Genomic DNA, 1,153,433 nt, shown 5'->3' with positions numbered 1-1,153,433 from the left:
TTACAAAATCGCTCATATCTCCGTGACCGTTTGTGCTAGAGACTTGCAGTAACTTTCATCTGAAAGCTGAGAATCTTAGCTTTTAATCGCACCAAGAACCACATTCCTACCCCTTATAGTTTTACCGCAATCGCGGAACACGCATTCGCGAATTTTGCCGCGATTTGCAAATTTCTCCACGTGTGAAAACAGAAGCTGCTTGCCTTCCATTTGCCAGAAATTCGTTTAACCTGCTAATCATCCCTGAATCATTGCTAGTGTGAGCCTGGACTAATATTAACTAGATACCACTCACCCTGAACCTCTACAGGGAATTAAAAGCATTTTAGCATATTTTTCACTCCATTGCCAGCACATATAGAAGCATTTTGGGTTGTGTTTTCAACGTCTGTAGTCTAAGTTGCTGGGGGGGATTGAACTGAATTACATTGATTGCATTTCTGAGAACTGTGTGCTTTCCTCCCATTTCCTTGCATTGCATAAAGAGGGGGGGAGTGAATAGCCAGAGAAAAGTGATTACATTGTTTGGTTGAAATCATATTGAGTATTTTCTGTACTGCATTCATTGAATATTGCATCCACCTGAGCTTACATAAAGCCTTCTGTACCACCTTCTTCTTTTGTTCCTATTCACCTGTGTGCTACCTTATCCATTTCATGTCAACTCCTTATTGATTATAGAGAAGCGTGTTGGTGCCAGATTCTCCGTTGTTAATCTTTATCATATCAGATCAAGTGTGCTATTCAATTATTAATTTATTATAAAGTGTGATATATATATCTATTGTTTAAATTATCAAATAAACCTTTTAACTTGCAAAACAGAACTACTTCTTGGCTCAGTGGGGTCAGGAGGATTCCAAGAGAGGGGTGTTATATAGGGGTAGTCATCCAGAACGCATGAACTGGACATAAAGATATATCAATAAGGGTTTTCATTCAGTATTCTAGACTAGGCGTTGACTTGGCTGTAGTGCTGAATTGAATCCTCTTACAGTCTTCAAAATACCTGATTCCAAAGTTAAGCAGTGTGATGGTGTTGAACAAGGCTTCGAGATGCTGACGATGCAGGTCGAAACAGATTTGGATGCTGCAGGTCTAACTGGTCCAAGCAGTGCACTGACTCGGAGTCGGTTCGAAGCAGGTTCTCAGTGTGGTTAGAGTGCAGTGTTTGAGTGATGCAGTTTGGATGGCTCACCAGGGTGAGTTCAAAGGTCAAGTCTGTTCGAGACTTTTAGTAACTGCAGGTTCAGGTAAACAAGTGACAGTCCGAGTAGAGGCACTATGGTCTGCAGCTGTGATCCTGTTGGTCTCATGCAATGTTCAAAGAGTTGGTGGTTCAAAGTCATCTGCAGCAGCAAGCTGGCTGTTTGAGCCAAACAGGTGACATGCTTTGTGAGATGCAGCAGCAAGCCGGTTGGACGGATGCAAAACAGCAGTGGTTCCAAATTCAAGAACGTGCCATAAGCAGCCGCGGCAGGTTCCTTTGGTCTGAGTTCAGTGAAAACGGCTTAAATGCAGTTCAACCAGTTTGATGTCATGAAAACAGAGATCCTGGTTGTTATGGCTCCCAGGATGCTGTGAGACCCACTGCATGGGGCTCCGGGACAAGAGAAGACCTTTCAGGCTCTGTTCTTCCAGCCTAGGGAGGTTTGTAAGCAGAGTGGTAGGCCTTGTTCCTCAGCAAGTGTCACCCCAATGTGCCACTTTCTCATTGGTGCCCAAGACAATTTTATGCCACAGCCAGGCAAGAGGGATGCAGCTCTCTCACTGCAACAACATTACTTCTGCTCTGGGGGAGTTAAAGGGCCATTTTATGAAGAAGGAACAAAGCTCAATGTCATTGTGGCCCCAAAATCATCAGAACTCCGGCACTTAGGAAAAAATAATAAAATCTGCCACCGGTTTAGCTGCACTTCGAGGAGCAGAAAGTGCAAACCGTTAAGAAGATAGAGCTGCAATTTTCTTTTCCGGAATTCACCGGGGTGCTGTAAGAAAAAAAATCCAATAGCCTACAGTCACACAAGTGGCACACGTGCTCTGGTTCTCAATGGATGCCTCATTGAGCCTGGACACCAGCAAGGGAACAGTGGCCTCACCCCCAATGTGACAGATAGCGAATGAGAGAGAAAGCGCATACTTTGCATTTTCCTATGTCAGCAGGGAGTTAAATATAAAGACACAATACAGAAAACCTAGGACCCTATATTTTCCCTTAGAGGGTCGGACTTCACTGACACTCTGCCCGACCCAGGAGGTGAAAGAAAGAAGCAAGGAGACTCCATTTCAGTCCTCTCCAAACCAGTAATCGACCATTTTATTGTTGAAGTTGAAGAGGCAACAATTCAGTTATGTTTTCCTCCGCTGTGGCATGTTGCAATTGCTTGTGGGTTTTATTTGTTATTAATGTTTTGTATGCATTATGTGACTGGTAAAGCGCGGAAAGGTAATGAGAACACTGGCAAGTAGTCGTCAGTTGACTAAAGAGATTGCGCTCAGAGGCACTGGAGAGACGTGCAGACTGTAGATTTCCAGCAGTGCTGCAAGAAAGTAAATGAGTGACATTGTGCTCTGTGGCTCTAAAGAGGAAACCACAGCGCTTGACAATAAATTGGAGAGTGTATCTAGGACAGGACATGTGACAAAGGCAGTGTTTAATTTCAAATAGAGTGTTAAGGGTTATATTTGATAAGAGATCATTTCAACTATTTATTTTAATTTTAATCTGCCATATGTATTGGCTTGGAAGTTACCCCTATGTATATATGTATTGATCAATATATTTTTAATGTGATGTTGAAAGGAGACACATCACTCCTTGGGTAATTCCAACTAAGCAACCTAAAATATGTCATTCCCCAGCTGATATCTTCTCCAGTCTCTGCCACCTCCTTTTCTAATGTGGTATCACGCCACTCTACATCTTAATGGCTAGAAGTTCATATCTGTCATGTAGTGATAAGGTTGTACCAGAATGCTTATTAATAGCTCCAGTTGCCAAAATTGGCTACATTCTAGCTTTAATATGATCCCTTTAGCCACTCCTTCATGGATTATAAAAGATCCAGAAGGAAGGGATAGAATCAAATCACAGAGCCTGAATAAAAGCTTTTACCTGTAAACCGCAATACATATCCTGCAATTTTATGATGCCTACATGTGATGACTGCTCAATTGCCAGCCAGGGACGTGCAATCGAGGTTAACGCTCTCTACTCTCCTCACCGAGATAATATGTCTTAGGGGTTACAAGTTAATTTTACAACTGGTATTGATATAGTGAGCAGATGTAAATATTATTGCGAGCAACCTGTGGATGCATTATTAAACTTCTTGTCTCTTGACAGCACATATCTAACTGTGGGACCTCTGTTAAGAGCACTACAAGCGGTGTCGCTTGAATGTCAAGTGCAGAACGGATGTATTTCCCAACTGGTCGTTTGGTTCTATTTTATTTTTTTTAATACGATTGATAGAAGCATCTTTAAAACCGCATTTTGGGTTGGAGTACCTTCAGCGGTACTTTCAGTTCTCCATTTAAGCAGGACATAAGGTTTAGTTAGTCCCTCACACACATTAGTGGCAGTTTTCACAATCTTCTTTGTGTTTTGAATATTCGTATTGTTTTGCCCCTGGGTGCCAGAGTTTGCAATACCTGATCCACCTGCAATTGCATTTTCTGGAGTTTTTCATTAATGTATAGGAATTGGGTTTCTAATAGTGTCAGAATATGCCCCACCATGTACTCCAGGTAGGAGTTTTGGGAATAGTGTGCATACTGCTTTGTTCCATAATCTAACAGAGGTCAGCTGTTTGCCGATAACATGTCATCTCTGAAATGGAAGTCTAAACTTCGAAGCCAGGTCAAGAGGAGTAGGGGAGTGGTGTCAGGAATGTGCTGGGTCGGTGAGATGACCTCCATTGCAAGAAGGGGAAAGGACGGTGCAAGAGTGAGCATAGTAAGAAACAGTGTAAGGAAAGGATGGGAGCAGAAGGATGGAGACGGCATGAGAGGCAAAGGAGGATGTGGATGTAGAAGAATGGGAGAATGGTGTGGTGGAGAAAAAAAAGTCTTCAGCAAAGAGAAAGTGAACAAAGGGTTTAGGAGTCGATGGGTACAGCATGAGGAGAGAAAAAGCAGATGAGTGGATAATCGAAAGAGAGGAAGATGTCAGAAGAAGGTATAAGGCAAAGAGGAGAGGAACACTTTGCAGAAGAATGCCCCAGAAAGAAAGGGATCAAGGAAGAAGGATGACACTAACTTTGTAATGGTCCCATATCATTTGTGATAGAGCCCACCAGGCATATCTTTTAGCCAACCACAAGAACTTTGCATCCTGGGGCATGTAAACCTATAGTTTTTGAAGGCCCATATTTTAGAATGAAACATTAAACTACAATGCCCATAATAAAACTGACATTGGCTGAAAAGCTATCACAGACTGAAGGTGTCACATACAATATGAGGGCACTTAGCAGCTATATGAGGGGGAAAGGACAGACTGGATGGAGGAAAATGTGAAGATGAAGTGCCAGTGGGAGGAGGATGAAGTGGACAGTAGAGTCTTGTGAGAGGAGATGAACAAAAGGGGTGGTGTCGTGAAAAAGAGAATGTTTTTGAAGGAAGAGAGGAAGGTATAAGAAAGACTGAAGGTGAATGAGACAGAGAGGCAGTGCTATCTACTGCTGGATGGGGAAAGGAGTATAAAAAGGGCTTTTTGGCATAAAGTCCAGCTAAATTAGAAAAAGAAGCAAATGTAGACTGACAGCTCTAAACTACTTTTAGGCAGTTAATTTCGTTATGAGAATTGCACACCACAACAGGAAAAAATCCATGAATGTATTGCCTAAAATTTGAAATTTGGAAATGTTTTATAAAAATAATGTAATCTACCATACTGGAGCGGGACTGGCCTCTAGGTACCTGATGATGAAGAAGTGATGTGTGCATTGCAAACAGATCTCGCAAGAACTGTGTTATAGAAGTGATATATTTTCCACAACAAATCTGGACACTCTATATAGTTTGCACAATACTATGTTACTTCCTGTATATTATTACCATCTTAAATTGCTAAAACCTTTGCTACTGCTGATTTCACACAAAGACCGTCCATTGGTTGTCGGTGCACTGGTTAATTCTAGGTTAGACTATTGCAGTGCCCTTTTAATGGGAATTCCAAAAAGTCAAATCTAGTGTCTGCAGGTTTCTCAAAATGCAGCCCTTAGGCTTGTCTTTTATTGCCCTGACGTCACACATTTCCCAGTTCTGGAGAAAACTTAACTGGTTACCAATACAGCAAAAGGTATTGTTTAAGACTCTTTGACTGGCTTTTAAATGTCTCCATGGGACTGCCCAGAGATATCTTGTTTCAAAAATCTCCTTGTATCACCCGGATCCCTCTATTCGATCTTCAGGACAGCACCTATTGGTGGTGCCTCCATCAAGATCTGTGACTTGAGGTAATGGATGTTTTTCCTGTGCAGGTCCCCGAGCATGGAATGCCCTGCCTCTCGATCTTCTGAAAATTGATTCCCTTCCTAAATTTAGGAAATCTGACAACGTACCTCTTTGATTAAATGTGTTTGACAATGCTGGCGTTCTGTTTCTCTTTGATATTTCATGTCCACCCAGATGCAATTCTTTGCTTGGTTCCATGTTGGATGTGCGCTTTACAAATACAAAAATGCATTCATTCATTCCTTCATTCAGTTGTTCTTTCATTCATCTTATAATAATGAAATACTCTATACATTTATTTGTGAGGCAGCACTTCGGCCCTCCTACCCGAACAAAATTTTATGTTTGATGTTCTTTATATTAGCCCCTTTCTCCCATTGCTCAAGGGTGGTCGTATATAGCTCTGTTTTACAATTTCACAACAAGCATTGTGCTGCATTGCAGCCTAGACAGTTCAAGACACCTGTGTGTGCTGCAATTCTGATCTGTATGCTGCACTCATTCTATGTCAGAGGTAATATTGCTCTGCTGACCTTGCGGTGCGTTTTTCAAAGTGCGAGGGGAGCTTGCTCTACTGATGACATGATGACATGCTACACATTACCATGTTTTCTTTACGAGTGGCTGTACTGCTACTGAGGCGATATGCCCCGACGTGGTGGGCGGACCCTGTAGGTAACGGTCCGCCGCCCAATAAGGCTCCCAGCACAGCGAGGGTGCCTTAATGAGGGTTGCGGTATCATTACTGAAAGGGTCGGCACACCACTGAGGGGAATATCACCACTAGTACCCTTGTAGTTCCCTACACGGGTGCTAATGGTTTTTAAATAAAATAAACGTACCTTTCTTGCACTACTGTCAACAAGTCCCTTTTCCATGTTGATGACAGTGATGCCATCAACATGAAAACAGACTTCCCGAGAGCTGCACTGCACGACGCTGGGCCGTTGAAGAAAGGCAAGTTTATTTTGATTTTTTTTACAAAACAAGGTCATCATTGGCACCGTGTAGGAAATCACAAGGGTGCTAATTGGTTAGGGGGGAGCAGGGAAGGGGGGCTGGCTGCGCAGGCAGCTCAGAACCAGGGGTGGACTGGGGAACAAAAGAGGCCGTTTTCAGCAACCCAATCCGTTTCCTATGAGAGCATTTGGAAATACCACACAAAAGAGGCCCAGGTGGCAGAAGCCTACCAGGAAATCTCCAGAGTTCCTTATAGGCCAGTCCACCCCTGCTCAGAATGCGGGTTTGTACCATACTGTACAGCCCAGGTTCCGAGCCTCCTGATTGACTGGCGTCCCCTGCAGGGTGCTAATGTTCGTTCTGTACCTGGAGCATGTTCTACTGTATGTGAAAGGGGAGATTACATGGCTGCTGCCTGTACTCCACCGATCTGCACTGCTGTTGACTGTGCTCTACCTAGTCTATGTATATAACAGAAGCCTGTGCTATACCTCTTCTGCATGTGAAGGAAGCTTTCACTATGCCTGCCTTCCTGTGTGTATTCTGTGCATGAGGGAAAATGCACTTCTACTATTTGTGTTGGACCTTTTCTGTGTATGAGAGAAGTCTGGGCTGAAACTCGATATGCTACATTTTGATTGAGTGAATCTTGCACTGTTAGTGTTGTATCTCTTTGTTGTGTTAAGGAAGGGAACATTTAAGGCCCGGTTTAAGTCTGGTGGATTTTGTGTGTAGCACTCTCCCGGTTACAGCACATACATGCACACGAGGAAGGGCCCCTTGGAATGTGGTGGTGGAGTCAATGGCTGTCTGCTAGATAGAAGTAAGAGTTCATACACAAATACATTGAAGTGCGGCAGGAGATATTGGCCGATATGCAGTACCCCTTGTACTTATTTGTACCCATAGGTGGAGTGAAATCCTACCTTACAAACAGCATGGAATCTCGCAACTCTTGTATTATCATTTGTTTGATGCAACTAGATATTAAAGATTCCTAAAATAAGAGACCTCTGTACAATAATGTCAGGGAATTGCCCAACACCTAGTGTTTTATTGCAACTGGTGCAACTAGAACTGTACGTAAGGGGTTTTAGTATGCAAAGTCCAGGAAATCTTTACCAAAAATGTATTGCTTTCCATGACAGGTGTATTACTGGCTCTATATGCCAACACCGACAAAATGTCCCCTTGCTACCAAAAAGGAGGTAGCGTAGCCCTTCAAGGGAGTTACTGATGCAACCAAGCCAATGACTTAAAGTGAGGCGTGGCAAGGGTAAACACAATTGTGACAGTTGCTAGAAAGCTCTGGGCATAGTTATGATACCCAAGAGCATCAGAGGGGACAATCAAAAGACCACACTGTTGCTAGCGGAAAAACGTGAATACCTCCAAGTACTCTGCAGCTGCTTGCCCCACTTTGCCACTCACCCGCTGTGAGACAACGTACTCCGCCAAACTCAAAACGGAACATATGGCATCTGTGTGTGGCCTTGCAGTGTTAGCTTGCCTGAAGCACATTGCTTCTTGACCTGCCTTACGTGATGATTGTTACTAATTCTGATGAGTTATTGCAGAGCCGGCCTGAATGTGAGCGACATTGCATGTAACAGCATGAATGAATGTGATAGTGTTTTAATAAGGTAATTAAAAACATGAGGTATGTGGATGTCTTTGACATGGTGCGTGCAGCCGGCCCAATCATGTGGGATGATGGGTTGCACTTGGAGCCGGATGGTCAAGGTAAAGGGGGGCGGGGCAGAAGACTTCCTTTTATCAAGGGCTGGAAAAATGCTTGCTCTGGCCCTGTGTGCCTGGCAGCATCCTCAATATGCCACAGTGTACAATGGACATCAGAAAGCAAGCAGCTGCCACTATCTTGGCATAATGAAAGCACATCTAAAACTCAGCTGCGGCTTTTGTATAATATTCAATATTTAATAACAGCATTGTATTGTTTATTTAATCAGTCCAATACGGACAAAGTAAAAAACCAGCGGGTGGCTACTGCAGTCAAGTCGTGCTGTGGCAATGTATGGTACACCTGCAACTGTTGCACCATATTTCGTTCACTGTAGGTCGAGCTAAAGTGTTCTGGTCGAGGACAATCAAGTCCTTCATGCACTGGCAATTGCTGATGAAACATGTGACAGACATGAACAGAGCAAGGACAATGCATAGTGCTTCCAATGTATTGGGTAGAACGGATATTCAGCCCACTTTCAGCAGCAACAAAGACCAGCTGTGGGTATCATGGTGTTAACCACTGCACCCCCACCTCCTTAAGCTTCTGGCAGATGTCAACTTCCCTCTGACCTATCCTTCAAATCCTTGCAAGATGGACTGATGCCAAATTGCCTGTGCTTGGTTAGGGATTGAGACCCCTCCTGGCTGGCAGGGGAAAGGAAGGGCACCTACTGTGTGGTCAACTCATACAGTCAATGCTCTGTCCGCTGGCTAACATGTCTGCATGAAGAGGACTCTCAGGCCGTCACGCCGATCTAATGCCTGCTCCACTGCATAAAGTACCTCATTGTACAGCTCTGGTAAATTCTTATATGAAAAGTAACATCTACCAGGAACTTGCCAGCTCTGATCAACTTTACTCATGAACCAATAGAATCAGGGGGTTTTGAAAAATAATATGGCAAGAGATAAATAACCAACTTTTCTGCCAGTCAAATGATGCGTAAGCACACTCTCTCGTGCCTGCTGTGGTGTATATTTCCATTGTCTCATACTGAGTTGGCACTTGCAGAGAGTAGCATTGCGGTGAGAGGGGCAAGGACTCTGCATCTGAAACAATGGGCATAAACAGTGTTGTGTTGGGGGACATTATGGCTAGGAGTGGAATGGTGATTGGCTGCTGGAGGGTAGAGCTACAGTTGCGGTCTTGTGTGTGCTCATCCTACTCCTGTGCATGGTCTCAAATCATGAGGGACTGCAAAGACGTGGGTCCCTAGCTTCTCGGCAAACACTTCGGGACTCCCTGGTGCAGACAGCAGCTGCATGGGATATGATATGATATTTGATATGATATTTTATTTGTATCGCGCTCATACACAAGTGTTTCAGAGAGTGACTAAGAGAGTGACTAGGCAAGGGAGAGGAACAGGGGAGAACACAACAACAACAGCGATCTTACTAGGGCCATTGACATTGAGAACGCGCAAGTGCTTGGGAAAGGGAAAAGGGAAAAGTGCTTCGAAGCGGGAGAGCGGAAAGTGCGGAGCAGAGGAGAGCAGATAAATAATAATAAATACAAATAAATAGAAAAATAGAGGCAATAAACAGTGGTAGTGCAGCTATCAAGTGGGAAGTGCTGTGTTTAAGGCAGCAAACTGGGTAAGTGCAGAAAAAGAAGAAAAGTGGGGGGGGCTGTATGGGTACAGATACAGTCCCCAGTGCAAGGAGTGGCCAGGAGGCAGTGCAGGAGGGTTGCAGGGTGAGCAGGTACCTGGGCCCAGGGGACAGAGGGTGGCCAGGTGCACATTGCCAAGAGAGAGCAGATCAGCAGGGGATAGGGGGAGCGAAGGCAGAAGCAAAGAGGAAAGTCTTGAGGTTCTTCCAGAACCGGACTTGGTTCTCCTCAAGTTTTAGATTGGAACGGAGGCTGGTCCAGAGGGAGGCCCCAGCTGAAGACAGAGATCTACCCCGAGCTCGTTTCTTTGAAAAACGATTGACCCAGAGGGAGTTAGAGGTAGAGGAGCGAAGAGCTCGAGAAGGGAGGTATTTGCGGAAGGATAGCTGAAGGTATTTTGGACCCAGGCCCCAGAAAGCCTTGTGAACAATGCAGAGGGTTTTGAATTTAATCCTTGCATCCACTGGAAGCCAATGGAGAGATTTCAGGGCTGGGGAGATACAATGTCAAGGCTTGAGGCCAAGGACAAGTCTCGCAGTCCTGTTCTGGATAAGTTGCAGAGGGCGTAGAGACAGGTAGATTTAGAAAGAGGCTGTTACAATAGTCCAACCTAGAGAGAACCAGAGCTTGGGAGACAGTGAGCTTCTGAGGGGAGGAGAGGAAAGGCAGAGTACCTCTGAGGAGGTGCAGTAGGAAGTTTGACTTTTTAGAGACCTCAGAGATATGGGCGAAGAAGGAAAGTGTGGGGTCAAAGATGACCCAGAGGGTCTTAGCCTCGCAGGTAGGGGTAGGAGGAGGGCCAAGGGAGGCCAGCCAGAGGGTGAGAGAGAAGGATGGAGATGGTGTGCCTATGAGGAGGATCTCTGTCTTGCTGGATTTCAGACAAAGATCATTGGCCGCACACCAATCCTGAATGGCAGTTAGGCAGTGAGAGATGAGAGAGGGAGAGGAGGTGGCCGAGGGCAGCCGGAAAATGAGTTGACTGTCATCAGCTTAGCACTGGAAATTTGAGCAGAAAATGGCAATGCAGTGGGCAAGAGTTGCCAGGTATTGGTTGAAGAGCCAGGGTGAGAGGTTAGACCCCTGGGAAACCCCACAGGTAGAGAGGAAGATAGATTATAGGAAGGACACCAGTTGGACCTGGGAGGGTCGATCAGAGAGGAAAGAGGTCAGCCAGACCAGAGCCTGATCAGTGATGCCCAGGTTATCATGGAGACGGTTGAGCAGGATGGTGTGGTTTACCGTGTCGAAGGCAGAAGAGAGCAGATCTTCACGGATATTCAGGAGAGCGGTTTCCGTACTCTGGCTGCTCTGAAGCCAGACTGATGGTCATGGAGACAGCCAACAGAATCTGAATGAAGGTTAAGCTGAGAGATGGCCAGCTTTTCCAGGAGTTTACCAAGAAAGAGGGTAATGGAAATTGGGTGATAGTTAGCCGGTAAGGAAGGATCAGATGTGGGTTTCTTGAGAAGAGGATGCACAAGGGAGTACTTCAGAGAGGAGGGGAAAGATCCTGAGGCACAGGAGTGGTTGCAAAAATCGGTAAAGGACTGGAGCGAGGGTGTCAATGTGGTCCTTGATGGTTTTAGAGGAACAGGGATGAACCTGTTTGACAAGGCTTTCATAGATCGGACTTGTCTAGCGACCTTGTCAGGGGAGAAATAGGAAAGGAAGAGAAGGAAGGTGGGGGTGGCTAAAGGGGGATCTGCAAGCACAGACTGAGAGGGAATTGGAGGGGCAGGGGAGGAGAGGGTGGACACAATGTCCTGGGTTTTTGAGATAAAGTGTGAGGCAAGGGCATTGCAAAGAGCCTGGGAGGCAAGAGGAGGGGTGTAGACTGCTGCAGGGTTGGCAAGCTCCTTGCAGATTTTCAAGAGTTCGGCCAAGTTGTTGGATGCCACAGAGACACAGGCTTGAATGTGGGCTCTCTTCTTAGTACAGACAGAGAGTCGGTATTGCCTTTGGAGCAGGCGACAGGCCAGTTTGTTAGAGGATGAACAAGCAGCCCTCCATTTCCTCTCAGCCGCCCTACACCTACGTTTAAGTGTAGCTAGGTCATAGTCATACCAGGAATTGCACTTGGCTTTGGACTTCAAGCGGATCCTCATGACGGTGGCAAGAGCATCAAGAGTATCAGAGATAGAAGAGTAGAGAAGGGACAGGGTTGTGTCAGGATGTGAGTCAGCCAGAGGAGGAGGGGGAGAGAAGGTGGCAGCGAAAGCCTCAGCTGACAAACGCTTCATAGGTCGGATGTCCAAGAAAGTAAGTGGCAGTGTTGGGTGGGGTTGGCTTGTGGGGAAGAGAGTGAGATATGGGAGGAGATAAGGCAGAGGTCACTCCAGGAGAGAGGAGTGGTCAGAGGGATAGAGAGGGGGAGGCCAGGGGAGATCAAGACATCAAGTGTGTGTCCTGCAGAGTGCATCGGGCTAGAGGGGAGGACAGAGAGGGAGAAGCAATCGCAGAGGTTGCGAAAGAGCAGAGATGAGGCACAGGGAGAATCGACGTGGATGTTGAGGTCACCAAGGAGGAGGAGTTGAGTGGTTGAGGCCAGGAGGGAGGAGGAGAGGTCAGTCCACTCAGAGAGAAAAGAGGATGATGCAAAACATCCTCTAACCCTAGCCGTCTATCGCCTGGCATGTTGAGGTGCTCCAATTATGTTGTCACTCAAGATCATTCTAATATAATCTCCCCCTGCCTACGACGAATGCTGAGACCTTTGCGCATACACATTTATGTGGACTGCCTACAAATGGACGATGCACACTTTAGAGCCACTGAATACACTCTCCTGCTCATACCTTTTCTGCAAAACAAATAATTGTAAGTCTTTTCTTTCAAAAAAAGAATTCTAAGAAGTATTGGTCCCAACATTGCAAGCAACAAGTCGGTAGAATGCATCATAAAGATAACACACTCAGTCACCAAATGTGATCTCCTCTTGTTTTCAAAGAACCAAGACTTCTGTTTCGAGGAATTCTGTGCAATCAACAAGCATATTGACTCGACACAAAAGGAAGCCGTTCTCAGCTACAGTAACTGAATGCACTCTCTGGCAGTGATCCGAAGAGGGTCACTGTTTTCACAGTTGCTGAAACTCGACAAACGTGGTCAAAACAAGAATAAACTGTACCCTGCATAGGCGTATCGGGGTGGGGAGGTGGCACTGCCTTGTCTAAGCACATGTCTAACCTTTTCTATTTGCAGAAAGATGCCTAGGACTTTTCTTGTTAAAAAAGTAATATAAGACTTTTCTACACAAGCAACTAATATGTAAATGTCAGAGGCCTTACTCTTAAAAACTCAGAAATAGAGGTTTCTGGAGCTTTGCTTGCGTATAATGGGCAGAGCTCCTGGCCCTGACAGAATGCCTATGGAATTCTTTTAGAGTGACCCTACCATTTGGGTACCTTTTTTAATATCCCTTTTTAATAGTATCAATAAGTTATACATATTACTAATCTCGTTTTCCTATCTTGAAAGAGGGAGATCATTTCTGCCTAGGGAACTATCGACCGATATCCCTCATTGATAATCTGGCTATAGGTTTATATAAAGATCGTTGTGACCAAGCTCAAAGAATGGGAAAAACAAAGGAATCACATTGAACTCGTACGTAGGTCTGTAGGGAGCGCAGCGTAGAAAGGCGCGGAAGAGCGTGCCGGAGAGCAGCAAATAAATGGGGTGGTAGGGCGGGCGCCATGCAGTAGAGAGAAATGCGGGGGAGAACCCTCCCAAATCAGAACGGGGAGAGGACCAGTAACAAAATGTCCGGCCTACCATATGCAGCCTGTTCGGCTTGCAATGTGCTATTTCCGAATTTGGGTAGAGCCCTTCACACTCCGAACCGTTTATTCGGTGCACAGGATCTGCGTTTGATGGCATGGGTCACTTACCCTTCATCCTTCCCATGTCAATAAAATGAGCACTATTGAGATGGGGAACAATAGACATGTCTTATTCAGTGCCAGTAAACCTGCAGGTGGCCGTGCTCTTTACAAATGCCTGTTATATTAGGGGGCATGGCTTTACCTGCAGAGAATAAATAATACGTTATATTTTCCATGGAGACTACACAGGTTTGGGACTGTTTCTGTGCCATTATCCATGTTTCCACTAAAGAAAAAAAACACTTTTTTAAAACTCATATCAATGGAAATGTGCTAAATACATATCAGAGCGCCAACATTCAGACGGTATAAGGTAATAATGTCCCCACACATAATGTCCATTCAGACAGATGTGAATGATAAGTTCAATTAAAACCCTTTCCAAGTTAGCATGAACCATTGTTTGTCATGGAGTGGCTCACTCTGTAAAACACATGTCGCACGTTTAAGAAACAGACGACAATTAATGTGTTCAAAGAAATGGCATCGTTTATTGTGTAATTCATATCTCTCACAAAATCTAAAAGGAGAAATCAGAAGAGGACATTAGAATCATGAAGCGAGAAATCGTTTTTCAGATGACATCACAATATGTCAGAATCACATTGCCCCAGCTACACGATGGCATTGATGCCAGTTATGTTATTCTAATCCCTGAGCTGGAGACACGTGATTTCACTTCCTGTACTCTTCAGAAAGTTGCTTGAGAAGGGCTGTTTTTTCTCCTTCGGGAAGAAAGCAAGATCTGGCGGCATTGATGTTCTGAAAAAGATTCAAATGTTGCATAAAAATGATTACACCTAAAATCGTGGGAAGAACAAATGTTAAGATATTAAATCAAATGCACCACTTTCACTAGTAGGAGAATAGTGCCAGGTTGGCACCCTTTGCAAACCTACATGGAGGTGAGAAGCACGCAAAGGGCGAACATGATGACTTTTGCAGGCTTAGACCAGTACATTGTGTCTTCATCTTCTTGTTTGCGCATGGCATGCTACAGAATACCATATAAAATAAATAAATAACTCGCAGAATATGTGCCAATTTTGCTGATTTCAATATTTTTACTTGCCAATGTTTGCTCGTGATTCGCTCAATCGAGCATTTATGAATAATACCAAGAGACTCTGTTGTCATTTTCGAGTCTCAACTGTTAGATTTCTTGGACAATATTAATACAAAAATCTGGGGCAGAATTGGTACTTTATCTGGAAGAAGATCTCTGCGGGCCAACGTAGAGGCTCTATTCATCTCCACAGTCCAGCGATTTCCATGTGTTCACGCACTACATGAACCCATTGAGAAGAAATAGGGAGATTATGGAGGACAGTGAACAGAACATGCCTTACCTCAGTGTTGAGCTGCAGTGAAATGAAAGGGCAAAATCTTAACTGCATGTGAAGTGGTACAGGTGTCTCCTGCCCTGAGTGTGGGGTGAGGCTGCTTGCTAGTTCTTTTGTTTTGCAAGATATCTACGGACACATAATTGAAAGCACAGTGGCATGAGACCAATATAGAGTATGTGCCTCATTGAGGGCATGAGCCATTAAAATAGCTCCCTCCCAACGTGTGCAAACCGAGCGGACAGAAGTTGTTGCAAGAGTAAAACCAGACCAGCATAATACCCCCCACCAGTGGTGCAAAGGCAAGAGAACCTGAATGGCCAGGTGGAAACTCTAGGGAAAGATTCTTGATTGAACAGAAATGAATAGAGTGTTCATTGTTGACTTTATATTTGTTGTGTGCCCTGCGGAACGTCTGAAAAAGTGTGTTACTCAGATCACGTTGCATAAAACTAAAGAGTAGAGATGTTACAATTGTTAATTATCATCAAAAGAATATGTCTGAAAACCAATTATGGGACATGTAGGAGGACCAATACAATAATTAGGATGAAAAGAATAAGTTCTATTAAAAAGATGTTTACAGAATATTATGAACAAATGCGAATGAGCACACAATCATTGTAAAGGTGCAATGAAAATATACAGTGATAATCACATTTCCAGTGAGGCAGTATGGGTCCATGAACGGTCGTAGAAACTTCTAAAGAGCTTTTCACGCTCTTTTCACTTGTAGTGAGAGACCCCTGCACTTTTACAAAATACCCTGACAGGACTAAAACACCCCAATTTGTACTGCAGAATCATGAGGCAGGGAGCACGCCAGCGTTTCAAGCACCAAACCTGACACACTAGTATAGTAATGCTTCACAGCGGGCTACAGCCCTGACGAATGCAGTTGAGGCCGTTCCGCCCACTTGAGTGGAAAGCAGAGAGTTCCCAGCCAAATGCAGTAGAACGTTTCCCAGAAATGGAGTGACTGTCTAGTGGGGATCTTCAGCACTTGGAGCAGAGCAGAATATTATGCAAGGGCCTTTTTGTGAGAGGCGCCAAGTACTGTAATTATAGTTGCTAATCATCCCCTCTAGGACAATGGGCAGGACCTCGGGTGCCACCTCTTAAGCACTGGGGAACAAGCATGATCTTACAAGATTCATCAGGGGAATGGAGGGTGGGGGTAGAATTAACACTGACATTAAAAGCATTGTGTGCAACTTTTGAAATATATAAATTACATACATACCTTGCACCAAATGGCCTGGTTCCTTTGACCATGTATGTATATTTAACAACAGCACTGTGAGGAGTGGTGCATGTCCCCCATAATAATCTTCAAATACCCCATGGAAGCTGAAGGGGGTGATTAACAAGACGGATCATCCCTTTTAGTTTGGACACATGTTACGTTGTCTAATCTTAAAACTAAAAGATTAATTTTCAACACGAATCCCCAAGGGTGGTGAAGAAACTGACTGCCGTTTAGGGCCATTGTCATCTTCACTGTTCATTGTCACATTCACAGTTCTCTGCATCAGACCCAAGGGCTTACACATTCCGATCCCCCCATGCCTGCAAAGCTTGGCCAACAGAAACCAGCCTGCCAACCTACCAGGCAGCTGGCATCTTCGAATACCAAGTTTATCAGTGTCGCCAAATAGGGAGACGAGGAGGAAAACTAACTGCACACAATCAAATCCATTGTGCTGTACGTCCCGTGTCAACGAGGGAAGAAGCGAACATGCTGCGATCCTGCAAACAAGTCGAGCCTTCAGCGGGCTTGCTGACCTGCTCACCTGCAGGCCTTCTCACTCTGATTCGTCCCTCCCTCCTGCTGAAATACTCACTTTCACTAGCAACTATGAGCTCTGGAGCAGCTGCCTCCAATTGCCTTTAAGTGCTAGAAGAACTGAAGAGAACATACTACAGCTTTGGCATTTAACAATATTCGAATTGTGTATTGCTTTTTGTATGGTTGTAAATGAAATACATTGTTGAAAATTAAATCTATGCACGATTCCTGGATATTCCTCTTCTTAGCCAATCACTCCAGTTTTCTTAATAATCCTGGGCGATTCTCTTGCAAAGGCATCTGCTCACACACACACAGGTCTGGCTCGAAAAATGTGAGCAACTTGCGCATATTTGCAAATGTCTGAGGCTCCCAATGTATTTGGCTTCCCATGCCCCATTTGCAGTTTTCTTTCGTTAATAAGTTCTGCGTGGGAAGGCGAGATCCCCTCCCTACAAAGCACTGCCTATTTCTCATTACAGATAAACACACTTTCTTGATGATTCAGCAGCATTCAGGCTTCAGTCGCAGGCAAGACAGAGGGTGCAAACATAAAAGAAGGACTGCCTCCTCTATGTCCATGATACATGGAAGGATGTAGTCCTCCCTCATGGTTTACCAGGGAATTCTTCTGGAGAGCCGATACTAACTGCTGCTGAAAGCTGGAAGTGGAGGTAAAGTAAAAAAGTTGTGCTGCAGTTGGGGGCCTTACCTCACCACACAGCGTAACACCTGAACTTGGTAGACGCTCACAAAAACCAACAAACCACAAATGAGCTCGAAATGTGTGCTCTTCAGGATCTGGCCAAATGCATTCTTCCAGGCTTAGTTCTTAATCAAGTGGCTGGTATTTTGTTTTGCATGTCTGCTACTGCATTTTTAAATAATAGTATTTTACTGTATTGACAACTATACCCCCGGAACATCTGAATGCCTTACACATTTTTTAAGTCTAAGTTAGCTCATCAGGATTCCAAATTATGAAGTGATGTTTGCACATAGTCCTCTTTTGCAGATTAATTAAAAGGAGTTGCCATGCTGGCTTTTCTAACCCGTTCTTCCGCATGTCTGTTCACACAAAGGCTTCATAGTTTTAGGCAATAGACCAGTACCTAGCGTAGCCCCCCAGCCACCAAGGACCCACTAGAGTCTGGAAAACAAATATTCAAACTGGCCTGGAAATAAGATAAGTACACATACATATTAATTAAGGTGTCCACGTTTGTTTGGCCTACTGACATTACACTATTCCAAGAGAAGCCCACATACTTCTATGCCACCGGGGCACATACAGAATGCATGACTCATACTCACCACTTGCTTAAAGTCGTCCTCTGTAAAGCCCATGTACTGTTTGGCTATTGAATAGTCCAGCTCTAAGTTAGAGTCAAACAGCAGGGGTCCGTCTGTGCTTAGGGAGAAGTTTGCTCGATCTCTCTTAAATCTGGAAGAACAAGATGTCAAAGTAATGATTATTATGGTCTCATTCAAATCAACACTACTTGCATTTGATTTATTTTAAGCCCCAACCAACATTGGGAAATAAACCAGTAAAAGCAAACCGTTCCTCCTTCTTCCTCGTCCCAGTCCCGAATCTTACTTATGTGTCTGGGGAGTCTGGATCTCTACAAGGCCTGGTGTCTGTCCACTGCCCCTCATTTGCATTGAGAAGTAGCCAGGCGCTAGAGCATATGGGGAGTTGCAAAACCAAGCCCTTTCTATACTTTTGATAATAAAAAAGGTTTCCGCCTCTATGCTTATCTAACAACCTAGCTGCCTTTGCTTGCTCAATCCGCCCCTACCCATCCCTTTCCCACTGATTGGGGGGCCCCTTCTGAGGGGTGGGGTGGCTATATTTCTCAAACCCCATGACTTGTGTATAAATAGGGAACTTTCTTTGCAAGCGTGTATGCTTCACCTCCCTGTTCCAAAATCTTTGTTTGGCTTGTTGAATTTGGAACTGCTCCTTCTGGGAGTTCCATTTTGCTTTTGGGGGTGCTGCTGTCAAGGGCAGTGCTGGAGTCCAGACTATGGTGTACAGGTTTACTTATTACCACCACCTCCTTTCTTGGAGAGGTTTCAGCATTCCCTAACTTAGGAATTGGCAGGCCATGTGAGGGATGTTTTGCTGACAATGGCCGGTCTTTGGCTTGGTTTCCTGGATTCCTGAGATAAGTAATATCCTTTGAATTCGATTTTGGGAAAAGTGTACGGTTTCTGTGACCTGTGATGTGTCCCATTTCAGGTTTTCAGGAGGATATTGTGTAAAGTGTTGCTCTGCAGGAGTGGCATGCTGTTTGGGTTGCTGACTTTGGCTGCTTGTCCTTGGGTGAATAATGTATTCTTGTCTTCTTCCATGCTTCGTTTCAATGGGACTCATTGATTTAGTTTTTTTAGTATCCTAGTTGCTAAATCTTCCCTTACATAGTTCAGGACTTGTGATGTTCAAGTCTTGCGTAAGCTCCTTGGATTTGTATCTGGGGGTGGTGTCTTGCTGGGCTTGCATATCCCCTGTATGGGTGATATCCTAATGCATTATCCTACCTTCATTCTGAAATGTTAAGCTTGATTTTCGCAGTCTTTTCTTCAGCCTTGAATCACTATGTTATTCTCCTTGTTAAGGTTCACACACCTTTCTACATCCTTCCTTGACCACGGATGTCGCAGTTTCTTTCCTTAATGTTGCGTGTGCTGGTCTGGTGGTTAAGATGTATTCTCCCAGTAAGGTTTGTCGAGCCATGGTCACCTTCTTAAACCTAGGTAAACAGATCTCCATGTGCCTTCATTGGCTCACATATTAGTAGCTTTAGTCAAGCCATCAAGGTCCACTCTCAGGAGAGGAGCGTTGTAGACAAGAATGCGGGATAACATAGTATCACATTTTCTTTTGTAATTTATTTAAGTGCTTTGGTTCAGACAAAAGTATAAACCTTTCACTTAATACAAAAACATAGCAAAATCAAATTAGCATTCTCGTACGAAACAAGTATTAAGGTGTTGCACCAATTACATAAAACAAATTACTTAAAAGAGTTTGCTCCAAACGACACTTCAGGAAAAGACAGAGAGGTCGATCAGTATGCTTCATAACATAGTATCACTATTGGTGGTGCCTCCATCAAGATCTGTGACTTGAGGTAATGGATGTTTTTCCTGTGCAGGTCCCCTAGCATGGAATGCCCTGCCTGTCGATCTTCTGAAAATTGATTCCCTTCCTAAATTTAGGAAATCTGACAACGTACCTCTTTGATTAAATGTGTTTGACAATGCTGGCGTTCTGTTTCTCTTTGATATTTCATGTCCACCCAGATGCAATTCGTTGCTTGGTTCCATGTTGGATGTGCACTTTACAAATACAAAAATGCATTAATTCATTCCTTCATTCAGTTGTTCTTTCATTCATCTTATAATAATGAAATACTCTATACATTTATTTGTGAGGCAGCACTTCGGCCTTCCTACCCGAACAAAATTTTATGTCTGATGTTCTTTATATTAGCCCCTTTCTCCCATTGCTCAAGGGTGGTCGTATATAGCTCTGTTTTACAATTTCACAACAAGCATTGTGCTGCATTGCAGCCTAGACAGTTCAAGACACCTGTGTGTGCTGCAATTCTGATCTGTATGCTGCACTCATTCTATGTCAGAGGTAATATTGCTCTGCTGACCTTGCTGTGCGTTTTTCAAAGTGCGAGGGGAGCTTGCTCTACTGATGACATGATGACATGCTACACATTACCATGTTTTCTTTACCAGTGGCTGTACTGCTACTGAGGCGATATGCCCCGACGTGGTGGGCGGACCCTGTAGGTAACGCTCCGCCGCCCAATAAGGCTCCCAGCACAGCGAGGGTGCCTTAATGAGGGTTGCGGTATCATTACTGAAAGGGTCGGCACACCACTGAGGGGAATATCACCACTAGTACCCTTGTAGTTCCCTACACGGGTGCTAATGGTTTTTAAATAAAATAAACGTACCTTTCTTGCACTACTGTCAACAAGTCCCTTTTCCATGTTGATGACAGTGATGCCATCACCATGAAAACAGACTTCCCGAGAGCTGCACTGCACGACGCTGGGCCGTTGAAGAAAGGCAAGTTTATTTTGATTTTTTTTACAAAACAAAGTCATCATTGGCACCGGGTAGGAAATCACAAGGGTGCTAATTGGTGAGGGGGGAGGAGGGAAGGGGCGCTGGCTGCGCAGGCAGCTCAGAACCAGGGGTGGACTGGGGAACAAAAGAGGCCGTTTTCAACAACCCAATCCGTTTCCTATGAGAGCATTTGGAAATACCACACAAAAGAGGCCCAGGTGGCAGAAGCCTACCAGGAAATCTCCAGAGTTCCTTATAGGCCAGTCCACCCCTGCTCAGAATGCGGGTTTGTACCATACTGTACAGCCCAGGTTCCGAGCCTCCTGATTGACTGGCGTCCCCTGCAGGGTGCTAATGTTCGTTCTGTACCTGGAGCATGTTCTAGTGTATGTGAAAGGGGAGATTACATGGCTGCTGCCTGTACTCCACCGATCTGCACTGCTGTTGACTGTGCTCTACCTAGTCTATGCATATAACAGAAGCCTGTGCTATACCTCTTCTGCATGTGAAGGAAGCTTTCACTATGCCTGCCTTCCTGTGTGTATTCTGTGCATGAGGGAAAATGCACTTCTACTATTTGTGTTGGACCTTTTCTGTGTATGAGAGAAGTCTGGGCTGCAACTCGATAAGCTACATTTTGATTGAGTGAATCTTGCACTGCTAGTGTTGTATCTCTTTGTTGTGTTAAGGAAGGGAACATTTAAAGCCCGGTTTAAGTCTGGTGGATTTTGTGTGTAGCACTCTCCCGGTTACAGCACATTCATGCACACGAGGAAGGGCCCCTTGGAATGTGGTGGTGGAGTCAATGGCTGTCTGCTAGATAGAAGTAAGAGTTCATACACAAATACATTGAAGTGCGGCAGGAGATATTGGCCGATATGCAGTACCCCTTGTACTTATTTGTACCCATAGGTGGAGTGAAATCCTACCTTACAAACAGAATGGAATCTCGCAACTCTTGTATTGTCATTTGTTTGATGCAACTAGATATTAAAGATTCCTAAAATAAGAGACCTCTGTACAATAATGTCAGGGAATTGCCCAACACCTAGTGTTTTATTGCAACTGGTGCAACTAGAACTGTACGTAAGGGGTTTTAGTATGCAAAGTCCAGGAAATCTTTACCAAAAATGTATTGCTTTCCATGACAGGTGTATTACTGGCTCTACATGCCAACACTGACAAAAGGTCCCCTTGCTACCAAAAAGGAGGTAGCGTAGCCCTTCAAGGGAGTTACTGATGCAACCAAGCCAATGTCTTAAAAGTGAGGCGTGGCAAGGGTAAACACAATTGTGACAGTTGCTAGAATGCTCTGGGCATAGTTATGATGCCGGAGAGCATCAGAGGGGACAATCAAAAGACCACACTGTTGCTGGCGGAAAAACGTGAATACCTCCAAGTACTCTGCAGCTGCTTGCCCCACTTTTCCACTCAACCGCTGTGAGCCGACGTACTTCGCCAAACTCAAAACGGAACATATGGCATCTGTGTGTGGCCTTGCAGTGTTAGCTTGCCTGAAGCACATTGCTTCTTGACCTGCCTTACGTGATGATTGTTACTAATTCTGATGAGTTATTGCAGAGCCGGCCTGAATGTGAGCGACATTGCATGTAACAGCATGAATGAATGTGATAGTGTTTTAATAAGGTAATTAAAAACATGAGGTATGTGGATGTCTTTGAGATGGTGCGTGCAGCCGGCCCAATCATGTGGGATGATGGGTTGCACTTGGAGCCGGATGGTCAAGGTAAAGGGGGGCGGGGCAGAAGACTTCCTTTTATCAAGGGCTGGAAAAATGCTTGCTCTGGCCCTGTGTGCCTGGCAGCATCCTCAATATGCCACAGTGTACAATGGACATCAGAAAGCAAGCAGCTACCACTATCTTGGCATAATGAAAGCACCTCTAAAACTCAGCTGCGGCTTTTGTATAATATTCAATATTTAATAACAGCATTGTATTGTTTATTTAATCAGTCCAATACGGACAAAGTAAAATTCCAGCGGGTGGCTACTGCAGTCAAGTCGTGCTGTGGCAATGTATGGTACACCTGCAACTGTTGCACCATATTTCGTTCACTGTAGGTCGAGCTAAAGTGTTCTGGTCGAGGACAATCAAGTCCTTCATGCACTGGCAATTGCTGATGAAACATGTGACAGACATGAACAGAGCAAGGAAAATGCATAGTGCTTACAATTTATTGGGTAGAACGGATATTCAGCCCACTTTCAGCAGCAACAAAGACCAGCTGTGGGTATCATGGTGTTAACCACTGTACCCCCACCTCCTTAAGCTTCTGGCAGATGTCAACTCCCCTCTGACCTATCCTTCAAATCCTTGCAAGATGGACTGATGCCAAATTGCCTGTGCTTGGTTAGGGATCGAGACCCCTCCTGGCTGGCAGAGGAAAGGAAGGGCACCTACTGTGTGGTCAACTCATAAAGTCAATGCTCTGTCCGCTGGCTAACATGTCTCCATGAAGAGGACTCTCAGGCCGTCACGCCGATCTAATGCCTGCTCCACTGCATAAAGTTCCTCATTGTACAGCTCTGGTAAATTCTTATATGAAAAGTAACATCTACCAGGAACTTGCCAGCTCTGATCAACTTTACTCATGAACCAATAGAATCAGGGGGTTTTGAAAAATAATATGGCAAGAGATAAATAACCAACTTTTCTGCCAGTCAAATGGTGCGTAAGCACACTCTCTCGTGCCTGCTGTGGTGTATATTTCCATTGTCTCATACTGAGTTGGCACTTACAGAGAGTAGCATTGCGGTGAGAGGGGCAAGGACTCTGCATCTGAAACAATGGGCATAAACAGTGTCGTGTTGGGGGACATTACAGCTAGGAGTGGAATGGTGATTGGCTGCTGGAGGGTAGAGCTACAGTTGCGGTTTTGTGTGCGCTCATCCTACTCCTGTGCATGGTCTCAAATCATGAGGGACTGCAAAGACGTGGGTCCCCAGCTTCTCGGCAAACACTTCGGGACTCCCTGGTGCAGACAGCAGCTGCATGGGATATGATATAATATTTGATATGATATTTTATTTGTATCGCGCTCATACAAGTGTTTCAGAGAGTGACTAGGCAAGGGAGAGGAACAGGGGAGAACACAACAACAACAGCGATCTTACTAGGGCCATTGACATTGAGAACGCGCAAGTGCTTGGGAAAGGGAAAAGGGAAAAGTGCCTCGAAGCGGGAGAGCGGAAAGTGCAGAGCAGAGGAGAGCAGATAAATAATAATAAATACAAATAAATAGAAAAATAGAGGCAATAAACAGTGGTAGTGCAGATATCAAGTGGGAAGTGCTGTGTTTAAGGCAGCAAACTGGGTAAGTGCAGAAAAAGAAGAAAAGTGGGGGGGGCTGTATGGGTACAGATACAGTCCCCAGTGCAAGGAGTGGCCAGGAGGCAGTGCAGGAGGGTTGCAGGGTGAGCAGGTACCTGGGCCCAGGGGACAGAGGGTGGCCAGGTGCACATTGCCAAGAGAGAGCAGATCAGCAGGGGATAGAGGGAGCGAAGGCAGAAGCAAAGAGGAAAGTCTTGAGGTTCTTCCAGAACCGGACTTGGTTCTCCTCAAGTTTTAGATTGGAACGGAGGCTGGTCCAGAGGGAGGCCCCAGCTGAAGATAGAGATCTACCCCGAGCTCGTTTCTTTGAAAAACGATTGACCCAGAGGGAGTTAGAGGAAGAGGAGCGAAGAGCTCGAGAAGGGAGGTATTTGCGGAAGGATAGATGAAGGTATTTTGGACCCAGGCCCCAGAAAGCCTTGTGAACAATGCAGAGGGTTTTGAATTTAATCCTTGCATCCACTGGAAGCCAATGGAGAGATTTCAGGGCTGGGGAGATACGATGTCAAGGCTTGAGGCCAAGGACAAGTCTCGCAGTCCTGTTCTGGATAAGTTGCAGAGGGCGTAGAGACAGGTAGATTTAGAAAGAGGCTGTTACAATAGTCCAACCTAGAGAGAACCAGAGCTTGGGAGACAGTGAGCCTCTGAGGGGAGGAGAGGAAAGGCAGAGTACCTCTGAGGAGGTGCAGTAGGAAGTTTGACTTTTTAGAGACCTCAGAGATATGGGCGAAGAAGGAAAGTGTGAGGTCAAAGATGACCCAGAGGGTCTTAGCCTCGCAGGTAGGGGTAGGAGGAGGGCCAAGGGAGGCCAGCCAGAGGGTGAGAGAGAAGGATGGAGATGGTGTGCCTATGAGGAGGATCTCAGTCTTGCTGGCATTCAGACAAAGATCATTGGCGGCACACCAATCCTGAATGGCAGTTAGGCAGTGAGAGATGAGAGAGGGAGAGGAGGTGGCCGAGGGCAGCCGGAAAATGAGTTGAGTGTCATCAGCTTAGCACTGGAAATTTGAGCAGAAAATGGCAATGCAGTGGGCAAGAGTTGCCAGGTATTGGTTGAAGAGCCAGGGTGAGAGGTTAGACCCCTGGGAAACCCCACAGGTAGAGAGGAAGATAGATTATAGGAAGGACACCAGTTGGACCTGGGAGGGTCGATCAGAGAGGAAAGAGGTCAGCCAGACCAGAGCCTGATCAGTGATGCCCAGGTTATCATGGAGACGGTTGAGCAGGATGGTGTGGTTTACCGTGTCGAAGGCAGAAGAGAGCAGATCTTCACGGATATTCAGGAGAGCGGTTTCCGTACTCTGGCCGCTCTGAAGCCAGACTGGTGGTCATGGAGACAGCCAACAGAATCTGAATGAAGGTTAAGCTGAGAGATGGCCAGCTTTTCCAGGAGTTTACCAAGAAAGAGGGTAATGGAAATTGGGTGATAGTTAGCCGGTAAGGAAGGATCAGATGTGGGTTTCTTGAGAAGAGGATGCACAAGGGAGTACTTCAGAGAGGAGGGGAAGGATCCTGAGGCACAGGAGTGGTTGCAAAAATCGGCAAAGGACTGGAGCGAGGGTGTCAATGTGGTCCTTGATGGTTTTAGAGGAACAGGGATGAACCTGTTTGACAAGGCTTTCATAGATCGGACTTGTCTAGCGACCTTGTCAGGGGAGAAATAGGAAAGGAAGAGAAGGAAGGTGGGGGTGGTTAAAGGGGGATCTGCAAGCACAGACTGAGAGGGAATCGGAGGGGCAGGGGAGGAGAGGGTGGACACAATGTCCTGGGTTTTTGAGATAAAGTGTGAGGCAAGGGCATTGCAAAGAGCCTGGGAGGCAAGAGGAGGGGTGTAGACTGCTGCAGGGTTGGCAAGCTCCTTGCAGATTTTCAAGAGTTCGGCCAAGTTGTTGGATGCCACAGAGACACAGGCTTGAATGTGGGCTCTCTTCTTAGTCGGTATTGCCTTTGGAGAGGCGACAGGCCAGTTTGTTAGAGGATGAACAAGCAGCCCTCCATTTCCTCTCAGCCGCCCTACACCTACGTTTAAGTGTAGCTAGGTCATAGTCATACCAGGAATTGCACTTGGCTTTGGACTTCAAGCGGATCCTCATGACGGTGGCAAGAGCATCAAGAGTATCAGAGATAGAAGAGTAGAGAAGGGACAGGGTTGTGTCAGGATGTGAGTCAGCCAGAGGAGGAGGGGGAGAGAAGGTGGCAGCGAAAGCCTCAGCTGACAAACGCTTCATAGGTCGGATGTCCAAGAAAGTAAGTGGCAGTGTTGGGTGGGGTTGGCTTGGGGGGAAGAGAGTGAGAGATGGGAGGAGATAAGGCAGAGGTCACTCCAGGAGAGAGGAGTGGTCAGAGGGATAGAGAGGGGGAGGCCAGGGGAGATCAAGACATCAAGTGTGTGTCCTGCAGAGTGCATCGGGCTAGAGGGGAGGACAGAGAGGGAGAAGCAATCGCAGAGGTTGCGAAAGAGCAGAGATGAGGCACAGGGAGAATTGAGGTGGATGTTGAGGTCACCAAGGAGGAGGAGTTGAGTGGTTGAGGCCAGGAGGGAGGAGGAGAGGTCAGTCCACTCAGAAAAGAGGATGATGCAAAACATCCTCTAACCCTAGCCGTCTATCGCCTGCCATGTTGAGGTGCTCCAATTATGTTGTCACTCAAGATCATTCTAATATAATCTACCCCTGCCTACGACGAATGCTGAGACCTTTGCGCATACACATTTATGTGGACTGCCTACAAATGGACGATGCACACTTTAGAGCCACTGAATACACTCTCCTGCTCATACCTTTTCTGCAAAACAAATAATTGTAAGTCTTTTCTTTCAAAAAAAGAATTCTAAGAAGTATTGGTCCCAACATTGCAAGCAACAAGTCGGTGGAATGCATCATAAAGATAACACACTCAGTCACCAAATGTGATCTCCTCTTGTTTTCAAAGAACCAAGACTTCTGTTTCGAGGAATTCTGTGCAATCAACAAGCATATTGACTCGACACAAAAGGAAGCCGTTTTCAGCTACAGTAACTGAATGCACTCTCCGGCAGTGATCCGAAGAGGGTCACTGTTTTCACAGTTGCTGAAACTCGACAAACGTGGTCAAAACAAGAATAAACTGTACCCTGCGTAGGAGTATCGGGGTGGGGAGGTGGCACTGCCTTGTCTAAGCACATGTCTAACCTTTTCTATTTGCAGAAAGATGCCTAGAACTTTTCTTGTTAAAAAAAGTAATGTAAGACTTTTCTACACAAGCAACTAGTATGTAAATGTCAGAGGCCTTACTCATAAAAACTCAGAAATAGAGGTTTCTGGAGCTTTGCTTGCGTATAATGGGCAGAGCTCCTGGCCCTGACAGAATGCCTATAGAATTCTTTTAGAGTGACCCTACCATTTGGGTACCTTTTTTAATATCCCTTTTTAATAGTATCAATAAGTTATACATCTTACTAATCTCGTTTTCCTATCTTGAAAGAGGGAGATCATTTCTGCCTAGGAAACTATCGACCGATATCACTCATTGATAATCTGGCTATAGGTTTATATAAAGATCGTTGTGACCAAGCTCAAAGAATGGGAAAAACAAAGGAATCACATTGAACTCGTACGTAGGTCTGTAGGGAGCGCAGCCTAGAAAGGCGCGGAAGAGCGTGCCGGAGAGCAGCAAATAAATGGGGTGGTAGGGCGGGCGCCATGCAGTAGAGAGAAATGCGGGGGAGAACCCTCCCAAATCAGAATGGGGAGAGGACCAGTAACAAAATGTCCGGCCTGTTCGGCTTGCAATGTGCTATGTCTGCATTTGGGTAGAGCCCTTCACACTCCGAACCGTTTATTCGGTGCACAGGATCTGCGTTTGATGGCATGGGTCAAATTCTGGCAGGTTCACTTACCCTTCATCCTTCCCATGTCAATAAAATGAGCACTATTGAGATGGGGAACAATAGACATGTCTTATTCAGTGCCAGTAAACCTGCAGGTGGCCGTGCTCTTTACAAATGCCTGTTATATTAGGGGGCATGGCTTTACCTGCAGAGAATAAATAATACGTTATATTTTCCATGGAGACTACACAGGTTTGGGACTGTTTCTGTGCCATTATCCATGTTTCCACTAAAGAAAAAAAACACTTTTTTAAAACTCATATCAATGGAAATGTGCTAAATACATATCAGAGCGCCAACATTCAGACGGTATAAGGTAATAATGTCCCCACACATAATGTCCATTCAGACAGATGTGAATGATAAGTTCAATTAAAACCCTTTCCAAGTTAGCATGAACCATTGTTTGTCATGGAGTGGCTCACTCTGTAAAACACATGTCGCACGTTTAAGAAACAGACGACAATTAATGTGTTCAAAGAAATGGCATCGTTTATTGTGTAATTCATATCTCTCACAAAATCTAAAAGGAGAAATCAGAAGAGGACATTAGAATCATGAAGCGAGAAATCGTTTTTCAGATGACATCACAATATGTCAGAATCACATTGCCCCAGCTACACGATGGCATTGATGCCAGTTATGTTATTCTAATCCCTGAGCTGGAGACACGTGATTTCACTTCCTGTACTCTTCAGAAAGTTGCTTGAGAAGGGCTGTTTTTTCTCCTTCGGGAAGAAAGCAAGATCTGGCGGCATTGATGTTCTGAAAAAGATTCAAATGTTGCATAAAAATGATTACACCTAAAATCGTGGGAAGAACAAATGTTAAGATATTAAATCAAATGCACCACTTTCACTAGTAGGAGAATAGTGCCAGGTTGGCACCCTTTGCAAACCTACATGGAGGTGAGAAGCACGCAAAGGGCGAACATGATGACTTTTGCAGGCTTAGACCAGTACATTGTGTCTTCATCTTCTTGTTTGCGCATGGCATGCTACAGAATACCATATAAAATAAATAAATAACTCGCAGAATATGTGCCAATTTTGCTGATTTCAATATTTTTACTTGCCAATGTTTGCTCGTGATTCGCTCAATCGAGCAGTTATGAATAATACCAAGAGACTCTGTTGTCATTTTCGAGACTCAACTGTTAGATTTCTTGGACAATATTAATACAAAAATCTGGGGCAGAATTGGTACTTTATCTGGAAGAAGATCTCTGCGGGCCAACGTAGAGGCTCTATTCATCTCCACAGTGCAGCGATTTCCATGTGTTCACGCACTACATGAACCCATTGAGAAGAAATAGGGAGATTATGGAGGACAGTGAACAGAACATGCCTTACCTCAGTGTTGAGCTGCAGTGAAATGAAAGGGCAAAATCTTAACTGCATGTGAAGTGGTACAGGTGTCTCCTGCCCTGAGTGTGGGGTGAGGCTGCTTGCTAGTTCTTTTGTTTTGCAAGATATCTACGGACATATAATTGAAAGCACAGTGGCATGAGACCAATATAGAGTATGTGCCTCATTGAGGGCATGAGCCATTAAAATAGCTCCCTCCCAACGTGTGCAAACCGAGCGGACAGAAGTTGTTGCAAGAGTAAAACCAGACCAGCATAAGACCCCCCCACCAGTGGTGCAAAGGCAAGAGAACCTGAATGGCCAGGTGGAAACTCTAGGGAAAGATTCTTGATTGAACAGAAATGAATAGAGTGTTCATTGTTGACTTTATATTTGTTGTGTGCCCTGCGGAACGTCTGAAAAAGTGTGTTACCCAGATCACGTTGCATAAAACTAAAGAGGAGAGATGTTACAATTGTTAATTATCATCAAAAGAATATGTCTGAAAACCAATTATGGGACATGTAGGAGGACCAATACAATAATTAGGATGAAAAGAATAAGTTCTATTAAAAAGATGTTTACAGAATATTATGAACAAATGCGAATGAGCACACAATCATTGTAAACGTGCAATGAAAATATACAGTGATAATCACATTTCCAGTGAGGCAGTATGGGTCCATGAACGGTCGTAGAAACTTCTAAAGAGCTTTTCACGCTCTTTTCACTTGTAGTGTGAGACCCCTGCACTTTTACAAAATACCCTGACAGGACTAAAACACCCCAATTTGTACTGCAGAATCATGAGGCAGGGAGCACGCCAGCGTTTCAAGCACCAAACCTGACACACTAGTATAGTATAGTAATGCTTCACAGCGGGCTACAGCCCTGACGAATGCAGTTGAGGCCGTTCCGCCCACTTGAGTGGAAAGCAGAGAGTTCCCAGCCAAATGCAGTAGAACGTTTCCCAGAAATGGAGTGACTGTCTAGTGGTGATCTTCAGCACTTGGAGCAGAGCAGAATATTATGCAAGGGTCTTTTGTGAGAGGCGCCAAGTACTGTAATTATTGTTGCTAATCATCCCCTCTAGGACAATGGGCAGGACCTCAGGTGCTACCTCTTAAGCACTGGGGAACAAGCATGATCTTACAAGATTCATCAGGGGAATGGAGGGTGGGGGTAGAATTAACACTGACATTAAAAGCATTGTGTGCAACTTTTGAAATATATAAATTACATACATACCTTGCACCAAATGGCCTGGTTCCTTTGACCATGTATGTATATTTAACAACAGCACTGTGAGGAGTGGTGCATGTCCCCCATAATAATCTTCAAATACCCCATGGAAGCTGAAGGGGGTGATTAACAAGACGGATCATCCCTTTTAGTTTGGACACATGTTACGTTGTCTAATCTTAAAACTAAAAGATTAATTTTCAACACGAATCCCCAAGGGTGGTGAAGAAACTGACTGCCGCTTAGGGCCATTGTCATCTTCACTGTTCATTGTCATATTCACAGTTCTCTGCATCAGACCCAAGGGCTTACACATTCCGATCCCCCCATGCCTGCAAAGCTTGGCCAACAGAAACCAGCCTGCCAACCTACCAGGCAGCTGGCATCTTCGAATACCAAGTTTATCAGTGTCGCCAAATAGGGAGACGAGGAGGAAAACTAACTGCACACAATCAAATCCATTGTGCTGTACGTCCCGTGTCAACGAGGGAAGAAGCGAACATGCTGCGATCCTGCAAACAAGTCGAGCCTTCAGCGGGCTTGCTGACCTGCTCACCTGCAGGCCTTCTCACTCTGATTCGTCCCTCCCTCCTGCTGAAATACTCACTTTCACTACCAACTATGAGCTCTGGAGCAGCTGCCTCCAATTGCCTTTAAGTGCTAGAAGAACTGAAGAGAACTTACTACAGCTTTGGCATTTAACAATATTCGAATTGTGTATTGCTTTTTGTATGGTTGTAAATGAAATAAATTGTTGAAAATTAAATCTATGCACGATTCCTGGATATTCCTCTTCTTAGCCAATCACTCCAGTTTTCTTAATAATCCTGGGCGATTCTCTTGCAAAGGCATCTGCTCACACACACACAGGTCTGGCTCGAAAAATGTGAGCAACTTACGCATATTTGCAAATGTCTGAGGCTCCTAATGTATTTGGCTTCCCATGCCCCATTTGCAGTTTTCTTTCGTTAATAAGCTCTGCGTGGGAAGGCGAGATCCCCTCCCTACAAAGCACTGCCTATTTCTCATTACAGATAAACACACTTTCTTGATGATTCAGCAGCTTTCAGGCTTCAGTCGCAGGCAAGACAGAGGGTGCAAACATAAAAGAAGGACTGCCTCCTCTATGTCCATGATACATGGGAGGATGTAGTCCTCCCTCATGGTTTACCAGGGAATTCTTCTGGAGAGCCGATACTAACTGCTGCTGAAAGCTGGAAGTGGAGGTAAAGTAAAAAAGTTGTGCTGCAGTTGGGGGCCTTACCTCACCACACAGCGTAACACCTGAACCTGGTAGACGCTCACAAAAATCAACAAACCACAAATGAGCTCGAAATGTGTGCTCTTCAGGATCTGGCCAAATGCATTCTTCCAGGCTTAGTTCTTAATCAAGTGGCTGGTATTTTGTTTTGCATATCTGCTACTGCATTTTTAAATAATAGTATTTTTACTATATTGACAACTATACCCCCGGAACATCTGAATGCCTTACACATTTTGTAAGTCTAAGTTAGCTCATCAGGATTCCAAATTATGAAGTGATGTTTGCACATAGTCCTCTTTTGCAGATTAATTAAAAGGAGGAGTTGCCATGCTGGCTTTTCTAACCCGTTCTTCCGCATGTCTGTTCACACAAAGGCTTCATAGTTTTAGGCAATAGACCAGTACCTAGCGTAGCCCCCCAGCCACCAAGGACCCACTAGAGTCTGGAAAACAAAGATTCAAACTGGCCTGGAAATAAGATCAGTACACATACATATTAATTAAGGTGTCAACGTTTGTTTGGCCTACTGATATTACACTATTCCAAGAGAAGCCCACATGCTTCTATGCCACCGGGGCACATACAGAATGCATGACTCATACTCACCACTTGCTTAAAGTCGTCCTCTGTAAAGCCCATGTACTGTTTGGCTATTGAATAGTCCAGCTCTAAGTTAGAGTCAAACAGTAGGGGTCCGTCTGTGCTTAGGGAGAAGTTTGCTTGATCTCTCTTAAATCTGGAAGAACAAGATGTCAAAGTAATGATTATTATGGTCTCATTCAAATCAACACTACTTGCATTTGATTTATTTTAAGCCCCAACCAACATTGGGAAATAAACCAGTAAAAGCAAACCGTTCCTCCTTCTTCCTCGTCCCAGTCCCGAATCTTACTTATGTGTCTGGGGAGTCTGGATCTCTACAAGGCCTGGTGTCTGTCCACTGCCCCTCATTTGCATTGAGAAGTAGCCAGGCGCTAGAGCATATGGGGAGTTGCAAAACCAAGCCCTTTCTATACTTTTGTTAATAAAAAAGGTTTCCGCCTCTATGCTTATCTAACAACCTAGCTGCCTTTGCTTGCTCAATCCGCCCCTACCCATCCCTTTCCCACTGATTGGGGGGGCCCCGTCTGAGGGGTGGGGTGGCTATATTTCTCAAACCCCATGACTTGTGTATAAATAGGGAACTTTCTTTGCAAGCGTGTATGCTTCACCTCCCTGTTCCAAAATCTTTGTTTGGCTTGTTGGATTTGGAACGGCTCCTTCTGGGAGCTCCATGTTGCATTTGGGGGTGCTGCTGTCAAGGGCAGTGCCGGAGTCCAGACTATGGTGTACAGGTTTACTTATTACCGCCACCTCCTTTCTCGGAGAGGTGTCAGCAATCCCTAACTTAGGAATTGGCAGGCCATGTGAGGGATGTTTTGCTGACAATGGCCGGTCTTTGGCTTGGTTTCCTGGATTCCTGAGATAAGTAATATCCTTTGAATTCGATTTTGGGAAAAGTGTACGGTTTCTGTGACCTGTGATGTGTCCCATTTCAGGTTTTCAGGCGGATATTGTGTAAAGTGTTGCTCTGCAGGAGTGGCATGCTGTTTGGGTTGCTGACTTTGGCTGCTTGTCCTTGGGTGAATAATGTATTCTTGTCTTCTTCCATGCTTCGTTTCAATGGGACTCATTGATTTAGTTTTTTTAGTATCCTAGTTGCTAAATCTTCCCTTACATAGTTCAGGACTTGTGATGTTCAAGTCTTGCGTAAGCTCCTTGGGTTTGTATCTGGGGGTGGTGTCTTGCTGGGCTTGCATATCCCCTGTATGGGTGATATCCTAATGCATTATCCTACCTTCATTCTGAAATGTTAAGCTTATTTTTCGCAGTCTTTTCTTCAGCCTTGAATCAATATGTTATTCTCCTTGTTAAGGTTCACACACCTTTCTACATCCTTCCTTGACAACGGATGTCGCAGTTTCTTTCCTTAATGTTGCGTGTGCTGGTCTGGTGGTTAAGATGTATTCTCCCAGTAAGGTTTGTCGAGCCATGGTCACCTTCTTAAACCTAGGTAAACAGATCTCCATGTGCCTTCATTGGCTCACATATTAGTAGCTTTAGTCAAGCCATCAAGGTCCACTCTCAGGAGAGGAGCGTTGTAGACAAGAATGCGGGATAACATAGTATCACATTTTCTTTTGTAATTTATTTAAGTGCTGTGGTTCAGACAAAAGTCACTTAATACAAAAACATAGCAAAATCAAATTAGCATTCTCGTACGAAACAAGTATTAAGGTGTTGCACCAATTACATAAAACAAATTACTTAAAAGAGTTTGCTCAAAACGACACTTCAGGAAAAGACAGAGAGGTCGATCAGTATGCTTCATAACATAGTATCACATGTAATAAAGTAATTTCCAGATAGAGCTATTATGGAAATCGTATCCTGCCCTATATATATATGATTTTCTAAGGGTGTCTCTGCATTGGAGTCTACGTGTCCCAGCACCCCACAGTGCCTATCGGTATCCCCTTTAAGTCCCCGTATGGAAATAGGACCTCTATGTGATGACGTATTTCCTGTAGAGCAGACACGATGACAATGTATGTCTTCAGATACCAGGCCGTTCCATATCTTCGGAGGATGCATCTGTTGCTGCTGCTCTCATTTTACTTTACTAAACAACAGCACCCCCATCCCACTGCTATGGTCGTGGAGCTGTCAGCAACCACTCGGGTGGTTCTAGCAAAAATGCATCTCACCCAGAGAGAGGCAAAGAAATATTGGGAGACAAAGAGAGAAAATATATAGAGTGAGCACTAGATTGGCGTATAATGTGCCGGGTACTGGTAGAATACTTTAAGTATGCTGTTGGAGGTTACAAGTTCTTTATCGGGGCCAGAAGGTCTCAAGCAGGGTTTATGGTCATTCCATCGAATTTTTACCACAGAGGGACCATTCCATCTAAAAAAATGCATTGAAAAATTACCATTGAATGCATGTTTTTTCCTTTTTTTTAAATGGGGGGTCCCCCCAGCCCCGTTTTTTACCCTTTACAACCCATTATAAATAAAACTAAACCCTTTACCTTGAAAAAACATGCATTCCATGCATATTTTTTCGATGCTGTTTTGTCGATGGAATGGCATTCGATGGTAATGCATTAGATGAAATGACCAGATACCCTCAAGTAATGTTCTTAACTCACAATCCTTGAGGCTAGTGTGACCGAAAAGCTGTCCATGCAGGGTTTACAAAATCGTTCATGACAGTCTGCAAAGCCTGTAAACTTCTATTTTTACATTCAACAGGAGTTTGTGAAGTCGAAGTGGTGATGGAGTCAGAGACTCATCGGTACTGAGTTGCGATGCAGACCTTTGTGGTACAGCAAATACTCAGCTCTGGTGACGGGTACAGCTCAGGCTGTCCCTTTGAGATGTGGGTGATTTTAGCAGAGTGTAGGAAACACTCTACCTGTGTAACTACATGCCAAATCATTTTGTGATTCAGAGATGAAGGCACTGGGCACTGAATTAAGTAAGTGTAACTGAAGGCCACAGACTGCATAAGTTGCATGGTGAATTGGTGCTTTCGCTCTCAGAATTCCATTATCAGAGTCATCACAGACCAGGGAAGGCAGGCCTCCAGAGGGCAAATGATTGGATACTTAGGACTTAGCTGAAGCTTAGTTCACCCTATTGGGTAATAACCCCAGGTTCCAGGTTCTGTCAGCTGTCGTTGCTCTCACTGTCTAATGCTTCTGATTCCTGGTGTCAGGTCTGCTTTGGGACAGGGCTTTTATGGCAGGAGTGAATTCTTAAGAGCTTGTGACTCGCTGCCCCCACCCCCCAGGGTCACAGGAATAGAGAGACTCCTCCTGATCCTTTTCTGGTCTCTAGAAGCACAGGGCCTGCAAACAGCGAGCAAAGCCTTGCTGTCAGGACAGCACCAACAGAACTTCCTCGTGCGTGATTATTTCTCCTTTGGTTATGCATGCGTTTCTTTTTTTGGGAATCATTCCTACTTCCAAAGTAGGGATGCAGACCCTTCAGTTAAACATGAGATTGTGGGCCAAGGGGGAACTATAATTTCAGCCCCAGTCAAACATTTGGAGGTCAGCCAACCCATTGGGATGCTATTTTCAACTTTTGGCGGGTTTCTTCTCATACTTTTTTTTTTACCCAATTCAGATTTTAGAGCGTAATCATGTCTGTGTTCTGATTTAGTTGGGCCTTGAGTCTGCTTTCCTATTCTAGGTTTGGCCATCCAGGCCCCCTCTTATATTTCCAAGATGCCCACATGTGTTGGTATTTGAATGTTCACCTTCTGCAAGTTTTAGTTGGAGAAGCCCAGATTGGAAGGTCATCTCTTTGTCATCTTGCCATGATTCAGACTTTGCCCCATTAAGAGGATGGCGGTAACCCGCCGGTGCTACCGGTAGGTTGCTGCCGTCCTCATAAAACGCCAAATCCGATGTCTGATATCCCGGTGCCAACTGGATATTACAAGTCCCGGCGGCCCGGGATATCAGGTGATGGATTCGAGTAGTCTCCATTCCCATGGAGTTCCATTGGGCTCCATGGGAATGGGCTCACGGAAGCACTGGCACTGTTTTTAACTGTGCCAGTACTTCTGTGAAAACTCTGCCGTCCGGGGCCGTTGCACCCAGCAGGTCAGACCTGCCGGGCTTAACACCCCCCGGCCACAGAGTCAGAGTGTGGCGGTCCGGAAAGGGTGCAGGTACGTTGCTACCAGCACCCATATTTCTGGAATGCTACACTCATAATGAGGTCCTTTGTCATTTCTGAGTGCCTCCTTTTCCTGCACATACTTGCATGTTTCTTTAACACATTAAGTCATGTCATTAGTTTTACAGACAATTAAGGGGGTAAACAAGTTGGGTGGTATCCCGGAGGTAAATCTGCCGGAATGCCGCCCAACGCAAATAGCATCACTGCAACTCAGCCCGGCACTACTAGCGCTGGATCCTGAGTATATCCCCATTTTATTCAGAGTCCATAGGATTCTATGGGGCCTTTTCGCCGTGGTAAATGCGCCAAAAATTGACAGAAAGTCGGCAGAATTACCTCCAGCTCAATGCAGGGGGTGAATCTCCTAACTTTCCGCCCAAACTTGGGATTGAGCGTAGTGGTAATACGGCGGTAATAGTGTTACCACTGCATTTCTGCCGCTCTGCCCAACCCATGATGACCCCTAAGTATTTTACTATCAGCACCTTCTCTGTTTGTATTGTGTGTTGAAAGCTGCAGTTATTATAGGGCAGGGTTGTTGCATTACTAATTCTTGGATGCCTCAAGGGTTTTGGACAAATACAGTGCTTGATCTATCTCGTTGATAAAGGACTGCAATGAGCAAGAGGGGATTGCCTGGTTACTTACGAGTAGTCTTCATATTCCTGATTTTTCCTTTTCCTCTTCACGATTCTGGATTCAAACCTCCCACCTATCCAGGTGGCATGTGCCTTCAAATATTAGGAGTGTGTTATAGGGGAGAGAAAAGGGCCCAGATGGACCTGGAAAGGTTTGTTGTAGAGGAACGAGGTCAACCAGTCGATAGCCAGACCTGTGATGCTAAGGATGTACTAGACTCGATTTATCAGGGTGTCATGAATGACCGTGTCAAAGGTGGAGGATAGCTCCAGGAGGATAAGAACGGAAGGAGAGTTAGAGTCAAGATTAGAGAGAAAATTGCCACGGGTGTTCAGTAGAGCAGTTTCGTGCCTCTGGCAGTTCTGAAGCCAGGCTGGTGGTCTTGGAGACAGCCGGCAGAATCTGAGAGTTGGATCAGTTGGGAGATGGAAAGCTTCTCAAGGATTTTGCCCAGTAAAGAGGTAATAGAGACAGACCAATGGTTAGCAGAGCAGGAGGGATTAGAAGAGGGATTTTTAAGGAGGGGGTCCACAAGGGAGTGCTTGAGGCGTTGAGTGAAGGAGCTGGTGGCAAAGGGGTGCTTACAGAAATCAGCCATGAAAGGCTGAAGGGAGGCAATGTTGTCCTTGAAAGTTCTGGAGGAGCAGGGGAGCGCCTGTTTGAAGGAAACCTTTAAAGAGAGGACTAGTCTAGAGACGTCATCCAATGCTATGGGAGGAACGGAGAAGGAAAGAAGGGAAGCGAAGAAGGGGGTCAAGGGAGGCAAGATCACTGGGGAGGGAGGAGGGAGGGCGGTAGAGAGAATACATATTGTCCTGGGTTTTGGAAAGGAAGTAGGCGGTCAGAGAGGTACAGAGAGTCTGGGATGGAAGGGGAGATGTGGAGACTGCAGAAGGATTGGTGAGTTCACTGCAGATTTTCAACAGTTCACTCGAGTTGTTAGTTGCCCTGCAGATGCGGGCAGGGATGTGAGACCTCTTCTTAGAGCGAATGGACAGTCTGCATTGCCTTTGGAGCAGGCAGCAAGCCAGTTTGTCAGAGGATGGGACTGAAGCCTGCCATTTCCACTCAGCCACTCTGCACTTGCATTTCAGAGAGGGTAGGACAGAATCATACTGTGAAAACAATATGAAAATATCGAGGCTGAGTACCCCAAAAGGAAATACACCCAACACGGGTTACAAAGGAACATATAAAGATCTTTCATTTATACTCTACAGTTACAAAGGACAAAGTAACAGATAGCTATCGGCCCTCAGTACAACACAGTGAACTCCAGCGTGGTTCGGTGTGTTCAGCGAGTTGGGCTGTACATTAGAATAGTCCCACTTTTATACCATTTGCGAACATGATGTCCAACCCTACTGCGGGTTAATATTCCTCTAATACATTACTGATCTAGGGTTCACGCCGAGTTCACACATCTATATGCATAGGGCTTTGCCTTTAATAAATTTGCCAACAAGTCTACACGGTAACAGTGTATTTTAGGATTTCTCATAGAGTCTTCTCAAACATTAATACAATGTAGTTAAACAAGTGTTCTCAGTTCAATATTTGTATACATTATTCTTAACATATGCTTGCGGATTAGTTTCATTGGCACGAGTAATCCTTTACACACAGGTCAGCGAAGGACAAGGTCTCAGTTCACGACCCCAACAAGTAGCCTGCAGGCAAGTTACATATTAGTTGTATGCAGAGGTCAAGATGGCCATGTTACATTCGCAATGACACTGTCCACCATTTTAGCTCACAGGGTGACTTTGCAGTGAGAACCTAAAATGTCGGATTGACCTAAAATGGTGGCTTATATTGATTCTAAGGTCAGGACCTTGCAACACGGATTTCTTCGCAAGTGGTTTACAAGCAGCTTGGCGTAGGCCAATATACATATATTCATTGCAATAGGAGGCACGATATAATTTCCCGTTTGACAATACCAGGTGTTACGCTTGGAGGCAAGCTTCATTCGGATCCTCATGACAGGGGCAAGGATATCCAGGGTGTTGGTGATAGAAAGGTGAAGATTAGCAAGGGACACCATGGCAGGAGTGGGATGGGAAATGAAGGTGGAAGCAAAGGCAAAGCCAAAAGTACTTATCCTAACTAGAGGTGGGGGAGCCAGACCAAGCCGGATCTTGGTTATAGCCAAATGCATGGTTCTGACTTGCCTATAGAGCTTTTGTGAAACAAGAGCTCAAGTGGAGCTGAACCAAGCATCAGCTCACCCTCCTTTACTTTCATAGAGTAAATTAAAGTGACAATGCCACCCTATGACAGTTAAAGGACCTGCATTCAATCATCTACCTGCAGAGTACTTTGTTTATCTCTTGTCAGGAATTGCACGTTGACCCAAAACTGAAGATGCAATGGTGAGTATATGTGGTCTGAAACCTGCAAAATTGCAAGCTGTCCAACCAGAGGTTCTGGCTTTCACAATTGATCCATCTATGAATCCAGGGCAAATCACTCTACTTAAACGGGTCCTATTTCCATGAGCTGCTACAAATGGGATCACTTAGTGATGCAGTTAAATGTGCACTACACTTGTACTTCCTCTGCAAAACTACAGTGTTTGCTCTAAAGTTGATACAAATATGGATCATTTATAATGTGCACATCACAGGCTGACGTGTCCCTCAACCTGCGTTTGGTGGGTAAGAGGGTTTGGCTGGTGTATTTTCCTTTACTGTATAAGAAACCTGCTAGAACATTTTCTTTTCCTCTCATGTAGGGCTTTGAGTAGTGAGCATGGGACTCCACATACTTCCAAATTCGTGAATAAGGCAGTGAGAGGTCACACTGGTCTTGGGCATGAGGGATGCGTGCCTACGTATGAGGCCTTACACACAGTCCTTTAGTTTTGTCCTCAATCTCCCATCAAAATGTGGGTGATACCTGTTGCTCCCACTTGTGCCTGCTGAAAGACTGCTCTCCTATGGTTAAAGTCTGCTGGGAGTTGGGCACTACAACCAGCTCAAAGTCTGTGTGAAACAATGACTAAATGTAGATGAAATTTTCTCATTGCTGTGTGTCTTAGTCTTGAAAGTACAGTTGCAAAACACAGGGGATTGTTTAGACCAGCATTACTTTGCATTCTGGTACGTGTAGACGTCCATTCAGGATAGATGGTGAAAATGAAGCTATGCTCTTTTTGCATAACATATGCTTGTCAGGTTGGTTTGCAATGTGATTTGTGTACTTTAAGGTAATCTTTATGACTCAGAGCATTATTTTAACTCCTTAAAACTGTACATTAACACATGTCTATCAGCTAGAGAAGATGTGTGGTCAAGTGTGTAAAGTGCAGAATGGAATGACATTACATCTTAAAGAAAGTGTGCGATCATTTACAAATCATGTAATTTCTCTGTGCAATATCTTCCAAAATTGGAATGCCAGGTATATGTTTCATGTTATGGGGGCAGGGAGGCAGGGCATCAGGTATGGGTTTGCACTGTGGGGAGTAGGCAAGAGGATAACCGGTATATTTTTTTGTGTGGTGGGGTTGGAGGAGAAGATATAGGGTTTGCGTTTGACGGTGAGGAGACAAATGTTGGTCGGCTCTGCTCTCATTTGTCTTTTACAGCCAAACCATATCCCTGGATTGGCGCTGGCTCGGCTCTACTCAGGAATTCTTTGGCTCTCCAAGCCCTTAACCAAAATGCAAAAGGAGGTTCACTATTTATGAACATGCAACAGTGGCTATACTTCCTACTGCTTAGCTGTAGAGCAGGGGTTTTCATTACGACTCCCATCAGCCCAAGCCTGAATAATTAATGGTGAGGGATCATGGGAATCATATTCCAGAAAACCTGGCAAGTAAAAGTTGCAAAGCCTTCCCTAGAGGACGAGCGGGATGGAGGCTACACGTCATCGAAAAACACTACACCAGCTTAATTGAGTTTCAGAGGGCTGCTTAGGAGAAATAGTGATTCTATGGTAAAAGCATACAAGGAACTTCAGTTAAAAAGCACATGGAGTGGAACAAGACAGAATTATTAAGAAATACAATTCAATAACTGAAAACTAAAACATACCCTGACTGGCCTTATATAAAACGAACTATTCTTGAAACAAAATAAGCATTCCAAAGTATGTATAGTAAAATAATAAGAACATGTGAAGCGAGATGCAATTAAAAAAATCATTGTCAAAGCCAATGTGTTTTGAATGTCATGTAGAGAGAGCCTCGATATCCCCCATAACAAACTGCATCAAGTGACTAATGGACATCAATAAAGTTGACATCATTAAAGTCACAACAATCCTTAAATGTCCACATATATTAAAGAGAAACATGCAGAGCAAAGCAACGCAGCCCTACCAAGACGGGGGCGCCGGGGACTCTTGCCATTAAACAGCGGAGACAACCAATAGCAACTAAGGCAGACACAGAATGTTCACCTTGGGTAAATCTCAAAGCAAGAAAGATGCAAAAGGAAGGAAGATGGCACATCTCCAAGGCAGAGGTGTAAGCCTACACATTTGCCATCTAGCACTGCCCATAGAAGAGGGTTCTGTCTACTCTGGGTGTCACTAAAATCACACAGATGAGCCAAAACTCGAAAGATGATGGTAAGTGCAGTGAGGTTTTGTCTTGCTGGTGTGTTCCACATTTGTATAATAAAAATAACATAGCAGTCCCACTTCTGTTAGAGTCGTGGCTCCAATGCGCCATAGCCTGTTGTGGTATGGAGGATTCCAGCCAAAGAAGAAATAATTGGGCCCTAGGGTTCTAATTCCAGCCAAATACACTGAATTAAGTCACGTAGGGAAAGATGTCTCTGCTGATGAAATCTTTGTTCTGACACAGCCTGCGGAGCTCATCAATTCCAGGATGAGTGGGACGCATGTTGGGGATACAGAGACGTTTTTATGGGAGGGCAAAAGAGGCACTTGCCACGGGCCCCCAACTTTGAGGGGGCCCCACAAGGCTGCCTGGTCTAAATAAGTAAGATTCCATTTGTCACCAGACTTAAACAGCATGTCAGGACATTTGATGGCGTGGTGCTGAGGCTCTAAACCTATTGCCTGTTGGTTGTTCTGCCTTGATCAATTCTACATGTAATGCTGCTTGTGTTCACTACGGTATACCTAGTCAGAGTGCTCGCTACTGCACAACTCTTTTAGCATTCCTTCTTTCCTCTGGGAATTATGTCGATCATGTGCCATAGCCAAAGGTCTAATGCATATTGATAGTGCAGAATTTAGCTCAGTGTGTTAAGCACTCATTGCAGAGGCATGTGTTTATATACAAGATTAGAATAGCACATTCCAGCAGGACTGGCTGAGCCTATCCTATGACTGAAGTTTATAAACGTGCCCGCATATGAATTTGGTTTTGCAGCACAAAAGGTGCTATTATCAGCAGTGTACCTGCGCCAGATAGGTGTTGCTATACAAACTAACATGTCATCGTATGATGAAGGTCAAGAAATGGGCTTGTTCAGATGGGGTGTTGTAAAACATAGCCAATCGCCTCCAATGATGAGCATAAACTGTGAGGTGAATAAGTATCCAAATTCAACACTGTGGAACCAAAAGCGTATATACTTATATCCTGGATTTGCCAGCAGACGGTACAATGATCCTGGTCAAATCATCTAATCACTATGCTGTCTTCTGTGAGGTTTGCCTTCTCGCATGCTGCTTGCATCGATTAGCCCATTACTTGGTATTTCTTCTTATAGGGGATATTTGAGTGGAAGGTGTGGTAGACAGAACAGAGCGGACCAGATGTTGTAGGCCTCGGGCAAGCATAGTTTAAGGTCTGCTCATTTTACACAAAAACGGTTTGCTTTTTTGTAAAGGTCAAAGGTTAGTCTGCACGTTAATAAATGACAAATTCACAAGCCAGTTTTTGGAAGTATTTAAAGCTTTACAATACAAAAGACAAACCCAGATTAAATCTGTTAAATCACATCGATTAGTATGCTGGTACTTACTTGATGATGGAGAGAATGAAACTAGAATCATTCCCATTTTGCATAACGCCCTTCTATAACATTTCGTTTTAAAACATTATCATGTTTCGTAATGTGATTTGTGCAGTCCAAGCCAGTTGTATAAAATGAGATTATTTTAGCTCATAGTAAGAACTGGAAAAGAAAGTTCCTAAATGCAGAAATTGCAGAGTTGGCACAAATCCCAGCTTCACCCCTTAACCAATGTGTGATCCTGGGCATCTCATTTAATCTTGTATTGCCTAACCTCTGAAAATTGCCAGTCCCTAAACCTTTCAATATTCTCTTCCCTTCAGAGTGATATCCTTCTCAGGGTATGATCTTCAAAAAAGCCTCACTCATGGTTTCACTGGCTATAGTGTTGCTTCCACTATAATAGTGAGCTTGATATATTTCACACCACAGGCATCTGCTCCTTTGATCTCTAATGGCAGCACTATTTGTAAACCATGTCCAAATTCTAGTCTCAGTCTGTCTGAATACAGGCACCTTCCTGGTGGCTTCTAAGCTGCATCCACTATCCATGCTATGTGTAGCTTTCTCCTTCCTTCCAATTGGTCTCTTGTATCCTTGCTTGAGCATTTTTGCATTCTGTGAGGCAGCTAATATGAGTCTCTTGTCTATTTTGCGTTACATGTACCTTTTACAGACAGTCCTGCATTAATACTACAGGGTGTACTACTTCCTGGATGCTATTGATAAAAAGTCTCTCGTATCTATACTAGAACAGAAGTAACCTTTTTGTAAACTGCTAATGTTGGCCTTCAAATGCTACTTGTTTATCATTCTGATTAGAGAAAGAATGAAGTGGGTAAGGCGACTTAAAGGGAGTAAACATGCTTCCTATCAACTTATAGGTTGTGATCACGATGAGGGGTGAAGGGAGGAAGGATGTGACCAGATATTCTTGATCACTTAATTCCTTTGGTTTGGTGGAGGGGATATTCTTGCCCAGGGCCCCAAAAGTGCTTAAGATGGACCTGCGGGGACAGCATGCTCCCATTCTCCCAAATTAGCTGCACGGCTCCTCGCCATTAGCATTAGGAAAGTCTGGTGTGAAAATGGGAAACTGGCTATGATACATCTTTGTAAGCGTAAACTATCACTAAAGCAGCACATGGGAGTAGGAATAAGATCACAGTATGCTAGGGATCTGTAAACATTGGTTCTTCAGATGTTTCCGACTACAACCCGCTTCAGCCCCATACAGCATAGTCAATATAGAGAGGTCATGGGAGTCATAGCCCAAAACATATGGAGAACTGCAGGTTGCATAGCCCTGCACTATACCAATCATTTCATTGGATTCCTCAGAGGATCCTCTCTTACAGCATGCAGCCATGTGGATGAATTCTCCTGGCAACCATTACCCCAAGCAAACTAGCAAAGTATGGAACCATGTCTGTGGATCATCTAGAGCTTAAAGAGCTACAGACACTAATACGGAAAGGTGACTCAACTGGTCCCTCTATTCCAGATCTCATGATTCCTTTGCACCACATGAGGAATCTAGAAGTTTTGCAGAGGATCCTTTGTGATGGAGTACTGCAGTTCTCCAGATGTGAAGCATTTTCAAGGCATTCAAAGAGCTAGTGCTCCACAGTGGATGTTGCCCGTGGGCGTTCCATTCATATACATTGTGGTGGAAGGCATAGGGCCTCATTACGACCCTGGCGCTAATGGGTTAACGGCGCCGTAAAAGGCTGCGGCGCCGTTAACCCATTAGCGCCTAATTACGAGGTCCCTTTGCGGGACCCGACCTTAATGGCTGGTCTAGACCAGCCGTTAAAGTAGGGACCCGCAAAGGGACCTTTGCGGTAATTATGGTACCGCAATTTGCGGTACCATACTTTTGCGGTACCATACTTAGCGCCTTCGCCATTCCCATTATGCCCTATGGGGCAAAAATGGGAATGGGGAAGGGCCATGGGGAAATGGGGAAATACCACCCCGCCAACCTTGGAATGGGACGGTATTTCCCCATTTCACCATGGCGGACACGTTACGATACCGGCACCAACCATGGTGCTAACAGCGCCATGGTTTAGCGCCAGTAAAGTAATGAGGGCCATAGTCTTTCCTGCAAAGATTCGTGTCTGGAGGTGCTGTATTCCGCACGATCACCTTTGACTCAGAGTTTTAATGTTCAGAGATAGCGAAAGAGGCCTTTCTTCAATATGGCTAAATTGAAGACATTGGACTGATGGGCATTTATGGCACAAACTAGCATCAAGGAGGCCCTGTTAGGGAGGGCTCTACCATTTGACGAGGGACACCTGGATAGGAGTAAAGTGTAACCCTGTTTCAAAACACAATGTTTTGCAATTTGGGAAAAGGGAAACCTTGACCAGTATGATTCAAGGTAAGTAAAGCGATAAATGATGATTTAACTTACCAACTTACCAAGGATGGAGTTGCTTCGGTTCTTGCTTCAAAGGGGAAGGAGGGCCTAAATGGCCAACTGAACTATTTTAAGGATATATATTCCTTGACAAACTCATGCCACCAGCTATTCCCTGCCCCATGTGGACTTTATCAAAGTAGCATTCCCAGTCTCCTCACTCTCTCCTCCCTTACCTGTTCCTTAATAGATTTGCCATCTTGTGGGTCACATCAGGAACATGTTTAGAGAGCAAATTAAAAGCCATTTCTGTGTAATCTTTATTTGCTATTTTCTGTACTCCTTGCAGCAGCTTCCTACTTCTCAAGCCATCATATCATTGGCAGAAGAACAGTACATGTTGCAATATTTCACTTATGTACATGACAAGTAGACTTTTCAGGTACTGTCGAAGCTTTTCTCCTTTCGTTATAGGAAACATATTCTTGCTAGGGCAGAATTCCTTCATGTTCATGATTGTGCGGTGCAGGCAGGTAGGAAAATTGATTTCAAAATTATATTTTTCTATTAAAGATACTTGACTACCTTCACGTTCCCAATGTGATTTCTTACGCAGTCGTGTGTCATTTCTAATTCTGTCATGTAAGCAATGTGTGTTAATGTCTTTCTGCAGGACAAGGACATTCCCACATGATTTTTGCTTTCGCTGGATACAAACTTTCCCCTACACACATCGATGAGACGAGGTCACGTGGAGCAAGAATTTCAATGCCAGAACTCATTGGAGCCAATTTTAATCCCTCCTCAAAATGTTGTGCTCTGTGGGCCATATCATAAGTAATGGGGTAATGGTGAAGTAAGCAGTATCTTTAAACATAGCTTGTTTTACCACTCAAAAATGGTGTATCTTAGAAAATGTTCCCCCTTTGGCCTGTAGCCATAAAGTGGGGACAGTCAGGCCTAATATGTTCAGTGAACATCTCTTACTCCAGAGTCTGAAGAAGCAAGTGGGCCAACATGCAACCAGTTTAGTTTAGAGATTCCGTGGCACCAAATCATGTAGTCATTTAAATGATAGTTGAATAGAATTACATGTCATTCTGAGCATTGCCAAGAGCCTTCATAGAGAACTGCACCCTTAAATACATTTATAATTTCTTTAAACTGACAGCTGGCCCATGTTGGAAGGTGACATTACTGGGACACAAAGACATACTGATAGATCACATGGGAAGTCTATAATTTAGTTAAGGAGTTACTGGAGGCCATATTTGAGCTTATGTCAGCATCTACAATCAAAACATTGTCAAACAGTTGCATCCCCTTTGCAGCCAGATGATTTCCGGAGGAAATTATGGCGTCCATGATGCAAACCATGACTCCTGAGACATCAAGGGATTTGTTCCAGAAGGGAGAGGGGTTGGCTTTTTGGTAGTTTCGCTCATACTGAGAAAGTTGATTTCTATTTTTCTTGTGTGATGATTGCCCCAACTGACCTTTATTGGTTTCTGAATGTATTGAAGACATCGATTACACTCATCTAATGGGTCACCACACACTGAGTCATTTGTGACACGAAGTTACACTTGTGGTGTTCGGTTGAGGCATGATACTAAGCAAGAATATTCTATAGGTGGGCAAACAGAGCGTAGCATGATTACTGGAAATGATCAGAGAAAACGGGTCGGTACAAAGCATTTGGTTTGGACGTTGGAAACAAGGGGATATTGAAGGCTTCTAAAGCGCACACATGGTTTACCCTTACACACTGCACTCATGCACTAAGATTGCATAAACATATTTCTTGTATGAAGTGCGAATCAAAATCAATATGGACCCTCAAAATTAATCATCTACCTGCGAGGGTACTCTTTGCACACGTGAACCCATGGACCCAAGGCTGGATACAATTTTTGTAACAATATTGAGGGTGTTTTCGTGATTTTAAAAGAAGGGATGCACTATGTTGGAAGCAAATGGGTCAATTAACTTTCAGAGTAAGGGTGAGATTTTTTAGGCGGAGCATCAGCCTTACAATTCCCTGAGCTTATTTATTTATTAATTTTGGGAATAATTAATTTGAGTGCTCTGGTTTTGCAATCTAATTGGCCAATCAGTTAGCATCGCCCCAGCCTGCTTGTTTGTCCTAAATAATTGATATTTGTACTTTAATGTATGCTTGTGCATCCCCAATGTATCCTTCCGTTTTCACTTTTAACTGTTTTCATATATTTGAATACCAGAGTAAATTTAGGAGTGTGGTAGGATTACATCTTGGAATAAAATAAATGGAGTGGGGCTAAAGAAGCCTCACGACAGTCATTGTTAGATTTAATCATTGCAAGAAGAGTACCAGGTATTGGGGACAAAATTATTAACAAGCACCTTTAAAAAGATGGCCATTTTACTGTTTTACATAGCAGTTCCAGTGCAGCATGGAGCGGTTCATTTTGTGCCATTCACACACTTTTAAAATGGCGTCCCAAGCCTCTTAGCCACTTGTATGAAATTCATAGCCTATTGATTGTCGAATCTTAGCTGCAGCCATATAAAGAGTTGCAGACCTTAATACCCAGACTAGTCTACTCTCAAAGGCGGAAGTAAGAATGAATATCATATCCAAAAATGACATTTCTCTCTGGATATTCCCCTGTCCAGCCATTGCTGGAGGACATTCTTCAGGGTGATGTTAGCAAACTCCCACGTTGAGTTCTCATCATATGTGCTAACATGTTTTTGCCTTGTAGAAATGTGAATATTCTCCAATGCTTTATTGATTAAATGTAACCTCTGCACTTCCAATATCCCCTTTTGACCTTCACTGATACTTTAACATAGTGAGGAGACTCAAAACACATAACGGGCTACCCTACGGTTTTATGGGAAAACACTTGCGTCCACAAAGTAGTAAAATGCTGTATGCACATGCAAAGTTACACAGTATAATTTGTATTTAACTTTTTTAACTCGTACATATTCTGGTTTGTTGGTGTGCCCCTCATATTATCTGAATATTCATTGTTTATTTTTAGCATTTTTCATCAAATAATTAAATGAATATCTATCCATTCCCAAATATCAAGAATCCATCTAATTGCGGCTCGATGTGTTTTTGTCTGTGGGATTGAACATGCATTTTTTTTTCTAAGAATATGCTCGGCTTCACCCTTCAAAGTATCGAATTCCATTATTTAGCACTCTTCCATATTATCTATGTCGGGCGGAACCTTTGTAGACAACATTGGCTGATGAATTTAGAGCCTGATGGTATCTTGAAGAGTTTCTCCTCATTTAATGAGGATACGATCTTCAAAAATGATGAAGGTAGCCAAGACCAGGATCTCATTTGCCAGCACTTTTCTGTGATGGTCATTCTTAAATTTGAATATAGTATTAATAATTATGAAATTCTAATTGTATCGTCTATGTAGTATATGAAACTGTTACGTAATTATTTATTATTTATTATTTATTATATTATTATAATGAATTGGTAAATATTAGTATTGTATATTGTCATTCAATTTTGAATTGCTTTCCTGAATTATATTTGGAATACATCCTTTAACTGCATCCATTCCCAAAGGTATGAAGTATACGCCTCATGGCGTCATTATCCATCTTAAATATTCTGCAAGTGCATCACATTTTCTTTGGCACCTGCGCTAGTTTATAAAGATACAGATTTTTCCACCAAGTAGTTTTAGACGCTGTTTTTACACTTACTGTATCATTGGATGCTTTCTTAAATCCCTGTCACATGCTCCAGTGATGTAACTGGACCAGGGGCAGAACTAGAGAACAGAGAAAATATATTTTAGGAAAAATTGGTCAATAACATACAATCAATGATTTATTGATGAAAAGAATACTGCAAGAGAAGTTTTAAACCATTTAAATAAGGAAATACCTGCGGATGAATCTAATTCTGAATAAAGACCTGAGAATTGCAAATGATTTCATATAGACAGGAGGACAGAGCAAAGCCCAGTCCACTTTTATTAAAAGGATACCTTCAGAAAAATATCCGGGTTTTCACACCTAACCTGTAACGATTCAAAAACAGATGCAATTTCTCCCTAACTCGGTTAATGATTTAGCTGTATTTCTTCATTTAGCAGTTTGCAGGTGTACCATGCAGGCAGTTCTCTGTCTAATAGATGGAACCAGAATTGAAGTGTTTCTCTTGAACGAGGTTCCACATTTTCTTAATGCTGTATCAACGTCTCTATGGCGGGTCGGGCACTACAATGTCTACAGAAAATGCTGGTATTTAGAGCTCCCAGGCCCGTGCCTTGTTAGAGAGGGAGTGAGGATAAATCGGTAATACATTTGGATGTATACTTTATTGAGTTTGGCAATAAAGGATATTTCAATTTCCCAACTTCAGAAGGTGCTTTGAGTAGGTGTTAATATTCCTGAGCTGAGTAATGCTGTTATTAGTGTCCTTATGATGAATAAAGTCTAAAGACGTGATTTACAAAAGAGCCTTTCAATTGGAAATTCCTATGGAACTAAGTTTTGTAAATCAGGCACTAAGAATATAAGAATCCCAACCAGATTCGAACCTTCAGAATGATCCTTGACCTTTGTTAATGAGAAAGTAGGAAAGTCACAAAAAAAAATATAGGGAAAATTAATACCTACCTGTGAGTGCACTCTCCTGCAGACAATATTTCTTTTTTGGCACATTCAATTTATTTATTGTAATTAGTCAAATGACTTTTTACAAAACTTGAATACATATGTACACATTTCACAAATTTCCAAACAAGTTCACATAGCCTAAAAGATCCTCATAACAAATTTAAAAATCTTAGAAATTGGAAATAGGAAAAGACTACAATACGATTAATAAAGATACCAGTTGATGCTACTCATATTATAATTATTAAAAGCTCCTATACCGTGTGCAAAGAGAAGCAAGTAAATGGGATACAAATAGGTAAAACATGAAGGAAGGCGAGGCGCACACTCCAGGTCCTGGTAGACCTGTTGCAAAAAATATATATTTCTGGGTTAAATCCCAAAATGAACAAATTGCTCAGTATTACCAGGGTTAGATCCCTTCAGCTGCAGTTCTGTTGTCTGTAGTTGTACTCCTTCAAGCGCTTTCTTATCTCAAATAATCATCAGGAAGGCTGAGTTTCATTAGCAGGTGTTACTGATTAGTCTCAAAGAATTCTGGTAGTTGTAGTGAGAAAGTTTTCCAGTACAGGTGACCAGCAACCGACACCCCTCCAATAGCACAAGTCCTTCCCAAGTTTGGGGGAGGGGAGAGAAGCATCTTTATGACTCTCCAAAGTGGGGCACAGTCACCCCGGTGCCGCTGCCTCTGGAGCCCGGAACTCCCATAACAGTAGGTAAAAAAAAGCACTCAAAGTCGCACACCCGGTGAATAGATGTTTTACAGTTTCTAGAAGGCCATAACATGTACAAATGCGACAGTTTCTTTTGTCTAAAGATAATTTCATTTGGGAGCCCAGTACTGACATTAATGGAAGTTGGTTTGTTCGTAGGCACAACATAAGACTACGAACTGGAGGATTAGGGCACTGGATAATGTACGGTTGTGGTCTTATAAACTCATGCACCACTCTAGACACATGGCTAAGACTTTTCAGTGTGGAAATATAATCATAATTTTTATTCCATTCTTCTATGTTGTATTTTGTTTTAAATTAAGCTTTTAACGCTTCATAGCCACCCCTTGTTTTCCAATTTGGCTACCAATTTATCATTTTAAAAGTTTTTGGGTGCATTCATTGGATGTTGATAGAATTAGTATCCTGGTCGAGCAAATATGCGACGTCTATTGGCTAACCTCTAGACTATATGAACCAGTATATCACAGAATGAACTTGTATAGCCAGGAGATTTGCCTCAGAGTCTCAATGCCACCATTGCTTGCCACATACCTCCAAAGCCCTGATGCAGTTCTTACCTATCAGCACCTCCGGTGCCTGCTGTCTCTGTCTTCCGTCACAGTCCTTTGGTTGCCGCCACCGCTTCCCACTCGATTTTTCTTTATTCATGGCTTCCTCTTCATCACATATCGGGCTCCCTAGGAGACGCTGGCGATGCTCTTGATGCCCAGCCTTCTTCACTGAATCCTGTGGCACACCCAACCAGCCCAAGGGTACTAAAAGCTATATATTCTTTACCCCTTTAGCTATTCTGATTTGCAATGTCCCTGCGCCCCATTATGATCCAGGATAGCCCTCGGTCAGAGGGCTATAAAGCTTAAGTAAAGCAAATCAGGTTCCGTGATGTTTATGGTAAAAACTCATAAAACATGGCTGCTGTCTAGCAAGGTTAATTCAAAAAATAAGTGCACACCTACATTGTTTTCCTCAAAACGTTTACTCTGAGGATAAGTAAAATCCTAAAACACAACAAAACCTACCTGATTGAGGCCAAATTTATGGATGATAAAATGTTCTGGTTAATAAAAATGACAAGCCCTCTGTTTACAATTCTCTAATCATGCAACAAACCCACAATCCCATCTATTTAAGACATTCAAATTAGCAGAAACATGGTTTCTAAAGTTCAATAAAAAAAAGGTCAGTATGTGCTATCGTTGGTAAAATGCTGTACTTTTGATAAAATCACAGTTTTCCTTTTAACTCTTAGACAAGACATACGTTCACTATGCCATTATTTGAAACCCTAGTTTTTATCTTCAATATTATCCTTTCTTTCTTAACTTTAGATTCATTTTAAATGCAAATGTCCATATATTACTAAAGCTACACCATTAAACAGTATTGACTGGTATGAAATACAAATTAATAGTTTTAAAAATGACTGCAATAGATGACTCGGGCTCCCAGTCCACCAATATGTGTGGCAGTTCCTAATTACCAGGCATAAATCCACCGCAGGCAAGCAAGTAGGCGTACAAACAGCAGTTTTTAAGGAAATGTGGATGTGCAGAGCACACACCAACTTCTCTTTAAAAGAAACTACAAACAAAGATGGCCAACCTGGACATAAAAACAGAGTCCCTTTGCTAAATTCATGACAGCAGCAGTGAGCGAGGGACGACGAGCGAAGAGATGTCCGGTAAAAAGGTGCTCTGGGGTGATGCCTGCGAGGGAGATGGGTGCCGGGGTGTGGGAATGAGGGAGATCATGTGGAGGGGTCAAGGAGCAGAAGGGCAAGTGCAGGCACCTGGTTCTGAGAAACAAAAAAGGCGGCCTGAGGGAGAGGAGCCAGTGTATTGCTTGAAATGCAGGCTTTACCAAATAGTAAAGTATGTGTTACCAGCAAGCTAGGCTGGTCCCTCCTTCTTGGGTTCTAACAAACGATAATGCCCAGTTTCACATACAAACACATGCATTTCAAAATAGACTGGACACAACACGTATTGCATCGTGGGATTAGTTTTTCATAAAGTTGTCTTCAGTAAACAATGATTGTGTTAGAAACGCTTGAAGAATCCAACCATTCTTGTGGTCTTTGGCTAGTAATAGAAATAAAAACGTGAGGTGACATTTACCGAAGGAATAATTAAATATTTCTTAATAGACATTTGAATGACAAAATGTGTCATGTTGACAGTTAAGTTCTGGGTTATGGGGGCAGGACGGGAGGCGGTGAGGGAAGTGACGGGACGTGGGGGCAGGTGAGGGGTTTAGTACATTCCAGAATCAAGAGGAATAAAGACGTGTTACAGAGCAGTGAGGCTTTGTCTCTTTAGTCAACACGCAGTGTGGTGCGCACTCCTACCGGGTGGTCCCTCAGGCCAGGAACGGTAATTTAACACTGGCGACGAGGCACGCATGAAGCGCGTGAGGTCCCAGCCGGCAAAGGCGCATGGCGACAGTGCGCAGGACAGCGGGCAGTGAAGTCGCCCGGGCCGCGGTGGTGAAAGCGGTGCCCCACCCTCATCTGGAAAGCAGCATGAGGTTGGAAAACCGACCGGGCAGCAGCAGTGTCACGCCATTGGAGGCAGTGAGTGGGGAAAGAGGAGGAGCAGGAAGGGAAGGTGCTTGGGCCTCACGGTGGCCTCCCCTCCACAGTATCTTCTCGCGGCAACCCTCAGACAGCAGAAAGGGATTTCCACGGTGCTCATTCCTCCTCAGGCGGCCGTGTGGAGGATTTGGGTACACACCAGTAATTTGAAAGGCCAGTGCATGAGAAAACACGAAGAGGAACACGTCATATCAAGAGGGGAGCCAGACAGCCAACCAGGACATACAGGCACAGGTCCAGAATCCTCAACAGTCTGCTACTCCTTACAGGCTTCCTGATTTATTGGCAGTTCAGCTAACAGGAGCTTTCGATGTGTCTGACACAAGTAATACAGGCCCAAGATCGGCCAAATGGATCAGGGACTTTGATTTATACATGGGGGCCATGGGGCCAGTGCATGAAGAGAGACAGAAATGTTTACTCAGTGGGGCCTGCAACGAGAGATATAATTGATGAGAGGCCAGACACCTCTTTTGACTCCATTCAGGACCTGAAAGGTGCACTGTCAGATTACTTCACCATGCATACTAATGTAGAGTATGAACGCCATCTCTTTCATAGTACGAAGCAGGCCAAGGGCGAAACCATTGACATATACTTCATGCGCCTGCATATCAAAATGAAGCACTGTGATTTCACCAACTATTCGAAATCGAGCCCCTGCCCTCCCAATTCATTGCGGGATGCGAATCTCAGACTTTCAGGTGAAAACTACTCCAGAAGGACCGGACTCTTGATGAGATCCTAACGCTAGCGAGAGCTGAACTGGCAGTTGACACACATGTTGAAAGGTTCAACACAAACGCACAGGCAGAATCCATTCACAGGCTGCAGAACGACAGGAGGCAGGAGGAACCCTTTTGATAGCAAAGGCCAGTGGTCAAAGTGGGCGGGAGCGGTTGGGAGCGGTGCTCCTATACTGCTTTTAATTAAGTTTTACTGTTCCTATACTTTTATTTTAAAAAGAAACCGTTCCAGAACGGTTTTGTTTTAAAATAAAAGTGTAGGAAGAAGTTGAAACTTGCACTTTTAGTGCACTGCACTGGACGTGCCCTTAAACAGCAGGTGCATGTGTTTTGGGGTTTGTATTGTGCATGGGATGGGGCGTGGCAATGAGGTTTGAGGGGAACGTTACAGGCGCGTAGGGAACATAGTTCCACTACTTCTTTTCGTACACTTCGACCACTGGCAAAGGCTGGACCTCAGTGGCTGAAAACAGAAAAAAACACAGAGAAGATGTAGAACAAGGACTAAGAGACCTTGTCCCTCCAAATAGCATTTCCAGCATCACACTTTCCTTCACTAAACTTATGTTAAAAACAAGCATTGGCAATTCCAACTGTTGTGCATACGTATTAGGCATTTGCCAGGCACTGCTATTAGATGTGCAGGTACCATTTTGCACCTGCTACAATCAATGATTAGTTATTCCCAAGCCTACACAAAAGCCCAAACTAATGGCATTTGCCAATGTGTGCTTAATGTTCCTCACAGAAGAGCACATACTGTACTTTTTTGTTTGCTTTTGTAAATGGAGGAAGAACTCTGACTTTTATTCCCATGATAGTTGTCCATGAGCCAGTATGCTGCTCAGGACTTGAGAAGATACCTAGGTCCAAAGTACAAGGTTTTGTGTGATCTGGCATTGCACATCTCGCATGCAAGGACATTAATGCAAATTATCAAAAATACATATTCCGGTGCACATTCTCATTAGCAAATTGTAACAAATACACTACGCTACTAAACTAAAATGTCCGTGCAAACTAGGTCATTGAGTGATTACTGTGCTACTTAATATTTTATTTTAAAATTGTATAGCGCTTGACCCACAGAAAACTGTGACATGCAGTGCTTTGCACTCTGTATAAAGCATGCATCAAATGATTTAATAACAAGAATAATCCAGGAATTTTAATACAGCATTTGCTTCATTATGCTATTCACGACTAGTCACTTATTTTAATGCCATGCAGTCATATCTTTTGCCTTGCTATATATGTATTCCTAATTATTTGCGCCCCCCCTTGTCGAATGGGAAATCATATCGTGCCTCCTATACTGTATGAATATATGTATATTGGCCTACGCCAAGCTGCTTACAAGCCACAAGCGAAGAAATCCGCGTTGCAAGGTCTTGACCTTAGATCAGTGTAAACCACCATTTTAGGTTTATCCGCCATTTGAGATTCTCTCTCTAAAGTCACCCTGTGTTTTAAGATGGTGGACAGAGTCATTCCGAATGTAACATGGCCGTCTTGACCTCTGTGTATAAGCTAATATGTAACCTGCCTGCAGGCCACTTGTTAGGGTCATGAACTGAGACCTTGTCCTTCGCTGACCTGTGTGTAGAGGATTACCTGCGCCAACAAAGCTAATCCGCGAACACATCTTAAACACAATGTATTCAAATACTGAAATGTGAACACTTGTTTGACTGCATTATAGAAAAATGTTTGTGAAGGCACTACAAGTAATCCAAAGACATACTGTTGCCACTGTGACTTGTTAGTGAATGTATTAATGGTAAACCCCAAATGCATAGATGTATGAACTCGGCATGAACCCTAGATCCGTGGTGTATTAACTTGTATGTAACTTGTAGGTGGGCTGAACATCATGTTTTTGATAGTATAAAAGGTGCGACTATTCTAATCTACAGTTCCACTCACTGAGCACACCGAATAGCGCTGGAGTTCATTGTGTTGTACTGAGGACCGATAGCTATCTGTTTGCTTTGTCCTTTGAAACTGTTCAGTATAGAATAAAGATCTTTGTATCTTTCTTTGTAACCCGCGTTTTGGTGTATTTCCTTTTGGGGTACTCAGCCTCGATATCTTCTTTTTGATTTCACAGATGGCGCCCGAATAGGGACCCTCAAGATTGATGCCAGCTCGTTGAAGGTTGACGCAAGCTATCGGACCGGGATCGGACGGTGTGACAAAAAAAAGGGGGGCCCTTTCTGAAAGAGAGGTGACAGCTCAACAGCGCTGCACGGCCCGATCCCTGGACGATGAGCTTGCGGTCCGAGTCGGCATCTTGATGAGGGTCCACTTATCGAGGCGGGTAGATTTGCCGAAATCACCAAACACAAGGTAAAATTAGTTAGAAAGGAATTTTGTAATCCGATCGGACCTCCTTAGGATTGATCAGGTGAGTCGTGACCCGATTCTTAAGTATCCTGATAATTTGTTTTGGCGCATTGTATCTGCAAATACAATTATTGACCAGGTAACACCAGTGTTCTGATATGCCTGGGAAATTGTCTGCTGCTTCAGGGCGTTATTCCGCGGTGACAGACAATCTTTGGAATTTAGCCGTCTGGCACCAAAGGAGGGATCGCCGGCTTGTAATATGTACTGTAAGCATGGCATTGGTAGTATAGTATCTAATGATATTTGGGATAGACAAACTAGACATGCTTGCGAACTTCAGTGGCCAATCAGTGGTAGTTTTGAAATCCCTCGTATTGAGTATTTAGAATCAATTTTATTAAAGAAAAAGGCTAGACCTGCAGCATTCGATGTTTTACAGAATTGGAAGAAAGAAGCTTTGTTACAGCTTAAGAGTAGGGAAAAACATGTGCGCCGTCATAAGACAAACGCCGAAAAAGCGTTGCTATATGATCAAGATAAACAGTCTGAGTCGGCTAGGAATATGGATAGGGCTTTCTCACTTGGCCTTCAGAAAATCTATCCTTCTAAAGACTTTCATGTTTCCGACAAATTTATTGATAAATTGCTAAATGAACGAAGGCCTGGTGCCACTGCGCCACCTCTGTATGTTCCTCTTCCTGTTGTTCTTCCTGCTGTTTCTGCTCCTCCTTCTGTTCCTCTTCCTCCAGTCGTTGTTCCTCCCTTTGTTGCTGTTCCTCCACCTGCTCCTCCACCTCTTCCTATTATCCCTCGATAGTACCTCTGTTGAACTTGCCTGCTCATCCTCTTCCAAGTGGTCCTGCACCGCTCGAAGTTGATCAGGGAGCGGGATCGAGGGTCGTCGCTCGCAATACTGTACCTCCAGAGAAGAAACGTGACTTGGTTGCGTGGGCTAAGCATTGCATAGAGAGGGATGATCGAGCTAATGTTTTTGCCACACTTTCTAATATGGATATTTTTCCGGAGAAAAATGTTTTTATCGAAGGATTAGGGATTCACTTATGTGTAATGTGGGACAGATTAAACAATATAGATCTCCCACAAGGGTTTAGGGATCTGAACACCTTAGCGCTTTCTAGAGACACTGTGGAGCAAGTACAAGAGCATGTTGAGAGGGTATTTGAGTATAGAAAGGAACTAGAAAGGTTACAGAATGAGGATGAAGATGAGGATAGTATGTATGTACAGAAGCAGTTCCTCCCTTGTCGTAAATCAATATCTGAGGAAACACGAATTTGCACGAAAGACGCCATTAGATGGATCTCAGACACGTTGATAACTCCAGTTGAAGTATATGACACCTATAGTCAATATACGCCAGAAATGCAGAGGAAAGTGATACAGGTAATGGTAGAGTACCTACAGGATGAGTGTGTAAAAAGAAAGATTTGTTGTCCCACAGAGTTATTGAGTATTTATAAGAGAGCTTTTTCACTTGACACTTCTTCAACTGCTTTAGCGCTCGATTTGGCTCTGTTGATTAGTAAGCATTCAGAGTTGCCTACTTCTCAGTTTCCTATGAGAGAGGTTCCTCCGACACTTGTCCCAAAGGTTGAGATCCCTGCCGATGATGTAGCAGGTACAGCTGCTGTGGAAATACCTGCACATTATGTGTCGCAGTTCGTTCACGTCCCGTTCTCAAGACAGGAAGTGAACACTATTAGACAATCTATTCACAGCATTAGGAAAAATCCAACAGAGTTCTATAAAGAAATGCAGTCTGTCTTGCAATCCTCAGTATTCACTTTAAGTGATATTGATCTGTTATTTCCTGTACTCCTGTTCCGTAGATTTGTGGAAACAGGTTAGGACTATAGATGACGTACCAGGGTTAGGAGATACATGGGCTAACATAATCCGACTTGATGGGGAAAGGCCAGCTGGCGAGAGACCGCCTCAGGTGATACTTACTTTACCTGACAGAATTGTTGCGAAATTATAAACCATAATTCCAGAGAAGAGAATTATTTGGGACAAGTTTACGGCCTGTGTCCAAGGGAAGTCTGAGGGTGCTACTGAGTTCTTTAATCGGTTCGAACAGGTATTCTCGGATTTCAGTGGACAAGACTTATGCACAGAGTCTGGGAAAAGATTATTTGTAGACAAATTTGTGTGTGGATTGTTGCCTGACATCCAGTTGCAAATTATGTCTTCTGAGAGTGCTTGGCAAGCGAAGTCACAGTCAGAAGTACTGCACATGGCTCAGTACTACGAGAACCGTGTCAATAACGAAAAGGAAAGAGTCGAAAAGAGAAAAGGTGAGTTGAAGACAAAAGTATTATTACAGCAAATTGTTAGAGGCCCTAGAGGGGGTAATTTGCAGTTTAGAGGTCAGTATGTTCCACAAGGAAATGTGCCATTGGGTCCTGTAAACATTAACCAGTGTGCCTATTGTTGGCAAGAGGGTCATTGGCGTGCACAATGCCCGATCCTTCGACAAAGGTCAAATAACGCATTTGGAAATATGGGTAGATGATCCAGAGGTCACCCAGGTGTAGGGGGCCCTGGTAGAGGTCAGTTTGCACAGGATGCGCAGCAACCTTTTTCACAGGATAATCGGACACCGAGTGCGGATACTAGAAACATTTTTGATCATCTCTCTGCCGCTTACCTCTCTGAAGAACTTCCTTTCGATGACATTCTGTTTCATTAGGATTGCCCGAAGCAGGGTTTGGAACCTACACCTATTCCCGTTAATCAGAAAGGTCCCTACGTTGAGATGATAGTGGGAAATAGGAAACATCTATTCTTGATAGATACAGGGGCACATAAGTGTTCCATTGATCATTCACAGGTTCCAAACATTCCACTGTCAGGGCAAACCAATGTTTCCGTAGTGTTAGAACTGATATAATATTGTTTCGTCCTCATTGTATATGTTGGCCTATGCCCAGTTGCTTTGCGAGGAAATTCGTATTGCAAGGTCGTTACCTTAAAGGATAGTTCCGGGACTTTTTTTTTATTGTCCCTACGGTTCGGCCATGTGTTTTTAAGCATAACTCGGTAGATCGTAGAAAACTTTCCTATGGACCTTACCCGACTTTTCGTCCATTAACGCACTCGAAATCAGCCGCCATTTTCTGATAATCCTATCATTTCCCCCCATCGCCCTGGCTCACCTGCTTTTGCGGCACTAAATCAAATCCCCCGCCCCTGAGCCTGACATCAGCAGACGCGTACCGCCCATTTCCCAACGCCAAAGCACGTTTCGTGTCAACAATCGCTGCGCCTCAGCTAATGAAGTGTCGCCATGGAAATGGCAGGACGCCTCTTTCCTCAATAAGTATAAACACACCGTTTCACAACACACAGCAGCAGATTTTCGATTCCATTACTCTTTGTGTGTTACTTTGAGTATTCTGTGACTCGTTTCTGTGCTCTGGTCAGCTACCTTCGCCGCTTCTAGGCCTTGTGAACACCTGTACCATCTCTGTAAATTATTTTACTTTCTTTACCACACAATGGCTACAATAATGCCGTATATGTACGAGCCCGAGTACACCGAGGAAGAACTACTGGAAAGGCAAGCACGCGAAAACGATGGGGATTCGGACGGCAGTTGGGAGGACCAGTCAACGGATGAAGAGCCTGGACCATGTCGCATGGACGGCGTCTCCACCTGGTGCACGTGCAATCGGTGCGAGCTAATGCCAACTGAGGAGGAGAACTGCTGCTGCCGTGAAAATTCCGGGTGCTTGGCCTACATTTCGGAAGGTGAGCCAAGTCCGCAATGCATCACCGAGCTGCCAGAGTTCAGGGAAGCCTGCCTCTCACGGACCGTGTTGAGGATGATGATGGTGCTTATGCACGAACTTCGCGGCACTGTTCGTCCGCGTAATCCGAGTAACGAGTAAGTATACTCTGGTTTTGATGTCAGTGATGCCACTACTATGTCATGGTCGTCTCCCACATATAAAATTACATCTACATATCATTCGAATGCATGTAAATTGGTTCCATATTGTGCATTTTCTAGATAGAATTTTTTTCAAAGCAGAATGACATTTTTTACCTGAATCGACAGTGATAAGAAAGTTTTGTCATTTTAATACAGTTTGCATCTTTCATTTTCACAGGTGGTACAGGCTGGTGGCCTATCGTTGCTTCACTTGGTGGCTTCACGGGAGGCTCGGACACCGCGTTCGGAGAGTAATACCTGCCTTTGCGGTACTTGCCATTAGACAACATTTCCCCAGCGACAGTGGACAATACCGCAGATTTTCCCTGGATGTGCTGCAACCGGAACTTTACAATGTGTAATGTTTATTATTTATGTTCAATTGAAATTAAAATCTAAAATAAAACCCAACATATATTTTAACAATGGTTGTTTTGATTTTTTAAATGAATCTAGTGTGTCTCCATTGAATAGTCTTCCTGTGCCTTGTCTTGTCACACCACATGTCTCCGGCCAGCATCCTCCCTCACGCTGGCCGCCCACCTTCAATCCACATAACCGTTGAACCCATATGCAGCAGACATACATATGTTATTTTGCGGGTTGGCATCAAGCCTCCCGGCCTTGCCTCCTCCCCCAAAAATACTTACCACACCACTTTGTTCAAGCGTTGGCAATAAAAGGAAGGCCGTTGGATTTTATTGATACAAAACATGGTTATAGGTAAATAATCAATATGGTTGATCATAATAAATCATCCTTTTGGGCACCGGGTACAGAGATGACCCCCTCTGGCCCGTGCCGCCTTGCCACCACAGGCCAGCCTGCTGCTGACTAACTGCCTAGGCATCCAGGGTCTCCAGGGTGAACTGCACCCATATATTCTCCTGGGAGGCTGAGGTATTTATAAACTCACCCCCCTGCCTTCCATGTACTAGATCCTTCAGCCTGCCTCTTACATGCAGTGAGATGGCCTCTCCTTGGTGAGGCCCTGCGGCAAACGAGTCTTGTCTGCACGACCAGCGCCCTAATCCACACCCCCCCGCCCTATCAAAGGCAGTTCGCACCGGGGTACTTGCGCTGCCAAGTGGAGCTGTCAGGGAGCGATAAAGGCCAAGAGGTGCCAAAGACCATGTACACTTCAAAGTGGTCTATAGAGCATGGGTTGTTGTTCCCATGTCTACCTCCAGACCCCGTGTCTCCTGCCAAGCATCCCCCCTCACGCTGGACGGCTCCCTGCAATCCACATAAGTGTGTCTCCATTCACGAGTCTTCCTGTGTCTTGTCTGCACGACCACCGCCCCAATCCACCCCCCGCCCTATCAAAGGCAGTTCGCACCGGGGTACTTGTGCTGGCAAGTGGAGCTGTCAGGGAGCGATAAAGGCCAAGAGGTGCCAAAGACCATGTACACTTCAAAGTGGCCTATAGAGCATGGGTTGTTGTTCCCATGTCTACCTCCAGACCCCGTGTCTCCTGCCAAGCATCCCCCCTCACGCTGGACGGCCCCCTGCAAACCACATAATGCCACGACATATACACGTCATTCATTCACAAACACACCCCTGTTTCGAATTCTTTATAACCCACTTCATATTTCTAATGAGCACTTCTTTGCGCTTTGCTAGTCAACCCGTGAAGGTGCTGGTTATCTGCTCTTCGTCTCTGTGAACTTCCGTGAACACTTCGAGGAAACTCCTCAGTTTGCAACCTGTGAACTGCTCCCTGTTCTACGACAAGAAACTACTCTGATCCCTGCATCTAACTGTTTGTTCGTCAAGGTAAGGCCATGTACCATAATCATTTTGCGTCCAATTTCTTTTCGTTCAAGACAGTACATGCAAGGAACTAGTCACATGTTCTGAGTTTACATTGGTATTCATAGAGAATTGTTGATCTTTACTTTTCAGAACTTTCCACAATGCCTGCCTGTTCCATTGGCGGTTGCCCTTCGAAGACCCATAATAAATCTGAAGGTACTATAATGCATGTTTTCCCTAAGACAATAGATCAGATAAGAGAATGGGTCCGATATTGCGGATATCCACCGTCTGAGCTTGAAAGTAGAGTCCTAGAAGTCTTTGCGGACAAGAGGGGTGATCGATACCGCATCTGCAGCAGGCACTTTACCTCTGACATGTACTCCACATCATTGCTAATAAAGAAGAACACACCGCGAGCGAGGCGAAAATTGCTCTCAACCGCTATTCCCACTCTATTCGTCCACATCCCTCCACTGGTGAGTCAAGTTTACGTATTTATCTCTCGGCCTTGCGGTAGTGTGTAGCATTAGCTAACAATAATTTCCCCATTTATGTATCCACTCAATATGAAGGCGGAAGATTCTCCATCCGTGTCGTTATTGCAGTCATCAGCCACTTCAAGCGCCTATCGGGTAATCTTACTTGGCTATTCTGCCACTGACTTGTTTTAGGCATGTAAATCAATAGTTTTAATTTATCGTGTAATTATTTTACCTAATGGTACACCCTTGTACTCGTCCTCTAGTCTTTGTTTTCAGTTATAATTATTGTTATCCAAAATAATGCAAGTACTGTCTTTCAGGGAGATGCTGAGGAGTCCAACGTATTGACGACTACCGTTGATGTCACTCAGATGCTCGAGGTACGTTTCCGGACAGTTCCATTGATGGAGATCATCAGATCTTGCATTCTTGTAGCGTGATTGTTACACACAATGTTTCTTTCGTTTTTAGCCATTGATATGTCCTTCTGTCGTCGCCCTCCTATGTCTCTTCTTTTTTCAATATTGTATTCATTACTAATGAAAGTCCTATGTTTCAGGGAGTCGATGGAGCATTAGTCCAAGAAGAAGGGGGAGCATGCAGTTACGGGTCGGCGCAACAGCTTGCAGAAGTGTGCACCGCAGTTACATCGTCCCTTGATGTTCTTATGCATTTCGAGGTATGGATACTGACAGTTCGATCAAGCGAAATCATATGACGTGATTACATCCGCTATACTTCCTTCTTTATTAACGCAAGTACTATGTTTCAGGGAGATGACGGAGCTTCTTCTACAAGAACATCACCCCTAGTAGTTGATGCAGATCTCTGGGTGGTGACACTTCCAACGATCGAGCAAATCGAATCATATTTACATATCCATTATTTATTTTAGACAACTGATCATTTGTGCAGGTCTATTTAGATGAGCCGTTGACGCCTGCACAAAGTTTATGTTCTTTTTAACAAAATAGAAAACCATACTAATGCAATTACTGTGTTTCAGGGAGTTACTGAAGCATCATCTTCAATAATATCATCAATGGAAGTCTATGAGGAGCCCGAGGTATGGATCTTGACAGTTCCATCTAACTAGATCAACAATGCGTGAATAATTGTCGTTTGAATGTTCTACACAAAGCGTTCATTCGTGTTTTGCTATTGAGATGTACGTGGGTATTGGTCCCCAAGTACATTTTGTGTTTTCGATATTATTATACATACTAATGAAAGTTCTATGTTTCAGGGAGTCGATGGAGCGTCAGTGCGTGTTGGATGTGCTTATCATGAAAATATAGTCGTTGCAGCGCAAGAGGAAGTGGAGACATGCACACACGAGTCGGAGCAACAGCGTCCTGATGTTGAAGTTCGAGGCAAGAAAGTTTCAAAGAAAAGAAAGCAAAAGAAGGTTAGTGTCCTGGTCACTATATTATGTTGTTTTTCACTGTTAATAGTTCAATACTGTAAGTTGTGTTTAAACTGAACATCCCTTTTCCAATCTGTCCTCTAGTTGCGAGTGGGTGTACGAACTATATCTACACAGACAGTGAAGCGAACGAGAGATGTTGCTTGTCAAACCTTTTGGCAGGGACTTGAGACTGGAGATGCATCGTGCCAATGGGAAGAATATGAAGTGATTGACAACGGAGCTATACCACCACCAGCCATTGATAGTGAATGTCCTCCTGGTAGTTCGGATGCAGTCGGAGATCAATTCACAGAATCCACACCCGAAAAAACTAAGACCGCGAGAAAGTTGAAGAAATTGTTTTATTCACCGATCGCCGGAGAAGGAACATATGTTGCAATGGAAGAGAATGAAGTGGACGACAATGAAACCATCAATATCACTGAACATAGCGGAAGACGATATCAGAGATTCCACCTTTCATGTGAGTGACATGTCCTCAACGTTACAGGCCGAACCAGCTGGGATGCAGAGTGACAGTATAAGGAAAGAGGCCAAATTCATTGTATTCGATAGTTGTTTGATTGATATTATTATTCGGATGAAATGTGGGCATTCGGTTGGTGGGGAAGTATGTGGGGAGACATTGATTAATGTGACTCGTGCAATTCGAGGCACTAACCTTAAAATACATGCCACCTGTACAAAATATCATCCTTTCTCATGGTCTGCACAACCCATGCTGGGGCAACTGCCAGCAGGCAATCTACTTTGTGCAGCGGCTGCACTTTTTAGTGGTTCAAGTTTTAAAAAGTTAGAGTCTTTCTTTCAGTTTGTGGGAATCCATTTCATTGCGAAAACTCAGTTCTACAAATACCAAACCGATTATCTATTTCCAGCCATTAGCGAAGCTTGGAGAATGGAAAAAATGTCTATTGATAGTACATTCGCGGGCAAACGGTTCAGGCTAGCCGGTGATGGACAGTGCGACAGCCCAGGATTTTCAGCCAAGTACTGCACCTACCACTTTCAGGACATGGAAAGTAAGAAAATTGTGAGTTCGGTGGTCGTGCAGGTGTCACAAAGTACATCCTCAGTGGCCATGGAGAAAGTTGGCTTTGTAGCATCATTGCAAGAACTACAATCGCGGGGAATGGTGATCGACCTGATAGCCACGGACAGACACGTTTCAATTGCCAAGACAATGAGAGAAGAGTACAAAAATATAAATCACCAATTTGACGTTTGGCATCTTGCAAAAACAATCAATAAAAAAATGTCGGCTGCAGGTAAAAAAAAAGATATGCAAGGTATTTCACAGTGGTCCAAGTCAATCAGCAACCAACTTTGGTGGAGCTCAAAAACATGTGGAGGGTCGTTGGAAATTCTACTGGAAAAATGGCGGTCAGTAATGCTACACTGTACCAACGTTCACCGTTGGAACACAAACCAACATTTCCACAATTGTGAACATGGCCATTTGTCCACAGAGGAGGCACGGAAGAAGAAGTGGTTGATTCCTTCATCACCCACTCACAAAGCCATTGAAAAGATTGTATTTGATAAAACTATAACAAGAGATTTGAGGGGACTCACGGAATTCTGCCACACAGGAGATTTGGAGGTGTTCCACAATATGTGCCTAAAGTACAGGCCAAAACGATTGCATTTTGGCATGGAGGGCATGATAAATCGGACTCTTCTAGCGGTCTTGGCACATAACCATAATGTTGGCCGTCAACAAAGTAGGACGACCGGAACTTTAGGGACGCTTCGCTACAATAAGGCCTTCACTAAAAGAAGGGTGATCAAACCAGTGTTTGAGGATATGCAATATGAGTTTATTGAGAGACTTATTGTTGATGTCCTAGATAGGCACATACATGGAGTTGTGAACGAACCTGTGCAGGGGACAACTGCATTGCCACCCAACATTGCCTCTGTTCCATGTCCACCTAAAGAAGAGCTCATTGAGAAATACACATCACGGTTTAAATGATTGTAATTTGATTGTCTGTTCTCTCGAGTCTCCTCATGTCGCAGGCCCATTGAATATGTGTATCTATGTAATGTGTAAATAAAAGTGATTGCTCAGTGTACATGCAATGTGTCTCTCCACCCTTGCCCCTCCCTTCACCGTGCAGTAGTGCGAACCACCCGGGTGTCACCTGTGACTTTGCTCTCGAGTCTCCTCATGTCGCAGGCCCATTGAATATGTGTAGCTATGTATTGTGTAAATAAAAGTGATTGCTCAGTGTACATGCAATGTGTCTATCCAACCTTGTTCATTTGCGCATTAAATTAAACCAAACAGTAATATAAATCATTTTTCAAAAAATATAGAATGTCTCCGTATTTATGGTTCTCTGGGGTTGCAAAGCACGCAGACAAAATGCAAAGATGGAGTGTAAATTTCAAGTCCTGTGAGATGGCCTTACACTGAATGTAGCTAACTAGGAATGTGTGCTCGTTCAAAGTGAAGGTCAGCTGCTTTGATTTTTTGCTCGGGTGCCGGAATGGCCCACGACTCAGTATAAGGTTCTATTGTTATTTGACCTTGACAGGCCGGGACCATCCCGAAAGACTTCTTTTTGGGGGTGTGGTGCAATAACGTAAGAAACGATAATGAATAAAATTTCAGAAACGATAGCCATTTAATGTTCGTTCATTAGAAGAAATAACGTCGGCATAGAAGGAGTGGTATTTCGGGGCTGCCCTACGCACAGACACAATGGAAAATGCAAATATAATGTAAGTAACTCTTTAGATGAGTTTATACCGCAATTTAAACTTGTTCGTTCTATGTGGCATATTGTTTTGTACCACGCACTATCTTGAGGAGAGCCATCTCCTTTTACGGAAGCATCTCAAAACCTTCCTCTTTGCTTCTGCTTTCTCTCTCCCTCTCCCCTGCTACAACTGGTCCACTGTCTGCGACCTCGGTCCTGGGCCCTTCCACTCTCCACCTGCACTGCCTCCCTGTCAACCCCTGCACTGGGGGACTGTCTCAGTATCCTACAGCCCCCCCTTGACGTATAATACCCAGTTGCACTGTCCTAGCTATGAAATAATTTCCCGACCTAATATATAAAATGAATAATTTTAATAAAGATCTGATGGTGAGACTAATTTCATTTTTTATGTTTTTCAAACAGGTACATCATTCATTATTGTATGTGTCACGAGTACCAGACACCGGCGGATGGCTTTTTTAACCGCCAGTTGCTTCTCCGCGTGAACAACGTTACCACCCTGACCATTTTATGGGACGATCGCCAAGTACAAGTATTCCCTTACGCGGTACTAACGGCTAGATGCAACATACAGACCATTGTGGTGGCCTAGTGCCTCGTTGTTGGAACAGCCATGCGATTATCAGTGCGACCGAAGAGCTTATTTTATCGTAAACCAACACCCTGTGTACTGCACACGAACATCGCTTGCCTCAAGACGAACTATTTTGGATCGAGAGCAAATAAAAATGCAAATCGCTGAATATTCTCAAAACATTTGATGTCAAATTAAATCTACTATGCCAAATGTACAATCTTGCTGTTTGCTTTTAAACCACAGTTTCATATTCCGAATTGTGGCGCTGTATTGTGAGATGATCTAAGACCCTGTGTACAGCAAAGGAACATCGCGTGCCTCAAAACGAACTTTTTGGAACGTGAGCAAATAAAAATGCAAATCGCTGAATATTCTCAAAACATTTGATGTCAAATAAATGTACTTTACCAAATTTACAATCTTGAGGTTTAATTTAAAAGTACAGTTTCATATTCCCAATTGTGGCGCGCTGTGTTGTGTGAGCTCATCTGTGTTGATTTCCGGGTTCTGTGTGGAGTCGCGTAGAAGACGCCTGGGCGCGTTTGCCTACGCAGCTCAGTCACGTCACGGATAGAGGCGGGGAATATGAATGTTTTGATAAAGTCTGTTTCAGGGGCGGGGGATTTGATTTAGTGCCGCAAAAGCAGGTGAGCCAGGGCGATGGGGGGAAATGATAGGATTATCAGAAAATGGCGGCTGATTTCGAGTGCGTTAATGGACGAAAAGTCGGGTAAGGTCCATAGGAAAGTTTTCTACGATCTACCGAGTTATGCTTAAAAACACATGGCCGAACCGTAGGGACAATAAAAAAAAAGTCCCGGAACTATCCTTTAAGTGAATCAAGCCTCCATTTTAGGTTAAAGCTGCCATTTTAGTTTATCGTACAAAGTCACCCTGTGGCCTAAAATGGCTGTCTTGTGTTCTCTTGTTCTTGCTTTAACCTCTTCAACCTCTGTAGGAGAGTTAATGTCCAACCTGCCTTCAGGCTACATGTTAGGGTCATGTAGACCTTGTCCTTTGTTGACCTCAGGATCAGGGGATTACTTGAATCGGCGATGTTAACCTACAAGTATACAAGAACAATAACGCTATCTAAACACGACATGTGAAATATCTGTTTGACCTGCATTAAAGCAATGTGTAAAGAGTGTAAAGTTAAACCTAGAGAATAATAGTGTTGTTAACAAATGTATTAAAAAGTAAACCGCATGCACGAGATATGTAAATTAGGAACGAACCTGGCGCGACCCTAGCCCAGTACATGATAAACTTATAAGAGGCTGGACATCGTTATAACGAAACTGCATAAATACGCTGATGTCCAGCTAGCAAATCCTGTTCACTGCTCACATTGAACCCTGCTAGTGGTCTCTGTGATGTACTGATGGCCAAATAGCTATTTGTGTACTTTGTTTTGTAAACTGTACAGAATTGCAATAAAGATTCTGGGAATCTTTACAAGCCCGTGTCGGTGTATTTCTCTTTGCATGGTGTACAAGCCTTAATTTTGTATTTTCTGATTCCACAGTAGGGTTTTGTGGTCCACCAGTAGTCTGTCCGGTTTCTTCACTGGTACCTATTTCTTTGGGTCAATTTGCAGACCACTGTCCATTCCTTTTGACTTTGAATTGTGGAGAGAATTTGCTGGGGTTGAATCTGTTGAAGGAATTAAATGCGGTAATTAATTGTTCTTGGGATGGAGTGCGTTTAACGATTTCACCACAGCAACTTTCTGTCTCCCAATTCTTGGTTAGACCTTTGCCGCCAGAATTCAGTGATGTACCAGAGTGTTTATGGGTAATTGACGACAATGATGTCAGTATTTTACAGATTGAGCCTGTTAAAATAGTTTTGAAACATGGAATAAAGCTGCCACTTATTCCACAATATAAGATTTCAGTTGAGGGAGAGCAAACAGCTTTGAAAAGCCTTGATGCAAAATCTTCGATTTTGTGCATCAAGGGGTGATTGAGGAAATTGCAGGCAGTTTGTGCAATAGTCCAATTTTGCCCGTGTACAAAAAAGGTGATAATGCAATTCCATTTCGTTTCATAATTGATCTACGTGCCATCAATAAGATCTCGCTCCACAATTTCCAATAGTACCTGATGTGATGACGATATTGACTATGATCCCGGCTTCAGCTACTTACTTTAGTGTTGTGGATCTGAAGAATGCTTTCTTTAGTATTCCTATACACAAGGACAGTAGATACTTGTTTGCGTTCACCTTAGGGGGACGCTCGTTTACTTTTACCCGTGCCCCGCAAGGTTACACGGAAAGTCCTAGTATCTATAGTAGGGCTTTGAAAGAACAGCTTGATACCCTTGAATTGCCCTCTACTTGTAAGCTGCTTCAATATGTTGATGACTTGCTTTTAGCTGCTGACTCAGAGAACGCTTGTAATGAGGGCACTGTGTTATTACTTATGCACTTGGCTAAACATGGACACAAAGCTTTGCTTAAGAAATTTCAATATTGTTGTCAGGAGGTCGCCTATTTAGGCTATCTCCTGTCAAAGGAGGGAAGAAGATTGACGCCTGAACGGATAAAACTCATTTCTAGCATGTCTGTCCCAAATACATAGAAGGAAGGCAGAGCCTTGATAGGTATGGCTTCTTACTGTAGGCAATGGATCCCCAGTTTTTCACTAGTGATTAAGCCGATGTTGGCTTTGATGAAGAAGGGCATTTCTTTGCCATTGCCATGGAACATGGAGCACCAGCGTGCATTTGATTTGCTCAAAACTGCATTGTGCTCGGCACCGGTTTTGGGCACACCAAACTATGAAAAGGCCTTTATGTTATTTGTGCATGAATGTGATGGATGTGCTTTGGCTATATTAACGCAGGAACATGGAGGGAAGAATAGGCCATGAGGTTACTTTTCCTCTGCCCTTGATCCTGTAGCATGCGCTTTGCAAAGATGTTTGCGAGCTGTCGCTGCTGCTGCTGCATCTGTAAAACAGAGCGAGGGAATGGTCCTAGGCCATCCTCTAACACTGATGGAGCCTCACTCTGTAGATGTTCTATTGAACAGAACTCAAACGAAAACCTCACTTCCGCGCGGTTGACGAGATATGAATTGATCTTGTTTGCTCCTCACATACAAATTAAGAGGTGTTGTGTCCTTAATCCGGCTGAACTCTTACCTCTCCCGCAAGGTACTGCTTGCAGTGACAATGAGTTTGCGATGGCTCCTGCTTCAAACTTCCGGATGGTACATCCACAGCTGCTTATGCAAACACCACATTAAGCACGGTCGTGGAAACCAAGAGAATCACGCATAACTCCGTGCAGGCCGAAGAGATTATAGCATTGACCCGAGCCTGTGAACTGTCTGAAGGGCTTACAGTGAACATATACACTGACAGTCAGTATGCCTTTGGGGTGGTTCACAACTTTGGTAGACTTTGGTCAGAAAGAGGGTTCTTAACTTCACATGGTACAAAGATCCAGCATGGCTCCCTAATAGTACAACTGCTCTCAGCTCTTGCACTTCCCACTCAGTTAGCTGTTGTAAAATGTGCAGCACATCAAAAGATTGTAGATGATATAGGAAAAGGGAACTCTTTCGCTAATCAGATAGCTAAACAGACTGCCACCGATTTTTCTGCAAACGGATACATTTCAAGGGAGACTGTAAATGCCTATGCAATGGATGAGGGTGTTGAGTCTGTAAGAGACATCCAAGCCGATGCCACACTAGAGGAGTCCAAGAAATGGGCTGAAGGCTTGGGGAAACTCGATGATGATGGGTGTTGGGTGGATGTAGTTGAAGGGAAATGGCTACTTCCTGACGCATACATAATGATGATGGTCATCATGGCTCATGGCCCTACAAATATATGTGCCCGGAAACTTACAAAAATGTTGGAGAAAGTTTGGGCAAATGACATAATCTCAAAAATAGCTGAGGGATATGTTCAAAACTGCATGATCTGTTTACAGCACAATGTGGGAAAGGGAACATCAACTCCTAGGGGAAGTTTTGGTCCACCTTCTGTCCCCTTTGAGGTCATACACTTTAATTTTATTGAAATGGAACGGTGCAATAATTTGAAATATGTGTTAGTTGTCATTTGTGCTTTCAGCAAATGGGTTGCGCTACAGCCATGACTATTGCAAAAACTATGTTAAAAGAGTACTTTCCTAGGTTCGGGCTACCAAGAGTCATCTGGTCGGATTATGGTCCACATTTTGTCGCTGCTATAATTCTGCAGATATGTGCAGCACTACAGAGAAACAAACGGTTCTATTCGGCCAGACACCCCCAGAGTGCCGGACTAGTGGAAAGACACAACGGCATCATCAAGGACAAGCTTGCTAAGACGTGTGCCGGCACCAAACTAAAATGGCCGGACGACTTACCGATCATGTTGCTACCCATGCGTACAACCCCTCAAACTAAGACTGGGCTCTCTCCATTTGAGGTGGTAATGGGGAGACCTGCAAATATCTGGATCCTTCTGAAATGTCATTCTTTGAGAAATATCGAAAAATGTACTTCTTTCAGATTACTGTAGCCAGCTGACTAAAAACCTGCATTTGATTTATCACCAGGTGCCAGAGGATTTACCTGTATGATACGAGGGCCCAGGTCATAGCATTCAGCCCGGTGACTGGTTGTTGACAAAGGCATTTGAACGATCCTCTTGCCTTGCACCTCGGTGGCGGGCCCATTCCAGGTCCTACTGGTCACACAGACGGCGTTGCGGGTCGCAGGCAGAAAAACTGGATTCACGCGACGCACGTCAAGAGGATTCCACAACCAGTGCCATACGATACAGAAGAAACAGAACCCCTCACTAATACTGCAACCAACGATCCTGAAGCTGTAAACAGCATTGAGAGTGCATCGGAGAGTCTCTCTGAGCCTGTGAGGCCTGGGGAAACAGCCATCTTGTCTCCACACTCCCCAAAGGTTTTGCTTCCGGAAGCTGTTGTTCCAGATCTTGTATCTTCACTTGCTCATGATACGTCGCTTCCAATGGGAAGTGACCACACGTTGTTCTTGGATCAATCAGTACCAGGGACAACAAGGTACAATTTGCTTTCAAGGAAATAGTCTTACGGCAGGGTTCGGCTGTGCACTCAAAGAAGAAGGAAAAATCATCAAGGGCTTGCTTTTGGCCCAAGTAATTGTTTGAAACAAAGGGATTCTGTTGGCTAGTGTTGTGGAAGGACTAAGAAGTCGCTCGGCCGGGAGGTCGCCAGCAAAAAAAACACTGGGGTTTTCCGTTTGAAGACTGCAATGCCTGCAACCGCTACCGCTCGTACAGGACTGATAAATGATCGTGTGACCAGCTGTGATAATGGACAAACTGTTTGGGCCCCAAAAACGTACTGCTGTCTTTTTATAATGTCAATTGGTTTTATAGTAGTAATTGTTCTAAGCTTTTGGTATCTAGAAGAAGTACATCCATTTGAAACCTTGTTACCAACTGAGAATGTAATATATACATTATTACTCATCATGAATGCTACACATGCCATTTTTAATAGGTCCAACTGTTGGGTCTGTTCGCATTTACCGCAACATGGGGATATGGGGCTGGGTTGGTATATTCATCCTTTACCTTTGACAACTGCTTGTTATGCTTCTCTTAGAACACCGTTCTTTGGCCTATGGAACGATAGCATCTCGGGGAACTTTTACGGTACTAATTTGAATAGTTTTGAGAAACGTGTTCTTACACCCCTGGGAAGCTCACTCTTCGCAAATAGGAGCAAGCTCAACGTTTCTTCTATTAGGCCTTCTGATAGACTGTCTCGTCCTTTTCAATCTTTGATTTCCTTCAAAATGGCTCCTATAGGCAATAAAGATGCCATGCCTCCTTCTTACACTGTTAACCATAGCCCCAATTCAGTTTCTTTCTGCATACAGAGGAATGGAACTCAGTCAATGGGAAATTTTAGAGGATGCGCCAACGTTGCGAATTTGACTGGGGAAGACAGACCTTTGTATGTAGGCGAACCTGTCTACTTTGTTTGCGGTAATGTAGCATTTCCATGGCTACCCAGGGATTGGCAGGGAACTTGTTATTTAGGGATCCTGTTACCCGGGGTTTTCATAGCCAGTACTGTTGAGGTTTCAAAAGCTCGTCCACGGCAAGACGAGAATGGTGATACTCCAGCACAGGTTCTGGGAGACGTAGCGAAATCCTTTGTGCCATTTTGGGGACAAATAGCAAACTCTGAAGACATCAGGAGACTAGCGAGAGTACTGAGGAGAACCATTAACCGGACCACGGACATACTCCATAATATGACATTAGAACAAAAAGCAATAAGGTTAGTAGCACTTCACAACCGGATGGCATTAGATGTCATTCTGGCTGAACGTGGTGGAGTGTGTAAATTAGTGGGGTCCGCTTGCTATGTTTTCGTGCCAGATTCCTCCCCAACTATCTTCAAGGCAATACAAAATCTGCATGTCCTTAGTTCAGAAGTGCATGTTCCCGAGGGAAACTCGGATCTTAGCTCTTGGTTCTGGGACTTCTTGTGATCTTGGGGTTGGAAGATGCTTTCGGTCTTACTGATCATTTTGGGAATTCTGTTGTTTCTTTGTTGCTCTATACAGTTTCTACCTAGTATATGTTCGATGCTAGGGGGATGTTGCGCACAGGCGATAGGTACATCAGGACACAAGGTATACGCCCCAGATAAGAACTCCAAAGAATATGTGTTGAAAGAAATCCTGATAGCCGATCTAATGGCAATAGATATTTCCGACAGTGATTCAGGGTGTATGGACGTTGAGATGTGGAGTTGTTCGCAAAGTGATCAGAAGTATTTTTAGTGCTTAGCATAGGCCAAAAGGAGGGTTTGTCGAACGGGAAATCATATCGTGCCTCCTATACTGTATGAATATATGTATATTGGCCTACGCCAAGCTGCTTACAAGCCACAAGCGAAGAAATCCACGTTGCAAGGTCTTGACCTTAGATCAGTGTAAACCACCATTTTAGGTTTGTCCGCCATTTTATATTCTCTCTCTAAAGTCACCCTGTGTTTTAAGATGGTGGACAGAGTCATTCCGAATGTAACATGGCCGTCTTGACCTCTGTGTATAAGCTAATATGTAACCTGCCTGCAGGCCACTTTTTACGGTCATGAACTGAAACTTTGTCTTTCGTTGACCTGTGTGTAGAGGATTACCTGCGCCAACAAGTCAAACAAGTTTTCACATTTCAGTATTTGAATACATTGTGTTTAGCTTTGTTGGCGCAGGTAAACAAAGCTAAACACAATGGGCCTGATCACGACTTCGGCGGTAACCCTTAAATCCAGCGGTAGCGCTAATACCGCCGGATTTAAGGGTCCGCCGAATCAGGGCTTCGGCGGATTTCACCCCAGCTCTGAGCTGGGGGAAATCCACGTAAATTTGCGCTATTACCGCCGGCGGGAAATCCGCCGGCGGTAAGAGCGCGAAAATTCCCCATTGAGCCCAATGGGAAATGGGGCATTCCCGAATGGGCTCAATGGGGAATTCCTTTACCGCCAAACTCGTGATCCGGGCTATTAGCGCCGGGGAGTTCGGCGGTAGGGCTATTACCGTCGGCGGTAATACCGCCGGAGGTAATGGCCAAGTCGTGATCAGGCCCAATGTATTCAAATACTGAAATGTGAACACTTGTTTGACTGCATTATATAAAAATGTTTGTGATGGCTCTACGAGTAATCCAAAGACATACTGTTGCCATTGTGACTTGTTAGTGAATGTATTAATGGTAAACCCTAAATGCATAGATGTATGAACTCGCCATGAACCCTAGATCCATGATGTATTAACTTGTATCAACTTGTAGGTTGGCTGAACGTCATGTTTTTGATAGTATAAAAGGTGCGACTATTCTAATGTACAGTCCCACTCACTGAGCACACCGAACAGCGCTGGAGTTCGTTGTGTTGTACTGAGGGCCGATAGCTATCTGTTTGCTTTGTCCTTTGAAACTGTTCCGTATAGAATAAAGATCTTTGTATCTTTCTTTGTAACCTGCGTTTGGTGTATTTCCTTTTGGGGTACACAGCCTCGATATCTTCTTTTTGTTTTCGCTTGTCACACAGCCCTCCAGCAACTTTCAACACATTCTCAATCACAGAGCAGACCTCGTTAGCAATCGAAGTAGCATACCGACACCTAGGGCTCCATTCTGGGTACCCCATGCCCCAAGTGCGCCCTACCACCACACAGAATCCGGGCCCTTCCAATCTGCATGCATCAACACAACAGCAAAGCAACCTTGAATTGTTGTTTCTGCTACAGCAAACCAATCCCAAACTATTGTTATGCAACTCCCAAACTGGCAAGAGACCACGAAAATCTGTGTAGGTTTGTTTATAGAGCAAAGTTTGAAATGTGAGCAGAGCCCAATGGTGCCGTCAACATTTTAACACTGGGAAGGTGTTTTAATTGTCATATTTCTATAAAGTAAATGTCTTCTTGGAGTTATAAAAGGCAGCTATGCAAGGATGCACTAATATGGTGTTAGTAGGCTACGAGCGCCATTACAAATTGATTGCTAACGCCACTAGCACTCCGGGTTGCCAATCCAGTAACCCAGGGTGCTGATAGCGGGGTCTTTTCTATGATTGAATGGGATAGAAAATACTGTTCCAAGATGGCCCCAACAGTGATGGAGGAGCGGGGGGCTCCTTAGGGAGTCCCTCTTCCATTTCCGTGGCGGCTGGCAAAGGGAGACAGAGAGAAGCTGCGGCAGTGGCTGCTGATGCCGCCGCAATGATCAGGTAAGTAGGGCTAGGGAAGGGGGTTGGGAATATTCAAAAAATGAAAGCAGGGAAGGGAGGGTGGGGAGAAGATGGAGGTATGGGTGGGGGAAGCATCCTCCAGGGTTCCATTGGAACATGGCCTGAAATTAGCGGATTCAGCCCGTTATCCATGGAACCTGATTGGCTGCGCCCCTTGCCCCGGGTGCTAAGGAAAATTCCGAACACAATTGTAGTTCTTGAATGAGCAGAGCAAACCATCAATGGCGAAGCAGAAAGTACACATGCATGGAATGTAAACTGCTACCAATACTGCAAAACATTTGGAGATAAGTAAACAAGATGCTGCAACACATAAAAGAGGCTCTCTGAAATTTCGATCAGGGCAAAGACCCAAAAGTCAAAAAGCAGAATGTATACGAGCAGAGTTTATGGATATGGCAATGAGACAGAACTAGAGTGGGACTCTTTTCCTTCCTCTTACTACCCTGTGTATTTTCCCAGTGACATTGCTTCCATGCCAGAAAGACTATAGAGTGTGCTGTATTAGCTCACTTAATTCACCCGAGAGGTAGTCCTTCCAGAGATCTTTGACAAGGGCTAATTTATGGAATGGGCAGCCAAAGTCAGCACAGTAGATAGTTGCCACTCTGTGGTGTAGCAAAGATGGAAGAGAGGTAGTGTCAGTGGTCGAAGTGTACGAAAAGAAGTAGTGGAGCTATGTTCCCTGCCAGTCTGCCCCACACTCCACAAACCCCATTGCTTCCCCCCTCCCAAACACAGTCCAAACCCCCAAACAAAAACACCTGTTATTTAAGGGAATGTTCAGTGAAATGCACTGAAGTGCAAGCTTCAACTTCTTCCTACAATTTTATTTTAAAACAAAACCATTCCGGAACGGTTTGTTTTTAAAATAAATGTATATGAACAGTGAAACTTAAAAATAAAAAGTATAGGAGCACAGCTCCCAACCGCCCCCGCGCACTTCGACCTCTGGGTAGTGTGCATTTAAGGCAGAGGTGGTTCAGAGAAGTTGCTGTGGAAATCAGAGTTAACATCAGCCCCACTTCTAAATCGTACACATGTGGCAGGGTTGCCAAAGAAAGGCAAAAGCCTCCGTCCGCCCACCTCTAAATCGATTTCTGTGTGTGGTGGTAGACGTAGGATTTTTGAGGTGTGTCCAAATGTACTGTAGCACAGAAGTGTCTAGTAGACTCGGGGGCAGGCGCCACTTGCTATTTCTACATTTACAATCCACAAATGAGATGAACCTAACAATTTTGCCTCTCAGTGCTGTGACGGTTGATCGACGAGCATGGACAGATGACAATGAGGCAGGAGAAGGAAGCAAGCAGCGACCTTGATGGCGGCCAGTCTTGATTCCAGACGTAGCCCACGAAAGAAAGGCAGAAGCTCTTGATTATCAGTGAATCCTGAATCTCACTGCAGAGAGCGGTGTGCAGAGTGCAGTCTGAATGAATCTCCAGATTTTGTTATTGGGGTTGTTTGGAGCAGTGCGGCTGTGAAAGCAGCTACTGATCGTTATATTTAGACAAGAATGCTGGGAGCAAAGGTTGCTCAATAAAGACACGCAGACGGGGCAGCGTAGGTCGCCCCTCGTTTAATAACTATTCCCTAAATTAACTTTTAGGCAGCAACTCCGCCCACTCAATATGAGCGTTGGTCTTTCCTGAGTGTTCACAAACATAGAGATGGGACACTACATCTCCTCCTTACTTAACAAGGAACTTCTTTGTTTACCCCATTTCTTCTATCCATCTTTTGGGTTTTCGTATTGTTTTTTTGGACGGGCTACGGGTCACTGGGGTGTGAACGCCCCTCTCACTGTTGCTATTGTCTTTGTCCACATCAGCATCTATGAAGTCTGAGCAGCTATCCGAGCAGTCCCCGGAGGAGGCGCTCTCATCACTGTGCTGTGTCATGTCTTTTCCGACCCGTTTGAAGAAAGAGGAGATTCGGGTGATGGTTCCATTGGAACTTGCTGCTGTTACCATGAATCCTTTAACATGGGTGACTGTCAGAGGCTGAGGACTGAAAGCAGGTGTCTCTTTTGATCTTTGCGTCTGGCGAACCCACACATGGTCCCCTATGTGCACCTCTGGCTCTTTGGCCTTCCACCTTGCATCAGGGTAAGCTTTCATTTTTCCTTACTTTCTTTGTCCTTTTCTCTCACCTTTAGTTCTGCATCGACAGACACTTTGTTAGTGGATAAGTGTGGAATGTTGGTTCTTACAATTCTGCCAAGCATGAGTTCTGAGGGGCACATTCCTGTGAGCTATGAGGGGTGTTTCCGATGAGCAAGGTGCAGATTGTTTGCATGAACTATCCTCTTGTAATGGAATATACTTGTAGAGTGTGTTTTAGGTTTGCATGAAACGCTCTATTGTTCCATTTGCCTGTGCCCATAGTGGGGTAATTTTCCAATGTTGGAAACCTAGGTGCTCAGCGAACATTCTGAACTCCTGTCCACTGAACGGTGGGCCATTATCGTACTTCACAATGGTTGGAATGCTGTGGTCTGCATACGTTTTGTCCGGCGCTGGAATGACATCATGCGCTGCCATGGAGTGTATTAAGTGTATCTCTGGGAAACTTGAAATTTTGTTCATGATTACAAGGGCATGCTTGCCGTTGGACAGGGGGACAAACATGTCCACTGCTACCTTATTCCATGCTTCAGACAGCATGGCTGTCATTTTGAGGGGTTCTGGAAACATGAGTGTAGCAACGTCCTTGCATATCGTACAATTTCCTAGGATCTTTTCAACTTTCATGTCCATCTGGGGAAATCATACTTTCGTTTGCAGTTGTCCTTTGGTGGACACAATTCCAGTGTGTACCATGTTGATCACTCTGTCCGGTAGTGATTCTGGAATTACTACGCTGTCTTCTTTTAGCAGTAAACCTTCTGGAGATAATGATAGAGTATGTTTCAGAAGATTAAATTACTGAAGTTGTTTCTGTTCAACCTCGGATGGGACTCTCTCATCCCGTTTCGAATCATGCCAACTGACAGAGGATATTTGCTCTTTGACGTTTGTGAGGACTGGGTCTTGGTCTAGGCTGTAGAGGAGCTTGGGCATGGTGAGCGACTTGGGTAGTGCATTGCTGATGATGCAGTTGACATATTGATCTGCTTTCCGGAATTGTGATTCCTCTACCGCAGGGAGGGGATACATCAATATAAATCAGCCGGGTTTCTCTCTTTCCTGGGGCGATGCAGTATTTTGAAGGAATGTTCTTGGAGGAAAAGTCCCCATTTAGCAATGCAGGGAGGCATTTTTGGCATTAACTTTCCATATATGGCTGTGAGGGCCTATCGGTCTGTGATGATGGTGAAGTTTTGTCCATATAGGAATAGATGGTAGTGTTCACAGGCCCACACTACTGCTAGGCTTTCTTTTTCCGGCTGCGAGTACGCACATTTTGCAGAAGACAGGCTACGACTTGCATAGGCTACAATGAGGCATGATGCTGATGGGGGGGAACCGGGCTTGAATTGAGCAAGAATCGCTCCTAGTCCAACTGGACTCGCATTTACAGTCAGTTCTGTTTCAAGGTTCGGGTCGTAATATGCCATGCATGAGGCTGATGCAATCAGTCATTTGATTTCTTGGAAAGTGTCCTTGCAGTCATTGGACCACACAAAATCTTGTCCCTTTTCCGTGAGGTGTCGAAGTGGTGTGCTGACGGATGCAAAATCCTGTATATATCGTGTACAGTAGCTGGCCATGCCTAGGAATGAACGGACAGCTGATGATAATTGGGATGTGGCGCACCTGCGAGCGCTTGATCATTTTAAGGATCAGGTTGGAGACCTTCTGGTGAGATGATGTGCCCAAAGAATGTAAGCGTTGTTTTGTTAAGTTCGCATTTATCAACATTTAAAGTCAAATTGGCTTCTTCAAGTGCCATACATGCACGACGCAGTGCATCATCATGGATTTCTTGGGTTGCACCAAACACTAGGATGTTGTCACTATAATTGAGACATTGCCGATGTGCTTAATTATTTTGTGTATCTCGTTCTGGAAGATTTCCACAGTGGAAGACAACCGAAAGCTAAGTAGCAAAATAGTCCTACATGAGTGGAGAATGTGGTAATATATCGAGAGTCAGGGTGTTATTCAAGCTCGTGGTAGCCTTTGTTGAGATAACATTTTGAGAAACACTTTGCTCCATGCAGCAGGTGCATCATGTCTGTCATTCTCGGTGATGCATGTCTCTCTCTCTCAATGGCTGTGTTGGGTGCCCTCATGTCCACACAGATGCAGATGCTTTTCCCGTTTTCTTTCTACGGGAATGGGATGATGGGGGATACCCATGGGGTGGGCCCAGTTGCATGCTCTATGATGTCTTGATTGATGAGTACGTGTATCTCGTCCTCCACTTGCCTCTGGATGTTCAGCAGTATTCCTGTGTAATGTTGTGCGACGGGTTTGATGTCTCGATTAATGTGCAGTTTGACTTGTTTTCCTTTAAGTCAGCCAAATCCTTTGAACAGTGCTGGAAACATTGTGATCATCATGTCTTTTGGGCTCATCATGTACGCCGTCATAATTTGTTACATTATGTGCACTAGATCCATGTGTATAGCAGACTTGAAACTGAGGATTCTGCCATCTGGCACCTGTCCTTTCACTACGTATATCATTATATTTGCTGTTTTGGCCTTGTATGTGCAAATGACCATGAACATGCCTTTGCACTTCAGAGGTGTGTTTGCTCCATATGGATAAATGCCAATGTCTGCCGGTTGCAGAGTTCTTTGGCATTTGAGTCCTTAATATGTTGCCTCATTGAATGCATTCACGGTTGCACCTGCGTCGATCAGAAATTCCGGGAGGCTGTCATTGAGCTCTAACAATAATGCTGGGCTGTACTCTGTCACTGTATTGTTACCTATTGCATGTACATATCCTTGTTTGCGGTCAGCACTTGATGATGATGAATCTGAGGCATTGTGGTGTCTTGGTGAAACTTCTATGTATCGCACCTTGTGTCTTGTAGATCTACTCTTCGTGTCCTCGGGAGAGCATCTTCGTCGAGAGTCCTCCTTTCTGTCTCTCTGTTGTCGGCACCTATGCAGACATTCTCTCCTTCTACTTGGTGACCGTTGGCTTCTGCTGTTAGGGGATCTTGGCTGCCTGAAACGGGAGCTGTCTCATCTCCTGCTTTGTTCACTGTTATTCGTACACCTTTGAAAATATCTGACGTTCTTGCAAACAGACTGAAAGAGATTTTCACCCCCGCATTTGTCCCGGGCATGACCGACTGCTTGGCATGGGCCAATGTGAGAGAAGTTGTAGACGCACCTGTAGCACTTTTTTTAAATCTTTGCTACTCTCCCAGTCTGACGTTTGGGTCTGGCATATGGGCGCAGTGGAAGATATCTGTGGAATTTTTATGTTTCCCAAAGATTCATTCAGCATTCAGAATCCCATGTCTGCCCTGGCTAATTGCAATATTTCCTATGGGGATCTAGTCCTCTGCAATAATTTCTTGAGGGACTCAGCTGACTCACAGCTGGCAACTGTTTGCAATTTAAGTGCCTTTTCAGTTGAGTAGTGTTCGAAATCCCAATATTTCATTCTTTTTTTAAGTCTCATGACAAAATTGTCTAGGGATTCTCTCTTCTCTTGCATGGACACATTTTGTAATGGCACAAAATAGTTGTTCAGGTAGTTGATGATGCCTTGAAAAGTGGTGGTGGCATTTTCTGGCATTTCATAGACGATGTTGCGCACGACTGGACCTAGCGAGTGCATTAGTCTGCCTCTGAGGCGGCGCTCTTCCCTCACTCCAGTTGCATCTATGTATATCTGAAGTTCTTGGAGCCATCGGCTCCACCTTGCCGCTAACCTGCTAGCGTCTGTGAAGTCAAAAGGCGGGACCGCATGTAGTTGCAGGGATTCATTACTCCGTTTTGCCCTGTCATGTGGAGCAGGGACGGGGTTGAAGGAGTTTGCATGGATGACCTGCCGATAGCCTCATCCTCTGACATGGTGATGGCACCCTGGATGTCAATCTGCTCTTGCAATGAGACACTTGGCCTCGTGCTGTACTGTCTCTGCAATGACGCAGTGTAGACAGTTAATGTGATGTGCATGGGACGTAGCACGTGTGGTAGAGCACGTGTTATTTTACATGTGGCAGGTAAGCAATGATGTTCCTGGCTGAGGCAGGCCACTGCTGGGAATGCACGTGTAAAACAGTCTTGTAAAGTAGTCCTTACTTGCCAGTGCGAATGTCATAAATTCGAAAGTATGGGCCCTCCACAGGACTTTGCAAGCTGTCCGCCTGCTTCTCTCTCTGCAGGTGTGCTGATTTTTCTCTCTGGGGCGCCGGCAATGCTTGCGCTGCGGTGCATCAGGAAAAGCTTTGCCGGAGGCAGTGTGTGCTGTAATCTGATTATTCGTCGCATGCGCGGCTTTTAAGTCCTTGTCACATAATATTTAGAGAAGAATGCGCTCAGTAAAGACAGGCAGACGGGGCAGCATAGGTCGGCAACCGTTTAATCACTATTCTCTAACTGAACTTTTAGGCAGTAACTCCACCCACTTAATGCGAGCGTCAGCGCTCACCATAAACCGAGGACGGGATACTTCCTGAGTGTTCACAAACATAGAGATGGGACACTACACTGATCACGTGCCAAGAACTTTTACTCAACCCAGAGTCTGTCAGAGAGTCCACATGAGAGAATGCACACTCAGTGGACAGAGACAGAGAGAATGTTGGTAGAAAGTCACTCAGTAAAAGTGTTCATTGTCGTGGGGTAACACTAGTGCCAAGTGAGTGATAACTGGCATGCTACTTGTGGGAGTGTGGAGATGGTGCAGTTTGTGAGTCCTTACGCTCTTCAAGTCATGCTTTTTCAAGACTATAAGGTCACCTCAAAACACCCATCACCACTAAATACTTAATATCAACTAAATACAGAGTGGCTTCATTCTCAGGGAGGTTCTTGCGTACAGAAGTAGTAATTGGCCACAGGCATAAGGCTTCTGCAGTCTGCCCCTGAATGCATGTGTGTCCGCACAAGCCTCAAGTTCTCATATGAATCCGATACCTGCATCCAGGTGACTGGTGACCCAGGTCTGCCTCCAGCCAGGTAGGTGGTCACTAAGCAAATGGCATACTTCAAGGGTGAAAGTGTAAACAAAGAAAGATAGCAGCACTCATGCGTCGCATGACAGTTTTAATCTGGGGCAGATAAATGCAGAAAGAAGTTTGTGCAGACCTTGGTCCTCATTGTTCTTTCTGCTACACCCAACCTCCTATAGGGGCTACTCATCACAGGGAGAACAGCTCCATCAATGGCCACATGCCACTTTGTATGTCCATGCACGGGATGTGCAAGCCACTCCCACAAAATGTTCTGATGGCACAAATTCTGCAGGTGGGTAAAATCTGCGTGCACAAAAGCATTTGCAGAAGGTTTCTCTCTTTTAGGAGTCTATGTCCACCTCTGTAGAATGCAACATTTTCTGTCACTTCCAGGTGTGTAATTGACACACATAAGTGACATACAGCCTTAGTGGATAGGCTTCATGAAGAGCACACATTTATTTTGTTTTCCCACAAGTCTGCCAAGAATGATCTTTAGCGACTAAAATCTCTTCCCCTAACACATAACTAATTTAGAGCCTGATTCATGGAATAATTTGCACAGTAATTAGGGACTTTGCTGGCCATTCTGCGTGCAAACCCCACTCGGTCGATTCATGGAATGGCCTTTGCAGGACTTTTCCGGAACTTCTGAGGACGTTGCACAGGTCCGGCGAGCATTCGAGCGCCTTGTGCGGGATTCCTCACAGAGAGTGGCTCGGGCCTGCGCAGGGAAATAAACAGAGGTGGAACAGGCATATTCTCCACTCAGAATGCGGAGGAAAAGGCAATACGTGGGCTTGATGTGGGATGGCCTGCGCAAGGAAATCGCATGCACAGCACCACGCAAAACCAAGAATATTTCTGGATCTCACCATGCAACATCACATCCGGAAATCAACACACACAGCTCCTGTTCACACTGCCACGTATAAGCAGGCGCAAAGCCCCAATCGTATGGGAATCACTGTGCAAAGGTAAGGTCTGATCAGGAATTTAGGGGTGTATTACGCAGTTGGGGTGCCATTCGCAGTTAGGGGTGCACTTATGCAGAGTAGTGGAGTTCAGCTGCCGTTTACAGGGGTTCGCACAAAGATTGACCAAAGAAATACCTGAGTTATGGAAAAAGGTATGTATGCTGTCGGGGTGCTGGTGACAGTTACGGGGGACGCTCCCGCGGTGTCATCAGGGTGCTGGCTTGGTTGTGGTGGACCCCACGCAGTATTACTGGGGTGCATTAGTTTGGGGCTGAGGAGGCCACAAAGGAAGATGTACGTGGCTGGATTTGCTTTGCGTGCAGGCGTTTCAGCGGCGTTCCGGCCGCTACTTGCACAAAGAGTTACTTAGCGAGAATCATTCAATGAATACGCGGACCGCGCATAAAATATTATGCATGCAGGGACACACAAAGCCATTCAATGTGCACTTTTCCATGAATCAGGCCTTCATTTCTTGAAATGCTCTTGCTAGGAACCCAAAATTGGCTTTGGATTGCATAATGAATGATACTCCACTGGAAAATAACCAAAAGTGTCTGGATTGTAATAATAGTTCTACCTGGCTTCCACTTAAGACCGATTTAAAATTGATAATATATCATACTTAACGGATAGCAAGGAAAGGTTTTGTAAATACAACAGATGGTTTATTAAGGAAGCAGAGCCCTGCCCTGAATTGTCGCCCAAATGGGACTTTGAGCAGCTTTAAATTAAAACGATTAGTTTCTGTTAATGCTATTAAAACGAAGATGTACTGTAACAAGACCATATGTTTGCCAATTTGATCAAAACCACTGAGAAACAACTCGTTATGTGCTGACAAAAATAAATGAATTGACTAAGTCAAACAGTTGTAAAGTATGATGAAAAATAAATGAAGGTAATGTTGGGCAAAATGTCTTGGTGAAAAGTACAATGACATTTCCTTTTGCCCTTTATAGAAGATGTTGAAGCCGTTTGTGATGTTTGACAAATTGAAGGCCCATGGTAAAGTCGCGAGTGTTATAGACCTTTGCTGCACATTAGTTTGATCATCAAAGTTCTCACCAGAGGCGTTGCTGGGGGGGGCAGAGGGAGTTATAGCCCCAGCCCCGGGTCTTTTGGTTGTAGCCCCAGATAGAAGCTCAGGGGCTACAACCAAAAAGCTAGCTAGCCCCCAGTCCCGACAGTCCCAACATCAGCATAGACATCAGCATAGCCCCGGATCTTTTCCAAACCTAGCAACACCTCTGGTTCTCGCCAAGAGAAGATGCATGTTTTTTAGAAAACAGCATTAATTATTTTTGTGACATCGAGGTAGGTGCTGCAGCCGCCTCCTTTCATGTAGCTATCATGTGTTGGTACCATCGGAATAAGGGTTCCCTGTTCTTGTGCGTGCAACTGTCTCTTCACTAGAAAAGGAGTTTCTCTGATCTGCTACTCCCCAGGTCCACTCCCGGAGACAGAGTCCTGCTCCACTGTTAGTTTGGTGCGGGGAAAAAACCTAGTACCCACTGCCCCCATGTGTCAACCATCGACTTCAAACAAAATAACTGGACTAAAGCCCTGTTAAAATGGCTTTGTCCCTATCTGAGGAGGTCTGGTAGCTGGTTATCTAGTGCTTTCCCATCCCATGAAAAAACTCTTACATTGCTTGATACTTGCTTGGCACGTTGTAGTGTACATGATCCCACTTATCAGCTATGGCTTGACTCTGCACAACATATGACACAAGGCGATCAGGTGGCGTATACATCTATACCCTATACACCCGTGGTCTTCAAACTTTTTAGGCCTCCCCCTCCACACCCCCCGAGCAAAATGTGGGCAAGCCAGGCCGCCCAAAAATGACAAATGGACAGCAAGTCCAATTGACTATGAACTACTGCGTGGCGCCACCGAGCCCTACTCCCGGTATTGTCCCTGGGCTCCCCCACCTGCTCCCATCACAGTCTCTGGGCTCCTCTGGGCTCCTTCATCCCATTTCCTACCCAATCCATGAGCTCTCCCCATCCCCAACACAGCTCTTCCCACCCTGCTCCCATCACTATCGCATGGCTCCCTCCCATCCTGCTCCCACCACAGTCCTTGGGCTCCCCCACCCTGCTCCCAGCACAGACCCAGGGCCAGTGGCGGCTGGTGAATTGTTTAAGTGGAGGGGAATATATATTTCCCCCAGATATAACCAAGTGTAGCGATGGAGCCCAAACCAATCAAAGGGGGATCAGGGGGGTTTTCCCCCCAGGGATTTTTGGTTTTTAAATAACGGGTTAAAAGGTTGCATTTTAGAGCATACTTAAAAATAAATTGGATAAAAAGCCAAACAGTTTGCAAAAGGCGCTGGGGGGCAAGGGGAGCAGGCATGATATTTTTTACTGGACATCTATCATAGATGTCCAGTAAAAATATACCATCCCTGTCCCCTGGGCCTCACAGTGCCTAACACAATCAACATGATTATGTGTGTATGCAGGGCGCTGGGGGGGCCAGGGGGAAAGCATGGTATTTTTGACAGGACATCTATGATAGATGTCTAGTAAAACAATACCATCCATGTCCCCTGGGCTCCACAGCCCCTCAGAAGGAGAGCTGATTTGGTAGGTGGGTGGGGGGATTGTGCAACAAAGACATTTTTAAAATGGCTTTTTTGTGCAACCCTCCTTCACGCCAAAATCAGCTCAACAGACCAAAACAAACACACACACATTCACCGAGCAATCACTCTGTCATTCTCACTAGCACCCATCACCATACACTCACTCATAGCACAAGCATACACACATCCATACACATATTTAAATATAAATTAAATGAACAGAAACATACCTTCTGCCCCAGTCCTGAAGTTTCCTCCCCAGCGCTCCAGCTCCTGCATCATGAACAGTAATCGGGAAGCAAGAGCTTCCTGTGCATGCTTGCAGAGGCCTGCGCGTGGGTACTGAAATGCCCCTCTCCAGGCTGCTCTGTCCGTATGTGCGAGGAGGCGCAGGAGCTCCCCCTCTGACAAACAGACATGCAGTTCCCCAGCCAGCATTTCCAATGAGCTATACAATGCTTGCAAAGCAAACGCCCCAGCCTTGCATGGCTCAGTCCCTTTGACAGTTCCACCAGCCCAGGAGCACTCCCTCAGCTGGAAAATGCCATTTCATTCAGCAAGAGACTGCATACTTTTACTTGAAGCAGACATCACTCCCAGCAGAGCTTCAAATAATGTGTTCCTTGAGGTGGTATTTAGCAGAAGGGAGATCACTTCCAGGTCAGCTTTAAATAATAGCTAGCCAAAAATAGATTAACAGAAGAGATACCCTTCATACCTCAGTTGCTAATGCCAGTTAAAGACAGCCTGTTTAATAGATGAAATATCACATAAAGACGCCAAGTACAAGGGTAAAGGAGGCAACTGCTCCCTTGGTTCTTTAGCAATGATTGTAGGAATCCTCACATTGCCGCCATACGATTGTTCAACGTTTTCAGTTTCTGGCTGTACACTGAAGTGCTGGCTGTTGATTTCTTTAATTGGAGGGGCTTAAAAATGTCCCCAATTATGCCAGTGTGACAAAGCGTAGCGAGGGAGCCCGAACTAATTAAGAGGTGTTGGGGGGCTTCCCACCTAGAGATTTTTGGGTAAAATGGCAAACAGTTAGCAATTGATTTTGTACTGTAACACATGAAAAAATCCAATAGATTCAAGTCACCAAGAGTGCAGAGGAGCATTTCACCAACACATTTTCAGGTTGCCTTTGCCCACAATATATGTCAGCAAAAAACATTTTCTCACTGGCTGCAGCCATACATTTCCATGCTGGCTGCACCAATATACGCTAGTATTCCCATTTCAGTATATATTCATGTTTGCTTTACCCATAATGTCAGTATTGATACTATAAGAGCTCATGTCCACGCTTGTTCTGCCAAAATATGGCAGTATCCCCACGTAAGAACATACTCCAGTTGGCATTACCATTAAAAATGCCCTACCACAGTATGAAAATATGTCCAAACTGGCTGTATTAAAATCCCATTCTAGCTATAATAACACTTATCATGCTTGCTTAATCAAAGATGCTCAATACAAAATATCATGCCACAGTAGGAAATGGCTAGACTAGCTGCACCAAAATGCCAGTCTAGCCATGTGATAACACCTATGCTTGCTTTATCAAAGATGTCCAATACAAAATATCATGCCACAGTAAGAAATGGCTAGACTAGCTGCAACAAAATGCCAGTCCAGCTACACAATTGCACTTATAATGCTTGCTTTATCAAAGATTCCCAATACAAATGGCATACCACAATAAGAAATGGCTAGACTGGCTGCATCAAAATGCCAGTCTAGACACGCAATAACACTTATCATGCTTACTTTATCAAAGATGCCCAATACAAAATATCATGCCACACAAAGAAATGGCTAGACTGGGTGCATTAAAATGCCAGTTTAGCTACATAATAACACTTATCATGCTTGCTTTATCATAGATGCCCAGTAAAACAAAATGCCATGACCTCCCTCTGGGTCCCCCAGTGCCTTGTACACACACAATGTGATTATGTGTGCATGTGAGGTGCTGTGGGGCCCAAGGAGTAGGCATGGTATTTTTTTACTAGGCATCCATCACAGACGGGCAGTAACAAAAAAAAAGAATACCATGCCTGCCTCCCTGGGCCTCCCCAGCTCCTCGCACAGCAAGCTTTTTTGGCTGATGCACAACCCCTCTCCTACCACAATCAGTTCCACATCCTAGTACAAACACACATGCATACACATTCACACAACCTTCACACACAGCATGCAGTCGCTCATTCACACGCACGCCCATCACCATACACTCACTCATTACACACAACACAAGCATACACACATACATACACATATTTAAATTAACATAACTTCTGCCCCAGTCCTTATTTTTCCTCCCAGTGCTCCAGCTTTCGTGGAGCATGAATAGGAAGCAGGAAGCAAAGAGTGCTTCCGGGTTTGTTCGCATGTGCGCAAGAGCCAGAGCGCTGAGAATTAAGTTGGCCGCTACGTTTGTGCAAGGAGTACAATAGCACTTGCCAAAGCACATGCAGTTCCTCAGCTAGCATCCCCAATGGGTCATGCAAGGTTGGGGAAGCAAACCGCACGCGGTTTTGCATAGCTCATTGGATATGCAAGACTGGGGTACAAAACAGTCAAATGGGAAACTGCGTTTTCTTTTAACAGTTCACGACAGCCGAGGAGCGCTCCCTCAGCTGCAAAAAGTAGCTGAGGGAGTGCACAGTGTTTTCACTGAGCTGGCTCCTTGGCTCCTCCATAGTGGGCGAGGGTGCTCATGGGCCATCGCCCCTCGCCCATTATGGAAAATCCACCACTGTTACACCATCAATGAATCTATGCACATGGTCAGTGTGGCTGGAGATTAAATACTACTGACTTTGAAGTCATGCACATGAACTGCACTGTTAATGCAGCGATTTTGAACACAGTAAGGGATCCATAGACATACTCCACAGTAGAAGGTTACCAGGGTAGCTCAGCAGGTTGAGGGACTGTTGTTAAGATGTTATATATTTAAATTGGCTGTAAATCATATCACTTTTTGCAATTCCTTTTAAAAACCAAGTTCTATAAAATGTGTTCAGCCAGGGGATGTGTTGAGTTGGGTTGGTAGTTTGCCAATATTTAGGGGGAGGTGGGGGAATTTCTGCCCCATAATGAAAATCAAATGTTAGCACCCATGAACCCACAGTTTAATTTCCTAATAACTGCTGTCAGCAAAATAGAAGCATTTATCTGTGACTAAGCAGGTTGGCAAGCATATAACAACTTTAGAAAGATATCCTGTGATAAAACACAAAGGAAGGGGCACATAAATCACATGGTATTTGTGTGGTAGTCAGACAAAAAAATAAACACATTTTAAAGAAAACTAGTCAATGTAAGTTTAAGAGCATGTTTCAGTTTGGAACATATTTTTTGTTTTTTTCACGACAAGTGCAAGATGCACATTTGGAAAACAATAGTGTGCCCAATATGTAGGTAGCCTGCTTTTAACAGTGATGGCCCCGACCCCAGTGAAAATCATGGGCCATTGATTGCAGTGGTGTCCCTTTCAGACCAGAAGAAAAGACTCAGGCTAAACAAATAAGGCCTGCAAACGCGCAATGACTGCTGAGCAAAGGAGCACCTTTAAAGCTCCTGGAAAGGGTTATTTGCCAGGGGGGAGGAGGGGTTCGGGCCACCAATTAGGGGGTGGCAAAGCAGACAATAGTGGCAATTGCCCCCTACAGCCGCCTTTAGGGACCCCTATGACTGCTGAGTCATCTCTCCATTGTGCCGCTGTTAGTACTTGTTGGCAGCTGGACACAATGATATTACTTATCCTGCCCCTTATTTTAAGTTTAATAGCTTCATATGAGCATCTTGCCTAATTAATTTCTGTTCAAATAATGCTGAACATGGGGTTATCAATGTTTCATAGTTTTAAGCATGGGGTTTGTCTGAATCAAAGCATCTTTGGCTGGAAAGGAAAATTACTACTTATACTTCTCTTGTATTATACTCCTGTGGGTTTGCTATACATTAAAACATTACAATGACACTATTTATTTATGTATTTATTTATTTATTTGCATTTGTAATGCAGCCATGCAAAACAGGTTTGCCTCAGAGTACATGGAGACAGGACAGGTGAGTGGGAGCTATGTTAGTACAAGTTCAGTAGGCAGAGGAGAAGAGGTATGTCTTCAGGTGTTCGTGAAGCCAAGACAGATTCTCTTTGCATTAGAGGTGTAGGAAGGCCATTCCACATCGTCAGGACTAGGACTCCAAGTATTATGCCTCTCCTTCTTTTCATGAAAGAGGGGACTTGGTGGAATAAAGCATCCATTGACTGCAAGCGTCTAGCTGGGCAATATGTCTTAAAGTGGTCCTGTAGGTAGGAAGGCCTTATGCGTGAATGCGTGAATGGCTTTGTGGCTGATATAGAGAGCCTTGAACATAATGCAAGAGTTGATAGGAAGCCAGTGTAATTGATTGCATGTCTGCTGTAGTGTACTCGTGGGGACGCCAAAAGAAGAAGCTGCATTCTTTGTACTCTGTCCATCTGAATTGGGAGAGGCCAATGTCACTGATGTTCTTGTAATCTAGCCTGGGTAGAATGCTGTCTATGATTAGTTAGGCTTTGTAGTGGGTTGGCAGGATGTTGGCACTGTTTTGCATGAGCCTAGGATGGTAGTTTCAGTTCTTATTAACAGAATTGGCGTGGCTCACCAATGAGTGAGTGTCATAGAATAATGCTCCTAGGTTCTTGACAGTTGCTTGATGGGTGGATGTAAAACCTAGGCGCACTGCCTAAGTGAAGGGGTGCATCAAGGGGTTTTGGCAACATCTGATGAGGAGTTCTGATTTAATGGCAATCAAGCCCAGCATGATTTATTTCACTCACCTGCGGCCTCGAGACTATTTGGGATGTTATCAGAGAGTATCGAGATGGGAAGCCAAATGACTATCTGTATAGATTTGGAAGTTTAGAACAACACATCTGATTTGGGAATCCAGAGGGTACATATAGACATTGAAAAGAAGGCAGGAGGATGCCCAGCCTGGAGGAACCCCACAATGTAGCGTGTTGGAGGGGTAAGAAAAAGCCTCATTCTGACATGGTTTGATCTTTGATCTAGAATGGAGGTGATCCAATTTAACACACGCTCATAGACGTGCACCAAGACTTGACGTGTGGGATATTGCCATGTTTAAATGATAAGTGTTCAAGAAATAATAAGACAGAATGACTGAGTAAATGTGTTCCCCTTCCCTACGTTTTCGGGCATGGGACAAGACGTCTCATTGGTGCTCGGAACACACTTTTGAGCTTCTGGATACAGTTCAAATCAATGGTGCTATTTCTCAATGTTAGCACAAGTCTCGTTGTTTCACAATGGGTCTCTCTTTGTTGGCCACTGACTTTCTTCAATTATTCACTTGTGTCAAAGACTTTTGATTGTGCGAGGGAGAATTGATTCCGGCCCTCACATGCTCACTTTGACTTTATTCCTGACTTTGTAATAGTTTCTGGTATCCGTAGGTCTCATACAAAGTTCACTTTCCCTTTGGTTCCTCACACTCGGGGTTTCAGTATTCAACTTTCACAATTTATCTGGCTTCCCTCAGTGGGACGCATGCTTTTTAACATTTCTTCTTTCTCTCTTCAATCACATCAGAGTTGGAAACACATCTTACCGAGACTTGCGACTGGGCAGTTTCCCTTCACCTGACCACTCGGTTGTTTTGTACCCTTCTTCTTTCAGCAGTACACAGTTAAAAAATTATTCATCGGTTTTCCTGCAATCTTCTCATTGTTGCTTGGCTTTGCTCACTCTTTAAGGGTCTCCATCCACTGGGTGTGAACCCTCTCCCAAAGTTCACAAGGGTCTCCATCTGCTGGGCTCAGACCCCTCTCAGGATTCCCCAAGGGCTTCCCTCTGCCGCACTCGGACTCTTCTTCAAATGTTCACAAGGGTCTCCCTCTGCCAGACTCGGACCCCTCTCAAGGTTCACAAAGGGCCTCCGTCTGCTGGGCTCGGGCCCTTCTTCCAAAGTTCACAAGGGGTCTGCCTCTGCCCGGGTTGGACCCTCTAAAGATTCACAAAGGGCCTCCTTCTGCCGAGCTCAGACCCCTCTCAAGATTCACAAAGGGCTTCCACTGCTGGGCTCGGGCCCTTCATCCAAGTATCTAAACAAAACGAAAAAGAATGTCTTTGGACTTCCAGTCCCATAATGCAGTTCTTGCTATTTTTCTCACACTTCCTCAGCTCCACAAAACGGCATCTCCACAGTTTTAGGAGCCACCAGAGCACTAGGGGAAATGTACCTGGGGATAGGGTTTCACCACCTGCCCCCAGTGGCCTGGGCTATCCTGTTTAGCCTAGGGGAGGAGCCTTGTTGTGGGTGCCACCAGGTAACCCCAGCTGCCCCTGGTTTCGGTTCCCTGGAGGTACAGCTTCCGCTCCACACTGCAGCCTCCCCTGCACAGTCAGGGTCAGTGTCTGGGTTGTTCTTTCTCATCCAGGCTTTCCGGGTTCCTCTCAGCTCAACATGCCTCTCTCTGGCATCTTGGCACCATTGAGCATCCCCGGCTCGCTCAAAGTGTGCTCTCCTGCTCCGCCTTTTATACTTCCTGGGACTGCGAAGTGGAGTCATGTGTGAGTAGTTAGAAAGGGAGGCCTGATCTTGCCTGGCCTCATTAGCGGGACAGTCCAGTCTTAATATAGCATTCTCTTTCGTGTGTCTCTCAGTGGTGTTTTAAGAGATCTTCATTGTCTCAGCTCCCCTCTTCCTCGTCTCAGTTTTTGTAGAAAACAACAATTTGGAGGGTTTGTGGGAGTTTGAGTTTTTCTGATTAATTAGGGAAAACCTGTGTGGGGTGTTGTCCAAATAAACAGGGTGAGTGTGTGATGATACATAAATGTATTTCTGTGGTTTCACAGAAATGTATTGGGTCGTAATGGAACTAGTTTGACAGTATTCTATTTCAACTGTAGGGGCATATCTGAGACAAGGGGATAGTCCTGCGATCGTAATACACGGGATGGTAATTGTAATTTCTTTCTCCCGATTCTCCCACGTCTCCTTTCTGAGTTGGGACTCGTTGGAATTAGGGAGGGGGAAATGCGACAAGATTTAGAATAACCTATAAAGTGGGAGTAAGTGTCGAAAGGGGGGACTACCACGTCTCGCCATCAGATGTCTCACCCCGATTCCCAGAGGATCCGTCACCCAGGTGATCCTCCTGCACTTGTCCACCCCCAGGGTCTGGATCCAAGGGCAATTGCCGTGCCCTGGCCACCTGAGAAAGAGATCCATAGGCTTCAGACAGCGAGACACCTGCAGGTTTCTCACAGAAGGAGGAGGAGGATTGGTGGAAGGGCACAGTATCAGGTTATGAAGAGAGGAAGACATTCTGTTTTTAACAATCTCAATACTTTAGTTGAGAATGATGTGTATGAAGTTGTTGAGGTCCTGAGTGTGTGATATTTGAGTGGAGATGTAGAGCTGTTTGGTGATGCAGTTGTAGATTTGTTACTTCTCTTTAGTGTTGCTCTGGGTATCATCTATCTTTTCAGTGCTGACTGTTTGTTCAGTTTCCATGCCAATAAAGGCATGGCTAGGGTGAATGAAACATGTGACAACTTAGTATGTTGCTGGTTGAGGGCTTACCTCTCCCTGATGTACTAGCAACCACCCAGATCTACAGGTCCAGTGTGGTTTTTTTTGTAAAATAGTATTGTGTCCCATCAAAAGTGCTCTTTCAGATGTACCATTTTTTATATATTTCATATTTCATGAATTGATTGGGGATGCTAAGAAGTGGATTAGGATCTGAATCCATGTTTTAGGGCTTGGCAGTCTGTGAAGAATGCGGGTTAGTTTAGCTCTTCAGATGCTAATCCCCCCTCCTCTTCTTATCTTGCTTATCACCTTAGGAAAAACTTGAGGGGAGAAATGAAAACAAAATACTGAATCACCAACATGCTGTACTAGTGGAACGATTGGCATAGCAGGGGCCCTTGTAGCACCCGTGGTGCCGGGTCCCCCCGCCACAACGTGTCCTAGGGGAGCTCTCTCGGACTTTTAATTAAAAAAAACGTTATTTTTGAAGTCATTCTGACTTTAGAAATACATTATTTCCATTACGGTTTGCTTCCACAACGGAAATAATTGATTTCTGAAGTCAGGGTGACTTCAAAAAGAAATCATTTATTTTTGAATTTAGGGCCCTCCCTCCCACATGACATGGAGTCCTCTACACATGACAGGAACAAGCGTTCCTGCCACGTGGAGCAGAGAGCTGGATGGAGTCCTACTTGCAGAGGAGTTCCTCAGAGCAATGCTGGATTTGGAAAATGTAAGAAAATGTATTTTGTGTAAATGTGTGTGTGTGTATACGTATATTATGTAATGTGTGTGAATAAGTGCATGATGTATGGGTGGCTGGATGTGAGTGTATTGCGAAAGTGTACACATGTACATGTATTGGTGTGAGTTTATGGTAATTGTGTGCACATGAAAATGAGTGAGTGAATGGTGTGTGAATGTATGTGTGCTTGTGTTTAATGCCTGGATGACTTACCAGTAATCTTCATTACTCCTACTCTGCTCTTCCTCGTCCTGGAACTTATGTATGAGGTAGGATGTTGTGAGGAGCCAGAAATGAGAGGTGAACACAAAGTTATATTATTCTCTAAGTCAGACATTTTATTAAACATAATTGGGTTGGAAAAACGACTCTCTAGCCCTATTCTAAAGAGGATTCTTCCATCCTGAAAACTAAAACTAAGGACCTGTCTGTGTCAAGTAGTCATTAACTTAAATGCCATCCTTGTGTCCAAATATATAAGCTGAGCCTCACTCTCGAAACAAAACAACAAAGAATGCATGGAAATGGCTCTGACTTGACATTGGCCAAACACATTTTTACAGCCAACATTACAAGGATAGGTCCAACTAAAAAGGTTTTCCAAGGAGAGACCCTTGGATCCCGAGGGTAGTTCCCTTCACCTGTATTTTTAGGTAGGGTGGCAAAAGTGTCTGTTTATCCAACAATTCCTTTGTGTCAAAAGGTGTTTCTTTATCTGACAGTGGGCGTCATTACGGGTTTGGCGGTAGCCGTGCCTGTTTTACAGGCACGGCTACCGCCATACTCGCTACCGACACTGCCATCCGCGATTGGGCAATAACCAGCCAATTACGATTTGAATGGGCTGGTAATTGCCCATTTGCGGGTGGCGGTAATGTCGGGCTCCTGGTCCCCATTCTGCCTCATGGGGCAGAATGGGGGTGGGGAGCATGATTGCACCGGCACCGTTTATAACAGTGCCAGTGTAATAACGAGTTCTGCTTGTGGGTGCCGCACAGCCCGGCAGGTCAGACCTGGTGGGCTGTCATGCACTCGGGAGCAGAACTCGTAATATGGTGGCACGGTATGAACAGTCCACCCTTATAATGAGGCCCAGTGTCTTTATCTCTTTGGAATTAAATTCACAAAGTGCTGGTTCAAACCATAAATCCCATGGCATAGGGTGCTGGCATGTGTCAAGTATGTGGATTGTCCATGCCACTCACAGGCTAATCATGAGTGGCATGGACAATCCACATACATGACACATGCCACAACACAGATGGCACGTAGCATAGCCTTGGCAGATTTGACAAGAACACCCAGATGGTAGCAAATCAGTACTGTCATGTGTCATGTGTTAATGTGTGATGCCAGTGCTATCCAGCATGCCACACATGTGTTGCTTTTCCATCTTGGAGTCCTCAGTGTCTGCTTTTTACCTCCCCTTCCAACTCATTGCCAGTGCATGCATGCCAGAGTTATTGTCATGTGTGACATGTGTCATTTATGTACGGGATGTCTGCCTTGTCATGCCTATGTGTGTGGGCTATGGTTCTCATGCCTGTTTTCATTACTTTTCTTTTATGTTTTTGCAGGTGATGAGGCACTAGATGCTGTTGAGGAGGAGGAGATGGCGCAGAGGCAGGCGTACTCACAGCCACAACCAGGCACCAGTGAAGGAACTGGGGTGGTGGTGGGTGAAAACCCATTACTCCTACAGACTATACTGTCCACGGGTGTCTCTCCGTACACCTCCGGAGACCTCTGTGAATCAGGTGCTGAATCGGATTTAGAGACATAGGTCCTGTCGCAGGTGAGTGTTTCTGACAGGGATGCTGTTCTGTCCAACCCATCTGCACTGGGGTAGACCCCTCTATGGGGCATTCAGTGTCGGAAAGTCCACCTGTGGCGGTTATGGATGCAGGGTCACACTCCACAATAGTTGCTCCTGTTCCTAGGCCAGCAGAACAAAGGAGGAATGCAGTCCTGCAGCCTCAGGCAGTGCCAGCACAGCAAGGTGCACATCACCTTGCCCCAAACAGGTGTGGTGCCCGCCAACGCGGTGGCCATGCGCCCCCAGGCAATATTGTGTGGGAGAACTCCATGTACACTATAGCAGAACAACAGGGGGCATCGTGTGAGATGATGGCTCAGGCCGTAGATAGGGTGGCCACTTCCATTCTCCCCCCTGAAAGGCAGGTGGAGCTCCAGCAGCAGGCAACAGAGTCCATTTGCCACTCACACAGGGAGGACATGTTGGCGTCCAACAGGGACAGACGGGCTGGACTGGATACTCTGCGCACAGCCCTAGCTGCAGAGTCACATGCCCACAGGGATGCCCTGAGCTTAGAACACAGGTCCCTCCGAGATACTCTGGGTGAACTTGAGGTGTCCCGGAGTACAAGATCAGAACAGCAGTTGGAGCAGCTGACACGCACACTCTCAGCTGACCTCCAGGCAACCCATGAGGAGATCCGGGCATCACACGAGGCCTTGCAGGCAGAAATGCTTGCTACCCGTGAGGTGCTGCATGGGGATCTCCGTACCATCATCCTGCAGAACCAAACCTTTCAGACCCGCATGCTTCCTGCAATGAAGGAGCATGCCAGGGCTTTGCGTGGTCTACCTCCCATATCACACCCACCTTCTGATGTACCACCAGGCCTTGGTGCTCTCCCAACTGGATGGTAGCAGTATATTTATTTATTTCTACAGTATTTTTATAACACCTCTATCCAAAGCACTGCCAAAACTCTTCAATAGAACAAAATCAAAGACACGATGGTAACAAACATAGAAAACATGCTCATTTAGAAAAGTAGTCTGCAAAAAATTAAATGTAAAGCCTTTCTTGTACTCAGTAAACTGTGTGCAAGAATGGATGTTAAAAGGGAGATCATTCCATAAATTAGAGGCTAGAATTTGTAACAAGAGAAAGCCAGAGGATGCACAGGAGGATGGCGAAATGAAAATGAGAAGCAGGACAAAGAGCCCTCAGTGGGTGATATAAGGTAAGCAAATTGCAGAGATAGTTGGGGCAGGGCACGAACTAAATAAAGAATGCAAAAAAGGGAACATTGAACATAGAAGGAATAGGGAGCCAATGCAATTGGGGCAAATGAATGGAAAATACTGGTCAAAGAAATGTAAATCCTAACAACTGCATGCAAACCAGAATGGAGGGGAGGGGGGAGTGCTGAACTAGGAAGACCGATATAGAGTGAACAGCAGTAAATAAGCTTTGGCAGAACAATAGTTTGAAGCAAAACCTTAGAAGAAGAAACATTTAACAAATTGTTTTCTTTATGTTTGAAAGATAGAAATGGCACAACCAAAACAGTGAAGTAATCTAGCAATACAAAGAAAAAAAGACAGAGAAAAAATAAAACCCAAATTACAAGATTGGCTGCAAGGATTTCGAAAGGAGGGAAAAAGAATGAAAGTGGAGGAAGACAAAGAAAACACAAAGACATCCACAAACTGCAATGAGAAGAGCTGATGAATGTTGATGTTTAGAGAATCAGAATATGAGGAGAAAGAGAGACAAATCTGGGTATCATAAGCATAGAAATGAAAATGGAGGACATGGTTCAAAACTAGAGATGCAAGGGGATAGGTACAATGGGTAAAAAGACGGGTCGCAGGACAGTGCCTTCAGGGACACCACAGGCAAGGGTAACAGGACGTGAAGTAGAAGCTTTTCAGGAGACAACAAAAGATCGCCTTTGAAAATAGGAAGCAAATCAATGAAGAATTTTGTCAGAAATCGCCAAACAAGAGAGACAAAGAAGCAAAGTAGAATGACAAAAGCAGTCGATCAATATAGGAATGTTGGAGACACAAGTGATCCCAGTTCAAGGGTGTTTATTGAACTTCCTGAAAGACTCCTATCTAATCAGAAATCTAAAGATGGGAGCAAGCTACGACCATCAAATAATAATAATGCAGTCCTAGAGGTGTCTTGTCAAAATAAAAGGGCCTATACTAATAAACCTATTGCCAATCCTTACTTCTAAATACAAATAGTGTGGGAAACGATGTTATGCAAAAGAAAAGTGTTTAAGAAATGACATATCAGGATATTCAAGCCATTAGCTTACCTTCCCCACATTTTCAGCATGGGACAAGGCGGCACACACAAGCTTAGCACAGTCTCTGGCTTCTCTAGCGCAAGGATACAGTTCAAGAATTCAACATCAGAGCCTTCTGTGCCAAAGTCTCTTTGCCATTCCAGAGGGCCTGATGCAACATGATGAAAATCAAAAGTTCCTTTCTCCTCAGGATTCTCATGTACAACTCCTTGGGTGTTTCTCGATTCACCACGGGCCCCCCTACGCTGGGCTCAGACCCACTTTAACATAAAACTTCTTGGGGGATTCACTGTTCACCCCAGGTTTCTCTCTGCTGGGCTCAGACCCACATTTACACACAGCTTTCAATTGATCTCCCTCTGCCGGGCTCAGAACAACTTTCTTTACTTTTCCAAGCTTTCTCTAGTTCATCAAAATCGAAGACTTTTGATAGTGCACAGGATTTTGGTTGACCATCACAGGATCATTTCGATTCACATTTATTCATTTTCTTTCAATTGGTCTTCCTCGGCCGGGCTCGGACCAAATTTATCTACTGTTATAACTTCTGAGCTAGATACCTTACAGAGTCCTTTGATTGAGCACCCGGGCAGTGCCGGACCACTCCGTCAGAGGTATTTTAGCTTGCTTTAAAGTTCAATCACTAATCAGCAGTTTTAACTTCACTTGCATCTCTTATCTTGCATTTTAAGAATGTTCGTTCCAGCACTCGCCATGCAATGTTGCTGGTTTGCAACCTTGGCTTCAACACAGAACAGTCTTGTATGGGTCTCCCCAACTCACCGGTTGTGTTGCTTGTACTGAAGTGGCTTTGTTCTTGGAGCCAAAGATGGTACCACGGTGGCTGTTGATTCTTCCCGCCTTGATTATTGACGTGGGAGGGCCCCGGGTATCTTTGACACACAATGCAGGTTTTTTCATCCTGGCTTCCAGGTTTTACACTTTCTCTCGAGGTTTCAGGAAAGTAACGGTTCCTTGTCGAAAAGGTCAAGGGAATTTCCCTCCTTGCGATCCCCTTCGGTATTGCTACCTTTCCTCTCCTGCTCAGCTGCCGTCTCGAAACTGCTGTTTCCTCCTGTGCTTTGCCTCGCTCAGAGTGTGCTCTTGTGCTCTGCTTTTTATCATTTTGGGGAAGTGTAATGAAAGTGAGGTGTGAGTGATTGTCGATAATTGCCTGACTTCGCCTGACCATAGTGTTGGGACATGTCAGGTACATGTCTCAGCTTTTCCTTGGAGCAGACTTTCAGTGAGAAAGTGTTTGGGTTTTAAAGGGGGGGGAGTCGAGTTCCTAATTATCCTGCCGGGTAGGGTGGGATAAAGGTGTTAGAGGGAAGGGGAGACCACATCTCACCATCCTATGTCCCACTCCCACTCATCGAAGACCCCTCACCCAGGTGATCCTCCCGCACTGGTCCACCCCCAGGAACTGGATCCAAAAAATCTGATGACCGTGTCCTGGCCACCTGGATGACAGATCCTGGGGACTAGTGGGTGAGACACCTTCTGGTTTCTCACAGCATGTACAAATGTTAATGGCACTGTGGTGGGCCCAACTGCATTAGATTCAAGTCCCACTTGTTAGCCTCAGCCATTAGTGGTGCAGAGTGTCACCCGACACAGATATGACAACGGGACAGACACTGCTCAAAAGCCCCGCCTTAGAGACAGGGCCAGTGAAAGGCCACTGCCAAGGAGGAGTACCTGACTTGAGTGTCCACCTATAGAACAAGATGTTGCTGAGGTGTGCCACTCCTGATCAGCCTGTGGGAGTTACAACTCAAATATGTTGACACAGCGGGGAGTCGAAGTGGCTGGGAGCAGGAGTGGGCAGCAAGCTGCCACTATGGCGTGGCACAGGAACACTAGAAAATATAACATATTTGAGCCATATATTTGATGATTAATTTTGAACTAAGTGAAGCATTTTCCTCTGTGCTCTGTTTTAAATTATGTAAATTACCTTTCTGTTTAGTGCACAAAACTGGATTGAGAGGGTTAAGTGAGTTAACTCCTCGCTGATTGTAACTGTGTTCCTCCTTCAGCCTGTCACAAGTTTGAATCCCGGTTGTGCCAACTCAGCATTTCATCTATTCTATGTTGATATATTGATACTATTAAGCTGAATAAAAATAAACTCTGTTATTTACAAAATGGCAATTATGTTAGCAAACAATGTCTGGGGAAAACAAGATTCTGAATTATGCTTGCTCTCAGGTTAATATAGCCTGTGATGTCATACTTTGCAAATACACTTAATTAAATGCTGACAGCCTTTAGTACAATTGTAAAAATTGGACGGGAGGAAACAGGGCAAACTGGGTAAGCTGGAGTTTGTGCATCTTGTTCAAATCCCAGCTTCAACTCTTGACCAGACAGTGTGATCCTGGGCAATTACTTTAACTGAAATTACATCCCCTAGACATTATTCAGCTAGATTTGCACCTAAAACAATACCCTAAGAATGTAACATTGTCACACCCTAAAGCACTCAAAATCTACCTACTTTATAACTCGCACCATCATTTGCCCCAAGTCCACACCCTGAGCCCTTTTTGCCCTTTTTGCTATGGCTCGATTTTGTCTTAAAACTGTCACTGCTAGTGGGAGGACATAGATTCACCAAAACATCAGGGGTAGCGGAAGTGACATCACAGGCCTGATGACATCATAGGACATGAGGCCACTTGAGCTTTGACCCAGAGGGCATCAGTTCCACTTTAACCCTGGTGACATTACCAAAAGTGCCCTGTGGGAGTAAAAAAAAGTACATAAACCTAAACATTTTAAAATATCAAATACGTACTTTATCAAATAAGAATATTTTAGATGCCAACCACATTTTAACAAGGGTGCTGCCTTTATATGCCATGGATGGGGTCATGATGTAATAGGGTGATACCCTATAATACAACATAAGGGGAGGCAATATTGGTTCCACCATCGGGTTCACTATTTGAATATATCTTTAAGCAATAATTATGACAAAGCATTGAGCAATTTTGGGGAGTCCTGTGGCCTGATTCTTGCTGAAATGGACTCAGACTAGCTTATGTTGATGGAAATTCTAGTGAAGATGTATAACAAAATCAAAATTGTAAAAAGGGGGAAAAATATACAGAGAATGTCATTGTATGAACTACAAAGGGAGCTAACCACACACACCCGAGGACATAAAAAGAGGTGCATTTCTCTGTGATGAGATTCCCAGGACTGAAATAACATAATATTTATATGCGCTTTCGTCTGAACCTACTAGGCTCCCCACAAAGGTGGGGCCCCATACGAGGGATCCTTTGGCAAGAAAGAAGTTGTCAGCTCTGTAAAAAGCCCAGGGAGTCAGGAACGCTAAAACATTGGCTGATTGGCTGTAGAGCAATAGTAGGGCAGAGGAAAATGTGGTCGGGAAAGTTCATAGCGAGATTAGAGGATTAGAGGATTTAAACAGTGAAGGCAAGTGGCCTGGGCTCTTGTATGGATACACTCAGTTACCATTGCTTTAGCCAATATTTTTATAGTGATATACAAAAAGTTGGGGGAAACTTTTTTCTCTCTACTAGAACACCATAATGAAGTAGGGAAGGGGGTAATTTGTCAGATAAATGTAATCTTCGGGTTTAGAAAGGGAGGCCCTTATAGTTATATATGATATGATGTTATAGTGTATTGTGTTGAATTAATTAATGTCTGTAATGTTTGTTTTAGAATGTTGTGCTAGAAGTACATTAATGCCATTTGTAACAAGCTTAGAATTGTGAAGTATATCATTGTAAATGTGTTCACGTATTTAATAAGCTATAAACACACAAAATAAATAGGGCGAGGTACTGTCATGGACATGCCCCTTCAGCATTCTATGGCCAGTTACTTCCATATTATGCCAATTATAGCTGCATGTCGGGTACTGTCATTACATGAAACGTAGATCCCCTACATTGCCAGTTGCTGCAATAATACAGTATCCAAAAATCTAAGTCACTTTCAGTGCACAGGAGCATTACTGCTTTAATGATAGTTATTAGTTATTTATATAGCGCTTTCATCAAAGCAATATACTTAGCTAATATTTACATAAAATTAGCCCAACTGAAGTTGGAACTCATTTATCAGCCTCAGAACAATGAAAGGCTGAGTTGACCTTGCCAGGACTTGAACCTGCGACCTGCAGATCAAACGCAGATCTCAGTAGCCAGCGCTCAACCCACTGCGCTAACTTACCACTTTGCAATTAAAAATGCAATGCCACCATAAGAAAGCATGTCAAAATTGGCTGAACGAAGTAGGCCATAAACATAATAATACTTATCATGTTTGCTGTAGTTTGCTGTAGCCTTGATGATGTGCATTAACAAATGCTATGCAACTGTAAGACATACCTAGACTGCCAGCACCAAAATGCCAATCTAACCTCGTAATAACACTTATGCTGATTTAACATCAAGAAGTGCCCCAGGAGCTGTGATATTGCTTCTGCAACTTGCAGGTCGCAGCGTGAGGGAGCGCTGCCTAAATGCTGTCATATGTTGCCTGTACCCATGACCCTGTCTGGGACATTTGAACTGTCTTTCTCCATGGCCATTACATCGCAGCTACTGCCGGCTCTCCAGCTTTGCCCCACCTCCCGTTTTTGGTGACTGGTGTGGTCACTCGATTCTATGTGACTGCTATATTAGGAAGTGCCCTTTGGACGTCCTTGGCCCTGAGCGCTGCACTCAAAGGGCGACTTTTTACAAGTATTTGACTATTACTGTTTACCACTGCCTGTATCGGATCATGCGCCAGCTAGCCATTTATTCACTCCCCCAATTTCAATTTGGTCTTCTGAACGCTCGCTCAGTTTGCAACAAATCTCATTCTAACTGAAACCTGGATTACCCCCGTCTACACCTTTACTCCAGCCTCCCTTCATACTGCCTCCATTTCGTTCTCTCACACTCATCGCCAACGCAGGTGTGGTGGGGGCACGTAAATCATCTATACTTCCTCCTGGACTTTTTTACCTCCTCCTTCCAGTCTCCCAAGCTTCCCTACTTTTGAATATAATTTTTCATCTTTTCATAATTCTTTCCCTGCCTCTCTTCTCATCGTCTATTATCCTCCTGGTCCTGAGTTTTTTGAACATCTTGATCTTCTCCTATCCCACCTTCTCCCATCTTTTCCACCGCTCTTTCTTCTTGAGGATTTCAACCTCCCCTCCTCTAACTCATCATACCCTTTGCTGCTTTCATTTGCCAACTCTTACTACGTGCATTTCCTTTCTTGCCACCTTCTCATCAGCTGGTTCCTGTCTAGATTACATTTTTTCCTCACTTCCTCCTCCCTCTCCTGTGTCCTCCTACCCCTTTTATGCCTCTGATCACTTACTACTTTCTTTCTCTGTTTCCCCTCCTGATCTACCTCCTTCTTCCTCGACTATCTTCACTCGCTGTAATCTATCTTCATCTAACTGTCCATGTTTTCTTTCCTCTTTGCATTCCTCTCTTCCACCAATGCTGCTTTTGTCTTCCTTCTCCACGGATACAGTTGCTAGTACTCTATATTCTTCAGTGCTGTCTGTGGTTGACTCAAAGTTTCCTTTGTGCCCTTTTCGTCCTGGTTCTAAAATTCCACAGCCCTGGGTCTCTCCTGATCTTGTCTTTCTTCGCCGCAGGTTGCGCAAAGCTGAACGGCAATGGAACAATTCTCGTTCCCCCCTTCACCTTGTCATGCTCTCAACTTTGCACTCCTCCTTTGACTCTGCTCTACTTACTGCAAATAGATTGTATTTTTCGGAACTCACACTTTCTCTATCTCACCATCCTCATCCTGTCTCCTAAAGTGTGTGATCCATCTGCTTTTTTGTCCCTCTCTTCCTCTGACTTTGCTAACTACTTCACACCTAAACAAGCAAATCTCCTCTCAGCTTTCATTTCATATGTCACTCCTTCCTCCTCTCCCTATCCTCTCCTACCTCTACATTCTTTTCATCATTCTCTCCTCTTGTTGACTCTGATACTTCTGCCCTCTTAGCTTGTTCTCACTCTACTGCTTCCCTTTCTGATTCTCTTCCCTCTTCTCTTATCCCTCAAGTGGTGTGCAGTCATAATGTCGAAAATAAAAAGTCGAATGACAAAAATGTAGAAAAAAAATGTTGGAAAAAAAAAGTCAAATCTATTATTTTTTTGTTTATATGTATTTTTTGGGTTTGGTAAGTATAAAAAATGGGTAAAATAAAAATAAAAAAAAGAGGGGTTGAGGGGGAACCCCCCCATTTTGAAAAAAAAACGTATTGAAAAAAATGCTACATTATGACTTTCGACATTTTTGTTTTCGACCAAATGACTATAAACCCCCTCAAGTATATCCTCATCTTCTTCTTTATCTCACCTCTTTTATTAACTCCTCCTTTGCAAGCTCCTGCTTTCCCACTACTTTTAAGCGTGCGCTTATTCTTCCAATTGTGATACAACCTTCTCTTGACTCATCTATTCCAGCTAACGTCTGGCCTACTTCTCTTCTGCCCTTTCTTGCCAAAATTCTTGAGTGGGCTGCCGATGCTCATGTAACCCGCTATCTGAATATTCATTCTCTCCTCCGTCCTCATCAGTCTGGTTCAACCCTTCCCACTCTATAGAGACTGCTCTTCTATATGTCTCAAATGCTCATCACTCTAAACTCCCCTCTATCCTTATTCCTCATGACCTGTCCGTGGTGTTTAACACTGTTGATCCCTCTCCTTTTATTTTCGCTCTTTCTACCTCTGGTATCTCAGCGCCTGTTCTTGAATGGTTCTGTTCCTAACTCTCGCTATGGCCTTACTCCATAACCTGGACTGGTCACTCTTCTTCACTTCCTCTCTCATATGGTGTCCCTCAAGGCTCGGTACTTGGTCCTCTTCTCTTCTCTCTTTATACTGTTCCTCTTTCTACTCTTATTTCCTCCTTCCATCTTTCTTTTCATATGTACACCGACGACACCCAGATCTTTTTCTGTTTTTCATCCTTGGATTCTGCTCTACACTCTACTGTTTCAAACTGTCTTTGCGCTGTTCAAATCTGGATGTCCTCTCATTTGCTACATCTCAATCCTTCTAAATTTGAGGTTCTGTTCTTTCCTGCCTCTAATATTTCTCTGAGTCTTTCCCCTCCCCTCTTTCTTTTCCTCATCTCCTCTTTCTTTCTCACTATCTGTGCATAACCTGGGCATCATCTTTGATCATTCCCTGTCATTTTCTCTTCACATTTCCTCTATTGCTCACTTTTGTCATAACTTACTTTTCAACATCTGTCGGTCTCGGCTCGGCTGTATCGCTTTTTTTCATGCCACAAACTTTCTTCTTTTTTCTCTTGTCTTTTCCCGAATTGACTACTGCTTGTTAATCTTGCTTCCCATCTTCTTCTTCTTTGCTCAATCTATGACTCTTCTATTCGTCTCCTCTTTTCTTTACCCCCTCGGTCTTCCATTACACCTCCCTATTTTCAATTTCATTACTCCCTTTTGAATCTCATCCTGTTTACCACTTTCTCTCAATTGTTTTCAAATGTACCCATGGTCTGACCACCCTTATCTCTCTGCCTTACTGTTGTTTTACGTTCCATCTCGCCCCCTAAGACCACACAACGTATTTCTTCTAACTGTTCCCAAACCTCCCTGTGCTTCTTCTTGTTTCTTCTGATTTCCGCTCATTTGCTCTCTTGGCTCACGAACACTGGAACTCCCTTCCCCTAACACTTTGCTCTGCCACATCCCTCTGTATCTTTCAATCAAACTTGAAAACTCATCTTTTATCTTCTCTCGTTTCTTAATCCTCTGGCTTCCCTGTCTTCTGTTTTTGGCTATGTTTACATTTTATCATGATTGTACTGCTTTTTGATATATTTTGTTCAGAGCATTTGACGAAAGGTGCTCTATAAATTCAATAAAATGAAAAGTAAAATAAAAAGAAATGCCTACTTCATCATAGCTGCCCAGAAAAATATACAATGCCACAGTAAGAACTGGCTGCACCCAAATGCCAGTTTAGCCAGGTAAGAAAACTTATCATGATTGCTTTATCAGAGATACCCAGTACAAAATGTCAAGCCACAGTAATAAATGGCTAATCTAGTTGCACCAAATGATAGTCTACACACGTAATAACACTTATGATACTTATGGATACCCAGAAACGTATGCTATGACGCAGTAAGAAATGGATAGACAGGCTGCACCCAAATGCCAGTCTAGACAGGTTATAACACTTATCATGCTTACTTTATTAGAGATGCCCTGTAAAAATCTCATGCCACTATAAGAAATGACTATACTGGCTGAACCCAAATGCTAGTCTACACAGGTAATAATTCTTATAATGCTTACTTTATCATGGATGCCCTGTAAAACTGTCATGCCACATTAAGAAATGACTAGACTTGCTGTACCAAAATGTGAGTCTAGACACTAATAGTACATATCATGCCTGATTTATCACAGTTGCCCATTGCGTGATAGCTCACTCCCACTTACCACTCCTAAACATAATAGGTGTATTTGTAAAGCTCATGTTCACGCCGGAAGGGGCATCGTGGCACTAATAACAGATGTTCGTTGTTACCCAATTTAATGGTACTCATTTTTATCAATGTCGGAAGGATGAAGGGCTGAGTGGACCTGCTGGGATTTGAACCTGTGACCATGAGGACAAACACAGGCCCCTCTAGTGGATGCATTAGTCCACTGAGCCACAGAGCCGGACACATCCACTGTCTCTCCAACTCTCCTCCTCCAGACCCAAACTCCACCCCTTGGCACAGCATTAACTCCATGTCTCGGTACTTATTTAGTGGGACAAGGAAGAGTAGAACTAGGATTAATGAAGATTACAAGTAATTTAGGTGTTGAACACACGCACATCATTGACATGCTCATTTACACTGCACCCATCCACCATTCAATCACACACCCAGCCACATATACATCATGCACTCTCTCACACACATTACATAATATACATATACATACACACACACACACACACACTGGTTCGCGCATGAACGCACACACATGCACAAAAACCCCGCTTTCTTACCTTTTTCCAAATCCATTGTTACTCCGAGGAACTCCTATGCAGGCAAGCCTCTCTCTCATGCTCCATGCACACAAGGAACCAGCTCTTGTTCCAGTAATGAGCAGAAAACGGGAAACAGAGCCTTCCATGTCCTGTGGGAGGTGGGGGAGAGGGCTCTTTTCGAAGTCAGTCGTACTTCAAAAAGACATTTGGGCTCATTAGGAGTCTGGCAGGAGCCGTGCCGGTAAAACCGACAGGCTGCCGCCGGACCCGTAGTGATTTACTGGCGCCAAACTTGCCAGATTTACTGGGGCATTACAGCTCCAGTCGTCTGGTAGATCTGGTGACAGCAGTTCTATTAATCCCCATTCCCGTGGAGCCCAATAGGACTCCACGGGAATGGGCACCACAGAAAGCAACGGTGCCGGTGCTTCCGTGAAACTCTGTGGGTGGGTGCAGTTCCACCCGCCAGGTCTAACATCGCAGGCGGGACGGCACCCACCCGCAGAACTCGTAGTTTGCAAACTTTTAATGAAGTCCATTATTTCCGTGGTGGTTTTCTGTAGCAGAAATCATTTCTTTTTGAAGTCACAGAGACTTTAAAAAGAAATTAATGTAAAGAGTGCTCTTGTCTGAGCGCCCTCTTTACTTTTGGTTTCTCTCTGGAATTTCCTCTACTGCTGGCATTTTGGTGAATTTTCATTCCTGTATCTCTTTCCAAATCTTTTTCATTTGTATGTTGTTGCTGAGGTTATACTTAGAGAGCTAGATCGTACATTTCATTGCAAAATGTATTTCTTGAAGCGAGTGGTTATGTATTTAGATCATATATTTCAAGGCGCTGATCTGGGTATGTAGGGTACCTTACGCTCAATGTGGGATACGATGAGCACCAATACAAGTTTCATAGTGTGCAGGCTGCATGGTTGTATGTCTTTAGGCCGCATATCATCCAGGGAGCCCTGTCTTGGGCTACATTAACTCCTTTTTGGGGAGTCAAAGCAGAAACATTATTGCAAGGATAAAGTTCAAGACCCTTTGCATTGTCCACAAGGCGCTCTGAGGCTAGGGCCCGCACTACATCCAACGCTCTCTTCCAAAATACTTTCCTTCTCGAGTCCTTTGCTCAGCTACCTCCAACTCCCTAAGGGTTGGACGCTTCTCCAGGCAGAGAGTGGGGAGTAGATCTCTCTCCTCTGCAGGTGCCTCCCTATGGAATGTCCTCCCTGACCTTTCTCAAACATAAGCTGGACCACCTGAAGTTCGGGAAGCAACCCAAAACCTTTCCCTTCTCCTCTACTTTCTCTCTCTTCCTCCCTGCTGACCCAACTGACCTACCTGTTTGGTGTACCAACTGGTTGCTTGGTTACCCTCAGAGCCTCACTGGGTACCAGGCTCTTTCTTGATCAGTCACCCTTGCACAGCCTCTGGGCCTACCACGCACTTAGGGACTGTAACTTTAACCCTACAGTCCCTTGTTCTCCTTGCACTACCCAGAGCCAGTGGTCGAAGTGAGCGGGAGCAGTTGGGAGCGGTGCTCCTCTACCTTTTTAAATTAAGTGTTAGTGTTCCTATACTTTTATTTTAAAAAGAAATCATTTCGGAATGGTTTCGTTTTAAAATAAAAGTGTAGGAAGAAGTTGAAACGTGCACTTTCACTGCAATGCACTTCACGTTTCCTTAAGCAGCAGGTGCATGTGTTTGGGGGGTTGTATTGTATGTGGGAGTGGGCGTGGTGATGGGGTTTGTGGGGTGTGGGTGCAGGTCAGCAGGGAACATAGTTCCACTACTTCTTTTTGTACACTTCGACCACTGCCCAGAGGCGCTCTGCCCTGGCTGAACTTACTCAGCGCATTGGTGCCCTGTTTCCCCCTACCCTCTCCCTTGCACTCCCCCCCTCCCTTTCCCCTTGCACTTCTCGTTCTCACACTTGCACAATCTGAATGACACAAGGCCTAGTAAGATTATTTGCCTTGTCCTCCGTCTGTCTTCCCTCCCATGTCTTGTCGCCCCTAGAAACACTTGTGCACAGGCGTGTTATAAATAACTTATATCATACATATCAATTCAGAAGCCTAATTTCATCATCAACAACAATGCTTCTACTAATTGGACCTTATGTTCATGTTCTGAGAAGGTAGAAGTGTTCTTATCTGGTTGAGCGAGAGATTGCAGCTGCTAACAACCATTGAAATGTGCTGGTTAAAGGTAGACACTGATTGAAAGTTACTCCAAGATTTGAAGCTTTTCTCACAGAAATGGAGGGCAGGCTTGAGTTACTGGTCATAGCTTGCAGATGCCACAAGCTAGGACATGGCTGCAGAGCAGAAACACTGCCTTTCCAGGATTGAGGAACAGCTGATTTTCTGATGTCCAAGATGGATGAATGGCAGATAGGCATGCAGCATGCTTCAAGGTGATGGGGTCTTTCATCAAGATTAATCCTTTGCTGCATGTCGACTGCATATGTGGTAAAGGTGATTTTAAAGTAATCTCCTACCACTGTTAGAACACAGGTGTACACATTGAACAGCCGGGGGGGGGGGAGGGGAGGTGGGAGGGATGATCGGTGAGACATGTGGCATATCATGGGGAATGGAGTGAGAATTCCCCTATTTAATCTTCACTGAGCGATTATTGAGGAATGCTGTAATCCATTTTAGAGCTGCACCTTCGACTCCCATATTAGATTCCAGTCTTACCTAGAAGGAAATGAAACATGGCCTAGGGGGAGTCAAAGTTCATGTATAGATTGTATGTTTGTATCTGAGAGGTTAAATAAACAGTGTACGTTTTGAAACATAATTGGACATTTATTTAGTTATTTATTTAAATTGCTTTTTTTTAAAAAATGCGCCTAATACCATACATGAGTGCGGTATCGGAGCGCGGATCCGGACCTGTGTTGCTATGCATGGTCTTGCTTCCAAGATCAGCGTGTAGCCCCTATGCTATCCTCCATAGTGACCATAAGATGCTTTGTGCCAGCTTTGAGGGCTGATGCCGGGTTGTGTGGATAGATCTCTGGGTTTCAAAACAGAAAAATAAGATCTCCTGGTACCCAGGGAGAATTAAGAAATATAAAACTATGTGATGGATTTGATCGAATCAATGCCAGCGTATAATACCGATGGAATCCTTTCTCCCAGCGTTTTTCTGGTACTTCTGCATGATTGTATCATTGACAAATTCCACCCTACCAAGAGAGTGGAGTGGCCAGGTGGCTATAATCATATGATACAGAAATATAACAGAGAAATGAGAATTGCGATTAGTCCGTTGATAAGGACCACTGATATTGGTATCAGAGGCCAAGGACGTGAAGCAAGCATAAAGAGGTAAAGTAAAACAGCTGAAAGCAGTAGAGTAACAACGGAACGGAGAGGAGATGCTTGCATATATAATTAAAAAATTCAATATAAATATTGGAAACTTATAAATGGTCATAATAATGTTCAATTAGCAGCCCAAGAAAATCCAATATCAGAATAAACTTGGGTAAAACACTTTGCCTCCTGTTTTGCACCTTATGTTGATAAAGTGGTGGGGGATACTCCCAGCACAACCTGGTTACTAAATGTGGATAGAGATGACACTGTCTGTATAATAAGGAAGAGAAGTGACTCAAGGGCGCCAGGACCGGGCGGGTTATGTAATAGGGCCCTTAAAAGAATTTTGAAATATGGGCGACATACTTATATGGGTTATTTGTAAAAAATATTGTAGGAAGGTGCTTTCCAGAAACGTGGTCTATGACGCATATAGTGCCGATATTTAAGAAGGTTAATACGCTGGACCAAAGGTTTTGTTGGACGCTGCAGAAAAGATCTTCGCCTCGTTGCTATTAAGAAATCAAATCAGACAGGATTCAGAAAAGGTGCTGGGACTATCCTCCCAGGAATTGTAATAGATTTTTTTCAAAATATGGCATGTTATGAGCATTGAACATCTATGCGGCAAGTGTAGACTTTGTCGTTAGCTTTCGACAACATTAACCAGGAAACTTTATGGGAAAAAAAATGATTATCTTGGACCATCCCAATGCTTCTCTTAAATATCGTGAATGCACTGCATTCCAATACTAGATTGTGTGTTAGGCTCAGTCTAAATGGTGCCCTGTCAAGTCCAGAAGAAACCTTTCGAGGCCTTAGGCAGGGCTGTATATTAGCCTCTTAAATTAGAAATAATAAATGAGCTTACATATTTAGGGCTGACAGTTACTTCTCAGCCAAATAAAACTTTTTTTATATCGCTTCTTAAGAAAAAGGCGATGAGGGTAGACCACCAAATGAGAATTGTTTTTTGTATAACTTTGGGAAATTCACAATAGTCTCCACTATAAGATTTTGTGAAGAGACGGCATATAACGAGTGAAAAAAAGAATCATAACAATGGGATGTAACCAGTCGGTGAAGTCACTGCTGCATGAAAGGAACCTAATATGAAAAATAAGGTACTCCCACCGTGTAAACGATTTACGGGGGCAAAACCGACTAGGACTTACCTCGAAAACAATATAAACATTAATATGGATAAAAAAGAAGCCCAGTCTGAAAATGCCGTCCAGAAAAATAAAAATAAAAATTCTGCGCTAGACATTAGCACACACGCAGTTATATTGCCATCCCTTCAATACAGTCCCACAGTGTGAGTTTCAGACGTGTAATTGATTGTGTGACATATAGGCGTGCCCCAAAAAATTCAATAGTCTCAAAATGCCTGAACATATAATTTACATCATGCATGCACAAGGGTAAAAATGGGACATTTCAGGCAAATGTAGCAGTATGTGGGCAGTATAAAGTGCATAGTGCATAAGCAGCCAACAAGGTGCAACAGTGCATAGCAGCCAAGATAAGGGAAACAAGAGGGAAAGTAATAAAAGGGATAAGAGTTGCAAATTCAACAGCAATAATAATGTGCTCAGTGCTCTACGTCCATGGATGCACTAATCTATACCTTAATATACTGATATTACAAAGCATGAAACCATACACAAGGTTAGCATAGATCAATTAAACGGTCATTAAATATGTAAGATGACATAAAGTATTGAATATTTAAAAATAACCCTGCTCTCTATGAAAGAATATATGGCACAAAAACCGTGCATCTGTGGACAGCTGAAGAATAGTCAACAAATTAATCCACAATAAAGTGCAAAGTGCTTTAACCCTAAAATGCCCCAATTTTAAAGGCAAACCTCCTTCCTCATAAGCCTTCTACTGCTAAAAGTTGGTACACATGTGCTAGATAGTACCAATAAAAAACGTAGGTTATAATAGACCTAAAAAAGAGGTATCATACCTAAGTAACCCTTGCTAAATAAGTATCTGCATCTCTAAAGATGTAACATAACCCTCTTCAAAGGAAAAAGGAAGGTTAAGGGCGAGACAGAGTTAAAAACAGAGTGAAAACGTATAAGGAATCCAACAAACATACTGTGTAAGAATATTTTCATCATAGTGATCAGTATAAAAAGTTCACTCTACTACTGTACATGTTAAAACCAAAATTGTACAAGTTAGGCTAAACAATGTCATGAAATATCAACCTGAAAAATACGTCAAAACATAAGGGAATATACTTTATGATTGAAATCAGAAGAAAACCCTGAAGGACAATGTTCACGGGGTCATATCAAAATCATACAGGGTACCTAAAATCCAGAGGTAATTCATCAGAGATAAAAACAAATGTAAAATATTAGGTTCCTAAGAAGGTATATAATTCTTCATCAAGATTATGACCCCTAGGTTTCTTAGTCTCGAGGTCCAAAATGGATTTAGTCTCCAATTGCCTCAGCTGTAACTCCTGATTACCGCCCCTGGGTGATTTAGGCACAGTTTGTAATTCCAAAAAAGGAGAAACCCTCCAATTTACTGTCATGTATATGTCATATATATGCCACCAGGGATGAATTGCAAAAGGACACGAGTGCGGTCCCAAAGATGCCCCATGGGATATGGTTAGGTTTGTGCATTAACGGTTTCGTGTTTTGCATGTTGTCAGAAAGTCATTGAGAGAAACTCCTATAAAGTAATAATTACCCAATTTTGGGGGCAACTTCTATTCCATGGTTCCGGTTAGATGAAGTTGGGATGACTTTTTGCATGGCTTCCACTCTAGCGTTAAAGGATGCTGCTTGGTCATCCGCCTTGTCTTTGTAGACTTCTTCCTGGATGGAGGTTTGACTGAGGATGGTCATCTCTCTTTAGATTACAAAAAAGTCTTTAGGTTTTTTCTGCTTCACTGATTCGTTGGTGCATGAATTTGTCTTTTTTTGGGAGGGTCTGGAGGTGGTTTCCCTGGACTAAGTAATGGTCTTTCTAGAAAACGGGTAATGTCTTGATCTTTGATATTGAGCAGTTAGAGGGAAACAGGACGTATGGTGCCAGATTAGCAAAGCTTTGCTCGGTGCAAAAAAGTGGAGCAAATGTATTTAGCACCAATTGTTCTGTTTTGATAATAGGAATGGAACAAACTGATTTAGGCCCAATTTGTAGTATGTAAAAATGGTTTCAAAAGGGAAAAAAGGAAACAGGCTATTGTGTTTACTATGGTTGATGAGTATTTGTGTTATACAGCAAACACAGTATTTATTTATTTTATTTTTATTTGTTTGTTTGTAATGCGTCGGTAGCCCGCAGGCATCAGGGCGCAGAGAGACAAATTCATGTTAGGTAAACAGTAGGTGGAAAGCTAGGGAGTGGCACATTATTTGAAGAGATGCGTCTTCATATTTATCCTATAGATTAACAGATTCGGCTTTGCTCTAAGGGTAACTGGAAGGTTGTTCCACTGCTGAGCTGCTCGGAGCGGGAAAACAGTACAAAAAAACAAATGCAAATGTTTCTAGATAATACGGATTGTGACAGAACCTGTTTGCCCCATTCTATAATAGCATTTGCACACTTTTTAGAAATCGGGCAAATGTATGATAATCTGGCCCCTGGTGTATGCACAGGCGATGAGTTGATCTTTAATTTGTAATGTGAATCCTCGATCTTCCATGGTAGTTGTGCTGCTTTGTTTTCCGTGTATTCCATCCATATATCAAGATTTCCCATCATCAGGATGTTATATGCAATGTTAATTGCTGATTTCAACAGTTTGCTCCCCTCTTGTAGGAATGAAGGGTCTGATCCAACTGGCCAGTGGGAAATGATAATGAATATGCAAGTGTTCAGGCTCAAGTATTTGAATGTTGGGGCATTTCAAAGGTCAATATTATGGCAATCGCCCCTGTGTTGGTGGCGGATATGGCCGGTAATGGTCCGCGAGCCTGACCCTAGGCAGGCCCGAGCAAACCGAGGGCCCCAGCAAGGGTTGTGGGCCGCTACCAGCCATGCCACCCCCTGAAAAAAGGGGGTGATAGCCATTTTCACCCTGGGGTTTAATTGTATTATGCATGCCCATTCTTAGGAACAAAAGAAAAAAAGATGGCCACCGTCATAGGAAAAGGGACTTGGTCCCTTTACCATTTCTACAGTGGCGGGCAGGAGGAGCGCCGGGAGCGTAGCACAAAGCTCGGGTCCAGCCGGTAAGTGGGGAGGAAGGCAGGAGTCTGAGAAAAGGGTCAGGTTTGTTTTGGGGACTGGGGTAAGGGTGGGGACGTAGGGAGGCAACAGAGAGAAGCACCCTGTTGTCTCCCACAATCAAGATGGCGTTGCCCGGGGAAAGGCCTCGGGTGGCTTGAAGAAGCGGGTGGTACATAGTGTATTCTTGCCCGCTGTTCCAGCCACCTGATTGGCTGAGCGCGCTTCCCTGGGTGTGAATGTGCATTTGAGGTTGTGTCGATGGTATGAGATTATCAGAAGGTCTGTATTGTCATTGATTAACCCGATTGCCATAAGGCCAAAGCATGACAGACTATATAGATATTTCATCCTTTAAAAATATAGGCGTTACACCTTTAACACAATAAACTAATGGTATAGAAGTAAATATGACAATCATTATTATAATTATGGTACATTATTTAAATTAATAATCCCCTTTTTAGAACAATCACAAAAAGGAGTAAGCAGTGTTACTAAAATTTAGCTTAGTAAGCTTTTGGCTAACATTAGGAATTTGAATGAATGAACATTTAATTTTTATAACTATTACTGTATCTAAATAACTACATAATTGACTATGTGTTTTGTTTTAAGGCCTTCAATCATAGTACAATGCAGATACATGTGTGTATAATATTATTTATTCCTTTATATTTTATTAGAATATTTGTTCAGCCCTGCGCATCCCTGAGCACCTTACAAAGTTCAAAGGTTAAAAAGGAGGTTGGTGAAACAGAAGTTACAAAATGTTTTCAGGATAGGATAGAAATATTAGGATAGGCAAGTAGTAGTAGGGGAGATGGAGGGATGGGATGTCTGTGGGGGGAATCAGGTATGTTTGAAGTCTCTTAATGAAAGTGGTGATGGGGTGCAGTGTGGATGTGTAGTGGTAGGGTGTTCCATACCCTTGGTGACTACTGGGTAAATGCGTACTTTTATGCATGTTAGTTTACAGAGTGGAATGTGTAGGAGATGCTGGCTTGTTGGTCTGGTGTTTGTGTGGGTGATGGGATTGATTTTGTCTTAAAGGTAAGATGGGGTTTAGTGCTGGATGCCTTTGAAAACAATAGAGTCCTCTGAAATTCTTTGGGGTACCGGGAGCCAGTGGACTTTGGCGAGACCTCGGTTGATGTGTGAATGTTTTGGTACTTGGAGGTTGAGTCTGGTTGCTGAGTTTTGTATGGCTTATAGTGGGGCAAGGGTGCTGCTGGGGAGTTCAGTGAGAAGAGCTTTGCCATAGTTCAGCTCGGAGAGGACCAGTGCTTGGACTGTGCGGCAGAAGTCATCAGGAGGAAGAATGTGTTTGATCTTTCCTGGGAGGTGTACTTGTACATTGCATGTTTTGGTGACAGACGCCATAAGGTGTGTGAAGGCAATTTGTGGGTCGATGGTGAAGACAAGGGATTTGTCAGGTGTTGAGAAGGATATGTGTGGGTTGTCCGTGGTGAGTTCTTTGATTCATGGGTGAATTTTGGGTTTGTGTCCTGGGAGGCAGATGAGTAGGTATTCTGTTTTGGAACTGTTGAGCTTGAGGAAGTGGGTGGCCATCCAGGTGGTGTTGTTGGAGAGACAACGTTTGTGGATATGAGATTTAGAAGTATATTTGTGTGTCATCTGCATCTTGGTGGAAACAGAAGTTGAGTTGGCTAAGGGTCTGTGCAAGGGATTCAACATATAGGTTAAAGAGGAGTGGAGATAGGAAGGAGCCATGATGGACAATTACTTGACAGGGGTTGTATTGGATTGAAAAGGGGGCATGGAGACAAAGTGTGTCCTGTCAGTAAGGAAGGAGGTGAACTAGTTGAGGAAAGTGCCAAAGAGTTGCATCCTGTGGGATAGTATGTTGACTAGAGTGGTATGGTCGATGGTGTTGAAGGCTGCAGAGAGTTCAAGGAGTAAGAGTAGTGCTGTGTATCATTTGTCAGTGAGATTGTGGAGGGCATCAAGGATGTGAGTCTAGTGGTCTCAGTGGTGTCCATGTAAAAAGCCAAATTGGAAGGGCTTGAGTAGGTTGTTTGTGGTTATGTGTTGTTACAGTTGGCAATGATAAAGCACTCCATGATTCTGGCGAGATATTTCAGGATAAAGATGGGGCTGTCATTTCAGGGTCGTGAGAGGTTTATTTGAGGAGGGGTGAGATTTGTCCAGTTTTGAGAGCAAAGGGGATAGTACCATGTGAGAGGCAGGAGTTTATGATATTGAGTCAGTGTGGAGTGAGGGCGGTGATGCAAATGGATGCGGCTTCAGGTGGGCATGCATCATCCCGTTAGTGTGCAGATTTTGCTTTTGTAATAAGGGTGATAAAGATGTCTGTGTCTATGTGGCCGTAGGTATGTCATGTGTTAAACGATTGGGAGTGGGGGAGGGAATGGTGGGTAAGCAGATGGGAGAATGCTTTCCTGATGTTGTATATTTTGGAGCTGAATTAGTCCGTGAGTGTATTACATACAGCAGTGGAATGGGGGTGTGGAAGGTGCAGATGGTGGTTTGAAGAGGGATTTGACAATAGTTTATGTGTGCAAATGCTGGTGGATTGGAATTCTTGGAGGTAATCGATGGCTTAGGCATTGTGTATGCCTGTTTTGTGTTTGTTGTGGGAAGGTTTGAGTGGTGTTCTGGTAACAGGGGCTGGGTTTGTGTGCCAGCCTCTTTCTAGACATCTGGCTTCCTGCTTGATTGAGAGGGGGGAGTTTTTGATTGTAATTGCTGAGTAGAGTGGAGGGATGGGCATATGAGGTTAGGGGAGTTGTACGATTAGTGCTAAGACTGGTTCTGTAATCTGTTTGGTTTGTCTGGTTTTGGAAGTGTGGCAGCTGGGGGGATTTTGTGTGGTAGAGTGAGCGTAAAGGGGATAGTAAAGTGATCTGACCATGACACCTAGATTCGATTTTCAACAGAGATATGATTTTTTCGAAAAAGGTCCAGGCTACTGCCAGCTATGTGTGTGTGGGGTAAGTGATGAATTGCCTGAGGTCAGACAGGACAAGTGAAGTGAGGATACTCTTAAGTATGAGGTTGTTTTCTTGATGGGAACTACCACGGTTGAAGTCGCCAAGATGGATATTGACGTGGGGTGAAAGTTGTGATTTTTTGTTTTGAGGCGGTAAATGAGGTGTAGAAGGTGGGAGCAAGTGAGAGTGGGTGCTTGAAAGCACGTGTATGAGGAGGTGTGAGGTTGTTAAGTGTGAGTTACTTTTTATGAGTGATGTCAATGCCACCACCCTGTTTGTGCGGGTGGTCTCTGTGGTGGATGAGATAGTGTGGGGGAAGCATATCAGGGATAATAGGTCTTTTGTAGGGTTTGAGACATGTTTCCGTAAGGAAGAGTATATCTCGGGAGTGTGTGCTAATGAGTTCATTGATTTCATGTGTGTGATCAGGGACAGAGAGGCAGTTGAGAAAAATACAGGTGTATGCAAGTAGTTGTTTTACTAGAGTGTTGTGTTGGAGTTTAATTTGAATGTTGTTTGTGGGCTTTGTGTGAGGCATGCAGGCATTTAAAAAGCATGCCGCTTCAAATGACTGCGTCCCTCTTAATTATCAGATTTCACTTGGTGGGTGTTTGCATCTTGTTCAGAAACTGAGCAGGCATTAATGCTTGGGTTTCCGAAGATGAAGTTTAAGGTAGTGGTAAGATAGCTCAATGGGTTGAATGCTCGCTGCTGCGATCTGTGTGTGATCTGCAGGTTGCAGGTTTGAATCCCAGCAAGGCTGACTCAGCCTTTCATCCTTCTGAGATCGATAAATAAGTACTAACGTTGATTGGGTGATATCGTATGTAAATCGGTTCTCTGCAAAGCGCATTGGCGAAAGCGCGATATAAATAACACATCATTATCATTTAAGGGACAGTGAAAGTAGTCTTCATGCAGGCCACGAGATAACTTTCTAAGTGGCACCTTTGCACAGCTCAGCTAGATATTCTCCAGGTGCTTTTGTAGGTAATGAATTTAGTACCAATGACAGATGGCAGGGTAGGATCATCGGACTCGCCGTGCAGTGGTGTTAGCATCCTCACACTGCTAGCCAGTGTGCACTAAGCGTGAGCAGGTAGATTAGAGGAAAGTTCAAACTTCATGCTCAATGAATTAGTCAGCATTGTGTTTAGAGAGTTAATATAATGTGCTTACAGAGAATTGATTGTATCACTAATATCAATATTCTTCATAATAACTGAAAATATGGAACCTCACCTGGGTTTTGCTACTGATGATGAAGAGTAACGTTCGCAACGAAAAATTGAGACATTTCAAATACGGGCAAGAAACAAAACTATGGAGATACCTAGTTCTTTAAGGTGTGGTAATGTACTAAAAATGTTTTTGAATTATTAGATTGAAAATTACTGAAATATAATAAGAATGAAGACTTAAGTGCAAATTAAACATTATATTTGTCATGGGATTTGCATTCAGGGTAATTGGTTTTTAACAGAAAGCAAGCGATTCAAAATGGAATGGTGTTTCTGGTGAGTAGTGGATACGTGTCTGAAAGAGGGCCAAAACGACCAACTATTTTCAAGGCGATAGTAGTAGGAGTCAGCCTATGTCAACACGTTTCTGTCACGGTTGCCCTGGGGCAGTTAAGACCTAATAACCATGTAAAGGCGCGGTAATCCACTGAAAAATCCAAAAGTAGTCAAAAAAGGAGTGTACAAGCAGCAAGGAAAGAAACACGTTTTATTAACAGCTGGTAGAAAAAACTGACAGCTCTGTGGAACTGAACTGAAAACCCATTTCTCAAATTGCCACTTCCGGGCTACACCTTTTAAAGTGAAATTAACCATTTTTACAATTGCAACAAAGAGTATAATTCAAACATTTTGATTGGCTGCTCGTCTTCAACCACCTAAAGAACCCTATACATGAAAAGATCTAATTGGAGGTTTCCCTTTACTCACCCCTAAAAGATCCCACCCCTTGATGACAACATACTCTGCTGGGCAGCACGGAACTTAGCATTTTGATTGGCTGTCACCCTTCATAGCGCAAGTTGATAAAATGTTCAGTGCTAATTGGACCACTATGTTGGAGACAGCGGGGGCAGTAGCATCCCACCGAAACCGACCATTCATTTTACGTGTGGAAATCAGCCAGAGCAAAACTATGTTGCAGCCCTGGGAACACACCACCCCCTTCTCCTGATTGGATCCCCTCATCCTTCGCCCCCTGCCCTGCTTGCTCAGTACCTCTCTAGTTGATTGATATATGTGGCCAACTTTGGGCCAAGCCTTCAAGTTATCTTCTCACGATGAACAGCTGCATGAGAAAATGTGTGCGCGGCCATGCTGCTAGAAATGAATTACTTCTATATATTCATTCTACCACACATTTTTATTCCTAATCAGAATGCCCTGCTGGTCAATGGGGGCACTGTTGCTCTTCTCTCAATGCTATGTTTTGGCATTGCCATGGTTTTGAGCCCCCTCGTGCATCATACTGCGTCCTTCACGATCACTGTGTATTCATTATTTTATCGTCTACGAAGGCACCTGCTGTCTGGAGAGCAACTTCATTCTCTTGGGAAAATATTCCCTTGCAACTATTAATTGAATATCATTTGGCATCGCTTTTCATTCTGGCCTTCATTCCATGAGCTCCTCTGCCCCCATATAAAATTAAATTAAATGGATATTGCGGCCATTAGCTAATTCCTGGTACTTTGCAGTTGTCAACACTACCAGGCCCCAATATGGCCGTCGGCCTCCTGCTCCCTGCAGCAACTAACAAGGCTACTTAATGTAGTTCAAACTGTATAATAAAACCAAGCCCCACCTACCTGCCTTTTTACCTATCAATATAGGTGTACTGACCCAAGTTACTTCTACCACTACCCCTCTGCATGTGTGTTTCCTGCATCGCTCCCACCCTGCTAGTTTCCTAATGTGTGGCACAGCTATATGTGTATTCTAGTTACTTTGTGTTGTCACCTAACCATGTGACCACCACATCACTAAAATACTATTCATAGCTTGTACTTGCAACCCCTCCACCCCCCGTGGAAGAGTGGATTTGCACTTTCACACTCCCCTCTTCAGTTAATGTATTAACTAGAGGTTAAAGTACCTCTAATTGTCTATGTGGAACCATGACGGGATGCGGCCTCCAGGAAACGTGCTTGCTAAGAAGGGGTGGACCTTAAACTGTTGTTCATATTGAAAGTAGAGATATCTGTGTGGCAGAGCGATGTGGCAACTTTTTCTATAACATTACTCATGCACAAAACCTTCAAATCATAGTTCCAGGAACATGACACATACCTCAAAGTGCATGTCTTTCTCCAACAGCTCGTTGTAGAGAACCTGGTCATCGATGGTGTGATAGCCATGTCCAATTCTTTCAGCTTTCAGTATTTCAACTGCCTTAACAAATACAATTCCAGTTTGATTTAATGTTATGTTATTTACTGTACAGGTTTCACAACTATCAGTTTATTGGCATGTGATGAATAATTATGTTCTGTCAATATACCCTCTGACACAAGCTTCCATCATATGTCGAGTCTGAGGTTATATGTGTTTTTACTGATAACATTTTCACCACAAATTTTCTTTCAGCCAAATATTAATGGAATTGTATGCTGCAAGATTGAGGGGAGTCCACTCATGCCCCCCGTGCCCACCCCACAACTCACTCCCCAACCAACTCTCACTGACTCTCCACCCCATACTGGCTTACAAAAACAAGCGCCCTGTATTTTGGAGCAAATAATTTGATTAAAAAACACAGTGCAAAATATGTAGTAAAAAGGCTGGATAACAAATTCGGAAACAGTTAAAAGGACTTAGGGTAACATCTTGATCTGAACATACATTTCAGGGATTACTGTGACATGTTTAGGCTCTCCAGATGTTTTGAACTATGAATCCCATGATCCCTCAGCTTACACTATGCTGGCTAAGGCCGATGGGAATTGTAGTAGAAAACATCAGGAGAGCCAAACTGTGCAGGCCCCTGGTAGAAAATATGGTTCAAGAACAATGCTATGATAATTAGAAAGATATACTTTGATAAAGGCATCATTAAACAATGGTATCACTAGAGTTAAGCTCAGTCAAGTGTTTGCATTCAGGTGTCCCCTATTTTAAAAACAGCAAGCAAGCAGACATAACACCCCACATGAAGTGCTCAGCTGAACTTGATTAATGTCTTCCTTAAGAATGTGTAATCTAAACCATTGGTGCCAGGTGCACCCATTGATGGTAATCACAATGCAAAGCAACTTTATGATGCACTTTAATTCCCAAACAGTCTGTCCTACAGCAGACATATGTATAAAGCTTAGGGGAGAGGCATCCCTCTGCACCATGGCTTTGGGAGCCACAGTCAATCTCTTTTATGAGCGTTCATAAACTGGGTGCACCCTGGTGTGTGGTATTTCCTCCATGTTGGAAGCTTGTCAAGCAAGACAGGCCTTGCTTTCTCTATGTATCACAGTATTAGTTATTCCAGCATTGTGACATTTGCGCCTTAAAGTGACCTGGGACGCAAAAGCAATGGGGGTTGGTGTGTCCCTCACAGGAGGCATGGTGACCAAGAGCAAGTACACAAATGACTTCAGAACAACCAGAAACAGGCAGCGAGAGATCCTACAAGGACGAGTTATTATTTGCATCTGTGTGTACTAGGAGGTCGCTAGTGGTTGGCCTACAAGCTAATGGAGTGTAAAAGCATGGGGATATGGCCACTACCGTTTACAGAGCCCAATTGTTTGCAATTCAACGCTATAGTCTATGAAACATAATCAAAGTGCTTCCAGAAATCCCTACGCTTGTTGCACTGGCACAAACTATTTTCACATCAGGCATAATGATTGGAAGCTAGGTAAATACGACTTAAATTCCTTAATCTATGTATGTCCACTTATGTTTTGTCCCCAGTGACTCTTCCATTTACTCCCCTCCACAACCTTTTTTGGAACCCCAAACTGTATGCGTGTGTGTTGGGAACGATCACTCTTCCCCCATTACATAAACCTGTGGTGTTCCTTAGGGTTCCTGCTTGTCACCGCTTCTTTTTAACATCTACATCCGGCCCCTACTCGACCTGTTGAACAGCCTGGGAGTCCAATATACCAACTACGCTGATGATACCCAGGTTGTTCTTCAGATTAGCGGGCACTACAAGCAGGACCTTGCTGCCCTTAATACCATTTACAATGCCATACAGTATTGGATGGCCTGCAACTCCTTAGCCCTAAACAACACAAAGCTTACTCCTGACTATTCCGATTTCCACATTGCGGATCACACTATTCCAGTCTCTAAGAAGGTGAAAACCTTAGGAGTAATCCCAGATGACGAATTGTCTATGAAACGGCACGTATCCTATATCAGATCTGCATGCAGCTTCATCAACAAGCGCATACAATAGCTTCGACCTTTCATTACCGCTGAAAATTGCGCTTTGCTTTCCACAGCATTAATTCATTCCAGGCTTGACTACTGTAATAGCCTGCTAGCCCGTACCACAGCTGTGAATATGGGTGCCCTTCAAGTTACACAGAATAATGCAGTACGTACCATATTTGAGTTCTCTCGTCGTACACACATTTCCACATTCAGAAAAACCCTACACTGGCTCCCCGCTAGGCAAAGAATTTCCCACAAAGTTCTTACCTTAGCTCACAAGTGCCTATCTTCTTCATACCTATCGGAACGTACTAAGAGCAAAAAATGCCCATTAGAAATCTTCGTTCATTTGTTGCACCCACAATGGTCCAGCCAAGATTCAAATTGGTTTGTTTTGGTGGCACCAGCTTTGATGTCCAAGCCCCACTTCTATAGAAGTCCCTTTGTGTCTCCATACGCCTCCCTGATAACTATTCTTCCTTTAAAAAAGCCATTAAGACTCATCTTTTCAATCTCAGCCCTGACTATGTGCTTCTGTTTCTGCTGCTTCCCTGGTCAGATTTCTCTGCTTGTCTGTGTGTCTGGCAAGTTTTATGTGCCCCCTGAAGCCTACGGGCATGCAGCGCAGTACAAAAATTAAAATAAATAAATAAATATAAACCTGGTCAGAATGTCTCCCAGGATCACCCCATTGTAAGATGCTCACTGCTTCCTGTGAAATCTGATTTCTTATCTATTGTACACTATTTTGTGATCAAAAGAACATTGTTCCTGCTGCATATAAATAAATAAAATACATTTTAAAATGTATACCTTCATTGATAATGTCGAGTCCCGAAAGCAAAGGAATACCGGACCCCTTCAATTGGAGTGGGGTTGTAAATAATTCTTGCTTGAGGATGCCTCTTCATCAGATGAAGAGATTAGCGAAGAACCATCTCCTCCCCCCACACATTTGCCCTTGGTTCTTACCTCCTTGACCACTGACGGTGGCCCTGCTTCACCAGCATGAACTGTTCTATGAATGCCGCATCGTACAGCTTCCTGGAAACAACATTAAACAGATTTCAAAAAATTGTAGTGAGAGTTTCTTAAAATGCTCCCTCCTTCCTCTAACTTTGAGCACCCCATGGCATGGCTGCCAGTACAGTGTGGCAGCAGTCAAAGGAGCGTGAAAAGACCAATCAGCGCTTCTTTCGTTCTGTCTCTGGAATACATTTTTGTGGTGACCCACAGAAAAGCTGCACCCAACTGTGGTCACAATCGTCCATCATCTTCAGTGAATGTTAACAATAGCAGTTAGGTGACCACCTTTCACCCTGCCCCTAACCACCCTGTACCAGCGCTACGGATAGTGCATCTTCCTGGATCTGCATTTGTAAAGGTGACATCAAAACTACAAGTTCCAGAATACACATTACACTATCCTCATCAAGCAAGGTAAAATAAAAGACCCTATTATTTAATTTCCCTGTCTCTTTCCGCGTTGCATTCTGGAGCTTGCAGTCTTACTTAAAAAATGCTGCATCTAGAACTGCAAGTCAAGTTGTACAACAAGAAGCCAAATTCGAAAGAAAAATGCCTCATTTATGTGTAATAAACGTTCATGCCCTCTGTTTATTTCGGCAAGGATTACCAGACTACAAAATGTACTTGTATGTTATAAAGAACATTACCACGGCTTGAGCATCAGCAGGACTGTGGCTCACCATGGTAGTTTTCCCCTTCAAGTTGCATGGTTAAAGTCTAGACATAACAGCGGAATGTCATTTCAACAATAACATTGATTAGTTTATTTCAAAGCATCATGCGCAAAGCAGCCCATTTGTCTTCAGTGCCAGCATGTTCCCCCGTATTACCGCAAGCGCACTCTGTTGGTGTTCATTGGAGCATAGGCTCCTTGTGCCTCAGGCTATATGCCCATTTGCACTTCACTTGTCTCTAATAAGAAGTCACACCAATTGTGATGGTACAGATACCGCGTGTGTCTGCGCTGCACTAAATGCTTTGGGAATCCGAACCCAGGTGTCAATAGGGTGAACTTTGTTCACTGAACAATGTAACTGTTTATTGGGAGGCCACCCTCAACACAGGGGGCCTCATTATGAGTCAGGCTTTAAGGGGTTAACGGCGCCGTAAACGGCGCCGACCCTTAACGCCTGATTACAAGGTCCCTTAGCGCCATGGTGATTTTAACGGCTGCTTTTTGCAGGCGTTAAAATCCATGGCGCTAAGGGACCATGGTGCTAATTACGCCACCGTAATTTACAGTGGCGTAATTAGCGCCTTCCCCACTCCCATTATGCCCTATGGGGCAAAAATGGGAATGGGGAAGGGTAAAATGGGAAATGGGGATTTACCGCCCCACTCACCTTGGAATGGGGCGGTAAATCCGCCATCCACCATGGTGTAAACGTAGTTTACACCATGGTGGTAAGGGTACGACCCAGGCGGTAACTTACCGCCTGGGTCGTAATGAGGCCCAGGGTGTTCCTTCCCTCCCCGATCTAGGTGACACACAATAAATGGTTTAATGTCAGTTCTTTATTCAGCCTTATTTCTGATGCATATCATGGTCCTTGAGTACCTCCCCCTGAGCTACCTATGCGCCAAGAACCAGGCCAGTGTACAGGAAATATTTTTTTATTTATTTGGATGATAGGTAATAAAAAAATCACACTAAAATGTCACACACCACTTTATCTGTGGCACAACACAATACACTTCTCTCTACATAAATAACTCAAACAATTTGGTTGGGAAAACTTTAATCACAATTTTTTACTTAAAACAAATTTCAAAATAAATGATCACCAGCACTGGTCCCTGAACAACTTTACATTTGCAATGCTGTACAATTCCGATTTTCCTGCATGCTTAAAAGGCTAGCAATTAATAAGCAGAAACTGATTTAGCAGTGGAGTTTTCAGAACCCCCCATACTTTGGTCTGCATTGGGGCAGTCAGACAGAAATAAATTGGGATGATTTAAGAATTTGAGATTTCAGAACCCCCTCCACTTAAAGGCATGTGTTGGGGAATCTGGATGTTTAGGGACTTTTTTAGTTTAGGGACAAAGACACCCCTCTTCCTAAAAGAAGTTGTGGTCAACAGGCAAAATAGGATTATCCAATTACATTACAGTCTATAGTTTTCAGCACACACTGAAAAGGAGCTTTGTTAATTTCGTATTTTAACAAAAACCATCCTGTGGTGTTCTGTGAAGGGGAGTAAATTAAATAAATATTCTTAGTTAAAATAGGCTAAGGATCTACACCATATTGCCACACTCTGCTCATTATAAAGGCAAAGAATTTAAGGCAAGCAGATTCCCCCACCTTTGGGTTGCAAAGGGTTTAAATCTACTTACATCGAAAACCTCTGTTTATAGTTCAGAAAGGCCAGCTGCATTTCAGGACCCTCTTGAAGGACAGGGCAGGGGTCTGGTCACTCCACTCTCAAGGATGGTCCCCAGCTCCCCACCATAGGACCCAATCTGCTCTTAGGCCTTTGCAGCAATGGACAGCTCTACCCAGATGCACTCTAAGTACAAAACTCCCTTTGGTGTTTCCTTGGTACATTTCAGCAGCTCTGTCCCTTCCTCATAGTGCATCCACTTTATATACTAGTGATGACACCATCAAGTTTACAGTCTTGGCCAGTACCCTGCAAGAGTTCTTACAAATAGAATAGGATAGTTACCCTTCTCTCTCCTCTCAAATCCAGCCCCTCTCTAAGGATTGGTTTAGGACCCTGGAGCAGACATATGACCATTCCATTTTGTTTTCATGTCAATTTTTTGAAAAAATCTTGTTTTGTAGCAAAGCTTCATAATTTACTAGTAACTGCCATAATATACATATATTCTGCTTCAGCTACTCACGGGGAATTTAATAAAATGACCACCAGGTCAGCGCTAAGTTGCACATCCGTGTGGCAATTTTCCACCATTAAAAAGCATAATAATTGTGAACATGTCATTTGCTCTCCATATTCCAAATTTTACCCTCCACCAGTTCACCATCTCTTAAATCTGGGACATGTTCAGAGCAGCCAGGAACACCTTTTCGCTCACCATTACAATTCCCTAAATCACAGGTGGATGAATTTTATTTAAAAAAAAACGCCTGAGAAATTACGAAACAAATGGCACATCAACCAAGGAAGTACAACTTAAGGTTGATGAGAAATGCCTAAATGATAATAGTCTGTTTAAATTAATAACACATCTTTAGGTTATGCAAATTGCATCCCTCCAATCTATAGCACCATTTGCCTCTCTGGGCCAGTGTTTTTATTAGTCTCTTTGTTGCTTGAAATATAGGCTGTAGATCGTAAATGGGGGATGCATTTGCTACACAGACATCCCCCACTGCAGACTTCTGGCATCCTGTTCTCTTATCTGAAGGGACCAACTTTTGATCTGCAAAGCTTCTATTTTCCTGTTTTTGTTTTCAGAGTTCAACCTTGATCTCAACCCCTGTTTTCACACCTCCCCCTACATTCCAGTCATGCACCCGCTAGGCCATCTGCCCTGCGCACTAAGGAGCTTTCCGAGATTCCAAGTCTGGGGAACAATTGGTTTTCAACACCTTTCAAGGAGGACACATTTTATTGCTGTTGTAAACATTTGGGATGCACAAACCAGGTTTTTAGTGGGAGAAGTCCTTTGTGAAGTTTGCCCAGAGACCCACCATTTTACCATGGCTAAAGGGAACTCACGGATTGCCATTTATTCTTTGACACACTGTGGGCCTCATTACGACCCTGGCGGAACGGGTTAAACGGCGCCATAAAAGGCTGCGGCGCCGTTCAACCCGTTCCGCCACATTACGAGGTCCCCTCGCGGGACACGTTAAGCACGCCTGGGAAAACCAGGCGTGCATACCGGGTCCCGCGAGGGGAAGAGGGAGCAAACAACGGGCCATCTCGTAATGGCCCGTTGTTTACTCCCTCTCCCATTCCCATTCATCCCTACGGGGGCTGAAATGGGAATGGGGATGAACCGTGTCCGTGTCCTCGAGTGAGAAATTACCGGGCCATCCGAACTCGTCCGAGGACACGGATGCGGTTTTGCCAGCAGCCATGCCGCCAATAGCGGCATGGCTACCGGCATACCTCGTAATGAGGCCCTGTGTGTTTTACTGATCAGGGTTTACTTTGCTTTTACATCAATTGATTTCTTCTTTCTTTTCACAAAGCATTGTTTTTCTTTTGAAAGATGACATCTGAAAATACACTTTTAATTATCTGCATTTCATTTTTATGCTGAAAAGTGGTCCTGAATGGTCACAGCGAACCACCCTTTGATGTGTGACAGTTTCAGTGGGAAATGCTGCATTCATGTATCAGTCAGCAAGGTGATGTGCTTTTCCAATCTGCACCTGGATTACATTTTTCTTTTGGCTTTCTCTGGATTTCAACTTCAGAAAGACACCCGCAAATTTTGCCTAAACAAGCCTCTTTTCAGCTTTCAGGTTTCTGAATACTGGCATGTCCTTTTCCCAGTGGGCCCTTCAGCTCCATTGATTTGGGGCCTTTGATTACACCCCACAACCACAGCCCTCAAATTATTGTAGCATTATAATGTTGGGAATAAAATGTGTTGTTGGGTTGATGTAAAGGAGAATATCATCATTGGAAATTGCAGCTGAGGGAGGGTTGGACGAAAGAAGGGTTAGCGAAGAGATGGGTGATGAAGGATTCCCTGCAGAAATGATCAGCTGTTAAGTTTGGTGGAATCAAAGAAAAGAAAATGGGCCACATTATGACCCTGCCAGTCTGGAAAGAACGTGGTAAAATGGGGATTTACAGAATTCCACCTCCGGAATTACCGGGTCACTTGGGTTGTAATGCCCCAGTGATTCCGGCAATCACAGAGGCTGAATGGTATTACGGATCCGGCGGCAGCCTGCCGGTTTTTCCGGCATGGCTACCGCTGGACTCGTAATGAGGCCCAATGTGTACTAAATCAGAGCACTATGTAATAGAGCACTTCAGCGGGTCAGGGTGGTTAGTGGGATGCTTCCTGAAAAGTAACCATTTGATGTAATAATATCACATACAGCAGTCAGTACACTGCATGCATTTTAGGATTACTGCATGCCTTAATGTATGGTTAATATGCCAATGGATATTTATCAATTTAAATGGTCCGATTCACTTTCCTTGTCATGCTCGCTTCTAGTAATGGCTTTCAATGTTTATTCAAATGAGGTGTAGGGCAAAGTTGGGTCACACATGATTTCAGCAATTCAGCCAGTCTGTCTGTGGTCATTTTGCAGTGGATTTCTTGCATGATCTACCCTACTGTAATGTTGATGCAGGTGTCAAGAGCACTGCTGCCCATGATGTGCAACTGCTTTCAATGATCGAGTGTCAGTGATAATGGGGCTTTGCTGCTTAAGTTATGTGGCTTAGTTTTTAATCTGACAATGCTGTGATGTAACAGCACCCCTATAAACCCTCAATGTGAATTGAATTCAGATACCAAGAGTAAGCCTGACCTTTCAGAATTTAGTTAGGGTGTGGGGGGCAACAAAAAAAGAGTTAGTCTAACAAAGGTGATAGAGTCAAAGTAGCATTGGAATAACTAAAATATCTTGCAACATATAATTTACTTTGAAGCTGTCTGTAATTGACTGGTGATAGTCATTAAGACATAGAAGGTACTGAAAAGAAAATGTACTCATATTTTCAGTCAGTGGCTGCATCGACAAGAGACACCCCATCTCTTTTCTACTTACCTTTGCATGCTCAAACAGGTGCCACACATCCCTGACTCAGAGATTATAATAATGAATGCAATTTAACACATGTGGGTCTACAAAACCTTTGTGGCCCTGAAATGTGTCCATGGGTTCAAACAGCAGCTAAATTAGTCTTCTGGCGAGTTGACTGAAGAGTTCTTCCATTAATGGAGAGCTAGCCCTAATACGACTTGAGGAATCATTGAGATAAATATGTCAGAGCAGTAGGGCATGAACTGTCTTTTTATGGACTATGGACCTCATTACTATTATGGTGGTGGGGAAAAAATTGTGGCAATGCAGTGGTAACACTGTTACCACTGCATTACTGCACAGTTGAAGTACGACTTTAGTGGTCATTGTGGGGAAAAACCTCCAGCAAAATTCTGAAATACCTCTGGAGTCCTATAGACTCCATAAATGTGGACAGGGACTACCATACCACCACTTGTAATACAGCAGTAATTCCGCTGGACCAAGTGCAAAAAAACTATTTTCAATTCACAGATCGGACTTTGCGCTGGCCTTTCCCACTTTCTGCTTCTCAGGAGTGCTTTGCGCAACAGAGAGTGCAACGGTCGTGAAGGGTCAGCGCAAAGAACTAAATAGGGGCGGAACATACAAAATCAACATACAAGGAGGAAAATGGGGAAGAGCATGGGTGTGGGGAGGGAGATACCGTGCAAACAACAAACAAGACCCAAAAAGCAATAAGGAAATCCTATTTACAGGAGCTATCGTGCAATTGTCTGGAGTCCAAAGGAGAACGCACATCTCGCAATCTTACCACGAACAGTTACACGTCGCAAGGCACAAAGGGCAATGAAAGCTCACGCATAAATGCGCAATGCAACCCCAATGAACTTACGATCACCAAAATGCTGGATCCTGCATTACTAGCACTGATTAAATTACATGGATGGATGAGGAGGCGGAGGCCCAGAATATCCCATCCACGAACAACATTATTCGGGATGTCAGACGTGGAAGTGCACTCCCCATGTCATCCAAGACCTGGTCAGGGACTGGGAGAATGACCTGGTATAATCCATTATGAGCTCACAGATTGTGCCACCTCTGTTAGAAGTGCTTTCAGCCCTACACTTCCTGGCCATGGGATTATTCCAGCATACCACAACATTTGTAGTTGTAAAATCACAGCCCACACTATCAAGGTGCCTCCACCAGGTCTTGCGTTGCATCCCATACACATGCCAAGCACACTGCTGAAAAGGCAGAGAGTATGCCAGGAATTCTATACATTTGCACACTTTTCCTCCAGTCCTGAGATCCATCGACTGCACCCATGTAGCGCTACAACCCCCAACTGCCCTTGGCGAGGCAGAGCACATTTATCGCAACAAGAAACATTGCCATGCCATCAATGTGCAGGTGATATGTGATGCCAGGGGACACTTCATGCATGTCTATGTGAATTATGTGGGATGCATGCATGACAGCTACATCTTCTGGAATGCCCCTCTATACCAAGCCCTTGCATTGGGAACCTTAGGAAACACCTGGCTGGTGGGTGAGTATCAACTATAACGCACACACAAGCAGTCACCTGACACACAGAAACACAATAAATGACAATAGATGCAATTAACAACAATTCACCCCTCTTCAGGGGACAGTGCCTACCCGCTGTCAACATTCCTGTTGACACCCATCAGGAATGCAGTCCCCCCAGGTGAGATGCACTACAACGCAGCAGACATAACCACTGGGGGCATAGTGAAGCACACATTCAGAGTGCTCAAGTCACACTTCCGCTCCATTGACCACTCAGGTGATGTATTGCTATACTACAGGTAGTCTGCAAAATCATTGTGGCATGTTGTGTCCTGCATAATATTGCCACACATCGTAGTATAGCAGTACAGGTGCAGGAGGGCTTCTGCCCTCATCCACAGGCACAACCAACTCCCTTAGCAGGCCAATGGGCACAGAGAGAGGACACATGCAACCAGGTAGTACAAACCTGCTGCACATGAATACCAGCCCTCCTGGAACACACAGAGTAAAGCTACATCCCTAATGGCCTTCATTGATGCAATCTGGCTCATCCAGCTGGCCCATAAAAACACCCTGACAACGTGCTTTTTGGACTGACAAACTGTGTGTGCCCCATTACACGGAAAACACCATCAACATACATCACATGGAGTGCACAAACCACCACCACAGTCATTACAAGTGCAATATAACATGACCATGTCACAGGCCCAAAATGCAAGACATAGAAAAGCCAGACCCAGGCACAATATCCCCATACCATGTGCTCCCCTGAGTGGCATTCATCAAGTGCAAAAAAGTTATCATATGACTGCCATCTTGATGATGTTCCCCTCTGCAACATTGCTGCTGGACCTGCCCACCTCCACACACCACTGCCACGTACATTCACCTGCAATGGGGAAAATCAACATCTGCCCACCCACACCCTCTATGTGCATGTCTCTGAAACTCTCAACATGTCCCTTGTCCAATCATGAAGATGCCCTCCAGACATTCCAGAAACAAAGTAGTCAACAGGCAAGATAGCACACCCTTCTCCATCAACAGCCCTTGACCACATCAATGGGAACACATCATCATTACACATGACACATGATAAAAACATGTCCATCTTCGACACACGCAGCTTAACGGCAATGCGCTGCATACTACACACATCACTCACATGGATACATGCCAACTGGATCTTCCACCTACAAGAATAGTGAAAGTCGGGTGTTTGGCATGCCCATGCAACATAGACAGGGGAGGACTGGGAACCAAAAGAGGCTCTGGAAATAATACTAAAACTGGGCCCATATCACACTTCTGCAAGACCAGCCCTATTCCCATGAGAAAATGTGGAAACACCACACAAATGAGGCACAGGGTGCACAGTTCTATCGTGAAAGAAACAGTGATCCCAAAAGACCAGTCCAACCCTGATCCAGGAGTGGCTACTTGACATGGCATGCAAGGCTGACATGACAGGAGTGCATGTAATGCCACACAAAAAATGAAGCTACTGCATCAGCCCTCACCAGAGATATGTGCACAGGGACATTCTGAGGAGACTGACTCAAAGCAGCAGATGTGCAACCAGTAACACAAAGCACATGTATAGCTGATCAATGAGACATGCACACCCACAATTATGTAGGAAAACTCACATCTTCAGTGACAGTGACTATCCCCCACTCATCGCCAAATAATATCATACATGAAAACCCTATGTGTGCCACATCATGTCAAAATTGGGGTGCATTTGTCATGAGCCAAGAAAATAAATGAAAGACAGTACACAACTGTGTTGCTGTGAATCCCTCACCACCTCCATCTAACACTGGGCCTTCATATTAATGCTAGGAGGGCCAGTGTCCAGCTGAGGGAATGGGGACTTAGGTGCAAATAGGATGCTGGGGGATCCTCTCAGTGAGTGTGGGCACTGATGAGGCAAGATACCTGAAATAACATTGGACATTTGTTTATGTCTGACAGACTGCACAATACACATCAAAGTCTCTTGGAATGTTCGCCTATATGTGGGAGGCTGAAGCAGTCTACAACAGCATGTCAGTTGACTCCACTGAGCATTGCTCCATATCTCCTTTCCAAAGTCCAAAATTGTGCCCACTAGCATGAGCAATTAACCCACTCGTGAGCACAATGGCCCTGCCATGAGGACACCAAAAATAATACAGTCCACCCTTGACAAAGACAAAAAATAAATACAGTCCACCCTGGACAAAGACAAAAATCAAATACAGTCCACCTCGGACGGGGGTAAAAAACAAACACAGTCCACCTTGGATGGGGTTAAAAAAAATCAAAAGTACAAAAACATGTCCACCCTGGAGTGAGGGTGGTAAAAAAATAAATAGAAAAAAGATATGCTCCCTCCATGGGCTGATGGACACCAGGATGCATGAAGAAGGCGTGGTGGTGGAAAGAGCAGTGGTTTGTGTGGGGACATTTATTTATTTATTTATTTGGCCTTTTTATGGCGCCTATACACAAGTGTTTCCAGGCAGGCCCAAGACAAAAGTAGGGGGGGGCATAGGAGAAAAACAGTAGTAACAGTTGTACTAGGTCTTGTGACATTCTTATCGTGCAAGTGTAGAGACAAAAAGTGCAGGAGTATAAGAAGTAAGAAGGGTAAGGAAGAGTGGAAGGGCTAGGAAGGGGGCAGGGGAGAGGGGTAGAAGTGGAGGAGTGGGGAGAAGGGGCAGGCTGAACAAGTGCTAAGGGGAGCCAATGAGGGTAAAGTGCCAGTGGAAAGGGGGAGAGGGAAAACAAATGCGATGGACAGGGGGAGACCTGATCCTGACTGGTCATGGGAGGGTGCCCAAGGGCAAGTGCTGAGGAGGATACTGGGGGAGACCGGTAAAAGTGGGGCCCGTCCCCAGCAAGACTCAGATGGGACCAGGTACCAGTCGTAGCAGCAGAGGGTGTTAGGGAGAATTCTCTGTTTAGGCTGAATTTCCTAACCTAGTGAGTCCCCCAGCAGCTTTGCTGGAATTCTGGACTTTGTTTTTTCCAGCCTGCCAATAGTGAGACTCTTTTTCTCCCACTCTTGGACATGAATGTGTGTAATTCCTTTGAATGTCAATGTGTTCTATGGGCTATGCGGTCTTTTACTCTATAGGGTCTCATATGTTTTACTATATGTGTTACACCGCACCCTCCGTGCCGTAACACTGGGGAGTCCTAGAGGATCCCCACCATAGACTCCATACCCTGGGACTGACTACTGTCTCCCAGGGCATGTAAAGTCACCATTGGCTTTACTAGACCTAAATTTACTAACAGAACTAGTACAAACCATCCTATTGTGGACGTACTAGTAGGGGTAATTCGATTACTCCTGGGTCTGTTATTCGAGGGGGCACTGTCCCGCCCCCCCTCGTCGAGTTTTGGCTGGTGGCAGTAGAAACTACTCGTTATATTCAACCCTGAATATAACTCTATGGGATTCTTCCCATTGTTGGAGGTTAATACTCTTTCTGGTTAATCTCTAACATACCACCGGTTTATTTATCTTAAATAAATCTAGCGGTTGGTATTTTCTGCCAGAACTCAGTTTTTAAAATGGCGTCTGTGTTCGTCTCTGTGACTCCTAAACCAAAGGTTGAGCCCTTTGTTCCACTTTTGGCGGGCTTCTGCACAGAGGCTCTCCAAAGTGGTGCCATTCTGTCTGGGTACCACAGGGGGTGTGGGAGGGGGTTTAGGCACCCTGGACTGAGTTGCCTTGCCAACTCAAGTCACACTCTGGTGTGATTGGCCCAAGTGGTGAGCCACCCGGCTCACCACTTAGCGTGTTTTGATTGACAGCTAGGCTGAATGAATGGGGGTTTTCTGCATAAAAGCAGGGCTTTTGGGACTGGATCTTCAGAAGTCGCCACAGGACCTAAGAATCCGACGAGGGTAAAGCTGAGCCGACCTGCAACGACGACACCTCCGGTGGAGCCCTGCTGAACCGACTCACCACTTCCCGACGACAGAGGAGATCTCCCCGCCGGAGAGTCTCTTCCCCTGACTGGTGGGAACAACCAGTCCCCTTTGCTTTTTCTTCGCTTCCAGGGCGTAGTGGTCGAATTGCCCGTGCTGAGCACCCAGGCAACCGGATAGCCACTAACCCGTACCGCGACCAAAAGGTGGTGCCTTGTGACGGAGCACTCCGCGGCTGTTCTCTTCCCTGGTGGTGCAACAATCTTCAACTTTCCTTCGACGACGAGATCATCTCTTCTCTTGGCAAAGCCCCGACTTGCATCCACCACCAGGAACAACTGCCCCCGCCGGAGCTGTCTCTCCACATACAAGGTACCGTGTCCGCCTGGCTTCCCTTGTGTCGGTTAGCGTGAGGTGTCTTAATCCTCGCCTCTCCATTGGGTCGCCTCCAAGCCTTCTTAACTTTCTGTTCTGAACTGGTCCAATCTTTCTATAACAATTTGCGACAAAGACTCGAAGTGCATTTCCACTGTGATACTTTTTGGGACATATCGCCTTGCCTCTCTCCGAGTGGGCCTGGCCTCTGAACTTTGCGATCTACAGTAGACCCTGCCTTACTTGCCTTGCATTTGTTCGTAAAAGTGTTGGTACCGAGTTGATTTCATACCCTGCCTTTTCTCTCCCGTTCTAACGTATATTAGAGTGCCATCTAGGTTAAAGCATTCACCTCTGTCTGCAAATAAGTGGTGCCGTTGAACCTAGACTTGTCGAACTATTGTTAGGGGGGTTGATTTTCTGATAGTAATTGTGATTGAAGTTGCTTGCTGTATTAGTGCCAGTGTGTTTTCGATAGATGTGTTTTTATAAATAAATAACTATATATATTTACACCAAAGCTCTGTTCCGTGTTTGCTTGTTTTACTGTGTAAATTGCCCTATTTTGTATACTCCACATACTGCCTAACTCTTCTTGAGGGAAGTCTGACTGCTCAGCCACAGCTACCAAGTGAATCTGTGTGGTACAGACTGCTACCAAGTGGGTTTACTGCCAAACACCTGTAGTCCTAAATCTTTTGCAGTGGTCCCAGAGGGAACTGCACAGGTTTCCGCCTAACATTGGTGTACAGCGGTGGGATTTGTATCGAGTATACAGTTTGGAGTGCTTTTCAACACTTTAGGATAACTAACCACAAAGCTTAGCACTAAAAGCAACTTTCAAAAACATGTCTACTATGGAAGTTTGCAGTCAAGAATCCTTGTCAGGTGAAAATACTGAGAGTTTACGAGCCCTCTGTTGACAAGAGAATCTTTCTGTAAGAGGCAAGAAAGTAGAACTGATAGCGAGATTGCTGGAAAACCAAAGTCTGGGTACTGGTTCAGAGGAACCAACTTCTCCAGCAAATGTAGATAACAGTAATGGTGTTGATCTAAATCAAAGTTCTGATGATAGTGATGAAGAGGCTCAAGAGGAAGGAGAGGCTAACGAAACTGTCTCCCCGGCTCCTCTGTCTGCCTTACCAGCTGTACCTACGGGGCCCATAACAGGTCCCACACTAAGTCCTCAAATCCTTGAACTAGAAAAAATGAAAATAGACTTGGAATTCAGAAGGATTACTGCTCAAACTGAACAGAAACACCAAGAAATGCAACAAATTCTTAGGCTCCGAGAAATGGAGCTCAAGCATGAGTTAGAAATGAAAAAGTTGTCTGTCGAAACTGCTTCTGTCTCTGGCTCTTCTAGAAGCTCCAGTCCCAAAAGACCCCGGATGCCAAAGGAATTAATTGGTATGTATGAACCAAAGTTGGATGTGTTGGATTGGCTGAGTTTGTTTGAGTACAATCATGGGCTCCAGAAAATCACAGGTAATGAGCTGCTTACCTGGCTGTTCTCTAGGCTCCCCCCTGTTGCAACTGATGTGGTAATGGAGTTGGGGGAGGAGGATAGGAAAGAGTACGAAAGTGTGAAACTAGCTTTGATAGCTAGATTTGGGAAGACCCCTTCCCAGTATCTTAAGAGGTTTAGAACCCTCAAAAAGCATGATGGTACCCCTTGGACTACCTGGGTGATTGAAGGGTTGAAAAACTTAGAGGGATGGATTAAGGGTTACAAAGTGAACACTTATGAGGGTATGAAGAATCTTTTTATGTTGGAGTCTATTTATGATGCCTGTTCTCCTGAGCTCAGACAGCACTTGGCTGATTCGAAGGAATTGGATTCCAGGAAACTAGCTAAGGCTGCTGACTTGTGGGTTGCCAACAGGGCTACTCATAAGGATTCTGGGGCAACTCAGAAAAAGGATGAGGGAAAACAGCCTAAGAAAGACTCAAAAGAAAATTCGAATAACTCAAATTCCAAAGAGGGCCCCAAACAAAACCAGAAGGGTAAGCCACAAGGAAAACCGCAGCAGAATAGTGTGTCTTCTGATGCCAAACCGGAAGGAGGCCAGAACAAGCCACCATTCCAGAAAGCATTCTGAAAATGCTTTGTTTGTGGCTCGACTGACCACGTGAAAGGAGATCCCAGATGTAAGGGTAAACCTTCAGGGGTCCAGCTTGTCTCCTTAGCCTTCGCTCCAGAGGAGGAAGTCCAAATGGCAAGTGGAAACTTTCTACTACTAGCTGATGAACCCATTGGAGTCTCAGCCAGTGTTTCTTTAGTATCTCTGGGGTTGTGGGAACAACAGAATTTAGATGTCTATAATTCTATCCCCGATAATACTAAAGAGTATTATAAGGACAGTGTCCAGGTGAATGGGCAGGAGACTCCTGCCATTAGGGACACTGGGGCCAGCATAACTGTGGTGGATAAATCTTTTTTTCAGGCTGAGGATGTTGCTAAGGCACCCAAACGCCTCACCAAGTTAGCTGGAGGGCCTGTGCAGATGCTTCCCCAATTACCAGTTCTCGTCCAGTGCAACGACATGACTGTGAAAATACCTGTCAGCATACAGAGTGAGGTACCAGGACGCGTTCTGTTGGGTAAAGATTTGAAAACTCTCGGAGTTGTGTCGCATACCCCCAGACCTCCTAGTAAACGGTTACAGGAGCTAACCAGACCTGCAAGGGAGAGAACCATGCGAGGAACTCTCCAGGAGATGATGAAGAAAGAAATCACTCCTACTCCACTGGAATTGTCAGCTGCTGTCTCCAAGAAATCAGAAGCGAAAGGGAAACCTAAGGCTTCTATACCGAAACCAGCAGCCAGCATTTCAGTGCAGCCAACAAGGACTTCCCCGCGGTTGTCCAAAGTTACACCCATAAATCCACCTCCAACTGAGGCTGAGAGGGAGGTACAACCCTGTGTGGTAGAATTAGACTCTGAAGAGGAGCTAATGGAAGGCCAGGAACTCATTGGAGATCTGGATCCTGTTGACCATCCTGAGCTGCAGTCTTTACTGGCAGAAGGTGGACCCAGCAGGGCAGACTTCAGTAAGGGACAGAGAGAATGTCCAACTCTGGAAGGTCTTCGCCACCAGGCAGATGCTCAGGCTGAAGGGCAAGAGCCTGGGAAATGCAGGTTGCACTGGGAAGATGGCCTCTTCTACAGTGAACCGACCGAGTCTGCACCTGGAGACTACAAACGACTTGTAGTACCCCAAGAGAACAGACCACAGTTCTTGCAGTTAGCCCACGAGATTCCTTTGGCTGGTCACTTGAGTTTCAAAAAGACTAAGGAAAGGCTCTCTCTCTACTTTTATTGGCCAAAGATGGGGGCCGAAGTAGAAAAACACTGCAGGAGCTGCCACACCTGCCAGACCTCTGGTAAGGTTGGCTCCAAGAATGTGGCACCTTTAGAGCCTCTCCCAGTTGTGGGAGCCCCATTTGAGAGAGTAGGGATTGACATTGTTGGTCCCCTTGATCCTCCAACCTCCTCAGGCAACAGGTTTATACTTGTTGTAGTAGACCATGCTACTAGGTATCCTGAGGCAATTCCTATGAGGACTGTTACAGCTCCGGCTGTGGCTAAGGCCCTTCTTGGTATTTTTACCAAGGTTGGGTTTCCTAAGGAAGTAATCTCTGACAGGGGGTCAAGCTTTATGTCCCACTACATGAAAGCCATGTGGAAAACCTGTGGAGTTACTTACAAGTTCTCAACAGCCTTTCACCCCCAAACCAATGGGCTGGTAGAACGGTTCAACCGAACCATGAAGAGCATGATAGGTGCTTTAGAAGAACCCCTTAAGCATAAGTGGGACTTTCTACTGCCATGCCTTCTATTTGCTTATAGAGAAGTCCCTCAGGAGGGAGTAGGTTATTCTTCCTTTGAGCTTCTCTATGGTCATCCCGTCAGAGGTCCATTGGCCCTGATTAAGGAGGGGTTGGAGAGTGCTCCTTCCCCCAAGCCAGTCAGAGTGACTGACTACGTGATAGGTCTCCGAAGGAGAATGTCGCACATGATGACAGAAGCAAGCGATAACTTGAAAGCTGGACAAGCATTGGTCAAGCACTGGCATGATCAAAAGGCTAACATGGTTGAGTTCGCTCAAGACCAGCTCGTTCTCATTATGATCCCAACCAAGCAAAGGGCCTTTCAAGACAAATGGATGGGACCCTTCAGAGTTGTGGGTAAACTCGGAGAGGTCAACTATCTGGTGGACTTGGGCAATCCCAAGGAGGCTCCGACAGTCTTCCACACCAACCGACTCAAAGCGTATGTCTCAAGACCCGATGTAGGAGCGTTGCTTCTAGCATCATCAGAGGAAGAAGAAGAGAGTGAAGCTCTTCCTGATCTCCTCAGGGGCTTACCTTTAGACGAAAAAATTGAAGGGGTGAATCTCTCTTCAAATCTGACACCCGAGCAACAAGAAGAGTGCAAATCTATGTTGAATCAGTTTGCCTCCCTGTTCTCGCTTTCACCAGGCTTGACCCCTTGGGGCCAGCATGACATACTCACTGGTGACTGTCTGCCAGTCAAAAGCAGAGGATACCGAATGTCAGAAAACGTACGAACCCACATCAAAGGTGAGGTCAGCAAGATGCTTGATCTCGGGGTAATAGAGCCCTCTACTAGTCCATGGTCTAGCCCAGTTGTGTTAGTACCAAAGGCCGGATCTAAAGAACTTCTATTATGCGTGGATTATAGAGCTCTTAATGCAGTCACCAAGACTGATGCCCACCCTTTGCCAAGAACAGATGAGTTGGTGGATAAACTTGGCACAGCCAAGTTCCTCAGCACATTTGACTTGACGTCAGGCTATTGGCAAATAGCCCTGACCGACCATGCCAAGGAGAAAACTGCATTTTCTACCCCCATTGGCTTATACCAGTTTAAGGTAATGCCTTTCGGAATTGAAGAATGCACCTGCTACATTTCAATGGATGGTAAACCAGGTTCTGAATGGGATGGAGGACTTCTGCATGGCATACTTGGATGACATAGCAGTGTTCAGCAATTCCTGGGAAGAACAGGTAACCCACCTGAGAGATGTTTTGCAGGCTCTTGGACGAGCCAATCTGACCATAAAGGCGAGTAAATGCCAAATTGGACAGAGTAAGGTAGTCTATCTTGGACATGAGGTAGGAGGTGGAGAAATAAGGCCTTTGCTCAGTAAGATTGAAGCTGTGCAAAATTGGACAACACCTACTACTCAGACCCAAGTGAGAGCCTTCCTAGGCCTCACTGGGTATTACAGGAATTTCATTGAGAACTATGGGACCATAGCTTCTCCACTGAATGTCATCTCCTCTCCCAAATTTCCTAAAAAGGTTAGATGGAACGAGGAGTGCAATCAGGCTTTTGAAAACCTGAAAAAGGCTCTTTGCCAAGCCCCAGTACTCAGAGCTCCTGATTACCGCCAAACTTTCATTGTGCAGACAGATGCTTCAAATGTAGGAATAGGTGCAGTACTCAGTCAACTGGATGGGAAAGGTAGGGAGCACCCCATTTGCTTCATCAGTCGCAAGCTGAAGGATCCTGAAACAAGGTGGGCAACAATCGAAAGAGAATGCTTTGCTATCGTGTGGGCTCTGAAGAAGTTTAGGCCATACTTGTATGGTTCTACTTTTATCATTCAGACTGACCACCAACCCTTGAGATGGTTAATGCAAATGAAAGGGGAAAACCCAAAACTACTGAGATGGTCGATCTGCATGCAAGGGTTTGATTTCACCATTGAGCACAGGTCAGGTTGTCACCACCAAAATGCTGATGGTCTCTCTAGGATATATCTCATCGACTAGAGGTATGAGATTCATCCAGGAGTGGATTAAATCCTCCTGTCCCTTAGTCTGGGGGGGGCGAGTGTTAGGGAGAATTCTCTGTTTAGGCTGAATTTCCTAACCTAGTGAGTCCCCCAGCAGCTTTGCTGGATTTCTGGAGTTTGTTTTTTCCATCCTGCCAAGAGTGAGACTCTTTTTCTCCCACTCTTGGACATGAATGTGTGTAATTCCTTTGAATGTCATTGTGTTCTATGGGCTATGGGGTCTTTTACTCCATAGGGTCTCATATGTTTTACTATGTGTGTCACACCGCACCCTCCGTGCCGTAACACTGGGGCGTCCTAGAGGATCCCCACCATAGACTCCATACCCTGGGACTGACTACTGTCTCCCAGGGCATGTAAAGTCACCATTGGCTTTGCTAGACCTAAATTTACTAACAGAACTAGTACAAACCATCATATTGTGGACGTACTAGTAGGGGTAATTCGATTACTCCTGGGTCTGTTATTCGAGGTGGCACTGTCCCGACCCCCCTCGTCGAGTTTTGGCTGGTGGCAGTGTGTCACGCCGCGCGCTCGCTCGCGGGCGCCACTTACCTGTCCTGGGGTCCCTGGTTCACGGCCGCAGCGGTCTCCTCCTTCATGGAGACTGTACCCGCGGTGGCGTCTCTCCTCACGCCGACCCGCAGTTCGGATGGGCGCCGTGGACGCCGCCATCTTGCGAGGATCTGCGCATGCGCGGATCGTCAGTGTTTCGACGTCCCGCGCATGCTCAGTGTCGGAACATGCGTTCCAAGCCTCGCTTTGACCCCGGGCCATAAAAGAGCACCGCATACACAGGGACAACGCGTCTCAACGCGGTTGTTACTGTGTATGCGCTGCTGGAGTCCTGGCGCTTGTTGTCCAGCCCTCCAGTTTCCTGTTCTAACCTTTTCTGCCTAGTTCTGCCTCATTTCCTTATACCAGTCTTGCTTCCTGGTCCTCCTACTCTTTCTGCTCCTTATTTCTGATACCTTGCCCCTCCCTGGTTTAGGGTAGAGTAGGTTCTGTCTGGGTTCCTAGTTGTAGTAGGGACTCTCCTGTCAGTTCTGCCCTTCTTGCAGTTTGCCTTCCTTTGTCTGTCTTGTGCCCTGCCGGTACCTGTGCCTTACTGCCTTTTGGAAGTTCCTGAGTTCAGTCCTGTTATCATCGGTGATTTCATCAAGCCTTCTCAGCCAGTGGAAACACTGTCCCGACGTCACGCAAATTCTGAGAAGTGCCACCCGTGGCTTTGGGAGTTGGTTCAGTGCCGTCCTGTGTTATATCGCCAGGAGGGGATTGGGCTAATTTCTCGCGTTACCCATTCATCGGCCATCATACATCGACATACTGGCAACCTCAACTCCACGGACTACAGGAAGCAGAGGTAAATCACGATCTCGTGAAGATTCGTTTAACAGATTGAGACGCCTATCCCTCAGTCCCGACATGGACGACATGCAGGAACTACGTGAAGAAATGCGTGCCATGCGTCTTGAAATGACCACTCTTCACCAGGAAAACAACACTCTCAGACAAGCATTGGATCAGTGTTTGGCTAATCCCGCACAACCTGTCACACCGCCTGAGAACTCCATGGCCTACACCACTCCGATGAAGTATGATGGTGATCCGCGTCGAGTGGCAGAGTTCTGTACTCACTGTCGGATCCATTTCCAATTCAGGTCTACACATTTTACTCAAGACAAGGCTAAGATTGGGTATATCCTTGGAAATCTAACTGGCAATGCACTCGCTTGGGCCGCACCTTTAGTCTCTACCAACAGTCCTCTGTTGGGTGATTTCGCTGCCTTCGAGAAAGCCTTTTTGGACGTCTTCAAACCGCCCAATTTGGCAGCCATGGCCCAGAATCAATTAATGGACATCAAGCAAGGGTCAGGTGACATAATCCACTACATCAGTCGGTTTCGACAATTAGCAACTGATTCACAATGGCCCGAAATCACTCAAAAAACCTTGTTTCGTCGGGGACTATGAGAGGAGTACAAAGACGAATTGCTGCACATTCCGGAGCCAGAAACGTTGCCTGCATTGGTGGAACAAGTCTTACGCATTGACCACAGGTTAACCGAACGACGGAGTGAACGCCGCAGATCTGACAGGTATCAACCAATTCTTCCAGCACAGAACCCTGGACCGGCTGTTTCTATCGATGTAGGTCCAGAACCCATGCAGTTGGGTGCCGTCAGAGGTCCGTTATCCGAGACTGAAAAGAAAAGAAGACGACAGAAGAATTTATGCATGTATTGCGGTGGTTCTGGCCATTTTCTAGGCACCTGTCCGTTACGTCCTCTGAAGAAACAGGAAAACTAACAGGCCCGTTGTTTGAGGCGAAGGCAGCAGCAGGCCGCCCTTCTGAATCCGTCCTTCCCCCCATGAACTCAGTACCCTTGTTAATCCTGAAAGTCGGTGTTGCTTGGCTTGGAAAGTGTGTGAAGACCTGGGCCCTTTTGGACTGCGGAGCATCTGGCAACTACATCGATGCCTCGTTCGCGATTGCCAATGGGATCCGTTTACATAACAAGGAACGACCAACGGTGGTCGAGGTGATCGATGGTTCTACTTTGTTGTCTGGTCCGGTTTTCCAACACTCCGATCCCTTGTGGCTCTCTGTGGAAGGGCATCTCGAACGTATCTCATTGGACGTCATCAAGTCTCCTTCATTTCCGGTGGTGTTGGGTTTACCATGGCTGTTGTATCACAATCCCCAGGTCGACTGGACCGCTCGCTCCCTGGTGTTCTCTTCGACACGTTGTCCTCGTGACTGTGTAATTCACGAAACCTTTCCTGCAATTTTGGAGTCCCTCAATCCTGCTGATTTATCTGCTCGTTTATGTGCCACTCAATCGGTTCCTCATGAATATGCCGGATACCACAAGGCGTTCTCCAAGCCTGAGGACATACCACTACCACCCCATCGGCACTTTGATTGTTCCATTGACGTCCTGCCTGGTGCGATCATTCCCCACGGCAAGATCTATTCGTTGACTCACCTCGAGAAGGGCATACTACAGGAGTACATTACGGATTGCCTCAACAAGGGCTACATCGTGCCGTCCAAATCCCCTGCAGGATTCCGGTTGTTCTTTGTCAAGAAGAAAGAGGGCACTTTGCGTCCTTGTATCGACTACCGTCAACTAAACGAGATCACGAGGAAGGACAGGTACCCGTTACCACTCATCCGGGACATCATCGAATCCCTGAAATCAGCACAGATCTTCACCAAGCTGGATCTAAGAGGGGCCTATCACTTGGTGCGGATTAAGAAAGGAGATGAGTGGAAGACGGCCTTCAAAACACCTATTGGTCACTTCGAATACAGGGTGATGCCGTTTGGCCTCTGCAACGCCCCGGCAGTCTTCCAACGGTTCATGGACGATATCTTTTCTGACCTTATTGGAATATCTGTCTGGGTTTACCTTGACGACATTCTGGTTTTTTCTGACACTCATACTGTACACGTGGCGCATGTACAGGAAGTCCTCCGTAGATTGATACACAACGGCCTGTATGCCAAAATTGAAAAATGCCAATTTCATAGGGAGAGCATGGAGTTTCTGGGTTACGTGATCAGCAACACAGGAGTACAGATGGATCCCGCAAAACTGCAAGCTATTCAAGAATGGAAATCGCCACATGGCGTGAAGTCACTTCAGAGGTTCTTGGGCTTTGCCAACTTTTATCAGCGTTTCATTCCACGCTTCTCTCAACTGGCCAACAGTCTAACCCACCTGACCAGTACCAAGGTGCCGTTTCTCTGGGACACGCAGGCCGAGGAGGCATTCCAGGAATTAAAAAGATCATTCATGTCGGCTCCTGTTCTTAGACATCCAGATGAGGTAAAACCATTTGTGGTTGAAACAGACGCCTCGGACTACGCAATTGGGGCGGTCCTACTACAGCAAGATGCAAACACGGGAATAGAGCACCCGGTGGCGTATTACTCGAGGAAATTGTCAGTGAGTGAGAGAAACTATGCAGTGATAGAAAAAGAATTACTGGCGATAAAGGCTGCCTTCGAGGAATGGCGACATCACTTGCTGGGTGGGAGGTACCCGGTGGTGGTTCGCACGGATCACCGTAATCTACAGTTCCTGCGCTCTTTACAATGCAGAACCTCCCGTCATGCTCGTTGGGCCTTTTTCTTTTCACAGTTCGATTTTACCGTCACGTACATTCCTTGTTCCCAGAACACTAAGGCTGATGCCTTGTCTCGGTCTCTGGAAAACAACGTTGAAGGTGTCAAGGAACCGGAACCTCTGATAGCGTCCAAACATTTCCTATCGATGGTGACTCCCCAGCTCCAACAGTTGACTGAGGCCACACGAACGGATCCCTCAAGAACACAGTTACTACAACGTGCTGACATCAGGGAACGTGATGGCTTGTTGTTCTTTAAGGATCGTCTGTACGTTCCTACATTGGAACTCCGGAAAATCGTTTTACAGAATTGTCATGATTCCGTCGTTTGCGGTCACCGTGGAGTCCGTACAACACAAGAACTGGTTGCACGACAGTACTGGTGGCCTGGATGGGCTACATTGGTAAAGCACTACGTGGACTCTTGCCCAGTATGTGCCCAGACCAAGATTCCTCGCAAAAGACCCATTGGTCTTCTAAAACCCACGCCAACGCCTCCGTACCCTTGGCATACCATCGCCACGGATTTCATAGTTGACCTGCCCCTGTCTGGTGGTTTCACGTGTATAATGGTGGTGGTGGATTGCTTCACCAAGACAGCTCATTTCTTGCCCTTTCCTAAGCTGCCCACTGCATCCCAGATGGCACGATGTTTTCTACACGAGGTGTATCGTCTTCATGGTCTTCCGGAGAAGATTTTGTCAGACCGGGGGTCTCAATACATCTCTTCCTTTTGGGGCCAACTGTGTCGGCATTTGGACATTCAGCAAGCCCTGAGTTCCGGCTATCATCCGCAGACTAATGGACAGACGGAACGTACCAATCAGACCCTTGAGCAATACCTACGTTGTTATGCCAATGCTACCCAAGACAATTGGTCGGAATGGTTGGACACCGCGGAAGCAGCTTACAACAACGCTGTTCATTCCGCTACCGGACTCAGCCCTTTCTATTGCTCTACCGGTCTTCATCCTAGACTGCTGCCTGTTCATCCAACATCTTCCAGTGCCGTTCCATCTGCAGATGCCCTGGTGTCCCTGATCCGCGATCAACATCGTCTGGCGGCCGGTACCTTGGCAGCGGCACAAGCACATATGAAGGAGCAGGCTGACAAGAAACGGAGCCCTGAGCCTGTCCTTCATGTTGGGGACATGGTTTGGCTGTCCTCCAAGAATCTACCGGTACGCAACTTACCTGTGAAACTAGCCCCTCGCTTTTTTGGTCCCTTTCGCATCACAGGGCGTATTTCACCTGTTGCCTTTCGTTTATCTTTGCCCCGCTCTTGGAGGATCCATCCTGTCTTTCATGTTTCCCTTTTGAAGCCCTACGTGCCCGATGTTATGGGTCGTACCTGTTCCCGTCCTGCCCCGGTCTTGGTTCGGGGGGTCCCTGAATTTGAGGTACAGGAGATATGTGATTCACGGATTTGGCGCGGTGCTCTGCAGCTTCTGGTCAGCTGGAAGGGTTATCCTGCTTGTGACCGTACTTGGGAACCGCGCTCCTTCGTACATGCACCGCGCCTGGTTCGGGACTTCTATCTCCGCTACCCTTGGAAACCCGGTGCTCCGGGGTTGTCCAGGAGGGGGTATGGTGTCACGCCGCGCGCTCGCTCGCGGGCGCCACTTACCTGTCCTGGGGTCCCTGGTTCACGGCCGCAGCGGTCTCCTCCTTCATGGAGACTGTACCCGCGGTGGCGTCTCTCCTCACGCCGACCCGCGGTTCGGATGGGCGCCGTGGACGCCGCCATCTTGCGAGGATCTGCGCATGCGCGGATCGTCAGTGTTTCGACGTCCCGCGCATGCACAGTGTCGGAACATGCGTTCCAAGCCTCGCTTTGACCCCGGGCCATAAAAGAGCACCGCATACACAGGGACAACGCGTCTCAACGCGGTTGTTACTGTGTATGCGCTGCTGGAGTCCTGGCGCTTGTTGTCCAGCCCTCCAGTTTCCTGTTCTAACCTTTTCTGCCTAGTTCTGCCTCATTTCCTTATACCAGTCTTGCTTCCTGGTCCTCCTACTCTTTCTGCTCCTTATTTCTGATACCTTGCCCCTCCCTGGTTTAGGGTAGAGTAGGTTCTGTCTGGGTTCCTAGTTGTAGTAGGGACTCTCCTGTCAGTTCTGCCCTTCTTGCAGTTTGCCTTCCTTTGTCTCTCTTGTGCCCTGCCGGTACCTGTGCCTTACTGCCTTTTGGAAGTTCCTGAGTTCAGTCCTGTTATCATCGGTGATTTCATCAAGCCTTCTCAGCCAGTGGAAACACTGTCCCGACGTCACGCAAATTCTGAGAAGTGCCACCCGTGGCATTGGGAGTTGGTTCAGTGCCGTCCTGTGTTATATCGCCAGGAGGGGATTGGGCTAATTTCTCGCGTTACCCATTCATCGGCCATCATACATCGACATACTGGCAACCTCAACTCCACGGTCTACAGGAAGCAGAGGTAAATCACGATCTCGTGAAGATTCGTTTAACACAGTGGAAACTACTCGATATATTCAACCCCGAATATAACTCTATGGGATTCTTCCCATTGTTGGAGGTTAATACTCTTTCTCGTTTATCTCTAACATACCACCGGTTTATTTATCTTAAATAAATCTAGCGGTTGGTATTTTCTGCCAGAACTCGGTTTTTAAAATGGCGTTTGTGTTCGTCTCTGTGACTCCCAAACCAAAGGTTGAGCCCTTTGTTCCACTTTTGGCGGGCTTCTTCACAGAGGCCCTCCAAAGTGGTGCCATTCTGTCTGGGTACCACAGGGGGTGTAGGAGGGGGTTTAGGCACCCTGGACTGAGTTGCCTTTCCAACTCAAGTCGCACTCTGGTGTGATTGGCCCAAGTGGTGAGCCACCCCGCTCACCACTTAGCGTGGTTTGATTGACAGCTAGGCTGAATGAATGGGGTTTTTCTGCATAAAAGCAGGGCTTTGGGACTGGATCTTCAGAAGTCGCCACAGGACCTAAGAATCCGACGAGGGTAAAGCTGAGCCGACCTGCAACGACGACACCTCCGGTGGAGCCCTGCTGAAACGACTCACCACTTCCCGACGACAGACAAGATCTCCCCACCGGAGAGTCTCTTCCCCTGACTGGTGGGAACAACCAGTCCCCTTTGCTTTTTCTTCACTTCCAGGGCGTAGTGGTCAAATTGCCTGTGCTGAGCACCCCGGCAACCGGATAGCCACTAACCCGTACTGCAACCAAAAGGTGGTGCCTTGTGACGGAGCACTCCGCGGCTGGTCTCTTCCCTGGTGGTGCAACGATCTTCAACTTTCCTTCGACGACGAGATCATCTCTTCTCTTGGCAAAGCCCCGACTTACATCCACCACCAGGAACAACTGCCCCCGCCGGAGCTGTCTCTCCACATACCAGGTACCGTGTCCGCCTGGCTTCCCTTGTGTCGGTTAGCGTGAGGTGTCTTAATCCTCGCCTCTCCATTTGGTCGCCTCCAAGCCTTCTTAACTTTCTGTTCTGAACTGGTCCAATCTTTCTATAACAATTTGCAACAAAGACTCAAAGTGCATTTCCACTGTGATACTTTTTGGGACATATCACCTTGCCTCTCTCTGAGTGGGCCTGGCCTCTGAACTTTGCAATCTACACTAGACCCTGTCTTACTTGCCTTGCATTTGTTCGTAAAAGTGTTGGTACCGAGTTGATTTCATACCCTGCCTTTTCTCTCCCGTTCTAACGAATATTAGAGTGCCATCTAGGTTAAAGCATTCACCTCTGTCTGCAAATAAGTGGTGTCGTTGAACCTAGACTTGTCGAACTATTGTTAGGGGGGTTGATTTTCTGATAGTAATTGTGATTGAAGTTGCTTGCCGTATTAGTGCCAGTGTGTTTTCGATAGATGTGTTTTTATAAATAAATAACTATATATCTTTACACCAAAGCTCTGTTCCGTGTTTGCTTGTTCTACTGTGTAAATTGCCCTATTTTGTATACTCTACATACTGCCTAACTCTTCTTGAGGGAAGTCTGACTGCTCAGCCACAGCTACCAAGTGATTCTGTGTGGTACAGACTGCTACCAAGTGGGTTTACTGCCAAACACCTGTAGTCCTAAATCTTTTGCAGTGGTCCCAGAGGGAACTGCACAGGTTTCCGCCTAACAGAGGGACATTAGCAAGGGAGGGGGAGATGAAAGGAGGAGGAGAAGAGCAAAGTCTTGAGAAGTTTCCAGAATTTGAGAAGATCCAGCTCAAGTCTGCGGAGGACAGGGAGGCCTTTCCAGAGGGCTACTCCTGCCGCGAAAAGAGAACCCACTGCCCACTCTCTGCTTGGAGAAATGTCTGACCTGAAGAGAGTTGGAAGTAGATGACCGACGAACTCTAGCAGGGAGGAATTTAGGGAGAGATAGCTGGATGTAGAGAGGTCCCAGCCCCCAGACAGCCTTGTGGTTGATGCAGAGGGGCCTTAATTTGATCCTTGCAGTCACTGGGAGCCAGTGAAGAGATTTTAGGGCTGGAGAGATGCGGTCCCTGGGCTTGAGGCCAAGGATAAGTCTTGCAGCCCTATTCTGGATTAGTTAAAGACTGGCGTGGCTCAACTAGAGCACCCATTCTGTGGTGGATCCTGGATAGTGCACTCTAACCACACAATGCCAAATCCTGGTCCTCATTGTCAAGGGTCGCTCCTGAGAGGGATTCATACATGAGGGACCCAAATAGCTACAAGGTGATGGATGTTGCGAGTGGCCAAGTAGTCATGATGCATGGTGACCCTTGATATCTCCAACTGCATGTTGAGAGATCCTCTCAAGGAATCCATCTCTTGCCGGAGTTGTCCCGTGTGGCAAACATTTCATCATGTAGAGATTGCCTCAAGGAATCTGTGTCTTGACAGTGGGACTCCCTTAAGGCCAACATCTCCGCCTGCAGGCATTTACTTGACATTGGGATTCCCTAGAGGCGAACATCTCCACATGCAGTATTCCTCTCAAGGTATTCATCTCCTGCCACTGGTGGTAACTTAAAGACAACAACTCATACACAGATTGTCCCAAAGTCAAACCATCATTGCGATTTGCCGGGTTCAGTTGTTCACTGTCCTCTCTCCCCTCCTGCCTCTATAGGCGGAGTTCGGCAGTGTGTGCAGCATTTGAGGAGCTGGCATTTTCTAGCAGTTGATGGATGCCGCTGGCCCTCTCCTGCAGGACCTTGCCCCATTGGGCACAGAGCAACTGCTCCTACCACTCTGAGTGTGCGGCAGGCACACGTCCACCATGTGTGATGGGCATACTAAGCCAGGATGCTGAAGCCCTGGGCCGTCGCAGTGATTGCACTGTCATTTTCTGCAGTCTACAACCCTCCAGCTGACACCAGCCTCTGCTGCAGCTCCATGAGGGGTGAAGGCAAACTTGCAGACACTGAAGCCACCATTGACGCAGGGCTTCCCACTGTCAAGCACAGGGTCTCCCGGCTCTCCTCCTCCAACTCAGCAGCCTCAACGAACTCAAGGAGCTCCATGGCATCTAAACTACTTGGGGTGGACCCTCCACAATGTCCCTCAGTATGCCTTCCACATCAGGTTCGGCAGCATCATCTGAAGAGTCAGCATACGTGCTGATGATGGCCTTCAACACAAGAGGCTACTCACCAGTCTCAGCACCCTGAGCTGCACTGGTAGATGGCTGTGCATCATCTGCCTGCTTTCCTCCTCCTCCTCCACCACCTCATCCACTGTGTCTTCACCCGCACAAAGTCAGACAAAATCATTCAGTGGCCTACCTACCTGACTGAACATGCATATGTGTATGCTAATGCATATAGACACAATAGGGCCAGACACACATAAATCACACATTGAAAATGGGCACTCTGACATGTGTACGGCACAAGTGACTGACATTCAATTACTGCATCAAGCCATGGATTGGAAGAGTAAGCAACCATACATGCATACATACAGACCTGTATGAGAGTGGAATGTCTTACAGTAGACGGATGGAGGTCCATGCTCCATTGCTGAGCCCCTACTCTACTTCAACCATGCCTACTTACAACATGTTAGAGTATCACGTCTACTCCTGCTGACCAAACCTACATACAGGCATTTATGTAGCCACAATCCCCATCACCCCCTTCCCCATAATCTCAGAGGGTGAGGAGACTGCATAATGGACATGACCTGTGTGCACTTGCGTGACCACTGAACAATTGACTCTCCAAATGTGGAATGAACATCATTCAAGCATCTATTGGCTAACCACTGTAACTCCTGCCTGGAACACACCCTTGTGTGACTTTAAACTGATGTTGTCGCTCAACCATGTCAACTGGCTGCCAGGGCCAGTGAATGGATAACCCGGACATTGTTCACTGCCGGCTGTCATAGTCAGAATGTGTGTTCCCGATGCACTATCCACAAGCATGACACTGTGAGCGTGTCAGTGACATGTGTCTTGCAGGCCACTGCCACATATAGGTCAATTGTAATTGTTAACAAATATGAATACAGTAATGTGTGCTGTTAGATCGATGTCAAACACACACTGAGTTCAAACATTCACCCTGTAGGATGCACAACACGTAATGGCAGTGGCCCTGGAAGCATCACTGTAGTACTCATGGATGGGTCAAACGTACCCTGGACAACTGTACCGTGATGATGCCGGCATACATGCACACATGCCACTTACCTGATAAGGCTGCATAGGTGTCCATGCCTCCTACACCATCCACCTGCTCACTGCTGATGAGTCCACTGGTGACCTCTTTAAATGGAGTCAGCTTTTCCGCATGTGGTGATCCACCTCTAGTAGCCTGGGCAGAGGCCACATTGCTGCCGAGTTTCTCCTTGTTCTATCGCATGAGGTCCCCCATCCTCTTGTGGACCTCTTCTACAGTGTGCCGCTCCACAACACATGCATTGATGTGATCTGTGACCTCCTACCACATCCACCACCACTGGGTCACAGGAAGGGCACTTCTAGCCCAAGTGTACATGTCATCATGGTGTTCATCGACATATTCAGTGATGATTGTCAGCTCCTCATCTGTAAAGAGCCTCTTCCTTGGTGGCCACTTCTGCTTCACTTGTGCCTTTTCATGGGGTGCAGCTTATCCCTTCTCTGCAGGCTGGCCCTCCTGACCCTAGTGGCCATTGGCTGTACAGGGGCACCTGTTGGCTCACCACCATATCTAGCATGGGACCCTTCTTCTGCCCATTTTCCTGTTCTCATCCTCGCCCTCTCTACGGAGCCCTCATGCTGCAAGCAGGGTTCATGCCACGGTACCCTTAGAATCTGGTGCAAATTCTGCATTACCCCCCCTATCAATCTATGCCTCCACGCACACTGAAAATGTGCATTGCATCCCCTAAATGTCTCTGGGTTCGCGCATGCCAGGAAATGCATGTTGCATCCTCTAAATGTCGCCGGCTCTGCGCACTGTGCTTTTCACCCCCTAAATGTCTCTGCCACCAGACACACAAAGAAGTGCACATCATATACAGCTTCATGTGCAAAGCCGCAGTGTGTAAATTGTACGCATAGGCCCCTTCCTCTGATTTTCACACTGCTGCTTTGTGCAGGTATGGGAGACACCTATTCCTTCATTTAACTCCTGCTTTGTGCCATATCTTGCCTCCTCCTACCATATTGTACCTCAAAATCTTAACATCTCCTACTGCCTGGTTGTATGTCACTGGCTGCTTACCACTAGCACTGCCTTGGAGTGCCTGATATTCCCTCCTACCCTGTTTTTGTGTGGCTCACCTGTCATGCTTGGTGACCACCTCATCTGCGATATTTGGAATTCCACAATTCAGAACCACCACCACAGCTCCACAGCATGCCTCATCAGGACCCAGTTTCACCCCAAAGCCTCAAGGGGAGCCATGTCCTGAAAATCGACCAGCAACCCCAAGATGAGGCTGAGGGCTGTCAGCTTCACTGCTGCAGAAGTTGGCATCCTGGGTCAGCAGGCCCTGGCCTGTTATGAAGCCCTCTTCGATCCAAAGAAGCAGCTTGGTACATGTGGCCATCAAATGATCTGGCCAGACATCACGGTTGCCATCAACGCAGAGCGGGTGGCAGTCAGTACTTTGGACCACGCTAAGAAGTGCTAGGATGACCTCAGGATCTGGAGCCAGGCAAAGGCGGCCCTCGAGGCAGGTGCTTCCATGGAGAGAATAAACCCAGCTGTCCATGCCCAGGTCTATAACCTGCAGGCACAGATCTTGGCAGCTGGTGAGTTTTAACAGGGTGGACTTTTCCACAGAGTTTGTGTGTCCTGCCTGGGCATGCATGAAATGGGCAAGTTGGTTCTTTCCATGGCATGTGTGTTGCACAATTCTTAACTGGCATACAGCCTCATGCTGACGCTTCAAGTATGTGATGACACAAATCTGTGAACTGGACAGGTGTAGGGTTGAGCTCTGTCAGATCTTGCTGACAAAGTATACTTGTGTGCATGCAATGCGAGATGCTGACAGCAAGGCCTCAGACAGGGACAGTTGCCAGTTTAAGATGTTGCAGGCATGTGAGGTACATTCATGCAGACCTCCTCTATGGATTGTTCAATTGTGAATGATGATTGCATCATCCCCACTCAGCAGCTGACACTGACACATGTGTATGTATGTGTGGTAATGGCAATTTAGTGCATTTGACTATCCGGGACGGCATTGTGATCTGTCAGGCTACTGAATGAGGGGCCATACATAGTATTTCATCATGGCATTTGTTGAGGTTAGGAGTGGCTGCATTGCTACTTGATGCTCGCCAATGGGTGCATGGCATGTACATATTGCATTCTTTTATGTTGGACTGTCAGGGGTGTATGTTGCTAAATGTGGTTGGATGAAGATGTGCCTATGGTGCTATGGACACATGTGGCCAAGTGCCATTTCCATTGACCTGGATGCAGGACACACTTTCATCATTGGTATCGTGATGTGAAATGAGTAGTTGCCATGTGTCTTTGGCTACACATCAATATGCTAGGTTCACACATGCATGTCACATCATTGTGGCTTGTCATTTTGCTTTCACTTGCAAGACTGTATTCATTATGTTTCAAGGCATGGGACAGTTGTTTGTTGGCTCATGCTGACTGCATGTTACTGTTACTATTGAAGAGACTACATGTTCATTGGCACTGATGATTGATACAATATACTAAGGGAGGAAACCCTTTAGAAAAACTACTCCCACGGGTAGTAGAATAATCTCTACATTCAGAAAGGGTTTAAAGATACTAAATACAAAATAGCAAAGTAGAGAGAACAATCAGCTACACGAAGGAGGAATGGATTAAATCACAACATATAGATTGTATTAATAATCTTTAAAAAACATCATAAAAAACTTTTCCAAATGCTAAAACATAATAAAATATAAAGTGCAAGTGACACCAAGCAAAATGCTCACAATTGAATTGTAACAGTTCATGTCTAGTCTTTAAATAAACTAGGACAGCAACTCCTATTTACACCTCAGTATGACACATACAGGAGAGGGAAATTCTTGGTCAATGGACATCGTCGATGTAGCGTGACCAGGCTTTATTGTTGTTACTAAAGGGGTTGGGGGAGTTGTTTTTCTCGCCCAACCCCTTTAGTAACAACATTAACGCCTGGTCACGCTACATCGACAATGTGCTGGTTATATGGGGGGGCACACGAGAGACAGCACTAGAATTCTTGAAGTGGTTGAACAGTCTAAATAGACATCTTCTGTTCATCTTAACTATAGAGCAAGAAGTGACTAACTTTCTTGACTTGACTCTATACCATGAAAATGGCAGAATTAGTGTGAAATCTTTTCATAAAGATACTGAGAAAAATTCTCTCTTCCATTACCAATCACACCACATTAAACACCTAAGAGATAACTTGCCTTTTGGGCAATTTCTTAGGCTTAAACCTAATAGCTCTAGTAAAGAATCTTATGAAAAAGAAGCCCAACATCTCAAGGCAAAGCTCCTTAACAGAGGCTCCCCAAAGAAACCTATTAGAAAGGCGGCGAAGCGCGCCTTCAATAATAATAGACAAGCCTTATTGGAAGACAAACCCAAACAAAGTTTGGAAGATAAAATAGTGTGTGTGAACACATTTACGAATCAGAGTCCAGCCATCCGAAAGATTATCTCCAAACAGTGGAGAGTGCTTAAAACTACTAAGTCCGATCCCATTGGACCACTGTTTGTCTATACTAAATCGGCCTCTATAGGTAATCGAGTGAGTCAAAGTAGATTTTGCAACCCCGTGGTGCCGATAACCAGCATCACTAGTCAGTGGGGCCTACCACCTGTAACGGGTCACCACCCATGTGGAGACTGTATAGCTTGCAAATTGATATCCAGATCTCATGAAGTTAACATAGGTCGAAATAAAGTTTGGATCCAGAAATAATTTTCCAATTGCAACACAGATCATGTAGTTTACATGGTTACGTGTCCTTGTGGCCTCCACTACATTGGGAAGACCAACCGCAAAATTAAAATGCGGATTAATGAACATAAGAGCTATATCAAGAATAAAACACTGCAAGCCCCTATGGTTAAACATTTTGTTAATAAGGCCCACATCTTTGAGAGTTTTAGCTGCACTCTGCTCCTTGTGGTGAAAGCAGACACCCTGGCAATTCAGAATAAAAAACTTTTACAAAAGGAACAACAACTAATTTTCCAAACACGCAGTGATCTCTATGGCTTAAACAATGCCATAGAGTGGCACAAAGTTAAATGAATGAGCTTGGAGAGTGTACCAACACAGGATATATTGTCCCTGTTTGGGTATTTGCCCTGCACATTATCCATTTCACTTCTCCTATTGTACCAGTGGCTATTCCATTTATGTCAATTTATTTTCTATCCTGCATTAACATGCAGAGAAATTGGGCCCCTCTGTCTGGTGTACATTAATAATTTGAAGGGTATTTCTTCACTTCCCCACTAGAGAGCATATTCACTAGTGGAAACACGTCTCTGTATAGACAGCAACAGGGACTTTTTCCTTTTTACATTTGTCCTTAACCACCCCAAGATGGCCGACGGTGTCTTTTAGATACTCCTCCCAAGCCCCGGGCGAAGTTGGGACGTTTTTTGAATTAGATGCGTACGCTGTTTCAACAAGGAGACGCGTCCACATTGCCCTGCGAGATCAGGTTTTCTAGCAGCATTTGAAGCTGCGTTCTCCCTGTCAGATGCGCATCTGAGGAGCCCTGTTGTAGATAAGCTGATGAAGTTGAGGGGATGCATAACACGATTTTGTCATGACAGTAACGTGTCATTGACTTTTTTATGCCTGTTGTATTTCTCCACTCTCCTTAGACTGTGGAATTGACTACTTACCTGGCATTCCCTTTCTATTTGTTCTAGTGGACACACAACTATCTGGGTATATGTATTAATCTCTGCACCGATTTAATGAGCTCTTTTTGAAACCGTGCAGCCGTGACGCACATTGAGACCATATCTATTGATGGTATTATATCGACATCAAGAGGTAAACGTCCTAATATCTTCTTTTCTGACACTCTCTAGATTAATTGTTATTGAGCTGTCACATCATTATGTGTTTTTGTATGGCAGTATTACACAGAGCTGTTGAAGTTATGGATTTTTGGCTTTTTATACTAAATTATGGCTCTAGGCAAGACGAATAAGGTTAATTGTGTCACAGGTGCATTGACAAGCTTAACAGTCAGCATTGTTAGCTCCAAACAGTAGTCTGATACGATTTGTATGCATTTACACAGATATTGAAACCTGTCAAGGGGGCACTACCTATCTGAAGACGGAATACGTTTCATTCCTCCCCTGTACTACTTCCACTCTGATGCTAGGTAATAGATGCATAAGTTCTTCTTTTCCTAAGCAATACAGATTTAATCTGCTTCCCCTGTAATGAATATTTAGACTTACAGAGTGTTTTTAAATGTTTTTTCAGCAGCACCAATTTGGTTTGAGCACTTTAAAAATGTTTTTGATGTGGGGCAGTGAATGATAAAGATAAAAGTGACGGATCAAAACAACCTCCTGAAGAAAGTTCAAATGAAAATATACGAACTGAAATATGTCAAAGCATAACACCAGTTATTAGTTCCACTGGTTTGTGTATTTGGGTTTCCATTGACCAAGAATTTCCCTCTCCTGTATGTGTCATACTGAGGTGTAAATAGGAGTTGCTGTCCTAGTTTATTTAAAGACTAGACATGAACTGTTACAATTCAATTGTGAGCATTTTGCTTGGTGTCACTTGCACTTTATTTTTTATTATGTTTTAGCATGATGTTTTTTAAAGATTAGTAATAACATGTATATGTTGTGATTTAATCCATTCTTCCTTGGTGTAGCTGTTTGTTGTCTCTACTTTGCTATTTTGTATTTTGACTGATGATTGATACCTATGTTCTTTGTACCCTTTTGATCAGTTGATTCGGCTGGAGAAGAGGGTACATGCTGTGATGTGGTGCTGGATCCCAGGAACATGGCCTCCAGACCCAGGCTCAGATCCCGGGCACACCCAGTTTTTTCCAACTCTTCTCGGGGTAAGCAACTGGGGGAGTGTCCCATACATCTGGCAATGCTGCTGAGAGGGAGTCCCAGAATTCCATCATTGTGGTGGCCACCTCGGCAGCAGCGGGACAGAGTGGTGGTGATTTTGCCACGCATTGGCGCCACACCATAGAGACCTCATTGGAGGTATCTGGGTTGATGGAGGAGGAGAAGGAGGAAGCCATTGCAGACCTACCCACGGTGGCAGGTGGGGATACTGAGGGGGATGTGCAGGCTGCACAACTGGCCCTGAGACAGGATGATGTGCAGTCCACTGTGGAGGGGTCAGTACAACCTCATGTCACAGGGCCATCTGCTGCAGCACTGCCCACCTTCAGTGATGCCTCGACCCAGACACAGGCCGCACTTTCTGCCGATGTGAGAATCAGGGATGCAATGCTGCTCCTTCTGATGGGTGGCTTGAGGTGGCAGGCGTCTATGGGTGATGCTGTGTAGGCATCTCATGAGGTACTTTTAGAGCATCTCGTGCAGATGGGACGCCTTTTGTCGCAACTGGCAGCAGCACTGTTTTGTCGTGCTCTCACTACACAGGCCACTGCAATGGCCCCCTTCTAATCCTCCTCATCTGTGCCCCAGTCATGCTCAACTGGGGACTCCATGGTAGCTACCACCATGTCATCCTGTGTCCCTGTCCGATTACTGGCCAGTCAGGATGTGCCTGTATCCCTGGTGGAGGTGGTCACTGAGCCTGCCCAGAAACCTACAGGGGAACAGCTTGTGGAGGAAAACCAGGCACCTGAGGGCAGTGCAGGTGCTGTACTCCCTCGATGAAGAATGTCATCTAGTCAGAGGGAGTACCTGTGCTGCAGACACATCGCCAGCCAGAAGGCGATTTTGACAGTGAGGATGCAATCCTGAATGGCATTGCCAGAAGGAGGAGGCAAGGAGGCATGCACATGGTAAATGTGAGGCAGGAGGCACAACTGAGCCTGCAGGCTCTGGTGTCAGCCCACAAGCACTTTGAGAGGCAGCAGGAGGAAGAGAGGCAGCGGGCACATAATGTAGCAATAGCCAGGGTCAGGGCGGAGGTGGAGGAGAGGATGGCGCAGACTACCATACTGGAGGATTCTTTCTGGGCAGCAGAGGGGATTGAGTGTGGGATGATGTAGGCCCTGCAAGCCCTCCAGGTAACAACAGAAGTACACCTGCAGGAGGCAGAAGGGGGTGGAGGATAGGCCTTGGCTCAGGCATTGCCAGAGATTGGCATGAACTGTCAGGTCCGAGCCTTGAATCCTGCATAGGATGGGGATGAAAACGCTGCTAGCCCCCTCAGTACCGTCAATCCCACAAACTTTAATCCATATTGCAGGATCAACTACCCCAGAGGGGAAGGGGAAGTGGATATAATAAAAAAGGTTGGTCCTCTGCTCTCAGCTCCCTCTGTGCTCTCACCAATAATCTGGTACCTGCTTAGACCCAGAGAACAACACACAACCAGTTAAAACTCTGTCTCACTCCTCTCTACTATCGTGTGTATTAGAAATCAGAGTCTAAATATTGCCCTCTCTGTTAAGTGAATGCCTTTGCTTTTAGCTGGAAGGGTCAGGAGGATCAAGGTCTTTGTTACTGTTTATTACTTCTTTGCAGATACTTCTGGCTTTCTGTGGCTTCCTTACTGTAAAATTGCTTAACTTCTTGAATAATATGTACATGCCTTTGTTACTTTGCTATTGCTCCTGCTTGTTGTGACTATCTGATAGCTATGTTTAACCTCTTATAATTTTGGTAGACTTCTCTGATGTTGCTTCTGGCTTGCAATTGTTTTAGTATTATGTATTGCTTTATCTCAAAGAATATATTTATTCCCTAAATTCAGTTGTTTATTATTTACATTGACTACTATTGTCCATGAGTGTTCTTTCTATTGAACAAGGTGGTGTCTTCCTCTAACTCAGAAGCTTAACACCTTCCCACCGTGCCTCTCTGTAGATTCACTGCGCACCCCCGCTAGTTTGTGCTCTTTCTCCCTCTGTGTCACTTTCTATGTAGAAGCTCAATGTTGCCTGTCTCCCTTCACTGCCACCTTCTGTTTACCAGGCCTACTGCACGCACAAGGTTCCTTCCTCAAATCCTCCCTTTGTTCTTCTGCTTGTCGCTGGCTCAGCTGCATGCCACCCAGTTTCTGCGTCGCACGCTCAACACAATTAACTGCTCACGCAGCTCGATTCCTTTCAACAAATCACCTTCAATTTAAATATTTATCCTTTCTCAAGGAGGTATTGTTTGATTTACTACATTAGTAAAACTCTTTACTACATTATATGAATTCCGACTAACTCTAAACTGTGGTTGCTATTTTCAGGAAACTACAACTATAAACATCTAGAAGTCTTTGTAATATCTTCAGTTTCTTTTCACTTATCTCAGTTTTCTGAATCTCCCAGAGTAGTCTATGGAATAACTGAATTCTCTGGTGATGCTTTTCGTTTCTTGATGGTTAACGCTGCTCAGGAACTCTGGTTAGCTGTGACCATCTTGATCAGTGTCTTGGATGAAAGGCAGTTTAGAGTCATTCCAAAGATTCCAAACTACCTCACAATGGGTCTGATTCCGACTTGGGATTTATTCCGGTGGTAAATCTGCCAGAAAACCACCCAATGGAATTACCGTTACCACCACTTGGTCCAGCAAAATGACCACCAGATTACAAGTGGCAGAGTTAATCCCCATTTATTGAGAGTCCATTTGACTCTACGGGTCATTTTTGGCAGAATTAGCACTGTGGTAATTCCACCAATTTCGACGATTTTTGGCAGGGAGGATTTACCTCCTGCATGATGCTGGAGACAAATCTGCCACTCCAGGCCCATACTCGTGGTATGGCAGTGTGGGAAAAGTGGCAGTAATTCTGTTACCATCAATTTATCCCTCACTGCCATACTTTTAATGAACCCCCAATGTCTCCTGCCAATCAGCCTCCTGATACAAATTATGAAAAGGAAAATAATCCCACTATCTTGGAATGTTGTAACTCCAGCCTCCTGATACAAATTATGGAAAGGAAAATATTGTTCACCAATGCTATTCATTCTCACACCTTCAAACACCCACTGAACTGCATGCAACCCCCTATCTTGTGTCCCAATCTGCCCCTCTTAGAATACCTTCCCTGCTGGACCCTGACATGAACTAGCCCAATGACTCCTTTATATAGTTTAGTAGTTGTAGGTTTCCTTTATTCATATTTTTTTCTGTGATATTTTCTTTGCATTCTTGTACTAGTTTTTCATCAATACAGTTTACTTTAGTTATTCAACACCACCGTTTTCCATCCCTTTGTCCATATTCACATGGTGTTTGAACATGATATCCAACTAAGTATGTCCTATGGCTGTCATGTGGGATTAGACCACACCCCGTGGGCCATTCTGGTACTGTCCTATTTTCTAGGGGAAATGTGTGCATACTTCATGTGAGTGGGATGTTTACTATGATGCCTTCATGGCCAATGGTCATATCTGGACAATGGTAGATGTGGGGAGATGGCATGTTTGGAGTTGCACTTGTTTTACATCTTTGTCATTCACATGTGTTGCTTGGCTACTTCCGTACATTGCATTACAGGCATATTGGTCATTATTGTGCATAGTGTGCGTGGGTGTGTCTGAAATGTATGCTGTGGTTGGCATGGCACTGCCTTTGTACATGGGTTCTTGTAAGTTGGGTCATGTTGGGGGTTGTCTGAGGTAGGCCTGGTGCTCTTACTTTGATTAACCTGCCCGTATGGCCATGTGGCCATGTGTTCACTAGAAGGGAAGGGGGCATTGCATGTGCGAAGTGGGCAAGGGATGGTTGCCTGATTCCATTTATGGTGCAGTTGCATTTCATGTTTGCTGTCGGTGTATCAGTGTTGAGGAAGATGAGTGTTCCTACAAGCTTTGTGTCCCTCCTCATAAGTGATCTTGCTGTATCTGTACTTCAATGCAATAGTTTTGGCTTATCCAAACTAATAAAAAAATATTAAGTGTACAAATTCATGGAAAAGATTGTTTTAAATGTATGAACAACACGTTCATAAAACAAACAGCATGATCATTGTAACAGTGCACGTTTGGCAGTAGCCATAGTTAAAGTGAAAATATAGAGCATGTTTAATGGTTGATTCATGTTTAATATGTTATTTAGATTATAAATGTACACTGCAATACTTCAACAAAATTCATTTTTCTGGAATTCCCAATGTATGACTCTCCATCTAGGTTTTCTTTATAGTGAAGGGTTTATTTTGCCAGTGTGAAAATGTCAAACAAACTGTTTATTGGTCCAGAATTGTTGTAGTGTTCTGGCAAACGTGCTGACAGAGTAAGACACAGATCTACAACATGCGGTTCTCCAGAGGTTTTGGACAACTCTCATGTCCAAAGGGCTGATGTAAGTTGATCCCCCTGGAGTAAGGAGATCATAGCATCCTTCTCATTCCATTTCTTGTTGAAAAATAAAAATTAATGAGAGGCTGCAGATACAGGAATAGTGAAGTATATGAAGTACTAGCAACAAGTATGCGTTCGCCAAACAGATTCTGTAGACATGATAACACTCATCAATTGTTGAAAATCAATGATCCTGTAGGTCGCTGTTTCGATTCACTTATCACTTGATGTGCTTTGCACCCTGATGTAAACTGCACTGAGAATGGGTGCTGTAAAGGAGGCATGGCATCACAAGTAAGACCCTGACACAAAAGGTACAATTTGTAAAACTTTTATTGAAGTTTAAATGGGGTTGGAGAAACTCCTACTTTGCCCAATAGCTAAGATGTGAGTAGTCTCGATCATCAAATGATAAATAAAACAGTCCTAGTCAAATCAAAATGGCCTATACTAACAAAAACCTAATGCATGCCCTTTATCTTGTACAAAAAGGGTGAAAAGGAGAATAGGCATGCAAAGGAAAGTCAGTGTTCAAATATAAAGAATAAATGTGGCTGAGTCAGCTCTCCTACCCATGTTGGACAGCACAGAGTAAGGCTGACTCTGTAGGCAAGATGACACACTCTGACTAAGGCTTTTAACACAAAGGCAGTTCAAGACGTGGATCGAGGCCCTCCTGGCCTTCCATGTTAAAGTCTTCCAAAACACAGTCCACTCAAAAGTTCACATCAGTCTCCCTCAATCGAACTCGGACCTCTCAAAGCAAAAACAAAACACTTGCATGGGTTCCCTTACACAAGCTTAATTCATCTCCTTTAGGGGTTCCTTTCCCCTAACCTATTACACCTTCGGTCTCCCTCAGTCGGGCTTGGACTGTTTCCTGATGTCGAAGACTTTCGATTGTGCGTCGCTTTTTTTTCTACAGACCTCCTCAGAACCACTTCGACTTTCCAGCTTTCAACGCACACTCCTATATTATTTGCCCCATTACTTCCTGGTCTGGGTAGTTCACTGTATTATGTACCAAAGTTCAACATTCACCTTTTTACTCTCCCCTTTTCTCTTGGCCAATTTCAATCATCTTGCTCTTACAGTTCATTCATTTTATCGCTACAAACTTTTTGCCTTTCGCAGAGACTTTCGAGTGGGCTACTTCCTTTCACTGGACCACTCCATTACTCAGTATCGCTGACTCTACAGCTATCGTTACTTCAAGGTTCATTCGCAGGTCTGCCTTTCTTCGTGTCTCATGCACACGCATGCAGGCTTCAATTGTGCAATATAATGTTGCCACTTCAATCTTTCTTTAGCACACACCGGTCTCACACGTTGCTTGCCAACTCACTGGCTCTGTGCGTTACTTTCTAGTCTTTACTGTCTTTCGGTTTACGAGTCAAGGTTAGTACCACAGCCTTGGCCTCACCTGCCAAACTCTACCGTTCACCCGGGAGGGTTGCTGGCATCCTTGAAACATAATGCAGCCTTCTTGTTTGGGATTGGGCCTTCTCCACATGTCTTTTGCTGCCTTTTGGAGGTAATGACCTCCTGCAACGAACTCCTGGGGTTCTCCACCCATGGCTCTCGTCCCTCGGTCCATTGCTCTGCTCCAGTAGGTTCGCCTTCACCCTGGAAATGTTGCTCTTACTTGTGTTTCACCTTGCTCAGAGTGTGTCTCTATGTTCGCCTTTAATCCGTGTGAGGAGAGCTAATTGGGATCAGATGTGTGCACTTAGAGTCCAAGTGCATGACTTTGCCTGACCCAATTAGCTGGACACGTCCAATGCAATGTGTAAGAGTTAGCCTTATTACTCTCAGTTGCCCTCTTCCTCGAAGTGTTTGTATGGAAGGGAGGAGAGTTGGAACACCGGATAATCCTATGAAATAGGAGGGATCATGGGTACGGGAAAGGGAAGAATACCGCGTCTTGCCACCGGCTGCCTCACCCTCACTCCCTGAAGGTTACCTAAGTTATACTCCTACATTGGTCCACCCCCAGGGTCTGGATCCAAACGTGATGGCCGTGCCCTGGCCACCTGACAGAGAGATCCCCGGGGACTAGCAGGTGAGACACCCTTTGGTTTCTCACAGTGCATGTCGCTGGCAGACATACCCCGGAGCAGACGTTGGGGGGAGGCGAGAGTTGGTGTGCAGCTGCATACTGGGACATTCCATGCTCTCTCACCACCTGTCTCTTCACCTTGGCGTGGTGCAATTCGCTGCGGTGCAATGCAGTGCAAATATCCCGGAAACTGTCCATTCTAGAGCCTTGAGACATGGTTTGTTCCTCGTGACGAGACCGGTCTTTCTACGATCACATTGATGTTTCACCGATTTCAGGCAACCTTCTCGTGCGTGAAGGTGCTGAAATCCGGGGAAAGGGGTAGGGTGCCCAATATCATGTAGCCAGTAATGTCCGAAGGGTCCTAAAAGGTAACTATGCAAAATGTGGTGCAGATTGGTAAAACAGTGTAGAATTGTATACGAAACAACGCTTCGCCAAGCCACAAACCCACAAACGAATTTTGACTTTTATGAATATATATTAGACAGTGAAATATGACTTCCACAAACACTGTTCAAGAAACTGCTGTATATATTTTGTACCTTGATTAGTGCATATAGATTTATTTATTTATTTGTTTAGTTGTATTGTGCCAAACTGCTCGCAAGCATCGGGGCGCATACGTGGAGACATGGACAGACAATGATGGACAGAACAATAACGGGGCACTTCATTACACATCAGGATTAGGCCATCAAAGGACGTAGGGTCTTATCTAGGATTACTCAAAAAGCATGGTTTTGAGTTTTTTACAGAAAGAATATAGGTTAGATTCTAGTCTGAGGCTTGTCGGTAGTTTGTTCCAGAAAGCTGCCGCACGTGTGTAGAATGCTCTTCCTAGACCTAGTTCTTTTTTTAATTTAGGAGTTGTTATCAGTCCCTTGGCTTCAGATCTTAATGTTCTGGTAGGGTTGTAGGGTGTTAGTTTGGTCTTGATGTAGGCAGGGGCTTTTCCATAAAGGCATTTATGGGTTAGACACAAGGACTTGAATTGTACGCGGTCTTCAATTTTCAACCAGTGTAGGTCTCGTCTGGCTTCGCTGATATGATCTCTCCTTGGTTTCTGTTTGATAACTCATATTGCCTGATTTTGAATCAGTTGGTACTTGTGTAAGCTTTGTTTGCTGGCACCAGCACGGAGTGCGTTACCATTGTCCAAGCGCAATAAAATGGTGGCTCTGGCTATAGTGGCGCAATTCCGTCACTCCGAATTCTCATTAATTCTGGAGATACAATTGAGAAAAATGTAAACAATCCAAGATTATTTTAATATAAGATTTTCTGCGTTCTGTGCAAAACAATCTTGTTGCCTCTGTTCATTTTAATATACATGTTTTAGGTCCATGCGTTTATTTTGTGAATATGTATGCACACACTGTTGTATAAGTGTGTATATATGTATATATGTTTGTGTGTGTGTGTGCAACATAATCATGAAAGTAACAATGCATGCAAACTGTGGTTTACCAATGTTCTTAGATCGGTAAACCATTGCATAACCTTAACTTTGCAACAGTTTACTCAACTATTGTAAACAGTTTGCAAACATAATGTCTACTTAGAGTTTACGCAACATTTGAATGAATGTACGCTATGTTTGCAAATATTTTACAACTATGTAAACTATGTGCAAAACCTTGTGTTTACAATGTTTGCTCGTTTGTAAACCATAACAAACCTATAGTTTGAAAGGTTTGCAAATGTTGTGTGAACCATAAACAAAAGATTTACAACAGTTTACAACAATGTTCAATACCTTTTATTTTAATGGTTCAGAAAAAATGTGAAAACCTTTCAAACCATACTTTTGGTTGGGTTTACAAAAAAGCAAAACATTGTAAATGCAATGTATTGCATGTAGTTACACTTTTTTGTAAAAAGCAGGCAAACCAGGTGTACAATCATTTAAATGTTGTCTAAACATAAATAAATATTAAGTTTGTGAAATATTTGAAGGCACTTTTTAAACTGCTGCAAAAATGAGATCATACAATTGTTTACACATCTGACAACATTGGTAAAATAGTTTTTATTGGAACGGAATGACCTTTTTTAGTTGCAACAGTGACATCATGTGATAATACTATGTTGCAGTGTCGGTGCACTGTTACCAGAGCACTGCAGGTTACTTTCACATTGCTCTCTATTATTTTCCAGAGTGCAAATGGTCCCCCACTATCAAGTGAGGTCCTTTGTATACAAATGGCCAAACAGACATGTCCAGTTAGGTTTTACAATGGTGCCCATGATTGTTCATCTTAAGTACAGTGTACACATATTAAAAACTGGTAATGTATCACAGTTAAGCATACACAATAAAAAACACCCCATAATACCTATCCCATATCCATTGACACATACCTTACATTTTCACATTTACACTACTTAACACAGCATGTGTTCTCTATTACAACAGTGTATGTGTGGTTTGTATTTACATTCAGAGACAGAGGCTGGTCATCATATCAAATATGCAGCACTATCACAAGTTCATAAGGGACCCCCGATGGCATCACAGAAACTACACTGATTTCAGCATAGCCACACAGAGTCACACACACAGAATACACAAGTACACCTCTGATGCTTTACTCAACAGAATTTCACAATTCATTACTCAGCTATGATACAATGCGCCATCACTCACCAAGCATAGAAGTCACCAACACCTCATGCCTTAAATCTAGCAAGTAGAAAAGTTGTAAAAGTAAAAACGGACTAACCGAGCATACTAAGAATAGGACACCCAATATTATCCATGCCGACCTTCTCCAAAATGTGCAGACATTTCTATACCACAGGAGTTCAAACCCAGGATTACAACCATGCAAAGAGAACCATCATTCTTACCCTAATACACAATACACCATCAACAACACCAAAGGTCAGATTTCCAACTGTGTTGAGGTCCCATGCTAGAGGCTAGATGATGGGACTGGGATAATTCTGTTGCCCAGGGACCTCTACCTGCTCCTGAAACGGGGGTGTCTGTTGAGATAGTAATAATCTTAAGGAAAGCTGGTTTATTAAGAGAATGCATTCTGCATGCATTGCTTGCACACAAAGTTGCGGGCACCACTCACATTTTCAAATACCCACATTAGTCAGAAACCCAAGGTTTTACTTAGTTCTTAACTTGTAAGGAAATACGTGCCAGGGTCCAAATATTTTCTAGCACTCCTGTGACACTGCGGGTTGGCCCCACTGCTGCCACCACCCATGGCTGCTTCCCACAGTGTTGACACATTTGGGGTTAAACTACCGCTTGCACCTGCTCACTGGGGTTGATGGATGCTCTGGCTATCAACACTTCATAATCAATCTGAGTATGAGATAATAAGTGCTTCAGCTCAGAAATAAGTGCCAGGGCTGAGCCCTGGCAAACAACCCCACATAATAAACACTGGTCATACTTGCTTATGAGAAGAATGAAAGGCTGGCACTGACAGACAGTGGTGACTGCTGCAGTTTTCAGTGTAAATTTAAAATGGCAGATGAAGGTAAACTAGTTTCAGCTAGCAGAGGTGTAACACGGTCTGGTAGTCAATTAGTATCACGTGATGAATCCATAGTTTTTGTGCTTGTGACCTAACCCCAATGAACATTTAGATGCTGTACAAATCAGAGAGTCCTTGGGCAATCATATGTTCTGTTATCCATTCAGAAGATGGATAAAAGGAGACAGCAATCAGTAGGTCAGTTGGAATGAACTAAGATTAGAGATGAAGGACTGTGAGTTAAGATCAAAGGTCAAGGGGGGCAAGTCAAGAGCACAGGTGGAGGAGGGAGCGTTAGGAGCAGGGGTGAAGCAGGATGAGTTAAGAATAGTGGTATGTTTGTTGAGTTAAGGGTGTAGGTGAATGTGAGCGAGACAAGATCAGAGGAGGATGATGAGTTAATAGCCAAGGGGAAGGAAGATGGATCAATTGCAGAGGTGATGGAAGGTGAAAGAAGGGAGGAGGTAAAGGAGGGGGAAACCATTGTGGAGGTGAGAGAGAGAAAGAGATTGGGCTATTTTGAGGTCAGAGAGTGAGGACTTCACTGCCGTCTCAAGTTCCATGACTAGATTCTCAAACTTGGAAATTCTCTGTTCAGCTTCTGTTAGTTTGCTACACATCTTGCCAATTTTGGCATTGGAATTTTCCACTTTCACAGATTGAGCATCTATTTTGTCACCGATTGCACCAATGCTCTCCCACAAATTCCATAGGGCCATCACGACCGAATCCACCTGAGCGTTTTGGGAACATTCTTCATCGCTATTATGGGGGCTTGGATCACCCGGGCTCACGGCCTGCGAGACCTTTTTTGCAGTAGCCATCCAGTTTGGCCTGTTTCTTTGATAAACTGCTTTTGTTAGCCATTGCAAGCCAGTGCAGTTGAGAGGCCATAAACCAGGGATTAGGCCCCACACAACAGACTACAACAGGTTGTCAGGTCTAATCAAATGCTGTATACAAGGAAATGGCATTCATTTAAGGCCACTCAGCTAGCCAGATGGGAAAATCTGCAGCTGCGAGCTCAGTCTGCACTCCAATCAGATGATGAGTTTGCCTGAGCAATTAAAGACTCTCAGTGGGCACGCCTGGGTAATTGTTACCATGTACATTATTAACTGCAATCCTTGAGGGTTACCCAGCTCAGCGAGCACAAGTTGGAACTCAGCGCAGTGTTGTCAGCTTCCCCAAATCCCATGTACTGGATTATGGGCACAATCAGTGCTGGCAATTAAGCAGGAAACTTCACCAATACCTGTACAGGCAACTGTATCATCTTCACATTGGTTGTTGCAGATGGTAAAAATACTTACAGGCCTCCACATTCTCTCGCCATGCGGGTCCGGAGCTCCCGCGTATTTGAGTGCAAGCACAGAACGGCTGCACTGAGAGTTCCTCTCCTGGTACCTCGGCTCTCCTGTGAGCCAAGTCATCTTCTGGATCTTAGTCTGGTGATTCATTACAGCAGCTTCCCGCCTCCTGCAGCACCCAGAGTTCAGCTGTCCTTCACAAATGTATAGGACACCACACGGTGACTACAATATTCTTTGATGGTTGTTCCCCCATGGAGGTGCTTACCATCAACAAAGTAGGCCAGAATATTACACAGCTCCTACAAAGCAGGTAGACCTTACCCACCATGCCCAGGCAACCCTCAATCAGGAGACTTTGAACAGGTTATTGTATGCAAGCAGCAGAGCTCTAGTAAAGAGTGGCCATATTAGCAGCTCAGCAAAAATCGACCCCCACCCCCGAGATGTACATTTCTTGAGAGGGTGTTGAAGGTTTGCTCAGAGGGTGATAAAATGTAAGTCTATGGACGTCCTATGCAAGGCTTAGGCCTTGTTTGAAGTGAGAAACTGAGAAACATAGTGTAAGTTGAGTGACATCATCCAAATAGTAGTGAGAAGGGAACAAGGGCAAGGGGCATGTTTGATACCCACGTGTGCAGGTACACACACATGCACATGAGCACACACACACCCATTTGTAGATTTGTAACTTTAAAATCATAGTATGAATTTACTATCACTTTTAAATTGTAAAATGTTCTGCACAGCAGAGAAAAGTATTATTAAATGAAACAGAACATACACATTCATACATGACAACATTCCCAATTCTATTCGTGAAAATTATAGTCCAGTTTGTTTTTTAATTTGATATACTTACTCATTAGACATCCACCTCTATTTCTAATTTTCTTCTCCTTTGCCCCTATTCCAGGGAGCATAATACTGTTGGCACCCAAAAAAGCCCTAGTTGGTTTTTTTCCTGCCTGTTGACAGGACTCCCGCAGGGTAGCTGGGCTACTTTCATCTTCTTCCTCCCCCTGCTGAGCTTACAGGCAATGTTCCAGTCTTCCCCCGGCAGGGCCGACAGGTGGGCTGTCCGGTGGTACCTGGGGTTGAGTTGCTTTTGGCTCCCCTGCGGGGGGAGGCACGCTGATGATGCAGCTATGCAGGGTGGACTTGGCAGAAGTGCTGGGTGGGCCAGTGGGTCCATGGCTCACGCCGCTATTTTTGCTGGGCATAGAGGCAGCATTTTGTGTCATGCAGCGACTGCTGTACGGATGGCCTAGGCAATGGAGTTGCCACCCCTGAGCCTTGCAGCCTTGCAGGTAAAGAGGAGGGGGCAGGCTGGTCGGTCATGTTTCTCCTCTCATTATGTTTAGCAGTTGCCAGGCTTGTGGGCACTGACCCAATGGTCATGAAGGGGGCGGACTCTGCTCGTCCCGCTTCTGCTCACTTCTTTTATGGGCTTGCCTCGGTGAGGAGGTTGTGTGCAAGGTGTTCAGTTTACAGTTGTCTGCATGGGAAAAATGTCTGGCAAACGCTGCAATGTAGAGGTTTCCTCTTTCACCTCCAGCACTGCCTCCCCAGATGTTCATCGCCGTAAGAGGCAATATTCTACACATGGTGCTGCTGATAGCTGGCTGGTGTGGCTATTTCATAAGCCATTACAGCAGGATGTTAAGGGAAAAGGGAGAGCCTTGCCTCTCTCCTCTTCTTCTTCATCATCATCAACCTCCTCCCCTTGAGTATCTGATCCTGAGTCTATTCACATGAGGAAGTACTTGGTTAGGGAGTCTGTGGCCTGGGTCATGGTCTAAATGGTTTACTTCATGGGGTTTGCTGAACAGGAGTTGTTGATGGCCGATGATCGGCAGGGGAAGCCAAGATCTCCCCAATTCAGACAGACCTTGAAGGCTGGACTTCCACTCTTGACCGAGCTGAGGGATGAGGTCCTACAGGAATGGTGTGATCCATAGAAGGCGAGTGTTGTCAGGTTTTGTCCAAAATCTATCTGCTGCGTAGTGAGGAGAAGACATTATCGCATGTCATGGCGGTGGGCACTATCATCCTCAGTCTGGTTGGAAAATTGTCTGCTGCTGCCCGGGAGGTTGTCTGAGCTGGCATGGATCGCAAAGTGTGTCCCAGTCTCAAGGGAGTTCATTCTGGCCCCCATCTGGTTTGCGGGCTGCTACTTATTCCTCTTATACAGCAGGGATGGCCCTGGGGTCGATACAGGCCTTGGAATGCACGATGGAAGATGGTGCAGATTACGCTCCAGTGCTTCAGGACATGAGGGGGGAAATAGAATTCTTGTCTGATCTGGCCTATGATAGCGGCCGTCTCCATAGAGTTGGAAATTGATGATCAAAGGCATGTGCATGTCAGGGATGAAGCCCCATCAGAACACTATGGCCCCCAGGATGTCCTTTGAGGGGAAGGTGTTGTTCGGGGTTGGCCTGGAAGACAAGATCCATAAGGTCTTCAAGGCTGATAAGCATGCCATCAAGTTGCACAAGAATCCTGAGGCAAAGGCACATTTTCCTGGCTAGCGGTAGCTTTCTGGTAGGAACCTGCAGCCTCACAGGTGTTTCCAGCAGAGCTGGGTCAGGGGGAAGACAGAGTCATCCAGGGGGCCCAGGAAGATTCCTCCCCAGTGTATCCTCAGAAGCCCTTATGTCAGGCCAGTGGGGGCCAGCCTCCTGTCCTTCTCAGAGACTTGTATGTCCCTGTCCCCGGTGCTTGGTGTTCCCAGGTGATGCAGTCAGAGTACTGGATGGAATTTTTGTCGTCCCCACCCACCTGTATCTGGCATGGTGCTCACAGGCTGGCCTCAGAGCCTTATCAAATGTTGGGCCATGTGCAGCAACATCCAGGAATTGCTGGTCAAGGGTAGTATTTGGGGAAATTGTGACTCATACTGGATCAGAAGAGGATGAATTGGGTTGTGGCCAATTGGAGGTTCAATATGGAGACTCTCCTGACCATCATTCCACTGAAAAAGGAGAGAGATTTCCTTGCCTCCTTGGATCTACAAGATGCATACTATCATGTCTCCATTTGGCTGGCTCATCAGAAGTTTCTGCGGTTTGCTGTTGGCAGTCATCACTATCAGTGCATGGCTCTTCCCTTCGGGCTGAAGTCTGCTCCTCAGATCTTCACAAAGGTCCTCGTAGTGGTGGCTCTTCATGCTCAGGGTTCAGACTTTCCACTACCAGGATGACTGGCCGGTCAGGGCGTCTTCCTGGGAGGCTCTTCTCCAGCAGGTGGTCATTGTCTGTAGGATGTTGGAATCCGTGGAAGAATCCCACTTGCTACCTGTGATGCTGGAAATGCATTGGAGGGACAGGGCCTCCGTTTCCTTGTCCTTTATTGCTTTTTATTGTGTGTTCTGTCATGTTTTCCGTGCAGGAGTTCATGTGGGACTCCTGGCAGTGCAGCTCTTTTTTGGTTTGGTGAACAGACCCATGGGATACCCTTATGGCACCCATGGGTAGGCATGCAACCCTGTGCCCCTAGTGTATGTTTTTGGGCACCTGTGTGTGTCCCACAGAGCAGGGTATGGGCTGGTGGCAGCTCTCTGCTGAAATGACTGGTGCCCTGAGCGTCCTCCATTTTGGGATGCCCAGGCCGTGTCATTGGAAGCGGTAGATTCCTGATGGAGACAAAATGGCCCCCGTGGCCTCTTGCCTTCCATCACCTGTTACCTTGATCTTCCCGAAGTCCTGGGAAGCCCTGCTTCCCCCTGACTGGCTGTTGGGTGGAAGTTTCATATGGTAGTGTGGGGAAGTGCCGACCAGACTGGCTGGGGCCTTCTCAACAACGTATGCTGTGGGTACGCCTGTGGGTGGGACCTGGGTGAATGGATTGTGTGACGAATACGCATTCTATGTTATGGGTGTCTAGTATCTGGTGGTTGACACAATGACTGAGACAGCCCTGCCCGAAACCGGTATGAATATAGTATGGAGCGTTGAATGGGTCGGTACTTGTCCCAATACACATAACTTGTTGTGAGTGTCTGGAGAGAAGTGAATGGCCTGAATGCACTGTGTGCCTGATTGGCTGCCTGCCTGCATGAATGCCCTTAGTCGTGATTGGATGCTTGAGTGTGACCCAGAGGAATGAATGGGAGATCAACAATATATCTGGGGACTTCTCACTGCTAGGAATCGTGTTCAGAAGCTGAAGTCCACTACGACGAGTAACTGAAGCTTGACCTTGAAGCCCTCCTGGACGAGAAGAATTGCTGTTGCTCTCCTTCACAATCTGAAAGCTGCTGTGCCTCCAAGGACTGACCCAGAGAGGACCTGGTAAGGCGCCCTCTTCCTGAGCTACGAGGGACTATCGTGCATCAGCTGACCTTTGTCCCTGGTAGACAGACCTTTGACAGGCTGCCAACCCGATATGGGGAATGCTGCGAAATTTCAAGGAGAAGCGCCCGGACTGTTGTCCGCCACCGTCGATGACTGCCATCGCATACCGGAGCCGCCGTGCTCCCATTTGCCTAAGAACTTCATTTGATCGAAGGACGTTCTTGTCTGCATCTTTGCAGCTGTATCCTGCTGGAGAAGGCCTGACCATTGACGCGCCGAGGAGCATCCACCGGTGGGTTTCCCACCACCCAAAGACCACAGAGATGCCGACAACTCGACCCCCTTGCTGGGCCACAGTTCTTCAAACTCTTTGCGGTCCAGAACTATCGACACCGAGGTGACCCGCACTCGTCTTCCTTGCAGGACGTTTATGCTTCCCCGTCAACGAGCACCGATAGGAATGACACGGCCACTTCACCATCATTGCTCGACCTGTTCTCTGTCGGACGTTCAATGACCCGTGACTCCTGCCTGCAAGGGAGGGCACTCAAGAAGGGCCGTCGATTCCCCGACGAGGAACGCTACAATGCCAGGTACTTTGGGGTTGCAGAACTATTGGGAAGTCTAGTGTAAACAATATAAGGACTGGGCTTGTATCTTTCTTCTACAGGTTGCCCATGTGGGGGGATCTCCACACAGAATGGTGTTTAACGGTAGTTACCAGTATTCTGCAGATTGTTCAACCATCTTGCTTTCCTTCCTCTCTCTACTGCTGGTTTCCTCTTTATTATGATCTGTGTGTCATTCTGACCGTATGCACTTTAATGAGATCTAATAATGTTAGGGGTACCACTTTAGAACTGTACATATTTACCAATGTTGATTTACGGAGTACAAAGTGAGTTATCGTGATAGTGTACGTGACCTTGAATATTAATTATATAAAGACTGTGTTTTAACCTATACAGTGTGTGGACATTCCTTTGTGGGTGCTTGGGGACTATACTGTACTTAAGAACCAGCCTGCATCACCTCCTGAGAAGCTAGGCCTTGATTGCTCGTCCATTGCTACCGTAATAGAGAATCTTGGCTGGGGTCCTCTGTGCCTCTCCTCTACCAAATAGAGAGCGGAAGTACAGACCCCCCCTTCGGTCTTTACACAACCTTCGCAGGACCTTCAGTTTATCAGGGGTCAGTTCTGGACTGCCAGGGATGTGATTCTGCTTCTGGAGAACAGGGTGGCCAGGTTTCGTTCCCTATTTCCGGACTTGGCAGACTGGAGGCAGGCCTTGTCAAGGTTGTTTTGCAGATCCTGGAACATATGGCATTGTGTGTGTTCTTGGTCCCATAGGCCAGGCTGCAGATGAGGCCTTTCCTGTCTCTCCTTCACAGACACTGGCGGGTAAACTCACAAGATGTCTAGGACCGTCAGTGCTGATTGCCTTGATAGTGCAGCTTCAATGGTGGTTTTACCTGGCGAATCTCCTGCTCTGTCTCTGCTGCATCAGCCTTTACCGTTCATGCTTACCACAGATGCCAGAAAACTGGGGTGTGTTGCCATGGTGGGGGACCTCTCACATCAGGAGAAGTTGTGTCTTCTGGGGCGTCTCCCTCCTCCAACTGGAGGGAACTGGCTGCAGCTGCAAAGGAACTGCAGGTGTTCAAGTCTATTCTCCGGGGGAGAGCATCAGTTCTCAGGACAGACAATATGTCAGCTGGCAAGGCAGGTATCAGGTCTCAGGGTCTGGAGGCACAGGCATGATCCTAGGGGGTGTGGTCGGGCAGCTTCTGTTGTTCTTGTTGGCTGTGCACATCTTGGGGGTGGACAATGAGGTGACAGACCACTTGAACCAGGTTTTTCCATCAGTGGAGGTGATTCTCCTGGCACCATTTTAGTCAAGGTTGTTGTGGCATCCATTGGAGTTGGAGCTGGCTGTAGTTTCTGATTCTGTCCTTTCCATGTCTGCTGGTGCTGGAGTCAGGGGAGTCCATGGTCGGGGATCCTCGGTTGGGGGCCTGGAAACTGAAAGGTAAGGCCTGCAGTGGCTAGGGGTGTCTGCTTCCTTGGTGCAGAATGTACAGAGGGCTCAGAAGCCTGACACTTTGAATGCATATTATCAGTACTGGGTTGTGCTTTCCAAGTGGTGTGAACATTTGGGGTTCTCGGCCCTTGCAGTGTTCTACTCCGGCTATCCTGCAGTTTCTGCCGGAAGGGTTATATCTGGGTCTTGCTGTGTCTATCCTACGTTTCATGTGGGTGGCGATCAGGGTGGTGCAAGCACTTTGGGAGGGGGTTGCTGAGCACGAGCATCTGCTGTCCAGGTTGTTAAAGGGGTTTTCTCTTTCCCACCCTTGTGTGGTTTCTGGTTTACATAAATGGGACTTACCGTTGGTTTGAAGGGCCCTGCAGGATGCTCTTTTTGAGCCCCTGTCGAAGGTTGCCCTGAAATGTGTCACTCTGAAAATGGTGTTCATGTTGGCCATCACTTTGGCTTGACATGTGGGTGAGATTTGAGCTCTTTTGTGCAGAGCTCTCTTCTATTTGGGGGTTCACTCAGATGCCTTATAATTAAGTTTTGCACCAGCCTTTCAGCTTAAGGTGGTCTCGAAGTTTCATCTGGCGCTTGAGGTTGTTCCGCCATCTTTCTTTCTGTCTCCGAGTTCTCCTGCGGAAGCTAGGTGGCATACTCTGGATGTCCACAGGGAAGTTCTTGTGTACTTGGATCTCATTGTTTCTTCTTGATGGTTGCACAGTCTCTTTGTTACCTTTGGAGGGCCAAAAAACCAGGGGGGGAATCTACGGTTCCTTCCATCAGTGGGAGGATTAGGAATGCAATTAAGTTGACTTGTGCAGCTTCTGGTCAGCCCCTTCTCTCTAGGGTGCAGCGATAGTGGCTTCATGGGAGGAATGTGGGGTGGACTTGCTGAACATTTCTAGGGTCGGCCACCTGGCCGGATCCCAACACGTTCATGAGGCACCACCATCTGAACCTGAATATGGGTGGGGCTACTGCTTTTGGCAGGGGGGTCATGAGTGGTGGAACTTCCTGATTCGTTTGTCCTTTGTTCTTATATTGGTTTTGTAATAAAGTAGTGGTGGTGTGTGCGCTCAGCATTCCTTCTGGCTGGGGTCTGTTTTCTCGTGCCATTCCTTCGAGCTTTGGTATACGTCATGAGTAAGTACTGGATGAGGAAGAGGGACAAGAAGGTAATGCTCGGATTACTTATCGGTAATCTTTATTACTTCCAGCCCTGCTTGTCCTCATCACAGTACTTATGTTGCACTTCCCCCATGTTTTTGGAGCCTGGAATGGGCCTCGGCAGACTGGGGGTGCATTAGATAGAACTTGGGATTTCCGGGTGCTGGCGGTATTATGCTCCAGAGAAGAGGGGAGGGGGGAAGGAAGAAGAAAAGTAAGATGAAACAAGGGTTTCCTTTCATGGACGTGGATGCATCATGAGTACGTACTGTGTCGAGGACACTACCAGCTACACCTCCTCAGAGGTATTCTTCCTTTCCTCTCCTTCCCCCAGAAGCTCACTGTCTCCTGAGCTCTGGTTCTCTCTAGGCTGGACTAAAGCAACAGCCTCTTTCTAAATCTGCCTGCCTCTACTCTCCGCCCTCTGCAACTCATCCAAAACACGACTGCAAGACTTATCCTTGGCCTCAAGCCCAGGGATTGTATCTCTCCAGGACTGAAATCTCTGCACTGGCACACAGTGGCTGCAAGGATTAAGTTCAAAACCCTCTGAATTGTCCACAAGGCCTTCTGGGCCCTGGGACCTCAATAATTCCAACTCTCTCTTCCTAAATATCTTCCCTCTCGAGCTCTTCGCTCATCCGCTTCCAACTCCCTCAGGGTCAGTCACTTCTCCAAGCAACAAGTTGGTGGTAGATCTCTTTCTTCGGCTGGGGCCTCTCTCTGGAACAGCCTCCTTGCCTCTCTGAAACTTGAGGAGAACCATCTCCAGTTCTGGAAGCACCTCAAGACCTTCCTCTTTGCTTCTGCTTTCTCTCCTTCTCTCCCCTGCTGATCTCCTGACTATATATGAAACTGCACTGGTTACCTGGCTACCCTCTGATCTCGGTGCCAGGTCCCCCCCCGCCAGTTGCAGACCTGCACTGCCCCCCTGGCAACCCTTGCATTCAGGGACTGTTTCCATATCCCTACAGTCCCTACTAGCACTTGACCCTGATTTCTGCTCTTACCCTTGCACTTGCCACCAGCTGGCAACACTTTTATTTATTGTCTTTATTTTTTTTTACTGTTATCCTATGCACTGCACTGCCCCCTCCCCTTTACCCCTGCACTTTTCCCCTTCCCCCTTCCCCTGCACGATCTCAATATCACCTGGCCTAGTAGGATGGTTGTCTGTCTTCCCTCTGTTTCCCCTCCCTTGAAACACTTGTGTATAGGCGCATTATGAATGGCATATCATATCATAAACCTTGGTTTTCCTAACAATGAAAACTAGTCTATCTTGCGCCTGCTTCAATGACATGAAAAAAACATACAATTTTTTCATCATATTGCATTCTGGTACTCACAAGCACGACTTAATAATGTGAAAAACTTACAAATGTACAGGAAAGATAAATTACATGCACAAAAAGCACTCTAATTCTTATAATAGTTTGAGAAAAAAACGTATTCAGTGGTTTGTCTTTATTACTAGCATTAATGGGCATTTAAATACCATATATTCAAGAAATGAACGCAAGATATAATAAATGTCAGAAACATGTTGTTTATAGTAAAATATGTTTGTTCTGTCTGTGTTCTATATATGTTTTTTTTTCTTACTTTTGAGATGTATCCACAGCGTTTAGTTGTGTGCTTGTTGTTTCTGCTTATTTGGGTGGGAGTCAGCTTGTTTTGGGCATGTTTTGGAAGGGTAATCGGCTTATTTTGACCTGGCAACACTACTCGGAAGTTGCTTTCTTTGAGGCGCGAAAAGCAAAGCAACAGAATCTCGGCAGATTTCAAGGGCTGAATTCCTGGTCCTGCTGCTGTTAAGAGCAAGGGAGAAGGTGAATTTATTATAGCCTATGACATCGTCTGAACTGGATAAAGAAGGTCCACCGATTTAATAGGAGTCAGGCAGAGGCTCGAAATGAAGATCACAGCAGAAAAAACAATGTAAACAGGCGAAATTGGAGAGGGTGGAGCACATATATATTTTTAAAATTAGAATCCTTGTCATGCTATTTTTTAAATAATATTCCCTGGGCACACAGGAGTAGACTGAGTCCCCTGTGTGAGTGCAATGACTCTAGCCCTTTTGGCTGGCTTGGGAAGGAGGGGACTGTTTCTCATTTTAAGCACTGTCACAGTTTGAGTGTTTGTTCCCAAAACCTCGCATGGCCTCAGGTGCTTGCTCAATATTTAAATACATTTTAGAAAATAAAAACAAAATAAAATAAGTTCCATTGTAAAGCTGTTTGATTTCCAAAATCACTTCTTGTTTTCATGTAACAAATGTATTTGTTCTGGTGAAATACTGATGTAATCTGGTGCATTAAACAGCAACCTGTGTGCTTGTGTTAAGAATGGCACCTGTCGTGACATTTTGTCCTTAAATTCTCAGCATAGTGAACATAGACCTCATTTTTGCCCCTTATCTGGTGTAAGCTGTTCAGCATAAAGTGCACACGTGCTTGCATAATGTTACTTGACTACCATAGCGTTTACTCCCACAAATAAGTTGAAGCTACTTTAATGAAGTACAAGTACGTGTGAGATGACAAGTCAGGAAAGACACACTGATATGTGGGTGCTTGGCTTTTTATCTACACATTGACCACCCATGTCCATGCAAAGAAAAATGGCATGTCCCCACTGCTTAAAGCACACCCTCCTGGAATCACATTGAGCTAGCCCTATCCTACATTAATGTCAATGTTTTTTCTGCACAAGGCCTGCCAGTGTTATTTCTTAGCAGCCATATGAGAACTTAATTGCAGTTGTATTTTAGGTATTTGTGTCAGCTCATTGATTTATAAACAGTATGTGTGTCCTTGCATCTGTTCCGTGTACTTAAGTCCAGTAAAAAACAAGCATTGCAAAGCCAACAGTTTTGGTTGTTTAGAGGTGTTAGAGGCATTTGTGTCAGGCACTGATACCATATGCCCAGGTGGTCTCACCATTTGCCAGCTCCTTACATCTTATGAGCAGCGAGTACCATTATTGTAGTGCTTGACAAATGCCTACCCCATGTCTACACATAAGCTAAAGCTGTTGAATTTGCCATTGTTTGGTTTTGAATTCAGGCCACATTCCCGCTAGCCACCAAGGATCCAAGTGGCCCTGTAGCAGTCTGTTAATTGGTAGTGAAATGCGTGTCTGCTACATAATGTTTCATGTGTTACGTAATATGGTTTTCTCAGTAATGGTGTATATTTCAGATAGACTGGCTTGAATTTCTCTTTTTTTTTAGAGGAGCTACTCCGGTTTACTCTGATTTTGCACCCTTATTAGCCTCCATACGTGTGTCACAGTGAGCTTCGTCCCGCTACGATTCTTGTTTTTTGTTTAATGTTTAATTAGGCAAAGGGGTAGCAAAAATGCTCAAATATTATGAAAGCTGTACTCTCTTTTCTCTAAAGGTAAGTTGATGTTATTAGGTAAACTTTGACAATGGAGATTTTACTGTTCTCAGATCATGACCATACATGAACATTGTCACCGCTAGTATGAAACGCTCTGTGGATACTCTTGATAGCAGATCTTGTGCTCCATACCGTGGGTGCTTTTGGATCCAAATCCATTCAATCTGATGAAATGTAAAACATGGATGGACTTCTAATTAGCTTCTAATTGGTTTAGTGGGCCACTGGATCTCTCGCTATAGGCTCTGCCTCTTTGTGGCACCCTTCTTCTACTCATCTGTCCCAACACTTTTACCCGGGCCGCACCGCTAAGTAGCCCTTTGCATCTAGTTCTCTTGGTTTATCTCTGCATGCTTGACTCAGACCACTACCGTGCCATTTGAGGCTGCTCTATGCCACGGCACCTCAGGAAACCATATCCGTCAAATTCTCTGTCTGGTTTTGTTTTTTTTTGCTCAACCAGCTTGCCTCTTTTTTCAGTGCTCCCCTTCTGCTTTTCACCTAGAGGGCCTGTCCACTGTCTATGAACAGGTGAGACCTGCCCTTTGTACTCGGGTTAAAGACTCAAAGTGTCTCCTATGGAATTGGCTTATTAATCCTCCAATTAATTCCGAGCCCTAAAAGGACCAATATGAATCAAATATACCTTTCCTCAAAATACACAGCAAGCATTGTTTATTATCACATGCATATGTTATAAGAGTGTAACCCCATAATAGCTAGGCCCTAATTGGGCCGTGGGTTACACAAATTGTATGTATAACATCGTAATTGTCATTTAGTGTTTGTGTAAGGACTGCAATGATAATTGAATGAGCAGCAGTGTAATTCTAAATGGAGTTGTAATTTCATATTAAATTGTACTGTGATGAATGGAGACATTCTCATTTGGGTTGCAATGGTCATGATGTTTATTTTCATTGTTTAAAGTGCAGACCTAGCTTGAGAGCAGCGGAGCGCTGTACAGAATGTGAGTAGCCAGCAATTGGACTGGCATCTTTTATCCGTAACTCAATACTTTGAGTTCTTTGCGTCGGTATGTGCGTACATTGGAATTAGTCATTGATCAGGTGTTGTTGAAAGAGCCATTTGCAAAGAGATTTGCAAAATTGGAGAATTGTTGGGGCATTCCTTGCTGACACCGGGATTGAGTTCCAGAGGGTGGGTGCGTGACAAGGATTGTTTGCTGGTCCTCTCTTTGCAGAAGAGTTGTGATTCAAACTGGTGTGTCGATTTACTGCACAAGGAGCATGTGTCACCAGGCATGTGGAGCTGGAGTTCTACTTGTGACTGCTTAGCAGATGATACATGCAGTCTTGTACAGTATCCTGACTTGGAGTAGAAGCCAATGCAGTTTGCGTAGGGTGGGGGTAATGAGACATACTGTAGTGTGGTAGACTCTCAGGAGAACCTTTCCCCCATTGATGTGCAAGACCACAAGTGCCTGCACTACAGTCCAGAAGCCCTGCGGTGAGATGGAGGGTTTGATTTTTCGAACGCTAGAGATTCTGAGGCAGCCTATTTGGGCCTTCGTGGCTATGTGTTTATGGAAGGACAGGCTGCTGTCAATGGTGAAGCCTAAGGATTTTAGTGAGTTTGATAGATGTGGATCAAATCCTGCTAGGCACATATCATTGAGCCATTGTTGGACATCTTGTTCTTTAGCGGGCAGCTCAATGAGGACAAACAAATCTGTCTTGGATGGGTTTAGTTGGCATTCAGAACTGGAGAATGACTAGGTAATCTGAGAGACGAATGATGTCCTGTGTGCCATTTACTCTCATGTACAACTGAGTATTGTCTGCATATTGGTGGATGGTTATATTGGGATCTTTGAGGTGAGTGCCCAGAGGCTCCATGTAAAGGTTAAAAAAGATTGGTGAGAGGATGGAGCCTTGGTGCACTCCACAGGAGAGAGGGAGTCAGTTAGAACACAGCATGTTCATCTGGACAGCCTGATGTCTGCCTAAGAGGTAGGAGGTACACCAATTCAGGACGGTGCCAGAGAATCCCTTCCTGTCAGTGAGGAGGGAGAGAAGGATGTGGTGGTGGACCGTGTTGAATGCAGTCGAGAGGTCAAGGAGGATGAAGAGGCATAAGTTGCCCCTATCCATGATTTGATGGGCATCATCCACCACCTGGATGGTAGGCATCTCTGCTACACTTGGGGCAGACCCCTGACTGATCCCACACCCTCATTATCCCCACAAGATATTAACCGCTGCCTTCCTCCCATAACATCCTGTTTGGATCTGAGACAGCCATAGATAATGCAGCATTGGCACAACTGCTATTGCAGGAGCAGGAGGGTGAAGACCAAACTTTATAGGGCTAGGCGATAAAGATTTTTGGAGCTATATTGATATATTTTCTAAATCGCTATAGGATGAGACCATATCATTAACATCGAGATATATAAATATATATATATTTTATTACATGTACTGCAATTTCTTAGTTACATTTTGATATTTACACAGCTGTGGGAATTCTCAAACAGGAAGAGGAACCCTGTATTTGCACTTCATTTTGATAATAATAAAGGTGTTTGTGATATCTCATATGTAGATGGCGTCTTATAACTGAGCATTTAACCCACATAAACAATATAGAGATATGTATCTTATATCGCCATTGGGCCCAAAAATATGGAGATGTGACTTTTAATCCATATTGCCTAGCTCTGTGCAATAGGAATGTGGGCAGGTGGTACCCAGTGCATAGGACTCAGAGCCATGCTGTTGACTGGAGCTTTCAGATTTGAGTGAACATCAACATTTTTATTTTTTATTTTTATATATAATTGAACTTTTCACATTTCATACAATTCAACTAATTCTTCATATATACACAATTTAACTTCCTTTAGAATCCAACATAGTAACACAACTTTTCAGTTAATATGCTTAAAATCATAATCAATTCATATTCTAAAATGAAATGATTCAAGGACATTTAAAACCCTAAAAAACAAAATCCACATATCATTATTCATTTATTAATTTCTTTCCAATAAGTTAAGTACAGTTCCTGCATCTCAAGCACATCCTGCTGGCCCCACTGCCTTTCTGAAGTACGTAAGGTCTGGGAATGAATAGTCTTGTTTTCAGAAACCTTTTAACATACAAGCAATATTCTTCTATACACCAAACAGGAGAACACATGTAGACATACTGCTAGTGTTCATAAAATACTTCCAAAATTCCTCTCTCTTTATAGAGTTGTACTCATGAACTAGGGATCCCAGTTGATCCATATGAAGATAAACTTAACACATGCCTATTGGTTTGCAGAAATTTCTCACTATTGCATATCCTGCAAACCCTTTTCTCGTATGGGATTCCCATGAACTTGCCTAACACCATTAAAGTAAGCAATTGTCTAAATCTTAGCAATAGAGCAAACCTTCTTAACTCTTTTGAGGGACATAACAATAAATAGTGTTGGAGCCTCACCATGTTATGTATTAAACCAATGTTCTCTTTATCACTGACCAATGTACTATGTATGTACTGTCCATGCTCTCCTCCCCTACCCCCTTCTTTCCCCTCTCATGCATGCCATGCTGACCCTCCTTCAACCACCACCCACCCTCTTTCTCATCCTTTCCTCTTTTCTCCCATGACATGGTTACTAGAGAAGTCCGATCTATGAAGGCCTTGTCTAAACAGGTTCATCCCTGTTCCTCTAAAACCATCAAGGACCACACGGATACACTTTTGCTCTGGCCCTTGCCAACTTCTGCAACCTCTCCTTGGCCTCAGGAGCCTTCGCCTCCCCTCTGAAGCAATCCCTTGTTCATCCTCTTCTCAAGAAACCCACAGCTGATCCTTCTTGCCCGGCTAACTATCGGCCAATTTCCATTACTCCTTTTCTTGGCAAACTCCTGGAAAAGCTGGCCATCTCTCAGCTTAACCTTCATTCTGATTCTCTTGGCTGTCTCCATGGCCTCTCCGTCTGGCTTTAGAGCTTCCAGAAGCACTGAAACTGCTCTCCTGAACATCTGTGATGATCTGCTCTCCTACCTTGACTCTAACATTCCCTCAGTCCTCATCTTACTCGATCTCTCTTCTGCCTTCGACACAGTCAACCATGGTATCCTGCTCAACCATCTCCATGATAACCTGGGTATCGCCGATCAGGGTCTGGCTGACCTCTTTCCTTTCTGACCGACCCTCCCAGTTCCAAATTGGGTCCATCCTATCATCTATCTCCCTTTCTGCCCAGGGGTCTAACTTTTTTGCCCTGGCTTTTCAATCAATACCTGGCAACTCTCGCCCTCTGCATTGCAATTTTCTGCTCCAATTTCCAGTGCTATGCTGATGACACTCAACTCATTTTCAGGCTTCCCTTGGCCAACTCCTCTCCTTCTCTCATCTCTGATTGCCTAACTGCCATTCAAGTTTGGTGTGCCGCCAACAATCTTTGCCTGAATGGCAGCAAGACAGAGATCCTACTCATCTGCACACCTTTACCCTCCTTTCCCCTCACTCTCTGGCCAGCCTGACTTGGCCCTCCTCCTACCCCCAACTGCGAGGCCAAGAATCTCGGGGTCATATTTGATTCCACACTTTCCTTCTATGCCCACATCTCTGATGTCTCTAAAAAATCAAACTTCCTACTGCACCTCCTCAGAGGTACTCTGCCTTTCCTCTCTTTCCCCCAGGAGCTCATTGTCTCCCAAGCTCTAGTTCTCTCTATGTCGGACAGCCTCTTTCTAAATCGACCTGCCTCTACTCTCCACCCTATGCAACTAATCCAGAACAGGACTGTGAGACTTGTCCTTGGCCTCAATCCCTGGGATTGTATCTCTCCTGCCCTGCAATCTCTCAATTGGCTCCGAGTGGATGCAAGGATTAAATGCTAAACCCTCTGCATTGTCCACAAGGCTTTCTGGGGCCTGGGTCCAAAATACCTTCAGCCATCTCTCCGCAAATACCTCCCCTCTCGAGCTCTTCGCTCCTCTAACTCCCTCAGGGTCAGTAATTTTAAAAGAAATGAGCTGGGGGAAGATCCCTGTCTTCGGCCGGGGCCTCCCTCTGGAATAGCCTCCCTGCCACTCTGAAACCTGAGGAAAACCATCTCTGGTTCCAGAAGCACCTCAATACCTTCCTCTTTGCTTCTTCTTTTGGGCCTCCTCTCCCCTGCTGATCTGTTCTCTCTCAGCACTGTGCACCTGGCCTATCCTCTATCTTCCGGGCCCAGGTACCTGCTCACTCTGCCACCAACCCGCACTGCCTCCGGGCCACCCCTTGCACTGGGGTATGTATCTGTACCCATACAGCCACCCCACCCCCTTTTCCCTCTTCCTGCACTTATCAGGCAAACCCTGTCTGCTGCATTAAACCCAACACTTTCCACTTGCTGGCTGCACTAAATAAATACAAAAGTTTATTTATTTTATGTATTTCTATTATTTATCTGTTTTTCCTTTGCTCTGCACTTTCCACTTCTCCCCTCTTACATGCACTTTTCCCCTTTACCTCTCCCATGCACTTGCCCGTTCTCAATGTCACTGGGCTTAGTAAGATAATTGTTTTTGTTCTCCCCTGTTCCCCTCCTTTGCCTTGTCGCACTCTACAATACTTGTGTATGAGCGCGATAGAAATAAAATATCAATATATAGCTTTTCAGGGCAGCCAGATGGTCGTAGCTCCTATACCAGTCATATAGCTCTAGGTGTTTCAGATATTGCTGTTTTAATCTATGGAATTCATTAGACCATTCTGGTTCCCAATCATTCCTCACAAATACCTTCTCGGTAACGGCTTGAAAGTCCCTTACTAAAGATCCTTGTACATATTTTGTCACAGTGCCTTAAAAAAGGGCAAATAACAGACACAAAGGGTCTTTCATCAGACCAAGCTACAACCGTAGTGCTTCCATCTGTATACTAGGGGAAATGCCTCAAATGCTTTTCAAATATGTTCCTTCTAGAACATTCAACCAACCCATTTCCTCAAAATGTACAATGGAAGCATACAGCCCATAAAGTGTGGTTGTGCAGTAACACTGCTGGTACATCAAGAGGGCCCTTGCAGGCTATGGCCTCCAGTTTCATGAGAAATCTTTCTAGACATATTTGCCAACAGTAATGCTTTCCTATTTTTACAAGTAATCAATTCTGCATGTGTCTTAGCAGCAACCATAGGCACCCCTAAATAACAATAATTCTGGACTTGCTCAATTGGAACATCAGTGATGTACATTGAGTGGATGATCGCCTCATGCACCCGACATGGTTTTGTCCAAATTGAAAGCAAGTCCATTTTCCTGGGCATAAATACTTAACTCAGCCAATGTATGCTGGAGGCCGATGAAAGTATAGTCAGGTAAAATATTGTCATCTGCGTATGATAAACATACAACATGCCTAGCGCCGATTTTAGAGGACCAATTCTTAATCGCAGTCAGCCTACCCGGTAGGTCAGCCAAATAAAGGTTGTGTAGGAGGGGCACCAACACACATCCCTGCTTCAGACCCTTGAATGATGGTATATCCTTAGTGCAAGTGCCCCAGCTACTCAACCTCGCACACACACACACACCAGTGCTTTTGGTAATTTGCATTACTCAATTCAAAATAACAGCCAGCACACCGCATTTGCTCTTCTTTTTCCAAAGAAGCCATCTATCTACTGAATCAGAAGCACCCCTAAAGTCAATGTACGCTACATAAAGAGGGGAGCTATTCTTAATTTGCACTAATTTAATTAACAAATTAAGAGTAAGAATGTTGTGCGTAGTCGCCGACCCAGATCTTAACCCCATTTGAAACAGGCTTAAGAAAATTGTTTTATCTGCCCAAGCTTTCAGCTCTTTCACTACCTGGCCTACAAACAATTTCCTAGGCACATCTAGTATTGATTACTGGTGATAATTTATGAGCTCCAGGCAAGATTCCTTGTTATAAACTGTAATTAAAGTTTCCTGCTTCCAGGAGTCGGATAAAATGCCATTTTCACAGACTTTCCTGAACAGTATGTCTGATATAGCAGCCCATTGTTCCACATTCTCATTCAGGACCACCTTTGCGAGGCCATCAGGCACAGGGGCCCTAGACTTATTCAGCATTCTACTTGCTGCCTCAATGTCTTTGCAATAGAAGTGAAGGTATATATACCCATCAACTCATGGTGCCTTCTTGGGGGCCTCACGCCTCTGTCCCCCAAGATTAACCTTTATGTAATTATACCAGACTTTTTTCACTGATGGAGTTGATGACCCCCTCCACTTTATTGTTATTAAAATGCTTCAAGAATTTCCAGATTTGACTTAAATTTCGGCTGTTAAGTATTTCCACTCAAATCTGTCATTGCACGTTTTTTTCCACAATTGTCTCGTCCTCTTAGGTCAACAAGTATGTTTGTTCTTTACTTTCCCAATATCCTTTGTGCTGCATTCTGGTTAGACCCACTGATATATATAATATTTTTCCTCATATCACGCTTTGCGTCTCATACCTTCTTAACAAACTTCCTCAGATGGGGCTTTCTAGTTTCAAATAGTAATATCCTTTCGGCACTATGAATACCGAGGTGAGAGACATAAACCAATTCAAATTTTCATTGGCTGTCATAGTGTTTAATAAACCCAAGGTCCAAGTGTCCCGTGGCAACAGCAATTACTCATTTTCTATAGGTTAGCCTCAATACAACTAACCCTGCTACCACCATTGTTGATATCCAGATCCTCTAACACCAGGGCTCGACAAAGGGCCTGACTTCTCTCAAACCCAAGGCTTAATATCATTATTGCATGATCACTGTACTCTATTTTCGAGGGTATCCAACTTGCTAACCAAGAGATGTGATTCACAGTTACAGAAAAAATAATCAAAGGTGGCCATCTTTTTACCTCCAAGACAGGTGAATCTACCAGGAATATCCCCTGTTGTTCTCCAATTTTAACATCATCATGGCACATTCTCTGATAAAACAAATTCACTGAATACCATGTTTATAACTCCTGGCCTGAATCATTGAGCTGGCATCCCTAACTTGGTTAACTTAGTCTGCCATCTCTTCATTTATGCAATGTGCATTACAATTCTCCCCTACTAAAACCATGTTGGAATCATTGTTAATTTGCCAATGAAGCAGAATTCCCATCAGTGCCTCCTGTATGTTATCAGTGTCATGACCAACTGGGGGATCTACTAATGCTTTACTTTCCCCAAGATCATTAGTGAAAGCAATTTCAGTTGCCAAGATACTCTTCTCCCAAAATGGGACTAACACCTGTATAGCCAACAAAGATTGTGTATGGCGATCAGCAACCCACCATTAAGGACGCCCCTTAGAGGTAATATTCAGGAAGATGTTATAACCATCTAAAGAATAATTAGTCACTATCCAATTTCCTTGAATTCAAAAGAATGTCCACCCTCCTGAGTCGCATCAAAGAGGGCACAGCTCTACAATAGTACCATGCCTTCTCGTATTCCACGACATGATGTTATAAGGTCTGGGACTACAGCAGAGCTTTACTGGCAAAAAAACTTGCAAGTGAATTCCAATCACAATTTGACTTTCCACAAACAAATCCTAGGCTCTCACTTATAAACATTCTCCCCTGTTTACTGGTGGTAATTTTAGGGTGCCTAAGAGCCTCCACCTGTGGCCCTTCCACCTTTTTGTTAGGTATGTCCACACCCATTTGCAGGCCATACCCCATTCTTCAGAATGTAGGTAAATTTTGCATAACAATATACATTTGTATCATTCTTAATGCAGTCTTCCAAGGACTCTACATATTCAAAACCAGTAGAGTTCAGAACCCTCAGGAAAGGAATCCTGGGTATCAGATGTAACAAATAGATGTGATTAATCCATTGATCCCTTCATTCCTTAAACAGGCTGACCATCGAAAACATCCTGGGTTTCTTCGGACCCGTATCGACCATTTTAGGGTCATGATTACGTTCAGCCGTTAAGACAGTCTGGGCGGTGGTGTGAGCTACCTCGCCTATTGCGGGGCAACAGACAGCCGAGGCCTGCTTTACTCTTCTTTTGGGAAGCATCAATGATGGTCTTATCAGAGCACCTTTCAATTACATCCTGCTTCGTTCAATTTATGGACCAATCATTACAGCTCTCATTTATATCAGGAGTTTTCCTCATATTCTTCCATAGCTTCAGAATACAACTTGTCAGGGTGCCTCTGCTTTTATTGAGGCATGTAAGTCACGGTTGGCCTTTTTCCGTGCTCTCTTGGTATTCAGTTGTACTGCCAAAGCATCTTCTTTCTCAGTAGCTGTCACATTGGTGTTGTTGGCTTTCGCAGTGCCCTTTTTGGATTTCAGGATAGTCTGTCTTTTTAACCGCCTCCGCTCTTGTAGATGTAACATCCCGTAGTGTCATCACCATCATTAAGTGGCTCCTAGAGTGGCATTATGTTGTATCATTATTTAGTGAGCTCTAATGAATTGTCTCAGCAGCTTGTGCATGGACACTCACTCCATGTTCCCACATCTGACAGGGCTGGGCATCCATGCCCAGTGCTACTTCTGTGATGCAACGCTGTCCCATGCATGCATAGATCTTCATGAAACGTATTACAAAGTTTAAACATAATATTTACTGCAAAGTGGTCAACAAGGAAATAGGCAAAGTAATGCTTGACAGAGTTGAAACATCAACGGCCAAGCTATGTCTCTCAGTCAAAATATCCAGAATCTTAGTCACACTCTGATTTAGAGGTTGTCTTGTGGCCTCCTGCTTTCTGTCACCATTTCCTCTGAAGGGCTTGTGGGGATCGGTTCTGCCAGTTGAATGCTATCCATAACTTGAGCTTGCAGGGAATAACAAAGATTTGGGAGAGAATTCTTGTCTATGATGATGGTGCACATACTACTAGGGAAATGACAGATGATTTCTTCCTCTCCAGATTTGCCAGTTGTTTTGATTTGATCTGGCTAAAAAAATCAGTAATTTTACCCATCACCAAGACTAGTTGCTGATCGGATTAGGACTCTCTCGTACCCTCTTTATCTAGTACTTGCACGTCCATCGTCACCCTACCATCAGGGTCTGCTCTCTTTGAATGCAAGGCATAGACACTGCCCTTACATTTTGCTTTTCCCGGCATGCTCACAATAAGAAAGGAGAAAGAGGGCAAACATGATGTGAAAAACCAAAGGGTGTTTAACCATCTAGACCCCGGGCCTCTCTGGGGGTGGACAAGAGCGGGAGGATAACCAGGGTGAGGGGTTCTCTGGGAGTGGGTGTAAGACATCCGATGGTGGTGTCCCCCCTTTCCTACTACCCCTATCCCATCCTATTTTATAGGATATTCTGACTTTCCAACCCCCCCCCCTTTCTACAAAAGTCCAAAGACGAAGAAGAGGAGGTCTGAGATTGAAAAGACTAACATCCATACATTACATTGGACAGGTCCCACTAATACGGTCAGGCAAGTCCAGACACTTGAACCTAATGGCAGACGTGGGACCTATTAACCCTTCCCACACGGTTAAGAGATGCAACACTGAGACACAATCTTAGCAAGGCGAGGCACGAGAAGGAGCAGTTCTTCCAGGGCAACGGCGAACCAGGTGGAGCAGAGCGCCAGGCCGAGGGGCAGACTCGAGGAGTGGAAAAACCTTGTGCACCCCGGCGGTAGATCATTTCCTCTGAAGAACCTTGAAAGTTGCACAAGACGAGAAGAATGAAATCTGCCCTGTCTTTCGTGGGTGCCAGACACCCTCCCGGGTGAACGACAGAGTTAGGCAGGCAAAGTGGCAGCTGTAGTATCAGCCTTGACTTCAGGATCAAAACCACGAGTAAAAGAAAAGGAATTAACACAGCCGGTGAGTTGAAAGCAATGGAAGGCCGGTCTATGCTGAAAAGAGATTGTAGCAGCAAAAATGAATGAAGGTTGCACGTGTACCAATAAGACGCGAGAGAAAGTAAAGCATTGTTTAACTGTAAAACCAAAGCTATTGAGTAGAAGGGTGGTCTGGTGAAAAACGATTGCCCAATCGAAGGGCTCTGTGAAATCTTTGAAGCGGCAAAGTGAGCAAAAGAAGATGAGATGCGGGAAATTAACTTTTTGAACATTGAATTGTTAGTTTTGACCCCGGCAGAGGGAAGCCTTGATTTAAAGGATTTCTTTGAGCTTTTGTGTGCTCAAATCTACATGTACCAAGAGGCTTTGGTGTAGGAGACAAAACGTGATGGTTAAGAGAAAGTCAAAGTGGTCATGCTGAGGTATCAGTCAAATCCTTGCACATTCGAATGTCTTCAACAGTGAAAAAGGAGTGAAAGGAGGCCTGAACCTGACCGAGTGGAGCCCAGAGAGTGTGATTAAAGCTTGGGCTTGGGGAAGGAAACCCCTACAAGTACTGTGATTGAGAGGCCTGAGCCTGACTGATGCAGACCTACTTTGAAATGTGATTCTTTGAGAGGTCCGAGTCCAACTGAGGGAGACCTACATTGAATTTGATCTCTTGAGAGGTCTGAGCCTGACAGACAGAGACCTATGTGAACTTGTGAACAAACTTTTGGTGAATTGTGAAGGAACTGTTATGAACTCTTGGTGAGCTGAGAATGAGTCACTTTATCATGGAAGGCCAAGTAGGCCCTGGTCCATGCTTTGAACTGCATCCTTGTGTCCGAAACCAGAGTGTGTTGCAGGGTCCAAGTGTGACACCATTCCCCGTGCTACAAAACGTGGGGATGGGAGTTTGCTCAGTCACATTGACTTTTCATTTGAACACTAATTTTCCTTTTTGCATTTCATACTTCCCTTTTAACATTTTCTGTGTAAGATTGAGGGCAGGCATTATTTTTTTTTAGTATAGGCCATTTTTATTTGACTAGACGACTGACTAGGACTATATTTTCTTTTATTTGATGGTCGAGAACACTCCCATTTTAGTTATTGGGCAAGATAGGAGTTTTTCAATCCCTTTAAACCAACATGTAAAGGTTTTGAAATTTGCAGCTCTTGTGTCAGTGTCTCCTTATGATACCACGCCTCCATTACAGTGACAAAACAGAACTCACCACCTGCAAACCATTTTCTTCGTCCTCAAACTGCCAACTGGATCACACTTGTAAACACACTTTCAACGCGTGCACTATGAGCTGCGTTTTTTAAGTATGGTGTTTCACGTTGAGCAGGTGCGTCCAGATAAGCCCTAACAATCAATTGCCAAATCCTACAGCCAGCACTTGCAGATAGCCAAGTCTGATCAGCACAACAGTCACAAACTCCTTGCTTCTGACTGCAGCACACTTGCAAACTCACTTTCAAATGTCGTCAGCATTGCGATGTGTTAGGTGATGCTCTGAAATGGCACATTCATGGGTGCATAAAAGTGGACTTAATTGATTCCATGAGTCTGACTGGTGATGGGTGTGGAGATATGACACCTCTTATCCCCCACAATCCCTCTTTATTCATATTGGTGGCAGAACATGAACACATTTCGGAAAATAGGTGAACCAAGGTACTCCAATGTAGGGAAGAACAAGAGGGTAGACTCGAAAACTGAGAACAGAGCTCAGGAGACGGTAAAGCAGAGGATACAGTGTAAAGAATTCCATGTGGTGGGATGTCATAGAAGTATGTGAATTCTGCAGAATATTTAGCCAACTGCAAGGTGGAGGTGTGATGCAGACATGTGAGCAGCAAAGTGGAAATTTCAGGGCAGAACCAAGTAGGATTGCAACCAAATGTCATTTTCTGCTGCTTACACTATGTATGTCTGCTTTGCTGTTATCCAGCCAGGAGACTGTGCCTCAAAGTTTGGTGACATAAGAGACTTAGCAGGAGATGTTTTGAAAGGGTTTTATAGAGTGGTGGGGGCGTGTGGTCCCATAGACTACTGAATACAGAGGGGGGAGCTAGAGTACTGTACACATGACTAATGGCAATGGCTGTCTGTGTCCACCATAAATCGCCTGGTTCCAGCATCCTATTAACTCCTCTTCTGTAATCCCTATGCCCCCCAAACAGTAACTGCTGACCCCAGAACCTGTCATCTCCCATCATGAACACAATAGTGATGCCAATATCGGATGGAAGTCATGGAATCAAAACGAACTGATTCATTTTAACCACCGCACGTTCAAAAGACAGTACCTTTATTGACCATCTGTGAGACGGCATCGTTGCAAATCCAAGCTCCCATCAGATAAGTAAAATGTTCTTGTAACACCTTTCCTCACTTAAATTTCTTCTTCTGAATGTCTCATGCAGCTGCACAGTGAAAAGCTTTACTTTATTTGTGTTTCCTATAAGCTAAATAGCAGACCAGCCGACAAAGGACAATCTTGTTGACCCTTGCATCTTTGGTATTTTTAAAAAAATATATCTTTTCCCCTTGACCAATACTGTGGGCATTGCAATTACTGCTGGATTTGGGTACTAAACGTGACATCCCTTATCAAAGACTGACCTGCTCATGTATATGCATGACTCTTTCTTGCATTCATTCAATCTTGTGTAATTCGACCGCTTTGCTGTGCACTGATAGACCCATCCACAGATTCATTCATGCTGGGGCAGGAGAAGTTGTTTGTGTCATGGGGCTGTCGTTTGTGTCTACATATACTGTGTAGTGTATTTTATTTTAAAATGTGTTTTTTTGTATAATCATCAACCAGCAGGTGCTTACAACAGTCAGCTATAAAACTGTGGGAATATCGTACATAGCTGGATTTGTAATCAGATGCAAACAAATAAACACACATCTAAACAAAGGAAAACAAAACATAACAACAAAGAAAAAGTGACTCTCCAGGCATGTTAACTAGGCTCAGGCATAAGTAAAAGGATTTAGGGTGTACAGTGACGGTAGTATTTCACTCCAAGCTTAATAGTGTGGAGAGAGTGGGATCAGGTGAAATTAGTCTAGAGGGGTAGGGTAGCAGCACATAACACTGGCATTGCTCTCAATACATGCAATGTAGCGGGCAGGTAGTAAAATGTTCACAGTGGTTTATCATCCGAGGGGTGACATTTCAAAAAGTAGCGTCTTCCAGGATTCATAGGAGTTCTTAAGGGTGTAATCTAAGGCATACAATGATCTAGCCCACACTCATGTTTCAGTTTCACACCAAACCTCAAATTCACGGTACCACTGTTTGGTGGGCCCTGTGGGCCCCCTGGTGACTTCCAGGACATAGCGTTGCAGCGTTTAGCTAGGATTAAAGCCAGATCCATTAACTTAATAATATGCTTATGTTTGCTACTCCTAGGGTACGCACCAAGGAGGCATTCTGTAGGGTCCCCGTTGTATCTAACAATCCCTGCTATTTCGCAAGCCTCTTCTATACAGGTCCAAAACCTTTGCACCTTTACACACTTCCAAAAAATATGGAGTAGATCTGCTTCATCTTGGTGGCACCATGGGCAGACCGAGTGCTTGTGTTTGTTAAATTTTACAACTCTACTAGGAGTCATGTAAGTGCGGTCGGTGAAGCACATTAATTTGGACCAGTTTAAAGCCGGTGTTCCGGGAAACCTTTTTGGGAAAATAAGCATCCACTTCCAGGCCTGTTCCGCAAACTTGTTTCTCAGATCTGACTCCCAGCAAGTTTTTAGTTTTAAAACTAGAGGATTAGGCCTGTTCAGCAAACAACCATACAATCTGGAAACCGGCCTCCAGCCATCCTCTAAGGCATACATTAGAGGCAGTAGTTCAGTTGCCTCTGGCTGAGCAGGCCACTCGCTCCACTTCTGTCTAGCCAACCCCGTGACACTAAAGTACCATAGGAATTGTACCCTGTGGAGACCGGTTTGTTGGGTCAGATTGTCCAGATTACTGAAACTACCTTTCTCGTACATGTCACCGTATGCGAAGATGCCCCACTCCTCCCAGTGCCTCATAAGCCCAAGATCATCCCTGTTTTTACACACATCAGCTACCATTGGGACATTAGACGAGTAAGAGTGGGATATATTAAGCAGTCTCAACACCCTGAACCATATCTTCCTACCCAGCGCCATTAGCAACGGGAGGGAGTTCATGCAGGTACTTGGAAGCCATAGCATGTCATTAAGGCGGGCAAGTGGTAGCAAGTGTTTAACTAACAGCGTTTCAGAGGTAGTGTCATCGGATAGCCATTTTGTTACAAAGCTGAGCTGGGCCGCTTCGAAGTAGAGTTCTAATCTGGGCAGTTGAACACCACTGTTCTTGTAGGGTAGGTATAATACTGTCAAAGCCAGTCTGTGTCGAGCAGGGCCCCATAGGTACACCCTAATCGATGTATCTAATGAGCGAAAGAAGGAAGTCTTGATGTAGTAATGGACATTTGTGAAGTAGTAAAGAAATCTTGATAAAACAATTATTAATATAATTGCTATTCTACTCATACGTGAAAGTGGTAGTCGGGAACAGAAAGATTTTTTAAGACCAGGGTGTAACGGGTGTGCATATCTTCGGGCTTATGCATAATCTGAACACCCAAGTACTTAAAAGAACGCACAGCCCACGGGAGCTACAAGTGTGGTAACGCGGTTTCACTCTCTCCACAAAGACCAGCCATGGGAAATAGGCAGGACTTCTCTCTATCGAAGGATATCCCAGAGAGTGTAGCAAAATTATCCAGCATGTCTAGGATTATTGGTAGGTTGTGGTCTGGCTCACACAGCTACAGTAAAACATCATCGGCGTATAGTGACACAAGCTGTCTAGTACTGTCGACCATAATGCCGTCAGCCAGGTATTCTTGCTGCAGGTAGTCCACCAAGGGCTCACGCGCCAGTATATATGACATAGGAGATAACGGCCCGCCCTGGTGTGTCCCCTGTTGGATATTCCATGTATTTAAGATATATTTGCCAGATTTGACCCTAGCAGTAGGTGATGAACATAACAAGGCTACCCAAAGAATACACCACTCTCCTATTCCAAAGCTTTGCAGCACAGCAAACAGTCATTCCCAATAGAGGGAATCAAAGGCTTTGATAGTATCCAGTGACACCACTATGTACTGTGTAGTGTATGTGTATTATTTGGTCATGTTTGCGCGTATGCATTCACCGTGTTTTTAGATATCAGGTAGTCTGTGTGTCTACGTCTCTATTACCTTAGTCAAATTATATTTTGCTGCCATCATTGGTAACAAGGTGTTTGGTATTTGTGCCAGACTGTGCCAATGAAGCTGAAGATTGGTGTGGCACCAGGAACAAAGCAATGTGAGGACAGCCACAGAATGTTTGGCATGAGCCTTGCACAAAGTTTATCTGGGCAACTGGTGAAGTTTTTGTTTGTGTGCACGGGTCGTCTGGGGGAGTGAATTTACACCAAATAGTCCAGTGTTAGCAGCAGAATATGTTTTTTGCATTGTGGAAAGAGTACACAAGAGCAAAGATGTGCGCCATTTGGCAAATGTTGGCACCATGTGGAATAATGGACCTTTATTTCTCTTTTCTTGTTGTCTTCCTTAAATGGAATGAAGGAAGTGAAACTGCTCAGAGCTATTTAGCTCATGCTTTTAGCTTCAAAGAGCCTAGTTGGCTTTATACCAACAGCTACTAGGAGCGACGTGCCTAGTCAAACTGGTGACATACATATAAACATTTGTGAAAATATGTATGAAGGAGCATTATGACACATATAAGACATTTAAAAGTACATTGAAGAATATCAATGCAAAATATTGTTCATAGTTTAAAATAAACTTTCCACAAAACAATAACACCATAATAAGAAACACATTATCAAACACAATTACAATCAGATTAAAATTACAATGATGCATATATAATGGACAATAGTTTGGATTTCATATGAAAGTTGCATTTGTGGCATTTCATGTACTTGCAGCTAGTTCTCCAAATACAGTTCCTGTCTACTAGATGCTGCCAGAAACCTAGGAGCTGCACCCGGGTAGAACCTGTTCATTAAGGGCCTCATTACACGGAAGGCGGTAATGGTTAACGGCCACCGTTAATGGTAACGGTGACCGTTAACCATTACCGCTTTACTACGAGGTCCCTTAGCGGGTTGGTGCTTTAACGCCTGCTTTTTGCAGGCGTTAAAAACCAACCCGCTAAGGGACCTCGGAGCTAATTACGGCACCGCAAAATTGCGGTGCCGTAATTAGCGCCTTCCCCATTCCCATAGAGCCCTATGGGGCAGAAATGGGAATGGGGAAGGGCAATGGCGGAAGGGGGATTTACCGCCCCTCCAACCTTGGAATGGGGCGGTAAATCCCCTTTCCGCCAAGGCGGTGCCGGTATTTTACCGGCATGAGCCATGGCGCTAATAGCGCCATGGCTCAACCCCTTCCGTGTAATAAGGCCCTAAATGTTTGTTTTGATCAGTAGGAACATGTACACACCCAAAATCTCATTGCAGGTGATACATATTGAACAGCCATTATCATGCATTGACCTTCAATATCCGACAGTGCATACATATTTGGGCCTAGTGATGCAGTCTGCACCAGTGTCCCAGTCTTGTGAACATTTTTAGATCAGCTCACCATTTAAAGTTAGGTCTTGCTAGGGCCTTCCTTGTGCAACTCCCGCTTCGCTCCAGTTTAGGATTCTCTCTTTTGGCCTACTCTCCCTCAGACTACATATTGAATATCTATCCGACCAGTCTGCAGCACTTTTCTAATGGTCATCATCTTCCTTGTCTTCCTTTATTTGAATCAGAGGCACTGTGGAGGCGCTCGCTCTAAGCGGTCTGCCACTCTGTGCTAATGGTTGTTTTCTTTCCTTCTTTCCTTACTAAGCATTAAGCAACTATTAACTAAAAGTCCTTGTGTTGCTTTTTTTAAATGTGATTTATGCATGCTATTTGATACCATCCACACCATGCTAACTTTATATCCACATTAACAAGGGGTATACAGTGCTTGACAAAGTGGCTGAGGGAACCCTAGTCCCATAGCAAGGACATACAGAAGAAAAAACAAAATTACGAAGTGGGTATGAGGAAAACATTGCTGTGGACACCTATTTCAAAATGAGTAACTGACATGCCTCAATAAACTGGAGAATTAGTTGAGTTTATTTTTAACTATCCCACTTGACAAATCTCTGACCCTGGTCAGATTACTATCTCTGTTAGCCTGCAATACCTTTCATGCCATAAATGATGCTGCTTTCAAACAGGAAATATTCTTCCAGAAATCTCTATTGAAGACTCTGAACACTTTACAACTGAATATGGAATTTTTAGTTCTCAGTTTGAGCTATTAGGTAGCAGACCCACCTATAACCTGAAACTATTGCATTCAAGTAAAGATGGAGAGAAATGGCATATGAGGAGGGACGTAAAGTTTGAAGGTGATGTTTTGTTATTTGCCCACCCATTTACTGCCGATGGCCAATGCCCAGCTCTATCGCCATTCCCAACCAGTTCCTGCTCCTCCCTGCCCAAAACACCTCCTCATTCAAATTCCTTGAGCTCCCTTTATTCAAGCCTTATCATCAAACATTGCACTCAAAGTGACTGCAAGTGTTTTTTTCAAAGCGGTTTAATGAGAATGAATGACTTCAATGGGGCTGTAAACACCTTCTGGTGCAATACAAATGTTTAAACCAGGCCTGCCTACAGACACTCAGTCTAGAAGCACTACACGTGTATTTCATTAAGGTCCTATTAAAAACAAGCATTAGCAAATCCAACCATTTTGGTTTGTGTACAAGTGTTAGGCATGTGGAATTAGACGCCCTCGTACACACACCATTTTGCATGTGCTCTACCATCAATGGCCATCAATGGCCAGTTAATACCACTACGGCAGTGCCTGACAAGAGCCTTTCCCATGCCTACACAAAAGTCCAAACCGTTGGCATTGCCAGTGTTTGTTTTTGATTTATAAATTGTTAATATTACCATTTAATGAACTTGGTAAAGTAATTAATGGGCTGACATAGAAGCTAAGACGATTATGTAGTTGTTGCATCAGGGAATTGGTAGACTAAATGTGGCCATAGCTTTATCTTTTATATTTGTATGGAGCACATTCAACAGGCTCCAATCCAATTCTTGGAAGGGTTAATGTGTACAACTATTTGGCCACAGTCACACACATTGTAATTAGCATTACTCAGTTTGAATGCTTGGACTTGGTATAAGTTGCTTGTCTTTTATATAGATTTCCCTGCTACAATCATAGGATATGAAATATTGCTAGATACTGTCTGCGATATGAATTATTGTGATTTGTATGCAACCTTGGGGAGTCGAGAGGTAGTGCTCTGAAATGAAGCGTGGCAGAGGTGAAAACCAATACTTTAGCAGGCTACAACATGCATATGATGGGCATGTCCAAATATACAATCTTTTATTTCAGAATGTTTTGCTGTGATTGTGGGTTTCTCATCTAGTGTAGATTAGCTTCACCTATAGTTCTTTTCTATGGCTGCTATGTTGTAGGAACATCATCTGGCTCCATAAGTGCTTTTTTGATTGAATTTGCCAGTCACTATCTTTACTTTTCAAACACACTAACCTGTTGGCTTCACATGGCTGTAAACATATTATGTAGATGTTAATTGCACTAGTTTGCCCTGTGAACAAGTACATGTTAGTGTTCTGGCACACTGCAGACATTTATGGTGTTTGAAAGACTGGTGAATGTAAATAAAAATGAAGAAAATAAGACAAGTAAAGTGTCATAGGTGGAAGATGAACCAAAAATTAATAAGACATGTTGGTGAAGTGGGAACAGTGTGGCAAGAAACTAGCTTCCTAGAGAAAATCAGTCCTTGCAATTGTTTGTGTGTGTTTGATTATAGATCTCTTTCGAGCATGCAGTGCAATGTTGGCATGCAATCACATGACAGCGAGGCTCTACATATTTGGCTAACTTTTTCTTTTCTTTTTTTTTTTTAGTTGGCCTGCCAGTGATGTTCCTTCAAGCTGTTTTCTTCATCTTTTATATACATTTTCTAAGTCCCTATGGAGAGGGGAGAACAGCTACTCCAGTAGATTCCAGGTCCATAATTGGGAAGCAATTAATAGCCAACCTTTATAAAATTTAATTAGTAGGGGTGTGCAACATTATTATTTGATGTAAAGGTTTACTGACAGTACTAAACTTGCAAAGATTGTAAATTGTAAATGCTGTAAACCAAATGTTTAGTCATATTGACAGATTTGAGGTATACACTAGGTTGCAACGGTTTACAAATATTAGTAAATGTAAACCAAATATGATGTGTACACGATGTTTGCAAAGGTTTACAAATATTAGTAAATGTTGTAAACGAAATGTTTACTAATAATGACAAATACAGGTGAACACTAGGTTTGCAAAGGTTTACAAATACTTTTTTTTGGTAAATGAAATGTTCAGTTGTGCAATACGCATTAGGTGTACATTACGTTTGCAAAGTATTCCTGTTTTGTAGACCGTGGGAAACTTAAGGTTTATTAACATCTACTAGTACAGAAACACTTTATTCCAACCTTCCAAGTTATACATCATCACACTCTCCCTCAGCCTTTATGGGGTATTTCCAGTCACACCCCACCTCCCTCTCCCCATTTCCAAGAAACACTGAGAAGAGGAAGATACAGCTAAGAACAATGAGGATTACCCACAGGAAAAGCAGTGGGAAGCAGGACAGGGCCTACTACAACCTACCACTAGGCTGTCCCACTAATAGGGTCAGGCAAGGTCAGGCACTCTATTCCAACTGTGCACACCTGATACCAATTGACTCCTTATACCAGTTTAAAAGGTGTGGTGCAATGAGCGAGCTTGAGATGCCGACTGGACCAGACAAGCCAAGGTGCGGGAAGAGGCAGGAGAGAAGCCTGGAGAGTTGGGAAGGGAGTGACGTGCCGAGATGCTGGCCCTGTGTGTTTGATGGGGCTGCAGCGTGGTCGAGGAGCAGAGTTTCCCGAGAGCCGGAGTGAGGCAGACTTCGTCCTGCTGGCCGAGTCCAGAAAGATGGTTGTCCCCTTGGAACATGTGCCGGTCCCAAATATGTCTGAGGGGCAGGTGGTGAGACCCTGACCTCAACCCAGTGTATTCAGAGGAGACCACCTGCCAGCACTGCGCTACCCGCTGAGTTTTGTAACAGTGAAGAGAGAAACTCGGGAGCGTGCAGGTGACTGGAGCGGGAGTGAAGACGGATGAGATTAATAAGCGGCACAAAGGTAAAGAAAGCCGAAAGCAATAAAGAAAGCTTGCGAGCAGAAAGTAAGAAAGAAATCTTGAAGAAAGATGTGCTTGCAGCGCTGAAGTAAAGAGAGATAAGATGAAACAAAACTTTAAGGAATGTAAGAGAAAAGAGGGTGCAGGTGACCCGACAGACTGGAAAAGTGAAAGAAAAAGTGAGGGAAAGCAAAAAGAGCGTACAAGCAACCCAAGGGTTGAAAAAGGAAAGTGCATGCAGCACGACAAAGTGAAATGAAGATGCAAGGGTGCACAACCAAAGGAACAGATGGTGCTTTGGGCAGGATAAAGACAATAGAAGTGTGCAAGAGGCACAGCAAGATGACAAGTGAGTGCAAGTGTGCACAATGGAAAAGAAGGTGTGCAGGAGGCAGAGTGAAGTGGAAAAGAACAGAGTTAAAGAGGCACCGAAGGGAAAAGGTGCTAGAAGAAAGTTACAGAGAGTAAAGAGAGGGGTTAGCAGTCACAGTGGTCTCAACTGGGAGAAGTAAAGAGCCCATCGTTTTCGAAAGTCTCTGATACTACCCCCATATAAGAACTGTACAGTGAAAGGTACATCCTGACCAGGAGAACTTTATTTGTTTGATGACGAAAAGGGCCTAGGTTTGGGCAAGGGAACCCTTAGAGGCCTAACAAGGATTGCGCAAGAGACATTGTTGAACTTTGTAAAGAGAGGGCTGCACTTGGGGAAGGGAACCCTAAGAGGCCTGACAAGACCTGTGTATTTTTGTTTCTAACCAGAGGAGTCTGAGCATGGGGGAAGGGAATGCCAAGAGACCCAGAGACATTGTGAACTTTGTTGATTTGCTACAGGAGCCCTGCGTGCAAGGTTCCAACGGCTCCCCTTTTGAATTGAACAATCTTGCACTAGCAGAAATAAACCTATTGGTAAGACTACCTGGAACCAGCAGTGGTTTACATTTTCATTTTCTTGAACCACTATTTTTTATTTAAGAAGTCTTCCTATCACATTTTGTCAAAGGGTGAGGGCAAGCATAGGTTTAGACACAGACAGATTTCTGGTTTTGAACTTTCAAACCTCAACGGCCCTTAGAAAGCTTCAGTTGAGGGAACAGCCCATTAAAGTTAGGGCCAGTTAGGTATTACATCAACTCCAGAATGGTATTAAATGAAGGTTTTTGATACTGTTACCTTTGAGTCTGTGTCTCTCTTGATACCATGCCTGTCTCACACTTGTTATTACTAAATATCACAAACCGTTGTCGGAATATTTCAACCAAAATGAATGCCTTTAACCTCTGTAGTGCATAAATACACTGTTATCTGTACTCCAGTGACAATAAATTAAATATTATTTGCTGCTATTAAGTCCTGTTTGCTACTAATGGAGTTTTCTGTAATGAAACATAGCTCGCTTTGCACGCCCCAGCAGTGAAAGTCTATATTGCTGATATTTCAATCATATTCAACTACCCCTAAATGACATGGTGATCAGCGACAGGTTACAGGGTGCCACCACTTCCTCATACTAAATTCATAATTGGGGGGTCCCTGACCAACATATCAAACTGATGAGAACACACAACAGAAATGTGTTTCTTCGGTAAGAAGACATATGCAAACCTCATAGGCTTTCCGATGTCCCGGATAGGCGTCGCCATTCAGTGACTCATCTCCAGCAAGATCAATTGCAACAACTGTGTCATTCCGATATTTCTTAGCAAGCTCCACAATCTCTGGTGACCAATCTGTCAACACAATAGATAAGAAATTGAATTGATAGCAGATATCTTGAAATACATTGATTTCAATTGAGTGGTGTATTTCAAAATAAAACAGGCTGCAAACCTAAAGCATTCCTAAAAGGATCATACCTTTATTGGGTTAACAGATATTTCCTGTCTCTTTTCTAAGGTTCTTTGTTTTCTTTTTCACAGAACAATGACATACAAGTGCATTACAAGTACAACTCACACATAACCCGTACAAGTCATCAACCCATTAGCGTAGAACATGACAATAAATAATTATATATCAAGGCATGGAAGAGCCTTCTGTCGCTAGAAATAATAAATAACCACCTGAACAAATATGTTTTGGGTGTGGTTGGCAGAAAATAAACATTGTTTTCTTTTCGACAATTCAAATATACAGGTCAAGGTACTATCAATTATAATTCAATGTTGTTGCTTTGTCTCTTGCAGACATGTGACTCGTTCCATTGTGTTGAGTGCAGGCTCTCCCCCATTATCCAGCTTTCCACCTTGAGTATTTTGAAGGATGTCCTAGTTCTCAATGTTTTCCCTCTACTTTACCATAATCTATCATGTCTTTTAAAGGCACAGGCAAGATATGTAATTGAACAGAACAAATAATTAGCCAGATTTCTGCTCTGTCCTCAAAAGCAACTTGACTATCTGAAAAAAACAGACCTCCAACCCCCACACCTTTTACACTTAAAAAGCATATGCAGGTATATCTCAGTGCACCTCCGAAGCAATCCAACACACCTGTGATAAAGTAATCCTGTGCATTCGAAGGAGGCAGTGGAGGAGGCTCCAGCACTGCTGGAAGTATATGTTCTACTGCATTATTCTTTCATTCAGATTAATGTTCATTTTAAGAATATTCTGTACACATAGTAGGCTAAGCACTTTACTCTGATCAGTCCTGCTCTTGTCGAAAGCTGACATTTTAAATGGCTTCACAGTAAGATTTTCCCCCAGGCAAGTTATTATTAAGACGATTAAAGAGGCAAACCATCTGGGTTCCCATGTGAATGTTCAGGTCAAACGCTCAGAGCAGATCTCAAACGCAGATACTTCTACAGTTCACCCAGTTCCAGTGATTGAAAAATGACATCCCCCCCATTCACCGTGAGCACATCAGGGTGCAATACACTACACCATTTTCCTCCTATTTAGAAGCCTGGTCTTATTCTTCGTGCATGAACATCCCAAAGGATACAGGACATCACTGGGCCTGCAAGCAATTGATAACATATAGTCTTGTTTGCCGCTCTGATACTTTCTCAACGCCCTACACGGGCCATGCAATTTCTCGACCCCAGGACCACTTCTATGGGAATTCTATCATGAGCCACCCTTATAGTCTGTATCATGTTCACTGAGGTGTGTGAGGATGCCGAACAAGCTGACTAGCTTACGAATCATTGCAGTGGATGATCCGAATGCAAAAATGATTTGGGTTTGGGATTCTGGATAGTTTGATTTTTCACATTAGGAGATGAGGAATATAGTATCACGTATCACTACTTCACAGTTAGATCAATGCAGAACATAGGGAGTAATTGAGACTACTCTTACAGAATAGCAGGAGAGTAGTTAATGGAAGGCCTGGGACAGATTGGGTGGCCGCTCCAACCTATGTAAGTGGAACATGAATTCTGTGCCTTGATTATTTTGTTTGCCGAATGTTGTATTGGCCAAGGGTAATAGATCTAAAGTCAGCTGAAAAAGTAGAAAGTGAAGATAAATGCAAAAGTTTAAGTACGAAGAACTGCAAACTCCTTTACCCTCTTTAGCACACACCCACTACCTTAATTAATTCTGCGGAAGGATTATGAGAAGGAATTTGCCCACCAGACTCATGGAAATGGCTGGATAGCTATGATATTTTATGACAAGGTATACATGGACTTTCTAGAGTCCTGGAGATGGTTGAGCAGTCCCTGGATCATGCCTTGAACACGGCTAAATATGCTCAGGTGGGAGAGGCAGGTTTTTCCAGAATTCATTGATATTTGTTCAGTATTCAACAGTCAATCATTCAATTCTTGGGACAGTGTGGGTGTGGATCGCTCACTGCTTAATCTATTATTGCAGCTTGCTAAGGATGTTAAAGCATCTGGCCAGCTTGGTCTCAACTGCGAGTTGAGACATTGCATCCATGTGAGGCGTCCATCAGGGTTGTGTGATGGCCCCACTCCTGTTTGGTGTGTACAGCAATGAGCTTGAGATGGCATTGACTGAAACCACTCGAGATGTTGGAGAAACGGTCAGTGATGCCTCTTTGCAAAGAGGATGCACCTGCCCCTGGAACTCTAAAGCACAGGAAGAAAGCTCATTGACCATATTTGGCTCGAAAGGTAAGTGTTATGTGAATGGGAAGGTATTGTAATTTGTCCATAATATATAAGGAGGAAACCCTTCAGAAAAAACAATTACTCCCTAGGGTAATAAAAGAAAACTCTACCTTCAAGAAGGGATAATAAAGACAATATACAATAGCACAAGGTAGAGAAAAAAAGTAATCAGCAGTAACCTGGTCTTATCCTCCTACCAGGGATTAAATCTACTGGTTCACTTACTAAGGTTGTTTTTGACCAGAATTTCTCCTGTATATACTACACTAGCGTGTAAACAGGAGTCTCACACCTAGTCGATTTCTGAATGACTAGTGATAATTGTTACAATCTGTGTGTAAGCATTTAGCTTGATGTCACTTGCACTTTATTTTTTTACTACATTTTAACATCTGTATGTTTTTTATGATGATGTTTTTTAATAATGATGAATAAAATTTGTATTTTGTGATAAGACCAGGTTACTGCTGATTACTTTTTTTTCTCTACCTTGTGCTATTGTATATTATTGTAATTTGTCCGCCATTTTGGCTATTTAGGGGTTCATTTTTCAGGAGTGGTAAGGTGGAACCAACAGGTCATTCGATTTACCAACCAGATGAACCAATCACATTGAAGTATTCTCAGTTTCTCTGCAAAGTTTGGAGTTCATTCGATTCTTTATAAAGAGAAATCAGTTCCAGCTGCAAATTTTGCACGTGATCTTGTGTGTTCGTGACAACACCGTGTCCATCTCTAAAATTGAAAATGTATGTCCGTGCTCAATATTGGACATTAGTCAGGATACAGGCATTCTATTTGTGCATCCAGAGCTGCAGACTACACCCATTAGCATCCTCGCTAAGATAAAATCATTGCTAGAGTCCTTTAGAAAAATATCATCATTGAAAGTTTGCAGTCCCATGCTTTATTTAACTAACAAAGGTTTTCCAGTTTAATGCATTTGTTAACGCCAATTATGAGCGCTAAGGATGCAAGAAACACTGTGTATGGCTGATTCATGGAATTTGTGCACCGAAAAACGTGGATTTGTGCGCCATTCTGTCTGCAAATCTCTGTTTAACAAATGGGGATTTGCGGCCAGAATGGCGCACAAATCCCCGTTTTTCAGAGCACAAATTCCATGAATCAGATCTATTTACTTAGTAAGCTTGAGGGAATCCGACAAATCTACTGTTGGTTAGTTCTGACCTTGTAAATCAATCCATTAGCAAGCTGAAATAGTATTTGTTTCCGACGCACGGATCCGTGATTCGAACCTATGGTGTTCTGTGCAGTCTTGCTTCCACCGGATCCGTGATTCGAACCTATGGTGTTCTGTGCAGTCTTGCTTCCACCGGATCCGTGATGGTGTTCTGTGCAGTCTTGCTTCCACCGGATCCGTGATTCGAACCTATGGTGTTCTGTGCAGTCTTGCTTCTACCGGATCCGTGATTCGAACCTATGGTGTTCTGTGCAGTCTTGCTTCCACCGGATCCGTGATTCGAACCTATGTTGTTCTGTGCAGTCTTGCTTCCACCGGATCCGTGATTCGAACCTATGGTGTTCTGTGCAGTCTTGCTTCCACCGGATCCGTGATTCGAACCTATGGTGTTCTGTGCAGTCTTGCTTCCACCGGATCCGTGATTCGAACCTATGTTGTTCTGTGCAGTCTTGCTTCCACCGGATCCGTGATTCAAACCTATGTTGTTCTGTGCAGCCTTGCTTCCACCAGATCTGTGATTCGAACCTATATTCTGTGCAGCCTTGCTTCCACTACCATTGCGTTGGCACTGTGCTATCATATGAAGTGTGCAAACTTCCAGCCCATCACCGTGTTAAATGCTGAGGTTAAATGACTGCCTTACATGTATGCTCCATGACTGCCCAAAGTCCTTCCTAAGTTGATTCACAAAAACTAGATGGGATGTGTGAATGGTTGCAGTAGCTATGATAACCTGCGAGAACTGGTAGATGTTATTCTTTTCATAGAAACTCGTTGCAGGCATGTGCGGGGCGTTAAATATAGAGGCAGAGATATCTTTTGATGGGGTTAGCCTGGTTTATCACGCACAGGTGCTATATATAATGAATCGTGGGCCAAAAGGTTTGCAGCTTTTGCACTATATAGCAAAGCTAAAGCTCAGGTAATTGTTAGCGGGGCAACATCTGCTCAGTTTGATATCAGGAAAGGTACACAGCAGGACAGGGCATAACCTCACCTTTTTGTTGATTATGTTATCAAACCCTTGGCCATTCTAATCAGGAAAGACTCAGAAGTTAAATGAATTGACTTTGGTGCTTGCCACTCGAAGGTCGTCCTCTAAGTGGATGATCTTCAAAGGTTGGTATTTGCTTCTGAGCGATCCAATGAGCGTTAGATTGAGTTCTTAGAAAGATTTGGAAGTGTATCTGGTTTTAAGGTGAATACTTTGAAAACTAAAATCTTTCCCATATCACCACCTTGCCATAAGAATCTATTTACAGTGGCTCACAGGTTATCATAGCTATTGCAACCATTCACACATCCCATATAGTTTTTGTGAAGCAATTTAGGAAGGACCTTGGGCAGTCATCGAGCATACATTTTAGGCAGTAATTTAACCTCAGCATTTAACAGCGAGATGGGCTGGAAGTTTGCACACTTCATATGGGTTTTCCCCAGTTTGAAGCGCACATGGCTTTTAACGGCCCCCAGCCTGAGCCCAGGTAGGCCATAGTGAAGCAATCGGACCATCCAGCCTACTGCACCTCATCGTTGGCCAAACACTATCTGATCACTCTTCCCCTACCACAAACACTGTGCATAGGCTGTCCCTGAAACATTGTTTACCTCCATGTTGCTAACAAGCCCCAGACACTTGTTTGCGAGATGTCCATCCTCACCATTTGACATTCGGTTAGTATCTGAAGGCAAGAGTCTGAATATCAGGAGTTCGCCAGACAGAAGCACTGTACATCTATGTAATGATGACATTATCTACATGATGTAGGTATGATAGATATGCAGTGAGGGCCAGGAAGAGACAGGTGGAAGTCATCTCACAGACCATGCTCGAAGCAGTGAAGGCTGAGAGCCCTGGATGTGACATGAGTATTACTGAAGTATAAAAGACTCACTCAGGCACAGACATGGGGTTGGGTTTCAGTTCCTCTGGTGTTTTGTTGGTGGAGGAGCTCCAGTGATCCAGAAGTAGAGCCTCATTACAAGTTTGGTGGTATGTGTTTGGCAAATTCACCCAGATACCACCAAACTGTATTGCAATTACTGCTACTTTGTCTGGTGTTATTACCCATTTATTTTGAGTCCTTTGAACTCAATAGGGCATTTTTGGCAGAAAATGGGCGAAGAGTCACCAGATTTACCTCCAGCTCATATATATGGAAATACCACCAGATTTAACCCGCACTAGCCAACTCGTAATGAGGCCCACAATGTAAGGGAAAAACTGCACTAAATTCCTGACAGGGGACCTCTTGTTTTGGGTGCAACCAAAGGCACAGCCTCTGCTAGTGAGTGAAGGACTCCACTCCATGCAGGATCCAATCTGATGGCAGGGCTCCAAGGGGCTTCTGAATGTCTCCTGAGAGATAGACTGGAAACCACCAAGGAGTTTAGAAGCCACTAAGAAGCCATTAGGAGGAATGAGGCTCCAGAGGTCCTATAATTATGAATACAGTCTTGACTGACAATAACAAACTGAGTTATCAGCCCCTAAAATATATTAAATAAGAAAAAGAAAATAAGTCCCATAGCCCTAGACAAAGGTATCACAACTCTCTTAAAAAGTTGCACACGCAAACAGAGCTGCCTGACCCAAAATAAGGGTCAGTTGATCCTCCAATCACCCTCCCAATTAAAAGTAGAACCTATTTTCCTCAGCCTTATGTGCGGGGCTTGCTAAACCCATCTCCTAAGGAGGTCTCAATCCAAGTATTCCCTAACTGTTCTCTCACGTGGTCAGACTCCCTCTTAGAGGTCTAAACGACCCTCAAAGCAATTGCAGAAAAAAACAATCTCCTGAAAGAAATCAAAATCCCTTCAGACATCGTGTGCCATGTACTGCCATTTAAGGGGCCGGACAAAGTGCCTGTAATGGCAACTATGCCACTAGCACTGCTGCCTTGTTTAATATATATATATAGCAATACAATGGAATAATGGGAGAGGGAAATTGGAAATAAATTATGTACATGAGTTCTTTAACAGGGCACAACTTTGTTTTGTCTATATATTGCCTATACCGCAGGTGGCTTGCATTTAGATCAAGTCACTACATCAACATTCCCAAAATACTCCCCATCTCACCTCAAAACTCAACCCTTGACCTCAGCAGACTGGAATGTTGTTCCACCTCCTCAGGGGAAATTCCCTCTTTCCTCCTCCACCCCTCTTGGCAAGGAAGGTACTCAACGTTGCTACCTGCAGGCTGTTTGACTTTTCCTGATCTAAACCCACCTCTGCTCTCTGCCTCTGAGTGGGATGGCTTGTCAAGCGCCATTTCTATGAATTGTCCATTGTACCTTGCCCTCGTCTACTCTGCTTCATCGCTCAAAGGTCAGTGGTTTAAACATTCTACAAGAACCTTGAGCAACTGTGTAAGGAGAATAACATTTCTTTCATGTAGAAACGTCCCAGCATGTCTTGGAGTTTATTGTGGAGGAGCTTGGCTCAGCCTTCCCTTTGCTCTGCCAGCTAAATGAGCCGATGCTGGCTTTGCAAGTTGCCATGCTCGCTGGACATGACATGGATCCTGAGATTTAGGAAAACAGCCTCCTGCTGGAATGGGCCTTTTTTGTAAATGTAAAGCTATAATGGTGGGAGATTGTGGTCATTTCAAGCATATTCATATTGGACCAAGGTTAGAAATCCCACCAAAAAGATAATTGACTTGATTTTAGTTATTTATAAGGGGCATATTTGGAAGCGTGGCCAAATGAACTGCATGTGGCCATAGATGGTTAACTGCTAGTGACATAAAAGTGCACGAGGGGAGAGGGGGTTAATCAGAGGTGTGCGTTTAGGGACTCTCTGAATGAGAGCAGGGATGGGATGCTTTTCAATTGCACCAGCCGGGTATTCCATAGGCGGGGAACCAGAACAGAGAACTGTCTAGGCCCCTCTAAATCTACATATCAATATGGCGATAGTTAGCAGCAGAAGATTTCTACAGTACATATACCTTGAAGGCCAATAAGGTGCAATATTGGCAGTGTGATAAGGAGGGCCAACACCATGAACACACATCAGCTTGAACTGGATTCTCTGCTGGACTAGTAGCCAATGGAGAGAATCTGTAGAAAGAGATCGAGGTAGATTTAGGGAGTTTGAAGATTGGCTGAACTAAATCGTTCTCTAATGAGAGTAAACGAAAGAGTTGATATCAGGGTTCCCTACCAGTCTCAGAATAGTCAAGTTTGGAATTGACTGAAGGATTGATCGACTTTTGAAATAAAAGCGAGAACTTGACAAAGAAGGCTTAGCCTAAAAAACAGATTTGAAAGTGTCACTCGCTTGCTGATCACAGCTCCAATCCGATTGCAGATAAAGCCAATGTATTTTACCTTTTTGGCAAGCATGGAAATTCCCAACAAGCAATTTAGGGAGTGGGGGTCATTAATAAGGTGCTTTTGGCCTAAAAGTACAACCTATATTTTAGAGGTGTTAAGCTGGAGCCTATTGTTGGCCATCCAGTTCCTACTATGCATTCAAATAAGAAGAGACACCAGAGCAATTCGATAAAATCTTGAGATTCTGAAATGTATCTGTGTATCATCTGCATATGAAGTGTTCAAATTTGAAAAAATGGACATCAAATGTTTTACATATATTGATCAAAAAGGTGAGAGAGAGAGGATAGGGGCTACTTGCTTCAATCCTTATTTGCCCATTACCTAGCTAAAACTTATTTTTTGCCTTGTCAAAAGTCCTTGCTGGAGTGTTTGTCTCCTGATTGACATCAAGACAAGTGGGATGTATCAGGTTTGCTATTGGAGATGTGTTGTCCGCCTTATGTCTTGGACGCATCGTGTCTGGAATTCCTGAAGAACAGTGCATGGCAGCTGCCCCAGCTTGTAGACTCGAGAGGGAAGGACACATTCCCAGCTTAGTCTTGAGAGATCTTAGAAGAGGCCTGCACAATATGCTTCAAGAGCCTGAATTTGTTGCATCACGTAATTCCCCCTTGAACTCTGGAGGAGCTCACACTTGGCACGTACCATGCTGCTTTTACGACAAGTACTGAGTAGGACATTTACACTTGATGTTATTGTCCAAGAAGACTCTACAGACCTTCTATTAAACTGTTGTTGCATCCAATCATCTTCCAGCTCTAGCTCGAACCATGATTTGCTTTGAAAGTCTTTTTTGTTTTCTGTACTTTCCTGGGACCCTTTGGCCAACCCCATTTGAAAGCCTGAATTGAACATATCTCGGACAGCCACCATTCAATTGAGCAGTGATTTGAAAGACCTTCACCAAAGAGAACCAACTGGGAAGACTGACCAGATACCATTAACTCCCTCTTTGACAATTACTAACACCTTATTTGGTCTGGAACTGTTTCAAAACTTTAAGCCCTCTTGAAGTTGACAAGCCAAAGTGATACAGTTTAACCCACGTTGGATACTGTCTTTGATCTGTTCCTGTTAGAGAGAAATTGAGGTCCAGAATGTTTCTATGCCAAAGCATAACATCTCCCAGAGTCCTCCCTTTCCCATAGTCCAGCACTTACACCGCCTGCCCATACCCTTGGTTTAGATCCCACTAAAAAGACCCATTAGAAAATAATTGTAAGCTTAGTGTGGGACTCTAAGGCAGCTCAGATCATCAACCAATATTTCTGCAATGGAAAAACTAACAATCAATAGAACAGGCTTTATCCAATCCAATTGCAGCAAACCTTCTCTGTCTCAGATGTGCCATGGCAATATAATGTGAGGCATTCATTCAAACAATGAGAAGTCAACCATGTTCTAACTAAAACTGGAAGCCCAGAGGGGGCCATGGGGCCGCCTAGCCAACCAGAGAGCTCAGAATGCAGGCTTTAACTCATGGTAAAACTCACATTCTGAGCCCCATGAGCAGTGGGGGGCCACCATGTTCCCTACTGGCAACAATTAAATGAGTGATTGTACTCTTCCCCTGTCCGTTTGCCACATTCTACCTCCACCGCGCACTTCCCAACTTCACCTCAGCCCCAGTTAGCTACAGCTGCCTCGTCAACATTTGAACCATCAGCGTACTGGCGCTTCTCTGCCACAGCAATGGCATCATGGAAAAAGAGAGAAGGAACTACGTGCAGTTCCATTCTCCCTTGACTATGGCAGCCATCTTGTTTTGTATTTTTTTTAAGTTGAGAAATGGCAACCATTTCCCAATAAAAACAAAAAAAACTATTAGTACAACAGTAAGCATCCTGGGATTCTAATAGCATTAAAAGCCGCCGGGCAACGGCTTTACCGGGCCAGGTAATACCCTGGGGCTCATGTTAAGGCCTGGTAAGGTCCCTGCCCATCAGGGTTTATTGGTTAGCCCATGCTAGTCTATTCAACGACCTAGGGCCTGTTTCATGGATTTTTTTGCACAGTTCAAAGTGACTTCGCACTGCTGAAAAGTGACTTTGCACTGCCAACATAAACCCTGATTCGTGGAAATGTGCAAAGCGTATATTTGCAGTGCAAAGTCCGTGCAAAGTCATTTCGTACTTTTGAACCGTGCAAAGAATTCCATAAATCGGGCCCCTAATATCTACAGTAGGTGGATCACTGTATGGTTTATCCTCTTCCAGAAGTGATCACCAGCAGTTGCAGAACTAGAAGCACATGTTAGCTAAAGCAAGTGCCATAACTCAAGGCGCTTCTCATTGTGATGCAGATTGCAAACCTATTGACATATGTTTAAGGAATGCACAGTATGCCCAACTCGCAAATGAGAGGAAAACAAGGATAAGCAGCGATGCGCTAAAAGCAGGGTGGGAATGCAGGGGAGCAGGGTGGAAGTGAAAGGGAACAGGGTAGGAGTGTAGAGGAGCAGAGTGGGAGTGTTGGGGAGGAGAGTGGGAGTGATGGGAAGGAGGGTGGGAGTGTAGGGGATCAGAGTGGGAGTGTAGGGGATCAGAGTGGGAGTGTAGGGGAGGAGAGTGGGAGTGTTGGGGAGGAGGGTGGGAGTGTAGGGGATCAGAGTGGGAGTGTAGGGGATCAGAGTGGGAGTGTAGGGGAGCAGAGTGGGAGTGTAGGGGAGGAGGGTGGGAGTGTAGGGGATCAGAGTGGGAGTGTAGGGGAGCAGGGTGGGAGTGTAGGGGGGCAGATCTAAACACTTTCAGCTGTAACATGACATGGACACTGTTAATCATGCCAGGTGCTTTAAACAAGAAATATGGACTGCATGATTGACATGGCTAAAATAGTTTTATAAAGAGCGGATGTGTGCACCTGTGAATGGTGGGAAATTTGTTCACGGTTTATGACATGGAGTTATCTGATTTTTGGCCGGTTTCCAGACCGTGTTTATGACACATTTCTGTCTCATAAACACGGAACCCCAAAGGGGGGGAAAAACGGGTTTGCTACCCAACCAAACCAAACAACAAGAAGCATTTAGAACAATAACAAACTGGTGGGACGGGTAACGTCCTTCCTTTATCTGGGCCCTTTTTCAGGTAAACCAGTGGTCAGCAAAACCACATCTTGAAGCAGAAAACGTTTCTGACTCAAAGCAATGGATGGACTATAAAATGAGCTCATTATTATTGAATCACTCACTAAATATAATCTCAGAGTGTAATTTGCTCAGTGTTTTGGTTGCGACATCTGCAGCTACTCTGCTTTCATTATGCTGCAGATGGAATACAGTCAGTTTCCAAGGTCTGTGCTGGGTGTGGCAATGTCCATGTGTTATAGGAGGGATTTGAATTTAAATATTTGTGCAACTGAATTACACCACAGCCCCTGCCCTTTTGGGGCTCTATTCGGCGTAATGAGAAAGCACCCCTTTCAAAGAGGTCATTGCAGATTACAGTCGGCTTGGTGCTGCTTTGAAAATTCCTTGACAAAGCTACACATAGGGGACGTTGTGCTAGCTGGGTTTGTCCAGCTGGTTTGACGAGCCGACCCTTGCACTTTGCAACTAAAAGTCAGCACTAAGCGGCATGTGTTATGCTCAGGCTATGGAAATCAGAAAGGTATGCATTACAGAAAATATCCGTCGGTGCATATCATCCAATGACAACAGACTGGACTGTGATTCATAGCTTTATAAAAATTCAAAGCCATTCGATCAGGTCGCTAGATATTTAAAAATAAGTCCACCTTATCATGTTATCATTAGCTGCGTTCAAATATAAATGATTAAAGAACTCAGACGATCAACCAGTCTGTAGGTGGAGGTGAGAATGTTTCTTTACAGGCGATAATGAATTTTATTATTTGTGTAGCCTTTACAATCAATAGAGGAAACATATTTAATTGCTGTTTTGAAGATCCCGAGTTACAGGGGATGCACACCCTCTTGCATGGTCCCCCTGCTGGAATGAATAGTATATTTTGGACTGCAACGAAATATGCCCAAATCATTGTATATAATATAAAAAAAATAAAACATTACATATGTGTAACCCGTCTCTATATATATTGTTGTGTATCAATATGATTTTATATAGGGTTGCATTTTGATGGAGTATGCATTACCATCCAAAATAAAAGGAATGCATTGAATTTTGTGATTGATGATTTTTTAATTGGCAAGAAATAGAACCTCAACGCCCTTACCAATACAGCCAGCTAATCCTCTTATAAATGTGTTCTTTATTGCTGGCCATTCGGTTATATATATTTTCTCTTCAGCACTCAGCATCATAGTCAAAGCAGAATTATGAATATACAGATGGTCTCGCCTGCAGACTATTTTTGTCCACCCTCTGAAACACATTCCCCTGTAGATTTCTAAACAAGATATTCCTTGTAAGCCTGTAAACCTTTGCCTGGAGGATTTCTGGCAGGCTCAATGGAAGCTTTTAATCCCCCTCATTTGCACTGTTTTGTGATCGAGTGGGTAACCCTAACTGAGGAGAATTGAAAGAAAGAATCTACAAAGTGTTTCTAATTGAACCACCGCAGGTCAACAGTGTTAACATTTACCTTGGCTCCAATTTGCAAACTCTCACTGGACTGGAAGTTCTTTTTTTATCAATGAATAGGATCTTCTTATTTCGGCTGCAATAAGGACATCCATTGTATACTCTGACTCGTACCGTTGTATTTTATCCACAATCACAAAGTTCAGTAAAATAAAATTCAGCGTGGCAAATACACATCTTTTTTAAACAAAAAATCTATTCAAAAGCAAGAAATGAAAGCAAGAAGTCCAAATAACATAGGACGTTTGCTGTTTAAAAATGAGTATGTAGTGAAGGTAGGGATTGTGAATGGTGTCCGACATGAAGCAACCTCAGCAAAAACATCAGCAGAAAACATTGTGTTATCCATTGATTGACATGTATGTTTAGATGAGCATGTGCGAAACGGTGGAAAGGGCACATTTGATGCCACTTATGCAGGTATGTGCACTTAACACCAATTCTGTGTCTGTGTCCACATAATTTAGGTAATCCTCAATAATCTCTTCCTTTATATGTAGTCACTATTCATCATCTTCAAGAAAGGACTGCACAGATTCTGATGTACTATTGAGAACATATATTTCACAACTACAGTCATTGGCAGGTCAGCATCCCAGCCCCAGCCCTCCTGCTCTCTTGGCCTCTTCCTTTCTGCTTCACACTCTAGAATTCCCCAGAAATCCCCAGAGAATCCTGAATGCGAAGATTCTGATTGGAGCAGAAGACAACATATCCTCCTGCTTTCACTTTTACAACCGAAGATAATCATCCCCTCGCGTTTGCCACTCTGCTCAGATTCCATCACCTTCCCTCATCGGTTAATACTCTGGTTTCTCTCACCTTAACCACCTTGACAGGCCTACTGAAACGAGAACATGGCTTTTGAACACTGCAAGGCAAAATGATCTTAAATACATCACCTTCCATAACTCCGACATATCCTACTGATATCATAGTTCCTCCTCATATGCTTCTTTTTTTCACCTAATCTGCTTAGGTCCTCTGCAACATACATGTCAGTCACTACCTTGTTCAACAATTCCTCCAACCATACAGGAAACATGAAATCTCTACCTTGTCACCCTCTCATCACTTCAAATGGTGACTTCTCTGTACTAGGATGCTTCCTCACTCTGTTAGCACGCAACATCTTGCTCAGCACATCATCAAAACATAACCTTGACTCCCAACTCAACTGTTTCAACCACCCTAATAAATCTTTCCACTAAGTCGTTGGCTTGGGGATGATATAAAGGTGTTGTATTTTGTTTGATTCCTCTCTCATTCATAAAGTTTAACTTTTTTTTTTTACATTGTGTCCCATTATCAGTGACATTTTCTTTTGGTATTCACTCTCTTCAAAGAATACCTGAAAGAAAGATAATGACAGTTTCTTTGGTCACTACTTTGACAAACTTTACCTCTAGCCAATGATTATAGTAAACAACTAAAACCAACACATTTATCTTTTCAGCTCTAAGCCCATAAAATGGTCCAATAATGTCCATGGCCACCCTGGCCTAAGGTTCTGTCTGAAGCTTAGGTGTTCCCAATGGTGGTGTCCTCGTAATTAAAATCGTATCACTCTCATTACACTGAGTGCACTCTCTGACAAACCTATACTCATCTCTACCCACCTCTGGCCACCAAAAATGCTCCCTCGCAAGTGATTTGGTGCTGGTAATCCCAGAATGCCCTATTTGTGCATTGGCAATAATGTCCCTCCTTACACTCTCAGGAGGAACTACTCTTTTGTCTCTTCTCAATGTATCACCTTCCGTAGACAGTTCCTCACATGTCATTCCAAATGGTTTGACATCAGACCTCGTATTTTTGCTCAATGGCCAGCCTTCAACCACATAGCTACACACTTCCTGTAGTAGATCATCATTTGGTTGTGCTCTCATCTATACATCCTTTCTTATCACACTTCCTGTTAAGACACATATATTTGCTATGGGCATACCAAAATCCATCACACTCTTTGATTTTCTACACCCACTATTTGCAACCTTGATAAGCAATCTGCAACTTTGTTGTGTTGCGCCCTCTCTATACTCAATACTGTAATTATACTCAAACAATCGTGAAGCTAGCATGAATAGCCCTGGAGATGCCTTCTCAGCTCCACCTCCTTTTAATATTTTCAGTAGAGGATTGTGATGAGTACTCAAAACGAAAGGTGCTCCCCTGCGATAGGGTCCTGGATGCAAAATGTATTGTCACTTTACGCCCTCTTTCATCCTTTTGTGTAAGTATTGCTCCCACAACCCTATTACTGGCATCAACTTTGATGATTGTATCTCTCATAGTGTCAAATGGGTTAGTTCAGGAGCTCTTATTATGCATTATTTTACTCTTTTGAAACCTTTTTGTTGTCTCTCTTTCCATTCATACTTAACTCCTTTTCTCATCAGTGCTCTCATTGGTTCCACGGTTGCTGTAAAATCTCTCAAACCTTTTATAGAATTCACATGAGCCCAAAAACAATAGCAACTCTTATTTATCATGTGGTTCTGGCACTGCAATAATGTTTTTTACTAATGACTGTTCAGGTTTGATCCCAGCTTTCGACAGTGTATGTCCAATATATTCTACCTCCTGTGGGCACTGCTTGCATTTGGACAATGTTACTGTCATGCCACATTCTTTCAATTTTTTTTAAGACTTGCCTCAGTATGAACTTGTGTTTAGCCTCATTATTTGTATAAATTAGAATGTCATCTTGGAAATACATGCATCCTCACAATCAAGTGAACAATTTTCCTATCAGTTTCTGAAATACAGATCCTGCTGAGGCCAAACCAAATACCATTCTATGAAATTTAAATGGACCACAAGGTGTAATAAACGTTACATTTTTGCTTTCCTATGTTAGTTAGATTTGATGGTAATGGTGCGTACCTCATTAGTCGAAAGCATGCAATCACTTCCAATATCACCTATGTGATATTGGTCAAAAGATGAGTGTCAACCACTGTGTTGTCATTTATTCATCTTAAGTCAATTCAGAGTCTGATAGAGTCATCAGGTTTTCTAACTATTAGAATAAGAGATACCCACTCTGAACTCTCTGCCTCCCGTATGACACCTTGTTTAGTCATATATTGCAGCAAAACGTGCAGTGAGCCCCTTAACCTTAAAGGTATCCTCCTGGCTCTATTTTTAAATGGTACTGTGTCTTTCTTATTTTATTGTTATGTGGTTAAATGAACAAGAAAATGTAACCTTTAACAATTTAAAATAAGAATGAGTCAATTCAAAAATGGGAAAATGAGCATTACCTAATCATTAAAATTAACATAAAAACATAAAACATCCCTATACAACTCTTTATGGAAGAAAGGGAAAAAAAACAGAAGAAAACTAGCCAAAGTTACAATAAAGTCAACTAATCATCCACGCATCAAAGCTTCAAAGTGTTTAGAAAAACTGTGACCCCCACTACTGTCGAAGTGGTTCCAAACCGCCAAACAACTTTTCCATACCCCCTTCCTGGTCCCACAATGAAAACGATAGCAATACTTTTTTCAAGAAGTTCCACCTCATACCCTGAACAGCCGGACAAAACAATAGCAGGTGTCTTAAGGTTTCACTTTCTTCTTTGTTCTCACAAAATTTGCAGTTGGCTCATTCCGGGGGCAAAAGGGAATACCTAACCAGGATCTCCTTAGTCCATACAAGGTTCCATCAAAAATGGAGGAATAGCCTACGAGTAACTTTGTCAGGGTAGATGGCAAGAAACAGGGATAACTTACCCAATCCCTTATGATCACCAACAAGTGGTGCAAGGACGCACAGTTGTACATACCCTTACTAGTCGAGATCCAGTCCAGGCTATATAGTAAACATATACATGCCGATTCATGGAATAATTAGCGCGGCGCAAGTGGGCAAAAACGTGCGAATCGCAGTGGAATAGCGAAAATCGCAGTGCAAGTGCGAAAATCGCACGAAAAGCAGCGCACATCGATTCATGGAAGGCCGTGCGCGAGAAAACCATCGGAAGTGCGATAAAAAAAGTGCGCGGTGCACGTTGGCGCACAGGCCATCTAACTGCGTGCGCCAGGACACAGCGAAAATCGCACAGGCCACAGCGAAAATCGCACATAGCGCGGCGCACGCAACAAAAGTAGGCGGAACACGGGGCGCAACACTCGGAATGGGGAACAACTTGCCAAAATGTGGGCGTCACGGGGGAAGTACAGGGTACAAGTGCGCGGAACGCCCACACGCTCGCCTACAACACGTATTCATGGAATAGAATAGGGCAAAAAAGCGCACGCTCAAACCAGCGCACAGGCACAAACACGACCGCCACAAGAAAGCAGGCGGTAGCGTCTCTGCGCCTGGAAGAAATGTGCACCAAAAGGTGCGCCAACAAATAGCACCTATGTACAGCCATGATGAATGTCCTATACTGTGGCCATCCAGGACAAATGACGTGCAAAGGGGTACCCACAAACACGGACACCCGCTGACAAAAAATACGTGTGCGTGTATACCGGGGTGCGCGGGAAGTCTCACACGCGATTTGGCAGGGTACGTGGATTTCAGGGGTGCGCGGGAAGTTCCACACGCGATTTGGCCGGGTACGTGCGCGGGAATTTCCACACGCGATTTGGCTGGGTACGTGGATCTCAGGGGTGTGCGGGAAGTCCCACACGCGATTTGGCAGGGTACGTGGATTTCAGGGGTGCGCAGGAAGTTGCACACGCGATTTGGCAGGGTACGTGCGCGGGAATTTCCACACGCAATTTGGCTGGGTACGTGGATCTCAGGGGTGCGCGGGAAGTCCCACACGCGATTTGGCAGGGTACGTGGATTTCAGGGGTGCGCAGGAAGTTGCCCACGCGATTTGGCCGGGTACGTGCGCGGGAATTTCCACACGCGATTTGCCTGGGTACGTGGATCTCAGGGGTGCGCGGGAAGTCTCACACGCGATTTGGAAGGGTACGTGGATTTCAGCGGTGCGCGGGAAGTTCCACACGCGATTTGGCCGGGTACGTGCGCGGGAATTTGCACACGCGACTTGGCTGGCTACGTGGATCTCAGGGGTGCGCGGGAAGTCCCACACGCGATTTGGCCGGGTACGTGCGCGGGAATTTCCACACGCGATTTGGCTGGGTACATGTATTTCAGGGGTACGCGGGAAATTCTACACGCGATTTGGCTGTGTGCTCCCAGGTATTCCCTGTACACCCTCCACGGCCCCTGCAGGCAGCCGACACCACAGGGGACTACCCTGCACACCTGCTCATGTCACCCAGCACCCCCAGCAGTGTGGGGCACCCTCCACCAGGCCCCCACTCATGGCCCCTATCACCCGAACCCCCCAGCAGTGCAGGGGCAGCACCACCAGGCCCCCACTCATGTACCCCTGCACCCCCAGCATCCAGGGGCACCCTCCACCATGCCCCCACTCATGGCCCCTATCACCCCCACCCCCCAGCATCCAGGGGCACCCTCCACCAGGCCCCCACTCATGTCTCCCACCACCCCCACCCCCCAGCAGTGTGGGGCACCCTCCACCAGGCCCCCACTCATGGCCCCTATCACCCCCACCCCCCAGCATCCAGGAGCACCCTCCACCAGGCCCCCACTCATGTCTCCCACCACCCCCACCCCCCAGCAGTGTGGGGCACCCTCCACCAGGCCCCCACCCATGTCTCCCACCACCCCCACCCCCCAGCAGTGCGGGGCACCCTCCACCAGGCCCCCACCCATGTCTCCCACCACCCCCACCCCCCAGCCACCATGGGCAGCCCCCACCAGGCCACCACTCATGTCTCCCACCCACCCCCCAGCCACCATGGGCACCCTCCACCAGGCCCCCCACTCATGTCTCCCACCCACCCCCCAGCCACCATGGGCAGCCCCCACCCATGTATCCCACCACCCCCACCCCCAGCAGTGTGGGGCACCCTCCACCAGGCCCCCACTCATGTCCAACTCATGTCTCCCACCACCCCCACCCCCCAGCAGTGTGTGGCACCCTCCAGCAGGCCCCCACCCATGTCTCCCACCACCCCCATCCCCCAGCCACCCTGGGCACCCTCCACCAGGCCCCCACCCATGTCCCCCTGCACCCCCACCCCCCAGCAGTGCAGGGGCACCCTCCACCAGGCCCCCACTCATGGCCCCTATCACCCCCACCCCCCAGCATCCAGGGGCACCCTCCACCAGGCCCCCACCCATGTCTCCCACCACCCCCACCCCCCAGCCACCATGGGCAGCCCCCACCAGGCCCCCACTCATGTCTCCTACCACCCCCACCCCCCAGCAGTGCGGGGCACCCTCCACCAGGCCCCCACCCATGTCTACCACCACCCCCACCCCCCAGCAGTGCAGGGGCACCCTCCACCAGGCCCCCACTCATGGCCCCTATCACCCCCACCCCCCAGCAGTGCAGGGGCAGCCTCCACCAGGCCCCCACTCATGTCTCCCACCACCCCCATCCCCCAGCAGTGCAGGGGCAGCACCACCAGGCCCCCACTCATGTCCAACTCATGTCTCCCACCACCCCCACCCCCCAGCATTGTGGGGCACCTGTAACGCTCACCTGATTCTCGCAGAGGCGCCGGTCTTGACTGGGCGACTACCGTATCTTCAAAGGTGATGTGCAGCACCCGATTGGCTCTTTGGGCTGGACCTCTGTGCCCTGTATGCCTGACGTGCAGAGTAAGATGTCTGCAGATAGAAAATACGGGGTTAATGAACTGGGGTTATTGGGGTGTCCCTATCTCTTTCCTCTTCTCCTCTCCTGTAGACCCCCACAGGTTAACGCTCTCACCTTAGGTAAGTGAATGCCGAGCTCTCCATCTGCCTCGGGGCAGGGTGCTGTAGCCAGTTTCTTCACTGGATAGGTAGCGCAGGCCTCTTGACTTCAGAGGACTGCTGTCCGTCGTTTACTGCACGAACGGTAAGTTTCGAGTAACTCAAATGTCTTTAAAGTCTTTAATAATGATGTCTCTTGTTTTGCAGGGTTCCGGCGATGGCGGATGACGGGCTGAAGTGAGTTAAAGATGGAGCCCGTGTGATGAATAGAAGCGCCTGGAAGCACGTAAGTAAGCGCTTGTTGCCAGCTTCACAAAGCGCTCTAACTGTCTTTTTATTTTGCAGGTACAAGTTCGGAGCGGCTGCAGGGTGCCGGGATACCCACTGGGTTAGATGTGGAAAGGAGTAATGGCACGTGAGTATTAAAGTTCCCCAATGTCTTTAAACGCACCTTGTTTTGTCTTTCAGATGCGAGATGCAGCGCCGACGGCCTCCGGAGCGTGCGAAGAGTTGGTAAGCTTTTGTCTTTCAGATGCCGGAATGCAGTGTGAAGACCTCCGGAGCGCACGAAGAGTAGGTAAGCCTTTGCCTTTCAGATGCCGGAATGCTAACCTGTTCTTTCTTGTCTTTATAGGTGTTGCTGAAGACTGGATTCAGGATGGTAAGCCTTTTTCCTTAGGCCCAGGACCGGATGCAGAAGACACGATGAGCGTTCTGCTGCAGAGGGTGCAGAATAACGCAAAGCAAGATTCATCCACCGGGTGTGGTTTAAATAGCCTCCTGTAGTGCTTAGGTGTCTCCTTTCACAGCCACGCCTAAGTAAGAAAAGAGTTCCTGGTAAAAAAAGAGTTCCTGCCTTCCAGAAGTGTTCCAGTGTTCTGAATCTAGGGAGTGGCTCCAGCCCCACCCAACAGGAAAAGTAGTTCCAAACAGAAGAGGATCAGAGGCTCAACTGGCAGGCAAGTAAGCAGCATGGTCTGCTGCAGGTAAGTCCACCCAAGCATTATGAGCCCGGCGCTTCCAGCGCTGGGACTGGGCATATTTATGAGCCTGGTGCCACTGGCGCCAGGACTGGGTCCAAAAGGTCCCAATTGGGACTGGTTGGCACTCGGAACCTGGGTTATGGATCTGCTTCCAAGGGAGTTGGGAAAACCCTGACCTTTTGGAAGCAGAGATCATGACAGTACCCCCCTCAAGGCCCCTCCCAAACCGGGCTTCTCCGGGGGTTTTGGCTTGTCAGGAAATGTTCGGTGAAATCTTTTGATTAGGCGAGGAGCGTGGACATATTCAGCAGGTTCCCAGGATCTCTCTTGGGGGCCGTAGCCTTTCCAGTCAATTAGGTAGAATAGTTTAGATTTGAAGATCTTGGAGTCCAGAATGCTTTTGACTTCAAACTCGAGTTCTCCATCAACTAGAATAGGTTTTGGAGATTTGGTTAGTCGGGTTTGAGGTTGCACGGGTTTTAATAGAGAGACGTGGAAGACCGGATGTATCTTCATGTGCGGGGGCAAGTCCAACTTGACCGCTACTGGGTTTACTATGGTAGTTATGGAATAGGGACCAAGGTATCTTGGGTTGAATGTGCGTGGCCCTTTTAGAGATAGATATCTGGTGGATAACCAAACTTGATCCCCTACTTGATAGTGAGGGGCTTCCTTCCGATGTTGATCTGCTCCTTTCTTGTATTGTTCTTTAGCCCTTTGAAGGTGAGAAACAGCTTCCTTAAAGGCTTGGGTGATTGTAGAATGCAGGTAGTCTACTGCTGGTGTTTCAGGATCTTGGAGGGGATTCAACTCCGAGGTTCGAGGGTGACTGCCGTACAAAAGAAAAAACAGGGTTTTCCCAGTTCCCGAATGGACAGAGTTATTGTAGGCATACTCGGCTATCCAAAGGATATCTTTCCAAGTTTTTTCAGTTTGTTGCAGCATGCAGCGTAAATACTGTTCCAGAGTTTGATTGGTCCTCTCGGTTTGTCCGTCGGTCTGAGGGTGGTGACTGGTCGATAGTCTCACATCAATTTGAGCCGACCGACAGCAGCTTCGCCAAAAATGAGAAATAAATTGACTACCTCGATCCGAAATTAGAACCGAAGGAAAACCGTGCAGTCGGACGATGTTTTCGAGAAATTCTCGGGCCAGAGTTGCTGCTGTTGGCAAGCCTTTGAGCGGAATGAAATGCGCCATCTTGGAGAATAAGTCCACGATTACTAGAATCGTATTGTATCCGGAGCATGGAGGTAGATCGGTGATGAAGTCCATAGAAAGCGTATGCCAAGGGCGAGGTGGGATGTCAATAGGGCGTAAGAGGCCTGCTGGTCTTTCCTTTTGACTCTTGTTTTGGGCGCATACTCCACAGGACATTATAAAGTCTCTGATATCTTTTTTCCAAGACGGCCACCAGAAGTAGCGCTTGATCTTTTCTGAGGTCTTGGCTATACCGGGATGACCTTCCATTAAAGAGTCGTGATAACAAGAGATTACTTTTTTCTGTAAATCTGTGCTGGGTAGGTATAATCGTTCTTGGAAATACAATAAGTTGTCCTTTACTGCAAAGTCCTTTCCCTGCAGATGCCAATTCTGTATGTCTGCTGGAGTTACAAGTTGCCTGGCTTTATCCTTAACTTCCTCTATGGATTCTGTGGTGATTACACCCAGAATTCTTTGTTTGGGAATGATTGGTACAGGTTTAGGGTTGATCAAGTGTTCTTCCACTCCCATCCGAGAAAGGGCATCGGCTTTACCGTTCTTGGTACCAGGTCGATAGGTAATTATGAAGTCAAACTCGGCAAAGAATAATGCCCAACGGAGTTGTCTAGAGGATTGGGCTTTTGCGGTTTTCAAATATTGCAGGTTTCGGTGATCCGTAATCACAGTAACTGTGTGTCGGGCCCCCAGCAGATAATGCCGCCAAGCCTTAAAGGCAGACTTGATAGCCAGAAGTTCCTTGTCAGTAATCGTGTAATTGACTTCAGGAGGTGAGAATTTGCGGGACCAAAATGCCACGGGATGCAACTGATTGGTTACCGGGTCCTTTTGTGATAGAACTGCCCCCATGGCAAGGCTTGAAGCATCAGTTTCCACGATATAGGGGAGTTCGGGGCGAGGGTGTTTTAAGATTGGTGCAGAGATAAATTTAGTCTTCAAATCCTGGAAAGCTTGTTCCGCCTCGGTAGACCATTCAAAACGTTTGTTTTTCTTTAACAAGGCAGTGATGGGCTGGACTATTCGAGAGAACTCGGGGATAAACCTGCGGTAAAAGTTAGCGAAGCCTAACATGCTTTGCACACCTTTTACGGAGGATGGTGATGGCCATTTGAGAACTGCATCGACCTTCTTTGAATCCATACGCACTCCGCCAGGTGATAATATGAATCCCAAGAATTCAACTTCAGTCACGTTGAAAACACATTTTTCCAACTTAGGGAAAAGTTTGTGTTGACGCAATCTTTCGAGGACCATTTTCACGTGTTTCCGATGTTCAGATTCCGATGAAGAATAAACGAGAATGTCGTCGATGTAAACAACAACACACACATCTATGAGCTCTCTGAGGACATCGTTCATAAAATATTGAAAGGCGGCCGGGGCATTGCAAAGTCCGAAGGGCATGACCTGATATTCAAATAGCCCATACTTGGTGCGGAAGGCCGTCTTCCATTCATCGCCCTCTTTTACTCGTACCAAGTGGTAAGCTCCTCTAAGATCCAGCTTTGTATATATGCATGCTTTTCTGACTTGGTCCAGGAGTTCAGGGATCAAAGGTAACGGATATCTATTCTTAACGGTGATCTGGTTCAGGGAGCGATAATCGATACAAGTTCTAAGGTCTCCTTCCTTTTTTGGAACGAAGAACAAAGCTGAAGAGGCAGGGGACTTGGAGGGACGAATAAACTCATTTGCCAGGTATTGATCCAGGTATTGTCGAAGGTGAAGGTTCTCAGGCTCGGTGAGGGCATAAATTCTACTACAAGGAGGAGTAGATCCAGGTATCAGGTCTATCTGGCAGTCATAAGACCTATGAGGAGGTAGAGAGTTAGCCTGCTCCTTCCGGAAAACATCTTGGTATTCTAGGTATTCGGGAGGTAACTGGGGAGTCTCTAAAGAAATTGCTGCCAGTGCAACACCAGGTGGAGGGTGACACGTAGAGACACATTCTGGAAACTGGACCGTTCTTGCTCGCCAATCGATCAGAGGATTGTGTTTCTCTAACCAAGGTATTCCTAGAATAATCTGGAACTGAGGGGCCTTGATCACATCGAACACGATCTTCTCATGGTGTCCATCTTGACTTACTAGCGTCACCTCTTGAGTGGTGTGCGTTACTGGCCCGGAGGCTATCTCCGTACCATCCACCGTAGTAATGACGTCCTTTACAGCCTTGGGACAAAGAGTTAGATTCATCCTCAAAACCATCTCATGATCCACATAATTGCCGATGGCACCACTGTCGACGTAAGCTTCAATTGCATGTAATCGACCCGGATTATCAGGGCTAATGAGGACCATAGGTATCACGAAATGCGAGGTCACGGAACTGGTTTTCACGCTCGGCAAGAGGACCTCTATTCTTGTCGGGCGAGGTCGTTTCCCTGCTCAGAGTTTGTAACTGTGGTAACTGCAGCTCCTACTGCCTTCTTGGCAGGTTTCACCGGACAGTCTCGAAGAAAGTGCCCTGAGTTTCCGCAATATAGGCATAATTGCAACTGTTTTCTCCTTTCCCGCTCCCTTTGTGTTAGAGGACCTTTCAGACCCCCTATTTGCATGGGTTCCCCGGAGTCTACTCCTTTGGAAGGAGTTGGCGGTTTGGAAAATACTCGAGCATCAAACTTGGAACGATCGGCCTTCCTGTTCTGCAGTCTGTGATCTATTTGAACGACCAAGTCTATATAATCCGAACAGTCTTGTGGGGGATTCACTACTTGGGCTAAAACGTCTTTGAGCTCTCCACGTAGACCTCTATAAAACAGCGTAATCCTTTTGTCCTCAGGCCATTGAGTTTCCACCATTAGTCTATTGAAAGATGCAATATAAGCCAAAAGGTCTTGATTACCCTGTCGCAACGAAAGAAGCTCATTGTCCAAGGCCTGCCCCTGTGCATGTCTTGCGAACAGTTTTTCCATACTAAGCTGAAAGGCTTGAAAATCATGGAGAACCGGATCATCTTGATTAACTAGAGGGATCGACCAGTCTGCCGCATTGCCACTAAGGTACGAAAGTACAAAAGCTACTTTAGCTTGATCAGTTGGAAAGGCTGCTGGCCGGCATAAGAAGTGCAACCGGCACTGATTGATAAATACCGCAAACCTCTTTGGATCACCAGAAAATCGTTTGGGCGGAGCCAGAGGTACATTCCCAGGTAGGTTGATCTGCACTGGATTCATAGAGGATGTTGAAGGAAGATTTGCCCCTGATGCGGGTAGCGGGGTCTGTCCTACTTGTGACTGTAGCAATTGTCTAGCAAGATCATCTGTTCTCTCCTTGGAAATAATTAGTTCCCTTCTTAGAGCGTTCGTTTCCTGACGAGCTGCATGCACTTCTGCCCTTAGTTCCCCAAGTAACCGGGCTAGGTGGTCAGTATCCGAGGTTTCCATAGCGCCTGGGCGAGAGTTTTGCGGTAGGCTTTGCGTTCTGTAACGCTCACCTGATTCTCGCAGAGGCGCCGGTCTTGACTGGGCGACTACCGTATCTTCAAAGGTGATGTGCAGCACCCGATTGGCTCTTTGGGCTGGACCTCTGTGCCCTGTATGCCTGACGTGCAGAGTAAGATGTCTGCAGATAGAAAATACGGGGTTAATGAACTGGGGTTATTGGGGTGTCCCTATCTCTTTCCTCTTCTCCTCTCGACCCCCACAGGTTAACGCTCTCACCTTAGGTAAGTGAATGCCGAGCTCTCCATCTGCCTCGGGGCAGGGTGCTGTAGCCAGTTTCTTCACTGGATAGGTAGCGCAGGCCTCTTGACTTCAGAGGACTGCTGTCCGTCGTTTACTGCACGAAAGGTAAGTTTCGAGTAACTCAAATGTCTTTAAAGTCTTTAATAATGATGTCTCTTGTTTTGCAGGGTTCCGGCGATGGCGGATGACGGGCTGAAGTGAGTTGAAGATGGAGCCCGTGTGATGAATAGAAGCGCCTGGAAGCACGTAAGTAAGCGCTTGTTGCCAGCTTCACAAAGCGCTCTGTCTTTTTATTTTGCAGGTACAAGTTCGGAGCGGCTGCAGGGTGCCGGGATACCCACTGGGTTAGATGTGGAAAGGAGTAATGGCACGTGAGTATTAAAGTTCCCCAATGTCTTTAAACGCACCTTGTTTTGTCTTTCAGATGCGAGATGCAGCGCTGACGGCCTCCGGAGCGTGCGAAGAGTTGGTAAGCTTTTGTCTTTCAGATGCCGGAATGCAGTGTGAAGACCTCCGGAGCGCACGAAGAGTAGGTAAGCCTTTGCCTTTCAGATGCCGGAATGCTAACCTGTTCTTTCTTGTCTTTATAGGTGTTGCTGAAGACTGGATTCAGGATGGTAAGCCTTTTTCCTTAGGCCCAGGACCGGATGCAGAAGAAACGATGAGCGTTCTGCTGCAGAGGGTGCAGAATAACGCAAAGCAAGATTCATCCACCGGGTGTGGTTTAAATAGCCTCCTGTAGTGCTTAGGTGTCTCCTTCCACAGCCACGCCTAAGTAAGAAAAGAGTTCCTGGTAAAAAAAGAGTTCCTGCCTTCCAGAAGAGTTCCAGTGTTCTGAATCTAGGGAGTGGCTCCAGCCCCACCCAACAGGAAAAGTAGTTCCAAACAGAAGAGGATCAGAGGCTCAACTGGCAGGCAAGTAAGCAGCATGGTCTGCTGCAGGTAAGTCCACCCAAGCATTATGAGCCCGGCGCTTCCAGCGCTGGGACTGGGCATATTTATGAGCCTGGTGCCACTGGCGCCAGGACTGGGTCCAAAAGGTCCCAATTGGGACTGGTTGGCACTCGGAACCTGGGTTATGGATCTGCTTCCAAGGGAGTTGGGAAAACCCTGACCTTTTGGAAGCAGAGATCATGACAGCACCCTCCACCAGGCCCCCACTCATGTCTCCCAGCACCCCCACCCCCCAGCCACCATGGGCAGCCCCCACCAGGCCCCCACTCATGTCTCCCACCACCCCCACCCCCCAGCAGTGTGGGGCACCCTCCACCAGGCCCCCACTCATGTCTCCCACCCACCCCCACCCCCCAGCCACCATGGGCAGCCCCCACCAGGCCCCCACCCATGTCTACCACCACCCCCACCCCCCAGCAGTGCAGGGGCACCCTCCACCAGGCCCCCACCCATGTCTCCCACCACCCCCCAGCCACCGTGGGCAGCCCCCACCAGGCCCCCACTCATGTCTCCCACCACCCTCACCCCCCCCAGCCACCATGGGCAGCCCCCACCAGGCCCCCACCCATGTCTCCCACCCACCCCCCAGCCACCATGGGCACCCTCCATCAGGCCCCCACTCATGTCTCCCACCCACCCCCCAGCCACCATGGGCAGCCCCCACCAGGCCCCCACCCATGTCTCCCACCACCCCCACCCCCCAGCAGTGTGGGGCACCCTCCACCAGACCCCCACTCATGTCTCCCACCACCCCCACCCCCCATCAGTGTGGGGCACCCTCCAGCAGGCCCCCACTCATGTCTCCCACCACCCCCACCCCCCAGCAGTGCAGGGGCAGCACCACCAGGCCCCCACTCATGGCCCCTATCACCCCCACCCCCCAGCATCCGGGGGCACCCTCCACCAGGCCCCCACTCATGTCTCCCACCACCCCCACCCCCCAGCAGTGCAGGGGCACCCTCCACCAGGCCCCCACTCATGGCCCCTATCACCCCCACCCCCCCAGCATCCAGGGGCACCCTCCACCAGGCCCCCACTCATGTCTACCACCACCCCCATCCGACAGCAGAGCAGGAGCACCCTCCACCAGGCCCCCACCCATGTCTCCCACCACCCCCACCCCCCAGCCACCATGGGCAGCCTCCACCAGGCCCCCACTCATGTCTCCCCCCACCCCCACCCCCCACCAGTGCAGGGGCAGCCTCCACCAGGCCCCCACTCATGTCTCCCACCACCCCCATCCCCCAGCAGTGCAGGGGCAGCACCACCAGGCCCCCACTCATGTCCAACTCATGTCTCCCACCACCCCCACCCCCCAGCAGTGTGGGGCACCCTCCACCAGGCCCCCACTCATGTCTACCACCACCCCCACCCCCCAGCAGTGTGGGGCACCCTCCACCAGGCCCCCACTCATGTCTCCCACCCCCCAGCCACCATGGGCAGCCCCCACCCATGTCTCCCACCACCCCCACCCCCCAGCAGTGTGGGGCACCCTCCACCAGGCCCCCACTCATGTCTCCCGCCACCCCCACCCCCAGCAGTGCGGGGCACCCTCCACCAGGCCCCCACCCATGTCTACCACCACCCCCACCCCCCAGCAGCGCAGGGGCACCCTCCACCAGGCCCCCACTCATGTCCAACTCATGTCTCCCACCACCCCCACCCCCCCAGCAGTGTGGGGCACCCTCCACCAGGCCCCCACTCATGTCTCCCACCACCCCCACCCCCCAGCAGTGCGGGGCACCCTCCACCAGGCCCCCACCCATGTCTACCACCACCCCCACCCCCCAGCAATGCAGGGGCACCCTCCACCAGGCCCCCACTCATGGCCCTATCACCCCCACCCCCCAGCATCCAGGGGCACCCTCCACCAGGCCCCCACTCATGTCTCCCACCACCCCCACCCCCCAGCAGTGTGGGGCACCCTCCACCAGGCCCCCACTCATGTCTCCCACCACCCCCACCCCCAGCAGTGCAGGGGCAGCACCACCAGGCCCCCACTCATGGCCCCTATCACCCCCACCCCCCAGCATCCAGGGGCACCCTCCACCAGGACCCCACTCATGTCTCCCACCACCCCCACCCCCCAGCAGTGCAGGGGCACCCTCCACCAGGCCCCCACCCATGTCTCCCACCACCCCCACCCCCCAGCCACCATGAGCAGCCTCCACCAGGTCCTCACAATCCCCAATCATGTGCGTTATGGTCAGCCTCCACAGCCAAAAAGCCCTACCAAGTAACCCATTCACCCACATGGAAATGGAAATTACATGTTACACCCCCAATGTTCATAAAGCTAATGAACCCATGTCCGTCACACACAATGGTTGCAATTGAATGGGAAAACACCCAACATGACATGCATGAAACCAATGAGATGATACCACACAGTGAAGCATGAAAACAAAATTGTATTAAAAAAAAAAGAGAATGCAAAAGAAATGAAACAAACTACAATGGGAATGAAAAAAAGATAAGCTGCATGTCCGTTTAAAAAAATAAAAACACCAAATCCTAATCCAAAAAAATGTTGTCCAAAGTCAAATGAAAAATAAAATCAATCCAATGAAGAACTATGTACAAAACATCCAAGGGTCCATGAGCCCAACTGAACAAAGGAAACCTACAAAAAACCCTAACTAAAATGCAACTATATACAAAAAGTGGAGCAGTGTCCGTCGACTCCAAATCATAAGAACAAACAAAGGAAACCTAAAACTAAAGAACTATATACAAAGGCGGCGGGCAAGTCCAGCGGCTCACTCCGTGGTGTTCCGGGCCAGGGCATCATCGAACTCCTGTTCGATGTCCCGGAGGCGGTCCTGTTCCATGGCCCCGAGGGTCCGCAGGGACGACGCCGTGTCCTCCTCCAACCCCCTGCGGATTGCCTCGAGGCACTCGGCCCGCCTCAGGGCCCTCCGCATGGAGTTCTCCGCCCTGACCATTGTGAGCCGCGCCTCTTCCGCCCGCGGCCGCTCCGCACCTATGGCGTGGCCCAACCGCTGCCACACGGAAGACACTCTCTGTCCTGGGTCCTCCTGCCCTCCGGCCGATGCCTGCCCCTCCGATGTCGAAGGCCCTGAGCCTTCATGGCTCCCACCATGTTGCTGCTGCTGCTCTGCCTCTGCCCGTGCACTGCCTCCTGCTGCCTGCACATCCTCCGCCGGCTGGGGTGCAGTCGTAGATGTGGCCACCCCTGCTGGACGTCCGACTCCCGACTGTGGCAGGGATGCCTCCTCCACCAGCCTGGCCGCACGGTCAGAGGCAGCACCACAGGGCACCCAGGTGACTGATGGGTGGGAAGATGGCACAGAGGACGACTGGCGCGTAGGGGGTCCAGTTGAGGAGGGGGTCGGAGCAAGCCCCATCAGACGGAGGAATCCGGCCTGGGTGACCTGTCCCAGCAGGCTGACGTGGTCAACGAGCCATTCGAGATGACGTGCAGTCTCTCCATGAAAAGACTGCAGGTCACCTCGCATGGCCCGTTGAGGCAACGCCACACCAGCCAGGACAGGCTCAACCCGGACCTGGATAGCCACGTCCGCAGGCAGAGGAAGGCCAGTTGACGTCAGCTCATCCCCTGCCTGAAAACGGGTCTGGACGTAGGCATCCCTGCTGGTGCAAGATGATGCAGGGACAGGATCGGGGACAGGATTGCACACAGGCACCTCCGCGGCGGCCTGTGCTGCCTCCTGTCCCTGGTCCTGCACTGCACCACTAGCACCAGTGGGATCCCCACCTCCAGACCCCGTCTCTGGTGCTTGCACGGCCTCCTCCTCCACCAAACCCCCCACCAACCTGGATGACTCTGTGCCATCTTCCCCTGTTGGGCCCTGTGGGGTCCCAGCTGCCCCTTCTGCTGCCGAGGAGTCCAACTCCAACCTCCGCCTCTTGGACCTCCCCCCGGCAGCTGCGGCCTGGGACGCGGCACCGGACTCCTCACTCCCCGACGAGATGACAACACGGGAGGGGAGCCGGGCCTTGCGTCTCCGGCTGGCGGTGGGATCGCCGCCGCTGTGCTCCACAGCACCTTCTCCGCCCTCTTCATCAGTTGACGCTGCAGACAGGGAGAAACAAAACACAGGCATCAGGGCACTGTACAATGGACACATACACACATGACAGTTGCACATGAGTGGCATTGGCAAACCTCAGACATGTCATCACAATCCCCAAAACACACATGTCATTACAACTCGCACACATGAGCCATACCACAGCCATATCGCAACTGCCACCACCATCCCTACACATACAACAGCATGAGCAGCCAAAGGTGAGCCAGACATCACATGCAACACAGGAAGTGCACCACACATGTACACACACCACCACACTTGCATGCATGTGTACACCTCTGCCAAGTGTCGCACTGTTCAGACGGGCATCCATGTCACATCTGCCAATCAGGCTTCCACATACCGCTGTCACATGCATCCATGTTGCATCACTGTTGCACCCTTGTCAAATACACACACATGCACATGTACACAGTGCTGATGCATGCAGCCGAAAACAACATACATGCGTGACATCACGGACATGTCTACTTACATACACATTCAACCAAACATGTGTGCCCACACAACTGCATTTGGCATGCAAGCCTACACACACAAGCACCATCCATGTCTCACACATTACAGCCCTCGCATGTGTCAGCCCCACGGCCCTGTACACCCCCACCCATACTCGACCCCATACAAACAGATGTGCAACCTGCACACTACCGAATAATCACCACACGCACTGCTCACAATCAGGATGCATGTACACTCACCGCTCGACTCCAGACGGGTCTGCTTCTCTAGGACCTGGACGTGGAGCGCTGGGGATATGCGTTCCAGGACCCTCATCTATTCTTCCGACAAGTGGCCCCGGCGCCCCTTGGCATCCGCTGCCTTCAAGAGGCGCCGGGCCTTGTTCAGGGTCCTGGACCTGAAGTCCTCCCAGCGCTTCCTGACATGTTGTAAGTCGCGGACTGCCACCCCCTCCGCGTTGATGGCAGTCACGATGTCAGTCCAGATCCGAGTCCGTCCTTCCTTGTCGGCGCGGGAACTTCCGAAGAGGGCATCATACTGCCCCATGACTTGCTCCACCAGGACACCAACTTCGGTGGCACTGAAGCTGGTGCCCCTCTGCCTCTCTGGCCGGGGGTTGTCAGTGGTCACAGATAGTGTTTGCCCCGACATGACAACCCCAGAGGCAGGAGTGGGTGGGCAACTGGGTCCTGGGGCTGGGCTGTGGAGCGATGGAATCCCAGTCGGGAGTCTTCGGTTCCAGCAGGGGTGGTCACAGCAACAGCACCCCTGGCTGATGTGCAGGTAGCAAATGGCAGTGCACGTGGGCAGCAGGCAGTCAGGCAGCAGCAGATGGCAGGTGGGAGCGTGCTCGGGGCTCTGGGGGGCAGTAGTTCGGCCTTCTGGGCAGGAGCGTGGTCTTCCGTGTGCATACGCGTGGCCAGCTTGATACGGAGTGATTTGGCACGTGAAAAGTCTGCACGTCAGCGTGTGAGGAAAGGCCCTTAGCGCGTAAGCGCGTCAGCACGCATACGCATTTTCATTGGACAGAAGGCCCCTCAAGCGCAATACAATACAATTTTGTTTTCATGCTTCACTGTGTGGTATCATCTCATTGGTTTCATGCATGTCATATTGGGTGTTTTCCCATTCAATTGCAACCATTGTGTGTGACGGACATGGGTTCATTAGCTTTATGAACATTGGGGGTGTAACATGTAATTTCCATTTCCATGTGGGTGAATGGGTTACTTGGTCGGGCTTTTTGGCTGTGGAGGCTGACCATAACGCACATGATTGGGGATTGTGAGGACCTGGTGGAGGCTGCCCATGGTGGCTGGGGGGTGGGGGTGGTGGGAGACATGGGTGGGGGCCTGGTGGAGGGTGCCCCGCACTGCTGGGGGGTGGGGGTGGTGGGAGACATGAGTGGGGACCTGGTGGAGGTTGCCCCTGCACTGCTGGGGGGTGGGGGTGGTGGAAGACATGGGTGGGGGCCTGGTGGAGGGTGCCCCGCACTGCTGGGGGGTGGGGTTGGTGGGAGACATGAGTGGGGGCCTGGTGGAGGGTGCCCCACACTGCTGGGGGGTGGGGGTGGTGGGAGACATGAGTGGGGGCCTGGTGGAGGGTGCCCATGGTGGCTGGGGGATGGGGGTGGTGGGAGACATGGGTGGGGGCCTGCTGGAGGGTGCCCCACACTGCTGAGGGGTGGTGGAAGACATGAGTTGGACATGAGTGGGGGCCTGGTGGAGGGTGCCCCACACTGCTGGGGGGTGGGGGTGCTGGGAGACATGAGTTGGACATGAGTGGGGGCCTGGTGGAGGATGCCCCACACTGCTGGGGGGTGGGGGTGGTGGGAGACATGAGTGGGGGCCTGGTGGAGGGTGCCCCTGCACTGCTGGGGGGTGGGGGTGGTGGGAGACATGAGTGGGGGCCTGGTGGGGGATGCCCATGGTGGCTGGGGGGTGGGGGTGGTGGTAGACATGGGTGGGGGCCTGGTGGAGGCTGCCCCTGCACTGCTGGGGGGTGGGGGTGGTGGGAGACATACATTGTTGATCAGTAGTGCAAGGTGACATGTGGGTTGGCTGGGGGGCATGCCCATGGTGGATGGGCTGCCTGCGGGACATGAGCAGGGGTGCAGGGTAGTCCCCCGTGGTGTGGGCTGCCTGCAGGGGCCGTGGAGGTTGTCGAGCGTACACCTGGGAGGACCCACACGGCCAATTCACGTGTAGTACTCCCCAGAACCCCTGAAATTCACATGCCCTGCTGAAATCGCGTGTGGAACTTCCCGCGCATCCCTGAAATACACGTACCCTGTTGAAATCGCATGTGGAACTTCCCGCGCACCCCTGGAATACACGTACCCTGCTGAAATCGCGTATGGAACTTCCCGCGCACCCATGGAATACACGTACCCTGCTCGCACTGGCCCAATCGCGTGTGGGACTTCCCGCGCACCCCTGAAATACATGTACCCTGATGGAATCGCGTGTGGAACTTCCCGCGCACCCCTGAAATACACGTACCCTGCTTGCACGGGGCCAATCACGTGTGGAACTTCCCGCGCACCCCTGAAATACACATACCCTGCTCGCACTGGGCCAATCGCGTGTGGAACTTCCCGCGCACCCCTGAAATACACGTACCCTGAGGAAATCGCGTGTGGAACTTCCCGCGCACCCCTGTAATACACGTAGCCTGCTTGCACAGGGCCAATCGCGTGTGGAACTTCCCGCGCACCCCTGAAATACACGTACCCTGCTCTCACGGGGCCAATCGCGTGTGGGACTTCCCGCGCACCCCTGGAATACACGTACCCTGATGGAATCGCGTGTGGAACTTCACGCGCACCCCTGAAATACACATACCCTGCTGAAATCGCGTGTGGAACTTCCTGCGCACCCATGGAATACACGTACCCTGCTCGCACTGGGCCAATCGCGTGTGGAACTTCCCGCGCACCCCTGAAATACACATACCCTGCTGAAATCGCGTGTGGAACTTCCCGCGCACCCATGGAATACACGTACCCTGCTCGCACTGGGCCAATCGCGTGTGGAACTTCCCGCGCACCCCTGATATACACGTACCCTGCTGAAATCGCGTGTGGAACTTCCCGCGCACCCCTGGAATACACGTACCCTGCTCGCACGGGGCCAATCGCGTGTGGAACTTCCTACGCACCCCTGAAATACACGTACCCTGCTGTAATCGCGTGTGGAACTTCCCGCGCACCCCTGTAATACACGTACCCTGCTGATTTTGGTGTGGAACTTCCCGCGCACCCCTGATGCACACGTACACAGAACAATCGCGTGTGGAACTTCCCGCGAACCACTGAAATACACGTTCCCCGCTTGGCGTTTGCTGTTTGCCAGCCCGGTGAACTGGTCCAGGGTTAGCGCAGCCCTTTGCGATTATTTGGGGATTTTGAAGGCTTTTCCTTGCGCGAGGGCGTTCTTGGGGGCGTAACTGGTGCTGCTGCAGGGTCGCTGCGCCACGCTGCGCCACGGCTGGTTTTGGATGCGAAAATCCATAAATGCGCTGTGCGCGGAAATCGATTTTAGCGCACGCGGCTGGCGCAGACAATCGCACGCGGACACTCTGCGCCAGCCGCTTGCGACACTATTCTGCGAAATTCTATGAATTACCCTGATAATCTTGCCAGGATTCTTGCTCAGATCACACAGTGAGCCACCTATGCTGCTAAGTAATTCCTGAATTAACCTACTGCCTTTCTCAAGAGTATTACTTTGAGATCAACATAGAATGATCCTTCAGCAGGCACATGATCTTTCTAAACTGCAAGAGACATTTCAGTAAGCTCTCGACTGCAAGGAGACCAGGCCCACCTCGAATCGTATAGCCAGGAGTAGGACAGACACTGATATATGGAAAACTCTTTTCCAAATAAGTGCCTCAAGGGCAGGTAGGTATTCCAGGATCGATAAGGGATATATATCCATCCCATACAGAATCCTGGGAAGCACTTTACTCGCGTAATAGCGAATACAAGGTACCAGTCAAAATTTACCGAATCTGGCATCAACTGCCTACATTTGATTGGCAAAGGTTATAGCACAGGTTTTCAACCAACTGTGAAGTTGGGGTTTACACAGTTTCGAAGTGATCAAGAAGCCCAAGTACATAGTACGTCGACCCTCTTAACCAGATCTGTTCCAATCTACCATCGAAAAGTCAAAGGTCTTTTCCAATATGAGCACTCGATCACCTTGGTTTTGGCTGGATTATTCTCAAAAGAATGTGCTTTCGCAAAATCAAGAGAAACCCTTGATTAGGTGCTGGAGACCAATGGGGGTTTGATCAAAGATCAAGAAGTCATTGGTGTAAGCTATCCACAATGGCCTCATGTTACGCAATTTGGGAGTCGGTGAGACGACAGACTCAAGATAGTCACCAATATTTGTCCAAATAAAGATTAAACAGGCAGGGCGCCAGGATGCAGCCCGGCCAGACTCCACAAAAAGTAGGCATTTTGTGAGACAATGACCTGGTATGGTTTAAGTGAACTAAAATGTTTGAATTTTCGTGCATCCCAATTAATATTTGCAAAAAAACCACCCAGAAAACCCCAGTTTTTGAGCTTGGACCATAGCATACACCGGTCCATGGCATCAAAGGCTGCCAAGAGGTCTATGGATGCCAAATAGACAGAATCCAGTTTCCCCTCCCATGCCAGATCTTGAATGCATTTTAACATGAGGCCATTCACTGGAGTGCCCATATTTCTCCTGAAACCAATCTGTCATTTCTTAATCCTGCCACTCTCTGACACACACAGCTCAAGATGCTGAAGTAGGACGCTAGCAAAATCTTTGCTGTTGGCATCAAGTATGGCGATTGGTCGGTAGTTGGTTGTGTCAGATCTAATTCCCTGTTTGTAAATGGGCACAATGTACCCTGACTTCAGTAATGAAAAGGTCTTAACCATGCTTTGAAATAGAAGTGATAATGCAGAAGCCCATTCTTCCGGGTTAAACTTGAAAAGCAAGTTGGAAAGCTAATTCCATCCCGGTGCACGAGAAGAGCAGATCTTAGTAAATACTTAATAGACATTATCATAGTTGATCTTTAAAATGCTCGTCTCCAAAATGGAGACTGGTACTAGTACCAGATTTGCAGCCTTATCCTTAGGCAGGGAATACAAGGATACAAAATGATATATCCAAGCATTCTCTGACACTGGATTAATCCGTTGGGTTAACTGGGGAGTATCAAGATCGTTAATTATGTTCCAGAAGGCGTAGGTGTTTTTATTGCACAAAGACAACAGGACGGCTTCTGTGTCATGATGCAACCTTTTCATTTGGTTACTGCGCAGCCTATTCCAATATCATTGTAGGGCTAGTCTAATCAGCCCTGCTTTATGGGCCGAATCTAGTAGAGCCCTCATCTTAGTTGATCTGATAGTCGCTCTTAGTGCTTTCTTTCTAACAACCAACTCTACCATATAAGCATGGAGATGTTTCTAAGAAATACCAGTGGGAACAATTCCACCAATTCTTGCTGTTTGAAATTGTGATCTATGGTCAACTTGTTCCACAGCTCCTGGCTTTAGTTCCATCTGAAATCCTGCCTGGTGTCTCCAGCTCAAATTCAGAGCTCCTTTGTCTGCAACGTTTGCTTGGCCTACATTTTCCCTATCCTTGAACTTGAGTTTCTCAACAAACCATCCTATCATTCCCATTTGATGGCCTGAATATGTACAAAGCACTTTTGTGACTGGGTTTAAGGTTTTCACGGATTCTTCCAGTTGTCCTTTGTACATGTTGTGCAGAATTATAGTGTGTAGAGAGCCAGGGTCCTCCATCATTTGCATACGTACTCCTGCAGCTGTCACTTGACACTTGAGTCGCTCAATGTAAGCAAATCTGGTGGCATCCTCATCCGGAACCCATATCATAAGGACGTCTCTTCTGTGCATGCTCTCCATAGATGTTCCATCTTTTTCTGCTGTGTCTCTGTTAGTCATATCTTCATTTACTAAAGCTATGTCCTTTTTATCGCTCGGAACATTTGCTTTTTGGAATTTATACCTACAGTCCTTTGCTTTGCAACCAGTTCTGCAGCATATATTACATATTTTCCCAATGGCAAAACATGTCTTTGACGTTGCTACATGATCTCGGGCACCAAGCCTATAGCATCTTATGATCAAGCATATCTTTTTCACTGCATCATTGTATGCATTCTTATTTTCTTCTGTCTTGACTAATGGTGCACAAACTTGCATGCTGTCAGTGTTCCTATCCCACACTATCTTCTTTCAAGCCTCTGCAGATCTCTCTATACTTTTTGCTGTATGAATCACTTCATCCAGAGTAGGTTCTAATTCCTCCCATATGCTCTCATGTATCTGATGATTTGATGTGTGTACCATTATTTGGTCCCTAAGTACCTCCTGTAAGAATTGCCCAAAATTACAACATGTGGCAATACTTCTGAGTGCTGCCAGAAATTCATCTCTTGATTCTACAGGTATGTCTTTCAATACCTCCGCCTCCAACTCTCTGAGGGTCAGACGCTTCTCCAGGCAGTGTAGGACCTTAATGTAATCAAGCTTCCGTGTGAGAGGGCATGCATCAGTCCGATGTCTGCCGGTTTGGCCTGCTTTATTAAATTGATAATAAAGTATTCTTTGAGTCTATCCGATCTATAGTGCCTCGAGGCAATCCGCAGGGGGTTGGAGGAGGACACGGCGTCGTCCCTGCGGACCCTCAGGGCCATGGAACAGGACCGCCTCCGGGACATCGAACAGGAGTTCGATGATGCCCTGGCCCGGAACACCACGGAGTGAGCCGCTGGACTTGCCCGCCGCCTTTGTATATAGTTCTTTAGTTTTAGGTTTCCTTTGTTTGTTCTTATGATTTGTAGTCGACGGACACTGCTCCACTTTTTGTATATAGTTGCATTTTAGTTAGGGTTTTTTGTAGGTTTCCTTTGTTCAGTTGGGCTCATGGACCCTTGGATGTTTTGTACATAGTTCTTCATTGGATTGATTTTATTTTTCATTTGACTTTGGACAACATTTTTTTGGATTAGGATTTGGTGTTTTTATTTTTTTAAACGGACATGCAGCTTATCTTTTTTTCATTCCCATTGTAGTTTGTTTCATTTCTTTTGCATTCTTTTTTTTTTAATACAATTTTGTTTTCATGCTTCACTGTGTGGTATCATCTCATTGGTTTCATGCATGTCATATTGGGTGTTTTCCCATTCAATTGCAACCATTGTGTGTGACGGACATGGGTTCATTAGCTTTATGAACATTGGGGGTGTAACATGTAATTTCCATTTCCATGTGGGTGAATGGGTTACTTGGTAGGGCTTTTTGGCTGCGGAGGCTGACCATAACGCACATGATTGGGGATTGTGAGGACCTGGTGGAGGCTGCCCATGGTGGCTGGGGGGTGGGGGTGGTGGGAGACAGGGGTGGGGGCCTGGTGGAGGGTGCCCCTGCACTGCTGGGGGGTGGGGGTGGTGGGAGACATGAGTGGGGGCCTGGTGGAGGCTGTCCCTGGATGCTGGGGGGTGGGAGTGATAGGGGCCATGAGTGGGGGCCTGGTGGAGGGTGCCCGTGCACTGCTGGGGGGTGGGGGTGGTGGGAGACATGGGTGGGGGCCTGGTGGAGGGTGCCCCGCACTGCTGGGGGGTGGGGGTGGTGGGAGACATGTGGGGGCCTGGTGGAGGCTGCCCCTGCACTGCTGGGGGGTGGGGGTGGTGGGAGACATGGGTGGGGGCCTGGTGGAGGGTGCCCCGCACTGCTGGGGGGTGGGGGTGGTGGGAGACATGAGTGGGGGCCTGGTGGAGGGTGCCCCACACTGCTGGGGGGTGGGGGTGGTGGGAGACATGAGTGGGGGCCTGGTGGAGGGTGCCCATGGTGGCTGGGGGATGGGGGTGGTGGGAGACATGGGTGGGGGCCTGCTGGAGGGTGCCCCACACTGCTGGGGGGTGGGGGTGGTGGGAGACATGAGTTGGACATGAGTGGGGGCCTGGTGGAGGGTGCCCCACACTGCTGGGGGGTGGGGGTGCTGGGAGACATGAGTTGGACATGAGTGGGGGCCTGGTGGAGGATGCCCCACACTGCTGGGGGGTGGGGGTGGTGGGAGACATGAGTGGGGGCCTGGTGGAGGGTGCCCCTGCACTGCTGGGGGGTGGGGGTGGTGGGAGACATGAGTGGGGGCCTGGTGGGGGATGCCCATGGTGGCTGGGGGGTGGGGGTGGTGGTAGACATGGGTGGGGGCCTGGTGGAGGCTGCCCCTGCACTGCTGGGGGGTGGGGGTGGTGGGAGACATACATTGTTGATCAGTAGTGCAAGGTGACATGTGGGTTGGCTGGGGGGCATGCCCATGGTGGATGGGCTGCCTGCGGGACATGAGCAGGGGTGCAGGGTAGTCCCCCGTGGTGTGGGCTGCCTGCAGGGGCCGTGGAGGTTGTCGAGCGTACACCTGGGAGGACCCACACGGCCAATTCACGTGTAATACTCCCCAGAACCCCTGAAATTCACATGCCCTGCTGAAATCGCGTGTGGAACTTCCCGCGCACCCCTGAAATACACGTACCCTGTTGAAATCGCGTGTGGAACTTCCCGCGCACCCCTGGAATACACGTACCCTGCTGAAATCGCGTGTGGAACTTCCCGCGCACCCATGGAATACACGTACCCTGCTCGCACTGGCCCAATCGCGTGTGGGACTTCCCGCGCACCCCTGAAATACACGTACCCTGATGAAATCGCGTGTGGAACTTCCCGCGCACCCCTGAAATACACGTACCCTGCTTGCACGGGGCCAATCGCGTGTGGAACTTCCCGCGCACCCCTGAAATACACGTACCCTGCTCGCACTGGGCCAATCGCGTGTGGAACTTCCCGCGCACCCCTGAAATACACGTACCCTGAGGAAATCGCGTGTGGAACTTCCCGCGCACCCCTGTAATACACGTAGCCTGCTTGCACGGGGCCAATCGCGTGTGGAACTTCCCGCGCACCCCTGAAATACACGTACCCTGCTCGCACGGGGCCAATCACGTGTGGGACTTCCCGCGCACCCCTGGAATACACGTACCCTGATGGAATCGCGTGTGGAACTTCACGCGCACCCCTGAAATACACGTACCCTGCTGAAATCGCGTGTGGAACTTCCCGCGCACCCATGGAATACACGTACCCTGCTCGCACTGGGCCAATCGCGTGTGGAACTTCCCGCGCACCCCTGAAATACACGTACCCTGCTGAAATCGCGTGTGGAACTTCCCGCGCACCCATGGAATACACGTACCCTGCTCGCACTGGGCCAATCGCGTGTGGAACGTCCCGCACACCCCTGAAATACACGTACCCTGCTGAAATCGCGTGTGGAACTTCCCGCGCACCCCTGGAATACACGTACCCTGCTCGCACGGGGCCAATCGCGTGTGGAACTTCCCGCGCACCCCTGAAATACACGTACACTGCTGTAATCGCGTGTGGAACTTCCCGCGCATCCCTGTAATACACGTACCCTGCTGATTTTGGTGTGGAACTTCCCGCGCACCCCTGATGCACACGTACACAGGACAATCGCGTGTGGAACTTCCCGCGAACCACTGAAATACACGTTCCCCGCTTGGCGTTTGCTGTTTGCCAGCCCGGTGAACTGGTCCAGGGTTAGCGCAGCCCTTTGCGATTATTTGGGGATTTTGAAGGCTTTTCCTTGCGCGAGGGCGTTCTTGGGGGCGTAACTGGTGCTGCTGCAGGGTCGCTGCGCCACGCTGCGCCACGGCTGGTTTTGGATGCGAAAATCCATGAATGCGCTGTGCGCGGAAATCGATTTTAGCGCACGCGGCTGGCGCAGACAATCGCACGCGGACACTCTGCGCCAGCCGCTTGCGACACTTTTCTGCGAAATTCTATGAATTACCCTGATAATCTTGCCAGGATTCTTGCTCAGATCACACAGTGAGCCACCTATGCTGCTAAGTAATTCCTGAATTAACCTACTGCCTTTCTCAAGAGTATTACTTTGAGATCAACATAGAGTGATCCTTCAGCAGGCACATGATCTTTCTAAACTGCAAGAGACATTTCAGTAAGCTCTCGACTGCAAGGAGACCAGGCCCACCTCGAATCGTATAGCCAGGAGTAGGACAGACACTGATATATGGAAAACTCTTTTCCAAATAAGTGCCTCAAGGGCAGGCAGGTATTCCAGGATCGATAAGGGATATATATCCATCCCATACAGAATCCTGGGAAGCACTTTACTCGCGTAATAGCGAATACAAGGTACCAGTCAAAATTTACCGAATCTGGCATCAACTGCCTACATTTGATTGGCAAAGGTTATAGCACAGGTTTTCAACCAACTGTGAAGTTGGGGTTTACACAGTTTCGAAGTGATCAAGAAGCCCAAGTACATAGTACGTCGACCCTCTTAACCAGATCTGTTCCAATCTACCATCGAAAAGTCAAAGGTCTTTTCCAATGTGAGCACTCGATCACCTTGGTTTTGGCTGGATTATTCTCAAAAGAATGTGCTTTCGCAAAATCAAGAGAAACCCTTGATTAGGTGCTGGAGACCAATGGGGGTTTGATCAAAGATCAAGAAGTCATTGGTGTAAGCTATCCACAATGGCCTCATGTTACGCAATTTGGGAGTCGGTGAGACGACAGGCTCAAGATAGTCACCAATATTTGTCCATATAAAGATTAAACAGGCAGGGCGCCAGGATGCAGCCCGGCCAGACTCCACAAAAAGTAGGCATTTTGTGAGACAATGACCTGGTATGGTTTAAGTGAACTAAAATGTTTGAATTTTCGTGCATCCCAATTAATATTTGCAAAAAAACCACCCAGAAAACCCCAGTTTTTGAGCTTGGACCATAGCATACACCGGTCCATGGCATCAAAGGCTGCCAAGAGGTCTATGGATGCCAAATAGACAGAATCCAGTTTCCCCTCCCATGCCAGATCTTGAATGCATTTTAACATGAGGCCATTCACTGGAGTGCCCATATTTCTCCTGAAACCAATCTGTCATTTCTTAATCCTGCCACTCTCTGACACACACAGCTCAAGATGCTGAAGTAGGACGCTAGCAAAATCTTTGCTGTTGGCATCAAGTATGGCGATTGGTCGGTAGTTGGTTGTGTCAGATCTAATTCCCTGTTTGTAAATGGGCACAATGTACCCTGACTTCAGTAATGAAAAGGTCTTAACCATGCTTTGAAATAGAAGTGATAATGCAGAAGCCCATTCTTCCGGGTTAAACTTGAAAAGCAAGTTGGAAAGCTAATTCCATCCCGGTGCACGAGAAGAGCAGATCTTAGTAAATACTTAATAGACATTATCATAGTTGATCTTTAAAATGCTCGTCTCCAAAATGGAGACTGGTACTAGTACCAGATTTGCAGCCTTATCCTTAGGCAGGGAATACAAGGATACAAAATGATATATCCAAGCATTCTCTGACACTGGATTAATCCGTTGGGTTAACTGGGGAGTATCAAGATCGTTAATTATGTTCCAGAAGGCGTAGGTGTTTTTATTGCACAAAGACAACAGGACGGCTTCTGTATCATGATGCAACCTTTTCATTTGGTTACTGCGCAGCCTATTCCAATATCATTGTAGGGCTAGTCTAATCAGCCCTGCTTTATGGGCCGAATCTAGTAGAGCCCTCATCTTAGTTGATCTGCTAGTCGCTCTTAGTGCTTTCTTTCTAACAACCAACTCTACCATATAAGCGTGGAGATGTTTCTAAGAAATACCAGTGGGAACAATTCCACCAATTCTTGCTGTTTGAAATTGTGATCTATGGTCAACTTGTTCCACAGCTCCTGGCTTTAGTTCCATCTGAAATCCTGCCTGGTGTCTCCAGCTCAAATTCAGAGCTCCTTTGTCTGCAACGTTTGCTTGGCCTACATTTTCCCTATCCTTGAACTTGAGTTTCTCAACAAACCATCCTATCATTCCCATTTGATGGCCTGAATATGTACAAAGCACTTTTGTGACTGGGTTTAAGGTTTTCACGGATTCTTCCAGTTGTCCTTTGTACATGTTGTGCAGAATTATAGTGTGTAGAGAGCCAGGGTCCTCCATCATTTGCATACGTACTCCTGCAGCTGTCACTTGACACTTGAGTCGCTCAATGTAAGCAAATCTGGTGGCATCCTCATCCGGAACCCATATCATAAGGACGTCTCTTCTGTGCATGCTCTCCATAGATGTTCCATCTTTTTCTGCTGTGTCTATGTTAGTCATATCTTCATTTACTAAAGCTATGTCCTTTTTATCGCTCGGAACATTTGCTTTTTGGAATTTATACCTACAGTCCTTTGCTTTGCAACCAGTTCTGCAGCATATATTACATATTTTCCCAATGGCAAAACATGTCTTTGACGTTGCTTCATGATCTCGGGCACCAAGCCTATAGCATCTTATGATCAAGCATATCTTTTTCACTGCATCATTGTATGCATTCTTATTTTCTTCTGTCTTGACTAATGGTGCACAAACTTGCATGCTGTCAGTGTTCCTATCACACACTATCTTCTTTCAAGCCTCTGCAGATCTCTCTATACTTTTTGCTGTATGAATCACTTCATCCAGAGTAGGTTCTAATTCCTCCCATATGCTCTCATGTATCTGATGATTTGATGTGTGTACCATTATTTGGTCCCTAAGTACCTCCTGTAAGAATTGCCCAAAATTACAACATGTGGCAATACTTCTGAGTGCTGCCAGAAATTCATCTCTTGATTCTACAGGTATGTCTTTCAATACCTCCGCCTCCAACTCTCTGAGGGTCAGACGCTTCTCCAGGCAGTGTAGGACCTTAATGTAATCAAGCTTCCGTGTGAGAGGGCATGCATCAGTCCGATGTCTCCCGGTTTGGCCTGCTTTATTAAATTGATAATAAAGTATTCTTTGAGTCTATCCGATTATTTGGTATGAAATCATTATTGTAGTTCCATCTTGCACAAAAGACGCTTCAAGGTGCTAGAGCACAAAAGCTTAAGAGAACCTACCAAATTATTGCTTAACCTTAACCTGGCAAAAATAACTTTGGGTTGAGAATAACCCTTAACTGCATTAGCTTGCACTTGTATCATACTTACTGATGAATATCTAAATGCATAGCTATAAAACTACAACATGAACCTCCGTTTTTGATACAGATTGGTGACTGGTAAACTGGGATGGCAAACCCTCTAACTGCATGTCTGCCTCTTGTACCTTTATTTCTAGTGATAGTGACTCGGAGAATTGAGTGCTCATGTGATGGTTCAGATCCAGGACCATCATTTGTCTAACCTGATTTCTGGTAAGTAATGTCAGTGGTTGCTTGATTCACAATATGTGATTGTGCACTAAAATGCTCAAATCTAAAACGAGTCAGTGATTGACTTAGCTTCAGTAAAATTGGCACTATTGGTGTTGCATGGCATTTGAAAATGATTTGAGGGACTGCCACCACACTGACCCGCAAAGAAGATATTATAAAGCCATTGTTGGTTGGCACCAGTTCACATTGGAGTTACAGTAGGGGGTTTCTCACTATATTATTTCCCAAAATACTGTCCACCTCCTTCAAGCGACCTCCATTGTCAAATATGTGGCTGCCACATAGCTCCTAATCACTTGAACATAGTCAACATTTCCCTGAGCAACCCTGTGATTCTTTACACGCAGGTCTCATCGTAAAAGCTGTAAGCATATTTCTTTACACCCATTGAAAAACCAAAAGGAACCCTGTCACCACCGATCTTAAGAACATGGCTGCTGTCCATGACTTAAATCCACTCTCCCTTCATCTGGCACCTAACAAAGGTAGCTGTATTCATCTAAATCATGCATCTCCTCAAATGCTGGGGGTGGAATCCCTCATTCCTTTTTACTGCTCGGATCATACAATTTTTATGTGTTCCAGCTGACATCATCATCATCAATGTCTCCACCTAAAAGACCAGCATTCTTTAGAAGTCCTCTGAATGGCATTACCATAGATGCCTTACCTTCTGCTTTATCAGACGTCTCCACGTAGCAACCACCCACTGCATACACATAAAAGGCAAGAGAAATCTGTGAGGCAGCTACTTTCTGGATTATCAAGGCTCTGGGTTCTTTAAGAATGAACTCCATTAAAAGTCACTTCACGATACCCTGAGGACATCAATGCTAGCAAACATTCCAGCAGACATGTGGACATTCCTGAAGATACACATAAATCCCAGAAGCCATGTATATAGTAAAACTCTTCTGAAGATCACACACATCAATGCCAGGCATGTGGAATATTTCTGGATGCATAGCTCAACAAGTAAGTGCTTGTCTCTGCATTTTGCAAGTTCACAACCTCTGAGAGAGAACTTACCCCTTGAACCTTCTAAGATTGTTAGATTGAGTACCATTAACTTTGGTAATAATAACAGCAATTAATATATTGCTTAGTTGTTGGATGCATATTGCCTGAAGAGTTATATAAAGCACCTGCCATTGTTATTGCATTCACACAAATATATTACCAACACTAGTTAAGTTCTGCAAGGACTGAAGTATGCGAAATGTGCTCTTCTCTACAGCACACATCGCTTAGACCCCGCCTTTATGTGAAGTTAGGTTGTATTTAAAATTTAAAAACACTGACATCCCAAAAGCATTGAAACACTGTTGGAACTGCAAATGTTTGGTGCAGTTCTACTAATGAAGACCCGTAGACACATGCAGAACATCCTGCAGCATATATCTCGAAGTGTTTGTGTTCACTAAGGTAAACTGCACTGTATTAAAGAGTTTGCTTGCCATTAAGAGCGCCTTCTCCGAATGGAGACATTTGATGGAGGGTGCTTCACAGACCTTTCATCTAGTACTCTATTAGTAAGCACCATACCTTTGGATATTCTCTATCATGCATTTGTGGATCTCTGTTTGTTAGAAAGTCTAACCTCCTTTGCTCTTCGCCCCTTCGGTAGAGTTGGCCACCCAACATCATGCACACTTGGAAACAATGGAAGATAATAAACTGAAAGACTTTGGAATCATGAGTTATGAATGCAGGTTTTCAATACGTTTTGCCATGATGGAGGACTTCTCTAATACCTATGCCATTTTCTCATTCCTGCATGAAAGGCCAGGAATGCAGTACTAACCTGGTATCAGAAAACTCCTACTGTCACACCACATTTGGCGACCACCTGCTCAATTTGCGCTAAAAACAAGATCAACAGCAAAAAAAGGTTTGGTACCTTAAACCCACTACCAACTCCAGCTCAACCCTGTCATATAATATCTATATGATATTACGCACCCGTGAAAGCCCCTGTAAGTCCCGCTTAGCCGCGGGTTGCTTTTGTGCTTCGTTTGGATTTCAGCACTTCGTTTGGATTGCTGCACGTTTTGGAAAGAAAAAAGGACTCCAACCCCCAGCAGGCATTTCTGCATAACACTTACTGGGTGTGGCTACATATACAAGGTTGCGTGCGCACCGCGTGCGCACATCCGTGAAAGCCCCTGTAAGTCCCGCTTAGCCGCTGTGCCGCGCTTGTCGCAGTTTTGCGTTTAAGTTGTAATACTCTTTATTTTTACCTGCTGCTTTATTGGGTTTTAGTGTTTTGTGTACTGAGCACGCCATGAAAAGGGGCATTTCAACTTTGAAAACAGGCATGCCCGTTATGACTGCTGCTCAATGCTCCAATGGTGAAAGTTTTGCCTCCAACTCGCCTCATGGACCCACCAAAAGATCTCGGCTAAGCTCTACACCGCGTTTGGACACATCTAAACCCAAATCAAAATCTAAGGCTGAAATTTAATTGGGCATGGACATTCGCCCATTTTTCCGAGATGTGATCAACCCGGAATCTAATGACTTGCAACACAATAATCTTGCGGTAGTGGCGAGCTGCCTGTCAGATAAATCAGTTGCTTCCAAAAATCAGTCGCAAAATGATATTCCTCTCTGTCATTCTTTCAAAGGAAAAAAGAGTGGCCCCAATAACGGTTGGGCAAGTGATGCATGTGTTAGAGGTTGCCCCTATGGTAACCTTTGCCAAAGAAAATGTTTCTTTAACGGATAGTATATTGCTGAATAATGTGTTAACAGGTGCTGCCCCGCCTGTTTTGTCTGTTTCATCTGATGGCGATGTGTCTAACTCAAAAATGTCCAAAATTACTGGTAATGGTGCATGGCGGTAATTGATTTGGATACAAATGCGTCTTGTTTCACTGCAAATACTATATCTGAAAACCTTTCTAGATCGCTGGTTCTGTTCACTAATGTTAGTGAAGCAAATTCAATTGAAAATATATCTTTTATTGCTCCAACTCCACGAAAGTCTGGGGTAAATCAATTTTCATCGGCTGAATCGGTTGAAAATTCTAGAGGTTTAACTAGTATTGCTTTAACTTCTATGAACACAGCAATTCTTTCCTTAGCTAAATTGTTTGAAGCCCTTGCCAACAAGGCGGATGTTCATTCCCAACAACTTAATGAGATCCTATCTTGGCAATTGTCTACCACAAATACACTTGAGAAACTAGGGGGCACTCTTAAGCCGCCCTGCTTGTATAAATCGGTAAGCTCACAAACAAACATGCAGACACCTGAACTTATACAGAATTTCCATAATATTCTTCATATCTTGAACCCCATTATTGACTTGGCAGGTGTCACAAATGAAGCCATGGTAGATCCACAAAAAAATCAAATTACGCCTTATTTGATGGTACTGGTACAAATGTATTTGATTTACCCGCTAATAAAGGGATTAAAATGGATGACTTGAATAAGAAAACCAAAAACATTAGATCCTTGGCCAAGAGAATATCACAAATCAAATAATTTGTCAAAAATATCTCACTACCTCCAGCAGCAACTAATACGGCCTCTAAGGCCATAGCCAAAAAATATCTGTTGCAATCCCAGATGAAGAAGGCTACAGTCTTGCTGGAAACGAGCACTGTTGACAATTCTTATAGTCCATTAAACTCCTTGGTGAATGCCGCTGTAACAGCAGCCTCTGAAAGTTGCGAGAATAAAAAGTACGAAGTACAATCATCAATACCTGCGCCTACATCGGTAGACCAGGACCAAACTGCTCGTCGCAGAGAAATAAGACAAGCAGTGGATGATTATATGGCTACTAAGCCTGCGTTTAAGAAACTGAACTTGGTGTCAAATGATCATATCTCTCCAACGTTTAAAACATCTTGTCCTGTCGCAAAAGCAGGCATGAGTGAACCTTTTCCATCTGTTGCAAAAAAGTATTAACTGTTCAATCCCAACTTCATGATAACACCCAACAGAAACAAACATCAACACAGTTGTATTGTCAAAACAAGAGCACTGAGCCAGTAACTCTGACCTCTTCATCTGTTGATATAGAAGAGGTGGTAAAATCCACTTTACTGAAGTTGCTTGACACTCGTAATTGTACAAATGGTCTCCAGTATGAGGCCAGGGTCTCTGAGAAGAAAAACTTCAACGACCCTTCCAATTTGGCAAAAAATAAATTCCAACTCCTAGTACTAAGCGGCCAGCACTTCACTCATTATTGATGAGCTGTCGCCCCTCCCCAGTGCCTCCGTATAATCTGAACCGAGCCTCTGTCCTATCCATCTTTAGTGAAATTCCAGAGCTCGACGACATTGGCACGACTGACATTGATCAAGTGGAATTCACGGACCCGTCGAATTGGTCCTTAGTCACACTATGGATAAATTTGAGGGTTGTGGTTAATACCATCTGGGCAGTTAAGGCTCAGTTGTTCAGCCTTGGTTTCACCATCCAGGTTGGACCGGGTTCTCTTGAGTGTACCCCCTCTTACATTGTGAAGCAAATTCCTCAATTACAACTAAACAAACAACACAATAATGGTTCACATGTCTGCAACTGCAATACGAAATGTACACAACATTAGCAGCTGGATAGTCATGAAATTATTCTCTGCTTGATCAGCTGGAATTCCAGAGGGCATAAGCATTTATTGAACAATCAGGCTATTACTTTGCTAGACCACGATATAATATTAATGCAAGAATCGTGGCTCACTTATGCTCCATCGTGGAATAACTATGACATTCTTCTGATTGCAGCAATTAAGGGTAATTTTGGGCGGCCTGTATCTCGTTTGCTAATAGCTGTTAAACAGAGTCTCTCTTTGAAGCTTAGCCCATGGTTTTCACCAAATCCTTTTATTCAAATGGCCAGATTCTTCAGCAATAACCTCCAATGTGCCCTTATTAATGTCTATTGGAATCCTATGGGCATTACAGATGATAGGTTTCTGGACTCATTGAACAAGGCTTTGGATCTGATAACTCTTGATGGTAATGTTGATACCATCATTATAGCTGGTGACTTGAACCTACATTGTTTCGAGCCAAATCGAAAATCGGAATCGGCCCGTCTTGTTAAATGGACAAGTTTTGTAGAGTCCAGAAGCCTGTTCATGCTAAATGGTTCCTTCCCATCAGATATACCTCCCAAGGTGACATGGCATCGTACCACTAGCAAGGGAATCATTGATTACATTTATGTTAATTCAAGCATGCTGAATAAAATAAAAACTTTCCAAGTAATACACAGTGATGCGAGCGATCATAGCATGCTTAACGCGACCTGGACCTTAAAATGTAATGATAATAGACAGCAATCCAAATACATTAAGGGTTCGATAAGTGTAAACTCTTCAAGGAATAGGCTAATTTGGACAGAGTCTTCCTTGGAAGCGTTTGAGCTTTGCTATGATGCTCAACTGAACTGTGAATTTCTTGAAAATCAAGGTGCAATGGTTATCTATTATGAAATCATGCAGCGATTCCAACCAGCTTCCATTTGCCACAAGCAACGACAAACTCCTTTTTTCCATGTTTTTGATCATGCAGTTAAAAGTAAGAAAGAATTGTTTAGGGCAGAAAAGAGAGTGGCCTATCAACTGCCCGGTGACAAACGAGTTATGGCCCTCACTCACACCAAACTAAATATAGAAATAGGATAAGGGGTAAGCAGGCCAAATTATATCAAGCTGACGGCAGCAATATGCTGAAACTGCTATCTACTAAAAATTCAGCAGAATCATGGAAAATCATAAATCAAGCAACTGCAGGTCATCAAGTTGCAGTTAAGGCTAATGATGTGACTGAAAAGAAGTGGGTCCAGTGCTATTCTAATTTATATGCAGCTTCAATGGACAAATGTCATTTACTTAGTACTATGTCTCAAGCCAATTTCAACATCAAGTTTGATAAAGATGATATTCTATATTTCATCAACAAAGCCAGCCGCTCTAGAGCCCCTGGTCCGGATGGCTTGTGAAACAACATTCGGATATTTGGACACATATATTGTACATGATGTTCATGAATATACTCTCTTCTCAAAAAATACCGGAGTCTTGGAAACGTTCTATAACCATTCCAATTCATGAGAAAGGAGATCGGGCCAACCTGGCCAGTTACAGACCCATCTCCTTGCTAGATGTTCCGGGAAAAATCTTCTGCTGGCTACTAATAAGAGATATGAACGTTTGGTTGCAGAAACATCATAAGAAAGACCCTTTTCAATCCGGTTTTGTAAGTGGCCTAGGTACTATACCCAACATCATAACCATCAATATGTTTAAAGCGTAGTATGCAGCCCAAAGACAAGCCCTGTATTTTGCATTAATCGATTTACGGTCTGCCTTCAACTCCATCAATCGTGAATTGCTATTTCAAAAACTAGCGTCTTTTGGCTGTCCATCCTCTCTGCTAGCAATATTAACTCAGTTGCATACGAATACATCTATGCAGGTGAGATTAACTTTAGAGGGACTGTTGTCATCGTCTTTTGGTACCTATGTCGGTCTTAAGCAAGGCTGCATAATGGCATTAATCCTGTTTAATTTGTTTATCCTAGACATGGGACAATCTTTCCTCCAAGTTGTCTCAGGTGCCCCTGAATTGGGGGGTCAGTGCATAGCATGGCTACTGGACGCTGATGATCTGGTCTTGATCTCACAAACCCCAAGAGGTCTTCAAAATCTTCTGTCTGCTCTAGCTAGTTACGTTAATGTTAACCATCTTATTGTGAATCTGGACAAATCAAAATTCTCGTATGTAAAAATCAAGCTAAAAGCAGAATTAACAATTGCATTTGGACCATTAGAGATGTACCTTTGAAACAAGTACTCGAATATAAATATCTAGGCCTGACTTTACAGAACACTGTTAGGGATACTCTCTACTTGATCAACTTACAGTCTAAATTATCAAGTCTGATTTCTCAAGCCAGAATACTCATTTATAAATATGGGAAATTTACCCTGAAACATATTCTACATTTCTATGAACAAAAAGTAATCCCAGTATTAATGTATGGTGTTGAGTCAAAACTTTACACCAGTGACGAAATTTGGAATAAGTTGGAAGCACGTTTTTGGAAATCGATATTACATTTGCCGAATTCTACACCCTTACCAATTCTGCGATATGAACTATGCTTGAACTCAGTGGCTAGTAGAGTGAAGTGGCGAATGTGTGGATTCTTCCGCAAGTGTTTGATGGGTTTAGAAAAGAACAATATTTTGAGCACCGTTGGACATCAGCTGTCTTCATCAATGCATGCTTTCCCTATGGCGTGGCGATCCTGTGTAGTGAACACTATGGCTGAAGCAGATATAATGGTCACACTATTGTTAGAAAACCTGACGCGTGCTAAAATCAAGTTCTATAGATTGGTATGGATAAAAAATAGAGAATCCTGTTTAAAATACAGGGATTTTAATCCTCAAAACTTTGGTAATAAAAATTTGGGCCAATTGGCAGGTTACTTATTGAAATGTCCGTCCTCCAATATACGGAATACTTTTTTACGAATCAGGTTGAATCTTTGTCTAACGAGAGAGGTCCTTGCTAGGCGTAAGATGATTTCAGACAAAATGAACTTTTGTCGATATTGTGAACTTCCACATGAAAGGGAGACACTCCAGCATCTGGTAGTAGCCTGTGACAAATTAATGGGACAACGAGTTAGATTTTTCGCTAAACTGTTAAACTTGAACTATGAAGTAGATGAGAATCAGATTTGGAGTTTATTAATCTCCAATATGAAGTTTGCTGTCATAAAAGCCATAGTGCATTATTTAGACGCAATTCTTCCATCTGAAATCAAGTTGCAACGCAAACATGTGACTAACTTGTGGAATCATAAGGTTAATTGATTGTACAGGATGGAAAATTTGTTGTAACTTTGTCTTTTAAGTTGATATTTCATGTTTTATCATGGTGCTATTCTTTTACTTTTTAATTTTGGTCATTTTTATTATGTGTATGTGTATGAAATGTTGATAATTTGTTTGAATTCTTTTTGAAAAGTTGACTTGCTCAGCTATATCAAAATAAAAAAAATAATATCTATGTTCTTTATAACCATCTTGCCCCTTCTGACAAGTAACTGGAATCGTTGTTGTTGTTTAAAATACCACCAAAATGGGTTAGTTTCCTTTCTCACTGCACCTAGAACTGCACAGATTGTTCTTATCAGCTTACATGGTGTTGCCAATACAATAGTGATAGGTTGTGGCTCACACTACTGTGCAGCACTCTGTAAGTTGTTGAGCATCCCCTCTCTATCCATGGCTTACCGTCGCCGAACAGATAGCTATACAGAGTGAGTAAATGCCTTCCTAGAGCAGTATCTGTGCTGCTTTTAAGTAAATATCCTCCCAAATGGAATGAATGCCTTCCGAGGGCACTATTCTTACATTACAGTTCACACCATTCCTCCTTATGCACCAGCCTGCTTTTCTTTTCATATGCTTACCACCCACATCTTATTCTGGAAAACTGGGTCATTCAGATACATACAGTGCAACAACAAGCCCTGTCATACATTTTGAAAGACAAACATGTCTAAACAACCTGATATGACCAGGGATGTCTTTTGCATTCCCTATCCCCTGGAGATAGGATCTGTTCCTCTAATTTCACTGGCCTTTAAGGCCTAGTGAATTTCATCTCTAACTTTGCGGAGAAGCATATAGAGTGTGCAGTGCCTGGGGTGTAGTTTTTTGTTTGTGTCTGGCTTTCTCCCCCTCACGCCTCCCAGCCCCCCCACATCCCCTGATTGCTATGTGCACCTGGCCATATCTGACCTTCCCAGGGCAGCCCTCTGCCCATGCAGCCCCTGCGGCTGAGGGCTCCAAGGCAAAGGGCGGCTCTCACAGAGGTGGCTCCAGACTGTGTCTGCAGGTGTCAGCAGGGGAAGCCAGCAGCCAGCCATCAACCTGCAGCAACCATCAAGGTAGGTGTGGCCTGGGTGGGGAGTAGAGCAATCACTCTACTCTAGAATCCCTGCCACTCTACCTGCCCACAGACCATACCAGAGCAGGACATTAAAACTAACCTTCTTAATAACTTGATAAAATTGTGAACATTTGCCTGCGTCGCATCTAGATAGGATTGTAATTGTTAGCAAGTGCCACATTTAGAACTGTGAATGTTAGCAAATGTCACACTTGGATAGAATTATGAACATTAGCAAGTTCCACATTTAGAGAGAATTGTGAACATTTGCCCGCATCACATCTAGATAGGATTGTAATTGTAAGCAAGTGCCACACTTAGAACTATGAATGTTAGCAAGTACCACATTTAGATAGAATTGTGAACATTTGCCTGCATCACATCTAGATAGGATTGTGAAGGTTAGCAAGTGCCAAACTTAGAACTGTGAATGTTAGCAAGTACCACATTTAGATAGAATTGGGAACATTAGCCTGTGCCGGACACAGACAGAATTATGAATGATATCAAGTTCCACATTTAGATAGAATTGTGAACATTTGCCTGCATCACATCTAGATAGGATTGTAATTGTTAGAAAGGGCCACACTTAGAACTATGAATGTTAGCAAGTACCACATTTAGATAGAATTGTGAACATTTGCCTGCATCACATCTAGATAGGATTGTGAAGGTTAGCAAGTGCCAAACTTAGAACGGTGAATGTTAGCAAGTGCCACACTTAGATAGAATTATGAACATTTGCAAATGCCACACTTAGATAGAATTGGGAACATTACCCTGCACCGGACACAGACAGAATTGTGAATGATAGCCAAGTTCCACATTTAGATAGAATTGTGAACATTTGCCTGCATCACATCTAGATAGGATTGTAATTGTTAGCAAGTGTCAGAATAAGAACTATGAATGTTAGCAAGTACCACATTTAGATAGAATTGTGATTGACAGCAAGTACCTCATTTAGATAGAATTGTGAACATTTGCCTGTACCGCATCTAGATAGGTTTGTGAAGGTTAGCAAGTGCCAAACTTAGAACGGTGAATGTTAGCAAGTACCACATTTAGATAGAATTGTGAACATTTGCCTGTGGCGCATCTAGATAGGTTTGTGAAGGTTAGCAAGTGCCAAACTTAGAACTGTGAATGTTAGCAAGTGCCACACTTAGATAGAATTATGAACATCAGCAAATGCCACACTTAGATAGAATTGGGAACATTAGCCTGCGCCGGACACAGACAGAATTGTGAATGATAACGAGTTCCACATTTGGATAGAATTGTGAAAATATGCCTGCATGACATCTAGATAGGATTGTAATTGTTAGCAAGTGCCACACTTAGAACTATGAATGTTAGCAAGTGGCACATTTAGATTGAATTGTGAACATTTGCCTGTGTGGCATCTAGATGGGATTTTGAAGGTTAGCAAGGGCCAAACTTAGAACTGTGAATGTTAGCAAGTGCCACGCTTAGATAGAATTATGAACATTAGCAAGTGCCACATTTAGATAGAATTGTGAATATTAGCCTGCGCCGGACACAGACAGAATTGTGAATGATAGCAAGTACCACATTTAGTTAGAATTGTGAATATTAACCTGTATCACATCTAGATAGGATTGTGAAGGTTAGAAACTGCCACACTAAGATAAAATTGTGAATGTTAGCAAGTGCCACAATTACATAGAATTGTGAACATTAGCCTGCCTCACATCTAGACAGGATTATGAATGTCGGCCAGTGCCACATCTAGATAGAATAGCTAATATTTGCCATTGCCACATCTAGACTACATTGGGATTATTACCAATGCCACATTTAGATAGAATTGTGAATTGTGGCTTGATTCGCATATAGACAGGATTTTGAAGATGGGCTAGTGCCACATCTGGATATAAATGTGAATATTGGCGTGCGTCATATATAGACAGGATTGAGAATATTAGCCAGTGCCGGATCAGCACATATCACTTCTAGATAGCAAGGCCAATAACCAACTCACTAACAATTTCACCCCTCTGCATACACCTCTCAAACTCTAACCAAACACAACCACAACCCTAAATCACAACAAACAGCACAAACTTCACTACATCGCAACAACAAAAGAAACCATGCATTGCTTCGCACAACAGCACACGACAGCTACCGACCGGTAAGCACCCCCAAGCTAAGCGAACGGTGTTAACCGAACTGAAGCTGCCAAAACACATCACTTCTCTCTTGCACTTATCCCACTTGTTCCCACTAGCTTCACTCCCTCACCCCCTTTCCTTTTCAGATTCGCCAGAGTGCCAGGGGACCACACCGGTGGTGATAGTGCGTGGTACAAATATCCTTTAACATTAACATCCCTCATCATCCTCTGTATGATCTCCCCAGTGGTGGATAGATTATGCCTACCCACTTAATGGAAAGGTCCTATCTTTTATGTCTCCCTCCTCCAAATAGGAGGCAGTGGTTTTCAGTTGACCCATCCATTCCCTCCACCCGTGCCCATGTGGGATCATGAATAATGTGATGCCCAATGAATCCCTGACTCCTGTCTTGTTTTGGGTTCCTTGTAGTAACTTGTGGACTGGAAGGGATATGGCCCCAAGGAGCACACCTGGGAGCCTGCCTCTAATCTACATGCATATGTGCTGGTTTCCCAGTTCCATGCTCATCATCAGTTCAAACCTGTCCCAACCCTACTGGTTCTCGACTGAGGGAGGGTGGTGTTAGAGTTCTCCCCAGAGCTATGGCTTGTGCCTTCATGTCAACACCATCCCAGGGCATAGCATCTGGAGTCCTACCCCCATTCTCTGTAAACCCACATTTTGATTCCTTATTTTGAGCCCCAACAAGTGCCACTCCTTACCATCCTGGGGGTTTCACTTTGGATACCTGCTACATCACACAAACCTACGCAGGGCAGTAGCATTTCTTCCTCAATACGGAACAGGCACCTGCAGATAGTGTTTCCATATGGTGCATGCACAAACAAGGCTGACGCATGCAGCAGCACAACCATGCTCTTTAGAGACCAATCCTCTCTCTGCATACGTAATCACCTAAATCATTGGCTCCTCCAAATCCTTGTAATGTTCTTGATCTAGTGCTTCTGAAACAGACGTCCTCCCTTGTTTGGAAACTCTGGTGTTAGGCCAGGTTTGCACTCATCTTGTTCTTGCTCTCGCCTGTCTCTTTATTTATGTTTGTTTATATTTATTAGGTTTACATAGCGCTTTAATCCAAAGCGCTTTACAATATAACAACAAGGTACAATAATGAAAGAAGCATATTTACAATCATGAAACAAACCAGTGAAACAATATGAAGAACAATTTACTTAGATGGAGGAGGTGAGGGAAGGGTGAGGAGAAGGGAGAGGAGGTAGTCAAGGGAAAGGGAAACAATAATTCAGTTATCTGATTCAAATTCAAGTGGTTGTGAGCTGGAAGGGGAAAGGGAAGGTATGTAGGATATAGGAGGGGGACAGGGGAGATGGGTAGGAGAGATGGTAGAAGGAAAGTCAAGGGGGGGGAGTGGAGAAGAAGGGCTTTTAAGAAGGTGCGGAAGGAGGTGTAGGTGGGGATGGAGCGGATAGAGAGAGGTAAGGAGTTCCAATGTATGGGGGCCAAGAGCTGAAAGGGTTCAGCTCTTTGATGTTGCTCCACATGTTCCTGTGCATCCTTAATCAGTCTAGCCTAACACTTTTTTGGGAAATGGGAGTGGGCCCTCTTACCGAGGGTGGTATACCACAAACATGAGTTTTCTGGTGCCAGTGCTTTCCTATGGGAGCAGGTCAGTCTGATTGGCAGATGGGGAGGAGTGTGGATCAGAATAACCTGGCATGAAACTGCACCTCAGACATTGAAAGAACATGAGACAAGGTTGTGTCCTCAGAGAAAGAAATAAGTAAAGCCGGTAGTCACAGGTGTGTTCCCTGTTAAAGGTTATCCCCCTACTGAAGGACAGAAAACAAGACACCCCATGCCATACACCCCACGCAATGGGCAGAACTGTGTGGGCTGGGATTGTGCAGAGGGGTAGGGTTTGCAAGAGCTGCATGAATCGCTGATCATAGAATTTAAAAAAAGGCAAGGCGAGGTGCTGGTTGCTGAATAAAAAAGGTAAGAAGGGGGAAAGGGGTGGGCAGGTATTAAGCTGCCAACAGTGTTCGTGGAGTCATGTAATACCATAGGCTCACTCATTGGAACCCTGAATCTGGAAACGTATCTTCTCCCGAGGTTGTCCTTCCACCAATTCACTGATGATACCTATATCTTCCCCTTTCCCACTTTTACCCCTGACTTTTCCTATGGATTCTCTAATTGTCTCTTGTCCATTCGTCACTGAACAGTAATTAGTTATCTTCTTGGTCTCACCTCCTGAAAGACCAAAGTCATCCACATCTCTGCTCAACATGTTCCACCACTCCTTCTCTCTCTCTCCTTTTCGGTTACCAGTCATTTGGTCGAAAACCAAATGGTCGAATGACCATTTGATCGAAGTAAATTGGTCGAAAAAAAAAAGGTCACTTTTTTTTTTATTCTTTTTTTTTTATGGGGGGGTTCCCCCCTAACCCCCTTTTTCTTTATTAAAAATATTTTTTAAGCAACCAAAACTTTAAAAAAAATATATAAATAAAAAAATGCGACCTTTTTTTTTCGACCATTTTGATTCGATCAAATGGTCATTCGACCATTTATTTTCGACCATTTTACCGGACACCCTCCTTTTCTTATTATACCCCATCTTCTGCAACCTTGGAGACTCTTTGACAGTTATTTTAAACTTCATCAGTTTGTCAACTCCACAATTTTTTTTCATTTATAAAGCGCACAAAAACCCAAAGGCATTGAGGCGGTGTTACAGAGGCCAGTTACATGCAGGCAAAATATAAATTACACACAGATAAAATTAAGCAGGAGGTAAGCTTTGCTGGACTCCCCAGTTTCGGAGAAAAGCCACGTTTTGAGGGATCTCCGGAAGACCAAGTAAGATTCTTCAGCTCTCAATGCGGGCAGGAGGGAGTTCCAATGTTTGGCTGCCATGGAAGGGAAGCTTGACCCACCAGCATGTACGTGTTTGAATTTGGGCTGGACAGTCCAGTGGGCAGAATGGCCACTGCAGGGCTGCATCTGCCAAACATCAGGCACGTCTGCTCCTGCCTGATCTACCGCTCTATGTACATGCTCATCTCTACCTGTGTACTCCTTCAACTTGACAAATGCCTCACCCTTCTCTTGGGCAGCCACTGTATGATTTAGATCAGTAGCAAAATGATCAACTATGCAACTCACTCTCTCTACATTCTCCTTCACACATGACACTTCTATGTTCACTGCATTCCCATCAGCTGTCTCTCCAGGCATCACCGATACTTCTTTAAAATCCTCCTGCTCATCTTCAAATCAATGCCCGGTGTAGCCCCTCCCCCTTATCTGGATAACCCCATCACTTGCTACTGCCCAACTTGTACCCTTTGCTCCAGCGTCCTACTCAGCGTCTTGTGCTGCTTCCCACAGCTTCTTTTCTCTCCTTCCCCCACCATTAAACAAATTGCTACTGACAAGGCATTGTATATGCCCTTACACGCTATCTCCTCTCTCTGTAAGGGAGCCCTACCCTAAATCAACCCTCCCTTGTGATTCCCTCCTCTCCACAGCTCTACATATTGTATATTATACTGTTAAGCTGTATATTAATGTCTAATTAACTGCATATTTTGTACAAAACCCTGTGCTGTCAGTTTGTGCTGCCCACAGTCCATGTTCTCATTAGAATCTTCTTCCTCCACCACCTGAATCATCATTACCTACTCAATTATCACTTTGACATTTTGTGAAGCATAGTCGTAGTAATTTCTCTGTTCACCATTGTTGTCCTCGTGTACAGCATTTCTAATCAAAGCTCTCACCTACTGTTCAATGAAAACAAATACAAACATCTTTTCTAGCCGATCTCAATATGAAAATAAATGGAAGAATCCAAATTTTCATCCTTCCCAATGCCATATGGAGTACATCAGGGTTCCATATTATCAGCTGCATTAATGATCTGATATGGCATTTATAACGCGCCTATACACAAGTGTTTCAAAACGCGACGGGGCAAGGGAGGGGGAACAGAGGGAAGACAGAGACAACAATCTTACGAGGCCAGGAGACATTGAGATCGCGCAAGTGCAGAGGAAGGGGGATGGGGAAACCTGTGGGGGGTAGAGGGTAGTGCAAAACATGGGATCAAACATAGGATCAACAGTAAAATAAATAGGATAAATAAAAACAGTAGGTAAAAGTCAACATCTGAAGAGAACTGAACCACACATACTCATAATAGCAGCAGGTAACATTTCCATCCAGTGGGGACAAATTGCCCACCTTTGAACTATCTATAATCTCAGATATATGTTCATACCGTGAGAATGAATGGCTGGTTTCTTCATCCTGCTTAATAGAAATAAAATGGAATTTCTCATGCTCCATTCTCCACACTGACGACTATTAAAAAGAATGTAGATGTAGTAAATAAGGTTTTAAGGAATGTGGATGATTTTTTGGGCCGTTTATTGTGGGAAGAGACTTAAATGCAAGGTATCTGCGGCTATTAGGTTGGCCCCAGCAGATATGAGATCTGCGCCAATATTGAAGAAACTGTATGACAAGAGAGGGGAATTGCATGGGTGGAGTTGCTTAGCTGCCATGGGTTAAACATGTTCAATGGGTCTTGTCCTGGGGATGAGCATTGTGGCAACACCTGTATAGGGATTGATTTTTTTGTTTGTAAATGGGACAGCCCTTTCAATGGTTACAGACATGGAAATTGGAGTACGGGAAGAAAGTGACCACTTGCCCATGTACATACTTTTGAATGGTAATGCGAAGCAAAAAGAAAGAGCGCTTGTGGCGGGAGGTAACATCAACGCAGGGAAAAACAGGATTGTGTGGAATCCAACTGAATTGCAACACGCAAATGTGGCGGCCAATTTTGAATGGGTAGAATTGCAGGGCAATGCATTGGGTGAAGAGGGACCGTTAGACATGGATGTAATTGATTCCTTTGAGAAAGTTATGAGGAACATACAGAAGGTATGCAGACTAGCAGGGCAAACAAAAAAAGTGTACGATGCAAAAATGAAAACATCAGTGTGATAGTAAGGTGCAGGAAGGAAAGAAAAACTGAAGACATTGAAATCCTGAAGGACAGATTTGGGCATAAAACACAAAGAGGGGTCATCACAAGTTGGGCGGCATCCCAGCAGTAAATCCTCCAGAATACTGCCCAATGCAAATAGCGTTACCGCAACTCTGTCCGGAGTTATTAGCGTCAGATCCCGAGTTGCTGCAAATCTGTAAATCCGCATTGTATTCAGAGTCCATCAGACTCTATGGGGCATTTTCAGCGCATTTAGCGTGATGCAAATTGCGCCCTGGTAAATGAGCTGAAAATGGACGGAAAGTCGATAAATATACCTCAAGCTCAAAGCTGGAGGTGAATCTTCCAACTTTCCGCCCAGACTCGGGATTGGGTGGAACGGCAATGCGTCAGTAATAGCGTTACTGTCGCATTTTTACTGCTCCGTCCAACCCGTAATGAGGCCCAATGAAAATATTGTATTAGGAACATTAATAAGGGCACAAATATCCACATATAAAGAGTGGTTGCGTCTGTACTTTAAAGAAAAGCGCAAGGACGTATGGCTTGAATGAGGGAATTATGCCCATGTGAAGGAAAATAAAGCATTTTGAACGCTCGTCCGCATTGATAAATGGAGTTGCGTCAAGCGACTGGGAAAAGTATATTGAAGCTATCCTGGGTGAATATCATGTGACTCCATCGTGCCTGTAACTCCCAACTCAGAGAATCGGATGGTGATCTAACAATTAAAGGGCTGACTGAAATAATTAGGAGACGTAACAGATCTCAGGCGGCAGGGCCTGATGGAACATGCAACACTTTGCTAAGGACGGTGCCTAGCATAAGGGCTAGAGTATTATGTGAGTTATTTAAAGCCATCTGTAATATTGGTCGGGTAACGGATTCATGGAAGGATGGAATCATGCTGCCTAAATCGATCGGCCTAATCAGATTGTTGTTAGCCCTGCTGAACATACCAGTGAAGGTTTTTGCACGAGTTTTAATTAATCATCTTCCAGAATGGAGCTATAGTAGGCAAGTGATTCCTTTTAATCAGCCAGGATTCCGCGAGGGATCTATAACATTGTTTAATCTGCTAACACCTGTCGAACTAATCCAATATTCTCGGCCTGGGAGGAAATGACCTGTCTATGCTGCCTTTATTGATCCGAGTGCAGCATTTGACACAGTGTTACGGGATAGGTTATGGAAGAAATTGCAGACTTTGAACGTACGAGATGACCTTTTACATATGATAAAACAGCTACAGCGCAGCACGCGTGTCAGTGTGAGATTAGATGAGGCACGTAGAATAACCAATTGGATACCAACATCAAAAGGAGTTACGCAAGGGTGCATTCTAGCATCTTTCTCATTCAATCTGTATCTCACAGATCTCCGGGCGGTCTGGGATCTAGAGGAGGTTTATTCCATCAAATATGGTAATTTTACTCTGGAAGGGTTAGGTTATGCCGATGACCTCCTCTTGATCGATTACCCCCCTACTGGCCTACAGAGGAAATTAGATGCATTGGATGGATATACACAAATGAATGGGTTTAATATTAACGCCTCAAAAACAAAAATAATGGCGTTTAAGACGGTGGGTGTTAAAGTAAGGAAGTATAAATGGTACATTGAACGGCAGATAATAGAATAAGGCAGGTCGAATAGGCACTTAGGAGAGGTGATGGATGAGTGACGTGGGATGATCACTGGAAATTACTTAACATAAAGGTCGTACAAATGCTCAGCATTAGATCTACATTTGCTGATGAGCACAGGGGATACTCTATCCAAACATTATTAACTCTATATAGGGCAAAAATACCTCCTATTCTGACCTATGGAGTGGAACTGTGAGGATGGAAATATGTGAAGGAATTGGTTATCTTGGAGCCCAAAATGCTAAAAAAAACCTTTTGAAAACCAAGCGAAATCTCCCAAATGCGTACATCTGGTTATAATATAATGTGTTTAGTGGTACTACAATGAATATGCAGAAATACCTAATGTTGTTTAAAAAGATAAGGGGGTGGAGTTAGGATCACCCTTTGCATCAGGTTTGGTATGCATACTGTTTGATCAAAAGAACAATGAAAGATTATATTTTGAGTCACCTTTGCAGAGCATATGAAAATATGGGTATAGCAATGCGATATGTGACGGATACCAGGTTTAAATCTGCTGTACATTGAAATGAAGGAGAACAAGATATTATAAAGGTGAGCTCACTGGCATATAGGGGAATGTTCTTGGACACATAGCTATATCGTAGGGGATTGCTGGCCTATATTAAAGCTTATCCACACTGTACTAGAGTGAGCAGATACATGGCTATCAAATTTAACTCTGTTGATACACTGGAAATTGTGGGAGCAAGAAGAAGTATATCCTGACAAGAACGGCAATCTAGGCTATGTGGTGAAATGGTTATTGAATCCATTATGCACTTAGCTGTGGAGGGTACGAGTCTTCACAAACTAAGGGATCGTGTTTTATTATAGTATAATGACCAGATGGGGAATTGTAACATCGGGGAAGTATGGGAGACATTTTTGGATGGTAATGATTGTAATCTGATGTATTATATGGTGAATCCTTGTGAATATGTTTTAAGGCTTTTTTAAGGATATTGATGTTTAGTAGCAATCATGGTTTACGATTGTATATATATATGTATTTTAATACTATTGATGAATGTAAATGGATGATGATTGTTTGTAAAAGGTCTTTTATAGGACTATGGCCTCATTATAAGTGTGCTGGTCTGGAAAAAATGCAGGTCTGGACTTTTTTTTGGGACCGGCACACTTCAGTTTTGCCGTTGGGGGCCATGGATCTCCCAGCAGGCATGACTTGCTGGGAGTTCAGGCCCCTACCAGCAAATAAATGCCTGAATCACTGCCACCGTTACTAATGGTGCTGGTGATTCAGGCAATCCCATCTCACGGAGTCAATGGGATTCCATGGGAATGGGAACTCAACAGCTCTCCGTCGCCCGTAATATCCTGGTTATACCGGGATATTGAGCAGAAGGGACAGTAAGGCAGGTTTGCTGGTATTCCGCCAGAATACCGGCGGGATACCGGCAAACCTATAATGAGGGCCTATGTGTACAAAGTAAAAAGAAAAAAAATGAAGACCAGTAGCCTCTTGTGGAGTTCAAGAGTCCACACCTTTACTTGTATTGTATATTGGGTCTTACATAGAGGGAACCTAGCTTAGAAGCATTGGAGTACTGTATTATATTGTTTCAGGATTCCAACAAAAATGAAATCCAGACTTAGAGGTTACAACTTTCCGCTGTGGATCTAGAAGGTCCATGACCACAGTGGTTGTTTTCACCTGGCAGGGGGTGCTGAGTCAGAATCTCCAGTGTCCCATAGGTCTTGATGCCCTTCTCTACCTGCAATAGCACAGGGGCTATCCTAAATGTGGCCGGGATAGTGTTGCAACAGGATGGGGTCTAACAAGTATATCATCTTTATTTTTTTTATTTGTGCACCAGTTTTGTCTGGAGGCTTGTGATGGTCTGACTCCTAGAGGTGAATGTGCCACATTTGCTGGTGAGTTGTGTGGCTAAGTAGCCAATGCTCCAGTGAGTAGTTGCCGTGAAAATGTAAAGCAAACTATCTTGAGGAGCATCCCAGCTGGGTAGGAAACCAGATCAGTTATTTTGGGAGGTTACATGGTCACATTTCTTTGATTCCTTGTTCTTGTGAATCAAGTTAAGCAGCCTTTAGGGGAGTTACCCGTGGAGCTGAGGAGCTGGTCGGGTGGGCATTCAGTCTGTCATATGTGTACGCTTGCTAAAGCTTGGAAGGTGGTTCTGAAGTCCTCGGGTGGGGGCAAAGGTTTTATCTTTTGGAGGAGTGCTGATTGATATCAGGCAGTCTTTTGATTTTTGTTTTTTGGTAATGTGTTGGTGGAAGGAAGGGCGGCTGTCGAAATTGAACCTGAGTAGTTTGGTGCTTGGCGCCAGCTTAGGAGTGACTCCAACAAGGTGCATGTCATTTAGCCACCTTTGAATGGTATTCTGTTTAGATGGGTGACCTAGTAGGGCGCATTCTGTTTTTGTAGGATGGAGCTTCAAGTGGGTGCTTCGCGTCCATGCTTGGATGGAAGCAAGGTACTCTTTGAGGGACAGGATCTCTTAGGCACAAGGCACTTTGAGGTTCTTTATGGCTCGTATACACATGAAGTGAAATGCTGGCACGGCAAGAAGTGACCGCGGCAACTACAGAGACTGAAGGTCACTGAATTGAGACTTGTGGGTCCCTACAGTTGGCAGGATAATAGTCCAACTTGAAGCTGCCCAAGTGCACTGAGGAGGGCCTTTAAAGTGGGGGAGGGGAAGCCTCTGTAGCTATGTTTTATTCCAGCATTTTTCGTATGTGCAGATGACATGTTTGTTCTGTGTTAGTATACCATGTGGCAGAGGGTTTAGTGTTGGTGCGAACTGGGTTCGCAATGGCCTGTATAAACCGCCATAGCACTTTCCAACCTAACATAACCAAGCCTTTCATAAGTGCCACAAGGTTGTGCAGATGGCAGAGGTGTTCTTTCTAAATCACCCCCACTATCACCCACAATGGTAGGGCCTTGACACTGAAGGAACCATCCTTTGTCGTGAATGTTGCCACAATATTGAGGTCAGTTTGAAGTGAATCTGGGAAAAACATCATTTTGAAACTGTCTGCAAACATCTGAAGTGTGATCGTTCATAAACTCCCTATTTTGGAGTGGAATCCTTTCGCAGTAAAAGAGCACAGAACAGAGAATTGCGAGAATGTGTTGGCACTCACCTGGCATGTGGCGTATGCAGCACAGAATAGATCTGACTTTTATGTTGAAGTCTCTCTCGCCTTCTTTTATTCCCTGATTGACTAGATCAACTACTTCATCCGGAGTGAGGTCACCTCTGTGGAAGAAAATATAGAATAATGCACTTGTGTATTTTCACTTTTCCTTATACTCCGATGTGCTTCCCCGCTGCAAAAGACACATCATGCCATTTGCACTGAAGGTGTATGCATGTTCTTATGTGCATGGAGATGGGCCCAGTGCATATAAGTGAACCACTATTTACTGTATGTATGCTGTGCATTAAGAACGCATCCACACAAGCAATCTGGCAAAGTGCATGGGTGGCACCCAGAGGGTGACATTACATGCACAGTGCACACATGGGGTGCAGCTGGAAAGGCCATATCTACCAACCTAACATGCACTGGTGCAGCAGTCCTCACACTGACGGTGTGGCTGGAGCTGTGCTGCCATTTTTCGTGACGGTGCACCGTGCAGATGATTGTATCAGCGGTGGAACACACCACCCTGTGAACTGAGCTCTTCTGTGGGTGCACTGGGGAGCTTATCTTTCTGTTAATGGGGTTCAAAGCCATATGGATCTAGTACTTTGCAAAGAGATGTTCCATAACCTTGAACCTTGCGCAAGGAATCGGCTTCTGCCATATCATGGCTGCTTTTCTGGGTATAAGGTTTGTGTTGCGATCCCAATTGAATTATACAGCTTCATGCACCATGCATATGACTACAGCCAGGGTCTTGCTTGACGAAAAGCCATGGTCTACCTTCAAAGTAGGGGTAACATGATATCAATTCGTGTGGATCCTCCTCATCAAGAGTGCTCTGGCACATGTATTTACCAGTAATATTCCGTGTCAAGATGGCCGTTTGTGCCTTTAATATAACCAACGCTGCTTGACAGAGACTGCAGTGTCTATCTGAACATAGTTTGCAAAGTGCTAATTATAAATGTACTGTTCCTCCTTTCAGTTGCCAAACCTCTAAAAAACTTACTGAAGTTAAAAAACGGTGCACTATTGTAAGTCTATCGTCATAAATGATACTGGGCATACATGATGGAAACGCCAACGCGAAACATGTAAACTGTTTGAGGATCAGTGTCGTAAACCCAATCCCATAGAAAGAGATTGGAGACTAAATGTTTGCCCAAATGATGATCTTATCAGAGAAGAGATAATGGAAATTGAATCACCTTAATCCAATGCAAGTGATCAGGAATGAGAGACAATTAATATCACAAAGAATATAGGCAGAGAAGTATGGGGGCATGAGGACTAGAGCAATTTCAAGGGTGGGAATTTAAATATCTGGGGGCAGGGTAACACGATGCTATGGAAGTGGAAGAATTGGTGACAACAATGCCCCTGAGCACCTGGGCAGTCAGTCATTAGAGGAAGACTTTGTGTCAGATCAAGGCGTGTCCACTAAACAGAGAATGTAGGGGAAGTGCCGACGGCAAGAGGGTGATTCCATGATGCCATGTCAGCACCTTAGCGCCCCTTGGTGATGTCATTTCACTGTGGGAAAGAGAAGAGGTGAGACACCACGCTAGAGTGCATTGTCCTGCTTTGATGGTGATATAAATGCCAAAGCCTACCGGAGAGTAGCAAAAAGAGGCTCACTGCATCAGTGCCTGCACGGTCTCAAAATCGCCAAATGCACCTCCACCAGCCTCCAAGATTGCGGTTTTTTGTGCCCCCACCTATCAATGGGACGTAGCCTTTGGGGTGAGTTAAAGAGGTGCGCCTTAAAAAGGAGCGCACGGAAGGGCCATCAAAATTCAGTCAATCTATTCCCAAGTATAATTGGCCAAAATTAAGGGACATTGATTCGGGCTCACTTTTCTGATGTACTTTCTACAGCAACAATTCTGTGGCTAAAACGTGGGATTCAATTGCTTCCTATGTATTAATTTAATATCTAAAAGAACTACATTTTACAGTTAAAACAATTATACTTATACACAAATAGGAATTAACTTACTCCTTTTGTCCCCAGGGAATAGGACACACTCTGCAGTTTGCAAAGTAGTGAGGGCTGTACCGGACCTCTACATAAATTACTTTTTCTTTGGATTTTGTTTCAACAAACTCATATGCAATTCTTTTCAGAGCTTCTCGATCGCCCCTAAAAAAGAATAATCACATTAATCAGTTGCTATTTTTGTAACAGTATTTACAAGTTATGTCATAATGAAGTTAAAATACAAACATACATGTAAAATGAGGTACAGAAGTGGGTTATTCTGAAATATTTTGAAGTTGCGTTTTTGCCTTAAAAATGGAACAAACATTGTTATTATAGGGCAGCGATAGCCACCCTATAGTTAATTGAACTATAGGGCAGCTATCTTAACTGTTAAGGTGAGTCGGAAACACATAGGAACCACTCAAAATTCTATTGTTAATAACCTTTGATTTGAGTAACGGATTTGACCGAAATTCGAAAGTGATTAAAAGTCTGCGCCCCCGAGACTTCAACATTTCGCAAAGATTTGTTAAACAGTAAGAAAGTTATTAAGCGTAAAAAAAAATCTAAAATTGCGGCATACTTCCCATTCATTTTCCCATAGACAAAAAAGTTCAATTGTTGCCAAAGCGCACAGCCCAAACCGCTGGAAGGATTTGTACCAGGTCTGAAACAACTTGGGCATGAAGTGTTCAAAAGAGTGCTTTGCTTGGTTGGAGGTTATTCTGTGCCATAGTTATTAAAATATGTGATGGTGAAAGGAGTGCCTCCCATACCCCCAACAAATAGGGATATCTCCCATGGTGCATTGCAGGATCATGGTTTTCAGAAAGGAAACAACCACCAACTTGTTTTTCTCTCGATGCCAGAGATATTCGTGGCTATAGCTGAGGATATGGGAAAATGAAATGCAGTAAAAAGCTATTTGCCGGAAACTTTGGAGTTGACGGGGGTCTAGGGACTGAGTTTGCAGAACAAAGCTTTCCATAGCCTCGGCTACAGCCGACATCTGAAAGCAAACTGCGTCACAGGAACAGCATTTGCTGTGGGGGCAAAGGGAAGGCCAACTGGGGAGTGGGGGGAGCTGGCACAGATGAGGGGGACACTTGGTGAGGTGCTGGGGGGCAGAAAAGCATTGCTTTTTTGCAGCTGCAAAGGACTACGGTATGTGTAGTTCAGTACTGATGATTACATTTTGTAATTCTTTCTTTTTAAAGATAGTTTTACAGCTATAGTGATGTTGTGGGTGAAAAACAATTGCCATCCATGCAGTAACCAGGATAGACGCTGCTTAGATTCATAGTGAGAAGGGGGCCAGCCTCTTCAGGCCATGTTACCAGATAAATGAGCCAAACATAGAAGACCACTTAGAGGAACGGGCCAGCCCTTTCCTTGCTTTGAAGCTAAGCAGGGACGGTCCCACCTTGAAGCCAAGCAGGGTCAGTCCCTGTTACTGCATGGATGGGCATCTGAATTATTTTTTTAAAAACCATTCTACTGTCAGTCCGTAAAGGATTTGCATTCAGTGACAATTCTTTGCCTTTTGCTGAATTGCATTCTGGTATGTGTAGTCTCCCAGTCAATAATAATACAAAATAAATAGATATTTTTACAAACCAACAGTGGATTTCCCATGCTTGCAGTAACTGGGACAAACCCTGCTTAGCTTCAAAGGGAGGAAGCGGTTGTCTTCTTAAGGCCACGTTGCCTAATAAATGAGCCTATCTTACAAGACCACTTAGAGAAACATAGCCTAAGCGGACTGGATCCTTCCTTGCTTTGAAACTAAGCAGGGTCGGTCGCATTTACTGCATGGATGGCAGACAGTCCACAGTCCTGAATGCTGTGTGTTTTCTTAGTTTTAAAATATCTCATAACACACGGCATCCACATTATTGTTATTTTAAACCTGCTACTGTCAGACCTTGAAAGTTTTGCACCCAGAGACAATTTATTTTTGCCTTTTGCTGAATTGCATTCTGGTATGTGTAGTCTCACAGTGAAGATGGGGGGAATAATGCCACAATTGTATTGTTGAAAGCCAGAGATGGGGTTAAGGAGGGTAAATTAGAGGGCAAGTAAGTCATGAGGATTTGCCCATGATGTGGCAAGAGAGTTTGCAATCCTGGACACTGGTGCAGTTATTTGCCCCTGAATGTGGCTGCTTTTCAGGGCGCCAGTAAAGGACACATCTGGGTGGACAGCGTAACTTTTTTTCAGACGGTGGATGCAACCCCTTGGGTTTCTTTGAGGTTGGCAAGCTTGCGCAAGTATTTGGATACCAGAATTATACTCAGGTTGTCATGTTCCCAGTGCAGATGCTTACCCACAAAACCACGAGCACTTGTTTCGTATTGGGATTTTGTTTTCCATGTGATATTTCACTACAGATTGCTGTGTTTAAAAGGTGAGAACCTTTTATACTTTGCCAGCACATTTATTGGGAGGTTTCCTCTCTCATGTTATTTTTCTGGTGTTCATTACTTTTTTTAAAGTCCAATGCTATTTTGTCTTGTGCACTTTCTTTTAAGGAGAAGGTCAATTGCGCTACATTTGTATATTTCACTTTAAAATATATGGTCACTTACTGTGCTTATATTCATAAGTGCCAGATTTTGATTTTCGCTAGGGCGGGCACAAGTACCTGGGCATATGTTATTCTTGCAGCTGATCATTTTTTACAATTTTGTGTGGTGCTTAAATGCAGTTAGTTGAGGTTGTGCGATGTATCATGACAGTCACTAAGAGACCAGCCATAAAACAAGGGGCTTGTAGCACGCTGCTTAACTAAAGTGTGTGATCCTCGCCAAATCATTTAATCACACTAACTAAAAACATTGGGACTTTTCAAAGCCTGCAATCTTTCATACATATTAAAAAAATAGATACTTTTACAGCTACAGTAACATTGAGGATTACAAATCACTGGTGGCCCGGGTCTCCCATCCATGCAGTAACAAGGACTGACCCTGTTGGGTGTAGAAAGTATGTGGGCATTTGTTATTCTTGCAGCCAGCTATTTTTTCCTGTTTCCGTGCTGCTTAAATGTGGTTAGTTGGGGTCATGGGATGTATCACAACAGTTACCAAGAGACCAGCAATAAAACAATGGGCTTGGAGCACGGGTCATGACATTTCAGCACAGCCAGTTAGGCGCATGCCGTTATGGCGTGACCGTTTCCACGCAGGTCCCACTTGGGCACTCCCAATTAGACGCAGTCAGTTGGCCACAGGGACCTCTCGGCACAAGGATGTTTTGGTGTGAGAGGTCGCAATTGGTGTGACATTAACCTGCAGACACTTTGCTTTTTGCACCCATCTGCACAAGGATGTTTTGATGCGAGAGGTTGCTATTGGCATGAACCTGCAGGCACTTTGCATTTTGTAATCTGGATTAAACATGAAAAACATGTATTTACTGCAACATTATAAAACAGGATGGGACATGTATTACACCGCCATTGAAGAATTGAACACATTTTAAACATGAAACACAATTATTTACTGCAACATTATAAAACAGAATAGAACATGCATTACACCATCTCTGGGCAACATTATAAAACTGAAAAAATAAAATGAAAACATATTTATAGTGAACTCTGCCTTTGAGAACCCTGGCCTGCAGGAGTTTGAGATGCAGCACTTAAGCTGCATGCTACAATTACATTATTGTTTGAATTCTCACAAGTTTCATACTTAGCCTTTTACAATTGGACAAACTTAAATTGTAGACAAAATTTGAAATGTTTGTACCTTGAAGCACTGAGCCATTGTGGCGTACTAGTTGAATGCTGGTCCTTGAACTCTGGTAGACCAGGGATCAAGATTTTTTTTATTTTATTTAAAACAGTATATTTTGGTAAACACTCTGTATTTTGGACTATGTAGTCAAACAGGCATGCCTCTGATCCATCTGGCCTCCTTCATGGAAACGTTCACCGAACACTGCATGATTTTAAGAAGGTCTTTTGAGCTTCACTACCAATGGGTTAATAATAGTTGCACTTCTTCCAATGCACGTGAGCCAGCGCAAACACGACTTTCTTTTAAGCTCAAGGGAGGGGCTTTCCACACAGTCCCATTATTCCTTAAATATATTGCGTTACTTTTAGACTTTGAAAATGGCGGGGAAAAGTAGACATCACACTCTCCAGCCCCTTATTTTCAGTTTCCCCAGCTGAAAAAAACATATTCTACTTTACTTTACTTTCATTTACTTGTACATGATGCAACCAAAGGGCCCGGAGGCATACGGAGACCAAGACCGAAGGTCTGAAGACACAGATGGCAAGAACAGACGACAAGACCCTACTCTCCCTACGTTACCAACAGGGGATGTGGGATTTCCTAATCAAATAAATGAGTTTTGAGCTTTTTTTTAAATATTTCAAGAGATTCACAGCTTCTCAGATCAAAGGGCATTGCATTCCAGCTTTTGGGTGTGACTGCCCAGAATGCGAAGCTCTTAACAAAGACTGAGTTAGTGATGGGAGTTTCCAATAGCTTGAGGTTGTTTGATTGCAGGTTCCTTGTGTTTATTTTTCTCTTCAGGTTATCTGCCACATAGGATGGAAATTGTCCTGCTAAGCATTTAAACGTGATTGAGATGAGGCGGAATTTGATTCTTGTCCTAATGGGATGCCAATGAAGACTCCTCCTGACAATTTTGTCACCAATAATGGATCTCGCCACTTTTTCACAGCTCTTTTGGGACAGATAGGGACGAATGTGGTGCAGTAGCTTGATATAGTAAGCTGAAGATGATACCAGACTGCTGACCTTGGCTTTGATGGAGAGATTGATCGAAAGTAACACTCAGAGTTTTCATTTTATCTTTGGTTTTGATTAGGCAGTCTCCAATAAGAAATTGTTGGTAATCCTTGTTAAGGATTTTTAATCTATGGACAGAACCCACAACCATAAGTTCTGTCTTTTCACAGTTCAATACCAATCCATTCAGTATGCAGTCCTTCCATCGAAAAATGTTCCATCAAAACTTTTTCCATCACATCTTTCCCAAAGAAAATATGTTAATTGAATGTATATTTTTGGGGTAAAGGGTTAATTTGGTTTGGGGTTGGTTTTTAAGGGTTAAAAATGGGAGGTTGGTGGGGACCGCCTGTAAAAAAATAAAATAAAAATGCATTCGAAGAACATAGTTTTGTTGGAAAAAATGTGATGGAAAAAGTTTTGATGGAAAATTTTTCAATGGAAAGGTATGTAATCATCCATTCCTACACATCCGGTCGTAAATCAAATTATAGATTTTATTAATACATATCACATCCTCCCCGTAATCTCCTGTAAGGGGGATGAGGCACTGGGTGTCATCGGTATCATTTGAAAAGTAGATCTTTTTTTTTCCAGCATGGTAAAAAGAGGGGTTGAGAAGATATTATACAATATGGGCGACAAACAGGCCCCCTGTGGGATCCCATACTTCAGAGAGACTGGTGTATCTTCTACTATATTGCTGCATACTCTAACCATTCTGCTTCCCAGAAACAATTCAATCTATGCCAGTGATAGATCACTGAAATTAGGGACATCACAAAGTTTCTGCAGTAATAGGGCATGGTCCACCAGACCCAACGCTGCAGATAAATCTAACACCACAATCACTATATTCTGTCCATCATTGAGCCTATACATCATGTTGGATTTTAAATCCAGAAGAGCAGACTCCGTACTATGACCTTGTCGAAAGCCACAGAGATATTTGTTAAGGATGGTATTGTTCTCCAAGTGGCTTAGCACTTGTTAATAAGCAATTCTGTCCAGAATCATGAGGAGAAAAGAGGGATTGGCAATAGGTCTGTAATTTGTAGGGTTGGACGGGTTAATACCTTGTTTCTTCAAGAGTGGAGTGACCCAAACTTGTTCAGTCACGCAGGGGCACATCCTTCTTTGGGGGAGGTATTCATAATTCTGGTAAGGGAGGTTATCAGGAATTCCGAACATGCTTTAGTTGCCATGGCAGGAAAGATATCACCTTTGCAAGGTGAGTGTTTAAGTTTGATCAGCACCAGCCTAAACTCTGTTTCCAACATCGGTCGGGAGTTAAAAATAGGAGGTTCTGGGCATAGATCAGTACCAATCTTCTGATTAGGATCAACAACAAAGCTATGTAGAGCAGTCAATTCTGAGAGTTTTACTTTCTCAATAGTACATTTTATTTTTTCTAGCGTCTCTGTCATGGCATTTTGGATGGAGGTGCACCAATCCACGTCTCTAGTAATGCTGTCCTCCAAAATGATATTCGGCTTCTCAAGTTCTTTAAGGATTGTAAAGATCTTCTTGGACTCATGTTGAGATTTGTCAATTCTGTTGTTGTATATGTTCTTTTTAGCACTAACTATTGATAATCAATAGTTCTTAGCTGATATAAGGCATATTTGTTTATCCAAGGAGACCAGGGAAGATTTCCATTGATAGAAATCTTTCCTTTTACTTTTTTCCCCCTCTTCTGATTCTACACTACGTGCCTCCTCCTTCAATAACTTACAGATCCCCTACTACCATTTAACCCAAACAAATAGACATGCAGGAGAAATCATGAATATAGCCATGATACATGTATTGTATATAATCTTATATTCCACGCGTGCCTTGTTATTTGTAAGGTGATCATTCAGATTTCCTTTTTAATTCGCATTTTGGGAGTTGTAGTACAGGGCACTTGATGCACAAAACAAAACTACAAGTCACAAAATGTATTTTAAAAAAACAAGAACTGGATAGGCATCTTCTGAATTACAAGGAGACATGCACACACACACCAACACACTGACACTGAAAACTCACACTGAACGTTTCACAATACTCACATACAAACACGAGTACAAACGTGTGCGCACAGGCTAACACTCGCCTTCACGGAGCAAATGCACACTGTACACACAATCCCTCACAAATAACACTGCACAAACGTTCAAAAAGAGGACTAGACTGTCTCTGGGCAACATTATAAAAAAGAAAAAAAATCACATTTACATTGAAATCTGAGAACCTTGACCTGAAGGAGCTTGAGACGCAGAACTTAACCATTATGCTACAATGATATTAAAGTTTCATGCTTAGCCTTTTATCATTGAACATATTAAATTATAGGCTAAATATAAAATGTATGCCAAGTGAAGTCCCAAGCCATTGTGGCGTAGTGGTTAAATGCTCGGCCTTAAACTCTGTCAGACCAGAGTTCAAAGCTGTATGTTTTTTCATTTAACTAATTTAATGTAATTAAAAGAAAAGCAACGCAACTGGGAGGTGGCGAGTTTTGTTGCAGTGCAGTCCTGTGATCTTATTTGGCAAGAGGGCATTTAGACGTGGCTGCTGTGGCAGCCACGTCCAAACATCCCTGACGCCAAAATAACAGCGCCGGAATGTCTTTCGCAGTGAAATGGGCACGCCGAAATGGATGCAGTGGCAGAATGGTCATGCCAAATTGCCCCGCGCCAAAATTATGTTGCCGAAAAGAGGTGCACTGCTTGGAGCACGCTGCTTTACCAAAGTGTGTGCTGCAGGGCAAAACATGTAATCTCACTAGGCAATGCCTAAAAACATTGTGACTTTTCAAAGCCTGCAATCCAAAGGCCATGATTAATGGTCTGATAGCGTTTTTAAAATGGACAGTGGGCACGGCCAAAGGCCATGCCCACTGACCATGGCCGAAGACCATGCTAGTGATCTGGAAGCATTCTAAAAATCTATGAAATAACACAACCCTTGAAATTCAAGGAAATAACTGTAGTTGCAGGGACGTTATGTTGAGCAATACATTGTAACAAAACCTTTGAAATACAAGAATAAACTGTAGTTGCAGGGATGTTAAGGTGAGAAAACTTAACGCAAAAAAACCCTGAAATTCAGCTAAAGCCACCTTAACCTCGCACCCCCTGTTGTGCAGCCTATGACCACAATGATGACATCACAGATGACATCACTAATTACATATTGAATGCGAACACTGATGACATAACAAATCACATCGCTGATGACATCACTGGTGACAACACTAACTGCATTGAATATAACGGATTGCATCAATAATGGAATTAAACATAGCATAATTTATAAGTTAGCTGATGAAAAGTTTGATTACCTTAATAGCAATTAATAACATTAATAAATGAAGGCTTAGAAGTGTGCTCCAATGGTTGAAAGCACCCACTTTCACCACTAAATAGCAGCACGGTTGCAAGCAGAGTGTGGTCGAGAAGCGGATGCATGCTCGATGGCGTTGGAGTGAGAGGCGAATCGGAGACACTGATGCAAGCAGGACCATGGAGAGGGCACGGGACAGACGAGGCAGGCTGATGCAGAAGGGTGCGGGTTCTGCTAAATTGGCATATGTGATGGCACAGACAGCTTGCTGAGAAAACAAAAAGCTCTGAAACAATTGGATCCAGTGTGCATTTTAAGTAACTAGTTATTGGTCCTAGATGGACCAGTCAAAGGAATCAATGTCCTTGTACAATTTTATAGGCAAGGTGGAACGGTTGGGGAAATTTCAAACCCATAGAATTTTTCTTGGTTCCCCCAAGTCAATCTTCACTCATTTCTACTGCAGTTTCAGATATGAGGTTCTACTGGGTTCAACTTTACGTCTCTATGAAGACAGGTGATTTGGAACTTGGGGCAGTTAATGATTGCCATATTTAAACCTACCGGGTGGCTGTGCATCCACCCGTGGGATTCCTCCACCCTAACACTTAGCCAGCAATTCCTCCCTTGGCACCCCTCAGTACTTCCCTCCCAGGCTCTCACCTACACTTGCCCATACCTTGCTCCGTCCACCACTCCATTCATCCCCTTTCTCCTGCACTTCTCTTTATAGCATGTGTACGTCCGAATATCACAAAGCCTAGTAGGACCCCGATTGTATATTTTCTGTCTTTTGCCATTATTTTTTACTCCCCTTGTTGCCTCCCTACTTTGTCTTGTGGTGCCTTGAAACACTATTTTGTTGTATAGACGCCTAACAAATGTGCAATAAATAAATAAATAAATAAATAAATAAATAAATAAATGCATAAACAAAGAAGAGATGTGTGGTTTAGTTAGGTTAGGGAAGAATTAAATACACATAGGGCCTAGGAAGAATTGGTTTGGAATTCTTCAGAGGGATGAGGACATATAACTTGTAAGCAGGTAGGGTGTGTGGATTCGGGGGATGAGCCGCAGTACAACCCACATCTATTTTATAGGCGTAGGAAAAGGCAAACACACTTTGAACCCCACCTCCATTTACTATGTTGAGGGAAAGGCCAAAGCACTGTGAGCCCCACTTACATTTACTAGAGGTGGGAGAAGGCAACCGTTTCCAAGGTGTAGTAAGTGGCAAACCACTGAGAACTCAACACACAATTACTAGGCATAGGAGAAGGCCAAAGCACTGAGACCCCCAAACACAATCTATTTTGTAGACAGAGGAGAAGGCCAAATGACTGGAACCTCATGTACGTTTCATAGGCAGAGGAGCATGGCAAATCACTGACAGCCCTACATGTATTTATTAAAGAGAACTACGGATTAAATTGACAAGCCTGAATGTACTGCAGGACTAAAAGATGGTAGAGCAAAGGGTAAAGAATGGGGCAGGAATGAATCGGTTCAGCATTTTTTAGATGTTAAGCAATATCTCTTTGCATCGGGGAAGCCACGATAGTACATGGGGCTCTGAACTGGCCACGATGGTAAATCGGTAGTCACAGATCCCTTCCTCTGCAAAGAACAGTATCAGAAGGAAATGTAATCATGCATGCAGTGCCTTTCCAAATGCATCAAGCGTCAGTGAATGGCTTTCAGGAGGAAGGGAAGGAGGAGGAAGTTGAGCTGACGCCAACACGTGCAAAATGGGGAAGGTATAAAATCAGCTAATAAACAAAGGGAGCGATCCCAGGATAATGAGGAAGAAGACGCCTCTTCCTGAAAATTGCCCACCTCTGAGTTCCTTGGAAATAGATGGCAATGACGACTGTGACTGCTCCATCCCTTAAGTCAAGATCGAGACCAAGGCGCTGCTACATTGAAAATACAACAGAGACCAAAGACTGAAGAAGAAGGTCTAGGCATTGCCAAATCCATGGAACTGCCAAATGCAAGCACTTTGCACAGGGTGCCACTACTCAGCCTTTTCCAGAAGCGGTCCAAAAAAACCACATGCTAGTGGCAGTATAACTTTGCATACAGTCACATCAACAGCACTGGCTCCTCATTCAAGAGAACCCAAATGAGCAGACCCCAACAATGAGGACGGGTGAGGGCTAATCTCTGCTCTCCAAAAACATCAGGAGTGCAAACTTATTTTACATCAGAAAACCATCAAGATCATCTTTCGACCTGCAAGATATGCAAGAAAAGTGCCTTGCTAGGGAAGCCTGGCACTCAATTGGCACCTCTACCCTGTGAGTCCACATAACAGGGCATTATCCACATTCTTGGCAAAAAAGAAAGGGGAATAGGGCAGCCTCCTAGCACTGCTCGACTGCAGGCAATGGCACATTAGCACCACCATCTGAACCAGAGAATCTTGCATATTCACAGATTTTCACAAACCATCAGAAACCATCTTTAATAGCAGATCCCATGGCACACAGACAATGTATTTCCCCATTAATTCACCAGCCCACTGTTGCTGAGTCCTTTGAATATGACACAAAATATCACAAAACACAAAAGCTCAGTCTTTTCAATGACAACCTTATTGTAATGTTGACAATATACTTCTGCCGTATTCCTTTGTAGAAAATCTGGGATTCAGATCGCTACTTGGCTTCGATGATCTCTGCTGGGAAATTCCAAGTCGGCACTATTAAATGGGAACTTCAGTATCCATTATCTACAACCATGTTGTGGAAGCAGTGGAAAGGGCACTGCGAGGATAAGAAAGCACATCTGACACTAGAAATATCGACCAATGGTCAAGTCACAGCCTTCATGGCCATCACGGGACACTGGGTCACCTTCCGAGTGCCGGTCATCAGCAAAGCCCATGGAAGCAGCTGCCAAATGTAATTTGCCAGCAAGTCACCTTGCGCATGTAAGGGTTTGATGGCAGGGCCCACAGTGCAGTTTGTCTCCTTGAGAAAGAAAATGATGTTGTGGTAAATTGGCTTACTCCATGTGGTTTACAATTGGGCTTTGTAGTAGCTCATAATGCATCCAATAATTTTGCAAGCACGGTGATAGGTGAAACCATACATGTGCACAGCTTTGTCCATGTCCTCCATCTTGTGGTGACCCACTTTAAGCCAGTGCCCAAAACTAATTGAGATTGTGTGGCCCAGAAGACCTGTGCCAACTTTAGTCACTACCGCAGTGACAGGCATTTGTTTGGAAATTGCAGTCTCACCACCATATCTCTTACAATCAGCTGAAAGCTGTGATTCTGACTCTGTGGAATGCAATCCTCAATGTGCTGGAGCACCAGCAAGAACTGTGCAGTGCAGCAACTGGCTACTGTAATAGCTGGAGCGGGCAATTGGACAATGTCTACTTAACAACTACAGAGTGGCAATTGATGGGCAATGTTTGTTTGTTTGGTGCAGGGATCATCATCCCAGTCCGGTACTCCACCACTGCCTAGAAGTTGATCGGACAGTCCACACTCATTCTCCGTAACACCCGACACTAACTTAGCTGTCAGCAGGGCGAGCTTCTGGAGAGTGGAATAAATAAGAGGCTATTCTGCCAATCTTCCTTGCAATATGAATCAGGCTGCCCACTTCACTGGACACATTGCAGACCAGCTGCCTATGTGTCAATACATGCTAACCGATTAGTGATGAACATGATGAACATTTGCTGCCATTACGGCTTGGCAACTGGTTAGTGTGGCCATCTGTACTTGTTCAATTAGCTGTGGAATGACAAAGCAGCCCCTGGCCAGGGCCCAGTGTGTACAGGATTGTAGTGCTAATAGGGCTATTGTCACAGATCCAGGAGGTGCTTCATGTTATAAAAGGGAACAAGCCTCTTATCGCTGAAGTCTATGGATGGAGAAAGCACCAGGTCAATTTCTTGGAAGACCACACAACAGATTCCTCAGATGATGAAGACTTGTGTAAGCCAGTGAATGTGATGCAGATTTAGTGGCACAGGGAAAGGTGGTGGAGTCTTTGACTATGACATACTCGTAGAGAGCATTGCAAAAGTACATATTTCGTTTTTCCATCCTCAATGTATTTGGATCTAGTACCGCGCTCACAAACTGCAGGATTTTACCTCAATTTATTTGACCCTACCAACCAGTGGATCTAGACAACAGCTTCTACATAGTGCATGCTTGACTGATGCTGTGTGGTCCACACCAACATTCGATTCAGTAGTGATTCTGGCTCTTTTAATTTGGCTCAATTAACCAGCTCAGCTACTTACTGGGTCCAAGTAGAATGCTCACAGACCAGATTTTCTGCCTTCATTGCTTTGGGTCTACCAACCAGAGGAGCAACTAACACACATTTTTACCTGCACTCTCCCAATGAACCATGCACCTATTTTACAAGCCTCTTCTTTGGTCATCTAGAAGAGGGTGGGGTGGTTGCACAGGATGTACTTTTCATGACATTTCATGACATCCACATTGCAAAGTAATCTTGCAAGTCAATGGCAATGCAAAGCCCGAGACTAAGGGAATGAGAGCCCTGGTGCTGCCTAGTCCCTTGTGAATGGTATCACTGCTTCAAAACCCCATTCAAGTTATACCATACCTTTTCTGAAAGACAATTAGTCATGTACACGTGCACTATTGGTAAACATAAGACATCAGTTTTAATCCGGAGATGAAATGGAGAAAAACAAGGATATCCAATGCATTGTGGACTATCAAGAGTCCTGGCTTTGTGGCGTCATCAAGGCAAATGTGATGACGTCAAAAGGTTTCTTCCACAGATGGGAGCAGATCGTGAACAAGTGTTTACTAGACTTAATTCTTTTGACTACCCTAGAACTATCTCAACAGTTGGGTACTATTGAGGCAGACATACATAAAATACAAAGTGAACTTACTCAATCACTGTGCAAAGAGGATTTCAACAAAATCCAGAAAATATTAACAATTTTAGACGCATATAAAAAAGAACTTGAGCAGAAAGAAGTATGTAAGTTTCGAAGTGATACTTATGCCTATCTGAATGAAGAAGTATATTCCTGGATGGATAGGTATAAACCTTTTGGCATGAATAAATCAAACACAGACAGCAGTTCTTCAGACATATCTGGGTCAGAAAGTGACAATACAGACCTAAACGCACAGTTCTTCAGTAGCGCAGTGCAGACAGATTTCTTCCCATCCGTGGAATCTGGTCCATCAAGTGCTTTTTGTAGACAGAAACACAAGAGCCAAAGAACAAGACGGGGGCAGATTAAACCCTCAGATATGATATGATATGATATGATATGCATACAAGTGTTTCTAGGCCGCAAAAGAGAAGGGAGGGAACAGAGGGAGGACAAAACAACGATCTTACTAGACCTTGGCCCTCATTGTGACATCGGCGGTAACACAGGCACGGCTGACACCAGTGTCATTTTTTTCCCGCGCCCGTGAATGGGCAATGACCGGATCATTACGGCCCTGCCGGACCCGGTATTGCCCATTTGCGGGCACTGGAAAAAAGATGCTCCCCATTCCCATTCGGCCCCATAGGGCTGAATGGGAATTGGGAGGTTGGATGCACCAGGCGAGGCAGGAAGGGACCAGCGAGCACAATTCGTAGTTCACTGGTCTGGAAACTACCGTACCGGCAAGCTTACCAGTAACATAGTTCCCCGACCCGCAAACCTATAATGAGGCCCCCTATGTCATTCAGATCTCCCAAGTGATGGGAAGTGGTTGGGGAAAAGGGCCAAAAAGGGGGTTGGAGGGGTGGAGAAGTGCAGGTAATCAAAGTGCAGTCAGCTGGTGGCTCAGTGCAGGGAAGGAAAGTGCAGCCAACGTGTGGCTCTTAAGCGCAGAGAGAGGGGACTGTAGGGTTACAGATACAGACCACAAGTGCTTGGAGAGCCAGGAGGCAGAGCGAGGTGCAACTGGACAAGTAGGGACCTGGGCCCAAGTTCAGAGGGTGGCCATGTGACCAGTGCGTGGACCAGACGGGTTATCAATATGGAAGAGGAAGAGAGAAAGCAGAAGGTCTTGCGTTGCTTTCAGAACCACAGGTGGTTCTGCTTAAGTCTGAGAGAGGCAGGGAGGCTGTTCCAGAAGGAGGCCCCAGCGGAAGAAAAAGATCTGTCCTCAACTCTCTGCTTGGAAAAGCGACTGACCCTCAGAGAGTTGGAGGTGGATGACCGGAGAGCTCGAGAAGGGAGATGTTTAGGAAGAAAGCTTTGGAGGTAGTACGGTTTCAGGCCCCAGAAAGCCTTGTGGACGATGCAAAGGGTCTTGAACTTGATCCTTGCCACCACTGGGAGCCAGTGAAGAGATTTCAGAGCTGGAGAGATACAATCCCTGGGCTTGAGGCCAATGACAAGTCTCACAGTCCTATTCTACAGAGAGTAGAGGCAGGAAGATTTCATATAGGCTGTTGCAGTAGTCCAGCCTAGAGAGGACCAGAGCTCTGGAGACAGTGAGCTTCTGGGGGAAAGTGAGAAAAGGAAGAATACCTCAGAGGAGGTGCAGCTGATAGTTTGACTTCATGGAGACGTCAGCAATGTGAGGATAGAAGGAGAGGGAGTCAAAAATGACCCAAAGGTTCTTAGCCTCACAGGTAGGAGTAGGAAGAGGGTCCAGAGTAGGCGGCCAGAGAGAGAGAGGAAAGGAGGGAGCTGGTGTTCCGATGAGGAGTCTTACTGCCATTAAGGCAGAGCTCGTTAGCAGAGCACCCCGTCTGAATAGCAGTCAGGCAGTCAGGTATGAGTGAGGAAGGGGGATGGTACAGGAAGGAAATTTTAAGGGTAAGCTGAGTGTCATCAGCGTAGCATTGGAAGTGAGAGAGAAGGTGGAGATCAGGTGGGCAAGGGGGCAACGCTGATGTTGAAAAGCCATGGTGATAGGATAGATTCCTGAGGGACACTACAGGTAATGAGTCAGGTGGAGGAAAGGAAAGGGCCCAATTTCACTTGGGAGGGTTGGTTTGAAAGGAAAGAGGTCAGATATGCCAGTGCCCAGTCCGTGATACAAAAGTATAACGAAGACGATTCATGACGATGGCATGATTGACCGTGTCAAAGGCAAAGTAAAGATCGAGGAGGATCAGAACAGAGGAAGAGTTAGAGTCCACGTTTGAGAGCATGTCTTAACTGATGTTCAGGAGAGAAGTTTCCATGCCTCTGGATGTTCTGAAGCCAGACTGGTGGTCGTGGAGGCAGCCAGCCAGTTCGGTGTGGTGGGTCAGTTGGGGGATGACCAACTTCTCCATAAGTTTGGCCAGGAAGGGGTTGATAGAGATAGGGCAATAGTTAGCCGGGCAAGAGGGGTCTGCAGATAGCTTGATGTGGTGTGGGAAAAAGTCAGTGGCAAAGGAGTGGTTACAGAGGGCAGCCAAGGATGGTGTGAGAGGAAGATGTTGTGCTTGATAGTTCTGGAGGAGCAGGGGGGCACCTGGTTGGAGGACACTTTCATAGAGCGTACTACTCTAGAAGCCTCCTCTGGGGCAATGGGTGAGAAGGAGGAGAGAATGGCACGGGGAAAAGGGGCCAAGGGAGGCAAGGGAAGAGGGGAGATGGAGCGGGGAGGAGATGACAGTGAGGACAGGATGTCCTGAGTTTTGGTGGGGAAATGGGAGGCAAGTGCAGTGCAGAGAGTTTGGGAGGGGAGGAGAATGCAGTAGGATTGGCCAGTTCCTTGCAGATTTTGAAAAGTTCAGCCTTCAGCCATGCTGTTAGTTGCCCCCAAGTTGCGGGATTGAACATGAGTCTTCTTCTTGGAGTGGATGGCGAGACCATATTGCCTTTGGAGCAGGCAGCAGGCCAGTTTGTCAGGGGATGTACATGCCACTTCCACTAAGCAGCTTTGCACTTTCTTTTCTAGGCTGCCAATGCGGAGTCATACCAAGAATTGTATTTGGTGGCAGGCTTCATGCGGATCCCCATGGCAGGGGCAAGGATGCCCAGGGTATTAGTGATGGAGGTTAGACAGTGCAGATTCAGTGGGAGAGTCAGAGGTAGGGGAGGGAGGTGGGATGAAGGTGGTGGCAAATGCAGCTACTGGCACATGCTTCATCGTTTGAATGACATAGAAGGAGGCTGGCAGTGCGGGTAGAGGCATCATGTGTGGCCCAGTGAGCTCAAGATGGGCGGAGGGGAGAGATTGTCGGTCTGGAGAGCGCAGTAGGACAAGGGTTGCAGAGGGATGTCCGAAGAGAGGAGAGCATCCAAGGTATGACCGGCAGAGTGGGTTGGACCAGAGGGAAACATTTTGAGGGGAAGAGAATCAGAGGTCGCGATAGTGTGCAGTTGAAATCCCCAAGGAAGAGGAGTTTGGGGAGGAGGCAAGAGAGAGGAAGAGAGATATACCCAATCCGAGAGGAAGTGTGGTTAGCTCCAGGGGGCCTGTAGATGTAGCGAGCGTGAGTAATAGAGTTGGAGAGACAGACAGCCTGCAACAAGGCATTCAAAGGAGGGGTAGTATTGAGTGGGGATGATGGTGGCAGGAACTCCCTCAGGGAAAATCAGGGCCATGCCACCCCGAATAGGATCTTGTAGTCATCAGGGAGGAGAGTGTTAAAAGCAGTGACATAGCTGGCCTTGAACCACGCCGGAGTGAGAGCCAGATGTCTGAGAAGTGTTTGACACAGTACCCAAAGAGGAAACCCAAAAGCATTTGGGAACAAATGAGTAATATAAGTCAAAACAAAGTAGTTTGTCCCCAAATGGACCATTCAAATACCTGATTGTGGTCAAAGTTATTTATACTATATACTATTATTATACTATATATACTATTTTATTGTATTTTGGACAGATGAATAGTCCAGATAATTGGGGTATTCAATAGCCCACACAGAACATAAATAGAGCAAATTCAAAATTAATTTGAATCATTTACAAATTACTTATTCTATTGTGAACAACATAATACAAACTGAAATAAACATCTGAAGAAAACAGAGAACACAGTTTCCCAGATAAATTGAATATATGGAAATGAATTACACTTTCAAAATTGCTGTCTGGATAACCCCCTACCTTAGAAAGGCATGGAAATAAGAAAGAACAACCATCCCCCATACATGTACTAATCTAGAGAATAAGGGAGTTGTTAGGAAGTCCAGATGTAGAATGCCAGTAATGTATTTCTTTGTTTGGGGCCTAAAGACACGTCCCAGGTCAAGGTCCCAAGAATAGGCACCGGACACCCTATGTGTGCAGGGGTGCCTGATGCTAGGTGTGGACATTTCGGCGGGAAGATTGATATGCCGCCCTCTTCAGGCCACGACGGAAAATTGGAGCCCTGTGGATGTGGAAAAACCAACTTTTAGAAGATCATAAAAAATGGGTAACTAACCCATGTGGATAAAATAGACCCAATAAACAATCAAAAATTAACATGAAAAACCCCACTAGGCATGCCATCACCAACAGAAGAAACCATGCATAGAATTGTAGCATGTAGTTCCAACACCAAACACCTTGTGTACCTAGAGAGGGTGGGAAAAACACATTCCAATCCACCACCTCACCCGAACCGAGTCACTGGATGCCGTGCTATTGCAAATCAGTGCGGGGATCTACCCCATGCACCCAGGTGAGATGACGGTTGGTAAAGAACCTACAGTGTATAGGAGCAGAACGATCCGGATGGGACTAGGTAGATTACCGAACGGTAGAGGAATGGAGGCCTTCCCGTCTGACAAAGATCTGGTGTCAATACAGGAACCGAAGCGAAACCTGGTGGGAACAAGACATATACTAAGCCCTGGAGCCTGTTGTAGTAAGTCTAGCTCTGTAACACACTCAGAATGAGTGTCTACAATTGATGCCCCTTTGTACCAAGAAGATGTGTAGAAAACATGGTACCGGTGCAGATGGGCTTATACACAGAGGTGAAAGAAAGGCTAGACCCTACTCAGGAGTGGTGTCTGGAACCAGCATACCTGAAAATGGAAGTAGATATCTCAAACCTAGGCCGGTCTATTGCTGCTGGGACTTGCAATACCCTACAAAGGCAAGGAGGGGGGGGGCAGGACTCATTCTCATATGGGAAAGGGGGATACAATGTCTCACCTGAAGACATCCTCTTCACACTCCCCGAGGTCCCTCCACCCAGGTGACCCTCCCTCGCATATCCACCCCAAGGGTCAGAATTCAAAAGCGATGGCCTTTTCCTGGCCATCTGAGATGAAGATCCAATGGGAGTAGATGGGAGGATGCCCTCAGGTTCCTGACACCTGTCACCATTCCTTCATCCCTGTCCAGCGTGGCCACAGTTTTCCTCTTAGAAGGGGAACACTGTACAATGGACTGCTGCCTTATTTGTCTTCTCATATTCACCAACACAGTCAGATCTGTGTCGTACTTACCATATCACTTACTTCACACCACTATTGTTTTAGTTTATCTTGGTTTTGTGGTCTTACCCACGTCATCCAACCCGTTGTGATGTCATCATGTTGGCCATGATGATGCCACGACGCCCGCCTTATCCTACATGTAGGCTTTTACAATATGTATTGTTTTCTGAGCTGCATCCATGGTTAGACTTATCTACTGGCACACCTGCCATAAGCAGCTGCTGCCCTTACCACAGTAACTTCATTAGTGTTCTTGTCTTGTGCCTCTTTCAAGTTGACTTTTACACCTCAGACATTGTTCACATAGTGTGCACCTTGACGGTCTCTTGCAATCTCTTGTACATTTTCAGCTCAGTTCCAAGTGTGTGGCTTTTTCCATTCCTATGTGACCATGTGCAGCTACTTATGTTTATTTCTCACAGTAGGGCCTCAGCACAAGTACCTTAACGAGAGGTATTTGTGAATTCTACACCAGGTTTTTGTTTCTAGCAAGGGTTTTTGTAGGTAGTCTGATTGTAGATTCAGGTCGCCAGGTAAATCTGTGGTCACCTTTGCGGGTAATGGCCATTGATACTGTATATTTCCTAACGTGACTGTGTACAATACTGTATACAGCAGTAAGAGTATAGTGTCTAAGGGACTAGCTACAAAAAATAGAGAGCTTAGAGGTTTATGTTAGTATACAGAGGAGATGGTTAGAGTCATCCCGCCTTTCTGAATTTTTTCGGAAACAGATGGTGAACTGATATCCGTACGTGCAATGGGGGGTTAGAAAGGTCATGGGTAAAGTACTGGATTGTGCTCTTCGATGTCACATGACAAAGGGATGCTTGTTGACTTTAATATTTATATCATTTGTTTGTTCTGTTTGTGTATTATGTTACCACAGATGTAGTCCGTGACGAAGGACTCTTCATAGTCCAAAATGCATTGGACATCCTTGTTTTTCACCATTTTGTCGCCTGGTTGAACTTCACGTTTTATGTTTTCCAATGGTGCACGTGTTAATACAGGACTAATTGTCTTTTTAAAAAAAAAGCATTCTATAACTTTAAATGTTTTTTGAAGCAGCGATAGAATTCGCAAGGGACTAGGCAGCACTAGGGGTCTCATTCCCTTGGTCACAGGCTTTGTATTTATTTTTACCCACTGTCTGTGGTGGACCGTTTTGGTACAAATATTTGATTTAGTATTGTAAAGAAATGTAATTTAATTTAAGGAGGTGGTGCCCATTTACACAGCTGTATTGAACACCTGCAAGTCAATGGTGCCACTGGGTCAGGTTGTGCTGGGTCAGACATAAGGGGGGGTTGTACAGACGGTCAGGATGAGGTTAAACTTGTGTTACACCAATGAGCTCTCTTCTGGAAGAGTTTACATATCACATGGTCTGCCTCCTCACTGACAGTCACACCCTCCAGCAAGTAGTCCCACATGCATTTTATGTTTTTATTTGTATTGCTTATAGCGCACACTGTGCTTTACAACAGGAAGGTGCCAACATTGGGCTTGTCATTTTATACAATAGCGCAGTACTGTTGGTGAAGGGAAGGTTTTGTATCCGTCCAGCACGTATTGCTGAAAGAGCCACATCGTTAGTATTTTGCAGAACTGGAGGATGGTGGGAGAATTTTGAGCCTCTTCTGGGGTTTACTTACAGATAGACAGGACATGGCGGGAGAGGGATTGCATACAAGTCTTTCTTTTATGGGCTAGCTTAGAATCCAACCTTTTGATAGTTTTACCATGTGAAGTGCAAGAGCTCCCGATGGGGTGCAGTTTAGCTGCATGTTGGTGTTTAATTCAAGACTGCTTTGTAGGTGATCCATGCTTTTTTTAAATATATCATCCTGACAAGGAAGGGCAGCCCAGGAAGCTTGCACAATGTTGGAGGGATATAGTGGAATGTGTGGGCTCCTATAATGCGGCTTAAGGTGCGTAAAATAGCGTGCAAAACACAAACAAGTGACATCGACAAACAAGGGGATCCTCACACGACTCACACAATTTGAAAGGGTTCTCAGAACACAAAAACGTTAAGGAAGGTGATGGAGCACAGCATAGGAAGAGTTGTCGGGCTCACACACAAAGGTTTCCAAAGGGAAGGGAAGGGAAGGGAAGGGAAGGGAAGGAGTTAGGCAACTTTTTTAAAACAATTGTGTAAACGAAACGGGAAAAGTTTAAGAGGATTTTTAAAAAATGTGTTTAAAAGGGAGCAAGGGTAAAAGGGAGGGTTAGAGAATGAGCCTAAAGAACACGCATGAACAGACAAAAGGTAATACAACAGGATGGCAAGACATCAAAAGCACCACTAACAATGAACAAACTCTTCTAAAACACCCACAAACTCTCATAAACTCACCAAAAGCACTCCAAAACTCCTCCAAACCCACCAGTTTGTGAGCCTGCCCTTTCCACTCCTAACTTGACAGCCAAACAAAACTCCCAATGGAAATCGTAAGTGAGCTGCTATTTATGAAGGACCTCAAGCCTGTTTTAGAATAGCTCAGGGCTTCTTACTAATGGGGTCAAACTCCCTTCTCGAGTATCAGGCCTTGCAAATGGATGGCGAGCCTCCTACCTCACTGCGAGATGCATAAGTTTGACCCTCGGAAAATCCTTTGGGAATCCGAAAAGCATGACTTTTCACTGGGACACCTTTCTGCAAGTTCGTGTATCCCTACCATTTCACGAGTGGAAACCTTTAAATTCACTGGTGCCTAACGTCAACTAGAAAAAAGTTAATTTGTGCTCGGAGTGCGCTATTGAAGCTTTACTATTCGAAATCCTTGACTTTTTGTGCCACTTTTGGCACTAATCATAACTTTTTTAACAATTTGAAAGTGATGTTTTCACAGCCAGGACCTTTATGATATGTCTGTTGATTCTTGATACATTTCGGGAATCTTCAAGGAACAAGAATGTCATTACTTACTTGTACAGCCCCAGTGTGCATTGTAAGAAATTGTCCTGTGTAGATGTACATGCTAGGAGAACAGCTCACTCCCAAAGTGTCATTTTGAACAGTTTTACAATAAATGTTTTTCTAGCTCTCAGACCACTAAGAAACCCTGCTGCATGTCAATCAAAAAAACAACAACTTTAATTGATCATTGAAAGTACTGCTTTACAATGTTTGCACGGACAAGTCCATAATAATTCATAACAACACTGGTGTATCATAATTATTCAAGTTACTGTATGTCGAACATGTCATTAAAACTCCTCTGCAGAGATGAATAAATCAGTATTTTAAACCGTATGCAATCTCAACTCGTTTCTCAACTATTGCATTAGAGCACAGCTACGGAGAAATGGCATATGAGGAGGGACACGAAGCTAGTAGGTCTTGTTTGGTTACTTACCCACCCCATTGACTGCCCATGGCAATGCTTATCCCAATGGCCATTTGCACCCACTTCTTGTCCCTCACCACCCAAAACACATCCTCCTGGGATCTCTTTGAGCTAGCTTTCTCAAGCCTTACAATCAAACATTTTGGACAGAGTGCCTGCCAGTGTTTTTTCAACTCAGTCTCCTGGGACTTAATTACTTAATTGAAGCTGTAAATGTGCTACTGCTGTAATAAAAATGTCAACCTGGTCTGCATTCAGGCGCACAATTTTTTAAGCACTATGGCATCTGCTTCACTCTTAAAAACAGGGATTGTCAAATCTGTCGTTTTTGCTTGTACAAAAGTATTAGGCATTTGCCAGGCAATTATATTATATGCCCAGGTATTTGCACCATTTTACACCTGTTACCATAGATGGTGAGTTAATACCACTAGGACAGTGCCTGGCAAATGCCTTTCCTATGCCGACACAAAAGCCAAAACTGTTGGCATTGCCAATGCTTGGTCACTTTGGTGCTTTGGTGGCTCTTAAGTACGGTCGCATGATCCAAAATATTAATATGGAGAGAATGGGTATAGAATCGATAGATCCTATGAACTAGGTAGTGTTGTTTTAGTGTGACTCTGCCTGATACATTTACAGTAGACTGCAATGTTTTGGCCACTGCTTTGCCTTTAGTGACGAGGAAGCTTTATGTCTATCGTCACATTTAATCATCGCAAGGGGTAGCCACAATGGGCCTCAATCACTGTGGTACTGAAATTACTGTCACCTTTAGCACTCTGCCGAATGAACGGAAACCTAAAAGTGGCGCTAATTCTCTCTGTTCATTCTTCCTCGAGAAATTACCGACAAGAACAAGTGATAAGACCCCCAATGTAATTCCTCCAGTGGAATTAGCACCAGGAACTAAAATGAAAAATCGACCACGTTAGAAGGTGAAATCCCACCGAAATATGACCAAAATTTGTGGTAATTTCACCAAAACAGTTACCTCCACCCAAAAGGCGGTGATACATGGATTCTTGCGATGGAAATGAACGAACAGGTGCACCCAATAAGCCCTGAAAGGGTATAAAAGAGTCACATCTATCCCAGAAACACTTTCAAATACCATGCAGCCCCTAACATCCCCAAAACACTTTCAAATACCATGCAGCCTCTAACATCCCCAAAACACTTTCAAATACCATGCAGCCACTAACATCCCCAAAACACGTTCAAATACCATGCAGCCACTAACATCCCCTAAACACTTTCAAATACCATTCAGCCACTAACATCCCCAAAACACTTTCAAATACCATTCAGCCACTAACATCCCCAAAACACTTTCAAATACCATTCAGCCACTAACATCCCCAAAACACTTTCAAATACCATGCAGCCACTAACATCCCCAAAACACTTTCAAATACCATGCAGCCACTAACATCCCCTAAACACTTTCAAATACCATTCAGCCACTAACATCCCCTAAACACTTTCAAATACCATTCAGCCACTAACATCCCCAAAACACTTTCAAATACCATGCAACCACTAACATCCCCAAAACACTTTCAAATACCATGCAGCCACTAACATCCCCAAAACACTTTCAAATACCATTCAGCCACTAACATCCCCTAAACACTTTCAAATACCATTCAGCCACTAACATCCCCAAAACACTTTAAAATACCATGCAGCCACTAACATCCCCAAAACACTTTCAAATACCATGCAGCCACTAACATCCCCAAAACACTTTCAAATACCATTCAGCCACTAACATCCCCTAAACACTTTCAAATACCATGCAGCCCCTAACATCCCCAAAACACTTCCAAATACCATTCAGCCACTAACATCCCCTAAACACTTTCAAATACCATTCAGCCACTAACATCCCCTAAACACTTTCAAATACCATGCAGCCACTAACATCCCCAAAACACTTTCAAATACCATGCAGCCACTAACATCCCCAAAACACTTTCAAATACCATTCAACCACTAACATCCCCTAAACACTTTCAAATACCATGCAGCCCCTAACATCCCCAAAACACTTTCAAATACCATGCAGCCACTAACATCCCCAAAACACTTTCAAATACCATGCAGGCACGAACAGTAGCAATTCCTGAGCTCCATTACCACCTTCTCTTCAATTAGCTGCATAGTTGTGCAGAGCAGCTGCATGTCATAATAGAGCCTTCATAAAGGTGGAGGAGAAGCCATGTAAGGAGTGCACCCATTCATCCTGAACGCTCATTGATGGGCAGCTCATGACACTGTACCGCCTGCACAAGCAGACCACAGCTCAGCTATTCACTCTGGTAAGGCAGATAGAGAGAGCAGTGTCAACATAGGAACAGCCGTTCCACCACTGCTGGAGCCTACGTTGCTGCTGCACTGTTTGCCACAGGCACTTTCCGGCACACTGTGGGCATGTTCCATGGCATGTCAAAGGCTTCCCATAGTGTTTGGTTAGATGCTAGCTATGCTCATGCAATTTGCACCCCAGCACATCTCCCTGCCCACCTCTCCAGCAGTGGTAAATGTGACAATGGCACGATTCATGTAGCTGCCCACTTTCCAAATGCCATTGCAGATCCGGACTGTACTCGTGCCACATTGGTGGACACCCAGGTGTCAAAAGGGATGTACCGGAACAGAAAACAACAGAATTTCATAAATGTACAGGTGACCTGTGATCCCAGCCTTAACATGAGCCACTGTTGTGCCCATTTCCTGGGTTCCATATTTGCTGCCATTGTCCTGCGTAAGAGTACACTACCTGTATACACAAAGAACAACAGAGGACAACCGACCTGGTCATAGGTAGCTGAGACAACTTCAAATAATTGATACGATGGTCACAAGCGAGAAAGGTTGAAATGACTGTGAGGGGGGGTTTCCTACTTAAAGAAAAAGTAATGCATGCTCTAACACACACCTGTGCATGACAGACCTGCCCTGTGATACACCACATAAGAAGTCCTACAACAACTGACACACTCCTCCCAACATGGAGCCATGACAGAAATGCATAATTCCATATGTACAAAAGTTGGACTACAGGTACTACAATGCATGCATAAACTATATGGAGACAGGTCTTGGCAGAGACATCCTGTGGAAGATGACAGCGCACCACACATGGTTAGCAATGTTATGAAGGCAGCAACCCCATGCATGTCTTTCCGATATGCACGATCGCCATCACAAAGTCCATAGGGATATCAGAAAGCATAACAGAGCACTTAAATGAGTGACAAGAACTGAAGATCCACAAAGAACATGGCGATTAGTAATCCACTAACAGCGTATAGTAGGTACATTTGGTGAATTCAGTGTTGTTGACAAGTTTTTTTTTTCTTATGGCATACAGCATGTTGCCCGGTATTTCTTGAAACCCACCATAACTGAGAGACAGAGACCCCAATGGTGGAATTTGCAATATTTCTAAATGTACATGGGAGCATAATGAGGCCATCATGTCATAACTACTTATTATTGCCACACATTGTAAAACATCTGATGGCCATCCCCTTTGTTTTTGCAGGTGACTGCAGCTACGCCCAGCTCCGTCGCTGATGACACCTGTCCAGAACCCTCAGACAGCACCTGAAGTTGCAGGTAGTGGGGCACACATCAGGACCAGGCATTGTATTGAGTGTACCGTTGCCCTGCTGAAGAGAAGGTACCGTTGCCTCCATCAGACGGGAGTTACCCTAATGTACAAGCCAGCAAGGTTGGGACAATAGTTATAGTGTGTGCCATGCTGCACAGCATTGCATCAGTGGACAGTCCCCATGCCCCTGGAAGTAAACATGGCTCCCCCAAAGGAGGATCACAAAAAACAAACCTGTGACCACATGCTGCCATGCATTGTCCATGTGGAAGGCAGAGACGGACGGTTCATGCATGAAGAACTGATAGACAACTATTTCTTAGAACACTAGATAACATCACATGGTTGTATGTTGTATGTAGTCACATAGAAAATACATCACACTCACTCTGTGCTTTCTTCATTGCATGTTTGGATAGTAACTTTATTTCCAAACAATGCAACACACGTGCCCCCCCCTCCACCCTCATCCCCCAACATACTGAAACTCCCTCCACCCTCATCCCCAACACCTTTCCCCACCCTCCAACCTAATCTCCAACGTGATTGACTCTGAAACTGGAGTCCTATTGATCTGACCATTTTCACACGGCAGATTCCTCAGGTTGTGAGCATGTGGTTGAGTGTTGGGGCTGATGACAGCATCTTCCTGGAAGTGAGCCTTCTGTGGGGTGACAGAAGTGGAACTTTCTGAATCCAGACCCCGGATATGCTGCATTGACTGGAGAAGTGTTCACTACATTGTCTCCTTACCTGCCGATGTTAGGTCTGCCTGCTCTCAACCCCTCTGACCTACCACCCTATTTCATGCTGTCACATTTGTGAGGTGGTGGCACTGCCTGCCAAGTGCCCCAGCCATCCATTTGGGTGAGCCCTGCCCAGCATCATCAATGGTCTACAGATATTGCAGCTACTGTTCCATTATATTTTCAAGTACTCCTAGTGCTGCTCAATATTGTTCATCCTGTGACAGATCCCTTCAAGTATCTACTGGGAAACAATGTCAGGGCTGTGGACAAGGCTGTCAGTGTTGCACAGCTACCTGTTCCCCCACCCAATGGCACCCCCAGGTGGAAAGGCAACATTGGCATCAGTCCCTGTGTCTATTTAGTGATGCTGGTTCCACTGCATTGTTCGAGGATTCAGGAGAAGCTTGCAGACTGGATGCATCTTCAGCCTGGCAAGAGGTTTTCAGCATTTCCCCATAGTGCCACTACGTGGGTGGTGTTGGTAGTGTTAGCAGCCATATCTGCTCGGGTGTTGGCAGACTTGCTAATGGGTGCAGCTGCCTTGCAGGTATTAGTGACAAGTTTTGTCGTGGAGGGGTCTTTCAGCTTGTACCATGACTGCAGTGAGCCGGGCTGGTGGCTAAGGTGCTGGTGGTTGGAGTGGGCATCTTAGTTGTGACAGCGGCAGGCTGTGTTGCCCCAGTCATGTTAGGCCTTGCTTCTTCTCCCTGGGCAGTATGCAAACCTTCTTGAGGATGAGTCATCATAGTGGTTGATATACAGCTGAAAAGGACTATGGTGCATTTTGGATGCTGACCAAAGGGGTGTGTTGACATGTATTGGGAACACTCTCTAAACATTTGTACATGTGCCCTCTGACATTCACCATGATAGGTGTCACGAGAGAGTTTGGTATGTCTGGGTTTTTGTTGACTTGTGGTTAGCTCTGGGGAGTCAGCATGCTATTGTACCACACTGGACTGTGTATATTTTATTGGCAACACAGAGCAATGGCATGTTTAGAGAAGGGCACGGAGACATGATTACCTGCTGTGTCATTTGCGCTGCAACTCCGTGCCGATTCAAGGGTCATGTGTCACTTACGTGGAACACGTTACATATTGGCTAGGGGGCTTTCACTGTGGGTTTCATGGTGCTGGATGGTTAAGGGTTACAGGTGGCCACAGGGGGTGACAGTTGGTCATATGGCCATGGGCTGCCCTGATAAATGCTCCTCCAGATTGCATGAGGTCAGATATGAACTGATGCTATGGTGCATTTCTGTCATCACAAGCATTTTGATGTGGGGTCAAAGGCATTCAGTGGCCTCTGAATTTCTTCCATGGGCCGTTGACTGTAGGCGTGGCTTGGGCATTATGGCCATCTGCCTCCACATGCCTTTGGATAGGTTGGCAGGTTATGCATTCACATCACAGAGATGAAATATCTCCCATACTGCACTCACCAGAGTCCTGAGGACTACGGGCAGCCATGTAGAGAATATGGGGAATTGGTTTTGGAACCTCGCTTGTCCTGTGAATTGAAGAATGCACCATTAAAATCAGACGACCCATAAAGACCTAACTGTGTCCAATAATGACTGGATAGGTACACTTGGGTAGTACTTTACCTTTTGGCAACTGCCATCTCCAGCGCCATTACAAGCGAGGTTCCAAACACAATTCCCTATTTTCAGAATCATTGGGACTTGAGGTGCTCTGTCCCACTGGAACCTCAACACCAGGCTGCCGAGAGAACAGATCAACGCGGCGGTCCAACCTTTCCTACAAGCTCCTAACATTCTCATGTGGAGAATATGGCTTGCTTTGACCTCCCAGAGCATATGGGTGAGTGGCTCAATTGTGCTACCTCCTATAGAAACATTATCCTGCTGGCAGATTGACATTAAACTTTGAACCCTGGCCTTCAGGTCATTCCACCTCTTGCGGCAGGTTTCATTGTCCAAAGGCACAGTGCCCGCAGTACCACCTTGTCTCTTATTTCTGTCCAGGCGTTGCTCTTCCTATGGAAAGTTGTTTTCCTGTGCTGAACTCACAACAGTTCCTCTGCATTGCGGACCACCTCATTGGCAAGAAACCGGACTCTGTCTCACTGAATTCTGGTGTTCCACAGCTGCCTTTAAGGATGCTTCCCTCAGCCTTTTTCCTGTGGCATGTTTGACATAACTTGTGGGCTTGGAAGGCAACAGGGAATGGGTGATTTTGAATAGATTGCATTTTCAAAGATAGCCACCGCTGAGCTTCCCTGTAAAGGAGATGCTGGGGCCTGGCTCCAGTTTCCAACACATGCACGCCGAATGAAGACAGGAGACGGGGCTCAACTGTTAACGTCTTACTTTATTGACATATCCGCACAACTGCCAACACCCCTGCCAGCCCCTCCCTAACCCTCAACATCACTTCCCTTGGGAAGAGCCCGCAACGGTGGACTTCCCACATAACAATGACCCGAGGCATGACATCTCACGCCTTTTTAACTCAACAGTTCGCACGTGTCTCTTACCCCATTTCTTCTATGAGTCTCTGCAGCTTCATACGACTTCTCTGCGGTCACCGAGGCCTCTCTGGGGTTGAGGATCCCGCGAGTTTGGGCATGCGTCGCTCTGGTCCTTCATCTTCAAATGCTTCGCTGTATCCTAGTTAGGGTTCATCTACCATGTGCCAGTCTCTTGCTTCCTCGTTCGGTTCCCATCTCTCATGGAATGAGGTCAGCACTCTTTTGAATTGTGAGACGTTCTGGGTTACTGAGGAACATCCTTCTCTTTCTGCTGTGACCATGGTGCCCTTTCTCCGTGTCACTGTCAACAGCTCAGGGCCAAACGTGGCATCTTCTTTCCTGCCCGTTGCCTGGCGCATCAGCACTTGGTCGCCTGGTTCAACGTTTGACTCCTGTGCCTTCCTGCGCCCTTCTGCCGTTTGCTTCTTTTTCTCTTTGTCCTCCAGGTCTTTTCCTTTGGCTTGAAGCTTCAGTGGTGTCAGGGGCTTGGGCGTCGGGTCCTCTGGTAGTCTCATCTTCACGGGTCGCTGGAACATCAGGTCTGCCGGGCAAACCCCTGTGGTGCTATATGGGGTGTGTCTGTATTCTCGTAGTAATTGGTATAAGGCCTGTTCGAATGGCTTGTTTGTTATAGTGGCTATTTGCAGTGTTCTTTTGATATTGGCCATTAACCTCTCTATGGTTCCATTTGCTTGAGGCCATCTAGGTGTTATCTTTCTATAATGAAAGCCCATGTACCTGGCAAAGTTCTGAAAGTCGGCACTGGCGAATGGCAGGCCGTTGTCTGATTTTATCACTCTAGGGACTCCGTATGCAGAGAGCATGTGGTCCAGGGCTGGGATGATGCAAGTGGCAGCCGTGTTGTCCACGATCTGTGCTTCTGGGAAGCGTGAGTGTTCATCTACTAATACTAGGACATATGTGCCATCTTGCATAGGTCCGAACAGGTCTACTGCCAGTTCGTTCCAGACCCGGTCTGGCAACGTGGACATTTGCAACGGGTTTGGGTGTGGCGGAGGGCCGAGTTGTGTACAAGTTGTGCATCTGCCTACTAGTGATTCCACCAGGGCGTCCATCTTTGGGAACCATACTTTTTGTCTTAGGAGTCATTTTTTTGCTGCCACTCCATGATGTCCTTCATGTGCCAGCTGTGTTATCCTCTCACAAAGTGATTCGGGTATTACCACTTTGCGGCCCTTCAGGATAATGTGATCTTCCACGATTGAGAGTTCATATCTGACTTGGTCAATCCAGGCTATGCCGTCTCTCACTGTCTCTGTTTCTTGTTTTGCCTGTTGTTTCATGTGTGCTCATTTGTCAGTTTGCATGCAATGCTTTACGATTTGCAGCGCTGGGTCTTGTTCGGATTTGCTTATCACTTCCGACCATTCTACGGGGAATGGCTGCAGGTGATGTACCACATAGTTGATGTACTAGTCTGCTATGGAAGGTTGAGTCTGTGGCGGACCCGAGGAGTGTCGGGATAAGTAATCGGCCGGAATTGTCTTCCTTTCCCGGGCGATGTTTAATGCTAAATTTGTAGTCTTGTAGCCTCAACCCCCACCTTGCTATCCTCGGAGGCATCCTTGCTTTGGGATCGCCGTAGATGGTGAGCAGTGCTTGATGGTCTGTGACGACCGTGAATTCCTTCCCGTATAAGAATAGATGAAAATATTCACACGCCCACACCACTGCCAGGCTCTCCTTCTCGGCCTGGGAGTAGGCCTATTCCGTGGGCGTGAGGCTTCTGCTGGCGTATGCCACTATGAATATTTTTGCAGGGTCCTCAGTGTCCTTTTGAGTTAGGATGGCCCCTAGCCCCACCCTCCGTGTCCCTTCGGGTGTCGAAGTATGCCATGTGTTCTGCGTTTGAAATGGAATTTTGGATGGATTCGAATGCTTGCTGGCACTCCACTGACCAAGTCAATGGTTGGTTCTTGCGCGTGAGTAATCCTAACGGGTGGCTCACCTTCGCGTAGTCTTTGAGGTATCTCGAGCAGTAGCTCGCAAGTCCCAGAAAGGAGCGTAGCTCCGACGTGTTGGTGGGGGGCAATGCCAAGTTGAGTGCCGCCACCTTGTCTGGGTCTGTTCGGTATGCCCTGGTCAGAAAAAATGTAGCCAAAGAATCTTAGGGATCCCTTGCCGAATTTGCATTTATCTTCATTAAGTTTGAGGCCCGCGGTTTCCATAGCAGCGCAGACGCGATGCAATGCTGTGTCGTGCTCTTCTTTGGTTTTGCCGAATACTAGCACGTTGTCCGAGTAGTTTAAACAGTTCGGTATGTGACAGATGACCTTGTGGATCTCCTCCTGAAAAATCTCAGCGGCTGATGAGATGCCGAAGCTGAGTCTCTTGCATTGAAACAAACCCAGATGTGTTACAAAGGTTGTGATGTATCTTGATTCAGGGCTTATTTCTATCTGATGGTACCCTTTTGTCAGGTCTAGCTTAGAGAACACCTTGGCTCTGTGGAGGAGGTGGATCATGTCGGTGATCCTCGGCACATGGTGTCTCTCCCTTTCAATGGCAACGTTGGCCCTCCTCATGTCCAGGCATAGGTGTATAGAGCCATCTGGGTATTTTTTTGGAACGGGGACAATGGGTGACACCCGGGGCGTCGGTCCCTGAACAGGCTCAATTACTTGCAGTTTCATTAATTTGTCCAACTCCTCCTCTACTTGTCTCTATATGTTAACCGGTATTCCCCTGTAATGTTGTGCCACTGGCGGCACGTTGGGTTGATGTGGAGGTGAACTTTCCTATGCTTCAGTTTGCCTAGCCCCTTAAACAGGTTCGGGAATGCATCATGATCGCCTTTGGGGTGGTGAAGTACTTGTGTGCCGTTAGTTGGTACAGGATGTGTACAAGGTCTATGTCGACTGCTGTTTTAAAACTTAGGATGCATCCGCTATTGGCCTCTGTCTTTAGGATGTGCAGGGGAATTTTTGCAGCATGTGATTAGTGTGTACACCTTGCCCTGATGGTGCCCTTGCATGGCAGCGGTGTGGTTGCACCGTATGGGTAAATGTCCACCGTGGCCTTGCAGATTTTCGGTTGGCGAGATAGTGAGTTGTATGCTTGTTCGCTGATAATGTTCACCGTAGCGCCCTTGTCAATCAGGAATTCTACTGGTGTGTCATTTACTTGTAGTGTGAGGATTGGGCTGTGCTGAGTGGCCGTTGCATTGTTAAAAGCCCAGACGTACCCTTTAGTCCGCTGATCGTCCTCTGAGGACGGAGTTTCACTGCTTGAGGGCGAGCACATTTCTATGTATTGGACGAATCGCCTTCTCTGACTGTGTTTCCCTCCTTCTTGGGTTCACCTGTCCTCCCTGGCATAGGCGCTCCTGTGCTCCTTGCCATCTCTTCGTGAGGATTTGTGGTCCCACTCAGTCCGGTTACTTGTCGGTCTGTGGTGGGCGGTCCTGCAGCGTTCCTGTGTTCTCTGCCTGCTGGAAACGGCTGGGGGGGCATTTTTGCACACCGCCTGGAAGTGGTCCATGCCACCACAGGCGGCACATTGTGGCCCCACGGTGGGGCAGTCCCCCGTGTGCGGGTACTCATAACCACACCTATGGCATGTGGTGTCGGACCGTCCTCTCCCTTGGTTTGTGGATGATTCTAGTCTGTTGACTGTGTCTGCGGGCATGATGGGCTGCTGTATGTTTATTTTACCCAGGTTGTCTAATTGAGATTCAACAGCAGCTTCCATCCTGGCTAGGGCTAATATTTCTTCCAGTTGTCTTTGCTTTTGTAGCAGTTGTTTTCTGAAAGATTGGGACAGACAGCGATGATTACTTGTGAACTTAGGGCCTCCTCATTTGAGTAGCGATGAAATTCGCAGTATTTTTGTTTGATGCCCAGGCGCATTACATAGTTGTCTAATGACTCGCCTTTTTTTGTCGGGTGGAGTGAAATATGTGGCGTTTGTAGTCGATATTGGTGTGCGGAGCGAAGTATTCTGAAAGTTTGCGATGTACCTCCTAATATGTTGCCGTGTCCCAGTTGACCAGTTTGCCTGCAATGTCTCTCAAAGCTGGCCCTATGGCCATGGATAGTGTGTATTTTAGCCTAGTGTCATCTGCAAGGCCCACTGCCCCTGCGTAGAATTTGAAGTCTCAAAGCCATGTGGCCCAACGGGGCCCTAGGTTCGTCGTGTCTCGTACATCAAATGGGTTGGTCATGTGAATCACCTGTACAGTCCCTCCTACTGCTGGTGTCTGGTTGGTGTTACCTCCTGCAGCTCCATCCGTGCCTGATGCTGCGGCTGTGAGTGCTGATGAGGAGGCTGTGGGTGCTGATGATGATGATGTTTGGTCTGTCATGATGAGGTTCTGGTGGTGTGCCTCGTGGTTTGCTTGGTGTTTGAGTCTTTCTTCTTATAGTGGGGGGCAGGGTGTGGTTTCCCTGCACGAGTTTGCTGGCTGCCCTTAATGATCACTTTCTTTCCTTGTATTTGCGTACGCCCAGGCAGACAGGGCCATCTGCTGCCTTGTCCTTTGTGTGTGGAGACCTTCCACGTGGGCAGGGCGCCCGTAGTGTGCCGTGGGCTGCCTCTACTGGTCTGGTTCCCGGGTGCTTACACAGCTTTTCCCTCATTCCTTGGCTCCCCCCCCTGTGTGTACCGCTCCGTGTTGAGGGGGGGTGCCGAAGGTTGCTGTGGCCCAGTCTTTTCCGCTGCCTTTTGCCTGCCGTGTGAGGGGCTACGTGCCCGTTTTGCTAGGAGCGCTGCCCGCACTCTCTCGTGGGCTGTGGGTGGGACTGTCGGCTGTGTGCGCTTGATGAGTCCCAGCCGCTCACGTGCGGCTAGGCTCGGAGCCTGCACAGGCCTCTTCACTGGCCGTGCGGGTAAGGGGCGCCGACGCGCTGAACTGCGCGACTGCAGCCCTCAGTGTGCGCAGTGTTCGCCTCGTCGCCAGTGTAAAGGAGATAGCGGGGCCTCGCTCCAGTTTCTAACACACGCATGCCGAATGAAGACAGGAAACGGGGCTCAACTGTTAACGTCTTCAGACATATCCCCGCAACTGCCAGCACCCCTGCCAGCCCCTCCCTAACGCTCAACTTCACTTCCCTTGGGAAGAGCCCGCAACGGCGGACTTCCCACATAACGATGTGGGTGGGCCACTTCTCAGCCCAATGACCCGAGGCCTGACATTCCCATTTGCGGAATTATGCTATTTCTACTTGCTGCTAATAACACCAGTGGAATTACCAATTGGTAATTCCTCCACTTTTCCAGAGGTATTGCTATTGCCACTGAAAACTGGGTGAATTGACGATCGCTATTCATTTTTAGGACTAATTCCATGAGATGGACCGTTACCACCGACGTTTGGAACACACAGCCATAGCCCTGTACTTTGTTACTAATTCTGTCAGATGCCATGGCAGTACCAGTAATTCCGTCCCACGGAATTTTCTCTGTGTTTAATGCCGTTCTTGTAATGAGTCCCAAGGCGTTTCATATGTTGTCATTTCTGTGGACTGTGACATAGCAGAAGTGCTGCAGTCTGCCTTTAGGTGGTAAGTTTTCTCGACACTAGGGGGCCTACAAGGCACTCAATTCAACCTTGACCAAGACCATCATGCACATGGACTGCCATACTTTGGACTAATTGTGATCTTTTGATTGATAATTGATGAATAGTGAAAGCGGGATGGGAACGATGCATTACACCAAGTTAGCTGATAAAGAAAGAACAAAGTCTGAGGAAGCCTGTAAGCAGCCTCAGATGAAAGGCACATTTTTGGAGAGCACGGTATATGCATTTTCATAGTGAGTTGGTCAATGTCCATGAAGTTTTTCTTCCACGTTCTATGACTGGTGAGATAGGCTAATGGCAGGTGCCCATATTGTAGAATCCGATCGATCTCTATGGTTTCTACACAGAATTTGCACCTCAGAAAAATTCAATTTCAGACAGTTATTGTTCTCCATTATTAGCACCCAGGCTGGAGGAGCCAGCCAATCAGGTTGTTAGGATTGCAAGCTGAATCCCACAATCCAAGCCTTCGTTCCAAGAAACCTGATGGACGCCACACGTTCACCATCTTCCTCCGCCGCCCCACCCCCTTCAGTCACTGTTCCTGTACATCTCCACCCCCCAACCCTCTCACCTTGCTCTTTTGGTAGCATCGTAATGGCCAGTGTCGCTTCAGTCTCCAGGGCAGCATGGAGCCCCGCGTTCCAGCTCCACAGCGGCCATCATAGGTAAGTATTTTGTATGAATGAACAAGACGCCGCAAGTGTGTCCTGTTCATTTATACAAAAAACATACCTCTTAACACGCTGGGTTTTCAATCTGGAAACATGGGGGGGCTGACAGCAATGTGTTTTTTGTGAATGAACGGGACACGCTCGAGGCCTGATCTGGTGGTAACAATGCCAGGTCCCATCATTAAGGACTCACACTTTTGTCCTGGGCCGTTACTGCCCAATCCAGCCCCCCGTATAGGGTGTTACTGCTTCATTATTTCATGGATAAACCAAACTTGATGGTAAGTGTACCCAAGTCTGCATGAAAAGGTAGGAAAACCTGGGAGTCATCCACATACATATGCATTTCAAGGTTATTCCTGATTAAAGGTTGAGCTGAAGCTGCATTTCTAAATTAAGTAGCCCCTGCGATAATGATGAGGCTGGTGGGACACCACAGGGAATCAAAGATGGTGATAATATAAACACGGAAAAAGCCACCATCTACACATGGTCATCTAGAAACTCGGATACCCAATCTAACACTAGGTACCTGACAGCAGAGATGACTTGTGAGGGTGTTGTGGTTGACAGCATCAAATGCAGCTAAGTCTAACAGACTCACTGTCCCAACACTGTCAGCAACTACCATGCTCAATATGTCATCTAGCATAAAGACCACCACTGTACATGTAACATAGCCTTGCCGTAACATGCTATTGATACTGGTTTACAGACTCCGGCTCCATGGGGCTCATTAAGTGTTTGGTGGTATTCCAGGGGGAATAGCTGCATGCTGTAACTAATGATGATGCATGCAACAATTTCAGGAGCACTCCACAATTGCAACACTGCTATCAGAATAGAATAACGTGTCCTTGATGAGTAGGTGCTTAAGGAGACACCCAGACTCTTTGGTCATCTTCTAGATAAAAAGTTGACAAGGAATAGCTCTTTCTTGGAGCTCTGGATCTGCGACGAGGTCATCACTGTGGCTACCACCACAGAGATGGAAGAACCTCAAGCAGAGGGTCTTATACATCGTGGATTCCAGGAATGGTGCTTAGCAGCAGGTGAAGAAGAGAATGACATAACACTTCATCTGCATGTTCAAGGTGTGCTCCAGCTTGCGATTCTAAAATATAAATATGTATTGTAATTGGTTATTTATAACACGCTTAATCCCCAGAGGTTTCTAAGCTGGGGCGCAGGGATCGAACATGTGTTCCTCTGCATCGCCTTGCTTCCAAGGCGAGCGCGTTGGCCCTGAGCTAGAGGGTATTGTTGCTATCCAGCCTGTTGATGGGGAGAATTGAATTGATGTCCATAAGAGGTCGCTACAGGATGCCAGCTGCTAGTCCTGACTCTGTCTCTGCAAACCCTGGCCTACTGGCCTTCAAGCATAGATGTCAAAGAGAGATTTGTTGCCCAGTGAAAACACACTGTTGGCCAGAAATAGGTCACTACATGGATGGGACAATCTTCATTTGCACCTATGTGGTCGCTTTCATGCAACTGTGAACATTTTCCCTTTGAAGTTTGAAGAAAACTGTGTGCTTCATGAAATTAACGCTTGCGGAGGCATTTACACTGGATTTCTGAATAATATGGGGCGGGGGAGAGAGAGAGATATATTTGGATAAAATGCAACATTTGAGGGTAGTAGGGGTCTGCAACCTTTGACTGTCCATATGTTTTGGACTACAATTCCCATCAGCCATAGCCAGCATAGGCAATGGTAAGGAATGACAGTGTCAGCCACAGGTTGTTGCTCTTGCATAAAGCAGACGTAACCCATAGGGATCCATTCTGCCCGCGTCCTGCTGCTGTACAATTACAATTAAACCCTCCCCATCATGCTCGCATGTCAGGAAGGGTTTCATTTCAGTTTAGTATACTGCTTACCAATAGCGCATGCGGCATTCACAAACAAAAGCAATTGCTGCCTGCCATGCCACCATTCCAGGCAAAGTTAACGCACTTTGCACTGCAGAGTGCAAATGAGATGAGCAAAAGGCAGCATACACACTTGTACATAGCCTTTTGCCCATTACATTTTCACCCTGCAGCGCAAATGACAGGAATTTGGTGGCGGGACCCGCTTACGTTACAGTGTAAATGTAACGGGTCCCAGCTACCAAACTGCACATTCATAGAAAATGAGCCCCTGTGTTTTCATCCTGCATCACACCATAACAAATCCTACGTTGCAATTAAAGGTTTTTGTTCATAGGCGCTAATTTTACCCAAAATGGCAATAGCAGGAAGGGGACAGCCAATGTTTGCACTAACATTCACCTGGGTTTCCTCCATGCAAAATGTAACATTTAAAAGATGCAGTGTAAAGGAAAAGTGTCAAAACAGGCACAATCACCCTAAAACCTTTCTTTTTCACTTTGTCTTGCAAGATGTGCAAATGCTCCTTTGCCATAGCATCACTACAGAAACTAGACAATCAGTAAACCAAGAGAAAGAATATACCAACCCAGTATGACAACTTGATACATAAACTAAACCTCAGGGATTATGAGACATACAACCCACTAAATATAACTTCAAATTTCTGCTTACTTAATTCACACAAAAACCCACACAACCACCTCTCTCACAGCAAACCGCACGGATTGCACCACACCGCAACAACGAACAACACATAGATCACAACAACAGAACGCGAGGACCCGCTTCGATCCTATTTGCACACCCAAACTCAGCCCACGGTGAAAACCGAACTGAAGCTGTCAACAGTACGCCACCTCTCACTTTCCTACGCCCTCTTCAACCACTGACCCACCTGCCACCATTTTTTGTTTACAGGTCCGCCTGAGCGCCTGGAGACCAACTCCGTTGGTGACGGTGCGCTATATAAACACCTTTCACATTTAACATTAACATTCTCGTGTGACATATAGCAATCACTATTGAGTTCTATGGAATCCACCTGCATTTACCAGTTGTACAAAACAGAAAGATTCCATAGAAAGTGACTGGTTTACGACAACATGAACATGTCATGCTGGTGTAAAATAAAGTGGTCTTTAGAAAATCCACTAAATTGTAACAAAATGTGGAAAACCTGCCATAAGTCTATTACACCAGATTCTTACAGCATGTTTACCATCTCGGGGCCTTCACAATGAGTCCCTTAGAGCATGCAACATTAATGTAATAAATGAAGGCACACATATATAAGTGATGGCTTATGCATGTATTTTGCAGCAAAGAATACATGCAGGAGCTTGGGAGCAGCAGTGCTATAGTTACCCTGTTTGCAAGTCAGCAATGCAACTGAAATATGTTGACAGGCACATATGAAACTGCGGTTATTGGCGCATACGAAAAATGCTTTGTCAACCGAAATTAAATGGTCAAACTTACGCAATTGCTGGCATGAAATGACTAAATTTAGCCAGGAACACTGTGAGGCTGCTTGGTTCTTTGCAACACACGTGCTGCTGAAGGCCACCGACATTGTCTGCGGGTAACGGAATGTGTCTCTTTCTGTAAATAAGGAAAACAGCACTGAAGACGTGTCCTTTCAGAAGCAAGAGCTACTCAAATGCTGCTGACGGAAGAAGGCTAAGACTCATTCTTGTGTGTTGGATATCCCAGAAGCCTAGTCCAGATGCAAGGCATTGCTTGACAGAAAAAAGACTGGACGTAAAAAGAAAGATGAGAATGCAAACTAAGGACCTTATGGGTCAATTTACAAAGAGGTTAACATGCGTAACTCTGATTTACCACCGATTTACACCTGCAGAGAACTACTGGATTGGCAAAGGAAATAACTATACCTAACTCTGACTTACTCCAGGCCTACTAATAGTGATTCAGAAGTAAGTTAGAGTTACTCCTGCCAACATCTCTTGTCAATTGCATAACCTTATCAAGAAGTAAGTCATGAGTAAGTTCCAGAAACATTCTTGCGCATCAGCTACATAATGTGTCCAAGGACCCCCAGACTTCACAAAATAGTATCATTCAACTTTGAATTGGAAAGGAATGAATGAGTCGTGTGTATTTTCTGTTTCAGTTGTGAAACAATCCACACGTTTGCTTCCATATACAGTTGGCAATATTTGTTCAATGAATTCATTAATGAAGTTGTCTATTTATGAAGTTCTTGCTAGCTAGTGAAATAGTCCTTTAAGGTGTTCAAGCCCTGTACACGTGAGCTCGGTTAGCATCCAAACAATAGTGTCCATGAAGTATTGACTAGTATATACATTGTCATTGTTACTTAAGGAGCCAATAGACTTTGATTTAGTAAATAGATAGACCTGTCGATGGGTAGATGTAACAGAAATATACTGCACTTGGGAGTTAGACAAGAGTGATGCTTAAACTGTCTATGATGCCCCTCAGAACCTTTAGGGGAAATCAATCTCGTTGTTGATAGGTTGCAATTCTATGATAGGTTGGACCCGCCAACATCCCTTTCCAACTTCCTGTGCTGGCCTCATGAGCCAGCTATAAAGAGAGCAGATAAGGGAAGTAGTAGGAACTCAGAAAACGTGGACCAAAAAGGAATTCCTGGGTTTGTGTCACGCAAGTCTACCTATCACTAATGGATCCTCCTTCCGTCTCCATATAGTAAGAGACCCATGGGGGCCGGGGAAATGCTGTATCGCCCTTTTGTGAGGTGACACCAATGGAATCTGACTTCAAAGCAAGGGGATGCAACATTTAGAAACCTCTGTCGTCTTCCGGTGTTAGCCCTGCACTGCATGTTCAAATAGTGTTTGTTAATCACTGAATATATGCTGTCATATGAAAACATGAAGAACCAATAACTGAAGTCACATGTGACCAATCTGAAATATAGTATTGCCAGGTCTATGAGCGAACCGGAATCAATTCCAGCCAGTGTGTAAAGGAGAAGGAAGGATTTTAGAAGAGACCGCAGTGAATGGGGGATAACATTTAGGATTGAAGTAGCAAGGGTTTGACAGAATATCCAAAGGAAATCAGGAACTCTCATTTGCAAGTCACTCAGCTATGTGGGCCATACCTAACTCAGAAAATAGGCTCACATTTGTCAGTGACATAGAGGCATTTATTTTGTAAGTTACTCAAATGTACATCTACTAAAGCCTTCCAACACACGTTTAGGAACATCTCACGATAACCTTCCATAATAGAAATTTAAAAGAAAGCGTCTCTCTGTCTTTCCTTCGGTGCTTCAATGGCCCCCTTCTGAAAACAGACTGTTGGGGATTCTATAAAGAAGCTGACAGTGTTTCTTTTTGACCAAAAGCATGTGCAGTTATGATAGCAACTGCCCCCTTTCCCCTCATTCGGCGTGAATGTTCATCTCCATTGCTTTGCACTGCAATAGCTTCGTTTATTGAGTGTGTTTTGGGCATGCTGTAATTTTTCTGCATCAACATCTGGCGCTTAGGGATGTTCATTTTGTAACAGTTTCTTTTACTATTCACACGCAGGTTCCCGTTAGTGACACATTTAAATATCATAATCCCCTTTAAGTAATGGACAATTACCTAGCTGATATTTTGTCAAAATGAACAACATTTCAGCTTAAATATTCTCAGGATTTTAATGATTATGCACCTAACTGCAATCGAAAGAACTTTTGCAGGATTTATTTTATAGTGTTTGTGATTGTGCATAGATTTGCTACAAGGCCTCTGTAGTGGGAATTTCAGAAGAAGGCAGCCTATTTAGCCTTTAAAGATCTCACCTGGCAAAATGTAGAATTGTCTCTGGCCGGATGCTTGCATCCAGGTGCACATGAAGCTCAACCTGCAAAACATAATGTCACACATGTTTGACATAATCTGCATTGTAAGTAATAAGCAATCCTTGAATGTCATCCTTCAGTCTGATTTTTATACTTATTCCATTTTGAACATACATAATTTTCTAAAATGGTTCCATGTCTTTTCATCGGTGGTGTTTGCATTAGTGGTCTTTTTTCTATTTCTTTTAGTCTTTCTTTACTTGTTATTTTACGTTTAAGAATGGGAGATCACTGTGTTTACTGCTTTCTACTTGCTCAATCCCTGTTGCTGTCTGTTTGGATAGTTTTTGGGTATTTTCTTTCGCTAGCATTTTTGGTTCAGTTATTACTCGTTGGAGCATGTTGCAGTTTGCAGGGTGGTTTATTGGGTTGATACAGGAACCTGCATTTGTCAGTACTGTGAAGCTGACACACTACATATTGTTACTGTATCCAGGGATCTGCAACCTTTAAACACAGGCATTAAAAAGGAGATGATTCATGCACATGTATGTTCACAAAGACCGATCTTTAACTTATGTACTATTTTACAATTTATGTTGGCAGCTGATCTTGTCAGTTCGAATTGAACTAAACAATTGATGCAAGTGGAGTGACATCAATGTTTTACAATAGAATATCTAGATTACAATGAGGCAAATGTATGAAATTGGTCAGCATAATTGAACAGTCAAATTGCAATGGCAAAGAGCAAAGGCTACAAAAGGCAGGGTGCAGCTCAATATAAGGAAAGTGGAGTCCCTTATGGCCAAGAACACATCATTAATGTGGGTATGCAATCAAATAAAAAGGATGAGAAAATAATTTTAGCAAAGGCCCTACACCATATTGCAGAGTCAAAACAAATTAATCTTAAAATGTGTTTTTCCGTTTTCTCTTTACCTCGTTTTTTTTTCTTTTCATTTGTAATGTGCAAAAAGTGCCAAGTGCTTAGGCAGAACTTCAAACAACAGCTTATTGCAGAAACGTCCTCGAAGTGACAGTGTGTTTGTAAACAATTTCAACGTTCACTAGTACAAATAGTTTTTGTTGTGCAAATCTGCAAAATACCTTAAATTCAGTCCCCGAACTACTATATTAATTGGGTTTGAAGTTTCCTGATAAGTCCATGCCAAATCCATATGAAGCATGTTTGAGATAATGGAGCATTTACAAGTACAATATACGAGTATTCTTCCAAATGGCTTGAACAAATAATGTAAACATTGCACACATTGGGTGCTAGCCCTTTCTCGGGTAAACAGCCAACAAAACCCCCAAAGATGTAGGGGTTAACCTGGAAAGAACAGAAAGTGAACAGGGCGATGAGCATTAGTAAGCATTAGATATGTCTGCAATAAAAAACTAGACCCACACTTGCTGATACTTACAGTGCGATAAGAATGACTGCTTTACTGGAGTAAGGGAAAACCTGGAGTATGGTACTACTGAGATATGTATATATAAAGGGGCTTGCTTAGGCAGCACACACAGGATAATTAAATTGGTACTACAAGTAAATTGTAAAAATGTGTTTATTTGGTCTATTTCTTTATAAAAGCCAATAGCATGAAGTCAGTGTTTCACGTTGCTCCTGCCAACCTTCTTCCTGGGCCAAAACATATTGCCAGACATAGCAACCTAACTTAAATAGGCAACTCCTGTGAAAACACACACACACACCTATAATCAATTACAAATACTTTAGGTTGGAATATTGTCAGTTACACAGAGAGTCTCGTGAGAGCAGGAGCTTTCTCCACCTCCCTCGCTCACTGCAGGAGCAACGTGGGCACTCCATCGTTGAAAGGTAAGGCCTGTGGGCTTGTTGGAGCTAAACCTTGAATTAAGAATAAACTTTTTGCTCTGAAATTAACTGAGGAGGCATTATTTCAACGTATTGCATCACGCTGATTTGGGGCTGATGTTCCTTCATGTGAAGATCCCCACGAATCAACCTTGCTTTGAATTACTTTTAATCAGTCAAAGCCACTTACAAAATGGCTGATGCTTTCCTTGCCGCTGCAAGCATCCCAGCACACTCCTGATGCCCATCTCTAATTGGTTTTCCCCTCCAACCCAACCCTCCATCCCAAGGCCCCATTACCAAGGCTCCTGTCTGTACCTGTCCAGGCTGAGGGGGGCCTGAAAGTCCTTCTCCTTCTTGCCTCCTCCTCAAACTATGAATCCGCCCCAGACTTATATACTTCATGAACTTGGACCCATGGACCTCCTACTCTCCCTGCAGATCTACCAGTGAGTGATGGCTGATCCCTCGCATTGCATCCTCCACTAACTGTCTCAGTCAAATTACTGTGCCATGTACTCTGCCCTCCTTGCCTCAACTAACCTACCCCTTCTCTCACTGCATTTGTGCTACTGTTTAAAAAAATAAAAAAATCAAATGTAGGTGTGTGCCTTTACATCTGTGCACCTCTTTGCATTGCATTCGTGCTATTATTTAAAAAAAACGTATTTAGGGGTGTGTGCATTTACAACTGTGCACCTACTTGCATTGTATTTGTGGAACGATTTTTAAAAACCGAATTTAGATGTGTGTATGTGCCTTTGCATCTCCACACCTCTTTGCATTGCATTTGTGATACTATTTTTAAAAATCTAATTTAGGTGTGTGTGCCATTACATCTGTGCACCTATTTGCATTGCATTTGTGGAACTATTTTTAAAAATCGAATTTAGGTGAGCGCCTTTACATCTGTGCACCTCTTTGCATTGCATTTGTGGTACTATTTTTAAAAATAGAATTTAGGTGTGTGTGCCTTTACATCTGTGTACCTATTTGCATTGCATTTGTGCTACTTACTATTTTAAAAAAATAGAATTTAGGTGTGTGCCTTTACATCTGTGCACCTATTTGCATTGCATTTGTGCTACTATTTTTAAAAATCGAATTTAGGTGTGCGCCTTTACATCTGTGCATCTCTTTGCATTGCATTTGTGGTACTATTTTTAAAAATCGAATTTAGGTGTGTGTGCGCCTTCACATCTGTGCACCTATTTGCATTGCATTTGTGCTACTATTTTTAAAAATCGAATTTAGGTGTGCGCCTTTACATCTGTGCACCTCTTTGCATTGCATTTGTGCTACTATTTTTAAAAATCGAATTTAGGTCTGTGTGCCTTTACATCTGTGCACCTATTTGCATTGCATTTGTGCTACTATTTTTAAAAATCGAATTTAGGTCTGTGTGCCTTTACATCTGTGCACCTATTTGCGTTGCATTTGTGGACTATTTTTAAAAATCGAATTTAGGTGTGTGTGCCTTCACTTCTGTGCACCTATTTGCATTGCATTTGTGCTGCTATTTTTAAAAATCGAATTTAGGTGTGTGTGCCTTTACACCTGTGCACCTCTTAGCATTGCATTTATGCTAGCATTTTTAAAAATTGAATGTATGTGTTATGCCTTGACATCTGTGCACCTCTGTGCATTGCATTTTGTGCCCCTGTTTCTTGAAATTCGATTTCCTTTTTGGATTGCAATTGTGCCTTTTTGTGACTAATAGGCCACCTGGTGAACTATGCTGTGCAGCCTCTCTTCTTTCATTAATCTTCACCAATACCACCCCTATGGCTCTCACCATCTTACGCATTTTCTCTAACTGCTACACTATCACCTACCCACCCTCTCTCCGAAAGGAAAAAGCACAATTAACGGTGGCACCAAGTGGTAAGTCCGCTTGGATGGCTTCTCATCTTCTGGCTGATTTGTTAATGTTTACACACAGGCACTATCCTGGTCCAGGATCCTCAACCCAACCTCCTTCTCTTTGACCGGCTCCTGCCATCTCTCATTAACCTCCTTCCTTCTCATGCCTCTCCCCATACTACTCTCTCTATCTCTCCCCTCTGACTGGTGTAACACGCCCCTGTACCCCACCTCAGATAACCTTCAAAGGCAGAGACCTCCTCCATCTGGTGACTCCTAATGCTTGATCAGCCAACAAACACTCTGCCGACATCTGCCTCCTTCTTGAAGACATTGACTTCGACATTCTCGCTCTTACCGAGACAAGGTTCAGTGCCAGCTCTGTCACTGCTTTTGACTGACTCCTTCCTGACGGCTTCAAGATCATTTCCAAGCCTCAACCTCACTGTGCTGGCGGTGGGTTTGCGTTAATCTTACCTGCATGGGTTCCTTCTTCCATCTTACCCACCCAGCTCTACTCTTCCTTTGAGAGCCAGGTGCAAGTTGGTCATCTCTCCCTCCTCCACCCTGGCCATTGCTACCATTTATCGGCCTCCAGGTGCTACCACACTGTTCCTCTCTGAATGGGCAGATTTCTGTTCTTCCTTACTTTCATCCACCTCCAATCTCATCCTCTTGGGTGATTTCAACATCCAATTGGACTCCCCTGTCACAGCATCCACTCTTTTTGACCTCTGCACCTCTCTATCCCTCTCCATTCTCCCTTCGGGTCCAACCCATTATACTGGACATACTCTGGATGCCTTCATCCACTCTGATCTCTCTCTCTCCTCGCCACTCGTCACTCCTCTCTCTTGGTCAGGCCATTCTCTCTTCTCCTGCTACCTGGGTCCCTTTGGTGCTCCGACTGACCCCCAAAAGCTCTGCCAACCTCGTTCACTAGCATCCGCCCAGTGTCAGCTGCTGCCTTCGCCTCCACCTTCATCCCCTCTTGCCCCCTACCTCAGATTCTACCACTGCCTCTGCTCTCAGCAACCTCCACTTGGCCATCACCAATACTCTTGACATTCTTGCCCCAGTCATGAGGATCCGCCAGAAACCGGCCTCTAAGTGTAGCACCTGGTGTGACTTCAATCTTGTGGCCCTGAAATGAAAGTGCAGAGTGGCGGAATGGAAGTGGCAAAATTTCAGTCTCATCCTCTGGCTATAATGGCAATACAGACTCTCCATCTGTGCCAAGAAAAGAGCCCACATACAGGCACGGTTTTCTGGTGCATCCAACCACACAGCTGAAATTTTCAAGATCTGCAGGGAACTAGACAACCCTTCTGCAGCCTCCTCCTCCCCGTCTTCTTCCCATGCCCTCTACAATGCACTGGCCACTCACTTCGCCACCAAAACTCAGGACATCCTGGACACCCTTGTAAATCACCCTCCCAATCCATCCCTCACCCCTTGTCTCCCTTGGCCCATCACCCTCCTCCTTCCTCCCTCTCCTCCTTCTCCCCTGTCACACCTGAAGAAGTTACCAGAGTTGTCCACTCGATGAAGGTCTCTTCTAAACAGGTTTCCCCCTGCTCATCCAGAACCATCAAGGCCAACATTGGCTCTCTTGCCCCCGCACTCCCTGATTTCTGTAATCACTCTTTTGCCACTGGATCTTTCCCCTACTCTCTCAAGCACTCCCTTGTGTACCTTCTCCTGAAAAAAAACATCAGCAGACCCTGCCTGTCCTGCCAACTACCGCCCTATTTCTGCCACCCCATTCCCAGGGAAATTGCTGGAGAAGCTGGCCTTGCCCGAACTCAACTCGTACACCAAACTTGTTGGTGGTCTCCACAACCATCAATCTGGATTCAGAGCATCCAGAGGCATGGAAACGGCTCTTCTGAACACCCATGAAGAACTGCCAGCATCTCTGGACTCCAACTCCCCAGCTGTCCTCATCCTACTCAATCTCTCTTCTGCCTGGGAGATGGTTAAACATTCCATCCTCATACAAAGGCTCCATGATACCCTTGGTATCTTGGAATGGGCACTGGACTGGCTGACATCCTTCCTAACTGACCGCTAGTCCCAAGTAATTTGTCACGCTCACCTGGTCTCCCGGGGGTGTGCTTGTGTGCGTAGGGTGTTGTCTGTCCTGATGCTGCTCTGCTTGGCTGGTGATGCTAGCTTGCGTCTCCCCTTAGTCCTTGCTTCAGGAGATGTTAGCCTGCAATTTGAAACAAGATATTAGCTACCAAAGGGAGCTGGTCAGTGGTTTCACCTCCTTCCGGTCTATCCTTCACTTCTTCTGGCTCACCTCTGTTTTTTAATGGGCGAGCTCTCTGTCCTGCACACTTTGGCAGGGGTGCGGTTCACAGTCTTTCCTGGATCGAGTTACGTCACTGATCCGAAGAAAGTTGCTGAAGTAGAAGGCCCGGGAGTAAGCAGGTAAGTCTCTATTCCAATAACTGCTTGGGATGACTACCTTTAAGTCTTTCTGTTCAAGATAACTAATGTCCGTTATTGTCTTACAGGTGTGGCGTTAAGCGACCTTCGGATGATGGATGACCCTCCTGACAATGATGCTCAGGATTCCTGCCGGTAAGTATAGCGATGTGCGGGGCGCGTGAATGTTCGCCTCTGTAGATTCCATTGCTACGTGCGACTAACCTGTTTGTCCTATTCTGTTCAGCAGGTACGGCGCGAGTCCAGGAAGAAGAATAGAAGATCCGTGTGCCGGTGTCGAGCTGCTGCGCGCTGCTGAGTGAAGAACTGTCCGATGAAGTTCCTGGAACGGGCCAATCAGGTGAGTAGCTACCCGAGAGGGTGCTTTTCGCTCTGTTCTGTAGATGCGGCGGTCTGTGGGAAAGCAGGAGATGAGATCCGGGTGTACTGCAGGTAAGGCCTTCGATGCATAAACAACTCCTATTATTCTCTGTTCGCAGTTGCCGATGGATGGAAGACTCTGGACGGACGTGGCAGAAGGAAGCAAGAACTGATCTGACACGGTGAGCGTTACGCTGCAGGAGTGCAGAATAACACAAAGCGTGTTCAGATTGTTGGGTGCCGTTTAAATAGCCTTACAAGTAGTTCCAAGAAAATAGTCCTCTTCTCCGGATCCCTTCACTCAGGTAAAGTAGTTCCAGGCCACAACCTGAACTGAATGGCTCAGCCTCTCAGAGCCAAGTTAATGGACCATGTAACTAACACCTCCATGAGCCTGGCGCCAGCAGCGCCAGTACTGAGTCCAGGTGAGCCTGGCTGGGGCCTGATAAGCCCACAAGGGGGCCAAAGTCTGGGATGGCCCTTACCAGTTTCAGGGTTTTGGGTGCCTGCACCATGACAGCACCCTCCCCAACACCCCCGTAATGGCTGAACCACTCATTGGTCCTGGTTTGTTTGGGTGATTACGGTGGAACCTTTTCAATAACCATGGAGCAAGTACATTCTCGCTAGGTTCCCATGATCTTTCATGTGGTCCGTACCCTTTCCAGTCTATCAAGTAAAAGAGTTTTGATTTGGTGATTTTTGAGTCCAGAAACTCTTAACCTTGAACTCGGGTTCTCCGTTCACTGTGACCGGATTCGGTGGTTTCACAACTCGTGTTCCAGGTTGCACCGGTTTCAAAAGTGAGACGTGGAACACTGGATGAATTTTCATGTGCGGGGGTAAGTCCAATTTCATAGCCACTGGATTGATTATGGCCTGGATGGTATATGGACCCAAATATCTAGGATTGAAGGTACGAGGCCCTTTAACGGGTATGTGCTTTGACGCCAACCAGACTTCATCCCCAACCTGATAACTTGGAGCTTCACTTCTATGTGCGTCGGCTGATTTCTTGTACCTTTCCTTAGCCTGCCTTAGATGATCTGTTGCTTGTTTGAAGGCTTAGGAGATGATAGAGTGCAAACTTTTCACAGCTGGCATTTCCAGAAGTTGTGGCGGGTCAAGGTTGGAAGTTCATGGGTGTAACGCGTAGATTGTATAGAAGGGGCTTTGACCTATGCTGGAATGGAGTGAGTTGTTATAGGCATACTCGGTTATCCATAAACCATCCTTCCAGCTGCCTTCAGTTTGATGTAACATGCACCTCATATATTGCTCCAAGGTCTGGTTTGTTCTCTCTGTTTGACCATCGGTTTGGGCATGGTGACTGGTGGAAAGTCTTACGTCGATTTGAGCTAACTCGCAACACTTCTTCCAGAAACGTGAGATAAACTGGCTGCCACAGTTTGAGATCAGAATGGAAGGGAATGCATGAATTCGGACAATCTGTTCCAGAAATGAAATTCTTTAGCCAGAATTGAAGCTGAGGGTAGTCCTTTTAACGGGATGAAGTGGGCCATTTTTGAAAACAAATCCACCACTACTAAAATTGTGTTGAATCCGTTATTCAGAGGAAGATCTGTTATAAAATCAAGAGATAGTGTATGCCAAGGCGTTGGTGGAATGTCTAATGGCTGAAGCAGGCCTGGTGATTTTTTCTTTTGGGCCTTGTTTTGAGCGCAAACTCCACAGGATAGCACAAACTGCTTGATGTCCTTACGCCATGTTGGCCACCAAAATTGTCGTTTGACCTTGGCCTCAGTTTTTGTAATTCCAGGATGACCTTCTACTGAGTCATGGTAATGTGAGATTACTTTTTCCTGAAGTTCTCTGCTGGGTAGATAGAGACGTCCTCGAAAATAGGGTAGTTGGTTAGTGACCGAATGGTGAGGACTTTTGGTCGGCCAATCCTTTAGGGTGTTGGAATCCAGGAGATGAGATATACTCTCTTGAACGTCTTCTAATGTTAGAGACGTAGTAATCCCAAGAATGTTCTCACCAGGAATGATAGGCACTGGGTCGGGATTGGCGTTTTCCTTGTCTACTCCTATACGGGACAGTGCGTCTGCCTTGCCATTTCGACAGCCAGGTCGGTAGGTAATTACAAAGTCAAACTCCGCAAAAAATAATGCCCATTGGAGTTGACGAGATGATTGGGCTTTTACCACCTTCAAGTACTGTAAATTGCGATGTTTGGTAATTACTGTGATGGTGTGTCTAGCTCCGAGGAGGTAATGTCACCAGGCTTTGAAGGCCGCCTTGATGGCTAACAGTTCCTTGTCCGTAATCGCATAGTTCAGCTCGGGAGCCGTAAATGTCCGTGACCAAAAGGCTACCGGGTGCAGTTGACCCGTTTCGGGATTCCTTTGTGAAAGGACTGCGCCCATTGCCAAACTGGAAGCATCCGTTTCGACCACGTACGGTAGATCTGGACGAGGGTTTTCAAGATCGGAGCTGAGATGAATCTTTGTTTTAGTTCCTGGAAGGCTTTCTCAGCTTCTTCGGACCATTGAAAATGCTTGTTTTTATGCAACAGAGTGGTGATGGGGTGCACTAGTTGTGAGAATCCGGGAATGAAGCGCCGATAGAAGTTTGCAAATCCGAGCATACTCTGAACACCTTTCGTGAATCCATGCACACACCATGAGGGGTTAGAACAAATCCGAGGAACTCAACCTCTGTAACATGAAAAAAACATTTCTCCAACTTTGCAAATAGCTTGTGTTGTCGAGGTTTGTCCAAAACTGCTCAGACATGTTTCACATGTTCTTGCTCTGAACGGGAGTATACCAGAATGTCGTTGATGTATACTACGACATACACATCAATAATTTCTCGCAAAACATCGTTCATGAAATATTGGAACGCTGCTAGGGCGTTGCAAAGGCCAAAAGGCATCACCTGGTATTCAAATAGCCCGTATTTGGTGCGGAAAGCGGTCTTCCATTCGTCCCATTTCCTGATCCGCACCAGGTGGTAAACTCCGCAGAGGTCTAACTTGCTGTAAATCCGGGCATCTTTAACTTAATCCAATAAGTCAGGAATCGGAGGCAACGGGTAACGGTTTTTAACAGTGACCTGATTCAATGCGCGGTAGTCGATGCAAGTCCTAAGGTCACCTTCCTTTTTAGGCACGAAGAATAACGGTGAGGCCGCCGGGGACTTGGATGGGCGGATGAAACCGTTAGCCAGATACTGGTCTAAATATTTTCTCAAATGCAGGTTTTCGGGTTCTGTGAGAGCATAGATTCGACCGCACGGAATCGGTGCTCCTGGTACTAGGTCAATCTGGCAGTCATACGACCTGTGAGGGGGCAGTGTGTTGGCTGGATCCTTTTGGAATACATCCTGATAGTCTTGATATACCAGAGGTAGCAAGTTGGTTGGTTTCATGATCGTTGTCGCTCCAGTGACCAAAGGTCCTTTAGTTGGATAACAAGTCTGAACACGGTCGACTGAGAAGGTCAGCCTCTTGGCACGCCAGTCTATGCAAGGATTGTGTGATTCCAACCATGGCATACACAGAATTAACTGAAATTGTGGGGCCTTGATTATATCAAACACTATGGTTTCCCGATGACCGTCTTGTCACAAAAGAGTAATCTCAGCCGTAGAATGTGTTATCGGACCCAAAGCTATTTCAATTCCGTCGACTGTGGTGACTAAGTCTGTTGTTGCCTTTTCGCAAAGGGAAAGGTTCATCCTTGAAGCCAATTCTTGATCCATATAATTTCCAATGGCTCCACTGTCGATGTATGCTCTGAATGCATGCATTCGAGACGGTTGCTGGTGGTTTATAAGGACCATAGGCAAAACTAGGTGCGAGGTCTGGGAGTCCTTTTTTTCGCTCGGCAAGCGGACCTCTACGCCTGCCGGGCGGAGAAGTTTTCCCACTCAGTCTCTGTTTCAACCTTACCAGCAACTCCTAATGCCTTTTTGGGTGGCTTCACTGGGCATTCTCTGATAAAATGGCTGTTTGAACCACAATATAAACACAACTGTTATTGTCTTCTCCTATCCCTTATGGCCTTGGTTAACGGCCCCCGATTTGCATGGGTTCTGACACATCGGTGGTCCTGGAGGCATTTTCCTTGGGCCGCACGAATACTCTAGAATCAGTTCTAGCACGATCTGCCTTACGGTTCTGAAGTCTGTGATCTAGCTGGACTACCAAGTCTATGTACTCAGCACAGTCCCTGGGTGGGTTCACCACTTGAGCTAAAACGTCCTTTAACTCCCCTCTCAGACCATGGTAAAAAAACGTTGTTCTCTTGTCGTCTGGCCAATCAGTTTCCACAACCAGTCTGTTGAAGGTTGCGAAGTATGTTAACAAATCCTGATTGCCCTGACGCAAAGACAAGGGCTCATTATCTAATGCCTGACCTTGACAACCCCGGGCAAACAGCTTCTCCATATCCAATTGGAATCTTTGGAAGTCTCGTAAAATGGGATCATCCCGACTGACCAGCGGTACAGACCAGTCAGCAGCACTGCCGCTAAGATATGAAAGTACAAAAGCCACTTTGGACTGGTCGTTTGGAAAGGCCCCTGGCCTGCATAGAAAATGTAGACAGCACTGGTTCATAAACACTGCATACCTTTTCGGATCCCCAGCGGATCGTTCTGGGGGTGCCAAGGGTACAGCTCCTGGGAGGACCACCTGAACTGGAATGCTGGATGCGGGGGGTACCGCTGACTCCACCCCGGGTAGCGGCGTCTGCCCCGCCTGTGACTAGAGCAGCTATCTGGCGAGATCGTCGGTGCGCTCCTTGGCTACAATCAGTTCTCTTCGTAAGGCATTGGTTTCCTGTCTAGCCGAATGGACCTCGGCCCTGAGTTCCCCCAAAAGCTGAGCTAGCTGATCAGTTTCCGAGGTTTCCATGACGCCCAGGTAGAGAAATATGTGTAGGCTTTGCGTTCTGTCACGCTCACCTGGTCTCCACGGGGGCATGCTCGTGTGCGTAGGGTGTTGTCTGTCCTGATAATGCTCTGCTTGGCTGGTGTTGCTAGCTTGCGTCTCCCCTTAGTCGTTGCTTCAGGAGATGTTAGCCTGCAAGTCGAAAAAAGATATTAGCTACCGAAGGGAGCTGGTCAGTGGTTTCACCTCCTTCCGGTCTATCCTTCACTTCTTCTGGCTCACCTCTGTTTTTTAATGGGCGAGCTCTACGTCCTGCACACTCTGGCAGGGGCGCGGTTCACAGTCTTTCCTGGATCGAGTTACATCACTGATCCGAAGGAAGTTGCTGAAGTAGAAGGCCCGGGAGTAAGCAGGTTAGTCTCTATTCCAATAACTGCTTGGAATGACTGCCTTTAAGTCTTTCTGTTCAAGATAACTAATGTCCGTTTTTGTCTTAGAGGTGCAGCGTTAAGCGACCTTCGGATGATGGATGACCCTCCTGACAATGATGCTCAGGATTCCTGCCAGTAAGTATAGCGCTGTGCTGGGCGCGTGAATGTTCGCCTCTATAGCTTTCTTTTGCTACGTGCGACTAACCTGTTTGTCCTTTTCTGTTCAGCAGGTACGGCGCTAGTCCAGGAAGAAGAATAGAAGACCCGTGTGGCGGTGTCGAGCTGCGGCGTGCTGCTGAGTGAAGAACTGTCCGATGAAGTTCCTGGAGCGGGCCGATCAGGTGAGTAGCTACCCGAGAGGGTGCTTTTCATTCTGTTCTGCAGATGCGGCGGTCCATGGGAAAGCAGGAGATGAGATCCGGATGTACTGCAGGTAAGGCCTTCGATGCTTAAATAACTCCTTTTATTCTCTGTTCGCAGGTGCCGATGGATGGAAGACTCTGGACGGACGTGGCAGAAGGAAGCAAGAACTGATCTGACACGGTGAGCGTTACGCTGCAGGAGTGCAGAATAACACAAAGCGTGTTCAGATTGTTGGGTGCCGTTTAAATAGCCTTGCAAGTAGTTCCAAGAAAATAGTCCTCTTCTCCGTATCCCTTCTCTCAGGTAAAGTAGTTCCAGGCCACACCCTGAACTGAATGGCTCAGCCTCTCAGAGCCAAGTTAATGGACCATGTAACTAACACCTCCATGAGCCTGGCGCGAGCGGCGCCAGGACTGAGGCCAGGTGAGCCTGGCTGGGGCCTGATAAGCTCCCAAGGGGGCCAAAGTCGGGGATTGCCCCACCAGTTTCAGGGTTTTGGGTGTCTCAACCATGACATAATTCTTGGCACCTTCTCCTCTCCGAACTTCCTTCTCCACCTGTGGTGTCCCCCAGGGATCTATCCTCTCCCGTTGGCTATTAAACATCTACCTTGCTCTGCTGGCACACCTCATCTCCTCTTTCTCCCCCAATTTCCTGTGCTATGCAGATGATAAACAACTCTTTTTCAAACTTCCTGCTGACCATCTTGCACCTTCCATCATCCCTGACAGCCTATCAGCCATCCAGTCTGGGTGCACCTGCAATGACCTCTGCCTCAACGCCTGTAAAATGGAGATCCTTCCCATTGGGACACCTGCTCCCTTTTTCTTCCTATCACTTCAGCCTTCCCCTATGGGCTCTCCCCCTATTCCTTCTTCTGAAGCCAGAATTTTTGGGGTCATCTTCGACTCCTCTCTCTCCTTCCTCCCTCACATTCAGGACATTGCCAAGAAGTCCCACTGTCAGCTCTTCCTTCTCAAAGGAATTCTCCCTTTTCACACTTTCCCCCAGAGGTTCAATGTTACCCGAGCCCTGGTTCTCTTTAGGCTCGACTACTGTAATAGCCTCCCCCTCAACCTGCCCTCTTCCACTCTGCAACCCTTCCAGCTAATCCAGAACAGGGCAGCGGGACTTATCCTTGGCCTTAAGCTCAAGCACCGCATCTCTCCTGCCCTAAAAAGTCTTCACTTGCTCCCAGTTGCTGTATGGATTAAATTCAAATCCCTCTGCATCATCCACAATGCTGCCTGGCCCCGAGGACCACACTATCTTCAACTTTATCTTACACATTTCTCTCCCTCCAAACCTCTACATTCCTCTGGCACCAACTCTTTGTGGGTAAAGTATTTCGATAAACAGAGGGCAGGAGATTGATCGCTTTCCTCAGCTGGCTCCCTCAAATGGGACAGCCTCCCCATCCCTCTGCGCCTTGAGCAGGACGTTCTTAAATTCTGGAAACTCCTCAAGACTTTCCTCTTTACCTCCTCCTTTCCATCTTCTCTCCTCTGCTAATCTCACAGTTACTGCGATTGGTGTCCTGAGCCCTTATGCATCCTCTGGGCTCCTGGCCACCCACACTCAATCGCCCCAGCTTCGGTCTACCCTCACCACTTGCCTTCGCACACCCTCCGCCCTGGAGGCTTGCACTTACACCCAACGTAGCTCCAGGTCGTGTAACACTCACCATACCATGCACTTCATCTGTGGCTCACCCACGAGCATGAACACTTTAGCACCTAGCCCCTCTGCCCTCTTCCTTGCTGCACTTGCACGTTCTGAATACGCACACGACATAGTAGGTTCGTCCTTTTTCCTTTTTCCTCCACTGTTTTTAATATTTTTGTGTATTCATTGTGTTTTACCCTTGTTCCCTCCCTTTGCACTGTGGGGACTTTGAAACAGTATTTACTTACATATAAGTGCCTAACAAGCAAACAATAAATAAATAAGAGCCCTGCAAAACATACAGTCCAATCAGTTGCAAGGTCATTTAAAATGCAAAGTGAGAATGTCCAGGACCTTCATGTTTTGTTCAAGTCTTGAGAATAGGAAGAAATAAAGCCCACCAGTTGGCACAGTGATGGTAAAATCTGTCCTCAAAAAACCATCAACAATATAAAATGATCCTTTTGCTCAAGGCCACATAATCAAGAATAATTATCAAATGGCACTGCCACTTCATAATTGGAAAGTTCACCTGCCCCGCAGTCACTGCGACTACCTATACATATGTATTGATAATAAACTGCATAGGAAAAGGGATTAGAAACCTGGTGACAATACCATTAGTGCACTATATAAAAATCATAGCCTTCTTTACATAAAATTGCAAGTATTTTATTGATAATAATGGTTACTGACAGTTATAAAATTAAAACAAATTAATTGGAAAAAGAACAGTATACTATCATTTCAGAGGTCAATATTTAGATTCTCTCAATTTTTTCTGATTTTTCAATTCATCACTCATGCCTATAAAACAAAAACCTCTCTATCAAAATTTACTGTAACCAGACATTTGCTATGCAATCTGAAAATCCATCGACTTTCCAACTGTCGTAATTCTAAATCCATATTGCCTCCTCTACTATTTGGTACTATTTGCTGTTGTTTAGGATATGTTATTATTTTTTATCACCTATATCTGTTACAAAATGATTGGCTTTCATGGTCTAATACCCTTACATTTTTTTTTTTTTTGCAGGGACAATGGATGATATATGATGTAATTAGAATTACATGTAATATTGTGTTGGATATTGCTTATCTTATTGGGACTATTCTGGCAAAATTCCCATTTGATATGAGGTGGCGAATCGCAAGCCTTACATTTACCACTGATGGTTTGGTGAGCCACGCACAAGCTTGTATAGGCTTTATTAGAGACGTGTTGACTTGCACATTACCGAGAACCCAGAGCAGATAGGTTTCTAAAAGGTGCAATCAATGTCACTGTCCTGGGACCCAGTCCACATGGTGATCACAAGAATATGATTTAATGAATCTGATTTGATAAGTATCTGAAGATGAAATCTGAATACCTATCTAATTAAAAGATGGATCACATTGTGTGATGACTTCTGTTATATCCTGGCTCAATATGCGGTGTCTTATAGCCCCAAACTAAGACTTTAGACTTTACTCTATCTTCCTCTTTCTGAATATCTATGGCATCTGAGTCATTATGCTATTGGGATCCCTGTCTGTTAGGACAGGAGGTGCTGAGCTCCCTTAAAGTATTGAAATCAATGCATCTGGTTTTCTAAAGAGTGGGTAGTTGTAATTTATTTCCTGTTTTTTGGATTGTGGGGTGCAGAAAAGTTATCTCAGTGAGCACATGTGCCATTGTGGTTGTAATATTTATGCTGTTGTTATTTAAGGCATTGGCAAGGCCAACTAACTCAGCCTCCTCACTAGTCCAAATCCTAAAAACATCATCTATATTACGATAACAGCGAGCAATGTTATCCAGACATTCTGCAACATTTTGTGCCCACATTAAAATCCTCAACCCATGCCATTGCACTATTGCCATAACATTGCCTAAATGCTGCCCCGTTGCCATACCCCTACATTGTTTGTAGAATTCATCATTATATGCACAAATGTTCTTCAGAAGAATACATTGGATTATTTATATCACGAAATCTGCATGTTTAGCATGCATCTGTTGATTCAGTTAATACTGTGTTGCTCATTAGCAATCCTCATAGATTATAGATATATATAATGCTGTGACATCAAGGCTTGTCAACATATAGGTAGGTGTAATGTTAAAGTCAGATACTTTCTGAAAAACCATTTTTGGTGTGTCAGTTGTAGAAATAAAGTTTGACATTGAAAGGGTATAGGAAATATAGGGTGATGCTCATTCACATAAACTGTTCATCGACACACATTGTTTGGTCTACTGAGGCAACATGCCCTGAGGTGGCAGGCCCCTCCTGTTGGTAATGGCCTGCTGCCCAAGTTAAGGGCCGAGCGCAGCGAGGGTCCCTTAATGAGTGTGGGGGGCCATTAGCCACAGGGTGGGCCCAGCCACCGAGGGGCATATCGCCATTAGCACCCATGTAGCATGCTGCGCGGTTGTGTTAATGTTTTTTTTTTTTTAAATGGAAAGTATTGTCCTTGCAGCATCCCATTCATGGAGAGAAAATACTGTACCAACATGGCTGCCATGGAATAGGAAGGCGGGGCTCCATATGGAGCCCATCTTCCATTTCCATGGGGCCAGAGCGGGGACGAGAACAGCAGCAGCTGTGGCAGTGGAACTTGCCACCACAGCTAACAGGTAAGTGAAATTGGGGGAGGGATAAAAAAAGCAGGGTCGATGGGGGAATGATGGTGGGTGGCAGAGCTGGCCGTCAGGTGGCATAGAACACAGGCTTTCACTGTTAGTGTCAGCCCGCGTTCCAAGCCACCTGATTGGCTGGCTCCCCCACCCAGGGTGCTAATGGGGGGGTGAAGTGAAAACTCTCCTTTATGGATCTAAGGCAGCATGTACAAATATGTAATAACTGGGTTAAAATTCCTTCAAGGCAATGGGTTTGTCTGTTAACTCTATACTAAACAGATATTTGAAATGCTTTGTTATCTCATTCATAGGATGTAAGGACAACCTGACATAATTTGCTCTAATCGATAGGTTTTCAGCTGTAGCAGGCCCGTGAAAGCAGGTCCTGCTGCTCGATCCTGGTCTAGGTAAGTGCCTCCTCCTCGCCCGCTCCATTTTGTATTTCTTTCTCGTGTTTTTTCTCTCATTGTTCCCCTGTCCCAAACTGTTTACCGCTTTCCCACCTTGACCCCTCCCCATTCTCCTCCCGCCCTCTTGCTGCCTCCCCCCTGTGATTGGCTGGCCTCAGTAGAAGCCTAGCTTCCTCGTTTGTTTGAGACCAGGACAGTGTTTTCAGCTGCAGTAGGCCCATAAGAGCAGGTCTTGCTGATTCATCCTGGTCTAGGTAAGTGGCTGCTCCTCTTCCCCACCATTTTCATTTTTCCCCTTTTTTCGCTCTTAATTCCCCCATCCTACTCCGTTTACCTATTTCCTACCCTGACCCCTATGCTGTCCTCCTGCCGCCCTCTTGCCACCTCCCCCTATTGATTGGCTGGCCTACGTGGCAGCATAGCTTCCTTGTTAGTTCGAAACAAGGACAATGTTTTCAGATGCATCAGGCCCATAACAGCAGGTCTTGCTGATCCATCCTGGTCTAGGTAAGTGCCTGCTCCTCAACCCCCTCAATTTTAATTTCTTTCCCCTTTTATTCTCTCTTTGTGTCCTGACCCGCTAGGTTTACCTGTTTCCCTCCCTGACCCCTTCCCTGTCCTCCTCCTGCCCTCTTCCCACCCCCATGTGATTGTGTGCCCTCTGTGGGGGCTGCCCTCTTAACAGAGAGACACAAAGCAGCCTTGCACATGCAGCCAACAGACTAAGGGCAGGAGGCAAGGAAAGCTCCTTTCTGGGCAGCTCATCATCCTGTTTGCCCCTGTTCACCCATGGACGACCAATGAAGTAGCTGTAAGGAAGGCATGGTATCAACAGTAAGACAGACACTAGAAACCCGGGTGTTTATTAAACTTTAACAAGGGTGTGATAAACACCTATCTAAACCTAAATCTAAATATGGGAGCAAGCTATGACCATCAAATAATAATAATACAGTCCTATTGGAGTTTTCGTCAAAATAAAAAAGGCCAATGCTAAAAAAAAATATTGCCAGTCCTTACTGCTAAACATACATCGTGAGGGTACAGTTCAAGGAAAAGAAAGAAGTGTTCACAAAATGATATGTCAGGATGTTCAGTCCGTTGACCTCCCTTCCCCACGTTTTCAGCAAAAGACAAGGTGGTTTACTCGAGCAAAGCACACACTCTGACTTCTTCGGCATGTGAACACAGCTCCATTACAAGCATCAGGGCCTTCTGTCATGCAAGTCTCTCTTTGCTTTTCTAAAGTCTCTTGACTCAGAGGGCCTGATGTCTTTCGAGTGTTCGATTTGGTTGTGTCACCCTTGATCCCCCCAGCTCGGCTCAGAACACCCTTTTTCAATGTTTAGAGAATGCTCTTTCTCGGATCACTCACAGTTCACCCCGGATCCCACTCAGCGGGGCTCAGATCCTTCCTCCATCAGTCTCCCTCAGCAGGGCTCGGACCAATTGTAGCACGCTTTCAACTATCGAAGACTTTCAAATGTGCACAGGATTTAGCCTGACCTGTTGCAGGACCACTTTGATCTTACATTTCCACTTTCTCAATAGTTGCCAATTAATTGGATACTTGACAGAGACCTTCAAGTGAGCAGCCATGTGGTGCTGGGCTACTCTGTGCATGGCATCTTATTTGGACTACCAAAGTTCAATCACTCTTCTGGTTTTCAATTATATTTGCGTCTTTCATCACATACGTTACACACAATATTCTCTTTAGAACGCTTCACACAATGTTGCTGATTGCAACCTCGGTTCTAACACAAGCTAGTTTGGTAGCAGTCTCTCAGACCCGCTGGCTGTGCTGTCTTTACTAGCTCTGCTTTGTTGTAGGAGCCAAGGACAGTACCTCAGCGGCAGCTGCTCCTCCCCGCCTTGTTTATCGACGCGGGAGAGTCCCAGGTACCTCTTACACACAACGCTGATTTGTTCTGCTTTAGTTTCCGGTCATAGGTTTCTTACTTTGCAAGGTTAGTGAAAGTAACGGTCTGAAAAGGTCAAGGGCATGTCCCTCCTTGCAACCCTCTCTGGTCTTCCCATCTTCCTCCTCATATTAAAGTGCCATCTTGGAACTGCTGTTTCCTCGTGTACTTTGTCTAGCTCAGAGTCTGCTTTTGTGCTCCACCTTTTATCCTTGTGGGAAGTGTGATGGATGTCAGGTGTGTGTAATGATCAGTAATTGCCTCATGTTGCCTGACCATTTTATTGGGACATGTCAGGTATACAGCTCTGGTGTTAGTCCATTTTAGCTCATGGTGACCTGTCCATGAGAAAGTGTTCATGTCAGGAAAGGGGGGTGGTGGGGTTGAGTCCCTAAGTATCCTACCTGGTAGGATAGGGAAAGGGCGTTACAGGGAAGGGGATACCATGTCTCATCCTCCAGTGTCCCACTTCCACTCCCTGAAGACCCCTCATCCAGATGATCCTCCCGCACTGGTCCACCCCCAGGAACTGGATTCAAAAGCGATGGCTGTGTTCTGGCCACCTAGATGACAGATCTCTGGGAACTAAAGGGTGAGATACCTTCAGGTTTCACACAAAGCCTATGGCAATAACTACGATAAGGTGGCATGGCCTGTGAACACAGCCATTAGTGTGTTCAATTAAAACCCTGCCACTCCTTTCTTCATTACCACCATCATATTATAAGTGTAGATTACCTGATGCACCGCCTAGATAGTCCGCTAGATGCATGGGTAGTTATCTGTGTGTTGCACTTGGATGGATTGTGGGAGTAGGAAATGTTTTACATTTATGCGTATTTTGGGGGTAGGAAATGTAGGGCACTAAGCTGTAATTTGGAAGTAGGCAAGGTGTCGCACTTAGATTTTGTGGGTAGGAAACTTATTGCACTTAATTGGATTCTGGTGGTTGAAATGCATTGCACCCAGCTGTAATTTGGGAGTAGGGAAGGTGTTGCACTTAGATGGATTTTTGGGGTGGACATGTATTGCACTTAGATGTATTTTGGGTGTAGGAAAGGAGTCGAACTTAGATGGATTTTTGGGGTAGAAAATGTATTGCACCTAGCTGTAATTTGTGAGTAGGAAAGGTGATACACTTAGATGGATTTTGGGGCTAGGAAACGTATTGCACTTAGTTGGATTACAGTGATTGAAAATGTATTGCACCCAGATGTAATTTGGAGGTAGAAATGTATTTCATTTAGCTGTAATTTGGGAGTAGGAAAGGTGTCACACTTGGATGTATTTTGTGGGCAGGAAATGTGTCACACTAGATGAATTTTGGGGGCAAGAAATGTGTTGAACCTGAATGCATTTTGGGGACAGGAAGCATGTCACACTTAGATGAATTTTGGGGGCAGGAAATGGGTCGCACTTGGGTTGTTGCATGGGCAGGAAATGGATTCATAGTTAGATGTATTTTGGGAGTGGGAAAGGTGTCAGACTTAGATGGATTTGGGGTAGAAGATATTGGGTAGGTAAATACATGGGTTGTGCTCAGAAGAAATTGGGCAGATTAGCAGATGTATTGCATGTGAAGAACTGTAAAGGCTAGCACATGTACTACGCTTGAAGAAATTGGGAAGGTAGCACATATTGCACTTTGAGGATCTGTGAAGGTTTGATAGATTTGAGGGTGGGCAGTATGCTGCACTCAGATGAACTTGGGAGTGGGCCCTTGTGTTGCACTTTATGTGGTTAGCCTGTCCATTGCGCTCAAAGATATATGATGATAACCTATCCATTGCACTTAGAAGATCTATAAGTTAGTGATTGTAACACATAGATATATGCAAGTATACTTGATATTACACTTAGAATGTGCCTGAAGATAGCCCAATATAGACATAAGAAGATATTTAGTAAGACTATATGGGTAGACTGTCTATTGCGTTTAGAGAAACTATGATCCCAAGATCTTATGGTAGCCTGTCTATCATGCCTAGAAGATGTACTAAGATAGCCGGTGTAGTGCGTGTAGAAGACCTTGAGGGCAGCATGTCCATAGTGCCTAGAAGTGCCTATGAGGTTACCTTCTCCTTTCACACAAATGATTGGATTACACCAGATTTGTTTCAACACCTCTTTCATTAGAATACAGCGACACTCTACGACAAATTCGGTCTATCTGGACACATAACATGTCTCTTGAACTAGCACACTCTCACGACCTCCCTCAGCACCCATGCACGTCCCTGACCTCTTGGGTTGCTGACTGGAGACTAGCCAGCCCACCTACGTCCTAATCTTGGGCAAATGCACACACAAGTTCTAAACCTCTATGAGAATTTCCAGTACTCTGAACTGTGGTCCCCGATGGCGTTCCCATCACCAGCACGTTGAGACTATAGTAATGGTAAATGGTGCTATATAAATGACGACTACAATACAAAACAATTGCTTGTGTACAACTTCTTTCTCATAATCAGCTCAATATATTATATATACTCACTGTTATATTATAGTGATTATAAATGTATATATATGGAGTGTATATGTAAATAATAGTGGTAATATAAATATTGGTATTATCCATAAAAAGGGTGTTTTAGGTCTGGGGCATATAATGTACGGTGCTTTAGATACACAAGTATTCAGCTCATGTCTCAACATTAAATTGTGTTTACTCTTGACACAGAGCTCTACTTTAGGTCTGCTACTTCAATGTTTATTAAACAATTACAATACTATATATCAGATCTTCTTGAAGAAAACTATCAAAGCCTGTTTTAAAATGGAAGCGGTCCAACCAAAATATTGGCACAGATTATATTTAGGAATTCTATTTTGCTTATGTGCCCAATTGACTTTTAGTGGCAAACTATGGATAGAAGCAAGAGTGCTTGGCTACTGCTTTTGTAAATTCTTTATTTGCACTTGTATCACTGTTTATGATAATATTATATTGCAGTCATGGGAAGGCATATTTAAATACTGGGGGCCTCATTTCGACCCTGGCGTTAACCATGGTGCTATTAGCGCCATGGTTGACGCCGGTATTTTACCAACTCCCCCATGGTGAATGGCGGAATTACCGCCCCAGTCCAATGTTGTCGGGGCGGTATTTCCCCATTCACCATTGGCCCTTCCCCATTCCCATTTTTGCCCCCATAGGGCTCAATGGGAATGGGGAAGGCAGTAATTACGGTACCGCAAATTGCGGTACCGTAATTACCTCGAAAGCCCCTTTGCGGGTTCCTTCCTTAACGGCTGGTAAAACCAGCCATTAAGGTCGGGACCTGCAAAGGGACCTCGTAATTAGGCGGTAAGGGTTTAACAGCGCTGACACCTTTTACGGCACCGTTAACCCCTTACCGCTTGGGTCGTAATGAGGCCCTGGGTCTGAGGTGAGAAAATATTATTCAGATCCCTTCCCCCTCAATTAGTCAAATTTAGGACCCTCCCTCTTTGACTCATTGTCATTGTCCAACCCATTGTCCCCTATTCTGTATCATTCTATATCATTTAGACCAGAACCTCTCACACATTCCACCAAGTCGTTTGGTTTCTCTTTGATAGCAATCTGAAACCTTTTTAATCACCTCTACTGATAGGTCATTTAGGCATGTCCAACTCAATATACACAAACTCTCCCCCTGATTACCCATCAATCCACTAAAATACAAATCTCTACTCTCAAACCCAACAGGCTGGACTGCTAATCCAGTTCCCTTAGTGCAGGACTTTACTCTTTTCATCCCTTTAAAAAGTAATGAATTTAGCAGAGTTTCAACCTTTAACGTTCTGCCCTGACCTCCACCCATGGCCTCAGCATGGTATATCTTTCCATTGACCAAACGTCCTTCACCATCAAATCTTCAAATCTATCCATGACCTTGCACCTTCTACCCTGCTAACTCTAATTGCCAATACCTCCCTATCCTCACTCTGCAATCTCACGCAATCTTAACCCCAGTTCACCCACTCTGTTCAACACACACCCTTCACAGCCTCCTACTTTGGCTCCTTCTCTCTCCTGTCTCCCAATCACTGGAATTCTCTACCCCCCACATTAAGAGCAAAACTTCTGTTCTGGTCTTTAAGACCTCCATGAAGAAGCAGTTCCCATGACTTGAAGGGGCCCATGAGATTTACAGCACCATAATTCCTCCCCAGTAATCCTCTGTCCAGTTCTCTCTGGTATATAACTCCAAATAACTGCTTATAAAGAAACTGGTGTAAATTAATTGCATTTGCCTTACAAACTGGTTAATATACATGTATAGTCCATTATTTAAGTTCCACTAGTTTGACTGTACTCACTTTACCGTCACCATCTGCCTCCTGGATTTTGTTACACCCGTGTTTAGCTACCGTATTACTGTAAAACAAACATTAATGGGAATGTTCTGCCTATTGCTCTTGTATGGTATTTTTGATCAAATCATTGTGTGTGATACCACAATCAAATAAATAAATACAAATAAATAGAAATGCAGATAAATACATATCCACAGATAAAAGCGAATGGATTCTTGAAACTATTTCACTGGTCACCTCTGAGACCTTTCAAGGCTGACCTGTCAAATTAGACTTTCACTCTTGAATAGAAGGATGGGGAGCCAGAGTTTACTGCACTATTGTTCACGTCTTCCAGGCATTAGGCTTCAAGCAGACAATGGAGCTAAAGTATTGTAATAGTCCCGAGGTTAGTGATAGGCAGCTCTCTGTCCTCAAAGCAATCTTAGCAGGAACTCCTGGCATGGTAGCACATATTCTTCAGATTTCAAGTGAGCTTGACCCCATTGATATTTAAATTTAGAGTTGCACTGGTTGGCAACCTTACACCTGAATCTTGGGATTTTTATCCCCAACAGTCTTCAATATGATTCTCTGTGGCCTGGAGTCACCCTCCCACATCGGCTACAATTGTAGTAAGAACGTTCCAACAAGGATTACCTTAATTTTAAGTCTTAAAACATCACCAATTAAATTTCTATTGCCACACTAAAGAAAACGGAGCTATAAAACCCATTCTAGGCAAACATTCAATCACTATTGGCACTTCTTGTTGGCAGAACAAACACACAGTTAGCATATGTGTGCCAAATGCCTCCTGAGGGGAGTTTCTCAATAAGTGACATTGGGTCTCATTATGAGTTCGCAATTTCTACAAAAAGTGGTGTAATTCCATTACTGCCACCTTTGTGGCAGTAACTAAAAGACCAACATTTTTACTGCACTGCCTAACTCTGAGTTTTGGAGGACAGGTGAAGGATTCACCTGGCAAATATTCCATTTTACCTCCAAAAATCATCAGAATTAACATGGCAGAATTACCACTTGTAGTAACTCCTATGGGCTCCAAAGAATGGGCATGTACACCACTTTGCCACCACTAGTAATCCACTCCTTAGATGTACAGTGGGCACAAGTGTCGAAATCTTACAGTTACCTGTATAGTTTCCGGTTCGATGTGGTTAAAGTTCTGAGCTCACAAAGCAGCATTTCAGCTTTGAAACAATCCTGTGCAGATATAAACTGGTGTCCACTGGCCACTACCACACTACCAAACACTCTACAACACTCTGCGTGCTCACCTGCTACTGCAGGTTTTATAGGGAAACGCAGGCAAATGCAACATGCCTGGCAGTGTCAGGAAAGAAATACTGGCAGCAAGTTTTCCACGTTGGATTCTAGTCAACACCAAACACTCTGCAGCACTCCTCGTGCTACATGGCTTCTGAAGGTTTTGTGAGGAAACACAGGCAAAGGGGACATGCCTCCTGGCAGTGTCAGGAAAGAAAGACTGGCAGCACGTTTTTCACGTTGGATTCTAAGCAACACTGAACACTCTGCAGCACTCCTAGCTACATTTAAAACATTTGGCAGTAGTAACTGGCAGTGACATTGAAATTACTTGGCGATAGTAACAAATAGCCCAAGTAATTGCTATGTAGCCAGAATGCTATGTCTGCCACAAAGTATTCCATCGAAAATCCACCGAATTTCTTTTTTCTCTGATACATATACAGATTCACCAGGATCCATTTTACGATTTCTTTACCATCCTGAACTAAGACACTTTTACCAGTTACATGTCCAAACTCACAAGCAGGGAAACATCAAATTGATTGGAAGACCAGGAACTTTGGCTCCTATCTTGGTATGGTGAGAGCGGTAAAAAAATGGCAGCAACGGAATTACCAGATTTATGTGGCTGGGCCAAAAAATACGTTTGTAGGAAGCTAGCAGGACATACTTGATGAGTCTTCTTTTCCCTTGCAGTAGTCCTTTGGCAGATCTCATCCCCATTTAATGATCCCTTAATCGTTTTAACACCCTTCACTCCCTAGGCCTGTCCAATTAGTACCCTTAAAAAGTAAGTTATTGTTGACAAGTGGTAGGTTCCTCAAATCCAGTGATCAGTATCTTTCTCTTAACCTTCCATGAGGTTTGACCTTAGTTATAACTTATATGACTTAATCAGCTGAATGTTCTCTACATCCAGCTTTCCATCCCTAAATACCACCCAGCCAGAACTCTTCTGTCCTCTGGCACCAAATCTCTCCAGGTCAAACCTTTCTCCAAGCAGAGAGTTGGAGGAAGATCTCTCTCGTCGGCTGGCGCCTTCCTCTGGAACAGCCTCTCTCTCCCCATCAGACTTCAGCCAGATCCTCTAAAGTTCCAAGACCTTACTTTTCTCCTCTGCCTTTCAACTCCCTCTCCCTTGCTAAGTTCTCCACCTGCTGCTGCGACTGGGGCCTGGTCCGTTCTGAGTCATACAGGGACCAGACCACCCCCTACCCGTCCCTCCTAGCATCCTTCGCCAGCGCTTGCCCTTGGACTCCCTTTCCCAGACTATCCCTCCCCAGTCTGCCTGCCCACTGCAATTTACCTCCCCTTCCCCCCTCTTTCCCCTGGCACTTGCCACCTTTGCCTGTACAGCACTTGACCTGCCCTCCCCCTGCAGAGTCCCCCCATTATTGCACTTCTCCCTCTACCCCCTCTCCCTTGCACTTATCTCCTTAAGCACTTGCACGGTAGGATTGTCACAAGGCCAATTTAACCGTCTGTCTTTCTTATTGCTGTTTTTCTTATGATATCCCATGTTCCTCCTCCCCCCTTCTCGTCTTGTGTCACCTGGAAGCACTTGTGTATAGGTGCAATGCAAAGGTCCAATAATTAATGGTTTCCGAGCTGACGGCCTTGATGGCAACTGGTTGTACTGCTATTCCTTGTAAAAAGAAATGTTGGTTACCATCTGTCATTGATTTATTCACTCAACCAACACTAGTCACAGATTTAGCTTTGCTCGCGCACTAGACAGGTTCTGCCTGTAGCATACTTCCAAGTTTGCTTGACCACCTTAGGATGTCCGTTAGGGGGGTATTTTCGAATCCTACTGAGTGTTAAATGAGGGGTAACCCATATAAAGCTACAAAGGTATAATGTGTACGCATGGTTTTACAATTGATTTGATACATTGGGGGATTTTGCAGTCTTAGGCCGGCAGAGCGGGGGCATGGAAGGGAATCACCATTCCAGGCCGGCAGAGCGGGGGCATGGAAAGCAATCATCATTTCACGCTGGTAGAGCGGGGGCATGGAAGGTAATCATTTCAGGCCGGCAGAGTGGGGGTATGGAAGGGAATCATTTCAGGCCGGCAGAGCGGGGGCATGGAAGGGAATCACCATTCCAGGCCGGCAGAGCGGGGGCATGGAAAGCAATCATCATTTCACGCTGGTAGAGCGGGGGCATGGAAGGTAATCATTTCAGGCCGGCAGAGTGGGGGTATGGAAGGGAATCATTTCAGGCCGGCAGAGCGGGGGCATGGAAGGGAATCACCATTCCAGGCCGGCAGAGCGGGGGCATGGAAAGCAATCATCATTTCACGCTGGTAGAGCGGGGGCATGGAAGGTAATCATTTCAGGCCGGCAGAGTGGGGGTATGGAAGGGAATCATTTAAGGCCGGCAGAGCGGGGGCATGGAAGGCAATCATTTCATGCCAGGGCAAAGCAGGGCATAGAAGGGTATCATCATTTAATGCCGGCAGAGCGGTTGCAGGGAAGGGAATCATCATTTAGGGCTCTCCATCCACGTAGTCTGCCCAAAACAAACGAATTCACGCCTGTACAACATGAACGCCTTAGATTCCTGTAGAGTCCGTCAGCTTTAAGAGCCTGCAAAGAAGCGGTTGGATTCCAATGCAATATCTCCCACTAATTGTGCACGGCAGGAGCCTTCTTTTTCACTTGTTTGCAGCAGGAAAACCAAAGAATATATTCAAATCTAGATCTGCCCAGATTGTCATGCCTGTGTTGCGCTTTGCAAAGCAAAAAATGAAAACTGCACAGAGGGGACAGCAATACATGTAAGTTTAATGAGTACTTTTTTTATAATGACCCCCTTAATGATGCCATTACTCCGTCACTGTGAGTGCAGCCACGATCTACCACAGACCCACGCAGGTGCAGCAATGCCTCTCACTGCTTCGAGGCAACATCTAGTTTTCCAGCAATTTGCAAATGCAACACAAATTAACAAATAACATAAAAAGCTCTGTAACCTTCAGATATTATGATACTGCGGAAATGTTTGCACAGTAGCACACATTTTTCTATATTTTTGTTAATGTTGAAGAAGCATTAACCTTTAACATTTCTAGTACAAAATACACATTCAATTTAAAAAAAAAAATATTACATCAATAAGTATCATCAACCATCAGACCGAATTAATAAGCAAAAAAAGAAAAAAAACATCATACAGATCATGCATATTACGCACTCCCTGCACACACAAAATTGGACACCCAATAGATTCTTCTAAGTTAAAGGCTTTAAGAAAAGATATGACTGCAATAACTGTGGAGGAAGTACGTCCAGAGAGACAGTTCAGCCCAAACGTGGTCTCCCAAGCCCTCCTCCATTGCTAATCAGAACTTTATTAAATGGTTCCATCTCATCACTGGGCAATATATCAAAAGATGTCTATGGGTTTCACTCTCCCCTCCCCTTTTGCAAAATGTCAGTTCAAATGGTCAACTTCCAAGCGAACTTGCCTAATCAATATTTGCTTTGTAGAAAAAAGATTGCAGCGGAAACACAAACATGAAAGCCTAATCTCTTTAGCTGGTTATAACGCCAAAAAGGGTGCTAAAATGCCTTATGTTTTATTGTCTCCCCTAAGGTGTTTCATGGAGGGATAACTGTATCTACCCATTCACTTCGAAAAAAGAACCCTCTTCACGCAGCATGGATTTTCTTTAAGGTCGTCGGTTGAGCAGCTCACAATAAACAAGTGTCTCATTTAACCATCTACATTTTCCCCGATACCAAAATTGTTTCCGTCCTCAAACAGGGATTCAGGTTCTGGGCATATAATTTTCCTGATCAAAGTCAATATTTTCCACTGAACACGTGTTTGGAGAGATGTTTTACCCAGTTCGTACCAGATTACGTCAATGGGGACAGATGTGGGGACGTCTAATACATTGCGCCAAACCTGAGCATCAAGGAGTGATAACGATTCCAATAGCAGAAAAGGGTTTACGTCCATGCCATACAAAATCTTTGTAATACTAATGATCTCAGGCATTAAATCCCCTTTAGAGGGATTTTCTCTACCACTGAATTGATGTCCTTTTCTGTTCTACAGAAACCTCTGAAATGAAAGCCTGTGTGTCTGATATAGGGATCTCAAAACTTCATTGCTGCTTCTAGGGCAATAGCCACGCTTTCGCAGGCTTAACAGGGGTGTTGCTAGGTCTGGAAAAAATCAGGGGCAAAGCTACTGTCGGTTCTGGCGGGATTCGGGGCTAGCTATAGCCTTTTAGTTGTAGTCCCTCGAACTTCTATCCGGGGCTACAACCAAAAGACCCGGGCCTATAGTCCCCTCAGCCCCCACGCCCAGCAATGCCTCTGGCAGGCTATCCATGCACTCACAAGATGCAACCTTGTGGGTTACACAATTACACGCCCTGAGCCTGACAATGAAAAGTACCATAAGCCACGGAAGCATACATCTTTATGACGCATGTAAAGTTTGAAATCTTCGTGTATGGTTGTACGGTTTTGTACCTTCCCCCTGGCTCTGTGTGCTGCCCAGTACCGGCCCTCATATACACGCCCCCCGCCTCACACCCTCACTTTCCTATCTGCCATCTGTAAAACCGCTCTGAAGATAAACAGGAAACCAACACGTTACACTAATAAATAATGAAATTCATTAAAATATGAAGATTCTCTCTTTCAACTCACACTAGCATTGCTTAAAGGTCAGTCCCCCCTCCCTCACACGCCTGTTCTCTTTCTTCTCACAAGCATGTCTGAGGTATATTTAGAAATTACCTTAGGTTTGTCAAAAGCGGTCATGTTTTCCGTCCTCTTCCAAACGATTGCTTTCTGCGGCAACTCCTGATTCAGCAGTTTGAAACTCAAGTATATCAGTTTTGCACCTTGCACTTGGCTCTGGGCGCTCCCCACCCAGCCCGTACGCCACCCCGTGGATGGAAGAAAGTCAATAATCACACATAGTTTCCCTACCCATGAAAGCTACAGTCAGCTTTATAGCCAGGTGCTGCTTAACTAGTAGACTGTGCATGATGTAGATTATCAAAGTGCACATTGTGTAATTATCCACAGTGACTATTGGCAACTTCTATCCCTCGTTATTAAAAGTGTGGTGCATTTTGGCCCGGTAAGGGCAGGTCTCTGCTAGTACTACTGCCTGGCAGTAACATGTCTGCAAAGGTTTTTGCCTCTTTAATTCTTAGAGAGCTTAATGAATTTATTTTAACCCGGCACATTCTATCACGTTTCCAGACCGGATTCAGGAAAGGAATGGGTACCCGAGTGAATGCCACAATTCTAGCACATTTATTACTGGCCTCTCATCAGGCGGACAATGGTCTGATCTTTATAGCACTATTAGATCTTTCCTCAGCTTTTGGTAGTGTCATCAGGGATATTCTATGGGGAAAAATGCAAGCCTTCCAGATTCCAGCTCATATCATTGCCATGATTGCCCTATTGCACAACAATACAAGTTATAGGGTCAGAATCGATCAAACTGGGCTTCTAACAGACCCTATATTTACATATATAGGTGTAAAACAAGGGTGCAATTTAGCAGCCATTTTATTTAATTTGTATCTTGCCGACATTGATAACCTATGGACCCATGCTGATTGCTTTCCGGTCAAATTAGGGGCTTTTCGAATTAACTGACTTGCTTTCGCAGATGATGTGATCCTTTTTGACCGGACTGCATTTGGTTTGCAAAATAAATTGTATCACTTTCTGCGATAAACACAATCTCATGATAAACCCAGCAAAATCGGATATACTTGTCTTTACTAACAAAAGAAAGATCATATCTTATATATGGCAAACGAACGGAATTATGATCCCACGTGCATTGGATATGATCTATTTAGGCTATAATACTGACTCGTTAGTGAAATGGCAATCAGCGATTTCTATTAAAATAATGCCTCTGATTGCACAGATGAAGATTTTACATCACAAGGTCTGTAGGTTTTCCTTATTTCCACTTATTGAGTTCTACCTTCTTAAGGTGGAAGCAATTATCCTTTGTGTACTTATCTATTGGCTCTGTCTTGAACACCATCCAAGGCATGATATGGAAGAAGGTCTTGCATTTACCCAACTCGCTGCCTAATTCTATTATCATTCAAGAATTAGGGTGTACATCTCTAGCATCAAAGTTTTTATGGCGAAGATTGTCAAATTTTGCAAAAATGTTATAACCAATGCAGAATTCATTATATGAAGATTTGGCTGTTATGATGGAGAATGGCAAACCAAAATCACTCTACCTTTTTTGTAACTTGTTAAAACAAAGTCTGGAAATCATTGCGATGCACCCAGAGGACTTGTTAGCAAAAGGAAACTGTATCAACATGATTGGGCAAATACATCCGATTTGATTGGGAATTACAAATCGTATGAAGAATATGCAAAATTTCATCATAAGCAAAAACCCTACCTTTAAGATATTAGGCAGGTTCCCTGTAATAATGTAAGAACAATGTACATGTGTTTTAAATTCAATCTTTTGGCAACTAAAGTACGCACGAAACATTGGAAAAACACTAGTGGGATACCATATGAGGAGAGTTGTAGATTCTGCAAAATTCACAATGTGATTGAAACATTGAAACATCTTATATTATACTGCGTCTTTTTTAAACATGATAGGCAGAAATATCTGGGTCTTTATGCAAACCTTAATAGTGGTGCTACTTTAGAAACACTACGGTCACAATGTATGTGGGGATATAGGAAAGCTCTGATACTGGTGCTGAAAATTTTAGAATACATTGTGAGAATTATTTAATGTTATAACCAGGTGTAAGCAAATGGATAACTAATATTGATAACTAATATTGATGTGCTGATGCTTATGTGACCATATAATGAGGTTCGAACGAGAATTATTTTGGGTCATAAAATCCAATACTGAATTATTAGTTTGAGAAAGAGATGACATATTGGGTTTCTGCTCCTCTTGAAAATGCTGTTTGAGATGATCAAAGTAATTTATAGAATAGGATTGAGAATTGATGCAAAACATTATCTATGTGGTTTTGTTGAGCACAGGATAGGCTCTTTTTTTAAAAAAAATCTGTAAAATTCGTAAAATATTATGTTGAAGGTGTTGCTTTTATTTAAATATTTTTTGATATTTTATTTTATATGTTATGCAATTATATGTTATGCAATTGTAACTGTTGATTTGTATGTGTTGTTAAGATGCTCGCATCAAAAACAACAATAAAAAAAAAGATTTTCAGAAATTAATTTCAAAAAGTATTTTTCTGAATGTATTTCTGGAATGTGCACGGCGTTTTTCAATTCCTTTCTCTAGCATAGCCCTCTTCATGTGAAACAGCTTTAAAAACATCTGCGTGTGGGTCGGGATTACAACAGCAACCTTCACTTCCTGTGCGGAGGTAAAGATTGGGGGTATCTTCATGAAGTATTTCACCTCGCAATCACGTGGCATTTACAACAGGCAGCATTTCTAGTAATACAACATGCAATATAGAACCCTTATCTCATAATTTGACATGTGTTTAGTGTTGTTGACAACCAAATACGAAGAATTTGGTGTCTTTATCTTTTGCTTTCCTGGTTACAATTGTGAGGAGGTATGTGTGAAAATGCACATGTATACTGCACTGATGATCCCTAACAAGGGTGCAACCAGATATGTGTTTGTGTGCAGCCTTGAGAAATGTCTATCTTGGGTTTATTTTTATTTATTTATTGGGTATTTATAATGCACCTATACAGCAAAAACAGGGCTGGGTGGGCTCAAGGGGTTCAGGCCCAGCCAGGCTAGTGCAGGGGGACGGAGCCTGGTAGGGTAAGTGCAGGTTAGGGGAGGAAGTAAGGGTAGACCAAGGGCAGGAGCAGACTGGTCGAGGAGGGCCTGGTACCCTGTATTAATCAGAAGGAACCAGTTAGCCAGTTAAAATGAGGCATAGAGGGACATTAGCAGGGGAGGGGAGAGAAGGAAGGAGGAAGAGAAAAGGAGGGTCTTGAGAAGCTTCTGGAACTTAAGGAGATCCAGCTCAAGTCTGACAGGGGCAGGGAGGCACCTGCGGAAGAGAGATATCTACCCCACTCTCTGCTTGGAAAAGTCTCTCATCGGCAAAGAGTTGGAGCTAGAAAACCAAAGGCCTCCAGCAGGGAGGTATTTAGGGAGAGAGAGTTTGATGTAGCGGGGACCCAGGCCCCAGAACGCCTTGCAGATGATGCGGAGGGTCTTGAACTTGATCCTATCCTTGCAGCAACCGGTAGCCAGTGGAGAGACTTTAGGGTTGGAGAGATGCGGTCCCTGGGCTTGAGGCCAAGGATAAGTCTTGCAGCCCTATTCTGCATTAGTTGGAGGGGGCAAAGGGAGGATTTGGGCAGACTAAGGAAGAGGCTGTTGCAGTAGCCCAGTCTAGAGAGGACCAGTACTCTGGAGAGATTGAGTTTCTGGGGAAAGGTGAGGAAAGGGAGCATACATCTGAGGAGATGCATCTGGAAATGGAACTTCTTGCCAAGGTCCGTGATGTCAGGAGAGAAGGAGAGAGAGGAGTTAAAGATGATACGAACCTTTTTTCCTTGGTTGATTATGCTATGTATAAATCTGCACTGCCTTGTAAAACAAAGCCAATTTTCTGGAGCAAAAGACTTGCATTTGGCGAATTGTGCATACAACAATGCTTGATTTACGTTGCTCTGAACTGGAGGTGAACTTGCAGCACAGACTACATGGTGGCGCAGTGGCATGTGTGACTTGGCTCAAATTACATATTCTACTTTTGACTAGTCGAATAAAAATCAGTGATAAGGGTAGTGAGGGACTGGGATGAGGAGTGGAGTTGCAGTGGTCTGGGGAATGAGGGACTAGGATATGTAAGGAAGGTGTAGGGGTAAGGGTGGTGAGAGACAACTGGAAGGAGGAGCAGAGTTGCAGTTGAAACGGTTGTGAGGGAATGGTACGAGGAGGGGAGTGGCAGTGGTACGTTTAGTGAGTGGCTGGGTGAGGAGGGGAGTTGCAGGAGTAAGGGGGTGAATAGGGACATTTCAGGGGTTTGAATAGTGAGGGACATAGAGGAGTAGGAGGGGAGTAGCAGAGGGAAGGTTAGTGTTTGAATTAGATGAGGAGGGAGTTGCAATGGTAAGAGTAATGAGGGACTATTGTGAAGAGGAGTAGGGTAATGAGGGACTGGGATGAGGATGGGAATTGAAAGGGTAAGTTTAATGAGGGACTGAAAAGAGGACTTGGGCTGCAGGGATTAGCATTGTGAGGAGGGGAGTTTCAGGAATAAGTGTAGTGAAGGAATGGGAAGAGTAATAAGAGACTGGAACGAGGAGGGGAGCTGAGGGGTAACAGTATTGAAGGACTGGGACAAGAAGACCATTTGCAGAGGTAAGGGGATTGAGGGACTGGGATGAGGTGCAGAGTTGCAGGGGTAACTGTAATGAGGGACTGAGACAAGGAGGGGATTTGCAGTGGGAAGGGACCTGAGGGATTGCGACAAAGAGGGGAGTTCCAGGGCTTAAAGTATTGAGGGGAAGTGGGGAACTGGGGCAAAATGAGGTTGACAGGCATAGAGGCACTGGGGCAAGAAGGGTTTACAGGGGAAATGTTAGTGAGGTACTCGGACAAGGAGGGGGATTTCAGGGGCGAGAGTAGTGAGAGGCTGGGACAAGGAGGTGTGTTGCAAAAGTAAGAGTAGTGGCGGAGTGGAAGGAGGAGGGGAGTTGTAGAGCTAAGGGTGATGGATAACTGGCACACAAATAGCAATTGTAGGGATAAGGGTAGTAAGGGACTAGGATGAGGAGGAGAGATGAATCGATAAGGGAAATGAGGGACTGGGATCTGGGATGAGGTAGGTGTTACCGGGTAAGGTAGTGATGGACTAGGAGGGGAGTTGCATGGTTACAGGTAGTGGGGGACTAGGATGAAGAGGGGAGTTGTAGGTGTAGAGGTTATTAAGGGAGAGGGATGAGGGGGGAGTTGCAGGGGTAAGCTAGTGAGTGATAAGAACGAGGAGGGTAGTTGCAGAGGTAAATGTATTGAAGGAAAGGTTGGGGAGGGGCATTGCATTGGTAAGTGCAGTGAGGGACTGGGACGAGGTGGAGCATTTTGGGGGTTAGAGCAGTGAGGGGCTGGGATGATGACAGTAAATCGGGGATAAGGGTAATGAGAGACTGGGGAATGATTAGAGTTGCAGCAATAAGTGTAATGAGGGATTGGGATAATGAGAGGAGTTATGGGAGTAAGGCTAATGAGGGACTCAAACGAGGATAGTAGTTGCAGGGTGAAGGCTAATGAGAGACATGTGCAATGAGGGGAAATCGTTTCAGGGTAAGGGTAATGAAAGACCAGGATGAGAAGAGGAGTTGAGGGGTAAGAATATTGAAAGGCTCGGACAAGGAGACCATTTGCTGAGGTAAGAATAGTGAGGGACCAGGAGGAGGGAAATTGCAGTGGGACAGGTACTGAGGAGATTGGAATTGCAGGGCTTAAAATTGCAAGGTGTAATGACGGACTAGGATGAGATGTGGGTTGCAGGCATAGGGTTTTGAGTGACTGGGGCAGAAATAGGTTAAAGAGGTAAGGATAGTGAAGTACTCAGAGAAGGAGGGGCATTTTAGGGGTGAGATTAGTGGGAGGCTGGTACAAGGTTGTGAGTTGCAATGGTAATTGTAGTAGGGCACTAGGATTAGAGGGGAGTTGCATAGATAAGGATAGTGAGGGACTCGAGGTGCACCTAGATGGGAAATGTCTGAAAAACAGTACTACACTGAACATGTTGGCCATAATTACAATTGCTCATGAGCTTTTTTCTATTTGTATTCTCTTTCAGAAATGTATTCAACATGTTAATAACATGATTATAATGTATCAACAATGGAATGATCAACATTATACACCAGAATGCAACCATCAGATAATTCATCACCCATTTCCACAGAAAAATAATGGGTAATGTGAATAATACATGTTAAACACGTAATAAGTCTAATTCCAAAATGGCCGCTGGCACGTGATGGTGTCATCACGTTGCGTTGATGGCATCATCATGCAACGCACACCAGCGCCATTTTAATGCATTTATAAACAAGCAAAGCACATAATCTCACGCATCCGTGCGAATCGGTGCCTTGCTGCCACAGCTTTTTCCAAATAAGGTAAGATTTTGCTCCTTTAAGCATTGAAATTAAAACTATGGACCCATTTTTCAAAACATGTTGGGGGTTCCCACTATAACATTGCAATATCACAACACACAGATCCTGCATTGAATAGAACTTGTGCCAACCCATCCATTTATATGGATTAAGGTATGGAATTTACCATTATCAATATATAACTACACTGTGAGTGTTTTATGGTAACACAGGAATCTATAGGATAATGTAACATTAGTGGATGCACTCATGTATTTCAGAGTGATGGAGGGCACCGGACTCAGCACAAAATAACTTTGATCTTACCCCATATGAAGGAAAAGGAAGGCTGGCAATAATATGAGGTACATTTTACCAAGTATGCCATGTAAGAAGATGACCACATACTTTTTTCTAAAGTTTAAATGTTAAGTGCACGTTTTGTCTTTGTTTATATTTTCTTGAATAGTCCCTGTAGATGGTCTTCACTGACCGAAATGCATTGGACATTATTCGCCAGAGGCCTATCTTTGAATCATTCTAAAAATAAAGACTACTTGTTGTGAAAACATACGAACTACCAGATGAATCTTCATTTACATATAAACCAAGACTAACATAATGATATACAACAAATCAAGTGGATTCCCACACAGGTCCTTCCAGTTGTCTGAGATACCTTACCCTGACCAATTTTCATCTATCATTTTGTATCACCCCAAAGTGCAAATGGGGAGAGATCTGGCGACAGGACCAAATAACTGATTTAAAACCACAGAAGCTGACTACAAAATGTTGGGATAAATACAAGCTGTGCCCACTCAACCCCACTTGACTCATTGTTTTAAGACCCAAGCACCTGTGATATGTTATCTGCATAGGAACCCCAACTGGGTCCCCAAAGCACACATTCACACAATTCTGAAGCTTAGAGAAAACTGGATTTCATAACATGTCCTTATAATTCAGATGTTCAGAGAAAATGTATTTGCAGTTTAATTGTAACTTGTATTAAATGACAATCTTTACTATGGGCCTCATTACACGGTAGGCAGTGGACCAAGGTGCTATTAGCACCTTGGTCCATGCCGGTAAATTACCGGCACCGCCTTGGCGGAAAGGGGAATTACCGCCCTACTCCAAGGTTGGTGGGGTGGTAATTCCCCCTTCCACCATTGCCCTTCCCCATTCCCATTTTTGCCCCATAGGGCATAATGGGAATGGGGAAGGTGCTAATTACGGTACCGCAAATTTGCGGTGCCGTAATTAGCACCAAGGTCCCTTTGCGGGTTGGGTTTTAACGCCTGCAAAAAGCAGGCGTTAAATTCCCCAACCCGCAAAGGGACCTCGTAGTACGGCGGTAAGGGTTAACGGTCACCGTTACCATTAACGGTGACCGTTAACCCTTACCGCCGTCCGTGTAATGAGGCCCTATGTGTCTTAAAGTACAAAATGATGTAAAATATACTAATTGAGAATTACTTTCAGTTTAATGGACAGTTTTACGAACAGGTCCATGGGACCGCTATGGGGTCGGCTGTGGCCCCGTTGCTGGTAAAACTATATGTTGATTTTTTCGAACACATGAGTGTCTACAGTGAAAAGAATATCTTTAAGCAACATATTACTGTAAGGAAGAGATACATCAATGACGTGCTACTGGTGTGGCACAGAGATGAAACTACCCTAATGGCTTTCTTTCAATGGTTGAATGGGATCAATCCCTTTCTTAAATTTACATTGAATTACCATAGGGAACAGATAGACTTTCTAGATCTCACGATCATTTCCAATCCCACCACGAAAAAACTTGAGCTAAAACCTTTTCATAAAGCCACGGACCGTAATTCGCTCCTCAGGTATGATAGTTTCCACCCTAAGGCCCTGAGGGACAATTTGCCGTTCAGCCAATTTTTGAGGCTCAAGCGTAACAGTAGTAACAGAGAGGTTTTCCAGTTGGAGGCATCTGCACTTAGTCACAATCTTATTCAGCGTGGCTACCCTAAAAAAATTGTGAAAAGATCTCTAAAGAGAGCATCCAATAACCACCGGGAAGCCTTGTTAGAATATAGGCCTAAACCCATTCCTGGCAAGGCTGACACATTAGTGTTTGTCAGTACCTTTAACCACCTATTCAACCAGGTGGTTAGGATTGTGAAAAAACACTAGCATATTCTAGCCAAAGCCAAAATACCTGTTGAAGCCCCCCGATGTGCCTTTAAACGCAGACATTATGTTAAAGAACTGGTAAGCAGGAACAATATAAGAAACAAAGGCGATGCTCAGATTACCATCACCCAACAGTGGGGCTTGCCCAAACTGAGAGGTCATTCACCTTGTGGGGCTTGTATCTGTTGTCAGTTCACCAGCTGTACCACTTAGGTAGATATCGGGTTACCGAGACTGTGGGCACAGAAAATGTTCTCAAATTGTAACTCCAGCAATGTGGTATATGCCATATGGTGTTCATGTCCCACATTATATATTGGGAAAACGGAACGCAAAATCAGGATCCGTATAAATTGTTATAAAGCTCAGTCCAGGCAGCTTAAGGTTACTTCTTAAGTTTACTTCAGTTCTTATGTTACAGTTACAGTTCCAAGATTAAGACATAAGCAAATAGGAGAAAGAAAGACTAAGGCAAAGACACCGGCACCCATCACCCAGGAAGGGAGGGCTCAACTGACCCAATATAGAACTCTCATCACAGCATTCTCCCACTCATGCATCAACATTCCACATGCACTCTGGTGACATCATAAATCACATGACAAACCACATCAGACTAACCAAGCACATCACAACACATCTTCCCCCTTACAAAACACACTTGCAACAAAAGCTTCACAACACATCTCCCTCCTATCAGACATTTTCACAAAGCACGACGCACATATCTCATCCAGACCCAAGAGCAATGGAGGTTTCACTTGAAAAGCCCACAACTATGCAATTTCAGAACTCCGCCTATCATTCCTAAACACCATCAATAACAGCACTAATCACCTCCCATCCACCCCTGCCACGAGCAGACTCTAGTCTCCCACACTAGACACAAACCAGCCCAGATCCAAGGCTATACCTAACCCACAATACCATAACCATCACTAAATAACTTTGGTCCTCCTGCTCGCCCCCGCCACAGGTGAGCCTTCAGGCTGCCACCCTGAAGCACCTACTTGTCACCCCGACGCAATACTAGTCATCAGGATGACAACGAAATCACCATAGACAGATAAGAGGTTCAGTAAAATTCTACAGCTCACTAACACACAACCAGCAACAGGCATGCCTCAGAAATGCACAAGCATATACATATATATATATATATATATAGGCGGACCAAGCCAATCAAGCAAACCTGACCATACCATGGTGTAAAACTCCTCAAACAGCTTGGAGATGCTGGCCAGTCAACTCCAAGACCATCTTAAAATACATATGGTTGACTCTAACTCTCTTCTAAATGGCAGTACAATCCGTTCCCATAATCAAACCCTGACCAGATAAAATAGCCAGGATCAACACATAACACATAAAGATAAACAAATCACCCTGGGATTCTTCACCTCGAACAGCATCTTCATCTTTATCATAGTGTTTACTGGAGGGCGTCCCCTACCAGCAACCCGCTTCATCTGACTTTCACAAGCTGTCCTTTAGGATAAGAATCATTTCTTCAAAGAGTGCACCACTTCCAAAACAAAAATACTAGACTAGACTACCGCTATAGCAAATACATTAGACGCTTACAGTACCATTCACATTTGTGCAACTCTCACTAACCACTAATTAAAATTCCTGATAAGGCGCTACCCTCAGGATTCCCCTTTCTCACAACTAAAACCTACCGAGGCGCTACTTCACTTTAGTTGCATCACAAAACGCAATATCCTGACCCAAACAGCGCTAACTAAAACACTGATAGAGCGCACTTCTAAGTGGCGCTACCACCAAACCAAACTCATCTAAACAGTGAAACTTCCTACTGTTAATACCAACGGAGGCGCTACCTCCCTAGTATCTAAAACTTCTAGTTAAAAAATGAATGTTGCACCCACTCATTCTTTTAAACTTCCATACGCATTCTAGATAATATGCTAGTGACATGCCTTCACTTCCATACCTCAAGTGCATGGATATACATGACAATTTTTACATCATCATTTAACATTTTCTTTTTAAACTCCAACATATTATACCTAGCATATGCAATTTTCCTTCACTTCTCGATTAGATTGTCACATATGCCTAAAAGTCCATGTTGTTGTGTAACAACTTACCCCTGAAAATCCTCAAAACGTTAAATAGGTCAATTCACATAGTCTTCACCTCACATCATCATATTGCATTGCATTCCGCTATGCACAATTTAACTAATCAGAAGTCCACATTCCTGCAAATCCTTGAAATATGTTAGGTCCCTAACATATTTGCTAATTTACTAACCACTCACCCCGAAATGAACTCCACATCTAACTTCTGACTCATCTCGCATATTCATCACATTCCCCATATGTATACCGGATGAATACATATAACTGACTGTGCATATTTCCTAAAATGCATTTGTCACTTCACTTCAAACTTCATGCACATTCTGCACTACGACTAACATTCACTTCCCCATTAGTTCCTTTCACTACAAGACTTTGTAATTTGGCATATGCTGCTTAAATTCAACTTTTACCATTAGTCTCAGCACCTTCATTACTAATGCAGCATAAACCATGAATGTTCTCCAAAATATAACATGTTAAAAACAACATTGCAGAGATGCTTCATTAACATCACAACCCTGTGCTCTGTAAGTCAATGTGCCTTCTGCCCCCAGGCACTGTCAAAATCGAGCACCCACTATAATTTACTTCACTAGCAAATAAACACCTCGTAGATTCGCGCTCTTCAAACTGTCCACATTACCTTGCAATGATGCGGGCTGTAATCTACAAATGACTGCAATATTTCTCTTTTTATTTTTTTTTCCGGCGCTGCCTCGCACTCAGCACGGCTGCTGTACCTTTAATCAGGCTGCTCTCTGGTCTTCTGGCAATAACATTCCATTTTCATGAAACCCGATCACACGGCAAGCAAATGCAGAAGCTTTACTCCAATGCAGAGGTATATCTCCATGCCCTGCTGTTCCAAACGTATACATTTTCTTTCCGGGTACGTCATCACGCTTACCCACGTCTCCAAGGCCTTTCCTTTGATGCGGCCTCCTTTTGAAACACAAAACTCCGGAGCTCTGAACACGAAGAAAAACAGATGGCGCAGGCATTTTTCGTGTGTTCCAACCAACGGCACGGCTGGAACGCAGGGGCTCGAATGGGCGGGCGCCACCCATGGCCCCCAGGGACCCTCCGAAAAATGTGCCCAAACGTGGCATTTTTTTTTTTTTTTTTTTCGGGTACGTCAACCAAAGCGTTCGATTGCTTCACCGGATCCCTCTGCTACTGAACTGACGTCATCAGTGTCTAAAATGACACGGAGCGCAGAAGAACTCCTGCTCTGACCAACGGCCACTTCACAGTGCAGTAGTGTACAGGTTCGCAGTGCCTTTCTCCATTCTTCATACTTAAGTGCCAGGTTAAACATCAGACTTGTGTACTTCTCGACCTCTCTCATTCTCAAGGAGGCTTTCCCTTTTTAAATTGTCTTCCCTTCTTGCCTTAATTTCTACATTAGCTTTCTTGAAAAAGTCTTTCAACCCCATAATATCACACAGGGATGCTTCTATTTCATGTAGCCGATGGGGCACTTCCCATTCATGGGAGTTCAGACAATTAGGGAGCCTCTCTTCCACATTTAAGGCCAATATTAACACTTAAACCCCCGGACTCAGCACTCCCATCCGCTTAAGGGTTGCTATCTGGTATCTCAGTCCAAAGGGGCTTTCTGCTGTGGGCCTTGGACCCCCTCCCTTGTCCTGCCCTGGGTGATGGATTTGCTTACTTGGTTATTTGGGGGCGGTGTCGTCTATGCTTCTGTTTCCTGTTTCTTCCTGCACCCCCCGCAGCAGGTCACTTCAATCCTCAGCTTCTTCCTTAGTTTCCTTGGTTCCATCAGCTTCCTTTGCATATGGGTTCTTGATTTTAAGGAAATCCTCGTCGCCATTGTTATAAAGCTCAGTCCAGGCAGCTTAAGGTTACTTCTTAAGTTTACTTCAGTTCTTATGTTACAGTTACAGTTCCAAGATTAAGACATAAGCAAATAGGAGAAAGAAAGACTAAGGCAAAGACACCGGCACCCATCACCCAGGAAGGGAGGGCTCAACTGACCCAATATAGACTTCTCATCACAGCATTCTCCCACTCATGCATCAACATTCCACATGCACTCTGGTGACATCATAAATCACATGACAAACCACATCAGACTAACCAAGCACATCACAACACAAATGAACATAGGAGCTGCATCAGAACCAGGAACCTGATGGCCCGATGGTGGGCCACTTTATCATGCGTGACCACAGCTGTAACGATTTCAGGTGGACTGCTTAAAAAGATTCCAACAACAGACCCTTTCGAGGGAAGAGATGAAACTCATATTTTTTAGTAAAAGTCACTTACTGGGTTTGAATGAGCAGATTGACTGGAATATTTAATTTCCAGAGCTTTATGTGCTAGCTGAATACCAATAAAGCGCAGTGATCACGAGTTTCTGTCCCAGGTGCACACTATGGTTGCTTACCTTACAATGCGTAGACCTAGGCACGCGTTGTGCAGATTTTTTCTGTAATATGGTGTTAATACAGGCTTCGGGGTAGGTTGGCTGAAAACAAGCATGCTTGCATAGACGTGTTTACTTGATGCCATCTGTGGTCGATTCATTCACGTTGAATCATGCGCTACGTGGTCATCACGTGGTTGTACGTGGGATCACGTGAAGAGTATATTTTGTGAATGGGTGCTTCCGGAACGGTGTTGTAAATCATTGCTGTTGATGCAGAGCGCCATGGACAATCATGGCGGTAAGTGGGTTCGCTGGAGATACGAGGTTGAGGGCCCCTTATATTCCCAAACAGTTTGTAAACTGTGTATATGTATCGGATCGTGGTGAGAGTTTGAACACGGCCATACGACACGTGTCCGAGGATATGATGGAACATTGGCCTGTGCACGCCTAACACTTCAGATGACCAGAAGGTGTCTAATAATATCGCTTCCTGCTTCTTCTTGTTAATATAGAAAACTGATGGCGCACTAGAGTGAAAAATAGCAGTTCTTGCTGTCTGCGGGCCGCCCATTGAAATGAGAATGAATAATAGGAAGTTTTAGTGAGACCCGGTGAAGGTTGTGGCGTGCCACGACTAAGAGGTTAGTAACATCCCAGTTCGTAATATATCTGCTCCTCCTCTTTGCAGAGGTTAGGTGTTTGCTATTGATGAATTGCATATACAGTTGAGATTGATTGAAATGAGAAATCTGATTCAGTTTGTTTCCCTTGTTTATTTCTTTTTTCTCTTCTTGTTGCCTTTCTCCTTGTCCGCCTGTCATTTACAGCCTGATTAAGTGGGCTGCACACTGTTTAGGTGCTGGCAGGTGATTTTTGTTCGATCTACTAATCAGGTCGAAGACTACTATTCTCTCCTGTGAAGTGACGTGCCATCGTGAACTTGGGGTACCGGAGGGCTGTGAGTTTACATTTGGTTGGTTTACTCACTGGGCATCATTGGTATCTGTCAGTGATCTCTTTGGCCTTTGGTATCACCGATTGTTTTCCCTGGTGTTGCACAACCCTCGGTGTGCACTTAGCCATGCTTGACTCTAGATGCTAATCATTTTGGGTTTGTCTATTGTATTGCATGTGACCCCGAGTCAGGCTCTACTCTGGGTTTATGTATGAGTTTACGGAGTTGACTCCCTTATGTTTGTCTTATTTCCACGCCATTCTATTTGATCTAAACGGGTGGAGTGTGCTTGACGGTGGATGTTCTGGTGTGTGACACAGTGTTCTTTGTGGTTGTGTCCGTAGGGATCAAACCAATTTACATGGTCTCCCAGTGACCAACCCCCTTGCTGGATAAGGATGTAGTGGGGTCTTTGTTGCTCCGTATTGCACTCTGCTTATTGATTTCGCAGGGTTAGCATTGATCAATCGGTAGAATGTTGCAGCCCGATTGAGTGTGTTTCTGTGTTTACATTTACAGGTATGCTCCTGACATTGTCCACATGGTTGTACCCTTATATATTCCCTTGAAAACACCGGACCTACTTACCCCTGAAGAATTTCTGCTGAATGAAATTAGCACAGAAAGAAACATGTTGGGTTGGGGAATTTGATGCTGTTGTAGGTTGCATTGTAAATCACAGTGTATTGCTTTGTTCTAATCATAATAATTAGTTGTCGCTTTCCTGTGATGATCTTTTGTTCTTATTTTGTAATGAACATAGATTGTTTTTTAGAGTATTGTTTCATATTTGAGATTGAGACGTTATAATTGGATGAAACAAGTGTGATGTTAGGTTGTTTGATTGAGTGTGATTGAGGTGTGTCTGGAGAATGTTTTCTGGGAGAGTATGAGAACATTGTGTTTAATTACATAGGTCAATTGTCTTTTTGACATTTTTTAGAAGTGCATAGATGTTGGCACTATTGATGATTTTTATAAAAATGTGATCAAATTAATGTGATGTGTTTTTTCTACAATTTAATAAAAACATGCTTATATTTCTATGTGTTCGGTGAAGTGAATTTAATTGTTTCACTTCACAAGTTCTTGTCTCTGGACACAATGCTATTTTGTGGTTTGTATTAGTGAGATAAGGGTCATATAGACGTGTGCACTTCGTTGAGCTCACCCACAGAAATATTTGTTCTATGATCTCTTATGTTTAAGCAAATATAACAGTTCTCCCCAGGTTATATCATAGAACAGAGATAGACCTGGTATCCCCTGTTACTCCTTTTTTTTGCTATAAAATATAAGGCCTTTTGCAGCCTTATGGAAGCACCACTGTGCATAAATTCAATGAGTAGATGTGTGCAGGTATCATTTTACCCAAAATAATGTCATATAGGATCATACAGGAAATAACATGAAAGTTCAATTCCATTCGACCATACATATATTTTACTTGTAATCATTGTATTTGAGATTAGAAGGGTGAGGGCATGAGTCTTGTGATTGAAAGGGGGAGTTCAAAGCAGCCCAAATGGGGTCTTGAAACCCTTTGCAGATTCAACTTCCCAAGCTTAGCTTAGGAATTCACAATAACAAAACACAAGGAGCACACACAGAGGTCTTTCATATGTTGAAGCTGGTTCGGAAGATTATACAAATAAATCTAATGCCAGATATCAATTACTGGATGTAGACTCTCGGGTTCAAAGGGCTTGGTATAATTCATCAAAGTCCAGGCCTCCCATAAAAATGTCATTAGCCTAGGTCAAGGGAAAGATTATTGAATTCTATACATGGGAAAAAGACATTCTGCCTTAAAACACTTTGATAGCATGAAAAAGGAGTATATAGGGGATGCATTACCACTGGCACCTGCAGGAAAAGTTATGCAGCTCCACACTAGCAACATGAACACACAAGAACATGAGCGAAATCTTAAATTAAACATTTAAACACTCAAATAATTGCTGCATCGTGATGCAAGCACAGATCAACACAACATTTTCACAGCTTGTAGCTAAGAGTACAGCAAGTAAATGTTGTAATAAAGATATACTGTGCAACATTAAGAATATGTGAAAAATGGCAAAATCTACTAACTCCTCCAAATCTGATCAGAGTGATTGTTCAAGTGTCTAGATCTGCACGCTGGTTCACAAAATAATATTAGTTTTATCAATCTAGCATAAATTGAAATTGGCATTTCAGCTATAAGATTGGTTTGTTTTGACCCCCATCTTTGCTGATTGAAGGGACAGGTAAAACTACACCTCTGTAAATATTGAGAGGAGTTAACAATATATATTTGCTTGCTAAACGAGAGGAGATTATAGAATATGGGTAGATGAACACTGAGGAACAAATTGGAGATTGGAGAAGAGTGCTGATACTATTGAAGGACTGAACAAAGGCAGATCAGAGAGCTATCTATCAAGAAAAGGATGACCAGTTTATGTTTGGCAATTGGTTGAAAAGAGAGTTTGCTGAAGGTGATTCCAGGCAGACTAAGTCCCCAACTGATTCTCCAAAATCAGAAGTCACATTTCAGAAGGTAAATTAAACCCCAATCAACCCCAAACTGTCCATATAGATTGATCAGGTTAAGTCTCGAAAGATAAAGAACAAAGAAGTTCGGGGAATGTGATGTGAGAAAAGGAACATGGTTGATGATACTTTAAATGCCTGGTGTACTCCCAGTTACATGGGACACAAGGTGAATTACTTATTTAAATCCCAATGTATTTTGTATTGAGAAACTAAATTTAACACTGAATGCATTTGGTGCCGCTTTAATTCACCTTTGTAAAATTAAGTACCATTTAAAATATAATTAGTGTCCCAGATATATTAAAATTTGACTCCTTCTCTATGAGTTCTGGAGCGATACTCCATTCGGTCTGTTGGACCACAAATGCTGAAATATGTTAAATTCATTTAGTCTTTGGATGTTATGCCAGTACATATGGTTTTCTAGCTGCAACACCTTATGCCAATCTATGTGTTTACCTGGTTTGTGAAGATCTGTCTCTTACTGTATAACTGTACCAGTGATATCATCCATAATGCCACAAGTGATGTCATATGTGATATCATGAGTGATGTAATTTGTGATGTCATGAGGGTGCTTACGGGCTGCACAATGTGGGCCTCATAGTTAAGGTGGTGTAGCTTCCAACACCTGCAGAATTTTGGGGGTTTGTGGCATTAAACCGGCACCTTAATGTCACTTTAATGTTTTGTTACTGACTGTCAAGGGTTTTGTTGCACTGAACCTATTCACCTCAACTGTCCCTTAACTAAAGTTCTTTCACTGAATTTCAAGGGTTTTGTTTTACCATACCCCCACCACCTCTAATTCTGTCTTTTGTTCTGATAACCTACCTGATGTCATATAATTTGTTATGAATGTCTATTCTTCAGCTGCACAATATCGGATTTATCAAATATTACCTTTTCTTGTGTCCTCTAGATTTGAAGGGATTAGTAATGGTTTACTTCGATGAGGAAGAGTGAGATGGGGTTCGTGGGGTACTTTAACAAGGAAGAGTGAGTTAGTGGAAGTGGTGTACTGAGATGAGAAAGAGTGATGTGGTGGCAGTGGATGACTGAGACGAGGAAGAATGAGATTGTGGTAGTGGGGAACTGTGATGAGGATGATTGACTTGGTGGTAGTGTGGGACTGTGACAAGGAAGGGTAAGGTGGTGTTATTGGAGGGCTGAGAAGAGGGGGGTGAGGTGGGGTTAATGGCAGACTGTGACAAAGCAGATTGAGGTGGAATAGTTGGAAAATGTGGCGATGAAGAGGAAGGTGTGGTAGTTGGGGCCTGTGACGAGGAAGAGTGAGGTGGAGTAGTGGGGTACTTTGACAAGGAAGAGTGAGATGGTGGTAGTGGTGTACTGTGATGACAAACAGTGATGTGGTAGCAAAGAGAGATAGGGGGTAGAGGAGCACAATGTAATAAGTAGGTTTGTTACGTGTTGTACCAAAAGTACAGGTGCTGTCCTTAAATGTTCTTGTGTCACAATGTGTAGATACAGTGATGTGGTGGCAGTGGATGACTGTGACGAGGAAGAATGAGATTGTGTTAGTGGGGAGCTGTGATGAGGATGAGTGACTTGGTGGTAGTGTAGGACTGTGACAAGAAGGGTAAGGTGGTGTTATCAGAGGGCTGAGAAAAGGGGGAGTGAGGTGGGGTTAATGGCAGACTGTGACAAAGCAGATTGAGGTGGAATTGTTGGAAAACATGGCGATGAAGAGGAAGGTGTGGTAGTTTGGGCCTGTGACGAGGAAGAGTGAGGTGGAGTAGTGGGATACTTTGACAAGGAATACTGAGTTGGTGGTAGTAGTGTACTGAGATGACAAACAGTGATGTGGTAGCAAAGAGAGATAGGGGGTAGAGGGGCACAATGTAATAAGTAGGTTTGTTACGTGTTGTACCAAAAGTACAGGTGTTGTCCTTAAATGTTCTTGTGTCACAATGTTTAGATAGAGTGATGTGGTGACAGTGGATGACTCAGACGAGGAAGAATGAGATTGTGGTAGTGGGGAACTGTGATGAGGACGAGTGACTTGGTGGTAGTGTGGGACTGTGACAAGGAAGAGTAAGGTGGGGTTATTGGAGGGCTGAGAAGAGGAAGAGTGAGGTGGGGTTAATGGCACACTGTGGCGAGGAAGACTGAAGTTGAGTAGATGGGAAATGTGATGAGGAAGAGTGAGGTAGTGGTAGTGGAGTACTGTGATGACAAAACGTCAGTTGGTAGTAGTAGAGTACTGTTGCAAGGAAGAGTTACATGGGGCAGTTGGGGACTGTGACAATGAGTGGGGTGGGGTAGTTGAGGAATGTGATGATGAAGAGTGAAGTGGGCTAGTTGGGGACTGTGATGAGTAAGAGTGAGATGATGTATTGGAGCACTGTGACAAGGAAGCGTGGGTTGTTGGTAGTGGGGTACTGTGTATGGGAAGACGGACATGGTGGTAGTGGGGGTGTTTGTGATGAGGAAGAGTGACAGAGTGGTAGTGAGGAACTGGGATGAGGAAGAGTGGGGTGGTAGTAATGAGGGACTGTGACAAAGAGGTGGTGGTAGTGTGAGACAGTGATGGGGAAGAGAGAGGTGGGGTAATTGGGGACTATGATAAGGAAGAGTGGGGTGTTGGTACTGGAATACTGTGACAAGGAAGAGTGAGTTGGTTGTAGTAGAGTACTGTGATGAGGAAGAGGGAGGTGGAGTTACTGTGGGACTGTGACAAAGAAGAGTGAGATGGTGGTTACAGGCTACTCTGACAAGGAAGAGTGAGGTGGTGCTAGTGGGATACTGTGATAAGGAAGAGTTAGATGGAGCTTGTGGGGGACTATGACAAGGGATTCTGAGGTGGTGGTAGTGAGGGACTATGTCAAGGAACAGTGAGGTGGTGGTGGTTGGATACTGTGACATGGGAGAGTGAGATGATTGTAGAAGGGGACTGTGATGAGGTACAGTGAGGTGGTGGTAGTGGGGTACTGTGAAAAGGAAGAGTGATATGGTAGTAGTGTGGGAATGTAATGAGGAACAGTGAGGTGGTGGTACTGAGGGACTGTGCTGATGGAGAGTGAGCTGGAGGTAGCCGGTTACTGTAACAAGTAAGAGTGTGTTGAAGGTAGTGGGGTAGTGTCACAAGCAAAAATGAGTTGGTGCTAGTGAGGCACTGTGATGAGGAAGAGTTAGTTGGTGGTAGTGGGGTACTGTGATATGATATTATATGACATTTATAACACACCTATACACAAGTGTTTCAAGGCACGACGAGGCAACAGAGGGGAAACAAAGGGAGGACAAAGACAACAATCTTACTGGGCCTAGTGACATTGAGATTGCGCAAGTGCAGGGGTGAGGGGATGGGATAAGTTCCCAGGGAAGGGGAGAAAGGGCAAATGCAGGACCAAGATCCAAAACAAGTAATACAGCCATCAGGTGACAGTGCAAGGGTTAAGAACAGACAACAAATGTCTGATAAGTGCAGGTAAAGGGACTGTAGGGTTAGAGATAGACACCCAAGTGCAAGGGTTGTCAAGAGGCAGTGCAGGTGTGCAACTGGGCAGGCAGGGACTTGGGCCTGAAGTTCAGAGGGTAGCCAGGTGACCAGTAAAGTATCAGACAGGAGATCAGCAGGGAAGAGGAAGAGCAAAGGCAGAAGCAAAGAGGAAAGTCTTGCGATGCTTCTGGAATGAGAGATGGTTCTGCTCAAGTTTCAGAGAGGCGGGAAGGCTGTTCAAGAGGGAGGCACCAGCCGAAGAGAGAGATTTGTCTCTGACTTGTAGGCAAGGGAGGAAGAGTGATGAGAAAGAGTGACATTGTGGTAGTGGGGTACTGTGCTGAGGAAGAGTGATGTAGTGGTAGTGGTGGACTGGCCTGAGGAAGAGTGAGGTTGGTAGTTGGGGACTTTGTTGAGGAACATTGCATTGGTGATAGTGGGGTACTGTGATGAGGAAGAGTGAGATGGTGGTAATGGGGTACTGTGAAGAGGAAGAGTGAGATGGTGTTAGAAAGGTAATGTGACAAGGAATAGTGAGGTGGTGTAGTGGGTTACTGTGACAAGGAACAGTGAGGTTCTGGTAGTTGGGTACTGTGTCAAGGAAGAGTCAGATGGTGGTAGCAGGGGACTGGGATGAGGAAAAGTGAGGTGTTAGTAATGGGGAACTGTGTTGAGGAAAAGTGAGGTGTTAGTAATGGGGAACTGTGTTGAGGAACAGTGATATGGTGGTAGTGTGGGACAACGACGTAGAAGAGTGAGGTGGTGTAGTGGGGTACTGTCACAAGCAAGAGTGAGTTGGTGGCAGTGGGTACTGTGATGAGTAAGAGTGATGTGGTGGTAATGGGGAACTGACACGAGGACGAGTGAGGTTGGTAGATGGGGACTTTGACAGGGAATATTGCATTAGTGGTAGTGGGGTACTGCGATGAGGAAGAGTGAGATGGTGGTAGAAGGGGACTGTGACTAGGAAGAGTGAGGTGGTGATAGTTGAGTGCTGTGATGAGGAAGAGTGAGGTGGTGATTGTGGGGTTCTGTGATGAGGAAAAGTGAGTTGGCGGTAGTTGAGTACTGTGATGAGGAAGAGCGAGTTGGTGGTAGTGGGCTATTGTGAAGAGGAAGAGTGACATAGTGGTAGTTGGGGATAGGGATGATGAAGAGTGAGGTGGTTTTAATGAGGGACTGTGATGAGGAAGAGTGAGGTGGTGGTAGTGTGGGACAATGACGGGGAAGAGTGAGGTGGGGTAATTTGAGACTGTGTAAGGAAGAGTGAGGTGGTGGTATTGGAATACTGTGACGAGGAAGAGTGAGTTGGTGGTAGTTGAGTACTGTGATCAGGAAGAGTGAGATGGAGTTACTAGGGGACTGTGACAAAGAAGAGTGAGATGGTAGTAGCAGGGTACTCTGACATGGAAGAGTGAGGTGGTGGTAGTGGGATACTGGGATGAAGAATATTGAGATGGTGCTAATGCGGGACTGTGACAAGGGATACTGAGGTGGTGGTAGTGAGGGACTGTGTCAAGGAACAGTGAGGTGGTGGTAGTTATATACTGTGTCAAGGAAGTGTGAGATGTGGTAGGAGGGGACTGTGATGAGGTAGAGCGATGTGTTGGTAGTATGGGATTTTGACGAGGAAAAGTGAGGTGCTGATAGTCAGGGACTGTGCTGAGGAAGAGTGAGCTAGTGGTATTGGTGTACTGTGATGAGAAGGAGTGAGTTGGTGGTAGTGGGGAACTGTGATGAAAAATAGTGACATGGTGGTAGTGGGGTACTGTGACGAGGAAGAGTGACGTGCTAGTGGGGGACTGGCACAAGTAAGAGTGAGGTTGGTAGTTGGGGACTTTGATGAGGAAGATTGCATTGGTGATAGTGAGGTACTGTGATGAGGAAGAGTGAGATGGTGGTAGCAGGGGACTGTGACTAGGAAAAGTGGGGTGGTGTTAGTGGGGTACTTTGACAGGGAAGAAAGAGATGATGGTAGTAGGCGACTGTTGGGGAAGCATGAGTTGGTGGTATTGGCATACTGTGACAACTAAGAGTGAGTCAGTGGTAGTGAAAAACTGCCATGAGGAAGAGTGAGTTGGTTGTAGTGGGGTTCTGTTAGGAGGAAGAGTGAGGTGGTGGGAGAGGGGTACTGTGACAAGGCACAGTGGGGTTGAGGAAATTGGGTTCTGTAACAAGGAAGAGTGAGATGGTGGTAGCAGGGGGATGGGATGAGGAAGCCTGAGATGTTAGTAATAGGGAACTGTGATGAGGAACAGTGAGATGGTGGTAGTGTGGGAGAATGATGAGGAAGAGTGAAATGGAGTAGTGGGGGACTGTGCCAAGGAAGCATGAGCTGGTATTAGCCGGGTGCTGTGACTGGTAAGGGTGTGTTGGTGGTACTGGGGCACTGTCACAAGCAAGAGTGAGTTAGTTGTAGTGGGGTACTGTGATGTGAAAGAGTGACATGTTGGTAGTGGGCTACTGTGACAAGTAAGAGTGATGTGGCGGTAGTAGAGGACTGGCACGAGGAAGAGTGAGGTTGGAAGATGGGGACTTTGACTAGGAAAACTGCATTGGTGATAGTGAGGTACTGTGATGAGCAAGAGTGAGGTGGTGGTAGCAGGGGACTGTGACTAGGAAAAGTGGGGTGGTGTTAGTGGGGTACTTTGACAGGGAAGAAAGAGGATAGTAGTAGTACCGACTGTGTTGAGGAAGCATGAGTTGGTGGTATTAGCATACTGTGACAAGTAAGAGTGAGTCAGTGGTAATGAAAAACTGCCACGAGGAAGAGTGAGTTGGTTGTAGTGGGGCACTGTGAGGAGGAAGAGTGAGGTGGTGGGAGAGGGGTATTGTGACAAGGAACAGTGAGGTTGAGGAAATTGGATACTCTAACAAGGAAGAGTGAGATGGTGGTATCAGGGGACTGGGATGAGGAAGCGTGAAGTGTTAGAAATGGGGAACTGTGATGAGGAACAGTGTGATGGTGGTAGTGTGGGAGGATGATGAGGAAGAGTGAGATGGAGTAGTGGGGGACTGTGCAGAGGAAGCGTGAGCTGGTATTAGCCCTGTATTGTGGCTGGTAAGGGTGTGTTGGTGGTACTGGGGCACTGTAACAAGCAAGAGTGAGTCAGTTGTAGTGGGATACTGTGATGTGAAAGAGTGACATGGTGGTAGTGGGGTACTGTGACAAGTAAGAGTGATGTGGTGGTAGTGGTGGACTGGCACGAGCAAGAGTGAGGTTGGAAGATGAGGACTTTGACTAGGAAGATTGCATTGGTGGTAGTGGGGTGTTGTGATGAGAAAGAGAGAGGTGGTGGTGGCAGGAGACTATGACTAGGAAGGGTGAGGTGGTGGTAGTTGGGTACTGTGACAAGCAAGAGTGTGTACTATAATGAGGAAGTGTGAGCTGGTTGTAGTCAGGGACTGTGCCGAGTAAGAGTGAGCTGGTGGTAGCCGGGTACTGCGACAAGTAAAAGTGTGTTGGTGGCAGTGGGGTACTGTCACAAGCAAGAGTGAGTTGGTGGTAGTGGGGTACTGTGATGAGGAAGAGTGAGATGCTGCTAGAAGGGTACCGTGACAAGGAACAGTGCGGTGGTGATAGTGGGGTATTTGGCAAGGAACAGTGAGGTTGTGGTATTTGGGTACAGTAACAAGGAAGAGTGAGATGGTGGTAGCAGGGGACTGGGATGAGGAAGAGTGAGGTGTGTGAGAAACCAGAAGGTGTCTCACCCACTAGTCCCTGCGGATCTGTCATCCAGGTGGCCTGGACACGGTCATCGCTTTTGGATCCAGTTCCTGGGGGTGGACCAGTGCGTGAGCATCAACTGGGTGAGGGGTCTTCAGAGAGTGGGATTGGGAACCAGATGGTGAGATGTGGTATCTCCTTCCCTGTAACACCTTTACTCCATTCTACCAGGTAGGATATTTAGGAAATCAACCCCCTCCCAATTTACAACACAAACACTTTTTCACAGACAGCCCGCAATGAGAGAAAACGCACCAACACCCGAGCCGTGTACCTGACGTGTCCCAATACAATGGTCAGGCAATTACTGACCATCACACACAACTGACTTCCATTATACTTCCCCACATGGATATAAGGCATACCACAAGAGCACACACTGAGCGAGACAAAGCACACAAGGAAACAGCAGTTCCAAGATGGCAGATTAAAACAAGGAGAAAGATGGCGAAACAGAAGGAGATTGCAAGGAGGGAAGTTCCATTGACCTTTTCGACAAGGAACCATTACTTTCACAAAGCCTCAAGAATAGAAAGTGTAGGACCAGGAAACCAGGCTGAGGAATCCTGCATTGTGTGTCGGAGGTACCCGAGGCTCTCCCGCGTCAATAATCAAGGCAAGGAGAATCACCAGCTGCCGTGGTACTGTCCTTGGCTCCATCCACAAAGCAGCGTCAGGGAAATCAACACAGCCCATGAGTTGGGGAAACCGATACAAGTCCTGTCTGTGTTGAAGCCAAGGTTGCCCATCCAAGCAGCAACACTGTATGGCAAGCACTGGAACGAACATTGTATAAAACGTGTATGATAACCAACGTGAGTAAAGTTGAACTGCAGTTGAGAGATTGAACTTTAAAACCAAGATACAATACCTTTGACAGAGTGGTCCAGCACCGCGTGGGTCCTCAATCGAAGGTCTCTGTAAGGTATCCAACTGAACATAAGTGAAAGAGTGGCAAAGGATTGTGAATCGAAGTGGTCCTGGAACGAGTCAAGCAAAATCCTGTGCACAATCGAAAGTCTTGGATGTTGGTACCGTAATGAAAGTTGATGGCAAAGTAGATAATGTTTGTCGAGCCCGGCAGAGGAAGATCAATTGAAAGCATTGTGTTAAAGTAGATAAATTTGTCCGAGCCTGGCGCAGGGAGACTGATTGAAGATGTTGTGTCACAGTGGATCTGAGCCCGGCGGGGAGCGATCCGAAGTGAATAGTAAATCACCAAAGAAAATTGTGTATATGTGAAATACATAAAGGAAAAGAACTTTATTGTATATTTGTTGCATCAGGCCCTCTGAAAGAAGAGACTTTGAATGGCAAAGAGACTGATGATGTTGAAGTTTTGAACTGCACCCTCGTGCTAGAGGGGCCAGAGACTGTGCTAAGTCCGAGTGTGCCGCCCTTCCTCCGTGCTAAAAACGTGCGGCAGAGAAGCCAATGGCTTCAATATCCTGACATATCATTCCTTGAACATTTTTCTTTTGCATACATTCTTTCCACGCTATTTGTATTTAGAGGTAAGGATTGGCAATAGGTTTATTAGTAAAGGCCCTTTTATTTTGACAAGACACCTCTAGGACAGCATCATCATATGATGGTCATAGCTTGCTCCCATCTTTAGATTTAGGATTAAATAGGCAGTTTTCAAACCCAGTTGAAGTTCAATAAACACCCTTGAACTGTGGTCACTTGTGTCTGTCTTACTGTTGTTACCATGCCTTACTTGCAGGTGTTTGAAGTGGGAAACTGTGATGAGAAACAGTGAGATGGAGATAGTGTGGGAGGATGATGAGGAAGAGTGAGGTGGTGGTAGTGGGGTACCTTGATGAGTATGACTGATGTGGTGGTAGTGGGGTACTGTGATGAGGAAGAGTGAGATGGTGGTAGCAGGAAACTGTGCCTAGGAAGAGTGAGGTGGTGGTAATGGGGTAATGTGATGAGGAAGAGTGAGGTGGTGGGAGTTTGGTGCTGTGATGAGGAATAGTGAGCTGGTGGTAATGGGGGAATATGACAAGGAAGAGTGATGTGGTTGTAATGAGGGACTGTGTTGAGGAAGCATAAATTGGTGGTAGTTGGGTACTGTGATGAGGAAGCGTGAGTTGGTGGTAGTGCGGTACTGTCATGAGGAAGAGTTAATTAGTAGCAGTGGGGTACTGTGATGAGGAACAATGAAGTTGTGGTAGTTGGGTACTGTGACAAGGAAGAGTGAGCTGGTGCAGCAGGGGACTGGGATGAGGAAGAGTGAGGTGTTAGTAACGGGGAACTGTGATGAGGAACAGTGAGACGGTGGTAGTGTGGGGAGATGATGAGGAAGAATGAGGTGGTGTAGTGGGGAACTGTGATGAGGAAGGGTAATTTTGTGGTAGTGGGGTCATGTGATGAGGAAGAGTGCATAGGTGGTAGTGGTGGACTGTGAGAAGGAGGAGTGAGTTGGTGGTAGTGGTAACTATGATGAGGGAGAGTGAGGTGGAGTAGTGGGAGACTGTGATGAGGAAGAGTGAGCTTGTGGTAGTACGGTACTGTGACGACGAAGAGTGACATGGTGGTAGCAGGGGACTGTGACATGTAAGTGATGGGGTGTTATAGGGGAACTGGGACAAGGAAAAGTGAGGTGTTAGTAATGGGATACTGTGATGAGGAAGAGTGAGCTGCTGGTAATGTGGGACAATGATGAGGAAGAGTGTGTCGGTATATTGGAGTACTGTCACAAACAAGCGTGAACTACCGGTAGTAGGGTACTGTGACACGTAAGAGTGATGTGATTGTAGTGGGGGACTTGCATGAGGAAGAGTGAGGTTGTTAGATGAGCACTTTGACGAGGAAGATTGCATTGGTGGTAGGGCACCCTTCATTTCCCCACATTTGACATTTGAAAGTACTGGGACGAGGAAGCGGAGACTAAGACTAATGAACACTACACCTCCATTTTACCACTCTGGTACTGGGATGAGGAAGATGCCTGCAGAGTATGGTGAGAGTCAAGCATGTCCCCTTAATTATAGTAAGGCAAACCTAATTAAGGTCAAGGCAACCTGTTAAAATGAGAACCAGAGAATGGTACATAGAAAAACAGGGAGGCATGTGGGGAAGAGACTAACAGGGGACCCTTTCCAGGAGGAGGCAGCCATGGTGGGACCTATGGAGGAGCCAGGACATCAGCCAGCAGCCAAAAGAGGGAGCCTCCGTATCGTGGAACTTTGTAGGAGTAAGAAGGATGCTGTCAGTGTCTCCACCCAGGCTGCAGAGCTACGTGCATGTGAGAGGCGGACCCTGGTGTGCGAGTGGGGCTCGCAGGAGCTGGACAGCCGACCTGCAACAAAGAAGGAAACAGCAGGAGCCGCTCGGGTATGACGATGAGCACCGGTGAGTGTCGGGGAGAGGCACTTGATACTGGGGCATTCCTAAGCAGGCTGCAAATAAGGTCATGAATGTATCCTCATTAACAAACTACACAGACAGTTGAAAGTAAGCACAATGAATACTTATGGAATACTGAACTGAATACCAACTTGAAATTAAACCATACCGAGTGCATATTTAATACCAAATTGAAGGAAAGTTTAAACAATGCATATCTATTGAATACCGAACTGAAAACATACCAAGTACATATTTGAACACCAAAGTGAAGGAAAACTTTAAATCAAGCATAACAAATGCACATTGAATATCAAACTAAATGAAAACTTGAAAATAAGTAAAGTGAATATTTGTCGGGTGTCGAAATTAATGAAACCTTGCAATTTCGCTTATTGAACATGGAACTGAGTAACACTCTTTATGGGCAAAGCAAAGGATAGCCAAAGAGAAAGTGCCCAGGTGAAAACAGCACAGAGAAAAGAGCACAAGTGTAAAAGAGTGTTATAAGAAGGTGGGACATTTACAAAACCACCATAACGTGAACTTTATGGATAATTGCAATGTGGCTAGGCCAAAGACTGACAAGAGGTGTGTGACACTTTGGGGCAGAGTCAAGAGGCTAATCAGGAGAAGCCAAAGGAGTGTGCATACTCTACATAAACAAGAGGCCAACCAAGAGAGGTTACAAGAACACCACTCTATACACAGGAACAAGTCTGGAAAACCTGTGTGTGTTGAGGAGCCTAGGGATCCTGGCTGCATGACCTGTGATGGGTGGACTGTGCGGTCTGACAACTGCGCCTAGAACATTGAGCCTGGAACTGTCAGAACCAAAGACAATGTGTAAACTAAACACTTGGGAAAGGGCAGCCTGAGTCTCAAAAGAATGCGAATCTTATCTTGAGAATGAAGCCGCAAGACCCTTTTGCTTTTGAACTTTGTTGTTTGGAACTTGGGGAAGGGGGAGAGCTGAAGAAGAAATTAAGAGCTGGAAGAAGCTTAGAACGTTATGTTAATCACCATTGCTTTCATTATTGACATCACTAAACATTGTTTAACTTTTGTTGTGGGGACAAGGATAGGTTTTGGACACAAACAGACTTTTCAGTTGAACTATTTGACTCAGATGTTCCTTAATTTTGTTCAGGTAGGGAAATCCAATCTTAGCATAGGGCAAGTTAGGCCTTCAACCATCCTTTAAGTCTGTGGTCTGTGTCTTACTTCATGATGCCTTCACAACTGTGGTGAGGAAGAGTGACATTGTGGTAATGGGGGACAGGCAGGAGGAAGAGTGAGGTGATGTAGTGGGGTACTGTGAAGATGAAGAGTGAGTTGTTGGTAGTGGGGTAAAGTCACAAGGAAGAGTGAGTTGGTGGTAGTGGGGTACTGCAACAAGAAAGAGTGATGTGGTGGCAGTGGGAGACTATGACGACGAAGAGTGAGATGATGGTAGTGGGTGACTGATGAGAAAGAGTGAGGTAGTGGTAGTGAGGGACTGTGTCAAGGAAACGTGAGTTGGTGGTATTAGGGTGCTGCGATAAGGAAGGGTCAGTTGATGGTAGTGGGGTACTGTTATGAGAAACAGTGACATGGTAATGGGGTACTGTGATGAGGAAGAGCAGCGTGGTGGTAGTGAGGGCCTGGCACAAGTTAGAGTGAGGTTGGTAGTTAGGAACCTTGATGAGGAAGGTTGCATTGATGATAGTGGAGTACTGTGATGAGGAAGAGTGAGATGGTGGTAGTGGGGGACTGTGTCAAGGAAGCATGAGTTGGTGGTGACGGTTTACTATAACAAGGAAGAGGGACATGATGGCAGTTGTGGACTGGCATGAGGAAGAGTTAGGTGGTGGTAGTGAGGTACTGTCACGAGGAAGAGTGAGTTGGTGGTAGTGAGGTTCTGTGACAAGGAAGAGTGAGATGGTGGTAGCAGAGGACTGGGATGAGAAAGAGTGTGGTTTTAGTAATGGGGAACTGTGATGAGGAACAGTGGGATGGTGGTAGTGTGCGGTGATGAGGTAGAGTGAGGTGGGGTAGTGGGGGACTGTGATGAGAACAGTGAGATGATAGTAGTGTAGGACAATGATGTGGAAGAGTGATGTGGGTAGTGGGGACTGTGCCAAGGAAGCGTGAGCTGTTATTAGCCGGGTACTGTGACTGGTAAGAGTGTGTTTGTGGTATTGGGGTACTATCACAAACAAGAGTGAGTTGGTGGTAGTGGGGTAATGTGATGAGGAGGAGTGACATGGTGGTAGTGGGGTACTGTGATGAGGAAGAGTGAGTTGGTGGTAGTGCAGTACTCTGACAAGAAAGAGAGAGTTGATGGAAGTGGGGTACTGTGATTAGGATGATTGACCTGGTGGTCATGGGGGAATGGGACGAGGAAGAGTGAGGTGTTAGGAATGGGGGACTGTGATGAGGAAGAGTGAGCTGGTGGTAGTGTGGGACAGTGTTGAGGAAGAGTGAGGTGGAGTAGTGGGGGACTGTGACAAGGACGAGAGGTGGTAGTAGTGTAAGATGATGAGGAAGAGTTAGGTGGAGTACTGGGGGACAGGGACGAGGAAGAGTGAGCAGGTGGAAGTGGTCTACTGTGAAGTGTAGGAGCGTGTTGGTGGTAGTGGAGAACTGTGACAAGCAAGAGTGAGTTTGTGGTAGTAGGGTACTGTGATGAGGAAGAGAGACTTGGTGGCAGAGGGATACTGTGAAGAGGAAGAGTAACATTTTGGTAGGGATGTACTGTGACAAGGAAGTGTGACATGGTGCCAGTTGGAGACTGGCATGAGGAAGAGTAAGGTGGTAGTAGTGGGGTACTGTGATGAGAAAGAGTAAGTTGGTGGTAGTGGGGGAATGTGACAAGGACGAGTGAGGTGTGGTAGTGGGGGAATGTGTCAAAGAAGTATGATGAAGTCTTAGTGGGCAACTGGTATGAGTAATAGTAAGCTGGTCATAGTGAGGACTGTGATGAGGAAGAGAGTGCTCAGGGTAGTGGGAGACTGTGATGAGGAAGAGTGAGGTGGTGGTATTGGGGACTTTGAAGAGGAAGAGTGAGTTGATGGTTGTGGGGTACCCTGATCTGGAAGAGAGATGTGGTGGTAGTAGGGGACTGTAAAGAGAAAGAGAGAGCTCGGGGTAGTGTGAGACTGTGATGAGGAAGAGTGAGGTGGTGGTTTTGGGGAACTGTGACATGGAAGACTAATGTGGTGGTAGTGGGGACTTGGAAGAGGAAGAGTGAGTTGATGGTAGTGGGATACTACAACACAGAAGAGTGAGATGGTGGTAGTGGGGGACTGTGATGAGGAAGAGTGACACTCTGGTAATGGGGTACTGTGATGAGAAAGGAGGACATGATGGCAGTTGTGGACTGGCATGAGGAAGAGTTAGGTAGTGGTAGTGAGGTACTGTCACGAGGAAGAGTGAGTTGAGGGTAGTGAGGTACTGTGACAAGGAAGAGTGAGATGGTGGTAGCAGAGGACTGGGATGAGGAAGGGTGTGGTTTTAGTAATGGGGAACTGTTATGAGGAACAGTGTGATGATGGTAGTGTGGTGTGATGAGGTAGAGTGAGGTGGTGTAGTGGACTGTGACGAGAACAGTGAGGTGGTAGTAGTGTAGGACAATGATGAGGAAGAGGGATCTGGGTAGTGGGGGACTGTGCCAAGGAAGTGTGAGCTGGTATTAGCTGGGACTGTGACTGGTAAGAGTGTGTTTGTGGTATTGGGGTACTGTCACAAACAAGAGTGAGTTGGTGGTAGTGGGGTAATGTGATGAGGAAGAGTGACATGGTGGTAGTGGGGTACTGTGATGAGGAAGAGTGAGTTGGTGGTAGTGCGGTCCTCTGACAAGAAAGAGAGAGTTTTGAGTAATCCTTGCTTTACGGGGATGACTCGACTTGGTCCCGTACTGATTCGGTTCTACGTTATTTTGCTGCGGGATTTTTCATCGCAGGACTTTTCATCGCCGTTTTTTTATCGAAAAAAACTCATCGTTTTTTTTATTACCCCCTCCCCCAATCCCTCCTTTTTTTTTATTATTCCCTTTCAACCACAAATATTTATTTAATTTTTAAACCCCTCCCAAAAAAAAGAAATACTGAATTTTTTTCGATGAAAAAACGGCAATGAAAAGGCCTGTGACGAAAGATCCCGCGGCTGTATTGGTCCCATTTTCGCATGTTCCTCCCCACATTCCTCCCCCGGTCTCCTGCCTTTCCCCTTACACGCATGTATATTGGCTAACATCACCGGTTGGTTGCCAGGAATGGGGTCTTCCATCTGCTTCAGAAGGGTTCATTGGTTCCTTCCGGTTCTCCATGCTCCTTTGGAGTAGCCAGGTCTGGCTATCGGTGGAACAGTTTTGGCTGCATTAATGGACCACATGGTCCACCTTGTGCAGGTCCTGTCACTGTTCTTCTGCTGCTGCTGCTTCTCTCTGGGTTGGCTTCCCCAGCTTGACACGGTCCGTTGTGCCTCCGTCCTCCAGCATCGACCCTCTCGACCAGGGACCTTCTGTTCTTTCTGTGTGGCTTACACTTCCCAGATTTGAACTTCCCAGGTCTCACCTTTCTCTAATGGTTCAACTCCTCCTCCTTTTATTATGCTATACTGGGGCTTTTACCAGTACGTAGCTGTAATCCTTCTTTGATGTTGGACTCAAATTCTGTATTCCTCCTAACAACTTTCTTGTCTCAGGCATCTCAGTATTAGACGAGTTACTACCTCCTTCATATGTGTCACAATGACAAATAGCAATTGGCTCAAGATTATTTTCTTGGAGTCCTGATGATGTGGGAGACTTGTGTGACATGGGCTCAGGGAGTTCCTTGACAGAATGGGAGCCTTATCCCCAGGAGGGGTGTCTGTCTCTCCCTGTGAGGTCCCGCTTAATGCTTCCCCTTGGGGGGCTATCACATAGAAGGCTCACCTCAATAGCCTCACAAAGAAGGGCTCCCCTCTGGGGAGAAGTGATGACATCCTGCGATTCATCACAGTGGATGGAGAAACACTGATTTTCAATGACAATGTGATGGCATGTCATAATAGCAAGCCCCTCAGAAAAGATTTGAGACCCATAACTCAGAAGAACAAAGAGAAAGAAAAATGAGAGAGAATCCCAAGTGCCATATACATAGGCAACCTCCTTACAGTCATAGTGAAAAGAGGGGAAAATATGCAAGTAGGGAAGGGAATTCAAGTGGTGCATCTAATTCTGATGAAGGAAACTGGATCTAAGTAAAGACACATAGAAAAAGAAAGACATAATCATAGTTAGTTAAAGATCTAATCAAACAGATTAAGCCATAAGAAGCTCTATGACCCCTTACCATAAAAATGCTAAATATTCTGTTTGGGAAAATCTAGAAATGTAGGAACAGTTGAATAATAAAAAAAAAAAACATGGACTTTGCAAAATGGATGTTTTCTCCCAAGTTGTATTTCTTTTGTGGTTTGGAAGATCCAAATAAAAACAAATGGTTCTATTACAAGTCTGCCATTTTGAAATCTTTTTCAGCTTAAAGAAATCCCCAATAAGCCCTCAAAGCAGCCTACAATTTAATGTGTGTTGAGGAACAATCTCCTAAGTATTTTGTTCTAGAACTCAAGTGCGCATTTGCCCAAATTTCTCGACATGTCAATACTGAAAGTCGAGAATTCAAAACCACATTCTTCCATTCCCCAGAATATGTAGTGACTCAGTTAGTCCATGATTGTGATGATTCAAGAACTTTTGAATGGATCATCACCCAAGTATGAAGATCTATTTGGTACAGAACCCAGCAAAATACCCAAAAATAAAGAAAACAACCACAAACAAATGCCTGTTCCAGCCACCATTAAGGTAGCTGAGCTGAAGAGTACTCCTCAGTTGGACATGGGACCAAATACTTATTCATTTGCTGTTAAGGAACCTAACAGACAAAGAATATCCTCAATTCAAAGTAAGTTGACTAGTCCTTCACCTGGCATGCAAAATAATGACCCTACAAAACCAGAGACTTACGCAAGTCCTCGGTACCTTGGCTCAAACCTATCCTAAGTTATAAGTATTTTTCAGAGAGAGATATTGAGGAGTATTTTCCCATGGAAATTAAAATCAGAATATTTCCATGGGCAGAAGGCACCTCCTAGGACTTATTACCCAGAAAATTACTCTTCACTGCCTCTTAGGTTGCAGGATAACAAATCCCAATACCAAAGTGAGTGGAGATCCGACACTATGTACAAGCGCGGTTCCCAGAACTACTCCCCTAGAAGAAGAAGTTACCCTTCTAGAGAAGAACAGTGATATGAAAAAAGAAGACCACGTAGTCCAGAAAGTGGAGAGAGGCAGTTACAGCTGGAGTTAAAGGTCAAGCAATTGACAGAAAGCATTGGTCAAGTCATGAGAGACCCACTGAAAAATCTTGATTCTAATGCTAACAGACACCTTGTCCAAAACAAATATATAGGTCAGGATGGACAATAACAAGAGAATATTTTTCACGTTCAAAATACAAAAGGAGAAGAGGAGGAAAGGGGGAAGCAATAGAAAAGATATGCCAAGCCTTAGGTGAAGCGTATTTACCTTACACGAAAATACCCCTGGGTTTGCTGAGAAATTGGCAAACGACGATGGTGAACCCTCTTTATTTCTTGAAATAAAACCACTAAAAGAGTGAATTTCAATGAGGAGCAAAATGTAACCGTTACCTTTGAAAAAGAAGAGAAGTCTGTGGAGATGAAATCAGTGTTGTTTCTTTCCCAGATGTAATGTCTACCCCAAAGAAACAGTGAAATTAAGTCCAACAAAGAACCAAAATTATACAATGTAACAAAGAAAACCCTACACACGCGACTAAAGGTGAAGAAAAAAGTAGCAGACACCTGGTGCCCAAAAAAAAGGGTAAAGTCCCTACTAAAATGTTAATTTCTAAATGTTATTTCGTTCCTAGAGAGTCATTGACCAACCCACATGAACTTGACCCTGAGCTGACTTCCAAAGTCAAGCTAATGAAATCCCAAACATCCACCAAATGTGTTTGCAATTATCCTCTAACTCACAGTTTCTCTGAAACCTGGAGATGAAAGATGAAAGATTTTTTGTGCCTGTCAGGGTTCAGGGACAGTGTGCATTTCCAACTTTCATCGATACAGGGTCCAAAGTGACCATAATATCCAGAGAAGTGCTTGAAACTCTTAACCGAGTAGAGAGAAAAGTCAATGTATTTCTCTAAAACCTTTCCTTGGAGAGCTGCACAACTTTGATGGGAAGCAGATCTCAGTAAACGTGATCACTGAAATAGAAATTAAAATATTGCAACATAGACTCACTCATCTGATGATAGTCGTGGCTCCCCAGAGCATGTCTGTTTTACTAGGAAATTATTAACTTTTCATCACTGATAAATTGTGTGAACCAGGTCCTCTGGACCCAAACTCACCACCTAATTAAACCAAAGAAAAAGTCCTTGCTATGTCAGCTTAAATGCCACCTGTGATTTGATTGAAAAACGTACCGACCAGTTAGAGATTCAGTTCAAAAACACTCAAGTCCCAGACATCACTTTCATATCTGTGAAACAACAAGATGGAAGTGAAGGGACTTCCACTGAGCCTTTGAGAACAAATCTACCTCCAAATAAGGAGTGGTTCAATTCTCCACTATGGAGGGAAAAAATCCTGAAATTGAATCAACAACAGACCCCCAATGACCCGGGGGATACCTCAGAAAATAAGATTAGCATTCTAACTCTACAAAGAAAAGGAGAACTTATATTCTTCCCTATTCAACTCAATGAAGGTAAGGAAATAGTTATCTGCAAGGTTTGGTTAACTCAAGAAAAAAAGCTTTATCATTGAAAAATTACTCAGGAAATTACAAAAGGATTAAATGATTCCCTCATTTAATCTGATTGATAAATTGGAGTCTGGACTTGCTGCGATAGATTAAAAACATATGGTTATCTGCAGGTGCAAGCTGGCAATCCAAATTGGAAATAAAAAAGGAAGTCATCATTTTTGGGTCCTGAGAGATGTAATTTCAGATTTGTACATCAGCAATGACATACTGCGTTGGTTTGCAATTCATTTCAATATTTTTAATAACAAAGTATGATCATGCATCGAGGGAAACCTGTTGAACCTCAATGATCGAGAAAATACATTTTAGTCAGCCCAATTGCTGCCTTATTCTGTGGAAGTTCAAATCAAAGAAGAAATGTCTAGTCCAGGGACAATGTGGCAATACATATTGCCAGTAAAAATTAGAAAAGGACAGACCTGGTATAATGAAGAAGCTTCTATTAACTTAAATAATGTCCTCAGCAGCAAGCACTTTTTCTAAATCCAACCCCATTAGTAGAACTCAAAGATGACACCATCGGAATACTGTTTGATAATAATGATCGCCAAAGTGTCATTTTATCCCCAGAAAAAACAAGAGAGTTGATGCATGAAAGGTTTAGAATTAATCTTAACCTCTGGCATCACTCTGGAAATCCCTCCATATCAAAGTTCTTCACCTGCCAAGTCATTTCAGAAGCCATTACAGAAAGGGAAAGACCAAATACAAATCAGCAATGGTGCCACCCCAAAAGTGGCAGGCCAGACCGAACTGCTTGGACACAACCCTTCTGCGCGAGACCATAAGAAACCCCAGGCAGGTTTTGGCCTCATTGGGCTTTATCGGTGAGGCGTGGCTTGGGTGTCTAGGCCCAACTGACACAAGACTCCCTTCTGGGCATAGCAGTCTAACTCGGGGTGACTAGATGAAACAAGATAGTTGATGGCTGGAAGGTTGAAAATGTATCCTAACCGCAGGCATTGCTCTCGGCAAACCTCAAGATCATCGTTCTTTGCCTGCCAATGGGACTCATCATTGTTTTTGTTCAGTAACATACCAAAGATTGTTCTGGTTATGTTTATTTTCAATGGGATTGTCAGGACTATGCAACGTCCCCATTAGTTGTATTTTTTAACTTCTGAATTCAAAGGTGGTGTAGTCTTACTTTTAATTAAGAGTACGTCCCTTACCAGACAGGGATCCATACGGGTTATCTCTTAAGGAATTTGAGGGGCCCATCAGATGCAAGACCTCTACAATCTCCCTGCTGATTAGGGACAAGCAAATCCTTTATAATTTGTTCAATGAAGAACCTTATTAATGAGGTAGTCCTCACGTTCAAAGGTACCAGATTATAACTTCAGAATCTGTAGTATTGCATGTTACATCTAGTGATGATGTAGCAAAGAATCCAGAAGGAGAATGAGGGGAATGGAATGGAGAGCAGTGGAGCTGGTGGTTGGAGTAGCTGAAGGACTCGCCTAATGCCGCTCCGTTCCTATCCCCTTTATATATAATAATCAATAAAGTAATCATATGTATATATTAATCTACGAATTGCCCTCAATACTTCACATGGTGACAAGGCGATACGGTCTGTGCACATAATCAGACCAAGGATCCAATGAAACTGAAGGAAGAAAAGCAGCGGGGCAACAACCAGCTCAGTGCGATCGTGTGCCCAGCGAGGAGGCATCGATGAAATACAAGGTACAGAAATCTTGATTAAACAAAGCGAACTTACAAGCACATCAGTTTGCGAGTTATGTGACCGCATTAAATGAAATCTCTTCACGAGCCGCTTTAGAGTAATGTACCTGTTATTACATCACATACGTCGATTGCGTGCAGACATTTTGTGTTGGAGTGTTGCTGTGACAACTGGGAACAAACAGCCACAAGTGTACACATATGCGTGCTGATCTCATTTGCCGGAGACACTGCAACGCTATGCACATTACGCTGCAGTCTCTGAATAAATAGAGTGTTGTAAACAAGTTAATTTATTCACCCTCACTTTCCAAGCTGGAATCACGTGTACACACACGGAAGTGAATAGCAGTGATGAAAATAAGGATTACCTAATCCGCTCCTACTCGTCACAGTAAAATAAAAAATAAAAAAGGGAGAAAGGTAATAATGATAGACAAGTACAAGGTGATTAATGCGCAAAGTATATCACTGTAAAAACAAAACAAACAGCAATTAATGCACAAAGTATATCACTGTATAAACAAAACAGACAGCAACTACAACCATTCATTGTGCAGCAGGAGATCATCTCAATACCAGAAGCATGTCTATACACAGTGTTCCGCCACCAGCCATGTTTTTACCAGAAGCCGGTGAACCGAATCTACCATGGAAAAGATGGTTAAAATCTTTTGAACATTATGCTACTGTAGTATGTGGCACGAACTACAGTGTAGAGAGAAAGAAATCATTACTCTTACACTGCTTAGACCCAGCAGGCCAGGAAAAATACAAAGATTTACCAGATCCTCCAGATGATGGGGATATGAAAGAGTATGAGAAGTGTATTGCAAAACTGAACAAAAACTATGAAAAAAAATTAAGCACTGTACTGGAAAGATACAAATTCGGCAAAAGGTCACAGGAAGCGGGAGAAAGTGTTGAACAATTTATAACAGTTCTAAGGAACCTAGCTAAGAACTGTAAATTTGGACATCAGTTAGAAGAAAGAATGAGGGATCAATTTATGTTGGAATGTAGTAGTACCAAAATCAGAGAGAGATTGTGGACAGAGGATGATCCACCTCTTGAAGTGGTGTTGCGGATTGCCAAAGAAGTGGAACACATGGAGAATTATGTTAAAACATTAGAAGATATAGTGAAGAGCACCACATTGAAAACAGAAACTCATATCAATGCTGTTCAAACAGCACAGCTTGACAGTGGAAACATTCACAGTTTAAAAAAGAAGGAAGACTTCAAAGCGCAAGGTGCATTCAGATACAGTGGAGATGCCAGGAGTCGAGGATATGGACGTGGATACAGTGGATACAACCGTGGACGTTTCACAACTATGCAATGACCTCAAATAGGTCAAAGGGGCAGAGGAAGGAGCAGAACTTGCTTCAGATGTGACAGACCAACACATTGGGCCAATAGCCCTGAATGTCCTGCTATCCACATAATATGTAATAAATGTAATGGAAAAGGCCATTTAGCCAAGTGCTGCAGAATAGATAAAAGCAACATGAATTGGATTGTTAGCGAAGGAGATAATGAAGGAGAGGAATGTGTATTTGCCATCTGCGATAATATTGAAGTGGAACTAGAAAGTCCAAAGACAATTATAATGATAAATGGAAATCCAATCAGGAGGATGACAGATTCCGGAGCAAAATATACACTGTTACCAGAAATAATATGGAGGAAGTTTGGTCCAAAGTGGTTAAATGAACCAAATGTTAATCCCAGCGCCTACGGGGGAGTGAAAATAGACATTATAGGTTGGTTCAAAGACACAATGGCCCTCACTATAACTCTTGCAGTAGCCGTGCCCTTATTAAGGGCACGGCTGCCGCCGGAGTTGTTTTTTTTCCGGCACCCGCGAATGGGCAGTAACCGGGTTATGCCGAGTTTAGTGGACCCGATAATTTCCTATTTGCGGGTGCCATTAAGGCCGGCCTCCCAATCCCCATTCTGCCCTATTGGGCAGAATGGGGGTCGGGAGCATGGTTGCACCAGCACCGTTTATAACGGTGCCGGTGCAATCATGAGATCTGCTCGCAGGTTCCGGTATGCACGCCTGGTCAAACCAGGCATGCAGTCTGGCACCGGCGAGCAGAACTCGTAGTGTGGTGGAGAGGTAACAACGTTGTTGCCTTTCTGCCACACTGATAATGAGGCCCATTGTCTTTCAAAGATAGAACTACTACTGGGAAAGTTTATGTGTCAAAGAAAGGTGCATCACCTCTACTCAGCTGGACACACCAAGCATGGCTCAAGGTACGGCTAGATGCCAGTGCTGAAGAATCTGTATACATGTGGAATCAATGGAAATGAATACAGAAAGAATAAAAGAGGAAGTGTTCAGAGATGGAATAGGATGTGTGAAGGGTATCACACACCGTATACAACTCAAAGAAAAGTGCAAACCGGTGGCCCAAAAATTGAGAAGTGTCCCATTAGCAATGAGACAAGGAGTAAAGAAGGAACTAAAAAAGCTAGAAGAACAAGGAATAATTGAGAGGGAATTGATGCTGCGGAATGGGTGTCACCACTGGTAATTGTGAGAAAGAGGTCTGGAAAAGTCAGGGTGTACATTGATCTGAGGGAGTTGAACAAATGTATTATTCCAGAAAGACACCCATTACCGAATATCCAAGAACTATTATCAACGATGGTATCAGCTAAAGTATTTTCGACGCTAGATCTTACATATGCATGCCATCAGGTTCCATTGCATAAAGAATCAAGGCATTTAACTGCTTTCATCACGCCTGAGGGATTGTATCAATACCGGTGGATGCCGTTCGGACTCATTTCAGGAGCATCAGTATTTCAAAAAATTATGCACCACATATTTGATGGTGATGAAGGCATAATTATTTTTTCAAGACATTTTACTTATATATGCAGATAATCAGCAAGAACATGATAGAAGACTAGAGAAAGTTTTAAGAAAACTATACAAAGTAGGCATGACTCTTAGCAAAGAAAAATCGAAGATTAATAGAAAGGAAATCGAATATTTGGGTCATGTCATATTGTCATGATCTCTGCTTCCAAAAGATCAGGACTTGCCCGACTCCCTTCGAAGCAGACCCATAACCCCGGTTCCGAGTGCCACCCAGTCCCAATTGGGACCTTTTGGACCCTGTCCTGGCGCCAGTGGCACCAGGCTCATAAAGATGCCCAGTCCCAGCGCTGGAAGCGCCGGGCTTATAATGCTTGGGTGGACTTACCTGAAGCAGACCATGCTGCTTACTTACCTGCCAGTTGAACCCCTGATCCTCTTCTGTTTGGGACTACTTTTCCTGTTGGGTGGGGCAGGAGCCACTCCCTAGGTTCAGAACACTGGAACTCTTCTGGAAAGCAGGAACTCTTTTCTTACCTAGGCGTGGCTGTGGAAGGAGACACCTACGCACTACAGGAGGCTATTTAAACCACACCGATGGATGAATCTTGCTTTGTGTTATTCTGCATTCTCTGCAGCAGAACGCTCATCGTGTCTTCTGCTTCTGATCCTGGGCCTAAGGGAACAAAGGCTTACCGTCCTGGAATCCAGTCTTCAGCAGCACCTGTAAAGACAAAGAAAGAACAGGTTAGCACTACGGTCTTCAGTGGCAGCGCATCTCTTACCTGGTCCATCGGCTGTCACCAACGCCTCGCGCTGCATTCTGGCATCTGAAAGACAAAGGCTTACCTACTCTTCGCATGCTCCGGAGGTCTTCGCACTGCATCCCGCAACTGAAAGACAAAAGAAGGTACGTTTAAAGACATTGGGCAACTTTATTACTCACGTGCCATTACTCCTTCCCACGCCGAATCCAGTGGGTATTCCAGCACCCTTCAGCTTCTCTAAAGCTCCGAACTTGTACCTGCAAGATAAGAGGGACAGTTAGTGCGCATCGTGAAGCAGGCTACAAGCGCTTACTTACGTGCTTCCAGGTGCTTCTATTCCTCACGCGGGTTCGATCCTCAACTCTCATCAGCCCGCCATCCGCCATCGCCGGAACCCTGCAAAACAAGAGATATCATTACAAAAGACTTTTAAGACATTTGAAGTGCCCAGAACTTACCGTTCGTGCAGTTAACGACGGACAGCAGTCCTCTGAGGTCAAGAGGCCTGCACCCTTATCCAGTGAAGAAACTGGTTACGGCACCCTGCCCCGAGGCAGATGGAGAGCTCGGCGTTCACTTACCTAAGGTGAGGGCGTTAACCTTTGGGGTTCTACAGGAGAAGAGAAAGGGAAGAGGAGAGAGGCACCCAATGACCCCAGTTCATTAATCCCATATTTTCTATCTGCAGACATCTTACTCTTCGAGTCAGACATACAGTGCACAGAGGTCCAGCCCAAAGAGCCAACCGTGTGTTACACATCACCTTTGAAGATACGGCATTCACCCAGTCAAGACTGGCGCCTCTGCGGGAATCAGGTGAGCGTTACAGAACACAAAGCCTACCGCAAAACTCCCACCCAGGCGCTATGGAAACCTCGGATACCGACCAGCTAGCCCAGTTACTTGGGGAACTAAGAGCAGAAGTGCATGCAGCCCGTCAGGAAACGAATGCTCTAAGAAGGGAACTGATTATTTCCAAGGAGCGAACAGACGATCTCGCTAGACAATTGCTGCAGTCACAAGCCGGACAAACTCCGTTACCCGCATCAGGGGCAAATCTTCCGTCAACATCCTCTACGAACCCAGTGCAGATCAACCTACCTGGGAATGTACCTCTGGCTCCGCCCGAACGATTTTCTGGTGACCCAAAGAGGTTTGCAGTATTTATTAATCAGTGCCGGTTGCACTTCTTATGCCGGCCAGCAGCCTTTCCAACTGATCAAGCTAAGGTAGCTTTCGTGCTTTCGTACCTTAGTGGCAATGCGGCAGACTGGTCGATCCCTCTAGTTAATCAAGATGATCCGGTTCTCCATGATTTTCAAGCTTTTCAGCTCAGTATGGAAAAACTGTTTGCAAGACATTCACAGGGGCATGCCTTGGACAATGAGCTCCTTTCATTGCGACAAGGTAATCAAGACCTTTTGGCTTATATTGCGTCTTTCAACAGACTGATAGTGGAAACTCGATGGCCTGAGAACAAAAGGATTACGCTGTTTTATAGAGGTCTACGTGGAGAGCTCAAAGATGTGTTAGCCCAAGTAGTGAATCCCCCGCAAGACTGTTCGGACTATATTGACTTAGTCGTTCAAATTGACCACAGACTGCAGAACAGGAAGGCCGATCGTTCCAAGTTTGATGCTCGAGTATTTTCCAAACCACCAACTCCTACCAAAGGAGTAGACTCCGGGGAACCCATGCAAATAGGGGGCCTGAAAGGACCACTAACACAAAAGGAGCGGGAAAGGAGAAAACAGCTGCAATTATGCCTCTATTGCGGAAACTCGGGGTACTTTCTTCGAGACTGTCCGGTGAAACCAGCCAAGAAGGCAGTAGGAGCTGCAGTTACCAGGGTCACAAACTCTGAGCAGGGAAACAACCTCGCCCGACAAGAATAGAGGTCCTCTTGCCGAGCGTTAAAACCAGTTCCGTGACCTCGCATTTCGTGATACCTATGGTCCTCATTAGCCCTGAACATCCGGATCGATTACATGCGATTGAAGCTTACGTCGACAGCAGTGCCATCGGCAATTATGTGGATCATGAAATGGTTTTGAGGATGAATCTGACTCTTTGTCCAAAGGCTGTAAAGGACGTCATTACTACGGTGGATGGTACGGAGATAGCCTCCGGACCAGTAACGCATACCACCCAAGAAGTGACGCTAGTAAGTCAAGATGGACACCATGAGAAGATCGTGTTCGATGTGATCAAGGCCCCTCAGTTCCAGATTATTCTAGGAATTCCTTGGTTAGAGAAGCACAATCTTCAGATCGATTGGCGGGCAAGAACGGTTCAGTTTCCAGAATGTGTCTCTACTTGTCACCCTCGACCTGGTGTTGCACTGGCAGCAATTTCCTCGGAGGCTCCCCAGTTACCTCCTGAATACCTAGAATTCCAAGATGTTTTCCGGAAGGATCAGGCTAACTCTCTACCTCCTCATAGGTCTTATGACTGCCAGATAGACCTGATACCTGGATCTACTCCTCCTTGTAGTAGAATGTATGCCCTCACCGAGCCTGAGAATCTTCACCTCCGACAATACCTGGATCAATACCTAGCGAATGGGTTTATTCGTCCTTCCAAGTCCCCTGCTTCCTCAGCTTTGTTCTTCGTTTCAAAAAAAGAAGGGGACCTTAGAACTTGTATAGATTATCGCGCCCTGAACCAGATCACCGTTAAGAATAGATATCCGTTACCTTTGATCCCTGAACTCCTGGACCAAGTCAGAAAAGCATGCATATATACAAAGCTGGATCTTAGAGGAGCCTACCACTTGGTACGAGTAAAAGAGGGCGATGAATGGAAGACGCCCTTCCGCACCAAGTATGGGCTATTTGAATATCAGGTCATGCCCTTCGGACTTTGCAATGCCCCGGCCGCCTTTCAATATTTTATGAACGATGTCCTCAGAGAGCTCATAGATGTGTGTGTTGTTGTTTACATTGACGACATCCTCGTTTATTCTTCATCGGAAACTGAACATCGGAAACACGTGAAAATGGTCCTCGAGAGATTGCGTCAACACAAACTTTTCGCTAAGTTGGAAAAATGTGTTTTCAACGTGACTGAAGTTGAATTCTTGGGATTCATATTATCACCTAGCGGAGTGCGTATGGATTCAAAGAAGGTCGATGCAATTCTCAAATGGCCATCGCCATCCTCCGTAAAAGGTGTTCAAAGCATGTTAGGCTTCGCTAACTTTTACCGCAGGTTTATCCCCGAATTCTCTCGAATAGTCCAGCCCATCACCGCCTTGTTAAAGAAAAACAAACGTTTTGAATGGTCTACCGAGGCGGAACAAGCTTTCCAGAATTTGAAGACTAGATTTATCCCTGCACCGAGCTTAAAACATCCTCGCCCAGAACTCCCCTACATCGTTGAAACTGATGCTTCGAGCCTTGCCATGGGGGCAGTTCTATCACAAAAGGACCCAGTAACTAATCAGTTGCATCCCGTGGCATTTTGGTCCCGCAAATTCTCACCTCCTGAAATCAATTACACTATTACTGATAAGGAACTTCTAGCTATCAAGTCCGCCTTTAAGGCTTGGCGGCATTATCTTCTGGGGGCCCGACACACCGTTACTGTGATTACAGATCACCGAAACCTGCAATGTTTGAAAACCGCAAAAGCTCAATCCTCTAGGCAACTCCGTTGGGCACTATTCTTTGCCGAGTTTGACTTCATAATTACCTATCGACCTGGTACAAAAAACGGTAAAGCTGATGCCCTTTCTCGGATGGGAGTGGAAGAACATTTGATCAATCCTAAACCTGTACCTATCATTCCCGAACAAAGAATTCCAGGTGTAATCGCCACACAATCCATAGAGGAAGTTAAGGATAAAGCCAGGCTATTGGTAACTCCAGCAGACATACAGAATTGGCATCTGCAGGGAAAGGACTTTACGGTGAAGGACAACCTATTATATTTCCAAGAACGGTTATACCTGCCCAGCACAGATTTACAGAAAAAGATAATCTCTTGTTATCACGATTCTTTAATGGAAGGACATCCCGGTATGACCAAGACCTCAGAAAAGATCAAGCGCTACTTCTGGTGGCCGTCTTGGAAAAAAGATATCAGAGACTTTATAATGTCATGTGGAGTATGCGCCCAAAACAAGAGTCAAAAGGAAAAACCAGCCGGCCTCTTACGCCCTATTGACATCCCGCCTCGCCCTTGGCATACGCTTTCTATGGACTTCATCACCGATCTACCTCCATGCTCCGGATACAATACGATCCTAGTAATCGTGGACCTATTCTCCAAGATGGCGCATTTCATTCCACTCAAAGGCTTACCAACAGCAGCAACTCTGGCCCGAGAATTTCTTGAAAACATCGTCCGACTGCACGGTTTTCCTTCAGTTCTAATTTCGGATCGAGGTAGTCAATTTATTTCTCATTTTTGGCGAAGTTGCTGTCGGTCGGCTCAAATTGATGTGAGACTTTCGACCAGCCACCACCCTAAAACCGACGGACAAACTGAGAGGACCAATCAAACTCTGGAACAGTATTTGCGCTGCATGCTACAACAAACTGAAAAAACTTGGAAAGATATCCTTTGGATAGCCGAATATGCCTACAATAACTCTATCCACTCGGGAACTGGGAAAACCCCGTTTTTTCTTTTATACGGCAGTCACCCTCGAACCTCGGAGTTGGATCCACTCCAAGATCTTGGAACACCAGCAGTAGACCACCTGCATTCTACAATCACCCAAGCCTTTAAGGAAGCCGTTTCTCACCTTCAAAGGGCTAAAGAACAATACAAGAAAGGAGCAGACCAACATCGGAAGGAAGCCCCCCAATATCAAGTAGGAGATCAAGTCTGGTTATCCACCAAATATCTACCTCTAAAAGGACCACGCACATTCAACCCAAGATACCTTGGTCCCTATTCCATCACTACCATAGTAAATCCAGTAGCGGTCAAGTTGGACTTGCACCCTCACATGAAGATACATCCGGTCTTCCACGTCTCTCTATTAAAACCCGTGCAACCTCAAACCCGACTAACTACATCTCCAAAACCTATTCTAGTTGATGGAGAACTCGAGTTTGAAGTCAAAAGCATCCTGGATTCCAAGATCTCCAAATCTAAACTATTTTACCTGATTGACTGGAAAGGCTACGGTCCCCAAGAAAGATCCTGGGAACCTGCAGAATATGTCCACGCGCCTCGTCTAATCAAAAGATTTCATCGAACATTTCCTAACAAGCCCAAACCCCCGGAGAAGCCCGGTTTGGGAGGGGCCTTGAGGGGGGGTGCTGTCATGATCTCTGCTTCCAAAAGATCAGGACTTGCCCGACTCCCTTGGAAGCAGACCCATAACCCCGGTTCCGAGTGCCAGCCAGTCCCAATTGGGACCTTTTGGACCCTGTCCTGGCGCCAGTGGCACCAGGCTCATAAAGATGCCCAGTCCCAGCGCTGGAAGCGCCGGGCTCATAATGCTTGGGTGGACTTACCTGCAGCAGACCATGCTGCTTACTTACCTGCCAGTTGAACCCCTGATCCTCTTCTGTTTGAGACTACTTTTCCTGTTGGGTGGGGCAGGAGCCACTCCCTAGGTTCAGAACACTGGAACTCTTCTGGAAAGCAGGAACTCTTTTCTTACCTAGGCGTGGCTGTGGAAGGAGACACCTAAGCACTACAGGAGGCTATTTAAACCACACCCGATGGATGAATCTTGCTTTGTGTTATTCTGCATTCTCTGCAGCAGAACGCTCATCGTGTCTTCTGCTTCTGATCCTGGGCCTAAGGGAACAAAGGCTTACCGTCCTGGAATCCAGTCTTCAGCAGCACCTGTAAAGACAAAGAAAGAACAGGTTAGCACTACGGTCTTCAGTGGCAGCGCATCTCTTACCTGGTCCATCGGCTGTCACCAACGCCTCGCGCTGCATTCTGGCATCTGAAAGACAAAGGCTTACCTACTCTTCGCATGCTCCGGAGGTCTTCGCACTGCATTCCGGCATCTGAAAGACAAAAGCTTACCATCTCTTCGCACGCTCCGGAGGCCTTCGGCGCTGCATCCCGCATCTGAAAGACAAAAGAAGGTGCGTTTAAAGACATTGGGCCACTTTATTACTCACGTGCCATTACTCCTTCCCACGCCGAATCCAGTGGGTATTCCAGCACCCTTCAGCTTCTCTAAAGCTCCGAACTTGTACCTGCAAGATAAAAGGGACAGTTAGTGCGCATCGTGAAGCAGGCTACAAGCGCTTACTTACGTGCTTCCAGGCGCTTCTATTCCTCACGCGGGTTCGATCCTTAACTCTCATCAGCCCGCCATCCGCCATCGCCGGAACCTTGCAAAACAAGAGATATCATTACAAAAGACTTTTAAGACATTTGAAGTGCCCAGAACTTACCGTTTGTGCAGTTAACGACGGACAGCAGTCCTCTGAGGTCAAGAGGCCTGCACCCTTATCCAGTGAAGAAACTGGTTACGGCACCCTGCCCCGAGGCAGATGGAGAGCTCGGCGTTCACTTACCTAAGGTGAGGGCGTTAACCTTTGGGGTTCTACAGGAGAAGAGAAAGGGAAGAGGAGAGAGGCACCCAATAACCCCAGTTCATTAATCCCATATTTTCTATCTGCAGACATCTTACTCTTCGAGTCAGACATACAGTGCACAGAGGTCCAGCCCAAAGAGCCAACCGTGTGTTACACATCACCTTTGAAGATACGGCATTCACCCAGTCAAGACCGGCGCCTCTGCGGGAATCAGGTGAGCGTTACACATATCAAAAGAAGGTTTTGCACCCAGACCAGAATTGATATCGGCTATAGAAGAAATGACCACTCCAAGCAATAAAGAACAGCTAAGGACATTCTTAGGCATGGCGGAATACTACTCGAAATATGTGAGGAAATTTGCTGACCACACAGCTATATTGAGAGAACTTACAAAAAGCAACAAAAAATTTGAATGGGATGGAGAATGTGAAAAAGATTTTAAGTATATAAAAAATTCCTTGGGAACAGCACCAGCCTTAAAAAACTATGTACGGAGACGACGTACAATAATTACAACAGATGCTAGTAACATTGGTCTAGGAGCAGTGTTAACACAAGTAAATGAAGGGGAAGAGAAAATAATAGCATTTGCTTTGCGATTACTGAAGGGAGCAGAGAAGACATATGCAACTATAGAAAAGGAAGCATTAGCTATAATGTGGGCAGTTAATTAAATTCAGAAGCTTTGTATGGGGAACAAGTTTTGAAGTAAATACTGACCACAAACCACTTTTTGAAGTGTTCATGACCAACGGTTTGGATAAGGTATCAGAAAGGATAAGGTGATGGGTCTCCAGGATGCAAGAGTTTGATATTTTGATAAAATACATTCCTGGTGTGAAGAACTATGCTGCAGATTGCCTGTCCAGATTAACGAATCTTCAGGAAGAGGGTGAAGGAGTGGAAGAACAACAAGAAATGATCTGTGCGCTTCAAGATACAGCCATATCCAACGATGAATGGTTAGAAGAGATGAGCAAAGATGCAAAGATAAAGTTTGTGATGGAAAACGTTAACAAAAGAACGGTTCCCAGGAGTAAAGTTCAAGAAGCAGAAGTTGAAGGATTTTGGAGTATCAGGGATGAATTGAGTTTCCAGAATGAATATCTACTAAGGGGAGACAGATTGATTCCACCCGAAGGAATCAGAGAGAAGTTAATAGAACTAGGGTATGAAGGTTATCAAGGAATTTCCAAAATGAAGAACAGAATAAGAAATACATACTGGTGGCTGGGTTGTGATGAACAAATCGAAAGGAGCGTTAGGAACTGTATCCTTTGCAATAAGTCAGACAAAAGTTGTGTGGGTGAAAATTATTCAATGGTGATGACTGATATACCGGATAGACCATGGAAGAAAGTGGATATAGATATTGTAGGTCCGGTGTGGAGTGATGGGTATCAGACAGTTTGCGCTGTGGTGTTTGATATGCTAACTAGGTGGGCAGAAGTAAAGTTGTTGTCAAACGTTACAACCAAGAGTATCATTGATTTTCTAGAAGAAATATGTGGTCGTGAAGGTTACCCTAAAGTAATATTGTCCGATAATGGTTCTCAATTTTTGTCCAGGGAAATGGAAGAGTATTTAAAGGGGAAGTCCATTACTAATACAACCAGTGCAATTTATCACCCTCAGACGAATGGTGTTGTGGAAAGATATAACAGAATACTCAAGGATGCAATTAGGTGGGCGTGGTCGAATGGAAATAATTGAAAGGAAGTGGTAAGAATGACTGTGATAGCACATAGGTCCACTCCACATAGTACAACTGGAGTGTCACCTTTTGAATTAAGTAGAGGCAGGAAAGCAACCACCAAGCTATGTCCAGGGTGGATGAGTGATGTGCTAAGTATGGAGGTGTCGATTAAGGATGTAGAAGCTAAGATCAGACAGAGGCAAAGTACTAACAAGGCATGTCATGATAACAGGAGATTTAGGGTCAATACGAGGCCCTATATAGGATGTTATGTGAGAATTAAGCTACCAGAGGCATTGAGAATGAAGGGGAGTAAGTGGTCAAATCCCATTAAAGTAATTGAAGTTTTCAAAAACGCTGTGAGAACGAATGATGGGAGAGAATGCAACAATGGTCGAGTCATGGTGATGTTAAATGGTGGTGTTGTTGAACATATGGAAAGAGTTGGTGAGGATAAGAATATGATGAGTTATAGTTTTTCCTTACCAGATTACCATCAAATTCAATACATATACCGATTGGGGCACAATCTTCAAGATCTAGGTTTGGAAGAAATTATCAGAGACTGAGTCATTTAATGGATTTCACTGAATGAGGAAGATCTTGTGGAAGAAGAGGGATGTGTAGTATTGCATGCTACATCTAGTGATGATGTAGCAAAGAATCCAGAAGGAGAATGCGGGGAATGGAATGGAGAGCAGTGGAGCTGGCGGTTGGAGTAGCTGAAGGACTTGCCTAATTCTGCTCCGTTCATATCCTTTATCATATTTATATATATATATATATATATATATATATATATATATATATATATATATATATATATATATATATATATATATATATATATATATATATATATATATATATATAGCTTAAGTAAATACTAATAATCAATAAAGTAATCATATGTATATATTAATCTACGAGTTGCCCTCAATACTTCAGAATCCCAGTCATAACACAGTATAACACCCCTTGAACCTCCTAACTTGACTGGGGATACTTTCATGACATTCGTAGCCTCTGGGATCTTTAAGTGGTAAAGCCAATCCCTCAGTTGGCAAGCACAGTTAGATGTATTGGTAAATGGTGGTGTGATATTATAAAAATCGAGTAAATCCACATTCTGAAGCAGAGTAAACCTATTTAAACAGGCTACATCGGGGGCTATCTCTACAATTGGAGCACAGTTCGGCAAACCCTCCTCTTCATTATCAGATATTAGCTAAAGTATCAAGCTAAAACAACCATACACCTCTGCCAGAACCACCAGAGGCAGTCTGCTACCCAAAGATTGAAATAATTTCTCATAAGATGATAAAATAATTATTGCTACAGGCATCACACAGGAATGGGCTTCCCCATAATGCTCACAGGGGATCGGACATGTTGATTTCTTTATGTTCTTGCCACCCAGGGTTTTAAAGGTCAGGGTTGATTGTTTAAGGCACCCCTTTTACAGACAGGCCAGATTGCCTTATCCTGGGCACAGCCAGAATAGCCCATTCAATACTTCTTCAGATAGTTGATCTTTCTTTGGCTCTGACCCAGGGAAAGGCATAGTTGACTCGGTGTACCACATGTAAGTCATATAGCAAATATTTTATTTCTTTAACTAAGATATTATCCTCTGCTCTAAGCATACACATTTAAGTGGATGTGTTTCAATTTTGTGCAGGAGTTGGATAACAAGCTTCTTTACGTTTGGCCATGACAATGGGCCTCATTAGAAGTGTGCTGGTCCGGAAACAAGGGTGCCGGTAAGCTCACTGGCACCCCTGTTTCCACACCGGCAAACTATTCGTTTGTCTGCCGGAGCCACTGCACCCAACAGGTCTGATCCTGCTGGGCGCAGTGTCCATGGTACGCAGACTCTTTCCAGAAGTGCCGGCACCGGCGCTTCCAAGTCCCCACTCCCATAGAGTCCATTGGGACTCTATGGGACTGGGGACTAACATTTTCCCGGCGCCTGACTTCCGTGGCCGCTGGACTTGTAATGTCCCAGTGGCAACCGCAAAGTCAGGCACCAGTAAAATATTACAAGTCTGGTGGCAACCCGCCGGTAGCACCGGCAGGGTTACCGACAAATTCGTAATGAGGCCTAATATATCTTTGTGTACTGTATATTTGTATATGGAAAGGATTAACATTTGAATGTTAAAGATTAAATAAAACTTAGAAACCTATCTATAATAAAAGTCCATAGTCCTCCAAGTCTCCTCAATCCTAACACAAGCTTCCCAGTTTACTGTGCCTTACTTCCATCACTATGCCTACTCTTCAGATACTCGCCAGGTCCAACTCCAATATAATCTGAAGATGAATCACAAAGATGCAAAATGATGCTGAACTGATGGTGGAATCTTTATGCAAATCAGATACTACATCTTTTGAGCGTCCCATTAATAACCTGGGGAGAAACCAGGCTGATGTGCAATTAAATTCAATTGGGGAGCAACAAGGGATTACTTATTATGAAGAAAAATGTGGACGGATCTCATTTGCGGTTTACACCCCCTATACAGTCAAATAACATGTGTGATAATTGGCACCTCTCAACGGAGGAGGTGTTTGATATTATAAAAGCTAGCAGCAAATCTAGAGCTCCAGGACCAAATAGACTCTCAAACCTGTTGTTCAAAGATGATCCAGCTACATGGTCAACCATATTAACTTCATATTTCCGTCAAATTTTGAAAGATCAGAGCTTCCTCTTAGTTGGCAAACTGACCATTTGATCCCAATTTTTAAGAGAGGGGATCAGAAGAATCTGTATAACTATAGGCCAATCTCGGTTCGAGATGCTGATAGCAAGGTCTTTGCTACCTTGCTTTTAATACATCTGGAGGCCTGGTCGACCCAGGTTGGTCGTGTTCAAAAATGGCAAACCGGCTTCTGGAAGAACTATAGTACAAATCCTAACGGTCTCTTGCTGAGATATGCCCAAAACTGAGCCCTCACAGAGAAAGTTGATACCAGATATGTGGCAAGTATAGATCCGACTACAGCTTTCGATATGGTTAACAGAAATATTTTATGGCGGAAGCAGGCCAGTTGGAATATTCCTGCCGGGCTTTTAAGACTGCATGATAGATGCTGCATGATAGATCAAATATTAGGATAAGACTTAATGTAGAGGGGGAAGCAACAAGACCAATTTCAACCTTCTTGGGAGTAAGACAGGGGTGCATTTTAGCCTCCTGTCTTTTGAATTTATATATATCAGATGTGGGAGAGAAATTGGAGAAACGCGCATTAATCTGGATTGCTTATGCCAACGATTTTCTTTTGTTTGACCAGACACCGTAGGGTTTTGTAGGAGAGGCATGATATCACAAGTATGACACTGACTCAATGGGTACAATTTATAAACCTTTATTGAAATTGTTGGGGTTGGAGAAACTCCTATTCTGCTCTATGACTAAGATGGGAGTAGACTCAACTATCAAATAATAAATAACACAGTCCTAGAGGAGTCCATCAAATGAAAATGTCCTCTACTAACAAAACCTAATGACTGCCCTATCTCTTGTACCAAAAAGTGTAGAAATGTATGCAGAAGGAAAAGTCTGTGTTTAAAGGAATAAAGGGGATTTAACCAGCTCTCCTCCCCCCATTAAACCTCACGGTGTAAGGCTGTCCCTGTAGGCAGGATGACAAACTCTGGCTCGGCTTCCAGTACAACAATCAGTAACATAATGTGGATTGACGCATGTCTGGCCTTCCTCGTTTAAGTCTCTTTCCTCAACTTCAAAGTAATGTTTCAACCAAAAGGTTCACCAAGGTCCCCTCTGTCGGGCTCAGTCCTTTCACCACACAGTTCTCATAGGTCCCCCTTAGCCAGGCTCAGACCTCTCAAGAAAAAGTTCAACAGAAACTTGCCAGGGACTCCCTTCATCAAGCTTATCTCACTTTGGGTCTCCCTCTGTTGGGCTCGAACCACTTTTGGATTTTGAAGACTTTCGAATGTACGCCGTTTACTTTTCAAACCACTGCAGGACCACTTTGACTCAAAGCTTTCAGTTCAACGTCCACTCTCCCCTTCCCTAGGAGTTAAACCTTGTTATTTCACTTTTGCTGTATTTTCGCTTTATCGCTTCAAACAAATTACTTTTCACTAAGACTTTTGAGTGGGCTACTTCCCTTCGCCAGACCAATCTGTTACTTAATATTGCTGATTGTGCACTGTCTTTTATGTCAAAGTTCATTCAGAGGTCTGCCTTTCCTCGCGGCTCACTCACATGCGTGCAGCCTTAACTTGTGATAAAATGTTGCTATTTCAAACTCACACCGGTCTTTCATGTCGCTGGCCAACTCAGCGGCTGTGTGCGTCCTTTCTAGGTTTTGCGATATCCAATTCAGGAGTCAAAGTTAGTACCACTGGCTTGGCCTCACCTCCCCAACTCTGCCGTTCACCCAGGAGGGTCGCTGCTGTCCTTGAAACACAATGCAGTCTTCACTTATGGGTTCTGGCCTTCTCCACGTGTTTTCCGTGGCCTGTCAGAGGCAATGACCTCCGGTAGGGAACTCATGGGGTTTCCGGCCCACTGCGCTCACCCCTTGGTCCATCGTTCTGCTCCAGTAGGTTTGCCTTTGTACCAGAAGTTCTGCTCATACTCGTGTTCCGCCTTGGTCAGAGTGTGTCTTTAGTTGTTGCCTTTTATTGATGTGAGGAGACCTAACTGGTATAAGGTGTATGTACTTAGTGTAAAGTGCCTGACTTTGCCTGACCCGAATAACGGGACATGTCCAGTACAAGTGAGAGAGTTAGTCTGGTTACTATCAGTCACCCTTTTCCTCTTCCAGTGTTTGTGTAAAAAGCGGGAGGGGAGTTGGGACCTTGGAACATCCTAAAACATAGGATGGGTTGGATAAACAAAATAAGGGGGAATACTGCATCTCACCATCGGCTATCTCACCCCCACTACCTGAAGAATCTTCACCCAGGTGATCCTCCCACACTGGTCCACCCCCAGGAACTGGATCCAAAAGCGATGGCCGTGTCCTGGCCACCTGGATGACAAGTCCCCAAGGACTAGTGGGTGAGACACCCTTCGGTTTCTCAGTTTGCAGATATTGATTGATGCATTCACTTCATACTCCAAGGAAAATAACCTTATTATTAACCCAACCAAGACAAAAAGTAATGAGATTTGCAAGAAAAGGGAAGCTTGCTCCATTGTATTGGTGGGTGGAGAGAAAAGATCTGGAGATAGTGGAATCCATGGTGTACTTGGGCTTTTATATAACAGTTAACCCTACTAGGAACCACTGGTTTAATAAATCAAATCAAAAAGCTGGATGGGAAGTACGGGAAGTTAACAATACTCCCGGCTCTAATATTTAACCAACGTAAAATTATACCTAAATTACATTAAGGTATATAAATGTACAACTACTCAATTTTGAGCATGCTTTCTGCTCTGGAGGTGCTAATTTGGAGGAAGCTGTTTAAAGTTCCAAATTCACTCCCGATGGCTATCATCAGGTATGAATTGGGTGTCCAAATCAAGGTGTATGTAGAGCTTCCTCAACCTATACCGTAAAATATTAAATATTAAATGCAGAAGACACCACACTCTATGGTGATAGTTTCTCGACTGTGAAAGTTTCTTTAAAGGGGGGCATTGTTAATGCCCCCTTCACCTTTGGGAAAGAGTGTTAGGGTATCCTGTGGGATATAGGTTTGAATTGTGAGGAGTTACAACACACTAAGACACATTTGAGAACCTGGGATTGGATTATTACCACTGAATAAATGGACGGTTACTCTTCCTTGTCACATTTACGGTGGAACCATAAGAAACAGGGAGTGGTGGCAACATTTTTGTCCATTTACCCTAGTTGCCGTGCACGAAACAAATTTGATGAAAGAAATGTTCTTCAGATATAATATAATTGATCAAACAGAGGACATGCAGATATTGTGCTGAGGAGAACAAGGTTGAGACAATTAGGCATATAGGGCCTCATCATAAATTGGGTGGAGCAGAAAGAATGCGGTGGTAACACTATTACCTCCACATTACCACTTTGCCCAACTATGAGTTGGGCAGTAGATCACCCAGTTTTACCTCCAGCTTTAAGCTGGAGGTAAATCTGTGGGTTACTGCCCATTTGCAGTGCTATTCACACATCACAAATTGCACCACAGTAATTGCGCCTAATATCCCCCATTGGGTCCGAATGGGGACTTCCCGCTCCCGCAACTCAGGATCCAATGAAAATTGCGCCAGACCGAGTTGCGGTAACGCTAGTAGTGTTGGGCGGTATACCGGCACATTTACCACTGGGCTACCGTCCAACTCCTGATGACCCGCCAAAGGTTCTTATGTCATTTTTCCCATATGGCGGCTCCAGAAGAAGGGCACTATTTATGGAAGAGAGGTTTAGATGGGTCCAGAACTTAAGATTTGATAGCAGTTGTGGGTTTTCTTAGGTCTCTACCTTTGAGCCAAGGTGAGTTAATTGTAGCTGCCAATGAGAAGGCTGGATTAATATTTTTGATTTTTTGTATTCAAATAATTTTTAGAAGAATGTGGCAGGTTTTTTGTTATTAGTATGTGTCTGATTTCGGGAAATGAATTCGGGATGTTTAATTAACTTTTAACCATTGTATTGTAAAATGTTTTATTAGGGTGCTCCAATCCCCTAGGTAACTGGGCGCAACATAGTATAATAAAACTTAAAGCTTGATAAATAGGGTATAGTTACACAGTGGCATAGTAAAAATAACATAGACAATACTGGGCAAAACATGTAGGATGATACGTTGACGTAATTCTATACAGGTGCATACAATACAGGTGGGTCATAGATTATATAGACAGGTGCATACAATACTAATGGGAAGTCAATGGGTCATATGTCATTAGAGGGCAGCCAGTTTAATGCATGACGCCTGAAGCTAAGGTAAAATTGGTCAGCTGTAAGTGCTAGGGGTAGGGCGTTCCAGGATTCGGCAGCTTTCACTGGGAAGCTGTTGCCTCCCAATTTCATGAGCTTGAATCTACATATCTCAAGGCAGAAGGCATTGGTTGTTCTAGTGGGTCATGTAGAAGCTCTCCTAACCATTTTCTCAGTTAGGTAATGTGGGGCAGTGTTAGTCAGGCATTTGTAGGTCAAAGAGATGGTTTTAAGTAAAATTATGTCGTCGTTCTTTAGCCAGTGGTGTTCCCTTTTGATTTTGGAAATGTGTTCTCTATTGGGGATGTTCAGGGCAGTTCTGAGAGCGTTATTTTGTAGAATTTGTATTTTATCCAGGATGTACTTATTAGCTCCTAAGTATAAGGCGTTGCAATGATTCAAGTTTTGACATTATTAGGGCGTTGGCAAGGATAATACAACTGGTTTTAGATAAGAATGGCCTGCAAGCTCTAATGAGTTTGCAGGTGTAAGCTGTAGATGATGCCATGGAATTCACCTGTTTCTTTAAGGTAAGGGTGGAGTCAAGGTAAAACCCTAAGGTTTTGGTTTCCTTGGCTACCCTAATGGTATTACCATCAATGCTGAAGGTGGAGTGGTTAGGGTTCCGTTTTTTTAAACTCAGGGGGGACCCAAGGATCAGGATTTCTGTTTTCTCGTCGTTCAGGCAGAGGCCGTGGAATGCCATCCATGCCTGAATGAGGAGGTATATTTTATTTACCAAAGCCGTATCTTTTTCAAAATTGCCCAAAAGGGGAATGAGGATCTGAATGTCATCTACATAATTTGTGTAGATGACACCCAGTCTGTCCAATTTGTCAAACAGGGGCTTGGTTAATATGTTATACATAGTTGGCGATACACAGGATCCGTGTGGAACGACGCATGTGATTTGGATAGGGTCAGCAGAGGCCGATGGGGAGAAAACTCGCATTGTTCTTTTATCAAGGAAGGAATGGCGCCTGTCGAAAAGTGGGCTGCCGTTGCCAGGTGTTTACATAGAACTCCATGGCCAACCAGGTCGAAGGCTGCCGACAAATCCAAGAGGAGCAGCATGGCCATTTTCCCTTGGTCCTTAAGTTCATCGTTTTCAGGTTGATGAGGGCCATTTCCAAACCATGCTTAGGCCTGAAACCATATTGGCATGAACCAAGGAGGTGGTTAGTTTTCGAGTAATTCTGAATTTGCAGACATGCAATTCTGTCAATAATGTTAAGGAGGAAGGGCACTGTAGTGATGGTCCTATAGTTGGTAAGAATAGAAGGGTCCATGGTTTGTTTTTTTAATAACGGTAGAACCCAAGAATGTGTTAGGTTACCTGGGACGATGTTGTTGGAGAAAGAAGCATTGATCAATTTAGTGATAAAAGGTGCTAAGTCTCTTGCTGCATCTTTAATAATTTGTGCAGGATCATTATCACCTTGGCAATTGGATGGTCTTCCATAATAGAATGGTTTTTTCTGTATCTAAAATAGAGACTTTAGTGAAACTGAACGGTTCAGGACAGTGAGTGGACTCTACAGAGATAGGGGGTTGTGGTACAGTGTGTTGAAGCAAAGCTTTTTTATTGGCTATTTTAGATTGGGAGATTTTATTAGATAGCGCATTCTGGATGCTGGTGCACCATAGTTTGTGCTTGGGTACAGTGTCTGGGGGAGGACTAGGGGATTCCAGTTCTCGGAGGATCAGGAAAAGTTCCATTGTGTTAGAGCTGGCGTTGGAGATTCTTGCGTTGTAGATGTCTTTTTTGGTTTGGAGTATTTCTTTTTTATAATCATTAGCAAAATTAGAAAGTAGTGTCCTGTTTTCCTCAGACCGTGGGTGGTGCTATCGGGTTTCTAGTTTCCTTTTCTTTAGTCTAATGTCTTTCAGGTGGGGAGTGAACCATATACTAAGGTGCGCTTGTTGTTTGCTTTTGCGCAGTTTAAACAGGGCAATATCGTCGAGAGCTTTAGCCATAGTGTTATTAAACACTTCGACAAGAAATGTGGGGTCGGTATTGCTGGGGAGAGAGTTCAGGGCTGGAAGGATAAAGGAGAGTAGCTTATCAGTCGTAATATTTTTCTTACTTCTAGTTGGTAGAGGTGTAGCAATTATGGTGTCTTTAGCTACTTGTTTGTGTAATGTTAGTGAGAAGTCAATCAGGTGGTGGTCAGTCCAGGATTGTTGGGTTACTTTGGTGATTTTGGTCTCACAATTCAGTTTGGCCACCCAGTCAGTGGTCCTCCCTTTGATATGGGTTGGTGTAAGGACCTTTTGGAAGAGTCCATACTCTGATAAGGTTGCAGCCAGGGTCAGGGCATGTTTATCCTCAGGATCATTAAAACCCAGGTTGAAATCTCCTAGGATTAGTAATTGTGATGTATCTTTAGCGTTGTTAGCTAGTAGGCTGGACACGTCCTCTTCGAAGGTGTCAATAGGGCCTGGGGGTCTATATATCAGAAAGATGGTTAGAGTGTGTTGGTTGAGATGGGCATTTTTGCCATAGGTAGCTCACAGGATTTAACTGGGGGAGGTGATAAGAGTCTCATAGCTAGGTTGGTTTTGGCTATGATGGCTAGGCCCCCTCCTCTAGAGTTGGGTCATTCTGTTATGAGTAATTGGTTGTTCTCAGGGATAGCTAGAGAAAGGGCAGGGCCTGGGGCATCCTTTAGCCAAGATTCTGTGACTGCAAGAAAGTCAAGATTATCTGTAGATAATAAGTCTGCTATTTCGGTGGCGTGTGCCACAAGGGATCTAGCGTTAATTAGAGAACCAATTACGGTACAGAGACGTTTTACGTTCTGAGTTTTAGTATGATCAAGTGTTGGTAGTTGAGTAGTAATCTTTCCGTTAGAGGGGTGTGTGCGATATATATTGCAATATTTTAGACCTGGGGGGTCATTACGAGGTTGGAGGTAATGGAAAAACGATGCTGGTAAAGGATTACCAGCATCGCATACCGCTCCGTACTATTCCGACCAAAGAACCCGGTATTAGAGGGACCGCTAATAGCGGTGCCGCTAATAGCAGCAAGGGCACAGGCACGCAGCCCTTCAGGCCGGCAATGCCGGGATGCTGCTAACAGGAGGACATCACAAGTCAGGCGGACATGCAAATACCAGCATCATGAAGGCGCTAATACAGGATACCGCATGCCGGCAATACCGGCATCGCGAAGCACCCGTAAACTGCTATGTGCAGTGTTCCCAACTGCCACAGGTGCACACAATCAGCACAGGTGGAGGAAATGGAGTCTGGGCCAGCACCAAAGGAGCACACCCACACACCACACCCCTTCCCACACCAAAATGATACCACTTGTAGTAGCAATACTGGGGATGGAGGACATGCTTGCATTGCTACACCAGCAGCAACAACATCAACAGCAGGCACCACAGAGGAGACGCAGGAGGAGAAGGAGGGTGAGACAGGCCCAGCAAGTCCCACCAATGCAGGCAGAGGCACCACGTAGGCACCCACCAATCCCTTGCATCAGGGCCAGTCCATACAACTTAACCCCTGGGCAGATCCACACCCTGTACCGGCTGGACCAGAAAACACCATCACCACCATAGTGGACATGATAAACATCGACATCGTCAGCCTGATTGAAACCCGCACTGCCATCCCCATCTACTGAAGGTAGTGTCTGTGTTCCACTTCCTGGGCACAGGTACCTACCAGCACACAGTGTGCCAGCTGCATGGCATATCACAACCTCTCCTTCCATGCATGCTGACCCAAGTGCTGGATGCCCTCCTGAAGCACGCACACAACCACATATCCCTACCATGGACTGGCCAGGAGCTCGCTGACACTAAAGTTGGCTTACATGCAGTGGCAGGCATGGCCAATTGCATCAGTGCCCTCCACTGCACCCATGCTGAATTGGTGGTCCCACATGGCATAGAGGTTGAGTACCGAAATCGCAAGCAATACCACTTCATCAATGTGCAGATGGTATGTGACTCCAGCAAGATCACCACACATTGTTTTGCACGATATCCCGGATCCACACATGATGCCATGGTGCTGCAGAATTCCTTGCTACCGCGCTACATGGAGCGACATGCTGGAGGTCGTGCCTGGCTGCTCGGTAAGTCGCCTGACAGGCCCATGGCAGTGCAGTTGGGGGGGAATGAATACTCCACCTGGGTGTGATTGGGGGGGTGAGTGGAGACAGCACATACTGCATAACACTGTGGCCCTACATTTCCCAACCTGAATGAGACCCAACATTGCCTTACATTAGACCAATGGTTCACACCAATGATGATACGCCATATGTAGAAGCAGGCCACATCCCTCAACGCGTCCACTGCACATCAACTGAGTATACCCTCTGCAACACAATCCAGCAACATGCAGTGACTATGCCTAATGAAAATGAATGCAGCAAAGCACAATACAGGACATCTGCAAGAGCATGCAAGTGAACACCCTGCAACATCTGGACTACGCAATCCACACCTGCAGACCATTATCCAGCACACATCGTGACAAATGCACCTGTATGCATACATCCATGGACATGTTCATGTGAACACCAAATAGCTGCAGCCATGACGGTGATTACTACAGGTGTAATACCACAAATCGAGTCACACATACCTCATTGTGCCCCCATGCAGGTGATGGTGGCTATACCTTGAATCTGTGGCTCCTCACCCCTGTTCGGATCCCGCAGACCAGGCATGAAGAGGGGTACAATCGGGTTCATATCCGTACCCGTGTTGTGATCGAGCAGATCTTTGGCCTGTTGAAGCCACGTTTCCGCTGCCTCAGCAGGTCTGGTGGAGCACTCCTTTACGGGCCTGAGAAGGTGGACAAGATCACCATGGTCTGTGCTATACTGTTCAACATGTGCATCCGCTGCAACTTACCCCTACCACCTGACATTGACCAGCAACCACTGGGTGAAGATGGGGATGATGAAGGATAAGAGTAGTACATCAGCCATGTGCCAATGCCCATGAGGGACGTGTTGTGTGCCAATCAGTGACGGACATTTACGTTTCATGCACTGTGATGAAGAGGGTGCATCAATTCACACTCGCTGTGCACTGGGTTCGGGGGACTTTGGGCAGTGTACACTGTTTGGCATTAAATTCTGACACACTCAATAAGCAATGTCCAGTCATGTTATATGTTTCCAAATGAGATGTAATTATCAATAAAACTATTTACATAGATGAACAGCCCACCCACAATGTAATTGAGTCTACCCACCCACCCCCGTCCCCTCCCACCACCCTCCACCACTCATCCCTCTAACCCCTCCCCCACACCCCCCAAACATCTCCCATCCCTCAACTCCCCCTCACACCCACGTCCCGGCACACATTAGGAGTTCTAACAGCCTCCATCCTGCATGTCTGTCCGGTTACAGTCGGCCCCTTTTGCATGGAGGCTGTGGCTCCCCTGGCTGGCGCATGGTGCGTAACGACCTACGCACTCTGCTTTTCTGAGCTGAGTTTACAGGGGCACGGCTCGTGGATGGCGGGGGTTGTGACTCGGCAGGTGCTGCAGGGCTCAGGGCATTGTGCCATGGTGGCAGCCAAATGTGTGAGTGCCTGGGTGACTGATTCCATGCCCTGGCACACCCGCCTAGCAACGCGGTTCACAGCATGGGTTAGTGCCTGTGTGCTGTCACAGTGGGCCTGGCGTGTGGCTTCCCCTACTGTGATGAATTGTCACAACATCTCGTCCATGGACTGCTGACGCTCCTCCATGCGGGTGATGTGGGCCTCTAGGTCACGTATGTCCTTGACTGCTGGTGGTCGCATGGGAGCTGGAGTTGGACTGATTTGAGGGCAGAATACGGGTCCTTCCGTATCCTCTCTGGAGCTACCACCACACAACCCATGTCCCAGGGAGTGGTGTGGTGTGTGCCCCATGGATGGTGTTCCCTCAGTGTCCTCCGACATGCACTGCCCTGCCTTGTCAGCTTCATCCTGTTGAACATTATCCTCTGCACTATTTGTTGCGGATTGGGCCACCTCCCCTACGTAACTAGTGGCCGGTGACTGAGGAGCATCACCATTGCTGGCCGTTGGTGTACCCTCCTGGTTCACATGAGCTGGCTGCAGTGGTGCAGGGGTCGTTTAGTCTGTGGGCTTGGGAGCCGGTGTACCTTGTGGTAGGTGTGCAGTGATGGCACCCAATTTCCCAGGCCGTTGCACATTCCCATGTGTCGGGGGTGGATGCTCCTGAGGTCCTATGTCCTGTGACCCCTGTTTATCAGACCGCTGTGGCATGGGGGTGGTGGTTTTCATCCACCTGACCCTTGACGTGGACGGCCTGCTGCCATCATGTTCCCCTCTGCTTCTGCCTGGTGCTGTTGGCTTTGTTTCTGCGGTGGGCCTGTCATCGCTGTCTGATACTGTGCCTGTGTGGGATGGAGAGGCAGGGCATGAGTCATGGGTGTAGGGACATCCAGCATATATTGATCTAAGTGCATTTTGGGTCCTGTGCATTGCTGTGTGCATGTTGGAGGGGCAGACATGGTGCTTACAGGTGTTGGGTGTGTGGTGCAGTGTCCGTGCGTCCTTCTAACGCATCCATGGTGTACATGCAGTTTGCTTGGTGGATTACGGGTGTGTCGTGGATTGCGTGCGGTGTACATGTCTCAGTGATGTGTCTCTAGGGCTCTGGTGTACACTTGGTGCTGGAGATGTCTGCACCATGCAGTGGGATGTGACACTGGTGGGGCCTGCTTCTCTACAGTGCTGCATGTGTGTTTCTGCATGCTGATGGTACTTGGGTTTGGAATTGGACACTGGTGGTTTGTGTCAGTGGGGTTGGTTGCGTGTGTCCATGACAGGGGTGTGGCATTTCTGTTGGGCAGTCATTAGGTGGGTGGTGATGGGCAATGTACTTGCTGTCATCAACTTGCCATTTGGACTCAGCCATTGGATTTGGGTTGGTTGTGTGTTTTGACTTTTATGAAGTGCCAACACTCACTCACCTTCGTCAGCCAATGATGTCACTCCTGTCTCAGCACACCTCACCCCTTCAATGGCCTCCATGTGCATCAGGTAGCAGCACGTTTCTGCCCACCGTGCTAGTTTTATGGGCGTGGATGGTTCGCTTCCTGTTGCCTGAGCCTGCTGACGATTGGTAGTCAGCATGTTGCGGACACGCAGCCGCAGGTCATCCCACCTTTTCTGGCATTCTTTTGTATTGCGTGTGGTTGTCCTCACTGCGGACACCTTCTGGGCCACCTCCTCCCAGATCTGTTTCTTCTTCATTTGGGTCTCACGGCACAGGTCTGTGCTGAACACCACATCTGCATGCTGGGTCAGGGTGTCAGCCAGCATGTTTAGCTCCTCGTCGCAGAAACGTTGTTTGCGCAGACGAGGTGTGCCTTTGAGGGTGGACTTTGTCATTTTCTGGCAGGCTGGGATCTCGGTTTAGAATTTCAGTGCCTGTAGCCATGGGATTGCAATGGATTGTGATTTTCAAGATGGCCGACGTGCACTTTCGCTAATAGCGGTGCCCCCTAACGCCATATCCATTGATGCCAGTAGTGCTGTCTGCACTTTCCATGATGCCACTAAGGGCCATTTTGGGGACTTTAGCGGCATGTCGGTAATGCCGTTACCGGCATGGCGCAAAGCTCATGCACGCGAACTTGTAAGTGCCCTCTATTAGCGGCCTCTTTACTACATGGACCTAGTAATGACCCCCCTGGTCTTTAAATATGTGAATGAAATGTTAAATGCTGCTAAGGGTTAAATGCTGCTAAGGGTTGCTTTGCAGCCGAATAAATAAAACACATTTTTCAAAAAAGATTTAAATTCTACAGCAGTCCAAGATTGTCCTTAGTGGGTAACGCTCAACAGCTCAAGGGGCTACCAGACTACATACCCCATCTCGGCTTCAGTTGAAATCTGTGGGATCAGATCAAGTCTTGGACATTTAACAGATGCTAACATATGCTTTTTGAAAGAATACATGTTAGCTTAGTGGGCAGAGCGCTTGGCATTTGTGGAATGTGTGCATTAATCACATTTCAAAAGGGTGTTAAGGCTATATATGTACAGAACACTAGCAAGTACAGCAGCGTGTTACTGACGTAAGCCTAAGGCAATAGAGAGGGGAAAGGCAATTTAGTGTTCAAAGATAACACCACAGAGAACTAACCTCTGCTAATGAACTTGTGGGAAAGTGATTCATTAATTGCCATGCTAAAAGACAGGAATGCCGGCGTGTGCACTTCATAAGAATAGCAAAGCTCACACGATTTGGGAAATGTATTTATGGGTGAACACATCGGGTACTTCAAATTGGGCATTGCAGCTATTAAGCTCTGAACTTCACCCACCGAGGCAGGGTGCCTCATGTTTTCACCTGGGTGAGGGCACGCTTCTCGGACATGTTGGCGAAGGTCATGTGCCATGTCTGAGCAGGGAGGTGCAAAGAGGCCAAGTTCCTGTTAAACTGGGCTGCTGATTACAGACATTGAGCACATTAGAAATAGGCCTGAATGCATCAGAATGACGCACAAAGTCTTGCACAAGTCTTATGGTGACGAATTCGCGCATCACCTAAACAACAGGGAACATCCAATAACAGGGAGGGTCAAAAGCACTATGTAGTTTTGTCATACAAAAAAAAAAAACTTCATTTTGTTTAGTTATAAATGCTATAGACTATGCACAGTGTTTGTTTTATCTTTGTCATTTGATGGAACTTGTAGCATGTATCACAAGCCTGAGAATCTTCACTCATTGACAGTCCTATCATAAGGATAACAGAAATGAATTCTAAACGTAATTTCATTTTGTTGTTATTTATTAAATGATGTGGTTAACATTAAACCGATCACATACCTATACAGACAATACAAACATAGAAATATACAACATTAAAGCAAGATTAGCATCAAGCTTTAGAAAATAAGGTTCCTGAAAATCTAACCACAGCAAGAATTAATGAATGTTATGGAAAACAAATGATATGCGTCTTGGGGACCATGATCATTTGGTGCGTTAGAAGATTCAACTGAATCTAATAAATAAATAAATCTCAGAGTGTGGACCAATGTAATCGTGGTGGGGAGAGCTCAAAACTGCACTTAAGCAAACAGGAAAACCTGCACAGTCTGGTCCAGCAGCATGCCAGGCAAAGGCACTCACAATTTGTATTATGGACTATGCATGTTCATGTGTATTCTTGTGACACGTTACTTAAAGGTAGTCTAGATAAGGGTTTCCTGATGCCTTCGTAGATGGAACCCTTTGGAGGAAGCATGAGGTAGGAAGGGGCAAGGGGGTCCTCCCGCTCTGTGCAGGCGACAGTGCAGAGGCAGCATTGCTTTTGTATGCAGATGAGGTTGTCCTGTTTACCTCTGACACCACAGGTGTATTCTGCACATTTTTCAAACCACTCAGTGTTTTGGCAGTTCTTGGATAACTGCTGAACCCATATGCATGTATCATTATACTTTGCCGAAACCATACCCTTACCCAGAAATAATTTGTCTCACACATTGTTTGTCAAGTGTTGGCAATAAAAGGCCGTAGGTTTTTATTGTACAGATATGGTTATGCCAATAACAATAATCACATATCATAAGATAATAAACAATACTTTTGGGCACCGGGTCTTGGGGTTACCCGCTCTGGCCTGTGCCCACCTTCTTATGTCCCACGACTTGTTGTGGGCACCGTACAGTGCCCTGTACTTCTTTTCCTTTGTTCTTCTCCCTTATTTGGAGGGTGGGAGGGTTTTGTGGTAAAAGTAGCAAAGGTTTGGAAAGCACTGAGTGAACAGTGCACCTCCTGTGTGTTTGGGTCCCCATTCAGGGTCCACAAACTGATTGTGTTTTCTCAGAGCATGCCGCTCTGTATTTATAAGACCCAGGGAAGCCCTGGGTCTTTGATGTGTATAGTAGTGGGGGCTGTTAAGTGTCAGCCCCCGGCCGGATAGCCCACTATCTGGCCCCCCAGGGGGAGCAGGTCTTTGAACCTGATCCCTGCCTGCCTGTTGGTGTCCTTCTCTGCTTAGCACCTAGTTGCATGAAGGAAGGGTGAGGTGATTGCTCACACCTCACCCTTCCTCAGCTTTGTGCAGGACAGACTGCGTGTCTCTATGACTAGGAGGGGGAGGAGAGGAGCAGAGGGGGGGAGAGGACGTGCTACCCCTCTCCAGGGCTGCTGATGGTAACAGCAGTTACCCTGCCTCGCTTTGTGAGGCACTGCAGCATTGCCCATTATTGAACTAATGTTAATACAGGTCAGGCAATGATTTGGACTAGCCCTGTGCACACAGACCCTTATACAGAAAGTGAAGAACTTGCCTTTCCCTCTTATACACTGGGTGAATCTGAAGGACTTCTTCATTTTCATTTGTGTTATGGACCCTGTATCCTTACATGACTCTGATTGGTGTAATCGAAGACTCGAAGTCTGCAACTCTTCATTATGTTTTGACCCCTGGCTACTTTCTCTGAGCGACTGAGTGCTACTGTTCCATGGAATGATACTGGCACACTTGACAATCGACAGATACTGGAAAGGAAGATGGTGGTATAATCAGTTGAAAAACTGCTGTCATTTAGAAACGCAAGCACTCTAGAGCAAGGCCACACGAGGCCCTTTAGGAATATAACTGGAGAACTATATAGTAGTGTTCAGGGAGTGTTCAGGGAGCAGTCGGGAAAAGGATAACAATGAGATTCTTAGTTCATTTTTTGTCTCAAATGAATATTCTGAGAATATGATTTGTTTATTTTCATGAATCTGTGGAGGTCATTGGGAATCGGCATGTTCGAAATTCTGCATATTAGAACATTTGCACAAAAGCACTTTAGTGGATTGTAGGTTGGGTTGCGCATACCATTTCACTGCTGTGCCCTGTTCATAGTATTGTGTATCTTATAGTTGGAATGTGAGAATAACTTGTTTTGTTCCTCTTTTTGAATTTTGTATGGAAATAAAATGTATAAGAAAAGAAATCAAAAGGTATCTTCTGCAGATGAAGTCATGTGATAAGCGAAAACGCCATAGAGTTGAAAGGAAGAGCTGTCAGCACAGAAGAAATAGCACTGAAGCCCTGTCTCGAGGCGTTGAACTGAAGCTCTCAGGCAGGATAGCTTGCAAAATGCAGGTGAGCTGCACCCAGGAATGCGTTCAGGCTACGTTTGGTTGTTAAGGCTTTGCACAAGACACATCGGGCCAGATTCACAGACATTTTCCAATGGGATTGCACCATTATAAAATGCGTGTGTGAACCAGGCCCAAAATGTCCGTAGGTGACGTGTGAATAGCACCAGAACTCTGAACAAAATCGGCATTGAAGGTCGAACTTCAATCATGACCCCTTTGCCAGTCATGTCACATACACAAAAGCAACGTTTTCCAAAGGGAGATCCATTCCCGCAGTCGGTGGAGCACTGGGCTACCAACTTCAGCATAATGTGCTCAAGCTCCAAGTCAAACAGGAGTAGCCACACCACGTAGTTGACCTGTGCGCAAAGCAAAGTTACATCCAACTTTTAGCTCTATCTGCTTCGGGCTATACTTCAAATGTGTTTTACTTCTATTTTCGTTCCAGTTTATTGGTATAGAGCAGCAGAAACCCTGAACCCAATTGGCATTGATATTTTGCAGACAGAGCTTCACGCGAAGTTCCTTTGACAGGCATGTCATAGGGAAACGAAAAATACTTTCCAGCGTGGGGCAGATCAGATGATGGGATGAAGAATGGGACTGGTAACAGCTGGATGGTGAGTTCCAGCCCCCAAGGAAGCAGAATATGCTCATGCAACACGTGCTCCATCTGCCCACCAGGCAAAGCTACTTCCAATCTTGAGTTCCTAATGTTTCGGACTACAGACATTGGGCCTCATTACGAGTCCGGCGGTAACCAGGCGGTTTTATCGCCGCGGTTACCGCCGGACTCGTATTACCATTCGGCCTCCGTGATTCCCGGAATTAACGGGGCATTACAACCCCGATTTTCCGGGAATCACGGAGGCGGAATGGTGTTAATCCCCATTCCCATCGAGTCCTATGGGACTCGATGGGAATGGGGATCATGGAAACACCGGCAGCATCTCGTAATGCTGCCGGTGTTTCCTCGTCCGCCTGCAGGCGGGCGGTGTTAAACCCGCCAGGTCAGACCTGGCGGGAACATCACCTCCCGCCTGCAGGAGTTGTGATTGCCCGGCATGGAAACAACGGTGGCGGCGGGTTTACCGCCACCGTTATTTCCAGACTGCCTGGGTCGTAATGAGGCCCATTGTGTACATTTATTTTCATTACCAGCGACATGTACATGGCAGCGGAAAGCTTAAGCCCACCTGGCACTGGATAGTTTGAAGACTGAGTGTCACTTACACCTTTGATATCATGGCATAGAGGCAAAGCAACATTTTCAAAAGGGAGACCTGTCAGTTCACTGTGTAGAGCATTGGCCACTCTGAACAGTAAGAGCATGCCCCCAGTCAGGTCAAAAGAAAAAGGTCTACAATGTGGTCTGGCTGTAAAAACAAATCATAGCGTTTTTAATTTTTCAGTTTTTAAGGCTGTGGATTATACAGAAAAGTTGTTTTGTGCTTATTTTCCTTAGCAGTGACTTGTAGTGAACCGCAAGAAACCCTGAATGCAATTGCAATTAAAAATGTAGTTGACAGATGGGGCTTCCTTCATTACACCTTTGAAAGCCGTGTCCTAAGCACAAAAGCAACGCTTGCAAAACGAAGAGCCATTAGCTCAGTGGGTCGAGAGTTGGGCGCGCAACCACCTGTTGGTGAGTTCAAGCTCCCAGTTAAGCAAAGAAATCTGCCCCATGTGGTTAAGCTTCACCCAAAGAATTACCCAATTTTTACCGATGCATAAAAGGTGTTTTATATGTATTTGTATTACAGGTTACTTGTAAATAGCAGCGGAATTCTTCAATCTAAGTGCCCTTGATCCAAATGGATTTATAACACTCATACCCTTATTTGACAGTCATGTCATAAGGATAAAATCAATGTTTTAAAAAGGGATCCATGAGATTTGGTAATAGAATATTGTGTTGACAAACCCCACCCCCCAATGCAGCCAAAAGTAAAACTTGCACTATAAGGTTGAGCTGTAACAATGATTCTGATTTGTAGTTCCTGGTGCTCTGGGCTAAAATTAGTTTCATATTTATTCCCATTACAATTGAATTGTAGATAGCCAAAGAAAACCTGATCCTGATCCCAATTGGTAATGTAATGTTTTCACGTGGGAGACCAGTTAGCTAAGTGGGTAGTTCATTGGACTCTTAATCTCAGAGTGATGAGGTCAAGCTCCCCGTCGGACAAAAAGGAACACTGGTGCTTCCAATTTTAGTTCTTAATACATATACTATACACAAAGTATCCTATGGTTAGTTAGTTTCATTACAAGTGTCTTTTAGATTGAAGCAAACACCCTAAACCCAATTGGCATTGATACATGGCATTTGGAGCTTAACTGATTACGCATTTGCCAGGTTATCATAAGGAAAGAAGATATCTTTCCTAAAGGGCGACCCATTCACTCAGTGGGCAGAGCATTGGACTCCCAACATGCAGGCAATGTGCCCAAGCCCCTGAGTACAGCATCATGAAAACCTTCCATCATTTATTGCGCAGCAAAGCAATATACAATACGTCTTAAATTCCGAATGTTTTGGACTACACGCGACTTTAGTTTAATGTTTATCTTCATTGCAAGTGACTTCTTTATAGGAAGAGAAACCCTGAATACAATCAGCATTGTTTTAAGATGGAACTTGTGTGAATACATCCTTGACTGCCATGTGGATAAAAGCAATATTTGTCTCCATCAGTTTTGGGGTTAGAGCTTTAGACTTTCTACTGCATGGTGTTGAGTTCATGCCCATGGTACAGCAAAAAGAAAAACTTGAATCATCTGGTTCCACTACAAAAATAAGCATGGATACTTCCAAGTTTCTGTTCTTAATGTTTTGGACAACCATAACCTTTGATATATATTTGCATTGCAAGTGTCATGTACATAGAAGCTGAAACACTGAACCCAATTGTCATTGATAGTTGGCAGATGCAGCTTCACTTGTTGCAGTTTTGCAATCATGGTGTATGGAAGAAAGAGATGGTTGCTAGAGGGAGAGCCAGTAGCTCGTTGGGTAGAGGACTGGTTTTCCAGCCGTAGAGAGCCAAGCTCAAGCAGTGACTTACACACAGAGATCTGCATCATACAGCTGTGCTGCACCCTAAGCAAAAGTAGTTCCAACGTTACCTTTTCATGTTTGAACTTACTTCACTCATTACAACTTTGACAGTCATGTCATAAGGGAAAACACATCTGAAGGAAGACACTTGAACTCGGTGGATAGAACATTGGACCTTTTTATAGTGACCATATTATAATACATTGTGGTGTACATCACTGAGGGAAAGGAGAACGCTTAGTTGCAATGTGAGCACAATATGAGATTTCAGCAGAGGCACACATTTTAGGAGAACTAGTCATAAGGGTATTACAATTACATTAATGTATGGGAAAAGCACTGTCTTCAGTTTCTTTCTGAAGTGCAGAAGAGATGGGGTTGATCTGTTGTGTTTTGTTACGTTGGCCCAAGGTTTGGGTACATAACATGAGAAGACCTATGTTGTGTCCTTCTTGCATCTCTTAGATTCTGGACAGGTGATGTGGCTTTTGGTGCTCTGACATCCTCCAGAGATGGTGCGGTGACCAGATAGGTTGGAACATTTTTCATTGCATTGTATCTGATGCAAACTGTTTGGAAGGTGGTGCGAGCTTGAAGTGGTATCCAACGTATAACTGAGCAATCAGGGTCTAAATGAAAACATTCAAGCCCTGAGTAAATGGGCTCTTACCTGACTGCATCCTTTTTCATTGAGTGTTTTAAATAGAAGCTACAATTACAAGTATTTACTTAGTTCTTTCATTTTAACATCTACAATTTAATCTATTCAAAACGTTTTGTTAAAAACTCTATAAAAAGTGATTTTTAATGTTTTAAATATAATTTTGTATGTTTTATTTTCTTGTCATTTGACACATATATCAAGCCCTCATAAATGACTGTATTGCAATACAATATTAATAAAAATGCAATCGAAATCACACGCACAAACATCAGATATAATAACATTATGGTAACAAAATAATAAACGATATGAATATATTAAAACAATTATATTAATGTCAAATAACATGGTAACCTTAAATCATTCTTTTTTTTCATTATTTATTCCTCTAAAATGCTTTATAGTGAAAGTAATGTCATGTGTTGTGTGAATATCTGTGTTTAATAAAAATGTAAATTTTTTACATTTATTAATGTTTAATGTTTATTACATTTGTGCTGCTTTTCTTATTATTCTTTCTTTACTTTATTTACTAAATTCAATTTAGCATACATATTTCATATTTCCATTTTGTCTGCACAGTGTAATGACTATAAATGTAGTGTATATATTATTTGTAAGTAAATGTTACTAACCTTTTACTGTATATGATATTTTAATACTTTTTAGCTGTTTGGTGTATGTTTTCGTTTTGTAATGTTATGTTTATTGTTTAGTAAATTATATGTATTTACAATGATGACAAATACCTTGTGCATTGATATTGTTGCATATGTAAAATATGACACTTGAATGTTTATGTCGTGTTGCAAGCTCGGAGGCTCTGGATGCTCCGATACAACAGCCGGGATTATCACCTCAGCAATCTTCCCCTGTGCACCCTTGATGCAGGCGAGGGCCCATCACGAGCTAGGCCCAATGGGGCTTTGTTTAATTTGTGCTATAGTACCTTTAAACAGAAAGATGGCTGCTGCCGTTTAGGCAGGGGGACTGCCTCTCTGTGTACCTCCTGATCCCGCCTTGCAGGGCACTGATTGGCTCATCCACCTCCCAAATACTCCTATAGAGGGAGCCGGCAGGCAAAGAAACTGGCCCTATTCAAAGGCCCACACAATTGCCCCTATCTGTTCATCTTTACTCGTGTCGCAACCTCTGAGGCTCTGGATGCTCCAATACAACAGCTGGGATTATCACCTCGGCAATCTTTCCGTGTGCACCCTTGATGACACGAGGGCCCACCACGAGGTAGGCCCAGTGGGGTTTTGTGTAATTTTTGCAATGCTGTCTTTACACTGGAAAATGGCTGCTGCCATTTAGGCAGGGAGACTGCCTCACTGTATACCTCCTGAGCCTGCCTTCCAGGGCACTGATTGGCTCATCCACTTCCCAAATACTCCGATAGAGGGGGTCGGCAGGCGAAGGAGCTGGCCCCCTCAAAGGCCCACACTAAGGCCCCTGTCTCACCTGTCTAGTCAAGGCCACTGGTCCACACCATACTGCTCCCTAGTCTATTTTTATTGTTCTCCACCTCTGATCCATCCGATGGTGCAACACGACGGCTCTGCATTCTGATGGTTAGCACTCTCCCACCACCACCACCCTGCTGCTGTGTCTCTCCACAGTCTGCACTCTGGGTCACTCATCACACATGCTCTATTCCTCCTTCCCACATCTGTGTTGCAGCATTCTGACTCCAACTGAACTGGACTACTGAATTCCTCCAGCCCTCCCCTCCTTACTTTTTGCCCAAAACTTGCTCTCCTGTTATCAAGTCAAGCTGACTCCAATTCCTTGTGCCATCAACTTCTGGCATTTGCTTTTCAACTTGAACATCACAGCCACTCCTGGAAGTCTATCTTGCTTACTCAAATGATGGTTGTCATTCCCATGTTTTCTGTGCATTTTGAATATATTTTTGCATCTTAAATCTGTTCATTTTTAATGTATTTTTGCATCTTAAATCGGGGCATTTTTAATACATGTTTGCACCTTAAATCTGGGCATTTTTAATGTATTTCTGCATCTTAGATCTGGTCATTTAGAATGAATTTTTGCATCCTAAATCTGGGCATTTCAAATGTATTTTTGCATCTTAAATCTGGGCATTTTGAATGTATTTGTGTTTCCTAAATCTGGCAAATGTGTCTGTAACTGCATTCTGGTGCATTCCAGTGTGCTGCCCCCCCCTTTTGTGTTCCTGTCCTGCCCCTTGTAACTGTGGCCCTGTGTATATTGCTGACATTTCTCAAATATTCCTAAACCTGAGTTCTGAGTATTTATAATTCTGCTACTCTTGTGCAAATCTTGTTTAAAGCACCTCCTTCATCTGTGCATGCTTGGCTTCTAGACTGCCTTGTGAGTTCTTTGTGCACTGTCTAGTACTCTTGGCGCACTTCCCACCATCCAGGTGCATCATCAATGTCTACTTGAATGGCACTATCATGGCCCAGGGCTCCAGCCCAACCTTCTTCTCTTCTTGACAGGTGTCTACCATTTCTCATTAACTTCATTCCCTCTCCTACCACTCCTCCTTCTCCCTCCCCTCCTGCCTCCCACACCCCTCTAGTGGTAGTACCACATCCCTGTACCCCTCCTCGGGAAATCTTTAAAAGTGGCCACCAGCTTCACTTAGCTACCCTTAATTCTCGCTCCACTGTCAAGCACTCCTCTGACATCTGTCACCTCCTTGAAGACTTTGACCTCAACATCCTAGCGCTCAATGTGATGTCATTCAATGCCAGCTCTGTCACTGCTTTTGACACTCCTCTTCCTGAGTGCTACAAGCTCCTCGCCAAGTCCAAACCCAATTGGCCAGCAGACGGAGCAGCCCTTGTCTTCCCTGAATGGATCCCTGCCTCTATCATACCTATCCATTACAACTCCTTCTTTAAATGTCTTGTCTGCAAGCTTTGCATCTCTCCGGCCCTTTCAATCACTCTTGCTACTATCTACAGGGCCCCTGGGCCAGTCTCCATCTTCCTATCTGAATGAGCTGCCCTCACATCTTCTCTCCTGACTACTATCTCTAAACTTCTCCTACTCAGAGACTTCAATATCCACCTTGACTCTCCTGGCATGGCCTCACCCTTCAGCAACCTCAGTGACTCTTTATCCCTCACCATTCTTCCCTCTGGCCCACTCACTCAGCCGGGCATACCCTGGGTGCGCTCATCTCTACTGATTTCTCTCTCTCTAATCCTCTCAGAACACTTCTCTCTTGGTCTGGTCATTCTCTCCTCTCCTCTCACATGGAGCTCCTGGGCTCCCCAGCTAAACCTCTGCCTGCACTTCCAGCCTCCTCCAGTATCCGACTGATGAAGCTAGTGTCAGCAGCTGCCTTTGCCTCCTCTTTTATTCCTCCTCCACCTATGCTATCGATTCTCACTCTGACTCTGTCCTTGCTAATCTACACCTCTCCTTTTCCGACACCCTTGGCATACTATCCCCTGCCATGAGGATCCGCATGAAACCTGCCTCCACGTTTAACAGTTAGTATTATTCCGACCTAGCCTCACTGAAAAGCAAATGCGGAATGGGATTGGCTGGTTTCACGCACATCTTCTGACAAACTGGCCAGTCACCTGCTCCAAAGCATTACAGACTTTTCATCCGGGCAAAGAAGCGAGCCCATATTCAAGCCTGCATCTCTGGGTCCACCAATAACACGGCTGCACTTTTCAAAATCTGTAAGGAACTTGCCAATCCTACTGCAGTCTCTACTTCTTCTCATTCCTCCCAGACTCTCTTTATGGCCCTAGCTCCCTCTCTGGCTTAGTTCTGCAATCACTCTTTTGCCATCACCTCTTCAGCACTCCCTTGTGCATCCCCTCCTAAAAAAGCCATCTGCAGATCCTTCCTGCCTGACGAACTACCACCCTATCTCCACTTCCCCCTTCCTAAGAAAGCTTTTGGAGAAGTTGGTCATCTCCCAACTAATCTGTCACACTGAATCTGTTGGCTGTCTTCATTACTAAAAGTCTGGCCTCAGAACAGCCAGATGCATGGAAACTGCTCTCCTGATCACCCATAAAGACTTGCTCTCAAACGTCGACTCCAACTCTCCCTCAGTTGTCATCCTCCTCGATCTGTCCCCTGTCTTCGACACGGTCAATCATGCCATCCTCCTTAACCGTATCTGTGATACTCTGGGCATCACAGATTGGGCGCTGGCTTGGCTGACTTCTTTGATTTCAAATTGGCCCTCCTAGGTTCAAATGGGCCCTTTCCTCTACCTAACTCTCTACTTGCAGCATCCCTCAGGGCTCTATCCTATTACTGTGGCTTTTTAACATTTGCCTTGCTCCTCTTGTTCTCTTAATCTCCACCTTCTCTCCCCATTTCCAGTGATATGCTGATGACACTCAGCTCTCCTTTAAGCTTCACTCCCCTACCTCCTCTTCTTCCTCTCTCATTACCGATATTCTGACCACCATTCAGGCACAGTGTGCTGCTAATGATCCCTGCATTAATGCCAGAAAGACCAAGATTCTTCTCAATGGTACTCCACCCATTCCTGCCACCCTACTCTCTGGCCCCCCTCTCTCTGTGAGGCAAATAACTTAGGGGTCATCTTCGACTCCTCTCTCTCCTTCTCACTGTATATTTCTGACCTTGCCAAGAAGGCTCACTTTCAGCTTCACCTACTCAGAAGGCATTCTTCCTTTCCTTACCTTCCCCCAGAAACTCAATGGGCCTCATTACGAGTCTGGCAGCAACCCTGCCGGTGCTACCAGCGGGTTGCCGCCGGACTCACAAAATGTTACTGCTGCCTGACTTCCCGGTGCCACCGGGAGATTCCAAGTCCGGTGGTCCGGGAAGTCAGGCGCCGGTAAAATGTAAGTCCGTATTCCCATAGAGTCCCATAGGACTCGAAAGCACTGGCACCATTGTTAACGGCGCTGGTGTTTCCGTGAAGGTTCTGCCTACTGTGGCAGATGGGCCCAGCAGGGTCAGACCTATTGGCACAGCGGCTATGGCAGGCAAACAGGTAGTTTGCCAGTCTGGAAACAAGGGTGCCAGTGAGCTAACTTTGCGGACCGGCAAACTTATATTGAGGCCCAATGTCTCCAGAGCTCTGGTTCTCTCCAGGCTGGACTACTGTAACAGCATCTTTCTTAATCTTCCTCTTTCTTCCCCTAGCCGTCTTTACCTAATCCAAAATAGGACTGCAAAACGTATCCTTGGCCTCAAGCTCAGAGACTACATCTCTCCAGCCCTAAAAGCTCTCAACTAGCTCCCGGTATATGCAAGGATCAAATTCAAGGCCCTCTGCATCATCCACAAGGCTAATTACCACCCTGCTAGAGTACTTCGGTCCTCCAGATCTAACTCTCTGCAGGTCAGACATTTATCCAAGCAGAGAGTGGAGGGTAGATCTCTTTCTTCGACAGCTGGAACGGTCTTCCTGGCCCTCTCAGACTTGAGCTGGATCTCCTTAAGATTCACAGAAGCTTCTGAAGGCCTTAATTGTAACCTCCTACTTCCCTCTCCCCCTTCCTTGCTACTCCCCCCCATGGATAAGATTGGCGGCCTGGTCCCTTCCGAGTCATACAGGGGCTAGGACCCCCTTGACCAGTCTGCCTCAGCATCCTGCACTTGCCTTCAGGCATCCCTCCCTGACTACTGAATCTGGTCTACCCCCCTCTTCGCACTACATGTCCCTCTTCCCACCCCCCATCGCACTTGCCCTCCGGGCCTCACCTAGCACTTGCCCTCCATGCCCCCCTAGCACTTATAGAGCCCCTGGGGCCACTTCCCTCCTGCATCCCCCATGCTCCTCACCTTACCGTCCCCTCGCCCTGGTGCACTTCCTGTTTGCTGCACTTGCACAATCCAAATGTCACAAGGCCTAGTAGGACTGTTCATGGCTGTTTTTATCCTCTTCTGTTACCCTTCCCCTTTAGTCTTGTGGTGCTTGGAAACACTTTCTGTGGTATAGGCACAAAACAAATGTTCAATAAATAAATAAATAATGTTTATTTTGTTATTGTAGATTTATGTGTTTAAATTATGTCTTTATTTGCAATTGCTTGAGGAATAATGCTTGTGTTTATTATATTTTAAGTTTTTTATTATGCAGTAATTTTATAGTATACAAATATTTTATACTGTCTTTTAACATTTATTATAGGTCTACTTTTAATGTATTTTTGAATGATTTTACATTTTATACAATTACTTGCTTTAATGTGTGAACTTGTTATATTTTGATGGTAATACTGAATGCTTTTAAGCTTGTGGGTGAGTTAAGGTTACCATGATAGTTGATTTTAATATATTATTTAAAATGTAATAAAGTGTATTATGTTACCTTAATGTTATTATTTCTGAGGTTTTTAGACTTTACGTGTTTTCTGATTAAACCTTAAGTCTTTTGTAAAAAAAAAATTGTTTTCAAATAATTTCAGCTTTTTTTACAGTTATGTTATTATTGATTTTGAGTTTTTGTTGTAATACTAGAGTATGTTGTGAGAGCATGTATTATAAGTGTGTGTGTCAAAGGGGCATGTTACATACAGTGTGCCATAAGAGTATGTGTCACAGGTGTTTGTGTTATAAGTTTCTGTGTTGTAAGACTGTGTGTCAGAAGATGGTGTGCCGTGGGTGTTGTAGAAGCATGTGTTGTAGGAGCGTGTGTTGTAGAAGTGTGATTTATAGGAGGTGTGTGTCATAACAGTGTGTGTTATAAAAGTTTGTGTCATTATGTGGCCTCATGTGGCATGTTATGGGAGCTTGTGTCATAGGATCGTGTGTTGTACATCCAAATGTAGTATGTCCCCATGTCGTATGTCCACATGTTGCAGGTGCATATGTTGTCGGTGCATATGTTGCAAGTGCAGGTGTGATATGTGCACATGTTATAGGTAGACATGTTGTAGGAGCATGTGTCAGGAGCATGTGTGATAACAGTTTGAGTAATCGCAGCGCATGTTGGTGGTGCACGCAGCATAGGAGTATGTTCTATAAGAGTGGTTCAGAGGACCATGTGTTGTAGGAGCACATGTCATAGGAGTGCATGTGATAGGAGCACTTGTCATAGGACTGTGTGTTATATAAGTGTGTGCTATAGGAGCGCATGTTGTAGGAGGGTGCATAGTAAGAGTTTGCATTATTAAAGTTCATAACACAATGTTAATGTCACAAAGGTATGTGTAGGGTTTTAGCATAATATGTACCTCCTTTCTGCTTATGCATTGTATGCCTCAAATATGTATGACAGCTCACATTAAAGTCAATTTTAAATCTAATGTGCATTTGTAATATGTATAAGAGGTGTATATGACTTCTCCAATTCATACTTGTTTGTTATTTATAGCACCTGAAAACTTACATCAAAGTAGCCCTGACTTTACTGTCAGCTTTCAAAAGATGTAAATTACAGTAGGTATGAAAAATGTACATGCATTGCCTCCCCTGACAACGAACATCAACATTTATGTGGCTTGCCTTTGATGTGAGTTTTAGGTGATGTTAATTGTGCAATGTACGAACTATAAAACTGATACGCTCGGTATACAGTTCTTCTGAAAAGTGTACATGTATTCCATCACCTTAAAACTGGCATCAAAGTCAGCTGTGACTTGCCTTTGATATGTGTTTTTAGTAGATGCTAGTTGTGTAATGTGCAAACTGTAAAACTCACACGCCCTGTGTAGTTCGTATGAAAGATGAGCGTTCATTCTACACCTGCATCACATATAGATATATTTCAAACGTTAATATCTCGATTTTTATTTTTTTAATACACCAATTCCAGATGACATGTAGGTGCCTGCAAAAACTGTGAAAATTGAAGTGGCAAATTTTGAGATATTTGGGGGACATTTGTTCCTGGGGAAACCACCTTGTCAAAAGCTGTTCACAATGCGAACAAAGTAAACGTTTTATAAACTATGAAGCCATTGATGTACAGGCAGCTGCCTCGAAATATTAGTGTGGAATATTTTATGATTTTTTCATGCAAGCGTTTGAAAGTTATTGAGAAAAGTCACTTTCTGACAAGCAATAGGGACTTCATTTTAACCTTAAATATGCCTTGCGCTACCATGAAGACATTATACATAAATAAAATATATACACCAAAATAAAATAAAATTTATTATTTAGCAAGGTTTTCAACACTATGAATTTGGCTGTGTTGAGGAATGGGTATGTAATTTATCAAGGATCCCACAATGAGGGCAAGTAGTAAAGCCAATCTTAGAACATATGCCATCAGAGGATAACTGTAATAAAAAAATGAATGTAAAAATGACTACATTCTTTTTTTTTTTTGTAAAAATGTGGGGGGAGACCCCCGGCTCCCTCCACCCCCACCTTAACTATTTTCCTTAACCCACCAACTCCTATATTTCCTAAACATTTCCCCAATACTGGACAAATAATCACAAAATATATGTCGTCATTTTTACATTTGTTTTTTTTCTCATGATTATTTCTGCATATACCCCATCAGAAGCTACAGTCCTCAACTCTCATCTCTCTCTCTCTTTCTCTCTCTCTCTTTTTCTCTCTCTTTCTCTCCTATCACCCCACCACACACAAACACTTGTATACTTCTGAATCCATAATCAATAGTAGAAAATAGCAGAAAGAATCTGTTTTTTGAGGCATAATTGAATAATTATATGCAAGGTCATCCAATACCAAGGAAGCTTCAAAGCTTTGTAGATCACATTTAGATAGATTGGGCGCAATGAGATGGATCACTGTATATTTATTTATTGCTTAATAAAGAGTATCTATATTTTTTTAAGCAATCCACATTTTGACATTAAGGGAAATTCTGACAAAAGTATTTTATGTCCTGGAGTCCTCCCTATGCCTCAATAATATGCAGCTACTTTTCACTGTGGCTTTTCTTGCGACATTTATCTTCCTTTATTGATGGCCAGTAAGGGTATAGAAATAAATCTCCAAGCACATACTTAACAAGACCACCTTTCTAAGCAGTAACATCTTGTAGTGGTGCATGAGAGTCAATTTAGCGGAGTGTATGTAGTCCACTGCAGCGGTCACATCCTGAAAACAGTGCCCACCCATGTCTCTAACTTCCTTGCTACTGCTCAGCACTACTTCCTATCCTTCATCCTTATACTCCTTCACCACTCTGCTGCTTTTCATACTGTGAACCACTCATGACTTCTCCTGACTCATACTCTCCTCAGCTTGTGGGCACTGCCCTAGCGTGGATTGCCTCCTAGCAAGCTGTCTGCACCTTTTCTATCTCTCGGAACACTACAACATCTGCTACCATTTTTCTCTCATGATACTGAAGGGTCTGTTCTTGGTCCATTCTTATTTCCTCTCTTACGCCGCACACCCTTGGCAAGTTCTTCTCCACCTTTGGGCTATCAGACCATTTCTTTGCCAATGACACAAAAATCATTTTATTAGCCTCTTTTGCCCCGTAATTATCGTCCTGTGATTCAGACAGCACAGCCACCATATGCTACAGGATGGCGCTATGCAGTAAGATGTATAAATCCTCCACATTTTATGTGATCTACTTCCTCTCATGTAACATCTCATCCCTTCTCCACTATCGTCTATCCATCTCCCTCTAAAACCTTCACTCCACCCCTCATGGCTCACAACGTGGGGGTGCAGGTTTCTTTGCTAGTGATCTTAAAATACAATAGTTCACTACCACCGCTGAAAGAGCCTGACCTCCTTAACAACCCCAAAATGTCACCCCTATCTCATTTTTCACTCTGCTAGTGCTCTCATCTACACCCTTGTCGTATATATTGGAGTCCTGCTGTACTCCTTTTCCCTACTTGATAAGATACTTAAGTTTGCTAACCACATCCGCTTCATGCTATCTTGAGTCTTGCCCACCTATGCGCACCAGTGTGATTTGGGTAGGCACAATTATTCCCTCTTCAAATTCCTTCTTCTTGTCTACAAATCCATTCATGGGTTAGCTACCTCCTGGGTACCTTAATTCATCCAGGCCGAACATCAAGGATGGTGGATCTAAAAGCAATGGAAAACAGGTCCAGAATACAGGATGGACCAACTTGAGCACCCCCAGTTGAACATTTCATCAGTGAGATATACTCATCATGATCTGCATTGGGTGGTATTAGAAAACGTGATACTATATGAGAAAAGTGGCTCCCTAAACACACACTATCACAAAGGGAACACGTTGGGATATAGAACCGCTACATTTATGAACTAAGGTTCAATGAGCAGGTGTAATGGCAGGCAATGCTTGGTGGGGATTCTATTTGCATCCTGCTTCATTTAACATTGAGATTTGAAAGTAGAGCATGCATGGGTAGCACAACATCTGAGCCCGGAGTGTCAGGTTTATGGAACTTTCCAAAAAGGAGGCTATGTGCATACTCAAGAATCCCAATCCATTGAAGTTCCGATTAGGTAATGAAGTGTCTAAATGTACCAATAAGGCAGGTCATTTTTTTGTTTCGCTTATAAGGTGTCCCTCGTGTCACCTATAAGCCAAAACTATTGCATTAGAGTACGTATAAGGAGAAATGGCATATGAGGAGGGACACAAAGCTTGCAGGTGTTGTTTGGATTTTGGCCCACCCATTGACTGCCCATGGCCATGCTAATCCCTATAGCCATTCCCACCCAGTTACTGTCCCTCACCACCCAAAACACCTCCTCCTGGATCTCTTTAAGTTCCCTTTAGTCAACCCTTACCGTCAAACTTTGCATTCGAAGTACCTGCTAGGGTTTTTGCAGAGCAGTCTTCTGAGAGTTAATTACTTCATTGGCGCTGTAAAAGAGCAACTGGTTTAATAAAAATGTCAACATTATCCAATAAATGCACTTTGTGCTTGTTCCACACAGATGTCCTCCCAAACTTTCAAATTAAATGTTAAGAATGACAAGCAATTGAAGGAGTATGCTGCTGATTATGCATGAACCCTTGTTTTCACAAGGCAAAGATCTCCGACCAGTCAACTTTGGGAATGTTATTCGGAAATACAAGATGAATGATAACTATTGCTTTAGAGTCTAGACGCCCCAGGATTAATTGTAATTTCTCTCAATCTTGTCTTTCCCTGAAAATAATAAAAATGGCACTGGAGCTGAAGATTACATGAATGACAGATATTACAAACCATGTACTTTAAATGTAGGGTATCAGCACTGTTTGCACAAATTAGTGGTGATGTCTGTTTAGTCGCAGGGGGAAGGGCCAATCAGAGCAGTAGGCAAACCGCTGTTCCAGCCACCCAAGGCACTTCCCTGAGTGGTGCCATTTTTTGTTTCTTTTTCTATGTGGGGAGGCGACAGAGGTGACAGAGAGCCTCTCCCTTTTGCCTACCCAACTCCCACCCACCCCCCGAAAAGCACTAAACCCCGTTTCCCACGCCCCCTTTCCCAACATATCTGCAGGAATGGAACTTTGAGCTACGGTCCCTGCTCTCCTTCTGATCCCGGCCACTGCCATGAAAATGGAAAAGGGACTTCGTCCTATGGCTGCTGCCATCCTTTTTCTTTTTTTTCCTCTTTTTTTCTTCCCTCAGGAGATTGGACGAGGGTAAAAAAAAACATTTGCACGGCGGTTGAACCTTGGGTTGCGAATGGCTTTCACCCCCACAGCAGGGGTGCGATATGGCCGGTAACGGCCCACAGACTTCACCAATGGCTCGGGCTAGCGGGCCATTACCGGCCATGTCCATCCCCCACATAGGGAGTGAAAGCCATGTGGCCTTTAATTTCTAGGTCTAATTTTGAAACCATAGGACTCCCTGCATCCTTTCAGAAACCTTTCTAATCAACTGTTGGAACAACAATTGCAGAACAGCTTTACAAAAGCACAGGAGAACAGACAGTTATAACTATAATATATACTTGAAGTGATAATTAGAAATGAATATTCTAAAAATTAAAAACAGCAAATTGACAATGTTAGTAAAATTAACTCATTGCAGTTTGAATAGCTTCTTTTGCCAAGACTACACACCATGCTAGCTCTCAAAATGTTATCAGGTAATAATATCGCCACATATATGGTCGCCGTAAATAATATCGCCGGGAAAATGTTGTGGCGATATTATTTGGGTGACCATATATATGGCGACAGGGGCAAAAAAATGTTTGGGGAAAAAATACAATAAAATTATGTGGGGGTTGCGGGGGTTTCCCCCGCATTTTCCATGCAATAATGTTGCCACAAAAAACAACCATTTTTCGGCGATATTTTTGTATGGCGATATTTTTGTGGCGACATTATTACATGGAACCCTCAAAATGATCTTCCTTCTTGGAAAGTTTAGCACTCAGATTAAAATTAATGTTCTGATTCTTCTGTGATCACTAAAGAAATGTTTCATTTGGCATGCTACCATTAATTGGTAGTGCTGCTGCTGAGCCCATGCATTTGATAAAGTGTTTCGCAAACACAAATAATAAAAAAAAATATACAAAATAATAAACACCATTACAGACACTTCTCTTTGGTCCTTTCTTCCCTAACAAGGCCTGTCACAACCCCAAACACCCCTCCCCCATAGAGCCTATTAAATCTAACTAAACTCATCCTTACAGAAAAAGTGCCCTCAGTGTGATGGAGACATTCCTAAAGGATACACATAATGACAATATATGTCTCCAAATAGCAAACTTGTCGCCACCTCGCAGGATGCCACTGCCGGTCCAGATCCCATTCTACTTTTAACCATAGGGAAACACAGCAACCCATCGCTCCTCCTGATTTCAGCAACGGCTACGACGGCTCTTGAAAATGACCACCTTACAATGTGATTCTTGCCAACAGAGAGAGACACAATGAGACAGAGTGACAGAAAAATATGTTTGTCATAAAAAAAGGGTTGTGTGCTTGAATCTCTGAGTGCCTAATACACTCAACCTATATTCAAGTGTGTTCACCCGTTAAACATATATAGTTATTTGGAAAGTCTCAGGATTCGAATGCGAGGAAAAAATGGCTGCAACAACTCCAGCCTGCTTCTTGTTTCCAGGGATGAGATATTCTCTCTCATACAATGAGATTCTTGCTAGGTATGGGTGCCTCCCAGAAGAGGAGGGGCTGAGTACCAGGTACTCTTAGGATGTCTGTGTGTTAGGCATTTTTAGAAAATTATATATAGAGATAATGGGCCTCATTACGACCCAGGCGGTAAGGGGTTAGCGGCGCAGTAAAAGGTGGCGGCGCTGTTAACCCCTTACCGCCTAATTACGAGGTCCCTTTGTGGGTCCCTACCTTAACAACTGGTTTTACCAGCCGTTAAGGATTGGACCTGCAAAGGGACCTTGGAGGTAATTACGGTACCACAATTTTAGGGTACCGTAACTACCACCTTCCCCATTTCCATTGAGCCCTATGGGGGCAAAAATGGGAATGGGGAAGGGCCAATAGTGAATGGGAAATTACCGCCCCGCCAACCTTGGAATGGGGCGGTAATTCTGCCATTCACCATGGCGGAATCGGTAAAATACCGGCAGCAACCATGGCGCTACTAGCGCCATGGTTACCGCACGGGTCGTAATGAGGCCCAATGTGTGGTCGGATAATTTCTTACCACATTAAAACTCATGAAATAGTGGGTCTTTTTATGGTAAAAATATATACATGTTTTACTTCTTCATGGTGTGTTGTGGACTTACACTTAACTAATGAAGATTCATTGATTTCCTCATAAGTCTTTAACTTTGTCAAATGTATCTTTATTAGAATTCTTTAGTGTTTAGTATTTCAAGTGTCCTTAATCTGCTGATACATTATGATAACATAGTATACTCTCCAAATAAGTATGGTGTGATATGTCTGTGTCCGTGATGTCTGCTCTTGCGTCCCATTGCCTTCCTGGTTAATGTATCTGTCATTAAATTCATGTTCTACTGTAAGGAACCCTATCGTAGAGTTTCCCCCAGTCATTCATATATGCTTATGTACAGGGTTTCATATCGAAACTCTTCGCACTATCCTACTAAATGCAAACTACAAAAATGCAAGAAAATGCAGTTTGATAGACCAAAGAAGCTGTTGCTTTATGTTCACCCCGGCTCTTCTATGTTGAGCTGCAGTATGATGCTGGCCTGTGCATTCCAGTAGCATCTTGTACCCTCAGTGCAATAGACTATAGTTTGATTACAAACGCTCCTTCGCTTGTAGCATGGATACGGCCTTGGTGAAGGCTTGTTTCCAGGTGCACATGTGAGCCTTTGTGGTTCCAGCTTGGTGAAACGGATAATGCACTAACCGGTGCTGCCAGTGCATGTAAAATCTATGTAACCGCAAGGTGTGCTTTACAAAGGTTTTTTTCCCTCAAATTAGTCTTGCTTAACTAAATCTTGTTGGTGGCAGAAACCAAGATGTCTCTATACATTACATATGTATTGAACATTTTATTAAACTCGGAATTTGTTGGATATTTGGCAAGATCTAAATTAGCATTTAGACAACACTGGCACCGCGGTATAGAACATGGCACATTTTAAAGTAGGGCAAACCGAACTCTGGAAAAGTCTTGTATGCATGTGGCCATTTCCAGCTGAAAGGTGGCACTTAGCTTTGAGTTTCCCCTGGGACGGGCCTATTGTGCTCTCATAGAAGGGTTAAGTGCCGCCTTTGTGCAGCCAGAGGGAAGGAGGATGCATGCACGCTCTTTCCCCGAGCACCAGCATAAAGAGCCTGCCTAGTGGGAGGCCTGCACAGTGGCAAGCAGCAACACTCCACTTGAAACACTGCTGTTTTTTTCACTTTTCTGTGGGCTTTATGTAGGGTAAACATGGTCCAAATGGACAAGAGAGGAGTTTACAGAGACAATGTTTACATTTCAAAACATGCCATGTTACGCGTATCATGCAAGAACGCTAGCGTAGCTTGGGTGGCGTGCGAGCAGTAATACATTTCCAGTACAGTGGCTGCTTTAGAGAGGAAGGAAAAGGTTGTTGTGGGATCATGCAGTGTATTGTCAGAATGTAGAAGGCAGATCATTGCTTAAGCGGTGGGTGTTGAACTCCTTTGCAATGCCTGTAAAATGCCTGAAGCGAAGAAGAGAGTATGAGAGATATCGGAAGTAGTTTTCATAAAGCAGGGGAATCAAAAAACCGCTGTGAAGTGATGTCTGCAGGTTGCGAATACAGCAGGAGTTAAAATGCATTGAATGTTCAGAACACGTTCTGAAGTTCCGTTCAGAACGTGTCTGTTTCTAGGTGAAGAGTTTCTAGCAACAAAATGTCAGCAGTAGGGTAACTGCCGTCGCTCACCTGATGACATCAGAGGAAGTGATTTCACATGACCTTCGACCTTAATGGCATCACAGGAAGTGTTGTCACGTGCACCTAGACCTTAATGACATAGGAATTGACATTATTGATGTAAAAGAAATAGTTTCTGAAGTAGACAATATTTCGGGGGGTTTCCAGCCATAGGGAACTGTTGTGATATGCCATGTGTGCAGGCATGGTGTGCCAACGACATGCCCAGCAGAACCAGCATATGAGAGCGACACTGCCTCCACATACCATTCAAATCTTAAATGGTTACGCAGTGCTAATTATAGCCTCTCATGTTATTCCATTTACAGCATGACATGTCAGTTATATAGTCGCCATATGGAAGGTACAGCCACACATTCCCATATACTCCCATCATAAACCAAGTGCACTTCCTTTGCAAACGTACAGCCTGACCCGCCACTTGCCCCCTTACCTGAAGAGGGTGAGCCTCAACATCAGGATATTGATAAGGCTTGTATGTTTGTAAGTTTTCTCAGTCATGGTTCCACAAAGCTACCATATGGCACAGACCTTCTATTTTACTAAATGCAACCTTTTATATAGCGCTACATTCCGGAGTACTGTCTCTTCTAAGTGCTGTAATAATCAGTGTCGTTGGCACCAAATTTAATGATATTCAATTAATAGACCTTGAAACAATGAGGTTCCATTATATGATGGCAGGATGCGCACTTCTCTCTGAGGTGAGTACTTCACTTACTGGACTATTTTACCTACTGGAGCTTGAAGTGGCACTGTTTACTCAATGCACTGATGTAGTCTAGTTTTTTAAGCTTAAGATTTTTTATTAAGTATCTGTTACAGTACCGCCCTTAAAAATGGCTTTCTTTTCTGGACCACACACACTTACTATATCAATATTCAATTTTAAAAAAAGCCAGATATCTCACATTGTCCCATGTCAGGTTTGCATATTTGTTCTGGTCCTTGTTTCATTTTGGTATATATTATAAAATAGCAGTTGTACCCGGAATTTCCTACTAAACCTACCTACATGCCAAATTTCAGGTTTGTAGCATGTTGTAGTATTCTCAAAAAAAACACACACACACACGCACGCACGCACGCACGCGCTCTGCAGGAATTGCACAAGCCCAATCCCCTGTGAAAATAAAAAGATAAGATGGCCGCCACCATAGAAAAGAGAAAAGGCAACTTGTCTCTTTCCATTGTGATGGCTGAGGAAGATGCGGTGGGAAGATGCGCCACGATTGGGGCCTGCAGGTAAATTGGGGAGAGTGGAAGAGTTGCGGGTGTTTGGCGTGATGAGGCTCAGGGTTGGAGGGGGACTGGGAGAGGGTCTGGCAGGCACAGCCCACCGTGTCAAGAAGAAGATCTCAGATGGCTGGAATATCGTGAGCAGTACACTGGCAGTTCTCGCCCACGTTTCCAGCCACCTGATTGGCAGCACGCCCTTCCCCAAGTGCGAATATGTGTTTCCTTCAAATTATAAAGACGTTCAAGAAAGCAGATTTTGTGAAATGCAAGTGGTTTAAAAAAAGATTTCGATCATGTGGCAGTGGCCCTTTGGCCAGTAGTACAGAGGCACTACTAGGGGTAACAAAGAGGTTGTCAGGGGTAGCACCTGGTACCTGTGGCTACCCCGAATGATATCCATGGGAACACATGAAATATTAAATGGCCTATACGGAGAGCTCATATTATGCTTAATTTAATTTGCAGAAAAATTGCTAGCAGCAAAGAAGAAACATTTCAACAAATATACATGAAATAAATATATCCATTGTCGGATTCATGACCTTCATTGTGTGCAGCGAAACAGCAGAGTATGCAAGGGCAAAACATCATCCCCAACTCCTTTTCATTTCTGCTCGCTATACAAATGTCTGTATTGTCTTCATTTTATTATTTATTGTTGTTCGAGTCGAGTGTAATTACTTTTATAAATTACAGGAGGTTATGAGATGGTCCTCGTTTATATCCAAAAGGAATTTCGGGATGGTCAATGGTGCTTTTACAGGCGATTTACCTGCACATGACACATGGACTAGAGGTTCCTCCTCCAGTATTATTGATTATATGTATGTCGACTCAAAGCTTTTTATGTTGCTGCAGCGCTTTGAGATTGTTACTCAACAGTCTAGTGATCATAACCTGCTGTCACTCAAACGAGCTTGGCCATCGTGTGTGTCCAAGGTTCAAAGACAATGGACTAAACAACACTTGGTAGTTAATAACGCCAAGACGCGGTTCCGGTGGTCAGAGTCCAAGTTAATTGCCCTGAGTCATTCAGTTGACGCTAACTTGAAGCCTAGTTCCTCTGTGCAATATGCAATCATTTATTGTTTCATATGAAAAAGGCCCGAGAGCCTTCAAACATATCAATTCTTATGATCAGGAAATCAGGAATAGATGAGCCGCTTATCGAAGGGAAAGAAAATCTATTCTTACCTTCCCAAAATCTGTAAAAACAGGGGCACTCAAATCAGCGAAATGTAAATATCATAATTGGATCCGAGGGCAGAAAACGCTCCTATTTCAGAAAGATAGCGAGGCCATGCTTAAGGCCATGTCCAATAAAATCTCTGCCGAAACTTGGTCTCTAATTAACAATCACAAGCAGACGCGCAATCAAATGCGGTACAAGAACATCAATGGATATCGCATTACCCTGAACTTTATGCAGACGACCAGTTTGACCAGCTCATCTATGCCCAGCGATCAAGTTCTCACTGGTCAGTAAAATGTTCAGTATCGATCGTTGAGGACTTGATCAAGAAAGCCAGCTCATTTCGATCTGCGGGCCCTGATGTGCTACATAATGCTATGCTGAAAGCCAATTCCCATTTATGGGCGATAATCTTGAATAAGATCTTTAAACGTATATTGTTAAATTGTGTAATTTCTCTTTCATGGCGGACTTAATTGATTGTGCCTACATTTAAAAAGGGAGACCGTATATTGCTGCAAAATTATTGTTCGATTCCATTGTTTGAGCTCCAGGCAACATTTTTGGGAGATTTTAATGCCTGGACACTTTTGCATCATAGACCATAGACGTGACCCGAATCAATCTGGCTTCATAGCTGGCATGGGCACCGCAGTAAATCTGCTCTGTCTAAATGCAGTAAAAGCGCACTGCCAAGCCAAGAAACAATCCATCTACTTTGCGTTCGTAGAATTGCATTTGGCCTTTGACTCAATTTCCTGAGTATTACTCATGTCAAAGCTATGTAGAGATGAGTTTCCGTCTTCATTAAGTGATATTATCAATGGCCTTCATTCTAACACATCAATTCGGTTTAGACTATCTATGGAAGGGTTGTTATCTGCTTCCATTCCAACGTCACAAGGGCTTAAGCATGGATGCATACTTGCTTCAGCCATTTTTAATTACTTCTTACATGATGTAAAACAGGCCTTTGACACTGTCTGTTCTGATTCCCTAAAACATAATGGTCTTCCAATTAAGGCTTTACTGTACGCAGATGATCTGGTACTTATTTCTAAAACGCCAGTCGGTCTCCAAAAATTGCTATCCGCCTTCGATTCATATATAAAACAAATCAAACTGAAAATCAATACCACTAAGACACAGATTGTAGCTTATTCCTCCAACAAATCATATAGAGGTCAAATGTTCTGGTCTATTAACAAAGTTAAACTAGAAGTAGTTCCTAGCTACCTATATCACGGTATGGTATTTGAAGGTTCAGTTCAAGTGAAACGCCAGATGAACAGTGTTGAGTGAAAACTGGACACAGCAATTTCCCAAACCAAAATAATCTTACATAGATATGGTAAATTCTCGTTAAATCCAGCCTTGACCTACTGGAATTCAAAGGCAACACCATGTCTATTGTATGGGATGGAAACAAAAGCAATTCTGCCTGATCTGTTTTTTGATAAATTGGAAGCCAAATTTTGGCGCAATATTTTACATCTACCGCAATACATTCCTGGCCCTTGGCTGCATTATGAGCTGGGTCTTGTTTCGCTTAATGCTCTTTATCATTGGCGAATTTGTGCTCTTTTCAGAAAGTGTCTTGTGTCCACTGACCTGAATGTCATGCTAAAGCTTTTAGCGACTTACTTGTTTCCAGCCCAACAAGCTTTTGTTCAAAGGTGGATCATGGGCACTTACCGTATTCTTGCTGATGCAGATGTGACAATTGAAATGTTGTTTTTGAATACTGACAAAGCCAAGAAAAATATTTACCAAACTGATTGGATAGGGACTTGAAATCAATGTTTGAAGTACAAAAGTTTGTCTAGTCATATATTTGGAGACAAGAACATTCAGACAATGGAACAATATCTCTACAAATCACCATCACCACAGTATTGTTATTCCTTATTACGTTTATGTTTCAATTTGTGGCCTACCAGAGATTTATGGACCACACGAAAGATGATTCCAGTGGAACAGAACTTTTGTCGATTTTGTCAAGATCACACATGTTGCGAAACCCTCGAACATTTGATCTCGCTTTGTCCAGCTCTCACTGCGCTGCGAGTGACCTATTTCTCAAAACATTGTTCATATCTTGGCTCACTGAATACACAGAAACGATGGTCAGTTATATTATGTACATCTTTTATTTCTATTCAAATTGCTACTGTTAACTTTTTGAATGCTTTAGGATTAGAGTGATCTTATGAGTTCAATACTTAAACTTGTGTCCATTTGTATTAGAATTATGTTATTTATTATTATTGAATGTTGAATGTTTTCTTGCATTGTATGATTTAATTTTATCTTAATTTATTGAAAAGTTGATTCATTTCAGCTGAATCAATAAAAAAGAAAAATAAAAAATTACTTTTATTTTGGTGTGGTGATGACACCGGTAATGCAACGAAGAGCCTTCCTTCGCCTAAGTGAATTGTTGCTGCCACTTCCGGAACCTGCTTTTCCAATCTCTCCCTTGACTTTGCGGAGCAGTGTGTGCAAGTCCAAAAATGTTCTTAAAGGCGGGGACAGAGGTGGGGGGGGGTTTGCTGTATCTTTCTATGGTTTTAAGTAGAATCAGAACTTCTTCGACAGTGGCATCCCCGCTTGGTACTAAGGACAATGCTACTTTCCGAATGCAGCCACCACGCTGACCTACTCGCATTGACCAACCTGCTACTGACCTTACTTCATTTCTCATTCAGATAAGGTGTGCAGCTCTTCCCCACAGGCCTCTATAATGTAATGTTTGGGCAATTTCTGGCTGCTTGCTGCCTCCTCACACATCAGCTGCTTGCTATTTCTCTAGCTGCTAGCCAGCACTTGGCTGGTCACCCCCGTGGGGTTTGGTTTTCACATTTACCTAAAACATGTATTTTGTTAGAGTAGTATACCCCTTTATTATTGCTTACATGTTCAGTTAAAGTGTGGATTTCGACTCAGCCCCCTACCAATGCAGGCCCTACCAAAATGTGTCAGTCTGCCAACCAAATTCTTCATTACACCATTCTGTTTCTGACAGTGAACAAGAGGGAGCCAACACTATAGTGGTTACATTCTCTTTTAGGGAAAGATATTTTAATGAGACTATTCATGTGGTTCTCTATGATATTATGTGAAATATGAAGCTTATTTATTTATTTATTTCAGTTTTTGTAGGGTGCTACATGCCAGTAAGCCTCATGAAAGAAGAGAACGGTTATGGGGGAGGGAATATCATTCCGGTAGATTAAAAAGAAATGTCTTGACCTGTTTCTTAAAAAAAGATAAGATTGAGCAGATTTTATGTTAATGGGTCGTGCATTCCATTCATGTGGGGCATTGACCTCAAAACTACAGTCACCAAAGTTTTTCAGACGAGATCTCGGCTGATTGAGTAAGAGGGTATTAGAGGAGCGTAGGGTTCTGCCTACGGGTTTCATCATTAATCTGTTGGAAAGATACGGAGGAGCAATGCCCTTTTGGCATTTATAGACAAGGGCTACAACTTTAAGTCTAATTCTTTGCTCTACTGGAAGCCAATAGAGTTTCCGCCTGGAATAAGTGATGTGATCACGTCTGGTCAAGCCAAATAGTGCTCCGACTGCCCCATTTTGCACGGTTTGTAACTGCTTCAGAATCGCCTTTGACGTTCCTGTCAGCAGGCTGTTACAGTAGTCCAGTAGTCCAATCACGGGTTTATCAAGGTTGAAGCCAGGAGAGAGTAACTGACAATACTGATATAGGCCCTGATTTGATGTAGGAGTTTAGTTACACACCCACAGGATGACCAAATTTGAGATACATGTTTTTTTATGGAAAGATTAGCATGTTACTCCTAAGGCTTTAACAGATTTTCTCACTGGAATGGAGGTACCTGCCACATCAAAAGATTGATATTGTTCAGGAATGTTCCGTAATCTAGGATTAGAGGCCAGTATGAGTAACTCCATTTTGGAGTCATTGAGAGTGAGGGAGTTAGTTGCCATTCATTCTTCAATTTTGGAGTAGATGATGTTTACAGTATCTACATCCTTAAAATAGTTCCCTGAAAGTTCAAAGAGGATCTGCATATCATCAGCATAATTAGCAAAATGACCGTTCAGTTCGTCAAGGAGATCAAAAAAGGGTATGATATATATGTTGAAAAGCAAGGGAGAACCCCACATGTGCTTGAGCGTTGCATAGCTTGGTACCTTTCAACTGCCGCTCTAGTAGTTCTTGGGCCCAAAAAACGCGACATCCATTTTGCTGCAGTTTAATATGGATAGAAGTCTCTTGTGGAGCAAATCGTGATCAATAAGATCAAACACTGCCGAGAGATCTTACAATAGTAGCCAAGCAGCCTATTTGCCTTCCATACTAATTAAACAAATAGCGAAAAAAGATTCCCAGTCGCTTTAGTTCATCCAGTTTCTAAGGCTTTGATTATTTGTATTCATTAAATGACTCTACACCAAACTCACATGCACTGGTAAGAAAATACTTCAGAAAGAGAAAACATTTAGAAATGCAAAACAATTCTCACTCTTCTTCTTCCCTTCAAGATGAGGATCCCTCTTAAAGAGAGTAAAGATCTGTCACTCCTCTCATGCTTCCAGGAAATGTAAATCCACCTCCTCTGGTCATCAAAGTTCAAATACCCTCTCAGGGAGTATCACCCACAAAGGTTTCCCCTTCTCAATCCCATTCATGTAGTAAAACTTTTAATAATTTCTCCTTTTCTCCGAAGGCCATTCAGAGCATTCTCCTAAACCAAACAGACCATCCAAAAAGCACACAATTTCCCTTGCTCACTCTGCCATGTCCAATGGTCAAGGGCAGCACTTTTTTGCTCCTAATTCCATTCACCACCCTACGTCTTCAGAACAGTCTCCTTTCAATTCTGCCAGAAAACCTTACAATTTTGGGTTTGACGATCCCTTCAGAAAGGTAATATAAATAAATGATGGAAGAAATGGCCCACTTTACTACTTTCTTATGTTCACATCTGTACTACTCTCCAGAGAGCTCAACAGAATATAAAGATGTTCCACCTAAAGGTTTCTTGCCAAGGATGGAAGAGGTTGAGGCTGTTCTTCTCTGAGCTCCTACTGACTACCTCAATTCCCTAATAGGGGAGGAAACACATTCTCCTTCAATGAGCACTTTAGTCAGCATTCATGTATACACCATCAAGCAATACAATGGAGAGATAGCCAACTAAAAGGTTATAACAACATTCAGAAGAGATCAAGATTCAATACAGGTGAGCAGTTTACCTTTAAATATTCTTTACCCAAAGATCTCATTGGCAGACTAGCTTTCTTCCTCCTTGCTTGACAAGCCTTCACTTCAAATCCTTGGATTCTTCAGATTGTTTATGGGTTTTGACTCGAATTCTATTGGACTCCGACCATTTGGTCTCCTCCTCGCCAGCTTTTTTGTTCCAATCGGGATTATGATACTGTTCATTTGAGGTTTAAAGTATTGTTAGATAAATGATTATCATAAAAGCCTCTTCTAATTCCATTGGTTTCATTCACAAAACATGGTAAAGAGATTGTAATGTTTGCCTTGATAGAAATATCTCCATCCAGGGAGAACACCTTCCATGTCTCTCCAATGTAGCAGCCAATTGGAATTCTTGTGAACTCCAAAGCAGGAATGATTGGTTGATACACAAGAATGTATTTACTTCCCTTCTTCAGATATGGCGTCACCTAGAGGTATATTTGTTCACCCCTCCCCATCTAAAGTACAAGCTCTGCACATTTTTCATTTTGAGGCTGGGTTCAGAAGCTCAAGCCCTACATGTCTCTCTCCAATTTCAGAGGCTATACCCTTCCCCGTTCTTAAAAAGTCACATGACCTTTCCGAAGGCCCATTCTGACCATCCCAGCTGTGGGATTCGGACCTTCTGGAGTTATCTGTGGCCCTTTCACACTGATTGCTGAACACTGTCGTCCCCTCACAGATCTTTACAGAACTGTCCAAGTCTTTATTGTCCAAGAGCTACTGATGCTAATGACTTGGAACATTTCTGATTTTCCTTGATTCGCGTAAGTCTTTTGACAGACTCTATCTCTACTAGCTGAGATTCCTTGGGTATATTAACTCAGTCAAGTTGAAATGCAACTAGTTTCATCTGGGTTATCAAGTAAATGGTTGGAAATGTCATCAAGCCATCCACCCCACATCCCACAATCCATGAATTTCTTGTTTTTGCTTTTTTCAAAAGACAAAACATATTGCACTATAAATGGCTATCATTTGACAACCTCTGCAGGCCAAACTTGAATTCAATGAGTTGGGAAGCGTTTGCTGGTTAGAAAATAATGGTATTCCCCTTTTCCCTGCACAGCTATATGTTGTTAGAAAATAACCAGTCAACATGTATAAGCAGATTGAACATTCAGTATTGCTTAAATTGAAAAGATTTATTTCAAGAAACAACTTCCAAGTGAGTAAGAACAAGTCCGTAGACTCCAATCTTCATATAAAATGTTCTTTATACATAACAGTTGAGGTGCAAAGCGTTTCGGGAAGAAACTTCCCTTCATCATGAGCAAAATGTTACATCTGTGAAACAATACAAATAATTTGGTATTAATATTCCATTCAACTAAGATGTTTAAAAGAGAAATATCACCAAAATAGAAATTCGAAAAGTATTTACAGTATAGAATTTATAGGAGAACAAATGGCAGTTTCAAGAAAGAAAAAATATATTTTCTGCACTGTGTTTTGGGGAAAATGTAAAATCATAGTGAACAGGAAAAGGCACATTAAGAGCTGCAATTGTGACAGAAGCCAACTTTAAATGGAGCCAGCACTCAATTCTAACATATGGGAATCCTTTCAACTCACAAAGACCCCCCCAAACCTCAGCATACAGGATCAGAGGACAGATACATTCCCTTTCAAAGCTAAACAACTCTGTGAAGCCTGCCCACTGCAGATAAGGATCCCCCTTCAAACAGGTGAAGCAAACCAGGCCGTGCTATAAAGTTTTAAGTGTTGAGTTTTATTTCTTTTCCTGTCTATATGTTAGGGGTGAACATTTAAATTCAGATGAATACGTGGTCCTGCTCAGTTCAAATCTATTAACACCATCTCACAGGTCTTCCTGAATGAAAGAATGTAACACTTGACAGTACTACGGGTCTGGAAACTTCTCAAGAGGAGACAGAACTACACCATAAAACCCCAGATATTCAAATTACAAAAGCTCTTTTCATCAGCCAGGCCCTGAGCTATAAAGGCCATACGACCAAGCAGGCCTAAGTCAACAAGAGCAGATTTCTCAAAAGAAAATAAATACCAGATTTCTCAAAAGAAAATGAATACTGTGTTACTAGTTTTGTATCTGGGCAGAAGAACTGTGATTGTAATGCCATATTTTCGTGTAATGGAAAAGGCTGTTTAATGTACATTGAATTGTTTATATCGCCTGTATCTCTGGAACCAAAAATCTTAGAGAACTCATTTAAGTGTTGAAAAGGCTCAGCTGAAAATCCTCTATTAGACAGACCAACAAACTATTTTTTTAATGTAGTTTTAATATGCACTTTAGGACAATATACATTTCCTTGCAACACAACTGTGCACCCTAGCAGCCCATATAGCCTAGCATTTGAAGTAACAAACATGTTATATTGAGATGGAAAAATAATTTGAATATAAATGTAGAAGTGAGTTAAAGGGAAACATCTATAACTTAGAAAGTATTCATGCTATAATGATAAAATGTGCACCAATTGATTCTTGCCAGAGCGAGGAATCTGGTAAGAAAATTAATAAAGTGGTAATTTCAGGGGAAATGAATGTTCCAGAATGTGATACATTTTAATGCAAGAAATCCCTAAGATGACATCACATTAAATGGGAGGGAAACTGGGTTTAGAAGTTACTCCCATCAGACTGCATCCTTCATTAATATGCCCAATGACAGCTGAGGTGTATGTCTACTGTGATCTCACTTTTGGAACAATGTCCCATCACATACATTGACTAATTGGATTGGAGAAAGTATACAGACATCGAAAAGGTGGAGTTACTGTTCTAAATCAGATTCAACACACACTCAAGGGCAGGAGACAATGGCAGACTCACTCACTCACTCACTCACTCACTTATTGACTGATGGACAGAAAAAAGAATTGATAACAGAAAGGCAAAGGAAATGTTGCGCTCCTTTTGGACCCACTGACGGATTAACAGCAGAGACTGTAAGTGAGGCCTAGCAGGAGTTAAAGAAGACAGCAGACAGGAGGCAGAGGAATGCTGATCCCATCCTGCTGAGTGATGCCCACATGTTCCTAGAGGAGGAGAATTGAACCAGTCCTTAAAAGGATTCCCACTTGTCTGTGATAAAGCCAAAAGAAATTCATATGCGAGTATGATCTAATGGGGAAATAATCCTGAGGCGGGAGGTACTAAAAGGTAATTCGATTAAATCTTGGCCATGTTCTTCGTTAGCACTGGGCGGTGGGTATATATAAATTGATTGTGCATCCTGAGAAGTAAGGGAACATTTCAGATGTGTATGTGCTTCTGGAAAAACATATATAATTGATAGACTAGGTCCATAGGGGGTAGATGGTGAGATCCCCTGACCTGTCTCTGTGCATTGTGCAAGCACAGAGGAGCATGGGAGATCCCACTTTGTGCATACCTAAACAAATAAAGTAATTAAAGTCACTTCCTGGAAACAAAATTGAGTAGAATCCTGTTGGCAAAGCTAGGTTGCTCCAGACCAAAGGGAGAGGGTGATAATGTGCTACCCATTCTCTCGCTTTTTAAATTTTCCCATTGAAAGTGACAAAGGTACGTTTTTACAAGATAATTAAATAGAAACATCACGGAACCGAATTTGGCCTACATACATGTTGAACAGGGTTTGTTGAAATTTTTACATGTCTATTGAGTAAGGGGGGTAGTAGCTATTTTGAATAAAGGGGAAGTAGGGAGAATTGTACAGGGAGGGATATTCTAAACTAATTTTCTGTTTTGCACAAATCAAAGATTCCTCCTGGACTCTCATGCACTTCATCCATGGGGCCGGCATGCTCAAGGTGAATTAAATGCATAGATAACTATGCTGAAGTATGTGTTAGTAAAGTCTCTATTTCCACAACTCTAGCATTGAAAATTGAGGTATCTGATGTGTTGATTGTTTTTATCAGTGCTATTTGAAGTTCATGGAAGTATAACTTGTGCATCTTTAAATTATTATAATTATTTCTATTTTGTTAAAAATGAGACCTGTTTGTTTCATGTCCCAAAAGGGGAGGCAAGCTGCTGGGGAATTAATTCTATTCATTTGGGGGTCCCAGATTCACAAAAATAACATGTTAAATGAAGAAGAAATGCACATACCTGGTTTGGGGTGGGTGGAAATTCCCCTGATTTAGAAAACTCCCGGTTAAGACATCCTACAAAACTGGAGGTCCCACCAAGATCTGATTTCTCTGATTACTAGTGTCATGGCAACCTAGAACATTTTTACCCAAAATGTGCAGAGCTCACAAATGTGCGTCAAAGCTTTGTGTTGCATTGAATTAAGTAGTATTGATCCTGCATCCACCCAAGGAAACACTGAGGTGTGCATAGAAGTAGAAATAGTTACATAGAACATTATTATAAGTTTGAATTGGAGTTGTAAGTGATTGATTGACAGTGGTAAAGTAGGAGTTGGAAAAGTGTGCATTTTGGTTAGTAACAACTTGTAAGGTAGATTTCTATATTTTAAACAAAGATATGTCTGACATAGCATGGTTCTTAACCACAGATCCTGCTCTCTTTGAGTTATTTTTGAAAGGGGATTGGACAACCACAGATATTGATCTTTGGAAGACAGAAATGTTAGACAGAATTGCATCAGGGGGCGGTATATTTCAGATGAACGTGGCCCATTAAACCAATCCCTGCAGAGGCTATATATGTCTTCCACTGTCAATGAAGAGCATTTTAAAGTGATCGCTCTCTGTGCAGATTTGTATATTCACATTCAACTGGTGAAAGGAAGGTTAGCAGACTGGGAGGTTCAGATTAAACAGTGCTAAGAAGCTCCTCAGAACAATTCTGAAGAACTGCTGAGTACCAAGCAATTGTGTAGCGACCAACTGCAAGGCATTGGCCCTCATTACAGGTTTGCCTGTCCAGAAAAAAGTGACAGTAACAACAGATACTAGTTTAGGCCCTACCGGCAGATTTTTCAACTAACGGGCCGAAGCTTCAGGGTTCCCCTTCAGGGTTCCCATTCCTGTGGAGTCCCATCCACGGGAATGGGAACTTACTGTTCCTCCGTCGCCCGTAATATCCCCGTATTACTGGGATATCAGTCGGCTATGGCAACGGTAAGGCGAGTCTGCCGATAACTCGCCAGTAGCAACAGCGGGTTACCGGCAGACTTGTAATGTGGGCCATTGTGCAGCTGCAAGAATCACTGAAAGAAAGGGAGGTTTCCATATTGCAACAGCTAAATGTCATGGATCAGATGCAAGCTGAAATTAAGACATCTTGATATGAATTGCAGAATCAGAGAACACACTTTTTGAGTCTCAAGGACACTTGTAATCAGTGTATAGAGACCATAAAAAGCTGCAATGAAAATATGACCAATCTATGCATAACAATACTTTGTTAGACAACATTGTGACACTAAGGGGGTAATTCATAGAATTCAGCGCACAAGTGGCGCACGGAGCTGGCGCACAGTGTGCGCGTGCGAATCTCTGCGCCAGCCGCGTGCGCTAAAATCCATTTCTGCGCACAGCGTATTCATGGATTTTAGCTACCAAAACCAGCTGTGGCGCACAGTGGCGCAGCGACCCTGCAGCAGCGCCAGTTACGCCCCCAAGAACGCCCCTCGCGCAAGGAAAAGCCGTCAAAATCCCCAATCCAGCGCAAAGGGCTGCGCTAACCCTGTACCAGTATACAGGGCCGCGACACAGCACACGGCCAGCGGGGAACGTATATTACTGGGGTTCGCAGGAAGTTTCACACGCGATCGGAGCATGGTACGTGTATTTCGGGTGTGGGCAGGAAGTTTCACACGCGATCGGAGCGGGGTACGTATAATTCGGGTGTGCGTGGGAAGTTTCACACACGATAGGCCCTGTGCGAGTGGGGTGCGTGTATTCCTGGGGTGCGCGGGAGGTTTCACACGCGATCAGAGCGGGGTACGTGTAATTCATGGGTGCACGTGAAGTTTCACATGCGATTGGCCCTGTGCGAGTGGGGTACGTCTATTCCTGGGGTGCGCGGGAGGTTTCACATGCGATCAGAGCAGGGTACATGTAAATCGGGGGTGCACGGGAAGTTTCACACGCGATTGGCCCTGTGCAAGTGGGGTACGTGTATAACTGGGGTGCGCAGGAAGTTACACACACTATTGGCCCTGTGCGAGTGGAGTACGTGTATTCCTGGGGTGCGCGGGAAGTTTCACATGCGATTGTCCCTGTGCGAGTGGGGTACGTGTATTACTGGGGTTCACAGGAAGTTTCACACACAGTTGGCCCTGTGCGAGTGGGGTACATGTATTCCTGGGGTGCGCGGGAGGTTTCACAGGTGATAGGAGCGGGGTACGTGTAAATCGGGGGTGTGCGGGAAGTTTCACATGCGATTGGCCCTGTGCGAGTGGGGTACATGCATAACTGGGGTGCGCGGGAAGTTTCACACGTGAATTTGCTGTCAGAGTGGGTACGTGAATTTCAGGGGTGTGTGGGGAGTCCTACCCGTGAATTGGCACTGTGGGTCCCCCCAGGTGTTCCCTCTACACCCTCCACGGCCCCTGCAGGCAGCCCACACCACAGGGGACTACCCTGCACCCCTGGTCATGTCCCGCAGGCAGCCCATCCACCATGGGCATGCCCCCCAGCCAAGCCACATGTCACCTTTCACTACTGAACACCAACTCATGTCCCCCAGCACCTCCACCCCCCAGCAGTGAGGGTCACCTGCCAGCAGGCCCCCGCTCATGTCCCACTCATGTCCCACTGCACCTCCACCCCCAGCAGTCAGGGGCACCTGCCAGCAGGCCCCCACTCATGTCCCCCTGCACCCCCACCCCCCAGCAGTCAGGGTCACCTGCCAGCAGGCCCCCACTCACGTCTCACTTGTGTCCCACTGCACCCCCACCCCCAGCAGTCAGGGGCACCTGCCAGCAGGGCCCCACTCATGTCCCATTTATGTCCCACTGCACCCCCACCCCCAGCAGTCAGGGGCACCTGCCAGCAGGCCCCCACTCATGTCCCCGTGCACCCCCACCCCCAGCAGTCAGGGCCACCTGCCAGCAGGCCCCCACTCATGTCCCACTGCACCCCCACCCCCCAGCAGTCAGGGTCACCTGCCAGGAGGCCCCCACTCATGTCCCACTGCACCCCCACCCCCCAGCAGTCAGGGGCACCTGCCAGCAGGCCCCCACAAATGTCCCCCAGCACCCCCACCCCCCATCAGTCAGGGGCACCTGCCAGCAGGCCCCCACCCATGTCCCCCTGCCCCCACGTTATGACAATCCTCAATCATGGGCCTAATGGCCAGCCACATCACACCCCATGCCACCCCAGCCCAAAGACCCAACCAAGTATTGCATCCACCCACATAGAAATGCCCATTACATGATACAACCCGAATGGCAAGTATGTAAATGAACACATGTCCATCACACACACACAATGGGTGCAAGTGAATGTGAAAACCCACATCATGACATGCATGAAATCAATGAGAGAATACCACACAACGAAGTATGAAACAAAAATGTATTGAATCCAAAATGAATGTAATGAAAAGAAAACACACAATAATGTGAAGAAGAAATAAAACGCAGCATGTCCAGAAAATAATCAAAAATATGAAATCAGAATCCAAAGAAATCCAAATGAAAATGTGTCCAAAGTCTCAGTCCAACAAAGCAAATCCAAGGCAAAAAAATAAGTGAAATCCATTGCTCCATGGTGAAATGAAAAAAAAAAAAAATCCACTGTTCAACTATATACAAATCACCAATCCAGGGTCCATGAGCCCAACAAATGAAATGAAACCTACAAAAAAGACTGCCTAATAAAGAACTATATACAAAAACGTGGTGCATTGTCCAATCTCCCCAAAATAAACAAAAACAGAAAGGAAACCTAACACTATCTAACTATTTACAATGGCAGCGGGCTAGTCCGACGGCTCACTTATTGATGCCCCGGACCAATGTCAATGTCCTGGAGGCGGTCCTCTTCCATGGCCCGAGGGTTTGCAGGGACGACGACATGTTCACCTCCAACTCCCTGCGAATTGCCTTGAGGCACTCGGCTCGCCTCAGGGCCCTCTGCATGGAGTTCTCCGCCCTGACCATTGTGAGTCGTGCCTCTTCTGCCCGCTGACGCTCCGCATCTATGGCGTGGCCCAACCGCTGCCACACGGAAGACACTTGAAATCCGGGGTCCTCCTGCCCTATGGCCGATGCCTGCCCCTCCGATGTTGAAGGCCCCGAGCCATCATTGCTCCCACCATGTTGCTGCTGCTGTGCCTGTGCCTGCGCCCTGGCTCTTGCTGCCTGCACGTCCTCCTCCGGCTGGGGTGCAGTTGTCGTGGTAGCCACCCTTGCTGGACGTCCGAATCCCGACTGTGACAGGGATGTGTCCTCCACCAGCCTGGCCGCTGGGTCAGGGGCAGCTCCACAGGGTACCCAGGTGACACATGGGTGGGAAGATGGCATGGAGGACGACTGGCGCATAGAGGGTTCAGGTGAGGAGGGGGTCGCAGCAAGGTCCAGAACATGGAGGAATCCAGCACCGGTGACCCGTCCCAGAAGGTCAACGTGGTCAAAGAGGCATGCGAGACGACGTGCAGTCTCTCCACGAAAAGACTGCAGGTCACCTCGCATGCCCCGTTGACGCAACGCTATCCCACTCAGGACAGGCTCAACACGGTCCCGGATAGCCACGTCTGCAGGGAGAGGAAGGCCAGTTGTTGTGCGCTTATCCTCTCCCTGAAAACGGGTCTGGACGTAGGCATCCCTCTGGTGCCAGATGATGCAGTGACAGGATCAGGGACAGGATTACACACAGGCACCTCCGCGGCGGCCTGTGCTGCCTCCTGTCCCTGCCCCTGCACTGCACCACTAGCACCAGTGGAATCCCCACCTCCAGACCCCGTGTGTGTCCCTTCTGCGGCCTCCTCCTCCACCAAACCCCCCACCAACCTGGATGACTCTGTGCCATCTTCCGCCATTGGACCCTGTGGGGTCTCAGCTGCCCCTTCTGCTGCCGAGGAGTCCACCTCCGACTTCTGCCTCTTGGACCTACCCTCGGAAGCTGCGGCCTGGGACGCGGCACCAGACTCCTCACTCCCCGACGAGATAACAATCTGGGAGGGGAGCCGAGCCTTGCGTCTCCGGCTGGTGGTGCGATCCCTGCCGCTGTGCTCCACAGCAACCTCTCCGCCCTCTTCATCAGTTGACACTGCAGACAGGGAGAGATAAAACACAGACATCAGGGCACTGTACAATGGACTGGCACACACATGACAGTTGCACATGAGTGGCAGTGTCAAACTTCAGACATGGCATCACACTCCACGACACACATGTCATTTCAACTCACACACATGAGCATTTCCACAGCAATATTGCACCAGGCAGCAACATCCATACACATACAACAGCATGAACAGCCAAAGGTGAGCCTGACATCACATGAAACACAGGGAGTGCACTAGACACGCAACACGCCACCACACTTCCATGCATGTCTACATCTCCTCCAACTGTCGCAGTGATGCGATCGCCATACTTGTCACATCTGGCATTCAGCCTTCTGCATATCAGTGTCACGTGCATCCATGTTGCATCACAGTTGCACACTTGTCAAATACACACACATGCACATGTACACAGTGCCGATACATGCAGCAGGAACCACCATCCATGTGTGACACCACAACCATGCCAACGTACATACACAGAAATTCAAACATGTGTGCTACCACACCTGCATTTGCACAGCATGCTTACCAACACATACACCCTCGATGTGTCTCACACCTAAGAGGACTCACATGTGGCAGCCTCACACCTCTGTTCATACACATCCCTACATGGCCCTATGAAAAAACATGTGCAACCTGCACACTACTGGCACACCACCACACGCACAGCGTCCAATGAGTATGCATGTACACTTCCCGCTCGACTCCAGACGGGTCTGCCTCTCAAGGACCTGGATGTGGAGCGCTGGGCATATGTGTTCCAGGACCCTCATCTGGTGGTTGGACAGGTAGCCCCGGCGCCCCTCGGCATCCACTGCCTTCAAGAGGCGCCGGGTCTTGTTGAATGTACTGGAAGTAAAGTCCTCCCACTGCTTCTTGACATGGTGTAAGTCGCGGACTGCCACCCCCTCCGCGTTGATGGCAGTCCTGATGTCCATCCAGATCATGGTCCGTCCTTCATTGTCGGCGCGCAAACTTCCAAAGAGGGCATCATACTGCCCCAGGACTTGCTCCACCAGGACACCAACTTACCTGGCACTGAAGCTGGTGGCCCTCTGGCAGGGGGTTGCCAGTGGTGCCAGATGGTGTTGTGCCCGACATGGCAATCCCAGAGGCAGAAGTGGGTGGGCAACTGGGTCCTGGGCTGGGCTGTGGAGCGATGGTATCCCAGTCGGGAGTCTTCGGTTCCAGCAGGGGTGGTCACAGCAACTGCACCCCTGGATGACGTGCAGGCAGCAAATAGCAGGGCACGTGGGCAGCAGGCAGTCAGGCAGTCAGGCAGCAGCAGCGTGCTCGGGGCTCAGAGGGGCAGTAATTCGCCCTTCTGGGCAGGAGCGTGTTCTTCCATGTGTTGTTGCGTGACCAGCTTGATACGGAATGATTTGGCACGTGAAAATCTTGCACGTCAGCGTGTATTTCGCGGAAAGGCCCCTCGCGCGTAAGCGCGTCAGCACACGTACGCGGTTTCATTGGACCAAAGGCCCTTAGCGCGTGTGACGTGTGACATGACTCACGTGGGCGTTTCCCTCGTGACGTGGCAGCACCAGTGGAAAAACTGCACGTCCACGTGTGGATGTGTGTAATCCAAGGAAAGGGCCTACGCGCGTAAGTTACGTGACGCGCGCGGGCTTTTCCATCAACACGGGTGCATGTTCATCGTACACGTCCAAAAACTGCATGTCCGAGTGTCAGCTCGTGTAATTGGAGGAAAGGGCCTTAGCACGTACACGCGTAAGTGACGCTGTACGTGTGGGCCGCTTTAAAAGGTACGTGTAGAACCCCATTCCCTCGTACGTGCTTTTCGTGGAGAGCGAGTGAGTGAATTCTGTACTTCTTGTCGGTTCACACTGACAGCGTTCTTTATTCTTTTTGGGCCTGTGCCCTCAAACAGCGTTCACTTCTTCTTTTGTCCTGTCTCCTCAGACAGCGTACAATTCTTCTTTTGGCTGTTCCAGGCAGATGGTGAGTCACGCACGTATTTACCAACTGTGCTTGCCCCGTGTGTCGCGTACCCCTTCAGAGGTCATTGTAGGCTGCGTGTATTATGCGTACGCTTATTTTTGTGTTTCTGGGTGCCACAGCGTAGTGCGGGTTAATTTTTTCACGCACGTGGTCTACGAGGGGTTGCGTGCACGTTATTTTTTGATTTTGGGCTGCCTGTGCATTGCGTGACCCGTCATCTTCCCCCAGGGGTCACAGACAGCCTTGATAGAGCACTAGGGCACGAATTCCATCTAGTACCCTACCCCTTAGACCCCCATTTGCCCAGGACAATAGTTTACTGCTACTCCTATACGCACGACAACATCAGTGCCATGGTTGGAAGGCGACCAAGCGGTAAGGGAGGCAAAGGTGTCCGACCTTCGAAAGGGGGGCGTGGTGGGCGCGGTAGGGGATGTGGCTGGGATTTGCAGGGTGCCCCTAAACCCCCATGTGTGGAGGACCAATCAGGGACACCCATGCCGCCCCCCCATGGTTATGATATGATATGATATGGCATTTGTAACGCGCCTATACACAGGTGTTTCAAGGCGCGACGAGGCAGGGAGGGGAGGAAACAAGGGGAAACAGACAACGATCCTACTAGGCCAGGTGTCATTCAGATCGCGCAAGTGCAAGGGTGGGGGAGGGGCACCTGACCTGGCACAGGATGACTCCTAGGCTGACTTCCAGGTCAGCAAGTCTAGGCCATGTGTGGCGTGCAAGTTGGTGTCACCAAGCCACGTGGATCTGGGGCAGCTATGTCATCTGCTGCCCCAAGTAGGCAGAGTGGGGAAGCAGCAGGGGCAGCTGCAGCTCCATCCACCCCAGCTCTGAGTCTCCCAGCCAGGACAGTGTCGGTCCAGGTCCATCAAACTGACGTTCCCCCTGCCAACATCACACTTCTGCCAATGCCTGCACCAAGGCCTATGGTCATTGTGCATTCGCACACTCCTACTACCCAGTCCACCGGTGCTTCTGCCTCTACTGACCAGAGCGGCGTAAGCCACTCAGGCTACGCTCCACCTTTGAAAAAGACGAAGAAGGGTGCTCTGGCACAACAGGCTGAGACCCCAGACATGGCTACACACTCTGGCACGTCAAGGAAGCCTAGCTTTAATGACCCGTAACTTGATGCACTTGTGAGCTATGTGTCGGCACATAGCCACGGAATGTTGGCGACTGCAGGGTGCAAGACCACACCTGGTCAACGTAGGGCACACTGGCAGACCATCGCGGACCGCATAAGTGCCCTTTGATTTGTGAGGCGCACAGCTGATGATTGCTACAAGCGGTGGAATGACCTGAAACGCAGAGCAAAGAACAAGCTGGCCTCAAATCATGCCGCTACTCTGGTGACTGGCGGTGGGTCTCCACAAGAGGACAACAAGCTCACTGAACATGAGTCTGTTGCTGGGACCTTCGTCACAGAGGAACAGATCCAAGGTGTGGGAGAACTACCTGATTACAACACATTGTCCGGTGAGTGCCCATGCGTGTGTGTGTAATCCATGTGTAAGTTGTTTGGGTGGCGGGTTTTGATTGAGTGCCAGGTGAGGGTGTGTACTCCTGAGTGTTATGGGTCACCCATTTGCTTCCTCCCATACATTCACGTGCCTTGGATTTGGGTATGACTGTATCCCTTCTGCCCACACTTGCCAATTAGGCCCAGATTAGTGCACTTTACCTTGAACTGTCATCTTGCAACTACATTAGTCAGATTTTGTAAGTGTTCATTCAGGCTGATTGTTTCCACTCTCCCATTCTTACTACACATTTTTCTGCCCTATTGCAACATATGTGAAATGCTTCGGTCATTGTTTACAGCCCACACTGGGCCACTATTTTTACCTGGTTATGTTAAGGATTACACCATTCAGGCCGATGGAGTATTGGGCTGCAGAAATTTTTTATTAGGGCCTGTTTGCATGTGGAAGATGACAGATGTTTCCTGTAATGTTAAAGTGACCAACCATTGATCAGCCCACAATGACTGTGTTATTGGACACTGGATGTGTTTCAGTGTGTGGCACATGCATATTTTGCAACACAATTCAGCATCAATCTTCCCATCATGTCGATGTGACATGGATGTTTGACAGTACTCATTCACTGACATATTGCTGTAGTTTTGTAATTTACCGTGGCTATGCTACATGACTTCTGTGTGGTGGCATGTGTCATGTATGTGTATTGGACATGCCACTCACAGCCTGATGTGTGATTCCAGTGCTACGCAACATGCTGCAAATGTGTTGCATTTCCATCTTGCTCTCCCCAGTGTCTCCCTTTTTGACTCCACTTCCAACTCTTTGACAGTGCATGCATGGCAGGGTTATAGTCATGTGGGACATGTGTAACTTATGTACTGTATCGCTGGCTTGTCACGGCCTATGTGTGTGCTATGGTGCTTATGCCTGTTTCCATTTGTTGTCTTTCATGTTTTTGCAGGTGATGACGCACTTGGTGCTGTTGAGGTTGAGGAGATGGTGCAGACCCAGGAGGAATCTCAGGCTCGACCGGGCACCAGTGGCGGACATGGTGTGGTGGTGGGTGAAAACCCATTGTTACTGCAGACCATACTGTCCAGGGGTGCCTCTGGGTGCACATCCCCAGACCTCTATTCAGGTGCTGAATCCCATGATGAGACTTATGTGCCGTCGCAGGTAAGCGTTTCTGGCAGGGATTCTGTTCTGTCCAACCCACCTGCACCAGGGGTAGAACCCTCTATGGGGATGTCAGTGTTGGTAAGTCTGCCTTTGGCGGTTACGGATGCAGGGTCACACTACACAGCATCTGATCCTCTTCCGGGGCCAGCAGATCAGAGGGGGAATGCAGTCCTGCAGCCTCAGGCAGTGCCAGCACAGCAAGGTGCAGATCGCCTTGCCCCAAACAGGTGTGGTGCCCGTCGACGCGGTGGCCGTGCGCCACCAGGCAATACTGTATGGGAAAACTCCCTGTACGGTATGGCAACCCTTACAGGCAGCATCAGTAGAAATGATGGCTCAGGCAATGGAGAGGGTGGCCACTTCCATTATCCCCCCTGAAAGGCAGATGGAGCAACAACAGCAGGCAACAGACTCCATTTGCCAATCACACAGGGAAGACATTTGGCGTCCAACAGGGACAGACGGGCAGCACTGGATACTCTGCGCAAAATCCATATCAATAGAGTCCCAGGGCCACAGGGAAGCCCTGAGGGTAGAACTCCATAACCTCAGGAAGAGTCTGCTTGAACTTGAGGCTTCCCAAAATGTTAGGGCAGAAGAGCAGCTGGAGCAGCTCACACGTTCGCTCTCAGCTGAGCTGCATGCAACACTTGAGGAGATCCGGGCATCAATGCAGGGAACCCGTGATGTGCTGCATGGGGATCTCTGCACTTTAAATCTCGAGAATCAGACCTTCCAGACCCGCATGCTTGCTGCCATGGAGGACCATACCAGGGCTTTGCATGGGCTGCCTCCCATAGTGTCACCGCCTCCTGATGCAGCAGCAGAGGATGAGCATAGCGACAGCAGGTCTCCCACAATGGCATAGTCGTGCAGGCCTTGAGCCCATGGAGGTATTTCTTTTTCTCGCAACATCCACGCAGGTGGGTGTTGGTGTGCACCCTGTCCTCGAACCTCCTGGGTGGCCTCCCCCACCCCCCCTGGCCCACACATGGCCATTTTTGATTTTTGATTTATTTTTTTACAGTGTGTTGCCTTGTGTGGCTCCCGTGGGCATCCACTGTATTCCGGCTGGGCACATGCAGGCTTGTCCTGAGTTTGGGTTAGATGCTTGGGTTCGTGAGACACACACCCCTCCTGCTTCCCGTTTCCATGGGCTTGCAAAAGGTGTGACCAAGTGACAGTGAATTACACAGTGACGATGGACTCCCATGAGCTGTGTGGGCAGTCTGTAGTCAATACTGTGTAGACATCCCTAGTGGATATTGTTGTTGTATTGTACACTGCAGGGTGTATTGATATGTGCTTGTGCATCCATGTCTGCCTCCTAATCTGCAGCTTCCTTCCTCATGTCTTCACAATGCCGTCTACTTTGCAGATGCAGTTCATGTTGTATGCAGTACACTGAGACATTTGCGTGGCAGCAACACTCTACAGTTGTAAGGGGTCGATGTGCTGGTGTATTCAGGTTGTAAGACTACCACTACTTGAACTTAGTACTGTCATGTTTTTGCATTTTTCCATGGTGTGTTGCAGCATTGTGTTGGTGGTAAGTATCTGTTAATGTGTGCTGTTAGTTATACATTACTGGGAGCATATTGTGTATGGGCAGTTTCCATTAGGGACAGTGTACTTTGTGACACTTGTGTCAGGTCTTGTGCATTGCTTTGTTTGCTTTCACATTGCATGACATGCCATGGTGTGTTTGCTGGTGGAGCTGGGGAGGGGTTGGGTGACATGGCGCTGTTCTCATGTTGTTGTCATGATGTCTACCCCCGGGGAACCAGACCAGGTCCAGCAACCCCGGAAGCAGGCATCAAGTTATTTTGAGCAAGCCCAAAAACCCCTGCTAGGGGCTGTTTGGGTGCGGTAGGCGCCAGGCTCATATGGAGAGTCAGTCATGGCGCCATAGGCGCCAGGCTCATAGAGTAGAACTTACCTGATGCAGACCATGCTGCAAGCTTACCTGATGCAGACCATGCTGCAGAGCTCCAAGCCAAATGAGGCTTGGAAGGGACTATTTTACCTAGGGACTATTTTTTACTCGGGTGGGCTGGGGAGGAATACTTACCTGGGACTACTTTGGAGGCTATTTAAACCACGCCCGAAGAGCAGCACACGCTTCGCGTTATTCTGCATCCAGCAGCGTAACGCTCACCGTGTCTGCAAGCCTGCATCCAGTCTTCTGCCACGCCCGCCTCGAGTCTGCAGCTCCTAGAAAAAGGGAGGAACAGAAGGAGAAGAGGTTAGAATAAAAGCAAAACCTTCGATCCTTACCTGAATTCCAGATCCACCACGCCTTCGAGCTGGAAGAAAGAAGCATTTTACGTGCGCCGCCTCGCCTGCTGCAGGCCTTCGCAACATCCTCACGATCCACCGCATCCTTCTGCACGTTCCCGCCGCACTCTGGCACCTAAGGGGAACACAAGAACAGCAAAGGGGAGCCAAGGGAATAAACAGAGGCAATAGTAACTACCCCCATAGACTTACCTGATTACCGCCGGGGGTACTATTCCTCTTCACAGGTCGGCGCAGTCTCCATTGCATCCTCGCCGTACCCCGGCCCCTAAGGGGAACAAAAGGACAACAAGGTGAGACAAAGGGACAAACAAGGGGAACTCTTCTCACCACAATAGACTTACCTAATTTTACCGCCGGAGGCATTATTCCCCGAACTTCATATTTTCTCTCGACACCTGAATAAGGGAGCAAGCAACAGGTTACATTCTGACCTTATTTTATTGAACTGTGTAGGATAAGCCAAATCCTTACCTAAAATTTGTCAGCTACCACGAGGAACTCTTCACTGAGGTCAAGCTGCAAACTGCAAGGAATCGGACAAGAGTGAAAGTCAGACATGTGAACTCTTACGAACTACATACTTTTCGGAGTCAATATTGTTCTGGAACTCACCAGTTCCTTCGAGCCAGTGAAGCAACTGGTTATCAATGCGCCTCTGCGCTCAATGCAGGATGGAGAGCTCATCTTTTCAAACCATCAGGTGAGACTATAAGAGAGGACATCAAAGGTGATCTGTGTGGAGAAAAGCGGGGGTGTGGGGATTTACGCTCAACTCCATGGGTGGTTAATCCCCTTTCTCCATTTGCAGAAGAATATTTCTACGGGCCAAGCAAACAAAGCTAGGTGGGCCAGTCTAGTCCGTCATCTTGGCCCTACATATCACATTGGTGGAGACCGCAGCTGTCCAGTTCAGACCGACGCCTCTGTGGGAGCCAGTTGAGCGTAACAGTTGTATTTAGCAAGGGGGTAATGAATTTCGCAGCATTAATGTATGTCTTTTGATGACACCGCATTGGTGGTGTTTGGGTAGGTAGGGATGCACACAATGTAACACTTCCAGGTGACCAATCTCAGGATGGTATGGTTGTGACAGTTGAGTGTCCCTTATGTCATCATCATTGATTGTCAGCTGGTATGTGCCAGGGCTGTGTGCACTCCACAGGGGTGTGATTTTAGGTGAAGTAATTAGCCACCAGCTGCGTACGGCGTGCCTCACCACATGCCCCTTCCCCTCCCATGCGTAGCGGGCGTGCATGTGGTTGAGGATGTGGGGGCACCACCATGTCCACTGGCAGGCCCCGGCGTGTTGCAACGTTGTGCAGGACACATGCTGCCACTATGATACTGCACACTACTGGGGGTGCATATAACAGCTGCCCACTAGAGCGGTCAAGGGAGCGAAAGCGTGACTTGAGCACTCCGAATGTGCACTCCACTATGCCCCGGGTTGCAATATGGGCTGTGTTGTATCTTACCTCGGGTGGCGTGGTGGGGTTCCGAATTGGCGTCATCATGTGGGTGCTCAGAGGGTAGGCTCTGTCCCCTGGGGAGGTGGTGATGGGTATCATTAGTGGGGTTGTGACATTACTCAGTATCAGACATGCATGCATGTGCAGTGGCATTTATACTCACCAAGCAGCCATGTATCGCCATGCCGCCCAGCTTCTAGGGCCCGGTTTAGGGTTGGCATTCTGTAAATGAAACTGTCGTGGTTTGTCCCTGGATAGTTGGGATATACTGAGGTGATGATTCCCTTGGCATCACATATTACCTGCACGTTGGTGGAATGCCAGTGCTTGCGGTTTCTATAGATGTACTCAGATGCCCTGGGGGGACGTAGCGCCACATGGGCGCAATCAATGGCACCTAGCACTTTGGGAAATTGTGCCACCCCATAGAAATCCTGTACGGCAGCCTGCCTTTCTGCAGGTGTTCTGGGCAGGTATATGTGCCTGCGGACTGATGAGCGTGCAGTCATGATGCCCAACACCTGGTGTAGGCAGCGTGACTGCGTGGCCTGTGACACCCCCCCCACTATAGCATGTGTCCGCTGAAATGATCCAGTGGCCAAGAAGTGCAGTACATTGAGGACCTTCTCCAGGGGGCTGAGTGCTTGGGAGCACAGGGTGGGTGATGTGAGGTCATCCTCCCACTCACTCACCAGGTCGAGTATTATGTGAGGTGGAAACCTGTACCTCCCATACACCTGGTCATCAGGCATCCCAAAAAGGCTGGTTCTGGGTGTAAAAATTCTGGGCCTGACTATCCTCCTCCTCCTCCTGCCGTATCCCACGACCAATGCTGCTAGGAATGGTATATTCATCTTGGCATCTGAGCTTGTTTGTTGTTTGCGCACACTTTTATGCTGCACGGGTCCACATACGCCTGCTTCCTGCTGGCGTACGTGTTTCCGGATTAGCGCATCTTTTTTGGCACACGCATTAGCCCTGTTCGATTCCATGAATATGTGTTGTAGACGCGCGTGTGGGCGTTCCGCTCATTTGCCTCCTGTACTTCCCCCGTGACGCCCACATTTTCACACGTTCTTCCCCATTCCGCGTGTTACGCCCCCTGTTCTGCCTACTTTTGTTGTGTGCGCTGCACTATGTGCGCTTTCGCTGTGCGCTTAGCGCATGCTGTTTGGAGACATGTGCGCCATGCAGAATTTTAGCGCACATCCAGGGATTTACACGCACACTGACTTCCATGAATCAATGTGCGCGTGTTTCGCTGCGATTTTCGCACTTGCACTGCGATTCGCACGCTTTTGCACGCTTGCGCCGAAAATTTCAGTGCACATTAATTCCATGTAAAACTCCAGCTCATCCATCCAGCACATGTGATATGACATAGCAGTTAGCCCAGTGAAAGCAGAAAATGATTACGAAAAAGTAAAAAAAGGAAAAAGTACTGCAAGAAGTAAGGGATTATAAAATGGCCCTACCATTACCCAGCAGACAACCACCAGAGGCAAGCACTTGGAACAAAGGGAATCATTCCCTCTTGCCAAAGGCCTCATTCCACCCACCTACAACTTCCTATGGGCAGGGTAAAAGGTGTCTAACATCCCCTCTTCCATGAGGAAGGAGAGCATTCCTTGTCTGACATAGATGACTTCCCACCTTTACCAGCAAGAAGGATGGAGGTGTCCATTCAGCATGCCAGGAGTGAACAGGAGTGGAAATTAAGATACATCTGGGCCTGAGGAAAAATATAATGAAGGATAGAGAGATCTGGGACTGCAGAAAATGGTCCTGCAGAGAAATCATTTATCCCACTTAGCTGACATGGAAAGACAAAAGCTTAAGCCAAAGAAGGGCATTTAAAAAGTCTCTTCACCTCAGGGAGACTGGGATGATGCTCTTAGGCTATCCAGGAAAAGAGACTGTTTCTTTTCAGACTTCAGAGGGAAAAACACAATGTTATTCAACATCTAAAAAGGGATCCTGGGAAAAAAACAGAAAAATCCCAGAGAAAAGAACAGAGGGGGGAGCAGGTGTCCCGTGCATCTAAAAGGCATTCCCGGACTCCGAACACTAGGGAGGGCCCAAATAACAATAGGGAATGGGGTTCCAGAATCAGAGGAGGTGTGCACTCAGGTTCCTAGATGTAAGAAAGGCAGATCCCAAAAGGGTTTAGTCAAAGACCCAAAAAAACTAATAAAAGTCATCACAAAAATGCTAAATATTCAGTGTGGGAACATTTACAGCTTTATGATCAAATGATGTCCTCATTTGGAATAAGGAATGATTTCAACAACATCAAATAGATATTTTCTCCTGACTTTTCTAGCTTCTTTGCAGGGTTGGAAGGCCAAAAGCACCACAAATGGTCTACCTATAAGGCAACCAATTCAAAATATGTTTCTACCTATAGAAACCCGCAAGAGGCCCGCAAAGCTGCATACAATATGGTGTGTGGTGAGAGCCAATCTCCGAGAGAGTTTGCCCAAGAGTTGAAGCATGTATTTGCACAGACTTCTTGGTGGGTAAATACTAACAGTTGTGAGTTTATTAGCACATTTTCTCCAAGCACTCCCAAAATGCATAATCACCCAAGTAGTGCAGGACATCAAAAATTTGCAACATTTGAATAAACCTGCAGAAAATAAAACTACTCCAAAAACTCCCAAATCAAAGTTAACGCCTACCACTGGGAAAGTGGCCGAGGTCATGAGTGCACGTCCTTTGGATCTGGAGTCAGGGGGTTCAAGGAATGATCCTCCTGTCACCAAACAGAACTACTAACAGAGGGGCCCTCTGTCAAGCCCCAATTGAGCCACACTCAACCTGTGTTCCAAAATACCAACCCTTCTGACACTCGCACCTACATAAGTAAATGGTGCCTGGGCACTAGGCCCTTTGTGATGTACATATACACTACCCCACAACAAGGAGGGAATACAACTCAAGGGGCCATTCCCCTGGGAAATCCTAATCAGAACTTCCTTCAAACTACCGGTGTTCCCCAAAATGCCCCAATGTCGAGGTCAGGTACCCCGGCGGGACAATGACAAGAGGCAAATAATCCAAGTAATAGTATCCTTGTGGAAGAAGAAAAAGGGGCTAGGGATGAAAAGATATGCAAAGCCTTAGAGGAAGCTTTGTTTATAACCTATAAGACAATCCCTGAATTAAATATAGAAATTCAAGAAAATAGTAGCAACAACTATTTCCACTTGGAACTTGCACCAAAAGGACAAAAAAAGGAGTGAAATTGCAAAAAAAGAAGAATAGAATTGTCACTACTGAGACAGAGGAGTACACAGGAAACCCAGAAAAGAAAGTATTCTCTTTCAGAGATGGAGTAAAACCTCCTAAAGAAATCTGGGTAAAAATAGAAAACCCCAGATACGAATGCCTATCATAAAATAGATATGTTAAATCCTGAAAGTCCAGAAACAGTAGAGGTACCCTCCCTCCTAAACCATTATGAGGTTTGTCCTCTGAAGAGTGAAGACAAGAAAGAGTCTGTGGAAAGGGGGATACACCTACTCCATATCTTATTTTCAAATTTGTGTTTATTCCAACAGGCTCCCAAGCCAACTCACGTGAACTTGACCTCAAGCAAGGAAATACAGATATGGGACAACCCAAGGTATTGCCCTAAAAATAAACAGCATCAAGAAAATTCATGCCAAGCTGTTAAATAGCACACACTTTCTTTGAAGACTAGCGTCTAAAGAAGGTAGATTCTATGTTCCTGTGCAGATACAAGGTCAGTGTGATTTATCAGCTCTGGTAGACACAGGGTCACAAGCAACTTTGATTTCAAGGCAAATGTTTGAGAAACTCAACCAGGGAAGAGGTGAGAGCCATCAAATTCCTCTCAGACCTCTTCTGGGAGAACTCCAAGATTTTGATGGAAATGACATATCTGTCAATGGGATTGTGGATCTGGAAATTAAAATTGTGTGACACTGTCTGAAATATCAAGTGATCATCGTGGCTCCAGAGGACACACCCTATTTACTGGGGAACAATATCCTTCTGAGGATTTGATTGATTGCGTGAACCAGGTTCTCTGAACCCAAAAAGGTCCCATCAAGCTGAAGAGATGGACCAATTATGTCAGCCTGAATGGTACTTGTCACTTGTTAGAATGAAATCCCAATCAAATTGAATTTCATTTTCAAAATAAACAGGTTCCTGACATCACCATCATCTCAATAGGATACCAGAGGAGTGAGGGGACCTCATCCCTAAGAATTAATCTTCCTCCCAACAAGTGGTTCTCCAAATTGGACATAGATACCTTGAAGTTCTATATTCAGGAGGACTCTCAAGAAAATCAAAGTACACTTGAAAAGAGTCCTGAAAAACATATTTATAATTTTACCGACATCCAGAGGAAAGGCGAACACACATTCTTCCCCATTCTGATAAATGAAGGGAAAGATTCTGTGCTTGCCAGAGTCTGTCTAAACAATGGAAAAAGCTTCATAACTGAAGCACTGTTTTGGCAACTCCAAAAAGATCAGACCACTCCCTGCTTTAATAAGACAAATAAATAGGAAGTTGGTCTGAAAACCCAAAATTCAAAACATGTCCTTCCCAGCAAGTGCATGTTAAAAATGTCGATTGGCAATAAAACTACTGATCATAATTGTTGGATTGTTAGAAATGTTACTTCTGAATTGTATTTAGGTAGTCATATTATCCATCGATTTGCAATTACTTTAGATTTTATTAATAATAAAGTTTGTGGGGTAACCCAATAGCCTTTGACAATGTTGATAAAGAATTTTGGTCATCTCAATTGTTGCCTTATTCTGTTCAAGTCCAAACAAAAGGAGAGGTTACTATCCCAGTACAGGTGTGACCATTCACTGTACTAATCAAAATAAAAAGAGGACACATCCTGAAAAATCAGGAAGCATTTATAAACTTGAGTTATACCCTACAGCAACGATTGGCCCTCTATCCAACACACTAGTCGATCTAAATTGCAACACCATTCGAATATTGGTGGATAACGGCGACCCTCAAAGTATTACTTTGGGCACAAACACCTCTACTGGAATGGCGGTCGATTCCCAATAGTATTCTATTGACTTAGAAAATTGAATTATAGGTCCATTTCACGAAAGTACAGACAGTGCCCAACCAGAAAGGATCAACACTCGAAATGGGCGACATTTCTTGGTGTATTCTTCATGCCCTTGCTGGGTAGAAGATTTTACCTATGATATCTTTGAAGACGAGGTGTTTAGAGTTCATAACAACTATCTCAAATACATTGAACCTCCTGTCTAGGTAAATACCATTAAAAGAGATCTCTCAACCGAACAGGAGGATACATCTCATATATCGACACCAGAGTTGTTTCTGGGTTTCCGGCAGATGGTCGAAGAACAGATTTGTCTATCCGATTCCTGTGACACCGATGAACAGCAACAACAACTCAGACAGGTATTCCTGGATTTCCAGAGTATCTTCTCAGTTGACTCATATGATTGTGAGCAAACAACTACTAATGCAATGGCAATATGAAGGAATGGAAGCCACACTGCGAAAGCCGGTAAGTTCTTTATTTAACGGAGCTCGCCGGTGCCCTAATAGCTGCCGGGCTCAACTTCGTTTCAAACATCCAACTGTCCGCTGCGGTCACGCGACTCTCATTCCAAATATAACAAGAGAGCACGCACGACCGCCGCGAGACAGCATACAATTCTCTACACATCTTCCCCCTCAAACAGAGCAAATAACATGCTTTATAATGCTCATAACAGTAACGAAAAAAAACTTAAACAAAGCGACAAATCAGTAATATCAGAGAATTTGCCTGAACTGGAAAGAATAGAAAGTTAAACAGTAGTGCACAGCCTACACATGACAGGAGCAACATCAGTGTCAAGTTTCATAATCCCTCATCCACACCGGCTTAGATCTAGCCATATGTGAAGAATCTTCTTTGACTCTCCCACCTGTATCTTCTTGTTCTCATCAGGCACCCTTCCTTTCATCTCCTCATTCAATTTATGATTATCCTCCTCCACAGCTCTCAACTGTTCCTCAAATTTACACTCTTCCCCATCACCCGCTCTCGCCAACCTTCCTTTCGACCAAACTTCACCTTCTTCCAAAATGATCACATTACTTTTTACTGCACATATCTTCTTCGTTCCCAGGAATCTACTTTCCACACATGTGTTCACTAGTCTGGTATAATCCTAAAGCTAATGGACTTGGACTATCCACTAAGATGTTCCTGTTCAGATCTCGCAGATCCACACATAGTCTAATATCTCCATTGGCCTTAGCCGCTACTACTACCGGCGATAGCCATTCTGAGCTTTCACTCTTCTCTATTACTCCCCTTTGGAGTAACGACTCCACTTCTGCTTTGAGTTTCTCACTTAACCCATGAGGTTCCGGCCTCACCCTGTGCACTTTCGGACTGGCCCCTGCCTTGAGCTGAATCTCGTGTTCAAATCCTTTCAACATCCCTAGTTCCTCACGAAACACCATGGGATAATCCTTTTCCCATTTGTCCTTCAGTTCAGCTACATCAACTGGTCTCTCCGCGTTCGCCTGTATTCTAATTCCCAACTTCCACTATTCACCCCATCCTAGGAGTGAAGAATCTTCTTGGGTAACATACACCTCTCATTCACAGCTCCTCCCTTTATATTTAACGGAAGCCTGGAACATCCCTACAATTTCAATTCTCACGTTTCCATACGCGTAGGGTTCTATGTTGTGCTTCTTCAATTGTCTCACGTCTCCTTGCATACAACTCAGAAATGTCGCTTTTGACATCAATGTCCATGGTGAGCAACTGTCCACCTTCCTTGTCACCACTCTTCCATTGACCATGAATACATATGTAGGCGCACCTCCCTTGCTTGAGACCTCTGTTACTTCCAGCACATTCTTTGTCTGGTTGCTCCTTCCCATTTCCAGATCTTCTCCTTGTTCAGGCACTCTTCCACCTGCTTCAATGCTCTGCACTGTCCCTGATTCACGGCAAACTCTCGTGAAATGACCTTTCTTCTTGCATTTCAGACACAAGATATTTCTGGCTGGACAAAACATGCTTGTGGAAATATGACGGTTACTGCCACATTTGTAGCACTTGATTTCCTTGTTGGGGACTCCCTTACGAAATCCCTTCACCGCAGCCACTTCTCCTTCCGACTTGTCTCCCTTCATAGTGGTCATATATTTATGGGTCTGTTCCATACTTCTTGCCATGCCTATGGCCGACTCCAGTGATGCATCTTTAGATAATACCCTCTCTTGTATTTTTATATTATTCGTGCAACGAACCAATTGGTCCCTTATGAGAGAGTCAGTGAGTAGCCCAAATTCACACGTATGACTAAGAGACCTCAACGCTGCAATAACATTTTCCACCGGCTCCTGTGGATCTTGTATCCTTTGGAAGAACTTGTGTCTCTCAAATGTTTTGTTATGTTCAAAATGAACTTCCAACTTCCTTTCCGCCATGGAATATTGGTCCACCTCCCCCTGGCCTTGCTGTGGAAGATTAGGTAATCCATCATAGACACTTCTGCCTTCAGTTCCCAAATTGTGCAGCAGGATCGCCTCTTTTCTCGCCGCTGCGAACTTGTCCCCTCTGATTGCAATCAGGTACGTGTCAAACAACTTCTTCCACCTGTCCCACCTTGTAGGTGGAGCGCCAGGTTCTGACAGGAACGGTGGCGGGGTGACATACTAGCCGCAGCCATCTTTTTGTGTCTGGTGTCTTAATTACACCAAATATCACCAAATGCGCTACTGCACTGGCTTATATCTCCAATCCTATTCACTGTTCTTCCCCTTATGTTCTTAGTATTTGTCAGTCCTTATGTGCTTAAATGCTCTTAAGCAACTCTTAAGTGTAGATGGTGCAGGTTCACTGTCTATATGTATGTTCCTGCAACACAGCCTTGTGTGAAGCACCTTCAATGCAGTGACTTCAATGTCCTCTGGGAGGCACACTCCCTGTGAACCCTGCAGTGACCTTAATGTCCACTGGGAGGCTCACCCCTGCAGTAACTTCAATGTCCTCAGGCACACTCCCTTCTTATGATGGCCTCTTGTTGGCCCTGAGCTCACTCTCAGATGTGCCTCCCCCCTGGCTGTGCCCCAGCCCCCCCTCTCCCTGCTCCTCACCTTCTTGTCCAAGGAGAGGGAAAGTGGGCGGCACCCACCAGGAGGAGCAGCTTTTCCTTATGTGGCCGCTCGCTCGGAGTAAAGGCGGGGAGAACATCCCCCTGCAGCGCCACGCTCCGAGGCGCCGCGGAGACAGTCCCTCTGCAGGCCCCCACCTCTTTGCAGGCCTTTTTGCCTGTCGCAGGGCCTGCCCTCCGTGCCACGGACAACGGGTTCTGCGTTGCGGTCCTGAGGGAGACGTCGCCAGGCTCCGCGGCGAGCTCCGTGTGCCCTCCTCGTCGTCACTTGAAGGAATGGAGGCCACACTGCGAAAGCCGGTAAGTTCTTTATTTAACAGAGCTCACCGGTGCCCTAATAGCTGCCGGGCTCAACTTCGTTTCAAACCTCCAACTCTCCGCTGCGGTCACGCGACTCTCGTTCCAAGTATAACAAGAGAGCACGCGCGACCGCCGCGAGACAGCATACAATTCTCTACACAATACCAACAGTCCCTGAAATGGCTCCTGTGTTTGTAAGACAATGCCGTTTGCCTCTCACATCCATGGAATCACACACAGAGATTATCAGAAACCTGGAATCCCATTGCATAATTCTTCCTATCCACAGTAACTTAAACAACCTTGTACTGGGAATCCTAAAACCCAATGGACAATCGAGACTTTGTGCTGACCTGAGAGAGTTGAATAAACGGGTCCACATGTCAAGGTGGCCTCTTCCCTATTTTGACCGAGGACTGGCACAGATCCAAAGATCAGAAGTAACCTTGACTTGACTAACGGTTAATGGACAGTACCCACAAATAAGGAATAGCAATATAAGCTTGCCTTTACCTTCGGGGGCAACAATATACTTGGACCCATTCTCCCTTCAGGTACATCAATTCAGGAAATGAGTTCAATATTTTCCTTCAAAGGGCCATGCCTGATCTGAGTGAAAGAGGAAACGTGGCCTATTTGGATGATCTGGTGATCAAGAGCTCAACAGTGGGAGAACATCTAGCAGAAATCAGATATGTTCTTACCCAGTTACAAAAAGATGGTGCAAAGTTATCTTTTCAAAAATCACAGTGGTGCAAAACCAGAGTGAACTTCCTAGGACATGACCTTATAGATGAGTGTCTCAATCCCCAGAAAAAAAAGATGGAGGCCTTACTCAAATGAAAGAACCCCACAACTCTGTGTCAATTTCGAAGCCTCCTTGGACTGACTAATTATAGTTAAAAATTCATTGAGGATGATGCAGCAATCACTTAACCTTTGCTCCACTTATGGAAGGCTGGGGTAAAGTGGCAGTGGGGTGAAGCACAATCTGAGGCAGTGAAGCAATTGAAAAGAAGGCTGTCACAGGCTCCTTGTTTGGCTTACCCCATCAAAAATAACGAGATTTTCTTAGCAATTGGTTTCTCTGATACCTGTTGAAGGCAGTGTTATATCAAAAATATGACAAAGTCAACAAGGTAATTTCAATTGCGAGCAAAACTTTACCCTCTACAGAAGAAAAATTCAATGATTGCAAAAAAACACTTCTGGCAACAGTGTGGTCATTGATAAACTATTGCCTGTTTATGCAGTGGGAGCACATCGTAGCAAATACCTCCCACCAACCGATAGAATATCTACAAAGTGTTAGAAAGGGGAAGCTGGCTCTTGGGTCAGTATGTCCAGTGCCCCACCTAAAAAATGTGTTATTAATGAATGAGAGAATCACTCATTGATAACAGAGCTTAAACGTTTGATTGTCATGTATGCACCTTGCATCAATGAAAATGAAAGTCTGTGCCCGAGCTCATTGACTGATTTGTACAGTAGGGAGAGTGTTCATAAGAGCCATCACCACTGGACATGCTCAGTGTAGTTTGAGCCTGTGGAGACCTCAAAGGGTCTCCAAGCTGGGATCAAATGGAGCCCTGGGGATGTTTAAATTGAAACATGACTTGCACACTTCACCCTGCCCCCTATCCTGTCTCTCATGCATGGTGGGGTGGAGTTCCAGTTGTCTGACCCCACCCCCAGCCTATGTTAGATACAGTATAGCGGGTGGGGTCAAGTGATGCTGTGGGATGTCACAAGCTGAGGGAGGCACTTAGCAGGATCTGGTCTCCAGTCCACACCTCCACTCCCCCTGCCCTCCTCAGCTTGTGGCTTGTGCTGTGTTGTTTGCAGCAGGCAGACTGGCTCATGGAGTTCCAGTCCCCACCTACTACACGTGGTGCCAGGCCAGCAGCAGAAGTGGGGAAGGCAAGGACGTTTTCGGAAGAGGACTAGAGTGTGAGCCGAGGATAATTAAGTCCCTGATACTTTTTTAAAGTGTATTCATTTTTTACTGACTCAAAGGTTCAAATTATCACCCACACTTGCAGTCACATCATTTTAACTTTTCGACTCTAGTCAGCCAAACCCATAAATATATTGCCCCTCACAGGTGCCAGTGATGTCATTTGACGTTTTACAACCAGCGCTGAAGGTTTGGAATGCTTTTCTTGAGTCATGAAAAGCCTCCTACACTGCTGCTTTTAAAAGTTCAAATTTGTCTAAAGAACTAATGTGCATTGTGCAATTAACTCATACGTCATCACATACGTTGAACTTTAGTGAGTCAGTCAACTGGCTGCCTCATAAAAGTTTAAATCATGTGACTGCGTGCAAGTGCGAGATGTAAATGCACTGTAGCTTATGTCCTTCATTTACATACTGTATAACCTTACTTTTTAGCAGGGGAAATCACAGGAAGACTGGTAGGTGTTATTTTAACCTCTACTCATCCTTAAAGCATTCATGTGATGTTTGTGCACAGTGTTCTGGCTGACTAATGTTTTGCTCTGCACATGTGCTCTGAGTTCAGCTGTGTTCGTGGCGGAAGCATGCCTCTCTTGGGAACACTCTCCTTAGTGCAAGGCAGCTCAACACTTGTCAAAGCTCGTGGGAGTCCATTTCAATAAAATGCCCCCCTGAGCCCACCCCCTCCTTACCTAAAGTTTGGGGAACATTCTAAGGCACCCGTGTGTTACTTAAAAAGAATGCATACAAAGGAATGCAGCAAGGATATTAATCACTGAAAATGATCGCAACACGGGCAGCCAGTAGGGGAGCTGAAACACTTCCTGTCCACTGAAAAGCTATGTATTGCTCTTTGTCAGCAAGGTGCAAATGCAGGCGAAACCAGAGTAAAAGGCAACGACTGCTGAATGTGGTATGTTGGAGTTGCATTTGGGGGAATGGCAGGGGTTGAGGCTTTGTGCTCTATGGATGGGATATTTCGCATGCGCTTTATCACCATTGTTCTGCCAACAGTTCTTTATGAAGCCAGATGTGTTGCTTCTATGTTTGGTCTTCCAATGCCCAATTATTAGTGAATTGTTTTTGTTGCTTTTGGTTTTGATGGACTAAAGGACAGATTTTTAGGAGATGGGCTACATCTTCTCTCAGGGGTGATAGCACTGTTAGATTTTTGTGTGAAGCCTCATTATGGACCGTCTTTGCTTGGACCTCGCAACCTTAGTCCCAGGGGCGTTGCTAGGGGGGGGGCTAAGGGGGCTATAGCCCCTGATCTTTTGGTTGTAGCCCCGGATAGAATCTCAGGAGCTACAGCCAAAAGACTAGCTAGCCCCCAGTCCCAACAGTTCCGACATCAGCTTAGCCCCGGGTCTTTTCCAGACCTAGCAACTCCCCTGCTTAGTCCTATTATGCACTATTTACTTATTTATTTATTTTTGGATGACAAGCACATATGAGATTTCTCATTGATTCATTTTAATCTATTACTTTTTGCCTGATTTCTTCTCCCAAAAGTGGCCCAAGACCTCATTTGCCAGAAGGCACCATTGTTCACGAAGAGCCAGTGCTAAGCAGTTAGAGCCAGGTTAATGTGGAACCACCTGCACCTTTGCAGTTGGCCTAAAATGGTGTGCAGTGATGCAATTGGCCAGGCACAATTCTGCATTGATGGGAAGGGATACCACGTTTACCTGTGACCGTTTCTGTTGCCAATACTGCACTTTGATCACAAACTAATCACAAGATTGAGAGCACCTTGTTTAGTTTGCTTAACCTTTATTATTACCACAGAGTTCTAGAACATGAACACAATGCGTGGCACAGTGTAGAACTCTGAACGTTCCTCGAAAGATGAGACAGCAAGTACCTCCAAGCATGGTCCATATCCCTCTTCCTCGTCAGAATAGTTGCTCTCTGTGTTCGTACTGTGACGAGGAAGAGAACTGGAGGAATGCAGATTATCAGGCAGTAATCAAAGCATTAGCTGAGCATGGAAGATGTGAAGGACATTCCTTCTGATGCCTAAAGAACCTCACTTAGCCCTGTCTTTACAACTTATTGAATGATCGTAGCAGCCTTAAAACCTTGATTACTTGTGCTTATTTCTTTGGGGGCTCTTGAAATATATTGGTTAATATGAAAATAGTGCTTTGGAGAGGGAGTAAACTGGCATAAAACTCTATATGAAGCTCTCCTGCAACATGCATTATTACATAATTCTTTCTGGAAACAACAAACAGAACCGACTATACTGTTTGTTTGGTGACCTTTGTTGTTGCAGCGTTGGGAGTCAGGGTGACTTCTGTGTGGGGTGCTGTATGAAATCACAAATGATCACTGCTATGCCTTTTAGTGCACATTTACACCAAAACTGTGCACTTGGTGGCGTGAGGTACTGTGTGGGGCGCTATATGTGAACACCAAACCTTAACTGCTATCCCTTTACACATGATAGCCACCGGATACATTCTGCCATTAAATGCCTTCTTACAAGTTGCATAAGAAGTGGGTTTGTTTGAAGATGGGCTCTGCCTGGGCCTTCGTGAGTGGGCTTTGGTGTGAGACCTGGGGGCTCAGTGGAATGGATGTGAAACCCGGGGGCTTGATGTAGATTGAGGGCCTGCCTTTTGGAGCAAACTACCAGGAAGGTGGGGTGATCAGTCCAATGCCTTGCTGAGTGTTATAGCCCATTTAGCAATTTAGCTGTGCAGCCTAGCATGATTGGGAGATTACGTGGAGTGTGTTTTGAGGATCATGGTGGGGTGGTCCTTGGACTCTGCACAAGCAAGAGACAAATGAGAGCCAGCCCTGGTGAAGAGCTTGACAAATCTCTTTGGGAAGTTCTTTACACAGTCTTGGTTCTGAATAATAGGAGGCCTATGGCATTAGAGCAACAATCACAGCAATTTTATTTAGAAGAAGAAGCTTCAATGACTGCAGTGCCAGGCACACTCCCTTCTTTGTTTTCTTGCAAACGGATCCTGGGATTGAGTGTGTTTTAGTGGGATTGAGGATGGGGGTGCAGGGGTTTGGTTTCCTTGCAGAAATTGTAAGACATGGAAATGTGGAGGCCCCCGCCCTTTCGAATAGCAGTGGACAGGACTTTCCTGTGCTGCTTCCCATGTCCAGGGACAGTCCATTACCTTCGTCTGCTATGTTACGTAGGTGATATTATAGTATACCATTCATGCGAAGGGTGGCTTCTGCAACTAGTAAACTGTCTGGACAGTGTTGCCATCCCATCTTATCAGGATATTACATCTGTTTCCATATTGTTCATATAGTGTTCATCTTCCTTGAAAATTACGGTGAATGTTAACTAGCTCATAGTCTCTGGAATTTAACATTATCATCATGCCTACCATTCTCCTCCTATAGCACTTATCTCGTGCCTTCACCATGCATACATCTATACATGTCCATGCTCCTGACACTTATACCAGCAGGCTTGGCAAACACAGTGCTGACCCTGGTACAGGGATTCTTTCTTACAAACCAATTAGGGGAAAGCCTCCACACCACTAGAGCCCGCGTGAATACCTCCCAAGCCCATCAAACAACCAACACCAACTACATCTAGTATCTACCACCATCTGGTCTAGCTATTGCCTTCACATAAATGCCATTCTTGAAATATAGATGTATATTACTGAAATGTTCTCTTGCGCTGATTGATAACAAATCACAATTAAAACATGCATCTATACTACCATAAGTACTTTTCCTTCCCTGCATTCCAAGTGATTTCCCCCACTCAGTTGTCACGGCCATTGTCTAATTCCCTTTTCCATTCTTGTTATCCCGTACCTCAACCCTCTTATTTCCTCTCCACAGAACGTCTGGCGACACCGTTGCAGTTCACAATGCACCACCTCTCGGACAAGGTGAGATAGCTGTAAGACCACTATGGCAGTGATGGGCACAGTATAAATACCGGCTTACAAAACATAACTTATGCATATAGATATAAAACACAGTTTCTGTGAAGCAAGGAAAGCAATATGAAACATTGTGGAGGGCGTGCGTCACCTGGGCTTTTTTTAAACTTTTAATTAAATGGAATGGTGGTAGACCAACCTCAGGAAAATGTGTGGGGCTAACCCACACACATTTCCTATGCTCACACAAAGACAAAAGCATAGACCTGTATACTCCTGGCTGGGTAACGCCTATACGCACTGTCTGTCTCTGTTCCATTTACATGGAATGTGACAGCAAAGGAGGGCACAATGTCTTCCAAGAAAGGGGGAGAGCAAACCTTCCCCCTGCCACGATCAGCCTGATCCACCCTGCTCTTTTGTTAGGCCCTGCAGCTGGTGGCAGCGATTATCATACCAAAGGGGGTACTTCCAAAAGGCCCACAGGGGCTTTGCTGCAGAGGATAACAAAGGAGGCAGGAAACCCAACAACCTTTCATATGCAACTGTGTCAACCTTTAGCAAGCGCCTGCCTCTCGGTATTGAGGACCGAGAACTGCAGTGTCTGTTGTCTACAGTGTTTACCCAGCTAGGGGGACCCCATTCATAAAGTATGAAAATGTGGTTTGCAGGAGCCAGAGAGTCTGGTCTCGCCACAACTTCAAGGGATATCTGCTTTTGTGTTTCTTCTTGTTTCCTTTCTTTAGCTCTCCTGGCTCCCAAACACTGGAACTCCCTTCCTCTCTTACTTTGTTCTGCCTCATCTCTCTGTATCTTTCAATCAAACCTCAAAACGCATCTCTTATCTTCTGTTTTACCTATGTTTATATTTTATCATGATTAGACTGCTTTTGATATACTTTTTTCATCCCCTTTGCCGAAAGGCGCTCTATAAATTCAATAAAATGAATTAATGAAAATGACTACACAGGGAGGACCATTAATCAGAGAGACTCTTTGAACACAACAGATAGTAAGATAAGCGTGACTTAGTAGCAAAAGGGAGTGAGCCCAGAGCTCTTCCTGTTGAGAGAAGGGTTCCACCATTTTAGTTCTGGGGCACACCTCGTTCCTGTTTTCACCTCTTTGCCTTTCCTATTGCAAAGCACTCTGGCTATGACCTCATGCATACAGGAGATTGTTGGTAGGGACCCCAGGGTTGGTTCATTAAAGTAGGCTTAGCATACACCAATCACTGTGGCCCACTTGGCTTTAAAAGGTGGCTGAGCCCCTCTTTTGGAAGATCATCTGAAGACTTCACAAGAAGTAAGAAAGGAGAACTCAACATTGACCATGGCTGAATGTACAGTCTGCCTTACATCTTCTGCCAGTGAAAGAATGCCAAGATATCCAAAGAGGGAAGCAAGATTCCTCCCCTAAACATCTCCCAGGGAACAGAGGGGGGTACAGAACTCAGAGGACCTTTCAGCCACTCCAAAACAGGTACTCAGCCAGCACACAGCATGCCCTGCTAGGCTCTGCAGCACGCTTCCTAGCTAGGAAGTGCCACAAGGTATCTGAACCTACAACCAAGAACAAGTCACTGCCTGCAACACACTCATCAGCTTTGGGCTGTCCACCTTAAAGGACGACAAGCCCATTGAAGAAGCTGGGAGAAGTGCCTTGATGAGCATCTACCGATGTCGCATTAAAGAACATTTTTGAGCCAGTCGAGTTCCTCGTTCCGCAACTGACAGCAATGATGACCGTTGTCAAGCTGACATTGCTTAAAAATATCCGAGATGTCTCGACTAGTGCTTCAGAACTGCCGATCAGCATTGAGACTTTGATTCCTGACCCAAAGCCGCCATGTAGGCCAGCCTGCAGCCTTCCATCCAGCTGCACTCGCTGAAACACTGTGCCGCCTGATATGCGCAGCGACTCCCATCTCAAACTCTGTCACAGAAGACACCAAAGTGCCCTCAAGCCGACTCGGCCCTGTCGAGTACCAAGAACATCTTCAGCACAAGGTACATTGTGGTTAACCCCCTGATACTTCCCTGAAGGCCCCTAGAGACATTTTTAAGACCCATTGCTCAATTTCTGCTAAAGCCAAGAAACCTTAACAAACTGTTGTGGTTAATAACCGTACTGCCTACCCTCCTGTCAGTATATAGAGTGCATCCCTTTTCCTTCTTTGAAACTGTCTGTCCTCTGCATTCCTTTAAAGGATGGGTTGTGCTTCGTAGTGTTGTTAGACTGTGTGTTGTGATTAATAAAGTAGATATTTTTAATACAACCTTGACTGGGCACTCCTTATATCATTGGGTTATAATTGTATTTTCGCTGTGTTTCAACTACCAACGATCCACGACCTTCGGAGATAAGCCTGCCATTCCATCCACATTACCAAAATTGGACAAAAAGGTTTAGAATGTGGTTGTTATTCCCATCTGCTTGGATTCCTTCTGGTGTATTAGAGGTGTGGGGCTGATTGATGGTTTAAAACCGACATTCACCCCTGGACCACTGGTACCCCAGAAGTTGATTTGTCACATTAGTGGCAGACTGTCAGTTTGAGTTGGAGTCTTGCACACAGTTTAGTCACCCAATGATAAAAGTAGGGTTGCAGACATTTGTTAGTAATCATGATCTTGACATAGAGACTGTGAAAGGCATGAGCAAGGATGCCCTGCGCATCCTATGTCGAGAAAGGGTACTTCCCGCCAGCACCAGGATTAATAAACCAGAGTTAAGGAGACCTCAGAAGATGGGCTAGGCCCCGTGTACCCGAATGAAGGCCTTCCAGAAGGAGTAGTGGAAGATGGCAAGGAAGACAGCATGATTAGTGTTTCTCACCAACCATTCCTCAGGGTGGCGAGTGGGGTTTTTCCATACTCCAGAGTGTCAGGGAGGTCAGCGGCTAGTACAGCATCCTGCAGGTCCAAGGCCTCAGCACAGCCTCTAAGTGGGCCAGTAATTGTTCTGGTGGTAAACAATAGAAAACTCCTGTTGTAGGAGAGGAGACTAGCACTGGCGGAACAAAAAGAGCAGAATAAGGTCACCATAGAGCTCCGCAAGCTGGCACTCAAAGAGAAGAAGGAGGCCAACGGATCCACTTCTAGCGAGGACAGCAATAATGGCTCAAACCAAGGTGCTCCGGATAAGCCCCGGCACCACATCTGCAAAGATTTAATACAGACCTATGAAGTGGGGAAGGATATTTTTGATTGGTCTGAAGTGCGCAACCTTGCTTTTCAGCTACAGAAGGTAGAGAAAGTACAGTGGGGTGCAGCCCTGATAAGTCGCTTGCCGACCCAGTGGACTGATGCAATTCTTCATTTAACTCCCTGAGGAAAGGCCTGTTTGTGAAAGCATGAAGGCGGCCCTCCTCAGGAGGTTCTGCAAGACCCCAGAACAGTATCCCAAGAGCTTCAGAGAGCTCGGAATAAAAGTGGACAGACAGTTGAAGTGTTCACACACGTGCCGTTGAAATATCAGAGATGGTGGGTGTATGGTAAAAAAAGTTTACACATTTAAAGGGATGTACAATTTGATTGCATGTGAGCATGTCTTGAAGAATTGCAAGGTTGACCTACACCAGCATCTAGTGGACAAGACTATTACAGACCGTAGGGAGCTTGCAAAGGCTGCCAGCAGGCTTGTAGGTAGTCGAGTCCAGAAAAAGGCTCAGGCAAGCATACCCAAATCAGACGAGAGACCCTCAGACAAGAAAAGTAACAAGGATGGGAAGGACAAAGGTGCAACCCACTCTTCTTCTACACAATTCCATTTCAGCCATGCACTACGAAAAGCAGAGCGCAGGCACCCCTAAAACTGGGACAACTGTGTTCTCAAAACTCAAAGGTTGTTTCCATGTGTAAGTAGCTGGGCCATAGGAAAGGGGATCCTACTTGCAAGGGCTTACCCAAGCAAGTCATAGTGAATGTTGGACTCATGGAGGAGGCCATCATTAGTGTGGGCCTTCTAGAGTAGGACCTCCCACTAGGTCAAAGAGTGGCTGAATGCGGACTGAGTGGGAACTGTACCGGGTCTGCAGCAGATGTCTCAGTTCCCAACAATACTCAACTGTTCTTAGAACATGGGTATATCAATGGACACAAAACTCCTGCGGTCAGAGATATGATATCTTATGATAACATCATACTAAGTGCCAAATCTAATGAACCTCAGTCGACACCCTCTAATTCCAGCTACTTATTTGAATTCTCCCCATTCACAACCAAAAAGGTTGAAGGCATAATTGCTAGCGTTAAAACTTCCAGATTCCAGGGAGACATCTGTCCAGACACAATCAATCATAAAAGAAGGTGCAAAAGAAGTTGCTCCCTTTATCACATCATTCATCAACTCCTCCTTCGCCTCATGTTCTGTCCCAAAAAATCTCAAAGAGGCCTGGGTCATGCCGCTCATCAAAAAACTGCATCTCGACCCTAGCATCCCTACCAATTACAGACCTATAACAACAGTCCCCTTTCTCTTGAAGATATTAGATAAAGGAGCCTATATCCAAATACAGAACCACCTCGAAAAAAACAACCTTCTCGGCCTCTGGCAATCGGGATTCAAACATGGAACTGAGACAGCACTTTTGGATTTACAAATCCAAATGGATGAAGCTAAAGATAACGGAAACCCTGCCCTACTCCTACTACTCGAACTCTCGGCAGCATTCAATTTAGCCAATCATAACATTCAGACCTCACACCTGACCACAGCAGCCTCCTTTTCCCCTAAAGCCTCTGTCTGGGTCCAATCCTTCCTCTCTGACAGAACAATGAGGGTATTTTTGCCATCAGCCTCAGAAGAACCCGCACCTAGTCCCACAGGGCTCCTGTGTCTCACCAACCCTATGCAACATATTCACAAAGCTTCTGTTTGACGACGCAGATGGGCGTCCCCTACACAAACTACGCTAACGACACACAAATTCTCCTTAGTCTCTCAGGATCATATGATAAAGACTCCTTACGCCTAAATGAGATCTATCTCAGAATCCAAGCCTGGATGGCAGAGCATGGTCTTTGCTTCAACAATGCTACTACTCATAGGCTCCAGACACCGCCTCAACAAGCTAGACCCTCAATATAACACATTCCATATTGAGGGGAACAACATCAAAGTGTCAAAGGATGTCAAAACACTTGGAGTCTACTTAGACTCCATCTTATCCCTGTCCAAACAAGTCAATGCAACAGCGTCAGCAACTGCCTATACTTCCAAATTAATAAATACATGCAGACCCTTCTTGTCCACTATCAGCTGTGTCACGCTTGCAAGAGCTCTCATTCTCTCAAATTGGAGTATTGCAACACTCTATGCTTAGGCACCAGTAAACGCAACCTAAATAAGTTACAAGTGTTGCAGAACAATGCCCTCAGATCAGCTCTCAACATTCCTCACTCCAACCTTATCTCCCAAGCAAGGCGCTTTACCAACTCGTTCCCTATACATGATAGGATCACGTTCAGAACCTTAATGATTACCCACAAATGCCTGTCTAACTCAGCCCCCAAATAATTGACTGATAAATTCTCCAGAAAGGAATCTACCAGACCTACTAGATCTAACTATCTCCACTGCCTCAATATCCCAAAATTCAAATTGCTGAAGGCCGGCAGGACTAGCTTCCCAGTGAAGGCAGCTAAAACATGGAACTCTCTGCCACCTCGAGTCGAATCATCTTTCCCAGACTTCTGAAACAAGGTAAAATCTTGGCTTTTCTCCCAACTGAATTAAGGATACATTGCCGCCACTGATCACACATTAATACGCTAACCATGTATTTTCAGTCTATCAGTCTAACTCATACTAACAACCCGTTTCTAGATTTGTAACACCAGACGCCTCTCACTATGCCTTCCAGTGCTCCATTTGTAAAAAGTTCTGCTGATATCTGTTATAGTACATTCTAAGTCATCTTTATCTGTAATACTCTGAAAATCTCCCACACTCTATGTTAACGTATCGTACTGTCATTCTAGGAGACCACTTTTTGTGCATGTATTAACTGTTATATCTCATTTTAGGAGACTGTTCCTTGTTCATCTAAATAACTGTACATTATGTAACCACTGTCTTTATATGTAAGCAAATGCGCCTAGATACACCTGGGTTTGGTGCACTATATAAGCAAATAAACTAAACTAAACTATATGGCATTTATAATGCTCCTGTACACAAGTGTTTCTAGGCATGACAAGACAAAGAGGGGGAAACATAGGGAGGACAAAACAACAATCTTACTAGGCCCTATGTCAATAAGATTGTGCAAGAGCAGGAAAGAGACGCCGCAGCTATCATCACTGCTGTCACCCGGCTTTGGGTACAGCCAGGCCAGTATACTGATGGGCCCGATTTTAGGGTGAGTGGGTTTGACGGAAAGAGTAAGTGCCCCTTGCCAATAGTAGAGTTTGGCTAGCGAGGTGAAACTACCCAGCGCTGTGTAGCGGTGAAAGACTGAATCCATGTTCCATGTCTGTTGGGTAATGATCTTCCTGATCCCGAAATAGTCATGGCAGCTACCAGATATAAAGGCCAAAGAAGCCATCAGGGTGAAGGCTCTCAGTGCCTTAGGGCTTCATCAGCTCATGTCTGGCCTTTAGATTCTTTGTCGACTGTTCCATGTACTTTGTCATTCTAGACCGAATACCAAGTACATAGTCTACCACATCTCGCGTAGGGTATGAGGGGTTGCCCTTCCACCCTCCTTCACTTGACTAAGGGTGCCTTACACATGGTGTCCAAACAGAAATTCAAAGGGGCTAAACCCTACTCCGTTCTGTGGCACCTCCCTGTAGGCAAGCAGAAGGCATGGCAGAAGATCATCGCATTTTCTCCTCAGGTACTCTTCCAAGCCACCTATCATACCTTTTAGCATCCTGTTGAACAACTCAACAAGCCTGTTCGTTTGTGGATGGAAGGATGCAGAGAACTGGTAAGTGACTCCACATTCTTCCCACATAGCCGGAGGAGTAGGCAATTCAGCAGTTTTTAGAACTGGACCTGGGGCTACTGGCCACGCCAGGCTCTCCACCAAGTGTGACGAATCAACTTTCGTGGTACTAGTGGTCGAGGGGTGACTATCGGTTTCTAAACCATCAATCAGCCCCATACCTCCCATACACCAGTAGGGTTCAGCTCAGAACAGATTGGAATAACAAGCAAATTATAAACCTCCGGGATCCACCAGCGGGCGCAGAGATGCACTGACGCATCTGCACTCGTCTCCTCCGAAGGGCGCCGTTAGCGGGACCTGAGCCCCCCCAGACCCCCAGGAGTGAAGTGCCGACCCCCACCGCAGCCTTCTGACGACTCTGGGCACCCGAGCGCCCCAACTCCGGTCTCCCGACAGGGAGTTTTGGCCGAGTTCTGGTCCTCTGGAGCCAGAGGGGAGAGAGAGTCCCACCTCCCCCAGCGCCGCGGCTCAGGCGGGGCCCACGGGAGCGGCCCCCCGCCACACCGAACTTCACTGCGGCAGATCAATCATCCCCTGGAACCCGAGCGGGGCCACACAGCGCCTCGGGCGGTTAGCTGCTCTGTACCGGGAGGGAGAGTGAGCACCGCCTCTTCCAGCGCCGTGGCCCCGCACGAAGCACTGGCGAGCTGCGGCCTATGTGAGACCCTCAACACCGCCGGACGGCGCGGAGGTGCGCCCCCCCTTGGACTTCGCTGCGGGGGTTTCCGAGCCCATCGGTGCCCGGGCGAGGCCACACAGTGCTCCGGGCTGTTTTCCCCTCCTGGAGCCACCTTCTGGGGCTGCGTGCCGGCGGACCGTAGAGCTCGCGCAGGAGCGCACACAGGAGGCGCGGTCTGCCCCCTCAAGATCTTCGGCCCCCTTACCACCCACGGGGCCAGACTTCATCGGGGGCCCCCAAGAACAGAGGCCCCCACCGGTGGAGCGAGAGAGCGGGCGCTCCCCCCTCGCAGAGGTGCCCACAACAGTCCCTCTACCCCCCCCCCCCATCGGGCCTTCCCTGGATCCCACAAAGTTTAGGAGACGTGCGACGAGAGCTCTGTGGCCCCCACGGGTGAGGGTGCCCCAAATCAACAAACAGCATCATGGGCAAAGGGATCCTCCCCTGGGCTAACTGCAGCATTTATTTTCTGACCCCAACACAGTGACCACAAGGACCGCTTGTGCAGAGGCGACCTGATTTACAACTGGGCCTGGAGATTCGGCTCGGGCAACCCCCTGCCCTAACAGTGAGTACAACGTTGGGGCCGCATACAGGGAAGTCCCCTCGCTGCCCTCCCTTTAGTGTTGTTTGGTGACCCGGCGGCGCTGCCCACTAGACCAGGGGCATTCAGGTGGAGATCTCGTGGAGATGGTCTGGGGGGGCCTATGAACTGGAAGGAATCCCTGCAAAGATTTCGACGCTTGCCCCCAGGCTCACCAACTCGCCCTGTGATGGTGGCCCCGACATATCAGGAACTATCTGATACTAGCACAGTCACCAAAGGCATGGCTGCCCTCCTGGAGGAAATCAGGGGCTTCAGAGCGGACATAGCGGTACGGCTGGACACCCTGGACAAAAAGGTGGATAATATAGAGGACAAGGTCCAAACGCTCGAAAACAACACGGCCTCGAATGACATTTTTGAGACACAATTCGACATGCGCCTATCGGAGCTTGAGAGGAGGGAAGAGAAATGCTCCCTAAAACTTGACGACTTAGAGAATAGGGAACGCAGCTGTAACCTGCGTTTTTTGGGCTTCCCTGAGCGTGAGGGCGAAACGCAAACGGACATTATCAAAGCTGTTAATGCTGTGGTGGGATCACTTTTCGAAGGCGCGAACACGACTGAACCAACTATTGACAGAGCTCCTAGAGCGGGTGCAGCCAACAGAGGCCCCAGATCCATTCTCAGACGATTCCACTATTTCACAGAGAAAAGCAAAATCCTTGAACTAGCACGCAAGAGGGGTCCGGTTGATTGGGAGGGGGCCCGGATCTCGGTGTATCAAGATCTGTCCGCCTTTACCCTGACAAGACGTCGACTCTGCTCACCACTGACGAAAATGCTATAGGCCAAGGGGGTCCGATACAGGTGGGGATACCCATTTTCACTCTCCTTTGAGCTGGGAGGATACAAGCACGCCCTGGTAACAGAGGATGATATTCGTAGGGTGTCGGGGGAACTTCTGGATGAACCAAACATGGAGGTGGGAGAGCAAGAGCGCGAGAGAGCTCCGGTTGGCCCCGGGGGGACAAAGGCTCCACAGGAGAGGCGTAAAGTTCGAGGCCACAGGAAATTTAGAAGAGTGGCTCCTATATCCCCTGGCCAGCCTAACACTTGAGGTGCCCCGGGAAGCTTCATGACCAAGTTTGTACATGACTCTGAATGGGGAAGCACTGTAATTGTTCATAATCTGAAGGCGACAGGGGGGTGGAGGGGCTCAGGTTGTTGTTTTTGAAGAGTTCAAGAGCCCGGAGGGGGGAGACAATGGTGGCCTGGCTCAGCGACAGGATGAAGCCGCTGGATCACCAGGCGTTCAGGGGGGAGGGGGGAGGGTGGAGGGAAAAGTGGGGGTTTGTTCTTTGGGGATTTAGTTCAAGAAACACATTGGGTCTGGGGCAAAGAACCAAAGCTAAGGGCTAAAAACATTGACCAGGTGTATGTTGCGTCCTTTCATGCAAAGAAATGCAGAGTTGCCCTACTGGTCTCTCCTGGGGCCCATTTTGTGTTCAAAACTCAGAGGTCTGACGCGGAAGGACGATATATCATGGTCAAGGGGGAGGTGAGGGGCTGGTTGTTTACCTTGGTTTGTGTATATGCCCCAAATGAGGCGCAGGACGGCTTCTGGGAAGGGATGAAAGAGAAAATCATAGCATTTTCCGAGGGCACTCTATTGGTGGGTGGGGATTTCAACATGGTTCTCTGCCCCGAACGAGATAGGAGGTCGGTCAATCCATGTCCTAACCTGCGATTCCATAAAAAATTGGCTGAAGTCTTCCAGAAAGTTAACGGGGAACTGGGCTTGAGCGACACACACTCCACTAAGCAAGGCCGTGATCCTGACTTCACCTTTTTCTCAAAGCCACATGCTACATTTTCCCGTATTGATTATATCATGGTTGACTCCACGCTTCGGGGAGAGGTCACAGATTCGGGGGTGGAGGTTGTTCCATGGACGGACCACGACTTGGTTAGAATAAAAATGGGCATTCCCCCCACATCCGGGTCCCTGTGGAGGTGCAATGACCTCCTTCTGCACGATAAGGAAGTACGCCAATCTCTCCTAACAGCCATAGAAGAGTACTTCACCATAAATGACAATGGGGAGGTCGGTGTCATGGGAGTCTGGGAGGCATTCAAGGCAACCACGAGGAAAAAGAGGGAGAGAGGCCATGAGGAGAAAGCATTGAGGGAAAAAATAGATGCTGTCCAACCAGGGGGGAAATTGAAAACGCAGATGTTCCCCGGAAAGTGGGAGGAGCTCCAAAGGCTGCGCTCAAAGTTGGCAGACCTACAGGTGGAACAAACGGAAAGGAAGCTCTCCTTCCTGAAACAAAAATATATGGAAAAAGGGGAAAAGGCGGATAAGATATTGGCTTGGAAGCTTCGCAAGCTCAGAAATAGTAGGAGGATGAATTCCATCCGTTCCCCTGAAGGGGAATCGACGGTAAGAGACAGTAAAATAGCTGAACAATTCTGGCAATACTATGAGCACCTGTATTGCTCGGAATACGCAGGGGACGGAACCAAGATTGACAACTTCCTGGACTCCCTCCCGATTCCCGGCCTCTCACCCGAGAAAGCAAATATACTAGAACCCCCCGTAACCCCGCAGGAGATAATAGACACCATATCCTCTTTGAAGAGTGGAATAGCCCCAGGGGATGATGGGTATACAGTCAAGTTTTACAAGACCTATCGGTCAACGCTAGCCCCGTTTATGGCCAAGATGTTCAACTCAGCACTGGAACAGGGCTCCCTCTCACCCTCGATGATGTCCGCGCTGATAGTAGTACTCCCCAAAGAGGGGAAGGATCCCTCCCAGTGTCAATCATATCGCCCTATATCCCTTCTCAACGTTGACGTTAAGATCTTGGCCAAACTTTTAGCAAATAGACTGGCGAAACTCCTCCCCTCCCTAGTACATGGAGATCAGGTAGGCTTTATTCCGGGACGCCAGGGTTCGGACAATATACGGAAGACCCTGGTCCTCATGTACGAGGCTTCGAGGCAGGGGGTGGAGGGCTATTTGCTTTCGTTAGACTCTGAAAAGGCCTTTGACCGTGTCGAATGGCCTTATATGGGTAAAGTTCTCCGTAAAATGGGTCTGGGGGACAATTTTTGTGGGTGGGTCTCAGCACTATATAACGGCCCCATAGCAAGAGTTTTGGTCAATGGCGGCACATCGGAACCCTTGGCCCGATCTAGAGGAACTCGTCAGGGCTGTCCCTTGTCACCCCTCTTATATGCTTTGGCAATGGAACCCCTGGCCATAGCGATCAGGGCTGACCAAGAAATCACAGGGATAAGCTGTGACGATTGCGACTTCAAACTCTCCCTGTTTGCAGACGATATCTTGGGCTACCTGACCAACCTCCAGGTCTCTCTACCCAGATTGTTTGATCTTATAAACTACTATGGTGCCTTTTCGGGGCTTAAAGTAAACACGTCCAAGTCTAGTATTATGCCTATGGGTCCCAGGGACCACGATATTGGGGGTAACTCTGAAATACTGGGAGTAAGAATAGAGCGAGTATCCACTAAGTACCTGGGCACTTGCATTCCTAGGGACCTTTCACAACTCTACCAGTGCAACTTACCGGGGATTTTGGCTAAGATTAGCAGCAACCTCAAACGATGGGCGCCTCTTACACTCTCCTGGTTCGGGCGTATGGTTACGGTTAAAATGAACATCTTACCCCGCCTATTGTACCTCTTTGCAGCCCTCTCCGTGGAGATCCCCGATGCTTTCTTCGAAGTTTTGCAGTCCTGAGTCCTTCAGTTTATATGGGACGGAAAAAGAGCGAGAGTCAAGTTCTCTACCCTGACCCTTCCAAAGTCTCACGGCGGATTCGGCCTCCCAGACTTTAGACTATACCACAAAGCAGCCCAGCTCCGGGTGATGCTGGAGCACATGAGAGATGACATGAGGACGTACTGGACATACATTGAGGACACCCACACCTACCTGAAAAAAGTTAGAGACCTATTATGGGCCCCCCCTAAAGCCCTCCCCTCCCATCTCAGAACGCACCCTACTTTAGCGGTCCTCTGGGCTTCCTGGAAACTGAATAAAGATAACAAAATGCTGTCATCCTGGCCGTCCCCTTTAACATCCCTGTGGGCCCCCCCCCCGTCAACCTAGACACCAGAGGCTTCCGAGATACCCCAAGCATGGTCAGACATGGGTTTGGAGAGGATTGCCCAACTCCCTCGCGAAGAGGGCTTCATAGAATACGATCAACTGACTGAGGCACTGGGCGACAATCCACCCTCAATCTTTGAATATTTGCGCTTGAAGGGAATTTTGACTCACCCCCGGTGGGCTGACAACTTTAAACGTCCCTTCACCCCTTTTGAAAATGTCCTAGCCAAAAGCACCTCCCGGAAGGGCTCCCTACCTAAGTTTTATAGCACATTGATAACGGCTAACTTGGAGGGTAGACAACCCTTTAAACGAATATGGGAAAAAAGGCTGGGTATGACGCTGGATGACCACACATGGAGGGCAATTCTCAAATCTATATTCACGGGTTCACTGTATACCGCTGCCATGGAACATAGCTTCAAGATACTCCATTCATGGCACCGCCCCCCGTCCACCCTGTCCAAAATGTTTGAAGAGGTATCCCCCTTCTGCCCTAGGAAGTGTCAACAAAGGGGCACATGGTTCCATGTGTGGTGGGGTTGTCCGGTCATTCAGGTGTACTGGTCGGAACTGCTCAGCTGGATTAAGGATATAGAAGGGTACTGCCCGTCTCAACTCCCACTGGAAATCCTCCTGGGCACTCCCTTGCCGGAGACTGAACAGAACGCATTCCCGAGGGTCATCGGGGCCATGTTGAGGGCGGGGAGGTTAGCACTGGCCCAAAAGTGGAAAAGCACTCTAGCGCCGTCCAAGGAGGAGTGGCTTTGCAAATTAAGGTCGATTTTCACCTATGAAAAGCTTACAGCAATAAAAAATGATACTGTGTCGGAATTTGTGCAGGAATGGACCGCAGTTCTCCTTCATGATGACTGCATTTCGATGCGTCTGTAAAACACGACCTATTACATATCCATTCTACTCATCCCACCACCGGCCCCAGAGACCAACTTCGGCCCCCAGACTGCTTGGAACCAATCCGACCCCATAATGTCGAAGTGTATGACAAATAACACAATGATGTTTGAACGTTCTCTCTGCAGCTTCCATAACCTGCAAAACCTTAAAACTTGTTATGTTGAAAAGTTGAGGGGGTGGGGAGGGAGGGGAAAGGAGGGAGGGGAATAAAATATAAAAATACTGACATTTATGTTTGCTTATTGTATTGTTGGCAGGGCCTGCTCGTGCACCCTCCCTTATCTGTATAATGTCAATAAAAACAAAGTAAAAAAAAAAATTATAAACCTCCTTGTCCCATTTTGTTAACGTGGACAGAACACCAGGCTTATCTCCGAAGGTTGTGGATCATTGGTTATTTGCAACACAGCGAAAATGTTACGCTCACCTGGCTCCCACAGGGGCATCGGTCGGACCCGGACTGCTGCGGCCTCCACCCACGTGATGCGTAGTGCAGCAATGACTGACTGGATCTGCCCTCTTAATCTTGTCTGCTTTACCCATAGAAATATTCTCTTACAAGTGGAGAGATGGATTTAGCCACTTGTGTATTCAAGTGATAGCACCCCCACTGTCCTCCCCACTAATCACCTCTGACGCGCCCTCTCAGCAATCTCACCTTATATTCTTGAAGGATGAGCCCTCCATCCTGCGAAGCACGCAGGGGCGCGTTGATGACCAGTTACTTCACTGGCCTGAAGATATTGGAAGAGTTGTAGACGAATCCTGACTCCAAAAGGTCCTGGCGAAAAGCCGTAAGTATATAGTTCGTAAGAGTTCAAAATGTCTGGAATTCACTCCTGTCCAATTCCTCTTTTATCTTGCAGCTTTGACCCAATAAGAAGATTGACAGCTGAAAGCGCTCCGGTAAAAGTCTGTATTACCCAACACTGTCCGGTAAATAATGCCAAGGGTTAAACTTGCTGCTTTCTCCTTATCTTACAGGTGCGGCATAAGAAGATGTGGCGTGCTGATGAATTATACCTCTGGCTGTAAAAATCAGGTAAGCATATGGCGGCTAAAGAGATTGTCTCTGTCTGTTCTCTCTGCTCACCTTGTTGTTTCTTGTCCCCCTTAGGTGCCGGGATTCGGCGATGTAAAGATGGAGACAGCGCCGGATCGAAGAGATGCTGCGTGGAACGGTGAATATGGCGCGGCGCTGCTGCTGGCAATGCAACGCATTTAAAACAAAGTCTTTCCTCTGGATTGAAGATGCGATGAATCCGGAATCAGGTAAGAAATCAGGTAATACTCTTGTTCTAACCTTTGCTTCATTCCTTCTTTCTAGGTGCTCCAGGTTCGAGGCGGGCGTGGCAGAAGGCTGGATGCTGCTGCTGGCACGGTGAACGTTACACTGCTGGATGCAGAATAACGCGAAGCGTGTGCTGCTCTTCGGGCGTGGTTTAAATAGCCTTCCAAAGTAGTCCCAGGTAGGTATTCTTCCCCGACCACACCCGAGTAACAAAATAGTCCCTAAGGTAAAGTAGTCCCTTCCAGGCCTCACACAGGCTTGGATCTTCATGCAGCATGGTCTGCATCAGGTAAGTGTGCACCTATGAGCCTGGCGCCTATGGCGCCAGGACTAATGTCCCATATGAGCCTGGCGCCATAGGCACCAGGACTGAACCCAGACAGCCCCTAGCAGGGGGGTTGCTGGGTTTTCTCAAGGCAACATGATGCCTGCTCCCGGGGCTGATGGACGTGGTCTGGATGCCCGGGGGTATGCATCATGACAGCACTCCCCCTCAATGCCCCTCCTAAAGTCGTTCCTCCCCTTGGTCCTGGTTTGTCTGGGAAGTCCCGATGGAATCTTTTCACTAATCGTGGTGCATGAACGTGGTCACTAGGCTCCCATGACCTTTCCTGTGGCCCGTAATCTTTCCAATCGATTAAGTAAAAAAGTTTTGATTTAACTACCTTGGAGTCCAGGATGTTTTTCACCTCGAATTCAGGTTCTCCATCTATCAAGATAGGATCTGTTGGTTTGGTTAATCTTGTTCCTGGTTGAACTGGTTTTAAAAGTGAAACATGAAAGACAGGATGAATTTGCATTTTGGAGGGTAATTCCAGTTTGATGGCCACCGGGTTGATAATGGCCTTAATGGTGTAAGGTCCTAAATATCTAGGATTAAAAGTCTGAGTTCCTTTCAGAGGTATGTGTTTTGTAGCTAGCCAAACCTGATCTCCAATTTGGTACTGTGGAGTTTAACTTCTATGTAGATCAGCATTTTTTTTGTATTTCTCTTTTGCTTGCTTCAAATGTTCTGTCGCTTCCTTGAAGGCTTGAATAATAGTAGAATGTAAATGACTAACTGCAGGCATTTCTAAGTGCTGAGCCGAATCGAGTTCTGAGGTTCGAGGGTGGCGTCCATATATGGTATAAAAGGGGCTTTGTCCGGTTCCTGAATGTACAGAGTTATTGTATGCATATTCGGAAAGTCATAAAATATCTTTCCAATTACTTTCGGTCTGGTGAAGCATGCAACGAAGGTACTGTTCAAGGGTCTGGTTGGTCCTCTCTGTCTGACCATCGCTCTGGGGATGGTGACTGGTTGATAACCTTACGTCGATTTGCGCCAATTGGCAACATTTCTTCCAAAAATGTGAAATGAATTGACTACCTCGGTCAGAGACCAATACAGAAGGAAACCAGTGTATTCGAACGATTTTTTCGAGGAACTCCTTGGCCAGAACTGAAGCATAAGGTAATCCCTTCAAAGGAATAAAGTGGGCCATCTTGGAAAAAAGATCCACGATAACTAGAATGGTGTTAAATCCATTACATGGAGGAAGATCAGTAATAAAGTCTAAAGATAAGGTGTGCCATGGTGTAGGTGGAATATCCAAAGGTTGTAAAAGGCCAGCTGTTTTTTTCTTCTGACTCTTGTTTTGGGCGCAAATGCCGCAAGACATCACAAATTACTTTATATCTTTTCGCCAGGTGGGCCACCAGAATTGTCTTTTAATTTTAGCTTTGGTTTTTGCGATACCTGGGTGACCTTCCATTAGGGTATCATGATAATTGGAGATGACAAGTTCCTGTAATTCCTTGTGTGGTAGAAATAGTCGTCCTTGATAGTAGGGTAGGTCATTGATGACTGAGTAATCTGGGCCTTTCTTTACCCAGTCCTGCAGGGCTGCTGGATTGAAGAGTTGTTGGATTTTTAAATGAATTTCTTCTAGTGTCTGTAAAGTAGTTATGCCAAGAATTCTTTGTTCAGAAATTATAGGCACCGGCTCTGGGTTCGCATATGCTTCTTCCATTCCTACTCGGGATAAGGCATCTGCCTTGCCATTTTTACAGCCTGGTCGATAAGTGATCACAAAATCGAATTCGGCAAAAAACAATGCCCATCGAAGTTGGCGCGATGATTGGGCTTTGGCTGTTTTTAGATACTGCAAGTTCGGGTGATCGGTGATTACAGTAATTGTATGCCTGGCACCGAGAAGATAGTGTCGCCAAGCCTTAAAGGCGGATTTGATGGCTAATAACTCTTTATCGGTAACCGCATAGTTTAACTCGGGTGCCGAGAACTTTCTGGACCAAAATGCCACTGGGTGAAGTTGACCAGTTTCAGGATCCTTCTGGGACAGGACAGCTCCCATGGCTAAACTGGATGCATCAGTTTCCACTATGTATGGAAGATCTGGGCGTGGATGCTTTAAGACAGGCGCAGACGTGAATTTCGCTTTCAGCTCTTTGAAGGCCTTTTCAGCCTCTTCGGTCCACAAGAAACGTTTGTTCTTTCGCAAAAGTGCTGTGATGGGATGTACAACATGTGAGAAGTCCGGAATGAATCTGCCGTAGAAATTGGCAAATCCGAGCATGCTTTGTACCCCTTTAACTGAACTAGGTGATGGCCACTTGAGAATTGCGTCCACCTTTCGTGAGTCCCTTCGGACTCCTTTTGGAGTCAAGATAAATCCAAGGAATTCAACTTCCGTAACATGAAAAACAAATCTTTCCAATTTTGCATATAACTTGTGCTGGCGTAGTTTCTCAAGGACTGCACATACGTGCTTAACATGGTCTGATTCTGAGGAGGAGTACACAAGGATATCGTCTATGTATATGACAACAGAGAAGTCAATGAGTTCATGAAAGACATCGTTCATAAAATACTGGAAGGCTGCTGGTGCATTGCACAACCCGAAGGGCATCACCTGATACTCGAATAATCCATACTTGGTGCGAAAGGCCGTCTTCCATTCGTCGTCTTTCTTTACACGTACCAGATGATATGCCCCTCGGAGATCTAACTTAGTGTAGATACAAGCATCCTTTACTTGGTCTAGTAATTCAGGGATCAGAGGCAATGGGTACCGGTTTTGTACCGTAATCTGATTTAGTGCGCGGTAGTCTATGCACGTTCTAAGGTCACCTTCCTTTTTTGGCACGAAGAACAAAGCTGAGGATACAGGAGACTTGGAAGGGCGAATAAAGCCATTAGCCAGGTATTAGTCCAAGTATTGCCGTAGGTGAAGATTTTCAGGTTCTGTGAGGGTGTAGATTCTACTGCATGGGGGTTGTGCACCGGGTAGAAGGTCAATTTGACAATCGTACGATCTGTGAGGTGGTAATGTATTGGCCTGTTCTTTTTGAAAAACATCCTGAAATTCTTGATACTCCTGAGGTAACTGCACGATTGGGTTGATGACTGTGGCCAGGCCTTTGTTCGGGGTTTTCTCCGGGTAACAGGTGTGTGCACAATCCGGGAAGGTTATTCTCTTCTCTCGCCATTCAATACAAGGATTATGTGTTTCCAACCACGGCATCCCCAGAATTATTTGAAACTGCGGGGCTTTGATTAAATCAAACACAATAGTCTCTCGATGCCCATCTTGACCCAACAGTGTCATCTCTGTAGTGGAATGAGTTACAGGCCCAGAGGCAATTTCAGTTCCATCGACTGTGGTGATGACATCCGAAGTGATCTTTTTGCAAAGAGGGAGATTCATCCTTGAAGCCAATTCGTGGTCCATATAGTTCCCTATGGCCCTGCTATCAATGTATGCCCTTACTCTGTGCATACATGAGGGTTGTCTAGGATCAATTAGGACCATTGGTATGATAAGATGCGAGGTCTGAGTGTCCTTCTTTAAGCTCGGCAAGCAGACCTCTACGCTTGTCGGGCATGGTCGTATTCCGAATCAGGCTCTTTTGGGCTTTTATCAGCAACTCCTACCACCTTCTTTGGTGGTTTTATAGGGCAATCCCGTAGACAATGTCCTGAGGTTCCACAGTACAGATACAATTGCATCTGTCTTCTTCTTTCTCTTTCCTTTTGAGTTAAGGGTCCTTTGACCCCCCCGATTTGCATAGGTTCTGATGCATCTGTTCCTTTGGGGGCAACGTTGGATTTAACCAATACCTGATTTTTGAACTTAGCTCGATCAGCCTTTCCATTCTGGAGTCGATGATCCAGCTGCACCACTAAGTCTATAAACTCAGGGAAATCCTGAGGTGGGCTCACAACTTGAGCCAAGACGTCTTTAAGTTCTCCCCGAAGTCCACGATGAAATAATGTAATTCGTTTTTCCTCGGGCCATCCGGTTTCCACTATCAATCTATTGAAGGTTGCAATATAGGTCAGCAGATCCTGGTTACACTGTCATAGAGACAAATGTTTGTTATCCAGGGCCTGTCCTTGGGAGTGCCGGGCAAATAGTCTTTCCATACTCGTTTGAAAGCCCTGAAAATCCCAAAGAATTGGGTCATCCTGAGCAACTAGTGGAATTGACCAATCAGCTGCACTGCCGCTGAGATGTGATAATACAAAGGCTACCTTGGCTTGATCGTTTGGGAAGGCTCCTGGTCTGCAAGTGCAAGCGGCATTGGTTCATAAACACGGCAAACCTTTTGGGATCTCCGGCAAAGCGTTCGGGTGGAGCTAATGGAATATTTCCTGGTAGGTTTATTTGCACAGGGTTACTCGCTAACACAGGAGCTGGGTTTCCCCCGGAACCAGGTAGGGGTGCTTGTCCAGCTTGATTTTGCAGCAGTTGTCTAGCGAGATCATCTGTGTGCTCCTTCGATACAATTATTTCTCTTCTGAGGGCATTAGTCTCTTGGCAAGCGGAGTGCACGTCCGCCCTAAATTCCCCCAATAGTTGGGCCAGTTGGTCGGTTTCTGAGGTTTCCATAACGCCCGGGTGGGGATTTGTAGATAGGCTTCGCATTCTGTTACGCTCACCTGGCTCCCACAGGGGCGTCGGTCGGACCCGGACTGCTGCGGCCTCCACCCACGTGATGCGTAGTGCAGCGATGACTGACTGGATTTGCCCTCCTAATCTTGTCTGCTTGACCCGTAGAAATATTCTCCTACAAGTGGAGGGATGGATTTAGCCACTTGTGGATTCAAGTGATAGCACCCCCACTGTCCTCCCCACTAATCACCTCTGAAGCGCCTTCTCAGCAATCTCACCTTATATTCTTGAAGGATGAGCGCTCCATCCTGCGAAGCATGCAGGGGCGCGTTGATGACCAGTTACTTCACTGGCCTGAAGATATTGGAAGAGTTGTAGAAGAATCCTGACTCCAAAAGGTCCTGGCGAAAAGCCGTAAGTATATAGTTCATAAGAGTTCAAAATGTCTGGAATTCACTCATGTCCAATTCCTCTTTTATCTTGCAGCTTTGACCCAATAAGAAGATTGACAGCTGAAAGCGCTCCGGTAAAAGTCTGTGTTACCCAACACTGTCCGGTAAATAATGCCAAGGGTTAAACTTGCTGCTTTCTCCTTATCTTACAGGTGCGGCATAAGAAGATGTGGCGTGCTGATGAATTATACCTCCGGTGGTAAAAATCAGGTAAGTATATGGCGGCTAAAGAGATTGTCTCTGTCTGTTCTCTCTGCTCACCTTGTTGTTTCTTGTCCCCCTTAGGTGCCGGGATTCGGCGATGTAAAGATGGAGACAGCGCCGGATCGAAGAGATGTTGTGTGGAACGGTGAGTATGGCGCAGCGCTGCTGCTGGCAATGCGACGCGTTTAAAACAAAGTCTTTCCTCTGGTTTGAAGATGCGATGAATCTGGAATCAGGTAAGAAATCAGGTAATACTCTTGTTCTAACCTTTGCTTCTTTCCTTCTTTCTAGGTGCTCCAGGTTCGAGGCGGGCGTGGCAGAAGGCTGGATGCTGCTGCTGGCACGGTGAACGTTACGCTGCTGGATGCAGAATAACGCGAAGCGTGTGCTGCTCTTCGGGCGAGGTTTAAATAGCCTCCAAAGTAGTCCCAGGTAGGTATTCCTCCCCGACCACACCCGAGTAACAAAATAGTCCCTAAGGTAAAGTAGTCCCTTCCAGGCCTCACATAGGCTTGGATCTTCTTGCAGCATGGTCTGCATCAGTTAAGTGTGCACCTATGAGCATGGCGCCTATGGCGCCAGGACTGATGTCCCATATGAGCCTGGCACCATAGGCGCCAGGACTGAACCCAGACAGCCCCTAGCAGGGGTTGCTGGGTTTTCTCAAGGCGACATGATGCCTGCTCCTGGGGCTGATGGACGTGGTCTGGATGCCCGGGGGTATGCATCATGACAGTAAATACAATTATTACCCAATGATAAAAGAAGTGTCCAGTCAAGGTTGTATTAAAAATATCAACTTTATTAAATACAACAGTCTAACAACGGTACAAAAAATACCCCACCCTGTAAAGGAATGCAGAGGACAGACAGTTTCAAAGAAGGAAAAGGGATGCACTCTAGATACTGACAGGAGGGCAGGCGGTATGGTTATTAACCACAACAATGTTTTAAGGTTTCTTGGCTTTAGCATAAATTGAGCAATGGGTCTTAAAAATGTTTCTACAGGCCTTCTGGGAAGGACCAGGGGGACAAACCCACAATTACCTTGGGCTGTGGATGTTCTTGGTGCTTGAAAGGGTCGAGTTGGCTTCAGGGCACTTTGCAGGCTTCTGTAACAGAGTTTGAGATGGAAGTCGCTGTGGGTGTCATTCGGCACGATGGTTCGGTGAGCGAAGCTGGACGAATAGCTGCATGCTGGCCTAGACAGCAGCTAAGTGTCAGGAATCGTTGTCTTAGTGCTGATATATAGTTCTGAAGCTCTGGCCAAGACTTGGATGTCTTTAAGTGGCGGTGGCTTGACAATGGTCAGTGTTGCCTTTGGTTGCAGATTGAGGAACCCGACTGGCTGGAAAATGTCCTTTCAAGTCGGATGTCAGTAGATGCTCATTACGGCATTTTTCCCAGCTTCTTCAATGGGCTTATATTGTCCTTTAAGGTGGGAGGCCCAAAGCTGATGGGTGATTTGCAGGCAACTGGCTTGTCCTTGTTTGCAGACTCAGACATTCTGGCACTTCCTATCCAGGAAGCGTGCTGCAGAGCCTAGCACGGCACGCTATGTGCTGGCTGGGTCCCAGTTCTGGAGCTGCTGGAGGGTCCTCTGAGTACTGTATCTCCCTCTGTTCCCTGCAAAATGTTTAGGGGAGGGATCTTGCTTCCCTCTTTAGATATCCTGGCCTTCCTTCACTGGCACAAGATGTAAAGCAGATTGTACCTTCAGCCGGGGTCCAAGGTGGAGCTCTCCTTCCTTACTTCTTGTGAAGCCTTCAGATGATCTCCCAAAAGAAGTGCTCAGCCCTCTTTTAAAGCCTAGTGGGCTGCAGTAATTGGTGTTGTCTAAGCCTACCTTAGTGAACCAATCCTGTGGTCACTACCAACAATCTCCTGTATGCGTGAGGTCATAACCAGAGTGCTTTGCAACAGGAAAGGTAAAGGGTTGAAAACAGGAACAAGGTGCACCCCAGAATTAAAATGGCTGACCCATTCTCTCAACAGGAAGAGCTCTGGGCTCACTCCCTTTTGCTAAGTGCCACCCATCTTACTTTCAGTTGTGTACAACAAGTCTCTCTGGTTAATGGTCCTCAGTATGTGGTCCCTGTTAAAGCATCAGGTTTCCCTTGAAACTGCGGTGAGACAAGACTTTATGGCTCCTGCAAACCACATTCTCGTACCTTATGAATGGGATCCCCCTAGTGGGGTGGCCTACTATAGACAACAGACCCCCCGACATGACACTTCACTGCCATCGATACTGAGAGGCAGGAGCTGGCTTCAGGTTAACACAGTTGCATATGAAAAGTTGTTGGGTTTCCTGCCTCCTTTGTTATCCTCTGCAGTCAGATCCTGTGTGGGCCTGTTTGAAGTACTCCCTGTTGGTATGATAATCGCTATCACCAGCTGCAGGTCATAACAAAAGCACAGGGTGGATCCATGGAGCCTTTGTCTGTTAATCAGTCTAACCATAGCAAGGGCAAGGTTTGGTCTCCACCTTTCTCGGATGTCATCATGCCCTCCTTGGGTGTAACATTCCAACTAAAAAAGACAGGAGCGAACAGTGCCTGTAGGCGTTCTCCAGCCCGGAGGAAACGGGTCCATGCTTTTGTCATGGTGTGAGCATAGGGAAATGTGTGTGGATTAGCCCCACACATTTTCCTGAGGTTGGTCTCCCATCATTCCATTTAATTCAAAATTTCAATAAAGCCCAGGTGAGCACACGCCCAGCATGCAGGTGGTTGAATTCCTCACAAACATACTATTATTAGTTAGGTTTATTTTTACCATAGGGTGTGCAGTCTGCTTTTGTATGTTGCCTGATCCAGAACCAAGTATTTTAGCATTGGCTGCATATGGCTTTTGTGTGAACACCAAGGAATTTACAGTGGTGCGTATGAATAGTAATATTGCAACATGTTTTCAACTGGGCTAAATCTATACTGTTTGGGCTGCTGGTGGCCTCATAGCCTGCCCATGGTTATACCCTAAATCACAAAAAGAATGCATCTGAGATGTGAAAGTGAGAATTGATATATGGAAGAGGTGATTTAGGTCAGAGAGAGGAAAATGAACATAGGAATAGGCAAATGTATTATTGGATCTCTGTTACATTATTAAAGACATGTGTACTTTCTAATGGCATATGAGGTGGTATTGCCACATTGTTTAAGCCCTTACTTCAGTGATAGGTGTGAGGAACCCATGGTATCAAAAGCAAGGCCACAACACAAAAGAGCAAGTTCAAGGGTGTTTATTAAACAGCTCCAAAAGGGTTGGAGACTTCCTACCTTGCCCCAACGCTAAAATGGGAGACATCTGGATGATTAAATTAAAGAAAAACAGTCCTAGTCAGTTTAGTCCAAAACAATAATAATTACAATAATAAGCCTTTTATCTGCCTTAGCTCATACTAAAACTAGAGATGTTAAACAAAAAAAAGTGTATCAACATAAAGTCAGGATAGCAGGCTGTCTTCTTTAATCCCACGAAAAAACCACAGGGGAGAGAGAGTTCTTGTCAGGTAGATGATGTGTACAACTCTCCCTCTATGGCACGGGAGCGTGTCAGCAACTCCCTTCCCCAAGGGAAAAGAATTCTGGCCTTTAAAGTTCCACAAATGTCACAGGACTCATACAAAAAGGTTAACTTTCTCAAAACATGTCTCTCCGGTTTCTCTCACCAGAGTTCGGACCCTGGTCAGTTCAATTTCACTTTAGCTTCTATAGGGGTACCCCTTCCATTATGATTTTTATTCCACCTTTTGTGGGTTTAAAGTCTCATAGTTCACAGATTCTCTCAGATGGTTTCACTTGTATTCCCAATGTTATATTTTGCTCCAATATCAGAGCCTTTCGAACAACGCACAGTATTTTCACCAGCCCTGTGCGGGACCCCTCCGATACTCTGGCTGTCATCAATACGTGCCTCTGGCACTCCTTCAACTTCACATCTAATGCAGGGCTCTGCAATCCTCCTGGGTCCATCCCCAGCCTGGAGGTCAACCAATGCTTTCACTTTCCTGCCACTGCCTGGGGCCACTCGAATGCAGCAACCTGTCTTACATGCTCATTTTGGTTTTTGCAAAGCTGGTTTCTGCATACTGTTATCCATGCCCAAATTAATATCACAATTTATGAACAATTTTCAAATGTCTTTCCTTTTTGGATTTTCCCCACAAGTATCATAATGCACCTCTTCTTATGGTTAATAGTGGATTTTAGGCTTATAAAAAAGGATTCACACAGTTCCACTAAATCCCTGCTTAAGTCTCACATTTGTGTCGAGTTTCCCAACTCTCAGAAACTCACCGGCCAACGCTAAGCTGTGGGGAATGCCTGCTGCTTCCAATGTTGAGGTCAGGATCTCACCACTTGCCCCCTTTCTCCTCCCCAACTCCTTTGTTCAACTGGGAGGGAAGCGGGTATCTATGTGCACGTCCTTCCTCCCCAACTCCGTTGTTCACTCGTGAGGCTTCCTCCCCAATTCCTTTGTTCACCCGGGAGGCAGTGCACTAAGGTTCCCAGAGTGTACTCCTTTCTCTGTTCATCAGTATCCCAAAGGAAAAAGCACTGGCCTGGATATGGCCCACTGTGAGCGTCTCGCCCCACTTTGGTTCCCTCGCCTTGCTGCAACCCTCTAGCCACAGTGGCCCAGCGTTCCGGCATTCTGTTCTCCTCAAGGTCAGGGAGCCAGTGGAGCTAGGACTGAGAAGAGATCCCCTGCTGGTCTCAGCAACGCAGCCTCCCTTCTGTTTTCCCAACTGCTGCTCCCTGAGTGCTTGGGACTTAGGTTGGGATCCTCTTCCGGACTCAGCCTTGAAGCCTCCTTCCTGGATTCCCAAGATCAACTCCCCTCTCTCCCTGTGTAGCCTCCTTTTGTACAGCTGTGAGGTGTTAATTGTTTTTTAGGTGTTTTGTCAGGGTTGTGTCTGCCTGACCTTGCCTGACTCTATTAGCAGGACAGCTTACTATCAGGATGGGATAGTCTGTCTTCTGTCTCCCAAAGGGTTTTTCCTCATTAATCCTCATACTCTCAGTCCCTCTCTTCCTCGTCTCAGTCCTAGGGTATTTCAATAGGGGAATGAGGTCATGGGAATTGTGGTGTTCTACCAAAAAGAGATAAAGATGTTGTAGATTTCTGTCAGAAAAAGGGGTTTGAATGTAGGATTGTTGAAAAGTGGGTTTCGAGGAAAGAGGGGTAAAACTCAGGTTGGGATTGAGGGATGGTCATTGTTTTCCTGATGGTTTTGCCTTCTTTTCGGTATCGTAAAGATTGGGTAAGGCTGGGACTTTGGCGGCAATATCCCATACACTGTCAGGGGATGTCAGTTAGAGGTGTGTCAAAAGAAAGGGGATACTGCGTCTCACCCAAGAGCATTCCTTCCGCAGTCCCCAAGGACCCCCTGCCCAGGTGATCCTTTCTCGCTTGCCCGCCTCCAGGGTTGGGATCCAAGAGCGATGACACTTCCCTGCTCACCTGAACAAAGGATCCCCAGAGCCTATCCATGAGAATAGCCTCAGGATTCTCACATAGGGCACAGATATGCATCCCTCTAAAAGGAGAAGGATAAACAATTTTCTGATGGGCATACACATGGTTTGCTGCTGCAGAATGCTTCTGGATGACCTGACATCTGTTCTGTATAATTAGATTATTTAATTGGTTCCTTTTAGAGAAATGGTTGGAAATCCTATGGCTTTTACTACAACTTTTCTTGGAAATTGTGCTGGACAATACCTAATTTCCACTAATTTTTAAAATATTTCTCAGGGATGTCGGGCTCGCTCGCTCGTACATACTTCATTGGAAATAACATTTACGCCCCCACCACTTTCAAAAGTCACCAGCCGCCACTGGTGATAGAATAAGGGCTGGGAATGTCTCTAATTCAAGAATCACTTCGTAGATTCTGTCAATGCAGGGTGTTCCTGTGGAGGTCAGGTACAGCCAAAATAATAAGAGCCCCCTAGCTCAAGGATTAGCAGACTTACATTATTGTGCTGAAGAACACTGTCTTGAGCATGAAATTCTAATCATCAATATTAATATGGTGGCAAACTTGGTGTCCCTGCACAAGGTATATGAAGAAATTACTTGTCAGGGGATACCAACAGTATATGTGGATGGGTGTTCCTACCATATTACAAAAGACAGGGAGGAAGAATTGGTTGCTGGAATTAGGAACACCTTGGTAAATGATATTCCCGAACCCTCTGATGGTTACAGAATAGGTATCTGAAGTAGTCAGGTGGCAGAGCTAATGACAATTTATCAAGCCTTTTTCATTGCAGTAAACCACCAACTCACAGGACTGGTGATTATCACTGAATCTGAGTATGTGCCATGATAAACCAGAAGGTGTCTCACCAGCTAGACCCCGGGAATCTGTCATCCAGGTGGCCAGGACATGGCCATCACTTTTGGATCCAGTTCCTGAGGGTGGACCAGTGCGGGAGGATCAACTGGGTGAGGGGTCTTCGGGGAGTGGGAGTGGGACACCGGATGGTGAGACATGGTATCCCCTTCCCTGTAACACCTTTACCTCATCCTACCAGGTAGGATATTTAGGTACTCAAACCCCCCGCACCTCCTTTCACAACACAAACACTTTCTCATTGACTGCTTGCTGTGAGAGAAGACGGACTAACACCCAACCCGCATACCTGGCATGTCCCAATACAATGGTCAGGCAGGGTCAGGCAATTACTGACCATCACACACACCTGACTTCCATTACAGTTCCCCACATGGATAAAAGGCAGAGCACGAGAGCACACTCTGAGCAAGGCAAAACACACAAGGAAACAGCAGTTCCAAGATGGCAGTTTAATACAAGGCCAAAGACGGCAAAACAGAAGGGATCGCAAGGAGGGAGGTGCCCTTGACCTTTTCAAAGAGGAACTGTTACTTTAATGAACCTTCAAGAATAAAAACCGTAAGACCAGGAAGAAAGGCTGAAGAATCCTGCATTTTGTGTCAGAGGTACCCGGGACCCTCCTGCACCGATAATCAAGGCAGAGAGAATTGCTTGCTGCTGTGGTGCTGCACTTGGCTCCTACAACAAAGCAGCGCCAGTGAAGTGAGCACAGCTTGTGAGTCTGGGGGGCTGATACCTGACAGGTCTGTGGTGAAGCCAAGGTTGCAAGCGGCAACATTGTATGGTGAACGCTGAAGCGAACAGTGAATGAAACGCATGTGATAACCAACGCGAGTAAGAGTAAACAACAGATGAGTAATTGAACTTTGAAACTGACAGACGATGCCCTTGACCGAGTGGTCCATCACTGTGTGGGTGCTCATTCGAAAGTCTCTGTAGGGCATCCAACAGAGAGTTAGGAAAGATTGGCAAAAGAACTGTACAACAAAGTGGTCCTGCGACGGGTCCAGCAAAATCCTGTGCACAATCGAAAGTCTTCAATGTTGATGCTGTCAAGCAAGTTGATGACAACATAGAAAAAATTGATCTGAGTCTCAAGGAGGGAGATCAATTGAAAGCTTTTTGGATAAAGCAAATTGTGTTAAAGTGAATTAAAGGTGGTCTGAGTCTGGCAGAGGGAGACTGATTGAACATTGTGTTGAAAGGGGATCTGAGCCCGTCAGAGGGGGACCCGGGGTGAACAGAAAGTCACCGAGAAATCGAGAACATTAAATTGAAGTGGATCTGAGCTCAGCAGAGGGGGCTCTGGGGTGAAGGGAAAGTCACCTGAGAAATCAAGAACATTCAATTGAAGTGGATCTGAGCCCGGCAGAGGGGGATCCGGGGTACACAGGAATACACCCGGAAAGTTGAACATTGTGTCGAAAGGGGTTCTGAGCCCTGGTGAGGGGGATCTGAGGTGAACATTGAATCACCTGAGAAATTGAGTATGTGTGAAATCCCAAAAGGAAAAGAACGCATTGTTTGTTGCATCAGACCCTCTGAAAGAAGAGACTTTGAAAGGCAAAGATACTTGGCCAGAGAAGGCCCTGATGCTAATGTTTGAACTGCACCCTCATGCTAGAGAAGCCAGAAACTGTGCTAAGCTCTAGTGTACCGCCTTGTCCGTGCTGAAAACATGGGAAAAGGAGGCCAATGGCCTGAACATCCTGACATATCATTTCTTGAATACTTCTTCTTTTTGCATAACATTGTTTCCCACACTATTTGTAATTAGAGGTAAGGATTGGAAATAGGTTTATTAGTATAGGCCCTTTTATTTTGACAAGACACCAGTAGGACTGCGTTATTATTATTTGATGGGGTTGTAGCTTGCTCTCATCTGTAGATTTAGGATTAGATAGGTGTTTTCTAAACCCTGTAGTCACTTGTGTCTGTCTTACTGTTAATACCATGCCTTCCTTACAGTGCAAAATGGGTTTATGGAACACCTGCTAAATTTAAAAAATGGAGGCATGTATTGTGCAAATAATGATCTGTTAAAACATAGTAGATTGATCTAGACTATTCACGATCTGGTAACGTCAAATGAAATGACCATCTATTGGAATAAGTTCAAAGGTCATTACAAGATAGAAGGTCCTGATAAGACTGGAAATGATTTCGCTGATCAATTGGCCAAAACAGGAGTTCTAGAGGGGGAATTAATAGATATGGAGCACCTCCTGGGAGAAATTCAGGTCACAGCAGTGACCAGATCACAAACTCGCAGTGACAATGAACTTACGGCTGCTCAGTGGAGTAGAGATGCTCCTGATGCAGACTTGATCACTGCTCAAAAAGAGAACCCCATTATTGGGAAATTCTATAAATACAAAGGAAAGGAAGATCTTTGTATTCTGATGGGCTGTTGGTGTGGGTGGAAACCCCAATCTGGGTATGCCCAGTGGGTGGTCCCCACTGCCTTCCAAAGTCTGATGCTAAACCATGCCCAAGACGCAGCCACTGCCGGTCCTAGGGCATTTCAAAAGAGTCTTGAGGTAATGCGAGAAGTCTCTCACTCTATTTAAAGGGATGTCTCATGTGTACTCATTTCCAACCGAGTTCTCCTACAAACATAGCTCCTTATCAGTAAAGAGGAATGACGTTTCCATGGTCTGATTTGCAAGAAGACTTCATTGGACCGTAACCGGTTCTTCCAGAGGAAACAAATACATGTTGACGGTGACATGTCTCTTCACAAAGTGCATTGAGTGCATGCCAGCCCCAAATTGTAAGGCAGAGAGAGTCGCCACTTTGTCAAGTTGGCCCGACTCGTGATCAGGAGGCCTGGTGGGAGAACTCGAAGTGTAGCTGTTGAGTTCTTCCTACCAATGTGTCCCTTTGTATTTCTAAGTAAAATTACAAACGAACCAATTAGTTGAAAGATTGGTTCTACTGTTGCAGCTGGAGATGGAGTCAGAAGCCGTGGAGCGTAGAAAAGCAGCTGATCAGGGAACACTGTAATGATGGCGGATATACACTGAGAATAGAGGCTGTAGGGGTTAAACCAGATATCAGAAAACTAAGCGTATAGAACGGAACACAAACAATTTCAGAAAAGGACAAAATGATAATCAGGAATCAGGTAATAGGCAGTGAAAACTTAGCAATGGTAGACAAGGAAAAGATCCTACTGAGCAAACTCTGCAAACCCAACCTATCCTTAACTCACGACGAAACGAGGATGCCTAGACAGAGTTTGGCAGTCTCAAGTCCACAGACTATCCCATTGAAATGAGGACGCCTAACGACCTAAGCACCGGGAATCAGTCTCTAGTTCGTTGCGCTCTTCTTTTCGGGCATGCAGATCTGCTCAGGTAGGTGATGAATAGTGCCACAGTGTAAACAGTTGTTGTTCCTTAATCCGGCGTGTTGAGTCAGAAATGTAAAAGGACTTTGCTGGGAAGCCGGTGCAAACAGTAGAGGTAGAGCAGCTCCAATAACTTTCCGGGGTTTGGCAGCGTGCGGACAGATATGCAGATGAGAATCAGCAGGCAAGGCAGGTCAAATAGCGTTCCGGGGTTCGGCAGCGTGCGGACAGATATGCAGATTAGAATCAGCAGGCAAGGCAGGTCAAATAGTGTTCCGGAGTCTGGCAACGTGGAAGCAGTTCAGGAAGTAACAAACAGTAAAGAGACAAGGAAGCAAGAGTTCAGGAAACACAGACGGCGGTCCAAAAGCAAGCCAGGAAAGGATAAGCGCAGTCAAAGGGAACAAGACGTGGGTTCAGGGGCTTTCAGCGATTTTGACGAAAATCAGAAGCAGCGAGTGCAGCTACCCGGAAGCGTTATAACGGGTATCCACGAACTTGATTGGCCCCTCCTCTTCCTTGCAGTGTGATAGTTTGTTTGTGGAAAGGACGCCATAGTCGCCATGGCAACATGGCAGCACGGGTTCGGAAAGGGTGTTTTGGCTTTTTATCAAAGGAACAGAGTTTCTTTGAAACGGGTAAGGGCCGTCGTCGAATACTTTGGGTTGGATGTTTTGCGGTGATCTTGACAGTTCCCCGCCCCAAAGAAGGCCTCCTTCTCCTGGACCAGAAATCGGCAACCAACCGTGGAGCATGTATATTCACAGCAGGCTCCCAGGTTCTGTCCTCCGGCCCATAGCCCTTCCAGTCCACCAAATAAAGACGAACCCCCCTCCGAACTCTGGTATCCAGGATGTGACTCACTTCATATTCATCACGACCCTGAACGTCGACCGGAGAGGGGCGTAAAGACAACCTAGTGGAAGGAAGAAAGGGCTTCAACAAAGAAACATGAAACACGGGATGGGTATGCCAACTGTCCGGCAGATCTAGACGTACTGCAACAGGATTGATGATCTCAGACACTCGATAGGGACCAACAAAACGAGGCACAAGGAAACGACGACCAGGAATACAAAGATTCTTAGTTGCCAACCAGACTTTGGATCCCACCCTGCAATTGGGCGCTGGGAGTCTGTGAGTGTCGGCTTGATCCTTTTGTTGCAACTTGGCCTTCCGCAAATGTGAAGAAACGTCGTCTCGTATTTTGGCCCAGTTCCGGACGCAGGCCCCGGCCGCAGGGCTCGAGGATGACAGGTCTGGTTGTATAGGTACGAGGATGACGTCCATACATAGAAAAAAAGGCGATGTTCCAGTGGATGAATGCACCAAATTATTATATGCAAATTCTGCCATTTCCAACAAGGCCAACCACGATTCTTGGTGTTGCAAGGTAAGACACCGAAGATATTGCTCAAGAGTGGCATTCAACCTTTCGGTTTGCCCATCCGTCTGGGGATGGTATGTGGTGGAAAAACGATCTTCGATACCCAAGGAGGTGGTAAAGGCTCGCCAGAAATGAGAGGTGAATTGTGATCCACGATCTGTTACAATCACCCGAGGAAGACCAAAAAATCTAAAAACATGGTGCAAGAATAATTTAGCCAAAGCAGGCGCCGTGGGAAGCCCTTTGCAGGGCACAAAAAGAGCCAATTTCGTGAAATAGTCAATGACGACCCAAATGGTATCATGACCTCGATCGCATGGCAATTCAACAATGAAATCCATCGAGATCATGACCCATGGTTCTCCAGGAGTCGGCAATGGTTGTAAGAGGCCGATAGGTTTGGTTGGAATACACTTGCATTGAGCACATATTGCACAAGTGGCTACATAGTCCAGAACTTCCTTAGACATTGTTGGCCACCAAGACCAGCGTCGCAACAACTCCAACATCTTACGACTGCCAGGATGAGCTGAGAATTTGGTTTCATGGCACCAACGCATAGCAGTGGTACGAGTCTCCGAGTCAGGGAGATACACCATTCCACCATGGTAAGGAACGCCATGGACCACAGTCAGATTCAATTCTTGAAGGAGTTGTGGATTGGATTTAACCCAATGTTCTAGGGCTAGTCGTAAAGGTTTTTGTATTCCACACGCACAAGCTACTTGAGCAGGCCGAAGGACTGTTCGTTCGTCCCCTGATGAATGAGAAACACCATGTAATCTGGAAAGAGCATCAGCTTTAGAGTGTCGGGAACCAGGTCTGTAGTTGACCTGGAAATGATACATGGAGAAAAATTCATGCCAACGGGCATGTCTGGCGGTAGTGCATTTTACTGATTGCAGGGCCAAGAGATTGCGATGATCTGTGAATACTTGAACAGGTAGAGCAGTCCCCAAAAGATGATGACGCCAGACGAGGAAAGCATCCCTAATGGCCAAGAGTTCCTTTTCTGTAATAGTATAGTTCGCCTCATAAGTGGTGAGTTTTCTTGAATGAAAAGCTACCGGATGCAACTGACCACTATCCTTGCATTCCTGTGAAAGGATGGCCCCGAGCGCAATGTCCGAGGCGTCAGCCTCTACCACGAATGGTAGATCCGGATTCGGATGCATTAACACAGGCGCGGAGGTGAACGAGGATTTCAGATGATCAAAAGCCGTTTGGGGTGCTGGAGTCCACCGGAAGGTTTGTTTAGAACTGGTCAAAGAAGTAAGGGGAGCAGCGATAGTGGAAAAAGAATTTATGAAACGCCGGTAGAAGTTTGAGAACCCTAGGAAAGACTGCAACTGCTTAAGGGTAGAAGGAATCGGCCATTCCAAAACCGCTTTGACCTTGGTATTACTCATTTGTGCACCCTTGTCGGTGATGTTATACCCTAAGAACTCAATTGAGGTAGCATGAAATACACATTTCTCTAACTTTGCATACAAGTGGTTGTCTCTTAATCGTTGGAGGACTGCAGAGACGTGTTCAACGTGGGTATGGTATGATGGAGAATAGATAAGAATGTCATCAAGAAAAACCACCACATAAGTGTCCAACATGTCTCGAAAGACGTCATTGATGAAATGCTGGAAGGTAGCAGGAGCATTACATAGCCCAAAGGGCATAACACAATACTCATAGAGACCGTATTTTGTTTTGAATGCGGTCTTCCATTCATCTCCTGAACGCATTCTTACAAGGTTGTATGCACCTCTTAGATCCAATTTTGTGAATATCTTGGAACTGCCTAATTGGTCTAAGAGTACCGAAATCAACGGTATTGGATATTGATTTCGGACTGTGACTGCGTTCAATTCCCGGTAATCAATACAGGTGCGAAGATACCCTTCTTTCTTTGGTACAAAGAACATAGGTGATGCCGCAGGAGACCGGGATGGACGGATAAAACCCGTACTGAGCGCTTTATCTATGTATTCTTTTAAGATGGCATCCTCTTTGGTAGTTAAGGAATACACCCTTCTGTTAGGTATTTTAGCACCAGGAATTAGATCGATAGGGCAGTCATAGGGCCGGTGAGGCGGTAGAACCTCGGCTCCTTTGGCATCGAAGACATCTTGGTAGGCCGAATACTCGGGAGGCAAGGACATGAAAACAAGAGCACCCACCGCGGACGCTACCTCAATAATAGCTCGACAATGAGCTTCCTTAGGAACTTGGGGAGTTTTACAACGCTTTTCACAGTACTTAGAGCCAAAAGAAACCATCCCTTTGATCCAATCAACTGTAGGGTTGTGAGTTCTAAGCCAAGGTAAACCAAGGATAATTCTGAACTGTGGTGCTGCAATAACATCAAAGGTGATAGTTTTAACATGACCCGTGAGTGTAGTCATGGTCAAGGGCATGGTTTGTTCAGTGACCAAGCCGGACAATAACGAAGTACCATCTATGGCATTCACTACTTCTGGGTGAGTTTTGGTCACAAGATTCACACCTTTCTCACGAGCGTAAGAGAGATCAATATAGTTACCAGTGTCTCCCGAGTCCAGAATCGGATCACCAAACCAGGAACGACCCTCACGGGTTTGAAACAGACATTGAGCGTGACCGGAGAGTGCATCATGGAGTCTTGGGACACTGGACTCAGTAGGGGGACCCCTTCCACTACCGAGTCAATGCGTTTCCCGACTTCTTGGGTTTCTTTGGGCAGGCCTTCAAAAGATGGTCGGGAGACCCACAGTAGAAACAGAGGTTATTCAAACGTATCCTTTCTCTTTCCATGGAGGTTAAAGGACCCTGCACGGCACCTATTTGCATAGGCTCAGGTGCATTAGAAAATGCAGTAGAAGGGGTGACCAAGACAGGCATTGTTCCGCTTTTTTCACCCTTCCTCTCCGCTCTCCGAGCATCTATCTGGAGGATGAGGTCTAACAATTCATGGAAGGCCGTAGGTACCACTGGAACCGTAGCAAGGATGTCTTTGATATTATCCGATAGGCCTTTATAAAATAATGAGACCTTCTTGTCCTCAGGCCACGCTGTTTCAGCTACCAGTTGGTTGAACTTAGCTATATATGACAACAAAGATGAGTCCCCTTGTTGAATAGCCAGAAGCTCAAGTTCGGTGGCTTGGGTTCTATAGCGAGTGTCAAACACCCAACCCATTGCCTGCAGCAAGGCATCAAAATCAAAGAGCAGCGGACTCCCTGCCTCCAATAGAGGATTAGCCCACGTGGCTGCGGTACCAGCTAAATGTGACAAGACAAAGGCTGCCTTTGTAGCCGAGTCAGGAAAGGCCGTGGGGCGACATAAGAAGTGCAGGCGACATTGATTTAGAAAGGTCCGATAAACTTTAGGGTCGCCATGAAAACGCTCAGGGGGAGCTAATGGAAAATGGGTGGCCATGACCACCGAAGGCTGTACAGCTGGCTGGGGATTTGGAGGGGCAGAACCTGAGGCCACTGCCGGTGGGGGCACTGGCGCCATAGAAGGGGCACGTGCTTGTAATTCATCGATTCTTGCTTGAGTGTCATTATGAGCGGCCGTCATATCGGTCCTCAATTCCGCCATCAACTGCATAAGATTGACCAAAGTATCATTGACATCCATCTCTCTATTTTGTAGGCTTCTGATTATGTCAAGTTGGCCCGACTCGTGATCAGGAGGCCTGGTGGGAGAACTCGAAGTGTAGCCGTTGAGTTCTTCCTACCAATGTGTCCCTTTGTATTTCTAAGTAAAATTACAAAGGAACCAATTAGTCGAAAGATTGGTTCTACTGTTGCAGCTGGAGATGGAGACAGAAGCCGTGGAGCGTAGAAAAGCAGCTGATCAAGGAACACCGTAATGATGGCGGATATACACTGAGAATAGAGGCTGTAGGCAGATATCAGAAAACTAAGCGTATAGAACGGAACACAAACAATTTCAGAAAAGGACAAAACGATAATCAGGAATCAGGTAATAGGCAGTGAAAACTTACCAATGGTAGACAACGAAAAGATCCTACTGAGAAAACTCTGCAAACCCAACCTATCCTTAACTCACGACGAAACGAGGACGCCGAGACGGAGTTTGGCAGTCTGAAGTCCACAGACTATCCCGTCGAAACGAGGACGCCTAACAACCTGAGCGCCGGGAATCAGTCTCTAGTTTGTTGCGCTCTTCTTTTCGGGCATGCAGATCTGCTCAGGTAGGTAATGAATAGTGCCACAGTGTAAACAGTTGTTGTTCCTTAATCCGGCGTGTTGAGTCCGAAATGTAAAAGGACTTTGCTGGGAAGCCGGTGCAAACAGTAGAGGTAAAGCAGGTCCAATAACGTTCCGGGGTTCGGCAGCGTGCGGACAGATATGCAGATTAGAATCAGCAGGCAAGGCAGGTCAAATAGCGTTCCAGGGTTCGGCAGCGTGCGGACAGATATGCAGATTAGAATCAGCAGGCAATGCAGGTCAAATAGCGTTCCAGAGTCTGGCAACGTGGAAGCAGTTCAGGAAGTAACAAACAGTAAAGAGACAAGGAAGCAAGAGTTCAGAAAACACACACTGCGGTCCAAAAGCAAGCCAGGAAAGGATAAGCGCAGTCAAAGGGAACAAGACGTGGGTTCAGGGGCTTTCAGCGATTTTGACGAAAATCAGAAGCAGCTAGTGCAGAAACCCGGAAGCGTTATAACGGGTAGTCGCGAACTTGATTGGCCCCTCCTCTTCCTTGCAGTGTGATAGTTTGTTTGTGGAAAGGACGCCATAGTCGCCATGGCAACATGGCAGCACGGGTTCGGAAAGGGTGATTTGGCTTTTTACCAAAGGAACAGAGTTTCTTTGAAACGGGTAAGGGCCGTCGTCGAATACTTTGGGTTGGATGTTTTGCGGTGATCTTGACACACTTTGATGATCAACTGCATCTTCTCTCATCTTGGTCTTCCTCAAATGATTGAGTCCGACAGTGGCAGTCATTTTACCAGTGAGGTGATGACTAAGATTTGAGAAATTCTAGGAGAAAAAACTCCACATCGCCTACCGCTCAGCATCAAGCTGGGGTGTGGAGAGATACAACAAAGCAATTGTGAGTATCTTGAAGAAGTTTGCAGTGGATTCTGAACCAACTTGGGACATCTGATTGCCGCTTGTCCTGATGGCAATTTGATCTACATCTTCTTCTGCCACCAAGATGCCTCATTTTGAATTAATGAATGAGTGAAAAAGGGCATTGCCTCAACATCTGCTTTGCGGAACTCAGGAGCAGACATTGGTAAGTGCCTCAACTACTCATGATTACGTTAAGAACTTGAGGAAGCACCTACAGCATGCTTTTGCATATGCTCAACGCAATCTGGAGAAGTCTGCTGAAGAAATTAATTCTTACTATAAACCCAAGATAACCAATTGGGAGTATGAGGTAGGTGACAGTGTTTATCAATACACTTTTCAAAGAAACCAAGCCAAGGAGAAGACTCTTTTACCTTCTTGGCAAGGTGATTTTGAGATCATAGAAAAGATCTCTCTTTAGGCCTATAAGGTCTGAATTCCCAAAAGGAGAGATGGTTGTGGAATAAAAGGCCCATATCAATCAATTCAAAAGCTGTCACCCATCGGTCAGCTTTATGAATGATTGAGTAGCCATCTGAAATCAGAGTTGAAGAGAATATTGGAGAATGAAACTTGAAGAACAAGAAAAGGAAAAAAGTAAACAGAAAAATTAATGGGCAAGTAATCAAATTAGAGTGCTAGAAAATGACTGAATGAAAAAGTAACATGTACACATTTCGTGAAAGGATGTATTGTTCTCATAAAAATGTGTTTCTCTGTGTGTTACTAAAGCAGCCTTTCTACCCCTCTATTTTGTTCACTAAATAAAGAATTATTTCCAGGACCTGGAAATCTCTTGAAGGAAAAGACAGGAGAGGGAAGGAAGATCCATCTGAAAAAGAATTCCGAAGATCTCTTATCCTCCCCCTTCTGCTGCCAGAAGGACTACGAGTTTGCTGCCAGAAAGACTAAGATCAAGGTGGGGGATTTGTAGACATGGCTGATGCATGAGAAAAGATGCAGAACAAGACCTCAATTTAAAAACAACATTTAAGCTGCAGCCTGCACACGCTCAAACAAAATGTGCAATGTTTTGCAGCCACACAAAATTCAAAATGACAAGTCCTGAGATGAACAGTTCAAGTACCAGGAAATAACCTGCAACTTTTGTTAAAATGGAGAAGTGCCTAATCTGAGAAGAACGAACAGCAGTTTCAAGAGAGAAAAACAATATTTTATGCTGCTGTGTTTTGGGGGAAATTTAAAATCAAGGCCAACAGGAAAAGGAAAAGGCACGTTAAAAGCTCCAATTGATACTGAAACCAACTTTAAATTGAGCTAGCACTGAATTCTGACATATGGGAATCCTTTCAACTCAAAAAAAACCCCAAACCCTAGCATACAGGATGGGAGGACAGATACATTCCCTTCCCAAGCTAATAAACTCTTTGAAACTTGCCCACTGCAGATAAGGATCCTTCTTCAAACAGGTGAAGCAAATCAGACCATGCTAAAAAGCTGAAGTGCTGCATTTTCTTACTTGCCCTGTGTGAATGTTAGGCATGGACATTTAAAAGAATAATTTAAATTCAGATGAATTTATGGTCCTGCTCTGTTCAATTCTATTAACACCATCTCATAGTCCTTCCAGAATTAAAACATTTAACACTTGACAGGACTACATGTCTGGCAACTTCTGAAGAGGAGACAGAACTAACACCACAAAACCACATATATTCAAATTAGAAACACTCTTTTCATCAACAAGGCCCTGAGCCATAAAGACCATATGAGCCAGACATGACTCAAAAGAAAATAAATACCATGTTCCTATATTTTGTGTGTAGGCAGAAGAACTGTGATTGTAATGCCATATTTTTGTATAAAGGAAAAGGCCCTTTAATGTACATTGAATTGAAGAATTTAAGAATTGTAAAAACATTTCTTTCAAATTGTTAGGGTTTTTATTGTGAAGCTCTTAAATTTTGGTGTTTTTATTGTCCATATTGTGTTAATAGAGGACCAAAGGAACAGAGAATAGCAGATTACTTTCTGCCTCCTAATGTCCACATGCTGGAGGAACTACAGTTCCCATCTGCCCTGGCGTTTAAAAAACAATTTCCAGGCATGTGAGCGCTGGCGCGTATGGCTGATATGCACCAGATATAAGGGATAAAGCCACAGGGATTCTTCTTATTGTGTGTGCATATATCGTTTGTTGATTAAGGAATTTCAGAATTTTAAAAACATTTATTTTAAATTGTTAGGGTTTTTATTGTGAAGCTCTTCAACGTTGGTGTTTTTATTCAGCACATTGTGTTAATAGAAGACCAAAGGAACAGAGAATAGCAGATTTGTTTCTGCCTCATACCGTTTATGTGCTGTAGGAACTACAGTTCCCTTCTGCCCCGCCATTTAAAAACCATATCCAGGTATATGAGCGCCAGCGCATGTGGCCGGTTTGTGCCAGTTAGCGACTGGTTTGCCTCATCTATGAAAACATTCTTAGATGAGGTTTCTAAGAATGTTTTCTTGTTATTTTATATTTTTTATCTGTCCTGACCTTATTGTTTATACTGTGACTCACTAATCTCAGTTGTGAGGGCTTCCACTTTTAGATTTGCACGGTCAGCTGAGATATTTCTCTGGAGCCCTTTTTGACAAGCTCCCACCATGCTCACCTATAACCGTAGCCAATTTAGAGCTGGTGGCAAAGATTTCCTTACTAACATCCCAATGTTTGGATGTTTGTAATTCTGCCCCCTGCCCCTCTTTTAGTAGTGAATACTACATTTGATCTGGTGCTGGACACTGGGCTCGCTCCGGCTCCCTTTTTGCTACCAGATCAGCTATCTATGGGTTCTATGGAGGCTGATAATAATGGAGCGCATGACATTGTGTTGGGTATTGTGCCGCCTTCCTTTTTGGGAGTCAATTGTGAAGGTGACTTTGATACTAATCTGTCTATCTCTGGGGATGTGCAGGACCTATCCTGTGGTAGCTTGAGTCCTAATAAGATGCTTAAGTGTGTATTGTTAAATGATAATAATTTGTTATTCATATACTGTCTTAATCCAAAGCGCTTTACAGAGCACATATTTACGTACAATATCACCCAACCAAAATTGGTACTCGCTCCTTGATCAAACATGCAACAGAGGTTGCAGATTGCATTGTTGAGAAGCATATTGATGTATTTGCTGTGACAGAAACATGGCTGCATGAGGCAGCCAGCCCAGCGCTTGCTCTCGCTATCCCACCAGGTTATACGATTTTTAGAGCTGATCGGTTATCAAGGTGGGGTGGAGGAGTGACCTTCATATATGAAGCATCTTTACAGACTCATGAAACTAAGGTTGTAGGACCATTGGGTTGTGATACCCAGTGGGTTAAATGGCTGTCTGACCATAATACAACCTTTACTTTCTTTCTTCTATATCAACCTCCCTCTACAATGCCAGATTTTTTCTCTCAATGATGTGACATGATGATGTCTTTTCTCAAAACCTCACCTAAAGCTGACATTCTGGGTGATTTTAATCTTGGTTTCTGAAATGACTCTGACCCTATAGCAAGAGTAACTGAGTCAGCATTAACCAATTTAGGATTTATTTATTTATTGTTTGCTTGTTAGGTGCTTATACAATAATAATTTACTGTGTCAAAGTGCCCACAGGGCAGGGAGCGAGGGAGAGTGGTAAATACATTACAACATTACAACACAATAATTAAGAGCAGAGAGGGAAGAACCCACTATGACTTGCGAGTATTCAGAATGTGTAAGTGCAGAAAGGAAGAGGAAAGATGGGAGGGTAGCTCTGTGGCAACGCGGGGGTCTTGGAAGCAAGAGCATGCTGAGAAAACACAAGTTCCAATCCCAGACCCATGCTCGAAAAACCGAAAAAAACAAGCGTGTTATAAATTAAACTAGCGTCTAGATACTTATGTGTCATGTGCGCTGTAAATAAATCGAAAAAATAAAAAATAAATAAAAAAAACAAAGAGGGGTAAGGCTGGGGTGTCAGATGCCCGTGGGACAGCCATGAACGAAGTGCTAGGAAAGTTAAGTGCTACACGGCGTGGACCGCGGGAGGTATAAGTGCGAGTCTCTAGAACGGAGGGAATGCAGATGCACGTGCTGTGGAAAGACAGGAGTTGGGAAGAATGGGTGTTGAAGGTCAAGGCCCTGAGGTTGAATAAGGGCCAAGGACACTGATTAACAGAGGAGAGAAGGAAGGAAGGAAGAGGAAAAGAGGAAAGTCTTAAGGAGCTTCCAGAATTTGAGATAATCCTGCTCAAGGTGCATGGGAAGGCTGTTCCAAAGGAGGGAGCCCGCAGAGGAGAGTGAATAACACCCTGCCCTCTGCTTTGCAATACAATTTACACACAAAGAGTTGGTGTCAGAGGAGTGAAGGGGTCTATAGGGAGAGTATTTAGTAAGATAGAGCTGAAGCTAGAGTGGTTCCCGGGCGCAGACAGCCTCGTGGATGATACAGAGGGAATGGAATTTAATCCTTGCAGCAACCGGGAGCCACTGAAGACTTTTAGTGCAGGAGAGATGCAGTCCTTGGGCTTAACATCATATTACTAACGCGACCCATCAAAAAGATAGGACTCTGGATTGGGTCACCAACCATATTTATTTTTAAATGAGCCTAGAACTGATTCCTTGTCCATGGTCTGATCATTCTTTGATCCTCTTTAACATTGTTCCTTCTTCAAAAGTCCAAAGGAATTACTATTTCTTCCAGAAATGTGCGTGGTCTTTCTGCTGAGTTATTAGTGCCCCCTTTGGAAACTACTTTGAACAGGTTGGACGTTTCATCTTGCCAAGGCCTATGAGAAGGCCATTAATATAGTTTCTCCAGTAGAAACCTGTTCTGTTAGGCCCAAGAATTCTACAATGTGATATTCTGTTGAAATCCAAGAATTAAAGGTGGCTGAGTGTAAATCTTTTGAGACCCTATTAAAAACGAATTTGGTTGAAAATAGAAATAAATATAATCTCGCAGCCACGGTTCATAAATGGGCCATTATTCAAGCTAAACAACCGACATGATCAAAGGGTCTAAAATGCAAGCTTAGATACCAATGAGCTTTTCAAAAATGTTTAGGGAGCTGGAAGATCGATGCCCAGCTATCTCAACTGTCAGCAAAGGATAAGATGGTGAATGAAATTAAGATAATTCAGGATCCTCTTGCGAGCAAACTTGCAGCCTAATATTGCTTCACAGGCTCTGAGATTACTGCCTCTTTCTTCCGGCTTAGGGCGATTATGGAATCTGAGGTGTTAGTTGTCTTGCATTGTCTTGCAACAGCTTAAACCTACTTGCTGTAAGGGAGATGCTTGCCCTGCCATGATTGTTAAGGATTGTCCCCCACAACTTATCCCTCTGATTACTAAATGTATCAATACCTCCTGTAGGGATGGCTCTGCTCCATCATGCACGCAAGCATGGATATCACCTTTACTCAAAATACCAACTCTGGACCTGAATATCTCCTCGAATTACAGGCCTATTACCAACACTCCATTATTGTAAAAAAAATTGTATATGGTGTTTTATATTCAAATACGGGATTTCCTGTCTAGGGATAATATTTTGGGCCAATGACAGTCTGGCTTTCATGGTGCTCATAGTACAGAATCGGCCCTGCTGGATTTGAAGGCAAATATGCTTCAGTTGTTTGAGAGAGGTGGCACTGCACTTCTTATGTTCCTTGACCTGTTGGTGGCATTTGACCTAGTTGGCCATTCGTTGCTGGTATCTAGGCTGTTACTTTCTGCCTCTTTTTCGCCTGCAGCAGCCAACTGGGTTGAATCGTTTGTCAGACTCCTCAGCTAGGGTGTTCTCAGGTGACTTTATGGCTGATGGGTTTCTGGTGACGTGCGGGGTCCCTCAGGGATCATTCCTGTCACATTCATTATTTAACATCTTCACCCTGCCACTTTTTGACTTGCTTGATGCAAATGACTTGCTCTGTACCAATAATGCTGGTGATATTCAGTGTCTCATACCCTTGTCTGCTGAAGCTATTAATTCAGCTTTTTCTCTCATCCAGAATCGGATGCCTCAAAATGGTTTAGCACTTAATGAAACCAAAACTGAGCTGATGATTACAGGTGTGGCTGTCCTACTTAGAAAGCTCAGTCCAGAGTTTTGTGCATTTCATTTGGCTGGTTGCACGATTGCCACACTTCCTAGGGTTAAAACGCTGGGTATAATCCTGGATCAGGAGCTTAATATAAAGGCGCATGTGAGCAGCCTTGTCTCATCGTATTATCTTAAACTACTGGTGCAGCTGAGACCTTTTTTGAGCCATGATAATCTGTCCACTATTGCTAGGACTATAGTGGGAGCCAAACTAGACTATTGTTCAATTCTCTTGCATGGCAGTAGTACATGAGAAATTGTCTGACTCCAGATGGTGCAGAAAAATGTGGTGTGGGCAGTTGAGGACCTTCACAGGAGGGATCACATCTCTGAGTCAAGGAAAGGCATGCACCTGCACTGGCTTCCGGTTGCCTCCACAATTACTTTCTGCTTACTCTCTATTACACACAGGCGTTTATATGGCACAAGTCCAGTGTATTTATTTAATAGACTTTAGTGGCAACCCGCTTTCAGGGTACATAGATCTAACAACTCCTTTCTTTTGTTGATGCCGAGAGCTAGATTTACTATGGTTTCTCAGAGTTCCTTTCCTTATGCTGTGCCAAAATTATGGCATGCCCTTCCACCTAATCTGAGAGAATGTCACTCTTTTGATTGCTTTACATGTGGCCTGAAAACTGCTCTGTTCTCCTGATTTTCCCCAGCATCTTTTGCTTTGTTCTGGTTCCCTTACTGGATGTGTATGTTCCTGTTTCTGTTTTAGCACTCCCATGCTTAAAGCGATACATAAATAAACAACTAAATAGTTTATATTGCCTGTATCTCTGGAACTGCACCTCTTAGAGAACTCATGTAGGTGTCAAAACGTTCAGCTGAAAGTGTTCTATTCGATGGACCAAAACATTTTTAAATGTAGTTTTAAAATGCAAATTAGGCAAATATACATTTCCTTGTAGTGAAACAGTGCACCCCAGCAACCCATTTAACCTATCATTTGCATTGACAAGCCTGTTATGTTGCGATGGCAAAATAATTTCAATATAAATGTAGAAGTGAGTTAAAGGGAATAATCTACAACTCAGAAAGTATTTGTGCTATAATGATAGAACTTGCATCAATTGATTCGTGCCAGAGAGAGGAATCTGGTGAGCAAAATATTAAATTGGTTTTATGGGGGGAATTTATTGTTCCAGAATGTGACACCTTTTAATGAAAGAAATCCCTGAGATGGCATCACATTAAATGGGAGGGAAATTGGGTTTAGAAGTTACTACCATCAAACTGCCTCCTTCATTAATATGCCCAATGACTGCAGAGGGGTATTTCTAATGTAATGTCACGTTTGGAACACTGTCCAATCACATACATTGACCAATTAGATTGGGAACAGTATACACACCTCAAAAAGGAGGGAGACAGACTCACACGCTCACACACTGACTGATGAAAGAAGAATTGATAACAACAGGAAGGAGAAGGAATAGAATGCTCTCCTTTTGGACCCATTGATGGATTATTAACAGAGGCTGTAAGGGGGGGGACTACCAGGAGTTCAAGCTCAAAGCCTTCTTCAGTGGAAGAGAAAGCAGACAGGTGGTGGAGGAAAGCTGATCCCATCTTGTGGATTGATGCCCACCTGTTCCTAGAGGGGAAGAATGTAACCAGTTGTTAAGAGGGTGCCCACCAGTCTGTGATAAAGCCAAAAGAAATATGTATGTGAATATGATTTAAAGGGGGACATAATCCTGAGGGAAGAGATACTAAAAGGAATATATAACTTGATTGTGCATCCCAAGAAGTTAGGGAACATTTCAGAGGTGCACTTCAGGAAAAACATATATAATTGATAGGCTAGGTCCATGGTGTGTTGCACCCACTGACTTCTTCTCTGTACATTGCACAAGCACAGAAGAGAATAGGACATCTCCCTGTTTGTATACATAGACAAATAAAGTAATGAAAGTTACTTCCTGGATACATCATCGAGTAGAATACTGTTGGTAAAGCTATGTTGTTCCAGACCAAACGGGGAGGGAGAGAGTGATAATTTGCTACCCAATCTCTCACTGTTTAGAGATTCCCATTGCAAGTGAAAAAGGTATGTTTTTACACAATAATTAAATATAAACGTCACAGAAGGGAATCTAGCCTAGATACATGTTGAACATACTTTCCTTTCTGTAAGCCACCTACATAGATGAAGGTCTAGCAGTCTGTTGCAATTGAGTCTAAAAGGCTGTTGAAATTCTGACATGTGCATTGAGTAAGGGGTTGGTATATATTTTGAATAAAGGGGAAGTAGCGAGAAATGAACAGGCAGGGACATTCTAAACTAATTGTTGTTTTTCACAATGAAAGATTCCTACTTGACTCTCATGCACTCAATCTATGGTGCCTATATGCACCGGGTGAATTAATCACATAGATACCTATGGTGAAGTGTGTGTTAATAAAGTCTCTATTTCCACAACTGTAGCATTGAAAATTGAGGTGTCTAATGTGTTGATTATGTTTATCAGTGCTATTCGAAATGTATGGAAGTTTAACTTGCATTTGTTTAAATTGATTTAATTATTTCTATTTTGTTAATAAATAGACCTTCTGTGAAACATTGTGTGTTTCTTGTCCCAAAAGGAGAGGGAAGCTCTGGGGAATCAATTCCATTAAATTGGATGTCCCAGATTCATAAAAAGAACTTTATTAAATAAAGGCAAATTGGGCGTACGTGGTTTGGGGTGGGTGGAAAATTCCCTGGAATTAGATATCGCCCAGTTGAAAAATCCTACAGATGGCTTTAATGGAAATCCATTTGTTTAACTCCTGAGTAAAAATGTACGCTAATATTAGAATATCTGTTGTTTTAAAGCAGAGCAGTGAGGCATGACGGGCACGGGTAGTCTGTTCAGTTCTCCCACTCATTCTTAAAATGAAGGCAAAATCACTGGATAGGAAAAAAGGTATAAAGACAGACATTAAGGTGTAATTTAGACCATTTATTGTGATTTGCGGGATTCGTAACCCCTCCCCCTGTATAAATGCAATCCCACCTCCTCAGTTAGGGAGTTTAATCTTATAACCGAGGGAGCAACCTCATGCACTATTGCAGAGTAATCGTCTATTAAGGTTGAAGATATCTGTTCTGTATTTGGATATGAAGTGGACTTTAATAAGGAGTCATCTGGTGCTGTGGTTGGCTCTCAATTCTCTCATTTCTTTCCAATCAGGTGTTTCCATATTCATTTTTGGCTGTGGTCAAAGGGTTAGGCGTTCTGTTGTGCATTCGAATCCCCTTTGAAAAGGCTGAGAATGTTTATTTTTATGGTTATGCTTGTCTTCTTTGTTCCAGTGAAGTTTAGAAGTCTTCATTTTTATCTTTATTTTGAAGAACAGTCTGATGTTTTGTGTCGGAAGATCCTTGACAATGGATGTTTCTTCTCTCTCTTTGATTGGGTTTCCATGTATGAAATGGTCTGTGCTTGACGGAAGTGTGTTATCTAATTTTCATTGGTTTCTGACATGGTCTTTTTAGTAAAAAGAAGTGGGACGTCCTTTAAGAAAGTCATCACTGTTACAGATGGGGTATCTATTGATTTAATTTGTTGGTGTCTCATCTGAGGAGTCAGTTGACTGGCTGAGTCACTACGAAACACAGGTTTGTGTTGTCTTTGCATTCCTCACCCGGGGTGTTGCAGGCTGTACTTTCCTGCACATTTGCTCTGTCTATCTGTTCCTTCCTGCACCTTTGCTCTGTCTATCTCTTGCTGTGCTCGGCACATCTCTATCAGTTGCTGCCTGGTTGTTATCCAGATGGAATGCTATAGATTGCTACGCAGGAGTGACACACCAGCAGACTCACCTCTGTCAGGAATGCATAAAGCAGACAGACACTTTCCTGGTACCGACTTGGTTATCACAAACGGCCAATCGAAACAGGATGACGTGCAGAAGTGGAAACCCTGAGAGACCTGGCTCTGCCCAAAATGTGACAGGGTAGCAAAAGAAATAAGTAACCTTTTCGCCCACACTGCCCAAGGCACAGAATAATCCCAAAAAACATACTTCCTGAATGTGTCTGACCACGAAAAAAGTCTTCTAAGAAAGGGCCTCATTACGAGTTTGGCGGCATTACCACATACATCATGCAGTAACAAAAGGGTATGCATAATTTAGTCACACAGACCCAGTATTTGTTGCCTATTGGACTCCGTTGGGTACATGCGGTAATTACTGCATACAGTAATAGCACATGGGTGATACCGCATCCATAAATGCATATGTGTGGTGGTAGTTACCTCTACAAAAGAGCAGGCAGTTTTACAGGTTGTCTGTAACAAAGCCTGTAAAAGTTGTAAAAGCAGTGTTCATAAATACTGCCTATTTTACTATTGCCACACTACTCTTAATGATGCCCAAAAAGAGAACATGACAACTGAGCAGCAGCCTAGGAGAACCTAGACTAGAGAAAAGTCAGACATGGCTGCCGGGAATGTTCCCACGTGTCATTGGGCAAGACTTGAATGGGTGGGTGAGAGCCAAAAAATGGGCCCACAAGCTCTTTGTTTTGTTTTTTTCGTTCACGAGATGAGGCCATTTCTGCATCTTAAGCAATTCCCCCCAAAATTAATCATGTGTGCATGTATAGCTTTGAGTGAAGCTCAAAAGAAATAATGTAAGAATCCTGTTGTTCTGTCCAATGGTTGTCTTTGGGAGGAGCTGGCACACTTTTTGTGGAATAGTTCAATATTATCCAAAGATGCAAACCCAGTAAGGTCCTAAAAACTGGTACCCAGAACATATTTTGTTACACACTTGAGAATCAATGTTCACATAGTGATCAATGTAAAATATTTGTTAAAACCAGTCCTAACCCCAACTGTACAAACACAAATGTTGCGCAACTTGTAAAGCTTTATAGGCCATTAATGGACTCTTGAGTTTGGTCCATAAGATCATAGAAATTACTCCCCAGTGGAATTCTGGTAGCAGAGGGGCAGGGGGCTAAGATGGCCAGTGATTGGCTGGATTGCTCTGCATTCTAGCCGGTCAGGTGGCCAAAGAATTCTGCCCACCTGACTGGCTGAAAAGCAGGACATCCTGGCGCAATAATGAGTGTGCCACATTACAGCTTGTTTTGGAAGGAATTCCTGCATACACTGTGTTCAGAGACCGAGGAGGTATTTCACCAATCTAAGCAGACACTAGTCTCCTTTAGCGCCTTCCTTCTACCTAAGGCAGATGTGATCGATCAACCAAGGCACAAAACATGTAAGGGTAGACATGTGCAAGGTAATGTGGCAAGTAGCCTTATTTTCCAAGAAGGGCGAGCACAGCTTTTGAGTTGTTCCTCAGTGATTGGTATCTAGGCTTCATTTGGTTTATTGAAGCTGCAGCTTCAACCGAGAGAAAGAACTCTTGCTGATCTTGGGGGCAAAGTTTTAACATTAGAGAGTTTTAGAGTTTTTTTCTGTTTGAGTCCTGTGCCACATAATATCCATTCCAACTGTGTATCACACCCGCCAGGAAACAAAACTCATGTTTCCAGTGAGCAAAGGCTATTATGACCCTATTTAGGGATACAGAGAGCAAAGATTATTTATCCTATTTGTTTCCCATGTGGCATTAAATACACGGCACAATTCAAAAGACTGGTTTAACTAAAATGGAACTAGCACAGGTCAAACATATGTACGAAAATCCCCAACTCTACACTGGCAGGGCACTTCAATGAACTTCAATGAACAATGTCGTAAAATCTCTCAGTTTCGTTTCTAGATTCTTGACCCAACATGATAATATCCACAATTTGCTTGATCAGAGATGGAGGCGTTTTGGATTGATAAACTGGACTCTGTTGCACCAGGGGGAATTCAATTGTTCTGTTAAAAAATAAATACATTTATATATATGTATATAATTCACTAACAAAAACGTTGTTAAAGCTACGTTATGGTTATGTTGTACTAGCAAAAATCTAATTCAATGGAAAGATATTGTTACGGGGACGTTATGGTTACAGGTAAAACCGTGAAAAAACGAAATTCGACAGTTATGGAAAGCTAAGCAACCAGAACTCGTGCCACCAGTGTGTACTGCTAAGACTAACACCCATGACATCAAAGATGCCATCACAAATCTCATTCATGACATCATTGATGACATCACATGTGCATGTAGTTTTAATACGAAGCCTCCACAAGGGATTGTTATTGTAATGGTGGCAGAAAACTATAAAAGATTATTGGAAGAACTATCATGAGATAGGTAGGTCATGGAGGAATGCATTGCTACACACACCATTGTATTACACACTTCTTCACTGTACATGAAGGAACTTATGTGCAAACGTAGCCATTGTCTGCACCATGCCTCATGGAAGTGTAACCTTCAAAATCTTTCCATGTTACAGAGTGAAATCATGAATCATTCGTTTTAGAGTGTCAGGTACTGTGAAACATGTAAGAAGTAGCTATCATTGCTTTTATTACTAGATAATTGCACTCCTGCACAGAAACCATAAAGACACCACAATGCATACACACATGACCATATATAAGGGAATTAAAATAAGATAAGAATTGCCAGAAACTGTTCCTAACTTAACTGATTATACGCATGCACAGAACCAGTGCTGTGTTTTACGCTTTCCTCTTTCCGTATATGTATATGTATCATATGATGATGTGAGTGAACGTAAGGAAAGTAGTGTAAGAACATATGAGAAGGGTGCTATAAACAAATATAGAACCATTTGAATGGTTTGTGCCTGACTGTTAGTGAAGAAAAGCACCTGCCCTACTTATGGTAGTGAACAAAACAGAGGGAGCCACACATGTGATGTCATGAATGAGATTTGTGATGGCATCTTTGATGTCATGGGTGTTAGTCTTTGCAGTGCACACTGGTGGCACGAGTTATGGTTGCTTAGCTTACCATAACTGTTGAATTTTGGGGGGTTTTCGGTTTTACCTGTAACCATAACGTCCCTGTAACAACGTTTTTCCATAGAATTTCATAGGTTTTTGCTAGTGCAACTTAACAGTAATGTCCCTTTAACAACGTTTTTTAAGTGAATTTCATAGGTTTTTAGTAGGGCACTGTAAGCAGAACGTTGCTTTAGCATAGTGTATTTAGAAATGATGCTATGTGTGTAGTACCGAAGCTGCAACATAACGTCCCTTTAGCAATATTTTTTGTGGCTGATTATGATATAAAGCTCCTTGTAGAGTGTCACAATGTAAGTGTCAATGAAGGGAGGCAGTGTGACGCGCATCATATACCCTCCACACAATTGTGTGCTAAATGGAAGGAACCGGGGCACTGTGGAAAACACTGCAGTGGAAACAGGTAGAAATGGGTGGCTGTTGAAACAGATGGTTGTGCGTTTTCAAGAGCGCAAGTGCGCAACAGCAAGCACACACATTATTCCTATACTTCCAAAAAGGGCAGCAAGGCAATGTATATAGAGCGTGCAGAATACGGAAATGCAGTAATATCAACAAGAACGCTATTTGTGGGGAAAACTGCTTGTGCTGTGAAACAATAGATTCCCATTTCTACAATACGACAATGACACAAGTTGTAAAAAGACACAAATACAGTTCTACACAATGTATCGCGCTTTCTCCATTTCCGGACCAAATAAAATAACGCGCCTACATGGGTGTCTGCATATTGGGATACAAAATTATGCAGGAGATCGGAAACAGAATTACCTAGCCTACTACCTCCCTCAGCACAAACGCCACTGAAAATCGTGTTACATGGTGTGCATTTGTCCCTCCACAATCAACAACAATAATATCGTCGGGATCGAGCATCACCAAAGTCTCACACACACAAACAAAAAGCAATCACTGCAGAGTAGGTGCTCCATACGCGTACAAACCCACATCATACACTCCACACAACTCCCACTGGATTCTGTTTTTCATTCAATGTCAAGTAACGTACATACAATTCACCCACAAAGCAGACGCTGTGGCGCATACAACACACAGCCATAAGCTCACCCTCTGTATTTAGGTCAACAAATATACGTATACCACAGTCTGTGCGTGAACTCCACACTCAGAAAGCTTATTGCGTAATCTCGTGTCCTCCACAATTCCAAATATAAGATGGCCATGTGCAAAAGGGGCAAATGTTACACGAACAACCCTCCAACTGTCGCAATGTCCGCTGACTTTTGTAGGTGTGCGCGCGTGGGAGTAGGGGAATAAATGTCAACCAGGGTAGGGGATGATGTCCTTTTTATTTTTTAAAACAGCTTCCGCAGTAACAACTCTTTTTTCTGGCTTTCATAATTGTTTTTATTTGTTGCACGGCGCCTCACATCCTTACAATAGCATCTTCAGTGCAGCCTGTAGATTGGAAAACCAAATCACATTGCCATTGGGCGACAATGAAATGCCATTTCCATTGAGAAGGTGCACATATCGATAACCAATGTTGTCATTCTACCAGCAGTACATTACAGCAGCACGCAAAAAGTTACACATGCTTCTGTGGATAAGACACCGTCCCACCTCTGGCTGCCGACAACATTAATTGGAATAGTTATATACTGGACTTGGTGGTATACATGAGAAAAGCACCTTCTCACTGGCAAAAATGTACTGCACTTCTTTCATCATCCTTTTGAGTTGACGGTACACACTTGCACAGAGTATGGAACCCAAAAGCAATGCTCCATAGTGCACTATCACAACGTGTACAGTACCTAAAGTGGCCACTCGTCGACATTCTGCAAGAAAATGGTCGAAAGTATGGACAGGGACACTGCACCACAAAGCGTCCACTTCGCCCAAATTCAAATTTTCATTAAGGCCTCTTTCCACGTCATACTGGAGCAGATCTAGCCCAAAGCGATCAGCCACTATGAAAACTGTGCGTCTCACCATCTCTGCCAGCCTCACTACACACAGTAATGAAACCAAATATGGCCACTCTTTTCTGTGATGCAAACTCTAACCACCTGATTGGACAATTGCAACAATCGCATATCCATTGGCCAGCATGTCCAAAAGAGCAGAATGTGCGCCTCGCAAAGTATTGTGAGAGCTGCGTCCCAGTAAATCATGAACAGTCCTTCTTCCCTTTCCACTATCCTCTTCCCACCACGCCCTTATTAGATATTGCTAAGTACTCACACACGCATCAACCAATGCCCTCCAAGACATCAGCATCTTACAATGTTAGTTCTCCACAAGACTTCATATGTACTGTTACAAAATCAGCCTGCATGTGTGCTATTATTGGGAAGCACGTCCAGTGGAAAATTCAGTGAAACATTCCAGGAGTTATACATGCACATCCATCCACATAAGCACCCATCACCACAAAACAAAGGTATGAACATCTTTTTGGCAGTATGTTCAGAGCTCTGTTATAAGTGCCTCTGCACACAATGGGCCTCATTACGACCCGTGCGGTAACCATGGCGCTAGTAGCGCCATGGTTGCCGCCGGTATTTTACCGAATTCGCCATGGTGAATGACGGAATTACCGCCCCTTTCCAAGGTTGGTGGGGCGATAATTCCCCATTCACCATTGGCCCTTCCCCATTCCCATTTTTGCCCCTTAAGGGATCAATGGAAATGGGGAAGGCGGTAGTTACGGTACCGCAAATTGCGGTACCATAATTACCTCCAAGGTCCCTTTGCGGGTTCAATCCTTAACGGCTGGTAAAACCAGCCGTTACGGTAAGGGACCCGCAAGGGACCGCGTAATTAGGCGGTAAGGGGTTAACGGCGCCGCCACCTTTTACGGCGCCGTTACCCCCTTACAGCCTGGGACGTAATGAGGCCCAATATCTGACTCTAAGCGTCCACTACGTGTTTAAAACATTTAAAACATTCCTCCTATCTCCTACCATGAAATGGCAATTTGTTGGTATGTGCTTGCAACGTTTTCATTTACCCATTTCATACACTATATTAGCGAAACAGGAACTCTGTTCTTTCCTTCCCACAATGATACGCAAATTGTTCCCCACTTACCCACCTACTACATAGTTCATAAAAAGAAGTCACTAAAGCCACCACTGAATGTATCTTAGCAACCTACAGTCAATTTCCAAAAGGTCAGTGTCTGCACGGGTGTGGTGCTTTGTACGTTGCACTGTTGCCACAGGCTCTTTTTAAATCTGCCAGCTTCCACTCTGCGCCCTCAGCAACTCATCCATAAGAGGAGTGTGCAAATTGTCCTTGGCCTAAACGGCAGGGATTGTATCGCTGCTCGACTAAAATTGCTGCAATAGCTCCCAATGGCTGCAAACAATAAAATAAAAGCCCTGTGCATTATGCAGAAGGCCTTCTAGTCCCTGGGATCTCAATACCTTGCACTCTCACTTCCTAAATATCTGCTTGCTCCAGCTCTTCCCTCATCCGCCTCCTACTCCCTCCGGGTCAGTTGCTTTTACACACAACCAGATGGTGGTAGATGTGTTTCTTCTGCTGGGGCCTCCCTGTGCAACACACTCTCTGTCTCCCTGGACCATGAGGAGAAGCATTGTAGTCTCTGAAAGCACCTGAAAACCATTCCATGTGCTTCTTCTTTTTCCCCTCCTCTCCCCTGCTCACTTCCTGGCTAAAACGTATTCTGCACTGCTTTCTTACCCACCCTATAATCTGTGCCCCGGGCCCCCTCCCTCCCTACAGTTCCACCCCGGCACAGGCTTTCTGCCAACCCCTGCACTTCGGGCCTGTTTTCTAGAACCCTAACTGTCCAGCCACCACTTGATGTCTACACTTATCCTTGCACTTACCAGCACTGGGCGTAGTTCCCACGTACTGCACGTTGCCCCCCCCCCTTCCCATTCACTTGCGCACTCTCAATGTCAGCTGGCTTAGAGGAATCGATGTCTCTGCATGGCCTCCGTTCCGCCTCCCTTTCCTCGGCGCCTTCACACACTTGCATGGTGGCGCGATACAAATGGCACAAAATACCTGAGCACATCATATCATATGATGCACACAGTGCACTCATAAGAACATGATGCCTGCCAGCACACTTCACAATATGGTCTTCCCATTTTAATGCATGTACTACAAATGTCAGAAAAGGGATCCTACAAAAGCAGCAGGGAATGCATATCAGCAACGTTAAGTAAGTGCATGCAGTGCATGCATACAAACAGGATGCATGCCCCTTACCAGCACACTTTCACCATAGCCTCCTACATTTATCTGTACAAACAGACCTTCTGTCACAGTGTTTGTGTACACACCACTACCAGCAACTACATTGCCCAATGTTCTTAGCCTACACAGTGCCAATGCTATAGGTGCCATGCTAAAAACAGCCGTATCTGCCACCTCTAATCCTCAAAGTCCCACGGAATCTGCAGCATTACTGTGCTAGAAACTGGAGGTGGAGGGGGAGGGGGAGGGGGGATTTAAGGGGGATGTAAGACAGGGGTGGGGTTTGTGTCTTTAGGGTTGTCTCTAAAAACACTTATAGATTTATTTTTTATTTTTGTCGTGTGTTTATTAAGTACGTGCATTCATACATTTATTTTCTTGATTTTTCTCTATATTGCTCACTGTCTGTTTGCTTCTCCTCCTGACATTTTTCTCGGCTGAAGATGAACGATTGTCTTACATTGCTACATGATTCTCTGCAAAGCTTCATGCAGAGTGGCAAACACAACAGCATTGCCAAAGTAAAAGAAATCCCATTTCCTTGGAACCACTGGAATTCTTGCTGGTTATTAATGCTTTCATAGTCGGTGCAGAACATCCCAGCACTGCACATAAAGTTGCACATGCTTCTGTTTATCCAACGTCTCCCAACCTCTGGCTGTGGACAAATTACACCGGCATGCTCCCATTGTCCTCTTGGTTTCATTCATGAGAAAATCACCTTTGCAGTAGGAAATATCTGCATCACAGCTGTCATCAACTTCTTTAAGTAAGCGAGTAAACGTGAGCACGACATGTGCCCCAAATATAGTCCTCCAAAATGCACGACCACCACATCTACAGTACCAACAGAGGCCACACATTTGCAAGGGAGATCCATGCACCAAAAACCCCACTCATAAACTGTGCCCCAAAAAGCCTGCACTCCTTCCAACTGAAAGTCAGGATCGAAGCCTCTTTCCACGGCATACCTGTGCAGCTCGTGCACAAAGGTATCATCGGCTATAAGCACTCGCCGTCCGTCCATCTCTGCCAACTTCACTGCATCGAACTTTGGGTAAATATGTCACCACCACTTCCAGTGAACCACAACCTCAAATCCTCATTGGAGAATCCCCACAGTTCCATTTGCGAAGGCTCCATGCTCAGAAGGCCATGATGTGGCACGTGCACTTTCCCACCTACAGCTAGGGCCACGCCCCATTAAAGCAGACACAATACTTCTTCCCTTTGCACTCAAATTTTTCAACACTCCCTTACTGGTGCCTATTGGCGACTATGACATTTTCAAAAATGCCTGCACCAATCACTTACTGAACCTCGGAATTGCACACTATCATTTCGGTTCACAATTCCATATTTCCCGTTAAACACTCTGCAAACACGTTCCCTTTGCTTCCAAAGCCCCTCCACCAGAAACTCTTCCTACAGGATGCCCTATTTCAGCATCCACAATGATCCTGCAGCGCACCCAGCACACCTTTCGCCATGCACACAACAATCCACCCTTGCCCACACCCGGAACAACACATTGAATCCATGCATGCAACCATGTGGGCAGCTAACATTGTGCACAAATGTAACATACATAGCAGCACTTCAACCCAACTCCCTCACACCAGAAAGTCCGCATTCACGAAAACAGGTCGCAATTAGCAGCATCCACAAACATACCAAAGCCTCCATCGCCCCTACCCACTGCCATTCACAAAGTATTGTGTCACTACCAACCTACACACAACCTTTTCACAACATTGGCCCTACTTCAACAAATCAGCACACAGCATAGTAACAAACCACATTTAAGGTGCATTTCTACCATATCCTCTTCCATACTGACAGTATGCAAACCCAGCACCCAGTGCCCACACTGCATGACTTTTCACACCTCCATCGCCAACTACACATAAAAAACGTTACCATGTTGTAACAGTGCCCTCACCTGCAAAACCAAACATGTACGCATGGCACCTCACTTCTCCTGCTCTATTGCATCTGAAATGTGCTCCACACCCATTCTTTACAGGTCACCACCCTCTAACTGCTGCAGAATCCAACACCTGCACCAATCACTTAATGAACCTTGGAATTGCACACTATCATTTCTCTACACAACTCCATATTTCCCGTTAAACACTCTGAGAACACGTTCCCTTTGCTTCCAAAGCCCCTCCACCAGACAGAAACTTTTCCTTCAGGATGCCCTATTTCAGCATCCACAATGATCCTGCAGCGCACCCAGCCCACCTTTCACCATGCACACAACAGTCCACTTTTACCCACACCCAGAACAACACTGTCAATCCATGCATGCGACCATGTGGGCAGCTAACATTGTGCACAAACATAACATACATAGCGGCACTTCAACCCAACTCCCTCACACCATAAAGCACTCATTCATGAAAACATGTCGCAATGAGCAGCATCCACAAACATACCAAAGCCTCCATCACCCCTACCCACTTCCATTCACAAAGTATTGTGTCACTACCAACCTACCCACAACCTTTTCACAACATTGGCCCTACTTCAACAAATCATCACACAGCATAGTAACCAAGAAGATTTAAGGTGCACTTCTACCATATCCTCTTCCATACTGACAGTATGCAAACCCAGCACCCAGTGCCCACACTGCATGACTTTTCAGACCACCATCGCCAAGTACACATCCAAAACTTTACCATGTTGTGACAGTGTCCTCACCTGCAAAACCAAACATGCACGCATGGCACCTCACTTCTCCTGCACTATTGCGTCTGAAATGTGCTCCACACCCATTCTTTACAGGTTACCTCCCTCTAACTGCTGCATAATCCAAAATGCATTACTGCTGTGTGTGTCCTACCCACAACCTTTTCACAACATTGGCCCTACTTCAACAAATCAGCACACAGCATAGTAACCAAGCACATTTAAGGTGCACTTCTACCGTAGCCTCTTCCATACTGACAGTATGCAAACCCAGCACCCAGTGCCCAAACTGCATGACTTTTCACACCACCATCGTCAAGTACACATCCAAAACGTTACCATGTTGTAACAGTATCCTCACCTGCAAAACCAAACATACACGCATGGCACCTCACTTCTCCTGCTCTATTGCATCAGGTCACCACCCTCTAACTGCTGCAGAATCCAAAATGCATCACTGCTGTGTATGTCCTAAAGTCCTAGCCTCTTGAGTGCATGGACTACGGCCTACGGCCTTCGGCCATGCGCCCAACAGTCTAGGCCTTCAACACTCTCACGGCTACATAATGGCACCATCCATTTCACTGTATCACCAACTACCACAATCCACATGCACAGCACTGCCACCAGCACTCCTACCCAACCTGCACACCGCCATAGAGCTATACAGGAAACATTGCTACACTTACCACAATGTAGAAACACAACACTGTCTCCTGCACTCCTGTGTACTTTCATTCATATAGTATGTACGTACCTACTTCCATTCACAAAGTAATGTGTCACTGTAAACCTACCCACATACTGTTCGCAACATTGCTCCTACTCCAACCAATCTGCACATACCACACTATGCAAGCACCCCCTCTACCGGATACAGAGCCACACATGCATTGCTGGGTGGGTGAGCTGAAGCCATAGGCTCTTGAGAGCATGGGCTCCGGCCTACGGCCTTTGGCCATGCACCCAATAGTGTAATCCTTCACCAAACCCACCCCAACTGCATGCAGCCATGCATGCCACCATGTCCCCAACCACCACTTCCATCCGCATAGCACAGGCACTCATGCTCCCACCCACCCTATGCCATAACCATTTTACTCCCCTTTTGAAATTCACCTGCCACCACTCACCAGGGAAAGAGGTCGCTGCACACAGGTCTCCAATATAGAACCAAAACACTGTCTCCCCCCCCCTGCACTTTCATTCACATACTACGGACCTACCACTTTCATTCACAAAGTATGGTATCACTGCCAACCTACCCAGATACTGTTCGCTACATTAGCCCTACTCCAACCAATCTGCACACACCACACTATGCAAGCACCCCCCTCTACCGGATACTGAGTAACACATGCATAGTTGCGGTGGGTGAGCGGAAGCCCTAGGCTCTTCAAAGCATGGGATCAGGCCTACGGCCTTAGGGCATGCACCCAATAGTCTAATCCTTCAACAGACCCACCGCAACTACATGCACCCATACATGCCATCATGTCAACAACTACTGCAATCCATCCGCATAGTACAGGCGCCCGCGCTCCCACCCACCCTATGCCATGTGCAATTCACTCCCCTTCTGAAAATCACCTGCCACCACTCACCACAGAAACAGGTTGCTGCAAACCGCTCTCGGCAGAAGCAATTGTGCCGTTACGATAGCTGCCTCAAATCACCACATAAAGTTGTCGGCTGTCTAGGTACCTGGGAAATCGTGCTATATGCACCAATACTGCAACCACTCCTCTCTCTTCTTCCACCTACTTACATATGTCACATTAACCACTTGTCACTCCCCCACTCTTTCCCTCCCTTGCTGCGGCCAACACATGGCATACGGTACATTTTGCTGACCCTTCCGCCGCCGCACTGTCCTCCGAGACACCAGTGGCAGTGTTTTGCAAACATTGTTGACACACAGCCCGCTTCCCTCCAGCCAACCACCGGCCATGTCCAAAGTTCTCTGGCAGCACGCCATACCACAAGCCAATGACACTTCGGTCCGCGGAGCGAACAGGGAAATGGGTCCGTGCATAACTATAACTTTGCCCCAGCCGCACGAAACTTCGCCGAACGTGGCGGAAAAATTCAGATCTGACCATATACTTTTTTTGCAAAGTTTGGTGAGGATTCGTCCATGGGGAGCGAAGTTATAGGCCGCCGAAAAAGTGGTCGTCCTATGCAACTTAACCATAACTGCACGGCTGCTACCGCGGGCCGTGTAATATCTATATCAATAGACTCTGGAGAGCCTTTTTATTAACTCAAAAGAAGATGTGTGTACGTATTTCTACTCGTTTGGGAAGCGTGTTTTGCTTTAATCATGTCACCTGAACTGGACACTTCTTGGATATTGGTTTTCTGTCTTTAGATCTGTTCAATTTTCTTTCTTTAAATTGGTACATCTTCTCTCTCTATATATACATATATATAGCACGCCTGTTAGTTTGTTCCTTATACAATTCCACACCGTTATACCAATCTGCAACACATTTTACATAGTTACCTCTTAAAACCCTCCAGACATTACTAGATACAAGACATGCGGACACCACAATCCTATCCCCGGATTCCAGCCCCTTCACATATGAGACAGTTGCCTGAAATCGATGAAACATCAATGTGGTCATAGAAGGACCGGATAAAGCTAATTTTCGATGCAAGGATCAAAACTCAAGGTCGGCGTGGGACCTTGAAAACCATGTTTCAAGGCCATAGGATGCACTGTTTTGAAGATATTTGGGACCGCAAAGCACTTCACCGTGCCAGGGTGAGACGAAAGGTGGCGAGAGCACACAGTAGGACCCAGTATGCTGCAGCACGCCAACTGTCACCTCCCCTCCACGTCTGCTCTGGAGTATGTCAGCCAGCCACACGCACCCATTCTCAGTGCAGTTTACTTCAGAGTGCAAAGCACATCAAGCAATAAGCGACTTGGAACAGCGACCTACAGGAACATTGATTTTCAACAATTGATGAGAGTGTTATCATGTCTGTATACAGAACCCATGTGGAGTACGGGTACTTTTTGATAGTTGGTACATATTGTTGAGTTATTTTGAACATGTTCTAGGTTAATTATTTTCTGCACCCTTTATTCCTTTGCTTTTCTTTTCAGTTTACCTACACCCCTTTTTACAAACACTTCTACTTTCTTTGTGCCTTTTTGAACTTTTTCTGTCTGTGAACAGGGACAAGTACACTTCTACTTTCTTTGTGACTTTTTGAACTTTTTCTGTCTGTGAACAGGGACAAGTTTGTTTACTGTACATGCATATGACATCACTGCATCCCTGTACTGTGATGCCATGATGGGGAACATGCTTGAGAGTAGCAGCCATGTTTCTGGCAGCTTATACAGGTTAAGGATCTCTTCCGTTGCGCGGAATTCACCAGTGCTTTTCTGCTGTTGTTTACATTTACATCTTTGGAGATTTTTGCTTGATTTGGTAAGCAAAAAAATGCACATTACGTTTGAGTTTTTTTCCTGTATTTTTTCTGATAGTACTTACACACATTCATTTGAGACAATTGTTTGTTTTTACAGCAATGTCACTGCTCAGTTACGGTTGTACAGTTTATTCTTGAATTTCTTTCCAGATTTGGTAGGTTTTTATGCTTTACACTCTTCACAAGTTCTTGCATATATGTTTTCCTTCACAGGTTCTTCACATTTCATTATTCTCTACATTGGTTAATTTCCACAGCTATCCTAACGTGTGCTTTGCTGTTTTAACATGTGCCTCAGATTTGTTCCAATTGGAAACAGGTATGTTAGTGTGCTTTTCAGTTTTTCACTGGTCAATCTCCTGTACTTCCTGTTCTTAGAGGGACCACCAGTTTTGTTGTTTACTTTTTATTTTAGATTTTTCACAGACTTCACCCTGATGATGGATTTTATGTCTGAAATGCTTTGGCCATAACTCTGTCTGCTTGCTCCTGCAGAGAAAATGTTCACATTAAAGGAATCTGACCACAAAATCCTCAATGGAACTTTGATTAATTCTGAGTTGTGTACTCTGTGGTAACGATTCAGTGGATTCCACGCCGCGTGTGAGCACATAGTACCAAGCAAGTGCCCATGGGCTTCCTTTAGCATTGCACTGAACGGCACAGAAGTGGAGGGCTGCTGAAGCAGACAACATCTACAAGGTCCTGAACGAACACAAGTAATACACTGAGCTGAGCTGCGCCCATATTTAGAGAAGATGGAACGAGCAGCGACCAGTGTTAGGGAGGGTGCACGGAAAAAAGGTGATTGGTTGGCACCCAGGCAAGACCTCATGAGGTGGCTCGCTTGTTACGTCAGGCTCTCTCCAGGATGCAGGTTTCAGCTCCGCATCATCGCTGGAGGTGGGTTACACTGCCTGAGAACCGGAGTATAGAATCACATGGGTGATAGCTGCGGAGTTAAATACTGTTATGTGTGATGGAGAGATACGCTAGACGGGCGGTCTGCATCATGAGGGTCGGCGGAGAGGAATTGTACAGGTCCCGAACGATGCTGTTAAGCCATGCCCTCGAAGGTCGAAGGCTGTACAGTTAGGCTGTTCATTGCTAATGTAATCGCCTAAATGTTATCGTGTCCACATACTGCATGAGCCTCATTATGTACACCCCTGAGGTTGCTGTACTCGGCCGCAATTGTGGCACAGGATATGATGCTGGTTTCCTGAACCATTTCTGCACAGCTGTATGGAAGTAACTCTTGCCTCTAAAGTTGCTTCCAGGTTTCCTATTTGGATGAGTTGGTGAAAGGCTGCGGAATTCAACACATTGGAATTGACTCCGACCCACTCTGAATTCAGGAGATCCTCCAGGACATGCCTCTTTATATAACATTGAGACCTAGTATGTGTTTTAAGCTTCTTTAGGTCCATTTAAAGAACCAATAAATCAGCACTGGTATTGATGGGCATGCTCTACAAATATACTTTAACATAAAGTAGCATAAATCATAAGTTTGCCGGTACCCCACCGGTAATTCCATTACCAGTGCCTGATATCCTGGTATTACCGGGATATTACAGGTTCCATTCCGGTAACAGCAGTCATTCCCCATTCTATGGCATCCCGTAGAACTCCATGTGAGGGAATCGCTGGTATCGCCAGTAAGAATGGCTGTTTTTTTCCAGTGGGGGCAGTCAACACTCATGGGCAAACTTGGACTTTGGCGGTGCGGGAAAAGTGGCGGTAACGGAATTACCACCACTTTTTCCACCACTTGCCACACCACCAACCTTATAATGAGGTCCTTAAGAGTCTTCGGTACATAGAAAAAGGCAGGTTTTGAAAAAGGCAGACTATAAAGTGTGCATCTCAATATAAAAATAAAACCACAGAGGATCAAACATTTGCACATTAAACCTAAACATTAACTTTTATAATTTATGCAGTGGATGCTGATAGCCCCCAATGCCATAGACTGCTAGAGGTAAAAGTGTGATGATATACAGCAATAGCAGAGGAAAATCAGAGGAAAATGACTTGAATTATGTCATATAGTTACATTTACATTCATATTACTTACAGTCTTGAAACGTAAAACTATTCTGAAATGATAAAAATAGAAAAAAGCATTTATTGCAGCTTGAGGGCTAGAAATACAAGTAGAGCCGCAGAGGTTTACAGCGCCGCTTTGCCCCTTGAATGCATGAAAGTGTCAGACATTTCTCTGTCTTGTATTGTGCATCAATCTACGCCTGTTATTAACAGATGCAGGGAACATGTTTGTTTTTTGTGTATATCCCGAATGGGGAATTGGATTTGTGCTTTGAAATTCACAGAAATGCATGCTTATATCCACAGCTGAGCAAAGGCTGTGAAAGGCGCTTCGGAATGTGCGCATCAGCTGCCCTTTGCGAATTCTCTGCAACTTGAATTGCCACAAGTGAAGCAGATGCACTATTGCATCCCAGCACTTGCGCCAAAAACGTTTTGAGACTCTAGCCCCTATTGTTGATGCCCTTCAGTGCTCCTATGCGTAGCGTGACAGATTAAAAAAGTAAAAAACCGGGACAGGGCAACAAACATGAAAGTAGGACTAACTCTTGAAGGTGGCTGTCAAGGCACTACACTTCAGTAGCGGTTGGAGGAGAAGGGGGTTTAAGTATTGCTGGTCAAATTAACACATTATAATTAATGTATCACTCATTTATCTCAAACGAACACTACCTTAAATTGTAAAATGCAACATTTCTTCTATGCGAGATTGTACATTCCTGCCTGCCAGCCATGAAGACCTACTACCAAAAACCGGGACCACTGAGTTTCTAATGGAAATATCATCTTGACAATCTTGACAAAGGGGGCGGGAGATGGGCAGAGCTCCAAATTCCGGGACAGTCCAGGCAAACCGGGATCTCCAGTCACCCTACCTATGCCCTACTTAGCTCGAAAGTTGAAGGCTTTCATGATTTACTAAAAAAAAGGCCAGATATTACGCTAGTAGATCACCTAATGTGTTGCGCGCTCTGTGTACAAAAATAATCATAGTACAAATTGAAGGTCTGTGGCAGATGACACCTCTAGGCAAGAGATAACTAAAACAAATAGAGGTGTCGAGTTGGTGATAGAGATGGTTAGAGCATGTCTATGGCCCTTAAATGGCATGAAGACTCTTGAAAAACACCTTTGTTTATTGATTTAACCAGTAGATGTGATATCCCACAGTGGATAAGAAGATCAGTTTGACTACAGCTGCTGGATTTCTGACCTCTTATGATGTTTATGGGTGACTCAGTGAAGATCATTTTGGAATTCCCCTGGAATGGAAAGCAGGTGCTAAAGACACCCGTCACTCAGAGGGCCAAATCCTTGCAAAGTGACTTTGCTCCGCAAAAATACACTTTTCACCGCTCTGTGAATTAGGCCCGGTCCAACGTGTTTGTTGGCATTGCAAATTCACTTTGTACCTCGCTTAACGTTCCATGAATTCGGCCCATAGTGGCTTTTTCACTGATCCCTAGGTGTTTTTTTCATTTTTGCAGGCAGAGCAGGGCATGGAATGGGATATACATGTCCACTGTATATTGCCTGCAACAAAGTATGGCGTGCCCCAGCATGTCATTTATGTGCTGGCATGAAACCAACGGAGAACTATGGAATCCGCCTGTATTTTTCACCTGCTAAAGGCAGGTGATTCCATAGTGTAAATGCCTGCCGCAAATGTTAACAGGAACCATTTACACTTTTTTCCAATTTCGGAGTGCAAATAAAAGGTGCTAACATGTAACTGCAAGGTTTAACACCTTTTTGCACTAAACGTCGAAGTGCATGAAATTGCACAGAAGAAACCTTTTTGCACAAAAGTGCTAATGGAACTGGCCCCTTCTGTGCAATTTACACTTTTGTGAAAATGAGCCCCCAAAAAAAAGTGTTCTCCAGACTGTACAAGGATTTTAAATGGACACACCTATGTTATTTGCATAGCTGATATAAGATGCCTTAAGTCAAAAGGGAAAAGGTGGAACTAATCCTACGAAAGGGCATTTAATGGGGTGACAAGAGCGAAAAACTGGACCTCTTTCTTGCATAAGAAGGGAGAGAATGACCTCTGAGTTGGTCCAGGTGCAGCATCATGTAGATAGTTTTAAAAGTGAGGGCAGTAGAAAACCACATGGAAAACTACACCAAACCAAAGTGTGGATGTCAAAAAGCGTTCTGCTTTCATCCACTGTTCACTGGTTTCCAGCTAGTCCTAGGTACTTCTCTAGACTCAAACGACAGTAGCAGGGTGGCTGAATAGGAAAGCATGATTGTAGTGACACATGTCGCCGAGATCCAGCATGATCAAGGGAGACAGGAAGGCCCCATAAGTTGGAATTCAAATGTCTTAATCAAGTGTTTGTTAGCCGTCTCATTTCTAAGTAATATGTGTGTCCTTGCATCTGTTCCTGTCATTGAATTCTTACTAGAAACAAGCAGTGCTAAAACCAACAGGCTAGACATGGGCTAAGTATTAGATAGGTATTTATCATACACTGCCATCATATCCCTCGGTGGGTAATTTGCCAGCTGTTGCCATCTTATGTCCAGGTAGTACTATAATAGCAGTGCCAGGAAAATGCCTTTCTCATACCTACACCAAAGTCAAAATAGTTGACTTAGTCAAAGCTGCGTTTCATAAAATACCCGGTGAAAGTACACTTTGGGATGTCACCCATAATTTCAGTTTAATACCTCACAATTCAGCTTAGAAATAGAAGACTAGTAAACAGTCGTCAGATCAAGAGAAACTCTTTGAGCAACAGTGAAATATGACCCAACTTCAACCGATTAGGAAAACAGCCCTGCGAAAATGAACCATCACGCTTCCAGAGACAAAATACAAACGTGTCAGGCGAAACATCAAAACTATTGAGATGGAAAAACATCGACGTTATACAAAGTGGGCGGCTCAAGCAAAGTGAAGATGGAAATCATGCTGGCATTACTACAGGATGGTAACCATCCCAAAAGGAAATGTCTCTAGATCTAAAAAGAGGGACAGGCACAGGTTGAATCTTAGTTGCTAGTTATTCTTTAATACAACTATCTTTTTAAAACAAAAAAGAGTTTACAGCAGTGCATTTAGCCATTGATGAGGAAGTTGGTAAAGAATTAATGTGATTAGCACAGTGGCGAAGCACCTTGAAGGCACCTTAAGGCTGGAAGCTGCTGAATTGCACCTGGTTACATAAAAGGCTGATCAGGCCTCCACAACCAAGGCCTTATGCTGACAACAGACTCGTTGTAAGTGCGAACGAGTAGTATCAAAAGGATTTAAATGTCATAACTTATCGAATTGGCATTATTTACGATAGTAACAAAGGATGCAGGAGAAAGGATAGCTCAGGGGCAAGAAAACGCAGCACAAAACAGGTTCAAATCCCAATCCCGCAGTTAGAAACCACTAGTTGGTATTAAGCGCGTTATAAATGAACAATTAAAATAAATACAATAGAAACTAGCAAGCCAACTCCGAATTAAAATCTGCTTTTGTTTGAGAATGAAGAGGTTCCTGCAACACAGGACAGACCACTTTTTTGTGTCTTTTGTGTTATTTTGCAGCACGCTCAAAAGCTTCAGTAACTGTGCGCTGAGGGGAAAATATATTGTCTGCTTGTGCTGGGATCTGTTGGCAAGGATGGTGTTCCGAAAGGGCTTTATAGCATCTGTGAATCTGCAAGACTCTGGTGTAATTATTTATTTATTTTATTGTTCATTTATAACAGCTTAATACCAGCGAGGGAGTGGTTTCAAAGCGGGAGGTCGGGATTCGAACCTGTGTTGAGCAGTGTTACCTTGCTTCCAAGACAAACGTGTTGCCCCTGAGCTCTTCTTCCTGCAGCTGAGGGGATGGAAGGCTGACCTGATACCTTTTACCAAGTATGCAGATAATGCCATCGCAAGTGGGCCCACATGGAAGAGGTCCCCAACGCGGTTGCTGGCTTCCCTCACAAGATACTTTGTGCAATCTGTGCTTGTTGCTTTACTGGTGAAACTAACACAACATCATTGCCTTTTTTGTTTGCTGAGATTGCCCTACCCTCTCCTGCTTCTTGGGGGCTGCTCAGTGTGCTTTCTGAGGATGCAGCATAGGTACTGTTTAGAGAGGTATCAGTTGTGATGATATGACTGGTTCCAAAGTTGTACTACCATCAGCATGTGTTTGTTAGACTGTTTAAGGGTAGAGACTGTATACTGGCAAACGGCAGTGTGTGAAGCTTGCGTCCTCTTGTTCATCATCTGCACATTGCTCTCTCTGTTGCTGTGGTAGTGTCATTTCTTCTCCCTCTTTTGCCTCAGATGGTGGCGGCTCAACTTCCACCTTTGCGCTTCCATCCCCCTATGTACCCTGATGCAAGTCTAACAGTGGTGCATGCACAATTACGTTTCTCCCAATGCACCTGGTTTACTTAAGGCAGCTGTCCCTTTTTTTGCAGATACAGAGATCTGTGGCTACTGATTGACAGGCATGGCTGGTGCATGGACCCATATACTAGCAAGGCTTCTCCAATGCAGACAGCCTCCGTTGTAACCAGTAAAACAAGCTGAACAGTTTCCTCCCCAACCCTTTATACAGCCCCAACAATATGTGGGTACTGCATGAGACTCAGACATGCTAATTTGATTCACCACCACACACAAACAAGCAGACTGCCCAACGCTACTTTGACTTTCTCCTCCATACACAAAACACAAATGTTTGTAATGCTGCTTTGGTGTTCTCCTCCACCAACAAAATACATGTGTGCTTTTTACTGCTTTGGTCTTCTCCTTTGTCTGCAAAACGCACATTTATTTCTTTATTTAAATTTAAATTTGTGCCTACCACCGCTTTGGAGTTCTCCCACTCTATAAAATAAATGTCTGCCTTGCACTGCTTCAGCCTTCTCCTCCTTCTACAAAGGTCATGGGTGTCTAACACTGCTTTGGCAATGTCCTTCACCTACAAAACATGTGTGTGGCTCTCACTGTTTTGGCCTTCCTGACCACAAAATGCATATGTGTCCAACACCTATTAAGCCTTCACTGTTTCTCACAAACGACATGTGTGACTAAGCACTACTTTGGTGTTCTCTCCCACCTGAAAAGCATATGTGGCAAGCATTGCACATCCACCTACAACATACACGTAGGGCCTGATTCACAGAGATTTTCCCTATGGGTTTGCGCCATTATAAAAAGCTTCCGTGAATCAGGCCCTTGGAGGTCTCATTGCTCTAGAGTTCTCAATGCTTTGATCTTCTCCTCGGGCTAGAAAATGTGCCTTACACAGCTTGGCACTAATGCAGGGTTCGAACCGAAGGGAACTGGCAGCTATTTAGCTCCTGCTTGTAGCCTAGAAGAGCCTGGGTAGCTTGACACCAACAGCTACCAGAAGCTGCTTTTGGCTTCCCAGGCCAACTGATGATGAACAAGCACACCTATGCGAAGTTAGCTCTGTGCATTTAGGAACATATATAAATAAACATTAGGAGACATCTATACGACCTTTAAAGCATAAGGGGTCATAAATAATGGCCAAAAGGGTAGGTTTGCATCATATTGGGAAGTCTGATTTGCAGAACGCTGTGTACTAGCACCTGGATCCCCAGTGGCAGCTCCTGGTTGCTGCTTAATTCTGGATACCCACGAGATGCTTTTAGTTCCTGCTTGCACAATCTTAATGTCAATCCCTGCTAATGGTTTGGTGTACATCCCCTCCTCTTCTCCCGCTGCTCGATTGCCTCAAATCAAGCTGTTTGTTCATATGCTACTGTGGGCCTCATTACGACCCAGGCGCTAATGGGTTAACGGCGCCGTAAAAGGCTGCGGCGCCGTTAACCTATTAGCGCCTAATTACGAGGTCCCTTTGCGGGACCCGACCTTAACGGCTGGTTTAGACCAGCCGTTAAAGTAGGGACCCGCAAAGGGACCTTGGTGCTAATTACGGTGCCGCAATTTGCGGCACCGTACTTAGCGCCTTCCCCATTCCCATTGAGCCCTATGGGGCAAAAATGGGAATGGGGAAGGGCCATGGAGGAAGGGGGAATTACCGCCCTGCCAACCTTGTAATGGGGTAGTAATTCCCCCTTTCTCCATGGCGGAGTCGGTAACTTACCGGCATGGACCATGGTGCTAATAGCACCATGGTCTTCCGCCAGGGTCGTAATGAGGCCCTGTGTCTCAAATCTAGGTGTCACTGCATTTACTGTTGAGTCCGAAATGTAGGTGTTTTTCCATTTATCCAGGCACCTCAAATGTGGGTGTTTTATCATTTACTGATGTGTGTCAGGTCCAGGTGTCACTGCATATACTAATGGATCCCAAATGTAGGCATGTCTCCCATGAGACAGACATGGCAGTAAGCCAAACTAGAGGGGAGTGCAGCGAAGAAGAGACCCATCTGGATGGGAGTGAGACTTAAGTGTACCCTTCCCTATAGAAGGTCAAATGGGAAACAGGGGAAGAGAGCTGGGTATCACTTAATTAGACCACTGAAAGAGGGCCTTATATGAAAAATGGGGAGACAGAGGTGTCACCCAGAGCTGATGAACTGCGGGGCACAAATAGGGGTTGTGGTTGCTGCACTCCAGGGTGTACTAAGGGGGAAGGGATATGGGAGGCACCTTGCCACAGCGCTGTGGGCGGAAGGGCACTGCCACTAAATAGCTCATTGAGGACCCACTCTTCTGCACAAACATAGGAGTAGTAAGTGTAGCATATCAGAATATATGACAGGGGAAGGGACATGGGCCACAGGCAATCAAAACAGTGAGGGTAGGATAGGGTTCCGCCACTAACTAACCCTACTAAAAAACTCATTCTCTGCATACACCTCACAAAAGCTGAACCTAACACAACCATACCTCTACAGTCCAACAAAATGCACACAATTCACTACACTACAACAACAAAACAGGCCACACATAGTCTTGCATAACAGCACATGACGGCTAACAACCTAAAAACACACCTACGCTCAGCGAACAATGTAAACCGAACTGAAGTAGCCAAAAGCACATCACAGCTCTCTTGCTCTTTTCTCCCGCTCAGTCCTACTAACTAACCCACCCTTACCCTCTTGCTTTACAATCCACCAGAGTGCCAAGTGACCACACAGGTGGTGACAGTGTGCGGTATAAGAACCTTTAACATAACAACATGCACAATGTCAAACACACTTGAAACACGTTTCAATCCTTGGGAAAACCGTTAACATATTGACCTGGCTAACCTCATCAAAATTAGACAGGTTGGAATGTTGCTTACGCTATGTTACCTATTCTTACTCAATAAATTGGAGGCCAATGTGGCTTTTTGCTTTGGCTTGCACCACCATAATGCCAAAACCATTGTTACAGTAAAGAGAGAGGGGCTCTGAACACAAGAATATCTGGTTGCCATAGCAACTGGCAACCTCATGGTATGGATGAAATCATTTAACTACTAACTTGATGTTTCCACTTTCCTCCGCGGTACTCACCAATGACAATCTCTTTAACAATATTTCCTCCAATCCAATCACAAGCTTTGTGTGAAGCAAGCCAGGAGCCAGGCTTCGCAGTTCCCAGATGAGCAGTGATGTGGCCTGTTCCCAAATGTGAGCATCAGGGCAGTGCTTCCTTCCAGTTACATCTCCTTACAGAAGATTATAGGTAACGCTAGCGGTGGAAGCCTTTCTTGCAACTAGCAGTGTTAACGTGTTACCATGTTTAAACGCAAAAATGTAATTACACAAACGCAGTAAAACTTTAAAGCTGCTAGTTTCAAGAAAGGCTTCCCTCACTGCTCAGCCTCAGTAAAATGCATTTAAACAATTGCCATGGCCGCAGTTATTTGTTCTTTCTCATATGGGAGAGGGGGAGGATGTGTGTACCTGTTTTGTCTTTGTTGCAGCCAATTTTACGGCACTCAGATTTGCAGCTGCATTGTGGGATGGCGGAATCTTGCTGGACTGTATGCCATCCGTGCATTACTTTTCTGTAAAACTGTTAAAAAGTCCCATTCCTACTACTCCCACCCAGCTTACCCCCCGCTCTACCCCAGTCACCCACCTATCCCTCTTGCTCTACTGCACCTACCCAGCCTATTCCCTCTCTCGCTACCCCACCCACCCTACCATACTCTTTCTCTACTCCACTCACCAAACCTACCCCATCTTTCTCTACCTTACCCACCTCTCTCTCTCTCTCTCTCTCTCTACCATAACCCCTCTCGTTCACTACTCCACCCACCCTCACACCTCATCTCTCTATCCCACCCACCCTAATGCCTAATCTCTCGAGATGCCTAAAACACAGACTCTATAACTCGCCCACCCTACCCCCTTCGTCTGTAACCCATCCACCATACCCGCTCTCACTCTACCCCATCCTCTCTCTCTACCCCACCCACTGTCAGCCCCTATCGCTCTACCCAACCTGCCCTACACCCCTCTCTCTCTACGCCATCCACCCTGCCCCTCTCTCTCTCACCCACTGACCATACCCGCTATCTCTCTACCCACCTCGCATCCTACCCCTCTCTCCATCCACCCTACCACCTGTATGCCATCAATGCATTACTTTTCTGTACAAAAGCCCCACTCCGGCTACTCCCACCCAGCTTACCCCCTCGCTCTACTCCAGTCACCCACCCTACCCCCTCTCTTTCTACCCCACCCAACCTTCCCACCTCTCTCTCTCTCTATCTCTCTATCCAACCCACCCACCCTTCCACCTCTCCCTATACCGCACCCACCCACCCTCACCACCTCATTCTCTACTTCACCAACCCTACCCCATATCTCTCTACGCTACCCACAGTACCCCTACCACTACCCTCATACACTCAGTCTACCCATCTATTTTGCCCCAACCTCTCTATCTCTATCTTTCTACATCTCTTCCCCTGCACCCTCTTTCTCTCTCTCTGCCCCAACCTTGACCCCTCCATACCCCACCCCACCCAACCTCACTGTGTTCTGTCCAAATCTCATTCGTCGTTACCACCCCCCTACCCACTTAACCCTCAACCTCACCACTCCCTATCATCAATCGGCCCTCACCCCTTACTGTACCTACCCTTCTGTCCCAAGACCTCACCCTCACTGTCCCTTTATCCATCAGACCAAACCCCTCGCTCTCGCATCTAACCCAACAAACTTCACCCCTCCCTGCCCCCACCTACCTGACCTCAGCAACTACCACATCTCACCCCTCACTTTCCTTCACACACCACATCCGATCTCATTCTATCCCTACCATCTTCAAAACCTCATACTTGCCTTCCATGCTTACTTACCCCACCCTATTTCACCACGTTTCCATCCCATCACAGGTGACCCCAGCCCCACAACCCCAGCTCATCTCTAAAATGACCATGCTTACTTTCAAAGTTCCATACATGTCTGCAAGCTGGTGTTCGCTGGCACATAACATTAGTCATAGCCATACAAAAACACTTTAGTACATTCCAGTGAACGGAATTCTTTTTACTATGTCTATAACTCATGTCATGTGTCTGCAAACAGTAAGCTACTGACATGTGTTGGAATTTCCGGGTAAGTAGTGCCCAGATATCGACTGCATTCTTACTTAGAAATGCCAAATGCAATAAAGAACTGCAAACGTCAAAACTATTAGCTTAAAATGTTTTTGTTTTTCAGCTGTTGCTGTTCTGTGTGAAAGTGGCATCTTCCCAGCACTCTTGGCTTATTTTGGTCTCTGGGGGCACTCACTTGAGTTATGACTCTGTTTCCTTTATGTGAAGGGCCAGGGTATCAGACATGGGTGTTGATGTGGGACCAGGATGCCATGGGGGCCGGGTTTCATGGCAAAAAAGATCATGCGAATAGTACTAGATCAGAGGACTAAAGTGGGGTCCAGCCAAGTGTAGCGTTCGGGACCCTGTAATGTGTGTGGTCAAAGGCCAGAGTATGCTGTCCCCAAGAGGGGCACTTGCAGGGACACATCCATTGTGCATTTGCTGCAGAAAACAGACTGATTATAAGAGAAGTGACCTAGCCCATATTCCTTGGCTCACCTTTCGGTGGACAGGGTGGGGCGCTCAAGTCCTGGCACTGTGAAATTATGTGGAACGACAAAGACATTAGCCAAATTAATCGGAGTACATCCGAAAATGTATCAAATCTAGCAAATTCATGCAGCAAAAATAGTCCAGGTGCCAAACAGTGGTTGTGAGGGGTTAACAGGTAGCTGTTCTGCACTTGGACTATGTGGCCCGCCAGTGGGTCACCTTGTCTCAATGCTTGGAATGAATGAACAATAAAAGGAGGGAGACAGCTCTCTGCTTAGCTTCTGGCAGCGCAGTCTCTTCCCAGACTTCTTGATTGTCGCCGCATCTAATGGGCTTGGGGGCCTCCTCACAAGGGTTGAAGCCATAACAAAAGCCTAGCAGCGGTCTTTGGTCCTTCTGCTCGGTGACTGCTCCCGAGGCCAAATCTGCTCTGTGAGCAATTGCAGGTCTTGTCAGCCGTAATTTCGAGCTCAAAGTACTACATCCTTGGACAGGACCTTTGTGGAAATATGAGACAAGTAATCTTTCCTACAGCCTGTCAAGCGCAGGCTTTATCCAAGATTCAAGAAGGGGCCAAGAAGGGTCAGGTGCACACAGTGCTTAATTTTTAAGAAAATAAGTGCCAGGGCCCAAATATTTTCTGGCACGCCTGTGGCACACCTGAGGTGACACCACCCACGTCTGCTCCATACAGTTTCAACATATTTGAGGTTAAAACTGCAAATCCCAGCAGTTCATTGAAGGTGACGAATGATCTGACTCTGGCAGTGTCGGCAGATCGTATTAGTTGTGGCTCAAAATAGCTTAAATGTTTAAGTGTTTGTTTACACATCATCGTTAAGATTTTGCTCTAATTCGCTCACTGGCAATTGGAACATGTTGACCACCTTATCACAGACAAAAGAGCAAACATGCTTTCCTCTTAAGGGGAACTGATGGACAAATACAGGGAGCATCATTACTGAACTCATGACATGTCCTGTCAAAAGCTGTAGTAAGGTGTGTATAGCTTGTCACTCGTGACAGGCACTCTTCTTTAGCATGGGCCTTTTCACTAACTTTGTCCCTGTGTTGGGGCTGCTCACTGGTGACTGTCCTGGTGTCGCCAACCCACCCTGCTGGGGCAGTGCTGCTGGTAATTAGGTAGCGAAGTTGCACCAATGTCATGCAGGCTGAGTGGAGCAGTGTGCAGGCATGGCTAGCATGTGTGACCAGCATTGTCACCTTCAAACCCATTGTTATTCATGAAAATGGATAATTAGCAATGACCTGCCAACCTAGGCCACGCTGTTGTTGCTTGTTGTGTTACTATAACTGACTGACAATTAAAATATTAAAGTTGCCAAAATACCACAACTTAATCAAACAGGGCTCAGAAATAAGTGCCAAGGCTCTGAAGTAAGTGCTGGGGCTGAGCCCTGGCAAACACCCCCACAAACTAAGCACTGGCTGCATCCCGCGGTACAATTGGCAATTGACAATGTGATGTTCAGCCACCCATCAGGATATATATCACCTTTTGGATCTCCAGCCACCCCTTTGCTCTCTATCCCCTGACAAAAAGACGGAAAGTGGTGTGGGAGCGGGGGGTGATCACAGTGCAGCCAAGCACACCTAAAATATTTCCTGCATGGTAGCAATGGTGATAACCAAAAGCAATGTGTTTTAAAATGATGATAAACACCTGGTATTGCTGTGGGCAACCTACTATGCCATCGTTTTCCTAGACTCTGTGGACAAGCAATATGCAAATCAGTCGTTGTCCTGACAGTGGGAACAGTCCAGGCCAGAACTTTTAGGACATACCCTTTCTGCACAGGAACACCAGCTATCTTGCACCTCTCGTAGCTGGCCGGCCCACTCTCATCAACATCACCAGAAGGTACCCTCTTCAGAGTGCAGCTATTGGGCTGGAAACAGCTGCTCGCATTCTAGTTTTTGACAGTGGCTCTCATATCTTCCGAGTGCAAACATGCACCTTCTCCATGATGTGCCAATCAATTAGCAGATCAGCCTCAGCAGAAAAGCACACACAATCCTGGAAACCCCAGAGACTGCACAGATTTCTGTATTACACCCTGACTGTCTGTTATTGCCTCATTATTCTGCCTTATACCATCTGTTGGTGCCAGGGTATTGCTAGGTCTGGAAAAGATCCCGGGTTATGCTACTGTCGGGACTCGGGGCTAGCTAGCCTTTTGGTTGTTGCCCCTAAGCTTTGTGAGAAACCTGAAGGTCTCTCGTCCGCTAGTCCCTGGAGATCTGTCATCCAGGTGGCCACGACACAGCCATTGCTATTGGATCCAGTTCCTGGGGTGGACCAATGGGGGAGGATCATCTGGATGGGGAGTCTTCGGGGAGTGGAAGTGGGACACCGAAGGTTGAGACGAGGTACCCCCTTCCTTGTAACACCTTTTCCTCATCCTACCCTGTAGGATATTTAGAAGCTCAACCCCCCTTTTCCGACACAAACACTTTCTTACACCGTAACAGACAACAGACTAACACCAGATCTGTTTACCTGACATGTCCCAACACAAGGGTCAGGCAGAGTCAGGCAATTGACAATAATCACAAACACCTGACGGCCCTTTGCCTTCCCCACAGGGATAAAAGGCTGAGCACGAGAGCATACTAGGGGCAAGGCCGAATGCACGACGAAACAGCTAAACTGAACCAGCAGTCCAAACGGAGGAGAAAGGCAGCAAGACCTTGAGGGATGACAAAGGGGGTACTGCCCTTGCCCTTTTCAACTCAGCCTGCAAAGCCTCCAAAAAGGGAATTACAAGACCGGGAAGTATAGCTGATGTGTGGAGTAGCAAATGTCAACGGTGCACAGGGGCCTCCCGCATTAATAACACAGGCGGGGAGGCACGCTGGCTACCGTGGTACCATCCTTGACTCCAGAAGCAAGCCAAGCCAGCGAACTCGGCACAATTAGTGGAAGCTGATAGCAAACCAAACTGCATTGAGTCCAAGGTTACAAGTGGCAACATTAGATGACCGAAATAACTTGGGAACAAAGAACTTGTGCGTGTTTGAATTTTTGGGGAAGCCCAGAGAAGGGCCAGCTGCAGAGTGGTCAGGCGCTGCAGGAGTGCTCATTCAAAGCACTCTCACTGGCCCCTTTTGCGTTGAAACTGCAAGTGCCAAAAGGCCCTAGGAAAGGGCAGCGTGAGGTGTCGGAGTTATCCTACAAGGGTCACATCAAATCCCTTGTACACTCTAAAGTCTCTGACCCATTGCCAAGAGAAAGCTAAGGGAAGTGAACCCTGCATTGAGAGAAAGCAAAGTGAACTGTGAAATTGGCAAATGTGAACCCTGTTGAGGGATGCCTGTGAGTTGGGGTGAACAGTAATACACCCGTGAACATAGTGTAGACAAGAGTGAACCCGGCCGAGGGTTGTCCGCAGTGGGAAGTTGTTTAAAGAGACATTAAGGCTCTTGAATATTGTAAACTGCATTTGAAAGGTCATAGGGAACTAGGCGGAGGGAGGCCCAAGTTGCAAGAAGGATTTGAGCACGACAGAGGGAGATCCAAGGGGTGAAGAGCAATCGCCCAAGGTACAAGATTACCAGAGGAACTTTTGTTTGTTTGTTGTTTTGATCCATCAGGCCTTCTAAGGCAAGAGACTTTGCAGAGAAGAGACTTGGCCCCTGAAGGTTCTGGTATCATTGAACTGGAATTGTGAGCCTCGTGCTGGAGGGGCCCAGGAGTGTTCTATACTCAGAAGTCCCGCCTTGTCCCGTGATAAAAAAACGTGGGGAAGGGAGACCCAGCCATACCATCCTGACTTATCATTTTGTGAACACTTCCTTCTTTTCTGATAAACATTATCCCACACTCTTTTTGTAACTTAGTAGTAAGGATTAGCAATAGGTTTTTTTTTTAGTATAGGCCCTTTTTTATTTAAATAGATGCCACTAGGACTGCCTTATTATTATCTCATGGTCGTAGCTTGCTGCCATCTTAGATTTAGGTTTACGTTAGGTGTTTATCTCACCCATTATAAAGTTCAATAAACACCCTCCAACTGTGATCACTTGTGTCTGGCTTTACTGTTGCCACCGTGAGTACCTTACAACTTCTATCCGGGGCTACAACCAAAGGACCTGGGGCTATAAACCTGCCAGCCCCTCTCTAGCAATGCCTCTGGTTGGTGCCTGTACCTTTGCTCTGCCTATCTGCTGATGCCTGTGCCTTTACTCTGCTTTTCTATTGCTATCTGTACCTTTGCTCTGCCAACGTGTTGCTACTTCTATCATTGTTCTGTCAACACGTTGCTGACTGCACCATTACCCTGCCCATATCTATTGATTTCTGTCTGTACCATCCCCCTGATTATAGTGTATGTTGCCTTATGTGTCTTTATCCTGTTTGTTTCTGCATAAATCGCTGCTGTTTATATAGTTGAGTCACTGCCTCTACATCCCCCCATGCCTTGCTGTCAGGACGTTTTCTCTGCCTATATTCATCAGCTGGCACATTTACTTTTGCTCTACTTTCCTATTATAGTGCCTGTCAGGCTTTCTACATCTGCTCGCAGTTGCTTACACCTTTGATCTACCCACCTTTTCTTTATCTTGCAAACTTTGTTTTATTTTAAATGTATGGTGTACACAAAACATCAATACAATATAACATCTTAAAAATGCTGAGCTGGAAAATACAATTCATTATAGAGGTTTTACAACAAACAATACAGCCATACAACAATAATAAAATCAATTGCATTAGCACCCTTTGTGGGAGAGCCAGCCAATCAGAAGCCCGAGTTCCAAGGCGCCTGATGGCTGGTTCCCCAGCCATCACCCCCCCCCCACTGACCCAACAGTAATGCTTCCCCACATCCCTTAATCCCCACTTACCTGATTGCTGTGGCGGGTGGTGCCGCTGCCACAGCCCCTGCAGCTTCTGTCCCTGCTCCGTTTGGATGCCATGGAAATGGAAGAGGCCCGCTTTCCTATTCCATGGCAGCCATGTTTGTATAGTATTTTCTTTCCGTGAACAGAACTCAGGTGATCCGTTCATGAAAAGCAAATACTTTCCAGTTTGCCCCGTCCCAGCTCATGGGACGGGTGCTAATAGCGTTAAGAATCCATTCCAAGGGCTGGAACGGGAGTAAACATTCTGGGGTCTTTGCTGAATGCCCCAGTTTCACTTGGGCCTTTAACTCAGGGTATTAATACCGGTTCCAGCGCTTGGAATGGGTGCTTAACGCTTAATTACAAATATTTTTTTCACAACATACAATACATTTTACTATATAAAGTCTGAAGTAAAACAAATTCAATACGTATTAAAAAATCATAAACACAATATAAAACCACAATCTCAACCACAATACCACTATATCATCGTTTTTGGGAGAATACATGTGGGAGCATGTGTATATGGATGGTTATGCTGGCTAAAACAAAATTCCCATCAGCTGTACCCCAACAAAAGTCCTTTGATTGCCACCATAAACCTCACGAGAGTGGGGCAAAGTTTGGGATCAGCACTCTGGACAAAATCTAATCAAATGTCATCTACCTTACTATCCGGGGTGCCCGCATTTCTGTTTCAAAACAGTTGGCCCTTATACATACCGAAGCCAGGCAAGGTATCAGAAGGTGCCATATATTTTCCATCACCACTGCATTAAGGTGAAATGCGCCACCAGCAGAGAATATATGACCATATTGTGCTAAGGTATCTTGTTGATAGCCATCTCCCATATCAGCAAGGCAGCCAATAGCTCAATGCCTGAAGGGCCCGGCCCAACATGCTAGCATGGACAGCTTTTTTGGTCAAACGGGCCAGTCTGCTTAGCTTTGTTCAGTTACTTCGCTGCACACCTAGTAGATTTGACCATTGTTGGTACTAAAAACATCTTTTTCAAAAATATGAATCAAAAACTACCCATTGTGTAGTACTCAAACAGTCAGCTATGAAAAGTAACAAATTGCTATTTGAAACTGTGAGGCACTTTTTCATGGTGCTCAATATTTTTTTGACTCAATATTGTACATTTTTTCCGTGCCACAGCGTGTGTGTCCCCACACCCCCTCCCCTTGTCCCTGCTTCGGTGTTTCTCCTTCCCCTCCTGCCCACCGTGCTCCCATTGGCCACCGGCCTGTCCTCTGCGAAGGTTTCCTGACTTTTCAGCCCAAGAACCATTCATCACTCTCCGGTGCTGGGGTGAGCTTCAGGCGACTTGAGGCAATGTAAGTGCTTTTCAATTTTAAATATGTTCTGTGCTGCAGCACGTGTGTCCCTGCTCCCCCTCCCCTTGTTGCTGCTTTAGTGTTTCTCCTTCCCCTCCCGCCCACAGCGTTCCGATTGGTCACCTGGCCCGTACAGTTGGCCACCCTAGGCAGCCCCCTCAGTGAAGGACCCTGAGGCTAAGGACATCTCCAGTGAAAGCAACTCCAGATGGTGTCTGCCGTTGTGAGCCGGGGAAGCAGAAAGCTAGTAGCCGCCAACCTGCTGTGACCAATTAGGTAGGGATTCAGGGAGGCAGCACTCACTGAACCCCACTAAAATGACCCACACACACCCTATTGCATTCCTGTGTCATTTACCACACCACACATAAGCATCTCAGTAATCTGTATGGTTTAGCCCCCCACATCTCCTCAGGAAAGACTCATACTTTTGCATTGCTGCTATGTTTGAAAACTAGGCCTTTTTCCCTCTTTTTAGGAAGGTTGAATCTGGTTTTGCCATGTGGCAACTGTGGTACTGCAAGCTGTGCCTCATTAGGCTTCTCCCACTCCCCTGATCCCCTCCCTGTTGGGAGTGCCTTTGTACTGTTGAGTGTACCTGCCTGCCCCTTCTGTGTGTTCCTTACTGTGTGACCAACCCCACTGCGCGGTGCTGGGCGTCCCTCCTATTCACTCCCACCTCCTCCTAAATCCTCCTTGCACCATCTATGGTGCTTTCAGTTTCCCCTATCTTCTTCAACTGCTACTCTATCTCCCATCCTATCCCTCTCACTAACTTGGGAAGGAAGAAGTTCAAGAGGGACATCTGGTCTCCAACCCAGGTCTCCCTATCGCTGAAACCCATATCAGTGCTTCCTCCAGACAGACTCTCACCGACATCCACTTTGTCGTTCCCTCTCCAGACTTCTGGACCCGTAATATGGTCTCTGTTCTCTCTCCTTTTTCCTCCTCTCCCATTAATGGTAGCACTCGGTGGGAGGTCCTCTTGGCCCCCTTCCACTCCTCTAAGAGCGTCATTAATGTCTATCTGAATGGCACCGTCTTGGCCCTGGGCTCTCAACCCAATCTCCCCCTTTTTGATAGGCGTCTCCCACATTTTATCAACATTCTTCCTTCTCCTGCACCTCCTACTAGCACCTCTCTGGCCCCTCTGGCACCTACTTCGTCTGCTGCCTCTCTGGCACCCTCCTCATCTTCCCTGGCCACTCTGCCACCTCCTTCTACCACCTCTGCCCACTCTCTGGCCCATCTACCACTTCCAGAGGGCGTACCTCAAGCCTGTAACCCTCCACGGAAGTCTTTTAAATGTGGCAACCTGTTCCATGTCGCTACTCTCAACTCTCCCTCTGCTGTCAAACACTCCTCTAACATCTGCCACCTCCTCAAAGAACGTGACCTAGATGTCCTCGCTTTCACTGAGACTTGGTTCATGGCCAGCTCTGTCACGTGTTTTGACACTCTCCTCCCTGATGGCTACAAGATCCTCTCCGCACCCAGAACCAACCGTCCAGGAGGTGGACTAGCTCTGATCTTTCCAGAGTGGATCCCTGCTTCTGTTATTCCTATGCAGGCCTACTGCTCCTTTGAATGTCTGGCCTGCAGGCTCTATATCTCTCCTGGCCTCTCTCTGACTGTGGCCACCATTTACAGGCCACCTGGCAAGGCCACCCTCTACCTCTCAGAGTGGGCTAACCTCTCCTCTCCTTGCCTCTACCTCCCAAATTCTTCTCTTTGGAGACCTCAACATCCACCTGGATGCTTTTAATCCCTCCTCGGGGCTCTTCTGCAACCTCAACGACACTCTCTCTCTCTTTCCATTGTACCCTCGGTCTGACACACTATGCCGGGCATACCTTGGATGTTTTCATCTCCTCAGACATCCCCCTCTCGAACCCTCTCAGCACTCCTCTCTCTTGGACTGACCACTTTCTGCTCTCCTCTCATCTGATGCTCTCTGTTACCCAGGCTAAGCCCACCCCAGCACTGTCACCTACCTTCTCGATCATTCGGCACATGAAGTGTGTGTCAGTGGATGCCTTGCTCTGCCCCTCCTAAGCCTGACTCTGACAAAGCCCTCTCTAACCTCCAACACTCTGGACGTCCTTACCAGTGTCATGAGAATTCGTCTGAAGCCTACCTCCAAGAGCAACACTGACCTTGCCGCCCTGAAACGCAAGTGTCTCAGGAGGATAGCTCTGGGGCAACACGCTCGCCTCAGAAGCAAGACAACATGGAGCAACACAGGTTTGATCCCTGTGTCCACTCTTAGAAACCTCTGGGTATTAAGCGTGTTAAAAATAACCAATAATAATAATAATAATAATAATAATACAAGTGTAGGGTGGCTGAGAGGAAGTGAGGGCATCAAGCACATTCTCTGACAAACTGGCCTGTCGCCTGCTCCAAAGGCAATACAGACTCTTTGTCCAGTCCAAGAAGAGAGCCCAGATCCATGCCTAAGTCTTTGTGGCCTCTAACAACACAGCCAGACCCTTTATGATCTGCACGGAGCTAGGCAATCCTTCTGCAGTCTCCACCTCTCCTGTTCACTCCCAGGCCCTACGGCTTCTCGCTTCACCACTAAAACTCAGGACATCCTCCCTTCTCCTCTTTCTCTCCGACTACACCGGACAAGGTCTCTAGGCAAGTCTGATCTATGAAAGTGTCATCCAAACAGGTACTCCCCTGCTCCTCCAGAACCATCAAGGACCACATTGACTCCCTCACTCCAGTCTGCAATCACTCTTTTGCCACTGAAATTTTCCCCTCTCTCTTCAAACACTCTCTTGCGCACCCCCTCCTTAAAAAGTCTTCTGCCGATCCTACCTGTCTGGCAAATTATCGCCCAATCTCAATCTCCCCTTTCCTGAGAAAACTCCAGGAACAACTGCCCATCTCCCAGCTTACTCTCCACACTGAATCTGTTGGTTGTCTCCATGACCATCAGTCTGGCTTCAGAGCCAGAGGCACGTAAACCGCTCTCCTGAACACCTGTGAAGATCTGCTCTCTAATCTTGATTCAAGCCTTCCTTCAGTCCTCACCCTCCGTGACCTTTTCTCTGCTTTTGACACGGTCAACCACGCCAACCATCATCAATCGACTCTGTGAGAACTTGGAAATCACAGATTAGGCCCTGGAGTGGTTGTACTCCTTCCTCTTGGACCGACCCTCCGAGATCCAACTTGGGTCCTTTCTCTCCACCACCACTCTCTCAACATGTGGTGTTCCCCAGGGCTCTAACCTCTACCCTGACTCAATGTCTACTTGGGCCCTTTGGACCTTATCTCTACCTTCTCCTCTAACTTTCATTGTTATGCAGATGACACTCAGCTCACTTTCAGGCTCCCCTCATCCTCCTCTCCTCTTTCGCTCATTCCTGGCTATCTATTCACGATTCAGGATTGGTGGACCTCCAACAATCTCTACCTTAACAATTTGCTTAGTAGAAACAGGAGCTTAAGCACACTGAAAAAGTGCACGTTCCCAGGATCATACGAGAGGGAATGAATGAACAACTTATGATATTTTCTAGGTCACGGAGCCGAGCTCACGCTGCGGGGGGGAAAGGCAGCGAATGTAACATTTAATAATTTGATATATTAGTTATGAAAGTGGTCTTCTGGCAGTTTCAGAGTGTCCCATGGCGGGGTCAGGTTTCCCCTTAGCACATTTCGTCCTGGGAAGCAGTTCGAAATGTTCTTAAGATGCAACATTAAAATGGTAACTTGTCTTTAGTTCATGTCTCTGTCACTGTCATGATCGCTAGTGTTCTCATGGGAAGCGGATGGCGATGATCGGCAGCAGATGAATAAAGATCCGCTGGTCATCCCAAATGTTTCAAAACATTGGCTTCATGATGTGGGAATTGGGGGTTGGACTGTGATGTCACGGTGGAGGTTTATGGTGGTAATACATATTCCAATATGTATTTGTTTATTTAATATGTGCTAAGCCACATGTGGCTTTACATATAAATACATCAATATAGCAACTCCAAATCATAAAATACTAGAGATACAAAAATAAAATTGAATACATATAAATCTAATTAAAACAGGATGCCAGCAGACAACTCCATTAAAATAGATAAAGCAAGTTCATAAAACATCATCAAATTGAACATTAGATTCTGATCATTTCCCTGCTATATTGCTTGCCATATATCATGCTTATTTGCATCCTCATGGGTATTATCATACACCTTCAAATATTTACTTCTTAGCAAGTTGAGGCTCTCGCAGTGACATATAATATGCTCAGCTGACTCTGTGGTTATCATCCCACATAGTCTGCAATGTCTCATCTTTATATCAATTCCCAATTTGCCCCCTAAGACCTCCAGTGTCTCGCATGTTAAATTTGAATAAGAGATAATGGGCCTCATTACAACTCTGGCGGTAGCCGTGCCCTTAATGAGGGCACGGCTGCTGCCGGAGTTGCATTTTTTCCAGCACCCGCAAATGGGCAAGAACCGGGTCATGCCGAGCTCGGCGAACCCGGTAATTGCCCATTTGCGGGTGCCGGAATCAAGGGCCTCCTGATCCCCATAGGGCTGAATGGGGATAGGGAGGTCGGATGCACCGGCACATACAGAGTTGTGCCGGTGCATCCGACGTGCTCTGCTCACGGGTGCCATTACACCCGCCATAAAAAACCTTGTAGGTGAAACGTTACCCATGAGCAGAGCACGTAGTATGGCGGTCCTGGAACTACGGTACTGGCATGCTTACCGGTACCGGAGTTCCGGGACCGCCATGCTTGTATTGAGGCCCCAAGTCTTACAGTATTACAATCAGGGTAGGCTGTTTGATACTTAGGCTTTATCGAATCAGTGGACCAGAACTTCAAAAACAACCCACTATTTGTTTTGGTCGCAAGATTATTAATTTTTCATTTTTTAGCATGATATAATATATCAGTTTTCAGTAAGCGTTTGGTCTTGGCGTGGGTGTTTTGTAGCCATGAGGCTGCATTATCTTTAGCCCATTTAAGATGCACCCTATGCATCACTGCTATAATACCAGAATCCAGCAGAATCCTTTTTGTGACGATACCACGCATTAGTTCGACAACAAAAGTATTATTCATTAAAGTACATAATTTCACATATAGCATTGCTGTTTTATACTCTAAAATGTCGGTAGCACCCATAGAATCATATTCTAATAATAGATATTCTCTCGATGAGGATTTAGGCATTCTGAATAAAATCTTTAACAGTTTTGCTTCAAATTGATTCATTTCATTTACATATCTCACTCCCCATATTTCTGCTACATAAAGTAAGCACGATAACACCTTAGATGAATATAGTTACAGAACGGTATTGACTGAAACACCACCTTGTTGGCCAATAAAGTGACTTACATTTCGATTTTATGTCCTTCCAATGTTGTTTCCAACTAGGTTTCTGATCGATAATCATGCCTAGGTACTTATAACAACTGACTACTTCAATTTGCTGATCCATAATCATCCATTTATAGTTAATGGAACAAGGGCATTTACCTTTGCCAATAAATGGTATGATTTTGGTTTTCCCAATATTGATACATAGGCCATTCACTCTTGCAAAATGTTCAAGGGCTTTCAGTTTGGTTTGTAAACCATTAGGAGTGTAGTCTAGGAGTAAAAATCATCCGCGTAATTCAGCCATCCCAATCTCAAATTGCCTATTTTTATGTTGTCTGAAATTATATTCCGATATAGGGGAAATACATGTTTGCTCCAATGATGTTCGGTCAAACGTTTGATCAAATGTTTCAATGTGTTTTGATGTTATTTAGTGAAGATGATTCTAAAAGCTTTTGATTTAGGGGTGTTTCTCCGATAGCACTTTTCATGCACTTTTGTTCCACGTTCAGTGTGAATTTTGCTTTCCCAACTGTGCCTGGACCCTGAATAAATTGCGTTACTTTTTGCCCGTGTACACTCCTTTTTGGATTACTTTTGTAATTGTATTAGTGAGTTTTTAAGGTAACCTGCACTATGTTTTGTGGTTGCCAGTATGGGGAGCTACTCCAGCTTTCCCGACCGAACATGGGGATTGCAGCCAGTCCCCAAGAGCGTTGCGGGTCAGCGTGTCCAGACCAGTACTCAGAGCTCAACACTCAGGAGGCATTGCAAATGCTGAGCTCGCAAAGGTCTGTGCTGGTCTAAATGCTCCCTGCGCTCAGAAGGGTGTGCTGACCTTTAATGGAAGACTCTGAGGTAGATAGGCCTCGAGAATTTCCAAAGAAGGATACGTGAGTATACCCATGCATGAACGCGCTGGGGGGGGGTATTATTTTTATTGTTTATAGGACACACCCTCAAGAGGTGGAGGGCGATTGGCTGTAGTAGTCGTAGATAGTAGGTCCATTTATCCGACAGGGAGCAGGTGGACAGTGGCACATCTGCGTTAGAGCAGAGGGTTGCGTAGTAAGTGATGAACCTTGTTAGACAAGAGTGTCATGTAGTGCCGGCAATTGGTATAGTTGTGTCATTTTTCTTTTCTTTTTGGTTAAGGAGTATTAAAGGGAGAAGAGAAAGGGGAAGCATATGCGTTAGCGTTTTTGGTGAGTCAGTAGCAGTTAATCATGATAAAATGGAAGTTGTTGCAGTTTTTTGTTTATTGTGGCTGTGGAAATTACAGAAAGGCCAGAGCTGAATTAACATGTAAATATTGGAAGAGCTGTGTAGTGCATGAAGGAGGCACGGCTGAACGAAGAGAGGGGCAACCGTACTCTCTGCATACTAACATAGGGCATTTTTGTTAAGGTGGCAAGCCTGTGGAGAGGGCCATTTGTGTACTAATCAAAACTAACAGGACGTGCCTGTGGACAGGGCCACTATGTAAGAGTGGTACAAGAGCTGTGAGAGGGCAGGGCCTGAGGAGAAGGCCAGTGCAAATGAAATAGGGTGAACAAGGTAAGCGGCCATTATAAGATTGAGTGGGTGGAAGCGAGTGAATGAGGATAAAAGAGTTTTAAGATTTAAATAAGAAGGGTTCAGAAGAAAAGGGGGAGGGAAGAGTACTCTAACAATCCGGAAGAGGGTGCAATAAAGTCATCCCAATGGATGGACGCACCCTTGATCACATGTGCAAAATATTGCTCCAATATTGCAATAAAATATTAAAATACCACTTTCAGTGGGTAAATGACACAGTGGAAAAGTGTTATCAGGAATGGCCTGGAGAGGGAACATTTCAAAAGGATTTAATCGACAGTATGTATTCGTACTTGTTAGCTACATATAAAAGGTGCAAAGCTTAAAAAGAAGCAGGATAGTTCAGGTCTTTGGAAACTTTACGAAGAAATTAATGGAGAGAAAAAGGAAGAAGAAGGAAAGGAGGAAAAGGGCGGGGATCCGCCCCCTCCATAAAATTATATCTATTATTGAAGCCAGCGACGGGATATACAAACCCCAGGCGGGTGTCTCCAAATAGGGAAAAGACAAAGAAAATCAATACAGAGCAGGAATCCCGTTCAAGAGACAAACAGGAGAAAGGGAGTAAAGCATATTTAGCAGACATCAAATAAAGAACAAAGCAGCAACTGGATAAAATGTTTAGAGAAGCGGAAAAAGTAATGGAAAGGGAAATAAAAAAGAAAGGAAAGGATCAAGGAAAAGGGGATGACAAGGAGGGATGGACAGCATGACACATAACATTTAAAATTGACAGTTCGGGGCAGAACATGGAAGAGGATGAGCAACAGACAACAGAGGGCGACAATACTGCATCAGATTGGGAGGACAGTAGTGACAATGACTGTAGGGATGATGAATTTGACTCTTGCGATTCAACTCATGAGGACAGAGAAAGGAGGAGAAAAGAAGGTGAAGAGAGGAAAAACAAACAGGGAACTGGGGCAATAGGCTCTGAAGCAGAAAGGTGAGGCTGGCAGTAGCAAAGAAACCACGGAGGGGGCGTATGGAGCACAACCTCAGTTGCTCCTTCTACAGAAGGCAAAAGGAGAAGTACAATACGTTCCCTGGCAACAATGGACAGAGATGATTTGATCTACAGTTTACCTTCATTAATGGCAAGTGGATATATGGAAACAGCAGGGATTCGGCTAGCCATACGGACCATTAAGAGTTTATAAACAGTATTGGTAGGGGAACAGAGTGACAACATTTGGCAACAAGCAGGGTATGCAGGAGGGAAATCGAGCAGTAACATACATGACGGGGCACCTTTTAACAACTTTCGAGCACACATGTGGAAGGCTCTGAGAGAGCTGTATCCAGACACCTCAGATATGGGTTCAATATTGCCACGAAAGATGAAGGCAGATGAAGATCCTGCAGAATACATACGATCGATTCAAGAGATGTGGACGCAAAAGAATAAACAATCTTGGGACGATAAGATACCCCTATTCTATCACATTTTAGTCAGAGGACTCCCCGCAGATGTACCGGCTTCACTCAAAAAAATAGTAGGATCGAAGCAAAGGGATGGCTTGAAATACAAGCGACCATTGTGCATTATTGTAAAAGAAAACAGGAAAAAGAAAAGGAAGCAGTGGACAACGTGGTAAAAGTAGAAAATAAACTAGTGCAGAAAAAACTGCCGAAAATAAACATGGAAGGAGCAGTACTTACGGGACCTGTTAGTGTTCCACCACCCAACAGGGGGGGGCTTCTAGTGACTACAGTAGTACAACAAGGGGGATATACACAGACACCATATAACCCACAGTGGGGGCTTCAAAAGATACAAAAACAGCCTGGGTTTGTGCAGGGAGGAGGAGCATACATGTACATGGGGCAATATCAGTCAGGAAGGGGATGTTACCCAAGGGGAAGAGGGTTTGGATATAGGGGAATTGGGCCCCGGTTTGGAGGACAGTGATTTGTTTGCAGGAATTTTGGTCAATATCCGGAACATGCCCACTCATTCAACAAGCAGAACAGCAGGGAGGGGTACAGTCACAGCAGCAGTACGTACAGACATACACACAACCTCAACACAAATAGTGCTGCAGCAGCAAGTGCAAGTGCAGCCAGTACCGACACAGGTTACGCCAACCCAGGAATAAGCATCAGCACAAGGGGGAATGGTAGCTTGATCACAGGGTATCCTAAGTATACTGCAGACACCAGCACTGGAGCAACTAAATCCTGTATAAAAGAAGGGAGGTTCCCATTATACAACAAGAAATTGGACATGCAAGGCTTTTTGGGGATTATTCAAGCTATTCCTCTAACAAAAGATCTACGATTGAAAATAGTGACGCAGCAGATTATAGCCCCACCTGGGGCTATAAACCTGCCAGCCCCTCTCTAGCAATGCCTCTGGTTGGTGCCTGTACCTTTGCTCTGCCTATCTGCTGTTGCCTGTGCCTTTACTCTGCTTTTCTATTGCTATCTGTACCTTTGCTCTGCCAACGTGTTGCTACTTCTATCATTGTTCTGTCAACACGTTGCTGACTGCACCATTACCCTGCCCATATCTATTGATTTCTGTCTGTACCATCCCCCTGATTATAGTGTATGTTGCCTTATGTGTCTTTATCCTGTTTGTTTCTGCATAAATCGCTGCTGTTTATATAGTTGAGTCACTGCCTCTACATCCCCCTATGCCTTGCTGTCAGGACATTTTCTCTGCCTATATTCATCAGCTGGCACATTTACTTTTGCTCTACTTTCCTATTATAGTGCCTGTCAGGCTTTCTACATCTGCTAGCAGTTGCTTACACCTTTGATCTACCCACCTTTTCTTTATCTTGCAAACTTTGTTTTATTTTAAATGTATGGTGTACACAAAACATCAATACAATATAACATCTTAAAAATACTGAGCTGGAAAATACAATTCATTATAGAGGTTTTACAACAAACAATACAGCCATACAACAATAATAAAATCAATTGCATTAGCACCCTTTGTGGGAGAGCCAGCCAATCAGAAGCCCGAGTTCCAAGGCGCCTGATGGCTGGTTCCCCAGCCCGCCATCACCCCCCCCCCACTGACCCAACAGTAATGCTTCCCCACATCCCTTAATCCCCACTTACCTGATTGCTGTGGCGGGTGGTGCCGCTGCCACAGCCCTGCAGCTTCTGTCCCTGCTCCGTTTGGATGCCATGGAAATGGAATTGGCCCGCTTTCCAATTCCATGGCAGCCATGTTTGTATAGTATTTTCTTTCCGTGAACAGAACTCAGGTGATCCGTTCATGAAAAGCAAATACTTTCCAGTTTGCCCCGTCCCAGCTCATGGGACGGGTGCTAATAGCGTTAAGAATCCATTCCAAGGGCTGGAACGGGAGTAAACATTCTGGGGTCTTTGCTGAATGCCCCAGTTTCACTTGGGCCTTTAACTCAGGGTATTAATACCGGTTCCAGCCCTTGGAATGGGTGCTTAACGCTTAATTACAAATATTTTTTTCACAACATACAATACATTTTACTATATTAAGTCTGAAGTAAACAAATTCAATACGTATTAAAAAATCATAAACACAATATAAAACCACAATCTCAACCACAATACCACTATATCATCGTTTTTGGGAGAATACATGTGGGAGCATGCGTATATGGATGGTTATGCTGGCTAAAACAAAATTCCCATCAGCTGTACCCCAACAAAAGTCCTTTGATTGCCACCATAAACCTCACGAGAGTGGGGCAAAGTTTGGGATCAGCACTCTGGACAAAATCTAATCAAATGTCCTCTACCTTACTATCCGGGGTGCCCGCATTTCTGTTTCAAAACAGTTGGCCCTTATACATACCGAAGCCAGGCAAGGTATCAGAAGGTGCCATATATTTTCCATCACCACTGCATTAAGGTGAAATGCGCCACCAGCAGAGAATATATGACCATATTGTGCTAAGGTATCTTGTTGATAGCAAGTTCAAATGTAATTCCAACAATAGCCATCTCCCATATCTGCAAGGCAGCCAATAGCTCAATGCCTGAAGGGCCCGGCCCAACATGCTAGCATGGACAGCTTTTTTGGTCAAACGGGCCAGTCTGCTTAGCTTTGTTCAGTTACTTCGCTGCACACCTAGTAGATTTGACCATTGTTGGTACTAAAAACATCTTTTTCAAAAATAAGAATCAAAAACTCCCCATTGTGTAGTACTCAAACAGTCAGCTATGAAAAGTAACAAATTGCTATTTGAAACTGTGGGGCACTTTTTCATGGTGCTCAAGATTTTTTTGACTCAATATTGTACATTTTTTCCGTGCCACAGCGTGTGTGTCCCCACTCCCCCTCCCCTTGTCCCTGCTTCGGTGTTTCTCCTTCCCCTCCTGCCCACCGTGCTCCCATTGGCCACCGGCCTGTCCTCTGCGAAGGTTTCCTGACTTTTCAGCCCCAGAACCATTCATCACTCTCCGGTGCTGGGGTGAGCTTCAGGCGACTTGAGGCAATGTAAGTGCTTTTCAATTTTAAATATGTTCTGTGCTGCAGCACGTGTGTCCCTGCTCCCCCTCCCCTTGTTGCTGCTTTAGTGTTTCTCCTTCCCCTCCCGCCCACAGCGTTCCGATTGGTCACCTGGCCCTTACAGTTGGCCACCCTAGGCAGCCCCCTCAGTGAAGGACCCTGAGGCTAAGGACATCTCCAGTGAAAGCAACTCCAGATGGTGTCTGCCGTTGTGAGCTGGGGAAGCAGGAAGCTAGTAGCCGCCAACCTGCTGTGACCAATTAGGTAGGGATTCAGGGAGGCAGCACTCACTGAACCCCACTAAAATGACCCACACACACCCTATTGCATTCCTGTGTCATTTACCACACCACACATAAGCATCTCAGTAATCTGTATGGTTTAGCCCCCCACATCTCCTCAGGAAAGACTCATCCTTTTGCATTGCTGCTATGTTTGAAAACTAGGCCGTTTTCCCTCTTTTTAGGAAGGTTGAATCTGGTTTTGCCATATGGCAACTGTGGTACTGCAAGCTGTGCCTCATTAGGCCTCTCCCACTCCCCTGATCCCCTCCCTGTTGGGAGTGCCTTTGTACTGTTGAGTGTACCTGCCTGCCCCTCTGTGTGTTCCCTACTGTGTGACCAACCCCTCTGCGCGGTGCTGGGCGTCCCTCCTATTCACTCCCACCTCCTCCTAAATCCTCCTTGCACCATCTATGGTGCTTTCAGTTTCCCCTATCTTCTTCAACTGCTACTCTATCTCCCATCCTATCCCTCTCACTAACTTGGGAAGGAAGAAGTTCAAGAGGGACATCCTGGTCTCCAACCCAGGTCTCCCTATCGCTGAAACCCATATCAGTGCTTCCTCCAGACAGACTCTCACCGACATCCTCTTTGTCGTTCCCTCTCCAGACTTCTGGACCCGTAATATGGTCTCTGTTCTCTCTCCTTTTTCCTCCTCTCCCATTAATGGTGGCACTCGGTGGGAGGTCCTCTTGGCCCCCTTCCACTCTTCTAAGACCGTCATTAATGTCTATCTGAATGGCACCGTCTTGGCCCTGGGCTCTCAACCCAATCTCCCCCTTTTTGATAGGCGTCTCCCACATTTTATCAACTTTCTTCCTTCTCCTGCACCTCCTACTAGCACCTCTCTGGCCCCTCTGGCACCTACTTCGTCTGCTGCCTCTCTGGCACCCTCCTCATCTTCCCTGGCCACTCTGCCACCTCCTTCTACCACCTCTGCCCACTCTCTGGCCCATCTACCACTTCCGTAGGGTGTACCTCAAGCCTGTAACCCTCCACGGAAGTCTTTTAAATGTGGCAACCTGTTCCATGTCGCTACTCTCAACTCTCCCTCTGCTGTCAAACACTCCTCTAACATCTGCCACCTCCTCAAAGAACTTGACCAAGATGTCCTCGCTTTCACTGAGACTTGGTTCATGGCCAGCTCTGTCACGTGTTTTGACACTCTCCTCCCTGATGGCTACAAGATCCTCTCCGAACCCAGAACCAACCGTCCAGGAGGTGGACTAGCTCTGATCTTTCCAGAGTGGATCCCTGCTTCTGTTTTTCCTATGCAGGCCTACTCCTCCTTTGAATGTCTGCCCTGCAGGCTCTATATCTCTCCTGGCCTCTCTCTGACTGTGGCCACCATCTACAGGCCACCTGGCAAGGCCACCCTCTACCTCTCAGAGTGGGCTAACCTCTCCTCTCCTTGCCTCTACCTCCCAAATTCTTCTCTTCTGAGACCTCAACATCCACCTGGATGCTTTTAATCCCTCCTCGGGGCTCTACTGCAACCTCAACGACACTCTCTCTCTCTTTCCATTCTACCCTTGGTCTGACACACTATGCCGGGCATACCTTGGATGTTTTCATCTCCTCAGACATCCCCCTCTCGAACCCTCTCAGCACTACTCTCTCTTGGACTGACCACTTTCTGCTCTCCTCTCATCTGATGCTCTCTGTTACCCAGGCTAAGCCCACCCCGGCACTGCCACCTACCTTCTCGATCATTCGGCACATGAAGTGTGTGTCAGTGGATGCCTTTCTCTGCCCCTCCTAAGCCTGACTCTGACAAAGCCCTCTCTAACCTGCATCTTTCTATCTCCAACACTCTGGTAGTCCCTACCGGTGTCATGAGAATTTGTCTGAAGCCTACCTCCAAGAGCAACACTTGGTATGGCTCTGACCTTGCCGCCCTGAAACGCAAGTGTCTCAGGAGGATAGCTCTGGGGCAACACGCTCGCCTCAGAAGCAAGACAACATGGAGCAACACAGGTTTGATCCCTGTGTCCACTCTTAGAAACCTCTGGGTATTAAGCATGTTAAAAATAACCAATAATAATAATAATAATAATAATAATAATAATAATAATAATAATAATACAAGTGTAGGGTGGCTGAGAGGAAGTGAGGGCATCAGGCACATTCTCTGACAAACTGGCCTGTCGCCTGCTCCAAAGGCAATACAGAATCTTTGTCCAGTCCAAGAAGAGAGCCCAGATCCATGCCTAAGTCTCTGTGGCCTCTAACAACACAGCCAGACCCTTTATGATCTGCACGGAGCTAGGCAATCCTTCTGCAGTCTCCACCTCTCCTGTTCACTCCCAGGCCCTACGGCTTCTCGCTTCACCACTAAAACTCGGGACATCCTCCCTTCTCCTCTTTCTCTTCGACTACACCGGACAAGGTCTCTAGGCAAGTCTGATCTATGAAAGTGTCATCCAAACAGGTGCTCCCCTGCTCCTCCTGAACCATCAAGGACCACATTGACTCCCTCACTCCAGTCTGCAATCACTCTTTTGCCACTGAAAATTTCCCCTCTCTCCTCAAACACTCTCTTGCACACCCCCTCCTTAAAAAGTCTTCTGCCGATCCTACCTGTCTGGCAAATTATCGCCCAATCTCAATCACCCCTTTCCTGAGAAAACTCCTGGAAAAGCTGCCCATCTCCCAGCTTACTCTCCACACTGAATCTGTTGGTTGTCTCCATGACCATCAGTCTGGGTTCAGAGAAGCCAGAGGCACGTAAACCGCTCTCCTGAACACCCGTGAAGATCTGCTATCTAATCTTGATTCAAGCCTTCCTTCTGTCCTCACCCTCCGTGACCTTTTCTCTGCTTTTGACACGGTCAACCACGCCAACCATCATCAATCGACTCTGTGAGAACTTGGAAATCACAGATTAGGCCCTGGAGTGGTTGTACTCCTTCCTCTTGGACCGACCCTCGAGATCCAACTTGGGTCCTTTCTCTCCACCACCACTCTCTCAACATGTGGTGTTCCCCAGGACTCTAACCTCTACCCTGACTCAATGTCTACTTGGGCCCTTTGGACCTTATCTCTACCTTCTCCTCTAACTTTCATTGTTATGCAGATGACACTCAGCTCACTTTCAGGCTCCCCTCATCCTCCTCTCCTCTTTTGCTCATTCCTGGCTATCTATCCACGATTCAGGATTGGTGGACCTCCAACAATCTCTACCTTAACAATTTGCTTAGTAGAAACAGGAGCTAAAGCACATTGAAAAAGGGCACGTTCCCAGGATCATACGAGAGGGAATGAATGAACAACTTATGATATTTTCTAGGTCACGAAGCCGAGCTCACGCTGCGGGGGGGAAAGGCAGTGAATGTAACATTTAATAATTTGGTATATTAGTTATGAAAGTGGTCTTCTGGCAGTTTCAGAGTGTCCCATGGCGGGGTCAGGTTTCCCCTTAGCACATTTCGTCCTGGGAAGCAGTTTGAAATGTTCTTAAGATGCAACATTAAAATGGTAACTTGTCTTTAGTTCATGTCTCTGTCACTGTCATGATCGCTAGTGTTCTCATGGGAAGCGGATGGGGATGATCGGCAGCAGATGAATAAAGATCCGCTGGTCATCCCAAATGTTTCAAAACATTGGCTTCGTGATGTGGGAATTGTGGGTTGGACTGTGATGTCACGGTGGAGGTTTATGGTGGTAATACATATTCCAATATGTATTTATTTATTTGTTTATTTAATATGTGCTCAGCCACATGTGGCTTTACATATAAATACATCAATATAGCAACTCCAAATCATAAAATACTAGAGATACAACAAATAAAATTGAATACATATAAATCTAATTAAAACAGGATGCCAGCAGACAACTCTATTAAAATAGATAAAGCAAGTTCATAAAACATCAGCAAATTGAACATTAGATTCTGATCATTTCCCTGCAATATTGCTTGCCATATATCATGCTTATTTGCATCCTCATGGGTATTATCATACACCTTCAAATATTTACTTCTTAGCAAGTTGAGGCTCTCGCAGTGACATATAATATGCTCAGCTGACTCTGTGGTTATCATCCCACATAGTCTGCAATGTCTCATCTTTATATCAATTCCCAATTTGCCCCCTAAGACCTCCAGTGTCTCGCATGTTAGATTTGAATAAGAGATAATGGGCCTCATTACAACTCTGGCGGTAGCCGTGCCCTTAATGAGGGCACGGCTGCTGCCGGAGTTGCATTTTTTCCAGCACCCGCAAATGGGCAAGAACCGGGTCATGCCGAGCTCGGCGAACCCAGTAATTGCCCATTTGCGGGTGCCGGAATCAAGGGCCTCCTGATCCCCATTCTGCCCAATAGGGCTGAATGGGGATAGGGAGGTCGGATGCACCGGCACATACAGAGTTGTGCCGGTGCATCCGACGTGCTCTGCTCACGGGTGCCATTACACCCGCCATAAAAAACTTGTAGGTGAAACGTTACCCGTGAGCAGAGCACGTAGTATGGCGGTCCTGGAACTACGGTACTGGCATGCTTACCGCTACCAGAGTTCCGGGACCGCCATGCTTGTATTGAGGCCCCAAGTCTTACAGTATTACAATCAGGGTAGGCTGTTTGATACTTAGGCTTTATCGAATCAGTGGACCAGAACTTCAAAAACAACCCACTATTTGTTTTGGTCGCAAGATTATTAATTTTTCATTTTTTAGCATGATATAATATATCAGTTTTCAGTAAGCGTTTGGTCTTGGCGTGGGTGTTTTGTAGCCATGAGGCTGCATTATCTTTAGCCCATTTAAGATGCACCCTATGCATCACTGCTATAATACCAGAATCCAGCAGAATCATTTTTGTGACGATACCACGCATTATTTCGACAACAAAAGTATTATTCATTAAAGTACATAATTTCACATATAGCATTGCTGTTTTATACTCTAAAATGTCGGTAGCACCCATAAAATCATATTCTAATAATAGATATTCTCTCGGTGAGGATTTAGGCATTCTGAATAAAATCTTTAACAGTTTTGCTTCAAATTGATTCATTTCATTTACATATCTTACTCCCCATATTTCTGCTACATAAAGTAAGCACAATAACACCTTAGATGAATATAGTTACAGAACGGTATTGACTGAAACACCACCTTGTTGGCCAATAAAGTGACTTACATTTCGATTTTATGTTCTTCCAATGTTGTTTCCAACTAGGTTTCTGATCGATAATCATGCCTAGGTACTTATAACAACTGACTACTTCAATTTGCTGATCCATAATCATCCATTTATAGTTAATGGAACAAGGGCATTTACCTTTGCCTATAAATGGTATGATTTTGGTTTTCCCAATATTGATACATAGGCCATTCACTCTTGCAAAATGTTCAAGGGCTTTCAGTTTGGTTTGTAAACCATTAGGAGTGTAGTCTAGGAGTAAAAATCATCTGCGTAATTCAGCCATCCCAATCTCAAATTGCCTATTTTTATGTTGTCTGAGATTATATTCCGATATAGGGGAATTACATGTTTGCTCCAATGATGTTCGGTCAAAGGTTTGATCAAATGTTTCAATGTGTTTTGATGTTATTTAGTTAAGATGATTCTAAAAGCTTTTGATTTAGGGGTGTTTCTCCGATAGCACTTTTCATGCAGTTTTGTTCCACGTTCAGTGTGAATTTTGCTTTCCCAACTGTGCCTGGACCCTGAATAAATTGCTTTACTTTTTGCCTGTGTACTTTTTGCTTGTGTACACTCCTTTTTTGATTACTTTTGTAATTGTATTAGTGAGTTTTTAAGGTAACCTGCACTATGTTTTGTGGTTGCCAGTATGGGGAGTTACTCCAGCTTTCCCTACCGAACATGGGGATTGCAGCCAGTCCCCAAGAGCGATGCGGGTCAGCGTGTCCAGACCAGTACTCAGCGCAAATGCTGAGCTCGCAAAGGTCTGTGCTGGTCTAAATGCTCCCTGCGCTCAGAAGGGTGTGCTGACCTTTAATGGTAGACTCTGAGGTAGATAGGCCTCGAGAATTTCCAAAGAAGGATACGTGAGTTTACCCATGCATGAACGTGCTGGGGGGGGTGTATTATTTTTATGGTTTATAGGACACATCCTCAAGAGGTGGAGGGCGATTGGCCGTAGTAGTCGTAGATAGTAGGTCCATTTATCCGACAGGGAGCAGGTGGACAGTGGCACATCTGCGTTAGAGCAGAGGGTTGCGTAGTAAGTGGTGAACCTTGCTAGACAAGAGTGTCATGTAGTGCCGGCAATTGGTATAGTTGTGTCATTTTTCTTTTCTTTTTGGTTAAGGAGTATTAAAGGGAGAAGAGAAAGGGGAAGCATATGCGTTAGCGTTTTTGGGAGTCAGCCGCAGTTAATCATCATAAAGTGGAAGTTGTTGCAGTTTTTTGTTTATTGTGGATGTGGAAATTACAGAAAGGCCAGAGCTGAATTAACATGAAAATATTGGAAGAGCTGTGTAGTGCGTGAAGGAGGCACGGCTGAACGAAGAGAGGGGCAACCGCACTCTCTGCATACTAACAGAGGGCATTATTGTTAAGGTGGCAAGCCTGTGGAGAGGGCCATTTGTGTACTAATCAAAACTAACAGGACGCGCCTGTGGACAGGGCCACTATGCAAGAGTGGTACAAGAGCTGTGAGAGGGCAGGGCCTGAGGAGAAGGCCAGTGCAAATGAAATAGGGTGAACAAGGTAAGCAGCAATTATAAGATTGAGTGAGTGGAAGCGAGTGAATGAGGATAAAAGAGTTTTAAGATTTAAATAAGAAGGGTTCAGAAGAAAAGGGGGAGGGAAGAGTACTCTAACAATCCGGAAGAGGGTGCAATAAAGTCATCCCAATGGATGGACACACCCTTGATCACATGTGCAAAATATTGCTCCAATATTGCAATAAAATATTAAAATACCACTTTCAGTGGGTAAATGACACAGTGGAAAAGTGTTATCAGGAATGGCCTGGAGAGGGAACATTTCAAAAAGATATAATCGACAGTATGTATTCGTACTTGTTAGCTACATATAAAAGGTGCAAAGCTTAAAAAGAAGCAGGATAGTTCAGGTCTTTGGAAACTTTACGAAGAAATTAAGGGAGAGAAAAAGGAAGAAGAAGGAAAGGAGGAAAAGGGCGGGGATCCGCCCACTCCATAAAAATTATATCTATTATAGAAGCCAGCGACGGGATATACAAACCCCAGGCGGGTGTCTCCAAATAGGGAAAAGACAAAGAAAATCAATACAGAGCAGGAATCCCGTTCAAGAGACAAACAGGAGAAAGGGAGTAAAACATATTTAGCAGACATCAAATAAAGAACAAAGCAGCAACTGGATAAAATGTTTAGAGAAGCGGAAAAAGTAATGGTAAGGGAAATAAAAAAGAAAGGAAAGGATCAAGGAAAAGGGGATGACAAGGAGGGATGGACAGCATGACACATAACATTTAAAATTGACAGTTCGGGGCAGGACATGGAAGAGGATGAGCAACAGACAACAGAGGGTGACAATACTGCATCAGATTGGGAGGACAGTAGTGACAATGACTGTAGGGATGATGAATTTGACTCTTGCGATTCAACTCATGAGGACAGAGAAAGGAGGAGAAAAGAAGGTGAAGAGAGGAAAAACGAACAGGGAACTGGGGCAATAGGCTCTGAAGCAGAAAGGTGAGGCTGGCAGTAGCAAAGAGACCACGGAGGGGGCGTAAGGAGCACAAACTCAGTTGCTCCTTCTACAGAAGGCAAAAGGAGAAGTACAATACGTTCCCTGGCAACAATGGACAGAGATGATTTGATCTACAGTTTACCCTCATTAATGGCAAGTGGATATATGTATTTGAAAAGGAAACAGCAGGGATTCGGCTAGCCATACGGACCATTAAGAGTTTATAAGCAGTATTGGTAGGGGAACGAAGTGACAACATTTGGCAACAAGCAGGGTATGCAGGAGGGAAATCGAGCAGTAACATACATGACGGGGCACCTTTTAACAACTTTCGAGCACACATGTGGAAGGCTCTGAGAGAGCTGTATCCAGACACCTCAGATATGGGTTCAATATTACCACGAAAGATGAAGGCAGATGAAGATCCTGCAGAATAAATACGATTGATTCAGGAGATGTGGACGCAAGAGAATAAACAATCTTGGGACGATAAGATACCCCTATTCTATCACATTTTAGTCAGAGGACTCCCCGCAGATGTACCGGCTTCACTCAAAAAAATAGTAGGATCGAAGCAAAGGGAGGGCTTGAAATACAAGCGACCATTGTGCATTATTGTAAAAGAAAACAGGAAAAAGAAAAGGAAGCAGTGGACAACGTGGTAAAAGTAGAAAATAAACTAGTGCAGAAAAAACTGCCGAAAATAAACATGGAAGGAGCAGTACTTACGGGACCTGTTAGTGTTCCACCACCCAACAGGGGGGGCTTCTAGTGACTACAGTAGTACAACAAGGGGGATATACACAGACACCATATAACCCACAGTGGGGGGTACAAAAGATACAAAAACAGCCTGGGTTTGTGCAGGGAGGAGGAGCATACATGTACATGGGGCAATATTAGTCAGTAACGGGTTGTTACCCAAGGGGAAGAGGGTTTGGATATAGGGGAATTGGGCCCCGGTTTGGAGGACAGTGCTTTGTTTGCAGGAATTTTGGTCAATATCCCCGAACATGCCCACTCATTCAACAAGCAGAACAGCAGCGAGGGGTACAGTCACAGCAGCAGTACGTACAGACATACACACAACCTCAACACAAATAGTGCCGCAGCAGCAAGTGCAAGTGCAGCCAGTACCGACACAGGTTACGCCAACCCAGGAATAAGCATCAGCACAAGGGGGAATGGTAGCTTGATCACAGGGTATCCTAAGTATACTGCAGGCACCAGCACTGGAGCAACTAAATCCTGTATAAAAGAAGGGAGGTTCCCATTATACAACAAGAAATTGGACATGCAAGGCTTTTTGGGGATTATTCAAGCTATTCCTCTAATAAAAGATCTACAATTGAAAATAGTGACGCAGCAGATTATAGCACCACTATTAAATTAAAAAGACACACCTTTTAACACCTTGGGCAGAGACTTGTTAAGGAAATTAAAATCCACAATTTAATTTGCAGAAAAAGGCATGGTGTGCAGCACTCCTCGAATGTACCGGACTAGGGTGGTAGTAATGATGCAGGCATACTATACACACAGCCCACTGAGAAAGATAGCTACGCACACAGAGATTTTTTGTACGGGGTCCAGGTACTACTAGGAAGGGTCCCAGGAATGCAGGGAAAGGTCTTTCGGCTGTCAAATTAATTTATGGTCAGACCACAATGCCCCTCAACTGTCACACCAGACATACATACACTCCTGTACCTGGAAGAAGTGGTATTGAGAAAATACATGATATTGGTTGCTACAGATGACAATAACATGGAGGGGCGATCAATATTGTGCAGAGATCCCACACTAACACTTGTGGGAGCTACAGACAAATAATTGTTTTCTACAAAAGATGAGGATAAATCCAGTTCAGATAAAGAAAGAGCAATACCACGGATGACCCAATTAGTGAAAAAAGAGAGAAAGTACATGCAGGAAGATTTGGAGAAGGTCCCAAAGAAATTATGAACTACAGGACCCCACGATGTGGGAATACTGATAGAGGCAGAGGGCAGTTCACATCAAAATAAAATAGGGAGCACTACTGCCATGAGTGAAGCAATACCCCCTCTCAAGAGAAGCAGATGAGGACATGAATGAGACACTTCATGCCCTATGGCAGCAAGGTATCATGCAAGAATCCACGCAACACAGCTATATATCTGATAAAGAAATCACAGGGTGGGGCACAGCATTTCATACAGGCTGCCTGCGGTCTTAATACAAGATCAAAGCAGAATTTTCACTGGTTCCAAATCCTGGAGTTGGTGCCCAGAGACAGCAACAACAATACAGAGATTTTGTTGAGAAAATCATTCATTGAGTTGAAGGAGAAAGTGTTACAGCGCGATAAGGAACAAACAATGTAAGGGCTGTTTAGTAGGAGGAAATGTAGTAAAAATTATTGGTCCGAAAATAGTGCAGAAAGTCTGGCAGCGTTTCCAGTGGAGTATCAGATATTTTCGAAAAGCAACCACTTTCTTTGTTTCCTTATTGCTATCAGTAGGGTGCAGCCAATGCAAAATGCTTACAGTTAACGCGGTATGAGTTACTGTGATTGGGGAACTCAATAGCAAGAGGCCTGAACTCAGTAAAGGAAGAACTAAGGCCACTGCATCTGCTGGGACTTCAAAATCGTTATATTCTGGATTTACCTACTGCCATGGAGGGAGGGGTGTGTTCAAAGATTGGCAGCAATTGGTGCACAACAGTGCCCAATGGACATGCAACAAATGGAACTTTACACGCAGCTATAAATGAAATGCAGAGATCGCATTTGAAGATGTCAAACGAAGCAAATGGATTGGCTAGACACCCTTTTTGCCTGGGTGCCTGGTTGGCTCTTAGGAGTAACCAAGGGGACTTTCCCCACGTTGGTCATCATGCTTGTCACCTTCTGCATTGGCAAGAGTACTTTGGGACTTTACACTAACAAACAGAGAGGACAATGTATGCTGCCCTGAATGTTTATGGGGTAAACAATGAAGAGAAGTGTACTACCAAACTAACCAAGGGTAATGTAGTTTATGATTGGGTTATTGCTCAACCTGAGGATACAGAAAATTATGAAGAATTATGGGTCTCTTGTGCCAAGGATGGGCAGGAGTGTATACTGATAGCGGGGTCATGGGAGAACTGGAAGGAAGATGGAGGTGACATGACAAGACAAAAAAGTGTGGATCCCTAAAAAGACAGTAGCAGAATGGGGATTGGGTGGGGAAAAATAGTTAATTATTGATAAATCAATAAAAAGGAGTGGAATAATGCAGTGGAAACGACAAACTCAACGTGCAAAAGGGGCGCGCACATATCAGTTGAGGGAATAGCACATTAAAAGAAAGGGGGACTCCCTGATGGTTAAATAATTTTAGGTGTTTAACTTGAGAATGCCCTAAAAAATTGAATTTTAAGTAGATAGCATAGAAATGATAAAGATGGTTTACAGGTAAGTATGCAGGGTTTAACATTACATCGGGGTGCTGTAAACAGGCCTGGCCTCAAAGCATGCTGCTTTAGTAGAAATTAACTCACACGTTTAATTTGTTTAGCAGCCACAGGAGCTGCAAGCACATTGCAAAAGTACACGTTCCCCGGATTGTACGAGAGGGAATGAATGAACAACTTATGATACCTTCGAGGTCACAGAGCCGAGCTCACGGGTGTAAGGGAAAGGCAGCAAACATAGTATCATTTAATAATTCGGCATATTAGTTATGAATCTGGTCTGCTGGCAGTGTCAGAGTGTCCCATGGCAGTTTCAAATTGCACCTTAGCACAACATAGCCTGGGAAGCAGTTTGAGGATTTCTTAAAATGCAACATTAAAACGGTAACTGGTTTTTATTTCAAGGCTCAGTCACTGTCATGATTGGTAGGGTTATTGTGGGAAGCGGATGGGGATGATAGGCAGATGAATAAAGATCTGCTGATCAACCCAAATCTTTCAATACCGTGACTTCATGATGTGGGAATTGTGGGTTGGACTGTGACGTCACGGTGGGGGTTAGGATGGTGTGGTACAATTTTTGGGATCCAATCATTGCAGGCTAATGCATTTCCCGTTATTGGGGAGTTAAATGTTTGCTCCAATGATCTTTGTTCAAAGGATGGATTAAATGTTTACATTTTTTTATTTTTTTTATTTAATTAATAAAGTTTCAGTTACAAAACTTTTTTCATTTAGTGATACGAAAAGGAAAATAAAAATGGAGGAAAAGAAAAAAGAAAGGAAAGAAGAAAAGGAAAAATATCAAAAAAATGAAAGTGAATATTTTAAAACAAGAGTTTTGATGTTAATTAGTTTACATGATTATAGAAGCTTTTCATTTAGGGGTGTTTCTTTGACATTGCTTTTTCATGCAGCATGGTTCCGCGTTCTGTATGAATTTTGCTTTCCTAGCTGCGACTGGGTTCTGAATAAATGGTGTTACTTCTTGCCCGGTGTAAACTCCTTTTGCATTACTTTTGTAATTTTATTGGTGAATTTTTAAGGCAACCCGCAGTACAAGAACTTGGGCATCATGGATTAGGCCCTGGAATGGTTGTCCACCATTGCTCCTGGACCAACCCTTGCAGGTCCAACTTGGGTCCTTTCTCTCCACCACCTCTGTCTCCACATGTGGTGTTCCCCAGGGCTCTAACCTCTCACCCTGGCTCTTCCATGTCTACTTAGTCCACCTTATCTCTAACTTATCTAACTTTTCAGTGCCATGCGGATCACACTCAGATTTCTTTCAGGCTCCCATCAGCCTCCTCTCCTCTCTCGCTCATTCCTGTCTATCCGCAATTCGGAATTGGTGCGCCTCCAACGATCTCTGCCTTAATGCCAGTAAGACTGAGATCCTTCTCATTCGGACCACCACTCCCGCTTTCCCTCTCTCATTCTGGCCGCCCTTCTTGGACCCTCTTCCTTCGCCTTCCTGTGAGACCAAAAACTTGATGTCATCTTCGACTGCACTCCCTCCTTCTCACCTCACATCACGGACCTTGCAAAGAAGGCCCACTATCAGCTGCACCTCCTCAGAGGTATTCTTCCTTTTCTCACTTTCCCCCAGAAGTTAATTGTTTCCAGAGCACTGGTTCTCTCCAGGCTGGACTACTGCAACAGCCTCGTTCTCAATCTGCCTTCACCTACTCTCTGCCCACTGCAACTAATCCAGAACAGGACTGCGAGACGTGTCCTTGGCCTCAAGCCAAAGGTCTGTATCTGTCCAGCTCTGAAATCTCTCCACTGGCTCCACACTACACCCAACTCTCTCTTCCTTAACACCTTCCTTCTCGAGCCCTACGCTCAGCCACCTCTAACTCTCTGAGGGTCAGACGCTTCAGAGAGTGGGGGTAGATCTCTCTTCTCTGCAGGTGCCTCCCTCTGGAATGGCCTCCCTGCCCGTCTCAAACTTGAGCCGGACAACCTGAAGTACCGGAAGTAGCTCAAGACCTTCCTTTTTGCCTCTGCTTTCTCTATCTCTCTGCCCTGCTGTCTTGCTTGTCTGCTGCGCTGACTGATGACCTGGCTACCCTCAGAGTCTCACTGGGTACCAGGCTCCTCCACAACCAGTCAACCCTTCACTGCCTCTGGGCCTTCCGCACAATTAGGGGCTGTAACTGTAACCCCACAGTCCCCTGACTCCTTGGACTTACCCTGTGTGTGCCGTGCTGCGCTTACAGAGATTATTCTGCCCCAATTGCTCTTCTACTTTTCCTGGCACTTCCCCATTCTCCCTCCACCCCTGCATTTTGCGTTATCGCACTTGCACGATCTGAAAGACACAAGGCCTAGTAATATCATTGTGCTGTCCTCCCTCTGTCTCCCCTCCCTTACCTTTTCACACCTCGAAACACTTGTGTGTAGGCGTGTTATAAATGACATATCATATTATAAGACCATGGCAACCTGATAAACTATTATTACAAGCTAATGGTGGGGGCAAAAGTCCTGACATATTCTTTCCATGTACTCAACTTTATCAGATAACTTTGTAAGCATTTTTTCGTATTTTAATATTTCAGCTCCAGGATCTTTTTCTTAAAGGAGAATACAAAGCGCAAGACGTCAAGGTCAGTAAGATTTGCGGGTAACTGAATAAAACCTCCGGTGTACCAAGCTGAACTCACCTCATTGGCCAAAAATCCTAGATCAAGAACATTCATTAAGAAACAATGACTCAGAGCAAAAAGGCTTCTCCCATGGGTAGTGGGCATTTGTTTGACTGGTAACTTTATTACAGAACTGTGGAACCCGAAGAGCACCGCCAATGCAACGCAGCAGGCCTTCCAGTTTTACCAGCTACCACCTACATGATCATGCCCACATCCCACAAGATAACTAAGGCACAGTAAGCTTGGCTTTACATGCTAAAGCCAATGGCTGTAGATTGTGGCCCCTTTAGTTTACTTACCTACTAGTTCCCGCCTCCACCTGCATACTTAGCACCATGACCCATTTCAATCTGCAAGTACTTATCCAGTCTTGGTTTTTCTTTGCATTCTGGGGCTTGTAGTCCGAGTTTTATAATTGGAAAAGCAGAACTACAAGTTCCAGAATGCAAACAAGAAAACAGGACTGGATAAGCAGCTACAGATTGGAATGGATCAGCTTGACAACTGTTGGTGGTCGCCTGTCACTTTTCTCGGCGTTATCTCCTGATGTCTTTACTTTATCTCTGCGTGTTTGTGGACGTCGGTGCCTTTCATTTGCCTCCATATTCTTAACTGTCTGCCTGTGATCTGTTCTGTTCTCTGCTGATGCCTCTGGCAGGATTGGTCCTGCTGCCTTGTTTCTCAGCCCAGCTCAAGCTGTTGCGTGTCTGTACTCTGTCTCTGTTGCTGCCTGATCCGTCGCCCTGGCTTAAATCTTTGCCCTACAAACTCGTAGTTTTGCTCGGTTTGTCACTAGCTGTGTCTTTGAGGGTAGTCCTATTGCTTTGCCAGTCTCTCTTTTCCTGGCTCTGTTGCTGCACCCGACCGCCGAAAGCTCCCTTCTTCCTGGCTCTCTGTACCCTATGCTGCGCTTCGTCCCCGGAGGCCCGCCCTCTCGATGGGCGGAGCTAGGCGGGAAGCTCCGCCCCCTTCCCCGGGCTTTGTGTGGTCAGCAGTGTCACATCCATGCGGCGCAGAGCCGGGCGGGATCACGGGCGGCAGGGCACGCGATAGAGGGCGGTGCGAACTGTCAGCTCAGCACAGCACAGCACGCGGGGGAGCTGCCACTGCAAAATGGAAGAGAAAAAGCCTACTTTTGACAAGCCCAAGGTACTGTACACCGATCTGCGGGCAGGGGCTGTAATTATACTAGTAGAGAAACAGCCTAGAAAGACACAGCTCCTCATGTGTACAAAAAGCGAGGAGATGCGGGAAAAAGTATGAATTAAAATAATCTTTAAAATATGCCGTTCCATGCGGCAGGGGAACGGAGTGGAAAGAGTGTATATAAGGGGTTTTACTTCCTACTCATCAATGCTATGTATTCTGCCTTCGTTCTGCCACCCCCTGGAGAGATGTGGCTCGCCTTGAGATTACACTGCGCTCCGGTGCAGAGTACAGTGAATAGCGGAGCTGTGTTATCTGCGGAGCGTTTTCACGGCCGCAAAGTACACAGAACGCGGGGCGCCGGGGCACATTCCGCACCATTTCAGTAAGTGCATTATTGCTTACGCGGTGAGCAGTAGCAATGCTTTAGGGATGTGTAGAATAATTAAATGACGGCCACACTCATTACACCTCCCAATTGAGGCGAATCGTCATCTTGCGCTGATAACAGGTTGCTAGTGTTTCCCAAACTCGCGGGTGCTCATTTCATCTACCCGTGAATGATAAAAGGCTGAACGCACCTCCTAGGACTAAATGTGTACTTTAGAACACACACAGATCTGTGTGCGTGATGAACCAGAACCCCCACCTTTCCCCAACCCCAATTGTTGTGCAGTAGTATTATATATTGGATCATGCAGAGTTCCTATGTTCTGCTTGCACCCCAAGTGCATTTCTTTTGCCTTCCTGCCCACGCGGGCTTATTTTATGAACCAGTTATCACACCTGTAAACCGACCGCTTGCTGAAAACAGCATGCATTATTAAATGGTATATGTGCCATGTAAATGACACCCCGTAGGTCGCAGCGAAATATGGTTGCAGAGTCTCCGAGCCCGGCAGGCGCCGCCCACTTGCTGCACCCCTCGAGTGGTGGTTTGAAACTGCGAGGGAAGTGTGGGTAGGTTAGCTATCACACGTGGCGGCGGGCTCTTGTTGGCAGGCTGCTGCTGCGGGCCAGCATAGGTACTCGGTGTTTATTTACTCTGTGGTGCTGGAAGGCAGAGAATGAGATCACACACCGGCCCTTAGCCGCGCGGCGCTTCTGCACTGGGCTATGGGTGGAGGCACGGGGGAAGACGGCCCCTGTCCGCAATAGGCCGCGTATCTGGGACAGGCAGGGAACAGCATGCCAATGTGTGCGTTGGCTACTCTGGGAGGGCCCTTTCCTCTAACAGACATAGCTCTCAATGCCCATGCAATGAGGCAGCTCAGTGGGTTTGAGACTTTGCAGTGGAGTTATTGTGTTCTGTTAAACGGTGATAGCATAAGGATGGTATTTGTATTTGCATTTTTAAATTTGTATATAGCGCTTTACACCAAAGCGCTTTACATTACAACAACACAATTACAATAGAAGCATGAATATCAAACTAGAATCAATCAATAACATTATGCCCAACAATTAGCTGAGGACAAGGAATGAGAGAATGGAGGAAAGTAAGAATGTGTGAAATGAGGGTCAGGAAGGAGGGTGAAGAAGATGAGATTTTAAGGAGGAGTGGAAGGAGGGGTAGCAGGAGATGGAGAGGTAGGGAGTTCCAATGTAGGGGGCCGAGGAGCTGAAAGGAACGGAAGCGGGAAGGGGCTGGAGGAACAGAGAGGAGGAATAGGTCAGCAGAACGGACAGCACGAGAGGGAGTATAGAAAGAGAGGAGAGAGGAGAGGTCGGGAGGGGCAAGGTCGTGAAGAGATTTAAAAACAAGGCAGAGAAAGTTGAAATTAAGTTGGGAATGAAAGGGAAGCCAGCCAAGAGAAGAGAGCGAAGAGGAGGTGCAGCACATGCGGAGGACTAATCTCTCTGGTGCTGCACCATGGTTCCTGCACTGCACCATTACAGTAGCTCGAATGCAGACATCTGCACAGTGCACGCTATTGGCCTCATCACGAGTTGGCCGGTATCCCCGGTGGTATTACCACTGGGCCTATAAGCGTTACTGCCAAACCCCCAGCGCTATTAGTGCCGGATCACAGGTTTGGCAGAACGGTAAGTCTCCATTCCCCACAGGGCCCATTCCGGAATTCCCCATTCCCCATTGGGCCCAATGGGGAATTTTCGGCGCTACTACCATCAGCGGTATTAGCGCATGGAAATAGCACAGAAAATCAGCAAAATCGCAGAAGATTTACCCCCAGATCAGAGCTGGGGGTAAATTCTATCAAACCCATGATTTGGCAGACCCTTAAATGCGGTGGTAATAGCGTTACCACCGCATTTAAGTGTTACCGCAAACTTGTGATGACCCCGTGTATGCAGTATTTTCAAATGGCTCATTGAAGTAAGCAAAAGCAGGCACATACGTTTCTGCCAGTAGCCCTTCCTGAGAGTCAGCGTTCGGCTCAGGCAGTGTGCTCAAATGTGTACTTATTCAGGTGCGTTGAATGATCATTGATTATTTGTATAGCGCACCTATTCCGTGGGTATGGCCTGGTAGCTCTCTAGGCTTGTACGCGGTAGCATTGCTCTATGGCCAGTGGCGTGTGCAGACTCTTTTCACTGTGGTGGCCCAAGTCGGGTGCTGACTTATGCAGGGGTGGCATGAAGTAAGAGCGCGGACACACATAAGGATCATAGTTTAGAATAATGGGGTGGCATCCGGGGTGGCCAATCAGATTCCAGGGGTAGCAAGTGCCACCCCAGGCCACTCCCTGAGCACGCCACTGTCTATGGCTCTTCGATTCTGAAAGACCCCGGTGTTGTAATTTGGCCGGATTTTTACGAATCTGGCAAATCATGTCTTTTCCTGATCTCAGATCCAGGAAAAACTCTTGTCCCAGTTATTAGAGAACACCAACGCCTGCAGTGTTTTCTCTGTATTACTTCAATAGTTCCCAAGGGACCAGAGGTGAGACACTTACCCACACAACCATGTAAACGTCGGGGTATAATGCTTTTCACTTTGCTTATTTGGCTTCCACCCTGCAGGAAAGATTTAAATACAGCTTTATAGGTTTGAAAGCTGTGCATCTTTCATACTTTACCAGCAACATCATAAGAAACAGTCATATCTTGAGTTATTTTCCAGGCATTGATGATTCATCTTTTGAGAGACAAATGTTTATGGTGGGGGGGGGGGAGAACAATGCTAATCTCCCTACCTCCACCCCTTCGCTGGTGAATCCCACCATAAAATAATTTCCGTTTCCACCACTGCAGACTTTGGACTGGAAGCATGAGTGGAAAGTTGTGCGGTTCCTGTGTGTGCTATGTTTTGTTCAGTGGCATTTGTATAGTGCCTAACTGCCACCGCCCTGGCCTCAAAGTGCTTTTGAGTTGTCTTGGAGCTGGTCAGACTGTAGTCCAAACATACCTGGTAGCAGGGGTCAACGTTTCAAGTTGCAAACTACTAGCCAGTCATACTAACTCACCTGCCCCCTCAATTATACACCTTCACGCAGCACACCATTTCTTACTCGTCAAGACTCAGTTATCACTAGCCAACGGCTACTGGGGAGTGCACATTTTGAGGCCCACGTGGTATAACATACATTGCGTTGCAGACAGTACATGAAACGTACTTTATGATTTCCAGGAAATGTTACTTTTGGTCAGCACTGAATAGTAATTGAACGTTATATTTGGAAATGTATATGTTGGTGCGGGGTGCTGTGTGATTTGCTATGCCAGTTCATAAATAATTGCTGTCATGAGAGGCGTATTTGGCGTGGAACTGAGACTAGTGTGGGATGACTGCACTAAAAGGTGGGGGGGTGGTATGTAACTACGTGACTATCACTGGAGCAACTAATTACAGCTGAGGGCTCAGAGTTTACGTGATTTACAGTAGATGCACATTTGATAAACATTACATGTTAAAAGGTATATTAGATTTTATGCGTATCCCCTTGTGCTGGGTTTCAGCTCTGTGTGTTGTGCCAAGCCACTGAACAAGTGAAGGGCTGCTGCAGGAGTCACAGAGTTGACAGAGTAGATGTGGCTGGCGGGGATCATTTTACTAGATTTGGCTTCCAGGATTGCAAGTTCCTTAAATGGAGCAATGGGCTAGCTTATTACATGGCTGTTTGAGTCATCATTAGTCTGTACTAGCCATTAATGTCTAGTTAAATGTCTGTGAGGAAGATGTTGCAATCTTGCAGCATGAGGTGGCAACATGCAGAAGAGATTAGGAGAAGGCTCATGGACGATCTAGCTTCCTGGAGCGGGAGGATAGCTCAGGGGCAGCGCATTGGTCTTGGAAGCAAGACAACACGTAGCCTCGCGGGTCTGAATCCCGGTCGCGCGCTTCGAGGCGGGTCTCCAGCATGAAGCGCGATATAAAAGCTCAGTTTTTCACTTGGTGATTTAGTGTATCAGATTGTCCTCTGGGTTTTCGATGGGGGTACTAGTTCAGAAGATGTGGATCCAGGGATTTCCTTCTTTCTGGGTTTCTGTTTAAAAAACCAAATAGGCCTGATGCGCTGTATGGGATCTACGTGATAGAACCGAATCCCGAAAACTCGAATCACAAAATTACGAAGCCCACTTGTTCACATTTTGTAATTCCAGTTTTAGGGAGTTTTTTTCACCCAGCTGGCCAGTTAATGTATGCAGGGGACACCCCTGCAACTCCCTCAGCCCATAATACCAAACTAGGGGAGTGGGAGACACCCCCGCAACCCTTGCTCCATTGTTTGGTATTATGGGCTTCAATTTTTTTTTTATGGCAGGTCGAATGCACAGTGAACGTGCATTCTGAAATGTTGGCGTAAAGCCGCAGGATTCTTAGATTTCTTGCATCCTGATACATGCAAATTAAATTATACATAAGCCTAATGCCACAAGTCATCATCACATGCCCAGCTGACCAAAAACAATGCAAAATGCCTCATTTTATTTTCATGTACCAGGATGCAATGCATCTAGAACCCAGCGCATCAAGCTTATTAATGTGTAATGTATAATGGATGCCTGGTGAATAGCACCTCTCTTAGGCCCTCGTCATGGAATTATTTGCGTGTAAAACGGGGCTCTGTGTGTCATTCTGCCCGCAAATCCCCATTCGTCAAACAGGGATTTGCGGGCAGAATTGCACGCAAATACCCGTTTTACACGCAAATAATTCTATGAATCAGGGCCTTAGGCTCTTGCTGCAGGGTTTTCATAAAACATTCAACTGTATTTTGTAGCAATATTTTGAATGCAACTCACTGGGAAGGCGCACTGTTCGAAATTCACCATTTCACTTATACTATCTGGGTTTCTGGGTTGCCATTTGAGGTTTGCTCATTGGTATTTGTCACGCCCCGGTAAATGGTAGATGAAGGGACGCCATCTGTCATCAGGGTTGGCATCTATGGTTCACTCATTAGAATGAGTCAAGTTCCATGGGGGGATTGGTGAGCACGTCCTCGTTGCCTGCTATTGGTTGTCTGGGCACATTTCTGAAGGTTCGAGGCTGGTTCCATTGCTTCCCTGCTTTCTCTTTATTTATTTATTTTGTCAGCTTATATAATGCCGGCAGCCGGCAGGCATCAGGGCGCTTAACAAACGACACAAACTTTACTAAAATGCTGCTACCCTCTTTGTTATATATTCTTAGTCTCAGGTTGCCGCAAGGCAACAGGTCACTACTCACCTAAACAGATGGGTCTTCAGATTTTTTCTGAAAGTTAGATGGTTGTCTTCCGATCTAAGCTCCAACGGGAGTCTATTCCACTGCTGCGCTGCCAATACTACAAATTATCTGCCCAATCCTGTCTTAAGCTTATGTTTTGGTACTGTGAGCAGGCTTTTACCCACCGACTGTAAATTTCAAATCAGTTTTTAAGATGGCTGGGGGCTTTTCCGAATAGGCACTTGTGTACAAGTGTCATGGCTTTAAACTTTGTCCTCTCTTCTACCCTAGGCCAATGAAACGATCTTGTAGCCGAAGTAACATGATCACCTCTCGTTAGTTTCTTCACGATCCTCACTGCGTCATTTTCTATAACTTGACATCTGGCCAGGTCTTTTGCAGTGGCACATATTAACAGGGCATTGCCGTAGTCCAACCTCGACAAAACAATAGCCCTTCAAATTGTTGCTGAGTTGGTTTCATTTAGATAGGATCTGATGGCCTTCATGAGGCACAAGTGATATGCTGTATTTTTATGCAGGTAATTCACTTGTGCTTCTGAATTGACTGAGGAATCAACCATCATCCCCAACGTTTTGACCTGGTTGGATACTTGAATTTTAGCTTAATTTATGAGGAAGGTCACATACTCATTCCCAAGCTTAGCTATTATTCGACTGGACCCAACAACATAAGTTCAGTTTTAGTGTCATTGAGACACATCCAATGTTACTGCATCCATCTGGTTGGAATGGGGGATTGTGGGATGATGTGGTGTCTGCTCATATTGTCCCTGATAGGCATCTGTGTGGCCTCCTGATAAGCAATTGGTTAGTGGTGGATTGGAGTTCTTGTGATATTAACAAACCAAAACATAAAGAATGACATTTTAACAAACCTAAAATAACAAAACAAATATTGAAATTTTTTATGGGGGGGGTCCTCCCAACCCCCTTCTTTCCCCATGTTCAAAACTCCAGTCCACCAGATTTAACACCTTACCCCACCCACAAATATATATTTAAAACAAATTGTGTCTTTTTTTTCGTAATTTTTTATTCTTTATAAATTCATTATTCATTTTGTATTAGGTATATTTACTGAATATCATGGATTGGTTGATGCAATGGACGCTGGATAGGAGGTTTCTCTGTTGGTTGGTTGGTTGGTTGGTTGGTTGGTTGGTTGGTTGGTTGGTTAGGATGAATTTGGGCGAGCAGTAGATGAGGGGTGGAGAAGGGATGTTGTGTGCACTTTCCTGCAGATATGTCGGCCTTATAAGCAGTGTATATTGATGGGAAGGGAATCTTTGGTGCTTGTACAGAGAACGCGGTGTCTGCCGTGTGGGTTGTTCTCGTCACAGGGATTTCAAGTACATGGGCAGTGGTGGATCCAAGGTTGTGTTTTGGGTGGTAGTGTGACAATTTCCACAATGGGCCCTTTTTGTCTAGGGCTCTGTGGCTGATGCACATTGCTCTGTAGGAGGCCTTCTCTTTCCTTCCATCTTTGTGGAACCCCCAAACTTTCTGCTTTTATTCTGACCTGTACTTTTTGAAGTACAGTGAAGCCTTAAGATTCATGGCACTGCCCTTTGCTCATATGTTATGGGAAAACTGATATGTCCTTCAGGCTGTCAGTACTGGGAAACCTTGTTTCCCTTAGTCGTGTTAGTATGTTACCATTTTTGGTTACTTTTGTATCACTTGTGGTAACTTTTTATCATTACCCCCACAGCATCTTACCATGCAGTACAATGGGGTGCATTTTTGTTTTGCCATAGACTAACACTCAGAGGATTTTTGGTTACTCTAGGTGTGCTAAAAGGATAGGCTGGTGGCAGCAGTGACTTTTCCCCACTTTTTGGGACTTTACGTTTTAGCCTTACCACTTTTACCACGTTTGACTACTAACTGTGGCTAGTGTCCAAACATGGGCGTGCCACATTTTTCGCCTGTCCTTTTGCTATCTTGTTCTTTAGCCTTCTTCCTGGCCTGAGAGGTCAGGGAAATCCTTGTAAGGACTCGCAGTGCCTGGGAAAGCAGGAGATTTTGGCGGGCTACTAGAGGGCTGTGTGTGTTTGCTTGCAGGATGTGGGCTGGGTCGGTCTGACCCAAATCCACAAACTGGTTTCAGTGTGTCTGAGTGGTATGCATGAATGTTCCCACCAGTGGTCCTGATTAGACCACTGCTGGGGTGTGTGTGTGGGGTAGTCCGGCCACTGGCTAGTGAGGGCAGCAGCTCTTACATGGCTTTTAGGATAATAAGAGGACCCCTGCACCCATTCCTCAGAGATCTTGGAGAAACCTGAAGGCGCCAAGTATCCTGTCCAGCTGTGAGACCCGCGAAGAGACCTGAGACCTGACTGAAGGAGGCCTGGAAACCAACTTCTGCTGCTGTCCTGGATGAGCCCTGTCTTGCTTGTGACCTTTAGTAGTCCTGCGAATGAGCTACGACCCTGGGAGTGGATGGACCATCCATTCCTGACATCTGCTCGGTGTCCTGCCAGAGGAAACCTTCGGAAGTGTCCTGGAACGCCCTGTGGCTGACCAGCTTTGTTTTTGGGCTACCATGCTGCCAGTGTCACTGTACCAAGTTTGGCCTGAAACTTGGGTGATCCTCAGCTGGCACTATGAGACCACCTCCTGCGAACGTTCGGCGTCTTAGCATCTAGGGGACCCGAGATAGGAGGGAAAGTCCGACCGCGGCCGCTGAGTCGTTTTGTGTCACCCTGCTGTGGTGACTACCATCTGAAATAGCTTACTTGACCCGAGTCCGGTCCTGAGAGGGGTGCTACATCGAGTTTTTCTGCATTCTTCAATCAAGAGTCCTTGCAAAGTGAAAGACACCAATCAGAGATCAGCTCAAACCTGCAACCCCTGAGAATTGAGGACTGCAACTTTCAGTGGGAAACACAATGTTGGACCGTCTTCCTTTGTCCTGCCAATTCTGGGGAAGAATCGGAGTATGGGGGTAAGTTACAGAGTTTCTAACCTACCCCTATACTCACATGATAAGTGAATGAGCTTATAATACACCTTATTTATAACAATATTGGCTTTGCCATTGCGTGTGCAAGACATCTGACTGTTGCGGCTACTTTTGGGCATTAGTCTAACTTGAACACTAACCCTAAGAACCCTTCACTGGACCCCAGATACCCTAACTGCATTTTTTCCTGCCTCCTAACTTCTATGGAACCTGAAGGGCTCAGACAACTAAGGTTGGACAATTTTAGTTAGGGATCAGCTCTGTGGACCTTTTTGTGCATAATATTATTTTAACCTTTCCTTTGAAGGAGTTTCTGATGTGTATTATGCCCTATAACAAATATATGTATTTAGTTTGATAGTGTTGAGTGATAAGTCTACCTGCCAGTAGCCATTTTTCTATAGTGTATTTTGGACATAAATAAATAACTGTACTTGTATATATCCTGTCTAAGTGTAATCTGTGATTCCCATTGTGTGACCTCATAGTGGACCCTTTAAAAGCTCACCACTTAGCCTAGACCACCTCTCACTGCTACCTAAACTGGTTTGGCTACAGCTTCCAAGAGTTGTTCCTGTCACAATAGAGGTTGGCCTTCTATACATCTGTCCACCAGGCCAGAGTATAGAAAATCAGTCCTAATAGCGGCCTCACCCCGTTATCCAGTGAATAACCTGTACAGCTGAGGATATGTGTCTTGCCCATCAGTTCAATAGAAGTCTTGAAAATAATGCAGGTTCACTAGTTGAAATGTCAGAGCTCCCTGGTTGAGAAGGTTAATGCATATTCCAGGCACGATAAGGTGATTGCTATCATTGTGGTCACACTGTGCAGAAATGTACGGAATGGGAAGATTGCAAAAATGAAAAAAATAGTTTTTAACCCTCTAGTAGATTAGAGGGGGACGGTGGTTAGAGACAGATAAAGATATTTTATGGTTTTGGTCTTTGTATGTCGAGGTTCGATGGTGATGGGCAAGGGAGTAGGTTTCAGGAAGAGAGGTGTTCCTGCATAACAGCATGTCTGTTTTGCATGGTTTAACTTAGAGGTGGTTAACTGCTATCCCCCATTTGATCTCTGTGAGGTTTGTTGTGCCAAGTCTTTGAGGTAGGTTGTGTTTAGTCATGTGTACATCTGAAGGAAAGTGAAGGGACATTCATGGCCGGGGGATTAGTAACCTAATGCCCCGCCCATCATCTTCCTGGCTGCATTTTGTGATTGGTTGGGGGGAGGTTCCCAGCAGGTGGTTGGAGTCTACTAAGCCCTGCCGGATTCCTACCAGTGTAGGTTTGTTGAGGTGGTGAGTGTGTGTGGATCTTTGAGTTTTCAGCCCTTGCCGGTCATGTCAGAAAATAACATATATCATGACATGAAGTCATTTCATCATCGCATTCACGGTTTGGCATTCACGGACAGCGCCGAGCTTGGCGTGTCGTGTACGTTAGTCACTCCCACGAAGCTTCTGGTTTGACATTCCCAGTAAGCTCCCAGATTACACAATTCTGGTAGAGCTCAAAGTGATAAGATACAACAGCTCACAGAACAGCATAGCAAGCAGTGTGATGAGGACCGGGTCACATCAGTAGGAGCAAGGTCTTTCCAAATAGTCACGACAAAAGGAGTACCTACAGTCCCATAAGGCGGCAACAGCTTTGCTGCTCCACCCTGTGTATGTGCAGACTTGTCATATGTTCAGATGTGTGTTGGATAACACACATTGAAACCTATTATTCACCAGAAGCATTGAGCTTGTGTTGGTACCATTGGTTCTCTCATGGGACTATTATCAGGCTGTTGACCCATGAATAATCAGCTCAGCTGGCCTATTTCATTTCCACAGATGGAACATCCAGATTCAGAAGGATGACTTTTGCTGTAGAGTAGGGCCCTACAGCTTTTTAGAAAGCCGCAACAGATATTGAAAAGGGTGAGCAGCGCGCAGTGTTTTCAGGGTGTTCTCCAATTGGACGTTAGCACTGAGACGGTGGACTAATCCTTCAAACAGTTTGCAGGCTCCTGCAAGATGGGCCTTGGTATCAGGAAAGGCGTGTGCAGCTCGATCAAGTCAAAGCCCAGTGTGGGAAATCCTGTGCCGCATGCCCCTCCACCTGACAACAAGGATATGTGGCTGGGCAGGGCCGGCTTAGGGCAGGACTTGGGGACTGTTCTGTATCCCAATAGTCCCACTACCGGCACTTGACACCTGTTGTCTGCACTTGCCCTTGCACTTGCCACCTGCTGGCCGTACCCTACCTATTGTTATTATTCCTTATCCCGTGTGCTGCACTGTCCTCTCCCCCTTCCCATGCACTTGCGCGATCTGAATGACACCTGGCCTAGTAGGATTGTTGTCTGTCTTCCCTCTGTGCCCCTCCCTCGTCGCGCCTTGAAACACCTGTGTATAGGCGCGTTATAGATGCCATATCATATCATATCATATCATATTAGCCACTCGCAAAACCAGCTCGGGTCAAGCTCTCCCCCGAGCTGGTGTGGTCCGAGAAGGCGCGACGGGTGCCCTATTGAAATAAAATGTGCCCCCCTGGCGTGGCATGATTTAGCGCATGCGGTGGGAGGGGGCGCCACATTTCTGTTTTACTGTCTGGGGAGCTGCTGCCGCTAAAACCGGCCCTGTGCCTGGGCTTTCTTAGGCATCCAGCGTTACAGCAGCGAGGTATGTGCTGCACAACGCAGCCTTCGGTTTTGATGAAGACTATGAAGAGGCATGCAGTGGTCTCAAACGAGTCATCAGTGAGGCCCCTACACAGCTAAAAGAACAACAGCAACGGCTGCCTGCACTCAAATGTGATAGCATGTCCACAGAGCCAAACTGGAAACAGCCCAGAATCCACAATGCCCATATGCTGTATGTGTGTGCAGGTCATGTCAGGCATTTTAAGGACTAGATCCCCCATTGCAAGCGCTTCTCGCATGGATCATAAATAAAGCACATCAGAAGGTTGCTTTGTTCGTTAGTTGTATTAAACAGAAATAGCTTTTACAAGTTAGTCTCAAAATCACATAGCGTCATTTGCATTTTTGGGTCATACAATTTGTGGTGTGTCAGTAAGTTCAGTGACTTGTTTGTTATCCAATTCAGCCTAACGTGCCAACTCCATGGCCTGAGGTTTCGCCCTTGGGGCTTTTTCAGGGCAATTTATGGCTAATATATTTCAGTTAGTTTACTTTGAACACTCTCTGTAATCACTTCCTTACTCCTTTTTGTTAGTTTAAGTTGAATAAAAGTATCTTAAGTTGCAGGAGTAGACGTGTTTTTAGGTAATATACCCGTAATCATGCAACATAAATCAATTGCCAATGAGTTCATGGCGGGTGAATGACACGGAGAGTAAACGTTAGACACACAAGGCAATGTCAGGGGTGTTGGCTGAGGGCTGCAGATGCATAGTCATGTAGCATCAATGCATGCACATGTGTGTAGCACGGGAGAGTAATGCACAGGGTTTTCACTCACTTTACTTTGCAGGGCTGATCCAAAGAGTGAGTGTTAACTTACAGGTACCAATCTATGAACCATGCCATGTAGATGAAGCAGGTTATCCTTCGTTACGCATACCACTGAGGTGGGTCACAGTAATAACATTCACTACAGTGCTTTGACATGCAAGGGTTTAAGCACTACGCAAAGTAGAGTAGTGTTATTTGAAAGACAATGGGAATAAACCCAAACCCTGTGCTAGATACCTGGGACAGTAAGAATAGCCTTTGAAGCAGCTTGTCAAGGCTGGTGTAATCACTAAGTGACTCATATTGTGAAATGACCATACATTTCTGGAGTACTTTCGAGATGTTATGCAACGTGGCTTTTTAGTAGCCTCATTAGATCGCGTGATCAGTTCAAGATTAAATTATTTTAAAAATAGATTGTTTTTTGTCCATATCTACTTTTGCCTTGATAAAGAACCCGATAGGGTCGAAACACGTGTTGGCTGTGTAAACTGTGAAATTGAAGCATTGCATGCTGGTTCTAAAATTGGCCAAGATTATATCATTAAGGAGTAATCATCATTGCAGCTGACCCGTTTGGGCTTTAGAAATATTACCCTGGTTGAAGTCTGTTCAGTTCTTCGAGTACATCTTGCTGTGTATTTGAGTAGTATGAACGGTACTCATTGGATTTTCCAGCACTTTACACCGACGACACAGTGCACTTCAAATAAACTTGCAGGGAGACGATCAACGCATGCTTTAGTCCGAGTATAGCAGCAATGACAGCCAATCATGCCCGTGCCTGTTTTTTTCTGTATCCGCTCTACCTCTCCGCTGGTGCCATGGGCCCTGTACCATTGGGCTTGAGCACACCCAGCAGGGTTACCTGATGGGGCACAGAGCCCAGGCAGAACCAGAAAAAGTAGTCAAACAGCATTAGGTGAGCTCTTAGTAGCCTGGGTGGCGGCCATGCAGGAAGTAAGCAGTGAGTGTGGATCCGGGTGAGTTTATTCTGAGTTCAGCGCAGCTTCGTGCTCTGAAAAGGCACCGCTTTCATTCTATGCCAGCTTCCCTCGCTGCGGGCACACAGATAATAACATCATCACAGGAAGCAAGAGTATTGTTTTTATTATGTAAAGCGCAATAAGATGGCGTTTGGGGCCCCTCTGTACGTGTACGGTCACTGCTGCAAAACAAGCCGGCTCATTCGAAATGAGGCGGACCGAAAAATGAAAACGTAAAAACGAGGTGTCATGCTTGTACTGCCCCATTTCTCGCTCTGCCCATTTTGCTGTGGTGACGCGGTGGAGGAGGGGAACAGATTTAGGATATCATGAAATGTTTTACCTTCTCATGAAGTAGTTTTTTATGAATTGGAAATAATTTATCTATGGATTCAATGTATTTACTTCTATTTTTTTCTGTGTATGTACTTTGTTGTCTCTTTTAGTTCAAAGAGTTGAATTTGTTAACCAAATGCACTTAATAAGAAAAAAAATGTAAAAAGATTTCTGCGTGTTGGCCTCCTCGGTGCGTTTAATTGCATGCCTTCCTGACATTTTCATGCATGCGTAAAACAAATGGATTCCTATCAAGGTCATTCACATTTTTTTTAAAATGCATTGAGGGAGCACCAACGTTACCACATACATGTTGTGGGTTCTCTGCGTGCAATTTTAAACATTTACAAAGCGTAGCGTGACCAGATTTAAACAAAAAAACTGGGACAGGCCATAGACATAGATGTAGGACTAAGGTAAATACTAGTAGCTCTACTTCTATGTTGCTGGCCTGTTGCAGGCGGGGAGGGTGTGTGCTCACAGGCACATTCCTCTCATTGGAGGAGAGTGCCAGGGAGGGGAACGGGAGGAAATGGGAGGCGTAAAAAAAAGAATTTCACGCCCCTATTCGCTCAGGAAGAGTCGCGCCGGGATCCGATTTCAGGATTTTGAAATCGGGTCCTGGCAAAAACTAGGGACCGTAGCCACCCACCCTTGCAAACCCTGGACGGGGTTTATAAAAATGTTTAAAACTCCAGGGACCCCTGGATGGAGGGCGATTTCCCAGGACTGTCCCGGGAAAACCAGGACGTCTGGTCACCCTAACAAAGCGTAATGCAAAACTGAAGGGTAAAACAGGCCAAATCAAGCTAAATGTGCTTATCTCATCAGTTTTACTCTTCACCTTGTAAAAAAGTAAACACTGCCTGCAACTACACTTTGCAGGCTCTGTTTACTAATGAATTCCTGTGGAATCCACCTGTTCATTATCAGTTGCTAATCTGAGGTGGATGTTTTACGCCTGCATGAAAATCTCATGTAGGCGTAAAACGTTGTGCTCTTCCTAGAAGGCGGCAGAACGTAGCAGGGAGAGGACTCACTTCCAGAACATTCCTTCTAGAGGATGCCAAAAGGATCCAGGTCTCCAAGCTCTGATCTCTGCACCCTGCAAGACTGTGGGCACTACTCTCTGATTGTAAGGAGCTGTATACAGGAAAAGTTTCCATATTTGGCATGGATGATATGGGCTTGGGCAGCCGCTGTTGACATTTTCCTCCTGAACTTTGAGAGGTACAGTAGATCAGAATTATGATTATTCGTGTTTAGGCCTAAATAACGCTATGCATTGACCACTTGCAGTTGTGCTCCATGCAGAGACCAGGTATAGGAGCATTCATTAATTTGACTCTTTGAGCAACAAAGTAAGATCTTTGTTTTCTTCAGATTAACTGATAAGAGGTTCTCATTGGCATACTTTCCTAGGGCAGTCAGAAGATTTCTTAGGCCCTTGGGAGTCTTTGACAGGAGGACTAAGTCATCTGCATAACATAACCATGATATGATCTGTTGGCCTAGTTTGGGAGAATCAGAGAGGACTCCAGTGAGATGTGTCTCATGTCAAAGATGAAAACATTAAATAGTGGAGATGCCAAGATGCAACCTTGTCTAAGTCCTCTAAAGGTGGGAATAAGGGAGGAGAGCTTACCATCTAGAGTTAGCCGAATTTGTACCGTTGTGTCAGTGTGTAGCTGTAGAATTAATGTCTGGATCCAGGATGGACAAGCTGCATTACTTAGTTTTCTTTTCAGTAATTCTCTGGATACAGAATCGAAAACGGTTTTGAAGTCAATGAAGGACATATAAATCGGTTGCTTCGTTTGCTGCTCATGCATTTTTATTGCGCTAATGGTTAGCATATTGACTGCTGTACCTCGTCCAGGGACGAATCCCGTTTGGAAGGGGTATTGTATATTCTGTGCAGTTATCCAGTGGTTGAAATCTCCCAAAATTAATCGGGAAAATAATTTGCCCAAAGCATCAAGCAAGGCAATGGGCCGATAGTTGGCTGGTAACTGCCGATCTCATTTTTTTTAAAGATGGGAAAGATGGGGACGATGATCGACTTCCGCCATGAAGGTTGCATTTTTTTGAGATCATAAAACTTGATCAACTATGGTCTGAAGGAATTTGGCCCAGGCTTCAGGGTGGGCTTTTAGCACAGCATTACTGAGCCGTCTGGTCCTGGAGCCTTAGAGGAGCTCAACTTCAAAATCTAGTACAGGATATCTTCCTCGTCAAAAGTGATGGTAATATTGCCAGATGTTGTTTTGTCTGATAAAGCTCAACCAATTTTCTAGGTGTGCCAGTAGCCTTGGCTGTGGCACACCTGATACACTATCACCCCGTGCACAACAACTCTTGCACCCGACAAGTATGCCAAGTATACCAGCAGCCTTTGCTGGGGCACACCTGCAACAACCTCCCTGCGCCTGCTGCACATCAGATCCTTCTACAAGAGATACCACGAACAATGATCCAAATAGTCCAGGGTAGCCCACTTCCCCACTAAGGCACAGCACAATAAACCCATCCACGCTAGGTGTATCCAATGACACTTTTCACTAGAGACACCATGAATGACAAGACCACGATGTCCGCTCCGAACGGCTATCACACCAGCCGAACAACTCCAAAGATCATGGTACGTATAACCCCAGAAGACGTTTGGTACGTATACCTACACCACATCTGTGGACACAGGCCGCAGGCACGGCCAATCACCCATGCACCATAGAATGAAGCTACGGCTATGCTTTCCGGGCTAGCTGCAGATATAACTTTTCACACTGAAAAACCGTTCGTACCTCAACATCTCTGCCACTAGCATACATCGACTACCAACAAAAATAAATTCGGTATAGCCAACCACACATTGAATTTCTCAACAATAGCTCTCTATCCCAACCTCCAACAGCACCCTCCCATGTAACTGGACCATTCGGGCTGCTTAGTCAAGCCTAGCTAGCCAAGTGCTAGACCGGAAAAAATGCACACACACATCTCCTAACCTAAACATCTAGAACTTTCCTTGACATATTGACTACAGTCACCAAGGGCGTTCCAACCCGGAAAAAGCACATTGAGGCCATACAAATGGGGAAAGAGCGCCATATAAATAACCAAACACAATACAATACAAGTGCTGTTTCGCTGTGTGGCTCCCCTTCACTTCTGTGAGACTGGCATCAAGGAAAGCAGTACGCCAGTTGAACTGTGAAGTCCTCACTACAAATTGCTATTCGTACTACATACTCTAACTGGACTTTTTCATTTTTATTATCTTCTAGGCTTTCACCACCTTCAAACCTTGATTTATTTTTGGCTCCGTCCAATTATTCAAACCCACCTATATTAACAGGAATTGCACACATTTGCGCGTGTGCATTTGTGTGAAGTGCATTGTGGAAGTGCTGTTTTTGGTGTTTAGCAGTGCAGCGGTAGGTTGTACTATATTGAAACAATTTTTGTTTTTCCTGTCTATGTTGCATTCCTGTCTTTCCCTTTGGGTCTGCTAACAGAAACAAAACCTTGCTATATATAACTCCATCAAATCTGAACACATAAATTACTCTATAATGCCGACTTTTAATTACACTTTAAAGTCTATAATTCTGCCGCTGAAAGAGATTAGTAAACTCTCCTAAATTCACCTCTGAATTTAACATCTTTTGCGGGGTGCCACAGGGAGCAAGTCTATCTCTGTTACTCTTCAATCTGTACATCCGGTTCCTATGTGAGCTTCTACAACAACTCCAGATTTTCTTCACTAACTATGCTGATGATACTCAGCTGATTCTGGAGCTGAGTGGGGATTACGCTAAAGATAGTACAACTCTAAATATACTTTACGGAAACATCGAAGACTGGATGGACAATAACTGGATGGAATAAAAAAATAGGGCTCCTGGTGTGGAACCTATTCTGCCCAGGAGGGTTAACTAGGAAAACAAAAGATACAAATGAATGGGTCCAAGGATGCTAGGCTCAGAACAACACCTCCACATGTATTATCAAACTCTGCATTGCTAAGGAAGGAATCACTCTTCAATAGTATGTTGTAGAGATAAATCTCATTTTTTTATATTAAAGTTGTGTGCAAAAAGACATAAATCCAACATTTAGAGAAATTAAGACATCAAAATGGTTTGCTAAAACAGAACAATCAGACAAAAAACAGAAAGATATTTACAACACACAGTGCCAAAAAAACATTTTTTGGGACAATCTCCTAAATGTGTGTGTGTAACAAACCCGACCCCTATTAGGATTTGCCATGAAATTCAAACATTGCAGTGTACATATTCAAGTGAACATTTGTGGAAAACACATAGAACAATGGTGGGTACACAAAATTATTTTTCTTGCGTAAACAGCCTTATGTGCTGTAGTTTTGGGGGGAGTAGTGCGTCTACACCAGGTGTTTCAGCCGTTTCTAGGTGGGCTAGGTGAGCCTCATCTTTAACACGGCCTTCATCAGGACGGAGTTCTGTGTAGATTGATGTCTGTGCTGCAGGGGAAGGAGACTACATCAGGGGGGAGCCAAAATTATTTAGTTTGAGTGAATCACGTGTGGTTGATGTAAAATCAAAAAGCACATAGCTTACCTATGGGTTAATAGATTTCACAGGCGCTAAATTTGAGATCTGCTAGCCGCATGGGCTGGTCTCTGTATGGTCCTGTTGCAAATAACAGAGAACGAGAGAAGCAAAGGGAGGTTGAAGCTAAAACTGTCCCCGTTTAAAAAGGCATGAAAAAAAGTTTTTTATTATATGCAGGGAAAAAAGTCTTACCTCTCGCTGGAGGTCGAAAAATGCTGATCCAGGGTGGTATCAGTGGGAAACAGACACGGCTTGCACAGCTAAAAAATATATATGGCTCAAGGTGAGTGTGGTTACCTAGTAACAACTGTCTCATAACTGGATGTGCCTGAACGGAAACAAAACCGAACTAATGGTATTCGGTTCCACTCAGGCGCGTGCTAAACCTTCCGCGGAATATCAGGCATTCCAAATCGAAGAGACCCTTATCCCAGTGACAGATAAGGTCAAAACATTAGGCATGACGCTGAAAGCATCGCTGAATTCTGATGCCCAGGCGACGTATGTCAGTAAAAATTGTAACTACTACATCCGGTTACTCAAAGCCATAAGACCACTATTTAGTGAGAAAAACTGTGCCACAATAGCAAGAGCGACCGTCATGTCACGCCTGGACTACGGTAATGCTCTCCTGGCAGGCTAGTAAGCAAAACATCAGAAAATTCCAACTGGTACAGAACAACGCGATCAGAATGGTCAAAAAGAAAGCAGGAAGTGAACATATAAGTGAAGCCAGACGAGACCTTCACTGGATGAGAATAGAGGAACGTATTCAATTCAAGGCTATGTGCATTACTCATAAGTGCTTATATGGTAAGGCACCTGCCTACTTGAAGTCCAAACTTACGTTTTACCATCCACGTAGGGCACTAAGATCAGAAGCTAATGGACTCATAACACCCGTGAAATTCAAGAAAGAACTCGGCCTGGGCAGAGCTTTCCCTAACCGAGCAGCTTCCAACTGGAACAAATTGCCAAAGCACCTTAGATTGGAGTCCAATCTTCTGGTATTTCGCAAAAAACTCAAAACAGAGTTATTTAAGTAAACCCCTTTCTAGGCCACTCTGAATCAGTTATCTGGTATAATTATGTCTTTTGTCCCGTCTCCTCTTTGGGCTCCTTGCTGAGCTTTGTATGTGTCTTATTGTGAGCGCCCCGATGCCTGCGGGCAGTCGGCGCTATATAAATATATAAAATAAAATAAAATTAATACAACCTAAACCAACTTCGCTAAAAGTATCCCATACATTAATTCTCACTTGGAGTAATTCCACCACTGCTCAATCTCGTACGCAATCTCTGACCTCTGACATTCAAAGCTTTTGCTCCCTTGAGCCTTCTATCCCTGCATGGCCCACCCTGGTGAAAAGCTGCTTCACAATAGCCCCCACTGTATACCCACCATCAAATCATCTAATGCTGATATGCCTCTAATTGATCACTCCATGCCGCCTGACTCTATAATGGTGGCGGGCTTCATGCTTACGCCGCTCGTTGGGACTCAACCTATAACTTCAGCCCCCCCTGATCATAGTTCCACCTCAGATCATAATTAACAATCCTGACATTCATATCGAAACTGTTACAGTAGTGCATATTCACAATAATTCCTCTCAGTCTACTGCTACTGTGAATCCTGCAAAGACCATGAACAACCAACCTAACAGTGATCTACATTAAGAGACTTTGTTTCATCCTGATGCAACAAATACGATGCCCACATCTGAGGAAATCCTAGATCCCTCATCTCCATCCTCGCCTATAGTTATAAATGCCCAATCTCCGCCCATCGTCCTCCCACCCATGCTCCACAAACCTATCCCAATCACCTATCATGTTTGCACATTCCTCTCATAACTCGCCTGTGCTTTCAATCTCCTTTGCGAATCCCACCCAGAGGAAGAAAGCTGCCTTCTTGCGAACCCAGCAGTCTACCTCACAGCGGACTACCGTGGCACCCTTTGTAGAACTGCCATGAGCACTGCACTTCTGTCGTTAACAAATCTGTTCGAAAGCATGGACAATAAAATCAACTTGCAGATGTCCCTGATATTGCAACTCTTACGACGTGATCTTATTACCCATACTGAATGTTCATCTCAAAATCAGGCCGAGAGGCCCCTACCCTTAAAGGACGATTCCTCTGTGACCTTCATGAATAAAGATACCTTACCTCAACCTGCACAAGAGAAAGAAAGCTCTGTTGTTGTTCTAATACAGCCTGAGACGACCAGCACACCCTCTGAAGCCCCAGCATTAGATGGTCCCCATTTGGTTCAAATACCAGACAAGTCAACTTTTACTATATTCACATAAAACGAAGAACAAATCTGTGAAACCCTCGCAGAATCTCAAGAAAACCAAAAACATGAAATCTATCATGTCCCAAATGCGATCTAGCTTGAGACACTCTATCCACTCCTTGCCTCTACCAAAGAACAAGTGCAAATCTACCATCATCAGAAAGTATGCGACGATAGCCCAGAACAAAAAGGTTACGGACAAAAAGGGCCCAACTGGTGATCTACAATACGAACCGCTCGAATAACTTCTACAAGAAGTTGAGCTTCAGAAAAAGAAGGGTCCCCTACCTGTAACGGATGCTCAACCGGCCTCATCTCTTGTACCTTGTGCATCTTATACAGAATTGTCTTTGGTCTGTAGAAATAATTTCCTAACTTTAGCACCAAGACGTGCAGGGATTACTAAATCAGTCGCACTGTATATCAATTCATCAGAGGACAGACAAAACAATCCTAATGAGAGATCCATGCCCCACTATCTCGCATTAGAAAGTATGCAATCAAACTTAACATCAGATAACATAGCGTTCAATAGTCAACCTAGTTCTAAAAGAGGCATTCTTCCAAGTCGAACTGACAAGCTATGGCAGGATCTTTCATCTAAAATTGATTAACATATCGGCCCGTCAACACATTATTACCATCTGACAATCCAATGTAGAGGCAGGACCTATCTGATTTATGACCTAAACAGAACTAGTATTTTGAACACCTTCAGCGATATTCTAAGTCTGGAAGATTTATTGTCATCTGACATAGAGCAAGTAGAATTCTTTCGAGACACAGACTAAAACATTACAAAACTCTGTATTCAGTCTGGCATTGTCCTTAATAGTACATGGAAAGCTAGGGCTCTGTTGTTTGATTTTGGTTTCCTCTTCACTCAGGAGCTCCCTCCCAATTAATTCAAGGAATCAAAACCATTTGATGAAACTACTCTTCTTAAGAGAGAAATTTTTCGCTCCCCCATCCTTTAAAGTTACATGCACACAGGGAGTCTCCAATCTCTCACGACAGATGGAGCCCATTACGAAATGTCATGACTATCCACATTTAAGATCTGAGAATCAGAAATAACAATCCAAGATAAATCATTCTCAACGTTATAACTTAGCCAGTTGGAACAATAGGGGGTTTAAGCATCTCATGGATACAAGATGAAATGACTTAAATAATTATGACATCATTGCCTTACAAGAAATATGGTTATCTGAACTGCCAATCTGGGACGGCTATAGTGTCTTATTATTGTCGGCTAAACTTCATCTAAATGAAGATCCATAGCAGGTCTACTATTTGCGACCAAAGCGTCCTAGGGCCTACAACTAGAACATTGGGCCTCTCCTAATATGTACATCCAGCTGGCAAAAATATAGTCTTCATCCAAAATAATAGCCTTGATAAATGTCTACTGGAATCATGCTGGTATAGAGGCAGACACATTTATACAAGACCTGGAAGATACTCTGGATGGTATCACAAATGATACATCAATAGCACATACCATCTTAGTAGTTGATTTGAATATACATTCCATATCCAAAACAACCGCTGCAGAATCTACTCTTGTACGACTTTAGTCCTCTTTGATGACTCATAGGCAGTTAGTCATGCTTAATGAAGCCTTTTCAGATGACATACCTCTGCATACCATCAGGAAAAGACTCCAGCAAGAAGCAATCATCGACTACATATACACTGACGGAGATTTATTTGCAATTGCTGAATATTTTCAAATCAAGCCTCAGAAGCATAGCGATCACAAGCTCCTTTCACTAACTTGGACTTGGCTTTTATCTCGAGCGCCGTTGAAATTGCACCTTTATAACACTAGCCTCACTTTATCTGGAGGTAGAAGTTGACTTTGTTGGACCCCTAAACGGCTGAAAGATCTAAATGATCAAATCCTCATGAAGGCCAACACATTATGTCCGCAAGTAATACACTCTGAAGGCCTCTATGTTGTGGCCTTACAGATTTTTAAGCAACAACCGTCCATATAAGCAAAATGTATATACAGACATAAACATGTCTATGATGCTGAACTGCAAGAAACAAAAACGCCTTTCGTCGATCTAAAAGGACAGCCTGCCTCTTATCGCCTGTGGCCAGATCTAATGCCTTGAGACAACTTGACACCCAATACAAAAATTGGATCCGGTCACGCAAAGCATTACTTATCCAAAAAGATGGCGAGAAAATGCGACAAGCCCTTGCAACTAAAAACTCAGCCCTCATTTGGAGCCTACTCAACAAGGCAAACCACATTACCCAGACTCCCATGCAAATAAACACTGTGTTGTAATTGGTGCAGGGGTGTTGTTTCAGTGGTGTAGTCTTGGGGTAACCTGGATCAGGGGAGTATTGGGAAGAGCCAGGATTTAAGGGCCTTCCGGAATTTCAGGTGATTTTCAGTGTTGCAAATGTGTAGCTGTAGGGAGTTCCACATGATTGGCGCTTGGACAGAGAAGGAGGAGCCGCCAAGCCTTGCAGAGCTGTGGGTTGGGATCACTAAGCAAAATGCTGTGCGAGATCTGAGGTTCCTGGAGGGTTGGTAGGGAAAAATTGTATCTCTGAGGAATTCTGGGCCTGTATTGTGGGCTGCGCGGTGGGTGATACACATGGCTTTAAAGGTGGTGCGTCAAGCAATTGGGAGCCAGTGGAGGATTCCTAGGGTGGGGCTGATGTGTTCTCTAGCGGCCAGGTTAAGGAGCATGCGTGTTGCCGCGTTTTGGATTCTTTGGAGTTTCCTTAGTTGGGATGCCGGGACTCCTAGGTAGAGGCAGTTGGCGTAGTCTGGGCCGGACAGGATGATGGAGTTGATGGCCAAGAAACAGTGGGGATAAATGAGGTAAGGGAAGATACGTCTGAGAATCTGTAGGTGGTAGATACATGTTTTGGATACAATGGAGTTGTGTTGGGTGGGAGATAGGTCTGAGTCCAACTTTCATCCAAGGTTTTTTACCACATTAGAGATTGCCCGTGTATGTCCTAGGGGTTTGGAGCAGGGGATTGGTTGGGGAAGGAGCGCTGTTTTCCCGCAAACTAGGATTTTGGTTTTCCCAGGATTGAGGATGAGGTGGTTGATCGTCATCCAGTGGTCATTATCAGAGAGGCATGGCGACAGGTCCAGACTGCCAGAGCCTTTGGATTTTGGGATTTTGAGGATGATCTGGGTGTCGTCTGCGTAGTTGTGGCTGGTGAGCTTGTATGAGCGGGTGATTGTGGGAAGGGGTTTTATGTAGAAGTTGAAGATTAGGGGTGATGTGGATGCTCCTTGGGGGACACCTTTACTTACTGGTTGTGATGGGGAGGTGAACTGGTAGAGGTGCATGATTTGCGATTGATTAGAGATAAAAGTTGAGATCCAAGAGAGGTCTGTGCCTCTGATTCCTAGTGTTTCTAGTCTGTCTAGTAGGTTGGAGGGATTCATGATATCAAAGGCTGCGGAGAGGTCTAGCAGGATGAGAACTGTGCAGCCATCTGCATCGGCTGTTCTTTTTAGGTCGTCCCAATGCACTTCCACACAAATGTAAGCGTGCAAGTGCACATGACGCTTGTTAATATAGGTGGGTTTGAAAAAGTGGGCGGAGCCAAAAATAAATCAAGGTTTGAAGGTGGTGAAAACCTAGAAGGTAATAACAATGAAAAAGTCCAGTTAGATTATGTAGTTCAAATAGCAATGTGTAGTGAGGAATTCACAGTTCAACTGGGGTACTGCTTTCCTTGATGTCAGTCTCACGGAGGTGAAGGGGAGTCACACAGCGAAACAGCACTTTCCACAAATGGGGGTGACGCCTGTTAATATGGACGGGTTTGAATAAGTGGGCGGAGCCAAAAATAAATCAAGGTTTGAAGGTGGTGAAAACCGCTTTTCTTGATGTCAGCCTCACGGAGATGAAGGGGAGGCACACAGCGAAACAGCACTTGCCCAATGCACTTCCCACAAATGAGCGCATTATTAATGCACATCTATCCTGGCAGTCAGTCACCCATTGCTTTATGAGGGATGAATGACACCCTTACACATGTGATCAGGACAGCGCACTTCACCTCTGAGTTCTGACCTCCTTACTTACTTGCCTGTGGCTTGCATTCACGGAAATCCGTTATCCTTTGAACTATCGCCATTATCTACAGTGGCGGCTATCTAGGCTCTATGTTGTATTCTTATAGTTCTAGTTAAGGATTTTTATTGTTCACTTGCCTCTCGGAATTAGCCTCAGGGTGCAGTGAGTGGTTAGCAATGGAGGAGATTATGGCTGCGGCAAGGAGTTACGACACCACAGTCATTGATGAGGGTTGATTGTGTCAATGAGTTCATAGGTTACGCAAATTGTTTGCACGGCTTCCCCTCAAGGTACAGCCTGCCTGGAGGGGCCATGTGATGCATTAGGGAAATATGTGTCAAATAGACTTCAGTTATGTAAGTGCGGGAGTGGGCGGGGCCTACAATGATTTCCTGTGTAATTCGGGGTCAGAATATACACCCTCGGCGCTTAAGCAGTTAAAACAGACTAACAAGGGATGCCTTGCTTCAGGACAAGGAGGCCAAGCAGAGAAGGCACCCGAGTTGTTTGCAGTTAGGAGTGCTGGCAAGGTGTACCAGCCACTTTTTCTCCCTAAAAATCGGGAAATACTCCCCCCAAAATGACCATTACTCAGTGCATGAGGGCATCCAACTTTAGCAATGCTTATCATTTTCCTACTGAATCCCAACAGTGGGTTAAACCTCTGAACTAGCTTCCAGCAGCAGGTTACTACAGCGAGTATTGATGCGCCTGGAAAAGAGCTCGACTGGGACTTCAGCGACCATGTATTCAGACGCTCTTCTTTATGGGAAATGACGGATCTGGCATGCAGAGAAAAAGTTCTGGCAGCCTTGTTCCGATGGGGACAAACGGGCTTCTATTGGGCCATCATCACTTTTTATTGTTACCTGTGGCTGTCGTCACCCCGCAGCTGCACTGCAACTCTCGCTTTCCTTTGATAAAGTAATCGACAGTAACTTTTACTTTGCACAGCCTGTTTTAAATATTCAATCAGACGACGCAAAAAATAGGCCTAATTCCATCCTTGTTGCACATCCTCTACTTCTTTTGCGGAAGCAGAAGTTTTTGACTATAAATGAATGTCCCATCCAATGGTGATGGTTTCATTTCCTCTTACTTGATACAGACTGTACCTGGCACTGTCTGCTCCTTTCTGCTTCCTCATTTTTCAGGGTTCTGTATCTGATTCTCTGAAGGCAGATATGGCCATTACTTAATAAAAAAACAAATGTGGATTGTTCCGATTTCATTTTTCTTCGACCCATTACTGGTCTTCCCTCTAAGGGGAAACGCCTTGAATGTGCCGCATTTCAATCGCACCAGCACTTAGTTTCTCTTTATTGCGGGGCTATCAGTCTGATTTTTGTGCTTTACGCAGTTCCAAGATGGCGGCCCTTCAGGCGGCGGACAGTGCAAGGAGGCTTCTAAAAGCTGGCGGTGCCTGTTTGCAGCGACGTCTGTCCACCAAAATGCCAGGGGTAGCGGAAGTGCCAACACACAACCCTTGACCTCTGATGTCATCAAAGGAAGTGATGTCATTTGACCCCGGCCCCAAGTGACATCACGGGAAGTGATGGCACACAACCACCCTTTGACAAAACAGGAAGTGGCATCACATAGCATTGTTCCACAGTACACTAAGAACAACATGGTTACCATATCACGAATGTGATATACATTTCATACAAGAATGGATCAGCATATGTAGCATTAATATGGAATGAAAGGGAGCAGGCCTGAGGTTCTGCCTCCTGTGCACAATATAGAGCACCTCACAAGGTTGCAGGCACTGAGGGTCTGCATCCATGCACAGTGTATAATGCCCTCAGAAGGGAAAGAAGCGCTGAAGTGCTGCCTTGCATGAACAAAAGAGGGTGCTACTGAAGGAAGAGAGGGGGAACACTCAGTATCTGCCTCCTATGCACATTATGGAGCACTTCTGAAGGGGGAAGGGCCCACAGGTGGATGGACAAAGAGGGTGCTACTGAAGGAAGAGAGGGGGAACACTCAGTATCTGCCTCCGATGCACATTATGGAGCACTTCTGAAGGGGGAAGGGCCCACAGGTGGATGGACAAAGAGGGTGCTACTGAAGGAAGAGAGGGGGAACACTCAGTATCTGCCTCCTATGCACATTATGGAGCACTTCTGAAGGGGGAAGGGCCCACAGGTGGATGGACAAAGAGGGTGCTACTGAAGGAAGAGAGGGGGAACACTCAGTATCTGCCTCCTATGCACATTATGGAGCACTTCTGAAGGGGGAAGGGCCCACAGGTGGATGGAAAAAAAGGGTGCTACTGAAGGAAGAGAGGGGGAACACTCAGTATCTGCCTCCGATGCACATTATGGAGCACTTCTGAAGGACTTCTGAAGGAAGGGGGAAGGGCCCACAGGTGGATGGACAAAGAGGGTGCTACTGAAGGAAGAGAGGGGGAACACTCAGTATCTGCCTCCTATGCACATTGTGGAGCACTTCTGAAGGGGGAAGGGCCCACAGGTGGATGGACAAAGAGGGTGCTACTGAAGGAAGAGAGGGGGAACACTCAGTATCTGCCTCCTATGCACATTATGGAGCACTTCTGAAGGGGGAAGGGCCCACAGGTGGATGGACAAAGAGGGTGCTACTGAAGGAAGAGAGGGGGAACACTCAGTATCTGCCTCCTATGCACATTATGGAGCACTTCTGAAGGGGGAAGGGCCCCCAGGTGATCCATCCATGTACAGTATAGAAGGCAGCAGAGCACTCGGGGGATGTTTTCCATGACCGGCATAGCGCGCCTCTGATGGGGTTGGGGGACTGGGGCTGCCTCCTATGCACAGTATGGAGTGTCTTTGAAGGGAGCAGGATAGTAAGTGCATTTGAAGACTTCAAAAAATGTAAAACACATCTGTTTCGAGTATGAATGCAGGAATCCTTTCTTTACGCTTTGGCGTAAAGTGCCATATAAAAGTTAATAAATACAAATACAAATCCAACAAAAGAACATGCAAGTTGTTTTTTTACTAAGCAAGCCATTCGGTGCCATTGCCCATTTTGTCAAAAACACAAAACAAGAAGCGATAAACGAACATAACGTGCAACATTTCTGAACGCACATGTGATGTTTATAAAATTGTCTGGCGGGGGGAGGCCTGTACCATGATCTTCTTAAATCATGGTCAGTCGGTTGCCCAGGAGGCATTTGTCTGTACCCGGGGCACCACATGAGCCAGCTGGTAACATGAGCACGGTTTCGACTTCATCAGAGGTCTTTGTTGTTAGCTTCTCCTTCTGCAGGGCAGATGGAGTGTGTGCTAACTGCTTATTTGTCAAGCAGTTGTGTAATATTGCATCATCAGGGGTGAGGGGAAGACCAACTTTAGGGTGTGTCACGTGTTGGACTTAAGGGCGGGAATGCTGCAACTCGTATTCATTGAGCACAAGAATTGGAAGGTAATAAAGCGCAAAGACACAACACAAATAGGCAAAGTAATCACAACCCAGACAGGTGCAGAGTCAGGTACCTGTCTTAAGATCACACTTGGCACTCACACACTTCCTTTTGTGAAAAGAACACAGTTCCCCTCATGCCACAATCTGCACTTTGCCCAAAAGTGGAATTTCACACACGCATGCAAAAGGGCTTAGCATAAAAAGAATGCTGCAAAAAACACCAGTATATCTCTCCGGTTTGAAGAGAGTGCACAGCAAGGCTCTGATTGGCCAACCATTAGCAAAAGATGCACGTTTGGAAAAACAATGCCAGGATGCCATTCTTAAAGGAAAATAACATTTTTGCACAGATTTCATGTCCGATATTTGATATAATAAATGAGGCTTCGCTCCAGTGGATATGATCAACAACCCCTTGTTTGGAGAGTCAAGAAGAACCCCTTTTCACAATAATCGTGAGGTTGCGGAAGTACGGCTCTCCAAAACATTCCTCTTATCTCAATGCACATTTTGGTTTAAGCAGTATTTCAATGGAGCATCAAACGTGTCAGGAAATTAGGGAGGCAATGTGTGAACAGATGTGTAGTTAAGACCGATCTATGGTAAAAGTATTGGCTGAAAAGTTTACATGCAAAAAAAAAACAGGGCTGCAAAAATCGGAAAACAAAAAAAAAGTACTGTTCACAATACTTTAAAGGAGCAGCTGCATGCCTCTGCAGGAAATCCTGCGCCCCTGCCTCCTATATTTTGGAAGTCGGAGACTGCGCCATGTTTGATACCAGCAGTTATGCCAATTCCGCAGCCAGTGTTTGAGAAAAGGTATCCTCTGAGAAAACCCTATCGCATGAGTCCTCAAAGAGACGACAATCTGAGGGAGGATCTCCCTGAAGGAAAATGAAAGAGTGTAAGAGAAGCCAGTGACATCACAAGAGACGAGTGTGACTCACTGAGAATACTGGCTGAAGAGAATGTATGGATCTTGCGGAAACTGACGACGAAGTTGGCAATCAAGTAAACTTTAATATGCAGAAAGAAGATTGCATGCATGCGAAGTGCTATAGAAATACGACTGTTCAATGATTGTACAGACACTGAAATGCAAGTAGACTATGTGATCATAGAAGCTGGCTATACGCAGTGAATAGACTGCAGGCAAAGCCACCATTGTATATAAGCTGGACATCGGTGTCATGAATTTTGGTAAAATGAAATCCATGAAGAAGAAAGGCAGAGAATTGTGTTGCAGCACAAATAAGCTGAAATCCTGGAAGAGCCTGGCAGGGCTGTCTGGCCTGGCATCAAAACAGAAGTAGCCATGGTCAGTTATCTATTCTAGAAAGCAATAAACGTTAGAAGGATGAATCATCCCTTATTGAGGGGTAAAGAAAGAACACCAAGAGTGCCAAGTTTTATTCAATTAAAACATTTAAATGCTGCAGAATAGACCAGAATCATTGTCTCTTGTCACGTGAGCTGAGGATGGAAATAGAGTTGAGCTTGGAGTCCTAGAACGATGAAAGAGAAAGCCTGTACTCCCATATATTCCCACACAATGATTATTTGCAAGGCCAAGTTCAAAAACAATCTGCATGGCAGAAGGCATGGGTGATGAGAGATGTTGGGCTAATTGGGTGGGGAGGTAAATTCAAGTGCACCTCCTGGCACCTGGGTATGAGCTTACATGCTGCTAAGTGAACCGAATGTTCCAGACATGGCACGAGTATGCCAACCAATTGTCGAAGGCTATAAAAGGTTTGAGAGTAACAGTGTTGAAGATGACATGTTTTAGAGGTAGGGATAAGTTGTCCACCTGACAGTAGATAGCCAATCGCAATCCCTTCCCTTCTAGAAAGTATGCTTAGATGTTCCCCTTGAATGTATCACAATCCCTCGTAGGCCTTTCTTATTTGCCACGTAGTATGACGTATGTTTTGTAAATTTGTCGAGAACTGAATGAACGTCCGTTGATGTCCGTTGTCACCTCCCTGTTTTTGATCATTGTTAATAAAACAGCAACCTTTACCATCTTCCTGGGTTGGTTCGATTATTTGGACTCAGTTATTCTGCGAACCCCATCCATTGCATGCACAATAGTAAAGAACCGTGTGTTCACTTGGATCACCAGGTCCCGCGTTAAAAGTACCCGCTACCCTCTACCCCCGGTACCCTATTTACCCATTCCTTCACTTCCTCACTGCCGTACTTCCGTGCTCCAGTCTCCCTGCAGCAGAAGTTTCCCAACCCTAAATTGGGTCGGGACTTCCACCGCAGGGTCCCTTTCTCTTTTTTTTAATGGCACCGCACTCCTCCACCAGAAGCGGGTGACACCCCCGCAGGCCCCGAATCCCATTATACCAAACATGGGGAGCGGGGGAGACCCTGCAACCCTCGTTCGGTATAATTTGATTCAGCTTTTTCTTACATTCCAAATGCGCACAAAATACACATTCAGCATTTTTTTCCAACATTTTTGGGGAAACCCGTTAAGGCACCGTTATAACACCATCATTTTTCTCGTTTTTCTAAAAATGGAGTACTATAATATGTATGCATTCTTAGCCTATTAATATTGTAGTGAGGTTGGTCCTATAAGGATAACGTCTTCCACTTTTAAAAAGCTAGATAAGCTGTTGAGCTGCATTATGATACAGCCATGGAAATATGCACCAGCTCTGGCCCCTTCTATACGGCAGTGTAGGCAATTAATTTTTCGGTGCAGTGTAGGCAATACATTTTTTGGTGCACCTATCCCAGGGCTGCCCAAGAGACTCACCAGCTCAGGCAGAGCTAAGGCTAAGCACCTCGGGTTCATAGGGTAGGGTGACAGGAACGGTGCCATAATTAAGCGCAGCCACTGGAATGGGGGCCCGGGTGTGCCCAATTCAACCATCAAGACTGCTGCCTCCGGTTATCTGCGCTCTGCCGACTGGCTACTTGTTCAGATTGCACCAGTGGCAGCAACAGGAGAGCAGAGGCGGGTCCAGGGCACGCAGTGCAGTGGCAGTGCTTTGCCCATGGATGCCGACACAGAAGACGGACAATCACTGCATATCGACAATAGAACAGCCATCTTCAAATCCAGCCTTCCCCCATCCCACCATCAGGCTCCAAGATGTATTTCAGCGATGGAATTGACTTAATAAAGATCTGTCCTCTATTTTTCTAAATATTTAACTACGTTTCTGAACATTTATTTCTAAAAAAGTGTTCGCTATGAAACATATTTAATTTTTTCAAAATGTCTTTCACATGTTCAAAATGTTAGAAATACATTTCACTAATTTAAAAGCACATTTCACCTGGCTATACCTATGATATGACCTTTACTGTGCCGTTGCTTCTTTGTAACATGGCCTCGCTATTTCCTTAAGAATTCTGTGCCTCTTTTCACCTTCGGCACAAGACTTGCGGCAGCAGCACAGCCCAGGAAGCCACCTATATTGAAAAAACGGACGCAAAAACAGAAGCTAAGAGCTTTTGTTTTTACTCCAATTTTTTTCAATATATGTATGGGTCACAAAGGTCAGGCCAGGGGTCGCAAGGGAGACTTCCAGGGTTGCAGTTGCAACCCCTAGGAACCCCAAATGATGTCCCTACCTGTTTGCTTGTTCCTCTTGATCTCTGAGCTACTTTCAGCATGGTGGACCATGGGACTTTCATTTCCAACAATGCAGATTGCATGGGGACTGGGATTTGAGTCCTGTATTCTGTTCAGTCCTTTCCTTTTGGCCAAACACTGTTGCTACTGATGGGCGACTCCAGGTCTCCCTATCTATGGTAGCTTCCCCATGGTTCCATCCTGTCGGCTACTCTTTTTACCATATGTATCCAATCATGCTGAGGCATGGTTGGGGCTTGAGCATCTCCATCCATCAGTCGCCCAAGTTTTATCTCCATGTATCATCCTTTGCAGATGCTCTCTGCTTTTGTCCCAGAGCCATCAATGAGCAGATTGCCTCTATGCATCTCAAATATTGTCCCATGAAACCTGATTTCATTCTGCCATGCACTGGTTAATTCTTCTTCTACTGCCTGATCTTGGCTTTCGGTTCTTTCTTCTTTGGGTACGCTCCCCAACTGTCTTCTGCTAAAACGTTGGGTTCACTGTTGACACAGCTGAACGTTTTTAAAAGCACGCTGATAAGTTGTTGACGGTCTGATGGATCAAACCTTTCTTGCTCCATCTGACTTCAAATGCACTGGTCAAGCCCTCAGACTTTCAGTATTAGGCGGCAGCCATTTTGTTGGGTCCTGTTTAGCGACTTCCACCCTTGCTCCTCTGAAGCCTGTCCACTCTTCATCAATGCTTATCACTGGGACTGGGATATTTCATAATCACAACACAGCGGTTGTTCTCTCCCTTTGTTGGTTGCCCATTCATCTTCCATTTGAGGTCAGACGTTGCTACATCCCAGTCTAGGCTTTGACCCTGCAGCAGTCATCATGTTTACCTGACCCTAAAGTCACCAGATGCACGGCCATGTTGCAGTTGTCCATTCCCTTGTTTTGGAAGGCTTAATTTTCATGACAAGCTTTCTCTGCTGCAGTCCCTCCTCCTTATTTTAAGACAGTCCCCCGATCTTCTCTTCTTTTTTCACACTTTTAATGCATATTTGTTTATTTGTACCAGCGAACATACCCTCAAGTTTGATCCTTACCTTCTTCAGATGTGCTTGGATTTGATTTAATTATAAATTGCATTTTTATTACTGGTTATTTTTCATGTTACGTTTTTGGTAGTGCTTTTACTTATAGTTTTATCAAACTTACACATACCACCCCTTCACCTCTCGGCCTGGTATGTGTTTAACCATATGTTAAACAAAATAAACAACAGTTTGGGCTTTTGTGTAGGCATGGGAAAGGCACTTGCCTGGCATTGCTGTAGGGGTATTAACTGGCCATTAATGCTAGAAGGAGAACAATGGTGCGAGTATCTGGCATCTAATAGCAGTGCCTGGCAAATTCCAAATACTTATACACAAGCCAAAACAATTGGCTTTACCAATGCATGTTTTTGATAGGACTTCAGTGGAGGGCATGCAGAGTGCTTAGAAACTGAATGGCTGAAGGCAGACCCGAGTAAGACATTTTTATTACAACAGTAGCATGTTTACAACTCCAATTAAGTCATTAACTCTTAGAAAACTGCTTTGAAAAAACACTGACAGGCTCTTCCAGTATAAGGTTAGACGGTAATGCTGGTTTAAAGCGATTTCAAAGAGTTCCAATGTGGAAGCATTTTGGGCACGGAGGGGCAAGAACGGGTGGGAATGGCCATAGGGATTAGCATGGCTATGGGCAGTCAGTGGGTGGGCACATAATCAAACAACACCCTCGGGCTGTGTGCCCCTCCTCATATGTCATTCCTCCCCATCTGTACTCTCATGCAATAGTTTCTGCTTATAAATGTCGCAAACATTTAAAGAGGAAAATTACAACACAAAATTTGGAATAAACAGACACCACACATAGTCGCCTGCCTTCTGCTTCCATCTTATGTCCTGATTAGGGGTTCCATTGGAGCAGTGTCATAGGAAGGAGCTCTAGTATTGTCACTGCTTGATATGAAATGGAGCTTCAAGGGAAAAGTGCATCTTTTGAAAGATGGAGGTTCTTTGGTGACCTCTGTGCCACAATGTATATAGTGAGCTATTTGTTTTGAAGCACCCCCATAAATAAACCTTCATTTGTATCAGCGTCTCAGTCAGAAGACATTTCTTTTTCTTATAACATTTGTAACGCTTTGTTATGGTTTTCTTTTTCCATTTCTGGGTAGAAAAATCAGTTCTAGGCTTCCTATGGGGGTGGTTTAATGTACAATTTCCTTTTCATACAACAGAGCCAAAACATGTTTAGCGCTTCCAATCTTTCTCAAGCCCCACAGAATGGAGGCTTGAGGCTTAATTAAGCCTCGTCTGTGTGGAAATGGCGAGCCTTTAAAAAATAAAAACAACTCTGTGTGCAGGTATTTAGGGTCAAGTGCAAAGGTGCACTTTTATTTCAAGGTTGCATACCATGCTTGATGAGGGAAGGTGGCGGTCAGTCTGATGAACGTTAGCGTAACGTAGACAAATAAAACCTTCATGGTTCATTCCGCAGCCCTCCAACTTACCCTAGCCTGGCATGCTGTGAGGCAGAATTATATGCAGTACCCTCTGGGAACACCACACACAATTAAGACTACAAGTGACAGTACAAATTCACCTTTGGTACAAGCCTGTACTTCACAGTAAAGTGGTAGCGATGGCTGAGCAGCCAGACTTATCTCAAGAGCAAGTGAGCAGTATCAAATAGTTAAACAAGGGACAGCAATTACTATGATTCAAGCAAACATTGACTCAAGGTTTCCAAGTAAAAGAATATACATGTATTTACTCTTTAGTTATATGACATTTCACTATCGCAAAGCAGTTTAAAAATCACAATCTTAATACACCACCCCACTCCCAATAAGTTCCACACAAGTTAAGCTCACAAAATGAAGTGGGAGCAAAATGGTACTCCAGAAATTCAAAAGGGAGGGAAAGACAAAGTTAGGCAGAAATTGAACCACACCAACAGGTAAGTACTCAGGGCAATTGAGCAAGAGGAACTATAATGATAGAATCAGGGGAAAAAAGGCTTCAGGCCAAAGTCACTAAGTCAAAAGTCTTTTGCTCAAGATCACACAGATTAGGGTCGTTTGTGGTAAAGTTTGTGCCACAGGTTTCGGACGAGGTTGGTTGGCAGAAAAGTTAGTTCAAAGAGAAGAGAAGGGCAAGACCTCGGATTGGAGAAATGTTTCACACACTTTCCCCGCGGCTGAACGAAGCAAACAACCAGATTTGCACAGTACCTTAAAACGGAGAGGAAGCTGTAGCTGAGGCGGATGTTCCTGGTAGTTGCTTCAGGCTCACAGTTCCTGTAGCGACTGTGACACTGACACAAAGTAGGAAGACTGGAGGGTCCTGCACTACCCAGGGAAGAAACCAGCAGGAGAGCAAAGCAACGAATAAAAGGTGCGCTCCTTAAAACCCAAGCAGGGTCCGACCTTCCTGGCTATCCGGCCCACTGTAGCTCTGTACAGCGAATTCGACCAGAGGAGGGGTCCTGGCTTGAAGTTTGGGCGAACTGGTTGGTCCCACCAGCTCAAGAGAAGAAGATTCCTGGAGGATCTTCTTTGTCTTTGGAGTTTGAGGATTCGGAACTGCACCAGGGCTTCACTGGGCGGTTCAGTTGGGGTAGGGGTCCTCTTCCGTCAGCTCCTCATTGGTTCTTTCGTTCCAGTGGTGACTCTGCCTTTACAGTCCCAGAGAACTGCTTTTTATGCAGTTTTCCCCCATTCACACAGCCTGGCTGTCAATCACACAGCAGGGTGGCTGTCCTGGCAAAGACATTCACCCAGCCAATCAAACAGGAGTGCGACTTGGGTTACCAAGGGAACCCATGGCAGGGGTCCTAAGACCCCTCGCTCACATCCTGCCTACTCAGACTTTCAGGCGCCTTAAGGAGGGCTTCTGTGCAGAAGCCCGCAAAAAGACGGTGAGCAAAGGGACCAAACCTGGTTTGGCGTGCAGAGAAAAACACAAGAAAGACTTTAACAAAAAGAAATGGCAAATAAACTCAGCCGGAGCCGAAATAAAATATATTTGGTCAAGCGGGTTTATGTTCGAGGCTACTAAAATAGCCTAAAACAATACCATGGTTATTTAAGATAACCGCAGTAGAAAAAATAGGGTAGTTACCACTGCCACCAGCCAAGTCTTGATGAAAAGGAAGCAAAACAGTGCTCCAAGAGAAACAGACAAAAGGGATACAAATTAACCCTTTCCAATACTCCATGTAAGATAGTTTGCACTGAGTCTGTGATTTAAAAGAGACTACATAAAGTTAATGGCAACTTTACATGTTTCTGGGAGACAGCAGGACTGAAATCGCTGCACTGGTTCCCAGTGGCTGCGAGGATTAAGTTTAAAACCCTCTGCATTGTCCACAAGGCCTTCTGGGGCTTAGGCCTCAATACCTTCAACGCTCTCTCCCTAAATACCTTCCTTCTCGAGCTCTTCACTCATCCGCCTCCAACTCCCTCAGGGTCAGTCACTTCTCCAAGCAACGAGTTGGTGGTAGATCTCTCTCTTCAGCTGGTGCCTCCCTGCCTCCCTGAAACTTGTGGAGAACCATCTCCGGTTCCGGAAGCACCTCAAAACCTTTCTCTTTGCTTCTGCCTTTTCTCTTCCTCTCCTTCTGACTTCCTGGCGGAAACTGAAACTGCACTGGTTACCTGGTCACCCTTTGATCTCGGGCCAAGGTCCGGTCCCCCGCCAGTCGCACACCTGCACTGCCTTCTGGCAACCCCTGCACTTTGGGACTGTTTTCTGTATCCCTACAGGGCCATTACCTGCACTTGACTCCTGATGCCTGCACTTACTCCTGCACTTGCCACCTGCGGGCCTTACTTTTACTTATTGTTATTTATTCTATTATCCCATGTACTGCACGGTCCCCTCCCACTGCCCCCCACACTTTCCCCCTTCTCCCTTCACATGCACTTGCGCAATCTGAATGACACTTGGCCTAGTAGGATCGCTGTCTGTCTTCCCTCTTCTCCCCTCCCTTGCCTCGTCGCGCATGGAAACACTTGTGTATAGGCGCATTATAAATGCCATATCATAATCATATCCTGAAGGGTTGAGCGGGGGACGGCCTGCACAGTTGGTTGGAGGGTTTTATGCAATATGTTTAATTGTGCTGGCGGAAGGCACAGATTTTAGGCAGCTAAGTGCTGCTTTGCATGTGCTTAAAAAAAAAGGCCCTTTTACAGTTCTTAACACGTTAAGAACCCCTTTTCCGAAACAATTGTCTCTTAAATAGGCCATCACTAGTAAATTGCACAACACTTTAAAAGCTCTGCTTTAAGAACGCCATCAGATGTGCTTAAGAGGCCTACAGCGCCTATTGGGCGGCTCGTAGGGGGGCATTTGTCTCGCCAGCGTCGCAGCAGGGGGTTAACAGGTGACCAGTTCCTTCAACAGAAGAAACTAAAGGGAGCCAAACTTCGAGGTAAAACTTCTTCCCTGTCATCATGCATGCTGCCCGTGTGCTCAGAGTGCACTGCAGCAAGCTTAGGTACTCTGAGCACGCGGCCCACACTGCAGCCTGCAAGAAGAGGGAGTCAACTGCACCCTATGCGCGGGGCCATATGAGCACAGGGCCAAGTGCAGCTGCGCATGCTGCACACGCCTAGCGCCGGCCCAGGCTAGATCTGCCTAGCCTTCCCGCCACTCTGCTTGATGACAGTGATGCGTTGATTTGTTGATCTAGTGACGTAGGCCAATCAGATCACTCCTTACAGAAAACCCTGGAAGGGTTCGATGCAGCTATTTATGGCACACCTCCTATGGCTTGCACGTCATTAAGGGGCAGTTAATGAAGCTACAGTCAAAATACATTTTAGGTACTAAGAAACGGGTAGGATGCAAGGGGGCAATATGGCACTTAAGTTAGGCCAAAACGTTCTTAGTATCAGTATCAAACTACTTTATCCGGAATAATGTAGTCCATAAAAGTGCAGGTGCATAGGCAATTAACACAATTAAATATGATTAAATAAAAAATCTTAAACTCACAATTATTCAACACGTTAACAATGAAATATAATGAAATATTCACAATGTCGTAAAGTCAATAAAAATATCAAGTCGGCATGCATGGCCTCGGGGGTGCTCAGGACCAAATAACAACGGATGTTAATCATGTTTATCAATGTCTTGTATGTGAGTCCGTCGCGGATAAACAGCGCTTTCTGGTCCTCATGGCGCCTCTTCAAAACGCACTCTTTCCCTAACTCGCAGGCATTGAAGGTGCTGTCGAAATTGCACATGGAAACCTGCAAGATGTGCTGGAGAAGCGGGAGAGGGTTTGTACCGGGGCGCATGTTGTAAAGCTGGGTGCCCTGCAGTTTTTCATCCATCTCTAGCTCTGATCAAAGGGCTGGCTCTTGCCTGGTCCCAGATCTGGCATCAGATGTCTCCCCGCATCTCGGACGGGCCTGTCTCAGCCCTGACAAGGCTTTATGGAGCCCCCTGCTTCGCCGAGGGAAGTTGGGGGCTCGTTGGTCTAATCTGCTCTGTGCTCCGTTCCCCAATTTGCGGGTTTGCAGGTTTTATTTGCTGAGCCTGTTCACTTTCTTTTGGTCTGAAAGGCACACCACGGGAATCAATGTGCCATGCCTATCACTGAGGTGGGGTCCATCACTGTTAAAAGCAGGCTACCTACTTGCTGGGCACACTATTGTTTTCCAAATGTGCATCTTGCACTTTCATAGAAGAAAAAAAAAGTAATTTCCAAACTCAAAAATGCTGCTTAAACTTGAATTAACTAGTTTTCTTTGAAATGTTGTTTCTTTTTTTGTCAGACTACCACACATATATCCTGTGCTTTTTGTGCCCCTTTGTGCTTCATCATACGATATATTTATAAAGATGTCATATGCTTGTCAACCTGCTTAATCACAAATAAATGCTTCTGTTGTGCTGGCAGCAGTTATTAGGAAATTAAACTGTGGGTTCATGGGTGCCTTTGCTTTACACTACAGGGGCAGAAATACCCCCACCCACGCCCTGAATATAAGCAAGCGCCCAGCCCAACCCATCCCCTGGCCAAACACATTTTCTATGTTTTTTTGTGACGAATTGCAAAAGTTCATATGATTAACAACCAGTTTTTAATACATAACATCTCAGCAATGGTCTCTCAACCTGCTGAGCTAACCTGTTCCACTTCTACTGTAGAACGTATCTATGGATCCCTTAATGTACTAAAAATCACTGTATTACCAACAGTATTATTACCAACAGTATTTTGGGTGCACCACTGCCATGAAAGTGATTTAAAGTGGAATTGATGTAAAGTGTGGAGTTTGGAAAGAAGCAGCATGAAAGAAATTGCATCATCTTAAAACTATTATTTAGAACATTTCCATTGAGCGGGGTTCAACTGCCGGCTCTGAACCCTTGGACCTCCACCCCTCCTCCATACTCCTCCCACACCCCGGTCCTTGTGGGATCCCCCTTTAAATTGTTTCTATTTCCATCACTGCCCATCTCTTCTTATACGCTGTAAATGGGTCGTCAGGCCCATCCGCGGGGCATCAGAGCCGATACACTTGATGCACCCCTTTCCGAAGGATCATGGCACCCCATTCATTCCTTTGCCAGGGGCAGTCTCTGAGGAGGGGTTCCAAAGCACTCCCCCAGTGAAAGCATATTGTGGATCACCCATTAGGAAGCAAGATTGTTCATCTACAATGTGCCCTAGGTCTTCTGGACCCCGCTTACTAATGGCAGAACTCTTTGTCTGGCAAGTGTGTCTCCCCCCATGATTGTGCCACCGCAGTAAGTGCACAGACTCATTCGTTGTTACAGGTGGAGTGCGCACCAAGATTAAGGGCTTAGTTTGGGGGTGGGAGGGATTTTAAGGGGGATTTGAATTACGTTTTGTTTTCTCTAGGTTTGAATGTCAACACATAAGGATCTTTTGTTGTAATTTTATTTATTTATTTTATTGTTAATTTATAATGCGCTTAATACCAGTGGGTGGATTCTAAGCGCAGGATCTGGATTCGAGCCTGTGTTCCACTGGGTCGTAGTGATTTCAAGACAAACGTGTTGCCCCTGAGCTATCCTTCCTCGGAAGCATTTAAAATTTGCAAAATTACAGTAAAACTTTGATTTTATTAAAAAAAAAAAGCAAAAATTGATGTTTGGAGTTTTTGCAGCTACTAAGCTCTACAATTTGAAAAGAACTTCAGAAAGTTTGTCCACATGTCCAACCTTTCCATGTGTGCTGGAGGAACACTCTGTTAGTCACGTGGAGCCCAAAGTCGGTGAACTGCAGCTGCTCGTAGCATTGCAACAAGTGTCCCTGAAATCTAAGGTCTTGCCTGCAACTCCTGCTGAGGACCAAGATAACATGGTAACATTCAAAGTGCACCTTAGGCGTGCTGTCTCTGCCAGCCACGGAATCTGATTGCTACGCAGTTACTCCAAGCGAGCAATCATGGCGAAGCATAATACAGAGTTACACAACACCACTTCTATTCCTGGCTTTAATGAGTGGCTTAGCAAAAAAAAATTACACAATACACATCCTGTTAATGACCTTAAAAGAGGGACTGTAGAGTGTGTGGAGTAGCGATACATAGAGCGTGATGTGCAGGGGAGACATCACAATCTTGGCACATGGACTGTACATATAAGAGAAGCAGGGGATGCGAGTTCCCTTACTTTGGGAACTTGTTTGCTTCTCTTTAATGACTTGCTTTTCAGAAACGACATCTTCTCTCTGATCTGGGAAGAGTGCTCTGTTCTTCACGCTGCAACATCTACTCTTTGGTAAAACTATTTTTGCACTTTAAACCTAAGTGCTGCAGTGGGCGCAGCCTGCAGTTATTATTTACTGGAATTCAGGTCGAACATAGACGCCCTTAGCACTTGTGAAATAAAAGCAAACAGAGCCGACAGGGAGGGCCGTCCAGAGAGTAGGGGCAGGTGGAGCACTACCCTGGGGCTTCAGGTTGCCTCTGGGGCCCATCATGGCACGGGCCCACCCAGAGCAATCCTATTTTCCCAGTTTATTAGGAAGGTAAGGCTGAGGGGTGTTTGTCCTAGGGCACATGGTGGCTCTCACCACCACTCTACACAAGGGTGGTATCCATTGATCTGGGAGCGGGGGTGATGGCCAGCAGTGGCATGCCCTCACAAATATCCCAAGGGTTCTGAGTAATGCTGGTGTGTACTGCAAACGAGATGACACCTTTCAGCGGAAACGTATGTGGATTCCATTTGACATTTCTTAAATCCTGGCTCCGTTTCTATTTAATAAATACATGTGTGATCTGGGTATGGGTTTGCAGAAAGTTGTGGTTAATCCCCCGAAATTGGGAGGAATGCGTTTGCATCACCTGGTTGATGCAGCGGATATTGTTCTACGTCACCTCACTCCCATAAGCCTGCAAAGGCGGTTGACGGCTTTACATGGATATTTGACTGATTTGGGCCTAAGGTTGGATGCTACTAAGTGTAAAGTTCTAGCCATAAATCTGTCAAGAAAACTTACAAATAAAAACAATATTAATTGGAGTGTTAATGACAAGAAAATAGAGGTAGTGAAGAATTTCCGATATTTGGGAAGCGGGTTCCATGCTGCTAACAGGAAGCAGATTCTTGATACCGCTACCAGAGCTTCTGTTTCCGCTGCTGCGGTGCAATTGCGTCAATTCGATAAGAAGTAAGGCTGTTTCTCGATTATGCCTAGGGGCTGTGAGGGGCATTTTGGAATCATTGGAAAACCTACAAAGGAGACAATGGAGACAGTGGAGTCCTCTTCCATCTCCCCCCTGCACCCCCCTCCCCCTCTTTCTCTGCAACTCTGGCCTCTTGTCCAACTTGTCCAACCTGCAATCCCACCCGGGCCCCAAATCCAACCGTAAGATCAAAGTAGCGAGAAGGGGGTTTGGGGGGCCTGCCGAGCGACTAAGGGTACTGATCACACACCTGTTACTGTCAATAGTCCCGAGAGGACCCTGCTCTGGCAGCAACTGCTACCTCCATCTCTGCCCCTGCCCCAGGGAGAGAAGCCAGGGAATCGTTTAGTAAGAACTTGAATTTGAACAGTATTCCCAACATCATGGGGGAGGCCCACCTCTGAAGAAACAAGACTGTTCAATGCCATGACCATATGGTCGGGGGGGGGGGGGAACAAGGGCCTCAGCTGCCCACTGTGGCGTCTTTCCTCACCACATGACCAACTTCATAGCTGCAAACCCTAGGGAAGGCTCCCACTGCACAAACCAACACAAGCCTGAGCATAACACAAGTTTGCCTTCTAATTCTCGAGGCCCCAATGGTACGGCCAATGTTGGGAAATCAGATTCAACAGATAATGGAACTGAGAAGGCACTCATAGGATTATGATATGATAAATGTAGGGGAGGACTGGCCGCGAGGCCCTCCTCACCTGCAGCCTTCTCCCCAGGTGAGGACCATGACTCGGTGGCCGTCCCCTCATGCCACCCGGGCCCAGGTGGAGGAGGGTTCACCCGCCGACGACATTGCCCACACGTATCCGTTCCCTGCATATACCAAAATTCAGTTAGGCCTAGAAGCCATCTTGTCTAGCAAACATGGCGTGAGTTCAGCACACTGTAACGAGGCCCCCACCTTTGGAGGGCCTTTCATGCATCTCTGCCGCCGCAGTAGCCCTGGTAGATCCGCTGCGAGCGCGTTCCCATGAGAAAGTCGGGTATGAGCTAACCCGAGATGCTAACACTGTAACATTTTATCGTTCACAATGTAATATTGCACCCCGCACGACCTGGTCCGCGAGGCCAGGGTGACGGGAAAAAAGCTGAAGCATCACTATCTGAAGAAAGTAGAAAATGATTCAAGTATTGGTATTAACGAACTACCTCTGTTTAAACAGATCCTGTAAACTGTGAATAAACCATAAAGATGTAACGTTACATGATACCACCCCAGGTCTGGACTAGTGCTGCTATAACCACAGAGAAAGATGTCGACCAAATGTATAGCCTTTATCTGTATAAGTGTTCTTACAATTTTATGTAGAAACCTGAACTCATATATGTTTTCTTAAATCACCTAAAGCAGCGAGCATCAATCTCTGTAGGCCATAACCTAGAACTACCTCGTGTAACGTCTAATGTACATAAAATAATCACACCATGTAGTAAATATAATGTTAGGTAATGAAAAGGTACTCGGACCGACTGTATTAAAGAAATGTGTAACGAAATTGAAATATATATGTGTGTTTAAATAACATCAAAATAAGGCGGAACATTATAAAAGTTCTGCATTCAAAAGTTAGCAACGCACGAGGAAAAAACCTTTGTGAATATATGCAAGGCCATTCTCCCTCCCACCCTACCAAGCCTGCCAGATAAAGAAGCTAAGGCATGTGCCGCGCTCCCTCACCTCCCCCAACCAAGCTGGAGCCGCTTCAGAGAGTCAGAGGCCCCGGTACCGCACCCAAGGCCACAGCCCGCCACCTGTGTTATTTACAGCACGGTAATAAACCCACGTTTGCTCTCGTAAATCCCACAACCCCCCCTAGACCACCCCAAGAATCATGACCCCGTGCAAAGACGACCCCCATCACTGGGACAAGACACAGAGACCCATTTATATAATAACTTCTAACGCGGCAGACAGACATGTATCATTCGGCTCAGGCCCCAGAGCCCAGCCCCTCGACCTAAAATACCGGTCAATAGGACACAGGTAAATCTCACCCCAACCGACAACCACCGGACCTCTCACGAGGTGCATTCCTCATGTGTTGCGTTTATTTTATAAGACAAACTGCTGAGCGATTTATTGATGAACTTAGATGTCGTTTCTTGAATAACTGCAGTGTGCATGGCCTAGGGCAAACGAGTCAGGAAAGGTATTCATCTTTGTCACAGGCTGCCCCAGCATACCAACACCGCTCGGATGACCTCAAGCTGGCCTGCCAGGCCCAACCCAACCCACGAGGCTGACCAGTGACGTCCTCACGCCAAGACCAACCACGCTGCAGCAACACCTATAGTTAGTCGACGCCACCCAATCCCAATTAACTTGTGCCCCCTATAGTGTGTAGGTTCTGATGACGTTTTTTGTATTAGAAATACGCCTGTCTTTGCTATTGTCGGACAGAGCGCTCTCGGAGGTTGCAGAGTTCTTTGCATGCCCTATTCTTTGGATAAACTCCCACTTACGCTCACCCGCACTCTGTCTTGGTCTTATTCCCACTACGGGAGAGTCCCTTATTGTCTCTCATTGCGGGGAGGATCGTGCTGAAATTGGGGGCGCTTCCTTTCAGTGGTGACCCCGATAGCGTGATATCTCCAAATTATTTTTCCTAACTCCTTTTTAACGACCCCCTTGTGGCACGAGAATCTCCGGTCGAGAAGGGATACGCACGGTGAGCCGGCTCCGGGAGGCTGCCCGCCAACGGCGACCGGCACAATAAGAAGTGCGCACTCAATGAGAAAGGGTACGGGATCCCGATTGGAAAAAAATCCCCTTTGAGTGCCGCTCGCCGGAGCCAGGGGCTGACCGTTGAGTTACCGGTGACACTGCCTGGACGGACCCAGTTTCGGAGACTATCGGTTCAAGACGGGCACGTGAGTACTGAGTGCGAGCGATCGTAAAGGGGAAGGGAGGGGAAATTGTGAACAGGAGAACGGGGACAGGTAGAGGAGAAGAATAACGGGGGTCTACTAAAGACGGGTCTTGAAACTTTCTTTATCTTTTCTTTGCATATGGCCATTAGGAGTAAGAAATAAGTGAAGTGGTAGAAGTGACGGAAACCTAGCTCCGAAAGGGGGTGGAAGGCGGCGCCGCATAGTGCTATCTAAACTAGTACTGGGAACATATGAAGAAGTAAGAAATAAGTTATTGGTGTCTGGCAAAGGGAGACACCGGGAATATTTTTTAGTGATTGCTACTCTCTCTATTTCTTTTTTCCATTCCACGGGGCAGGGGGAGAAAGCGAAAAGGGTATAAGGTAAATATACTTGTAGAAGAACTATAAAATAGGGAGCACATTTGTAGGAGTGGGGATTAAGTAGTGGCACGTACAGACGTGAACATAGTAACCTTAGCAGAAAAACAGGGACAGCTGGCCAGGGAGGAAAGGGAGGAAAAAAGACGAGGTGTGAGTGGAAAAGCATTGTGAAGGGTGCGCGCACCGTGTGAGTATTGGAGACGAACGGATGACCGCGAGGTGGTGCCAGAGAGTGTTGGTCATAACTAGTAATTGATCAGTTGCAAGTGAAATCACATGAGAGTGTATGGGAATGGGAAGGAGATGAGCTACGGTGAGTGAGAAAGGATTTGCGCAGTGAATAAAGTTGGGTGATAATTTTTGAGACGTCCGCCCTTGTCTGTGCCATAAAGGTATACATACACATATCTACACCTAACTAAAAGTAAAGAAGGTGGACACGGCTGTGTTAGTGATTTAGAGTATGGGGGCAGAAACTCCCTTGTCACATATTTGTAAGAGCTTACCGGGATACGCTGAACGAATAAATAAATATCACGATCAATGGGTAACAGAATTGAAAGGGGAGGGTCTGCCCCAGATTTGGCCCGAGGGAGGGTCTTTTGACAAAAGCGTTCTTGATATGGTACGAGCATGCATTAGCCTCAAGTATAAGGGGAAACAATGGCAAAATAGGAAGGAGATATTAGACCTCTGGAGATTGTTTGAGGAAGTACCCCCACCCAAAGCTCCGGCACCAAATATTGATCTACCTTCCACCACAGATAATCCACTGATGATTCCAAGAGAGGAAAAGGAACAGCTAAGTACAGAACAACCTGCGGAGGTGATTAGTTTGTACCCGATATTACCTAAACCAGCCCCCGCAGCAGGATATAGCGACCCTACTTATGTGCCTCCCCCCACAACTGGTACACCACAAAGACCAACAGCCCCCCCGCCATACGAAAGCACCAGAGAGCGCGCCCAGGGAAGCACACAGAGGGTGGATATAGAGAAGCTAACGAGTGACTTAGAGTCGAGGCTTACTGTGGCAAGGGATGAACTCTCAAGAATAAAAGACATATGTGAGCGCACGGCGTGCGCCCCTACACAATCAGGACGCACATCTAGAGCGTCGAGCGAAAGTAGACAAATTGAGGAAGGATGGAAAAAGGGGGAAATACTGTTCAGAATTGAGGAAGAGCCGACACGAATAATAGAGGTAGGAGCAGTGGAAGGGAGCATTGGTGATGTATCACGAGAGAGAGGGATCAGAGAGGACTTGTTATGTGATGTCAGAGGAGGGTTGGATGAGAGTGATAGGTTGAGTATGGCAGTAGGAGGGGAAAGCGAGGAGGTGGACGGTGCATGTTCGCTAGGGACTATAGACGACGAATGGATGGGACGACTAAGAAATAGGGTGGGGAAGATGGCGTCATTGGAGTCAGCAGCGACTAAGGAAAGGGAGGGTGCAACTGCAAAAGGGAAGTTACAACTTCCATTGATACACAGAGGGGGGGGGAGACCAAACTATATACCATGGGCTCAGATGGATAAGGCTAATTTAATTAAATTATTGCCCCAGCTGTCAGGAGGGGCGAGCAAGTGGATATATGCATTTGAGAAACACACCGCCGGCATACCGTTGGCAGTAGGCGATGTGAAAAGCCTACTAGTAACCGCAGTAGGAGATCAAGCGGACAGAGTATGGGTTAAGGCTGGTTTCCCGGCCGTGACGTTAGACTGTGATCGCCATGATGGGGCTTCCTTTAATACAGTACGAGCAAGGGTGTGGGACGCACTGCGGGAGACATTCCCAGATACCCCTGATTTACAGTCAGTAATGCAATGTACAATGAATGACGGGGAGGATGCTATGGATTACATTCTCCGGGTGCAGGAGATGTGGAGAGCGGAAACGGGCACGCCCTGGCACCAATCCACATCTCTATTTTATTTTATCATTAAGAGAGGGCTCCCAAAAGAGGTGCAGAAGGCACTCGATAAAATAGCGGGCGTTGAGGCAAAGGGGTGGCCAGAGATCCAAAGTATAATAGTGCACCATTGCAAAAGGATCAAAGAGAGAGAGAGGGAAGTAGCACAGAAAAGGTTGGCAGACGAGGCAAAGTTGGTACAATCAAAACTGGTGAAGGTTGCAGCAGCGGTAGCAGGGCTCCCACTCATGAGGGAGGGAGACGAAGGAGAGGAGGGGCAAATAGCAATACAAGGAAGAATAGCAGCAAATTGGACAGGACAAGGACAACGACAGTGGACGGAGCAGGAGCAGAACGGAGGTCCAACGTGGCAAGAGTGGGCCCCAAGAGGGGGAAGAGGTGGGTACAGGGGCCGAAGAGGAGGACAAGGGTATGGAGGAATGGGAGGAAATGGGTGGCAGGGTCCCAGAGGTCCACAGGGGAGCTGCTGGAATTGTGGGAGATGGGGGCACTACTCAAGAGAGTGCAGGAGCAGACAAAACAACGGGTTCCAGGAGACAGAGCAGTACGGTCACCCCCACCCAGGAAGCCCCTACGGCCTCCCCATGGGACAATACCAGCAACCAGAAAATGTAGGACAAAGAAGTAACGCACAACTACACGGACATCAGTACAGAACACAAAACCACCCACAGAATAATGACAATATGCAATACACGCCAGGTAACACTTTCGCCACAGTAGCTAATGGAGCGCCTGCCCCCGCACCTTACAGCGGGGTGTCAGTAGTTTCGGGGAACATTTTTGATCAAGGGGGGGCAATGAGACACCCCGCATAGGACAGCCCACAGAGAGCACTTGCGTGTCCAGTACTATCTACGACCCACAATGCATCAGAGGAACCATTGATAGGAGCGCAGATAGGAGACAAGCAGTTCATATTCATGGTGGATTCGGGAGCGGAGAAATCATGCATTAGAGAGGGCCGGTTCCCGTTATCTAATAGAACGTTAGAGACGCAGGGGTTCTCTGGGGCTGTAATTGAAGTTCCTTACACAGAGGCATTGGATGTGACAGTGGGGGGTAAAACAGTGAAAGCACCCTTACTGTACTATGAACACTCTCCCATTAATTTGCTGGGGAGAGATCTCTTAAGCAAACTAAACATGACAATATCATTCACAGGGAGCGGTATCGTATGTTCGACGCCAGGCATATGCCCCCTCCGCATATTAGCAGTAATACACGGCCACTCAATCATGCAAGAGATCAGAGGGTTACCAAGAAACAAGGAGATGTTTGTTGAGGGCATGAGAACATTGGCTCTCATAGTACCAGAACTAAAAAGGATGGATTGGAGGATTCCAGCCGAATTCCTTTTCCGCCCCATAGCAAGCCCCGACACTGCTCCCGGGTCAGTGCTATCGTTGGATTTACACGCAGTACACGTGTCAGCAAACAGAATATGTGTGATTGGCGTTGACATGGAAGGATGTGAGTGGCGGACAGTACTGTGTACAAATGCAAATATCCCACTGAGGGAGCTCTCGGACGAGGAGCTATTTTCTGACACTGAGACAGATGGCGAAATAGTGATGGAACTAGCAATGCCGTGCGACATTGTAGTTACAGCCAGAAAAACTCAAGTTGAATTAATGGCAGTAGTAGGAGCACCACATGCATTTTTTGATGACGACATGAGGTTAGTACCCACTAACATATGGACAAATGGCCCCCATGATGTGGGGTTATTACATGGGGTTCAGCCTGTGGTAATAAAACTGAAACAGGGAGCAATTCTACCCCGGGTAAAACAATATCCATTGTCACGCGAAGCAGAAGAAGGGATCAGAGAGACACTAGATGCACTGCTAGCACAAGGAATAATAGTGCCCTCAAACTCCCCATGCAACACATGCATTTACCCGATTAAAAAGGCGAAGGGAGGTTCATGGAGGATGATACAAGATTTACGCCCACTCAATGATGTGATTCAGAAGGAGTTCCCTTTAGTCCCGAACCCGGCGACAATACTGTGCAACATTCCGAAAACGGCATCCCACTTCACAGTTATTGACTTGAAAAATGCATTTTTCTCGATTCCCTTAGCAGAAGAGAGCAGGTACTTAACAGCGTTTACACTAGGGGGGAGGAGGTTCGAACACTGCAGACTACCACAAGGATATTGCGAGAGCCCAAGCATATTCAACAGGGTACTACATGAAGATCTGGGGAATTTGTCTGTAGAAAGCACAGTGATTCAGTACGTTGATGATTTATTGGTTTGTGCACAAACTGAGGAAGAGTGTAGAAAGGACTCAATAACACTCCTGACATTATTGGCCAATAAAGGGTACAAGGTGGACAAGGGGAAGTTACAATACTGTCTGACAGAGGTCCTATACTTGGGACAGCTGATATCAAAGGATGGCAAGCGGATCATACCAGACAGGGCACAGGCGATTAGAACAGTTGGGGAGCCCAAAACAGTAAAAGAGATGCAGAAATTTCTGGGTATGTGCAACTATTGCCGAGCATGGATATTGGATTATGCAGCGTACACAAGGCCCTTGTTACAGGCACTAAAAGAAGCACAGCAGGAAAACAAACACATAGAATGGACAGAAGAGATGAACACAGCATTTAACTCACTAAAAGAGCTGATATCAAGCGCTCCAGTACTGGCAAATCCAGATTATGGGCGCGAATTCTTCTTATTTTCACACTGCAAAGGAACACTGATGACAGCAGTACTGACACAAAAGACATCGTTAGGGCACAAACCACTGGCTTACTATAGTGGCACCCTAGACGCAGTAATGCAAGGTCATTTCGCGTGCGAGCAATCCCTAGCTGCAGCCGCGTTCGCGATTGAGAAAAGTGCCACGATAGTGATGGGCTGTCCTGTGACACTGTTTGTGGAACACTCACTGTTTGCAATATTAAGATGTAAAACAGTGAACCCGGCCACATTCATCACAGAGGCGTGCACCGTAGAGGACATGCAGAACCACAACTGCGCTACGTACACAGGTGACGAAGGTCAGGATCAAGTGATTTTTGAGAATGCCCTGAACGAGGGAGAGGTGTATTTCGTGGACGGGTCAGCATCAATAGACATGGAGACAGGAGAGAAACATGTGGGTATGGCAGTTGTACGATTAGAGGAAGATGAATACGAGACACTAGTGCAACACCGCCTCCCATCACACTATTCAGCCCAAGCAGCAGAACTAATAGCGCTAATAGAAGCATTGCATGCCGCCAAGGGGTGCGCAGTGACAATATATACCGACTCAGCATACATGACAACAACAGTACACGGCGGGTTGGCACGGTGGGGGCGGAGAGGGTTTCGACGAGCAGATGGAACACCGGTTCAGCATGCAGAATTATTGAAAGAACTGATTGAGGCCCTGCAAGACCCCACGGCAGTGGCCATCGTAAAATGCCAAGCCCACACCACAAATACAGATTTTATATCTTTGGGGAACGCGGCAGCAGACGCCGCTGCCAAAGAAGCTTCGTATTTACAGAAAGGTGAAGTAGGAGAGTACATGTTGCACCACACAGCAAGCCAAGAGGTCCCCACAGGATACAACATGATGCCCACACAGGAAATAATAGAGCTGCAAGAGGGAGCTAGTGCAGAAGAAAAATTGCTGTGGACTAAGAGGGGATGCAGCAAATCGCCGACTGATTTATTGTGGCGACAAAAAAGTTCAGGAAAAGCGGTAATGCCAGTTACATTGTTAGAAATAGCATTTCAACAACTACACTTTCCCGCACATAACGCAAAGCAACACATAATGGCGGACATACAAGAAGATTGGTTTGCACCTTGCCTCCATGAACACATCACAAGGCTGGCTTTAGAATGCACGACATGTCAGATTTACAACTCAGGTATGACATTGCGCACACTGAGAGGAACGATACCAAAACCAAATGGCCCATTCAGAGAGCTCCACATTGATTATGTAGACATGGGAGAAAGATGTAACGGGGCTCGCTACATGATTGTGGTTGTATGTCCATTTTCGAGGTGGGTGGAGGCAGGCCCCTGTGCGCGCCCTGATGCGAAGGGCGCCGTGAAGTTCCTAGTGCGGGAAGTATTCCCGCGCTGGGGGATTTGCGAAGTTATTCGCTCAGACAACGGCACGCATTTTGTTAATGAACTATTCAAGGAAGTGACTACGCTATTGGGAATAAAGCACAAATTATGTTCGATTTATCATCCTCAAAGTAATGGCGTAGTGGAAAAGATGAACGGTCTGTTAAAAAGCAGATTGTCAAAACTGTGTTTTTCCCTTAAAAAGACCTGGATGTACTGCCTGCCTTTGGCCCTGTTTGAGTTACGAAATCAGCCAAGTAAAGACCACCATTTGTCCCCGCATGAGATCGTCACGGGAAGGAGAATGCACACAGCGCATTCGCCTCTCCGTGAACGTTCTGATGCACACAGAAGTGCAGCGATATTGGGAGAGGAGTTCACAGAGTACTTGAAAAAACTGACACGGGCAGCGCGCGTAATTGCGAAGCAACTAGCCCCCCCCTCTACAAGAGAGGAGGGGAACACAACAGAAACAGAGACACTGCCTGAAAAACCATTACAACTAATGCCTGGTGACCTTATATATGTCAGAAGTTTTGTGCGAAGGTGGAATGCGCCACGTTTCCATGGCCCTTATGAGGTAGTGTTTTGCACACCCACAGCAGTAAAGGTGAAGGGCCTACGATACTGGGTGCATTTGACAGACGTACGCAGAGCCTATAGCGCCGTGGAAGGTGAGGTGCAGGACGAGGCACAGGCAACTGCGGACAATGAAGTTGTGCAGAATGAATGATGGGAATTTTGTGTGCATTAAGTGATGAACATTGAACGCGACTGGCGCACGACAAGTGTACTGAAATAAATATGTATATATATATATATAATTTTTTACAACTTTTGAAGGTTTTTGTGGGTTTTTTTTGGTTTTGGAGAAGTTTTTTTTCTCTCGACTTTCCTTTTTATATATGAAATAATGTACGGATAGTAATGATTGTAAAGTTACCTTGTCTGTGGACACACCCCCTCCCTCACCCACTCCCATACTTTGTCGAAACAATATCACAACGTTAGAAATGTTTACATGCTTGTACTTAATGCACTTTTATGTTTCAAACAGGATTTACTATGGCATCGAATGGGCAGCCTGCAACTAATAGATTTGTTAGATTTAGAGAAATGTTAGTAGATAGATTGACATATTCATACGAATGTGGTTTATCAATGTGTGTTATTGTGTTCTTCATCTCAATATTTTGCCTGGTGACATATTGGTTCATAGCGTTCATCTCTATCGAGATGAACGAGGGGGGAGGGGGGAGTAACACCACCCTTGCCCCTGGCACGAATTCAATTACTAGTATGAATATTAGAGAAGGTGATTTTTTGGTCTGGGATGGATCACACTTTGTATGGGGTTACTATACTGCACCACCCACTGCTGCCCTGTCACAATCAAGAAATAAAGATATGGAAAATGACACAATGTCCCTACCTGAAATATATAACAGCCCCACTACCCTTCCCGCCCCGATACAAAACAGCGATTTGTTGTTTATTGAGGAAAATGGAAAAGTAATTACGATGACAGAACACAAGTCCCTATATGAGGAATTGGAAAAGGGGGGTGGGAATGAGAAAGGGGGGCCTATTATTTCACCTATCGAAACTAAAAGGTATAGGAGGGGGGAGAAAAGTAGGCGAAGAAGAGAGACAAGTAGGAGGGGGTATGATGAGTATTATGGGTTAGGATTAGACAAGATGGAAGACCCACGACACCCCCACCAAGCAAATAAATGGTATGCAGATATGAGTACAACAGCTAAACAGACAACCAATGAAAGCTGTTATGTCTGTTCGCTCATCCCCCATGCATCAGGCACACCCAAAGTGTTGTTGCCAAGAGAATTGCCCATTGTGGATGCCCAATGTCTCCTTCATCTCACGCTGTGTAGAATAAAGAACACCTTCCAAGCACACGATGTCTCTTTCAAAATGATACAGGACAACAAAACGTGCTATTCAAAAGCGTCTGGAGTGGTCTGTCGTAAAGAACCTTTCTTTGCAATACAAGGGACGCTGTTTTCCGAAAACAAATGGAAAGATGAAGAAGTACTGTGCAAAGCGGAAGCACTGAAAGGTGTCCAACCAGACAAGCTGCGGTGGATGGAAAAAACGTGCTTACCAATATGGAAAGAACACATCTCTAAACTAACATGGGTAACAGCGATGGAGAAACCCTTCAAGCTACAAAGTGAAATACAAAACGAACTATGTTTCAAGGGAGAAGGAAAAGTGGCAATGGGAACGAATAAAAACTGTAACAAAACTCTCACCATCCCAGACATGAAAAAAGGAACAGCAGCACTAATGGACACATACTGGGTATGCGGGAATCAGGCTTACTTGCACCTTCCCCAGGCATGGAGTGGCAGCTGCTCAATGGCCACTTTGCATTCGGCCCTAATGGTGATTCCAGAAAGTCACGTCGACGAAAATAAAAGGACGCAAGGAAACGTGAACCAGGATGTGACTTCTCCCACTGCAAAAGCGCACCTCTATGTCCTGTCCTCCGGAGGGAAAGAAGAGGAGCTATCACGGAACAAGCGAGCATCGAACTACATATCACAAGCATCATCCGATTTATTGGCACAGATCCCAGACAGGTATCGCCTGTTCAGCTCCGTGGAAACATTTTTTGCCTCACTAGTTTCGAGTGTCCAAGCAAGAGCAAATGCAAAATGGCTCCAGATCACACGGTGGGAACTGATTCAGCTGGCCAATGACACTGAAGAAGGGTTCAACATAATAAAGGTGGAACTACGAGCTCTGCGACTAATGACCATGCAGAACAGGTATGTTCTGGACCTGCTAACAGCGATCGATGGAGGTGTTTGCCGAAAAATAGGAAGTGCGTGCTGCACGTTCGTACCTTCTGAAGACGCAGAAAATGGGTCCCTGTCCCACGTCATTGAAGCAGTACATAACCTGGGAGAGAAGATGAAGATGGAAGGTGGGGCTAAAGATAGCTCATGGTTCGACAATATCTTCTCCTGGGTTCCCTCATGGCTTGGAATGGCAATGAAGTTCTTGATACCAGTTGTGGTGGTCCTCCTCGTGGTGTTCTGCCTGTGCCAGGTGGGCCTCCGATGTTGTGCTAACGCAGTCCCTAATGGTGCAATGATGATGGTGACAATGGGCAACTCTGGTGGTACAATCAAGGCGACACAAGAAGTACATGTACAGACAGGAACAGATAACACTCCCAGGTACCAGTTAGTGCCTATGTACCGTGATAAGTACATAGTAGATAAACTATGGCACACCACTATCAAAGAACCACGAGACGTAGAACTGGAATGGTATGAGGAGGTCTGGGTAGACTTGGAAGAAACTGGTGACTGTATATATTTAACATGTACACCAGATGAGTATGCTAGAAGAGGTGAGAGCTTGAGGGGGGTATGCAGAGCCTGGATGCCTAGAAAAGGAACACCTGCATGGGATGACGCAGTGATAGAGGAGCAAGAATGTAGAAGATTAGAAGAGCTAAAGAATTCGTTACTTTAGTAACGAAAGGGGGGAAATGTAGGGGAGGACTGGCCGCGAGGCCCTCCTCACCTGCAGCCTTCTCCCCAGGTGAGGACCATGACTCGGTGGCCGTCCCCTCATGCCACCCGGGCCCAGGTGGAGGAGGGTTCACCCGCCGACGACATTGCCCACACGTATCCGTTCCCTGCATATACCAAAATTCAGTTAGGCCTAGAAGCCATCTTGTCTAGCAAACATGGCGTGAGTTCAGCACACTGTAACGAGGCCCCCACCTTTGGAGGGCCTTTCATGCATCTCTGCCGCCGCAGTAGCCCTGGTAGATCCGCTGCGAGCGCGTTCCCATGAGAAAGTCGGGTATGAGCTAACCCGAGATGCTAACACTGTAACATTTTATCGTTCACAATGTAATATTGCACCCCGCACGACCTGGTCCGCGAGGCCAGGGTGACGGGAAAAAAGCTGAAGCATCACTATCTGAAGAAAGTAGAAAATGATTCAAGTATTGGTATTAACGAACTACCTCTGTTTAAACAGATCCTGTAAACTGTGAATAAACCATAAAGATGTAACGTTACATGATACCACCCCAGGTCTGGACTAGTGCTGCTATAACCACAGAGAAAGATGTCGACCAAATGTATAGCCTTTATCTGTATAAGTGTTCTTACAATTTTATGTAGAAACCTGAACTCATATATGTTTTCTTAAATCACCTAAAGCAGCGAGCATCAATCTCTGTAGGCCATAACCTAGAACTACCTCGTGTAACGTCTAATGTACATAAAATAATCACACCATGTAGTAAATATAATGTTAGGTAATGAAAAGGTACTCGGACCGACTGTATTAAAGAAATGTGTAACGAAATTGAAATATATATGTGTGTTTAAATAACATCAAAATAAGGCGGAACATTATAAAAGTTCTGCATTCAAAAGTTAGCAACACACGAGGAAAAAACCTTTGTGAATATATGCAAGGCCATTCTCCCTCCCACCCTACCAAGCCTGCCAGATAAAGAAGCTAAGGCATGTGCCGCGCTCCCTCACCTCCCCCAACCAAGCTGGAGCCGCTTCAGAGAGTCAGAGGCCCCGGTACCGCACCCAAGGCCACAGCCCGCCACCTGTGTTATTTACAGCACGGTAATAAACCCACGTTTGCTCTCGTAAATCCCACAACCCCCCCTAGACCACCCCAAGAATCATGACCCCGTGCAAAGACGACCCCCATCACTGGGACAAGACACAGAGACCCATTTATATAATAACTTCTAACGCGGCAGACAGACATGTATCATTCGGCTCAGGCCCCAGAGCCCAGCCCCTCGACCTAAAATACCGGTCAATAGGACACAGGTAAATCTCACCCCAACCGACAACCACCGGACCTCTCACGAGGTGCATTCCTCATCTGTTGCGTTTATTTTATAAGACAAACTGCTGAGCGATTTATTGATGAACTTAGATGTCGTTTCTTGAATAACTGCAGTGTGCATGGCCTAGGGCAAACGAGTCAGGAAAGGTATTCATCTTTGTCACAGGCTGCCCCAGCATACCAACACCGCTCGGATGACCTCAAGCTGGCCTGCCAGGCCCAACCCAACCCACGAGGCTGACCAGTGACGTCCTCACGCCAAGACCAACCACGCTGCAGCAACACCTATAGTTAGTCGACGCCACCCAATCCCAATTAACTTGTGCCCCCTATAGTGTGTAGGTTCTGATGACGTTTTTTGTATTAGAAATACGCCTGTCTTTGCTATTGTCGGACAGAGCGCTCTCGGAGGTTGCAGAGTTCTTTGCATGCCCTATTCTTTGGATAAACTCCCACTTACGCTCACCCGCACTCTGTCTTGGTCTTATTCCCACTACGGGAGAGTCCCTTATTGTCTCTCATTGCGGGGAGGATCGTGCTGAAATTGGGGGCGCTTCCTTTCATATGGCATAACGCGCCTATGCACAAGTGTTTCAAGGCGCGATGAGGCAAGGGAGGGGGAGAAGAGAGAAGACAGACAACAATCCTACTAGGCCAGGTGTCATTCAGATTGCGCAAGTGCATGGGAAGGGGGAAGTGATAAAGTGCGGGGTTGGGGGGGATGGGACAGTGCAGTACATGGGATAATAGAATAAATAACAATAAGGAAAGGTAAGGCCAGCAGGTGGCAAGTGCATGGGTAAGTGCAAACATCAGGAGTCAAGTGCTGGTATTGGGACTGTAGGGATACAGAAAACAGTCCCCAAGTGAGGGGGTTGCCAGGAAGGCAGTGCAGGTGTGCGACTGGTGGGGGACGGGACCTGGGCCAGAGATCAGAAGGTGGCCCGATAACCAGTGCAGTTTCAGCCAGGAAGTCAGCAGGGGAGAGGAGGAGAAAAGGCAGAAGCAAAGAGAAAGGTTTTGAGGTGCTTCCGAAACTGGAGATGGTTCTCCTCAAGTTTCAGTGAGGCAGGGAGGCTGTTCCAGAGGGAGGCACCAGCTGAAGACCGAGAACTACCACCAAATTGTCCAAATTCCTCAAGGACTGTGCCTTACTGCCTTCCCTCCTGGTTTCCACTGTGCCCTGCCGGTTGGCACATAGGCCCCTCTCATGGTATCGCCCACCTGAACTCTGACTTATTGGGACGTGCTGCAGGGTTCATGTGATCACTGCGACCACACATAATTGTGACGGCCGATAATGCCGACTTTTTTTATTTTTAAACCCCCTTTATTTATTTATTTGCATTTGTACAGCGCACAACTGCCCTTGGGCATCGTGGCGCTGTAAAGAAAGCTTGCTTGGTTACATAAGTTCATAAAGACAGAATAGGTGGCATTGAAACATGAAGGCCAGCCCCAACCTGAAAGGGTTGGCGGCAGCATACAATGCATAGTGTCAAAGGAAGTGGCAAGACATGATGGCCAACCCCTTATTGAGGCGGCAGCGACGGGCAGTGCAAAAATCAAATAGGTAGCTTTGAAACATGAAGGCCAGCCCCAACTTGAAAGGGGTGGCAGCAGCATATAATGCATAGTGTCAAAGTAGGTGGCAAAACATGAGGGCCAACCCCTAATGAGGCGGCAGCGACAGGCAGTGCAAAAGTCAATTAGGTGGCACTGAAACATGAAGGCCAGCCCCAACTTTAAAGGGTGGCAGCATCATATTATGCATAGAGTCATAGTAGGTGGCAAAGCATGACCAGGGGGGGCGCATGGTGCATTCACACACAGGCGACCGGGGGGGGTCAGCAGGTATGACGCATTCACACACATGCGACCAGGGGGGCATAGAGAGGAGGCGCATCGGCGTACCGTGGTAGACAGGGCCTTAGGAGTCGGCCTTGGAGGGAGGGCAGGTCAAGCTTGCCGGCTTTCCCATAGGCCAGGTCATAGAAGGCATGGCCCAATCAGGGCAAAGTAGCAGCAGAGAGCAGCCCAAGCACTCCAATGCCTGTGGTTCGGCCATCTTGGAATGGCGATGCGGGACCCCAAGATCATCAGGAAAAGCACAAAGGTGCTTTAAATCCAGCAACAGATATTCCTTAACAGCGCGGATCCGCTGCACAGCGTAGGCTTCAGGCATTGGTAAAATATGGGGGACATTATAGTTAAAAATCGCGCATGAGCGCAGATTTTGTTTCTGTAAGCCATGTGGCTTACCTTGCATCTAGATGATATTCGGCGCAGTGTTCCATCTCCCGATGGCAGTGGGAGTGAGGGAGTGCGGCAGGGGCTCCAGCACCCTGCAGCTTCACCATGTGTAGATCAGTGCTCTGACCGTGGATGGTGACCAGGGCCAGGAGTGGACCCTGATTTACACCACATAGATATGCGGGGGGAGACCCACGGCAGCCCCCATAGTAAAATAATATCCCCTAACCCCCCCACACAAATATATGTGGTATAAAGGGGGTGTTTAAAAAAAAAGTCGGGCATTTCGGCCGTCACAATTGTGAGGGTGATATTTTGGGCCATTTCCTGCTGCAGCTCACCTGCAATCTACCTTGGTACACCCAGCCTTGGACCCTATTGAAATGGTTATGGCGGCCAAAGAATCTTCATATTAAAAGCGTTCCCCCAGTTCCTCTGGCAGTTCCATCTGAAGCTCCTGGAGTGAGATGTATGAACGGGCAGTTATTAAAAAACTGTTATTAAACCTAATCGATAGTCCAGGGTAGGGGATGGAGTGAGAGGTAGGCCGGAAAGGGTACATTTGGAGTGATCCAAGATATTACCATTGTTGCTGGGGGGCTACATCCTCCACCCTCCAATACGAACATTGCCCCTGACGTCATCAATGTCTCCTACCCTGATGAGCTAGTCCAAGCTTCATCAGTCGCTAAAACGTAGTTTATCTGGAGAGCCCACCAGGCCCCTTATTTCGGGTGGTAACCATGTTAGCTCGAAGGACAGAGCCCCTAGTACAGCAAGTGTCTCATGGTGAGGGCAACTGGTGCATGTAACCATCATCATTGGGGTGGGGGAGATCCCCCAAGCGCCAAGTATGAGGGAGGCCAAATGGTTCCATAGTATTTCTCCATGGGTACCCAAACTGCCCCCTGATAGGCGTGAACCGAGGGACGGCCTTTTAAATAAATGCATTCATTGACTCCACTCAGTCGGGGACTGGGCCTTTGTGACCCACGAGTCTATAGTAGGGTGGCACAGACCGATCAGTGAAAACCCAGAGGATTCCGTTAAATTGGGGGGGGGATGTTCACATGGCTAGGGAAGTATTGGGAAGACTCATGCGTCATGGCCGGACTATCCTTTGTAGCAGTACTGTGGCCAGGTTGTCCACTGATTCTACCACTGTGCCCCCCCCTCAGCCCCAAACACTTCCTCACCATCAATGTTCTATCTGGTGCAAATCTCATTCCTCTGGGCACCCGGCGATCTGGCAATTGCTCTGGTACTGGAAGAGTGGACGCCATGCGACCGGGGTTATGATTAGCATTGTTGTACTATTTTCACCAGTGAGTCCTCTTATGCTGGATCTTTTCCTTGTTCCTATTTTGCTGTAAATATGGTAGCATATCGTTAGAATTGTTTTTCTAGGATATACTTTGATGGTCGTATGAACAAATAAAGTTATTTTGACTTGACAATGGCATCAATTCGATAAGAAGTATGGCTCTTTCTCGATTATACCAGTGCTACGATTTTACCACCAGAAAATTGTTCCCAAATTATTATATGGGTCTGAGACGATGGACCCTTCTTAGATGTGGTCTAAGCTGGAAGCTTTATTGTGGAGAAAACACTTGCTCTACAGCAAGGTGCAACCTGTAGCGGCGATTCGTCACATACTGGGTCTTATCGCTCTCCAGGCATGAACCGACTGGAGGGTATTGCAGTTATATGGAAGGGTTCTTTCGCCTCCTGCAGATAGTTTATTGATGAAGCTCCAGGAAGAGCTGGCTCATAATTTGTGTAAGTTATCGTGCCAATGGCAAGCCAGCTGTGACTCCTTGTTGCTAGATGTTAATTCCTCAGAAGAGGAGTTGGGTCTCCTTCCAGTTAAAACCAAAAAGAACGTTTTTGAAGCAGATTGCACAATTTGAAATCCAATGGGATCAGGTTATTCAAAATAGCACAGTAAGAGTGATCAAAAATTGAAATGGAGGGATCATGGATCAGAGGTTGATGGTGAAGTACATTGGGCAAAATGCCAGACTTCTTGCAGGACTGTATCATGGAAAGGAAAAACCAGAGACAGCTCAGATCCCGCAACACGGCACAGCTTGTGACACGCAAATGCAAAAATAACAAAACCCTCAAAGGAGCCTTCAGCATTGTCGCCCCACTAGCCTGGAATAAACTCCCTTGTGATATCAGGGAAACTCAAGCAACAAATGCGTTCAAAAAGAAACTAAAAACAGTACTGTTTTGCTAAACACAGTCTGATGTTCCCATAAAACAGTGCAGCATAGGGACTCTATCTGTTTGTTATGTTCTGTTACTTGTTGGTCTGTGCGGTAGAAATACGAAGGTAAGGATTGCACTAATAATAGAGCATTATTGAGGAAATATCGCTTTGATCATTTTATATTGGCTATTACAGCTTTTAACATGATTTCTCCCTATTTAGTTAAACATCCATCTCACCTTTTTAGAAATAGCCCTTTAAGAATTACATTTAATCTTTATTACAACAGAGATGTTTTAGGGGCTAGAACTGATATTTAAAAACATGGGAGACTTTGCCGCTTGGGTAATTCTGCACTGGAAACCTATCCACATTTGCTTATCGACTGTAAGCCATTATCTGAAGTTCGTAGTCACATTTTTGGGAAATCTGTGTATGATGTGTTGGCAACACATTTTGAATGGTTGGGAAATCTCCCTGTGTGTTGCTGCTACAGACTTCTTAAAAATAGTTTGAACTCTTCAAATGTACTGAACTGTTAATGGTGGTTATGTTTTATCTCTGTTGTGTGAAAAGTTTGTTTCAAACTATGGCACACAATAAATAGATACATTTTTTAAAACAACCATGGGCAAAGCCAGCAGTTTTGCTTTTATTTTAGCCGTGTGATAGGTATTTTCCAGGCAGCAGCAGCAGAACATGTTTTAAGTACCTGGGCATATTGTGTCAGGATCTGGGAAATGCCTAGTTAATACCTATACACACGCCTAAATGCTTGGCTTAGCCGGTGCTTATTTTTAACAAGACTTCATTGGAAGGAACAGATGCGAGGACACACATAATACTTACAAGTCAAGTGGTTGAAGGCACACTTGGTCAATACCTTTTTATCAACCAGGAGCTCATACACAGCAGAAATAAACTCATTAACCCTCAAAAGGCTGCTTAGAAATAACTGACAGGCCCTATAAAGAACAACGTTGGATTGGATGGTACTGCTGATGAAGGTAGTTCGAAGCAATCCCAGATTGGTGCATTTTGGGCGGCGAATGGTAGATAGCAGGAATGAGCATGGCTAAGGGCAGTCAATGGGTGAGTAAAAAGTCAAACAACACTCACAAGTGGTGTCTGCCTTTGTGCATCCCACCTCCCTCCCATCCATACTCTAAAGCAAAGGTTTGGGGGTCTGGGTTGCAATAAAGCACCACCTAATGGGCCAAACTAAAAAGAGGTGCACTGATCTATTATACGTACATGTTGGGATTAGAGGTGGGGGAGCCAGGCGGGGCTCGGGCAGACCCAAACCACGGATCTCAATTAAGCCCCACCCAAGGTAGGAGCCCATTGGCCCTGGGAACCGAGCTCACAACCTCCTGTGACACAACTGCTTGGCTCCATGGGCCTCATTTAGGGGTCGCCAGGGGATGCACCTGTGTCCCCTGAGGTCTCCCTTGCTACCCCTGTGGTCTCCCTTGCTACCCCTAAAAAAGAAAATGTTTAAACCTTTTAAAAACATTTTTTATTGAGGCTCGTGGGCTGTGGCTAGCAGAATGTGGCTCTTTGTTTCTGGAGTGGCTGGTTTTCTGATAGCTATTGCGGTAAGATAGCTGAAGCTGAGTGGGTTGAGCGCTCGCTGCTGCAATGTGTGTCTGATCTGCAGGTTGCAGGTTCGACTCATGGCAAGGTCACCTCAGCGTTTCATCCTGGTTAGGTTGTTAAATGAGTACTAACACAGGTTGGGTGATATTGTATGTATATTTGTTCTATATGAAGCTCTTAAGCGTAAATGCTATCGTTTGGCCTTGGACGTCTGCTTGCATTCACAGTAATTTAGTAATATGGGCCTATACGCACTGATACTAACGATACATATGGTGATCCATTCTTGTATGAAATGTACATCACTTTACAGTGATATCGTAACCATATTTTTCGTAGTGTACTTAGAAACAATGCTATGTGATGCCACTTCCTGTTTTGTCAAGGGGTGAAAGGTCGTCTTCCATCGCTTCCCTTGATGTCACTTTGGGGTGGGGTCAAATGACATAACTTCTTATGATGTCATCAGAGGTCAATGGTCGTGTGATGTCACTTCCACTAGCCCTGGCATTTTGGTGAAATGATGACCCTGCTTGGCTCAAGTTCAAAGCGCACATTTCTGACTTTTTTTATCTGCGTGAAAACAGGATTCCAAGCTGCAATGAAGCATGACACACTTCATTGCAGCTTGGAATACTGTTCACCATCTCCCTGGCTACAAAAGAAGTATATGTGTAGGCTACGTGTAGGCTATGTGCAGGCATTTATAAGAACCAATAGGTGTTCATCGATAGGCACGCTGGGATTAATGAAATGTATGTATGAAAAATGGGTGGTTGGTTTTGTCCATAGAGCAGGATAGAGCAGGCATGTTCAATTCAAAGGTTGGCCTAATAAGAAATGTCCATCATACAGCTATGAGAGTCATGTAATTGAGTTGGCTACGAAGGCACACAGTGGGCCTTACTGTCATTACAGATTGAGTCGGGAATTGCCACCAAAGTATATAATGGCGTATCCTACCCCCACGACATTTACAACTTATTAAATGGTGAAATGTAATCATTCTGAAGTGCTAGTGAATAAGGGGGCACGGCTAGGCATGTGTCGTGAAATGAGACTGTGTCGCTTATGTGGCTGCGAGATGATTGAGACTTTATACCATTTGCTGATCCTCTGTGATAGTCTTGCTGACATGGGCGCACATTTTTTAAAATCTTATGATAATTCGATTGATCTTAATCATATTTCTCATTTATGCCACATTTCATGAAAGGTGATGATATAAATCTCATCTATTTCATAGTGTTATTTTATTTGCGAATCGTTGACATTTTAAATTGTTTAGGATAATTGTAAGTGACCTAGCGATATTGATATCGTCAAGTAATATGCAGCTATAATAGGCTCTATTTAATGTGCCAATTCTATTCTGGTCTTAATTTGATGATATGTACTGTGTATGACTTTGTCCTTTTGTTGTATATACAAAGCTGCAAGGCTATTAAGTATTTTAAATAAATTGAAATTGAAAATTGTATATGTGGTCTCGTGGTCATAGGGGCCCCGTAGTCCCCAGAAGCCTCCCTCCAGAATTTAAATGAATGTTTTCAAAAGGGGCTCTGCTGCTTACATGTAAGAGGCTCCCTGTTTTTCTAGTGCGAAAACGTGTTACCCCTTAACCTGCTGCTGCGGCTTTCCAGACTAATACCACCCCTCTCAGCAGCCCACTAGATGCTGCAGGGGTGCGGCTTATCACTTCCTTTCTTAAAGCCGAGCATTCTAAGTGGGAGTTATTTCCAAGAAATGGCCCATTAAGGGGACATTGGTTTGGACAAGACGTTCATAACGTTTCCTTGTTAAGAACTGGGAAGGGACATTTTTATTTTGAGCACACACACAAAGCACCAGTTACTGCCAACTCTATGCTCTCCTCCAGGACAATTGCAAACACTACACGAAAGAGTTTAAAGCTCTCTGCCTTATTTTAACATGTTCATATTTAACCCCCCAAAACGATTTGTTTTAGATAGAATGTGCTATTTGCCTCTCATATATGAAGCATGCCTTTGTCAAACATTGAAACACAACCAGGTGACCTTTTGACACATTACCTTTTCTTATGAGTCTTTAGGTCTTGAAAGTGTATTTTCAAAATGCACAGGCCAAGTGTTTGCCTTCTGCTGAATTGCATTCTGATATTAAAGCCAGGGAATAATGCCACAATTGTAAACTGTTTGCCTAGCATATTTTTACAAGGATTTATATATTTGTATAAGTACTTTTGAGTACTTTTCAAGTTATCTTTATAAAACAGAGTATTGTTGAAAGCCAAACGTTGAGGTTGAGGGGGCAAGTGAGTCATGAATATTTGCCTATGATGTGGTGAGAAATGTTGCAGTCCAGGAGACTGCAGGGATTATTTTCCCTACTTCTGCCATGGTGGTTCCTCCCATGGTCAGCCACAGTCAGCAACATCTTTCTCTTAAATGGCCCTAATCAGGAGTGTTGTTTTTGTGGGGTGTGAGGAGGTAGGACAGCAGGAAGACGTGTGTGGCTCAGCTTGCGTTGGGCTCTTAGAGCCAGGCCTCCCCACACCCCTGCACGGCTCTGGTTCAGCCCCACCAATGAATTCTCAGGCTCCCCCACCTCTACTTGGGATATGGTCATTTGGGGAGAGCATGTCCCCACTGAAACAGTATCTGGTGCTGCAAAGTCAACAGAACCACTAACTGAAATATTCATTGCTGTGCTTGGAAAGGCACAGCTTGAACTCACTTGTGATTCCCTGTAAGGCAGCACGACTCTTAGGATGCTGACTGTACTCTTGTTCAGATGAGATTGCCTGGCATTTTGGGGATCGCCTTGCAGGCAGGACCAGACTGATATACAAATGGAGCATTGAGCGAGAATGTGGTTGCAGGCCCTCCTGAGTGTGAACCATATCATATAACGGGGCATTTTGCTTGCACATTTTTTTATATAGTTCTGATTGTTCACATTTTCTAGGATGCTGACAATGAATGGATGCTCAATATGCCAGCCTGCCCGAGGTGCTTGTGAGGCAATTGGACCATCCACACGGGGAAAGTGTGCTCGCTGTTTTTTATTGTTTGTTTAAAAAGAATTAATGATGGGACCATTCCCATGCACATTTTCCACGCTCACTGCACAGCAGAAAAATATTCATGTACTCTGGGAGGACACAGTTTACCAGCCCCGCCCTCCCCTGTCATGTGTAGCTGACACCTGACAGCCGTGTGTACATCAAAATCCTTTGGCCATGCACAGCCTGATTAGAATTTCAAGGCCCCATGGATTTGCATCTCCATTGTGAAACCTTGCTGGTGACGGTGAATACGGTAGGATGTTAATTACCAGGCCTCAGGGAAGGCCTGGGTGCAGGGAGTGACAATGGAGACCAAACGCCAGACACCTCTTTGTAATGCAGTGTGTCAACTTGGTACTAACACCCCTCCTTGGTAGGAAAAGGCAGTGAATGTCCTGTCTAGAACCACTTCTTTCAGATCAGGGAATTATATGAATTGTAGGAGACGAAGGTCTGCCAGCAACTCCCTGCTTCAAATTAAGGAGACACTTTGATGTAGAGCAGACAGGACGATGGGTGGGACTTAGAAGTATAGGTTGTCATACTTCCCCTGTCTGATAAGCGCCCTGGTTCTGACCTGAAGCATCACTGAAGATTGTTGGTGGGACCCCGGATTGGTTCATTAAGGTGGGTTTAACCAATCACTGGGGCCCATTTGGCTTTAAAAGAGGGCTGAACCCCTCACTGATCAGATCATCTAAAGACTTTTTAAAGGAGTAAGAAGAAGGACTCATTTGGACCTGAGCTGAAGGTAAAGTCTACCTTACATCTTCCGCCAGGAAGGCCAGGAGTTCCAACAGGGAAGCAAGATCCCTCCCCTAAACATCTCTCAGGGAACAGAGGGAGATACTGGACTCAGAGGACCCATCCAGCAGCTCCAGAACTGGCACCCAGCCAGCACACAGCATGCCCTGCTAGGTTCTGACAGCAAACTTCCTAGATGGGAAGTGCCGGAGAGTCTCTGGACAAAGGACAAGGCCATTGCCTGCTAACGCCCTCCTGAGTTTTGGGCCATCCACCTTGAAAGGACACAAGCCCTGCGAAGAAGCTAAGAGGAGTGCCACACAAGCATCATCCAGTGTCCATCTTTTTAAGGACAATTTCGAGACAGTCGAGCCCTCGAACCGCTTCCGGCTGCACAGATGACTGTTGTCACGCTGCGGTCACCAGAGCCGTCCGAGACGACTCGACCAGCATTCCAGATCCGCCAACCAGCACAGAGACAACGATTCTTGGCCCGAGCCGCCGCACCAGACAGCCTGCAGATATCCGTTCAGCCTCGCTTGCAGAACTGCTTGCCGTCTGATACCCGCAGCTGTCACCCGCCACTGACTGTCTCACGGGCTGGGCAGCACCCTGGAACCACCTCATTGTTGTCGAGCACCAAGAACTTCTTCAGCACCAGGTACATTGTGGTTCTGCTTGCCAGGTCCTTCTCTGAAGGCCCATAGAGACAGTTACAATACTTTGCCCCTTTGGTGCTGAAACCAAATAATCTTGTACAATAAGACTGATTGCTTTACCAACTGCACTCCTGTCAGTATCCAGAGTGCATCCCTTTCTTTTGTGAAACTATCTGTCCTCTGTGTTCCTTTACAGTGTTGATAATTGTAGTCTGCTAGAACTGTCTGTTGCAGTAATAATAAATTAGACATTTTTATACAACCCTGACTGGACAGCCCCTTTTATCATTGGGAAATAATTGTATTTTCGCTGTGTTGCAACTAGCCAACGATCCACGGCCTTGAACAGGTTCTTATAATTTATGTGTATTCCAATCTGTTCGGATCCATTCTGGTGTACTAGAGGTATAGGGTTGATTGATGGTTTAGAAACCGATATTCATCCCTGGACCACTGGTGCCCCGGAAGTTGATTCGTCACAGTGATGCCTGCCAAAATGTTCTCAAATCTGACAGCGCGTCATACCTAAAAGGAAACCACTCTGAATGTTTTATCTGTGTCAATGGGGTCACATATATCTCTTTATGTGTGCATTCACATCCATGTGCTGGTATCCATGTGCTATAACACCACAGAACATTTTTGAAAGATCAGTGGTGCTCAGGCATTTGAAGAGTTGAGAAAGGTGTGTGTTTTTCACATTAGCACACAGAATCATTATTGACCAATCAGAATATTTAGAGTTTTGTCAATAACTAATGGTATTGACTGCATTCGGAACATTCTGTTTCAGTAGTACCGAGGGAAAAAATGCAATTTCCAATCAAGATTTTGTTTCAACAAGACACTTCCTCCGTAGTTGGACCTTTCTTGCTGCAACATGCTAATTAACACACAAAAGAGAAAGACAAAAACATTGCAAAATGCCTTCACTTTCTTATAGAGAACCATTTACTTTCACATGACACTGCATACATGCTCATGTAAAACCTGTTCCAGCTCAACCAAGTTGCAATTAAAATACTTAACTTGAAGACATCCATGTTATTTAAATACTACCAAATAAAACCACATTTAATTTACTAACTCATTGTGACTATTTACTCAATCCTAAGCACATTTCTTTTACTTCAGCACGAAATTTCCAAAACATGCATTGCTACTACCACCATCTGCTAATTGCCATATAGACCCCGGGAGTGATCGTTATCTCTTGGGGTGATGACCACTCCCCAATTTATGGACCGAGGCTTGGTTGCCGGTCATTATCCGGTTCAGTCGTGAGCATTTTTCCAGAGTAGCTGCCCTCACGGTATTCTTGAAGTGACATTTACAGGCAGATCCTGTGCACATTGCTGTACACGGATGATAGAACTTTTGTTGCTACACACTTGGACTCTGACGCAACCTACCAACACACATCAGGCTTCCTCCCTCTCCACTGTATTTCAGAAAGGAACTAAAGACTCTACTCTTTAAAGAACACTTTGTAGAACGCTGGTCGCTTACTCCCACCTCCCTGTCCCCATATCCTTCCCCAGCTCCAATCCGCTTCTCCCCTTACTGACTGTAGCCCCTCTCCCCCAAGTGTAATTCCAACCCCCTTCACCCTCCCTGAATACATCTGCACCCCTTCCACTTGTACAGCGCTCTCTTGCTTGCATGTTTGCGTGACATACTTCTCATACATGGATAAAGGAAAGGTAAAGAAATCATAAGGAAAAACAAACAATAAGTGATAGATGTTGCATACCTCAGAGCCAGCCAATGCCGCTAAAACTCACCTTTTGCAGTGTGCACAATAAACCTACAGGAGCATACAGTATTATAAATTAGCCACCCTGGCATCACGCCGTTTGGCAGGGGCTGAAACTGCGCTTTCACTCCCGACTCAAATTTCAACAACTCAGAAGCACTTGCATGTGGGGCTGTCGCTCAATCAAGGATCAGTTTTTTACATAGTGCTAAATCCTAGATATTAGTCTATGGCTGTATAATCCCGATTGTTATGGTAGTGAAACCTGGGGGAGATAAAGGGCCTAATTCACAGTGCAAAGTGACTTTCCGCTGCAAAAATACCCTTTCCACTGGGCCTAATTCACAGAGCGGAGCAAAGTGACTGTGCGCTGCAAAAATGCACTTTGCACCAGGCCTAATTCACAGAGCGAAGCAAAGTGACTTTGCGCTGCAAAAATACACGTTGCACCGTGCCTATAATTCACAGAGCGGAAAAAAGGTACTTTGCGCTGCAAAAATACACTTTGCACCGGGCCTAATTCACAGAGCGGAGCAAAGTGACTTTGCGCTGCAAAAATACACTTTGCACCGGGCCTAATTCACAGAGCAGAGCAAAGTGACTTTGCGCTGCATAAATACACGTTGCACTGGGCCTAATTCACAGAGCGGGGCAAAGTGACTTTGTGCTGCAAAAAAACACATTGCACCGGGCCTAATTCACAGAGCGGAGCAAAGTGACTGTGCGCTGCAAAATGACACTTTGCACAGGGCCTAATTCACAGAGCGGAAGTACCCTTTGCACCGCGCTAAATGGGCCTAATTCATCAAAAAAGCACTAAGCGCCAACGTAGTGCTTTTTTGTGAATTAGGTCCAAAGGATCACACAGCTCAGTTGAGTGGGGAATATGGGATCCGATTCTGCGCCTCTGCCTGCCACATCTCGACTACTAGAGCGCATCTCTTTCACGTCAAATATCTGTTCTTTGCTGATTGCGTAACTGAGATTCAATAATAGCACACGTTAATACATATATTTACGATTGGAGCTGTTGCACTTATTTGCTTGTGTTGAAAGCCACTTGTCAGGGATCTGCCATGGATGACTAGATGGGGGAAAGAGCTGGCTCATTTGATGATACCATTAATAGTATGGGCTTTTTTATTTTGCCTTGAAATGCAACATCACCATTTAATTGGTCCGTGTTGTATGATACACAGCTGCAATGGGGCATGCTGCTTTATCAAGCGTCATCAAGCAAATTAAATGACCTTTCAGATGGACCAAGGCAGGCGTCTGCAACCTGTGGCTCCCCAGATGTTTTGGACTATGACTACTATGAGTCCTCGACATTAACTGCTGTCTTGGGCTGAAGGGAGCTGTAGTCCATAGCATCTTGAGAGCCAAAGGTTAAAGGTTGAATACACTTGTTAAATGGAACATGAAGATTTCTGACAGACTCCTGCACCTGAAAGTCTGTCAGGACATGTGAAAAAGTCAGAATGCGTCATGTGCTGGGATTTCATCCAGTAGCAGAACTTGCAGTCCCCTGATTGACCAACGGGGATGACTGCAATGAGACCTTTTAATGGTCTGGAGCACAGAGTTCTTCTTTAGATTTCTGTCTGGCGGTAGAGCGTTGAGAAGTCTGAGTGTCCCGATGCAATAATGGTCCATCAGCCAATCAAAATCTGACAGTGCCTGCTGCTGATTGGAGCACTCATTGTGATGTCACTTGCCACTAGGTAGCAACCAACTAACATTCCCCAGCAAGAGCATTAGTCAAAACAAGAAGTTAATTTTAGGCTTGGTGCCTCTAAATGCGAGCAATACTTTTTGCCAATTGGCTGCAATCTACATTGGCAGCCCTGAAGGAAGCGTCAAATCTGGTGGGCCAACAGGCAGAAAAGAGTGTCCAACCATGGACACCATGAAAAGAAGCTATGTCAGCGGCTTTTGAAACCAAGTCCTCTTTCCGTGAGCATCGGAGTGATGAAGAGGTGACGTTGCAGCTGAAAAAGGAAGGTGTGGATGCAGTGCCACAATAAAGAAAGGGACACACAAGGCCCGACAGAACAGCAGAGTGAAATTCGAAATTCATCGGCCAAAAGGTACAACGAGGATGCAGTGGGGTGATGATGGAAAGAGCGGGCACTCGGGGTGGATGCCTAGTGTGACAAGTGTATCATGTCACTGCGTGAGGGGGAGAACAATTGAGCTGGAAGGGAGGAAATCATGTGCACAGTGTTGCCATCCCCAGTACACCAATGTCATTTCCTCCCTTAGAAATTGTGGGCAGATAATGACAACAGTGACTGCCGCCTCAGGGAACCTGACTGGCAGAAACACACAGACCTCTGACCTCAGGGTGCTAATGTAAACATATGTTAAATTGAAGACAGCAGTGGCAGTTTGCTTCTCTGGCAGACCCTGCTCTAATATCAATAATGAACATTGCACAGGATCTCTAATGAGACCAATAACCGCCATCCTCAAACTTGTGTAGTGGTCGATTATCCAATAATAGTGCCCGGTGGAAGTCTTTGATGCTATATTATTTTCTAGGAGCTGTCCACAGTTATGGCACTGACAGGATCAGCACGTGCTGTCACTTTTAGAAAACTAGAGGATATTTCACAGCCAATCAATCCTTTTCCGATTCGATAACACATGCACTAAAGATCACAAACTGTTGGAGGATTTAGTGGACATCCGCCCTCAGGGTAATGGAATGAGACGCATATTGGGTTAGGCACCAACTTAGCGGAAGGGTAGAATTCGTGGAATTTTCATCATACATAAAAAGGCCTGTGTTGGAAGTTCAGGGGACTCAGTACAGAAACCTTATTTTTAATTTTATTTTTATTGTAAATTGTTCTTTTTCTCAAACCTTATATATCAAAGTGAAGATGTCATTAATCACAAACACAATCAACTCACTCATGGTACAATCTTCAAATATTGCGCAATGCCTATTAAAAATGAGCTAGGCCTCCCTTGTAACATATAAAACCATACATGGTCACTGTCCATCCAATTGGTTAATATAAAACAAAAATCAGCTAAAATATCCTTCCCTTAGTTCTTGTAAAACAGGACATAAAATCATTAGATTTCTCAGGGATTCCAGAGGATTCTGACAGAATATACATATTGCACTTTCCCCTTGACCCCTTTAAAACATGACCCCTCCCCCGCATGTAACAAGTTAAAACGAATTTGCATAGATGTTTCACTGTAGCGACTCTCTGGCCATTGCTTCAAGTAGTGTGGTAGATGTCCTCTCTTTTTAGACTCACAACTAATATTAATATATAATCTATTCTTTCCTTTTTCTTCAAAAGTTGCAATCCAATCCAAGTCAACAATCTTACTTTTCACCTTTTGGGGTTTAGAGATCAGCATGTCGATTGACACGTCACATTTTTCCATTATACGATAACAGTTCTCATAAAAACAGCCAAAAAGCTCACCCAGGCCATTTCCCATCCATTTCCCTATCAGTGCATACAAGGAGTTTGGCGAGTTCACTAGCAGTTTCCTGAATAATAGCAGCTTCTTCGATTGAACCAGCGATAGCAATGAATTTAACCCCAGTTCAAAACTAAGAATATTTACTGGTACACAGGTTGGCAAAAGGAGAGCTTTCTCCAAATCAGTCCTCCAATTTACCTAACTCAAGTTTTGCATATGATGCCAGGAGTGCTAAGCCATACAACAAAGAAGGAACTATTTTTCCCAGGTAGAAAATAATCAAAGGCTGTAGGGTAAATACACAGATTTTATTGTGTGTACATCATCTGGCCTGCATACTGGTTTCCTTTAACCCATAAAGCCGACTCTCTAATCTTGTGCTCCTCTGGCCTCATTAACCCAAATGCCAAATATTTTATTGATGGCAGAACAGCTAGAGCTGACAAGTCTTACTCCCATTTAAATCGAGTTTGTTTAGGTTTCCTTCCCTTATAACACAAAATGGCACTATTACTCGGGTTTACAGCTAATCTGAGGCGATCTAATAGCCTCTGAAGGCCAATAGGAGTCCTCTCTAGTAAATGTAGGTCTTCCGCGTAGGCCACCCAGAAACAGGGCTCTCCCGTTACTCTCGGCGGTGCAAATGCAGCTGTTTCCAAGTGTTCCACTAGGTCCGCTAAATACAAATTGAAAAGGCAGGAGGCAAAGGCACATCCCTGTCTTACACCCGGTTTGTCACTGTTGATTTTGGTACCTCCCCATTCATTCCCAATCTCACTTTGACCTCTGTATTATTATGTAACTTCATTAGGATTTCCAGGATGTAATTTGGAATACCCCACTTCCGAAGTTTGGACCATAGCCGATCCCTATCCACTTTATCAAAAGGCAAGCTTAAGTCAATACTTGCCATATACAGGGGATCATTCCCCTCAATGCTAGACTGACCTATCAGGGAATGAAGAAGCCGCTAGCATCCATGCCGGTACCCCTTCGAAAACCTGTCTGAAATGTGGACAACCTCAACGTTGACACTATCCACTCCTCCAAGTTTCTCAGGACGCATCTAGCAAAAATCTTGCTTTCCATGTCCAGGAGCGCAATTGGACGATAGCTCCCTCGGTCCAATCGACTGCCCTTCTTAAAAACCAGGACAATGACCGACAAGTGCCATGATTGAGAAAAGGCTTTCTTGTCAATAACACTTTGAAACAAGGTTCCAAGGATCCTAGCCCATAGTTCTGAATCCTGTTTCATAACAAGGTTACACACACAGGCCAATCAGGCCTGCTGCTTGCAAATTTGACCCTGATGTTATGATTGCCAGTAGGTGCTCTCTGGTTATATCCAACTTCCATTGATCACCATATGGAAACTTTATGGGCTGTTCACTCTATTTTTATACAGTTCTTCAAAGTGTTTGCACCAGACATTTACTGGGATAGGATGAGTTCATTCTACAGCCTCTTCCCTATCTCTTGGGTTTACGATGCGCCAAAGAATTCTACTATTATTCTGTGTGACTGCCTGTAGCATCTGTTCCCCGTCTCTTTGCATAAGAAGGTACCTGTTGCCTTTAACCCAGTTTTTATAGAACAAAGAAGGGATAAACACAGGCTACCCCGCCCTTCCACATGTAAGTAGGTGGTTCAAAGCACAGCACCGCAGGTATCAACTAGACAGGTAATTATAAGATTTTTCCTTGGCAGCTACACTGGGCTAGAGCGTGATTAATGTTCACTGGCCGCTTTCTTCCCTCTATCACTGTGGGACTAAGCTGTTTTATGTTGAACCAGAGATGTTCTATAAGCACATTAAGTTCAATGCCTGAATCAGGAACAACGAGTCCACATGGTCTATAGGACACTGAGCACATTTTTGCTTAGTCTTAGGGCCTCATCACGAGTTGGGTGGAATAGCCCTACCGGCAAACCCCCTGGTGCTATTGGCACCGGAGAACGGGTTTGGCAGAAGGGTTATTGCCCATTCCCCATTGGGCCCATTCGGGAATTCCTCATTCCCCATTGGGCCCAATGGGTAAAATTTGCGCTATTTCCGCCGGCGGATTTCCTGCCGGCGGTAATTGCGCCGAAAATCAGCAAATTTGCAGCAGATTTCCCCCCCAGCTCAGAGCGGGGGGGAAATCCGCCAAAGCCATGATCTGGCAGACCCTAAATGCGGCAGTAATAGCGCTACCGCCGAATTACTCAAAAACGTAATACAGAGAGCACAGAGAACACAGATACGTTATGTAATCGGCCGGTAGTCACTCACCAGATTTTCAAAGGTCCAGTTCAACTCGAAGTAGAGCCCCAATCCACCAAGCCAGCAAGCCCCAGGGCTCTGGGCTACAGGCTGCAGACTGACACTTAGCTGCACACTTTCGCAGCCACTTTCACAGTAAAAATCTGTGACTCTCTGGTTAAAGGGAGGAGCTCCCCAAGGCAAACAGCAAGTGAGGAAAGACCAGAAAACGAAGCAGAAGTGCCTGCCGGCTGACACTTAGCTGCACAGAAACATTTTCATTGATTTCATTCTATGACTAATAATAACCTGCTGAAAAGCGTGCATTATTTAAATGCATTTTGTGAAATCTGTGAAATTGATACATAACTTTATAATTAATATCTGTCCGACTCCCCATGCTTGGTAAATGGTGATATGTTGTTTGTAGTCCGATATGTTCACAGCAGTGGTTTGCAAACTTTGGCGTTCAAGGTATTTTGCACTGAAACTCCCACCTACTCTAACCAGCTTGGTTCCTAGGGAGGGATCATGGGAGTTGTAGTCTGAAACATTTCGGGAATCACCGCGTGAACACCCCTGGTGTACAGATCCGCCAAGGCTCTCATTGATCGAAACCTAACATATTGGGTTCTAGACCAAACACAGCAAATACATGAACATATATTTGCTTTGATTCGTTTTCCGTGGATGTCCTTCCTGTTCCCCCACCATACCTACTTCCCACTGCGCCCCCTCCTCTCTCTGTCCCATTCATTTCTTTGCTCCATCCTTCGCCTGCAATCTTGCCCCCCCATTGCTCTCTATAGTCTCGTGGGGCGTGTAAGCAGCTGAAAGGCAACATGTTGGCCCTGAATGAAATGCTAAAGTCTATGGGCCTCATTACGAGGTGGGCAATAAGGGATTACCGGCACTGGTAAGGGCACCGGTGCCGGTAATCCCTTACCACCCTACTACGAGTTCCCTTTGCAGGTCCTCCCTTAACACCTGGTTTTTCCAGGCGTTAAGGACGGGACCCGCAAAGGGACTCTGGAGCTAATAACGGTACTGCAATTTGCGGTACCGTTATTAGCGCCTTCCCCATTCCCATTGAACCCTATGGGGGCTCAAATGGGAATGGGGAAGGGCCCTGGTGAATGGGGAATTACCGGTCCCGCCAACCTTGGAATGGACCTGTAATTGCTCCATTCACCATGGCGGAGTCGGTAGGGTTTTGGAGGCAGCCATGGAGCTAATAGCTGCCTCCAACCTCGTAATGATGCCCTATGACTATGCCCGTGTAGGGATTGCCTGCTCCTGAAGGGGGATCCAGCCAATAATGGGCCATGACTGTTCTCTGCAACTGGACGATGAAGGCTCAGCCAGGGATGATGAACCGAGGCGGGCTATAACCCAAGTGTGCGCCTGTGAGTTGGGTAAGGACCACATAAGTACCTAGAGTTTGTAAGGTGCCCTATATTCAATGTCCAATCATTATTTAACGTGCCCAACATCGTATGTAGCCATGTGGCCCTCCTCATTCAGCCCATTAATGTGTCTTTCTATTCATACAATAGACCTTGGAATGACTTTTGCAGGTTTATGTACGTCACGATCAAGGTAGCAATGTTTTGAACTTAGAATATACATAGGGCTTTCAAACTCTACTGTGTGGGGGTGGTTAATGTTATACAAACCGACCGCCTCTCCCTCCACAGTCTACCAGGCCGATGGGCAAACAGTTCCGAACCTAGCACAGGTGTTTCTCAGGAACCCTGGGAGCGGAAAGCTCTGGTGATAATGTGTAGGTTTCTCATAATCATTTCTTTTCGTATAGACGTGTCCAGGGTGACTCTTCTTAGGGGATAACAAGGGCTTGCTTCTTGTTGAGGCAGAAACCTTGCAAACTCTTTCAGCTAATGTTATAGTCAGATTGTTCCACAAGTACTCCGCCTTCTTAGGCCAGACATCATCTCGACTAGCATATGAAGGTCAGTAGAAGTTCACTTTTTCTCATACACAAAAGGGCGGTGTATTAGACTTAAACTTCACCATGTATGCAATTGTAAACATATATAAGTGCAGAGGCGTTGATCAGCGTTAATTTAATCTGTATTGTATTTTGGCTTTCGGCACTGAAATAGAGTGACACCAATATAAAGTATATCAATAATAGCATTTTATATACGGATTTTAATAGAATAGATGAAGGGCCCGATTCATGGAACTCTTAGCGTAGTGCACTGATATGACATTTTATTTATATCGCACTCATACACAAGTGAAGAGTTACTTTGCACCTTGCAAAAAATTCCATGAATCGGCCCCTTAGCCTCCGAACATTCAAGGGTTGTTTGGTACGTCATTACGCATTTGCCCGTGCCGTTGTCGTCAGAGCATATACAAGGGGTGTTCTGCAGGGTAAGATGGCGGTGTAGCGTAATTTTTCAGGCTGGTTTTGTTTATGGAAAAATGCTTGGGTCGGAGTGGTTTGAAGGTCTTTTGCTATTGCGTTTGAAAGTTGGGCTCCACAGAGATAAGTGGAGCCACCTCTTCCATTGTATTAAGAAGAGGAAAGCAGTCAGTGTCACTTTGCCCTACCTCTATGTTACTATCTTTCTTATAAACCAGGGGCTACATTACAGAACCTTTGCATCAGTACAAGTGCAATTAGCGCTAGGGCACAAATTGTTCTAGTGCAGAAAAACATAGGGCCTCATTTATGGAATTTTTTGCACGGTGCAAAGTGGCTTTTCATCAATGAAACGTGACTTTCCTCTGCCAACAAACACCCTGATTCATGGAACAGTGAATGTCTTTTTTGCCATGCAAAGTGACTTTTCACTGCAGAAATACACTTTGCACTGCTTCACCCTGATTCATGGAGCAGTGCAAAGTGTACTGTTCCATGAATCAGGGTGTTTGTTGGAAGTGCAAAGTCACTTTTCACCAGTGAAAGGTCACTTTGCACCATCCAAAATAAATCCATGAATCAGGCCCTCATTCTTTCAATGGCTTTTGCACCAGTGCCTAGGACTCGGAAAAGGGCAAACATTGCTCTCGTGCAAAAATGAATGTAAAAGCTCCATTGTTTGCAGGACAATTGTTGCCCTATTGATTATCGCTATAGGTGTTTGTAATGCTATCCCATGTCCCCTGAAAAAGGTTCTGGGTAATTTCATCAGACTGCAAGTTTCGCAAACGTCTGCCATTAGACTGGTAGGCACCAGCAGGTGTAGAGACCAGCAGGGGTAGGCACCAGCAGGGGTAGGCACCAGCAGGTGTAGAGACCAGCAGGGGTAGGCACCAGCAGAGGTAGGTACCAGCAGTGTCTTGAGCATGCATTCTTCATTTCCACCCTTGTGCTGGACAAATGCTTCTGGGATTACATGTGGGGAAGCAAGCAGTCTCGGATAACCCACTGCCTCCTGTACGCCACATTGAATTCGGACCTCTGCAGGGAATGGGGGTGTTCTGGCTTATGGCCTTGTTTTCTTTCTTGGGATATTTTGGAGATTGTCGGTGTAGGTGAGATGTTCCTACACCCCCGTTTTGCAGAGGTTCCCTGACCTCGTGCACTTGTCAGTTCCCTGCTTCATGGAACACTAGAGCGCGGAGGGCCTTTCACTCTTCTTGCTCTATCTCCTCCTTGGTGACTTGTCATCTAAAAGGCAGTGTCATTTCTTCAAGATGCAGAAGGCGTAATTATCATGGCTGCATTCAAGCGCCTGTTATTAACACGGGTGGTGTGGGGGGATTGGGGGCGTTGTAAAACGGTGTTCATTCAGCAAGCGGCATAACAACATCTGCCGCTTACAGCTGGGCCCGGGTTGCACGCCTAGACATTGAGGGTGAGATAGTTCAGCTGTGAGAATATTATCACGCCTAGGATAAAAATGCTTTCAAGCTTGTCCGTCACACCTGCCTTTGCTTTTACACCCTGGGCCTCATTGCGAGTTTGGAGGCAGCCATGCCCTTGATAAGGGCATGGCTGGCTCCAAACTCGAGTCTGGGTTCGTGGTCCCTGAATGAGGGAAATACCGGGCCATTCCAACCTTGGAGGGCCTGGTATTTCCGCATTCAGGGAACCCGGACCTTCCCCATTCCCATTCGAGCCCCCATAGGGCTCGAATGGGAATGGGGAGGGAGCTAGCAATGTGCCCGTTAATGACGGGCCCGTTGTTAGCTCCCTGGTCCACTCACGGAACTGCAAAGGACGTCTGGTAAAACCAGACGTCCAGAGCGGGTCCCACGAAGGAACCTCGTAATAGGGCGGAATGGGTTTAACGGCGCTGTTAAACCCATTTCGCCCGCCTCGTAAGGAGGCCCCCTGTCACCCAATAGCCTTCCAAAAGGTCACCCTTCAGTATTAGTCGGATGGAGGCCCACCCACTCCACTGTACTGACAGTCTTGGGCTCTGTTTTGTTATGTTGATTTATACCGCCCACCGCTGCCACCCAAGGGCAGTCTGCGGGCGATGTGTGCTTTCTTTTTTCCCACTGCAAAACCATGATCACACTAACAGCCAACCTTCAAGTAAGCACATATTTTACATGTATTTGGACTTTGTTTGAATTTTGTTCTCCAAATCATGACTGAAATTAATGATTTGGCCAGTACTGATGGATGGATTGTGGTTGTTAAGTAATATTGGGTGCAAACAAGTGTATACATTACATCTTTGTTAAAAAAAGGTAGCAGGCGCCCCTCTCCAGAAAGAACATGGCATGATAACCTGTTCCGTGGTTTTTTCCCACCTTGAGAGTTTGCAGACATCGCTTTTTGCTCACCGTACCTTGCACAGATGAGAAATATCCATTTTCATATCAGTCTTTGTCCCGGCCACATGGGCAGTCGAGCACCGAAATGCTATGGCAATTCCTCTCTGAACAAGAGTACCAACAGCAACCCCATACACGTGTTTCAGCCTTGTTGGGCATCATCGGTGAGGTGGAGCTGTGCCTCTCTGAGCACAGTGAGCAAGGTGTCCACGTCTGGGTTGCCCCAGGTAACTCAGGGTGACCAACCCCAAGTTCCTTGCAAACATTTTTCAAAAAAGGTAGCAGGTGCGCCTCTCCAGAAAGAACATGGCACGATAACCTGTTCTGTGGTTTTTACCCATTTTAGATCTTTGGTTTATATTGGCGCAGTGGCTGCAGAGTGACTTAAAATTGTTCTAAGGCGACCCAAAGAAAGAGAGGCCTGAGACTGACAGTGTGACTGCACCCAAATGACCTTTATGCAGGAGCTGCATAGAGCACGAGAATTAGTGATTTCTGCATGTCCCACTGTGAGCTTGAAGCACTTCTGTATATACCTGTGTAGGCCTTGGCTGCTTGTGCAGGAGTGGCTCAGCCCTGGCTCAGGGTATTGGTGCAAAAGGAGGCCGGGTGACAGCGAGATGCCAGTGGTTAAGACAAAAGTCCCGCCTGCTAAAACGAATTTGGCCATGGGCATGGGTCATTGGGGTGAGGTAATGCAAAGAATGCCCATCCAGTTCTCCAAAAGACGATATTTTTGTTTCTTTGGTTTGTAGGCGTTTTTTTTGATTCTTTGGTTTGTAGGTCCAAAACTCCTCTAGAAACCCAAGCTGTACCTCTGCAGTTCAACTATTACAGCGAATATGTACTGTTCTTGGTGTGCCCTATCGATGTCTACACCGTCTCTGGTCTGTAAGCTGCATATACCTCTAAACATATGTTTATAGACAACTGTGAGTCAAGAGCAAAGACGCCATTTTAACTGCACCGCCCCTGGTGAGTAGCTGGCTTCTTGTTGCCTTGACATCTCCAGTTTTCCTTTAATGGGCGTGGTCAAACCAAATCACTTTTTTTTGTTTAATTTTAAAACTCGCACATATATTTTCTCAAAGCATGACTGTGGATTGTTGCTCCTCTATGCTACAAATGTATCAATCAATCTTTATTTAGCCATTTTCAGCCAAATAATACACGCACAATAAAACAGATTTAAAGCAGAACATTTAAAGCTCAAGCGGCGCCTGATCTTTGTGATGGAAGCTTTCACTGGCTCGACTCATACTCATTATGGTCTCAGTGTGGGATGCTTGCTCTGGCTTTGCATAGCCTGCATGCACTCTATATGTGAAGGACGCTTTCTCTGTCCATGCACATGCTGTACCAATGTGTTTGCAATGGAAGCTTGCACTGACTGTATCCATGATGTACCTATTCATGTGAGTGAAGTCTGTGCTGCTGGCTACCATGCTCATTCACCCAACACTATCCATTAACCCAGTGCACCACATAACACCCACGTGCACACACACACACACACACACACACGCCAAGTCTTTCCCATCAATAAACAAGCTCTTCCCCTTATAACAAGAAGCCAAACCTATTTCATGTGCCAGCGTGTGTTATAACGTGCAGATGACACATGGTTACTGATATGAGATGCAGTCATTGAAGAGAAATGCTCTGAAAACTTCCTCTGGCTTCCAATGTTCTTGAACCTAATTGTATTTTCCACAGGGGCTTCATCACGAGTTGGTCGCGGTATCCTGGGGGTATTACTGCCGGGATACCACTGGGGCTAATAGCGTTACTGACTGTAAGAGGATTCAATTCAGCACTACAGCCAAGTCAACGCCTAGTCTAGAATACTGAATGAAAACCCTTATTGATATATCTTTATGTCCAGTTCATGCGTTCTGGATGACTACCCCTATATAACACCCCTCTCTTGGAATCCTCCTGACCCCACTGAGCCAAGAAGTAGTTCTGTTTTGCAAGTTTAAAGGTTTATTTGATAACTTAAACAATATATATTATATCACGCTTTATAATAAATTAATAATTAAATATCACACTTAATCTGATATGATAAAGATTAACAACGGAGAATCTGGCACTAGCACACTTCTTTATAATCACTAAGGAGTTGACATGAAATGGATAAGATAGCAACAATACTTTTATGGTTTCAAATGGATGCAATGTGGAATGAAATGCAGTAAAGAAAATAACTTGATAGGATTTCAGTAAAGACAATGTAATCACTTTCTTGTACAATTCACCCCCCCTTTTATGCAATGCAAGGAAATGGAAGGAAGGCACACAGTTCTCAGAAATGCAATTAAGTGTGATTCAGTTTACCCCAGCAAGCTTAGACTACAGAAATTGGAAACACAGGCCCAAATGCTTTTAAATGTGCTGGAAATGAAGAAAAAAATATGCTAAAATGCTTTTAATTCCCTCTAGAGGTTCAGGGTGAGTGGTATCTAGTTAATATTAGTCCAGGCTCACTTTAGCAAGGATCCAGGAATGATTGGCAGGTTAAACGAATTTCTGGCAAATGAAAGGCAAGCAGCAGCAGATTTTTACACGTGAAGAAATTTGCAAATCGCGGCAAAATTTGCGAATGCGCCGAGCGCGATTACAGAGGAACTACAAGGACTATCACTATCGTTTTGGGGTCCTAGGAAAGCCTAGGATCTCGGCTTCCAGATGAAAGTTACTGCAAGTCTCTACACAAACGGTCACAGAGATATGAGCGATTAAATAAAGGTCGTTTTTCAGATTTGAAATTTTAAAGTTCACAAAGACAAGTGCAGCTTGCAACTAGAAAATGACAGGTGACAGCTTTACAAATGACAGGTGACAGTTAGGAGACAGTTCTACTTAGATTAAAATAGGTTGAATTATATTATTTTAACTAAGAGATTGGTTCTGCACAGTTTTGCTATGTACTCACAATATATTTAGAAATATGCCTTGCCACGGATCTGGTCAGGTTTAGGACTGGACTCTGGTCTCTGCACTTCACAGTGATCTGGGTCAGCTCTCTCTGGTTCTGCTAACAGGTCAGCTCTACTCTGCTGGTCTGGTCTGGGTCCCTGAAGGTTGATAGATTGAAGTCTCTATGTTAGCTCTCTGGAGGTTGATGGATTTGAAGAATGGATTTTCCCGGCAGAGCTTCCAGCTGCAAATGGATTTGAAGGTCCCTATCTGTCCTGTCTCTCTGCTTTTATGTGTTTTTAAAATGGGTGTGCGTGAGCAGCATCACTAGCCAGCCCCTCTCCACTTATCATTGGCCAAGCTTTCATTTCTCCCCTGATTGGGGGAGCTAAGTTGTGTCAGAGTGATGTCATTTTACAGCCTGCAGAAAGTCCACTCCTCCTGTCAACTTGCACACAAATCTAGATTTGAACCAAATACATATTTGCAGAGGTACATATTGTTTTAAAATTACACGCACCCATCACATATCACAGGAGGTATACCCTGTCCAAATCTGCTCTTCCTGGGGGCTTGCATTCCGAAATGGCAATATTTTGCACTTTTTAACTGGTTTGCAATACCGGACATTACCCCAAATTTACACACATGTGCGCAAGGAGTATGGACATTAATTGATGAAGTGTCAGATTTTTCACATGCACACATTTTGAGTAATATCCTCTTTTCTGCTAAAACTCCCCTGAACATACCACCGGTTCTAAAAACCTCTTAAAATGTGGGCAGAAAAATCACAAGAATTATGGTATCATTTATGAAATTTTCACATGTCCGCTCTATGAGTTATTCATCTTTTTAGAGTTATGTTCTGGCCCCAAAGGGGTGTGGTTTTCCTCCAGCACAAGGTTGAATTTCTAGTTTTTCCAGTTCTGCCAAGCCAGCTTGCTCTCACAGGCAGTGCCCCTCCCCTTTGCTTCAGGAGGAAGCTACTTTTACGACATCTGCAATAAACCATCTGCCTGAGTCAGGAGAGGGCTTTGTTCAGAGCGCCTGTATTCTGTGGGGGCTCCCCTTAATTCAATTATCAGAGAGAAGGCATATCCTTAGTGTGGCCAGCAAAAGGCAGATAGGCCTGGGAACACAGCTGTGACTCAAGTTCACTCCTGATGGGGGTGGCTGGTGGGCAGAATTCCGTTCCTTAAGCCAGGTTTCAGATAAAATGTCACTTTTTGTTCCCCAGTTTAAGTCAAGACAATTTTTTACATATGCAGCGAGAATGCTGATTCTACGTTCAAAACTATGACATTTAAACAATTGCAACCTATGTGACACTCAGAAATAGGTCACTCATTTCTTTTAAACATTTAGATTTTTTAGTGTCTTTCAGTCCAAATTTACTTAAACTGCTGAAATCCACAGCTCAGCCAGTCTTGTTATAAACCTTCAAGTCACTTCAGAATATAACTTTACATTGGATCCACCTCTCAGTAAGTCTTTCTTTGGCCTGTTTTGGGTTCATTTATTCAGTTTTACAAAAAGTAAAATCTGGTGTTGTTTTAAAATGCCGGCTTTTGGATAGTGGTGAGTACTGGTACTGCACCCATTTTTGGGATTTAAGAAAATGAATTCCCAACAGTTATGGGTTTGCTTTTGGCAATCAGCATTGCCACTCCCAATGGTTTCAGACTACTGGGTGGGTAGTCCAATGGTGGTTTTAGGCAGTGTCCTTCTGTGCCCATAACGTCGGCAAAAATGGGTGGCAGCCTATTCTTCATGCACTTCCCTGGGCATTTTCTGGGAAGCTCTGGCCATCATGATGTTTTCATGTCAGTACTGCACAGTTTTGAGGTAGGGCTCGGATGCATGGGTAAATACATCCCACAAGCCCCCCTTCTTGCGGTGGCCATTCTGTTTCACTAATGGGACTCGCAAGACCTGGGATGTTTCCTCATCTTCTTCCAATAGATGGCACAGTCCAGCATCTTTTCCTCCATCCGGTACTGGTCGATCGGTTCTCCTCGCCGGTCCTGATGGGAAGATTGGGCGGTACCCCGGGCCCGTTGCGTCTCTGCTCCCGGTCTCCGGATCGTCCTCCTTGGCCCGTCTCCATGGTTTCATCTCTCCTAGGATGATAAAGCAAAAGCGGCAATACCTACTCATAGACGTTTTTCCACCACTGTTGAGATAGTGGGGCAGCATGTGCATTTCATCATAACGAAACATTACATTCTTATTTTGAAAAAAAAAACAGTATAACTAAGAGACAGTTTCATGCAAATCACAATATGTTAGAGACTAGATGTGGTATGTTTTATGATTGGAACTGAATTAGTCTGAGACAGTACCCGCTAGGATTCCAGAGGATTCCTCCAGTTGTTGCAGAGTGTGCCTGGGATGGCAACATTTCAACTGGTTTATGTGGACCCACTTGTCTTCCCCCGCTGCCACAGGACCGTTGGGGATGTGGATTTTGTAGGCCACAGGGGAGATCTTGTCGATGATCTCAAAGGGTCCCTTCCATGTAGGCAAGAATTTCCGCTGCTTGGCCTGGTTCCTTTGGAAGTTGTATAGATAGACCCGGTCTCCCACCTGATATTCCTTCCTGGGAGTCTTCAGGTCATAGTGGGTCTTCATGCTATCAGTCGATCTTTCTAGATTCCGCTGAGCGTAAGCAAAAGCATGTTGGAGGTGTTTCCTTAAATTCTCCACATACTCATGAGTAGTGAGTCATTTATCAGTGTCTGCTCTTGGGTCCTGTAGAGCAAATGCTGAGGAAGCACCATCTTGCGTCCAGTCATCAACTCAAATGGTGACATTTTGGTTGCAGATGAAGGGGTAGATCTGATGGCCATTAGGACCAGAGGTAATCGGATATCCCAACTTGGCCCAGAATCTGCCACAAACTTCTTTAATATGCTCACAATTGTCCGGTTATATCTCTCTACTGCCCCAGAAGAAACTGGTCTATAAGCAATATGCAGCTTTCTCTTGACCCCCAGTATCTCCCACATCTTTGTCATTACTTCACTGGTGAAGTGGCTACCTCTGTCTGACTCAATCCTTTGAGGTAGACCAAAACGGGAAAAGATGTGGTTAATCATCAAGGCAGCTGCCGTTTCTGCCTTGCAATTTGGGGCTGGGAGACATTCCACCCACTTGGTAAACAAGCATGTCACAGTCAACATGTACTTATTCCCCCTAGCAGAGCGAATCACAGGGCCTACAAAGTCGATTTGTAAATCTGACCATGGCAGTGTCATCCCCCGCTTTTGGAGAGGCGCACGGTGCGTGAGGGATGATGCCTGAAATTGTGCACACACAAGAGACCCCTTCAAGTATTGGTCGAGGTCCTGCCCCATGTGTGGCCAGTATGCAACCTCTCTTAAAATTTCCAGTGTTGTGTGAAACCCCTTATGACCGGCGGTGGCCGCATCATGGGCGTGACTTAACATCAGGCTTCGGAATGAGGTAGGAACCACCCACTGATCGTGGCCAGCTTTGGATTTCCTTACCAACAAACCGTCTTGGATCCGGAACATATTTGGACATTTCATCAACACTCTTAGGTCCTCTTTCCCAGTGTAATCGGTATCCGTCAGGGGAAAGTTCTCAGGGTCCTCAAGGTGCTGGTAAAATTTACCAATTATTGGATCCCCTTTCTGAGCTGTAATTAAATCAGCATCAGGGGTCTCCTTACTCCATTGTGCAATTGAAAGATCATCGTGAGCATTTGTCTGGGACCTAGTGATAGCAGTGACCTGGATTTCCCCCAACAGGGACTCAATCTCAATTAGATCCCCTTGGATGGCCCCGGTTTTGGCCAGCTGATCAGCTAAGTCATTTCCTGTTTTGTCTGGTCCCTCTACTTTGGAATGACCCTTGATCTTTTTCCAATAGATGGTCATCTCATTCGAGGTGACCAGATCATCAATGTTTTGGATCAACTTCCCATGTTTCAAGGGTTTGTTGTTAGCACATAACATGCCTCTGGTTTTCCAATTAACCAGGTGCTCCACGAACCCGTTCCGTACATAATCCGAATCTGTGATTATGACCAGTTCGTGGAGTTGATGCTGGACAGCAGTGAAGATGGCCTGATGCACAGCCATCAATTCTGCCACCTGACTACTTCGGGGACCAATTTTGTATCCAGCGGAGGGTTCTGGGGACTCATTCACCCATGCATTCCCTACGCCGGCCACCAGTTCTTTCTCCCCGTCGTTGTCAACATGGTAAGAGCATCCATCCACATATACAGTGGGCATTCCCTCACACTTGTCCTCTTCAAAGACTTTGTGTGGGGAATTAAGGTATGCCTCCATGTTGTCCTTTATTTTTAGACTTTCGTCCTCGAGACAGTTTTCTCTGGCACAATCATGCAAGTCAGCCAGACCTTGCGCGAGGGGGCTCTTCTTGTTTTGGCCATATCTGACCTCCACAGGAAAGCCTTGCATTGACAGAATCCAGGAAGTAATTCGGGAATTACTCACATTTCCGGCCCGGATTCTGTCACTTTGGAGATATTGCAGAGGCTGGTGTGGAGTCTCCACTATGATGTGTTCCCCCTGGATAAACGGGCGGTAATTCTTCAATGCCCACACCGTTGCCAGGAGTGCCTTCTCACAATCGTTGAATTTTTCCTTCACAGAGGATAAAGTTTTGCTCGCATAGGAGATTACTTTATTGACCTTGTCATGCTTTTGGTATAATACTGCCGTCAAGCACGTATTTGAGAACCCCGTCTCCAGGGAGAACTCCTTGTTTCTGACAGGGTACGCTAGGCAAGGCGCTTGTGAGAGGCTTCTTTTGAGTTGTCTTACTGCCTCGGCTTGTTCTGGACCCCATTCCCACTTGACCCCCCCCTTCAGGAGATGAATCAGGGGTCTGGTGATCTCTGCGTAGCCCTCAATGAACTTTCTGCTGTAATTAGTCAGTCCAAGGAGACTCCTTAGTTCCCGCAGAGTTGTGGGGTCTTTCAGTTTCTGAAGTGCTTCCACTTTCTTTTCCTGGGGACAGAGACCCTGAGGAGTAATCTCATGCCCCAAGAAATTAACACGGGTTCTACACCACTGTGCTTTCTGAAAGGAAAGTTTTGCTCCGGCGGCCCTCAACTGCGTCAGAACATAACGGATCTCCGCTATATGTTCCTCCACAGATGAACTTTTGATGAGGACATCATCTACATAAGCCAGGTTACCCCTCGCACCCAGGTCGGGCATGGCCATATGTAGGAAAATGTTGAATTCATTGCCGGAGTTGAGGTATCCGAAGGGAGTCCGGGTCCATGTATACTGCTGGCCCCCAAAGGTAAAAGCCAGCTTGTATTGGTCCTCCCTACTGACCGGCACGGTCCAGTATCCATTGGTCAGGTCTATTGCAGTGAATACCTGTGACCCCTGGATCTGGGCCAGCCCTTGTCAATGTAGGGCAGAGGCCATCGGGAAGTATGGACCCGTTTGTTGAGCTCCCTGAGGTCGGCGCAGAGTCTCCACTGGCCGTTTGGTTTCAATATTCCCAGCACCGGATTATTGAAGGTGCTGTGGATGGGACGGATTATTCCCCTGGACTCAAGGTTCTTAATTATTTCAGTAAGGGACTCCATTGATGCGAGAGGCAAGCGATATTGCTTCACAAACACAGGAGTCATGCCAGGGTCCGTGGGGATTGTGGTTGTGTGGATGTCGGTGCGACCACAGTCATATGAGTCTACCGCAAAGAGATCTTGGAAATCCAAGAAAACTTGTTTCAACTTTTGCTTTTGTTCCAGAGTCACACAGGCATCAGCTAGGTTGACTCTCTCTTCCACCATCTGCCTGAAGCCTGGAAAGACTTCTGGTTTGGCTATCTCCGCGGCCTCCTCCAGCTGGGTGGAGGAGTCCCTGGTCAGAGTGCTGATTTGGACTGGAGGCTTCAGGTGGGAAAGGCAGCCCTCATGGACCTGGAAAATCACCTCATCCCTCCTGAAGTCACAAGTCACATCTTCCTTACCATAGGGGCAGGAAGTGTACACCAGGAAGTTCCCCCCATGCCGGGTAAAAATCCTGTCTGGTGTTGTATTGTCCTCACTGTCACTGTCAAAACAGTCCTTGGGGATTGGTCCTAACAGTTCATTACCTAAATCGATGGAAAAATGTCGGTCATCAACCGCCATTCCAATAATGGTGCCTGCGGCTAGAGTAATACTCTTTAAGTCGCTGTTATCCACCTCTATTGGAATGGTGTCATGTTCTATGTTGACTAATGGAGTTGGGTTTACCCCCAACCCTTGCTGTTGGAGAGAAGCATTTAGATGTATGTAAGCATCAGGGTTTTGCAAATATTGTCCTCTTTTAACTTTCACTTCCAGGGAGAATTGTCAGGTCCTTTCTGGGATGGTGACTTCCTCTTTGATCTGAATTTCAACTGCATAAGGTAGCAATTGAGCTGACCTAAATGCTTTTTCTGGATCATCAAAGCCCATGGGATTATCCGCTAATCGGGACCAAGCCTTGAAGTTTATTAGGTCCAAACTAATGGCAAAGCGATTGAGAATGTCACTGCCTAAGTAAAAGGCGGCAGTGACGTCTCGCACGACCCAACAATTATGGACTATGCTCTTGTTGCCAATGGAGATTTTGAGCATACACCTGCTTGGCAGGAGATGTTTGGAATTAGGTGCTTCCAGGTCCATTTCCCATTTGTCTATCAGTTTGAAGGTGGGAATGGCTGGATCTTTTGGGAGTTGGCGGAACATGGCTTCGCTGATGAAGCTCTTACCGTTGTTCACACCCACTCGAGCGAGAACAGAGTCCTTCCCATCATTTAACTGAACAGGGATGAACAACTGCTCTCCAATTTGCTGAATATCAGCCAGGCTCTGAGCTGATTTCACATCTTTCTGGACTATAGGAGTGGGAGTTTCTGATTGTGGATTAGTAAAGAATTTCAGAGTGTTTCCTTCCAGCGTGGAATACCACTTTAGACTGGAAGGAAGGTTGATTTTCAGAAATAGAGAGGACGCCCCATCATCAGTCTGTTGTCCTACTGCTATTACTGTCACGTCTGGAATCTGGTTGTTCTGGAAGTGGAATTCTACTTGGTCAGATTTTTGTTCAACCATGTGGCAGGTGCCGTTTAAACTAACATGGTTGACACTCTGTTTTAATTTTATTGGTCGGCTAGTCTGGGTCCAGAGGACCTTGTTTACACAATCTATTAGGGGTGACAACCTTCTCCGGAGGTCATTCCCTAGTAAACAAGGGGTGCCCTCTGGAGTCACAACTATGACCGGGTGTTTCAACTTGTGTCGCCCGATCTTAATGTCCAAGTCTGCCGTCCCCTCGACGGGAATTTCCTTCCCGTCAAAGTTCTGGAGTTGTCCAGGAAGAGAGGTGAGAGGAATTTGGTAATTCCCTCCCCTTCCTGCATTCAGTTCATCAAAGGCCCTTCTGGACAGAAGGGTAGCTTGAGATCCAGTGTCCACCAGTGCCAAAATTGTACCCTGCCCCTGTACTTGTACCGGGGCATAGTATCTTCCCTCCTTCTCCTGAAGGGGGCACAGATAATGCACATTTTTGGACAACTGGTGGGCTAACTTTCTGGTTTTGGACATCGCTAGCGAAGAGATTTGGGCAGAATTCTGTGGAGAGCCTTGGGAATCTGAAAGAAAAAGTTGGCAACTGGAGATCAGAGCCATTGTGGGTTCCCCTGGCTCCGGTTCTGGGCCGCCCCCCCTTTTTGGAGGCAGTCACCAGGATGGGTTTGAACCAGGGGATTTTCTTGCTGTTGGTTCTGGGATGAGATGGTGGGCGGCGGTAGCTCAGTCTCCCCATTTCTCCAGTCTGGATTTGCATCCCTAGGGACCCATTTTTCTTTGGGAGGAGTTCCCCCCTCTCTGAAGGAGAAGATCCTTTTCCCAGGATCCTCTGAGGATCCCTCTCCCTCAAATTGGAAGATCTGTACTTCCTCCTCAAACTGAGTCTGTTTGGGTCTTCTGTTTCTCCTACCCCCCCTCTGCTCCTTAGGAGGCAGACTTTCAGGGGCAAGAGATTTTGTTTCCGGTTCCTAGGTTTCCAGGGGCTGTTTACAAGTGAAGAAGGAAGCTTCCTCCAAGGCTTTACACCCCCCTTCCCTTTGTGCCTCCTCCCTGGGAACCGGTGAGTTATCGGGGTGCTGCCCCCGTCATTGTTCTGGAGCACCAGGTCCAGAGTTGGGTGCGTTCTGCGCCGGCATGCCGATCTGAGGGTTCTGCTGAGCCCTCAGTATGTGACCCAGATCCCGCGCCATGTTTTGAACCTGGCGCTCTAACTGGGAAACCCGCTCAGGCTGATACCGGGCCCTGTTTTCTCCCCTGGGCTGATCCCGGGAAAGGTAGCTATCCCTTCTCTGGTAGTACCCCGGGTTGGGAAGATTTGGGTACCCCTCCACCCTTGGCCTCCCCTCTCCCAGATTAGGTTGTCTGGGCTCAGGGAATTGGGGAAAGAAGGATGGATGATTTTGGGGTTGGAAATTGGGTGGATACCTGGGGAAAAAGTTCTGCCCAGGATTTGGAGAATTTCTGCCCTCCGGTGGGAAGTTAGGAAGGAAGTTCCCTGGGTTAGGTGCTTGGCTGGATCCCCCCCCTTGGGCTGGAGGAGTCCACACATAACCCAGGATGGGTCGATTTCCCTTGTAACGGGGACTTACATAATCAGGAGAGCGAGGGACCCAATTTGTGGGGCTGCCTCCCTGGCTCCCTGTCTGTGACTGGCCCGAGGACCTTCTGGGCCTAGCATTATTAGGTGCAGGTAGGTTTTTAGGCCCCCCATCTCCAAATCTAAAACGGGGGTGACCTTTACCTCTGCCACCTTGGCAGCAGCAGGGGTGCTGTTGGCTTTGGGGTTTTTCTGGGCATTACTTTTGCTATCTACCGGTTTCTGCACCTCATAGATCCGGGTAGCCTGTTCAATGACCCAGTCTAAAGATCTTTTCTCATGAAAATCCCTCACGAGCTGGGTCATTATGTATTTGGGCAAGGCATGAAAAAATGTATTAATGAATTCTCTACTGTCTGTGCGCACCCTTCTGGTGGTCTGCGCAAAAGCACATTTCAGTTCTTGCACAAATTCTTGTGGGGCCTGATCCTCCCCACATTGCAAATTGTAGGCTGCATTGCGAGCCTCTTGAGGATTTCTGTGAACAGAAAAGTGTTTCAAGATGGCCGCCTTATAGGTGGACCATCTTAAATGATTTTGGTCCTCCAGCCCCGCAAAGAAACTGGAGTATTCCGGGGAGAAGGTCCACTTTACATATTGAATACAGCTTTGGCTGTCCTTCAAATGGAAAGCCTCCATCATTTGCTCAAACAACTCCAAGTGCTCCCAAACAGAATACTTAGCGTTCTTATGGTAAGGCGTGATGATGCTCCTGATCGCCTTAATCTGCTTTAAGGGGTCCTTAAGCAAGGCCCTTTTTGCCTTATTGGCCTTTTTGGTTCGGGTAACCCTTGTCCATTCATCCTCTGACTCAGAGGCACTGCTCCCAGAGGTTCCTGTCTGCTCTTCCAGGTTTTCCCGGATTCTGCGAGCCTGGGAATGGCTGGCAGAATGTGGGGACCTGGTCTCCTGTGTCCTGCGCAGTTCAGAGGAGTCTTCAGATTCCTCCTTGCTGCCAGGATTTGATGGGTACCCCCCCCACTGACCTAACTGGGCAGAGGTTTTCAGGATGCCCTTAATGGGCCTACTCTCCTGGGGTTCCCCATTAAATTGCACTGTGCTGGGGTGCCCATACCCGGATGCCCGCCCCTCCATTCCTGCGTGGTACTGGCCTATGAGCCCCATGCTTCTGGCTGGATAGTAATCTGCCATCCCTGTGGCCCTGTGCTCATGTGCGCCAGGGGACATGGGGGTGGCAGAGTCCAGTGACTGAGAGGTATGAGGGCCTCTGGTACTAGGGCTCCTGAGGTTATGCTCCGGAGCTTCCCTTTCCCAGCGAACCTCATCTCTATCCTCCCCTGCTCCCTGTTGCAATGCAAGAGCCTGCATTTGTGCTTTCAGTTCCTCAGTCAAGGCCTTACTAGACTCTATCAGTCTCTCCTGCATCGCTACCTGTTGTTGGAGCCTATCATTGTGTTGACAGAGGGCCTCATTTTCCCTCTGTGCTTCCTGGTTGGTCCTGGAGAACTGGGCCAGTCTTTGCTGCAGGAGGTTTACCTCCTGAGTCCCATCCCTACTGGCCTGCTCCTTTCTTGCCAGAGCATCTTCCACCCTTCTGGTGTGCTCTACCAAGTTCTGGTTTTCTTTTTGGAGGTCACCCAGCCCCTGGAGGGCCAGGTGATTTTCTTCAATTTCCTTTTTTAAGTGGCAGACTTCCTGGCCTAAAGTGTCTCTTTCCTGACTGAGAGCCTGCATCTGTGCTGCCAGGTCGTCCCTCTGTCGTTGAAAGGCACCAGCTTTTTGGCGCTCCTCATCAAACTCTGCCTGGGTATCCAGGTCTTTCAGAATCAGTTTATTGCTCTCCTCTTTCTCTCTATCTAGCTGGCTTTGCAGGGTGACTACCTGCTCCGCGCATGCCCTGTTGAAATTGATCTGTTGCTCCAACTTTTTCTGGTTCTGCAGTAAGGAGTCCAAACTGTCTAGGTGCTCCTTCTGCAGGGCCAGAAATCTGGTATCCTGGTCTGTCTTTTCCTGTCGTAGGATGCCCATATCCTCTTTTATTTTAATGATATATTGCCTACTATCATGTTCTGACTCCTGGCTCCTCTGCAGCCTCTGCTCAGAAGAGGCCAGATCAGATCGGGCCTTCTCTACTGCCATCTGTTGCCTATTTGCCAGATCTTGGCTTTCAGTGAATTTATCCTGCATGTCTCCCATATATAGGTACAGGTATGCTGCTATCCTGGCAATCTTATTGTGTTCATCTTTGGCTTTAGGAGCCATATATAGTTCACTCAGGGCCACATGTAATGGACCCTGATCTCTACATAGGTCTGACCCTGTTTCAGTGACCTGTCGCGTGATGGCCTGCAACCAGGCATCCTGGCCCTGTTCAGTCCATTCACCTCTCACAAATAGTTTATGTAAGAGGTGCTCTCTGGCTATTTTCATGTCTACTAAGGTCGTCATTCTAGAGATTGGTCTCTTTCCTGACTTACAGAAGTTTGTATTTTATTTTTGCAAAACAGACCTTTTTCTTAGAGCGTTCCTTTGAGGAGTGCTTTACAGCGTAACACAGCGTGTGCTCCGACCGGATGTGTGTATCTGGTCAGCTGGCACGATGTATTAATCTGCACAAATGGTAGATCTAACCCAAACGTCCGGCACGAGCCCCCAATTTGTAAGAGGATTCAATTCAGCACTACAGCCAAGTCAACGCCTAGTCTAGAATACTGAATGAAAACCCTTATTGATATATCTTTATGTCCAGTTCATGCGTTCTGGATGACTACCCCTATATAACACCCCTCTCTTGGAATCCTCCTGACCCCACTGAGCCAAGAAGTAGTTCTGTTTTGCAAGTTTAAAGGTTTATTTGATAACTTAAACAATATATATTATATCACGCTTTATAATAAATTAATAATTAAATATCACACTTAATCTGATATGATAAAGATTAACAACGGAGAATCTGGCACTAGCACACTTCTTTATAATCACTAAGGAGTTGACATGAAATGGATAAGATAGCAACAATACTTTTATGGTTTCGAATGGATGCAATGTGGAATGAAATGCAGTAAAGAAAATAACTTGATAGGATTTCAGCAAAGACAATGTAATCACTTTCTTGTACAATTCACCCCCCCTTTTATGCAATGCAAGGAAATGGAAGGAAGGCACACAGTTCTCAGAAATGCAATTAAATGTGATTCATTTAACCCCAGCAAGCTTAGACTACAGAAATTGGAAACACAGGCCCAAATGCTTTTAAATGTGCTGGAAATGAAGAAAAAAATATGCTAAAATGCTTTTAATTCCCTCTAGAGGTTCAGGGTGAGTGGTATCTAGTTAATATTAGTCCAGGCTCACTTTAGCAAGGATCCAGGAATGATTGGCAGGTTAAACGAATTTCTGGCAAATGAAAGGCAAGCAGCAGCAGATTTTTACACGTGAAGAAATTTGCAAATCGCGGCAAAATTTGCGAATGCGCCGAGCGCGATTACAGAGGAACTACAAGGACCATCACTATCGTTTTGGGGTCCTAGGAAAGCCTAGGATCTCAGCTTCCAGATGAAAGTTACTGCAAGTCTCTAGCACAAACGGTCACGGAGATATGAGCGATTAAATAAAGGTCGTTTTTCAGATTTGAAATTTTAAAGTTCACAAAGACAAGTGCAGCTTGCAACTAGAAAATGACAGGTGACAGCTTTACAAATGACAGGTGACAGTTAGGAGACAGTTCTACTTAGATTAAAATAGGTTGAATTATATTATTTTAACTAAGAGATTGGTTCTGCACAGTTTTGCTATGTACTCACAATATATTTAGAAATATGCCTTGCCACGGATCTGGTCAGGTTTAGGACTGGACTCTGGTCTCTGCACTTCACAGTGATCTGGGTCAGCTCTCTCTGGTTCTGCTAACAGGTCAGCTCTACTCTGCTGGTCTGGTCTGGGTCTCTGAAGGTTGATAGATTGAAGTCTCTATGTTAGCTCTCTGGAGGTTGATGGATTTGAAGTATGGATTTTCCCGGCAGAGCTTCCAGCTGCAAATGGATTTGAAGGTCCCTATCTGTCCTGTCTCTCTGCTTTTATGTGTTTTTAAAATGGGTGTGTGTGAGCAGCATCACTAGCCAGCCCCTCTCCACTTATCATTGGCCAAGCTTTCATTTCTCCCCTGATTGGGGGAGCTAAGTTGTGTCAGAGTGATGTCATTTTACAGCCTGCAGAAAGTCCACTCCTCCTGTCAACTTGCACACAAATCTAGATTTGAACCAAATACATATTTGCAGAGGTACATATTGTTTTAAAATTACACGCACCCATCACATATCACAGGAGGTATACCCTGTCCAAATCTGCTCTTCCTGGGGGCTTGCATTCCGAAATGGCAATATTTTGCACTTTTGAACTGGTTTGCAATACCGGACATTACCCCAAATTTACACACATGTGCGCAAGGAGTATGGACATTAATTGATGAAGTGTCAGATTTTTCACATGCACACATTTTGAGTAATATCCTCTTTTCCGCTAAAACTCCCCTGAACATACCACCGGTTCTAAAAACCTCTTAAAATGTGGGCAGAAAAATCACAAGAATTATGGTATCATTTATGAAATTTTCACATGTCCGCTCTGAGTTATTCATCTTTTTAGAGTTATGTTCTGGCCCCAAAGGGGTGTGGTTTTCCTCCAGCACAAGGTTGAATTTCTGGTTTTTCCAGTTCTGCCAAGCCAGCTTGCTCTCACAGGCAGTGCCCCTCCCCTTTGCTTCAGGAGGAAGCTACTTTTACGACATCTGCAATAAACCATCTGCCTGAGTCAGGAGAGGGCTTTGTTCAGAGCTCCTGTATTCTGTGGGGGCTCCCCTTAATTCAATTATCAGAGAGATGGCATATCCTTAGTGTGGCCAGCAAAAGGCAGATAGGCCTGGGAACACAGCTGTGACTCAAGTTTCACTCCTGATGGGGGTGGCTGGTGGGCAGAATTCAGTTCCTTAAGCCAGGTTTCAGATAAAATGTCACTTTTTGTTCCCCAGTTTAAGTCAAGACAATTTTTTACATATGCAGCTAGAATGCTGATTCTACGTTCAAAACTATGAAATTTAAACAATTGCAACCTATGTGACACTCAGATCATGGGAATCCAGAGGCGGCTTTATTCATTGGCTGGCAAGTCCAGGACAAAATAGCATCCTTCACCGAACGTGACCCCACCTGACTGACCTGCCCCGCCGTGCAGCCCCGTTCTTTCAAAGGTCACTCATTTCTTTTAAACATTTAGATTTTTTAGTGTCTTTCAGTCCAAATTTACTTAAACTGCTGAAATCCACAGCTCAGCCAGTCTTGTTATAAACCTTCAAGTCACTTCAGAATATAACTTTACATTGGATCCACCTCGCAGTAAGTCTTTCTTTGGCCTGTTTTGGGTTCATTTATTCAGTTTTACAAAAAGTAAAATCTGGTGTTGTTTTAAAATGCCGGCTTTTGGATAGTGGTGAGTACTGGTACTGCACCCATTTTTGGGATTTAAGAAAATGAATTCCCAACAGTTATGGGTTTGCTTTTGGCAATCAGCATTGCCACTCCCAATGGTTTCAGACTACTGGGTGGGTAGTCCAATGGTGGTTTTAGGCAGTGTCCTTCTGTGCCCATAACGTCGGCAAAAATGGGTGGCAGCCTATTCTTCATGCACTTCCCTGGGCATTTTCTGGGAAGCTCTGGCCATCATGATGTTTTCATGTCAGTACTGCACAGTTTTGAGGTAGGGCTCGGATGCATGGGTAAATACATCCCACATGACAAACCCTCCAGCGCTATTAGCGCCGGATCATGGGTTTGGCATAACAGTAATTCCCCATTGGGCCCATTCGGGAATTCCCCATTCCCCATTGGGCCCAATGGGGAATTTTTGGCGCAACTACCATTGCCGGTATTACCGTGCTGTAATTGCGCTAAAATCGGCGCTTTTCCCAGCAATTTTACCCCCAGCTCAGAGCTGGTGGAAAATGCAGCCAAACCCGTCAATGCAGCTCTAATAGCATTACCGCCACATTTAAGGGTTACCGCCAAACTCGTGATGAGGCTGGTGTAGTATGATCATCCATTTATTCTGATGCAGAATAGAAACAGAGAATCTCAATAGTAGTAGTTCAGCACTTTCAAGCCACCCATTAAATGATTCTTTTCAAACAGGTCTTATTTAAGGGGTCTCCTGATGTCTACTTATTCCCTGTGCACATATTAGGCTTATATTGTTTAATTTATTGGTGATTTCTAAAGTGGCAACTGCAACAAGTTGCTTCTGAGTGCTAGTTGTATCAACCAGAGGTGTGATGCTTTTAGTGCAGCATCTCAAACATCTTAAGGCAATTTTATATTATTTTTATTTTTGGGCATTTATAATGCGCCTATAAAGCAATTGGTGTTTTCAAGGCGCTTCAAGACAGAAGACGAGGGAGGGGAGGACAGATGAAGAATAAAAAAAAATGTCCTTCTAGGCCTTTAGTCATTCGAATCGTGCAAGTGCAGTAACAAGAAGTGCAGGGGAGTGAGGAGGTGGGCGGGGGGGAGTGCCAGTCAGATCGGAATGCACTAATGATAGGAGGGAAAGGCAGTGCAGGTCAGAGAGGAGAACGCACAAGTGCTGGGGATGGAGCATGGTGGGTAAGAGGGCCCCAGGACTAGATGAGTGCCATGGGGAGGCCAGGTGGACAGGTGCAAGGGGAATGCAGAGCGTGAAGGGGAATGAAGTCCACATGCTACGTGCGAGGAAGGGGCTGTATGGGCTCAATAGGGGTGCAGGCCCAGCTAGGCTAGTGCCGGGTGTAGGGAGCCCGGAAGATCAAGTGCAGGTGGGGGCAGAGGGGCAGGGGGGACCGAGGTGCTGGGGTGACTGGGCGAAGAGGGCCTGGTGCCCTTTATTAGTCAGAAGGAACCAGGCAGCCAGTTAAAATCAGGGGGAGAGGGAAGGAAGAGGAGAAAAGGAGGGTCTTGAGAAGCTTCCGGGAACTTCTGGAATAAATGTATGAAGCGCAGGCTAAAATTAGGGTGCCAGCCACATTGGGCCTCATTACAACTCAGGCGTTAAGGGTTAACGCCGTCGTTTACCCTTAACGCCTGATTCCGATTTTAACGGCTGCTTTTAGCAGCCGTTAAAATCCATGGCGCTAAACCGCCTTGGTGCTAATTACGCCACTGTAATTTACCAAAATTGGGAATGGGGAAGGGTAAAATGGGAAATGGGGATTTACCGCCCCACTCACCTTGGAATGGGGCGGTAAATCCGCCATCCACCATGGTGTAAACGTAGTTTACACCATGGTGGTAAAGTTGGCGTACTTACCGCCTGGGTCGTAATGACCCCCATTGCAACGTCCTATGTGAGACGGGGCTCACCGCCTCCAAAGCCGTCCATTGCTGCCTGTTAAAGACACCAGACCTTGGTTGTTAGGCTTTCTCGCTACCCATCAACAGACCATGCAATTGATTGAACGCAAAATGTCCCTCACTAAGTTTGACCCAACCTCCAGACACATACACTCTGCTACCTGCTTGTCTAAGAAAACAGGCTCACACATCAATGTCAGATCATGGGAATCCAGAGGCGGCTTTATTCATTGGCTGGCAAGTCCAGGACAAAATAGCATCCTTCACCGAACGTGACCCCACCTGACTGACCTGCCCCGCCGTGCAGCCCCGTTCTTTCAAAGAGCACTCTTCATCTGACTATAGAATAGTGTAGAAATCAACCGATATGCCTTCCAGCCAAAACAATGAACCCTTTCATACTCTGGGAATCCATTTTCGAAATCGACTTCCGCTTATGACGTTATATGACAATTTCCGGTCTGCTGATCCCAGCCTCCATCCACATAAAGACTTTGGGTGCCTTATGAGCGGCTGTATTTTCCTCACTGGTTTATACCAGTCCAATCTGGTGTTGGTGCACCCTTTGCCCTCTTACCTCAACCAGACAGTGGCCTGTAGTACAGTTAGTACTGGGAATGCTTGAATGACTCTATAGTCCGATTTAGAAATGGCAAAGCCAAAATGGGAAAGGGGCCTAATAAACTTCACTAAAAGAAAGAAGTGTTAAAAATAGTGGGCAATATATGTAGTCAAAGGGGCAGGGGCAATTTAATTTCAATCTAGGGTCATTAGTCCACCTGGAAGAGAAATTACCCACTCTAGCCTTCATTCACTTATTTGTTTATTTTATTTTCAAGTTCTCCCACAACATGTTTTGCACTACTCCAGCTGTATTGTGCTCTAGATGCACGCTTCTTTAGGTCCTTCGGGACCTTTTACAAATTGTAACAATACATGGCTCTTAATTGTGAAATTATAATTATTATAACGAATTTCAAGTGTGGCATTTGATTGGGTTTTTTGCAATAATTATGCACAGGAGCCCTTGAGTAGACATTTGTATGCATAACCCAGGGTTTGGAGCTTCTTGCTTGTTATAAGGGCTGGGTGGGTGAAGAAATCTTCACAGCGAGTGTCTCTTGTCACAGTGGCGAAACAGTGGGCGGAACCAGTGCCTTGTGAGTTGCAAACAATGTCAAGATTTTAAATGATAATCCCAGCTGAAATTGGCCACTTTTAAAATATATGTCAGCTTCATTTGGTTAGAGAGTTTTCTAAATGTTACATGTCTTGACATTTTGGCCAGGGTTGTCTGTCTTCCCACGTCTTAAACGTGGTGCTAAGATCTACGGAGTACATATTGTCGTCTGTTTTATTATCATCTGGGAATAGCCATTTTCCTTCCAGTTATGATATGATATGGCATTTGTAACGCGCCTATACACAAGTGTTTCAAGGCGCGACGAGGCAAGGAAGGGGGAACAGAGGGAGGACAGAGACAACGATCTTACTAGGCCAAGTGACATTGAGATTGCGCAAGTGCGGGAGAGAGGGAGGGGGAAAGTGCCAGGGAGAAGGGGAGGGGGCAGTGCTGTACATGGGATCAAACAATAACAAGAAATTCGGCCAGTAGGTGGCAGGTCCAAGGGACCAAAAGTGCAGGTAGGGGGACTGTAGGGTTACAGAGGCAGACCCAAGTGCAAGGGTTGTCATGAGGCAGTGCAGGTGTGCAACTGGGCGGGCAGTGATCCGGGCCTGAAATCAGAGGGTAGCCAGGTGACAAGTGCAGTATCAGACAGGGAATCAGCAGGGGAGAGGAAAACTCTGTCTGGTCTTTTGGGTAGCATAATATTGGCCAGAATGTCTTTCTCAAGCTACAAGTACAGGGGGGGGTATCATCTGTGTATGTTTGTGAGACCCGGACATGTTTTGGAGGCCTTTGGCCACAGCAAAGAGTTAGGTAAAGCCATGGAGGGGCAGGAACATGCCTTCCCACATTCTCGCATGCGAATGTGCAATACAGGCCTGGGATATCCTCTTCATCCCATCCCAGCCAGGAGTCAATCCAGAAATAGTTCCTGACCAAATGTGAAGAATGAGAGTGGTTGAGCAGCACCAATGCCTACACCAGCATGTGCAAAGGATTCTCGTGAGTACTTTAAATAAAACCGTGACTTTAAATCAGCAAGTAGACCTTTGTTGTCTGTATGAACCTGTCAGGCTTGGATGTTCTTTCTTCCACGGGTGCAGCACCGCTAAGTGCCTCTGACTCTGGTTGGTGTATCATGGAGCCTGGAGGGACCCAATTGGGAAGGAGGGTTATGGAGGCATTATGGAATAGGGGACTAGGGTAAGCAGAAAGGTTAGGCAGTCCATATGGATATGTAGAAGGCTCACAGCTCTCACGCTCAATACCCACCGTGCTCACTCAGAGGTGGGTATTAGGATGATGATTCTCACCGCATGCATACACCTCTTCGATATCATAAACCAACCAGAACATTAGCGCAGGTAGCTCTCCTATAACATCGTGTTGGCATTAGTTCCTCCACCCTGGTAACTAATTTAGGCACTAATGGTGATTAATCTATAGCAATACCTAGCAACACTTCTCATGTAGATCTTAATCCCCATGATCTACTAGTTATTAGCACGTGCACCTGCCTTGCATTGATAGTCATGCACTAAGATTTCTCCACTGTGATGGAGATAGGTTTCAGAGTGTCTCTGCTCCTTGTGCATTCATATGGATGTGTCCACCATGCGCTGCACTTATCTCAGTGTGAGGGCAATATATTCCTGCAGGTCACATGTGATGACAATGTATTTCTCTAAACATCAGGCTGGTCTGCACCTTGGTGGAGTGGAGGGTTGGTAATTTGTGTAGCGATAGATCTCAATGTTAAGTTTTTTGGTCTGAGAAATTGGATCACTTAATTTGCAGATTATGGAGTTAGCAATGGGTGTTCTGTATCTTTAATATGTTCCATCTGCTAGGTTTTGGAACCCTCATTGTTCCAGAGGGATTATTGGATAGGTTAGCTAATATTGGGGGTGAGTATGATGTGATAATATTCGGTGACCCAAGATCCACTTTTCACCAATTGTTCAGTGGGTGCAGATTTTTCAGCAAGAAGACGACGTAGGAGGCAACCCCAAAACACATACTCACTCCATTGCTACAGCATACCTGTGCTGTATAAAGGCAACATGTGTTTATATTGTTAGTTTGACCACTTGCAATGGGAGATTGACCAGGGATCTATAGCTGCTGGGAGGACCCTTAGGTGTAACTCCAAAAGCAATTTCATATAGTATATCGTTACTGATTTTCATAGTTGAAGGATGATTTTTGGGTGACCACGAAACTAGTTAGTGAAGACGACACAGGATATTTCTCAACCCGTACTTTACATGGTGGGGATTTGGGACAGGGGTCTAATTCTGGCAAACCCCTGGGTGTAGTCAAATCATAAAGCGAGAATCCTTTGGTGCTCTTGGGAGTTAGACTTGGTATTGCCGTGGCTATATTCTGGCCTTCCCCCCCTGTTGATAACTTAGCAATAACAGGCCTTATGTTGCGATACTGTGTCCTACCTTGAAAGGGCACAGAAAGGAAGGGACCACATTCATGGCTTGAGAGTGATTGTAAACAGGCAAAACCCGCGAGCCCTTAAAGCTTCTGCTGAAAGAATAGAAAGATGTGCTTTTTTATCAAAAAAAGGAAGCAGTGGTCAGTAGACGGCAGAATTTGTTGCCTGTTGTGGCCCCAAAAAATGGTAGATTCTGGCAATGTGAAGCCTTATAGCTTTAGTTATTCCCTTTCCAGAGTAGCAGTGTTCCCCGCATTTTAGAGACCTTTATGGGGTGATTAAGAGCCTGAAGGGGGCTAGTGCTCAGGTTCTGGGTCGGTGTGGACTGCAACCCATCAACCCTTTATAAGTTACAGCTGCGTAGATAAGTGCAGCCCTCGATCCACAGAAATTCGGTAAGGCTACAGGCGCGGAGAGGCTGTCTGTTGAGCTGTTTAAACAACCTGCCATCTGGGACCCATTTAGCCTAAAAATATTTAATGAAATAAACTGTAGTGAGCTTTCCCATTTTTCTGGAAAATAGCAAAAATGACGCCGCTCTACAGAAAGAGTTATGAAGATGAAGACAGTTGCAGAGCGATCGCACTGATGACCGCCCGAGCTTTCACACACATTCCTTCATCTTGGAATGAGAACAGTGTGGGTTTCCATATACAAGCAGGATTCCCAGGGAGAGTGTGAGGGGGAGCTGTACGGTTAAGGGGTTGGAGGGGCACCCGGAACCGTTAAACAAGCTTCTCATCTAGCTCCCCTGCTACAAAGGTTTCTTTTGCTGAAATGACCGTAGACCTCTAAAATAGGCTTTGTTTTTGCTGCAAGGTAAGATTGAAAAGGTCAGTTTACTTGTTTACCTGGGGGTATGTTTTAGCCAGGTTGTCCTATACACCCCCAGATGGAGCAAAGTGATCTGGTTCTCTTCATGAGGCGGAGCAACCATTAGGCTCTCTAAAAGCGTAGTTGTGCAGGTGATTTGCCGTAGGGCTTAGGCATGGCCACAGAGCTTCCAGTGGTGGAAGTTTGGGGTAGCAGCAATATGTCACATTTTGCCATCACTTTCGTCTTATTGCATTAAGACTTGTAGCTCCCCTCCTGCTCCTATAGAGAGAGGCACTGGTTGCTGTTCCCAGTCCTCCATAATCAGCTTCTTCTCTGTCCCAGATGAGGGGAATATCCCCGGCTGGTGTATAGTTGTGGCAATTACTCCTTGACTGATGGGGGTGCTGCCAGAATGGTACATTTTTGTTTTGGAGTTGTATATTCTTTCCTGATGGGAGAATTGTGGAAGATTAGTTCTTGCCAAGACATTTTTGATTTTGAAATGTTCTCTGAGATGTGAGGGTTAACTTGAAAAGATGAAGCCATCTTATGTTAAAGTTCTAAGTATCAGATGATGTTCAGGGCATCCCCCTTCGGCCAACCTCCCCTCCTGTTGGTGGGCAGCCACTAGCAATCACTGTCCTTGTTCCCTGCTTGTTACGGAGGATATAATCCATTTTGGTATTTTTGTCCCCCTGTGTTTGAGAACTGAGGAAAAACAGTGTTTCATTCTGAGATCCCTGGGTTCAAGAACCCTACAGGCAGCATCGGCTGCCTGTAGGTCATGGAGTCATCGACTTGTTGACTTTATGGTAGTTATTTTATTGATGAAAGCTTGGCTGTTAAGGCCACAGGTATATTTACATCGCCCAATAATAATATGCTTTGGTCTGTCTATGCCTGGTTCTTTCTGCTCACTTCAGGGGCTTCCCAGCCTGATGGCTTCTGTAGATCCCAGTGGGCATTGTGTTGTGAATGCCTCTTATTATGGGGCTATTTTGTGGAACTGGATTTGTACCTCCAAATATGTTAGATCCATTGCAGTTTTCCCATCTTTATGATGGCATAGGAGCATTATCATGAATTATTAGCCAGTGTTATAGCAGCAGCCTTTTTAAAAGTCACGTTTTTAACATACACCTGTAAATTAGCTCAGTGGGTTGAGCGCCCACTACTGCAATCTGTGTGTGACCCGCAGGTTGCAGGTCTGAATCCCCACAAAGCCTTCGCTGCCTTTCATCCTTTCCAGGTTGATAGACGAGTACCAACTTCGACTGTGTGATAATTGTATGTAAATATGTTCTATGTGCAGCTCTGTGGTGAAATCACTGTATAAATACATTATTATTAACGTGATTAAATCATTCCTCGTACCAAGGTCTTTTTTATAAGTGATGTAATTATTTCAAGTTTTTGATGTTTTTAAATCTCTTCTCCCTTTGCATCTGTACTGAAATGTGTTCTTTTGTTTTCTGTACAGTGTGTATTAAGATTTGTAACGTGTATACAAGTTTAGGGGATTTAAAATATTAGCCTGTCAGGAGTATAGTAGTAATGGTCTATTTATAAGTGATGTCATTTATCTGCACTGTGTTGTGCTTTTTGTCTTGTGTACTAAATATTAAGACTAGTGGTACCACCCAGCGTTTGCACATGGGGGTCTGCTATAGCCTTGTGTATGTTATTGGGTCACAACTTCCTATTTTTTAAAAATCGCAAAATCAGTAATCTCCCAAAATTGCCTATACTGATAGCACAGGGCCGGACACCGGTGCACCCCTATGCAGAGCAAATTGGTGGGGCTGATCAAATTTCACTATCGCCAGCAAACCCCAGACTAGGATGCCGACCTTGTGTCCTTCCTATTTTTGGATAAGTCCCAAAATTGGCATTCTCCCGAAATCGCCTATTCCGATAGCACAGGGCCGGACGCCGCCCTGTGTAGGGAGAATGTGTGGAGGTTGTCAGATTTCACTATCGCCAGTACACCCCAGACTGGTTTGCCGACCTTGGGCCAAAATTTAAGCCGACCAACTGTTGTGGGGCTGGAGCCAACGGTTACGCTCACCTGATTCCCACAGGGGTGTCGATCTGGACTGGCCCGCTGTTGCTTCCACCAGAGTAACACGTAGAGCCGAGATGACAGACTGGACAGACCCACTTAGCTTCGTTTGTTGGACTCGTACGAATATCTTTCTGCAATGGAGAAAGGGAATTAACCTCCCGTAATCTGAGCGTTAACCCGCCTTCCCACTCCCCTTGTCTGCCCACAGAACACTCCTGAAGTTCCCTCTTAATCTCATCTGAAGATTTGGAAAGATGAGCTCTCCATCCTGCGTCGAGCGCAGGGGCGCGTAGACGACCAGTTACTTCACTGGCGTGGAGGAATTGGTGAGTTCCAGTATTGACTCTAAGTCCAATTGTTCGTAAGAGTTCAAAAGTCTGATCTTCACTCTGCCAGATTCCTTGCAGGTTGCGGATTTAAACCACCAGAAGAGTTCCAAGTGGCAATTGGTAAGATCCTGGTAAGTCTATTGTGGTTCTCCCCTTTGGGGCCGGGCTACAGTGATGATGCAGAATTAACTGCGCCGACCCGAAATGAGGTGAGTACCCCCCTGTGGTAAATCAGGTAAGTCTTTGGGGTTAGTTTGTATTGTCCTTGTTTTTTCCCCTTAGGGGCCGGGGTGCGGCGGTGATGCGGAATTGACTGCGCCGACCCGAGATGAGGTGAGTACCCCCCTGTGGTAATCAGGTAAGTCTTTGGGGGTGGTTTGTATTGCCCTTGCTCACCTATCTGTTCTTGTCTCCCCCAGGTGTTGAAGAATGGCCTGGAGATGCTGGATTCGCGATGGAGTAAAGGAATGCAGCCTCGGTTGGTGAGTTCAGCGCGGCTCTGCGAGGTGCATGGCAATGCACCTGAGAAGGCTTCTCTCTTCCAGATCGACGATGTGCTGGATCAAGGATTCAGGTAAGGGTTTTGTTCTGACCTCTTCTCCTTCTCCTTTTCTTGTTTCAGGTGTTCCAGGGCTGAAGCGGGCGTGGCTGAAGACTGGAGCTGCTGAAGACACGGTGAGCGTTACGCTGCAGCAAGCAGAATAACGCGAAGCACATGTGGCTGTCCGGGTGTGGCTTAAATAGCCTTGGAAGAAGTCCCAGGTAAGTATTCTTCCACAGCCCCACCCGAGAGCAAAGGAGTCCCTGAGGTAAAGTAGTCCCTTTAAGCCTCATTTGGCTTGTGGCTTCGTGCAGCATGGTCTGCATCAGGTAGGTATGCAGCATGGTCTGCAACAGGTAAGATTTCTGTAATGAGCCTGGCGCCCATGGCGCCAGGACTGACTTTATTCTTATGAGCCTGGCGCCATAGGTGCCAGGACTGTAGCCAAAGAGCCCCTAACTGGGGTTTTTGGGCATGCTTCAAGTGGCATGATGCCTGCTTCCGGGGTTGCTGGGCCTGGTCTGGCTTTCCGGGGGCAGGCATCGTGACACCAACTATCGCAAAATCATCAATCTCCCAAAACCGCCTTTACAGATAGCACAGGGCCGGACCCTGCCCTGTGCAGGCCTAATGTTAGGGTTGGTCAAATGTCACTATCGCCAGTACACCCGAGACTGGTATGCCGACCTTGGGCCATAATTTCAGCCCACCAACTGTTATGGGGCTGGAGTCAACCCTGCACATACAAACACACTTTCACAAATATATATATAGATGTTTAAAGTAATTAGTACAATGGTGTTGAAAAGTTTTTGGAGCTTCATCTGGAAATAAACGTAATCTTCACTTGTCAAGGTTTTAGCATTTTCAGAACCCATGTTCCTAGACATGCAATCATTAACATTACTCACAACACCCAAAAAACAAACATGAGGTTGCATCGAAAGTGGACGGGGAAAATGGAAAAAGAACATCAGCTACGATGAGGGCCAAATCCGGAAAGATGGGAAAGGAAAAAAATGACAAAAATCTGTAAAGCAGTCTTTAGACTTCAGTTCCAGAAGGGTTAGGTTTACACGCATAGACCCAAAATCAGATGGCAATGAAGCCTCTACGGGTGCATACATTGACACATGTCGATTTGTGGAATTCAGAACATGAGAGCTAATGGCACGGATAGCCGGGTCACTTGTTCTCTAGGTAGAGTTTTTATTTTTATAGTTAGTTTGTGCAATAAAGATTAGAAGGATGCTATTGGCTGACCTGCTGGTAGTGTCTACAGGGGACTCTTGTAAGCAGAGACAGACCAAATCCTGAAGGATTAGAGATGGTTAATAGAACCTTGCTTTATTGTTCTAGTATATACTGTAACTACCCAGTACAATGTCTGCTCCTCTATTAGACACTAGCCAACAATATCTAAGCGCCCCAAGAAATAAGTGCTGGTAAACAGGAAATAATAACCAACAGATGTTTCAAGAAGCAATAAACTGTTCCCGTTGCTAAGTACATGCATTTACTCAAAACAATGGCAGGTTGCAGTGCTCATCACTGCACGGAAATGGGGCTGCACTCTAGTAACCGTTCAGGTTTTCTTTGTTTTTGGTTGCATTGGGTTACACGCTCCAGTTCACAAAGTGTATAGAGGCAGACCTGATGTTCTGTCCGCTTGACTCACCGGTCTGCTGAATTCAAATTCTTGCCGTGCCTGATCTGTAACCAGTTTCTCGTCCCACCTGAAACCAGGGCCGGGTTATTTTCCATATAAATATGAATATGTTCCAATGGGAGCAAGATGTCAAGCTGAGCAATGCCATATTCAGGTGAGCCCCGCCCCTGCACCTGGGACATGAGTTTCCGCTCCTGATGCCGAAGGGGTTTGTGTTCTCAACCCAGTTGGCTTAGGTCCGAAATGCAGATCTGGTGTGCTTGAAAAACGGGGTTAGGGTAATAAACCTAAACTCCTTAACATATCACTCAGTGAGGTTTGCAGTAGGAGAGAAAAGCAGAGGATGCTGGATCTCCCCTACAGCAACTAGTGCCTTCTTATATTAACATTTCATGTGGCAGTTACTGGTCTGAAAAACAGTGTTCAGGGGTTGCAACATCAACTCTCATCTCTCGGGGTGCACAACCTGCCAGCTCAGTTGGTTCCACCAGCGGTTGCTTACTCCTGGAGCGGCTGGCCACATTCCCACTTCACCGCTGCCAACACATGGCAGAGGGAAATTAAGTGAGTCCTCTAGTAACCGCTTATGTAAAAAGATTGCCCTGTGTCCATTGTATTGTTCTGTTATGTTATGGTGATTTATACCGTGCACCGCTACCACCGAAGGGCAGTCTCCAGGCGCTCACGTGGCTCTGCAAGAAAGAGGACAGGGTTGCTTAGTGAGGGTAGAGGGATAGGATAGGTCCAGAACCAGGAGAAACTGGCGTCTGTGTCTGTTGGCTTGCAGATGGTAGGTAGCGTGCACTGGCTTGTTGTATCCGTACAGGTAAGGTCCAAAGCCAGGGATGTTTTCTATGTGAGTGTTTGTTATGTTGGGTGTATCTGTGTGTTTCATGTGTAGATTGCTGGTATTTGGGTTGTGCCCACTGGCTTGTTATATCCATACAGATACGGTCCAGTGTCTGGGTTTGTTTGTTGTGTCTGTTACTTGTGTTGAGTGTGTGTTAGAGTATAGGTTGGGCATCCTGATCTGGTTCAAAGTCAGAAATATAGCCTTATTTAGGAGTGAACTGATCTACCTTGTCTATTAGGGTGCAGTTAAAAGAATATTTGTCAAAGGGGCACTAGGATGCTTCCCCATCCTACTCCAGTCAATTGCTGGTAGTGGATGGGGGGAGACCCAAAGGGGACTCTTTGCAAAAGGTTGTACAATGTTTCCACACGATGGGTGCAGGCAGAGCTTGTGTGGGACTAACAAGGGGTTGTGGGGCTTGACTCTTTGTCTTCTCCGAAAAGCAGAGAGCGTTGAACAGATCGCATCTACCTGTGGGCACATAATACCATTCATAAGCCTTGAGATTAGGTGCTGCTTGGAGATTGCTGAGCCGTTGAAAGCAACTTATTTGACCACCCAAATGGTTTGAGCTACATCTGCCTCTCAGAGCGCCATTCCCTGCCAGATCCAGGTGATTGTCGGGCTGCGTTCCCTATGGAAGCACAGCATCTTGATCTGCTAGGCTTCATCAGCAGTGACTGTCATTACCATTTGGATTACTTTGGCCTTCTGCTTAATCTCTTAATCTAAATTCTACCCTCTACCCAGCCAGGAGAAATAGATCACTAAACCAACATACCAAATCCAACAAGATCTTGGGAAGCAGTATATAGTAGGAAAATAGCAGGGCAGAAGGTGCTGTGACACCACTGCCTGACCTGTCCCTAGATGTCCAATACTGTCTAGCTCTACTAATGAGTCTGGGCAACGGTGAAGTCAAGCATTCCACTAAACCTTTCTAGGTTCAACTATGTTTCCATTGTAGAGAAAATTAACATTTTCTAAGTAGTTATATGTGTTATAGTGCTGCTTGCAGAAGGTGGAATAAACTGTTCACTTCTCAGTGATGTGGCCCCTCCCCGCAATATAATCTGGAATGGCTTCACTGTTCAGTGACTTGGCCCCCCCACAGTATAATCAGGAAATGTTTGCCTCTGAGGACCCCGCATGTTGATGCTCAGGCAGTGAGACTGTCATTGGATTATAGCTACCAAGACCAGAGGCTGACATCGGAAACACTTGCAGTTCATGTGTGCAGTTTATGCTGCATGTAGAGAGATTTAAGTACATTATTAAGATTCTCTGAAGTCACATACTGGTCTCTTTCAGAGGTGAAGTCCAGCTCCATTTTGATTGGAGGCCAAGTCAGTGAACCCCAGCTTGCGCAAAACAGGCTTTCCCAGGAAATGACCTTCCTTAGCCTCACGGCTGGCGGGCACCAAGAAGTTCTTTATAACAAAGCAAGTCTTTGGGCCTCATTACACGAATGGCGGTAAGGGTTTACCGGTACCGGTATTTTACCGGTACCGGTAAATCCTTACCGCCTTACTAGGAGGTCCCTTTGCGGGTTGGGGAATTTAACGCCTGCTTTTTGCAGGCGTTAAAAACCAACCCGCAAAGGGACCAGTGGAGCTAATTACGGTACCGCAATTTGCGGTGCCGTAATTAGCGCCTTCCCCATTCCCATAGAGTCCTATGGGGCAAAAATGGGAATGGGGAAGGGCAATGGTGGAAGGGGGAATTACCGACCCGCCAACCTTGGAATAGGGCCGTAATTCCCCTTTCCACCAAGGCGGTGCCGGTATTTTACCGGCATGAACCATGGCGCTAATAGCGCCATAGTTCACCGCCATCCGTGTAATGAGGCCCTTTGTCATGGCCAACCACAGAGAGCCTGATCGCAAGAGTTGAACAGTTGTATGTGCAATGGAATGCTTCACCCTCCTTCTTGGAATGTTCGAAAATGCTTTCCAGTGCCATGGCAACATCGCCTACCTGTACTACCGCAGTTACTCTCTTGGTTCAAGCCCAAGGTCAGTACGAGATAGTGGAGCCCAATTTCCTTCTCCGTGAGATCCAAGAGCAAAGATAAGACAATGATTTTGGGGGGGCTTACCTTTTTCTGAACCTGAACAGGAGTTGCCAATTCTTTTCTTCTAAAAATCAATTGAACTGAAAAATCTTCATAAGTGTGGTTGTAAACTCTTTGGTAATTTGTAACCCGGGTAGGACACAAAACAAAGGTGGTTATAAGAAGTGGAGAGGAACTTTGTACAGATAGTGTAAACTTAAAGCCAAACACGCAGACAACATGTTAGGCAGTTGTAGTGCAACGTCATAGGCTTGCAGGTATCAATCAGAGACCAAACATCAGAAGCTTACGGCCTACTGTGTGGGGTCCTTAAGGATTAGCCCTCTCACCTTTGTAGTGCAATGTGGGATGAGACACAACACCACCCTTCTGGGATCGTCCAAGTGCACATCTCAACTATGCACTTATGATTCACTTATCCTCACACAGTGCATTGCTCCTGGTATCCCAGGGTACCTTCTGCAGATCCAGGTGTGGATGACTAACAGCTTCCTGCTCCTTAATGGAAGTAAAACCAAAATATGTACCTGTGGCCAAGGGAGAGCGTTGATGCCCCCTTTCCAATGATCATCAGCAATGTTGGTCTTTCTGAATCCATCCTCATCAGTGTGGAACCTATGGGTTATTTTCAATCCTGCGCTGTCTTTCAAGGTTCAAGTCAAGTCAGTGATGAAAGGTGAGCATGTCCCATCATTTAGAGCAGGAAGAATCCCTCTTTTGATAGACTTTCGGGTCAGACTGGGCCATAAAATTGTCTTGGGCACCAATAAATAAAAGTGGCCCATAGATGCAAATGGCTATTCATTCCTTTTGTGACATTGAATGTACCCAGTTTTTGATGAATTTTGATGCAAATTGTGTATTTTAAAGAGTATGTATTCAGCAACACTGGTCAAAACTATTAGCTGCATAGTGAAGTAACTCATCAAAGTGGCCCACATTGGCCAATAAAGTGGCCCACTTTAACCATCAACTGGCCCACACCAGCATTTTGCGTTCTTGGTTCGGCCATGGGCCTATTGCCCGATAGGCCAGTCCGAGCCTGATTCTGACCCAAGGTGGAAGCTATCCGAGCCTTGATCATGTCGAAGCAGGACTATTCCAGCAGCATCTATGCTGTACTGGCTGCTGCTTTCATCATGAAAGCACAGTATTACTTTTCCAGTTTATGAACGGAGTCCTCACCCTAAACCTTCGTATTACAGGTTACTAGCTCTAGATGGCCCAGCAAAAAATATTTGCAAGGGTATTACTGTGTGAGCTAACTGGATAGAACCGTAAAAAAACACTGACATGTAAATACACTGGGTTTTGAAAGTTCACTACTACAGCTGTGAGCATTGCGGCACTTATTCTTAAAATTGAGCAGCGAGGGGACGTTCTCATCAGCTACTTTACACCCTATTTATTGATTACATTGATGCAGTCGATTGTGTAAATCATAATGTATTAAAGGAACTGTTCCATCTCTGGGGCATCGCAGAGGATCTGCTAAAGATGATTGTTGTGCTTCCTGCCAACACAATGGCTGTAGTTGCATTGGACGCGAGGTGCCCTTTTAGTAAAACAATACTGATTCAAAATGGAAGGAAACAAGGCTGTGTAATAGCCCCAATGTTGTTCAGCCAGAACTTTTTAAAAAGAAGTTGAAAACATTGCTCTTCGTCTAGAGTCTTGCTAGTCGTTACAATGGACAGTTCTTAGTTGGGCTGCATGTGTTGTTTTGTTTTGTGTTTGTCAGTCTGCACCCATCAGCCTTCGGGTATCAGGTGCGAATTACAAATCATATAACATAACATAACAGGCCTTGTGAGCATTCAGAACGTGCAAGTGCAGAGAGGGAAGGGATGAGGGAATGGTGGGGGGGGCAAGTGCACAGTGTACCAGGCGAGAAGTGCTAGTGAGCCAGCAGCTTTAAGTCTGTAAGTGCCTAGCTGAGTTGTCAGCTGCTGATAAATAAGTGCAGGCCTATGGTGTCATAGGCCAGTGGGTACCAAGGCAAGTGATGCGGGTGGGCAGAGGCTGAAGGGGATTGAGTGTGGGTGGCCAGGACCCAAGATGGCAAATGTGCAGAAGTGCGTATAACCTTGCAGTAGCATACTCCACTCTAATGTCTTGCATCAAAGACACTTGGCAGTCTACGTATGGATTGTATGAATACTAGTCTATTGATTTTTATGTAAAAAAAACTATTGTACATGTTTAAAAATAAGAACATTAATATATTGCAAACCCTTCATGATGATATCAAGTGAAAGTCGGAAAGGAGGCCTCCGACTTGGAGGGGTGGATCCTAAGTTCTGGAACAAATTTCCATTGACCTTGAGACACAGGAAACCTATCTTTGCTTCAGGAGAGAGCTGAAACACGTATGCTTGCAAAGGTGGGCCTTGGTTTTATCTAAATGAACTCTCAGAGGATTGCGGTGGTTGGTGTAGCAAGATCTACACTACTCCACCCTCTTCCTGTGTCACCATGTGACACCCATTAATCCCTCTCCCTTGGGGACCTGTGCATGGTAAGGATGCCTGGGAGAACTACATTTAACACCCAAATTCATCTGGAAGAAGGAACCACAGAGCCTCTGGCCGTGAAGGTGGCCCACAGGGCCCTTCCGCCAACTCCATCCTACACAAGAAGCCTTTGCTATTGGCTTCTCTATTCCTTGCTCTCTTGTCCAAGACCTCAAGCTTAACACTACCTCGAGGGCCGTCACCTCTTGCTGATAATGTTTTGCTCCATACCCTCTTCCTCCTTAAGCACCCCCTGTTTCAGTCCGCTCCCTGTTTTCCCTCCCACCCTGCAGTGGTTGATTATTTAGTATATTGCAAATGTTCTAGTAAATAAATAACAAGGTATGGTTCCATTTAGGAGTGGCTAGGAGTAGGAACTGCTGTCCTTATGATGATATGTGAAACTCCTAGGACAATCTGCTAAGGTACCTGATTCATTAAAAGAAAATGTGCCCTTATCGTTTGATCATTTTGATAAGTGTTGTTTGCACATGTTACCAGCATCTCTTTATCAACATGATGTAGCCTCGAGGTTTCAATAAAGAGTGTTTTAAAACAACATAATGTGGCGCGTCATCTCAGTCAACGAGCATCTGATGTCTCTTCCTGTGATATCATTGAGGAGCCAAGGATTATGCAATATCACTTCTGGGTCATTTTGGTCAGATTACTTCACCATACATAGAATTTGAGAAAACGTGAATTTTGGTGTTCCAAGCCGTACCAGAGTACTGAGAGGGCAGGCCCTCAGCACTGAAACTATCACTGAGAAATACTCACTAGAGCCTGCCCCATCAACCTGAAGCAAACTAAGGTGACAAGATGTTTCTAAGTTCCTCATTTGCTGATTTGAAAGAAGGAAAGATTTAGTGCATGAGACAGGCAGGTCCTTGTAAGGGTATGACCACTTTCATTACTCTGACTGGCATCACCTCTTAATCAATATTACACGGTTGGGAGGGGCATTAGCAGGCCCGGTAATGCCCCCCCTGCCTGTGTAATATTGATAATAAAAGACTGCCACGATGTGCTGGGGTACTTATAGTTTGTAAGTTGTGAAACCACAACTTTAAAAAAATGGCCACCATGGATCGGAAAGGAAGAGACTATATGTAGTCCCTTCTCCTTTTCCACGATGGCCTTGCTGACGTCGGTACTGCACAGGGAACACTACTGTTCCCAGTGCAGCTAACCAACAAGGTGCAAGAAGGTAAGTGGGGAGGGGGTAGGAATGCCTTATTGGGTTGAAAAGGGAGGCGGGTTGGGGAATTGGACGCAGGGGTGCAAGAAGGCGGGGCCGCGCACTTACCTGAAAAACCCAGCGAGGGAAGATGGCAGCCACCTGCTCTGAGGAAGCTCAGAATGGGGGCTTTACCATGTTGTAAAGCCCCTGCTTCGAGCCTCCTCATTGACTGGGATGCTGCCAACCCCCTCGCCGGGTACTCATTTCCGATAAAGCGTCAAAACACACCATTTTCCCCACACCTTATCCAGCCACACCTTTTTCTCTGCCATCACCTGTCCGGTCCTGAAAAATGTTATAACTTCTGCTTCCCTTCCCACCTTCTGTATTTTTGAACCTTGTAAGGAGCTCCAAGATTCTCTGGGTAGGGCGAGCGCTGGGCAACAATTCAAATAAAATAAATAATGACCTTACATGGCTCCACTTATTTTACTTTTTATTATCTCTTTCAAAGAGTTATATGTAAAGATCTATTAATAATGTGGACTCATTGAGCGGGCATCATGTTAAAGGGGATACTCTATTTACAGACCATGAAGAAATCGCTACTGCAGTTGGCCAACTTTTTCCTGATTGAAATAAAAAAAGAAAAATCCATGGTCCTTTGAAGTCTTGCTATCCTATCTGCGGTGTTTCAGTGGGGGCTGTTAAAACCTGGTGGCATCAACACCCAGGTTATAATCCACTCACTGAGCAGGAATAGATGTAGAATTCAATGTTTCAAGGCGAAGAACATGCTTTGGTTCTTCAGAATTCAGACGGCTAATCCTGAAAGATTTGTTGATTCTTAATTCTTGGTTAGGCCTGAACAAGCATTTTAAAAGTAACCTACGAACAGTAACATGACCCGATTTTTGGAAGGTCACCTGGGGTTCCTAAATCCTTCCACAACCCTCCCGCAACATCTTTGCTGAGGAAGGCAGTCGCTCATAGTGAAGTGCAGCACTCTTTTACATCCTACTGTTCATTGTGCAAGTCAGGTTTGCTGTTTGCTCTCGGTTTGAACTATTAACGTAGTAAAATGAATAACCTCCTCTGTGTATTGCATGGAAAGGAGATGGTACTCTTTCTTATATGTAGACATTGAAGAATGAATGCCTTCTGCTGTTACTACATCCTCCTTCCTTAAAAAACAGAAATAGGAAGGAATTTATAACGGAAACAATAATGCAGTTGTATGCCTTCTCTTGCACGGTTTTAAAAATGGAATAAAATATTTAAGAAAACAAGCTGTACCGGCTAATAATAACTCAGTGTCACCCAAATGGACAGGGCTTGGATGACTGCTCTGAGACTGTGGGGGGCACAACTTTGCTTAGGAGCACAAGCTGGTGTCATGCTGTGGGTCTTCCTCCCAATATTTGTTTTAAATGAGAGGTTACAGTTGATCATTAAACAGAGAGATGTTTAATTGGGTTAAAGTTAAGGCATGAATGTGTCTGGACTTGCTTAGTGGGGTTTACTAAGAGAATGAATGCAGTATTTGTATTTAGGTTCAAGCTTGATATACCTTCTTGGATGGGGAGAAGACAGTGTTTCAGTCGCTAGATGTCCCTGGTGCAGTTGTTCTTTAGGTGATACTGCATGTCTTCCAGGACTCCAGTCAAGGGACCGCGCGGGTGGACACCGTCCACCCACTTTTTTAGAAGGGTGGACACTGTGCCTCCTGTGTGTTTAAGGATTACAAAAAAAACAGAATTGTGCTGCACAGCTGCTGTGAACAATGCCTCGGCCCTGATTCGAACCCAGGTCATATAAGTGAAAGGCAAAAGACCTAACCACAAGCCCACAGGAATTACCAGTAAGAGACCTGTCAAATAGCAGATATTGACAGTCCCTTATAAATGACATGTTTTGCTAAAGATGTGTACTTTAAAACGTATTTGTGTACTTTCTGTCATTAGCCCGCAGTGTTATTAGGAAATTGTTCTCTTTGCAAATATTTATTTGGTCTGTGCATTTTCTTAATTGCGAAAGACAAGTTTCATGAAATTTGCATATTTATTTTTTTGATTCTGGTTACTTCATGTGACATTACTCACCAATGCGTGTGTCATAGCCCCCCACCATCCCCAACTTGTTTATTTTTAGGACTCCAGCCCCGATGTCATCTCCATATTCTGTATCTTGACCTCATTGTTGGCGAGAAGACACCCCATAGGTTCAATGTAGAGGTTGCAGATGACAGGCGAAAGGAAGGGGGCTGGTGCAACTCTGCAGGTTACTGGTCGCAGCTGCAATCCACTGAGACCCATCTGGTTGAGTTGGTGTCTTTTGAAGAGGTATGATGGGAACCATTGTGGGGCTGTTCAGGTGGTGAGTATGTTGAAGAGAGCTTCATGGTCAATGATATCAAAGGCTACAGAGCTATCAAGCAGGACAAGTTGGCAGGGATTCCTTTTGTCCTGGACGTGAAGAGCATTGTCAAAAACGTGGATGGTAGCAGACTCTTCACTGCATCATGGTCAGAATCCATATTGTTAGGCCTGTAAGAGTGTGATCATTTTGTGCTGGTGGATGGTGATGATCTCCTCAGTTACTTCACCAAGGAAGGGTGATTGTTGGCCAGGCCGTCCAGGTAAAATATGGTTTTCTTCAGCAAGGGGAGGGCCTGTCCTATTTTTAATATGTCTGGGGAGATGCCTTCCATGGGTGACACATTGATTATGTTGAGCAGTGGTTTAAGGGCTTTTCCTATATTGTCCTTCGCAGACAGGAAGGGAGGATGTAATCTTTATAGCTGATTGATTTGAGGACTGAAAGAGTGATGGTCAGGTCTTCTGGAGAAATTCTCCAGAATTAAGTCCATCTGGTATGGGGATGTCTGTGGTCTGTTTGGGGCTGTCACTGTTTCTTTCTCTTGTCTGCGAGGAAGTTGTTGATGACATTGCACCTGACTGAGGATTGCGGTATTGCAGGATCTAGCAGGGGGTTTATTGGTTCTTTAAAGCTTCGAAGATTGTTCTACTCGTGTTGCATGCTTCTATGGTGGTTGTAGTGTGGTAGTTTGCTTTGGCTGTGCTGATGAGGGTTTAGAATGCTTACCAGATATTATGTTTGTTAAGTTTACGTTTTTGCAGTGCAGGAGAGTTGGTGGTCTTAGGCTGAGTGTGCTGAGCTTCACATTGGCATTCTCCAAGAGGTCAGGCGGGGTGACTAATGTGAGGAGGATATCTTTAAGTGCATCCTTGGGGACATTCCTGAAGAAGCAGTGGAGTGTGCTGGTTGATTTGGGTCGGTCCCCATTCAGCCTGTTCATTCAATTTCCTATTCTATTGAAACAATCTTTTATTTCATCTCACAATTGGGGAACATTACCAAAATATACCACCTATTCCACCCAGGGCTCTAGTAGAATCTATGGCCCTCATTACAACACCGGCGGTAACCAATGGCGCTATTAGCACCATGGTTGCTGCCGGTATTGTAACAAGTCCGCCATGGTGCAGTGGGAATTACCTCCCCATTCCAAGGTTGGTGGGGTGGTAATTCCCCATGCACCATTGGCCCTTCCCCATTCCAATTTTTGCCCCATAGGGCTCAATGGGAATGGGGAAGGCGGTAATTACGGCACCGCAAATTGCGGTACCGTAATTACCTTCAAGGTCCCTTTGCAGTACCCTACTTTAACGGCTGGTCCAGACCAGCCGTTAAGGTCGGGAGCCGTAAAGGGACCTCGTAATTAGGCGCTAAGGGGTTAACGGCGCTGCAGCCTTTTACGGCACCGTTAACCCCTTAGCGCCAGGGTCGTAATGAGGCCCCATGACTTAAATTCCAGCTATGCCATTGGGAAGAATATCCAAGAGCTATGTGCCCTTATAGTAAGTTTGTGTAGACCCCCGAAATTGTTGTGCAATGCTTGGAAACCATTTGAATGGCTCTCAATATATGAACAATCCCAGCTCTCTCTTTTCAATGCGGTCAAACTGGCCCATGGGACAAGGAGTGGCCTTCATAGGGCAAATGGATTTGACAGTGTCTCAGTAATTAAGGAGGGCAGCTCAACTTCCAAACATAGCCCTGGTGGAGTGTTAGACAAGAGTGTCATGCCAAATTCTCTAACATATTTACGGTCTACCATTTTTACAAAGCATGCAGTATCTAATAATTACTTCAAATTAAGATAACCTCTACATGAAACGCGTGCCCTAGGACATTTCACCGAAAAAGTGTCTTGAAAGAATTTTCCATTCCCAAAGCTGGGGAGGCCTTGCCCATAGGATACTGCTCAAAAAGTGGAATTGCAGCCCTATGTGTGCCAGTTTTCCTAGCTATTGCTGGCCAATTTAATGTGTAAAATGTTTCCAATGTTACCAGCCCAATTTGCTCGAAAAGTCAGTTTCCAACAAAATGTCTCCCAAAACGCACCTATCGGTAAATCTCAATCCATTTATCTGGAAAAGCCACAAATTGATCATCATGTGGGATACATACTTTTGCTGCCCACCACTTTCTTTCATCTCAATCCCACCCCCCCCCCAAAATCCTTTTGCCAATTAGGTTAACAGTGTGATAAGTGGAACCTTTATGATTAATTTATTTGGGCCCCACTGTTCCCCTCGTTGTGCGATTCCTAACTAGGACAGTCTCACAGAGCTGGGGTTTTCTGGTGCCTTTCCAACCCCATGTCGTTTTCCAGTTTCCCTTTAGCAATGTACTGTTACATTGTTTCCTAAAAATAGTGATGGAAGGAAATCCAATCTGCAAGCCTACATCTGCTAAATTAATCAATGCAGCTTGGTTTTCCTCAAACCATAAGCGAATGCGACTATCTTTAGCAGTGGTTGCTTTGCAGAAAGGACAGGCTCACCAAGTAATTTAACATTCCAACAAGTATACCCAGTGTAATTCTCTAAAAATGTCATTTTCATTTAATTTCGATGAAAACAACTCTCTGTGATCTCCTGGGGCCCTGGTTCTCAGTATTATGAATAGGCACTGCTCTCGAAACATACACACGATGGAGCGGCCATGGTCTGTGAATCCTTCCCAGGAAGGGTTGTCCAACTCCAGGCCTCGAGGGCCAGGATCCTGATGGATTTTCAGGATATCCCTCATTAATATTCATGGGGAATAATACGCATACGATTAGAAGCAGTGTATGCAAATTTATCTGGTGAATATTAATGAGGGGTATCCTGAAAACCCGACATTTACCCAACCCTCGAGGGCTGGAGTTGGACAACCCTGTTCCCAGGGGTCCGTCTGAACCAGATCGGTAGTGATCTATAGGAGGGACACTGAGGAAAGGGTACTATGAATTTCAGTAAATTGGTTGGCGTTTCGAAGAATGTTTGCCATTCTGGTGTCACACTGCTCCCATCCCTATACATTCTTTTCTCCTCTGGGAGATGATCTGTTAGTCCGTTTAAGGTCCCTAGAGGAGACAACCTAGCTTTTGAGATGGAACTTAAAATCATGATACCAAAGCATCCACAAAGGATACCCTCATGTGCGTGGTGGGCTGATCCTCAGCAAAGTTGCCATGTTGCGTTAAGGAGGAAGACCTGCCCAAAATCATGGCAGTGCCCATGAGATTGACTTAGCAATTTTAAAATTATAGCCTCGTCTCCCATGGGGGCTAATAGTGATGTTATGGCTTTTGCCGGGTTGTGAGAGCAGGGACACAACAGCTGAAAAAATGGTATTTCGATCCCTCTAATATAATGTTTTCTGAATCACTTGATTTAGGAGGATTCAATTGATCCTTGAGCAGGCTCAGACTGGCTTATAGGGCAATACCCGAACCAAAACCGCAAAAGGCGAGTGTGGTCCAGTTTTCTTTGGTCAAGTCAAAGTGCGCCAGTTTGATGAGCTTCTTCACTATGCGGCTAGTAGTTTTGACCATCGTTGCTGAATAAATATTCTTTAAATTGCACAATATGCATCACATTTTATTAAAAAACTCCCCCTTTGGGTACTATTGAAACAGTCTGTCACAAAAGGAATGAATTGCCATTTGCAGTAATGGAGTGCTTTTTAGTTGGTGCATGAGACAATTTTCATGCCCCAGTCCGACCCTGTCCTTCAGTCAAGCTCTCTGCAGGGTGAAGGAAACAAAGCTATTCTGTTGTTGCCCTGGATATACGTTAACCACATCACACTGATTCCTTAAGCTGAATGTGCCCATTGGTGAAGCGTAGCATTGATCACAGCACCCTCATTTTCATTTCTGAAGCCACTGCCAAGGTCCCTCTTACCATTGTCCTAATCTACCAGCCCCCTGGCGCTCTCAACCTCTTCTTCTCTGATCCTGACCTACTTTTTAAATCTATTCCCACTGAGCGAGGTCCCAGTCATACTCAAGGCGTACATTAGGGCCACGCTCTGACCAAAGCCCAAAACCTTCAGCTGGCTACCACTCCTTCTGGCCATTCTCTCATTGCCCTTGATAACCTGCTGACTTGTTGACCCACAATCCTAGAAACTTAATTGATTGCCTCTTTGTCCCCTATTCTCACAATTCTTTTGTACCCCTGCTGACCCACCATCCTCAGACTACTCTCGCCTACATTTCACGATCTTGAGCGCTGCAGTACGCTCTCTCCACCACCTTCTAAGATGACTAAACTCACCTTACTCTTTGGCGCACAGTGTAGACCAAGTCAGAATTGTCCTCCAGGGGCTCCTTCTTCATCTTGCTGACACTATTTGTCCAGTGCAATTTGGCACTAGTAGCTGCTTTTGCACTCAATTACCCTGCTTGCTACTTCATTGTCGCTCACCTATGCCCTCAACCATGGATCTCCAAAGCCATTCAACAGCAGAGGACAACTCTGCTTCTCAAACTGTACTGATGCTGCAAAACATGCTCCCTTCTCTTTCATCTTACTACAAATATTTTCCCCTTTCTCTCACTAATGCTATGGACTCAGGCAAGACCTTCTATTACACTAATGTTATCTCCTCTCTCTCCTCTGCACCTCACAAGCTATCCACAAATCTCCAATGGTTGATGCCATTCAACTGATGCACCTGCAAATTACTTCACCAAAATGTCTGGGCAAGGTTCAACCTGTCATCCCTCTTTCTCTCGATTATCATCCATCCTTCTCCTTCCGGCATCTGCCACCCTCTGCCCATACCTTCTCCACAGTATCAGACGTCCCTCAAACCCCCCAGCTGTACTGGCATCTATCCTCCTGGCTGCCAACCCCTCAGGATTCCCTATGGATCCTTTCACACCGCAGACAGCCAATGAGCAGGCATCCCTAACTTGCTCCTACCTCACACCTTCACGTTTTCCTATGATGTCTCTACAACTCTCTTGTGGCAACGCCACCTCTTCTTCTTGTATCTTCCCACTGTGTTTCAAAGTGGGCACTGTCATGCCCATTTCAAGAAATCCACTGCTGACCACAACAACCCAGTCGACTATCGACCCCTCCCTCACTAGTTCTCAAACTTTTGGTGGATACAGTGTTATTTACTACCTGGAGGTCAATGGGCTCAGCAACACCCTCCAATATGGGTTCCACAGCAGACATTGTATGGAGACAGCATTTTCCCATATCCCTTACTCCGTATCTATGGCTCACCAGTGCCATCTATCCCTAGAATCCATCCCTATCTCACCTTTACTCAATCAAAACACGTATTGCAACTATGCTCCTCTGAAGGCTGGACTACTGCTCCAGTCTCCTCATGTGAAGTTCCCCTCTACTCCTTGACCACATAACATTGTAATGAGCTTTTCCACTGTTAGCCATTAAAATTCTATGAGCCATGGCCGCCTCTGCACACAGCCCACGCGTGGTGTGACTATTCATCCCACACACTCACCTGGCTGAATTTATCTCCAGATACCTACCCCCTGTGCTTTCGCCTGCTTTTGCACTATCACACTACCGGCTCACAATCACTCGAATTCACTATCCCTTGAAACTAAGGACATTGCAAAAGTTTTAAAATCACCCTTAAGGGCCTCCTTCCTCCCAAGGAGTGATCCCCAGAGTGCTAGATTTGTATTATTCCACTCAACAAGTCATTACCAACCACAGTTTATCACCAGTCTCTATATCTGTAAGTACTTTCATTACTGAAGAGGTGTGTAGACTCTTGTTTGTGTTGTCCCTATTTACTGTTTACTGTTCCTTCACCACCACCATGTGCATTCAATCTAACTGATCTATATCATGACTTTGGAAAGGTTTGTAAAACAGCCAGCAATGGGACTGCTCCATCCGCAATGGCCCCTTTGTACAGGGCTTCTTGGTGAACAGTTTCATTATCAATACATAATACATACCTGAATAAATACACTTGCTGGCTGCACTACCACCTTTATCTATTTATTTATTTATTATTTATTCTGTTCTCTCCTCTGTTCCGCACTTTCCACTTTCGCTTCCATGCACCTTACCCCTTTTTCCCTTTCCCATGCACTTGCGTGTTCTCAATGTCACTGGGCCTAGTAAGATTGTTGTTTTTGTTCTCCCCTGTTCCCCTCCCCTTTGCCTGGTCGCGCTCTGAAACACTTGTGTACGAGCCCGATATAAATAAAATATCATATATCATATCATAAATACATACATGCATGCCTGCCTCTTCTCAGTAGAGTAGAGTATTGCAGAGCCTACAACAACATAACACCACAGTCCTGGTTAGCCATTCTTGGCCTGCCTGTCCCTTCATTCTCTTCATTAGTTTGGTGCAAACCAACACTCAGATGATCATACACACCACTTCTTGACTTCTCAACACCACCGGCAGTTATCCACGACTAGAACTATTGTTCCCACCTTGCAAACTCCTCATTCCCATGTTTGATTGAAAGCATGGGACCTTTTTACATCTGTTCTACGGCAGGGCTTGATCTGTTTTATCCGGTCCTATGTTACTATACGTGTGTTGGATGAAATAAACTCATCTTCTCTAACTGAAATGGGGTGTTTCTGGATGCAGATTGTGTGACCCCCTTAGTGCTCTGAAATGGCATGCTTCCGGAATGGGCTCTATATGTGAAAAATACCTTAAGACAAATGCCTTGCCCCCATGCCATTCATCAGCCTTGTTTCCAATGTTCTCCAAAGATCCTACTGCTTCTCGGATGCGGTCATCGGTAATGGGTTTGGACAGTTTCATCACCAGTCTTCTACCCTGGTCCAGACGACCATCCAGATATTCCATGACCATCTGTGTTTTTAGGGAAATGCCGCCAACTCTTTCTATGTTGTACGCCAGAGATCCCTTCACGCTGTTGGAATTGACCAGCTGCAGAGTTAAACATCTCAGTTGTGTCAGTGTACACACAATTTCTTAAATGTATATGTTTCCTAAAGTCCTTCAGCTGTGTCTTATCCCCACTGTCATATGAATTCTCTGGCTACCATTTCTTGCGGTTTCAGGGCCCAAATGAATGTCTGTGGTGTTAGGCCGCCATATTGGATATTTGTTTTTATAAAAGTCACACCACAAGGGGGAGGGAATTCTGTATCCTGTCACGGGTAGCTGTTCTAATGTCTACAAAACACATGCTTCTGAAATGCTGCCAATAACCCGCTGTTCTGAATATTTCAGCTGAGCTGTAGCGTTTCCCCTAATGTAGCCCAAGTGTCAAAAGGGCCATTCTCACCCTTGCATACCGCGTACAAGCCTGCTCAACAATCCATCTAGTTCCGAGGTGCATTAACCTAGCCCCTCAAGGGACCCATACTGGAAAGTTTTTCGGGTATCCTACATTAATGTTCATGAAATACATTTTCATCCAGTGAACTCAAAAGGGAAATCCTTTATATGTTCAGTGTTTATCCCCAAAACAATGGTGTGTAGGCTCATGGGCCAGAGTTGTAGGCCACTGGTCCAGGCTAGGTTGCTGCTACTTCTAATGTCTTAGTGGCTCTGTTAGAGCAACTAGATGGAGCCTTGGTTTATCCTAAGTGCACTGCCTGATTCCAGAGCTTACCCGATTCATTCTCGGCATGGAAGGCAGGAAACCCCGCTTACACAGCACAATGATTTAAAAGCGGGTGCACAGGAGAGAGTGCCTGATACCCACGCATGTGTGGATTAAAACGTGTTTAAAACAAAAGGGAATTCACGCAGTGCTTAAGTTAGGCCGTTTCTTGACATGTTTGAGTCCAGATAGAAACCTCTAAAAAACAAAAGCCTGGAAGTCAAACAGCCTCATTTTATTTGTGGTGGAGCTGAAAATGTGAGTATAAAAAGCAAGGTGTAATGCCTGATTGCCTATGTGTAGCACACTGCCCCATTTTACAGCACTGCATGGGCCAGGAGGGGCAGGAGAGGAGATAAGAACTCTGCCATGCTGACTGCCTCCGTCTTGTCAGTGCGCTTCACTTTACACTTGCATGAGATTTTTATGCAGGTCTAAAACTAATGGATTCCTATGGAATCAACCTCAATTTAGCAGCTGCTGTATGCTGCTGCCCCCAACGTTTACTGTGCAGGCAGTATTTTCACAAGACGGGGAGTAAAACTAAAGAGTAAATGGGAATAAGAATGGTTTTAATTCTTCGTTCCCCTCCCCTCCACGTGCCCCCTTGTTCCCCCGCCTGGTGAATGTTTAAAAATGATTGCTGGAGACCTAACAACGTATGTATAGGTGCAAATGTTGGTGAACCCGTGCTTTCAAGTTGTATGTTCTAGAAAACGACCCGCAAAAGCTTTCATGAATGGTAATGAATTGAAAATATGGCTTCCAGTTGTGGACCCTCAGGGTTTGTTATTTTCCTTGCATGTTTACATGGCCCCTCCCTGTACTACAATCATATTGGGACTTTTAGAAATTCGTTTTCTACACTGTACAATCTTTTCTTCTCCAACTTAAATATTTTAAAACAAATCTCAGGAGAAATCCGTAACTATGAACATTCATTTTTTTAATGAAAATAATTTACTCCCAAAATGTTAAATTTGCTTTTCCGATAAATTATAATGACCTCCAAATCTTTAGGCTTGGGATTGTATGATTTACGCTCGCAAAAAGGTAGCTTAAGCTCTGAGCACACCACAATGGCAGATTATTTAAAAATCTAAAAGTCGCACAATTCCATTCGCACCCAGGAAAGGTCACTCAGCCAATCAGGTGGCTGGAAACGCAGCCGAGAACACACACTGTACCGCTTGTGTTTGTTTCACCTATCCAAGACCCTTCCCTGGGTGCAGCCATCTTGATTGTGGTGAGGCAACAGGAACCCTATCCCTGTTTGCTCCCACAAGAGCCCCCCTTTTCAAGTCACCCTGCACTTTTTCCCACTTCCTCCCTCTCGACTTACCCGCTGGACTGTAGATTTGTGCTCCGGTCCCGGTGCTCTGTCCCGTCAGTGGCTGCTGGCCTAGAAAGTGAAAATGCCATTTCTTTTTACTATGGTGGGGGATCGTCTTGTATTTTTTTTATTTTATTTTTTTACAGGAGATTGGACCTGCGCAATGGGAATCACCCCTGCTTGGGTTGGGTAGGTGGGGCGTACAGAGCCAGTACATAGGCTTGTGCTGGCGGGCCGTTGCCGGCACTGTACGTACCCTAAGTGGTGGATGATTGCTTTATTGTCTAATTTCCAGTAATGGTCACAAAGTCATCGGTCAAATCCTCTTTTGCAAGTTCTACAAACATTTTCAAAAACTCTCTGGATTTCTCTTTCCTCTCTACAAGGTGGCACCATGACGTTATAAAGACAGCTGGACAGTAACATATTCTGCCGTGCCTATAGCTTCTAATCTTTCCTATGACCTATGTCTCTTCCACAGCCTTGCTCCCTCGCTCTTTCTCTTGCTATCTTTCTCTCTCACGCCTTCTTTCTTTCTCTCTCGCTCCCTATCTCTTTCTGTCTCCATCTCTTGCTCTCTTTTTCCCGTCTCACTCTTTCTTTTGTTCTTTTGTCCTGACCTATGTCTCTTCCACAGCCTTGCTCCCTCGCTCTTTCTCTTGCTATCTTTCTCTCTCGCTCCTTCTTTCTTTCTCTCTCGCTCCCTATCTCTTTCTGTCTCCCTCCCTATCTCTTTCTGTCTCCCTCTCTTGCTCTCTTTTTCCCCTCTCACTCTTTCTTTTGTTCTTTCGTCCTGACCTATGTCTCTTCCACAGCCTTGCTCCCTCGCTCTTTCTCTTGCTATCTTTCTCTCTCTCTCCTTCTTTCTTTCTCTCTCGCTCCCTATCTCTTTCTGTCTCCCTCCCTATCTCTTTCTGTCTCCCTCTCTTGCTCTCTTTTTCCCCTCTCACTCTTTCTTTTGTTCTTTCGTCCTGACCTATGTCTCTTCCACAGCCTTGCTCCCTCGCTCTTTCTCTTGCTATCTTTCTCTCTCTCTCCTTCTTTCTTTCTCTCTCGCTCCCTATCTCTTTCTGTCTCCCTCTCTTGCTCTCTTTTTCCACTCTCACTCTTTCTTTTGTTCTTTCGTCCTGACCTATGTCTCTTCCACAGCCTTGCTCCCTCGCTCTTTCTCTTGCTATCTTTCTCTCTCGCTCCTTCTTTCTTTCTCTCTCGCTCCCTATCTCTTTCTGTCTCCCTCCCTATCTCTTTCTGTCTCCCTGTCTTGCTCTCTTTTTCCCCTCTCACTCTTTCTTTTGTTCTTTCGTCCTGACCTATGTCTCTTCCACAGCCTTGCTCCCTCGCTCTTTCTCTTGCTATCTTTCTCTCTCTCTCCTTCTTTCTTTCTCTCTCGCTCCCTATCTCTTTCTGTCTCCCTCTCTTGCTCTCTTTTTCCCTCTCACTCTTTCTTTTGTTCTCTCTTTCCCTTTCTCGCTTGCTTTCTCTTTTCCTTCTCTTCCACTTTCTCTTTTCCCTCCAAGTCTCTCTCTTCCTTCCACCCTCTCGCTCTTTCCCTCTCTCTCTCTCACAGTCTTTCCCTCTCTTCTCACATTTTCTCTAGTTGCCTCTCTATTTAGTTAGGGCTATTAAGTGTCGCTTGCCACACCTTTAATTGCCCAAACTATTGCATTTGAATACTGAATCATGTGCACATTGGGAAAAGGGATTCTGATAAGGGTCACACAAGAATGACATTCGAGGAGGGACACATAGTGCATTAGGTGTTGTTTGGGTATTGATCCCTCCCATTCCCTGCCCCTAGCCATGCTAATACCTATGACTAATACCACCCATTTCTGCCCATCTCGGAACTCTTTGAGCTCTAAGCACTTCCATGCTGGCGGCCATGTTGTATAAAGTTAACACATGCACACTGCATGGTAACTACCGTGAAGCCGGTTGCATAGTTATTTATTTCCACTATTGGATGTAATAATGAAGATTAACTCACAAAGAAGAATTTTGCTGTGTAAAACAATATGTCCTGAACTGCAGCAGAACCTTTTATTATTTGTATTTACTTACTAAGTGCTATGATGTATTTACCTATTCATAAGGTTCTCTGCACCAAAGGGTACAATCATTTTCCAAAAGCCACATGTGAACTTTAAATCATTTTTCAGAAGCCCTGTTTTGTGGCAGCACATAGCATTGCGAATGGACACCATCTTTTAAGTAAGCTAATGCCCTATTTGGCAGCAGCAGTATGAGCCGAGCAGAGCGTCGGCCTATAGCGCCTGCCCCCAGCGCTGTGTAAACTGGGCGAGAACGAGGTGTTATATCTCCCCCATGGCTCCCCCTTCCCCCTGTTCCCCAGTGTTGGAGAGCGGTGCCTCCTCGGCCACCAGCTGCTGCACTACATTGAATAACCTTGTCCTGATATTGTGTTTGCAAAATGCATTGTTCCAATATTTGGGTGTGACTATATTAATGTCAACATGTGTACATCAGGCAACAGGTAACATTGCATGGTATTATGCATAGAACTTCAGAGGACATCGGATATGAGGGGTTTATCGATGTAATGTGCTGTCTGGTATCTGGAGTATATTTTGTGAGCGTGCGTTGACTCAAAGTAAGGGGTGGCTGAACCTGCTTGTGAAATCCGCCAAGGTGCTTATTTCTTTGCGCTCGGCACTGACTGTACGGGTCGTGTGGAGAGATACCTTTTAGGATGATGTATTTCTGCGGTAGGTGCACAATAAGCTTTTCTTTTCAAGCTCCAGGGCATTCTCAGGGACCCAGTATCACTTCTCCATAAGGGAGCATTATGGGTAGTGGGGAGGGATCCAGCTGTCCCATCACTTGGTTCATGTTAGCTGTGTGTCCCCTTATACTTGGCACCGCCTGTGTAAAAATGGGGCGGTCGGTGATACAACCCAGTGCATTCTGGGACTGGTAGTTGAGTGCATGGCCGTTAGCTGCGGGCCTGAATGCCCCTTGCAGTGATACTAGCAGCAGTGTAATACATTCGGGGAACAAGCTCCTCACTTGGATCAACAAAGCCTTTTACGGAATGATCCCCTCTTCATACACCCAACGATGAAGTGGCATATTTTGAAGAGTGCTAGGTGAGTGCTCCGACTCCTTCCGGCCTGCTGAAGGGTGCCCTTTCTTAGGGTGTCATCATTGGCCAAGGCCACGCCTTCCTCTTCTGATGGCTCAAGTTGTCTGATGTTCGTTCAGTGTGAGACTTGAGTCACTCATCCTGTGCCATATTTTACTTCCAACCCAGTGCGCTGACTGCTGTTTTCCAACTGTTAATGCAGGAGTACGAGTGCCAGAAGACAAAGGTAAACACGGGACTGCTTGAGTGATTGTGTTTGCACTAGGGGTGTACCGAACTTCGGCTTCAAGTCACTATTCAAGTTCGGCTGAAATACAGCTATCAGGCTTCAGCAGAATAGTTTCTGCGTAGTGACTCGAAGCCGAAGTCCACTTTCTATGATTAGCTGCCTTCTCCCTGTTTGGGAGATGACAGCCAATCATAGAAAGTTCTACAGTGTTCAGGCTGCAGAAGCCAAATAAGCTATTTAATCATTGGTTTCTGCAGCCTGACCACAGAGGAAAAAAGCCTCAGAATGTGTTGAAATAGGAAGTGAGGGAAGGGAACAGTTCTTCCCTCGCTTCCTATGCCAACGGACGGGTTCCAGCAGATGCCAGCAGCACCCACAGGTAAGTGAGCCCCCCACACCGCAATAATATTGATGATGGTCGGGCCACCAGTGCAAAGCCGGTGGCCCGACATTTAAATGCTAGGGGCCGCTCCTGCAGGAGCGGCTCCCAGACTCACAAGGCCTCGAATTTTAATGAGCCCCCGTCCCTTCAGCACGGTGAGGCCGCGGGGGTGCCCGCGGCCTCTCTGCAGTAGTATTGATGTTGCTCGGGCCACTGGTGCAAAGCCAGTGGCCCGACAATGTTCTCCCATGTCCCCCCACCCCCTCTGTTGTCCCGCAATGTTCTCCCATGTCCCTCCACCCCCTCGATTGTCCCACAATGTCCTCCCATGTCCCCCCACCCCCTCCGTTATCCCGCGATGTTCTGCCATGTCCCCCCACCCCCTCGATTGTCCCACAATGTTCTGCCATGTCTCCCCACCCTCTCCGTTGTCCCGCGATGTTCTCCAATGTCCCCCCACCGCCTCTGTTGTCCCGCGATGTTCTGCCATGTACCCCCACCCCCCTCTGTTGTCTCGCAATGTTCGGCCATGTCTCTCCACCCCCTCCGTTGCCCCGCTATGTTCTCCCATTTCCCCCCACACCGCTTCCGTTGTCCCGCAATGTTCTGCCATGTCTCCCCACACCCTCTGTTGTCCCGCAATGTTCTCCCATGTCCCCCCACCCACTCCGTAGACCTGCACTGTTCTCATGTTCTCCCATGTCCCCACCCCCTCCCTTGTCCCGCAATGTTCTCCCATGTCTCCCCACCCCCTCCGTTGTCCCATGATGTTCTGCCATGTCCCCCCAACCCCTCAGTTGTCCCATGATGTTCTGCTCTGTCCCCCCTCCATTGCCCCGCAATGTCCTCCCATGTTCCCCCACCCCCTCCGTTGTCCCGCAATCTTCTCCCATGCCCCCCATCCCCTCCTTTGTCCCGCAATGTTCTCCCATGTCCCCCACCCCCTCTGTTGTCCCATGATGTTCTGCCATGTCTCCCCACCCCCTCTGTTGTCCCATGATGTTCTGCCATGTCCCCCACCCCCTCCGTTGTCCCATGATGTTCTGCCATGTCCCTAACCCCTCCGTTGTCCCATGATGTTTTGCCATGTCCCCCCTCCGTTGCCCTGCAATGTTCTCCCATGTCCCCCACCCCCTCTGTTGTTCCGCAGTGTTCTGCCATGTCTCCCCACCCCCTTCGTTGTCACATGATGTTCTGCCATGTCTCCCCACCCCCTCCGTTGTTCCATGATGTTCTCCCATGTCCCCACCATCTATGCTATGATCTATTTATAAGCATGTCCTTCACTGAAGAACTGTTAAAACAAGCATTGGCAAAGCCAACAGTTTTGGCTTGTTATGCATATCTTGACACATTTCCAGTAGTAACCTACTATTCGGTAACTATTCGGTTTCGGCCGAATAGTTTCGTCCACTATTCGGTATTCGGCCGAATAGGAAATTTACTATTCGGTACACCCCTAGTTTGCACCCTGTCCCGCACACAGGTGGCCCATCCTGCCCATCCCTGTTATTACTTTCGTAGCTTTGCCTGAACCATGGGCAAACATGCCAACATGTCCTATTCCATGCAGGAGATTTCAGTCCAGTCCTGCTTTTAATCTTGCTTTCTGGGACTTGTAATCCTGTATTTTCACCATTCTGAATCTATGACTGCAAGTCCCCAATACGAAGAAAAAAGAGCACTGGACTAATATCCCCCAAATGGAATGGGGGTGTTGGCATGTATGGTCTACTTGAAGTGGGTTGCAGAGCAGAAATAGCCGAGCTCGTACCTGGGCAAAAACAGCGCAGTAACTCTGCTGCTCCATTAACGCTGCATAATCGTGTGCAGGTAATTTTGGATCATTTTGTGTTGCCTGATTTCCGTGGCACATTTTAGCTAATACTGTGCTGCTAGAATGCTTTTTCAGATTTTTAGAAGTTTTGCCTACTTTTTAAAAATGAATTGTTGCCCTTTGTGATCCTTATTTTTTGTTTTTTTATTGTTCTTACTTTTAAAAGGGTGCACATACACTTCGCTCTTTTACTCATTCATCCTCCCCGTTTATTCTCCTTGGCGTAACCCCTTCTTTATTTGTCCTCCTTTTCTCATCGTCTCCCTCTTTTTTCTCTCCATCTAATGGTATAACCCTGCTCATATTCCTCCCACCCCAGGCTATTTTTTTATGTTTTCTTTTTAATTTTTAGATACAGTTTCTCTTTAGGCATATTGTGTCTCAGGGATATTGGTGTTTAAGTAAACAGCTTGTGCCCATCACACCTGGTTCCCCAAAAACGGCAACAGTTTGTGAGCAACTTTGCATACCGTTCAAGCCATTGGGTCTCTAAAGAGTTGCACTTCAAATGTTTTGGGGCATGACCCCATTAAGGTCAGTGAGGCAAACCGTTTTGAAGGGCGATGCCTTTTTTTGGGTCAGTAATCCCATTGAATTCCATGGGATGCACCAATCTTGCTGCTGCAGTGAAAGTAGTCCCGGGAGGGTGTCGCCCTCCAAATGAGGGTGAATTGGCCGTTATGATGTTGTACTGAACGTTGTGTGGGTGTAATCTGGCATGATAAACTACAGCAAAGGCATGTCAGATCCATGGCATGGCACAGAGACTTTACCAACCTTAACATGCTAGTTGAACAACGCCATGCTGTGCTTGTTTGACCCAAACACAGGTGTTAATATGTTTAAATGTGCATCCTTGAAGTTGCAGTTTCAGAAAAAAACTTTAAGAATGTATGAGATTATTTGTAGGACCAGGCGCAAAGTGTTTTTTTATTAACACTGCTAATGAACATAAGAGCCTTTGCACAGAGCGGCAGGTTTAATAACACACGTACAGCATGTCACCGTGCAGTTGTGTGGTCTGACAGCTATGTACAGCTCCGGTGCAAATAATGGATATGTTGGGTTATGTTTATACCTTCCTGTAAATCATATGGCTTTTTAGTTTGGTCTAGTAGGTGTCGCTTGCACATTTCTGCACAGCTGTGTGGAAATAAACAGGACACAGCTGCAGCTGCTGCTGCCAGGTGTCACTTATTGATGCCGCACCAGCCTCCCTTTTTGCCGCTTGTAAAAGAATTTCAGGAACTGTACTGGCAAACTTTCCAATCTACAAAGACATTTATTCAAAGATATACTGTATTTTAAAACCTTTCCAAACGTTCCTATTTTGGCATGATTGGCTGAGAACACACTCCTGCATATCCGGTGATCTACATACAAGTTGATGCGATCCCATGCAGTCAGCCTCGACGTTGTTGAGGATGCGCTTTTAAGAAGCTTTGATTGGCTAAGTCTGGTATCTGTCCTGGTTCCTTCTGCTTCACAACATTCTCTGTTGATTTTGAAAGAGACCCAATAAGATTTAAACTTGCTTCCAAGATGCTTCCAACTGATGTCTAACCCAGTGCTTTGGGATTTTGGCATATCCCAGAATATGGGCGGGTGTTTTTGAAAGAGCTCACTGTGGAGAGACCCAGGAAGCACCACTTCCGTTATATTCCCATGTCAAATGCTGCCGCTTAGATCCTTTCAGCCATTCAGGAGGACATTGTAGTCAGAACATTACACATGCTTCCCAAAGTTGCTAAAATGCTGGCTGGCGCTGCTGCACAATATCTGAGGGTCGTGCTGGCGAGTTAAACATCGTACGGCTCCTACGGGGTGGCTATGTTTCCCTAGCTGCCTAGCCAGCTTCATAGCCTTATCTAATGTCTACATGGAGGTTGTTTAATGTCAATATGTCACATCACACAACATGTTTGAATTTCAGTGCAGTAAAGTATTTTCGTTTCCCAAAGTGTCTTACAAGTGACAAAACCTCTTTTGTAAAACTTTGAAAGAGCCCTGGCATTTGTTTCTTTGCCAGATGGCTCATATAGAGCTCGTCGCGCCAAAGCACACTTCTTCAGAAACTTTCAGATAATGACTCACCGTAAGTCTGTGTCGTAACAAAATTAGAATGTCCAGGGTTTCAACAGATTCATATTCCATCTGCCAGAGGGAGGATTGCTATGATTTTGCTGTTCCTCTCAGTTGTTCATCGCAGAATGGTAGGTGCAGGAAGTGAGGCCAGCCCGCTCTTCTCTACAGACAGCTTGCTCACACTTTGCCAGTTCATCGCAGAATGGTAGGACCAGCGCAGGAAGTGAGGCCAGCCCGCTCTTCTCTACAGACAGCTTGCTCACACTTTGCCAGTTCATCGCAGAATGGTAGGTACGGGAAGTGAGGCCAGGCTAGCTCACACTTTGCCAGTGCATCGCAGAATGGTAGGACCAGCGCAGGAAGTGAGGCCAGCCCACTCTTCTCTACAGACAGCTTGCTCACACTTTGCCAGTTCATCGCAGAATGGTAGGTACGGGAAGTGAGGCCAGGCTAGCTCACACTTTGCCAGTGCATCGCAGAATGGTAGGCCCTGTACATGAAGTGAGGCCAGTCCGCGCTTCTGTACAGATACCTGGCTCACACTTTGCCAGTTCATCGCAGAATGGTAGGCCCAGTACAGGAAGTGAGGTCAGCCCGCTCTTCTCTACAGACACCGGGCTCACACTTTGCCAGTTCGTCACAAAATGGTAGGCCCAGTGCACGAAGTGAGGCCAGCCCGCTCTTCTGTACAGACACCTAGATCACACTTTGCCAGTTCATCGCAGAATGGTAGGCCCTGTACAGGAAGTGAGGCCAGTCCGCGCTTCTGTACAGATACCTGGCTCACACTTTGCCAGTTCATTGCAGAATGGTAGGCCCTGTACAGGAAGTGAGGCCAGTCTGCGCTTCTGTACAGACACCTGGCTCACACTTTGCCAGTTCATCGCAGAATGGTAGGACCAGCGCAGGAAGTGAGGCCCGCCCGCTCTTCTCTACAGACAGCTTGCTCACACTTTGCCAGTTCGTCGCAGAATGGTAGGTACAGGAAGTGAGGCCAGGCTAGATAACACTTTGCCAGTTCATCGCAGAATGGTAGGCCCTGTACATGAAGTGAGGCCAGTCCGCGCTTCTGTACAGATACCTGGCTCACACTTTGCCAGTTCATCGCAGAATGGTAGGCCCAGTACAGGAAGTGAGGTCAGCCCGCTCTTCTCTACAGACACCTAGATCACACTTTGCTAGTTCATCGCAGAATGGTAGGCCCTGTACAGGAAGTGAGGCCAGTCCACGCTTCTGTACAGATACCTGGCTCACACTTTGCCAGTTCATTGCAGAATGGTAGGCCCTGCACAGGAAGTGAGGCCAGTCTGCGCTTCTGTACCGACACCTGGCTCACACTTTGCCAGTTCATTGCAGAATGGTAGGCCCTGTACAGGAAGTGAGGCCAGCCCGCTCTTCTGTACAGACAGCTGGCTCACACTTTGCCAGTTCATTTCAGAATGGTAGGCCCTGTGCAGGAAGTGAGGCCAGTCTGCGCTTCTGTACAGACACCTGGCTCACACTTTGCCAACTTCAATTGTCAGAAGAGGGCCTCAAAGCCAAGCGAGTTTTTCATAACCAATCTATTAATCATGTTCTAGCTGCCATGATGTTCTCATCACTGGTACAGATGTTTCCCTTCCTGTTCATGTCTCGGTAACTTCTTTTCTAGCCCTCTCTCGTTAGCGCCTTTCATGACCAGCCTCTTGCATGGTTGCTGGTTCCTTGGTGTGGCTTGGGCCATGGGATATCCTGCAGCTGCCAAAAAGTGCATGAGTCCAACACAACCGAGCACTGTGATTCAATGCCATCATTGCAAGTTTCCAAAAGCACAAAAACAATACTTATAAAATGCTTTACACTGCTAATAATACTTTTATGCACAATATTTCAAGCTATGAAACAGGTTCCTCTAATGTGGAGGGCGATATTGCTATCAAAACGTGGACTATACTGTCAATTTAAACATTAGTGGGTTGCCAAGAGTGCTGCTGTGTGTTGGCGGCCATGGATGCATGTGTTATATCAAATGTGTGTCCAGATGGTACTCTAGGACCAGCGCTACTGGGACTAAAAGAAGAAACATAATCAGTAAGGTTGCATTAATACTCCTAGTACTAAGCAGCCCCCCTATGGAGGGCGTCCTCTGCTAGGGGCTCCATTTACTCGGTTTCCTAAGATTCAGGGGGTGCAGGGGTTGGAGGGGGGGGGGCTTGTCCCGAAGCAGCGCGACAGTGACGAGGACATTGCATGGACGATGTAGCACTGTATTGTAAAAGCACTTTATTGGAGTCGGATGGGGGGCGCTTCAATGAATGCTACATATACCGATAGCGCACGGCCCCAATGCACGTTCCCTGCTCCAAAGCACATTGTGACCCTACCTTTGGCAGGGAGAAGCCCGGTTTAGAGCAGGTGGGAAGGGGTGGACTGGTCTTTGGGAATACAGGGTTTCTTCCCACGCTGAAGACATAGCTCAGCTGATGGAAATGCTGTCGCTGACTGTAAAAGACTGGGTGGTGAGTTGTATAGCGGACTATGGCGGACCTCCCATACTATTAAATCAACAATAAACCAATTGCACAGTACAAAAAAGTGCATGTTTTGGCAGCATTTGTTATTCTTTTTTTTTTTTTTTTAAATAGGAGAATCAATACTTTTTATAATCTGCATTTCAAGGTTTGTGAGTTTTGCCGTTAACATTATTTTTAATTACCAATTGCTTTATTGTACCTCTTTGCTTTTACCCCTCTAGCATAAGACTGGGATAGTTCAGACAAGGTTATTATTTCATTGTAACCATGTCCATAGAAATAAAGAAGAAATGAGCACGGAAAAAATACTCCAACCCTGACCTGTAGAAATAGAAGAGGTGCCAGCGTGTGAAATCGCACGAGGCAGTGTGCGAAATGCAACTTACATTATTAAAAGTGACATAGAGACAGGACAGGTCCACTGGCTTTACACGCGTGTTTGGCCATTTGACTATCTTTGCTCTGACGCTTTTATCGCCTTTAACCTTTGTGTTCACATCCTCTCTTCTACCGTTCCTTTACCTCTTGGGACCCGATCAGTTGTAGGGTTTGTTTGTTTTCAGGTGACACTGTGTTGAGAGTTAGAATGAAACAGTCGGCTTTGCCAAAACGAGGAGGCTTGGCCGGGCGGGCCCCTTGTGTATTGTCAACCCTCTGCCAATGAGAATAAAGTGACAACAGCCGGCTTCTGTAAACAAGCTGCCCCGCCTACCACATACCAGCTTAATAGCCTCCAAAATACACTGTCTATGCTCCTGATTATCAGCGGTTACTCAGCGGAGTAGAATGAATAGCCCTTCAGTAAAACAGCAACTCATACATAACTTGACAATGCACATCTGAGCAGTGGCATCGTCAGGGATCAAATTTAGGGTGTTGGGTGCACAGAGGGGGCCAAAGACAAAAGTAGGGGGGACACAGACAAATGTAGGGGGGCTGCCTATAAAAGGGAATGTGTGACGTCACAAGCAATCCCGCAGAGAAGCGTTTGTACTCACCAACTACCAATCCCCACTGCACCTCCCCTCCCATCAGAATGTAGGCACAATACCATTAAGTCACCAATTTCCCATCATTCATAGTTTTGTGTGCAACATTCTGATTGGAGGGGCTGGTCTTGATGGCAGAGGTAACTTAACAGCTCTTCATTGTTGATTGGGGCCCTGTGTGTGTGCCGTGCAGGCGAACACAGCACTACTGACAGTACAGAGTGAGTAGCCCAGCTGAAGTAGGGGGAGCTGCCTAAAGGAGGGCCCAGGATTTCAGAGGAGGGGCCCAGCCCCCTCCCCTCCTGCCCCTACTAACAACGCCACTGTATCTGAGTAGGTGTACATCATGAAAATCTGGTCAGCCATTTTCAGATATCAATAAACATGCACACTTAATATAGATTCATGATTTACTAGTACATTTGAAATAACTCCATTGTAATTGTTGCTGGCCATGCAATGAATCAAACCTTTTCGATGCATGTTATCTTATTGCGTTTTATGTAGTGCAATATTTTCAATGCCTCTTGGAGCTTTTCCTGATGTCCTCATTCTGCGTTCACTCATCTCGTAAGAGGGGAAAGAGTTGAATAAACGGATACCTTTCCAGAAAACTCTGGTGCGATTAAGGAAGTTGTGCTGCTATTGCCACACAGTCGTTCACGAGGCCTCTTCAAGAGCCCAGCACACCTGCATTAAATGATCAGGATAGATCAGAGACAATCCAGACGGGATCTGCCACGAGGGTGCAAGATCCGCTTTGGAGATCTTGTGAATAGTGACGCGAGGATTTTGCACTGTTAGAGAATCACTGAGGAGGCAGAGGATAAATACAATTAACACTTGCAGACCTTAACAGAGTAATAAGTAGACCAAACGAGAACAGCCCACTGCTTCCCAAGCAAGGAGTGACCAATTTAGACATTTCGGTAATTGACAATAAGCAACTTAAGATCTTTCTTCTAAAAAGAATGCGCAGTAAAGGAATACAACTTAATTCTAGCAGAGGGGTTGGGTCCACACTCACTCTTCCAATTCAAACGAAACAGGGAATTAAAAGTAGTGTTAAACCAAAGACAGAGTTGGAGAATACATAGAGCATATATTGTTGCAGCAGGCAGGGAAAGTAGCAAAGCAGATGGGCCGGCTAATCCTTATGTAGTAGCGCGATCTGAGTTTCTCTCCATTCCCTTCCCAGCTAAAGTAAACTGAGCCACTACGGGGAAAGTGCACAAACATTTGTAGGAAACACCCTTAGCTGTCACTGTTATTCCCTCCACCCTCAATCCTCCTCAAGAACCTTTTAGTAGAGTATGTATAGAACTGTGCTATATGTAAATGATCCATACTGTACATTCTGTTTACTTCACGGCTTGTGTCTCATCTGTGATATTTGTATTTGCATTTATTTGAAGAATAGCGGTTTCAGTTTCTAGCAGAATTTGCTTAGAATAACACATTTACAGATGGCCAAGGCATTCCCCTGAAAGATGCCTTTACTTTAACACAAAAACATTAATAAGTGGGGAGCCAGTTTATCAGGGTGTGAACAAAGTCGAACATATATCATTGACAAAAAACAAAAAGATATCTGAAACAGGTGACTTTCAAAGGTAACATTAACTTAGGGTGGCAAATTCATCAAACTATAGGGGTCTACTTGTCTCGGGAGGATAGCTCAGGGCAACACGCTGGCCTTGGAAGCAAGACGAAGCAGAGCAACACAGGTTTGATTCCCGGGTCCGTGCTTGGAAACCTCTGGGTATTAAGCATGTTATAAATAACCAATACAATTACTGTACAACTATGCACTATTACCCTATTATGCTGCTCTGGAGGGAGTTGTGGGTTCAGGTAGGGAGGATGGGATAGGGGGTGAGGTGAGTACCCTTTTTTTGCAAGTAGGTGAGGTTCAACTCAAATTTTGAAGAGATCCACAATCAGGCTTGCTTTTATTCCGATGGGCCGCAGGTTCCAATGGGGCAGGGTGGGTAGGGGGAAAGAGTGGAAGCGAGGGGAGGTACAACAGGGTCAAGGTACAGCGACGTTGAGTGCAGAGGGGAAGCAGAGAGAACAAGATGGGGACGAGACAGTGATACAGTCAAGCAGGTACTGAGGAGCAAGACCATTGGTGGCTTTGTAGACTAGGAGAAGGAATTTGAAAAGCGAGTGGGTGTGCCTGGAGAGCCAACCAGCATGATGTTGTTAGGTAGAAGTGGGGGAGGACTGGGGTAGGTTATTTCGAGTTCAGATAGCGAAGTTGAGAACTTTGTCTAGATGGAGGAAGGAGTAGAGGGGAAGGCCAAGGAGTAGGCACAAGTAGTATTCCAGTCTGCCAAGAACAAGGGTGGAGATTAGGGGTTTTGTGGACTGATGAGTAAGTAATGGCTGAATTTACCAAATGTTGAGGCGGTTAACAAGAGCATCAGAGGTGTTAGTAGTGATGAGCTGCTGCACTTGCAGGTCACTATCAAAGAGGACCCCAAGGTTGCAATCTATGGGTGAGGAAGCAAGAAGTTCAAGCAGGAAGGAGATAAGAGGGAGGGGGATATAGAGAGCGTTGGAAACCGGGAGAAAGATGCCTACCAGGATGAGGCAGCAAAGTGCCACCCAGTGATGGATTGCAGTGAGACAGTTGGTAATTTGTTCCGAGAAGGCTGCGATGAAGGAGAAGGAGAAAAAGATGTCAGTGTCATCAACAAATAGGTGATAGGGAAAGCAAAATGGCAATATGTCATTCTAGGGAAAAGGTTTAGATGGTGAAGAGCAGAGGTCCAAGAACTGATCCTTGGGGGACACTGGCAGGCACAGGAGTGCTAGCAGAGGTTTGTGAGCTACAGGAGATCTTAAAGAAGCAACCTTCCATGTAAGAGACAATCAAGGATAAAACAGATTTGTTAAATCCATGGCCCTCGAGAGTTAGGAAGAAAGAGGCATGATTGTCAGTAACCAATGCAGCAGAGAGGCACAAAAGGACGAGCATTGATAATAGATTGAAGTGGTGGGAATTAGAGAAAAAGTTGGAGACATGCATGAGTGCGGTCTCAATGGAGTGTTTACTACTGAGGACAAATTGAAATGGACCTCCAATGTCATTATCCTCAAGGTAATTAGTGTCCGGTTGAAGACCACCGACTCACGGATCTTTGAATAATGAGGTAGATGGTAAATTGTGCAATAGTTAACTAGAATGAGTGGGTCAGTAGAAGGTTTCTTCAAAAGAGGTAGGGTAATTTACAGATTTAAAGGAAGAAGAGAAGAGGTCTATGGAGAGGGAAAGAGTGAGAGGGTAAGGAGCTCAGAGAGATGGGAGCAGCTACTTGACCATTTGAGAAGCAAATCAGTTAGTAGGAGCACTTGATATTGCAATGGATAGGTGCTAGTTGGTAGAGAGGTAGGGGAGAAGTAGTTAAGAGTAGAAAGAATAGTGGAGAGGCGATGGACACAAGGAGGATGGAGGAGAGAGAGAGAGAGAGGATGGTTGCAAGCGTACCATGAATTTTAGAGATTTTACCGGGTGTCCAGTCAACTGGTCGACTGCAATTTGGTCGACTGCAATTTGGTCGACACCATTTGGTCGAATGCCAAATGGTCGAATTTTTTTTTTTTTAATATATATGTGTTTTGTGGGTTTTCGTGTGGGGAAAAAAAAGAAAAAAGAAAAAAAAGGGGGTTGGGGGGGACCCCCCCAAAAAAAACCAAAAAATGGGTAAAAAAAAAAAAAAAAAAAAATTCGACCATTTGGCATTCGACCAAATGGTGTCGACCAAATGTTTTCGACCATTTGACTGGTAACCATTTTACAGTACATGTAGTGAGCAAATTCATTAGCAGAGAGGGAGGAGGCACTAAATATTGACCTGGAAGGTGTGAGCAAAGCTTGAAGGGTGGATAAAAGTTTGCACAGTGGTTACAAAGGGAGGAGATTAGGTTTGTGAAGTATGACAATTGGGCAGAGACCAATGCAGTGGTGATGGCAGCTTCAAGCAGGATGGGGACCCATAATTTGTGCCAGCTTCATAATTCACACAAGTTTGTTTGGAAGGTATGGATCTCAGAGGTGATCGAGGTCTGAGGATGAGGCAGGGATGGTGAGAATGTGCACGGAGGAAAGTATTGGTCAAAGGGAGTCATATGTGCATAGTGAAAGTCAGAAGAAAAAGCATGGTCATTGGAAGAGGCATGAATGGGGAGAGAGACAAGGGTGAGGCCCTCACATCATCAAGCTAAGGAGCCAGACAGTCCTGCTTGAATTTCTTCTTGGTAATTGAAGAGGCAAGAGGAGGAGAAGACTGTCTAGGGGCAGAGACATTAAAGTGAACAATTGAGTGATCAGAATGAGTGGGGTCATTGGAAAGATCAAAGAAGAAGAGTGAAGTAGAAAGACAAGGTCAAAATAATTCCCACCTGAGAGGGTAGGCTGGTCGTGGAGGGAGTAGAGGGAGTGGTCAGATAGGAGGGAATTATGTTCATGACGGGTGGCTGCGGATAGCTTGGGAATGTTAGAGTCCCTTGACATGACAATGGGGATGTTAATGGGGATGTTGGTGGGAAGTGACTCAAGGAGAAGCTTCAGGACAGGGCACAAAGACTGGGGAGGACTAGTAGGTTGATAGAGAGCCAAAAGAGTGAGAGGAGTTGTAGGGAGGATGGTACATAGGGGCATATTCAAAAGAGGAGGAGGTGAAGTCAGATGGGACAAGGGAACAGTGATGAGGGCTTTACCGATATTGAGCCCCACTCCGCACCCTTCCCAACAGGTCTGGGCGAGTGAAAGAGAGTAGCAGATTCAGTGTGGAGAGCCACTAGAGTAGCAGAGTTGTGACGGGAGATTGAGGTCAGTGATGAAGGAAGACATGTTGCAGAGGGATTGTGCATTCCAGAGAGAAACTGAAAGAGGTGGGGTAGAGGAGTAGGTGTATTGCAGTAGGTGGGGATAGATGAGGTTGAAGATCATGGCATAACAGGAGCATCGAATTTGATAGGAGCAGGTGCAGGAAAAGAGGGAGATGGTGAGGGGTAAAAATGAGATAGAGGTGGGGTACAAGAGCAGGTGTATTGCAGTAGGCAAGGGTATAGATAAAGTTGAAGATCCTGTGAGAAAAGGAGTATAGGGTTTGATAGGAGGGGGTGCAGGAGAAGAGGTGGGCAATGGGGAGGAGGCAAAATGAGGCAGAAGTGGCTGAAGGGTACCAGAAAAGGGAAGGAAGCAAGTGGATACAAGAAGGAATGGAATCAAGTCAAGGTGCATGGTGGAATATGCCAGTGAAAACAGTGGAGGAACAGTGCAGCCCAAGTGAGAGATGGTAGATGGGTGAGCATAAAGGAATGGGGGAGGTTGGCCAGGAACAAGCAGATATACATTTTGAGTTTTTCCTGAATGGGGAATGGGGTCTAGAAGATAGTTAGCAGGACTAATACAGGGATGCTCTTCAAGGTAATAACACTACTTGATAAATGGAAACCCCGTAAAGGGAAGATTCCTATCCCTTGTACTCTGCCATTGCCTCCATACCACACCCAGTTGGCATATCTGCCACTGCTTTTACGTGCTAATCTAAGGCATATGCCAGTGTGTACAGCGCTGCTTGTCAAAGGCCTCCTCGCTATTCACATAAATGGAACAAAAATAGAAATAGTTTAATTCAATTTGTGAAGCTCCCTTTATCGATTGACATCAAAACCCTGAAAGCAAATGACATGTGATGTTATTAACTGGATTTAGGGTTTCAGTACTGGAATGTAAGGGTTGTGGGGGGCTCTTGAAGGAGTGCTAGTGGAGGGGGAAGCAGAGAAAGTGTATACTAGGCCGAGTCAAGGTTATTTGTTGTTCTAACTTTGTGAATTACTTTACTTGTTTTTCTGTTGGATTAAATGATAGAAAATGTAATGAAGATTTTATAAAAATAAAACCTTAAACGCTTTGTGAGCTGTGTCTCCTTTTGCCGATTTTAATTTAAAACTATTAGACCAGATAACTAAATATTCATAGAATTGGAACTTGAGCTTGATTTGATATTGTTTTCATTCATAATTCATAAAAACAGCAGAAACTAAATTGTCAACGGGCGCTACTTGAAAGATGCAAGAAACTACCAGGAGAATCAAGGGTGGTAAATGGAGTGTTTGCAAACATAAACCTGTGTCCACAACCCTCCTAGAAGTACTGATATTAGAGCTCAGGTGAATGTCAAGTGACTGAGAATTGCAAAAATGCGGTCCCAGCAGAGAGATCCTTCTGGCTCCTACACAGGCAACTCTTTAGAACAATGAGGTGCTTGGCATCAAGACCCTGTCTTCCCAGGAACCATTAGATACAGAAGCAAAACATTGTCTGGTCACAGGAGGAAAACATGAGCAAATTCATTCTTTATTTTATTCAATGTGGAAGATTGATCAATCATAACCACACCACAGAATATATCTTGTCTTGGCCATCACAGTTAATTATAGTTATTGATTCAAGTTTTAAAACTCTCAGTGCACAGGAATGAGAGAGTATGTCCAACTACCAAAAACAAACATTGTGACAGAATTCATCAGTTAAGAGAATATAATTGTTCCAGTCCTAATGAAGGCCAATTTGCAGAAAGAGGTCTGTTACAATGTTTGTTTTTGGTAGTTTGAACATTATCTCATTCCCGTGCACGTAGAGTTTTAAAATCAATAAATTCCTTTAACTGTGATTGCCCTTGCAAGAAATATTCTGTGGTTTGTCTACGATTGATCAATCTTGCGTATTGATTAAGATGAGAACTGATTTACTCAGCTTTTCCTCCTGTGACCCTGGTAATGGTTTTCTTAATGGACCTAATGGATCCTCCACAGGTGATCCTTGCCAACAGGTGCTTTGAAATGAATGTTTTAAGTAATTGCAGGGCATAAGAAGGACATATTTAGTCTTCCATGTATTGCGGGCTGGACGAGGCTGTGACTAGCTGAAATAGCCCAAGATAAGCTCCTTTTTCTGCACGGTACTTAGTGAGCTCTGTCCTCACTTCCCAGATCTCCCCAATCTATTCGATAAAGACACTGTTGCAATCATTGCTTAAAAGCAGCCACCTTTGAAGGATCTGCACAGCGATGAAGTTCGCTAGACTAAGTATTTATGTTTACCCGTAACCCTGACACTAATTTCCAAAGTACGTCAGTCAACTGTGAATGTGTTATTCATGGCCTCCGTACAAGTCTGTTTGCTTTACCAATGGTAAATCTGCCTAAATCTGCCTAAATCCTTTACTGTTACTGCTGGATTACTGCCTTGAAACTGAGGGTAAATCCTCCAGATTCTAAGGTGGTGTTACTCCTCATCATAGAATCCCATAGGACCAAATTGGGGTTTTGTGGAATTATGGCCAATGGTAATAAAGACAGTGCCAATTCCTCCATTCTTTGGCGGTAAAGTGGAGGAAATACCTCCATCCAAGTGCTGGAGGTTTGTCCGCCACTTACCCTCTAAACCCTTATTCTAGCAGTAAAGGTGTTGGTAATACTGTTAGCTCCACATTTCTGCCACACCGCCATGCTCGTAATGATTCCCATGGTTTCCTTTACACATTTACACTGAGTCCTAGAAGTGTGGGCTGAAGGGGACCTCATGGATCACTTGGTACCATATCAAGGTGCTCTTTGATGAGTTATCCCCACGTGGCACTCTGGCCTCTTCCGATAATCAATGTCTATGGTGGTTGAACCGTTTTCTCTAAGACATGCCCCGTTTTTCCTTCTTGGCTTTGGATCATTCAACTGGTTATAGTGTTCATCACATCGAAAACATGATTTAAGCTCATTATCTTTATTCGTTACTCATTTTAAGTCGAGTTGTTTTTTATTCTTTTTTCAAAAATGTGCACATTATTGTCCCGTTTTATGGAACCTGGGGCTCGATTTATACTGTGATGCCAATTTTCTTGGATCAATTCTGCAGCCGTCTTCAAGTTGCTACGGTCCATCCAAGTGCTACCTATGTAGTGCTTACATTGTTTCATGTTATTTCATAATTGCTTGCCCTGGTCATTACCGGCTTAAACCCATAAAGATTGATCCAGTGTTTTCTAATGGATTTCATAAGCTCTGAAGATGCCTTACCTTGGCCATGCTCGGAACTTTAATTCACCCCTCCACCGTTCTGGGCGACATTACCCTTACCACAAGAGCACCTCGCACACTCCAACAGAAGTGACAGTGCTGCACCCCAATCCCAGCAGTTCCTTCTCCAACCCCACCGGGAGCAGGACTTTATCTCTGTGCTTGATTTTGTGCTTGTCCTCTTTCTACTGTGGTGTTCACCTTCTTTCCCAGTTTCTATTATGAACAAAGATTGTGCCGCCCAAGTTTAGGCCAGCAGAGAGCTAGTCTGAAGTAAGGGCGCATTTCACTGGTGGCACCCACAGGTCTCGGTGAGAACAGTGTCCTGTGGTAAATTCAGGGGAACCGTTCACCCACCAGCGAGGGAGTCACAGAGGCCCTCACACCTGTGGCGGTGCCTCACTGCCCCGTCTATTGACCCCCACGCATAAAAGCTTGTACCTGAAGGTACAATATGCTGTTCCTCCCTTTTCTGCTCATATGGAACCCCCCTCCAGCATGGCCTTACTGCTTAGTGATGAGAATGATGGATCTATGTGATCACTGAGACCACACATAAATGCGATGGCCGAAAATGCGGACTTTTTTTTTATTAAACACTCTTTGCACCACATAGATATGCAGGGGGAGACCCCCGAAGCCCCCCATACTACCTCCATACATATGTGGTGTAAGGGGGGGTTTAAAAAAAATAAAAGGCAGCATTTTAGGCCGTCGCAATTCTCAGGTCGACATTTTTGTACGATTCCAGAATGATCATCCATTGATAAGGATCAATGTTTAATATTTATGCTCTTGACATCTTATCTGGGTCTTTGATGAAGCGTACGATGCTTGGCTTTATTTTGGTGGAATTGATACCGAATGCCTCAAGAAATCAATGGATTTTTATATGTCTTTATTTTTACGTGAGATGTATTATTTGCAAGTTCCTTTTAATTTAGGAGAGTGTTGTTTTTAAACTCATCATTAAGATTGTCTACTTTGCGTTCCCATATGATGGGGAGATCGCTTGTACTGTATGCATGCTGTATTTAAGGTCTTCATTGCATGGCAATCTCTGCCGAAATAAAGCGGACTGAATTGAATGAATATTCATTTAGCGGTCCTGCCTTGAGTTGACGTATACCTTCTTTAAAACCAGAGATCTAGTTAGCCTTTGTTTCTCTCTTTCCTCTTGTTGTTAATACTTCAATTGCTTCCATTTATCCTGCGACCTAATACAATACATACATGTTCATATGACTGTGACCATCAAATGTTCCTGTTGTTTGCTCGTCTCCGGTGTAATATGTACCAAATCGTTTCACTTTCCGCGCACCTTCTGAATGTCATCTGGCATGGCTGTCAGCAGTATCATGTACGGTTAATGTGCCTTTCGATTACAACATGTTGCTCAGTTTTTGTTTGGTATACTTAAAAGCTTAGGAGTTCGATATTTTATACACACAACACAGTGGTGTCATTTGACCAAAACGATAGAAGTAGCAGAAGCGACATCAAGTGTCCTTTGACACCGTTATGGCACCACCGGAAGTTGCATTATGTGAAATTACAGTGCTTAATTTGTGGGGTGTTTGCCAGGGTTCATCCCCACCAATTATTTCTGAGCCCTGGCACTTATTTCATAGCCCTGTTTGATTAAGTGGTGATTTTTTTGGCAACTTTATTATTTTAATTGTCAGTCGCAGTAACACAAAAAAAACAACAGTGTGGCATGGGTTGGTAGATCATGGATAATTATCCATTTTCATGAATAACAATGGCTTGGAAGGTGACAATGCTGGTCACACATGCTAGTCATGCCTGCACATGCTCCACTCACCCTGCATAACATTGGTGCAAATTCTCTACCTTGATTACCAGCAGCGCTGCCACAGCAGGGTGGGTTGGCGACACCAGGACAGTCACCAGTGAGCAGCCCCAACACAGGGACAAAGTCAGTGAAAAGGCCCATGCTGAAGAAGAGTGCCTGTCACGAGTGACAAGCTATACAAGAAGACCTTACTGCAGTGTTTGACAGGACATGTCATGAGTTCAGTAATGCTGTTGCCTGTATTTGTCTGTCAATCCCCATAGGAAGAAAGCATTTTTGATTTTTTTGTCGGTGATATGATGGTCAATATGTTTCAATTTGCGACTGATAGAATTAGAGCAGAATGCGAACAATGTGCTTTAAAGAAAAACTTGAACATTTAAGTTATTTCGAGCCACAACTAATATGTTCTGCCGACACTGCCAGAGTCAGATCATTCGCCACCTTCAATTTACTGCTGGGAGTTGCAGCTGTAACTCCAAATATGTTGACACTGTATGGAGCAGACGTGGGTGGTGTTCACCCAGGTGTGCCACAGGCGTGCTCGAAAATGTTTGGGGCCTGGCACTTATTTTCATATAAATTAAGCACTGCATTAGACGCGGATTATTTCATAGGAAGTGACATCAAGCAGCAGAGAAGGGGCAGGAAGCAGAATTAATATTTCTGTCCTGCTTTTTTCCTTCGTCTTCAAAGTGAACTTAATTGTACACCTTCTTAAGCTTGGCTTGAAGGCGTAAAACAAATGAAATCCATAGGAAAATACTGTTTATAAAGTGTAATTTGCATTTATCATTTACTTTTTTTAGAAAACAGATTGCAAACCTGAAGAGTATAGGCTATTTCATCGTTCTTTACCTTTCATTGCTGATGGTACGAGTACCTGTGCATTTAATAGTAGTGCCTAGCAAATGCCTTATATTTTACACAAGACAAAAATGATGATTTTAGCGCCACCCATCATCTAAACGATTGCATTAGAGTACAGATGGGGAGAAATGGCATATGAGGAGGGACACAAAGCTTGTAGTTGTTGTTTGGTTATTTTCCCACCCATTGACTTCCTATGCCCATGCTAATCCCTATGGCCATTCCCACCCAATTCCTGCCACTCCCTGGACAAAGCAGCCTCCTCATCTGAACTCTTTAAGTGAGTTAATGACTTGATTGGAGTTCTGAACGTCCTACTGGTGTAATAAAATGCCTTAACCATGTCTGCCTTCAGGCACTTGATTTATAGGCATTATGCATGTCCTTCACTGAAGTCCTGTAAAAAACAAGCATTACAGTTTTGACTTGTGTATAAGTATTAGGCATTTCCCAGGCACTACTATTAGATGGACAGGTACTCGCACCATTTTGCACCTGCTCCCGTCAATGGTCAGTTATTACTACTACGGCAGTGCCTGGCAAGTGCCTTTACCTTGCCTGCACAAAAGCTCACATTGTTGTCATTGCCAATGCTTGTTAAAAGTCTGTTTTGTAAAAGTTGATAACAGTATGCAGGAGACCCAACAGCACATAAGTGTTAATGTTGGTGGTCTGTAAAATGTTTAAGTTGTAAAATAAGCCCACATATTCCTTACTTTCCCCTTTCGGTTAGTACTGCTGGGTTGACCTTTGGCCAGTAATGGGGTCAAAAGTCCACATTTCCTGCAGGGGAACAACGACGTTAGCACTTAATACCTAAAATTATGCAACCACCAAAAACATACTTATTCTCGTCTCTCCCCAATGGCAATCCAAACCATCGCCGCACTCATTACAGACGAGTCACCATCTGTAAATTGTTCCCGTGGGCCGCTATTCCAGGGTGGGGTGGGATTACATAAAGAAATCCTTCTCTGCCCGAGCAAGCAGTACACAGAGCTGAGTAGCCCCTCGTCCCAAGCGTGTGTGTGCATGGGGGAGGGCGGGAGGGGGAGGAGGGGCGCTCATGCTACTGCAGCCCCGGCCATTCTGTATACTTGGTGGCGGGTCCTGCTGGCTGGAAAGTTCTTGCTGGTGGGTGCCTCTGCTTGGTACCACATGCCACCGCTAATGGCTGGGAATGGTGCACCCAGCAGGATGTTACGCCCACCCACTGCCAGGCAGACCATTACCCATTCTGTAAGGAGGCCCTTGCGTTTCTTGTCCCATATGGAAATGTCCAACACTCTTTGCGTAATTTAAGCAGTGTCGCGGCTACCATTTTAAAACATACAGTTTCTGCCTTCGCCTTAAAACATATAGGGCCTCATCACGAGTTGGGCGGTAACGCCGGTGCTAATACGCTAGCGTTAATAGCCCTTCCGCCAAACCCCTGGCGCTATTTGCGCCGGATCACAGATTTGGCAGAACGGGTATTGCCCCATTCCCCATTGAGCCAATTCGGGAATTCCTCATTCCCCATTGGGCCCAATGGGAAATTTTCGCACTATTACCGCCAGCGGATTTCCCGCTGGCGGTAAACGTGCTGAAAATCGTCAAATTCTCAGCAGATTTCCCTCCAGCTCAGAGCTGGGGGGGAAATCAGCCAAAGCCATAATTTGGCGGACCCTTAAATGCGGCAGTAACAGCGCTACTGCTGCATTTAAGGGCTACCGCCAAACTCGTGTTGAGCCAATTGATAAAGTTCTGTGGGTGCAGAGGTCGAAGGGCACTTTGCACACTCACGTCTATGCCCAGAGATGTTACCTCACAAGTCCCTGATCCAGGCAGCTGACCTGAGGGGGTGACTGCAGGCGTAAGTGACCCGCAGCCAGCCCATCCATGCTTATTTAAGCAACGACCGTATTCACAACACTTTAATGTTCATAGGCTCCCTGACCCCATGTGGCTAGGGGGCTGGAGACAATCTCTACCCACGTAGGATCACCGAGTGAGAGGCCTTAAAGGGCCAGTCACCATGAATTGATTATTTCACTTTTTCACCTCCTTTGGGTTGTGAAAATAAAAAAATATAAACACGATCGTGGGAAACAAGAGTGTTTCCATTTTTAGCAGCTCTCATGGTTTTATGTTAGCAACCGAGTTAGAAAATTATTCTACTGATTGATTTCTGCACTGTGAAACGGCAAACATTTGACACTGCACCAGTGGATGGGAAGAAGAGTAACTCCGACACCAAATATTCGAACCAACTCAGGCAGATGGCAAAGGTTTCTGTTTTATTATCAATTGTCTAAAACAGGGAGTTACAACTGACATCAACGGACGTTCTCTCGAGTTCTCGGCGCATTTTACAAAAAATCAGGTATATAGTAAAAATTCATCATATGTGACGTCATACTACGTGTCAAATAGGAAAAACCTTTAGGGGATTGTGATACGCTCAAGGGGAACATCTAAGTATGCTTTCTATTGGTTTGTGATTGGATCTCTACTGTCAGGTTGAGAATGTATGCCCATCTCTAGTGCAAGTCATCTTCATCACTATTAAGTACACAGGATATAATTGGCTCTCAAACTATAAGGGCCTTCATTGTATGGCCCTCTACAATTGGTTGGCATGCTCATGCCAGTCTGGAACATTCGGCTCTCTAGCAGCACGTAAGCTCATACCCCAGGTGCCAGGAGATAGACTTGACTGTACCTCCCCATCCAATTAGCCCAACATCTCTCATCACCCTTGCCTTCTGCCACGAAGATTATCTTTGAACTTGGCCTTGCAGTGTATTCTTGTCTCCTTTGGAATATACGGGAGTGCGAGCATGCACTATCGTGATTCTAGAACTCCTCGCCCGACTCTATTTCCATCCTTGGCTCATGTGACAGGAGACCACGATTTGGTCAATCTTTTCAGCATTTAATTCTCTTAAATGAATAAAACTTGGCACTCATGGTGTTCTTTCTTTGCACCTTAACAAGGGATGATTCAGCATTTCACGTTCACCGCCTTCAAGAATAGATAACCAGTCTTGGCTGCTTCATCCTTGACACAAGGCCAGACAGTCCTTCCAGACTCTTCCACAATCTCGGCTAATTCGTGCTGCAACACAGCTTTCGGCACTTCTCTCCATGGATCCGAGCTTACTAAACTTATGACACTGATATCCAGCTTCTATACAATGGCGGCTCCACCTGCAGTCCATTCACTACTTATAGCCAGCGACTAAAATTACTTGATCTACTTGCGTTACGGCATCTGTACAGTTATTGAATGACTTGTATTTTCTGCAGCGCTTCTCACACATGAAAACCTCTCTTTGCATATAAAAGTTTACTTGATTCTCAACTTCGTCATCAGTTTCTATAAGGTCCATACATTCTCTTCTTTAACTAGTCTTCTTTGTGCGTCACGCTCGTCTTTCGTGATGTCACCAGCTCTCTTTCACTCCTTTTCATATTCCTTCGGCGTGCTCCTCCATTAGATTGTAATCTCTTCGGGAATACATTTGATAGCGTTTTCTCAATGGATACCTTTTTTTGACTATTCGCTACGGAATTGTCACAACTGCGGGTGTCAAACATGCCACAATTTCAGGCTTCTAGCATACAGGTGGTAGGGGGGCGGGACTTCCTGCAGAGGCATGTGGCTGCTCCTCCACACTAGTGTCTGCCGTGAAATCTCTCATTTTGTTTAAAGCAGTGCAGAATGAAACTAGGTCTCTGGTTGCAGCCCAGCAGCACCATGTATCAATCTGTTGTATAATACTAGGAGAGCCTAAATTAATTATGTATAAACTTTATTCATGCTTGTACTGCTATAGAATGTGCAAAATGAAATGCACTGATCACATTTACAGAAACACCCTGTGAATCAGGCCCTGAACTGCTTCTATGATTGCAGTGAAATGGCACACAACCATCAATAATAACTTGCTTGTTCAGTCTTCGTTAACATTTTTCATGCACTTCAGCATAGCATCATCCTTAGTATTATACTTTATGCATGATAAAACAACCAACCAGCTTCTACAATTATAGGGTATGTCATGTTATGACAATTGGTCTTGCTAAGGCACAGATTTTGCCATTTGCATGGCCTCTTGGCACCCCGGGTCATCTAGGGAAAAGGGTGGAATTAGTGGTGGGAATTTCTCCATTACAGGAAACACAACTTGATTGCCTAAACACCTCAAAGCACACAGCGAAATTGACAGATTTAGAAGCTCATCATTTTTTTTTTTTTTACCACAAGGCCCCAAAGGGTGACTACCACGATAAACAGGAATGTCAATGCCAAACTGATCGGCACAAACGGCTGGTTCAACTTCCACCTTCTTCAATGACTATGGTGTCTTTGGTTCCATCATGCTCGTCTCAGCACTGACTAGTAATTCATTGTGTAATACATGCTTTATAAGCTCCTAAATAAATAAACGACAAGAACAAAAGCTTTCTCAGCATCTAGACTCACTAATGTTGTGGTCTTGTTTGTTCCTCGCCCACTGGACGGCATCCATGACTTTTTGCCTTTTGTGTGCACCATTCTGGCGCTTGTTTAAGCCTGTTTGATCTCAATCAATAACTTCTCCAATGATAGCATTCAGGTGAACCACCCAGATTTAAGAAAGTGTTCTGTACAAGTTTGCTGTTATCCCATCAAGTCCTGGAGATTTGCTCAGTTTCAGCATTGTTATCGCCTGTAAGACCACCTCAAGCGTGATCCCCAGTTCTAGATTTGCCTTGCTTGCTACCTTTGGTTTAGGGATTCTAAGACCAAATAAGAACTCTTACATTTTCTGGGAGACTGGTCTGTTTTAGGTTTGAGATATCTGGAGAGAAAAAAACGCTTGGTGTCTAAAATGGCTTAAAAGTAGGATTTCCTGGGCAGAATGATCTGTGCACCATTGGAGAGAAAAAAACGCTTGGTGTCTAAAATGGCTTAAACGTAGGATTTCCTGGGCAGAATGATCTGTGCACCATTTTGTGTCCAACTCCATGACTAGATTTATGTTGGGTGTTAGGTCTTGGGTGAACCATCTTGATTGTGTTTCTGTCTTGGACAGATTAATGAACGCAAGGAGTTAATGATAGCCATTGATTTATATCTAAAGGTAGTGACTCAGGCTTTTAGCTTTGAAGGAAATAGATTTTTGGAAGCCAAAGAAGGTTGGGTTGTGTTGAAGGTCTCGAGATTTTGTTAGTAGGTCTTTGGGGCTTAGTTAAAGTTGATTTCTTTTATCGCTGTAAAGCTTCAGGTTGTTTTTATGCTTCCTTGAGTCAAAAGCATACAGAGCTCAAGATATCTGCATAGGAGAGGAGTGTAATACTGTGGTGAGGAAGAAGACAAGTGAGAGGCTTTGTTTAAATAGTAAAGAAGATTGGAGAATGAGGATGGGAGGGCCTGCGGGATGTTGTGAAGGACAGGTGAGCAGTAGAAAAGTGAAGATCCTGAATCTGATGCATTGATGGCATTTGGATAGAAAATCATAGAACCAATCCGGGATCATCGAGAAACACCAGTCAGTCGTTCACACCAATCCCGTAGATGGTAGTGGTTTACTGTGCCTAATACAGCTCACAGGTGAATGAATATGACCAGGTAGGGGACACATTCAGCAGGTGCTTCAAGGATATTGCCCCATAAAGAGAGCAGAATCATGTTTGGATCTGAACCCTGAATAAAGGGACTCCAGAGGAGTGTTGCTTTCAACGTGGAGTAGAATGTATTTGTTGACCACTTGTTGAAGGATATTGGCAGTCCAGGTGAGGCTGATAAGAGAGCAAAAGTGGCCCAAGCAATGTTTTTTAGAAGATTGTGATGAAAGATTCCTTGAGTTTATCAGGAAATGAGCCTCGTTGGAGTGAGAGCTCCCTAAAATCTATTGCTCGGTCCACCAGTAGGTTATAGTAGTCGGCATAAGAGCAGAGAGTTGTTTCTTAGAAAGTCTGAATATCTTCTCGAAGGACTATTTAGAAATTAAAAGTGTGACGAGTGGAAGGAGAGTGGAGATGATGGTGGATGATGGGTGTTTGGACCGATTTCATTAAAAATGATGATCAGTTCAGAACTGAAGAATGTGTTAAAGTTTTTACAAAGCTCTTGTGACTGACATGGATGAATGGTTTGTGTTAGACTTGAGATATTTTGAGAGAAACCCTTTGGTGTCGAAAATGGCTTATTAGTAGGATATCCTGGCAGATTTGTATTCCGAGGTGGGCAGAATGTTCCTTGCACCATTTTGTCTCTAACTTCTTGACTTAATTTTTGTTGGGTGTTAGGGTCTTGGGTGAACCTGCTTGATTGTGTTTCTAGCTTTGACAAATTTGATTAGCGCCATGAAGTTGATATCCATTTATTTAGATCTAAACGTAGTTAGGAAGGGGAAAGCTGAAGATTAAACGTGGAAGGAAAGCAGTCTGGCAACAGGACTGGTTAGGAGCATTTATTCCACCTCATGGACCGTTTAGAAGAATGTATTCTACACCTTGTCCCAGAGGAACTTGTGTGATCATCTTTGTGCAAATTTTAAGTCAATTCTCCCGGGGACAAAAGCTAGGGTATGATATGATGTGTCATTTATAACGTGCCTGCACACAAGTGTTTCTAGGTGCGACAAGACCAGGTAGGGAAGACACAGGGAGGACAAAACAAACGATCTTACTATGCCTGGGTCATTCAGATCGTGCAAGTGCAGGGGAGGGAGGGAGAGGAGAAGGGCAGCGCAGCTCTGGATAAGTGCAAGGAAGCAGAGAACTGTAGGGTTACAGATAAACATCGCTAGCCTTTTATCCACCGAAATCTCCATTGTAAGAGGCACAAAATAAGACTGCATTGCTCATGTCAAATTGCCCATGAAATGCTAACGTTTGCAATCAGGTTGAACAAAACCATGAAAGGGGTCAGGATGGATGTGAAAGGGCCTCATTACAAGTTCAGAGGTGTGGAAAACAGTGGCGGTAATTCCGTTACTGCCACTTTTCCCACACTGCCAAACCACTGCCAAACCACAAGTTTGGCAGTGGTGTGGCCTGATTTACCTCTAGGTAAGAGCTGGAGGTAACTCGGGTACCCCACTGGCAAAGAACAGCCAGTATTACCATGGACTCCACGGAATGGGGATTGACCTACTGTTGCCGGCACCTGTAATATGCTGCTAATTCTGGCATATCAGGCACTGGTAACGGTAGGTCAGTTTGGTGGAATCCCACAAGATTTACCAATGGGATACCACCAAACTTATAATAAAGGCCAAAGAGTTTAAAATATTTATTTTCACAGATGACATTCTCCTAACAGTACCAGTCCTCCTTAACATGGTAGAAAGATTTTGAAAATAGTGGTCAAAATACAGCATGATTCCAATTTCACTACACGTCAACACAGAAGGCTAAGCTTATTGGCCGCTGAGAGGATAAAACAAGGACATTAACTATTTAGGCATTTCCATCCCACGATCAGGCAGAGACAGTCTCTCACAAAACGTACTCAGAGACTTACAAGGGTATAGAGAGATGTTCAGTGTTGGGTAAAATAACTTCTTGGAATCACTTCAAAAATCAACACACTCAAAATGATCCCTCATCCAAGGATCTTGTATGTGCTGCTCAATCTACACATTTTCTGTGCCACAAATCTCTTCTCCAAGATCGGGAGCCTGATGAAGAAAAGATTTGGCACCGAAATGGAAACCCACATGGCCCTTTAGAAAATCAGACTACGGCTAAACTCAGGTGATTTGGGATTACCAAGACTGAAAAATCATGAAACACTGCCTGGCACTGGGCTTCTCAGAACTGCAAATGAGGACCTACATTGCATTGTATCCACTGGACAGCATGGCTTTCCCACGTGCCTCATTTGTAGACACAATTCTTCAAAAACAATAGACATAGACTCAGTGAAACACACATGAAGAATGTTCAAGTTGGTCTTTAACAAATTTGACATTTCTCGCAATATTGTGAATGGAGGATCGCACAGGGGCAACCTGCTGATCTTGGAAGCAAGACCACGCATAGCTACAGAGTTTCAAATCCCGGATCCACGCTAACCCAACTCGGGTATTAAGCGCGTTATTAAAAAAAACATTAAAACCAAATATTACAGTTATTGCAAACCTCTGGGTGAGCACATGATCATTGATAGGGAAGTGTTGTCTAATTATGTCATCTACAAGCCATGTGACAAAACGCTGAGACCTGTGTGCTTCCACTTTCAGAGCACATATCTCACTCACGGGAAAGTGGAGGCATGCATTGCACAGAAGCTGAAAGGACCTAGTCCGTATAGGAAGTCCCAAGAAAAGTTGGACTTCTTTCTAGCTCCACCATTAGAAATTCATAGCCCTTCATTCAGGATCACTGAAATACTACTCACATGCCGTGAGATTGCAACATGCACCGCTGACTGGGATGTAGAACTGAACTGGGAGAACCATCAACACCCACTTCCTGTTAATCCTACCATGCAAAGTGAGCCTGAATCTCCAATTGGTTAATGTGTGCCAAATATGGCGAGCAGGTGCAACCAGAGTCCTCCCGAAATATGTGCAAGCACTGTTGAACAATCCCTGCTGGGAATGTGATAGTCCGAAGCCAACCTAACCTTGTTAGCATGTTGTTCCTTTCCACATTTGGCAGACTGGCGGAGAGGCCTTGAGGAAAGGCTCTCCCTGACACTTGTATCTGGCATCAAAGTGACGCTGGAGGAATAACAAAGTTATCCTGATCTATCTTCAACTCCAAAACACCAGAACGATGTGTCACAAAGCTATCTTTAATGCCAAAAAGTTCACTTTTCTGGTTAAACAGAAAATGTCACAAACATCACAAGAAAGCAGACATTCATCTCACCGCAATGTACCACATACTCCACCACAAAAAAAACAAGACCTCTGCGGCAGCCTTGACTCCTACACACAAAAAGTTGAGAAAATTAGAGCATCAATCCTCCAGACCAACTAGGGATGTGCAGTGGCCAACCAAGACCCCCATTACAGAGGACAACACTGAAAATAGCTTCTAATTCTAACAAAGACACTACACCACTGACATACTCTCACTCCTCAAGGGCCCAGACCAAGCAAACAGCGGATGGCTCCTGGCAGCAGCAATTGCAGCAACACTTGCAGGTTACGCCTGCTAATCCATTACTGCACTCGTCAACTTCTCACTACAGGCAAGACAAGAACCCAAAGCTGTCATACACTCCTTGGTCGCATCCCTTCCAAAAATGTATTCTTAGAGCCCAAAGATTTTTATTTTTATTTATTTATTGAGCATTTGTATGCCACCTATAAATCAGAAAGTCTTTCCTGGTGCCACAAGACAGCGGTGCAGGGTGGAACAGAGGAGGATAAACAACAATAAATGGTCCTAATAGGCCTTGTGACATTCGGATCGTGCAAGTGCGGCAACAGGAAGTGTAGTAGGGGAGGGGCTGGTCAGGGGGATGGAGATGGTAAGGGGAGGGGGGAATCAAGGAGGGAGGGGGACCCATGGGTTGGGTAAGTGCAGGGGGAGCCCAGAGAGTAAGTGCGTGGGTAAATGCAGGGGGCACCCAGGGGCAAGTGCGCAGGGATAACGGACAACAAAGTGTGAGGCGGGGGTGGACTAGAATCTGTATCCAAGTCAGGGAAGGGTGCCAGAAACAAGTGCTGGTAAGAGGGTGCTGAGGCAGACTGGTCAAGGGGAGGGATGGCCCCTGTATACCTCAGGATGGGCCAGGCAACCAGTCGCAGCAGCAGGGTGCAGTTAGAAAGGAAGGGGGAGAGGGAAGGAGAAGGAGAAAAGGAAAGTCTTGAAAAGCTTTAGGAACTGTAGGAGATCTGGCTCAAGTCTGAGAGGGGCAGGGCGGCCATTCCGGGGGGAGGTTCCTGCTGAAGAAAGAGATCTACCCCACATTCTTGGCTGTTCAACTAATACCTGGCACTCCTTGCCCACCACATCGCCGCTTTCTGCCCCAACTTTCAGTGCTATGTGGATGACACCCAGCTCATTTCCGGGCTATCCTCGGCCGCCTCCCCTACTTCCCTGATCTCTGACTGTCTGTCTGCTATCCAGGAGTGGTGTGCCACCAATGACCTCTGCCTCAATGCCAGTAAGACTGAGATTCTCCTCATCCACACACCCGCTCCCTCCTTTCCTGTAGCTCTCTGGCCGGCCTCTCTTGGCCCTCTTCCTGCTCCCACCTGTAAGGCTAAAAACCTCGGGGTCATCTTCGACTCCACACTCCCCTTCTCTCCTCACATCTCTGACGTCTCTAAGAAGTCACACTACCAGCTGCACCTCCTCAGAGGTATTCTTCCTTTCCTCTCCTTCCCCCAGAAGCTCACTGTCTCCAGAGCTCTGGTCCTCTCTAGGCTGGACTATTGCAACAGCCGCTTCCTAAATCTGCCTGCTTCTACATTCTGCCCTCTGCAACTTATCCAGAATAGGACTGCGAGACTTATCCTTGGCCTCAAGCCCAGGGATCGTATCTCTCCAGGAATAAAATCTCTGCGCTGGCTCCCAGTGGCTGCGAGGATTAAGTTCAAAACCCTCTGTATCGTCCACAAGGCCTTCTGGGGCCTGGGGCCTCAATACATTCAACTCTCTCTTCCTAAATATCTTCCTTCTCAATCTCTTCGCTCATCCGCCTCCAACTCCCTCAGGGTCAGTCGCTTCTCCAAGCAACGGGTTGGTGGTAGATCTCTTTCTTCGGCTGGTGTTTCCCTCTGGAACAGCCTCCCTGCCTCCCTTAAACTTGAGGAGAACCACATCCGGTTCCGGAAGCACCTCAAAACCTTTCTCTTTGCCTCTGCTTTTTCTCCTCTCCTCTCCTCTGCTGACCTCCTGGCTGTAACCGGAACTGCACTGGCTACCTGGACACCCTCTGATCCTGGGCCCAGTTCCCTCCCCCGCCAGCGCCACACAACTGCACTGCCCACCTGGCAACCCCCGTACTTGGGGACTGTTTCTGTATCCCTACAGTCCCCTACCAGCCCTTGACACCTGATGTCTGCACTTACCCATGCACTTGCCACATGCTGACCGTTACTTACTTATTGTTATAATCTTTCCCATGTACTGCACTGTCCCTGCCCCTTCCCACGCACTTGCATGAATCTGAATGACACCTGGCCTAGTAGGATTGTTGCCTGTCCTCCCTTTGTTCCCCTCCCTTGCCTTGTCGCGTCTTGAAACAGCTGTGTATAGGCGCGTTATATATGCCATATCAAATCTATCATATCATATCACTCTCTGCTTGGAGAAACGTCTGATCTGCAGAGAGTTAGAAGTAGAGGACTGAAGGACTCCAACAGGGAGAGAAAGTTGGATGTAGCATGGTCCCATGCCCCCGAAAGCTTAACAGTTACAGCCATATTGCAGGCATGCAGTGGAACTTCATAACTTTGGAGAAACAAAATCTAGTGCACAACTCCAAGCAAATATAGACTCCAACAAAGCACTGGACACATACTAGTCATGATTCCATCTGTGCCATGTAACCAAACCCACTCCGGTGTCAGTATTGGATCACATACCAGACCTAGTGGGCCAACGGTCCCTCAGCATGCTAATCATTTTCAACCTATCCACGATCTTTGATGCAGTGGTCCACACCATCCATACACCCCACCTACAACAAGTGGCCAACATCTCACCTCCTAGTCAAGTGGCTCAAGTCCTTGTCTGACTGCAACTGAAAAAAGAAGAAATCCTATTGTCCAAATACAATCCCCTGTAATACAACATACATCAGGCCTCCCCCCTACTTTTCATCAACACAATCTATGTTTCAAATCAGTAGGAGGCGAGATGTTGCCCATGTTTTGTGGGAGATTCACTGTTGTTTCATCAAGGTCAATTACTCATGGTAATTTGCTTCGATGAAATTCCCTTGTCGTGGTAAAATAGGTTAGTGTATGTTAAGGGCTACAGGTAATACTGCATGGGTAAATGTAGGGAAGGGGCAGGAGATGTGTGGGTAGAGAAGGAATGGGTGAACCCCATCATTCAAAGAAAAATAATTTCACACAGTAATTTCGGCAAAGTAAATTACCACAAAGTAATTTACTTCGGGGAAACCATGAATTACAATTGTGGGCAGTGCATGGACAAATCAGCATTCTTTAAAATTAAACTCCTTAACAAAGGTTCTCCCCTTAATACCCAATGGTAGTAGGAGAACTCAAGGGTGAACTACTGCAATGCCCTCAATGCGGGCCATTACAGCTACTCAATCAGAAGGCTACAAAATTATTCAACACCGCTGGTAGCCCATCTTTGACTTAATGAAAGGCCAACCATGCACACACCAACCCAAAAATATTCTTCAGTTTCTGGTGCAGGCCAGGATCTCTTTCCAAGGCCTGAACGGGCCTCCTTCCTACCAGCTACAAGAAGAGTTCATGCTATACCAACCCATCAGAGCTTACCTGCTAATCCGAAAAATTGTGTGCTATCCAGGCGGACTAACAATTCACTGCAATTCTTCCCCGCCTCTGGAACAACTTCTCAGAAGATTGAAGATCCATCTAACTTGATGTTTTTCAGGGAAAAACTCAAAACACACCTGTGCTAAAGAAAAACCTGGGCTAGAGTACTGCTGGAATCTGCCAAAAGCAATGAAGCTATCCAATGAGCACCCTGCAAATAAATAAACCTATTAAAGGTAGCTTAATCTTGGCCTGTCATACTCTTTCCCCGTGGCAGTGCCCTGCCTGCTCTTGACACTGGCTAGCTTTCATGCATGCTGCTCTTAGATCATGCTCTGTTTTCTCAGAAACGACTTTATGGCTGGAAAACCCTCTGGAAATGCCAAAGGCAAAATAGGAGTCTGCTGTTGTTTCCATCAAAACTCAGCAGCCTGGGTACTTCACCACTTGATGCCAAAGTGTTATCCTGCCAGATGTTTTCCTGTGATCATAATGCGAAATCTGAAACAGACTAGCTTGCTGGTTTATCCTAGGAAACAATGATGACACATGCATTTCAGAGTTTAAGAACCATTCTCTTTTTGTGTGTGGTTTGCCACTTATAACTGTCCATGTAAATTTAAACATTAAGGACTTTGCCATTCTACCAAGCAAAATAGGATCACATTTTCTAAGTAGCACTTCATGCCCGAATCCTGCCTCTTAGCACTGTAATTACAGATGTTTTTATTTTCAGACTGAATGGTTGATGATAAGTTTGTTATGTTGATTTATACCCCACACTACTAACACTCAGGGGCAGTCTCCAGGTGCTCACGTGGTTCTGCAAGAAAAGAGGGCAGGGTGTGTTAGTGAGGATAGGATGATAGGATAGGTTCAGAACCTATGTCTGGTGTCTGTGTGCGTTGTCTTGTGTGTGGGTTGGTTGTGCGCCCCCGGTTTGTTGTACTGTAAAGGTAAGGCTCTGTGCCGCAGATATGTACTAGTGTTTATGTTGGGTGTGTAGGTTGTATGCGGTTAAGGTGGCAGTACAATTGCACGCACTGGTTTATTGTGTCCATAGAAGGGGGTTGGGTCTAGTGTTGCAGTTGTTTGTTAGATGTTTGATGGAGTTGTGTAGGTGTGCGTTTGTGTGTGGTGCGTTAGGACTTATGGATTATGTGCATTGGTGTGCTCTGCCTGAGGTTAGGTCCAGAGTATCAGGTTACCTTCCCTTATTCAAGTTTCCTTCTCATTATTTCTCTTTATTTATCCTTTTCAGATTAGCTTTGTGTGGGTGGGAAGTTTTCTATTATAGTTGGTTAGGCCTTAACTTGCTGATTCAGAATCCTGGTTCTGACCCAAGGCAAAATGGAGCCTCCCAGTGACAGCTCTGATTGGTTAGAAGACAATGCAGAACAACAATGAACATTCTAAACTGTCACTCTGTGCCTTTCATCGTCAAAACCCCATCTGAGAGGACGTGTTTAGTGGCTGCTCCTGCTTTAGTCTTAGGCCTGGTGGATTTTATCCTTCAGGCGTCAGCAGTTGAGCGGCTACTTTCTTGGGGGTTACAGGAGAAGCTATCAGTTGGCAGGAATTCGTTTTTGAAGACAGGAAAAGCAGAAGATCCTTATGAATTCGCTCAGGAGATAAGTGACTTTATTTGTACTGTAACTCTGTTCATCATAATGACATTCTCCTTGAAAATTCGCGAAAAGTTGTGTTTGTACTAGAACTTTTGAACTCCCGGAGTGCGCGTGGGTTTTCCAGCGCGGTGTTCCTTAGCGCGAGAATCTGTTTGTCGCGTGCGAATTCAAGTGCGCGTGTGTTTTCTAGCGCGGGTGTTCCTAGCGCGAGAAGCTGTTTGTCGCGTGCGATTTTAAATGCGCGTGTGTTTCAGAGCGCGGGTGCACCTTACCGCGAGAAGCTATACGTCGCGTGTGAACTAAAGAGCGCGTGTGATTTCTAGCGCGGGTGTTCCGAGCGCGAGAATCTGTTTGTTCCGTGCGATTTTAAGTGCACGTGTGTTTCATAGCGCGGGTGCTCCTTAGCGTGAGAATCAATACATCGCGTGTGGAATAAAGAGCGCGTGTGTTTTCCATTGCGAGTGTTCCTTCGCGTGAGAATCAATTCGACGAGTTTGAACTCAAGAGCGCGGGTGTTTTTATTTCGCGTGTTCCACGCGAGAACATTATTGCGCGTGTGGATTTTTGCGCATGTGGATTCTTTTGATCGCGTGTATTCGTTCGTAAGTGAACTCTTTGCGCGTGTTCTTCAACCAGGAAGATTTCTAAGTGAAGTTCATAGTTCATCTGAATGGAGATAACCTGCGTGTGCGTTTAACACGTGTTTTTTCTTCAAGGATTAAAAAACTCAATATAATTATAAATAGTTTGAAAAGTTTGAAAGAAAAAGAAAGAATATTTTTAAGAACAATCTAACTGGACATCCAGGGCATTTTGGAAAAAAGACAATGAACTAAGATTTCCAGATTTGCCTAAAGTAAGAAGTTGCTGTGAATTTCAAGTGTCTCAAGTAAGAGAAATTTTCAGCTTCTTTATCAGCTTCTCTAAGAAATTTCAAGAGAAGAGCCAGGTATGATTTTTTCATTATTAGTTAAGGATTAATGTCTTCCCATTCATAAGGTTAAGTAAGTAAATTAAGGAATTGTATCTGCTATTCTATCCTCTGCAGGTTCAGCTCTGGTTAGCCTTGACGCAGTCTGCCTGGTGTTGTTTTGTTACCCACTTCCCCCTTTCCCTTTGGGGTGTAGTTTACAGAGCTGAATTGAAATCTAGTTCTGGGAATTACATCTCAGGGGGATTGTCGGGGGTTCAGCAGCTTCCGCGGACACAGGACCTCTCAGCCTGACAGAATGAAAGGCCAATAATTTAGTCCGCCCGAGCTGTCATGAACCCCGACGAATCCATGGAGATGTTAGGATCTTTGATCAGGGAGTTACGGGAGGAGTTGAAAATTTCTCGGATGAAAATGCCTTACTTAGTCAAAAGGTGGATGACTTGAGTGTTAAAGTTACACAAATTCAACAGAGGGGAGAAAGGAGAGAGGATGAGGTTTCAGGGGGCGCAGGTTCTCCACCTGAGTTAGAAAGAGAAGATCAGGTACCACAAATACAACGGGCGCCTCCAGTGGCAGAAAGGGTAAGGAGTATAATTATGCCAGTTCCTTTGGCGCCTCCAGAACGTTATCATGGGGATTCCAAGAGGTTTAGGGTGTTTTTGACACAATGTGAATTACATTTTATGAGTAGACCAGAATTATTTCCATCGGATGCTTCTAAGATAACTTTTATGTTGTCATATCTTTCTGGGGAGGCATCTGCTTGGGCTGGGTTGTTGGTGAGTCAAAAGAGTGCGGTTTTAGGAAATTATACCAGTTTTTTAGAGATATTCCGAAAGATGTTTGATAGAAGACAGTTATCTCTGGAAGTGGATGGTGAACTTTTAGAATTAAAACAAGGTAATAGAGACTTGATTGCTTATATAACACAATTTAAGTCCCTAGTGTTAGAAAGCAAGTGGCCCGAGGTTAAACAGGCCTCGTTGTTTTATCGGGGCCTTAGAGATGAGTTAAAGGATGCATTGTCTGGAGTAGTTGAACGCCCTTCTACTTGTGAAGGTCTGATTGATTTGGTTATTCAATTGGACTTTCGTTTGAGTGAAAGGAAGGCAGAGAGGCGTCATTGTCAGAGTGATGTAAAGTCTCTAGTTAGAGTAGATAGACCTAAAGTAGAGAGTAGACCCAAAGGGAATAATCCATCTCCTAGAATCAGAGGCCCTTTAACAGTGGAAGAAAAGACTAGGAGGAGAGATAATAATCTGTGTTTATACTGTGGAAGAGGTGGGCACTTTTTAGGAAACTGTCCTTACACTCCCAAGAAGACTTCTTCCTCAGCAGTCAAGGTACAACAGATCGCCAATACGGTGCAGACAGCGGTTCCTCATATAACCATAAATGTATCCTTATTTTTTGAGTTGGAGTGTAAGGGAAATGGTCCTGTAATGCTTGACTCTGGTGCGACTGGGAATTTCATGGATTGGGGTCTAGCAAAATCTTTGGGAATTCCAATTATTCAGAAGGAGGTTGTAGAGCAGGCTAGGGCTGTTGATGGTACGTGTTTATATTCTGGTCCTATTACGCATAGAACTGGTTCTTTAACTTTGGAGTTATCAGGAGGTCACAGAGAGATAATTTCGTTTGAGTTAATTGATGCCCCTTTGTTGAAGATTATCTTGGGCATGCCTTGGCTTACTCTCCATAATCCCCTGATTGATTGGAGTGCTAGGACAATTGACATGCAGTCCGATTTTTGTAAAGAGAATTGCTTTTCAGGAAGTCTCTTAGAGGAAGATGTAAAACAAAGTAATTCCGTGTCTAGTTTTCTGGCTGAGACTGGAATTGGATGTCATGATGTGGGAGCTGTAGTGGGTCAACTTCCCCAGTGTTATAAAGATTTTTGGGACGTATTTGATGAGAAAGTGGCAGGAGAATTACCACCCCATAGGCCCTTTGATTGTAAAATTGAACTGGAGCCAGGAACAATTTTGCCTAGTAGTAGGGTATATGCTCTTACTGAGAAAGAGAATGATTATTTAAAAGAATATTTGTCGGAAAATTTGGCCAAAGGGTTTATTCGTCATTCTAAGTCACCGGCGGCCTCTCCTTTATTTTTTGTACCAAAACCGGATGGCACGCTTAGAACTTGTATAGATTATCGAGCAGTTAACAAAGTCACTGTTAAGAACCGGTATCCTCTTCCTCTCATCTCGGAAATGCTTAATCAAATCCAAGGAGCAAATATTTTCTCTAAATTAGATTTGAGAGGAGCTTACCATCTTGTACGTGTCCAGGAAGGGGACGAATGGAAGACAGCGTTTAAGACCAGGTTTGGGCTGTTTGAATATCAAGTTATGCCATTCCGTCTATGTAATGCTCCAGCGGCTTTCCAATTTTTCATTGATGAGGTTTTTAGAGAATACTTGGATATTTTTGTTGTCGTTTATATCGATGATATTTTGATTTTCTCTTCTGACCTGGATCAACATCAGAAACATGTGCGCTTAGTTTTACAAAAGTTGCGAGAAAATCATTTGTTTGCTAAATTGGAAAAAAGTCAGCTCCATACAGATTCTGTGGAGTTTTTAGGTTTTATAATTTCACCTAAGGGTTTAGAAATGAATCCTAAAAAAGTGCAAGCAGTTCTTGAATGGCCCTCTCCTACTAAGGTTAAGGAAATACAAAGTTTCTTAGGGTTTGCCAATTTTTATAGGAGATTTATAGAAGGTTTTTCTCGGCTGGTTGCTCCTATAACGAGACTTTTGAAAAAAGGAGTGAAATTTGACTGGGACCTTGAAGCAGAAAAAGCTTTTCAAGAGTTAAAACAAAGATTTACTTCTAGTCCAATTCTAATTCATGCAGATCTTTCTAAACCTTTTTTTGTGGAGACGGACGCTTCAAATTTAGCGTTGGGGGCGGTGCTTTCTCAAAGGAATGAAACTACTGGTCAAATACATCCAGTTGCATTCTTTTCTAGGAAGTTTTCTGCTGCTGAAGTGAACTACACAATTGCTGATCGTGAACTATTAGCAATAAAGTCCGCTTTTGAAGAATGGAGACATTTTCTAAAAGGAGCAAGACATACAGTAACGGTCCTTACTGATCACCGAAATTTATTGTTTTTAAAATCTGCAAGAACTTTGTCTCCACGACAACTTCGTTGGTCTTTATTCTTTGCAGATTATGATTTCATTGTGACTTTTAAACCCGGAAGTCAGAACAAAAAAGCTGATGCGTTATCTCACCAATTTCCTGGAAGTGAGGAGAAAGAGATTCTAGAACCAGAACCTATAATTGCTCCAGAACGTTTTTTGTTAGCTGGAGCCATTAAAGAAATTGATTTTTTGAATGAAGTTCGTCAAAATATGTCCTTGCAGAAGATGGAGGAGTGGGTGAGACTGGATCCAGCCAGAAGTTTGAAAGACGATCTTCCTTTTTTTGATAACAAGCTTTATGTACCTACTGATGAGTTAAGAGAAAAGGTTTTGAGAAATTGTCATGAATCCATTTTATCAGGACATCCTGGTTTCAGAAAAACTCTGGAATTGGTTCGAAGGAATTTTTGGTGGGAAAAAATTCGCCAAGACACATTGAACTTTGTTAAAACTTGTGTAGTCTGTGCACAAGCGAAAAGTCAAATTGGGAAGCCGCATGGTTTATTGGAGCCGTTATCTGTTCCTCCTCGTCCTTGGCACACAATTTCTATGGATTTCATAGTTGATCTCCCTCAAGATAAGGGTTGTACTACCATTCTTGTTGTGGTCGATCGTCTTACTAAAGAAGCACATTTTTTACCAATGGAGGGAGAGGTTACCGCGGAAAAACTGCCTCATAGTTTTTTGCAAGGTGTAGTTCGACTACATGGACTCCCAAGTCAAGTTATCTCTGACAGGGGATCTCAATTTATTTCAAAATTCTGGAGGGCATTCTGTAAGAAACTTGGGGTGGAAGTTAGTTTGACTTCTGGGTATCATCCGGAGAGTAATGGACAAGTGGAGAGAGTAAATCAAGAATTGGAGAAGTTTTTAAGGTGTTATTTACAAGCTAGAGAGGAATGGGTGGATTTGGTGTGGTTGGCAGAATTCTCTTACAACAATTGTGGAAAAGATGCTACTTCTATGTCCCCTTTCTTTTTGGGTCGTGGGTTTCATCCTCGCTTTCTGAGTTTTGAGGTGTTGGAGGATTCAGGGAATCCTAGAGTGGAAGATCGTTTGTTGATAATGAAAAATAACTTGGATAGAGCAAAAAAGGTTCTGGGAGAAAATAAGTTGAAATATAAAAGGTGTGCAGATTTGAGAAGAAAGACTGGTCCTGAATATAAGGTGGGAGACTTAGTTTGGCTTTCTACCCGGTATCTGAAAATTAAGGGGAAGAATAAGTTCAGTCCACGATTTGTAGGCCCTTTTGAGGTAGAGAGAATCATCAACCCTGTGGCAGTACGATTGAAATTACACAAGCAGTTGAAGGTACATCCTACTTTCCATGTTAGTCTTTTAAAACCAGTTTGTTCAGGAACTAGATTTAGAACACCACCTTCCCCTGTGATTTTGGAGGATTCATCTGAGGAATTTGTGGTTAAACAAATTTTGGATTCCAGGAAAGTGAGGGGAAGGTTACAGTATTTGATTGATTGGGAGGGATATGGACCAGAGGAACGATCATGGGAAGATTCAGTTGATGTACATGCCCCCCGTTTAGTTGCTAAGTTTCACGCTAAAAATCCACATAAGATAAGCCCAGAGACTGGGCATTAGGAGGGGGGTACTGTCAGGTTTCCTTCCCTTATTCAAGTTTCCTTCTCATTATTTCTCTTTATTTATCCTTTTCAGATTAGCTTTGTGTGGGTGGGAAGTTTTCTATTATAGTTGGTTAGGCCTTAACTTGCTGATTCAGAATCCTGGTTCTGACCCAAGGCAAAATGGAGCCTCCCAGTGACAGCTCTGATTGGTTAGAAGACAATGCAGAACAACAATGAACATTCTAAACTGTCACTCTGTGCCTTTCATCGTCAAAACCCCATCTGAGAGGACGTGTTTAGTGGCTGCTCCTGCTTTAGTCTTAGGCCTGGTGGATTTTATCCTTCAGGCGTCAGCAGTTGAGCGGCTACTTTCTTGGGGGTTACAGGAGAAGCTATCAGTTGGCAGGAATTCGTTTTTGAAGACAGGAAAAGCAGAAGATCCTTATGAATTCGCTCAGGAGATAAGTGACTTTATTTGTACTGTAACTCTGTTCATCATAATGACATTCTCCTTGAAAATTCGTGAAAAGTTGTGTTTGTACTAGAACTTTTGAACTCCCGGAGTGCGCGTGTGTTTTCCAGCGCGGTGTTCCTTAGCGCGAGAATCTGTTTGTCGCGTGCGAATTCAAGTGCGCGTGTGTTTTCCAGCGCCAGTGTTCCTTCGCGTCAGAATCAATTCGACGCGTTTGAACTCAAGAGCGCGGGTGTTTTTATTTCGCGTGTTCCGCGCGAGAACATTATTGCGCGTGTGGATGTTTGCGCGTGTGGATTCTTTTGATCGCGTGTATTCGTTCGTAAGTGAACTCTTTGCACGTGTTCTTCAACCAGGAAGATTTGTAAGTGAAGTTCATCGTTCATCTGAATGGAGATAACCTGCGTGTGCGTTTAACACGTGTTTTTTCTTCAAGGATTAAAAAACTCAATATAATTATAAATAGTTTGAAAAGTTTGAAAGAAAAAGAAAGAATATTTTTAAGAACAATCTAACTGGACATCCAGGGCATTTTGGAAAAAAGACAATGGCCCTCATTACGACCCTGGCGGAAAGGGGTTTACGCCGGCGTAATGCATGGCGTACCTTTCCGCCTGAATACGAGTTCCCGTAGCGCCATGGTGCTTTTTTCGCCTGCTTTTTCCGGGCGGAAAAATCCATGGCGCTACGGGACTTGTTAATTACGCCACCGTAATTTACGGTGGCGTAATTAACGCCTTCCCCACTCCCATTATACCCTATGGGGCAAAAATGGGAATGGGGAAGGGTAAATGGGGATTGGGGACTTACCGCCCCGCCAAGGTCGGAATGGGGCGGTAAGTCCGCCAACCACCATGGCGGAGTTGGCAGCTTAGTGCCATGGACCATGGTGCAAATTGCACCATGGTTCTCCGCCAGGGTCGTAATGAGGACCAATGAGCTAAGATTTCCAGATTTGCCTAAAGTAAGAAGTTGCTGTGAATTTCAAGTGTCTCAAGTAAGAGAGATTTTCAGCTTCTTTATCAGCTTCTCTAAGAAATTTCAAGAGAAGAGCCAGGTATGATTTTTTCATTATTAGTTAAGGATTAATGTCTTCCCATTCATAAGGTTAAGTAAGTAAATTAAGGAATTGTATCTGCTATTCTTATATCCTCTGCAGGTTCAGCTCTGGTTAGCCTTGACGCAGTCTGCCTGGTGTTGTTTTGTTATCCACTTCCCCCTTTCCCTTTGGGGTGTAGTTTACAGAGCTGAATTGAAATCTAGTTCTGGGAATTACATCTCAGGGGGATTGTCGGGGGTTCAGCAGCTTCCGCGGACACAGGACCTCTCAGCCTGACACAGAGTCTCTGAAACTTTGTTGCCAGAGAGAAGAACTTGACGGCGGACGCTCTGAGCAGGCAGAGCACAGTTTCCCACGAGAGGTAGCTAGCTCAGGAAGTCCTTCAAGACATCTTCACCCTTTGGGGAACCCCTCAAGTGGATCTGTTCACCACCAGCATCAAGAGGAAGTGCGATCAGTTTTGTTCAAGGGAATTTCCCCCGAGAGGAGCTCTAGGAGACACGTTCGTAGTGGACTTGGAGTTTCCACTTCTGTTTGCGTTTCCTCCAGTCCCTGTCATTCCTCAAATGATCAGTAGGATGCGAAGATTCCGGAAAGCCATGATGTAAATTCTTAAAGGGAAATATTTAATTTTTACTCCCACCTCCTCTTTACACTACTGCTATGGGAGTCTATCAAAGATAAGGAATACGTCGGAAGACACAATCCCTTCGAAGAACAAGTTACTTTCTTACCTGGTAACGTTCTTTAGATGGGATGTTCCTCCGACGTATTCCTTATCGCCCCCCCCATCCATCCCTGCAGTAAAACTTCCCTTGTAGTTGCAGTTTACGCTCCTTCAAGGTTAATAACCAATTCATGCAAAGCAAATTTAAGCTTCAAAACGGAAGTGAGCAACGGACGCTGCGCGAGTCTATTTGTACGGACGGTGACGTCGGCGAGGATACGGAGGCTGTTGAGGGACACCGACCCGAGGGACGTCGACGCGCAGCGCCCTCTACTGAAAAAAATGTTCTGATGCCAGCAAGCAGAAGACGAATTGGAGGGCAGATGGACATGTCCAGAAGGTCCGGGGACCACGTTCTCCTGGCCCAATCCGGGGCAATTAGGATAAAAAATTACCATTTCAGTAATGCCAATAGCATATATACATGCAGGCTTGCGGCTGCTTCAGAGAGCTTGAGACATACTGCCAAAACAAGAGCAGTGTTTGGGAAACCCACACAGCCGCAGTGTGCATCATGCATTGGGTGTGGGGCAAAGGGGCCATCAACCGATTCCCCGTATTTGTATTTTCTTTCTGCGGGGTATGCTATTTATCGAACACGGATCTAGTTGCAAGAGACAGTGTAGAAATGCATACATCACATGGGAGTGAATAGTATACAAAGTACTCATGTAATAATTATATGTTTACATTTAGTGCTTTGTGTGATATTCCCTTGCTTCTAAGTGCTTTAATAATGTGTCATGACGCAGCTTTTTGGCACTTAGAAAGAGGAAGGGCGGGATTCAAAGGTCAGGGGCCAGTGCTTATCTCGTGAGCTAGCCCCCCCTAATGGCTGAAGTTGAAAGTGAGGATGGTGGCCCAAGCGGTTTATAGTGATTGCATGGAATGCCAAAGCATCGAATGCCTTAGCATCTAAAAAGAAGCAATGAAAAAAAGCATTGAATGCATTTTTTTCCATTTCATTTTAATGGGGGGGTCCCCCCAGAGCCGTTTTTTTTACCCCTTAAACCCCATTATACTTAAAATAAAACCTTTGCCTTTGAAAAAAAATGCATTCAATGGGGTTTCTTTGATGCATTTTTTATGATCCTTTTGGCATTCAGTGCTTTGTATTCGATGCAATGACTGTATACCGAGCCACGCAGGTTTCACCAGACTAGATGGGTGTCAGAGCCCTTGTTTAGGGAGTTTAGCCACTTAGGGCCTGATCAACAAAAGCGTTTTACAATGGTGCAATCCCATAGGCAAACACTCTGTGAATCAGGCCCTTGGGGCCTAATTCATGGAACGTTTAGAGCGGAGCAAAATGACTTTGCACTGCCAATAAACACATTAAACCAGGCCTAATTCCCAGAGCGGTGCATAGTGTATTTTTTACAGAGCAAAGTCACTGTGCACTGCAAAAGTACTCTTTGCACCGCGCTAGTGGGCCTAGGCCGGTGGAACGTGTTTATTGGCAATGCAAAGTCACTTTGGTCCGCTCTAAACGTTCCATGAATTAGGCCCTTAGAGCCTCATTCCAATTGAGGCGACATGGGGCAATATGTGAAAAACGGTCTGTCTGTGGGGTTTCTTGCACCCGCCCTATTTTGGGATGGATTCACTGCCCTGGGTGGAAGTCCGGACAATAAAATCTGTGCCACAGGTTTTCCTGCTACGTGTATGATATCTACATGCCTCTCCCCTGGATCCGAATTCTGATCCCCACCAGTGAGGCATAATCCTGATGGATTGTGCTGCTTTTCTTGCATCTGCTCCCCTAAACAACAAGCAGGGCCAATCAAAACCGATATTAGCTGCTATGTGTTGACATGGCGGCTGTATTAGTGGTCTCCGCCAAGCACGGGGGCGATCCATTTGCTTTGGCACATCGAATGGGAGAACGCTTTTGAGGCTCCACCCCAGATTCCCACGCCTGTCTCGGCTCCATGTGGAAAATCAGGTGAATCCTCAGATAAGCCCCTGGTGCCGGTGCAGGCTCAGACTGGCCTATAGGGCAGCGCCCAAACCAAACACGCAAAATGCAAGTGGTGTGGGACAGTTTTTTGAGTCAAAGTGAGCCACTCTTTGGCCAATGTGGGTCAGTTTGAGGAGTTACTTCACTTTGGGGCTAGTAGTTTTGACCATTGTTGATGAATACATATTCTTTAAATTGCACAACTTGCATCTCATTTTATCAGAAAACTCCCCCTTGGGTTCTATCCGAACAGTCTGTCACAAAAGGAATGAATAGCCATTTGCAACTGTTGGCCACTTTTTCATTGGTGCCAGAGCCAATTTTATGCCCAAGTCCGACCCTGCCCCGGTGCAGGGGTGGATGCAGTGAAGGTACTCTGGCAACATAATGAGGATCTTCACCCCTCAGCAAGAATACAAGAGTTCAAATCATGTGAATTCTTGCATATTGGTAAGTCTTACACTGACAGCAGACCCTTAACTAAATGAAGCCCGCCCTGCACTTGCCTTTTGACACCGCTGGCCTGTGATGTCTCACAGGCCTGCACTTATTGTAATGGCTGGTGACCCATCTTCTGCCAAGGGGTCACTGCCTGGCACTTACATGTTGCCTTTGCATCTGGCCCTCTGACACCCCCCCCCCTCTGTGGAGCCTCTAGCACTCCCCCCTTCCCCTGTCCTTTCTCTCTCTCTGCACTTGCACGCTCCAGTTGTTCACAAGGCCTACTAGGACCGCTTTTTGTATTCTGCTCATCACTGCTATCACATTCCATTGTCTTGCTGTTTTGTTGTTCAATTCCCTTTGCCCTGTGGGTGCTTTGAAACACAATTTCTTGATCTATAAGTGCCTTACAAATGCCCAAATAAATAATTAAATAAACTGGTATAAAAATGCAGTAAACCGAGAAATATGCGTGCAGTAACAACATAGCTCAAAATACCACACGTTCTCAATCTCTGATCACACCTCTATTCTTGTCTTATCTGCCGCAATCCTTACATTCTTACAGGGGTGGACTGGGTACCAAGGCCCCGGAAAGGTTTTCCAAAGTGGCCCCATATTACACAGCATGAACAAGCCCAACCCATTTCCCATAAGAACATTTGGAAATAAAATAGGTAACCACACAAAAGAGACCCATGATGCAGAGGCCCACCAGGAAATCTCCAGAGTTCCCTGTAGGCCAATCTGTGCCCATCCTCCTCTGTACCGCAGTCTCATTCTTCATCTTGACTTTCCACAGTGCTCTCTACCATTAAGGAGTGCTGTGGGATAGGATGTTTTTGCCACAGTAGATTACATTGAGCTAGAAATCATTGCATTTTTTACAACAGATTTTGCCACAAATATATGTGGGTGGGAATAGGTGAATAATTAATGTCGAAGGGTTAAGGTGGGGCTGTGGTGGGTCATTGTGCAGTAATATCTTCTAGTAAAAAAAATTATTTGATTTCTATTTTGATTAAAAAAATCCAAGAAATGACATAGAACCAATGGTGTTGCGTCAAATGAAGGATTTGGACTTGGTGTGTTTTGTTTGAAATTTCCATTAGCCGGGTGCTAGAGGAAGTTCCCTTGCCCAAGCCCCATGCAGAGGACAAATAACATCCTCAGTGGCAGCTCCATGAGGAACACACATCCAACATGCAAACTCCCTGTTCCAAATCAACAAGCTCTCAAAGACTTGGCTCTTTCTTCATACTTCGACTGGTATCACCTGCCCCCCCTGCACAAATCTCTTTACGCCCTGCCTCTTTCTCGCCCTGGACTTCTGCCGCCTTACTCCTCCCCATGTTGCCCAGTGTCAGAAGCCATTTAGTTTGATGGGTGGACTGTGCAAGCTTTTAATTGAAAATAAATAACATATTTCTGTAACTTGTGTCAACGGCTTGTTCCCAAAGCCAGACTAAGTGCGCGCAGGATTATGCACCAAGATCTCCCTGCATGCCCCGGAAGCGGGACCTACACTTCCCCAACATCTGAAATTAAGAAATATTCAAGCAGTCCTTTCCTGTGATGGAATTGAGGAGAACCTCACTAGGGGGATTTCAAGGAGTCAGAGCTTGACCTTAGTGCGGCCCCAGAGTAAGGCTCATTTCTAGCTCAGAGATTGCCTGCCCACCAATCCTCGCTCTAGCTTCTTTCTGGTTATTTAGAAATTAGGTGCTGCATTATTCTTTTTAGGTTTCTATAAACAATTAAGTTTTGTTTCTAAAAGTGACATCTTTTATGTTTTGACATCAGCTGTCAAAAGTAATAATGGGTTGTTAGCATTTGACGTCACGGTGGGTGGCTGAAACCAATACGGGGGAGGGTAATGAAAAATAATGTTAATAGAGAAGTATTTTCTTTTGCACATAGAAAACAACAAAGCCTGGTAAAATATACCACATTGAAAAATACAGAAACACCGAGACAAACATATCATTAATTTAAATCTGCCTTTTGCAGTTCCTCTTCTTCTGGGAGACCTAGACATAGACAGGCACAGCCATTGTCAATGAGGGAACCCCAAGGGAGTGCATGCAGTCCTTGATAAAGCACAGACCCTAGTTGTCCCTGGCCTCACAATAGTCCAGGACTGGTGTCAGCATAATTCAGACATTTGATTTAGGTGTCAAGCATCACCAAACTTAAAATGATTTTGATATGACTTCCCCAGCACCTGCATTTCTTTGTTTTTTGGTGCAGTGGCAAATAAGCTTTCTCCATGATAACCATGCTGTGGCTCCACAGGCCTTTCTACTGGAACGTATTCCTAGTAACAATATATAAATGGGTGCTCTGGGTATGTGATTTTACCTAGCTAATGGGAGGTATTGAGGGTCTGGTACACACTTAGCCCCGATTCATGGAAAAGCACGCATTTATCCCCCAAAGCCTGCGCGCCGGGAACGACCCTGCGCGAGCCGGCACGCATAAGTTACTCTGTGTACTCTGTGTATTCATGGACTCCCTCACGCAAATGAACCATATTTGCAAGTTGCGGCCGGAACGCCCCTGATACGCCCTCACGCAAAGCCAGAAACAGCTACATTTGCGTGCTCCACAGGCACGCATACATGCACCCTGTAAACAGTGCGTGGGGTCCCCCGAACGCAGGCCTGCAACTCTGGGATCCTTCGCAGGGTCCCCCGCAACTGTCACCGGCACCCCGTCAACATGCATAAGAGTTATCGTAACTCGGTTACCACTCGGGAAAATCTCAGTGTGAACCCCCGTAAACCGTTCCTGCACCCCTGCTATGCTGCATATGTGCACCCCTAACTATGATCGGGACCCGGTCTGCCTGCACGCACCCCTAAATCCAACATGGAAACTCACCTCCAAAGAAGTTTTAAATCCTCCACCAAGTCTGTATGCCTGCTTTTGGGTGGCGGAGAGATCGAGGGCTTTGCATGGGCATTTCGCATGCGAGAAGTTGCACAGTCACATCCATGGATACGCTTTGTAATGTACACTTGTGGCCGTGCCATGAACTGCCTGCATGCCGTCCCGCGTAACGCCCACCTTTTGGCATGCTGTTCCCCATTTTCCGTGTTCCGCCCACAAATCCCCCCTCTACATATGGTCTCTCGCGCAAGGCACTCGGCCGCTCGCATAGACCCACAGAGCATGCTGGTAATAGACTTAAGCCACCAAATTATCCTGCACAGTCGATTCCATGAATCGAAGGACAGGAATCTGCATGCATTTTGTCACGCAAATCCAGTATTTTACCCGCAAATAATTCCATGGATCGGGCCCTTAGCCTCCAAACCTTCAATAAAAAGTCAGTAAACTACTTTAGAGGCTACTGCTTCGTTCCAAGATAGGGATCTCTGAAAGGTATAAACACACTTTAGTTTTCAAAAGTTAGACAAACCTGAGGGTAAAGTTTGGAAAGTATGTTTAAGCGTCACTAGGGGCCCTTTTCTAATGAAGAATGTTTTCCTCTTGTACTGTATTTAGATTGCATTTCGCTTGTACTGTATTTAAGTTGTGTTCCTGCCATGCTCTCCATACACCTAATTTACCGTAGTCCAGGTAGCCATCCTGTGATGCAAAAAGAGTGCGCCATGGTGAAAGCTGTTATGATGTTGGTCTTGCTTCTAGAAGCAAGTGCAACAGTGTAAGTTGGGAGGTAGTTGTTGAATGTTGCTTTTCACTGCTTATATTGTTTACCTTGGGGGGGGGTGTGTGTGTGTGTGTGTGTGTGTGTGTGATTGATTAAAGAATCCCATAAATAGGCTCACAGTCATAATCAGTTGCCTAATGATGCAGAAAATGCCTTGCATGTGCCCATTGCAACTTAACTAAAGCAGTATGTTGGCAGGTGCCATCCTGCAATGTTACTGTGTACTGGCGTGTGTCGGATCCATGATAATATTGACATTCAGTGTGGCGACTTTGAGCTGTGGCATGTAATGTGACCATCCATTATACTGAATGTGTCTCTGCATTATATCATCGGAGAAGGTTTATAGTCTTTGCATCGAAAACTTTCCAACGAAAGTAAAATTAATCGAAGGTTTTCCAAAATGTAGTTGGAAAAAGTTTTGTTGGAAACTTTTTCGATGGAAAGACTGGATACCATCGGAGAACAGGTCTCTTACAATGCAAGAGTGTGTGACGGTTTCCATGGAGATTTACAGTACAGCGGGGTGGTGGGGGGGGTCTGTGTTCATTGCATGTTTGAAAGCAGCTTGTTATTGCTCGTGTGTATGAAAATGAGACCCGCCTGATTTCTGGAGCATGCATAAAAGGTGCTAATCGGAGACATTAAAACAAGAAAAAAGCTGCAGTGCGAACAGGGAGCCTGGCCATTTGGCCTGCCATTATGAGCTGGAAGCATAGGGGATCCTTTCCAATTACAAATCTACAAAAACGAGCATTGTCAATAGATGTGGCTTTGCACATTTAGAGGATACGCCATCTTGTATCCTGTGAGGATCCTGACAAAGACATCTGACCTTCATGTCCACTGTAAGACCTATTGGCTTTGCCAACTCTTGGTTGCTGCTGGGTTTCCCTCCCTCCCTCTCCAAGTCTCCAGCTTGTTTCCACGTTGTCCGTGCGTCATTTAGCTACGTTGACCTCAAGCCTCACAATGACACAATTTGCGCGGAGGGGTGGGGTGGGGCTCAGGGGGACGCTATCGTTCAATGTCTGCCCTCAGATGAAAGCAGCTAAAGAAAAGCACAGCCAGACAAAATAAGGACTAAGCGGGGGCAGGAGAGGAGGAGGCATGGGGTAAATGAGAGACAAATGAATGAGGCATGGCAGGAGGGGCAAAGGCAAAAGGCGGCTCGATAAAATGGTCTAACGACCCACAAATGAAAAATGGGCACTGTGGGAAGGAAAGAGAGGGAATAATAGATAGGAATTGGTTTTGTTTTGGGATATTGTGTTTTTGTTCCCAGCTGCATCTAATACAGACTGGCACGTGTAATGGAACCCGTTGGACTTGGTGCCACCCTTTCTGCTGTGCTGTGGTTTAACAAGTCAACCTTTGCATGATTACCTTAAGGGAACAAGTGGTGATATAGTGCTCCAAGTTTGTGACGTGTTGCCCGATATAAGGATAGACGATTCGCAACTTTCATAAACTTCCCATAAAGCGCCCCTCCTTTGGTACCTTCATGCTGGGCATTGAGCCCCTTTCACCACCATTAAGGGCACGGCAGACCTTTGAACTGGAAGTGGCCCGGGATGGGATGCATTAGCTAGAAGGACTCTCTGGGGTCCAAAGGGGGTTGCCAGATATTTAGATTGCACCGCTACAGATCAAGCCCCACCACCCTCTAAGCTTCGAGGGTCCTGGCTGGACCATGAACTCCAATGAACTTGCAGAGCACAGATTCAACCTCTAAGAGGGGTTTTGGCAAAACTGCCCTTGAAAAGTGGTCTTGAATTGAGAAAAAGGTTCTGCACATAACACAAGAAAAAAAGCGGTCGATTTTGGGCTATCTGATATAGTGTCGTACCGGCACAAAACAACAACGGCATGCTTTACATATTAAATGTATTTTATTAGGATATCAGTTGTCTTTATTTGTAGGTGCGAGTCTAACATTGAAAACATTAGAGATGATTCCCTTAAATTTGATTGCTATAACTGTGTTGGAATGTAGTAGACATGTTGTTGTCATGTCCCATTCTTTTGCCTCAAAACACTTTTTTCCCTTTTGATCTGCTTTATTATGTACTTGTCTATGCTGTGTAGGTTGTGTTATAATGAAAGCATTCTGCAGGTGTGGAAGTTCAATATGTTATGTGCTAGACATTGTGATGTCAGTCCGATTAATAACAGCGGCCCTGAGAAGCCAGCAAGGCGGGGAAGGGAGTGAGAGCATGTCATTGGACCCTTACTAGACATAGCACTCTGCCAGGCTCGTACTGGCACAGAGGGCAATGCCCAAAGATCTGTCTCAGCAGACCACAGTGGCTACACTTTTCTCTGCCAGTGGGGGCACTCCTCTGTGCAGCTTGCAGTGCTACTGAATGTGAAGGACTTCATGTGCTTTAAAATGCATCTTTTGTCTTGGTCTGAGTGCTCTACCCCTAGGTTCCTAAAGGGACGGTTACTTCAGTTACGCTGTGTGGTGAAGGATGCCCGGGTACGCTGTCCTGCTTATGTCTTCCACGTACCTGATTCTGACCCCCCACGCCCCTTCGGCCCCTGCCATATCCTGCCCATGAACAGGGGTGTTGCTAGGTCTGGAAAAGACCCGGGGCTACGCTGATGTCGGAACTGTCGGGACTGGGGGCTAGCTAGAGTTTTAGTTGTAGCTCCTGAGATTCTAACTGGGGCTACAACCAAAAGATCAGGGGCTATAGCCCCCTTAGCCCCCCCCCAGCAACGCCTCTGCCCATGAATGATGTATCCTACCTTGGACCAGCTCCCTCCAGTGCTTATTTTTGCATTTGCCATTTATATTGCGCCTTAATCCAAAGCGCAGTACCTAGCAACAACACAATAAAAACAGTACAATAGTATGGGATTTGAGCAGAATTAGCCTGTGAGCAACCCTGCTGGAGTAGATGGGATTTCAGCGATTTACGAAACCTAGAGTGAACAGAAGTGGAACGTAGAGGAAGAGCATTCCAGTGCAAGGGAGCAAGATGAGAAAATGTACGGAAACGTGGCTGTGCACAGGGAGGAAGTGTCACTACAAGGTGGAATTGAGAGCTAGAGCGAAGAGAACGAGAGGGAGTATAGAATGAAACCAGCGAGGAGAGATAGTCGGGAGCAAGACCATAACGCCATATAAAGACCAGGCATAAAACGTTGAATTTGAATTGACCTTGAAAGGAGAGCCAGCCAAGAGCAAGAAAAGCAGAGGACATGGAATCACCCAAGCTTGTCATTTTGGAATATTTGTAATTGGTTATTTCTAACGCACTTAATACCCAGAGGTTTCTAAGCAGGGACCCGGGGATCAAAGCTGCATTGCTCCGCGTCTTCTTGCATCCAAGGGTAGCGCGTTGGCCTTGAGCTATCCTCCCGAGACAATGCATAACAGTGGGCTGTACATTTTTGGTAACCATGTCATTGACCAAGTCACAAGGCAGGGATTGGAACCAGAGTCCCTGGTGTCCAGGTTCAGCAGCATACGTACTGACGCGTCATCGAGTTATGCTTGTCAAAAGGTTATTTTTTTGGCAGACAGCTGGTCCCATCCCACCTGGATTTACCATTGCACAGTTTATCATATTGATTGCAATCCCAAAAGCACGGATTTTCCAAGCAAACTTGCAAAATAGAAGTCATACTGGCTTGTACGTGTCCTTGCTTGCAGTTGTTGCTTTGCATTGTGTTCGCTCGTAATCCTTTAACACATTCCGAACATGGTAAATACTTGCTAGTGCTCAGCTGTGCAGATCGGCAGGCGTTTCTGCACATAGAATAACTGAACCTCACCCAAATACCTTTGTTTGCCAAAACTTGTTTCAATATTTTAGCATGAACAGATGTGCCCTGGCATAACAAGGCATGCTCTGGCAAACACACTCATCCGTTTATAATCCTTTGCCAGCACAAGCAGTGCATTGGAAGTTAAAATACAGCCAGATGGTGGTGATCTGTGTTCTTATATAGCATGTTATGCTGAACTCCTCCAGCTTCCAAGCGCTGAAACAGCAGTTATTTGTACCAACAATCCTGGCTGAGTGGGCACTGATTACACTTAGCATTCGTTGGTGAGATTGTACTTGTGAGATACTGTTGTTAATCAAATTTGGGGTGCACACCATCTCAAAAATTCCTCGTCACTGGTCATTTACTATTTAAGCAACAGAACGACGTAGACTTAGGGCCTAATTCCCAGAAGCATTTTATAATGGCAAACCCCATTGGAAAACGCTCTGTGAATAAGGGCCTAAGAAGCTTTTGTTATAATGTTAATTTACTCTCAGTTGATTTCAGACTGAAGTTTACCTCGAGACTTGTTTTCAAAAGGACCAAACTGTATTGTGATGAAGCAAATTGTGTTAGTAGTGGCCAAATTAAGCGGCTGTGCTTACGAGCGCAACGTGGACCACGCGCACACCGTTGCACACACAGCCACTTAATTTGCCCTACCGATGGATTATGTAGTGCGAAATGCACTGGCATATTGGCGCTTCGGTAGTGGCCACTAACACATTTTGTTTCATCACAATACAGTTTGGTCCTTTTTGAAAACAAGTCTCTATGTAAACCTTTTTCTTCAGTCTGAAATCAACTGAGAGTGAATTAACATTATAACAAAAGTTATTCTAGCGAGTAAGCTAGACCTTTGGAGTGCAGCACTCACTGTCGGCTTGCCAGCCTAGGTCAAGTGCCAAGGACGAGTATGCTCGTCCTTGTTGCATAGACTTGCATTATAGCCTGGCAGTTAAGGGGTTAAGTTGTTATTTGCACCCCATTCATTGGTAAGCAAGTTATGGACTTCAGAAGGATGATGGGCTATGTCGGCCATGTTGCAGGATTCGAGCTTGCAAAGTGCAGTCTGGCCCCATGTAAGAGAGCAGCCCTTCCTGAGCAAGCTAAGGCCGCCGTACCTTGAACACGTCTAGAAAAAAACATCCAGCAAAGAAGCATCTCAACACCTTGGCAAACCTTCTGAACGAATCCCATTCTGCCTCTGTGGCCTTCGGAATCTTTTTTAACAACTGGCTCGATGTGACTGATGGAGGACCCAAGGCATTGCTGTGCAATTACCGTGCAGCCGTGGCTTGCAATCCTTTGTAATTGGGTGGAGTGAGCCAACATTCTTCTTGGGCTCATGTCAGAGAGGAGTGGGAGGATTGTATTAATTGCTGCTGGCAAGCCACTGTCATTGCACCAAAATAGAGAACCGGTAGTTGCTGTGTTTCTTGCAATGGGAGGTTTTACAACAGGGGAATCAGTGTTCCTAATGGGCCTTGGTACTACTCCATGCTATGAACAATGCGAATTCTCTGTGCGGATATAAACACAAATCATGCACCCATTTTCTATTGGCATCGAGGCTTTAAATGGTCCTGTCCTACCTGGCCTTCAGTACACTTCTTATTTTTGAGCCTTTGAGTACCTGCACTTCTCCACTCCTGAAAGAGAGTACCAGTACTCAACCATGTTGCGGGGTGAAAATGAAAGCTTTTCATTCTGTTTTATCGCAACTTAAAGGACTAGCCTTTGCTGGGGAAAGGAGCTGCCTCACCCTCCTCCCATCTCCACCACCTCCAGTGCCCATAATGTCCTTTTCAGGGCCCTCCCTAGAGAACAGAAGGAGAGACAACAATGCATCTACTGTGCTCTCAGCACACTAGGAGCGGAACACTGTTTCGCTAAGTGGGCTTCACCTGTCGGCATTGGTGTCCTTTGATGGAGCAGGGATTGCTTTGGAAAGCCAAGGACATTTCTGTACAAAGTTGTTTCTTTGATTTTAGCAGTGCCTAATTTAATATGTAAATGTTTAAGTAATTGGAGGTGTGATGGAAATTTTCCAACTGAAAACTCACACAGAGTTCTAGTTGCCTACAGAATTTCTTATTAGGCATTGACAGTGCTTAATTTGTGGGGGTCGTTGCCGGTGCCCAACACCGGCACTCTTTTTTGGGCACTGGAACTCCTGCAGGGCCAGAGCACGTGCAATTGCTTTGTTTGTTCTTTCACTTCGCTTTGCTTCGATTATAACTCATTGGGATTTGTCATTCTCATCTCAATCTCTCTCGTGCTTGCAGGTTGCAGGCCATGGCTGGCTGGGCCTGGGAATAGCAATGAACAACAAACTGTTACAAACAACAGCCAATGAAAACTACCATTCTGTTGTTACTATGCAGTATTTGATACATTCTGTATGGTAACACAAAATGTGCAGTTTTCATTGGCTGTCCTTCTGACCTTCATTTCATGAGTTACTGTGAAGTGAAGGTGTCGAGGCATGGCGTCGCCGGTCCTGACTTGTGAGAGCCTGCCCTGCTGCACTGCGTGGTGCGGCCTAGTTGCTTCCTGGGGCCCCCTCTGCCTGCTTTTTCATTTGTGCGGGTGAGAGTGTGCGCACCCAGCCCCCCTCCCCCACCCTGAGGCCCCAACAGGAGACCAAGTCCCAGCCAGCAAAGCAGGTAAGTCACTTGTTGTTGCGTGCAGTGCAGCCTGAGCCTTCACAGTCAAGTGATCATGCAAGGAAGGCCCAGGTCAGGGCCCCACCAGGGGCCCATCCGCGCCCGGGCTTCTGTCTGTGTGAGCTGTGTGCAGTGTGCTGCTGACTGCAGTCAGTGCCAGGCCCAGGCCAATTTCTGTGACCAGGGGCTGCCGGCTGCCGCAGACTGAGTCGGATGACTCTGCAGCGGGTGGCCGGGCCTGTGGATTGTGCCCAAAAGTATGTTTTTTTACTTTTTTCTTTGAAAACCCGACCTTCCGTGGGGCCAGTGGGCGGGGCCCTGCCTCACGGAAGGTAGGTTTTAAAAGAAATAACTTATTTTGAGTGGCGGCTATAGCCCATCACTTCGAAAGTGATGGGCCCCAGCCGCCCAAATATACATTTTTTCTTTTAAAATCTTACCTTCCATGGGGCCGCTGCGCCGCGCACCTATTTTTGTCATCATCAGGCTCAGCATGGCCGTGGTGATGGTGGCCCCATGGAAGGTAGCCTAAGTGATTGAGGCAGGCAGGGCAAAGCCCAGGACTGGGCGGGGCACGGGCGGCAGCGTGGTCCCACTAGTGTCTGTTACAAAAGGAATGAATTGTTGTTTGCAACTTTGGCCACTTTTTCATTAGTGCCGAACCCGACTCGAGACAATTATATGCCCCAGTCCAACCCTGGATAGCATTCATCTAAGCGAAACATGAACTGTGAATTTTTGCCTGGGTGTTTGCATTCTTCCTTTTAATGTTATCAGCCTCATTGGTTCACAAACGAGCTTCAGCGATGGGACCCGGAACGGTGCACGTATTGAGCCGAAACCGAATCGGCTGCACTTCGCGAAAAAAGCCCATGCAAAGACGCATTTCTGAAATGCCATTTCAGGCTTAAAGATACACACATGTAAACTAGACGGGGATAAACATGGTGCACGTGCCCACTAATCTGTCGTCATAAATAAAAGCACTAGTTGAGTTATCGTGTATAATTCTCAACTGTCTTTTGCAGTCATTTATTTACATAATTCCAGCGCAGGTTTTCTATCCTGATGTGTGGTTTATACACCAGATGTGGCCCCTTAACCTGGGTACAATATGCTCCGAGCTCCGAGCATGTGCTCCGACTGAGAGAACATGCAATCCTCAGATAGGAATCCTCAGATAGGGAGGTGGGTGTCTGTTACACCCCGCAGTTTAGTGAAGTATGTCAAGAACATGTCAGTGAGAAGGAGATATCCGAATATGCATTCTCCTCTGGCTCCTGAATATTGGGTGACAAAACATATTTAGTTTTTTAATATGTGTTAAGGTGGAAAAAGGCCCTAAAGCAGAAGTAGCACAGGCCGTTGATTTCACAACAATGTCTTGCAGAAATGACTTTTTCCAAGTTGTACAACACCATGCTCATGCTTGAAGGAAGGGTGAAGGGGGATGCATTTATGAGATGTGATGACTGATAAGGGCTTGAGAGTAAATTGATTACACAAAACACCTGGATGAGGTGACTGAAGAACGGGCTGAGGGGAGGGTGCTCTTCCTGGAGGTAACCGATTAACAATACTTGGTGTACTTTAACAGACTGTCAAATGGGGCAGAAGGGGTAGAGACAAATCCAGTGCAACAGTGACGGAAACAGAATGCTTCTTTATTTATTTGCATTTTTAAAGCGCTCACACAGCCCGGGGGCATCGAGGCGCAGTTACAGGAGGAGCATGTCTTAGTTGCGTATTTACTACTAGCCTGTGCCAGCAGTTGCTGCAGCCCCAAACATGTGACATGGAGCAGCAGCAGTGCGATGGGCTGGTGGTGGGCCAATCTAGGTAGGTCTAGCACTGAACTGGCGCAGCCGGCAGGCCTGCGCCGAGGGTGGCATGCCCACGCTGAGGGCAGCGCCGCGCCCGGCATTATGGTGCCAATATTTTTTGGGCACTGGCACTTATTTTTTTACAAATTAAACACTGGGCATTGAAAGCCAGCAATAATAAAACTCCCCTTTTAAAGCTTAGTTTACAGCTATATCTGCTAGTTTGATACACATCGTAAGCACACATCGCTTATCCTACTTGCATGTATATATTTGCTCTCACCTACTTGATTGTATTCTAGCTGTATATTTGCTCTTCACTTGTCTAATTGTATTCTAACTGTAAACTGTTGTATTTTATTTATGTAACCTGTGTAACTTTAAGTCGAAAGCATTCTTGTTTCTCTTTCTGCGCCCTGATACCCTCGGGCTTGGCGCGCATTACAAATAAATAAATAAACACAAAAGAAAGTCCTCTTTTAAATGACTATTCAAACTTTCTTAACACGATGCATAACAAACCAAAAGTTTGTGTGAAAGGATCCCAGATACACTGCTTTACCAAAGTGTGTGCTCCTCGGCACATCATTTAATCTCACTGGGCATTGACTGCAAACGACAGGGTGTGTCTAAAAGGGGCATGTGTCCAAGGTGGCGCATCAAAATGGCCGGCGCTGGAATGACCGGGTTCGTAGCTTGGTGAGTGCCTGCACTTCATTTTTTCCATTTAAAGCACTGATTGACATATCATTATGAACATGATTTATTTGCCCACTTGGAGTGTTGTCAAGAAAGACTGTATTTTGTTTCATGAAATGAATTACAGTTGGTAAATTGAGGCATTATGGGTTGGCAGGAAAGTGAACTCCCAGGATTATCCACTTTTCTAGGCAGGATCCACAACAGGAAATGTTGCAGAACTTCTTTGCAAAGTGAGTCTTATTTTGATTTCCTTTGGAAATGTCATCTAGCTGCTGGGGAATCATGAGTCAAAAAGGCAACAGAGTATGACCAGTGCGCTGGTGAGTGAATGGAGATGCCCAGCGGCTCTGGAATATCCCACAGTGACTTGACGTATAAATTGAACAATATAGAGCGCAGAATTTGCTGAAGGTCTTGTGGACATGGTCCAATCCTACAGCCGAGTAAAGCATACTGGGCAACATAAGCTAGACAAAAAGTTTGTTTACATCTCACAGTCAAGTTACGTTTGCTGTTCACTATATACTAGCTTCTGGTTCCCCAGGGGTGGCTCCCAGAGGTGGAAGTGGAAAAATAGAACTAGTGGTATTCTGGCTGCATCCAAAAAGGAAGGAGTGGGACAGCTGGGAGCGGGGAGCAGGAGGTACGGGGAATGGGGGGGAAGGACGGGGCAGGGCAGGTCAAGATTGAACTTTGGTTTACAATGTTCAATGGATCTTTTTGTATTGTGGTCGGTCTACACATTGGCTGGAATAATACACTAATGCCACTAGATTCGTGTTTGACAGAAATATAAAAACAATATGTTCATAAATCTAAATCTTTGATACAGCTGTGCATGCAAATTAAACAAGATACTATTTACACGCATCTTTTTAGAAGATGTTTACTGTTATCTGTCAATCATTATTTACACTAAAATACACATTTACAATTGAGTTTAAACATATTTTGATTGTAAATGAAATGTGAACTGTGTAAGGCTCTATACATTGTCAGTAAGTAAAAAATTAATTTTCCTACATGAATCGTACGGAAGTTAAGCCATCTATTATAGGTGACTGTTTAATGTTCGCTTTTAATTACTGTGTCTTTTCTCTTAATTCATACTTTTATTTGTATGTAGCAGTAATTGAGCAAAACAGAAATGCAGTACTTTGAACAAACACATACCTGTACCTTACACCCAATACACTTCGTAGTTGCCAGTAATCATCTGGTTGTAGTCAGCGCAATTGAATACAATCAGTGGCAAAGACAACATATTTGGCTTTTGTGTAGGCATGGGATAGGCATTTGTCAGGCACTGTCATAATAGTTCTACCTGACCATAAGATGCAACAGCTGGAACATGGAGTGATTTTCTAGACATATGAATGTCTGGCATGTGCCTATCTAATACCTGTACACAAGCCAAAACTGTTGACTTTGTCAATTTTTGATTAGGCAGGACCTCACTGCAAGGAACATATATAAATCAAGTGGTTTAAGGCACACTTGTTTAAGACATTTTCCTTAAACCTGTAGCACTTTTGCAGCTGCAAATAAACCACTAACCTTAACTGTCAGCAAACTACTTCAAAATAACACAGGCCAATTGTTGATGTTACTGGTTGATAGAGCTACCCCAAAGCATCCCAGGAGGATGTGTTTTGGGTGAGAGGGACAAGCCAGTAGTGGGTAGTGTGAGAAACCAGAAGGTGTCTCACCCGCTAGTCCCTGGGGATGTGTCATCCAGGAGGCCAAGACATGGCCATCACTTTTGGATACAGTTCCTGGGGGTGGACCAGTGCGGGAGGATCACCTGGATGAGGGGTCCACAGGGAGAGGGACACTGGATGGCAAGATGCAATAGCCATCCCCCTGTAACACCTTTACCGCATCTGACCAGGTAGGATACGTGGCAACGACACTCACCCTTTCCCTTCACAAACACTTCCACACGGACAGCCACTCTGGGAGAAAACAGACTCACACCCGAGCAGTGTACCTGACATGTCCAGCTACTATGGTCAGGCGAAGTCAGGCAATTACTGACAATCACTCACACCTGACTTCCATTAAACCCCCCCACACAGATAAAAGGTGGGGCATGAGAGCACACTCTGAGCGAGGCCAAGCACATGAAGGAGTAGCAGTTTTGACAAGGCAGCTGAATGAGGGGGAAAAGACGGCGAACCAGAAAGGGTTTGCAAGGATGGAAATACCCTTGACCTTTCCAACAAGAAACTGTTACTTTCAAGTACCTTGTAGATCAGAAAACGTAAGGCAAAGAAACCAAGCTAAAGAATCCTGCATTGTGTGACAGACACCAGAAGCCGTCCTGCTTAGCTGACCCAGGTGGGGAGGAGCAGCAGTCGTCATGGTATTGTCCTTGGCTCCAAGAACAAAGTAGCGTCAGAGTGATCAGCACAGCCAGTGAGTTATGGGAGGCCGATGCAAGACCGGTCTGTGTTGAAGTCAAGGTTACAAGCAGCAACATTGCATAACGAGCACAGAAATGAACATTGTTAACCCTTTAAGTGCCATGGGTATTTCTCCCCAGTGCCAGGGCCTTTTTTGGTGATTTTGGTATGTGGCCATTCAATGGCTTGTAACTTTTTTGTTACATGAGATATCTCGGCCAAATTTGGCTCCTTTTTTTCCCACATGTAGGCGGTCGTAACGCCACCCAGGAATCTCAGGTTGCTGAAGGGGGGTGAGAGAAAATAAGGAAAAGGTGTGAAAATGTTGGGTTTTTTCAAAAAATGACAATAAAATGATGTACAAAGAAGCCTGTGGTTTTTTCCTTGTAAGAGCTAGGAACAAATGGTTTGCTGTGCTGAGTTCCCCAATTTCGTGGCTTTCAGGAACAGGTTGAGTGGAAATGGAAAAAAATTATTTTGATGTGGTTATCAACCGTTTTGTGAGAGGTAGGCGATTTTTGCCATTTTTGCCAATTGGACATGCATGGACGGAATGGAAGAAAAGGGCAAGAAAGCCAAATTGGAGGACAGAAAGGCATATATTTCTGAAAAGTAGACAAAATTCCAAGTTTAGAAAGGGGTGATTTGTATAGGTCAGGCAACAACTAGGTAGGGGAAACTGCCATCGAATGGGGGAAAAGCGGGAAAATGACTGAAAAAAAAGGTATGTGTTGGACATGGTTGGCTTGGTACGGCAATGGCTTCTATGAATTTTGTGAAAAGCAATGCTCCGCTACATTCCCCCGACTGTTGCAGTTAGGAGAGCATACAATTTTTGTAGTGTTTTTACAAAACAAGCAATACCACAAGCCAAACACTGAGCCATGGTACACAGGAGTTTTACGCTCACGGCCTGACCAGACGCACTTAGCATGTGTAAATTGGGAAAACCAATGTGGTGAGGAACGGCAGCCATACATTTTTTGAAAGAGCACAGGCAGACCTTTTCAAGGTTAGGTGACTTGTGCAGGTTACAAAAGTGTATGGTGGCTAAAGCAGCAACTAAATGTAGGTCACATTTGGGAAAAGAAAGGGTTGTGAGACAAAGGGCACCAGCAAATGGGTCAAAACGTTATGAAAACCACACAAACACAACACATGGCCTACCGTCCCGCGTTCCCACAGGTGTCCCGATCAAAACGGTACCCCACATGTGTGGGTGCACCTACCTGGCCGCCAAGGGTAAAGCCTAAATCACAAGTAACCACAAGTCTGTTTTCAGAGCGAAATCTCAGACATTCTGCCGACCGGCAAAACGTACAGATATGGCCCTCGGGTGTCCAAGCCACCGAGGAAAACAGGGAACCCCATGCATTTCCGAAAAGAGGACACCCGTGGGAATCCGCAGAGGTATGATTTGCGCACATCGCCCCAGAAGTTTTTACCCAGACAGCCCCGCAAAGTCCGAAATGTCGGGAAAAAAACATTTTCCTGCACATTTCGCTCAACGCACCCATCAAAACACGCCCCCAACAACACATGGCCTACCGTCACGCGTTCCCACTGGTGTCCTGATGAAAACGGTACCTCACATGTGTGGGTGCACCTACCTGGCGGCCAAGGGGAAAGCCTAAAACACAAGTAACCCCAAGTTTGTTTTCAGAGCGAAATCTCAGACATTCTGCGGACCGGCACAACGTACAGATATGGGCCTCGCATGTCCAAGCCACCGAGGAAAACAAGGAACCCCATGCATTTCCGAAAAGAGGACACCCGTGGGAATACGCAGAGGTATGATTTGGGCACATTGCCCCAGATTTTATTACCCAGACAGCCCCGCAAAGTCCGAAATGTCGTGAAAAAAACGCTTTTTCCGCACATTTCGCTCGACGCACCCATCGAAACACGCCCCCAACAACACATGGCCTACCGTCACACGTTCCCACAGGTGTCCCGATGAAAACGGTACCTCACATGTGTGGGTGCACCTACCTGGCCGCCAAGGGGAAAGCCTAAAACACAAGTAACCCCAAGTCTGTTTTCAGAGCGAAATCTCAGACATTCTGCCGACCGGCACAATGTACAGATATGGGCCTCGGGTGTCCAAGCCACCGAGGAAAACAGGGAAACCCATGCATTTCCGAAAAGAGGACACCCGTGGGAATCCGCAGAGGTATGATTTGCGCACATCGCCCCAGAATTTTTTACCCAGACAGCCCCGCAAAGTCTGAAATGTTGGGAAAAAAACACTTTTTCCGCACATTTTGCTCGACACACCCATCGAAACATGCCCCCAACAACACATGGCCTACCGTCACGCGTTCCCACAGGTGTCCCGATGAAAACGGTACCTCACATGCGTGGGTGCACCTACCTGGCCGCCAAGGGGAAAGCCTAAAACACAAGTAACCCCAAGTCTGTTTTCAGAGCGAAATCTCAGACATTCTGCCGACCGGCACAACGTACAGATATGGGCCTCGGGTGTCGAAGCCACCGAGGAAAACACGGAAACCCATGCATTTCCGAAAAGAGGACACCCGTGGGAATATGCAGAGGTATGATTTGCGCACATCGCCCCAGAATTTTTTACCCAGAAAGCCCCGCAAAGTCCGAAATGTTGGGAAAAAACCACTTTTTCCGCACATTTTGTTCGACGCACCCATCGAAACATGCCCCCAACAACACATGGCTTACCGTCACGTGTTCCCACAGGTGTCCCGATGAAAACGGTACCTGACATGTGTGGGTGCACCTACCCGGCCGCCAAGGGGAAAGCCTAAAACACAAGTAACCCCAGGTCTGTTTTCAGAGCGAAATCTCAGACATTCTTCCGACCGGCACAATGTACAGATATGGGCCTCGGGTGTCCAAGCCACCAAGGAAAACGGGGAACCCCATGCATTTCCGAAAAGAGGACACCCGTGGGAATCCGCAGAGGTATGATTTGCGCACATCGCCCCAGATTTTATTACCCAGACAGCCCCGCAAAGTCCGAAATGTGGGGGAAAAAACACTTTTTCCGCACATTTCGCTCGACGCACCCATCGAAACACGCCGCCAACAACACATGGCCTACCGTCCCGCGTTCCCACAGGTGTCCCGATGAAAACGGTACCCCACATGTGTGGGTGCACCTACCTGGCCGCCAAGGGGAAAGCCTAAAACACAAGTAACCCCAAGTCTGTTTTCAGAGCGAAATCTCAGACATTCTGCCGACCGGCACAACGTACAGATATGGGCCTCGGGTGTCCAAGCCACCGAGGAAAACGGGGAACCCCATGCATTTCCGAAAAGAGGACACCCGTGGGAATCCACAGAGGTATGATTTGCGCACATCGCCCCATAATTTTTTACCCAGACAGCCCTGCAAAGTCCGAAATGTGGGGAAAAAAATGCTTTTTCCGCACATTTCACTCGACGCACCCATCGAAACACACCCCCAACAACACATGGCCTACCGTCACGCGTTCCCACAGGTATCCCGATGAAAACGGTACCTCACATGTGTGGGTGCACCTACCTGGCCGCCAAGGGGAAAGCCTAAAACACAAGTAACCCCAAGTCTGTTTTCAGAGCGAAATCTCAGACATTCTGCCGACCAGCACAACGTACAGATATGGGCCTCGGGTGTCCAAGCCACCAAGGAAAACGGGGAACCCCATGCATTTCCGAAAAGAGGACACCCGTGGGAATCCGCAGAGGTATGATTTGCGCATATCGCCCCAGAATTTATTACCCAGACAGCCCTGCAAAGTCTGAAATGTGGGGGAAAAAAACGCCTTTTCCGCACATTTTGCTCGACACACCCATCGAAACATGCCCCCAACAACACATGGCCTACCGTCCCGCGTTCCCACAGGTTTCCCGATGAAAACGGTACCCCACATGTGTGGGAGCACCTACCTGGCCGCCAAGGGGAAAGCCTAAAACACAAGTAACCCCAAGTCTGTTTTCAGAGCGAAATCTCAGACATTCTGCCGACCGGCACAACTTACAGATATGGGCCTCGGGTTTCCAAGCCACCGAGGAAAACGGGGAACCCCATGCATTTCCGAAAAGAGGACACCCGTGGGAATCCACAGAGGTATCATTTGCGCACATCGCCCCAGAATTTATTACCCAGACAGCCCTGCAAACTCCGAAATGTGGGGAAAAAAATGCTTTTCCGCACATTTCGCTCGACGCACCCATCAAAACATGCCCCCAACAACACATGGCCTACTGTCACGTGTTCCCACAGGTGTCCCGATGAAAACGGTACCTCACATGTGTGGGTGCACCTACCTGGCTGGCAAGGGGCAAGCCGAAAACGCAAGCAACCCCCAGTCTGTTTGCAGAGGGGAATCTCAGCCATTCTGCCGACCGGCACAACATACAGATATGGGCCTCGGGTGTCCAAGCCACCAAGGAAAACAGGGAACCCCATGCATTTCCGAAAAGAAGACACCCGTGGGAATCTGCAGAGGTATGATTGGCACACATCGCCCCAGATTTTATTACCCAGACAGCCCCGCAAAGTCTGAAAAGTCGGGAAAAAACTGCTTTTTCCGCACATTTCGCTCTACGCACCCATCGAAACACGCCCCCAACAACACATGGCCTACCGTCCCGCGTTCCCACAGGTGTCCCGATGAAAACGGTACCTCACATGCGTGGGTGCACCTACCTGGCTGGCAAGGGGCAAGCCGAAAACGCAAGAAACCCCCAGTCTGTTTGCAGAGGGGAATCTCAGCCATTCTGCCGACCGGCACAACATACAGATATGGGCCTCGGGTGTCCAAGCCACCGAGGAAAACGGGGAACCCCATGCATTTCCGAAAAGAGGACACCCGTGGGAATCGGCAGAGGTATGATTTGCGCACATCGCCCCAGATTTTATTACCCAGACAGCCCCGCAAAGTCCAAAAAGTCGGGGAAAAAAACGCTTTTTCCGCACATTTCGCTCGACGCACCCATCGAAACACGCCCCCAACAACACATGGCCTACCGTCCCGTGTTCCCACAGGTGTCCCGATGAAAACGGTACATCACATGCGTGGGTGCACCTACCGGGGGCGCAAAAGGAAAAGGGTAACCGACTGGGAACCCCAAGCCATTCGCCACTCCCCATTTTGTTCATGTGGGCAACCTACAGATTTAGGACTAGGGTGTCGAAGCCAGCAAGGAAAACAGGGAACCCCATGCATTTCCCAAAAGAGGACACCGGTGGGAATCCACAGAGGTCTGCCTTGCGCAAATTGCCCCAGTTTTTATTAGCCACAATCCCCGACAAAGTGTGATATTTGGTGGGGAAAAAACACAATGTTCACTTTGTCTGGGGTTCTGGGTAATAAATTCTGGGCCGCTTCGCGCAAGTCAGACCTCTGTGCATTCCCACGGGTGTCCTCTTTTGGGAAATGCATGGGGTTCCCTGTTTTCCTTGCTGGCTTCGACACCCTAGGCCCAAATCTGTAGGTTGCCCACATGAACAAATTGTGCTGTAGCGAAAGTCTTGGGGTGACCAGCGGGTTACCCTTTTCCTTTTGCGTCCCCGGTAGGTGCACCCACACATGCGAGGTACCTTTTTCGTCGGGACACCTGTGGGAACACGAGAAGGTATGACATCTGCTGTTGGCGACGTGTTTCGGTGAGTGGACACAGGGAAATGTCTCTGAAATTGGCCGGAAATGAAGACAATTCTCAGACATTTCGCTCTGGCCACCCACCGAAACACACCGCCAACAACACGTGGCCTACCTTCCCGCGTCCCCACACGTGTCCCGATGAAAACGGTACCTCACATGTGTGGGTGCACCTACCGGGGGCGCAAAAGGAAAAGGGTAACCGACTGGGAACCCCAAGCCATTCGCCACTGCCCATTTTGTTCATGTGGGCAACCTACAGATTTGGGCCTAGGGTGTCGAAGCCAGCAAGGGAAACAGGGAACCACATGCATTTCCCAAAAGAGGACACCCGTGGGAATCCACAGAGGTCTGACTTACGCAAATCGGCCCAGAATGTAATACCCAGAACCACCAGCAAAGACCCACATGGGAGAAGGGTGCCCAAGGCCAGGGATATTACCGCCGACTTTGCTGGAGCCCTGGCTGCCCTGCGTTACAGCTTCTCCCCACAAAGGAGTCTCGGCAGTATGCCAATACCTCCCCGAAGGGAAAAGCTGTAATGCAGCCCAGCCGCAACTCCAGGGCAGTTGGAGGTGATCTGCCCAGACGGGCCATTCCCACCCACACCACCAACAATCCAGCCCCAGTCTCAACCACCACACTGACAGTGGGCCCTAACCATAGAATAATAAAAAACAGTACTCACTTAACGTTGCAGCTGCTCGGGTAGAAAAAGCTGTAAACAAAACAAAGAACATGTGTTACCTACGGTCACACCAGCAAAATGTAGCCCTCCCCGGGGGCAGATAAGTGGGGGGGGCTGTCCTGCACTCCTCCCTGGGCTCAGGCGTCCGTTCCTAGGAGCAGATATCTGGTCCCAGGGAGGGCTGCATGACTTGGCACCCACTCCATTGCGGGTGGGGGCGGGAGGGGGTCAACGCCCCATCCCATTAGAAAATTCCCTGACCCTTTGGGGTGCCCCACCGCCCCCCCTAAAAAGCGTTCCACCATTTTCATTTTTTTTCTTTGGTAACGTAACTCCCCTTGGTGCAGAGGGTCACATTGGTGTGCCAATCTGGCGCCGGGGTTCCCAAACCTTACTGCCCCACCCACTGGGGGGGCCTGTCCCACCATTTTTGGGGGCCCTCTCCCCCCTCACCCCAAATGGCTGGCGGGGACACCTCATGCAGGCCTCCCCGGGCCTCCTACAAAAAGTTGCGTGAGGTACACCCCACCTCCATTTGGGGTGGGGGAGGAGAGGGCCACCACAAAAGGTGGGGCAGGACCCCCAATAGATGGGGCAGTAGGGTTTGGGCACCCTGGGGGCAGATTGCCACACTAATGTGGCCATCTGCACCAAGCGAAATTGGGCAAACAAAAAAAATAATACAAATTCATAGGCTGCTTTTTAGGGGGGGCTGAGGGGCACCCTAAATTGGCAGCGAAAGATGTACTGCAACGGGGGGCGGCCCTCAGCCCCCCCACCCCAAATGGAGGGCCCCACCTCATGCAACCCTCCCTGGGGGATGAAATCTGCTCCTAGGAAGGGGCATCTGACCCCAGGGAGGGATCCAAGAGGTGGGGCCCCCCCTATCTGCCGCCAGGAAGGGTTGCATGAGGTGGGGCCCTCCATTTGGGGTGGGGGGGCTGAGGGCCACCCCCGTTGCAGTACATCATTCGCTGCCAATTTAGGGCGCCCCTCAGCCCCCCCTAAAAAGCAGCCTATGAATTTGTATTATTTTTCTTTGTTTACCCAACTTCGCTTGGTGCAGATGGCCACATTAGTGTGGCAATCTGCCCCCAGGGTGCCCAAACCCTACTGCCCCATCTATTGATGGTCCTGCCCCACCTTTTGTGGTGGCCCTCTCCCCCCCACCCCAAATGGGTGGCAGGGACACCTCATGCAGGTGTCAGGCTGAGAGGTCCTGTATCCGCGGAAGCTGCTGAACCCCCGACAATCCCCCTGAGATGTATTTCCCAGAACTAGTTTTCAATACAGCTCTGTAAACTACACCCCAAAGGGAAAGGGGGAATGGGACAACAAAACAACACCAGGCAGACTGCGTCAAGGCTAATCAGTGCTGAACCTGCAGAGGATAAAGAATAACATATACACTTTCTTAATTCACTTACTTAACCTTATGAATGGGAAGTAATTAATCCTTAACTAATAATTGAGAATCCTACCTGGTTCTTCTCTTGAAATTTCTTAGAGAAGCGGATAAGAAGCTGAAAATCTCTCTTACTTGCGATACTAGAAATTCCCAGCAACTTCTTACATTAGGCAAAACTGGAAGTTTTAGTTCTTTGTTTGTCTTTTTTCCAACTTGCACTGGTAGTTCAATTAGATTGTCTTTAAAATGCTCTTTCTTGTAATATCAAAACTTTTCAAACTATTTATAATTATCTTGAGTCTTTGAATCCTTGAAGAAAGAGGAAAAAACGTGCTAACTGCACACGCAGGTTATTTCCATTAATCGTTGAACTTCACATAGAAATCTTCCTGGTTGAAGAACACGCGCAAACGGATGAAGACGCGCGATCCAAGTAATCCACACGCGCAAAAAATCCACACGCGCAACAATTCACACGCGCAATGGTCCACACGCGCAATAATATTCTCCTGCGAGACACGCGAAATAAGAACACCCGCGCTATTGAGTTCAAAAGCAATGAAGTGATTGTCACGCGCAAAATTACTCGCGATGGAAAAAAAACACGCGCACTCACAAGGCACGCGACGAACAGATTCTCGCGCTTAAAATCACACGCGCTTTGTATTTCACACGCGCTTTGTACACACGCGATAAAAATCACACGCGCTTTATATTTCACACGCGAATTGTATTTCACACGCGCATTGTACACACGCGATAAAAATCACACGCGCATTGTATTTCACACGCGCTTTATACTTCACACGCGCTTTGTATACTCGCGCTAAAAATCACACGCGCATTGTATTTCACACGCGCTTTATATTTCACACGCGCTTTGTATTTCACACGCGCTTTGTAGTTTTCACGCTGCGTATAGCTTTTGGCGAAAAGGATCTCTCGCGCAATAAAACACACGCGCTTTTAAAATGGCACGAGACCAACCTCTGCTCGCGCTCGGAATACAAACGCTAGAAAGCACGCGCTCACTTGAATACGCACGTTACAGTCAAAATCTCACGCTAAGGAACACCGCACTGGAAACACAAGCGCACACCGATAGTTCAATTGTTTTAGTTGAAACACTACTTTTAACGAATTTTCAAGGAGACTGTATTTGAGATGAACAGATTTACAGTAGAAATAAAGTCACTTATCTCCTTAGCGAATTCACAAAGATTTCCTGCTTTTCCTATCTTCCAAAACGAATTCCTGCCAGCTGAAGACTTCTCCTGAACCCCCAAGAAAGTAGCCGCTCAACTGCTGAGATCTGAAGGATAAAATCCACCAGGCCTAATACTAAAGCAGGAGCAGCCACTGAACACGTCCTCTCAGATGGGGTTTTGATGATGAAAGGCACAGAGTGACAGTTTAGAATGTTCATTGTTGTTCAGCATTGTCTTCTAGCCAATCAGAGCTGTCACTGTGAGGCTCCATCTTGCCTTGGGTCAGAACCAGGATTCTGAATCATCAAGTTAAGGCCTAACCAACTATAATGGAAAACTTCCCACCCACACAAAGCTAATCTGAAAAGGATAAATAATGAAAAGGAAACTTGAATAAGAGAAGGAAACCTGACAGTACCCCCCTCCTAATGCCCAGTCTCTGGGCCTATCTTGTGTGGGTATTTAGCGTGAAATTTAGCAACTAAACGGGGGGCATGTACATCAACTGAATCTTCCCAAGAGCGTTCCTCCGGTCCATATCCCTCCCAATCAATCAAATACTGCAATCTTCCCCTCACTTTCCTAGAATCCAAAATTTGTTTAACCACAAATTCCTCAGATGAATCCTCCAAAATCACAGGGGAAGGTGGTGTTCTGAATCTAGCTCCTGAACAAACTGGTTTTAAAAGACTAACATGAAAGGTAGGATGTACCTTCAACTGCTTGGGTAATTTCAATCGTACTGCCACAGGGTTGATGATTTTCTCTACCTCAAAAGGGCCTACAAATCTTGGACTGAACTTATTCTTCCCCTTAATTTTCAGGTATCGGGTAGAAAGCCAAACTAAGTCTCCCACCTTATATTCAGGACCAGTTTTTCTTCTCAAATCGGCATATCTCTTATATTTCAACTTATTTTCTCCCAGAACCTTTTTTGCTCTATCCAAGTTATTTTTCATTATCAACAAGCGATCTTCCACTCTAGGATTCCCTGAATCCTCCTCCAACACCTCAAAACTCAGAAAGCGAGGATGAAACCCACGACCCAACAAGAAAGGGGACATAGAAGTAGCATCTTTTCCACAATTATTGTAAGAGAATTCTGCCAACCAAACCAAATCCACCCATTCCTCTCTAGCTTGTAAATAACACCTTAAAAACTTCTCCAATTCTTGATTTACTCTCTCCACTTGTCCATTACTTTCCGGATGATACCCAGAAGTCAAACTAACTTCCACTCCAAGTTTCTTACAGAAGGCCCTCCAGAATTTTGAAATAAATTGAGATCCCCTGTCAGAGATAACTTGACTTGGGAGTCCATGTAGTCGAACTACACCTTGCAAAAAACTATGAGCCAGTTTTTCCGCGGTAACCTCTCCCTCTATTGGTAAAAAATGTGCTTCTTTAGTAAGAAGATCGACCACAACAAGAATGGTAGTACAACCCTTATCTTGAGGGAGATCTACTATGAAATCCATAGAAATTGTGTGCCAAGGACGAGGAGGAACAGGTAACGGCTCCAATAAACCATGCGGCTTCCCAACTTGACTTTTCGCTTGTGCACAGACTACACAAGTTTTAACAAAATTCAATGTGTCTTGGCGAATTTTTTCCCACCAAAAATTTCTTCGAACCAGTTCCAGAGTTTTTCTGAACCCAGGATGTCCTGCTAAAATGGATTCATGACAATTTCTCAAAACCTTTTCTCTCAACTCATCAGTAGGTACATAAAGCTTATTATCAAAAAAAGGAAGATTGTCTTTCAACTTTCTAGCTGGATCCAGTCTCACCCACTCCTCCATCTTCTGCAAGGACATATTTTGACGAACTTCATTCAAAAAATCCATTTCTTTAATGGCTCCAGCTAACAAAAAACGTTCTGGAGCAATTATAGGTTCTGGTTCTATAATCTCTTTGTCTTCACTTCCAGGAAATTGGCGAGATAACGCATCAGCTTTTTTGTTCTGACTTCCAGGTTTAAAAGTCACAATGAAATCATAATCTGCAAAGAACAAAGACCAACGAAGTTGTCGTGGAGACAAAGTTCTTGCAGATTTTAAAAAAATAAATTTCTGTGATCAGTAAGGACCGTTACTGTATGTCTTGCTCCTTTAAGAAAATGTCTCCATTCTTCAAAAGCGGACTTTATTGCTAACAGTTCCCGATCAGCAATTGTGTAGTTCACTTCAGCAGCAGAAAACTTTCTAGAAAAGAATGCAACTGGATGTATTTGACCAGTAGTTTCATTCCTTTGAGAAAGCACCGCCCCCAACGCTAAATTTGAAGCATCCGCCTCCACAAAAAAAGGTTTAGAAAGATCTGGATGAATTAGAATTGGACTAGAAGTAAATCTTTGTTTTAACTCTTGAAAAGCCTTTTCTGCTTCAAGGTCCCAGTCAAATTTCACTCCTTTTTTCAAAAGTCTCGTTATAGGAGCAACCAGTCGAGAAAAACCTTCTATAAATCTCCTATAAAAATTGGCAAACCCTAAGAAACTTTGTATTTCCTTAACCTTAGTAGGAGGGGGCCATTCAAGAACGGCTTGCACCTTTTTAGGATTCATTTCTAAACCCTTAGGTGAAATTATAAAACCTAAAAACTCCACAGAATCGGTATGGAATTGACTTTTTTCCAATTTGGCAAACAAATGATTTTCTCGCAATTTTTGTAACACCAAGCGCACATGTTTCTGATGTTGATCTAGGTCAGAAGAGAAAATCAAAATATCATCGATATAAACGACAACAAAAATATCCAAGAATTCTCTAAAAACCTCATCAATGAAAAATTGGAAAGCCGCTGGAGCATTACATAGACCGAATGGCATAACTTGATATTCAAACAGCCCAAATCTGGTCTTAAACGCTGTCTTCCATTCGTCCCCTTCCTGCACACGGACAAGATGGTAAGCTCCTCTCAGATCTAATTTAGAGAAAATATTTGCTCCTTGTATTTGATTAAGCATTTCTGAGATGAGAGGAAGAGGATACCGGTTCTTAATAGTGACTTTATTAACTGCTCGATAATCTATGCAAGTTCTAAGCGAGCCATCCGGTTTTGGTACAAAAAATAAAGGAGAGGCCGCAGGTGACTTAGAATGACGAATAAATCCTTTGGCCAAATTTTCCGACAAATATTCTTTTAAATAATCATTCTCTTTCTCAGTAAGAGCATATACCCTACTACTAGGCAAAATTGTTCCTGGCTCCAGTTCAATTTTACAATCAAAGGATCTATGGGGTGGTAATTCTCCTGCCACTTTCTCATCAAATACGTCCCAGAAATCTTTGTAACACTGGGGAAGTTGACCCACTACAGCTCCCACATCATGACCTCCAATTCCAGTCTCAGCCAGAAAACTAGATACAGAATTACTTTGTTTTACCTCTTCCTCTAAGAGACTTCCTGAAAAGCAATTCTCTTTACAAAAATCGGATTGCATGTCAATTGTCCTAGCACTCCAATCAATTAGGGGATTATGAAGAGTAAGCCAAGGCATGCCTAAGATAATCTTCAACAAAGGGGCATCAATTAACTCAAATGAAATTATCTCTCTGTGACCTCCTGATAACTCCAAAGTTAAAGAACCAGTTCTATGAGTAATAGGACCAGAAGATAAACATGTACCATCAACAGCCCTAGCCTGCTCTACAACCTCCTTCAGAATAATTGGAATTCCCAACGATTTGGCCAGACCCCAATCCATGAAATTCCCAGTCGCACCAGAGTCAATCATTACAGGACCATTTCCCTTACACTCCAAATCAAAAAATAAGGATACATATATGGTTATATGAGGAACCGCTGTCTGCACCGTATTGGCGATCTGTTGTACCTTGACTGCTGAGGAAGAAGTCTTCTTGGGAGTGTAAGGACAGTTTCCTAAAAAATGCCCACCTCTTCCACAGTATAAACACAAATTATTCTCTCTCCTCCTAGTCTTTTCCTCCACTGTTAACGGGCCTCTGATTTTTGGAGATGAATTATTCCCTTTGGGTCTACTCTCTATTTTGGGTCTATCTACTCTAAGTATAGACTTTACATCACTCTGACCATGACGTCTCTCTGCCTTCCTTTCACTCAAACGGAAATCCAATTGAATAACCAAATCAATCAGACCTTCACAAGTAGGAGGGCGTTCAACTACTCCAGACAAGGCATCCTTTAACTCATCTCTAAGGCCCCGATAAAACAACGAGGCTTGTTTAGCCTCGGGCCACTTGCTTTCTAACACAAGGGACTTAAATTGTGTTATATAAGCAATCAAGTCTCTATTACCTTGTTTTAATTCTAAAAGTTCACCATCCACTTCCAGAGATAGCTGTCTTCTATCAAACATTTTTCGGAATATCTCTAAAAAGTTGGTATAATTTTCTAAAACCGCACTCTTTTGACTCACCAACAACCCAGCCCAAGCAGATGCTTCCCCAGAAAGATATGACAACATAAATGTTATCTTAGAAGCATCCGATGGAAATAATTCTGGTCTACTCATAAAATGTAATTCACATTGTGTTAAAAACACCCTAAATCTCTTGGAATCCCCATGATAACGTTCTGGGGACGCCAAAGGCACTGGCATAATTATACTCCTTACCCCTTCTGCCACTGTAGGCGCCCGTTGTATGTGTGGTAACTGATCTTCTCTTTCTAACTCTGGTGGAGAACCTGCGCCCCCTGAAACCTCATCCTCTCTCCTTTCTCCCCTCTGTTGAATTTGTGTAACTTTAACACTTAAGTCATCCACCTTTTGACTAAGTAAAGCATTCTCATCCCGAGAAATTTTCAACTCCTCCCGTAACTCCCTAATCAAAGATCCTAACATCTCCATGGATTCGTCGGGGTTCATGACAGCTCGGGCGGACTAAATTATTGGCCTTTCATTCTGTCAGGCTGAGAGGTCCTGTATCCGCGGAAGCTGCTGAACCCCCGACAATCCCCCTGAGATGTATTTCCCAGAACTAGTTTTCAATACAGCTCTGTAAACTACACCCCAAAGGGAAAGGGGGAATGGGACAACAAAACAACACCAGGCAGACTGCGTCAAGGCTAATCAGTGCTGAACCTGCAGAGGATAAAGAATAACATATACACTTTCTTAATTCACTTACTTAACCTTATGAATGGGAAGTAATTAATCCTTAACTAATAATTGAGAATCCTACCTGGTTCTTCTCTTGAAATTTCTTAGAGAAGCGGATAAGAAGCTGAAAATCTCTCTTACTTGCGATACTAGAAATTCCCAGCAACTTCTTACATTAGGCAAAACTGGAAGTTTTAGTTCTTTGTTTGTCTTTTTTCCAACTTGCACTGGTAGTTCAATTAGATTGTCTTTAAAATGTTCTTTCTTGTAATATCAAAACTTTTCAAACTATTTATAATTATCTTGAGTCTTTGAATCCTTGAAGAAAGAGGAAAAAACGTGCTAACTGCACACGCAGGTTATTTCCATTAATCGTTGAACTTCACATAGAAATCTTCCTGGTTGAAGAACACGCGCAAACGGATGAAGACGCGCGATCCAAGTAATCCACACGCGCAAAAAATCCACACGCGCAACAATTCACACGCGCAATGGTCCACACGCGCAATAATATTCTCCTGCGAGACACGCGAAATAAGAACACCCGCGCTATTGAGTTCAAAAGCAACGAAGTGATTGTCACGCGCAAAATTACTCGCGATGGAAAAAACACACGCGCACTCACAAGGCACGCGACGAACAGATTCTCGCGCTTAAAATCACACGCGCTTTGTATTTCACACGCGCTTTGTACACACGCGATAAAAATCACACGCGCTTTATATTTCACACGCGAATTGTATTTCACACGCGCATTGTACACACGCGATAAAAATCACACGCGCATTGTATTTCACACGCGCTTTATACTTCACACGCGCTTTGTATACTCGCGCTAAAAATCACACGCGCATTGTATTTCACACGCGCTTTATATTTCACACGCGCTTTGTATTTCACACGCGCTTTGTAGTTTTCACGCTGCGTATAGCTTTTGGCGAAAAGGATCTCTCGCGCAATAAAACACACGCGCTTTTAAAATGGCACGAGACCAACCTCTGCTCGCACTCGGAATACAAACGCTAGAAAGCACGCGCTCACTTGAATACGCACGTTACAGTCAAAATCTCGCGCTAAGGAACACCGCACTGGAAACACAAGCGCACACCGATAGTTCAATTGTTTTAGTTGAAACACTACTTTTAACGAATTTTCAAGGAGACTGTATTTAAGATGAACAGATTTACAGTAGAAATAAAGTCACTTATCTCCTTAGCGAATTCACAAAGATTTCCTGCTTTTCCTATCTTCCAAAACGAATTCCTGCCAGCTGAAGACTTCTCCTGAACCCCCAAGAAAGTAGCCGCTCAACTGCTGAGATCTGAAGGATAAAATCCACCAGGCCTAATACTAAAGCAGGAGCAGCCACTGAACACGTCCTCTCAGATGGGGTTTTGATGATGAAAGGCACAGAGTGACAGTTTAGAATGTTCATTGTTGTTCAGCATTGTCTTCTAGCCAATCAGAGCTGTCACTGTGAGGCTCCATCTTGCCTTGGGTCAGAACCAGGATTCTGAATCATCAAGTTAAGGCCTAACCAACTATAATGGAAAACTTCCCACCCACACAAAGCTAATCTGAAAAGGATAAATAATGAAAAGGAAACTTGAATAAGAGAAGGAAACCTGACAGCAGGCCTCTCTGGGCCTCCTACAAACGGCTGCGTGAGGTACACCCCACCTCCATTTGGGGTGGGGGGGGAGAGGGCCACCACAAAAGGTGGGGCAGGACCCCCAATAGATGGGTCAGTAGGGTTTGGGCACCCTGGGGGCAGATTGCCACACTAATGTGGCCATCTGCACCAAGCGAAGTTGGGTAAACAAAAAAAAGAATACAAATTCATAGGCTGCTTTTGGGGGGGCTGAGGGGCACCCTAAATTGCCAGCGAATGATGTAGTGCAACGGGGGGTGGCCCTCAGCTCCCCCCACCCCAAATGGAGGGCCCCACCTCATGCAACCCTCCCTGGGGGCTGATATCTGCTCCTAGGAAGGGGCATCTGAGCCCAGGGAGGGATCCAAGAGGTGGGGCCCCCCCTATCTGCCGCCAGGAAGGGTTGCATGAGGTGGGGCCCTCCATTTGGGGTGGGGGGGGGGCTGAGGGCCACCCCCCATTGCAGTACATCATTCACTGCCAATTTAGGGTGCACCTCAGCCCCCCCTAAAAAGCAGCCTATGAATTTGTATTTTTTTTTTGTTTACCCAACTTCGCTTGGTGCAGATGGCCACATTAGTGTGGCAATCTGCCCCCAGGGTGCCGAAACCCTACTGCCCCATCTATTGGGGGTCCTGTCCCACCTTTTGTGGTGGCCCTCTTCCCCCCACCCCAAATGGGTGGCAGGGACACCTCATGCAGGCCTCCCTGGGCCTCCTACAAACGGCTGTGTGAAGTACACCCCACCTCCATTTGGGGTGGGGGGGAGATGGCCACCACAAAAGGTGGGGCAGAACCCCCAATAGATGGGGCAGTAGGGTTTGTGCACCCTGGGGGCAGATTGTCACACTAATGTGGCCACCTGCACCAAGCGAAGTTGGGTAAACAAAACAAATAATGCAAATTCATAGGCTGCTTTTTAGGGGGGGCTGAGGGGCACCCTAAATTGGCAGCGAATGATGTACTGCAACGGGGGGTGGCCCTCAGCCCCCCCCTCCCCAAATGGAGGGCCCCACCTCATGAAACCCTCCCTGGGGGCTGATATCTGCTCCTAGGAAGGGGCATCTGACCGCAGGGAGGGATCCAAGAGATGGGCCCCCTCCTATCTGCCGCCAGGAAGGGTTGCATGAGGTGGGGCCCTCCATTTGGGGTGGGGGGGGCTGAGGGCCACCCCCGTTGCAGTACATCATTCGCTGCCAATTTAGGGTGCCCCTCAGCCCCCCCTAAAAAGCAGCCTGTGAATTTGTATTATTTTTTTTGTTTACCCAACTTCGCTTGGTGCAGATGGCCATATTAGTGTGGCAATCTGCCCCCAGGGTGCCCAAACCCTACTGCCCCATCTATTGGGGGTCCTGCCCCACCTTTTGTGGTGGCCCTCTCCCCCCCACCCCAAATGGGTGGCAGGGACACCTCATGCAGGCCTCCCTGGGCCTCCTACAAACGGCTGCGTGAGGTACACCCCACCTCCATTTGGGGTGGGGGGGAGAGGGCCACCACAAAAGGTGGGGCAGGACCCCCAATAGATGGGGCAGTAGGGTTTGGGCACCCTGGGGGCAGATTGCCACACTAATGTGGCCATCTGCACCAAGCGAAGTTGGGTAAACCAAAAAAATAATACAAATTCATAGGCTGCTTTTTAGGGGGGGCTGAGGGGCACCCTAAATTGGCAGCGAATGATGTACTGCAACGGGGGGTGGCCCTCAGCCCTCCTCCACCCCAAATGGAGGGCCCCACCTCATGCAAACCTCCCTGGGGGCAGATAGGGGGGGCCCACCTCTTGCATCCCTCCCTGGGGTCAGATGCCCCTTCCTAGGAGCAGATATCTGCCCCCAGGGAGGGTTACAAGGGGTGCCCCCTTTCTACTTCGGTTGGGGGGGGGCACCCCCCCCTTTCATTCAGTAAAACATCCATGGTGGCTAGTGGCCCCCACCCCTTCCCCCACCCCCTTTTCCCATAATTTCACTTTTTTTTTTTTTTACATTTCCTTGGAGCAGATGGTCAGCCATCTTCCCCGGGGTTCACATGCATGTGCCCCCATGCTTTGGGGGCCGGGAGGGGGAGAGGACTGCTTACTTGAAGCAGCACACCCCCACCTCACAAACGGATCCATGGTGGTCTAGTGGCTTGCTGGTCACGGATCGAGCGCCCTGCGCCCGATCCGTGACCAGCAATGCCTCATATGTGGTGTCCTTGGAAAGGGGAGAAAGTCCCCTTTCCAGGGACACCACTTTTTGATCAATCCCTGGTGGTCCAGTGGGCCCCAGGGCCCCAAACCCCCTTCCACCTCCCACCTCCCCTCTATTTTTTTTGTTGCTTTTATTTATTTTTATTTTCACCCCTGGGGGCAGTGATTATCTGCCCCCAGGGGTCTCTGGCGCTGTGGCCCCATGCCTTGGGAGCATGGGGGGAGGGGGGCCGCTTACCTAGTAAGCAGCCCCCCCTCCCCCTGCGTCACAAACGGATCTGCGTTGATCCGCTGGCCTTGCTGCCCGCGGATCGCGCGCCCTGCTCCCGATCCGCGGGCAGCAATGCCTCATATGTGGTGTCCTTGGAAAGGGGAGAAAGTCCCCTTTCCAGGGACACCCCTTTTTGATCAATCCCTGGTGGTCCAGTGGGCCCCAGGGCCCCAAACCCCCTCCCACCTCCCCTTGATTTTTTTTTTTTTTGATTTTTTTATTTTCACCCCTGGGGCAGTGATTATCTGCCCCCAGGGGTATCTGGCGCTGTGGCCCCATGCCTTGGGGCCACTGGGGGAGGGAGGCCGCTTACCTAGTAAGCAGCCCCCCTCCCCCTGCGTCACAAATGGATCTGCGTTGATCCACTGGCATTGCTGCCTGCGGATCGCGCGCCCGCGCCCGATCCGCGGGCAACAATGCCTCATATGTGGTGTCCTTGGAAAGGGGAGAAAGTCCCCTTTCCAGGGACACCACTTTTGTTCCATCCCTGGTGGTCCAGTGGGCCCCACGGCCCCAAACCCCCTCCCACCTCCCTCCATCCCTCGAATTTTTTTTTTTTTTTTTCACCCCTGGGGGCAGTGATCATCTGCCCCCAGGGGTCCCTGGCGCTGTGGCCCCATGCTTTGGGGCCACAGGGGAAGGGGGCTGCTTACCTAGTAAGCAGCCCCCCTCCCCCCGCGTCACAAACGGATCTTCATTTGATCCGTGACGTTGCTGCCCGCGGATCGAGGCGCCCTGCGCCCGATCCGCGGGCAGCAATGCCACACAATTGGTATTGTTGGAAAGGGGAGAATCTCCCCTTTCCAACGATACCCGCCTCGATCTCCGGCTTGAAATACAGCCGGAGATCGAGGCTGACAAAGAAGGGAACTCACCTTCTTTATCCACCGCAGCAGCCGAAAATGGCTGCTGCGGTGGATTTACTTTCAGTTTCACGCCGACGTGCGTTACTCACGCCGACGTGAAACTGAAGGTAATCCAGCCCCCTGGCAGTGAGGGGGGACCTCCCCCTCACATAGCCCGGGGGTTGGATTACAGTTTTGAGTGATCCCTGCTTTGCAGGGGTCGCTCAAAACAAGGTGCCGAAAAGGACGAGCTATCTCGTCCTTGACACTGCTTGTGCACTGTCAAGGACGAGATACCTCGCCCTTGGCACTTAAAGGGTTAAATGTGTGTGATGAAAGATGCGAGTAAAGCTAAATTGCTGATTAATGTTTGAACTATGAGAAAGAAAGATACGATACCAGTGACAGAGGGGTCCGGCGCTGCGTGGGTGCTCAATCGAAGGTCTCTGAAAAGGTATCCAGCCAAGAGGTGTCAGAAACAAAAGTAAGAACACTGTGTGAAATGAATCAAAGTGGTCCTGTGATGGTTAGGCAAAACCCACCCCACATTCGAAAATCTTCGATTTTTGATATCAACAGGAAAACCTAGAAAGTGAAATTGCATAGTCTGAGCCTGAACGAGGGAGATCCATGGTCCGAGCCCAAACGAGGGAGAAAGTAAAAAGGGGTCCAAGCCTGAAGGAAAGAGACCCATGATGAATATTGAAAACGAGAACTTGTACTTGTGAAAGCCCTGCTAAGAAAGGACCTTTTGGTGCTTATTTTTTGTGACAGGTCCTCTGCAGTATGAGACTGTTATTGGGAAAGAGGCTTTGGCAAAAAGCCCTGATACCTTTGCTTTGAACTGTATCCTCTTGTCAAAGAAACCAGAGTGTGTGCGAATTTCGAACGTGCCGCCTTGCCCCATACTGAAAATGTGGTGAAGGGAAGCCACCTGCTCAACTATTCTGACAATTATTTCTTGAACACTTTTCTTTTTGCATACACCATTATCCCACAACATTTTGTATTTAGAATTAAGGATTGGTAATAGGTTTATTAGTATAGGCCCTTTTATTTGGACTGACTTGACTAGGACTGCGTTATTATTTGATGGTCGTAGCTTGCTACCATCTTTAGATTTAGGTTTTGCTATGCATTCAACCAACCCATTGAAGTTCAATAAACACTTGTGTCTGTTTTCACTGTTTGATACAATGCCTTCCTTACAGTAGGAATGGCCATGGGGACCAACATTTATGTGGCCAGTCAATGGGTTAGTACTTATCCACTAATTCACTTATCCACTAATCCTTCCCCGGTGTGAACCGAGTGCTCATCAAGAAACTTGCAGTGGGCCCAGCGCTTACTTTTGTCTAATGTGCGGTGGTGCAAGCGCTTTAGAGTAAAAGACGTTACTCGACGTGGGGTCCATCTTGTGGGAAAGCCGTTGCCAGGGATACAGGCTCGGCATCATCATAAACGAAGAGACGGTGAAACTGTTACACCCGCTTCCCTGTATCTGTGAAGGAAGCGAGTTTCCCAAAAGAAAAGAGAGGTAAAGGAAAGCAGAGGAAGCAAGGAGCAACACCAGTGACAAAGAAAGTAGCACAAAATAAATCTATATAATAATAAACCAAGGGTGTGCAAATCTGTTTTACACTAATAGAATAAAGCATTAAAAAAAGAAACAAAGTGGACAATAAAACAGCAGCACACCCTTCTCTGAGACCAGTGAAGGTCATTTCCACCTGTTTGGAAACTACTTTGTGAGGAACTATAACTTTTTTTATTTTTTTATCTTTGCTTTGCAAAAGTACTCATTAGTAAAGAGCAGTTTATCATGGTAAACATACTTGGTCCTGCATTCTTTTTACCACAAGGGTGTGGAGAGCCAGTTGTCAGATGGAAAGATTTTTTTTAAAATTCGTTCTGGCAGTTTATGGACCAAATTATTCCATGGAGAGGAGAGATACTCCTTTGTTCCACTGCCTGCATCACAGAGGTCAAGAGACTTTGAGCCCATTTAAGTGGAGTTCATTGAACACTATGAAATTAAAGAGATCAAAATACTTGCAAGGTATCGCTTTTCCACCAGGGAACAAAGAAAAGTAGAAACTGTTGAAGAATTTCTCACATCATTGAGAGGTTTGGCAGTCAAATGTCAGTTTAATCCATGTTGTAGGGAAGAACAACTGAGAGATCAAAAGATGATCAAATGCGCCTAAGATAAGGTACGCGAAGACCTTTGGAAAGAAAAGGACCCTGACCTGGACAGAGCAGTGGAGATAGCCAACAATGTGGATCATACGACAACATGTATACAGGAATTGGCCAAAGAAGGTAAAGCAGCTGCACCTGCAGACAATTTGAAGGAAGGACTCGAACAGACAGAAACCAGCATGGTGAGGAAGGAGAGGTCATCTAACAGAATTCCTGGAAAAGGAGAAAATACCTATGTCATGGATGGAGATAACGACTGGAGAAACAGAGGAAGGGACAAAGAAACCGAAGGGAAATTCTGAGGAAGATGATTCCAAAGCTACAGTTGAGATTCGGCTGTTGAAGCGAAGGCCCCATATTCTTTAAGGGCTGTTACAGATGTGGAAATAGTGACCATTCAGCAAGAGATAGTGTGCACAGTCACACATGTAGAATGTAGACAATGTGGTAATAAAGGAGACTTATCCAAGGCCTGCACATTTTGGGGTGGTAATGTAGGACTCATTGAGGAAGATGTTGATGATGTTGCAGATGTGAATGACAGGTTGGATGTAATACACGTGGTGGATGCCGTTTGTAAGATTAAAATGAAGAAACCCAGAACTCTAGTTGAGGTCAATGGAATTGCCATTGAGATGTTGGTTGATAGCGGTGCAAATGACACCTTGATGAGCAAACAGTTATGGGAGGAGAGTCTGGGAAACTGTGTATCGAAGGAAGCTAAGGTTAGGGCCAATGAATATGGTGAGAATCCTAAACAATAATTGGGAGGTTAGATGTCAAGCTGGCTTTCACAGGTAAATCAATCATCAGTAAGATTTATGTGACAAATGTAGGAGGAAATGTACTATCTTTGAGCTCCCAGGTTGCTCTGGGAATGAAATTAGACCCCGTTGGGAAAGAACAAGTGCATAATGGATGCAGTATGGTTGCGACAGAAATCAAGGAATGGGATAGGACATTATTTTAATGTGTGATGAGAGTGTAGTCCACCAACTAGAGCATAATAAAAACCATGTACTGAAAAAGTAGAGCAAACACAGCGTAAGAAGCAACGCTGTTTATTGTATCTGGCTGAGCACAAATAAAACAGAACAGTGGATAGGCTCTGATCGAAAGGCTGATATCTGACTGGAACACGAACAGTAGTTTTATACCAAGAAGTACAATGGTTGGAAAACCATTGAAACACTTGCAAGTTGGAGAATTCACTTTTTCTATGTTTTCCTGGGATTTCATTGGTTCGTACATACCACCTCCTGGAAGTTCACTTTTATTAGTGAAGCGTAATTGAAGCAAACAGTTTAAAAGTTTCCCATTACAATGCCTCTGCATTTGGTACCACATTTATTCACATCCCACCCCAGAATAATGTTTTATCACTGAGGCAATATTTGTGCTGACCACTGGAACTTTAATACACTGCCATTGGTCGGCACCATTGAGAGCGGAACGCGAGATACCCTGCAGCTGGTGGGAATGGGGACATTTACACGATACCTGTTGGATAATGACCTTTGCAAACTCTATAGTAGACAATTTGGAGGCTGGCCACCTTGTCAGGGCTCAAGAACTTACTGTCTTATTGGTCCTCCCAGGAACACCACTCCGTCCATTGTTCTCTTCCCACAGGCGCCTGCCGATGTGCATCTGCAGTCATGTGACCAGTACACTGGTACAGAGCCACCCTCCCTGTTGCCATGTAGGGCAGCTAGTTTAGTTCACCGCCCTGTAATTACATCACCCAGTTCTAGTTATGTTGGTTGTCTCGTAATGAGCAGCTTGAGTCCCACCCACTTTGCGGATCCCTGTATTACTGGTCACATGGTTCAGATCGAGGTTTCCCAGGTCTAGCCCGCCCGAGGGATTTCCCTCTATGTGCATTTATGATGGCGCTATTTTTGTCCTTCCCCTTCTTTAGCTAATCATAGGACAGTATCTTGGACTGTGTTTACACCCAATGCATCATTACCCCCTACCGTTCCCGGTAAAGCCCTTTGTACGGGGCAACTGCGGCTTAGAACACCTGTGTAGCTGCCCTCACAATACCCCTTCTTTACTCTCGCAGTTGGTAGGTGCGTCCACCCATTTGGTGCTACATTAGCATCTTTAACACAAGAGTGAAGTGGCCAAATGGGCTCCTGAGGTGTTCATGAGTGGTGTTGTATGTTTGAAAAATATTTTTCTCAGGATTAAACTAAAAAAATGTGCTGCTCAATTTGCTGCTAAACCTAGGCCAGTTCCCCTGGCATTAAACAATGATGTTGAGTTGGAAATGGAAAGAATGCTCAAAGAGGGAATAACTGAACAATCAGAAGCTTCAGAATGGGTGAGCCCGATTATGAAGAAGCACATTGGTTCTATGAGATTGTGCATAGATCTTAGGCAAGTCAACAAAAATGTTGTCACTGAAAGATTGTATGAAACGATTGAAGGTATATTCGTTGTTGGACCTCAAATCTCCATGTCACCAGATTAATATGCATCCTGCTTCTCATGATATACTTACTTTCATCAAGCCTATGGGTCTATTCAGGTGTGTCAGGATGCTGTTTGGGTTTATATCAGCCGCCAGTATTTTTCAATGTGTTATGCACAATGTACTGGGTGATATGAGTGTCTTAAAAATTCTATCAAGATGACATATTAGTATGGGGAAAGACAATGAAGAGCATAATACCAGATTAAAGCAAGTATTGAAAAATTTAGAAAGTGCCGGCTTAACCCCATCATTAGAAAAGTACAGGTTTGGTAAAATGCAAGTAGATATCTCGGCTATAGTATTTCAGGAGATGGGATTCACCCTAAGGTGAGCACAGTCAAGGCAATTATGGATATGTCATTGCTGGAAAATAAAGTGGAGGCATCTTCCTTCCTGGGGATGATTGAATACTATTCATAGTTTAAGAGCTTGGCCAGTAAGATAGTAAACATGAAAAAGCTCCCAAGAAAGGGGTGAGATTTGAGTGGACTGAAAAGTGTAAAAAGGAGTTTGTAAGAAATAAGAAGGATATTACTAAGTCACCGGTGTTACAGGGTTTCAAAGAAAAAGCTCACACGTTTGTGTACACTGTTGCATCAGAATTTGATTAGGGTGGGAGTGCTCATGGATGGATTTGGCCTTCATACTGTAGCATATGCCTCTAGAGCACTTAAGGAAGTAGAAAGAACTTATGTCATTCAGTTATAGAGCAAGAGGCACTTGCATGTTGTGGGCCATAACAACATTCAGGGCATCATTCCGAGTTTGGAGGCAGCCATGGCGCTATTAGCCGGGTCCGGGTCCGGTCTGGTTCAATGGGCACTTACCGGGACATTCTGACCTGTGCGGACCCGGTAAGTCCCCATTTAAGCAACCATGCCCCATTCCCATTTGAGCCCCCATAGGTCTCAATGGGAATGGGGAAGGCGCTAATTACGGGCCCGTGAATAGCAGGCCCGTAATTAGCACCCATAAAGGATGTGTGGTCAGACCATACGTTATTTGCGGCTCCTGCTAAGGGACCTCGGAATTGGGCGGTAAGGGTTTAACAGCACCGGTCTCCTTACCAGTGACCGTTATCCCTTACCGCCCAAGTCGGAATGAGGCCCTCAGTGTGTATTTGTATGGCAGGGATTCCCTAGTTGCGATCCTTTACAAGAACGATTTGGATGGAGTTTCTAGAAGGATTTCAAAGTGGATTACGAGGTTGCAATGATTAGAGTTTGCCGTAAAGCATGTGCATGGCAAGGAACATGTGGTGGCTGATGCGTTATCCAGGCAGCCAATTGTGGAAGATGATGAATTTAATATTCGGACAGATGAAGGCATCAAGGATATTTCTGTTGTGGAAGAGTCTCTAGAGGAGAAGGAATGATTAGAGGCTTGTCAGGATGATGGTTTGTAACAAGAAGTGAGGAGAATGATACAAGAGGGGTGGAATTCTAGTGTTGATGAAAGTAGGAGTGAGCAGCTCAAGGAGTTTAAGAAGGTCAAAAATGAGCTGAGTGTGGCTGATGGACTGTTATGAAGAGGTCAGAGTTTGTTGGTACCAATAGGTATGAGTGAAAATGTTGTATATTTAGGGCATAAGGCACACATGGGAGTTGGTAGAACCAAAGCTCTTATAAGGATGGATTTCTGGTGGCTGGGAATGAATAGATGTATTGAACTAAGGATCAAGGAGTGTGAACAGTGTAAAAACAGCGATACAGTGTGGGAGTCAAGAACCTCTCCCATGGTGGTACCTCAAGCACCCAGAGTCTCCTGGGATACCATTGCCATAAATTGGTTAGGTCTGTTGAACTTTTCAGGTGTACAAGATTCCTAAGTGGTTGTCGGTCTACTCACCAAATTGCCAAACGTGTGAGTAATCGAAGATATCACATCGAAGAATGTGATCAGGTTTCTGGAGAGTATCTTCTAGAGGAAAGGGTGGCTGGCAGTGATAATGGTCCCCAGTTTGTCTCTAAAGAGTTTCACGACTGGTTGGTGGAGAATGGCATTAAGCATAAGAGAATGGCACTGTACCACCGACAAAGTAATGGCTGTGTCGAGCAATTTAACAGAATGCTTATGGATGGGATTCGCATGTCGGTGCAGGTGGGCAGAGATTGGCAAACATAACTATTGTGGAGAGTGTTTCACTATAGTAGCACTCCCCACACTTAGAGTGGTATCACTCCCTTTGAGTTGATGCAAGGTCGCAAACCCAACACTTTGTTAGTTCTGGGTTGGATAGGATGCTCCAAAATGGTAGATATTGATGTTAAGGTAGTACATGAGAGGATGAAGATGAAAGGCGAGGAATCAAAGAAATGGTATGATAAAAAGCATGGATGCAAATCTGGGAACGTGAGGAGAGGTGATTAGGTCAAAATTAGCTTTCCCAGATGGACCAGAAAAACAGATCCCAAATTCTCAGGTAGCTAAACTGTATGGGGGGATCTTGGTAATGCAGTACAGTTGGAGGGAGGCGAAGAGTGGAATAAGGAGTTAGTAGTTAAGAGATCAACGACTCATTAGCTCCAAGTTCAAGGTCTTATTAATTTCAATGGTTTGAGATTATCACATATATTAACTTTGTTGTTATTAAATGTTCATTAATTTGCCTGCTCATCTCACCTTTTTTCTTCTTCTATTGTTGGTATGGAAGGAGGAGTGTTATGTGGTGTACAACGTTTGAGTTATTATACATATAGCATGATTAGATTAGAATTGTGGTCAGTTATGAGCTGATCAAAGAGGAGTGTGGCTGAATCCTATTTCTTGTGAACTCAAATAAAGTTGTGCACTTACCTGATTTGCTGTTCGGCTCCTTCCTTAATACAATACGTGTGGCTTATAAGCACCACCTAAGCACCACCTAATAGCCAAAACTAAAAATGTACAGAGGTAAAACCATGGTACAAGCAAAGCTCTGTGGTTGGGTGCCCCTCTGGTCATTGCGCCTCTGTTCCTTGGCTGTTCTGGTGTGTCACTCTCCTCTGGTCCTTGGCCCCTTTGGGAGCTGCTGCTCTGGTCCACCTCCTGACTGGTCCTTGACTCCCTGGTGAGTTACTGTCCAAAACAAATTCAAGCAAAGGTCTTCAATTTTCTGTGTGCTGTTTCTGTTTAAAGTGCACATTGAAAGCCCCCAATCGCCCCTCTTGCATGATGTGTGAATACAATCAAGATTTCCATTGATTTGAGAAAGATATGTTATTAGCACTTCAAAATTACTCCACCTCTCACCCTAACTGAAAATACATTGCAGCACAGCCTGTGTAATGAATAAACTCATGTTACAAAATGGAACATCATCATCTGGATGCACGTATATGCAGTATATTTCCCTAAACACCAAACTAACCCACCACAGATACACCAACACAACTCCTTACACTTCTTAAGCACACTCTGACAGACCCACAGACAAACACACAATAAGTATCTTAGTAGTGGGGAATGCACATTATCTATTGCACAAGACAGCTCACAAAATATCTCAAACATGCACTTGAGCCGCATCTTGGGCTCTGCACACATCAACGTTGTAACAAAGCAACCTTGCCTTGGTACCCCACTACGACATTAGACTCCTACCACACTGCTTGCAGATCCTGAAACTCCTATAAAAGTAGAAAAATTGCAGCAGGTGTGCTATAGAAAATGCAGTATAGCATACCAGGATGTAGCAAATAGTTTCAATCATTCTCCTGTGGGGTGGAACTCTGCATGACACAAGCAATTTCAGTGACTGGCAGCAACAGGAGAGAAAATGAATGTTGGCTCTGCCACAGTTAGTGTACCAAAGATTTTAGTGTAGAGGACTGACTGTCTGACGAGACTCATTTGCCTATCAAATCAAGTAATATATGGGGGAAGGCCATTGTTCCAAAAATGAAATTCTAGGTGACAATTTTGGGGTCCATTAACAGAGGAGCATGAGTGTACACTATTTTCTTCCTACTCATTAAATCTGTCTGATTACAAGGGTCTAGTTTTTTCAAATAGTGTGATTCAGTCTCCAATTTTAGCAGTTGAATCAGAGTGAGATTGAATAATTGACCAGGATCACACACATTGGCTAAACAGTGAAGCAGGGATGTTAACCGACTTTGCAAATCCGACCATGTACCTTCCACGTTTTAGCCGGCCCACGGCGTAGCCGGCCCACTCCATCCAAGGCCCTCGACTGCAAGGCCATTTCCTGTTTCTTGCCTGTTGCTTGCTGGAGCTGCCGTCTGCCAGTCCCCCTGGCCCACACAGGCAGGCAAGCTCCACAGTGAAAGTGCAACGCAACATCGCTCGAGGCTACATGGTAAGGGACATACTAGCATTCTTTTTGGCACCCTCTTGATCCCATAGCCTAACGCCATCCCGCGTGCTATCTCTACACCAGAAGGTCCGCAACGTTCAGTGCCCCTGGCGCAATGAGCGTATTAGTAGTGCACCCTGCGTACGTTCAGTTGCCCTACACACGGTCACAATTCATGTGCTCCTCCCAAAGGCACGACCACGTAGCTGTTAGCAGATGCTCTCACGTGACTCTCTATCTATGAACTTGGCTCCAACGCCCCACCTGCCCACCCCAGCGCCGCTCGCTGCACCTATCTGCATAGCTGTCTGAGTGACGTACTAATGACTTGAAAGCTAATCTAACAAATCTGATTGATTATAATATATTTATTATTACTGCCACGGAACGATATTGCTCTGTCCCTGCACCTTGATCCATCCGGCATGCCCAGTCTGTTTCACCTAACTCCCTATCTATCTGCCAACCTGTGAGCACTAGAACTGTTGCTTAATGCCAGTGACCTGTATACTGCACTTGTGCCATATGCCCGCTTTTGGACCAAGTTGGATTGTTACTGCCTATCTGCATACTGCATCTGTGTTGCCCTGCTCTGACTTGAATTGCATGCGATTGAACTGCATTTTACCCTGTTTCGAGCGGCCACATTATTGATTTGCGCCCTGCCCTGAATTGAATTGCTTGTGATTGTCTTGCATTTTGCCCTGCTCTGAACGGCCATGTTACTGAATTGCCATATCACTGAACTGCATTATCCCCTGGTCTGATCTGCCATTTCACTGTACTGCAGTATCCCTGTGCCCTAACTGCCACACCACTGATTTGCATCATCCCCTGCTTTATTACTGCACTGCAGTACCCCCGTGATCGGATCTGCCATGCGCTCTGAATTTAGCCATTATTGCACCTCTGAACTCCACTGACTTATAGTTGGACATTTAGACTGTCACCCTACCCTATCAGACCTGACTATCTCCTAGATAGCAGCCACACTGCTATTCCCGCTCTGCTCACATACCGCCAGCGCTGATTTGCAGAAAATGCTAACTGTATTACTTATCTTCTGTGCGATGGCCACGCTCGCATCCTCTGATATTCCCACTCAGGATACCGACTCACGAGTCTCCCCCTTTCAGCTAGGCACCAGTCCTCCTAATGATTCCTACATAGCAAGCCATTATTCTGACCCTTCCTGGCCAAGGTATCATCGCAGGTCAGGACTAACAACCCTTGCCTCCCGGCCTTGCCCTACCACCGAAAGAAACAACAAACTTTGCGCTAGACTCTCTAAACTATAGGAGCCGCCCCGAAGACTCCTCTCTGATTCCAAATACGAATCCAAAGGTTACCATACTAGAAAACCCATCGCCCTAAACCACCCGCATGCCCCACCTACCACCAAAGGCCCCACCATTCCCAGAACCAAGTCCAAACCAATCTCTTGTACAAACATCTCGGTAATAACTGATGAACACTCCTACAAAGGAGCTCTCCTTAATACAAGATCACTGGTCGCACATGCCCTTGATATAGCAGACCTAATCATTAAAGACAAATTAGATTTCATTGCTCTAACTGAAACCTGGCTACACAACGCAGCAGGCCCATCTCTAATGTTGGCCATCCCAGATGGCTATACCATATCCAGGCAGGACCGGGTGGGCAACCGTGGTGGCGGCATCGCCATCATTTCCAAAGAAAGTCTAGCTCTCAGACTAGCCCCGACTCAAACCTTGCAATCATGCGAATCCCTCACTTCCAAACTCCCTATAAATAACACCCAATCCCTCACCATCCACCTGGTCTATAGACCACCTGGTCCGCTCGGGACATTCGAGGAAGATTTGCATAGCCTAGTATCTAAAAATGCGAAAACTATCTCACAACTACTGCTATTAGGTGACTTCAACCTAGGGTTTAATGATCCAGCAGACATGCATGCCTCCACCATAGCCAATACTATCTCATCACTCGGACTCTCACAAAAAGTCAACCTACCCACTCACTTGAAGGGAAGAACCCTAGACTGGGTTGCTGATTCTAACTGCTCAGCGGTCATCTCCTCTACCACACCACTACCTTGGACCGACCGCTCCCTGGTCTCATTTAACCCACTGACCTCCAGACCACCCACCACAACTGTGTCACTGGCACCACCCTGCCTAACAAGAAACAGGAAAAATATAAAGTAGAAAGAATCATCCCAGCCATCCTTCCAACGCTAAACGCATTGCCAGACAATCTAGATCCCAACACATTAGTTCACGAATACAACAAAATTATGTTAAATACCATGGACAAAATTGCCCCACTCAAACTTCGCACCAGCAAGCCCAAAACCCATTTAAATAAATGGTACACACCTGAACTTAATGCCCTCCACCTAAAAAAGAGAAAATGTGAATCTGCTTGGAAATTATGCCCTTCCAGTGAAAACAAAGCCATACTAGATATGATTTCTCGTCAATACAAAGCTGAAATCTGTTTAGCTAAACGGAATTCCTACAACAACCGCATTGCCAATTCCAATTCAAGCATGAAGGAATTTGAGTCACCCATTGCCACACCCGACACCTGCACCAAGGACCAGACTTGGTGCACAGACATCCAACAGGCTTTAGCAAATAAAATAAACACCCTACAAAACAAAATTCGACTAAAAAAAGACTCCTTAAACCTCACCAACCCTCCCACACCTCTGCCCAATGCTTTATCAAGAACACATACCAATTCATTCTCCTTCTCTAAAACTACCACCCTGGAGGTCGAGAAAATCATACTTTCTTTCAAACCCTCAAACTGCAAAGGCGACATCTGCCCTGCACACATAATCAAGGACGCAGCCAGAGACCTATCGCCCTTCATTGCCAAACTTATAAACGCATCCTTCTCCTCAGGTAGCATCCCCTCTAACCTAAAACAATCCTGGGTGCTCCCCCTCCTTAAAAAGCAGACGCTTGATCCTCTCATCCCCACTAACTACCGCCCCATCACCATAGTACCTTTTCTACTGAAAATTTTGGACAAAGTGGCCTACGTCCAGATCCAAAAATACCTAGAACTACACAAATTATTAGGCTCCAGACAATCAGGTTTCCGCCCATTACACGGCACGGAAACAGCCCTCATTGACTTGAAGACCCAAATTGATGATCTGAGGGACAAGGGTAAGACAGCACTCCTCCTCCTACTTGACCTCTCCGCGGCATTCGACCTTGTCGACCACAAGGTCCTCTGCAGACACCTGGACTCAGCCGCTCATTTCTCCCCAGAAGCCATCAGATGGATTGAATCCTTTCTGAGCGAGAGAACAATGAGTCTTCTCCCCATCAGCAGCAGCAGACCCCTCTCCTATTACTTGCGGAGTCCCGCAGGGCTCATGCATCTCCCCCACATTATACAACATCTTCACCAAACCTCTGTTCGACGATCTGGATCATCTGGGTGTCACCTACACCAACTACGCAGATGACACTCAGATTCTCCTCCCACTTTCAGGGGATCACAGTAAGGACAGAGAGTTGGTAAATAGGGTGTATCTCATCATTCAGGCATGGATGGCATCTCATGGCCTTTGCCTGAATGATGACAAGACAGAGCTCATCATCCTGGGTATTCCCACTAATATCAATAAATGAGGCCTTGAATATGCCGAATTCAACATAGACGGCAACATTATCAAAGTAACCAGGGAGGTAAAAACCCTCGGCTTCTACCTGGATGCCACTATGTCATTCACTAAACAGGTCAACTCACTAGCATCTACCACTGCGTATACCTGCAAATTAATAAGAACAGACAGACCATTCCTATCCAATGATAGCTGTATGATCCTGGCAAGAGCACTCATACTCTCCAGGCTCGATTATTGTAATGCCCTATACAGCGGTGCTAACAAAGCCATTACCCATAGGCTATAAATCCTACAAAATATTGCCTTTAGAGCTGCCCTCAGCATTAATAAAAGAGAACACATCTCCACTACCAGACGCCAACACAAATGGCTCTCCACCGACAACATAATCAAACTAAAGTTGGCCTCCCTAACCCATAAAGCCCTCAACAATGCTGCCCCCAGTTATCTGATGGATAAAGTAAAGAGAAAGTCATCCATCAGACAAACAAGAACTATCAATTCCAACTGTCTGATAATTCCCAGATTCAAACTCTCCACCATTGGAGGCAACAGCTTCCCTGTGAAAGCTGCTACATTTTGGAATTCTCTGCCACACAACCTGAGAGCAGATCAACCCTACTTGCACTTTAGAAGGAATCTCATCAGTCATTTGAACTCCAACCACACGCGTATTTAATTGTACATTTTACAACTCTGCATAGATACTGACACTTTCTGCTTGAGGCCTTTGTTCTCGCCACAAACAGCCCCTGTACATATCTGTATATTTCACTCCTTTGTATAGATATTGATATTGTTATGTATGAAGATTTGTATATTCCTCATTCTTGTAATCCTTAATGGCATATGTCTATAATTTTATCTCAACTGTATATTTCTGTAACATTGCAAGCCTCGCATATTCTTTCTGCCTGCGCCCTGCTGCCCCTGGGTATGGTGCGCCATATAAATAAATAAACAAACAAACAAACAAACTTGGTACAAATATGTACGTTTTGGATTTCAAGGACTACAATAATACTGTCTTACAGTTTACCTACAAAACACACGAATTGCATAGTAAAGCCACATGACAACATATAAATCCTTATAGCAGCATGCTAAGCCCAAAGAATATAATTGTGCTTTTAATTTCCACATCCTGAATTGTATTGTGAGGAATTCAACCATCCGCAGGGTGGGTGTGCGCTCACCTGGCTTTTATGAAATTCTATATGAAATTGAATGATGGTAGATCAGCATCGGGAAAATGTGTGGGGCCAATCCACACACATGTTCCAATGCTCAGTGCATGACATACACATAGACCTGTGTACTTTGGGTGGACAAAGCCTACAGATGCTGTCCCTTGTAAGGGTGCGTATGGGAAAGACCACTCTGGAAACAGATTGTGTTGAACCCACTGAAATGTATTAACTTATGTGGCTAACAAACTGTCTTTCTGTAGGGAGGACAGTCGACCCTCTTTTCTCATAGGCAGTCTTTTGTTAATGAAAGGTTCGTACTTAGATATAGGAAGTCTTATTTGGCCGTTGCTTTATAATGCAAAGATCAGTGGACACATTCATTGGAAGGACCCCACTCTCGGAAACAATCCTCCCTTCCATTCAAAAGAGTCAGATGTGGGAATACCGAAGGTTCTCTCTCTCTCTTTTTCAAAACCCAGTGCTTTCCTGTTCAACGATCAATTCTTTTAATGACCCCAGCAGGCCTTTCTAGTCAGTTCATATTATTCCCTTGGTAAGCGCAGCACTTTGCAACTTCTCCTCCCCTCCTCAGCTGAGGGAAGCCTTCCCCTCCTCACCTCCTTGCTTCGTGCTTTGATTCGCTGGAAGCGGCGACAGGGATTCCACACTCCTCCTTGCTGTTTAGCTTCGCTTCCTAATCTCCGTGAAACCGACTGTCTCTGGCGACTCCACCCCTTCGTTAACTGTGGTCCGATGACAGTTGACAGGTGCCGGCCGGCTTGCCGTCTTCTTTACAAGGACTCCGGATCAGCCGTCAGACGGCCCGACTCCGCCTTTACACTGGTGGGGCCGGAGTGAGGGAGCGATCAGCGCTCAGCTGTTTGTACGCGCGGCTCGCAGCATACACGGCTGACCTCGGTGTTTGAAGATGGGCTCGACAAAGCCGCTCCGGTTCAGCGAACTTCCCATAACATATAAACAGGCTCAACAGGAGCGCTCTAACTTCTTCGCTTCAGGCTAACCGCTCATAAAATTATAAACGCGCTCAAAAGGTGGCTGGGGCTCCGTGTAGACCAAACGGAAGAAAGGTAAATTGGAACAAGCCGCTGGGCGTAGCAAAGGCAGTCTTTTCCTTGTCCTCCGGGAACAACGGGATCTGCCAATAGCCTTTGGTTAGATCAATTGTTGACAGGTACCTTGCCTCACCAAGTCTCTCCAGTAGATCATCGATTCTTGGCATGGGATATGCATCAAATTTGGATACCTCATTCAATTTCAGAAAATCCATGCAAAAACGAATGCTCCCATCTGGCTTTGGTACCATCACCAGAGGAGAACACCATTCACTATGTGAGGGCTCCACCACTCCCAACCTAAGCGTCTCTTGTACCTCCTTCTCTACAGCTCGCAACCTGGCTTCTGGTATTCTATAGGGTCATATTCATATTTTTACCCCTGGATCCGTCCGAATATGATGGCAAGTCAAGTTCGTTCTCCCCGGCACCGAAGAGAACAAATCTGTATACAGATCCACCAACTTGGACAACTCCTCTTTTTGAACAGGATCCAGCTGCGGGTTAATATTCAAAGCCTCTTTTCCTACTGCTGCCTAAGAAGTTGGGAGGTACTCCATCAATCCTTCTTCCAGATTAATGATAGCGACCATCACATCGGGCTCCACCCACTTCTTTAGCAAATTAACATGATATGTTTGGAGCGGGATCTTACTATTAGGTTGGCGTACTTTATAAGTCACTGGCCCCAACACCTTCTCGACAGTGTATGGACCCTTCCAAGGGCCAACATTTTGTTTTCAGAGGTGGGTAGAAGCACAAGGACTTGATCCCCAACTTGAAAACTTTGCAATCGTGACTTTTGGTTGTAGTAATGTTCTTGCTTGCCCACAGCTTGTTGCAGGTTCTCACGTGCCACCGATTGAAGCTTCTCCCCTCTTGCTTTTAGCTCTGACGTGTATTCCGTTAAAGAGATCTCAGGGTGGGCCTGCTCTTCCCAACCCTCCTTCAGGATATCTAATAGGGTCCTCACTGGTCTTCCGAACAACAATTCAAATGGAGCATACCCCGTCGAGGACTGAGGTGTATTCCTTAATGTCATTAAAATCCAGGGCAGCACGCTATCCCAATTCCGTTCCGCTGGGTGTACAGTCTTCCTCAACATCTGTTTTATCGTCTGGTTGTATTTCTCGACCAGGCCATCCGTTTGAGGATGGTAAACGGCCGTTCTGAGCTGCTGGATGTGTAAGGTTTCGCATACTTGTTTTAATACCGCTGACATGAAGTTACTGCCTCTATCTGTAACTATCTCCTTCGGAATGCCCACTCTCGATATAAACGGGACAAGGACATCACATATTTGTTGCGCAGATGTTGAGCGTAAGGGAAAAGCTTCGGGATACCTGGTCGCGTAGTCGACCACTACCAGCAGATATCTGTGTCCTCTACTCGTGGGATCCAACGGACCAACGATATCCATTCCTATCCGTTGGAAGGGTTCTAGAATTAGAGGCATAGACTGGAGCGGAGCCTTGGTTATATTTGGTCAATTCTTTTTTTGGCACTCAGAACACTGCTGACAGAAGCGTGCTATTTGTCCATATACCCCAGGCCAGTAAAACCTGGCCGAGATCTTCTGCGTGGTCTTCTCCACTCCTAGATGTCCCTCCCCTACTTGCAGATGTGCGACTTCAAGAACAGTTTGATATTACTTGCTGGGTACCAACAATTGACGGAGGGTTACCTGGTTAGGGCCAACCGTCACCCTATAAAATAAACCATTCTCCTTACGAAAATGGGGAGTTTTTCCACTTGCATCCTGTCCTGCTGAGTCTCTTGCATGCTTCAGGAGAAGGTCGAGTTCTTGGGCCATACGGAAACTATCTCCTTGTTCATCTAATCTCCAGTCTATAGCCACGGGACACATGTTCTTCGCGACCCATTCCTGTTTTTCCCTCCGTCTCTGGTTTTTGCTCTTCCCTGTCTTATTAGTTGGCGCTACAATTTCTTGGTCGTGAAAAGGAGCTTCCTTTAACCATTGATTCTTGACTTTTCGAATAAGTCGTGGGAGGTCAGGCACATCAGAGCCAATTAACAAGGGTTCTGGCAGCACGGGCATTATCGCTGCTCTCAGTCATTTTTTCCCCTGCAAGCTTAACCTGGACAGTCTGGACTGGATACTCTTTAACATCCCCATGCACACATCTTATGGAGATACTTTCTTTCAACCTCTCAACTTCACCTACCAGCTCGGGGTCCACCGCCGTCTGCAGGCTCCCTGAATCCAGCATTGCCCTGGTAGGACGCCCTTCAACCTCGGCCTCACATACATAAGGATACGTGACCTTCCGGCTCCGGGTGGCCTCATATTGGTTGACATCTTTGGCCGTCTCCATAACTCCTACCTCCATTGGCTCCGCTTTAACTCTTCTTGGACATAGCTTTGCCAAGTGACCCCATTCGCCACACTCGATGCACTGTGGTCCCTTTGGTGCTGAGACTCGGGGGTCTGATCAACTGTGATGGTCCTGTGCTTTCACTACTAGACCGGATTCTCCCTCCTTCCCAGTCGGGTCTTTTTAACATCGAGTTTGGCCAACGAGAGATGGATGCGATTCGGAGGTTCATCCCCGTATGAGTTCCCCCGGGTTTAGGAGTGGAGGAAGAGGGGTAACTCATAAGCTTCGCCTGACCGGCCATCTGATACGCAGAGGCGATATTGACTGCCTCAATCAAAGTGGGCCTATGGTGTTTCCTCACCCATCTTTGCATTGGCAATGGTAAAGCCTCCGTAAACTGTTCCAATATGACTTTCTCAGCCACTTCATGGGTTGTTGAGGTGCTTGTCTGCATCCACTTTCCCCCCAGCTCTTTTATCCGATAAAAAAGCTGGCGGGGGGTCTTGTCTGCCATGAGTTTACCCTCTCGAAATTTTAACCTGTACGCTTCTCCGTCATGACCCAGTCTCTCGAGGACCACCCGCTTCATGTCGACGTAGGCTGTATCTCCTGCTGGGTTTGCCGACTGGTATGCGCTCTGCATCTCTCTGGTCGTCAGTGATGCGATGTAGTGGCACCACCTCTTGGCAGGCCACTGGACGTTCCTGGCTACCCTTTCAAAATTGACAAAGAAGTGTGCAGGGTCCTCACCACTGGAACATTTTTGAAGGACTGATGTTGGCACAGGAGTGTGGATCCTCATGTTGGTGGCTTCCAACAACTGACCCTGCTGCACTTGCAACGCCTGTTGGAATGCTTGTCTGTCCGCTTGGGCCTGCTGACTTTGGAGTTGTAGGGCCTGCTGCACCAATTGTTGGCCCTCACTCAGGGTCTTTATCAGTTCTTCCATCGTGTTCCGGTCTATCCCACCGCTGCCACCAAACTTGTAGGGGTGCGTATGGGAAAGACCACTCTGGAAACAGATTGTGCTGAACCCACTGAAATGTATTAACTTATGCGGCTAACAAACTGTGTCTCTCTGTAGGGAGGACAGTCGACCCTCTTTTCTCATAGGCAGTCTTGTGTTAATGAAAGGTTCGTACTTAGATACAGGAAGTGTTATTTGGCCGTTGCTTTACAATGCAAAGATCAGGGACCCATTCATTGGAAGGACCCCACTCTCAGAAACAATTCTCCCTTCCATTCAAAAGGGTCAGATGTGGGAATACCGAAGGTTCTCTCTCTCTCTCTCTTTTTCAAAACCCAGTGCTTTCCTGTTCAACGATCAGTTCTTTTAATGACCCCAGCAGGCCTTTCTAGTCAGTTCATATTATTCCCTTGGTAAGCGCAGCACTTTACAACTTCTCCTCCCCTCCTCAGCTGAGGGAAGCCTTCCCCTCCTCACCTCCTTGCTTTGTGCTTTGATTAGCTGGAAGCGGCGACAGTGATTCCACACTCCTTCTTGCTGTTTAGCTTCGCTTCCTAATCTCCGTGAAACCGACTGTCTCTGGTGACTCCGCCCCTTCATTAACTGTGGTCCGATGACAGTTGACAGGTGCCGGCCGGCTTGCCGTCTTCTTTACAAGGACTCCGGATCAGCTGTCAGACGGCCCGACTCCGCCTTTACACTGGTGGGGCCGGAGTGAGGGAGCGATCAGCGCTCAGCTGTATGTACGCGCGGCTCGCAGCATACACGGCTGACCTCGGCGTTTGAAGATGGGCTCCGACAAAGCCGCTCCGGTTCAGCGAACTTCCCATAACATATAAACGGGCTCAACAGGAGCGCTCTAACTTCTTCGCTTCAGGCTAACTGCTCATAAAATTATAAACGCGCTCAACAGGAGCGCTTTAGCTTCTGGTATTAGTCTTTTTTTCTCTAATACGCCCACTCATAGGTGCCAGCTTCTTCCAGGGAATCTCCTTCTCCCTCATTTCGCTCCGTCATCTGCCGGCCAAGAAAAACCAATAATCACAACCTCAAAAGAAAACCAGTATTATTCAAGAAAAGCACCTCCTAGGCAATCCTTCCTCTCTCATAGGACCACAGACATGTCTTTCCCCAGGGAGACCCTCCCATAGTGACATCATGACCTGCGTGACATCACAATCCTCTCAGTCCTTTCCGCCTTCCTGGCTGACTGCACCAATACTTAATTGGCTCTGATCTGTAGCTTCTCTCCCTGATTTGTCACAGTCCCCCTGTCATATTTAGTTGGGATATGACAGTCAGGATTACACCTTGTCTGTCAGAAGGGGAAGGGTAAAACCTTCCTCCTGCCATGACCAGCGTAATTAACTATCAAAGGCTCCATGGATCTGCCATATCCTTTTGTGTAAACATTGCAGAATGGTGGCAACAATTAACCTAATTAGCCTACTAATAGAGTATACTTCAAAACAGGCACACATGGGGCCTAGTTGCAGAGGTGAACAAAGGAGACAGGAAACCCCAACAACCTTTGATATGCACTGTGTCAACCTGAAGCTAGCTCCCGCCCTTAGCATCAATGGACAGTGAAATGTCATGTCTGGGAATGCGTGGATTAAAGTAGTCATCCCCGTTTGGAAACCCCATTCAGAAGGTAGGAGTATGTGATTTGACAGGGACAGAAAGTCTGCTACCGTGCAAGTTCAAGGGAGACCTACCGCTTTAATCAGGAACCACAGAGAGCTCATTTAACTAGAGAGACCCTTTGATCCACAACAGACAGGAATATGGGTGGGACTTAGTATTACATATTTTCACCCCTTTACCTTTCTGTTGCAAACAGGGGTCAAGTCCTCAAAATTAAAGTGGGGGTACTCATTAACATACGCAATGGGATGTGACGTCGACAGAAATTAGTAGAGCAAGGTGAAATATGCACATTTCATTAAATTGGCTTTGCATAACCACCCAAATTGCACAGGACGAATGGCATTTGCCTTTCATAAAATCAACACACACACAAAACCAAGAGAGGATATTTTCTTCTGGCAGTGTTTTTGAAAACATTAAAAGGTTTGCATGTTTTAAACTTCAAGAACCAATACAAATGTTTTCCCTGGAACTTGAAATACCGAAATGGAACATTACACTTTTAGTTGTTTGTTATTTTACATCAGGTTATGTAGTGCAATGGTGAAGTGTCCGGCCTGCAAACCTGTCGACTGTGGTTCGATCGCCTCATTTTAGTTGGGGGCACTGACTCCACCCTCTGAAAAAAGTGGGTGGACTCTGTCCACCCACGCGTACTCTCGACTTGGTTGCAAAGCACTCTAGTTATGTACTCACGCATACAGGAGATTGTTGGTGGGGACCCAGGAGTGGTTCATTAAGGTAGGCTTGGCCTACACCAATCAATGTGGCCCATTTGGCTTTAAAAAAGGGCTGAGCCCCTCGTTTGGGCAGATCATCTGAAGACTTCAAGGAGTAACAAGAAGAAGTCATTTGGTCCCTGGCTGAAGGTACAGTCTGCCTTACAATTTCTGTCAGTGAAGGAAGGCCAGAATTTCCAAAGAGGGAAGCAAGATCCCTCCCCTAAACATCTCCTAGAGAACAGAGGGAGATACTAAATCCAGAGGACCCTCCAGCAGCTCAATAACCGGTACACGGCCAGCACACAGCAAGCGCTGCTAGGCTCTGCAAGAAAGCTTCCTAGGTGGGAAGTATCAGAGAGTCTCTGAACCAAACCAAGGACAAGGTCATTGCCTGCAACACTCTCCTCAGCTTTGGCCCTTCCACCTTAAAGGATGACACAAGCCCAGTGAGGAAGCTAGGAGGAGTGCATCGACATACATCAACCAGTGTCCACTTTAAAAGGACATTTTCGAGCCGGTCAAACCCTTCGAGCTGCAACCGACTGCACCGCTGTTATCACGCTGCAGTTGCTAACGTCGTCCGAAACAACTCGACCAGTGTTTCAGACCCACCAACCAACACTGAGACACCGATTCCTGATGCAGAGCCACCGTGTAGGCCAGCCTGCAGCTGTCCGCCCAGCCTTGCTCGCCGAACTGCCTGCCGCCTGAAACCCGCAGCTGTCTCCCATCTTGAACTCTTGTTGCAGAAGCTGCAAAGTGCCCTGAAACCAACTCTACACTGTTGAGCACCAAGTACTTCTACAAGCACAAGGTACATTGTGGTTCTTTCCCCCTGGTCCTTCTCTGAAGGCACCTAGTGACATTTTACGACCCATTGCTCCCTTTTTGCTGAAACCAAGTAGCCTTGAACTATTGTGATTAATTACTTTACCGACTACCCTCCTGTCAGTATCCAGAGGGCATCCCTTCTCCTTCTTGAAACTGTCTGTCCCCTGCATTCCTTTACATGCTGGGTTGTATTTTGTAGTGAGCTAGAATTGTCTATTGTGATAATAATAAAGTAGATATCTTTATACAACCTTGATTGGACAGTCCCTTTTATCATTGGGTAATTGTATTTTTTCGCTGTGTTGCAACTGACCAATGAACCACGACCTTGCGGAGATAAGCCTACTGTTCCATCCACGTTACCAAAATTGGACAAGGAGGTTTATAATTTGCTTGTGTTTCCAATCTGTTCGGATCCCTTCTGGTGTGGGGCTGATTAATGGTTTAGAAACCGATATTCATCCGTGGACCACTGATTCCCTGGAAGTCGATTTGTCACAGGTATCCTATAAGTCCCAGAATGCAAGAGAATGCAAACCTGAAAAATCTATTTAACTCCATTGGACTTTCTGTGATTTAAGACACGCAATAAGTGTTATGAACTCTGTTAGATATGCAAGTTCCTTGTCACAAACCTCCAGCTCGTTGTTATTCGTTATGTTGAGAACATTTGATTAGTGACATAAAGCAACTTAATTTTTTTGCATGTCAGGCTAGTAGAAATCCTGGATATAAACACATCTTTAAAAGGGTGCTTGGTGTTGGCCACTTTAGTTTTCATAGGTTTGCAAGGTACCCAGTGTTTTGTGAAGTGTTTCAGTTGGAAATGTTCCACTAGGCATATGAAAGGCTCTTCTGCTTAGAAAAGAAATGTGTGATGTTGTTAAGGCGCTAGCAGATGGAAGATGTGTGTTTGGCCATGACTTGTGGAATTTAGCAGTGCTTGAATGTCCGGGCTGAGCCGATTCTATATTTGCATCAGGCAAAAGAAAAAGCACCCAGGACGCTTTTCTTGAGCCTTTGAACTAAAGGTACGCTCTGAAAAAGCAAACGAGCTAGGGGTACTGCGTACCCATTATCTATAGCACACTACCATCTCTGGTAGCTCCTACCGACTGAGTGATGCCCAATACCCAATACCCAGTACCTGGTTTTAGCTCCTGTTCATCAAATACTCATTTCGATCACTGTAAGAAAATTATTGACAGATATGGTAGGCTGCCATGTATTATGAGGACATTGTTCACAAGATTTTATTGACATTGCATGCGTCCAGCTTTTATACAGACATTGCTGGCTGCCGTCCACGGACAAATGTATATTGTACGTACATGCAGATGACATTAATATCTCTGCAGACTGTAAGTAACTCTAAACTGCATTGCCTTCCCTCTCAACTGTGAGACTGTGCAGATGCAGTTCAGCTGTTTAGAAGCTGAGAGTCGAGAGCGATTGTTTCCGTGGAGGGTGCGTGGACGCAGCGACCTCTTGGCTTCATTCCCAAAATTCCTGAAGCAACACAGTGAGGCAGTATTTCCTCGTTGGTAACGCGTTTCGCTCTTCCGCTGTTTCCTGGAGAGCGGGGCTGCCCTACACAGCAGGCCTGGCCCTGAAGCCAAGCTCGGAGCGTAATGTTCCCGCCTCATCAGGCGACACTGGCCCCATCATGCGTTGAATGCATTCTAATGAAGAGAGGAAACGGGCCCCCAGTTTTACCCGCTGTATTCCCATGGGGAGTTGACGCGGACGTCCCATTCACCAGAAGCGTTTCAATGGCCTTGGCACATGATATGATATACGATATGGCATTTATAACGGGACTAAACACAAGTGTTTCAAGGCGCGAGAAGTACTTGTGCTAAGCACTTACTGATGAAATCTGTGACGCAACGTGCACAACTTAGATTCAGGTCTGGCCACGCCCGTTTTCTGGCGTAGGTAACGTAAGTGCATTTGATGTGTGTGATAACGCAGTTGAACTATCCAAATTACTGCAAACCCGCATTACCTCTTACACAAAAGTTACTTTTGTTATTTAATATCTTTTTGTGACTTACGATGTGAACAGTTCACGACAACATTAGTTAAGTTATCAGATGTAGAGGTATTTTTTATTATAAATTCGGTTTATACCAACATCACACATATCTAAAAGATAAAAACAATAGTATATCATTAATTTTACCCTAGCAATCACTCCATACCAATTTGATTGCACATTCAACAGATGTAAACTATATTTTCCCAACCAAGCGCAAGGTTTCCTTAAATAACCTTTGTTAGCACCTGGGAGACCCAATCAGATTGCCTGTAATTCAGGCAGTTACCATGGGCCTTGTCACACACCAATCCATCTATGTGGCACAACACACTCGCGGTGCTCACCTTTGTAGGCTGTTAACCTTTCCTCCGCACCCGGCTCTGGCTTCCTCCGTTACCTTCTGCCCTGCCAAGGCCTGGTCTGGGTTGGATTGGATTCCCTGTGGAGACTGCATATGGCGTGTGCAGCTCATCGGTTACACGACACCAGATCTGTGTGATGAAATGACTACTGATCTGCAGGAGTACAGGAATGAGTAGTGGCATGAAGCGCTGACTCCGCCCCACACCACAACTAAACCAACAGTAATCTCACTTGCAAAGGTGAATCAGTCACTGCTCGACAGCCCTCCGCTCTTTAAAGTAAAAATACACACAACTAATAAATGGCCCATTCCACTAAGGGAAAAGACAGAGAAAGCAGACTTTAAAATGAAGGTGCACCCTGGAGAAAGCAGACTTTAAAATGAAGGTGCACCCTGGGAGAAAGCAGACTTTAAAATGAAGGGACACCCTGGGTTGGTAGACAGAGATGCCCAGACAAAGATTACAACATCAACATGTCAAACTTAATGAATATGTTTTTCAAAAGAAAAAGGTAGGGGTGGGGGCTTAAATGTCCTAGGGTCCTTGAAGGCATTCCAGGGGTTCAGTGCCACTTGAAATACATTCACACACATACATTGTCTATCCAGGCTCAACAGTTTTGAGACAGACTTTTTAGCATGGAAACAAAGGAAAAGTGCTTTTGGCACCCGGCCAGCATTGAGTCGGGGATTGGCAGTGATGGGTTCCAAAAAATGCTGTGATGTTAAGCAACAGCTTGTTGGTCTAAGGTGCTGGAAAATGGCTGGTGATGTCAGGTCAGTGTCTCTGAAAGTCTCAGCAGCACCAGGTACAGAGAAGTGGAGACTCTGGTAGCGAGCACCATTGGCTGGCTCAACACAGCATTGTGATATTGCAGTATTGTATTGGATTGTAACGATATTTATAAAGCGCAGCAAAGACCTGTTGGCATCTAGGCGCTAATGGAACCAGATAACGGAGGAAGTTGCCCACCTCTAAAACAGCAATGTTTTGAGTTTTTTGCGAAAGCTTGATAATATGTTTTTGCCCTTAATATGGAATGGAAGAGCGTTCAACAATGACGGGGCAAACACAGAAAAAGATCTGCTGCCTGCCCGGGCATGCTGAAAGCGGGGTACAGAAAGCAAAAGTTGGTTGGAAGAACACAGCAATCTCTTTGGTTGGTAAAGAGAAACCTCAGATTGAAGAAATTTGGCTCCCGTAGAGTGAATGGCACGATGAACTGTGCATAAAATCTTGAAGTTCACCCAGGCTTTAACAGGCAGCCAATGTAGGTGTTGGAGAAGGTCATGAGAGTGGGACAGTCTAGGAGCATTAAGAGCAAGCCTAACGACTGCGTTTTGCAGAATCTGGAGCCGCTGGAGGAGCCATTCTGGTTGGCCAAGAGAGATGCCATTACAGTAGTCTATTACCCCCATAATGGAAGCAGTCACTATCCTGACCCTAGCCTCATCAGGAAGAAAGGGAGGAACCTTTTTTAGAGTCTTCAGTTTAACAAACCCAGTTTGGCAAACTGCAGAGATTTGTGCTTCTCTGGAGGCAGAAGCCATGACCTTAATGCCAAGACTCTTGACTACAGCAGAAGGATTCAGGGAAGGCCCCAGACATGCTGCCCGTTAATCGGAGGTCCAGCAACGGTTAACAGAGTCCTGACCAATCACCAGAACCTCCGTCTTATCCCCATTTAGCTTCAACCAATTTTCAGTCCCCACATCCCCACTGCTGAGAGGCAGTCTCTCAGAAGCTGGGTGGACTTTCTTAAGGGGCGTTAAGACGGAAGATAATCTGGGTGTCATCAGCGTATATAAAAAAAGTGTCAACATATATAGATTAAAGAGTAGTGGAGAAAATGCCGACCCCTGTGGGACTCCGCAGTCAAGCACCATAGGAGAAGAAGTAAAGGGGGGAAGAGACACCACCTAAGTACGGTCAGATAGAAAAGATGAAAACCACTTCAGGGGGGCTCCCGAAAAACCTGCATCTGAGAGACACTGCAAGAGTCTCTGGTAGTCAATGGTGTCGAAGGCCGCATAGAGATCGTATAGAATGAGAGCATTCTTCTCTCTGCGGTCTTGTAACCCTGCGATATCATCATGAAGGGCAATCATTATTGACTCTTTCCCCTTTCCTGGGTGAAAGCCAGCCTGGAGATGATAGAGAATAGTATTAGCCTCAAAATAGTCTGAGAGCTGGGGAGTAATAATAGATTCCAGCAATTTCGCCATTGCTGGAAGTAAGGAAATTGGGCGAAAATGTTCCGCTGCTGCTGGATTGAGATGTTTTTCTTTTAGCAGCGGTGAGACCACTGCATGTTTAAAAGCTTTTGGAATGAATCCCATGGAAATTGAGTGTTCAAGTGCTTCTGTAAGGAGGGGGACTAAGTTCCCAGATATATCCTGGAGAATGTGGAGAGGAATAGGAACAATAGGTGAAGCAGATTTCAATTTAGATAGTGCTTCAGTAACCAGAGTTTCGGTTACTGTCACAAAATTAAAAATATTAGGACAGGGTTTCACCGAGCAATCAAGAGAGTGCAGGGTATTAAGAGAGGAGGCTCTTTCCAAGCGGATCTTGGCTCGAATGGTACGTTTCTTGGAAAAAATAAGCGATAAGATCACAATCTTGAGTGCGGATGGTCGTAGATGGGGGTTGATCAGGGGAAGACAGCTCTTTAGCCACCAGAAAAAGCTCCTTAGAGGAACATGGCGCATTTAGGATACGATTAGCGTAGTGCTGGGCTTTGGATGTTTTTATAGAGCATTGATAGTAATTCCGTGCCTGTATGTAAGCCAATTTGGTGGTGGGCTCAGGTGAAAGATGCCATTTTTCGTTCGGAGTGGTGACACATTTGTTTCAGTGCCTCGGCTACGAAGAATACCCAGTGGCTGACGGCACAGTGCGAGTGGGGCGCAACCGAGAGGGGGCCAAGGTGTTGGCAGTAAGAGACCATAATGTTGCAAATGTTGAAGCCCTTCTCTCTGTTTTGGTGTGTTATGGTTATGATAGAATTAGAGATGTCATCCGCAGTGACAATGGCTTGGAACATGCAGAAACTGGTGACCAGGGAAGCATTGTCGAGTTGGAGATTTGAAGATGCTACAAGACTTGTCTGGTCATTGATATGGAGATGGCAGATCATCGGCATTGCCGTCGAGCAAAACTCAGAGATGCAGAGATGGTCAGGCATTGAGATCAAAGATAACTCCTTTGGTTTCCCTTGCAGCAGCTTGTCTTGCGCTGAATGTCCCTAAACCCACATCAAGGCACTTTTGAGATGCAGGTAGAGCCAGAAGGTCACTTCCTCAGTTCTTTGGGTGCTGGGAGACCCCAGCCATGGTATCAGGAGTGAGTTGAGTACTTTCCTCTGCCCTTACCAACCTGTAAGTTATGCAGTGAGTACTTGCAGGGTTTTGTCACCTCCAATGAGCATGGGCCTGGGTGCCTGGTTCTCAGTGGCAGTAGGCCTGTCCAGCCAGCTGGTCATCCCAAATAAGCCCATGGGTTGGTTAGGAAGAAGAGCTTTCCTCTTCCTTGGAGCTGTTGGTCCTCACCTTTTTCGGGCAGAGGACCTTTCAGTAGACTACTCCCAATCTGGTTCCAGCAATGTTCAAAGATAAGTGAACTATTGGGAGGTTCTCTCCCCTCATATAGGCAAAGGTCCACAGTGGAGGGATTGGTTCCTTTCTTGCCTTCTGTAATGTGTCCAATTGTAGGATGTTTTAATCAGGCGGCAACTAGTTTGGGGGAATTTTCCACCCACCCCAAATCATGTGCTCTTCATTTTTATTTATTAAATAAAGTTCTTTTTATGAACCTGGGTCCGCCAATTTAACAATATTAATTCCTTGCAGCCTTGCTCCCCTTTACAGAGGGTTAAATAGAAGGTCATTTATTAATAAATTGAAATTAATACATCATTTAAATATAAACAAATTATGCATAAATGCTACATTTACAGGAATAGAAGCTTTTGTAACACATCCATCAACATATATATACATTTCGTTTAGTATGAGCAGGCATTCACCATGTATTAAATGAATGAGGATCCAGGATAAAGCTTTCATTTCCTAAAAACGAAATGAAATCAGAACATCCCTACCTACAGCATTCTTGAATCTCAATTGAAATATAGGCTAGTTGGCATTCCTGCATGTAAATTACTTTCAAAGAGGAACATGTATGTTCAAAGTGTGTTTGCTTGAGTCCCTTCAGTGGCGTTTCTATTGCCCTAGTGTGTGAATTTGTTATTTTCAATGGGCAATTTAAAGGTGGGGACATTGGTAGAGGTTAATAACCCTCTCCCTTGATGTGTGGGTTCAGTATAGGTTATTGACTCTTGAGCAGCTGAAGTATTTCTGCAGGGCCAGGGTTGTTTCAAGATCATTGGGCCTCACTATAACTCTGGCGGCAGCCATGCCCTTATTAAGGGCACGGCTGCCGACGGAGTAGTTTTTTTTCTGGCACCCGCGAATGGGCAATAACCGGGTCATGCCGAGTTTGGCAGACCCGGTAATTGCCCATTCGCGGGTGCCGTTATGGCCAGCCTCCCGATCCCCATTCTGCCCCCTGGGCACCGTTTATAACGGTGCTGGTGCAATCATGAGTTCTGCTCGCGGGTGCCGGTATGCACGCCTGGTCAGACCAGGCGTGCAGTCCGGCACCGGCGAGCAGAACTCGTAGTGTGGTGGAGAGGTAACAACGGCGCTGGTAGCACTACCGGTGCCTTTGTTGCCTTTCCGCCACACTCATAATGAGACCCAGTGTGTGCTTTTCCAGGGTCAATGTCATCCTGTGAAGGTCTTCATCTTCCCCTCGTAGAGCGCCTCCAGCTTGCTCTGTTCTGACAGGTTTGAAGTGCAAAGAGTTTCGTGTCTCCAAGGCTGACCCTCACTGAACAATGATCATTGTGCCTTCTTTTGCAGTCACAGTAGGTGTGGATTCAAATGGCAGGCTGCTATTTACTGAAATTATGCAGTTTTTCAGGAATGCAGTGTCTGCTACCCTAATGGCGGGCTCTTCAGCATGCCGTCTTCTCTTGTCCTCCTCATTGCGTTCCACCAGGTCTTCCTGAGGATGAGTGGGGAGTAGTTTGTTATTCCCTCTGAGTGTTAGTCAGTCGTGATTCTTAAGAATTTGTTCAGTGTTCACATGAACCTTTCAGCATTGGCAATGGCTTGTGGCCTGTAGGGGGTAATGTGCACATGTTTTATGTTCAGTGACTCAAGGAATTGGTGAAAGTTATTTCCTGGAAACGGGAAACCATTGTCGGTTGTAATAGATTGTGGTAGCCAATGAGTCACCAATATTGTCTCCAATTTGGGTATGACAGCTTCAGCTGCTGCTGATTCGAAGATGTTGATTTCTGTGTAGCTGGAGTGCTCCTCATTGACCACTAGCACACATGAACCAGTGGGTTGCGATCGAAAATCAGAACAGAGGCATTGACATGATAGTTCTCCCCTTGGCATTAACCTGATAGGTACTGGACTGGGGAACCCCGTAGACTGTAATGGAATGCTGTTTGAGAGTGATGATTCGACAGCTTCTTGAAAGCTCAAGAACCACATCTTCTCACGCACACAAATCTTGGTCTTGCTCTTACCTCCATTGCCTGTTTGGGCTAGTGGAACTATTCTAGGCACAAGAAAGTCCTAGAACAATATTACCGTACAGAAGCATGTCAATGTGTTTTTATACATTATGAATATGTTGTCATATGTGACAAGATTTGCATATTTTGGTACTGTTTTATGATTGGAAGACGAGGTTGTTCTGTGACATTATGTAATGTGTAAATTAACTTTTTGAAGGACCCATTATAGTGGTTGTCATAGATGTGTATATTATGTATGTTCAGTCTAATTATTATATGGAGAATTAATACATATTTGGCCAAACAGCTGTGAATTTTGTATGCAATAAATTAGTTTTATTTCTACATTAATAGGTTTCCTTTCTGTTTGTTAACATACTTTATAATGCTGTTCCTCCTCTTTTAGTGAATGGCAGCGGCCATGCCAACCTCCAAAATCAATGTATGCCAGAGATGATCTGAAATGTCACAACAAAACATGCACATTAAGGACAGTAATGCGATTTTTCCAGCGACCTCAGTATTGGGCCAAGTGTTCTTATAATTTAATAAATCCTGAAAAGTCACCCATTTGCAATTAGTAGATGCATAAAAGGGTGGTAGTGCTGGAGCATGCACAGTCAGGAAGTTCCTGTATTTTGAAGAAGATTGCTTTACATTTTTCTCCATTACGCAAGTGATCCACCTTACCTCTTATCTCCTTAGGAAGTACCTTTAAGGCCTTGACTCTTTCTAACTCAGAAAGAGCTCGGCCACCCATGATTACCTTTTTTGATATGGGTACTGCTAGATTTCTTTTCGATAAGCTCTCAATTATCCCCGGGTTTCACATTTCGACAGCATTGCAATATTTATCTGATCATTAGTTGGCAGACAGAACATGAAACTTTTGGATGCATAAATATGTTTTCCGAATGACTTGTTTTTTTTAGGGATAAACAGTGTTTACTTATCCATACTGTTACAGTAGTCTAGTAACTACTTAAAATATGCTTCATGATCTCTGGCTGCCCAGGAAACTGCAGTTGACTGTTATTCATGTATGTATTAAATTACAAACATCTTGAGACTAACAGAACTAACACTTGAAGATAGACATTGAAATCAATGAACTCTTCTTTACTTGCGCTGCCCCCACGTAGAGCTGTTATAGGGGGTGCTGTATAGTCAACAATGCGTGACTTTCCATGAGAAAGGGATGATGCAAACTTGGGGAGGGCGTTCCCCAGAGATGCCTGCTAATTGTTCCAATATTTTGAGAAGAATTAAGTGATCACTGTTAACGAAGGTAGCCAACAAATCAAGCACTGGGTCACTGCTTCATGAACCCCAATTGGCAATTGTTTTTGTTGTCCCTGTGCCTTTACTGGGCAAGATCCAATGGCCACTCTCCCAACATATTGTACTGCCGTCTATGCAGGTAGGCCTCTGCTTGCCAACTCTCATATCTACTTTCAACATTTTCATTATATACATATTTGTTTTACTACAGCCAGTTTACAGGGTATCCGCACAAAACGTAGAAAAAAAACAAATGGAAGAAAAATGGCAAATACGTTACTGTAAAAAAAAAAACGAATTCCAAAAAATGTCGATCAAGGGGAGTGGTGGTTGCCCCACCTTACATAAAAAGGAAAGTGGGGGACAAGCAAAGTGAAAAAAAATAATAGATAAAAAGGAAAGGACCCTGCAGCACCAGTTCCCATCTAAGTGCTGAAGAGAACAGGCGTCCCAGAGGGATGGCGGAGGCGGTGGCACACTGCCCTGTGTGCCGCTGGAAGGTAAGTAAGGTGGTTGGTGAGAGCGGGTTGCAAGAAATGTCTGGGGGAGACAAAACTGAAAGTTATTCTCTGTAAAATCTTTCATTTTTTTTCTCCCTCTGGCATTTCGTATTCGATGTATTCATGGTAAACCAGTTTACAGTTCTATATCTTGCTTTACATTTGAATATTCCAAATAACAAGTCCTCAATTACAAATCTGTTCAGTATAAGAAATGTATTACTACTTTAATCAATGTACCCAAATTTACCACCGCCCAATGGCGAGTCATCTAATATTTCTCTCTCTTCTTTATGAGGCAATCACTATATCACCTGTTATTAGTCTAGTCATTCATCTCTTATTTTTTCTTATTATGCCCTACGTGCAAAATAACCATTTGGTGTGTACACCACATTTGAGGCAACATGTAAAACAATCATTTGGTGTGGACACCGCATTTGCTTGAGATTCGTCTAGCCCTTTAATTAGAAAGAGACTTGATACACTAAAGTGACTTGGTACTTTAATAAGATACTCTCTTTTGTCTGGCTGATGCCATTTTGATGTTTTGTAATCCTTTGTCACTTTTCTGATGCTCTATTAATACATATTTTGTAATTTTGTTTGTCTTGTTCTTGTTTTATCACTTTTATTTGAATTTCTATTGTTGTGTTTTGAATGTATTTATTTATTTATTTTACATTTGTATAGCGCACAAAACAGCCCATAGGCATCGCGGCGCTGTTACTTGTAGTTACACTTAGTTACAGAAGGGAATGAAATATATTACAAAACATAGGTGAAACAGAACATTACATTTTGCATTTAAGGCAGGTGTAGGTTTAGAATATTATTATATTTGAATAGTACTCTTGTTGTTTTTTCTGTGTTCGAACTGAACACTGTAAAAATATTGTACTTTGAAAACAAAACCTTTAAATTAGCTGATACTGATCATCAGCAACTAGTACTATTGTGTTATCACTCGTTTAGCAAGTAGAGGCTGATTGCTTTGACTAATACATGTTTGTGAACAATTGATTGTGACTGAATTATGGCAAAAAAAAGATTGCCATTGGGGACAACATTTTGTATGACACTCTCCTAACAGATTCACATCCGTCAAGTTGAGCCATGGCAATACTCTCAATGATTTTGGACAGAAATCGAGCTAAGGTTGGCACTGATACTCACTTCCAAAGAAGGTGTCTAACTCAGTGGCGAATCCACTAAGCTCCATCAGGTGTTCAAAAGAGGCATTTGTTCTATTTTTTTATATTTACCTGTTTAATTAGTGGTATAAGGAACACAAATGAATTAGAGGACTGTGCTAAACCTTGTATGCAAATCACTATTACCACAAGCATTTAAAACTATAAAAATTAAAAGACTAAACCAGAAAACACATCCTTTTGCACCTAGTTTAAACCCTCAATAGATAGTGGCAATAACACATATAACTACATCTCCAAGTCAAATCTTTCTGAAAGCCTTGTTCCTAAACCATGTTTTTTGTGACTTGCGGAAGACCAGAAAGTCGGTAATTAGTCCTACGTCAATGTGGCTGCCGTTCCACACAGAGACAGAGAAATTTTAGAAGCCCCATCACTAATAATCGATTTTTTACACTTTGGGAACCCTAGAAAAAGTAAATTCTTGCTCCAAAACCTTCTTTTGCTAGAAGAGATATAAAGCATATTAGTAAGGTGAGCAGGAGAGACATAGGCCCTCATTACAACACCAGCGGTAACCAATGGCGCTATTAGCACCATGGTTGCTGCCGGTATTGTAACGAGTCCGCCATGGTGCAATGGGGAATTATCACCCCATTCCAAGGTTGGCGGGGCGGTAATTCCCCATGCACCATTGGCCCTTCCCCATTCCCATTTTTGCCCCATAGGGCTCAATGGTAATGGGGAAGGCGGTAATTACGGTACCTCAAATTGCGGTACTGTAATTACCTTCAAGGTCCCTTAACGGCACTGCAGCCTTTTACGGCACCGTTAACCCCTTAGCGCCAGGGTCGTAATGAGGCCCATAGTGTACTTCCTTGTACGTTAAGTACGCCATCTTACAGTGAACTCTGGCCTTAATATTCAACCAGTGGAGTTGGTGGAGTACTGGAGTCATGTGCTCAACTTTTCGGGTACCCACAACAAGACTGGCTGTAGTGTGGAGGACCGCTGTCAAAAGGGGCAAGGTGGAAGCGAGCGTACCAGCCAAAGCTGTCTTCCCAGAATCCATTAGGGATCAGACACGAGCTTGAAGCAAGGCACAGAAGTCAGATGGGAAGAATGTAGTTGTTTATCTCAAAAAAGCAAAAACAGCTGAAATTAACAAGATTCAACAATCTTCTGGACTTGCAGCCTCGAAGAGGGAGGCTGCCATCCAGCAAGGAAGGCAGAGGGAAGAGGTTTAGTTGATTTAAAAAAAAATGCCTACCCATCCAACCTTTCATATCCCCTAGGGAGTCCCACAGCGCATGGATGTCATCTGGAGTTGACACCCATATGTAAGTTGCATGTCATCAGCATACTGGTGCACGCGGATACCAAGATTCCTTACAAGCTCCATGTAAAGGGGAAATGACATGGGCAACAAGATCAACTCTGAGATACACCAAAGGGGGCCAAGGCCAGAACGGACATGGCTATTCCCTCCCTGAGCAGTTGAGAATGGGTGGATAGGAAGGCGATAAACCAGGCCTCCACTGACCGCTCCCCCATAAAACTCATGCAATATTCAGGGATGGCAAGCAAAACCCAATCATCGATCCAGTCATAAGCCTAGGAGCGGTCTAGTAGTGCCAACAGACAGATACCCTGCGTATCCAGCACTCAAAGCACGTCATCCCGCAGCTGCAGGGTTGCAGTTTCGTTGCTGCACACAGCATAAAGGTCAGACTGCTGTGAGGCTAGAAGTGGACCAGCAGTGACATATTTTTTAAGTTGTCCAGAAACAACCCAACTTATTCCTCCCCACCCCACCCCCTTAAAAAAGGTAAAGCCCCAATTGGTCAATAATGTGACACAGCCAATTAGGGGGTAAGACGCCTTTTTTAGTATAGGCATACTATTTTCTAGCTTCAGTACTTGATTGGGAACATGTGGGTAATGAGGCATTAATCGTGATGCCCCACGGTTCTTTCAAAGCAGAACACAATTGCTTTTCACGATGGTAAAGCATTGATCTCATAAAAGGAAGGCTTCATTTGAGTCATAGTGGAAGACGGCTCCACAGGGAAGTATTGCTAAAAGGCTGCCAGCTGGTATTGGATTTAAGTGATGGCAGGGAAGAAGGGATGCTGTTCCGAATGTGAGAATTGTGCAGTATTCACTCCAAAGAGCAGAAGTGGCTGAAAGAGGAGCGAAAAGGGCCTTTGCTAGTGTTCGACAAAATGCAGTTAGGGTCTATTTGCAAGGCCATGAATTCGGGAGGCGTAAAGGTGTGCTTTGACTTGAAATATGGCCCTCTTATAGGCTGTCTGGGCAGCTTTTATTGCAGTCAAAGAAGTTGGTGACTTAGATTTTCACAGGCTAGGTTCTTATCCTTACATTCACCCGCTATTGAAATTGAATTCTTTAAAGTACTTGGGGCTGCTGGAGCGAACTGATTGGCACATATTTTGAGAAGATTGGAGCAATTGCATCACCCGTCTGGGCCATCCAACAGTTTTAGACTCCAACCAAATATTGCACAGAGCGTGCCCTCCTCATCAAAAGAAAATGGAGCCAAAGATCGGGTCAGACGCCTTTGCAAAAAGGTTTGCCCCGGAAAATGTGTGCATCGAGTTTGGATCAATATGCGGTCCAACCAATAGGGAAAATCCACATTAAGGGATAAGTGGGGGACCAACTAGTCAAGAGACATTTATATCTCACAAACATGATCGAATTTGTAAAAAGTCATTTTTTTTGTATGTAACTAAATGCACAATAACAAAAAAAAAAAACTGGTAGGGACTGCACTGTGCTACTTCAGATCATTAAGATGCAAGCACTCATTGAGTGATGAAACAGGACTGCACGATTGGTTCTCCCAGATAAGATAAAACTACCTAAAAAGAAAGAATATTTTGTTATTGTCCAGTTTCTGAATACGATTTAGGTGCTGACAGAGACTGATTCTGGGCTGCAGAATCTAATCTAAACAGACAAAATGAACAGGGTCGCTCAACACCAGAGTGACCTTGTCTCCGTGCACACTCTTGTGCATATCAATATGCAAATTTGAATCTTACCTTTCAATTATAGTGTACTCTTAAGTAGTTTGGTTAATTTTTTAATGTTACAAAACAAAGTACATTTCCAAACCGGAATTTCTGTATTACTCGCAATTAATTAAACATAGCAGTTTTCTGTGTACATAGTACCTGTTTCATTGCATAAATAAATAAACATTTCTTTCTTGGTTTTGAAGTCCCCAAGTATAATTCTTTACAACATGCAAACCAAATATAATAAGAGAGTTGACCACTCAAGTTTTCATGATTAGTCCATAGTTTCCTATGATTGGTTACCCACATATGTCTCTTTTGTGGGTTAATTCCCTAACTTGTTCTGATGGTGGTAGTCCAAATGTGTGGCTTCCTTTCTTTCAATTTAATTGCCTTTTTGTTGATTTTTAATGCACAACACGTTTCGGACTATTCTAGCCCTTCATCAAGTGCAGTCAAATCACAAGTTGTAATAAATCAATTTCTAGAATTTAAATGTAGAACAATTCTGATCAGTGTCATATTTCACTCTGTGTTACTTATTACTTGAAACATTCTTCTAAAGGTGTTAATTCAAAATAACTCAAAATAACTCTGACCTTCAGTTTCACTGATACTAGAGATGCAGTGGTCTGCCAAACACCTTCCACACTTGTAAATAGCCGGTAGATACCTAGTAGTTTGTCTTTCCTTAACATGCAACGAAGTGTCTTTTTGTTAGATCTGTGAAGAAAACAATATGGAATTGTTTTCACTCCAATCAGTCTTTTTCTGAGGCGTTTTGATGTGGGTTTTGCACCGGGATCAGTCGCTTGTATGAAAGCGCTGAGTCCCAGTGTCAAAACCCTGATTGTTTTAATTTTCAGGCTGGGTAAAAATTAGAGCGCGTGTGAATCGTATGCTCACCTCTGTACTTGAATTCCATTACCATGCGTGTTCCCGTTAGCATACCAGTGCCGCTATGTGAATTCAGTCAGCCGTTTACTGATCGTTCGTCTCATCTTGCTTCTCTCCTTCTCTGTAATCCACCGCCCATTGTCTCCGTGTGTTCACAGCGTTCCACTATAGTTTGGCGTTGCCGTTCTGTTAGGTTGTTATGGTAACTGTATTGTAGTACAATTCGATGAGGTGACTCACTGCTCGTTTTCCATGGGTGCCATCTTGACGTGTCCTTACTTACTGTATGATCGTGTTGACATCTTCATATTTCATATGTAGTTGTACTGAAAGCCAGTGAATTTTGTGCTTCATGCGCGTTTATTTATATACATGCCCTGTTATTGCAAATGCCACACACTCCAATGGGAGGATAAGCACCAAAGATCTAGAGCAGGACTAAGCAATGATGCGAACCCCACCACATGGTCACAATGAAGAAGAGAAAACCCCTGGGGGAAAAGGACATTGTGAACTTGATCGGCATGTCCTTGAAACCATACCTTGATGAGGCACATAATGTCCAGGGTATAACATTGAACACATAGCTTGATGAGGCACATAATGTCCAGAATACAACATTGAACACATAGCTTGATGAGGCACATAATGTCCAGGGTATAACATTGAACACATAGCTTGATGAGGCACATAATGTCCAGGGTATAACATAATCGCAATTGTCTCGGGCATGAGGCACTGCAAAACGAGAATTTCATTATGCGGGTACATGTGCTGCGGTTGAGTACATATGTGAACTGTGATCACGGGTAAAATGAAATGTTTGCTGGGAGTAGCTTCTTTTAGTGGGGTGGTTCCGTTGTTCAATTATTGATAGTACCCATTTTTGCCGACTGGCAATTTCGCCAAATATGTGTTGCTGCTTTTTTTGCTGCTTTTCTAGACAAAAATATAGATGGCAAGTTTGGTTAAGGTATATAGAAAGGGGGCAGGGGGAATGGGTGAGGAGTAGAAGAGGGGTGTGGGGTCTTACATCAAAACACCTAAAAAAAAGAAAAGTTGTGAAATTGCCATTTGTCAAAACAAATACAAAGAATGTTCATATATCCCAATAATTACTGTAATTTCCTGATAAGAGATTTACCCAAAGCAAAGGATGGCTCCTTACCCGTTAAGGAACGTATGGGAGTTGCACTGTACATTAGCTTGTCATCTGGTATTTCTCGTCCTAAGGGTCGTTTAGTGAGGGTACTGGTCCAAAATCTCAAGGAGTTAAGGGCTCGCCGCCATGAACTGTATTCAGCAGTCGCATGTTCGAACCATGGCAGGTCCAACTAAGCCCTTTTTCCTTCTGAGGTTGGTAAACTGAGGTTTATTAAATTGGTTATAGTAACATCGTTTTATTATTTTTATTATTTTATTTATTGAGCGCAGACCTAGCTTTGAGAAGCAACAGAGTGCTTTACAGAGGTATACTCCAACACAGATACACAACGGAGTGCTTTACAGAGGTATACAATAGTACAGATGCGTAATGGAGTGCTTTTCAGAGGTAACAACAGAACAGATATGCAGTGGGAGATAGCATACAGAGGAGGGGTACAGCTATACAGAGTGGTGGGGAGGAGCGGGTCAGAAAGCGGCTAGCGACTCAGGAGGCACAAGGGTGACCTGATGATCTAGTTGTTGAGAAGGAGAGACTCCTTGAAGAAGTGAGTCTTGAGTTCTTTTTTGAATTGTAGGAGCATGGGGGCAAGTCTGATTCTGACTGGTTGGAGGTTCCATAGTCTTGGGGCATAGGCAGAGAAGGCTTGTTTTGTGGTCTTTTCATTTTTGTAGTGGCAGATTTCAAGTCTTCACATGTCCTGGCGTCCGTGGTGCGCTGTCTGCCTGAGATGCTGAGTTTCTCTGTGATGTAGCTGGGTGACTTGAGGGCAACTTCCTTATAGATGATGTGACAAGACTTGAAGGTGATTTGTGTGTGTAGTCGGTGCCAGTGAAGGTCAATGAGGGCGGAGGTGTTGTGGTCATATCTGTGTAGGCCCTTTATGCGGACACTTCTTAGTTGCTCAAGGGAGGACAACGGGAAGCCTTCGAGGAGGGCATTGCCCCATCCAGGTGGGATGGGACCAGTGGTTGAACGGTGGATCTAAAGCTGTCTGGAGGAATGGCTTGACTTTCCACAGGAGGGAGAGCTGATACCATGCTGTCTGAGTTTTCTTAGCTATGTGTGCCTCAATGGTGAGGTGTTTGTCAATGTGGAACCTGAGGGACTTGGCGCAGGAGGTGAGCTAGGGTGTGAAGCCCTCAGGGTTCATGGTTTATAGCCAGGTCTGTATGGCTGGTTGTTAGATGTTGTTGGTGAGGAGTAGGAATGGGGTTGAGCTTCAAGTATGCACTGTATATCCCAAGACTGTATCAGTGAGAGGCAAGTTTTGAGCCTGTGGATGTCCTTGATGGAGTCGATTTTGAGGTATAGCTGTGTGTTGTCACGTATTGGTGGATGTGGATGTTGCGTGTGGGTAGGAGGGCTCCCAGAGGCTCCATGTATAGATTGAAGATCACTGGGGAGAGGATGGAACCCTGAGGGATACTTCAGGTGAAAAGTAGCATTGGCAATCTAGAGAAGTCCATCTGAACAAACTGTTGTTGAGTTACGACTTGAACCAGCGTAGGACAAAGTCGCTGATCCCCAGGCGCCATTGTATTGTGTCCGTGAGTGCCTGGTTGTGTACTGTGTTGAAAGCGGCCGAGAGGTCGACTAGAACCAGGAGGCAGGGGTGGCCATTGTCGAAGAGGTTGAGGGTGTCATCAACAATCTGTATAGTTGTCATCTCCATGCTGCACCTAGATCTGAACTTGTATTGGTAGGTTTGGAGGAGATTGTTGGTGTCAATTATCTTACCTAGGAAGGGAAGGTGGGTGATGGGGTGATAGTCGGGATCCAGAATAGGTTTCTTTAGTAGAGCGAGGATTTGTCCTGTCTTTAGTGTCGATGGGAAGGTGCCTTGAGTTAGGGAGCTGTTGATGATCTCCAGGTAGGGAAGGAGAGCTTCTGTGGGGAAGGTCTTGAGGACAGATGCTGGAAAGGTGGTGTCTGTATACGATGTGGCTTTGAGGGCGGCCAGCGTTTCTACCAGGTCCTCTGTAGAGAGTGTCTTGAATGTTGTCCAGGGTGTGCAGATTTCACAAGGAGGGACGTGAGGTAGGTCTGTTTATGCAGAGCTCATGTATATGTGCTGTCGAACATTGCTGATTTTGCTGATGGAGAAGGTGCTGATGGCAGTGTATTTTTCAAAGGAGTGTGGTATGGCAGGGTTGGGTAGCGGTTTGATGCAGTGCTTGACTGCTTTGAAGAGGCCTCTGCTTTTGTTGTTGGCTTCTGCTATGATGGTCTGATAATAGGAGGCCTTGACTGTGTTGATTAGTTGTCTGCAGTGGCTCAGAGTTCCTTGAGGAGTGCGAGGTTGGATGCAGTACTAGAGCGGTGCCAGGTTTTCTCTTGTTTCCTGATGACTCTTTAGCTGAGGTTGAGTTCTTGCATGTACCAGGCTGCTGATGGTTTCGGTTTGCAGGTGCACTGCGTCAGAGGCATGTGTCGGTTGATGGAGGCTGAGAGGATGGCGTTGAGTGCTTCCAATAAAGAGTTGCAGTTTGGTTGGGGCTGGTCAGTCCATGTGAGGTGGAGCTTGGTGAGGTCTTCCACTCGGAAGTTCTTGATGGACCTGAAGGTTTGTGTGAGGTGTTTCTGTTGGGAGTGCTTGACTGGGGTAGGGTGAAGGATGTTGTAAACCACGGCCAGGTGGTCAGACCAGTGAAGCGGGAGAGAGGAGCTGTAGTTGAGGGAAGGCAGTGCAGTGATGACTAGGTCGGGGATGTCACCTTTCTTGTGTGTTGAGTCTTTTGTGTGCTGTGTGAGGCTGAAGGTGTCGAGAAGGCTGAGGAGAGATTCCTTCATCGGTTTGGTGGCCCTTATGCCTGGGAGGTTGAAGTCACCTAGGAATATGTTGCCATGCGTGGTGGTGACTAGGTCGGTGATGTCTCTGATGAAAGGCGGTGTTGGGTTTGGGTGGTCTGTAGATGAGATGGAAGGTGACTGTGTCCGTCGGGGAGAGCGGGAAGTAGCAGGAGAAGACTTTGAAGTAGCCAATGTTGTCAATATCAAGTCTGGTGCAGGGCCACAAGGTCTTGTGGATGACTGTGAGGCCTCCGCCTGTCTTATTTGCACAGTCTCTGTCTTGGATGCTGAAGACATCAGTGACAAGGATGTCTATGATTTGGGTGGAGGTGGGTGTCAGCCAGGTCTTGGTTGGTGATGAAGATAGTGTCACGGTTGTGTGTAGTGATGAGGTCAGCAATGTCTGCGGCACAGGTTATAGCTGAGCAGATGTTGGCAAGCATCAACTTCCATGTTGTGGACTGTGAGGCGGTGCTGATGGGGTTGAGGCTGATGTGGGTTAGGTTGCAGCATTGCGTAGTCCATGCCTTAGTGGAGGCCAAATGTTGTTGGCGTTGCCTGGTGATGGTGCGGGTGGCCTGTGGGGCAGGAGGGAGAAAATACATGTTGGCACATGCTTACCTGTTTTCTAATTAGGCGTTTGGGCCCTGGATTCTCCCAGTCTGAAAAGGTACAAACAGGCGTTGCCCTTTCCTTTGTCTGCCCTTCACTTCAGACGCCCGGGCGAGATATGACCTTGATCTAAGAGTTAAGAGCAGAAAGGAAGAGGCAGGGCTAAGAAGGTGGGTGGTGCTTAGGCCACATGGCCTAGAACCACTTGCACCTGCTAACCAACTGAAAAGTAAGAGTCTAGAGGGCTGCTTAAGTATAGAAAAAGGGCGGCAAAACAGGAAGGCACCAACAGTTTAGCAGTGATTGACAGGTGGGCGGGGTTTCGGCCACATGACCTAGATCTGCTTGCACCTGCTCACCAACTACAACCATGTGAAAGAGAAAAACAATGTTAGCAAGTTCTTCTGTAAAATAACTATGTAATTATTATGATTCTGCCTTGAACAGTTACCATTCTCCAAACAAAAACAATCTTTTAACGTGGCCACTGCCTCCGTTTGAAGTTTTACTCCTGTAATATTTTGAATAGTTCTCTGGGAGAGGCTTTAGGATTATCTGCTTCCATTGTAAACTTTGTTTCCAAAGAAATTGATATTTTCTTCGCAAGCTTCCGTAGCTTCTCTGTATTTCATTCTGGGTAGTTCACCGTTTCTGGTCTTGGATTTTACCCATAAGTTGTATTCTTTTCCAAGGGACTATTGTAATAAGCTTTATTCGTGGGCGAAACGTTTTTGAGAGTTCTGCATTTTTTTAAACTTACATTGTGTTAAAGATGCAGAGCGATTCCCAATAGTAGCTAGAACTGAAGTCTTCTCATTCACTTTAAAATAAAATGTGTGGAATAGTATAGCATGTTAAACAAGATGTATACAGTTTGCTATTGTGATCTGATATGATATGGCATTTATAACGTGCCTATACACAAGTGTTTCAAAGCGCGGCAGTAAGGTCCAGATCAAGGCCATTTTGTTTACATTTATTTAAAACAAAGAGAAAGCCAATAGAGACCTTACCTACCCTCTCTCACACTACCTATTTGGCTTATATGACCAATGTATCTATCACATACCAGTGTTCCACTAGCTCCTTGATGAGTTTACGCACTGGGCCCCCATTACAAGTTTGCCGGTCCGGGAACTACGGTACCGGTAAGCTTGCCGGTATTGTAGTTCCCGGAGCGGCAAACTATGAGTTCTGCTTGCAGGTGCCTTTGCAGCTGCCAGGTCTGACCTGGCGGCTGCAAAGGCACCCGCGAGCAGAGCTTGTCGGGTACACCAGCACCATTCACGAATGGTGCCGGTGCATCCACCTTCCCCATTCCCATTGAGCCCTATTGGGCTCAAAGAGAATGGGGAAGAATATTTTTTGGCGCCCTAGAATGGGCAATTACCAGATCTGGCAGGGTTGTAATACCCTGGTTATTGCCCGTTACAGGGCACTGGAAAAATGACAACCCCCGGCGGCAGCCGTGCCTGTATTACAGGCATGGCTACCGCCAGAGTAGTAATGAGGCCCACTGAATATCTAGATACCTATCATATTTGGAACCCTATATCAGTAGATCAAGTCCTGTTCCGTTACAGAACTGTTTTTTAACAAGAATAGATATACATTGGGTTGTATACGAATTGTTCGTTTTACAACTGTTCGAATTACAATTGACCTTTTCACAATTGACCAAATTCTGAAGGTCAATTGTAACATATATACGGGGGGAAGCCCCCCACAACCCCTCACCCAACCCAAACCACCAAAACCCTATATCAATTGTGACCCTTTAAAATCGGTCAATTGTTCATTCGAACAATTGTAAACGCAATTTGGTGCATACCATACATTGTTAGCCTTTTGCGTAAATGGATCCTGAGGACAGAATATGGCGATTGTGCCGATTAAGTAGCTAATTTAGTCAACAGGTTATTGCTCCAAGTGTTTGTTTTCGTCTGCAGAGCCACACTGCAACAGTTTAGGCTGTCTCAGTTGAAGTGAAATTATATTGTCCACCTCCATTGCAATGGAGACAGATTTGATGTTTGTCGGTTCAATCTACCACCAGTCTCCCGTGCCGAATAGAGTGCATCTATGTTGCAATTAATTACATAGTCAATAGTGATCCTGAAAAACATGTGTGGTTGAGGATCTCAAAGAACAGACCTGGGGACCACACCCATGAAAGACTGCTGAGACTACGATAAGCAGACTTATTTGAAGAAGCTTCCTTGCTGAAGTATAGCCAGTGACTAAGAGATGCTTTTCCGATAAACATATGCAACAGTTCCCAGTCTGACAAGTAGGAGCCCAGACCGTAAAGTGGACTATGGTATGCATGCCACACTACTAATAATGAAATAGAAAATGCGGAACATAACAGTTGAAGACCAAGAATCTATGTGGTGCACAGACTTTCTACGGGCCTCATTACAAGGTTGCCGGTCCGGAAACAACGGTACCGGTAAGCTTGCTGGTGCTGTCTTTTCTGTACCGGCAAACTACGAGTACTATGAGCAGGAGCCTTTCAGCCCACCGGGTCTGACCTGGCGGGCGGAACGACACCCGCTCGCAGACCTTGTCGGATGCACCGGCACCATTCATGAATGGTGCCAGGGCATCCGACCTCCCCATTCCAATTGATTCCGTGCTCGGGATTAGGCAATTACTGGGTCTGCCGGGGCTGTAATGGTCCCGTTATTGCCCATTCCCGGGAACCGGAAAAATCATGACTCCAGCGGCAGCCATGCCAGTATTTACTGGCACGGCTACCGCCAGAGTCATAATGACCCCCAATGTGTTGTACCCCTGTTGACACTGATAGAAACTACTTCCCTGATCCCCACTATTCTAATTTTGTCCTTAACATAATATGGCACAGTTTTTTGAATCCTCTCCGTTGAGCCCGTTTGGTCACTCCCTCATCCCCCTTCTCTCCAAGTTTCACTTTCCCTGTAGAGCCTCCCCCACTACTGGTTTTCCCCTTGTAATGAGCCCCCATGACCATGCACGCATCTGCTCCAATTTCCTCACCATGTGCCCTCTGCCCTAGCTTGCCTTGAGTGCGGCACTTCACTAGTCGGATCCATCATCACATGCTATAAGCGGTGGGATCTTTTCAAGAGCCCATGCATCCATCTTTGCTCCCGCCGCCCTACGGCACGGGATCCTGTTCTAACGACCTGCACGGCACCAATCTGTGCACATCATGCCCTCACATGGACAATGAGCACAACAGCACTTCATACCGCAGAAAGAAATTACGGGGGAAAAGTGCATTAGGGAATTGTATTGCATTTACTGCTGTGATCATACAGTGCTTTATCATGTTCGATTATCCATGGAATTAGTGAATTTTGCATCATGTGGAGTGGGTTTTTCTGGACAGAAATCTATGTGTTTTCTTTAAATGCTACTCTCCTCTGTTGGCCCTCTGAGAACCCATTTATGCTCTCCCCACTGCTCCACTAAAGAGTGTGAGTTTCTGTAAAAAAGTCACTATGTGTAGAGATACGTTGTCTGTTTCTAGACATAGAATGTATTTGTTGACTGCAGCAAACAGACATGATAAAGATGGCTAGCTCCTGCTTGTAGCCTCGCTGGTTACCCTGACACCCACATCTACCAGAGGCTACCATTGACTCCATAAACCCGATGGGGCCATACAAACAAATCTGTGTGACATTAACTTGGGACCTTTTATCAAGCAGCCCCAGGGCAGATCTAAAAGACACTTAAAGCACAAATGCTCATATAGAGTGGACAAAAAGCTATAGCATAGTTTTCATCTCATGTTGAAATTTGTAGTGTGTCAGGCTGTGTCCTGCACCCGCATTCCCTAGAGGTCTCCTCCTTGCTGAGTGATGCCTGAAACCCAGGAGCTGCTGCTTATAGCTCCTGATCTTCAATTTATTTATTTAAATCCTTGAGCGTAGCTGCTAAATATGCAATGATAATTCAAACAGCCCAACTAATTGAGTACTACCGTTGCTTTGTATTGACTTAAAAAACAATTATTCAAATAAGTCAGTCAAGGTCGTGCAAATGGCTTGGGTAGGAAAACATGAACACGTTTTCTGCTACTACTGCAGTGGGTCTTTTGCAACATGTCAACACCACCGCTCTTTCTGACAACGTATTTCAGCCATTTGAGGCCCCCGGCTGCCATTCTTCTCCATTTTGAATGGTACGCCTGGAAAATTAGCTACACTCTTGAATAATTTGGAATTGTTGTTATGGTTTGTAAATCCACTCTTAAAATAAGCAAATGGGTCTTGATACATCATGTGGATCACTACTTCACAAAAGTCCTCTAGACTCTTTTCACCCCTTTGTTAAAACCATGTCATAATACGTCTGGTCATTATTTCAGCTAAGCAGTAATGTGAAGCATAACCATGCGTGACTATACTGTATCAGTACTAATGTTCATTATTTAATGAATTTTATCTATAATGGCGTCCTTGTTCCATTATGTTTTTTACAGGTAGAACTTCACATTCACCTCGATGGCAGCATTAAGCCCGAAACCATTCTACATTTTGCTAAGTGAGTATTTAACATTTGTTTACATTTTATCTAATCTTTAAAACCTTTTATTTTGGAATGGGTAAGCAGAGTACTTATAAGTTGCCGTTTTGACAAAGGAACCATGGATATGCCCATAGCTGCATAGCAGGTTTTTGCGTTCATGGGGTTCCAGCTATCATGCTCCCACAGGACCAATTAAAAGTGAGTGAAGCTGCACTTTTGAAAACAATCTTGGGAGGCAACCTGACCACCCCTCCCCCCCTCGCAGGCCCACCCACCCTGTGATGCTATCCTCATGTTGTGTAGAATAGATCTTTCCTGGTGCTTCACAATATCCTTTATCTATATATCACTCCTGAACTATCCCCAGTTATGGAAAGGATGCAAATCATCACTCCTGACCTATCCCTAGTCTTGGACTGGATGCAGATCATCACTTCTGACCTATTCCCAGTCATGGACTGGATGCAGATCATCACTCCTGACCTATCCCTAGTCTTGGACTGGATGCAGATCATCACTCCTGACCTATCCCTAGTCTTGGACTGGATGCAGATCATCACTCCTGACCTATCCCTAGTCTTGGACTGGATGCAGATCATCACTCCTGACCTATCCCTAGTCTTGGACCGGATGCAGATCATCACTCCTGACCTATCCCTAGTTTTGGACTGGATGCAGATCACCTGAGATCTTTATGTCTTAAAGAGCAGTGTGGGAGCCGTCCTCCCAAATTCCATTAACCCCTTGAGATGGATGTGTAAAACCTATATTGCTGTCCCACTACACTTCAAATGTCTGTGTACGTATGCACAGCAAGCTAAAACAGTTGGCTACACAAAAACGGCACAAAACAAACTTGTTTTCAATTGGAGAATAAAAAGCAATACAACGCTGATTTGGTTTCTAGAACCTACAATGCCCATCAGCCCCAGCCAGAGTAGTCAATGATGACGCATGCGGTAGTTGTTGGCCGAAACATCTGGTGGTCTGCAGCTGGCCCCTAAATAATCCAATAGCTCTGAGTAATGATAATGTAAACAAGACACTGGTCCTCATTACGAGGTTGGAGGTAGCCATGGCGCCATTAGCGCCATGGCTGCCTCCAAAATGGTACCGACTCCGGTCTGGTGGATGGAGCAATTACCGGTCCATTCCGAGGTCGGAGGGACCGGTAATTCCCCATTCACCAGAGCCCTTCCCCATTCCCATTTGAACCCCCATAGGGCTCAATGGGAAGGGGGAAGGCGACAATAACGGTACCGCAAATTGCGGTACCGTTATTTACTCCGGTATCCCTTTGCGGGTCCCGTCCTTAACTCCTGGTAAAACCAGGCGTTAGGGAAGGACCCGCAAAGGGAACTTGTAGTAGGGCGGTAAGGGATTACCGGCACCGGTGCACTTACCGGTACCGGTAATCCCTTACCGCCCACCTTGTAATGAGGCCCAGTGTCTCTAACATTGAGCACAGATAACTAGCAATCATGCATGAGCTCCACAGAACGATGAGTTGTCCATGATGAATAACTGAGTATCACCAAAGTGATACTCCCTATGTCCATGGTTCCATGTGACACTTGATGCACCTTACTTCTACTTGTAGGTGACGAAGGTAGATATTCCCTGCGTAGGTGGTCTAATCCTACTGACAGCAGGAAACAAGGTTGGGCTGAGAGAACCTTACTTGTTGTCCCTGAAACCATCTAGGGGACCTTAATATGGAAACACTGTCAAGGGCACATTTCTCTGTTTCCATATTGAACAAATCAGGGAATCAGGAAGCTGGGCTGCAAGCTACAGGAGACCTATAGGAGTGAGACCCTAATGACTGCACTCTGAGCCCTTTAGTTGAACTCTGCTCTGTCATTTCACATGTCAGTCTCATTTTTGTGTGGGTGAACGTGTGGGCATCTGGGATTTGTATGTATTTGCCTTCCCATTTCAATTCACCAACATTCCTGAGGTGGCGGAAGTGACATCACAAACTTGATGACATCACAAGAAGTAACAGCCCATGAGCTTTGAGCCTGACAGCATCTCCGGGTGTGATATCATATACTCTTTGGTCCAGATGACAACACAATAAATGCCACTGCAAGTGAAAAGAAAGCCTACAATAATAGTACAATTAATAAAAAAGTGAATGGTACTAAAGCAGACAAAAAGGCTATTTTCAACCATATACTAACTATGGTGCTGTCCCAATATGTAATGGGTGCAGTCATGACATGCCGCAGCCACATGCAGTAGACCCATCAGAGGTCAGGAGCACCTCTTTCTTTTGCCAGTGCTGCCTCATATGGCCTGTCACTGCCATCTTATAGCTGTTGAAACCTCACATGCCAGGTATAGCCATATTATAATACATACTGCCTCACAGGCCAGGCTCCGCCATAGAATGTTAAGTGAAACCTATATACCCTATAGTGACATCTTCTACTGGATTCCATGTATGCCAGGTATAGGCGTCCTATGGAAGCTACAGCTCCACAAGCCTAAGTGCTGCAGACATTGGCAAGTTCCACCTGAACCTCCCAAGTACTGTAATTTGATGTCGTGTAAAGCCTGAAATGCTGGATACATGATTCTGCTTGGTTTTTTATAGTGCAAAGATAACAATCACTTATGATCATCTTAATCTGTGAAGTTTAGGAAAATGTGGTCCTGTGAGGTAAAGTGGATCCCACACGATGGTCAAGTAGAGAAGCCTGGACTGGTGTCTATTCCACTGTCTTCAATACACCCAGTAGACCACACTTGCCACCACAACTTTAATTGTATACCAACATACTAGGATTTTTGCATTGTGCAGCCACAGGCGTTTTTATTTAGTAAAGCGGATATATGATGCAACAAACCACATTCTAAATTAATCTGAAAATATGAAAGAAATATGTTGGGCAAAAGAAGTATGATGTACTGTGATGGGATGCAAGAGGAACTCAATAACGTGTACTTAATTCACTGAGCTATCCCCATCAATTTCTGTTAACATGCATGAAGAAGTTTATTTTTTCAATGCACACGAGTATAGCGGAATAACTGCTTTGCACAGTTTGCAATGAAGTGTCACACATAAGACACACACATCACTTAAGCAAAATGCAAACACACGCCTACAGATAATGTATAAATAGGAATACAGCTATTCACACAATAATACTAAAGATTCCACGCAAGTGCTATTGTGGAAAATGTGTAGTTCCTTTATGCAAATGGACAAAGCGTGCGCCCTGTATTACTTGTGACAGTAGGCAACGCCCACTGTACCAGTGGCGTCAGTAGGGTGGATCACGGGTGGGGGCCTGGGACCCTCCTCTGAAATTCTGGGCCCCTCCCTTGGGCCCCCCTACGCCAGCTGGGCTACTCACGCTGCACTGTCTGCAGTGTTGTGTTCACCCGCACGGCACACACACAGGGCCGCAATCAACAATGAAGAGCTGTTAAGTTCCCTCTTCCCTCAAGACAAGCCACTCTGATCACAATGTAGCACACAACACTGTGAATGAGGGTCATTAGTGACTTAACGGTTTTGTGCCTACATTCTGATGGGAGGGGAGATGCAGTGTGGTTTGGTAGTTGGTGAGCACAAAAGTGTCTCTGCAGGAGTGCTTATGACGTCACACATTCCCTTTCATTGGTGGCCCCCCTACTTTTATCTGTGGCCCCCCTACTTTTGTCTTTGGCCCCCTCTGTACCCCCCCTAAATTTGATTCCTAAAGACACCACTGCACTGTACAAATAGTCAACATTTGGAAAAGGTAACCTGAAGCGTTCAGGCCGAATTGTCGTGTGGAACTAGCTGCAGAGACAATTACGGCGTGTTTGAGAATTTGGATTTAATCGCCTCATTAATTCTTCGAAGCCATCGCTGTGCGCGTATGAGCTTCCTTTTAGCCGGCACGCGGCGCGTATGAGCTTTGTTTCTGATTATATCGATATTGGCGCAAGAACGCAGGATTACCATTGCGGAAACAGACCGTTAAGGGTAGACCCGTGGGTTGGACAGACCCGTGGGTTATTTGTGTCTTTGTTTTCAGATGGACGAAAAACAGTAACCCCGAGTTTACCATGCATAACTTTAGTAAAAGGATGTTACATTTTCTTTTTATTGATAGAATATTTAGACATCAAATACATGTAAATGTGTATAAAATCAAGGAGTTTGATAAAATAAACGTCCTTGGCTATTGTTTTGAAAGGTTTAAGCAGTGCTTTAAGTGGGGTAAGAAATTGAGGGGGGGGCCCTCGTTTGGGGGCGTGGCTTCCATTGTGGGCGTGGCCTAAAACGTGCACAAATCATTGTAAGGTGCGCAAACAAATATATAAATGTATGTGAGCATTTATATATTTGTATGGGCACTACTATGGTTTGTGTACCTTTCAAGCCTTATAAACATACCCATGTTACGTATTTCTAGGTTTATAAAAAGGTGGCTTGAAAAGTGCACAAACCATAGTAATTTACGCACACTTGTGTGCTTACCTTACTATGGTTTGTGCACTTTTCAAGCCACCTTTTATAAGCATAGACATTTATAACATATTTCTATATTTATAAAAGACGTCTTGAAATGTAAACAATTCAAGGCATCTTTTATAAAGCGTCGAGGACGGACAAAACCCGAGGTGGCTTTGTCCATCGACAAAGCTTTATAAAAGATGCCTTGAATTGTGCACGTTTCAAGCGGTCTTTTATAAACATAGAAATATTTCTACGTTTATAAAAGATGGCTTGAAACGTATACAATTCAAGGCATCTTTTATAAAGCTTTGCCAACGAAGATAGACGCCTCGGGCTCAGTGATCTCTGCTCTGAGCAGATAGATCACTGAGCGAGGCGCCTTTCACCCTCTGCGAACCCGCGGGCTCCGTGATCTAATCTGCATATTAGATCATGGAGCCCGCAGGTTCGCTGAGGGTCAGTGACCTGGCGAGGGCAAAGGAACTGTAACTTCCCTGATGACCCCTCAGATGAGGGGTCATCAGGGAAGTTACAGTGAGTGCCAGCCAGCCTCAGCGACGCTGTGCCTGGCTGGCACTTCTGTCAGCTCGCCTGAAATTAAACACGGCGGGCGCATCTCCCGTCGCGGCTGCGGCGGGATAATGCATCCCGCCAATGTTGTGTGGGATGGGGGGCCCCTGGCAGGGCCCCGGCTCAGTCCCACTTTTTGGAGACTGCCGGGGCCCGGCCCCGGCAGGCCCCGGCCCACTTTAAGCACTGGGTTTAAGTGAATTGTACGCTACACTAGGTGGTGGTGCTAACAATCTGCGGTGAATACATGTGTGTGTGTGTATGGGGACAAAGGGAGCTTGGGTTGGGGGATGGAGTAGCGCGATTGTTACCTGCTAAGATGATGTTTCTGTGTGAGGGGAGGAGAGTGCAAAGGAGAAGGGGGTTGCGGTGGCGTCACCTTCATTGTGAATAGTAATATATAGGGCTAGTTGTTTTGGTGCAGTGAGAGGATTTTGTGGGCTTGCAGGATCATTTGTGGCTAATGGGGGTTGGGGCGATTGCAGCTATGAGGGGGTTGCATGGACGTCCCCCTTTTTCTGAATAGAAAATGAAAGGTGCTCATGCTGCGAGAGGGTTTTGTGGGATTATAGGGAGCGTCCCAAATGTGTGTAGCTGATGCCTGGGGGGGATCGTGGAGATGGGGTATAGGAATTTTTTTTAAGAATAGGAAATTAGTTTGAGTGCGCTGTATGAAAGTCACTTTGTTTTTTTTTGTTTTTTTTTACTTAGTTTTACCAAAAAAACTTTTTGTCAACATTATCTACATGTTCTTGATCACATTTTCGATGGTTCTTTCACATGTACTTCCATCACTTTTCTTGACAGTTTTACCAGATATAGGGCCTCATCACGACTTTGGCGGTAACCCTTAAATCTGGCGGTCGCGCTATTACCGCCGGATTTAAAGGTCCACCAAATCAGGACTTCGGCGGATTTCGCGCCAGCTCTTGTCTGGGGGGAAATCCGCTGAAAATTCGCGCTATTACCACCGGCGGGAAATCCGCCGGCGGTGAGAGCACAAATTTTCCCCCTTGAGCCCAATGGGGAATGAGGCATTCCCGAATGGGCTTAATGGGGAATGAGGAATTACATTACCGCCGAACTCGTGATCCGGCGCTATTAGCGCTGCAGAGTTCGGTGCTAGGGCTAATACCACCAGCGGTAATACCGCCAGCGTTACCGCCCAAGTTGTGATGAGGCCCATAATGTCTAATTATTATACAAGAGTTTGTTTGTTCATAGTTAATTCGAGGGGAGAATATTGTCCATAAAGTTTATTACTCCACATGTCAATTGTTGGTTTGTGCCGGAAATTAAATAGCTCCACCAGTCTTCCATGTTATCATTTTTTGGTGCGTATTTCCGAATGTGCAGTGATCTCTCTGCAAAGATTTCTGGACATCTGATTATTAAATGTTTTAACGATTCGATCTCTTTATTACAAAAGCGACATACATTGTCTGATGTTCTTGGATCTTTTTTCAATGTAAGTGTCTCTTTCGTTTTGTAAAAGTTTAGTCGAAGTCTGATGAATTGATCTCTATGGTACCATGAAGGAAATTTAGAGAGATATTTCTGGTGAACTCCGACTTCATGAGTTGAAAGACCAAAATCGCAAGCTGTCTTCATTTGTCTGCGTTTTTCTTCATTGTTAATCCAGTTCCATCGACACATCCGTTTTTTTGCAATTTGAGGCATATGCAGAACCTGTTCTAAGGATATGTCAGCCTCATCTAGTATTTTAGTTAGTTTTGATTCTCATATTTTTAGTAAGTCGTTTGAAGGGTGTACATCTCTCAGGTTTAAGATCTCATATGGTTTAGCAAACGGTTGTAGACACATTTTCCACAGCATTGCTATCGATTTCCACACCACTGTATTATATAGTGCCTCTCTGCTTAATTCCTGTCGAATGGCAACCGCTGACACATTTAATGGTAATTTCAGTATCTTTCGCCAGAATAAAGCTTCCATTTCATCCCAGAATTTTGCACTTAAGTTCCAACCAGCTTCACTCCCAAATGTTAGTGTTGGGACTACCTTTTGTAGATAGAAAGTTAGAACTGGGGCCAATGTGAACTTGCCAAACTTAGCATGTAACTTAGCTCCTTGCACAGCAAACGTCTGCATTCTTGTTCTTAGATTTTGTTTCCAGCACAGTTCCTCGATTGAGGTATTAAACATAATACCTAAGTATAGAATTGTGTTGGTTTGTTTGATCGTTTTTCCATTTACCTTCCACTGGAATTTATTCTGACGTGCTTGAGGTTTATGACCAAGAGATATTATTCTCGATTTTTTTACATTTATTTCAAGGTCATTTTCCGTTAGAAAAAGCTGAAGTGCAGACAGAAGTCTTTGAAGACCTATTTGCGTCTGATCTAAGAGCACAATATCATCTGCATATATTATCCAGCTGTTGGATTTGCCATTGATTTTTGGAGGGAAGGTCCTTGGTTGTTTTAATGCTTTTGGTAGATCTGAGATGTACAATTTAAACAGGAGAGATGCCAGTGGACATCCCTGTTTAACCCCGCTTTTGGTTTGGATTTCATCAGTTAGGAGTCCCTGTTTATTTAATCTTACTCTGATTGTAGTATTTGAGTATAGAGCCATTGTTGGTTGCAACAGATTTTCTGGACATCCCCATGCCTTCAATTTGCTCCACAAGATCTTTCTGTTAATGCCGTTGAATGCCTGTTTAAGATCGATGAACCCCGCAAACAGTTGTTTGTTGTTCCTTAAGGTTTCTAACTTTGCTATGTTTAGCAGTGTTAGGTTGACCTCCATCCCCACTCCTTTGGTGAAGCCGGTTTGTCTCTCATCAATCACATTGGCATCTTCGGCCCATTTCGACAATTTGGATTGTAAAAATGTAGCAAACACTTTTCCAGTTGTGTCAAGAAGAGCGATGGGGGGATAATTAGCAGGGTCGCTCCGATCCCCCTTCTTAAACACTGGCACGATCACTGCTTTCTTCCAAGCTTCTGGCATAGATTTTGCTTTTGCAATTTTCTCGAATAGGATTTTGATAAAAAAGGGCCCATTCTGCTTCATTTCGTTTGAGTGTTACTTTTGAGATGCCATCTGGCCCAGGCGCTCGGGAGTTCTTTAGTTTTTGGATGGCTTTCCCTATGTCTTCTTGTGTTTCTGTTACTTCCCATGTTGATTTTCTTGGTGGCTGGCATAATGTTGTCGTTGAAAGGTCAGATATGAAGACAGTTGAGAAGTGCCTCACCCACTTTTCAGCATTTACTCCGTTTGACATCGCAAATGGTTGCTTAAGCTGACCTGTGTTGATTATTTCCCAGATGTGTCTGGTATCTTTTGACATAATTAATTTTAGCATCTGTTCAGCCTGATCTTGTTCTCGCACTGCATTAAAAGATTTCAGCCAATTTCGATATTTCTGGCGCCGTTTATTTCTCAAGTTTTCTTTTCCAGACGCTTGTTTTAGATCTTGTTTTAACTTTTTTTTAGCTTCATCAATTTTGGCACTGTAAGAATGTTTTGCAGTTAATAGCTCGATTTTCTGGCCATTTGACTTGATTTTAAATTTTTGTAACAATGGTTCATAATTTACTCCGCTTTCTTTTTTGTCTTTGTACTTCAACGCCACAGTTAAGTCTGTAATTTGCAACCCATTTACTCATAGTCTATTATTTCCCCTATTTATTTCCAGAGCTGAGATGTATCGAATAGGCCTCTCATCGGCCAGCGTCCGCCAAGAGAGCGTCAGCGGATCTTGATCACTTTTTTCCGTTGGTACAATAGTTAATGTGTCAATTTGGCTTAATAGATTTCTAGAGGCCCAAATATAGTCAAGAGTCTTTTTTGATGATCCTCTATGCCATGTTTTTGCAGCGGGAATATCTCCTTTAGTACAACCGTTTAGCATTACACAATCTCTTGTCGCCATCTCTCTAGTCCATTGAAGGCCCCGGTGTTGATTGAAATCTGATTGTTTGTGATCTTTAAAGTTCCGCAGTTGGTTAACTTCATTAAACCAGGAGTAATTTAGATCACCACAAGTCACTTTGTTACCTATAATGTGTACATGTCGTGCAGGTAAGTGGTGGAAAATATGACTTATTCCCTGCTAACTAGTGAATGACGAATGTTACATGGAACTCCAAACCTGTGATATACTCAGTGAAGCTCAAAGGAGAGGGTACTTCTCTGCTATTCCTTTCAATCTTAGATTGTACTTGGCATGTTTCAAAGATGTACTTTCTACGCACCCCCACTAAGTTTTTGCAATATTGTCGTCTCTTGTATGGCTTGTGCTGATCCATTTACCTGCTGCAACTTCCAGATGTTTGCTTTCATCACCCACCACAGTGATGCCACCTTTCTAGATTGTTATTAGCTTTCCGGGAATCATTCATCAGTGTGTCATAGCAACTTCAGTACTCTATTTTTAGCTTTGGGTGTCTTCTTCCAAATCGTGTTTGTCGTTCCATCCATGTTTCTTCAAAATAGTCCAGATACGTTTTCATTACTGTAAATAGTTTTTATGTAACTATCCATAACAGCATCTTTTGGAACAAATGCTAGAGCGCACAATGTATGCATATCGCTATTAATATAACTCACTGTCATGCGCATATCGCTATTGTAGTCCCAGCTTCTGTATATTTCGCCGTAGTGACTGACGTAAATGGAAAAAACATCCTTGTATTCTGTTTCAGGGAACCCGTCGTTGTACGCTTTAATTACTGCCATTTCAAAGTTTAATCAACAATAACGCTTCTTAGATTATGTTTTGGCTTATTTTTACTGGACTTTTGCAGTCCTTTAGTATATATTCCCCTTTGTTCTTTACACATGCGTGTCTCATGAGTGGTCTGTGAATTTTCAAATTCTTCAGTGTTCAACTACGCACTTCCAGGGGGCAAAAACGTCCTCCCCTTTATGTCAATAGATTTGATTCACCTCTGTTTTTATAGATCGCATTGGCCATTTTCAAAGATGTAAACGGTTTGCATGCCTCAGGTTAATAGATTTTAGCCTGGCGTTGTTGCCAATGGTCTGACGTCTTTCCTCTCTCGCTTGCGTTAGTCCGATCGCCTTTTTCACATTCGTGTTAGATGCACCTACAACACATGCTCGTATTACCTGTGCTCCTATAATGTGCTTTAACGACACATGCTCCTGACACACACTTACCGCACACTCTTACAATACATACGCTAATGACACACACTCCTGTAACACATGCGCCAATGACACATGCTTTTAAGACACATGCTGCTATAACAAGTGCTCTAACACACTCTCCTATCATGTTCCTATGACACGTGCACATACTACACAAGCGACCACTGCACATAAGATGTGGACATTCCAGACATGCTCTCACATGGACCTAGGATGCATGCACCTTCAACATATGCACCTACCACACATGCTCCAACCACACAAACATTTGCAACACACACTTACGATGCACACCCTTTCGATACACACTGTTATGATGCACACTTGCCACACACTATTACGATGCATTCTTATGACACACACTCCTACAACATGTACTCCTACAACACATGTGCCTATGGCATTTTCTTTTAAGACATATGCTGCTATAACAAGTGCTCCAGCACACACTCCTTTCATGTTCCTATGACACGTGCACATACTAAACAAGCGCCAACTGCACATAAGATGTGGACATACCAGACATGCTCTCACATGCACCTAGGATGCATGCACCTACCACACATGTGCCTACCACAAACACTCTTATGATACACACTCTTATGATGCACTCTCACGACACACTCTTACAACAGTCTAATGATACACACTCCTACAACACGTGCTCCTACAACTCATACTCCTATAATGCATGTTCCTATAACACGCTACTAGACACACGTCTACTAAACATAACATGTGACTGTACGACACATGCTCTTACCACACATGCTCCAACCACACAAACCTTTACAACACACACACTTACGATGCACACCCTTGCGATACAGAATGTTATGATGCACACTTACAACACACTATTATGACACATTCTTATGACACACTCCTACAACATGTTCTCCAACAATACATGCAGCTACTACACATGCTCCTACTACACACACGCTCCTACGACACATGCTTCTATGGCATGCTCTCCTTCAACATGCAATCCTACAACACATGGCCCTACAACACCCACTCTTAGAGCACACTGCTACATGTGCGTCTTTACACATCTCATGTGGACGTATGGCACATGCTCTCACATGTACCTAGGGCACATGCACATACAGCACATGCTCGTCTGACACATGCTCCTATGACACATGCTTCTACAACCCATGCTCCTACCACACACACTCTTACAACACACACTTACTGCACACTCATATAACACACACTGTAATGACACACATTCTTATAACACATGCTCCTACAACACACACTGCTATAACAAGCACTCCTACAACACACACTCGATTGATATATGTTCCTATAACACTTGCACCTACTACAAATTCACTTACTACACATAACATATGGACTTACGAAAGACACATGCTTGCATATGCACCTAGGACACATGCTCCTACGACACATGCTCCAACCACACACTCTTATGACACAGACTGTAATGACACACCCCAACAACACATGCTCCTATGATATGCAGTGCTAAAAGCATGCGCTCCTGCAATACATGCTCCTACAGAACACGCTCCTACAACACACGCACCTACAACACACATGGCACACAATCTTGTGACACATGGTCTTACAACAGAAACGTACAGCAGATTCACTTACAACACATATACTTACACCACACGCTGTTATACAACATGCTCTTTTGCCACACCAAGACCTATACTACATGCTCTTACAACACAGGCTAGTAGTACAACACTCAAAATCAATAATCATGTAAATGTTAACAAAGGGTTGATTATTTGATTATTTTTTTTACAAAAGAGTTAAGGTTAAATCAGCAAAAACGTAGTGTACACACATTAGAAATAATAATGTTAAGGTAACATCATCATATCTTTATTAATACATTTAAAACATTATATTACCATCAAATATCAAGGTTACCTTAACTCACCCATACACTTAAAACATACAATATTTCCATAATATTATAACCATTTCACACATAAAAACAAGTAATTATATAAAATGTCAAAATTACACTAAATGTACACCTTTATTACATGTTAAAAGAAAGTATAAAATGTGTTTGTAATACAAAATTACTTCATAACAAACATAACTTATAATATGCACAAGCAAGTTCCTAAAAAAAATTGCAATTAAAAAGAATACACAGAATATTTTCAAAAATAAACCTACAATAACATAATATACATAAGCATGCAAATCTTATATTTCACATATACACTAATATCAATTGACAAATTACTTTATAAATTACTAAAAAATAGAAATACAAATATTAACATGGTACATGTCATCACAATAAATACATATTATTTACTAAAAAATAAACATACAATTATACAAATAAAACATACACAAAACAAATAAGACATTAAAATATCATATATAGTAAAAGGTTTGTAACATTTACTTCCACAAATAACATTAACATATATATATATATATATATATATATACACAGCATTTTGGTCATTACCCTGTGCACAAACAATTCAAACATGTAATATGTGGGCTAAATTAAATTTAGTAAATAATGCAAACTCTAAATACTAACAAAAGCAGCACAAATGTAATGCACATTAAATTTCATTTCAATATAATCTTTTTAAATGTATTCATAAATTGGATTATTGTATTATGTTGTTAAATTTGTTATTTCAGATGTTTTTAGACTTTAAGTTTGTTTGGCTTAACCTTAACTCTTTTGTTAAAAAAGAAAAATTGATTTCAAATAATATACATATATATAGAACCTGCTCTGCAATCCCTTTTTCGGTTTGGCCATCCAACTTTGTTACCTTACCCAAACTTCACCCCCATATGCACGTTAACAGCCTTCCTTCGCCAGGTGTGGTCCCATGGTTGGTTATCAGAACTGTGAGGTGACACTGTGTGTATGCACACATGCAAGTATATGCACATTTATGTATGTTTCCAGGTATCTATGTACTGATATTTAAAAAGGGCTGTGCAAAATGTTTCTCTGATTCAAGGTGTTAGTTAAGGAAGGACAGAAACACCCTAAACCCTTTCAGACCCTTGTTAATCACATCCCTCTCTTGATGACCAATTATTCGAGTTTCTTACTAATTCAAAAGATTTTATGACAGTATTTATCGTGGAGGCTCGTCCCACCTAGACGTAAAATCTAAATAAAGAGGAACATTGAGCGGTTCAAATATATGTCAAACTATTTAATTTTGTGTGTCCATTCCTTCAGCTCGCAGTGCCAAATGGTGAATCCCAGGGCCTTCTGAGCTGTGTGAGCAAAAGTTACTCTGCTTCAGCAGAGCCCACTGTGAGAGGAAAAGTAGAAGGACAGCCGGCCTCACGCACTGTTGCGCTTTCCAAGCACCATCTCACATCAAACTATTTCGTTCAGGTAGAGGAAGTCATCTTCTCCTTTCAACATGAAAGGAAGCGCCCCCAATTCAGCACGATCCTCCCCGCAATGAGAGACAATAAGGGACTCTCCCGTAGTGGGAATAAGACCAAGACAGAGTGCGGGTGAGCGTAAGTGGGAGTTTATCCAAGGATAAGGCATGCAAAGAACTCTGCAACCTACGAGAGCGCTCTGCCTGACATTAGCAAAGACAGGCGTATTTCTAATACAAAAAACGTCATCAACACCTAAACACTATAGGGGGCACAAGTCAATTGGGATTGGGTGGTGTCGACTAACTATAGGTGTTGCTGCCGCGGGGTTGGTCTTGGCGGGACGACGTCACTGGTCAGCCTCGTGGGTTGGGTTGGGCCTGGCAGGCCGGCTTGAGGTCATCCGTGCGGTGTTGATGTGCTGGGGCAGCCTGTGACAATGACGAATACCTTTCCTGTCTCATTTGCCCTAGGCCATGCACACTACAGTTATTCAGAAAATGACATTTACGTTCATTAATAAATCGCTTCACCAGCTTATCTTATAAAATAATCACAACACATGAGGAATGCACCTCGTGAGAGGTCTGGTGGTTGTCGGTTGGGGTGAGATTTACCTGTGTCTTATTGACCGGTATTTTAGGTCACGGGACGGGGCTCTGGGACCTGGGCCGAGTGATACATGTCTGTCTGCTGCGTTAGAAGTTATTATATAGATGGGTCTCTTTGTTTTGTCCCAATGATGGGGGTCGTCCTTACACGGGGTCAGGATTCTTGGGGGGTTCGTGGGATTTATGAGAGGGTGCTGGTAGATCAGTGGGTTCATCCGTGGGTTTATTACCGTGCTGTAAATAACACAGGTGGCGGGCTGTGGCCTTGGTTGCGGCGCCGGGGCCTCTGACTCTCTGAAGTAACGCCAGCTTGGTTGGGGGAGGTGAGGGAGCGCAGCACAAGTCTTAGCTTTTCTATCTGGCAGGCTTGGTGGGGTGGGAGAGGGAATGACCTTGCATATACTCACAAAGGTATTTTCCTCGTGCGTTGCTGATCAGTGAATGCAGAAGTTTTATACTGTTCTGCCTTATTTTAACGTTATTCAGACACCCATATATATATATATATATTTCAATTTCGTTACACATTTCTTTAATACAGTCGGTTCCAGTACCTTTTCATTACCTAACATTATGTTCACTACATTGTGTGCGTATTGTATGTACATTAGACGTTATACGAGGGATATCTAGGTTATGGCCTACAGAGATTGATGCTCGCCGCTTTGGGTGATTCAAAACATATATGAGTTCAAGTTTCTACATACTATTGAAAAACACTTTTACAAATAGAGGTTACACGTTTGGTCAACATCTTTCTCCGTGGTTATAGCAGCATTAGTCCAGACCTGGAGGGATATCATATAACGTTACATTTTTATGGTTCATTAACATTTTAAACAGAGGTAGTTCATTAATACCAATACTTGAATTATTTTCTACCTTCTTCAGATAGTGATGCTTCAGCTTTTTTCCCCGTTGCCCCGGCCTTGCGGTCCGGGTCATACGGGGTGCAATATCACATTGTTACTAATATAATGTTGCCGTGTTGGCATCTCGGGTTTAGCTCATCTCCGACTTTCTCATGGGAACGCGCTTGCAGCGGATCTGCCAGGGCTGCTGAGGCGGCAGAGATGCATGAAAGGCCCTCCAAAGGTGGGGGCCTCGTTACAGTGTGCTGAACTCACACCATGTTTGCTGTGCAAGATGGCGTCTAGGCCTAACTTAATTTTCGGTAAATGCAAAGACAGGGTGCGTGCGGGCAATGTCGTCGGCGGGTGAACCCTCCTCCACCTGGGCCCGGGTGGCATGAGGGTGCGCCCATCGAGCCATGGTCCTCACCTGGGGAGGGAGCTGTAGGTGAGGAGGGCCTCGTGGCCATTCCTCCCCTACATTTCCCCCCTTTCGTTACTTAAAGTAACGAATTTCTTTAGCTCTTCTAATCTTCTACATTCTTGTTCCTCTAACACTGCACCATCCCATGCAGGGGTTCCTTTTATAGGCATCCATGCTCTGCACACCCCCCTTAAGCTCTCACCTCTCCTAGCATACTCGTCTGGTGTGCATGTCAAATATATACAGTCGCCAGTTTCTTCCAGATCTACCCAGACCTCCTCATACCATTCCAGTTCTACGTCTCGTGGTTCTTTAATCGTGGTGTGCCATAGCTTATCTACTATGTACTTGTCACGGCACATAGGCACTAACTGGTACCTGGGGGTGTTGTCTGTTCCTGTCTGCACATGTACTTCTTGTGTTGCTTTAATTGTACCACCGGAGTTGCCCATTGTCACCATCATCATTGCACCGTTAGGAACTGCATTAGCACAACATCGGAGGCCCACCTGGCACAGGCAGAACATCACAAGGACGACCACCACTATTGGTATCAGGAACTTCATTGTCACTCCAAGCCATGAGGGAACCCAAGAGAAGATATTGTCGAACCACGAGCTATCCTCAGCTCCACCTTCCATTTTCATCTTCTCGCCCAGGTTATGTACTGCTTCAATAACGTGGGACAGGGACCCATTTTCTGCGTCTTCGGAAGGTACGAACGTGCAGCACGCACTTCCTATTTTTCGGCAAACACCTCCATCGATTGCTGTTAACAGGTCTAGAACATACCTGTTCTGCATGGTCATTAATCGCAGAGCTCGTAGTTCCACCTTTATTATGTTAAACCCTTCTTCAGTGTCATTGGCCAACTGGATCAGTTCCCACCGTGTGATCTGGAGCCATTTTGCATTTGCTCTTGCTTGGACACTTGATACTAGCGAAGCAAAGAATGTTTCCACGGAGCTGAACAGGCGATACTTGTCTGGGATCTGTGCCAATAAATCAGATGATGCTTGTGATATGTAGTTCGAGGCTCGCTTGTTCCTTGAGAGCTCTTCTCCTTTCCCTCCGGAGGACAGGACATAAAGGTGCGCTTGTGTAGTTGGAGACGCTGCATTCTGGTTCAAGCCTCCGTCCACCATGTTACTTCTGTCAATATGGCTTTCGGGAATCACCATTAGTGTTGAATGCAAAGTGGCCATTGAGCAGCTACCACTCCATGATTGGGGAAGGTGCAGGTACGCCTTGTTTCCGCATACCCAGTAGGTGTCCATTAGTGCTGCTGTTCCCTTTTTCATATCTGGGATGGTGAGAGTTTTGTTACAGTTCTTATTCGTTCCCATTGCCATTTTTCCTTCTCCCTTGAAACATAGTTCGTTTTGTATTTCACTTTGTAGCTTGAAGGGTTTCTCCATCGCTGTTACCCATGTTAGTTTAGGGATGTGTTCCTTCCATATTGGCAAGCACGTTCTTTCCATCCACCGCAACTTGTCCGGTTGGACACCTTTCAGTGCTTCTGCCTTGCACAGCACTTCTTCGTCTTTCCATTTGTTTTCGGAAAACAGTGTCCCTTGTATTGCAAAGAAAGGTTCTTTAAGACAGATCACTCCAGACGCTTGCGAATAGCACGTTTTGTTGCTCTGTAACATTCTGAAAGAGACATCGTGTGCTTGGAAAGTGTTCTTTATTTTACACAGCGTGAGATGAAGGAGACATTGGGCATCCACAATGGGCAATTCTCGTGGCAACAATACTTTAGGTGTGCCTGATGCATGGGGGATAAGTGAGCAGACATAACAGCTCTCATTGGTTGTTTGTCTGGCTGTTGTGCTCATATCTGCATACCATTTATTTGCTTGGTGAGGGTGTCGTGGGTCTTCCATTTTGTCTAACCCTAGGCCATAATACTCATCATACCCTTTTCCTCCAGTCTCTCTTCTCCGCCTACTTTTCTCCCTTCTTCTGTACCTTCTCGTTATAGGAGGTGAAGAACCAGGCCCCCCTTCCTCCCTCCCACCCCCCTTTTCTAATTCTTCATATAGGGACTTGTGTTCTGTCATCATAATCACTTTTCCATCCTCTTTAATAAACAAGAGATCATTGTTTGAAATTGGGGCGGGAGGGATCGTGTGGTTGTTGTATGTTCCAGGTTGGGACATTGTGTCATTATTTACATTTTTGGTTCTTGATTGTGAGAGGACAGCAGTGGGTGGTGTAGTATAGTATCCCCACCCTATTTCTTAGTCGTCCTATCCATTCATCTTCTATAGTCCCCAGTGAACATGCCCCATCTAGCTCCTCGCCTTCTCCTCCTACTGCCATGCTCAATCTATCACTCTCATCCCCCCCTCCTCTGACATCACATAACAAATCCTCTCTGATCCCTCTCTCTCGCGAGACATCACCAATGCTTCCTTCTGCTGTCCCTACTTCTATTATCCTGGTCGGTTCTTCCTCAATTCTGAACAGTATTTCCCCCTTTTTCCATCCTTCCTCAATTTGTCTACTTTCGCTCGACGCTCTAGACGTGCGTCCAGATTGTGTGGGGGCGCATGCTGTGCGTTCACATATGTCTTTTATTCTTGAGAGCTCATCTCGTGCCACTGTAAGCCTCGACTCTAAGTCACTCGTTAACTTCTCTATGTCCACTCTCTGTGTGCCTCCCTGGGTGCGCTCTCTGGTGTTTTCGTATGGTGGGGGTGCAGTTGGTCTTTGTGGCGTGCTGGTTGAAGGGGGTGGCACATAAATCGGGTCGCTATATCCTGCTGCAGGGGCTGGTTTAGGTAATATTGGGTACAACATAACCACTTCCGCAGGCTGTTCTGTACTTAACTGTTCCTTTTCCTCTCGCGGGATCATTAGTGGATTGTCTGTGGTGGAGGGTAAATCAATATTTGGAGCTGGAGCTTTGGGTGGGGGTACTTCCTCAAACAATCTCCAAAGATCTAATATCTCCTTCCTGTTCTGCCATTGTTTTCCCTTATACTTGAGGCGAATACATGTACATACCATATCAAGAACGCTTTTGTCAAAAGACCCTCCTTCTGGCCAAATCTGGGGCAACCCCTCCCCTTTCAATTCTGTTAACCATTGATCATGATATTTATTTATGCGTTCAGCATATCCCGGCAAGCTCTTGCAAATGTGTGACAAGGGAGTTTCAGCCCCCATCCTTTAAATCGCTAGCGCTACCACGTTCGCTTTCGTTACTTTTTATTAGCTGTAAATATGTGTATGTATTCCTTTATGGCACAGACAAGAGCGGACCTCTTAAAATTATCACCCACCGTTATTCACTGCACAAATCTCTTCTCACTCACCATATCTCATCTCCTTCCCATTCCCAGGCACTCTTATGTGATTTCACTTGTAATTGATCAAGTACTGGTTATGGCCACACTCTCTGACACCACCTCGCGGCCACCCGTTCGTCTCTCACACTCGTACGGTGCGCGCACCCTTCACAATGCTTTCCACTCACACTCTTTGTCTTTCTCCTCCCTTTCCTCCCTAGCCAGCTGTCCCTGTTTTCCTGCTAAGGTTACTGTGTTCACGTCTGTACGTGCCACTACTGAGTCCCCACTTTTTAAGATGTTCTAACTTCTTTATACCCTTCTCATTTTCGCCCCCTACCCCGTGGAAATGGAAAAAGAAGAAATAGAGAGAGAGAGAGCACAATCACTAAAAAATATTCCCGGTGTCTCCTTTTGCTAGACACCAATAACTTATTTCTCACTTCTTCATATATTCCCAGTACTAGTCTAGATAGCACTATGCGGCGCCGCCTTCCACCCCCTCTCGGAGCTAGGTTTCCGTCACTTCTACCACGTCACTTATTTCTTACTCCTAATGGCCATATGCAAAAGAAAGAATAAAGAAAGTTTCAAGACCCGTCTGTAGTAGACCCCCGATATTCTTCTCCTCTACTTGTCCCCGTTCTTTTATTCCCAATTCCCTTTCTTTTTCCCCTTGACGATCACTCGCACTCGGTACTCACGTGCCCGTCTTGAACCGATACTCTCCGAAACTGGGTCCGTCCAGGCGGCTTCACCGGTAACTCAACGGTCAGCCCCTGGCTCCGGCGAGCGGCACTCAAAGGGGATTTTTTTCCAATCGGGATCCCGTACCCTTTCTCATTGAGTGCGCACTTCTTATTGTGCCGGTCGCCGTTGGCGGGCGGCCTCCCGGAGACGGCTCACCGTGCGTATCCCTTCTCGACCGGAGATTCTCGTGCCACAAGGGGGTCGTTTAAGAAGGAGTTAGGAAAAATAGTTTGGAAATATCACGCTATCGGGGTCACCACTGAAAGGAAGCGCCCCCAATTCAGCACGATCCTCCCCGCAATGAGAGACAATAAGGGACTCTCCCGTAGTGGGAATAAGACCAAGACAGAGTGCGGGTGAGCGTAAGTGGGAGTTTATCCAAGGATAAGGCATGCAAAGAACTCTGCAACCTACGAGAGCGCTCTGCCTGACATTAGCAAAGACAGGCGTATTTCTAATACAAAAAACGTCATCAACACCTAAACACTATAGGGGGCACAAGTCAATTGGGATTGGGTGGTGTCGACTAACTATAGGTGTTGCTGCCGCGGGGTTGGTCTTGGCGGGACGACGTCACTGGTCAGCCTCGTGGGTTGGGTTGGGCCTGGCAGGCCGGCTTGAGGTCATCCGTGCGGTGTTGATGTGCTGGGGCAGCCTGTGACAATGACGAATACCTTTCCTGTCTCATTTGCCCTAGGCCATGCACACTACAGTTATTCAGAAAATGACATTTACGTTCATTAATAAATCGCTTCACCAGCTTATCTTATAAAATAATCACAACACATGAGGAATGCACCTCGTGAGAGGTCTGGTGGTTGTCGGTTGGGGTGAGATTTACCTGTGTCTTATTGACCGGTATTTTAGGTCACGGGACGGGGCTCTGGGACCTGGGCCGAGTGATACATGTCTGTCTGCTGCGTTAGAAGTTATTATATAGATGGGTCTCTTTGTTTTGTCCCAATGATGGGGGTCGTCCTTACACGGGGTCAGGATTCTTGGGGGGTTCGTGGGATTTATGAGAGGGTGCTGGTAGATCAGTGGGTTCATCCGTGGGTTTATTACCGTGCTGTAAATAACACAGGTGGCGGGCTGTGGCCTTGGTTGCGGCGCCGGGGCCTCTGACTCTCTGAAGTAACGCCAGCTTGGTTGGGGGAGGTGAGGGAGCGCAGCACAAGTCTTAGCTTTTCTATCTGGCAGGCTTGGTGGGGTGGGAGAGGGAATGACCTTGCATATACTCACAAAGGTATTTTCCTCGTGCGTTGCTGATCAGTGAATGCAGAAGTTTTATACTGTTCTGCCTTATTTTAACGTTATTCAGACACCCATATATATATATATATATTTCAATTTCGTTACACATTTCTTTAATACAGTCGGTTCCAGTACCTTTTCATTACCTAACATTATGTTCACTACATTGTGTGCGTATTGTATGTACATTAGACGTTATACGAGGGATATCTAGGTTATGGCCTACAGAGATTGATGCTCGCCGCTTTGGGTGATTCAAAACATATATGAGTTCAAGTTTCTACATACTATTGAAAAACACTTTTACAAATAGAGGTTACACGTTTGGTCAACATCTTTCTCCGTGGTTATAGCAGCATTAGTCCAGACCTGGAGGGATATCATATAACGTTACATTTTTATGGTTCATTAACATTTTAAACAGAGGTAGTTCATTAATACCAATACTTGAATTATTTTCTACCTTCTTCAGATAGTGATGCTTCAGCTTTTTTCCCCGTTGCCCCGGCCTTGCGGTCCGGGTCATACGGGGTGCAATATCACATTGTTACTAATATAATGTTGCCGTGTTGGCATCTCGGGTTTAGCTCATCTCCGACTTTCTCATGGGAACGCGCTTGCAGCGGATCTGCCAGGGCTGCTGAGGCGGCAGAGATGCATGAAAGGCCCTCCAAAGGTGGGGGCCTCGTTACAGTGTGCTGAACTCACACCATGTTTGCTGTGCAAGATGGCGTCTAGGCCTAACTTAATTTTCGGTAAATGCAAAGACAGGGTGCGTGCGGGCAATGTCGTCGGCGGGTGAACCCTCCTCCACCTGGGCCCGGGTGGCATGAGGGTGCGCCCATCGAGCCATGGTCCTCACCTGGGGAGGGAGCTGTAGGTGAGGAGGGCCTCGTGGCCATTCCTCCCCTACAAACATCACTATTCATTTATCCTTTATCCTTCCAATGTTGATAAATTGAGTGAGTTGTATTAAATAAGAGGGTAATAGGCATCTAGTTGGGGGAGGCTCTGACGTAACTAATGATATAAAACCTCCTGGTAGAAATAGGTGGCTCCTTTGTGCAAGGAGTGGCCCGGGACGGAAGCAGCAGAACAAGCTAATTAAACAACACTTCCAAAACTGCTGGTGCTCAGCCCTGGTTTCAAAATATGTCCCGGGGTTGAGCATCTGGGGCCAGATTACAGAAATGTTGCACCAGTGCAAGTACATAGTTGCACGGTATTAGCAGTAGGGCAAAGTTGGTGCTGTTTCTAAAAACACTGGGACATATTAGACCATTAGACCATTAGCACCATGACAAGTTCAGTTTGGCATTGTATTGGCATCAGGAGAAATATTGCCTTTGTGCAAAAAAGGTACATTTTTGCTGCATTTTTGCACTACGGCAAAGTTTTCCCTAGTGCTAATACCGTGCAACTTTTCACTTGAACCAGTGCAATGTTTCTGTAATTTGGCCTTTGATAGCCCTGACAAAAAGTGTCCTTTCATCATCCTTGCCTTGTTTTCATAGGATTAGAAAGCATTCATTATAATGTTTTCCAGTAACTGTGCAGGTTAGGAAAGGCTGTGGCCTTATTAAAATGCTCCTTTTATTTGCCTGAATGCTCTTCCGCCACATCTATATGCATGAATGTCATTTTACCAAAATGCCAGGGGTAGTGGAAGTGACATCACACGACCCTTGACCTCTGAGACCACACCTTGAAGTAGCATCATGGGAAGCGATGGAACATGACATTTCAGCCCTTGACAAAACAGGAAGTGGCATCACATAGCATTGTTCCTAAGTACACTACGAAAAATATGGTTACAATATCACTGTAATGTGATATAGATTTCACACAAGAATGGATCACCATATGTATCGTTAATATCAGTGGGTATAGGCCATATTACCAAATTACTGTGAATGTAAGCAGATGTCCAAGGCCAAATGATAATGATGTGTTATTATACAGCACTTACTCTTAAGCGCTTTGTATAGAACAAATATACATACAATATCACCCAAACTGTGTTGGTACTCATTTATCGACCTCAGAAGGATGCAAAGCTGAGTTGGCCTTACGGGGATTTGAACCTGAAACCTGCAGATCACACACGTATCGCAGCAGCGAGCGCTCAACACACTGCGCTATATTACCGGCTATAGCTATGTTACTAGCTATAGTAAAATGAGCAATTACATGTCTGAATGTTCTCAAAGTCAGAAAGCAAATTACACTCTGTAGTGGATACCATTAAACTGGTAACTGATATTTAACAGCAGGGCAGTTCATCTGCAGGTCTGGTGCAAAGTTGGCCACATGTCAAGCATGCGTGGATCTACTTTTCAGACTACAGAGGTTGGCGAAATACATACCATGAGGAGGGTTCATAACACTGTATTAAAGAATTTAGATTAGCACCGCAAATGCTGCACGCTCACACGACATCCCGTACTCATGGCACTATTTACCTGACACATGCAAACAAACATGCTGAACAGCATGCCAGGGAAATAGGAAAGATAGACACATTACAACAAAGCATTAATTGTGGCACAATTAAATCAAGGAAAGTAATTAGGAGCAGAGTATCTACCGTTCCTGCGTGTGCTCACTCCAAATACTCTTTCCAGAGTATGAATGTATTTAGTTTTTTACAACTCAATCTTTTGGCAATTTCACTCAACAAAAGTTCAATTAAGGCAAGGTAGAGATCGATGTATATACTTATTTCAGACACAGAGGTGTCACAGTTTATTATTTCTTGAGATTTAAACCTGACAAGTCGGTGCCAAATTTTACATGGCCAATGCATTTCGGACTTTGTCCTTCGTCTGGGCCCCTAGGCACTGATTGAAAGTCAACAAATATCAACCTATCACAGTGTGAGCATTTGTCAAATGAATTAAATTACATTAATATTTGTTCCCATCAAAGTACAGACATTCGAAAATTCAATATACACCATTGCACATGTGTCATTTACCAGATTGTCAATAGGATTGTAAAGTTACAAAAATGCACATACCCCAACCGAATTGTAGTCCAAGGGGGGATTTGTAGAATAAGAGGACAGAGATTCACATTAATATCATATACATTGACACTAGTATATATACCACAAGTTCTTAAAGGTTACTTATTTGCATCGTATTCCTACCTGTGACACTGGTAGTTCATAAGTTTATCACTGTTCAAATCCAAACAAGAAGGGGGGTTGTTCAGTAATCATGTGTATTCACCCAAACATTAATGTAACACTGGTTGGTTAGATCACAAGAAAATTAGTTGCCTTACCAGAAAGTGAATCAGTCTGGCTGTCTGATCTGTGGAAGCTACATAGTTCCATTAGTTAGCGTTAGCGCCCTATCTATATTCTATGTTCTTTCCTATCTCCGCTGCGTATACGCTTACCTCCGTCAATGACTGTAGTGGAGTCTCAAGTGACAGCTGAAAGGGGCTGCCAGCTCGGCTGAGCACTTTTTGGTAATGCTGGTCATTTTCGCACATGCACGAACTAATCCCGCGTTACCACTCATTGTTATTGCCTATCTTTCATTCGCAGCTTACAGTGACTCATCTCTGTATACTAAACATATCAGCCTGCTATGACCAAGTTTATATTTTATTTCATTGTGTTAAGATTGCGTAATTATTGTACATCAACTGCAGGTCGCTACTGCGCATGCATGTTAAAGTAGTGTCAGTGTCCGGCGCAATTGCGCCTGTGTGCACTAACAAGAAGGTAGCGTCACTGAATATTAAAGGACCGGGGTATGTTGAATCATAAGCGCCTATGGTATTAACATAGGTATAGGTCTATGTGTATTTAAAGTAATCCCAAACTGGAAACCAAGGATTAGATAAGGGTCTCTAGAGTGGAAATAAACTCCTGAGGTTAGGCTAGTGTAGGATACTAATTTGCACGTAAGTGCCACTAATCTTAAATGCGCTTCCTGTATTCACATGTGTATACGTATATGTGTATTTACGGTAATCCTAAACTGGAAACCAGGGATTAGATTAAAGTCACTGGAGTGAAAATAAACTCCTGAGGTCAGGCTAGTGTAGCATGCTAATTATGCACGTAAGTGCCACTAATCTAAGATAGTAAAGTGTGTGCATTAGTGTGTGGGTAAATGCTACAGTGTGCCTAATGATTGTGCAGCGGGTGTATATGACTAGGCAGTGAATGCACTGCATTACTTTTTGTGATGGGTAAACCTGATTAGGCAGTGAGTGCACTGCCTTATGTCCCACAGTGAACGCTTTCCAAGGAAAAGTTACAAGTGTGGGACGTATTCATGTTGCCCCAAGCTTTAAATTGTGTTTCTGAGTCTATTTAAAGGGATTCTTATGATTACTTTTTTGTGTGTTTGATTAATTATAACGGAAAATTAACATAAGCAGGGGACATTACTGCATATCCATGTCCATAGCTCTGTCTTTCACAAAAAGCACAAAAAGTTGATCTCTTCATTTATCCCCCCTGGTTTGAGGGCATCTAGACGATCTAGCCAGTAAGATTCTTGTTGGCTAAGTCTTCTGCCAAGTTCTTCATGAGCATTTAGTGGTCTGATCACTTCCAGTACTTGTATCCTTATCTGACTGATATTATTCTTCATCTGGTTCCAGTGTCTAGCGACTGCTGAATTCACATTATTAGTTTGTATGCACGACCTGTGCTCATTCCAGCGAACCTTCCCTGGTCTTTTGGATTGTCCCACATAATAAATACTGCAGGGGAATTTGATCCTGTATATGATATTTGGTGTGTCACACGTAGCATAATTCTTGAGTTTGATCTTTTCTCCCGTTCGGGGATGGTTAACAATTTCTCCTTTTGTTATAAAATTGCAGTTGCTACAGTGGAGACATGGGTATGTCCCTTTCCTCGTGGTGGCCAATTTTTTCATCCCTGTTCTGGTCTTCACTAGTTTCTCTCTCAAGTTGGCACTCCTTTTATATGCAAATATCGGGATTTCTTGAAAAAGATGTTCAACTCTCGCATCATTTGTCAAAGTGCACCAATACTTTCTGATTACAGACTTGATTTTGTTGCTTTGTAATGAATAACAGGAAACAAAAGCTATAGGCGATGTAGTTTTTTGTGTTGTTATTTGTGGTGTTGTTGTTCTGTTCTGTACAGTAACTAATCTTTCTTTTGCTTCACTGATCTCTCTTGTTTTGTATCCTCTTGCTTCAAATTTCTGACCCATTTTAACAATTTCTCTTTCACATGTGGTTGGATCATTTAATATCCGTTTTACTCTCATTAATTGACTGTAAGGAGGATTCTTTATCAGACTCAGTTGTGGAAACTGAGACGATGCAATAAGTTGTTGCGGTCTGTTGCTTTTCTAAAGATATTAGTCAGGTACTTGCCTTCCTGTACTTCGATCTGAATGTCTAGATAGTGAATGTTTGTTCTAGACACTACATGTGTAAATTGTATTTGTTGGTCAATATTATTCAGATTAAGTGAAAAAGTTCTGTAGTGCTTCTTCTGTGCCGGAAAGATGTCATCTATAAATCTCACCCACATCGAAATTTGTGCCTTCCATTCTGTGATTTCTAGAACATGGTCCTTTTCAAATTTATGCATGAATGTGTTTGCATAGGGGGCCCATTGACGCCCCCATCGCTGTTCCTGATGTCTGAAGAAAAAATGTGTTCTTTCATTGAAAGCACGACTTTTCAGATATGAATTGAAGTCGTGTTAGTATAAATTCTTTGATGGCTCTTAGATCTCCTTCCTTAAACTGAAGCCATTCAACGGCCTCGATCCCTAGGTTGTGTGGAATTGATGTGCATAGGCTTTTCACATCTATTGTGAATAAGATGGAGTTCTCCGTATGTTGTATTTTGCTCATTTGTTCCAAAAAATGGGTGGTGTCTTTGATATGTGTCAGTCTTTTGGGTGAGTGGTTGCAGGAATTGATCGTTGTATTGACAAAGTGGTTGTGTCCAAGTGGTTGTGTCTCCTGACCTCAGGAGTTTATTTTCACTCCAGTGACTTTAATCTAATCCCTGGTTTCCAATTTAGGATTACCGTAAATACACATATACGTATACACATGTGAATACAGGAAGCACATTTAAGATAAGTGGCACTTACTGTCATGATGCCTACCTCCAAGGAGCCAGGTGTGACCCAGCAACCCCAGAGGCAGGCATCATTTCCCCCAGGGAAGTGCCAGCGGGCCCAAGCTGGGGCCCTTTGGACACAGTCCTGGCGCCTTAGGCGCCAGGCTCATGTTTGACCCCTGTCCTGGCGCCTTAGGTGCCAGGCTCATAAAGCTAGACATGTGTTCAAGTGTTTTAAGGTGCACTTACCTGATGCAGACCATGCTGCTACATCCAGGCCCTCTTGAGGCCTGAATGGAACTACTTTACCTGTGGACCTACTTTCCCCTGGGTGTGGTCGGGGAAGGATACATACCTGATCGGTGGAAGGATACATACCTGGCATTTCTACCAAAGCTATTTAAACCACGCCCGATCAGCAACTCACGCTTCGCGTTGTTCTGCTCCTCGCAGCTGGACGCTCACCGTGTCAGCTCCTGCATCTGGACTTCAGCCACGCCTGTCAGCATCCTGGGTCACCTGCTAAGAGAGAATTGGAGAGAAAGAAGACCTTACCTGCTAAAGCTGCATCACGGAGACTTCACACCGACGATCCTGAAAGGGAAGACATCATTTTAAAAGCATTTCTCTTCGATCGCTGCAGCGCTGCATTTCACTCACCTTTCCTGGGCACCTCCATCTTCAGCAGCGATCATCCGGATCCGCAGCCACTTCCCAGAGCCTAGAGAGAAAAAGACAAGAACACAAGGTGAGAGAAGGAAGGGAATAGGAAAAGCTCAGTTTCCTTCTAAGACTTACCTGTTGGGCCATTCCCATTTCATTTCGGGTCCTGCCGCTTCCTGGCATTCCGGACCCCGGCCCCTATGGGGAAAAAAGACAAAGACATTGAATGAGCGAATGCAAAGACATTACCTGAACGCTCATCCAGAACTTACCTGTCATTTACTGGAACTGCACGTTTCACTTCGGGTCGGCGCCATATCTCCGGCATTCCGAACCCCGGCCGCTAAGGGGAAAAAAGACATAAGCGATTAGCGCTTGCTGCAATAAGACAATGAACATTATTATAAGGCTTGAACTTTTGAACTTGCTACAGAACTATTACAGCGCCTTACCTGAATAGTCAAGATTATTTGAACTCCCATCAAACCTCAATCCAGTGAAGTAACTGGGTTTCAACGCGCCCCTGCATCAGAAGCGGGATGGAGAACTCATCCTTCCAGACCCTAAGGTGAGACTTCACGGGGAATCGAGGAAGGGTATCGTGGAGGGCTGGAAGGGAGTGGGAGGCTTGAGCATTATTCCGTGAGTAGGTAATACTCCCTTTTCACGCACAGGGGAATATTCCTGCGAGCCAGTGAGTCCATCTTCAGAGTCCTGCGCTTCACCATAGAAGAAGCATCAGCACTCGAAGCCAGACCTGCGCCTCCGTGGGAATCAGGTGAGCGTGACAGAACGCAAAGCCAACCCATAATTTCCCACCCAGGCGCTATGGAGACTTCCGAGACAGATCAGCTGGCCCAGCTTTTGGGGGAATTACGGGCAGAAGGGCACTCAGCCCGCCAGGAGACTAACGCTCTCAAAAGAGAACTGATCCTATCTAAGGAAAGAACAGATGACCTGGCCAAAAGGTTATTGCAGGCCCAGGCAGGGCACACTCCTTTACCTAATTCCGGAGATACTTCCACATCAATGGGTTTGAATAACCCGGTACAAATCAATCTACCTGGACACATGCCTTTGGCCCCGCCTGAACGTTTTGCGGGGGATCCCAAGAAATATGCCGTCTTTATAACCCAATGTCGTTTACACTTTCTATGCAGACCCGGGGCCTTCCCTAACGACCAGACCAAGGTAGCCTTTATACTATCTTACCTCAGTGGCAGTGCTGCCGATTGGTCTATTCCATTGGTAAATCAGGATGATCCCATTCTCCAGAATTTTCAGAGTTTCCAGGCCAGCATGGAAAGATTGTTTGCTCGACACTCTCAAGGACAGGCCCTTGATAACGAACTGCTATCCTTACGACAAGGTAATCAGGATCTTCTGTCCTACGTTGCCACCTTTAATAGACTGGTTGTGGAAACTGGATGGCCAGAAAACAAAAGGATCACATTGTTTCATCGAGGCCTGCGCGGAGAGCTTAAGGATGTTCTAGCTCAGATAGTAGATCCACCCCAGGTCTGCGCAGACTACATAGACTTGGTGGTTCAACTTGATCACAGACTTCAAAATAGAAAAGCAGATCGGTTCAAGTACGAAACCCGAGTACCGATCAAAACCCACGCTAACTCCAAGAGTACCGACGTATCCGAACCTATGCAAATCGGCAGTGTTAAAGGACCATTAACACAGAAGGAACGAGAGAGAAGGCGGCAAATGCAACTTTACCTGTATTGCGGGACTTCCGGTCACTTTCTTCGAAATTGTCCGGTTAAACCACCGAAGAAGGTGGTTGGAGCCACTGATAACGATTTATTTACACCTGATTCGGGAAACGACGTAGCCCGACTGTCAGGCTGAGAGGTCCTGTGTCCGCAGAAGCTGCTGAACCCCCGACAATCCCCCTGAAATGTAATTCCCAGAACTAGATTTTAATTCAGCTCTGTTAACCACACCCCAAAGGGAAAGGGGGAAGTGGATAACAAAACAACACCAGGCAGACTGCGTCAAGGCTAATCAGAGCTGAACCTGCAGAGGATATAAGAAAAGCAAATACAATTCCTTAATTTACTTACTAACCTTATGAATGGGAAAACATTAAATCCTTAACTAATAATCAAGACTCATACCTGGTTCTTCTCTTGAAATTTCTTAGAGAAGTTTGTAAGAAGCTGAAAATCTCTCTTACTTGAGACTCATGAAGTTTATAGCAACTTCTTACTTGAAGCCATTCTGGAAAGCTTAGTTCGTTGTCTCTTTTCCAAAATGCACTGATCTCCAGTTAGATTGTCTTATATAGATTTTTTCTTATTTTCTCTCAAAGCTGTTCAAACTATTTACACTTCTGTTGAGTTTTTCAATCCTTGAAGAATACACGTGAGAATTATGTCCATACAGATGAGCTTCTCATTGAAATCCTCCTGGATTGAAGAACGCGTGCAAAAAGTTCACCCACGAACGAATACACGCGGAAAAAAAGGACACGCGCTAGAAACCACACGCGCGACAATAATCTCACTCGGTTCTTAGATTAACGCGTCAGAAAACACACGCGCTCTTTAGTTCACACGCGACTAAAAGTTTTCTCGCATAGAAGCACAAGCGCCATAGAAAACACGCGCACATAAAAACGCACGCGATTCTCAGATCCACGCGCTACTGAATACCCGCGCTGGAAAAACACACGCGCACTTAAATACGCACGCGATTCTCAGATCCACGCGCTACTGAATACCCGCGCTGGAAAAACACACGCGCACTTGAATACGCACGCGATTCTCAGATCCACGCGCTACAGAACACCCGCGCTGGAAAAACACACGCGCACTTGAATACGCACGCGAATCTTAGATCCTCGCGCTACGTAACTCCTGCGCTGGAGAAAAACACACGCGCACTTGAAGTCGCACGCGACAGACAGATTCTCACGCTACTGCGCTAGGAAACACACGCGCACTTGAAGTCGAACGCGACCAACAGATTCTCTCGCTATCGCGCTGGAAAACACACGCGAACTTTAAAAGTTCAATAGTACTAGTACAAAAAATAACTTTTCTCAAATGTTTTCAAGGAAAATGTCATTGGGGAAGAACAGAGTTACTGTACAAATAAAGTCACTTATCTCCTGAGCGAATTCATAAAGATCTTCTGAGTCTCCTGTCTTCAAAAACGAATTCCTGTCAACTGATGTCTTCTCCCGGAACCCCCAAGAAAGTAGCCGCTCAACTGCTAACACCTGAAGGATAAAATCCACCAGGCCCAAGTCTAAAGCAGGAGCAGCCACAAAACACGTCCTCTCAGATGGGGTTTTGATGATGAAAGGCACAGAGTGACAGTTTAGAATGTTCATTGTTGTTCTGCATTGTCTTCCAACCAATCAGAGCTGACACTGTGAGACTCCATTTTGCTTTGGGTCAGAACCAGGATTCTGAGTCAGCAAGTTAAGGCCTAACCAACTATAATAGAAAACTTCCCACCCACACAAGGCCAATCTGAAAAGGATAATTAAAGTGAAATAAGGAGAAGGAAACTTAAATGAGGAAAAAGATAGCCTGAATAGGGGAAGGAAACCTGACAGTACCCCCCTCCTAATGCCCAGTCTCTGGGCCTACCTTATGTGGATTTTTTGCGTGAAACTTAGCAACTAAACGGGGGGCATGTACATCAACTGAATCTTCCCATGATCGTTCCTCAGGTCCATTTCCCTCCCAATCAATTAAATACTGCAACCTTCCCCTCACTTTCCTGGAATCCAAAATTTGTTTAACCACAAATTCCTCAGATGAATCCTCCAAAATCACAGGGGAAGGTGGTGTTCTAAATCTAGTTCCTGAACAAACTGGTTTAAGAAGACTAACATGGAAAGTAGGATGTACCTTCAATTGCTTGGGTAATTTCAATCGTACTGCCACAGGGTTGATGATTCTCTCTACCTCAAAAGGGCCTACAAATCGTGGACTGAACTTATTCTTTCCCTTAATTTTCAGGTATCGTGTAGAAAGCCAAACTAAGTCTCCCACCTTATATTCAGGACCAGCCTTCCTTCTCAAATCTGCACACCTTTTATATTTCAACTTGTTTTCTCCCAGCACCTTTTTTGCTCTATCCAAGTTATTTTTCATTAACAACAAACGATCTTCCACTCTAGGATTCCCTGAATCCTCCAACACCTCAAAACTCAGAAAGCGAGGATGAAACCCCCGACCCAAAAAGAAAGGGGACATAGAAGTAGCATCTTTACCACAATTGTTGTAAGAGAATTCGGCCAACCACACCAAATCCACCCATTCCTCTCTAGCTTGTAAATAACACCTTAAAAACTTCTCCAATTCTTGATTTACTCTCTCCACTTGTCCATTACTCTCCGGATGATACCCAGAAGTCAAACTAACTTCCACTCCAAGTTTCTTACAGAAAGCCCTCCAGAATTTTGAAATAAATTGAGATCCCCTGTCAGAGATAACTTGACTTGGAAGTCCATGTAGTCTAACTATACCTTGCAAAAAACTATGAGCCAGTTTTTCCGCGGTAACCTCTCCCTCCATTGGTAAAAAATGTGCTTCTTTCGTAAGAAGATCGACCACAACAAGAATGGTAGTACAACCTTTATCTTGAGGGAGATCAACTATGAAATCCATAGAAATAGTGTGCCAAGGACGAGGAGGAACAGACAACGGCTCCAATAAACCATGCGGCTTCCCAACTTGACTTTTTGCTTGTGCACAGACTACACAAGTTTTTACAAAGTTCAAAGTGTCTTGGCGAATTTTTTCCCACCAAAAATTTCTTCGAACCAATTCCAGAGTTTTTCTGAAACCAGGATGTCCAGATAAAATGGATTCATGACAATTTCTCAAAACCTTTTCTCTTAACTTTTCAGTAGGTACGTAAAGCTTGTTATCAAAATAAGGTAGATCGTCTTTCAAACTTCTGGCTGGATCCAGTCTCACCCACTCCTCCATCTTCTGCAAAGACATATTCTGACGAACTTCATTCAAGAAATCCATTTCTTTAATGGCTCCAGCTAACAAAAAACGTTCTGGAGCAATTATAGGTTCTGGTTCTAGAATCTCTCTCTCCTCACTTCCAGGAAATTGGCGGGATAACGCATCAGCCTTTTTGTTCTGACTTCCGGGTTTAAAAGTCACAATGAAATCATAATCGGCAAAGAATAAGGACCAACGAAGTTGTCGTGGAGACAAAGTTCTTGCAGATTTTAAAAACAATAAATTTCGATGATCAGTAAGGACTGTTACTGTATGTCTTGCTCCTTTTAGAAAATGTCTCCATTCTTCAAAAGCGGACTTTATGGCTAATAGTTCACGATCAGCAATTGTGTAGTTCACTTCAGCAGCAGAAAACTTCCTAGAAAAAAAAGCAACTGTATGTATTTGACCAGTAGTTTCATTCCTTTGAGAAAGCACCGCCCCCAACGCCAAATTTGAAGCGTCCGCCTCCACAAAAAAAGGTTTAGAGAGATCTGGATGAATTAGAATTGGACTAGAAGTAAATCTTTGTTTTAACTCTTGAAAAGCTTTTTCTGCTTCAAGGTCCCAGTCAAATTTCACTCCTTTTTTCAAAAGTCTCGTTATAGGAGCAACCAGCCGAGAAAAACCTTCTATAAATCTCCTATAAAAATTGGCAAACCCTAAAAAACTTTGTATTTCTTTAACCTTAGTAGGAGAGGGCCATTCAAGAACTGCTTGCACCTTTTTAGGATTCATTTCTAAACCCTTAGGTGAAATTATAAAACCTAAAAACTCCACAGAATCTGTATGGAATTGACTTTTTTCCAATTTGGCAAACAAATGGTTTTCTCGCAGCTTTTGTAAGACTAAGCGTACATGTTTCTGATGTTGATCCAGGTCAGAAGAGAAAATCAAAATATCATCGATATACACCACAACAAAAATATCCAGGTATTCTCTAAAAACTTCATCAATGAAAAATTGGAAAGCCGCTGGAGCATTACATAGACCGAATGGCATAACTTGATATTCAAACAGCCCAAACCTGGTCTTAAACGCTGTTTTCCATTCGTCCCCCTCCTGCACACGTACAAGATGATAAGCTCCTCTCAAATCTAATTTAGAGAAAATATTTGCTCCTTGTATTTGATTAAGCATTTCCGAGATGAGAGGAAGAGGATACCGGTTCTTAATAGTGACTTTGTTAACTGCTCTATAATCTATGCAAGTCCGAAGCGTGCCATCCGGTTTTGGTACAAAAAATAAAGGATACATTTACGGTTATATGAGGAACCGCTGTCTGCACCGTATTGGCGATCTGTTGTACCTTGACTGCTGAGGAAGAAGTTTTCTTGGAGGTGTACGGACAGTTTCCTAAAAAGTGCCCACCTCTTCCACAATATAAACACAGATTGTTTTCTCTCCTCCTAGTCTTTTCTTCCACTGTTAAAGGACCTCTGATTCTAGAAGATGGATTATTACCTTTGGATCTACTCTCTACTTTAGGTTTATCTACTCTAACTAGAGACTTGACATCACTCCCACAATGACGCCTCTCTGCCTTCCTTTCACTCAAACGAAAGTCCAATTGAATAATCAAATCAATCAGACCTTCACAAGTAGAAGGGCGTTCAACTACTCCAGACAATGCAGCTTTTAACTCATCTCTAAGGCCCCGATAAAACAACGAAGCCTGTTTAACCTCTGGCCACTTGCTTTCTAACACAAGGGACTTAAATTGTGTTATATAAGCAACCAAGTCTCTATTTCCTTGCTTTAGTTCTAAAAGTTCACCATCCACTTCCAGAGATAACTGTCTTCTATCAAACATCTTTCGGAAAGTCTCTAAAAAACTAGTGTAGTTTCCTAAAACCGCACTCTTTTGACTCACCAACAACCCAGCCCAAGCAGATGCCTCCCCAGAAAGATAGGACAACATAAAAGTTATCTTAGAAGCATCCGATGGAAATAATTCTGGTCTGCTCATAAAATGTAATTCACATTGTGTCAAAAACACCCTAAACCTCTTATGATCCCCATGATATCGTTCTGGAGGCAAACTCCTTACCCCTTCTGTCACTGGAGGCGCCCGTTGTATTGGTGGTAAATGATCTTCATCTTCCCTTTCTAACTCTGGTGGAGAACCAGCGCCCCCTGAAACCTCATCCTCTCTCCTTACTCCCCTCTGTTGAATTAGTGTAACTTTAACACTCAAGTCATCCACCTTTTGACTAAGTAATGCATTTTCATCCCGAGATATTTTCAACTCCTCCCGTAACTCCCTGATCAAAGATCCTAACATCTCCATGGATTCGTCGGGGTTCATGACAGCTCGGGGCGGACTAAATTATTGGCCTTTCATTCTGTCAGGCTGAGAGGTCCTGTGTCCGCAGAAGCTGCTGAACCCCCGACAATCCCCCTGAAATGTAATTCCCAGAACTAGATTTTAATTCAGCTCTGTTAACCACACCCCAAAGGGAAAGGGGGAAGTGGATAACAAAACAACACCAGGCAGACTGCGTCAAGGCTAATCAGAGCTGAACCTGCAGAGGATATAAGAAAAGCAAATACAATTCCTTAATTTACTTACTAACCTTATGAATGGGAAAACATTAAATCCTTAACTAATAATCAAGACTCATCCCTGGTTCTTCTCTTGAAATTTCTTAGAGAAGTTTGTAAGAAGCTGAAAATCTCTCTTACTTGAGACTCATGAAGTTTATAGCAACTTCTTACTTGAAGCCATTCTGGAAAGCTTAGTTCGTTGTCTCTTTTCCAAAATGCACTGATCTCCAGTTAGATTGTCTTATATAGATTCTTTCTTATTTTCTCTCAAAGCTGTTCAAACTATTTACACTTCTGTTGAGTTTTTCAATCCTTGAAGAGTACACGTGAGAATTATGTCCATACAGATGAGCTTCTCATTGAAATCCTCCTGGATTGAAGAATGCGCGCAAAAAGTTCACCCACGAACGAATACACGCGGAAAAAAAGGACACGCGCTAGAAACCACACGCGCGACAATAATCTCACGCGGTTCTTAGATTAACGCGTCAGAAAACACACGCGCTCTTTAGTTCACACGCGACTAAAAGTTTTCTCGCATAGAAGCACAAGCGCCATAGAAAACACGCGCACATAAAAACGCACGCGATTCTCAGATCCACGTGCTACTGAATACCCGCGCTGGAAAAACACACGCGCACTTGAATACGCACGCGATTCTCAGATCCACGCGCTACTGAATACCCGCGCTGGAAAAACACACGCGCACTTGAATACGCACGCGATTCTCAGATCCACGCGCTACAGAACACCCGCGCTGGAAAAACACACGCGCACTTGAATACGCACGCGAATCTTAGATCCTCGCGCTACGTAACTCCTGCGCTGGAGAAAAACACACGCGCACTTGAAGTCGCACGCGACAGACAGATTCTCACGCTACTGTGCTAGGAAACACACGCGCACTTGAAGTCGAACGCGACCAACAGATTCTCTCGCTATCACGCTGGAAAACACACGCGAACTTTAAAAGTTCAATAGTACTCGTACAAAAAATAACTTTTCTCAAATGTTTTCAAGGAAAATGTCATTGGGGAAGAACAGAGTTACTGTACAAATAAAGTCACTTATCTCCTGAGCGAATTCATAAAGATCTTCTGAGTCTCCTGTCTTCAAAAACGAATTCCTGTCAACTGATGTCTTCTCCCAGAACCCCCAAGAAAGTAGCCGCTCAACTGCTAACACCTGAAGGATAAAATCCACCAGGCCCAAGTCTAAAGCAGGAGCAGCCACAAAACACGTCCTCTCAGATGGGGTTTTGATGATGAAAGGCACAGAGTGACAGTTTAGAATGTTCATTGTTGTTCTGCATTGTCTTCCAACCAATCAGAGCTGACACTGTGAGACTCCATTTTGCTTTGGGTCAGAACCAGGATTCTGAGTCAGCAAGTTAAGGCCTAACCAACTATAATAGAAAACTTCCCACCCACACAAGGCCAATCTGAAAAGGATAATTAAAGTGAAATAAGGAGAAGGAAACTTAAATGAGGAAAAAGATAGCCTGAATAGGGGAAGGAAACCTGACACCGACAAGCATAGGGGTCCGCTTGCCGAGCTTGAAAACAAACTCTTTGACCTCGCATTTTGTCATGCCAATGGTGCTAGTGGACCCAAAACAGCCTCAGCTGTTGCATGCTATAAAAGCATACATCGACAGTGGAGCTATTGGAAATTACATAGACCGTGAATTGGCTTCCAGGAATAAGCTCCCTCTCCGCCCGAAAGTAACCCAAGATGTCCTTACTACAGTAGATGGAACCGAAATTGCCTCAGGGCCTGTAACGCATTCCACTGTTGAAATGACACTGGTGGGTCAGGATAAACATCGGGAAGCAATCGTGTTTGATGTGATCAAGGCCCCACAATTTCAAGTAATTCTTGGAATTCCTTGGTTACAAACACATAATCCCAGAATCGACTGGCGAGCAAAGAAGATACGTTTTCCTGATTGTGAACCAACTTGTTAACCAAGAAATCCAGTTATGGGTCTAGCCTCAGCAACTTCCACCCCTGTACAGCTACCGTCTGAATACCAAGAATTCCAAGACGTTTTTCAGAAGGAACAGGCTAACACGTTACCTCCCCATCGGTCTTACGATTGCCAAATCGATCTGGTACCCAATGCTCAACTACCTTGTAGTAGGATTTATGCTCTTACGGAACCTGAGAACCTACATTTGCGTCAGTATTTAGATCAGTACCTAGCCAATGGTTTTATTCGCCCGTCCAAGTCTCCTGTCTCCTCAGCTCTGTTCTTCGTGCCGAAAAAAGAGGGCGACCTTAGAACATGTATAGACTATCGCGCCCTAAATCAAATAACGATTAAGAATCGTTATCCTCTGCCCCTGATCTTATCGACCAGGTGAAAGACGCTTGTGTGTACACCAAGTTAGATCTCCGAGGAGCTTATCACCTGGTGCGTATAAAAGAAGGCGACGAGTGGAAGACTGCAGTCCGCACCAAATTTGGGCTCTTCGAATATCAGGTGATGCCCTTCGGTTTGTGCAACACACCTGCCGCCTTTCAGTACTTTATGAATGATGTTCTTCAGGAACTTATCGACGTCTGTGTCATTGTTTATATTGACAACATCCTGGTGTACTCCTCTTCAGAATCCGATCACAGAAAACATGTTAGGGCAGTTCTTGAGAAATTGCGCCAGCACAGACTATTTGCAAAGCTCGAAAAATGCATTTTTTCATACCACAGAAGTGGAGTTTCTCGGATTTATCCTGACACCTCAAGGAGTCCCAATGCACTCGCGAAAGGTGGACGCCATCCTCAAATGGCCATCTCCTAGCTCGGTGAAGGGAGTTCAGAGCATGCTCGGCTTCGCCAATTTCTATCGAAGATTCATCCCGGAATTTTCCCGAACAGTCCAACCCATCACAGCTCTCCTAAAGAAAAACAAACGCTTTGAATGGACTCTTGAGGCCGAACAAGCCTTTCAGGACCTGAAAACCAAATTCACCTCTGCACCTATATTGAAGCACCCGCACCCAGATCTCCCTTACATTGTGGAAACCGACGCATCCAGTTCGGCCATGGGAGCTGTCCTGTCGCAAAGAGACCCAGAAACTAACCAACTATACCCTGTGGCTTTTTGGTCCAGGAAATGTTCTCCTCCTGAAATCAACTACGCAATTACCGACAAAGAGTTACTGGCTATTAAATCTGCTTTCAAGGCTTGGCGTCACTAGCTTCTCGGGGCAAGACACACCATCACCGTAATTACGGACCACAGAAATTTACAGTATTTAAAGACGGCCAAGGCTCAATCTTCACGACAACTCCGATGGGCTCTATTCTTTGCGGAATTTGATTTCGTAATTACCTATCGCCCTGGCTGCAAGAATGGTAAAGCGGGCGCCTTATCCCGGATTGGCATGGAAGAACCCAATTCGAGTTTAGAACCTGTGCCAATCATACCAGAACAAAGAATCTTAGGCCTAACTTCATTGCAAACTATTGAGGACATCCAAACGCAAGTAAAACAACTTCTAGACTCTTCAGCCTTACTGGAATGGAGTCAAAAGGGTCCAGATTACACCGTTAAGGATGACTTACCCTACTTCCAGGAGCGGTTGTTTCTGCCTAGTAAAGAATTGCAAGAACTTGTTATTGCCCATCATCATGAATCATTAATGGAAGGACACCCTGGTATCGCTAAAACGGAGGAAAAAATCAAACGCCACTTCTGGTGGCCTTCTTGGAGAAAAGACATAAAGTCTTTTGTTTTGTCTTGCGGAATTTGCGCCCAAAACAAGGGTCAAAAGAAAAGGCCAGCCGGCCTACTTCAACCCTTGGATATTCCACCGGCACCATGGCACACCTTGTCAATGGACTTTATAACTGACCTGCCTCCTTGTGCTGGTTACAACACTATCCTCGTAATTGTGGATCTATTCTCCAAAATGGCCCACTTTATCCCTTTAAAAGGTTTGCCTTCAGCTTCCACCTTGGCCAAGGAATTTCTGGAGAATATAGTTCGCATACATGGTTTCCCTTCCATATTAGTCTCGGATCGTGGAAGTCAATTTATCTCCCATTTTTGGAAGAAGTGTTGCCAACTAGCACAAATAGATGTGCGGCTATCCACCAGCCACCACCCCCAGACCGACGGACAAACCGAGAGAACCAATCAGACTCTCGAGCAATATCTTCGGTGCATGTTACACCAATCCGAGTTAAATTGGAAAGACATCCTTTGGATCGCAGAATTTGCATACAACAATTCAGTGCATTCTGGAACCGGACAAACTCCTTTTTATACTTTGTATGGTCACCATCCTCGGACCTCTGATCTAGATCCACCTCTGACCCTAGAAATGCCCGCAGTAAATCATCTACATTCCACAATAACCCAAGCCTTCAAAGAAGCTGCAACTCATTTACAGCAAGCCAAGAAAAAGTATAAAGAAAACGCTGATTTGCACCGAAGTAAAACTCCTCCTTACCAAGTAGGAGATCAGGTATGGCTAGCAACGAAACATTTACCCCTCAAGGGCCCGCAAACTTTCAATCCCAGATTCATAGGACCTTATCCCATCAAGGCTATAATCAATCCCGTGGCCTTTAAACTGGATTTACCGTCTAACATGAGTATTCATCCAGTTTTTCATGCATCACTTTTGAAGCCAGTACAACCAGGGACCCGACTGTCCAAGCCTCCAGACCCAGTTCAAATTGAAGGGGAATTAGAATTCAAAGTTAAAGACATTTTAGACTCCAAGGTGTTAAAGTCCAAACTCTTCTATCTTGTTGACTGGAAGGGATATGGACCTCAGGAGAGATCGTGGGAGCCTAGTAACCATGTTCACGCACCTCAATTAATACAAAGGTTCCACCGGAGATTTCCGAACAAGCCAAAACCCCCGGAGGGAACAACCTTGGGAGGGGCCTTGAGGGGGGGTACTGTCATGATGCCTACCTCCAAGGAGCCAGGTCTGACCCTGCAACCCCAGAGGAAGGCATCATTTCCCCCAGGGAAGTGCCAGCAGGCCCATGCTGGGGCCCTTTGGACACAGTCCTGGCGCCTTAGGCGCCAGGCTCATGTTGGACCCCTGTCCTGGCGCCTTAGGCGCCAGGCTTTTAAAGCTAGACATGTGTTCAAGTGTTTTAAGGTGCACTTACCTGATACAGACCATGCTGCTACATCCAGACCCTCTTGAGGCCTGAATGGAACTACTTTACCCGTGGACCTACTTTCCCCTGGGTGTGGTCGGGGAAGGATACATACCTGATCGGTGGAAGGATACATACCTGGAACTTCTTCCAAAGCTATTTAAACCACGCCCGATCAGCAACTCATGCTTCGCGTTGTTCTGCTCCTCGCAGCTGGACGCTCACCGTGTCAGCTCCTGCATCTGGACTTCAGCCACGACTGTCAGCATCCTGGGTCACCTGCTAAGAGAGAATTGGAGAGAAAGAAGACCTTACCTGCTAAAGCTGCATCACGGAGACTTCACACTGACGATCCTGAAAGGGAAGACATCATTTTAAAAGCATTTCGCTTCGATCGCTGCAGCGCTGCATTTCACTCACCTTTCCTAGGCACTTCCATCTTCAGCAGCGATCATCCGGATCCGCAGCCACTTCCCAGAGCCTAGAGAGAAAAAGACAAGAACACAAGGTGAGAGAAGGAAGGGAATAGGAAAAGCTCAGTTTCTTTCTAAGACTTACCTGTTGGGCCATTCCCATTTCATTTCGGGTCCTGCCGCTTCCTGGCATTCCGGACCCCGGCCCCTATGGGGAAAAAAGACAAAGACATTGAATGAGTGAATGCAAAGACATTACCCGAACGCTCATCCAGAATTTACCTGTCCTTTACTGGAACTGCACGTTTCACTTCGGGTCGGCGCCATATCTCCGGCATTCCGAACCCCGGCCCCTAAGGGGAAAAAAGACATAAGCGATTAGCGCTTGCTGCAATAAGACAATGAACATTATTATAAGGCTTGAACTTTTGAACTTGCTACAGAACTCTTACAGCGCCTTACCTGAATAGTCAAGCTTATTTGAACTCCCATCAAACCTCAATCCAGTGAAGTAACTGGGTTTCAACGCGCCCCTGCATCAGAAGCAGGATGGAGAACTCATCCTTCCAGACCCTAAGGTGAGACTTCACGGGGAATCGAGGAAGGGTATCGTGGAGGGCTGGAAGGGAGTGGGAGGCTTGAGCATTATTCCGTGAGTAGGTAATACTCCCTTTTCACGCACAGGGGAATATTCCTGCGAGCCAGTGAGTCCATCTTCAGAGTCCTGCGCTTCACCATAGAAGAAGCATCAGCACTCGAAGCCAGACCTGCGCCTCCGTGGGAATCAGGTGAGCGTGACACTTACGTGCAAATTAGTATGTTACACTAGCCTAACCTCAGGAGTTTATTTCCACTCTAGAGACCCTAATCTAATCCTTGGTTTCCAGTTTAGGATTACTTTAAATACACATAGACGTATACCTATGTGAATACAGTAAGCGCTTATGATTTAACATACCCCGGTCCTTATATTCTGTGACACTACCTTCTTGTTAGTACACGCATCCATATCAACTTCATCTCTGTTTACAACTTTTGGCAGCAGCAAGTGCGATTTGGATGGACTTAATCTGAATGAGCCAACAATAGGTAAACACTTTTGAAGTGCTTGAGTACACAAAAGAACGTGTTGATGGGGAACAACCCCTTTGGTGTTTGCAATAGATTATATCTATCCATAGATGTCAAAGAGATACGGTTGACAAAATTAAATCAGATAGGATTCTACAGTTCTTGAATAGAGATCAGACTGTGGGGCCAATGGTTCTAATTGTGAAATTTACAATAAGACTGTCCATAAAGAGATTGGGGCATGCCATGTGTTGAAACATCACATGTTGAGAAATTAGATGTTAGCGGTGAGTAATGATGCCACGATGAGATATATCCCTCTGCCAAAAGTTGTAAATAGAGATGAAGTTGATATGGATGCAATGCATGATTTGTTTTGTTTAGAGTGATAAAACCATGTTATTAAGACCAAATGTTTGTTTGTTTTTTTAGAAATACTGGAACTATGACTGTTAATACGTGACAACCAGAGAGAATACAACTAAGACTAAGTGCCCTGAAGACAGCACCAGCAGGATATTTAATGTTGATTGACTCATTTATATATTTTTGTAATTAGGATCGATGCTGGTTCTAGAAACACATGTATATAGTGTTGGCACAGTCTCTTGCCCGTACAAATTAGGAGGGGTAATAATAACATCAGTGGTGGTCAATATAAACACTTAATAGGGAGGTACAGAAAAGGTTTTGAAATGCTTACCTTGACCTCAGGTAGGCAATACACACACATATGGAAATGAGTTTCAGATTGTGTTTGGTCCATTGTTTGGAGTCTTTTTAAAAGGAAGATATTGTTCAGTGTAAATGTATTGTTTGATGATAATTAAAATATGTATATTTTTGCTAATTACATGTTTTTTGCCCCTTTTTTGGTTAGGGGGTGATCATGACAATATGTATGTGCATCTGTAATTACTCGCTCTGAGCAGAAGGGAAAGGAAGCTGGTTTGTGGGACCTCATAGGTTTTTGTATTTCCCCGTCCTCACCCACACAGCCCCTAAAAAGAGGACTTTTGGAGCTCTAGATAGCGTGTGTTGCCATATCAAGCTGAAGGCAAACTGGTCTGAAAGAGGCCTATGTGTCATTGTACCTTTTCACTGATTGTTCTCAGCCAGTGGTATACACCATGTGGATTTGGTCCTCCAAATAATGTCATCTCTCCAAACATTAAAAAATTATAATCCAGGTTCTTATTATAACATGAAGTATCCAAGTGTGGGCATTATCATACCATAATTGTCTCCCATTTGAGTTAGCATCCCAAACTGCAAGCTATGAGCATGACACGAGGATGAAGAGCAATTATCCCGTTATAATGCCCTCATTTGAGGTCCTTGATACTATTACAACATGCTTTTCGATGAGGAGGATGGGGTTCACCCTAAAGAGACCTCTATTACTAAACAATTATATGAAGAGAATGTTTTATATTATGGAAATCTTGTGTGATTATTTATGATTTTATGGGATTATGTTTTATTCTTTTGTCTGATAATGTATCATTTTAGAAGATTGCGATTATGGAATTCCTATGATGTTTAATAATTGCAAAGGGTTTAATTTGAAACCATAACACATAAAATAAATTAATAAGATTAATAATAAATAAACCTCTATTGCCATATAAATCAGCGGGAAATCACAACCTATCCCCAGCCATCAACGTCTGCAAACATTTCCTGATGGTACAATTGAACAAACACGCCTTTCCTCGCCAGATTTTGTGGGACCTCAATATTATGTTTAAGCTTCAAGTAAAAAGGCAACAGTGAAAACAGCAAGACACAATCATTCTCCCTTGCTGACATTGTACCAGTCAGATGTAAATTGAGGGCCTGTTTGACGGCTCCCAGGGTTGTTATTTTATCTTATCGGAAAAAGTAACCAGACGTTAGATTGTGTTGCGCAATCATAACATGTCGGGACACTGTGGGGCCGTGGGTTGGGAGGAGCCGCTGTCAAGCAGGAGAAATAAGATGATCATTTGTCATATATTCATCAGGGACAAGGGAATGCGATCTTGGATTCCTAGCTATCCACTGCATTCTCTGAATCCCTATTGGCTAAGAGAGCTAACATTATAGTTTTTCTTCTAATGATTGTTCATTCTCATATCTGTTTCAAAACCTTTCTGTTTTTCGCTTCTAGGAAACGGGGCATTCCTTTACCTGCCAACAGCCTTGAAAGTCTTGTGGAACTTGTTTGCTACGAAGAACCGCTCTCGCTCACTGAGTTCCTCGCTAAGTTCAGTATTTACATGCCTGCAATTGCGTAAGTACATCGAACCATGTGCCTTTATTCCTCTTTTCATTGGTGGCAGGTAGCACGCCAGTCAAGATCTGAGGAGAGCAGCTCCGCTCCTATCTTGGCTACTGTTTGTCATCTTCAATGGCTTCCGTTTGCATGCACAGATCTTACCCGCGAGTTGTGCAACCAAGAGATGTCACAAAATGTGCATTGTGTGCTGCTGCACTGTGCTGCAATGGCACACCACTATGCTCTTTTGTGGAGAGTTATTCCAGCCTCATACAGCCAGAGCCTGCCTCCTCTTTCTTTTCTAGCACCCATTTGACATCAGCACCAGGCCAAGCCCAATCGGTGTAAGACTGCAGAGTGGTCGGTGCAAAAGGTTTAAATGGATCTGACCCTCTGGCGATTCCTATGGGCAGCCTCTCAGTCAATTTTCAGTTTGCTTTGCCATTCCAGAAGGGGTAAAAACATTAGGTTTGGTTGTGGGTGTACACAAAAAGAGGCACTCCAGCCTGAACTGATTGGTCAAATCCCTTCGGCACCAAACCCAAAGCAACCCCAGACATGTTTCACCCTTTTTGGGCATTGTCAGTGAGGCGTAGTTCAATAACAAACTACAAACTGACAAAATATGTAGCAGTGCTTTCTTTAAAATGGTGTATGTCACCATAAGCACACTTTATATTTGGTGTAATGCTGCTGCCAAATGACCAGCTATGCATAGTGGAACTTTTATTTGCCATTAACTACAAACTAAGTTTGTTGAAAGTGAATGTCAAATAAAACTTTCAAACATCCGCATACTCACTGCCAAGGTCGAGTGCCATGCAAATGGCACTCACTTGTCATAAAATGTCCTCACCTATACGAGTGAACTAGTAGATTTTGCAAGCTCTGTGGCCTTGGTGAATAGGGTGTATCTCAACATCCAGGCATGGATGGCTACTCATGGTCTATGCCTGAATGATGACAAAATGGAGCTTATCATTCTGGGTACCCACACTAACTTGAAAAAACTAGGACAGGATTACTTATCTGTCATCATTGATGGCAATCTTATTAAGGTGGCCAAGGACGTTAAAACCCTCGGCTTCTACCTCAACTCCACACTCTCCCTAGCTAAACAAGTAAACACCATTGCCTATGCCACAGCTTACACATGTAAGCTGTTTAGAACTTCTCTCGGATGACAACTGCATCACCCTGGCAAGAGCCTTGATCCTATCTAGGCTACACTATTGCAATGCACTATACATTGGTGCCAACAAATCTATCATCCAAAAGATCCAAATCCTTCAAAATAATACCCTAAGAGTGGCTCTTGGCGTGCCTAAAAGATCACATATCTCCGCGATAAGGCGCCAAAACAATTGGCTTCCTACCCTTAACAAGATTCAACTGAAAACAGGCTCCCTGACACATAAAGCACTGAATAATACTACCCCCAGTTATCTCATGAACAGATTTCAAAGAAGAACCTCCACTAGATCTTCAAGACTCATCAACACCAACTGCATCACCATCCCTAGATTCAAGCTCTCTAAAGTTGGTGGAAACAGCTTCCACGGAAAAGCTGCCCAATTATGGATCTCCTTACCACACCACATTAGAGAAGATCAATCCTATCCAAAGTTCAGACTTAGCTACATCAACTGGCTCAAATTGAACGACATCTAATTGTCCACATTTACGTATCCTTCTGTCTGGACTAAACCCCAGTACCACTGCACTCCTCCTGTATATTTGCTAGTACCTACGTACTCTATTTGTATATACTTTGCCTCTGTATCTTGGCTAAACTGTAATGATCTATATATGTATTTTCCATTGTGTGCTTTCTCCGGTGCTCCACTTCTGCATTACCATGCCTTTACTGTACTACCAATTATGTAACCTGTCAATCAAGCTTCGCATTATCTGTAATTGCTGCGCCCTGATATCCCTGCGTCTGGTGCGCATTATAAATGAATAAACTAAACTAAACTAAACTAGATAGCAATTTATGGAAAGTGACCTTTCTACGGGTACAGAGTTCCAGAATGTGTACCCTTCATAAACAGGCCTGAAGTCTTTGACTCTGCATGCCTGGGAAAAGGGGAGGGTATCGGTGACTGGAGGGCAGAGGATCACAACAATTATCATGGAGGTGTTTTTCTTGATGTAGCATTTGCATACTAATTTTTCAAAACTATGAGAGGGTGTCAACCTGTGATATCATTAGTCACACTAGGTAAGTGGGGGCTACTCCTCCTCTTTATTAGTTCTATTTGAGACAATTATTGTATTGCCAGATGGTATTATGTAGTCACTGAGTCAATGGAGTCAATTAATATTTGGTAATTATCATTGAACTATGTTTCTGTGGTTCCTAGTAAGTCCATATTAAACTCTTCTATGAATTGAGAGACGTTTGCATTTTTGATAGCTGATCTACTGTTAAATGTCCCTATTTTTAGAGATGTGATTTTTTATTTATTGGGTGGGAGAAAGATTCTCGCTTTTTGAGGTTTAGACTAATGGCTGCAGTAGAGTCTTGTATGCTAGGTAAGGCCACTCTGGAATTGAGGGGTCCTGAGCTGTAATATATTCACAATAGGACCGCAATACAATTTTGCTCTCTGCATCATTAGGTTGCTGAAATCCCATTGGTGTGTACAAGCTTCATGAATCAAACTTTGGGAATTATCCCAGCGATATCATTGGTAGGAATCTCAGGGAGTGCCTTTGGTACATTATGTGTTTTCTCACTAGTCTGGCCTGGACACAGATATGAGTGGCTTCGGGGCTCTGGTTTTCATTATTTATTGCATTGTGGCAACTGAGCGTGACTTATATAGACACAATAATACGCTTTTTTGGGGTTAGTGGTGTCTATAGGGAGCACGAGGGATGACAGTCATGTGAAACCTGCTCATAAGGGTGAGTTAGACTGGCACTGACCCGGCTATTATTCCGGACGCGGTTGATGGTCACAATATTGTGGGTTTATGATATGGCCATCATATTAATGCCACCTTTTTTTCTTTGTGTATGTTTCCCTCCTCGACTGTCTTTTGTTCATGCCTGTCCTGTGATGATACAAACATTGGCAAAAACTGGAAATATGATGTATTGTTATCACACTATTTCAATAATTGTTTTCCTTGCCAAAAACAAACATGTATTATTGTCATATGCTGACATATGCACATTGGGTTCTTAATTGCATGCATTGCTTTTCTTTTTGTTTCTTTACTCCCATCTGATTTAGTTCTGTACAATGGTCTGTGCGTTGGTGTCTATTTGGGGTTTTCATTATTGTTTCTCCTGTTTTAAATGTATACAGCCTAGAGAAAGACCCGGTGGATCGAAACACCTGTTGGCTTTGTGTTTCAAGAACATTGTACATGGGCACAGTACCAACAAATACATTTTGCAAGTCAGCGCAGTGTGACTGTGTCTTTCTAATTTCATGATGGTCTGAGTTCAGTTGGGCACTGGGGCTCAATTTCTCGTGGCCCCCCTCTGCAGACGTATGGCCTCTTGTATAATAGTTGTGAATGTATAGGTCACAGTATACAAGCGCAGAAGGTTCTGAATCTAAGTGCCCCTCGCTCCTTTACTATACAGATCATGCTGGCCATAGACAAAGTTTTGGAACCCAGTGGGTGTATCTCTAGCTCAGAATCCAAAATTCATGACTGCTTGAGGGCTCACCAAATGCCTATACTAATGCTGCCTTGCTAATATCACTATCATATCGGATCCATACATATTGCAGTCTAGGAGTGCGTAGGGGGAGCGGTTACTGGAATTTTGTAGAGGATGCTACTTTATGGGCCAAGGGTCGCGAAGCAATACATGCCATGGAAGTTAGTTCTACGAGTAGGCGTGGTCAGTAGCCGACTAGTAAACAAAAGCTCTCGGATGAAGAATCTGTGTAGCGATGGAAGAAAAATCCATTCATCCGCTGAAAAGATAGTCATTTAGCATCTGTAGGCAAGAACCAGTATCACTGGGCGCCCTACTGGACCAAAAAAGCTACATTTTATTTTAGGAAGGACAGAAGGGCGCAATATGCTCTGGAAGCTAAAGAAGTGGCAGTATAGTCACTAGAGTCCCACAGCTGATCACTAAGCACATAATTCCCCCAAGGATTTGGGTGGTTATTAGAGAGACGAAAGACATAGCACCATGAATGTCTGAAGTAGTGTGAGGCTTTACTACCCACAAAGACCTGGAGATTGACATGCCTCTTGGTAAAAAAAAAAAAAGAAGTAATTTTTTAGCCCATTGGTGTGCACCTCAAGCTAAAGCAGGGGTCTGCAACCTTTGGCTCGCCAGATGTTTTGGACTATAGCTCCCATTGGCTCTAACTAGCATAATCAAAGGCAAGGAACCATGGGAGCCATAGTCCAAAATATTTGGAGACCCAAAGTTTGCAGACCTCTCAGTTAAAGTAATGATGCAACCACAAACTAGTTGATCTGGCTTAGCTTTCTTTTGCTCAGAGTCAAAAATAGAAAGTACCCCTATGAGTAAGTTCCTGAACTTAGTGATAAGGAGGGATACCCTAATGCAGACATCCATGAAATGGTCTCATGTGTGCGTGAGAAGGAAGTAAAGCATACCCGGCCAAGAAAAACCAAATTCCAGAACAAGTGCCTGCCACTCTTTTTCTGGTCTTATTTCTTTATTCGCATTTGTGGAGCGCACAGCAGCCCGGAGGCATCGTGGCGCTTGTTACATAGTGGTTCTTAGCTGCAGGAAGCACTGCATGGCACTGAGTCATCATTTTGTTTTGGGTGGGACATGTTTCAATATGGATGTATACTTCAGCTGGCATGTAGCCATGTGACAGGGAGTGTCTTTTTTCTACCGCCCTTGAATCACAGCCCTGAGCAATACTGAGGAGGAAGTGGAAAGGAGATACGAAATATGTGGTCAGGGAGAAAGAGAGAGAAAGAGAGAGAGAATAAAAACAAACAGGATGGAAGTGACGGAAGTTCACCTGCTCTAAATTCCTTCCCACATCCTCGAAGTCAACCCCAGGAAAAGGTTATTTTCCGTGTAGTGTTGATCTTACGTAATTATATGCTTTGAAAAGTGCCTGCCTATCCTCGCTTTGCAGCAATGGAATGCCAGTTGAGTATGGGACTTCGTGGGCCTGAATAAAGATTTGATGATCAGTAGGAGAAATGAGCACCTGGGTATCAGGCATTGCCTAGAAAAGCAGGAGCTGCCACTGAAGAACAGGGTGCTAGTACATAGGTGGTGCATAGCCCTCCATAAATCCAGCGGCCCCATGAGATGCAGACACTAGTTTCTTGTCGCTATGTGGACCGCTGCTCTTTAATTGTCTTCTAGATGGTTTCTAATTCTCCTTTGTACACATTCCCAAGTACACTAAGTTACTGTCACGTAGGTATGTGTGTCTGGCACCAGTTCTCCTTAGGAGTCAAAAGTCAGTACTGGTAGCTCTTGGGGTGAAGCTCATCAGTCTCTTCTGGGTTCCATGCAGGATCTAAATAGCTCCCGTACATCAGCCATTTCCATCCCTGGCAAGAGGGACATCTGCCACAAGATGAAGAATCTTCTTCTAAATCACCTGAAAAGTGTGGTCCTGTGAGTATCTGATTAAGACATGTCCTTTAAGGAGCGGGATTGCAGGAGGCTTCTGGTCACATCTGTTTGGGTTTCAATGCCTCCATGAAACCAACCGTTGAAGGTAAATGGCTTTGCTCTCGGGCGACGCAGAGGATGGGGGACTTGCACCGTGATGAAGTGCCTCCATTCTTCTTCCTCAGACGGTTCCACCCTTGTGAATGATGCAAACCCCTTTGTTATCCTCCCAACACAGGCTTGTCCTCACAAATAAAGAGTCATCATTGCTATTCGGTGTAATCCCTCTACACGGTTTGAAGTTTTGGAGCTTCCTCCAGGCGCTCCTACGTCTCAAAATAGACTTTCGAAGAGATTTTCAAGGGAAGAAACCCCACCTGTTTCAATTTCAATCTGCATGTGGACAACAGTATCAAGACTGTAGGATCCCTGAAACATGACGTCACATTTTCTGATTCTGCCGCTGCTACCCTGCAAATGTGCTTTTTTTGGTACTTTAGTGCCCTAATGCGACCATGATTGTCACAAATCCTACTTGATCATCTTATAAAAAATAAAATACAATATCTCATTTACAAGAGTTATACATAAAAACGATATAGAGTAAATCCAGCATCCTCTCTCGCTCTACTCCTTTGTCTCCTACAATAACACGCTCTTAATCGACTGGTGAAGCTTAAGAACCGGCCTAATTGTGCAGCAGTGCTGAAGGGGACCCGCCGCATGCAAATCATTCTCCTGGAACCTGAGGTCAACCTTGTGCACAAAGTCTAAAACTTCAGTTAGCAGCTAGAGCTGCACATCCATCTAGGGACAGGACTCTCGCTACTAACCCTTCAAAACGAAACAACGTATTTTATTAATTTATTTATTATTAGTTGCCGTCAAGAATCGTCCAACATACGTTCCTGATTCATGATGGGGCACCTAATAAAACCCAAGTTGATGACTCAATTACATCAATAAGTCCAGTATTTCCATCAGTATGTTTTTTCTGTTATCCTAAAAAGCATCACATATTCAAGAATCATCAAACAGGCGGTGCTTGTTTCACACCCTAAAATTGAAGGCCTTGTTCAACACTCTTTTTATTTGTATTTAGTTTTTGCATTTATAGTGGGCATGTAGGCGCTGTTACATACATTAGATAGAATGGAACTGTTACATGCAGTGAAACAGAGTACGCCTGTTGCAGTCAAAGGTTCATAGTGCAAAGGTGAGGGCAGTTAGTTAAACAGATTCCAGGAGGACCCATCCTTTCACCTTTTCCAGGAAAAGCTAAATACCCATCTGTGGGAGATTGTTCCATAGTGTGGCAGAGCGGACAGGGAAACGGGAGCCACCCGCTCTCTTACGTTTGGATGTCAGTGTTCTGAGGTAGTGGTTAGACGAAGCTCATAGGGGTCTGCTAGGCGCGTGTCTCTTAACCTTCTGGGCGAGGTATGATGCAGCATTGTTGGGAAGGCATCAGTCGATTATGGTGAGCATCTTGAAGGAAATTCGTTTTTCGGACAGGGAGCTAGTGGACAGATCTTCTTGCCTCCGAGATATGACTGTGCTTGCTCATGGTTAGGGCATGATCCCATACCACAGCGAGCAAGGGACCCAGGTCTGACGGGCTACCAACCTCCTCCTCACTGATGAAGGCCAATAAGGTGAAGCATATCTGGGGAACTTGTGGTTTCATGGTGGACGGATGGGTGCTAGCATGCCAGCGCAGAGTGCCCCTTTCAGAGTTGGACCAAACTTTGTTTGCAGAGCTTCTTTACCGTCGGTAATGGCAGACTAGGCAGAACAAAATGATGGCTTGGAAGGATGGATGCAAGAATACTTGTGGTTATTATTTATTCCAGGATTTTCCATCCATTACTTTTCCACTGGTGTAAAGTCGCTGTAAGTGGCACATGTGTGCCCAGATCTGGGTTGCCGAGTTGCTGTGCCAATAGAATACGCGACAGCTCACTGATCAGGCCCGGCTCTAGCATGGGGTCAGGGGAGCCAGGCCCCCCCAAGGCCACCCCTTGAACCCCCCTAGAAAGGGGGCAATGCCAGTGGTGGTACACATCACTGGAATCCGAGGGACTATGGGCCTGGGGACTGGATTTCACTCTACACATGCAGCAGCAACCAGGGTCCAACTGGGGCATAACATTGTCTCGGGCACCAATGAAAAAGTGGCCCACCGTGGAAAATGGGAATTCATTCCTTTTGTGGCACTGTTTTGAGTAGTGCCCAAGGGGGAGTTTTTTGATAAAATGTGATGCAAATTGTGCATTTAAAAGAATATTTATTCAGCAACACTGGTCAAAACTACTAACCGCATAGTGAAGTAACTCATCGAACTGGCCCACATTGGCCAAAAATCGGGCCCACTTTGACCCAAAAAACGGGTCCATGCATACATTTTGCATTTTTGATTCGGCCATGTGCCTATTGCCCCATAGGCCAGTCCAAGCCTGACAGCAACCTCCGAGACATCATTCTAAGAGGCTGAACTGCAGGAGGCCCGGCCAGGAATTTTCTTGCGCTAGACAATGATTTTTGACCAGCCGGTCAGATAGCACAGCGAGTAGAGCGCTCGCTTTGACATCCGTGCAGAGCCTACTGATGCAGATTCGAATCCTGGCAGGGCCAAACTCAGCCTTTAATCCTTCCGAGGTCGATAAATGAGCACCACACACTGTGGGAAATAAGCAGTGCTCAGAAACCTGAGGGGTTGTAGCGCTATATAAATGCACAAACAAACATACATGCAATCACAATGGACCAGGGAGATGGAGGGCCATTCACATCTTTAAGTGAGGTAGCACACTTACTGAAGCATGCTGCCTTCTACTATTTTCTCAAAACTAAAATCACAATTTCAGTTTCTGTAATGTAAAGTAAGTTTCTCTTTGGTGGGTATATAGCATTTTTTCACATCATGCTTAATAAAATGGTTAACCATATCAAACAATCAATGACAGGTGATGTTGCCTGAACAAAGATTTCTGCAGAAGGTGCATCATCTAACTGGGGGCCCTTACAAATTACATTCAAAGTATATATTCTGCTGCATTAACTACTTGAATATAAGTGAAAAAATAAGTTGGTAGTAATAAAAATGTGATTCGGGGGGGAGAGTGTAGTAAAATCAAACAGTGATAGATGCAAGGCATTGAATTCAAAATTACCACTACCGTTCCTCTGCGCAACATTCCATGCCATTATTCTGTAGTATTTCTGTGCCATTACAGAAAGGGACAAGCCATTAGCAAATTACTCTTGGAGCTGCCACCAAAAGGTGCAGTTAAAGCTCAATTGCTAGGCATTGTCCCCTCTGCACTGGAACACAAGCAACATGCATGTTTAGGCCTTGTGGTCTAGCAGTTTGGGATTAGTGACGTGACCAAGGCTGATTTGAAAACAATGGTATGTATGGCTGGCCAGAGCAATGCCAGTGGTTAGAATTGATTCAGAGATATTTGCCTATTAGGTACAAGCCAGAACTCGTGCAGTGGAACACATGTAGGATGGAGATAAAATGTGTGGAAAAACACACATCCTATGAGTGAGTTTGGTCACTTACCCACCCAATGACTAGCCAGGTCTATGTTAACGCCAACAAAACGTACCCTTTCTGGAACTCGTTGAGCAAGCGCCATCACAAAGTAACACAAAACGTGATGCTGTATAGTGCCGTCCACTGTTATAGCAAAGCATTCTTTTGAGTGTTTTTAATTACTTAATTGCCTCTGTAAATGAGCTCCTTGTGTAATAAAAATTAATTGTGTGTCTTCAGCCAGTTGATATTATAAGCAATATCTTTGTCATGCCTCTGTTCCTTGCACTGAATTCCTGTCTAAAGCAAGCAATCACAAAGGCAACAGTTTTGGCTTGCATATAGGTATTAGACTGACATTTGCCAAGCAATACCATTATATGCCCTGGTACTCGCCGTTTTCCAGCTTTTCCCAACCTATGGCCAGGCGGTACTTGTGATGATTCACAGGTTCTCATCACATCTCCCCACAGGGTAGCCTTCCCCTATGAGAGTAGGGAGGTGAGGCCCCTACCCACTGGTCCCCCTAGGGGTGGTAAAAAGTGGGAGGACCTCATATGGAGAGACTCGGCTCATGGGGATGAGGACTCTGGTCCCGTAAAAGACCACCTCCACCCTTGTTCCCTGGAGCCACGGCCCTATTTCCTCCTTCTTCTTCCAATCTGAAGCTACTAATGTGTGTTATTGTGAAGTCTCTACTATTGCACCTGTAAGGCCAGACGGGACTGAGACGAGAAAGAGCCAAAGAAACATTCAGAACAACAGCAGAAGAAATTACCAAAGAACCGTGATGAGGTGGCCACTGTTAGGCATGAAGCTAACTTTAAAGGCATTTACAACAACCATTGACGCTACGCTGGGGCAGGCCCAGCAATATAAAGTAAAGACCAAGGAAGGACTAAATGTGTTCGGGAGCAGGAAGAGCAGGAAGGGACCCTGGTGTCCATAGTGCAGGGTCTGGGAAATTCAAACCCATGCTGCTGAAGCGCTTAGAGACAGTTGGTCTCCGAAGAAGTAGCTGAAAGGAATTACACGAGCCGGAGCAATCCCGGCTCGCTGCTGAAGCAGGAAGAATCCAGCAGTGGTGTGGCCTCTTGAACGTGGACTGTGTGGTCCATAAATCACATAGACAATGCCACAGTAACAGCTCAGCAGAGCTGCACAGACCAAGAGGAGCAAAGCAGGAAGACGCGCTGAAAACGTGCTGCACCGACAGTGACCTTAGATCCTGCGAAGAACCGGCTGTGCACCCCAGTGAAGATACAGGTAACAGGAGTTACGAGAAAGCTGGGTGGGGTCCAGGGAGCAAGAAGAGCCAAGTATTCCTCAGGAGTGATCTCCATCACAGTAGTGATCCCGAAAGAACCAAGAGACAAGTATTACTCTCGAGTGATCTCCTTCGTCACAGTGGTGACATAAGACAGCATATATCTAAAGAGTGCCTCGGGAGTGAACTCCCACTCCCTCACCACAGTGGGCAACTCAACACATGTGAAAGGTACCAAAAGGATCAAGAACTCGCAGGGAGTAATCTCCCCAATAATCGAGATATACAAAGTCCTGAAAAAGTGCCAGCAATAAGAAGAAGAGTTGAAGAAGTCTTAACTCGGTAGTTCACCAATTATTGGGAGTAAGTAAATGGACTTCTAAAGACTTGTACACAGAACTATCAAGGAACAGTGTCCAAGACTGTTCTAGATAGACCGGTAAAAGGGAGTCATTTTCTTGGTCTAGGTATATTTGGTAAATCAGACCTTGATATAAGAGACTGCGGTTAAGTCAACCTTAGTTCATTAAACCCTTTTCTTCTTGGTTTATTTTTTAGTGTTGGAGATAGAGTAGGTGGTTTGGACAGAGGACAGTATATTGGTTTCTTTTGACTTACATCCTGACGAGTACTCAAGTTATTTTGTGTTTGAGGTAGGGAAAACCCCTCTTGAAATAGGGAGAGACGGGTTATTTTCTTTATTTGAATACAAATCTATAGCCAAAATGATACCACCTTGTCCATCTCCGTACTCCATCACGCCACATACCCTTATGGCAGTGCCTGGCAAATGCCTATGCATGCCTAATCAGAATCCAAAGCTGTTGGCTTCACCAATGCATGTAGTCTTCAGTTTGTCTCCCTAAGTGAACGTGTATATGCCCAGATGCGGGTGCCTTGCTTGCTACGCCTAGGAAATCACGCTGCACCTCACTGAGTTGGTCCAACAAGGACCTGCCTGAAAATAAGACTAGCATGGCAAGTATGGACCAGTTTCAGATCTTCCCATGATTGCTTTTCAATGGGGGTCTGACCTAAATAGAATGTATCTTGGTCTGTGTGGAAGCCTACTCTACTCTGCCGAAATGTTTCATGATTCAAACTGACTTGATAACCTCATACTGTTTTAGTAACGTAAGAGTTTGCATTCAAACAGAATACCTTTATGGATTTAACATTTGGACAAGGAATAAATGCCCATGTCCCCTGCTTTGCCTTTCTCCCCTCAAATACAAACAGCCAAGGGTGCACAGGCCCTCCCAGCGAGGTGTTATCTGATTAATGTGTCTCAGAGGCAGATTATTTACAACTGGAAGTGATTAGAGATGACAAAAGGTAAAAGGCAGTGGCCATTGCTGTGGCCGTTTTTTCTTTAAATTATATAGGGTTTTAACAAGCTATTTAAGTGTGATTGTTGGGTGATTGGAAACTAAAGGGAGACAGAACAAGCTGTGAAGCAACGACCTTGGCATGCATTTAATTTCATTGTGTCTGTATGAGATGTTTTGTATGTTCTCATTAATTTCTATGCTGCAGCTTGTAGGCTTCCATTCAGGATAGGGAAAATAAAGCTACAATCGTAGGGGGTCAATTTCAAAGTCAAGCGGAGTGGAAGAAATGGTGCTCAATGCATTTATGACCACTTTTTATGAGCTGCAGGATTTCGTATGATTTGGCGGGTGAAGTTGCAGAGCAGATGGGAGTTAACAAGGTCTCCCTAACAAATCCGATTGGCTTTCCACCAGCATGTATTTTTAAGTTGGTGGAAAACCAATGGATTCCTATGAGATCTGCCTGGCTTTTACAACTGGTAAAAGCAGGCAGATTCCAAAGGAATTCATTATGGATGACTCCCACAATCGTTAATTGTGGAAGTGATTTACACTTTTCCAGACACATGGTAGAAAGGTGAAGAGCAAAGGCGATTTTCACTTGTCTTTTACTCTTTACTTTTCTAGTACTTGGTGGAAACATTAACAAATGGTTCCTTTTGAAAAAAAGTGGAAACAGGAGTGGTACCTTCCTGTACAATTTAAGATTCAAAATAAAATGCCCCCGTAGTCTTTATCAACACGTTTCTACAATGATGAATACATTGTCAGGTTGATTTATCAAGTGACGTGTGCATGTTTAAAGTAATTTGAGGAGTATTTTTGGCATTCAAAACCAAACTTTAACACATATTTGTACCAACTTGAGCTTGGGAGAAGTGTGGTTAAGAATCTAAATTTCAGGCTAGTCTCAAATTCTGGCTTTACCATTTAACCAAAATATGTGATCCTGGACAAATTATTTAATTTTACTATGCCTTGCCTGCTAAAAAAAAAAAAAGGTGGCCCTAGAAGTGATTCAGTTCACATTATAAGCTATTCCAAAAAGTCTTTCTCAGGGTTTAATAGATGGGCAGCACAGGCATTAGGACCCACCAAGAACACACGTCTACATCTTTCTTTGAAAATATCAGGCCACATTTATTGAACAAAATGGTGTAATTCAATAACAAATCAAAGTAAACACTTCAAACAAAAAGTAATCATGGAAAATTGCATATTATAAACAGTATTTATATAGTATGTACCAGACAATGATGTACAGGGGCATGTCAGGTGAGCAAGGCAGTCTCCTCCCTGCCACACCCCACCAGGAGCAATACCAAGAGGTGGAAACACCTTAACCTGCACCGTCTGCCTCCTTATGCATCTCTCCCAGCCCCCTAGCATTGTATCCTACATGCTATCACTCCCTTGCACCCTCAACTTAATTAAAATGTGCTGCAAAAATGCAACAACATATAAAATGTTATGTTTAAAAAGTAATTTTGCAAGAAACAAAATCTCCCATTCCTTGCTTCAGTATTCTGGAGGGGGGGGGATCAATATTTCACAACAAGATGGAGGTAGCACAAGCACCGCCTCCTGGGCCTGCTGGGAGTTGCCACAGTGTTCAGAAAGGCATTGTTGGGTGAACACCATCTCAGATGGTACAAATACTGGGGGCCTCACTGCTCAGCCCTCTCAGGGGAGGAGGAGGAGGCATAACCCTCGATTTTCCCCAGCCAGGCCAAGAAAGGCATGCTGGGGGCTGGTGGGAATAGGGGGGAGTGGATGTAAATGGGAATGATGGTTAGAGGAGCTGAAGGAAGGTGACTTGGTGTGAAAGGTGAAGGAGGATTGGATATAATTGAAAGGGAAGAGCAGATGTGAAGGGACGATAGGTAGCTTGATGTTGCAACACTATTTTCCTTGCTGCTCTTTTTTGCTCTGCACTGTTTTTTATAGAGGGGTGCAAATGTATTTTTCCGGACTTGGGAAGACATTTTTTGCTGGATCACGGATGTGGGAAATCTGCTTCAACACCCGCACTTTATTTAGGGTACTCCTAGACCCACAACCAATGGAATTTGGGGCCCCCTGGTCACAAACCTGGCCCACCAGTTGAAAATTCCTGGAGCCGGGATTGTCACTGATGAGACCCCATGAGGCAGAAACATGTCTCTGCTTTATTGCAAGGATTGTGACCTAGCAGATAGGCAGGACTGCCCCATTTCAGGTGGGACCAGGTTTAATTTGTCCAATGTTGTTTCCTCTTCTCTAGGTCACAGAAGCCTGAACAAGAATGTCTTGGAAGACTGCCCGTAGCAATTCCAAGTGTTTTTGATCAATTCCAAGCTATCGAGCCATTACTCAGCAGTATTGCTGCTCCCTCCACAAGTTCTTGCAGGCGAAATAAAGATAGTACTTACGTAAAACAAAAAAAACAGGCCTTTCTTTGAGATGCTGCATGCTTTATTGTCTATAATCTCCATTCTCACATATATGGCATGTGGTCAGAGTCCACAGTAGATTCAACCAGCTGACTCATGAAGCAAATGCACCAGTGTGGCCTTTGTAGTTGGACACCTCTCTGCTTTCATTCGGTGATTTGTTTGAAACCTCTGTCTACCACAACACCTCCTCAGTGATTGCCATTCCAACTACGTTACATAGCCTGCACTATTCTCTTGCCCTCTTTTGTCCTGTATTCACAGAGCTTTCGGGTTTCCTGTGCCATGTTTGAGAAGGCCATCGAGTCCTGTTTGTTACCCTTTGTATTCTGGGACTTGCAGTTTTTTATTTCCCATTTGAAATTTAGGATAACCACAAGTCCCAGAATTCAAATCAAAAACAGGACCGGATAGCCCTGTCACACATTGCCATGGTAAGCTTGAGACTTCGGTATTCATTGCAAATGCATGACAAGTATTGCTCTACTTTGGGCACTAGCCATTGCATCTGCCACTTTCTGAACCATGCCAGTTACTTTTCAGACTCTAAGTCAAAATAGTATCCCCACTTTTTGTTCATAATTTTCTCCAAACCTTGTAGGGCAGAACCGGTTTATAAGAAGTGTGTCCACATTCTCCTCAGTACTTTCATATAGAAGGTATTGTACGAAATTACTGAGGGCAAAAAGTCCAAAGCCCAAAAGTCTGACCCCTATTTCTTCACATATATATATATTTGTCGAGGTGGGGGGGGTAAAGTTAATAAAAATGTATAGGGGTTAGGTGGGTGGGCTGTGGGTGGTCCTCCTCACATATATATTGATTTATTTGAACATATGGGAAATAAAAAAAACGGACTTTTGGGACTCGGACTTTTGGATACAGTAATTTCACGTAGATCCTCATAGAAAACTGAAAGCAGCTGGTTTGTGCTGTGATGTCAATGTGTTGGAACATATACATGACTGTGGAGACTACGATGTAAGTATCCTGCCTCCAATGAGTTTGAAACAGTCATATGTTTCTCATAAAGTGATGTTGGCCCGAGTTGTCATTTTAAATTGACTTGTATTCCTCCCTCAGACTGAGGTTGCCTCTGCGAGCTCCCCTTTTTCATTGCAATAGCAACACCCTGTGTAGCAGAAACCTTAATGAAGGTTGTTGGGATACTATGCCCAAAAGCAATTTGAAAGAGATCTAACACAAGCAGCTCTTGAATTCTGACCCAGCAGCTGGCTAGTGGTGCTAAATGGTAAAAAGGTGTGTGATGCTGCTTGCCGTTGCAAACCCTTGTATTGTTCCTTAATAAACCCTTAGCTTGATAGATGTTTTTGACTATAACGCCCATCAGCCGAAGCCAGCATAGTGAATTGTGTGGGATCATGAGAAACCGAGTCCAGAACTTCAGGAGACCTGCAGGTTGCAGGCCTCTGCCTGCATTGCACCCTCATAACATGGAGTCGAGCCGTCGATTCTCATGTAGGCCTTCAATTTCACAAAGGCCCTTTTGGAACTAGAAAGTGGACATACGTCATTTTCAAAATTGCCTTAGGATTGTGCAAGGCCTATTACACGACATGAATTGAGTACGTTGACTTCACAAGTAGCCCAACAACGCCAACTCAACGACGCACTGTAATTATGAAATCTGCTGAGTCATTCTGTGTTGGACCTTCCTGTCAACCGCCCACCTGGGGCATTTTTAGGGCCATTTCTTTCAATAACGTCATCCAAAATGAATGGTCATTTTTAATCATACAATTGAGGTAAATTTGAATTGTATGATAGCCATGGTATAGCCCTTTACATTGTGACACTTATCCCCTTCAGCACTTACCTCATGAGTAGTTACAACTCCTACGGTTACCACATTAGATTTTTTGCTTCGTCCATAGTCAGCTTGCCTTTTCGCTTCATTATTTGAATGTGGAAAATATTACTTTTTGAAACAGGATAATGCTGAATTGACATTTAATCTAAAAATGTGTTGCTTTATTACACATGCAGCAAACAGTTTTAATTTGAATTTAACATTTAAAAATTATAGTGCAATGTTGGTTTTAAATGTATGTAAAGTGTACAGTGCAAAAAACGTTGGATTAATGAAGGAGGCTATTACATTGAGTATTCGGGAATGGGAGTCCCGCATTATGAACAGCACAATGGGATGTGGTCACTGGATCTCCGAAAGAGGACTTTTGTTTTGCGCACGCACTGTCTGGCTTGGTTCGGATGCTTAAAGTGCGTCACATGCCAACTGACGCATTCAATGATTGATGGGTGAACCTGCACAACTAAAGCCCTCTGCAGTGAAAGTGTGGAACAGGTATGTGAAAGTGAGGCAGTTGCAGAATGCAGATGTCACTGCTGCAGATGTTTTAACAAGCAAAATAGTCTGCATGCATGCTGGACCCGAGTAGCTTTTCTAGGTTTCATTTCTCTCTGCAGTGTTCACCTCACTCTCGCCCTGCTCCCTCTTTCAGGCTTCCTCCATAGTTGCAGAGAGCTGTACTATAATGTCTGAGGGACTTTGAGACTTTGAGGTAATCACTAGGGCAGATAGTGACCATCGCCCCCTCCGGTTAATACTTGGAACAACCTTAGCCCCCAACCAAGTGGGCCAGAGCCTAGGAGTACGCTGCTTCCCAGGAGTGGTCATGCAAGACGTTCATTAAAGTGGGCAAGCATAAACCCGAAAGTAGTCTGACCACATATTTACAAGGAAATATTGAACTCCCTGAAAACGGACTTGGTGAAACAATATGAATGGCCAGGACATGGTGGTATCCAGTGATGTTACCGAAATGTAAATAACGAATGAAATATTACTGAAAAAAATAAATATAGGGGGTGGGGGCAAAGGGTTAAAAGGTGTAGGGTGGTTCAGGGTGGGGTTACAAGCATGGGGAAACAGGGGTTTGTGGGTGGGGGACCACCATTTTAAAAATAAAGCAATTCAATATTTTTTTCTTTTTGGTAACATTTCATTTGTTGAAATACATTTTGGTGACGTCACATGGCACCGAAATAGTAAGTACGTTTGAGGAGATTGTGCATAAAATAATGCCCTTTATTACGAAGCCATGTGGCATGATACAACACATTAATCAACACCGTGGTATGACAATGAGTGTAAATTATTAAAACAACAACTGGTTTGGTCATTAAAGAACATGCCGAACGTGTGGAGGGAAGAGCAATGTAGTATAAGGCATAAATATATATTCTACCATGGCTGCAAACAAGAGATCTCATGCCGAAGCACTAGGGGAAGAAACATTAAGAGCAATTAAGAACCAAAAGCAAGTAGAGTTCTGGAGGCTAGCCGATAACATACCATCCGGGGAGCAACGAGTCATGCACGGGGGTATTGCAAAGAAGGTCTGCCATGATTATTGTAGTAGACTCTATAGTGTAAAACGAGAATATGGAAACCCCCTACGCAAACAAACCAAGCAACATTAGCATATCATACACCGGTGCTTCCTTAGGGCACACTTTAGAGGAGATTACCCTAGCAGGTATGTCCCAGGAGAGCTATAGGCCAATTTCCCTCCTGGATACAGCTCGGAAAACGTTTGGGAGAGTTTTGTTGGGGCGACTGAAAGCCTGGGTGAGAGAACATCCACTAATTAATAATCTCCAAGCAGGCTTTCAGGGGTGTACAAGCACAAAAGACCAATGCTGTAGGATGTTTCTTTCTTCAGGTTGAAAAGTATGTCAAGCTTAGGAAGCTGAATCTATATGCCTCGTTTCTAGAGCTTCGCACAGCCTTTGACGGTATCCCATGGACGAGGATGTCCCACTTGAACACGGAATACCCTAAAACCTTCTTTCCTTAATCATGCTGCTGGATGATAACAGTAACGTTGCAATAAGATGGGGGTTAAAGGGTGCAAACATGAGTCCTCCAGGGCTTTGTACTGGCACAACATTATTCCCTTTGTATATTGATAACCTGTTATTATTGACGGATTAGTGTACAGGCCTGTGTGCACGTGCCAAAGTGCAGGTTTTCATTGACACACTAAGACCGCTATAAATCCTAAGCCAACAGCTCCTTCTAGGGGTGACAACAGCCAAAGCTATACGAATTGGCATTGTCTCTATATAGCCTAAGACAACAGCTCCCTATAGCAGTGACAACAGGCAAAGCTACTGCATCAGACAAACATACATCTGGCCTTTTATTATATTGTTAGATTGTATTTGGGCATCTGTTGGTTATTCGCTCTCACTGCTGTGTTACCTTCTTAACATCACAATGTGCTCTTCTCTTTGCAGAGGAGACCGGGAAGCTGTGAAAAGAATAGCCTACGAACTGGTTGAAATGAAAGCTAAAGAGGGAATCATTTATGTGGAAGTCAGATACAGCCCACATTTGTTAGCAAACTCCAAAGTGTGTCCTGTTCCTTGGGGGCAAACACAGTAAGTCATAATAATCTTGTATCTTGGTGTTATGTGTTGTTGCACTTTTAAATACCCATTGGCTTTGTGAATATTGTACTTAAATCAACATAAAAATATGTTGACCGTATCAAGTTTTCGTTCATTTGCATATGCAAATTGCACGATTAAGTGAACAAAAGCCCCAATTTGTGTGGCTTGGTATATTCACACAAGTGTGTCCAACCTCACAAATAGTGGAATGTGCATGCCGGATACAGTTGGAATGAAGGGGGGCCATATGCTGTTACACTCTGAAGTCACCATTCTGCTCAATTGCGCTTGGTATTTTAAGTCATTCTGAGGGGAAAAAACAAAAGAAAACATAACAGCCTCATTTTGTAATGTTATGTTTGGCGGTACATTGGTAATGTATATGCTTATGCCACAAAACAACCACCATAACACATGATCGTCTCTAGTTGACCTCTGAAGAAACAACTGCCAGCAGTGGACATATTACCAGAATACCAGACCAGGTGGTTGACAACACTTGACTTAGCTTTGGAAGGATTCCAAAGTGGTCTGGAAGCAATGTTACACTGGAGCAAAACAATGCAGATATTCAAGTTACTACAATAATTATAGTTTGCAAAATGCACAGTATCTTATGTAGTCCATCCTCTGCAGTGGGACTGCCAGATGGACATAAATAGCACTGGGAGTGTGTGTTGGTGAGAGTCAGTCACATTCGGATGTTAAGGGCATTATTTGCCTTCAAGCCAGTCAATAATTTCATGTATATTTCCCTAAACTCCTTATGAGTCATCACCTTTCATGGGAGTGCATGACTCAGGTGAAGGCCAAAAAAACAAGATCACAACCAGCTCTATGATATGTGTTGGTAGTCATTAAAAAAATATGGGCCCGCCGAAAACCAATCGATAACATCACAGACATCGGCATAATTATTGATGTAGTACCATGAATTGAAATACCTAATGAGGAATGAACACATTTTTTTTGGTTGAATTTCTTTTTAATAATGCAGTGGGAGACCCCTGCCCACCGCCTCCCCCCACTTCCACCCACCTTCACCTTTACACTTACCCCACCCCATATCTATACATTATTAAAAATGTACAAAAATGCCTAACAAATTCGACCACATGAATTGAGTCATTTCTCAGGTATATTTGGATGCGATTATTTCTGCGGGTACCATAATTGATACTGATTTCTACTTCAGACCACTAATCAAGTCACTGATTAGCAAGCGCCACTTTCAGTGACACTTGCTGAGAACAGTCTTCACTTGCCGCAATGTCGATTTGAAAGTTCAACTCATTCAGGCCCTAATACCTTTACACGTTGACTATTATAACATGTTCATCTGTCTGCCTAAAAAAGACCTCCTGCGGCAAAGGACAAATGATCCTCGTCCTGAACAAATTCGACCATACCGCCAAAGCTCTTCATACCTTCCAGTGGCTCCGAGGCCACCAAACCACAGAATTCAAGACTTGGTGTATCACGCGTAGAGCCTTTTGGCACATTGGTCCGAAGTATCGCTCCGGCAGGATTGGTTAGATGGGCTCTTAAATTCCACCTGTCTCCACTAACAGGGCCACCCAACCTTCTTTTCCAACAAAGAGAAGCAGAGGGAAACAATAGCCATTGCAGGCCTTGAATTGTGTAACAAGATTCCTCTTTATTTAAGACTTGAAACAAACGACTTGAAATTCAGGATTTTTTTTTAAGTGTTCGTTCTAAAAAAGCCTTGGGCTTGGCCTGGCTAACCTCTAATATCTGAACTTAGTAATTGTGTGCTGTGAATGGCACTGAGCCCTCAATTCCTTCATTTTCTTTGGCCCTTCTATTGTCTTTCCCTAGCCACTTTGACTCCTACCCCCTGCTCCATTGGTTCCCATTGTTATTTTCTTGCTTTAAGTGACTCATGAAGAACTATAAGTAAATAGATAAATCAAGGAGTGGGTGTGTGTGTGTGTACACATATATATATATATATATATATACACACACACACACACCCACTCCTTGATATATATATATATATATATATATATTACATGGCCTGCATATATATATATATATTACATGGCCTGCGGTAGCGGCCATGAAGTCATGGTTAAGGGTTAAGTTGCTAAACCCATAGGAAGAGCACTTTTTGGGCGGCTTATAACTTTGCTCACCCTGGACAAATCCTCAAAACACTTTGCAAAAGGAGTATATGGCCCACTCTGAACTTATTTGCAAAGTTTGGTGAGGTTTGGTCAAGAGGGGGCAAAGTTATAGGGGGGGGTCCCAAAATGTATTTTTTTCCCATAGACATAATGGAAAAAAACGTTGCTCACGCTTACAGCCCAAACCTCTGTACGGATTTTTACGAACTTTTTTCAGCAGGAGCGGCGGCTTGGTTCTGAAAGCGTGCTTTTGTTAATTGGGTGTAATTCTGTCCAGTAGTTTTTTTTTTTTAAACAACCAAAATGTAAGGCAAAAACATTAGTGATATCTATGTCCGGTCCACAGACTCACTTCCCCGTTCAGTTCGCAGAATGGCCTCTGATTGGCCCAGAATAACTTGCTGACTTTTGCGTGGTCCGCGCACATCGGGATGCGGCTGCTGATTGGGTGGTGAGAAAACGTGAAATGTGTCGCTTTCCACGGAATGCCTGCCATTTTGGATTTGCTGACTTTTTTGGGGCCCGCGGATAGTGCAGCAAAAACATTTTAAAAAAGCCACATTGCACTTCTCAAACTTAACAATCCATCTCTGGGAGGTAGGGGGATGAGGATGGGATGGGATATGGCATAAGAAGCCAAAAAACAGGTTGTTTCACCCCTGACAGTCCGCAGACACTCCAGATGTCCTGGGGCAGTCCTGTAGTGCCCACGGACACTTCAGATCTCCTAGAAGATTTGTACCTATTTCTGCATTACAAGGTTGGGGAAAAGCAGTTTTTGGATGGTTTATAACTTTAGCGCCACTCAATAAAACTGCACGTACTTTTGCAGTTTTATTCTAGACCTAATCCTGAATGGTTTTGCAATGTTTTGTGGGATTCTGTCAAGAGGGGGCAAAATTGGAGGGGGTCCCAAAATATTGTAAAGGCATAAAAAATGTGGTGTCATTTGGCGAATCTGCACAACATTTGGCTAAATGATTTTCGATCTAGATATAAATGGTTTTCTAAAGTTTGGTGGGATTTTATCAATAGGGGGCGAAATTAGAGGGGAGTCTCAACATTTTTAGATGGCTTATAACTTTGTTGCTATTTGATGAATTTGGACAAATGTTTTGAGAAAGATTATAGACCCAACCTTCAATGTTTGTGTAAAGACTGAATGGATTTTGTCAAGTGGGGGCTAAGTTATATGACTATTGTATGTACATACATTTTGACACTTTTTAAAAAATAAAACATGGCGGATTTCGAGCAAACTCATGAGGAGCATTGGCAACGACATTAAAGCGTGGTTTTGCAAATGTGCCCGTGTTTTATTTTTTGACAAGTGTGATAATGTAGGTACAAAAAATAGTACTATACCTTTGGTGACTGAGGTATGGGCCGTGGGCAGTAGCCAGATTGTCTGAGTCATGGCATAAGGTCATGACGCGAACAATCTGGCTACTAGCCATGACTGCGAGGGACGTAAAATGGTGTTAAAGTGGCCATGTCCACCTGGGACCGGCTGTGCGGTAAGGTTATTTGAAAGTAGGATAGGTTTGAAAGGGAAAAAAAAGGTGCTCGTGGTAATATAGTCATAGGGTTCTGCAGGCTGCCATAGAAAGGGAAGAGAGGCTCTGTACGGAGGCCCGCCTTCTCTTTCCATGATGGACATCTTGGAAAAGGATTGTCCTTCCTTCCTACTGTAGGAAGAGAAATCTATTTTTTAGCACCCCGTCTTCCCGCTTTGGGAACGAGGGTTGCTAATGGCCTTTATCCCCCATTGCAGGGACTCAGTCCTCGTTATTTATTTATTTATTTATTTATAACACGCTAAAGCCTGCAGACATCAGGGCATACACACACACTTCGCTTGACCCGGTAACTTGGGCTGCCGGGCTGTTATCCCCTGTTGCGGACGTAAAATGGTGTTAAAGTGGCCATGTCCACCTGGGACCGGCTATGTGGTAAAGTTATTCGAAAGTAGGATAGGTTTGAAAGGGAAAATAAATGTGCTTGTGGTAATATGGTCATAGGGTTCTGCAGGCTGCCATAGAAAGGGAAGAGGGGCTCTGTACAGAGCACCACCTTCTCTTTCCATGGTGGCAATCTTGGAAAAGGATTGTCCTTCCTTCAGCGGCCCGCTGTAGGGAGAATTTTTTTTATCACCCCGGGTTCCCGCTTTGAGCATTTCACTTTGGTATCTTAAGCCTTTGGTACACTCCCAACAGTGGTAAAGAACTGCCACACCCATGATTCTCTCTGGGTGCTAGAGGTAGGCACTTCCTGTACCTCATCTTCTTGGTCCTCTTCATTGTCTTTGGAAGTATTGCGCTTTTTCAGTTTGTCGGTGAAAGTGGGAAGCCCCCATAAATGCAGTTATATCTCTTAATAAAGTCAATCAGGACACATCCCTGGACGGAATGAGACCAAGACCAAGTGCTGGTTATAATAAAAGACTTTATCTAAAATAGGGCAAGCAGAATCTACTCTGCTCACGCTGAGAGCGCTCTGTAGAAAACATGTTACAAATTGCTTGTATACAGCATTTTCGTCATCAAACATAGGGAAGGCCTAAGGGGCACATGTACAATTGGGATTGGTCACTGGGGGTGAACACCTATCGGTGCTATAGGGTTGAAGGGCTGTGGTTGGCTCAGGAACACGTGGTGTGGCGATGATGCTTCTTGGGTCAATCGGTCAGCTATGCTCATCGAATTGGTATGCAGAATCGGCAACTGTCGAGATGTTTCTTTATTAAATACAATTTGACATTTGCCCTTGTGGCCACACATTACCATTCATCTAATACCATAATCTGCTTAGTCCAGCGAACTCAGAGACTTGTGGGTTTAGGCACTTAGGAAAACATTTTTCTAATACATGTTAATTTATCACTGGGCATAGGTCAAGATACAGCTGTTAAATAAAGTGTTTGATCCATTGATCTTAACTGTGTGTTGATACAATACAAAAAATATTGACTAACGAGGTGAGACATTTGAGGTCACTGTGTGGTATGGAATGTCCATCTGACAAGCAACAAGAGGGCTCTAAATCTAAGGCTGGACTTACACATTAAAGGCTAGGTCACAAGAGGCACATACCATCATGGTCATAAGTTGTATTGTGAGGGTTAATGACCGGTTGTTTAAACATCATTAAATCCCTGCTAATCTGCTTTAACACTATGAAGGGTGGAGGAGAATCGAAACATCTTTGCGGTGTAGTTCTGCATTGCATGAAAAATCAGGGCATTCAGGAGTGGGTTTTATATAAAGGCCTTTTACATGTGTGGCTTATTACACTCAGTGATTCAGGTTCTGTGAATGCAGCCTTAACACATAGTGGGCCTCATTCCGAGTATGGTGGTAGTCATGGCGCTATTTGCGCCTTGACTACCTCCCATACCGGTACCGACTCCGACCTGGTTCAATGGGGAGTTACCGGTGTAGTCTGACCTTTGCGGGACCGGTAAGTCCCCATTGAAAAATCCATTCCCCATTCCCATTGAGCCCCATCGGGCTCAATGGGAATGGGGAAGTAGCTAATAATGGTACCGCAATTTGCGGTGCCGTTATTAGCTCTGAAGTCCCTTAACGGGTCCCGTCCATAACGCCTGGTCAGACCAGGCGTTAAAGGAGGGACCCGCTAAGGGACCTCGTAGTAGGGTGGTAAGGGATTACCGGCACCGGTCTTCCTAACGGTGCCCGGTATCCCCTACCGCCCTACTCGGAATGAGGCCCAGTGTCATAATACGAACATACTGGTTACTGTATTCATTGCTTTACACAATATAATGCATTTATATTGAACTTAAAAACGAGGTAGCTTTGTGCTGGCATGTACAGTATTATGTTTGGTTATGCATTTTGTTATTGCAATCCATTTCTATTAAACAACATTATACTACACATTAGCACACATCACACTTTTATAACTATGTTCTAACGTTATAGCTTTTGATCACACATGTATCATATGGTATACCAATATGCTTATTGTTCTACTACAGGTCTTACATTTTTGTAAAAACAATTAGCCACTTGTTCTAATCGCATTCAGGAAGACACTTGATTTTCTTCTATTGGGGCGCGATCAATTAAACATACTTGAGGGTCACTTCTAGCTGTTTGATCATGTGTTAGGAAATATGGGGATGGTATTCTTTATGGCCAGGGTCTGTGGGGTGTCCAGCAGGTTTATAGAGATGGACGACTTCTGTGCTGGGCCGTTCAGGGTCAATGAAGTAAGACGGAAGACAGAAGTTACAGTGAAAAGTTTTTTGCATTCTCGTGGCTAGTCTCTCATGAGAACCGAACAACTGCAGAGGTGGCACAGGGGAGGAGGTTGGGGGTGTAGCTTGCTCACTGTGTGTGCCTGGCTGGGAGAGCTGCAGGCCTGTGTTCTAAGTTCACAGCTGGCCTGCCAATATGAAATAACAAAATGGAGTCAGTAATCCACAAAATGAAGTCTTGTTCAACTCTGGGTATATGCTGTTTTAAGGGAGGTTTCTTAAGGGGGAGTTACAGTTCCGGGGCATGCTCACGCGGGTGCTCCGGGGCTGGGGCCCTGAACCCAAAGCAGCCAAACTGGGCTTGTAAAAAATGGAGGCGGGGTTCCAAGACCCTCTCCTCTCACGCATCGGTCCTCCAGCTGGTGGTGGTGGCGGCTCCTCTTGGGGAGGATGGAGGGCAATATCTGATGCCATTTTTAAGAGAAATAGCAGTTTTACTAATATTCTTCAAAGTATGTGCTTTGCACTGGATTGTCATTGGATAATGAGTAGGTATGGGTGTAGGAGCTGTGCAAGGGTACATTTTGAGCTTGAAAGTTCCTAGATCAGTCGAAAAATGCAGTTCCAAACAGTCTTCCAAGCATGGACCCAATTCTGAAGTGCAAATGCCTTCGCAGACACGTCATCATGCTGCGTGCGAGCGCATGTTCACGTGGCATTGTCCGGAAGGTCTGTGATGATATCAGATGTTTGCAGACGTCGACAGATGCAAAAACAGTGGAGAAAGTTGCAAAAAGTGTATAGAAGAGTTAAAAATGATGCTAGAAGATGGGAAATGGCAGAGTTTTAAGGTTAAACATTGTAAATTGGACAGAAGTGTTGCTATATTGGGGTAAGTATGACATTAGTAAGTTGTAGGACAATAGCATGCACTAGTAAAAACCCATGAAATTCAGTGAAGAAACTTTGTTAAAGGGACGTTATGTTTAAGTTGCACTGATAACAACCTATGAAATTCAATGAAAAAACTTTGTTAAAGGGACGTTATGGTTATAAGTAAAACCGAAAAACCTCAGAAATTTGCAAGTTGTGGTAAGCTAAGCAACCATAACTTGCGCCACCACTGTGCATTGCTAATACTAACACCCAGGACATCAAAGATGACATCACTGATGACATCACATATCTGGACCACTTGTTTTTGTTCACTGACCTATCTAGGCCAGGTGGTTTTTTATCTAGAAGTTAACCTTGTCATGTGTTCTTAAAGTATGGTCCGTATGGTTTAGTGTCAGCTGATGATGCACATACATGGGGAAAGAAGCAGGCCTCAAAAACATGTTTCATTTGTATACATGAACATAAACTTTAATGTTATTAACATGTTCTGATGATGCTGTTTCTTTCTTCCTTACTTTAGTTTCCCTGTATGTGCCTTTGATTTGTATGCATTGTGGTTCTTCATATGTTTTGTTTGTACTAGAAAAAGTGTAGTAAGTCTTGAATTGTTAGCTAGTTATTACATGTTTAACATTACTCAAAACTCGCATAAGCTAGTATTCATTATTGTACTTTCCAAAATTACAAGATTATAAATATTGTACTTCTATGATGCATGCTGCAGCCATTGCCTATGTTTATATAAGATTAGGTTCCTGTATTAACAATACTCAAATACAATGTTGTTTAGATGAGTACATTCATTAATCAATTAAGTAGTTCACGATAGGTCTCCCGATCATCTCTGACATCTTTTTACCGACATTATAAACACAACCCCTTGTAGGGACTTTTCATCACAATTAATTTCTAATGTGATGTCATCAGTGATGTCCTGGGTGTTAGTCTTAGCAGTGCAGGGTGGTGGCGCGAGTTATGGTTGCTTAGCTTACCGTAACTCACAAATTTCTGAGGTTTTTTCGATTTTCGATATTACTTGTAACCATAACGTCCCTTTAACAAAGTTTTTTCATTTTTCATTGAATATATATATTGTTATGAGCAAATAAAGGCCATATACAGTGTATAATGTAGATGGTACCTGTAGGCATAATTTTCTGCAGTTTAGTATTTTCTTACTTGTAATCTTCAGCAGGATTTGAACAGAAGCAACGTGTAATAATCATTGTCAGAATCTCAAAGGTTTGGTCTATTGATTCTTTTTTATTTCTCCCCCAGAGGTGACCTAACCCCTGATGAAGTGGTTAAGCTGGTTAATCAGGGATTACGAGAAGGAGAGAAAGATTTCAACATCAAAGCCAGGTCTATTCTCTGCTGTATGCGCCATATGCCAAGTAATGTATTTCAGCTCGTCTGCTGCCTTACTACCTCTTTAACAAAAGCCCTGAATGCTAAATTACAGAAATGATGATCAATTGAAATGATTTACTTGAGCTCGACATCCAGGTATTCACATTTTTAACATGAACACAGATCTTCCTTGTTCATACATGGGAAAAAATATCAGATAAGAAATATATTATTATTCATGTACATCTATTGTAGCATGTAATGTGCATGCAGATGTCCTATCATTTGAGTGTGCATGTAAAAGTGCAAAGAAAAGGGGTATTCTGGCAGCATATAATTTATTTATAATTCTCTAAGGATATCATTGCATTGGGCACTGTGCATGGGCACAGTCATCATTACCATGAAACCCGGTTTCCACTCTCAGCACCTCTTTTTCTACAATTCTGCATGGGGAGAATAAACATTATCGCCAGAAATGAGAATCGGGACTGCCCTCAAATGTCAGTGGAGGGACAACCATCCAGAAACGCTATTCTCGCATGCAAATCCTGAGGCTGTCTGAATGAGTATATATGCTTCAGAGTTGCAAACAGTGGAATGTTATGAAAGTGAAACGAGCACCAAGCGCTGAATTGTGTATTTAGTAATTCAAGTATACAACCCTTTTACCACAGGCATATTTGTCAAATATAAAGATGTTCGACATTCTTGTCATACCACAATTCTCTTTGATTTGATGAAAAGCAGGACAGAACCCTAATTGGTGCTATTTGTCCCTTTTGAAAGAGTACAATGGGTGCATGCTAGACTGCCCATTTTGTAATGATTATCTTCTATCAGAAAATATTGTATATTCTTTTTCTGGGTTTTGATACAGTGCTTTCTCCCAGTATGAAAGGTGCAATATTCTTATTATGACTACAATATGTACTGTAAGTGATCTTTAGAAATGAACATTTTAAAATGTTTATAAGCACCAATTTACAATGTTAGAATCATTAAATATTGTGCTTCTTTTATTTCTTAATTTGCAAAAAAACGTGCCCTGGGCTCCTTCGAGGTATCCATGTTTTTCTTGTGGTCGGTTGAGGTGGATGTAGCAAACACGCACCTCTCGCCCACAGAGACACAGAGTGTGAGCACGAGAGACAGCAAGAGCGAGAAAACATGAGCTAGACAGAGTGAGTTAGAGCTCAAGATTGGTATATGTGCACAAGCCACAGGTTTTTTTACAAAGTATTTTACAGCCCAGTTAAGCGTGACTCTCTATGTCAAGCATGCCACAATATGCCACTTCTGCCACTTAGCAACAGGGCAGAAACCTTACTTTGCCCTCGTAGAGATCTTTACAGTTTCCTGTTTCCGGCTGTTCATCCTAAATTCTGTGCGCCGTGCCAATGTTTCTGTGCATGGAACACCATTTTGTTTTGAAGTCATTTAAAGCAGCATCAGTGTTAGGAATGCAGTTATATCAGTCATTATCAAAGGATCTTCATCCGAAATGTAATTCTTTAAAAAGTGAGTGAATTGGCATGAGTCATGAGGCTCAAAGCTGGTAGCTAGCGTTAGAGTGACTATCGCTGAGACCTGTGCATTATCTGCATACCACTTCACCTCCTATGTAAGTTATTTTGGGCCAACTTAGTCCCTTTTTTCTGGTTAAGTTAATTATATTGTTTTTGACAAACCTGGTACTATTATGATTTCTTATATAGCGTCTGGGTGATTTTTGATGTGAGTGGTTTTTCAATCCGAAGTGAGTACTAGTGTATCCCCTGAAAAACAACAATGCAGAAAGCTTTGTATGCTGGTTTTAAAACTGCAGATGGAACAGGAAATGCTGTAGTGTTTTCTGCTTTCTAAATTGTACATTTTAGAACTTGGAAACTATGGCTCAAATACCGGCCTCCCCATTTGACACATTGGGCCTCATTACAAGTTTGGCTGTAGCCTTGCCGGCAAAACCATCAGGCTGCCGTCAAACTTGAGAATTTTTCCGGCGCCCAGGAATGGCCAATTACTGGGGTATTACAACCCCCGGCGGACTCGGTAATTGCCCATTCCCGGGCACCGGAAAATATTCTTCCCCATTCCCATATGAGCCTGATAGGGCTCAATGGGAATGGGGAAGCCAGATGCACCGGCAACGTTCGTGAATGGTGCCGGTGCATCTGACATGCTCTGCTTGCGGGTGCCATGCTCTGCTCGCAGGTGCCTGTACGCCCGCCAGGTCCGACTTGGCATGCGAAAAGGCACCCGCTAGCAGAACTTGTAGTTTGCCGGTCCGATAACTACGGTACCAGCAAGCTTACCAGTATCGTAGTTCCCGGACCAGCAAACTTGTGATGAGGCCCATTGAGTGGTGCAAGTTAAATGCAGCGGTATTACTGTATACCAGCGCATTACCGCAACGCCTAACTATGAGTTGGGTGGAAACTTGGAGCACAGCTGGAGATAAACCTGCCAACTTTCTGCCCAATTGCAGCAGAATTACTGCTGCAGTAATTCCAACAAAATGCCCTATGGAGTCCTATGAACTCGAAATTAATGGGGACTAACACCGCCACTGCCACTTGTAATCTGGCGCTAATCCTGCCAGACCAATTTGTGGTAATGGTAATTACGGTTGGTGGTATCTCTGCAGATTTACCGCTTAGCTACCACCAAACCAATAATGTGGCCCATTATGTCGTCTTTATTTGTTTTTATTTATTTATTTTCACATTTATTTACAGCACACAGATCCCATAGATATTTAGGTGCTAGTTTCATTGTGGATGGGTAGTTAATTTAAAACGTGCTTTTTTTTCTTCCCAAGTGTGGGTCTGGGTTTAGAACCTGTGTTTGCTCAGCGTGACCCACACGTGGCCACAGAGCTATCCTCCAGACATCCTGTGAGAATCCCCTTACCTCACAATAGATATTTACTCCAGATGGTGTTAGTATGTAAATGGAAGTTCTAAATACTTTCTTTGATAATGTAGTTGGACTTTGAAGGATAATTTATCATCATCATCATTTATGGTATACAAAGCAAATGCATATTTATTTTCCCCATCAAAAAGTGCCTCAGAAAACTGTACACTCTGTTTCTCTCTCTGTCTTCGCTCCCCCAGGACGAATTTTCACCAAACTTGGTGAGGTTTCGTCGAGTGGGGGGGCAAAGTTATAAGGGGGTCCCATAAAAAATGTGTTTTCCATAGACAGAATGGAAAACAATTGTGCTCACACCTACAGCATAAATCCATCGAGTCGTTTTTTTTAAAACAGGCAAAATGTAAGTCCCAAACCAAAAAATTAGTGATATCTAGGTCCGGTTTGGTCTGCGGACCGGCATCCAATTGGCCTAACGGGTGACGTGATGTCCGCAGACATCGGACTCGCCCCCTGATCGGATGGTGAAAAGCATGAAGTGTGTCTGGTGTCTGAATTTTGGAAACGCTGCCATGTTGGATTCGCGGACATCGGTCGGTGTCCGCAGACATTGCGGTAAAAACATATTAAAAAACATAACATTGCACTTGTCAAATTTATCAAACAATCTCTGGGAGGAGAGGGAGATAAGGATGGGATGGAATATGGCCGTAAGAAGTCATAAACTAGGGTTTTTCATCCCCAGATGTTCGGGGGCAGTCCTGTGAAGTTTGCGGACACTTCAGATGTTCGGGGGCATCTGTGCATAGTTCTGCATTACAGGGTTGGCGAAAAGCAGTTTTGGAATGCTTATAACCAGGGCATGAGGCTCGACCATGACCTCAGCCTCAACAAACCGTCCCCATTATCCACTGCACTTAGCCTGCATCCTGGTCCGGTGTCCACTATACCCTAATAATGTGACCAAAAGGCCTGTGCTCTTGGCTTGCAGCCATGGCCAGTGTCCCCAATCCATTGGGTATGGGCTTTGGCCATAAGCAAATCAGAGTAGATATTTGTCCTTGACAAGGGCCAAGCCCACTGCGCAGGCACCAAAGTTATATCACTATTTTTTGTACATACATTTTGACCTTTGGAAAAAATACAACGCAGGAAAGGTTTGCAAAAGCTTGCTTTCGGGTCCTTGTCAATGCTCCTTGCTCAAGTTTGCTGCAAATCCGTCCAGCACTTCAGGCTGTAGCCACAAGCAGAATTTTGTTCCCATTTAAGCCTATCCTAATTTGGAAAATTCTGGTTCCCCCAACAATATAGCCCCTTCTTGACAGATTCCCTCCACACTGTGCACAAACATTCAAAGTTGGGTCTATAATCCTTCTCAAAGCATTTGTGCAGATTAGTTATAGCATCTAAAAATGTTGGGATCCCTCTCTAAGTTTGCCCCCTCTTGACGAAATGGCACCAAGCTTTGCAACAACATTCAAAGTTAGGTGTATATTTATTTGCACGATTTGGTGCAGTTTCGTTGAACAGCGCCAAAGTTATAAGCCATTTTATCACTGTGTTTCACTGACCCTGTATTGCACACATATTAAGGGATGCCCTCAAACATTTGCTAAGTTTGGGAACATCACAGCAACGTCCACAAACATCTGAAATGTTTGCAGACATCTGGGATGTTTGCGGACATCTGAGAGGAAAAAGACACCAGATTTAGGGCTTTTTCTGAACATAGCCTAGTCCATCCTTATCACCGCTCATATCCCCAGAAATTGTTTCTCATTTGTTTGACAAGTGCAATGTTGTGTTTTTTAATATATTTTACTGTGATGTTCATGGACTGTAGGCGCAGTTTGTGAATCCAATATGGCATCTGTTTCAAATGTTTTAATGCACCTCACGTTTCTCAATCAGCAGTCGCGTACGATGTCCGTGAACGTTACGCGACTCAATGATTGGCTCAGCGGCATCCGTGAACCCTGAATCAGGAAGTAAGTCCACTGACTGGATCGAGATATGAAACTTATTTTGTACCTACCTTTTGGGCATTATTAAATAATCTACTGGGCGGACTAACACCAAATGTGCACAAGAGCGCTTACGGGACGAGGTTGCCGCTTCTAACGGAAGTTTGGTGCAAGTCCGTCCAGCAGTTTGGGCTGTAGCCGGAAGCAAAACATTTTTCCATTCGTGTCTATCCGGATTTCAAAAATGTTGGGAACCCCCTATAACTTTGCCCCCCATGACAAAATCGCACAAAACTTCACAAAATAATTCAGAGTTGGCTGTATACTTTATTCTGCAAAGTTCGAACTGCGCCAAAGTTAAAAGGTGCCCAAAACTGCGGATCCTATGGGTTGAGCAACTTAATCATGACTACAGGGTCGCTACCGCAGACCTTGTAATATGTATATGTATATATATTTTCAATGAAAAAACTTTACTTAAAGTTTAGTTAAGTTGACCAGATTTATTGCAACAACACCCCTGAAATTCAGCACGTGACTGGCTTAACTCAGTGCGTTCCCGCCTAATATGTTTCTTTTGGACACACTAGGAAGGCCGCAGCCACTATATCCTGTCTATATAGTATGTCGTTCCGACCCACTCGCCAGGGCCTACTGTATATTTTAAAACACTACCAGGACATTAGCCATGGCCTTCAGCCGTGTCCAGTGTACAGTACATGTTCCCCCACTATGTTTCTTTTGGACCCAGTAGGTGGCCATAGCCTTTGGCTGTGGCCACTATACATGACTTTCGGGCCCAGTAGCCAGGGCCTTCAGTCCTGGCTTGTAAGCATGAACTTTGGCCATGCCCCTGTATATTTTATAACACTACTGGGCCACTAAAACACTACTGGGCCTTTGGCCGTGTCCATTGTGCCTGTTCCCTCAATATGTTTCTTTGGGACCCACTAAGTGGCCACGGACTTCGTCAATGGCCATTATACATGCCTTTCAACCCACTAGCCGGGGCTGATACACCCATTACCCCCCACCTCACTGTAGCTGCAAACTTCCAATGTTTTCAACCTTCTCTTTTAAAAAAATCTTTTTCTCATAATCACGGTCATAGTGGTAATGTACTACAAATAACTGTGGTTATCTGTTGGCACCCACAGATAACCGCGGTTTTCCTTAAAATGCGCACAAAGTCCCAAACTCTTCCTTGTCCTCCCAGGCCCTCACCAAGTGCCCCATCTACTTGTCAGGCTTCCCCAACTCCCCTCATGTCCTCTTTCCCTCCTCGCTGACCCTCTCACATTCCGTCCAACACTTGTCATTTCGTGTGTCACACTTTCATTCCCAATTGAATTATCTCGCCGAATAGCCACGGTTAGGAGAAAACGTTTAAGCTCTGAACTTGGTCCCTAGCACCCCCAACACCCCAATTTCACATGTCCTCTTTCCCTCTCCCCGCCTCCTGCCTGATACAATTTCATTGTTTTTGCCCCTCCAAATGGCATTTTTTTCATTTTCCTTGTTTGGCTAGTCGCGGATATTCCTGTAGTAAACGCAGCTATCTCTTGAATAGAACAAAAAAAACAAATTTGCGTCTTTTCATTTATGAAACAAAAAGCACCATGGGAGATATAGCTATAATTTTGGGAGAAAGGGGCACCCCCATCTCTGTCAAATATTGAAAAAACTACTGTACGCAATAACCCCCTCCCTGAAATCGAGGCAACACTCCATGCCCAAGTTGTTTCGTCCCTGGCCAATTCCGTTCAGCAGTTGTTGTTGTGCGCGGCGCAGAAATTGGGACTTTTTCTCTGTGGGGAGATGAATGTGGACTAGGCCGAAACAGCGTTTCTTAATTTTCTTAATAACGTTTTTATTTTTTAACTGATCTTTCCCATGTTGGTTTGCAGAATTTCAGCCAAATCCGTCATGTGAGTTAAAAGTTATTAGCAATTCATCTTTCGGGTTTGCTATGTATACCGATACACAACTATACTGCGGCGACCCTCGCACTATAATACACATATAGATGTACACTGACATGGGAGCAACTTCTTTCTAAATCTTGGATGCGAGCAGAAAAAAATGTATTGCATCAACTCAAAAATATATGCATGCAAATGCAGCATGCCCTTGTTTTGGAAATATCAGTTCATGAAACATATTTGTTCAAGCAGCAGTAACAGGCTTCCATGTCTTTCCGCTGACGGCCCGATGTTTATTTAAGAAATGTATATTTGGTTAAGAGGGACATACGTTTGCACGTGCAGACAAATCCATCTGTGTTTCTTCTGCTGACAGACATAGATTGGGCGGATCTTGCAAATACACATCTAACAAGTGTTTTGTCCACAGAGAGAGAAGTAGAGACCAAAGGCCCAATTCAAGGAATATTTGTCTGGTGCAAAGTGAATTTGCACTGCTGAAAAGTGACTTTGCACTGCCGACACAAACCCTGATTCATGGAACCGTGCAAAGTGTATTTTTGTAGTGCAAAGTCAGTGCATAGTAATTTTTGCAGTACAAAATGACTTTTCCCGGACTTTGCACGGCAAAAATACCCTTTGCACAGTTCCATGAATCAGGATTTGTGTCGGCAGTGCAAAGTCACTTTTCCGCAGTGCAAATTCACTTTGAACTAGGCAAATATTCCATGAATCGGGCCCATAGCGTGAGATGGAGCGCTCAGAGAGCGAGAGCGTGAGAGAGTGAAAGGGAGCTGAGAGAGTGAGAGAGAACTCTAGACTGGCATTTGACACACTGAATGCTGACGGAATTAATTTGGATAAACCCTAGAAGTTAAAAGCCACAGGCTTATGAGAACAGTTTCTTACTCTCTGGTTACAGGATGCAGCATAAATATTTGAAATATGTGTCAATCCTGTTTATTTGGAGTCTGTCCCAGTTCAGCAGTGGCCAAATATTGTCATGACCACAAACAGGGACACGCATGAGGGGCCATGGGAAGCTATCTTAAATGGTATGGAATTGTTACCCTAGTGTGGCAGAGAAAGGCTTTGATTTCAAGATACTATTTGAAGGACTTTCTGGACCTAGAAAAAAATAACGACTGGGAGCCTGATTCTGAGGTGCGTGCAAATGTAAGGAAGGGTTCCTTCATGACAGAAGAACACTTTACTTACGAACACCATATTCTGATGACGAAAGAATGAAAGCTTCATCTTTTGCATGTGCCCAATCTATGGCTGGGCAACTACTCTAGCAACTATCAGGAATGCAGGGCAGCAACATGGAGGGGATTCTCCTCCCAGCAGCACTGCTTTAGCATGAGTAAAAATACGGTACCTTTGAGGTGCCGTTAAACTCTACTGCACACCTTTTCTCTTTATAAACAATGCATTTCTTAGGCTGCAGCACCACTTTTCTAGTTTTATGAAAGTTTAAGGAAACTTTCTTAAACTAGAAAAGTGGCAATCTATTAAGAAATGCTTGCAATGTCACTGGAGTACATATTTCCCCCACAATGTGTGATTTTAGCAGCTTTTGCTGCTGGAAAGCATAACATCTCCCCTCCAATATTTCCACCCACGTCAGAATGATGGTGCTGGAAACTGGAGGGGAGAATGAATGACGGCTTTCAACACACTTTTTATCACTAGCTCAGAATCAGGCCCTCAGTTTGAAATATGTGTCAGTCCAGTGTTCCAAATGTTGTCACATCATTCATACTGACAAAGAGTTCGAACCTGCTTTGGTCCTAAAACAAAACAAGATAATTTCGAAGCGCTGATTAGGTTGGACTTTCATTCTTTGTATTTTTTGTTCCCTTCACCATCTTTACAACTCTTCAAAGTTCACGTCGTTATCTCTACTAGAATGGAATAAGCTCACAAATAATCTTTTAAACGGTGCATGGGAAATGTCCTCCCAGAAACAATCTATAAAGGAAGTCCACTGCCGAAACTAATATCTAGAAATACAAGCAACGTATTGTTAACGTGAAAGTCCATCCTCAGTGAGCAGACATGAAGGCTTTCCAGAGGGGGGAAGCAGTGGTACAATCCGCCTAAGATCATTGAACATTCTCCAACCTCAGGTTGTTTGCAAGAAAGAAAGTGGAAACATTAGTTTACCTCGCAACCTCTCATACCACAATACACTGTTAATGACGGCCAACGCTGTAATATTGCTACGATTTATATTTAGTGCTAGATGGTGCTTTGACTCTGCTGTGGGATGTGCTATTCAAGTCATCGCTAATGAAGCAAATAATGGTAGCACAGTTGATTAAGGAATAGCAGTGGTACAGCAATGCATACTGCACATCATGTTTATTTTCTATATACTACTGGAAATCAAGTTTACATAAACTGATATTTCATTAGAGCGCATGGCAGCATGAAACACCAGTATAAAAGCTTCTAAATAATTGTCTTATTTCAGGCTACCTGTGGCATCACTGCTGCTCTGTAATCCGCTATTATGATTTAGTTGTGATGTCATAATGCATTCTGCATGGGCCAGCAAAGAGCAGAATTCCAGTTGTCACTGCACTACATAGTTAAAACCGACAAGCTTCACGAATTCCTTTTTTTCTGAAAATGGCAGTCTCTGATACTTTACAGCCATTAACTGCTAACAAACTATGTTTGGTAGTATGTTTATTTCGTGCACTGCTCTAGTTTTACACAAGAAAGCAACAACCTGTACCTTATTGCTTATTTTAAAAGCATAAACCAAAATGTTATTAGATGCACTACTTAAACTATTTTTCTGCAACACATTAGACACCCCATATTAATTTTAGTCGAAACAGATTCTTCTTTGCATGTATCAGCAACAGGAAAACATTAAGCAACAGGCCTGGTATTAAAGGGCACAGTAATGTATGGACCCTTGGAGTTCTGTGACCGTATTAGGGAACTCAGCTATAATCAGAACCGGCTGTTTTTTTAAATTGGAGGTGTGTAAACATTTCCCACAAATATGCCAGAGTGACCTAGCATAGCAAGGGAAGCCAACCCAACCAACAGAGGGTCGTGGGGGTTGAGTAATGGGCAAAAGTGGAGCATTATGCAGCACGCGTTCTGTGAAACATTGGTTAAAAAGCCAGTTTGCAAATGGTTTTCTAGTGTAACTCCAATCCAAAAATTCAATATATGTAAGTCACCAACAGTGCACAGGAGCATTTCCAATGCATTTTCAAGAGGCATTTACCACAATATAGGCCAGTATAAAAACATGTTCAAACTGGCTGTGCCAGTACATTTCCATGCTGGCTGCACCAATATGTTTATGCCAGTATTGCTATAGAGAACATATTCATGTTTGCTTTGCACATAATGCCACTAATAATACTATAGGAAAACATGGCCACACTGATCTCCCAGTATATGTCAGTATCCTCATATAAGAAAATACTACCTTTGGCCTTGCATTTAAAATGCAATGACACAATAAGAAAACATGTCCAAACTGTTTGCAAAATGTCAGCCAGTTGAGCCACATAACATTTATCATGCTTGTTTTATGTAAAATGCCGAAAAAAAAGTCATGGCAAAGTAAGAAATAGCTAGATCGGCTGCACCAAAATGCGAGTCTAGCCACAAGATAACACTTAACATGCTTACTTTATCATAGATGCACAGAACAAAAAATGTCATGCGCAGCAAGAAATGGATAGACTGACGGCCACCAAAATGCCAGTCTAGCCACTTAATAACACTTAACATACTTGTTTTGTCATAGATGCCCAGAAAGACGGTGGCGCTAGAGAGCCCGACCATGATGGTGGCTCATCTGTGAGCTCCGCAAAGAGCTCCAGAAAATCCTGTAAATTCAGCATCTGAGGTGGCAAACACAACACACTAAAATCATTAAGAGCCTCCTGAGTGGACGTTGGCTCCACGCTGTGAACAGGGATACACGAGAGGCCACCCCGGCACTGTTGGAGCGGTGGTTGTTGTGAGGGGCAGTGGCCGAGGAAGAGCAACAACGGCTGGTGGGACATAGGTGGTGGTGCCTGAGATAAGCCCGCCAAACCAGTGAGGCGACCCGTGCTCCAGGAGAGGCCGAGTGACTAGCAGTGTTCACCCACACATTCCTATGCCCCCGGACTGCATTTATTTATTTGTCAACATTCCATTACTGCAGCCGGGTGGGTTCTTCATACGCCAGTACGGCCTAATCATAGATCTAGTATGGGCGTGGAAACCAGCAAGAGTAGCTCATACGACACTCATACAACCAACAGTGAGAGGAGGGTTGTCCCTACCAGATCTAGAACGCTATTATTGGGCCGCATAGACACAGCTCCTGGGTCACTGGAACACCACGCATTTTATACCTTCACACATTCAGACTGAGCGAGCTCTAATGATCCCCCATCTTCTACGAGCAGCTGTGGTTGGGAATCTCCGGGTCACACCGAACACACTAAACGTTGTCCTGATTACGTACATGATATGGCAAAAGTTAGCTGCAAAAGGGGGCATCTCCTGCCGATATTCACTCCTCCTTCCAGCAAAATACATCCCATGGATGCCCATAACATGTGGGTGTACCTGCAATGGACAGACAAGCTACAAATCAAAACCCTGGGAGACCTGTTTGTGCAAGGCAAGTTCTTTACAACCCAGCAGGCAAGGGAACGGGGAGCAGAGTTGGCTCTTGATATATTTGTGTATTTTCAGCTCTGTCACATGCTCAAATCACTCTTCCCCTCATTCACAGTGCAGCCACCAACATGGCAACTATTACACAGGGTGATCCAGTCTCAGGGGGAGGGGCGACTAACCTCACAGATCTATAGAGACCTGATAGGATACACGACAGGCACATTAGAAATTTCAAGGAATAGATGGGAGATATCCTTCTGGGGTCCCATTGGGGAGGAGGACTGGACCTATATACTGCAACAGATGCAAAAGATTTCCCTCAACTCTGGATACAAACTTATCCACTTTAACTTTGTCCACCAGGTGTATCACACTCCAGCCAAACTACACAGACACTGTCAGTCCATTTCAGAAGCATGCAATAGATGAAACTATGCCCGGAAAGCTTCCTCCACCTGGCTTGGGAGTGCCTGAGAGTTAACCATTTCTGGACAGAAGTGTTCGCTAAGATCTTACAAATGGTAGGGGAACAGCCAGAACCTGACCCGCTCATTGCACTGTTGGGATGCACCAGAGCCTTACAACATGCAGTGAGGCGGTTGGCAGGATTACTATTGGTATTGGCTCGCAGGAGGGTAGCTGCGACATGGGGGATATGTTGCCTGCCTAATGCAAGGCTTTGGCTCCAAGATGTTGCATATTGTCACGACATGGAAACAGCATTCATCAGAACATTACCCCTTCATGCACGACCCCCAGACATTTGGGGACCTTACATTAACTATATGCTGACACCTGCAGACTGATAAAGGGTGAAACAAAAACAGCGAGAGTCAGCCAACGTCTTCCTTCTTTAAAGAATGTAACTTAATTGTGATGCTTGTAAAAAAATGTATTCAGGAATATATGGGGGGTTGGATGGGGTGAACCGGACACCATGTTGTTTTACTTGTTGTTGAAAATATCAAAAATAAAGTATTGAAAAAAAAGAACTAGATGCCCAGAAAGAAATGTCATGCTACAGTATGAAATGACTAGACTGCCTGCCCCATAATGCCAGTCTAGCCACGTAATAACACTTAACATGCATGTTTTGTCAAAGATTCCCAGTAAAAAGACATGTCATGCCACATTAAGAAATGTCTCACCTGGCTGCCTCAAAATGTCAGACTAGCCACGTAATAACACTTAACATTCTTGTTTTATAAAAGATGCTGTAAGGGGTCAGAAATGCGAGGCAGACAACTAGGTAGAGTTTTATCACAAATAGCCATTTTATTAAATAATAAGGGCGTGATAAACGCCTCACTGTTCCTAACCTAACAAAGATTTCCCTACCTGTCAAACTAAGACTAAAGTAAAACACACTAATATCAAAAGGTATCTGTCCCTCAGACTTGTACACACAGCAGAATTATACAGATATCATATGACCGTTCAAACTCAGTAAAATAACAGTGATATTAAAACATAAACTTTGTAAACATGTATCCTTGTAACCAATTTTGTCTTACTGCAAAACAGGATTTATCACTCTTCAAAATGATTGTCAAAGTTTCCACAAGCTCCTGTTTCTTAAACCAAAAAGGTTTTGTCTGCATGCACACTTCCAGTCAACATTCAATATAACTTCTCTTCTTTGAAAAATAACCACTTTCAAATTTCTTCTTTAGAAACGGTAATGTTTTGGCAGGATGATTTTAGCACAGTTCATCAGAATGCATTTGTGGCCTTGATACTCTTTCCATGCCAACCTTGACCACAGTGCGGTACTTTAATTATCTTCTTCCTGGTCCACTAACTCATTAGGAGTAACCACTAACAGTCCCTTTCCTGGTGTACTCGCCTGCCAGGATAAAACTCCTACCACTATTATAAATACTCTTTGGCGAGGCTTGGTTTAAACTTTAGAAAGGTTTTTGACTTTCAACAACATTGGGGCTCACAAATTCTTTTAAAGCGTACAATACACATATATGCTGTTTGTTCCACTGGTATGTTTGCCACATGCAATGCAGGTTATATTCCTCTGCCCCTTGGTGATTTCTACAAGGAGGGCTTCTCTACTGCCACCTTTGGGTTCCTTCTACAACCTCATTTAGCTGTTGGAAATGCTTCTTTCTCAAATGTCCCTTTTTAGGAAAGTTGTATCCTTTTTTATAATTGCCTTTCTTTGGCTTAGGCAAAGCTGGTTATCATCTTCCCTTTTAAGTAATCTCCCTTAATGTAGATTATGTTTGGTGAGTTTGTATATTGCCCCCTCTTTACTTTGGCGATGGGGTTTACAATGTTTCTTCACTCAGTCTCTCTCAATATACTCGCTACGCCAACAATGCATTCATTCATTACTTCAATATTCAAATAGGTTACTTTGTGTTAGCAGTCTGTTGTGGAGCGCGCCGGGGTTACCTATCAAAGGCCAACTCACTGGTCTTTCGTTGCACCTCAGTTCGAACTGCTGCTGCTTTAACTTCTTCTCTCGGGAATTCAAATAGGTTACTTTGTGTCAGCGGTCTATTGTGGAGTGCTACGGTGTTTGCTTTCAAGGCCAACTCAACAGACTTTCCCTGTGCCTCTACTCGACTCGCTGCTGCTGTAACTACTCTCATCAGGAACTCGGTGTCTGACAGCTCTGGTCGCACTCCCATTGCTTGCATCTTCTGTAAAGGGAACCTGCTTTGCTCCTTGCACACTCCAGTGAACGACAACCACCAGAGCAGGACACACAAGGAGAACTCGTCCCTCCTACGGGCCAGCTGGTCTCAGCATCGCCTCCAGCTGCGGAAACTCTGTATTTCAGATCCCCGACTCCTAAGACTCTCCCGGTACCGTAACCGGCTGGAAACACAGCAGCGGTTCCAGCATCTTCTTTATTTTGCTTCTGCTGTTCCCACTGCTGCTTTCTAATGGGCTGCACCTGAAGGTTTTTTTTTAAAGACCCGCTCAGGTATGGGTCATTAAAACCACTCGACTTCACACTACAGTGCTGCACCTCTGGGCCCCTCTTCCTCATCTCAGTACTAAGGGAATTATTGGACTTGAAGGCCCTAATGTTCTCATTCATTTTAACCATACGTAATTCTCTCTGTTTTAATGATTTACAGAATGTACCACTAGGGAGGTTTTCAGAGGGATTATTGTTTGGTTCTTGGTTTTATAATTCCAACCTAAGGTCCTAAGGTGGAATTATAACTATCAGAAGGGGTGATATTGGTTCCCTGATTCTAACATTCATCATTCCCATGTTGACCATAAGCGTTTTCACAACTAACAATTTGGGTAATTTTGGGAAGGGAAGCCTCACTCTGACAACAAGCCATTAGGTATTCCCATATTATGGAAATCTCGCCCTCAATGAATACCTCTTCACTCCTAATGGAGTCTGCTTATTCCCTTGGTGGTCTTCTCATCCCAGGTGATCCACACAGTTCATACCACCCCCAGGGATAGGGTCAGGTAGCAGCTGCCTTACCCTGGCCACCACGGAGGTGACTTTAGACAAGGATTCTGTGAGGACTTCGCAGAATTCATCACAATGTTCAGGAAAAAAAACGTCATGACACAGTAAGAAGTGGCTAGACTGGCTTCCTCAAAATGCCAGTCTAGCCATGTAGTAACACTTAAAATGCTTGCTTCATCATAGATGCCAAGTAAAACAGTTAAATAAAATCATGCCACAGTAAGAAATGGCTGGAGTGGCTGCTCCCAAATTCCAGTCTAGCCCTTTAACAGCACGTATCCTTTTATAAAAAAAAGAAATCAATCATGTACAATGCTCAGATACTTTTGCCTTGTTCACGCTATAGTAAATTGTTAATAAATAAATGAATAAAACTGCATTTTTTTAATGGGCATCTAAGATAGAGGCGAGTAAAAAATGCCTTTGTTGCTGCAACCTCCTCCTCGACCCCCACACCCGAAACTCTATTCCTCAGACTTGCACTTTTATAGATCAGCACAGGGCGGAGATCTTGGAAAGAGAGCATGATTGTCACAATTTTTAAGAAGGATGATAAATAATGTCCTTCCTATTATCAGCCAGTTTCCCTGATCGACAGCACGGTCAAGGTAATAGGTAAGATACTGCTCAAAAGAGTTGAGATATGGTGATAGAAATTCCAAATTGTTTTTCCATCTAAGTATGGTATTCGGAAAAGAACCACCATCTTTTACTGTCATACACTTATGTATCCATGGAAGGAGTGCCTTTGCACCTGGCTTTTGCGGACCTTAGTAAAGCGTTCGACCATGTAAATAGTAACTACCTCTCTGCAGTGCTTAAGGAAATAGGAATGGATGTAACACTTTTTTTAATTTATTTTTATTTATTTGTTTATTTGTAATGTGCCTCATTAATGCATATTTTATATGATTTCATTTCTCACATTCCTTCCAGTGTTCCTTATCCAGTACTGATGGATTCTTTAGCCACCCATTTTCTCTTCTGCTTTTTTCCCTCTTCAATCCTGAAAGTTCAGAATTGAACCACTTTTGGTGTTTAGTGTTGGGTCTAGTTAGTTTAAGCAATAGCAGAGCTTTCATATGGTATACACGCATTTCGTTGACCACTTTTTCATCGTGGGACTTTTCATCGCCGACCCTTTCATCGGCAACATTGGGGAGGTGTTTGTGCGGGTTGGGGTATGATTATTTAAGTAAGGAGGGGTTTGGGGGCGCAGCCCCCCCATAAATAAAAATAAAAAATAAATAAAAATGTTGGCGATGAAAGGGTCGGCGATGAAAAGTCCCACGATGAAATTTCATTCGGCGAAATAACGTAGAACCCTTTCATATCTACCAATGTCATGACATAGTATGAAAGGCTTGACATTAGAGAGTCATGGGTATCCTCTGCCTTATGCTCTTTCATGGTTTCGCTCTAAATGAAGCCTTTCAATCTTTTTATAGTTCCTATAGGGTATCCTCTTTTGCTCGTTGACCTTCTTTTCCTTGGGGAGAGGCAGGGTCAAAAGAAATGTTACTCTGCGGTGGTCTGCCCAAATGCATGTCGTTGTCTTATAGTCCCTTGTGGCTAGGTTATGTGTAACCACCCAATCCAATTGGTGACCATAAGCCATGGTGGGTCCAGTGTTTGTAACCTGAAAATTAATGTTGTTCAACATTTTTTCCAGGCTAATCGCTTCCTTGTCCTTAAGGTTCCCTCGCCATCGGTTGAGATCCCCCAACATGAGCGCGTGGCTGTATTAGGCCTTTTCCAAAGATTTTGTTACTGCGTAAACTCCTCATTGAAATCAGATATCAGTGCAGGTGGCCTGTACACTAAAATTATATTGAGCCTACTATTGTCTGGCAGTGTATACTTCATGTGTAGGACCTAACAGCCCATGTATAGAGTTTTGGCTGGAAACATGTGGATGGAGTCTCTTACTATCATAGATAACCCCCTGTCCGACTTCTCTATTTGTATAATGAATGCAGTACCCTTCTGGAACTGCGATGGCTCAAGTGGGGCCTATTGGCTCTTTCAGCCAAGTCTCTGTGACGCATAAAATATCCGGTTTTTCATCCTCAATCAAATCATGAATACTTAAAGCCTGTTTGTTCAATGAACGTGTGTTCAATAGGCCGATCTTCAGATCTGTCTCAATTTTGTTTTTTGTTTTCTTTAGCAGCACGGCAGGACTGGGTGACTCATTAGTTTTATTCATTTTAGGTTCTTTACGCTGTTTAGTCAAACCTAAGGGTTGTGCTCTGATGTATTGGTCATCCCGCGTAAGGTGGTCAGTGTAAGCTTGTGATTGAGACCTGCCTTTCTCAATAGCCTGGAGCACAATTTGTTTATTAGTTTCCATGCGCTGAGCTCCTCTTATTTCTGACTATAGTTCCCCTATGATATGTAACGCCATTCTTACCGTTGTAGGTGGCGTTGATTGCCTGGGAGGAGAAGCGGTCAGGGTTTTGTGCCCCGGACGCCGTGGACGGCAAGGACCGGCGCAAGACCAGCTTGGCTAAAAAAGCGCCAGCACTGAAGCACCTGAAGTATCATTAAATTACAGCCAAGAGTTCTGGGACTTGAAGTCCTGGAAAGTAAGCACACGAATAGTCGGAACTGTGTTCAAGCAGCCTCCGCTATTTGTGGAAATCACAAGTCACTCCGTGCCCTAATCAAAGAACTCTTCGTGTAGTAGCCAATGCCCAGTTCCTTTTTGCTCTATTCTATTTACTGTGGAAAACACATGTGCATCAGTTCCCAGCCGAGAAACAAAGCCTGCACGTATTAAATCACAACGCTGTTTTAAAGATTCACAGTGTGTGTGCGCAGGTCTGGTATAAGTAACTGTAAAGCTATTAGCTGTTAATTAACTGATTAACAGATTCACATTTTATCCCTCATCATGCAAATATATATGAAATTAGAAGCAGAACTTTAAGGCCCTGGTGGTGAATTAACAGAGAGTTTTCCCTTCCAGATAAGTCTGCGTCTTAGTGTTAGGCAGAAACCTGTGCAGTTCCCTTAGGGAGCACTGCAAAAGATTTAAGACTACAGGTATAGCAGTAAACCCACTTGGTAGCAGTCCGCACCACCCAGATTTACCTGGTAGCTGTGGCTGAGCAGTCAGACTCCCCTCAAGAAGAGTTAGGCAGTATGTAAAGTATACACAAAAGGTACTCAAATACAATAGCACAAGCAAACACTGACCAGAGCTTGGTTTCAAAAGTATATAGTTATTAATTTATTAAACACACATAAGTTGAAATCACTCTGCAAAATATAGTAAAAACACTTCAAACACAGTTATAATGAAAGCAGTTTTAACCCTTACTCCTATCTAGACAACTCTAGGTTAACACCACATAATTAAAACAGAGGTGAGCGCTTAACGTTAGATGACACTCTAGTAGGTTCAAGAAAGGGGTAAAAAGAAACAGAAATGGGTTAAACACACCACTCTAAGGTCTAGAACACTTGCAATAGGCTCAAAGAAGCGCAAAGTCACAGGTGAGCAAAAGTCACTAGGCAGGGCCCACTCTTAGAGTAGCCGGAGCGAAAAAGTGCCCAAGATCACACTGTTATTAGGGATTCAAAGTCTTGCAAAGAGTTAGAAAGAGTTTAGAGTGATTTAGAAAGTGTAGCCAGGGTGTTCCAGGCACTCCCAGGTTCGGAATCCGGGGGCTAAATCTACCCCGTACAGTCGGTGGCAAGGGGAGCCAGGCGGAACACGGTACCTTAAGCGGAAAGGATCCTCCAGCGGTGGCAGTTGTTCCAGGCAGTGGCAGCAAGGCTCGACGTCGGTCAGGGGAGAAGAAGTTCTCGCTGAAGAGCAGAAGAAGAAGGTCGTTGCACTGCCCGGGAAGAAACCAGCCGCGGAGTCCTCCGGTTAAAGGGTTGTGCCGACTTTCGCGGATAGGGGTAAAAGTGTGGTATTCCGGTTGCCGGGGTGCTTGGCACGGGCAAGGCGGCCACGAGATACCTCGAGAAGCGAAAAGAAGGTGCAAACTGGTTGTCCCCACCAGTCAAGGGAAGGAGCCACTCCGTTAAGAGTTCTCCTCGGTCGTCGGAAAAAGTGGTGAGACGGTTCAGCAGGGCTCCACCGGGTGGTGTCGTCGAAGCAGGTCGGCTCAGCTCTTCCCTCGTCGGATTCTTGGTCCTGTGGCGACTTCTGAAGTTCCAGTCCCCAAAGCCCTGCTTTTATGCAGCAAACCCCCATTCACCCAGCCTAGCTGTCACTCAAACATGCTAAGTGGTGAGCCGGCCGGCTCACCACTTGGGCCAATCAGGACGGAGTGCGACTTGAGTTACCAAGGTAACTCAGTCCAGGGTGCCTAAATCCCCCTCCACCCCCCCTAAGTACCCCAGACAGAGTGGCACCACTTTGGAGGGCTTCTGTGGAGAAGCCCGCCAAAAGTGGAACAAAGGGCTCCACTTTGGGTCAGAGTTACAGAGGCGAACACCAACGCCATTTTAGAATCAAGTTTTGGCAAAAAGTCCCAACCGGAGTTATAATAATAAATATATAAACCGGCGGTATGTTTAAGGCTACCGTAAATAAATAATTAAATGTGTTAGCCTAAAACAATGGGAAATCCCATAGGGAAATATTCGCGGTTGAATATAAAAAGTAGTTTCCACTGCCACCAGCCAAAACTCGATCAGGGGGGACGGAGACGTGCCCCCTCGACTAACAGACCCTGGGGCAATCGAATTGCCCCAGCCAGTACGTCCACAATATGATGGTTTGTACTGGTTCTGTTCAGGATTCAAGACTAGCAAAGTCTTTGGTGACTTTACATGCCCTGGGAGACAGTAGTCAGTCCCAGGGTATGGAGTCTATGTTGGGGAGTCCCTAGGACACCCCTGGGTCACGGCACAGAGGGTGCGGTGTAACCCACATCACAAAAAGACATGAGGCCCTATGGAGTAAAAGACCCCATAGCCCATTCAACACAAGGTTTCACCAAGAAAACACACTTCAACATGTCCAAGAGTGAGGGTAAAAGAGTCTCACTCTTGGCAGGAGAAAAAAAGAAACCCCAGAAATCCAGCAAAGCTGCTGGGGGACTCACTAGGTAGGGAAATTCAGCCTAAACAGAGAATTCTCCCTAACACTCGCCCCCCCCAGACTAAGGGACAGGAGGATTTAATCCACTCCTGGATGAACCTCATACCTCTAGTCGATGATATACATCCTAGAGAGTCCATCAGCATTTTGATGGTGACACCCTGACCTGTGCTCAATGGTGAAATCAAACCCTTGCAGGCAGATTGACCATCTCAATAGTTTTGGATTTTCCCCTTTCATTTGCATTAACCATCTCAAGGGTTGGTGGTCAGTCTGAATAACAAAAGTAGAACCATACAAGTATGGCCTAAACTTCTTCAGTGCCCACACAATAGCAAAGCATTCTCTTTCGATAGTTGCCCACCTTGTCTCAGGATCCTTCAGTTTCCTACTGATGAAGCAAATGGGGTGCTCCCTACCCTTCTCATCCAGTTGGCTTAGAACTGCACCTATACCTACATTGGAAGCATCAGTTTGTACAATGAAAGGTTGGTGGTAGTCAGGAGCTCTTAATACTGGAGCTTAGCAAAGAGCCCTCTTCAGTTTTTCAAAGGCCTGATTGCACTCCTCATTCCATTTTACCTTTTTAGGGAATTTGGGAGAGGAGATTACATTCAGTGGAGAAGCTATGGTCCCATAGTTCTCAATGAAATTCCTGTAATATCCAGTGAGGCCTAGAAAAGCTCTCACTTGGGTTTGAGTAGTTGGTGTTGTCCAATTTTGCACAGCTTCAATCTTGCTGGGCAAAGGCCTTATTTCTCCACCTCCTACCTCATGTCCAAGGTAGACCACTTTACTTTGACCAATCTGGCACTTACTGGCTTTGATTGTCAAATGGGCCTGTTTCAGAGCCTGCAACACATGTCCTAGGTGGTTCACATGTTCTTCCCAGGAGTGGCTGAAGACTGCAATGTCATCCAAGTATGCCATGCAGAAATCTTCCATTCCAGCCAGAACTTGGTTCACCATCCTTTGGAATGTGGCAGGTGCATTTTTTAGTCCAAAAGGCATGACCTTAAACTGGTACAAGCCAACTGGGGTTGAAAATGCAGTTTTCTCCTTGGCATGGTCTGTCAGGGCTATTTGCCAATAGCCTGACGTCAGGTCAAATGTGCTGAGGTACTTGGCTGCACCAAGTTTATCCACCAACTCATCTGTCCTGGGCAAAGGGTGGGCATCAGTCTTGGTGACTGCATTTAGAGCTCTATAGTCCACACAGAATCTCAAGTCTTTGGATCCTGCCTTTGGTACTAACACAACTGGGCTAGACCATGGACTGGTAGAGGGCTCTATTACCCCGAGATCAAGCATCTTCTTGACCTCTCCTTTGATGTGGGTTCTGATATGTTCTGACATTCTGTACCCCCTGCTTTTGACTGGCAGACAGTCACCAATGAGTATCTCATGCTGGCCCCAAGGGGTCAAGCCTGGTGACAGTGAGAACAGGGAGGCAAACTGATTTAACATAGATTTGCACTCCTCTTGTTGCTCAGGTGTCAGGTCTGAAGAGAGATTGACTCCTTCAACTTTTTCATCTAAGGGCACACCTCTGAGGAGATCAGGGAGAGATTCACTCTCTTCTTCCTCTGCAGCTGAAGCTAGAAGCAAGGCTCCTACATCAGGCCTGGAGATGTATGCCTTTAGTCGGTTGGTGTGGAAGACTCTAGGAGCTTCCCTGGGTCTGCCCAGATCCACCAGATAGTTGACCTCTCCAAGTTTTCCCACAATCTTGAAGGGTCCCATCCATTTGTCTTGCAAGGCCCTCTGCCTTGTTGGGAGCATAACTAGAACTAGCTGGTCTTGAGTAAACTCAACCATGTTAGCCTTCTGGTCATGCCAATGTTTGACCAGAGCTTGACCAGCTTTCAAGTTGTCACTTGCTTCTGCCATCATGTGTGACATTCTCCTCCGGAGACCTATCACATAGTCAGTCACTCTGACTGGCTTGAGGGGAGGAGCACCTTCCAATCCCTCCTTAATCAGGGCCAATGGACCTCTGACTGGATGGCCATAGAGAAGCTCAAAGGGAGAATAGCCTACTCCCTCCTGAGGGACTTCTCTATAAGCAAAGAGAAGGCATGGCAGTAGAAGGTCCCACTTTTTCTTAAGGGGTTCCTCTAAAGCACCTATCATGCTCTTCATGGTTCTGTTAAACCTTTCAACCAACCCGTTTGTCTGAGGGTGGTATGCTGTTGAGAACTTGTAAGTAACTCCACAGGTTTTCCACATGGCTTTCATGTAGTGGGACATAAAGTTTGATCCCCTGTCAGAGATTACTTCCTTAGGAAACCCAACCCTGGTGAAGATACCAAGGAGGGCCTTAGCCACAGCCGGAGCTGTAACAGTCCTCATAGGAATTGCCTCAGGGTACCTAGTAGCATGGTCTACTACAACAAGTATAAATCTGTTGCCTGAGGAGGTTGGGGGATCAAGGGGACCAACAATGTCAATCCCTACCCTCTCAAATGGGACTCCCACAACTGGGAGAGGCACTAAAGGTGCCACATTCTTGGAAACAACCTTACCAGAAGTCTGGCAGGTATGGCAGCTCTTACAATATCTATCTACTTCAGCCCCCATCTTTGGCCAATAAAAGTAGAGTGAGAGCCTTTCCTTGGTCTTCTTGAAACTCAAGTGACCAGCCAAAGGTATCTCATGGGCTAGTTGTAAGAACTGTTGTCTGTTCTCTTGTGGGACTACAAGGCGTTTGTAGTCTCCAGGTTCAGACTCAGTGGGTTCACTGTAGAAGAGGCCATCTTCCCAGTGCAACCTATACTTCCCAGGCTCTTGCCCATCAGCTTGAGAAGCTGCCTGGTGGCGGAGACCTTCCAGAGTTGGACATTCTCTTTGCCCCTTACGAAAAGCTGCCCTGCTAGGCCCCCCTTCTGCCAGTAAAGACTGCAGCTCAGGATGGTCCTCAGGGTCCAAATCTCCAATAAGGTTGGGGCCTCCTTCTAGCTCTTCCTCAGAGTCTAGCTCAACCACACAGGGTTGTACCTCCCTCTCAGCCTCAGCTGGAGGTGGAGTTACAGGTGTAACTTTGGACAACCTAGGGGAAGTCCTTGTTGGAAGCACTGGAGTGCTTGCTGCTGGCTTTTTCCTAGGAGTCTTGGGTTGCCCCTTTGCTCCTGATCTGGTAGTTACTGCAGTAAGTTGCTCCAGTGGGAGAGGAGTGATTTCTGTCATCATCTCCTGCGATAACCCTCGCAGGGTTTTCTCTCTTGCAGGTCTGGTGAGCTCCTGTAACCTTTGGCTAGGTGGTCTGGGGGTATGTGACACAACTCCAAGAGCTTTGAGGTCATTACCCAACAGAACCCTACCTGGCACTTCACTTTGTACACTGACAGGTATTTTTACAGCCATATCATTACATTGGATGAGAACTGGTAACTGGGGACACATCTGCACAGGCCCACCAGCTAACTTGGTGAGGCATTTGGGTGCCTTAGCAACATCCTCTGCCTTGAAAAATGATTCATCCACCACAGTTATGCTGGCTCCAGTGTCCCTAATGGCAGGAGTCTCCTGACCATTCACCTGGACACTGTCCTTATAATACTCTTTAGTATTATCTGGGATAGAGTTATAGACATCTAAATTCTGTTGATCCCACAACCCCAGAGAGACTAAAGAAACACTAGCTGAGACTCCGGTGGGTTCATCAGCTAGTAATAGAATGTTTCCACTTGCCATATGTACTTCCTCTTCTGGAGCGAAGGCTAAGGAGGCAAGCTGGACCCCTGAAGGTTTACCCTTACATCTGGGATCTCCTTTCACATGGTCAGTAGCCTTACAAACAAAGCATGAGCCAAAGGCTCGCTGGAATGGAGGCTTGTTCTGACCTCCTTCTGGTCTGGGACCAGGAGGTACACTAGCCTGATTTGGTTTCCCTTGTGGCTTACCCTTATAGTTTTGTTTGGGGCCCTCTTTGGAATTTGTAGTATTAGAATTCTCTTTGGAGTCCTTTTTTGGCTGTTTCTCCCCATCCTTCTTCTGAGTGACCCCAGAATCCTTGTGAGTGGCCCTGTTGGCAACCCACAAGTCAGCAGCCTTAGCTAGTTTCCGGGAATCTAATTCCCTGGAATCAGCCAAGTGTTGTCTGAGCTCAGGAGAGCAGGCATCATAAATAGTCTCCAACATAAACAAATTCTTCATACCTTCATAAGTGTTCACCTTGTAACCCTTAATCCATCCCTCTAAGTTTTTCAAACATTCACTCACCCAGGTAGCCCAAGGGGTACCATCATGCTTTTTGAGGCTCCTAAACCTCTTAAGATACTGGGAAGGGGTCTTCCCAAACCTAGCTATCAAAGCTAGGTTCACACATTCATAGTCCTTCCTATCCTCCTCCCCCATCTCCATTACCACATCAGTTGCAACAGGGGGAAGCCTAGAGAACAACCAGGTGAGTAAGTCATTTCCTGTGATGTTCTGGAGCCCATGATTATATTCAAACAGAGACAACCAATCCAACACATCCAACTTAGGCTCATACATACCAATCAATTCTTTAGGCATCCGGGGTCTTTTAGGACTGGAACTTCTAGAGGAGCCAGAGAGAGAAACATTCTCAACAGATAATTTCTTCATTTCTAAGTCATACTTGAGCTCCATTTCCCTTAGCCTTAGTTCTTTGTCAGTTTGAGCATTAAGTTTCTTATACTCCAATTCTAGTTTCATTTTCTCCAGTTCAAAGCACTGAGGACTAAATGTGGGACCTGGTAAAGGTCCAGTAGGTACAGCAGGTAGAGCAGGCAGAGGCCTAGGGGGGACAGTCACAACAGCCTCACCCTCCTCTTCTGACTCTTCCTCAGAATCATCAACATTTTGCTCCATGTTAACTTCAATACTGTCATCTACAGTTGCTGGAATGGTAGGTTCCTCTGAACCATCACCCAGACTTTGGTTAGCTAACAATCTTTCAATCAGCTCCATTTTCTTGCCCTTAGTCAGGAGATCCTTATGTTTACAGAGCACTCTTAAACAATCAGCAGTTTTGGCTGCAAGGGACTCTTGACTATAGCTTTCTATAACTGACATGTTAGAGGTTTACTTTTACAGTGCTAAGCTTTGTGGTTAGTTGCACTAAGGTATTCAAGCACAATAAAATGTATACTCAATACAGATCCCACCGCTGTACACCAGTGTTAGGCAGAAACCTGTGCAGTTCCCTTAGGGAGCACTGCAAAAGATTTAAGACTACAGGTATAGCAGTAAACCCACTTGGTAGCAGTCCGCACCACCCAGATTTACCTGGTAGCTGTGGCTGAGCAGTCAGACTCCCCTCAAGAAGAGTTAGGCAGTATGTAAAGTATACACAAAAGGTACTCAAATACAACAGCACAAGCAAACACTGACCAGAGCTTGGTTTCAAAAGTATATAGTTATTAATTTATTAAACACACATAAGTTGAAATCACTCTGCAAAATATAGTAAAAACACTTCAAACACAGTTATAATGAAAGCAGTTTTAACCCTTACTCCTATCTAGACAACTCTAGGTTAACACCACATAATTAAAACAGAGGTGAGCGCTTAACGTTAGATGACACTCTAGTAGGTTCAAGAAAGGGGTAAAAAGAAACAGAAATGGGTTAAACACACCACTCTAAGGTCTAGAACACTTGCAATAGGCTCAAAGAAGCGCAAAGTCACAGGTGAGCAAAAGTCACTAGGCAGGGCCCACTCTTAGAGTAGCCGGAGCGAAAAAGTGCCCAAGATCACACTGTTATTAGGGATTCAAAGTCTTGCAAAGAGTTAGAAAGAGTTTAGAGTGATTTAGAAAGTGTAGCCAGGGTGTTCCAGGCACTCCCAGGTTCGAAAGCCGGGGGCTAAATCTACCCCGTACAGTCGGTGGCAAGGGGAGCCAGGCGGAACACGGTACCTTAAGCGGAAAGGATCCTCCAGCGGTGGCAGTTGTTCCAGGCAGTGGCAGCAAGGCTCGACGTCGGTCAGGGGAGAAGAAGTTCTCGCTGAAGAGCAGAAGAAGAAGGTCGTTGCACTGCCCGGGAAGAAACCAGCCGCGGAGTCCTCCGGTTAAAGGGTTGTACCGACTTTCGCGGATAGGGGTAAAAGTGTGGTATTCCGGTTGCCGGGGTGCTTGGCACGGGCAAGGCGGCCACGAGATACCTCGAGAAGCGAAAAGAAGGTGCAAACTGGTTGTCCCCACCAGTCAAGGGAAGGAGCCACTCCGTTAAGAGTTCTCCTCGGTCGTCGGAAAAAGTGGTGAGACGGTTCAGCAGGGCTCCACCGGGTGGTGTCGTCGAAGCAGGTCGGCTCAGCTCTTCCCTCATCGGATTCTTGGTCCTGTGGCGACTTCTGAAGTTCCAGTCCCCAAAGCCCTGCTTTTATGCAGCAAACCCCATTCACCCAGCCTAGCTGTCACTCAAACATGCTAAGTGGTGAGCCGGCCGGCTCACCACTTGGGCCAATCAGGACGGAGTGCGACTTGAGTTACCAAGGTAACTCAGTCCAGGGTGCCTAAATCCCCCTCCACCCCCCCTAAGTACCCCAGACAGAGTGGCACCACTTTGGAGGGCTTCTGTGGAGAAGCCCGCCAAAAGTGGAACAAAGGGCTCCACTTTGGGTCAGAGTTACAGAGGCGAACACCAACGCCATTTTAGAATCAAGTTTTGGCAAAAAGTCCCAACCGGAGTTATAATAATAAATATATAAACCGGCGGTATGTTTAAGGCTGCCGTAAATAAATAATTAAATGTGTTAGCCTAAAACAATGGGAAATCCCATAGGGAAATATTCGCGGTTGAATATAAAAAGTAGTTTCCACTGCCACCAGCCAAAACTCGATCAGGGGGGACGGAGACGTGCCCCCTCGACTAACAGACCCTGGGGCAATCGAATTGCCCCAGCCAGTACGTCCACAATATGATGGTTTGTACTGGTTCTGTTCAGGATTCAAGACTAGCAAAGTCTTTGGTGACTTTACATGCCCTGGGAGACAGTAGTCAGTCCCAGGGTATGGAGTCTATGTTGGGGAGTCCCTAGGACACCCCTGGGTCACGGCACAGAGGGTGCGGTGTAACCCACATCACAAAAAGACATGAGGCCCTATGGAGTAAAAGACCCCATAGCCCATTCAACACAAGGTTTCACCAAGAAAACACACTTCAACATGTCCAAGAGTGAGGGTAAAAGAGTCTCACTCTTGGCAGGAGAAAAAAAGAAACCCCAGAAATCCAGCAAAGCTGCTGGGGGACTCACTAGGTAGGGAAATTCAGCCTAAACAGAGAATTCTCCCTAACACTTAGCTCCAGTACTTTTATGAACTTTTTATTAACTACATTATGCAAATGCCACAGTACGCCTTGCGCTGACACAAAGTGCCCTGCAGATGCCAGTTACAGCCCACCCCAATTTCATAAGGTTTAGGTCATTCATATCTAATGTGACCAAATGCAAGTTGAGGCAAATAGGGAAGAAAGATCCTACAATTTCTGAAATTCCAATGTTAGGTGAGGTATTCCTTTGGAGAGCTTGTATGTTTATAAAGATCAGGCTCTCTATCAATCCTTTCAAAAATAAAAGTTGAATGCCTCATGTTAACTTGTAGATTGTAACGTGGTCTAATGAGTCATACCCAAGTCATAATAGCGGATACACCTATTATTCATCAAGTAAAAGTAATTTCTGTCTGAAAGTCTCTCAAGAGGATTTAACAAAAACGGGATGTAGCCACTAAAATAAGCCTAAGTGTGAAAGAGTATTGGTTAAAGAGTGTAGTAAGAGGTATTTTGAAGACTATACTTGGTTACACGACCGCAATAAGGCTACAGGGAAGACCTACTTGCCTCATGTAGAGACATACTTTTAAGATAACGCCCAACCTGAGCCTCACAGGAAATAACCCAATGAGAACCTGGGTGGGTAAGGCCAGATTTGGTTAGTTGCTATTAAAATATGTTCCAGGTTTTGGAAGGGAAGAGCCCATAACATGCATTTCTGCTCCCATGGTTGGAACCCTGAAACACATTATTTTGTTCTGCCCAAAATACAATGCTTTACCAGGGACAATGTTGCTGCCTCATTTCAAGGAAAGTGTATAGTTGCCTATTGGATATGGTCGCGGGGATTGATGCAAATGTGGCTAGAGCTCTAGGGTGTTATCTTCCCTAAATATGATGTATCAGGAAATATTTGTTATGTGTGACATTTTGGAGATCTAGTTATTTCTAGGAAGACAAATCAATTGAAATGATGTCCGGGTTTGGTCACATTTGAAATTGGTAAAATTGTTGATGTTGATTAAAAAATAAATGTTTTGCACATCTATCTTGAATTATTTAATGACAGTATCTCAAAATAACCTTACTGAGTGAATTGCACTATTAGAGTTTTGATAAACCACTTTCTCAAAAATACCAGCCTGGAAAAGGTCGACCTAAAAATACATTGAGCAGAGGGTAAGGGTTAAATGTAAGGGGTGGGAAAGGGGGAAAGGGGGAATGGGGCACTGGTAGGAGTGCAGGAGCTGAAGGTTCTGACGCATCCACATATCCCAATTAAAGCAGTGAGTCAAAAAAAGACTTTGAAAAAAAGGCCAGATCCGTTTTTTTTAGAGAGGATTTTCTAGAAACACTATTATCACATGGAACTGCTTGGGGTTGGGTCAGTCACAACACATGCTTAGGAGAAGTCATTAAAGGTAGTCTATACACCATAGCAGTGTGCATCACACCTGCTTCTGAGTGTGAAATGGTTCTGCAGATTTCAAATCCATTGAAATTGGCCCTTGGTACTGTTCGATTAAATGCACAGATCATCTACTGAGAAGTACAGATAACGTCCATTTGAATACAACATCCCTGCTCTGGAGTGTTTTACTCTCTCATTGAAAGGATGCTTTCCTCGAAGTACTGGTAACTTCTCACACTTCCCACCAGTGTGCATTTCACCTGCTACTAAGGTTAAAGTGACAGACCATGCATAATGTGTGCCATGCCAATCCTTTCCCTCTCTGCTGCGACCACCATCAAATGGCAACATCCACCAGATGTATACTCCTAATCTCACAGACATACACACACCTTTATTGTTAAAACACATACAAGGCAGACATATTGGCTATTGTTTCCAATCCATCTTCACGGTATTAGAGTGTTGATATAATGGCCACAAACCTTATACTAGCCAGTATTCAAACCATGCTTTGTTTCAGCATGAATTTCACAATTTTGTTTTGGCCACAGATAAATGCTGTGTCTGCATTTACACAACTGTGAACATGATTTGCTGTTGCTTTTGCCCATGTATCATGGGCAGCTTGTCCTTAGGGGGCATGTGTGCATGCATGTTTGTGTGTTTGTCTATGTGTGGGAGAGCGAGAGACTGTTTATGTGTGGGGGTTGGAATGGTGTATAAATAGAGTATATGTGTGATTTTGCATTTATGAGTGTATGTGTGTATATGTGTGAGTATGTGCGTGTGTGCCTGTGTGGAGGAATGCTTGAGGGAGACTGTGCCTGTGTAGGGGCAGAGTGTGGTGCAATTAACAGAGATAGGGTCTTGTTGCGACCGTGAAGAGAGGGTCTGATGCGACACCATTGTGGTTAAGGTCGTGATTGTGGGCAAAGACAACATGAGTGTTCTTATGTGGGAATACTGGCCTTTTACTGCTATTTCCGGCATTTGCATGTTTTACTCAGTGGCACTGGCATGGCAGTATGGGCCAAGCCACTCTGAGTGTTTTTACAGGAGGACCCTGGCCTATAGTCGCACAGCCAGCATGGACCTGGGTTGTTAATGTGACATAACAGTGTTGTGGTGTTATGATCTAATCCAATTTGAGTGTTCTTATGTGGGTGATACTGGCCTATAGTGGAACAGCGATCATGGATGGTCCAAGCCAATGTGAATGTTCTTACATAGGGATACTGGCATACAGTAGCATAGCCAGCATGGGCATGTTTGTATACAGTAGCATGACAATATTACTGGTATTATGGTCTATGCCACTGTGCATATCATTATATAGGGATACAGGTCTATGTTGACACAGCCATCATGGGCATGTTTTCATACTGTGGCCTGGAAATGTTACTGGCATGATAGGCAAAGTCAACGTGAGGGTTCTTACATAAGAATACTGCCCATAGTGGGAGGGCAACCGTGGACATGTTTTCATTCAGTGGTATGATATCATTAGTGGCATTAGGGGCAAATCCAATGTGAGAGTTTGTATATGGAGATACTAGCCTAGAGCAGCACAGACAACATGGACATGCTTTCTTAATGTGGTATAACAATATTACTGGCATTATGGGCAAAGCCAATGTCTGTTCTTACATGGGGATACTGGAATATAGTGAGACAGCTGGCATGGATATGTTTTCATAATATCATTATTATTATTATCATTTGTTTATACTACGCCAGCTCACCACCATAGTAGTCTCAAAGCGTGTAAACCTTGTCTGAGTTAGGGTGAATTAAGTGCTACCCGGGGACAGCAGGACCCTAGTGTGCTTAGGTTGCATTGACCAGAACATTGTGTAATACGAATAATGTGCTGCGTAGCAGTAATAAATGGCGCAGAACATGAGAAGGAGTGCAAGAAGGTGATTGATAGGTGGATATAGAAGCAATGTAATATTATTGTAATTATGGACCAAAACTGTCAGGGGCAATGGTAGGGTTGTAGCGTGTTCCATACTAAGGGCTAGGGTGCACAGACTGTGTGGATCATACTGGGGCAGGTAGCATGGCTACGAGTTTAACAAATGTAATCCCTTTTTTCCTTAATGGCCTGCTTCAGAGATCTGCTGACTTTTCTCTTCAAGATGGAGAATTGGGTCCCAACCGAAGCCAAGATGGGGGACTCTCTCACCAGTAGTCTAAAACAGAATATTGAGTGCAGGTTAGAAATCTCCACCATTCTAAACTGCCTTTCATCATCATTCCTTGAGAAGACAGGACGTGTACATATTTGCTCATGCATTGAGGCCTAACCTCTGAGTGAGACAAGAAAATGTGTTGGATTATTCAGCTACCGAACACCGTTTGTTCAAGCTGTGGGAACACGTTAGTGTGAGTAGCGCTTTGGTTCCGCAGTGCTTGAAGTCACGTAAGGGGTCAGAGGCAAGGATTCCTCCGATCCCTCCATTTAAACTATGAAACGCTAATAAGCTACACGCCTTCGCAGCACTGCATCAAGGTCGCAATTAAGTTTTAAATCGTTGAACACTTACCCGCCAGCTTCAGTTATCCACGGATATTAGCAGGAGCAAATCTGTTACGAAAAGCGAGCCTCTGAAGCCTTTCATGCACGCAGAAGTGCTGTCTGCCATTTTGGTAGTTCCTCTGGGAAATGTATTTTTTGTTGCGCACCAGCAGGCAGGGTAAAAGCTAAAAGACATAGAGAAAAGATAAAGGCATTAAAAGTTAATCTTTGCAGATAAATTAAAAGTAAAAGCAAAGAACTTTATATAAAAAGACAAACCAGCATTTTATTTCTATAAGAAAAAGTAAAGACAAGGTACAAGAAAGAAACATTTTCACATATTCAAGTACAGGAAATGTGCAGTATAATCTGTGAACAATTAATTCCTTCAAGTGAAAAAAAAGTTTATAGGAGAGAAGCAGAACAACGTTAAGACTTTGCACAAGGGATGTTTACACAATTCAGCTTAAGCTTTACACTTTCTACCATGTGGTTAGCAGGGTTTTTATATATAATTATATATATGTATATTATTGGTTATTTATAACATGCTTAATACCCAGAGGTTTCTAAGCGCAGAACCGGGGCTCGAACCTGTATTGTTCCATGTCATCTTGCTTCCAAGGAAAGCACATTGCGCCTGAGCTATCCCCCCGGTACCAGTCACACTTCTGGGCTTAGACAAAGGACACACGGGTTAATTTGGGTGGGGAGAAGTTGGTTCAGATTGTTGTTTGAAATGTCTATGAGATGAAATTACCATAATGTAATTCCTATGCTTTGTGCTGAGCTCAGAAGTCTGAAGAGCTCCTGTTTCATTTATTATTATTTTCTCCGCTTCCCCTTTCCCCCACCCCTGGGCTGATCTGTACTGCACTGTGGATCTATTCAGTGGGGCGCAGAACAGTCAGAGAGTTGTTGGGATACTGGTCTATGATGTCACAGCCATTATGGACATGTTTCTATCACCAGCATTATGGGCACAATGAACATGAGTATTCTTCTGTGGAGATATTGCCTTATTCAGCACACCCAGAATGCATGTTGTTTTACAGTCACACTAAGGCATTGTGGGCAAAGCCAACAAGAGTATTCTTAATCAGGAGTACTGTGATACAGGGCACACTGGCATATAAGGGTACATCCATTATGGACATGTTTTCTTACAGTGGCATTATGAGCAAATCGAACATGACTGTTCTTACAAGGGAATGCTAGCATATATGTAAATAATGGCACATATTGTCACAACCAGCATGGACCTGACTTCTTACAGTAGCATTGTTGAAATTATGAGCAAAGCAACCATTAGTGTATTCTTATATGGGAATATTGGCATAGGCAGCATGAACAATGAAAATGTCTCGTCACATCTGCAGAATGTTGGTATTTATAGTAGGCACAACCAGCAGGAATATTTTCTGCCGAAACATCACTAATATGCATTTTGAGAATGATCCTGTGTACCGCTGGTGACCGAGCATCCATTAGATTTTGTTCATGTTTTGCCCTACAAAACTATTTGTAAATTATACACCGTTATACACAATTTTGCAAGAAAAAGTGTGTGCTGTAAAATACACATTTCAAGTAATTATTTGAAAACATTTTTTCAAGGGAAAAACCCCAAATATGTCTTGCTTGGTTTGGGCTCCCTCCCTATGAACATGTTGTAAGCACACATTCATAAGAAATGTTCACGCCCCTCCAATGAAAAAATCACCAGCCGCCCTAGCCATACATTAAAAATGACTTGTTATATTCATGTAATTTGTTTAATTGTTTATTGTGCATTTGTTAGGCGCTTACACAGTAAGTCAATTCTGTTTCAAAGCACCCACAGGGCAGCAGGGAGGGAACATGGGATTGAAAAAACAATGACTACAGTTGAGGATAAAGACGGACCTATTGGGACTTGTGAGTTTTCAGAACGTGCAAGTGCAGCGATCATGCAAAACGAGAGCAAAGCAAATCTGCCTCAGTGAAGTATTATATAGATAATGTATAATAATACAAGAAGCAAGAAGGTACTCCACCCTCTCCTTCCCTAAAACTACGAGAAGCTTTTGCACTTTGTGCTCGAGCGATATACCAAAATAGCACAGACCAATCCATTAGTGATTTTTTTTTTTTGGAAACTTTATTTACAAAACTATAAAATCACATACATTACAATACACTCCATAAGACATTTAAAGTACTTGAAACCATCAAAACACATTTTTTTTAAAACAACTAATTACATTGAAGCATATAACCCCCAGCCTAATTCACCACATCCCCAGTCACCTCCTCCCAGCCCCTATTTACATAAGTACAACACCAAGTCTAGTATAGCTGAAGAAATTTACCCCAAATTTTCTCAAAGAAAACCAATTTCCCTTCCCTTCTGTAAAGTGTCCTCTCCATAGCCGCCAAGTCATGCATTTCAGTCAACCACGTCTCAATATTCAGAGTCAATACCGACTTCCAGTTCCGCAAAACAATTTTCTTACCGATCATTGCCCCTCGGAACAACCACTTCTTCTGATTCTGAGTAAGATCCTCCAGAGACTCATCACCCCCCAACATCACCATTTTGAAATCCAAAGCAGGTAAACCCTCAATCACCACATCGCACACCCGACCAACCTCACCCCAGAACAATCTCACCAATCTGCAGTCCCACAGCATGTGCTCCAACGTACCTGCCACATGAATACACCTCCAACAATCCGAGCTCTCCGACATCCCCCTACTCACCATTCTCTCCGGTGTCCAAAAAACCCGATTAAGAATCTTTATCTGTCTCGACCTCTCCGTGAGCCCCAAAGAACATAAATTAACATTTTCACACATCCTGTGCCACAAATCCTCAGAAATATCCGAACCAATTCTCCTACCCCACTCCTCTCTCAGCAAGTCATTACCATTGTAGTGCGACACAATCTCTTTATAGACTCGACTGGCCAGGCCACCTTCCCTCCCAATCGGTTTCCTAGTAAACAAACACAGATCAATTTTACTGTCAAAGTCCACAACCCCAATTGCCCGTTTCAGCTTCATATAATCTGAGATCTTAAAATTCTCTATGTCAAAGTGCCGCTGCAATTCCCTTGCAGACATCCAAATACCATTCTCAAACAGATCAGCCACCCACCGCACTCCACCCAAAAACCAATCCTCCCAAAAAACCACATTACCATTGATCCGAATAGCAGGATTAAACCACAACGACGCACCAGGTTCTCTAAATGCGTCCACACCCCAACATTCACAAATACCTTTCCATGCGCTCCTCAAATTCTCAATCAGCGGATCTTTCCCGCACTTCTTTTTTGAAACCGAAGTCAAGACCGCCCGCGGAGTCAACGGTCCAACAAAGCTAGTCTCAGCCTCCACCCATACATCCTGTGTCAGGTACTGTCAGGTTGGAGTGACATATTCTTTACATACAGTATCATATACTCATTTACATTGGGTCAGGGGAGACACATATTTAGTATAGAAAGGTTTTAGGAAGTTATTATGGGTTATATTTTTAAACAGCCAATTTTGCCCTTAACCTTCATTACAGTCTATGGAGATTGCCCCAAGCCAAGATGGAGGTTCTCAGTCTAAATTCTGATTGGCTGGAGATTGTTTATAGGGAGGACAATGAACATTCTAAACTGCCTTTCATCGTCCTTGCCCAGCTGAGAGGTCGTGTGCCTTGTTGCTCCTGCTTAACTTTGTCAAGGGTGACAAGTTTCTAGCAGTTGAGCGGAAGATCTGAAAGTATAACAGGAGTCGTGTTTGGAGTTTGGTGGAGACACAGGACAGGAGTCAGAAACTTCAATTTTTTCTGAGAAAAGAAGTTTTCAAGTCTTATTCACAAGATAAGTGACTTTCCAGTTTTGTTGAACTTTGTAAAAAGGTTATATTTATCTAAGGGATTGAAATCAAATCTGTATCTATAAAGATTGAAGCGCGTACGTTTGTTTTTAATGCTACGTGTCAAATCAAACTAGCACGTGAGTTTCTTGTCCGTTACTTTTCGCCCGCGCGTGTGTCTCTGCGTGTGAGAGTGAAGCGCGAGCGTGTACTTTGGACTCACGTTTACTGTTCGTTTACGCAAGGGTTTTTTCTGCGTGATAAAATAAGCGCGTGTGTATTTTGCGCGTGTACGTATTTATTCGTGACTTGGACTTTAGCGCGAGAGCGTTTTACCCGCGAATTGAATCGTCAGCGCGTGTGCGTATTTCCCGCGACTTGGAGGAAAGCGCGTGTAATTTTTATCGCGTCTTGGACTTTAGCGCAAGTGCGTTTTTTCCCGCGAACTTGATAGTTAACGCGTGTGCGTATTTCCCGCGATTTGGAGAAAAAGCGCGTGATTTTTTCTTCCCGCGGTTTCTGGCTTTCCACGTGAAGATTCCATCGCAAGTTAAATTCGTTCCCGAGAAAAAGACTCTCTACAAAGAAAATATTAAAAACAAATACAAGAACTTAAAAGAACTTCATAAATCTTACTTGAAGACCTTGTTCAAGAATCTTAGATTTGAGCAGACTAACTACAAAGTTAAATTACATTCATGGACCTACTGAGAAGGCTGAATTATCTATAAGATTCTGGTCCCCAAGTAAGGAAGTCTTGTCTGCTTTTCACTTCTCTGGGCATTCTGAAGAGAAGAACCAGGTATGGTTTTTAAACTATTTTGGTTAAGGATTTAGAGGTTAAGGTTAGTATAGTAACCCATGAGTAATGAGGTATATTGCATGTTTGTTTTAACTACAGGTGAAGAATCAGCGAGTTGATAGCTTCCAGCCTGGTGTTTGTTTCTTTGTCCCTTCCCCCTTTCCCCTGAAAGTGAGGTAAACTGAGCAGTTATATTTATGTCAGCTCAGAGTGCCACATTTTGGGTGGATTGTCGGGGGTTCAGCAGCTTCTGCAGACACCAGGTTCTCAGCATGACAGTATGAAAGGCCAATAAATAAAAAAGTGTCTGCCCGAGCTGTTATGAACCCCGACGAGACAACCATGGAGGCATTGGGAGTAATGGTTAGGGAAATGAGAGAAGAGTTACGGATGGCTCATCAGGAGTATTCAAGTCTTTGTCAAAGAATGGATGAGTTAAATTTTAAGGTAACCCAAATACAAGAAAGAGAAGGTGAAGTTTCGGAAGGTGCAGGAAACCCAACTGAGTTGGTAAGAGTAGGAGAAGAACAAGAACCTAGGCTTCTGAAAGCATGCGTCCCCAAACAGCACGATCCTCCCCGCAATGAGAGACAATGAAGGACTCTCCCAAAATGGGAATAAGGCCAAGACAGAGTGCGGGTGAGCGTAAATGGGAGTTTATCAATCAGAATTGGGCATGCAAAGAACTCTGCAAACTCCGAGAGCGCTCTGTCTGACAATAGCAAAGACAGGCGTATATATTTACAAAAAACGTCATCAAAACCTACATACTATAGGGGGCACAAGTTCATTGGGATTGGGTGGCGACGACTAACTATAGGTGCTGCTGCGGTGTGGTTGGTCTTGGCTGGAGGACGTCACTGGTCACCCTCGTGGGTTGGGCTGGGCCTGGCAGGTCGGCTTGAGTTCATCCGGGCGGTGTTGGTGTGCCGAGGCGGCCTGTGGCAGAGATGAATGCCTTTTCTGACTTACTTGCCCTCTGCCATGCACACTGCAGTCATTCAGTCATTTACAGTTTTATTCTCTTTAGTAAATCTTTTAATAGGTTAATGCAACACAGGAGGAATGCACCTTGTGAGGGATCTGGAGATAATATATCGTGGCCTGGTTACTTGTGATCTGTTGACCGGGACCATAGGTCGAGGGGCTAAGCTTCGGGGACTGGGGCGGGTGGTACAGGTCTTTCTGTCTTGTTAGAAGTGATTATGGATGTTTCGCTGTGTGTTGTCAAAGTGTTGGGTGTCCTGATTGCACAGGGCCATAAGTCTGAGACAGTCCGGTGGGTTGTGGGGTTTATGAGGGGGCGCTTGAGTTTAAACTGAGGTTTACTGCTGTGCTGTAAATAATGCAGGTGGCTGGCCGCGGCCTTGGGTGCTGGTGTGGGGCTACAAGTCTTTGAAGCGACTCCAGTCAGGTCGGGGGAGGCGTGATAGCGCAGAGCGGGGCTCTGTTCTCCTGTCTTGGCAGCCTTCTGAGGGAGGGAGGGGGATACATTGAGACCTTGTACGCTTTCACAAAGGTATCTCCCTCGTGCGTTGCGGAATATAAGTAAAGACATCGCAAACATTTGAATACTTTCTATAATACTTATTTAAAATCACTTCGAAACATGCATTTAATCTTTGCTGGGTGCGTTTCGATTATACCCAGTTTGAGCATCATATTTGTACATTAGACTCTAGCAGCTACAGTGTTTCAGTTACATGCATATACATTCGTAGTAAATGAGGTAGTGGTTAGATAAGTGGAGTACATAGAAAACGACCCGCCACTGTACGTGACGGTGGTGGCATATGAGGGGCTCAGACATTCACACATGATACGTGCACTCTCGCGCATTCTTTTCATGGGTTCATAGTATAGTTGCATCCGCTTTCTCGTGTACTCTAGCAGCATTAGCTTTAGCTATGGCGCGAAACCACGTGAGGTAGGCTGCCCAGTGATACACGCAACGAACAGATCCCTGGAGCGTTCCTTTATCATTGGCATCCACCAGTGATGGTGCGAGCTCGCCATAGCTTATATCATGGGAGCATACTCTCTCATTTTAATACATTCTACAGGTATTTGTATTTTGTGGAAGAAAGAAATAATGCAAGAGGTCTTGACATTAATATATACATATATATAAAGACTGTCTTCCATCAGAGGACCTTTTTACTGTTCTTCCCATTGTTCAGGCCTGCTGGCCGGGTCAGGCTGATAGTGATGGTACACTGCGGGAGGTGAACTGCTACAATGTTGGCGTATTGCTCTAGCTCATGTCCGTCTTGTTCGTGGGAACGTGCTCGCAGCGGATCTGCCAGGGTGCTGCGGCAACAGGGATGTTCTCCAAGGGTGGGGGCCGCGCTACAGTGCGCTGAGCTCACACCATCTTTACCGGGCAAAGAATGGTTTTTGGGCCTAGCTAAATATGTGTTGTGATCAATACATGTGGGCATTCGATACGTGTGGGCAATGTCCCCAGTGGGTGGGCCCTCCACCACCTGGGCCCGGGTGGCATGAGGGAACGCCCAATGGGCCATAGCCCTCACCTGGGGAAGAAACGCAGGCGAGAGGGGTCTCCTGGACCAGCCCTCCCCTACACTTCCCAGGGGGGCAGAGAGAGGTTTAGGAACTTTAGTTATGCCTGTTCCTTTGGCAGCTCCAGAACGTTTCTTAGGAGATTCTAGAAAGTTTCAAATCTTTCAGACTCAGTGTGAATTACATTTTCTAAGTCGTCCAGAGTTGTTTTCCACAGATGCTTCAAAGGTAACATTCATCTTATCATATTTATCTGGAGAAGCTTCTGCGTGGGGAAGTCTTTTGGTTAGTCAAAAGAATTTGGCTTTGAATAATTATTCCCTTTTCCAGACAGAATTTAAGAAAATGTTTGATAAGAGACAGTTATCTTTAGAGGTTGATGGAGAATTACTGGAACTGCGCCAGGGAGGAAAGGAGTTGATTTCTTATATCACTCAATTTAGAACTTTAATTTTAGAAAGTAAATGGCCAGAGGAGAAGAGGGCTTCCTTATTTTATAGGGGCTTAAAGGATGAGTTAAAAGATGCTATGGCTGGAGTTTTGGAGCGACCAAATACTTTAGATGCCTTAATTGATTTGGTGGTACAGTTGGATTTTCGTTTAACAGAAAGACGTTCTGAGCGTAGACGTACTCAGGGAGAGGTTAGGTTTCCGGGAAGAATGGAGAGGCCTAAAGTTGAGGTGGTGAACAGAGAAGTGAAGTCAAAGATAATTGACCAGCAGAGCCGGGTGAGAGGTCCGTTGTCCAAGGAAGAGAAGGCAAGAAGAAGGGAGAATAATTTGTGCTTATACTGTGGTAAGAGTGGTCATTTTCTTGAAACCTGTCTTTTTACCCCTAAGAAGATCTCCAAATCTTCAGGCAGAGTACAACAAGTGGCAAACACAATACAGACAGCGGTTCCTCACATAACGGTGAACGTATCCTTGATGTTTGAAAAGGTATTTTTAGGTTCTGGGCCAATTATTATTGATTCAAGAGCTACGGGTAATTTTATGGATAGAGGATTGGCTAAAACTCTAGGTGTTCCTATAGTTGCTAAGAAAGAAATGAAGCAGGTCAGAGCAGTTGATGGGACATCTCTTTCTTCAGGTCCAATAACTCATAATACAGAGTTACTTGAGATGGAGACGACTGGAGGTCATAAAGAAAATATCTCTTTTGAGTTAATTGACGCTCCAATCTTGAAAATTATTTTGGGTATGCCCTGGCTTACACTTCATAATCCCAGAATTGATTGGAGTGCAAGAATTGTATCCTTAGAATCAACCTTTTGTCAGGAACATTGTCTTTCAGGAAAATCTTTTGAAGAGAAAGAAAAAGTTGTGAATTCCGTTTCATTCTCGCTTGCAGAAAGAGGGGCAATAGGTTTCGACATTGGAGCAGTTGTGGGTGAACTTCCAACTTGTTATCAGGATTTTTGGGATGTTTTTGATGAAAAGGAAGCTGGAGAGTTGCCTCCTCATAGGCCTTTTGACTGCAAGATACAGTTGGAGCCTGGAGCTATTTTACCAAGCAGTAGGGTTTATGCCTTAACTGAAAAAGAGAATGATTATTTGAAAGAATATTTAAAGGAAAATTTGGCTAAGGGATTTATTCGGCACTCTCAATCGCCGGCAGCCTCACCATTGTTCTTTGTGCCTAAAGCTAATGGTTCTCTCAGAACTTGTATAGATTACAGGGCAGTAAATAGAATGACAGTGAAAAATCGGTATCCTCTCCCTCTCATTTCAGAAATGTTAAATCAAATCCAAGGTGCAACCATATTTTCTAAGTTGGATTTACGTGGAGCTTATCATCTTGTAAGGGTCCAAGAGGGGGATGAGTGGAAGACGGCATTTAAAACCAGATTTGGCCTGTACGAGTACCAAGTGATGCCTTTCGGTCTTTGCAATGCCCCAGCGGCTTTTCAATTTTTTATCGATGAGGTTCTTCGGGAATTTCTGGATGTTTTTGTTATCGTCTATATTGACGACATTTTGATTTTTTCACAGAATTTGGAGGAACACAAAATTCACGTTCGACAGGTCTTGAGGAAATTGAGAGAGAATAATCTTTTCGCTAAATTGGAGAAGAGTCAGTTCCATACGGATTCGGTAGAATTTTTAGGATTTGTGATTACTCCTTGTGGTCTAGAAATGAATCCAAAAAAGGTGGAAGCCGTTCGTGATTGGCCTACTCCAACTAAGGTGAAGGAGATCCAGAGCTTTTTGGGATTTGCCAATTTTTACCGAAGATTCATTGAAGGCTTCTCCAGTTTAGTAGCTCCAATTACTCGACTTTTAAGAAAAGGAGTTCCATTTGTTTGGGAAGCTAAGGCTGATGAGGCTTTTCATATTTTGAAAGAGAAATTCATTACCTCTCCTATTTTGATTTATCCTGATACTTCCAAACCATTTTTTGTAGAGGCTGATGCTTCCAATGTGGCAATGGGAGCAGTGTTGTCTCAGAGGCATAATGTTACAGGACAATTGCATCCAGTGGCTTACTTTTCTAAGAGATTTTCACCTGCAGAGGAAAATTACACCATTTCAGACCGAGAGCTTCTTGCTATCAAAGCAGCATTTGAAGAATGGCGACATTTTTTAAAAGGAGCACGTCACACTGTGACTGTATTAACAGACCACCGAAATTTACTCTTTTTGAAGACAGCAAAAACTCTGACACCTCGACAACTTAGGTGGTCATTATTTTTTGCGGATTATGACTTTATAGTTACTTTTAAGCCAGGTAATCAAAATAAAAAGGCAGATGCTCTGTCACGGCAGTTTCCAGAAAGTGAGGTTAAGTCGGTTTGTGAGCCTCTTCCATTGATCGCTCCAGAACGTTTTGTTCTTGCTGGGGTTGAAAAGGAGAACAAAATCTTCAAGAAAGTAAGGGAATCCATTTCTGAGACACAACTTGAAGATTGGGTTTGTTTGGATCCAGCTCGCAAAATTAAAGATGGTTTACCTTATTTAGATGACAGACTCTATTTACCATCAATTGAACTTAGAGAAAAAATGTTGAAGGAGTGTCACGAATCAGTCTTGGCAGGACATCCAGGGTATCGGAAGACTCTTGAGTTGATCAGAAGACATTTTTGGTGGGAACAAATTCGACAAGATACCCTTAATTTTGTTAAGACCTGTGAAATTTGTGCTAGATCTAAGAATCTCATCGGAAAGCCTTCTGGGTTATTGGAGCCGTTACCAGTTCCACCGCGGCCTTGGTACTCAGTGTCTTTAGATTTCATCACGGATCTTCCACAAGATAAAGGTTGTACTTCGGTATTGGTTGTAGTTGATTTACTCACCAAAGAAGCACATTTCATTCCAATGAAGGGAGAGGTTACCACTGATAGTTTAGCTCATAGTTTCTTGCAAGAAGTGGTAAGATTACATGGAATTCCCAGTCAGGTCATCTCAGATAGAGGTTCTCAATTTATTTCTAAGTTTTGGAGAGCTTTTTGTAAGAGATTGGGAGTGCAGGTATGTTTATCATCAGGTTACCATCCAGAAACCAATGGGCAGGTAGAAAGGATAAATCAGGAGTTGGAAAAATATTTGAGGTGTTATCTGCAGACAGGTGAAGAGTGGGTAGATTTGTTGTGGGTTGCAGAATTCGCATATATCAACTGTAGTAAGGATGCCACCTCTATGTCTCCGTTTTATTTGGGACGAGGTTTTCATCCTCGTTTTCTTAGTATTGAGATTAATAATGATTCAGGAAACCCAGAAGTCGAAAGGAGACTAGAAGTTATGAAAAGAAATTTGGAAAAGGCAAAAGGGGTGTTGGTGGAGAGTAAACAAAAATACAAAGGGTTTGCTGACCGTAAAAGGAAGATTAGTCCTCAATATAGGGAGGGAGATTTGGTGTGGTTATCAACCAAGTTTTTGAGAATTAAAGGAAGAAATAAGTTTTGTCCTTGTTTCGTAGGACCGTTTGTTGTTGAAAAGGTGATTAATCCAGTGGCTGTTCGTCTTAAATTACCCAGTCATATGAAAACTCATCCAACTTTCCATGTTAGTTTATTAAAACCTGTGGTTAAAGGAACTAGATTAACACCTACTCCTTCGGCAGTTGTGATTGAGGAAGATGCTTCCGAAGAATTTCTGGTTAAGAGAATTCTGGACTCTAGAAGAGTAAGAGGAAAGCTACAGTATCTCATTGATTGGGAGGGCTTTGGTCCTGAAGAGCGCACTTGGGAGAAAGCTAGTGATGTGCATGCTCCTCGTTTGGTAGAAAGATTCCATAAAACATTTCCATTGAAGAGTGGCCCAGGGACTGGGCGTTAGGAGGGGGGGTACTGTCAGGTACTGTCAGGTTGGAGTGACATATTCTTTACATACAGTATCATATACTCATTTACATTGGGTCAGGGGAGACACATATTTAGTATAGAAAGGTTTTAGGAAGTTATTATGGGTTATATTTTTAAACAGCCAATTTTGCCCTTAACCTTCATTACAGTCTATGGAGATTGCCCCAAGCCAAGATGGAGGTTCTCAGTCTAAATTCTGATTGGCTGGAGATTGTTTATAGGGAGGACAATGAACATTCTAAACTGCCTTTCATCGTCCTTGCCCAGCTGAGAGGTTGTGTGCCTTGTTGCTCCTGCTTAACTTTGTCAAGGGTGACAAGTTTCTAGCAGTTGAGCGGAAGATCTGAAAGTATAACAGGAGTCGTGTTTGGAGTTTGGTGGAGACACAGGACAGGAGTCAGAAACTTCCATTTTTTCTGAGAAAAGAAGTTTTCAAGTCTTATTCACAAGATAAGTGACTTTCCAGTTTTGTTGAACTTTGTAAAAAGGTTATATTTATCTAAGGGATTGAAATCAAATCTGTATCTATAAAGATTGAAGCGCGTACGTTTGTTTTTATCGCTACGTGTCAAATCAAACTAGCGCGTGAGTTTTTTGTCCGTTACTTTTCGCCCTCGCGTGTGTCTCTGCGCGTGAGAGTGAAGCGCGAGCGTGTACTTTGGACTCGCGTTTACTGTTCGTTTACGCAAGGGTTTTACGTGTGTATTTTGCGCGTGTACGTATTTATTCGTGACTTGGACTTTAGCGCGAAAGCGTTTTACCCGCGAATTGAATCGTCAGCGCGTGTGCGTTTTTCCCGCGACTTGGAGGAAAGCGCGTGTAATTTTTATCGCGTCTTGGACTTTAGCGCGAGTGCGTTTTACCCGCGAATTGAATCGTCAGCGCGTGTGCGTATTTCCCCCGACTTGGAGGAAAGCGCGTAATTTTTATCGCGTCTTGGACTTTAGCGCGAGTGCGTTTTTTCCCGCGAACTTGATTGTTAACGCGTGTGTGTATTTCCCGCGATTTGGAGAAAAAGCGCGTGATTTTTTCTTCCCGCGGTTTCTGGCTTTCCACGTGAAGATTCCATCGCAAGTTAAATTCGTTCCTGAGAAAAAGACTCTCTACAAAGAAAATATTAAAAACAAATACAAGAACTTAAAAGAACTTCATAAATCTTACTTGAAGACCTTGTTCAAGAATCTTAGATTTGAGCAGACTAACTACAAAGTTAAATTACATTCATGGACCTACTGAGAAGGCTGAATTATCTATAAGATTCTGGTCCCCAAGTAAGGAAGTCTTGTCTGCTTTTCACTTCTCTGGGCATTCTGAAGAGAAGAACCAGGTATGGTTTTTAAACTATTTTGGTTAAGGATTTAGAGTTTAAGGTTAGTATAGTAACCCATGAGTAATGAGGTATATTGCATGTTTATGTTTTAACTACAGGTGAAGAACCAGCGAGTTGATAGCTTCCAGCCTGGTGTTTGTTTCTTTGTCCCTTCCCCCTTTCCCCTGAAAGTGAGGTAAACTGAGCAGTTATATTTATGTCAGCTCAGAGTGCCACATTTTGGGTGGATTGTCGGGGGTTCAGCAGCTTCTGCAGACACCAGGTTCTCAGCATGACATCCTGCAATTCATCCACGAACGGAACCAAAAAATCAGACATGAAGGCCAAGTGGTAGGCCCTGAAATTAGGAACCCCTGAACCACCCTCATTTAATGGCAGTTGTAATTTCCACAACTTTAATTTTGGAGGCTTCTTATCCCACAAAAATTCTTGAAGCATCCTGTCCAAATCCTTCCAAAATGAAGATGGTAACACCAAAGGAAGCATACCCAGAACATAATTAATCCTTGGGGCTGAGATCATTTTCAGGGCGTTCACCTTGCCCCACAGCGAGAGATTCAATAAACCCCATCTGTCAAGCTCAACCCTCAACCCACTGCATAGTGATTTCGTATTTTCCGAGATCAAGTCTCTAACCACAGGAGATAACCACACCCCCAAGTACCGCATCTTATCAGGACACCAACGAAATCCCAGGCCCACCATAAATCTCTTGTCCACAAAAGGTGTCAAAGCCATAACCTCCGATTTAGTCCAATTAATCTTAAATCCTGAGCACAGCTGAAAATCAGCCATAATCCCTATAAGCGCCGGGACAGACCTCTCCAGATCATCCAGAGCCAACAGCATATCATCTGCAAACAGCCACATTTTTTGTTTCAAACCCCAACTCGAAAGTCCCACCACCTCATCCGCCTCCCTAATCGCCTCAGCTAACGGTTCTATGGCAATCACAAATAATAGCGGCGACAAAGGGCACCCTTCTCTAGTTCCTCTCTCCAGCACAAACCTCCCAGATTGCAAACCATTAGTGTTAACCATCAACCGTGGGACCAGCATACAGCAGCCTAATCCAAGAAACAAATTTCGCGCCGAAACCCATCCTTGGCAAAACCGAAAAAAGAAAATCCCAATTTATTCTGTCGCAAGTTTTCTCAGCATCCAACGACAACATAGCACAATCTCCCTGACGTCCCTCCGATTTTGAAACAGTATTCAATACCTTCCTAATGTTATTAGAGGTCTTCCTACCTTTTACAAATCCAGATTGGTCAACATGAATCAGTGTCGGGAGCAGATTTTCAATCCGAATTGCCAATAATTTTGCCAGAACTTTGTTATCAACATTTCAAATACTAATAGGTCTGTAACTCGCGGGCAGAGTATCATCCTTTCCTTTCTTCCGAAAAACAGAAATCATAGCATGCCTAGTAGAATCTGGTAGGACACCATTATCAAACGACTCCAAATACATGTCTCTTAAGAGCCGAAGTGCCGATTGAGGGAGCAATCGATAAAATTCAGCTGGAAACCCATCAGGGCCGGGGGATTTCCCCACATTTAACTTACTGATAGCCTTCTCAATTTCCTCAACTGTAACATCCACCTCCTGTAGCGCTGAATCACGGTCACCTATCCTCGAGAGATCCAATCTATCCATCAAAGCTTCACCCCTCCCGGTCACTTCAGGTTCATTCTTGTACAGATTCACATAAAAGTCTTGAAAAACCTTATTTATTTCACCAGGATGATATGTAATCTTACCATTCCCATCACGAATCGCCGGTATTGCCCTTTCAGCATCCCTCTTCCTCAGTCTATAAGCCAACCACCTATCACACTTCTCACCCTTCTCGTAGTAAGCACATTTAAGATAAAAGTGACATCGGTCTGCACGTTCATCTATCATTGACTTCAGCTCTCTTCTTGTCTTTTTCAATTCTGCCATCACTTCAGCCCCAACCTGGTCCCCCATAACTCTCTTGGATAGATCATTCAACTTTCCCCCCAGCAATGCCTCCCTGTCATCAGCCTGCCTCTTAAGTCCACTAGAAACAGCAATCAAGTGCCCTCTCATTGTACACTTCAGAGCCTCCCAAACCATACTTGGACGAACTTTCCCCGTATGATTACTTGCCACAAAACAATCTATCTCCCTCTGCAACGTATCCACCACGTCATCTCTATGCAATAAGGCAACATTCAACCTCCAGGAATTACGCCTCTTTAGGGCATATCTCAACCGTAGCTGCAGAGTCACATGCGCATGATCAGACAACAATATACTGCCAATTTCGCTCTTCTTATAAGATTCTGTCATCTTGCCGGCCGTTAAAAACATGTCCAGCCTAGAATACATCGAATGCGCTCCTGAAAAAAAAGTATACTCACGAGAGGTCGGATGCTCCAACCTCCAACCATCTTTTAGATCATGTTCCAAAACTAAATCATCCAAAGCCAAGTGCTTCCTGTCAGCACCCCACTTAGCCGAATTCCAACTCCTGTCCATACTGGAGTTAAATACAACATTAAAGTCACCACCCAAGATAATGTCCCGCGAACCCATGTCTTGTAAGGCCTGCGCCACTTTTCTAAAAAAAGTTCCATCATCCACTGACGGCGCGTAAATATTACATAGAGATACCAGTTGGCCTGTACATCTATTAACAGAATCACCATCCGCCCATCCCTATCCGACATCTCTTTCAAAACCTTTATAGGAGTGTTCCTCCTAATCAGTACCGCAACTCCTCTTGATCTCGAATTGAATGAAGCACCATAGACCTTCCCCATCTAGCCTTTCCTCAGCCTTTCAATCTCATCTTTCATTAAATGTGTCTCCTGTAAGAAACAAATATCCGCCTTTAACTCATCCAAATAATGCAACACTTTCATTCTCTTCTTCACATTATTCAACCCATTTACATTCCATGTCACAAGTCGTAGATCATCACCCATCTTCTTTCCACCAAACCAATCCCAGCACAAATTCAACTGACCAACTATTAAATCAGAAAGACCTGGTAAAATATGTACACCCACACCATATAAACCCAACCCACCCCCGCTGAAACAGATGCAGAAAGCAAACCACAACGCAATGTGACAATACAAGAAATACATTTCAGATCCCCAATGTCCCGGCCCACCCCCCAAACATAACAAACTCACATTTCAAATCCCTTTGATCCGAAACCCCCATCCCCCACCACTGAAGCACACCCCCATATAACCCATGTCTTCATGCAAATATGACTATCACCACAGAACCCCATACATTATCCAGTACATCATAATCAAAGTACATAGAACCATACTGCTGCAATACATGTCCCACCACAAACTCACCTCCCACACAAATCAATTGCACAAGTTTTCCAGATAAAATGAAAAAGTTGTTCCAAGCTACCCACATACCACAATAATAAATTCTCATCACCTTAGTAGAATATTCATACCATTAACCTCAATGTACTCTGAGAACCCAACCCTACGAGTTGCTCCACACTGCAGACAGGCTATAAATCTGTACCAGACACACCACTACGTGAACTATACGAAACATCAAAAATAGTAGCCAGACCACCCCCTCCTGCCCTCCCAACATACCTGAGCGCCCAAGCAGAACAGCATAATATGGCCTTGTCAAACTCAGATCTAAACTTGGAAACATATTTTAGAAATCATATACTGCGCACAATAATTTTTCATGCACACCACCGACAAAACAACCCTTGACGGCACATAGTAAAGTCATGGTGGTAGACTTGAAAAGGTTGCACAAAGCAACTGCCGCATTCATCCTCAAATTCACTGCACATATATATTCCTCCTCATTGACCACACATGTCCCATAAACCCCATTAGTGCATCCAACATTAATTCGACAAATGTGGTAAAAACAGGTGCCATTAACCAGTTTGATGGCACTGCGGGTAACAGAAGGAAGCAGCGAAAACTGGGCAGGCACAAAGAGTGACATAGACACACTAGGCTAGTTCCCTTCACTAGGATATGTACACAAGCTGCCCACACCCGTTGGACCCAAGTTTAAATCAACTATTGAACGCACAGTATGCACACACTCTTTCGTTACCATGTTACTTCCAACACTCAGGTCGCACCTCATTTTCCTCAGAAAACACACAAGGGCCTTTTAAGAACAACTTTCTCTGTGGCCCGGTACATCCTGTGGCAAATCAGTGTGGCAAAAAGAAGACCCTAGTGTATTTCATTTTGGTGACCTCAAAACTGCGGCACGACAAAACGCACCTAGCTACAGCTGTCTTGCGTGGGCCGTAGGGGGTGGGAAGTGCCGCCGTTTCGCGTTTTAGTGATTAATCACACATTGGATCTTTTACTCATGTTGGCATCTGAAAATACATTTTAGAACATTATTTTTGTGTGTGCAGATTTTCGAATATTTTAAAGTAATTGTGCTGGCTCGGCTATGCACATCAGTGGACAAATATTTGATCCAACTACTGCCAGATGTTCATATGGTGCTGTTTAAAAATAATTATATTCAAGCAGTCAACACCATTCAACTTAAAATGAATGCAGGAGGCGGGGAGGGCTATTTGCAGAAATGTTGTACCCGTACAAGGGCAGTTTAGCATGACATTAGGGCTTATGTATTCTTGCAATGTATTTTGGACTACTGCTAAGAGGGCAGAGTCTTAGCACTAAGGCAAATACGTATTACATGAGAGCATTTTGTTTTCCTAAGGCCAATATTGTGCACAATTGTACTTGCAATGGTGCAATGTTTCTCCATTGAGGTCCGCACACAGCATTATTTGGCTACGACAAGTGGACAGTTGCAGTAGATACATCACAATACTATCCAGGGTATCACTGCGCATGTGTCTACTGTTAATTAGTGAAATAGAAGTCAGACTACAAACACCCCAAATTCTTCACAAGTCATAATAGAGTTGTCCTGCATTATTCGTGTGGTTATAGGTCCATCGAGGAAACGGGGCGCATCCTTTCTGTTGTGTACAGCATCCCTCCTCGATAAACCTGATGAGGAGGTCTCTGGGTGACAGTGCCACCAAGTGGCTGCAGGAATAGAGACCCTAGTGGGGGTGCCGTCCCACTAGATGGCCTGCAGGGCCTAGTCCCTGCAACCGCAAGGTGGTGCAAGGGAGCTTAGTGTAGAGGAGGCCATGAGGGCATCTATTGATGGACTCTTCTGACGTCCGCCCGTGTGCAGTGTGGGGCGGGACTAAGAGAATACAGTGGCAATCACTCCCTTCCTTGTTTTTGCGTCTTGTGGTGCTGTCTGCTGGGCATGGGAGGAGAGCCAGAGAGCAGCGCCAACCCATGGGGAAAAGTAGAATGTACATTTAACAAAACAAATTTAAGCATGGGCAGCTGTGTGTGTCCGGGGAAGGAATCCGGCATGCAACACAAAGCTTCGGATACTTCTGGTCTGCACGCATCAACACAACAGCAAAGCTATCTTACGTTTCCCTTCTCACCCTACTAACCCAGGGGCACCCTCACTTTCATATCCACATGCGGCTGCACACCACTTATTGCACAGAGTATGTTTCGCACAAAATATCCTCTGGGGAAATGTACGAACACTAAAAAGGGACGGGGCAACATGGGCTGGGCCAAAGGATGAGAAGTGGGGGTAATTGGGGAGCAGATACGGGAGTGAAAGAGGGTGGGAGAAGTTAGGGGGGAGGATGAGGAAGGGGCAGGTGTTACAGTGGTGTCCCCCAGATCATGTGAGCGGAGAGCCAGGGTAGAGTGGGAGTAGGGGATATGGTAAGAGGTTCACGTGGTGTTCCCTGGAGAGGTAGGGGGGCATGGAGGTGGGCGGGGGACAGGCAACAAAATTAAATCAATTTCTCAACTCAATGCAGAAGGCGTGCGGAATGGATTCATTTTGCAGTGACAACATAGGTCCCTGCCAGAGGGTCTGGGCACTACGCAAAGGGCAGTGGTGCAAGGTGTGAACCGCAGTAAGAACATAATATAACACATGCTTAGCCACTTTTCATGCTGACTCATCAAATACTTGTGTCATGCTCTTCCTCTGTTCTAGGGACGGCGCCCGGCAGAGGAGTTCCTGGGGGGTGGGGAGGGGAAAGTGGGCTATAGCCCCTGGTCTTTTGGGTGTAACCCCGGATAGAATCTCAGCAGCTACAACCAAAAGACTAGCTAGCCCCCAGTCCCGACAGTCTGGACATTAGCGTAACCCCAGGTCTTTTCCAGACCTAGCAGCGCCCCTGGTGCCAGGAACTTTCAACCTTTCCAGTTGAAAGGGACTCCAAGCCTCAAGGTGGGCCCCAGCAATTGCCCCATGTTGGCAGTCAGTAGTCTTATGACAAGCCAATATACACCATTCGTTTGGGACGATTTCTGCTTGTAGCTCGCAGGTTAAAAACTGCATGTGCTGAAGCCCTTCAACAAGTCACCTCCCTTGGGGCTCTGTGGTACCTTTCTACTTCAGTTTCTCTACACACGCCCCTTACTGACAAAGAAGGATTAATGGCTTTTCAGTATATGCTTAGAATTCAGCTCCCTGCTGGCAAGCTGTCTCATGATAATAGGTGGCTGTTAACCCCCTGGCTGTATTTCTTTGTCGCCATTATAATGTGTGCACCACACAGTTGCCTCAGACTGTTGTTTTCAACTCTAAGCAAGGTGGTGCCCAGCCATCATGTTGAAATGGGCCCCCAGGATCCGTGACACATTTTCAGCGGGCCCTGTGCGCTTCCGTGCCCAGCTGCAGTGTTTGTAGCATAGACAGCCCTTACTCCTCCAAGATAAAATTTGAGGGACTGCTGAGAGAAAACATGAAAAGTATCGTAGTGTGCACATGATACTGAAAAGGGTTGGCAGCAGCTATGCGTGCAGACAGTCCAGGGCTGTAAGCGCGTGTGCAGTGTTACGTGTCAGTTGCGTACGTCTGTTCGGCCCCTGGGCCTCTTATCAGCACATGGTAAAGTCTGTACTGACCTAGATAGCCACTATCTGCGGCGGACCGTGGCCTTCTTGTGTGCGCTGAACACTGCCACTGCTGCGTCACTTAACCCCCAGCAAAGAAGAAAGAACAATCCGCACGAAAGGAACCCGTGTACGTGTTTAGTAAACAGTAGTTTAGTTGACAATTAGAAATGGCCAATCAGCACCAATCAAGGGCTTCACCTGGCCCACGCGCATTCCGTCTTTCTTAGTGGCTGCAGACAGTGCAGGTTTTGCTTTCCTTGTTTTAGGGAATATATCTGCTTGCTGGAAATACACCCGTGTGTGCACCTCTGTATTACTGTGCTGTCAGCCCCTTAGGTTAATGCCAGTGTTTCTGGATTCACTGTGTGAGACCTTAGAATCAGGAGTGTAGCTGACACACTAGTAGGCGATCTGTACTATTGCTGTGCACTGCGAGTCTCACTGGGGGATCTTCAATGATTTTCACAATCTTCCCCCGCCCCCCCGCCCCACCCGCACACGAGGAGCTCCATAGAATCATTCGCGACGAATAAGCTCCACGGGGGCACAAACAGTTGCTAATGCTGCACACTTAAAAGCGCCATAGAAAAGAAATCGGCTGAGGTCTCAAAGAAGTGCTGTCCTCGAAAGCGTGTTAATGCTGGGACCCACCTGAGTGATATTTTCTTAGTACATGGGTGATCCTGAGAACCTCTTGCTCTTGGGACTGGCGTTGGGCAGCACCCAGGGAATAAATACATTGCATAGCTCTTGAGCAAATTATACAAAAATAGAGACCCCAGGGGAAAAAAGATCCCATGGGTACCCCTGTTATATACGTATCTACAAACAAAACATCCGAGACAAATAATGCCCTGTCTATGTCAGTGTTGCAGTTTATTCAAAAAATACAGTTGTGAAATTCCGTCTGTCTAGTGTCTACAGCATTATCCGAGAAAAAAAATCAATATTCCGCTATTATTCCAATTATCACAGCACCCTGTCTTACATAAAAACATCAAACTCTACAATATACAAGAAGTCACAAACCTACCCAACATACCTATATATGGGTTGTGCTACACAATACATTCCTACTCATTCGTTCATTGCTAAAGAGCAGTGTGCTATACACATACATAACGTTTTACCAATCTATTCCTGTATGAAAATGCCTATCATATTAAAAATGCAAATCTTAGCCTGCCCAACATGTTTCGTTCCTCACCGGCTATAGAACTAATCATTGGTACTTCTTCAGGGGCTTTAAAAAAAAAAAAAAAAGGTTTGCATTACACAATGATGTGTTATTTATATAGCACCTTAATTCAAAGCACTTTACAGAGCACATATTTACATACAAAATCACCCAACCGAAATTGACCTTGGAAGAATGAAAGGCTGAGGTGGCCTTGCCGGGATTTGAAACTGGCACCTGCAGATCACGCTCAGATCGCAGCAGCGAGCGCTCAACCCGCTGAGCTATCTTGCCGGCTTTGCTATTGAGGACACTCTTGTGTGTTTGTCTCGACACTATCAATGTATAGTGCGACTCATCCGTTATTACTACATAGAGGTTTTTTCTTCCATCAGCTTGTCCTAGTTTCTCTTGTGGATTCCAGTTTTGTGAGTTCTGTGTATATTTGCTTCTGCACTCTCTGGGACCTTTGTTTTTTCTCCTGCAAGCGGACACATAATGTATATTTGCCTACTGCATTCACACAAAACATAGGGCATTCAATAAGAATGCCTTAACATGCTGCCTTTGTGTAGCATGCACCTTAGTATCTGGAAACTCCTCTTTAAATCAGGTGTTTCCTTGTGCGCTTAACCTGAATCACACCCAAACACCCTACTTGTGCTTTCATTTCACACTCGTGTACAGCGGCATGCATTGTGAGCCCCAAAAAGTTTTAATGTGGTGCTCTTTAATTCGCCTTTTTGTTATAGGCAAGTTTACTTATTTGGTCGATAATCTACGCGATATCTCCTTCTCGCGGTTTTGTGTAGCACACGATGTCGGAAATACCTCTTAAGGCATCATCTGATTTGAAAACATTTAAATGATCCAGCTAGCCTCACTACATGCAATTGGAGCTGTTGAGGCTGACTATTCACGTAGAACAATTGAAGGTTTTACTTACAATTACACGTAAGTACACGCGTCTCTTTCTAAATAGGAGTAGCAGATGTAATCTTTCATTTTTGTCGCGTAGTCACCAATGTCTACAATGCAAAGCATTCGCACTTGTCAGGCCTAGTTCAGTAAACTCGGTTTCTTAAAACGTTCGCTCCACTATTCATTGCCAGGCTTACATGCCGTTTTCTTTTCTATGCAGTTGCATGTAGACCGCTACAGTGGATGTCTGCATTTCGCATTGTTCGAGAATCCGTTTCTGATGAACTCCAGCTAGAATGTTTAATTTCCTATTCTCATGGTCGCGTGATTCCTGTGCCGCTCGCAAGGCTTTGTGGTTAATGTATGCCTACACGGTTAGATCTAATGGGCCTCATTACACGGAAGGCGGTAAGGGTTTACCGGTACCGGTAAGGGCACCGGTACCGGTAAACCCTTACCGCCTTACTACGAGGTCTCTTTGCGGGCCCTCCCTTAACGCCTGGTTTTTACAGGCGTTAAGTACGGGACCCGCAAAGGGACCTTGGTGCTAATTACGGTACCGCAATTTGCGGTACCGTAATTAGCACCTTCACCATTAACATGGAGCCCTATGGGGCTGACTGGCAATGGTGAAGGGGCAATGGTGGATGGCGGAATTAGCGCCCCCACACACCTTGGAATATGGCGCTAATTCCGCCATCCACCAAGGCGGACCCGGTAAGGTACCGGCGGCAGCCATGGCGCTAGTAGCGCCTTGGCTTACCGCCTTCCGTGTAATGAGGCCCAATATCTCTTATTAGCTTACCCAATTTACATAACGGGTAGAATCTTGGCTTCTATACCGCATTCTTTAGGTTGTGTCTCATAGCTATTAAATCAATTTCTTCTTTTTACAGCACAGTGCCGTATATTGCTTTGTGTCATTGCATCACGTTTACATTTTTATATGCTTCTTAGAGATTATTTTCATTGACAATTCATTATTTGTCACCCAATTTAAAAATGCCTGATGTATCTGGCATGTTGTTGACTATGCTCTCTGCGGAAACCCTACTTCATGAAGAGCATTGTCTTTTATATTGATTCTGAACGTAGAGGGGTGGAGGTTTGTTCAGCTAGGTACTGTCTCTATTTGCTAATCATGAAGGAGATATCAATTATCGGACGGAAGCTATAGTTGCTGTTCAGCTTCCTTATATCTTTCAATCACTAGCATTCGGGACCATACCTCGTATTAGAATGAGTACAGAATTAATCTCAAATTAGAAAGACTGACTCACTCGTACCCATTCACCATTGAGTCCCTTTCTGTTGCTCTGGGTGAGAAAAATGAGCTCTTGCTCTTAAACAATCTCTCTCTTAATCATCGAGAGCTGTCTTTTCCAAAGAGGTGTGCCGGAGACGGTGGTGAGCAGCTGTAGTGAAGCCGTGGGTTTCAGGAGCGAGAAGGGCTCCTTTATTGGGTGGCCGAACTGAAGAGGCCTTCAGCAAGGAAGAGTGTGGCTCCCGAGTGAAAACAGAAGTCATAGAAGTTGTGCATTACGTGGAGAAAGGAATACAGAAGCCGGTGAGTTACACCTTGAGTTCTGATTCCTTGCGAGAGCACTGCCGGTAACAGTATTCAGCTTAACAATCACTTGCGTAAGAGTAGAAGCGAGGTGAAGTCGTTCGTTGAGTCTTTAACAATGAGGCACTTGAAATGTAGCACTCGTGTGTGATGGGGTATTTTCTCTTTCATTCGCATGAATTGCAAACGCTTCAGAAAGTAATTGCTAACCTTTTAAACTTTGTACAACCTATCAAGAAGTGGTTGCATGTCCCTAATTACGCTTCTGAGAGGAAGAGTGACCTCTGAATAATTATTCTCGCAGACAACTGCTTATAAAGAGAAGTCAAGTGTTGAAGCGTTGTATTTTGAAGTTGGCGAGGGCACGCATTGCCCAAGCCAATAGTGAACCAGGTATTCCCCAATTGAGACTAAAACCAGCCTTTCCCAAAGCCAGAGAACAAATAGAACGTCAGCATTGCCTAAGATACAAGTGTGCAGGCATTATCTGAAGCCAACACAGTGGCACCAAAGCTTCTAAGTAATTATTCTCGCTAACAGTAAGCAGAGGGATAAAGGCAAGGTTTGGGGAAGGGAAACTTGCTCCTCATAAATATTCTTTGAAGTTGATACAACCTACATTGCTAAAGATTGTAGACAGAAGAGAGAAGTGTGTTCCAAAGGCAATTATAGGTTGTTGTTGGTTGCAGACAGACAATAGAGGCAGAGAGGTTACCCCTCTAAAAAGGGATATTCAGATGAAGAGTGCCTTGCACATTTTGAAGGTGTTGAAGTACCTGGAAGTGAATCGTGTTGTAACCTGTTCAGTGTCACAAATTGCTGAAGCTCTGGTGGTGCATTTGGTTGACAGTAGATGTGAGTCTTCAGTAGCACAAATGAAGTGGAATACTATGAGTCAAAGGCGTAGACCCTCATGGTAAACTGTTGCAGAAGTTGAAGTGTTGAAGTTGAATTGGAAGTAGAAGTGATCTGAAGTCATCCTGGCCAAGAATACTGTGACTCCTAATCGTGTAAAGAGAGGCATAACAACTGTTAACCAAGTACTGTGGTTCACTAACAGTTACAGGAGTTGTATTTCCTTTGAATTGTGATGATTCTTCTTAGACAACTGCAAGTTACGGCAAAGCATTGTGGCTTGGAATGACATTGATGCTATTTTGATGAAGTGGAAAGTCTTATCACCAAGAGGAAAAGCTTTTCTGTTGTTTGAAACTTGGTTAACAAGACCTTACTTTAACATTGAAGACATCAAGAATTGAATTAAGGGTACAACGTTCATTCATCACCCGTCTTTACAAGTTTTTTGCCAGAAGATTTTGCCCGAAAAAATTCTTTGAAAAATATGCGGGGTGGGTAAGGGGGTTTAGAGTGGTAACCCCAAAATGTTTTAAAAAAGAAATGTAATGAGTTTTTTTCAGCAAAACTATTTAGGCAAAAATCTCCACGAAAAAAGATCCGGGGATGAATGAACATAGAACCGAATCAAGACTGTATTACATACATGGATTTCCTTGTTGTTGAACATTGGAGCTGAGTTTACCTTGAATCCCGGGGAAGGGGAGTTCACACAGGTTATTAAGAGGTTACCAAAAGAGACTGTGAATATCATTGTTGATGTTATTTGGATTGTCATATATTTTCTTTGTTTACTTGATGTTTAGTGTGAGGGCCAGACATTGTGTGTTAGAGTGTTTCCCTTAGGCAGGGAAATCCTCATCAGAGAAGGCGTTTCATAACATTTATAATTTAATAAAATGGCATATTTTGAACTATAACCCAATCATTATCCGCCTCGCATTGCAAACCCCTCACAGAACACTCACTTAAGTCTCTTTTCAGCTGGATCAATTTGCTTCTTTAAAAAAGTCAGTGAGTCTTTTTTCTTGAGTGGCTCCCTCAGGCGAGATTCTATCGTCGCTACACTGACAATGGATATGGAAAATGGGCGAGTTTTGCATTAGTACACAATATTCCGGAGCTTCTGCAGGACTTCAATTTAAATTGTAAGAAGCTGTAGAACAAGTATATTTCTGGCTAGATTCATCATTTTTTAATTAACTACTGAATGATGAAAGATTGAGGTGGCTTTGTTGGAATTCGAACATCTGACATGAAGGTCATACTCTTTCTTCTATTGCACAGGTACAGTCACCTGATTACCTCTTTAATGAGGTAAGTAATGTTGAACTTGATTCACGCAATGCAATAACAGTTTTATTTGCCAGCTGTAGTCAAGCTGGACAATTAGTACAGCAGATTTTGCCTCTTGCTTATGAGCTTATAAGCGAGTAATATTCAGTCAGATTATAGTGGTGATTAGGTGTCCATGTACCTTTTTGTTTCTTGGCTCTTAGCCACATGCCAGTTTCCCCTTTTCACAGCTTCCCACAGCTCAGCAACATTACTGCCCTTATGTTTCCTCAGTGATGTGCAATCACTCAATGCAAACTGCGTGCCTGCCCTAGTCTGTGCAATTTGATCTCTCAGCATTTGCAGTCACATGTGGACCACGCCGGCACAATTGCAAAACAATAATGCTACCAGATTGCCTCACCTAAACAGCACTTGTTGCCCTGGCCTGGCTCCCTGAAGTATACATTCACTGTAAACTATGGTGTGCTTGCATATCTTTATTTGTAAGTTGTTGTACAAGTATTATCCAGTGTACAGTCTCCCCGTTCCTCAAGGATTCCCATGCACGCCGCGTGAATTCATGCGAGCATATATTTCTTTTCAGGCCTTGCAATTATCTGCCCAGGTACTGGCACCATTTTGCAGCTGCTGCCATCAGTAGTCAGTACTGTTATGGTAGTGCCCAGCAGATGCCTTTTCCATGCCTACACAAGAGCTGAAACTGTTGGCATTGCCAATGCTTGTTTATGTTAGGCAGCAAATACATTTAAACAAAAGAACAGTCAATTTAATGTCCGCCCTAGTGAAAACATGTTTAGATAATAAGGATTATGATAACACATGTTTTCTCCATTCCTTATTATTCAAACAGAAAAACTGCTAAATTCAATCTCTCTATATTTTGCACATGTTTAGCTAAACTGGCCCCTGAGGGCTTTTTCCTGACAGTCCCCCCCAGTATGGCTCAGTCCCATGGCCGTGTTTCAGTGGGTTCCACTGGACGAAGAGTCTTTTCAATCTGGGGCAAAAACCGGATTTATTGGTTCACATGTCTTTTCCTTGGGACCAAACAAACTGTTTACAAATGACAAGGTATTGTACAGTATCTTTACTGCTACCAACCTAGAATCCACGATGGCTGGACCCTTATACTGCTCCCCTTGACTCACCAGCTGGGCAATCAGAATCTAAGGAACCCAAGAACCAGTTCTCATTCTCTTTAGCAAACGCATGACAAAGGCGGATGCACCTTGAATCGCTTAGGTAATAACCTCTCACTGCTACCAGGTTTATTCATTTCACTATGGTAATGGGACCTACAAATCTTGGGCTAAACCTTTACACCCCTCCAATTTCAAATGGTTTGAGGATAACCAGCCTCTGTTCTTCTCTATATAACTAGGTACCTGAACCCATTCGATCAGCTTCTCCTTTGTATAATTTCCAACTCTGTTTTGGTTCAGTTTCTCTCCCTCCGCCACACTTGTATCATCCTCCACATCTCCTTTTTATCCCTTCCTCTACCAACTACTTCTCCCCTGCTATAGAATTAGCACCCATTCTTCATAGCTCCAACAAATCTTGTTCTCCTGTCTACCTATTTGCTCATCAAACGTTCAAAGATTTAGTCTCAATTACCTGCCCGTATCCCTCTGACCTCTATAACCTCTGTCTCACTACTAAAATCTTCAAATCTGCAACTGTCCTACCCCTTTCGAATAAACCCTCTGCTGACCTAAACGTCTCAGTAAACTATTTCCCAGTTCCCTCCCCCCCCATTTTTTAAAGGTCCTTGAGTGGGTGGTCATCAACTTAGTGTAGCTTGATGACAATGGCCTTGAAGATCCTGTTACTCTGACTTCCATTAAAAAATCTCCACCAAGACTGCACTCAAGCATGTCTCCAACTTTCTTTCAGATGCTCATCACTCCAAACACTCTTCTATGCTTATCCTTTTGGACCTCTCTGCCACTTTTTACACTGTCGATTACACTTCCTCTTTCCTGTCCAGAACCTTGGTTTTTGCAAACCTACTCTCGCATGTATTGCATCCTACCTGGTAGGTCACACCTATAATGTCCACTGGAACTCACAAACATCTGATCCCAACCCTCTCCCTGTCGGCATCCCCCAAAGATCAGTCCTTGGACTTCTGTTCTTCACCCTCAACACTGCTACCATAGGAACACTCATGTCGTCCTTTGGTTTTGACTATCACCTCTTTGCTGACAAGACTCAAATATGTTTCTTCTTTCCCTCCTTCGCCCCAGCCATCTAGAAACAGATTGCTTAATGTCTCACTTCAATCTATCACTGGCTGTCTCGCGGCTGCTTCATACTGAACTCTTCAAATACAAAAGCAATCTTACTCTCAGCTTCAACTGGCATCCCTGGGCTCCCATCTCCTATCCCCTTCCCACCCGACCTTCTTGCTTCCTCGCCCAAGGTTCGCTAACTTTGGGTCCTCTTTGATATGGGCCTCTGACTGCAACAAATCATCGCTACCACCACCTCTGTTGCTAATATTAACAAACCATGTCAATGTTCCAAATATTTGTCAATTTCTTACCACTCTATGAAAGCTGTAATATCGACCCTCATGCTTAACAAACTTGACTACTTCTCAAGCCTACCTATGGGCCATTCTCTCTCCTCCTTCCCTCTAGACAAAGTCCTCTACTTGGCTACCGACGCACTCTACAGCCTATCCAGATCCCCCATGATCTCTACGTACCAACACCATGCTAGTTGGCTCTCCATGCACAACTGCTACCTCTTCTAGTTCCATCTCTTGGTCTACAAACCTATAAATGGAGTTGCTCCACAGTGCCTGTGTGATTGTTTATCTGTTTACTCAACATCTTGCTCCCTTCTACCTCTGCACTCACTCTCACTGTCCATACCTCCTCTCACTTCTGCCCTTTCTCCCTTCTCATCTCGCTTCGTTGGAACATGCTGCCCATCACAATGGCATGGCCTGGTTTTGATGCTGGACCTTCAGGTTCATTGAGTACTCAACCACCTATCTAGAAAGCACTCATAATTCTGACAGAACAGAACTGGGTGTAACTGCTTATTGAGAAGGTCTTAACCAATGAGCAATTGCCCGTTCAGGTAGACACAGGGATGGCGGACTCTAGATCTGCACTCATTTGGTCCAGTAAAGCACCAGGACGGTATCTAGTCATTGCATGGAATGCAATACAATCGAATGCCTTACCATCGAAAAATGTGCCTTAAAAAGAAATCATCTAATGCATTTTTTTAAAGGTAAATGGTTTAGTTTAATTATAATGGGTTTTAAAGGTTAAAAAAGGGTATTTGTGGGGGACCCCCCTTTAAATATATATATTTTTTAAATTCATTCCATGCCATTTTTTTCGAGGCATTTTTTTTAGATGGCATGGTATGTCGATGGTAGGAATTTGATGCAATGACTAGGAACCCACTAGGACTGCTAACACTAGAATGGCCACCACCTTTTGAAGCCCTGCCATGCCTAGACCTACACGCTCAGCAACCCAAAGCATAGGGAAGTTAATAGCCTGGCACAGCAGGTTTGGGAAACGGCCAAACTCAACATTGATTATATTGATAAGGCAGAGAGAGTTACGGCCATGCTTGGCGAAACAGAATTGCATCCACACTAGACCAAGAGGTTCCAGAGAGAACTAAAACAGCAAACCTCTTCATTTGGCAGGCGCAGGAAGGTAATCAGGAGCAGAGGAACTCTTCCAACTGTACGTATACTCGCACATAAACACCAATATGCTGACACTCCTCAGCACCAAAAAAAAATAGAATGCGGCTATCAACCATGATTAATTTCAGCCTAGCTACACACATAATTATACACCACCATGCACACCTCAACGATCTGTAGAACGCAGCTATCCCCCATGAATAAATCTGCCTAGCTGCACACATTCTCTCATATGCAAGCAACACCTCAGCTAGAATGCAGCTACCGAAGACAATTTGGTCTAGCTGCACACATACTACTGGTCTCATGCAACCTCCACACTACTCCTAACATCGGAATGCAGCTACCCACCACAAATTCGGTCTAGCTGCACACATCCCGGGTTCAAACATGCACTACTTACCACCCCACTTGCTGCACTGACCTGGACTACGTCCCTGAGGGCATTCAAATCACAGTGCATAGAGATCATACCAATGGTGAAAGGTGCTATGCAAATCCCAATAACATTAGATAACAAACACAGCCAGGCTGACAGTGAAAGTCGTTGAGGCTCAGCTTAAACTTCACTTGCCAGCCGAAGAGGTAGCTCCTCTGGCCCTCTCCCCCATCACCCCTTCCTGACCCCACCACTCTCTTCAGTGCAACATAATAATGTAAAGTTGTATATTTGTACAGTACTCCTTTAGTTTGAAGCATTTGCCCCTCTGGGTTAATGTTACGGTTATAAGACACCTGTTTCTTACATTTTCTGTTCATTTTCTTTTGTTACTCATCTACGTCCCACAATGTTCAGACCCTCATAAACAGGCTCACCACTAGCTCTCATCTTTGCGCATCTTTGTAAAGGCACTCTTCGAATGGATTGTGTCCTCGCACGGATTCCTCATTTTATGATAACTCATTGTCCCCAGCTTCGCTGCTTCGGAAAAATGTTTTCTCTCGGCAGAGGGCGCTGTGCTCGAGGTCGTGGCATCGGTTGTCCCTCGACAGACTCCGTACTCTGTCGACGTCACTGATGGTATAAATAGCTTGTGCCGCGCCCGTTGCTTCAGTTCCATTTTTCCGATCGCTTTGCTATCGAGAACGGCGCGCTTCAGATTTTCTGTGAAGAAAAATTCGTCATCTTCAACTCCTTCGACACCCAAGACTGGGTTCAAGAAGTGTGTAGAGTGTGGATCAAAAATGTCGATCACGGATCCCCACCGGGTTTGTCTCTGGTGTCTCGGTTCCAGTCACCGAACCGATGACTGCGGTTCCTGCCAATCCATGACCAAGAAAGCTCTTTGTGAGAGGAGAGGTAAACTGTCGGTGGGGAGGGAAGCCTCTAAGAAGGCTACGTCTAAAAAACATAAGAAAGCGACTGATTCGAAGGAAGAGATCTCGATCTAGTAGTGGATCGAGACACTCTTCGTCATCATCTAAAAAAATGAAGAGGAGACATAGATCTTCCTCATCATCTTCTTCTTCAGAGTCGACCGAAGAAATTCGATGTCCGACAAAATCGGATTCTCCCAGTAAATGGGAAGAATTCCATAAAAAGATGATGGAGGTTTTCGAGAACGCGGCCCCGCCCCCTCGAAAGAACCTCGAAAAAGACATACGCCCCATTGGACGACAAAGGGAAGTCCAAGACTACCATGGTAAAGACCAGTAGTGTCAAGGATACTAAAAAAACTCGAGTCGACGCCAATCCGTCGAAGACTCTTTGAGAGTCGAGCACTTCTCCGGTGCCATACAAAGGCTTCGACGACTTCATTGACGCCGTCGGCGTCGACCATTTCGGCACCAAAACCAAAAACATCCTCGACGCCCGTGTCGAAGTCATCTTCGAAGTCATCGAAGACTGCTTCGACAACTTCGAAGGATTTATCAATCCCTTCGACGCGTATGGTAGAAGAAGAAAGGAGATTCACTCCTTTGCCCAGGTCAGACTTTTTTAAGTCCATGTCCTCAATTTATGAGGAATCTGGCTCAGAAAAAGACAAAGTTACTCCTTTTGGAGTTTCCTATGGCACAAAGCAAGTTCCTGAGGAGCTTATTGACCAGGAATCTAGAATGAGAGACCTGAGTGATACATTCTGCCAGTGGAATTGACACCTCCTCAGAATTAGAGTTTGCCAGACCTGATCCTGCAGAGCATGCAGATGCTGGGTACAGGGGTCTTATGACCAGAGTAATAGAATATATGGGTTAGGGTAACATTTCACCCATTTTTTAACAGGATGACGTGACGGATATAATTGTCAGAGGGCCTCAAAAAGATCCAGTTCTCCCCTTTCACAGGGCCCTTCAAAGGACGGTGGAGAAAAACCGGGATAAACCAGAGGGTATTGCTGCTGCAGATAGCACTTTTCCAAAAGAATATTGACCAGCTGGAACGGATCCTGAATACTTAAATAATCATCCAACTCCAGAAAGTCTAGTCATTCAGGCGGCATCTACATCAAAACAAACTGCATATCCCACTATTCCTCCAGATAGAGAGGATAAAAAAAAGTTGACGCATGGGCACGTAAAGTTTTCACGTCAGGCAGTATGGCCCTTAAATCGACAAATGTCACCTGTACCCTGGCAAGGTTTACCCATACCCTGTGGGACTGTATTTTGGCGGCGACTGATCATATTCCAGAAGGCGGGGAAAGGGAAGGCTTTCTGAATATAGTGAAAGACAGGAAGGAGGCAATGGGAGAATGTCTCCAGTCTGGACTGGATACTGCTGATAGTATCAGCAGGTCCATGGCTGCAAGCGTTGTGCTACGCAGATTTGCGTGGTTGAGGAAGTCGGGGTTTGCACCAGATGTGCAAGCCAGACTCCTTAACATGCCCTTTGATGGCTCGAGGCTGTTTGGCAGCAAGGCTGATGAAAGCATAGAAAAACTTCAGACCTCGAAAGCGGCAGCTAAATCGCTTAGCGCCTCTATGTGCCAGCCTCTAAAACCCTATTCCAGCTCATCTTCCTGGAGGGGTCGTTCTTTCCGATACTACTCCTCTTTTGGTAGAGGAAGAGGACAGGCTTCTCAAAGGGGCAAAAGAAACTTCCCTTGTGGAGCATGAGGAAGAGGTGTAAAATCAGCCTCAGGAGCGGCATCTGTACCCTCAGCCACTCCTGCAGCTACCTCCAAATCCCTCTGAGACCTTGTTACACAAAACACCAGTGGGAGGCAGGGTCTCTCAGCATCTGAAGGAATGGCGGGGCATTACCTCAGATGCTTGGGCACTGGAAACAGTAGCCCAAGGTTACTGTCTCCCCTTTCTAAAAAGGCCTCAGAATCATTCACCGGGAGCCAACTCCTTCAAAATTCCAGATCCGCTCCTGTTGCAGGAAATTTTAACCCTGCTAGAGAAAGGTGCCATAGAACTGGTACCTGTAGCGGAGAGGAACAGGGGTTGGTACTCCCCATATTTTCTCATTCCAAAAAAGGACAGAGGACTGAGACCCATCTTGGACTTGAGAAACTTGAACAAGTTCCTCAGGAAGGACAAGTTCAAGATGGTGACTCTTTCTCAGATCCTTCAGGCTCTCCAACTCCAAGATTGGTTGGTATCATTGGACCTTCAGGATGCTTACTTTCATGTGCCAATCCATCCAAAGCACAGAAAGTACCTGAGGTTCGCGATTGGCAATTCTCATTATCAGTTTCGAGTTCTGCCATTCGGGTTGACCTCCGCACGAGGGTTTTCACCAAACTGTTGGCGGTTGTGGCAGTCTCAGGAGAGGAGGTATTATCATATATCCCTACCTGGACGACTGGTTGATCAGAGCAAGTTCTCCAGAACAAGCTCAGGAACATCTTTCGATCACCTGCCACTTCCTCCACAAATTGGGCTTCTCCCTCAATTTCAAGAAGTCCCACATGATACCATCCCAGAAGCTCCAGTTTATCGAAGCAGTCTTGGACACTTCCTCGGGAAAAGCCTCGCCTCCCGAAGTGAGAACTCTCCACATCCAGCAGATGGTAACGAAGTTCCAGAATGCCCAACGTCTACCGGCCTTCGATTTTCGCAGGTTGCTCGGCCTCATGGCATCCTGCATTTTCCTAGTACCAAAGGCCAGGTTGAGAATGAGATCCCTTCAATGGGCACTCAGAACTCAGTGGTGCCAGTTCTCAGGGAATATGTCGTATCTTCTGCAAGTCCCGAGCGCAGTTGCTCAGGATCTTCTATGGTGGGCTTGCAACGACAACATTCTCAAGGGAGAGTCTTTTTGGCAACCATGGCCGGAGATAACAGTAGTGACGGACGCCTCACTCACAAGGTGGGGAGCACACACCAACGATCTGACAATCAGCGGCCGTTGGTCTCCATCAGAGTCCAAACTACACATCAACCTTTTGGAGCTGAGGGCAATCAGACTAGCGCTGAAGGCCTTTCTGCCCTCTGTACAGGGAAAGAATGTCCTGATAATGACGGACAACACAGTGGCCATGTACTACCTCAATGAAAGAGGAGGAGTAGGGTCACTACCACTGTGCAGAGAGGCGATGAAGCTATGGTTCTGGGCAATACGAGAAGGAATCTCTCTATCGGCAATTCACCTAGCCGGAGAGAAGAACACGGCGGCAGATGCTCTGAGCAGGCAGAGCACGGTCTCTCACGAGTGGGAGCTGGCTCAGGAAGTCCTTCTGGAGATCTTCGCCCTTTGGGGAACCCCTCAAGTGGATCTGTTCGCTACCGCGATCAACCGGAAGTGCGATCAGTACTGCTCAAGGGAGCTCTGGGAGACGCATTCGTAGTGGAGTGGAAGTTTCCACTGCTGTACGCATTTTCCCCAGTCCCTGTGATTCCTCAAGTAATCAGGAGGTTGAGAAAGTTCAGGAAAACCATGATCCTAATTGCCCCGGATTGGGCCAGGAGGACGTGGTACCCGGACCTTCTAGACATGTCCATCTGCCCTCCAATACGTCTTCCGCAAAGAGAGGATCTTCTCTCGCAAGAGGAAGGTCTGGTTCTCCATCCAGAGGTCAAGACACTCAACCTTCACGCATGGTTTCTGAGAGGTTGAGATACAAGGATTAGGATCTTCCGGATGACGTAATGGAAGTCTTGCTTTCGGCCAGAAGGCCAGCAACAAAATCTTTGTATTGATGTCGCTGGAACAGGTTTAGTAACTGGTGCAAAGATAAGCATGTGGACCCTTTTCAATGTGGCACTCCAATAGTGCTCTCTTTTCTATTACATCTAGCCGATCTGGGGCTCCAGATAGGAACAATCAAAGGATACCTTGCTGCGCTGTCCATTTTCAAGCGCACCTCGGAAGAGGTTTCATATTTCAAAATACCACTAATAATTCAATTCTTAAAAGGACTTACTAACGTATACCCTCCAATACCTTTTCATGTCCCAACTTGGGACTTAAATTTAGTCTTAAAATTCTTGACTTGCATACCTTTTGAGCCTCTGCACTCATGTTCATTGAGGCTTTTAACACTAAAAACTGTCCTTCTTGTGGCCCCATCATCAGCCTGCAGGGTTAATGAACTTCAGGCTCTCTCATGCAAACCACCATATACTATTTTTATAAGGATAAGGTAGTCCTTAAAGTTAAACCTTCATTCTTACCAAAGGTAGTTTCAGACTTCCCTTTGTCACAAAAAATAGTACTAACAACTTTTTATCCTCTTCCTCATTTGGGCAAGGAAGAGGAGAGACTGCACAGACTAGATCCCAAGAGGGCTCTTAGTTTTTACATCTCAAGGATGTCTAAATTGAGACAAGATGACCAACTATTTGTGGGTTATACTGGTCATAAACTAGGCTTATCTGTAACAAAACAGACCATATCCCGCTGGATCATCTTAGCCATAATTGAATGCTACAGATTAGCGGGAAAAGACCCACCAGATGGGCTTCGTGCCCATTCTACAAGGGGAATGGCCACTTCTGCGGCTCTAAAGAGGGGAGTCCCGCTAGCAGATATTTGTGCAGCTGCAACTTGGAAAACAATGCATACTTTTGTCAAGCATTACTGCTTGGATACTGCCTCCTCCAATGAGGGATTATTTGCCAAGGCAGTTCTGCATTCTGTTCACGAAAACTGAAACTAGTACTCCCACCTCCAAAATTGTCACTGCTATGGCAGTCTATCATAAGATGAGGAATACGTGGGAGGACACAATCCATTCAAAGAACAAATTACTTACCAACTGTAACGTTCTCTCGACTGGATGTTCCTCCCACGTATTCCTCATCAACCCTCCCATCCTACCCCACAGTACACTTTCCGTTTTCTTACACTTTCCTCTCACAATGAGTGCATTAGTTATGGGGCACGCCTGGGTGTTCCTCCTATATGTTTCATCGAAAAAACGGAACTGAAGCAACGGGCGCGGCTCAAGCTATTTATACCATTGGTGACGTCGACAGAGTACGGAGTCCGTCGAGGGACAATCGACGCCACGACCTCAAGCACAGCGCCCTCTGCTGAGAGAATTTTTTTTTCCGAAGCAGCGAAGCTGGGGACAACGAGTTATCATAAGATTAGGAATACGTGGGAGGAACATCCAGTCGAAAGAACGTTACAGTTGGTAAGTAACTTGTTCTTCTGAGGCAAGCCTCTGCCATCTTTAAATGTGTTATCATAAGTCATTTCTTATTGAAATTGACATCCTTGTTCTTCAAATCAATGCAAATACAAATACAAATGCTTCCACATTCCAGGTGAAGTTCACTCCCTTCTTCAAAAGTGTAGGAACTGAAGTCACTACCTTTGAGAAGTCCTATATACATTTCATTAGAAAATGTGGACCGCGGGAAACTCTATGCATCCTTTCTGCACTGCAGAGCAGGCCACCACAAAACAGCCTTAACCACCTTCCCGTTCCACTTAAAGTCCAGACATGGAAATCACAAACCCTAAAAACTCTACGCTCGGTATGAAAGTGGCTATTCTCTCCCTTACAATTTGCAGTGTGTGCTCCACGTGTCGCTGATGTTGTGGCAACACCTGGAAGAAGATAAAGTTGTTGTCAATGTGCACCACTGCAAACACACACACAGGAATTCCCTTAGGACCACATTCATGAACCATTGGAAAGCCGCTGGCCCATTGCAGTCCTACCCGCCTGACCTGGTACACTAACAGTCCAAAATGGGTCTGAAATGTGGTTCTTCACTTGTCCCCCTTTCTTACCCTGACCACATCATAAGCCCCCTTTGGTCTAACTTGAGGAAGATGCTCACATGCTGTTTTCAGTGTAATATTACTGGGATAAGAGGCATGGGGAACCCATTCTTTACTGTGACCTTATTCAGGCCTGTGTAGTCAGTAGTTGAGTGTGAATTTCTACTAAAGCCATTGGCTAATGTTCTCTATATATACTCTCTCAGGTGTCTAGCCCTTTCTGCAGAGCATAGTTACAACTACACTGAATGGGTTGCCTGCTTCCAAGTCAGTCTTACAGTCCTATTGTTAATGGGAGGTAGCTCACTTGCCTTCTTTTTATCAAACACACCTAGGTATTCCTGCTAGCACTGAAGCAACTCCCCCTCTACCACTCCTATTTTGTGAATTCCTTCCGCCAAACTCACACCCATGGACCCACACATTGAGCTGCCAACTAACCGTTGCACTTGAAGCAAACCTCAGAACAATACTAGGACTCATACTTGACTGATCGGGCCTACTAGTTCACAGCTGGCATGTGTAGCATGAATCGGGACAACTCCGGGCAACTCCAACTCTGCTGTCCTATGAGTAATTGGCCCTGACAAGCGTTTGGTGCCATCCACTGCCTGTACTTGTTCCACAACTTCCTTCTGTACTATCGAAAGACCCATATTTCTTGCATAACCCCTAATCTCAGTTGGCACCAGAGTACACATGATTGCATAACTCTGCACAGTAACGTAAGAATATATTCAGGGACACATGAACCACCAATGCTCTCAGGCTGATTAGTCTTGCCACCTGCTGAGTCATCCCATCACCAGCTGCTGCACTTTCTGTGTCATACATGGGCACACTTTTAAAATGATCCTCCTTTGCACAATATAAACATACAGATTCAGCTCCCGTTCTCTTTCACTCTGTTCGAGACAGCCGAATCTTGTTCTTAAATAGCTCCTGGGATCTCCAAATCCCCTTCCCTGCTGGGTCTACCTTCTGCCGCTCAAGCCCAGTCAGCACCCTTAATTCGGAGCCTCTTGTTTCAAAAGTCCTGTTCTCCTTTATCCCTTATGTCCATTAATTCCATGGTATATCTTTATTACTTTGTAAATGTAAGCCTTGCTAGAAGTGGGGCACCCTACAACTGAGGCCAAAGCATAGTTAGGTCCCCAATAAAACTGGAAAACCTACTTATTTTCGGGGAAGCTGCTCTGTAGCACCAGGGTTCTGAGTTGAACTATGTAAACAACCCTCTCCCAATGTCCTGCTTGAGGTTTAAGTGTTCACTGTCTACCACCTAGGTAGCTGCCCTATTGCCCAATGTTCTCCTAACAATCTTTGTTGAACAATTCAAAGTTGGACCAAATGGGGTTATCCTGTGGACAAAAAAGTGCAAACCACAGTGCATGGGAAAACTGGAAATGTGTGTGCATCCCCGCTAAACCTCTGAGGGAGAGCTAACGGTACTGGTGTGTTGGAGGCCACCAAGCAACTCTCCTACCACCACTCTTCCTCTTGGCAAACCTCCCCCTTCCCTGATTCCACCTCTTCTCTTCCTGAATCTACTCGAGGGGGTTAAGACTCGGTCCAAGTTGGCAAAGGCATCCGGCCAGCTTAGTAGAAATTCTCCTTTACATCTAGGTTTCCATCTTGATTCCCAACTTCCTGCTCTCCTATCTAGAGGTTGAAAACTCTTTCCGGTGGTCTTGCGGTAAAGACTAGAGACATGTTCTCTGCCTCCATTGTCCAGGCCTTAAAATGTGATCAGCCTTTCAATCTATACAGTCCTGGAGCCAAACTTCCACAGGAGCTTCCTGCCCCAAAGCTCCTTAACACACTATGAACTCCACTAATTAATAACACTGCAGAGCTATTCAGTTTCAGGGGAAAAGAGGAAGTGGATAAAATAATGCAACCCCGGTCTAAATGACGGTCTCAGTGAAACACATCACATAGTTTTCTCATTCGTTTTTGTTGGTCCTTCTGTTAAAACATTCCCCCCAACTATTCCAAACCCATACCTGGAAACCCCCGCGAACACATGGGTGCCCTTGCTGATCAGACACCCAAGAGGATAGCTTAGGTGCTTCCTTGTAATAGACTTGACAAATTCTTTCCTTTTTCTTGGTTTTCCTTACTACTATAAATAATGTCCCCTATACATTCTTCCTAGCATACCATTCTACTTAATTATGTACATGAACTCAAGTGTGTTCGAGGGTAGTCTTTCTACTCTGGTTATGGGTATTGAACGCGCACATTCCTTTATTGTTTCTCAAGTCCTTTCACAGTGTTTATATTTTCTCCATGTTCTAACTTTCGCAATGACTTGACTGGCCCAGTTCCAAACAGTTTTCCTCAAGAGGTCTCTCACTCTCTCTTCTCGGCAAACCTTGAGGTCTTTTTCCTTAAAGGTAATTCACAGTGTTTTATATAATGAGAACAGAGCTTGAAAAGTTCACCTTGCTCAGCTTTTTTTAACCACAGTTACAGATTGTGCGGGTTTTGTTTCCCAACACAACTTGTAGCTTTTGCTGGCGAGCTGGAACGCCACTCACTTGACTCGATAGCTGCCTTTCTCGTGTCTCTGTGTGGAGCCTGCACTCCCGCCCGTAGCTCAGCACTCCTGCAGGCAGGTAGTTGATCCGCTGCTCTCTCCTCAGTTTACAGACCAGCTCTAATTGCCTTCCGGAGTTTCCACCAGGGCGGTCAGGTGAAATGGCACCCTCCTGATTGGACCGTTCAAGCCTAAACTAGCAGATGAGCAAAATACTATCACCCGCTTGGAGTGAATCAGTTAAAAAGCAGTATTTAATGGCAACGCCTGGCTAAGAGATCTGTAAAGGAGTGCCCTTGGGCTGCCAGTCTGCCAAACTCGATCCGGATCATCATGGCTTGGGTATCAGGTAATAATGTCCCCATACATAATGTTGCCGGGAAAAGCCATTGGCAACATTATATATGGTGACATTATGTATGGTGATGGGTTGCGGGGATTTCCCCTGCTCCCCTTGTTAAAAAAATATATATATATCGGGGGTGTCCCCCGCATGTTCAATGTAATAATGTCTCTGCAAACAACAGCAACTTTTTTTGAGGAGACATTTCTGCAGGGACATTATTACATGGAACCATGGCTTGGACACCCTGCCCAAACGTCTTTTAAGGTATTTAACCTGCAAGCCCAGACTCGCTCCTCACAAAGGGCCTCATTACACGGAAGGCGGTAAGGGTTAACGGTCACCGGTAATGGTACCGGTGACCGTTAACCCTTACCGCCTTACAACGAGGTCCCTTTGCGGGTTGGTACTTTAACGCCTGCTTTTTTAGCAGGCGTTAAAAACCAACCCGCAAAGGGACCAGGGTGCTAATTGAGGTACCGCAATTTGCGGTACCGTAATTAGCACCTTCCCCATTCCCATTATGCCCTATGGGGCAAAAATGGGAATGGGAAGGGCAATGGGGGAAGGGGGAATTACCGCCCCGCCAACCTTGGAATAGGGCGGTAATTCCCCTTTCCTCCAAGGCGGTGCCGGTATTTTGCCGCCTAACGTGTAATGAAGCCCACAGTCTTGAACTTATTCTCAACCAAGAACTAAAAGGACAGCTTTCCCGGTAAAGGTAAACCGATTGACCCCTGAGCTCTGGCAAATGTAAGGTAAGATAGGACAAAGAGGATATAAAACAATAAGAACTGGGCTAAGTCTTGGCAGATATATAGAATTATATATCAACTATAGGTATATATTCCACCGAGGGAGGGTGCGAGGGGGGTACGAGTGGCATCTGATAGACAATAAGAGTGACATTCAAGTTGACTATGATGTCACTCAGAACTTCGAGGTGGAATACACTGCGTAGTTGAAATCCATCCATCTATAATTTTATGTTGTGTGTGACCCCTGTTGCCTGATTTTGCCACCCCTTGCTCTGCCCCCTTGGAACAGCACTGCTGGTGGTGCAGAGAGGAGGCACGAGGAGAAAGATATACCACATACTAAATAGCAGGTTGAGCCCAATCAGCAAATTGCTGCTGTGAGTTCAGAGCCGTTGATAATGAATTCTCTAATCCCCTGCAATGACGTCAAAGTAGAAGGACAAAGCATTCAGAAAAGGCAATCGTCGCTAATGGCTCTATAGGGCAGCCATTCACAACAACTATACTTTGATTCCTTTCACTCTTTAGAATGTATAACTACGATTATCTGTATACTCATTGATATTTTTTGTAGTATGCAAGTAGTCATGATAATGTGAAGCGAGCAAACAGCGTCATCTATAACACATTAAGATATCCCAGGTCTGTCTTGCATGCCGCCTTCAAAGGCCTCCTATGCTTGGAAATCCTCATGGGCCTGCGGTCAGAACTGGCTGCTGCCGTCATGGAAGGCGGAAGTGGTGGAAAGACGTAGCTAGGCATCATTCAAACATTTAGAGAACCAGTTAAAATTCTGCTTCAGTGGGGAGGAGCTTGAGGGTTATGATGCACGTGATTTGCTCATTGTAGGTGAAATTTGCATGGTAACTAGTGGTGTACTGAATAGTATATTTACAGGGTAATTCATGGAATAAATGTGCGTTGAAAAGGGGAGCGCAAGCCTAAAAATCGCAGGGCACGCGTGCTAAAGCCGCACACGCAGCCGTTCGTCGATTCATGGAATGGCCTGCGCGTGTAAACCCTGGGATGTGTGCCAAATCCGTAGGTGGCGCACTCGGGCGCACACGTCACTAAACGCTGTGCGCAACGCACACAGCAAAAGTGCACAACGTGTAGCGCACACAAGAAAAGGGGGCAGAACACAGGGTGTAACACACGGAATGGGGAACAACGCGTGAAAATGTGGGCGTTATGGTGGAAGTACCGCAGGTAAATGCTCGCAACGCCCACACGCGCGCTAACAACACGTATTCATGGAATCGAACAGGGGAAACCCGTGCGCCAAAAAAGACGCGCTAATCCAAAGCACGTACGCCAGCAGGAAGCTGGCGTAAGAGGCCCCACGCAGCATAAAAGTGCGCGCAAACAACAAACAAGCTCATATGCTACGATGAATATACCGTTCCTCGCAGCAGTGGTCGTGGGAAACTGCAGGAGGAGGATAGCCAGGCCCCACGTTTTTTTACCTAGGACGCCTGATGACCAGGTCTATGCGAGGTACAGGTTTCCACCACTAAAAATCCTAGAACTGGTCAGGGAGTGGTGGAGGACACATCCCTGCCACAGTCGGGAGTCAGAGGTCCAGCACGGGTGGCCACCCCAACAACTGGACCCCAGCAGGAGGAGGACGTGCAAGCATCGACAGGCAGGGCACATGCACGGCAGCAGCAGGCTCAAGGTGGGAGCAATGATGGCTCGGGGCCATCAACATCACAGGGGCAGGCATCGGCCAGTGGACAGGAGGACCCTGGATTGGGTGTGTCTTCATTGTGGCAGCGGTTGGGCCGGCAAATAGATGCGGAGCGGCGGCGGGTGGAAGAGGCACGGCTCACTATGGTCAGGGCTGAGAACTCCATGTGCAGGGCATTGAGGCGGGCTGAGTGCCTCGAGGCAATTCGCAGGGAGTTGGAGGAGGCCATGCCTGCATCCCTGCAAGACCTCGGGGCCAGGGAAGAGGCCCGCCTCCAGGACATTGAAGAGGAGTTCGATGATGCCCTGGCCCCGGACATCAACAAGTGAGCCGTTGGACTTGCCCGCCGCATTTGTACATAGTTCTTTAGGGTTAGGTTTCATTTGTTTTTTCTTTATTTTGGAGTTCATGGACTTTGCTCCACTTTATGTACATAGCTATTTTTTTAGGATTTTTGGTAGGTTTCCTTTTGTTTGGGCATCATGGACCCTTTGGACTTTCACTGTATATAGTTCCACACTTGTACATACTTTAGTTATTCTGTCATCCCATGGATCAATGTTTTTTAAACATTTTTCATGTACTTTATTTGTACATTTGAAATGGACAAATTCCGTTTTTTTCTTTTTTGGATTTTTGGTTTACATTTGGATTTCTTTTTATTTTGGATTTCATTGTTTCTTCATTTACAAGTTTGATGTTTCATGATGTCTTTTCTTTGTGTATTTTAATACAAATCATATTTCTTCATTATTGGTGTTGTGTACTCTCATTGGTTTTGTACATGTCTCAATGAGCATTGCCTCAGTCAGGTGTTGCTACTGTGTGGCTCTGTTGTAGTTTTATGCATGGCTATGGTGGTTCTTTTGAGGCTATCATGGCATGGGTACTTTGGGAGTGGGTGCAGTGGATGGTTGCGTGCTTGTACTGGGGGGCCGGTGGATTTGTGTGGGCATTAGGCCCATGAGTCTCTTTTGTTAGAACACAGTGTTTGGCGTGCCATGTATCGGGGCCTGCTGGCAGGTGCCAGTCAATGGTGGGTGGATGGGTGGGTGACATGAGTTGGGGCCTGCTGGCAGGTGCCCGTGAATGGTGGGTGGGACTGCATGAGTCGGGGCCTGCTGGCAGGTGCCCATCAATGGTGGGTGGGTGGTTGGGGGACATGAGTCGGGTCCTGCTGGCAGGTGCCCGTCAATGGTGGGTGGATGGTTGGGGGACATGAGTCGGGGCCTGCTGGCAGGTGCCCGTCAATGGGAGACATGAGTCGGGGCTCATAAGTGCGCTCACAAGTGCATGGTGCCATGTGGGCTTCCTACAGGGCATGGTCAGGGGTGTAGGGTAGTCCCCTGTGGTGTGGGCTGCCTGCAGGGCATGGGGAGGGGGGAAAGGGCACACCCGGGAGGGGCCACAATGCCAAATCGAGTGAAAAACTCCCTGTGCATACCCGAAATACACATACCCCGCTCTCACCTGGCCTATCACGTGTGAAACTTCCCATGCACCCCCAAAATACAAGTAACCTGCTCTCGCCAGGACTATCATGTGTGAAACTTCCCCCGCACCCCTGAAATACGCATACCCCACTCTCGCCACGACTATCACATGTGAAACTTCCCGTGCACCCCCGAAATACACGTACCCTGCTCGCCCAAGGCCTATCGCGTGTGAAACTCCCACGCACCCCCAAAATGCACATACCCCGCTCTCGCCAGGACTATCGCGTGTGAAACTTCCCACGCACCCCCAAAATACACGTGCCCCGCTCGCCCAAGGTCTATCGCATGTGAAACTTCCCGTGCACCCCTTGAAATACACATACCCTGCTCTCGCCAGGACTGTCGCGTGTGAAACTTCCCGCGTACCCCCGAAATACATATACCCCGCTCGCCCAAGGCCTATTGCATGTGAAACTCCCCGCGTAACCCCGGAAGCCCACTCACTCTCCCCATGCCCCGCAGGCAGGCTATCCACCTTGGGCATCCCCCACAGGCAGCCCACACCACACGGGGTACTTTATCTATGCAATTTACTTGGCGCGAGCGGGGTATGCGTATTCCGAGGGGTGCGCAAGTACATTTTCATGCGTTTTGGCTGCCGTGAGCGGGGTATGCGTTGTATTTTCTTGCGATTACAGTGTAGTAGCCCTGTAAGCTGGTCCAGGGTTAGCACGGCCCTTTGCGCCGCATTGGGGATTTCAATGGCTTTTCCTTGTGCAAGGGGCATTCTTGGGGGCGTAACTGGCGCTGCGGGATGTTTGCTGAGCCAGCGCTGAAAATGGCTTTGAAAATCCATGAATTCGCAGTGCGCCAGAATGCTGTTTAGCGCACGCAGCTGGCGCACGATCCCTCTCTACGCTGCTCGCGTGCGCTGCCTCTGCACTGAATTCTATGAATTACCCCCTTAGTATGCGGCCGAATATCGAATAGTTTGTGAAGTATTCAGCCGAAGCCGAATATGAAGCCGAATAGTTGTTTTATTTAATAAATCATGTTCCAAACTTAGAAAAAACACTTTAAAACAAACATGATAGGACTATTTTAGCTATATTCCCGTCTAACATTTATTTCTCTTCATTTTAATCAAGATATCCTTATTTAAAGCATACAAGCTTGGCTAGAAAAGAACAGATTAATAAGAAAATAGGTATCAAATGTATGGAACGATGTTTTGTATGCAAATCCTGTTATGCACAAAGTGTGAGGCTTGACGTATGCAGATTTTCCAAGAAGCAAGTTTGCCCAAGAGGCTAATATTTTTTGGGAAATGTCAGTCACATCTTGCACTGGCTGATATGTATCTGTCATTCCCCCAGCCCTCCTGACCTAAAAGAGGCAGCCCACCTGTTGGGACGTTTTCCATTTTCCAAATACCCATGTCCCCAGATCAATTTCACCAGTAAAACATAGCTCTCTGACTGTGTGCTATAGTGTGTCCTCACACATCTCTCCATGCCCCCTCTCGCATACTGTCCCCAGGGAAATTGGACAGATTTGCCAACATGAAGTCCTCCGAGATGCCTCTTAGGTTGGGGCACATCACTCTGCCTCGCATAACTGACTACCTGAGATTAACTGTTGTCCACTAACTGTTGGGAATTCTGAGTTTCTCCATAGACATTCCCATTAGAAAAAAAGATAATACTTGCTTCTCATTCACTCCAATAGACACACATAATGCACATTACTCTGACATTTTATCAGGATGCTGTCAGACAAAGGGCCACATTACAAGGTTGGCGGAATGGGTTTACCGGCACCGGTAATGGTGCCGGTGTCTGTAAACCCATTCTTCCCTATTACGAGGTTCCCTTGCGGGACCTGCACAGAACGTCTGGTCAGACCAGACTCCTTGTCTTATTAGCTCCATCCCCATTCCCATTAAGCCCTATGGGAGCTCAAATGGGAATGGGGAATGGTTTCTTGAATGGTGACTTACCAGGTCCTCCAAGGTTGGAATGACCTGGTAAGTCCCCATTCAGGGAACCCGGACCCAGACACGATTTTGGGTGCAGCCATGGCGCTAATAGCACCATGGCTACCTCCAAACTCGTAATGAGACCCAAAGTGTAAATTGAGTGCAGGGAGACGCTAACGGGAGCACTTACGCGCTAGTGGGTCGGTTGCACGCAGTTTTACTTGCTAACAAAATGGAATGTTAAATGAAAGAGTAACAACAGGCACAATTGCCTTTCCTCTTATTTTTCTCTCTTTGTGAAACTTGTAAATGCCGCCCACAAATTACAATTACAGAAGCATTCAGAATGGATTGCTATGAAATCAGCCTGCTTTTTACAGCGGATGCATGTAGGTACATCTAAAAGAATTCCATTAGTAAAATGCCAGCATGAAAATACATGTTGGTTTTAAACCATGTAGTATATGAAGGTAGAGAAGGAAAGCATAACAGAAATGTTGTGTCTGCTTCGTGCCCCTTCTGTGCCTTCAAATGAAATAAAAAAAAGGCCCAAAGGGTAAACCTGTGGCATAAATAGCTTACACTTTTCTATTAAGCCTCACTTGTGTACTATAAGAATTACAAAAAAAAATGAGCATCATTGCTTCATTCCATTTTTATTTTGTAATCTCCACTATATTTATGTCTCTCTCAGATGTTGAATTGCATTCAAATGATAAGGCAAAGTATTCGTCAAGAGTCGAATTCCAAGAAACTATTCGGCTGGAGCCAAATACCATTTTTCAGCCAGAATTCGGCCGAATACTTTCTCGAAACCGAAGTTCGGTACACCCCTAATGGTAACGGCTTTATAGATGTGCTTTCGGGGCCTCAGAAAAACTATACCGCAACTGAGGAATGCTCCTCTCATGTCCCAAAAGTAAGTGTTGTTATCCAGTAGCTCCCACTAAACTATCCATATCGAGGCCCAATGAATACCAATATTCAAATGTCCACTTTGATTTGCGCAGCCCTAATGTTCTGCCCAGGGATAAAGCTTTAATTTTGCTATTATGCTGGGGCCTAGCTCATGTGGAAAGTGTTGGTCTCTGATATGGGAGCAGTCTGCACTTCTCAAGTTCAGACCCCCTGGCAGGGTCGACTCAACGTTTAACCCTTCCAAGTTTGATTGAGTACTATAAAATGGAGAAGTAATAACACATATTATTAGAAGCTAAAGGAATCCCACATAATAATGAACATTATTTAACTATATTTTTTATTACAGAAAACAGGCTTTTTCTTTCTTTCTCTCTCTCTCTCTCCCTCCCCCACACGCTCCTCTCTTGCACATTTGCCCTTCCCTCTAATTGCCACTTGACCTCACTCCCTCGTGCCACTCTTTCTTCCTCTGTCTCTCTCTTGAGGGTTCCTCTCCCTCCACCCTTTCCTCACGTTTACCACCTACACTCTCAACTCCTTAATACTGTCACACTCCTCTCTCTCTCTCTCTCTCTCTCTCTCTCTCTCTCTCTCTCTCTCTCTCTCTCTCTCTCTTTCCCTCTCTCCCTCCCTCTCTCCCTCTCTCCCTCTCTCTCTCTCTCTCTCTCTCTCTCTCCCTCTCTCCCTCTCGCTCCCTCTTTTCACTAAATCACTGAAGTGGCTGGTAGCCCCAAGGAGAAAAAGGTTGGATAGGACAGGTTCTCAATGGAATATAAAACGTCCACCACTCCTTTCACAGTCATGGCTTACTTATGGTCTACTTGCAAGTTTGGTAGAATGTACCATTACGGCATCCAGTAACTTGCAAGCTGTGCATGATTTTGAGCCATGTAGGCTCTTCAATTATTCCTCATTTTTAGTGCCCTAATACGATGCCTGGGAAAACATATTACCACATGTGGTAGTTTGGGCATGTGAAAGATAGGGCATGTGGTAATGATTTCTGATGGAGGTAATCACTACCTCAGAAAAGTTATAGGAAGTTGATTCCACTTCTAAAACTCTGAATTTGGCATAGTTATCAAACATCCCGGAATTCTAAAATGCCAGATGTTACCACTACCCCCAAACTTGGAATCAGATTATGTGCTCTACAAGTGCTTATAAGTGTGTTTTTAATTTTGTAATAATCTCATATCTTGCTTGCATTCTCTTATCTTTAGTACCTGTAGTTTCATTTTATTGTAGAGCGAGTTTTTTGTGGCCATTGTAGTGTTTTACCTGATTCTGTTTTATGCAATTTACACTGCAAATGTTCTATTCTGTAACACGCAATGTCTGAAGGCCAGTTGTGCATTAACATTTTTGTTTAACATTTTTAATGTTTTGTTTATCTCATCCTATGTGATATGCCTGTTGTCGTTTATCTACTTCTGCGTTACCTCCATCATCGGTATTCATATAGAACTGATATCCCAAAGAGATGTGAGAATCCCAGGAAAAACAATGCACCGGTGTATGTACAATATCGTAAAACGGGAATACATATAAGGTCACAAAAATACCTTTACTATGAAATAGTAAATTGACTCCAATACCACCAAGATTCCTTTGCACGGCTGTGACAGAAAAATCTATGAGGATGGAAATAGCTTGAACCTTTTTATTTTTAGTGATGAAGTGATGTGGGTAAATGTGCCCCTAAGAGTGAGCTTTGCTAATCAAGCTCACTTTCATAATGCACCAGGCCACAAAAGTACAACACACACAGTTACCTCTGCTGTGACTGTCAACCGACATCCCTCAGCAGCTGCCATGTTGTGGCAACAGGGCAGATTTAAGGTCACATGCGCATTCCTGAACACAGCTGCTGGAACCCAAAGTTCGAAAAGGCATGGGTGGCCTTTTGACTGAGAGCACCTCTGGACCTAAAGCAACTGTGTACCCCCAGAAGTCTTGTGGTGGTTTATAAAGGCTAAATACAAATATAGCCATTGTGTGCCCCCAGAGGCCTGGTGACAGTTTGTTAAAGCTAAATGCAAGCCATGTCTGGTAGTGTTCACTTGGTGGACAGTAACTCATTCATGACAGGGCCTGGTGTGTCTATTCATCTGTCTGGGGTGGATGTACCCAAAACAACCATTTGCTTACCTCCCAGGAAGCCCTCACTTTGGTCCCTCTGAGAAGACTTGACACATTCTCCATGGAGCAGGACCACCTGGGTGTTCAGCTGACAACCATTGCATCAAAGGCAGCCCTGTCTTTACCATGCCCTCTTCTCTTCAGGGTGCTGATTACTGGAATCCTTTTGATGTAAGCAGTCAGAGGAAGAGGGAGAAGGTAGAGTAGCCCAGGAAAGAGCATCAATCCACAAAGGGGTCCACCATCTTAGGTCTTCCTAGGGCTCCCAAACTTGCTGTCCCATTCCCCACTTCCTGCAGTCAGAGTACAATGGGTATGATAGCAGAAGGCAAAAGATCATTGTTATAGCAGCCAGGATTATACCCTTAACAACAGGCTTGGTATGCACCAATCCACTGTGGCATTTTGCCTTTATAAAGGTGATTCCTTTTTGGACCATGAAGGATTCCTCTGCAACCTGATTGGGAGTAGAATCTACTAGAAAGTCCTCTGCCAGGGAGGTGAAGATCAGTATCTTACAGGAAGAGGGAAGCTTTCTCCCTAACTATTCCAAGGGAATATTTTGGGGGACTGCTGTGGACCTCCAGTTATCTGTTGCCTGAGCAATGGAACCAGGATCCTGCTCACTGGAGGGGAAGAATCCATGCAGGCGCTTCCTGGTGGGCTTCCTGGCATGGAAGTGCAGAATCAAGGACACCCCTTGCTCCTTGAACCCGTATCGGACCCCCCAGCAGCTCAGAAGCCCAGAAGCAGCCCCAAAGTCCTGCCTTACACCTCAAGATACATTTTGAGCTGGCTAGACTCACATTGAGCTGCCAAAGGATCTACGGTGCTGCCTTTGGCACTCCAAGCCTTTCAAACTGCTTAACTGCTTTTTGAGACTTCTCAACGCTGATTTATGGAAGCTGATTGCCCCGAATCGACCACCAGCACGACTCAGTGAAAGCAAACAACTTGCCAGGTCACCACCACATGCTTGATTCAAGAAAAGCCTTTTCTCAACCCGACTCAAACGCGATTGAACCCACTGGAAACCCTTGAATCGGCCTGTCTCAAACTCTGACTCAACCCAGCAGAAGCATTGACGCGATACTGACCTGGCTGCTGAATCAACCCACTGGAAGCCATCACCTCAACCCATCTGGAATGACATCTCAATCTACTGGGAGCCCTCGGCTTGAATCGTTGTGACGTCGACTCACCTTTGGGAAGCACGACTCGATTGTCTCGACACCAGATTGACAGCAGTAAAGTATCCAAAAACCTGCCTTGAGTCTGTTGAGCCCCAAAGACAAGATACTTCAAGTGGTCCTTCCCCCTAGCCTACCTTAGAGGGCTCTAGTGGCTTGCAAGTCCCCCTTCTACAACTTTTTAATTAGACTTTCAGTAATTATGAATATGCTGCTGGAATCATTCCCTGAGCACCCTGGTCTTCAAAGCCAGAGTGCCAATTCATTCTAAAAGTCTGCTTACTAATTTTTCCCTTACAGAGGGGGAGGGGCTTCCTTGTCTTCATTAGATGTGGGCATTTTTGTTTGTTTAATTAAAGCTCCTACTTGAATAGAATATTGGCTGGGCATTATTTAGTTTTTTATACCATAGTACTATTGTTGTTTGGTTTGCTTCTGTATCAGCTCACAGCCCTTCTAAAGAGTATAGCCGACCCTCACCCTGTGCTACCCTAAGAGGCGAAAGAGGCTTACCTCTCGGGCGGCACCTTTTTCCCCTTTATGATTGGGATCACTGTTGGTGCAGTAGTATTGTGGAGCTGAGTAGGAGTTTTATTCACTACTCATCCCTGCACCTCTGCATCGCAGTAGTCTTTTTGTCACAATGGCCCAATAGCATGAAAGAATATGTTAAATAATAGTATTCTAAATCTCAGACCTTTGTCTTTGCATTGTAGGCTAGTTACATGCAATTAGGATTGATTGAGACACCTGACAACAAAGATTGCGTTGTCTTATAACTATTACATGCACTTGACATTGTGTTTAAACCAATGCTGAAAATAATGTAAGCCTTATAGAACGAGGGAGTGGCCATGTTCTTGGGATAATGAGCAACTCCCAAGTTATTACCCGAGCTAAAGCTGAGGGCTTTGACCTGAGGACTGGTCATGATTGCAAGGGTTGATCACCCTTCCCGCAGCCTAAGAGGTTATTAGCACATGGACTTGTTCAACTAAAAAGCAAAGTGAATGGTTTGAGGCTGCTGCTCAAATCAGAGTATTTGGAGACTGCATTCTGTGCATTCTGATTGGCTGAGAAGAGATCTATCCTGGAATCCATGTGCTAATTATCATTCCTGTTCCTGACAGGTTGGTCGTCTGAGGTTTTGGAGCTGTGCAAGAAATATCGGAATGACACTGTGGTGGGCATTGACCTGGCGGGTGATGAGTCGTTGAATGTTGAATCCTCTCCAGGTCACAGACTCGCTTATGAGGTTTGTAGAAACAACTTTTCCCCTGGGATTCAAATTAAATGTATTGGACATCCAAAGGGTCCCTCATTGTGACGTGCACATTTAGAATTCGTATTCAGATGTCAAGGGTATGTGATGGCTTTTACATATATTTCAGTATAATTAAAATGTTTTTTGTGCAGTGTTAGTGACTATTGATCCTACTCGTTGTGTGTTTTCAAAATACTTTGTTTTTTTATGGTGGTATGTGCTCTTTTTCTACTGTCGGGCAGTATGTAATAGCAAGGCACATACATGATCATGCATTACCACAAAGAACTGTCATTAATTTCAGTAATGTTGGCTGCGCCCTGTGTTTAGAGTCTGAAATTAAGAACCACAAATGTGTTCATAAATAGAATCTGGTCACTATATAATGCATACGTGTCATTAGGTATAGCACTGTGAGGGCTTAGATTTCAATCACGAACTGTCCTCGAGCTCCAGGTGGTTTCTTTCACCCTTTCCTTGATATTACAAAATTGGTCGATGAAAGCCTTCATTGCACAACTCTGCAATGGGTTAGTTGGAGAATGTACAATATACAGGTGTTTTTCATATCGAGGACAACGTATGATGTTGCCCATCAAAAGTGCCATAGTTATCTCTGCCATGTCTTTACTTTCAATAAAGGAAGTGGCTGCCGAAAGCTCATGGTCCTAGCCTCAATATTGGGGAATATCCGTCCTAGTCCCTTCCGAAGCAAAGACAACCAATCTTGGTTCCGCAAACACCTGAAGCATTTCCTCGTGTCCGCAGCCTACTGAACTTGTCCTATGGCTCCCATTTGATTGCCCCCCCCCCCGAGTCTCCATGCAATCTGAATGGAAGTTGTTTTGTATGGTCGGATCTATGTGATCACTGCGACGGCCGAAAAAGCCAACTTTTTTTTAACCCTTTACCCCACATATATATGCGGGGGGAGACCCCCGCACCCTCCCCCATATTAATATTATACTCTAACCCCCCCAAATATATATGTGGTGTAAGGGGGGGGGTAAAAAAAAAGAAAAGTCAGCATTTCCGGCCGTCGCAATTCCCAGGTCGCCATTTTTGTACGATTTCGTATGGTCGTATTACAAATAGCAATACATACATTAATAAATCTCTCATATGCTATGGACTCTCTCGAAGTTATATGGCTTTTCAGCAATGGCCGGTAGATAAACACCTGGAGTGCTGGGGGACTACTCATTAAATTCCCGGCTCTGGCATGCACTGTATAAATCCCAGAAGGACCGACTCCTTTCTTCCTCCTTCTGAAGTCGGTAAATTGAATACCTTTAAATTTGGTATTAATAATAGACCTTATAACGGTGCATGGAAGCAGGGGGAATCTTTCAAGCAGTGCTATATTAAAAATAGATGTTGTGTTTCAGATACCTACAGTAGCAAGCCTTGAATCCCCCTGATGCTGATAAGACTATGGTACATTGGGTTTTATTGATCGAAACAAAGGGAACTCCCAGAAACTGATTATCGTGTGATGTTCAAACTTCAGAAACTTGGCTTCTTCCAATCACAGGCTTTGAGCCCCTGAATGCAGACTTGGACTTGCCCACGTGACATCAAGGCATTACCCGAACGACCAGCCCAACTGACTAGTGTGGGCTAGGCTTGCGGGACAATGCGGACCACTTTAAGGAGTTAGTGTACTGTGCAGTTGGTAGTGTTGTCCAATGTTATTAACACAATGTGCATTAAAATGTTGACGCAGATACTACTCTTACAGTTTATGGTGAAAAGTAATGCATAGCAATTCGGGTTTTGGGGGGGGGGGTCACTTTGTATTAGTACCGGGCCTACATTTCCTGAATAGTGGGGGTGCCCTGCACTGCAGTAGCCCCAGGAACGCTGGGTGCACTAATGGGCTTCATCATGATATGCTTTCCTGTAGAAGACGCAATTTTTTACTTAACTTATATTGTTTATGGGCTTAGCTTCTGCTTTTTGTTATAAAAACTGTGAGCACCATCTGTTAAAAGCTATGCTTGAGATCAAGAAGCCAAAGGCCTTTAAATGACTCTGAGGTAAAAGCGTCCATTATGCCAGGAATGTAAACGCTGCGCAGTTCGTGTACCATTTGCCAAGGTCAGGCGCCAGAATAAAGATAAATTGCAGGTTGCGCAACGAGGTTAATCAAATAAGCACAGCTGGATAAAATTGTGGTTGATTAAAGTGTGGGACGGAGCTTGGAGCAGAGGGAAGCGGGTAGGCACAGAGCTCTAGCGGAATGTGCAATTGTGCAAGGCTCGAGACTTTGTAGAGCGGGGGGGGGATAAACCGGCTTGTTATCTATTTCGGTTGAACAGATTTGAGAGGAACAGTGGCAGTTATATGAAAAAAGCAGCTCTAATGTACGATAAACACAGAATCCGACCAGCACCCTCTTTATTGAACACAAGGTTGCCTGGCAATGCTTGAAATTACCTTCAAAGTAAGAGCACCTCTTACTGGTGTAAAAGCCGTAATCAGCTCCTGTGACGTGAGGCATGTCTGGAGAGCATACATTTTGGGTATGGTGGTGAGAGTAAAGATAGGCTGGACTGTGTATGGGCCACTGGCAGTTTTTATTCAACATTCCCATTGGTTGTCTGCAGGCGCCCACTGCCTCCTAAAAAATCATCGGCAGGTGAGTGCTTGCGGCCCCCGACCTCCATTTTGCCCCGCTGACCCCCCTTCCCACCGCATCCCGCATCCCTTCCCCGAGCGTGTCCCTGCTCCCTCCCTCCTCCCAACCCGCCCACCGCCCGTGATTGGTTACTGGGCTTCCGGGCCCAGGGTCTAGCGACCCGCGCTGCAGGCGCCCACTGCCTCCTAAAAAATCATCGGCAGGTGAGTGCTTGCGGCCCCCGACCTCCATTTTGCCCCGCTGACCCCCCTTCCCACCGCATCCCGCATCCCTTCCCCGAGCGTGTCCCTGCTCCCTCCCTCCTCCCAACCCGCCCACCGCCCGTGATTGGTTACTGGGCTTCCGGGTCGGCAGGCGCCCACTGCCTTTCACCAACCAAAGCCCCCCTCTCCTCCTCTCCCAGCACCGTTCTCAGTGGTCCCTCCAGCCTTTATCACCGGTCCCCCCGGGCAGCCCTCTGCCCGGCAGCCCCCAGCGGCTAAAGGCCCCGAGGCCAAGGGCGACTCCAACAGAGGCAACTCCAGGAAATGTCAGCACCCCAGTGACCAGCCGTCAACCAGCGACTACAAGGACCAGTAAGGTAGGAGGGCCGGGGTTGGGAGAGGTACAGCTTTACACCAGATACCTAACCCCGTTGCCCCAAACTGCATTTGATAGAAGGGCCGCCGTGCCCAAAGTGTACTGTCTATTCTCCAAACTGCATTGATAGGCTTTTCTCCCACTATACAGGTGTCTCAAACTTAGCAGGGCCGCCGTGCCCAAAGTGTATTGTCTATTCTCCAAACTGCATTGATAGGCCTTTCTCCCACTATACAGGTGTCTCAAACTTAGCAGGGCCGCCGTGCCCAAAGTGTATTGTCTGTTCTCCAAACTGCATTGATAGGCTTTTCTCCCACTATACAGGTGTCTCAAACTTAGCAGGGCCGCCGTGCCCAAAGTGTATTGTCTATTCTCCAAACTGCATTGATAGGCCTTTCTCCCACTATACAGGTGTCTCAAACTTAGCAGGGCCGCCGTGCCCAAAGTGTATTGTCTGTTCTCCAAACTGCATTGATAGGCTTTTCTCCCACTATACAGGTGTCTCCAACTTAGCAGGGCCGCCGTGCCCAAAGTGTATTGTCTGTTCTCCAAACTGCACTGATAGGCTTTTCTCCCACTATACAGGTGTCTCAAACCTAGCAGGGCCGCCGTGCCCAAAGTGTATTGTCTGTTCTCCAAACTACATTGATAGGCCTCTCTCCCTCTATACAGTTGTCTCAAATTTAGCTGGGCCTCCGTGCCCAAAGTGTATTGTCTGTTCTCCAAACTGCACTGATAGGCCTCTCCCACACCGTACAGATGTCTCAAACTTAGCAGGGCGGCCGTGCCCAAAGTGTATTTTTCTGTTCTCCAAACTGCACTGATAGGCCACCCCACACTATACAGGTGTCTCAAACCTAGCAGGGCCGCCGTGCCCAAATTGCATTGCCTGTTCTCCAGACTACACTGATAGGCTTTTCTCCCACTATACAGGTGTCTCAAACTTAGCAGTGCCACCGCGCCCAAATTACATTGTCTGTCCCCCAAACTGCATTGATAGGCCCCTCCCCCTCTATACAGTTGCCTCAAATTTAGCTGGGCCGTCGTGCCCAAAGTGCATTGTCTGTTCTCCAAACTGCACTGATAGGCCACTCCCACACTATACAGGTGCCTCAAACCTAGCAGGGCCGCCGTGCCCAAATCTGCATTGTCGCTAAGGGAGACGGAGACTAAAGAGAGCCACTGTTAGAACCCAACTACATAACTATACAACCCTTAACTCCACCCTTACACCCCGACCAAGACAACAACTAAACTAAAACAACTCAGAATCGTACAATGCCGCGCAAACGACCCACCCAGAGGGAAAGAAGAGAAGAAAGAACAAACACCCCGAAACTTCAACTAAGAACCGCAACAACAGAACACACCCCCACAGACAGGTTCAAAGATCGGACCAACACTGAAAGAAGAGACAAATCCCTTTACCTAACTCCATACCTCACTGAGACCTACTCACCAGATCGAAACAACGCGACGCCAAAACCATCTACACTGAACAACCTACCAACATCACGAAGAATGACAAACTCCACCAGATACAACATGCGCACAACTGAAGCGATAACACCATACATCACCAAAGCAAGAAGAACTCCCAACCCACAACCATGTCCCCTGGAAGACGAACCAGATGAAAACAAAAACCCCAGGCTAAACCTAGAAGTACTACTTGAGAACGCTGACAACCCGAAACCTGCTCCTGAACAAGATCAGAAAACGACCCTAACAAAAAAAGGCAAACCAAGCTACACCTCTAAACTCCACTGCAATCTAATAAATGCAAGATCCATGTCAAAACACTCTACAGAGATCTTCGACCTACTCGACGACAACGGCATCGACATCCTCTTCATCACAGAAACTTGGCTGGACGACAACTACAAAATCACACTCCAAAGCTGCCTCCCAGCAAACTTTAAATGCCTTCAAATAAACAGGAAAAACAGAAAAGGAGGAGGCATCGCAATAGCATTTAAAGAGCAGCTAACAATAAGAACAGACAAACCACTCAACATCCCCAACTGCGAGTCCATGATCATACACCTAACAACTAGCCCAAAAACCAACATAACATTCATCCTGGTGTATAGACCCCCAATTTATGATGCATCCTTCGTCGACAACTTCATAGAAGCCATAACCAACATAGCCATCAACCACGAACACCTAATCATACTGGGGGATTTCAACATCTGGTTCGAAGACAGTCATGCCAACTCCCAAAACTCACTGACTGAACAACTCGCCACCATGAAACTACGACAACTAGTAAAAGGGGCAACTCACTCGGCAGGACACACCTTGGACGCAATATTCGCAGAGGAAAAACTCATCACCATGGCACCGCCGATACAAATACTGTGGAGTGACCATCTCATCATCCCATTCGTAATCACTTTGCCTACTCAAGTCTACATCCAACCTCCCAAACTCACAGCCACCACAAAAAGAAACTGGAAAGACGTCAAAAAAGGCAACCTATTCGAACAACTGGAGTTAACCAAGCCCTCAACAACAGAACTAGACCTAGCTGACCTAGACGGGAAAGCGGAGATACTACACAAATGGATTGCAGACACAATCGACAAGATGGCCCCAGAAAAACCATTCACACCATCAAAAAAAAGAGCAATGGCAAAATGGTTTACCCCACTACTAAGCACCATGAAAAAGGAAAACAAAAAGATGGAAACGGAATGGAGGAAAGATTACAATCCAGACAAAAAAACAATGTTCCAGAAGCACATTCGCGCATACAAGAAGGAAATTCAAAAGGCAAAGAGAAAGCATTATGATGACAGAATCACAAATGCCACCAACACACAAAAAGAAATGTTCCGTATCATTAAAGAAATGAGAAACCCACCAGGCTGTGACAACACCCCAACCCCCTCGGAGAAACTATGCAACAACCTTGCAGACCACTTCAAAAAGAAGATCAATGACATCCGACAAACCATCCAACAGAGACCAACCAGCAGCGACTTACAACCAAACGAACCCAAATCAGAACCGCAGCACAAACTCAATAACTACCCTCAAATATCAGCAGAGGCATTCGCAATGCTAATAAAACACAGCAAGAAAGCAGGCTCACCGATGGATCCCTGCCCCCCGGACATCTACAAATCCATCCTCGGACAAGGAACACCAGCAGAATACTTCAGAAACCTTCTAAATCTATCACTGGCAACAGGGACAGTACCAAGGATCTTCAAATCGGCTTACATCAAACCACTTCTGAAAAACACAAGCGGGGACGTAGATGACCTCTCCAACTACAGACCAATCTCCAACATCCCCTACCCAGCCAAACTCCTCGAAACCTACGTATACAAACTAACCCAAGAATACGTTGAAGAACACCACCTGCTAGACCAAGCTCAAGTCGGCTTCAGACCCACAAGAGGTACAGAAACAGCACTACTATCCATCTGGGATGACCTAAAAACAAACGCAGACTCCAACACAACATCTGCCCTTATCCTGCTCGATCTCTCAGCAGCCTTCGACACAGTTAGCCATGACACCCTAACCAAAAGACTAGAAGACATAGGCATAACAGACACAGCGCTACGCTGGACTAAATCATTCCTAGCAGACAGAACTGAAACCGTCTGGATCAAACCCTTCAAATCCACCCCACGAGTCAACGACTATGGAGTACCACAAGGATCCTCACTATCTCCATTGTACTTCAACATCTACCAAACCCCTGTAATCAGAATCTTCAAGAAACGCAACATCAAATGCTACAACTATGCAGACGACACTCAAATCATCTACAAGATCGAAGACACCCAAGCCGATCATTCGAACCTAACCGACTGTCTAAAAGAAGTCTTCAACTGGATGAATGCCAACAACCTGAAAATCAACCCAGGAAAAACAGAAATCATGATCATATCCAAAGACCAAGAGAAGGAAACCGCCATCCCGTGGCCAACGGAAATGGGATCTATACCATCACCATCTAAGGTAGTAAAAAATCTGGGAATCCTGATGGACAACACCCTAACCTTAGAACCGCAAATAAACGCAACAGTCAAGAAATGCTTCTTCCTCCTCCACACGGCAAGAAAAATACTACCTTTCCTCTCCTTCACACACAAAACACTCACCATCGTCGGCCTCATCATGTCAAGTATCGACTATGCAAACAGCCTCTACCTCGGTATACCGGAATACCTACTGAAGAAGCTACAACGGATCCAAAACACTGCAGCCAGACTACTCCTCAAACTATCCAGAAGAGACCACATCACCCCGGCCCTAAAAACACTACACTGGCTCCCAGTAAAACAGCGTATCATCTTCAAAACAATGTGCATAACGCACAGGGCAATCAGCGGACAAGGAGCTGAATTCCTACAAAAAAAAATAACAATCTACAAGCCAACGAGACCACTCAGGTCAACCAACGAAATCCGACTGGAACAAAAACCTTACATCAAGAAGAAACTCGGAGGCACCGCTTTCTACCACCTAGCCGCGAAAACCTGGAACAACATCCCAAAATTAATAAGGAACACCAAAGACCACCTTAAATTCAGAAAATTACTAAAAACCTACCTCTTCAACACCGGAGAATAAAACCAAAACAACAATAAGACAAACGAATCATCAAAAAAGGACAGTGACAAACCGCTAGAACCGACAGAAGTACCCGGGGCACCAACAGGGCTGACGCTGGACACAGGGGTCCACCCGCGAGACACAGAGAAACGGATACAACTACTCCAGCCAACCCTTACCATCCCCCACCGCCCTTACAGCCACAACTAGGTCCCACGAGGCTGTGGAACAGACAATATACCACCAATCACCACACAACCGGGTGTATGGACACTAGCAGCGGCGCTAGTCATGTGGAGGGGGGGAGGAGCATGCAAGGTTATTAAGGGAGCGGGCGGAGGGGGCAGCTAGATCCTCAAACGGCCTCGAATGGAAAATCGGGCACATACCTCCTGAGGCTCAGGGTGTACAAGCATCCCGTCGGGTAAGATTACACGGTTCAGTCCAGGATAGAGATGACTAACGAATACCATTAACAATTTCCTTCTCTGCATACACCTCTCAAACTCCAAACCAAACACAACCACAAACCTCTAGCGCAGCAAACCGCACGAACTTCACTACACTGCAACAACAAAACAAAAAAACACATAGACTCGCACATCAGCACACGACGACTACCGGCCGCATACACCCCAGGCCCAGCCGACGGAACCACCGGGCTGAGGCTGCCAACAGCACATCACTGCAATCTTGCACTTTTCCAGCCTCCACCCACTAACCCACCACCCCCCCCCCTCTTTCAGAGCCGCCAGAGCGCCAGGGGACCACTCCGGTGGTGATAGTGCGCGGTACAAATGACCTTTAACATTAACATTAACATTAACGTTGTGAGTAAGTCTGGGTGAATATATTAGCTAGAAACCGAATCACTGGAATTGTGTTCATTTCTCATGAAATAGGCTTTGCTGACTTTGTGGGGGCTTTGAGCGCGCTGATTGATTCAGGTTCTTTCAGCTAAAGTATATTAATAGGGAATGCCTTGTTTCATTTTGGAAGTCGTCTTTTCTAGGCAGAGGCAGAAACAGGAGGTCACACATGCAGGAATAGGTAGACAATTGATAGGGAGAGGTAGAAATGTATGGGATTCGTTTGAGGAAGAGGACCATACATGTAGGATTTAGCTGAGAGTGAGTTGGGAAATTAAAATAGTACTTAGTTGAGGAAGAGGGAGAAAAGTGAAATATAGTAGGCCATTTTGTGTGACTTCCAACTACCTTAAGAGACGTAAATACACATACAAATGCATGTGAGTCTAGGAAGAAGATCACAAAATGTGTTTGGAGGCAACGTCGGGCAGAAGATAATATTTTTTGGCTGTAGCTCAGTGCTTGTGAACCTACCAAATAATTGTTGACTAAAACTTGGAGATAAAAAGGCTTAGAAATGTTTTATTGGGCACAAGCTTGCTTTCATTATGTTTGAATGGTCCAACTTCTGTGGTCAGGCGAAACACTGCTTTCATGGAGATGTCTTAGAATTCTGCAGAAGGAGATTATATTCAGTGTCTATAAATCAGTGTGCTATCTTTTTTTGGCCAGATCAAATACTTACTTGCGAAGTAGAGAAAAGAAATCTTAGAATTTTGTATTGCAAATAGGAAGTGATAGACTTTATTTTAGTCAAAAGAGTGCATTAAATGTCCGTAACGCAGTGTGTTTTTTTTTTCTGATGACCATGCCAAATAACTGTTGCTTTCAGAGCTGCAAATGAAAAGTCTTAGAATTCCTTTCTGTAACTGGGTGCACCATATTGTAGTCAGACAAAATATGTGTTGCTTGCATACAACAATCTTAGAATTATTTGGTGGCAGAAGGAGGTTCTATTCAGTGGCTTAAACTTAGTGTGCCATCTTTTTTCAGCCCGACCAAATACTTACTGCTTGTGAAGTTGTGAACAAAAAGCCATAACATTATTTTTGTAAATAAAGCCTGTTAGAATATCTATTTTCAGTAAAAAGTGTGTACTGCACTGTACTTTGTTGTTTTCTGGCCCAGACCAAATAGTTGCTGCTTACGTACACACATCTTACAATTCTCTTCCGTGGCTGTAACTGGAATCCGAATTATTGGGAAATGAGAATCCCATTAATGACCTTGTGTGTGTCAGTAACTCAATCACTGCAACCCGGGTAGTGGTTGATGCGGGGTTCACTACAAAATTCCAAGACTGTGAATTTGGAAAGAGACCACACTCCTGAGCCTCCTCAAGGGGCACTATAGGGTATGTAAAATCCCTCCGTGCCCACAGCTGAATGTAACCACGTAACGTTTTGAAGCGTGAAGGGGACAGCTACTCGAACCTCCACTCTATGAGAACAATGAAAATGAAAGCATTATCAGTAAATGCAATGAAATGCAACTGACTTCTTCTTGTTACACAGAAGTGTGTATTACTCACAGAAGTCAGCGAGGACCGGGCAATCAATAGATCTCCATAGGTTTGTTCCACTCTATAGAGAGCCTAGCTTGACCTGATTGGAACATAAATTCAGAATAAGGGGAGTGTTTGTGCTCTAAGTGTTTCAAGGGAATAAGTATGCCTATGACAGGCATTCATGGATAAAATGTTTGCCTCCGTAAAGCGTTTTATGATGTAGCATGGCATGTGTAATGGCTAACGTATTGTCAAAAAAGGAAGGGATGGATTGGAAGGTATATCTCTCTATGAGATTCGTAAAGGATCTCCTTACTGGCCCTAACTACGGATAACACTGTTGGGATGGTTCCCCGGTATACCAGAGGCCATCTGGGGGTCCACCCAACTCTCAGGGGCCCAAAACCCTTCCCCAGAATAAACGGAGGACTCAGCCTATGACAACTTAGAACTGTGGTCTATTGCAAAAACCAACAGGGATCATACAAGACAATGAAGATTCTCCAGTACATCTCAACTTTACAATGTGTGCTCCCCAGTTTTGGTATGACATTGCATCATCACCTCGGCCCTTTCCCAAAAACCTATCCCTGAAGCGGATTGGGTGCTGAGAGTGGTATCCCGTATGAAAGTTCCCTATAGAGACTATTCTACTGGCTCTAGCATGTCAGGTGGCTGGCCTGTTCCGCCCTAAGAAACTATTACATTGTTGCAGAGTAGTGGGCTTACCATTGGTTCTTGCCCCTTGCCATCCACCCCTGATTTTCTATTTCGTGATTGGCTAGAGCTGATCTCCCCAGGCCTGGGACTCGTTTTGGTTCTCAGCTCTCTGTGTACCTCTTCAAGGTGATGTGAAACCATTATGTGCCTGTATTGTATCTGGTAGGGTACCACCTTTGCCTATGAGAATGCATCTCCACGTTGCAAAACTTGTTTCATTGTTCATCTGGGTTGATGGGATCAGCTCTCCTTTTTTCCCACCACCAGTGAATGCCCATTGTCTAGCTCTGCTGCATCACGTGCTTGTCAACAACAAAATCGAGCTCTTGAGCCTGCATTTATGAGAATGTATTCAATTTTTCTGCAGCTGGTCCCTTGTCATCTAGAGTTTGGAATGTGACTGTTTATCTCTTAACGGTGGCTGTGAGCTTGCTTTGTGCTCCGTGCAGCCTGAATCAGCTCTTCTTGTCTCATGCTCTGTGGCTTGAGGCCTCCTGTCATTTTCCTTAGACTTATACTATAATTTCTACATGCTCATGTTATTCTAAGTAACCTATAAGTTAGTCACACCTAGTCCTACCAGGCTCCAGATATACTCCTGTAGTTCCATAGGGTTGGTAGTCACAAGCATCTGCAAGCTTGCTCAGGTTCTCTTGTTGCCTTGCATTTCTGCGTTATTGGGTTTGACTAGTGAAAAAATAATAAAGCTTTGACAGTATGTATATGTATCTGTCCTCTAGCTATAGAACTGTAGAAGCATGTGCTTCGTGTATACGAACATGTGTTTGTGTAATGCGGTGCAGGGCTGTGTGTGTGCGCTTCATAACTAACACTGCTATGTCGTGGTATCTCTAATGATGTCAGAATAATGTCTTCTTGGTGCTTAATCGAGACTGTCCATTAGGGTATTGCCATCCACAGTCTCTGTTGAGTCCCCTATACCTGTAAAGCTATGTACTGGATTAGGTCTATAGGGCTGGCTGAGGGGATACCTTTCTGTGTACGTGTCAGCCAGTGGTGCACTTGAGATTCATCTGAAATACGATGGGTGACTTTGCGTGTTCCTGGCTCTTCGTCTTGTCATGTTCATAGGGGCGAGGAGGGGCATTCCTGGGACCCTCTCTTCAACACTTACTTGGGTATGACAGGGAGAGGTCTTCTTGGATCAAGATACAGTGGTATCGGCTTGCGATGAAGTGAAAGTGCGTCTGTTGATCAGACACCGTCTTCCTGTTTTGTGCAGGTCATATCATGATACCCCAGAAGTAGCTTGTCCTATTTCTGGGTTGGAGTGCCTCCACTCCAAACCTGATACCTCTGAAAATGCCATCTTAGGTACAAGCGGCAGGCTTCAGGATGAGTGCGGCTCCGGGGAACAGGTAACGGCTGCTTAGCAGCTCAGCGATGAATTCTCGCTCTGCTTGTAAGCGGGACGAGTATATTCCTAACAGAGTGCCATAAATGCTTGGGCTTGTGGGAAGGAGAGGAACAAAGCATCACCGAATTCTTGGAGGCAGTGGTAGCCAGAACACTATATTTAGCGACTGTATCTCAGTATACCATCTTTTTGTGGCCGGGTAAAATACTTGTTGCTTTCAAAGTTGCAGATAAAAAGTCTTAGGGGGTCATTCCGAGTTTGGAGGTAGCCATGGTGCTATTAGCGTCATGGCTGCCTCCAAACTCGGGTCCGGACAGTCAGAATGCGGACTTACTGTGTCATTCTAACCTTGGAGGACCTGGTAAGTCCCCATTCTGAAAACCATTCCCCATTACCATTCGAGCCCCCATAGGGCTCAATGGGAATTGGGAAGGAGCTAATAACGGGCCCGCAAATAGCAAGCCCGTTATTAGCTCCCTGGTCCCTTAGCGGCTCCCGCTAAGGGCGGCTGGTAAAATCAGCCGGCCTTAGTGGGACCCGCTAAGGGACCTTGGAATGCAGCGGTAGGGGGTTAACGGCACCGGCATCCTTACCAGTGCCGTTAACCCCTTAACGCCTGGGTCAGAATTACCCCCTTAGAATTCCTTTTAAGCAAGCAACTGCATTCACTGTAAGTGGGTGAATCATCTTATTGTGGCCAGACCAAATACTTATTTCTTTGCGTAGAAAAGTCTTAGAATTCGTTGGTGGCAGGAGGAGAAATTACCGGCACCGCCTTGGCGGAAAGGGGAATTACCGCCCTACTCCAAGGTTGTTGGGGCGGTAATTCCCCCTTCCGCCATTGCCCTTCCCCATTCCCATTTTTGCCCCATAGGGCATAATGGGAATGGGGAAGGTGCTAATTACGGTACTGCAAATTTGCGGTGCCGTAATTAGCACCAAGGTCCCTTTGCGGGTTGGGTTTTAACGCCTGCAAAAAGCAGGCGTTAAATTCCGCAACCCGCAAAGGGACGTCGTAGTACGGCGGTAAGGGTAAACGGTCACCGTTACCATTAACGGTGACCGTTAACCCTTACCGCCGTCCGTGTAATGAGGCCCTTAGTGTCTGTAACTCAATATGTCATCTTTCTATGACCAGACCAAACACTTGTCACTTGCGCAGTTGCATATGAAAAGTCTTATAATTCGTATTGAGGTTAAAAAGTCTTAGAATTCTTTTTAGGCAAGGAAGTGCATTTAGTGTCTGTAACTGAGTGCATTGTCATTATGTGGCTAGACCAAATACTTGTTTGTTTCAGGGGAGGTTTAGGGATGCATCAGTCAGAGCAGAAGCCATCTTTACTAGGGAAGCCAGGATTGTGTGTGGTGAATTAAAGGCCTTAATGTCAAATTTATAAGCACCTTCTGGATAAGAGGTAGTAGTATATGCTTAGGTATTGCAGTTGGGTGATGGAGCGGGGGTCAGTTCTGTGTGACAGAAGGGAAAGAGGTGAGGATTGCCTATGCTGATGAGCTAGGAGATACAACACACAGTGTAGAGGAGAACGATGAGCCATGAGACACAGCACAAGGTGTAGAGGAGCATGATGGCCAGGAGGCACAACACAAGGTGCAAAGGAGCATGATAAACCATGCAACACTACAGCGCATGATGCACAAGGAGAAGCAACAGTGTTGACAAGCAGTATATCAGAGGTTTCTGGTTCATGACTCATTCCCAGTGAGCCTGAGAAAAAGCATGATAATTAGCTAGAAAACAATTATAAGCCATCAGAGTACAGGGAGCACCAACATATGGTTAAGGAAACTACTGCTACAGTAGAAGAGGAGGATAATGCCACAGTTACTGGGACGGGAGTGAAAGACAAAGCTTCTCTTCCACTTGTGTAAGTGCAACACATCAGTGTGTGGTAGTGAGGTCAGCAATGCCATCACCACAACCCCACCACCACCAACTTCATAGTCAGAGCTGCATAGTAGGCCATGTCTTAGTCCACCACAAAAGTCAGAAGCGGGAATATTTTAAACCATGACAAAGGTTTGCAATGTCTCCCCAGCTGTCCTCTCTGAAAGCAAATTGTTTGCAGTGGGAAGCCTGGGATCAACTTAGGTACTACATCTCTGCAATCCCACATATGTTGGTGCCACTCACACATGTAGGATAAACACATAAGACCTCAATTGCAACCATCCTCCTAGCAGCCAATTACCATCCTACCCCCATCCCATACTGTCACCCAAGAAGAAATTGCTGATGTGCCAACATTATTTCAGATGCTGTGCCACACTTCCACCTAGTACACACCAACACAACGCACCAGGTAAGTGGGATGGAAGTGTTTGAGCATGGGCAACATATCAAAGGTCACATGGCAGAGGGTGTTTGCTCACTACTTACCTGGCAGTGATGTTGCCTATTGACTGCTTGCCTTATTCTTTTGTCGAAATGTGATTTCCAGTGGTTCATTAGTAAAGTCAATCACCACTGGAAAGTTCTCAGTCGATGTTACTTTTCATCGTGTGCTGTATGACAAGATACACTATATAGTGAGGCAGGCACCATATCAGTTGCAAGGCCAGAAAGTCCCCTTCACCATGGCCATATGGACCAGTCGACAGAGCAATGGCTACATGGCTGTGATCACAAACTCGGTGGCCTTACCTTCCCCTGCCAGCACAGAGAGGTCTGTATGCCTAAGTTATCCTAGAGGACAGCAAGTGCATGTAGTCTGGCATAATGTCACTTTTTGCATGCTAGGGTTTGAAATTAAATGTCACGGGGGTTGGGTGGGGTAATATCTGGGAGAAGGTGGAGAAGGTGGAGAAGGTGGTTGTGCAGTGGCTAGGTCCACAGCACCAACAGCTGGGCTTTAATTCGTCTGGCAGCATGTGGAATATCCTTGCTGCCCTGCAAACTGGCAAGCACATGCATGTTCCTTGCATGCACAGGTTTTTCAATGTGTAGTGTGTAAGGGTGCAGAAGTACGAGTGTGACACAATGGTGGGGTGGTGATTGGCAAAGACTTGTAATCAGGCAAATATAAAAAGGAAACCTCTCTCTCCCTAACTCTAAGAGGGGGTTCCCTGCCTCTAATAAGGAACTAAGGGATTGGTCAGAATGTCCAAGTAAATAAAAAGAGTCTATTGTCGTCTCAAAATGTCTATTTCTATCCCTCACACTTTCAACTAATAAAAAAAAAGGTAGTGGATCTTCCTGGCCCAGAAGAGTGACTCCCTTCTTCTGGAGAATGCGCCACAGTTCCAATCATAGGTGGAATTTCCCCTGTGAGAATGACTCCCTTCTCCTGGTCTCAGTTCCTTTCTGAGAAGACAAACAAAGTTCCAGCTTGAGGTGCTGTAAGGTTTCAGTTCCAATGCAAAAGAAAATGTTCCAACTGAAACATCATTCCCTATTGACCATAGTTAGGCGTCACTATTGGTTACACAATGCACAGTCTTTGGGTAGGACACCAGGAGGTATTATTTCCTTCTCTTGAGCTCTCTTGCATTTACAGTTCACAAGGGCTGGGTGGAAGAACTCCCTTCCTTCAGGCCCTTCTTAGACTTTCACAAATCACAGTTCAATATTACCAGAGGGGATGCCTCACTTCCTCTGGCTCGCCTTGTACTTCAAACATTCACAATTCACATGAGCTCCCAATCTTATGGATGCAGGTCCCAGATCCGCGTGTTCCACTCAACCTGGTGCAGTAGTCCTAGTTCTCTATCCTGCCAGGTACGGTGACTATGAAGATGACTTGGGTTACTCGTCATAAAAGGGTGTTCTTCCCCTGAGTGCTGCAGACCTGGTTCACTATCCTGCCAAGTACTGCGACTATGAAGAAGATAACTGAGGTTACTCTTTTTAGAAGGGTGCTGGTCCCAGACCCATTGGATTCTCTTATCTTGGTATTGCAGTTCCTATCCGCTAGGGGTCTTACCTCTTCCCCCAAGGGCTTCCCTTAGGGCCCAGTATCATAGCCCCAACATTTGCCAGTTCCCTCTGGTACCCCTTTCAACTGCCCCAGTAGCCCTGGTACCTTTAGGGTCTCTACCACCTCGTCGGTCTCAGGGTTCCCAGCACAATGTTTCAGGCTTCTCCACTCTTCCGAGGTGCTACAGCGTCTCCGTGGAACTTGCAGACTCCCGGCGGGCGCATCTTCTTACGACCATGAGGCCCTTCTGCCTGGCTTGCCTGGGCATTCACTGCTCTGCTATGCTGGATGGTCCTTCCATGTCAGATCAGGTAAGAACCTCTCTGACTGCACAATAAGCTTTCCTCTAGCTGCTTTTTGTTCTCTGCAGAGTCAAGCATTCCCCATGCTGGAGGTTCCTCCAGGGATGGCCTCTCTCTCCTTCCTGGTTTCCTGCTTTGGTTTTGAATGGGTTCTGCCCAATCGGGACTCGGGAAAAACTAGATTGTTCATTCATGTTCTCATAAGTTATTTCTATGCTTCCACACGTCTTCCTCGTCCCAGTAATGATCTTCAGGTCTTCCAAGGAGTCAATTGGTTTCTCCCTCATCCCAGTACCTAAGGGATACATGTGCCTTGAGGAGTCCACACTTCTTTGTCCCAGTGCTTCCTATATTGGTGGCATGACAGAAACATATAGGAACACTGGGGAAAGTGTTGTTCGAGGCGGGGGGGTAGGAAGGCATGTTAGGGCTAGGTGGGCTATGGGAATACCATTTCTCCCCAATTTGTCACTAATCCCATATGGGACTTCCCTCTCCATGAGATCCAACCACTGAGTACCACACCCAGGGGGACTTTCAGGTAACGGCCTCACCTCCCTGCCCTATTGGGAAAGGAGTGATGATATCAGGTGATTCGTCACAAGTGGCATATTGCCATCAGACCTTGTCAATCCATGAAGGGCATGACTGCTATGGCCCAGAAAATAAACTTGCACTTGAAACAGGACTATAGTGTAAGGCATTTTCTGCACTATTTGCAGATGCACAAGTGCCACACAGTACCACTTGAAGACCACGGTTCACCCCACTGGAATTCTACTTTGCATATGTTTGCCCGGCTAAGTGAACCGTTCATTGCCATCACTGAACATTGCAACAATCTCATCTGTGTTCATATGGGACATTCTTTACACATTGCAGTTGCAACTACTGTCTGAACTCTTTTGTGTGTCACAGCCTTTTGAGGAGGCCACAAAGCGTGTTAGCTACCACGGTGCATCATTCTGTCAGGTGTTGCCACTCGTGTACCTGCTAGAACTCAAATCATTTAACATAATAGGGGCCTACAAATTGGTTGGCATGGTAGCAACAGCATGGCTGGTGTGGGATGTGTTCTCAACCTTGCACATGGAGCCTTAATGAAAATAAGACAGAATGCCTGATGGCCTTTTTTGAACATCATTTTAAGATCGAAGAGGCTGCTTTTCATCTGCATGGGAAATCTGCAGACCCAGCAGAACGAGGCACAGTCCAGATGTGCAAAGATGCACTGATGCTGTGGGTGGAAATGAAATGACATTAAGAACTGTCAGGAAGAAAATACAACCCCTATGCTCAAAACACCAGCATCAGATATGTCCTTATGATTCTATTCTTCATGTATTTATGTATGGGATTAATAAAATGCAAACCTTGCTGTGAAGCAAGGGCAAGCACATGGGTTTTGTTGCCCACGCTACCTGGCCCATCATCTGTGAACAGTACTCACTATAGTGTTAGACTCAGGTTGGAGAGCCTGAGGGATACCCTCCTCCCTCATTCAGGAGTCTCCAATGTTGCTGGGTCTAAAAGAATGGGCCTTTAGCATCTCAGATGGTGGATACATAGCCACGTGATGGATCGCACATAGGTTGGGATGATGATCCACTCCAGTACTGACCCAGTAAGCAATTTTGTCTGATGAGCACCAATTGTGAAAGTTGTCATAGAATGCCTAAGTTGCCCCCCAGCTTGTGCACCGTCTGAGCGAGTCTATAGCACTGTCAAGGCTATGTTACCTGACTGGAGTTGAGGTCTGGCAGTGCCCCATTTTGAAAAATTCCTATCCAACTGCATTCCCTTCTGAAACTCTCCCCTCTGCACTCATTTGACACATCTACCCTCATCTTATCCCTTACCTCACTTCCCTGATCAACTCTTCTCTTGATATTTCTTGCTTTCAATCCCTTTTCAAGCACCCACTCATTCTTCCCATCTTTAAAGCCTCTCTTAATACTCCTGTACTGGTCAATATCCGACCTATTTCTCTTCTTCCTTTCCTGTCTAAACTCCTAGAGCTTGCTGTATACTCACAGGTCCCTCGCACTCCACCGAAACTGCTCTTCTGCATGTTTCCAATTCTGTTCTCACCGCTTGGCACTCTAAGCCTCTGTTCTCATCCTCCTTGATCTTTCTGTAGTATTTGAAACCATTGATCATGCACGTCTTCTTTCCACCCTCTCGTCTTCTTTCCACCCTCTCTTCTCTCTGCTTTTATGGATCTGTTCTCAAGTGGCTGCACTCCTATCTCTCGAACTGCTCTTACTCTTGTTACCTGGGCTGGCCAAACCTCTGCATCTTGTCCACCCCTCTTGGGTCCTCTACTTTTCTCTCTCTACACTATCCGGTTTCTGCCCTCATTTCTTCGTATAATCTCTCTTTCCCGCTTTATGCTGAAGACACCCACATCTTTTTCTACTTTTCCTCTTTCTCTACTGCATTACACTCCACGGTCTCTAACTGTCTGTATGCAGTCCATTCTTGGATGCCATCCCATTTACTTCATCTTAATCCCTCAAACAGGGAGGTTCTGTTATTCCATGCTACTGCTATTCCCCACCTCTGCCTCCTCCCTCTCTTTCCTATGTTATTGAATGGTCGCAACTTCATGTAACGTATGAAGGTTTTCTGATGCTTGCCACATCATATTGCGTCTGTGGCGTTTTGTGATATTTGTTAGTCTATTCTGTAACTAACAAATAACTGTCACCTCTGTGCCCTATCGCCCACTTGCCTTTAGAGGTATCTGGCAGTACATTGTGGGACAAACTCCTAGTGTTTTCACATGCTTTCTACTCTATTCACTACATAAAGTATACGACTTGTCATGTGGCAATGGCTATAACTTTGTTCGTGCCCAAGGACCAAACATCCCCTGCAAGGAGAAATCTGAGGCGCCTGCGTGGCTCAGGTGGCTGTTAAGAAGAGTACTTTAAAATCCCCTTGGTTGGTGGCTATGCTCTGCATCCCGCTCTTGGTGAGTTCTGTCCCTCGCCTTTAAGTCAATCCCTGTTAAATCCCTGAGGCTGCTGCTGATATTGTAGGTGCATGCCCTGATTTTAGGGGGAATCTCACCCATTGTGGGTTTCACCTGGTGCGCAAGCAACTCCGCATGCATTTTCAATTATTTTCTGCTGTGTTTCCTGAATTAAAAAAACACAACTGTGACACATGTGCTCATGCTGTTTCGTGATATTTGTGCTATGTCTTATGTTGTGAGGCCTGTCTAGTGTGAGCAATTCTGTCTGTGTCTGCAATTGTTTCCAGCTGTATTTCATCAATCACAGCACTACTGAGAGACCTTTACTGCTGCAGTTGTGCTCTGTCCTCATGTTGTGAGGCCTGCATTATGAGAGTAATTCTGCCTGTGTGTGTTTTCAATTGCTTCCATCCGTGTTCATGGCATCAAAACACAACTGTGAGCCCTGCACTGAAGGGCTTGAGGCCTGTGCTAGGCTGTGAGGCCATGTTCAGTTCTGTGTTCCATTGGGGCACACCGGTCCTTCACCAGCACTAAATCCGGTAAACATTGCCATGGAAAAAGATAGGAAAAATGTGAGCAGAGTTTCTTAATGACTTGGTGCTTTTGGCGGAAGACCACCGAATAGAGAAGCACGTACTGTTGCGTGGGTCTGCTCGATACATAATAAAGTGCCCACTTGTTTTGCTAAAATGGTGCCGAGCAGCCCAGCAGGGCTAGATGGGAGCCTCAACACCACAGAACGAGTATGGAAAGGGTAAGGTGGCAATATGAAGATTTCTGAGGGAGCTCGTGAAGGACTGGAGCGGCCCACTGGAATGGGCCCTCACATCGTAGGGCAGGCCTCACAGGCGTGAAGGTAAAAGAGGGGTTCCCCGATGTAGACCCACATTCTCAACAAATCAGCAATGAAGGTCAGATAGGGTGAAACTCACAGAAACAATGCTTTAAAGAAAGCACAGCTACTGATCCATCAAAAATGCAATCAGGATTATGATTGCCTCCACCCTGCCGGTCATCTTCTGGATCCTCTCTCTCCATCTCCTTCGAAGTGTCCAGTTAATATGCCATCCTTTTAATTGTTGCCATATTTGTATGTATCACCTTGTAACAGGCTCTGCTGCTTCACAGCTGAGTTTGCACTATATAACATCCATCATCTATCATGTACACATCTGGACTTTGGCTTGTTAATATTTATTTCAGCCTCCATAAAATTGATTTTTTTCCAGTACTATGCAGAGTAGGTTTCCATTCCTTAGTCACTGATTTATTACTGTTAAGTTTCTAATGAGATACCTATTGTTTTCATTAGTCGTAGATACTGCTGGCAGGTGGAAAAACCCTAAAAGATAGTCATAAGATTACATAATTTGGTCACATGATAAATCATATCTGCTACCACTTGGGTGGACAATGTTTAGTTAAACACACCTTTTTGTTTTCTGCTGCTCTTGGTGGCTGTGTGAAATTCCAAAAGACAGTGGCTAAGTTAGTCAGAAAATAATTGTATATGTAGATCATCACTTACATTTCCAATGTCTTTGATCTTCTCTTCACATATAAAATACTTTACAGTATATCCATGTTTTATTTTTTCCATTTTGAATGTCATTCCATATCATTAAATCAATTCTTTCTTGACACCATTGTTTGTTTCGTCCTCTAATATTTGCTACCATACCTTTGCCAGGTTTTAGCACTGTAAATTGCAGTCATTAGCACTGCTAAACTTTATGGAACTCTTTTGATCGACCTTGAAGGATGAAATGTTGGTTCCATGTCATTTAATCGCGGGATTAACCGTCGCTGGGTTTTTCTCGGTTGAAAGTTTATCGAGAAAACTCATTGAATTTTTTATTTTTTATTTATGGGGTTCCTCCCCTCCTCCCAAGCCCCCATCCCCTTTAATTTGTTTGTATTCCCGAACACCCACACCCCATATATATATATATATATATATATATATATATATATATTTGTAGCCCCCTCCCCGAAAGTTTTTTTTTCGATAAAATGTCTGCGGCGAAAAACCCAGCAAGTTTGTAACGGTGCTGGTGCTTCTGTCAAAGTCTGCGAGCGGGTATCGTTCTGCCTGCCAGGTCTGACCTGGTGTGAGGGACAGCACCCTCCCGCAAAACTCAGAGTATGCCCGTCCTGGAAACAACGGTGCCGGTAGCTTACCAGCACTGCTGTTACCGGACCGGCATACTCATAATGAGGCCCTTGGTCTTCAACGGTCTGTGGGGGTTACATTTTGAAATTTTTTATTGAAAACACCAGGGCCAGTTTTGTATCATATCCAGATCGAATTAAAACTTGACTTGACTTTCCACCGGTGCAAGGCTCGCTTGCCAAGTGTTGCATAGTCAACCTGGTGGCGCTTCATTAGCAGATGTCCTGCTGCTGCGTTCTGCAGTATGTGACGTTGTCTCATCCTCTTGGGAGGCCCATGGGTGCACTATTAAATGGTCTAGAACGGAAAAGACTAGAGCAATCGTTACCTGGGCTGGTTTAGGGAAGCTGAGGTATGGAAATATCCGCCTTAGGAGGTGCAAGGTAAAGAACACCGTTCCTGAATACTGCAGTTATACTTCAATACCAAATACAACAGCGTTCTGTTGATTCCTAGCTAGTGTCATGCTTTATAAAACCCAGATCCAAATACAAATACAACTCTGTGCACTGTGGCCTTGATATATCCAATGTCTATGCCTCTTGTCGCTCCCGCACTGGCCGCAACGCATGATGAAAAAGCATAAACCTATGATGTAGATGTGGTATCATGTACGCATCACATCTCTGGCATAACCGGTCCCACGCACGACTCACACATAAATATAATTATAGTTCACGCCAACCCTCGCTCATGCACTCAGACTGTATGGATATCGCTACCGCACCCAATGTCGGAGCATTAGCCAGCACTACTGCACCGTTCACTGCATGCACTATTCACCTCACAGCCCACCACAAGACAACTTCTCTGCATCAGCGAACTCACATAGCCAGTTCAGAGCACTTCTCTGGCCCCCACCACAGACATACAAATCACAACATACAGGAAATCTGCATCCAAGGTACCATGCATCCAGACACCAGACTCTGGCCGATCAGACACCTCAGCTGTGCAAAAAATGTTCTTTTGGGCAAGGATACAGCATAATACCTATGGCAGTGGTGTGCTATAAAAAGACTTTTGGCATTGATCTATGAGCATACACGGACCTATGATTCCTACAGGTGATATATGAGACTGGACCAGGGTATTTTCGGGTTGAACGCAGACATACATGGATTCACCAACATGCAGTGGCAGTATATTGATGTTGTGCGGCCAGATGGTTCTAGAATCCTGAAGAAATCATCCCTGCCACTGGGCGGGCTTCCAGTGAGTGTGCAGAAGAAGGAACTACTGTAGACGCAGGACAAACTAACTTCGTTCTTGATAGAAAATGGATGCCATGGAGGGAGGGAAACTGAGCGACTCCAAGAACGAGTGCTAGTGAGCCTCAAATAAGGAAGAAAACATTATACCTGTTCACTGTACTGGTCATCTCTTCTAGCATGTCCTGTCAGAAGACACTCCACTGTACATTTGAGGGTGAACCTGGCACTTGATATCAATACCTGGACAGGTGGCGGTTGCCCTAGGCCTACAATGACTGTCGATTGAGCAAATGAAGCTGCAAGTGACAGTAAGTAAACTATAGTTATATGCAATTCCAATGCTAGTTTGTTTCTGGCCTGTAGTATTTATGCTCTGTCCCACAAGTATGGATCTTCCAAAGCAAGTTAAATCGTCTTCTGCTTGGTCCATCTGGGCTCTGAGCATGCTGCATCCCCTTGCTTCTTTTAACACCTCAGTAGCATACCTACCTATAGGGGCAGCAGGGGGCAGCTTATCCCAGCACAGGTTCCAAAGTCAGGGGAAACATGACATTTTATACAAGTGTCTGGGACTTTATGCTCAACTGCTGCCACTGCGCGCACCATCAGCAAGGCGTTGCAGGTGGTAGAAAGTGTCACGCTCATCCTGCGGTCCTCCTAGGTGGCAAACCCTACTTGTTCACACTGTCTTTGTTACAAACAATGCCCCTCTAACGGGCAGCACTTTAATAGCTGCAGCAGTTGTTGGGAATAGTGATGGGGCGGTCCTCTAAGAATTCTCAACTCCTGTTAATGTGGATTGTTTGAAGTGCAAATATAGTGGGGCATGCCTTTGTAGTCGCAGTTTGACCATCAGAGGGCTTTATTGAAAAGGTTCTTCTATGTTTCTGGAACTTAGTAAGAAATGCAGGGAAGTTTACAGAGATCTCGGTTTGTTCAATGTCAAGTGTGAAAAAATCACCCATTTCTGGCTTTTAGACCTTTATCACGTTGAAACCTGGTGCTTGCAGTCCAGCATTTGTAATGGGTAGCGTAATCTATGTGTATATTTGTGAAAGTTTATTTGTATGTTCAGGGTTAGAAATCATTTTCTGTAAATCCTGGTGTTAATGGTACCTACCATTTTGTACTAGCCGTACCACCCGGCGTTGCACGGGTCTGTAGCTGACATGAATGCGGGAGTCTGCTATAGCTTTGTGCAGGGGGAATGGGTGGAGTTTCTATAAGTGTGGGCGATTTCGGGACAGTGACGATTTTGTGATTGTTGTCTCCAGCCCCACAATAGTAGGTGGGCTGAAGTTTTGGCGCGAAGTCGGCATACCAGTCTGGGTTGTACTAGCAATAGTGAAATCTGACCAACCCCATCCATTCGCCCTGCACAAAGCTATAGCAGACTCCCACATTCATGTCAGCTACAGACCCGTGCAACGCCGGGTGGAACGGCTAGTACAAAATGGTAGCTAGCATTAACACCAGGATTTACAGAAAATGATTTTAGAGCTTGGTTTTCACATGTTTTTGATCAACAAAAGTGGGATTGAAGCAGGGATGTTAGGTGAGAAGAGTGAGCAGTAATTTGCCTGCATTGCTACTGTCGGAGTTCTTATGGTGAGCAGTTACTTTACCTGTGAAAGCATTTGCCTTTGGCAATTACTTGGGTTCATCCCATGGGGCCAGATACGTATGTATTTAGATCTCCAGAGAGCTTTGTGCAACTCATATGCGTATGTGTCCCTCCTTTTCCTCCTTATGTAGAGATACAATGTGTACCATTTAGTGGGGTAATAGTATTATGTGTGTTTTACTATGCAGTTAGATAATGGCACTCAGTGTTATTCAATAAAGTTTACTGCTTGCACTACATAGCCTTTGAACCATTCGGGGGCCTTCAGGGGCCTCTGTTGCTGCTGGCACTAGGTTAGGTGTCTGCAACCTGTGGCTCTCCAGATGTTTGAAATAAGACTCCCATGATCACTTATTCGCACCCGGGAAAGGACGCTCAGCCAATCAGGTCGCTGGAAAAGTGGGCGAGAACACACTGTTTACTGCCTGAATTTTCCAGCCCACCAAGGCCCTTCCCCGGGTGGTGCCATCTTGATTGTAGGGAGGCAACAGAGAGCCTCTCCCTGTTGCCTCCACACGTCAGCAGACTCCCTCCCAGGGGTGTTGCTAGCTCTGGAAAAGACCCGAGGCTACGCTATTGTTGGAATTGTCAGGACTGGGGGCTAGCTAGTCTTTTGGTTGTAACTCCTGAGATTCTATCCAGGGCTACAACCAAAAGGCCAGGGGCTATAGCCCCCTTAGCTACCCCTAGCAACACCTCTGCTCCCTCCTACCCTCAAAGACATCCTGCATCCTTTCCCACCTCCTCCCTCTCTCCCCACTTACCTGCTGGACTGGAGCTTTGTGTTCCGGTCCTGGCACTCCTTCTGCCCGTGGCTGCTGCCATGGAAATAGAAAAGGGACTGTGTCCCTTTTCCTATGGCAACAGCCATCTTGTTTTTTTGTTTTCCTTATGGGGGATTGGGCTTGCGCAATACACACATAGCCTATCTCCCATTGATAAAATAACTATTAAACACCCAGACAAATCCCGGGGTGCAAATAGCAATCACTCCCACTCAGTGGGGTTACTGGCCCTGATCCCTCATCGAAGTCCCGTCACTCGGGTATACCTAGGCTTGGGATATCGGGATGTTACTGGCACTGTATGCCCCCCTGAGTGGGGGTGATTGCTACAAACTTGACTCTGCCAGCTAGGCCTAATGTCAGTTGTAGTCCAAAACCCCCGGGTAGGTTGTGCTTAGGAGGCCATTAGGCTGCCTGGAGTGGAACCAAACGATGCTTATGCTCCAAATTTGATCACTCATAACCTTCTATTGGACATTCAGAGGCAGGTCAGCTGGTTTTTACCATAGGTTGGAGTGGCGCCAAGGGACTTGTCAGAAAAATTATACATTTTAAAAAAGTGTTTGCAAAAATGTGTTTCTATTTGATAGGAGTAGGGAGAATTGGCGCAGATTTTCACAGAGAGACATAAGGTGGCTTTAAAGGTGGCAGGGACATATACTGTTGAGACAGACGGCATGATTTGCCTTGGACAGAAGCAGCATGAAGATGAGTATCCCAAGGATATATTGATGAGATAAACCTCATTATATCATTTGGACACAGAAACATGAAAGTGGAGCGCAGCATGTGCATACATTGTTCTCATTTGACACATGATTTGATTTGGGCACGAGCAACATGAAAGGGGGTAGCAGCTTGGGCATATATTGTTGAGATAGACTATATTCTGTGCCTCCGGAACAGCCAGCAAGAATGGAGATGTGTGAGCATATGAAGTTGGTGTGTCAAAATGAGCTAAACAACATGGTGCCGGTGCGTGGCTATTTTGGACATTCACTTCCAAACCGCAATGAAAGTCTATGTTTCTGTGAGCTCAGTTAGAAGGCAGACATGAGTTCTGCAACAGTTGGAATATTTTATTATGAAGCAGCTGAGCTCACTATGGAGGATAGTTGTATTGTTCGCTCAAGGACTTGTCGAGAGGGGAGTCAGAGATATGCAGGTGCATTGATAAGGGGTGCTTGGTAGGAGCGCGCAAGAGACGAGCTAGGTTTTTAACTACTGTCTGGATTTTTTTCACTCTTTGCCTCCCATGCTTGCTGTCTCTCCTTCGGCCCGGGGGCAGTTTGCAATTTATGAGGGGTGGGGATTTGTCCCCCTTAAGAAGAGACGTATCCCAATGAGGAGACAGAGGATTGGAACCCTGGGTGATGAAGTCTCGCTGAGAGGGAGGACGCTCCGCTCCAGACCCTGTTACCACGTGTGGTCTCTCTGCCTGCCTGCCTCAGGACTGGGTAGTGTTGTGGCTGAGATTAAGTTTTCTCCTGTAACTGCATTAACAGTGATGTATATCCTCCGTAGCTGTCCTTGTTTGTGTGTTTATGTATAACCAATCGCATGTATTCCATAGTTATCTGTGTGCTTATAAATTGTGAAATAAAGAGCCTGTAACGAGCCAATTATATTTCCAATTGATGGTCTAAGTAGGCACTATTGCCTTCCTGAGTTCAGGAACTTTTAGTCTGAGTAATAGTGTAAGTGCTGAGGTCATTACACGTGTCTGAAAAGCAAAACAGCATATATTCCTGAAACTGTGCTCATATTTTCTTTGAGAATTAGCAGAATGAAAATTTGTTTTACAGAGACAATGATGGCATGTATTTTTTGGATCACCAGTATCATGAAAATGTGACCTACAGGGGCAATGCTAACATATATTGTTGTAACAGGCCTCCTAATTTGCTTTGGTTCAAGTAGCATGAAAGTTGCGGCAGCACTGGCAAATATTGTTGACATGCCTCATGATATGCTTTTCCTACAATTTGCATTAAAGGTTGGCAGCGCTGGCATATTATGTTGGGTTCAGGTTCAAATAGTTGATCTCAAAAGAGCTAACCTGAAAATAGTGTACACAAAATAGTGGCCTCAAAACTGAAAACAAACCATAATGATTATGTTTACACTGGGGACCCCTGGTTAACCCATTACCTTCTTTGTCATGAAGGGGAGACCCTTTTGATTCCCCCTCTCCAGTTCCATAATCGTCCTCCATCTGCCAGGCCGTCGTACCATCAACAGAAGCAGCATGTGTGTGCGGCTCAGGGAGCCCAGGGCCTGAGCAGACGTGTGTGCTGACCAATACTTGTGATCCTCATTTCTGTGCTGACGAGAGAAGTGCCAACCATCACTGAAGTGAAGCTGAACTCTTTTAATTAAGAATATCAGTGGGTTGATCCATATTATATCTATTGAGTGAGGTAATCGGCAGCTATGTCACGCTATGACAATCGCCATCTTGAATGACACAATGATAAAGACACTTTTATAACAGGATTTGTCAGGAGGTCTCATGGCCTACTTTGGGCACAAGTAGGGTGAAAATATTTGTATAGGGCAATGGTATTATTGTTGAGACCAGTCTGGCGTCTTTCTTTGAGCCCAAAAACATGTTCAAGAACATGTCTGATTAGGTCTCGCTCATTCATGGACCTCACAATGGGAGAACCAGATTCACCTTACTACCCCCCAAAAAAATCAGGACTTTCTCAATAGTTAACCTCCCCATCCCAGCCCCTACCCCTCACCCACACACACACATATTGAAAAGAAATGAAGAGGCGGTTGACTTAAATATTTTGAAGTAGGGCATAAATACGAGGCCCATAAGTGTTCTTCTTTTACATAGTGAATCTGTATATTAAAATGAAAAGGTTAATGAATTTAGAATGTAAGTTGCAATGATCTATATCGCTGTGAATATATTTAATGTGTTGTATTTTTTCTAAGAAATTCTTTTTAGATTTTTTAGTGCATAAGGTTTGATGTAATTCAAAAATGCACGTAAATAAAATGAGTAACACTTAATTTATTAATTAATAAACCCATAGACGAAAGCACGTGCAGCTCTTCTACTTTCCTGAGAGAAAGTGGAGCGCGTGGCTGCATGCATGACACTGCCATAACCTCATCAGTGCGCATGACAACATATTGTGCAAGCACCTTCGTAAACGATGGCGTTTCATTTATTTTGAGCGCTCCTCAGATGGTTCAGTGTCTTTATTGTGGTCGTATCTACGTTGGCGTTTCTTTAACTTAGATTAAAGCTGAGGCCTTTGAAACACTTTCGGACCTGGTTGCATCTTTACTGTACGTTGCGTGGCCTCATTTTCTCCCTGCGTTGTGTTAGTCTTGCAGCTGTTTTCGTTATTATGTCAACGCTCTCCTTGCCGCTGAACCGATGGGGTTACTGGTGCTGTCCCCGCGCTCGTCTTTCTGCTCGGGGTTGGATGCTTTATTGCCCGAGCTGGTATTAGAAGAGGCCGAACTCCCACGCGCCGCGGCCTACTAGCCAAGGGCTGTTTTTTCTTCACTTAATTTATGAATCTCATCACTGCCCTCGGGCCACTGACTTCAGCGGTGTGCGTAGGTGTGGACTGAGGACAGCTGCACTCCCCTTATTATTAATGAATAGCGCTATGCTTTGAAACCAATGATTGTGAGCTCCTGTCTGTTATGTACGTAGCACGTACCACACTGAGTGCGCATGCGCGGCCTCACAAGCCGGCGCATGCGCGGCGGAAATATAATCTTCTGTAATGGCAGGCGGCAGAATCTCCAGACACATCCTTTCCCACTTGCTACTGTTGGAAGCAGCGGATGTGCCCTTTATTACTTTGCATTGGTTATTTATTAAGTGCAAAACTAATTTCAGGAAGCAAACAGAGCGCTGAACATCAGTGCAGGCGGTTACAGGAGGGACAGTCCTTGCAGCATATAATCTATTGCCAACATAATATTTAGGGCAGTGCGAACATTAGGGTAGTTAACATCAGAGGCGTTGCTAGGGGGGGGCTAAGGGGGTTATAGCCCCTGGTCTTTTGGTTGTAGCCCCAGATAGAATCTCAGGAGCTACAACCAAAAGGCTAGCTAGCCCCCACTCCCAACCGTTCTGACATTAGCGTAGCCCCGGGTGTTTTCCAGACCTAGCAACACCCCTGGTTAACATTTACAGTTAATGGCGAACAAGTAGCAGTGCTGAGGGAGGAAAGTAGAGGTCAGACCGGGTGGTGGGCCACCAAGGGTGGTCACCAGGAAAGATACTGGGCTGAGTGGGTCTCGTGGGTGTGAAGAGGGCACTCCTTGAAGAGGAGGGTCTGCATTTCTTGTGTGAGTGGCATGAAGGTGGCAGCGAGTCCAATGTTGATGGTTATGAGGTTCCACAGTCTGGGTGCGTAGATCGAGAGTGCTCGTTTCCTGGTTCTTTCTGTTTTGCATTTCTGCTCCGATAGTCTTGACTTGTGGTGATGCGGTGATCACCAAACATGGCAGCCTTTTTTGACGAGGAGGAGGGAGCGTGAATGGTGACAGCTTTGCGTATAACTTTCTTGGCTCTACAGGCTAACTAGAGCCCAATTTCTTACAAATTTTGTTCGGGTGTAACCTGCAAATTGCTAGGAGTGTGAGCCAACACAAATAAAGACCCAACCAGTCTTCTTGCATTAGTGTCATAAGCGCGATGCAGACACTAATGTCAGATAAGCTCCCTGCATCCACAAGAGTGTTGGGAGTGCATTTCACAGTGACAGGCCTGTGAAAGGTCTATTTGAAAAAAAGCATTTCTATCGCTGTTTAATGGACAGAAGTGCAAGTAGGCCAGCAGCAGTTCAAAATGCATGCATTGCCCATCCCCCTGCAGCTATTTTCAACAAGCGCAGGGAAACATTTTTGTTTTCTGCACAATTCAGAATGCACTTTTAAAAGTACCGAAACTTCCGCTTCATTCCAGAGATTGGCACAATTGGATACAAAGAGGAGAAAAGGACATCTAAATGTGCACATCGATGATGCATACATTCAGATGCCCTTTGTGATTAGGGTAAAACTTGTATTCACACAATGGGATGTGCTAGAGCAGCGACCTGCAACCTGTGACTTGACAACGATTCTATGACTCCTGAGCTTTGACAAAGCTGGCAAGGGCTGAAGTGTACGCATTCCACCTTCAGTTAAGAGTGTGGCCAGTGTCACTGAGGAGGTTTCCACTGGATCGGGAGGATAGCACAGGGGCAATGTGCTCACCTTGGAAGCAAGACGACACAGAGCAACAGAGCCTCGATCCCCGGGTCCATGCTTAGAAACCTCTGGGTATTAAGCACGTTATAAATAATGTATAATATCATATCCATTTTCCACTTACCTGTGTCTTAGCTCTTCGGTCAGGTTGGGGCTACAAGATATTTATATGGATCTTTTCTCTCCAAAACCTCAAAAGGCCCATACCACTTGTAAAGTAGTTTTTTATCTGAAGTAAAGAAAGGTGCAAGTACTTTTTGTCCTACTGAGAACGAGCGATGAACAGCCTTCTGAATATAAGGGGCCTTTTGATCTTCTTGAGCTTTTTCTAGATGTTTGTGGACCACTTCTCTCACAACAGTCATATGCTCTTTCAACCACTGAGTAGTTTGAGAAATGGGAAGAGTTCTCCCTGGTTTCTCAGAGCATAGCTAATATATCCTGTGGGTCATGTCCATAAAGGATAGAAACCCAAAGACGCCTGTGGGGACTTTCTGGTGGCAAAAAGTGCCCTAGGGATCATTCTATCCCAGTTGCGCCCATCAGTTTTTACCAGCTTCTTAAGAATGTTTTTCAAAGTCTGGTTAAAGCGTTCCACTAACCCATCTGTTTGCAGATGATATGTGGAGGTCCTCAATGTTTTTTATCTGGAGTATCTCCTTGACCGCACAATTTTGACATGAATGTACTGTCCTAGTCAGTTAGAATCTCACGAGGGAAGCCTACTCTGGACAGAACGGGGATTAGGTGCTTAAGAATCTATGGAGAGGTGTTGTTTTTAAGGAGAAAAGCTTCTGGATAATGGGTAGCAAAATCCAAGATAACTAAGATGTATTTGTTCCCCAACTTAGAAGGTTCCAAAGGCCCCACTATATCCATTCCGATCCTAGAGAATGGTACCTAAATTATTGAAAGAGGTTGCAAGGAAGCTGGAGGTACGATGTGGGCCTTTGACTTCTGACATAAGGCATAGGCAGCAACAAAGTTCTTCATGAACTACTGGACAATAAAATCGGTGGAATTACCTGCCCTTGGGTTTTCGTAATCCCTAGATGCCCAGATGTCAAATGGGAATGAGCCATTTCTAAAAATACCTGCCTATGGTTACAAGGTATTACAAGCTGTGTTCTAGATATCCCCTCAGGTGTCATATCTCCTGGATAGAAAAGCCCACGCTTAATTAAAAAGAAAGGCACTGTCTGTACTCTACCTTTCTCTTCTACACTGACCCTTGAAAAGGCTTCGGCCAAAATCAGATCATTGCGCTGTGCAAAGGCTGAATAAGGGATAATCGCAGCCTCTCCAACTAAAGGTTTCAATATAACTGGCGAACCTATAACAGCCTCCCCAAAACCCTTTGTGCTTCTTTCAGTAAGATATGGTTCCTGTACCTCAACAGGGATGGGAAATACTGCCTTTTCCAAGATGGTTTTGTGTGATTTTCTCAAGATCTATCGCGCCAGCCATTACATCTAGACGGTACTTCAGGCCAACCCAGATTTTGAAATCAATCTTATATAAGTACTCTTGGGTGGAGATAAAATTAGGCCAGTGGGAATTGCCCGATGCTCATCCACATCAATGGTAACCTCACTGAAACCGGTGGACTCAGCAGTAGCAAAAGTAGGACTGGAGGCTTTAGCATTCATTTTGCTTAACTTAACGGAACCCCTTAGCAGGATCCCACCCCTGAGACCATATGTGGTGAGGTGGAGAAGGTGTCGGACAAATGGGGCGGCATGTTTCAACACCTTTATTTAAAACAATAAAGAAAATAGCCTATCTCTCCCTATTGCTACATGGTTATCCCTACCCTAAACCCGGGTGCATGTCGTCAGTATAAATGTCCAATGAAAGCCTGTCCTCTGTCCAAAAAACCTACCCTAGTCCTACCACTAGTTTATCCAAAAAGAGTACAGCATTCAAAAGTAAAATTGAGGTACCAGGAGAATGTCTCCTTTCTCCTGGTAAACTGGTTTAGTCTTTCACTTTCTCACAACCTTTTGCTCTAGTGTCTAATTTACCAATGAAGCCCTACTGAGTGATTCTTCACTTCTTGTAGGACTTCTGTTTCCACTGTGCTGAGGGAGATTACTCAGGAGTGATTCTTTACTTCTGGTATAACTTCTATATTCACTGTGTCGAAGGAGATTACTCACAAATGATTCTTCACTTCTGTTCTGACCTCTATATACAGTGTGCCGAGGGATATTACTCCTGAGTGAGTCTTTACTTCTGGTATGTCTTCTATATTCACTATGCCGAGGGAGATTACTCTCAAGTGATGCTTCACTTCTGGTATGGCATTTATAGACCCCCGGATCCCACCCAGGTCTTTCTTTATTACCTTGTACATGGAGGGGCGGGGAGGGGGCACATCACCAGTTCTTCCTGGGGTTGCAGGCTGCTTGCCCTCAAAGGATACGTCCAGCGTATTTCTCTTCAGCTTCTTGTTCGGCTATGCAGCGACGCATAGGTCTGGAGCGAATAGTATCGGAGCTGTTCACAGACTACATGATCCACCTCCTGGAGGTCACGCCACAGTCTTCACTTCTCCAGCTGTTGAGTGAGTCGGTTTGCCACCAGCTCACAGATCGTCTCGACTCTTTCCAGTTGTCCTCTCCTTAAAGGACCAGCGTCTTTTCGGGATCTTCACCTCCCTGTGTTTGAACTTCCCGGGTCGTGCTGGCTTCATGTCTGCTGCTCTTCCTCTCTGAAAGTCCCTTCTCTATTTCGATGGCCAAAGGCAGGGTCCTCTCCAGCGCAAGATCAGAGTCCTTCTTTGTTGTTGGTAACTTGATCATAATGCTTCTCTGTGGCCAATTCCTCCCAGTATTCTGATCAGTTGGTTAGATGTCCTTCATGCCTTCTTGACGCCATCTCTTCTCAGTACTGTGTTCAATTTGTGTGATGTTGTTCATGCCCCCTTGAGGCCACCTCTTCTAAGTACTCAAAGTTAAAGATATGTCATTATGCTTGTTCCTTCTTGTCTCAATGGTGTCAAAGTTCAAGGAGGGAAGGGAGGAAGTGTTACAATGACACATAGTAGTATCTTCTGGGGCCTTTAGTGTTGGTATAGGTGCCAGGGTTAGAGGTTTAGGGGATTACTGCTGGGAACGGGAGTCCTTATCCCCATGAGGGGAGTCTCTCCCTGTGAGATCCTCCCACTGTGTACCACCCCTAGAGGGACTATCGGGTAATTACCTCACCTGCCTAGCCTCACTGGGAACGGCTCAAACGTGCGGAGAAGTGACGTCAACCCATGAATCGTCACAATCCACAGGCCTAAAGACAAGTGTCACCAGCTTCCACAACAGACACGTACACAATCAGAACATTATAGGGCCCAATGAACATACTACATAGGTAACACAAACCGCTTTCACACACCCTTTCACCACACTATAAGCCCACAAAGAACATACTATGCTCAAAAGACTGTGAATGAGCATATCATGAGAGTTGGGTGAGAGTTTAGAAGACATTTGCACAAACACCCACACCCCTTCATGGCACTACAGGGCTGTGAGTAACACACAGTGAGCTTTAACATGTGTATGTTTGTGAATGGTCAGATAATGCATGAGAAAATAAATACTATCCACGTACAACAGAAGTCAATTACGATAAGCACACTGAAGATGCAATAAATACACAAAATATGTTTGAAATACACAGCAAAACACCAATTTAGGAAAAAGAAGGAAGCCAGTAATGAAAAATACATGCTTAATGCTAGTGAAGGTTACTACCTCACAGAAAATGATATTGGCAAACGTTGGGAATGTCAACGTTAAGGCACAAACACTCTGTTTAAAGGTAGCAAAACACAAAGGCTACAAAGGTTGGGAATGACAATGCCGAGGTAGATGCACACTGTCCAAATGAAGTATTTCCAAAACAGAAACAAACTCCATCAAGATACAAATGAAGCCTTAACTCAAACTACACTAGAATTTCACAAAACTCACGTGAAATATTAGGTATGTTATAGTTCAAATGTGTGCGTGAGGTCGCAGAAAAGTGTGATTTCTTTGTTTTTGTAAGGGACTATTATTTTATAATGTCTGTGTCTGTGAGTTGTGTTGTCAGATTCATATTTTGAGGACGCAAGGTTTTAGAAGGGGGATGTGTTCAGTTATGTTGTGCATTTGAACTTTTTTTTACAGGTGTGTAGTCTGTGTGTTTGCAGTTTATAGAGCATAGAATGGAAGGCATTTTACTCACGGTGATGTATGATGTGGGGGAATGTGGGGGAATGCAGATGCTTTATTTTTCATTTCAATGAAGATTTGTCTGCATTTAATGTTGTCCCTCCAACTCTTCTGCACATTGGCATTTGCCCTTTTGCCTGTTGGTGGCGGTGGATCATACTGTGCATTTTGCAGAATAATTTTCAATTCCCTGTATATTTTTCATTTAGTTTTGTTCCTCTGACCTTACTGCGAGTTGGGGTGGTTGATAATTTTGTATGTTTGACTGAATATTTTCCATTCCGTTTTGTCCCCCTGCGATCTACTACACATGTATGGATCTATAAATATATATTTTTTACTTAAAAAGTCAATGGGCCTCATTAGGACCCAGGCGGTAAGGGGTTTACGGCGGCGTAAACAGCGCCGACCCTTACCGCCTGATTCCGAGGTCCCTTAGCGCCATGGAGGTTTTAACACCTGCTTTTAGCAGGTGTTAAAATCCATGGCGCTAAGGGACCTTGGGCCTCATTACGACCCAGGCGGTAAGTTACCGCCTGGGTCGTACCTTTACCACCATAGCGTAAACTATGTTTACGCCATGGTGGTTGGCGGACTTACCGCCCCATTCCGAGGTTGGCGGGGCGGTAAGTCCCCAATCCCCATTTACCCTTCCCCATTCCCATTTTTGCCCCATAGGGCATAATGGGAGTGGGGAAGGCGTTAATTACGCCACCGTAAATTACGGTGGCGTAATTAACAACAAGGTCCCTTAGCGCCATGGATTTTAACACCTGCTAAAAGCAGGTGTTAAATCCTCCATGGCGCTAAGGGACCTCGGAATCAGGCGGTAAGGGTCGGCGCTGTTTACGCTGCCGTAAACCCCTTACCCCCTGGGTCCTAATGAGGCCCCTTGTTGTTAATTACGCCACCGTAATTTACGGTGGCGTAATTAACGCCTTCCCCACTCCCTTTATGCCCTATGGGGCAAAAATGGGAATGGGGAAGGGTAAATGGGTTAATGGGGACTTACCGCCCCACTCACCTCGGAATGGAGCGGTAAGTCCGCCAACCACCATGGCGTAAACGTAGTTTACGCCATGGTGGTAAAGGTACGACCCAGGCGGTAACTTACCGGCTGGGTCGTAATGAGGCCCAATATGTCCAGTTTAGTTAACTTGATTTTCCACATTTTCTTGCGGTGCTGGGCCCCGGGATAGGGCCGAGGTGAGTGGTAGCAATCTCAAAAATCGGAATGAACAATTTAAACATATATAAATAAAAAAGCATGTTTTACTTTTTCTTATAAAATATATAATATATACATAGTGAGAGAGAGAGAGAGAGAGAGAGAGGAACACAAAAATGCAAAAACATATCAATGGTGTGCCCATTCTCGGAAATCTCAGAAGACTTACCTAGAAATATAAACTGTTTACAAATCTTTTTTCTGCTAAGTGAGCCTGTTTCTTGAGTATCCTTGAACATAAGCCAACCAAGGCAGCAAAAAGGGTGGGGCTTTACAACTCTAATAAACAAACCAGGGCTAAATAGGCTCTGGGTCACTAGTGGTGCCTGCTTGTGCAATGGCCTTATCTTTGCTGATTCAAGACATTCCTCACATATCTCCAGTAATGAGCCCGGGTTCATTGGTTTGGAAAATACCAAGTCATGCAGTTTTTTGTGGAATGAAAGGACTAACCGGTTTCATATATGGGTCTTAAAGCAAAACAATAAAGAGACCTGCTTCATGCCAATTAATAACAGAGCATATACAGTACAGCTGTTGCTGCCACAGCCGTGTGTGCCTTTAAATCGCTGCAAAGCGAAAGTCGTAATATTTCCCCAACTTGCTGGTACTCATTTCATTGACTTACAGGAAGAAACTCTGCACGATTTCAAAGCTGTGAATGCAGGTTCGCTAGAGTCTAGCGAGCTCAGCAGCGGGCTTTACGCCTGGTCAGATATCGCATCCTGTGTGTGTTGGTTAATTATGACTTGTTACTCGCAGTAACATCCTTTTACTAGCCTCGTGGTGCTAACTGTGAAATAAATGGTGGCCAATGTAGAACTGTTAGCAGGGCAAAATGTGTGTGTTCAAGATATTTATAGAAAAGTTGTCTATATGCATTGCCACAAAGACGAGAGGAAGAGATTGCAAGTAGAGGGCCCCCAAAAAATCCTGAATGAAATGCTAGGCCTCAGAGAACATAGGTTTCCAAGGAGCTTGTGGATTGTTCTGGAAGAATCCAGGTAGCTCGTTAGTGTCTATGTGTGACGAATGTTCTGCAGGTGAGCAGGGATTGGCAGAGGATAAAGGACTTATTCAGCCCCACACTACCACTAACCCAGCAGTGACCCCAATCATAAAGGTGAAACGGGCACATACCAGCAGGTATACCACCTTTGCTGTTTAGGGTATCATAGGCTGAAGACAGGCTATTCTCTTTAGGAGGGCTGTGAGCTGGTACCGAAGCAATACAAACAGCAACTACTGTGGTACCAAAATAAAAGAAGGCCCAACTAAGCTTCTAGAAAAATAGTTTCTTTAATTAAACAAGAATAAATTGACACAACTAACAAGAACAATACTGGTCTGCCCCTGTAAGTGAAAGCAGAGAATGCAGACTTAAAGGGACAATTTGTGTTTGTAGACAGAAGTGTTCAGGCAAAGATTTCAGCGGCAATGTTACTTTATACAAATGTAGAGAACGGGGGCTTAAAAGTCACTGTGGACCTTTAAGGTAGACCTGGTATGCCGTTGGTTCTTAGCCTTAAGGGCTCAACTGCATCGAGCCAGGCTTTATAGCATCAAATCAGGAGAGTGGGTGCTTACGGGTCAGAGCAGGGGTCGAATCGGGGAGCATTGGCAAAGGGTTCCAACGTTGCAGCAAGGTTTGCAGGTGAAAGTTGCTGGGAGCAGCAGGAACGTCAAGTTGTTGGCACTGGATGACTTAGCGGCCTCTGTGTGAGAAGCAGAGACTTGTGTTTGGCAGTGACAGGGCTTGACTGGTCCAACACAGAGTACTGCAGCAGTGACAGTTTGGAGCTCGAAGACGCTGGTAACCTGGCAGGTGGTGTCGAGTTGTAGGTGCTAGAAGACTCAGTGGGTCTCACATGAGGAGCACCAGCATCAAGAGAAACTTGGAAATGCAGAGGCAGTCGAGCATCGAGGTTTAAGAAGACTCTGGCCATGCCCTTGCAGCAGCAGCTTGAATGGCTCTGAAGGTTCCCAAACTAGCATTGAGGCAGCCTGGTGATGCAGGGAGAGCCAGTGGGCGCATTCGCTGTTAATGTGATACTTTGAGACACTGTTCAGGATTTTAGGGGCAAGATGAGTCATTTCATCTGCCCGAGAGCACTTGCAGTGTTCCCTTTCATATAGTCAAAAAGCCAGAGTGGATTGGTCCGTAGCAAGCCGGTTGTGAAGGGTCCAATCTAGGCTGCTGCAACAAATGTTGTTTACCAGCTGAGGTCATACACAGGGGTTGGGACAGTAAGTTTGGGAATCCTAGCAAAATCCAAGATGGTGAGACCCATCTATGGGCTGAAGGTCTCTCCTTGGCTACTCTAAGCCTACCCCCTTCCTATGTCTGCCTACATCAAAAAGACTGCAGTAATTAGCTCCCTGGTGTGAGGTGGCTGTTCTAATTACAGGATTGTCCTTGAAGCACCTGCTCCCAGAGGTGTGTTCCTGTTTCCTGGTAGGGGTAAAACCCCTTCTCAGGGGGATCAAAGAGTGGGCTTTGTGGGTGGGTCCCAACATGTGTGTTGTGGCTACACCGAGCCCAGGCAGACAGGTGATTGCACAATCTGCCCTGTCATGGACGAGTCACTGTCCACCAAGCTGACACTAAAATGACATTACATTCTTGTGGCTGTATAAATGTGTAATCTGATTAACCACTAAAACCAGACATGGCTTATATTTAGTGTTTAACACATGCCACCAGAATTCTGAAGTGCATAACTATGTGATTTTTAAATGGAGGGGCCTACATTTAATAAACCATCTCTTAGGCTTTTTGCTGGGGGAACTTTCCTGGGGATGTCAGGAGATGGAGACTACAGGGTACACATGTGCATTATGTTTTCCGCACCCGTGGAAGCCCCTGAAAGTCCCGCTTTGCCGCGGTACGCTCTTTGGACCTTGCTGGATTCACTGGATTCACTCGCTTTATTGATAACTACAGCTACCATAAGGTGACCAAAGACTATAAGGAGCACAAAGACTGTTTATGTTGATGTAAAAAGATACTTACATCCTTGTTTCTCTTTGTTTAGGCATTGCAACTTACTTTAGTGGGCGTGCCTATAGAACAGTGCTCACGCGCACACCGCGCGCGCGCACCCGTGGAAGCCCCTGAAAGTCCGGCTTTGCCGCTTAGCCGCGGCGCTGGAGCGCATGGGGAGGGTCATTATTTTAAAAATTGCAGAATTTCTTCTGTTTTGTTATTTTCTCTGCGTTTAATTTTGTTTTTATGTGTTTAAATATTTCTGTTCTCTTACTTTTAATAATTAATTTGTGTTGGAAACGCTGTAAATTGCTATTGTGCTTGAATTGTTGAACAGCACATGAATAATAGCACAAACGTCTAATTTATTGTTTGTATAGTTTTTAACATATTCTGTTGATCATGACTGATAAAAGGGGAAAGATCTATAATCTACGCACGGACAAGCCATGTCCATCACGATTACGTGCGTTATGTGGCTCATCACTTAAAGTCGACCCTCCCCTAACTCCGAAGTCAGCTCGCCCTATTACAAAAGGTCTTCAACCGGATAAACGAGCTGGGAGAAAACGTACCCGCTCTAATACACCGGCTGGTGATATCTGAGATTTTGGATTCAGAGCATTGCATGTGAGTCGTTTGATGGCGAAAATGCCTGAATTAGCCAACCTTAGTGTCTCAAACGTAGAGGCTCAACCTTTACTTGTTAATCAAGAATGCTTAGCCAACAAACAACCTTTAATGAGCTCCCCAACAGCATTAGATTCTAATGTCAGTAATAAAGGTTGTGAGCAACCATGCAATATCTCCTCATCAGACACCATGATACTGCAAAACGCCCGTACAGGCAATGTTCCAAATACATTGAACAAATCAAAAAGTATCATCAATGATGTGGATGATGCTGTAATTGATCTTTATTCATCACACTCATGCTTCTCGCTAAGGAAGATCGTCATGATCTTTCCAAATCTCCTGCCTTATTTGAGAATCAAAATACATCTGAAACTGAAACTTCTATTTCATTTATACCTCCGACCCCAAGAAGGCCGGATCGAGCTAACTCTGCCATGACCAGAGAGTCGCTCTTGAAAAAATCTCCAATAATAACGCTAGAAGTGATGAATATTGCCATAACATCTCTTGCAAAACTATTTGAAGTTCTTGATACCAAAGTAAACTCGATTTTGGACAATTCTAAAAACAATGCTATTTGGCAAAAATCGATTGCTGATTCTTTGGCCCAGAGGCAGATGTTTGATGAAAAAGCTGCTTTGTTAGCACTTAATGAAATACCTGAGCTTATATCCACATTAAAAACGGTTACGGATCAATCTGGTTTTCAATGCAGTCGATGCTTAACCGATAAAATTGCATCATCTTTAAAAACTGCTGTCCCATTTGTAGAGGGCATTATTCGAGAGATTCCATCGAAGGTCCCGCCTGCAGTGCCCTTGCTGCTTAGGAAATCCATCGATGATTTACCGTTGACGTTTTCTGCTAAAGTACTTCCCATAGTAACATTTATTGATGAATCATCTATACCATCTTCTGTCAAGGTACTTCCTACTGTGGAAAGCGCCCAAGCACACAAAGAAGTTTATATGATTTTTGACAGCAATTCTAAGAAACAAAAATCTGAACCTATTATAAATGTGAAGAAAACAAAAAATCAAAAATCTAAAAAGGTATCACCTAATGGTCAGATCAAACAGTTTATTAAGTCACTCTCTAAACCAGTGAGTGGATTAAGATTGGCCTCTAATGCTATAACCAAAAAATACACTAATTTGGTACAGGGGAAAAAAAGTTCTATCAATGACAAGATGAGGGATTCTCGGGTAGATCTAGATCACTCTCCACTAGACGAATTGGTAAAGGCGGTGGAAGGATGTGAAAATGAGTGTGCAGACTCACCTGCTGAGGAGCAGCTAACAGAACCAGATAAGCCTGACACGGAAAATAACTCTGATCGCCATGGGTCTTTACTCACTTGTGTAGAACTCAGAAAAGCCGTGGATGATTATATGTGTCAATTTCGACCAAATTCGGTATTGTCACATCCGTTGATGAAATCCAATCCTGTCCTGAATAAAAGTCCAACGCAGAGTTCTGAAATTGTAGGTAACCCACTCGACTTGCCGTTTAAAGATGGAGAAGTTGGTATAGGTACAAAGAATCCTTCTATCATTCCAATAGTACCGGCATTACAGGCAAATGTGCAAATTGATATCTTATCCTCGATTAGGGATTGCTTAGTGGCCCTAACAATAGAACAAAAGACACTTAAATCTGCCATGAAAATGTCTACCTGTGGCTATAATTCTGATCCCACATTAACTACAGATCAGAAGGCTAATGCTAGAAATGTTTCATTTCAGCTCCCAGCAGTTATTGAGAAAATAAACTCTGCACAAGAAGCTCCACGCACAAAGAAAGTGTTCCTAAAGTCTTTGGGTAGTGGAATTAAAAAAAAAACCCAATTACATTCAATATTTCTTAGTTGTCGAGGAGGATCCTTCCCGAAATAGGAAATATTCTTTGATATCCCAATGTTGGAGAGTCTTGCCTCAGGAGACATTGATAGGATTGAATTTCCTGATGAAAATGATTTAACTGTCTCTTGTTTGTGGATTTGATCTCGGGCTATTTTTAACATCGTATGGTCTGCGAGATTGGCGCTTTTTGAATTAGGATTCAAATTAATCCCTACTAATGGTGAAAATCATCCAACTGAGGACATGCAATTCACAGAAAGAATAGGAGCTGTGGGATCAACTCCTGCAACTCTGCCAAAAGAAAGCATATCTTCTGTAATCCAATCCAATAGCTGCTGTTGCTGCAAAAATGCATAACTAGTATTTGATGAGTCATGCCCTCTTTTACACAAAATTAGAATTTTGAGTTGGAACACCAGAGGGCACAAGCACATATTGAACAACCCAAAATGCATATTAACAAACTTTGACATAGTGCTTCTACAAGAGACCTGGTTAACGACTCCACCATCATGGGACAATCATCATATTCATCTGGTCCCTGCGATTAAAGGTCAGAAAGGCAGACCAATGTCCGGTCTAGCAATAATTTCTGATATTTCTACTATAACCAATGTAGCTGATTGCCCCTCTCCGAATTCCTACATGCAATGGTCTGTAATTTTAATTCAGAACATAAAAATCGCAATTATTAATTTATATTGGAATCCTGTAGCTATTTTAACCTCTATTTTTCTAAAGTATCTCAATACCATCATGGAAAGTATTGCTGCTACTTCTAACATCATGCATATTATTTTGGCTGGAGATTTGAATATTCATCTCCTCTTGACATCCAAAAAAGGGAATTCGGAACGGGCCTCTCAGTGGTTTTCTTTTGTAGAAACTTGGGATTTGTTAATGTTGAATGGTGCCCTTAAAACTGATGTTCCACCTTCTCACACTTGGTCAACTGGACAACACAAAGCAATTATCGATTATGTTTATGTAGATAGAGTATTATTCAGTCAGATATCCAAGTTTCTTGTTTTACCCTCCTTGGATAGCGATCATCTGATGTTGATGATTGAATTCTCTATCCATACTCAGGGCAATTTGCAGGTATGTCAACAGCAGCTAAAAAATTTGAATGTCAACACGCAGTTGAATAGGCTATATTGGACGAATACTGACTTAGAAGCGGTGGGCGAAGATTTGATTAATGATTATCACCTTCTTTTAGAGGAAGCATTTATTCCACTAGAATATCATGATAAAATGCACCTCTTTGCCTCTTCTAGCACAACTGCTCATAAAACAAATAATAATATTCGCCCTACCCATGCATTTGATCAGTCAATCAGACATAGAAAATCTTTATTCCGTAAACAAAAAAGACAATCCTTGCTTCTACCACAGAAATATCGCGATTCAGCTCTGCGTAGAATAAAAACTAACTATAAAAACTGGATAAGAGCGCATAAAGCAAGTATGTATCAAAAAGATGGTGAACAGTGGCTTCGAGTAGCTCAGACAAAAAATACTTCTCAGATCTGGAAATTAATTATCTCTAGCACAACATGTTCACAACTATCATCCCAAACTAATGGTGTATCGGAGAAATGCTGGGTTGAATACTTCACGAATATGTATGACTTACCATCAAATAACAGCGAACAAGAGCTTTTGAGATTGGATGATCTCCCGTTTTCTTTAAAGTTTGATCTAGACGATATACTGTTCTATATTAATAAGACAAGTTCATCTAGAGCCCCGGGCCCTGACAGTCTGTCGAATTATACTCTAAAACAGAATCCGACTTTATGGGCTAAAGTTTTACACGCTGTATTTCTTTCTATTCAGGTAAAACAAAGCATTCCTCCATCTTGGTGCAAAGCTGTGATAGTCCCCATTTACAAGAAAGGGGACCGCACAAGCCCAGCAAGCTATCGTCCAATAGCGTTGCTAGACGCACCTGGGAAAATCTTCTCCAGAATCATTTTGAGAGACCTTAATATTTGGTTACTTAATGAAAACAGACGTGACCCTTTTCAGACGGGCTTTGTAGCGGGGCTAGGTACTGCTATCAATATAACTACTCTTAATGCTATTAAAGCAGCCTATGCAATGAAACAACAATCTCTCTACTTAGCCTTTGTCGATTTTCGAGTCCCTTTTGATTCTGTTGATCGTCAATTACTATTTAATAAAATGTCTTATTTTGGTTGCCCAACATCACTTATCTCGCTAATAAAGCTATTACATTCTGATACTACAATGCAAGTCAAATTGAACCTAAACGGGTTGTTATCTGAAACTATTCATACTAAACGCGGCCTAAAGCAAGGCTGCATTCTTGCTTCAACACTGTTTAATATGTTCATCTTTGACCTAGGCATAGATTTTCTGAAGGTAATTAATGATGCACCTAAACTCTGCAAGCAATCCATCGCATGGCTTCTTTATGCCTATGACTTGGTCCTTATTTCACAAACACCGAGTGGACTTCAGTCACTTCTTAATCAGCTAGAATGTTTTGTTGTCAAGAATAATCTAACACTTAATTTGGAAAAAACTCAAGTTATGGAACTGAGAAATAATCATTTGAAACATCGGAAACACAATGATTGGGTTCTGCATAAACAAAAACTAACGATAGTTGATGAATATAAATATCTTGGTGTAATGTTTAGCAACTCCACTGTAAATAAGCCAGAACAAAGCAGTTTAAGTAGGAAACTATTATCTTTAATCTCGCAGGCCAAAATACTTTTAGCCAAGTTTGGCAATTTCTCTTGTTCTCATGTTATTACATTTTACCTACAAAAGGTAATTCCCATTATGACTTATGGGGCTGAAACTTGGATACCCCAAAAACGAGAATACTGGGATAGAATCGAAGCTCAATTTTGGAAAAAAACCCCTTAATCTACCGAGCTCGACACCAAATGCTCTTCTGCGGTTTGAATTGGGTACTCTTCAGATGCATATTCAAGCAGCCTGGAAAAGATGCAATCTTCTGCGAAAATGTCTTTTGGGACTAACTGCAAATAGTGTGCTAGCAGCACTGGCAGACTATTTGTTACGTTCCCAACATCCATTTCCAAGAAATTGGAGAACTACTGTTCTCGATAATTTGAGTGAAGCAAATATATCATTGGAATTGCTATTGTATAATCCAAACAGGGCAAAATTGAAATTGTATATATCTGATTGGCAATGTACACAACAAAAATGTCTAGCATTAAAAGATTTCGATAGAGCACTGTTCGGTCATAAGAAATTCCGACAGGCGGCTGACTATCTATTGAAATGCCCATCAGCAATATTGAGAAATCAGATCTTAAGGTTTCGTTTAAATTTGTGGCCAACAAATCAAATACTGTTGAGAAGAGGTCTAATTAAAGCAGAAGTTGCATACTGCCGATTCTGTAAACTTGTTGAGATGGAAGAGACTCTTAAACATCTACTGATTGTATGTGTTGGTCTAAAAACACAAAGAGAAATGATTCTCCGTAAACTCACTCAATCATATTACATATCTCGCTCTGCTAATGAATTATGGTACGAACTGTTTGCCACACCTAAAATCTCAATAAGAATAACTACTATGCAGTTTTTAAAATCAATACTGCTCCCAGCTGAATCTATAATTAGTCCTCTATGATGAAATATCGTGTTATAATAATGCGAACTCTGTTAAAACTGAATTTTCCGGTGTGTGGCTTTTGAATTATGAATTGATTAATCATTACTATTGTGAATGTAACTATTGATGAGCATAACTCAGATTTCTTTCTTCCCTTTTTTCTTAGTTGTAAATAATTGAAATTGATGTGATGTGTATTTATATATTATGGAAATTTGTGATGTGAATGTACATCATGATGATTGAGAATGGAAACTATGTATTTTAATGAATTAATCTTCTAGAAAAGTTTTTGTTTTGAAAGGTTAAATTACTTTGACCAACCAAAATAAAAAAAATAAATAAATTAAAAAATATATATATGTTCTCTTTGCTTTGGGCATTATCAAAGTGGGCTCTGAGTAGCAGATTCCCCTTTCAGAAACAGAATTATCCACACTATTTTATAATTCTAAATCAAAAGACCTCAGGCTATGCCACCTTTACCTGATGGCATACTATCGCACAATGTTCATACAATTACTGAAGGGCAAATCAAATAGCCTTCAATTAGATGCTTTGGCAGATAACTAACAGCTCCCAGATTCTTAACTGCTGCAGGTGATGTAGGGTAGGGTCCAAACGTAGGGGGGCATAAAGTGGGCGGCAAGCAATCAACATGGAGGCCAACAACAAGTATACACATAGAGGGTATTTTCGCTTCCCCTTATCCAAACTTGTAATGGTAATCCCTAAAATCACGTTGCAATGTTTCCTCAGCGTTCAGGGTCATAAGCATGATTTTAATATCATTGAAGGTAGCATAAAATATGCAACTCAAAGATCTAATGATTTGAGTCTCAAAAGAGAAATGCTAGCTAGAATTGGTGACAGTGCACAGCATTACTGAAACTCACAACTGGATGTGCATAATGATAATGATTTGTTATTTAGTGCTTAAGCCAAAGCGCTTTACAGAGAACATATTTACATACATTTATCATCCCAACCGAAGTTGGTACTCATTTATCGACCTCAGAAGGATGAAAAATGAGTGAAAAGCATCAAAGGAGAATGGAGCGATGAAACGGAGGAATGGAGATGCGTGGTTTTATCAAACATTATTAATGTTACCCAGTACAACAACGTGTCCTTGATCCCAGCCTGGGCTAAACAGTCAGTCTGTATAAGGTGGTCGCCATAAGTCTACGGCAGCATCACGCAGGATCAGCAATCCCACGATCAGGCTTCCTTCCTTAAGTCTTCGTTTGCCAAGATCATACCCAGCTCATTGCTACTGTCTGAACAGAATTCCTCTAGATCCGGATAAAAAATGCTGGCACTTGCCTCATTAGTGCTTTGATGGAAAAGGCAGATTGTTGTGCTTTCGAAGGTTTATGACACTACACAGTTTCAGAAACTCGTACATAAGCCATGTTCACAGACTCCTCGTGTTATGGTCCCACACCAGACCCTTTAACAAGATCTAGATCTGTAAACCCTTTGATGCCCATGGGTCTTTAACCCTTTGATGCCCATGGGTCTTTACATTAGATTAGGCTTTTAGCGACGCACATTTCGAAGCCTACAATGCTTTGTGTTAGGTCTATCTCAATTGGCACGTTGATGCCAATAGTCCCACCCTTGGTTTATTGTGTCCTGTCACTCTTACCTGGCCCTTTGATGCCAGGGTCCCTTGCATTTGGTTTACATCTATAAGAACATTGACACCTATGCCATAGAACTGTTGTATTTTTCTTATAATAGGGGTCGCTCTCCAAACCACCACCTCAACCCCATCCCCTTGTTTCACCCCGGTGCACCCCATTCTCTCTATATACATATTATGTTGTGGCAAGCAAATTGCCAGACCCAAACAGTTCACTATAAATAACTTTGTAGTTACCCCACTAGAGACAGTTCCTTCGCATCTAGTCTATGGGCTTCATTACGACCCTGGCGCTAATGGGTTAACGGCGCCGTAAAAGGCTGCGGCGCCGTTAACCCATTAGCGCCTTACTACGAGGTCCCTTTGCAGGCCCGAACTGAACGGCTGGTCCAGACCAGCCGTTAAAGTAGGGAACCGCAAAGGGACCTTGGTGCTAAGTACAGTACCGGAATTTGCGGTACCGTACTTAGTGCCTTCCCCAGTCCCATGGAGCCCTATGGGGCAAAAATGGGAATGGGGGAAGGGTCAATGTTCAATGGGGAATTACCGTCCCGCCAACCTTGGAATGGGGTGGTACTTCCCCATTGAACATTGGCGGACTCGTTACGATACCGGCACCAACCATGGTGCTAATAGCGCCATGGTTTAGCGCCAGTATCGTAATGAGGGCCTATATCTACAGGAACAGTGATGCCCATGTCAACTTACGCCATGTCTACCTCTACTTGCACTTTTATGGGTCAATCGACCTACAGCAGGTCATTATCAATAGACACCTTTGTGCTACTGTTAACACTCAAAGTCTGTATAGGCAAAGCTTTCCTTCATTTGGTTCATACAAAAAATACCTATCAGATAAAAACGCGGAGGAGGAGGACCCAGATACGATATAAACCTATGTATAGAAAGTACCCTGGAAACGCTCCGATGTCTCATAACATGTGCTAGAATGAAAAGAATGTTTTTGTGATGTATCTGTGCAAGTTCAAATAAATTTAAAAAGAAAAAAGTGTATATTTTTAGGCACTTTGGCACTTACGATACTTTGTATCTTGTGTACCTTAATTGGCACTTTGATTAGATTGGCCATGCACAACAGGTCTATATTCAAAACACGTTTGCACCCATAGTGCCCAATGGCTTGGCTATCTTAAGATGCATTTTACAAGCTATGGTGCCTTGTATCAGGTCTGTATTGGCTGGCAATTTGACAGCCATGAAATGTCATGTCTACTTCATCTGACATTATGATACCATGTTGGTGTATTTTATATCTCTGTGTAGAGGGGCACTTATTCCCATGCTGCCTTTTACTAGTGTGAGCTACTCATTCCTCTTCCCTGGTGCTCAACAATACTTATATAATGTCTCAGAGCTAATAACACCCCTGCTCCAGGCACTTTCACGCCCAGGGCTCCAGATAAGATTTTGAAGTGGCAATATTTCGAATTGCCTGAAAATGTCTAATCTAAAATTCAGAATGAACAAAAAATGTGGGTTCGGCATGAAAACAAAACTAAACGAGTCCGAGTATATGGAATGGTGGTTGCAGGGGTGTCCCCCCTCCCCATGTTCGATAGAATGGTATTCGGGGCTGCTGGGGTGTCCCCCCTTCCTAAAGGAGTGCGGCGAGGCACAATAAAGTTTAAAACAAGAACAAAAAAAGGATCCTGCAACTGCAGGCCCTGCCCATTTTAGGGGTAGGAGACACACGTTGCAGGGGGAAGGGCGTCAGGAGGATCGAGTGGGAAAGAAGGTAAGTGGCAACAAGCTAAGGTAAGTAAGGAGTGGGGGTAGCGAATAGGTGCAAAGCGGGATTCGATATTATGGTAAAGCAAAGCTTTCCACTTCGAACATTTCTGCTGCAGTCTTTTCCACTTCGATTTAATGACGTAGATCCCAATATTTTACTCTTTATTTTTTTTAAGTTGTGAATAAAAGAATTTTTAGGGAGTAAAGGATTATACTTATGTCAAATGCGGGTATTATTTAGGGGAGTAAACCTATACTTCAACCTAAAACAGAAAAGGAGATGAAGCCGTTTGATCCAAGTCGCACACAGCACAGAGCCACCCAGTGGCCATCACAGGAAGTTCACCTCCAGTTCAGAGCAGATGAGCAAAGCATTGTGGTTGTGCAAATTAAATCAAATACCAAACCTTTACTGCAGAAACATGCCTTTGTCTATCGAGCAGTGCTTTTTTAAACATAGCATTTTCCAACCTAAGACATACAATTTTCATGGCTGCAGAACGCTGCAACCCGGTTTCACCCTTATTGTGGATCATCAGTGCAGTATAGCCTAGCAGCCTTGCGGTTGGAGCACTGGACATGTCAAGGTTGTGGTGGGCTTAAAAAGGCTTTAAAAAACCTTACTCCTGAAATATGGAAGTAGATTTAGCCATTTGTGCCAAGTCCCACATAGCACAGCCAACGCAGGTGATTGACTTCCAGTTCAGATACATTTTTGGAATCCATGTGTACTTCTTTGCAACTAGTGTGTTATGCAGATTTAAAAATGGATTTCCCTCTTCAGATCAGACAGCAATAACATTAGAGGTGCTTCCTGTGGCACTTCTCTGATGATAGAACTGATCCGTAGATATCCGGGGAGCAGGGGTGGGCAAGCCCCAAAGTGTAATTTGCTTGAAATTTTTTGGTAGGAATATTTGTCTGTTTTTAGGGAGTAACAGTGGTTGCTGTGCGATTCATCTATAGGGTTGCTCAGACCTTTCTATAATATTGTCTCTCCTGCATGCACACTACATACTCAAATGTCACGATTTTTATTTTATTTAATTATTTTACATTTCTATAAAGTGCAAACAATACACATTAAGGGCATCAGAGCGCTGTGCTATGAGTAAAAACATTCCAATGAACACAAATTGCATATATCTTCGAAGCATTCAGCACAACATATGTGCTATCTTGTGGGGGAGATGTGGGCTTGAGTTCGTGGCACATGTCTGACTTCCCGTTTTGGCATCTCTCAGCGAGTGGGTCAAGCAGTAAATCGTGCTAAATTCAGAGAATGCAACTTGGAAAGAGAAAAGCTAACAAATGGAGGTTTAAAAAAGTACGAGCAATAAACTGTATGACCGGGTTCATGTATTGATGAAAGGCTTCAATTAAAAAAAAAAGGAAAGCAGTTTAAAAAACACACCAGGAGCAAGGCATAACAGGGGCACTAGGGAACAAGCTGAGAGCACAAATATTTTTAGGGAAACGAGGCTCACAGCTTCAGAAGAAGAATGAAGAGGGTAGCGGGGATGTGTAGCCCCTCATCCCCTTTACATTATCCAGAAGAAAGTGTTTGACTACCAAGAGGCACAGATCCGAGTGAGAAAGAACACGCTTTGGCAATGCCAACAGTTGGGGCTTCTGTGTAGGCATGGGAAAGGCACTTGCCAAGCACTGCTTTGGTGGTATTAACTGGCTATTGATGGTAGCAGCTTCAAAATGGTGTGAGTACGTGGATATATAGTAGCAGTGCCTGGAAAATGCCTAATACTTATACACAAGCCAAAGCTGTTGGCTTCGCCAATACCGTTTTTTAAAACTATTAACAGGACTTCAGTGAAGGACACGCGAAGTGCTTATAAATTGAGTGGCTGAAGGCAGCCCTGGTTAAGACATTTTTATTGCACCAGTAGCATGTTTACAGCTCCAATGAAGTCATTATCTCTCAGAAGACTGCATTGAAATAACACTGACAGGCACTTCTAGCACACGGTTTGATGGTAAGGCTTGTTAAGACCAGCTCAAAGAGATCCCAGGAGGATGTGTTTTGGGTGGAGAGGGGCAGAAAGTGGGTTAAAATGGCTATAGGGATTAGCAGGCCATGGCCATTCTATGAGTGTGAAAATAACCAAACAACCCCTACAAGCTTTGTATCCCTCTTGATATGCCATTTAACTTTAATGAAATTATTTCAGCTTATATGTGGCGACATGTAATAGCAACAACTAAAAAGGGTGGTGAGAGGGCGGCAGATCTTGAAAACTGTTTTAAAATATCAAATTAAAAGCAACCAGAAATATGAAACTATTTTCAAACTTTAATTTTCGAATTTAGAGCGCCAGAAAAGAAATGCAAGAAGGTGCCTTGCCAACTTAACATGTTCGAGAATTTTTTTTTGCACTTGGGTGTTTTCAAGGGAATATAACCTAGAAACTGTTAAAGCAAGAGTCAAAAGTGGTGAATGCAAGCCCAGCTTTCCCACTCAGAAAACCGCACAGAGCAAGGCCCAACTGACGAAGGTCTGTTGCAATAAAGGTCACGTGCGAATGCGCCATTACCTCGGCGGAAACGCTGATTGCAGCAAAAGAGAGCCTGATTAATAGGCACTGCGTCGGCATATGTCCAGATTTGCCATAGCTGGCTTGAGGGGACAATGGCGCCTCGTGTCCTATCAATAGAGGGCAGGTGCATTGCGCGTGTGCAATAATGCGATAGCGGTAATGGTAACTAAGCAGTGTTTGGGCTGTGGACATTTGGTAACTTGACTAACATTTCCCTGGACTGTTCATTGAGTGGCACATAGAGCAAATGGGGTGGATTTCACTGGCTCTTAATTAAATGAACACCTGAGTGCAGTGACCATGGACAGTAGAAAACACTAGTTTGCCCATCATTACTATAGTTTTTTCTTCCTTCCATAGCACTGGAAATAACTGGTGCTATTATTTAAGCAATAAGCCCCGAGCTGGGGATGCATTTTACCGCTGTGTAGTCCCTTCTCCCTTTCAATGGTGGCGTGTCGTAGATAGGGTGCGGACGCGCCGGGGAACACTACTGTTCCCAGCGCAGGACCAGAAAGGAGATGGTAAGTGAGATTGGAGGCAAAGGTGGGTGGGGGAAACGAGGGGAACTTAACTATTCAACAGCCATTCAGATATCATGGTTACTTTAAGTGGCATTAGCACAAAGCAGTGCTTCTCCACCAATCAGGTGGGTTGGAGCCTTGGCATTAACAGCTATTATTTGCCCAGAGTTTCACGCCAATTTGAGCGTCATTTCACCTCTCCTCGCACCTCACCACTCGCCATCATGTTATCTGTGGCATGTTTGGTGGCGCTGCTGCTTCGCCACACCCTCCCTGAAGCCTCTGGCAGGCTTCTCCACGGCCTCGCCACCCACCGTCCTGAAAATGGAAAGGGAACTCTATCAATTCTGATGGAGCTACGGCATGGATGGACATACAGTAGACGGACACAAACAAAAGACACTGATCTAGAGCACGTGTTTTAATTTCATCTTTTTCAAGATTGTTACTGTGCATTTGTATCGCTGTCACACTACAGGACAAAGCCTCCTGAGTGGCCCTACTGTATTTATCGGTTTCTGTGTTTCTCGCAGCTTTTAATTAAGCCTTGCATACACATCCTATGTTCACATGCACTTGGTAAGTGATGTCACATGTGATGTCATAAAGCTCAGATAACGTCACGTCGCAGGATATCTGAGACTTTAATAGCATTTACTATTGTATACAAAATCTCCAACTGGCATTTCCTTTTCCACAGAGTCCAATTTAGCTTTGAATCATGGAAAATATGTGTACTGTGAGGGCATGCGTTCAGAGCACATGTAAAGGTACTATTTTGGGTAAGAAGGTATTCAGTCATTTTGCTGGGGTGCCAATAGCCTAATTCTGTAGCGATGCAGACACACATTTTAACTCGGTGTTTTGGGGGATATAGTCTCCTATGGCAGACTAAATTCATGGGACAATAATCCAAAGCCTTCACTTGGAGTACCTTACAGTAGCACATTACTGACATCACACTTGCATCACTCTCGGCATGCACTCATTCAAGACAAATAACATAACTCCCTTATTGTGGAACGAAAACAGAAGGTAAGAACACCTTCCAAAGGGGCAAACAAGCACCTATGCCTGGCTCCCTCCGCACGGGAACTCAAGCTGTGCCTAAGGGATCAGGTTGCAGCTCCCTGATGAGGCCCAGAAGAACCGAAACATTCCTGGGTGTGGGTGTTCCTGTGCAGAAGCGAAGTAGCCTACCAGCAGAGACATTGTTAGGGCGGGGGCTGAAGAGGATATAGCCCTGGGTCTTTTGGTTGTATCCCTGGATATAAGCTCAGGGACTACAACCAAAAGGCTAGCTATCCCGGAGATTAGCATACCCCCTGATCTTTTCCAGGCCTTGCAACACCCCTGCCTGCCAGTCCGGCGTGCACTGCTCACTTTGTGGACTGGCACGGCCACGTCTATAAGAAGATCTTTCTGTTGCCTCAATGTGGTGGGAACCAGGGGAATCGCTCCAACATAACATCAAGGCCTCTGACACACTGAAGCTGACGTCACGTGTTCTAGGCGGCCGGCTGCTTAGCTATATAATCCACTTCATGATATGCAGTGAGCTTTCAGCCACGATCCTGCTCGAATCAGCAGGCAGCCTAGCCTTGACCCGGAAATAAAGATGACGACCCGCTTGATCACTTGCCTGTCTCTGGCCCATGCCTTGAAGAGAGCTAGCCATTGAGGAAACCACAGCTTGTTACCAGCAGTGGGCGTAAGCTGTAAATCGTGCGTTTGGTGTCTGGATGTCTTTGTCCAGCCTAAATATGGGGGTACATTTTATATTTATGTGGCTAGCAAAAGCGCTGTCTGAAAATGACTCTGTTGCTTGGAAGAATTCAAATTCCATACCCTCAAAACCCTGACCATGTGCCCCCCCCTACTTGTCGAATGATGAGGTGTGTGCGTCTTCGTGCAGCAGTCAGGTTAGCCTCTGAAAGGCTCCCAAATATGGGTTAACAACTGTTGTTTGATTTTTAATTTGGGCTATTAGATGGTGCTTATAAGCCAAAACTATTTTATTAGAATACAGATAGGAGGGAGCAGGGGTGTTGCTAGGTCTGGAAAAGACCCGGGCTACGCTAATGTCGGCACTTTCGGGACTCGGGGCTAGCTAGCCTTTTGGTTGTAGCTCCTGAGATTCTATCTGGGGCTACAACCAAAGGACCAGGGGCTTTAGCCCCCTTAGCCGCACCCTGGCAACGCCTCTGGGTGGGAGATGGGATGTGAAGAGGGACTAACAGCCTGTTGATGTTGTTTTGTTTACTCACCCATGCTTGCCCATGGCCATGCTAATCCCCATTGTCATTCCCACGCCGTACTTACCACACCTCACCCAAAAAGCATCCTCCGGGGAGCACTTTGAGCAAGCTGTAGCAAGCAGTAAGTTAAAACTTTCTGTCGTAGAAGCCTGCCATTCATTTTTCTAACCTGTCTTCTGAGAGTGAATGGGTTAATTGCAGCTATAAAGGCTTTACTGGTGTAATAAACAAATTCTTAACCCAGTGTGCATTCAGCCACTTGATTTATAAGCAGTATGTGTGTCCATGCATCTCTTCCTTGTGCTCAAGCCTTGTTAAAAACAAACAGAGCATTTGAGCGTAGTGGTACGGGAGTGGTCATTGGTGGTGACCTGGTCTTTTTTTGCGGTCTACACATTGGAGGAGGAGCCCTGTGAACAGCCTGCAAGTCCTCTGCAAATAGAGGCCAGAACAGCGCGAAGTGGTGCAGGAGTGGTCATTGGTGATGACCTTGGTCTTTTTTCGCTGTCTATACTTTGGAGGAGGAGCCCCATGAACAGCCTGCAAGCCCTCTGCATATGGAGGCCAGAAAAGCACAGAGCGCTGAGTGGAGTGGTTCACCGGGGGAAGTCCAGGACTTTCCGGCATGCTATTCATTTACCCAAGTCAGAAGCACACGAATCCGCATTCCATCTGACGCTGCTGACAAACTGACGGTAAGCGCTCTAAGCAGCGTGTATTGAGTTCTGTCCCCCCCCCCCTCCATGGGTAGTCATAACACAGAGCTGCCCTCAGGTACTTTATCTTCCCCCCTGTTTGGGCGCATCTACCTTCAGAGGCCAGAGTGCTCATGAGATTCTGTCACCCTCCCTTACATCCCCCCATATCCAGAATCACATAGGGGACAGTTTGCTGTAGAGGGTTGCGCCTTGTTGCCTTTGAGACCATTACACCCTTAAATCTCCTTTCCTGGATCCAAATGCCTTATTCAAGCAAATCGAAAAACACCCACTACAAATTAAAAAAGGGCCGGGTTGCCCCGACGAACCAATGCATGCTTCAGCTAACTGGATTGAGTTGGGGAGTCAAGTAGGTTAAGGTGCTTCCTCAAGTCAGAAGGGGACTGACTATAGTCTGCAACCTTTGGCTCTCTAGAGGTTTTGGACTACAACTCCCATCATCTCTAACTAGCATATTGAATGTCCACATATCATGGGAATTGTAGTCCCAAACATCTGGAGAGCCAAAGGTTGCAGACACCTGGTACAGTGGTCGAAGTGTACAAAAAGAAGTAGTGGAGCTATGTTCCCTACTGGTCTGCACCGCTCCCCGCAAACCCCATCGCCACACCCCTTCCCATGCACAATATAAACCCCCAAATGCATGCACCTGCAGTTTAAGGGAATGTTCAGTGTACTGCACTGAAAGTGCAAGTTTAAACTGCTTACTACACTTTTATTTTGAAACGAAACTGTTCCGGTACGGTTTCTTTTTTAAAAAAAAAGTATAGGAACGGTAAAACTTAATTAAAAGAAGTAGAGGAGCACCGCTCCCAACCACTCCCACCCACTTCGACCACTGGGACTATACCCTCATTTTTCCAGCCTGCAACCGATCCACTGGTTGTGGTGGAAGCGACGGAAGGACACACACAGGAGGGGAGAGTTTCCCATGAATCCTTGAATTTCGATGATATTGACAATAACTCCCTTCTAGACCTCTGCCTTACTATTTAGCAAAACATTGCATTAGTGACTGAGAAACAGATGCTGGCAAGTGGGGAGCCCTTGGTGGTGAGTGCCCAGGTCATTATGGCAGAGGCGAGTCCTGCTTCTAACATGGCCTCAGACCGCCTGTCCGCCTCTCCCGACCTTGTCATTGATTCCACTGCGACGGTGCAAATTGAAGACTCAGTACAGCCGCATGCTTCGTTAACGGGTGAGGCAGCTTGTGCGGAATTGCAATCCTCTATGACCTCAATTCAGTTTGCCATGAAAATTCTCCTAAATCTTTGTGGTCGCATACATGAAAATCTGCAGCCGCCCTCCTACGCGGCTAGCCTGCAGTTTGCCATGGAAGAAGTACAGCCGGCAAACGTACACACATCTATTGCACAGAAGGAGGATGCTCCAGCGCCTATACCTGCCGTGAATGCTGACATCTCTGATTCCTCTGCCGCCATCTTCTCGCGTAAGCAACACCGTCTGGCAAGACGATCTGCGGCCCGAAAGATGCAGTGTGAAATGGCTGCCTCACTGATATGCCAGTCAAGAAATCAGAAAAAACATGCAAAAAGGCAGCACGCAGCAAAAAACGGCAGGATAAAAGCTTGGGCAATTCACCAAGCTGGGTCATTGCGGGCAAGTCTGCAGATATGATACATACCTCACTGGAACATCATGACATAAGCCCGGACTCAACCGCATCACAGCCTGTTGTTAAGGTCCCTGATAATAGCTCCACCCCTAATTTGCCCAAAAGGCCCTTGGACCGTAGACCAACCACAAAGAAGAGCACGTGTCGGAAAGTGACACATGCATCGAAATAATTCCGGAGAGAGCAAGGGGTGTGCATGATCAAGAACACCAACCAAACATCCCGTGATAAATGGCTATCCCGGACTGCCTTCCTGGCACGTCTCCATCTTGTATCTCAATTGCGCGTGCTGATGTCCGAATATTTCGAGTTCTTTGAACCGCTTAAGGGTATCAACCCCAATGTCTCGGCGGTGCACTGTAAACACACGGACATGGTACACCTTCCGTGCAATTTTGGTGCACAGCTTCTTGCTGGGGGAGTTGAGCTGGACGCTAAGGTGGACTGGGTGGATCCAGCTTTACCAGCCCTTATGGGAATTGGCGATACCCCTTCAGCAGTAGTTGCGCATCTCCCAGCCAAGGACAAGGGGCCTCATTCCGAGTATGGCGGTAAGGGATAGCGGCCACCGGTAACGAGACCGGTGGCGGTAATCCCTTACCGCCATACTCCGAGGTTCCCTTTGCGCCCTCGCCCTTAACGCCTGCTTTGAGCAGGTGTTAAAGTCGAGGGCGCAAAGGGGCCTCCAAGCCAATAACGGTGACCGTAATGAACGGTCACCGTTATTTGCATCTTCCCCATTCCCATTGAGCCCTATGGGGGCTCATTTGGGAATGGGGAAGAGCCTTGGTGAATGGGGAATTACCGCCCCGCCAACCTTGGAATGGGGCAGTAATTCCGCCATCCACCAAGGCGCTGCCGGTCCGGGTACGGCGTCAACCAAGGCGTTAATAGCGCCATTGGTTAGCGCCGTACTCGGAATGAGGCCCAAGGTCTAGCTATCAGACATCCACATGATGCTGAAATGGCTGGCCGATTCTCTGCCAGTGGCTACGAATAAGCAATGAGAAGGGTCGCTCATGGAATACCCGGGGCTTTGTTCATGTTTTATCACCCACAGGCTCTTTGCCCTATATCACACAACATACGTTCTTTCTTCTTCAAGAAATATGGCTAACGTCAGCCATATTGGTGGATGGTTATGCCCTTTTCACCTGCCACTGTGTGTTTGATTTGGTGAATAATTGTCTAGTGTTTAGAGAAAAAAGGTAGGCCCTTAAAACAGAGCGCTACATTTACTTTGAGTTTATGACATTTTTGCAGGCTATGTAGGTTTAGTCACTGTGTGGGCACTGCTGGAAAGGGTACATGTGGCCATACCCTAGGCAAGTGCCTGCAGCTATGCCAAGGGGCACGCATTTTGACCAGGAACCTGGTAAAAGGTTCAACCCCCGAAACCCACTCACCCCCTCTCCCCCCCTCCCCCCGTTTCCCAATTGGCATGGCTTCACTCAATACACAGCAGTCATTGGAGGTAGTATTGTTGTGCCCAGGGTATCAACCCCAATGTCTCGGCGGTGCACTGTAAACACACGGACATGGTACACCTTCCGTGCAATTTTGGTGCACAGCTTCTTGCTGGGGGAGTTGAGCTGGACGCTAAGGTGGACTGGGTGGATCCAGCTTTACCAGCCCTTATGGGAATTGGCGATACCCCTTCAGCAGTAGTTGCGCATCTCCCAGCCAAGGACAAGGGGCCTCATTCCGAGTATGGCGGTAAGGGATAGCGGCCACCGGTAACGAGACCGGTGGCGGTAATCCCTTACCGCCATACTCCGAGGTTCCCTTTGCGCCCTCGCCCTTAACGCCTGCTTTGAGCAGGTGTTAAAGTCGAGGGCGCAAAGGGGCCTCCAAGCCAATAACGGTGACCGTAATGAACGGTCACCGTTATTTGCATCTTCCCCATTCCCATTGAGCCCTATGGGGGCTCATTTGGGAATGGGGAAGAGCCTTGGTGAATGGGGAATTACCGCCCCGCCAACCTTGGAATGGGGCAGTAATTCCGCCATCCACCAAGGCGCTGCCGGTCCGGGTACGGCGTCAACCAAGGCGTTAATAGCGCCATTGGTTAGCGCCGTACTCGGAATGAGGCCCAAGGTCTAGCTATCAGACATCCACATGATGCTGAAATGGCTGGCCGATTCTCTGCCAGTGGCTACGAATAAGCAATGAGAAGGGTCGCTCATGGAATACCCGGGGCTTTGTTCATGTTTTATCACCCACAGGCTCTTTGCCCTATATCACACAACATACGTTCTTTCTTCTTCAAGAAATATGGCTAACGTCAGCCATATTGGTGGATGGTTATGCCCTTTTCACCTGCCACTGTGTGTTTGATTTGGTGAATAATTGTCTAGTGTTTAGAGAAAAAAGGTAGGCCCTTAAAACAGAGCGCTACATTTACTTTGAGTTTATGACATTTTTGCAGGCTATGTAGGTTTAGTCACTGTGTGGGCACTGCTGGAAAGGGTACATGTGGCCATACCCTAGGCAAGTGCCTGCAGCTATGCCAAGGGGCACGCATTTTGACCAGGAACCTGGTAAAAGGTTCAACCCCCGAAACCCACTCACCCCCTCTCCCCCCCTCCCCCCGTTTCCCAATTGGCATGGCTTCACTCAATACACAGCAGTCATTGGAGGTAGTATTGTTGTGCCCAGGGGCGGCGTGAGCCCCTCGCTTGGAGGGGGTTAAGCCCTCCCAAATGAAGGAGGTTGCAGGCAGAAGGCAGCTCTCTGCAGTGCCGAGTCATTAACACAGCAGCAGCAAACCTGCGAGCCCAGTCAAAGCCTTAGAATGTAGGTTTCGAAAGAAAGACATAACTGGAAGGAACAGGGCAACACAAACGTACAGTTGTCGCACACAAACAAAAGAAACTAGTAGACATGTTCTCAGAGCTTGTTATTAAGCATGCATGCACATCTGGTGTCCACACACACACGCATTGCCTCCTCAGTCTCTGACTCATAAGCGATGGCATATTCTCACAGCACAAACTATGCCACGAAGCCAGTTAATGTCACGTCACAGGATTTTCGAGATTTTGAAAAGAGTTTCCATTCTATCAAAAATGTCCAACTCGCCTGCAGCTGTTCATGGCAGGGGATATGATCAGGTAAAGTAATGGTAGCCATGTCACCAACCTTGGTATGTTGAGGGAAAATGTTTTCATACTGCGTCATTCCCCACCATAGTCGGCTAGCAGCGCAGAGGTCTGTCCAGAATGTGGGACTGTGCCCCCGCCAGTGGGTTTGCAGACCTTAGTCTATGGAGGAAGGAAACGGGCGCCAGAGGGTGGAGTGATGCAGGTTGGGGGATGAGGGGGTACGGGGGGTTAGAGTTAAGCAAACATGAAAGAAGTGTGTAATTAAGCCAGGCAATGGAAGCCAGCCATGCAGTTTCTGATAGTTTGCAGGTCTTTATTGCCAAGTCAGTGAAGAGCGATCAGGAAAAAGGCTAACACATAATGCCCCTGTGCACAAGCGTGTAACATGTGATGGTGGCTTCTAGCACTTGAAAAGAGTACTGATATTGGTCTGTAACTGGCGGCATGATGTGCTTGAGTTGGGCTCCAGGGAACCCTTGAAGTACGGAGGCCCGTGCGTCTGTTAATTAGTGCCATAACCTGCCAGACCCCAGACAGAAAGGTCTGGAATTGCCAATGCAAGCTGTCGGGAGTGACAGAGCCCAGAGTGGACAGTGTGCAAGGTGAAAGAGCGCCCAGAGTGGGCTGCATGCATGGTGAAGTAGCCCGAAGTCCGTGCACCGAACAGGGGAAGAAGAACAGCACCGGCCGTCAGACTGCTGTTCCGGAAAGGGCACGTGATCACAGAGCCTTGAGCCACGCCTCGTGGCGCTCTGCTGGATTGGGTCCATTTAGAAATGTATCACATGTTGAAAGCCTGAGTCCACCCAGCTGATTCGAGCCTGGAAGTGAGAGAACTCAGAAGCCCCCTAAACTATTTTACCGGATCAAGCTGGAACGAAACCTAAACATAAATAAAAGATATTTAGGTAGTACTATTAACTATGCAAGCAAGAAACGTGCATCCGCCGACATCTCTCTCTCTCTCTAGGCACCAGGGAAAGAGCCGCTCTGGAAAGGCGTGTGTTTACATCCAGCCTCAGCAGGGCAGCTCCCCGTCATCCCTGCAGCAGCCCGGCCCGCCGCACGCTCTGCGGAAGACGGCACGCCGCCAGCACACGCTGATCAGTGCTGGCAGGGGCAGGAGGGCGATGCTGCAGCCCCACCCGGCGGCGGGCAGGCCTCACTGCTGAAGGCATGTCACGAAGCGGATGCCTCGGCAGCCTGGCAGATAGATGAAGGTGCTGGAGGACAAGGGAGACGGGCATCGAAAGGTCTCGTTCCCTGCTCAGGGCTGTGCCATCGCCGCGGCGCTTCCTGTTGTTGGGGGCTGCTCCGGGTCACCGAGCAGCCCCATTCTCAGGTCGGGTGGCACCCGACAGGACACACACTGGTGCGGCGATCACGCCGCGGACTCAGGGATGGGGGTAACCCCACCCGCTCCGGACCACCGGAGCTCCACAAGTGGCTGGGGGCACCCGGCGCACCGCGGCCCCAGCTTTGGGGGCACCCAGGCCAGGGTTGCCACCCCAGCCCGCCTCACATGGCTGGGGGGAACACACAAGGACGGCGTTTCCCGGCAGGGGCACCGTCCTCAAGCTGGGCCCCATCCTTAGGCCCAGCACCTGCAGTGCAGCACCAGCATGGTGCACCAAGAATGACGCTGGAGCCTCAATGAGAGTGACTGGCGAGCCGAAAGCAGCTCGCTGCTTTTATTGTGTTGGTCACGTGGCTAGGCCACGTGACCCATTACAACATCCTGGGAGCTACCATGCTCCCAGGAGGGGTTGACATGCAACACCACTCCATTTTTTAATAACAACAAAACAAAATTTATAGCACTGCATACTACTACTAGGATCACTCTACTAATACACCCTTTATTAACCTGGGTGAGTGGTGCTAACTTATCACACAAAAACACCAGTGCTAGCCACTGGCACCACATGCATCATTGTGCATGCACAGGTATGCCCAACATCACATTGCCCAGATACTGGGCCACTTAAGACAAGTCCATGTCTGCAGGCCCCCGGTCTTCATAGGGATGTCAATGGTGACGTCCATCATTCCACGCTCGTGTATTCGCTGGAAACCAGCTTGCATCCTCACCAGAGTTCGTTTAGGACAGTCACAACGCAGTCACGAAGACCGGCAAAGCCGCATCTGGGGAGGCCCAGGGGCCACATCGGTCAAGGTCCACTTGTATGGGAGCAACCCGCAGCTGGGCACCGATGACGGACAACAGGCCACTTCACACACCTCCCCCTTCACATGGGGGCTGCTGACATTATGTTTGGCCATTCATATCTCCCGCAACTCTTCTTGGCAGGGTGCTGTGGGTCACCCTTCCAGCGGGTGCCCGGACTCATCGTTGTATCCTGACCGGATGCCGGTCTGGTGGCCGGATGGCAGGCCAGTGCCCTTAAGTTGCTGTTCATCCCAGCCCAGGGCGCACAAGCACTCATGAGAGCGGGCGACAACCCGCTCTTCCATGTCTCAGTGGGGGAGGGGCAACCAGCCACGAGGCTGGCACAGCTCCAGTGAAAAATATGTTTTTTTCTGCGCGGGCCCAGTTGTTGTTGGGCCCGCCTCCCATGGGGCCGCGTATGCTGTTTGGCGGCCCCACCGTGTTTGGGGCATTTCCCACTTCCGCTGTACTGGCACTTGGCCCCTACTCCAGGCCAGCCCGGGCACCGCGGCTCCAGCACAGCGTGTGTGGGGGAGGGGCATGCAGCTCACCTTCTCGTTGCGGTCACCACCTCTTCCTCATTTCGTTTTGTTGCGGCTGAGGCCGCAGAGCATTCCCCTTCCCCACGGAGGGGGGGGCGACAGCTCCCCCCAGTGTGGCGGATGTCGCCCTCCCGCACCGCGGCTGCAGGGCAGGGGGGGCCACACACACGCTGCTCCATCTTTACGTCCATTGGGGGCCCCATTGGAGTTGGGCCCGCATCGTCCTTTTCTTGCGGTGATGTTTGCCGCTCATCCCCTCTGCCTCTCGCCGGTGGGGGAGGGGCAGCGTGTCCTCTTCTCGGCGCAGCCGCCTGCATGATCTTTCTCAAGGGGCCAGATCCACCCCCCGAAGGGGCCGCCACAGCTGTTAGGCAGCCCCTTCCTCAGGCAGCGAACCCTGCTGTCACTTCCGTGTGGCCGAAACCGCACTTTCCACGCCGAGGGCACCAGGCGGCCAGTGTTGACATACACAGAGCCCTTGGCCACCCACAGTGCCTTCACGCCCAGATGGTTGTCCGGGTGCCCACTAGACACCCCCGGGTCCGGGCGATCCTCGTCGCAATTGTTGAGGGCTGCTCCGGGTCACCGGGCAGCCCCATACTCAGGTCGGGTGGCACCCCACAGGACACACACTGGTGCCGCAATCACGTTGCGGATTCAGGGGCGGGGGTCACCCCACCCACACTGGAACACCGGAGCTCCACACGTGGCCGGGTGCACCGCGGCCCCGGCTTTGGGGGCACCCAGGCCGGGGTCGCCACCCCAGCCCGCCTCACATGGCTGGGGGGAACACACAAGGACGGCGTTGCCCGGCAAGGGCACCATCCTCAAGCCGGGCCCCGTCCTTAGGCCCAGCACCTGCAGCACAGCACCAGCATGGTGCACCAAGAACAACGCTGGAGCCTCCATGGGAGTGACTGGCGAGCCGGAAGCGGCTTGCTGCTTTTATTGTGTTGGTCACGTGGCTGAAGCCACGTGACCCATTGCAACATCCTGGGAGCTACCATGCTCCCAGGAGGGGTTGACATGCAACACCTGTGTTCAGAGCCACCGCAGTCTGGGTCCAGGTGGATGTGCCAGCATACGATAGCTTCCGGTTCGGAGCTCGCCCCTGTCAGCAATACTGATGCAAGGTAATGCAAAGAGTGACTAGATGTGGTTTTACCCTCACCCACATTAGTGCCGGGTATTACACAGCAATACACTGTGGCGGGATGGCTGCTAATGTATCGCAGGTGCACCGTGACACAATGATATGGCTCTCCATTTCCTCATCATTGGGGTGTGCTTTAATCAATATATAAGCACTCGCTTCTATGATTAACCCCTCTACTACTGAAATCGTGTCTGTCACATTCTTGCTACTATGTTCCCAGCATTAAGAGAGTATCATACCCCACTCTGCATGCTTATACCATTACCAGCATTTAGCGCCGCATAAATATGCATTCAACTGTGAAGTTTGATAGCTGCTTGTCTCTCAATATTATTATTAGATTGATGGCTGACACATGTGTAGCGCCAGTGCTAGGAATTGACATCATTTACTGGGGGACCGCCCCTTCTCCTCCCACTCTCCCTTTGCACATGTGTGGGGCAGGGGCGGGAGGGGTAGGGAAGGTTGTCAGTGGTGGGGGCGGGACTGAGGGGGAGGAACTAAGTGTCGAATGATGTGCGTGCCCTGAAAATAGGATGCTGGCTGCATAAAAACAGAGTGCATTTAGGGATCAAAGGAATGATCACAAATTTATCAAACATGTCTGAGCTACTAATTCAAACGTTCATTCCTTCTGAGCATGCACTGCACACTTGGTATGCCGCTCATTTCCACTGTCAAAATAGTCACCCTGACAGTAAAATATGTGCAAAGCATGCCACATATATGCAACTTTGGACAATATCATTAAGTTTGGGCTGTTCAGCAACAGACCACTTACTGATGCAGTCTGTGAAAACGTGTGCTGCTCAACTGCCCCCACGGGATACGGCAGTTAGGGGCAAAGAGCTTTCTCAACCTGGGGGGGTTTGGACGTTGTGTCTACACAGAACAGCGTTCTGGCAAGACAGTTTTTGACAGAGAGCAGCTCCATCTCGTCCCGGCCCAATTCCTTCCCTGTGTAGCCCACGTTTTCTATTGGGTGCAGATTTGACACAGTGGCAGTCAATTTGGGGTGGTCATTTGCACCATTTGACTAGTGAAAAATCTCTTCTTTGCACAGGTCAGTTGTAAATGTCTTTTTTTGGGCTGTTCTGTCAGTGCAGATATTGTTGCAAAAGCTTCCTGTATAAACCTATTAATATTTGGGACTGGAGAGATTTCTCAGCGAGACTCCCATAGCCTTGCTGCCAAGACCCCGAAAGCGCTGCACTGTTACGTAACTCCCTTAAATTTAGGGCATACAGCTAAGTGTTTCTGAGTTGATTGTAGATTCCTTCCTGGGGCGTATGAGTAATCCTTGCATGCAGGGCTTACCAGTGGAATCTAGATTCTGAATGTAAACCTAGGAATAATGGGCATCATGGGAGTCTGATAGGCGGGAGTAGTTTAGCCGCTGAGATAGCTCAGTGACTGAACCGTTCACTGCTGAGATTTGTGTTACTCTTTCAGGGTTTAAGTCCTTGTAGAGTAGACTCAGCCTTTCATCTTTCTGAGATTTCTAAATTAAGATGTGTAATTGATAAACCCGTTGCTCACAGCACCGTCAAACAACAAAAACCGCAGTAGCAGGCTCTTTGTAAGAAAAGTGCTGTATTAGCTGAGCACTACTTCTGTAAGAATGAACAAAGAGGATTGGATGTCTTAATTGGGAGCATTAATTGGGAGTTAGTGCAACAATTTGCCCTAGATCAAGAAACACCCCTAAGTTCCTTACCCTTTTTAACTGGCAGGGGGACCTCCCTCATTAAAGGTAGGATATGGGCTGCAAAGTGATCAGTCATTTTTTTTCTTTGCAAAATGATCTCAGATTTGCTGCCATTAATCTGTGAGCGACTCTTTGTCATCCCCTCTTTTGTGCTATTGAGTGTTCTGCCAATGGACAAAAGACCCCTCTTCTGTGTTCGCAATTGCATGTGGTCTGCAAATGTATGAATATATATAGACAGTCCCAAGAAGTGGAATATTGGTGCCAGATAAAACACTGAGAACTGTGGTGACCTCTGGGGTACCCCACAAGGGAGAAGTCTTCCTGAGAAGAAATGACTCCAGGCTCGTCTATGCCTATTTATACATTTAATATTGACAGTTTTATTAGCACATATAAACTAACAATATAATAAAAGGCCAGATGTATGTTTGTCCTGTATGTTCATCTGATGCAGTAGCTTCACTAGTTGTCACCACTAGAGGGAGCTGTCGCCTTGGGATATATAGTGGTCATACTGTGTTAATGTAAACCCACACTTTGGCCTGTGTACACAGGCTTCTATGCTACTACTCTATATTGAGTCATCTCTTGGTTCTCAAATGAATAGATGCCATTACGCAGCAGTACTTGTTTTATTGACCTTGCAGGCAAGGCAGCTTGACTCTGCTTTGATGCACACCTTTCATTAGACCTCTGCAACATGCACATACGCCATTCAGCTACCGTAAGATGCCAGTCATTTCTGCTGTACCCCAAGCTTCTTACTTTTACATGTATTGAATTCTTACCTACAGCCATGGCTCTGGACCTGCCCCAAAACGTCCCTGTTTCTGTGCTGTGCACAGGCGAGGACTTTTACTCAGACGTCAAAGGTTTGCACTATTTCCGATGACGTTAAAAAGGTCAAGGGCACAACTGGTTCCAAAGGGACACGTTGGCCATTAAGTGGCCTGTAATGTCTAAAATTATCCTTGCACATTGTTATTCATGATTGCAATCTAATTGGATACATTGCTCAAAGCATACCTTATTCCAAGCCTTACCGAGCACCCACATGTTCGTTCTCTGTATCTTCTACATGGCAGCGTTGGGAGAGACGCAGGCCCCCCATTGAATAGTGAAGCTGTGCCTACTTCTCTGCCATGAGAAGGGCATCGAAGTCTGAGACTGTTGCCTCGTGTTGCAACAACTAAAAGAGGATACATTCACCTGCCATTTTGAGCCAATGAACGCGTGCTACGGGCAGAGATGGCTTTCTGAAAAAGGTCGAGTTATACACCTTTGTCCACTTGAATGGGAAAGGGGAAGCGAGAGCATACCCATTCTCAGATTTCTTAGCAGGAGCTCCAGAAGGTTCTGGTAAACGTGCTATGGAAAACCATTAGTTGGCAAGAAGAATGTCACGTGATAGTTGGGTCCAGACAAAGAGGTTTCTGATGTAGACATTTCCAGCAATTCTAAAGCTCTACTCTTCTCTAAATGTACCCAAAGGGAAGTTTAGAAAAAGAGGCAGCTGTGCCTCTTGGCTCCGCCCCTTCAGAACAAGACCATTTCATCCACACCAGTTAACCCAACGACCGCTTGCTCTCGCGCCAATACATCTAGCCTGGATGTATCTGCACCTACGGTCTGAAATCTTGAAGTGCTCCATTAGAGGGCGCCAGAGAAGGGTGGGGATGTCAGAACAGGCCAGAAAGGCCTAGTGGGACACAGGGATATTGATAATACAACTGCAGGGATTCACCGAGAGCTAGCCATGACCCCTTCCAGAGCCCCTCCCACAGATCCCCAGACAGGTCCCCACCAATATGCCATGACTAGTCCTACTGCTGTGACATTGGGTTTCACCTGTTCAAGGTTGTCTTGTAAGGTGACCTCTCTCGCTCCCTCGCTTACTCACAAAGGACACTGAGGTACCACGTAGCGTTCATGATTCATGTATAGACCGCTGTTCTGCCGGCCAGTTTGGGCATAGATCCTGCTTGCCCTGGCACTGCCTGTCCAACTCTAACTCTACCATTGGAACCCTTGCCTCGATTTATCACACCGTCGAGTGTATATTTTCTTTGAGGGCTGGTGCATCACGCTGTGCCTGTGATTGACTTGAATGAATGTCTTACTATCCCAGCATTCAAGAGGTCAGTGCGGCAATGAAACTGCTACACCCAGAAGTAGCTTCTTGGCGCACACAGCACCCTAGAAATTAGCCAAAATACACAAACAAATTAGCGTACACTAATGTAGATTTTATTCAAGGGAGGCTCTTGGAAATGTCAATGCCTTGATCGTAAATCTGAATGTAAATTTAGCAATTTTCTGTAGCGCTTAGTCGTGGGGATAGAACTTTTCTAGGCACTTCCTAATTTGCCTGTTGAAGGAAAATGATCCACAATTTGATACACTTTGGGGTCTGTGATTGAAAACCTGTTCTTATGGTCCCCAGTGAACAACGTAATTACCAGTTCACTATTCCTGATGTTGATTACTAGATATATTTGGTAGGTTAGGGGTGGGCGTTAATAATTGTATTAGCTTATCATCAAATACTTTTATTTTGGCATAGCAATGAAAAGTGTCTGCAAAACAACTATCACAATAAATACATAAATATATAAATACATGGTAAAAGCTAAATACTCCACAATAAAAACTCCATCAAAAACACATCATCCAGTGTGGGTCATTGTACCACAACAAATAGTTGCACTCAAAGGGTCCAGTGGCACATTGACGTTGATGTACCAACACTCATATCATCTGGTTGGTTCTGAGAAACTTGTTTCTAAGCAGCGAAGCACGATAAATGTAAGTCGCAAATTCAAAAATCACCAAGTTATCAGCTGTGCTCCTGGACGATAGCAATGCTTCATGTCGTCGGCTAATATTAAAACAAGAGAAGTTTTAGTAGTTTGTTTCTAAGTCCCAGATGCTAAGGGCATATAAACAAAAAAGTGCAAAGTGTCTTCCCTATGAAGAGCGCACACATTACAGCGTTCCTAATCAATTACCCGCCATTTAAATAGTAGCGTGTTTAATGGCGACATTCTCAGCCTGTTCTTTGCATACAGCGATCTCATCATAGGCATGGTGATGTTATCCTGGTAGACTTCCTTACCTGGAGTTAATTTACATCAAGAGTATTCCCTAGCCTGAAGCGTTGCTGTGAGGTAGCTGTTGAATTACCTACTGGACAACACTGGGCAGCTGTGAATTTGGAAGGTGATTTTGAAAGAATTAATTTGAGGAAGAAATAGGCAAGAGAGAAAGGTTTTATAAGGGTTGTGAAGATATAACAATCATTAGCACCCACAGGAGAGGGGCCAGCCATTCAGGCGGCCAGGAACAAAGACAAAATCTGCCAATAACCATCCCCGTTCCTCCCTGGTCACCTGCACCTACCCTGTGGGTCTGTGATTGCGGTCTCTCTGCTTGTGCACTGGGCTATTTCCCTCCTCGTCACACACCTGGCCCCACCCCAAGTGGTTTCGCCCCCAAACACTGAGTCCACATACTCCCACACCCCCAAACCGCACTTACGTTTGCACCGTTTTCTCTGGTACCGCACGTAATGCCCAGAAACCCAACCACCAGTTATGGAAATTATAAAGGTACAAAATCCCTATAATATTTAAATTCCCATGCATTTTGTATTATATTTTGTTTTTAATGGAAATAGTCATGTGTGAGTATTTATCGTAAAAACAAAACCTATCCAGACCCTCCACTTGCGGATGGGCAGCAGCGTTATCGTGTTTTTTTTTCTTTTTTCTCTCTCTCTCTCTCTCTCTCTCTCTCTCTCACTCTCTCTCACTCTCTCCCACTCTCACTCACTCTCTCCCACTCTCACTCACTCTCTCTCACTCACTCTCTCTCACACTCTCTCTCTCTCTCACTCTCTCAGCACCCTAGTAGTAATACCTACAACAGATTCATTGCAAAGGTACCACACATATGCCACTTGATCCTTCTTAACAGTTCTGCAATATATTGTATTATGGCTTCACCAGACTGAACTGCAGCATCTTCTTGCTGCATCCGCCTCCTAAGCAGCTGTTGCAAATCACTGTGTGCCACCTCTCAGCATAAGCAACATTTGCTACAGTCAGCAAAGGCACTAACATTCTCAAAGTGTTCTGGCACTCCTTCATGCCAGACAGGACCGTGCACTGCACACTGTGGTCATGGCTTGCGCCCAATACTACCCTTGGTCAGGATATATTTTGCTTAAATTGTTTCCGGTGGTGCCCGCTCCATTTTGTTCTTAAAAGCAGACTGAGCGAAGCCTTGGCGGAGGGATCCCCGTAGGTGGGAACGCGCCTGCTCTTTGGAGACATGCATTGTCATCTTGTCTCGTGCTGCAATGTCGCCGTCACACTGAGGATGCATTGTCCATATAGGGGGAGGTGGGCGGGACATGTAAAGGATATGTAATTGAACTGACGCTCTAAACTGGCTCTTTTTAGAAATTGTTAAATGTACAGTTCAATTGTTTGTATACAGTAAATATTGTTGTGTGGTGGTATCGTAATGGGATTTATACCACTGCCTTTTGCATGGCCACCTGGAGCTCTATTGGCTCTGAAAGAGAAGAGAGTGTGGGAGATTACAGGCGAGAGAGAGAGGACATTGCAAGGTAGCTTTCCTGATATCTTGACCTGAAGAACGCTGAGGTCGTCATGGGGGTCCGTTTCTAGGTGTTCTGTGTCATGAGCATAGAGGTGTTTATGTCGGAAGGGGAGCCTTGTGCACCTGTGTGGTGCTGGGATGCATTGGCTTGGGGTTTGGTATGCAAGTGGGTTGTAGAGGTGTTGTGTTCTGATGTTGGATGCCTGTTGGGCGGTGTGCTCATTTGACATGCGTGCGTGGGTTGGAATGTAGAATCTGAGAAAATTAGTGCAGGGAGCAATCAGAGACCCCGATGGGCAGACAACCCGTAAGCCACATATAGCAGATCAATTAATAACATGGCACAGCAAGGCATGCAAAAAGGCAGGAACACCATCATGATGCAAAAGAAGTTAGACTTACAACCTGGTGCATCACCCAGCTTCTACCACCAGCCTCTTGCAGACAGGTGCCATTTCACTTTCTCACATGCCACTGTCAGACCTTGTCTGCCTGCCCGCCCTGTCTGTCTCTCTTTCAAATAGATACATTTTCCCCTATGTGCCACAAGGATCTGGGAGTCAGCAGCTGTGTGAAGGGGTAACTCTGGAGACTCCCACTCATTACCAAAAGCTAGGGGCTAAGGCTTATCGAAGGAAACACCATTTGCGTCGGAGAAACAGCGGCTTTGAGATATGAAGACCCCAGGCACTCCTTTCAACTTTCTTAGTATGTAGGTTGGCAGGCTGAGTTCCACTCCAATTTCACGCTTAATTAGGTGCTTTGTTTGGTGGCCAGTTGGAATTTTTACCCAAAGGGGCATAGGACCACATTTGTCAAGCATATGCCATGTGATTGCGGCAGGAGCCAGAATCCCTGGTCATTTCTCAATTACATCTACCCCAGCTTCTCTCACAAGCCCCAAACTCCTATTGCACGCTGTACACAGCACGTGCCAAAATGGAATCCCTCTAACCTGCCACCCGTACCCTGGTATGTGGCCAGTTTCAGAACGATGCTGAAAGCCTGCAAGCCTTTCTTCATGGTGAAATGATGAGCAGGAAAGTTAAAAGGAGAAGTCTGGATTATGTAAAGTGCCCCATGAAGCTGGCAGCTCCATCCCTCGGCCCTAAAAGGCTGCTGCAGATATACTAACATAGGAAGAAAGGGAATTGGCGCAGGGAAATAGGATGGGTAGACCAGAAACACTGCAATTTTAAATTTGCGGTATCTCCTGTCGGTTACTAGGTGTGGTGTTTAATGGCAGCCCCAGGATCAAATGAACTTAAAGGCCATGTTAGGCTGAAAATGTGCAGAAATACCTTACTGTCAGGGGAAGGCACCCTGAGAGACTGAAAAGCCAGCATCAAAAACGTCAACCCTGTCAATGTGCCTGGTGAATTCAAATGTACGTACTTTTGCAATTGAAGCAAGGAACCCGTGAAAAATGAAACTAGGCTGCAGAAGGGAATTGGAAAGGCACTTGTTGTCTGACAGACAAAATGCAGCATTTCACTCGCAACTGACACACATCAAAATGCTGTGCACATTGAAAATTAAGAGTACACAATGGGCTTTGCATGCAATTGTCAAAGCTCAAAACCAGAGGCCTACTTTCCATAATAGGCAATGCATGTTTTAAGTATAACTTTGCTGACACAGAGAGCAAATAATAAAGGATAACTTTACAAACACAAACAGTTAACATGGAAAGCAGTGAGTTTGCAGCTTAAGAAGAATGAACACGTGAGAAAATCATTCTCCAGCACAGTCATGGAAAATATGTGTCCTAATGTACAATGGACTTTGATGCCATGATGGGAGATATTAAAAGGCCTCATGAGAAAAAGGAATAGCAACATTTGAAAACATCAGTTTCTGTTCAGTTCCCCATACAGACCTAAAGGAGGAGCTCTGCCTTTCCCCTTTATCTGAACATCTCTTTTGAAGAGCCAGCTCTCTCCTTCCCTCCTCACATCTTGGACCTTGCCAAGAAGTCCCACTTTCAACTTTTCCTCGTCAGAAGCATTCTCCCTTTCCTCCCCTTTCCCCAGAAGCTCAATGTCTCTAGAGCCATGGTCCTCTCCCGGCTGGAATACTGCATATGCCTCTTCATTTACCTTCCTCTTTCTTCCCTCCGCCCTCTTCAACTAATCCAGAATCGGGCTGTGAGACTTATCTTTGGCCTCAAGCCCTGGGACCGTATCTCTCCAGCCCTAATATCTCTCCAGTGGGTCCCGCTTGCTGCAAGAATTACATTCAAGACTCTCTGCATCATCCATAAGGGCCTGGAACTGTGCTATCTGCTGCTCTCTCTTACTAAATACTCTCCTTCAAGATCCCTTCAATCCTCTTGCTCCAACTCCTTTGTGGTGAAATGCTTCTCCAAGCAGAGAGGTGGGGGCAGATCTCTCTCCTCGGCTGGCTCCCTCCTCTAAATCTACTCAAGACTTTTTTCTTCTCCTCCTCCTTCCTCCTCTCGCTCCCATGCTAACCATCCCCACAGTCACTGAGATTGGAGGCCTGGTCCCTCAAGAGTCTAATAGGGTCTTGGCCATCCACCCAATCACCAGCAGCATCAGTCCGCCCTGCACTGGCCATGGGCCTTCACATGCCTGGGTGTTGTCTCAGGCCTGCACTTGCCTGGTGGGTGGTTGACCTCTCCTTTCATCTGTGATAGCTCTGCGCTTGCAATTACCTGTTGCCTTCCAACATGCACCCCTGGCACTCCCCCCTCCTTGGATACCCCCCAGCACTTACCCTTTCACCCTCTCCCCTGTCTCTTTCTCTGCACTTGCACGCTCTGAATGTCACTAGGCCTAGTAGGACAACTGTTGTTTTATGATTTATTACTTGTCATTTTGACTGTTTATTTGTTCCCTTGCTCCCTCTCCCTTTCACCTTATGGCACTTTGAAACACTTTCTTGATATATAAGCAACGTATACATGCCCAATAAGATAAAACAAAATGTTTAAAAAAACCTGTGCTGGACTGAGGCTTTTATTGGGGTGGAGTCATGACATCTGGGTAAATAATGGCAGCTCTTAATGGGTTGAACTCTGTAAAATCCCCAAAATTCAAGAAATTGTGTGGTCTTTCTCAGGGCTGACTGGGGGGATGGTCTGCGGTCAAGACTGTCACATGTTGCTAGAGACCCATCTGGTCAGAGAGATAAGATCCCTTTAGCATCTATTATGCCCAGCCCTTGACTGTGCAAGAATGTTGATGGGCTTTATGGCTGGCAGAGTAAACAAAGAAAGCAGATGTCCAGAGCTCATGTTCAGTTTAAAGAAATGAAACCTAATGTGCCATTGAAGTTAAAATATGCTGTAATTCTTTTGCCATAGCTTTACATTCAGAATCATACTTTGTTGAGTTTCTCAGGAAAATAACCCAGAGATCACTCTAAAGATTATAAAAAGGCCTTTCTGTTGTTACAACTTTCATAATAACTCGACCTTGGGAACAAGAGCTACAACCTAAATTGTGTTTTTAGATCTCAGAAAATATCAAAAAGAGGCAATTTGGGGAGGTGATAGCTTAATAAATTAGATGTCTGCATTAGAAAATTGCATGTTGATGGTTGCTATCATTTTTTAATTAATCACCAAAATAATTCATTTGCACGTGCAGCATCGTGCTGTGATGAGACACTTCATCAGAACTGGCATGGGCAGACCCTTTTAGTCATCTAAATATTATTATGCTTTAGCATTAATTCGCAATAGCTGCCATGACCTTTTAAGTGCAACAACTGGAATGTGTAAACAAATAAGTGGGTGGACGGATCCCCTCCCAATTTGGTCTTGGTAAACTGAAGAGGCCAGTCACAGAAAACAATCCATCCCCTTGATGAAGGGGATGGGAAATAATTGTCCAATCAAAACCCATGACCAATAAGTTAGCATATGATAATGTAGACATTTTTAGTAAAAGATTCATAAGGGGACACAAAAGGGAACTCAAGGAGAACTGCCTGGGAAATGAATGGGAAGTATTGACTGAAATCATCGGGATGGAACCGCTAACCACAAAAACAGACAGCGGCTGGCGATCCTTGACCAAAGGAGGCCGGCCAAGGAAGGGAGACTAGAGAATATCGATAACTGATGTTGGATTTTTGACCACATTCCTGTCCTGTACCTGAAAGATGACCTGGGTCCCTTTCTATGTGCATACCTAGAGATGATTAAGTTAACTTGTCCAACATACTTGTCCAACTAAACCTAGTCTTGCGGGGATCTGCTTGAGTCCATACGTTTATTAGTTCCCATATGCCCCAATTGCACAGAGACATTTTGTCGAAGTTCAAAATCAACAACGTTGCTTCCAATGTGAATAAAATACTACAGCCTATAAAGTAATCAGGTATTCCAATTGTTTTTGCCAACCCCAAACTACCTAAAAGAAGGGGTACATAAAAACAACATTTCATACTGCTTTCTGATTCCCCTGAACCCTGCATTAAGCCAGAGGGGTCCCATATGATTAACTGAATAACTGGGTGTTTGTGCTGGGACAGAAAGAGGGTCTTCCCAAAGTTCAACTGAATAAAGTCCCTGATTTGAAAAGCACACTTTCTATAGAGAGTGACAAAGTGTTCCCCGAGAGAAGAGAGATTTGGCATTGGAGAATGGGGATGAAAAAGGTTTTCTACACAAATAAATGACATTTTTTGTTTTGAAAGGTTTGTCGTGCTACAACATTGTAATAAAGATTAAAATAAAGAGCGCTGCACATGTTTAATTTCATTTTTGGCAATAGTAAAGAGTGGTATTTTAATTAAATTAAACTTTGTGAAAAGTGAACCTCATGCAAAGTCTATGGTGTAGTTAATATTTTTTTATGTTTTAAGGAACTGTATCATTTTGGCATTCAGGGATTTTTGTGTGTGACAGACATTTTGAAATGTTCATTTGTCCTGTGTTCTATTTGCTGGGGACTGGAAAGCAAAAAGGCACATGTGGTTGAATCCTAGATCTTTTGTTACTGTTTATTCCCCAAAAAGTGAAATATTTGTATTCAATATTTGTTTTGGTGCCATGGAGAATGTGACATGTCATGTAAAGCAGTGTGAATAGTAAATAATTAATACAAATATATTCTTTCTATACATCGGCCTGATTCTTGGCATAACATTGCTAAAGGCAGAGAGATTCACTGGTTCTAGATGAGTCACAGACTCATAGGGCTAGATAGAACGTACAGGTATCATGGTGTGGAAAGTCTGATTGAGCGGGGGTGCGAGGAGCTCCCTGTATTATCAGGGCCCATAAATATATCTCACATAGGTACTGCTCAGTGTTCAAGCTCCTAGGAACGCATTGTGCCAGACCTAACAAATGATGCCAATGCAAAAACAGGTCTGCAGTATTTATCTTCAGTGGCTGTCCTTCAACCGATACGGAAGAGCTCTACTCTACAGGATAATCATATGCGCAAGGTGTGATCTGTCCCCACACAAGGTCTCCTCCAGCCAGGAAGGAACTGCCTCAACTATCAACCGCTATTTGCACTACACATGGGGGATTAAGTTAGAGAGAGCTACCTTTCTAGTGTACAGTTGTCTGGTATGTGCGTTACTGTTTATTCTTTTACACCAATTGGTATGATATCTGGAAGGATAGTGTAGTAATAACAAGTACTTTATATTTTCCTTACAGAACAAACCCCATTATCAAAATCTAGAATAAATATATACATTATTTTCTGATAGGTTACCATTACAAGTCCAGCACACTCCTACTGTACCTCTTTCGAAATATCCCTAGTGGAAATGGGACAAATAGCATCAATTAGGGTCCCTGACTGCTTTACATAAAATCAAAGGCTACTTTGGGAACATAAGAAAAACCACAGATCCATAGATCTTTATATTTGACAAATGTGGCGGTGGTAAATGGGTTCTATAGGTCAATCACTAAGTACATAGTGTGCACTGGTTTTGTGCTGATTTCATTTTTCAAAACAATCACACCCTAATATTAAAGTGTTTGGAATCATGAGCCATATGTACTCTTTGGGGGAGCCTAAGAATTGGGATGCGAGGATAAAATGTTTGTGACATCAGTCACTCTATATATGAATGATGTCTCCCAATGTTTATGAATTCTAAGCTCCCGGGGGCTGTTCTTACCATCAGTGTAGTATTACTGCCTCATGCAAGATCCATGAATCCCTCCCCCTACACTTTACATGATTGTGTAAATAGCATTTCTCATTGGGTTTATTTATGCACAGTGTATTGGACGAAAAGTGGGTTTTTCAGATTTATTGGTATGGCCACCTAATGATTTCCAAGTTTTATGCAAAACAGACAGATTGAACACCATAACATTATTTTATTGTTTGCTCTTCAGGATTTGGAATACAAATTTTAATAATGTACTATATCCTTGTCTATTAACCAAATACCTACAAACAGTATGATATTGTTTGCAGTACATTAAGTAGAAGGGCTGATAAACACCAAAACACAGCTGGGTGGGTACTTGTATAACCCTCCATCATTTGGCGTTACAAACTGCTGCGCACCACACACTGGGGCTCATTTACAAAGAATTTAACAATAGTAACCCTGACCTACTCTTGATTTACTCATGGTGAGAGGCTGTCTGATTCACAAAAGGAGTTAGCAGGGGTAACTGTGACTTACTTCTAACTTACTCGTGAAAAGATTAGAGTGATTCAGGGGTTACTACCACTCAACCCTTTACTAATCGTCCCTCCCCCAGAATTACTCATAGTAACTTGGTTGTGAATCTGCGCCATTATCTACAACAAACTTGAAAAGCTGGAGGTCATTTTGGTTTGTTCGCTTTTTGAAGGGAAACAACACGCCGCTTCCACGCGGCATGTTAAAGATTCGCTCATCAAGACTTAAAACACAGAACTGCGCTTCTATAACCAACTACATGCGTCCAATGGGTTTATAGTCATTCCATCGACAGCCAAAGCATCTAATGCCATACCATCTAAAAAAAGCATCTAAAAAAAGCATTTAAAGCATTTTTAAAAATGTTTTAATGGGGGGTCTTCCCCCAAACCCTCTTTTTCTAACCTTTAAAACCCATTTTTATTAAATTAAACCCTTTACCATCTACAAAAAATGCATTAGAGGCTTTTTTAGATTCTTTTTTTTAGATGGTTTGGCTGTTGATGCTTTGGTTATCGATGCAATGACCGGATACCGTCCAACAATGCATCCTAGCACCACAGGCACACAAGGCTCGACTATGGATACAAATGCCTCTGTGATCCGGGGAATTAACAACTAGAAATAGATCAACACATAGTGCTCGGGGTAGTCCCAGTCTGCGTGCACCAACACAACAAACTTATCTTGCACCTTCCGTCTCATCAAATCCCCTCCCCCTCTGTTTCAGATCCACCAGAGTACCTGCTGCCTATACAAACTGCAGCAGTGAGCTGGATCAACATAGTAACACAGCATCAACATGAGGCCCACCCACACACATTCATTTGCGTTGATATGTGTTGTGGCCCTGTGGGTGTGCAGTTATAATGTCGACTGCAAAAAGTCGAAAACAAAAATGTCAAAAAATAAATAAATAAAAAATCAAATGTGTTTTTTTTTATTTGTATGTTTTTTGGGGTTTAGCTATTAAAAATAAACAGGGGATTGGGGGAACCCCCCATTAAAAAATAAATAAATCCACACACTGGGACAAACATGCATTTACTTGCCATTTTTATCTGGCAGCCCATCATTAACGAGCAGGACTAGACTTCCATGATTAGGTGGAATATTCTTTAAGTTAGAAGGTACTGTACGATGTTTGAGTTCCTTTTTGGGCAATTGTCCTTTTGAAGATATATAATAAGGTAATTGTGTATGTTTCCTTTCCCAGGAAGCTGTGAAGAATGACATCCATCGGACTGTTCACGCCGGTGAAGTCGGGCCACCCTCAGTGGTGAAAGAGGTAAGTCATCAAAGAGTGGATTCATGCGCTGCGGCCCACAGTGAAGGTGTTCCCTAGCACCACACTGAAACAATTAGTAGATAAAATAATGCAAAACAAAAGGGTGAAAGAATTCCCGTGATTGCATTGTGCTGCCTTCAAACCTCCTGCAGCACTCAAATCACTCAGGATTTTACCAACATGCTTACTATAATATGCAAAGATCACATCTGTATTTTTACATTTCCTCTATTTTCTATTTCTTGTTCTAAACTATTGCAGCAATGGGTGCTAGAAATGACTCAAAAACAGATACGTTAACCTTTTGCCTTTATTTGAATGACAAACAAGCAATGGGAATACGGTTTTCACTGGTGGGTTTTGACGGTTGGGTGCCATATTGCCAAGGCTGATTCAGGTGTTCTGTGGGCCCGTGGGCTTCAGTCCTTCCTCCATACAACGGATCAGCCGAATTGGCAGAAAACAGTCACTCACAGTCTGAGATCCATGGCATCCCACACTTTCTTTTGGCTTGTGCTGCCTCTTTCTTGGTTGGCGTTGGCATCTGAATGTGGCATTGGAACACCTCGACTCTCCTAACGGGTACCCCGGCCTGCTGTCCCTAGGTCCTTTGACATGGTTGGGCGTCGGGCAGTTTGCTCAGATTGGCAGACCCCAGGCCTGCCATGCTGAAGGTAATGAGCAGATTCTGCTTGTAGGGTATCAATGCCTTGGCTATGTCAAATCCAGTTTAGCAGCTTGCGTAGCAGTCCACACTGAAAACCCTGACTTGCCTCAACACCTCTGCCATTAGTAAACAGCCACAACCTATGTACAGATTTGGTCTAGCTGGGCAGACCTCGAGTCTCCCGCAGTCTATCTTAAATCACCGACGGCACCCACGCATGTGCCTGACCTCTGGGTTGCTTCCTGGGGCTCAGCCAGCCCTCCTGAGCCCTAACCCGGCAGAATGCACACACGCCTCTTAAAGTAAACTCTCAGAATGTCCCAATACATGGACTTCGGTCCCCAACGGTGTTCCAACCACAAAGCCCCTTGAGGCCATACAATTGTGGAAAGGGTGCTATATAAATGATGACTACAATACAATTGTCAAAATAGTTTGACCAAAAAACACAGATTTTTAATGTTGGGTCGGTGCCACAAACCTTCGACTGTTCTGAGATGGAAAGAAGTGACCTTCAGACCTAAGGCAACTTGTACACCCATATAAGGCCTGGAAGGCTGGATTGCAAACTTGGATCAGGAAGGGGGGTGGAGGGGGCTCACACCACTAATAATAATAATTTGGCATTTATATAGCGCTACGAACCCTCAGGTATCTGAGCGCTGCTTACGGTGTGTGGTGCTCATTTATCGACCTCAGAAGGATGAAAGGCTGTGTTTGGCCCCACCGGGATTCAAACCTGCGTTAGCAGACTCTGCACTGATGTCAAAGCGAGCGCTCTACTCGCTGTGCCCCTTGACCGCATTGACAAATGACCACATTGACAAATGGCTGTTCAGTCTCCCTGCCCTAACCCCAGGTGTCCGACATATGCAGTGAGCAAAATAACCTATTCCGGCATGACCACCCAGGGGGCAGTGTCCACCTGCAAGACCTAGGGACCAATTATCAATGGTAAGGTCTTGCCCTACAGCAAACAGTAGATGCATTTGAGGGTAGGTCCATCAATTCCATAGTCCAAGAAACAGGACAAAAGCCCACTGTGATCAGTGGCATCCAAAACACTGGCAAGTTGTTAACGCAAGGGTTTTGAAAGAATGCTGGAAAGCATTTTCCCAATGTGTGTGCGCCCACATCCTGTGTCAAGAACGAATGTGTTTGATGGATGAGGCCTGCACGCGGCACTGCATTTCTCTCCCTTAATGGACTGCATCCTCATCTCTCAAGGTGCTGTGGATAGAAGAATACAGAATAGTACTCCAGTCAGTGGAGAGCGATTCCAAATGATGCCACGTCTCAAAGCCGCTTCCTGCTTTCAGTCATAGGGTGCAAAGAACCGCTAGCCGAGTGCAGAACTCAGCAGCATAGGAGAAGCATATTCCCTGTCCAGCAGACTGAAATGGGGCCATACTGTAGACAAACCGGCACACTGCCCCCACCTCCCAGCTCCTTTCTCACATAGCGTCCCAGGGTCTAGAGTTTACAACAAGAGATCCACTTGACTACTTATATTTGAAAACTGTGCACTGAACCTATTTCATATAGTCAGTTTCCAGATAGTGATATTAAGAGACATGTGAAATGGTCATTAGTGACTATTTAAACATTTCCTTTGGGTCAGTTTAATTCTCTGTGCTGGTGCGACAGTTAGAGAGTATTTCGAGTGCATCTGCAGAACCCTGACCTATAAACATGCTTATGGGTCTGGGTCCTCCAGGTGAACCCCGACACTCACTAAGCCACTCTCTCCATTGAAATGATTCACAAAGGATCAAGTAATTGGCAAATTGATTTCATTTTGTGAATCTAAAGTGAGTGATGGTGCTTACTTGAACTGAACAAGTCTTCATTTTGCATGTATCTCTTGGATTTTGTATAGCTCTGGCACACTAAGGGGCTGCTGATTCACAAAGAAGTTGCCGTTAGTAACGCAGGCTTACTCTTACTCCTAGAGAAAAATGTATTGATTGACACAGATCCTATGAATCAAATGGTCTCTGTCCAGGTGTAACTCGAGGTTAATCCTGGTAAGTTCTTTGGGAATCTGACCGAATATTCACCGAGGGGAAAGATTAGGATCGGGACATCAGACAGATTGAGATACATCCAGGTCCTTGGCAGAAGACATCATGTTGTATGCATGATCATTCCATCTATCTATATTCTTGCATTAATGGTGTACAGTTAATTTAATGAATATGCATATTTATAGTACAAAAAAGATATTTAATAAGGACAAAATAACAGAAAAAGTATCAAAGTCAGAAAAGCATATGTAGACGATGCTCTTCCTGCTCTAGCATAAAAATGGAGGGATTTTAACTTAATGAGAAGGCGTCATTTCGAAAAGTGTGGTTTTTCAAGTTGTATTTTATTACTTTTTGAAGCATTTTGGTGTGTTATGTATTTTATTATATTGACCTGAGTTACATGTATGCTATGATTTGTCGGATATCGTTTGATGTAATTCTCTTTCTGAATAAACATATTTGAAGAAGAAAAAGTATTAAAGGCAGCCTCTGGATGTTATTACACTGTTTTGAAACTCTACAAATTATGAAATTGTTTTTTTTTAATTGAAATGTTCCATATGCAGAGAAAATAGCACAGTACATGTTTTAGCCAGAGATTGATCTCTCTTTGACATGTCTACATCATGCACTTGTCTTCTATTTTAGGCTGTTGACGTTCTCAAGGCAGAGAGAATTGGACATGGGTACCACACTATCGAGGACCCCGTTCTCTATAAAGAGTTGCTGGAAAAGCGCATGCATTTTGAGGTATGATCCTTCACAGTCAAATGCCCTCATGAGTTTGGCAGTAGTGGGGGAAAAGGCGATATTTGGAAATGCTGCCTGTTCCACCACTCTACTCTACAGGGAGTTTTTCATCCATATAGGAAAAGGTATGACCTCCACTTACAGTGGTGGTTGTGACCTAGGTGGCGTTGCTGCGTGTATTAATTCTGCATACCCATAATATTGTCCATGCAGACTCCAAAATGGCATTATTTAGAGCCCTAAATAATGTGGAGAATGGCCTTTGCCACTTTCAGTAACAGTATTTCAGTTTGTTGAGTAACAGTAGTTCGCTTTGGCAGTCGTCGCCAAGCATTCAATTGAGGTAAAGGAGGTCCAGAAATCCAGGTAGGTTTGTGTATAAGTATTTAGTCATACAAAAGGCCCTGCAGTCCAGGATGAATCTGATCACTGAACAATCACTCAGCCCTATATACACTTTGTCTTGGAACCTTTAAAAGGTTCAAGGGTACCAAGGTAACCTAATAACATGTTTTTCTTACACTAACCAGCTGAGTGGCAACAAGATAAACAAATACTTCTTTGAACGTAGCCTTAGTCAGAAAATGTTTATATTTACAGTTAACTGCCCCAAAACATGTTTCTTTTTCAGTTAGCAGCAGTATGATTAGAAAGATGCATTTCTTACAACTGGTAATAAGCATAGCATTAAATATATATTCAATGAAAAAACTTGGCTAAAGGAACGTTATGGTTAAGTTGCACTAATAAAATCCTATGAAATTCAATGAAAAACCTTTGTTAGAGGGGCATTATGGTTACAAGTAAAACCGGAAAACCCCAGAAATTCGCCAGTTATGGTAAGCTTTGCAACCAGAACTCGCGCCACCACGTGCACTGCTAGGACTAACACCCAGGACATCAAAGATCACATCACAAATGTCATTGATGACATTACTGATGACATCACATACCTGGGCCACTTGTTTTTGTTCACTGACATATATAGGCCAGGTGGTTTTGATCACTGAGATTCAGAATATTAAAATTGAAAAAGGTGCTATAAATCTAGACGTTAACCTTGTCATATGTTCTTCACGTACTTTCCTTGGGGTTTGGTCTCAGCTCATGGTGCACATACATGGGGAAATGAGCAGGCCTCAAACACACGATTAATTTGTATACATGAAGATAAACTTTAATGTCATTAACATGTTCTGATGATGCTGTTTCTTTCTTCCTTACTTTAGTTTCCCTGTATGTGCCTCTGATTTGTATGCATTGTGGTTCTTCATATGTATTGTTTGTACCAGCACAAGTGTTGCAAGTCTTGAATCGTTTGCTATTTATTACATGTTTAACATTACTCAAAACTCTGATAAGGTAGCATTCATTATTGTACTATCCAAAATTACAAGATTATAAATAGTGTACTTCTATGGTGTATGCTGCAGTCATTGCCCATGTTTATATATGATTAGGTTTCTGTATTAACAACAACACTCCAATACAATGATGTTAGATGAGTACATTCTTTAATAGATTAGGTAGTTCATGATAGGTCTCCCAATCACCCCTGACATCTTGTTACCAACAATATAAACACCACTCCTTGTAGGGACTTTTCATCAAAATGTATTTCATATGTGATGTCATCTATGACATTTGTGATGTCAACTTTGATGTCCTGGGTGTTAGGGCCTCATTACACGGATGGCGGTGGACCAAGGTGCTATTAGCACCTTGGTCCATGCCGGTAAAATACCGACACCGCCTTGGTGGAAAGGGGAATTACCGCCCTATTCCAAGGTTGGTGGGGCGGTAATTCCCCCTTCCCCAGTCCCATTTTTGCCCCATAGGGCATAATGGGAATGGGGAAGGTGCTAATTACGGCACCGCAAATTACGGTACCGTAATTAGCTCCCTGGTCCCTTTGCGGGTTGGTTTTTCACGCCTGCAAAAAGCAAGCGTTAAATTCCCCAACCCGCAAAGGGACCTCGTAGTAAGGCAGTAAGGGTTTTTAACGGTACCGGTAAAATACTGGTACCGGTAAACCCTTACCGCCTACCGTGTAATGAGGCCCTTAGTCTTAGCAGTGCACGGTGATGGCGCAAGTTATGGTTGCTTAGCTTACAATAACTGGCAAATTTGTGGGGTTTTTTCGGTTTTACTTGTAACCATAACATCCCTTTAACAAAGGTTTTTCAGTGAATTTCATAGGCTTTTATCAGTAAAGCTTAACCATAACGTCCCCTTAACAAAGTTTTTTCATTGAATTTCATAGGTTTTTATTAGTCCAACTTAACTATAACGACTCCCTTTAACAAAGATTTTTCAGTGTATTTCATGGGTTTTTACCAGCACATGCTATTCTCCTACAACTTACTAATATCATACCTACCCAATATAGCAATATTTGTGTCCAATTTACAAAGTGTCACCTTAAGACTCTGCCATTTCCAACCTTCTAGAATCATTTTTAACACTTCTATACACTTTTTGCAACTATTTCAACTAGTTTTGCATCCGTAGACGTCTACGAACAACTGACTTCATTGAGGACCTTCCGGACAGTGCCACATGACCATACGCTGGCGCACCGCATGATGGCTTGTCCGAGAACCCGTCCGCACTTCACAATAAGATCTGTGCTTTGCGGGCAGTTCGGAACTGCATTTTCTACTGATCTAGGAACTTTTAACTTCAAAATTTCCATTGCACACATCCAACACCTATTCCTACTCATTATCCATTAACTATCTAGTACACAGTACATACTTTTAGCAAAACTGCTATTTATCTTAAAATGGCATCAGCTAATACCATCCCTCCTCCACAAGAGCCACCGCCACTGCTGTAATAAAGGAGCATGAGAAACACTGCCCCTACCTTAGAAATAACACACGCAACATTTTCCCCTGCCCACCTACCCCTCCATATTAGTGTTTGGTGGCCTCTTCCCTCATTTCCCTCCCCACCTTCCGTTCTTAGATCTCTTGACAAAAAGAAAATACACCCAAAAACAACAGAAGAAATGTTCCTTTAGGAACCACCTTTCACAGTTAAAAAATAGAACAAAAAAAACTTATAGACTCATCTACTTTATATTTCTCAGTAAAGTACATAGACTCAATAAGATTTTCAAACATTTCCATTTGCATTTTGTGTTATGCTAATGGGAATATTGTAGCATTCATCCTCCCTTCCAGGGACTGGAACGGTGGATACCAGCCTGGCAGCCCAAGTTATCAGCCCAAGCGAAGCAAGAGTGGATAACGAGGTCTCTGACCATTATCTCCCCATTCCAGCCCCTGTAATGGGGGATGAAGTCCTTTAGCAACCTATGTTCCCTAAAGCGGGAATCCAGGGTGCTAAAAAAAGGATTTTTCTTCCTACACCGGGACACGAAGGAAAATCCTTTTCCAAGATGGCCACCATGGAAAGGGAAAGCGGGGTTCCATATAGGGCCCCTCTTCGCTTTCCATGGCAGCCTGCAGAAGGCAAAAAGAGAACTCTATGGCCATATTACCACAAGCCCATTTTTCTTCCTTTTCAAAACTATCCCAATTTCGAATAACTTTACCACAAAACCAGTCCCAGGTGGACATGGCAACCTTAACCCCATGTGTTGTCCCTCGTGGCCATGGCCAGTAGCCAGATTGTCCAGATCATGACCTTATTCCATGACCCACACAATTTGGCCACTGCCCATGGCCCCAGGCTACACCTCAGTCACCAAAGGTATATCACAATTTTTTTGTACCTACATAATGACACTTGTCAAAAAATAAAACACAGGCACATTTGCAAAACCATGCTTTCAGGTACTTCTCAATGCTCCTTACACAAGTTTTGTGGAAATCCACCCATGTTTTTTTTTTTCGAAAGTGTCAAATGTATGCACATACAATCATCATATAACCTATCCCCCACTTGACAAAATCCATTCAGGCTTTACGAAAACATTTATATCTAGATCTACAATCGTTTTGCAAACCTTTGTGTATATTTGTCAAATGGCACCACATTTATAAGCCTTTACATTATTTTGGGAGCCCCCCCTCTAATATTGCCCACTGTTGACAAAATCCCGCCAAACTTCAGGAAAACATTTATATCTGTATGTATTATCAGTTTGCCAAAGATTTGTCAAATGGCACCTCATTTATAAGCCTTTACATTATTTTGAGACCCCCTCTAATTTTGCCCCCTCCTGACAGAACCCCACCAGACTTTGCAAACAAATTTGGGATCAGGACAGGAATATATTTGCAAAATTCCATGCAGTTTCATTAAGTGGCGTCAAAGTTATAAGCCATCCAAGAACTGCTTTTCAACAACCCTGTAATGTAGAGGTGTACGCGAACTGCAAAGGACTGTCCGCAAACATCTGGACCGTTCGCTGACTTTTGCAGTGAAAAACACCAGTTTTCTTGCTTCTTGCAGCCATATTCCATCCCATCCTCATCAACCCTCACCTCCCCAGTGATTATTTGATAAGGTTGACAAGTGCAATGTTGTTTTTTTTAAATATTTTTACTGCGGTGTCTGCGGACACCGACTGCTGTCCGCGAATCCAAGATGGCGTGTGTTTCCAAAAATCTAACGCACCTCACCCTTCACTCCAACCAATCAGCGAACACGTCACGTGTCCGCGGACATGGCGCAAGCCGATTAATCAATCTGTGTCCTGTCCACTGAGCGGACTTTAGTATCACTAATTTTTTTAGACCTGAACAAACCTCACCAAACTTTGCAAAAAAATTCTGAGTGGGCCATATACTTTTTTTTCCAAAGTTTGGTGAGGATTCGTCCAAGGGGAGGGGGGGCAAGTTATAAGCCACCCAAACAGTGCTCTTCTCATGGGTTTAGCAACTTAACCATAATTATATGGCCGCTAGCGCAGGCCATGGAATATATATATATATTTTTTACATGGCTGAAATACATTTAACCTTTCAATTTAAAGAATGATAAAGAGGATACAAAAGAAATTATTTTCAATGTTACACTAAAAATAATCAAAGTACAGATTGAGTTCATTTAAAAAAAGTTAACATTCAATATTTACAACAACCTAATCTAATGATACTGAAATCCTAAAACATATATAAAGGCATACAACTTCCAACCAATGCATAATCTAGACAGATCAAGGTCTATATACATAATTGCCAATTACTTTTCAAGTTTCAATGCCTCAAAAAACTTAATAGTAGCTATTCGAACAGTATATATAACATGAATCTATTTTCCTGCACACCCCCCCCTCCATACAATTCACCTCATAGCCCGTCCGACACAAGGACAACGGGATAATTGGTAGGTACCATAGAAAATGGCTAGTTAATTAGAGGAACTTCGTTGAAGGTAAACAATCTCAAACATAGACAAAGGGATGGAAAAGGATCAGCATATATATATATATTAATGTAATTATGATTAGAACCAAAGTGAAGGAACCAACCAATCATGACGGGAAGCATCCTGAATATAATGTATAAGTAGGACAAAAGATGTATATGCCTTGGAAATAATATAAAAATCATTTAACATTGGCCTCCTTGCTTGTAAAGTGGAGGAGTAACTCTAGGGAAGATCTGGAGGTGTCTCTTCCCCATTAACTCTAAACTTCTAGTTTTATGGTGTGGAAAGTGGCGATAACATAAGTATCAACCCAGCGACTACCAATCTTTTACTGCACCACCAAACTCATCAGGTGGCCCTTATAGGCGAAAATAAAAGAAATTTGTTTACTTGAACCATCAACCTGGCCTGACCGTAAGGCATTTGTTAGAGTGTAAAGCTTTGGACACTGTCTCTAAATTACCACTGGAAAGAGAAAGGTGGTAGCAACACCTGATTAGGTGTAGAAAAGGGTACAACGTTCATTTTTCGCCAGTCACTTTTTGGATGGGTTTTTTGCAGAAATTTGTATTTTGAAAGAAAACATCGAAAAACATAGGTGGGATGTGCAGAAGGCTATATAAGGGCCGGGAATTGAGTTACATTAATAGGGGAAAGTGGTATTTCGGGGGAACCCTCCACCCCCAAAGAAAAACAACATTTTTCGATGGGTTTTGTCAAAACAAATATTTTGGCCAAAAAAAACCATCAAAACAATGACAGGCGAAAAATGAACAAAGAACCAGAAAAAGTTAACAAGCACTGGCAAAGTCAATAGAGTTTAGAAATCATATGTCAAGTGCAACCATAAATGCCCCAATCAGGCCATCCTACTCCTAGTAAGGTCCACATATGCTAAGGCATAACCCCACTTGTGCCAAGTGCAGCCTCATATACTGCAACAATGTCATCATAAAACTTCTTTAGTAACCGTATGTAATCTATTGCGCCACATGCCCATGCACTGCCACCGAATGCCCAGTGGTCCCTCAGATGCCACAATAGTGCCATCATAAGCCCATTCATGTAATCATATGTAAGCTTGACTTCAGAGTTAAGCTTTAGTGGCTCAGTGCTTTCTGTTCACCAATAAAGGTCTCACTGATAAATAAAAATAAGTATTTCCATTAACAACAGCAGCCATTGCACTTGACATTAGGGGATCCTGCACCAATGAACTTTCCAAGAGGCATCAGGGGGGCCGGCTCAAGTAACGTCACACCAGTGGTAGAAGTGTAGCGAAAAAGTAGTGGAACTGTGGTCTCGGCAGGGAAGAGTGTAGGCGGGAGCTTAGTGCAACATGTAGCAAGGTGTTGCAGCCGGGGCATTGGAATAGTCTAAGTGACCAGTAACTAAGGCTCCTATTACAACTTTACACTTGCACAGGGACATGAATGGACAAATCCTCTATATAGAATGGTGAGAATGCTCGTAAAAAGTAGGGGAATTGCAAACAGATAAAAGTAGTGGAACACCGTTCCCGCTACTTTCGATCACTGCGCCACACCATGATCACCGCACAGCGATAGATGGGACTATTTCAAGTTATAACAATCATTAGTACCCGGCGAGAGTCAAGCAGAATGCAACACGCATTCTGGTTGGCTCTCGCCGGGTCCTTACCCGGCCGAAGCTGCCTTGTCCTCGGCGGGGGGGCGTGGCAGACCCCCAGCCAATGAGGAGGCTCGAAGCGGGGCCATCCCCGCTCCGAGCCTCCCCACTGCTGAGAGGCTGCCTCCGCCCCCCGCTGGGGACTCCAGTAAGCTTTTTTTTTTTTGTTTTCCTTTCCCTCCCTCCTCCCTACCCCACCCCACTTACCTTCTTGCTCCTGCGTCCCTGGTGGGGGACGATGGCAGCCTCCAGCAGTGTGGAGACTCTGCGCCTCCACACAGCTGGAGGCTTCCATTGTCCCCTGGCAGGGACAAAGGTACGTTTTTTTGGGGTTCTTTTCTCCCCCCTTCCTCTCCCTCCCGCCCTCCCAACCCCACTTACCTTGTGCTTTTTTTATTTCGGGAGCGGATGCGCTGGGAACACTTGTGTTCCCAGCGCATCCGCTCCCGAAGGCCGCCATGGAAAGAGAAAACGGATTCCCGTTTTCCCTTTCCCAGCGGCCATTTTCTTGGTCGTAATGCCCCCGCCGCTTGGGTCATATTGCTTAATTAAAGTACTTATCAAAAGTCCGCCCTACACTTCAAACAAAAAAGTAGCGTGAAATAAACAATGGTCCAACAGGATTTTGACATCAGGGATATGAAACACCGGGGGCCAGATTACAAAAACTTTTCACCGGTGCAAGTGCAAAGTTGCATCGTATTAGCACTAAGGCAAAGTTTGCCAGCCATAGTGCAAAAAAAAAAAAACAGGAGGATTAGAAAACATTTGCACAGTGACATTTTTCATGGAATAAGCACTAGGCCAAAAATGTACCTAGTGGAAAAAACATGCACTTTCCCCCAGTGTTAATACAGTGCAAAGTTTCTGTAATCTGGCCCAGGTGGCCAGCAGAGACAGTCAATCCCACCAAAGAAACAGGATGTTCACGTTTCAGAAAAAGGCAATGATAGAAACATACAGATGGAGGGAATAAGGCATGCCCAAGCTGGATGTGTGTTCACCCACATACGCCATCTAACACTCAACATACGAATAGATTGCCCACTAGGTATCGCTAAAGCCAAACCTCCAAGTCAAGACCGGCAAATACTTGAATCCTCATTGTTGTTTTTGTCTTGGTCCTCTTCCCCCAGCCATTCATTCTGTGCATTATCAAGAATACAAAAGCCCATTGAAAGGTTACGTGTACTTCTTTGCAGGCTGGTGATCTACTGAAGTATGCTGGCATTATGTTCTAAGGTTTCTAAAGGTCACTGTGACTTTTTTTTTCTAAATCACAGATGTTATCCCATTGTGCCAGTGTTTTTTTCTCGGCACAATGGAAAGTGAATTGCAAAAGGACTAGAGGGAGCCTTGGGGGCTGGAGTCTCAGCTTGAAAGGGAAGGCAACAGGCGATGGCTGCGTCTGCCGAAGGTGCTTTGTGAGTTGCACCGGGGCCTACAGGGCGAGTCCTGGGCGGTCCGCCAAAGACCGCCTCATCTTCCTGTGGCTCGAAATGCATACACGTTCATTTTTACGATTTGGCTGCATGCTTCCCATAAAGGGAAGGAATAAAATCAGATTGTTGTTTTGCCACACCTGGCGTGTGGAGAGTATCTTGTGATGAGATTGGACATGGAGGTAGATTCTGTGGCTAGCAGCAAGGAGGCGTTCTTTCCAAGCCCAGTGTTATCTCTTTGCCACCGTGTGTTCCTTGGCAATTGAGCGTGTTCATGCCTGCTTGTTAGCCTGATGTGCCCAAAGCTCGAGTGTTTAGAAGCAGAGTACAGCTTCTAAACACTACAGAAGAAAAATCTATATTAACACGTCCAAATAAAGGGCCAGCTATACTACACACAAACACACAAGTCACACACCCACTGATAACGATGCCGTAAGAACAAACAGTTGCAAACAACAAACAACCCAGATACTGGATGCTACCCCTCCCGATATAACAAGCCCAGTGCACACAACAAAGCACACTGATGCCAGTTTCTCCTGGTTCTGCAAGCATCAAAAGAAGAGCACAACTTCTATCCTATCCCTCTTCCCTCACTAACCCACCCCGCCCACTTTCTTGCAGAGCCATGTGACCTTGCAAAGGGCTGCGGTGGGTGGTATAGATCAACATAACAATGTTATACTATTGCTCCATTCCTGCTAGCATTCACTGCAGAGCCAGGCGCTTATGTCCCCTGAGAAAGCATAAAGGAAAAGTAGGGAAATTATGCAAAGAGTGAGGCCTTGAAGCTTTTTTTTCAATAGACAAATGATTCCGGAAGCCCCAGATTATGAAATATCTGGAGAGTCCAGCATTGCAGTGAGGGTCCAAAATTACAGTGATCCTTCAGCTGCACCTGCCTCGGGAAGTTCCAACATTACCGCAATCCAGCTGATCTGACTGCCTCAGGAGATCTCAACAGAGCAGTGATATACTTGCTGCAGCTGCCTCGGTTCAGTCTAACATTAGAGTGATCCACCTGCTACAGATCCCACAGAAGGTTCTGACATTGCAGGGATCCACCTGCTTCAGCTGCCTCCGGAGATCTCGACAGAGCAGTGATACACTTGCTGCGGCTGCCTGTGTGGAGTTCCACATTAGAGTGATCCACCTGCTGCAGATCCCACAGAAGGTTCTGACATTGCAGGGATCCACCTGCTTCAGATGCCTCAGGAGATCTCAACAGAGCTGTGATACACTTGCTGCGGCTGCCTGTGTGGGTTCCAACATTAGAGTGATCCACCTGCTGCAGATCCCACAGAAGGTTCCTATATTACAGGGATCCACCTGCTTCAGCTGCCTCAGGAGATCTCAACAGAGCAGTGATACACTTGCTGCGGCTGCCTGTGTGGGTTCCAACATTAGAGTGATCCACCTGCTGCAGATCCCACAGAAGGTTCATATATTACAGGGATCCACCTGTTCAGCTGCCTCAGGAGATCTCAACAGAGCAGCGATACACTTGCTGCGGCTTCCTGTGTGGGTTCCAACATTAGAGTGATCCACCTGCTCTGGATCCCACTGAAGGTTCCAACATCACAGTTATCCACCTGCTACGTCTAACTTAGGAAGTGCTAACGTTACAACAATGCACCTGCTCTGGCTGCCACACTAGATCCCACCATCACAATGATGATGCCTCAGGTGGATCCAGAATGGCAGTGATCCACCTGTCGTGGCTGCCAATGGATGTCCCAGAACATGATCAATCACTTGCATTGGCATGTATGCCAATTGCTTTAAACCAGACTGATAATTTACATATGTGCTTTGGGGGTTGCTTCTCCTGTTCCTCCATCCCTTGGAAGAGATGAGCACAAGTCGTGCAGGGAGATTAACAGGTTCTGGTTATGAAATCCAAGAGAGTATATGAGTTCATGATTGAAGCACAGACAGAGAAAGAGGCATGCTTAAACTCAACACTCATTCCACTGGAAACACGAATGTCTTAAAAACAAAGCCTGGGACCGCTCCTTAGAGTCCCCTCCCCAATAATTAAGCAATTCCTACTTTGTCCATGTTTTGTATTTTTGTAATTGTCTATTTCAGTTTCAGTTTATTAAAACCATATAGACATACATGGCCTGATTTACAGAAATTTTTTCAATGGGATTGTGCCATTGTAAAACACTTTTATAAATGTCACAATATGAACTGATCCGCCCGACCCACTTCCCTCCTCCGACTCCTCACCTGTGGAACTGGAATCCGTGGCGTATCTTGTGATCTCCCACTATTGATAGGCGGTAGATCCTGTGATCCTTCCTCAGTGTGAAGCCACAGCGGCCACCTGTATGCTGCGGCCACTGAGGCCCCGTCACCGAAGACAGGCAAACAGGGGAAAAAGCCACTGGCGTAAAAAAAACTCTGCGCAGATGAAGACTTGCTTGTGGAGGTATCTGTGGACTCCGGGATGATGTAGAAACCCAGTGAAGGATCCAGATAGAGGTAAGCAGAGAAACCAGAGAGAAAGGTTAAAAAAGAAGAGGTAAGAGGAAACTGGACGCCTGGGGGAAGCTGCTGAGAGCAGCAGGACACCACGGGGAAAGTAAAAAAAAACCCACGATGAGAATGGTCAAAGCCGCCGAAATTGGCGGAGAGAAGGAGCACACGAGAGAGAAAGAGAGAGAGAGAGAGAGAGAGAGAGAGAGTGAGAGAGAGAGAGAGAAAGAGAGAGAGAGAGAGAGAGAGAGAGAGAGAGAGAGAGAGAGAGAGAGAGTTAGAGAGAGAAGAAATACAACCGAAGGAAGTGAATAAACAGCATTGAGGCAACAAGGTAAGCGAAAGCGGTAGCTTAGACGTTGCAACGCACCGATAGCCGGGAAAGACCGGAAGTAAATACTTTCCAGCTATTCGCGACGCCGCAACGTAGAAAATGTAAAAAAGACTAGACGGTCACCCGTGCAAGAGTAAGGAAGCGTGCTGGAACTCTAATGGCCTCTCCATCGAAACCGCTGCCACATCCTCCATGCGCTCGCGCGCATGACAATAAATCAGATCCACAATAAGGAAAATACATTGCATAAAAGATTGCATCAAATGGAACATGAGTAGCGAAAAACAAAATACATATAACCCATCAGCATATAAAACATAACATAGTCCCATTAAACATGTACCTGGAATTTCTTTCAGCATAATAAGGACTGCTCAAATTGTTCCATTTGTAAACCTTCCCAGTAAAACCTTGTTAACTCATTTTTTATTGTACATCTTTGACTTCAATCTTTGGATTTCATGCGCCAAAAAAAGAAGATTCCTTCATTTATGCATATCTTTATTTTCTCCTGATTGTACAACACTCCTCCAAGGAAAGAAGTACCTCCTTCTTCCTCTTCAGAAAATATTGGAATATGAATACAATTTTAACAGCACAAAAAGCATTGATAATTTGTCTGGTGAATTCATAAAGCAAACAGATATATCCTAAATAGGATACATCAACATAAGAGTACTTTCACCTCCTGAAGCTCCACACTTTGTGGTGAAACACGTGTAGAGGTTTTTCTTGAATAACTTACACTCAACATTTTTGTATGAATACATTGTACAGAGCATTATACAATCAGCAGAAAATAAAGATATAAAATCTTATATAAATCTAAAGATTGAATTCAAAGATATACAATAAGAAATTAATTAACAAGGTTTTAATGGGAAGGTTTCCAAATGGAATAATTTGAGCAGTCCTTATTATGCTGAAGGAAATTCTAGGTTGTAAGTGGTTTCAACCCAGCACTCCACCTAAGTCAATGCCTGGCGTGAGATGCCCAGCTGGAACCCTTAATTATATATTTTTATGTCTAAAGTTCTTTTATTTCTGAATGATGTACCCTTATATCACGCCGCTCTCTTTGAATCCCCCCCCCCCCGGTCTCACCGAACCAAGAAGTAGGTTGTTTTGCAAAGTTAAAAGATTTATTTGATGGATTTGAACAAGTTATATATCACATTTGAACAGTATCTAAATATCACACTATTAATATGTATACAATGATCAGCAATGGGTAATATTACAATCAACTATCTCTTTAATCAATAGGAGTATGAATGAGAAGAAGAATGTAGCATAGAATAAAACTTTGTGTGGTTCAATGAAATGCAATGATAGGAAAGAATGCAGCACAGAAATCAAACTTGATATGAATTCAATCAAATGCAATGTAATCACTCTTTCCCCCTGATACTACTCAATCCCCCCTAATATGCAATATAGAGATGGAAGGAGAGCAAACAGGTTTCAGGAATAAACACTCTACAATTGCAGTTTCAATCTCAATTCCCCCAGCAAGCATAGACAGAAACAGGAATGATTTTAAAACAGGTCAATTGCTTTTGAATGTGGTTTGCAATGAATGGAAAAAATGCTAAAAATGGATTTAATTCTCTAAAATGGATTCAGAACTAGTGGGAACAGCTTTGGATAGTTCCAGGTAGACACTAGCAATGATGATTGAATGACCGATAGATAGGAAACTGAATTCAGAGTTTGAATGCAAGAAATAGCTATTATATGGGATGAAATTGAGCCAAATGCAGAATTGCGGCAAACATTTCTGCGCGCGATTGTGGCAAAACTATAAGAAGTTGGAGTGCAAGCTGAGGATGTTAGCTTCGATTTGACACTTACATTTCGTTCCTAGCATGTACGGTTCAAAAGTTATGAAGGTTTTAGTAAAGGTTGATTTTTCTCAAAAAGAGTCAAGATTTCAAACGAAAGATGTGCTTTTGAAGATTACAAAAAAGGATTGGCTTTACACTAAAGGGCTACGTAGATGCGAGATACCAATGGTACAGCCACAAGTCCAGAGGCGCCTCTGTCTGATCTTTGCCCGCTGCGACACTTGCCTTTCTTCAGCAAATATATATTAGCGCAAAGATGATTTATCACTACAATTATCACAGGACTATATGGATGAGAGAAGGATACAGGACAGACAAAAGAGATTCTACAATGCAGTCTGGATATGTTGGAATGGGTTGGATGGGATTACTTAAGGATAAGAGATTGGCTATGGACAATTCTATGCTAAATACTCACAACTATATTTTTGGAATAGGCCCGTCAGGATTTGGTCAAAGGTTTTTGGACTGGAATCTGCTAACCACCGGACAGGATTCAGGCACTTGGTTCTGCACTCAGCAAGGCACTCTGGTCTCTGCACGGCCCCTTGGACTGGATCTGATGGGTTGGTTCTGGGTTACAGCTCTGTTTTACTGGTTTGGATCTCTGGGTTCTAGCAAAAGTTCTTGGCAAGAAGCAGAAAAACAGCACAGCCCAGCTGTTGAATTTGTTGTGCCCCTTGGAAGTTTGGGGTTAAAATCAGGTTGCAAGATTTTAAAGGCCAGCTGAGAAGGGTTCAGCTTTGGATTTTGGGCCTTCTGCTTTCAGAGGTTCTGGAGTCTGGATATGGGTTCTCCTGCAGAGCTCTTCACCAGTAAATCAGTTGATGGGTGAATGTGGGTGTGTCTCTAGGTCCTCAACAGTCCCTATTTATGTATTTACAAAGGGGGTGGATAGGCTGATTATACTAAGCCCACCCTCTAGGAAACTGATTGGTCAAAGTATTCCCTCTCTCCTGATTTGAGAAGGAAACCAGAGTGTCATGATATGTCATGACGTTGCTGTGTTTATGGTCCAGGGAAAAACCTCCCCTTTGTTTCTACACAGAAAATATATTTTTCATATAAAGCATGTTTACAATATCACCAACTTGCTTATAATACATATTTACATCCCAAATTAAATAAGACACGTATCTGTCCAAGTCCCATCTTCTTAAGAGTTTTGGTTCACAATTGACAGTTTTTCGTGCTTTTGGTTGGTTACCCAGTGTCAGATCTGTACAAATCTTTCCACATATATGTGAATAACATCTGGGCATAGTCCTGTACATTTTCATATTCCTAGCATTATTACAATTGCTACAATATCAACATTTCAGTGGTTCAGTCTCTGAACATCGCACAAATTCCAGAGTAGTTTCTACTTGTGAGCAACATTTTCATTTTAACAACCTATACATTCGAGATTTTTACCAGTTTGGCACAGTTTTCTATGAGTCTTTTTCTCAAAACTATATTTTCTACTGTTCCAGATACACAATTCAGTCTAACCCCGCCTCCAAGGTTTGGCTGAGCCAAGAGCAACCTGAGCCTCTTCCTGCCAGCCGCTAGTTTCTGTTGATGCCCAAATTTGCATTTTCTTTCAGTCAAGGGAGTCTTTTGTCTCCTGTCAGAGCAACAGGCCAAAGTCCTCCTCCTCCTTCCTTTCACAACTCCCTGCCAGTTCCACAGCAGAGAGCATGGGGGAAAATTCCTTTGTTTGGAAGGAGCTGTGGAATGTCTTTGAAGCCCAGTGTGGCTAGCTTTAACTCACTTTTAAAACATGGTTTAAAATGGTCTTTTTCTAAAATACAATTAACATTTTTAACAAATATAACCACAAATCTCTTAATTCCAGCCTTTTTCAAACATAGAGATTGAATTGTAACCAACTATATTGCTTTTGATGGGAAGTCTCTTCTTTTCTACACTTTGATTTTAATGTACAAGTTTAAATGACAGCATAAGTAAATGCCAGCTTCTGACACAGGCGAGCAGCGGTACTGCGCCCATTTCTGACATATTTTTCCCATGCAAGCACCTTTGAATGTGGATTTTCTTATGATGAAATGTGCTTCTGCTGACATGGTGCTTAGGTGGATTCTTTAAATAAAGTGATGTTTAACACCCAACAAGGATGTTGGATCTTTTCTGCTGTTTGAGAATCATTATTTTGCAAATTTAACAGCCAAGGAAAAACAGATTTTAGCAGTTCTGGGTTTCACTTGCAATACAGCACTGTTTTTTCAAGTAGTTTCATTTTACTCTGTGGGCAGCCAAATGATCGGTTTTGGCAATGGTCTCCTGTGTTACCATTGACACGGGCAAAATGGATTGGCGGCCTATTTTTCAGGTTTTCCTGCGCATTTTCACAGATTTTTAGCGCATAGATCTTTTTGGTGGCCATCCTGTTGTTTTGATGAAAACAGAGCACAATGATGTTGCAGGGCATAGACTAGTGGGTTAGAACATCCCACAAGGTACATGTCTAATGGGACTATGTGATGTTATATATGCTGAATAGCAATATTTTCATCGATGATGCTATTATAGCAGTTGCACGGCAAACATAAGAGAATTGGAAATCATTCAGTTTCTTACGATTTAGAGGATTTATTTAACAAGTCATGTTTGTTTCAATTTGATTGTGCTTTTAAATAATCAATTATTTTTGAAAAAGCACAGCTACTTTAAAAAAAACCCACAAATGGATTCATTTTTTGAAACAAATAGATATGGTTTTGTCTTTTTGTCAATGGAAACATTTTAGGTGAAATGGGGCAGCCGGAGGGGATTCTCTGGCCTCAGGCAAAGCAAATTTCTGGTAAAAAAAAAAGTCCAATTCACTTGTGAGCAAATTCTATTCACCCTACTCTAGAGCTGAGACGCAGACTCGATAACCAGAGCCAACAGAAATGCCTTACGGCAGCCTTTTAGAATTTGCCATATCCGTCACCCTACTCAAGGAACAAAATACGGCATTGAAAGATGAAGTCCATTCATTGAGGATACTTTTGCACAGATATCTGCAGTTAGACATATACGCTTATACTTCACAGAGCTACAGATAGATTGTAGGAACAGATTACATGAACGTTGTTGGCTACTGGATAAAGAAGCTTGATTGGCCTTAATGTGTGATACTTAACAGAGCTATGATTGGCAGAACTTATGTTGCCCAGGCAATGTTGTTTGTAAATATGTTTTCCTTGACCAGCGGTTGCCTTTTTTAATTTAAAAGGTTGAAGAAAAGGTACTTGTCTGGGCAAACTAAGAGTGGATGCACATAGCTGTGAATGCAGATGAAGCCGATGCAGTGACATGGTGTCATCTGTGAACATGCATAAGTGCTGAACAATGTCAGCCATGCAACTACCAATAGGGTCCCCACACTGATTCTACATTAGATTCTGCATAGCGAAATGAGAAATGTTTTTCAGTACCGATGATTGCAATCATTTTTAAAAGATGCGAATTTGGAATTGAAAAAAATCCAGAGAAAAGAGCTGATTATTGATAAAGGAATATTTTTAATTACTGTGAAAGACTTAGGTACACATAGCATTAATTGCCCAAGAAACAGTTTGTCGGCTATCATTATCTACCTTCATAACTGATGTGTTTGGTTTTGGAAATGTATGCAAAAGTAACAATAGTTTTTCCTCAAATAGGGTTAACTCTTGTGTTAATATATAATGTCCTTAGGTTATGAAGAGTTCATAAAATCTATTTCCTCTGCAGATGTGCCCCTGGTCCAGCTACCTTACGCAAGCATGTGGAACAGATTTTACCAAGCACCCTGTGATACAGTAAGTCTGCCCCGAAGATCAGTAGCCGAAATCATTTAGAATTGTAATCATGTACAATCATGCCATCTGATGGGCAATGATAACACTGATGTTCAGGTGTTGCATTGGGGCATATGCAGACAAGCCAAACCCGCAATAATAGCACATTTCACCCTCGTATAAAAGGTGGCAGCATAGCAAAACAAGCCAACAATAACACAGCTCCAACTCACACACGTAATGAAGGCATAGCAGGACAAATGAACACCACTGGCGTCATAGGGGCCCCGCAGCCCCCGCGGTGCACGGGGCCCCATGCTGCCCATGTCCAGTGGGGGGCCTGGTGGTGGTGGGGGGGTCAGCAGGGCTTGCAGGGGGCCCCTCACATTTTGTGTTACGCCAGTGATGAACACTAGCACACCTCATACACAGTGCAAGGCCATAGAAAGATAAGCCAGGACTAGCACACAAACTGTGAGTGTGTATAAAGACAAACCAACACTAGCCCACATGTCCATTTTACAAACAGTGATGGCATACAAAGACAAACTAGCACTACCAAACATCTCCCTTTTAAAAGCAGTGATGGCATACAAACAGAAACCTACATACTAGCACACATCTCCTGTCACACCTCCCTTTTCCAAACAGTGATGGCATACAAAGAAAAACCAACACTAGCGAACCTCTGCCTCCTACAATAACTGGATATGCGCCATTACAAACTGGCAGGAGTGAATCACTACCTTAAGCAAAGACCGGGGGCATACCAACACTAACAAGTAGTAGTGGCCTTCTACCTGAAAGAGGGAGGGCATATGAAGAGACAACTGACAGCAGCAAACCTCTTTGTCATACAAAGAGTAAGGCTATATAAATACAAACGACCTACCCCATAAAAGGTTATAGGTCACGCATTTCACAAGCAACAATAGTTGTTCAACCGCCCTGCAATCACTGAACTTGCGCCAGCATTGTTTCAAAGTGCATGGGGGCACACAAGGACAAAACCAAACTAGTACATGCACCTTAGCCGGTGTTCTGATAATCTGATAAATGCTGCATTCACAATTGCATTTTGTGCATATGCAAACGGCAGTATCATCAACCCATATACATTTGCACTATATTTGTTATTGTTCGAATTCTGCTGTGCACAGGCACAGTTTATCGCAATACCGCGTCACTTGATTTATAGTTAGGGCGGGGTTGCGATCAGAAGAAACTCACTAACAAGGTATTGTTCATGCAAATAATAACCAACAACATTGACCTTCCAAATCACAGTCCAAACTGCCAATACTTTTTCAAAGGAGGTTTACATGCACATACAGGACCTGATTCATGGAATATTTTGCACGGTGCAAAGTACTTCTCAATGGTGCAAAGTGACTTTGCACTGCCAGCAAACACCCTGATTCATGGAAGAGTGCAAGGTGTCTTTTTGCCGTGCAAAGTCACTTTGCACGGCAAAAATACACTTTTGCTGTTCCATGAATCAGGGTGGAGCAGTGCAAAGTGTATTTTTGCAGTGTAAAGTGACTTTGCATGTCAAAAAGACACTTTGCACTGTTCCATGAATCAGGGTGTTTGTTGGCAGTGCAAAGTCACTTTGCACCAGGCAACATATTCCATGAATCAGGCCCATAGTGTTTAATGACCTGCTGCATAGATGCTGCTGTTTTGCTACGGACTTGTGTGCTTGCTAGTTTAATGAATAAAGAATGTATGAGTTCAGCGCATCTAAATAAAAAAAACTTGTCTCAGACCGTTGTACATCAGGAAACGCAGTGCGAATTATGGATTTACCACAATGAAGTTTCTCCAGTTGAGCACCTAGTGAAGCAACATTTTCCCCTCACAGCCCTAAATATCTCGTGTTAGCACTTTCAATGAATTGTCTGGGACCTATAAATTGGCAGGTTCTGCTCAACAATACTCTTTAGGAGTCATTTTCCTCCTGGGTGTAAATTGGGCAAGCAGATCCCCGCCGGGCAATTATCATCTGACGCACTGCGCGGTGGAAAACAAAGGTGCAAAGGCAGGCGTGGTCACCTGTAGACCATTGATTTTGCATTTCACAGTGCGAATATAGTAAACGCTGTCTGACATTCATGCCTGGCAGGCAGCCTTTACAATAGATTCCCATGGAATCTGTCTTCTTTTTGCTGGTGTAAAAAGCACATGGATTTCATAGTAAACCATTGGTTTTACTCTTCACAAGAACACTACACCTTGCAATTGTTGAAAATTGCATTCAGGGGCCCCAACAGTTCACTTTCCGTAAAATGCTCCCTTACAGTTTAGTTTGTGGCCAAAATTGAAATAGATGCCTATTGTCTAATTATTTAATATATTGTACACAAACTTAATTTAAATAGCTGACAGTTAAAGTGAATGGTAGAGGAGCAATGGTGTGCGCTTGCCTTTGGTCCATTTTCCTCTTGATGGCAATGGTGCTCTTCCTCTGGCTGTTGTGGTGAGGGGATGGATTGTTCCTCAGGTGAGTTACAATGTTTCTGTCCTGACTGATGCAGTGAAGTTTACCTGTTTCAGGTCTTCTATTTCCAGAGTTGTTTTTTTTTTGTCAATAACGTGATTTCTATTATACATAGTCTGCAAAAGTGCATATCATTTCCAATATAAAAATAAAATACATAGACAAAGACCCACCTCTCAAGACTCAACAGGCAAAAGACACCAGAATGCAAAAGATTTTTTTTTCTTCAAGTTTGCGATCTTTGTTTTAACAATAAAATTCCTGTACAGTTTCACAAATTGAGATTTATTTAAATGTAAGCTATTGTCCTCAATGTTTGAAAACGCTCTGCAAGAATGACTTGACTCACCAGTACCTTCAATCCCAGTTGTTGTTGCCACTTCCTAGGTTTTCTGAGGCCCGTGTTTTGGCACAACCATTCATGTTAAAACAAGCACATTTCCCTGATTTCCCCAAATGTTTTACTATGTTTAATTCTTCTGAATTTGCTGGTGCATAACAGCGTTGCCGTGCAAATTTCCGCAATACACAAAAACGATTAAATCAAACTGCCTCTTTAAAGCAATGTGCCCACATCAATTGTTTAAAAACCTAAGTATTTCCAGATGTTTCAACATCTTTAGTTCATCTGAGATTACTGAGAAACAAGAACATTGAACAGACCTCTAGAACACAAAAACTATTTAACCAAGCAAGTCTTCGGAAAATCCCTCTGAAAGCAACATGTTTACTGTATAGCATATATTTTAACGTACCCGCTCTAGCAGTTCCAGCCCCTGCTATCAGTGCGCAAAAGACCATTGTACATTATAGAAGACCAATGTGTTATTACCAATGATTATTTTGTAAAATAACTAAAAGTTAGAACACACATGGAGGAAACCATAAATAACTATTTCAAAGAGAATGACAACGGCGAGGTTGACTGGAAGACAATCTGGGATGCGGGGAAGGCTGTAATCCGGGGAGAATTCATGGCCCAAGCAGCAGTATACTGTAGGGAACGAGCAATACTAACCCGGAAGATGGAACTAGCCCTAAAAGAAGCAGAGAAAAATCACAAGACCCGACAAACGTGGAAATCCTGGCGAGAGCTAAAGAAGTTTCGTGCCCAACTAGAAAGTCACACTGCGGACGCGGTGGCACAGAAGTTGCTGAATACGAAACAATCATACTACGTCCACGGCGGCAAGGCAAATACATTTCTAGCGGCCAAATTAAACAAACAGAAATCCTGTAACTATATAGTTGCCTTAAGAAATGAAAAAGGAAACAAGATCACAAAAGTGGAAGTGAAAAGAGAAATAATGGTCCGATTCCATGAAGAACTACTACAGGGAACAAACCTAAACGCGTCAGACCAAAGATCCTACCTGCTGGCCACGAGTCTACCCCAAATCTCGGACAAGGACGCAGAAATCCTGGGGAGGCCATTTACAGCTCAAGAAATCAATGAGGCTATCTCCTCACTACCAAGGAACAAGACCCCAGGTCCAGACGGCTTCGGAAATGCCTACTACAAAATATTCCATACGCAACTACTAGGCCCCCTCACACGACTCTTCAACACAATTAGAGACACCGGATCGATCTCCTCAGATATGGCAAGATCCTCCACGATCCTTGCCCTGAAACCAAACAAAGATCCCACTGAATGCTCAAGTTACCGCCCGATAGCACTCCTAAGCACAGATACAAAGCTATACACAAAGATACTAGCGAATAGGCTATCGCAGATCCTCCCAGATATTATCCACCAAGCGGGTTTTGTCAAGGGACGACACACCCAAGATAATGTCAGAAGAGCCATAGACGTGATCGAATGGGGAAGACGGACAAACCAGAAATTTGCAATAGCTGCCCTGGACGCCTCACAGGCTTTCGACCGCTTGGACTGGGAATACCTAAAGATGATCCTGGGAAAATTCGGATGCGGAACACTATTCAGCAGAATGATCCTGGCAAATTTTCAACGCCCATCTACATCATTTTGGATAAATGCCTGCGACTCAAGACAAGTGGAGATACGGAGGGGTACGCGCCAGGGCTGCCGCTATCTCCACTAATATTTGTGATGGCTATGGAACCGTTAGCAGCAAGATACAGAGGAAACCCTGACACAAAAGGAGTGCAAATCAAGGAGACCCCACAGAAAATAGCATTGTATGCTGATGATGTGATGCTCTATATGGGAGATACTACGAATACACTATCGAAAGCCGTGGAGACACTGGAAGAATTTGCCACCATATCTGGATTTTCAATCAACTACAATAAATCAAAGGCACTAAACATAACTGAAGACGCAACTACAATAAACTGCATGAAGCAAAGATTCCCCCTGAGATGGGAGGAAAACACGCTAGAATACTTGGGAGTTCAACTGGCCAAGAAATTCGAGGACTTATATAAATCAAACATCCCCTCTCTCTGGAAACAACTAAAAGCGGACCTGCTGAGATGGGATAATCAGGAATTATCGTGGTTCGCCAGAATAGCAGCGGTGAAGATGACCCTTCTCCCCCGCCTTCTATACGTGACGAGTTCAATAGCCACAACGATCCCACCACAGATAATAAAAGAACTTCAAAACGCAGTATTTAAATTCATATGGGCGAAAAAGAGACCCAGAATACAGAGACGCATACTGACTCGTCCCCCGCTCCTGGGAGGCCTGGGGGTCCCAGACCTAGGCAGATACATCATGGCAGCGCACTTGGCCCCCATTCTTCAGGACACCAAAGGATGAAGAGCCATAGAACAAGCACCCACACAGATCCCGATAAAAGCGCTCCTAGCACTGAGCCCCAAGGCCCGCGAAGCAGAAGGCAAATTACTAGGAGCTACTTAAACAGCCCTGAGTAGCTGGGACAAAGCCATGCAAATGAAAAAGATCAAACGAGGACTGGGTCCACTATCTCCGATAGCACATAACATCGACTTCAAACCAGGCCTGAAGAAGAGTTTCTGGAAAGGCTGGAAAGACACGGACAATTTGCAACTGCAGGTCATGTACCAAAACACCGACCCAATCCCATTCCTAGAATGCAAAAAGAAATTCGATCTAGGGGAAAATGAAAGGTTCAGGTACACGCAAGTACGACACTGGATCTCCCATCCCTCAGTGAAAAGAGCGTGAACGAGAAACCTAACAGGCTTGGAACTAACAATGCAAGAAGGTGAACCAAAGAAGGGGATATCTAGAATCTACAGACTGCTCGATGGAGCACAACCAATGGACAACCTAAAATATAAAGAGAATTCGGAAAAAGACATAGGAGAACCAATAACGGAAAAAGAGTGGGACCAAATATGGACAAGAACTCACAGATCCTCCAAATGTACAGCAAGTAAAGAAGCTGCATATAAATTATGCTACAGATGGTACATGTCCCCCCACAGACTACACAAAATAAATCCAGAATATCCCCCAAACTGTTGGAGACAATGTGAAGGGAGAGGAGATCTATTCCACATGTGGTGGACATGCCCCAAAGTAATTACCTACTGGAAGGAGATACTGGGACACATCAAAGATATTACTGGCAGAGACTTACCACTATCACCTAAGGTGGTCCTGCTGGGAGTAGAGGCAAAAGGAATATATGCAGCATCGGGGCATATATCCACGCTAATAACACACTTACTATCAACAGCACGAATAACATTAGCGCAAAGGTGGAAAACACTAGAAGGACCGACGACACCATGGTGGTGGATGAAACTATGGGGAGTAATGGCAATGGAGAAGGTAACTGCCATAAAAACAGAAATATATCAGAGATACCTATCTATATGGTACCCCTACAGAGACTTTGGTGGACACAGGGAAGCCTACTTCTATAAACCATGAACCCTCAGAAATATGTCGATCACTTAACTTCAGAACAGAGAAAGAGATTAGACACTGCAGAGACGCTTATCCACTTGGCCCCCCTTCCAAGAGAAGTAGCGGGGAAAGGAGTGGGGAAAGAAAGTAAGAATGGAACGATAAAACTGGGAGATACCTATTGTATAATAACAGACAACGAAATTATAATGTGGACTCATAATATCAAAAGTTATACACTTGCACATTTATTGAAAGTTAAAAAAAAATGTTTACCTCTTCAAAACTGTTACAAAAGTTGTAAAGGGACCATGGGGAGGAGGGAGGAATGATAAATGACAGATGAAGAAATTGGAGACAATCGACGCAGCAATGGGTAATGTTAACCCTGAATTGAAAGTTGGCCTATGCTTTATAACAACAAGTTGTATTGATCAAATGTTGTAATTGATTATGTCTCCATTGGAAAAAAAAATTGATTATGTCGCCATTGAAAAAAAAAAAAAGAAAAAGAAAAATGGTTAAAAAAAATAACTAAAAGTTTGATATTACTTCAGAGAGTATTTTTAGGATTACCTCTAACTTTTATTTTCCCAATACACATTAACCTCAGCTCAATGTTGACATGTTTATGTCTTACTTATCATGTTGTGTTGCGATAATACGTATAAAAACTGAGGGAATACTGGTTATAAAGACTGGCTGGTGCTTGTGTTAATAAAATCAAGACACTCTTCAAGTGTCCTATAAATTTGATCTCTGTCAGTCCAAAATCTTTTCCTAAAGATTGAAACAAGAATATGTGCCCGTTCTAAACTTTTTAGATACCCTAATTAACAACTCTTTAAAATAAAAACCTCCTGCCAATTTATTTTCAAAAGATTTACCCATAAGCATATCTCCGAAATGTGTTAGAAACACCCAAATATCAAATTCTTTCAAATATTTGTTTGGTGTCTTCCAAGAAGTTTTAGTTGTCTCAGGCACAGTTACTTCGCCCCTTACTAGACAGAGGGGCCAACGGTATGGGGATAGCATTCAATCCCTTCCAGGTCAAGCAGTGAAAGCCATTCCTGCACTGCTGATCTAAACAATACACCTTTCTTTGGAAAGGCCAGCAGCCTTGCAATAATAACAGAAACTGGGCAAACCACCACCTCCCTCCTCTAACCTCACCTGCAAATGTTTAAAGGCTAATCAAATCATGTTGCCCATAGACTAAACCCAGACAATGTATCCATATAGTGAATGAAGATTCTTCCAATACTATTTAATTGGACTGGAAATGAACTATTTGAGTGGTATCTAAAAATATTTGGACATTTAGGGGAGATCATCATCATTATTCCACAGCAACCTATTTAATAAACATTGTTCCAGATTTATCTGTATTCTATTTAACAAATGGGTTTATGTCACATCTATTAATATCACTCACATGTTTGGTTATTCAGAAACCACTATGTTATACCATGGGCCCATCTGAAACGTACATTCTTAAGAGATTTAAAATAATATATTATTAAAAAATTCCAGGAACTACACACACACTCATGTTTCCTTGATAACCCAATAAACAACAAGTAAAAGTAAAAATAAAATAATGCATTTGTCTCCATATATAAGTTTAAAGGTATAGTTGCAATTTTATTTCCCCACAATTACTGGATGCCATTGAATTGCCAAAGCTGAGGATTCAAAGTATGCACCAAATAGAGGAAGAACTGTGGGAAACCGTGCTTCCTTCCTTGTCTGAAAAAGATTGCAAGTAGAAAAATGTAGTTATCCGCACGGCTAGGTACAAAAAAAATATTCTGTAACCCCTTAACTACATAATACCCTCGGTAAGAAGTTAAAACATGCCATTTTAACAGCAGTGGCCATTCACTGTTAGTTCCTACATCAATTAGATTCAGAAATAAATATACATTACCACTGCCTTATCAGTATAGTAAAAAATCAGATTTCATTGTTTAAATTTCTTTCTGTGTTCCAACAATCATTTTGTGAAAAATGCCTGAGACATTTTAAATCTATGCCAATAATTGAAATCATCCTGTATGTATTACGCATTTCCAGCATGCTTCTGATAATCCAGTCTAATACACTATTACGGCACCCATTAAAGCCCTGATCTTGCCCCAATTGCCGCCATCTTCTGAGATAATTATGAATTATAAACGGTAAGATAGTATCCTCCATGACGTCTTGATTAGTCATCTGCACGAGCTGTACGCTGACTAAGTGAGTACCCTCACAATGTATGTACCACAACGAGTATTATGTGCCAACTATTTAGACTAGAATATATAACTAACCATTGCCCAAATGATATATATTGCCTGACTTACTGCTCTTCTTTATGTAGCATTGTACTAGCATGTTCCTTTTTGCATAGCCTTTCGTCTATTCAAATAACCTTTCGTATTCATTCACGTGATAATCGAACTAGCCTACGTGACATTCTGATTGTGTCTTCATTTTAGTACGTATCCTTGCATGCTCATTGTGCACCTAGGAAATTGTACAAGTAATATGTGTGTCACTGCTCTAATACTATTGTGGTACCTGCTGCCTGTAATGAACTATACTATCATCAGGGCTAGCCATCAGCCTATTAGCATGACTATCTACCATAGCAGCCTGTAGCCTGTAACCAGAATGCCAATTTACAGCAGCAAACCCCTACAAAAGAGTTGCATCTATTGTTAACAAAGTATAACCTAGTTAATGGCTCCACAGTACTGCCACACTGCTACCAGAAACACGGACGCAAGCCTGCCTCTTAACCCTCTATTCTAGTGTATGCTGAACTTGCCTACATCTTATATATACGTATGCCCGGTGTGTCCTTGTTCAGGATGCTTATGCTCACCATTAATATTAGCCTTACTAGTTTTTTATTCTTGCTCAACTTACTAGGGGCATGCATTACCTTGAGAATACAAGCTCAAGGTAATGCATGCCCTGACATGACATGGTCATGGTAAAGCCATTGACCATGTCTTATATGACACCTAACAGCTCTCACCACACTGTACATCCAAGCGACCTCAGACTCCGCCCTTTCCCCAGCACTCCTTGCATTTTAGAGGCTAGAAACGCTAGACTCCGACCACGTCTCAGTAAACTCTACGAACCACTGGCTAGATCCCTACCGTTGGCTAACATCAGAAACATCCGCCACACTGTCCACAAGACTATAAATGATACACCTAACAATAGCAACTATGTCTATCAGGCCACTTCCAAACTACACATTTTGAACAATTAAAAAAAAAACTAGACCAATCGCCCTCACCCTCTACCACTACAACACCTGCCTTCCCACTTAATGCAGCATTAATAAATGCAAGGTTGCTAGTGGCACATGCCACAGACATTACCAACCTAATATTGGCTAACAACCATGATTTCTTAGCCATTACTGAGTCTTGGCTGCATGAAGCAGCGGGACCCTTGCTTTCCCTAGCTGTCCCAGATGGTTATACTATAATCAGACAAGATAGAGACAATGCACGAGGTGGAGGAATTGCCATCATCTCTAAATCTAGCCACTCTATGAGACTAGCTCCCACCCAAAATACACTCTCCTGTGAAAACCGCACAGCAAAACTCCCTCTAGTTAATTCCCAGACATTAACCATTCACCTTATCTATAGGCCCCCTGGCCGCATTGGAACATTTGAGGAGGACATTCACACTCTTCTGTCCAACAACCTTAAAACCACATCTCAACTATTGGTCTTGGGAGACTACAACTTGGGCTTCAATGACCCTTTAGACAGGCCTGCCATTGCCATTGCGAATACTGTATCCAAATTAGGCCTATCCCAATAAATCACAGAACCCACCCACATCAAAGGGAGAACCCTCGACTGGGTATCGGAACACAATTGTACGGCCAATATCACCTCCATCACTTTCTATCCCTGGACAGACCATTTTCTCTAGTCTTTCTCACTTCTTACCACCAAACCGCGCACGTTAACCACACCTATTGCCCCACCCTGTCCAACAAGAAACCAAAAAAATATAACAAGGGATAAAGTGTTCCCAGCGATCCTCCCTACCCTCAATTCGGTTGAAGACAACCTTGACCCAGGCACACTTGTCAAGGAGTATAACAAAATGATGCTAACCACACTTGATACCATTGCACCCCTCAAACCTAGACCTAGGAAGCCTAAAGCGCATCTGAACAAATGGTTCATGCCTCAACTCAAAGACCTCAGACACCTAAAGAGGAGCTGTGAAACTACATGGAAACTTTTCTCATTTACAGCTACTAAAACTAAACTTACCGAAATCTCATCCATTTACAAAAAGGAAATCTTCCTAGCCAAACACAATTCCTACAACAAACACATCTGTAGGACCAACTCTAGTACTAAAGAATTGTTCTCCATCCTTAAGGAACTTGAATCCCCTATCATCACCCCTGATATCTGTACCAAGGACACAACATGGTGCTCTGACATACAACAGGCCCTCTCCAATAAAGTGACCACCCTTCAAAATAAAATATCCCCCAAAAAAATCCCTTAACCATCCTCCTAACCACATTACTCTGAATGTCCCCTCGAAGGAAATACTTGCTACCCTGACCCCCCGATTCAATGTCGCCAAAATGTCTATCCTCGAGGTAGAGAAAATAATTCTCTCACTCAAGCCCTCTAACTGTCAGGGTGACCTTTGCCCTTCTCAGCTCATAAAAGACACCGCAAGAGATCTTGCCCCTTTCATAGCCAAACATATGAATGCCTAATTTGCATCTGGCACTGTCCCATCCAATCTCAAACAATCATGGGTGCTCCCCCTACTAAAAAAACAAATGTTAGATCCACTCATACTCACTAACTACCGCCCCATTACAACTGTACCCTTCCTGCTCAAGATCCTAGATAAAGTTGCATATCTCCAAATTCAAAAATAGCTGGAACATCATAAACTCTTAAGAGCATGTCAATCAGACTTCCGCCCCCAACACGGAACTGAGACTGCCCTTATCGATTTGAAGGTACGGGTCGACAACCTGAGAGACAAGGGGAAAACACCCATCATCCTCCTTCTTGACCTCTCAGCTGCATTTGACCTTTTGGATCACAAGGTCCTATACAGACACCTGGATTCAGCTGCCCACTTTTCTAAAGATGCTATAACATGGATTGAGTCCTTCTTAAGCGACAGACCATGAGGGTTTTTTCTCCCTTAGCAGCAGCAGACCCCATTCTTATCACTTGTGGTGTGCCCCAAGGGTCTTGTGTCTCCCCCACTCTATATAACATATTTACCAAGCTTCTCTTCAATGACCTGGACCTTCTTGGTATCACCAACACTAATTATGCAGATGATACCCAGATTCTCCTCCCACTTTCCAGGGATTACGAGAAGGATTTGGCCTTGGTGAATAGGGTCTATCTCATCATCCAGGCATGGGTAGCTACTCATGGTCTATGCCTGAATGATGACAAAATGGAGGTTATCATTCTTGGTACCCACACTAACCTGAAAAAACTAGGACTGGTTTACTCATCTTTCGTCATTGATGGCAATCTTATTAAGGTGGCCAAAGAGGAAACAAACTCTCGGTTTCTACCTAAACTCCAGCCTCTCCCTAGCTAAACAAGTAAACGCCATTGCTTCTGCCACAGCCTACACATGTAAGCTGATTAGAACTGGCAAACCCTTTCTCTCCGATGACAATTGCATCACCCCGGCAAGAGCCCTGATTCTATCTAGGCTCAACTACTGCAATGCACTATACATTGGTGCTAACAAACCTATCATCCAAAAGATCCAAATCCTTCAAAATAATGCCCTAAGAGCGGCTCTTGGTGTACCTAAAAGATCACATATCTCGGTGATAAGGCGCCAAAACAACAGGCTCTCTACCTTTAACAAGATTCAATTAAAAACAGCCTCCATGACACACAAGGCATTGAATAATGCTGCCCCCAGTTATCTCATGAACATATTTCAAAGAAGAACCTCCATTAGACCTTCGAGACTCATCAGTACCAACTGCATCACCATCCCCAGATTCAAGCTTGCTAAGGTTTGTGGAAACAGCTTCCACGTCAAAGCTGCCCAACTATGGACCTCCCTACCACACCACATTAGAGAAGATCAATCCTATCCAAAGTTCAGACTAAGCTAGATCAACTGGCTTAATGTCCGTGTTTATGTAACCCTTAGTCTGGATTATACTCCTGCACCACTGCACCCTTCCTGTATATTTGCCAGTACCTGCATATTCTATTTGTATGTACTATGCCTCTGTATCTTGGCTAAACTGTAATTATTTGTATATGTATATTCCACTGTGTTCTTTTTTTTGTGTTCTACTTCTGCATTACCATGCCTGCACTGTATTTCCAATTATGTAACCTGTTAATCAAGCTTTGCATTATCTGTAATTGCTGCGCCCTGATACCCCTGGGTCTGGTGCGCATTATAAATGATAAAACTAAACTAAACTAACTAGCCTCTTGTGACTTAATAATATCAATGTTCGTCTCACAGACATTTACAAGCTGCCATTTGTTGCTGAGCTTTGAAGACCGTCCCACATAAGGGATTTTGTATATTCACCACCTGCCTTATAAAAGAATTGCCCAGCCAAGAAAAGCGGTGCACTCCCTCATTCACAACAGCAGAATACAACGCCTTGATTTGAATAGAAAGCCACCATTCCCCTAATGTTTGTAAAACAACGGCTCATCCAGGAACTCATTGACTCTCCCAGAATTCACAAATGCAAAAATCAAATATAATTTACTATATAATTCTAAAAAGAGTAGTTCTCTCATGTGTGCCTCTGAACATGGTGTTTTTCGTGCAATGATGTTCTAGCCAAGGCTTTGGATTGTGCCTTTACACTTTGATTTAGGCAACACAAATCATTTGTACAATTCCATAGGTGTTATTTTCAGACACCGTTGAGAAAATATCTGACACATGTTACTTGCTATCTGTGATTTTTCAAGGTTTATTGTTGTTGGAATGATAACGTGTTTCAATACGTTGTGTAATCCATGTTTCTCCTATTGTTTATACTCCAGTTATTGGGGAATACATGTTTCTTAGATGAAAAGCAATGCTCTTTGACTATTATTATGCGTGTTAGCATTGCACCAACATGGAAGTCCTACGGTGTATGATTTCCGCAAATATGTCTTAGTGCCCGATTCACAGAAGCGTATTATAATGGCGCAATCCCATAGGAAACCGCTATGTGAATCAGGCCCTTAGTCTCTAGCTGTAACCTTATTGCCGTCTCATTGAGTATTCAGTATATTTTGCAATGTTGCTCCAATTTTGTTACACTCTCAGCTAAAAACCTATTGTTAATATGTAAATGACCACGCTTCACGCTGATGCTTGTCTTTATAGAGAGGCTTTATTTCTTTAGTTCATCCAAGAGAAAGGCCCCCAGCTGTGGCTGTCCTCCTGCTCTCAATCCTCTCTCTCTCTGCTGCTAGAATGTGGAACCTTTGCTTAATCATAACAACAAAGGTTCCTTGGTAACTAGGTTACATGGCAGCAGCTGAATTGATGTGATTGTAAACTCAATGAAGTAAATGTAACCACCTCCTAACACCTCCCTTCCTTTTACCAAAATATAAGTATTTGCCTAAACTAGATAATAGATTTCATTGAACATAAGTAGTTCATTATTTACATAGTATCTGATACACCGCTATATGAAGAAATAATTAAATTGCTTTAAATACCTTGCAGTGCAGTTACAAGTTGTTGTTTACCTTTTTGCAAATTGCTATCCTCTCCTTGTTCCAGACCCCACCCCCTTTAACAAGCACCGAAGATCCCAAATCTTTAACAACTTGTTTGGGCTGTGAAAATATGGATGCACCTTTGCGCACCTTGGTGGGAAGTTTGATCTTGATCCAATCACCTTCCTCAAGACTGAATTCTCTACAAGCATTCTTCCTGTCATATTGCTCCTTGGATCTGACCCCAGATTCAAATATCTTCTCTCTCACTCCCTCCAGATCTATTCCTACGAATTTTGACCTTCCCATCCAGCCTGGACACATGTGTGAGTTAGGTTTCCTCCCTCTTAATAGTTCAAATGGGGATACACCCGTAACACTGTGTGGTGCTAGTCTGTATTGGAATGTTCTCTCCATTATGGTCCTGATCCAGTCACCTCCTGTTGCTACCGCAATTCTAATTGCATCCATGAGAGTGCGGTTGAAGCGTTCTACACACCCATTGGTCTGGGGATGATATAATGAAGTGGTTACTTGTTCTATTCCATGGTTACTCAAGAACTCTCTAAATTCCTTGGAAACCAATTGGGTCCCATTATCTGATAAACACTTTCTGGGGAATCCCTCTCTCCAAAATAATTGCTCCAAACATTTAATGATGCTACTGCTGGATATGTCTCTTAGTGTAAATATTTCGGGCCACTTGGATAATAAATCTATGACAACCAGTACATAGGTGTCTCTCCCACCCTTGATATTGAAAGGCCCTAGTAAGTCTAAAGCAACCTCATCCCATGGAACTGTGGATGGCTTTCTAACAGTCATGGGTACTTTTTGAATCCTGAGACCCTTATTACCTTCAATGCAATCACAACAATTGTTGACCACTTCTTCAGTGTCTTTGTCAAGATTAGGCCACCAAAATTCTGCTCTAACCAAGCCTTTGGTTCTAGGCAGTCCCAAATGCCCAACATGAGCTAGCTCAATTATTAATTTTCTCATTTTAATAGGTACAACCATCTGATGTCCTCTATGTAAGTATCCTTTATCAATCCAGAGTTCTTCCTTAACTTTGGCAAACCCGCCTAAATCACCAATATAGTTTCTTATTCTGTTCTGCGTCACCAATGTTAAAACTCTCTGGTACAATTCATCCTCTGAACATGCATTGTCCCACTCCTCTTTCTTTACTGACTCATGAACCTGAAATATTTCAACACCTTTCTCACGAGTCAGAGGAGACTCCTCAGACACTGTTTCTCTCACTACTGATCTGGATAAGGCATCAGCAACTACGTTGGTTTCACCACTAATGTGAAGCATATCATATTGCAGGCCTTGTAGGGATGTCACCCACTTCATGATGCGTCTGGAGACTCCCTCCAGACCACCTTTGGTAAATATTCCTATTAGGGGTTTATGGTCTGTACATACTGTGAATTCTCTGCCCCACAAATATCTTTTGAACTTTTCCACTCCCCAGACACAAGCCAATGCTTCCTTTTCTACCACTGAATATCTGTTCTCAGGTCCTTTGAGAGATCTAGAGGCAAATGCTATGGTGTGTAAGCCCTCCTGATCTTCCTGCATTAGGACTGCCCCAATAACATAGTCACTTGCATCCACAAATAGTAATGAATGTCTACTTTCTTCAAACGTTTTCAAGATGGGTGCATTGACTATAGCATCTTTAATCTTACCAAACTCTTCCTCACAAGATTCATTCCACTTGAACGTAACACCTTTACGAGTCAACATCCTCATGTTCCTTGACAAATTTGCCAACCCTCTAACAAACTTGCCATAAAATTCAACCAGACCTAGAAAAGATAGTATATCTGCTTTGGATTTTGGTGCTTCCATCTTGCGAATAGCTTCTATGGCCTTTTCTTTGGGTTTGATCCCTTCACCTGTAATTTCATGACCTAGATATTCAACTTTGTCAGTTTTGAATATGCATTTCTCTAACGATACTGTAAGGCCAGCCTCTTTGAATATGTTCAACACTCTCTCTAACCTTTTATCATGTTCTGCTTCATTTTTCCCACATACTAGCACATCATCCTGGTAACACATGACACCTCTCTCTCCTCCCAGTAATCTGTACATGACGTTCTGAAATACACTAGCTGCTGAAATCAATCCAAATGGCATTCTTATACATCTGAAAAGGCCAATAGGGGTAATGAAAGCTGTGAGATCTCTCGAATCAGGGTGTAATTCTACTTGGTGATATGCAGATTTGAGGTCAATAAGAGAAAATACTTTGGAATCAGACACCCCTGCCAATAAATCATCTATTCTGGGTAAAGGAAATTTGTCAGCCACTACATTTTTATTCAGGTGTCTAAGGTCTATGCATATCCGCAGAGATCCACTGCTCTTTCTCACTATTACAATAGGACTAACCCACTCTGAGGAATCAATTCTCTCTATCACCCCTTCACTTTCCATTTTATTCAATTCACTCTCTACATCTTTTCTCAGGGCCAAGGGAATGGTCCGTAATTTGGCAACTTTGGGAATGGCATCCCTTTTCAAACGAATTTTGTGCACAAATCCCTTCAAGCACCCTAACTTAGTGCCACTCATATGCCCTCTGGCCCCTTCCATAACAATGCTCGAGACCGATTTTCCACCGGATTTTCCACCTTCAACAGTCAAAACTTGTTCTGGGTGGCTTGCTTCAAGTCTTATCTTGAGCTCTGCCTGATCGCTCCAGGACAACAGCTCTCCACCTCTGTTGGCTACATGGATAGTCCCTAACGCCTTCCTGTCTTTGAATTGGAGCTCAGCTTCAAAGCACCCTAAAATTTCTATGGGCACATCTCCATAAGCATTTGCTCTGACTACATTCTCCCACAATGTACAACATCCAAATTTCTCCTTCCACACTTGCACACTTATCAAAGTATAATCTGCTCCACTGTCCATGAGCATTGATACTGGCACCCCTCCAACTAACACAGTTGCATATGGTTTCTTTTTCTTGACCTTCCCATCAATGGCATTGACTGAAAATATAACTTCTCTACCAGCATCATCAATTGATATAAATTCTTGATCTGCATTGACTTCATGTATTTGACTTGGGGCGGTATAAAAATTCCTACAGCATCTAGCCATGTGTCCTCTGACCCCACATTCATTACATATAATGTTTGATGCATAACATTCTTTGTCAGATGCTTTGTGATATAGACTCCCACATCTGAAACACCTCCTAATTGATGCACCTCTAGGATAACCAGAGTCCCTGCCACCCCTGAATGTAACATTCTCACTGGGCGACCCTCTGGTAGATGATCCTTGTCCCCATGCTCTGGTAAAGGGACCTTTGCGACCCTCAGGTCACCTACCCATTTGCCAAGTGCGACGCGCAGTTGCCGCACCTCTCTGCATCACTCTCGAAACCTTATGTATGGCAGCTTCATTGTCATCAGTTTTGGGCTTATCTTGAGATGTATTATCCACTTGAAGCATTTGTATACATTTGTCTGTGTGTTCTATCATTTTCGCTATCTCAATTGCTCTATCAAGAGAAGGATTTCTTTCCTTCCATAACTCCTTCATGATGTTATCATTAGAACACTTAATCATGAGTTGGTCCCTGACATGCTCATCTCGACAATGGTCAAATCTACATTTGATGGCTAAACCTCTAAGAGCAGTTACAAATTCCTCAATACTCTCTCCAGTTTTTTGAGTTCTCGTGGCAAATTTGTACCTTTCAAGAATTATATTTTCTTCAACACAGTAGTGTTTGTCTAATTTTTCTAATGTTTTCTCATATGGACCCCCATTAGGAATGTCTGGAGGTTCTGGTAGTTTTTTGACCACTTCCTGTCCTGCGGCACCTAAACAGTGAAATAGGAGCGCCTCTTTGCGCTCATTGGAGAAATTGGGTCCAAATGCTGCCAGTGCATATTTTTGAAAACCCTCTTTCCAGTCTATCCAACGCACTCTGGGCTCACCTGGTGTAGGCAGGAAGAAAATTGGGGCTGGGACGTTTGCCATGTTGTGAATTAATTAATGTCACCCCCAGGTAGGAAACCTTACACAGCCACACTGTCACTTCCTTGTACTTAAATTTTATAAGGTGTGATTTCAGGTGGAACCTGTGCTGATATTGTCAGCGCTGTCTGTGGTAGTTGCAATTTGTGATCCACAGGTCAGCCTCCTCCGTAATCCACAGGTGATCCAATTTGTGATCCACAGGTCATCCAACCTCCTCAATATTCGTGCTCAGCTCCAGTATGCTTTTATGGTTCTCTCCACTGCCAGGCACTGACTTCTTTCTTGGTGCTCCGCTCCAAAATGCGCTTTGCTGGTTTACTCCGCTCCAGGAGGATGGCCTTGTTTCTCGCCTGCTATTACACAACACATCTAGTGTAACACTCCGTCCATTTGCATCCAAACTGTAATCAATATTGCTGCAGTGTTGCTGCTGCTGGGGGCCTTTTCTCCTTGGCCCAATCCTCGTCGCCAATGTTAATATGTAAATGACCACGCTTCACGCTGATGCTTGTCTTTATAGAGAGGCTTTATTTCTTTAGTTCATCCAAGAGAAAGGCCCCCAGCTGTGGCTGTCCTCCTGCTCTCAATCCCCTCTCTCTCTGCTGCTAGAATGTGGAACCTTTGCTTAATCATAACAACAAAGGTTCCTTGGTAACTAGGTTACATGGCAGCAGCTGAATTGATGTGATTGTAAACTCAATGAAGTAAATGTAACCACCTCCTAACACCTATGTGTTTGACTAAGTCAGCCTGTTGAATTTAGATTTCAGACATCATTATTTTACATATCATTTCTATTTCTGAGATATTCTCTTTCCAGCGCAACTAAATTTTCATTTTCTGCAGAGAAATAGCTGATCATACAGCCCTTAATATTTGATTTTAGTGCCGCCCGCTATAGGTGCACACTTTCCAGTGATCACCTATTTGCCTACAAAGTTCTTTAACTCCTTATCAAGTTTATTCCTTCCTTCCTTGACGGACGGGGTGTTCAGCCTATACCCAGCTACTGACATAATTCTAAGGGTTACAGTCACATTATCCGAGCAAGAAATGGCATCAATATCTACATCAACCAGCTCAGATAGTATTTCCTGCGATATCAAGAAGTTTTGGTAGAGTCAGATGCATAAGTGATGACCATGTACAATAATCCTTTTGTACCAGATTTGTTGCTAGGCACAAACCACTCAAGACGAGATGATTTCTCAAACTTTTTAGAATCCTCCTATCCCAACATGTAAACATGAAGATCACCCTAAATTTACCAATTTCACTGTATTAACGTCATCACCCAAAATTATTTTTATATGAGGCATCTTCAGTTTGTTTTGAAAATCACATTTACCATACGAGTCTGTACAACTTGTGGCGACAAGGAATGAAGAGACTAACCAACTGGTGCAATAGTGATTGATGTAGACTTTTATTAAATGGAAACCAAACCCACCTACCCCTAACACTACGGGGGTTCTCCTACCTAAACTATAGAAACTCGGGTGCTCAACAGGAAGTCCATGTGAGTCAAAACAAAAATGCATCATCCCGATGACAAAGGCTCCTATCCTATCCTTGTCACTATGACAAAACACCATAAAGTCCAGCTGCTGTTCGTATTGCAGGAGAATGACTCCCTTCTCTGTAAAGCATCCAATCGCCTCTTAGGTTGTTCAAAGCAAAAGTTCCGGAAAAGTTCTGGTTTTTCCATAACCCAACAAAAATAAACAGTCGTCTAAAGTTCTCGTGGGGCGAGGAGAATGACTCCCTTCTCGTAGCTGGTTCACCAATGTCTTTCGCAATTCTTAATCGGCCACACTGGGACAATGAAGCTGTTCCTGGAGTTCTTCTCGACTCCCCAGTACCACCCTCCTGTGGAACTGGCCAAGGAACTATATCACAAAATGTGGTTTACTGACTTTTCTGTTTCTTTCTGATTTATACTCAGGGGTTTCGCTTCTTTCTGGTTTGCTTAAGCCCACAAACAAATAACAATAAAGGTTTTATTCGTAACTTGAGGAAGGCAAGTTTAAGGCATGAGCTTCAAGGATGGGACTCTTGGTAGGACCTTGTGTTAACGAATCGGAGGACGGAGGATAGCACAGGGGCAACGCGTTGGTCTTGGAAGCAAAATCATGCAGAGCAACAGAGGTTTGAATCCTGGATCCGCGCTTAGAAACGAAACTCAGGTTCGCTATTAGGCGCATTATAAAAAAAACAATAAAATAAATAAATAAAATCATTAATGTGATTTGCCTGACAACAGAAGATGATTGGTTTGGCTTGCTAGTCCAGCCCTAGATGAAACTGGGGTATGTACAGTACTTCTCTCCCTTGACAGCTATTTGATGTTTGGATAGAGAAGGAGAGCATAAAGTGTCCATGGGCCTCCAACTCTTTTAGGCCCCTCTGTTGTACTTTCCAGGGTCGATAAGATAACCCCCTTTCATGGTGTTTCAAGGAGTTGGGTTCTCGGGTTAACGGATAACGTTTCTTCTCAATTGCAAAGCTAGGTGCTCCCAGATGATACTATTCACTGTTCTTCCTTGTTGCCTTAAGTTTCATGAAATATCTAAACATTTTTTTAAACGGCTCATCTGCTCCCTCCAGACTTTCATTAACTTCTGTTCCCTGAATTGGGGTCGGGATGCTTCACTGGGTTGGTAGTATTTTGGATGATGCCGTCAGCCTTCTCTACTACAGGGCACCAATTTTTGTGGCCTCGCACTGCTCTTTCCTCTGATATCGATATTGGCTTTGACTGACCTTGTCATATAGGCCCCGGCGCCAACAGCACTGCAAAGTTTTCCGCGGCTTGTTCTCCCTCCTCTGTGCCAAGCCTGGGCTAGTGGTCTCAGCATAGTTGTCAGACTTGACAGTCCACCTACTACAGGTCACACCACCGGCAACACTCTGTCTTTCTGTTGGGCCCTCTGCTGGAACTCTAAGGAGACGCTTTCCGCTCGTCAAGGAAATTAATCTTGCCGGGTCAAAAGGCCACTCATTCTGGGTTGCCGTCTTATTTTCACCTGTCGGCCACCAAGTGTAATTCTCATAAAGTTTGGCGTTCTGTATTCGTAGAGAACACCTGCTCCATTCTCTACTTCTCCTTCTCCTCCCAACACCGGTGCAGCCTGCTGGGCATCCTTCTGTATTCTCCTGAACCACCCCTTCCACACCCATCTCTCGGGCCATCCTGTTCTACCATCGCCAATGCTTGACCTCGATTGCCAAACCTTTCTTGTTCAGTCTCTCAACCTCAGCCTTCTCCTCAGTCTCTGGTCTCATCCATGATTCGGTCCCTCCAGTCTCGACTCGCTCTCGCTCTTCCTCCTTGGTCTTTAACACTCTCTCGTACTCTCCTCTGTACCCTTTCTGGTACTCTTTCCCCTTCGTTTGTTTCTGAAACCATGATCTTGTAGGGTCCGCCTTGATGTACCATCCATTTCATTGACTACAGCTGAGCAATATTTTTCCCGGTCACTTGTAGCATTCTCGAGAGCTTTATGAGGAGTCAGGAATGAGATGCAGACACAGATGTGATGAATCAACTTCCGGGGCACCAGTGGTCCAGAGATGAATATTCGTTTCTAAACCATCAATCAACCCCACACCTCTAGTACACCAAAAGGGATCAGAACAGATTGGAATACCAGTGAATTATAAGACCTCCTTGCCCAATTTGTATTAGCGTGGACAGTACGGCAGGTTTATCTCCGCAAGGTCGTGGATTGTTGGTTAGTTGCAAAACAGCAAAAATATAATTAATACCCAATGATAAAAGGGACTGTCCCGTCAAGGTTGTTTAAAAATATCAACTTTATTATTACTACGACAGACAGTTCTAGTAGACTACAAAATACAACCCACCCTATAAAGGAACACATAGGACTGACAGTTTCACAAAGGAAAGGGACGCTCTCTGGATAATGACAGGAGGGTAGTTGGTCAAGTAATCAGTCTTATTGTTCAAGGTTATTTGGTTTCAGCACCAAAGGGGCAAAGGGTCATAACTGCCTTGAAGGGCCTTTGGAGAGGGACCAAGGAGGCAGAACCACAATTTACCTGGTGCTGAAGAAGTTCTTGGTGCTCACCAGCGTCGAGGCGGTTCCAGGGCACTTCCCAGCCCTTGAGACAGAGTTAGTGGCGGGAGACAGCTGTGGGTCTAAGGCGGCAGGCTGTTTGGCAAGCAAGGCTGGACAGACGTCTGCAGGCTGTCCAGCATGACGGCCTCGTGGCCAAGAATCATTGTCTCCATGCTGGTTGACGGATCTGGAATGCTGGTCGAGGCGGCTCAGATGGCTCTTGTGAATGCGGCGTGACAACAGTCAGCGGTGCAGCCAGATGCGGTTCGAAGACATGACTGGCTCAAAAATGTCCTTAAAAGATGGATGCTGGATGATACCTGTGTGAAACTCCTTCTAGCTTCTTCGCAAAGGCTCGTATCCTTTCAAGGCGGACAGCCCAAAGCTCAGGAGAGTGATTGAAGGTTACGGCCTTGTCCTTTGTCCAGAGACTCTCTGGCATTTCCCACCTAGGAAGCTTGCTGACAGAACCTGGCAGGGCATGCTGTGTGCTGTCTGGGTACCGGTTCTGAAGCTGCTGGACAGGTACTCTGAACCCGGTATCTCCCCCTGTTCCCTGGGAGATGTTTAGGGGAGGGATCTTGCCTCCCTCTTGGAACTCCTGGCCTTTCTTCACTGGCGGAAATGTGAGGTAGACTGTACCTTCAGCCCGGGTCCAAATGAGATCACACCTTTTGAAGACTTCACACGATCTGCTAAGTGAGTGGTGCAGCCCTCTTTTGAAGCCAAATGGGCCCCAGTGATTGGGGCAGGCTAAGCCCACCTTAATGAACCAATCATGGATCCCAGCCAGCAATCTTCTGTTATGCATGAGGCCAGGACCAGAGTGCTCTGCAAGAGGACACACAAGGAGGTGACAACATATACATAAGTCCCAACCATCTCCCTGTCTGTTGTAGATCAAAGTGTATCTCTGGTTAACTGGGCCCTCTGTGACTCTTGATTACAGCGCAGGGTTCCCTTGCAGTTTGTGCTGGGAGCAGACTGCCGGTCTCCACCAAACCACATACTTCTCCTCACTGAAAGGGGTCAGCTCTGCAGGGGTAAATAGTGGATCCAGACATGCATTTCACTGTCTTTCAAACAGAGGGGTGGGAACGAGCTTCAAGTTGACACATTGCACACCAAAGGGGAAAGCCCTGCCTTTCCTGTTATCTATTCCGGCAACCAAGCCCCTTCAGGCTTGCTTCAATTATCTCTCATTAGTATGCACTGCCACCAATCGGAGGACAAAGGAAAGCCAATCCATGGGGCCTTTGCTTTTTAAATTAGGCTGCCCGTGCTGGAGGAAGGTGTGCCTTCCCCCTCCTTGAGATGCTGTCACATATCAGCTGAATATGACATGGGAAGACGGCGCCTGTAGGCTGTGACTGTAGGCTGTGACTTCCTGGAGTACGTGTGACTATGCGTTTTGTGCGAGAAGCAGATGGACTGTGTATGGAATGGCCTCACACAGTCCTCGGAGGTTGGTCTCCCATCATTCCTTTTCATTATTAAAAAATCAAAAAAGCCCAGGCGAGCGCACTCTCCCCGTGCGGATGGTCGAATTCCTCACAACGGAAGACTCATAGTGGTTGTTGTAGACTATTATTGAAATGGTAAAGGGGTTGGAAAATACCTCACTGTCCCTAATCTAGGAGGTATCTCTCTACATCAACCATAACTAGGGGTCTGTCGAGTGTCAAGATGTCCAAAGCAAAGATTTCCTGTGTCTGAAATCCTACGCTAGCCCTCACATTCTAAAACTAACTCTAAGGTGTTGAGGGTATTGTCTTTTGCTGAGAAAATGCACACATGTTCAAGGTCAACAAAAGTTACAAATGGATAATGTTCACTCCCTTCCCCAGGATTCTCTCCATAAAAAAAGTTCAAAGAAGAACCAAATTCTTTATAGTTCAAGAAGATAACTCCCTCCTCCTGTGTTGTAATTCTCCTCCTGTGTTGTAATTCACTCTAGGGGAAATTACTCCATTCCCGAGGCCTTTTTCCACATTCATTATAATTTCAACTCTTAAGGGCATTAGTCTTCCTTAGGATTCTCCTTTCAAGATAACACAACTTAGGTGTGGGTCCCAGACTCGCATAAACGCCTGGTGTACTCTGCTGCCAGGAACTCTTTTATGACAACCTTATTTATGGGTGCACATCCCAGATCCGCTCTTCGCCTGGTATATTCTTCTGCCAGGAATGTATGATACAAATTCTCTTTCTTATTCAGTACAAGGGGGCATGGGCCTTCGCCAAGTTACTTTATGGCAAAGTACTGTGACGATGAAGATAACACTGATTACAATGAGGAATACTCTCTCTCCCCATTCTTGCCAACCAATTCACTCTTTCAGGGTCTCTTTTCCTCAGTTTCAGCGTTCCCCTCTCCCATCTCAGCTCCCCGACATCATCTGTATTCTCTTGCTCCAATCGCACATATCTGGGTACTCGCCTCGCTATCTGCTGAATTCAAGCGGCTTTCCCCAGTCAGTGCCAGGAGCGTCTCACTCCTTGCATTGGAACAAAATCAGCCCTGGCTTCCAGTTCCCGCTGCAACTTCCTTCTTCTGGCGCCTCCATGGTCAATGAACACTGCTTCCAGACGGGATTGGTCCGAAGCTCACCTATCTGCTTCTCGCCCATAGTGCTCTGCAGCCACGGCACTCAGTTCTGGCTGCTTCCTGGTCTACACAACCGGACAGGAGTTCTTGGGTCGGTTTCCTCTCTCGCCGCCTCCACTTGCCTGCCACTAGAAGTATGCTTGTTTAATGAAGCATTTAATAAGGTCTGTGACCCTGGGGACAATCCTGCTCTGAAGATGTTCTTTTCGCCTTGTTATGCAGTTTTCTAACAGTTCTTTTAGGCAGCGCTAGCTGTCTGTACGTTCATTTTGGCTCTTCTAATGCTATATTGTATGGCAATGTGTATGGCAGTTGATCTTATAAAGTTCCATTGCAATAAAGAAAGAATGTCCTGGAAGCCCCTCTATAAAGACAACAAACACAGTCTAAAAGCTAGCGGAAGAAAAATAGGAACATCATTTCCTCCAACGTTAATTACCCTCTTAAGTGCTCTACTGCTAATGCAGTGGTTTCCTAGCTCACTGTGGGGTTCTTGTTGGCACGAACACTTTGCGGGAGTGGTTGAACCCTATCCTGAGAAGGCTCCTTTCCTTGTTCTGGTCTTTTTAGTCCAGTTGAACTTCAAACAAAGCTGCCTGTGGCAGAGACAGCGTGTGGCATGAGGGGCAAGGCCCAGCCTCGTTGTCCCAGAGCCCAACTGTATTTGGAGAGGTTCAAGAAAGCTTAAGGGCATATTTGCTTGCATGATAACCACTTATGTTTTCTGGAAGTGTGCATGATATGCACGTTAGGAATACGTTTGATGTGAATGTTAGTAAAACAAGAAAGATGTATGCCTGTGTCAAAATGACTACAATCGAGGCTTGGAAGATGAAAAGGATTTGAAGTATTCCCATGCCAGGTGTGAAATAATCAACAAGTCCTGACGTTTATGCTCACACATGACTGCATTCTGGTACTTGAAGACCTACATCGCTCAACTGAACAGGAGTGCAAAATGACATGTGCTAAGAATGCAAGGACTTAACATAAGATGATTTAAAATCTTGATTGGCAGCACATTGCTCATGGGAAATTAATGTAAATTAACTAGTTTGGTGAGAAAAAGGGTAGTGGTTCTTCTGCATTACTAGCTTTAACCATTTTAGAAATGTCCGCAATCAATGTGCATGCATATTACTGTTGTGCAAACATCTACATTTACTTCTATGCATAAGGGATTGTTATACAGCAAATCACCAGTAGCTTCTGTTGCGCAGTTCCCTTTTTAATCCTGGGGTGGATGGTGGGTTCACCAAGGGGGTCGGATGCTGCAGAACCCTGTGAATCTGGGTCCGGGGGCAGTATGGGAGGATCCCTTGCAACCCCGCACATGTCACAGTCATGAGACAGAGGGTCAACACATGGGACACTGAGTTACCAGCCCCTTATAAGGACCACAGAACTAGTGTCAGTAGTAACAATGCCAAGGTACCAGATGTACAGGCTGTGCCTTTAATGTGTTCACCCAGCGAGAGAACAAGCCCACTAAAATACTGATTTACATTGCATCAACACATAATGTATCACTGATTGTCCCACAGTGCCTCCAGAGAGAACCCTCTCCAGAAAGGAGAAAGGTAGAGTGAGACAAGGCTATTGGGCTGTAGCTATGGACACGTGAAGCGAGCACTTCCAATACTCGTGGAGGCAAGAATCACGTTTAGACCCCAATCTGGCGGACAAGGCTCTTTAGGGGCTTGGTCCGCTCGCCGGCTTAGGCATGTGGTCCTGCATGTCCAACTAAACAGACTTATCACTTTACAGTAATCCACCAATCGCCTATCGGGAACTGTGAGGGAACCCAAGTTCACACAATCATGATAAGCCTGGCCGAAGTATTGAGAGCAGAGGACCATACAAGCCAGGGAGGCTGAAGGTTTGGTGTTTGGAGATAGCGAGTATGTCAGAGTAGGTGCTCACAGGCGATTAGAGTCAGAAAAGGCAAGCAGCTAGACTTTGGATTGAGGAGAAAGAGAGGAGATAAGTAGGAGATAAGAAGGGCCGATGAGGAGGTGGTGAGAATAGCTAACGAGGAGAGAAGAACTGAGGAGGAGGCAGAGGTAGAGAGAATAGCTCAGTAGGAGGGGAGAGAGGAGGTGTGGGAGAAGAGAGGAACCAAAGAGAAGGAGGTGAAAGGAACCGAAGCAAGGAACTAAGGAGCAGGTAGTGAGAACAGCAGAGGAGGAGAATGTGAGAAGAACTGAGCAGGGAGATGTTGAGAGTAGCTGAGGTGGAGGTGTGGACAGTAACTAAAGAGGAGGAGAGCCAACCTAGGGAGGAGGTGGAGAGGGAAGCTGAGGCGGTACAGTCAGGTGTCAAGGAAAGGAGTGGAGACACATGCCCCTCTGGCCAACAGAGTGTGTGAGAAGGGTGGGAGGAAGAACAAGCATAAAACAGGGACAAGGGGTGAAACATCAAGGTGACCCGACAAGAGTTAACTGATAACACAATGAACGGGAGGAAAGTAAGACAAGGTCCCTCAGGATCAAGCAGGTGGCATGGCAATGAGGAGGAAAGGCAGCCAGAGCTGGTGGGTGGCAGGACTGGAACCCATGGGGCAGGGATGAATAACAACACTAATACAACAGCCAGGCAAGACTCTGGATTAGTATTCCCCTTGGAGGTCCTGTTAAGACATCAGCCCAGGCTCGAACCCTGACCACAGCCCAGATGCAGACTTTTCTGTCAAAGTCAAAACCCAGGACCACCCGACCGCTGGCCTGGACAGCAAGAGCTAGAAGCCTCAACTAAGTGACCAAAGACATGTTTGAACTGTTGGAGGATGAGAGTGACACTGGGGGGGGGGGGAGATCCCAAGACCCCTAAGAACATTTTTGAGAAACTCTGTCTGTCGCTTTGGTCCAATGTATGCTGAAAAGATAGCCCAAAGACCAGGCACTGCTGAAATGGTGATCTGAGGAAAGAAGACAATGACGGGCAAACAAGGACTTTAGATAATAGGGATTAAGCTACTCTTTTGTTGGTCCCAGAGTAACACTTTATAGAGAAAGCCAGTGAGAAATCATTGCTGAGGACGTTTTTGTCTCTGTCCAGTTCTTTGATCCATATACACAGTATGCCACTTCTAAACAATGGAGTCCAGAACACAAATGGAGTAGATCAGGCAAAGTTGATGGAGGAGAGGGCAATTGTTCATTCCTGGGTACGGGGTCCACCTATATGTAGATTTCCAGAGTCTTTTCAGGAACCCACATACCTGTAATAACATTCTGATAAATGGTTCCATCCTGAAATTAGAAGGGTAGTTCTCACAAAAGGGGAGGTGTGGCTTACAGCTGACTCCTATAGCAAACCAAGCAAAATATGCAAAGTGGCAATCATGTTCGTCTCTTTTGAAACGTGGTAGTAAGAGAGACCTGAGAAATGTAATGTATAACATTGTAAACTAACCCTTTTTCTCAGGATGAAGAACGATGGAGCAAATTATTCCCTGAGCACAGATGACCCTCTCATTTTTGGATCGACTCTGGACACCGATTACGCGTTAGCCAAGAAACACATGGGCTTTACAGAGGAAGATTTTAAGCAAATGGTAAGTTTTGTTGTCAGTATAGGACTCTATAGAGATTAATATTGTTCTTGAAATGTCACAACAATACCATTTACTTTAGTGTATGAGCCATATTGGAAATATCCTCAGTCATCTTCTGCTATTAGGCAACATACTTCAAAATATACACAAGGACATGATGCCATACGCAGCAAACAAATGATATGCCCAGTCAAAGGCTGTGTCCCTGTTGGATATCTATACTGATTAAGGATTGAGATAATTCAATTTTGAAATGAAACAGGAAACTACTCAGACCAATTTCCTTACTTTATGTCTGCGCATATACGACTTAATAGGTGATTAAAATATTTAGACAAATTATTTCTGAAACATTTCCAGAAAAAAACTGTATTTTATTTACATATTAGCACATATATTGAAAACATGATTATTTTTCATACACAGGATGATGATAGAATCATACTGACCTCACAGTTCTTTTAATGTAGAAAATACAGGACTAAAAGTAAACACAAAAGCAACAGGAAAAAAAATAGACCTATCAGAATAATTTAATATAAATGAATAATTATATAAAAGCATATACAAAAAAACAAGATTGGGTAGACATGACTATCAAACAAACCAAATACTGGAAGAAAATAAATTAAAAAGTAAATCTATGTTTCGGCATATCTGTAGTTAAATTCAAACACCTTCCTCAGGATCATCAAAGTCAAAAATTAACATATTCAAAGTATGGAACAATTACTAATCCTGTGTTTAGGTATTGAACAAAAGGCACACCAAGGCTGACATTTGCTCCATCCAGGGTTAGAGGTGCCCAGCAAGAGCCCCCCATTCTGTCCCTCATGACCCTGCCTCGCTCCGTCCTCACCAGCAGCTGTACAAGGGTAAGCAACATGCTCATAGGCACAAGTAGTCAAGTGACACCCATTCACCCCCTAGCCCCATGCATTCCAACACCTGCCCTCCAAAACAAATGACTCAAGTTAATATCATGTCCTGTTTTTGCCTAGATATCCGGAGCACCACCCTCTGCCATACTACCCTAATTCCCCTTCTTCGCCTTCCTCCCCCAGCACCATCTATCCCAGACACATAGAATACTTTAAAGTAAACTTTAAGATGGGCGACACTGTTATTTAATGATGGTCATGCCGAGGCAGTTGAGTGCCCACCAGGGCCTTTTTTGCATCCCTGTAAATGCCTCAGCACTAGATCTCTAACTAGTTAATACCAGCTTAGTTCTTTTTAGCCTCTTGGTTGCTATTGGCCCTGTATTACTTATTTAATTTGCAGCTTGGTCACTAGCAACTTCCCCTTCATACTCCTCTTTCACACAATCATTTCACAATGAATTCCTCACCCCCGCTAATGCTAATTCTCGCACTCTCCACACCCTTCTCTCACTCCCTCCTGGTCCTCTTCCCCTTGATGAATCGCCTGATCTCTTCCACCCCACCTCCTATAGTGTCTCTGTCTGTCACACTATCCAGAAAAGGCCACCAGGCTGACTAAATCTTTCCAACCTCATCTATCCCCCTTGCACCCCTCTTTGGTACTCACACCGTTCTCCTGCCCTCTCTCACTACTTTCACATGTGGGCTGTGGAATGATCAATATTTCTGCAATAAACATGCCTCATTCCTCACAGAACAATTTGATACTCCCACTCATGGTCGAACATAGATTGACCCTCATTTCTCAGCTGCACCTGCTGCTATGAACATCGACGTGACCACCTTTGGAGGAATACCCCTATGCGCCCATCCACCATCTGTCTTTTTGCAGTTCTCTTTTGCAATCACTGTGACCCAACTCCTACCAACCAATCCTATCGCTACCCTCTTGATCTACAGCTCCCAGGGCTCTCCCCATTCTTTTTTACCTTTACTTCCTCCTTAACTCCATGCCCACGAGGCCCCTCTGGTGCTCATGGGCAACTTCAACTACCCCAACCCATCCTCACTGACCAACTGAAACTCAACTCTCCCTTCTCCGACCACTCCCTAAACTTCCTCCACAACCTACAGGATCCTCTTCTCCACCTCACTTTACACATCTAATATTACTGTTGCCCCCCTCCTCATACTTTTGCCCCCTCCCCATCTGAGCACTCCTCCAACCACTTCATTATTACAGTTTTATTCGGTATCAGGTAACAATATCCCCATATATATGGTCGCCGTAAATAATATCGCCCGGAAAATGTCGTGGCTATATCATTGGGGTGACCATATATATGGGAACAGGGGCAAAATTCCATGCAATAATGTCGCCACAAAAAACAGCAATTTTTCAGCGAGATTTTTGCATGGCGAGATTTTTGTGGCGACATTATTACATGGAACCTTTTATTCCCTGTATTCCCCCCTCTGATCTTCTTAATCTCCACATGAATATTTAAACCTGGCCTCCTAAATTGAGCTGGTCTTCTCCAACTTTAACCAGCCTCTGTTTGAGATCCTTCTCAAACTCCTCGGGACCGACATGAAACGCCAACTCCTCCATTGATAGATTGTTGGTCTACCTGCATATTTCAGGTGGCAGGGTTATTCCCTCAGAATTTATTTTTCCCCAAGCCAGATAGCAAAAAAATCAACATGCACCCAGATTAATGAGTGTGAAGTGTCAGTGATTCCACCTATTATTAGGACAACAGGTCCTGTAATATTTTGAGGCAATTTACACTCAATTTCACTAATGAGCTGCCGATAAATCATCAAATCCTGAATTCCATAGCAAGTGTTTTATTAATCGGATGCAGGATTTTGTTAAGGAAAGGATGCTGTGCATTAGTTCAGATAGTTCATATGAAAATAATAATTACTTTGTAATAAATACTGACTGGGCATCAAATCTGGACTTCATGTTTGCTCTGCAGATGAAAATAAAATGTCTAAGCGTCTCCTCACTATTCTGCCCACTACCCACCCCACAGGTAGCTCTAGGTCTAGGCACTATGGGACTTTATCTTCCTCCTCCCACTACCCAAAGCTGCCTAATCATGTTAGGAAAATACAGCCTTACTCCCAAAACACCAATAATGATAGATGCTTGTAGGACAACCTATTTTCACACATATGAAGATACCTGTGAGGGAGCCTCGTTCCACACATAGTCTGATACCTGGGTGACAACCCATTTCCAGTGCCTATTTTGATCACAGAAATTAAACCCAACTTCCACCAGTACGGCTGCGCAGCAATAAGCAGCAATAAAATAATTATCCTTAGTCATGTATCTTATGCCTGCACGTCTAAATAATTTGAAACGTTCTTTCTCTCGCTACCCTGGGGATGCCTGTTGCGTGTGCATTACATCAACGACTCCGACTAGTAACTAACAAGCTCTCTAATGATTATCTGCTAATACTCTAACCTCTTAAAAGAATCATTGGGGGCAGAGGAGGACTCTGTTCTCTCATTTGCACCACTGTGTTTCAAGCTAAAGTCACTTCCCAACCAAATAATAGCAGCAGTCAACAAGTCAAGTCTTCCTAGAATAAAGATATTAGATCCCTTACTGGCTGCCGCACCCATCCCTAAACCCAGTATCTGCTGCTCTATTTTAGGATTGACATAATGGGCCTCATTCTGAGTCGGCAGTCTGGTAAAAAAGTACTGGTATTCATGGGTACCAGCACTTTACCGGACCGCCCGACTACGGGATTGCCGGTAGGGCACCTGGGTTACCTCCAGCTAAAAGCCACCAGCCAAAAAAATGTGAGCAGTTACGGCAATGTGCTGAGGGCCCCCAGGCCTGCCAGGTTACTCAAGAGCTCACACATACAACAGCATTACGTGTCAGCTTTATGTGTGTAATAAATCACTGTTGTACCCTAGAAACAAGTGACAAGCCTCCTCATTTATTGCTTGACAATTTAAGTTAAGTCACAACCAATATTACCAGTATTCCAGTGCTCATTTTGATAAGCGTTTTAAATCTATTCGAACGGGCACAGACTGCTTATCCATCCCTGTTTGCAGTGTGTTCTGCCAGATTTTTTACATTTCCACAATAAGCAGACATCACATTGTCCCTGGATTTACTTGTCGTCATCCACTCCATGCATACAATGCTCTTGGGTCGCATAAGTGCTCACATGCCAGCACAACATTGAGCAGAAATGGTGGCCAACCTGCACAAACATGGCAGCCACCCGGACACAAGATACCCATCTTCTCCACCCGCTACATTTCAGTTGGAAAGCGCTGGCAGAATATGTATGATTCAAGCCTTTCCGTCCACGTCAGAATCTGATCCAGGTGGAGATCCTCGCAGACTCCCCACATGGCTGGAATAATGCATAAAGCAGATTCATTGCTCTATCCAGGGAATCCCAATCGAAATGTCCTGGATGTGTAAAATGATGCAGCAAGTTTGTGCTTTTTACCACTTCCGGGTACTTTACAGCCTCACCCAATCGAAATCGATGATCTAGGATTGGGTCATGTCTTAGCATGTTTGCAGGCAAGTTCACGATGGGGGTGTTGGGTTGGCAATTATCTTCTTTCGGTTATTGTAGAGCGATATTAAGTGTCTGTGGAAATGATTGCTGCAGAGATGTCTGTGGCTAGAGCATGGCATTGGCAGATTACTGTGGCGAGATTGTCGCTGGCAACAATATGCCATGTTTACAATGCGAGTCCTAATCGAGATGCCATTGTGAGTTCAAACTGAATTATTGATACGGCTTTTTTCCAAATTTTTTGGCAGAACCTAAATGCAGCTCGATCCTGCTTCCTGCCCGAGGAAGAAAAGAAGGAACTTCTCCAAAAACTGTATGAAGCCTATGGGATGGTTCTTGACACTGCATTCTAGGCGCAATTGGACGAATGGGCAGATACGCCTGCGGCACTTCCGCCGCCTTGACCCGAAGATTCCAAACCTTCTGGCATCAAATTTCATTCCGAAACTGAATTTGGAAAAACAGGAAATGGATAGTAATGGCAATAGCTTTAGCAAATCTTTCTTACTCAACAGTATTTTTGTATTGTCTCATCATGCACATCAACTCTACCTCAGTTAAATATTGCCCAGCATAATATATGTGTTATCACAAAAAGGATGCATGTCGTTTGCAGCCCGCGTAGAATTATTGTATATTTTTATGTCAAACACTCCATATTTTTGTTCTACAAAAGGCTAATACAGAAATGTGACAATTTCAAAAAGAAAAGGAACCTTTGCCATTAGCCCATGTGTTCCATATTTGTTCGGGGGGGATAGCTCATGGGCAATGTGCTCGCCGTTGGACGTAAGCAAACCTCTGGGTATTAAGCGCGTTATAAATAACCTATCATATCATATCTGTTCTTTGCCAATCGGAAATGCCCAGAATGTAGGCAATCTCTGTTAGAAGACCACATTGCAACCTTTCTGACTTGGATAGCAATGTAAATTCCCTTCAGTTTCCTTGTTTACCCCACGACAACTCCATGTGTTATTAGACTTATGGACCATAGCAGAGGTCATGGGCACTGGGGGCTAACGACCATTCCCCAATATGCAGCTTCCAATGCCATCCTGATTAATAACTTGGGGCAGATCATCATAGGAGATTCACAGCCCCTCTCTCACTCATTCTAGGGGGCGTTTTTATGTTATCCTATGATGATGTCAACAGTCTCAGTATTAAATTTAGATATATTGGCTCCGCTTAGTTGATTTGGTCTCCAACGTGTCTGAGGCTTAAACCTACAAGGGTTGTAGAATAGATGAGGATTATACAGGGATCCAGACTATGCACGATTCCATATACAGATGTCAGGTCTCGCGGTAACCAGTCTACTGTCATGGCACACACCAGTTAGTATTACCATTTGCCAGATGATTTCTCTTCAGGCCAGCTGCTTGCATCTAGCAAACTAATAGCATCTGGATACCCTACACAAATAAAGTCATCAAATTCCCCCACAGCATTCGGTCTTTGGGTGACTATCCAGGATGGGCTGACATTAGTACCTGGCTTTCCTGGCGGCAGCAGATTAGGGACTCTGGTTTTCAGGAGGCATGCCTGGTGCACACCAGATTTGATCCTATGCACAGAGTATTTTCAGATGATACGTTATTTATAACACGCTTAATACCCAGAGGTTACTAAGCGCGGACCCGGGGATCGAACTCGTGTTGCTCCATGTCATCTTGCTTCCAGGGTGAGCACGTTGCTGCTGAGCTATCCTCCCGAGACAAACCATGACTTGGTGACCTGCATAGCAATGCTGATGTCTCTAGTGGAAACGTGTTTGATTTGACTGAAAAAAGCAATGTTGCAGAAGATAAAGATGAATTGGATAAATACTAACCATAAACCTGAGGAGCATTATTACAGCATATTTTAAAGGTTGAATTTTCAGGGATTTTAAAGCAAAATGCAGTTCAGAGCATATTTTACAGGTTGGATTTTAAAGCAAAATGCAGTTCTGATCCAAATGAGTGCACGCCTGCAAGTGTCTAGAGGCATGTCTATGCCACATGGTAAATCAGGAAGGTCTGTGTTGCCTTTCTGAGCTGAGGGGTTGGCCAAGAACCACCAGGGAGATTCATAGAGAATTTGAGAAGAACCACAACTCACCCTCTGCTATTACAGATCTAATTGAATTAAGATGGACTGCCCTGGGAAGAAATACTTTGCTGCCAAGATGCCAGGTGAATTATCTGGCAGATTAAGAAGTCACACAAATGGAAAACAGTTTAAAGTGTTTAAACCCTTTGGAACTACATCCATAGTGCAATTACTAAATGTCAATTATCTGGGGTAACAGATAAATAAAATGCCCGGGCTTTTAAGCTAGAGTTGCCAGCATTCTAGCATCTTGACATTCAATTATCCCGGCATTAAAACTTTGCTAGCCAGCATTATTTTAACAAGAACCGTGCTATTAATAGCAGTAAGAGAAGTCTAATAATAAAATGTGTCCGTTAATTACGTGCCAGATAATGACTCTCTTACTGTAGTATACTATGAATGTTTTTATTGATCACTTTCGGTTCATACTGAATGAAGAGATATCAGTTGACTAATGTCCATATCTGTAATATCGAACCAACGCAAAGGTAACGTGTGACGGGGCCATGATGCCTTTGGTCTTGTGGCTAATTAAGTTGCCAGAATCCCTCAAAGGCATTTTAGAACCAGACGTCACAGTTATCAGGAAAGCATCCTCTGCAGGATATTTAAAAAAAAATAGTACAGATTACCACAAACTAAGGACATTGTGATTGGACACACTAGATCGAGGATCCGTCGAATGATTCGTGGATGTTGAACATGGAACGTGTTTAGAACATGGATGTTCTGAAAAAGGAGTGAACAGCAGGTTGAACACAGACCATGCAGGTGCATCAATGCACTGAGCTACCTTGCAGGTTATTTTATATCAGGCGTCCAAACTGTACACAAGAGGAAATCAAATATCCTAGAGTATCGGATCATGTACCCGCTAAATTTTCAGTTTTGGGCGTTATAGTTATGTAGAATTAGCAGGCCCTTCAGAACACACAGACAATAATTTAGTGAAATGATGTACAAAAATACATCCCTTTTGTGTTCATTCAAAACGTATTTCACCTCTCACTGCCATCACAGGTTTTTTTTAATGTGTGTGCACTCACAAACATTCTTCATACATAGTGCCCATCCCGGTGTCTCCCCCTCCACTGGCGCACTTCCCTCCATTTCATCTATTTACCCAAAGTAGTAATGTGGCAGATGAGTGGCAGAATCTGGACCGTGTCTGCAGTTACACAAAAGCAGGGAATCGTATGGAATCTGAAGCACTAAATAGAATCTTTGCATTTTGTATTAAATGCTTTCATTGGGCTCCTACATTGGTTGCCCATTAGTACTTAGTTTGAACTCTGGTAATTTTTACTCATTAAGCCTACAATGCATCATTTGCCACCTCAGAAGCTGTGTATTCAATTGCTACTCACACATCTTTAATAATGGGGCCTAGCATTTGACTTCCGTGATCCCTACTGCTGGGGGGGGGTGAGGGAATTGGATCATGTCTTGCTGCTACTGAAACCTGCTGAGCCCGTGTGTCAGTTGTGTATTGTATCATAACGAGAGGCCTCCAAGTGGTACCACATTGCTTGCCTATTCTCCGCCTGCCCGTCAAGGTCGGGAGTCTCTAAGGAGTTAAGTGCTTTAATGTCTACAGAACGACGTCCCACTGTCTTTTGGATCCCACTAATTTGTTTTGTGTTCATTTCACTGGGGAACACATGTCATGTCAATGTGGAGAAGGTTGGCTTGCCGGAATGTGAACCACACACAAAGTAACAAAGCACATCAGGTGCCATTGGTGTGGATCCCACACGGGTACGCTACAGTGCACCCCATCACCACTAGTGTGTAAGAGGGCACAGAAGAACATTCCAGATCATTTTCTAAGCACACGGTCCAGTAGTATAGATTGTTTTATTCTGTGGGTATATCTCTAGAAATATCCCAGCAATAAATATTAGAATAATGATAGGACTCACTTGCGGTCAGCGTTTAGTCGCTAAGTTCATAGTGCGCATCTACGGTCGGGCAGGGTCCAGACCAAAGGGCACCACCGACCTAAAACCCCAGAGTACAGCAGTTCGTCATCATCGAAAAAGTGTATTTAGAATGTGTTTCCATTAAACATATTATAAATACAAAGATACAATGAATACATCCATTCAAATTATAGCTACCCCCACTAGAAATACTAGTATACATAACACAGCAACTACCCAGATTGCAAATACAAAATATAAAGTAACGGACAATAAAACAGCATGCAGGCAGCCCCTCTCACCTTGCCCCATTCAACGCCCTGGGCTTTCGCTTACTCCGCTTCCCCTTGGATCAGTGAACACCCCCAATGGAATGACTGGCCAATGCAAGGCAGCCGTATCCAAATGATGGGTTCGATGTAATGTCCATTGGACCGAACTGACCACCACTTATGAAAAACACATGTTTGAGACATTGAATTCAAAGAGTAGGAGACCACAGCAAAAAACACTAAAACCTTAACTGTAAAATGGATGCCTCCCTTGTGATCGCTATAATAACGCAGTTTCATATTGCCCTATGTCAGTGCCCTTCAAGGTGTCCTTTCTTTTTTATAATGTCAAGTTTACAGTTTAGTTTACAAAGTAATAAACAATGAGTCTTATTTTCCGCCTTTTCCATTCAGGAGGTCTAGGGCTTTGGCTCTAGTGTTGGCGCCCTCTAGCGGTAGCATCTTCAACCTTGTGCTTAATCGATTCATTCTTTAAGTGAACGCTACGGGTAAACACGCTATTGATTCAGCCTCAGATTCACTTGGTAATCACTCAGAACATGTATGTCATCTTCACTATGACATTCAAATGAACATCAAAATGTACCTCAAATAAATATCTGTTCCTACGTCTGATCAGTGATGTCATTGTTTCATATTCCTGGCCACTGAATGTCCTTATCTGGGGTTTTAGTATCCTATAAACTGGTCACTGATCTCACAGCATGCATCCTATAACTATCCTCTTCACTCATCTCTTTAGTTAGACTCACCATAATGATGGCAACCTGAGGCTCATTCTTCGCCTTTTTCTGACATTTACTTGCTTCTCTAGTGCTTTTTCACCTGGCTTTTCCCTCCTGCACTTCATTTTCTAACCTGAAGCTCAGAGCACTGTAAGACTACCTTTGCCAGCATCTGGCACTATGCAAAGACTCCAAATATGCAGTCATGTATGGGTGACTTGTATCACAGAAACAACACCCCAATGGCACGAACCAGTATTGTGTTGTATAATTATTTCACATAGCCTCAGCAGAGAAAATACCAAAAATTGAATTGTGGTGCTTTTTGAAAACTTCTTTCACCATTTCTTTTAAAGTCTGATTTCCAGTAATCTTGTATGTTTTATTTCACAGCACTATTGGAGTAGAAAGGTGGTGCTTAACACTTGAATTTCGAATTAAATAGTTTGTTAAATGTTGGACATTGAACCTCCTTGGTAGACGTTATGAATTCTCCTGTAATCTGTAACGCAGGGGGAAATAATGTATGTTGTGGTTTCATGCTTTTTCATGGATGTATTTGCATCGAGGTGTATTTGCATTTATTTTAAGTGGCCCCAAAACTACCTTTTATTTTTTTTACTGTATTCCTTGACCCTCTTTTTTCTTACATCCGTTTTGCTTTTTCCCTGAAAAATGAGCAAACGCAATGTTAATGTTAAAGGATATTTATACCGCGCACTATCACCACTGTAGTGTTCCCCTGGCGCTCTAATGTAAAAATGTGCATCTTTTCTTCATACAGGGCCATTCGCTACTCACCCTTTTTTAACTCTATACCCCTTAGCTTTTTTACACATGTTTTGCTTGTTTCCTGAATATCAAGCAAAACCAATGTAAATGGGCCTATGCAAATGAATCGACGCATAGATATAATGATACAAATGCACCGATGTAAACCTGTGTCACTGTAGCTGAAGGGCGTTTTCAGTGAACTGATGAGTTTCCAGCCGATAGCTCCATAGATCTCATGTTTTAGGTTTCTGTATCTCAGCCAAAGCTTATTTTTACAGAATATAGATATTTGTGCAGCTAATGGTGTGATTGATGTTTTTTTATTTGGCATGGCCACCACTTAAAATGGCTATATTATATGATTTGCATAATTTATTCTCGGTTTAAGGAATCTTTTGCTGTATGCATAGCTTCCCTAATTGACAGTGTTTTCAAACAAAAAGGGACCAGCACTTAGGAGCGACCATGGCATCAAACTGTGTGTTTTTCAAGCAAGAAAACAATAAATGTGCCCCTTCTTAAGTAAGAAATGAAGCATGCAGATGCCAAAGACACTATGCTATTATTTTCCAGTGAAAGACGTAGCAACGTTTTGCTGCAAAAATGAGGAGTTATATTTTATGATAATATCCCACATTTTTGGAGATGGGGTATTGTGTTCAAGAAAACAAAACAACAAATGTGCAGTTAACACACAGTGGATCTGCATGGACCAGTCAAAACCTGCGCCCCATCTATTCGTACAAACCAGCGTTCCTAGCCGCTGGACGCTGGCAGGGACAACCTGAGCTCCCAATTTCATATAACATAATGTAAATGGCAGGAACTATATAATATACATAGCTGATCAAGAACCCTGGAAGGGTGGCTTAAGACCACATACATATTTGATGTCCGGAGTGAGAAATGGGCAAGGTGGCCATGCAAGCCCTACATGTGCGATCGTGCAATAATGGGCCACAACCTTCCCTCGCCCTACACATAGCCTTCCATTACCTCGCCAACACTCCTCCTTCACCACTCCTTAAAGTAAAGGCCAGTTCATCCACTGTTCTCTCTGATACTAGAAGCTTAACAGAAAAGAGAACACAAGTTAGTTGTGCTTTTCTGTACAGTATACTAGTTTGAGGAGTATGTGAAATAAGTATGCATGAATGACATTCTAAGCTTTAGTCTATTGTGTTTTTGTACACAGATTACAATGTTTATACTTTATAAACCAGAGCATACGCTAATGATTTTAAATATTTCTTTTCACAAAACCATTTTGTATTCTGACAGAAAATGGCATTTTGTGTTGTGCTTAATAAAAATGAAATACATGTAATTCATTGATTGTCTTTTTGGTGTGCTTCATTGCGTGTTGTATTCCATTGTTCATAGAAAGAGTATGTCAGTATGGGGCCTAAAAGTCTGGTTACATGTTGTTACTTCTACGCTGGTTTGGTCTGGTCTGTGAGTAGTGGAAATGGGCTTGGATTATCCTGATGTCCAGTCCCGATGATTACTTGTCTGCAGGAACTGCTGAACCCCACAGATCCCTCCAAGAGATCCAATCCACAACTGATACCAACAACAGATGCAATTCAAATCTCTCAAGAGGAAAAGGGGAAGTGGATAAAATAATAAACAACAGATTTCTGTCCTCAGGCTAGTCGGAATGCTGGAGAGGAAATAAGAACAATCTGATTAGAACATACTTAACATTCTAAAATGAATAGCCAATCTCCCAAAGTACAGGATATCCCACATAAACTCAGTACCTGTATTTCCTCCTCTTAAAGTAGGGAGGATGAATTAGTGTAGGCATCTGAAGAGTAAATCAGGAGATATTATTCATGTAATCATGGCATTGTCTAAACTGATATAATATTGTTTCGTCCTCATTGTATATGTTGGCCTATGCCCAGTCGCTTTGTGAGGAAATCCGTATTGCAAGGTCGTGACCTTAATTTAATCAAGCCTCCATTTTAGGTTAGACCGCCATTTTGGTTTATCGTGCAAAGTCACCCTGTGGCCTAAAATGGCCGACCTGTGTCCTCTTGTTTTCACTTTAACCTCTTCAACCTCTGTAGGAGAGTTAATGTCCAACATGCCTGCAGGCTATATGTTAGGGTCATGTAGACCTTGTCCTTTCTTGACCTAGGGATCAGGGGATTACTTGAATTTGCGATGTTAACCTACAAGTATACAAGAACAAGAATGCTATTTAAACATGATATGCGAAACATCTGTTTGACCTGCATTGAAGCAAATGTGTAAAGAGTGTAAAGTCACATCCAGAGAATAGTAGTACTTGTTAGTAAATGTATTAAGAAGTAAACCACATGCATGAGATACGTAAATAAGGAATGAACCTGGCGTGAACCCTAGCCCAGTACATGATTAACTCGTAAGACGCTGGACACTGTTACGAAGAAACTGTATAAATATGCTGATGTCCAGCTAGCAATCCCTGTTCACTGCTCACATTGAACCTGTTGGTGGTCTCTGTGAAGTACTCACGGCCAAATAGCTATTTGTGTACTTTGTTTTGTAAACTGTTCAGTGTTGCAATAAAGAGTTATAATCAAGACAACCTAATTTTCAGAAAGATTCAGCCTTTATATATTGCAACAAAATGGAACGTAGAATCTCCTACCTGAACCTGGATGAATGGTTGGATCCTTTCCAATCGGGTATAGGAGGTTTTCAAAATGAAGTGTGGAATATCAATCGGTTTCCCAGCAGATTATAGAAATCCCCCTGGAAACCCCTCCGGAGCCCAGTTTAAACACTTGGCTACCAGAGGGATAACAGGGAAACCCTCACGGGGGAAAAAACCCTGGGAAGAGCTGCTGGGGAGCGTTGTTTAACCGAGACGGGCAGGAAGGGACTGGAGATCCGTCTTGAATTTCTGATGTTTCCTTACTTGCTGTTTTGATGCTGAAGAGGTATTGAAAATAAAGACACAGGAATCAGCTTCAGGGTGGAAAGAGTAAAAGGACACAGCCAGGAGTACTAGTGTACTGAAAAGATCGAAAATTACCATAAGAATGTCTAGACAGAAACGTCTAGTATCAGGGAATGAAGAGTCTGGATGTTCTCAATACTGTAGAGGTAAACACAAGATTAGAAGGGGTACAGGTTGACGGAGAATAAGACAGAAAAAGAGGATATGTTCCTTACGTGAAGGCATTCAACTGTCTGAGGCAAAGAACCGGCTTTTCGAATGTAGAGGACTGAGCTGTAATAACAAGTACGATACTTAAACCGTGCAGAATATAATGGATGCTGGCAAGAGAATGGAACTAGATGGAATGTCTACCTGCCAAGGGAACGTAAGACGAAACCGCGATAAGTCGCGCACAAGGAGGGCATGTCTTGGAGATTTCGGTTTCAGATGCCTCGATCTGATTATTTGCTGAAGGCTGTAGGTAGACAGATGGAAGAACAGAAAACGGAGGTAAGGATGGATAAATGACTAAAAAGGAAAGGAAAACAAGGATAGATCGTAAGCCAGGATCGCTAAACTCACTAAGCGTTTGGGTACTCCTATGAGAGTAGCAACGCACTGATCCTCAGGATCTCCCGGCTGATATACCGAAGAGGAAGTAACTTCCGGATCCTGCGTTGCTCGAAGAGGAGGAACAACTAGACCGTTGCTGGGTCTTCTGTCACACCCCGGTGCGGCTATCTTGAAGTAGGTAAAAACGGGATGATTCGTCTTCACGATCATAACAGTATGCCCCCTTTTAGGTCCAGATCCTCCCGGCTTGTCTGGGTGTCTGTGATGGAATTGTTTTAAGAGGCGAGGTGCATGTACCGCATCTTCTGGTTCACAGGTACGGTCTGAGGGAGAATATCCCTTCCAATCAACCAAGTATTGTAGATGACCTCAGTGAATGCGAGAGTCACAAATTCCTTTTACCTCGAACTCAGGTCCTGATGAGACCAAAATTGGAGGAGGGCGAGTGGTTACAGTTGGATGAAAAGAACTTTGATTGTCTGGTTTCAATTGAGACACATGAAAGACAGGGTGAATACGCGACCAGGTGTTAGGGAGAATAAGTCTGAAGGCCACACTGCCAATGGGAGTAGCCATCCGGAATGGACCGAAATACCTAGGTGAGAGCTTAGATGGAACAAGGTGTTTAGGAAGATACTGTGAGGATAACCACACCCAGTCTCCTGTTTTGATACTAGGTGCTGGGGTACGAGAGCGATCAGCAAATTTTTTCATTTTCTCCTGGGACTGCAACAAGGTGTTTTTTACCATCTTGTGGCCTTGCCGAATTTGATCCATTAAATGTTCCGACCTTTTTAATGTAGGAAATGATGAAGGACTGAATCCATAGGAGCAAAAAAAAGGAGAGGTGTGAATGGCGGATTGGTAAGAGTTGTTATAAGCATACTCTGCCAATGGAAGTAGGTCTTTCCAGTTATCTTGAGCCGCAGAAATGTAATTTCTAAGGTATCCTTCCAGAGTCTGATTGAGTCGTTCTGTCTGCCCATTGGACTGGGGGTGATAACCAGAACTGAGAGCTCGAGAAATCCTGAGATGCCGACAGATGTGTTTCCAGTAGAGAGATGTATATTGTGTCCCACGATCAGATATGATTGTTTCTGGCAAGCCATGTAATGAGAAAATGTGATTAATAAAGACTTGTGCCAGCAGGGCCGCCGAAGGAACCCCGGTGAGGGGAACAAAGTGAGCCATTTTTGTAAATGAGTCCATCACCACCATGATAGCTGAACATCCTTTTGAAGGTGGAAGGTCAACGATGAAATCCGTTGAGATTATCTGCCAAAGACGGGAATGTAGAGGCATCTTGACCAACAACCCTAACGGTGGTTTCCGTGGTGATTTATTTTGCAGGCAAACAGGACAGGACCCAATGTATTTCTTTATGTCCTCCCGTAGTGTGGGCCACCAGAACCAACGTGAAACCATTTCTAGTGTGGAAGTGATTCCACGATGTCCTGCCACCTTGGACTTGTGACACATATCCAAGACCTCCTTCTGAAGGGGGGTTGTAGGAATGAATGCCCGATTACCATGAAAATAACATTCATCTTCCTTGACCAATGCTGGTTGTGTACATAGTGGTGATTCAGATCCAGATGTTCCTACTGATTTGGATTGAGTCCTCAGTCGAGATAAAAAATCAGGAACGGTATGTAAACCTAAAGCCCTTCTGGGAAAAATTGGTTCTGATCTAAAGGAATCATCGGGAAGTTGTTCCTTGCGGGATAGAGCATCAGCGACAAGGTTATCCTTCCCAGGTATGAAAGTGAAAGTAATTCTGAATGGAGAGAAGAAATGAGCCCACCGTGCCTGGCGGCTGTTACACGTCTGGGCGTACTGTAGAATACGAAGATTGTGATGGTCTGTTCGTACTTCAACTGGGTACTTAGCTCCAAGTAACAGATGACGCCACTCTTCAAAAGCCTGTTTGATGGCTAACAATTCCTTCTCTAACACAGTGTAATTTAGTTCAGCAGGTGCCAATGTCTTTGATAAGTATGCCACGGGATGTTCTTGCTGGTAATCATCAGTTTGAAGAAGAACAGCTCCTAAAGCATATTGTGATGCATCAGTCTCCACGACAAATTGACGATTTTGATCAGGTGTAAGCAGGATAGGAGCTGATGTGAATAGATCTTTGAGCCTTCTAAAGACTTGGTCAGTCTCCTCAGACCAAGAAAAAGCCATACCTTTTTTTACAAGGTTAGTCATAGGTTGGGTCAGGCTAGAAAACCCCGGGATAAACCACCGGTAAAAATTGGCGAAGCCAATAAACTGCTGGATATCTTTCCCGGAGGTCGGAACGGGCCAATCCTGTATAGCAGAAATCTTGTCAGGATCCATAGCTATACCCTTGGAAGATAGAACGTAACCTAGGTAGGTGACCTGGGGTTGGTGAAAAGAGCATTTCTCCAATTTACAAAAAAGGTGATTCTGATGAAGACGACGGAGAACCTTTTCCACATGGCTGACGTGATCCTGTAAGGAGTAGGAGAAGATCAAAATATCATCCAGATATACTATTATGTTATGTAAGAGTAAATCAGCGAAGAGGTGGTCCATAAAATGCTGAAATATGGCTGGAGCGTTTGAGAGTCCAAAAGGCATAACCCGGTATTGGTAGTGACCAAATGGCGTCCGGAATGCCGTCTTCCATTCGTCTCCTGCTTTTATTCTTATCAGATGATATGCTCCCTTGAGGTCCAATTTGGTGTATATATTAGCCCCCTTAACTGCCTCCAGGATATCTGGTATAAGGGGCATCGGATATTTATCCGGTATGGTGATTTTATTGAGGCCCCGGAAATCTTTGCAGGGGCGAAGTTCAGTTGAGTTTCGTTTGGATACAAAGAACAGGGAAGCAGCTGCAGGTGATGTAGATTCGGTGATTAAACCATTCATAAGGTTTACCCTGAGATATTCACGCAGCACATCCTTTTCAGAATTAGACAGAATATACATTCGGCCAAATGGTAGCGGCTGGTCAGGTATCAGCTGGATTGCACAATCGTCCCGCCTATGGGGTGGTAACTGGGAGTATTCTGAGGAGGAAAATACATCTTGGTATTGATAATAAATGTTGGGAAGGCCTGTAATTAGGTTGAGTGTTGTAACCCCCTGAGCTCTTGGGGAGGCAGAATCAGTATCTAACTGAACCTTCTGTTGACTCTTTATGCAGTGTTTTAGACAAAATTCAGACCCCAAAAAGAAGGACCCTGCTGTCCAGTTGATGAAGGGGTTATGTTTCCTGAGCCATGGTAGGCACAAGATAATCGGGTGATGGGCTGCTCGGATGATGTCTAAAACTATAATTTCTTGGTGGGCCAAGATAGACATCAGTATGGGACCGGTGTGGTCGGTGATGGGTCCTGAGATCAAAGGACTCCCATCCACACTTTCCACGGGAATGGATTCTGTCTTGCAAGACCGTGGAATACCATGAGAAGAAGCCCAGTGATTGCCAATGAAATTCCCGGCGGCACCACGGTCAATAAGAACCGGAATATCTTGTAGGATTTGATCCCCAAAGGCTAGAGATACCTTAAGCACCACCATGGTATTATCCGAGGGATTAGTACACGTAGAGGAGTGGATAATTTGTGAGGAACCTTGCTCTATCTTAGGATCCCGAACCGTGGTTCCCCTTACGGCCGGGCGCTGGCGTTTCCCGATCTCCTAGGTGGTGTAATTGGGCACTCCTGTACGGTGTGGGTATTGGAACCACAATACATGCATAGACCAAGGGATCTCCTTCGATTCCGTTCTTCGGGAGAAAGGGGACCCCTGGCCGTGGTACCCAGTTGCATAGGTTCCTCAGCAGGAGGAACCCGTGGAGAGGAAGGAAGGCTAGAACTAGAGGAAAAACGAGGCAATCGTCCTTTCCTTCTTTCACACATGCGTTCCTTCATCCGATAGTCAATTTGAAGAACCAAAGCGATGAACTCAGTCAGAGATGTAGGGCGTGGGACCCTGGATACTTCATCCTTTAATTCTTCTGACAACCCTCTCCTAAAGATCGTTACCTGAGCATCGTCAGACCAGGTAGTTTCACTGGCCATCTGTTTAAACTTGGTTATATAGGCCAGTATGTCTAAATTCCCCTGCTTCAAGTCCAGTAAGTGTTCCTGGGAAGCCACTCGGATTTCTTGTCGGCCAAACATCGTACGTATACAATTACAAAAAGCTGTATAAGAGTCTAATATGGGATTGTTGCTGGTAATTAGAGGTGTAGCCCAGGCTAATGCTGGACCAGTCATTTGGGATACCATGTAACCCACGCGGTCCCTATCAGTATGAAAAAAGGCATTTTTGAATGCAAATTGTACGGTACAGGAATCTAAAAATTCCTTCACCTTGTGTGGATTACCATCGAATTGTCCTCCTGGAAGGGGTCCGGGAGGGACCTCAGAACAGTGAAGAATACGAGAAGCAGCAGCATGTTGTGCTACTTGCTGAGCTACCTGTTGTGCAGTCTGTTGTGCTGCCTGCTGTTGATTTTGCCTTAGGGCAGCATTCTCCTGCTGGAGTTGCTGAACCGCAGTGGTTAAGGATTGAACAGCGGCAATTAACTGTTGGATCTGCTGTTGCTGTTGGGGATCCATTTAGAGAGATTCCCAGCTCTTTGCTGCAATAATTAAAGGCAGTAGCTTCTGAACTTTTCGGGCGTTGCTAACTGTTATAATCAAGACAACCTAATTTTCGGAAAGATTCAGCCTTTATATATTGCAACAAAATGGAACGTAGAATCTCCTACCTGAACCTGGATGAATGGTTGGATCCTTTCCAATCGGGTATAGGAGGTTTTCAGAATGAAATGTGGAATATCAATCGGTTTCCCAGCAGATTATAGAAATCCCCCTGGAAACCCCTCCGGAGCCCAGTTTAAACACTTGGCTACCGGAGGGATAACAGGGAAACCCTCACGGGGAAAAAACCCTGGGAAGAGCTGCTGGGGAGCGTTGTTTAACCGAGACGGGCAGGAAGGGACTGGAGATCCGTCTCGAATTTCTGATGTTTCCTTACTTGCTGTTTTGATGCTGAAGAGGTGTTGAAAATAAAGACACAGGAATCAGCTTCAGGGTGGAAAGAGTAAAAGGACACAGACAGGAGTACTAGTGTACTGAAAAGATCGAAAATTACCATAAGAATGTCTAGACAGAAACGTCTAGTATCAGGGAATGAAGAGTCTGTATGTTCTCAATACTGTAGAGGTAAACACAAGATTAGAAGGGGTACAGGTTGACGGAGAATAAGACAGAAAAAGAGGATATGTCCCTTACGTGAAGGCATTCAACTGTCTGAGGCAAAGAACCGGCTTTTCAAATGTAGAGGACTGAGCTGTAATAACAAGTACGATACTTAAACCGTGCAGAATATAATGGATGCTGGCAAGAGAATGGAACTAGATGGAATGTCTACCTGCCAAGGGAACGTAAGACGAAACCGCGATAAGTCGCGCACAAGGAGGGCATGTCTTGGAGATTTTTGTTTCAGATGCCTCGATCTGATTATTTGCTGAAGGCTGTAGGTAGACAGATGGAAGAACAGAAAACGGAGGTAAGGATGGATAAATGACTAAAAAGGAATGGAAAACAAGGATAGATCGTAAGCCAGGACCGCTAAACTCACTAAGCGTTTGGGTACTCCTATGAGAGTAGCAACGCACTGATCCTCAGGATCTCCCGGCTGATATACCGAAGAGGAAGTGACTTCCGGATCCTGCGTTGCTCGAAGAGGAGGAACAACTAGACCGTTGCTGGTTCTTCTGTCACACCCCGGTGCGGCCATCTTGAAGTTGGTAAAAACGGGATGATTCGTCTTCACGATCATAACATAAAGATTCTGGGAATCTCTAGAAGCCTGTGTTGGTGTATTTCTCTTTGCATGGTGTAAAAGCCTTAATATTGTATTTTCTGATTCCACAGCATTACTTCTCTATCTTCTCAAATGATTCCTCCCTTGAGATCTCCAATATTAACTGATCTGTGCCTTCTAATTGTCTTTCGGTGAAATGCTTGAATACACAAACTTTGACTTCTGCAGAAGAAACCTTTTAGTAGAAGGGATGTCTCTGTGACATGAAAGAACGTTCAACTCCCTAAAACATATAGGTTTTTGCTGAGTATCCTTGTTTTAGAACTAACTGTAGCATTTAGCTGATGGGTGATGAATCCAGTCTCATCTAACTATTGTGAGTCATCTACATTCGAAGACGTAACAACTGACCTCTATTGAACGGGTTCAGATGACACAGAAAACCTCTACCAGAACAATGTTGAACCCTTGTTCGAGCGCGCACGCAATTGGACTTTAAGTCCTAACAGTTCTCCCTTTTGCACGTTCATGCTCATGATCAAAAAAGCTGATCCTCTTTCAGATAGAACACTGCTGGACATTTATTTGAGTATGCGCACTATGGAACTTATGTCCGGGATGTTTTCACTTCAGTACGTTCATGAGCATGATCAAAACACTAATCCTCTCAAAAACAGAATGCTGCTGAACATTTGTTTGAACATGCGCATTACAGAACTTGATGTCCGTGAAGTCCTCCCTTTGATGCGCACATGCGCTCGATCAAGACGCTAGTCCTCTTTTTAATTGAACACTTCCGAAAATCTATTTGAACATGCACAGTACTGAAATGCTTATCTCTGCAGGCCTTTGGAAGCAGCGTCTTCTAGTAGTCCACTTAATTGAATGTACTCATGCGCTGCAGGAGTACTAGTCTTACACACGATTGCGCTTTAGCAAAATGAGTTTCCTCTTTCAGTTGAGAGCTGCGTTAACTCCTGTAACATGGCACGGCGTTTGAAGGTTATCTTATGAAGGATTTCAACTTGAAACTAGCACAACTAACTACCTAACTAAATCCCTATAGTAAACTAACTGATACAAATGTCTCTGTCGTAATTTTAACAATTTCTGAAGCGCTGCACTCCCACCAATTTGACTGGTTTTCCTGTCCCACTGTGCTTCTGGCGACCTGGAACTTGAAACTTGAAATCATCTTTCTTCACCAAATCCTGAAGTTACTTAATTGGGCCTAAACCTGGATTTCCACAAACACAGGACCTTCCTTCTTAAACATGGACATTGAAAGGCAGTTGAGAATGCCTGTATAAACAATAAGAACACTCCTCCACCAATCAGCTCTCAGCACCACCACATTTGTGATGGATTGGTGAATACTCTCTCTGAAGATACAAGGTTAACATCACAACCACCCTGACCTCATTAATACTGGCAATCAAATTAAACTTAAGGTTTTCACAAACACATAAAAAATTAACATGAGCACAGACAAATATAATAGTCCAAGCCCATTTCCACTACCCGACAGCTGGGTTCGGTTCACATTTCATACGAAAGGAATGGGGCTGAAATGCAGGATTACTAGAGTGCGCAAATTGTTCAAAGCAAAAGTTGGATTGCTGGATTTAGCTCCACATTGCACAAGATCTGCAGAAAGAATTCCCTGAACCCCAGTAGCTTTCTACAACCAAGCGGGTTGAGGACTGAAATTGACTAGAACGGTTTGGATTCCAGCCAACTGGGGTGGCCATTTCAGTTACCTAATTGACTGCATTACAGAGCATTTAGCACATATTAGGGCGCACAGAATATTCTGGTGTTCTGATTGGTTGAAATCTCTGCACTGTCTGATATTCCATAAGGTTTGGCCCTTCTGAATGGGCAGAATGCCAGAGATGATTTGGTTGTGAAAAAGATACTTTTGATTTCTTTGCTTCTCTGACCCCGTAGTAAAAACCCAGCAACTAGCAGACCCTAAATTACATGTTCTATTACGGTATATTTTTTCAGCAAGTAATTAATTAAAAGTGTGGACAAATCCCTAGTGTGATCGATAGTTTTTCTGACATGTACAAATCCTTCCAATCCTTTTCTCATATCGTAGAAGCAAATTACCCAGATAGATCTCACATATACATCACAGTGAGGTAGCCTAGAAGACCATTAAATGTAAATAAAAGCCAGTAGTGGCTGTTGAAATTAGAAAAATGCAGAAATACCATCCCCCAAAGGAAAATGTCGAGGGAGGAAGTTTAGCACCCCCGAAAGTGACACAAGGTTTTAAAGTAACTGTCCAATTTGTTGCATTTTAAAGTACAACTCCAAGAAGGTCTTGGATTGAAAGCTATAGGATTTTACAGTCCTGTCGTAAAGGAAAGCATTCCAATCCAGCATGTGCTAGGTCTGCTAAAGTCCAAAGCAGACATTCTGTGCAGCAAAGAACGTATGTGTCCATCAGGGAATTGTACACCATTGGCCAGATTAGCAGACATTTCATTAATATCTAATGCTTAGATGGCACTTTTGGCGAAGCACTTTAGATAGAACATGTTAATGTGGCAGGAATGCTATGATATGCAGAGTTGCTATGCTATGATGTGGAGGATTGCTATGCTATGCTATTAGGATCTCCCATACAGTGAGGCCTCAGACCGTCCATGTCACCTCCCCCGTCCTCCCTGGGCCAGCTCTGCACAACACTGCAGACATGCAGACAGGCCCAAAACACTCCTAGGACAGAGGACACGTCAGGCCTTCCCTTCCGCTTATTCTCTAAAAGTTTAGCATTAGCCCCATATATGGGAGATATCAGCAGGGGTTTCTGAGAACGCAGCTTATTCATAATACAACACAATGTCCCTGCAGCACTGCGTGACAAGGAAGATGTCGACAGTTCTTGCCAACTGTCTGTAATGTCATGCCAAGTAACATCCCCATTGTGATAGTACAGAAACATATCAGTGTTTGCCTATGATATTCTGTATAAACCTGCAGGAGAGGGGGACGTGAGAGAGCTCCTTGTGCCGGCTGCCTGAACACTTGCATGCTGTTTCCCCCTGCTGATAACTCTGTATGCTGTGTATTTGCAATATAAATACATGAAGCTTGATTTACCACCCGGCTGTCTGATCTCCTTATTTGCTGAAAACTGAGGCTGCCCGAGGGGGCCTTATCTTGCCCACCGCAATGTATATATACAATTATTATTATCCAACCAAACTGGTTCTCATTTAACAACCTCGGAAGGATGAAAGGATCAGTTGATCTTGATTGGATTCGAACGTGTGACTTGCAGGTCACACACTGATCTCAGAAGCAAGCACTTAACTGTTGAGCTACCTTACAAAACATTTGAACCATAGCAAAGAAAATGGAGCAAATAGACTTGCCACCAGTTCTGCTGCTTAAGCAATATGGAATGGAGCAAAACGGTTTTGGCCCAATCAATATTATATAAACACTTTTACACTATGGCAACAACAAATCAAATAGTTTTTCGTAAAAGTTTGTATGCTGCGTAAAATAACAAACAATTATGTTTGCTACATTCATTTTTGTGTTACACAGCAAAGAGTAAAACATGTCTGCTTCATTTCTGCATCAATGGAAACATTTGGAGATAATATGGATTGGGGCAAACACGGTTTGCTCCAGTACCCATCATACAACCAGCAAAATTTGCTGAAGAATGATTTTGCTGAATTGTTTTACGCAAGGGCAAAGCTTCGATAGTCTTGCCCTCAATGGACCAATAAATGTGCAATAGAAAAATATGTGTGCCATGTCAGTAAAGCAGTGCCTTCTACACTGTGTTAGAACCACAATGGGGTACAAGTCAATAAATGATATGGCAGTAAAAACGACAACCGCTTTCAATATCATGGCAGGAGACTTATCTACTAAAAAGTGAGTCCCACACAAACCTATAGGAGAACACAGTTGCACTCTCAAAGGCGCATCAATGAATATCTAAATTTGAATTTTTAAAAGAAAGTTCCTGAACTAATGATTCCAATCTATGTACTATATACAACCTTTAAGTGTAATGATTTTCAGTATAAATAAGCGATATAAGAATATGCCAAGACATTCCATAAAGGATTTCAACATAAAATACACAGCAAATATTTTATTCAGTGTAAAAGTATATTTTCAATACATTCCATCTAGGTGGATAATACAACAATGGGGCCAAATTAGTCAAACATAAGTAGCTCTGCCCCATATGTTTTGGGTCTGCTATGTGCAATTCTTAAAGAGAAAATAATTCCCAATGTCCTACAACAACTGTAATGGAAACCCTGTCAGAGAAATGTATATAGCAATGATTTTTTTTCCAATTCTAATGATCAATAATTTCAGAAATTATAATCCTGGTTTGTAGAAATAGAAATCTAATCCACAGTATAAAACCAGCAATGGCAAAGGAATGTTTCGCATATAAGACATCACATGGCACTGTGTTGGGTACCACTGTTTCAGCTAAGTAAATTACAAAGTGGCAATTTTCTTCTATAAAATTACCCTGCAGCGATAAAAAGGAAATATGTCTGTTGAGGGCTAAGGGATTTAGGTGGTAGGTATGCGTGGATGAGTGGGTCAGGAGGTGAGTAGGGAGGGTTATTAAAAAAATGGCAAGGTAATTTGGTCACACGTAACCCACTATTTTAATGGATTTCAAAGCAATTATAATGAGCATTTTCAAATGAAACATTCCAAATCAAATTGAACATTCAGCACTTTAAAATTTAAAGAGGACAGTTTGTCTATCCCAATGATCTCCTGCCATTCATAATGTGGTGATATGTATACCTTGCTTATGAGATTTGACTGTGTACAGAGCTTAACATTCCAGCTGTGCAAGTGAATGATGGAAATCAAAACAGTGTGATGCAACTGGTGAGTTCGCATTTTTAGACCTTATATTCGACTTCTGTTCTGTCATTCTCAATTTTACTTCACATGGAGTGACTTCACCATAGAATATGCTGCATGGGCACAGTAACCAATAGATTAAATTCATAGAATTACATGTAGCATAACTCGCATGGAAATTCACTTACGTGTGTATGGGTGATGTACCACACCCCCTTTAAACTAGTGGGCTGTGGATTGATTTATGTTTCCTATAAGCAAATACTGGAAGATCTGCAAAATAACAGACGTTTTATGGCATCACATTGTAAAGGTGGCCAGTGTTCATGAATATTGTTCTTATTTCTCACAGTCTGATGATAGTATGATGTCACATACTGGGGACTTTCTTTAACAGTTTTAGGTATAACATAATTTGACCATTAAGGGGCAGTAGTTTTGGCAGTTTAAAATATCATAAATACACTCTAAATGTCTCAAGTAGCAAAGTACTCAGTTTCTCCAGTTCAACAGGATGAGATCCAATTCAGTCTATTTGTAATAAGTGGCTGTATGGAGCGAGCCATCTAGTGCTAGAGGATGGATGCAAACTCAGAGCCTGCAGAGGATTATCAGGGTCAGTAGGTTTATTGAAAATGGTAGTTGTTAATTTATTCTCAGTAATGTGCACTTCCACATGTAGGAAGTATATGGAAAGCGAGCTGGAATTGATAGTGAATTTACTATGGTTGTAAATACTTTTAATTACGTCAAAAAAAGAACATTTGTTCTTCATGTGTACTAGACCATATACTAAAAAAAAATGTAATCAATGCATCTATTGTACGATTTCAAATATCCTTTCCACAGGAGAGTTTCAAGTATAAATTGTGTTTCAAAATAAGTGGTAAGGCAAGTCCTAGCATTCTTTAAGTTCTTTTTATAACGAATTACAATATTTCTGTTTCTGATAATTCAATCATTTACAATCATCAATTAGCAGCCTCTAAAACGTATTAAAACCCAATGTTGAACTATATAAATTAGCATCCGTGTTTATTTATATAGTGTTTACACGGAGGGGTGGGGCCTGAGGCGTACGTTCGGTGGCCTCCCGCTGCAGCGCGTCGCCTCGCCGCCGTCTCCATGGCAACGTATAAATGCTCTTGGAGTCATTCGCACTTGCGTTTTTGCGTATGCATCTGACTCCAGAGCTTGAGCACGAAGGAGACAGGTAAGAGCTGGAACATATCGAATAATTGAAAACCAATACAGATCATACTGTTTTATATACGCTCCTATCTTTCTGGCAGGAGCAACGATCACACGTGTATTGAACACGTTTCTAGAGGATTTACATGACACAAGAGGTATATGTCTCTATACTTATCCGATCTAGCCTGTATACCTTATTATTTTCTTGACAAAATAGTTCTCTCTTTTTTTCTATCTTAACATATTGGGACACATTTATGGACACAATTACCATTGGTATGTAATTATCATTTTTGCTCATGATTTGCATTAACTTTAACCTTGTTGCTCATTTGAATTTATGTTTGCTAATGAAAGCGTATGTTGGGCAAAGCAGAATTTACAATTCATACATAATGTAGATCCCTGAAGATGGTTTTCAACCGAAATGCATTGGCACATGTACATGAAAAGCCTGGCCTCATGAAATAGAAATACTTATGGAAATACATACAGAGAAATGTGAATAAACATTTCCTATGTTCAATCTAAACGGCTCATTTGCAAGTAAATGATTTTGGAAACCATATAAGTAATAAACTATTGAACTGTGCAGCCCTGACAGGGGCCAACTGAGAGCACTAGTTTAAATAGGGTGGATTCAACTTCTTTTCATTTTTGCATTCATACAGAACAAGCCTCTAGATCACTGTAAAACTATATATTAAATTACAGATACCAAGGCGGGTGGTCTTCATATGCTTATATTTATAGGTTAACAATATCACGCATAGCTCTTATAAACGAGCACACTTATTGGACCACAAAAGGTTTTCAGCTGAGCTGTGTTTAGAATGAGTCAAGGCGTGTGCTCGAAGAAGAGCAAATAGCTGGACCTTCTCTAGGTCCGCAATGCTTTTGTCTGTTAATGAAATTTGAACTGTCCCCAAAGGCAGACTGTCTTCACGAAGGGGACCTCCGAATTAAAACTGCATATGCAGTTCAAGTGATTCAGTTAAAAAGTTAGACATACATCACTACTGGCCAATTCATCGTTTCGGGCAGGCGAAATGAGGAGTATGAAGAAAACCATTTTCTTTTTAACACCAGGCCGATTCCTGCCTTACAAGATTGATGATTCAAGATATTAGCAACTTAAACTCTAATCTTACACACCCGGGATGATATTGCAGTTTGAAACACATAGTACAAGAGTGTCAAAAATTCCCTGGCAGTTGCTAATAGGTTACGGGGAACTCCTAAATTACAATCAACACTGTGGCACCTTTCTAAGAGTTTAACTCTACCCATTCGAGTTTCAAGCATCAAGTAGGGGAGTCAGATAGATTCGATCTATGGCAAAATTTAACTGTTGAGTCAGAAAGGGATGGGTTGAAGCCAGAAACAATGAGACCTCCAAACATTGCATTCAGCCACTTGCATCCCAAAAGGTCATCGAAGGGTTTGATGTAAAATCAGCCTGACAGTTTAGGCACAGGAACCCTGAAGAAGAGACGCATCAATACAAAAGCTGCAAGGGGGCAAGCAGACTGAGATGGATCCTATTGTAAGCAGATGTTGAAAAAAAAGAAGGTAATATTGAAATAGAATTGAATTGTTTTTATTGGTTTGGCTGAAACCGCAACCTTCCAACATGAATAAAATACATTTTTACAACATTCCATTTAATATATTCTGTAAGCATTATAACATTTCTCTTTCATTCAAACCACATAAAGTATAATCTTACATTTATACTTACATTGTATTCATAATTCACACTAAAATCCCTGTAGACAAGGCCCTACCTAATGACCAAGGTCCTAAATGTAATCTGCCTGAAAATTCCCTAGCTCAAGAGCTTCTAAAAATCGAATTGTTGCAAAAACCAATGGGACATATTCCCCAATAAAGATCATTGTCCAATGCATTAAACTCAGATAAAACTTTAAAATTCAAAAAATATTTTTTCATATATAACTGCCTCAGTAAAATCAATTGTGGGCACATAGTGATCAAATGTCTTAATGTTTCAATGTGATTTCCACAAAATCGAGAGAAAGTAGCTTCTCCGGATGATGTCACATGGGAAGCTGGTTACATACTTTGGCAGTGAATGCAGTGACCTACATTCATATACATAATTATTAAAAACCTTATATTTATGACACTCATCTATGGTACAACACCAATCAAATTGCCAAAACATAGTTTTTGCCCTATCAGGCCTGTGAATTAAGGTTTCAAGTGCAACATTGGCTGCGTTTAACCAATTCAGACCGTCCCCCTGCCATCCTGACATGAGCCCTGTTCTATGGTCCTTTATTAATAGTCTTACAAATTGCAAAATGGAATTTAATTTCCCCATCAAGATTTTCCTAAATAAACTTAAAAACTTCAATTTCACAGTCGCCATCAGAGAAAGCAGGCCCGTATGATTATAATCGAGACAGTCCCTTTTGCCCCCCTCTTGGTAATCCCAGTACCCTCTTCCAAAATGTACCCTCTAGCTTATTCCAATCAAGATTCCCCAGGAATAATTTACTTTCTACTCCATATGTTATGGTTGGGACCACTTTCTGTTTGTGAAACAATAATAAAGGCACATATGCGAACCATCTACATTTTTTAATTAGAATCATCCCCTGGGTAGCCACTGTCATTATTTTTAATGTTAGTTCATTTCTAAATTGGGTTTCTGCCCAACTATCACTTGCCTGAATCCCTAGATATCTATACCCGTGGACTGTCATTCGAGGAAACTTATACATTCTCATAGATGGCATTTTTATTTTCTTTGCTGATTTTGCCATTGGGATCATCACAATATAAATCTATCAGTAAGAGCCATCTGTGCAGGCCCACAACAGTTTGTTCCATCAGGAGAAATTCATCTGCATAGAGAAGCCATGCAACGGAGTAAGCCCTCAGTTTTGGTGGAAAGGTGCTCGCTTTCTTCAGATAAATCCCAATGTGTGCTATGTAAAGATTAAATAAAGCAGGTGCTAAAATGCATCCCTGTTTTAGTCCTTTGGTAGTCGGAATCGCTTTAGATAGCAGACCGTGACAGTTTTTTCTTTCTTGTATTGTTGTGTCCGAATGTAACTCCTTTATGATAGCTAACAGCCAACCCCATTTTTACAGCTTGGACCACAATTTAGCACGATCAACCGAGTTAAATGCTAGTTTAAAGTCAATAAATGCCCGGAAAATGGGTTGGCCTGTGCAGTGTACTTGTTCCTTAATTTGTGCTAAGGCTACCACATTTATTGAGGTACCCAAACCTGCAACAAATCCTGACTGAAACGTGTCAGATATTCCTGATTCTTTTACACAGGCCAATAGTTGCTTCAAAACGAGTCTAGCAAAAATACTTGCCAAGACAGAGCTATTCAGTGATAATTTGCAGGGTCATCCCGGGTGCACTTTTATAATATCGGCACTACCACTATCTTTTTCCAGGAATAAGAAATACTTCTATCATGCAAAATGGTTTCAAACATCATTTCCAATATTTTGGCCCATTCGTCTGGATGGGCTTTCAATATCATGTTGGACATCCCATATGGGTCGGGCGCTCGTGAATCACTTACCTTTATCATAATCATTTTAATTTCCTCCTACGGAAATGAGTTCCCAATGAGTTGGCGCACCCTTATCTTTTCCCAATCACCTGGATCACTGGTTGAAAAGAGAGCTTCATAGTGAGCAATCCAAAGCTCCTCTGATATCGTATTTGACTGCAAAACCGATTGATTAGGTGTGTTGCCATGTTTAACAAAGACCATATTGCCACATTATTTGTAGATGCTAGGACTGCAAGCATGTTTTCCGCATCTCTTTGCATCATTCAAGCTTCATGCACTCAAAGGCAGATTTTTACTTTCAATTTCAGGGATTTTATTGTATTTAATCATCCCTCCCTAGTGTAGTTTAACCCGTCTAATATCCCATCTGGCTTCCCACTTTTTTGATTGAACCTCGAAATCAAAAATGCGATTATGTCGTAAATCCAAGTGCCACTGGCAACACCAAGGAGCTTTTTAAAATGTTAAAGGAACTCTAATCCCCTGCCATTCCTCCAGACACCTGCTCCAAAGACAGCATCTGGTGTGCTAACACTCAAAAGGCCCTCTTGGGAAAAATCACTACCCACCAAACTAAAATTAACGAGAAAAAAAACAGCTTGCACTCCAGCCTGTCACATATTACCCCTCAGGCTAATATTAAATCCAACACTGAATCCTTGCAACCATTTAGCTTCTCACCATCATTGAAGTTGAAAACATTATGAACAACCTCAAACCCTCCAATTGTCAGGGGGGACCATGCCCTGCCACCATTATTAAGGAGGCCTCACATAACTTAGCACCCTTCATCACCACACTCATAAATTCCTCCTTCAGCTCTGGGATTGTCCTGGACAACCTTAAGGATGCCTGGGTTATTCCACTCCTGGAAAAACCCACCTTGGACGTTAACATACCCACCAACTACAAACCGATCACCACGGTCCGTTTTCTTCTAAAAATTCTTGATCGTGCTGCATACCTGCAGATCCAAGAGTATTTTGAAACCAATAATCTCTTGGGATTGAGGCAATCTGGCTTCCGCCCACGCTACGGTACAGAAACTGCTCTTTTCGACCTAAAAACTCAGATTGAAGACCTAAAAGATAAGGGTAAACTGGCCCTCTTAATCCTCCTAGATCTCTCCGCGGCCTTGGATTTAGTTAATCACCAAATCCTATGCCGCCACCATAAAACTGCCGCCCACTTCTCGGACAAAGCTACAGCTTGGATCTCCTCCTTCCTGGATAATAGATCCATTAGGGTCTTCTCCCCCCACTGCAACCGCTGAACCCTCTTGAATCACTTGTGGAGTCCCTCAAGGATCATGCATATCCCCAACACTCTACAATGTATTCACAAAACCCATTTTTGACATCTTGGATCTACTGGGTGTCAGGTATACCAACTACGCAGACGACACCCAGATACTTAACCCCATCACAGGAGACCACAAAACCGACTCTCTATCCATCAACACCATTTATCAAGTCATCCAGGCCTGGATGGCGCAGCATGAATTGTGCTTAAATGACGAAAAGACTGAGCTCCTCATCCTTGGCTCCCACCAAAAACTCAGCAATCTCGACCCTTCGTTTAAATCCTTCACCATTGATGGTAACACCATCAAAGTGGCTAAGGATACTAAAATGCTTGGTATCTACATTGATTCCACACTCTCACTATCCAGGCAAACCAACGCAGTATCATCGGCTGCATTATACACCAGCAAGCTTATTACAGCATGCCACCCCTTCCTTTCACCAGCCCAGTGGTCGAAGTGGGTGGGAGCGGTCGGGAGCGGTGCTCCTCTGCTTCTTTTAATTGACCATTCCTCTACTTTTATTTTAAAATGATACTGTTCCGGAACGGTTTCGTTTTAAAATAAAAGTGTAGAAAGAAGTTGATGGGCACATGTGTTTGGGGGTTTTTTATTTTCCGTGTGAGGGGGCACAGCGATGGGGTCTGTGAGGAGCGATGCAGGCCAGTAGGGAACATAGTTCCACTACTTCTTTTCATACACTTCGACCTCTGCACCAGCCAATTGCACCAAACTAGCCAGGACCCTGGTCCTCCCCAAAATTGATTATTGCAATGCCCTCTATCTGGACACCAACCAACCAAAAAATTCTAAATCATCCAAAATAATGCAATCAGAACGGCTCTCAACATTCCTAGGAACCTCCACATTTCTGACTCTAGACGGAATCTTTGTTGGTTCTCAGTCTCCCACAGAGTCTCTCTTAAAGCACTTGCGCTTACACACAAAAGTATCGCCAAACAAGCCCCTAGCCACCTAGCCTGTAGATTCACACTACACACTGCCGCGAGACCACTCAGAAGTGCCCAAACCAACTGCCTTGACATCCCGCACTTCAACCTCCAAAGATCTGGTGGACGCAGCTTCCCTGTACTGGCAGCTAAGCTATGGAACGCGTTACCTAATCCTCTTAGTGTCGAATCCTCCTTCCCAGCCTTCAAGCGCAAAGCTTGGTTGTCTGCCCATGACTTACCGTGACTCCGTCCCAGAGTCATAAGCTTTAGCATTAACGGCCTATTGTTATAACCTGCTATTGTATATTTCCTGTATAACTTGTATATCTTTGTATATTCAATTCAAATGCTCTTGCCTGTACCATGCCTGTAACTAAGTGATGCGCCTGGATGCCCTTGGGCCTGGTGCGCTATACAAATAAAATAAATACAAATACACTGACCCATTCATTGAATTAGGAACTGATTTAATAACGTTGGATACTCTTGTATCTGATTTACTTTTTCCCTAAACTAATTTTTATGAGCCTCCAACGAGTTACTGGACCAAATAAAGCAAGTTGTTCCCAGTGCCACAATCAGGTTTTCCTTTTATATATATATATATATATATATATATATATATATATATATATATATCACTTATATGATATGAGATTGGAAATGACCAAGTGGTAGTGACCAAATCATGACCACTTTTTGTCTGAGGAATCACTTATAAGTCGTCTATCAACCCATATAAATTCCTTGTAACAAAGAAGTAATCCAGTGTTGCCGTAAGTTGACCACTAGACCAAGTTGGACCCGGAGGCTTGGCACCTTTCAGAGTACCATTTACTATGAGGAAACCTCCAATTTCCATTAGGTCCATCCCGGCCTTTGTTCTTAACTTTTTAGCCCCAGCTGAACTGGAGAGACATGACATATTCAAGTCACCCATTATCACCACCCCCTGTAAGAAAAGGGGTGAAAAGCACATACATCTAATAAAAGGACCACTTCTTCCATAAAAACCTCCATAGTTATCCCCAAAGGGTTTCAATATAAATGAATCCGGCTGATTGAACCGGAATAGCCCATTGTCTGCTTTGACCACGAAAGTCTCGATAAGTGAGAGAACCCATTTGGGGACAACCAAACCATGGCTGTAAGCCCAAACCCGGCCCTTTCTACACCTCATTAACAGGGCACTCTTTTCGAAGAAGAGGTTTATATCCTCTCGTATTCCAGCTCCTCATCTGAATATGAAAATATGAAGTCAATCAAACCCCTTTTGTGCCTAGTTAATATCAATTTTCCCTGCGAGGACCCCTCAGAGCCAAAACCAGTCACCCCCCGGGTGAGCACTTCGCTATCAACATATTCAACTTGTCATTCCCCCAAATGGGTTTCCTGCATAGAAGTAATCTTCAATGTGAGAAATTGCGGCCGTGGAATGATTTTAGTTGAGGCTGGAGATGAATACAGCCTCACTTGTTGCATTTCCCAGTCATTCATTTTAAAAATAACATAGCCAAGACAACGCAAATGTGTAGCCCCCTCCATAACTGTATCCCTTATCAACCTTGATGGAATGTGTAAAAATACTCTACACAAATCTTTCTCACTTAGAAAGTCGACCTGATCTATATCCCTTGATTGGATGGATCTTAATCGTGGCATCATAGCAAATAATGCAAGAACATTTGATCTGTTCATTATCCAAGGAAGATTGCATTCTGCCAAAGATTCTAAAAGGAGGCAGCAACCCTCATTCACATTATAGGCATCATATAGTTTTTCCGAAATGAGACTCTCCCCTCTTTTTAAAGTCTCTTTGGTGGGATCAAAGGAATATTCACATAAGATTTTCATAAACGCTCCTACAGTGAGCTGTGATTCATGTCGATCATCCTTTCTGTCACTTTCCCACCCACTCCTCTGATTTATACCAGGAAGGGAGTTTATCACTCTTCCCCATCTCTGTTCTAAGGTCAGGAGTAATACAGTCTGAACCCCTGGTACTGTGTTAGCAAGTTCAAGGCATGGTATTATTCCCATCTGAGGATCTTGGAAAACACTCTGAAGGATTGTAGGAGCTTCTCTTCACCCCCACCCCCCTCCCGCCCCCCGAGATGGGGGATCAGATGCAGGGCCATAGTTGGCAACAATAGGCTTGTAATGTCCTCAACAGAGTGAGTAGTTAGATTTGAAATGTCACTAGCTAGCAGAGGATTTAAGATTTCTATCTCTTGTATTGAATCCCCCTTCCATAGGATGGGCCTGATCCACAGTAATACTCATCAACTGTTTTAATGCCAATTTTCATTTTTTCCCCTCTTCATTTCTTACTCTTTACAGGGGAGATCAACTGGTCTTTTGTCTGGAATGAGAGCGTTCTTAAGAACTTCCTAGAGCCTGTCACATGTGCTCTTGTCAAGGTCTTCGGATTTTTCGTTTTTTTTTTTAACATCTTTCGTCAACTTCCCCACAATGTTCTTCTTTGTAAATATATCTAAGACTAATTGGGGCAGACTCTGATCTTTTACCTCCTCTCCCAACATAAAAATAGAGGGGTTTCGGCCTCTTCCACTTCCAATACATCCCGTTCTTGGCTCCTATTTACAGATATGTCACAACCATCACTGTGAAACGGTATCAGGTAATAATATCGCCATACATATGGTCGCCGTAAATAATATCGCAGGGAAAATGTCATGGCGATATTATTTGAGTGACCATATATATGGGGACAGGGGCAAAAAAAAAGTTTGGGGGTTGCGGGGTTGTCCCCCGCATGTTCCATGCAATAATGTCGCCACAAAAAACGGCCATTTTTCGGCGATATTTTTGCATGGCGAGATTTTTGGGTAGACATTATTGCATGGAACCTGTGAAACCCTAATCAAAGATAATCTCCCCTTCTTGAGTTGGCCACCCTTTCCTTCGGTACCCTCTCACCACTTGCGGGTTCATATGGGAGGAGTTTGATACAGCTGTAATAATTGTATTTCCTCCATGTGAAATTTTCTATACATTTTTTTCTTCTCTAGAAAGAACATGGCATGATAACCTGTTCTGTGGTTCTTTCCCATTTTAAGAGTCCTCAGCCAAAAGTACATAGAACAAAAAGCGATGGCTGCGGATTCTCAAAGTGGGAAGAAACCACAGAACAGGTTATCATATCATGTTCTTTCTAGAGAGGGGTGCCTGCGACCTTTTTTGTACTCAAGTGCCCCATGCCTCTTTGACCGGCAGTGGGGAGAGGGTGAGCAACAAAAAGAAGCCAAATGAGTACACAGAAGGCAGAGGATCCATGGGATGCTGGCCGCAAAAATCTGCATACATGCGCAAGGACTAACAAGCTCCCTAGACTAATAGTGCACAACATATGGCCCGTGGCCTGGATTCGACCCTTCAGGACGTTATTTACAGCCCTCAATGTCACCCGAGTTTCACGTTGAACTGGTGCCTGGCCTGAAGTCAGTTTTTGTCTTTGAATGCTTATACCTGCAGTTTTGTTTCTATTTCAAGCATGATTTAAGACCCATGATACAAATAAATCAAAGTGGCAATGCCTTTATAAGGCAATGGGCCCAATTACGGGTCCGGCGGTAACGCTGCCGGTGCTACTGGTGAGTTGCCATCAGATCTGTAAATAATTACCGGCGCCCGACCTCCCGGTGCCACTGGGCTATTCCAAGTCTGGCGGCTGGGACATCAGGTGCCGGTAATTTTGTTAATCCCCATCCCCATAGAGTCCCATTAGACTCTATGAGAGTGGAGACACGGAAGCACCGGCACCCTTGTTAACGGTGCCAGTGCTTCCGTGACGGTTTTGCCTGCCATGACTGTTGTGCCCGGTAGGGTCAGACCTGTCAGGCACAGCGGCTCTGGTGGGCAAACCCGTAGTTTGCCGGTCCAGAAACAAGGGTGTCGGTGAGCTTACGGCAGCTTTATTTCCGGACTGGAAAACTTGTAATGAAGCCCAATGTATGACATAGGTTAGGGTTAAAAAATACAGCAATAAATAACAAATACACTTCAAAAGTCATGTTTTATTTTTTTTACTCAAATTCGCTCATGGCACCCCTATCTCATGTTCATCCCATAGACAGGCTGGCCCTCTGCATGAGACTTAAGTGGTACATTCAGCCTTCAAGCAAAATCAGTTGTAAATCCCTACCCACGATCATCAGGGACAAAGGGACGACACCACCCTCCTTCCCCCCATAGAACTTACCTTGTGGGATGCATAACAAGGACCCAGAATAGAAATATAAACTCTTGCATTCCCCGGCCACCATTGCTGTTCCACGCATGACCCACAATGAATAAGTGGACAGGGCTTAACCCGCTACTTATGACTTTTCATTTCTTTAACCCACCCGGCTGGCGAAGATCGTGCAAGACTGGCCGGGGAGAAAAGACCAATACAGCCAGAGGGGAATATAAGGCTGAAGCAGGAAGTGTGAGCTATTCGGATAAGGTCAGAGGTAGAGGACAGCCAAGAGACTGGCAGAAGGGAGCAAGGAGCGGTGGAGCACGGAATTGATTTCTGGAACAGGTGATGTATTGGCTAGGGAGTGAAAGTGGTACTGCTGTGTTAGTGTTTGTGTGACGGGTGTGGTTATAAAGATGACTATGAAGCGAATGGTAGACAGTGAAAGGAGTGTGTGGGAGTAGAGGGGAGGAGGGAGTGGTAGTGTGGATTAGCGAGCATTAGTTAAGAGGATGGAGGAGTAACATGAAAGGGTAGAGACGAGGCCTCACCTTCTCCAAAACTAATCTCCACACTCCGCTGCTCCTTCTTCCTTCAGCTGGTCTCTTGGACGGCCACATCCTCCTCTTCTGACCTTACCCGAACAACTCACACCTTCCTACTCATCTTTTCATGCTCCCCCTCCTCCTTCCCTTGGTTTACTTGCCCTGTCCAAAATGGCCATGTTTTTCCTACCGGGATGGCAACTCAATGAGCAAAACCTTCAACTAGCTGGTTAAGTACTGGTTTTTTTTCTGCACACAGGAATGAATATTGATGGCGGTCTGAGATGTTTGATGTCCATGTTCATTTTAGGGGTTTTGGTTCTGAGCTCCTCTCTGTTAAGTGCAGTCTTTTTGGGGTTTTGTTTCCTGTGGATTTGTCCCTGGTGGTCTATGGAGCGGAGCGCCGGCTATATTGATTTGCCACGGGCACTGGGCAGCATTGCACAGCTGCTCTCCCATCCACAAAACCACTGAAATGACTCCCCCCTCTCTTCACTGGGTCTCGGACTCCAGCAGTGGAACGCAGACATCAAGGGATGTTGGAAGGTTGCTTTCATTTATCATGGCCCTGGACTTTGCTGACATTATGCGGAGCATGTTTGGCTCTGGGGGGCTGCTCTCTCTTTGGAGCAGCTCACATACGTTGACTCTGGAAAAACGGAAAAGAGACTGGCAAGCACTTTGTTCATAAGGTATGGTGAGAGACAAAGGGGTACTACATAACAGCATGCTGGCCCAAGGGGGGACAGGGATGGGACCCTCTCAACTGCCACTGTTCTCAAGGGATTTCTCTCTGGTAGGGCTCCCTGTCCCAGCTGAGAGGGTGTCCCATCCTCTCTTGACAAGGCCATGGTAGTGGCCATGTCACACTTACCTTTCAAGATGTGTGCACTGGGGCACGGCATGGAGCCGTCCAGAGCGGGCATTGCCATCTCTACTGGGCATGATGATCCAGTGCTTTAAGGCACCAAAACTGTGAATGAAGAACAACATCCAAAACGCAGTTCCTGGTTGCAGGAGGTGACGGAGTTAGGTTTTTTTTTTTTTTTTTTTTTTGTGAATGCAGAGAAACAGAGTATCTCTGCCACAAAACATGGTGCACCCTTATGCCAATTCATGGACCTTTCATAGGTTTTTTAGACAATGAACATCTCTTGAAAAACCTCTTGACACATTTAGCTAATTTTATTTGGACACATAACTCCACTTGGAATATCCTTTAGCCACGAGCACTTTCTAGTGTCCTCTCTGCCTATTCTCATCATGACATATGTCCTCGCTTCAAGTCGGTGCACGTCTATACATATGCCCTTGTTTCTCTGCAATACCGCAAATGCACTTTGACCTCCTTTACATGCTCTGAGCGAGGCAAAGCCTTGTTCTAGGGCAGGTTCTCGCTTTGCAGCCTCACAGTCTAATTGGTCTGTATCACGTCGGGCTGCCAACCAATCAGGTGCTTTATACATTACTAAGCATGGCTGCAAATGCTGCCTTGTTTAGAACGCACACCATCTTTATTTCAGGACCATTAGAAACTGTTCATTCAGTGTTGGTACTACAATGGTGCGCGGTAAACATTGAGCCACAAAATGATATCTATTTTTTTGCTACATGCTGTTATCCAAATCCATGAACTAAAAGCAAGATTGTCGAGGAAACCACCAATGAAGGATCGGTGGTCTGAAGGAGGGAGTGCGTCACGTCAATCAGAGCAAATTCAGCGCCTCGAATGTTTTTGGAAACCCGCTTGATGATCTCCAAACGATGGATGTATTTCCAGGATAGACTGAAGTTGCAAAGTGTCAGCTTTATCCAGGACTTTCAAAAGAAATGGGGAGTTTCTTAACAGGAAGATAGTTGGAACATACTTTGAGGTGCTAAAATGGTTTCTTAAGTGGTGCAATCCATGCTTGTTTAGCACATTTGAAGCAGAGCAATCTCTAAATGAAGCATTCACAAATTGTGTAATGATGAGACTTAGTATATTGTAATTTTGTATTCTTTGAAGCGCAGACCTAGCTCGAGAGCAGCGGAGTACAGAGTGCAGCTGGCATCTTTTAAACATGTTCAATCCGATATGTGGAGCTTAGCCGCCAGGTGCGCTGGTGTGCTAATCGTGACTGGTTTGTAGAGGATACATGCAGTCTTGCGTGCCCACACAATCGTTTATGGCATAAGAAGCGTAGGGATCTCCTGTGCAATTGCTTGGTCTAGTAGAGGCAATGATCACCCTTGTTGTCTGGATGGCCATAGGCCTAAAGTTTTTTTAATTATTCAGTGTACCCTGATGTGGTAAATGAAGATGAAGTAATGTATCAGCTTCACCATTTTTTTTTTTTTTTTTGAATTTAGCTGAGAAACTCAACTTTTATCAAATACAGAACTTAATTCATTATATCTTCATTTCAAAGAACAATACAATTATCAGCTTCACCATTTACAGTAGGGAGGGATAGATTATTCTTGGAGAACAAAGCACTATTATCCCTGAAGTTCTGGTAAGGGGTGACTGGATTTAATTACACCACTCCTCAGGTAGTTGTACAGAATCCTTCATTTTGAAGGGGATGTTTAGTCCTTCCAGGATTCGTAATACACGTTTTGTAGTTGGTGGAACTGTTAATTTGTTTGGCGCACACGCATCTCATTTGGTCACTGTTATGCCCAATTTATAGTGTTGCCTAGGTGATTCCATCCACATGCAGTTCTCAGGGCTAGGGTTCCTTTGTGTTCCAGTCACCGACGGTTGACTTTTTGAAGTTTAAGTTTCGCCGAGTACCAGCTACCACCTACAGAATACATTTTATTTATTTTGGTCCTAATTGGTGCAACATTGTGTATCGGTTCAGTAAGAATCGATTTGTAGAGATTTTTTTTTTTTAATGCCATCCCCATTATTTAGCGAATGATGTGGGGAAATACTTGTTTGTATTCCAGCTTGTACTCAGAAAATAATTTTAAGGCAAAATGAAACAACGGGAACAGAATTCAGTTTTTTCTAGAGGTTCAGGTTTTTAATTATATAGCTGCAGCTACCTCCACAAGGTCGCACAATTTTGCAATGGGAACCACCTGTCCTCTTATCTATATGTATCTCACTCTCCACCATTCAAAGGAGAGTCTTTATACAGCTCACAACCAGAGTAGTCTTTGAAAAGGTCTTTGACCCTGGTTACATTTGCATTCCAGCCACGTCATCAACTTACTCTCTCACAGTGGTTCCTAGTCTTTGCAACACTAAAAACTTGCTCTGTAAGCACAAGTGAGCAACTGAATCCATACATAGGAATTCACTTACATTGCAAGCTAAGGAGTTCTAATGCAAGATATGTTTGCGGTTTTCTATTTCATTTTATCAGTGCTGCAGGCACAAACCCTTGGCATGCCTTTTTTTTCTCTTATTTGCACAAATCCTCTCTGGGATGAAATAGCCATACATGTGGGTTTGGCATAGCTTATTATGGGGCAACATGCAACAGCAAAGTAAAATTCCATCTGGACAGATCTTATGGAGCCAAGTTGCTCCTTGAAGTGTCTCTTTTCAGACCAAGTTAGTCTTTAACAGTGGTCTTGCTCATTAGATAGTTGTTCCTTACAGAAAGGAATTTCTTTTCTCCATTTGCAGATACGCTTCTAAAGTCCTGGATATTGTGATTCCACTGTTGATCCAAAATTGTCTTTTGAAGAACAGCAATGATGCAAAATGTCAACTGTTTCAACAGAAGGGGTACCTTTCTAGTACTGGACAGATCAGGCAATTATGTGGGTAGAAGAAGGGTGAATTTAAGCATTACAGCATGGATCCAAAACTAGCAGACACAATATGTGTGCTGCCATCTGACAGGTGAGCAGTGCCTGAGATGTCATTTTTTCAACTGGGCTGCGGTCCTGATGCTCACAAACACCCATTCACCAGCCTGGATGCCGTTTCTTGTCCCCTTCCAAAGATATTTTAGAACCTGTTTGCAGAGAATAAATAAGTGTTTAGGTAACTCTTATAGTAGTTGGTTAACAGCAGATAGAGCACATGTTTTGGTAGCTGGGCGGCCCATGACTACCTCATGAAGAGAACATCCAAAACCTGACTGCCAGCATTTAACAATGCATGCATTGCTATTGCTCCATATAGAATAAGGCAGGCCAAATCGGGGTAAATACTTCTCTATGTATTTTTAGCAATACTCACTGCAGTGCTGTTCTATCTGGCAAATGCTACTGGTTATTTGCTGGACATACATACATACTATCACTAACATACTACTAATAACATATTTCTATTTGACAGGGAGGCAACCTTAATTAGCTCTGGCTGTAATGCTTCAAAAGAAATTCAGGAAGCTAAATAATGTCTTTTTCTTTCTTTTGGGCTTCCTCGCTCTCACCAATGATACAGGACACACATACTAAACAGTTCTACAATATGCAACCATGGCTGATCTTAGGTTTTAGTGTTACTCCCCACATGTAGTGAGCGACCCTACACATTCCTTCCGCACCTACATAAAATGGACCCAGAGTATAGGACAACATTAAAAGGTGAATACATATGTGGTCATTTCAATTTCTTCGCTTTTTTTATCTTACATTATCTTACATTTTTTATCTACATATGTCTTAGTTTGTTTCCATTTCTGAAGGTCTTGCTAGGCGTCCGCAGCCTAAATAGTTTGCTCTCAAGAATATTTATCAACACATAATTTCTTCTGACGGCATCATGTGTGCAATATACATGTGTAATACAAAGAACTGTATGATTAGCTTTGCAATTTGATTAATAAAAACATTACTTGTATTTCTCCTTATGGGAGGGGTGGCAAGGTGACAGGATTTAGAGTATCACAACCTGACCTTTTTGTTTTTGTTTTGTTTAATTGGATAACATATCAATTCGAGTGGCGCAAACAATGTACCTTGGTGTCTTAATATTATGGCATCAGCCTGTTGCATAGTAAGGGTTGTAGCTGCTACACCCCGTAAACAATTTGGAAGAGCTTTTGCCACTCTGTCCAATGTAGAAGAAAAATATGCACACTATTTTTCCCCCTGGCTATTGAGTTAGTATAGATAATGAGCTGTGTTTTTCATGCACAAACAACATAAATCAAGTGTGCCTAAAAACAGATAAATTACATAAACCAGATATTAAACCATCTAAACTTTCTTGCAGAGCAGCATTCCATGGCAAGGGAACTGAGGTGAGTTGCATGCAAATGTTTTCAACAACTCCATTCCCAACAGGTTTTAAAGCACTTTTATCAGTGACAAGCTAAACCATGCACAATATAGGACATGTACTGTACCATACAGGATCAGATATTTGGACTTTGGACCTGCTCCACACTGTGCAGTCTATTGTGCTATAGCCATATAGACTCAAAGGTTTGTATGTCATGTATTAGGTGAGGCAACAATCCCTCTACAAAATGTGAACACAAAGCTTTACGTTCCTCTGGCATAACCTGTCTATTCCACTAAATGGGGTAAATGCTTCTTTACGTGCAAAATATCTTTCAACTGACTCCCCTTCGTCCTGTCTGCAAGCAATGTGTCCCAATTAATTTGCTTGCGGGGAACCACTTGCTGGCTGCATACTATCAATAGTGCTGGAAGAGCTCCATGAAAATAGAGTCATGCTAACTACACAGCTACCATGTGTGTACAAATTATCTGATTAAATCACTGCCAGATGTAAAATTAAATTTAATAAACCATATCAACTACCTTTAAAATTATTTTTTCTTACACAGAAACACCTTTTGTTGTTATATATTCCACAGGGAACAGAGCATTACAATTGTAAGCACATTCCCTTGTGGCTCGTTAACAGTATGCTTTCCACAGGGAACACAGCATTATATTTTCATAATAGCAAATATAATTATGGAACAGTCTCACCAAATTTTCTGCAGTATTCTGTTCCAGTGCTTCACCAAGAATGTAAATTAATTTTCCTCACATCAATGGGGATCCTCAGTTGCAGAGATTAATCGGGTTGAAGAAATCAGCTGGTGTGTGAAGGTGTGGCTGCCAGGAAAGCAGCAGTGTGCCGCACTCCCAGCACCAACCTGTGCCTGTTCTCCGACAGTGCCACGTTTAGTCCAACTGGATATTAACTACAATGAGGTCCCATCTGGGGTGCCAAATGTGGGAAAATACTTACTTGTATTTCCACTTGTTCTCAGAAAATAAGTTTAAGGCAAAATGAAACAACTGGAACAGAATTCATTTTTTGTCTAGAGACACTGGTTTATTATATAGGTGCAGCTACTTCCACATGGTCGCACAATTTTGCCATGGGAACCACCTGCCCTCATTATCTATCTGTGTCTGAACCCCCCCCCCCCATTCAAAGGAGAGTCTTTATACAGTTCACACCTAGTGTAGTCTTTCACAGCCACAGCATTATCTTACTCTCTTGCAGCTGTTCCTAGGCTTTGCAACACTAAAACTTTGCTCTGTAAGCAGAAGTGAGCAAATTAATCCATACATAGACATTCACTTAAATTACGAGCTAAGGAGTTCTAATGCAAGATCTGTTCACAGTTTTCTGTTTAAGAGAACCTATGTCAGAAACCAGCTTCCAAAGCCTACAATAATTAATACAAAGCTCACAATGAGGAGTTTGGAAGTGAGCTGTAAGTGAACACACAGTTGAGCAGTTCGGCTGTCAGTGAGTACCGGTGACTGAGTTATACTCATGGCTGACTGAGCTACGGGTAACTGGATGTGTGGAGATGTTGCTATTGTCATACTGAGTGTTGTGAGTTTTTATTTCAAACTCCCCACCTCTCCCTTATCTCACGCTGAAGCGATGTGCTACTGATGCTTTATTAGCACAATCGCTTAAGCGTGTTGCCTTTTCTTTACAAGGCACTTGGTGGACCATGCACCGCCAGTCACTTCACTCAAAGAGGTTTTTGAATTGAGTGAGGTGGAAAGCTGGCTGAAGCATGTGTGCCCCCAGCGAACAGTTAAACAAACTGGTGGAGGGTTTTTCCTTCCAAAATTACTGACTTCTACTTGGTAAAAAGTAATGGCGCTGTCCACCCCAATAAGATTGGAGCTTTAACCAATGATTTCATATTGGAGCCAATTTCAACCCTCAAATGTTTGGGTTCCAAGCCCATCAAACATGTTGCTATGGCCCTCACTAATATTTCCCTGCCTGAGTGTTCTTCGAACTTGAATGATTCTAGTACAATACGCACTCGAGGTTTTCATTCGGCTTCTGTTCATCCACCTAATGTTGTTAGCTCTGTCCTAGAACCTCAACTTTATAAAGATTAAAAGCAAATATATGTGGCAACGAATGCCGGGAAAACCTTGTGTTTGTTGCAATCTATCCATGCGTCTACCATTTCTACCCTGTTATGTGATGCTCAACCTTGACCTCGCCAACCTTGACTCAGCTTTGGTGGTGCGGAATACCACGGCTGACTTTCCCTTTTTTAGGGTAGCATTTCACCTTGAACAACCTGATGATCTACACCCTGTTTTATTACACCAGAATATTGGTTTTCCCTCGCCTGCCTCTATGGGATCTATCACTTCCATTGACTTAGCTAATTAGAGCAGCTCTTCAGCTGCAATGTTTAACATTTTGGAATCTTTATTGACAGATTTGACCATTAAATATTAATCAAAATGGACTCTCATGAATACTAGCTTTTGAAAACTTTGGCTTTGGTTGATGGGCTTTCTAAAGCATTCCAGCACAAAGAACTGCTTTGGACTGAATCACGGTCCCAGTTAACTTCCTTACTGGTTCCACTGGCTGCCTCCCCTCACCCGATTGCTTACACTAGCACACTACTGGGCAATATTAGACTGCATTGCCCTCCAGGAACCTTGAGGGAGCCGGAGGTGCCTGCAGTACTATTCCCTATTTTCCAACCTATGAATGCAAATGGCCTCCCTCTGCCCCCACTCATAAGGTCGTTATTTCCTCTAACACTACTGTTAGCACCTTTGCCCAGACAGATCATGGATTGGGCATCGGTGCTCTTTGCGCTCAGCTACTAGATCTTCCCCTCCCGTGATGGTGACCGCCCTCCGACCCAAAGACTCACACGAAGGAACACACCATCTCGCCTTGTAAACCCAAAACTAAGGCCCTTTTATTCCAGGGTCTTCTCCATAATGACAGTGGGCTATTTTTAAATCAAGCATGCTTGCTCGATTTACTGCACTGTGTCATCCCGCTTTGTTTTTATACAAAAGGGACAATATAAACACAGTGGACATGTGTGAGAACACTTACAATGCTACTTCTGATGTTTATTTTTATGTCAAGAACACTATGGCTTACATTTTAGAACATAGTGAATCATTTAAACTATGGGCTATGAATGTACCACCACTGAGCTTGTTTATGGTAAAAGATTCCAACCTCCTGCACATGGTGAAAATCTAGCCGTCGATTCTGGACCTAGATGTGTTCCTCCTCTTTCCTCTAGCTTTCCTTTAGGAGCAATGAGAGAGGCTGTCTTGTCAGGGGAAGAGCAGCACTGGGCATGGCTTGCTGGCCAGTTGCACTGAGGGGGATCAAGAACCCTTAGCTTTAAATAACTCATGTTGTGCCCAGCTTGTTAGCTGGAACACACATGGGCATTCCCACCAATTTGAGGGATATGGTCTTCTGGAAGTACTTGACCAGTATACACGCCAGGAGATGTGGATGATTGACCAGGTGGTTGTGGACGACTGGCACTTTATCCCCAAACCAGCCATCTGAGGCCTTTGTAGGAGCCTGAGGGGGGGCCTTCTGCTTGGAGTTGAGAACCTCCAGAGTCCGGTAGAGCTCCCTACGAGCTCCTCCAATATTCTTATAGAAAGGATTTCTTTCCCTACTGATCTTGGCCAAAAAGGGCTCAAGGGGCTATTGTTATCAATATTTATGATCCTCCCTATAGGCAGACTCACGACTTGATGTTGCTTGAGATCGATGCCTTAATCAATAAGCTGCCTCCTCGTCTACCAAGCATTATGTGCAGGGATTTTAATTCCCGGATCCCTAGTGCTCCAGACCGGACTGATTGTAGGGATTTGCCCTTGTCAGCAACTGTGGACGGTGGTCCTTTGTCACGTTTTAGCAAGAGGGGCTTCGAATGGGCTAGCTTACTTTACTCCTTTGGGTTCTCTATGGTTAACAGCACATTCCCTTTGGAATCCCCACCACAATATACTTGCATCGGGCCTAAAGCCTGCAGCATCTTGGATTATGCCATTATAGTTAACGACCCTCTCTTGGTAACTGATATGGGCATTTTACATCAGCTTGAGAGTGACCATATGCCTCTTGTGTTAACTCTGAACTATCATGTGACCATCTGTCCCCCTGAAATCACTGGGGATATAAGGGTTAACTCGACTTTAAAATTGCAAAACATGGAACAACCATAGGCTGTGCAAGGCATCCGCCTGCTTACAAGTAGCTTTAGCTCCATTTGTAAAACGTTGTGTGATTAGGTATATGGATCTCTCAGATTTCTGCCCTACTGAAGTAATCCGGGAATTTGGGAAAGTTATAGCAGCTGCAGTCTCTGCTATCTTTACAAGGAGAGGCAGCAGCACAAAGTGGCCAATCACTTCCTCATTTCTCCATAGTCATCTCTTTGATGGACAAATTGTGACTTAGAAGTGGGAATTGCATAGAGAAATGCGAGTTTCAGTGGGAATGGATCTTGATCCAGCCGATTGTGCACTACGCTTAAACAAAGCTAAATATTCACACGAAAATGGCTAAGACAACATCATATATCACATAATGATCTAGCTGGTGGACTCTAGTGGGATTAGCCTTATCCAAGGAATCTCGTGAATTTTTGAGGGTCCTCGATGGTCCTATCTCTGAAACACCTGATCTGCTTCGTGTCTCAGAATGAACCTGGGTTCAATATGTTTCTAAAATCCTTGGAGTTGGTGAGACAAGATCTGCTGGAAGGAGATCACGAGTGGTAAAAAGGAATTACACCAAAACCCCTAAGGACATTTTGAGAATCTGTAGCGCTGTGATAAAAAATGACCCTGTCTACTGACTACCACGTTGAATTGGCTTTTCTATTGAAATGGAGAAACTCAACTAATTCCACCTTTTTTCAGAGACAGTGTCGTTATCCCCATCTGGATAAAGGGCGACCGTCTTGACTGTGTCAATTCTTGCCTTCTAGCCATGCTTAATGCTTCATCAAAATTATTTGCCCGATTACTGTTGAACGAACTACGGTCTTGGGCTGAAGCCTCTAAGCTTATCTCACTAAATCAGACTTGCTTCCAGAAGTTACCGAGTACGACGAATAACTGCCTCGCCTTGTTGACTGTCATCCAATAAGCATGGCTCATCTGAGATCGACCTGTTTATTTAGCGTTTATTGATTATAGTGCAGCTTTTGATTCCGTCGATAGGAATAAGCTTTGGCGGAAGCTATCAGACCGGAATGCGCCTCCAGGATTACTCACTATGATCATTTCTTTGGACACCAAGACAAGGTTAAAAATAACATTCAACCAATTATGTAGGACATCGGTGGCCAGCGAGCAGTCGAAGATGTGAGCCCGCTGAGCTCCTGGCGCCGCCAATATATCCTGATAAATCCTGGGGGAATCTGACTTGAAGCACCCTTGCAAAAACAATGAAAAGTTGGGGGAAACACAGCGCAACGCACTGCAGCAACTCCGAAACTGTAACGGAGAACAGAAGCGGAGATAGCTGCAGCGGGAGAGGAGGGAGCGCGGCCGCCCGAAAATGATTCAAGATGGCCGGCGGCAACATGGAATAGCCCGCTGATCGTTCCCAGCGCGACAAGTAGCGGCCCACGAGAGGTGGAGAACACCCACCAGGAGAGCCGCGGCCCCGCCCGAAGGCATAAAGACACCGGCACTGAGCGGGCGGTCCTCGCCGCCGAGGCTCACAAGATCGAGCCCCACTACGAGGACGCGGTTTTTCCCTCCCCCTCCGGCGACTCTCTCCACAAGTACGCCAGCACCATCCTCGAGCCCAGGCGTGCTGCACGGCCGCAGGCGCTCCGCTCTGCATTGAGCGCCTGCCACTCCAGAGCGGCGGGCGGCGATGCAGAGGACTGAAAATCGCATAACCAGGCACGCAAGGCGGTAAGGAGAAGGGTGGGCGGGAGGTGGCGGTTTTGAGCGGGCTACCCAGAGGTCCCTTCCTGCTTGCCCGCTCCCCGCCAGCAAACCTCTGTGACACCTCTCGACAGAGACCCTCCTGAGGGGACGTGTACTCCGATTCTCACTGCGTGCAAGGAACCGCTGCTGGGTCCCACCTACACCCCCTCAAAGGACGAAATCTCACCCGAGAAGGGCGCTTGAAGCGCCATAAACACACGGAGGCAGCGCTCAGGCAGAGCAAGACAAAACATTACCCTCATAGTGCAGGAGAGTGCAACGAAGATCCTTGTTGCCTGGATCCGGCATAATAACCAGAGGCCCTCGTCTCTAGGGAGGGAAACTAGGCGGCACATTAACATTGAGACCCCCCCCCCCACAAGGAGTATGGCAAACCACAGAGGTAATTTCATAAAACAACAAAAATTGGCAAACCACTGCAGATACACGGAAACAAGACCCGAGTTGAAGGGGCCAACATAACTCTGTTGGGCACAAGCTTACCACCTCTACATATAGGGGGGGGGGGAAAGGAAACCCTGAAGGCAAGTGGGCGACCCCACGGAGGAGGGAGGAAAGTGGGGGACAGGGAAGGGCGAAATCGCCCCCTTCAATAACTGAACTATCAAAGTGCGCTGAGGGCACCACGGATGTGAATCACCCCTTCCTTGAACAACAACCCAGAGAAGTCAAATCTGTGTCCCGGTTAACATATAACACGTTTAAAACAAGGGAGACCCTGAAAGTGGCAGACGATCCCTCACCAAGTGCTGGATCAAGGACAGAAGCGGTTATGGGTAAAGACAAGGGCAGAAGAGGCACGACACAAAGCAAAATGGAGAAATATGCAGTGCCCACACTGGCAATAGAGCCGACACAGAAGAAAACCATATCTACTTAAGATGAGGAACCCGAACCCTTAAAGACATCATGAATGCCATAGCCAACTCCAGAACCTCCATGGAGATTAAAATAGATGGCATCAGCACAGAAGTGTCCCTCCTACCCCATGATTTGCAGAAACTAACGTCTCGCACGGGAGAGGCGGAAACTCGCATATCTAACACGGAAGATGGCCTCCGAAACATAAGTCAACAGATGACCAGAGTATTGCAACACATTAAAACTCTAGAAGAACGAGTGGAGAAGGGGGCGGGATGCTCTGGGCGAAATAATATATGAATTTTGGGGCTACCTGAGAAAAGTGAAGGCCCCTCCATGGAAATATTCCTTGAACAATTGCTCATTGATCTATACGCCCCAAAGAAGTTCTCAAAACTCCTTTCCATTGAACATGCCCATCGAGTCCCAACAGGCAGACCAACACCTGGGGCCCCACCCCGCACAGTGATGGCCAAAATCCTAAATTACAGGGACCGCGACACAGTACTGCAAATGGCAAGATCCAAAGGCTCCATGACCTATAACGGCTCCAAAATTGCCTTCTTCCCGGACTTCACCAGGGAAGTGCAAAGAGCACGCCAATCCTTTGACCAGCTTAAGAAAAGACTACAGATGCAAAACGTCAAATATGGCCTCCTGTTCCCGGCACAGCTGAAAATGTATCATAACGGCATAACTGTGCACTTTAATGGTGCAAAAGATGCGTGGAATTGGGCAGAGAATAACCTGGAGGGGGACTGGGGCCCATTAAACAGAAGGGAATGTGAACGGATCAGACCACTCCCTGACAGACTCCCGAACGCACAACTACCGCAAGACCAAGACGAACGACCGCCAAGAGAAGCCGATTGAGGCAAATAGGCATATGTAGACAGCAACATAACCTCCGACATCTGCAATGAACCTTAAAACTAAGATACCTGTTAACAACGCACCGTCAGATTTCCCCACAAATCAAAGAAATGGTGGCTCAAACAGGCCTCCCCTGACAAAAGTGATAAGACAGGCATCAAAATAACAGCGAGAGAAACACGAACAAGTTATATGACTGTCCCACGGAGCATTCAGATCGCTGAGATAGCGAAAGACACCAAATGTATTGACTACAGAATTTGTTTGTTTAGTTCACTGTTTTAGGATTGATGCAATTTTTCAGTCTGAGCAGACCCTGGTCAAGCTCAGACTAATGTTCGGGCGACAGGTACTTCAAGTTGGGGTGGAGTATGGGGAGGGGAAGGGGAGTTTGTTCTCATGACAGAATTTGTTTGTTTAGTTCACTGTTTTAGGATTGATGCACGCTTTGGGTTGGGGTCTGGCTCCCATCGGGCAGATAGAGGTCACCATCCAGGGACACTTACAGCACAACTCGGCACACCCAATTTCCAACCACCATGACAGAATACACCAACGAAAGTAAGACCAAATCCATTAAGATAATGACTTGGAATGTGAATGGGCTGGGCAGCAGCATTAAGAGGCGCCTTGTACTACAATATCTGAATCGATATGCGCCCGATGTGGCTTTCTTAACCGAAACACACTTGGCGGGCACAAACTGTAATCTCTTTAAGCGAACCAATTACCGCATTGCACTACACTCAGGTTTCTCCATGGGAGCCAGGGGAGTATTGATCCTGATACACAAACGACTACCATTGAATCTCCTATCCGTCACACAGGACACGGGGGGGTAGATTTGATTACATAACCGGGACTCTTTGGGAGCGGTCTATATCCATGCTAGCCATATACGCACCACCAACCCTGCTTACCGCACTACTTAATGATATAACGTCTATGATAGCGGCAGATTCCTTGAATTTGGTAGTGGTGGGGGGAGACTTCAACGACGTCATGAATTTGGAACTTGACCGTACGCATATCTGTTTGAGAAATCCCTCCACGCACACCAAATTGGCCACATTTGTTGACGCAATGGGCCTAAAGGATGTGTGGAGACATTTACACCCCGACACAAGAGAATACTCTTTTCTCTCCGGAGCATATGCCTCACTATCCAGGCTCGATTATTTCTTTCTCCCGGCTTCCGAACTACATCTAGCAATTGATGACACCTTCTACCCAGAGGTATATCAGACCACTCCCCGCTCATGTTAGAGCTTAATACCCACAGACCGGTCCCCCCGCCTACATGGAGGCTAAATAACTACTACCTGGGCTTCCCCGATTTAGTGGAGCACGCCAAAAATACGACAGAATCAAACTTTGAATTGAATACAACCTCCGTGGATAGCCCTGTAACACTGTGGGAGGCATATAAACCAGTACTGAGGGAGGAACTCATCTCCCGGATCAAATCCCATAAGAGGAAGCAGATCGCAGCAAGTGCGAGTGCAAGGGGCAGAAGTAGCTCATCTATCCCAGGGCCTCCCAGAATCTCACCGCGAGTTACAACTAGCGCAGAAACAGCTACAGAACGTCGCCCTGGACAATGCCAAACAGGCACACGCAGCGATGCGTGCCAGAGTGTATGAGACCGGGATAAGGCGGGCAGAATGCTGGCATGGCTGGAAAAGCGAGATGAGGGGCTCCGACATGTCAGAGCAATTAGATCACAGGAGGATACATTAATATCGGCGGACCGAGACATAGCGGAAGGGTTCGCAGCTTATTATAGGGAACTTGATAAAGCACCAACCTCCCCCATTGATATCACAGCCATTTCCGAAATTACCCTCCCCTCTTTGACACCCGATCAAAGAGCCCTGCTAGAAACTGACATGACGGAGGATAAACTGTCCGCAGCCATAGCAGACCTCCAACTCGGGAAAACCCCGGGACCCAACGGTTTCCGCGTTGAGGTGTGGAAAAAAATAGGCACAAACTTAATTACACCACACTTACTGAAAATGTATGAAACCTCTCGCAGCATAGGGTCCCTCCCACAAGACCTGAGACAAGCCACTATAGTGGTAATACCTAAAACGGACAAACCCCCAGATTGTTGCAGCTCGTATAGACCCATTTCCCTCAACACCCAAACCAAAATCCTAGCGAAAACATTAGCCAATAGACTCCAGCAAGTCATACCCTCCTTAATCCATCCAGATCAATGTGGCTTCATGCCGCAAAGATCCACGCGGATGAACATACATCGATTATTCACAGCGATAGAAAATGCGATCACTATCTGGGGCCCATTAGCCCTGTTGGCGGTGGACTTTGAGAAGGCCTTTGATTCGGTCAGGTGGGAGGCGGTCTGGGAAATAATGCATAGAATGGGATTCGGGCCCCAATTTATGAGTTGGGTTAAATTACTATATAAATCTCCACTAGCCGTCACGAAAGTAAATGGTCACGTATCAAACCCCTTTGAAATCGGTAAAGGAACCAGACAATGATGCCCACTGTCAGCTATGATATTTGCAATAGCAATCAAACCGCTCGCAATACTGCTAAGAACTAACGAAACATGGAAGGGATTCCGATGGTCAGAAGCCTGGGAGGACAAAGTGTCCCTATATGCAGATGACTTGTTGGTATACCTGAATGATCCGGTCAGATCCTGCCCCATAGTGACCGACTTACTCCAGAAATACGGCTCCTTCAGCGGCCTAAGGGTAAACTGGACTAAATCTACTCTGTTCCCGCTTAGACAAGAGGAAAAATCAATCCCGCCCCAATGTCCCTACCAGGTGGAAAGGGAACAATTCAAATATCTAGGCATATTAATAACAAACAATTTGAACAAATATGTTCCCAGAAATCTGTACCCAGTTATGACAGGATTTGCAGAGGACACCCGACACTGGTCATCCCTTCCTCTGACACTACTAGGTAGAGCTGCGCTCTTCAAAATGATGTACCTGCCCTGACTCCTATATATATTACAGAACGCCCCACTATATATTCCCCCTAACATATTCAGGAAAATCGATCAAACACTCCGAAAACTGCTATGGAACGACCGTCACCCGCGCATAGCACTCGCCACGCTCCAAAGATCCATTTGGGAGGGCGGAATAGGGCTACCCCGAATGCAGACGTACTATTGGGCCAGCCAGTTGATGAAAGTGAATGACCAATTACACTGGGACACAGCTGCGCCACATAATAGATCTTTAGAAGTCGACACTCCCGAGAAACCCATTATGCAATACCTCTACAAGAAAAAATCCCGTACAACCACTCCCAACATGCGAGCACAGATAACACAAATCTGGACAGATGCACATAAATTTGTGGGATGGGGCGACAAACTATCGCAGGCACAACCTCTGTGGAATAATAGAAACCTTCCTGGTGTATACACGCTCCCCAAATGGCCGAATTGGTCTCGGCATGGATCGCTCACATTGGGCGATGTTGTGAAAGAAGACATTATAGTCCATTCATGGAGCTGGCACTCCGCTTCGGACTTCCCCAAACTGAACTTTATCACTATACCCAACTACAACACGCATTGCAAAACATCCTCCCCGAAGTGATCTCTCTGCCGGAATTCACCCCCATAGAAAGAAACTTATTCCCAGAACGAATCACCCATAAGGTGACATCGGTTTTGTACAGTGCCATAAGCTCCTTTGGCACACCAGATCTGCTGTCGTTGCGGACCAAATGGGAGTCGGACGTGGGTGCTATACTACCGGAGGAATGGGTTAAGGCATTAATGTTCCCCAGGGAGATAGCCATATCATCAAGGCTTAGGCTGATTCAGTTGAAGATACTACACAGAGTATACTATCCTAGGGTGGCCCTATACAAATGGGGAAGGATAAATGACCCAAATTGCCTACGATGCAAAACAGAAGAAGGCACTTTCTTCCACATCCTGTGGGATTGCACATTCATCCAACTACTCTGGGAGGCATGTTGTGTGGAACTCTCCAGAGTCATGGGTAAAACAATTCCGAGAGACCCCAAGTTATTAGTACTGGGAATGGATGATGAAATTGATTTATCTAGATATGGAAAACTGCTTTTGTTCACCACTACCGCACTTCTGAAAAGGAGCATTGCCCAAACATGGGGATCGGATCAAACACTGAGCTATGAACAATGGAGGACAGATGTGGACATTTGTGTCACGATGGAACACAGGGTATACTCAGCCAGAGGATGCCCGGCTAAAGCGCTAAAAGTATGGCAGAAATGGGAAGACGCCCAATGAGGGCTAACGCAGGATAAATGGTCATTGCGATATGTCAAGGCGCCCCCCCCACCCCCGATACCCATGGTGCCCGCAAAATAGAGAAACTACATGTTGAGATAAGTTGACCCAATTTGCAATGGATGTGTAAATCGATCAGAGACAGCCATTGACCCTTAACAGCAGTGTGCATGTATTGTCTGTTTAACTGTTTATTTGTTTTAAATACCAATAAAATATGTTATCAAAACAAAATTATGTAGGACATCCTCTTGGATTCCTATGGACCATCGATTGAATCAAGGATGCACCCTGACACCCCTCCTGTTCAATCTCTATCTAGCAGACATGGGAGAGGCTTTCATTAACCCAACATCTATTGCCCCAAAACTGGAAAATTCACCCCACCAGGGTATGAGGTGTGCAGACGACATTGTCTTGCTGGACCTTACCTCATCCAGCCTACATGCTTCCCTGGACTTGTTGAAAAAGTTCTCAGACTCCCTTGATCTTGCTGTAAAAATGAACAAAACCAAAGTCACTATTTTCTCCCCAGGCTGTAAATACACTAAAGCACAATGGTTGCTTGAGGGGAATACTCTCAAAGTGGTCCAAGAAAATAAATACCTGAGAATGTATCTTGACTGTAAATTGCAGGATACTCACAACTTGGATTACGTCAGGTTAAAGTGTTCTCAAGTTATCAGTAGCCTTGGAAAGCTGGCCCATACTGGAGGGAGATACTCAGTAGGGATATTGACACAATTATATTTGGCTAAGATTCTTCCAATAATTTTGTACAGCTCTGGGTTCCTGGCAATGCCCCAGAAGAAATCAAATCGAAGTCTTCATTGCTGAAGAAGTTATTTCGTCTCCAGACATGTACTCCGGTTGAGACGATCTTCCTTGAATTTAGCATTGTCTCTTGTTTTTGCGAGGTTTCAGCTTACCTGTTTGAACATCTATTGGAAACTGCCCATTGCCGGGGCTGGTACTATGAATTTTCTTATCCTTGATGCAGCCTGGGTTAAAGCCGCTTTTATGAAGGATAGCGCTCTGTCTTCCATTAACACTGTTGCTGTCAAATGGCTGCCCTTGGCTCCAGGTGATTCCTTGACCAGCACTTACTTGTGCTTTAAAGCAGTCATGAAAGGTGTTGTCCTTTCCTACTGTTGTAAACAGTATATAGTAAATATTTCCAATAAAGCTAACAGTGGCCTATTCACTGAATATGTTCTTACACAGGCACATGTTCCAAAATACATTGGTCAGTTTGTGGGTAATCCCTTGATGTGGGATTACCTTAAATTTAAATTAAATTCTGTAAAGACCTTGGAAA

The 1,153,433-nt window shown here is 44.9% G+C and overlaps 2 protein-coding genes and 1 long non-coding RNA gene across 3 annotated transcripts; 1 reads left to right on the top strand and 2 right to left on the bottom strand.

The window, feature by feature from the left end:
- Window positions 1-14,137: 14,137 nt before the first annotated feature.
- LOC138579572 (uncharacterized) lies at window positions 14,138-18,238 on the bottom strand. Its single transcript, XR_011304080.1, has 2 exons — window positions 18,115-18,238; window positions 14,138-14,430 (listed from the first exon to the last, which is right to left on the bottom strand). It is a non-coding gene; the product is annotated as an uncharacterized lncRNA (long non-coding RNA).
- Window positions 18,239-28,584: 10,346 nt separating this feature from the next.
- LOC138579930 (adenosine deaminase-like) lies at window positions 28,585-354,110 on the bottom strand. The gene is made up of 12 exons (XM_069650151.1): window positions 353,971-354,110; window positions 352,198-352,294; window positions 311,789-311,850; window positions 309,466-309,588; window positions 271,234-271,377; window positions 269,229-269,344; window positions 204,294-204,418; window positions 125,384-125,455; window positions 122,321-122,422; window positions 49,376-49,443; window positions 32,571-32,700; window positions 28,585-28,877 (listed from the first exon to the last, which is right to left on the bottom strand). Exons 1-12 carry the CDS (start codon window positions 354,108-354,110, stop codon window positions 28,791-28,793), a joined length of 1,266 nt encoding a protein of 421 aa, XP_069506252.1. The 3' UTR covers window positions 28,585-28,790.
- Window positions 354,111-570,183: 216,073 nt separating this feature from the next.
- On the top strand, window positions 570,184-1,110,329 carry LOC138580641 (adenosine deaminase-like). The gene is made up of 11 exons (XM_069651342.1): window positions 570,184-570,335; window positions 819,745-819,806; window positions 863,563-863,685; window positions 882,121-882,264; window positions 890,827-890,942; window positions 972,545-972,669; window positions 1,050,006-1,050,077; window positions 1,053,423-1,053,524; window positions 1,070,354-1,070,421; window positions 1,098,599-1,098,728; window positions 1,103,433-1,110,329. Exons 1-11 carry the CDS (start codon window positions 570,300-570,302, stop codon window positions 1,103,535-1,103,537), a joined length of 1,083 nt encoding a protein of 360 aa, XP_069507443.1. The 5' UTR covers window positions 570,184-570,299; the 3' UTR covers window positions 1,103,538-1,110,329.
- Window positions 1,110,330-1,153,433: the final 43,104 nt, after the last annotated feature.

This window comes from Ambystoma mexicanum, chromosome 3p, assembly GCF_040938575.1.
Source record: "Ambystoma mexicanum isolate Mex_15411 chromosome 3p, UKY_AmexF1_1, whole genome shotgun sequence".
NCBI lineage: Eukaryota > Metazoa > Chordata > Amphibia > Caudata > Ambystomatidae > Ambystoma > Ambystoma mexicanum.
The sequence above is the reverse complement of the archived record's forward strand: the minus strand, read 5'-3'. Positions and strand labels throughout refer to the sequence as shown.

Bases quoted from the DNA above. Each gene is read 5' to 3' on its own strand.
- LOC138579930 (XM_069650151.1), bottom strand. From the start codon at position 354,110: ATGAATCGACCACAGATGGCATCAAGTAAACACGTCTATGCAAGCATG. The intron at 352,295-353,970 runs GTAAGCAACCAT...GCCTGATTAAAG, and splicing joins CTAGGTCTACGCATTGTAAG to GTACAGCAGCCGTGCTGAGT. The intron at 125,456-204,293 runs GTTTGCATATGT...TGTTGTTTCCAG, and splicing joins GACATCGGAAAGCCTATGAG to GAAGCTGTACGATGCGGCAT.
- LOC138580641 (XM_069651342.1), top strand. From the start codon at position 570,300: ATGGAAGAGAAAAAGCCTACTTTTGACAAGCCCAAG. The intron at 863,686-882,120 runs GTAAGTACATCG...TTCTCTTTGCAG, and splicing joins ATTTACATGCCTGCAATTGC to AGGAGACCGGGAAGCTGTGA. The intron at 890,943-972,544 runs GTAATGTATTTC...TGTTCCTGACAG, and splicing joins CTGTATGCGCCATATGCCAA to GTTGGTCGTCTGAGGTTTTG.